A 1,153,433-nucleotide genomic window follows, 5' to 3' on the forward strand; every position below is an offset into this window, starting at 1 on the left:
AAGTAGATTACCAGTGCTCAGAAGATTAAAAAATGTTCTAAAAGCTTAGACAGCAATCTATTTGTAGACTTTAATAACCAAGGTTCAATATGATGTGGCACAAGGAAAGTATAAAAGAAGAAAAAGAAACCTGGTTGATAAAACAGTTTTTTTGAAGTACCGCAATCAGAATTATTGTCTATATTATTTATTTAGCAGAATGTAATAGAATGTCAAAACAACATCCATTGTTAATTAAGTTTCCCATAGTGTCTGACCTGACCCATAGACAACCAACAATACAAATTAACTTCAAATTTTACATCAAATGAAACATAGAGGAACTTTTTTTGACTATAAATTTTGATCAAAATGATACTTTATTCAACAAGCAATGGTTATGCCAGCATTGAGAATCCTTTCAAAACTCTGTGTTTACAGGATCAAACACACTGATGTGACTATTCACAGCTGCATTTAATTAATGAAAATTTAACATGTTGTGTTGATTTTGGGCTCCTGTGACTATTGATGGTGTTTCTCTGTAGAGCAAGAAAATTATGTGTTCTTGGTTTCCAGGAAGACTCAGTTCTGGCTATAGTTCCAGTTTCCATGTAAAAGTGTTCTATTATTCAGGGCTGTTAAAACTGGACATGTTTGGCTGAGGTTGTAAGAAATGAGACCTTGGATTGCAGCATTGTAATATAGAGGCAGGCACTGCTCTTGCAGCAAGGAATTGAGCATGAAGATAGGATGGTTTTAGTTAAACTTAGGGCAGCTGTGAAGACTTTGGGCAGACAGTCAATGGATATTATTCATCAGGAAGTGGTTTGGCAAGGATTTTGGAATTATAGTGCTGAATGTCAAATCCGGTACTGCAGGATCAGTTTTTCAGGGAATGTAGCTTCAAGGGGAGCTTGAGAAGCATTAGAGTGAGCTTCTGAAAAGCAGATGACATGACAGTAAAATTATTAAACTACTGATCCAGGGAAGAATCTGTACTAAATTGGGAGCTCAATAGACTTTGATCACATCAGCTACAGATGAGAAATGCATGGAAGGTTTTTTAACCAGGGGGTTACAGCTAGGTGCTCTGAGTGCAGGAAGTGGTTGAGTGAACAAGAGATTGGTTCACTTTTGGGTATACACAAGATGCCAGTTTAGGTCAGTCCCTATTGGCAGCAACACTTTTTGTATTCACATGCAGTCCTGCTCTAATTTTGTCCCTTCCCCGTAAATTATTCAGTCTTTCTCATTTGTAAAAAAACAGGCATGCTCTTTCAAAGAATGGATGAACAAACTGGTATCATTCTATCCCTCTGCATCCATAGCTGGAACATTAGTTCAAATTTGACATTTTTGCAATAATCTACATATAATTCTAGTAATACTAAATCCAGAAATACTTTTTTTTTTCCCCCTCACAGTTGGTTTTGGAGTTTTGTTTTGGGTTTTTTTTTTTTTTTTTTTTTTTTTTGGGGGGAGTTTTTGTTTGTTTTTATTTTTAATGGTTATGATGTAAGCAGCAGTAAGAAGATTTTAATCTGTCATTTTGATGAGCTAAATGGCAGCATTATCAAATTTGAAAGGTGATTAAATTTTAAAATCTCTTTTAGAAGTATTTACCAGGTTGTTATGGATGTTTGCTGACTTACAAATAAATAGCACATAAATCTACTCTGAGCTGATTAATATTGTTTTCTATAATACAGCTATTATAGAACTCTGCTAAGATTTAAAATCTGTAGCTTTTCATTAACTATTTTTCAGAAGCTTCTTTTTTTTCCCATTGGCATAATTCATTAAGATAATCTAAAGAAAACATACATATAAGCTTTGTTTGCCAAGATGAATGTGACTTGAAATCTGCTTTATCTAAAATATTTGTTAGTGCAAATCAAACAAATCTATTTAAAGTTTTCAAATAACTTATGTTTAAGAATTACCGATGAATTTTACCACTGAAGAGCTCCAAAATTAACTAATTTTAAAAACAAATGAAATAAAATTTGTTTATTTGCAAAACCCAAAACTACAAAGCCTTTTATTTCCTACCTTCTTTGTCATTTGCAATAGTTTCAAACCTTCCTTGAAATAGATGAGCAGAACTTTAGAAATACAGCTTTTAACATTTTAATAGATTTAGTCCCTTATAACCATTACATAATTTAGGTATCCACCCAGATTTGATCTGGAGCTAACCTTGTGATATTCTCTTATTTTCTACATTATTGATTGTGATAGTGCAGTCATCAGCATGATCTTTCAGAATTGATTTACTAGACTGGAATGACTTAAAGATATTATGTTAGCTTTTCCTGATAAATAAGTTCCTGATAACTGAGTATTTTGTGTATATCTTAAGTCTGCCCTCACTGATGGCAGTAATGCAAGTTACTGTGGTGGACATGGGTATTTACCAAGAGTACGACATCACAGCTAACATCCACACTTTTGTGAATCCCCTTTGACTGAGATATGCCTAAGTCAATAGCTGAAATTTATGACTGCTCAAAAAAATACCTTATTAGCTTGGATATTGAAGTGCAATGCAGAAGTGTAATGCAAATTATTTCCCAATTTAGGCCAATTTCAAAATATACTTACTTTGGTTAGAAATGAGAATTATTTAAAAAATGAATGTAATTTTTAAACATTATTAAATTAGGCATTTGCAAGGGTTTATTTTAAAAATGGTTAGAATATTATGGATCTGAGAATAATAAGAACAAGAGAACAGATTAAAACTGAAAGCTAGGATTTCAAAAGGGTAAGGTTAGGAATATAGGGGATTTTTAAGTAACATTTTTTCATCCATATAAGTTTTTTTTTGATTTTTAAAATTTTATATTTGCTATTTCTTATACTTTGTTTTACTATCTTTTATAACATTGAGGCCTTTGTTTTTCACTCTGTTCCTCCAGATAAATAGGCTGGGGCTTAGCAAGTGGAGGCATGAAAGGAGGCACAGCCAGGACAGCTGATCACAACTGAGCAAAGGAATATCCTATACAGCTGAGCATGTGACATCATGCTCAGCGACAGAAGTTTGGAAAAGAAAAATAAAGCAGAAGGACAACTGCTGGTGTTTGTCTTCTGGTGTTTTTATTCCATCACCATTACAAATGATGGGGAACTGTTTTCCTGGGGGTGGCTGGACTTTGCCTGCCCATGAAAAGTGGGTAATGAATTCCTTGTTCTTCTTTGATTGCATGTGCAGATTTAACTTCACCTACTAAACTTTCTTTATTGCAACCCATGATTTTTCTCACTCTGTCTTCCAATGAGCAAGTGGCTGCATGGGGTATGTTGGCTGCTAGAGCTAAACCACAACCATGGTCCAATTCAACTTTAGAGAAAAAAAAAAAAAAAAAGAAATATTTCAGGTTTTTACAAATGTGATTGGCAAAGTTATTTACATGACAGTTTTAGCTATTCTTGATTCCTGTATAGCTGGCTATTTCTCACTAGTTATCAGATAACCTTTTTTTTTTTTTTTTTAATGCTCTAATATTTAGGTGGTATTTAATGTAGTTTAATATTTATGAGTGATTATTAGTAAATATAAAATTAACAGGATCAAAAATAATATTTAAAGACATTTTAGAGAAATGTGAATTGTAAGACTAAAATACTGCTGTAAACATCTACAAATTTGTGTGTGTCTGCAGCTGTGGGCACAAACCTCAGTAGCTTGGGATGTGGTTAAAAATTACTTGTTCTATTTACCCACTATTTAAATCTTTCAGAAGAAAATCTGAACAGCTTTATGGAAATTCTTTAATTCTTCCTGTATCAGCTATTTAAAAGGAAAAAAGCAATAATAGTGTCTCAAAGCATTTGAAAAACTGCTACAGATTTGGATATTTCAAACAAAAATTAAAAAGATAAGGTATAGCATGACCCCATTAACTATACCATGGCCATCTACAAATCTAGAAACTGGGGGAAAAAGTGAAGTAATTGCAAATGTGTATATGATTGTTCTACCAACTCAACCTCAAACCAACTTCCATATTCTCATGAGTTGGTCTTCTTTGGGATTTATTCTAATTGCTTTTTATCAATACGTTTTTCTTTCATTTCATTATTCCTTTTATAATTCACAAAGGATATCCTGCTCATTAATGAGAACTAGTAAGTCATTATTAAGATCAAATGCCCTTTTTTCTTTTTTGCCCTTTTGCTCAAGGGCAACTACTACAGATCATTCTGATAGCCTGGATAGGAGTGAAAGTAATTTAGTTCACACCAAGTTATTCCTCAGTGCCAGAATTCCAGTGTCATATGGAGCACTCAGTAACAATCCTGTTCAGAATATTACCGGAAGCATTTAACAGCACTCTTTTACTGAAGGATTTCTCTCCTGAAGCTTGAAATGTTTCATTACTGGAAGCAGAACTACAGCTGGTCTATGAGATGAGATAGATAACCCTGCTCTCTGTCCTAAGGTTAATTAAATACAGCCCCAAAGGGCAGAGCTAACTGAAAGTGGGTTTTTATTTTGTATATACAATTTCTGTCAAAACCAACAGGTGGTAATTCTATATTACCAAGGGTAGTACTTGGAATATAGCTTATGTGTTAAATCTACTACTGCTTTCAAGGAACAATGAAGATTTCACAGGTTTATTTATGACCCTAGCTAGACTCTACTCTTATTTGCTCACACTACAAAAAAAGTATTCAGGACTAAAAATAGAAAGAGTTGTTGCTTTAGACATGAATTAAAATTGAAAGAAATTACTTGGATTCACAAATCCAGTCATTGTTTCTAGATGTTGATTTGGTTGATACTAAAAACTGATAAGATACTGCTCAATCAATCAGTTTTGTATTAACAGCTTCCCAATAAATTTAACCATGGAGCTTCCCTGTTTTGGGGTTTGTTTGTTGGGGAGTTTATGCTTTTAGTCCATCTAGTCATTTTCCCAACAGTTGTCTGGTGCCAGCTCACAGTACCCTTCTAAGGGGCTCAACTCATCTGGCTTTCTGCTACAAAACATGAACATCTGCAATCTGCATCCAAATCCTGTAGGTTTGTTCCAGTGCAACTTAAATGCCAGTCCTCCATGCAGGCTGGGATACTCACTTTTTCTGCACATGGACCATCTCAACAACACATTAATTAAGAGCACAACATATTGTGAAGATGTCTTTTATGTGCTTTAATTTTCGTCTAATCAAATGTAAGGAAAGCATCTCACATTTATTTTTCCGTCTGACAGCACCTCGCTCAGAGTCAGTTATTTTTGAATTTTTCTTTTCTGTGGTTCATTGAATTCCATCTGCCATTAAGTTGTCATCACCTCACATATTGGTATTTCAATTAAAAAGGACTTGCTAATATGACTTAATTTTTAATATGCACAGTGAATTTTCATTAATTAGACTGGCCTTACTGGTGAGGATCTAGGTATGCAGAACTAAAGTGGTCAAATGAATCAGAAAAAAACTAGAACATGGAAATTTGTATTCAGACTTTTTACATGCCCATACAACTGGATTCTTAAAAAGACCTTATCTCAAAGCTGGAAATATTTTGAAAGAGTGAAATTGTGAGTTTCATGCAAATGGCAGAGGAGTCAAAGGAAGTAATATAGATAAATCATCTGTAGGCTGTAAAAGAATTTGTTGGTTTCTCTAATTACATCTCCCGCTGCATCACACTTAGTTAAAACAGTAAAAAAGATACCAGGGAGGTAATACAGATGAGATACTGCTCCCTCACAGGTTCAGAATTTTTTCTGTCTAGGAGATCTAAAAAATTGCAAAGAGGAACAGTAAACAGTACTGTCACAAGAAAAGAAAATTTTGCTTGTTAGTAATATAATATTTTGGATTATGCTGAAAGATACAAAAAGAAAGCAGTATCTCAAACATGAGGATATTAGCTTTTTAAACAATACAGTTGTTCTGTCTTCTGTCTTGTTTCCAAGGGGAATCAAAATATGACTAGGAGCCAAAAACTGAATTTTATTAGATGTTTGTTGTCCTTTTGTATCACTAATTCCCAAGAGGTTTTGTTGTTTTATTTAGAAACCTTCAGTTAATTAAATACACTTCTAGAACACTGCTTTCCAACAGATGACTGAAAAGTCTGGGCAATCCTATTTAATTCCTGCTGCTCTTCTGCAAACTCTTATCTAATGTCATCAGATATGCTCCCTTTTTCAGCAAATGCAGTATCGCCCGAGGCTGTCCATTTTCTCCGTTGCTAAAAATACTTCCCTCTGTCTCAAAATGAGTATCTTATTGGACAGGACAGAGGGTCCTTGTCTCCCACAACTGACTTTTGGTATTCATATATCATGATATGCAAACTGTTATTTTAGGACATGATGTTTTCAAGGAAACTCAAATTATGAAAATGCTCCAATCAGGTAAAGCAGAAATGCAAGCTTACAGTATCCAAAAGTTCTTCTGGACATATTTTAGTGTAATAGGCAATAACAATCAGTAAATCACACAGTGAAGATCCCACTTTTTTCCCACTGTTGAATTAGGTTTCCACTTGCATCCTTTTTCACCTCAAAGTGCTGAGCTGTCTAATAGATAAGACATTGTCCTACCCATACCTTGGAATCAATGTCTTGCCCTTAGACTTGCAGTTGCTCTTTAATGTTTATATCAAATTATTTGAGCTAAGGTTTGGTTTAGTTTCAAAAGGAAGGAAAAATTGGTACTTAATTGAAACTTTTGTCAATGTAACTAAATTTTACTTGCTGTTAAAGCCCGTCTGCTAGAAATGACCACCATTTCACATTTAAAGAAAAACTATTTCTTATAAATGAGGTGTGTGTTATTTCTTGTTTAAAAATAAACAATATTGAATTCCCTGTCTGTAAATTATAAGAGCAAATGAAGGTATTTCTATCATGAGAGATTATAACAAGTATTGTATTATGTGGTGCAATGTCCAGTGTAAAAGTCAATTTTGAAATTTTGAAACTGAATGTTTCTTTGACCTATCTAACTATATCTTTTGATGAAAAAAAAAAAGAGGAGAAAAAAATTCTTCCTTATCATTAAGACAAAGTATTCCACTGTACACAGAACTTTAGAAATCATACTTCTAATGATACAGGAATTTTAAAAGATCTACAAAAAGTAAGGCAATTGCTTAGTAAGATTATCCAGTATATCTTGTGATCCAATAAATAGAGGGTGCCAAATTAGAATAGCAGACAAGAGGTTAGAAACAAGCTAGAGGGTGCTTTTCCTAAAATGGGACATTAAACAGCAGAATTGTGTCAGCTGGATATTTGAGATACTAAAATCAGCTGGACAGATTCAAGGAAGAGGAATATATCAAGCACTAATTATAAAAACATCAGCCTTGACTGATCTGTCATTCCTGTTCTTAAATTCTTATTCCCCTTTCAAATAATTACCTCCATTAATATATATTTATGGTTTGGAGACTGCTGTTTCTGTCTTGGATGTTTAATTGTCAGAAGGGATGATTTCAAATACATGCCTTCCTGATATCAGAAAACTTTATATTATTTTCCATTACCCACTCAGTGTGCCTGTCAACAATAAAAAAACATGCACTAGCAGGAACTTTGGAATTGTACTAAAGTCATTTAAGATATTCCTGACCTGATTAAAAATTACTCTGCAGTAGTCTAGTTTAACATAAACTGATGTTACTTCAATCACATATCAGGCTCATCATCCTTACAATATGCCTGGATTATTAAGTTCCTCTATTAAAGCAAATTCAGGCTTCCATTAGTAGAACCTTTACTAGACAGAAAGGTCTTTTGACTTTGTCAGCAGGGAAGGAATGAGAAATCTGAATAATTTTCACTTTTTCCAATAAGAAAATGTAATTTCAGTTCTCAAGTTATGTTAGTGAGCATCTGTCAGGGTTTGAGAATACCAGTTGTCACTGAGCAATGAGTCATATGGTTCATAAGACAGTGTGTTGACGTGCTGTGAAGAGCATCCTCTTGGGCACAGGAATTAATGTGTCCCATCCTCACTTAGTGCTGATGTTAATTGCAGTCATGGATGGGAAGCAAGGGCACTGGCAGACAGCTCTGTTTAGATGTTTGCGTGACTCTCACCGTGGTTCCTTGGGACAATACAGAAATTGCCAAAACCAGAATAGTCTTATAATAAAATCATTCATAGTACATTGGGATCATATAGATGTTAAAATTATAGAAATTTCATTTGATAAACATTTCCTGATAATGTGAAACAAGTTAATGACCTTCAGGTATCAGTATGAAAGGCATGACAAAACAGACTGTGAAAGAAGACACAAACAAAAATAATTTATAAATTGCAGAAACAATCAAACTCTGGGTGGTGCAGTTGCTTGGTTTCTGTATCAAAGGTTCACTGGTAATATGGAGGTTTGACATCCTTCTGAACGTATAGGAAGTTTACATATGCTAAATCTCTGACCAAGCATATAATTTTTTATAGCTATAGACATTCTTTACTCTGGGTGTTAAACTTTGTGTATCAGTACTTTTTGCTGTACTGACATTGAAGCATAAGGTTAATTGCAACAGAACCCCACTGTCAGGCCCACACAACCTGGCATCTTTCCAGCCCAGTCACCAAAGCTATCAAATGAGATAAGGCTCTCAACAGAAAAGTTTTGGTTTTACACCATAACATGTGTCTAGGTGTGTCACACATGTTTATTTATAAAATACACAAAAGTAAATGAATATAGAAAATGGCAACTATTTTTTGCTTATCTAGTCTGTAGCAATTCTTCCACATAAAATGTTCAACTGCCTATTTGCATTTGTGCTGCTCTGATCTCCGCATAACACTTTAGCATAGCTGGATTCGAAATATCCAACTAAATTGTATTGGTAGAGGAAGGATTTAGCTAACTGTGGATATTCCTTTTCTGATGAAGTTCTGCATGGTATTTGCAGGAAAAGAAGAGAATGCCTACCAGAGGTCTCTCAAACTCCTTTGTCAGATGCTTGCTCTAGGGAGTCAATTCCTCATTCTTCCACTTGTGTTATTAACTTCCAATTTCCTGATGGTCTGTCTCCAAAGCATAGCTACAAATTGCCTGCTTTCTAGACATGGATGAATTTATTTTTTTTCTTTTCCAGCTTGACAGAAATGCATAGGTTTTCCTTACTTTATCTGGCACTGAAATCTCTTCTGTGGTTCTGGTCACTGTCTAATATCTTATAATGGATTCTGTCAAAGTTCTCTAGCTGTCTGAGTCGTTAACTTAATATAAGTAAGAAATTATTCTTCTTGCATATGTAGACTCTACTAACTTGTGCTTTATAATAGTGTTATATTTCTGTTGAGGTGTTATAATCTTAAATCTTACTAGACACTATTTCATCATTCTTTCATCTTAAAAAATGTATTAGCATTTTTAGTTTCACATAACTTTCTGAATATTATTATATATTGAAATCATCTTTCTCAAAGAGTGTTTTTGCTTCTATATAGGTGTCAGAAACTTGCTTGAACAATCTCAAGACACTGCAACTAGGTCTGTTGTTCCAGCTACTTGGGAAATGCGTTTTCTCCCCCTGCCCCTCTGGGGCAGTAAGATAAAAATATTTGCCTTTCCATAATCGTGTTTTCTTGTAATATTAGTGAGTTTTATTGAGTTATTGGAGAAAAAACTCAACTAAATGCAAATGTGGAATTTCCTGCAAAAGCTAAAATTTAATTGCAGACAGGCTTGTAGGTGGTCAATGGATTCGTCTTCACAATTTTATGTGCAGTGTAAGGGAATATATGTAATCTCTCCATTATTTTACTGTTATGCAATTTGTGGCCAGCAGCATATTTTTTAGTCTTGACCTCCACAGTCAGTGGGAAATTGGCTGGAAAGGAGTTATCCAGTTGCTGGACTCATAAACACCAAAGTGAAAAGTGATGTTTGCTGCACTGAGGGAAGGCTTTTATTTCTTATAGGTAAATAAGATTCTACAGCACACCAAAGTCTTTCAGTATACTGAATACTGCTGGACTTTTGTAGTTGTACTGACTGACTGTGACAGCACATAGTCTACCTAGTGCAAAGTTAAGGTTAAGACCATATTGATTTTTCCCATGGTACAGAGATTAACACAAAACAGTGCATAAACATGGCACTGAAAAAGATATTAATAATCTAATTATTACAAGTCATAGAAAACAATGCCATTTGCATTTTGTATATTTATTTAGTGGCAGCATCATTAAATAGATACATTAAATACTTCTCACAGAGAAGTTTGAAGGTTAGCAGTCTTTGGAAACAAGTATGAACCCTTTCAGTATATTATCTGTATGTCTATATCCATAATTTTTGTCTCAAGTGACTATAGACTGCCTTCACACAGAGTCTTAAAGCTCCTGGACAAAATGGATTTACTTTATGAGCATCATTAAAAATATTTAGCTGCCCTTTTTCACTGTTTGGATGTTTTCCAGAGCTACTTATACAGAGTTGCTGTTTCTGTCAGATGAAATATTCAGACATGTTACCTTGTCTGACAGAAACAGTAAGCATCATGATTTAGGAAGAAACATCAATATGCAGCATGTTAAGTTTAATATTTCATAACACTACTAATTACATTATCACCTCAACATCAGCTTCTAATAATAGCTATAACTGAAATATGTACAGCTGTTTATCTTCTTTAAAGATAATCCATCTGGTAAACTGCACAGCTCTTTTATCTCCCCCATTGCCTTAAAGTGACTCAGTACCTATTCCAGATGAATCAATGGCAATAATCCAGCTTAATTCAATAGTGGGAGGCTAGAACCACAGTGACAGGAAAAATGTATATAGCATGATGTGAGGAGATATTTGTATTTTTAAGCTGTGCTCTTGGTTTGATGGGCTTTTGGCTTTTTGGGTTTTTTGGGTTTTTTGGGTTTTTTGTTTCCTTTTGTTTGTTTGTTTTTTTTTTCTTTTTCTCTTTTTTCTTTTTTTCTTTTCTTTTCAGTTTTAAATTAGATATAACATGCAACCTGCCTATAAAGATAAGTAGGGCAGCTGACAGGAAAAGTGAAATTTATTGCACTGAAAAGATTTAATGTTAAACATAACCTTACATATCTATTCAGGTAATTTTTTTTTTTTTTAATTGCAACTGATATATATCTTTTTTGTTTCTTAGAAGGGAAAGTAGTACCCAATCAGAGGTCAGAAATATATGCTAAACAAAAAAGAGAAACCATTTTGGAAATGAATATGAAAGAAAGAAAACCTGTCATGCTTACAAAGGTATGATGTATATATGTGACTGTTATATGCATGTATGCTCTTCAAAATATATAATTAATTCAGGAAATCATTAAAGGAACAAATGCAACCATGTGAAGCACAGGTTTTTTAGGATACTTGGAAGATTACCAAACATTTATGAAGTAGATATACACAGTGGTTCATAACAAGTGGCACGAGCGTTCAACAAGCAACCTGAATGAAGTAATCAGTGCTGAAAAGTCTACATAAAATAAAAAAAAAATATTTCCAGTGGAAATAAATACAAAATTATGGATGCTGAGCACATTGAGGAAAAACAGCAACTAATACTAACTTGCCTATAATTTGAAAAATTCCTTTTCACAATCGGAAAAGCAGACAGCTAAATATATAGCAAATACAAAGACTTTTCATTAAAATCTATATTTAAAATATCTAAGAGAAGCCAGAATCCAACTGAAAATTTAGTAGAGAAAAAGCTGGATATATTAAGGTTGAGGGTTACACTAGAAACTGACCTTAGTCATTGAAGAACAGGCAGTACAGAAGCCTCTGCACAAGTGGGACAGAGAGAAGTAAACATAAATAAAATTTTGGGGTATTGCTGGAAGGATATGACAAGAGCTACTGAATTAAGGCTGAGGTAACAGGAAAACCACTGGCACACAAAACCCTGAAAGCCCAAGGAAGTAATAGATAAGCCATAAATAATTTACAGTGTCTGGAAACACTTCAGTGATCAAAGGGGGAGGAGAGCAGAGAGAATATCTTTGAGTATAGCCAGCTGCAGTTTATTAGCAAACTTTTAAAAAAGTAGTTCAGAAAAATTTGAGAGGGTGAAAACAACAGACTGCTTATTTTTTCTGCCATTATTGAGAATTAAAATGAAGAACATGAATTTAGAGCTTGGATGACAACTGTCAAGTACATACAAACCAGAATTGTAATAAAGCTTCTGAATTCAGTTAGCAGTCAATCATGTTTGGAAAGCTCTTAAACCTTGAAATTCTGCACCTGATGCAGAATAAAATAAAGCAATTTCTCATGCAATTGTTCACCTTTGACTTTTTTTCTTAGTACCAACAGAATTGATACCAAACTCTCAATGCCTCTCAATGATCACTTCATATCACAGCTCTTCCTACTTTACCTATAGAAATCTTGTTAAATAACTAGTTGTGACCCAGTAAGTTCTTTGTGTTAAGCAATCATTATTTATTATGTTCTAATGCTTCACAGTGTGTTGTTTGCAAATTCCATAAGACTGTCAACACAAGTTCAAAAAAGGCAAAGGTATGCAGCAAAAGGTATGTTTTCCACCTCTTCCTGAATGAGTATTTACCATGTTGAACGGGTGGGTCAATGCCTATCAGCATAACAATCATTTTAAATCTCCGCTGACCCCGGTTTCTTCCATATTTGCTGTAATTGCCTAACAATAGGGATTACACATTCCGTAATACATAATATGTATTTTCTTAACAAAATTCTTATAGAATGTATTTTAATAGGCATGCCAGCTATCAGTGTAACACAAAACCAAAGATTAGAAATGTAGCAAAATTTCAGGGATTCTCTTGAGAAGGAGAGAAGCTGAAATTACCATACTGTGATGCAGAAGTCTACTATTATAGTGTTTTTTGTAGTTTCCTCATAAAAAGGGCAGAGTTGGAGTTTATCAAATATGACATAGACTTAAAAGCATTTCGAGCTTGTCCACACTTGTAATACTGCCCTTCATAACAATTATATAGTAAATACTACAATGCTTAAGCTGCACGAGGATTTCAGAGAGGTTATTAAGATACATTACTACTGTCAGAATATAAACAAACTGAAAAAGTATCTTGAAATTGCTGTGGTTAACTACCCTTTCATAATAATTAAGGGTAGCATAAATATACTAATAGACTATACATACACACACACACACACACAGAGATATATATATATATATATATATGTATATGTTATGTATACACACACACTGTTTCTTGCCTATTGTTTAACAAATTAACTAACTAAATGTAGGTGGAAGGATTGACACTAATTCAGTTTCTCAAAACAGTCAAACCCCCCCATGATATTTAAGGTTATCGATACATTTGGAAAATAAGCAGGAACTTCTTTAGTGACAGGGTTTTTTTTGTTTTGGGGTATGTTCTCTTTTTTGTGTGTGCTTTTTTAGATTCTGTTGCCTTTTTTTTTTCTCCCCTGAAAAAAAAAAGTATGTTTCTGATCTAGAAAGAAATAAAAGAGGTTTGACTGATCAGAAGTCCTAACAGTAATTGCATAGAATTACTATTTTAGATACATAAGCAGAACAATGAAGGTAAGCTTCTTGAAATATTCTATAAGAAAAAAATGGAAAAAATAATCTTGGACCCATTACAATAAAAAATTTCATTGAGGAGAATTGACTTTAGATGACTTGCATTTTCAGGGGAATGCAAAACAGGATTTATATCTTTTGGTTTGGTGGAACACCAAGCTGCTTAAAGTATCAAAGGAAATTAATGGAGTATATGATTTTTTTTATATTACCCTTAAGACTTATTTCTATATTGTCTGTTATATTCCAACAATTTTAATGAAGACTAAGTTAAGGCTCTCAGTTTTGGTCACTAAAAATTTGCTGTTGTGCCAGGTAGTATAATGGAGGGTAAAAATAAATTCTGGAGATTATATCTTTGGTTTTATGCTCTATTACCAGCTAACACTTTTTTTTTTTTTTCTTTTTTTTTTCCCACATATCATAGACCAGGGCTGTCTGTTCTAAGGAGAGAGGAAGTGGGAAAGATCAAACTGGGAGGACCACACAAGGACTCCTGTTTTAGGAAAGCCAAGATCTCTTTGATGAAGATTTACTTAAATGCAGACTCACAGACTAACCTTCTTCCTTTTCCTTACTTGGCTATTAGAAGGTTTGAGACGTGAAAAGAAGCAGTCTCCTACAGGATAAATCAGGGATATGTCTAAAAGCCTTTAATTGCTATAGATTAGTGGAATTTGGATGAGATTGCGTTCAAAGGTCTGGTCAGCTTCAGCCTTTGTTCTGTCTCAATCTTAAATGCTTGAAGTAGCCCTTAGGTTTCCAAAGCCAAATCTACTGAGCCGAATCAACATGGTTGAATGGCATATATTTATAGCCTGTGGCTGAATGATAGCAAAATTCTTGTCTAGCTGTGGTTAGTAATAAAATGCATAATGTTAGTTGCAATCACTGGGTAGAATATATTCTGCTCACAGGTTATACAACGACATTGCAGCCAGCTTCAGTTGGTTAATGGGTCACCTAAATTAAATGACAGGGAAGATTACAGCTGAACTCCCATTTGACAAATGTCTTAATCATAAAACGTAATAAACATTGTCACTTCCTCCTGTGCCGCCATTACTTGGAGAATTCTGGCCTTGTCACATCAAGGTTAAATTAGGTAGGTAAGCAGAAAAGAAATTAGTGGTGACTTACAGACACCCACCATAATTATCATTGCCACTTGTGGTCTCACAGTTTTTGATTATAGCACTGCAGTATATTTTCATAGCATTAAAATTCAGTCTACACTGTACTGTAAATAAACTTATGTCAAATGCATCAGTAGTGTCTGATACACAGGGATATTTTTTAAGGTATTCCTATAGACTTAGTGGAAATAATGTTGCATTTCTTAAGTTGGTGTGGAGAAGTTAAAAGTTGAAATGCAAAACAAAAAGGGGAAAGAAGAAACTAAAATATTCAGCATAAAATCCAATAAAAGACAGCTTTTTGCAAACTATCTTAAAATTATGGTAAAATTTAACACTTTTAAGGAATCTGGATTTTCAGTTATATAACTTAATGGGATTTGAATTTTCCTTGTTGATAAAACTAAATTGCTGGAATTTGCATATATATTTATTTAAATATACTGAAAACCACTGAAGTCCTGTCAGTTTCTAAAACAATACAGAAAGTAAAAAGTCTTGATGTGAAAATTTTCTAATGTCACTCTTTTCATTTTTCACATATAGCCATCAAGGTTTGCTTATGACAGACCTTGCTGAAGGTAACTTCCTACCCCATGGCATGATACAAACTGGGAAAATGGCATGTGAAGCTAATTTTTCTCTAGTGGTCATATATTACAGCTATTTTCTATAGATGCAACACCTCTGGAGATTGGCAGCTTCACCTATTGCCTAACACTGTTGTAGTGTCATGACAGAAACAAATACATATTTAACACTTTGAATGTATGATATCAGTGCAACTTTTTGGTTACAGAGATAATAAAAATTGTAACATCTTTAAGAATTAAAAGAAATGTACTTTTCAATAGCTGACTATCATGCACTTTGTCTTGTCAAGAATATAATTAAGATGAAAGACTGTTATTCCGTTTCTGATAAAAGCATTAAATAATCCCCAGCAAAACCCAAGAGCCTACACAGTTCCATCTAGCATAAAATATATAGTCAAGGTGCATTGCATTCTGAGGAGTAGTCAGAGATGTTGTTTACCCCTTCAACAGATAACTACCAGATAACTTCTCATCATTTAGTCTTTTGTAAATAGGCTCACAGTTTGAAAATCAATGAGTTTTTAAGTGTGCAAATACTCCTGCAACCGGCTTTCATTTGGAAAAACAAGGCTTTATTTATAGATGGTCTTGAAAAAAAAACAAGTTTTCATGTTAAAGAAGATGAAGATATTATTTTTTTTCCTCTCTCACATCATTCCTACAGACTATGTGTTCTCCATGTTACTTAAGAAGGCCTTCCTATTTTTTTACGATGTTTTTTGAGTAAAAAGATAATTGCATCACCTCACAATTCCAGTAGATTTTCAGTCACTTTTCAGAAATCTGAAGATCAACTGGGGCAAACCAGAAGAAATGAGAAGGAAATAAACTCAATTATATGGGATCTAAGCCTTCACAAAAAGAAGGAAATTGCAGAATACTAGTAGTGACAATAAAAATACTTTTATTTTTATATAAAAAATGAACAGAAATTATTTTGACATTATGATGGGCACACCAGGTGCAACTGTTGCCTTTTTCTTTCCTTCTAATTATTGCTGTTCCAGTCACAAAAAAATGTTAAAGAGGAGATTGATGATGAGAGTAGGAAAGCGCTGCTAAAACTTCAGATTTAATAGAACTGATATACTCTTTGTGTTGGATTTTTTGTGAGTTTTTCTTGTTGTTTTTATTGTTTGTTTGTTTTGTTTTGCCTGTATTTTGATTGGGATTTTTTTTGTAACATGGTTTGTATTTGCACCATTTGCATTTTCAAACATAATAAAGTTCTGGGTCTTAACAAGACAATTTTCTCATAAGGAAAATTGCTTATATAAGGTGCCAAAATATTTTTATTTTATATGCAACAATTTTGAGAGTGATGATCAATCAAATAATAACTAATTGCCTCTTCCGTTTTGTTCCTCATTTAAATGTCAATGCAGATGTCCTGTGTGAAGAAGCAAAAGTTATCTCAGCAAAGAAAGGAAAAAATTTCTGAAAATATTTCTTTTACTTCTTTGAAGTTTTATTTATCTGTAGGGGCTTCTTAGTCATTCTGCATGGAAGTTATGTATTTCCTAGTTGCATAAGCCTCCATGAAAAAAAGAAGTTAGCCAAACAAAGATGGAGAACTACATGGCTTTGGGCACTATGTAGAGTAATGAAGGCTTTATAAAAATATTTAAGAGTTTCAAACAATGCAGTTCAGAAGCTAGAGAGTTGTCCTAATTTTTGTGGGGAGAGGGAAGTTGTTAGTAAGTCTATTCCTGACATTTACTACTGCAAGTTTATTCATCCTGTACGATTCAAAGTGGCTCTTACAAACAACTCCACTACGCAGCTGAATGCTGCATTATAGAGCAACAGGGGAATATGCAAGCCTGATTTTTTTTTTTTTTTTTTTTTTATTTCTAAGTAATTAAAAAAACTACTGCAACAAAAATATTCCATACAGTTTTCATAATTCTATGAAAACTGTGATTATGTGATTATCCTTCTTGCATGGTCTCAGAAACTTCAAAGCACCAGAAAAAATATATTTTCTTGATGTCATTTTGTAAGTTTAACTTATGTAGATTCAAGAAACACATAAAATTATTCTTGGGGGCTAATCCTGATTTCAAGTATTGATTTTCTTACCCTTGAACACTGCTTGACTTTGCTGGGTATTTAAGTAAACATTGCCCTGAAAAGTCTCTTAAACTGATTTTTTTTTTCCTACTTGAAGTCAGAGATGTTTTTAGTTTCTTTTTTGCTTGAATTATCTCTCAATTTTTAATACTAAGTATAATACGATAAGAAAGGACAGAGTTTACTAAATCAAAGATATTATACCCTTCAATCTTGCAATGCCAACAAAAAAACCCCAACAAGCACCTTATGAAATTCCATCCAAAAACTTAATGCAAGAATAATTAGAAGTTATTTGGTTATCTCTTGTTGTCACAGACTTTTAAAAATTATATAGCAAAGTCTTCTTTTGCATACATAGAATTTGTACTCTGGAAGGACAAGTTAAGGAACCTGACCAACCTTGGCATTTTTTGATCTTCCAGAATGATAGGCTAAGAATCCTCCTGTGGTCCATGAAAGATCACAGTAAATCCCTGGAAAGCAAGGCAAAGCCCAAGGATATTTTTGTCTAAAGACTGAACAGTAAATAGAGGGATAAAGGAGGAAATGTTGTAGCCTTCTGTTTTGCAGCCCTGAAGACACTTTCATCATGAATCTCCAGCCATGCGATTCTGTTCCTACCAACTGTCAGCCTGACCTTTGGTTTCACAAAGGCTGCCTTTATGATGGCACCATTGGGAATGTACTGCTTTAACTATCAAAAAATCTGAGTTGATTTATTTCTTTCTCATACTTCGTTCTCACAAAATACAGGGTACAGATTAGGACAAAGCTCAATAAACTTGAAGAAAGATTAGAGATTATTACAGTAGGTCCTGACTGAAATACTTCTGATTTTTTTAACTTTTACTGCAAAGTTATTGCTTCCAGGACTTGTGCTTATGTTGAATTTGTGACTCTATTTGTCAAAAAGACTAGATTAGGTTTTCCCTGTGTGTTTGATGTCATAGATGAACCATGTATGTGCTGCTGGTTTATCATGGTGATTCTGTTACAGATCTGATATGAGGTCCACATATTGTAATATTCAACATATCCATAGTTTTTTGCCCCAGACTTTTAATACGATCCTCTAGCAGAAGTGTTTTGGTTTTTTTTATGCATTCTTCCTTCACTGCATTGGTGAGAGATATCAGAGGGAACTGAAATGAAAATGTTGAGAAAGAGATTAAAAACACACAGTTGTTATTGCAAATTTTTTCCTAAGGTAATTTAAACTTTTTTGTAGATTTGACTTAAAGATACAAATAGTGCTGTAATTAAATTGAAATTTTAATAAGGTAGGTTTATTTTGCCTCATAATAAGGAAGGCAGAATGACTATTGCAGAAGTCCTATTAATACCTAATAAGACATTATGTTGGTTTATAGTTTGTGACCATACTTAACTAAAGCAAGACTTGGTCTACTTGTACATATTATTAAAATCCCAAATTAATATAGAAGTTTAATAACTATTTATTCATGAAGCTTGTGCCTGTTAAAAATTGTTATATGCCTCACTAAAAGATTGGTATCACATGAGGACACAAGGAAGCATTGACTTTTGCTTTATATATATATATATATTTTTTTTTTTTTCCTTGTTAGACTTTAGAGTTTTAGTGGAATTTAGTGCTCTAAAAGACTTTTGCACTTTTTGGTGATTATGTTTGACTTTCTTGCCACTGGAATTTTTCAAACTAAAATGAATACATTTCTATTTGTGGCTATTTCAAGTGATTACTCTGTAAACAAATATTTATCTTAGTTCCTTGAATTTGCTTTGAAGACTCCTATGCCCTCTTTCATACACCAACATAACATTAGCACATGTATGTTTCTCATATAACTGTCTATAATAATATAACATTTCACGTTTGTGACATTTCTAATTTATTTTAATTTATTCTATATTTTGTTACATACTTCCAAGAGACAAAATGCTGGTACATAGTAATTTTATTCTGCTTATAGAATCAGAGAAGAGTCCATCTTGAAAGAGCTTTAAAGATCATCTGGGACAGTAAGGAATTAATTTCTTTTTTTAATTGTGCTTTTCTCTAAAGCAGTTCCAGTGCTAGTGTTTGTCTAAAAACAGGATCCTCAAACCTCTTCATTTCTTCAGAGGTTCTGTTATGCTTTTTCAATTACACAATAATGCAGTAGTGAGGAAAGTCATCCTTGTAAGGTCTTGATTTGCTTTACAATACATCTTAACAGGAGTCAATCCAGTATAATGCCAAAATATTTGAAGTTAATTTTTTGTAGTCAACAGGTGTTCTTGTTTTGCAAAGGGTGTGATTCGTTCCAACAGATGGACCTTTATACTAGCTTACACTCTTCAGGCTCCTGATTTATCAGGGTAGCTCAATGAAACTACTGAAGTTAAATAGGCATAACTTTGTAGTGACACAGTGATTATTTAGGTTTTCACTATAGTTGTGCAGAGCAGTCCAGAAAACTTCAGAAATAGTAAACTATCTTGTTCCCAGAATTTAGGAATCATTCTAAAGTCTTGTTCTGCAAGCTACAACATTATTAGTTGGGCAGTTATACTGACGGTTTTTTGATGTCACAAAATAATTCATTCTCAACAGTTTAAACAAAACCTTTCTACCTTTCCCCCTCTCTTTTGGTTGCTTTTAGTTATTAAGTATAGGTTTCTATAGGACCCTACATAAATTACTCAATTGCATTCAAGCCAGAACATCTGGGCATCTGGGGAGCTCACCCAGAAAAAAAGAGGCTGGAGAGAGAGAAAGTGGTCAGTTTCTAACTCTACCAAAAATGAAAGATTACAAACTTCCTAAGAACACTGAGGGGCAGAGTTGACAATCTTACATAAAATATTTAACATTAGGTTGAATCTAACACGTCTGTCATTTTTGGCAAAGGACAAACAGCACAAATTGCTTTAGTATCCCAGACAGCATGACATGTCATCTGATAAATCTATATAGATTACAGCAGTGATAAGTTGATATACTTGTCATTAATACTAAGAATAGCAAAAGTTAAAATATTTTTGATGGACCTATGATAGATTTATAAATATGTGCCTCAGTTTGCGAAAAGTAAGTGGATATGGAAACTTACCTTATACATTTACAGAGATGAAATGAAAGTTTTTGTAACACCAGTTTAAGAATAAGGTAAATATAAATTTACTGTATACTTATGGGAAATACAAATGCAAAGAAAATAATGGTGTTATGGTAGAATTTAGCATGCCTTTTCTGGTGTAATCAAGTTAGCACAGATAAAGCAGGAATGTTGTTTTTCTAAGACTCAGACAGCTGTTATTATATACAACAATCTAGGCCTCCTACTTTGCTCCATCATGGGATCTTGATGCCACAGCAGAATTTAAGCCATATGCTGACATTCCCATCAGAACTGCGCTCGTCTTTGAATTATAAGATTACTTTTTTTAAGACATTATATTGATGCCAAGATGATTTTTTGCCTTTTCTTTTATATACCTTTTATGTCTCCTCAGTACTCCTAACATGCACACTTGTAATTCCTGAAGTCTAGCATAGTCCTAGAATTCTGTTAAGTCAAGAGGCCAAACATCCTGGGGACCTCACAGTTGGAGGCTGAAAAGCCCTATGCTATCTTGAGAAACCTCTCTAGAATATATCCTCTAAACTAAGGTTCAGCCCATCCAGGGGGGAATTCCTCGGGATGGGAGGATCTCAACGCTATTCATTCAAGCCTCTCATTGGGGCATCTTTGTTAGATATGCTGATTTATAGGGTCTATAAAATTGTATACATGATCTATCTTGTATGTGCATATCAGCACATTCCACCTTGGCGAAATGGTGCACCATAAGGATCCTGATTAAATACCAAGGTAAAAACCCTTTATCCCTTAATCATGTCTGGCTCTTAATTTTTAGGACCAGGGAAAAGGTGTCAGTTTAAGCTAATTGTCTTGATGCAGGAAAATATCTCGCTGAAACTCCTGGACTAAGATGGAGGGAAGAGGGAAGAGTGGTTGTAGTCAATACCCAGTTCTCAGTTTGCATAAAATAGGGTATAACACTTTGCTATGTGTCTTAGAGCATCCAAAGATGTTCTATATTCACAGATGTGAAAAAAGCTTCATTTTTAAGGCTCATTGCAGCGCAAATGGAGAAAAAACAAGACACCAGCATTAACATGCCAGAAAACTGAAGGCATAAAATTTGTCCTCTCAAAGGGATAGTTTAAAATTTTTTAAAAATGAGAGATTTTGGTTGGATGCTAGGAAGAAATTATTTACTCACTAGGTAGTGAGGCAGTAGGACAGGTTGCCCAGAGAAGCTGTGAATGGCCCATCCCTGGAAGTGTTTGAGGCCAGGTTGGATGAGGCCTCGGGCAATCTGATCTAGTGGGTGGCATCCCTAACCATGGCATGGGGGTTGAAACTATATGATATTTAAGGTCCTTTCCAACCCAAGCTTTTATATTTTATATGATTCTATGATAATTCTCATCATACTGCTAACCACAGCATGAAATATATTCTATCATCATTTTACTTCTTTGCATCAAAGCATTTTGTTCAATTGGAGAAGGAAACTGGAAATATAGGTCTGTGGTTCTGCTGCATCTGTCAGCTTAGATTGCCCTTAAAGTACTCAATGATATACATAAAAAGCACAAGCTATCCTGTGTGTTTTTTGATAAAATATAAAATTTGCAAAGAGGTACACATGCAGGTGATTTTTCTACATCTGAAGCAACTATATTTTATGTGAAAAAGATGAAAAATGAGCAAGCTGCTATACATGACTCACCAACAGAACCAAAAACAAACTAATAAAATAAACCCCCATACCAGTAGGTTAGTTAGCTATGCATTGTCCATCTGGTTTAAGCTACTCCGAATTATCAGTCATGAAGGGAAAGACTTCCACTTCCTTAGGATACCTGAGCTTCAAGTGATTATTTTTAAGGTTGTGAGGATTCAACACTCAAGAAAATTAGTTAATTGTCCTTCTCAAAAAGACATTTGCAGTGAATGGAGGAGATTTGAAAGATATTATGTGAATTCTCTTGGGTTCCAGTTTCTCACCTAAAATAAATTTACGAAAAGCAACTCAATATGTGAGACCCCCTCCTTAAGCGTTCATTGAAATGCAGGACTAAGGAGGATGTGTCTAGCAGTCCAAAGCTGGAATAAAAGGTTGTTCTGAGCCCTCAACTACTACAATCATCTTTCTACTTCTTTTATGCACCAGGTTAGTGGCTATTTTTGGACACCTAGTGTCTGCATGAGCCTCTCTCCTACTGCTTCTTTATTCCCTAAATTTCAGGGGACTTATATCCACCAGGATATGGATGGAATAAGAGAGATTTTTTTCAGAATTTCTTACATGATTCTCTTTAAAACAAAAACCTTATAAAAATGCTATTCTAGAGCTCTGTTTCCATTTCTGTTATTTTTTGAAGCCTTATCCTCTTACCTGTTTTCTTGTCATTCCTGGTTTCATTTTGAATTTTGCAGTTTTGTTTAAAGCAAAGGCTTATGCAACAGTATGGTGGCTGTCTGTCTGCATGTGCTATAATAAAGGACTGATGAGTCATATCTAGAGATTTTCTCCTTTTAGAGCATAAATAATTAGCCTATAAACCTCCAGATCTGTGTATGCATTTTCCATGACACTGCTAGTATAAAGTAAAATTGCACTCTCCTATAAAGTAAAAAGTTTTTTTCAGGAAAATGCAACAATTGGTGCATATGCTGTCCCACAGTTGCTAATGTAAATAGGAGTGATTAATATTCTTAAAACCTAAAACAGCAAAGGAAAAACATTTATTTTCTCCACCAGAGAAACACTGTTACTGTACCATTCTTTTAACTGTGCTGTTAACAGCAAGAATTACAGGTCCCATTGCTGCGTAGGGGTGCAACGTAACAAGGGGGAAAAGTTGAGCTCAGACTATAACAGCTTTCATGCTCTTTGCAGGATGCTAGAGACATTTTTCTTCCTTTATTTAAATAAAGAATTTTGCAAATAAAAATTTGTACTTTGAGTCTGAGTGATTTTCAATTCTAGCTGCTCCCCACTATCTGCTACCAGCTATATCCCAAAAGAGAACTCTATTCTCCCTGTTATGTCATCAATTTTTCTAACATTTACCGACCCTGTGAATTTATTTATATTGAAATACTGTATCCCTGAGCAGGAAAGATGACATTTTTGTGAAGCATCAATGTAACCTTATTGTTGCTCCAAAATCTCTTTTTGGTTACCCTGCGAATTATATGGTGTTAGCTTTCTGTGGAGCATTTCATTTCGATTAAACTTGCAGAAAGAACTGCTCATACAGAGCATTAAATTAAAAAATTCTATTTTTTCTAGTAATTTTTTGTGTTATAATTTTCATGGATTGCAGCTTTGAATTGTGTAACGTGACACTTTTTTCCTAATTTTTGTTTTTTTTCATTAGCAGTTGAGGCTAAAAAAAAGAAAAAGAAAATGATTAGTTGAAAAATAATGGTTAGAAAGAACAATCGAAGTCATGAATGTGGAAATACACAAGCAAAAGTTTTTTGGTTTTTTTTTTCCCAGCAAGGTGGTATTGCAAAACTGACTTTGTTTTTTATTTTCCCAAGGCAAGAATCAGATGTATGAGAAGAACAGCAATAGCCTTAGCAAAATATTTACTTTATTGACCAAAAATTACTGTAAATTGTGTTTTGCAGTAACTATGCTGCAAAATCACAGAAAGTAGGTTAAATATCAAGACAAAGCAAAAATGAATACAATATATTCATAAATAGTTCAGTGAAATATAAAAATGTCAATATGTTTTACTAATAACTATTAGGTTTTTAGTATCTCAGATTATAAATGCTTGGTTAAGTCACATTGTATTTTCAAGAGAATTAGTGGGGAAAAATGAAATTAGTATTTGCAAATGCATTACATTTTTGCTGGTTTTAGGCATATTTTTAGGAAGTCTTATTATCTACACAATATATTAAAATTATGAGTATGAAAATTCTTTTAAAGAACAAATTTTTATTAAATTAATGGAATCAATGAAATAGCACATCATTAATAGCAATTTAAAGTAGAAAATGTTAGTGATCTCTGTATATTTGAATAGTTATGCTCATGTATGGTTTATGAATACCTCTACTCTGTAAGAATTCCAAATCTACCATGATAGTGCAAATGACTCATTGAAACTTCCACTGAAACCAACTAGCATCCCCTGGGATAAGCTCTACTTAGTAATTTGTTTCCTTTAAGTTCAATGAAATGCATTTTTCTGTCTATGAGTAATAAAGTAGGTGAGGGATTTAAAGAGCAAGTCCTGTGAGAAGCAGCTGAGGGAGCTGGGATTCTTTAGTCTCAGGAAAAGGAGGCTCAGGTGTGTCCCTATTTCTTTTCACATCTACCTGACAGGAGGCTGTGTCCTGGTGGGGATTGGTGTCTTCTCCTGGGTAACAAGAGCTAGGACAAGATGAAATAGCCTCAAGTTTTGCCAGGGGAGTTTTAGATTGGCTATTGGAAAAACAGTTTTCATCCGAAGGGTCATTAAGCCCTGGAACAGGCTACTCAGGGAAGTGGTGGAGTCACCATCCCTGGAGCTATTTAAAGGGCTTGTAGGTGTGTGCTTAGGGATGTGGTTTATTGGTGCATATGGCCATGCTGAGATAATGGTTGGACTTGATCTTTAAGGTCTTTTCCAACCTAAAATGAGTCTCTCTTTTCCAACCTTAATGATTTGTTGATTTTATGATAATCTTAATGATCTTTTCCAACATAAACAATTCTATAATTTTTTGTATAATGCCAAAAATGAACCTGAGATTTTTAAGAATGATGGTATAACACATGCCAGTGATGTCCCTGTTTTCTTTTGAAGTTGATATAAAACTTAATTATCTAGGAATTCGTGAAGGTAAAATAGCCTTCAGATGTTTTGTTTAATGTTTTAAAGCAATATATTGCAAGAATATGTAAATATGAAATATTAATTTTTATGGATTTTTATGCAAAAGATGTTTCTTTTTCTGTAAGAAACAGTCTTACAAAATGGACCTCTAAATCCTGATGTGCAGTATCTATATCTACATATAAAGTGAAAATGCCATAAACACACTGAAGGCACAAGATAAAAGCTGAAACTTTCAGAAGAAATGATAATTACACACACTATTGAGCACAGTAAATCAACAGTATGAAAATTGTCCAGTATAAAAATACTCTTTCCCAAAAGCTCTTAATGCAAGAAAGGGCTTCTCACTCTATAACAGTGAGATAATTGGATTTCACTACAATTTTTAAAAAATCTTTTTAATTCTTAAGAGAGATGTTATCCATTCACCATAAGTCTTGGAAATGAGGACACACCTGGATTTCCAAATATCAGCTGAAAAGAAAGAATAGCAATATGAAAAACATAGTGTAAAAGAAAGCTACCTTCTATTTTCTTTTTTAACTATTCTTTTTCTTAAAGGTGGTCAGGAGACTGTCATAGCTAGTAGAGAAGGGAGGAAATAAGGGTACAAGGGCACACATACTACATGAAAGCAAGAAGTTTGCCTAGCCCACTATTTTGTGGACACATATAGAAGCATGAAGATGACAAAAGAGTGTACACAGAAAGTAATGCATCTTCAGGATTTACCAAGCTGAAAAGAGAAAATATTTGAAGATTCCATGCGTAAGAAATTACATCTTTGGTGTTATTTGTATAAAATTATTGGGTTGTACAGTGCACTCTCGTTTCATCAATTTATCTAATTGACTGGTAAAATCATAGCATCCTGCAGAAAAGAATTCCTCAGCTTAATTACAATGTGCCAGAGGAAGTTCCTCCATCTGACTGCTTTGAACTCCTCACTTCCTAGCGTTAACTGATGTTATCATTACCTGTAGTGGAGGATAGCAAAACATATTTCCAAATTGTTTTTGCTACGCTGCTCACAATTTTGCAAGTTTCCATACCCTTCCTCTTTCTATTCTTATTTTGGTCTCCTTTAAGATTTAGAAGCAAACAAGCAAATGAACACACAACATTTATATAGAGAAGTCGTGTTGATATGGAACACATTCTAGACCTTTGATCATCCTTGGCATTCTTCTCTGAACCATTTCCAGTATTATCTGTGTCCTGACAAGAAAAGACAAGAATGATCTTCAAGACAGAGAAAGACATGGGTATGCAAAATGGCAAAGTAATGAAATTTTCTCTCCTAATAAAGTTCTTGACTCTGTATAACAACAAGGAATCACCATAAACTATTCTGCAACTCATTATGTCTTCCAAGGAATTTCCTGTGTCTGGTTTTAAATAAGCTTATCACATTGAGGTGCTAATTATAAATTTTTGATAGAAGTAGAAACTTGTTCAATTTGTCTCTCTATAAACTGACATAACATGTTTCTCTGATTGAAAACTTGAGTCATATTCACTTCAAGTGTAAAATGTAAATTTGACTAAATTGTAGCTCTGCAAGCTTCCCAGTGTAGCAGTTTATTCTCAGACCAATTTGTAGTCATAATTTCAGGTGATGATGATATTTCATACTCTCAAAGAATAGCTGGTGACATCAGGTCCTGTTGCACTTGGAATTAGCCAGTACAAAATGGTTTCAAAAGAGACATGCTGTACACCGAGTGAATCTTCATGATTTCAGAAATAGCTGAATAAACTAACGTGATTTCTTTGGTAATTACCCATGACTCCTCATGAAAATGTCAGTGCCTTTCCTACAGGTATTTTCTACATAAATAAGGTTAGTGTTAACGTCTATACTTTGTCAAAACCAGCAAGTTTGGGAACTTTGAAACTGGTCTATTTTTGGCACAGTTGCACTAGACCAACAGTATGTCGCCTTACTCCAAGGGATGGTGCACAGCTATTTCCCAGTTGACCAGCAGTAGAATATGAGCAAAATACTATCTGTGACTGCAGACATATTTCATAAGAGTTAGCTCTGTTTGAATGACACAATATACTGTATGAGACAAAAATGAATAGGGCATCTCTCATCTAAGTATGTAAAACAGGCACAAGGACCAGAGAATTTAAGGCAAACTTCTCTGCCTGAGGACCTAAATGCTTGAGCTGTGCCAGGTTTGATGTGGCTTAAAATAACTCAGTAATGAGCTTTCTTATGCGCACATTTACACACAAATAAACCAGTACTGATATTTTCAGTTACTAGACACATTCAGGCTCAGAATCATAGAATCCTAGAATCATCAAGGTTGAAAGAGACCTTCAAGATCCTTTAGTCCAACCATTCACCCAGCACTACCGCTACAACCCCTAAGCTACCAAACCACACCACTCAGTGCCAGATCCAGAAACCTCTTGAACATCTCCAAGGATGGTGACTCCACCACCTCTCTGACAGGGAATGGGAAACCTATTCTAGTGCCTGATCACCTTAAGAGTAAAAAAAAAAAAAAAAAAAAAAAAAAAAAAAAAAAAAAATTAGTATCTAATCTTTTCCTCTGGTCCTCTCTCTGCAGGCACAGAAGAAGAGGTTGGCCCCCATCTCACTATCTCACTATAACATTCCTTCAGTTGCACAGAGCAATGACGTATCCACTGAAATACCCTCCTCTTCTCAAGACCAAACAAACCCAGCTCCCTCAGCCATTCCCATAAGACATGTTTTCTAAACTGGTCATAAACCTTGTTGCCCCTGTCTGGACATGCACCAGCACCACGATGTCCTTTTAGAAGCAAAGGGTGCAAAACTGAATGCAGTACTCCAGGTGTGGCCCCATCAGCACTGAGTACAGGACTGGAGAAAATCATTACCCTGGTCCTGCTGGCCACACTATTCCTGATAGACACCAGGATGTCATTGGCCTTCTTGGCCACCTGGGCATACGCTGGCTCATGTTCAGCCCACTGCCAGCCAGCACCCCCAGGCTCCTTTTTGCTGAGCAGTTTTCTAGCCACTACTCTCCAAGCCTGACTACACTGGACTGCTGCAACCCACCTGGATATGTTCCTGTGTCACCTGCTCTAGGTGACCCTGCCTTGGCAGGGTGCTTGGACTAAAGGATATCCAGAGGTCATTTCAAGTAAGAATTCTGCGACCCAAGCACAGGGGCCTTGTCTTATTGAACTTCATGCTGTTGTCCTTACTCCATTAGTCAAGTCTGTCCAGGTCTCTCTGGAGACCCTTTCTACCTTTGAGCAGATCAACCCTCCCACCCAACTTGATATCATCTGCACATTCACTGAGGGTGCACTCGATCACCACATCCAGATCATCAATAAAGATAGTAAACAGGACCAGCCCCAAAACTGAGCCCTGGGGACCCACAGCATACCACTGGTGACTGGCTGCCAAGAGGATTTAACTCCTTTCACCACAACTCCCTGGGGCTGCCCATCCAGCCAGTTTTCTACCCACCACAGTCACCCATCCAAGCTGCAAGCTGCCATTTTTTCTAGGAGCATGCTGTGGGTGATGGCATCAAATGCTTTACTGAAGTAGACAACATCCACATCTTTTCCCTCATCTACTGAGCAGGTCATCTCAATCTTGAAGAAGATCAGGTTGGTTAAGAAGGACTTTCCTTTCATAAATCCATAGGGCAGGGCCTCATGTCTTGCATGTGCCGTGTAATGTCACTCAGGTTGATCTCTTCCATAACCTTGCCCTGAACTGAGGTAAGCCTTTTTTTTTTTTTTCCTAGAAAGACTGCATTGTTACTCCTATGCTATATTTTTAAATGTTTGTGGTGGTTGTTTTTCCTAGAGACAGAAAATAAACTGACTTTTCACTTCTTAGCACTTATCAAATTATATATTCTTTTATTTTGTATTATATTTTTTCTCATTTTTAGATTACCAGGTTTATTTGTATTTAATCAATTTGTATTTAAATCCTTTAAGCCTGCTGCATCAATTAGGATTAATCTTCTTGCTCTGTCTCATAAAACCACATCTAAAGACAAACAGGGGAACTGTTCTTAGGAGAATGTGATGGAGTGGTTCCATGGACAATTATTTACTACATCCATCATTTATATCTGAGTCATTTTAGGTCTCTCAAGATGCCCTGACTGATGCACTGAGGCCTAAGTCACCAGCTGCACAGTTTTGCAGCCTGTGCATATTGTCCTTAAATCATAACAGTATTTCAATCCCTTGCTGTTCATGACATTCTATGGTACAGACTAGTCTTGTTTTCATTCACATCTCAATAGGCTTAGTTTCTGATTGTACTTTAAGTTGTAAAAAGTGATTACTTTTTTCCTACACAGAGAGTCTTTCTGTAGGTCTCTTAAACTGCCATGAAGGCAGCTGTATCTTCTGTACAGAATCACAGAATCACAGAATAATGAGGTTGGAAGAGACCTCTAAGATCATCAAGTCCAACCTATGCCTTAACACCTCAAATAGGCTATAGCACCAAGTGCCATGTCCAGTTTTTTTTTCAAACACATCCAGGGATGGTGGTTCTACCACCTCCCTGGGAAGACTATTCCAGTACTTTATTATTCTTTCAGTGAAAAATTTCTTCCTGATATCCAGCCTGTACTTCCCTGACATACCTTGAGACTGTGTCCTCTTGTTCTGTCAGTTGCTGCCCGGTGGCAGAGACTGACCCCCACCTGTCTACAGCCTCCCTTCAGGAAGTTGTAGAGAGCAATAAGGTCACCTCTAAGCCTCCTCTTCTTCAGGCTAAACAACCCCAGCTCCTTCAAATGTTCCTCATGAAACACTTTTTTAGCATCAGCCATCATGCCTCCTCCAGTTCCCCTATGTCCTTCCTTTTCTGCCCTTCAGTGCCACAGAAAAGGCACCCTTTCCCAAAGTTCAGTTTCACAGTCCCAGACATGTCCCATTCCATTCACAAGATCAGGTGTTTCAGAAGAAGGCAGAAAATCCCAAATCTTTGCTAGTGTAGCTGGTGTTGATTCCCCAACACTAAACCAAATTTAAGGAAATCCACATATCAGATAGGTTTTTCATTTTGAAGCCACACCTAACGTAATTAATACAAGCCATCAAATGAGCCACCTTGCAAGAGACTCACCTCCTTGAGCAGAAGGAGGGATCACTGCCTAAAGAAAAAGTTCTGGAGTAGTGTGACTGTTTTGATTGTTAAGTGACACTAAATGTAAAAATTCAACACTAATAGAAAATATTGACTTAAGAAAAAAATTGAAAAATTTAGCAATGCTTCATGGGCAAATTAGAAATTGGTTTTGTTGCTGATGCTTTTTTTTAATGACCTAGAAAGCAATTGATTTTCCTTCTTTTTTATTTTTAAATCATGATCCTTTTATTGACTACTACTTCGGGTCATAATAAATCAACATGTTCCATCAGACAGAGATTAAGAGAATGTTTTAAAGAATAATAATGACACGGTTAAGAACAAAATCTTAATTGAAACAGCCAATGACAGCTCAAAGTGAAACTAGAAAAATATATAAGTTGAATTGATATTTGATATATTAATATATCATATTTGATATATTAATTTGAAAAATTGCTTCACAAAGGAATAGTATTAACATTTGGAAACTCATTCTTTTTGGAGTTTTCTGTCAGTCAGAGCTGGTTCTACTTCCAATCTTAACAAGTAACATATGTCAAAAATTTTTACCACCATGAGTTTCCAACTTTTAGCAGCTTTGCACTTTGCTTAAAATCAGCTGTGGTGCAAAGAGGAGGCACAAGACAAGATGCATGAAAATATTGTAATTTCCTTCATCTCACAGTTTAGTTCTTTGCCCTGTGAGCTCTTTGCACTTCATGCAGTCCAGACGGCATATGAGTGATATTAGTCTTTCTGAAGAGAGTCTTGTTTGCAGTTATTTGTCCTCTGCTTTCTTTTTCCATCTGCTTAAGTGTGAAGGCATCAATCTACAAGACTACAAATAATATTTTGGTATTTGAATGCAAGTTTAAGTGTATCAGTTTAAATTGAAAGTGCATGTAGAACTCAATTTATTATCACAAAAGAGTTGCTGATAGCAAGTTGTACCCAAAAGCAGATGACAATAATAACCAAATGCTCTCCCTCCTAACTTGTTATTCCTGTTTTTCATTTAAGTCTTTGATTATCAGTGTGCTTCTCCTAAACATGAGTTTTACTCACAAAGAAACCAGGGTTCACAAAAGTAATAAAGTGAAGTGTCCTTCTTGGTATTATTGACACTAAGGTTTAACCTTCTTAAATTTTGAAAGGGAGTCAGATTGAAACTTTAAGGATGCCAAACAATATTTCTCTTTTTCTTCTCCTTCAGCCTTACAATGTATAATTTACCCACCATGCAAGTTGGATAAGGTTAAAAAAAAAAAATTAAGTCTTTCATTTCTGTAAGTTTTATGCACCAGAAAATATTGTTTTTATAACGTCATTTTTATACTGCAATGGTTACATTGTGCATTGACTTTTCTTGCAAATTCAGTGTTTAGATTTCAGTGTTTTCAATGTTCTCCTGTCTCAGTGTTTTCCTATTTCAGTGTTTATATTGCACTGAAGATTTAAAAAATCCATAAGTATTGTGATGTCTACAAAATTGTAACAAATTCACTAAGCCTTTGATAGCATCTACCTTTTGAAAGTCAATCCATTTTTGCATCTTTTCCTCTTAAAAATATATTTTAACTGCTACTTCTATATTTATCCTGTCCTTCAAATTAATATCTTTTTATCTAGTAAATTAAAGGTGACACAGAATTTATAGTGAATTAGGTGAAAAAAAATATTAACAGTGCTTTTTCTAGAACAATAGTAGCCTAAAATAGCAATTAGTATTCAAAATAAAGCCAGTCAAATAATCCTGGTATATAAACTATCAATGGAAATGATTTAACTAAATATTTGCAAAGAAGTCATAACAGATTGACTTGAAAACTCTCAAATGGAAGGTTTAGAGCTATAAATATTTTCATGTAGAATCTGTCATTCCTGACTTCCTAATATGTTATCCTTTTTGCATAATTTATTTTATTTATAGATAATAAATATTTATTTATTTTATTTGTAAATATATATATTTATTTTATATAATTATCTATTGCATTCATTACATCATTGTTAAAATTGACTTAATATTTCTGTTTCTTTCTCTTCAATGTTAAAAAGATGATTCAGGAATATGTTTGTACAGATAATGAATGACAAACAGTCTTGAATTTCTCTCTGTTGTCACAGGTGAGCAGATCTCCACTCTTAAATGAAAAGAAATATAGTAACTAAGATATAGAAGGTAGAAATTGGTATTGGCAATCAGCTTTAATTTTCAGCACATTCCTGCTGCTATCTGGACAATGAATGCCTCAATAAAGCTGACATATTTGCTGAGCACATCAGTAAAAATGAAAATAAACTGCAGAGCTAGTGGATAGATACAGCACACCAGACAAGTTAAAAGACAGGGAACTAGCTGATAATAAATAGTTCAACTTCATGTAGAAACTAGTCACAGTGAAGTCATGCTGGAGGATTGATGCAGATATCCCTAAGATTATGACAGGCTGTGGAATATGAATACAGAAAAACTGCTTACTTTCTGTTCCAAGAAAAGAAATTGATTTTACTAACACAAAGTTAAACTGTAGAACACTTTGCCATAGCTCAGTAGGGTTACCAGAAGTGCACATGGCAGATAGAAGGCCAGTATGGGTGTCTGTTTGTGTAGAACTAATTTAATGAAAAGGAGTCAAGAGAGAGAAAGAATGTTCCAAGGGTTACAGGATAATACACTTTACAGTCTTTCTTGTACCTCCACAAAGTCTTTTGGGCTAGTAACAAGAGAAGCAAAAATCTTTTAATTATTTCATTATTGATAGTTTTGCCACTGTTTATACTGCTCATGATCAAATTAATGCAATTTGGGTAAACCAATATGGTTGTATAGTGTTAGTACCTAAATGACTCCCAGTACATACTTTTTCAATTTCTCTAAATTTTAAGAGTTGCATTTATACATTTCTAAGTCTGTAATCTCTTGTGGCATTGCACCTTTGGTGTCTTATTGACTGTTACTAATGGAAAATGATCTGCTACAGATATGCTGGAGGATGTTTCATCTCTGCTACACTGCAATACCTTCAATTTCTACAGTGTGTTAGTACTTGATGCTTACCATAATAAATTATCTTTAGACTCTTGGGGTAACCTAAGCATTTTCTCTGTTTTCCTCTTTCATGTAGAAATAACACTTAAGAATTGCTTATTTAAGAACTTGAAATAATTTATTTTTAATTGTTATTCTTCTACAGTGTATCAGATCAAATAACTGTATCAGACAAGTCACTGATACAGCTGCTGAGTAATTTCTCTGCTCCAAATGCAAATCTATGGAAAGCTATTTATATGTATAATGATTGATCATTGTATAAAAGTACTTAATTTAGGTTATGCTTTTAAATTTATAACATCCACAACACAAATTCCTGCAGTTGTAGGATATTAATGATTCAGAAGATAAAGCTTTGGAAAACAGCTGTATCATTATTGACTTTGATGTGAACAGTCATTATGTAAATTGTTTCCCTTAGCAAATAAAAGTTTAGGAAATGACATAATTGTGATATATCTGCAGTTATGGGTCAGTAACTGTACATCGCCTTGTCAGTGTGATGGGATGAATCCAACGCGCTTAAGTATAACCTGGAACAAATTTGTTTCTATTCAACTCGTCATTGTCCTTTTCAATATTCTACTCAAAACTACTGATAAAAATTTTTGAGGATGAGAAGAAGGAATAAATAGACAAGTATTTCCGCTGTTGATCCAGGACATATCTTGGCTGCACTGTTTGATGTAACTAACCTTTTTGATAGGCTTTGGACAGTCAGTTGACCTTTTTCTCCTAATACCTCCCAGCATTCATGTACTTCAGAAATAATGGCTTTTTGCTTGCTTTAGTTATACTTTGTCTTATGAACACAGTGTTCATTATCCTTCTCACTATAATGTCAGATTGAAAGGCAAACATTTGCTGTGCTATTGCCTTCTTCTTTCAATATATCAATGGCTTAAGCTATGAACCCTGTATATACTTAATGTTCCTAAGCGCATCAAGGGAAACTGGATATCGCTGTCCTTTGTCAAGCTAATACCAGCCAGAAAGTGGTCAACAAGTTACTTCAGGTAAGATCAGTATCAATTGCTCTCTCTTTATTGCTTTGGGGTTACTCAATGAGGCCACTAAGGGAAAGAAATTGAGCTGACCAGCGCTGTTATAACTTGTGAAACATGAAGTGTTGTGGATCATGAGTAAAGCAATAACAGTTCTGCCTAGAAATGGAAATTTGATTCTCGACTTAGAGTTAATGAGACCATTACCATGTTCTTCATAGTTCTAAACACTTAGAGGCTGTTGTTATGAAATCTAACAGATTTGTATCATTATGTTCTGTAAATGATGGAAATTAGCATAAATCGCCTGAAATGTGCCATTTGAAATGCAGTGCAGAGTGATGCTGAGGATATTGTCTTTCCACTTTGTAAAGCATTAGTTTATAATGACTTTGTATCCCTTGTGCTAATATTCCATGTATGTAAATGTTAAATGCTGCCAACAACAATTATAAAGTAGAAAGTTTGTTTGCTTTATTCCATATTCATCCTGATAATGAGAGATGAATTGTGCTGGGCAGCCAGAAACACTGCTGGTGAAACAGGCAAAAACTTAATGAATACAAAGTATAATTCATATAGTTCCATATCCCTCTGTGTAGGGAATTTAATGGTAATATATTTTCCTAAGAAGTGATGCTTGTGATGATGAGGAATTTATTGTCAACATCTTCCTCTCAGATTTTCAGATTAAGACAAGGAACCATAAGTTTACACACTGTTCTTTATGGCTAACTGCTTGTTGCAAAATTTTTCATTGGGAATAGCTTGAAAAACACCTGCAGAAAAAAAAAAAAAAAAAGACATCGCATTTGCTACATGTTCAGCTGTGTTTTGTCCTTTCAATGGAATTGGGGAAGTATTTTGAATATCAAGTATAGGCTTAAACAATTTCCCTCAAATATTTTTATCTTTTGTTAGGCTTAGGTTGTTATGTGTCAGTATTGCTATTACTTTTAAGGTCTTGTCCAGTTGAAGTGGAAGGGACCTTCAAAAGGGACAAAACTATGTACTACTTCTCAGCCTAGGTAGTGGATAACACTGCTCAAGAATGACTGAGAATTTACACAGGGTGGGGGAAGTGTTCTGGCAGTCGTGGTTTTTAACAAGGTGAAGGAGGAGACAGATTTTCTTCTTAGTTATGTAACAAAAAATCCACACAGAAAGCAAGCAAAAAGTCAAGAATGCAATTGTAAGAGCAGGGAAATTAGCTAATAGTACCTGTGGCTCCATACTAACTGGAAAAATGTTGCTAATTGTGAGCAAACATGGTGTCCTTGCTGACAGCATCATATTGTGTTCATAGAAATAGAACTTGTTACATCCTTAATCCATAAACAGGATTGCCTTGAACCCACTTCCCATTTATTGTTTCCTAATGCTTGGCTGCCTCCAAATTTGTAATTGACTCATAGGTTAATAACTTAACTTGTTGATTAATAACCCGATAAAAGTGTTCTGTGAAATAAACTTCATAGCTTTATCACACTCTTCTTTTTGATTCTCTTCTTTTTAGCATTCAGGTGGAGGGTTTTTTGGTTCTATTTTTAGCAGTGATTTTGAATATCATTACTAAAATAAGGAACTTATTTTCCTGGCGGTGTTTATTAAGCCATTCCTTTAAACCTTTAGGAATGGTGCTGAATGGCAGTGGCAGCTGTAAGAAGACAGGTCTACAGTTTCTTCTGGTATTTTATAGGATCACATTGCATTTGTGGTTATCAAAATGTGTGTTTATATTGAGAGTTCAACATTCTATGAGACAAGGATACATATCACACACAACAAAATTAAGGATGTGTTTTTGCAAGTTCTTATCATGTTATCCACTAACATTCATTAAAGAACAGGACAGTCTTGTTGTCTCTAAAGGTGCTCAGCTTTTTGCAGATCATTACTGTATTTTAGTACCAGAGTTTTAAAGTTGGTGCATGTTTGGATGCATTGCACACCTTCCCAGAGGACATTAATCTAAAATTATTCCTTTGTCCTCTGTATTTTCCAAACCATTGACAATTTCCCTATTTTTCAAAGAAAGACTAAAAAACTAAAGACTAAGTACATTTTCCTATTTTAATGGAAATATTTTTACATTGATTTGTTTTTATTTAGTTTGAATTTTCTTCTCATAGTCACTGAATATCTTAAGAAATATCTGCTCGGCTGGTTGAGCCTTGGTCCCAGTATGCAGCTAAGATATCAGAATGAACTATTTATTCCAGTGGCCAAAGAGTGACTGAGCCAAGTAAGCCCTATTTGCTTTAAAAAATATTCAGAGAGAAATCCTTATTGAAAAGTAAAACACTAAAGACAGATTTTTTTTCTTGTTATCTTAGAAGAATAAGAGTAAGCTTAAAAAATATCTCATTAATACATCCAAAATGATGCATTTGAAAGTTCAGTTGCCACATTAAGCACTTGGCTTTATTCATTTTGCTGACATACAACCACTCTGCCCCACAAAAAACCCAATACCAAAACCAAACAAAACAACAAAACAACAGCACCAACAACAAACCTTAAATCCAATAGTTATGGATACTTACAGAGAATTGAATGTGAGCCTTAATTGTTCTTTGAATTTCTCTTTTCTTTAAAAAAAATATATAGGGCATTATAAAATACATAGAAAAAAAATGGGCTGGTTTCCTTGCTGGTTTGGTTTTGTGTTTATTTAAGGGAAAAAAGTCTCATCATAACATTTTCTGTTTTTTAAGACATATATATCCCAAAAGCATGAATGATTTCAGATGTTCATCTTGAAGGACTACTCCAGGTCATCTGGGATAAAAGTGTTTGAGGATCATGAGATAAAATACCAGCATTTCCACTGCCCTAGTACATGTCCATGTTTATTTACATATGGTAACATTTATTTACATATGGTAACTGAGGTAAAAGTCAAGTGTACTCAAAAAGGGAGGATAGATCAAAGAAATGTCTTCTCAAAGATCTGAAAGTACTGACAGAAGACCAAGAATTTTTCCACACAGTCAGGAAACTACCCTGAAAACCTGACATGCACTGTTAACAATGAAAGGTGAAACACTGACACTTTGGGAACTACAATATAAAAAAAGATACTAAGCTATAAGACAGCATCAAAAAGAGGGCCAAGAGGATGGTAAACAGTTTGAAGGGAAACCTTATGAAGACTGGCTGAGGGCACTGGGCCTGTTCAGCCGGGAGGAGACTGAGAGGAGACCTCATAGTCCTCTTCAACAACCTTACGAGGGGAAGACAAGGGGCAGGCATTGATCACTTTACTTTCATGACCAGTGACAGGACTCAAGGAAACAATGTGAAGCAGAATCAGGGGAAATTTAGGCTGGATATCAGGAAGAGGTTCTTCCCCTACAGTGTGGTTGGGCACTGGAACAGGCTCCCCAGGGAAGTGGTCACAACACCAAGTCTGACAGAGCTCAAGGAGTGTTCGGACAACACTTCATGGTTCATGGTGTGACTCTTGGAGTGTCCTACACAAGTTCAGGCATGGAGCTCAATGATCCTTGTGGATCCTTCCAACTCAGTATATTTTACAATTCTATTATATATTGGGTCTGAAGTTCGCTTCATGGGGTGAGCGAGGCCTCATTCACTTCAGCAGTATATCCAGGTAATGAAAGGTACAAAATCGCAGCTCCAATGACTGCAGTTAGGTACATTACAAGATGGCCAATGTCACCTTTCCTACCTGGTCATCTGTCCCATTTACAGAAAGTCTTGACCTCATTTACTTAAACTAATGAAAAAATTGAAAGCTGTGAAAGAGAACTACATGTCTTTTTAAGAACTGAAATGATGACACAAACAGAGAAAATGCAGGTAGTTGTAGGGCAGACATATTAGGCAGTTCAATGTCAGATTTCAAACACTGAGTCAGACTGGGTCTAGTGGCATTTCTCCAGCTGAGAATCATTATGAGGATAGGACACTCCTTTTCACAGAGTGACTCCACTTCCCTTCTCTCCACTCACTGGAAGGGATTTGTCACAAGAAGAAAGTATTTCAGAGGGAGAATGGTTAACTTTCAGCAATTGCATCAACATATTTGGGAAGCAGATATTCCTTCAATGTGTCTACACTGCTCCACAACTGGACAGCCCTACACAGTCCCCTGATACACAGTTGCAAACATGGCATTTTGTAACCTGATTGATTCAGAAACAAGAAGAATAAATCCCTCTTTTGTTTTGTAGATTCATTAAATAATTTGGATGACAAGGGACCTTAAAGTTCATCTAGTTCCAACACTCCTGCTATGGACAGAGATACCATCTTCTAGACTAGATTGCTCAAAGCCCCATCCAACCTGGCTTTGATCAGCTATTTTATAAGAAGAAATGTTCATAAAAAATGTTATTTTATAAGAAATAAACATATATTTTAAAATGAGATTAAATAAATACATTTGGACAATCAAGTCTATATGCTTAGATATTTTTATTATAAATTTATATTTCTTGCTTCTATCAGTCTGTGTCCACCCTCAGATATAGACTGAATTTTGTTTGAGCATATCCCAGAAATTGTGTTCAATAAGACAATTTTTCTGTACCTTTTTACTTCTTAGTTATGTCTTTTTTACTAATGTTTTGAAAATGAAGTCCAAATAACAGTAACAATGCATAGAGGAAAATTTCATTGAACCATAGATCAAGTTGTTGCCAAGAATATTTATTAATTTATATTGTGTAAACAAAAGAGGTTTTTTATGTTGAGTATGAAATAGATTATATTATTGTACATTTGTTTTCTTTGTTTTATCCTTCTATTGCTTTCATTTCAGAACCAATATAATAAACAGACTGTTGCTTAGCAACTTCAAATATTTACTTTTTAAATTCAATGCTCGCATTTTGCATTGTAACGTAAGTTCAGTTTATACTGTGTGATGAGCCATTGGAAAATAATTGAGTTCTTCTTTCTTGGACTAATTTCTCAAAAAATTACTTTATCTATTATTTGTCTAGGAAGAAGGAATTTTTCTAAATCATATTCATCTGTAGAGATTTTGTTAAAAAGGCAATTTATTATCCTACATACTGAAGAATTAATTTTTCAGTAATTACCATTTAAGTAGAATTTATTTTCTTTGGTGTATATAGAACAAACTGAAATCAGTAGACTTCTAGAATTTAAATGTACCCCATGTAGAGGGACTCTAGTTTTTATCTCTCTAATGAGTACCCAGTGATGAACCTCTTCATGCTGTATAGTTACACTTTGAAATTTTTGCTTTTTGTGTGAAACAACAGGCTAGACTTTTATCTATTTATCAGTTCAGTGATATAGAAGTAAGAAGCCATTCATTTTCTCCTAGTACAAGGTGTCCCAACAGTGTCTTCTAATAAGATCAGCCTGTTATTAGTGACTAGTTGGATTATGTGGTCATTAATACAAGAAGGGTTATATGTTTATTATTTTGACTATCTATTTATCTGAAAGTTTCTATTTTCCTCTTCAATATATTGTGAAATCGTTTATTGTAAAAGACTATATGTATATTTTTTTTCCCCAGGAATTAGAAGCCATGGATTCATTTAATTTATATTTTTCATGTTGATTAAAACTTAAAATTGACTGTGCCTATTATACATTTTCTAATTGCTCCTGGTAACAGATTTAGATAGTAAGATTCTAAAATAAAAAACAGCAGATACAAAATTTCCCTCCTTACTAGTGAGCCACATTTACAGTTTAGGGATTTTTTGGGTTTTGTTGTTTTAGGGTTTTTAAAATGTTTTTCATTCCATGTTTAGGGACAACGAGGTTTCTGCATTTTGGTGGATTAGTTATTGTGGATAGAACTGAGACTTTGATCATAAGAAGAAATTTATGGAGGATTATTGCATTGTGACAAAAAGGGTTTTCAATATAACAAAGTGAGAATGGATGAAAGAAACATGGAAATGTTTATTTAGTTAGGGCTCATGTTAAATTTGGGTGCTGTCTTAACACAGTATTTATACTGAAGAAAGGGAAAGGACAGTAGTTCCTTATTATATAATAGTATGCATCTGCTGTTTAAATGCTATTTACCCCATTTGGGGCATTTAAAACAAATACATTATTTTCTAATAGCAAGAAGTTGGCAGAAATTTAATAGGCAAAGATTAACATATTTTCTTACAATTTATTAAGCAACTTAGGTAGTTTAGGTAGACTGAGTTGCTGGTTTGTTTTTTTCCCTGAACTTTTCTTTGAAGAAAAGAAGATCTTGAATTAACTCTCTGATAGAAGGGCAGCATTTGTTAGATTATACTTGCTCAACACCAGCACTTTAATCCGTGTATCATGGCATGGATCAGTCTGGAATTTCATATTCACAGTGCGAGAATCAGTGAATATGTTTTCCTAAATAGCTTTTTTTTTTCTTTTTTTTTAGTGAAGAAAGAGATAACTGTTAATTTTTGGATAAGAATTGGTGATATGTTGTTTCTTTAATTACCTTCTGACTTCAAGGGGTAGACAAATTTCTAAATAAATTAAGATATAAGAAAAATGCTCTTAGTACTTTCTTTAATCAGAAATTGCAGCCATCAATTACTTTCTCTTTTAGTAATGTCTGCCACTTGAAACTTGGTGACAAATACTGCTTGTTTTACAAATTTGTGTAGTCATCCACTTCTTACTGAATGTAGAATCTGTTAAGGGAAACAAGCTCATGGAAGCTGGCATTCTTGATTTACAAAATAGGCTATCAAATTGCAGAAAGATGAGTTGCAATATTCTCCATGCCATGTTAAGTTGTCAAACATAAAAACTGTGAAACATAAGTCCATTCCTGTGGTTCTGCTTCCCACTTTTCATGAGTTTGAACTGGTTGCTGATTGCACACCTGCTTGCACCTTTCTCCACCTAGATGTATTTTGTTCATGTCAGGTGTTCTCCATAGAGAGCTCTTACAGCACTCCTAGAGCACATGCATTCTTATTCTTTGGCTTAGCTGCATCAATTTTTTTTTGCCTTCTACTTGAAAGAAAAAAAAAACCAAACCAGAGAATGCTAAAATATTTTTCTGTGTAGGTTATTATTCTCACAATGAGAGAACGTAAAATATTATATTAATGTTGTTTCTTGAGAAGTGCAGAATGGGATATAAATTTGGTATTACTAATATATGTGGAAAAGAAAGGATAGCTTGTACAGCTTTTGCTGAGGGAGAAGACATGAAAGATGGCTATATATTCATACCAACACTTACTAATTTAGGGACTAGGAGTGAACAGTTTTTAAAACTTAAGTTTGTAATATGATTATTTGAAATGTGGTAATCTTATTAGTGTGTTTAATGTTGTAGAGAAGGTGAATTCTGCTTTTAGAGCTTCTCAGTCTATGTCTACCTACAGTATCTTTATTTTTTTTCCTGCAAGAATCTACTTGCATCTATCTAGTAGAGTCCACGTTTTTGATATTTTTTTTTCTCTCCCCTCTCTTACTCCCTTCATAATGTTGTTAATATTTCTCCTATGGAGCACTTTACATTCGTTTGAATTATGAAAAGATAAACATGTAACAATTCTGCTTCCATTTTAGATTTGATTTTTTTCAGTTAGCACTCTAATCTGTGGAATGCTATGTGTCAAAATAGATAAGCTGGGTTGAAAATTGAATTTTTTCTTATCCATATATGTATCTTTTAATATTTCCTATTTTCATTGGACCTGCAGAAACATACATTTAATTCTTCTCTTTCATTCATCAGTATTAGTTCATCATTCAGATGAATCAGAAGACTGTTTCTAGAAAGAAAATGTTCATGTCCTATATGCTTTTTATAGCAATTGAAGAGAAAGATGTTTGTTCTGAGTAAAAAGGAAAAATAATGACTAAGTCTTTAAGAGAAAATGAAACACCTACTGGGAATTAAATTTAAGTCAGTCAAAAGTCTTGTTCTGTGAAGCTGTTGTATCACCTCCCAAGAGACTGAAATCATCTTATTTGGCTTCCAGGAAGCACCACACAGAATTATTTCTGCCCTAAGAGAAAAATTCCCATTAATTCAAAATGATTTAATGTTGAATTTTTCATACCCTCAATGATAAAAGCTATAACGATTTTCCCTGCAGGCTAGAAAAATATGCAAGTATCATTTCTACATGGTTTCAAAATGTATGCCTGTGTGTGTGTTTCTGTGTCTGTGTTTTTCTGTGTGTGCTTGTATGGTATACACACAGAAAAAAAAAAAGCTACAGTAATCTGGAGATTTAGATTTTTAAATGTTGTTGTCTGTCATCATCTATAGGTTTTAATTATTGGAAAACCTGAACTGGTATTTTAAGATTATATCACCCACACTAACTAGAAAAATCAGGAAAATTTCTGCTTAAGATAATTATAAAAAGTAGTTGCTGAATGGCATTTTAAGGCAATACAGTGAAAAACAACTGTGAGCCCTGGATGTTCTGCTCATATGCCATCTAGCAATTACATGGCTTTCACCTTCTCTAAGATATGAAAAGGCACTTTGATTTCAAACAGAAAGCCATACACAGGCATTTTATATTCTACAGATCTTGCTCTGAATGTCTTTTTGATAATACTCTGAACAGTATGGATTATGAATCTAGACATCTGATCCTACATGTCCTTCTGTACCAGCATTCCAGTTTGGACAGATAATGGCTGAGTAATATTTATGAGTTAAGAACAAAAAAAAAAAACCAAAAAAACAAAACAGCAAATATGCGTTGTAGGTAATCCATATGCATCACAGTAACAGGACAGAATTGAATTTCTCAGATTCAATTACTCACTATTAGTAGATCTACTACAAGAAATGGTGTGATTTGTGCATCTGATTTTGCAAGTTTACAAGCTGTTTGGCTAGTTTGGTCTTTACCTTCAGTTTGTCACCAGTGATGCTTGTACTCTTCAACATCAGTGAAACTTGTTGCAATTCTCATTTTTCAGCAGTTGTCAGTTTGGTTTCATTAAACCGGCAACTGTACACAATTTCTAATAATTAAATAACAAGTTAATGGTGTTTGCTACAGACTGCAGCTTGTCCCATCTATGGTTAAAAATCTAAAAAATCAAGATGCACTCCTTTTTTTCTTATCACATGAAGAGGGGAGATTTCCTTGACTCTTGGTTTGTCTGTCAGCGTCTTAGGAAAGCCAACACCCTTGTGCTCAACCAGTCTGTCAGCATCCTATTAAGGGGACTCTTCACTGAGCAGCTCACTGGAATGGAGAGTCATTTGGCTGACTTGTTCAGGGACACACACCAACAGCATAAAGGAGACCCCTCAGTAGGTCTTCCTACTTTGTGACTCCTAAGTGGGTCTTCCCTTTTAATTGAGTATGTTCCCTAATATTTCCACATCCCCTCTCAGATTTAGTTACTACCTCAGATAATTTCAATAATACTCTGTATTGTGACTTGCAGGTCTAAGCAACATTCCAAAGTAATTAACTGGATTTGCGTGCAGAATTATTTGATTCTTACTTTTGTTGCCTTTTTCCCAACCTGGAAATGAAATTCAAGATAATTTTAGTAAGGAGGTATATAAAAGGGGATTGTTATTTGAATGCCTTCAGAGACAGTTACAGAAAGATGTCCACAAAAAAACACCCCTACAGGGATGAGTATACATTTATAAATTTCAGAAAATTAGCATAATTGGCAAAGAGCACCAATTAGGAGGACAAGTGATGATGCAATTCTCCCCCAGGTTAAGCCCCTTCTCTGGAGCCCCCCCTCAGCACAAGCTGTACTTTGTCCATGAAATGTATCCTGAAGAGTTATTCTTGGCCTTCGTTCCCAGGAAGAACCAAGATAGCACTGGGACCTTGTACCCCTGGGGCTTGGAGTTCAGGCGTTTGTTTTGTCTTTCTGCCTAGGGAAAGGCAATGGAAAAGTACTGGGAAAACTAGACACTAATACAAGAGGCTACAGAGCTGCAAATATATGTGTGAAGAATATAGAGAACATAGAAAAAAAGGCAAAACCTAAACAACATCACTGTGGCAACATAAACCATAAGGATTTTTTCCTGCTTACTTGATTGGGTGAAGGCAACTTAGAGTCTAACTGTGAAAATGTTGTATTTACATGCAGAATTACTTTTTCTTCCTTCTTTTTAAAGTTTGCAATTTAGGAACATTTTTCTTACTAAGCTCATTTGCAAGGACAATTCCAGAAAATAAAATAAAAAAAAAAATAGTGGAAACAACAAAACTATTAAAAATTTATCTTTGAAATAACATGAAAGAAAGAGATTTTAGATAAAATTTCCCAAGAGTAAAATGTACACTGTGTATCAAAGATTAAGGAAATTATGAAATCAATTTATTCTCCAAAAATCTGCATGTGTATATATGTGCAATTTTGTGTGTTTTTGCATGCATATATTTACAAAATGGTTGAAAATATCTGAAGGATAGATAGGGAATGCATAGTAATTTTTCTTTGTATATCACTGTAGACCTGTGTGTGATTAATTAATGTGGTTTTGCTGTTTTTCTTGGAGAAGAGCCAATCTGTCCTTAACATGAGATTTAGGAATGATTTCTTACATGTGAATGCTTAACTACTAGGTATTTTATTTGGAATCACAGTCAGATTTCTGATCTAATCTACAAAGTCTTTACTTTTTTAACCACTTTGCTTATCACAGTGAAAATTCCCTGTCAATAAGGATTTGAGAGATTTTTACTTCTGAGAAGCACACAATAATTTTTTGTTTCCAGTGTGGTCCACAAGTAATTTCCATGATGCCTGAGAAGACTTTCACCTCCTATCTTTTTCTTCTACCTTTTTTTCAAGAAATTTGTTCATTTCTATGTTGCTCACCTTTTTAAATTGACTGCAGCTCTAGTGAATGTCTGCTTTTGTTACTACAGAAAAGGGCTACAGAAATGCTGAAGGTCCTAAAGGAAGCCATTTGAAGCTAAGGTCTCTTGGCTTGTCCAGCCAGGAGAAGAGGACACTAAGATCTCATGGTGGCCCACAACTTATTCACATGGGAAAGTGGAAGGGCAGGCAGTGATCCCTTCTCACTGGTGATCAGTGGCAGGACTGAGGGAATGGCCTGAGTCTGTTTCAGGAGAGACTAAGTTTAGATATCATGAAAACCTTCTTCACCCAAATAGTGGTTGGGCACAAGAAAAAGCTCCCCAGGGAAGTGGTCATGACACAAAACTGCCGGAGTTCAAGAAGCACTTGGACAATGCTCTCAGGCACACAGTGTGACTCTTGGGGATGCCCTGTGCAGGGTGATTTTTGTCACCTAGATGATTGTTGTCTCTTCCAAATAAGGACACTCGGTAATTCTATAAATACTGAATTACAAAAATCAGTCATTGTAATTGAATTGGCCTCAAGCATCAGCTTTTAGAATCACATTCCTGTGCTGATGAGGACCAAATAAAAAACTACCCTACCTCTTATGAGAACTTCTGTGGTCTTTCCCTGGTTTAAATAAAGTAAGTCAAGTCTGCCATTTCTCTTGGATGCCCTAATCTCAAAGAATCCCTGACCTCTTGTGCATATTGTTGTCATTGTCCCCTATGTGGTCAAGGAGACAGTAATATCCCAAAATTGCTTTTTTTCTCATCTAGGCCTGGATTTTCCCTTGAGGAAGATAACATTTTTAAGATTAAAGAGGAATCTTAAAGGGATGTTTGTATGGTGATCTCTGCAGTCTTTTGAGTCATGAAAATTTTAATTTCACCAAGCTCCTTCAAGTAGTAACCTTGGTCTTAAGGGATATTTAGATAGTTACCTCAAAGGAGCATAATCAGACTACATAATTTACAAGTCTGTAGCATTTGTCTTACCCCACCAATACTACATCTGTTACTTAATTCAGTTAAGATGGAAATCCATCCTCCGGAAAAAATTCTAAGTGCTCATTTTACCTATTTCAAATGAAGAGTTATTACTGTAGGTAGCTGTGGCATTTGCTTTCGTTCTCCGGATGCAACAGGTAGCCTAAGGTATCCAGGTATGGCTGACATATCCTGATATGGCTGACTTTCCTTTCTAAATTTCTGTCCCAAGTTACAAAAGGTCTTTTAGATTTCATTCTCCTGTTGTTGCTTCATGTACTCCATGTTAAAAATCCCTTTGCAGTTTATTTAGTTGCAGATTTTGTTTATTGTTGATCTTCACGTGACAAAGATGGTTTTGGTGTGCCTCAAAGGTATCCATATATATATATCATAAATATTTATGACAACAAATGTGGCTAATGTGTGGTTGAGTCTACACATCAGCCAGATTCTTTCTTGACTGCTTTGCCCACCTCTACAACATTGTGGATTTGTAAGATCTTAGAAATTCTTCAGTGTTCCTTAGCAACAAGGTCAAGTCCTCAGGTACAGTGATGATTATAATTCTCAAGGTTTGCAACTTGCTTCTTCATCTGCTCTGTACAAGGTAGGGACATTCTTTGTGCAAACTCTCCTTGGCTAAGTTTATATTAAAATTTTTGGTAGCGTTTTAGTCTAATATCTTCTATCTTTATAGAGTAGTTTTTCTTGAATGTCAGAGAATTTCATTTGCTAGCTCAACACTTTTCAGATTAGATTAGATTCTTTTTTGATAAAGGAAGCTTTAAAGATATTAATGAGAATGTGAATTACCTTTTTGTTCCTACCTTCACTTTGCAAGGAAACACACTTTCTAAAGTGAACCAAAAAGTATCCTAAGAAAATAATGGGACATCTCTTTGGGCAGAAAGCTCAATATTCCCACAGTTGCAGTTAGATAATAGCATAAGATGAACTATATTTGTTTAGAACAACCATGGACTATGAACAATAAAGCAGAATCACTTGTCTGATCTCTGTCTTCTCTCATCTGCCTCAGAAACTACGATTTCTGTCCTGCTGTCATCCCAAAGGTACTTAACTGAAGCACTTTCACAAGGATTCTGTCAAGGCAGTCTAGCCAGCTAGATGAGCTGAGTCATTTGTTTTGGGGATTCTTCTGCTTTGACATAAGGTGAAAACTAGCATTCTCATTGGATGAAGTGATGCCAGGAGAATTCCTAATTTTTAATATTCTAGATGCCTAATATGTGCCATAGGTCTGTGTTCTGCCCAGTCAGCCACAAGCAAAGACCAATTCATTTGAATATTTAAATATACAAGAAAAAGTTATTAAAGCCTCTAACCAAAGCAAATCTACAACACCCACTAAATCCTTCTAACTGCACAAACTTGACATACACAGATATTTAATTTAAAGCACACATTATCCCTGCCTCATGAAAGCAAGGTCACATGGTTGTACTGCTGAGAATGTATTTTCTTTTTCCTTACCTGTGATTTTCTGTGCTACTTTCTTCCTTACAGTTTTAATAATTTTATTTTTAATACTGTAATAAATCTTTTGGATAACATGGTATTGAAGTATTTTACAACTTTTTATTCAAAGAGAAAAGCATGCATATTCAGTATTCTCAAGACCCACAAAAAAGGACAGAACCAATATTTTTTGTGGCACTTGGTGGACAATAGAAAATTACTAGGACTTTTAATTCCCTCAAAATCTCATAGAATCATAGAAACATAGAATCATTGAATAGTTTGGGTTGGAAGGTAGCTTTAACATCATCTAGTTCCAACCACCACTTTTGTTGGCAGGGACATTTTCCTCTAGACTAGGTTGCTTAAAGCCCCATCCATCCTGGTCTTGAAGCCTTCCAGGAATGAGATATCCATAGCTTCTCACAGCAGCCTGAGTTTACTTGAATTTACAGAATCAGGACTGGTGAATTTGGAATGGACCAATAAGCTTGTCAAATCTTCACATTTCAACTACTAAACACTAAGAGTCTGAAAAAACCTTATCCAGCTTATCCATTATATGCTTCTAGAAACTTTGTGTCAAGTTTACTTTTATTGCACAAATTAAGTGCAATGTTGATGATGACATAAAAATCTTTTATTCCTTTGGGCCCTACTGCTTTCATGGTTTTTTACTTTTATTAAAAAAAAAAATCTTTTGCAAAATAAACCACATTTATTGTTGCAAGTGAGAATTCAGATTGATTCTAGAAAAACTGCTACAAACCCAATTTATTTTTATATTTTCATTGGCAGCAATTTCTTGTCAACCAAAAATTTTAACCTTTTTATGTTAATATTAAAAAATACATATTTTTAGTAATTTAATACTTGAAAGAATTTCAGCTTTCAGTATAACTGCTAAAAGAAGAGAACGCTAAAATCTTCAGTGATAGAGGCAGTCACCAAATAAAGGAAAAGAGTCGGTTTATTAATCAAGTACTGTTTCAGATTATTCAGAGTGTGCAGATTAAACCAATAATCAAATTAAGGGAACATATTTTGCTTACTTACATGAGAAAATTTCCAGAGAACTTAAAAAACCCTAATGAACTGTAGAAGTGTATGACCCCAAATATTTTTTAGATTCTGTCTCTTAATCTTCTCTATCTCTATGAATTGTTTATATTTATTCTGTGAACACATTACGCTTGGAAGAGTATTGACCCCACATTTGTCTCAGTTCACATTCCAGATTCAGATATTATGGTGATGCTTAATATGTACATTTTATGAGTACAAATGTTTTTAAATAAAGTCCCCTCATACTTTCATTTCAGCAGTTTTATGGTTAGAGTTTTATTCATCAAGTTCAACCACATTATATTTTCATATAGCAGTGTTTGCACAGTTGAGCTTTATTTTAAAGTGTGAATTTATTATAAGTTACATGGTCACATATAACTTGCTTTATAGGTTTAGTGTTAGTTACAAGGTACCAAGTCTAATGTCAAATACCACTCCCTCACCACAATCATAGAATAGATTGGGTTGGAAGGAACCTTTAAAGATCATATAGTTCCAAACACCTTCCTTGGGCAGGAACACCTTTCACTAGACCTGTTTGCTTAGAGTTTCATCCAACCTGGCCTTGAATACTTCCAGGAATGGGGCAGCCTCATCACCCTCTCAGTAAAAAAAACGTAAAGAAATTAGGTTTAGATTAGATATTAGGAAGAAAATCTTTACACGTTTCCTCCTTGTCCTGTCACTACTTGCTCTTTCAAAAAGTCCTCCATATTTCCCTTCAGATACTGGAAGGCCACAGTTACATCACCCCCAAAGGTCACAGCCTTTTCTTTTCCAGACTCAACAATGACAGTTCTCTGATTTTTCTCATAGGAGTGGTGCTTCATCTCTCTGATCAACTTGTTGGCTCTCTCTGGACTTGTTCCAGTAGGTCATGTCCTTCCTGTGCTGAGACCCCAGATCTGGATGCAGCACTGCAGGTTGGGTGTCACCAGAGCAGAGCAGAGCAGAGCAGAGCAGAGCAGAGCAGAGGGGCAGAATCCTCTCCCTTCCTCACACTGCTGCCATGCTGCTTTGGATGCAGCCCAGGACACATTTGGCTTTCTGGGCTGTGAGTGCCCATGGCTGGGTCATGTCCAACCTCTCCAGCACCCCCAAGTCCTTCTCAGCAGGGCTGCTCTTAATCTGTTCATCCCCCAGCCTGTGTTGATACCAGGGGTTACCCCAACCCAGGTGCAGCTTTGTGAGATCTCCATGGGCCACTTCTAGAGCTTGTCCAGCTCCCTCTGAGCTGAGTGTCATCCGATCCTTCAGATAGATCAACCACACCACTCAGCTTAGTGTCACCTCCAAATTTGCTGAGGGTACAGCCACCAGTGACTTACCCACCTTCTAGATATCACTAACTCAGGCTTTTTTTTTTGCTTTTTTTTTCTTTTTTTTTTAATTGCAGATTATTTCTTAACAGTGTTTCTCTTATGTTGTGGCTAAGGTTCCCATGTGGACAACTGATATGTGCACTATCAGGTATGTGGACTACCAGGTATGGTTTTTTTTATGAATCAGGAAATTTTGCAATGAGAGGAAGGGAACAGAGAAGCCAGGGAATGGAAATAGCTGTCCTTCTGAATTTAATGCAGGAATATCTTCATTTTAAAAAGTACCATCAACACTAGAGCTAAACCTCCTCAATAATCAAAGGTTCAAATGTGATTCTCTTTGTAGCAAAAACTATGAAAAGAGGAACAACAGTTCTGAGCTAAAAAAAATCTGTTCATTTGAGTAGTGAAATGACAGTTTTAATGTGGAGATCAATCCCTGATAATGTAATATAAAATGAATCCTAAAACTATTAGTACAAGACAGCAGGACCAAGAAATTTTGGGAGAAGATGTAATAGATAACATTCCTGAGTCATGAAACATGAAATCTAGCACCACCGAAACCTTTCTTGGTCTCTGCTAGAAATAATGCAGTAAGGTCTCTTGACATTTAAAGCATTTATTCATAAACATCTAATCTGGAAAAAAACACTTGGAGAAATATACCTTGTACTTGTAGGTATGGAGAATTGGCATTTAGAAGGTCACAAATTCTTGTGAAATATTCATGCCTTGTGTCTTTGACAGTAATAGACTATGGTTATACAGATTTCTAGAACAGTGCAAGTCTCTTAACTGTTAAACAAGCATTTTCTTTGGGTATGTTTAGAGAAGTCCTCATAGAGCAGCATTGCTGAAGCTTCATAGAACTTGCTTTTATCTTCAGAATTAGGAAAGAAATTTGTGTTTCTGTCTTTTGGGACAGATCATTAAAGAATCACTGAAATATGCCAGAAAAGGAATGGGAAAACTTTTGCATCCACAGCCATAAATGAAAACGCTGAGGCACAACAAAGACAGCTCAGATGGGAAGATGATCTTGTTAAAATTGAAAGAAATTAAAGTCTAAGGAGGAAGTACCAGCAAAAGAAAATACTGAGGAATAATGAAAGTTTAAAGTGAGGAATAATGAAAGTTTAAAGAGCTCTTCAGTTTAGCCAGCAGGAAATCTCTTTTCACCAAAAACAGTAATTCAATACCAAGAGAGGCTGCAGATTCTCTGTCCAGGGTGATTTTAAGACTCAGTTAAATAAAGCCATGTCTTACTTGATGCAGTGTTGATGTAGTCCTTGTTTAAGTTGGAGAATGGGCTTCGTGAACTCCAAAATTTGCTTTAAGTTAATACTTCTGTAATTTTAGGGAAAAAAAAGTAGGTGGATTACTTGAAAAGAGAGCAGGTATTAGAAGCTAGTAGATTGTGAATGATAAAATATTATGTTGGGGGTGATGTGTGGAGCTGCAAGGTTAATAGGGTACACCAGAGATTTAATATTTGCCTTCTCATTTCTTAAGTGTTCACCTGATGCCATGTATGGCTAAAATCCTTTCATTCTTTTTGAAAGTAGATGAAAGAAGCTTGTAAAATCAATTTAACAAATGGACAAAGAACAATAAAAATGTTCATGGAAAAAATTCTAAAGACCATAAAAAAGATAAGAATAGAAAATGGCAGTAGTAAGCTCCAATTTCTGCATATTCCTGTGTACGTACACACACTAAGGCACTACAGAAAGCTTGGGGAAAGGGAAATATCACAATGAGATGTCTCTGGAGGATTTTTCAGAACAAGTCAGGTGAATATCTGTTAAGTGCATCCCAGCTCATCTTATAATTTTGTTTTGGTACCCTTTAAGATTAAAAAAAGTGAATTTTTTTTTATGAATGAAACATGAATTATTTCTAAGCATTATCACTACTATTCAGATATTTAGATTTATAGTAGTTTTTGTTTTGTTTTTAAATACAGTTGCTCTGTCTGTGTCTTCAGTATTCTGAAGCCTCAAAGGCTACTAGTTTAAAGAAATTTGCATCTAGGCTTTAAAAAAAAAACTTCATAAAACAACAATTAAAAATATAATGATGAAAAATAACTGACGTCGTTAGTTGCTCAACACTCTCTTGAAAGCTGAAAAGAGGAGGGTGCACATGTAAGTGTGTGTGTGACTGAGATTTCATCACTGTGTGCTTGTACTTTCTGACTCAGAAAATTGCAACTAAAACAATCGACAAACTTCATCCTTAGCCTTTTTTGTGCTACAGCCTTTTTCTTAAATGCTCTGAAAATGGCACTTGCCAGTGTGATTTTTCACATTTTTGTTCTCATTTATGCATCTAAGTAATGGTAGTCATTAAGCTCAGTTCTCGAGTGGCATACTTGAAATTGTGACTTCCACAAATTAATGGGGATATCGGATGTGAAATGGAGTGAAAGTGTGAGACCTATTCATTTTTATGAAGAATTTTTAAAGTCCCATGGATGACTTGCCTTATTAACATCCTATCCAGACTTAAACTTTTACTAAAATATGTTTTTTATATTGACACTAGCAGTAGACAGCATTAAAATGAATAGAAAACACTTTCTCCTTACCATACATTTTACTGTACCATACATTTTACAAGTACAATTTATGCTCTGCTAATCACTTCTCCACTTGTTAAATGGCACTGTGACTTCAAATTACAAACCAATGTAAAACAATACTATTCACACTCTGGTATTTGGCTCATCTGTCATTGAATCCCCATGGGAGAATTATGTTTCTGTATACATATGATGAATTATACTATTATAGAGAATTAAGACTAAGAGCTGAACATAAAAACATTCAATCATGAATGAAGTGTGCACAAACACACTTTAAAAATATATATATATTTAGCCTAGTTATGGTAAAACTGGAAATTCCCTTTCGTTAATAGCAGAATTCAGTTTGAGACTATTGTTAAGTGGCATTGGAATCTGACAAAAAGAATTCAAATTTTCAAATACTCATAAACTATAAAACATGTATACATCACACTGACTACTAGCATTTTCATTTTTATTAGATGTATGGAACCTCATTTAGGAAATGAAGAGTAGATTTTCCAGGTGAGACATCAGTTTTGATCAAGAATAGGGGTGCTTCAAAATACTTACAGTAGAAAGCAAAGAAAAAAAATTAATCTTTTTACATCTTTGTGGAGTGATGTTTGAAATTCAAATTAAAAGGATGCATCAGGTTTAATAGCCATGACAGTAATACCTGGCTTAAACAAAACAAAACAAAACAAAACAAAACAAAACAAAACAAACCCAAAAATAACAACAACAAAAAAAGCAGTGCAGAGTTTGCTCTAGTTTATTTGTAGCACATAAAACAGAAGTATCTGTCTTTTACACAAAAACTTTCTCAGGATAGACTCCAACATGTACTGACTTTGGTGTTAAGTCTAGAAAACAAAATCTTGCAACTTTTTTGATATTAAGCCATCAACTAATTAAAGTGATTTATAATTTTTAATACCATGTATTTAGTTCAAATTGAATCATACTCATATGAGAATATTTACTTCAAAGTGAATTATATTCTAAATTAAATGTATAGGTCTGTAGAATCTGTCTTCCTCTTTAACAAGGACTAGATACCTAGGTAAATGCTACGTAACCCTGAGTAGAAATGAAAAAATTTTAACCTAAATGAGATACTTGGTCTTCTGAAGAATTTTTTTCTCTTAATATATTGTTAATTTAGAAACAACTTATTCATCCCATTTTGGGAAAAATATTTTTATTAGCAGAGTGCAAACCTTTCTCAAACCTTATGAAGTTCAGCATTGTGTCAGGTTAGTGCAACTTTGCAATAAAATTCAGTAGTTTTCAACGATGCTTTTCTTCAGCTGTAGAAACAGGGCAAGATACAAAGTGGTCTTGACAAGAAAATGGTCTAAGCCATGTTGTTCACATAAAATCATAACACAAATAATCAAAACGTATTTTTCACAACCTTCAAAATTGTAGAGTGTAGAAATAGAAACTACTTCTTGTAGCAGACACATACAAACTTCCTGTAAAAAAAAAAAAAAGAAAGGAGTCAAAATGCATCTTATGAAAGCATATTTTAAAGAGATTTCTGTAAACTTCAGGTACTAGACTATCATAATCTTAACAGGGCATGGTTTGCTCATTTTCTGAAACAAAGGAAAAATGCTTAGATATTTTGTGATATGTATTGTGGGATGTGAAATGGAGTAAATATAGTGTTAAAAAGAAATGGTAAAAATTTTACAGGAGATTATGATTACTCTTTCAAGTAATTATATCTACACTAAGCATATAATCATGGTTAATCATTGCACTCCAGTATGCCAATACATCTGTAATTTTTCAGTTCATTTCTTTCTGTTGCTGATGTACATAGATTTTATATGGAATCAAGGGACAATCCAAAATTTGTGGAACAGAATTTTAAATTCTTATAAAGTTAGTGGCACTTTTCAAAAATATTTGAATTAATTTTCTTACTCAGTGGAGAATTTTAAATTATTGAAGATATATTTGTCTCTACGTAGCTTAGGCCTCCATTCTGATACACTGTGTGAAGTAGTACTTGGTGACTCTACAGCTAATTAAACTAAGGCGGAAGTTACGTTCCTGATTTTGAACTAATATCCAATAGTTATAAAAATATTTGCTAGTATGGATGGATTCCTGTGATCAGAGAGGTTCCCATTATTCTAAACTACAATTTTATTTCCATAAATGTGAGTTTCCAAAAGCAGATTCAGTTACCTAAACAAACAAAGTGTACAAGATATACTACTATAAAATATGCTCACAATCTGACAAGAGAAATACCTTGACTAGTTGACAAATGCTGTCTGTAAATAGAGGAAGACAATAGCAATATACTAAGAAACACAACAACTGGTTAGGGGTGTATGCAGCCCAGTAGGTTTGAGAGAAACCTTGTAGTTATGCTACATGATCAGCAGCAGAACTGCACTTGTCCAAGGATGATGGGGTGAACTGCTATTAGTGGGTCAACCCAGAATCCAGTTGCACCCCTGGAGTAGCATGCTTTTATCTTCAGTTTCCTTGTGAAGCTTCCATCCAGTTGCTCATCATTGACAGTGTATAAAACATTGTTGTCTCTGCAATAGAGCCTTATATGACATTTTTCTAGTTTAAATGGAGTCAAGATTAGCATGCTTGCTGTATTTCCTGCCTCTAATCTCTATAAGCAGATTGCAGCCAGTGTAACCATCAAATGGTATCAGAAAAATACATCAAAAATTATACTCTTCCTATCTGAGACTGGAAATTTCAATCTATTTGGACTCTGTTAACTTCTGAGGCAAGCAATGTTTCATATATATTTCAGCATTAGTCCTGTACATTGTGTAACCCAGTTACAGTCTCCCACTGATTAGATAAATATTCAGCATTCTATTATATGTCTTCATTTAGTGCTAGACTAGGAGCATCCACACAATTTCTTAAGCTTCCAACTTTGATGCAGAAGCATAAATACTGCTGCTTTTGTTCTTGTCTTTGCATCTGCCCTTGTTCTGGCCAGGACATGGTTAATATTTACATTAACTAGGAGAGGTATGGACCCTGAGGACCCTGAAGTTATTCTATACTGCATCCCATCATGTGCAGGGGTTGGGGGAAAAGGGTCCCTGTGGTTGGGTAGCGTGGTGGAGGAGTCATTCATCATTTTCATGTGGTGGGCGCTCGCATGTGAATCATTCACCTCTTGTACACACTGTTGTTAACACTGTAGCTGTTAATGTTCATTTCTAATTTCATTCTTGTTTCTAGTAAATTGTTCTTATCTCAACTCATGATCTTTATCTTTTGTTCCTCCAATTCTCCTCTCCAGACTGCTGCAAGAAGGGGTCAGGGGAAGTGATTCAGTGGCAAGAGTTTTGGAGGGTTTCACTTAATTGTGGACTACCATTCCTAAACTATGAGAGCATCCTGTATGAAGAGCACCCAACCATGCCTAATTCCCCTGCTTGACTGTGCATGTCTTCTTCCATAACTTAACTATTGCTTTTATTTCAAGCATGAGAAACCTAGTTCTATCACTGAGTTAAAATCCCTTCCTTCCTAATAGATGCTCTTTACTCCACTGTGGCTGGATGAATACAACGTGGTTTCTGATGAATCCAAGTTCTTACTCCTTGCACTTCCTGAGCCTGACACTAAGATTCTTGAACTTCTTAGGATCTTTTCACTGACATAGCTGTACTTACTATCATCTTTCTTCTGAATTATCTGAATTTGCTTTCAGATTCTTTCTCTTGCTCTTCTCTGTCAACGGTATCCATGCAAAATGGGATTGTTGTTTTTTCTCCAGATCTTTCTAGAATGGATCCAGACTCCCTAGGAGATCAGGCTCTTCTATAATCAACAGACAAATCCCTACACAGTATTCTCTGGGAGAAGGAGAAGAGGTTGTGGATTGGATTGAAATAGCATATTCTGCCACTGAAGTACTGCTTTAGAGCTTGGGTTTCTGATTCCAAAGAGATTTGCAAGAGTTAAATGGCCATCTTTTTTTTTTTTTTTTTTTTAATCACATTGATATCTCCCCTTTCTTTCAGTTTGGTGTCCTCCCAGAAAACAAGACTGCTGTTTAGACTTTCATTCTGCTGTGTGATATTCTTAAAGATCTCTACGAAGCTCTGCTGCCTTTCTCAGCACAGAGGACTGTTTGCTTTTTAAGAATAATCTGCTCAAGGGTGTTCTTAAATTTAGTGAGTGAACGTCTTCAGTACAGCTACTCTGTTCTCAGGAGATAAAATGTTCTGTAATGCTGTAAGTGGTCCGTATTATGCGTAGATGTATACTATCTTTTCAGAAAGGTGCTAGCTACAAAATTCATCATCATTTTATTTTGCTGGAGTTCTTTCTCCATTTCTTCTTCCAGAGTAGAGAAAACAGAGGGGGTTATAAGCTGATTTTGTGTCTAGATGAGTTTGCGTACTGCTGTACACTGAATCAAGATCCACAAGCTAGATATCATTTAGGTGTAGCACCAAATGTACAATGATGTACTATATTATATATACACATTGATTATTTTCTAATTAAAATTAGAAATTTAATTACACAGATGTAATTAAATTGTGCACTTTCATTTGTAGAACATTCATTTGTACTGATTTATATATATATATATATAGGATGCATTGGTCAAATGATCTATTATTTGTGTACACCATATATGACTCGTAAATAATAGTTAAAATTAAAGTGGGTTTTTTTTACTCTCCAAAAGTCCAGTTAGTTTTGTTTGAATTACAAATATGGCTTTGCAATTTTTCATAATTGACACATCTATTAACTTTTTTCAGCTTTAATTTGCTTTTACACCAATAAGTTAGAACTATGGATTGAAAAAATGCATCTCTTCATTTTTAACTATGATATCTGTTATTATTTTACATACTTTGGTAAATCTGTATGCATGTATTGCTATAAAGGAATTCTTAGGTTTTCTCATTAGCCAAATTAAGTCCCCAGAAAGGAAAGAGATTTTTTCCCTTTCTATCTCATCTCTCCATGCTTTGTTTTTCATTTGTTGAAGGTCCTAAATGTTATCTATCATTATCCAATGGATATATTTAGTTCTAGCTTGTTCACAGCAGTCAGTAGAGCACTCATAATATTGTAGCATCTCACTCACCCTGGGGAGGAATGATGGGTTGCCTGGCAGCAATATCATTCAAGATGATATCAGGCCCATCCAAGCCTCCTTGTCAAGGTCAGTTGTCAATAAATAACAAAGGGTAGAATCAGTCTGCAGATAAGTATTTTCCTGCACAGGATGCAAATCAAAGCTAAAGTAGTTTTGTGTTAAATCATATAAATGTTAACATAAATATGTAATTAAAATGTATTGAGGAGAATTTGCAGAAGGCAAACAACTGAAAAACAATACCTATTACGATGAGTTCACTTCTTAACATGATTTATTAGCTGTGAAGGAAGACTGTCTTGCAACTAGAGAAAACAATTTCTGTCTACAGTAGAAAGCCTCCAATAAATGAACACATTAAAACACCAATCTAGCTATTGCTTCCCAACAAAATTAATTTGGAGTAAAATAAATGTATCTGTAGATTCTAGACTCTCTTAGAATGACTTAATGAAACCTTATGGTGTGAAGTAACAAAAAGACAGAAAAAATCTGGTATCCTGCTCTACTGTGAAGTTTCTGATGAAGGAAGAAATAAAAGAAACTTAGAAAAAGAGTCTTTTCACATGAAAAGACTCTTAGGAAATAACCACTGAATATTTCTTTTTACTAGCAAAGTAGTCTCCATTAAAATTTGACAGGATATATAAATGCAGCCATATGCTTGGCTAAGGCTTTATACTCCAGCTTTGGAAATAACTTCACTAGATGTTGCTGTTCTTCCTAAATTTCCATCACTGTGTTCACAGAGCTGATTCATCTTGCCATCATAGAACCCCAATTTAAGAGTCAACCAAACTGATGTTTTTCCTCCTGGTATCTCTACTACATATTCTAATTAAATCTGGAATGTTCCCCAGAAGTCAAACTGAAACCTTTTTCCTAAATGCCATATAGATTTCTGCATTATAACACTCATGAATCAAAACAAAATATCAGCTATCAATCTCAATTTACTGGCTGAGAGGTGATGAGGAACAAATAAAATTCCTCTTGACTGTAAGTGATCCTACCAGGCTACCTCTTCCCTTCCAGTACAAAATCAAACAGAATATTGACAAAACACAGTATAGGTGAACTCATTGGAGTTTGTGATGAAAAGAGTAGGAGTACACACACCGCTAGTTAGAGATGACAGAGACTGATGTGAAGTGTAACCACTCCATTTCAATGCAAAGTCCAATAGGCAGTCATTTTTCTTTCATTGGTCCTATTAATAGAAAAAGCTCTGCTTTCCTGCAGGACATGAATATTTTAGCTGCATAAGAAATTTTTTTTCATTTTGAGCTGCACCTGAACTTGAACAGGATTAACCCAGGAAGGCACAACTAGTTACCCAAAAATAAATACAGATTTAGAGGGGTTTTGGGCCCTAGGTTTATTTAATACTCAAAGATATTCCCCACAGGGATAAAGCAATTGGATAAACACCAGCCCAAGAGAAATGAAAGGATAACTTCCAAAAAATGATTTTCATTAGATTACATTTCTTTTTGTGCAATTTCAGCTTCACAGGTGTGAATACATGGCTGACTTGTAGATAATATACAAGCTCACTTCTAAATAAAGATGAAACTCATTGATTATTTAATTTTTTTTGCCCTTTCAGAAGGAGAAAGACAGCTTGTCATGAAAAATAAAAAGAGATGCCATTCTTCCTTTGACAGTGGAGAAAAGCATACAATCTTTATTTTATTATAATTTTAATCAACCTAGCAGCTGCTCACTGTTGCAGTGAAATGAAAGGAAACTTACATAAAAAAATAAACCATTGGTCAAGCCTGGTAGCATAAGTTCTTAGCTTTTTTACTTTTTGTAGCATAGCTGTGATTGTGTAATTTTTTAATTCCTTGGCATTTTAGCCATTAAAGCTCAACTGAGTGCATCTGGAGGTGGTTTTTGTTCTGGGTTTTTTGTTGTTTTGTTTGTTTGGAGTGTTTCTGAGCTTATTTTGTTTGTTAGTTTTGTATTTTTATCAATACCTATTACTCAGAGCTATTCAGACCTTGTTTCTGATAGAAGTAAGCAGTGCACAACCACAAAGCAGTCAGAACACTGTTTTTACTAATATCTAAGATATTAGCATATCTGAGATATCACAAGAAATTTCCAGGTTTATTTTAATTAAAACCACATTTTCTTGTGAAGAAAAATTCAAGACTCATTCTAGATAGGTTTTTTTTTTTTAAATGGTAGGAGACAGCAGCTGGTTGTTCACCTGATAGTACCACACATTTCTGGTACATGGTCCTATCTATTGCTAGTTTTTAAAATTTTTCTAAAGAAAAACAACTGTCTTGACTTTGCCTGAATATTGCATGTTTATGTAAGCACCTGAAAAGAAATGTGAATTTCTTTATGGTCTTTGAAACATAAGAATCTCTTGGCTTGATTCATATCTCAGGGGCTCAGGTTTGGCCATTTAGCCTGAGGGAGTATATCAGACAGATGATTCCATAGCTAATGATTATATCCTATGATCTGTCATCTTAGGCTACTTTCTGTTCTTTGACATTGATGGTATCTGGTTATTACTAGATACTTTTGTATTGATATACAAAAATTATACATCAGTATTCACCTTCTATCAGTAACTTGTCTGCAGCTGACAGATTAAAGTAAGCTATTAATTTGATACTATTCAGGAAAGGAATCTAGAATGCCTTGACTGAACATTTTTTAACAGAATATGTGTTTAGAGACATAACCCTGCAGGTTAGAAAACACTTTCTAGAACTAGTAAGGCTTCTAGGTTCTAAGAACTCCAATACCACATGTAAGATTTCACCTAGTTGCATATATAAACAACAGAGGTTTCATGATCTCTTATGGGAGCAAATAGAATGCAGCACAATAAAAATAGTGAAATTTAAGTTCTCTGAATTTGTAATTACGAGAACACAGAATTTAATGTCATACATTATGAAATGCAAATAAAGATATTTCCTTGGTTTATGGAAAACAACCAAGTTCCATTAATTTGAATTAGAATGCCAGATTAGCCAGAAGACAGCTAACTAGAAAGGAGGGATTTCTGTCCTCTCTCTCAGAGGAGGCTGGATTTTTTTATGCCTTATTTAAACAAAAGTGAAAGAAGGCTGGAAGGTTACCTTTATCTTTAGCAGCAGCAGGAGGTTTTGGAATAAGGACAAAAATGTTGGGAATTATGAAAATGATAATAACATACATATACTTCTAAAGAAAAATAGTTTCTCATCCTCTTAACAAAGCCAGAAGTATCTGTTCACAATACACTCACAGTGTATTGTGACATACCCTTTCTTTTTATACCTTGACTCAATCTTTCAGGTAATTGTTCATAAATATGCAATGACTACAGCCTATGTTCAAACATATACTATATTTCAAAAACTGAAGATTTAGTGCTTTTGTTCTAAATGCTTTGCAGTTCTTGAACCATTTGGTGCGGGAAATGCAGTGGCGATTTCCTGTCTGAGTTTCCTGCTGTTGTAGCTCAATTGCTTTTTGAAAATTCGTTTTGCTATCCTATATAACAAAAAACTTTTTTTTTTCCCTGGAAATACTTTTTCTTAAAGATAAACAGGAACTATTCCTCTGTTGAGGAAGAGATCTTAAGGTTATCAAGAGGCTATTAATTACTGTTTCTTTTCCAGTTTAATCTTCTCTGAAAGTTTTTTGAAGAGATAGCTCTCATTTACAGACATTAATTTTACATAAAATATGTCGTAATTTTTTTCTTTCGAGATGATACTTATTCGGAGAAGGGTATTTTTCCTGGATAATGTTTCAACAAAAGCCGAAATGCTGTGACTATATTATGCATAATGACTTAGATAATATGAGTTTACTATCAACCCTTCCTTCTAATACTGTGCTAATATCATAGGAATTTTTTTTTTTTTTTTTTTTTTTTTCCTGAAACTTCTGGTGGATGTAGAGAAAACAGTTTTTGTTTAATTATTTTTGAGTTGAATCCTTCTATCTTTTATATATTTATATCGATATATGTATATATGCCTATTTATTTATTTATTTGTATTTACATATTTACATAGGAACATATATTTAGTATCTGAAAATATCCATGCCTCTGTTTCTTCTCAATTTTCTCATTGTGATAGCTGAATTTATATAGCTGTAGGTCAAAACTTTAAAGTATAATACTTTATATAATATATATATATAATTATATTTAATGTTATACTTTAAATATATACTTTATATATTATACTTGATAATAACATGATGACCACCTAAAACTCTTATCCATGTTGTGGCCTAATCCTGTAGGCAGTTAAGCCTCACACAGCTGCTCAAAATCCAAAACACAGCATCATACAAGGTACTATAAGGAAAATTAACAGCATCACATTCAGACATAGTAAAAGCTGGTTTTGGAGTTCTTAAAACATAGGAGCAAAGCTGTCAGAGAAGTTAGCTAGAGCACCTGTTCCAAAAGTACACAGTGTTGTGAAAAGGATGTTGGGACAGGTTCAAATGCACAAAAATTTAATACAGCAGTCTGCAGCTGATGGCAAACAGCCATTCCATCAGTGACAGATGCTGCTTTGAGGCATAAAGAAAAAATATGAAAGAAAAGTGAAAGAGGAGGGAGAGAGAGAGGAAAGGGAAAACTCTTCATAGTGGACAGCTCTTAAAGAAAGAAGGAATTCCTAGACAAACATCCTCCCTTTATGTTTTCTCTGATGCAGCTGGATGTTTTTCCCTGTAATACTTTAGCATCTACACAGTTTCCAACAGGAATTGCTCAGCCTCCCAGCTGGTTGTTCCTGCTGGTGATGCCTCAGTTGCTGAAGATATCAGGGCAGGTACTGCACACTGCCTGGCTGCTGACCTTTCTGGATGCATATTATTGCCCCCACTAGCACACAACCAGAACTTTTCTTGGGCAGCAGGTAGAACAATGGTAAAGAAGGGTCTTTCTTACACTAATGACAACGGTTTCCCAAAGGTAATTAAAGCAGCAACACCACTGAGCCTGTGGGAGCCAGGCCCTGAGAATAATTTCAGCAAAACAACAGCATGAGAAAAATTTTGGGAAAACACTCTCATAGTAGATTGCGTGAAAAGGTACAGAGCTTGCAGGCTGTAGAGTGGGAAAACTGAAGGTCCTTAGCAATATAAAAAGGTTAAGACACCTAAGGAATGGTGAAAAAATCAGGCTGGTATCACCTGAAGAATGAAACCTTCTTTCTTAGGTGGAAGGTTGGGTGAGAAAGAAATGAGAGGTGAGATCTCATGCTGAACTACAGTATAAATGATGGACCTTTGCTTTGAGATTCTTTACCTTGTAGAAAAATTTGGGATTGTTTAGAAGCACTGTATATTTTAAACACAAAATAATAGAATTATAAATGCCTACCTAGTTTGTACAAAAGCTGAGGATCATTTTTTTGGAACAAAATATGAAATACTTTTTATACATAAAAAAATATTTTTGTACAATAAACATTGTATTTTTGATACATTATAAATAATTTTTTCTGATTGTTACACAAGTAATACATTTTCTCTTGTAAAATTGTAGCAGAAATTTTTTTCTGTCCCATTTATGAATAAGATTCATCTTATAAAATATTATGAATCAAACATTTTTGCTTAGAAAACATATTCTAGGCTTTACAGAGAGTGTTACTCAGACATCAAGAGATTTTCTGGAATGAAGAATTCTTAGTTCATTTTGGTTTCTTGATTAATTGAAATATTACCTTCTCTAGTTGGTACCAATGAGCTGTATTTACTGAGAAGTCATGTTATTTGCTTATACTTAGATTGTCAGACTGCAAAATCTTCAACCTGATTGGCAGCTCTTCTGAAGATATGTGCATGACATCCTGAGGTCACTTCCTCGGTCATCAAAAATGTAAATTTTATGACTAAGTAAATGAAGATGCTTACCTCACAAAACTGTTGCTCTTTGAAGTACATTGTCTGTATACATGACATAGGGGAATCTTTGATTTTACACTGTAAGCCAAAAACAACACCCAGAAACAATCCTGTGGTTTTATGAGTGGCAGCTGGGAGAGCACTCAGAAGGTTGTCACAATATGAGTTGGAGCAAATATATAAGCAAAGCTCCTTTAAAGTATGAGGAGTCAAAGTTCCAATAAAAGGTTACACTGAGTATGGGTTTTTGAGGCATGTACCTTCATATGGAAAGAGGAAGAAGAGTAGGACTCTAGTGACTTTCAGTGGTCACTGCCTGAGGACACTCTTGCTATAGTCTTACTGGTTTAACTGGGATTTAACTCCTAATTCTAGCAGGTGATGCTCTCTTTCACATCCTTGATAATGATGAAAAGAGGTTCTTGCTACCTTGTCTTTTGTGATCCCATATGAAGAAGAAGCAGCCTGGATATGAGAAGGACAGTGACATTCCTTTTACAACTCCTTTAGGCAGTAAATAACACAATTGTCAGCTGCCACAGATAGCAAAGCACGTCATGGTATAGATTGCAGACACATTCCAAGACTTATGCAATCACAGAGCAGCTCAAGCTTGGAAGGGATCTCAGGAGGTCATCCTGTCTTAGCTCTTACTCAAAACAGGGTAAGTTATGAGGTCAGGCCTGGTTGCTAGGAGATTTATCCAGTCATGTCTTTAAACCTCCTGGAGACTGCACCACTACTCTGTGCATCCGAGTTTGAGTGTTTACCTGTCATCACGGCAATGACAAACAAGTCTCTCACCATTTCAGATATAAAAATAAATTGAAAGCACTGCCATGAGTTTATGCCAAAAAACTCTAACTAACATGGTCTACATTTTCTTCTGAGCCATAACAAAATACACTGCTTTTTGCTAGACTACTTGTAAGAAGTTCTTGCTTTCTTAGTGAAAAAAGAAAATAAAACACCCTCAAGACCCCATAGAAGCAAACAAAATTCCTGTATAAATTAATTCACCATATTTACTGAAGGATACATTCACTCTTCTTATTTTTCAGTTTGAAAAGTTAAAAGTTTTTTCTTGCTTTCTAATTTTTCTGGAAATAGACAATAACAGAGAACTACAACCACTCCATTTGCATTTCGTGTCATGTGTTATGCCTTTCAAGCTATATTCTTAGCAGCACTCACAAATACTCAACTGATAATCATTTTTGGCTACTAGAATAATGCAGCTAGGAAAAAAAAATCACTACTCTCTTTTAAGGATGTGTATTCTAATCATCATTTGCAACAGGTTATAGGTAATACTGGCTTGTAGCTCTGTCTTGTAGGTATCATAAACTTCTCATGGCTAAACCACAAGAAATAGTTCTTTTGACTTCTGTAACTTAAGGAAACCACAAAAGTGAATTTTTAATCTAAAAATTTTTATCTGTCTCTACTTCCTTTTTCCCAAGGAACCCTCCAACATTTGTTACCTCAGGTGATGTATTTAATACCTAATTCACATTAATAAATTTGCACTGCAGATTTAGAAAGGTTGTGTAGGCCAAGCTACACAATATGACTGGTTATCACCTTTAGATGGATACAAGGAATCAGTGATACAGCATAGATTTAATATCCTATTACTATTCATTAGGTTTGCTTCACTAGCTTCATTCTCTTTTGAATCTTTGTCCTATAACTTGTCTTGTCCTTGATAGATTTAGGTGTCTAAAGACAAAATATGGTCATTGCCAGATATACTCCCGCTTTCATCAAGTGAAAGTTATTTAAATGTTTTACAGCTCATTCTTCCCCTCCTCTGCTGTACTACAGGCTGCCATATTTAATGATAAACAGCAATATCTGTTTAGGTATAACGTGTCATACATCAGCTTAGTAACTCCTTTGCCAACAAACAGTGCTTATCTAGGACCATAGAAATAGACATTTTATTTTCATCTGCAAGTCTATGACCTCTCCAGCAATTATCCCAGGCTCAAGATCAGCCAGGCAGGAAGAGGAACAGCATGAGACAATGGCTTAGTGCTAAAGAGAAGCCTAAACATTTCCCAAAAAACAACAAGATTTATCTTTACCAGGCAGGGGGTCAATATCATCAGCAAAGGATAAATGGTTGCTTACTGCAGGATAACCAGGGTTTCAGAAGCATCTAAAGCTTTTCTGTTGCTCCAAAATCTTACCACTGTTTAACAGCTGTCACAAGAAGGCTAATGACCACAGGGAATGTGTCACAGATCCCATCTCTGAGACAGTAATGTATCGCATCTCACATTCTATATATAGATTGAAAGAGATGCAAATTCACTTGTGGATTTTTGCACTGCTATTATTCACTGATGTCAGTATTAAAAATAGGAAAAAAGGAGACACAGTTTCAATCAGTGTGATTTGAGAGACAAGATGCACAAGGTTACAGAGATTCAAAACTGAAATAAAACTTTATATGTAAATTAGATAGATTGAATGTTCCATGAAGAAGACAAAATACAAATAATAGGGTTCACTTAAGTCACTGAAAATCACAGTATAAATACAATTATATTGTATTAGTGTAAATTATAAAACAAATTTGTGTTATAATTTTTGATACTGATGCCCATAAATCTTGTGCAGGTCTAGTCATGGCAAACACAAATGGTAAATCAAATGACAATGGGGTTCAAACTGAAAATATTTCAGATCAACTTTCTTACACTTCTACTACATAGATATAGAAACCAGGAAAATTCACTCTTATGAAATTTATTTTTCAGTCTGCTCTTTTAGCATGTAAATGAGGTTGTAGATGGTACCATTTATAAGAATAACTTAGAAAAAGCTAGGAGCTTACTGGTGAACAGGAACCTTTTTTTCTGAGATTGGGTAGGGGTTATTTCAGAGTGTTTCTTAGTATTGCTCTTGGGTTTATAAAGTGTGTTTGGAACATGGGACGCTTCAGCAACATGGTCTATATTTATATAAATGAAGCTGTACTTTCTGGGTTGTCTGAAGTTGTTCATACCTTACTGTTGTGGTTTTGGCTCCAGCTAAGTTATTTTTTTTCATAGAATCATAGAATGGCTTTGGTTGAAAGGGACCTTAAAGATCACCTAGTTTCAATCCCTTTGCCATGGACAGGAACACCTTTCGCTAGAATAGATTGCTCAAAGCCTCAACCAACTTTCCTCAAACATTGCTAGGGATGGGACATCCGCAGCTTCTTTGGGAAACCTGACAGTACCTCACGTTCTTCAAAAATATCTTAATAATGTTTGTCATTAAATTCTTCCCCTGTTTTATGCAAAGTTTCAAAATACTTCAAAATTTTCACATTATGGACTCTTGTATGTCTATTAATTGTTTTAGTGGTTTGACTTTCCCTTTGAATCTATTATTATGTGTAGCTGTTTTCCTGAATTCAAAGTATTTTAAAGCTTCCCACATTCTATTGTCTTTCCATGATAAAATGAGTAGTCAGCATATGATAGATGTGGAAAAGAAAGGCAAAGGTGAATAACTTCTAGCTTCTTTAGCATATTATTTTCTTTAGGAAAATGTCTTGCTATTGTTATGATTAAATGAGGGCATATTTGAGCAAAGAAAGGGTATTTTGCTTGCGGTCTGAGGGCATAAGAAAGACATTGCATCTTTAAGCAGGGCTCAGCAAAATCTGACCCTAAGTTATTATTTTTCACTGATTTGGCTGTTTCCTGACCACCATGGAGCAGGCAGTGGCCATTGCAGGAAGTGATGAGATTTAAAGTAGCTCCTTGCCTTCTGATGGTGAAAATGAAGTTATCTGTGTACTTTAAGGACTCTGATGATCTGTTCCCTTTAGCAGAGCAGAGTACTCACTGGTTGAAGTTTAAAGTTGGGGAATAGTCATAACTGATTTTGTTACTGAGAAAAGGAAAAGACATAACAAGGACTTGATCCAAGGTCTTGATGTACATTTGATATCTTCCAATTTCCTCAAATAAGCTTTTGATTGCACTCAAAGTGCTCTGGTTGGAATTTTCAAGCCAGTTAAAATAAAATAATAGGTAATCCAGTTAATTCTGTGTTTGTAAGGAGATGGGAGAAGAATTTAGTTAGCTTCCCTTCCCACTTTGTGCATAGACTAAATATTGGAATATTGGAATTTTCAAATACTTGGTCAATAAACGGAGTACATGGTGGAATTGAGAATGAAAGGTGGAAGTAAATGGAGGAAAGGGAGGAGGAATCCTGCATGCCAATAGTCATGCTTGTATGATGAACGATGATTCACATGAAGAAGAGTTAATAGAACTACTCCTAAATCATCAATAGTCATATAAATCTCCCTTTAGGGTAAAGGAGGTGCTGAAATTTAGATAAAAATTTAACTACAGCTTCATTATTTAAAAAAAAAAAAGGCAAAAAGCTCATTTTGCTGCATGACTGGAGCTACTAAACTACTGTAGATGAGACTATGTGTATCAACTAATATAAAATAAACTATGCCCTATAAAAATCAGAAAGGTCTGATCCGTGGGTGTAGGTCATGCAGATTTGATATGTTAAAGATGTTTAATCTGGTAGTTTTGAGTTTGAACAGAATTTTATTATTTTTTTAAATTCACCTTCATGTTTAGAGTAAAAACAACTGCAAGGAATGAAATATTGCTTAAAATATTCAGGGCAGCAACATATGCCTCAAGAGATAAAGAGTTTCACTGTTAGTTTAATTAAGAGAAAAAGAAGCGCAAGCTTCAAGTGTTATTTACAGGTTCTTGACATATTCACTAATGAATCATAGAATGCTCTAAAGGTTATTCTGCCTATTACAAAAGAAGAACACAATAATTGTTTCTTAACCAACTTATTTTCTTTGCACTTTTAGTCTGTTCATAGTAGATCAATGTGCTTGAAATTGGAAAAAAAGATTCTTGTTTTCACTATGTCAGCAAGCTGGCAAGATACCTTCATATGTGAGATAGAGTACAGTGGGACATTTTTATGTACATTGTTGTACATTAAGGGATTGAGCATACTACCAGCAGACTTTTCACCACTCTGTATTTTCCAGGACACTTAATTTGATTTTAGGAATAGCAGAAATGTTTGGCGACATTATCAGTATACCAAACAACAATGGATTTTCAAAATACAATGCATTCTTTTCTTTAGTACAATCAATCTTGATTCTTTCTGCATGCATACTTATCAACTGGATTGGTAATTTTTGTTTCTATTTCTTTTTTAATTCTTTCTAATGCAGACACAGACACTATTTCTTGAGAAATTACCTGTTACATTAGACAATCTCTCAGCTAAAACAAATCAAGAAACAACTCTTTTTTTCCAAATGAGTGACTTTATGGTTGATGGAGATGATAGTGTGTCCTACCTCAGATATAAGAAGTGCTAGACAATGTGTAGCAGCATTCATATTATCATTATGCCAGATTTTTAACAGCTCTAAGTACAGCATGTCTTACATACTAATATGTTGCTTATCTTCTTCTGTCTTCTAAAGAATAGGCATCAGCTTACTTCAGCTGTGGCTAACTGCAGAAAGACAGATTATGAAATACACTATTTATAGTTCTTGGGTTTGAGTGCTATCTAGATTAGAGAGCCAATATTGGAGAGTTACTGATTTGTGCCTGTGAGAAAAGAACCTATGTGCACCAGAAGACCAAAGAAAGCATATTTTTATTGTTTGAAACATCTATGTTATTTTTTCCTTATAAAATGGAAGAGCTAATTTTATAATAAAACATTGCTGAAATAATTTTCATTATTCATATAAAATTTTTTAAAAGTGAAATCTTGCCTCTCTTCACATCATCAGAATTTGAAGATTTACATTTTGTCTGAAAAAAACCCTGATTTCCTGTACTTGGCATTGAAGGAAGAAATATCACTTGATTATAGCTATAATAGCTAGTCTGAACTATACACACTCAGAGGAAAGGAAGAAAACCTAACATCCCAAACCTTCCTCAAGGGTGACAGTGAGCAGCAAATTAGATACAGCTAGTGGTAAAGCATGGCTGCAAGAAGGTCATAACTTGCCCTGCTGAAGAGCTAGATACATTTCCCTGTCTGCTTTAGTTTCCCTGCATTTTGTGCACAGATGCAGATTTATCAGTCTCCAGCAGTCAGCAAGCGTATAGACAAAAAACCTGGAGGAAATTACATTTCCACCAAGAGCAGGTGGTTTCCCTCTAATGAGATTTTCTGAGGACCTTAAATGGGCCCATTTAATTTCTGGTTATGTTCTAAGAGCTGTTTTGGAGGCGACTGTCTTTAACTCAGACACTGATACCGATGCATTTGTGTCAGGTTATGCCCTGAAAGATTCAATTAAATTATGGGTGAGTTTTGTCCTCTCTACCTGTCACACAACCTCTTCCACCAGCTGTAAACTTGTCCACGCTAGGAACTTTACTACATCTACAAGTCCCTTTCTTCCTTTCAGTGGAGACAGGGCAGTGAAGAATTACTACAAACCAGAAAAAGAAACAAAAGGAGAAAAAAAAACCCAAACCAAACAAAAAAAACCCCACTCATTTGATTTCTCTGTTATTCAGATCCCACTCTCAGTTGTTTATAAATAATTGTGATCACATCTGAGATACTTGACTTCATCACTAAATTTTGCTTCTAACTGAAATACAAAACTCAAAGTTTTTAAGATTTAAAAGCAAAACCTATGACTATCTAAATTGAAAATGGGGGTGGGGGTGGGTTAGATGTTTGAAACGAACAAACAAACCCAAGATTTTTCTCATACATCCTACTCTTTCACACAGACATATTTTTTGACATCTTTGCATAGTCCTGTTGATGGCTTTCACATCTTTCTCTCCTTTTGACAAAGAATTAGAAGCAAATGCACTCTTGAATTCCACAGTAAACAGATAAAAAAGCAAAATAAGCCAAATGGAGGACTTATACCTCCTTTCCCATACAACATATTTTAATACCTACTTATCGGTTTTCTTGACCATGGAAAAAGTAGATGTGAAACAGCAGTTTGAATACTGCATAGGACTTCCTAAATAGAAAGCTTTCTGAATAGAAAACTGTAACTCCTATTGTAGATTTGGAGGTTTCTCTATCCATTTGCATTAAAGAAACAATCCTCCACCAGGATTTAAAATGAAAACTGAAGTGATTATTGTCTTCTGAGCCCCAAAAGAGCAAATAAGCTTACTTTGTGAACTGATATACAGTCTGAAATTTATATACCTTGTCAGATGGGTGAAATATGCTTTGAATTGTTCCAAAGTGTTCTCATTACATGTATTTAAATTGAAGTCTAGGGAAAAAAAAATCTAAATGCCAATAGCAGGGTTCTCAGAATGGTAAGGGAGATGAAGTATACTAAAAGTTTTCTTATTATGTTGGCAATTAAAACAGGCCTTGGTGATGTAGATCTAATCAAGAGAATCTATTTGAAGCAAAGATAATCTTTATTTATCTGCTCTTTTGTGCTTCTAATATTAGCAGATATTTCTCATAATTGAAAATGAAGAAAGAATTCCTCTATCAAGAGACAACAATAGAAAAAATTGAAGAATTTGGACAGTATTATCATAGAAATTGACCAGGAAAACTTTGCTTTTTAAATCAATTTTTCAGCAACTAATTTTAAAAAGAGACATTGCCGTTTCTTCTGGAAGAAGTCTTCTCCATATTTCAGAGTCCAAATAGAGACAGAGAAACAATATAGAGAAAAAGCACTAAAGAAGATAGCTGAAGCAATGTGATTATTCAGTATTGTTATAGAGGTTCACATATAAATGAGCATTCTATTTTTACTCCAAATGCCAAAAATTCTTTAGCACAGTACTACTTAACAATGTACTGTACAAAACCCAGGAAAATATAACAGCATCTAGCTGTGAAATTTTTTTATTGAACAGTGAAATCTACATATCTCACCTGCATGGAAGGGATATCAAATGACCTAGGAGAAAGAGAAATGGAAGTTCAAAGTCTCATGATTTCCTGTCAAATGACACGTGCTATTTTCTGTTGTAGCAGGTAACAGTTTCTCTCTGCCTCATGTTAATATAACTTGTTATTTTATAAAAGGTGATTTTATTTTGTGAAAGTAGTATGTGGAGGGACCTTACATGAAGACAATAGGCCCATGTTGCCAAAGGCTGACAGATCTTTTTTTTTTTTTTTTTTTTTAATCTTAAAGTGTAAACAGACCCAGATATCCAGTAGGATGAGAGCTATGGAGTTCATAAAATTATTTTTTTCAATTTTTTGTGGCATGGATACTTTTTTCACAGCAACTGTTTACTGCAACATGGACCATCAAGATATTATCCTTTAAAAAGAAATTATGCAGCAATATGAGGTACAGCCTTAGACAGTTGGTACTGGATAATTTCAACAGTTTTAGAGAAACAGAGGGAAATGCTTTCAAACTGAAATGCTGCTGCAGAGAAAACTGTTGTTTCCAGAAAACTTTTATAATTTATTGGAATTTCCTTCAGTGACAACCACACTGCCATGCCCTCATAAGATTCAACTGTATTTGAATTTGGTGAAAGCATACAATCTTGCTTTTCTTCTGGAGGCTTCAAAATTGTGGGCAAGAAATTAGAAGGGAATGTAGACAGGACATTTGATCCAAATTTACCAAAGGGTTAGTCCATACCTTATGAGATCATGTTTGGCAATAAAAGCTAAGGGAAGGGAGGAAGAGGTGGGGAATTCCTTATTAAAGTGTTTGTCTTCCAAAACAAATACCAGTCATAGTAATGCTCTACTTTCTAGAAAGTGGCTGGGCATCATGTGCTGGTGGGAAGGAGAGAATTAATCATATCTCCTGATCTGTTGTAGGAGGTGGAAAAGGATAACTACATAGCTAAGTTGCGAATGCAGTTTACAGCAGAAGGGCCTTGCACTCTGAAGACTTCCAAGATTGCTTTGGAAAACATTCAGCATGTCATGAGGCAAAGGTATCTGCCAGCTCCATCAATAGAAACCATTCAGACATACCAGTGTGAGATATCACACAGGCCATCTAGGTTCTCTGAATTCTGAAGACAGTATAGAACATTAAAAAGCATGGCGGCATTTTTTCTGGACTCCCACTAAGCCATTAAGAAAAAAAGAATAAATCTATTAGTTTGTGACTTTAATTTGTCCAAGTGCATGGAGAATTTGTAGATGCCATACCTAATGATCCATCTTGGATTGCAGTTTTGCAAAGAACTGAAGTCTGAGAGTGCATTTTACAAAAGCATGTGATACATCCCTTTTCTGTTTCAAATACTGTCATTTGTCTTCAAGACACAAGAGAGATCCATCACGTTGACTTAGAAAATGGAACTTACATTTAGAACTAATATTCCTATTACACTTGACTGAAGTTCTGCCACTCAGCGGCATGGGAATAGAACTAGTATTTGTAGTTTGTATGTTTGCCTAACTTCATTCAGAGGCATGATTCAGTTTCCCTCAAACTGGAAATAAGAATAAATTAAACAAAATTACATACATTCTGATCCTAAATTACTGCTTCTATTTAAGAGTTTGTCATTGTTTAAGTCATCTAGAAGATAAACCAGGTAATTTTTTTTCAGTGTCTTTACCTAGGTAAGGCTTAAATAGTTGTTTTTGGCAAGCATGTCATCACAGGATAAAACTCATGCTGTTTTCAGGGTAGATTTAAGCATTTATCTTCTGCGGACAGCTTCAGACAAAAGGAAGTTAAGTGACGCCATTGTAACTGTAAAGTGACCTTTCTGCTATAAGCATATTGACAGCCATCGTCTCACTTCTGTACAGTATGTTTTCCATCATGAAAACTAGGTTTTTGCTAGTCTTTTGTTGGCTTTTATACTTACAGTGCTCTCTCTCAAAATGTTTGTAGATTTTTTCTGTTTTCCTCAAGATAACATTTACTATGTACCTGACAAAATGTCAGCAAATAGTAGTGCATGTTTTCTTAAAAGGACCCTTGCTTTTTTCATGTTGATATCAAACCATAATTTTGCTGAACAGAAAAATAAAAAGCTCTTTCTTTTTCTGTTTTAAGAATAATTTTTTTCATGTATATCCCTTTGGGGTCGCCCTGGTTAGAATGCAGAAGAGTAGGCCAACTGCAAAGATTTGTGTGTCAAATAAGAAGGCATAAAATTAACTATTGCATACAAGAAAATGAAGCTGGATTTGCAACTCAGTTTTCATAAAATGCTTAAAAATTTAGGCAGCTATATGGTGGAAATATTTATTTAGAGATTTTTGAAATGAAGCTAATGTTAGTGCAAATAATATAATAGGGTACTGTTGTTCATTTTGACAGAGACAAAGCGACCAAAAGGGCTAGAGAGAAAGGAGTAGACTTGAATTTGATTTGGCAATCAGTCAGGTAACTACAAAAGCCCTATTACATTTTAATTGTTCAAATACACATGAATAAATTTGGATTTCTGCCTGCTACTCACGCTTAAGATTGGATCTCTGGCAAGGCACTGGCACTGGGCATAGTTATGGCTTAACTTTCCACCTTCTTGGTCAATTCCACTGATTAGGTGCAAGGATTATCCTGATTTATAGAAGCTGTACACTATCTGAAATTTACCGTCCTTCCTCTCTCAGGGAAAGGAAGAATTTTGACTTAACAGTTTGACTTAAGCATAAACTAGATGTTAAGGAACTCCTCTTTGACTATGCCACCCTGTGGTAGTCGAGTGCATTCACTGCTCCCCAGAAATATGGCTCAAAAAATGATTCATAGGCCTTTTCCCTCAGCATTCACAATAAATGTGACTAGTCTGCTGTTTCCCAGCATTAGTACATTATTTGTGTGTTTGAAAACTATCTTATAAGTCACTGTTATTTGGACTGTTCATGTAGATTTTTTTGTGATCATGACTTGTGAATAGATATTCAATGCATGAGAAGAAATGCTATAATCAATGGGGTGATGATTTGCCCATAAATTTTGCCTTAGTTGTATTATTAGAACACCACAACTTGAATGTTATCATTCTAATTTAATAATGTATATTTATCATTTCACATTAGGCCACTGCAATTCTTTATATTTCTTCCTATTCTCTTGTGAGTAAAGTTAATATAACAGCAAAGGTTATCAAAAGCACAGGTACCTCACTCAAAATCCATTGAACTTCAGAGAAGGAACTTAGAGTCAAGGCAAGCTCTTCTACATTTGCACTTTGACTTTTATCTTTAGATGCTGTCCATTTGATAGGATTCATGTTAGAATCTAATTTTTAAAAATACTTTTAAGGAAGCACTTGAAAATGCATCTTCAGAAAAATATTCCTGAAATTACTCCAACAGTTTCTGGCCTTCCAAGTCAGCTACAGATGTGGAAAAATATTTGACTCTTAAGAACAATATATCATATAAAATGGCTTACATTCTGCAGTTTATGATGAAGAAAACGACCTATGTGCAAAAATGGCACTGACAGTAAAATTCTATGAAAAACACTTTTTCCTTATTTCTTCATAAAATATCCTTATTTAGGTCTGATATGCCCTAAAACCACTATTGTTTACAACAATCTCCCTTTTATAAATTCCAGTAATGTGACATTTGCCATCTTAATAATCAGTAATAATTAATCAATCCTTTGCATCAAATGCATAGTCATTATTTTTGTACACATAGACTTCAAAATTTTTTATTTCCTCAATAATTTTATTTCTCTTTATATACTTTCAGTATTTTTGATGTGTTCTGTTCTTAAAAGACCATCAGTAATATTTGACAGTAGGCTATTGAAGAGATAAAGAGGGGATGTTTCTGTTTTTATTAATACGATAATATTGTGTGCCAGCAATGATGGGCTTAAGGCTCGAAAAGGATCCTGTGTCAATACACCCTCTACCCAAAATCATCATTCTATTCCATTAGAAGAACCTCTCAGAACTACTGCAAGGCCCCAGATTGTCTGAATCATACATTGCCAGCTGCTGTTACTTAATTTGCCTTAAGAAGGAGCTGTCTTCTGTCAATGAGAGTGCTTGCCAAGGAAAGAAAGGAGCAGATATATAGAAAAATTAATTCCTTTACTTTCAGATCCCTAAAGGGATCTCTGAAATTGGAATTCTGACTGAAAGCCTCTACCTGTAGAGAGTCACTTAGGTGCTTACAGACCATTTTTATGGTGATGTTCAGGTTTTGATCTGTTACTCATTTTTTATTATTTGATTCATTGACACTGACTGTGCTGTTATTGGAGGCAGGCAGACAAAAACCATAGCTAGATATAAAATCTTTATGGACAGTACAGATCATATAGAGAAAACTTTATTAAATAATATATTCCTTAGCTGGAAATATTGATGATCAGTCCAATTTTTTTCTATGAAATATAAGAAAGGAAAATAAAATTTATTAATTTGACCTTGCACTGTCAATATGCACCTCTAAGTATTGCCTGTAGTTAAAAGTGAAGCAGTTTATGTATAATATTATAAAAGATTATGGCACATGTTTTGATGTTTACATTTGTTACATGCATTTGTTCTAAGAGCTTGCCATTACTTAGGGTAATTTCTCTATTCTTATGGTCATAAAAAGTGAGAGAAGAATGAAAAGTATATAAGCTGCATTAAAGTCTTACCCAACTTATTTTTTTTGATCTATATTTTTCAGCTGTCAGTGCCAAAAGCTATGATATAATGTATAACGGGAATGCTAAATTAGTCATGCAGAAAACATTAAAAAAATTGAGTCTAAAGGTGAACTTCAGAGTAGTTACTTATTCTAGAGAGCAGTCACTATAAAATGCTTTTTTCCCCTGATGCCAGTAGTTTTAACAATAAAAATGAAAGGATAACAAACTTGTCTTTAAAAGTGACAATGCAGTGATTGAAATGAGTGATGTTCCTACACATATAAAGCAGCTAGAGCCTTTCCTCCGTTTTTAGTGGTACATAAATCAGTCTTGTAGAGCCACATACAGAATTCTTTTTTCATTATTGCTTGTTTTATACATAAACAGAATCCTGTAAAAATAAAAGACTTTTGACTGACTAATGTTTTAGCACAACCACCACTGCTCTGTTCTATTTAGATGATCATTCCTTGTTATTAAAAAATACTCCTTCAAGAATGCAAAAATGAAAACAATACACTAACTTTTAAATTACTCTCTGGAGACTCCACTTCACAATTCTGGGAGGAGTTCAACAAAACACTTCTAAAGATTTTTTTTTTCTTGTAGAGCAATCAGATTTGATAATATCCATACATTCTACAAGATCTCTATGGATTTTTCTAATGCAGTGAAATAGCTGCTAATAACATTCTACATTAATAAATTGAATCTATAAGGAAATAGTCTGGATTTTTCCCTCTCAGCAGTCATCTTTACAAAATGATATTGTTAAAATGGAAAGTGTGCCTTATTGATGAAATTTCCTCTGATGCATTAAAAAAAAAAATTACATTAAAAGAAAAATTCAGATATTTTTTAGTCCCAGAGAAGAATTAGATTTTTATGGTCCATTCACCACCAGAACTGTTTCCCTGAAGGTTTTAATTCCAGGAACATTTATTCAGTTTTGATGGGCAAGTTGATAAGAAAAAGAGGGAAAGAATTTCACTGATATATCAGTATAGGTAGGCGACCTGTCATTTAAAAAATAAATTTTAGAAATATAACCAGATAACTATGTCCCACCAAGGGCACATAAGCCATACCCACTGAAGCTTATTAGAGAAATATCTGATGGAACTAAAAGCATCTATGTTCAGAATGATAAAGACATTTCAGAAGAAAAAGAAGGAAATTTCAGGGATGGAATCTGAAAAGCAAACCCTTTTGAGACAGGAAAAATAAAAGTTAGCTCAAACCAATTTTCAGTAGCAAGCAGTTCTTGAATTTTTCACATATCTTGTTTTGGAGTTTCATTCTCTTTTTCAGATGCAAATGACAAGGTAACCACCATTTTGACTTTTATACTTGTGACCTATGATACAGAAAGACATTCTTCTGCTTATCTTGCACGACCTTTATTACATTCTGATTGCACTGATATTGCAAAGCATTGTTGAGAATCCTGAAGCAAGTATTAAACCATTGCCTAGTGTTTTCTCCTTAAATTCTACTTTATTTTGGCTTATCAATTCATCTCATGCTCTTTACTTTCCAGTGATACTGTCCAGAGGCTTTTAGAAGTCTCAGTGGCTGAAAGATGTGGGAGTTAATGCTGTACAGACCCATAGTTTAGCTCTCCATATTTACTATATATTCCCACAGTCCCTGGTGCAAGACTGATTTTTTTTTCTTCTAATGCATACAATTTCTTAACTACTAGATCTAGTCAGATTATCTCCTTTACTGTTGTTCTAGCTGATAAAATGTAACAGTGATACTAAAATAGTCATGTTTCTGCTTCAGCCAATCTTCCCTTTTTCAATTACTTTTTCCACTTAGATACTTTACATCTTTTCAATGGGGGTTAGATGTAACTGTGAGAATTTACTTATATGATGCTATAAGACAACAAAAGATCAAAGACAAGAAAGAGAAAAAAATCACAAGAAGAAAAGGTGGAAAAACTAGCTATAAGGGCTTGTGGCCTGTCTGTGTAAATATGTGTTCCCCTTATACTGAACATGGCAATTTCTTTCCCTAAATGCTTGTTTCATTTTACTTTTGTGTCTTTATCCTGACCCAAACTTTCTTCTCTATTTTCCAAAAAGTCCGTTACTTAATCTTCTCATTTCTCCATGACTCTTTTGGCTCCTGCAACATCCAGTACTGCCAGGAATTTAAACCCTTTCTTATGTTGGCTATGATTCTTAGCTCTGTTGACAAGTCTAAAATATAGCCTCCTGCAGCCTATATAAAGATGTGAAGTGTAATGATGTTTGAAAAGCAATGTGATCTGGAGATTGAGCTTGTTGACTTCAGATTTTAGCACAACACTTCTCTTTTTCCCAAGTAAAGACAAATAAGCAGAGCAGTGTTTATGCAAGACTGAGCATCTTCAGCTCAAGAATATACCTGATGTATCTGCTCTTACAACCAGAAGACATACATCTGCTCATGAGGGGGTGAGAGAATAATCTCAATTTGACTTTATACTAAAGCTGGATTGTGTCTTAAAAACATGAAGGGGAAACACAGTAGCTTGGCTACTTAAGGAATAATGGTAGGCTTGTTTATAAGAATTTTTAAGAAAGGGCCAAGTCCTGTGGGGCTGCAATTCTGCCTTTGTTTCCTTTCACCTGTCCAGTTATACCAAAACAGATAAAAGATTATACAATCTAAGCACTGTCTAGGAAAAATGGGTTAAATACCCAGGAAGATTTAAGAGATCAGATTGTTCCCCGTATTTGACACTTGCAGTTGATTTGTGCTCACTAAAAAAAAAAAAAAAAAAAAAAAAAAAAAAAAAAAAAAAAAAAAAAAAAAACAAAAAAAACAAAAACAAACAAACAAAAAAAAAACAAACAAAAAAACCAACAAACAAAAATAACCCAAACAAACAATCCTATTAAAAAAAATTGAAAAAAAACAACCAAACCCAAACTCACCACTGAGTACTGTGTTCTTAAGTGTATACAGAATCTAGGTCCAGAAAATCTGCTACCTTTGAAATGTGGATGCTAGTACTAGGGCATAATGCCTGGTGCATGCAGCAAGTAACTACCTAGTTCTGTACTGGTGAATTCAAGGACCCACACAAAAGTTTTTGGAAATGAATTTGACCTGTGATAACTAATGCCTTACCAAAGAAATCCCAAGCATATTTTGACATGAAAATGTTATCACAGAATAAAATCAGAGAATCGTTCATGTTGGAAGGTCTCACAAAGACTGGCTATTTATTTTGCACAGTTTAAACCAATGGTTTATAAGTTCACTAACAACATGTAGTTAACCAGCAATCAATGATCTATACATGCAGGTTGAATATTGCTAATACTGCAGTTAAAACTGAAAATGTTAATAAAACCATACACAATTCTAAATATAACTCTATAACAAATCCCAAGTAGTTCTAATCAAACATACACAGTGGTACAAACACAGCCTGCCCTCTAACAGCACTTGTTTATTACAAATACCCCCTGCCCTGTCTGGGGCTACAGGCTCCCCTGCTTGTACCCTCATCCTTCAAGAGCTGTGGCTGCTCTCACCTTGTGGGACCCCTCGATGCTACCTGCATCTCTTGAGGTGATGCTCATGATCTCACATGCATCCTGCAAGGTGCAGGGGTCTCTTTGCAGTAATCTGTGCTAATACCCCTGATCAGAGAGAACCAGCTTATGGTATCTGACCAGGCTGCTTTGTCTGGCCACAGAACAACTGTGGTGCCAGTGCAATAGCTTTTAGCAGTGTCAAAACAGGTTTTTACTACTGCTGTGTCTACTCCAATGTCTCTACTCACATCTTACAACGTGTCATGCTCCTTTCATACTTTTTCTTATGCTGACTCCTATTTCATTTCAAAAAGTCCTTGTGTAATTCCTTGGTTATTCATTTCCAGATGATTTATGTATTTCCCTTTTACATTTGGGAACTCATAGCTGACTTTCAATTTAGTACAATGTTTTGTGGGCAAATTTTTTCCAGTTTGGCATACTCAGCCCATCACAGGCATTAAATAGTTTCATGTTCTTACCCATAGCAGATGCTGTTATCCAGGCCATTTGCCAAGGGCAGACTGTGAAAATACCCCACAAAAGAGATCTTGTGAAGTCATTTAGTCCAAACTCCTGCTCAAAACCGATTCAACATACAACTCTGCTTAGGTTTTTTGTCCAGTTGGGTTTTGGAAGCCTCCAGAACTGGAGACTGTACAGTCTCTTGGGGCAACTGACTCCAATTCTTAATTATACTGAACATACTTTTTTCCTATATCTGATTGGAAGAGGAAGGGTGGGGGCAGGATGTTTCTTAAAAAAGAAGAATGTGTAATAACAGCAGATAATGGCAGAACATGGCAGACATGTTGTACTAGATGATCGTAGTTCCAAACATTTTCTAAAGCCTGTGGAATATGTTCTGTGTCAGGATCTGTGTCAGCTAGTTTTCAATCTGATCAAGTCTGATTTGTTTTATGATACAAGAAGTTATAATCTCATAGAAAAGACTGTTCCATGCTGGTGGCATCAGTGACTGATCAGAGGCTGTTCCTGAATAGCTTAATTTACTATTGCAAATATAATCCACATGCCTTCTCTTCCCTACTTCTACTTGCTTGCAACCACATTGTGTTGTAGCTCAAGACATTTCCTCAAACATTCTCCTAAATTGTTTGTCAGAGGAGACAGACTAAATTCTGACCTTCATGTATAGCAAACTTTTGGGATTCAGTGGAAAATTAAATGGAAATATAAAATTATAAACTTTTTTTGAAATAATTACAATATATGCCAACCATATCTGGGATGCATCACAAGAAGTGTGGCCAGCAGGCTGAGAGATGTAGTTCTCCACTTTTACTACACTTTCATGAGACCCCACATGGAGTGCTGCATCCATCTTTGGACCACTTAATATAAGATAGAAGTGGACCTGCTGGAGAAAGTCTAGAGCAGAGCCACCAAGATGATCAGAGTCCTGAAGCACCTCTCTTGTGAAGACGGGCTAGAGAATTGGTATTGTTTAGCCTGAAGAAGAGAAAACTCCAGGGAAGCCAACAAGAGAGCTTGAGAAGGACTTTTTAGAAGGGTACGTAGTGACAGGACAAGGAGGAAAAGTTTCAAACTGAAAGAGAGTCAGCTGCAACTAGGTATTAGGAAGAAATTCTTTACTGTGCAAGTGTTGAGGCACTGTAAATGCCTCATCCCTGGAAGTGTTCAAGGCCAGGTTGGATGGGGCTTTAAACAGCCTGGTCTAGTGGAAGGTCTCCCTGCTCACGGCAGGGGACTGGAAGTAGATGATCTTTAAGATCCTTTCCAGCCCAAATCACTCTATAATTCTGTAATTATAGAAAATAATTCCTTCTACAGTATAGATATTATAGCAGTGAGATTGCTTATTTCCTAAAAATACTTTGTTTATGCATTATTAGTAACTGAGTTCAACAAAAAGAAAATACAGCTTTCTTTCAAAGAATGACAGTTCTATAAAGTCTGGTGATCAAACATTCCTGAGGGGAGAGAGTTTTTATTCCCTTTGTGTGGAAAAATGAGAAAAAGCGTAAGACATACATCACCCACTCACACCTCCTCCAGGGATATTTGGAGAGGCATTCTAGCAATCAGAGCTGACGAGCAGTAGATTTTTCACTTCACAGAAGCAGCCAAAGTTTTATATTTATTATGTTTTGATAAGAAAACTAGAAGTACAGCCATATTTTCCATTTGAAAATTTCCAGGCAACTCTAATATCTGCATATGAACTTAGACACCAGCATGGTAATGGATGCCCAGAAAGGCTCAGTGAAGGAAACATCTCTTAGTCAAGAGCTCATGTTTGGCAGCCAGGCTTCTATTTAAAACAACTAGATGCTTGTTACTGCTCTCCCATAAGGCATGTGTTGTGACACATTGCACGTATGATAGTAAACAGTGCTGACTGAGACCACTTGTCTAGGAGACATGACAAAGAGAACACAACATAAGATTATGAAAGAAAAAAGAAAAAAGAAAACAACAAAGAACTACATAACTAATCATTTTACTGTGAATTTAACAGACCTGGCCTTACAGCAAAAATGAGGAACTTCAATACAGGGCCAGAACCAGAGATAAGTAATCTCTGCTTAATCTTTCTATGTCCCTCTAGTGCATCTTCAAAATGTATTTTATGGTCATTCCTTGTGGCAGAACCAGAGAATCTGGAAGGCTGCAGTCTGGTTCAAGCTGCATCTAACTACGTGCCTGTAAGACTCTTAATCAACACAGGAGTCTTGCTTGCTCAATTGTCCTTATTTTGTACAGTATCTCCTCCGTTAATTGGAATGACTGATATTGCAAAGAGCTGGGTAAAAGAAGAAATGGTGATTTCTAGCAACCGTGCCTACTGCTCAGAAAAGATTTTGCTGCTGTTCAGAAGGCTTGACTATATGAAACATATAAGATGAAACATGCTTGTACATGTGCCTTTGTGTAGAGGGAATAGTATGTAATGAATGCATGTAATGTCTTGTTATTTTATGTTAGTGGAAACTTAATAAGAATGGGACATTAATAAGGCACAGACACATCTGACACATTATAAGATAGCACCAAGAAATTTTAGTTATTGTAGTCATTTCCAGAGAAGACCTGCTCATGCCTGCAGTCTTCTCTCCAGAGCTTTCTGCCATGTGTTAAAATTCCTTACCTACTTCAGCCAGAGCCTCTGACCTTTTCTGTCAAGGTCTTCATTATACAAGATGTAAGGCCACCCTTTTGCAGACAGTTTGGTAAATTAGACAATGCAATGTGTGGACTATTTCGGGGAAATAAATGTACTTTCCTTCCTTTGAAGTCTGATAGAAGGAACTAGTGCCTGAAACAGGAAAAAAAAAGAGGTTGATGAAAAAAGCAATGAATTTTATGCCTTCCTCCATCTTATGTTTATGAGTGTCATTGTGCACATGTTAATCCAGAGAAGGTGATGCCTCTCTCAAACCAGTGAGCCTCGTCATCAAAGGTCAAACAGAAACTTGAAGCTGGAAAGGGTCAAGCTAGTGAATGAGAAGGAAAAGCTTGCTGAGACCATAATCCCTTCAATCATGTCAAAACAGATTTGAGCTATTGTTCAGCCTGTGGAACCTCTATTACCTTTAGAAGTCATTCTCTTTGAAAGCATTCAGGAGGCTGTGGATAGGAAACTTGAAATGAGCACAGTTTAAAAGAATTCACCTTTGTCACTTCAAGGAGAGAACAGTCTGTGCCCTACAGATATGAACATAAAATACAGGCACAGTGAAAGTCCACTGGTTTAAGAGTTTTAGTGTTAGAATTATAACAATCATTTGGTTTTGAATAATATTTATAATTTAAGATATAAACAAAGGTAATTATATTAATCTTGGTCTGAAGGATAAAGTTCCTTTAGATATTGATGAAGCAGTGCTTGTAAAAGATATAAGCTATCAAGCATAGCTATAATGCACAGCTGAAAAGTTCTGCTAAGACAAGAAACTCAGAAGAAAATCTGAATCCTTTGCAGAGTGAGTAAAGACTATATAATGTATTTTTTAAAAGACAAAAGGTTTTAAAGCATCATTATAGTCTGAATAGAGCTCAACATTTATGTGGAAATAAGAAGGTATGGAACTGGGGAAATAGATACTAAGGCAGATCATGCATGAGCTCATGACTTCTGGGAAGCTAAATACTAACTTTGTAAATAGAGATAGAGAAGATGAGTATTGGACATGGGAGTTTGGAGATGAATCCATCTTCTTTAAACTGAAGGCCATTAAGACCTAGGTGGGCTTTCCATATTCTTTGAGATCTTTTGATAAAATTATCAGTACACAGTCAATATAAATTACTAGCAAAAGCATTAAAATTGAGCAACATATTGAAAGCAAAATTGTTGATGTGATTTGATAAAAATCACTGAACAGCTAAGTGTATTGGTGATACAATAAAGACATATATGCAGTCTTTCAAGGAATGCAAAGTAATGGTTTGAGTTTGCAAGAAAATTAGGCACATGCACTGGGTCTCAGAACAGAGCCATAATTCTCAGCTGCCTGATTTAAACAAACTTCTCTGCAGAAGAAGAGTGCATAAGTGGTTTTATTCTTTGGTGAGAAGGATCCTAGGAGATTTGATCTGATAGAAGTTGATAGAGAAACAGAAAAGAACAGGACAGATTATTGCTTTTGTTCTTAAGTGTGATGAATTGCCACTATTTTCAGCTTGTTAGTTGAAGAAACAAAAAAGGAGGAAAAAAAGAGAATTTATCAAGAGATTTTGACTGTAACACTGACTGTTTGGCTAGAAATTCTTTTATACACTCTCTCTTTATCTTCCCCTTCCCAAGAGACTCTATAACATCTTACAGAAAGAACAAAGCTAAAACCTAATTCCAATGCCAAAATGATCTTAAAAAGAAATTTATTAAATCTGGACAACCACAGAAATTCTTAAACTCTGTAAGAGCTTCAAGTTGGATTATCAGTTTTCAAAGAAAAGATTGTAGAAAATAGTACAAAAACAACCAGAAAAACCAAAAAATAGAAGAAGGATCCACTAGAAAAAAAAAGCAAATTTTACCTTTTCAGTATACCAGCAGTAAACCAAGGTTCATCTTCCTCATCATTTCATTGCCATTACTACATTATTTCATGCATGCATTACCATTATTTTGATATATTTTAACAGACTAAAAATAAATATCAATATATATTTTTTTCAGGGCACCTGCCAACATGTACAGATCAATTTTGATAGATTTTGACTTAATTGTAGAAGTCTCTTAGAAGCCATTGAAGTCTGCAGAGGGTATTGTTCAACATAGGAACTACTTATGTGTTAGCTTTTACAAGAGATACTTAAAAACTACTATTGTCAGAATAATCTTCAGTGTAGGGAAAATTGACATTGACCTCAACACAAATGCCTGCATTCATTCTTCTACCATTATCCTGCAAGGCTGATGTTGGGGTTGTATTGTCTAAGTCAACACACTATCACTCGTGTTTCCCACAATGCTATCTTCTGAATCTAATATTGAAAAAAAAAAAAGTCTTCCTTTGTGTAGGAATCATTTCTTATGAAAAAAAAAAAAAATATTTGACCTTCCTTGAATCAGCACAGATGTAATAAGGGGGCTAATAGGATTGAATACACATGGCATAAACCCACTTGTTAATAACATATTCCTGGTGCTGAGTTACATTTTGATAGCTGGTCTAACTTACAGAATTAAAGGATGAAGATGAATTAGAGAAAAACCCCAAATGCTGCATGGGAGAAATAAATAAAATGGCTTAGTTTTTATCATGGAAACTTCCACAGACTACATTGATTACAGAAGTTGTGAAGGAGAGAGGCAGAAGAAGAGAGAAATTGCAACCAGAAATAAAACCATTCTATTGTTCCACTTGGTGTGGACATACTGCCAATATCTTTCAGTGTGCTGCAAAATCTAAAGACAAGAAGGATCAAAGCTACCTTTTGAAACTTCAAATTTGAAAGGACACCTTAGCCTTATGACTTCAGATTAAACTAGATAGCTGCTTACAGATCCAAAAGAAGTTAACTTCTACTAGTAGTAGTCACAAGTTTAATGAAATGATTTGAGACTTATCTTGAGAAAACTGACAGTCTTAAATCCTGCTACATAAATGCCCACAGTATACCGATAAAAACACTTGATACTTGCTCACACGTATATATTCCAAGAATCAGATAAAGGATTCATTTTCAAATTAGATGAATGCAACTGAGCTGTACCTTGTATGGGATGAAATAATAATTCTGAATATTTAACCAGTCTATCACTTTTAGGGAGATGTAAGTTCAGGCACATATAAAAAATTTAATGCTTATTATGACATGGATTGAGAACTACCAGGAATTTTAATAGCTGCCAAAGAAGCTGTAATGGATCAATGGAAGACATTTTTTATTCTAATGGAAAAAGTGAAAATGCTGTAATCAGATACCTTAGTGTGGTGAAGAAAGGCAACCAGCAATATCAGCTACCTGATTTTTTCAAAGAATCAGCTTTTTAAAGTAAGCAAAGGGGCAACTCAGTGTTTGGTTATGAAAACAGGTATTATTAAAGAAACAAAACCATAGTAAGGGACTAAATTTGGAGAGAGAACCCAAGTAATGGTAAAAATATTAAGGAAAAAAAGATCATGCCCTCTTCCATCATACAGAAAGACCCTATGTTAAAACAGACATTTGGCGCTCCTCTAAATGGTGCATATGTTCACTTGAGAAATACAATGCAGTTGGAGAAGTAGACCCCTTAGTGTCAAAAAGTCTTCTTTAGAACCACATGAAAATGTGGGTTTTCTACTATTTTTGTCTGTTTTTTGTTACAGAAACCTTCCTTTCCATCCTGTGTTTCAAGACATAGAATTTGATATGATTTCCTATCCATAATGATGTTGGGGGGGGAGATGACATTTATTTATTTAAAGCCTTACAAGTTCACAAAATTGAATTAATAAGCTAAAATTAATTTTTCTATTTATTGGTCAAGCTTTCTTGGAAAAATAAATCCTACTCAACTAAAGAATTTTTCATTTTAAAGTAGTGATTTGTCTTAAGGAAAGACAAAATATTCTCTAGAATACACAAAGGTTTGATTTTCTTGCTGAAACAATTTCAGTCCCGCAATAGGTCATAAAACCTTTATGGGCTTGTTCTGGAAACCGGTTGCAGCATAATCTATAGTAAAATGGTGCCATTACTGGTTCGTATTTAGAACTCATCAAAACTATTTTTCCCTTGAAATGGTAAAGAATTACATAATGGAGTAGTGATGTTTTGCACCAGACGCAACTAAAGTAGAACATTTTTCTTGTGACAACAAGAGAAGGTTCTGATCTTGCATGTGAGATTATTTCTTTCAGTATATGTAATAACTTTAGATATATGCTTGGAACTGTTAAAGATACAAGCACTCTGTTAACATCATAAATAATCATATTACAGACTTTAGTGGCTACGCTTCTCTGGATGCTGAGCTGAAAAACAGTCCTGGATTCCCTTGGTTTTACCCATTAAAAGCTTTGTTTCTGTCTCCCAGTGTTCATTTAGTGCAAAATAGGAGCTAAAGCCGCAATAGAATCAAATTTCATTCATCTTGAAAAAGAAGAGTGTGTGGTACTTTTATACTACATAATGCAATGTATAGTGAGCCACAAATTCATAAATATCTACAGAGTGGTTCTGTTTATGATAGAATAAATCTATAATCCAGTTTTCTTACTCCTTGGTCAAAGACATTTACTTTGAATGTGTGTTATTAGTATTTTCATTAAGGGCACTGAGTTAACACATGGTTATATCACCCTAAGACAGCATTTATTGCCATTTTATCTTATTCTCTAATGTCCATTTGCTTTGATAAGAAAGATCATAAACAAATATTTGACAAATCAACACTGTCCAGACACCAGCTATTTTACTACACATATTTTCCTCTGTACCTCATGATAATAGACTGTCATCCATTAGATTAAGTTTAGAGAACAATGAGAGAGTTATTTTTTATTTATCTGATAAAGATACATTGCTCTGATAGCATCACTTTTATCCTAGAAGGATATTATCTCAGGCTGCAAGACTGACAGCATGCTTCTAGTTTCATTCATGAGGCCAAAGATTTTTCATGACCTTGGCCTCTGTCTTCTTGTGAAAGACAACTGTATATCTAATAGGAAAACAGAAGTGCAACTTAATTGTTTCAATAAACTACCTCACAAGAGTAAGAAAGACTTAACAGTGTTTTAAGCACATTCATTTTTAGAGTGGAGGGATGGAGAGGAAGTCTCTGAAGCTTGATTGTAATAAGTGTACATCTCTTATTAACTGATAGCAACAAAAAATCACATGAGCTAGAGGGGCCTTGAGTATGTGCTACCCTGAGTTCTGTTACAAGAGTGGAGACCAGAAAAATCTGTTATAAAAAAGTAAAAAGATCTACAGAGAGAGAAGACTCACATTACCTTCTGTGATGGCTAAGATTAGCTGATGGTTGCAATTTTTTTTTTTTTCATCAAGCATATGTGGTTAGGAAAGCAAAGAAAAATGCCTGAAATTCACATTTGCACATATTTACCCATCTGCCATGTTGGTAGCCATGTTTTTAACCTGTGCGATAGAAAGATATTGACATCAGCATGTAGCTTCAGTGAGAAAAACTGTTTGAAAACACTGAACTACAACTTGCAGGCTCTTTCAGAAATTAAAGCAAGCTTTGTCCACTGGAAGTTCACACTGGCTGGCTACAACAGCACCACAATATTACAAAAGGAAATAAACAAAAGCAAGAATCCAAAAGCATTTCTGCACCTATTTCTTTACAAAAACTGAAAAATATCATTGTGCTTTCAAAGCCTAGAGCCAATCTTATAAAAATTCAAGTGATGTGTGTTGGAGATTCATTACTGCTACCATTCAGGGACATTTTTAACTTTTTGTTGAAGCTGAAAAATTAGCTTTTCAAGCATACTGAAGTCACAGAGGCATGCAAGCTGTTACATACAAGCATAAGTCTCTTTTCAATTTTCAGTGGCTTCTTCATCATTAAAAAAAAAAAAAAAGAGGAAATCAAAGTGCCTCTTATGCTGTTTGCACAATATCTGTGACATCCTACTGGATGCTGTTTGGAAATAAGCCTACAAAAGTCTTAATTTTTATCCAGAGTTCATTTTTGCAGTCAAGTTTGTATTCTTAGCTTAATTTTTACAATTCACAAACCACCTAAATCACAAAACAGTGGGCAAATATTTAACCTTAAGGTTATGCCAAGATTATGTGTAAGGCAGGAAGAACTATTTTTTCCCTTTATGGTAAAGGCTGGAAGCAAGTATAGAGATACTCTATTCTATATTGCTCCAGTTGTGTTATATCAGATGATAAGGAGACAGCTTGATAATAAGAAGATCGTTGGTTTCCACCTGTCCATTCACTTCCACCTCTCTGAAACCTCATGTAATATCAGAAATGTTAGAAATGGCTGCAATAGATGCAACACAAAGTGCTTTACTGAGCTACTAGAAGTGTGTGGACTCCCAACTGCACTTGCAGGAGATTTTTAATTGTTTCAACAGCATTCTACTTTTTCTGTCTGATTCAGTGACAAGCCAGTGGCCATATATTTTGTTCTGTGCTAGAGCTACAGCTGAAATATGTTCACTTATTTCAAACAAGATTCATGATCTTGCAAGATTACCTGATCTGGAAGTCAGGAAAATGAACCAAGAGGAGGCAGGGAAAAGAAACAAGGTAGGAAAGAAAGCATAGTTAATCTGAAAACTTTTAAAGTATCTCAAAGTGAAGACAGAGGAAATTTGTGATGTTTCTGAGAGAAGATAACAGCCAATTACCAATTTCAACATGACTGAAATTGTTTGGACAAGGAACACTGTGAGTCAGTCACTGCCTGGTCTGCTATGCCCAGCTGGTCACTTAGGTAAGCTAAAACAAATTTCAGATAGAATTCAGTTCTTGACTTCTTTTATGTAACTTTTCACTCAATTCTGCCCACACAGTGTGCTATTTAAACAGCTGCATGATCCATATACAGACTATTCCCAAGTATCAAGGAAATGTGAGGGTCCCTGTAACAGTTCTTAGCAACACTAAGTATTAGCATAAAGTAAAGGCTTAAAATTGGATTCTGCTTAACTACCATACAAATTTTCCTATGGAGACAGTAGAGAAGACATACATAGGACATATACACTCCAAAAAAAAAAAAAAAAAAAAAAAAAACCACCAAACCTGAGAGAACCTAGCTTTGTTCCAAGCCTGTCTTCACTTAAAGATCTTCCTGTTAGACTGGCAGTGGCATGAATGACATAATACTGCTGTGTTAGCACAAGCATTCAGAAATCATTCTGGTTGCCCCACACATCAAGCCATAGCATCAGCTAAAATACGTAAAAAAATATTTGATGTAATAATGTTGGATTCAAAATCTTTTTTCATTTTGAACCTTTAGAATTAATACACTTTCATAACTCTTTTGTGACTCTGAAACTTGCCTGGCTTTTAGTTTAGAACTACTCATCATTAAAAAGTAAAATCATGTCATTGGTAGTAATGTGTAAGTTCACAATGTAAATGTTGTTTTACAGATCACAGGAGAATTTGAGGTTGGTGACCCAAAGAGTGAATATAATGTCAGTTTGTTCTCAATCTCCTTTGTGAATAGTTGTCATTCAGTATTACTCATTTATGCTTTTCAAAGTTTGTTCAGGTTAAAGACCAAAACCAGTATAAAAGGATTCATCCTATACTTGAATCCAGATTGTGATAAAATGTTCCAAATGTTGACTGCCACACAAAATACATCTTCTTTTGTCAGATTTTCTTTGAGGCATTGAGGAGAAACAGCTACTGTTCTGCTTTTTGCTCTGATGCCTTCACAGGGCCTAGGGTGACGATTATAATAATAGGGTAAGAGCAAGGTAGAGAGAAACAAACTCCTTCCTGTATATGCATACAGAAAATCCCTGAGGATTTTCCACTGTTGCTATGTCAAGTGTGAACTACACAACATACTCCTTTCCTTGACCACTTGACAACATAGTTCTTTTATTCACAGTGTGCCTCCAAAATTCAGTGAAGAATGTCTTGCTCCCCCAGAGACAATATGAGAGCAGGAGGAATAGTACACAAAGTCAGTTGTTATCATGATAATCTGAAACTTCTTTATGTGTAAAAGTTAGTAAGCAAAGGAGATCCTAGTGATTATTTTTTATTCAGCCACTGAGGTGTAAATCCATCAAATTTCACTGAACTATATAGCATCTCTCTAAATTGAGACTAAGTATTACCAAAAAGTATACAGATTACAACCTATCTTCAAAAGAAAATTCATATGGCTGCTTCTGTCAGGACTTTATACCTGGCTATAAGAACTGTGAGACTCATGTCATAAATCAATGTTCCTGAGTATAATACCTTTCTCATAGTAAATATACAATCCAAAGAGTACTTTCATGAGCTTTGTGAGAAAACTTGTTCATATTCTTAACAACAGTGAACACCATGGATATGGTTCAAATCCTGTTATGGGGAGATATTTTTCATTTTAGTGATATTGTATATGCCAAATATAAAGAAAAGCTCTACAGCTCTGAACCAGGTGGTTTTGGTTTTGGTGGTTTGTTAGTCTTTGTTGTTGTTGTTGTTGTTGTTGTTGTTGTTGTTGTTGTCCCTGCATCTCTGTGCTTTCCCATGTTTCAAAACTCCAGGCCTGGTCTTATTCTTCTACAGAACTTGTTCCCATTTCTTTAGTCTTGGGAAATTATTTTTTCCCTTTCAATTCTTAAGTAATTTTGCTGCCTTTTTGTTTACCCCTGCCTCATCCTTCTTAGTCTTCTGTTCTTGATTTCTTTTTCTTCAGTGTCTCTTGTATAAAAATGTATAATTAATTTTATTTATAATTATTTTATTGACATCTATAATCAATTATTTATGTTACTCTAGGTTTCATTTTTATTTTTAATAATTATTTTATTGTGGGATAATTTTTCTTGTCTCGGATGATCTCTGCCTTGAACAATGATAATTTAAACTCCTTCGAAAACTTTCTATTTGTATCCAGAGGTTAGAGAACCAGTTGAAAATTTTCTTAGAAAAATTACTTTTTAAATTAATCTTTCTTTTTTAAACTTTCATTGTTATGTGGCAAAATACGACTTTCCTGGTTTTCTTTTTCTTAAAAACGTACCTTCACATTTTAGAACTAGCAAGGGCAAGTAAGAAGCCAGGGAAGAAAGGTCTTAATAGAAATGTTATACAGAAGCAAAGATTGAGGTAAGAATTTTATATTTATTGTGAGAAAAAAAAATAATTTTTAAAACCAAATAATGCTCCTGTGATCCTCTATCATTGCCATAGACAAAACATTTTTTTAATTGTTTCAGAATAATTTGCTGATGTGGAATTTTGGAGAAAATAATCAGCAGTTCAGGTAAGTCACAGTTCAGTGATTAAGGTTGCCTCCTCTTGCCCTTTCTGTTTGCTTTTGGATTTGTTGTTTCTATGTGATGAGGACAAATGAAGAGCTCTTTCTCAGTTTTGAGTTTTCCCTTGTCTTCTACATTCAGACTTCTTTCTTCCAAATGGGAGTTAGAAAGAAAAATAATTTTAAAAGTAAAAGAGGGAAGGAAAAGCACTAACAACAAAACATTTTTTTCAGCTTTTTCATCTGAACTAATATAAATTCGGCATGTTCAAATATGGAACAAATCTTTGAACATATTGAACAATGACTTTTTGAACCAAGAAGGACATTGTCATAAATAATTGGCTTCCTCATTGAGATACAGAATTGACCTTTATCATGGAAATTTTCTGGATTAAAATAACTGGAATTTTTAAACTGCTCATTTAAAGTTTTATTTATAACAAAAGTCAGTATAAGAAAATAAGGTTGTAAGTGGCATTATTTTCTATATTAGTTCAGCTATTTCACAGGCCCAGGAAACAAAGAAAGATATTTTCATGGAAACATAAAGTTTTGGCTGTTTATTGTCACTCCTGATATTGCACACTACTTTTGATGGAAATTTATAGTATCTGATCTGCGAAGAGTTAAATATACATTGACTGTTTTCTGACTTTTTCTGTCCTATTTCACATGCTGAATTACATAATCTAAATATATTAAAATGGTTTCTTAAAGGAATAATAGATTTCAAGCACCTTAGAAATATTTTTATTTTAAAGGTAGTAAAGTAGTTATGTAAGTTTTAAAGCATTAGGGTTTTTTTTTTTTATTTCAGCTCTGTTTGGTTGAGATACTTGGCACTTTACACTGCAAATAGTTACTAGCACCACAAAGATACAACCAGGATGTAAGGCATTTGATGATTGCACTTAACATTGATCGACCAAAAATATATTAAGGTTCATCTTAAGCAAGCTATTTGGAAGTAATGGGCCAAATAGTACATTGTTGCTCTGGATAAGACTATGGCATGATGTGAAAAATTAAATTTTTTTTAAGCCCTTAATAAATCAGTGGAAGATTAGACTACAACCCACCATTTCCTGGTAGTTTATCCCACACCTATCCCATTAACCTGACTGCATTTATACAGGGAATACTTTTTTTCTAAGGATGTTAACAAAGCTCTGAACATGTAAAAACTTACACTGCCATCTTATAAAATTGTTTAATTGTACTACCTTTTATGATTCTATTAACTCTTGAATGATGCTACTGAATAATTTTTCCAGCATTTCTATTGGAGCATCATACTGATGACTACTAAGATAACCTCCCAAGTTTAAAAAACCAAAGTACAAATGTTCAAGAGTCAACAGACAAGATACACATTTTTTGCAGTGATCCAAGTAATCTTATAGTGACTACATAAAGAAAAACAAGTGTCTATTAATAAAATTAATATTAATTAATGTTTTCAAGAGGTAATAATGTCATCAGCCGTGTGCCATTTTGAGTTTGCATTGCAGTTTCAAGAGTACCTTTGGATAACAATCTGATGTTAAAATAAATGACAGGCTTTATGGAGAGAAAAGTTTTAAAGGACTTTTCAACATCTCTGCATCTGACCTATACTTACCCTCTTTTCCACCTCTCCCCTATTGCTTTCACTTTTAACTTTTTAGTCTCAACTAAGAAAGTGAATTATATGCTCAGTTGGCTCAAATCACTATAGTCATTACAGAAACATTCAACACCAGGGAACAAATAGTATTTCATTACAATTAGGATTTGTCAATACTGCAAACATGAACTGTATAGAATTTGATTAAAGTGCTGCTGTGTCCTGACCTGGTTGTGAAATGATTCTAATTTGCAGTGTAGACAGTTGGCCACCTTTTATCATTTTCCCTTTATAACCTTTTCCACTCCCTTAATGATAATAGGATCTGATTCTTTCCATTTTATTTGGTTGAGAAGATTGCAGGTGAGCACCATGGAGAGCTGCTGAATTTCTGTCACATGACCAAAAAGGTCAGCAAGAACATAGTACAGCAAAATTAATTTTCAACATTCAACTTTGATCCACAATGTAACACTATATGGCCAGATAAATAGCTTGTTTGATATTAGTTTTATTCTTTTCTTGTAAAGGTTTCTTACCCTGTTTGATCTCTGTACTAGGAAATTCAGTTTCTTCAGTTGTTTCTTAGTGATTTCTGTGAGGTCCTTTACAGATTTGCTTATCTCTATTCTTCCATTTTCATCATCTTACAGTACTTCATTTCTAAATAACATTTTGCCTTATTTATTATAGAAAAAAAAAAACCAGAAAAACAGAGCTGAAGAAAACATGGAAGTGTTTTGTGTCCCAGAACACACAAAAAAATATGCCATCTATAAATTAAAAGTAAACAAGCAAACAAACTACCAAAAAAAAAAACAAAACAAAAACCCAACCAACCAACCATAAAGCAAGAACCCTTAAAAGCAGGGTCAGTTCCTGGCCTGATGGGATTACGGGTAATCATAAAGGTAGGGAGTAGTTAAAGTAAATCACTCTCTCTGGTTATCTCAGTAATTATGGGTACTCAGTTCACAAATCTTGAGCACACCTGCTGTTGCAGCAGTTTATATAACAGCATGTGACGTCAAGACCACCTAGAAAATGTGAGAATCATATGGAACATCTTTGTAACACTTTATTTTGAGCTTTCACCATTCAGAATGAAAGTCCCTTCTGAGTGGAGTCCCTCAAGGTTGGGTAGAGGGACCAGTCATCTGTTACGCAGACTGCAGGATTGAGTACAACCCCAGCAACTTTGGATGCCACGCCAGGCTGAGTGCTGAACCTGATATGCATGAAGGAACGATCCGTGAAAACTTCATGAAATTCAACAAATGCAAGGCCCTGAACCTGGGACAGAATAATCCCCAGCTTTGATACAGTCTGAGGGATGAAGGGATTCTGAGCAGCCCTTTGGAAAACAGCTTGAGGGTGCTGGTGGATGAAAAACTGGACATGAGCCAAGAATGCTCACAGCCCATATAGCCAACTGTATCCTTTGCTACATAAACATGTCCTGCAGGTCAAGGGAGTTGGTTCTGTGCCTCAACTTCACTGTTCTGAGACCCCACGTGGAGTGGTACATCCATCTCTGAAGTCCCTGGATCAAGAAGGACATAGACCTCTTGGAACAGATCCAGAGGAGGGCTGCAAAAATGATCAGAAGGCTGGAATATTTTGACTGCTTGGGAAGACTGAGAGAGTTGGGATTCTTTGACCTGGAATAAAGAAGGCTTTGGGGAGAGGTTATAGCACCTGTCTATATCTAAAAGAAACTTAAAAGAAAGTTGGAGAAACACTTTTGGCCTGATAGGACTTTAGGCTGATAGTTCAATGGTTTCAAACAAACAGGAAGAAGGCAGATTTACATCAGATTTTAATCTGAAAAAGATTACTTTTATATAAGAGAGAAGGAAGAAAGGTGAGGATGGTGAGTCACTGGAAGAGGTTGCCCAGAGAAGTTGTGGACACTGAAAATATTCAAAGTAAGGTTGGTGGAGCTTTAAGCAACCTGGTCTAGTGGAAGCTGTCTCTGCCAATACAAAACATTCTACTATTCTATGAAAGAACTGAAAATGCACAAGAAGGAAAATTCTAGAGTAATTCTGGGAATAAATGACTAAACACTAAATAAAAACCAAGAGTAAAGCTGTTGAAAATAAAGATAAAAAAACATTGTCAAAAACTCTTAAGCTTTTCGAAAAAAATGTACTGGGTCTTACCTGAAATAAAACTAGAGACACAGTGTGAGTCAGCTTAAGCAGAAGTTCATTTAGATGTAGTCCCATGAAATAGTTTAATCCAGACCACAGAAATCATGAAATCTTTGGGTTTATGCTGTTATGTCTTAACCTCAGCCTGTGACAAAGCCCTGTAGAGCTGTTTGCTCACTGTCCCCTTGTGGGATGGGAGAGAGAATCAGAAAAGTAAAAACAAACTCATGGACTGAGATAAAGACACTTAAATAGGGAAAGTAAAAGTTTTGCACACAAAAAATCAGAACAAGGAATTCATTCATTCATTCATTCATTCATTCATTCATTCATTCATTCATTCATTCATGTGCAGGCCATCCCCAGGAAAGCAGGGCTCCATCACTTGTAGAAGTGACTTGATAACACATGCCATCACCATGAATGCCATGCTCCCCTTCATTCTTCTCTGCCCAGCTTTATTTACTGAGCATAACACGACATGGAATTTCCCTTTGGTCAGATGAGGTCAGCTGTCCCAGCTTTGCCCCTTCCAAGTATTTCTGCACCCTCAGTACCATTGCTGGTGTGGTGGGGTAAGGAGCAGAAAAAGGCCTTGTCTCTATGTAAGTGCCACTCAGCAGTAACAAATAAATCTCTGAGTTATCAGTGCTGTTTTCAGCAAAAATACAGAGCATGGCCCATACCAGCTATTGTGAAGAAATTTAACTCTACCCCAGCCAAAACCATATGATAAGAATGTACATGCTATATTCTTTGTCCCATCAAGTTCAAGAAGGTAAAAAATATATTGTATTAGAAAGGATGTACTTTAAAAGCAAGTATAGTTTTCAAATCAAATTGGAAGCCTCAGGTAAATAGATTGTCATTCCTATCCTTGTTTTTGCTGCATGTGTAGACTGAATTCATAACACAAGCAAAAAATAAAGGCAATGCAAGCCTATTAACTGGCATGAGAACTTCTTCAATAACATATGAGAGAGACTTTAGGACCCATTTGTGATCTTTGGAAACTCATTTGAATTCTGTGGATGAAATCCTGGCCTCATTCATTGAGGTCAAATTACTGTTGAGTTTAGGATTTCTTTTTCAGAGACCAACTTCATCTGCATGCTGGAGATAAAACTAATTCTGCATTATTAATTTATTCAATTTATGACAGACAGCTGGTAGTAACTGTTCACACCAGGTATAGCATGCAGTTGCAAAAATTAACATTTCTAATTATGTGTCAGAGTCCTGAGTTTTCTCCTGCTTCCCCTCTGGGGTTTGACTGTGCTCAAGGCCAGCTCTGATTCGGTGCAGCTGTGGAAATGAGAGTTGGAGTGCTCGGAAAACAGCTTGGATGGAAAAGGCTGTGAGAAGCCTTTTTAGCATCCCGTTCCTCTTTGTACAAGAAATGTTTTTAACCCAAGATGCTTAGACTTGTCTTTGCCAGAGCTATATTACAGCTTTGCCTGTGCTTGTGGTCACCTGTGTATCTCGCTGTTCCTGATGTGTGGATTTGACTTCTGTGACTTTCCAGCTTGGTCTTGGAGCTGCCTTCTGGCTATAAGTTGGCCTGGTGATCTGAACAGTCCACTGAACCAAATGACTGGAGCTGCTCTTCTCCCTTGTGTACCATGGGACTATGTCCTTTATCTTTGGGGGTGCTGCCCCTCCTGCTCTGCTGTCTCTCAACAATTAGCTTTCCCTCTCCCCTGGACTATAGTCCCTCCTGAACTATAGTTCCTCCTGCCCTCCAACTCTGCGTGCAAAAAAGTCACAGCACATGCCATGGACTGCTCATCCTCGCCTCTGAAAAAAAAGCACATATTCATACCGCTTGGTCATAAATGAAGAAAGGAGGAAACAACTTACTTAATAAATGATGAATCCCTAGGTAGTTGGTTTGGTGCTTAATGTCTAAACCTTAGCTAAAACCCAAGCTGTGTCAAACTATGGCACCCTAACACTGATATCTTTGTTTTGCTTTGAATGCTCTGAAGGATAAAGCTTAAACCAACCCTTAAATGCAGGGAGACGTGAACTTAATGAACACTTGTCACTGAACCTTGCTTGTTTTTAGAAAGTGTTATTAGTTTCATAGCTACAGTGTGCAAATGGTACATCCACCTAACTTCAATAAACTGTTGTTTTTTTAAAGATACTTTGCTTACCTACAATGCACCAAATAATTTTGTGATTGTAAGAAATCCTTATTTTGTGTAATTTGTTTAGTCCATACAATGAAGAGAAAGATTACAAGAGCTAAAGAGAATTTAACACTTTGAAATATATGCCAAATTATCTATCAAGGTGTTTTCTATACATGGAGATGGAAAAATAAGGAATTGTCCAGATGGATCAGAACAGAAAGGAAAAGAGAAACAACTTTGCTAGTACTCTCTATGAATTTTCAGAAACTTCTTCATTTGGAATTCATTTACATGGAATTCTACAACTTTGTGATTCAAACAAGAGTTGCAATGTCAGTGTAATATAAGATATATCCATTATATTAATAGGACAAGATCTTGTAATATCCATCCAAGGTTTTCTGCTATATTGTTCTCTTTGAGGACTGAACAGCTGGAAGCCTATTTTCTAGAAACATCCAATAGAGATACAATTCTTCAGAGACTGATCTGGGGATAGATGGCCTTTATGAAGTAATGAAATTCAGGAGTAATATAGCATAAAGGTGGAACCCAAACTATTACCAGAAGAGAGTAAGGTAGTTAAAAATAAATTTACCCATTCATCATGTAGTCCACATGAACAGATGATACTTTTCTTCCTCATAATAACAAAGTCCTTTGTGTATGAACTGGAACTCAGACATCTTCCTGTTAAATTCACCAGGACAAAAGAAAACTAAGACATCAAAATTTTTCATTACAGATTGATCACCAATTTATATTTCTGCTTTGTTTCAGGTGTCCAAGTGCACCGCAGGCCAAACAAAGAATGTTTTGAAGATCATTCTATTATCAATACCATCAAGTAAGTTTTAAAGTGTATTAAGTAACTCATTCCTTTCTCCAGTGATAGGAATCTTACCAGATCAAACCAGATTATTAAAATTCTGCAAATCACTTGAATTAGTGACTACAACAAGAAATACGGCTTCATGCTTGCTAGCTCTTATGTGAACATGCTAGTTGTGGCATAACTTGATCTCAACTACAATCCATTATTTGTGTTTCATATTTCCTAGAAAGTTTACAACAGAGTGGAGTTCAACCACTAAAACATTACAGATATTAAGATTTTTTTTATTTCAATAATTACCAGTTAAACTGCATGAAGGATAATATGCATCTCTTAAGGTAGAGTATTTGTATTGTCCTTTGCTCCATCACTGCCCTGAAGATGCAGCTGCAGCTGCCAACCACAAGCTTCCTGCAGAATATGTCAAAGAATCTATTTAATAAATCCATTATCTCACTGCAAAGGCACAAGATTTTAATGGCATAATTAAAGGGTTCCATGTGTATTCAAAGTAGCTTGAATTTGTATCTCACTTAATAAATGGTCAAAGCACAAGAAACTAAAGATGCTTTTATTCAACAGAAAAAAAAAGAAATAGCGTAGTGATAATTTAAACAGAAAGCCCGAGTGAAATTCCTTTTTTTTGTTTGTTTGGTTTTGATTACCAAATTACTTTGCAGGTTTTGAAAGGAATCATTGCAGGTGAAAATTGCCAGAATGTTAACATATACTAGATTTCAGCTGTGTTATTCATGCTCTAATGTCACACATACAACTGATTTAAGGTATTTTGCATTTAGCTACCATGACTTTTTCTTCTAACCCCACCAACCGTAATCATTCTAGATACTGAGCCCCTTCTGAAGATCTAGGACTTCGTTGGTCATTTTGGCTTTAGATCTCAGATTTTCTGGGAGAACGTGACATTTTACAAGTATCAGTTCTGTGTGAATTTTTTATAGTTCATGCACTAACCAGTCCTCTTTCTTACCTGAAATAAAGAAGCATGGAACATTCTTGCTTTGCAGCCAAATCTCTCAATTCTTAGTTAGGTTTTTACTTCGTAACCTGGAAATTATTTTTGTCTCTGTATATCTTAGGTGAATCACTTTCCCAAGTATTACAGCAAATCATTTAAAGTGGAAGTGTTTATGGAGAGAAACACATTAGCAGCCAGAGGAACTGCAATGACTGAGCTTACGGGAAGCAAGTTTTCAGTTTTGGTTTTGTGCTATTTGCAGCAGGTTGGACTGGAAATGATGAGCTGATGAACAAAGTGACTTTTTTTGTTATCTTTTGTTCTTCAGTTCCGTTTATTCAAGTCATGTTACAATATCAATCCTACAATAACTAGCTGTGCCACCTTCAAAGCTTTCTCTCTGCTGAACTGTCAGTCAAACTTATAAACCTTTTTCACTGAAACTGTCATCTCATGGCTTAGACACAAGAGATGTCTAATTTCAGTGAAAAGAGCAGGACTTTTTAAAATCTTTGTGTTTCTACACTTTACAGAACTCTAACTTCCATGCCTCATATTCACCTTAGCTGATGATTTCTTTATTGATAATTCATACAGACTTGCTGGGTGGATAATGACGGATTTTTCTGAGCTGAACTAGTAATTAGGAAATATTCTGGCAAAAAGTCAAGTGCTTCATAATCCATTAGAGAAGATAGAAAAATGTTTCTGTCAGTTTCACATGCTGTGCAATACATATCATGCAGGTTTCAAGATTATTATTTCTCATTCAGAAATTTGAAAATCGAGGTACAGAGCACACCCTCCCCATTCCCCAGTTATGCAAAATTTAGTTCTGTAAAATTATTTAAATGGTACATCATGTTGTGGAGAAAAAATTGTTCCAATTAAGTAATTTTCAGAGTGTCATGAAGTTATATCTACAGACATTGTTTTTATTAAATGAATTTCCAGAATACACAATACTGTATCATCCACATTATTTGAATGTTAAAAGAATGTTCTTATTTGAAACTGACTATATGAAAGCCTTAATATAAATAAGCAAATTGTAAGCCATGCAGAGGAATGTATGTACCATGAGAAAAGATAAATTCTTGTTGTTATGTTTACCATCCATGTAAATATCAGGTCAAATTTTGTCATTCACCTCACTCCATATGTATAGTTTCATTCTCATAGGTAATACATAAAGGCTTATCAAACTAGATGTGCCATACTAATAAAAAGGACCAATACTTTTATAAAAGAACTATGTTGTTATTCATATCAGGTTAAATCAGTGACCCTCTATAAGCAAAACATCCATACCACAAATAGTGTCACAGGAGGTAGTTGTAACATTCACATTCTCTGGACAGAGACATAATTCTGTCTCTCAAAATTTCTTAGAGAAACACAGAGAGAAGAAGAGAAAACAATCTTTATCTCTACTCCTTTGTTTTCCCCATGTGGAGTGTGGTATGGAGATTGTTTACCTGAAGTGATTGCTTGATTCGATTCTGGTGAAAGTTGTTTGGGTTCAGTACTGGCGAATCAGATCCAGCTGTGTCTTGGACTCTAAGCAGAGAGTCACAAGTTTGTTAGTTAGGTAAGTAAGAAGTAAGTATGTAGAATAGTATAGTATGTCTTTATATGGTATATTAATGTAATATACTATAGTTTTAATAAGGCTATCCTTCAGCCTTCTGATCTAGAACCAGACATCATAATTTCTTCCCTGAGTTGGGGTTCACCACATTTTTACTATAGGGAGTAACTTCTCAAACCACAAACATTACCAGTGCTGAAGTCAAAGCTGACTCCTGTTGCAGCAATTAAATCTTAGCAAGCAGATGGGGGTTTTGTGCAGTAGTGGATAGATCTTCGCCCCCTCTGTCAGGTTTTGAGGTTTCTAACCTGAAGACATGAAGTAGATTTCGACCAGGGATCACAACTAAATATACTTGTAAAAGACAAGCTTGCATAATAAATTTAATATAAAACACATGGAAACATTAATCACTGAACCAAAATTATTTTTCTTGGAAAGTATAACCACTAAAAGCTACCAATAAAGATTAAACCCTATTATGAATCCCATACATGTATGTATAAAATTGGTAACCAAGCATAAAAAGAGCCATCTGGCCCTTGTCATTTTTCACTTTAAATTTATGACACAACCTTGTGTCATACATGCCATGCCATTTTAAAATATGTCCTTTTTACAAGAGTGTATAGTCTGTTGTTTCCTCAAAAACTTTTGTTAACATACCCTGTACATTATTGAAGGGATGTATAGAACACTCTTTGTACTTCAGAAAGAAGTTGTTTTGCTGGAAACAAAATACATTACTTTAAGAGTTCTACAAATACTGTAAAATTTCATACAGCTTAAAACTGTCACAACAAATTTCTATAAAAGGTTGGATTTTTTGATATGCACTGAAATTTTTATTATAAATTGAGTCATGGGTACATGAAAAGGAATATAACACTCTACAGTACTTTCCAATGACTAACAAAAAATTAAAGTAAAATGAAATGAACAGATAGTATACATGTTTAATGGAGAAAATAAATCTATGAAGATCTGCAGTCCTCTAGTTGTATTTTTAATTGTGCTGGGTTTTGTTTGTTTTTTTTTTTTTTTTAACTAACATTTGTGCTATGAAGAGATGGTCCATGGAGAATAAGAATACTCTTATTCAAGGTCTCAAAACAATAGTCCAGAAATAGTATTTCACAAATGGGTTTTCCATTAACCTTTGCAAAACACATGTACCATGACTTTTAAGATCTGGGACTTCATGCAAACTGACTTCATGTTGCCCATGAACACATGGTTCAGTGGAGATGCATTTCATCTGCGGCTATTATTTTCTGCCTTGGTAGAAGTTTGAAATTAGAATATTTCTCAACAAGAGCAAGTAATTCTCCATTCTGTCAGGAATCTTCTCTAAACAGTTTATGAACAAAGGTGATATTATTGCTTCTCCTCCTGCCTTCTTCACTACAAGGAAAGTAGAGGTGTTACATCTCTCTTATTTCCCAAAATACCAGTATTTACTAACAGGTGAATACTTTGCTAGCATGGAAAATAGTACTAGCTGACTCTGAAGGTGGTATATATATTTTTTTTCCTGTGGATTTCTTTGTTTATATCTTTTTTCTAAGACACCTTGTTAACTTCCAGTCAAGGCATTTGTCAGCTAAAGGAACAACAAGAAGATTGTGTGTGATTTTCTTGGTTTAGATACAGAGAAAAGCCTGGATTTAATTAGTTTGGTGTGGGAAAGAGAAAAGGAGGTGTTACTCAGCTATGAGCACAAGCCCCATGTCAAACTAGTACTTAACCTCTGCTGCTAGTCAGATAAGGTGAAGTATCCAGGCAGGTGAGTTCATGTGGCCTGCACACCTGCTACAGGGAGAGAATATTATATATATTAGAATGTATATTCTCTCTCTACAGAGAGAATAATATCTTAGGGCAAACAACAGCTGGAAAAAGAAATAGAATGCATGGTGGGAGTGCTAAGGCTAGACTACATCCAGACTGCCCAATCACAGATCTCTTAGCACATAATATGGACCTCCTTTATGGTCACTTACTGCTTCTTACCAATAAAACAAATGGTGGTAGCAAGTATGTGGCTAGAACCAGCCACAGATGTACTGGAACTAAACAAGCAAAATATATCACAGGGGACAAGGAAAGAAGAGAAGTCAATGTCCAAATAACAGAAAGCACAGCACCTCAGCTACAGTTTGTAAAGCAGAATTTTGAAGTAACCAATTCTCTGGAAAGTGAAAATCTGGAGGGCTTTAAAATACATGGTTGTAAATGTTTCTTCAGGAAGAATTTAATGGAATAGCAAGGCTACTGGAGCTGTCCACAGAATCTTGCTAACTGAATTTATCAAATTTAGATAAAATGTTTTTGTTTTGGTGTTTAGGATTGATTTCCTTGGTGGAACTTCCAATGGTGTTGGCCTCTTTGCCTGAGATTTTTTCAAGCTGTAGTTATTTCATTTGAAAACAAAGTCCCATTCTCATGTCACTTGTAAAATTATCAAGAATTGAGTCATACATTTTCGCCTGTACTTGGCACTGGTGAGGCTGCGCCTTGAGTGCTGTGTCCAGTTCTAGGCCCCTCAGTTTAGGAAGGACATGTCCAGAGGAGGGCAACAAGGCTGATGAAGGACTTGGAACACAAGCCATAAGCAGAATGGCTGAGGGATCTGGGGCTGTTTAGCCTGGACAAAAAGGAGGCTCAGGGGAGGGAGACCTTGTCAATCTCCACAACTTCCTGAAAGGTGGTTGCAGCCAGGTAGAGGTTGGTCTCTTCTCCCAGGCAAACACTGACAGAGAGGACACAGTCTTAAGCTGCACCAGGGAGAGTTTAGGCTGGAAATTACAAAAAAAAACTTCACTGAAAGAGTGATTGGGCACTAGAACAGACCATTGAGGTGGTGGAGTCACCATTCCTGGAGGTATTTAAAAATAAACCTGAATGTAGCACTCAGTGCCACGGTTTATTTGGTAAGGTGGTATTAAGTCATAGATTGACTTGATGATCTCAAAGGTATTTTCCAACCTAGTTAATTCTGTGATCCTGATATTATAATTTTATTGTTACAATGTTCCATCATTTTGAAGATCAGTGGAAGAGTCTGAAAAGAAAGAAGACTGTTGATGTGGGAAGATGAATGGAAGGACATTAAGGGATCAGAAGAAACTATTTGAGGTAGAGGAACAGCTCTTCAGTCTTGAAGACTAGGGAAGGGGAAAGATGAGCTGTTAGAATCATTGTTAGAGAAGAGGAGGAATGAAACTGCATGCAAGGACTCAAAGTTAAGAAATACATTTGTGGGAAAGGAAGACATAGAAATGGTTCTAAGCCAGGTTGAAGAAGGCTATAGAAGATGAAAAATACAATAAATATTGCCAGAAAAAGAAACATGTCCTAGAAGAAGAAGAAGCAAAGAAACATGGCTAGCATCACTCATGTGGTGTTTTCTGCTGTTTTTTTCTCAGCTGGGAGTTTCTGTAATATTGGCTCAGACAGGTACAGAGACACTGCTTGAAACTGAGTTTGTTCATTTTCAGTTTATAAAATGTTTAGGGCCTTCAGCAGGGAAAGAAGAGGAGATCTTCCTCAGAGGAACATCAAGTACCTTCAGAGATGACTGAAGGGCCAATCTGAAACATGCTGAGTTTGTTACAGTTTGGAAAGTTGCCTAAACCACACCTGGAAGCAAAGGCATGAAGGTCAGGATTAGCTGCAAGCTCTTAATTATTTCTGTTCAATCTGAACTAATTTGAACTTTTCCTAGTAAAAAAGTTAATTACTTTTCTATAATAAAAGCTGATTTTTCTGAGTTTAACCTTTCTAGTCTTCATTGGGAGCTCACTACAGGGTATCTATATTAAAGTTTTGGTGACTCAGGTTACACTGTCTTTTTAAAAGACACTGCATTTACAGGAATAGAAGACAAATGTCTGTGGAAAGAGAGGGGATATGTAGGAATAGAAAAGAAAAAATAGATAATATTTTTTTTGCTGAGGTATGATCTCACCTGGATACTCTGCTTTAGATTGTACAGAGAATTTAAATAGCATGGATCCTTATGCACAATGACTTTGATTAAAACCTCAGTTGGATTATTCTGGATTTGAAATATTTTAACTTGTTCTCACCTGTTACTATGCTGAATTGATGGGAACACACTTTTCTTTTAGTGGGATCTATAAAATCTCTTTGTTTAAGAGAAAGCTGTTCACTGTACATTAGGGCTTGATCCCCTGGGCCATCAGTCAGCAATGTGCATTACTGACACAGCAGTAGATAGTTATATATCACAGTGCCATCTCAGCTTTTTACCTCTCCTTATTCTTGGGGTTATTGTTGTAACACTTCAGATAATTCTTTATGGTGGTTTGCTTTTAAAAAATGATGGCTATTAGAACAGAGAAACATTTATCCTAACATGTTTCCTCTGCTCACACATTTTTTCTATCCAATGTAGCACAGAGTAAAATAATGTTTTTCTAACTATAGATTTATGAGCAAAATCTTTACAATATTTATTGAAAGCATGAGCATAAATTTCTTTGTGAACTAATGGCATTATATTTCCCGGAATGTATGTGCACTGCACATCTTTGATGCTTGACTTTACTAGAATCCTCCCAGCCATTTCTTCAAACCTCTTAAATGCAAGCCATTAAGGTACCTTCACATGCACAGACATTTTTGAAAAACTTTCACATAGTTACTGTTGCTAGGTAAATCACTCCCTTGACATCCATGTATTTAGATATGTTTCTTACTTTCTTTGTCTTAGATCTGACACAGTGACATGAATTTGGGCGTGAGGGTAAGGAGAGATGTATGCAGCCAAAGCGACTGCTGAACTATGGGAATAAAAGAAATTAAGTTTATATCTTTTAGATATTTAAAATGTGTTTTAATTATATCTGGATGGAACTCATATATTGGATGGATATTTATCAAGCTGAAGGTAAAGAATAGCAGAAAGATATTCAAGCATAGATCAGCTTTGACAGCACACAACTGTTGGTAAAATAAACTCCCCAGACTGAACCTGTCTTTAGGATTTTCACTGCTATTGTATTTCTATCTGTACTTCCATGTGTTTTATGCATCTGTGTTCCTGCACATCTGTATTTAGATCAGTTTTGGATGATGTAAACAATTCACAAATTACTTGTCCATGTCCCGAACAGGAAAGCTTCAGCTTCAAAACTGAGACATGACCATTGATTGCTGACTTTTAGGATTTGTCAGATGAATTCATAAGCCAGGCTAAAGAACAAAAAAACCCAAAGTTTTTTTAAGAAAATCTGTGGATAGTGAACAAGAGAAAGGAAAACTCTTCTTCATAAAAGGAATACTAGACTGAGTTGAGCTTTAATATTCTGCAACAGTGTTCTAGACATTATCCTCAGAGTTGGAATTGAATAGGCTTGCAGCAGCACAGCACTTCTAATACTTCTAATACTTCTAATACTTCTAATACTTCTAATATCCTTCTGCAAAAGGGCAAAATCTACCAGTTGCAAATGTTCAATAGACTGTCAGTGGTACTGATGATGTTTCTAATGGATGTTACCATTCACTGCATGCAAGATGTGTCTCACAGCTTTTATAGAAATTTCTTAACCAACTCTTTTCAAAAAGTACATGGCAATTTTAGCATTTGGCTCTTAGTAACACAATTGTTATGTAAACAGTAGTGGAAAAATTATTTTCTGGAACTAACTGATAAAATAAAGGTAAAGTTCTAGACCAGCTTGTCATTTAAATATAATTTCATGAATGCATAAAAAGGCAGTTCATGTGATGTAGATCTTCTTTCGTCAAAGCCTTTCTAGTTTTTTACCTTTAATAATTTGATTAACTTCTTTGTATTGTGTAAGCCAAAAATATTTAATTTAGGAGCCAGAATATGTTTTGAGATACTTCGGATGTTTAATTTGCAGAGTTGTAAGTGTTACTAGTAAATAATATCTTTTATATCACTGTGTCACTAACCAATAACACCCTACAATGGAAGAAGGCTCAGAGGAGATTGGTAAGAAGGCCCAGGAAGCTCAGGGAGTACTGCAGGGTGTGACTGATGACAGCTATTGTACAGAAGCTGTCTGTATCTTGACACAGTGGGGACCAGTGGAAGTTTTAGATAAACTGTTAACAGCTCAGTGCATCAACCTGCAGTATAAATGTTTCTCCCCCAGGTTCCTTAAATGACCCTGAATATCTTCTTGTGTTAGCCAGTCCAGGGTGAGGAAAGTGAATATGTGGCCCAGCCCAACTCAGAGGTGAAAGCTAAACAATTAACAAAGATATTTCAAAGACAGAAATGACCATGACCTGTTTTTTAACCCATGTTCTCCTTTCCAGCAAGTGGCAACACCCAGAATCATGATGGTGAGTGTGTTGCAGGACCTGATAACTGGGACTCATTGGTGTTGTGATTAAACCCTGTACTGCAATTGGTTTTTTGGTTTTTTTTTTTTTTTTTTTTTGTAAATGTAGCTTTTATTTGTGTTATTTTTTCCAGTATATTTTGTATGACTCTGCTAAATGAGAAATTCCATTTGACATCAAATATCTCATGCAAGTAAATGTGATGCTAAACTTTGCATCTTCCACTCAGAGAATGTCCAAAAGAACATGGCCAGAAAGGATGAGACTCTGGCACGCTGATTTCTTTATAAAGCATTTGATTTCTCTCTGTTAATGTTCCAATTGCAAAAATTTGAATGAATTATATTAGTAAATCATAATTAGTAATGTCATAACTATTTTTATGCACATACACATATATGTGCTAAATAGCTAAAAATGTGAATTAAAAATGTTAATTTAAAAAGTCCTATATCTTAGAATTTTTCTTCATGATTTCTCAAGATTACTTTCCTAGGGAATGAGAGCACTACTGCCAGAATTAATTTTTTCTGCTTTCTCAATGTCTAAACTTGTCATTTGCAACAAAAAAAATTAAGTAAGTTTTCAATATTCAATGTCACCCAAATAATTATTTTTCCTTATTTGTTGTATTGTGTTTTTATATTTCTGTAACAGTTCTGTAATGGTTTGCCCCTTCACCCCCCATTTTCTCCCGGTGGTTCCACCCAGAGCTTCCCCACCTTCCCCTCAATGCCAATCTCCCTGAAAATGCTCAGTCATTTCCCTGTCCCCTCCCTGGTACCCTGTCCATCACTCGGCTCCCCATCTCGCTCTCCCAGAATCTTCCACCTTGGGCGTCGAATGAGTGGATGAGGGCCAGGGGTCCCTCCCTTGAACTTTCCCCATTGGTTTGTGTGTCTGTCTGTCCCTCCACCTTCCACTCCCCCGAATCCCCCCACTGGGTGGTGGGCGTCCCTTCCTCCTTGTCACTGCCCTGGTACTTAAGACAATTGCGAGAGCCACGAGGGCACTTTCAGCTGCCAGGACAATGGCATCCAGAGCTCCCCGGAGCTTGCATTAAACCTGAAACTTTTTCCCTGGCCTTGAGTCGACTCCCTTGTTACCTCCTCGGTTGCCACCTCTCCTCCTAACAAGGCAAACAGCGAAGCGCTCTGTCTTAGCTGCTCCCTGAATCTCTTCAAGAAACAGCGGAGTGTCCCCCGCTACTGACTGTGCCTCGGCCGGGCAGGCAAAGCCAGGGAGCTTCAGGCAGGCACGGTGGCACTCATTCAGGTTTAATTTCTCTGATATAGCAATATCTCACTTTGGGGGATACCAATTTTTCTTCAAGCCTTACTGATTAAAGACATTATACCCTGTCCAATCTGAATCTTTTAAGTCAGAAGATTTATTCCTTGCCAAAAAAAAAAAAGTCAAATTAAACTCAAGTTAAGAAAAAGCAACTGAGTAACTTAAATGCCCATTAATTTAAAAGTGGTTTGAAAAGTGTTACTGACTAAATTACATGGGACATAAAGTATTTATTGATATTTAAAAGTAACTAGAAGGGAAGAAGATTATTTACATCAACCCTTCAGCATTTTCTGAAACATAGACTTTATTACAAATAAGAAAATATTCTTCTGGATAAAAATATTCTTCTGGGTAAAAATAGAAAAGCAGAAAAATAAATTTGTTCTTATGGTACCATCTAAGGCTTGTACTCAGTCTCTATTAAGTTGTTATAAATTGATTCTAACCCAATTTTCTTATGTATGTTTCATCTATGTAATAGGTGATAGAGTGAACATTGGCATCAAACTCTGTTAAGGTCTCACAGTTCTTGATAAAACCTGCTTTTGCCAATACATTTGAAGGTGTTTCTTTAAAGTGGACCAAACCACCTCTTCATAATAGTGATTTAAGGCAATTTGAGAGCAACATGATATTTCTCTTGAGTGTGGCAACTCTGTAAACCAATGAATGTTACAACTTATTCCAATGAGGAATAAGAAGTTAGTCTTCACCCTAGGCAAAGAAGGATCTTCAAGAGAGTTCTCCAGTGTTTAAAAATCCTGTATTATTATTTATACAAGGGTGTTTACAACAGAACTTAGTTTAGAAGACAGGACCCTAGAGTATTTAATACCTTTGTTGAATACTTTCAGGTACACTTAATGTACAGGCTAGATAAAGAAATATAGTGGTATTATACAAATTATCCACTTACTATTTGTGACTACTTAACTGACTTCATAAGGAACACAAAGAATTTCTTCATATTGTAGCAAGCACAGTTCAGTTTGCACAACAGGAATTCGAGAAGGAAATTGAATGGAATAGAAAATAAAATCATGTTTGCAGAGAGGGAGAATTCTCCATCATTCAAGATCTTTAAGATGAGGTTTTATAGTGGTATGTGTAGGTACAGCTGACCCTGCTTTAGAGTAAGGAATTGAAATACAAGACCTCATTTACACATTTAGACTTACACAACAAACAACTCTCACGACCTGTAATACAGATTTTCCAACAGAACAGAAGCAAAATGAAAACCTAAAAGCTGGGTTAATTTAAATGATATATGATAAGTGACAAGCAGTAAGAGCATTTGGCTTTTAAAAAGCAGTGCAGTATTAGCCACAACACTTCATAACGCTTTTTAATTTATGTAGCACCTTTCATCTCAGAAATTTTTTCACATTATTCAATTCAGAAAAAATGAGTTTCTTCTGAATTGGCCTGTAGCAAGGATAGCAAAATAAAGTATATTCAAGTGAAACCCTAAACATTTTTTAAATTATTATTGTTTTAGGACCTTCCAACATGGGCTGTCCTTGGAAACAATATCTGCCTTACAAACATGAAATCAACCAACTCTGCTTGCATATTGATATGTGGATTCAAGAATCATATTTAATTTTTTTTCTGCTCTAGAAGTCCTCATCGTAAGTTGTTTGCAGCAATGCTAGACATTAAAAAATATGTTTTTTCCTTTACTTTAAACAGTGTTATAAACAATATGTTATAAAATCAGAAAACATAAAGAAATAAAGACATTCATAAGTGCTCCAAGAATGAGCAATCATGAGACACCAACTGTGTACCTCTGTGGAGAATTTCTACAGCAATACTGAGTTTTCAGAAGGGTTTTCACTGTGGTTTCCAAATTGGTTGCCCATTTATTTATGATTTTAGAAAGAGCTTGCCACAAACCCAGGAAGAGAATATCAGCAAAAGCAAGGTTACTTCTTAGAAAGAAAATTGTTAAATTGGCAGTAAAGTTTCTGCAGTGCTGAAGTGGAAGGAAAAATCAACATCCCAGTAGCGTGCAAGAAATACTGGGTAGATTATGCTGTGAGAAGAAAAGCTATTAACTTTGACACATTTGACAATACTAGTCCTTATGATTTCCATTTGAACAGGATAATTTTTATTGCAGGTAAAAGGGAATTTCTTGAGAATTGAAAAAGAAGATGGCAGCACATAAACCATGAAAATGTCCTCCACAAAATCATTTTGAGAATAAAGAATCAAGTTTGAATTTTAAATTCATTTTAATGGAAGAAACATACTCCGTCAGAAGTCTCATTCTTAGGGTGCACATTTTCATTTTATCATTGCCACTTGGCAATGAAAATCCATTTCAGAAAAGTTTATTTTGGAATGTTGGTTTCTTTCCTGTGAGATATTATGCACATGATTATTTTTTGTAGTCTGCTCTTGTGAAGGATCTATCTTGCATATTTTTTTCTTCTTCTTTCACTTTATATCTCCCAGAAAATTTCTTTTTTTTCAGCCAGTAGGATCTCAGTCTTGATTGTGTTCTGAGCAATGTGAAATTTGACTACAGAAAGGAATAACAATTCTTTCCCTGTAAAACAGTTCTGTCATTAACCATGGAGAAAAATAAAAGGATAGTGTTTGTGGAATGTTTTATTTTCTTAACATCCCCAAATTCCTCAAACTCTTCCTTTCCTTTTCAGCTCCACATTTTCTTAGAAGATGCCAAATGTGTATTTGACTGCCTAGTGAAAAGGCTCTATGCTTTTTTGTGGGTTTTGAGTTTTTCAGGGGAGAGGTGTAATTCCATGGGCAATGAACTAAAATCACCTGTTTCTTTCACTGTTTACTTGCCTTTTTTATATTTTCAAAGAACTGTAGAGCTCAATTGACAGGTATCTTCACTTTTGATGGAAAAGCAATTATCTGTTATTCCAGCATTACAGGATCAAAAAGAAATGGTGACTAATCAGTTAGATTTACTCTACTGAAGGTTTATATGTCTTTCCGTGCCTAATTACAGGAATTGTGAGTTTGATTCTCTTCTAGAGACCCATTTTAGTTAAAATAAAGCTAATCTAACTCTTGTTTACCTCAGTTGATTTTGTCATCTGACTGAGATAATTAAATAAAATCTAGCATATTTCCATATTGGTGCCCTTAACCCTCTGACTAAAATGGCAACACAAGTAGCAGGTAATTTACGTGTATCTGGAAATAGACCATAGTCATTTACACTATCTGGGAAAGTTTGATTTTGAATTAGCAATATGGTTTTATAATCCTGCTTCATTAAAAGGAATGAAAATAACTTTTTTTTTTTCAGCAGCAGCAGCAGTTTCTGAGGATATTTCCTCAGTTTTCTCCAGCCTTGTATTTGACATGTTTGGGATGATGTTTCAGGCTAATTTGTTTTTCTTAGATGTCTCAGGTTGTGGGTTTGTTTGGGTTTTTTGTTTTTTTTAAATTTTTCCCACCAAGATTACATCCATCCCTTAGTCTGCACTTATCTTTTAATAAGTCCTCTTTAAAGAATGTTATAATAAGTAAAAAATCGCCCCATTTGTGCCACAGCTAAATTTTCACAGAATATGTACAACTTTCTTATAAAGTCAGCTAAGTTCCTTGGAAGATTTTTTTTGTGCTCTTTTCATTACTCAACAGGGTCTTTTTTTTACTATTCTTTTGTGGTGTTCTCCTGATTAAAACAATTTCAAGATCACTTGAAAGCACTTTGAAACCTTGGTGAACTTATCCTCAGTGTCTGTGATGCTCTGTGTTAAAAATTATCAATAAGCAATCATCCTTTGAGTATTTAGTGACAGTAATCATGAGAAATATTACCTTTCCACTAACTGTTTGGATTTGTATCTGGTTGCCTTGCAATATATAAAATGCATATTCCACATGCCTCTTGGGAAAGTTGAGGCATTCCTAAGACAGACTATTAAAATAGTATTGGACATATCACATGACCTTTCCTACCCTGAGAAATAAAAAATAGACCATAGTGAAGCCCTTAAAATTTATCAGATATTGCTTTTTCCCATGCCAAGTTCAAGTGGGCTAGATATTCTTCAAGGATCTTTGAAAATTGAAGAACCCTGAACAGATTTCACTACTGTACCACCCCATATTCTAGTCACTACTTTGATTAAAGTTTTGAGTGAACAAGGGTTGTAGGGTCAAGCCTGCTGTACTAATAAAACATTGAAAAGAGAAGAATGAAAGTACTTAATGGCACAAACACTTCTTGAAGCTCTGTCATCATTGGGCTCTTGAGCGAAAAATATTCTCAACAAGCTCTTGGGCTTTTTGTAAGTGTCCATGAACTGGGAAAGGCAAAAGGCTACCCTTGATTTGTGTACTTCTAGGTGGAGTCTGGCCAAAGTCAGGCTAGAGTCTCTCCTTTAGCAATGTGCTAGACTTGGAACAATTTAGATTGGGAAATAGCTTTAAGATCATCAACTCCAACCATTATCTCAGCACTGCCAAATCTGCCACTAAACTGTGTCCCCAGGTGTCACATCTACACTTCTTTTAAATATCTTCAGGGACAGTGACTTCACCAGTTCCTTGGGTGGTTTATTCCAATGCTTGATGGCCTTTAAGTCAAGAATTTTTTCCTGATATCTAAGCTAAACCTTCCCTGGCACAACTAGAAGTCTTTTCCTCTTGTTTTGTCACTTGTTACCTAGGAGAATAGGCTGACCGCCACCTGGCTCTAGCCTCCTTTCAAGTATTTGTAGAGTGATAAGATCCCTCTTCAGCCTCCTTTTCTCCAGGTTAAACACCCCCAGTTCCCTCAGCTGCTCCTCATCAGACTTGTGCTTCAGATCCTTTTCCAGTTTCATTGCTCTTCACTTCAGCATCTCATTGTTCTTGTAATGAGGGGCCCAAAACTGTACACAGGATTCCAGGTGTGGCCTCACTACTGCCGAGTACAGAGAGACAATCACTGCCCTGCTTCTGCTGGACAAACTCTTGCTGATGGAAGCCAGAATGCTGCTGGCCTTTTTGGATGCCTGGGCACGCTGCTGATTAATCAGCTGTCTGTCTAACCTGGGGACAGAGAAGCTGAACCATTAACAACTGATCTTTAAATAATCAGTTAACCAAAGAGGAAAGCCTATGTATGTTTTCTGAAGTCTAAAATTTAAGTCAAATCTGTCTAATGATTAATTAATTCCAGGCAAAATTCCTAAAATTATTTTGCCTTCCTGACTACTGGTAACTAATTTGAGTATGAAGATTGCAGTCCTAACCTGGAGAAGCATAGATGAGCTACTGTATTGTACTTGTTCAAAGACCAGAGAAATTCACAGACACAAGTCTTGTTTTGAGAAGAAAAAAAAAATAGTCTGAAGGCTGGGATAAAATAGGTGCTGCTACTGTATACATCCTTGTCATAGCTGGGGAAACTCAGCTTCCAGAAAACAGATAGTTTTGTCAGTTTTAATAATGTTCATGCTATTGAAGCGATGCCCTCTGAAATGTTTTACTGTGCTGTGGATCAGTTGTATTGAACACAGTAGTTTCTGTCTACCTAAATTAATCCACCTGCCTTAGCATTTAAAGCAAAATAGTTTAAGCATGCTCATAAAAGTACAGGTTTGCTATTGAGGCAGTTATTGCTGTCTCATAAATTTTCTCTTAACTGGCTATACTTTCTGAAATGTATTCTCTGCAATGATCTTGTTACTTCTAAAATATAATTTTGGTTTTAAGTTGATGCGTATTTTAAAAATGGCACTGTTATGTCTCATGATATTGACAAAACTTCTTATTCCCCTGCATTCTGCCATGCCTGCCATGGAAAGCCAGGAGTGGGCATAGATCACTCTGTTCAGTTTTGTTCATTCAATGAAAGATCATTAAATAGGTTCTCTGGGAAGAGCAGGTTCCCCACATCATGCATAAAGACTGAATTTTTTATCAGAATTTCTAGGGATTCTGAATATCTTTCCTGGCTATATCCTGATCTACATATCCAAAGCAGTTATGTGAGCTATTTGTAGGGTAGACAGTTTTTCTAATTATATATTTCATTTGATTGAAGGCAAAGTCTCAGTGGTTTGGGTTTTTTAATGAAACTTTGTGCTTCAAGAGCTTCATAGCATATCCCATTAAATTGTTAAGTTGTTTTGATTACTATGTTTCTGTGATTTTCAAGATCTGCTTATTTAATATTTTAGCAATGGGGAAGAAAAACATTAAAGCCAAACTTTTAAATGTAAATAAACCTAAAAACCCAAAACAGAAACAAAATCGCTGAACTTCTTGTATTGGAAGAAATTCTATTTAAAATTTTAAGATTTCATAAGGATGAAGTAGTCTTCCTAACACTGAAAAAAAATATAAAGTCCTAAATTTAGTATTTCAGGACTTTCTGTTCTCTCATCTTCTTGTGATACTAGAAAACTTAAAAAATTAGTGACACTTTTTCAAATATTCATAGGGTAAAATGTTTTGCAGTTGATTTATTATGTAAGATTTCAAGTTACATCAGAGGAACTTGTACTGATGTTTTTAATATTAGGATTGAATTGCTGCCTGTTGAGAAACCCGTCCTTTAATGGAAACATCAATTGAGCTTCAATGGACAGCTTTTCTTTATTTCATGTGGAACTAGCTGTGACAAAGATCTTTCCATAAAGGGTGATGCAATCTGACCGCAGTACTTTTTCCTTCAATCATAATCCTTTGATAATTATTTGTATCTTTCCACAATTTTCTTGCAGAGCCATATTCCATTAAAAATAAGACATTTGGTGCTATAAATTTTAGAAACATTTTCCTACTCTCTCCTCGAAATTTTAATAGTTTGGTAAGCATGGCTTTAACAGTTGTGACAGTTTTGAGAATGGCATCTGTTGAAGAGGTGTACTACTGATTACAAAACAATTACTCCAATAGCACCAACAATGCGTAAAATCCATAGATTTAAGTAGATAACTGTTTATATTGACTTCTTTTGGCCTAATCAGTGCATGTGTTTGGAATATTTGATAGTCTGTCACTCAAACAAATTGTTGAAGACTGTGAGAATCTCTTAGTACATAAAAAGGTCTATATTGAAGTTAGAAATTGCTAATATGTTTCTTGTTATTTTCTCTCATTGTACAGATAGAGATTTCTTGGTTTCCATACTGTTAGAAGTGCTAAATGTCTTTTAACCTTTCTGTCACAAAGACTACTGCAGCCTAACTGACCCAGCCATATTCCCCAACTACTAGTTACAAAAAAAAAAAAAAAAAAGACAAATGTCAGAGAATTTAAAATTGAAAAAAAAAAAAAATCACAAAAACACAACATCAAACTGAAACCAAAACCAACAACCATAAAACCCCAAACTCATTATTTGAAAGGGATTTTTCACTGTCGGGTTCTTTTGATCAGCAAAATATCTGAAGCATTATGAGAGGCCTGGAAGATTTTTGTTTTACAAATATCCTCATCTTTTTTAAAAGTTGAACAATAAAACTTTGCTATGCATAGTAATAAATGAAAACTATACAAAATAAAAATACTCTTATAGATTTTAGAAAGCAAACAGATCCTGAGCTGTAATATTATATCTGTTGGTAGGTTAGTTCTATGTGTTTTAAATTATTTAGAAATGCTGGGCCTTTGCACAGCAAGCTGGCATTGAAAATTATTCTTGCTATACTTGTTGCTAAGTGTAATAAACCTTCTCTGGATAAGTCTGGTGGGCTAATTAATGAAACAGCTTTTGATTCATTTAATATATACTTTAAAAATTATCGGTATTATGTTACATAACCTATGAACCATTCTCTACTTAATCCTAATCTTTTTACATTTTATATATTTAAGGAAATATGAAGGCATTAAATCAATATGGATTTATTTTCAGCTTATTAAGTGTCCCTATTTTAGACAATAGAGGTAAAATACTTCTTTCTTTCAGGAATTCATTATTTTTCACCAATATCCTATAAAAATATGAGTGTATCTTTACCTTGAAAAAAATACTTTTATAGAAAGAGCTTTGAAATAATCCCATTGAGATCAGGAATGCTAGGGAGTCTAAAATGTAAAGAACTACTCAGATATACATGCTTTTGGTTTACACTTAAAACCTATCATATTAGTTAACTGTGTGTTTGCCCTTTCTTACTGTTCTTGAACATATAAGCATATTGTTTTAGCTCAGTACCCCTTGTGAATCAAAATGTAAATTCATGCATAGTAATTTCTTATCACATACCCTGGACATGAACTTCGGAGTTATGTGCAGTGTTTTGTTCAGATATTTTAAGCATATTTATTTCTATGTATTTATCATATACTGTTCATCTCACAACTGTGAACTCTTATGACATCAAACTAGCCCCTTACTTCTTGTAAAGAATGAAATTGACTTTCTGGGAAAGATACTATCGCCCTAATTTTGTCACAATCCCATAAATAGGGATTCACACAAAGGCATCATTCCAAAATTCATCAGGCAGTCATTCAGGTTTGTGCAATAATGACTGTTTGAACTTGCCTTATCCTGTAATAGTTGACAAAAGTGGAAAATGATCCAGATAGGTGGAGATGAGAAAGGCAGTCTGAGGAGGAATAGTATTCCTGGACCTTATTGTGTTTGTTGCTGGCTGCTAAAAGAACGTGTTGCAGTGAGAAATCATATTTATTTTTTAATGATAGTGAAAGTACAGCCAAAACAAACATAGCAATCAGCATTTACATTTTCTATCAATGAAAAAAATGGAAGAAATGTAAAGAGTACACAAAATCTTGATTGATTTTAAAATTTGTGAACATTTTGGGACAAAATATTTTGTGTCAGGCAAAAATCTGTTCATTAGACTAGGTCCAAAAATTGAGATGAGCAGCAAGTTGAAAAGATAATTACTCAAGCCATCTTCTTCCCTACCTCTAAATTCACTAGAAAATCAGGAGCATGCTTGTATTGTACAGCATGATCTAGATCAATGATCCTAAGGCAAACATCAAAAGGTTATCTCTGAGGTTGCAAGCAGTACCGAACTGATTTAGCTGTTTTCCTTATGGACCTGAACTCCTTTCTCTATGCAAGCCTGCACTGTGTAAGTAAATAGGGATCTATTTTATGACACTGGACTGCACTGCAGAAACATGTAGCATCATTAGAAAAGCTCCTTTAGAGGTGCTATGCATTTGTTTGACTCAACACATTCATAACCTGCCTTGATAACACCAAGAAGCTGTCACTTCACCTCTGCCAGGTACTTCACCTGCTGAGCCATGCTGCCTCTTATATCCAGCCCCATGGCATTTTACTTAAGCACTTCCTGTGAAGTTATGTAACAGTAATAAAGACATCACTTCTGGTCTAAGCAGCTTAAGCAACTCTGAAGTCTGTCTTAAGAAACATACAGTGTTTTGTTCACTAGAAAGAATTATAGAATATCTGTCCAATTTTCTGTTCATCCACCTAAGTCTGAATGTGTTCAGCTTCAACATGGGTAGACACCAAGGCAGTTTTGTTTATATTTCTATTTCTCTATAACCAACTGTTACACTGAAATCTTCATTGCAACTCAACTCAGACTTTCACATTGGTGTCATGTAATTTCACATGATTTTCTTGACAGCCTAAGTGAAATTTCCTTTTAGTAAGTCTACAACTTTGTGTTGTTTGACCTAATTGAGACACAGAAGTACATGAAGTTGTTTTTATTTGAATTGTCTCCCTTTTTTGAATTATCTCCAATTATCTGTTTGGACCAGTCCCAGTTATCTCAATTTACCACTTCAGCCTGTATCTTCTCCATCCTTCTCTCGCTGCAGGCTTGGAAATGCAGCCCATCTGTTATTTGCTATTATAGCACTGCAATTTGCAATTGTACCTAAACCTGGCTGATTTGTTGTTTGGTTTGTTTCTTGCTGATGCCAGCATTTAACATTTAACACCTGGGGCCATGAAAGAGGTGGAATTCAATCATTGCTACTTGCAGTGTTTAATGTTTGAATATTTCAACTAATCTAACAGGGAAAGTACCCACTCTAATTTGTGTGCTTAATTACAGTATAAATAGATTTTTTATTGCCATAATCAGAGACATCATTCTTATTTAAAGATCATGAGGTAAAATCAACTAAAATCCCATGTAATGCATGGGACATATTGCCCCACCACAGTCTTATAAAGCAGCCCTAGCGGCATTAACTATTGGGCATTTTTCAGACTAGAAATATAATGAATTCCCTAGGCATCAGTTAACAGTTAAGGGATGCATCATTTCCCTGTGTATCTTAATCACTGCATACACACATCATCTCCCTTGATTTCCAGAGTTTTGACTCTATCCAATTCAATTTTATGTTCTCTGGTAAATTTAGGGGAGGTTAGTCATCACCTCTAACCCCAACCTAAATAAGATCTCAGTCAGTTCAATCATCAGGCAAAGATAATAAGACAATTTACGTTAAATCAGGTTTTATTACTTCTAGTCTTCTATTCGGAAATTCTAAATTATTATGGCAGGGAACTAACTTAAATAATAGTATAAAAACTATTTATTGAATCAGAAAAGAAAGTTGATCATGAAAGCAGGCAGCTAGAGTTCAGCCTGAGATGTCCCCTGCTACCACATATATTTTCTTGTTTGAAGGACAAATCATGTTCTTTTATTGTGTCTATTAGACAAGTTGCAAATCTCTTGGTACAGTATTTCAAGATTTATTTTGTTGTAAATAACTGATAACATGACTTAACAGAGGAGTAAGAAGTTAAATTATTTTCTCACATCCTAAATAATATTACATTTGCCCCAAACAAAAACATTTAGTAAAATTTATTCTTTCCCATATTCATCATGAATTACTATTTTTTTATTGTGATAAAAATCAGTGCAGTAATTTCATTGATAAGAGGGTATACAATGCAACAGTCAATCATTTATTACTGCTTGAGATAAAAATACATGTTTTCTGTTTCAATCATATAATTATCTTACATATTCCAAGGTTAACCACATTAAATATGTTGCTTTGAGTTTCAGCTTTAGTAATCTTTTTATTGACAGCTGTAATAAAAAGTTACTAAGGTAAAAGAAACATACAGAGTAATATTTTTCTATTTTTTTTCTAATATTATGATAAAACAAAAACTTATTTTTTAACTGAATGAGGTGCTTGAAGTCTAGATGCCTTGTTCTTCAGTTTGCTACCCACCTGTTCTTTGTCAATGTATAAGCTTTATATGGGACATATTTATGTAATCTGGATTGGATTGTGCTGGAAAATTTTATTCATATCCATAAATATGCAAGTATCTTTATGTTTTGTCTTGTCATTATTTGTTTACTTCAGGGTCTGACTTCAGGTCATTTTTCTCAAGCTTTTCAACCAGGGATGTTTAAGGGTAGTTAGGTTCTTAATTTCTAGGGAAGATCTGTTAAATACTCATGTAAGATATATTAAATACAGTCTTTCTGAATCTGGGATTTTTCAGTGTTCATTTCTTCTGCAGAGAAAGGTCAGCAGTCTGGGTCAGATTACTAGATACATTTAAACACAAGACTTAAAGGAACGATGCTGTGTCACCTAAAGACACAGAAATTCTGTATCCCTCTCTTCTATCATGCTCAGGATCACAGGGAAACTTACAAGATTTTCTTTTCTTCCTTTTTAGAAAAGCAGCTGTAAAAGTTTGATTTTCTTTTGCTATTTAATGGCTATGCAAGACTTGTGATCATACAAGCACTGTACATTTTCAGGAAAGAAAAGAACATTTTGGGTTTATAGTCTGTCTTTTACGCTTGGAAATGGTGAGTTGTCCCTTACTGACATCTGCCTTTGATTATCACTCATCCCAATGCACAGACAACCTGTTGGAATTGTGCATTAATAATACAGCATGTAAAAAGAGATGTCTCCAGGGTTTTCACAGATACTAAGCTTTTTAAAAATATGCCTGATTTCTAATATAAAACTGAAAATATATTAATGACCTTGCTCCTAACCTAGAATAAAGTGAAACATTCATTTGCTGCAAATTGGTATATCTTCTTTGACTGTTTGGCACCAACCTGATTTACACATAAAAAGAGTCTAGACCAGTGATGGTAAATGTATTTCCTGCACCTTTTTAGCTGTTTGTTCTTGTTTCATCCCTAATCCTGTGTTTGGATGGCATGAATAAGAAATTCAGAAATATGCGCACACATGACTTGAAGAAGATTTGTTTACCTCGGCTTGCAGATTCCATCCTCTCCCATGGGGGAATTATAGCTCCCACTGAATTTTAACTCCCACTAAATTCTTTGAAAATAAGGGCAGGATATCTTTAAGAATTTAGCTTGCAAGTTAATGGCAGGTTTGGTTGCTGGCAAAGGAATAATAACATAACTAATTCTCAAGACATACATTCTGTATTAGTTCAAATACTGCTGTCTACCCACATAGCAAGAAATTTTCAATAGCTTCTTGCTCACCATATATGCAGGCAGAAGTTTGAAGCTTGTGTATTTTTTGTAATGGGCAAATACCAAGTATCTTGCTCCATGCAGGGAGGATCTGTGTGCCTGCACTATAAAGGAAGTTTAATTTATTATGGTAACAATGGTACTCTTCATTTGTTACCACAAAAAGAGCTGATTCATATTTCTTTAAACATTTCCCTATTTGCAAGGCTTTCTACAATGCAGCTGACTAACACCAGTGAGCACTTACTAGTAAGGGCGGTGGCCTGGCCAGCAATTGGTGTTGCTGTGAGAATGGCCCATAGTCTCATATCAATTGAGAAAATTATTTTGAGAGGTATTGAAAATTACCTGAAAGGCAATGCAGTTGTTGGTCACAGCCAGCACAGCTGCATCAGAGGAAAGTCCTGCTTATCAAACCTGATTTCCTTTTACAACACAGTAACTCACCTAGTTGATCAAGGAAAGCCAGTTGATGTAACCTCTTGGGATTTCAGTAAAGCTTCCAATACTGTCTCACAACAGATCCTTCTGGACAAAATGCCCAGCATTCAGTTTGATAGGCACATCATGTGATGAATGAGCAACTGGCTCATGGGTCGGGCACAAAGGGTTACAGTGAATGGGGTGAGTGACATCAGACTGGGAAACCTGTCACAAGTGGGATTCCTCAGGGCCCCATCCTCGGCCCTGTGCTCTTCAGCATCTTCATAAATTACTTGGATGCAGGACTGGGAGGGATATTAAGCGAGTTGGCAGATGATACAAAACTGGGAGGAGCTATTGACTCCCTCGCGGGCAGAGAGGCCCTGCTGAGAGACCTAGACAAATTAAAGGGCTGAGCAGCCACATGAAGCTCATCAACAGAAGGTGTCAGATCCTGCACCTGGGATGGGGTGCCCCTGGATGTATAGACAGACTGGGGAATGAGAAGGTGGAAAGCAGTGCCACAGAAAGGGACCTGGCAGTACTTGTCAACAGAAAGTTGAACATGAGTCAGCAGTGCCCTGGCAGCCAGGGGGCAGACCCTGTCCTGGGGGGCATCAGACACAGCAGCACCAGCTGGACAAGGGAGGGGATTGTCCTGCTCTGCTCTGCTCTGCTCTGCTCTGCTCTGCTCTGCTCTGCACTGGGGCGGCCTCACCTCGAATGCTGGAGGCAATTTTGGGTTCCACTGATGCCTTGGACTGGGTACCTAGAACAGAGGCTAGACACAGTTAAAGTGGGTATTTATTAAATGCTTTCAATAGATACATCTTGGGCAGTGCAAAAGCCTCACAAAGGCTACAACCAACATGGACGATGGTCACGAGTTTTTCAGACATATGTAAGTTTGGTCTATTTGCATATCAGAGGTTAATTTTCATAATACAGCTTCAGGTAATGAAGTCATATACCCCCTGTTTGCTTCCTCTCCCTGATTCACTTTTGTTTATACTTTCTGGGGCCTGAAGCCAAGGATATCCTTGGATCTCGGGCTTAGAAGGATTATTTTGTCTGACCAAAATGTGAAGAGAATTTACTAACACTCTATATGGAGATCAGAGTTATGCACTAATGCAGTACAGGATCTGAAAAATATAAAAGCTAAAACCCAAGGTATCACCACATTATAAAAAAGATATTAAGTTACTAGAGAGCATCCAAAGTATGGCAGCAAAGATGGTGAAGGGCCTTGAGGGGAAGCCGTATGAGGAACAGCTGAGGTCACTTGGTCTGTTCAGTCTGGAGAAGGAGAGACTGAGGGGAAACTTCATTGCAGTTACAGCTTCCTCCTGAGGGGAAGAGAAGGAACAATACTAATCTCTTCTCTGTGGTTACCAGTGACAGGATCTAAGGGAAGAAGGTTTAGGTTGGATATTAGAAAAAGCTTCTTCACCCAGAAACCTTTGGACAATATTCTTGGGCACATGGTGTGATTCTTGGAGTGTTCTGTGCAGGCCCAGGACTTGGACTTCATGATCGTTGTAGGTCCTTTCCAACGCAGCATGTTCTGTAATTCTGTGATGACCTAGAACCTCCATGATGATTGTGGTCTCCAGATTGAAGACTTCTCTGCTTGGTGAAATTCACTTAATTCTAAATTGCAAAGTATAAGTGTGAAAGGGATGAAATATGGGTTAACCGGTGCAGCAATGTAGTAGCTGTTTCACTGCTTTCAGTCAAAGTATTTACTAAAATATTTGTTGGAACTAAATTAGGGTGCAGGAGGAGATTAAATTAATTTGGATCATTTTGAGTGTTAAAGGTTGTCAATGAAATTGAAATTAATAGTACATATTGTCATGCTAGCAATTAGAAAGATTAGAAAGTTTTGTTACATCTCTAGAGTGTCTGGCAAATTGCATTTATAGGTCATAGGATATCATTTGTCATGCTTACTGGATGCCAAAAAGGATTTCAGCAGGAATACTGATTTTGTGTTTTGACATTTGTTTTGGAAGAGGGAAAGGGAAGAGGTCTCTTGTTTGATGTTATTTATTTGCAGCCACCCAAACAGACTGATCAAACTTGTCTCTTTTGCAGAGTAACTTTCCCTGCTGTCTATGTGTGACAAGACCCAGAGCTGACCTGAGTTTCAGATGGGTATGAGTAGACTTTTATATTTAGATCAAAACCTGTAAAATCAATTTGTATTTCAACATGAGGTAAACCTCCTGAAGTTTTGCAAATAGACTAAACAGAATTAAATGGAACATGAGTAAGGCCAGTTCTTTTCTTTCAAGTTTGCTCTTAGTCAAGAACATCTACATTTTTTTTTTTAGTTTTGGGTTGAAGCAAACTTTTTAAAGCCTTCTTTAAGTGTCCAGATAAAGCTGTGGTTTTTTTTTTTTTCATCACCTCTATAATTTGGATTTGTTTCTGCTGTCTACTTCAGCCAGCCCTATTGCCCTCCAGATGCAGTGCTTGGTGAACACTCAATCCTGGGCTCCCCTACCCCACACCTACAGAAGTATATGTTAACTTTTGTGTGAACATGCTCATTTGCAGTAATAGGTACAGTCTCCCAGGATGATCTGCACACTTCCCACACCTTTAGCTACCACTTTGTTCCTGCCTCTGGTTAAATACCCCTTGACTTTTACTGTAATTTAGGAACCTATAATAATTATTTTTGTAGATAACAGATCTCACTGACCAAAAATTAGGTTCCTCCAAAAAACCTTTGGCTTTCAAAATAAGACATAGCATTGTTTAAGGATAATTTTCTTGTAAATGTCAGTAAATATTAGTAATAATTTATAGTTTCCTGTGTAAATTGCATGTCCTGATATTAGTTTTCATATAATTATTAGATAAAAATTTCAATTTCAATAAGATAAAAAATAAGAACCGCTTCCTCCGTATGCACAAAATGAGGCGAGGTGGTAGGAAATAACCTCTGGGTCCTGGCCATGCCCCTTCAGGCCACTGCAAAAATTAACCCTGTCCTGGCTGGAACCAGGACATACATCAGGATAATGTAGCCCATAGTGGTATGTTATCAGGAAAGCCTAAACACTGACCTCTTGAAGGATTTGCCTGTCATTTTGCCTCTGGCCAAATCGACATGATAGATGAGTGGGAATTATAAGGTCTAGTCCAAGACCCATATTTCCTGTGTTCCTTAACTTCACTTCCCTGATATAGTATTCTGTGGTTTCCAGACAGAAATAGAGGCAACAAAAAGCTTATAATTTCATAAAATAACATGTAAAACAGTTCTGTCTTGTTGGATGATCTTTTTACATTTAAATAGCTAATCTGTGTTTGTATGTACTAACTATAACTTTTTGAAGCATGCTGCTATCTTTGCCTACTTGTGCTTAATTAGCACTTCCAAACACTCCTTCAGAAGTAGGTTATTGTCACCAAACAAAAAACAATTCACACTATTGGAGGCAGGAAGGTATTTTTATGATTTTTATGACTGCTTTGTATTGGAATTCTATGGAACACATGGCTCTTAAGGCAAGAAAAGTCACAGAAGGTGGATTAACATCTACTTGTTTTTACAAAGAAATCAATGTGCATTTGAATTAATTGATGTTTAGGTGGGTAGATGAGGAAATATTAAGGTAAAAATCAGTAGGAAGCCATTAATACACAATGGTAAAAAATTATTCCGTTTTATCTGTAATAACTCATCAAACAAGATTTTGAAGCTAACAGCTGAACAGTTGGTACTTGATCAGGCAAGTTTGAGAACAGTTATTCCTTTCTTAATCTAAATCAGTTTTTGAAAGATTTCATAGCCTGAAAAGCCATTCTTTGTCTACTGAAACACATCAATCTTCTACATACTGTTAAGTTTTCTTATAGTCTTACCCTGCAACAAAAATGAAGGCAGCTTGCACCTGAAGATGCAAATGTGGACACTCCATTAGATAAACTAATGGTCCCATTTACTAAGCACATTTCATTACAATAAAAATTCACTTCCAACAGACTGAGGGTTAAATTAGTCATGAGCTGGTATGAGACACAGGGTAGGTTAAAACACAATACATTTTATATAGGAAGCTAATTTCTAGCTCTCAGGTTTTTTTGTCCCTTTTTAAAGTGCAAACCTTCAGCCATAATGACACATTTCCTAGCTGTTTGCTGTAACACAGAAACTCAGCTCTTTCAGTTTCCTAGATGCACCTAATTCTGTAGAAAAGGCTTAACCTTGACCTGTGAGTGAACATCCAGTGGGTGTCAGTGTCATGGTGATTCACCCAGGCAAGAAACATTCTTGCTGATACTGTAGTCATCCTGCTTCCCCCATTTCCTTCTGTGGAAAGGGAGGAAGGAAAAGAGTCTCACCATCATATGGTGCTACCCAAAAATCCAAGCCCTCTAGAGTACTTAAAAACAGTGGTACCCTCTCTGAAGCTGGGTAATGGAACTGAAAGCATCCCTCAGAGTGTCCTCTGCAGCTGTGTCCTCACAAGAATATCTCTTTCTGTAGCATATTATATGTACAGAAACTGAAAAACTTTGTTATGCCATGCCAAAAGCTTTGATGTGGCTATTATACATCTCTTACCTGACACTTCCAATAAGGAAATTAGCATTTAGGACTGTTTTTAGTATGTCAATCAAATAAACCTGTGCTTTCAGATTACTGGCCATTGTTATTTATAACTTGCACAGGGATTGTATCCACAGGTACCTGTCAGAATCTCATTTTCTTGGCCATTGTACAGACCTACCATAGGAGAAAACCCCTCCTAGAATGAGTGAGTACAAAATGTGAAAACACAGCATGGGTTGGCAAGAATGAGGCAGCAGCAAAAGGAAGCAAATTGCTGGGCCATTACTGAAGGCTCCACTTACTCTGCTTAGATGTTGTCAGTCTGCAGCACACTGTGTCCTTGCTGTGTGCTACCACTCAGAGAAATTTGTAAGTACAAATATCACTCCTGTTCTTAATGGACACAAGATTTTGAAACCCTTTTGAAGAGGATTAAACCTTTAGTTTTAGCATAAACATAACAGGAAAATAAGTTCACGTCTGTAGGGCAGGGAGAGTATTTTTGTTTGCTTCTATTTGGAGTTTTTAATTATTTGAAATATTAAGAATTCTACATTAGATGCAGATATGGTTCTTTAAAATCTTTAAAGAGGTCTAAATTTATCTAAGAAATAACTGCATCCACACCACTAAGGAAACTCTGTCAGAGACACCAGAGGCACTACACCTATACATATTCTTCAAAAGCAATCAGCCCCCTTCTAAAAACCACTTCTAAGATCTCCCTATGACCAAAATACTGTTGTTTTTTCCCCCCTGGGAGGCCCTTATGGGAAGCTTTTCTTCTTTCAAGTACAGCTTCAACTTTATAGATATTAAATTTTCACTGTATTGATAACAAGCAGAGCTGTTTTGACCAAGAGTTGCTTGACCAAGGTCAGACCTGATCACTTCTTGCGGTCAGTCTTTTGTGTGGGTACTGACCATGACCGAATAAGTCATCTCAGCCCAGTTACCAGTGAAATATATCCTTTTCACATGAAGAAAACCAAACAATAGTATAATCATCTCTCCAAGTAACTGCCTTACAGAAGTAAAGTTCTGAATGAAGTTGTCAGGTGGAACTTTGTCCTTCTGAGTGTTTTGATACCTTAGATCTGTCTTGTATCCCACAAATAATTTTTTACACACAGCTTTATTAAAGCATTTCAGTTGAAAGCATAATTAAGTGCCAGCTCCCAATATTTTCTGTCTATTAAAATGCTTCTTACATAAGGATTTTATTACTACTGATTTAAACAGACTAAATATTTTCTTCTCTATGCAGACTAAATATTTTCTTCTCTTGTAATATGGAAAAAACATTAACATATATGCTTGAGCCCTGGCAAAAACTTCAACACAAGAAGATTTACAATGTCATCCCACAAACATCTGACTGATGTCAAATGGTTGCAGATATTAGTCTTAAATCATTAAAAAGGCACAGTTTTAATGCAATTAGTACATCATCTTATCTTTGTAAGTAAAATAACTTGTAGTTTACTGGGTAATCTCTGTTCTTTAGGATAATTCACCTTGTTCCTAAAACTAGCTGTGCCAGATTAATGATCAAACTATGCTTTCCGTTCTGAGAAGCCAGAAAATAGATATTTTCTGCTTCTTTTATGTTCATGATGGATTTATTTCTATAAATAAAATAGCGATTAAATCCCTGTCTCTTTCAAAATCTTTTTATAAAACTTTAAGAGCACATTTGAAGATAAGTCTTCTAGGAGCCTCCTCTAGTTACTTACCAGTCTAATCTTATGATTAAAGATCTGTTTTCAAAATCCTTCTAGGATTTGGTACACCATGGATTTAATTGCAGTGGTTACCTGCTACAACCTCAAGCATTCGAGAAGCGCCGGCTAGCGCTGCTTTTGTGAGGCCGGGTCCGCCACGTGTGTGTGGGCACTCCAGGGTTATGGCATCTGCCTCCCAGATAGTGCTGAGCGCTCTGGTGTGGGTAACGCAGCTTTGGTAGCTTCACACTGAGAGGAAGCGAAGGGACAATAGAAGGACACGGCTTGCGAGCCTAAGAGCTTTTATTCCCCCAAGCTAATAGCTCTCAGTGCAATGCAAAGTAAATGCCGGAGAATAAAGAACTTGCAACAGATTAAGTAGGGGGTGGGCGGACAGGGGTGGAAACCTGTCTTGCCCTATGGGGACAAGTGACAGGGGAGTGACATGGGTTATAACAACCAATGGGAACATAACAGAGGTGGGTACAGCATTCTGGGACAAATAGAAGTGCTAAGGTGGGGTGATGCAGAACTTCCATGAAGAAGCTGGGAGTGGTTACAAGATTGACACTCATCAGGGAATGAGCAAACCTTGACTGACAGAACCATGTAAGGAGAAAACTGGGAGAGGTGAGAAGATTGACAGGTCTGAGTGCCAGGAACTCTTCTGGTAAACAACTTGCAGCAAACCACTGTGTGGGAAAATAGGGGAGTACAAGGAACAAACCTAACTAACATTAATAAAATCCCTAAATAAATCAACCCAACCTACAACATTTAATGATGTTTAAATTTGTTTCTGTTCTTCTGAATTACGAGAACGACTGTTTTGACTTAAAATTCGGCTGAAATATGATTAGTATAATTAATATGAAATAAACTAAAGAACATAAACAAATTAATAGGTCTTTTTTTTCTAGATAAGCACTCCCAAAAATTTTAGGAGCTTTCTCATTGCTTGTTTGACCCAAATAGCCTAACTCTCACATATTTCATATTAAAAAATGCACATTGGATTGGCTGATTTATCTCAGCAATCTCAGTTGTCTTTTGGACCACAAAAGACAATTTTATAAACTTTCAGGACATACAGAACACTTGAAAAACAATTTTAAAAGCTGGACAACAGGGAACCAATACTGGGATCAAGACATTTTGCAACAGAGTTATCTAGTTGCTTTTTGCATTCTAATTGATAAATATCTCAGGTGAAGGAATGAAACCAGTCAGCTTAAGAGTGGTTGGAATCTTGTCATGTACTTGGGATTTTAGTTAAAAATATTTTCATGATAGCCAAATAGAATCAACTGACTTTATGGAGACTATTGTTCTTCCTGAAACACTGTTGTGTGAGAAATCTCAAAGAAAAAAATATGGCATTCAAGTTACATTAGTTAAAATATAGTACTTTTCTATTTTACAGTTTTATAAAAAGGACACAATGTTTAAGGGCTCCAATCAGTAAATCAGGACATTTTAAAAATCAATTGATTAAAAAAAAAGATTTAAAAATATAGGACTGACAAGTAGGCCCCACAGAGCTGCTTGGTCACTCCCCCACCAACATGTCGGGAGAGAGAATTGGATGAGTAAAAGTAGAAAACTTGTGGGATGAGATAAAGACATTTCAATATGGAAAGCAAAAGTCATGCACACAAGCGAAGCAAAACAAGGATTTCATTCACCACTCCCCATGGGCAGGCAGTTGCTCAGGATTGATCCTCCTTACAGGTAATTTCCTGGTAGGGTTCTTTTAAAAGACAAGCTGCTTACTTTAATAATTGCAGCTTTGTTCTTTATGGAAACATAACATTTTGTAAAAGCAAAGCAAATAAAATTAAATTTCTTTATACTTGGATGTGTTTATCTCAATTTATTTTTCTTTTCCTTTAGAAACCAGAGCACATAAATGATAGTGAACTTCTGCAACCTGATTAGCAACTTTGTTTATATGCATTTCAGTGAAGTTCAGCCCTGTGCAGGCATCGTTGCGAGCACTGTGGAGGTATGGACTGAATGTTCAGGAGTTGCCCTTTTGAAGTTTTCCTAGAGCTGGGATGCACTCCTTCTGACTAAGCGCTAACCATGTGAGCTGTGACATTATTCAGTAGGGCTATTTGTGGCAAGATTAGTATGAGCACAGCACTTTGAGAGAGCTTCTGTGAAATTCTAGGGTCTTCCAGTACAGCAGTAAAAGAGTAACCTCCCCTCTCCTGTAGTATTAATAATTTCTTCTCGATAAGAAACTTGCTACTGCTGACACACTAATTAAAGTCCATTGTTATGGGTTTTTGCTAATGTCTACTTGGTACTTATGTATTTGTACGTACCTAATCATTTGAGGTTTCCTTTTTAAGGTTTCTTAGAAATTTTGCCTATAGCTAACTAACACATGCATAGAGACAGAAACTGCTCTCAAGTAGCAACAAAATCCTTCCTGCTGGCATACTGTAATGGAATAATCAGAACAAAAAACAAGGAAATAAATTATTTTGCTCTGGATCAAACTTGACATTGTTTTATTTCTCCCTTAAAATAAAGAAAATAGGGCTTCATGAGCATCTGTTGTGATGATGGTATTTGAGATGGTTTTGGAATATAATTTGTAACATATTTTTGTACTTTCATCTTTATTGTTTCTTCAGTCTGTAAAGAACTTATCTCTGAAATTAAAGAGGGGACACATGGAGAAGAGTTTGCACATGCCAGTTGAATTTAAAAGGCTTTGTCCATAAAAAATGTCTGACACATTAACTAAACTGTATTTAATTCATTCATTTTGAGAGTGCCCTGAAGTGGAAGCACAATATCAGTCTTAAATTAAAGTACTATTAAAAGATATGAAATCTCTATTATATGACTTGTGACTATTTATAATACATAAATATTTTCAAGCTTGATTCATAGTCAAAAGAAAATTTATATCCTAATTATTTTAAGCATAACTGGAATTTCTGTTTTATTTTGTAAGAAGAGACCAAGTTACTCCATCTCTAATTCCACAGTTTAATTTCTTCTAAAATAATGAAACTTCAGTTTTCTATGTGAAGAAGAATGTCATGGTGTTAGTATACCATTACATTCCTATATTGTCAGCCTGATACAAATCCTTTCCCTCGGTAATGCTAATCCTGCTTCCCTATAGAAGCCAAATTTATAAGGTAGACTATTAGTTCTGCATTTTTACACCTTGGAAATAATATATTCTCTGATTTTTCATCATGATTAATAGTCTTTTTATACCAGTGATTAAAAAAAAAAGTAAACTTAGATCATATATATCTAGGTAGGTGTTAAAAAAAAAGCTTATGAACTTCAGTAACTGCTGAAAAACTTTCTTCACTAAGAAATATGTTTCTTCTGCCACAACTGACATATTTTGAAATTTTTGTATATCCACAACTAATGAATAAATTTTGTTATTCATATAAGTATCCAAGCACTTTTTTTTAACTTCTTATTCACCTGTTTTCTTTTATATTTCTTTTTCTTTGATTAATTCTGCCTTGGCTGAATTGCACTCCTATATTTTGTGTTATACATTATGGAAGATGTAGAAGCAATCACTGCCTTGAAAATAATAAATGGCCAAATTCAAGTAAATTTCTATGAGACAGTATTCACCTTTATGAACTAATACTACTTCATTCTCCACAGAATTCTTGCCACTGAAGGTAATTTTTTCTTATTCATCATCCTTTTTTGTTTCATGGACTTATTCTTTTCCTTTCAACTCTTTTTTTTTTATTGATAATTAGTCAGTTATTTTATTCAATTTATGTGAGACCATGCAAAACTATAACATCAAACAGCAATGTAAAATTCTATCATTAAGTGAAAAAAAGCTATCAAGAAGTAAACTGCAACAAAATATCTTGTTTGGGAAACAAATCTGACAATAAGAATCTACTTAAATTATTATATAGGCTTACTCACATAATTTCGCCCTACTGAACAGCAGAAAAATATCAGTAACCTGGGAAATCTGAGATTGGATCATAAGTTGGGTTTTTTTGAATATCTTGAAGGTCAAAGTACTAATTTTTTTTATTAGAAAAAATTAGAAATCCATGAAAATACTTAGACATCAATGATGCTAAATTCAGTAAGAACATCGTTCTTTGGATTGCAGCAAGCTGTCATGCCAGCTGACTCTCACAGTCTCATTAGCAGTGTTTTGGTTCCAAATCCCCACAACATTTATTTACTTGTTCTTTATTCACTGAAGATATTACTCCCCCTGTAAGAGTGTTACTCATACCTCTTTTTTTTCTCATCCTTAATGTAAAACAAATATAAAGGGTTTGCTCTTTTCTTAACTTCCTTGAAGAGCTTGTTTTACAGATTGGCCCATATCACATTACTGAAAAATATCAGGGAAGACTAAAGATGCTCAACACAAATGCAATTTCCATGGTAAAATTGTAAGGTTACAATGAAGTCTGTTTGATTGTACACTGGAAATTTCTGTGTGTGCATCTTGCGCTCTATTTTCCTGCTTCCTTTACCCTTTGGTTTGTGTCACATTGTAGGTAGCTCAATGCATATGCTCAATTTTTTTCCTTCCACAAATTGTTTAGTATCTGTCTGCCCTTGTTGCTTATCCCCCCTTGATTTTGGTGACGTCATGAAACACCATCTGTTGCCATGGCAACGATCAGCAGTGTGTGGCGTGATCTCCGATGATTACAGGTCTGCACTGCTCCACTGTTTGTTCCAGTCAGTTCACAGAGACAGCTTTTGTTTTGCAGTATATTTCAAGTTGTGTTATTAACATGCTTAACCAATTTTGTGCTCATATAAGCGCCTATCACTGTAGAAAATGCATTTCCTGAAGGCCTTTCCATGGACTCTCTTTTTTATTTCATTTCTTTTTAAGAACAAAAATTGAGGTGTGATTTACGACCCAGATCCATGTTCTGAAAAGGGAGTATTTCCTGATGACGTATCTGCCTATGGAAGAACTTGGATTTGCATGTTAGAGATAGCCACAGCTCAGCCATTCTCATATGGCATACAGCAAACATTTCTTTTTATTTAGTTAGACTTTGCAACTGGAGGAAAGGTGGGCAGAAAATCTCATTCTGCCAAATTTTGGGGCTGTCTCATACTAGGAATGTCCTGGGGTGACTTTATGATGTTTGTATCCCCATTCGTCTGTTCTGTTTATGTGGGATATTAAATTCTGCACCTTTAAGACTGGTTCCAAGAGCGAAGGGGGAGAGAAGAAATGTGGAGTTTGTTATCAGTGACTGCACTTGCTAGCCTGCATCCTTCTCCTGGACTGTGTTGTCTGTGGAATGGAGAGCAAGAGAGAGCTCTCCTTTGCTTTTAGTTAGTTTTTTGCTAGCTGAGGCAGTGAAGTTTTCTAGACTGTGGTTTTTCTTCTTGGAAATGTTTGAAGCTGCTCCGGACTGAAAACCCAGAAGAGCACCAGGAGCTCACACCTGTGGCCCACTGGGGCCTGGGACACTGCATTCCAGCATGTAGCTGTGAGTTTCTCAGGCACAATTTATTAACATGAATAAGCTCAGCTAGCATATTGCTGCACTCTTGCATTGGGCTATAAAATTCTTATGTCAAATTATTCCCAAATGCTTTCCAAGCACATTAAAAAATGCAAACATGTTCTGCTTGAGAAGTATTTACCTAAATCTCCCTCTTCAAACTCTATGATGATTTTACTGTATGTAATATCTTTAGGGAATTTAGGGGGAAAAATATTATAGATATTCTATCCATTCCTTATCATCCATTAAGTCCATAATTGAATCTTCCTTTCCATTCTCAAACCAGAAAAAATCTTCATGAAAACTGTTGGACAAAACCTGAAGTGGTGAGAAACAAGACAAGTGAGAAGAAGAGGTCTGCTACATGGTGCATATGAGCCACAGTCCTGTGACTGGGAAACTGTCATGGTAAGGACTGTTCATGCTTTTTTGACTTTCAGAATCATGGGACTCTCAAATTATGTTTAGTTTAACAAATCATGTGGCGCCAAAGAACAGGTGCTTACAGCAAAAGAGTTGGTGTGCTCCTGGAGCATGATCCTATTTTTGTTGCGAGACAAATATTGCAAAAAAGTGAGTTTGCTGACTTGAAACCGAAGTAAACAGGGACAACATGATTTACTTCAGAAATGCTTTTCACATCCGAATTGGAGCTTGACTCTGAATTGAAAGCTGCCCAGGGATGTTCCAGCACTTGTTGCAGGTACCCTTCTTTAAAAAAAGCCAGTTTGTTTGTTGTTCTTAAAAAAAAAAAAAAAGTGCTATGTGCTCATATTCTTTGGATAACACTTGAACAGCCCTGAACTGTGCTCCAACATATGTTTTTCTTCCATATTTAGATTACGGGCTACCTAGGAAACTAAGAATATTTCAGGCATTTTCTTTGTTTCCAAAAATAAAGTTTAATTATATTTGAAAAAATGTATTTAAATAATATATTTAATGCTATATAAACATTTTTAGCATAGTATCTTGAAATACTAACAAAAGAAAATGCTTTTCATTTTTTTTCTTTGCTCTCAAAATGAAAGCCTTAGGGAAAGAAACCTTCCTTTTTTAAAAAGCAACTCAGCTAAACAATTCCTCTATATGTTTTTTCCCCTTCAAAGAAACAAAAGAAGAGGACATAAATATGTAATGAAATCTGTAAATTAATTTGGACAAGTCTGTATTCCTGTTTTAAAAATCAGTGGCAGAAGGAAGGAATTTTTCTCTCCTTTGCTGGAATCAAAAATACCCTTTGGTAAGCAGGAACATTTTTTTATACCTTTATATTTTTGAGAAAACACTTTGAGATCACTGTACATTTTAGGTTCTCTAATGGAGGGGCATTATATACATATCTAGCTAGCTAGCTAGCTATATCTATATATAAATGTAATTCCTAAATTAACCACTGGCTCTCATTTTCTTCTCCATTCTTTTGCTCCTTGACTGTAAAGAGACGAAGTACTACAAATATTAGAAATTTGCAGAAAATTTTGTAATATAGAAAGTTCATTAATTTTTCAAGCACAGGTTGTATTCTTCTTTGATAGGGAAGGTGGACTGGCTTGCTAATTCTCACTAATTCTTTATACTTCAGGGCATGGACAAATGTTATTTGCTCCTCGACTGCAGGCAAAGACTTTGAGTCATTCACTTCCATCTTCTCTGTCTGTTGCTTTTCTAAGGCTAGAAATTAGGAAGGAAGACTGAAGAATATCCTTACATATTCTATGGCAAACTGTCCTCTTCTAAATTTCTATTTCTCCTGAGTCTTGACAGCATATCAATGTGAATCATGTGCTTGCATATAGAAAGAACAACAACTTTTGTCGATGAGTGCTAACCATGAATTCATTTGGGATTTTGACATAAAATTGTAACTAGTCATGTATCTAAGAATGTTGATGCCCTAATATGACAATTAATTATACAATAGAATGAAATCATAGAACCATCACTGATTATTTTCCTGTCTAGCATTTAATCAAAGAAATGAGACTATACCAAAATCCAGATATGGATGTTAATTGGCCTGGTTCCTTTCACTGAAGACACATTTTTGGGTTGTTCTTGTAATTTGCAGCACATGTTCTGTGGATGCATTTAGTGTTAATCGGTTATCAGTTAGCTAGCTTTGTTAGTTAGACCTTTGTTAGTTAGACCTTTTGCAGGCCTCACTAGCCAAAAAACATTTGCAGCCAACGGTCTGCACAGTCTATCAAAGGAGTGAATTATTTGTAAAAGAATGCCTTGTATAGACCCTCAATATCTGAAAGACTTAGATATCTGTTGTTATTTACCATACCTATGTATCTGACCCAGTTTTGAAGAAGAATGTGTTGTGTAACCTAAAGGTATGCAAGTTCTGTCACTGCTGCATGCAGGCAGAGCTGATCCTAGCGGAGCCTGGATCTGCTGTCCCATGCTCTCTCCCTCAGCTGCATGAATAAAATGCTTTTTTGATCTGACTGCATGTCAAATTCTGGTTATTTCTGCAACAGACCCTTACACTTAGGAAGCAAGAGTATCTGTTCAAAATACTAATTGTCTGAGCATAGGCTGATATTAAATCAAGTGTAGCTTCCAAGGACAAGGTAACATCTCTTTACCCAGGCCACTGATGTGAGGAGGGGGTAATAGTGCACAAAGGGTACAGACATTTGGAAAATAAACCCCCTTGCTTTCCAGATTCAGGGATTAAAGGGGCTGGGTGTGTCTGGATTAATTTCTGATTATAACCAATTCAACACTGTAAGTCTGGTCACCCATGTTCAACAATAGTTTTCATGAGTGCAGATTCACAAATAGCACAGTTTACCAATGCAATACCATAAGCCTGTCTGAGTTCTGTAAGAACTTTCACAATCCAAATTCACTAAAAATACACTTTATTGAAACAACAGGGCAACAGGTTCAGAATTGCCAGTGATAAATTCATTAATTAGTGACTGTTAATATGTACCACTATAGAAGGTACAGTCACAGAGATGTATTAGTACTATATACATGTATATACACAGTCTGTCTACTGATCTCAAGCAAACAGAAGTGCTTCCCCTTTTGCTCTTCTTTTTTTTCTGGAACTCACTTTCTTTTAATACTATAATTTTTGACCCTTCCCAAAGGAGTGGAACAATTGTGTCTCTTATAGGTGAGGCTTTGGAAACTGTGGTCATACATGTAAGGCATATTCTCTTTCTCTTCATTTCCATTATTATGGGTAAGAAAGTTAATAAAGAAATGGGCATCATGAGGGTCTTGGTTACTTTCAGTTAGACTTTACAGTTGATTCAAAAGATAAAATAAAGGTTTAGTTCTGCCTCCACCTTTTTTGCTGGCACTAAAGACTGTCTGACCCCAGAGGGTCTTTGAGCTTATCTTTATCTCCTTAATGGACCAGATTTACAGCAAGGCTTGGTATGCACAGTAAAGGGAGACTGAGACTAATGGCCTTTGTCTCTTGCTGAAACAACATCAGGCCATGAGTCCTCTGTTTCATTGCAAACATTTTTCAGTCATTAGGTCTTGAGGCAGATGCAGGATGAGGGACCCAGTTCATATTTTTCTCAAACAGCCTCATCAATTCTTTTCTGAGTTAAGCCTCAAATTTGAGGCTCTGACTGTAGCAAGTCTGACCATTTGCCACAGATAAACACCTGATGATGGTCATGAACCTGTACTGGTACAAGTGTGCACAAAAGAGCAGAGAAGGCATTAAGCATGTGCTCTTTTTCTTCATTCTGTTTAATATCCTTTCAAGAAATTGATCCTGCACTGGGAAAGGACCATCTAGGAAATTTTCTGTGTGTAATGTGGTGATGTTTAGTTGGAGTTCTTAGAGAGGATCAAATTTCTGTACCCTATTATCATAATTAATAAGCAAACAATAATAAATATTTTACAGTTTAACAGAAATCTTCTCTAATAGGATAAACAAACCAATACATAGCTATTGTTAAAATTGAGGCTGTCTCAGTAACAGCTGTGACAAGACAGTTTTGCTCTTTGTACTCTACTTAAGGGAGAGTACTGCTCTCTCTTGGCGTGGAGCATTTTATTAGGTAAACATTGCAGTGCTCCTAGTCTCTATTAAATTTTATTATAGACTTGCTGATGGTCTGCTGGCCTATATTATAGCATCATTAAAGCCTCTAAACATTATTAACATACCAGCTACTTGCTTTTGGGAGGGGAAGATATTATGCTGAAAACTTAAAAGTTTTTTCTTTCCATGTCAGAACTAGCTGAATCCACAGGAGAGAAACATTTGAAATGTATCATCTGTTCCTCTTATAATGGTGCTTTATCTCTTTCAAATGAGGAAAATGTTTAATGCAAATGGGTCTCTTCATGGAACATACTATTATAAGGCACACTTGGGATTTCCTCAGACACTCGTATACTATAACTAGGTGCCTCAAGTGATATTAACTTTTTGACGAAAGCATTACAATTTTCTCCTGAAGAACAAGGAGTACTGTTTCAGCATATTTTTATATTTTACTGGGGGGGGGAGGGGTTGCTATTTAATTTGTCAAGTTTATTCTTGTATCTAAAACTTTTTGCATTGATTTTTTTGTTTATACTTTGTATTTTCTTCATTCTAGTTTTCTTGTTCTGTCTAAAACACATGTCTGTCTTTCCTATAACTCAAATAAATGGCTGTGAATAAACATTCCCCTTACAAAGAAGTAATGAAATAACCTCTAATCCTGGCTAAATTGACAGAAGTAAAATAAATAAAAATATTATTTATTTCTACTTTCAGATATTTTACCATTTTTTCCCTAGGACTTCTTTAACGTACTCCAGAGTTGTAGACATAGTATAACCTGAAGACACACACCAAATATATCTCATGCAAAATAGCAATTATGATGCATCATAAATAAATTTGATTACAATAGCAGGATCTTCTATCTGTACTTGGACTTCAGGACCCCTTTCAACTTTCTGTTTCTCATGTTTCTCAAAGTAATTCCAGTGACTCTATGAAAAAAATAGACCTATACTGCAAGTTACACTGATATCCAGACAGCAAACAGTTCTAGCTCTCTCTTCTTGTTTTTAAATCTGTTCAGTAGTTTCCTCTCTCTATAAAAGTGTCAAGAAAAAGAAGAGGTTTTTCTCTTAATTATTATGTCATTCAAGAAGGAATGGTATGGGTTTTATCAGTAGAATGCATATGCTTGTTTAATACTTTATGTGGTTACTCCAACATCAGGTATTAAGCAGCTTTAGATCCTAATGTAAACCTACATTTCAGATGCATGTTAGAAAATAGACTCTTTTCCTGTAGCTAAAAAAAGACTCAGCCAGCTTTATGAGGGTAAGGCAGAAATGTGAAGCTAATTAATTGTCCTAATGTGACTAGGATATTTTCATTTAAAAAAATCAAAAAGTTATCAACTAAAATTCATATTGACTGAAAATTTTGTTCTGGAATGATTTTACATTCATAATTGAAATTTGGTAATATAAAGCCTTTATTTAAGGAAAATACTTTTTTAAAGTTGAAATAACTATTTAAATAGTATGTTTTAAGTAAAAAATGCATGAAATAAAATATTTCATTGAGTGATCAAGTTAATTCATGAAAGCTATGAGCAGTCAGATGACATCTATGCTTGGGTCTTCATGCCTTGCTAAGAATATATGATTTAGGTATGAGGGGCAGTTAGGAACACTGGGTTCTTGAAATCCATACCATGACTGAAAAATGAACTTAAAAGAAGAGAGTTGAATTTCTCTCTTATCTCTTTCAGGTCCACACTCCTGTTACAATACTAAAATTTCTCTTTAGTGAGTATCACTTTGAAACAAAAAGCAAAGCAAAGCAAAATTGCTCCAGCCTCTGTATTTGGTTAAGCTCTCCCACTTAGAATAGGAAAAAAAGCAGTCTAAGAGATAAAGCAAATATAATCAAGAAACAGTCCAATGGAAGAGCTCCCTGCTTTTGATATGTGACAATTTTCACTGGCTTCTTTTTCAGATGGACTATAAAATTAAAAATACTTCTAAATAAATTAAAGAGTGAGTTTCGAAGCCTAGCTACAATAATGTAGGATAGCGAGACAAGTAATAGATAATTCCACAATTAATCAAAAGTTAACAGATAAAAATCTGGGCTGTAAAGATGTCCAGGTACTTATATTCTAACATTCTGTAAACTTGGAATCATAAAATTACATTAGTTGTTTTTAAAGTCTTTTAGAAAGAAATTTTAAAATTTAAGGGGCAGGGGAAATCAATCCAATAAAACAATATACCCACATGCAAAATGAACCCTCAAAACCTCCTAAACACAATCTAAACTTTTAATGTGTTTAAGATTTACTATTATTATCTTTTTTAATCTACGAGCAAAGCATACTTTGCTGTGTTTGTTTTCCTCATTATGGCCACAAAAATGATCAAGAGTGCTGGAGAAACTCTCCTTTGAAGACAGGCTGAGAGAGTTCCCAATTCTTCAATCTGGAGAAGAGAAGGCTACCATGAGACCAAATCGTGGCCTTTCAATATATTTTCAAAAAGAAGGTCTATAAGAAAGGTGTAGAGAGACTTAACCACAGCAGGTAGTGACAGGATGAAGGCAGTGGTTTTAAACTGAAAGAGGGTGGATTTAGATTAGACTTCTGAAAGAATTTTTTTTTTTCCAATGAGAGTGATGAAACAGTGGAACAAGTTGTAGGCATCACCTCTGGGAATGTACAATGTCAGATTGGACAGGGCTTTGAGCAACCTGATCTTAGAGAAGATGACCCTAACCATGACAGGGAAGTGGTACTAGATGATCTTTAAAGATCCTTTCTAATTCAAACCATTCTATGATTCTATGATTTTGTGACATTAATTTTTTTCCAGTGAAGCTTCAATACAAGAGACAGAGAAATTCCAATAAATGCAAACTTTCTTACCTTCCTTGTAAACATTCCGGCTGTTATAGTTAAAAAATGTATTCCCTAAAATGCACAATGAATGATTACTGGAAGACACAGGATTTATTGTTTTCAAGTTTTTGTTTTCTTGGTTGAGATTTTCTAAAGGAACCTCCATTTAGCCTCCTGTACCTTCCATTTTTGCATGCACAGGCTTCTATAGAATTGTATTATTGTAAAGTCTAAGTAAATACAAGTTTTCTGGGTTTCTGAGAGAGAAAAGCAAATTAAGAGTGAGTGTCTGGTGTCTGAATTAGCTGCATGTCACTCAGACTAAAATAAACTAGAACTAGATTTTGTATTTGGTTTATATTGAAAGGCTTCAGTGTGGCATAGGGATGTGTAGGTTTTTATCAGAAGAGACTGGGAGCTGACTCCTTGTCAGAAACAGCCAATTCCAGCTGGTTCCAAACCAGACCCGCCACTGGCCAAAATCTGAGCTCACCAGCAGCTCCAGTGTAGCCTCTGTGATAATGTATTTAGGAAAGGGTAAAAAATGCTACAAAGCTGCTGTGACAGAGATAGGAATAAGGAAAATAAAGCAGCCCTGCAGACATCAAGGTGATAGAAGGAAGAGAGAGAGGAAGTGCTTCAGGCACCTGAGCAGAGATTTCCTGACAACTCAGGAAATCAGTTGTTTCCCAGAAGTTCACAGAAAGACCATACTGAAGAAAATACCACACTGCATCCATTGGAGAGACCATACTGGAGGAGGTAGATATGTCCTGAAGGAAGCTGCAGGCCATGGAGATCCCATGCAGGAGCAAACTTCTGGCAGGAACTGCAGTCAATGGAGCAGAGCCCACACACAGCTTTTCTGGCACAACATGCAGCCTGTGGGGGACCAATGCTGCAGCCATTCTTGGAGGACTGTACCACATGGAAAGGATTCAATTTTAAATTAGAAATAAATTAATCTTCCCCAAATCCAACCAATATGTTTTGCCTGTGAGAGTAATTATTGAACAATTTCTCTGTCCTTATCTTAAAATATGATCTTCATTTATTTTCTTTCAGTATTCTGCTGAGGAAGGAGGTGAGCCAACAGCTTGGTGAGCATCTGGTAGACAGCCAAGGTTAACTCATCAAAGGTTTATATGGGAGAAGAAAAGGGAACAATTATTTCCTACCTAAAATGTATGTTAGATTTGTATTTTGCATTTGCTCTGTTCATGTTAGCACTTCTTTCTGAAGACCTAGTTGTGCTGTAAATGGATAATATTGCATCTTTACAGTCTTTTACATTACTCTTTTCATATTTATTTTAGTATTGGTTTGTTTCATTCACAAATCCTTACTCTTTCCATTCGAACTTCATAAATTATTTTCATTAATCACACATTTGTAAACTTCAATAATGCAGTATGTATGACAGAAGAAGTCCCTTCTTAATAGATGAAAAATTAATCTCTTGATCACTAGATTGGAATACTGCACATTCTTTGGCAGATTACGTTCTTGGTTTCAGTCTTCCTCGTTTTTCTTTCAGTACTCTCCATTCTCACACAGATATAATGTGTTTCAAAATATTATTATTTCCATCTTGCCTAAGGAGTTGAAACATCAGTTCTACAACAGCTCACTCCCTCAACAATCTATTCTCTGATGAAGAATTGCTCCTATTTTCTCATACCCACCTCCTGGGTTTCATTCCACACCTGCTCCACAATCCTGGCTTGATAACGTTCTGCCTCTCCTGACATTTTTTCCTCTTATAATATTCTCCACACACTTTTGGAGGGACCAGAAGGACTCCCCTTCCCACAAGACTGTGCGCTGCATGGAGAGCAGGGTAAGCATCTCCTCAGAGTGGAAACGAATTGATAGGAGAGCTGCTGGACTCAGCACAGTCCCCTTTCTTCAGTTTATAAGAGCTGTCCTAGGCTACTAACCTGAAGTTTATTCTGCTTGCCAAAAAGCCTAATCAGATACCCACACCTCAAGAGGCAGTAAATTGGGACAGAAATGTAACCTAAGAAGTAGCCTTTCTCCTTCCCAGCAGCTATTAAAGATTTATTCAAAGTTTCTGCAGAAATTCAGATCTTCTTTTCAAAATTTGTTTGCAATAACAGAAGGTAAATTAGACATAAGGGAAAACTGCACTATTTTTCTAGGTGATAAATCCTTTTGAGGAATGTTTTATCCTAAGAGAGTGGTGTTTAAAGTAAATACCAGTTGCCTATTAAGATACAAAATCACAGCAAGTAAATACAACTGTGGCTTTAATATTTGGCGCTGGCTGCACCACTCTTATAAATCTGTTTAAATATTCAGTCACATTACATGAGAAGTGATCTCTAAGGCAGACAAGGAAATGTTGTCTGTTAAACTACTGGACTGTCAGCTGTTTTTCTCAATGTTTTTCTCTCTTGACTAGTGCCCACCACAATTGAAAAGATTGTAGAAGAGTAGAGGTATAGGCCAGTACTGCTACAGCCATTTCTAATCCTGCTTACCTCCTGCCTTTTGCTATCAAAAGCTAGACATTGTAAATACATTATCTTAAGGTCAGATCTTGGAGAAATGTATTTGAAATTTAATAGCAGTCATGAGGTTGATATACTGAAAAGGAACTTTGGGATGCTTGGAAGCAATAATAAAGGCCAAGTAAATTCTGAAAGCTAACCATTAAAATGTGTTCATGAGGAAAAGCAATTTAGTTGGTGGAACCATTTTTAATAAAAATATTGCTTGCAGGAAAGAGAAATGTATGAACTAATGGAAGCTCAGTATGAACTTAACCCTTAAACTGAAAGGATGAAAAATATAAGAACAGGTAGTTTGTCATATTAGAAGAGACAGTTAATGTGGTCATTGTGGAACCATATCCACATCATGCTGATCATTGGCTGTTTGTCAGAAGAGAGACTTACTCTTGATTCTTATAAACAGGTGTTATTCCAGCTCTAAGGATTTCAAAGTTATTGTGAGAAAACCCAAACTCCCAGGACTTAAAGTATTAAAACTAGCAAAGTGGATTGAGGATTCATGGAAAAAAGCACATAAGTCATAAAAATAATTTTAAAATTAATAAATATTCCAACCACAGGCATTGACTTGTCTTTTGAGATTAGATATGAGTTATTTCTCTCTCTTGATGACTTTCTTGATTTTGCATTTCTATCTCATGATTTGAAGTGCTAGAAATGTGATATAAATTGGACAGCTGGATGATGGCCTAGGACCTTAGATGAATGTCTCTCAAGTATTTTTTAATGTGTCTTGTTAAAACTGTCAAGGTCTCGTCAACTCTGCATGTTACCTTCCTACATGGGAGGTTGATGATCACCAGAAGATACATCTGATTTCTACAATATCAAATCATCCTAGACCATAGTTTTTCTTCATGTTCATGGAAATTCATGCTGGGATTAGAGCATTTCTATAGCTGTTCAAATACCCCATGTTTACTTAACATATCCATTTGAAACAAATGTCTGCATATTAACCAGAAAATCATCTTTAAGTCAAATGAAATAAGGTAAAATATAAGTGTAGGTATTAATCTAAAACCTCCACAATAATAATCAAATTTAGAAATCTACATTAAGAAAAAAAATAAGATAATTAAAAAAAAACACCTTGCTATTCACTTTAAGACAAAATTATGCTTAGGATGTCTGGTTTTTGATTCACAAAGGTTTTCACAAATGCCTGGCACTGCAGGCTGTGCACCTCAGATAATAGCATTCACTGCTGAAGCATGCTGATTTTACAAACTGTTTGGTTTCTTTACAAGGTCATCCAGAGGGTGTACTCAAATTTTGTGTTTCACCATCAAAACATATTCCAACCACCAGCAAAACCCTTCATTGGCTTCTTCTGTTGACAGAGCCTAGAGTTTCATATAATCTTTCAGCAGCACATTGTCCAATTCCTGTAATCCAGCTGCTTGTGGTAATATCTCTGATTTTTCCTTCATCTTGGCGGTTGATGCTTTAAGTGAACTAAACTTCTACACCATTGTTTCGAGCAAAAATTGAGAGTGGATTAATCCAGGAGTTTCACTCCATTCCTAAAATTAAATGACTGTAGCTGAGGTTTTTAAGTGATAGTCTTCCTCGGACAGATGGACAGCAGCTGTCATTCATGCTAGGAGTTTGTTTACATCTGGAGCATAAGGTATCATTCTTGTTGATGGGTAATATTTACCTGGACATTATAGACTGAAGGTATATTTTGTGTTCAATACTAACTTGAAAGGACACATTTAGAAACAGTGTTTAGAAGTCTGATGAGTATGAAGCTAATATAAATAAAAGAGGAGAGGAAAACATTCAGATTGCTTTATTTTGTACCTTGTATTTGGTTTGGAAAAATGGGAAGGGGATGTGCAAAAAAATGTTTTATCTTGCATATCACATCTTGCAGTTATTGAGGGTCATATTCATTAATTCAAAGAGATTATATGAAAGTCTCTGAAGAAGAGCATTAAAAATGGAAGAAAACTGCAGTATGACCTATCATTACAATATTGCAATATAATATTGCAGTGATAAATATCAACCCATTGACACAGAATTATGAAGTGTTCTGATTTATTTCAGCTCAAAGGGTTTGCAAATATTTAAACATTTACATCCACACACATTGGTTTGAACAACAAATTACAACTATGGCATCTGAGTACTTCTGTATGTTGAATTTATAGTTTCACAACATCTGCAATAAAGCTGGGAAGAAAATGAGACTGAGAAAGAGGAACCATATGTGGGGAAGGGTGTGGTAGAGGAAAAGGGGTGGGTGCTGATGTGGGGGATAAGGCTGGATAAGGAGTCAGGAAAGGAAAGCTTAGATTTGCTGTATAGGGAGAGATTCTACGAGATTCTGAACTAGGTTTTGTTTAGTAATGAGTCCACATGTGAAAATGTAAGTGTATTTAAGAAACAACATGAAGTATATGCAAAAAGTTGCAGCTGAGTTGAACAGACTATTATGTTTCTTGATTTTTCAGTTCTACCCTTTGCTACCTCAGACACACCCAAAAATCTGAGAAAAGGAATGTGAGGCATTTCTTTCTAGCCTGGTGGCAGTGCCAATAACATGCTGAAAAAGTCAAAGAGGCAAAAGAAAACAGGAAGCACAGTATCATTTGAGGAGTTACCTTGCTACAAATTGAAGGAGTGTGAGGCTGAAGCATGATGATAAGGCTGAAGTTGTAGATGCACATCACGACTTCTTCATTAAGTTAACAAAAAGAGAAATACAGCAGAGCTGTACACAGTTTTTCAAAGAGGATCTACAAGAAAAACAGAAAGCTAGGAGGAGCAGACAAAAAACAATATTCAGAGGCAGCATAGGAATCATATTGGAGCCACAGAGCAAAAGCATGACACATACCAGTAAAGACTTAAGAAGCGATAAAGAGAAATAGGTAAACAGCAATGTAGAGGAAGCTAAGAAATTAAAAAGGCATTTAAAAAGACTATATTTTTTTTTTGTACACTACAGAAAGCGGAAGCTTTCCAGAGAGTCTTAAGAGGTAATAGAATAGCTAAAATATAGAAAGAATACCCTAAGTTAACAATGGTTATAACATTGATTTTTTTTTCCCCATCTGTGTTAACTATGGAGGAGTTTAAAGTGTAGAAACAGGGACCCTTCTTTACAGAGTGTCAGAGGTTTTGTTTAAAATTGAAGTACTGGCAGAAAAGGTGAATGGATCAAGGAGATGATACGAGCAGTAAGAAATCACCAGAAGCAAGTGGCTTCTGCCCCAGAGCTGTAAAGGAATTCGAGTGTGAAATAGCCAAACTACAAAACGTGGCGTGTAAAAAACTGAGTCCTTGTTAAAGGATAGGAAAGTGATTCAAATAATGCCAGTTTTTGAAAAAGGACTCCAGTGGAACCACAGATGGACAAAAACTGGAATTAAGGAACATATGGATGCATATGAGAAGTCACAAAACTACAAGGGTTCTTTACAATATTAACAGGCATTCAGATAAAGGAGGTCTGAATACCATTCCTATGAATTTGCAGGGTGCTTTCATTTATGTACATCACCAAACGTTTTCCAGAAAACTAAACAGAAGTACTTTTAAGGGTAAAGGCTAATAAAAACTTAGGAAACATAGGACAGGAATAAATTAATAACCACACTTGCAGTGAAAGACAATTCAGTGCAGAAAGTCCATACGTATCTATGCTGTGCTCCTTGGAGCTCATCATACTCACATGGATTCTGGAAAAGGGAAATTATAAAGTTGCTGATTCTGTTAAGCTATTCAGCATTGTAAAGACAGTTCCCAGTTGTAAAAAACTGGAAAAAGAAATTACTGGTGTTGTAGATGTCGGCGAACCCAATGGGAAGAATGATGATGTCTAACTCCAGTTCAGAAGGCTGAATGATTTCTTTATTATAATTATGCTATAATACATTAACATACTATATAAAGGAGGATACTAAAAACTACATGCTACTGTGGGAGGGGTTCCTGCTTTCCCTTGGGAGGCAGCAACAGTTTAGAAAAAGGTTGCCAATCACCTGCTGCTCTCCACCCCAGAAGAGCTGTTCGTCAATGTTTAGCATACTCCCCAGTTCCAGAAAGTTCAGTTATTCTGTTACCCCTATTGGCTCCTGTTAGAATACCACTCCTCCTCTGTACCCCGATTAGTTCTCTGTATGTCACCCCACTCTGTCTCCCCCTTTTACCCGTTGCCGTTGGCTGTTCTGTACCCTAACCACTCCTACTCCTTTGCCCTTAATACCCAGCCCCGCCTTCTGTCGGGGTTCCCGGAGTTCGCTCCCTTCTGGAGAGTTCGTGTCCCTCGTTTCACCCTCCTGTTCCTGCGACACTCCTGAAATAAAGCCTCTAGGAATAAAGCCACTTCGGAGCCCTCTCATCCTTACGGTGGAGCTATCCAGGTCCCGCCACCTCCTCCCTGCGGACCGGCCGCCCAAGGGTTTTCCCCCGGACTGGCTGGACACCCGGGTGAAGCCCGGAGGACTTGTATTTTAATACAAGTGGCGCACGAACGCGGCGACCACTGCCCTGGTCACCGAGGAGCGTCTCCCGTGAGCGTCCGGATCCGCAACCCCGCGCTCCGGGATTTCAAGCGCCGTTCGCCGCCGCTTCCAGGGGCAGCTGTACTTCTATTGTTTGAAGGCTTTTGCCTCCTGGCGCTGCTGACAACTCGTGGATATCCGACCCTGCAGCTTCGGGGGAAGCGCCGGATTTCACGAGATCGGCAGCCCTCCACCGCCCCACCACAGCTTTCTTAATTTTGCCGCGTCCCGGTGTTGGTGAGTTTCGCTGCTCGACGTGAGCAGTCGACGCAGGCTCTTTTTTTTTCTTTTCTTTCGTTTGCTTTGGCCGGGGATCTCTCTTGCAGCGGGAAAAATGGGCAACCGCCTTTCCCCTGCACGACGGGAGTTTTATATCCAAGTTAAGTCCACCCTTGTGTTGGGGAATGTTTCCTTTAAAAAAGGGGTTTTAAAATCATTTGTTAAGTTTATTTTTGACCATTTTCCTGACATCTCCATGGACGATGTCTTTTCTGTTTCGTTTTGGGGGAAAGTTGGACGTTACATTTATGATGTTCAGGTTACGGGGAATTTTAAAGTGGGGAGATTTTTTCCAATTTATGATTCCATTTTTACTTTAGTTAAATCGAAAGGGGAAAGTTTGGGTCCCAGTTCTCCTACCCCTCATTCCGCCCCCGCCACTCCTAACCCCACTTCCCCTAAGGGTGGATCGGGAGACAGATCCTGCCAGAATGAGGCACAGGGTTGCTGCCGTCTCCCTGCTGCCTCCCGTGCCACCCTGTCCTCTCCTTGTGTTGGGACTGGCCACCCCAGTGCGAGCCCTACCCGATCCCTTGTTTCGTGAGTCCCTGACCCCAGTTCTATCCCCAGTTGTCATGGTTGTTCCAGTGCTGTTTTAATACCTCAAAATGGCGATGGCCTCGTGGCCGATCGTCACATTTTACAAAATGGCGCCTCCTCCTCCTCTTCACCCCCTTGGGTTCCCACCATTTTAACAGCTCCACCCCCTCCGTCGGTTGCCGCCCCCGCGTTGGGTCCCGCCCCCCATCACGCGTCGATTTCGGTGACGTCGGGACCCTCCCATCCTGCCTCATTGACCACGCCCCTGGGTGGGCCCCTGGTGGGTGGGACAGACCTGCCAGAAGGCCACGCCCCGGTGGGTGGGTCAGGCCACGCCCCCTCTCCTGCCACTCCGGGTTCCCACGCTACCAGAACCGGAAGTAGGCCCAGCCGGAAGCAGGCCATCTTGGCCTGCAGGGTCTCCCGGCACCGGGACCCACCAGCAAGCGAGAGAGAAAGCTCTTTAGAGACCCTAATAAGACCTTTCAATACCTAAAGGGGACCTAAAGAAAGAACTGTTTACAAGGTCAAGTAGTGATGGGACAAGTGGGAATAGCTTTAAACTGAAAGATAGTAGGTTTGGATTAAATATTAGGAAGAAATTCTTTACTGTGAGCTTGGAGAGGCACTGGAACAGATTTCCCAGAGAAACTTTGGATGCTCTATTCATAGAAGCATTCAAGGACAGTCTCAATGTGGCTTTTGATGTGTCCCTGTTCATGGCACTGGGAATGAAATGAGGTGATCTTTAAGGTGCCTTCAAGCCCAAACTATTCTATAAATCTATGATTCTCTGACCTGGTCCCTATTTATGTGGTAGAAAATGCATAAACCTTAAAGGAGTAACAAATACTTAAACCAAAGCTTGCCTATGAAAGCATGAGGATGATTTGATCTTTTCCTCCCATCCTTCACTCATATCTGTTGCAAATGTGACTCACTTAATTGTGACTGTGCTAGTATCTAACCATTATCAGAATAATTTTATGATGGCAAAAATGCAAATCTCTGACATATATTTTTTTAATTTTTTTTTCGTTCTTTGAAGTAGAGCAAATGCACTGGCAAATTACTTCAGTTTATTGATCAGAACCCAAACTCTGAAAAGATGGCAGAATCAAAATGCCATGGGACAGACAGATACAGGAGTGCCCATCACATATAATATTACAGTGGAAAAGTTATACATTGACCACACTGTTTTTGAGATAAATTGCTTTCTGAATAATTTTCTATACCTATTTTTAAAGCAACATGGAAACTGATGTTGTAAGATATTGATTCCAAATGGACTGCTCAGGTGGAAAAAAACCAGCCTGAGAATTCCGTTGTAGCTGCCATTCATTTATTAAAAAACATTAGAGTGTGAAATATTCACTTGTGTTCTGACATGATCTTTTGCCTGATTAAGTTTAAAATGAGAGAGAGTCCCTTAGATACAAGTATATAGGTAGAGGGAGTTAAAAATTAAGTCCTTGCTCTGAAACTCTTTCATCTATGTTTTCATTCTGTGCTATTCTTAAGTTCCATGAGCTCCACATTTAAGTGTCTGTTCTAAAATTGGAAGAGTTTTTGTTGGCTGTTGGCAGAAGACAACGTGAATAAGAATATCAGTCAAAGCAGACTATAATGTGTGCGTGCATGAAGATATGTAGGTGTGACTAAAGAAAGTATTTCATACATGCCAAGCACATCTTAATTTCCACTTCTGACTGCATTTTATGTGAATTAATAGATTGTGGATATTCTCAGCTCAGTCAGAGAGAAAAAGAAAGGTTTTATAACCAGGTAAGAGCCTGGGAAACAGTTGGGAAAGAATGTAAATAATTCTCTAATCTATCTTGTTATTCACATTGTTTATAGATATGTTCTGCTACTGTGCAGCATTCACTGCACACCAATGGTGACACATGTTTTTACTCTAAGACCAATGAAATTAGTCTTCTCGATGTTCTCTATATATAGAGCGATGCATTTGAAATAAAGGAGAGAGTTCATTTTCTTAGCCTTCTGATCTGGAGTTCTTTGTTCCCATCCTGCTCAACAGCGTCAATAGATCATTTGGTTTAGGAAAGTTCAGTGGCTGATATAAAACTGTTTTCAAGAGAGTGGACAAAGTATGCATAAACCTTATTTCTTAAACACTAATTTTAGCCAAGTTTTCTGATGGACTACTTGGTTCAATATGCAGTTAAAGACCTTTCCTGGGCTATGGAGAGGGTGGTGAATCTGCCAGTCATGCTAAGTTGCCCAATTTTCATTACTCATTAGAAGCAGTTTGATGGAAACTAAAGGTACAAACAAATCTCCTAGCGCTCTTGCTTCCTATGGTATTAGAGTAAGGATAAACTCAGTTGGATTATGAGGATATATTTATTGTGGAGAAAATATTCTGAATATTCTGATCTTTTCTATTTCTCCAACTTCTTATTTTTACTCATTATAGCTCATTAGTTGTAGGACTCAAAAGACCTGCTACTTCAACAGGTACATCTGCATTGCTGCAGTGAGTGAAGGTTCATAATGGTCTATGCAAATTATGACTGCAAATCAAGCCAGGAGATCAAGTGCCATATGCAGTAAGCACACATGCACAGAGTGATTCAGTCATACATTGTGGTTTAGTCCTGTGCAACAGGAACTTAAGTTGGAAATTAGTTTTAACGGTGAAATTAAAATTTGTCCTTGTGGTCTAACTATGGCATAGCTGTGTCACTGTTGCGCTTATCTTCACCTATAGTGCACTAAAGCCATTAAGTCCTCAAGTTAGTAACTTCCCAGTTATTCATATGCATAAATGAGGCAATGGAGTAATTTGCACAGTGGACTAAAATCAGACCAAGTAACTGAACCCCTAGCCACCTCCATAATTATGTACTTGAGCAGTTGCTACCATCTCTCTGACTGCTCTAGAGATCCATCTCATGCAGCTCCTGCTGTACCTAAACCAATGGGTACATTTCAGCGTATAAATTGACATCCTAGGTAGAGAATCTGGCTATCCCAGAGACACACATCCCACCCAGAGTCACAGTTTCTCATGTGGCTATTGGCACTATATATAGGTCAGAGACTTGTAAAGAGTCAGAAAAAATTGCTCTACAAATGCAAATAAATGGTCTCTGTGCAGCTAAGTAGTTAGGAGATGTTTTGTACATTGTTTAAGTAAACTATTAGCAATAAATAATGCATGTTAAGAAGTCTCACAGAATTGTGGGCCAGAGAGGATAGGAGTTAAGCAGTTCAAGGAATCTTACTGATCCAGCTAAAGCACCATGAATTTTCTCACACTGTTGTTCCCGTAATATGTTCATTATCTGATTTTTTTCTAGACAGAAAACAATTGCAATAAAACAATGTCATTTGTGGTTCTTTTCTTAATCAAGAAAAAGTTTTTATTTCTTTAATGGTAATTACTTACATTCTGTATTATGAAGTACATTTTAAACACTAGTACCACAGCTTCCACAATAACCAAATCTAGGTACCACAAATTTAAAAAGGAAAATTAGTAATAAATTTAAATAAAAATATAATTATTATTATACTTTAAGAGTTTCCACATTTTAAAGTACTAGTAACACATTTCAATAGAGAAGTAACACCTGCTTTCTTTTGCAGTTCAAGATAACAAAACCTCTTTCAAAGACATTAACCTGAAAGTGAATAATAGATGAACATTGTACAAGTAAATGTGCAAGACAAAAAAAGCAGTGCACCAACCCATATCACTCCTACTGATAATTGGTCTAGAAATAATCCTGAACAGAACAAATACAGCTTTTCCTTTATTGATTTTTGGTATTTCTGATTAACTCTAAATTGGCTTTTCTTTTATGCCAGTCTAGCACTATGAAACAGATGTGTAACCAGGCAATGTGACATATTGCTCAGAATTGAAATGCTCTTCATTGAAAAGGAAGAGTCAAGTTCAGGAGATAAGGCAAGACGTCGTTATGACTATTAAACTAGTGCAAACTAAAATTTATCTTGCTGGGAAAGAAGCCTGTGATAAACATTTCACTTTTAAAGAAGAGCTGAAAGTAATAGCATAAGGATGCTTCCTGCTGTTACTCATCCTTTCAAATCCAATTAATAAAGCCATTAGGAGTCAAGTCAAAACAAGCAAGGAGGTGAGTCTTCATGCAACATTTAGCAACCTTTCCAAAGGTTGTTGTGAAAATAAGAAGATTACATTAGTTCTAAAGAGTCATTCACAGGAAGAAAAATCCTATCAGGGCACTGAGTTCATGACACTTGAAAGGCTGGAAGGTATTAAAAGGAAACATCTTGTGCTCTTTCCCAGTTTTTATTTTTTCTGAATCATTAGTACATACCTATTCTGCTTATTAGTTTTCTTTTGCACGCTGAAAGAACCTAAATCTCTAATATGTATTTAAAGCCCTTCCTGAGAATGAGTTTAGTAAAAGATATTGGAAGGGTGGGTGGAGGAAGGGTTCAAGACCACAAATTTGGTGGGAGTAGACAACAAGAATGAACTGAAAGTCAAAGGCTCAGAAGTGGGAAATGAGGAACCCAGAAGATAACCTGAAAAATAGGGACACCCACAGCAGCACGTCTCCTCCCTGGAAACAGTCTGAAGAGCTTGCTGATGGACATGGCTGGAAGGAAGATTCTGAGGTGGAGCAATCCTTGATCTGACTCATCCCTGTGTAACTTGCTGAAGTGTCTTATGAGTTTATATTGTTGAGCACTGTCTGTTTTCTGTGTACAACTCAGAACAGCTCCCAGTGGGAGAGCACTTACATTGACAAAAGTGTGTGTGCTGACACATTCGACAGTGGGCCTGCAGGCTGAATGGGCTGTGATGAGAAAGGTGATTTTAGTTTTCTGCACCAAAACAGGATCTTCTGTCTTAGAAAAGAGAATAAGGAGCAGAACTCTAAGAAGCTAAGTAAGGCAGATGTGTAAATATTTTCCCTGGTTATGCAGGTACCTGTTACAAGTGGTTGATATGCCTAGCCACATATCTTCAGGCCTTTTTTGATTGATTGGGTTTTTTACGGACCAGTAAGTAAAAGTTGTTCAGTGACTCAGAGAGGTCAGTTCATTTTAATGTACTTCTATGGAAAATGTGTGAAATAGCCAAGATAATAAAAAATATGTACCTGGGTATTCCACTGGTGTTAATAAACCTCACTTTAATTCACAAAATTGATATTCTTGATCCTAGAATATCATTAGGTCACGACAAACTGCCCTTTTTTAAGATGACACTTTTTTAATATTATAACACTCTGACAGTAAAAATACTCTTATGGATTTTCTTACTTGCTGAACAGGCATGCAATAATGAAGTTTGTCATGAATGAAATGTATTCTATTTAACATTACTTTTCTTGTAATGTAACAGGACCTGGTGGAGTTCCAGTGCAAGGTAGTAAACATGCACCAAACTGCAAACCTATGAAATATTATCCACATTATAGAAGTCCTCCACACACCTGCCAAGGAAATAGAACCCAAACCAACAACCATCAAGCCCCAGCCACAGCCTAAAAGCAAGAGCACAGAACACCAATGAGCTGTCCTGCATCCAAAACTCCGCCTCCATAATGAAAGAACCTTCCAGTCCGATAAGTCCTACTTCTTCTAATACCCTTCACCAATTCCTGTGCCCCCCCTGCCCCCCTCCCACTTTCCCCTTTTCCTTTCCATTGTCCTTTTACCCCCTTTTTATGTTCCCACAAATTACTACCACCTTTTCCCCCTTTCCATGGCCTCCCTCCACTAATCCCTTTCCCCAGAGCTCCTTTGTAATTCCAGAGGGAGGGTGATTGGGAGGGAAAGAAAGTTTCCCTACAGTAACTATCTTTTTCTTAAAAGTTAATGATTTCTCTTTAAAGTTTCCAGCAGGCACACCACCACCTACACTACCTCCTACAGAGCTAATCACAGCCAACAGCACTGCCACAGGCAGCAGAGAACCAGTCCCTGCTGAAGGAACCCTCTCCTGACTTGGTTTCCTGATAAACCATACTAAGAAAGCCCCACATCCCTTCTGTCAGCTCTAAGAAAATCTGTTTGGACATTGGAGACTCAGAATTGTTAGCATTTTGAAAACTGTCTTACAAGTGCTTTAAATTGTTTTTGTCATTTTATGTTGATTCAATTGATCCTTCAGAGAAGCTTTCTTAATAATATTGAAAGGGGGAGTTGTGGAGACCCTGGGGGGCATTCCCTGGTTTAGGGAGACACAAGAAGCTTCACTCAAAAAGCTGTTAAGACCCCATTGGCGCCTTCCCTTGTTCCTATGTGCCTGAGCCACTCCCTCCCTATTCTTTGATTGGCCTTTATCTTTGTACTGCCCCGAGATCAGGGTCAGCCCTGGCCCCTCGGGAGGGAAAAAAACCATGTGTGTATGCCTGGGACTCTGAACATCTCACCATGCCTCTGAATTAAACATTCATGGATAACATGCAAAGGCCTTTCTGCTTCCTTACCTTGGACTTTACTAGCAGCAATTCAGGCTGCAACACACCCTGACCAACAGGATGTCAGGTTGTATTCTAATTCTGTCAGTGTTGTTTTGTATTATTGCATTGGGTTTTTTTTTGTTTTATTTTTATTTTCTTCCCTATTAAAGACCTGTTATTCCTGCTCCCATATCTTTGCCTGAGAGTGCCCTTAATTTCAAAATCATAAACAATTTGGAGGGAGGGTTTTACATTTTCCATTTCAGGGGAGTCTTCAGCCTTCTTTGGCAGACACCTGTCTTTTCAAACCAAGACAGTCACTGTGCATTTAATTGTTCCAAAATAAACATACATAAACACAAATTTAGCTATTTGTTGATTTCCATTTTCTCTTTTTTTCCATTTTCTGCATCCCTCCTATTATTCTCAGTAAATTGCTGACATATTTCAGTTTAAACATACATTGTACTACACTCCCTGTTTTTTTTTTCCAGTTACTGTGTCCCATAAAAAGTATGCTTCCTTTTCTTTCTACTTGTGAGTAGTTCTCTTGGTTTATTAATTTTAATCATAATGCAAACCTTTCTGGATCTTATTTTATTTATTGTATAAATCAAGAACAAAAAGTTAAGCTGTTCAGGCTCTGTTAGAAGTTCTTGCATTTCTGTCCACTGTTTTATATCATTACATTTCATATTGAACTGACAACAAGACTTCTGTTTTTTCATAATGCAAAGATACCTTGATGCAATGACACAAATGACAGTCAAAACAGTGAGGTGATATTCCCTAATATTTTAATAAAATTTGAGTCATCTGATGCATTTCCTTCATTCAGTACTTGTTGCATCCTGGGGTTCGGGTTTAGATTAGGGGTTTTTAATTTATGTTAGATAGCCAAATTCTGTAATCCCACGCACCCCCCGTGTTTTCCCCTCCCCATGGTGGTTCGCTCCTCGCTGTGTGCTATTGGAGCTTACCCCAGTCACTCCTGCAGACACTTCCTGTCCTGTCCAGAGAGTTCCCCGCCAGTCACCCTGATGCCGCATCCCCACTAGCCCAGGGACCTGGGAACAGCCTCAGCCCCGTCTTGGTTGGTCGCTGTGGTCGGCGTCACCGCCATGGCAGCCACCTCTGTTGGATGGGAGGCTGTGGGTCCTCTCGTCCCACCCCCCATAAAATCCTACACCACCAGAACCCCAGGGCCATTTTCTACCATGCGAGTACCGGGAGCGGTCACGTCTTTCCACCAAACCGCACCACGTGACCAATAAACTGTTCCTGCCAATCACAGAGTAAATGGACAAATTCCTTACTTCTTTGCCGGATCCCTAGCGCACGGTTACAGTGGTTGGCCAGCCCACACACCCGGGACATGGAGCCGTGTCCGGGAATCCGCAGCAGAAACCTTGGCAGCACCTGGAAGCCACATCACAGCCGGGCTTCCAAGAGCTGCGTGCAGCCGGGGAAAACAAAGCAACGCCGCAAGTACTGTTTTCTGTAGCGTGTTGAAGGAGAAATTATTTGCCCACTGTCTGAGATCAAGAAGTAGGATGTTTTCTATTGCCATCTGTACAGCAGTTGTCTTCTGGGCAGTTTTCCTTATCTCCTGTTAATGGGCCCATCAATGTCTTGCCACATGACTCAGATTTAACACTCTCCAGGAGTCCTTTCTGTTTAACAGGTGTGCAAGGACTCACCGCATGACTCAGAATGACATCAGCCCATTGTGGGATGCTCCGCCCAGGGGGGAGCAGCTAAGCATCCCCACCTAGATATATTCTGGGATTTTAGACAGAGCAGGCAGCCTTTCCGCAGGTTCCCAAGAGGACACAGCTGGGATTTCCCACTGGACCAACTACACCTTTTCTACAGGACCACTGCTCCAACAGAAACTGCATCTGCCACTCCAGGAAAACTGCAGCCACTCCAATTTGGACTGCTACCAACACGCTGGCCAAAGGGGTGTCAGGTTGTATTCTGACTTTGTCAGCAGTTTTTCTTTTGTATTATTGCATGGTTTTGTTTCTTTTCCCTTTTCCCAATAAATTGTATTTCTGACTTGGAGTCTCTTCACTGGTTTTGCTTTCAAACCAGAACACCCACAAATGAATGTATCAATCTGTACATTTACCTACTTTGAGTTGAATTTCTTCACTCTGTCCTGATTCTTTCAAATTAACTATACCTAAATTTATTATGATGATCATTTTCATAAGAAGTTTTTTAATCACAATATCATAATAAAATTATCAGAAATCTGAATATTTCAGGAGGAAACATTCACCACTAAAAGTAGTCTTTCTTTTGTTAAAGACTGATGTGGCAGTTGCTTTCCTCTCTCAATATGTCTCCAGTCTAAGTATTCTTTGTTTTCTCTGTCACCAGTATTGTTATATAGCCCAACATACTTAGTATTTCAGTACAACCATAATCCTTGCCCTATTTTAATAGTAAGATAAGTAATTTCAGTACTGTTTCTCTTCCACATTAGTGAAATTTTGCTGGATTTTAATGGATATGTATGCACTTTAAAATGTTAATATAGTTCAATAAGTATTTTAATACTTTTAACAGATTTCAAGAAACTATATAGGGTATTTATTTATGTACTTTCAAAGGAGATATCTTCTCTTGTTATGTATTTTTATAATAAAATTGATCAACAGAAACCTCTTTTGGTTTTTCAATATATTCTTATCAGCCTAAAGTATTTTGCAGTATATTTCTGAAAACTGTACTTTCCACAGAGGCGACGCATCCAACATAATGTTTTGGAACAGACAGAATTGGCTCCATAAAAATGCATTCTATGCATTCTAAACGTTTTTGTTTAAACCACATTTGAATTTCACATATGGAGGATCATCGTGTTAGATCTATTGGGGAAAATAAAACTGTTAAACTGGAAAGTCTGCTTTTATGATGAAAAGATGGAATCTGATATATAATGAGGGAAAGATGTCTGCAAAAAATGTACTTTGTTTACTGAGTCAATATAGCAACAGGGTGAGAATGAGCTTATTTCAATGTCATTTTAATTTAATTGTTCCTTTCAGTGGAATCAAATTCCTGAAATAATGTGATGCATCTGTGAAGAAGGCAAATCCAATTCTAAGATGCTCCAGGGCTAACATTTCCAAGAGAAGTAAGGAAGTTTTTGTGCCATTGTTCAAGGTCCCACACCAAACTCATCTGGAAAACTGTTCTAGGCAGCCATATTCAAGAAAAGAAATTGAAATGAGAAGAGCTACATATAAAAGCACAAGGAGCATCAGGAGAATGGGGAGTTCATACTTGGAGAGGATTTGGTAGAACAGCACAGCTTGTTTGTATGAGCAAAACGAAGATTGAAAAGGGGTATGAGCTTGGAATACATTGTAAGGCAAGCTCTTAGGAAAGAAGCTGTTGAAGCTAAATATCAATACTGGCAAAAATACACATGGGAATGAACTGACTATAATCAAACTGAGCACAGATATTGCAAAATGCCTGACTATTAAAATAACAAAGTTCTGAAAAAACTCTCAGATCAGAAATCTTGGTCAAAATTTTTGCCAAATACGCTTCCAGATTCACCCAACTATCACAGAAAAAAATTAAATTGTCAGAATAATGCTCAGTTTCATTGTTATGTTTTGAGTGTTTCTTTTTGAGCTGCTCTGATTTGTAATGGTTCTTTATTTACAACTCATTTATTTTGTGCTGCTTTGATTCTGAAAAAATTTAAGAATATTTTTAACTTGCTTTCAACGGTCAACAGTTTTTTAACTCTCATTCCACTCATACTTTATAATATATGCTAGTTTGCCACCACTTTTTCCTGAAGGTTTTTGTTCCCTTCTGCCCACATGCTGATCTAAGGGAAAGTACATAAAATTTCAGAAAAGGTGTGGAACTTTCTCAAGTGGACACACTATTTTTGAAAAACAATGCTATGATCGATTTTAATCTCAAATCCATTACATAGGGAAATCCAGAAGATGTATAACCAAATAGCAACCAACCAAAGGGCAGGATTATGAAAACTTAATACATTTCTGATAGTGACAAGTAAACATTATTTTACACTGAAATCATTATGTTTTGTAGTGAGTGGCTGATGGTTTAATTCTACATGCTAAAGGACAAACCACATGCAGCTTAGTATGTACTTGCACAATTTTGTTGACTGCCAATAATTTTCAATTGCATAATCAAATTGTCAGCAAAATGACATGTAAATGACCAGGAAGGATCCACATGTTTAGCAAATAACATTAAGATTTTTGGTTTTATTAATTACCGGTGCTCTTTGTTTATCAACTAATTAAAACCACTTTTGGAAAAGAAACACAGGTAAATTCACTCAGGTTTGAAGTGAATATAATAATCCACACTGTGATTATCTTCCAATTTGTTTAGAAACTTGGATTAACAAATACACTGAATGTATGTTGTTTAAATTGAGTATGCTAGATCTTTCACATACAGGGCACCAGAACAGGAGGTCAGCCTCCAGGTGTGTCTTTCTTGCTGTTCTGTATGGTGAAAAATACCAAGGAAACAGAGATTCCAGACAGCAAACATCCTGTTGATGTACATATCAGATATGAGGATGAAATTTTTCAGCTCTTCCACAGAGCTCACTGCCTGAACTCAGTTAAATGTCATAGGAACGTTTCATCTCAAGATCTTGCTTCTGTAAAATAGCTGAGGCAAGTTCTGAAACTTCAACAGAGGGAATACAGGAAACTGGCTGAAATACAACACCGTAAACATCTTCTGAGAAGTGCAAAGGCACAGGATAGGTAAGACCCCTTTGAAAGCTCCCCAAACAAAAGGATGCAATATAAATACTTCCAAGAAATTGACTTTTTATGGTACCATTTCTGAGTGGACAGAAGACACGGTGAACATATGCCACACTACAGGAATCTGCTGCTCTGATCTACTCTAGCTGCCATTAGATCTTCCAGCACTGCTTAATTTCTTTAAATTTTATTTTAATTAAAAATAATATCTCTAATGCATTGCTTCCTCTGAGATACTCTGAATTTCTGAACCACCAGTAGTGCTGTGGCAAGTGTCATTTGACACTTGCAGCCTAGACCCTTAGGCTTCTGTCAGGTAGTTTATTTCTCACAATAGAATGTTTTCTGCCTGTCCTATTTAAATGCTTCCAATTTATGTCTATAAAGCCTTGAAACTAGTTCATTAACTTTATGTGCAGCAGTCACACAGATGTGATAGCAGCACTTGTGATGAATGCCCTAAACATGGCTGAAAAAATTATATTCCTATTATCAAGACAAATAAGATCATCAAATAGTTAGTGCCTGTCTCTCATATATCACAGTTGAGATTTAAGTTTGCAGTCAAATCTTACACCTTTGTAACAATTGTCAAGTGCACTAACTGAAAACACAACATGCAAACGTATATATGTGTATCTATATATAAGCATATAAAATGTTAGTTTCAAACAGGAGTTCTACAAATGGTATCATTTAAGTTCCTTAGGAGCAGTGCCACGGTCCTTCTGATTCTTTATTTTTGACCTTTTTTTTTGCTTTTTTTTATTCTTTTTGGCTTTGCAGGGAGCTACTTCTTGAAAGCAACTGCAAAGCATTCAGTATTTTCTTGAAAACTTTCAGGATAAATATTAGCTCAGAATATTCTCTGGAGATACTAATTTCTGAAAATACTGACATGGCTGATAAAGCAGAGTAGTGCTCAAAACAGTAATACATTCTAGCATAGTGTAGCCTGTCATAAAACTGTGGGTGGAGATTCAAGAACTATTTGAGAAGAAAACAAAAAATGTTTAACAGTTAAATAAAATTTTTTCTTTGTCAGCTATTGATAAACAGACATGTTTGGAATATTTTGTCAAATGTGTTTGAATGTTTGTTGACAAAAATATGAGAATGAAATCAGTTTTCCATGGGAAGAGTAGAGTTTTAGATTTCAGGAATAAATTACAACATGCCATAATCACTTGTTTCTTATCCTTCTCTGTTTCAGGTGAAAGTTCTTACAGGTTCTTTTTCCTACCTTATTTTTAACTTGATATTTCTACTATCCATATCTTGCCATTCAGTGCTGATACTTTTGCTTCTTTCACCCATATCACCCTACCTCAGATCACACTTCTATCTGTGACACTTCATTTCTCTTTACAGATTCCCATTATATCCTGCTAATAACCTTTCTTTTCCTCTCAAAGATATTATCTTTTTAATTCTTCTCTCTAGAATTCCTTCCTGTGTCTCCTAAATTTATGCTTCTGGACAAAAAATTAATTGATTAGTTAAGGTCAAAGTTTTTTAAACCAAAAAACATTATTGTATATCTAAATGCAAATTTTAAAAACTATACTTGTACACTAGACAGATTTAAGAGAGCTATAAATCTGTATGTGTTCCTGTGAAATCACTCTATTTTTTCAGTTAATTTCTCTTCAATATTCTCAGAAGCAGTAATGCTTCAAAATAAAACTTCACATATATATCATAGCTTTATGGAGGCAGGAGGGGGGAATTTTACCTATTAAGCGGGGTGTAATTTTTAGATGAATTAAAATGATGCATCAGAACAGAAAAGAGAGCACAATTACAGATATGATGTAAAGCCACATCTAAAAAGACCATATAAGATCAGATTTCAGGATATTTCACAATTTGAGCATAGTCTGAAGACAGTTGAAATTAATTTTAAGATTATATTGCAGTTAAATCACTCAAATTTTAACTTTTTCAAAATGTTCCTTGCATCACCTCCACTCAAAAGATGTTTGCCACAGATCTCAGTGACAACTCACTTCTTTATATAACATGAAAAATGAATGGGGGGATGGTGTAATTTTGTGTGTTTGAGCCTGATCTTTTCCCAAGAAAGTTGGCTGTTCTCTTACAGATGTATAGGGTGAGTCTAAATGTTACCAGGCAGCTGTCCAGTCCAGCACCTTGTCTACATCACTGCTTCAGAGGAACACCTAGAAACTTCACTGACAATTATTACACAGTAAACTTTCATAGGAAAGAAAATTATTAGTGGTCTACTGCTTTTTAATTCTGTTAAAGACATAAGGAAAATAATGCTAGAAAATTTTGTGTTGCTTCTTGCAGTGCGTTGTATCACACAGATTATTTCTCTACAAAATAGCTGTTCAGCAATGCCAACTGATGTTAAACACCTTTTTTTTAAATATCATCCTTTATCTCAGATGACAAATTATTCTTAATGAGTGAACTTTTAGAAAGCTGGACTTGTTGAAATAAGAATATTTTTCCTTTAAGCTACATGAAAATGTCACTTCCCTCCTCTCAGCATGCTGGACACCTGCAATGTAAGGTGGAAATTAGATCTAGGCCTTAAAAACAATTCTGTATGTACAAGATTCTCAAAAACTGAAATACCTGGCAAGCACCTTGATGGCAGGTAGCATGAAAGAGGGGAGGTCTTTGAAAGAAAATATTACCTGAAAAAAGTAAAACTTTAAAAAAGGCAGCCTAAATTTGAAATGCAGGTGAGATGCAATAGGTTGTTTTCCAAATAAATAAGAGCGGTCTTTTTTAAACAGTCTACTAGAAAATTATAAACTTTTATCTCAATAGTTTTTTAAATGAGATTCCTAAACAGTCTTTGTGACTCACTCTTTGGGAAAAAAATAACACATACAAGGGTCAATGGCACAGTTCAACTCACTTTAATAGCTTAAGAATTAAGTTCATTCAGAACTGACATTTCTCTGACAGTATACTCTGTCTTGAAATATTTCTATGAAGTAAGGCTAAGGTATAATTACCAATTTTTAGTATATGAAAAAGCACAAATCTTAATACACCTTCAAAATCATAAATATCCTTCAATAGTCATTCAGTAATAGAATTTTTTTTTCTAACACAATTTCATTACAGTTGTTAAACCTTAAAATTATCTCCATTGCCTTTTAGCACCTTAAGAAAGGCATCTCTTTCTACCTAACTTTCCAGCTCTTCAATCTATCTCCAAGAAATTGCATTGTACTAAGAATGAGATTCATCATAATCAATTAAAAGTAAGCCCCTGCTGCAATGCTACACCAAAACTTTATGTGTGGTTTTATTACAATTAAAAAAAAGTTCTGGTTTAGCTGTTACTGAATTCAAATCGTTTTTACAACTTTCCAGTGCTCACTTCATAGTAATTGTGCTATGTAAGAATAGCAGTACATCATGCTATTTACTGAAAGCTTTTGGAAGCCCCAACTGGTCAATCAGAGAAAAATGCTATCAATCTTTCAGCATTTTTTTTTTTAATTAAAGCCAGAATCTCTAACTTAGAACATGCTAAGAAGCCATCCAGAATGTACAGGAAAATAAAAACATTATTATTTTTTTAATTCTATTTTCCTTATGATTTTTTTTTCCTAAGCATGTTTTCAGAGATTTTTTTCCTCTGGATATTCCCAAAAGAAGCAAACCCCTTCCTATATGAAACTGATTCAACATAAATTCAGCTGAGTCAGTCCAACCAGAAACTGACTCCTTTGATATTTTACCTTTTTTTTTTCCTTAACCTTGTAGAAAATGGAAATCTGCTACCCCATTTGGTACCTGGATATTCTTTTCTACGTTGTAATGGTCCATACTTAAAAAATCACAACTGACCTCTCAGCCACACTATCAAAGACCATGCAAAAATGAAATTTCAATTACATTCTTCTGCTTTGTATTTGCACTCCAGCTGATAAAGGTATCATGACAGATGCATTTTTTCAGCTCAGACTTACATTTCAGTTCAGCTCTGAAGTACACAACTGCCCTAATTTAAAAGCATATATATATTTTTCCTTATAAGCTGAAAAATGTGGAAGGGTGGATAAGAGTATCAGACTGACATCTGTTTATACTGAAATTAAAGTATTGAAGTTCACTACTCTTGAAGTGAAACATTAATCCATTAGTTTCCTGAGCCTACATTTTTTTTAACCTATATAAGAAGAATTTAAAGAGTGAGCTGTTACTAAGATCATGAAATATGTTACCATGATCAAATAGAATAAGAAAATACTCTTTGTCATGTCATTTTCTGACTGCAATCTCTGTTTAGCTCTTGTTGGGATGACAAGGTGCTGCTGCTTTTGTTGGTTCTGCAATTGAGAATTGCTATTACCATCTGAGTTGTGTTTCCCGGAACTATATTTAATTCAAGTCAATTTTCCACTGGTTGGAAAACTTTTAGTCCACAGAGAGTATCCATCCCTTGGAACAGGCTGCCTAGGGAAATGGTTGAGTCATCATCCCTGGAGTTATTTAAAAGACATGCAGATGTGGTACTTGGGGACATGGTGTTGTGGGCTTGGAAGTGCTGTGTTAATGGTTGGACTCAGTGAACTTGGAGGCCATTTTCAACCCAGATGATTCTATGATTCTCTGATTCTGTAAGGATGACTAAGCAGAAGAAATAAATATATGCTTCACTTTCTGTAACTGGGGTTTGGTGGCACCCTTTTCCCACTCACTTAAAGGATGGGGTCAGCTGTAATTCAGTGCTGCTGGAGACAACACACTGGTTGTTGGCATGTCACCTGTCTTGAGCCCTAACATCTCGCAGTGTCATGACTGCACTAAGCCAGATGGCTATGAGATGGAGAATCCTGCAGGACTTGCCCCGTGCCAGTATACTTAAAAAGGATTGCATCCTTTAAGAACTTGTGCAAGGTGCTGCTTCAGTTTTCCCTGCAGGAATTAGCTCCCTGGCAGTGCTGGGGCCAGCCAGGCTCCACTCTCAGATCCACCCACAGCTCACAGCATGCACCCACCATGCCCAGCTCAGCACAGACACCTCAATCAGTGTAATAGCTGAGCTATCTGGTAAAAAAACCCCAAACCAATAAACAAGAAACAAACCCCAAACAACAACAAAAAATCCAATCAACAAATAAATCTGCTTTACTTCCAACTTTTCTCTCCTTGCTTGGAAAGCATATTACCCTACTATGTCTCTTCCCTCCAGGCTTCTGACAGACCACATGCCTTTGTTTTCACACCTACTGTCTACCTTTTAAAAGTAGTTCTCTCAGTGTCATGCTGTTTTCTGAATTTTGTCCTTTATCTCAGTTTATGTACTCTGCAGAGGCCAGGAGCTTGGAAAAAGCCATGAATTCTTTTCCTAACTAGAAGTGTCAAAGCTGCTGCACATACATCTTTTCACATATAATTTTGTAGTTGGGATTCAGCCCTGACTGCTGTCTCAACTCAAAATATTAGCACTGGGACTGATAAACTGCACAAACATATGCTGAGTTTGATGGGAGATTCACATATTTTAGATTCTACTTGCTAAAATAAAAGGGGACAAGACAACAGCTTTTTCTTATAAAATTATTTAAATAATCAAAAAAAGCATTTATCAACAACAAAGGTACCACCACCAATTTTCCAGACCCTGGCCACATTTCTGATCTTGGTCAAAGTGACTGGTAGCACTGTAGAACTGAGGTAAGATCCAGTACAGCCTTGCCAGAACTCCAGAATAGTGGCCTTTATCACTAGTCATGCATGGGGAGGTTTTTGATGATTGTGGGCATATTACCACCACAAGTGTGGCAAATGTAGAAGGTTCTGCAAAAGGATCATGGGATAAACACCTTCCACAGAAGATGTCAGTCCCAAATTCCTTCTTGTTTCAAGAACAGTTACACTAGAAAAATCCTACAAGTGTAGGATTCTACTCAGTTCCTGCATAGGCTCTGCGCAATGGACTTTGTCCCAGTAGATGAACTCCACTCTCCTGTAAAAGTTTCTCCTCCTTCTCCTTTCCAGCCCACAGAATATTACACAAGTTCAGATTTTTTTAGTCTGAAAGGGAATGACACTGCTGCCTTTTCTTGGAGTATATTCGGGGTGAGACATAAAAGGGGTTTGTTCTTCCTGAACAATAGCTGGAAGCAGAAGAGTGCATATAGAGTGCAGACATGTACTCCCTTATCTGCCTTTACCTCAGTTCCTTGCATTGCAAAGCCAAACATTCTTAAACAGTCTGTGTATGAAGAGGTTTGGATTGCACTCTTTATCTTGCATTTTTGTGTCCCATGAATCCTAAAATTGTTTAGACTGGAAAAAAATCCAGATCATTAAGTTCAACCGTTAACCCAGCAATTCCTAGTCCACCACTAAACAATTGCTTTTAGTATATATATAATGTGTGTGATGGCTTCCTGTTCAGAAAAAAATCATTGTGTGATAGTCTGGTGCTATGTCAAATACAAAAGGCAAAAGAATGACAGCAGAGTCATTTATTACACCAATTTGCTGATGAGCAGCTGCTTGCGTTTTGCCAGTGCAGCACTGACAAAGTTGTTTTCTTTCTGAAGACTTGTCTCTCACCATTCTTAGTTTATACTAGTAATTGTGAAGATTTTCTGTATTTGTTGGGCTTTTCCCAGTCTCCAGCTCAACAGCTAATTCTGGGGCCTCTCCAGAGAGACACAGAATAGAGTCCTGGGTGAGCTTGGGTTGCTTGGGACATCTGGACATCATCTGGTCCCTCTCATCACTCAGAGGACAGCTTAGATCCAGTGCCCAAAGGCATTGGAGGGCTCCGACCTGCCTGATTTGGCATTCTCCTGAAAAAAAACTCCTGAAAGACTCCAGTATTCAGACTCATTGATGGGGGACAGTCTCATCAAAAATAGTAGGTCAGAACTTTTCTGTAATATTTTTTTCAAACTTTTTGCTGAAATGTTCTGTGCAGGAAGTCTGAATAATTAGTGGGGTTGCATCCCTTTAGACAGCTACTGACTTATTCCACACATGAGGAGAAGAAATAATTCAAAATATTTATATACACATATCAGATATTTTACTTTATATATATATATATATATATATATATATATATATATATATATATATACATAATATTTATTTATATTTATATTAAAAAATAAAAATAAAATATTTATTGGTATGAAAAATTGGTTAGAATTGCCCTTTGATTTACATTTTTTTAAACTGCAATTCTTTTAAAGTAGATATCAGAAATGGTCAGTTATAATAAATAACAAGGAAACAAGCTACCAGAGAGCACAGCAATGAGAACATAAATTGTAATATTAGCTTTCAATTAATGTTTAAATTTGTTATAATAGCTATTTTTCTGATTACCAAAATAAGTGCCGGTTAAAAGCTCAAGTTCTAGTCATGAATAAGTGCATGAACCAATATATATGTCCTTCAGGAGAATAAAAAATCAAGCATGCAATTGTATGAGTAACTAGGGGAAGGAAACAAGATTGGAAACCATGTAAAACATATACATGTTGTTAAATGTGTGTATTTTTTATTGTATAAAAAACTTGAAATTCTGATTTTTAAATGGATAACAAAAACATTTTTACAAATAGTACTTACTTTATGTATACTGCATGTATTATGTGTAATATATGTTCAAAATGATCTGTGCATGTGATATTTATGTGCAAAGGAACCGTATATATCTCATTTATATCCTATGGATATGATATAACGCATCTGTTTATACAAACACAATATTTTCTGTGCTTTTGTTTAAATATGAGAGTCTTGTAAAGTACAAATTTTTACTTTTAAAATTTTAAAAATAGTCATATGATTAGCAAAATTCAAGAAATTATCATGCTTTTTTTTTTTTTTTTTTTGATAAACCCTTGAGAGAAATTTATTTCTGGCAAATTGGTGTTACCAGTAAAATTGAAATGAAAGCGTCTTCCCAGTCTATCAGATAATCATTATTACAGCAATTTATAAAGTAATCTCATATCCATATAGGACTGGAGACATAGATAATGTCTTGAATATCAAATACATTTATATTTTAAAATAATCATCTAGGTTATTATGCAATATGTTCTTATAATAGCCTCTGTGCCTCAAACTATTTAGGGCATGTAGTTGAATCCATTAAATTCTCAGTTCACATTAGTCAGTTAAAGAAATTATTAATAAAGGAAATCTGAGGAGATTTTCTCTTTTTTTTCCTAGAATATAGCCATTAAGAATGTGGCAGCAAAAACAGTCAACAACACAATTTTGAGATCAGGACACCTGCAATAAAAAAAAAAAAAAAAAAAAAAAAAAATTAGTTAAAGTTCACAGTGTCATTTTCTTTGTCTTTGTTTCTTACTTGGATTCTGCAATTCAGAAAAAAAAAAAAACCAAAACAGAACCAATAAATATTTAAATTCCAGTAGCTAAAACTCTTACCTTGATAAGAAGATCATGGAAAAGATACAAGGTTTTCAAGAAATGGAGGCAAAGAATTGTTGAACAGGAGGTACATATAGTCATAAAACATTTAACCAAGTCAGGATTGCAAGACAATGGCCAGGGAAAGAGAACATGAGCTACACAGCAGTTTCACAATATGTGCAATTTTACTGAGCCATTAATAATATTTACCTCCTATAGTTTTTACTCTTCAGCCACATTTTTCATCATTACCATCACTTCTTCACTTTATAGAGACAATATGGATGCAACAGGTGAGAACCAGAACAAAAAGGGTCATAATGCTAATTGGTCAAAAATTAAATATGTAAATCACCATGACTTATGTTCTTTCAAGGTAAAGCAGAACATAAGTTACCTGCTTTCCAATTTTGTATGCCATAAGCTACTATTTTGCTTCAGTTAATTTATGATTTGTTCCTTGATTATGAACGTTTGAGAAAGGCTATGAATTGGTGTGCAACAAATGGATTAGCCTGGAAAGAAAGATGCATTCTGCTTTGAAGAAGAAAAATCCATAAAGTTAAAAACAAAAAAGCTGTGCTGAGCAAGCTCTACAATAATTTGACATTTCAGGATAGGCATCTGGGTACCATGTGTAGAATAAACCCACTGCTCAAATATATCCTGCCCAACACTTCCCACTCTCCCTTGCCTGCTGTTTAGTTTTGACACAGCTGATAAAACCTACTGCACTCGTGACTGTGCCACTGCTGGAGACTTAGTTGTGGGATTTCCCCTCAGCCCCTTGTTTGTCACCATTTTCCACATTGCATTCTCAGACTTATCCGTAAGCTGGGAGTTAGGAAGCTAATTTGTAAGGTTTATTAGACAGCTTTCTCCCTTCCTTCTCTCCTCTCTATCTCACCACCCTCTTCCCCATACCCACTCCCCCATCTGAGTAAGAATGATCCCTTTATAATGAGATGAACTTCCAGCTCCCATGTGTAAAATCGGTGGCTTGGTATTTCCTTTGCTAAATGGTCGTAGATGTGCAACTCTCTTCCATTTTCTTCAGTGTCTTCACCCCTTTACTACCTTTGAGCTGAGGCTTCTGAGCATCCTGTGGTATCCTTCTCCAGACATTTCTGTTGTTGAGAGCAGGACTGGTTCTCTGCTAACAAGCCAGTGCTTCTCAATGAGCCTGCAAGTGGCTAATGCCCATTGCAGTGTTGTTACCAGTGCATTGTGTAAGTGCCATTCAGCTCTGACCTTTCTGGTCACCTTAAACTGGGAACTGCAAAGGTAGTTCTGCTAGGAAACTCTTAAATCCCTGCAAAACTTTCAAGCTTTTAGTGGAAATGTTCCATTTCTTGAGCCTGCCCACACAGCAACAGTGTGTTCAAAATAAAGCCATTAACAGAACTGCAAACAATTTAAAAGTCAAAGTTACATTGAATAAGACTCACTCTTATTTTGTGGTACTTCAGGATTTAATCAACAGTATTTTCTGACTAAGTAAAATCAGCAGAAAATAAGACCATCAGGATTAGATGCTGTGGAAAAAACTATTAACCTATGTTTAAATGCATGCTGATTTAGGCCTCAAAATGGTACACAGGAGTTACAAGTGATTGCTATGGGTAATAAAGAGTGGAAGTTTAGCAGTCATTCTCTATATTTAGAACAAATGTTTTCTGTTTTAAGTTAATTCAGCAGTTGTGGAAGCAGATACTGAGGCTTTAGTGGCATTGAAATCATTGAAACTATGAAATCTACATTTCTTTTATTTTGGAGCCAGAAAGAAAATGTTAAGGAACTGAATTATTAAATTTCAAAAATTATTTTATTTGCTTTTGGGAAGTCAGTTGAGGGTGCTGTAATTTTTTGCCAGTATTTGTGATTAAATTATTCCAAATCTTAGACATTAACAGCTGAAATATATTTCTCTGAACGTTACATGTGAGCCATCGATGCAAACATTGGTGCCGTAAACCAACATGATTAGCATTTATCTTTTACTTTCTACTTGGGATTTTTTTTGTTTTGTTTATTTGTTTATTTGTTTATTTTGTTTTGTTTTTTGTTTTGTAGGCGTTTGGGGTTTTTTTGTTTGTTTTGTTTTGTTTTATTTTTTGTTTCGTTTTGGGTTTTTAGGGTTTTTTTATGAATCTGTGTGAACAGTTCTGGTCTATTAAGTCCTATCATTGCTACTTTCATTTTGTGCTTTCATAAGTACTAAGAAAGAGAGAATGTCAAGACACTCCTTATTTGTAGGCTTTTACTACGCCAAATATTTTAGTTGCTAAATTAAGTATGAAATAAACTTATATCATTAATTCTTGGAATAAGCAAAGTTGTTAGATGATATTGGTTGTGTTTGGATGTCTCCTCTGGAAGGACATAGAATATCTTGGAAAAAGCATGCCTGTTGTCATTCCAGTGGAAAAAATGCTAATAGGAAATAGTTAACCTGTATGGACAAAGAGACCTGATGAGATTTTAGAAAAGTATTGCTTTACTCACCAGTACAAACAGGAGAGCATTTTGTTGACAAAGATAATCCTGGAGTGTCTAAACCAGAGCTATGCATTGCTTCACTGGAAATCATAGACACTGAGGAATCCTTACACACTCTGTGTAGTAATTTATTTAGCATTTACTAATGACCTTGGCTTAAGCAATGTAGACTTTGGATGAAAGTTTAAATTTACTGAAAGCAGATCATCAAAATTAGAGTGATTATCCCAATTGAATGCTGTCATAGATGTAATTTCCCAAATTTACTGTTTATGAGAGTGCCTAATGATGCAGGTTATATTTTATCACCAGCAGTTTTCAATTATTACCTTCAGAACCCCATTTACAGATATCATATAATATCTTTGTTAATTTTTTTTCTATTGAAATAGCATTGTTCTTTCTTCCAGGCAGACTTTGATGAATTGTGAAGAACTTTTATCCAAAAGAGATTAAATTAAAGGTACTTGTATTTCTGAGGTGATTGTGATACATCCAGGACTCAGAATCCTGTTTAGAGGAGGGGAGAAAGAATTTCATCCTGGAGAAGAGAAGGTTTAAGGAACAAGGAAATTGTGTGTCACCAGACATTATTGCATTGAGGAGAAAATCAGAAAACACTCAAATTTCTTCTGAAGCAATTAGCTTATCAAATGATCAAACTTTTCTAAGAAAATTCCAAAGTCTTCTAAGTCTAGGGGAGATAGAAATAACCGATCTTCACACAATGTTTTCAGTTTATGTTTAAAAAATTGCTCACTTTTCATGATTTCAAAAAAAAAATTCCACTCCAGTTTAAGAGTCTGAACTTTTCCCCCTCATTCTCTTAGTATACAGATGAATATATCTGTAAATCTTTTCTCACTAGTGACAATTAGAACTGAGAGTCACTTGGATGATGGGCATATTTTCTTGTGGGCAGATTGATTAATTTCATCATCATGTCATATGACAGTGCTACAGTACCTGAGATCATATGACTTACTGTCTGTCCAGAATGCAGACAACCAAAATCCCTACTGAATTTTAGGGGGTGATTAGCTCAGGTGATTTACAAGTGGAACGGAATTGCACCATTCCTAGAGATTTCAAAGAGAATATGTATTTCATTATGTGTTGTTTTGTTTTGTTTTGTTTTTTAATTTCTACATCAGTATTTTAAAATGGATGCATTTAGATGAGCAATTCAGAAAATGTTAGTATTCTGCCCCAAGGGTAGGATATATACTGCATTTTTTCTAACATGATAATAATATGAGGGGGTAATTCAACAGTTTGGACTTCGGACTGTGATTCAATAAAGCTCTAAAAATACCCCTGAATATATTTCACTAAATCATATACATATTCAGTTATGCCTGTTAGTCCCAGTCCTCTGTTAGATGTGAATGGATATCTTTAGATGGGGAAAAAATATATTTAAAGCTAAAAATATATATAGGATTTCTTTTGGAAAATAAAATTTAGTCCGATAGCTAGGTCCTAAATCAGGAATGATAAAAAATAATTTAGATTTAGACCAGTAGGCTCTTACAGTTGATGTTTTTTCTCTGACACACAGAAAGGCCCTTGAGAAGAATGATCTACTCTAAAATATCAAAGTGGATTTTTTGTTTCATTTGATCCTTAAATTAGTGGGTTTAAAGACATTGTAACTGACTAGGTGTGTTTTTTTATTTACCTAGATAGCTCCATATAGTATTCTTCTGTTATTTTTTGTATATTATAATATACAATATTTCTTCTGTTATTTTTCTCTTAATTTCTTATTTTGTTATTTATTAAAATTCTAAAGCTTGTCTTTATAAATTCTCTTTTAAATACTTGCTCTTTAAAATATCTGAAATCTCCTTGTTTTGACTAACAGCTCAAATCCATGGATTCTCACCAGGAACCAAATTTTCAGAACTGCATTATCCCCTTGTAGCATGAGTCACCAATGCATGTGCCATTCATGTGGAGTCCAAATTATTCTGTCAAGCATTTAGATTTGAAATAATTCAAAATCTTCCTTGGTGTTCCCTCAGTCTTTCTAATTGTTTTAGTTATAGAGTAATACTACATAGATTATTAATACAGTAATTTTTCTACAGAAATTCAGGAAAAGGCATACCAGGGAAGATATAAAGAGAATCTAGGTTTAGGACTGGCAATGACACTGGAAATCTTCTCCTTGTGTAAAACACTGAATGAAATTATGTGCAATATAGTCAGGTAAATGTCATGATCCAGAATCACCCTGCATGTGAAAGATTCCTTAATCTTTGGAGAACCTCATTTTCTTCAAAATAATTCTGCCTTACTATCGGACAAACATTTCATTTTCTGGTCAAATTTATCTCTGGGATGAAGGAGAGTAGGGAAAGAAAGAGTGAAATATTTTTTGTGTCCTTCACTGAATGCTACTCCATTGAATCTAGAGATAGAGCACAACATTATTTGGAATGGCATAATATATTAATAAGCTTATTAAGTAGCTCAGATTATGACATTATTAATATTTAGTTTTTTAAATTAATGTGGAGCTTTTCTGCTGTATAAAGAGATTCTGCAGTATAAACAGATTCTTCTTGCAACTCTTTGGTTCTACCTGGAAAAGAAATATAGCAATCTCCTGGGGTTTTCTTTGGATAAAGAAAGCCCTAAGGTTTCCTTTGAAGGGGGATTCCTGGAGACTGGCTGGTATTTAGTGAATTTCAGAGTGCAGGGTTTAAACTGACAGAGGCAATCTTGTAAGAAGGGGAGCTGTTAAGTCTCATCCTTTCCCTGCATAGATCATAGTCCAATAGAAGAGTAATTGAATGTTTTTACTTTAGATATTTCATATATTGCAACTGTATTTAGTCTGGTAGGTTTTGTTTTCCAGTTTTCCAATACTCTAAAGTATTTCCTTCATTACCACATGTGTTTAAGTTCTGTATTTTAATTCTATTAGCCTTCATTCTAGTGGTACTTGACTTAAGGATCCCTCTAAGATATGAGTAAAAAATGCTGTTGTATTTCTCTTGATGGTTATCTGTATCACCACTGTATCCAAACAGTGAAATATTATCTATACTCTTCTGAGTGTGAATAAAGAAGAGATTTTGACAATGTTTAATTGTTTCATAAAAATGTTATACCTTGCATACTTGGAATACGGATGTGTGCAGAACTTCTTACAGTCTTAAAGAAGTCCAGGACAACATCCATAGTCTTTTCACTGTCTGTGAAATACCTGTAGATATTTCACTGTCTTATCAGAGTGCATCAGAGCAACTAATTCACACTTTTCCAGAAATAATCCAATGTGCCTTCCATAGAGCAGTAAATATTTACTCTTGTCTTTAGGCCCTATTTTGCACTGGTTAAGCTGGAAAGGTTGACTCGTGGAGGAGCAAGGATAGTGAGGGAAAAGAATAAAATTGTGCAGTCAATATACCCACAAGTGCTTGAAAAAGAGGGTAGGTAACAAAGATATGAAGTTTGAAGTGAAAAAAAATCAACCTTGTGTCAGTCCAAACTAAAACTCTCTGGAGAACTGCATCAGGATCTTATAATGCAGAATAAAAATTTCAAATAGAATTTCATATGAGAAAAATAAAACATGGGAACATAGACAACATCATACACAGGTTATTATGGTTCAGAAGTAGCTGCCACTGCTTAAGAAGGAGATTCTAATCATTGTAGTTATCATTTCACTCTTCACAGAATGCTCAAATAATTGCAGAGAAAATAACAGAAAGAATGGTATCCCACTAAGTAAATTCATTGCTGCTACAACTTTTGTACTGCTTGCTCTTCTTGATTACCTATTTTCCCCTTTGACCAGGGCTACAGAGAAGAAAACGGGGGTCAGAAGTGCTTTCTTCAGAAGACGAGAAACCAACTGCAGTACTTCTCTTTAAAAAGCTGAAAACAGATGGCTGTAATGAAATCATGAATATAGAGAAAGTGTGTAAGGAATGACTTTTCATTTTCTGCTTAAAGCTACTGCAGTCATACCAAAAGGATGACTGAATTATATGCTTCCTTTCTTAAACACTGGTAACTCCACGATGTGCTATTTAGACCTTTGATGTGAGAATCAAGATACTTTTCATCGGCTGCAATCTTTAAGGATAAACCTCAAAGTTTAGTAAGTCCTCTAGTAAGACCCATGGAAGGTTTATAAGTCTTCCAGCATGGACTTCATGACTCATGTTCTTTCAGGGAATATCCACCCAAACATTGGGATTCTCCAGGCACTGCAGTGTGGATACCCTGTCCATCATGGGGCCGCTCCAGGAGCTGCAAGACACCATCTCCTCCACCAGAGACTCTGCAGGGACCACAGGGACAGCTCTGCTGAGGCACCCAGAGCACCTCCTCTGCTCCTATTGCTTTCCGCTCATGTCTCAAAGGGCCATTTATCACACTTTTTCTCTCACCCCTCACTGTCCCCCACCACTGATACTACCCTAGCAGCCACTCTCTGCTGTTGTAGCACGTTTAGGGGGACCCTCCAGGGTGTCCCCAGGGAGCCCCCTAAGCTGTGAGTTCGCTGGTAGCAGCAGGCAGACAAGGAGACTCCACACGGCTTCTGAGGGTGCTCATTAGATGAGAGTTTATTGGGGGTCCTACCCCCGGGAAGCAGAATGGTTTCTGAGGGAGAGGGGGGGAAAGGAGAGGGAAAGGGGAGGGGGAGAGAGGGGCTGAAAGAGCACTGGCCAGGGGAGCTGGCTGAGAGAGCGAGACCCATCTCCCTGGCACACATAACAGGGAGATTCAAAGTGGGTGCGAATAAGATTTGGGCCAATGGGATACAGACACATGATACTTCAGGGGAGGATCACAGGCTTGGAATAAACCGTACATTTTCGAGGGGTGGGACAGAGCATACCATTTAACTAAAATATAACATCACACTCTGCTGCCAAAACCTTGACACCTGCACTCAAATAAAATTATTTGCTTTCCAAGTACCTGAGGTCAAAACTGCTTAAAAACATACTTTACATCCTTTGCATTGGATTATGTGACTGGAAAATTCATATCTCACAAGTTTCAAATAATGTAAGTCAATATAGAAATCTCCTAGCTTGGTTTTTGCAAGCCATAAGTAATTCATGCCTCCTTAAAAATGCTACATAACATTGTCTCCTTGCCTTGGCTGTACCCACCTTCTTTAACTGTGTTTTTTGTTTCATTTCTTTGTAATTGTGTTAGCACAAAACTTTCAGCTTTTTGGCAACATGGAACATTCTTTTCAAATATTCCCTCCCATCAGTATGCTGAAGTAAAACCTCATGTTTTATTGAGCAATTATGTCATGGAATAATAATGGCACCAAATTAAGTAGCAAAAAGATATTCAGATATCATTTTTCAACCTTTTTCCTCAGTATTGATGACATTATATTCTTTACCTGACACTGTAAAATGCATTAAGTCTTTACAATATTTGTCAATTTTAAAAATGCCAGAGTGCTGGCTTATGCTGAATTCATGATTCTTTTTCTACAGTCTTCTCTTAAGCCACAATTTTTATCTATGAAAATGGCACTCAATTCTTTCTGAACTTAAAAAAAAATATTGACACAGAAGACTTCATTGACCTGTCTTCTCTTCAATGTTTCCTTCATTTTTTCAGAGCAGATATGTCTGACAACTGACTAAATACTCAAGGACTAGTCACAAGTCAGAAGAAAATCTAAGCTCTTTCACTAATTATAAATGTCAGTGATATGAAGATCACAGCGGCCTATAATTCAAATAAAGTCTCTGGTTATTTCAAAGTTATAAGCCAATTAATACACTCAGATTATTAATGAATAATGTATTAGGGAGAAAGAGAAAACATTTCTGCCTTTGAAGAGCTTGCTTGCTGCAGTCAGAGATATTTTTTAAAGATCACTCATTGTACATCAATAATCTTTTAGTTCAAATACCACCATCAGTTACATGAAGCTCTCCAGTAACAACCATAGCTAGTAAATTACAACAGTGAACAGCCTGATCAAGATCTGTTTGATAAAAAGTCAATGTCTTCTTGATGTTGTGCAACACTGAATTAAAGAAGAACCCTTGCTGAAAATATAAATTTAAACTCCAATACTGATGTAAATCAGAGGGGGTTTTTAGCAATGCACTTTGTGTTTTCCTTCTCAGAGTCTTAAGTGGCTATTGGATGATCAGGAACAGCCCAGTGTGAGCTTTTCTTGCATCTTGCCAGTAGTAAGTGAGCCTTTAATTTACCCTATCCCAAGAAATAGCAACATGAAACATGCTCAGAAGCTATCTAATAAAGACACAGATTTTATATCTGAAAAGAGCATATCATAAGATAACAGCTTTTATCCATCTCACAGGTGCCAATATTTGTTACATAGGAAGGACTGACTTTTTTCTATGCTATCAGGCTTGATTTCTCCAACTTTTCCTCGGAGAGATAACAGTTGTCTCTTTTTCACTGCTCTAACTTTTGTGTCTCTTCAAAAATTTCGAGAAGAAAAAGTTTTGAGACTCCTATACCTGCTTGATCCTTAAGTTCTCTGAAAGTCCTACTATTTTCTGTTACTTTTACAAAAGTTTAACAAAGATGCAGCTATAAGCTGTGTAACTTGCAGCACCAATCCTCTCTAACTTTTATTTTAACTTGGATGAAATTTCTGTATTAGAAAAATCCCCAATGCTTGAGTTTTTTCTAAGATTTTTTGTTGATTCAGTTAAGTCATAGTTATGTGTTAATTCTTTTAGCTTATGGGGTCTCCAGCTGGAGCTGGAACATCCAAACTTTTCTGAATTGGCATCTTCTTCTCAAAGGGGAAGATTGACAACACAGAATAATGCAATCTGGAAGGGACTTCAGGTCATATATGCTTCAACCCGCTGCTCACTAAATCATAGAGTAAACTGAAAACTAAATATTTGTGGGGAAGCCATTCAAAGAATGGCTGAGGTGACCTGACTTATCCAGCCTGGAGAAGAGGAGACTGAGTGAAGATGCCATAGCAGTCTACAGGTTCCTCACAAGGGAAAGTGAAGGGGCAAGTACTTATCCTTTGTTTCTAGTGGCCAGTGACAAAATGAGAGCCAGGGGAGGATTAGGTCAGAAATTAGACGTTGTTTGGGCACTGGAACAGGTTCCCCAGGGAAGTAGTCACAGCACAAAGACTGACAGTGTTCTAGAAGCATTTGGACAATGCTCTCAGGCACATGGTGTGACTCTTGGGCATAGGGCATAGGACTTGCATAGGGCAAGGACTTGGAGACTCAATGATCCCTGGGGGTCCCTTCCTCAGAGTATTCTATGATTCTTTAGTTAAACTTCCTGTATTTTGAGGACTGTTTGAGCTAAAACCTGTGGTTTTGTTTTTAGTGTCACTCTTCAAATTTTGCGAGTTCTATACCCATTCCAGGAGAATTCAGAAGTTGAAGTTCTTTAATATTTTTTCTTCAATATCATCTAAACTGTTAACATGTTTAGTGGCAATCTTTTTAAATGTCAAATTGGCTGTTTATTTCTTGTTATAGAAAACCAAAGGATGTTCAAAAATTGCTGTCTTTTGGGAAGTATCTCAGGTACCTAGCTTTTTGTTTGATGAAACCTGATACTTATGTTACTATACACCTCTATATGTCCAGTGTTCTCCAATAACATTTCTGTTCTGCAATGAAAATTCTTCTAGCTGGTAAATTTTAAAGTTCCTTTGGCTAAAGGAAGAACTTGGTTTGAAATACAAAATTCTTTTTAATTCCTTCAAATAGTATGAACAATGCACTTAGCAAAAAAGATCCTGAAATTGAATACACTAAAAATAAATTAGATTAGAGTAACACAGAAAATAATTTCTAACTCCACTGAGCACATATCCACACAAATACTTTCCTAAAGGAAAGTCAAACATTTCAGAGCTTAATGAAAATCAAAATTAATTTTGATTTATATAAAATGTTGTTGAAGTTAAATAATTATTTTTTAAAATATTAATTTCATAATCTATCATATAAACAGGTTATCATTTACTAATATATTGTATAGTCTTCAAATGTGTGATGGAGAGCGGCTGAGTAATTTCCAGAGCTTCTATGACTTTCACAGGCTTGGTCCTTTCAGATAGACTATAAAATAAACCTGGCCCTATTTTGAACTTTTTTCTTTCCCTTCCCTCTTCATCCATCCTAAAGTCCAGCAGGATCACTAGGAGCTTCAGGGGAAAAAAAAAAGAAAAGCTAAAAAGCTAAATTTCATCATAGTGCCTAGACTACAAAAGTGAAAAGACCTCCTCAAACTCTCCAGAGGAAAGATACATTGTCAAGTTAAATACTGGAAAGCTTCCAGAGGGAGATAGTGGGAACAGTGCAAGAATTTACTTAAAGCAGGGATTGAAAGCATAGAAGATTGAAAGCATAGAAGAGAAGATAATTAAAAATCTCAGATCTAACCTATTTCGATAACTCTTCTATTATGTTCTCTGTGGAGCATGTCTGTAAAGGCTGAGATAAGTACTTGATGGATCTGTGGGTTTGACAGCAGAATGACAGCAAGAAAAAAAAGGACTGATGAACTATGGGACATTTTTTTTTTTTTGTATTAAATTACAGGATGGGTAAAGAGGGATTGTGGAAATGGAGCCTTGAGCTATGAGAATATTAGCGACCAAACAGTGGACTTGCACACCCTTAAGCTCCCTGCAAAGCACATTGTTTTGCAGCAAGGATTTCTGGCAGCAGATCACTTCTCAGAGCTCAGTGATGCACTGACATAGAGTAATGTTGCAAACCAGTAAAACTTTGCACTGCTGCTCTTCTTTTGGGAAGACAAAAGAATTTCCACTTCTAATTCAGTAGAGAGTTTCTCTATTCTAATTCAGTAGAGGTTTCTCTATTCCACTAAACTTTAACATTTCTAGGTGCGTTATAGAGAAGCAGTGATTTACCATGATGGTTGTTTTTTACTCCGCCACGTAAGTTATAGTGTCATAAAATAAAGGTTAAATTCTCCTATTAATTATTGTCCAGCAAAATCTAGTAGTGCTCTGGTGGATGGCAGAGTCTAAGCTTTTTAAAGGTGTTTTGCTTTCTCAAGGATTTTCAGTGAACCACAGGGAACAGCTGTGTGTCTCTAACCCCACTCCAGATCTGTAATGTTCTCACTCCCCAAGGACTCTTTGCTTCTGGTCCAGTGATATATCTATGGATAGACCCATGGAAAGTCAGAGATGGAGAAAGGTTGACACAAGGACAGCAGGTTCTGGGCAAGGCAAGGCCCAGACAGATTAAGCATGTGGTGTAGTGGTGATTAGCAGAAAAATATTACTTTCACAATGCAATAAAATAATTACTAAGAAATATTTTGGCTTGAAGTATTTCTCCCCACTCCACCCTGAGCTAAAATGAAGTACCTGCTAGGTCTCCAATGGTAAATATAACAGGAGTATGCTCTTATAGAACCAAGAGAAAATCCCTTTTTGGAATTACAGTTGGGAAGATATTTGAGAGATTAAGTGTATCCTGTGTGATTTCGCTATTTATTCATTTATTATTTGAAAAATTGTGAAAGAGGAATATATAGTGTGAATTGTGTGAAATGCGTTCTTATAGGGAGTATTTCAATAAATGCACAAAACTGAAGAAATTAACAATTGAAATTCTAAACAATTTTTTCCTGACCTTTGTCTTGGAGACAAAGTTGCTTATAAGACCTTTCAAAGTTGTTGAGTGTTGCTGGAAATTAGGATGAGAAATAGATTATGCTCTTTATACTTCATTTTTTTTCCTTCATGTTTAAAAGCAACACAGTGGACTGAATTGGTGGATTGGGTGTGTGGCCATGCTTTAATAGCAGAGGGGCTACCCAGGTGGCTTATATGAGAAGCTGCCAGATGCTTTCCCCATGCTTGGAAGAGCCATTGCCAACTGTTTCTGGGATGGACCCACCGCTGGCCAAGGCTGAGTCAATCAGGAATAATATTGCTTTTGTGATAAAATATTCAAAAAGGAAAACAGAAAATATTGTGCAAAGCTAATTTCAGCCAGAGAACAGTGGAGTGACAATGTGTCAGAAAAACCACTCTGCAGACACCAAGGTCAGTGCAGAAGGAGGAGGAGGAGGTGCTCCACATGCTGGAGCCAAGATTTCCCTGCAGACACTGGTGCAGACTATAGTGAAGAAACTGTGTCTCTGCAGCCCATGGAAGCCCATAGGAATGCAGAGATCCACCTGCAGCCCATGAAGGACCCCTAGCCACAGCAGGTGGATGCCTAAGTGAAGGCTGTGACCCCATGGGAGGCCTGTGCTGGAACAGAGTCCTGGCAGAGACCTGCAAACCCACAGAGAGAGGAGTCCAAACCGGAGCAGATTTCCTGGTAGGACTTGTGGGGCCATGTGGCATCCACTCTTAAGCAAATTGTTCTTGAAGTACTGACCCCATGGAAGAGGGATCAACGTTACATGGAGAGCTGTTGCCCTTGGGATGGACTCACACTGGAGAAGTTCATCCCAAGGGCTGTATCTCATGGCGGGGACCCCACATTGAAGCAGGGAAAGGGCTTCTCTCCCTGAGAAGTGTCAGGAAAAACATTTCATGAACTGACCATAACCCCCATTCCCCATCTCCTGGTGCCACTGCAGCAGAGGAGATAGAGCTCAGGAAGAGGGAGAGATGGGGGAAAGGTGTTTTTAAGATTTATTTTACTTCTCATTATCCTGCTCTGATCTTGTTAGGATTAAATTCAGTTAATATCCTCAGGCTGAGTCTGTTATGCCCATGATCGTATATGGTGAGTGATCTCTCCCAGTCCTTATCTCAACCCATGAATCTTTTGCTATTTTTTCTCTTTGTTGCCTGGCTGAGAAGTGGAGTGATAGAGGAGTTCTGGTGAGTGCCTGGCATCTAGCCAGGGTCAACCCCCTACAACTGATCATTGCTAAATTGCATACATTTCAAAACATGTAAATTAGATTGGCCCTTGCAATCACATAATGAAAGTCTCTTTACCCTGTTCTACAATTGCCAGCTTACATACCTTGTTATGTCATTACAGAATTATATATAAATAAAATTGGTACTTTGGAAACTGAATCTTAGTCCTGCTGCCATATCTTCTGAGATAATTTACTCTATTGCATCTTACGTCATTACCTTTGTTCTTGCTGTGTAAACTGTAAGGTCTCCTCTGAGAGAGCACCAGACAAGCCTGGGAATGAACATCCCACTGCTATCATGGCTGTTAGTCAGATGTTTCCTGGCCGATAGGATGTTATCCAGGTGGGCAGCTGGTATGCCCTACACAGTTTTAGATCCATGGTTTGAATTGTGGCTGAGACATATCACTGCATGTTGAAATGGAATTTCTACACTTGAGAGATTAGTTTTGACAATATCATTGCTCTCTGTAATTTGTGAGAGATGTAGGACCTGTCAGTTTGTCTTGTCACTTCCTCACTCTCTGTGGAAGCACCTTGCACTTTGCATGGCTTTTTTTGGTTGTAGTACCATAAGGTCTGTAAGGTATTGGCAAGGGTAAGAGTGCTGTATGTGTGCTTCCACATACAGACTGAGTACATGTTTATTTTAAGGGCCACTTATTATTCATTTTTTCCAGAAGCAGTCATAGACTATTTTTGCCAGGTTTCCTCTGATCTGCTAAGGACAAGTTGCGATAAGTCCCTTTGAAAAACACTGTCAAGAAGCCAGAGAAGGGAGAAGCAAAACATTAAAGCACTGTCACTGGAATGGCATTCCCTGTCCACTTCATTGTGTTCAGATCCAGATTTCGATGTTGACTCAGAGTGCAGACTGTCTTCATTTGCCTCACAACACCCAGTGCATCTGTGAACATTGCTGTACATTTATGTCTTTTCAGATAAGTTTTGGGCAACACTACAATATGAGTACGGAGTATATTAGACAAATATTTCCTGGCTAGTGGTTTTTGTCCTTGACCTTCATTTCACCAACTTTCCTTTCCCTGAAACAGCACTAATCTATGTTTCTGTCAAAAGTTATTCAACCATGTTTCTCCAGGTGTTCCTACTGGGAAATTCACTGGGCAGCAACTCTTCTTCCACCATAATCAGACCAAAAATTCAATTTGTTCCAGTCTCCAGGTTATCCTTCTGTGGTTTTAGGATTGGGGTTATAACATCTTCTTTCTCTTCCATAGCAGGTGTAAGAAGTAACAAAGTGTTCTGCAGGAGACTATTGTTTTCCAGCATGAGAGACACGTGTTTTTACAGCTTTTTTGAAGTTGTGGGATCACTAGGTTATAGGGAGTTTTGAAAGAAAATGTTGTAGGGCTCAGGCAGGAAAGGAAGACTGAAGTTTGCAGGTTGTTGGTCCATTATGCTGTGAATAAACCAGCTTTTCCTCTCCTACATGATTTTAAGGGTTGTAATTAGAAATGTGGCTAGAAACTTTCTTCCCTAACATGTGACTGATACAATACAGATAACAGGTAATAAGATACTCTAAGTAGCCCAAGTACATTTGTTCAGTTGTTGTGGTTTGAAAGCAAAACCAGTGAGAGACTCCAAGTCAGAAATACAATTTACTAGAAAAAGGGAAAAAGAAAACAAAATACATTCAATAATATAAAAGAAAAACCACTGACAGAGTCAGAATACAACCTGATACCCTTTTGGTCAGGGGCTTGGTAGTAGTCCAAATTGGAGTGGCTGCAGTCCTCCTGGAGTGGCAGATGTGATTCTGTCAAAACAGTGATCCTGTAGAAGGGTGTAGTCTTCCTTTGAAGATCCAGTGAAAAAACCCAGCTGTTCCTCTTGGAAAAGGCTGAGTCCGGTGTCCCAAAAACTCAGATTATATCCAGCTAGGAATGATTGGCTCTTCTCTCTGGGCAGAGCATCTCACAATGGGATGCTGTAACTTTTATCAGTCATGCAGTGACATTCAATAGGCCATTAACAGCAGCTATCTCCCCGGGTGGAGGATTGGTTTATGGAAGAGATAAAGAAAACTTCCAATTAACAGAAGATAACTGCTACACCTCCAACAGATGGCAAATAGAATACATTTTACCTTGCAATCTAGGACATCAGTATACTTCCTGATGTTCCAGCTGAAGTTGCAAAATGTTAATCCATATAAGTGAGATTGTAAAATCACACAAAGGATACAGAGAAATCAAATATATGAAATAAATATATAAAAATGAAACAAACTCTGAAGCAGATAATTTTAATAAATGAAGATACATTCCTTGGATATGAAGAGATTTCAAATTAGGAACCATTAGGATTTCTCAAAAATTTTAAAGAATTATTTCAATAAAACTTGAAGCTTCACTGGTGAAGAATGAGCTGTTTGGTCCTGCAATTTATGGTGAATCAAAGTTTTCTTGTACCATGACATACAGAAATAACATTGGGAGATTTATAAAAGAGTAAAATGAGGAAGCACAATTGGCTAAAAGGATCGTCTAGACAAAACTGCATATAGAGAAGGAAAGCATTCACTGAGATGACCACTTAAAAGATTTAGGCACAATCACTGATATTAAATGTCTGTTTCAAAGAATGACTCATGCAGTAGTCTGTGCAGATAGTATGGTGAGGTGTAGCTTTTCTGCAGCTTTTCAATGACACAGGTAAGTGGACAACAGTGGAGACACTGATGTGTGGCTGACAGTGAGTTTAAGTTTGACTAGGTATGATGTATGATATCTCCTTGAAATCAAACTCTCAGTAAGTGTCTAATGGTATCACACAAAATTATGACCCCCAAAAGAATTACAAGCTGGGCATGTTCTTGGGGTTTATACAATGTACAGGAGTGATGAGCTGAAATGGCTTAAAAATAAAAAATAAAATTTAAAAAAATTGTCTCAGTGGTGTTCATTGTACTGTTTTTATTTAGCTGAACAGAGCCCATGGTATCCACAGTTGTTACAAGGGGCCAGCTAGTATATAAAATTCAAGAAGCTGTTTGAAGCTATCACACCCTCTAAGCTGTGGTATTTCAAAACTGTTCAGAAAAAGGAAATATTATAGCTGTTTTCAAACCTTGTTCTAAACAGGTCAGAGCAGAGAGATGTACTGCAAATGCTAGTGCTGGCAGGAGGCTCTGGCAGCATCATCAAGAAGATTTGGCACTACCTGTTTTGATGATATTCAGCCTTCTGCAGGCTTTCTGTCCATATCAATGTGTGAAGAAGTGCCTCTTCAAGGAGTCACGACTCCCCTGAGTCTCCCACATTCCCTGAGTGCTCCCATCTGAACCACTTCATATACATAAGGCAAAGAAGCAGCTTTCTTTCAGATAAGAGAGCAAATGTGTTTGAAATCCTGGAAAGGGGGCTGTATCAACCTGGTTCAGACGCTATCCCAGCTGTCAAGCCAAAAACAATGACAAAACAATGCAGAATTTGAGAGTTTTGATACTCATCCAGAAACCGTGGCAGCTGGGTTATCAGTAAAACACAGCGGCAGAATTACCTATTATGATACTCAACTGTACTTGATGTAAGGCCCTGAATATTTGTTATGAGACAAACCCAGGACGTTGCCAGTAGCAAATATCTGCTTTGAAGTTTCTGGAAAAACAGAGACTTAGGCTGACAATGGTTGGCAAGTGGCTGTCTTATCTCACAATACCTGCAGTTAAAGCTAAGAGGATTGTAGTTTTGGTGGCATTGTAGAAGTTTTTGTATCAGAAGGATGACAGTAGACTTCAGAAAACTCTTCTAACATGAATAACAGTGGAAATGCTGTAAAACCAAGAATACCTTAACACTTAAGTGGAAATATTTTGGGTGAATTCATGTAAAATATGTTTCCTTCATATCACAAAGTAGACGTGTGTAGGACAAAAGTGCAAAGATTTAGTACATAAACCAATGAAAAAGAAAAATGAAATGTCATCTGTTTAATGTTTGGGTTTTTTTTAACTCTGAAGTAAGAAAGCTCCATTAAGTGCCAGAAATTCTGAATTTTTCACAGACCTTATTTGCTTTTACCCAAACTTACTACTTCTGAACTAATGAGTCTTTGTCAGAAGAAGAGGCATAAGATCTTCTAATGAATGAAGACATTTTCCTAGTAAGTTTTATAGTTCTGAAACCCAATAAAGACACCCATGACACTACAGGCCATTGTCTGAGCACCTCTCAGGTTTCTCCCTACAGCTATTTGCGGCTCTCCATTGTTTATCCCGGTTCCGGGTAGCGCCGGCACCTGGAGCGGCACTGCCTCCCTCTGGAGACCAGGTTCGCCACTTGCCCCTGGGCTCCACTTCCGCGGCGCGCCAGTCAGGGCTTGCTGGGTTCTGTCGCCCACACGAGGGTACGAGGCAAAGAGGTAAGGAATTGTCCAAATCACTCACGAGGGAAGCTGAAAGGTTTTAATGGCCGCGGAGACCTGCAGCGGAGAAGCCATGACCTGCGCTTCCAGCGCCTGCATGGAGGAAATGGCGGCGGGACCTGGGAGGTGCGGGGTTTAATCAGGGGCAGGGCAAGGGGAGCAGGAGCCCCCCCCTGCTCAATGGGGACAAGCGCCGTGGCAATGACGTGGACCATGGTGCCCAATGGGGACGTGACAGGGGCGGACCCCAGGCTCCAGGGCGAACGGGGTCGTGGGATCGGGATGACACACACAGAATTTTCGGGACGGGACAGGGAGTGGTTACAGGAGTGGGGGGGGGAAGCTCCAATAGCAGGCAGCCTGGAGCGAACCACCACGGGGAGGGGGAAACACGGGGGGTGCACAGGAGTACACAGAACTCAGCTAGCTAACATAGATCAGAACCCCTAATCTAAACCCAAACCTGGAATGCAACAGCTATTAATGTTGCAGTAGATGGCTTTGTGTATTTCCATCATGGACACATTTTATCAATGTGGTTTGTTGCAAGATGTAGGAGTCATTATAAGTGAATAATCAGTTATGCAAGGAAAAACATAACAAAATATAGAAACTCCAATATTCAAAATACATTCTTTGAGTATTTACCATTTTGGTGAAATTCTTCATCCTGTCTTCTTGTATAACTTAATCTTTGCATTTCAAATTTGTTTCATTGAATGGCTATAAGAAGTTTTTCTAGTGGGCAGAAATATTAATCACACTTGCAAAACATGAAAGGCAGTTGGAATGAAACTGTGCCATTAATGAAGGTGATTTTAAAGTCAGTGCACCTTTAAAAACATTAGTTGCATGGCTTTCCATAATATTAGAGACCTCAGATTGTGGTTGTTTAGGAGCCTGATCTTTTGGATTATGCAAGTGTTGTTGCATATTTCATTTTAAGTACAATAATCAGAAAAGTGTAATAAATACATAAACATAAGTTTTAAAATAATTAAATGTGTTTCTTCTTCTGCAGCGATGTGTTTTCCTCAGTATAGTTAAGCACCATAAAATTTGTGGAGAAAAGTTATACATTTCATTAGCTTAGCTGATGTTACTGGGAAAGACAGACATCTTATTCTGTTATTAGACATGCCAGTCTGAGACACCAGACATGCCACTAGTTTTTAGAGGGGGGAGAAAGACATTAGGCAAATGACAGTAACAAAAAAAAATATAAAGACTGGTTTCCTGAAGGCACTTTCTTTATCAGAGCCTCTATTTAATTAATTTCACTCTCTGAATGTGAAATTAATAAATGAACTATGGAGTAAAGATGCATACCATCTTGTCTCATGGCTGTGCACAATCCTGTTTATTCTGATGCAAAAGGACTGGAAAAAGGCAGTAAAGTCAAAAGCATGGAAAACATTCTAAACTTGTCAAGCAGGAAGGAATTGACTTATTATTTACATGGGAAATTCAGAAGGAGGTGAGTAATCCAACTGAACTGTGACAAATTAAGTCCAAAAGATAGGTGAAGATTATAAAGGCTTGGCAGATACTGCTCAATCTATCCTACATCTTCCCTTCAGATGAAATTTATTGTAATTGAATTTCAAAAGAAAAATTAGGAACAATTTCCAACAGTGATGAAGTATAATTTAATATTATTTTTATTCAGGTTTTTAACTTTTTTGTACTTCTTAATGACATATATAATAAAATAATTTGTTTGGTTTTCTAATTGTTTTATTTTTTCATGAAAAAATTTGAGTGCAAAATCCAGCAACAAAATAAGAGAACACTGTCCCTATGTTTATTTTCACTAGATTATAAGGAAGATATTTTCAGATTCTCATAACATGGGATTTTTTTATTGGTGAGTGGATACTTTACAAGTATTTTTTGGGTATTCCTAAGAAATTATAAAAGCAAAACACAATAAGGAATAGCTAAGAAAAATATTTCTGTGTTTTGCTGTGTAAAGTATTTCATAAGACTGAGGTTTGTAATTACTTCTGACCTTTCAGGTTTTAAAAGCAAAAATTCATTTGCCCTACTCCTTTCATAAAAAAGAAAAAGAAAAAAACACACAAAAAACAAGATGTCATTTGTAGCTAGCACGTAAGAAGTTAAATAAAATTTTGCAGACAGGAGAGAAAAATTTTGTTTTAGTTAAAAACCTCTCACTGAAAAATAAAATTAAAGTCAGCCAAACTTGACACATGTTCTTTTTGAATGAATTTGGCAGGAAAGTCAATTTAAAAAAATAAAAGCCTGTTTAGAAATTATTCAAAATTTTAAAATTTCATCCTGAACTGCTTATTATGCCATCCTAATTAGCTAAGGTGTTTAGAACAGTTACTATCCTTTCACTGCATTTTAGCATATGATTTTGTATTAATTTATGTCTATATTCAAAGTTATCATAGCTATTCAGAAGAATTTAACAAAAAATTGTGGAAAACCTCTAATCATTTTCAGAATACTTTCTTAGCAGAAAAATATTTTTCAGTAAATTAGTTTACCCCAATAAAATATTTGTTCTACTCCTTATTTCCTTGATTTTTTTTTAAATTTACTTAATTTCACTGTGATCTGTATCAAGTTTACATGTCTCTGGCAGTCGATTATTATCATTCACAAAAAAGCATTCCAACAACAGGCTCAATTTCTTTATTTTAAAATACTTTGATAGTCACTCAGAAATTAGAATTAATGTCAATACAGTAAATGTTTTATATATAGACAGTGATAAATTTAATTTTAGAGAAAATATTCTGCAATGGAATTCCAAGATGAAATGCAAACTTCGGTTTTGATGACAGAACCAGCAACAATATCTTTTTAGGACATATTGGTCATATGTGGCCCTTTGTAACACCTATTAGAAAAATTGAATATTCTTAAATCTGCTTTTTACCTTTAATTGTGTTTTAAGTCACAGCCAGTTGTATTAAACTCCTCTGAATTGTATATTTTAGGCATGCTTTTCAACCAAAGGACTTCTTTTAAGCTTACTGCAATAGCTTTCCTGAAAGCTTCGCTTCGAACACTTACAACAGAGAATTGGAAAGGCCTCTCTGTCAGGCTTTAGCTCAGGAGATTGTGCATACATTTCACATTATTTTGCAGTCTCATAGAGCATGCTGTAGCAGCCCCTGGTCATATGAAATGCTTTTCTAGTTGTTTAGAAGTACAAGTAGCTGCCCTGCCTGCCATCATTACTCCCTTCCCAAGGCTCCTGCATAAATCCTTAAACAATAAATGGACAATTAAAAAAACACAAAAAAAAACCCTCCCAAACAAAAACAACCCCCCCAAAAACCCAAAAAACAACCAACCAAACAAAAAAAAACCCACCAGAAAAGTAAACTAAGAAAAGCAATTTCTTAGTCTCAGATATATTAGTTCTTAAAAAGACACAAGGCGTCATCAGACTGCTTCTGTAAGAAGAGGCCCAGTTGCTGCATCTCTATAGAGAAAATAACTTCACAGACTTAGCTTAAAAGCAATATTTTGATTCGAGACATCTCATTCTTCTTTGATCCCTGATACACCCGTTTCAAAAAACAAAGTAATGTCCTTATTTTAAACTACGGATCATGTCAATCTAAAGGTGCTATGCAAATTAGAGCTGTGAGTGAAATATATCACTCTGACTATCCAGTACATCTTGTTTCACTATTCTGTGCAGCACAGTCTTCAGCCTTCTCTTTTCTTGCACAGCTTTAGAGTTTGCAGATTTGCACCACATTTTCCATGTGATTAAAAAATATTGTGGCATATGCAGAGATTGTAAAACATTATATAATCGTAAGCATTTTCCAGATGAAAAATGCAGGCTCTAGGTAACTAAGAATGAGAAATCTGTTCAAAGAAATTGTTCCCTCATCATATAACCTATATTCTACAAGTTGTAATATGCATGTAAGCTGTAGGCCTGTAAAGACATTTTAATATTTTTGCTGATGAAAATGCTGTCTTTGAAAGTTATAGATATTAGATTTTAGCATCAGTAAGAGTGTTTATTCAAATATGACAAAATCAGTTACTGAAAAGTACATTACAATGCTTGTATCACAGTGTTCTTTAAAAAATCTAATATTAAAATGCTAAAATTGAGATTATCACAAGATTTTTTTTTCTTTTGCGTTACTGATATATTTCTGTTAATGTTATTTGTCATGTATGGAATTTTTTGTGCAAGACTGCAGGTGATAGAGAAACACTTAATAGAAAGATTAGAGATTTTTCTGTCTTCATTAACAATGAGTTGTGCTTTACCTTTGGTGGATCATAAATACCTTTATTTTCCTTACGGTCTGTAAGATTATTATATGTGTGCAATTCAATTTGTTAATTTCAAATATTTTTACAAAGTCCACAATCAAAAACTCCAGGATCAGAGTCCAGAACTAAAAAGTATTTTGTTTTGATCATGAATGAAAGCTTAAAATATTTCACTGAGAGAAAACTTGTTCATCTGGATGTCAGTGGGCATTATGCTTTAAAAAGATCTAATCTGTAAGAAGGGGAAATACTAGATTTCTGTGTGTCAGAATTGATCTTTTCTTTCATTTGGAGAAATTCTGGGTAGCTGAAACTGTAATTTTTTTATACTTGATGCCAGTCCATATTCCAGCTTGAAACATGACCTGAATGCAAATTCAACATATACCACGTGGACATTATGATACAGAGAGACAATGACAGAATTGAAGACACTTGCTAGTAGGAAAAGAATAAAATTTGGAGAAGCTGTCTTGCTTGAGGATACTCTGTTAGTCTCAAATACATTATGCCAGATGATAAACTAATTGATTTCTAGGGGATTAAAGCTACCCTCATTGTTCATCCTTGAATTTGAAAGACACAGCAGTGGGTTAAGGGAGATACATTGACAACTGGATCAAATTTGTTATGTATATTGTGTTTTATATGAAATAAGAAATAATTTACTAGTGATTTGGAAGTTAAAAAGAAACATTAAAAATATATGAAAACTGAAGAGCAAGCAAACAAAACCACTTCACTTGGGAAAAAAAAAAAAAAGAAAAAACAACAAGGAATATGTGTTACTTGGAAAACTGTATTTTGACTAGGGTAGGAATGTGAAAACCTTAGCTGACCTGATGACAAGGACTCAAACCTTTAAATCCATGTTGACATACTGCACAACAGTTGTGTGCACTTGAAGTCAGCATATGTCAGTGCTGAGCTAACAGAAGTGAGTTCACTGCCATCCCTCCTCACTTCCCTTTCATTTCATTTCAATAGCATGCCTTGCCCCCCTCTTTTGCTGGTGGAGGGAGTGTCTGAGGTGCAACATGTGTCAGGGAATCCCTCTGCTCCTGCTAAAGCTCGGCTCTTCCACAGCAAAGAATCTCACTCAGCAGCTCAGTCAGGGACACAAAGTTCATGCTCATGAAATCTAAAACCCTACATTTCCATATTTACTTATTAAACTCCTCACTTGGAGAGAAAGCCTAGCCTTGCTCCCTAGTCCCAAGCACATTTGGTAATTGATCCAGTGAGTAATTTAAATTAGTGCTTGCCATGGGTCTTCCTGTGATATTACTTGGGCCTAAGTGATTCCTTTTCATAAACTGATTTGCTATAGAAGAAGAATAATAGTGGTCACTTGGTTTTATCATCACCTGAGACATTGGAATTTTGTTTCCAATATCAATCTAAACTGTGAGGTCTGGGACTTTTACTATGCAGTGAGCTAGAACAAGAACAATGTGAACTGTGCAGGGCTTGGACTTTGATATGCAACACAATATTTCTAGGAAAAAAACACAAACTACATTTTCTTCTGTTATTTCATTGATGCTTTAGCCCAAATATATTATTTTTTATTTTAAAATTAATTTTCCTTTTATGTTAAACAAATTTTGTTTGTCTCTGTGTGTTTGAGATCCATGTATTTATTTACGCTTTGTTATTGATTGCAGAAATAGAAAATAAATGTAATTTTAAAATATGCAAGAAGTACAATTTCCCAATTTAGCTGTAGCAGAACCTGAGATAAATACATCTGTGTATTTGTAACTCAAAATCTTTTTTTGGTAAACAGAATGAATGTTTCTGAGCTGTCCATCTGCTTCAAGTAAGATTATTTGCATTGCATATGCTTAAATTAACCACAGAAGAAGGTTAATTCTGGTAGTATCCCTGAGTGATGACTTCCTTTTTTTAATTTCAATTAGAGAATGAGGTATTCAATTCAGTAATTTATTCATTAGTAGAGTATAATAGATAAATGAAAGACACAAATTAATGTCTTCAGTGTTATGTAAATAATGAAAAGTCCCTTTCCCTGCTGTAGCTATACTTTTGATGAGTAGACTAAGATAGTTTTCATCATATGAATATTACATTGTGCTGCTTGACGGAAAGAATTAATCACATTTTTGTGGAAGAAAGCATTATGTTTATTTCAATGAGACTGCAAAAGGTGATATGAAGATCTAGTTTTGTTTTACATCAGTAGTGCCTTTGCAGTGACAAATGTAGTGCAAAAAGCAAAGCTGGGTATTATGCCAGATTTGCAAGCACTGCACAAAAAATTTGTTGCGCTGTTCCATCAGTTTTCACTCTGGGCAAAATTATTCTTGCCAAACATTATATGTTATAGTTGAGTAGGAAAAAAGAGGACGTTAAAGAGGAAAGTTTAAAGTGATTTGTTGGCTTTGTTGTAGAACTGCAGCAAGCCTGTGCTGAGACACAGCAGTCTCACTGAAATGCATGAGTACGCAATTAAGCAGATTAGCCGAGAAAGTGTACTGGGTCTGTATCATCATTTCCCTTTGGGTTTTCTGAAAGGGGATCACAACATGAGGAAAGGCTAAGGCACTTTCTTTACAGAAAGTTCTTCTCACATCTCAATCTTTTATTTTACCTATTACAGTAGGATATGGCACAGCCCATCTAAAAAGAAATTCGAATCTTTTGCTAAGTCTCACAGTCTTATTTCTGTTTTTTATCCCTGATAAAACAGGGATAGGTCCCCTGAGCACTGTAGAAGGAAGTCTCCACAGTTCACATGACTGCAGAGGTGAACCTGGGTTTCTTTCCATTCTTGGTATATTCCAAACAGGTATGAATACCATTTCTGGGCCCTGATATATTACAACCATCCTTTCATTCTACCTGCTCCATGACTGCCTTCACACTTGAGCTCTATGATGTGTAACTATGGAGCATCTGGTTACTGAGAATTTTATTGATGTTTCTCCTTGTTCACTCTCTTTTCCCCTGAAATAACTGGGGAATGTTCTGTTTTTTGGAAAAAAAGTCAGTGTGTTTTGTTCTTGTCCCATCTTTTCTTGCCAACCCAGCATGAGATATGACATTTGTAATGCAAAAAGGTACCTGTTGATTTCAACCTGACCTCATTTATATGAAGCTTATTTATCTGAAATACTCATTTCAAAAAACTTTTTGCTGGAAATTAATAGAAATTATATTGTCCAAATCTTGTTTTACAGATGAATGCTAAGGATATTTTTGATCCAAATTTTCATTTTTAAAACATTATCCTACTAATTGCTCTGATTTTTCAGTACTTTGGTGTTACCCTTTGCAAGTTGCTGACCCCTGCTAAATGATATATGTTCTACACATTTAAAATTACTAATGTATCTTTTCCATGCCTTTTCCATAATTTTTCTGGTACAGAGAGAGCTAAAAGCAGAAAAAGAACCCTGAGGTAACTCTAATGCCTAAGACCCAGATTTCAAATTATCAATTTGTATTATTTTCTTACAGTATGGTGAAATCAGGAATAGCATTTATTTCATTCAGATTAATGCTAATTTAGATTGGATTTGCTATTAATTTCTTCTGGCTCTCCTTGCATAGAGACAGACAAAACGGGAAAAAAGCAATACCAAAACGAAGACTGAGCTGCTCGTAGCAAGGCACCTGGAAGGTTTTGTAGGCAGCAGGTTCCCTATTTTAGTCTAAATACTGAAAGTGATGAGGACCAGAGGGAGATGATAGGAGAGGATGAGTGAATAGTCACCTGCAGTCTCACTCTGCAGGCAACAATGGGCAGATTTCCAAGCCAGTTTTTAACTATTTATAATTTTAAATGGTGTCTACAACAACCTCAGGTTGTTAGGTTGAAGGTTAATTCTTCTTTCTGAGGCAGACACATTCACTTTCCCACCTTGACACAGAAGGTGAGTCAGGGCTGGTGGGTTGATCCTAGACTGACTGTTGACATTCCCTCAGTTTGCTTTTTAAAAAATGTTACTTAGGACTGGTTTTAAAAAGAGCCTCCTCAGAGACATTAATTTTCTCCCAATGTAAAATTTCTGTTGAGTTGAACTGGGTAAAGTCCAAATAAATGCTTTTGGGTTATCACAAAATACACGCATGTGATCAATGGCTCCATAGTAGCTTGTTCTTTGAGGAGTCTGTGTGTCAGGATCAAGGGGTGGGGGGGGTGCAGTGAGAAAGCTGCGCTTGAACAAATGAGTAGTATTTACAGAAGGGACTTGTCTCCTTGTTATTGATGAGTAACCATTTATTAAACAGAACCAAACTTTCATTTACTTTGCAGTTTTTACTGAGTCCTTGCTTAGGATAGCCTTCATTATTCACTTCAATTTAACAACTCAGAACAGGTCAGAAGAAAATACATCTAGACTGAGAAATTACTAACTGCATTTCTTCTCCTCTGGTAGTAAAACATGTACTTTGAGAACTAGCAAAGCACTGTTACTCTGGATTGACAGTTAAGAAAACATATCTGAAGTAGATCCAGAGGACATTTGCCAAAAAAAATTCACATCCTTCCTGGTTTGTAAATTTTTGAGCACCTTAAGTATTTGGCAAAAGGTTTTTAAGCTACAGCAGGCAAAATTACAGCTGCAAAATCAGAACTTTAAAGAGGTTTGATTAATTTGCCATTCACACTTGTACTATTATAATTATGTTTTCTCTTGGCTGTTTGATTAAAGAAATAAGTAAACTACTTCAGCATTAGAGGCATTAATATCAAATGTGCTGATCCTGGTGGGAACTTAGTACTTCCTTCTATTCAGACAATGATACAATTACTTAGTAGATGGGAAATGGCATCTTTGTCTTCAGGTGTCACAGTGTAAGTAACAACAAGAGAAGCAAAGCTGTTCTGCCATGGCAAGCTCACTGTAAAAGAGGTTGAGTCATCTCTGCAGACAGTCAGCTCTTTTTTCCATAAGAGCTGCCTTGGTCCAAAAGGTTTGTGCCACATACTTTATACAGTAGAATGGGAAAAAAACAAAAAAAAAAAAAAAAAAAAAACAAAAAAAAAAAAAAAAAAAAAAAAAAAAAAAAAAAACAACAGCTGACAATAAATAAGTCAAGACAAATAAGATTTTAGCCAATGCAGAGACCTGTGACACCAATAAACTATAAATGGACTAAAGAAGATATAATCAACATTAACTACACTATAAAATATGAAACTATTAAATGCTATAATTAACAGTAGTATGTAATTATAATACTGTGATAGCATAGCCAGACAGAACTTTGCTTAAATATTTGAGTAATGCATTCACCAAACAGTCAAAAAAGCTAGGTCTGGTTGCATGTAAAAAGCATCTTGACAACTCAAGCTGCTAGAGCGAGAACAAGATAAGCATAAGGGACATACTTCCAAATACTCACAGATGACTGTCAAGATAAAAGTTGTGGGATAAAACTGCCTTTCCTCTTGTGATAGGACAGCACTAGCACAAGCCCATGGAACACAAGTGAGTAGAACTGGAGAATGGGAGGAGGTGAAGGAAGATAAGCTCATTTCATTTCTGACTTCTCTTGTTAATTAATTTCCAAGCCTGATCAGTGGGATCTCTGCAATTAAAATCCACCAAGGGCTCCACCCAGTGATAGTAACTATATGGCATGTGCTCCATGGTATTATATACTGACAGCTAATTTAGAGTGGGACTCGCAAAAGACAAAGAGGTTTGTGCACATATTGTTGATGATGAGTACTAAAATCTGACCATTAACAAATCTGCTACTAATGAACAAACTCTAAAGCTGGCTTGATTTTCCACTCTTCTAAACAGTTACATCATGATGGTTCTCTAGCTGATATATATATATAAAACTAATACTCACATACACATGTGTTCAGTAGGAATAAGGATGAGGTATTGCATAATTTTTCCATGATAAGTTAATTTACACATAATATACAGAACTATGTGGTAGCATTTGGTATAACCATAGCATCACTGACAGAGAAGGACTTCCACATCCTTGCAAGTTAGGAGTCACAATACCTTATTCTCAAATTCTAAGGAAGAATTTAAACTACAATCATGTTCAACTTCTAACCTGGAAAACATATCTGAATGGTATTAACATTTTTCTTCTTGAAGAGCATCAAAAAGACCTAATTACCTCTGCCTATCCTTTGTACCATGTTGGAAACAACCTCTCTTCTCACTAAGAATTTGAAGCAGATGTAACTTAGGAGCATTCTCTATTTTAATTTCATTTTTATTCAGTAACTACTTAATGCAAATTGCAATAGCAAGTTGCTTCATTATTAGATTAGAGATGCAGGCTCTTATGGCCATTATTCTATCTGATGCCATGAATCTTGAAAACTCCCTGTTCCCAGTAGTAGCACAGCTGCTGCTCTGAAGCAGCCTGAACATTCTGAGCTTTCCAGAAACAGTGGAATTTGTCTTTAGAAGTGTGAGCTCAAACTTGTTCCAACTCAGGTGAGCATAAGCCCTTGGGAAAATGCTAAAGTCACAATGTTTGGTTTGCTGTGGTTTTTTCCCAGCAATTTAAAGAGTTGTTATATTGACACTTAGCGGGAAATCTGCTTGTGGGCTGGCAAAATCTACTTTGGCTCTACTAGTGGTCCAAGGCTTTGGTGGATGTCTATCTGCTTTCCTGTGTGACTGAGAAAAGAAGAGGATGTGACAAACAATTTTAAGTAGGTAGCTTGTAGAATGAAACACACCAATAGAGCAAAATGTCAATGCAAGAAGAGGCACACCTGTGTGTTGTAGGTTGGGTTGATTTAGTCGGGAGTTTTATTAATGTTAGTTAGGTTTGTTCCTTGTACTTCCCTATTTTTCCCCTCACAGTGGTTTGCTCCAAGTTGTCTATCCCGAAAGTTCCTGCCACTCAGATCCTGTCAATGTTCTCACCTCTCCCTGTTTTCTCCTTATTTAGTTCTGTCAGTCAAGGTTTGATCACCCCCTGATGGGTGTCAATCTTGTAACCACCCCCAGCTTCTTCATGAAAATTCTGTATCAATCACCCCACCTTAGCCCTTCTATTCGTCCCAGGACTCTGAACCCACCTCTGTTATGTTACCATTGGTTGTTATAATCCATGTCACTCCTCTATTGTTTGTCCCCATAGGGCAAGACAGTTTTCCACCCCTGTCGGCCCACCCCCTACTTAACCTGCTGCAATCCTTTGTTCTCCGGCATTTTGCATTGCATTGCTCTGAGAGCATTTTGTTCCGACCATGCATGGGGGAATAAAAGTTTTTAGGGCTTGCAAACAAAGTGTCCTTCTCTCATCCCTTCGCCTCCTCTCAGCATGTAAAGCCACCAAAGCTGCATTATCCACACCGCAGCACTCAGCACTACCAGGCTGGCAGACCCAATACCCCTGGAGTGCCCGCACACACGTGGCGGCCACCCAGCCTTATACAGACAGTGCTAGCCAGTGCTTCTCGACTGCTTGAGGTCGTGGTAGGTAGCTGCCACACCTGTAAAGTGGTGGTATTGGATATAATATCCAAACTATGGATTACACCTGGATTTCTTAGCTCAATTTAAGATCTTTTTTTTTAATGCTCATGTTGTAGACAAAAAGAAATGCGTGTCTGTGCCACAGGGTAGACTAGGATTTACATATAATTTTATCAGTTCTTGACCTTGCAAACAGTTACACAAAATCTTAACTGCTATTTACACTGAAAGTGTCACCTGAAAAGAATCAGCTTGAAGTTAATGAGATAATTTATAGAGATAGATTCATCTTATAAGGTCTTTTTTTCTTAAGTATATAAGCTAGAAAAGCAGAATGATATGAAAACAACTCATTAGTCAGAGAGCTATCAAACTGAACCTCTGCCTTACACAGCGCTTAAATGAAACTGCATTCCCTAACTACTGTTTTCTAACATACACATAGATTTTATATGTATTTTAGTATAAATATTTAAACAACTTGATGGATATCTCCATCTGTTTGAGGCATGCTAGGTTTTCTGTTTCTATTCTGGCACCAAAGATTGCCACTGAAATGTTTTAAGTTGCATTGCATTTAGGTCTAAAATTTATATCACTTCATTTAGATTTAGGGTGTGAAATATGTTACAAAACTTTCAGAGGTCAAGATAGATCTTAAAATTGCTGTGTACAGTACAGAGAATTCCAAATTAGGGTCCAAGTTTACACAATGATGGCACAACTCCCTGATCTATAATAAACTTGAAACAAGTGTAACACTAGCACCACAGTTGCAGGTTTAGACACTTAAAACCAAAGCTTCACCTGTGCTAGTTGAAATTCTGGTGCCAAATATTCAGAAGTCAGGGAGTTGTAAATCATATTTTGAGTTTCCATGGAGTTGTGACTACAGACATGTATCTCAAGTCTTCACTTCCAATTCTACATCAAAGTCACAGAATGGTTTGGGTTGGAAGGCATCTTAAAAAGCATCTAGTTCTAAACCCCTGCCATGGGCAGGGATACCTTTCACTGGACCAGGTTGCTCAGGGACACATCCAACCTGGCCTTGATCACTTCAAAGTATGGGGCAACCACAGCTTCTCTGGGGAGCTGTTCCCATGCCTCACCACCCTCAGAGTAAAGCATTTTTTTTCCTAATATCTAACCTAAACCTGTTTTCTTTGTGTTTGAATACATTCCCAAGTCCCATTACTACATGCTTTTGGAAAAAGTCCCTCTCAATTTTTCTTGTAGGTTCCCTTCAGCTACTGGAAGGCCACAATTAGGTCACCCAAAGCCTTCTCTTTTCCACCTGGGACCAATCCCAGTTGTCTCAGCCTTTCCTCACAGGAGAGGTGCTCCATCCTTCTAATCACCCTGGTGCCTCCTCTGGACTCACTCCAACAGCTCTCTCTGTGCTGGGCACCCCAGAGCTGGATGCATCATTGCAGGTGGGGTCTCACCAGAGAAGAGCAGAGGGGCAGAATCCCCTCCCTTGTCCTGCTGCCCACTCTGCTTTGGATGCAGCCAGGACACGTTTGGCTTTGTGGGCTGTGAGTGCCCATGGCTGGGTCATGTCCAGCCTCTCCAGCACCCCCAAGTCCTTCTTGGCAGGGCTGCTCCCTATAATTTCATCTCCCAGCCTGTGTTGATACTCATCAACAGCACCTTTCACTTGTTCTTGTTACACCTCATGAGATTCCCATGGGCCACTTCTAGACTTTGTCCAGGTCCCTCTGGATGTCATCCTTTCTTCAGGTGTGTCAATTGAATTTGGTGTCATCTGCAAATATGCTGGGAGTGCACTTGATCCCTCTATGCCATTAATGAATATATTAAATATCACAGGTCTCAGTATGGACTCCTGAGGGACACCACTTTATTGTGATATCTATCAGGACTCTTATCCATTGATCACTATCCTACTAAATAAAACTTTCAAACTCACATTTTATAAAAGCTAGAAGATGTAGTAAAACCTCTCACAGAAACCATTGCCTCTGAAATAAACAAAACAAAGGATTAAATATCTGATATTAAAAAATGTTTGAGATCCTTAGCCCTTGTCATTTTAGTAAGAGACTTAAGGACACTCACTACTTCATGATGTTTCCAGAGACTTGCCATAGATGTGGATTTCATTTGTATCTTTAAGGTGTGGCTTTTGCATACAGGTACAGACAACAGACTGGGATCCACGATTATAAACAGCTACAGTCAATGCAAGCATCAAAACTACTTTCACTATAAAACATTTCACATGCTGCATTTATTTTGAAGCACACTCCTCCCTGATGTGCTGACCTAGGAATTGTCTGTGTAACTATCAGCATAAACTCAAAACAGCAGAGCAACTGTAGGGAAAAGATCTGAAATATTGCTTTATAACCAAAAAAAACTTGGTTAATCAACATCACAGAAAGCTGGTAAAACAAATTAGTAGAATTGGAAGTCTAGTAAAACAGAAACAGTTTATTCAGGAAGCATGAACAGGAGAAAAGGAGACCAATATTATACTGTAGATCAAGAATGCTTTGAAGTCACTCTCTGAAGCTGAGAATAAGGTGAGAGGCAAATTTGTTGCATTTCTCTAGGTGAAGATAAAAGGAAAAAGAGCAAAACAAAAGCTCCTATCAAAAAGAAGCCACAGATGAATTTTTTGATCAGGCAACAACAGCAACCAAAGGAAGAAAGCAATGTGGGATTAAGTACTTAATTATTTAATGGAAAAGAGTATGTAGGGCACAGTCCAACAAAATGTGTGGAAGGGAACTTTGCATAGGTTATGTTAGAGAGGTTCAAATGTTCAGAGAATGATAAAATTCTTCCTGGAGTACCTCAAAAGTAATAGAGACCATATCACAGTTATTCTTGAAGACATAGGGTGTCTACATCAGGAAATTTACCCTCCAAAGGAAACTGTATCAATAAAAAAAGGTATAATTGATAAATTATAGATTTAGTGCTTCAACTTGCCTTCTGAATTCATTGAGTTATCGATTTGTAAGCAACTGAATGAAAACAGCATAAAACATGTACTGTTCCTGATCATTGCTATTACTTTTTGGCAATATAAGTGGCCTAGAAGATAAGGATATGTAATACTTGAGATATATTATTACCTCAGTAATCTTTCTAGCACTATCACATGGCATTTTGAAAATAATTAAGGCCAGGTTAGATACTGTGGGCATAAGCCAAATTCCCAAGCTAGTGTGTGCTCTTAAGAGTGAATAGTGATGGTTCACTAATGAGCTGAGGAGATATTCCAGATGGATAACTGTAGGGTTCTGGCTTCAGCCAAGTTCTAAATGATATTTTCATTAATGGCTTTAAAGAAAAAAATAACCAAGGTTATGTTTGTAAGATTTGCACAAAGTGCCAGTCTAAGAGGAATTTCTAGTTCAAAGAACAAAATTATTCAAAATTCATCTGATATTCACAAGATCAAAATAAATTAAAAGCAACCAATACTTTGCTAAAAAGGAGACATCAGACAGTCTATCTGAGACAAGAGTCTGATCTCCAGCAGGCACTGAGCTCTGTGGATTTCTGCTGATGGAGACCCCTATGAATGCAAAAGCAGGAGCAATTTCCTGTCAAAGAGGGGGACAACCCTTCAATGACCCTGGTCCCAACCCCAAGCGCAGTGAGGGTGACTTGCTTAGAAAAGTCAAAGAGAGGAAGTCTAAGTGAAAATCTTCTCTGATTCTTGTTAATAAGGTATCAGAGGCTCCCATCTCCACTACCTGACACTAAGTACATTGTTTCCTACTATGTCTTTCTGAGTTGCAAAAGCTCACTGTCCTTTTCTGGGGCTGAATCTAGCAAGAAATCTGTCTCCTATTAGAGTTTCTCCTTCTCTGCAAAGGCAAGGTTTATTTGTTCTTATTGTTTGAAACTTTGAAGAAGGCATATTTCAAGGTAAGATGCTGTTCAGCTGAGATGTCAAAAAATAATCTTACGCTGTCTCAACAGAAGCTTGTTGGGCATCTAAGTCCAACTGCTGAACGGAAACTAGAAACACATGGACATTATTTGTTAGTTTTTATAAGTTTTTATATATTTTCCCTAGAAAGGAACTGTTTGTTTTCTTTATACCATGCAGGTTGCTCAGGGTTGCAAATTCAGTGCTTCTTGTCTGGAAAAAAAATCCTCCCAAGTTTTGCAAAATTACTTGAAGACAGCTCCAACCTTAGAATAGAGAGTAAGTTACAAAGCCAACCAATTCACATGGCTATCCTTCAGTTTTTTACTGGAGATAAAAAAACTTCTTACTTAAAAAAGAGGTTAAGAATCTAGCACATCCAAACCCCTGGAACAGCAGGAAGAACAATAAGAAGGTTTTACTCCTTTTACAGGCACAATCTATGTTTCTTTTTATGCCTGACCTTTACCACTTTCTTAATGGCATGGGTGAATGAAATATCCACAGGGCAGTAAGAGGTTGGAAAAAGGCCCCAGAAGGCAAAGTTTTCTGAGTATGCAACCAATTTTTTTTTAACCACTGCAAAGTTAGGTCCAGATTAGTGGTTTTATATATTGTAATGAGATAATTATATGCATGCTCCTATTTGATTTTAATATCTGCACTCACTGAAGAAAACACTGTAAGGTAACTGTGAGTTGTCTGTGTCTCTCTGAAAAGACGTCAGGGATTTTTTCATTGTGAAGATCTTGGTTGCTAGAGAAAAGGGTCAATTTGGCTCAGGAGTAGAGTGGTGTAATTGCAGCTTTGATTCAGTTCCTCCCTTTGTTATTGATAACACACTACCACCATTTCCAGAGGTTCTGCCTGTGGTACCATAAAAGAGGCCACAATACCAATTCAGATGTTCTAAATCCCAAGCAAAATAACTATCCCCTGGACCAGCTAGGGGGAAGATCAGCACCACTGATTTTATTAATACCTGGTAGCTGGTATAGCCTTCTAATTGACACAGACATCTGCTTTCAAATGCTAAAATTGAGTTCAGGGTAGAAGTTCTGTGTCACCATTTCCATTTCCTTTCTTGCCTCATTTCATTCTAATATTATTCTCACTGTATTTTTAGAGATTTGTGAATCTAATTCTACTAACCAGAAATCTTATTTCTGCACAGAATTAAACTCGATAGTTTATACAGTTGCAAATTTCTCTTTACTCTTTCCATCTGTAAGGACAGTTTTTCTTAAGGATATTTCTTCTGCTCATTAGTAGGAGATCCACTAATCCCTCTTACATCATTTTTTTGATGAATGAGACCTCTGTCACAGCTTAGCTAAGGTTCTACCTAAGATGAAAAAGTGTCTTGGTACTAACATGATTGAAAACAGGGGTTTTTTTCCTAGTTTTATATTTATGAGCTTAAGGGTTGGTTTTTCCTGCATAGACTCAGTCTTCTGTGTCAATACAACAAATTTCTACACTTTTTCTTGACCAGCTGATAGTGAAAAAGGTTGTACCAAAATTGTACTTGTGAGAAGTAGAAATCAACAAGAGACATTTTTTTTTCCAAAACTGAAATAAGACACTGAGATTTTTCTCATGCTGTTTGGACTGAGTGAATGGAGTACACCCAGTGTCCAATAGTATATTTCATTAATTTAGCACTAAAGGTCAATAGGGCAGACCATATCTTGCTAAGGAGGATTAATGTAAATGTATTTACCTGCCAGGTAAAAAATTTTCTTATTAAGAAGCATGACAAAAAGATTTGCCTGAAAAGCAGCAAGAAGAGGCTGTAAGAAAAGAGTCCCATAAAGCCCAACCATCCAAAGATGGGTTAGCTGTCTGATGTAAGCATCAATGATTGATGAGCTACAGCCTGTTGACTGCACAGAGTTCCTGTATTATTTTTTAAATAAAACCTTTGCAAGTCTGTCGTATACTCTTCCATTGCGAACAAAGAAATACCTGCCTGATTACAGGTATTAAAGGCAGGAATTATCTCCTATTGCAAAGGTGTTGACTGTTCTGAAAAACCTCAATGGCCATTTGGATCAATAGTTAGAGATCTGTGCACAAAGAGAATCTGGATCAGAGACTTTGTTAAAATATCTAAGACCCAAGTGGATCTGCCTTCATTGATCAAAGTATATTCTGACAAAGGCAATATTATTGCAGGTGCCTTGATGAGTGATATCTCTATTAGCATATTTTCCATAGAAAATAAAATGAAAATGAAAATGAAAATGAAAATGAAAATGAAAATGGAAAAAAATGAAAAAGGAAAAAGGAAAAAAAAAAGAAAAAAGAAAAAGGAAAAAAGAAACAGAAATAGAAAAGAAAAAGAAACAGAAATAGAAAAGAAAAAGAAAAAGAAAAAGAAAAAGAAAAAGAAAAAGAAAAAGAAAAAGAAAAAGAAAAAGAAAAAGAAAAAGAAAAAGAAAAAAAAGAACCACTACAGTGTGAATCCATACACAGACAAGCATCCAAAGTAGAAAAGTAACTGGGAATTTTAAACATATTTTATCCACACACTTATTGTTTATTCTTGTCCACATCTTCTTCAGGTTCTTAGGCACTTGGGACTCTGCAAGTTGAAACTGGGGAATGTTCATACTGCACTGCCCCATATACTCAAGTGTTAGATTAATGAGAAGATGGGGAAAAATACACCTGGACTTTCAAAAAGTATTAACAGAATAATTGTTACAGCATGGAATAATTTGTTTCCTCTACTTTTCAATGCTGACACCTAGCCAAAATACCATGTCTAGGTTGGTAAGAATATAGAGACTGACAGCAAAGAGAATAAAAAAGATCATAAGCAGCAATGTAAAATATTTGCTACACTTTACAAGACTGAGTCAAAAGATCAAGTTTTATACATAAAAAGAAAAAAAAAAAAAAAAGAAGAAGATGTTCCTGAAAGTGATCAGTCGGTTTTTCTCTGTTGTTGGTTGTTTTCTTTAAAGAGAAGGCTGGTAATAGATATTTATCAAAGGTGATTGGTTATTAAGAGAAGTTTTCACAGAATCTTACAATGTTAAGGGCTGGAAGGGACTTTTAGGACCCTCTAGTTCCAACCCCGCTGCCGTGGGCAGGGACATCTCCCCCTAGACCAGCTTGCTCAAGGCCTTATCCCACAGGTCTTTGAACACTTCCAGGGATGGGGCATCCACAAGATCCCTGGGCAACCTGCATATAACCTGCAAGGCTAATTATAAATAGGAAAAAGGGTTTTCTTGGTGAGTTTATAAAATCCTTTCCACTGCAGATTTTTGGGAGAGGGAAGTAGCCAAATACCTTTCAAGACAGGGTTTCAAGTATTATTTGCCTTCATATAGGACAGACTGAGTGGACCTTCTAAAGGTCCCTTTGAGGAAAATGTATTTGAAATTCCTCTAGATTTTTTTCTTTTTTCCTCAGCCTGTGTGAAAATTCCATGTTGTGCTACACCCAGATCATCATTAAATAACTTGTTTTAAAGTCAAATCTTAGGACTCCCTTGTACTGCAGGAGCATTTAGCTTACATTCATAATCCAGATTCAGAGATATTTTAAGATTGTTTTCAAGGCCAAAAAAATATCCTCAAACAAAACAGTTCTTAATAGTTTTTCAGAGTTGTTTCTGATTTTATTAGACCCAAATCAACAGTAATATAGATTCTGTCTTAATATGAAGAAACTGGAATCTTTTCATTTCCCTTTATTTATGATTGATTTTCTTCATTTCAAAGATACTCAGCATGTTATGTCCTTTGAATAGATCACAGTGTATCAGGCATCAATTTCAAACAAGTAACCCTTGAGGTCAATTTTTGTTTCTGCAGTATCTTTCCGATCTTTCTATTTAAGTAGAGAGTCAATAGCAAAGACAATAATTTCTTTCCTTTTCATTATTCTAGGAATCTCCTAAAACATCATATTTATCTAAACAATTCTGTTTCTGAGATTAAAATATTTCTCTATACAGGATCAGAACTGGTGATAATTTCTAGCACCCAGAAGCCATGTTTAAACCTCAAAAATAGTAAATAATTCAAACCATTAATACATAGGCCATTCCTTGTCATTTTCTGGTGATTTAAACCATTAAGTTTATATTTTCTGCACATAGATAATTTTTGTACACTTTTGTTGCTGTTGCTTAAGTGAAAACTTTAAACTAGATTTGTGTTTTCCTGAAAGGTTAGCACCTTCACCTAGAGGAAGTGAATGAACTGAGCTAAAGGCAGGTGAAGGCAGGATCTCCAGAATTTTTGAAAATACATTTAGAATTTGATGGAAGAAAATAAATAACAGCAAACCCCTCAACTTCCAATTTTTCTAGTAATCATTGCACAAATCTCTGAATGTTAACTTGTCTGGAGTTTATTTACCTATTTTTCACCTAAAAAGAGATAGTTGGAAATAAATGGTTAATTTCCTTTTTCAGGTATTCATTACAGACCCCTCTGAAAGGTTCTAACTTCAGTTTATTATCAGATAAAGACAGAGTGTCAAGCTTCAAATAACTTGAATCTGGCATTTATTTTTATTGTTGTTGTTAAAAATTCTCAATGGAATTTAACTTCTGTCCATAAAACAATCAAATGGGAAAGAATTAATTCCTTTTTCCAGAAGTTCAGCAGTATGCAAACATCAGAAATGCAACAATATTTCGGTGGATTGTGGCAACAGTTGCCATGTAGAAAAATGCACCATTTTCATTTAAACCTCTGTTCTTCTCAAATGAAATGTCAGTTAGCATATTGTACTACCAAGATGTTGTAGTTTAGCTTTAGGTAAATCTCCAATTATACTTTAATTCATTCTTTTATTATCACATTTTGATTGGCTTGATCAACATTTATTGCTTCTCTGACTCAGTTCTAACTTGTACAAGTGGGGAAACAATTGGGGGAGTACATTAATTGGGGAAAACAAAAGCCTCAGAGTCGTCAAAAGCTGTTCTGCAGTTGACTTTATGATATATTTTGCTGGCATTTTGACAACCATAAGCAATGGAGAAACCTCCCCTGTCTAAATGACAAACTTTCTGTAACCATTACCTCTAAAACATCATGAAAACATCTCAGTACACTCTTACATGACCAATTATTCTCTCTGCTCACCATCACTTGTGATTTGGGATATGGCACACTGCAAAAGCCATATTTACCCCACCATGGAGTACACCAATATCTATTCCACCCAACAGGAAGTTAAGAATATCTAAATAAAAACACCATTGAATAGATACAATCATAATTTTGAAGAACAGACCTAGTCTGGAAATAAATTTTCATTTCAGTGGTGATAGTACTTCTTGCTGAGTTGTACAGAGCATGAAGTGTCCAGTCATGTCTTTTGAGTTACAATCAGGTATCTTTCTTCAGGGTGCTTATAGCCACTTCCAGATACTTAAGAAAATGAGTATTTTTTCAATAATACACAGAGGAGTGTTGGTTTTGTTGGTTTGTTTTTTTTTTTTTTTTGTTCCATTCAAAGAACTCTTGGGTTTATTAATTGTTGGGTTTCACTATACATTAAATGAAAGACAAGAAGAAGGCTTAACTTTTAGCCAACAATTCCTAAATGTTGAAGTCAGGCTGCAGTTAGAGGTCGAATCATAATAATTATGGAGTGGCATCGCTTTGGACTTCTCAAGATTTACTGTGACAGGTACAGTTTAATTTGGTAATGAACTTCTACCAAAATGAACTTGATGAAAATGAGAGATGGTGCTTGGCAGCGTAAAGTGTTCTTTGGTCTTTTAAATATAATTACATTTTTTAAAACCTGAATATTTTATATAGATGCATGTGAAGACAATATCAGATTTTTTGAGTAGACTTAAAATGAGTTTTTAATTGGATACTTGTTCTGTTGGCCTAAGACAAAAGCTGAAGCCTAAACTTCCTTCTGAGCATGCACCTTAATGATCTGGAAATCAAAGATGCTGAAAACATATTTATTTCAGTGTTGCTTAACTACTACATGTTTTACATAATATGTGCAAGTTAGACCCTATTTACAATTTACGCCTCTCTGAATTCATTATTTTTCTGCAAATCTATTTGATTTCATAGTAAAGAACAGTTTTCTCACTACTGAAGATGCAATACATCAAGGTAATGACAGGTACAAGCTGCAGTCATCACATTCTCTCAGCACATAATACATCCATCAGAATGTCATTTTTATCATGTGATTTTACAGTTCTTAATTTCTTCTCTAGAAGATACAAGACATAAACTACCTTCAGCAAGTGCTAATGAAGAAGTCAAGATGTGGGAGAAGCAAGTTCTAATATGCAATAGTCTTGCTGTTTTATTTTTGCATTTAAATAATTAAATCTGATTTAAACCTTTTTGTTTTGTTTTTTTTTCTTCAAATTCACTACAGCTTAACTGTAAGGATATTTAGTGATTTTCTGTCTGATTTTATTTACTCAATGGGTTGATTGCTTCTCAATTTCTTGTAAAATTTTCCCTTTCTTCCTTGCTTTGTTTTCCATCTCTCTAAAGAATACATTTCATAATCTCTTATTACTTTTTATTTGCCAGAAAATTTAAAAATATGAGGCTGCAGATAAAAATACTTCTACAAGCAGTCAACCTAACGTTGTAATGAAATAGAGCAACTTCAACTGATTTAATTTGGAGTGAATTTAATCATTCTGATTCCTTGAAAATCCTCAGTGTCTCACTTTTTTTCTTTCTTAAAGTAAGGAGGACATTCTTCAGTTTTCCCAGCTGTTGTAAATGCATTATTGCTTTCCAACAAATTTCATTTTTACAAGAGTGCACATTTACATTTTGCTTGTATTCATACATTAGATTTTTATTGCCCCATATTAAAATTTACTGCCCATAGAATTGGTATTCGTCTCTGCATTATCCTCTTTCAATTAATAGGTGATTATCCTGACTTCCTTCACTGTCTGTGGTCAAAAAGAAACAAAAAAATTGTGCATTTGTTATGTTAGTGTATATGATGAATTTTTAAGGATCAAAATTGATATTTGCTTATGCCATATTCATCTATTTCATTAGGATTCTGTACATTCATGTGTGCCAGAATCCCCTGTGCTTCGATATTTTACATATATTTTTTCACAGCATAAAGCCATTTGACAATTTTATTTGTCTTTGGGACAAAATTTCAAAGGAAGAATGTCCTATGCCTTATAGACATTTGGATGCTTCAAGTCAGCCTTTAATTATATTTTATGAGGAAAATGGGCTTCAAATCCACATTTGAGAAAAAAAGGGACAAAATAACACCTCCTCTCAGATGTGAAATGCATTTTATACATAAAAATACACTATAAGCACAGAATTTAAATTCAATAAGGCCTGTTTGGTCTGCCAACAGTTAAAACTCCTCAGATAACAGAGCTTCCTTGGCTGCTTAACCTGTACAGCCAGTAGCTCAAAACTTACACAGTTAGAACTGCAGGAACCAGGAAACAGTCCTGAAGTGTGAACTGTCTCCCTTGATCTTCCAGCACATTCATTTCATAAAGCATCAGCCATAGGAAAGTTGCCACAGAGCAGTGTATTGCTGTTTGAAACGAGGATGTGGCACATTTGGAGAGAAGAATCATTCTGAATGACATTAGCACTGGTCTGTAATTCTGTGTGAGCCTTTGAAAACAGAAAGCACTGACAAACTAGTAAGGCAAACTTTGCACTTACATTTCCATGACTCAGGTTGTTGTGCAGCGTTGAGGTAAATGTTTGTCCCAGAAAAGGCAAAGTAGGTATATCAGAATTAATTTTTTTTTTTTACATTTGAAATTTATTGCATAGAGGCAGAAAAGATATAACACATTATAGAATAATGGCCAGTGTACAAGCTGTATCTCCCCGTTATTGCAATGACTGACATTTTCTACACCAATTAAGTGTTTTGCAAAGCAAAGTGAAAAGAAAATCAAGTGTGGAGTATATTTTTCCTTATTTTCCTGCTTGAAAAACCATGAATTCTTTATAACTGAGAGCTACCAAGGGTTCTTAATAGCTGAATGCCACTGCTTACTAAAGCAAACCTGTAAGAATATTGAAACAGAAAATATTTTTCAGCTGTGCTATCTGAACTCTTTTATACCATGCAGTAAAACATAAGCATTAACCCTTCCAGTAATAAAGCAAGGAGAATGCTAAGATTATTGCAGACATAAGCTTTTTGTTACGGTAGGAGTGGAGAGCTAATGAGCTAAAATGGCTGTGAGTACCTCTGACCTCCTGCCCTGCAAGGTCTTACCTGTGCTCACCACCAAGGGAAGCAGGGCCAGGTCCTACACATGTGGACCAGTCATCTCTGGCTTGTTGTAGACGGGCTTCAGAGCCAGTTGTTCATTGCACCACAGCAGCATCCTGTGTGTTCTGCCTCTTCTTTGCCTCCCAACATCCTCCATAGCCCAATAGCACTGAGAATCTCAGGGGATCCAATGAAATGGGTCCCAATGGGTTGGGAAATAGGGCCAGCAGCCATCCACAGGGCTGGCATTCTGTTATTTAGGCAGGGACCAGGGTAAGGTTCTACAGCAGGTTCTGCCTAGTGCCTTCAATTTTAATTCAGAAAAATCACCAGCACAGGTGTACTTGTCAAAGCACTGTCCTTCATGGTGTCCCTTAAAAGAAGATAGATTAGTCTAGATGCAAGAAATAAAACACTTCATCATAATAAGTGTCCCATAATTCAGTGACTGGGATGAGAAAGAGCATATTGTTAAACATTTAAAAATACCAGATGGGAAGTTTAACTTACTCATTCCTGTCTCAGAGTCTACCTAACACTCTCACTCTTTTGCCAAATACACATATTAATATTTCTCCTTAAACCATCTGACACTGAGAATATGTTACATTAAAAAATTAACAGAATTAAGTAGAATCATTTTGATAGATGATTTGTGTGAAAGCTGGGTGCCATGAAAACTTCTGGGAGTTTCAGTACTTACTCTACAAGTATAAAAGCTGTCCTTTCTGAATGTGGTTGATTTAACCTAGCTAACAAACACCCACCCACCAAGTTGCTTGTTCACCTGCAGGGGGAAAAAGAAAGAAAACAGAAAGAACAGGCTGAGAAAGATCACAGGTCAAGTTTAAGACTGTAAAATTGCTTACGAAATGTCAATGTAGGAAAAACACTCTCAACACAGGGAAAAATAATATAACTTGTTGCTAACTAACTAAATATTATTAATGTGACAGTGAGAAACAAAAAGACAAACAAACACCTTTCCTGCCCCATTTCCAAGTCTCAACTGCACTTCTTCATCCTCAATTCCTCTACTTCCACCCTTGTTAGTGCCACACTTTCAGCCCCTTTGGCAAGGATATGGGCAGAGTAAACACAAGGACAGGGAGTTAGGGTCAGCACATGGTGGTTTTTCTCCTTAAAGTGCTCAGCTATGACAGTTTCTGAGTCTTTAAGCAATGGTCTTTGTAAATCAGTCTGTGTGAGATTTGTCTGTTCATATATACATGTAGTTTTGCTCTTACAAATGTTTGATAAGTTGTCACTATTAAATGACAACTACTTATTTTGTTTTCCAGAAGCTTAATTCTTCACATCCAAAATCAAAATGGTCAGTCCTCATGGCTGGTCTTACTAAGCCTGTAGTGGTGTGTTAGCTCTGCACAGATATGGGTTGTAGGCCAGTGTGAACTGAACATTCATACTATAGTAAAAAACGCAGCAGACCCTGACTCAGGGAAGAAATGATGATGTCTGGCTCCAGATCAGAAGGCTGAAGGATCTGCTTTATTAAAACTGTACTATATTACATTAATATACTATTTGAAGAGATACTATACTATTCTACATACTTACTTCTTACTTACCTAACTAAAAAACAAACTCATGACTCTCTGCTGAGAGTCCAAGACACCTGGATCTGATTGGCCAATATTGAACCCAAACAACCTTCGCCAGAATCCAACCAAGCAATCACTTCAGGTAAACAATCTCCATACCAAATTCCACATGGAGAAAACAAAGGAGCACAGATAATGATTGTTTTCTTCTCTCTGTGCTTCTCCTGAGAGACAGAATTATGTCTCTCTGTCCAGAGAATGTGAATGTCACATCATACTACTTGTAAGGTTGAAGTTTTGAGTTCAGACCACTTGTCAGCCTGCCAGATTTTTCTGGCTTGAAGACTGAGATTTCTCAATCCTTAAAGGAAAATAATTACTTCTGTGCTTTGTTCATAAAAATCAAGGTATTTTATGAAACACATACATTTCCTACCTACACAGGATCTGCTCAAAACGCTTATTTCAGAAGTTTATTAGTGAAATAGTGAAACAAATACTTAAGCAAATTTATATATCCACTATACACATTGGCTCTTGAATTAAGGATCTGCTATCCCTTTAGACAAGTTAGATGCAGTTAATTTATCTTTCTCTCATCTACCATGTTTAGATTCTCTAAAAACTAAACTCAACAATGAAGTAAGAGGTGCACTTAATTGGCACAAAAAGAGCTTAGGGTAAACTGACACAAATTCTGTGCTTATGCCAAAGAAAAGGATACTCGAGTTATGTGCAAATCCTGTTCTGCATCTTGCAAATGAAATTCAAACTTTTTCTCGGTCTTAATTTTTATCTAGATGAGTGCTCTATATACTAGGAGTTATCAAAATCCATGGAAATTAAACCTCTTGCACCTCAAAAATTCAAATGTTTTAAAAGAGGTTTAACTGTTCCCAGCAATCAGCATCTCTTGCTGACTTCCTGAAAGTTGGTTACAGGAGTATTTATAGTATTTTGTATCTTTGTCTTAATATATTTACTTGCCAGTCTTTTTCTTTTTAGCAATCTCTTTTTTGATCCTCTTTTTATTTTCCTGCATCATTGACCTTTTCTTATCTGGTGCTTTCTCTTCATGGCCTGGCATGCAGATCTCTTCACAACATCTGTATTTTTTTCCTCAAACCCTTACCACCATCAAATTTCTAATTTCCTCTAAATGTTAAAATCAGTTGCTAAACAGCATGTAGGAATCACTTCTGAATGTGTGTGTGTGGCATTTTAGGAGGCCCTTTAGGAAGCAAAATGTCACCAACACAGCCATTTGGTTAAAATGAGGAAAATAGTAATAAATAATTTATGCCTGGTATTTTGTAAGAACAGCTTCATTGGATAGTAGTGTATTTCATTTGGACCAAACCTAGATAAACTTACTTGTAGGATCAGTTAGTATGACAAAAATTAATATAGCATATTTTTATAGCAGGAGAGACAATTTTTTAAAAAAATATATATATACTACAAATCCCCAGTGCCCACAAGGTCTGCACACTTGAAATATAAGCACATTGAAAAAGAATCTGAAAACTGAAAGACTAAAAAGCATGGTCATTGCAATACTGCAAAGCATTGCTATGACTAAACCACAAGTAATGCAAGGAAAATTTTGCATGTTCTGGACAATTGGTTGGGGAAAAGTAAAAGGATTTGTTCAGTGAAAGCAATTCATTGATGTTTGGATGAAAAACTAGAATGTGGATTTAGGACATATTAGATGTTAATGCTCCATTATTGAACCTGTAGATAGGTAGTGCTGAGATCTGACTTGCATCCCATCAAGCCTCAGGACCAAGGACAGGCATCATTATCAATACTATAATATAGTCTATATTACAGCACAAACAATAGCAATACCAAAACATACAGCATGACATAGTGATTAATGTTTCTTGGATGAGGTCTCTCTTAAGTTTAGACTCTCTGTGACTGCCTAGGTTGGGCCTGCTTGGACATAGAGACCTTACCCAGCTACAGGATCTTTGTCATGCCAGGAATATCTGATTGCTTTTGTAATCAGATAAATGCTCTCTTAAGTTTTAAGAAAAAGCCAAAGTGCATAAATCCAAAGCCCTCAGAAAAAAAGATCAAACAAACAAACAAACACACTTGTTTAATTTCTTCAGACCAAGCTCCACATATTAAAACACTGGCTTTGGGGTGCAGATGAAAAGCAGGGATGCCCTGCATGATTCTATGGAGTCTGATAGCCAGAAAGGCTGAGGTCTGCACATGGTACCCTCATCAAAGAGCAGAAAGGCCCAGAGCATTTCAATGCAATATCATAGATATAGGAAAAAATAAATTTTTAATAAGCTTCATGATTCTGAGATAGAGTTGTATTTTGCGGTATAGCTGGGGTCAGCCTTCAGCAGAGAAAAAGGGGAATTGCATGATTTAATTTTCTCTTGCAATATGCTGTAATCATCTCAACAAATCTAAATTCAGATTGGTACTTGCACTTTTCCTTTGTGAGAACACTGATAAGTTCTGTTAATGATCAGCGAGTTCTCCCCAGGAAAAGCACTGTTTACTCAGGACAGCAGCATTATAATAAAAATGAAAATGAGATGTAAGTGCCTGTCTTGCTTAGGAGTAGTCTATTAATATCCCTAAAGAAATATAAATCTAAATCTCTTCCCTCTGACTGTTCAGTCAGCTCCTGCCTGGGTTTTGGCCTAGTACACAGCTCACACTAAGACCTGATGTGTGCTGGGAGCAGCACCATTAGGTCAGCAAGAGAGCCACATGTAAGCAGGACAGGATAGATAGGACAGCACAAAGGTCATCATGCAGCTGTTATCACCTGCTGCTTGCTGCCTCCTCCAGCCATTGTATCTTCCATCCTTGCATATTAATTGTCTGAAGTTTCTTCTGTGTCCATTAATTTATGGAAATGACATAGGCCAAATTTCCAAGCCTGAGGTTATAAATACATCATCTTACCTAAGGGGATTTTGAAGCAGATCCCATAGCAACCAGACTGCTGAGGCTTTCATTCTTTCCTGTGTGACACAGGGGACACCTGTGCTGTTAGGGAGGAGGAAGAATGAGCAATCCCATCCTTTGCAAGGTAAGGGGTTTTGTCATTGGCATGTGAGTTAAAAGCTAAAGAACTTGTGAGTCGTGAACTACTGAAGTGAATTAATGTTAGGCTAGCCTGTACGAGTAAGGTTGAGTGTTTTCCTATTCTCAAAATGTAGAGTTTAAATTACAGAGTATATTGTCCTTTAAATTTAAGAGGTTCAAAAAGACCATGACACCACTCCTAGTGCTTGTTATACCTGCTACAGTCCCAAGTCATTAATTTGCAAACAGATTTGAAAAAATCTATTTTTTCATCCGAGACTGCCAGTTTTCTAATTTTAAAGTCTGATTTCCATCTCTGCCTCTCTGATTAGGCCAATTATATCAAGTATTGCTTAGTGGGGGAAGAAAATTTGGCCAGTGACATCTTAAAAGGTTTTTCACTTGCATGGTTTCACCATAACAATTTGGTCTTTTAGGCTCTTAACATTTTGTAGACTCTTAGGACTCTCCTTTAGCTCACCACCTTCTTTTTGGTCTTACCATTGACTGATTTCCTGACTTCTTGTATATCATTTATAGTCCTAACACGGTAGCCTTCTGCTGTTCTGTGGCTTACAGGATTTTTCACATGGGATATTGACCACTCAGAACTAGGAATATTGAAAAACAGTAATTTACTGCCTTCTGTAAGCTGTAACTGTTCGATAATGCTGCATTTAAATAATTCATGAGTAAATAGGGCTTCTGTATTACAGAATGCCATCCACACCATCTTAAAATTTCATTTTGATAGCTTTTTCCTAATGTCAACTTTCTAAATTCCTCTATTTATAACTGACATCATCCCTTGAAATTCAACAGAAAAATCCAGCACTTCTTGTAATACTAATTTCTGAACAAGCATTTCCTTTCTGTTCTGTCTGTGGAGATTGGAGTTTTATTTAGGCAATGAGTGTAAATCTCAGCTAAAACTAAAAAATGTTGTTGTCAAATGCTTATTCAATGTTATTTCAGTACTAGGATAACAAATTAAAAATTATAATATCACATATTGCATCTTACTGAGGTTGCCTAAGAGATCTAAAAATTGCTATGGATTCAGCTGCAAGAATCCCCTAGGTATTGCACACTTTAATGGGACAGAAATCCACATTGCCATGTGGCAAACCGAAATCAGATCCAAATAGAATAATTGTTTTGTGGCTAAGGAATAAGTTTTCTTTCATTGTATAAAGTAGATTTTCACCTAATTTTCACCCGATTGTGCTTTCATAATTTAAGATAAGATGAATTTTTTTTTTTTTCTGGTATTACTGCTGTGAATTATGTTAAGACAAACAGGATCACATACTTATTTGGACCTGAACAGATGATCAGTCTATTAATTTCTTCTTTCAAACCACACAACTGTATAATTTCATTTCCATTTAACTCGGTAATATCCCGTTGGTTTTTTTCAGGCTACTACCTTTAGAGGAATAATGGTCTTTGTAAATCAGTCTGTGTGAGATTTGTCTGTGTGAGGGTTTTCAGATAGTGAGGTAGCAAAATCTTGTCAAACTCCCAGATTTTATTAGTTCAATTTACAGGAGCATTACATGTTGTGGAACCTGAAGGAAGTGTACTAGAAAGGTGTCTCAAAATATTCCTTTGTTTCTGTCCAGGAAATACTAGATACAATTTAATTGTGGGCATTTTTTCTTAACAGAAAATTGTCCCAAATTTACATTTTGAAATTATGAATAAATTTGTTTTGTTTTGTGAGTTTAGTTTTATCTGGGTTAAGGAAGAAAATATCACAGTGTAATGAAGTTTTGACTAGGCCATATGAGGCATGAAAACCAGAAGTAGTAGTTGGCATGGTAAAGAATTTTCCTTTTGAGTTTATTACAAAAACATGCCTACTTCTTATCTTTAAGCAGTATTTTATTATAATCATAGAGCATCTTAAATTTTACTTCAAGACTACCTTTTAGCAGAGTTTCTGTCCACTCATCTCTCCTATACCTTAGGTGAATGTTATCTTTCTTTTCAAATGAGGTAGGAGTTCCAATGTTCTTTATCAAGAATGTCAATTTTTCTCCTTTGAGAAATAGCATAAATGAATTTAAAGAATATTTACTTTGTCTGAGATAAATAATCAGCTGATAGAAGTTTGTGACTGTGCTATAGTTCTGCAAAATGTGGTAAACGTAGTGAATCATCTCATTCAGAAAGAATAGCTACAGCTACTAAGCAAACAACCATGGAAAAACTTACGTCTTGGTAGACCTTGTGGGAAATATCCTTTATTTTTTTTTTTTTTTAACAAAAAGAAAAGTTTATCCTGTGTTTACAGACTCAAAACAGATCAAAACACTGAATCACTTATTCAGCCCCTGCTTCCTAAGAAGTGTCTTTTTTAAGAAATATTAACTTTCTTCAGTGAGGGCCAGGAAGTTTAAATAACCCTTGTTATCGATATTAGGTAGAAAGGCATAGAGCACCTTCCCACTGAAGATGGGTTGCAGAAAAATCTAACTGCTGACACTTAAATTCATTTAAGTCTGAGGAAACTTAGTCTTGTAAGAGTCCTACAACTTGACAGGGAGGTCCTAACATTACAGGGAGGACCATAGGACCTAAGACCAACATTTAGTGTGGTAACAGAAAAGCTGAGGATAAGATACTTTTCCTCTCAGGAATGACAGCTGTAGAATGGTATATGCTCCTGCTTTCCTTAACTGCAGAAATCTCATCAATTAAATTAAAGGAAATACATGGAAATAAAAGGCAGATGGAAACACAGGAAATAAAACATTAACTCCAAAACTGTGAATTCAATCAAGTTGTAGCCTACTGCAAATGGTTACTTATCAGGAAAACACCTAGGTGGAGTTATCACCTACACTTACAATAGTATTCTCTGATATCAGACATTTATTGAACTCTAGCTGAAAAAAAGTCTAGCAGATAACCCTTGTGAGTATATATTTCTTAGCAAACTAAATAATTCTTATTTAATTTGCACCTGTTGCTCATCTTTTTTTTTTTTACTTTTTTTTTTTTTTTTTTTTTACTTTTTTTTTTAAACAATGTAGTGGGAATTATATTTTGTACTTTTTTTTTTCCTCTTCACACCTGGAATCTCAGACATGTGAGACAGAATGGACAGTCCTCATAGCTGGTGTTACCAAGCCTGCAGTGATTTTTTAGCTCTGCACAGCTATGGTTGTAGGCCGGACAGTGTGAGCTGAACATTTTTACTGCTCCTAAGGTTCAAATTTTGAGTTCAGACCAGTTGTCAGCCTGCTAATTTTTAACTTGATTGGAGACTGATATCTCTCAAGTTGCTGAAAAACTGCCAAAGAAAGCACTGATATAATTTATCCAAACTAAATTCAATAGATGTAAGCCAACACAGTCGAAAGACTGAGCTAAATAAAGTATTTAATAAAAGTCAAACGAAGTATTATTGAAATTGTTACATCATATAGACATAAAGAAATTGAGGAAATTTTGTTTATTTAATAGGGATGAGAAAAGATGGGGAGATGTAATTGAACTGTCCATTGCATTGAGGTTGGGTTATGCAAAAGAGGGACACAAAAAGATCTCTGAGCTGCACAATGAAAAGACGAACCCTATTCATAGGCTGCAGCAAAGAAATTCTAGATAAGGAGAAAGCATCTTAATGAACAAATGCAATGGTCAAGGACTCGGACAGGTGGACTGTGGAAGTTGTGAAATCCTTATCCTCAGATGTTTTTAAAATTAGGTTGTCCCAAGCAAATTAATCTGTCTTTGAATCTAGTCCTGCATTACAAGCTTGAATTATCCTTTCCAAATTAATTTTTCTTATGATTTCTATGAAGTATACTTGAACAACAATATGGCCAGTTCTGGGTTCCCCAGTACAAAAGAGATAAGGAGTCACTGAGGAGAGATCAGTGAATGGCCACAATTCTTTCTAGTGGTATCCAATGAGAGGACCAGAGGTAATGGACACAAACTGGAACACGAGGGGTTCTCTCAAAACTTCAGGACACACTTTTTCACCAGTTCATTTTGACCAGAGAGACTGTGACATTATTATCCGTGGAAACACTAAAAAGATGTCATAGTGCTGGGCAGTGAGGTCTTGGTGGCCCTCTTTGAGCAAGGGAATTGGACCATGTAACCCCCAGAGGTCACTTCCAACCTCAACCCTTCCACGATTCTGCAATACATGTTATGTTAAAAAATAATTATGGGGTTATGTTGACAGTACAGATCAGTCCTGTGAGTTTCTCTTTTTTTTCCCATGGTTACAGCTCTAAATGGCCTAAATGTCAGTGGTATCCAATATTCAGTGATAGGTTTTGTCCAATTATTAAAACATGGAAGTTTATTATATAGATTTTGCTAATTACTGAAAACTAATTGTCTAAATGCCAGTGAAAATGGGATTTACAAGTATTCATAGCCTTCATAGTCTTTAATAGGATTAATTCTAAAAATGTCATTTGTTTTAGCCATAATAAGGCATTATCCAAGATTATTGTTGAAATGTCTTTCCAGGTCCCTGAAAATATTATATAGCCAAACTCCCAAAGTAAATTGAAAAGCCGCTCCTTCCCTCTCTTCATCACAGCTAACTTTTCACCTGTACTCACAGAAAGTCCAAGAAAAAAAAATATCTGAGCTTCAAACTGAGATTCAAATTGAATATACTTAGCAACCAAAATTTATTCCCAGTTGGGATTCTAAAACACGGAGTTCTTTCAAGGTTAGGCAATAACTTTATGAAATAAAAAATTGTGGTATCTACTGGTGCCTGCACCTGTATCATCAATTCAATTACATAATTGAACTGTTCTACCTTATTCTGGAAGCAGCATTTTCCCTGGAGTAATTAATGTTCAAATGGAAGCAAAACCCAATGCAAACCAAGGAAATCTATGTGACATTATTAAGACAGTCTTAGACTGATTTCTCTAACAGTGTTGGCTGTATAAAGCAAAAGCTTAGATGAACATCTAGGTCTGTTATCTGGTGAGATTCTAAACTGCAGTAGCTGTCTGGCATCTCTGCTGTCTGAAAAAAATGAAACTTTCTATAAGTTGTCTGTTTGTTTCCTGGGTGTTTGTTTTCCTTCTTGTAAGCATTCTAGCGAGGTAAACCAGAAAAATAAACAGAACTTTTCTGAGGAATCCATAGGTACCAAGGTACACAATCTAACAAATGAATTAAGCAAACGGGTTGGCTGATAAGGATTGTTTTAAGCTCATTAGAAAATTTTTAATAGGCTTACTTTAGAATTTTAGAATCATGTTCACTTATCTCTAAATTATTTCTTAGAAGTGTTTTGCTACAAATGGAATTGAAGGATAAAGTACTTTTCCATGTACCATATTTGTTACTATAGTGGCCTGCCACGGCCCAGACCAGTGCACAAATTTCTGTTTTGTCCACATTCCTGCCAGAAGAAGGAGGAATAGGAATGAACCTTTTTTTGGGGGGGGTTGTTTTGGTTGGGGTTTTCTTGTGACAAATCAAAAAATTCTCTGCTTTATTTATGAAATAGAAGGAATTAGAGAATGGCAGTTCAACAAGGGCTTGGGTAAGTACACAAGGAGCATCGAGCATCACCAGCTGAAAACATTAGCACAGAGTAAAACTCTCTATGGTTATTGGAATCAAAAAACAATTTAGATATTCAAATTGTTAAAATGTAAGTCCAAAGTCTGGAGTTTTGAAAGCCCCTCTTGAATTGTTGCAAACACAGGAATAGGAAATTCCTTCATGGATGTCCACCTGAATTCACAACTACCAGGTTTGTTTTGAAGTTCTGAAGCCTCTTCTCAGTGTTAGGTGTCATATTCTATAAACTTTACTTCATGTGCATTGAAACATCCCAGGAGGACATGGCTGGAAAATTTAGCATTCATTCATTTAAGTATGAATGCTTAATGAAGTGTAAAAGGGAAGATGAAATTCATCAGGAAGATGAACTTCCTGAATCAGAAAACAGTACTAATAGTTCTCTTTTCTAAAACATTTGGTCTAACTTGCCATTTGTGATTGGTCTCTGGCCAAATAGACTTTGGATTATCTACACAAATGTCAAATCACCCATAAGGTTGCTGGAAAATATCTCCAGAACCCAACAACCAGAATATTATTTACTTAGAGCATTCTTATAGAAAATTTGATGTGTAGACTTGTATTCTTTTACTTAAGGAAAAGAACCAACTAATTTATCTGCAGTTGCATGAGTGGCATCAGGAAAACCAGAGGGCATTAATAACCAGTAGTGCAACACAGACCTGCTTTGCTCTTTGAAATATTGGACATGTTGTGAGTCTACTCTGATAAGAAGTCCTTGTTCCTGTTCTTCTAAGATGGGACAACTCTAGATCTTTCAAAATCCCACTCCTACTCCTCCATCTATATTTACACCAGAAATTTCCAGGGGAAAAGTGAAAGAATGGCATGAAATAACCTTCATAGTGTAATTTCTAGCACGTTCCTTGAGACAGTTTTGGCCTGTGTCAGCTAGCATTGTCTATGTCAATGCCCAGTTAATGGCATGGTATGAACCAAAAACTCTTTCCAGTTCACATTTTGTGTAATGCTTCCCAGGAAGTGCACGAGTGTGGACTTCCCTATTGACTCCAGAGCCCAAGAACTGTCCCTGGCCTATTTAAAAGCCTTTGTCTGGGTTTCAGACCTCAAAGTTTGTAACTAACTGTGTTTCTTCCACTCATGAATTCCGTATCTCAATTCTTGGTGCTGGATATGCCTAGAGTTACCATCTACTGACAGAAGTGAGAGGAAAGGTTCCAGCTGTGTTATTCCCATGTGGTACAAGGCATAATACCAGCCCATCAGAATATACTTTCTATTTTAGAATAAGCAGCAGTTTTGACACCCACTACTGCAGTTTCAGCCATGACTCAAATTAAACCTCGCTCTCAGTAAATTTGAACACTGAATTGCTTCAGGCAGGTAAAGTAAAAGTTGAGTTTTCAGGTTTCAAAAATTTGAAATACTTTCTATGACAGTCATAGGAAAGGACCATCTCTGCATATGTACATGAAGATAATCAGGACATGACCCAAGAACATTTCTATTTACAAGAAAAACTTATGCTTAGGGAGTCAGGATGCTTCATATCTTGCTGCCAGCTCAGCAGGAAGAATGGAAGCAGATGTAGTCTTTTGTTGCATCCCAGGTTTGGGTTCAGATTAGGAGTTCTTATTTATGTTAGTTAGCTGAGTCCTGTGTACCCCTGTGCACCCCCCGTGTCTCCCCCCCCCGCTGGCTCGCTCCAGACTGCCTGCCATTGGAGCATCCCTGCCGCCACTCCTGTAACCACTCCCCTGTCCCATCCCGGGAGTTTGGTGTCAGTCACCCCGATCCCACAGTCTCATTCACCCCGGGGCTCCATGTCCGCCCCTGCCGTGCCCTCGTTGGTCACTGTACAGCACGTGTCCCATTGGCCGGGGGGCGTTCCTGCTCCCCTTGCCCTGCCCCTGATAAAACCCCGCGTCTCCCCAGCCCCGGTGCCATTTCCCCACGTGGGCGTGGGAAGTGTGGGTGGCAACTCCCCACCTCAGCTCTCCGCGACAATAAAGCCTTCCCACTTTCCTTCGTGGGTGATCTGGACAATTCCTTCCCTCTTTGCCTCGGACCCTCACACGGGCGACAGAACCTGACAAGCTCTGTCAGCTGATGTGCCAGCTGCAGTGGTATGTGGGAGAGAGGCGACGAACCTGAGTTCCGGAGGGAGGCGGCGTCGAAAGGCGCCGGAGCTGCCCGGAGCCGGGAGAAACAGCGTGACGCCACTGTCTTCTCTAATTTTTTGTTGTTTTAAACTTCTCAAGCAATTCCAACCCCAATTTCTTGGCTAGAGCTAGGAATTTTAAACTACCTAGATAGGAAGACAGGTACATGTTGTCCAGGATAACTGTGGCTGTTAGAGGGATAATTCTTGTTTATCTATACATTTGCATTGTTTAGGAAACTATTTGCCTTCCTGAGAAAAAGAGCTGAATTTACTGTTCATTCGCTAGTTACTTCTATTTCTCTTTTATTCATTTGTGACTGGGGCATAAAAGCACTGAATGGATTCTTCATTTTATTTTTATATGAGAACATAAATACACACTACAATTGTGTCCCATGGATTCACAGTTACTGAAACACTAAAGTGCTGTCTTTTTTATGTGACACTCAATTTTGAAAGCTAAGCAGCAGTGTAAAGTAGTCTGAAGATCCGCTTGACTTGAAAGATAATTGCAAATACTTATGAGACTCTTAACAATTATGATTTATTACCAAGTAGTTTATATTCAAAAGCATTAATAATATTCTGAAGTAATGCAAACTCTTGACTGTGACAAAAGGATTCATAAAGACAGTTAGTGTTTCATGACATGATGCAATGACAGCTTTCACTCCAGTGTATATAAATTGCTAAAAATGTGGTGTGACACCTTTGCTTTGCTGTCAAAGGTTTTCCATCTGAATATACGCCTGGTATTCCCTGCTGCTCGATAAAGAAGTAGAATTTTTGGTTTCTGAGGAAAGTAATAAGGACCTACCATCTCCGTTTGCCACTTTAAACACCTTTCTTTTGCTCCACTGACATCAGTACATATAGAAAACAAGCCAGCAGTCAAGGTGGAGAATACAGAATGCCAAAGGGTTTGCAGAGGGTATCCAGAGTAGGAAACATAATGGTGGTTAGACTGCTCTAGAAGTGAGCAGGGTAGAATGTAATTTAGGAATGGCTTGAGATTAATTAGATACAAAATGACTAAGCAGATAAAGGGACTAATTGAGCTGAAAATGGCTGGGGAAATGTGGAGTCCATATGGTTCGCATGCACCTCCCTTTCTTTGTACAAGCATTTAGAAAGAGACGGTTAAAAAGAGTGTGGGAGAAGCCAAATGTCTTGGGAACACCACAGCCTCATTCCAAGTTTCAGGGAAGACTTCAGTGCTTTGTCTCTGGTTGTGTTAAGCCTCTCTCCAGGTGCATGGATCTCAATCTAGTTTCCTCCACATTTCTGATCAATCATCCCAGGAAAGTAGAATAGCATCTGCAAGTGAATATTTTATACAAAGATCTGGGTTTTTTTCCTGCATATGGATGCTAAGCAGCTTATTAATTACAAAGAAGATAATGTCTGACCCTCTTATGAATGTATACGTTTAATTGAGGGAAGCACATTTCATGTGATGGGTATAAAAGTGGGAAATTCCTTCACACACACCAGTCATTGGTATTAAGACATAACCTTTGTTTACTTTTAGCTTTAACCTCTCTCCCTTTCAAGTCGTGCAATATTTTTCTCCAAGCATAGGTCATGAAATGGTTCTACACCAAAACAGGAGCATGTCGGGAGAGTTTCATGGGCATGGTGAGGGAAGGGTGGAGGGCACCACAGGCAGCTCTAGTTCTACGTACTGGGTTCCTCTCTGGGGACAAGTTGGAAGCATGTAGGAAGTTAAATGGGCTTGGAAATGGTCTCCCCTTGAGCTGATCAGGAAGGGGGCAAGCCTCAGCTGCATTACCTCTGAGCTGGCCCTGAGCTCCAGCAGCCAAGGCTGCAGGAGGGACAATGAATCCAGGGCTCTTACTTTTACTTAATATTTTCTCTTTGTTTGCTGGTCTTTACAACGAATTTTTGACCTTCTGTCTAGAAATGTATATGCTAATGAATGTCTTTCATTTCCTTGGAATGTTTTGAAATTTTTTTTTTTTTTATAATCCTTAACGGTGAGCTTGCTTCTGTTACACTACTAAATCAGAAAGAAAAGAATGTCTGGGATGGTTGATATATTTTTACAGTCCCTAGAATATTTAAATCATGAGTTTGTATAAAATAATGATATTGACAGGCAGAACATGGAGAAAGATAGCTAGAATTCCAATTGTATTGTAAAAATCCTCTTTTATCTTTCAAAGGTATTTTTTCCTCTAACAGATTGGTGTTTTTTACATAATATATTTTTTCTTAGTGAGGTGTATTTCTGTCCTTTGTCAAATCAGCTACAAAATCATTAGAATATGAGGAATTAGGTTCTCCTGCCTCACAATTAGTATTACTGACTGAGTTGAAAGAATTTTAACAATTATGAAGGTCAGTAACAAGGACAGGGATGCAATAAACTATATTTTGTGGTTATAGTAACAGCAATTTCATTATAAAACTGAGCTGGACTAATTACTGTGACTTTGGTGGTTCTGGTGGGCAGAGGTGTTTTCTTCTTTAGGTTGGGATGATTTTGGCATAGGCCAGTGCAGTATTATAAATTGGATAATTCACTAGATTCAAATGAATTTTGCTTTTCATCATTCAATTAGGTTTTCACTTTTAAGTGTAATGCCACTCAAAAGATCTGGTAAACAACAGACACAAAATTTCAAATACAATGATGAAGGTATCTTTTTTCAGGCCAGAATTTGGTTTTAACGTTTTCTACTTGGAAATCTGTTAAACAAAACTATGGAAAACTATAGAAGAAAAAAGATGGGAGATTCTTGCAGTTATTTGGGAACTATAATGATACTGTAATACTAATATTCTTTCTTATTTATGACCAAGATGTTGAGGCAGCCATCAATGTAAAATACTCTGTTTCATATAAGTAATTATCTATTGAATACTTAAGTATTTGTACATTATGCTTCTATCTAAACATTCTCTTAAATTGTTCTTTGGCTTTGTCAGGAAAATTGAGCTATAAAATTATTTCCTCTCCGTTTTATGTAAAAAGACAAAAAGTTGCTTTTTCTTTGAATCTATTACCCTCCTATTGGCCTGAGAAACTTTCTTTATGGCAAATACAGTCTTCTTTCCTGAAATTCCAGGCAAGATTTTAAACTTAGTTCATGGCTTCTATTTTAGCTGCTTCTTCTATTGTTAAAAAACATTTGAATGGATTTAATCTTAGGTTTGTAGCACTGATTTATTTTCTTTTTCACTATTTTGGACATGGTGTTGCCCTTTGCAGAGAAGCTGGCTATCTGCTAAAACTTGTCTCCATCCCTACGTATATGTTGCAAAGAGACTGATTACTTACAAAGAAAGCCCCTGTCACAAGTGTTCTTGAGGACAGCTCAGCAAGAGGAGGATTAGGAGGTGTAAAAGGGGATACAAATGTGTAGCTGTATAATTAAGAAGTCATATAGGAGATTAGAAACTGATTGGAAAAGGCAAGGGATAACACAGAGAAGTACAGTTTGGGTAAAACATATTGTCCAGCTATTCCTCTCCTTATATGCATCCAAGAAACAAAGACCCATACTATGTCCCCCATGAGCTGTTAACACTAGCCTGTATTACCAATGAAGACGTAATAACTTTCCTCTAACACCTGGGGAGAATTAAGCTTCAGTGTGCAATAGCATGTATTTGTATGCATGAGTATAGATGTACTCCCATAGATTCATATATTAGGGTATGTGTTAGTAAAGCATAACGTAGGCTATACTACTAGCATAGTATTTCTGTATTATTTTGTAAATATACACACATACAGGCACACATGCAAAATATATATACTAACATAAATATAAAAGATTACATGTGACATGTCTTTACATATATGTAAAGAAATAAGCACATGTTGCCTTTGAAAGTATAGTTAGCAACAGTTAGTTTGAACTTCCAGGTATCAGAATGGCTAAGAATATCTCCTGTCCAAAAATCTAATCTAACTAAAATTTTGTGCATGATCTACACCAGCAGCTTGTTGCTGAAACAGAAGTGACTAAACCTTAATGTAGAAGGGGAAGAGAGAAAAGAACATCCTTCAACAATTCCTTTTCCTCAAGTGCTAAACAGTCCTTGCAGTACCAATTTAGAGATTTCCATTTGCTTTAACTGATTTCTCAGTCTGAAGATTAAAATTTCTACTGCTCGTTATTTGAAATTTAGGAATTATAGACCTATCCAGGAGACTATATAAACAAGATACCTGCTATTTAAAGTAGAAGTGAAATAATTATTTCATATAATAAATTTTCAAGATTAGTCTTTAGACCTACTCATCCTTCTGTAGCCAGCTAAATTTTCTAGAACATTTTTTAGTCAAATGATTCCTAACAGACGTTTAAAAATTTATTTGTCCTGAATTAGCAATGGACTTTGGATAAAGGAGGTTCTTAAGGGAAAGTATTCTACAAGGTTCCCTGCCACACCTTGTACATATGAATGCACATGGAAGTGTAAATATAGACATTTCTGAATTGAAAATTACCCATGTCTCAAAAAAAAGCTGAAAAGAAGAGCTTTCATATTTGTCAAAGTCTCTCATTTCTGCTAGGAAAGTCCTTAGCTTACTAAAAACTTTTTTCTCCAGCCTGTTAGCAACTATTCTGTCTCCTTGAGCTCCTTGAATTGCTTCTCGGAAATCAGGAATAAAGGCAAGAAAACCCTGCAGAGGAATACAAAGGGATCTGTGCAGGACAGGCTATAGGACTTGAAAAAAAAGTGGAATTTCTTGCTGCTGCCTACAGTCAGGCAGTGACACACCATGGAGCTGGACACAAAAAATGAACGTGATATTTGGGCATGGAATGGGAAGGGTGTTGGTTGCAACAGTTGAATTTTGAGAGGAATAAGGGCTGAGTGAAATTCAAAGTGTTTAATAACTTTGCACTTGTAGAGAAAGGGGTAATGGAAAACCCTTCTGGGGCGAAATTTTTTAGCAAACTATGGTGGTTATATTGGCTGGAGGGAGGACTTGAGAGAACCAATGAATTGTTAAATGTTCCCCACTCCCTGCATAACAAGCTGAAAGACTCAAACACAACCTTGACTGCAAAAATGCTGACAAAATAACAAAGGAGTCTTTGCCACTTAATATATATAGGTAAACAAACCTGATTTTCACATAAAGTTGTTCCTTTCATTCAGTTTGAAGCTGTCCAGGTCTTTAGTTGGTTACTGGGGGATTGTATAAGTGTGTGGGCAATATTATACATGTATGTGGACCTGAAGGATACAGGAAAGTAATTTGGATAATACATTTGAGGCTTTCAGAGACATGAACATCTTCCCTGTTTCTCAGCTACTGTGTAATGTATGGCAGAAGTTGGACGCTCTTCCTTTTGCGTTTATAAATTATGTGAGTTTCAACTGTCTGTAAAACCAGAATTTCTGGTACAGAAACTGTTAAATTTTGTAGGAATAACAATCTTGGGAGCCATTAGAAAGAAATCTGGAATGTCATAGAATAACCAAACATCATGATGGAGCATGATGCAGGTGCTCCTTTTCAGAAGAAAATGCTTTCAACTGAATTCCCATCACCACTTCCTTACGCATCCTGTATGCTCTCTTTGGTCTCTGGTTCAATCCACATTCTCCAGTACAGCTCAGGTTGGGAGGGCTTGAAGCTGGTGTGATTACAGCAAGGTCATTAAGCCAATTGAAGCAAATGAAGATTTCCACAATTTGTCTTGTTTAAATAAAACTTAATTTCATGAAAGAAGCAGATGACCAGGATATACAGGGAAAGTTGGGATGGTAGAGAAAGAAGATAAATAAGAATAGGTTTAGTTGTAACTGTCAAGCTTTGAGGACCTCATTTGCAAGTCAGCTGCTGGTTCTGTACTTCAAATGCAAAGAAAGGATTTACAAATCTACTCATTTTAATTTAGGGCTTATTGGGATGATTTGTAAATTTATCATAGGAATTACATATAGCAAGTAGGATTTATAAGCCTAGGGGAGGATTACAAAGTGTGATGTAGGATTAGTAAATCTATTGTATGTATATAAATAGATTTCCAGATATCTAAAGCTATTACATAAAATAGTTACATCATATTTTTAAATTAATCATGTGTAAATCAAAACTGAGTAAAATACCATTTTTTAACCTAGTGGCAACATAAGACAAGTTGGTACAAAATCTAATAAAGGCTCTTAAACATACAATTTGTAGAACAAAGTCAGTACAGAGTACACATTACCAATGTAAATGTATGTTAAGAAGAAGAAGAGGGGGATATACTGAAATAGTGACTTTTGCTAACTAGATTTAATTTGTAGAAACCTGTCCAGTTGGAGCAACGTAGCAGTCTAAAACAATCCTTTCAGTGATCATATATATGATGGTGAGGGGAAGTCAAGAGACTGGAACTGAATAGAACCAGGGAAGAGTGCTTGCATCATGTTGATTAAGTCGATTAGAACAGACAAATCCAGTGACAGTGCAGTGATTAGAAACGACAGGGAAGTTACACTACAAGTCTGAAAAAAAATCAACTTGCCCTCCACAATAACTCTGTAATCTCTTCCCTTTTTATTCCTGCTCCTTAAGTCCTAGGTCAAGGGAAGACTGGCTTGGTGAGCCACTGGCAGAGGTCATTTAAGTCTAACAGACTGATTCCATCTTTCAGATGGGCAAAATAACCTGTAATGATAGCATGAGTAATTTTAGATTTTTAGTAATACAGCTTTCCAAAACAAAAACTTTACATAAAAACAAAAAATTAAAGCCTTCTGGTAACCTGTAATCATTCCGTAGAAGGCACCACAAAGTAGCAGACCTAAAATGCAAGAGCAAAACAACTGGCAGTGTTATCAGAACAATCTGAGGAATTTGACTCACACTGTGAGCATGTTTGAAATTTTTCTTGGCTGGCGCTCAGATTACATTTGCCAGCTTGTAGCAAGTTGATCAGATTTGCTCTGTGTTTGTAAACACCCTGCAGAATTCATTTTTATTCCATCAAAAAATCTATTTTTATTCTGTTTCTAGAAAACCACAGTATATGAAAAGAGAATAAAAGTCAAAGCAAAACTAAGACAAAGATATTCAAAGGAAGAAGGCAGATGAGAAAGAGATCTTCATTATGTAGAAAGCTTATTGGTAGAAAAGTTATAGTTCTCTATTACTAAAGGACAGAGATTATCTGCTTGGCTCCTACACGCAAGTAAGTTTCATCTAATTTTTAGCACTAAAATTTCTAGTCAGGTGTTCAGCTTCATTTTCCATATTCATATTCCATTAATAATTGATAATAATTAATAATTTCCATTCATATTCCAATAATAATTCAACAAAAAACATCTCAGGAATAAGGAATATGTTTCCTTTTTGTTAATAATGACTTTTACACAAGTTCTAATTTTTCATAATTGCTTAATCACTTCTTCTGCAAATGCATTCAATGGTCACAGAGTAAACAGAACAAGAGCTTCTCCTTTAAATCACTGACAAAGTTTAATATTAAAGGAAAGTTAGGGCTTGATTTTGAGGTTCCAAAATGAACTTTCAGAGTAGAAGTTAAGGAAAAGATGCTATTCCTTACTAAGGAAAAAAGTTCTGACTCCAGATAATTGAAATGGAAGATTGACAATGCCACTTTATTCTTTCTTTAAAATACAAATGCATGAGAAAAGATGTAAGTGAAGCAAAAAGAATGAAGCAGCAAAAATTGCTTGAAGCTGAAAGCCAAGTCAGGATAGCATTTAAGCATAAACACAGATGAAAATTTAGAGTTGTGATAACTGACAGGTATTTACCTTCCCTCATTTTACCTCAAAGCTCTTTCTGCATTGAAGTTGTATTTAAGAAACACCATGTTATCACCTCCGAGTCATTTGCAATGTTAGATCCTGCTTCATACTGCCTTTTGGAAAAAAAACAGCCTGTGGCCTAAACATTTTCTTGTAGCACCAAGTACCTCAAATTGTTTCCATCATGTGCATAAGTAGGAACTGTAAAGTACAGAAGGACCATTAGTTAACAACTCACCACTGGTACCAAGGTAGCCACCACTGGTACCCTATTTCTCCTAAGTTGTCCCGTTCTCATCTTTTTGTGCTTGCTACTTATCCACTACAAAAGTCAACTGGAGAGTGTTTCTTGGTTGCGTCTACTTTTAACAGGAATATAGAATTGTAGAATCATGCAATTATCTAGATTGGAAGGGAGCCCCAGAGGGCATCTCATTCAACTCACTGCTCAAAGTAAGTCTCATTAGATCATATTGCTCAGGGCTGTGTCTAGTCAAGTCTTGAACAATTCCAGGGACAGTTTGTGGATGACCTGTTCTTTCATTTTACCTCACCTTGTGGAAAGCAAAAAATAATCCTTTTATCTAATCAGAATTTTCCATGCTCCAACTTGTTCCTCATTCATCCTGACTTGTCCCTCTTTAAGAAAAGTCAGGCTTAGTTTCTCTGTATCCTCACAAGTAACTTTGGACAGCAAGGCTAAGGTCTCCCCTTAGCCTTCTCTTCTCCAGGCTGAACTAACAATATTGTCTCAGTCTGTCCTAGTGCATCATGTGCCCCAAGACCCTAACAATCTTGGAGGGCCCCACTGGATTCACTTTACGATGCCAGTATCTTCCTTGCATTGGTGAGGCCAAAACTGGACACAAAACTCAAATATAATTCAATAAGTACTGAATATGTTGGAAGGATCACTTCCTTGAAACTTCTGGCTACACTCTTACTAATAGAGTCCGGCATGCAGCAGGTCTTTTTGCTGCAAGGGTTCACTGCTGACTCATGCTCAACTTGTTACCCAACACGGGTCCTTTTCTTCAGAGCTCCTTGCTAGTCAGTTCCCACCTTGTACTGTTGTATAGGATGCACTCTAGACATAAGACTGCATTTTCTTTCACTGAACTTAATGACATTTCTGTCAGACCATTCCTCCAGTCTGCCCAGGGGCCCATGTCCTCTAACATACTGATCACTTCCCACATTTGGCATCATTCACAAATTCACTGAGTGCACTCTGTCCCATCCTTCAGGATTTAACAGAGACATTAAACAATGCTGGTTCCTGTATTGATCCCTGATGGCCACTAGCTACTGACCTTCAAATGGACTAGGCAATGATCACAACTCTTTGAGACTTGCAGTCCAGCTGATTTTCCACCCACCTTAAGAGCCAGTCCGTGTTTTACCGATGTGGTGACAAACGATGGGAGACGGTGTCAGAAGCTTTGTTAAATAAAGTCAAAGTATAAAACATACATTACCATCCTTTTGGGAGTCGCACTAGGCATCTTATCATAAAAAAACCATGAGATTGTTCAAGCATGGCTTGCCCTTTGCAAATCTCAGCTTGCTGTTGCTAGTCACTCTCTTGTCCTTCACATATTTGGGAGTGGCTTCTAAGAGGACTTGCTCCAAAATCTTTCACGAGACTGATGTGAGGCTGATCAGCTCGCTAACTGAATCTCCCTTCTGGCCCATCTTTAAGATGACTGTGACACTTGCCTTTTTCCCAGCTGTCATGACCATTAGGAAATGACAGAGAGCACCCCTAAAGTGCCATCAGCTGTCTCCATCAGCACTGGAGGAGGCATTCCGTCTGGTTCCAAGGCTGTTGAATTTCTAACTGGCTTAAACGATTCCAGACTCTCCCTCTACTTTGAGTAGAGCTTCACTTTTATAGGCTCTGCTAGGAGACTCAGGGACCTGGGATACCTGAGTAAACGTGATAAATATTTCACTAGTAAATATTACCAGTGAAAGCTGAGGCAAACAAAATGTATTCCACATCCCTAGTCATTAAGTCCCCTGCTCCACTGAACAGCAGACCCATTTCCTAGCCTTTCTTTAAGCTGTCAATATATTTACAAAATCTTTTCTTGTTTTCTATTACCTCCATCACTGTATTCAACTCCAGCTGACCTTTGGCTTTCTTAGCTAAATTACTACACACAGAGGCAATACCTTTTTATTCCTTTTGAGCAGACTGTTTCCACCTTCTGTGTATTTCTTTTTTTCTCCGACAGAATTTTCATGTTCATCCACACTGCCCTTCTGCTGTGATTGCTCCAATTTCTGTGTGTTGGAACAGATCATTCTTTCCCTTTAAGTAAGCTGTCACTGAAGCCTCCCTAGAGAAGTCTGTTGCAGTTTCCTTGGGCTCTTTGAACTCCAGGCAAGATTCCTGGGGAATCTTGCCAAACAGGTCCACAAAGAACTGAACATCTGCTCTTTCGAGTCCAAGGCTGAAATTCAGATACATGTGTTGCTTACTTCTCTCAGGATTTTAATCTTTATAGTCTCACAGTCACTGCAGCCAAGGTTGTCCTTAACCTTAATATCATTAACCATTTTTTACTTCCTTGGGAATAAAAAACTGGTCCAAGAAAGCATTTGAATTGGTTCACTGATCACTTAAATTCAAAAAGTCTTCTATACATTTTAGAAATCTCCTAGCTCTCTTGTACCTCACTTTATTGCTCATCCAGAAAATATATTAGCAGTTTAAGTAACACATGAGCATTGTGACCCATGATTCTGAGGCTTTCTACACCGACTTCAAAAGTCTTCTGAAGTTGCAGATCTTCAAGTGAAGAAGGAACCAGAACTCATAAACTTCCAGCTTTCTCCATCTTGAGAGTGAAACTCCACTGCTTGTTTGATCATGGCCTCAGACTGTTTCTTCTTTGCTGCTTTTTATGGCTCATGCTGTTGTCTCTGCCATTTTTCAGTGAAGACTCACTCAACCTCATTTTATTTTCCCTGTACACAACCTGTACATTTCTTCCTTCAGCTCCTCTACTGAGTGACTCAGTGCCTTAAGCTAAGCACATCTCACACTTGAGAGGTCTCTGGGACCAGGTATTCCCCAGAACTCTGCAGCTGAACATGGATATAACTCTCATGGAGCTCTGTCAAGGAAAAAGTCTCCAAAGCATCAATGGCAATTGTATCAGTTGATACCAAAGAATGTACCCTCAGCATGCTGAAACCATTTTTGGATAGTTTCCAAGCAGCCTCACAGAGCCTGGAGTGTTTTTTCTGTGTCCTTCTGTGCCTCTGCTGTGCCATGATATCTGCTATGCCTCTGCTGTGCTCAAAAATCTGGAAGAATAGCAATTGTTTCCTCCTTTCTGCTGCTCAGAAGGACACACTGCATTTCTGTTTTGCCTTTGCTTCTCAGATAGCTGAACCTGGCAGCAAAAAGAAAACATATGCCAAGAGCATGTGTTAGAAGAGGATTTTAACACAGAAGAGAAATTAGAAAGGTGATAAGTAATAATCCATTACTACTACTCAGTAATTCAAGCTAAGAATTTTAACCTTGTACCTAAAAAATATACCATGTATACTGAACTAGGCATTACAGATCATGTCACTATTTTAGCAGTTTCTATTTTGATGTAAAATTGCTTATGAACTTTCATAGAACTGACCAATTGACCTAGCCATGTCATTGTTATGCTCAACTTTACATCTGTCAGCCCAGGACTAGAAAACAGATTAAGGAAACGAGGTTTCAGACCTTAATTACTCACAATTGTATTTGTATTGATTTATTGAACACCTTGTTCATGAGCTCTCATTGCAAGGATTACATTGTTTGTGATCTTTTTACCTTTTCCTGCCATTTGTAAATCAAACATGCATTTGAAAGTCAAGAAAGCATGTTTACATTACTGCTGTAATTGACAAAGCACACCTGTTATCCTCTCAATAGATAAATTAAATCTATGATAGACCTTGGAAACAAAGCATGAAAGGGAAATGACAGTTATTTGAAGTAACATAGAACATGAAATGTAGGAATGAAAGCCTGAAAGCAAATGGCATGAAACACAGCGTATGAACATGTGTCAAACTTATGCAGCTTTGTGCTTGCATAAGTTATTTTACTTTTTAAGTAGGTACTTCAAAGGTAGTGGAAAGCTTTTTGTGCATGTACATCTTGGTTTTTACCTCCTGACAATGACAGTTCTTTTATCTGAACTGTAGGAAAAAACAGTCCTATAGGGCATCAGTAGTAAAATCATGAACTATAACAAAAGAAGTGAAATTAAGAGGGTAGAGGAAAGAGTAAATGACTAGGATGAATACAAGCATATCCATCTCTTCTTAACATATGCTTATCAAGGTTTCTTAAAAATTCCCAGTAATAGTCAATCCACCATTCCTCATGTCTAGAGAAATCCCATTTTATCTTGCAATTAAATGTCCATACTATTTTCTATATTTTCTTTATGGTGAGACTGGGGAATAGATTTTTTTTTTTAATTTAAACTGGGAGGAGACATGGCTGGGACAGCTGACCCAAACTTACCAGAGGGATACTCCATATCACATGATATCATGACCAGCCATAACATCTGGGAGAAAGAGACTTCCAATGGGAAGTAATGAAAAAGTTCCTCATTTTGCTTTACTTCCATGTGAGCTTTGTTTTACCTATTAAAATCTTTTTTATCTTGATCCTCATATTTTCTTGGTTTTACTCTTCTGATTCTCTTTCCCATCCCACTGGGTAGGAAATAAGCCAACAACTGACTTGCTCAGCTTCTAGCCAGGGTCAACCCAATACACTGGCTGTAAATATGAGAAGAGATGCTGCCCATCTCAAGAATTTCTGCCTATGTTTTTATCCCATAGGAACTTTAGATCCTTCATAACTTTCAGTGGCATTTTCTTATTTTCTTTTGTTCTTTATTCTTTTCTCTCTACTTCAAGTGATAATATTTGGCATTTCAGGAGCAAAATAAGTTATCTAATCTACTTCATCTGAATGGGTTGAGTACTTTCATAGTACCTTGAAAAATTGGGCAAATCATATGCACCTGACTGAAGCCATATAATTACTCATAAAGATATGCATTGTGGAGACACTTCCCCCAAAGCAATCACCCCACTGACTCCTCAGCATGGTCATTCTGGCAGAGTCTAAGAGTCCATCTCCTTGGAGGCAGACTCTTCAAGGTCATTCACCAGGGCTCTCAATGCTAAAACTTCCCTGTGGATACGCCTCTGCCTTGAGAGGGAAGCATATGGCCATTCAGTGAACCATCCCAGCATTTCACTTTCCCAGTTACACTTTCATACCACCTTCCTCACGTGCCTTCCTTTATATTCATTCACACTGAGATTCAACTGACATTCAACTGCCTCTCAATTTACCTCCTGCAATTTTACTTTTTATGTTCTGAGTAACCTGGTATATTAGGAGATTTTTATCTTTCACTGCTTAATCTCTTCATGGGCATCTGAGATTAAACTAACTAGCACAGTTCCCTGCAGAACCTACCTGCTGGCCAGCCTCCATTTCGAGGGCTGAATACTTTATCTCATTTTCTGGGGTTTACTCTACAAATAATTTTTGGACATGTTAGTACATTTGCTAGTACTGCTTCTCCTATTTGTTGGGTTTTCTTTTAGGTTTATGAAAAATGTTGTCAATGCCTTTTTTTGAAAGTCCTTTGAATTTACACTCAAGAACTATCTGAATTATAAGCACCTAACATGGAATGTCCTACAGTTAGTATTTACACTGCAGAAAGGGAAAGTAGTCCAGGGTTTAAGAGTAGCACCAATAAGCATATCGATAATTAAGAGCATGTATTTGGTAGCCTCCTGCTGTATGAACTTTTTCCTTAAGTACTAAGATTCACAGTCTAAAACTAGAGATCACAAAGAGTATAAACTACTTGTCTCTATCCTTGCTTTAGGAGATTGGTACTTTCTCAGCTCTCAGAAACTGATCTTTTTGAGAATTAGAAGTCATTGCCCCCATGCCAAATATTTTTGTATTTCTTCGGTAGAAGCTGCACTATATTTCTGAAACAGTATAACTGATATGTATCTAATTAAATTCCCATTGCTTCTTCCTACTTGTTTTCAGATTTTTTCCCTCTGTTCATTGATCTGAAGGATTTGTTTCCTTGAAACCTTTTCTATCTTTTTCTATCTATGGCAGTGGATGTAACAAAAGTGTTAATGCCACTTGTAAACTTTGTATTGCCTGTATCCCTAAACTGTCATTGCAGCAGCAATACTACCTTTAAAAAGAGGTTATTGGTGTAAATTTGCTCAGTCAGAAGAAAATAGAGCCACCTTGTTTCTCCTTCTTTAACTCAGAGATTACACAAAGGATTATGCATCACGAAATTTTCTTCTTAACCTCATTAATTCTGGAGAACACTTTGTGAAGAAATTTACTGTTTTATCTTTAATTTCCTTTTTTTCTAGACAGATTTTTAGTCACGCAGTTAGGCTTATGCTGCTGTTTTGCATAATAAAAGAATAATGAGTTAATAAATATTTTAAAAGTCATGGCTTGTATGCACCTCTAATTAAAAACTTATTTTCTAACATATTTTAACAGTAAATATCAATATTTTACCATATATTGCCTTTGATATATCAGCAGAATAAAAATATAATAAGATTAAAATTTGGGTAAAGACTGATTCGTTTTGCAAACCTAAAATTCTCTGTGAAACCAGGATGACGTTTGGATAGCTGGGAACTATAGCAATGATCAGAATTCAGTGCTACCACAGTGTCTAGGTTCTCTTAGTGTTTGGTGATACTAATAAGACAGTCACTGTTTTGCCTTGAGTTATTACCATTATTTTCAATATCCTAAGTTTTCACTTCATTTAAGGAAAAACGCAATGTCACTCTAGCCATACCTTACGCTGTATTTCTCACATCTTCCACATATTTAAAAATTAATAGAATTCTCTTTTACTCCTGTACATAACACTAAGGTATGAGGTGGACTCTGAATTAAGCATAAGTTCTTGTGAGATTTTAAAATGTTTGATTTTCACGTTTATTTTGCATTTATTTGAATTTCACTTTTATTGTTCAGTAACATATTTTATTTAGAAATTTTTATTTCCTCTATGGAAGTTACTAAACAGAGTTGGATTCTCATTTGTGTTTTAAAACATTCTTTAAAGAGGTGTAAATAATTTATTTTTTGCCAGAAAAAATTTACCAGCTACATACAATCCAATACTTTATCTAGTTTCCCATTAACATGGTGTTCATCAGTAATCAGCAGGAGAAATCCATCTCCAGAAGCTGCAGCAGAAGTATTGAATCTAATTACTACATGTAGCACACTGCATGTCAGCTTCTAGACAGCACACTCAGCCAACTCTCGGAGTAAAAGAGGCATGGCAAAAAAAAGGGATAGCTCATATCTTTGGTGTTTAACTCTTTATGTAGGCAAGTGTTTTTTCATAGGAAGAAGTAGGTGTGAACAGCATATGCTTTTAAACACACATTTGTTTTATTATTAATTCTATGATGAAGTGCAGTGTGACTCAAGCAGTACTTTGTTTCTAGAGTGCTGAAGACAGAGATTAAGCAGATTTTCAAAAAGCTCAGCAAAGCTTTGAGACAATTAAATACCATCATTTTTTCCTCATACTTGGTATGAGGAAAACCACTTAGACCATAATGGCAGATTTCTTTTAAATAACCTAGCACATGATGCACTAGTCTATTCTGAAATATAACCATTTGTTTGGATATGTAAATAAGACCATAACCATCAAAAAACTCTGCCTCTTCACATATGCAAGTTCTTTCTCTTTGGGTTCAGAACTAACCTAGCCCTGACTTTGAACTTTAGTGAAACAGAATCTAAGTTTATCCTGAATTAAGGGAATTCAGTTCCAGCACTTGAGAGTTAACGTCAGATTTTCCTTCTATTCACAGAGACAGGACTAATCTTTTCCAGTTTCTCTGTCCTCTGAGCTATCAAGAGACACTAATTTTAGCTGACATTGGATTCTTATTCATTTCTCTCATTCTAGGAGAGTGTTAAGACATTAGTGACAATGAAGAATTACTCGTCTGCATAGCATGTTGTGTATTGCAGCAATCACTACATGCAGAAAACTTTGAGGAATGACAATGATGGCTTGATGTGCACAAGACTTCAAAACTATTGATGTCACATGAAAAATATCAGGTTTTATATCAAGTTTTAATTGTCATTCATCTTATTACCAAATTTTTCATGTTCATGAACAGAATTAAAAACACTGTATTTGTCATATTAATCCATACTTCTATTGATACTTCCAAAATTATTTCACAAACATAAAACCATTCAAGCAAGGCTGATAATTTTTAAATGTCACCTATTCATTGCTCATGCCTGCACTGAGTCTGCAGTAACATATTTTACATTTTGTATTCCATACTTGTACGCTGCACGTAAAACCATAAAATCATAACTACGCCTCCATTTAAAATAGGATACAAAAAAGGTATGATCAGAAAGCCATAAATGGAATTTAATCTTTTCAATATTCTTTATGATTACCATGTGTTTTTCTTACGTTTTTACTTGTTTGAAGATCTTGTGAGGTAAGAAGCCTTGAAATATTAATATAGTTATAATTACAAACTTCTAATAATCTAACAGGATGTAAGATAAAAGCCACTTAAAGAGACTATAAAGTCCCTTTATAGCCTGAGGGACTATGTTGGCTCCTTTCTGCACTCATTTCTTAAAGTATTAAAAATGCATTATTGGAAGTGCTCTGATAACTGCTAAAATGTCTATTTATTCAACTCTGCAATTGTTTATGTTAGAATTATGGGCTTGGTTTTCTATTCAGACAGTTATTTAGTTTGCTTGCTTGCTGAGTCTTGAATTGGTGCTCTAATATTTTAGTTCAAATTATATTAGAGCATCACATACAAAAGAATTCTTTGTTCACCGCCTATCCAACAAAATAGAGAAGGCTTCAGAGGCATCTATAGCTCCAGGGCCCAGTAAATTAGGTCTTGACTAGAAAAATAAAAGGAATAAAAATTGCCATATATAAGAGGGTGGATTGGATGTGCTGTCTTCCATTAAGAAAAAGGAAACTACATTCTCTTATAAATTGAAAGTGTGTTTATTTTACAAACTTTTTCAAAAAATCACATATTCTGAGATAACAGGATCTACTCTAAGATAAAGAAACACTGTGTTTTATATTCTTTCTGTGGCCCAGATGACATTTCTTTATGATGAAAAAGAGAAGGAAGTCAGATAAGAAATCTCTATGGAATTTACATTGCCTTGGCAACTACCCATTTTACACCTGCCAGGAAAGCTGTGTAAGTACATGACTCCAGAGAACCTAATTTTTGCCACACCCTTATTGTTGTACAACATCACAGTCTGAAACTGGGAAGTATTTGTAGAAGCTGTTTCAAAATAGAATGTTTTTCTTTTCTTTCTCTGCTACTGCCCTTTTTCAAAAGGTTGACAATCAATTTACAATGCATTCTTCTACTGAAGTAGCCACTGAAAGATATCTTTGGAAGGCTAAAACATGAAAACTCTGGTATCATCAAAACATTGGGTTTTTCCCTTATTCTTTTAGTGATCATATTTTGAAGCAGATATACTTTTAAATACCATTCACAGAGAAGAACTCATTTGCTTTATTTCCTGTAGATGTCTTATTAACTATGTCATTTTCCTTCACATTTTTATTTACATAGCTTAAGCATACAATTAGGTGGAAAGTGATAAAATTAGCTTTATGTACAATTTTGATAGTTATTTTTGCATTGAACATTATTCTCCTGTATTAATACAAGCTGCAGAAGGAGAATTATTGTTAATCAGATTGATTAATCCTTAATATAGTAGTGAGAAAGAATGTGGTTTTAGTCATGTCTAGGTAAGGCCATTTGCAAAGTCTTCTACATTGTTTCAGAAAAATCTTATTCTGTATTGCATTTTGCATTTCTTCAGTATTAACTCACATGAAGATTGTATATATGCTATCCTGTAGTCCTAGTTAATAATATTCCAATTTCTACTTTCTTCCTTCAAACTTCACAGGGATGAGGGTCCAATTTTAGTTTTACTTCAGAGCTCATTAAAAGGACATTTTATTTTGATCTTTTTGAATTTCTTTAAAAGATAAGGTCCCAGCATACCACTTCTATATTTTGGGAAAAAAAATAGCAAAACAGAACAAAACAACAACAACAAAAAAAAAAAAAGAGCGGGAAGAATTATGTCTTACTGGAAACACTGAAAAATTAAAAATGGATTTTAAATATGCCAGGTACTATTTTTAATTAATCTGTATTATAACCGTGCAACTTTAAACCAGTATATGTTGCTTAGTTAAAATTTGATGTACCTCTTGAATTCATTAATGTAGTAAGCTAAAAGCTCATTCTTTAGTGCTCCATGTGGTGCTACTTCAGACCAGGATTCTAATTTAAGAACCTTTTTCAGTAGCTATCAATCAGAATTATAGATAGGTTTTCATTATAGCAATGAGATACTGATTTTTTTCCTGTAATGACATGGACTAATGCCTTTTTTCTTAAGAATTGTAATGTCTTTTTTTTTTTTTTTTTTTTTTTTGTTTCAATGTTCAGCTAAAGAAGGATATTCACAACCCAACCTTTTAACCTATCAGTAGTGACAATGATATGACACAGTGACAAAATAGGGAAAGAATAGATTGATAAGGTGATAGATAAAACACATTCATAGATAGATAAGAAAGATAGATATGGATAGATAGTCACATTTCAGGGTTTACGATAAGGTGTTTAAGAGTCAACCAAGGAAATGTTCATGCTGTTTAATTTTGGGAGTTACAGGATGATGGCCCCTGATGACCCTTGGAGGTGCGGGGGCTGTAGCACAACACCTATATTTCAAGCAGGGAAAATAAAAATGAAAATATGAGGCTATTTAGCCTTGAAAGATTTTAGCACTATTTAAGTAATTGGGGTGCGCATACATGAATTCAAGAGTGTAACAAATGTCAGGTATGAATTTATTGAGGCTCAAAGTCCTTCATCACCAGAACAGAGGCTTACTGAATGAAAGATATGGCAAATATGATACAACTTCATTCCAGCAATATTTTGATTGCACCATATGGCTTGAAGTTCATACAACTAGAAAAATACATTTTAAAACACATTTATGAACTATTAGCAACAAAAATTGCAAATTAATTATCAAATTTTCATAGCAGCACTGAAAACATGCCAAAGCTAAATGCAGTAGGAGCTCTGAATACTCAGAAGATCCAAATTAGATAGGAGAGTGAAATCCAGAAATAATAATTAGGTGAGGGTCTGATCTACTGGATAGGATCAAGAAAAGCGATTTCTTCATTGGATCCAATGAACAGTGTCAATCTCCTTCCAAATGAAAGAATTAACTTAATCTCTGCCACTTTTGGTTTGGCCCAATATTTCTTGCAAACTTCTAAACCTCAGCAGAAAAAAAAAGAAAAAATTGAAGTAATTGCAGATCAACAACTTGAACAGCTTTAGAACATTATCTGTGCCTTTTAATCAAATCTTTTACAAATGAAAAATTGAAATGAATACAGATTAAAGATAATGCTTACTAAGGTTAGTGAATTTTAGGAAGTAAAATAACTTAGCTTTTTACTTTTCTAGCCATGGGCAACCTGCAAACCCTCTTCTGAGATGAGCATAAAAATATATAAAGACCTCTTAAAAGAACTGCTTTTGTGCAGAAGTTTTGTTTGTACGTGTGAATAATGGCTTCTCAGGACTGAGAAGGCGATTTCAAAGTGTAGACTACAAGGAAACAGAAAATGTCTTTCAGACTTTTAGCCAACATACAGCACGAAAGCATCACAGATCTTTTTCTGGCAATGTAACATTTTCTGCTTCTGAGAGTCAGGCACTTTACAGTGGTGTATGATAGGAGAACACAAGACCACAGACAAAGCCAGGAACTAGAGAGGATCCAGCCTGATAAATGAAAAAAAATTTGAGGACAGGAACAGGTTGCCCAGAGATTCTATGCAACCTCTGCTGCTGAATACCTTCAAAAGCATAGAAAAAGTGGTGAGTATTCTAGTCTGATATCACAGCCAACCCTGCTTTAGCAGGGATCTGGACCAGAAACTTTCTGAGATTCTTTCCAACCTGAGTTATCCTATAAGCATATAACCAGCAGCTTTTCATATCATTAGCTATCAGGCTTTTCCTCATACCTCCCTCTGGTCTGTTTTTCAGTGTATTTGTAATAACCAGGTGTGGATTACAGCCTTACAGTTGTAGTGAACTTCAAGTTTCCAACTTTTTACATATTGTGAGGAGGAAATTCTAAGCCTATTTTGGACTTAAACCAGACTCACTAAGTAAAACACCACTCATCTCACATTGTATTCTAAATGGCACCTTTTTGTGTCAAATTTAGTGCCTGTTGATCCCTGAATTGTATGTGTTGGTCTGCTTCTTTCTAGCTCTCAAGGCACTGTACCTGCATTACAGTCCCCCACAAAGAGAATAGCTTTTATTAAAAAAAACAGGGAAGCAAATATTTTCTTTTGTTTGGCCTTTCCCATTCCTAGCTATGTTTACTACCCTCTCATTCTTTCCTTTTACTCACTGCTGCTAAGAAACAACTTTCTACACCATCAGGGAAAATAGATAATCTTTTTATGTCTTCTTACTTTCCCAAAGCTTCTCTTGATCTCAAAGGAAATTTTCTGTGGGGGATGTGGAAATGTGTATATATATATGACATGTTTCCTTTCTAGGCAGAGGGAGAAATAGGTTTGATGGGAGATCAAAACAATTTTCTTTGTTTGCAGTAAGACAGATCTTGCTAATATGATGTCATAGACTATTATCAGGGTTAAATTAAATAATATCAAACTTAATTGACTTTAAAGATTAGGAGATGCTCTGTAGATTGTTATGAATGGAGTTCCATAGTTTCAGAGGTCTGTAGAGTCATCCTGAAAGCATCAAGAACAGAGAGCATACAATAATATGGACTATTTGCAGTGACTTTAATGAGCTAATTTCTTTTTTTTTTTTTTTTCAAAAGGACAGTTCCAAGGTATTTGAGATCTCTTGCTTCTCCAGGTCTGCTTCTTTAAAATGTCAGTGATTTGAATGAATAGGATCTAGAAAGAACAAGCTGCACTATTTTCACATTCTTTCTATTTGTGTGGAAAGTTTGATCAAACCTGCCAAAAAAATTAATCTTGTCATGGAGATGTCTGGGTTGTTTATGTCCTAAACAAAACCATTCAGAGCTGGCCAATTCTATTACTGAAATGAAACTGCCTCATCTGAACAAAGAGAACAGATGCTTTAGCAAGGTATAATTGCCCAGTTTTTCTTTTTACTGTGATATCTTATGCTTAAATTTTGTTAGCAAACCATTAAATAAAAGTAAATATTGGTAGCAAAAAAAAAAAAAGTTCAATGAAATTTCAAATTCATCCCTGCTTAGTCTTCATAATTCACAAAGACTAAGCCTCCTTTTTAGAAAAATACAAATATTCAGTGACCGAATCTTTTCTTGAATCTTTTGAGATTTTTGGACTTTTTAGTTTTCTTTTTTTCCTGCATAAACCACATTTCTCAAAAGAAATAAGTAATGTCTCATGATCTATATTAACTACACTTACAAAAGCATTCCTTGCATATAGCTGTAGGTATATGTAGGTTCCTAAAACATAAAAGATATAATGCTTTTGAAAAGCATATCTCAAAAGACGGACAAAGCTAAATAGACCTCTGGAATCTAAATGTTTGTACTGCATGTGCTGGGAGTCACAAGCTGACCTTTGATACAGTCATAATGTGCAGGAAACCTTCATTATCCAATTTCTGGCCCTTGTGAACATTTGTCACTGCTTTCTACATTTGCCAGTCAGCACTACTAATTTCCAGTATGATTATGAATAAACAACCTCTAATCTGAATTCTGGTGTCAGTGTTCTCAGAGCATCATGCTTAAAGTATGACTCTTCTTCCACAAGAAACTTTGTCATGGCTGCAAGATAAGTATTATGATACAGAGAGCACAGACATTTCTGAATGTAAGGTTTGATGATTTTTCCATGCTTTCCTTATTAAATATTTGGAAGAAATTGATTGTACAAGATGGATTGCTTTGGCATGTTGCTAAAGCTACAGAAACAATGTGTGTGACTTTCAGATTCATAACTAAGACTTCTTTAGTATATTCTTCAGGTTTTTTCTTTGGAAATTTAACCATTGGGACTGCAGTTATTTCAACCCACATTTTGGGCAGAGAGGAAACCTGTACAATAGAATTCTCCTTATTTCACTTCTGAAGATATTTTGGATAAAAGCCTTGTGATTGGAGAACTGGATATATTTTAGGAACTCACAGAATCCAGGCATCTAATTTTTCCCTTCCTAAAGTTAACTGATACATCTGCATTTCAAGTTAAAGTGATGACAATTAAGTAACCCTACAAGTAATTATGCAAAATATCATCATATTTTTCATTATCGATTCTGTCATTCTTAAATTAGTTATTTAAAACTTTTCAACTGAAATAGCAAATTAAGCATTGGAAGCTTATTATGAAACACAAAAAACTGCAGTACAAGCTCAAATAACAGATACTCCTCAGCTGGTCCCATGTCTAAGTAAATATTTGTAAAATAAGCATAAACAATGGTGACAGCAATTGCAGATTATTTATATTAAAAAACTGGGAGCTGAATGATTTTCCATGCAAAGTATATTTAACTGAAAACTCTTCAGAAAATTGAAATGTACAATTAAAGTGAGATATGGCAAGATAGTATTTGAAATGCCCAGACAAAAATCCACTTGAACAAACCTTAAACAATACACAGCAGAGATTACCATTATATATTAATATACCATGATCCTGTTCCTTATGGTTAAGATTCTTCACCAATGTAATGCAAAAAGATTAAGAAATTGCATTGCTTTAAAGTATTGAAAATTTCCTGATCTTTACAATCCCCTTGATAAGAGAAATATCTGCTATATATAAATATTGATAAAGATTTTTCACTATTTCAAAAAACACTATGGAAACCAACAAGTTATATTTAATTACTTATAGCAATTTATTTATTAACAATTAATTGAGAAGATTTGCATTTAAATTATACAACCTACAGCAAAGCAACTGCTTTATAAACCTGAATTGACATGTGCATGAAAGCATCATTGAAATCAAATTCAAACAGAAAATGTTGCTTAGAAAGTTACATCCTTCTCTTGTTCTTCATATGATCTTCATATGATGCTCATCTGCTGTTCTCCCCTACATGCTTGACATACTGAAACAAATATAACTGTAAGCAAAATTACAATATAATTGTTACTTACAGTAAAAATTTTCATCAAGAAGAGGTCAGAAAAATTTAGGAAAAATTAATATATATTATTTTTATAATTTTGCTAGTGTCTATATTGTATAGCAGATGTGAAAGCAGTACAAATAACAAAGTGATGAATTTCTTTTGAAAATACAAATACATTGTCAAAAAATGCTGGCAATATTTAAAACTTCCCTACAAAAAAAGTGAATTTCTAAAATAATGTCTACCTTTATAAATATACCCTTACAGAGGCTTTACCATTCTAATATCTTTCAACACATCGAATTTTATAAGTTTTAAGAAAAACAAAAATCTAAAAGAAACAGTAAAATGATCATGCAGTAAATTTAAAAGGAAAGAAATTGCAAGTTAAAAATCCTTATAGCATTTTATTTCTGCTCTTTCAGGTACATACTATAGTTTTCCATGGTATTATTGAACCACCTCTATGTACTCAACTACACGGATACAAAATTGATAGAAAAACTCATCATTCTGATGAGGTGGTATTTTTTGCTGCTGTGTTGCCTAAGTTATTTTTACCTTCCTCTGTATCACCATGTGTCTTTGGTTTCGCAGTCTCATCAGAGCACATTCACCTAAAAAAAAGTTATCTGCCATTCTATCGACATGGGGATTGCTGATACACTTGATTGTTCCTGCCCTCCTTCTATTTTTGTGAACTTTTACACTAAAGATCTTAATTTCTAAGGCACTGAAGTGCTTTGCGATTCAGGGTGTGTCAGTATGGTCCCTTCTAGATTAGATATTTATTAAATGGATGGCTGTAATTCATAGCTGGGTATATTTGATGGGTCAGAAGGTCTTCTCAAGCACTATAGTACTAAAACTAAATGTGATTACATAAGGTGGGAAGTAGGAGAGATATTTAATTACTAAATCACATAGGCTATTATTTGTGAAGGCAGTGATGCATCATGAATAAGGCAAATGGAGCACATTGCTTTTATCCTCTCCTTTCAGTGAGCAAGGACACCTGCATCATTCCTCCTTCCGCTGTTTATTCTGTCAGTGGGGATTGTTCTCATGAGCATAGTACAAATTAGATTCTTCCTTCTAAACAAGACAGGGGTCTAAAACACATTGCCATGCTTGATAAAACAGATATTAGCATCCTTAAGCAATTTTTCTGAAACTCATTTTGCTATTCTGTGTGTGTTTATTGAAGAGATATCCTCTCCTGCTGATTTTTTTTTTTTTTTTTTTTTTTTTTTTTTTTTCATTCAAGCTATCCCCACTTTCCTGGGACTGCAAGGTGATGGTTGACTGAGTCTTGACCTACCTACTTGAATAGGCATGGTAAGCTACTGGACAAGAGAAGCTCCTGGACATGACGAGATGGATTTATGGGAATCTAACAACAGTAACAGAAGTGCCACGAGGGGATGGTTGGATTTCACTGATGTCTCAGGAGCAGGTACGCAAGAAACAGGCAAACTTGACAGGAGGTGAAAAGGACCTTTGGGAAAGGGAATCTTGCAAGGCCCAAGATTCTGAGAAAATCATATCAACAGTAGCACATGGCAGAGAACACCTCCATAACAGTAGCAGAAATACCAGATTAGATTACAGATAGATGTACCAGAATATGATACGAAAAGTAATTAGGGACATATTGTTTATTTTGTAGGAAACAGTAGTAAAAAGGGAAAAACCTGTGAGAGAAAAAAGGGAAAAGAAAGCAGCAGCCAAGGATGAGTTGGAGCTATATAGGAGGAGCAGCTAGTGGTCTTGGTGCTTGATTACTACCCCTGGGCAGCACAGCGAAACAGAACTGTTATTCTGCCCATAAATAATGTGGTGAATGTGCTTCTACTCTTAGGTGGACCAAGGGCATCCAGATGCCTTCGTATGCTTAGTGGAGAATGTCCACACAGTCCTGCTACTGTCACCTTTTCAGTACCCCTTCTGGGTCTCATGACACCACAACCTTCCACACAGCTTCCCAGAGCACTTCTAGTCTGACTATAGGAAACATGTGATTAAAAACCCGGGATAGATATGGAGTTGAGGCTGTTTCAGATGAATGCACCATTGTCTGTAAAAATTGGATTAACACTACATCAAGCCCCTAGAAATCTGAGAACAGGTGAACAGGAAAATTACATAAAATTATACATAAAAAACATTCTAATTCTGTTCTGGTACTTTGCAGTTTGAGAGCAATGAACAATGAAAACTTTTCAGACTTCACAGAGTAACTTTGAAAACCTTCATCTGCTTCACTGAGTTTCAGACTGTTTGGTTTACAATGATACACTGAAGAGTCAGAGAGTCATAGAATAAACTGTTGGAAGGCACACATAAGGACCATTGTGTCCAACTCCTGGCCCTGCGCAGGACCCTCCCCAAGAGACTCGCCATGTGCCCAACTGTACCGTCCAAACTCTTGTCAAATTCTGTCAGGATTTGTGTTTTGACTACTTCTCTGGGAACACTGTTCCAGTGCCCAGCCACCCTCTGGATGAAGATCTTTTCCTAATATCCAACCTAAACTTCCCCTGACACAACTTCAGGCCATTCCCTTGGATCCTGTCACTGGTCACCACAGAGAAGAGATCAGTGCCTGTGCCTCCACTTCCCCTCATGCGGAAGTTGTAGCTGTAATGAGATCTGTCCTCAGTCTTTTCCAGACTGAACAGACCAAGTGATCTCAGCTGCTCCTCATACAGCTTCCCCTCCAGACCCTTCATCATCATTGTTGCCCTCCTCCAGATGCTCTCTAACAGCTTTATACCCTTCTTATATTGTGGCACCCAAAACTTCCCCCAGCACTCGAGGTGAGGCCACTCCAGTGCAGAACAGAGTGGGACAATCCCCTCCCCTGCCTGGCTGTTGATGTTGTGCCTGATGTCCTCAGGACATGCTTGGCTCTGCCAGGGCACTGCTGATTCATGTTCAACTTGCCACCAACCAGGACCCTCAGTCAGTCTGTTCATATATCCAGTGTTGCCCTGTCATAGGTGTAGAATCCAACTTTCCCTTAGTGAACTTCATCTGGTTGGTGATTGCTCAGCCCTCTCATTTGTTGAGGTCTCTCTGCAGGGCCTCCCTTCCTTGGAGGGAGTCAACAGCTCATCCCAGATTTATATCATCTGCCAACTTATTTAGTATCCCTTCCAAGTCCTGCATCCAAGGTTTTATGAAGATATTGAAGAGTGCAGGGCTGAGGATGGGGCCCTGCAGAACCCCACTAGTGACAGATTGCCAATCTGATGCTTTGTGCCGAACTGTGAGCCAGTTGGTCACCCATCACATGATGTGTTTATCCAGTTGTATGCTGGACATTTTGTTCAGCGTCACTTTAAAATTGCTCTTATATTGGTTTTATATTCTTTACCAGGCACCCTCTACCAAACTCTGTCAAAAAAAATGTCAGGTTTCCTTTTGGTCTGGTCTGAACAGCTAGTAGTAGGTGCAAGGGAAGCTCTCTCAGGACATTTGCATTGATGCCTGACTTTCAGGAAGGCTCCTTGGAAGTACTGGTCAATATTACAGTCATCTACACATATTCATGGATTTGAAGATGAACTCAAATATTTCATATTCCATGCAGTCTCCTCCTCTTCTACTTAAAGGAAGAATTAAGAAGAAATATTTTGAAGCATTTCTCCCTTGATAGTCTGCTAAATGTTCTCCCAAAGGTCCCAAAGGTCTGTGTGACTAGAGAAGACATAATAGAACCAAAAAAGGCATTTCAGACAGGAAAAAGACATTAAAATAGCTTAACTATAAATCTGAAGATGAAGTTAAACAAGAACTAATCTTTTGGAAGGTTGTTGAAAATAAAAGCTTACAAATTCTAAAATGTGTAAAAGTTTCGGTCCTCAAAAGTACAATCTAGGCAAACACTTGTAAAAAAACATCACCTTACTTGCCCATTAATGAAAGAAAATATCAAGGTAAATTAGATTTTTGTGTGTGCTTTTCCAGCATAATGGCCAAATGCAACTTGGCTTATTTTAACCTGACTACTTTGAAACCACTGTAAATAGCGCATTTAGACATAAGCAGAACTAAGGTAACCGATGTCTAGCCTGAGGTCAGTGGAGCATGGTTGTCCTTCTCCAGGGCCAGATGCCAAAACAACAAAACATTTTGTGAACAGGTGAAGGTAAAATCCGATAATCTGTTCTCAGGGTTGAAACATCAGGGGCAGGGACATGCCATGATTTTTGAAATGAGAAATATTTTTACTTAAAAATAATACCATAGCTTTCAGTGCTGACACTAAGTACCTTTTTTCACAGAGTCGTTTATGATTGCCTGCATAGGAAATGAATATATTCAATTTTCAACAACATCATTCAGTCTCATGGTGATCTGGATACCACACTACCAATTAATTAAGTTCAGAAATAAGGTGTAATTAATTCTCTGAGCAGTTATTTAATTTCTGTCCAAGCAAACTAATTCTACCTAAAAATGTGCATGTTTTTTCTATGGTTAGCTGTGCTTCAAAGAAAGACTATTCAAATATAACCTGCATGTTTTTTTTCTTCTCCCATCCCCCATGTACTAAGAGTTTAAATATAATTGGATTTATCATCACAGAACACATCCAGTAGAATGTGCATGAATAGACAATATAAACAATGCACATAATATACAGACAATTCTGTCAATTATTGGTTGATGCCTTTGCTGCATATGCTGGAGAAGGCTATTATAAAGATTCAGCTAATATGTGAAAACATTTATTTGCACCTATACTTTTACATTTACTTTTTCACCCCTGTGCATTTACTTAAGATTTATCATGAGAAGCTTAGAAAATAGTTGATGTTCCTGTGCCTCTGGTATATTTTAACAAAGTTTCACTGGAACTGCATCAAATAAAAAAGCAAAACTTACTGATGCCAATTGTGCTACTCCCACCATATGCAAAAGCTAAAATATTTACATATGCTTTCCTAACTCTATGACCAAGGGACATGCATATATTTTCAGTGTTGTTGCCTGAACAAGAATGCAATCATTCATAGTAGCGATCAATCTGCTTCAACACTCCCTCATGGTTCTAGGCTTTTGTCACAAAAACTCTTTTCATAATGAAACAAAATGTAAATCATATAGGAAAGTAAAATGTGAATTCTGTATCTTTCCTTTTTAAATACTTCATTTGCTTGGAATACAGTTGCAAAATGCCCACATAACAGTCCTTAGAGCTAGATAAAATCTTCATCTGTGCTTATCATGTTTTGGTTGGTTTCATTTGACGATTACTGGAAGAGGAATGGATTGCCTTTTTAATTTTTTTGCCTAACTTTTTTTGTTTTAGCAACATATTTATGTCATCTTTTCAAAGGAAGAAATTATGTCAGACATTCTTCCAGGACTGATGTGCCAATTCTTCTTCTGCTGCTGGAACACTAAATATATGTGTGTAAATCTGTTTTTTCAAATGTTCCCTGGCTGTCTCAAAGAACAAACTGTAAAATACAGTTTTATCTTCTTCCTCCACATCCATTCCTAAATGTTATCTCATTTACCAGTCTTAAAATAATACAGGGAAAAGACATTCTATCAGCAGAATTAACAAGGACTATAACAAAAACATTCTTCTGCATGGAAGTCTATAAGGTAAACTGGCACGGTGTAAGTTTAGGGAGTGTGTTAGTTTCTTTTCACTAAAGTGAACATAAGACAGCATTCAACTGGCATAATTTTCACTGGGAGTTACTTGCAAGAGAGGTAGAATTTCAAGATATTTCATTTTATTGCTGATTTTTTTCATGTTTGGTACTCTCCTACAAGTAAATAGTGTCCAGATGTTAATATTTCTTAATCAGGATGTTTTAGAATTGTCTAAATCAACTATGTGCCTTATTGGAGTCAAGCCTTGTTGCTGCTGCCAATTAACATTTCCATCCTTTTCCACTATTGTCAATAAGTTTTTCAAACCTATTGTCATTAAGATTTCAAAAGTATTAGACAACTAGAATAGAAATTTCTCCAAAATGTTCATAATTCATCTGTTCTAATCTCTTTAATTATTGTTTCATGTCTTTTCAATTCTCCATTTATTGCTATTCAATTTTCTGATGAACTATGTCAATCTTTTAGTTTCCACATTTTACTTTCTTCTCTGATAAATCATGTAAGTTCTGAGCATATATGTCTGTGAAGCATAATGTCCAAACTGGTGACACTAGCTAACATCTCAAAACTCCCAGGTTCTGTCCTAAGAATCCTGAAACATTCTTAGTTTGGACATCAGAAATAATGCTCATATAAAGCAATTCTAGGAAAAAAAAGAAAAAAAAAAAAACTAAGAAAGGAAAGGACAGCCAAGGAAAACAATATTTTCTTTTAGAAATTAAGTGCTAAACACTTTTAGCAAAGCCTTTATATTTTTTCATATTTAAGAAAATTCAGACTGACTTTTTACTGGTTATATGTATAACTAAAGTAGAAAATACAGAGAAAGGTGTAAGTTTGTCATTAGTTGCATCTTTTTTTCACAAGTTTTCAACTTGAACATCCACAGGCATTTTGAAGAAAGTCCTAGGTGCTCTTTAAAGATGTGTTTGTTTAAAGGAAATCAAAGATTCTAAAAAGTACAGTACAAGATTGAGAATAGAAAATCTATGAGTAAACATAGAATTTGTTGTTGATAAATGGTCATAAATTCACAAATATGTATAAAGAGTGCATGAAGAGAGAAGAGCAACATGAGAGGAATCTCAATTGACACAAAAAGATGAGCAATTGTACATAAAATTATGAATGTAATTTCTTTGTCTGTATTTATGCTAAAATAAACTATAAATGTAGCTTTGTTTTAACTGAATTGAAAAGGGCAACTAAGAAAAAGGCTTGCATCCTAATATTAAGTAAAGACACTGTGGCTTTGACAGCTTCCTCCAATATAAGCCATTAACATGGAAAACTGAGATGGCAAGAGCTAATGAAATCTAATGTAAATTTTAATATTTATATAAGCTATGTTAATATAATCACTTAACATTTGGGGTGATTATTCTCATATAGGATCCTACTGGGATCCTGTGTTCCTCTGCCCCCAAATATAGCAATTACCCTCCTTTTTCCTTTGTAATAATTTAACAGATGGGAAAACTGAATATTTGTTTGCATGTCATTAGCTGTTATGATCATAGAACAGAAGTCCAATTTCAAGGAGGTAGATGTCTGGTAACCTTATCATTTAGAATTCAAAGGATGCAGCAGTGTGAAAAATGAGGATATTTATCAATGAGATGAAAAATTTTTGAGGCTGGATGTTGCTTAACTTCATATATCAGATCTAAGCTACTTTAGAGAGAAATGAATCATTCTTTGAAAGGTCCTGTCTCTTCCCATGAGATGTATAGGTAGTCTAAAGATCCACGAATACTTGGTACTGAAGTAAAGGTCAGCAAAATTTATCCAATTCTATATTAGTGAATGTAAGCCACTGATTCTATGTTCTGTACTTAGTTTCATCTCATTTTAAGTTTCCAAAACGAACAGTGTTTGTATACCACATTACAATGTTCTGATCATTATGGTTGCTATGGAAACTTAGCTCAAGTTTTATCAATATAAACTCAAATAATTGAGTTGTGATTAAGCACAGTAGGAGAAAGAAGAGCTCACACCACATCCTTGTATTTCAAAGCAAATTACAAGGTCATGAGTCCAGGCATGCAGGAACAGGATCTCCAGCGTAATTCCATTGCTCCCATCAAGGTGCATCTGAACAGGAGTAAAGGCTACAAAGACAAGATCTATGACTCTCTGTTGGTACATGCCATGAGTAAAGTTCTGGGGTAACTTATTCTGCCTGCCATGCCTCTTTGCAGGATAGAAATGAAACTTCTGGAGCCTTGCAATGGCAGCGAAAGCAAAAAAGAAAGCCAAGTGCAAGGTCCTACACCTGGCTCATGGCAATCCCAGGAATACCTGCAGGCTAGAAGGAGAAATGATTGAGAGCAGCCCTGTGGAGAAGGCCTTAGGGAGGACAGTTGATGAAAAACTCAACCTGAGCCAGCAGTGTGCGCTCACAGCCCAAAAAGCCAGTGGAATCCTGGGCTGCATCCAAAGGGGCTTGGCCTGCAGGTCAAGGGAGGTGATTCTGCCCCTCTGCTTCACTCTGTGAGAATCCACCTGTAGTACTGCTTCCAGTTCTGGTGTCTTAAACATAAGAAGGACATGGAACTGCTGGAGCAAGTCCAGAGGAGGGTCATGAAGTCAATAAGTGGAATAGAGCATCTCCCCTAGGTTGAGAAAGTTGTGGCTGCTCATCCTGGAGGAGATTGTATGGAAATCTCATAGCAAACTTCCAATACCAGAAGGGAGCCTCCAGGGAAGCTGAACAGGGACTCTTCTTCAGGAACTTTAGGGATAGGACAAGGGAGAATGGGTACAAACTGAAAGGGGAAATTTGGGTTAAATATTAGGAAGAAATTCTTTACTGTGAGTGGTGAGACATTGGAAGATGTTGCCAAGGAAGGCTGTGGATGCACCAGCCCTGGTGGTGCTCAAAGCCAGGCTGGATAAGGCCTCAAACCACCTGGTCTACTGGGAGGTGTCCCTTCTCATGTCAAGGGGCTGGAACTTGGTGATCTTTAAGGTCTGTTCCAATACCTTAACTTTCTCTTTTTCTGTGAAGGCCTTGATAGAGCTGCAGAGTAATCCAGTTTCACCTCACACCTATCAGCTTTGCCATTAAATGTAAAGTTGGTTTAATGTCATTTTCTGATAACTAATTTACATAATTAGCACTAATTATCAAATAACTATGCACACAAATTCCAGTCTGGGGAAAAAAAAAAAAAAAAAAGATAATATTTGTAGTATCCTCTGTCTGTGGAAAGGCACAAATTTTCAAACCAGTTCTAGAAGAACTCAGTGCAGTAGTTAATGATGTAGAAATGAGTATAATCAGGAAAAAAAGTAAGTTCTCACATGATTAAAAAGGGTTTGGGCCTGCAGCAGCAGAATACATTCTAAAGGTTTTTAGGGCAGCTATGTAAACACAATATATTTTGCAGTATTGATCATGCAAAAATAGAGTAAGCGAGCACAAAGCAATGCAAGGGTTAAGATGAACTGCCGAACTGCTTGTGAACACTGTGGGGTAGATACTCAGGCACAGCTATGTAGGGAAAGGAGCTGGCTACCAGTTTCACAGCTCAACTGCAGTACAGTGTTCAGTTCTGGTCATCTTAATTACAAAGGGAAACAGCACATAAGGATCAGGCTTAGTAAGAGTGAATGTGAATAAGCAGAAGCAGTGAAAAAGCCAAAAATAAGTTTTTCTGAAACATCTAAATTTATCTTAGAGAAGAATAAAAATGCCTTTTGGTATAAAAAAACCCAATTAATTCCAGAGAGAAAAAATGGCAGAAAACAGTAAAATCTCTTTGCCATTTCTTTTAGGAGACAAAAAAGGGTAGCTAATCTGGTACTACTGTGTATCATTCACTGAAAGAATTCATTGCCACCAAATAGCACCAGGAGAAAGTTTTAAGCTGAAAGGAGAAGGGAGTTTGATGCTGACAGAGTTGGTGATTACTTCTGTAGTTAAATCCTAGAGAGAATTTTAGAGCAGCAAGGTTTGTAAACTGACACTTCAGAACAAAATGTCAAAGGGGCTTGTATCGTGCCAGTTTTTCTAGATTCGGCTTTCTGGATTATTTCACATTGTCAAATATCAAACACAGAATTATCAGACTATTGTTAGCATTAGACTTCATTAATAATTGTCTCCCAATCATTTTTCAAATTTCTGAACTCCTCTATTTCTATGATGATCTCAGATCACAACAGCTCCTCTTTTACCATAATTACATTGGAATTAATCTGCAGCCAATGAAAAGACAATTCCATGAGTTATAGCTGTAGATCAGGTTTCAACATGAGAAAAAAAAAGCTAATTTATTTCAAGATAGGGAATATACTGATATAAGTGACATGCTAGAACTATTGACTGACAGAAATTCTTAATTCTTTGTTAGAATCAAGAAGGACAAAAGCAGGGAAGCAGGTTATTTCCTTTTTTTTTTTTTTTTAAGAAATGGTGAGTTTTTGTGGCTTGATATGGCTCTATAGTCTCTTTTCCTCACTGAAATAACTTGATGTGACTAGCAAGTGCAGTAACAGTCATTACAGAGGATTTGAATGAAGATGCTAATGGGCCAGTTGTCAGTCAGACTTCTTGTACTGAGACTGTGATCTTTCACTCAAGGGACCACGAATATGAACCTTCCAGTTCTATGCAATAGTTTACTTTTATGAAGCTCATTGTAACTTAAAAGCTTTGATTTCTCAGCTGTGCCTTCAAATTTGGTTGAAATTGGATACCTTCTTTGAAAGCTGTTGGGTAGACGGACAGACTGACAGACAGATAAATGGACATGGACAACATGATTGCATAAAACTTTTCTTTTTATGAAACCAGGATAAAAATAAACTCCGTTTATTATAACACTCAGTAGACTTCTGGAATCACTAAGAAAGCTTCCATAATTACAGTACTATACTTCTAAGGCTGTTTGAAGGTATATAATGGTTATAACTGTGATTCTTGTCTGACTACCTGTAAAATTGCTTCATGCTTCATTCCTAATGGCTGTTTAATAATTTTAATTGTTGAATATGTGCTGCCAACTGACTGTAGCTGGAAGAAACAAATAACACGACAAAACAAAAATCTCAATATTCATTTAGAGTTGTCTCCACCAAGGTCCGTAAACAAAAGCTATTAATTCAGCTGGAAGCATGATGAGTGGTGCTGGGTAGTTCAATTCAAGAGAACTGAACTATTGAGAATGGTTTAGGTTGGAAAAGACCTTTAAGGTTATTGAATACAACTGTTAATCCAGCACTGCCATAGCCATGACCAAACCGTTTCCCCAAGCACAACATCAACATAGATTTTAAATACTTCCAGGGATAGTGACTCCACCACTTCTATGGGCAACCTGTTCAAATGCTTGACAGCTCTTTTGGTGGAGAATATTTTCCCTAATATCCAGATTAAACCTTCTCTGGCACAACCTAAGGCTGCTTTCTTTTGTATTGTCACTTGTTTATTGGGAAAGAAGACTGACACCTACCTTTCAAGTAGCTGTAGAGAGCAGAGAGGTCCCCTCTGAGCCTTCTTTTCTCTAGGCTAAACAGCCCCAGTTCCTGCTGTCACTCTCATAGGACTTGTTCTTTAGACACTTCACCAGCCTTGTTGCTCTTCACTTACAAGTCGCTTGCAAATATTCTATGACGCCACTTTTTGAGAATCAAGTGAATACTTGATTCTGAAGTACATCAGAAAAAGCTTGAGGTCCTTCTGGTCATTTAATGGAACACAAAAAGCCATTAAAGTAAACTGTGCTCCTCAAATGAATATTTATTCAGATCATGAAGTGGTTTACTTCAACCACTTCAATTTTTAAAATCCATCTTTGCTGCATCCCAATTGTTATTTTCAGTAAACAGGCATTTATCTAGAGGCAGAAGAATATTTGTCTGTAAAAATAACCCATTCTGATGAAATTATGAAGATTATGATGTATGTAGCATTCAACAAAAGCAAGTTACCTTTCTAGAAACTTACAGATACTTGATCTGATTAGATTATTTACTGTTTTAAAAGAAAGGCCTGTGAAAACATACCCAAATATGGATTTGCTTAGTGTTTGGTTTATTCAGGGAGATGAAGACCCTGCTGGAGGTTTGAAGTAAAGCTAAGGTGATGCAGAGACCATTGCTGGCATTGAAATTACAATCTGGGTACAATTTGGGCCAACATCACCACACTTTAACATTAAATTAATGTTTTCAATTAAATACTAAGTAATGATTTTGAGTTCTGTATCTCATGTTTTTCAGTAATAATGCCATAAGCTAGAAAAGGGGTCCAATCTTGTTCTTCTTTATTCTTATGATAAGATATCTATTCTCATCAATAGAAGCCATACATGCTTGAGGTTTTTGATCTGTTTTCTCTTCTCTTGTAATTGTCAAGCACAGAACTGCTGACTTGGGAGGAGAGTAGTGGTGAAAAAAAGGAAATAGATTTGTTAATCATGCTCTTCATTTAGTTAAAATGGCATTGGCCATTCTTACTTATTATCACTTATTATTCTCACTTTTTTGTGATTAATTTTTCATCTCTTTATTACTGATGCATGTCCATTAGCTCAAAAGATTTTTTTTTTAAATTTGCTGATGAATAGCCCCATATAATGGCTTGGCAACCATTGCCTAGAATAATGTGGGATTCAAATGTTCTGCCCTTGTCACCTTGAGGTGGTCTAGTCTCTCTCATAACAAACAGAAAGTTGGAATACTGAACAAAGAAGTTTTTAAATCATTGGACCATAATGATCCTTTCTGAGCAAAATCTAAAAATAATGCTCTGCCAGTGAGCTGACCTTATGTCTAAAGCCAACCCTTAGTATTTGTCATCACATTGCCTTTCTGGATTACAGAGTTATGATATGAAGTCCTGTATCTAACACTGTTCATCTAAAGTTTTGGAATGATTTTGCTACTAAGTACAAATAAGAAGCAAGATGCTAAACTTGAGGTAGAGACAGTTTTCATTACTGGACTGAGTAGAAGAGTTATGTGTCTTTTTTAAAATATCTATTTCATCTCTTACTTGAATGCATCCATTTGCTCCAATGGCACCTCAGTGTTTTGCTTCCCTTAAAAGACCTTGGATGTGAGATTTTCTTTTTGATGAAGGGCTATTCAGGGCTCAGTGTTTTCATATCTTAAACCTTTCCATGCTGAAAATATATACCCTTTCCATCACATACCAGAAAGAAGACAATAAAACTGCCATATCAGAATAGACTGCAAGGTAAGTAACTGTTTTCTAGTTCTTAAAGACAACATGTAAAAAGAAAATGGGCAGTTTTTTACAAGCATATTTGAAAGAATTGATGTATTTATCTTGAAACTTGGAAGAATTTTTATATCATCAGTAAGTTCTGACCTATTGATCTGCCTTCCATCTGGTGACACCATTTATACTCATGCAGAGCACAATCAATAGTATAGAAAAACCATATTTCTCCTGTATTACAGTGATATTTTAAATGACAGTGTGGTCAAGGGAGAAGGCTTCAATAATAATAAAAAATATATTAAAATAAGAAATATAGTTTGGGGTTTAATAGCTTGCCCATATTGATTTTTTACCAGGGTTATTTGCCATATTTTACCATCAGGAGGAGCTGTCATCTTTGCAAAAGACATTTATTTTCCAATTAATTATTTCAGCTTGGGAAAGCAAATAATAGGGATTATTATGTTTCCCCAAAAAATAATCCAAACTTTCCTGCCCCAGGGTTCTAGCCACTTTCTGCACCATTTCCACTGGCTCTTTGGCATCCATTAAGCTTAATATTTTTCAAAAATGTGAAAGGATCCCAGTTCTTCCTCTAGTCTCAGCAGTGCAGACTATCATGCCACAAACAAGAGAGGTTTTCAGAGGCCCTGTTAGAAGGAGGGAAAGCAAGAGCACACCCTTGGCTTATGCTCCAGCAGAAATCATTTAGAGAAACACAGGCTTTCATTGACAGGCTTAAGCAACAGCCACTGCTCAATACCACAGAGGAATATAAACAAAAACCCAAAGTCTCAGTCAGTATGATTGGGAAGAAAAGTTCTTCCTTGCTTCAAAGCCAGCAAGTATTGTTTCACAGAGTCTGTCTTATGGGATGAAGCTTACCTGAAAGCATTGCTCACGTAAACAAGATCCTGTTTATATCTTTACAGCCCTGACTGACTGTATCAATCCACTATAGACACTAGAAAACAAAAAAGGCCAGATAAACTTTAAATTGCTGCTGCCAAATTCACAACCTTTTAACATTTTGGGGGGCAAGAGACCTGAGTGTCATAGAAATCAAGACAAAAAACGTTAAAAGGCCTTCAATATAAGGAAACTCAAGGGAATTGGTTTGGACTACATGATTAGCAGCTTATTAAATCTATTTTAGAAAACACTAAACGGTGAAGACCATTCTGGGGAGACAAGGGGAACTCAAACACAGACACTGTGAAGACTAAGTCCAAGGCGAAACCACTATGTTAGGGGTCAGGCCACCTGCCATATGTTGAGAAATTAGACCAGTGTCATGCTGCCCCAGATCTGTGGTGCTTGTCAGACCTGCACTGCAGGGCCTCAATTATGTGAGAATTACTTGAGTGCTGTGGAACAGAAATCTTAGAATAGAACTTATTGCTCACCTTTTTTACCTTATTACATAAATTTAACTGTGTGTCACTGAGTAGTGTGGTTTTGTTCTCATATCCATTTGATTCAGATTCCCTCCAGGACAGCATAAGAACAAGAATAGCACAGCTGACATTTTGGGTCACTGGTTTTACTGATGCCATCTGAACACTGATGCTGTCTTCTCTGGGGTTTCCTGCATTCACAGGTGGCCAGTATCAATGTTTCAAAAGAAAAGGGAAGGAAAAATTAAATACAATGAAAGGAAAAAAAAAATCTTTCTTTCCTCTTCAGTGAATTTATATTTTTAAAGTCCCTCCCATCAAAATCTTTGGTGTTGCACCTCTACAAACATAACTGGCCTTGTGAACAAATATCAAGAAATAATGGTAAGCATTGTCTGCCTGAAATGTCTATGGAGAGGATATGAATTTATCATTCTTCCAATCATAACACAGAGTATACATATGTGGTTTTAACCATTTGTTAAAAGAGTTTGCATCTCTCTGGTGGGGCTTTGTGGCATCGTGCAACTCCAGAAAGGCTGTGCCTGTTAAGGCAGCACCCTGTCTTAGTCATAATTCTCTTTAAGATAAAAGAAACTGCCAAGGAGTTCATCTATCACAAAGTAGCTTAGCCCTCTCTGGGCCCTGAAGCAATCAGCAACAAGTAATGAAATCCACATACACCAAAAAAACCCAAAACCAAACAAAGAAAAAAAAATCCCTTACCTTTAAAGTTAGTGAGAAAATAATTGTAATAGTATAGCTGATATTGTTCTTACAGCCATCCTTTGGGAATTGTAAACTCCCTGGAAATTTCACAGAAACTTCAGCTGAAAGTTGTTCATCTGAAACCAGTGAATGAAGAAAGACACAGCTGGAAGGGTAAAAAAGAGAAGTGTTTGCTCTGCAACATCAATTAATTTATCAACTCTTCAAGGGAAAGAGATGCTATGAATTATATCTCTGTACTTGTGCACTGTATAGCAAAGGTAAAGGAAGTGTGGCAGCTGCAAGTTTTGCAGGGACTAAATTAGTAAGCACAAATAGTTTTAATATAATGGAAACATAAGGTTTAAGACATTGGGAACATTTCCTGTAAAACTCCCCCTTGATTCCAAGATTACTTGTTTCTGTTTTATTCTACTAGGCTTTTGTAGACTTCTTGTTATTAAAGGGGAGATGAATCAATATCGGTAACTGAAAAAACAAACAAGCAAAACACCCCCAAACCAACAACAACCATAGCCTCCCCAACCACCCCCCCAAAAAAAAAAAGCCAGAGCAGTTTTGTCTCAACAAAAGGAAATCTCAGGTTTAAGGGTAATTTTATGTGAAAGATGGATGAAGGAGAAGCTTTCTAGGGAATCTGTAGCACACAGAAACGAATCAAAGCATGAAAAGAGCATGCAGAGGAAAGGAGGCCACAACAGAGAAGAAAAATTACTTGTTTATATCCCAGCTTAACTTGGGTAAGTTCAGGGAGATTTCTGAGCTGAAGCATGTTTTTTAGCTATAGACTCATTAAAGGATACTCTCAACTGTCAGCAGAAGTTATTGAAGCAATAGAATTAAGAATACAAAATTTGCAAGTCTGATTAATATTTCTCTTTAGGCTCAAGGGAGACTTAAAGATGAAACACAAAAATCTCAAACCTCTGTCTTGAATACAGTGTGGAAGCAGAGGACTGACATATATGACATCAATTATTTCAGAAAGCTGCAGGGGAACCCAAGGACTGACCAGCAGCTCAATGCATCCACCATGTTAATTAGTTGAAACTGCCTGAAAAATGAAATTAATGTGCATCTGAATAAATATGAACAATTATGGTTCATAAATATGAATAATTAGGGAAGAGAAATATGGCTTTTGCACATGAATAATGGTTTTTACAAATGTACAGTTCTCTAAAGTAATCAGCACTCTTCCAGAATGGTGCAAGAAGGCTGATAAAGTGCACCTTGACCTTGAAAAGGTATTGAACAAGATCTTCTAAAAAAGACTAAAACAGATGAAGATGACTGTGGAGAAGTGACTAAAATGAATAAATAAATTCCTTATTAAGAGGTAGAAAACAAGTGGCAAAAATAGTTAGATTTCACAGGGGAGGAAGATTATCAGAAGTATTCCTTAGTGATTTGCACTTGACTCCATAATTCTTAATTTAGTCTTTAATGATCTTGAAAAGATGCTGAGCAGTGAGGTGGAAAAGTCTGTCAAAGCTAATAAGTTATTTGGTACAATATATATGACCGGTGGCTATGAAAAACACAAGAGCACTTCCTAGTAGTGACTGACTGGGTGACAGAATGGTGGATGAATGTAAAGGAGAAAGCAGAAGTCCACTTTATTACCTTTAGTGTGCTTTAATTAATCTTTTGATAAATGAAATTTACAGAAGGTAAATATAAAATTAAAGTCATCAACCCATTTCAGAAAGAATATAGTAGCCTTAGAGAACTCCCTAAAATACTGTTTCAGTTCAAAATCAGTATTTATAAATTACAATTTTGAGTCTGTGGATATTGTTCCCTTGATTTGCAGGTTTCAGACTGAATGGAAGAGAATGAAACATCTGATTTATGTTCAGTTAAATAAAATCTATTTATGAAAACTTCTGATGTAATATTATGATTTTATTTTATTTTACAAGCAAATAAACCATTCATATCTGTTTCCAATGTAAAGATCCAGAAATAATGTGTCAATTACTATTAAGCTACTGCAACTTTTAATGATATTTTAAAATAAATATATTACAACTGCTTTATAAAGCCAGGCCAAGAATTAGAGAACCTAATACATATCATAAAGTAATGAACAAAACCTAAAGTAAAAGTCTCCCAAAGATAAACCTGAGAAACTTTTCTACATATTCTTCCCCAGGGCACTTTGGTCCTGACATCATATGACATCATAGAAACTGTTGTTCATGCATATTTTTCTGTCTATTGTTTTATATTCCTGGGACTGATAGAAGAAGTGGATTCTCTTCTTATACTGAGAAATTTTGCATTTTCTATTTTTTCTAGCCTTTCAATTTTGTCTGCATTATGCATGTGATTGGTTGCAGGTGTTTTTTCTGTTTCAAGCAGCAAAGTAGCTGTAGTATAATGATTTTTGGTGCTCTCTAGTTTCTTCTCTAAACTTACCTCTCTCTCTTCAGAGATGTAGATAAAATTCAGGCAATTCTTAATTAACTCCTCTTTCATATTTTTAGGTGTAAGAATACACTGGTTCCCCATCTGTAGCAAAGAGACACAGTACTTTCTCTTATTTCAAAATGATAAACACTAAAATCAGCAAGATTTGTAGAATCATAGAATCACTTAAGTTGGAAAGACCTTTAGGGTCATTGAGTCTAAACATATGTGATAGAATAATTTCTGTAGCTGTTGAGGAAAAAAAAGTAAACAGATCCAAAAACTGAATAATCCATTAAAATAAATAAGTAATTTTAGGAAAAGTTAGCAGGGCCACTGAATTCAGTCTTGAGGTTTTGACAACCTCACTATAATTGATTATGCAATTAATTGCATCTCTTGAAGGTTTTTGCAACCTTAAGAGTGTTTGATCATCATGTCAATACTCTAGGTACCTTTTCAAGCTTCTATCACAGAGTTTTAAGGTATTGCAACCTTAAAAAATGGCTGGTTGTCTTGCATTTAATATGATAAAAATGTTACTACTTCAACTTTTCATTGGTCTTATCAATTTGTATAATTTGATTTGCAGCCTTTATAAATTTTATAATTATTAAAAGGGGACACATGAGAAGTTGATTTAAGATAAATAAAATGAAAATAATAGTTTTATCAGTTATCTCTTCATCTCTCTGCCTCTTCATCTCTCTTTTTCTTCACTGAAAAATACATCAGTTATAGTTTTGCAAAACTTGAGCTAAACTATCAGTATCTAATTTAGAGAAATTTCCTGAAACATAATGCAAAAATAGTAAAGGCCATCATCCCAAAATAATCAGCTTACTTTTAAAATATCTTTCAGTTTTATGAGTTTGTCAATGTCATGAATGATAGTTCTTCAACTCAGACTGTCTGTCAAATCCAGTAGATACCACAAAAAAAAATCACCTGATCTAGGGAAAATACTGGAAATTTTAAAAGAGGAGTTTAAACTGTAGAACTGCAATATTGTTCCTTTTTTGTCATCTAACTTCATTTTCTCCAAATAAATTAGTAAATATTGGACAACATTTCGATGGGTCTCAGGTATTAAAGAAAATATTAAGCTGCTCAATAATTTTAAAAATAAAGGTTGCACTATTACTTTTGCTAATTTTGAATTGGAATGTCAAATATTAATTCTTCTAATGTGTATACTGTTGGTTTAGTTGACTACTGTTATTGGCATAAGCTTCTGAGTGTATGCTATTATTTAAGATGTTCAGAGCTTCTAGAAGCATATTTTCATGATTGTTTTAGGTATTGTGAGTAACAAATATATCTGAATATAGCTGAAGTAATTAGAGAGGTCAAGAGTGGTGTCAGCAAACTTTCAGCTGATTAAGGAGTTAGTGGATGTTGCCACCTGGAAATTACCCTCAGGAATAAAGGATTGAACAGAGCTTAAAGAATATTTTTCTCACAGCACAAGAACTTTCAATTTCCCTTTTTAAGAAATCAGGCACAGAAGGCAAGGAGATAAGTGTACCTGAGCAAGGACCTCCTGGTCAAATTAAGTATAAGAAATGCACAAGCAATGGAACCAAGGACAGGTTTCCTGATTATAATATAGCAAGTTGCCTAGATATGTAGGGTTGGGATCAAGAAAGATATGGTTCAGTTAGAGCTTAATTAAGCGAGGAATGCAAAGAATAATAAGGTTATCTATATGTATGTTGATATGAAAAGGAAGATAAAAAGAAAAGTAATTGTCCTGATATATAAGACAGGGGAACTGATGGCAACAAGCATGAAGAAGACTTGAGGTACTTTAAATCTTTTTCTCCTTCAATTTTCAGTTTTAATCTCTCTTCCCACAAATCTTCTTCTCTCAAATCCCTAAACCTCAAGACAGGGGATAAGGGAGCAATCTTTCTGGTTCTAGAAGATCAGTTTCAAGACCACCTGAGAAACTTGAATGTACATAATTCCATGTGACCCGAGGAGATGTATCTCAGGGTCTTGAGGCAATTAGCTGACTAAGATAGTGGCCTCTTTTGATGGAGTGATTGCATCAGTGGACAAGGGAAGAAGTATGGGTGTCATCAATCTGGACTTCTGTAAGGCCTTTGACATGCCCCCCCTACCCAGTATTCTTCTTGATAAATTGGAGAGATATGGGTGTGATGAATGCACTTTTAGATGGATAAGGACTTAGCTGGATGACTACGTCTGAAGTTCAGTCACAGTTATCAGCTCAATAGACAAGTGAAAACTAGTAATGAGTGGTGACCTTCAAGGGTCCATACCGGAATCAATACTGGAATCAATTTAATATCTTCACCAGTTACATAGACAGTGGGTTTGAGTTCACTCTCACCAAGTTTGCAGATAACACCGAGCTCAGTGCTGAGGAGCTCAGTGTTATCTGCTGATGTGCTTTAGGGGAAGCGATGCCAACCAGAGGGACTTTGACAGGCTTGCGAAATGAGCGTACGTGAACCTTGTGAAGTCCTACAAGCCCAAGTGCAAGATGCTGCACCTGTGCCAGGGCAATCCTAAGCACAAATACAGGCTGAGGGGAGAATGGATAGAGAGCAGCCCTGCAGTGAAAGACTTCAGAATACTGATTGCATATGGGCCAGCAATGTGCACTTGCAGCTCAGAAAGCCAGCTGTGACCAGGGCTGCATCCAAAGCAGCCAGGGCAGCAGGGTGAGAAACAGGATTCTGCTCCTCTGCTCTTGTGAGACCCCACTTGGAGTGCTGAGTCCAGGTCTGGGGTTCAACAAAGACATGGACATGTTAGAGTTGATCCAGAGGAGGGCCATACCAATGACCAGAGGGCTGGAGCACCTCTCTAATAAAGAAAGGCTGAGAGAGTTGTTGAAGCTGGAGTTGTTCAGCCTGAAGAAGGGAAGACTCATGGAAGATCTTATTGCAGCCTTTCAGTATGTAAAACGGGGCTTACAAGAAAGATGGAGGGACACTTTTTACGAAGATCTGTACTAATTGGACAGGGACAATAGTTTTAAGTTGAAAGAGGATATAAGCAAGACATTCTTTACAATGTGAACAAAGACTGGAAGAGTTGTGTATGTTCCATTTCTGGAAGTGTTCAAGGTCAAGTTGCATGGAGCTTTGAGTAATCTCATCTGACAGAAATTGTCCTGGCCCATGGCAGGGTGTCTGGACTAGATGATCCATAGAGATCCTTTCCATAAACATTCCATGGTTCTATTATTTCATGATCCATTAAGTGACAATTACAGCAAAACAAGACCTCTTTGGTTCTTTGGGATGAAACACTCAGTAACTTTGTAAATGAGATTCCCAAGATGCTCACATTTGTACAACCTCTTTCAGATTTACCAATTACTAACCTAGATTGAGCATTTTTAGAAATCTGTTTGTCATATTTTGTCGCAGCTAAAAATGAAGAAAAATAAGATAGTTAAACACAAAGTAAACAAGAAGAGGACAACTGGATTAAGTGAAAAAAAAGCACTAGCTATAAAATTATGCTTTGAAATATAAGACTGCTAAAAATACTTTTAAATAGCAAAGATGAATAACAGTATCTAACAAATGTAAATAGTATTGGCACATTCTAATCTTGAGTCTGTGTATTCTACTATGTAAATAATATACATGTTTCTTCTTCCCTAGGTTGATGTTCTCTCAGCAAAAATAATTTTGCTTATAAGTGCTTGAAAAGTAAACCAATTTACAGAAATCTGCTGCAGAATGTAATTGCTATCTAGTACTCCAGGCAGCTTTGCCCATAAATGGATCAGAAAGTAATAGATAAGGGGGAAATATAAAAGACAAACAATGAGAAAGAAGTGGAATTTTAGACTATTGCTAGAAGAGGAACTATTGCTATCAGTCCTGCCAGTTCATGAGAAACTGATCTGCAATTCATGAATGTGACAAAAAACCTTTTCCTTACAAAACAAAAAGAAGGGAGGTAAACAGAGCAAAAGGTGCCCTACCCCACTGCAGAATGGTGAATGGTATTTCCACTTAAGTAGATCCTTTGTGTATTTAAAAAACAAGAGCCTGAAGAATGCAAAAATTAGAAAACAAAAACCATGTTTTTTACAGTTGAAAAAATTAGGTCCACAAAAATGAAGAGGTCAATGAAAAACTTTTAACATGTATATAATCTTCTGGTAACTCAGTAATCCTCAAAGCCTTGCATTTGAGAATCTATTAGGAAAACCTGCTAACTTTTTTCTTCTAATTTAGGATTCTTTCTAGCTCATAAAAGCTGAGCTCATTTTATGTGTTTTTAACTGTTGTTTTGCTTTTTTTTTCATAAGAGTAGAGCTCCTACGATCTGTGTAGGAGCTATGACTTTGTCTATGACTTTTTGGTCTGTTTACTCCAAAGTAACCACATGCCTTCTTTTTCTTTCCTGTATTCCCATGTCTTTAAAGTCACTGTATGGGAAATTGCTTTTTCTTTTCTCTGTTGGAAAAGTGGGACTGTTGCTTTGCTTCTGGAAGAAAAGAAAGGAGACTTTATGCATTAGACCCAGTAGATTTTTTTTTTAAATCAAATAGTACATGCTATTGATTACTCATTCAAAGGCAAATATAGTACTCTTAAATACTAGTTCTAACATTATCAGTTTTGGTCTTTAAGCCTTTTTTTTTTTTTTACGTTCCTTTTCTTCCATGAGATTCTTAATTCACTTGTAGGATTTCTAACCCTAGAAACATTGTGGACTTTCAGATTGACATAAGGAAGTAGGAGAATCTCTGATGGAAAAGGTCTTAAATCAGATGGCCACTCCATGAGACATTGTAGAAAATCTTACTGTAACATATGTATCTATGCAATAAAATTTTTGTCGAGCATGACAGCACCACTGTTCCAGAGCAAAGTGTCTGTGTGTTCTTGGGCATTAACACTTCCATCTCAAGTCCTTTTCATCTTCATTTTTTCTCAACTAACAAATTCCTTCTCCTTCTGATATCTGTATGCAGAACAAATAAGGGTGATATCTCTAAAGGATTACAGTAACAGATTAAAAGTAATGTGCATGATCACAATTATGTTGTACATGTCCAAAACGAATAAAATAGAATTAATTTCAGATTTATAATCACAAGAAATGAGGTTAATGAACAGCACTAATTACATCCCTGTAATATGATAAGCATAAAATAATTAAGTATGGATAATGTATTGTATGATTTCAACAGAGATCAGGAGCATAGGTTTTCAGGAAAAGTTCTAGGCAATGGAAAAGATTCTAAACCTTTAAAATTAGCAAAGATCTCTGGATATTTAAGGCTAGGAAGACATATCTGCCTAATTCCCATTTTGACTGTTCTTTAGAGCATCTTTATTGTGATGACTTTGATGCCTTTTATATCTGACTATGTTAATTCTTTATAAGTATTTATATAATTGTTTTCTTAGGAATACCTCCAAGTACTGATTTTATTTGTGTATCTTAACTTTCTCTGGAAAAGTAGATTTTCATTTATACAAGTAACATTACAAAATTAATAATAATAATAATAATAATAATAATAATAATAATAATAATAATAATAGGTGTCCGCATTGGAAATAGAAACACAAAATTAGACAAAGGTATGGAAAACTAGTCCACTTTAAAATGATAATATTTAGTGTTTAAATAGCAAACAAAAGCATTTAAAGAAATATTGGGAAAATTATGCAGATCATAATCTAAATGATTAGCAAATGGAAGAGGAAAATTGGTTTGTTCTCTAACCATTATTTCTGAAATGGGATTTCTGAATGGTACCATGTTAAGGAGTCTTTTTCAATGTTTGATTCATATGTTAATACTTCTGGGGTTTCTTACAAAAATATTTCTGAAATCAAACATTTTCTTTATCAGCCCTTCAGGTTTGAATTAAACCTTCCAATGCTTGCTATCCTTTTATGTGCAGTATTCATACCAGGAGATGCAAAGATGAGGTGGAGGGTTTTCACATGCTGTGGACTGCTTGTCTTTAAAAATGCTTCATGAAAAGCATATTCTAAATGGCAGGCATGTCACCTAATGGAAGGAAAAGCCTTTTAAAAGCTACATATTTTCAAGCTGTTTTGCCAATGCTTTATTAGCTTTATTTTACAATCAGAGGATGAAGTTCTTCCTCTTTTTTTTTTTCTTTTTTTTTTTTTTCTTTTTTTTTTTTTTTGGCAAAGTAAAACTAGAGGTGGTAGGACTTTGTCACCAGAGGACACAAGGAAAAACAACACACCGCAGCTATGGTCACGATGAAGAGACGAATTTATTTTTCTCTGACTCCAACATTTAAAATTTTCAAAAGGTGCCCGTGGATTGGAGGGTGAAAGTGCCACCTCTCCAATGACACTGGACAAACTACCAGTCCATCAAATGTCTCCTCCTGTCTGAAGGAATGCAAAACAATAGGTTATTTACAGAAAGTTGTGTGAGAAAGTTTTCTACAAGAATGTAAACCAGAAGGTTTTAGAAAATCTTAAAAATATCAGGGCAACAGGACGTGGAGGAGGGAGGTGTAAGTGGAAGGGAAGCAACAGCACTTCTGTTTATGTTTCATTGTTTGTAAAGCCACAGAGTCACACAACCAACTTGCAGCTGTGTCAGGCTTCAGCCAGTCTGCAGAATTACAATGGGGTAGGAAAGGGCTGAAGCTGAAGGACGAGCTGCTGTATAGTACATCTCAGGTTAAAACTTCCCAGGGCCTAAATAACATCTCAGAGCAGGATTAACATTTTTAAAACTTCTGTCAAGCACTGAGCAGAAACCATGTTTGTGTAGCTCCCAAAGGGAAAACAGCTTTGCTGGGTGACCAGAAATGGAGACCAGCTAAATGTATTTGGACTCTCATACAGCAAAGCATAGAAGCATGGCCTTATTCCCCACATACCCAACCACATGGGCAAAAATCCATGTTCCTTGGGCCTGATCAGAATGAAGCTTGTACTGGAGTGATTTGTTGAACTGATGCTTCTGGGTTCATTGAAAGCTCACTAAGGAAATGAAAAATGTTGCATTAGCATTAATAAGCCTCAGAAACTAAAATCCTATGATCTGCAGAGCATGAGGCTGATTTCACAGTAAATCGCCTCATTGCAGTTTTTGAACTGAATAAATGTAATGAGATTAGAAGGACCTTCTCATGGATATTTTTCATTTCACAGTATAAATAAGTATGTATTGCCTATAGATATGTTTTTGTCTGTTACTTATCACCAACTAGTAATTCCAAGAAATTTTTCTTCTCTGATAATGTCTTGAAACTTGTTGGGCTCAACTAAGCATTATGACCTGGAACAGATGACAACTTTGAGTCAGAATTTACAAGAATAAAGCTAAAAGATGAACATTTTTATCACTTCTGCACAGCAAACACCCAGATTAGAATGTGACTTTCTGAATGAAGAAATTATGAAATCTTTGTAAGGAAGTGTTGGCATGACTAAGTTCTGTTGAATTATTTGATCAATGTCTTGAAAGACAAATTTAGGGGCATTTTTTGACTAAAGAAGCACAGAGATTCAGAAAATACAACACTAGAAGGGGAAAGCTTCCATTTGTGACCAGGAAAATATATTAATGAGAAAGTAAATCACACTCTTCATCAAATAAAAACCTTGTTAAGAACTGAAAACTGTCAACAAAAGAAAATCACAAGCCAGATTGCTCATCTTATCCATGTTGTGTCTTTAGCTGGAGCACAGCATGCCCTAATCAGTCAAAAAATGTGTGGATACATGCTCTGTATCACTGTGGACTCACCCAGCAGAGGAAGGAAGCCAAGGTTGAACAGATGTCCACTTCCAGCTTCATACTGTACCATATGGCAGAGACATACAGAAGTGCCCAGAGGAGACAGACAAAAGGTTTGTTTAATTCCAAAAACCCTAAAGTGTTATGGATGGGTGTTATAACAAAAAAGTGGGAAAAGCAGCCTGCAGCTCCTGGTACTGGGCAAGCTGTGTATCTCCCATTCCATCTTATCTGCTGATAAACCAGTGGCAGTAAATTATTTTGCACCAGCAGAGCATGCAGAGGTCTCCCACTGGAGCAGTAAATCTAACCCAGCCTACTTCATAATGGAGGGAACTGCTGAGCCTGATATTTACATGACCTGTAAATGATATTGGATTTATTTCACAGTAGACTAACCATGCTGGATGTCACTTCAGGGTGAAATGGGCGTGCCTGTGTATACTTATGTATACAGGTTTGGGAAGGAACTGCAGTACCACATGTTTTGTTTTTTTCATAGTTACTCTGATTCTTGAAAAAAGCAAAATTAGCATTTAATAAATCCACAATTTGCTTGATAAGGGACTTGATAAATGATCTTGGCCTATCCTGGAGACAGGTAATGAGGAGCTATTTTTGTACTGAAGATCTAGCCCCTTTAATATGACCTGGCGTATCTGAGAATATAGATGAGACAGACAGAGGTAAGCACAGGGCTTTTTTTCTTCTGGAGTGGCAGCTGGAAGCTAAACAGCATACCCTGTACTAAAATAGCACAGGAACCCACCTTCAGCTACCTGAATAACCAACTCTCTAATTTTTTTTGTGAGAAAACAAGAACAAAAAAAATCAGTTCAGCAAATCCAAATACATAAACTACCAGTTATGAAATTTTTGGCTGTGAGCACTTGCACTGATCACATGTGAAAGTATTATTCTGAACCTTTAAAAATAAAGTCACTTAAGATTTAAGTGTCACCAGTGCTGACATTATAAAACATATGTAGCCCTCCTTGCTTCACAGCAAAGCCACCAGTGTGGGCCCTGAAATGCACATGTGCCTTCCTTTGGCCAGGGGTGTCTGGGTGTGAGGGACTGGGGAGGGAGTGTGTGTTGCCCAATTGCCCCCCAGAGAAGTGGCCTGCCAGCAATTTTCCTTCCATCATACCCACATCTCTCTAGCCTGTTCATCTGGTTGTCAGCCTTGGCTCCTTCCTGCCCCATTCCCTTCCATCCTCCTCACTGTGGAGATATAACATAGCAAGGATTCTGCTCTCAAAGTCCAAAAAATATCTTTTATGGAACGGAAAGAGACTAGTTTGTCATTTGCAATTTTGTCTGAAAGAATGTTCCATATTTCAACAGGTTAGCCTCTCCTGTCATATGAGATGGTTGGACATCACCTGCATAAGAAACAGATTCTTTCTAAACTGCTCATGGGTTATTTACAACCAGTGGTGCACAACGATTAACCACACTTTTTCCCACTTTTCATCACCCAGACTGTTTTAACTTAATTTTTCACCTATATTTATCTGGCCTCCTCATTCTTCCTTCTGCCTTTATCCTACTTCAGGCTCCCTTTTCTCCCTCTTTGGAAAAAAGAGTACAAAAGAACAAAATGTTGTTTCATTCTTTAAATGGGCTCTATTCCCCAGTGTTCTAAGGAAGAGTATTGAGAAAAAAGCTAGAGGTTGCAGACACAGGAGGCAGGCAGGAACCACAAGTTTCAGTACAGAGCAGCTTTTTTTTTTTTTTTTTTTTTTTTTTGTTTGTTTAAATGTATTTGACAAGGACTAGGCAAATATATAGTGAATTAAAGGCTTCTGATTGCTAGGTTCAATGGCAAGGTTGGTATCCTCATTTATAAAGCTGACTTATGCAAGCTGGTAATTGAGCATCCATGGTAATGTATATGTGATTTATGGTAATCCCAGATGAATGGTGGTGGAATCCATGACAAAAATTATTTTTAAAAAAGAAAAGGAAAAGTGAACTTACTCCCTTCCCAAATGCAAATAAAGAATACTTTTAATTCATTCTACTATTTTTAATAGTATAATTAAAAATTCATACTTCTATGTTTAATTCATACTACTTTTCAAATACTGGAGCTATCCAGGAATAACTATGGAGTTATTAGCAAATTACTTCAAAAATATGTATATATGATAGTCTGTAGCCATACATACATAGAATAAAACATTTGAAGGAGATAAATATGGTTTATCATGTTAGCTCCATTAAGCTTAAGTATATGAAAATATCTTTGACAAACTCAACTGATTTGAGCACTGTGTTTTGAAAGTTGAAAAGCAACTGAAAACTTGAAAAGCTGAAAAACAAAAGATACAATTCGTCTGCCTCTGGTTCATACACCAAGCAGGTAAAAAAAAATATTTCCCACCTCATCTCTTCTTTTAACCATATGATCAGTTTCAGTCCCTGTTTCATGTTAGCATTATGTAAAATTATTCTGTTAGGTCCTTGTTTTCATTCTATGCATTATATGTGCTTTGGGTTTCATGTACATTTTACTTAGAATATTAGAATACACAGTGGATTATAATCTTCTTTATTCTACTGTAGATTTACTTAGTCATGCACATATTTAATACTTATAAATTACCATGTGGTGGTAGACTTTTGTCAGTTGAACTTTCACTGACTGTCCATTAGAGGCAAGAACTTGCTTGTTAAAAAAAAAAAAAGCTGTAATGAATTATATAAAATTTCCTTTTATATTCTTCATTTCTGCTAAGAATATTGTTTAGGTTGCTGGACAATTAGCTTTTACCCCTCCTTAGGTACAGGCCTGAGTTCTCAAAGTCCCACAAGATAAATGTATCATAGAACGTTAATCCTAAAGGAAAATTATATCAGTGCTCAGCCCCTCCTACTTCAGACAAGCCAATTATAAAATTTCAGTGACAGCAACAGTGACAGGATTTTTCACTTTAAGAGGGGCAAAATAGTGAAATCTTCCTTCCTTCTTAATGCTTTCAGATAGGGAAACTTAAAGAACAAAGCTCTAGCAAAGGAAATTAAAATTAAAGGGAGAAAGAGACCTGAGTACAGCATCAGGTTTGACTGACTGGGTAGATTAATGAGATCATATTGAGTTTAACTAATGTTATTTTCAGTAGCTAAAATCAGGGATCTCTGACCATTGCGAAACCAGGATTTTCTGAGTATTTGACACCAAGTTTTAACAGATGTAGAAGTAACAGCCTCAAATAAATTAAAAAAAATAAAATAGGGAAAGAAAAAATTAATTTGTAATATTTTGTTTAAACCTTTTTAGCCCAAGCTCTCAATATATGCCAGGCAGTCTATTTCATGCTCTTGTACATCACAGTACAATGCAAGTCAATGTCCTAAATGCATGCAAAATGTCCTAAATAAATAAAGCTGGCATATAAAAATAGTTCTTTGCCAGCCAAGACAGAAAGCAGGTCTTTGGTTTGTATAACACAAACTTATGTCTGTGCCATCTTTATGAAAAGACATAGGTTTAAATGAAAATAGAGTCAAAGGGATATTTTGTGTAAATGATTGATTACTTCGAATTTAAGGCTTGTACAAAATTAGTATTTTTTGTTGAGAAATGGTACAAATCTCCAAAAAGTTAGTGCTTGCTGTAGAGAACTGAGTCTTGGGTTAGAAGTGTTTATAAAATTAGAAGACAAACAGTAAAATGGTAGGCTATTAAGTAATTTTAATTTTCTAAACCTACTTCTAGAAAATTCATGCAAGGGTATTACTAGATATCACATTCCTTGGTATGATAAAAAACCACCAAAACATATTTCTTTGTTAAATATTGAAGACATAGCAACAAAATATGTTTTATTTTTAGTGAGATAAATCTTACCAAACTAATAGGAAACTTTAGTTTATAATTTGAGTCAGTAAATTCAGTTAAAATTTCAGAAGAACAAACTTTGAGAAATACTGGAAATTTTCTATCAAATTTGCCTAGAATGATGAGTTCAAGAACCTGAAACTGAAGAGGATGCAGAAACCTGTTGCATCCAATATATTAGCTTGGTGTGTGAAGTTCAGGGGGAAAATCCATTACAAACCCAAATCTTGAGAGCGTTAGACGTCCTGGGGTGACTAAGCAGTTCCTACAGAGATGAGGAGTAAAAATAGAGCATGCAAATATAGAAATTGTAATGTAGCACTTTTCTACATCTTGGGAATTTAGAGATTTAGAAAAGACCAACAGCCTACTGTGGACATATATCTTGCAAAGAAAATGAAAATATGACACTAATGTTCTCCTTAGCCAAAAAGCAAGAAGTAAACAGAAACTGTAAAACCAGTGTACTGCAGACTAAAAACACAAGAATAAAGCCAAAAGTAATGGAACACACCCAAATATTAAAACATGATACTAGAGTAAAGGAAGAAAAGAGAGGGTAGAATAATAGAAAAACAATACGTATCATGGAAAAAATATCCAGATTGCTCAAGATAACAAAAAGAAGGGCTGAAAGATCAACATGCTACAAATACCCAAATACTACAGAATAAGGGAAAGAATTTAAAATGCCACAACCATGTTTTTGTGAAAGTATGAGTTTATTGTAGATATTGTTGCTCCCATTTTTCTTTTTTTTGACTTGTTTATTTTTTTCTATTGGTGTACTTTGCACTAGAGAAATTTTTACACATTTTACAATAAAGGCAGGTCATATTCCTATGATGTTATAAAATTTTAATACTGGAAACCTGGAGCCTAACTTTTCTTACAAGATATTGAGAATCCAATTTAAAGAAATATCTCTATGTTTTCTGATTATTCTCCACTGCTGGCAATGAAATATTTATAAGAGCCTCAGTTCTTTTGCTATTATAAAATAATGCTGTGCTATTTTACGAGTGTGACTCATGAAGTACAGCAAATTTGTGACATGTCTAAAACTTTGGGGCCTACCTAGACCCTGCATGAGATTTCAAGCAGAATTGGAGAAAATCACCTCTGTAGTCAGTTCCACTCTAGTACCATAGAAACTGAGCAATGAAATAATTAATTTCAGAAAGTTTCACGGAAAACAGTAATCAACAGAAACCTATGAAGAATCGAATAATCTCAATCTCAATAATAATACCCATAACTATAATGACTACTACAGGAAAAAGAAAAAAGAAAGTATTTCAAACAAAACAAAAAAAAAGGAAAACACAGCATTGTACAAAAGAAGGGGGAAAAAGGAAAAAAAGAAAAAGCTCTCTGTGATTTGATCTGCAAGAAGACAGTCTTCTTGATTTCCAGTATGGTCTCCAATCCAACCCTAAGCAAGTGAGCAGGTTCAAAAATACAGTACCTGATAAACTGATGCTCCTGAGAGTACTAATGAACACTAATTTCCAGTCTGCCACTGTGATCAATTAAGAAAATACTTTAGGGAGAAAAAAAAAAACCCAAGAAGCAACAAAACACAAACACAAAAGCACCCCACATTATTCATGGAATAAAAAACTAAGCTGGTTTTATCTGGCAACAGACAAAAATTCTGAAGCATATTAATATAACTATCCATTTTTAGCATATAAAAAGAACAATCCTTTCCTAAAATATCGATACATCAGACAGGCAGAGATTCTGCTTCACTTTTCAAATGTTCTGTCATCTTTTCCATGAACTTGACATGTTCTGATGATTCTTCATTGTTACGCTGTTTTGGAAGATTTTTTTGAGCATAAACCTATAAAGAAGAAGAAAGAAGAAGAAAGGAGAAGAAAAGAGAAAGAAGAAGAAAGAAAGAAGAAAGAAGAAGAAAGAAAGAAGAAAGAAAGAAAGAAGAAAGAAGAAAGAAGAAAGAAGAAAGAAGAAAGAAGAAAGAAGAAAGAAGAAAGAAGAAAGAAGAAAGAAGAAAGAAGACAGTGACAATGATGATGACAACAATGATGCTGACAATGGAGTTTATTTTTGTATTTCTATGGCTATTTTTCTCTCCTGAAATTTACTTGTTTATTTTAATAAGTGATCAACAACCCCCTCAGACTCTGTTCCACTAATCAAAACAAGTCAACTACTTTTAATTCCACTTCCTTAGGATAGTCTTCTCCTTTGATTAATCTAGTAAGCCACAGGCTGCTTTCAGATAAGAATTTTGTTACATGAAAAAGGCTAATCTAAGCATTATGTGTTATTTCAGAGGAAGTCCTGACATTGTCTCAAATAAGAATTCTGATAATTCTATATCCCCATCAGATGACACTTTTCTCTCCCAATTCACTGCTGCCCTGTTTTGCCAAACTTATCTTAAAACAGCAGCACTTCTCACACACAACTCGTGGGGACAGCTCAGATGCTTCCTCCAGATGACTGTGCACAGAGATTCCCCTTGTCATCTGTTGACTCCTTTTGGACAAGTGATCAAACTACAGCAGATGTTTGTGGCTCCCTCTGTGCCTGAGTTTTCATTGTTTGATAGCATTCTATTCCTATGTCTCCACAATAGTGACAATCCTCTCCAGCTTTCTTGTTTCCCTGATGAAATGAACACATACCAGCCCTTACTTGGTGGCCACTACTGTATCTATTCAACAGGATCCCATTCCCAAGTGTCACCAAAAAACGATCCCTCTCCTTTCTGACAACTGTTAAACTGTCCCTTTTCCTCCAGCTTTTCTTATCTACCTCACAATTCACTAGCAATCTCTGTCATCCATACCTCCCTTTTTTAATGTACAGAAGTCACATATAGATGCTAAACCTAGACATTCTCTGGATTAGATCCTTTCTCTGAGAAACTGGAAATATTAAAAAAAACCTCACAAAGTAGAATTGCATTTTTCTCTTGTCCCTTTTCACACTTTCATCCAAGATCTTTTTTAAGACAATGTCCAGTATTTAGGTCTACTATCAAGAAGTTTGTTGGTGGGTAATTTTCCAAATTTTCTGGAATATATGTTGATAAACTTCAACAAGTTCTGAAATAGATTTTCCTCCATGAGGAAAAAACAAAAGCCACACCAACTAACCAACCAAGACTGGTTTTGTTATTCTTTAAACAACTTGATAAAAAGAGCTCAAGAAAACATGGTCATATACTGAACTTACAGAAACGGTATTTGTTACAGAACAGCATATATGTGTTACAGAACAGTGATATAATCTGTTCAAGGATTAAAGGTTTTATTACCTCTTGGTTCCTGCATATTTTTTGAATATCCAATTTTAAGACTAATGTTCATACAAATATTTTTGGGAAATGCATGAGGATTCATCTAACATTGTTTTTGACTATATGGACTACAATTACATAAAAAGAGTACACCTGAATAGAAAATAAAGTTGTGCTTCTCAAAAGATCTTTTCTTAAAAAGAAACAAAAGTTTGGTAAAAGAGCTGCTGCATTGTCAGGGATATTCAGGGATGTGTAAGGAAGAGGAACAAAGAGCAACTAAAGAGCAACTAAAAAACTCAGAGAAAAATGCCTTACTTTTTCAGGAAAATTCACATTCAAAAAAAAAGATATAGTGAAAATAAAAGTTCATTACTCTTTTCACAAGCCATCATTAGTTGGCTGCAGGTACTTTTATCTGCTAAAAGTAGTGGCTAAATGCATGTTTATTTTAACAGAAACAGAATTTCAAAGACCTTTTGAAAAAAATCTTGATGGATAGTTAAGGCAATTGCATCAATTGGACAGCCTGGACAGAAGAAAAAAAAATATATATACATACATACATATATATATATATATATATATATATATATATATATATATATATATATACCAGAGATTTGATTTGGTTGCACCTATCAAATGTCACATTCTAAGATATCATGAAATAAAGATACAGATACCAAAATTACTGGAGTTAACTGGAATCAACACAGGAAAATCAGAGCAGGCCTTTCCCTCTGTTAATTTGCTCTGCATTGTCCAGTACTGACACTCAGTACCTGAGAGATTTAGATGCCACCACTCTGTTGAAGTGTGCTTTTCCTTTTCTTTCTGAAGTTCTCTACACCATCCTCACGAAACTACATATTATATCTTAGTCATTACAGGGAATCTTGATTCTCAGCTGCTGTTTGCCTTGGAAGATCTCCCTTTATGAATCATCTGCTAAAACAGATGTCTTCCAGCTTCGACTGAGAGAGAAGAAATGAAGTAATAGCTTGAAAATCACAGTATCCTCATGAAACCTGGCAATGCAGACAGCAACAGGAGACTGCAAACAGAGTGAGAACTCAGCTAACCATCTGATTTCCAAGCAGATAGTCTGTTATATGCTGCATACAGCAGGTACAAGGCTGAAAATACATTCATATTAGCAGAAAGCATATAGTAGATGCTGCTGAAAGGAACCCAAAGTTTTCTAATCATTACAAGTATCCATGCCATGTGATATCAAGGATCAGCTGCAGATAAACTAGAGTACATTTTTGTAGATATCAGTGTTTTCCTTCTTTTTTTTAGCAATGCACATTGCTATCCAACGAAAAATCAAAACGTTCCAAAAAGATCAAAAAGACTAAGACTGATTCAACAATACAAAAGCTCAGCTTTTAAAGAGACTTTTTTTTTCAAAGTAGTACACTTTTCTAGACTGCATTGTATGAAGATGCTTGGATGTTGAATGCGTCTAATATGTATCACACATGCAACAGAAACAAAAAAGATTGCCCCAGACTGCCTGAAACTTAAGACAGAGTCTTTAGTATTTAAGCACATAGCAAGTCTACGCTGATTCCATGAATCACCAAACACTTTGCTAGCTCTGAAAGATTCATGTAGATCTGGCATGAACTAGATTCTCCTCCTGCAACAAACTTAGACAAGCAGACTGCAAATATTAAATTACTGTGATGCAACCTTATGCACAAGCATTTAACTCAGTGATTACACATACACTGAAAATAGAGCCCGTGATCTCTAAATTCAGGCTCAGACACTTTGAGAGCTAGAAGTGGATCTGTTTGTGTATGACAGCTTTGTCATGTACCTTAATTACTGCATTGCAGAACATAGGTATAATAACCATCATATTCTTAGAAAGAAATTTCTTGAACATCCCTATTTTATATAGTAGGGTTAATGACAGAATTAATGAATAATCTATCACGTGATTGTCTAAAATAAAAGATAAAGTCTCATAAACAGAATACTATTGAGAATCACTTTCTTTAGTTTACTTAGTAATACAATGACTTATAAAACATGGAATGGTCTGTAAAGGTAACAGTAAATCAAAAGTGTAATGTTACAAGTTTGGCTTATTTTTTCTTCAGTTTACATTAATCCTACTCTTTTCAATTCTAAAATATAAGCCAGTTTCAACCAAAATCTCTCTGAAGGACTGCAAAAATATTGTATGCTTCATCATTCTGTGCCTATGAATGATTGTCTACACCTGAAATCCCAAAATTCTTGGAAGCAAGATCAGTTAAAAGCTCCATCTGAATGCACACATCTTCTTGACTATGTAACCTTGAAATTTATGGAACCAAGGGAGTGTACTAACTTCTCAATGTAAGTGTGATGAACAATATGAGCTCCTGTCCTGAATTACAAGAATTTTATTTTGGACAAGGTTCATTTAAACTATTTTTTCCTCATGAGTGACCTGTCAGTATAAAACAATTGTTACATACATAATTTTACTGCAGTTGGCATTTTCAAATGCTCCTGAGTTTGTAACATCAAAGTTGGAACACTTTCCAGAGTATCATCATTCAGAATGTCATGTTGTCTGCTCTCAATTTACATCAAAACTGAAATTCCATTTATCCTTACCTTTGATTTCTAGTTCAAATTCTGGTTTCTACTTTGCTATTTGTTATTTCCCACTGCATGCTGTACTTAATGAATATAAATGGTGAGTTTTGAATTGGACAATCTTTTAGTTCTTAACATCATGCTGTTTTCAGATAATAGGCACTCTGTAACTGAACAAAGTAGGGAGGGTTCATAATCTGTATGAGTCTGGACCAGATACAATGTGATTGTCCAGGGAAAAAAAGGGGGCATTAAAGGTTGTATATGGACAGTTGATCGTGACCAGATGGAATATTTAGCTGTGCTTAGCAGCAGGCAAAAATACTTTGGAGGACCCATAAAAATCCCAGCAAAACGGTAAAATTTCAGATTAAATATATATATGTGAACCTTTTTTAATTCTTTTTTTTTTCAGTAGATAGTCATTTAAAGTTGCTAACAAAAGAAAAAAAGCTGAATTCCTAAGTAGATTCCCTAAAAGTAAGTTCCATATGAAGTAAAATACATATTACAGTATGAATATTTTAAGGACTATAGAAATTCAGAGTACCACTTGAGGGTGAGAAATAGACAAAACATAATTTCCTTCTGAACAGAAGATGCCTTGCTTTGGTGAAGAGCTGGAATCAGTCATGGTTCTTGACAATATGCCAGACTACAAAATGTGAAGCAGAATTAAAGAAAACCTAGTTATTTATGATTTGATTATTTCAGGTTGATAAAATGTAGTGCTGATTTAGCAAACCACATTTGAAGTGCTTTGCAAACATTATCTAATTTGTTTAAAAATATGTCTCTCTGTTTTGCATTTTTATTTATGTCACTCTTTCTTTTGGATAAATGTGTTAAATTAAAATTAGCCACTCCAATAAGAGATACTGTAGAAAAAGACACAGTAAAATGTAAGAGGATTCAATATAGCACAGAGCAGATTCTAATATTAACAACTATTATGTCAAAATTCAGGTTTTGAAGGCTGCAGCACTGCAGGGCAGACTATATCGTGAAGGCACATCTGTGGAGGTGGCAGAGAGAGACTACTGAAAGCACTGAAAAATAGCTTTTACCCAAAAAGAGGTGTAACACACATATCTTAGCCAGCCACTGAAGTCAGGTAGGGATATAGTCCCAAAAAACACACATGTACAAAAAAAAACAAAAAAACCTAGGGCCTGAGCAATGCAAAAGCTGCTCTACTTTATAGTTGCTACAAATGCTTCTGCCTAAATAGAGCAGAGCATTTTTTGCCTACATTTCTACACTGAATACCATGAGGTTTCTAATCTGTCATCTTGAAAGACTTGAAAGTTCTCATGAAGTTGGTCTTTACATTAATTCATATGTCAGAACAACTACAGATAGGAGAGTCAGCATATCCCATGTTAAAAACACAGTGTAAGTCTCAGCTGACAAATTCTTTCAGATCTAAAGTTGTATCTACCCCTGAGACTGGTTTTGTTTCAATAAACAGTTGTGATATTTCTTACTAAGTAGATTAAATTAATAATATTCAATGAGACAAAATTATATAAAAATTATTGAAAGAACAGTACATTTATTTTTCAGAAGTTTACTTTTAATTTCTACTAATTTTCAATTATTTTTGCCTTATTTTTCATTAGAGTTTATTTCACTAACCAGGAAGAGAAATAAAATGCAAGATTTCAGTAGTAAATTCCTTGTGATGGATGTAAATTTACTACAAGTTAAAAGGGGGGAAAAGGTATATATTTTCACTCATTTTTAAGCAGTATTCTTTTTCATAATGCAGTTCAGATTTTAATTTACCCTTGAACATGTCTGCCACAAGGGTAGGCAGATTTTGACACCTATGTGACCAGAGATCTTTTGGGGCAAGCAAAGCTTGCTGGAGGTCTTTCTGCTTGTTTTTAACTTGAAAGTTCTCAGAAAACATATATATACCTAATCCTGTGTGGATAAACATTTGAGTTATGACTCAGGTCTTGATCTGAGCAAACAAGAACTCAGAAAGGAAGAAATGGCTTATAAGGCGTTTGCAGGTGTGCTTAAAAAACAGCCAGTGCTTCCCAGTGTGTTTAGATGCCTAGGATACTGCTGCAAGTGAAGAGTTGGCTGCTTCAGACCCTGGGTAACATCAATACTGTCTGAAAGTACTTTTTCAGTGAGTATTTTGGGGTTTTGGAGCACATTCACACAATTCTCCACCTCTGGCTGAATGACATGTGGTGTCTATATCCACAGGTGCGCTGTCCGTATATATGTGGACATATATAAATACTGTGTGTGCATATATCTGCTCCCCACTGAGCCAGGGGTACTGCTCCAGGAGCCTATTTGCTGAGCATACAACCACTGACCTGTTAGTGTTGGACTCTTTACAGACCTGGCCACCTCCTTCTAATGAGCTGCAAGGGCCAAGGCAGAAGTCCAGCCATCAGATGCAGAGGCCCAAGTGCTTGGTTGTCAAAAGAAAAAATGAAAGACACACTGCATCTAAAATGCTTCTCTCCACCATGTATACAGGCTACAATAAGAAGTGCATTATGTCAAACTTGGCTTCTGAACTTATTTTCACTATTTGATAGCAAGCAATATCACCGGGATTTGTTGGAACGACTGAAAGTGCCTTCTGGGGAATGGAAGATGTTAAGCACAGCTATAGCATACTTCATTTCATTTTTCTGGGCAAGGAATGCATCTTTCTTATGCTCACCATTGACACAACAGTCAGTCTTTATTGCTGCTTAGGAAAAAGGCTTAGTAAGAATCTCGTTGCCACCTGGACACTTCTTTCTATGACTGCCAGAATGTTCCTGATAAATGTGTGACTCCTGATAGCAAGGTACAGCAAAAGAATTTTCCTAGATGCATATATTAATCAGTATACCTCTATCTATGTATACAGTAGACAGTTTAATAAACATATATTCCTGGATATGTTTTTCTATTTATTTCTTTTCATTAATTGATGACCTATGAGAATTCAATTTTTTCTATACTTTCTCAATTAATTAATAAATATAGTACACCAATTACTTCTTTGTACAATAAAAAGCAGATCATTAAAACATCACAAGGATAATATAATGAATCTTCAACTATGCCAAGCAGCTTAGGTTTAATTGTATCATAAAACAACCAATTCTATCTTACAACTGTTTCGTCACCCCACTTCTTTCTGGAAAGATAGTTCAAAGTCTCATTTTGTTAAAGAACATATTGTTAATTCTAATCTAAACTTATTTGTGCACAGCATAGAGCTTTTTTCTTTTTCCTGTATGAATATTTTCTTCTGGCTTAACAAACTCCTCCACAGTTTTTGGTCTAGAAAGTAGAGAGGGAAGTGAAGGTCTCTCACAGAGGGATCAAGTGTGTGTCATTCAGTCTTTGTTTAGTGAGATTATTAAACCAAATTCTGTTAGTCACTGTTTGCAGGAAGTTTTGCCCTTTCTCTGAGCAGTCTCTGTACTCATTTAATGCAAATTTCTTTTTCCTGAATGTGGATGATCACAATGTATGTAGGACTCCTCATGATAATTTTCTTCTAGGACTTTATTAATATTTCTTAGTCTCCTGCCAATTCTTCTGATATGTTTAATTATATTTCCATTCTCTGGACCACATCACACTGATAACTTATGACTCATCTTGATGAACTCAAACTTTTCTTTTCCATTGTCATTTCCTTTTCATGAACCTTCCATTTATAGAAGAAAATTATTTTATCAGTCCATAGTAGCAAGACCTTCTTGTTCTTGCATTTTATACCAATTCCTATTTGCCTTTCTAGTTTTAATTGCTTTTTATTTAACAATATATTCCAAGTCTTACAGACTGTAGAGGTCAAAGTCATCTATTTGCAGCTGCCTAGATAACTTATTCCTTTTGAAAAGTTACTGCTTCAAGAACTATTTTTGATACCTTAAAAATTGAGGTTTCAGTAAAAATCATTGCTAGTAGACTCTCTTGCACACTTTACTGTGTTTCTGTACTCAGAAATCTAAAAATTAGAGGCAAACCATCCTACCAGGTAGGCCACTCCTCTTCCTCCACTGAGGAGGTACCCATGAGGAGGATCTGACCTCCTTAATTTCTCCTGGCATTTCCTATTGTAAAATGCAGGAGAACCCAATGGGAAGAAATGATGCTGTCTAACTCCAGTTCAGAAAGCTGAATGATTTCTTTATTATGACTATGCTATGATACATTAATATACTATATAAAGGAAGATACTAAAATACATACCTACTTTTCTAACTACCATATCTAACTAAGTAACAACTTGTGACCTTCTCTTGAGAGTCCAGACACAGGTGGATCTGATTGGCCATCAGGTGCAAACAATTCTCACCAGAATCCAATCAAGCAATCACCCCAGGTAAACAATTCTCCAAACACATTCCACATGGGAAAAACAAGGAGCAGAAATAGAAATTGTTTTCTCTTTCTTTCTGTGCACCTCTATGAAAAATCCTGAGAGAGAGAGAAATGTGCTTGCCACAATTTCTTATGTCTCAGTTTCCATTTCTATACCATCCTTCTCATAGCCATCTTACTCCTGCTATCTATTCAACAATGATGTCCCATCTTCTGCAAAGAGAAGCAGAATGCTGCTTTAACTTAGCCACCCCTGTAGTTATTTTGACCCTTCATCACTGATCAGGATGAGCTCGACTTTGTTTAATCATTTTCTTTCTTAACTTTCTGATCTTCCTGATAAGATTCTTTGATTATAAATATTTTCTCAGGATTTTTTTCATCTAAGTTTCCAGTTTTTTATTACCATCCTGTTTCAGCTGCCTAGGTATTCAACTAAATCTAGAGCCCTACAGAATTTCCTTTGTGTTTGGCAACAAACTCCAAGTACTGTAAATGTTGCCCTCACATCCTTCCAGAGCCTTGGACATATTAATCCTCTCAGTTTGACCTCTGAATTCCTTTGTAAAAATCAAATCTTTGATTTTGAGCTAGAAAGAATTATGTAGTAGCCTAGATTTGTAAACTTCTTTTTGATTTAAGCCGAACAACTCCAAGATACTGGTTTGTGTACTTAGCACTTATGAGCCCTTCAGAATAACTTTATTTCTTGACATTGTATCACTCTTGGATGACAAAATCATTTAGATTTTGCAAACAGAAATGACATTGTTATTCTTTGTAATAATTTTTTGTGTTATCCATATCTAGGAAATTTAAAGTCTGGTAAGCACAGAAATATAAATACTTGTAGTATTTACAAGATAAAGAACCACAGATTAAAGTTCTTTGAATCTTTAGAATATTTTTATGTTGTTGCAGTGGTACTAATTTGTTGTAATCCTTTCCTGAAATTGACTAATATATTATTTCAGTGCCTCTGCTCTTCTCCTCCTCCACATGTAGCTCAGTTATTGTTGAGCCATTTCAGTGGGATTATTTTACCTCAAGAGTAGCTACTTGTTAATTTTTCTTTGTTTCTATCAGAATCTCTTTTTTTTACTTTGCATCCGCCTTTCTCATTCCGTATGACAAGAAATTCATTTTTCCATTCTCTGGTTCTTCATTGGATTTAAGACTGGAAGTTCTTGAACAGCAGTCCCCACTAGAAAAATTCAAACAGACTTGTGATATTTGTAGCAGGCACTTGTATTTCCCAAGTATTTCAGTTTCAGTTTTCTCACAGTTTCTTTGGCATCATTCACCTTTTGGGGGCATTACTGCCCCCATCCACTCTCATTTTCTTCTTTGTCTGCTCTGATGGAAAGAATCTTCTTTCTCTTTGTCCTTGTCACCCTGTCTCTTACCTGATTCCCCAGCACAGTTAAACTTGTTCCTCAGGGAATAAAAATACTTGTTTATCTTGGGAATTAGCCACGCCAGACAGGATATTGGTTTGAGCCTGCATTCAGTAGAGAAGAGAGGGAAATATGGGGAATTGTTGCTGGAGTGGGATGAAGACTACATGTGGCAGAATCCCAAAAAGCAGCTGCTCTTTACTTCTGCTTAGCTCCTGTCAGTCAGTTCTCATTAGTTGTCTAATTTAATTAACATTTATGCAATTACAGGCCTAAGAGTGCAGGCTTTAGTCAGGCAAGCCTCCTGCTGAGTTTTCAAAGTCACTTTTCTACAAGTTTTTCCTTTCTAGAGTTCAAGATCAAGTACAAGAGAAGTGATAGCTGAGTTTCATCTCTTTTGTATCTGGACTGATTCCCACACCATCTGCAATAAGCATTCTTAAACAAGTTGTTAATTCTCTAGGGTTCCTTACAGAAGCAACATGATGACTGTGTTACTGGATCAGTTCTGTTTCAAAAAGAGATGAGGGCATTACCTTGCTAAAACTCAGCAAAATTCCAGTGTCAGGCACTACTCCAGTGTTTCACCAAAAGTCTTATTCCTAACTCAAGAGTTTAGTCATCAGCAAACACAACTTGCATTCATGAGATATAATATTGAGTTTTATATTTATGCAATACCACAGAGATAACCATCAATATTTACTTTATATTAGAAGCTTCTTTTGGTCCAGGTTTGACCCTTATTCACGCTATGTAGTCTCCTGCAAAATGGTGCAATTTCATGAAAAACTTCCCAGAGCCTGGATCTTTGAGCGAGGGTGGAAATGACAAGGGAAGCACTAAGATTATTTAGAAATGTCAAGGCCAGTGATGCAGCAGTGAGTACTTTCATTTTTTTCAATTTTGTTAACTGTAGTTTGAATCAGCTTTACACTGAGAAAATAATGGATCTCTTTCTGCTGACTGTAATAACTATGGTTCATGAGGTCTGTTCTGCTGTGAGCAGAAGGGTTGCAAAGTCAATGAAAGTTTATAAAATGTTTTGATAGCTGTTAATAACACAAACTGAGGGGTAAAAGTTTCAAAGAGAGAGAAAGGGGAGAAAAAAATTATAAAAAATATTACAAATTATATCTGTCTGTGGATATGATAAAAGGACTTCACTGAAACCATCTTTAGCTAGAAAAAAAAAGCAGCAAAGACATGAATGAACCCAAACTGGTGTGTTGGAAACACAGTCTGTTCAACATCTGCCCTTAATCACTGCCTTTTTAATGGTCTTTAAAGAGGCACTTTGAAAGCAACAGGTGGACACAAAACCCAATCATCAAGAAGGCAAATAACTGGTTTTTTCACTCCAGAGACTTCAGCCTTTGATTTTGATCCCTGAACTCATCTCCCTAAGGATGTTTCCAGATTAGCTCATTATAAAGTTAACAAAATCCCCTTCCTGATTAATATGAAGCCTTCCTTCTCTGTTTTCTGCCTAGGACTCAGGGGAATGAATTTGGTGATAGAACTTACAGTGATTGAGCTGCAGCTTCGGACACCAAAAAGCACTAAAAAAAAATAGGGATAAAAAAGAATATAGGATCAGAGCTCTCCTCTGTTACCAGATATCATTTTCCTTATTTGTGCTTTTTTCCTTTAAAAAACAATAAGAAAACTACCATCTTTCAAAGAACGGAAAGACAGAAATAGCCTTGCTTTCCCTATGAAATATGTCCCAACAGCAACATTTTACTAATATTTTTACTGCTAGATCCTGACACTTAAAAAAGGCTCTTTGGGGATCTTTGACCATAGTTTTCAGTTTTGTAATCAGGTGTGATATTTTTTCTTTTTTTTTTTCTTGTAAATAATTATTTCTTATTTTAACATGTATTTTCTAGATTCTTTGAAACAGTAAATAAATTCAAGTACTTAAAACCTGTTTACTGTTTGACACACTGTTACAACAGAGTTGTCATATGAATATTGATAATTCACTATGCTTATTTATCCTTTTTGAATAAAGGCAGTTGTGCTGAAGCTCGAGTATAACTGAGCAATCCCTAGTCACCCAGGTCTGCTCAATCATACCATCAAACAAACTCCCTTTCCTGGGCTGTGGCAGAAGGGCTGAAGAGCTGAGACTGGCCTGAGAAATAAGAGGACCTTGGACCACAGAAACAAAGAGCACTCTTCACACTGCGGCTGCTGTTGTCCAATCCACATTCATCCATTCCTGCAAAAGGTTTTGTCCTTGCTTTCCTTGCCAGAATACAGCTGCTGCTGACTAATGAATGCTGCTCAGAATAACCACATTTTGCTGTAAGTGAACCACGGACACTATGCTCCCCCCATGACTACTGATGGAGAATGCATTTGAAATACAAGCTCTCTTTAAACAGCTCTATGATAGCTTAAAATGTAGTTTAATTTGATAAACAGGTGGGGAGGCTTATGGACAACTATGTTTTATATCTGCTATTGTATGAATAGTGCAAAACACCAAGGGTCTTCCTGATCATGTCTGAACAGTAATTTCTATGTGTAAAGGAGATGTCCAATTTTGCAGTTGGAAATGTTATCACAGAATATGAAAAATTCCTCTTTTTTGCATATGTAGTGGGACTGCATTACCAGCACAACCCAAAATGAAATTATTCTGAAATCATATGATCTTGTTAACACTTAGGAAATTTCTCCATGAATTATTTACAACTTGCTGTTACTTAGACATGTTCTCTACTGCCTACATGATTCAGGTTATTTCACCTTCCTTTTGCACTATCATGCACTTCCCACAGTCTTGCCACAGTCTTAATTCTTACCTCATTCAAACATTTATTATGTTTCATTTTAGACAGAATTCATTCAATGGCATATGACTCAACTCAATTGACTGTAATTATATTTCAGCAGGTAAAGTTTGAGAGTTTTGAGTCAGATACATCACTTGGTAATTTATATATCACCCAGTATAATATCACATACTGGTTTATATTAATACAGGTTTCTCTTTATTATAGGAATATATGGTTTGTCTCCTCCTTACATGACACAACTATTTAAATCCTGAGTTAACAAGTATTTAAATAAAGGTATCTGCTTTGTGATGGTGTGCTATATGGTTGAAGGGAGTTCCATTGGCTGGTTGTTCATCACAGTGAAATAGCACAGATATGTATTGATTATTAATCTTCCCTAAGCTGGATATAAATTATTTTCTTGCCAACTGGACCTATAATATATTTAGTTACTAGTATATTTGTATGCTGAAACTAAGGTGATTTGGTTTGAAGGTTTGTAGTACTGTAAAATGCAAGTACTAGCCATCTGTGAATTGTTTATTTTTTAATGTTTTTAAATCACTGTGAAAGTTTTTGCACTGAAATTATTCCATATTCCTGTATTATATTCTTTAAAGAACTAAACTCCTTATTAAATGCTTTATATTGGTTCTGAGTTTTTATTTTAAACCTGTTTTTCTTCAATACACTACACTTGCAAGATATGGTGGAGTCAAATGAATTAAATAGAGTGAAAATAAGGAAAAAATCATTCTTTGCAGAATGACCAGCCACTCTCATACCTGGAGTTTATTTACAATATTTTCTTCTATACATAAAATTCTGCAGATTTTTGTTCCCAACAGTGCTTGCCAATTTAAATTAATTTTTCATTATACTCTGAAAAAATAGTTGTGCAAAGTAATCTCCAGAGACCTTTGGGGTTTACATAAATGGACGCTAAGGTGGTATCTGAGATCAAATGAACAACATATTGATTCTCCTTAAGAATTCTGATCATTGATTCAGCAGTGCACTCAAATGATGGTGCTGTAGGCAAACATTCATGGATAGGGATCCTCAGACTTACATCCACCTGGCCAAAATGGATAGTATAATGGGCAAAGCATAATGTGTAAGAAAAAAGGTGAAGCAGCAACCAGCTGCTTAAACACAGAGGGGATTTACGCAGTTTTTTGTAACACAATTCAGACTGTGCTACAAGCTGTCTGAATCTGAAAAAAGTACAGAGGGAGCAGAAAGAAACCGTTCACATAGAAAAACTCTTCTGCGATAGTTACTTGTTTTATTCTGAGTCTTCTTTTGGTTTTAAAAACGAGAAAGAGATTAGCAGTTAGCAGGAGATTATTATCTTTTTGCAGATAGGGATTCTACACAAAAAGCAGCAAGCATTGTACATCAAGGTCCACTTGTGAGGCCTGTATCAAAGCATGATGGTAAAAGTGCCAAGGATGATAGATGTAGGGACCCTTTGGTGTGTTGTCACATGCATTTACTCTCACTAAGAGCCTATCCAGACAATGCACGAAGGTCCTTCTCTACATTTATTATTATTATTATTATTATTATTATTATTATTATTAGGAGGAGGAGGAGGACTATTCAGGAAGACAATGGACAAAGTGCATATGAAGTTTCATTGTCTTGTGGAGAAATGATCTTTTTACCATGAGAATACCTTGTGGGTTTATAGAAGTGCTAGCACACATCAGTTACTCCACAAGAAAAATACAGTTTGATCAATGCCATTCTATGCATGGAAAAAGGATGGGAGCTTCAACATCAGAATAGTATCTGAGGCTTTAGCACATTACCTCATTAAATACCCCTGAATTTTAAGTTCCCCCTGTCTCAATCCTGCTCCCCAGAGCCTACATTTTTTTACATTACAATCAAAATTGTGCATGAAAAGAAGAAAAATCTGAATTTGAACAATATTTTTGTCTGTATTATAGTAACACATGGTTCCGCATTTTTTTCAACCATCATTTTACTGTAAAATTTTTGTTCTAGCAGATATAGAAGATATGCAGATCTAGAATTTAAAGGAAATGTAATGTAATAGAGTTTCTAAGATAGAATGACAATATTCCAATTTCTTTACAGTCATTAAAAAATGAAAGATTTTCAAGGATCATAATATAGTAGAACAAGAAAATGAAATTTGACCTAGCAGAATATATGGAAACATCACTTCAGAACAAAAGACCTTAGAGTATATCATATTTTAAAAAAAGGAGAGACAGAAGAGACAGTCTGCTATACAGAGGAAAGATAGATCAAATACATATGGAGGTATTTGGATGTTTTAGTGGCACTGATGTCTTTGAACAATTGTTACTCACTCTTCTGTAGGTGTCCAGCAATCAGTCACAACATCACATCTGGTCCAGAAGTCACGTTTTAAACTATGCTGATAAAAGTGAATAATGCTGCTAAAACTAATTTTACTTCATAACTAATGGAATATTTGTCACACATTACCTTAGTTTGTCATAAATAGACATTTCAAAAATCACACTGAGATCACTGATAAGTTTATGCATTTAGGAAAGGACCTTAGGAGACCACTTATTCCCAACTCCCTTATTAAAGCACAGTCAGTGTTCAACACAGACCAGGTTGCTTTGTCCAACCAGCTGTTGAAAATGTCCTTAAACTATTTGAGACATCTGTGATATAATAAAAGTCCTGTGAAAACTCCCTGGCCATTTTCTTCTGCATTGATTCAGGAAAAGACTACCTCAGAGATACTTCACCAAGCAAGTTCCTCAGGAATTTTCCAAAGGATATAATTGTAGCAGAACTGCAATGATATTGTTCCAGTCTAGGAAATGAGAATAGGTTAACTGGTTCTTTTGACTGTATTTGGTTTTGCATCTGTGTTAAACAACTGGTGTGGTGGGAGAAACATTCTGTTGTTTTGGTTTTTTTTAACCTACAGAGTCTTTAGTGGGGGTCCTTTTGAAATTACAGAAATACCCACAGCTTCTAGTTTAGCAAAATGTGATTCCTGCACTGACATCAACTCAAAAGTCCAGTGGTATTTTCTTACATTGTTAATTGGTACAGTCATGGGCTAAAATTTTAGTGAAGCAGTTCTTCCTTGAGGAAATGAACAAATACAAGATTGCTTGATTTTTATTCATCAGTAGCAGGCAGAGGTTTGTTTTGATCCTACTTTTTTTTGATGCTCTTAAGAAGTGCTGTGCTATATTGTGAAAACATAGGAAATAATTTGATTATATGAAAAGGAATACATAATACATTTATTCTACAGATAGGTTTAGCTTCTTATGTTATCTTCTATTATTTCTTCTTAAAACATATTTCCTCTTGCTTGCATATGTTAGAATTAAGATCTACAAAATATTAAAATTGGTACAAATATTTTCTTTACAACATATCACCTATGAAAGCATAGCAAAGAACAATCATTTAAGTGTTTTTTCATCTCTCTGGTAGTTGAGAATACATCTTCATGAAGAAGAAATTTTGAATTAGGCTAAGGCCATTATAATATCACTAAATGGTTTCTCATAGCATGATATGTACAAGTTTTGATTATAATTTTTTTCATTTTATATCATCTTTCAAAATAGAATGATATCACTTTTAGCAAATGAAAGAAAATAATTACTTGTATTAAACAAAACATTCAAGGAAAGGGTTAAAATTTTTCAAGGACTGCAATGGTTTATATGAAAACTTTTGAGATGCATTTAATTGTCAGACTATTTCCTCACATATCAAAATATATAGTTTTAATTTTTTTCTTATGTATGAATCTTAAATCTATTTCACCTACATTACACTCACTGAGAGCATGAAACTGCAACCTAATGTTTGTGGTTACAGGAAAGCAGCAAGTCATATGTGGAAGACATGCAAGACCCTGCTCATTTTCAGCCTATGGATTCATACTTCCTGATTTTGGGGGGATGTTTGTGTTTGGTTTTTTATTGTTGGTGGTGGGACTTTTTTAAGCCTGGGAAATTTTGATTTTAGCTTGAACTCCAGGACAGGATTATAAAACTTAGTTACAGTGTCAGAGGGTCTAAGATAGAGACAGAACTACCAATTTAGGTACTTTTAATTTTCTGGATCTAATTTGAGAAAAGAAAGTTGAACTGCTGATAAGAAAATTCTTGTGATCAAGATCTGCACTTCCCATGGATTAGTTACTGACATGGACATTCAATAAACTGCATCAAGAAAACCAATCCTGATAGTTTATGCTTGAAACAAGGAAATGGTGATTCTTTTTTCAGCTCAAGTGTAGCTTTATAACTGGATAAAACTCTGTTCAAGAATTTCTCAATCTTTTTTACTCATACATCTCGGTACATGTAGTCACACTTTCCATGACCCCACAGTCAATGCTTTGCAGCAGCTCATCCTTAGATTCAGAAGTTCTCCAAGATATTTTCTGTGTGTTTTCCAGAGACACAAAACTAACACCTATGACCCCAACAAAAACAGTGTTCTCTGATTTGGTCATAGGACTAAGCAACTGAGAAGTTGCTGCAAAAAATTGGCAGACTAGATGAGTTAAAGGAAATGCTGAAATACTTCAAGACTTTATCTCTTAAAAAAGCAGAGGGAGAAGTGTGAAGATCAAACAGATGGAGGTTGTCAAAAGCCTTTATTAATGTTTGATTTTATGTATCACACTATATGAGACACTTATACACTCAATCTTTTTACTGCTCCAGATATACATTAGATAGGATCTGTGTTGTCTGGAATGGCTGATAAAAATAAAACACCTTTTGTAATTGCAAGAAAAGAAGTAGTAAGAGTTATTACACAGGAAGAAGATTTATAATGCTGCCACAGGGCACACTACAAACAACCAGAAAACAAATGAACATTAAAGGCCAGAGGATGATGACTTTATTGTTCTTCTAGATCTGCCCTCACCATATGGTCTACAACCTCTGATTGTTTTTACCTTTCCCAATATTTTATTGTCCCTTCGTGTTACACACATAAAATGTTAGGAAAATTAACACTGGCACATTCTGATAAGATGGTTTTCAAACATAAAATGAAAAATCTTTCAGCATTTTTTGGCTTTGAAAATAATGCTAGCTTCATTTTTGTGTCTAGGTTGAAAATCCTTATTTGTTTTCTAGGAGCTGCCAAATGGTGTCCAAAATGATACCTGAGTGTATCCTGCAACATAAAAATGTCTGTTCTAATGCAATCAGAGCCAAGTCTTGCCACTACATCAAAAATTAGGCAGACAAGAGGGGGAAAGGCTTTACAACAGGGGTGAGAGCAGCTCTTGTGCATGCTGCATACTCCTCACCATCCGAATATGTCCAAAGCATGTGCTGCCAATTTTTCCATCCCAGCCCTTCTGGTGCCCAGTCAAGCTCATTTATCTTCTTGCAGTTACAGCCAGAGTGCCCATATGACATATGAGGTCCAGTCTCCCAGAGATGGGGGCTTTTTGAAGTGCTGGGCATTCCCCAGCTTTCCTGGACAAATGTATTGCCTTTTTGAACACTTCTTTTGAGCACTTTTCAAGTGTTGCCTTTTTGGGCCCTTCTTATGACTTCCTTCATCACCAGTAGGACAGAAGAAGTCAACTGATGGACATTTCCAGCCTTCTTTGGCTCACCCTTTTCCTCTGCCCTGTGATAGCAATAGCTTCTGACAGTAACAGGCAGTGTAGGTGCTACAGGCAGCATCCTGGAGCACCACCTCTGCTCTGACTCCCAAAAACAAAGCAGGGACTAGCTAGTGACTAGCTTCCCCTGCATATTCTTTGGGTGTGTAAGTAAGAAAAACTAGAAGTTAAACCTGGCTCATTTTTCCTCTCAGTCAATGCCTGTGGGAGTATTACACTCTATAAAGCTAAGCTCTGTGAATTTGAAACACATATTCGACCTTCAGTATTATAACGGTTCTTTATGTTCTTCTCAGCATGGGAAAAGCTTCATGAAGTAGGAGCTGGAGTGTGGTAGAGAGCTGTTTTGTGCAATGGCATGTTGTGCTGAAATGGTAAAGAATTTCTCTGCACAAGAGCAACTGCACCTCTTGAATCAAGCACATCAGAGGTGAATCCAATAGAAAAAAAAAAGGTATAAAAGGTCTTGAGTCTAAAGATAGAGTAAAAGAAATTATTGGCTACAAGCAGGTGCTATAGGAGTTTCACTGTGGATCTCAGGACATAGAGGTTTGATGAGTTCTCTCTTCTGATAATATCACAAAAGAAGAATGGGAGGTCAAAAGGACCCTAAAAGCCCTTCTTCTCAAAAAAAAAAAAAAAAAAAAAAAAAAAGAAAAAAAGTGGCACTATTTCACAGCCTGAGGTGTGTAATGCAGACATTCCTTTGTTCGTCACTAATTGCATGAATGACAGCATAAATATGAGATCTTTTATTTCTTTTCATATTATTTGTTAGACCATTTCTTTTCGTAGATGAGAGGTCATATTTTCTCCAGATTTAATTGAAAATATTATTAATATTACATAATAAACTATGTATTATATATGTAATTAGTATTTTTAATTACAAAGGACTAAGATACTGTGCCTTGTCAGATGTAATTTATTATGTAAACAGTGACACTATTTGATGCTTTCAGTATAAGGGGATCCACCCTTGTCCAGAGATACTGAATTCTGCAATGTGAATTATAATAATTCTTACAGGCTTTAGTGACAGCTTTTAACAAAGGAACAGCTGATCTGCTGTAGATGGATCAGCTGCCAGACTGAGTCAACTGTGAGGCCCCAATGAGCTGATGAGCCCCGCTTATGTGCATGTGTGTGTAAGTAATCAAAACAAAATCAGTCAGAAACACCTATAAATAGAAATAGTAGCATTGTTCAAAGCCGTAAATTCCTGCTCGTGTAGTGACTCAGTTGGTAATTTGTTAGGTGTTTGTAGGTCTTGTCAAATGCCAGCTAGAATAATTGACTGGTATTAGCATTGTTTGCAAAACAGACTTGTAGGATTATAAAACAGGCTTTATAAAAACAGGTGAAAACCGAAAAAGGCATTAATGATCTCCTAGACAATATGTCTATAATAATCTTAAAATACATAACTACAACTACAACAATTAATATAAACTACAACAATTCCAGTGTCTCTGCGTGCTATGTAAATTAAATGTACGTCTGATTTAGAAAAAGCTAATTCGCGCTTTATTAGCTGTATATCTCCCTCTGATAATTTTTTATCCGTCACATTCACTTCTGAATAGGCATCACCTCTTCTGAAGAATGTCATGTCACACATGACTTTTAAGCCGTAGTCATATTTTCACACAATTTTGTAGTGCAGTGAAGGGGAAGGATAAGAAGCGATCGATGTAACTAATGACTTCTTCACTTACCTCAAGCAGATGAATCCAGGAAGTGAAGACAAAATCAGGTTGCTAAAGATTAATGCAAAACAACATAGATGAGCATATGGAAACAAAAGACCAAAGTATAAACCCCATGAAACTGACAAGACATATCCCCATAACATATGCACAGCTTGCTAGCAGAAGAGTAGCAAAAAAATCCCTGCTCGTTACCCAACAGTGAAGAAAACCCATTAATTTCGTGCCCTTTTTGAAACTTGCCTTTCCAGAATTCCCCATCAATTATCACTGGCTTTCACGATTGATTACACCAGTGGGATAAGATCTTAGCCTAGAACAAGGGGAAAAGAGGTGTGAATAGGCAAGATAACTGTTTGGAAGTCAGCTGGGCCTGATAAATTTAATTCTAAAATATTTATATAAAATGGCTGAAATAAACACATTTTTTAGCAGTTATTTTTGAAAATGTATAGGGAAAAAAGGTGGCCCCCATGCAGATTAACCCTAAGAACAGTAGAAAGAAATGAGCAGGACAATTTCATGGGGACTTTGCAGATTTTTCAGCTTCATCATGGACCCTGAGTAACCTTGATACAAGCAACTAAACCATTTCCAAGCAGACAAGAGACTGAAAGATTACAGGATTAACAGCAGCTAATGTAGATTTGCAAAAAAAAAAAAAAAAAAAAAAAAAAAAAGTCAAATCAATATAATTTTATCCTACAGTGGGGTGATGAAACTTGTGGATAGAATGGAAACCCAGGACCATAGATATATGTTTCATATCACAAGAATAATGAAAACTTTTAATGGTGCCCTATGTGATACTCTATAAGCAGGTTAGGGAGACGTGATGTAGACAAAATGTATTACAGGACAATCTGGATAAATCTGCTACAGTGTGGGTGTAAATGTTTTTGGAAACCTGAAATCAGAAAGGTATCCATCAATGAATTACCGCCCACAGTAGAAGAGGTCTGCTCAGAATCTGGTTTTACTTCAATCTTGTCATGGATGAATTTGATATTAAAGTAAAAACAAGCTTATTAAATTCAGAGATGATGGAAAATCAAGTGAGACTGCAAAAATGTTGAAACAGGAACTTAGAATTCAAAATTATTTTGATAAATTGCAGATGATCCCACAATTAAAAAAAAAATTAATGGTTAGAAATGCAGTGTGCAGTTGTGCAAGTAAAAGGCGAAAAACAACCTGTTAGAAGTCAGTCCTATGGGAAGAAATAAACTATGTAAGCATGAAAAGGTTACTCTCAGAGGATCATTTTTGAAAGACAGCACAGTTGTAAGCCATCCATGTGTTCACACTGTACCTGTTACATAGTCCTGTTGTCCATATACCAAGAATAAAGGAGAAAAATTAATATCATCTATGTATACTGAATATTTTAGGTGAGGTAAGATATAATTTGGGGAATTTTCTGGTTTTAAATACACTTCAAAAAAGAATGATATCCACTCTATAGGTAAACCATGCCAGAAAACTATAGTTATCTAGAAAATAATTCTTTACTATTGCCTCCAGAAGCAACCATTCCTTCCCCAAGTTTTTAAAATGTATCTGCAGTAGACCTAGTGGATATTTGACCTCTAGATTAGCTGGTTGGCTCAGCATGTGAGGATCAAATTTAGAGGGAAATTACCTCAGTCTGTGAATTCTTAGGAATCTGCAATAAATAAAATAATCACCAGTTTCTAGGAAGATATTACTTTTGTATTATACTATGCAATATGCAATATCAATTCTTTTCACGGTAATTTTAAAGGTTTGTAGGCTGTAAAAGCCTATGCCATGTCATTCAAAAACTATTTTTATTCATCCATGTATTTTCCTATATCTAGGATGTAGGATGCTTTCCTGATGTAATTCTTGGAAAGGCCAAAATGGCTTTAACTCCCACCTCCCCACTCTTTTACTATCCAGAGCTCTAGATCAAAGAAGTCTATCAAATTTGTGTCTCATTCAAAAGTCTGAACACCTTAAGGTGAGTACAGCTCTGGTTTGTGTCACTTGGAGACACAACAAGAAAGGGTAAACTGCCTCTGGGAAGGGGTTGAGGTACATGGAATATCTTGACAAGTTGTCTACAATAAGTCAAAATTTTTCGATCAATCAAAGTTTAGATGAATTTGTCCAGTTCCTTTGTTTTTTTTCTTTTCCCTTCACATAATGGTTTATGTTCTTCAAGTATTCTCTTTCAGTAGGGAAATATAATTGTGGTGTCACGCTCTTTCTCCCAGGTCCGGAGAAGCTCCAGCGCCCTTTGGCGCCGCCTCCCCCCGCACGCCCGGGTCCGCCACTTCTCTCCCGCATGCCGCTGCTGCTGGCACGCCGTTCGGGGTCTGCCGGGTTCTGTCGCCAGCGTGAGGGTCCGAGGTAAAGAGGGAAGGAATGTCCAGATCACCCACAAGGAAGGCAGGAAGGCTTTACTGTCGCTGAGAGCTGCAGTGGGGGGTAGTGACTCGCGCTTCCCACGTCACGTGGCACTGGGATCCAGGAAGGAGCGGGATGATATAGGGGATGTGATAGGGAGGGCAGATGCCCCCCCACCCAATCGGTGCAGGTGCTGCGGTGATGACGTAAGACAGAGACCAACCAGGACACCGCATGGGCGGACACCGAGCCTCGGGCTGAGTGGGATTGTGGGGATGGGGCAGCGGACACGGGGTTCCCGGAGCCAGACAGGTCACAGGAGCGGCAGAGGGGAAAGCCCAATGGCAGGCACTTCATAGCTGTGAAGCAGATTGCCTTACACTTTGACCTGATAATTCTCTCTGTCAGGCCTCAGTTCACCTCAAAAAAGGTTGGACTGTGTCAGATCTTTTGATTCATGCCTGCTACGCAGTTTTACCACTTTTTGCTACAGGCTATCTTGCATAATTGCCTATTTCTAGTCCTATACATGGTTTGTAAGGAGGTGTGTTTATCATCATCCCATAGAGCTTTCAGTAGCAAGCTTACCTCTACAAACTAAGTTGTTTAGAAAGAATAAATTTCAGCAACCAGTTGCTGCCGTTTAAATGCAGTTTAAATTCACATAGGAGTTGAAAGGCTGACTGTGCAACGGATGAGTACAATACTGAGTTTTTCCTATGAAAGTTTTCAACATCATTGTTTTCTATCTGGGAAATTAGATTTTCACAATGTTGTTTTAAAATGGAAATAGTGAAAAAATCTGTGACACAGCATTTAAACAATTATAAATTGTTCAGCTTGGTACCATTCTTAAAGTCTGTTTCTGCCTCTTGCTGTTCTTTGTGATAGTTCTCAGCACATCTTTTAAGTGCATCAAGAAAATATGTGGTGCACAAGGGGCAGGATTTTTTTTCCTCATTTCCCGTTCTACTCCAGCTCTTTCAATTTCAGGGTAACAGATTTTGAAGGAAAACTTGAGTTTCTTACCCTATGCTTTTTCAGCAGAAAAGCGAACTGCTTATTTTCATGTAATCCTGTTATGTAAATCTCTGTGTTACAGCACACCTGACCTCCCTTGTGGTATTTTTAACTTAGTGGAAAACAGAAAGATATGTTTTATCAGCACCACCTGCTAAAATTACAAAGGAAAAGATAACTGTGTTTAGTATTTTCTTACCTTTTATTAAAAAATAAATAAATGAAAGTAATAATCTGTAAAGTAGTATCAAATTCTAAGAGAGAAATAAGATGTTTTATAATCCTAATGTAAAAAAAATCATTATCACTATTATTATTTACCAAGTACTTATTAAAATGCATTTATATAAATTTATGTAGTCAGTCATTTTTGCTAAATTTTGACATTTCCACAACTTCTACTGTCTCTATACATTATGAAAACAACCGTAGCTGTTCAAAGGTAACATAGTCAGTCCCAGCATCAGTCCTTTTGGAGAGACACTGAAAGTATGCTGTGACAGCTCTAATGAGCTCAACAGCAAGAACCCATTTAAAGGGGTAAAGCCTTTTAACTGAGTTACAGAAGATCTTTGACATTTCCCATGCCAACTCTGTTCCTAAAGTATGTTACTTTTGTCACATACAGAGTTCAGATAGTAAATCTTCTCCTTTTTTACTCTAGGATATCAATTGAGAAATTTGTATTAGATTAGTGGCCTTTAGTTATATTTAAGTTATTTGTGATACCTGTGAGATTTTTTCAGCTGTTATAAAGCAGCTGAGAATGGTACTGTGGTTTTGGAAGTTTGAACATATTCTGTAGAAAAATATAAGTGAGCAATTATCCATCTTTGGATTGTTCTTTCCTGTTGTTTATTCTAATGAGTTATTGGCAATGTAGTTGCCTATTTAACCTAATACTGCATCAAGCAATTGTGTGACACACTGTAGGCTTTGATCTTCATGCACTTAGCATGAATTTTATGGCTAAACTGTACTTGCATTCTGTCAAAGTAGCTGTTTCTTGTAAAAAAATTATTAAACCTCAAAACAACATGTAAGAGATGTCAATATGCTGTTATTTCAGCAATAGTGGCTAACTTTTCAAAAGCTACAGTTTTTGTTTTCATACACAGAGCTCAAAAAAAAGAAGAGTCATAGAATTACAGAATGTTAAGAAGTGGAAGATACCTTAAAGATCATCTAGTCCCAGCCCCTCTGCCATTCACCTCCCAATGAGAGACCAGGTTGCTCAAGGCCTTATCCAGCCTGGCCTTGAACACTTCCAAGGATGATGCACCCACAGTTTCTCTGGGCAACCTGTTCTGGTATCTCACCATCCTCACAGTAAAGAATTTCTTCCTAATATCTAGTCTAAATTTCCCCTTTTGTTTTGTACTCATTACTCCTTGCTTCTTTATAGAATGTATAGTGGGCTTATAATGGCAAGCATTAATTTCAACAATTTGTAAATTTTATTTTTCACTTAGGTTTTATGTGTAGAAGTCAGTGTATTACAGTGAAGAAAAATACTTTTATCTAAAACATATTTCATCAGTGGTTGTTTAGCAACTTGCTCTTCAGATATAACCTTAGTCTATTATAAAAAATATGATCTGGAATTTTTACAGATAACAATCTCAAGATCGCCACAGTCATAAGTATAGCAGACAATTTGTGCATTTAATTTATATATATATATATATATATATTTATATATATATATATATATATATATATATATATATATGTATGTATGTATGATGTGATCATTAAAACAGAGGGCTGAGCATCAGGATAGTCTGTTACAGATCCTCACTGAGGCAGGATGTGTCTGTAGCTTCCACACAGTGGGTTTCTACTGTTTCACTCATTGGGGGTATCAAACTTGTTAGACTAGACTGAGGTTTTTGGATGAGGAACAACATATAAATAGGATAGAAAAACTCCCCCAGTATAGACAGTGTACTCCAGAATGGGCAAGTACAAAGAGCCACCACAGCATGAATGTCTGTGAAAGGCAGACTGCCCTGACTGTGACTGTTTCACAGGCTTTGCCTCTCCCACTGGTTTGTTAGGGGGGCTCAGTTTTCCCCCTTATGAGTAACTGGTAAATAAATATTATGTTACTGGAAGAGGGGAAGTTGCCCACCAGGTGCTGCAGATCAATATATTTTTTTATGAAGAATGACACAAACTAGGTATTCCTGACCATTTTAGTAAAAGTCCTGACTGCTCTTTCAGCTCAGACAGGCAATGGGTGTTCATTGTCCTTCCAGAGCAAGGGGAAAGGCTATTCCACTTATATATCAAAGGTGCCTCCTTTGCCCTTAATTTCTTGTCTCTATAGATCTATGATCACCTGATTTCACATCAATGTTATTGTCTACATCAGCCAACTCTGTCAACCTTTGTTTTGAATCCCCTAGCATTCTATAGTCAGTTTCATCCATTGCCTTAACGCCCCTTAAAGATTCTGAAAATGTTTATTCTTTTCTGAGAGACCTGCGAGACTCTTTCTCCCTCTCCACACCCCTTCTTATAATTTAGAAAAAGCTGATGGAACCTCTCCAAGGCCTTGAGTGATTTGTTCAGTTGTGTTCCCTCAATCTGTGAGCTGGGAGATCTGGTCATAGATATTGTCTCTGTTATCTCCTTTTCTGGAGGGTCTGTGTATTGAGGTCGGGTTTATTTTTTTTGGTCTTCTCTTTGGTTTTTTTCAATAATAGTCTCAAAAAATGTCCTTACATTACAAATGTCACATATCCATTATACTTCACACAGCTTTTACTTTCCACCTATCCTTACAGAACTTATCAATATTAACACAATGTTTGAGCAACTGGAGCCCATTTTCTTAGGAGAACTGATCTAGATGAAAAAAAAAAAACGAAGCCGTTCTTTTTGTTCGAGTCATTTGTTAAGGGGATTCTGAAGGTAACATCACCTGGTACTCTTTCAAGCAATACAATGCACTTTTTGCAGACTCTGAAGAGAGCAACAGCTACATAAAATTACTTTGATTTTTACAAAGTATTCTACTGGTAGAAGAAGTGCACTGATATTAAAAGAAAAACACCCCTGGTAATAACAAGTAACTAGCCACTTGGATTATATAATAACTTAACGTGAAGACTCAAAAACAACTCCAGTACTGTGAGCTTTTAAAATACCCAATAATCTTCAGATCTTTTAGTGCTGCTTTGACAGCTTTTTTACAACAGCAGCAGAGACAGTCTGCATATTCTGCACAGAACTCCCAGTATTCAGCAAAAGCTGATAAGCCAAAATATTTTAGCTGCAACTCTCTACTTTTCCCAGGGTATCTTCCTGAGCTCTTTCTAGGTAATTTCCCTGCTCTGGTTTGTTATGTGAGAACTTGCTCATGTGACTTCATTTCACTTAATGTTTTTTAGCTATGAAGCAGAAATTATTGAAAAAGCTCAATTTTGCAATAATTATCTGTTGCATCCTGGGATTGGGTTTTAGGGGTTCTTATTTGTGTTAGCTAGCTGAGTCTTGTGTACCCCCGTGCTTCCCCCGTGTTGTTCCCCCCACCCCGCGGTGTCTAGCCCCAGAACAGCTCAGCTGAGAAACAAAAGGAAATTAAGTATTTTGGGCCTCACAATGTGCAGGATATGCTGGAGGGCCTTGTGTCCACACTGCCATCAGTGCTCTCCAGACAGCCCCTGCTGTGACTTCAGCCGTGGAACAAACAGGTGGGACAAACATTTTGAATGCAACCAGTGGCATACCCAAGAAACTTCAGGTATGGGGAATATTACCAGGTGTCTTCCTGTACACTGAAATACTCATGTGCATGCCTCATAAGAAGACAATTCTTGTAAGTTGTCCTTGCTAACAGTTGTATACCCATGGAACTTCAGAGGTGTGGGTTTTCATAAGAGGTCTTAGTGAAACTGTCAAATTAAATTTAGAGTAAGGTTCTGAAAATATGTCAGACAAGAAGCTCTCCTGAGCGCTGAAAGAAACACACCAAGACTCTCCACAATTAAAATCACACTGGTTGGAAAAGGTAAATGTGTGTCATTTTGGAGCATGGCATTCATGGAGTATAACAGTGAACTAAAACTAGCTTCATCTTTCTTGATACTTACTAAATATAATGGAACACAGATTACAAAATGACCTAGCATTCCATAATTTCATAATGCCAAGTCATTAATTGTGACTTCAGGGTAGGCAATATCTCAGCCTTATGCAATATGAGGTCTAACTAGATAATCAATCTCTTTACTGGTTCCTTGCACTTCGACAGTCTTTGACACTGTGGAAAGATACAAAGTAAAACCCTGACATAAATGGATTAAATAATAGGATAGTCATTGTAACAAGATTTCACTAACTTTTATTCAAACAGCATCATTTTCTGAATCTGTGTCAAAATTTCTGCTTGACTTTTTGCAGGATGGTCTTTTTTGTTGAGATGGACTTATTCAATATACAAATACAGAAAAGAGAAAAAAGAATCCAAAAGTACAGTATAGTTTTGTAAGTGTTATACATTAATCCTAAATGCTTTTATAGCTGTAAATGTATTAAAGGATGCATCCTGAGAAAGGCTTGTCATTTCAGTTGACAATAATAAACATGTTTTGAACATTCATAGATATCCTACCCATAGATTACAATTTGCAGCCAAGTTGACATTGTACTGCTAGTAATACTGGATGACGTGAAGACAGAATGAAATTACTTTCTTTCATGGGGTTAATGTTTACAAATTTTTTCAGAACAATCAGCTCTTTATATAACCTATTTATGTACACGGTATATGAATTTGTAACAGTAAACTTAGTTTTACTGGATGCTGAAAAGAACAATTTTTACACTACATTAATTTTAATTTCAACTTCTGGCCTTCCATCTTCCAAATAACAATATACAAAAAACAATAAAAACCCCACAAACTAAAAACCCAAAGTCCTCTTTGAATCAGATCTCTTTAATTGATAGGAAAAAGAACTTACACCCCCTTAATATTTTCACTATGTTTTTCTGTGAAGTAAAACTCCAACTAGCTCCTTAATCAGGAACACTTAAATGAAGTTTTATTATTAAAAAATTTAGTTCCCTCACTATACCTTGAATAGGAGTTCTGATTGATCATGACAGACACACACCATTGAATTAAATTGAAATTTTAACCTTTTGTATAACTTCATGTGAAAATCTGACATGCTCAAAATGCTAAATTGTTTAGGAAACCAGTGGCAGCTATTCACTAAACAATAATTTTTACAATGATTTTTTTTTAAGTAAGGTAGGTCCAAAAATATTTTAATACAGCTGTTTCAGAGAGATTTTTTTCATTACTGCCTAGTTGGTCATCAGTGGATGAAGCTGGGAATAAGAAAATCTCAGTCAGATCCTAGGGATGTGAGTTGTCTTCAGTACATAAAAATCAACTCTCCAATGCAAATACAGATTCATTTACAAAATCTGCAGGTACTACAACTTCAATTGTATCTTCCTATTGCCAGTCAAGCTTAGCACTTCAATAATAATTTACTCATAATCAGACTGAGTCAAAGCCAGCTGTGCCTCAGAATTGAAAATACCTTATATTTCTTTAGGAGACTTCTTTTTAAAAAATATTTTCATGAGATCAGAATGCAAGCTTTTGCAAATACAATCATGCAAACCTTCTCTTGTCATGTCATCATTGTGGCACAGAAAATCATCCTCATCCTAGATTTACAGGTATTTTGTTGTTATACAATATTTTGCAACAAGTTAGGAGAAATGGAAAATACATATAGTATTACTATAATTCAAGGATGACTTGACTTTTTAAAGATAACATCAAAGTCAAAAGAGAAGAAATTTGGACCAATTATTTTAATTCATTATCAGCTTAATTTCATTAAGATACCATACTGTGTGACTCAAGAAACATGTTCTTTCCTATCTGAAATGTATTTCAGTGGATGTTGTCAATGTTTTTTTAATAATTTCACCTTGAAATAATTCTTAGAAAGGGATAAGACAGTAATTGCAAGAATGTCTTTGAAATATAGCTCTAAACTAAAAAACTATTTATACTTGACTGATTTTTCGGTTTATTAAAAAGAGCAAAAACAGGTTTTCCCAATTTTATTCTAGATTTGCTAAGGATTGTCTGAAACATGCAACTATTATATACACTTAGTTTCACTTCAGTTACATTTTTAGTAAGGAAAGTTCCCATCAACTTCAGCATGAAAAAAGAAGTTGTTGGACCTTGTCCATGACAGAGGATCTCAACAATCTTCATATGAAGTATACATTTAAATTTAAACATAATCTTTAAAAAAGTCAAAACAGCAAAGAAATGTTTTCCTTTCTGTCCAAAAATTCAAGCTTCCAAACTCCATTCCAAGCAGGATCAAACAAAAATATGACTTGAGACAGAACATGCAGACACAACTAGTGTCTAGGTATTCCATATTTTAGATGATTCATCCAACTGTTGACTAATGGACTTTTCCTTGGGTTCCTCCACTGCTACCTTCATCCTTTACTTCATGATGAAATTTTTCACAAAGAAAAAAATATATTTTTAGTTAGCAGGATGGGAAAATTATCACTGGTAGTCAGCTATTCCAAGATGGAACCCTTGAGCCTAAACTTGAAAACTTTGTTACTGCTATTGTTTTCCATATTACAGTCATTTGGAGGACTAATTATCTGAAAATTCTATTACTGCTTTTAATTCTATTCATGTTACTACTTCTTCTTTTCTGTTTTCTAAAATTTTTACTTGCCATTACTTTGACCAGATGGAAATTGGAGGCTCAAGAACCCTTGGAAATCTAACAGGTAAATATAAATGGCAAAGATGCTTTTACAGCTCCCATGCTAGAAAATATCTGCCTTGATATGATAATTTCCTTTTCTTTTTCAATCTTTTTTAAGGAACAAAATAAAAAACTCCAACATGAACAAACACTCAGGGAAGTTAACCAAAGATAAGGATAGATACACCACTTCTAGGTACAGACCTGAGAAGCCTGAGAAAACAGATTGTCTATATCCAAGAAGTCTGGGACTGACCAAAAAAGTGAACAGCTTCCACCTACGTATGCTTTTGGCTTGTCAGAAGAAGAGGTTTAGTCACTGAGAATAAAGTTGGCAGACCTCTTCCAGAAGTTGTGTGGCATGCAACCTCTTCCAGAAGTTGATCTCACTGCTTTCCACATTCTTAACCCTCACTGATCTGCCTTACTCTTCCTCTGTGACAGCAGCAACAGCAGTAAAAAGTCATATTGAACTCTGATTTAATTCCCTTGTTATGTTTCTCCATATCCATAAGCAGGGCTTGGTCCTGGCCCCTTCTCTGACCTCACCTGGTATTAGGGAACATTGAAAATGTGATGCAGCAGGGAGAATCAGGGAGGAAAGTGACAAGAAAAGGAGAAGCTTTTTGAATCTTGCAGCATCTTGAGATGAAATCCCTCTCATGCAAAACTGTGATATGAAAGGAGGAAACTTTGTGAGAGAAAAACAGATTTCAAACATCTCCCAGATTCTTTCAAAACCCTTCTGTCTCCAGGCCTCATTTTCCCTACGGAGAGTCTACATTATTATATATCTTTATTGTTACTATATTTAACTTCCAGGCTAACAGCTTCCATACTAACTACTCAGATCAGTATAGCCAGCTGGGTAACCTTTGCAGCATGGGGAGAATCAGATGTCTTAGGGTCATTCTTCACTAGCTCACACTGCTTATCCTACAATTAGGTCAGATGTCTACAGTCCCCAGGGCCATGAAATGTCCCTATTACATGGGAATAGGGAATATTTGAAGGGGAATGGAAGGAGGACACAGCTTATTTCTAGTCTTTCAATCTCCTTTACCTTTATTGACAGAAAGACCTTTCAGCTTTGAAAAAGAGGCTGGGCTGCAGAAGGTGGATCACATGATGCTATGGCATATCTACAATACTGTAGCACCCAGTAATTTTATTATCAAGTACATCTTGAAGTTTAACTGTAAGACAGTGACTCCAGGTCAGTGAGTGATCCACTACTTTCAGTTCAGAGTTACATGTCTGTCTCAGGCTGGGAATCACAAACCCAGGGTCTTGCACTTAACAGAAAAAATGAACTTTTGGTCCAACCAAAAGTTCGGACAATGGGCTAATTGGTCACTTCTCTACTCAAGACTGGATTGGCCACTGTGTTCTGCCACCAGCAAGTTCCCCTCTATAGTTGCAACTCAGTAGGCATCAAGACATGCCAGACGGGAACCTGACAATGAGGTTTTGGGCTTACTCTAGACTTGAGCCCAGAGGTGCTCTTCTTACAAGTCCGAGTAGTTGGGCAAAATCTAGATTGTCATTGAGGGGTGCTGCCAGGCTGAATCACCCCCAGCTATAACTTACCGATTTTGTCACAGGTGGATGGGCCACCTTCACCTAACCCAGTGAAAGGACACATACTAGTCATCTATATGGTACAATAAACATGACAATAAGCCCCCCTTGTCCCTCCAAAAGGCGACCTCAGGCCTAAAACAAGGCATTCTGGCACTGAGAAGACGTAGCCTCCGGCCTTCCCGTGGCATTAAGGGAGGGATAGCCACCGCAACCATCCGACGGTGAGAAGTGGGATCTTCAGCCAGGAGTTTGGGGAAGCTGCGAGAACGCCAAGCGAGAGGTGGCAGCAGCGAGTCGCCGTGCAGCCCGGTGGCGGCGGTCGGCCCGTACCGCTGCCGCCTCTGCTCAGCCCGGCCGCAGGTACCGCTGCCGAGCCCGCCGCGGTGCCCGGCATGACTTTATCCGGCGCGGCGGTGCGGGGCTGGAGGGGCGCGGGGAGGATGGATGGGAACGCCGTGTCCCGCGGGAGCGGCCCGCCTGGCCGGCCCTGGCCATGGCCCGGGGACACGCGGGTCTCTCCCTGCGGGGCAGGTGCTGGGACCGCGATTTCGGGCAATAAATGACCGGCTGTAGGCGCTGGTCGGGCTCCTCGGCCGCGGCTGTCCCCAGTGCCGCGGTGATGCTCAGCCCGCTGCGAGCGTGAATTAGCAGAGAAACAACCCCAAAAAATTGGGTGGTTTTGTTTAGGTACCAAAACTCCGAGCGGCGAGTTGAAAGGAGCTATGGAGTGGCAACTTTCAGGTGAGTGCTGCAATTGCATTCCACCCAAGTTTCTCAACGAAGGGTTAAGCGTGAGCAGGAGTAAAACATGACTTCCATATTCCTTACCCTATTTGCTCGCAAGAAGACTTCTGAAAACACGATAGGATTTCCACCTAGGTTTCCCAAGCATGGGAAGAGAGACCCGAGGTAGACTCGAGCCGGAGAACGAGCTCTGGCATCCCTGTTGCTGTCGCCGTTTTGGCTGGCCGACCTCAAGTTCCCAACCCATGACAGCAGGAGCCGCGCTGCCAAGGGGCTGCTCCCCACCGACGACCCCCGCCCCAGGGTGCGCTCCCTCACCTGCGCCCTCCGCCCTGCCTCCCCTTCCCCAGTAAATCAGAGCCGCCTCGGCCGCGGGGGTCTGAGGGAACACGGGGACGCGCCCCTCTGCAGCAAGGCTGGGGGACCCTGCCCGGCCCTACCTCAGCCCCGCCCGGCACAGGCGGCAGCGCCTCATCGGTAGCGGGGCCGCCCGCCCCCCTCTGTCCCCCGCCCAGCGCCGGCTGCTCGGCCGCGGCGGGCGCGCTCCTGCTGGGGAGGGGACGGGCCGGGAGGGGCGGAGGCAGGCGGGAGGGAGGGAGGCAGGGCGGGCGGGAGCGCGGCGGCGGCAGATGCTGCGGCGGCGGCTGTGTCTCCTTCGGCCACATCCCGCGGCCGGTGCGCCCGCTCGGCGCGCTGCGCTACGGCGCCGCTGCGCAGCCTGCCCCAGCCGCCGCCGCCGCCGCAGCGGCCCCGCGCCTCGCCCCAGCGGCGGGGCGGTGGATGCCGAGCCCTCCTCGCCCCGGCAGCCAGCGGGCAGCTGTCCTGCGGCCGAGCCCCTCGGAGCCGGATCGGCGCGCTCGCACGGACACGGGGACACACGGGCGCACATGCACGCCCTGGGGGGGGGCAAGCCGAAGATGCTGCAGCTGGGCAAGGTCAGGACCTTGCGGTGAAGCCCGGAGCCGTCGCTCGCCCCCCCCCGCCCCCGCTACCCCGCTTCATTCTCGCTTGGCGGACTGAGGATTTGCTGTTGGGTTTTGGTATATGTTTGGGAGCAAGCAGGCTGAATCGGCGCCGATCGGTGAGTACGACAGGCACCGTAATGGTGCCAGGTCCGTCCCCCTCCCCCCCCCACACCCTTCCCGCCTGCGTGATATTTCTTCTTGGTGCGGGGTCCTGCGCTGCTCCCCTCGGCGAGGCAGCCGGGCTGGGTTGGGCTGCACGGAGCAGTGTTTATGCCCTCAGCCAAAAGGTAACAAAGTGTGTTATTTCCTCATGGCTCTTTCTCCCGGGCCTCCCCCCTCCATCGCTTTCCTCCCTTTCTTGCTACGTTAGTCGTTGCTTATGTAGGGCATCCGCGGTACAGTGTCTCCCGACGCCCTGCACTAATGTGCTCGTTACGGCGGTGAAGTCATGGGCCAGGGAGAAGGAGGAGGAAAAAGAGGAGAAGGAAGATGAAGGGGCTCGGGGACCCGCGGGCGGGGGCAGCGCCCGGCCCTGCGCGGAGCCCGCGCCCTGGGGCGGCTCCGAACGACGGCTGCTGCGTGTTTCTGTGTATCTGTGTGTGTGTCTGTGTGCGGAGGGGAGTGTGGGGTGTGTGCTCTTCTTTTGAAGCCACCGTCTGCGAAATCCTGCGCTCGAGGAGCGGGCGGAGGGGGTGGGGAGGGGAGCCGCGATGTGCGCTGTGATGTTTCGTTGATCTATATTTAATGGCTGAAAGGAGAGATGCTTTTCTTTCCTTTACCCTTACCTTACTCTTATTCTGGTGTGTAATGTGCTTGCATCGATCGGTCAAATCGTAGCTTCAGCTGAATCAAGTCACCACAGAGGAAGGAGGTGCAGCGGCACAGGCAGTACATGTAATACACAAATTCATCTGGCCAGGGATCTTGGAGAAAAATGAAAAAACCCGTTAGAGGGATAATTTTAGAAACCATGTTAAATTTCCCCTGGAGGGACTGGAAAGACGAATACACAGAAGGGTGTAATACAGTATCTTGTGCTGTTACATTTTCTTATACTTTGTTAGGGTGTGCTTTGTTTGGATTCAGGGTGTCACGGTTAACCCTATGCTTTACAGAAAAGAAAAATCCAAAACTTGGAAGAAATATTTAGCAATGAAGAGGCTCCTTTATTGAACACCCAGCTCTTAACTTTAGTGACTGTAGTAATTGATATCTGCGTCCCTTAAAACATGTATGCCTTTTTATAGTCAATAACAAGGTAAAGTAAAAACTTCACATGGTGGGTTTATTTTCAAAGTCTTTATAGGTAGACTATATGTAAAGTGAAAACAGTGAGTCAGCCTGAGCTTTGCTTTATAGCAAACCTTTCCATAGGGTACGTCAAGACTTACGTACCTCAAGACAGAGGGAGGACAACCCAGAATTATATGGAGTTTATGTAAGTCTGTTGTGTCTTTTGCAAAATCAAGATAGGGAAAAAAAATCTTTAGTCATTCTGTACTTCAGGATATATTCATCCTGTCTTAAAAAATAAATTGATTATATAACTCATGTAGGCTGGTTCCGACAGCCTAGTTAGTTGGCAGTGTAAAAATGACATGGCACGAAGGGGTTAAGGGCAGGTCTCCAAAGAAAGCTTCTGTATATCCTACTTGTGGGCCTCTGAGACTCGAGTGGCTTTAGGGCTTTTGTTGCCTTTACACAGGTTATCTGGGGAGGAGCCCCAACACTAAACCCAAACCACCTAGAATGACTGTGATATTTAAGCAAAACATTATACGATGATCAAATACCCTTGTAAGACTAATTTCTGAGCCGAGTTGGTGAAGCTTGGTCTGTGAATGACATGATCCTTTGGGAGCCTTGACTGACTATCAGCTGCAAAACTGCAGAAAACTTACGATCGATCATCGTCATTAGTAAGAAGTTGATTAATAGCTCGGGACTGGGTTGAATGTGATTATGTTGAATGTTGTAGTTCCAAAAGAGGAAATCACATCTTGATCACGTTGTTCAGAGATGGTTTTTGCAGTCTGTTATATAAGAGAGGCTTGGAAAAAAAAAAGGAGTAGAGGGCTGTGCTATGTATACCTACTGAGGGAAATACACCCCAAAGCTGCTAGTAGGAAGCTAAGTATTTATTTCCAAATGCCAGTTGCATGACTTTTTGTGGATTGTAAGAAAAATGCTTTTGGGAGAGGATTCCAGCTACAATTCTCAAGTTCTGTTTGTCAGGTGCCTTAATAAATGTTAAAAGCAATAAATAGCTCATCAGTGACACAAGCCTCTGACCTTTGCTGTGGGGTTTTTTTTGATAACAATATCAAGATAATTTTATCCTCACATAAGGAAATCTAATAGACAGTTGCACAAAATAGAAATGGTAGCAACTAGAAAAATATTTTTGCATAATTCTGATTTGTATAATTTACCTTTGCTGATGGATGGTAGCAATTTAATGGCTATGGTTTGGTGTTGAGTATTTGTTGCTCAAGACACGTGTAAAATCAACTTATGCTACAAAAGAAGTGCTGGAGTAGTTTATTTTTAAGGGTTTTAAGAGAAGCCTTTTTAGGTAGGGGTGTAGATTGGCATGTAAATGGAGCAGATAACAGAATCAGCGGAACTCATAAGTGTTAAATTTTGCACTAAATTTCAGGTACATTTTCTATTTCATGGTTCAGTGTGATATGATTTTTAGAGCCAATCACTTGTGGAAATTCCAGCATATTTTTGTTAGGATTTCAAGCATATGTTTCTATCCTAAAAGCAGCTGTTTTCAGGACTATCAGCAAGATAAGGAAATTGCATTATTACAGTACTCTTCACTTAAATAAGGACCTGTAGTTTTGATGCTCATTGATTGTGCTTGTAAGTCATGAAGAGTTTGATATTTGAAGTTACAGCTGAGATTTGACAAAAATGAAAGTGATTGTTTTTTCTCTTGGAAGTTCTCACTAAAATCCTATTAGAGGATGAATTTTGGATGCTTATTTGCCTACACAATATTAAGTTTAGTAGTAGAATTATTAATAACATAAAAGTAAACAACATACCTTAATAGAGGCAGCAGTTTTAAATTAGAACATTTATTTTTTAAGTGACAGAATGACTCTCAAATAGGACTAAACCACATTTGCTCTTAAAGAAGAGATGGCTTTTGTCATGACAGAAGATATTATACCTTGAAAAACATTGTATTTTTGGCCTTTTTTAATGGGGATATGTCAGGAAAAATATTTTCTCTTATATGAATAGGAAGTCTCCATGCAAGACAGGTAAGTAGTCCTCTGCTCACGCACTGCAGAACCACATGACCCTTTGGCTAAATGGCTCCTTGGTAGTTAGGCTCACCTGGAAAGAAATCTGAATGCACCATGACACACTGAAACAATTTCTTCTATCCCCTTGGGATGTGTTAACTTTGTGTAGTGAATGGGTAAAAGCAGATTGCCTGACCAGATTGTCTGGCATTATGCTGGACAAAATTTAAATTCAATAGTATTTAAAAAGGAAATATGCTATTTGTTTCTATGTAAACCAGTTGCCATGTTAATTTGTTTTTTCTTATATAAACTGTCAGTTTAGTCTAGAACTAAGAAAGAGAGAAACATTTCATTATCTATCAGAGCAAGCATTTAATATTTATTTAAATTGCTCTTGGCGTGGTCACTTCTAGTGCATCCTACTATCTGGGGGATAGTAGTCTAATCTCGTAATCTGCCTATTCTACTTTAAAAAATTCTATTATAGTAATAAGCAATAACTTCAAGACACATAAAGCATAGAACAGAATATATTGTCTTGTCCTTTTGGTTGCAGCCTATTTTATTGAAGCTTCGGAAAAAAAAAAAAAAACCAAAAAAAACCACTCAACCTAAACTCCCCCAACACACCCCCCAGGTTTCTAATGAAGCTTTTAAACTTTGTACTTCTCAGAGCTGCCAAAATGGTGTTATCTTTCTCCAATTAATATATAAAATAACCCTGTTTGATGTTGCATTTTGTTTTGGTTTATTGTGTTAATTGTAATAATTCTACTATATAATGAACTTTTATTTTCCACTTGTTTTAATTCATTTTAAGGAGCCACAAATATGTAGAGCTTGACTTGTAGCATCCAAAATCAAGAACATCTGAGACCCAAAGGGGCTTTACATAAAACATTCTGTAGGAGAGGATTTTGCATTTTCCCCTCCTATGTTTTCAATGTTTTTGTCTTCCACTCTTTTTTCCTTGCCAAATTTACAATTAATTTCATCATCTCCCAAAAATCTTCACAGTAGAGCATCTTGCTTTTGGTCAAGATAATTACTTTTACTGACAGTGTAACTTAAATTTCCCTGCTTAATGTAACATAAGCATCTTTTTCAGCCATGGGTACATTCTCCCATTCAAATACTGTCAGTTGTTATTCAATTAAGTAGCTAAGATATCCCTTTAAGGCTGAGTTTTTGAAGGGAGCCAAAGGAAATAAACAGGTAATGTAAATATATATTCTGATGGGAATCTTGATTGCTTTAAACCCACTGAATAAGACTTAACCCTTATACATTCATTTATATCAGATTTCTATTAGATAGTTTCATTCAAATTACTAAGATGCTTGGGAAAATAATTAGGACTAAGTTTCAGTCTGATGGTAGAAAATTGCTGTACCTTTTAGCTCCACTAGGATGACTATAGGTTGTAATCTTCACCCTGTAAAAGTATGTGCTTTCCATCAGAACCAGTAAGCAGTTTGGAAGGTGACTGGCAAGGTTGGTCTGAGAGGTAACTCAAGGCTCCAGACAATGAGTTTCAAGGTATTTTAGTTCCTGCTTCCCAAGAGACTTCTACAATTTTTGAAGCTGGGTGTCTGAAAGGCAAGAAAACATGCAGTGGATGTTATAAACAGAACACGTGAACTTTTTAGTTCTTCTTAACAGTTTTTCACCTAAATGCTGGAATCCATGAATTTGTGTGTTTCTGATATGGTAGCTGATTTATAAGCAGCTTTGTTTTTTTGTTTGTTTGTTTGGGGTGTTTTTTTGGGGGGGGGGTTGTTTGGGTTTTTGTTTGTTTTGTTTTGGGTTTTTTGTTGTTGTTTCTTTAATGTATACATTATTTTAGATTTATGTGAGCAAAGAGTGTAACTTTTCTGAAGATGGCATAAATGAATCAAATCTTGGCATGTTGGCTGGGTAGTAATCAGGTTTCTTCGAAAGCAGGTTGTTGTTGTCCCAGTCAAATTTGCTTGTTCAAAAAAAATTGTTCTTGACAAGAGGTTGACTGTTGCTTTACCTGTTTGGCATATGGGAAAGCAAAAGCTCTTTTTTGTGTGAAAAATGTCATTACATTAGATATGGATGTTCATATTCAGTGAAAAGCAGAGTGAGAAGGCAGAAGGCTAGGTCAGAGAATGATTATCTAAGGAAAACAGCAAGTTAAAGGTTTTCAGCAGTGGAAATGCCTCAGGATTAAACATGTAAATCTTGCATGTACAAATCTTGTTGTTGTCTTGTATGCCAGAATTTGTAGAGTCATTTCTTTAAATAAGCAGGTTCTTGGAAACATTCATTACATCATCACTTTCTCGCATTTCATATGCCAACCAAGCTTCAGGACAACTTTTGAACATGCCTAATGGCGTCATCTAATTTGTGCATGGCGTGATACCGTAGTAGGTGAGATTCTGTGTGATCGAGAAATTGAAGTCTCATGGGAAGTTGGAGCTGGGGCTGCTAAAAAGTGTAGTTACTAAATACAGAGTGGTACATCTAGTGAATTCTTACAAATCAAAATCTAGGTTAGTCTGTGAGCATTTTGAAAAAAATTAACAAAATGATTAGTCATGTTTGATACTTTCTGAGTACTTCTGATAAAACACCTGTATCCTTGATCACCACATGATGGTAACCTGGACCTTCAGTTCAGTGCCTAACCTTGTCTGACCTAGTGTGCTTAAAATGCAGTGACTAGAACAAAAGAGTTCTGGGAATTTTAAAAAGTTTGTGTTTTAATGAAGGAGGTTGACAGTAATTGATAAGTCATAGAATTCTTGCTGCAAATGGTTTTGAAGCCTGATTACAAGAAGAATGTGATTTTATATGTGGACTTCCACTGCAGTGCTGATGTATGTCATCTGCTGGTACAAAGGGCAAAACTTGGAAGTGTGATAGTGCATCTCTATTGCTGCAGGGGGCCCCCAGCTGGGTAGTAGCTTACATAGACTCCATGTATTACAGAAAGCTGATTAATCTTATTAAGAAACCCATTGCTCTTTTATATCTTAGTTTGCTACAGGTGTACTTGATTGGTCCTTTAATTAAAACACCATCACCATTGGCTAATTAAGAAACCACCCTTTGGTAAACAAATCTCCATAACACATTCCGCATGTTCACAATACCAGGTGCAGCAAGTTAAGATAAGAATTGTTTCTCTTTCTTTTCTCTGATCTCTCACAGCCTTTTCCCAGAACGATGCCTGGGAAAGTTGTGTTTCTCTCCGTGGTCAGAGAGCTGCTGCCACGCATCTTTATAAGTGTCAAAAATATAGAATGCATTCTCAAAATTTTCATTACAATTAAAGCAACAGAAGACTGTTGGCTTCTGTTTTCTTTACTTCTGACATTTAACTGTGTTAACCTTCCCAGTTGAAGGATTTTGAGTAAAAGGTTTGGAAGTTCTGTCTGGCTTAGGCCTCACCAGGTTAGTCACCAGTTAGATCCTTCTCAGCTATGCCCATGTGATTTTCAGATAATAAAATTTGGCCCATTCTGGGGAAAAAAAAAGGGGTTGTAATCTGCCACAGACCTTGAGGATTAGCTACTACACATACATTTGTTTTACTGATGACTTACAGCATCCTACAGTTGAATGCATAGGAGATAGGCAACACCAATTCCTCTTTTAAAGCCATAATAAACATGATAGTCCCTTACAGGTTCAGTAGTGTGTATTTTTGGTTGAAAGTGTTTCTGACAAGCTTGGCAGCTTATTGCACTTATTTTTCACTTCTGACTTCTATTGCCTTTACCAAGAACAAGTAAATTATTGCACAGAGCCTCAGGAGTCTTAGGGGACTCTGGCTTTAATCTCTTCAAAGAAGAATGGACAGGTTGAGCTTAATTAGAAACATTCATGTCTAATCAAAGGGTAAATTTAGAATCACAAGTTTTAAGAACTGGCATTAAAAGCAGACTCATGATACCAAAAAATCTTTGGTATCATGAAGCCACGGTATATTTGTGAAGCATAATGCACTATTCTAATAAGCAATTGTTTAATACTCTCAGATACATAGGCCTTCCTAATATGTGTCATTATATAGTTTTTTCAATTAAAAAATTCCAAAGCATGCAATTCTGGTCAAACTATGGAAGTTTGTTAGCCCCTGAGTGTTTCCACTGGGATCCTTTGCACTTAATTCTCAATGCAGACTCTCATAATGAGCACCCAAAGGATGGCTAATCCTCCTCATTTCAACAAGGAACAAATATTTCCTTATATTCTATGTATCTGATGTAGCATAGATCTGTTCAGCAAGTGCTGTATGTGGAGGAAGTGGAAAACTGTGTTATAAAATGTAACTTTCACATTTCTTCTTTGTTTTTCTTGAGGTTGAGTTCTGATTAGTGGACTTACATGTTTCCTCTCTATAAATACCTTATAAGTAAAAGTAGCCAAGAGTAATCTACTTATTAATTCTTACTTTTCTATCACTAAGTCTTGGAGATAGCATGTATAGATCTTGCTGTTTTGTTTTGTTTTGTGGGTGTTTTTCCAGTCAGTAAGAGATGTGCATTTTTTGTTGTGAGTAATAAATATTTCTTCTATTTCATGTCTATTAGAAAAGCAGTATTTGAACTCAGCAGAGGAGACATCTGTTTTTGTATGGTAAAAACAAAATTCCAGGTTTTGATCATGTTTAATGCCTTCAATTTAGCTTAGAGTGGATAAAATTTTACACAGAATAAAATTTATATACTTAATTTTTTTTTTTTTTTTTTTTGTGAGCAAGTGCAACACTGGTATTTGAGGAATGCGCTATACCTGACAGTGGCAGTTAAGTGCAACATAAACTTGACTACTCTTAGGATTTTGGGACATCTTGGATTTTTGAGACCTGGCATCTCTGACTCCTGAACATGCTGGATGACATTTCATTGGAAAGCTGGCTGAACAAAGCCATTTCAAAGAACCTGATTTTCCTGTTTGTGTGTGGAGTCCCTATATCTACTTAGTCATAGGAGAGCTGGCCAATGAGGGGGAGCAGGTTTTCCTTCACAGCTGTGTTCTGCCCACCGGAGTCCTCAGGCTGACATTGCTGATGGATTGCTCTGCCTGAGACCTTCTTCCCTCTAAAAATATCCAGGGAGGAACTACTTGGCTTTTGATCAGTGGTGATGTAAATATTTCAGGTCCCCAAATGACAGATTGTTGGTGATCTATTGACAGAACAGACTTGGAGCAATGATGTTTGTCAAGGAGCCAAAGAGTCTGCAATATAAATTGCTTTTACATTTTGGAGTTTGTTTTGTTTAGTTTTCATTTGGGGTTTTTTGGTTTGTTTTTACTGTACATAGTGTCCAAAGCAAAGAAGGAGATCTGAGATACTGATTATAGCAGGCCAAATATCACGTAACACAGATAGTTGATCCATTCTTGTGATTTCTAGCAAATACTTTAGAAATACATTTTTGGGAGTGTTTTATTTACTAAAGTGCATCAGTTCTAACAGAACACCTTGCACAGATAAGCAAAATAGAGTTTGAACATGTTTAAGAAATGCATGCATATATTCTGTTTTTGTGCATTAAACATATGGAATTAGTTGCACCTCTGTCAAATGTAGAAATTCCTCTCTTGCTTGCATGTTACATAACTTGCATATTAATCTCAAAAGCAATGTAATGTTGTCATCTCCCCCAGGCAAAACCCAGCTGTACTCTTGCTGAATTTGGTAACAGAAATCCAATTCCATGGGACCCCTGTGTTTCACTAGATGTCCCTTAGTAAAAATATTATTTTCTATTTATCCCGCCTTCTTTCATTTGACTGTTTAGTAATTCCACAAGATAATGTTTGTCATGAAACAGTTGGGATGAGCTTTTTCAGTGGCTTTTGTTCTGTGGTTTTTGGTTTGGTTTTTTGGTTGGTTAGTTTGTTGGTTGTTTTTAGTTTTTTTTAAGAGAAAATTACACTTATTACACTGTTATCATAAAACAGGCATGACAAACTCAGTAGCAGTTAATAGTTTTTATACTATTTGGTCAATATATGAGTTACAGGTGGGGGCAAAAATGGTGGAGAAGTGTGAAAGAGAAGGGAAAGATCAGAATATAAATTGGTTTAGCTAACTTATCTTACTGAAAGATTATTCCTGACCTGTAAAACAGTATAGTTCTGGAAATATAAGGTTTGTTTACCTGATAGTGTAGTATGCTAGTCATCAAATGGAATTGCTCTCTAGGAAGTTGTACAGATCTCCTAAAACAAGTGACCGAGTTTATGGAAATACACATTCTTGGGAATAAAGCAATTTATTCTTCCCCTTCTGCAGTTTTTAAATTCACTTTTTCATAAGGTATTTAGCATGCCTCCAGTAAAATACTGTAATAAAGAAGCAAGGACTCCTGATTTTTGAAGGGCTTAATATCCTCATCATAACATTCAAGTATCCATGTTTTTCAAATACTTGTCTAATAAATCTTTACTTAAATATGGTCTTTTGGTTCCACTTTGGATTTAATAAGTAAATCGTATTGGCAAATGGCCAAATACAAGGGTTTTTTTTGGTCATGTAGTTTTGTTTGGGAGTGTCTAATTTGTATATACTATGCAATGTATTCTTGTTTTTGATAAACAAAAGAGAATGAGTGGTGGGTATCAAAAAGATGAGTTGACCAGGAGGAATGGGATAAATGGAAAAGTGACACGGTCTTGAAATGCAGATGTATAGCTGCGCTTCAGAAATAAATGTTGTATCTAAAACCTAGTATTGTGAATTACATTATGGGTCTCTAACTCACGTCAACTAAAGTAAGTTGCACATTTAAGGGAATAAGGTGCAGAAATGAAATTATTTTATCCATCCTCAAACTCCATGGAAATAGTAGAAGATTTATTGCAGTGATATTGCTTCCATTAAGCTGACCCAAAACATGTCTCAAGTCATATCATTCCAACATAGAAGGTTCTCGATGAATTTTACAGGTGAGCTGAGCTGCTGTCACTACTACTTGCTGCTGAGGCTGATTTTTTTCTCTGAATGGGAGCAGCCACTGAAAACTTGTACCACTTCTATGTAGACTTTTCTACCTTTAAGTATGTTCCTGCACCTTGATACAGACCCTGATGGATGTCTGTCTCTCTTTTACCATCTACTTAAGTTGGTTGTACAGTAGTTGTAGTCTTGTTGTTTCACTGTAAGAAAACAAACATTTTTTGCTTAAAAATCAGTAAAGAACTTCCTTTTATCTGGGTTTCATGTTGCTACCACACTTCTAACAACATGACGGGTAATTTATGGAGTCCAAATTCTCTCTCATTTTTATTTTAAAACTTTTATTTGAATAAATCCCACAAATAAATATATGTACATTCAAGAAGCATGGAGAAGAATAGTTATTTCTGATTGTGTTACCAGTATCCAAAGCTTGTGCTTCTGTCCATAGTCTGTGAAAGGAAAGGGTTAGAGACTTGTGATTGATTTCACAATGCCAGGTTTTAGATACAAAGTGTATTTCAGAGGCACAGCTATACATCTGCATTTCACAGGAACAGTTTAAGAAAGAAAGGCCAGCACAAAGCTTTTTATTTTTTGCAGATGAATCCTTCTGAAGCTCCTTCAAAAAGGTGACTTACCTTGCTGAATGAATTTATAGAACATTGTTCAATATTTCTGATGTTTTAATCTTCACATTTTTCATACATGTGTAGAAGCAAAGAATAAAAGAGACTTGCAATTTAAAGTCTGAGCATTTATACATCCAAAACTTCTGAAGTTTGAAGATGTATGCAGAGCTTTTAGTAGTACCAAAATATGACATTCAAATATTACCCAAAATGTAACAGGCGTATAAAACAATACTTTCTATCTCTTTATTATTTATTTCTGCCAGGCAGGCTTCCTTCTTTTGAATAGACTTTATTTGGTTATCTTGAAACAGTCACTAATGGGTTAAATAGAATATAATGGAAATTGCTGCAGCCTTGTGAATTCTGTTCTTGCCTTTTAAATTTTTTTTTTTACTATTTTAATAAGCTCTACAGCTTATGATACTACTTTACCCCTGAAATAATTTTATGGTGCAAAAAATATTGTGAAGAGCCTGAATGCAGGCTAGCTTACAGTGAAAGCCTCAGGAGACTCTTTCAATATTCCTGTTTGCAGCTGTTGTTTCAAACTTTCTTACCATTCTGCCTACAGGAAACCAAACTTCTCAGTGTTTGAGTGGAAGAGTATTTGCTTCTTATTGATACTGAATTTCAGTAGGCTAATTTTGTTATGGAACTGGACCTTAGCCCTAAATTATAACAGGACCTTGAAGCTAGCTGCAAATATCCCAGGTTTCCCACAATGAAATACCGTGAGCTCAACACTCCTGAGTCTATCTGTGACTCTTTACAATAACAAACAGAACCACAGGCTGGACTGTGCTCCAGCACTCTCTGCCTCTGCAGAGTGGTGTGTAACCAATTCCCTCCCGGGGCGCATTTAGAAAATTGCGTGCTGCAGCTTCATTAACTGCACCATGTATGAGAGACCATATGAAAGAATGCAGATGGAGGAACAGACTGGACTCATCTAAGCAATCAGACATAGTGGTGGCTCTTTATTTTGTATTGCATCAGTGTTTTGACAACCATGCTTAGATCACAGCCCTGTTGAACCTGTGCTGTCCAAAACATACTCACAGATGGTCCTTGTGTTGAAAAGTTAAAAAATCTATCTAACGAGACTGCTGAAGGGAAAACAAGTCAAGAGAGGCTGATAATAGGTCAGGAGCAAACATTAAAATAGGATACTGGTTGCTTATGTACTCTGTCCCCTAGAGCATGTAGGCCTTTCCATGTTGCTTAAGCAAAAAGCTCTTGCTACACTGCTCTCCATGCATGGGTGGCATAAAAGTTAACTTTTGTTTGACTTCAGCTGGTTTTTTCCTGAACAAATAACAACATATTTTATGTGATGTAAGAGGCTTTTTTTCCAAAACAGAAAATGTCATTACTGAGGGTGCGGGGAGAAGTAAACTGTACTAGATCCCTTCTCTGTGAGAATTTTAAAGAACAAAACCAGAACTTGCTTTGGCAAGAATAATGAAGCTCTAGAAAGCATCAGCAAATACCCTGCTGCTGGTCCCTTACTACACTGTTACTTCTATTGTATTAGCAGAGTGTGTAAGGAATGGCATTATACTCATTTATAGGCAAAGGCTGCTATTATTTCATTATGTACTAGGAGAGAAGTGGACAGACAACTTCTGCTCAAGCCTTGCTGTGGTACCAATAGTAGTCTTTTCAGTCCTTCGTTGTTTCAAACAAAAAGGAGCCATTTCAGAGCTGGAAGATGGGGAGCAAATGCTTGAATTCCCTGCATCTGTAGGTTTTCTTCTTTTAATAAGGGTCAAGTTGATGTTGGATTAATTAGAAATTGTTTCAGCAAAATAACTAGCACAGGTAAGAGAATCACACTAGAATATTTGAACAATCTTTCATAATTTTTTTTCACTTTTACAAAACATTAATACTATTCTAATATTTGTCTGAAAATATCGCAGTGCTTTTAAGATGGTTTCTCACAAGTGGTCTTTTCTGATATAGTATTTCTTGGTGTTCATTTTGTAAGGAGAAATAAACAAAACACAAAAGAAACAAAAAGGAAAGAGAAGGGGAAGGGGCCAAGGTGGCTGAGGACCCTAGGCTTTGGCTCAGTGGATCAGAAGGTAACCACAGATTTTTCTTTGTAGTTGGTTTATTAGGTAAAAGTTGCCTTTATCACTTCATGAGTTTTAAATAAAGTAAAATATCTCAATAAATATAGGTAATGACTTTGATGGTAAGAATATATAATATTTTTGAACATACTATAGATTGTGTTTATTTTTCTGGAATAATTTACAGGTAGCAATATAATACATTCTCAAAACCATAATTAATGCAGTATTAATTTGAAAAAAAAAGTGTTAAATCTAACAAATTCCATGAAACTTTAGTTGTAGCTTTTGTAGCTGCTGCTCTTTCAGTCAAAGTAATAATTAAAATAGGTTTGCTGAGCAAAATTAATTTAATTTACTGGAGAAATCTAATTTACTCAACTCTGATCCATTTATATACTTGTAGTCAGCCTTGATAGCATGGTCTATTGAAATTCACAGTGAATTTTAGAACATCTGCCTTCTAATTATTCTAAATATCACTATCCTAAAAGCATATACATAACGCAATTACTCCTTATGGTTTTATACATTTCTGTTCTAGGAGCTGCTCAAAGCATGTCTTTGCTTTTCTTATCCATTGTTCTTCTAGGTTGTCAGATTACAATCAGCAAGGCTTGTGGAGTTAACAAACCACTTACACTTCAAAAGGGTAACTACAGCACGAATGACAACAGTGTTTCCTACTGATATAATCTGAAGAGAAAATTCAGTGTAAAACCCATAGTTTCTAGGACATAAGTTTGTTTACCCATGTTTGTGAATATAGTAGAGTACATTACTTCCTTTATCCATGGTATAGGTATTTTTTATGTACTCAGGGAATGGTCAGACCACAAATATTTTTTTTTTTTTCTACTTCCAATAGACTGTTACACTGTTCAGCACCTTTCCCTGACATCACTTAGTTTCCTCTGATAAGCTTTTTTCTAGGCTTTATTTCCTGTGTTTTCAGCTACTAGCTAGCTTGTTTTGGATTCTGCTTTTCCTGACTTAGGGCACAGACTGCTGTTAGTGACAGAAAACATGGGTTCACTCATCATGACCATGGTAACATGAAATTCTTTGGCATCTCATTATTGATCTGTGACTATCAAGCTGTCTCAGGATGTTTCAAGTAGGGCCTTTCCTTTTATTCTGGAGTAGACTGTTACAGATGCAAGAACATATCTGATCAAATGCTAATAAATGGCTGATTTGGGTTTCAGAATTATCTTCTGAATGTAGTTTCTTCCAGCAACAGAAAGTGATATCTCTCTCTCTCTCTCTCATGCAATTCTGCCATATTTGCTCACTGAAGAGTGGAGGAGTTTATACCGATCCTCTTTATCGTGGCATCTGCCCATCATCTACTTTAAAAATTCTACTTATCTACTAATTATATAAGATTTAAAATCTCTAATAATTATCTTTGAAAGGTCATGGCTATCATGGGAGTTTCCTGAGGACTGGAGGAAAGCAGACATCATCCCTGCTGTCGAGAAGGATGATCTGGAGAACTACAGGCAAGTCAGCCCCACCTTTGTCCATGGGAAAGTGATGGAGAAAATCCTCCTGGAAACAATTTCCAAACATATGAAGGACAAGAAGGTGATTGGGAGTAGTCATAATTGATTTATGAAGGAGAAGACAAAGTTTGCCAGCCTGATGGTCTTCTATGGTGAGATCTGATGACCTTGGGGAATGAAGGACGAGCAAGAAGTATAATTTATTTTGACTTTATGGGAGACTTTTGATAGTACTCCATAATCTATTCATACTCGATCTTTAAAAGTATGGAAGAAATAAATGAACAGTGACATGGGCTGAAAACTGTCAGATCTGCTGGGCCCAAGGATTGCTGTCAGCAACATGACATCCAGCTGGAGGCTAGGCACTAACAGTATACACCAAGGATTTCTGTTGTGTCCTGTACTGTTGAACATCTTTGTTCCTGATCTCAATGATGGGACACTGAGCTGCACTCAGCAAGTTTGCAGCTGATAGAAAACTCAGAGGATACATCAGATTGATAAGATGATGTATCTGGCTGATACACCAGAGGATTGTGCTGCTGTTCACAAACATGTTACCAGGTTGGAGAAAAGAGAAGAAGGAAATCTTTTGAAGTTCAATGAAGCCAAAATGCCAAATTTTGCACCTGGGTTGGAATAACCTCTTGTGCCAGTTATATGCTGGGGCCCGCTGGCTGGAAAGCAGCTTTGCAGAGAAGGATCTGAAAGTTCCTGGTGGATGGCAGCAATGTGCTCTCATGGCAGTAAAGATCCAACAGGTTCCTGGGCTTCAGAGGGAAGTGACTTTTTCATTCTATGCATTACTGATGAAGCCACGTCTGGACAACTGTGCACAGTTCTGCCGTATTTCATAATTCACATTCTTTGACTTAAGCATTGACATCTCTATTGTCTCAAAGACATTCAGATATTAATGGACTGTCAGTTATCACTGACAGTTATCAGCTATCAGTTTAACTGTTACTTAATATTGAACAAAGAACAAGGCTTTAAACCAGGAATGGAAGATGTTTAGGACCATAGAAGAATTTGGGGTATAGGCCTGATGTATTTCCATTGATGCTTGCTTTTAACACAGTACACAATTCGTTTCTCTGCATGTGGAAATCTGTGCGGTCTTCAGATTGTTCAATGAATGTGGTGGTCATCCCAAGGATGTCACTTGCATTACCATGGCTTGTTTCTTGAGAGGCAGATGGAAAGGAAATACTCTAATGCTGCCTGAAGACTTAGACATTTCAGGATGTAAAGGAGGTTTGCATGATTTCCAGCAGAGCCAAAAGACTGCAGTAAGTGTGCCTGTGCAGAACGATTCAGCCTTGTCTGAGACTGCCTTTTCTGCATTCAAGAGCCAGTCTCCTGAAATTCAGAATTCACAGTAGCTAGACCTGCGTCCCTTAGGAGCCATCATCAGGATGTTTCAAGAGTCTCATTACAGTTTTCTCTGAAGCAGATGCTGTATGATTTTTGTTAACAATTGGTCTTCATTTCATTTCACCAGTCACTGATACAGCAGTCTAATTTGAATAAAGTGATGAGTATGTCTCAAATAAGTCTGATACTGGAACTGGAGAAGTATATGTATAGAATCATAGAAAATGCATATGCTACATTGGAAGGAACCTGTCCGGATCATTGAGTTCAACTGCTGGCCCTGTGCAGGGGGCACCGCAAGGATTGCACCGTGTTCCTGAGAGCATTTCCTTTATGCTTCTTGAACTCAGACTGTCTTTGTGCTGTGATCACTTCCCTGGGGGGCCTTTTCTAGTGCCCAACCAACATCTGGGTAAAAACCTTTCTCCTGATATCTGAGCTAAATCTTCCCTGACTCAGTTTCATGCTGTTTCCTTGAGTCATATCACTGGTCAAGAGAGTGAAGAGGTTGGTACCTGCTCCTCTTCTTCCATTCATGAGGAAGTTGTGACTGCAATGAGGTCTCCCCTCAAGTGTCCTCTTCTCCAGGCTGAACAGACCAAGTGACTTCAGCTGCTCCTCCTATGGCTTCCCCTCCAAACCTTTCACCATCCTTGTGGCTGTCTTTTGGATACTCTGTAACAGCTTAATGCCTTTCTTATATTGTGGTACCCAAAACTGCCCCCAGCACTCAAGGTGAGGCTGCCCCAGTGCAGAGCAGAGTGGGACAATCCCCTCCCTTGCCTGGCTGGCAGTGCTGTCCCTGATGGACTCCAGGATAGAGTTTGCCCTCCTGGCTGTCAGGGCACTGCTGACTCATGTTAAACTTGGCACTGACCAGGAGCCCCAGGTCTCTTTCCATAGCACTGCTTTCCAGTATCTCATTTCCAGTCAGTCTGTCCATACATCCATGGTTGTCACATCCCAGGTGCAGAACCCAGCACGTTACCTTGTTGAACTTTATACAGTTGGTGATTGTTGAGGTCTCTCTGCAGGGCTTCTCTGCCATCTCTCAACAAGGGAGTCGAGAGCTCCTCACCATTTAGTGTCATCAGCAAGCTTATTTAGTATTTCTTTGGGTCCTGCATCCAGATGCTTAATGAACATGTTGAAAAGAACTGGGCCAAGGATACAGCATTCTGTTTTTCTTTTACTCCTGGGATACCCTGGATACCCTAATCTGTGTGTTCTGGGATTTTTAAAATTTGCTTTCTTAAGAAAATCAAGGCGAGACATTTGCAGTGAAAGACCAGTGGTTGGAAAGCTCTGGATTAATGGCTTGCAATTTCAAACAATTCTAAAAATAAACACTTCACAGTCAGAATTTCTGTGGTATAATTGATGATGAGAAATGCTTCTTCAGTATTCAGATTACAGAATGTTTTTTTGGGATTTTTTTTCTTTCATAATGAAGCATCTGAAATGAGCTAATGCTTTCTGCTTTGTTTTAGGAAGTTGTGTAAATCTGCTTGAAATACTCTTTATTTTTAGATATAAAGCGATGATAGCAGAAAATTAATGCTTCATTCCTGATTACATTTATGTTGGATCTGAAGAGCATGATCTACTGAGATCTGAACAGTTGTTATATAGTATAGAACTAGTTATAGTAGTTATATAGTATAGGAAATGGCATCCTAACACTAACTTGGTCAAGAAATCAGAAGACAGTTTTGCAATAGAAACCTCTTTTCCCTTCATATTTTGTATGGATAGGATTTTGTTGGAAGATGTCTGGAAAAATTATGGCAAAATGGACTATTAATTCTGCTTTTATTCAGAGAACATGAACAAAATTTAACTTCCACTTTATAAAAATATATCCATGTGACATTAGAGGTTTGGAATATTATTTTACGGTGTTGCATAGACAGGTGATCTATTATTTTGCTAGCTGTCTTCCAGGTTGGTTAATTTTCTCATAAACTAAGTGAAACATTATTTTTTTATAAAGACACAGTTATGTGGTGATTCCTTATGTTTTAACAGGGGAGAATTAATTGTCATCGTTTTTGTAGTTGCTCTTACAAATCCTAAAGCCCTGAGCTGATGGACTGAGATGAGCAATCTGATCACAAAGAATGAAACTAGAATTGATTTTATGATGAATTAGCTTTGCATTCTTGCATAAACCTTTTCGTAAAAAGCTTCACTGGTTCAAGGCTTAAGTTCTGGGTTGTAAGCTCTTCTAAATTTTATTATAAGTATCTATCTTCTGAATTGTTTCTTTGTGGGAGCAAAACCTCTAGAGGGTGCCGAAAACTGGTTTTGGTTAAAGAAGCTGTTGGGTCCTGCACTACTAACGTCAGAAGTGGAGAAGTGCAGGTCACAGATCAGGCCCTGAAAGCTCTTCCTGCTTCCAGTAATTCAGGCACCTTTAAAATCTCTGCTCCTTTAAATTTGATTCTGAAGTCTTTCTACTCTGTGGTAGTAATCTTTTTTGTAGGCTTTTTTTTTACTAGGCACTAACTGTATGATTGACAGGATTGGCATTGGAATTATTTTTTAGAAAAGCTTGGTTAATCTTTGTTTATAATTTCTCAAAATGGGAATAATACATCATGTTTCTAATGTCACACAGAGCATACACTAAGATAAGTAGTGTTTATTTGACCAAAGCTTCTTGTACCTGCGGGCTCCATATGTCTACAAATTGTAGATTTTCCCATTCCTTTGTGACTCTTAATTTTGCCCTTCCCCATTGCCAGGTTTTAAAAAGGTCCAGCTAGCATTAAGAACACACTGCGTTTTAAAGGGAAGCAAAACAAAACAAAACCAACCTAACCTCCCCCTTGCCCCAAAACAGAACAGGGAGGAAGGGGAGGAGTTCAGTAGTGGAGACTGGTGCAGGGTAGAAGCTCCAGGAACAGATTCTCTTAGTAGTCACTTCTAATTGACTTCTTGTCATGTAGCTACAATTTAAGAATAACTAGATCAGTTTTGTTTTTTTTTTTTCCTAAGAAACACTGTTTTCTAGCAGTTAAATGTGTACATGACAAAGTATTGCCAACTGAACAATGTATCAAGCTGCATCAATGCCAATCATCTGCAGCTACGGGCGATGAGGACACTATCAGAAGCAATTGGCTCGTAATTTCTCCTGCTGCACCTTGTAAGAGACATGATGTATGCTTTGATACTTGTCTCTCTCTGTGTAGGTGTACCAAAAATACCTGGGTGTGCTCACGTATTTTAGGTTGAAATATTGCTAGGAATTCTTCTCGATGGCAGCCTTGTACACAACCTCAACAGTTGTAGAAGTCATAGACAGTAATGATGTGCCTTTAAACATAAAGTACTATATCAAAGTTTCAACCATCAGCACAAATTAAAATTTGGGGAGGAATGTTCTCAAGAGTCTTGTAGGAATTTGGAAGCTTCTGCTGTAAGATATGATTGTTTAGGAGATTTGTATATGACCTAGGACCATTGCCCCCACCTTTCAAGGTACAGAAGATCTTTGTTTTGGTCAACACAATCAAGACTTGTACATAATTGCTTTCAAAATTCTATTGACATCAGTGGAACTCTTTAGATGAGTAAAACCAGTGGGATTTGCCCCAAATTATATAATCTCCAAAGAAATTTAATAATATGCATGCATTAACAACATTTACAGTTCTTGATCAAGATCAATATTTAGTCTACAGAAATTGTGCTGCATGTAAATCAATTACATGACCTGCCTAAAGAGGACTTAAGAACATTGCAAACTTAGGAGCCTTAAAAAATGGTAGCATATATTCTTAACTGGACATGCTCATTTTGAATAGGGTGCTGAGAAGATATGATGAAAAGACTAGCTAAAGATAAAGATTGTCCCAGTAAAATATTGGCTTGTTAGAATAGCAAGGCTAATGGGCACAATTGACAAAATAAATGGGTTTTACCAAAAATGTTTTTTTATGAAGCTAATCATGCAAGTGCAGAGAAAATCTGATGTCATTTCTAGGGAAGAGCAAAACTTGGGGGTTAAGAAAAAAGGAGCAGTGATGAGTCTGTCCCAGGCAAAATCACATGCTGATATTGGATTAAAAATTAATTGAACAATCTCAAAAAAAAAAAAAAAAACAAAAAAAACAAAACCAAAAAACAACAGCAAATGTTTAAGGATTCTCACCCTTCAGTGCAGTCAGCTGAGACACTGCAGGTGTATTGACAGGATCTTTCTGGAGTGTATCATGATCTAGAAAGCACACCCGCAGAAGATGATAAAGAAGCTCAAGCTGTTTTCCTTTGCCAGATGAATCAAATGATTGCAGACTGTTAGTACCTCCCAGGAAAGTGGTTTCTGTTAGATGGCTTTTTGATTTCATAGCAAATAAAACAATGAGATTTGGAGTTGGTGGCTAATATGAACAAATTGATTTTAGAAATTAATTTAGACTTTTAATACTTGTAGTTCATCATGGAAATAAAACCATCAAATCGCAGTTGTCTGGATATATTTCTTGAATGCTCTATATATATATTTAAAATACATGAATAGTCTGATTGGTAAACTGTTGTGGATATCAAATGATAGTATATTCTGGCCTTACTACTGAATTCATTAATGAGCTAATGCACTTCAGAAGTTATTATTAAAATTGTTCTCAGTTATTCACTAGTTCAGTGTGCTGGTTGCATGTGCCATCCTTCCTTTTGAAAGAACACTTGAGGCTCATTTATTTCTACTTAAATCACCAAAGGTAGTACTACTGGTTAAAATTTTGATATTATTGCTTCTATTACCATTGGTTCTGGGATGATTCCAAGAGAACCATATATTTATGGGTAGAGTACATCCTGGTTTAATTTGTTTTCATTTCATGATGGTGGAGTGTAAGAGCCTTATTAATTTTAAAATCATGAACAAAATCTCATGTGTCGTTCTAAGGACCTGCTTCCTTCACCATCTGAAATTCATGAACTATCGGGTTTCCATCTTACTGTTGAAATAGTTCACAAAACTAGCACCAGAAGGCAAATCATAGTGTTTGATTACCTTTTCTCAGTGGTTTTAGGTTTTTACTTCTATCTACTTCTCAAAAGCACAAGGGAGATTTTGGCTTCATTAGGATCCTTGTTAATATACAGTAAAAGATACTGGATGTAGGCTATTGATGATTCTCTTTGTTGGTCTTTAGTTTGCCTGTCTGTTTGGTTTGAACTTTGTCTTAGAATAATAAGGGTCATAAATGTCTGTTCCAAATCTTGGCTAATTGACTTTCTGCATAATGAATGTGGGTTTTTTAGAAAACAAACTAAAAAAGTGTTAACTGGTAACAGAATTTGCAGAAGATGGAGTTGTTTTTTTCTCTGCTACAGTTGTTTGCTAAGCTACACAAGTGAAGTTTTTCCAAATATGACTGAGGAACACAGGAAGACAGAGTCAAATTCTGCAGGGTTAGTTTTGTAATAAATGTTTATGATAATTTTCTAAAACAAACTGCTTTGGTGAGATAGCTTTAAAATGATGACATTCTGTTCAGACGGAAATGCAAGTACCTCTGCATTTTGCATAAGGATTGCTCTGTATAGTGCATTTCTGTTACAGAATCATAGACTCATTCAGGTTAGAAAAGACCTTTAAGATCATTGAGTCCAACCATCAGCCCTGCACTGTCAAGCCCACCACTAACCCATGTCCCCATTGGACAGCAGCATATCTAGACATCTTCTAAATACCTCCAGGGATGGTGACTCCACTACTTCCCTGTGCAGCTTGTTCTGATGCTTGACAAGTCTTTCTGTGAAGACTTTTTTCCTAATATCCAGTCTAAACATCCCCTGGTGCAACTTGAGGCCATTTGCTGTTGTTCTGTTGTTTGTTACTTGGGACAAGAGGCCGACCTCCACCTGGCTACAGACTTCTTTCAGGTGGCTGTAGAGAGTGGTAAGGTCTCCCTTGAGTCTCCTTTCCTCTAGGCTAAACAACCTCAGTTTTCTCAGCTGCTCCTCATCAGACTTGTGCCCCAGACCCTTCACCAGCCTGGTTGGCCTTCTCTAGATACGCTCCAGCATCTCAATGTCTTTCTTGCAGAGAGGGACCCAAAACTGAACACAAGATTTGAGGTGTGCCCTCACAAGGGCCGAGTACAGAGGGTCAGTTACTGCCCTGGTCCTCCTGGCCTTTTGGGAACCTTCTTTATCATAACTCCAGATCTTTTTCCTAAACCTGACTCTACAATCAAGACAGGCTTACTGAGTATTTTGGTACTTGACAATATCTGAATATTCAAATACTTAAAAAGGTACGTGCCACTTAGTTTCTTAATAATATTTTAAGGAACTAGAGTTATGAGGCTTACACTCTTCCATGTGTGTAGAACACAAGTTACCAGTGCCTTTGAAGTGTGATGGTGCTTGGGTTTGCAATTTGAGAGTAAGCATGCTTCTCCTGCAACTGATATCTTACCTGACTGGCACTTCTGAAATTTAATTTAGGCTTCACAGGTGTGCTAATTGAACTTTATTAATTTTAAATGCCTTGACTGTGTTATGAAGAGCAAGAGAGCATTTGTTTATGTTTTAAAGAAAGAGGAAAAAAAGGGATTGATATTTCTAGCTTGTTCTTCTCCAAATTTCTTGTGTAAGTAATAAAGGTCTCTTCCTAAGATTGCAGTAAAAACTACAGATAACCTTTATAAAATCCAGCTAACTACTGAGTAGCTTTTTGTTTTAACGATGTAGACACCTACAAGTTCAGTTTTCAATCCCGAGTTTTAAGGTTCCACTGTTCCGAACCTTCATGTATTATGTAGTATACTGGTTTTTTGTTCTTAATGATAGATAATTAGGGGTAATTTGTATCAATTTTTACTCACAGAGCTAGATGTATTAGCAACAGAAACTGATGCTCTTTCTCATGCATTTCTGTCATATCAGTCTACTGTTAAAGCCATATATCCTGGCATGAATCCCAGTGTATATTCCAGCCTTCTCCATTGGTAGTGCTGATTAATATGTAATGTTTTGTATCTACCTTCTTGTCCATTTCCCAGGATTTATATCCAGCACAGGTTATTTTGTTACCTGCTAAGTGTGAGAGTTGTTAATTTTCTGGGCATTTAGTAAAATTGTGTTAGGAATGTTTATTGGCAAATTATAGTAGCCATTATGAAAAATGGGGAGTTTGCCAAACAACTGATTTTTTGTAATATGTTGCATTTTACTGCTTCCTAAATGAAGGAAATACATGGACTCCATGAGTGCCTGTGTCCAGCTCATTCCAAGACAACATGCATAAGTCTTTTAAATCCTAGTTTCTCTCAAAATATAATGGCAATTTGTGATGATGTTTTCTCTGAAGAGTGATGACCAGTGTAACCTAGGCATCTTCAAATGGTTTAGAAATTGTTATATGATGATACATAGTTCAGAACAAGGTAATTCTTGTAAGAGTTTAATAATGAGAACTGTCACTTAAAAAAAAATAATTTCCACTTATAAATTGAAATGGATCAGATTATAATGAGAATTCTTTCTGTTTTCCCTCAATCATAGTAGTAACAGATCTTTAGTGAACTTAGGCATTCAGAAATAGAGCATCTCATAACTAATTGACAGAGAAATGCACGTGCAAGTAGAAAAATTATTCTTGTGCTTATTTTTATCCTCAGAGTTTTAACAGCTGCATATTTCAATTATGTGTGGCTAATTAGAAGCCTGGCTTAAAGGCACTACTGCTCTTGGGGTTTTAAAAAATACATTGGGCTATTTATCACAAGAATGAAATTCTGAGTCTGTTTTCACTTTGGACTACTTCTTCCCTGTTTCAGTGCATGACTGCTTCTTTTTTGCCTGGAGAGATGAGGCATTGCCTTCAGTTGTATTAGGTTACTCAAGCGGTCTTTGTTCATAGGATCCTTTTTTCAGGGGATGTTAACATTTCCTTGTAATCACTTTATTTGGATTGTCAGACTGTTTACCTCTTAAAATCCAGAGATAATAGATTTTTTTTTCCTAGTATTAGTATTTGTTTCAGAGAGTTTGGATGAAATTATGATAATGATCTCCTAGTGCCTTGAGGCAGAGGTAAAGTTTCAATATCTTACATAAATACCACTGTTTACTGGTGGACCTTGAGCAGCCACGTGCTTGTCCAAAAGTCAAGCTTTTGTTCTCTCTGTTGCCTCTTACAGTGTTCTCTGAGGGCTTTGGCTAAAGCATCAAAGGTTCTCTCCTAAGCAGTGGCTAAATTGTGAACTTACTCAAATGGTGTGTGAGCCTTTCCTTGAGCCTTTCCTTTGGGCTTTGTCAAGAGAGGCATGGGTTTTATGCTGCTGTTGGGCTGTGTGTTCTGAATGAATTGAGTCTTTGGACAGCTTCAGGGACCAGCTTTGCACCATGATCTGGGCCTAGAACTGTCACTCTGAAGCAGGGGGTGGAACTGCTGTGTTGAAGATAAGGCTTTCAGAAAGGAGAACTCAAGATGCTTTCTCAATTTATATAAATCATGCTTGAAAGAGCAATTGCGATGTCAGGTGAAATAAAAGAGCATTATGTAATGGGTCTTGAAACATCTCCAAGCTGAAGTAATCAGGACAAGATTCAGTCCAGTTTGCTGACAGTTTGCTTTCTAAACCCTCCCTTATGGTCAATCAATTAAATTTCGTTCCGTTTTTAACGAAGAGGGAGTGGACTTAGTGATTAGCAGCTAATGTGATAATACCAACTTTACTTCAGAGTGAAACAACGTGTTTCAATGTGAGAGTATGTAAAACAATGTGAAAGTATGACTTTTTTTTTTGTTCCTGAAACTGGTGAAATATATTGACTTAGAGAACACATTAAGCAGGATTTTGTCAGCATTTGGAGATACAGTAGAAAATTCAGCAAGGAGAGCATGATATACTATAAAAAGAATTTGAATTCTTTTCAAAGCTGTTTAAGGAATCCAATTGCTAGTTCTAAATAAACACCCATAAGTGTAATATATTTAGCTATTAGTGGAGTTCACACTAGTTCAGAAAGGCATTTTAACTTGACTAGGATGGGAGTGTTGGGGTGGTTTTTGTGTGGGCTTCTTTGGTTTGGTCTTGGTGGTGTTGATATTTTTTTTTTTTTTAGCTTACTTTAAGAAAAACTGCTTCTGTCCTCAGAACAGTTAATATATATGTTCTTGGTGACCAAGCATGCACTGGCATGCATTGGCACTTGCTCTGTGCAGTTGGAAGGTATCATTGAATCTTGTGATTTTTTTATTTTTTAAGACATTTTAAGACCGTTTCTTTTTTGAATGGACTAAAACCAGGCAACTCACAAAAAGGGTACAGAAATACTCAAGTGAAGAACAAAAGAACAAAGCCAGATTCAAACATGATTTGAAATGACATTGGTAGAACTTTATTTTCACTTTGAGAATCCTGCTTTAAAAATGTGCTCTCTCTTGTGCACAGATCACCATTGACTTCAAGAGGGAAACTTGATAAATGTGGACAGAATCAGGTCCACAAATATTAACACCCTTTTTTACTAAGTATAAAATACATGTGTAAGCATTTTCCAGATGTTTCAAATGTTTTCATTGCCATCTTCTGAACCTGGATTTGATGTGGATAATTAAAAGAGTCATTGCTTACATAGCAAATAGGGAGGAATAAATGTTTTACAGTGTGTTTATTGTGCATGACCAGATGTCATGTTATCACGCTGCATTATTTTTCTTTGAGATTAATAGTGCTTTGTCTGTCTCCCAGATGTATGCGACACCTGCTAGTTTAATATCTGTCTAGGTCATTGTTACAGAAAGTCTCTCCACTCTATCCCTGCTGTAAGGATATATCCTGTATAATGACTTTGCTCCAGTTTATGCTGCTTGTTTTTCATCATTTAGAGGACACATGCATTGATCTGTGGAGCTGTAGGAAAAGTCCTCAGCTTCCTTCTTTCTCTTCTGGCACCGGGAGTGTTTTCAAGCCCAGTTTTAAAGTGGATGTGAGAGCTGAAGCTGTTTCCTGGTTTGGCCAAAACCTCTGTGCCAATGCAGACATCAAGACAGAGAGAAACAGATCTGTCTCTTCCACCTACTGGTTCTGCCAGACGAAAAGAGAGGTGCAAATTTCTTTCGCTATCCCTTTATCCTCTTTGTGGTGTTTCTGGCATCCATTTAGCTCATGAATAACTGCACCACTTGTTTCAGATGCTCTTCACAGGGTCTTGCCAACAGCAGCGCTGTGAAATAAGCGTGGTTCATGTGAGGTGTCGTGGTTCCCCACTGGGCTCTCAGTGGCAGCGCTGAGCGATAATAACATGGTCTTTTTGTTTTCACTCTGCTGCAGTTTAACAAGCCCATGTGTAACAGCGGAGATTAATTCAGCCTTCCGTCTGCTGGCTTGGGACAGCATTACAGCACTTTGCATTATGAAGTTTAGGTTTACTATTATATTCATTATATATATAGTAGGACTTTTTATTCTTACTATTATTATTATTATTGAATAATTTGAAAGAGGAAAGCTTCTAGCCTGCTTTGCTTGCTTTGTGAGGCTTTACCTCTTGATAATTAACAAAGTAACATATAAATTTAAGAACCTTTTTGTGCTGTGCAGTCTGATCTGTGTGTTTTGTCTGATTCCCACCAGGATAACAGGGTTTAGGGTGGTGGTGCTAGTGGTAATCCCAGATAGAGTAGGGCTTGAATCAAGAAAAAGCTCCTCTTGCATCTGAGCCACATTAGTTTAATTTAAACATTCCAAAGGATGTTTCTTTTTTTAAGCAGTGAGGGTATACATGCTGTTGCTGATCCATGGTAAAGGAAAACTTGTTGTGGTCCTTCTCAAGTCCACTCCTGAGAATGGGGGTTGCCTTTGCTGTCTCCTTGTAGCAGCACTGGCTTCTCTGCTGTTCTCTGTATGGGATCCTCAGAACTGCTGCTGATGGTTTAGCAAAGGTCTTCCTTTTCCAGATTATCGCACTCTCAGGTTTTGGGACTTGTTGCATTCATGTCCTGACCTCTTGGCTTTTTCTTGCACCATATTTCCCTTCTCAGTGGGAGAAAGGATACAAAAGAAAAAGTCTGAGCAGGATTTTCAAGGATGTCTCACTGTACAGTGGTTGCCTCATTTTTAACATGCTTTTGGAGCATTCTGTGCTGACTGACCAAAATTCATTGATTTTGGGTATATCAATTGTAATGAGTTTCAGATCCACTAGACAAGATTTTAATTTTTTATTTCTCATGAACCAGGATTTGTTCAACCCTGTTCTCAAGTCCCTCCACTACTGAAGCAATAAAGTCACATGCAAAGGATTTGTTTTGCACCGTGGCTTGCTTTGTACTGCTAATGCTGCTGTTACAGCACTTCACTCTTCTGCTCCTATTGTGGGGTCTCAATCACAGTGTGCTCTCTTGTAATGAACTCAGAAAATTCTCCTGCCTAGCATGAAGTTTGGAAGAAAATGCATAAATCTCCCTTCTGCAGCACTGCACAGATATGTAATCTTATTTTCAGTATTGTGGCATCTGCTGAATTGTAATGCTCCTCCTGCAATAATTAATTCTGTTTTACTTTAATACCATAGTCTAATGCACACAGTCCAGATTACCTGCCTTTGCAATGAATTGAAAAATATGGGGTGAGAGATCCATGTGAAGAGCTGAGATGGACAGGCCTACTAACCTCTGCCATAAAATTCCTTCAAAATTGTTGTGGAAATGCAGTGTAAGAGTTAGATATTTGCTCTTGCTGATGAAGCTGGCATCTGTATTTGCTATGGTGTAGTTTAGTGGGTTTGTTAATTAGTTTTAATATGTGGTTGAGGCTGCTTCTGCTATCTACAAGTAGATAGGGACTAAAGTTGCCAAAAATGAGTTGTCATTGCAGCTGCTTCCACTCTGTGAAGAGATGGAGTGTATTTTTTCAGGCTCAGATGAGTATATCCATGATGCAGGAACAACACTTGCAGATAAATGCCAGCTATTTGTCATTTGCATCCAGTTCAGACACTGTTCAGAAGTCAGTTAAAATGAGTCAAAATTTGTTCCTAAATGTTATATTAAAATGTGTCCTTTCATTTAATGTCATATTTATCTTGAAGTTTGAGGAAGAACATGAAGTTGCACATTTACTACAGGGCTTTAATAAGCTTCTGCAGCTAATTTTGGGAAATTAGAAATTACTCCATCTGCTTGCTGTTATTTAGAAGTGTGTGATTTCTCAGGTGTCTAGGTAAAACAGCCAAGCTATTTTGGTGTGCACAGAAAAAACTCACGTTCAAATGTCAATGTGAATTTTCAAGTATATCTTTAAATAAATTTACTCATTCTCAACCTTCAACCTTTTGTAAATTGAAATGATCTTTACCAGATATTAACTTGTTATATTTTAGTAAGCTTAAGTATCACAAATGCTGAAAAGGAATAACATTTATATTAGGGGCAAACTTTTGAGATGTGGAGTTGCTTAAATTTTAAAATAGAAAATTTAAGTTAAATGAAACATTTTGTTTCCGTTGCAGAGGCATTGCATTTTATATATTGGATGAATTTTAATGTGGTGAAAAAATCCTATTGAAACATTGTTCTATTCTGCACTTCTCTCTTCAATGTGATATTTCACCATTGTCTAGATTTTCCCCCACTCAAAATAATATATTTGGCTTCAGTGTTTTAGAAAACTTTGGCCAAGGAGAGGCACTGTGCTGCAAACAACTTCCTGCGGTATTTTTGGAAACTGTCTGAGAAGGTGAAGAAAAGGTCTGTAAGGGTGAATATTCATCAAAGCCTCAAGCCTATTATATGATCCATTCTATGCCACCCAGGCATCTTTGCTTGCTGACTCCAGCTAAGGCCAGCTCTGTGCTTCTGTGTTTTGCTGGGTTTTTTTGCTGATGTGAGGAGCTTGGGTTTCTGCTGTAGCTGTGAAATATGTCCTTTTCATATGTTCAGCAGAAAGTGCATGGATCATATGGATCCTAACTTTCTAATATTTTTAAGGCTTTACAAGGGCTGATGTGAAGTACCAGCTCTCTGCTGAGCCTGTTGGCTGAGGTGTATTTCACTTTGAGTGTGAAAGGTGTCTTCATATTAGTAATATGGTTTTTCAGGTTGTGTTGGAGGATGTATATAGTTGGTGTAAACAAGAGTCTTTGTATTTTTAAGTATTGCAAGCAAAATTCACCTGTGTCAGGGCAATCCCAAGCACAAATATGGGCTGGGTGGAGAATGGTTTGAGAAAAGCCCTGTGGAGAAAGACTTGGGGATGACAAGAGCCAGCAATGACATGAGTCATTATCTGACATGAGACAGCAATGTGCAGTCACAGCCCAGAAGGCCGAACGTGTCCTGGGCTGCATCCAAAGCAGCGTGGCCAGTAGAGTAGGGGAGGGGATTCTGCTCCTCTGCTTTGCTCTGCTGAGACCCCACCTGCAGTGCTGCATCCAGCTCTGGGGTTCCCAACATAAGAAGGACACTGACCCATTGGAACAAGTCCAGAGAAGGACCACAAAGGTGACCAGAGGGATGGAGTACCTCTCCTATGAAGACAGGCTGAGAGAATTGGGATTGTTCTGCCTGGGGAAGAGAAGGCTCTAGACAGATTCTATCACAGCATTCCACAGTAATGAAGACCTACAAGAAAGCTGAAGGGGGACTTTTTCTAAGGTCCTGTAGTGACAGGACAAGGGATTATGTCTTTAAATTGAAAGAATGTAGGAAGAAATCCTTTACAATGAGGGTGGTGAAGCACTGGAACAGATTGCTGAAAGAAACTGTGGATGTTCCATCCCTGGAAGCCTTCAAGGCCAGGTTAGATGGAGCTCTGAGCAGCCTAGTCTATTGGAAGGTATCTCTGCCCATGGCGGGGAGGCTGGAACTAGATAGTCTTTAACATTCCTTCCAACCTAAACCATTCTTTGGAAATAATACTGTGCTGTAGCTGAAAAGAATGTGCCGGTTGTCATCCTCTTGCATTAGGTTCCAGTGGTATGGGCTCTCTTCAGGACTTGATGAAATGAGTTTTTCTCTGAGCTGGTGGTCTTATCTATACATCACCCATCTGTTGTACTAGATTACTGCCAGGTTTTGGACATTCTCTGGCTTCTGTCTCCAGCTTCCTAGTTCTATGTCCTGTTCCACTGCAGGCAGTGGAAGGTATGAGATGGAAACATTTTGCTTGCTGGGGGATCCCAGGTTGTTGGTGATGGTGGAAGTGGTTTCTGTATGTATCGTTGCAATTCTGGCACCTCCTCACATAATCTGCTGTGAGCATGCTTCTACCTACAGTGAATCCAGGAGCATTTGCCTAGCTGTTTGTGTGTGGGGGATGAAAGCAGTGAGGAAAACACGTGGAGTTGAATGAAAGTGCCTGCTCTGACTATGTAGCTCTGAGTGACATACAGAGGTTTTGACATACAGCTCCCTGAACTTTTCCCCTCTCAGGAGGTCCCCAGAAAAACCTGAATGATTTTTACATTAAGAAAGCATCAGGTTTTACTAGGGGGAAGATACTTCCTTGGTTAAAAAAAGCTAAGTGATGGGTGGGAGACAGGAATATAAGAGGAGGACTGTGAGTAACTTTTGTTCAAGTGTGCCCTGGCAGGGAGAGCCCTTGTGGCTGGGCATAGCTGTCATGGCAGCAAACTGCATAGACCCATTTGATTCGAGGATTTTTCCATTCTACAATCCTGGAAGAAATACGGATCATAAGGATCTTCAGGATAGGATAGTAATGCCTGATAGGTCATTACTAAATGTCTGAGCACTGGATTAGCTCAGACAAGATGTTATAAGACTAAGTAAGGAACCAGCTTTTTGATCTATGGTAAAATTACATATTTAATTTTGTTCCTACTGGATGTTTTAGTAGCTTGGTGTGGGGTTTTGTTGTTGTGTTGGGGTCTTTTTATTTTTTTCTTTACTGCATTCTTTCCGGTTTTTTTTAATGTTTTGTCTTTCCTTCTTTCTTCTGTTTGCAATTGTACAGTTATTTTTATGGTGCCACTTTTTAGTAAGTAAAGTGTGTCTGCTGCTGATATTTAGCATCTGTAAATAGCTTCCATTGTTATTTACTCAAAGAGAGAGCTAATGAAGGAGTGACTGTGTATATCCTGCCTAATGATCTCAGGCAATTCAGTTTAATCATGGGTGTTGCTATTTGCTCTGCATATGTTTTTTAAAAATAAAAAAAAAAAAACCCTGCATAATACATTATGGAGGAAAAAACTGCATATTGAAATGACTATACAATGCTCAGATATATAAAAACTAGCATAAAAATACTAAAATATTACTTGAAATAGCTTGTTCAATAACCAGCTTCATCACTTATTATATGCATTGATTTTATTCTATTCCCATTGTGAACTTCAGAAAAATATAATGCTTATTTGTCAGTGATTTCGGTGTCCAGTGGGAACCTGTGAAACACTGTGGTATGGAGGTCATCAAGATTCTTAATTCTCTTGCTAAGTACTTAACCCTTCTGTGCAATTCTTAAATTGAATTTTACACAGTGCTGACTAAAGGAACACCACAATATAAATAGCAAAAATGATGGTGTAATATTTATTTAAGAGTAATTTTACAATGAATCTAAGTCTTAAGGCAAGTAGGAAGTTCTGTGAATTATTTGGTATATTACATGATCTGTGTAAAAATGTTTTCTTTCTCTTTACTAATTAAAAAAAAAAGGAAAGAACGCTCTGTGTTTCTTTATAGCTTTACAGAACCTTTTATATATGGTTTTAGCTTTCAGTAAAGGATTGTGCCTATTTTAATTTTATTAAGACATTAGTCTTTATATTAAATATATCTTTAATTTTATTGAGGCATTAGTGAGAAGATGAAACAGCCTGGCAACCTTTTTCCTCTCCCTTAAATGAAAGTTAAATCTTAGCACACTAGAAAGCTCTCTTTCTACCCCAAAGCCCCTGCTACCTCTAAACTTATTTAGTGTAGAGGACAAGCCCCACTATGCATGAAAGATATTTGGATGAAAGTTTTAGAGGTGTTTCAGCTTGATAAGAATACGTACATTCTTATCTTGTATTGGAGTCTTGTGTTGTATTGGAGGATTAAATTAAAATTTTATAGGACTAATTAATTCAGACTGTTGCTTCCAATTATATTTTGACAAGGTTTGTGTGACCTCCTTTCCTCTGTATGAGTTATGAGCAAAATTATTTGAGATCACAGAGAATGAATAAACTTTAGAACTAAAATGCAAGTAGTTTATTTCTCTAAATTTAAGTTAATAGAAGTCTATGCAGTTTTATGGGAGTGTTTAAATAGAACATGCCATATGTATTTCAGCTCATTCATGTTCCAATATACACACATCTAGGGAAAAGTAAGGAACTTGCTTATCCTGCCTATCGAGATTGTAGATTGTACATATTTATTAAAAAGAGAAAGGGGGAAGACACCCAACTTCCTCATCCCCATTTTATTTGCTTTCTGTAATAAACTATGGTGTTTCTAGAGCATGTTGGGCTTTACTTTGTATATTATTCATGCTGTCACTGTGCCTAGGGCTTTACCAAAGCTAATGAATAAATGCATCAGTTATAGCTGCACAAGAAACCAGTTCAGCTGGAAGGCTGATTCTGAATTATATCAAGGAATGCTTGGAAAAGAATCAAGTAAGCCAAAATACATACATAGCTAAATTTGCAGATGGTGATAAAATTTTCAATATAAAGCTGCTGCGTCTTCCAGTGTAATGCACTGTCCTGCATTTGGGCCTCTACTCCCTAATGTGCAGTAAGTAGGCTGCAAGCAGTGAATACAGTGGGAGTCAGATTTGTGTGCATGGGACTGGAGAAGTCTCTCTGCTCTTATGCCTGGCTGATATCTTTCTGGAAAAAAATAATGGACCTTACAACGTTAAATCCCATCTCATATAAGAAAAGGCTGATTAACTTATTTATATGAGGATTAAGTAACTGGCTATAAACTTCTGTGAAAAAAAAAAAAAAATTAGATTTGGAGAGTAAAAAGATTACCAGGCCTTAAACAACTGTAAGTACAAAAAAATTGTTTCCTTATATGGGATTGGGATTAAGACAGAAAATATGACCTTATACTTTAGGGTGTCTGTGAAGTACAAAGGGACTAGGAAGAAAATTCTGTGATCGGCTCTTTTTTGCATGCTCACTCAGAATGGATTTTGTTTTCCTGAAAATATCTTCCTGTAGTCTCCTGTACTAGCGATGGTCTGAGATGTAGCTGGAAAAATCAGTGGGGTTTGATCCCTCCTATTGCATATGCAGAGGATTCCAGCAGCCTTATTAAAGATTATCTGGTTAGGAATGTATGGGTATGAAAGCACCAGGAGGAATAAATTGCAGGAAAGGGGCTATAGGAAGAGATAAGTCTAAATGCAGCTTTTCCTGAGCCCTGGGTTAAGGGGCAATGTTTAGGCCCTGGTGGCTCTCAGGATGGAAAGTCTGATCACTGGCAGCTCCTGAAGGCTGGAAGAAGCCACACATAGCTGCCTAGGCTGTCATCCCAACAGGGAGAGGACTCATCCTGCAAGCACCTTGGCTCCCAGATCATCCTGGGAGGCCATGGATGGATGCCAGTGGCACTCTGACCCTGCAGCCTCACCACTGGGCAGGCTGTTCAGACCAGTGAGTTTTGGTGCTGGTAAATATTTGGGTATGAAAGCAAGAGCGTGAGGGAGTGAAGGCAGCTAAAAGCAAACCCACCTTATTCGCCAGTTTTGCTGCAGGAACACCGCGATAATGGAGCAACGTTCCCTACATAGCAACTGGCATCTGCTCACCAGTGAACCATTGCATGCATTTCTCCTGACGTAACTAAAGATTATGGCAGTCTTATGGGGTCTCAGTGGGGTGTTGCATATGTTTTCTGCAAATATCCCATCTGTGAGCAGTTAAGTACTGGAAAAACACTTAGAAACCCAAATGAAAGCAGAAAAACACACACAGAGAAACTCAATCACCAAGATGTTGTTATGCTTCTTCAGTGCATTGGTCCTGGAGCGCTGCTTGTGTCAGTGGTGCTGCCTGGTGGGTGTGAGTGGGGTGTGAGGAGGGAGGGGGCTTTATTGGTTTGTGTCTTCCTGCAGGAGACCCTTTTGCCATAGGTATCAGGTCAAAGCAGTAACAAAAGTTGCTCTTGGTTTTGTTTTAAATGAAAAGAAAGGCAGAACTTTTGCTTCATCTTCCTCAACTGTTTGGGAAGAAAAAGCTGTGGATTGCTTGTGGGGTTTTCAGGACTCCATTCTTTTTGTTTGAATAGTACTTGAAAAGTTAAGTCTGGAAAGAAATTATAAACACTCATGTATTTCACAACCATCACTGGTCTAATCATTGTGTAACTGTTAATTTCTTGCTTTGATTTTTCTACTCCTTGCCATGAGTCTGGTGAATTAATAGGAAAAAGAAATCAGTGATTTGACTTGTTCCTCCTTTCAATAACATCTCTGTAAAACAACCTACTCTTCATGCATGAAGAATCCTTTTCTGTCATTTGTCTTAGGCTCTGGGAAGTATTTCTAAATTTGGGGATTTCTCAGTTATTCTTTAACTTGGGCTCTCACAAGGTTCTCTCATTGGTGTGAAGATGCTTTGTTCTGCCAACACAAGACGTAGTTTGTTGTTTATAGTATTGGATGCATGGTAGCAGAAGTTCCCTAGGTCTGTACAGGGGTCACAACAAGGCCATGGTTCTATCTGAGCCAGCATGCTGATTATTCATTTACCTTGTAATCTTTACATCTTCCTAATAAATGCAGTTGTGAGGTAAAAGGTGTGGTGTGCACACTGTTCCCCCAAAGCTGCTGTGGATCTGCTTGCTGGTATAGGGAAGAAGTCTGAGAGACTGGAGACTGTAACACAGCAATAGTGTTAGAAAAGTTCATTCAGTGGGATGCCTGTGTAAGCCATACTGTACCTAGGCTGAAAAATGTTTGGCATCATACATCAGTCTGGAGGAGTAGACTTTACTGAAGCACATAGACAGTGGAAAAAAATGTGTGTTGTTTACATGAATTGATTTTGATTTGCTGTAATGAAATTAACTTGAAATTCAATTCCTAAAAGTGTTAAATGTATTTTCACCAGCAGTAAACTGATAATTTATTAGTCTGCGTCTAGTCATCTGTTCTTTTAGCTGCAGGGATGTGGGCTGAAAATATTCTCAAGTAGGAGAGAGATCTTTTTAACTCATTCTATTGGAAGTACATCCTGCTCATGGTGAACAAATTCAGTTGTCTGAAAGATGCTATGGATAATCCATCCAATTCTGCATTTATTATGAAGACATAAAGATTATAACATAAATGAATAATTAGCATGCTGACAACCTTATGAAGTCTCAGGCTCACTGGCTTTCATAATTTTTTGAGGTATTTCTAATTGTTTTGCCACAAATTAACATATTTTATTTAAATTCCATTAAAACATGATTTCCTACAACACCAAAGAAATTTTCTCTATCAGGATTACTATTTATTATTCACTAGGATTCTGAAAGAAGCATTGTATTATTTAATTTAGATCCTAGAGGAGGGTGAGGAGAGACAAAGAAGAACCATTGTTAAGTTAATGTATCATTTTTTTATTTGAATAGAGAAGTTTACTGTTAAGCTGGCTTCCTGCCAGATGTTCTTATGCTGAGAGGACTCTTACCACAGCGTTAAGATAACTTGAATTTCATAATGAAGATCCAAACCAGTGACTAGGATACTAGTAAAAGAATAAGGTAGTCCTGTGTTGCTTTGTGAGCACAATTTTTCTCCTGAAATGCTTACATAGCGATGTAAGATGTAAAATGCGTACACGTTCTGCAGGGTAGTCTTGCAATAAGTAGAAAAATAACTATAAAACATGACCATCAAATAATTATAAAATATGGCTGTCAATAGAAAAAAACATTTAACATGCATATGGCATTGAAACAATATTGACTTATGCTTTATAACCCACAGTTACTGATATAGCATTATATTTCCTACACATTTTAACAGTGACAAAGGCTTGCTTTCTCACAGGGTTAGAAAACAAGTCAAATTTTTACTCAGAAAGTAAAATTAAATGCTTTTTAATTTCCAGTAGTTGAGAAACTTTATAGTTTAGGTTAAAACAAATCATTACCCAATTAAGTGCTTAAACAAGTGCTTTATTTCTTTTTTTCCTTTCAGAAAATTGTGAGTTACAGAACTTAGTTTAGAAAGTTACTGACTCCAGGCTTTGACAATTGTGCTTGCTCCCACTGATAGAGAAGAGTGTAAGCCTCTAGACTGTTGTTCATTTATTGCAACTAAACTTGACTAACTTCAGGGTCCCAGTCTGTATAGATGGTATAGCATTATTTTACCTGAGGGAGAGGAGGTGTGGTGGACACCAATGTCCTTGGACAGGAAAATATGGAGCTGTGTTTAATACAGAATGAAGAAACTTCTCCGTAATTAAATGTCTGACTCTCTGCACTGAGTGATACTGAGCAAAAGCTGAAGATGAGAAAAATGTCTTACTCTGTGTTGATGCTTATCATTTGATGTGCAAAATGAGTTCCAAATATGGTGGAAAACATTCTGTGCAGCCAGACTTTTGATATGCTTGACTCCATTCACTTTTGAATTTAATTAATCTAGTTTAATTTAGTTAAACTGATTTTTAAAATTTGTTTACTTTTGCTAAAGGTGTAAGATGTAAACCTAGATACATCACAGTGGGGAGAAAAATAAAATAATTTTGGATTTTAGAGATGCCACAAATGTAATTCTTAGCCTTGCTTTGTGCAGAAAATAACATCTTTGGCCTTATTAATTGGGAAAGACTTTTATGTGAAATACTACTTAAAATCAATCCTATCTCTCTATGACAATTACATGTTTGTGACAGAAGTATTAACATCCTTAATTCTTGCTCTTGCTTGTGATTCTTCCATGCTTTATATTCTTTACTTTTCATGGTCTGGGGGACTGAACAGTGACTGTATATTGCACAGATACTGCCTTGCTATTGCAGTTTTCTGGATCTGAAGATTTTATTAATGTGCTGGACTCTTGGCTGCTGAGCTTGGAGGTACCAGGTGGCTGTGGGAGTTGAGCTGTTCTCACAGTTTATGTATACTCATCAGTATTTCTTTGTTTAGTGTTAGTGTTTTACCTCTCTTATGGAATACCTGTTTTGCTAAGTAGTGTTATGAAGCTCTGAGTAGATGATGTGTTTTCAGAATCAGAAAGCTGTAATAGTGTCTTTGTTACTGTGTAGTATTATTTTTTTTCCATTTGTTCTTTAATGCTGAGTTGCAAAACATTGAGCTGTGTTTGGACTCTTTTAATGCGGTGACTGTTACAGGCCTTAATAATAATCTCTCAAACCTTTTTTGCACATAATTGTTTTTTCTGGCAGTGGAAATCTGGCAAATGTTAGGTCATTTCATTTTAAAACAATCCTAATGTTTGTAAATTGCCTGAAACACAGTTGGTATTCAAGAAAAAAAAGAACCACAAGCAATTATCTTTGCCTTTTGCTATCCAAAATAAACAACAAATGCTAAGAATCCTTTTATTCTAATTCCTCCATTTGGCTGTTTTGAAATAATTGATGAAATATAATTTATACCTCTACAAAATCCTTAAATTAAAAAATGATGTGATACCTTTGAATGGAAAGGCATGGCAGTTTCTATGAATGATGTATGTTACCTAAAGCAGTGTAGCTTTCATGCTATTCAGCACTGCTGACTTATTTCACACAGACTAATTAGAGCCATTGAGCCTGGCTTCAATGGGGCTTTGAACTTTGGTTCTTACCTGGGTAGAGTATCTCAGTTACAGAAATGCTGAACATGTGATGTATCAGCGTGGTTTATTAAATAATGTACTTGCCTCATGTTGAATAAACTTTAGAGCCCAGTCAAGAATATATCCTATACAATAGTCCCATTACAGTAATATTTCTTGTGAGGTAGTTGTTTGAAACTTATCTTGCTCTTGAATTCCCCTCTGATCAATTATGGAGCCTATATGCAAGACAGAAAATCTGGGAGAAGGCACAAGAGATTTATGCAGACATGGCCATATGCTAAATAACAGAATCTAAATCCATGGACCAGTCAGCCCTATTGAAGTGAAGTAGTTACAACAGTTCTGTTAGGTCCCTACTTGAACAACTTAGAAGTTCAAAACCAAAATAAAACAACTCAACCACTGTCCTCCCCAAAAAAACACCCAAAACTATAAAACTAAAAAAAAAAAAAAAAACCAACACCCCAAAACAACAATGAAAAAACTACAATCAAAACCAATTCTAGGCAAAGCATCTATTTGCCCTACACAAGGGACATGCTAGGAGCTGTTCTGCCTCAGACATCAAATATCTCCTTGAGCTTCATGGATGCTAACTGGGAGAGAGTCTGCTGTTACCATACCCAGGCTGCTAAAAAATTCTTACTTCTTTTTGGGATGGAGCGTGCATGGTAACAATTTCTGACAACATTTTACTGGTGTTCTGTTGCTTCAAGTACCGACTTTTTAGAAGGGTGGATACACCACTGACATGTAAAGCATGCCTGTCCCCCTGTGGCAGTCAACCCTAATTGTGGAGAACAGCACTGACTAACGGCACGTGCAATAAACACTTTCCTTAGTGAAAACCAAGGCTGACAGAAATTGCTTAGCCTTGGCAGACTAGACTAGCTGGCTGAGAAAAAGCATATCTGGACTGAATCTTGGATAGAAGCATTGATTTCATATTTCTACTGTGGAAGCCTATAAATACTAAGAGGATTCTTGTGCTGGGGGCAGGAGAAGGTCACAAAATTTAAGTATGATATTTCTACTTTGAAAATAAGTGACCACAAAAAAATGACATTAAAAAAAAAAAAGAGAAAAAAGAAAAAACCTACATTGAATTGAGAGTGTAAAATCTTTGGTTTGTAAAATTGTGTTTGTCAGTGGTATGAATTATTTGGTTTGTATTTCTCCTAATTTAGGGGATTTCAGGGAATTTTAGTATCATAATCAGATTTCGCTTGCTGAAAAATTTGGTTTTACAATATGTTCAATGAATATTTCTTTAAAATGGACATAGCTTTTGTCTCTAGGCTGCTGGTTGTATTAATCATTGTTTTATCAGGTTTCTTATAGCAGCCTCAAATATGGTGCTGTATTTCTTACAATGGCTTCTTAAAAAGCCCTGAAAGGTATTAGATCACTTTGCTGAAGGTGTGTGGGGGGTTATTTTCTCTTGGTTTGCAGGCTCAGTGTATAGGAAATGAAACAATTGCTGCCCACCTGCCCTTCAGAGACAGACTAGTTTCTTTCAGGCTTGTGCCTCTCTAGTTCAGAGGTTTTCTCATGCAGGTGAAAGAACAACTGGATTTTCATAATTTGCATGTAAACCAGAGCATTAAGAATGTCATGGGTAATAGACTGAATTCCCAACCTGATCAGAGAGACCTGTCTGAAGCAGCTGTCTCCACATAACTCTAGAAATGCTGCTCTCTGGTTTTGTAGCATGGTTTTGTGAAACATTTGCAAGATGGCAACACATGGGCCAGCTCAGTTGTTCAACCTCACGTGTCAGGGCACAGAGTTAAATCCTGTCACAATATAATATGTGTATATGTCTTCAAGTATATGAGACTTGCTAATTCTTTTACAAGCTTCTGTAGCAGCTGTGTAGCAACTGCATCCAGAAAAGGGAAAATAATGAAACAGATCTCTGTGTGTTCTAGTCTCTCTTCTGAAAAATGAAGAACAGAATAGATCCTGTTTACATCTCCACTAGAAGACATAATTTGTTGGGCTTGATACTGTTACCTGGAAATATTCTTCTAAAGAAAATGTAGCACTAAATAACCATTATATTTAATAATTGTATCTCACAGGTAAGCTTGCTCACCATTTCAGACCAATTCCTGCAGACAAGCCTGAAATGGGTAATTGTGGAGATTTTTTTATGGAAGAGCACGTTGAGCAAGCTGGTATTTTCTTGATTTGGCCTCAGGCATTAAGTTCCCTGTTAAATGGAAGATGGCTTTTCTGAGGACATGGTCCTGGAAGGAAAGGTCAGGTGTATCTCTGCTGCAGTGTTGAGGGGCAGGGGGAATTAATAGCATTAATGAATTTGCAGTAGTTCATAATAGCTCATTAGTAGCAGTCTCATGAAGTAAGCGGTATGTAAAACTTTTTTTCTGTGATAAAGATGATCCTCTTACAATGCTTAGATACAATTTCATTATAATGACAAGTAGTAATGCTTAATTGGTACTATATAAAGAATAAATTACAGAAGTATGACCTGTACCAGGTTTTAGAAAGCCATCACTACAGTTTCATAAATAAACTTTTTTTTAAATACAGGTGGCATGATGTCAGTGGTTCTGTGCAAAACTCTCCACCTGCAATTTTTTTAAATTAAGTTTTAATTTAATGGTTTAAAAATTACACTGATTTAAAAGATGGAAATAACTTCAAAGGATAAAAAATTAGAAAATTTTTAATGATAAATTTTAGCTTTTAGAGAAATGTAGGAATTATATGCACAGATAATTAATTCAGCAAATGTTTACTATAAACTACTTTTACTGGAAGATCTATTAATTAAAAAAATAGATATATGGAAGAATTTCATTGGGTTTTTTCATTGGATCCTCAATTGTTCTTAAGAGAAATAAAGCCTTTCACTTTTCTTTGCATTCTCTGCTGTTACAAAATTCTTGTTCCTTTTCTGTTATCTCTGTTTCCTTTATCTGCTAAACATTGGGTTGCCTTTGAGCCTTTGTGTTTGGATAAATAGCTGGGGTTTCTTTGTAAATGGTAGAGAGACTGATAGTTGGTGTAGCCTATTTGTTCTTCTGAAAGAGAAGGATGGTATTTTGCAGTTGGTTATGTCTGTGTTTCACTGCTCCTGCACTCAGCACAAAGGAGATTTCTTTCTCTTTTTGTCCCGAGCTCTCTTTATGTTGATTTATTGATTACTCATTGGAGAAATAGAGTTAGTTTAGCTGTTACTCAAAAGTACTACATGAAGACTCTCATTCTCCTCCACTCCTTCCCCTTTTTTGGTACTTTGGTGAAATACTGAAGTATTTTACCCATTCATTTTGAAGGAAAAGTGCAGTCTTGCTGGCTTTTAGAAGCAGACAGAAGAGCAAGTGGAGACTATGCAGAACTAAAATTCTGTTACACAAAGAATAGGCAGCAGACTGCATGTGCTCATGTTTCCTTAATGGATCTGGGAAGATGGTCTGCATCCAGATGGACAAATCTGCTTGGCTAACCTCCATGTCTCTGCAGCTTTACCCAAAGATGTTTTTTCAACTTTTCATCAGTTTGAGAGACTATTAAGTAGACAAATGCACACTCTGTTAATGAAAATGAACCAGAACTGGGCATCCAGACTACTCTGTGATTCAAAGATCCCCCCACTCCAATTCACGTTGTGATGTGAAGTCCTTTGAAGTGTAAGACATGGTTGTCTTGTTTGAGAAGGGGTTCTCCTGTAATTGCAGATCTGTTGGTTGAATATGCCCTGAGAAATCCACTTGCTTCACAACCAATAAAAGAAGTGTTGCATGCCAATGCAGTTCAAAGGTCCCTTCCTATCTTGGAAGGGACCTTCCTTTGGAAATAGTGGCCCTGTTGGTCTGTTAATTGTACTGAGGTACAATAACATTGCTAGATCCCAAAATAAAAGCGGGTGGTCTGTAGTTCAGTTGTTCTAGCTTAGCATTTGCAGCTGTGGCATGAGGAATGAGCAGGTGGGATGAGTGCTTTGAGTTAGGATGTGGCATGAGACAACCTTTGTTGCAGTCTCTTTGAGGGACTTCTTTACAATACAGTTTCCATTACTTTTACCTTCCTGAGTATTTTCTTTTTGCTAGCCAAAAAAAGTGTACAGAAAAGATCCTGCTGACTACAACTGCTTTGTACTTTTGCTGAGACCTTGCTGGAGTTTATAGTCAGCATTTTTACTATAGTGAAATTAATGTTTTATTGCTGCTTAATGTACAGCATGTAAATCTTGTGGCACAGTTGCTTGTTACTTGCCACTTCTTAAAATTAATTTTTTCTTTGTCTCGCTCCATCATTCTCTGTAGAGAATGGTGCTTGTTGTCTGCAGTTGTGAGTTGTGAGACTCTGCACCCTGAGCCATATTTCCTTCACATTTGTTTTCCAGCAAATGTCTTAGATTGCCTGGCATCTTCCCCAAACCAATTAACACTAAAATCTGTCAAGAACAGTTCAAGCAAAAGAACTTAGCCTTTAACGTGTCAGACTACAGTGAGCAATTGCATTTTTGACAAAAAATTTCAGACAAGCATCTCTGCTATTTAAATTATTATTTTATTTAGCTATGATTTTCTTCTTCTGCAATATTTACTGTCTGGCAAACATATTCCCTAAACATAGGCAATGCTGAAGTACAATCTCTATTCCAAACATTTTAGAGCCTATAATCTCCCCAGTCAAATACCTGTCAGAGCCAGAATCAAATTTCTACAATCTCATTTTTCTCAGTCTCGTGAACAGTACAATTACTTCCCCATCACTGCAGGGAAAACAAGTAGGATTGCTCTTGTGGTGAGGGAGGGAGTTTTTTAATGCCTGCAAGTTCTCCCTCTCTTCTTAAGGCTCAAGTTGAGCCATTCTCCAGTACTTCAGATGTGGTTGTGGAAGTTGAACTGAGATAGTGTCTTATATGTTTACATGCTGTATTTAAAAGTTGTTAAGCTGTAAAGTAAGGAAAAATTTTAATTCATTTTTTTGCAGTAGCAATTGATTTTGTGGTGGCACCTAGGAAGTCAAGTTCAGGATAGTGTTACAAACACATAAGAAAGAGAGAAGCTTCTCGTGGAACTGCGCCACACGTGTCATCAGAGGTGGACCAGGGATGAACTTTGTTTAAAGTTCAGTAGACAAATGTAGTGTCTTGCAGTGTCCCCTGGCAGCAGTGAAAGCTGATAGCGTCCTGGACTGTGTTAGACAGTACACTGATGGAAGTGTTCCATTCCCCTTTTTGTCAGCACTTGTCAGAACCCACCTGGAATACTGTGTTGAGATTGCAACATCACCTCCCCTCTTTCTGCCAGCCCAGTTCAAGACAGACATGGAATGACTGGAATATATTCAATGGAGGGTGACCAAAACAGTTGGAAACTGAAGCGTACATCCTTTGCGAAGCTGAGGGAATGGAGCTTGTTCAGCCTGGAGGAGATGTTTCAAGGGGAGGATAACCTAATGGCAGCCTTCCATGACAGATAAGGAGGCAGTCAAGTGAGTAGAGCTGGGCTCTTCACTGAGGTGCTTGGCCAGAAGATGAGACACTGTGTACATAAATCAAGACATGAGAGGTTCAGTCTTAAGGAGAAATATCCATTCACTGTGAGGATAATTAAGCACTGAGAGAGGCTGCCTAGCAAGGCTGTGGAATCTCTGTCCTTGAGATTTTTCAAGTCCTGCCTGACAAAGCCCTGAGCAACCTGATCTGAATTCAGAGTTGACTCTGCTTTCTGTGGATTGGAGTAGATGACCACCTAATTCCTTTCCAACATGACTTATAATTTGATTCTATAAACCAAGGAAGATCACCAAGGAAGATCCTGGGAAGAAGAATATTTGCTGTCAAAGATAATGGTTTATAGAAGATAGGCCTACTTCCTTGTAGCTGATCAAGAAAAAGATGTCAAATATTTTTGAAGAGGCCACATTTCAGGTTTTTGAGAGACTCATCCCTCTGACCCCAGAATTATGCAGTGTTCCAAAAGTATAGCAGTGATCAAGAAAGTACAGAAGGCTGAAATAATTATCAGGGTAGGGCACAACTTCCCTGAGAGGAGTGGTGTATGTTTGGGATCTACAGGCTAGAGAATGGATAACTGAACAAGTGTGAGGATATGCAGGATATGAACTTGGCACTCTTGTCTCTCTTCCACTAGCAGGCAAACGTGGTCATCAAATGCAGCAAACAAGAAACAGGTTGAAAATACAAGCCAGTGGTTTGCCCCTAATACAGGCAATTGGGTGGGACTGCTTGCTGCAGCCATTAATTTAAAAATAAGTCAGTAAATAAATAACCTTCAATATGTTTAAAAAATGGGAAAAATAATGGAAGGTAAAAAAATCAGTTACAGGTAGTCTTACCATAGACTTAACAAGAGTATGTGGGAGAAAAAAACTAGTTTTGATGAACACTGGAGACAGGAGAGGACTCTGTACCTGACTATTAGTACTGCTGTGCTCTAATCAGAGGACATTGTCTAAGGAATTGTCTATTACCTAAGTGTGAATTGTATCAGCTCAGAATTTCCTATATTTGCAAACTTTAAAATTACGTCATGTCACAGTCTGACAACTGATCAATAATTGATTGATTAATACCGATGATCTGAGAACCTGGAATAGTCATAAAGGCATGAAATTAAAAGAATGTTTTTTACTGGAAGAGAACACAGAGTTTCCTCCTTGCTGCGGGTTTTGTTGACATTCAGGAACCTTTCATCATTCAGTCTGGGAAAAAGTGTTTTATCACTGGATCTTTTCTACAGAGTCTTCATCCTCTTGTAAGCTGATTTTCCTCTGGTTAAGAAAAAAAACTGTCCTTTGAAGATGTCAATAGGCATATCATATATGTAGAGGTATTTAGAGCAGTAACTTTATGATACTTTGATGTAATAAGGTGAGAAGGAAACTATTTCAGACAGCAAAAAAATTATACTTGGACTACTTTTTCCTTTGGGCAACACATCAAGCAGGAGTGGAATGTGTGCATACACATACAAAGTATCCAATGTTTAATAATATTCAATAATACTCAAAATCCAGACTTCACTGGACAATCTGTGTAGGCAACTGAAGTCCAAATGCCATGAAAGTGAGCTTTTTAAGTTAGCGAACTTCTGACCACTGTAGTTTGTGGCAGGATGCAATAGTCCATAGAAAATACCCAGTACAGAGTCAAGAGTGTGTAATTTAACATAGTGTGCTTTGGGCACTTCAAATGAGCATAGGGTATGAGGGTATTGCAACAAATTTATGCACTACAAATTTTTCTCAATGCGTGTGGGATTTTTAATCATCACAACATGTTTCAAGAACTACAGATAGAGAATTGCTGTAACAGCTTCCTCATATTTGAATAAATTTATGTTAATAGCAAATATGTGATGACTGCTTCAGATGTAGGAACAGAACTCCAGAAATACTAATGAACTTCCAGAGCTTTACACACTCTTTTTCACGTCAGATTTGATGTACATTGACTCTGTTTTGTGGGTACAGCATCCAGCCTTGGAGAAGCGTGTGGGTGGGATGCAGAGGACAGTGAAAGGGAAGTATGCCCCTGACTACCTCTGCCAGGAACATGTTTTATAAAACAAAAACTTTAAACAGGGATTATATTCCATATGAACTTTTCCAGGTGAGGATAGGCTATGTCTTGGCATGCTCTTTGTTGGTGTTTGACACACAGTTCTCATCTTCCCTTCAGTGCAGAAACAAATGTTAGTAGTCACCACAGTGTGCCTGTACTTGGAAGACAGTGGTTTCCACGTGCTGCATTCTTTGCACTGAGCTACATCTGGAGAAGCCAGAAAGCATATCTGTATCTGCAAGTTTTAAACTATCCTCAAAGCTACTGTTAGTACAGTCTTTACTTGGCATGGCAAAAAGCAATGATATATTGTATTTTAAGCAGAAGAAACAACACTTGGAAGAAACAAGCACCTATGTGCTTGTATACTATAAAAGCAAAAATGTGATCCTATTAAGCAAATACACTCTTTTGTTCAGCTTGTTTTGGTCTTACATACTTAATCATCCATTTAAAAACCCAGAGACCTAGTCAGCAACAATGGATTATGTCTATTACTTCATCACAGAAGTTCATAACTAAAAAAGTTTTATTTTAATATACAATTAAGAGCACCTAAATATAGTTATTCCATTTTGTTTATTTTATGCTAGTTGAAAACACTTGCAGTGAAACAAAATATTCAATGTGCATCATATCATCTTTTACTTAAAACAATAAAAAAAAAATTGTATAAAAAGCTTATTTCCTAAATCTGTAAGCTCAGATGCTTGTGTTCAGCTATGAATAATCAACTGGCAAACACTCTACTCACTTCTAATTTTGGCATCCTTTATGCAGCTGCGTGATAAAAGAATGTGTTAAAGATTTTGGATTACTTTTTTGTGTCTCTATATTGGTGGTCCCTAACTTCCACATGTAATGATAAGTGTTTCAACTCAGATGGTCCTGTTTTATTTGTTTGCATCAATTAGAATTGCTTTTATTAAAAACACCAAACAGAAACCCCCCAGCAAACACAAAACATACACACACACAAGTAGCAAAAATAAGAATTTAATAAGTAGCCTGAATGATGTAATGGGAATTTGTGGGAATACTCTGAAACCATTTAGAGAAAGAAGATTAAGTATTCTGAACAATGTCATGTTTCACATATGCAGTCTGTTAATGTTGAAATGCTTGTTTTGAAACATTTCTGGGAATAATGAAATAGTATCAGAATGGAGTTGATTAGATGTTTGTGACAGACAGGTAATGTCAGATGTGCTTAGTGACTATTTCTTCTGAACCAGCTCATATTTTGTACATGTGCTAAAGGGCAAAATAGCTACCAAACTCCTGAGTGTTGCTGGTACATTAACAGGTGACAAAAATATCTTTATTATAATTTATTAGCATGGATCAAAAATTACATCACTGTGTGCAGGAAGATGACTTCTAACTCAGGCAAATGTAGTTTGTTTTCAGGGCCTATTTATTTATGTTAAAGTAGTCCCAAATAACGCAAGTGCTGCTCTAGAATGTAGGGGAAGGCATGGTGAAGCAATTGCTTAACAATGATGGTAATGAGTCAGTGCAATGATTCTGTATTTACTGGTTGTCAGAAACATGACCAGTTTCAATAACGTAGCCAAAGTCATTGTTACACTGGAAGAAAACTGTCATTCTGGATGCTCATGGCAGTTGTTTGGAGTTTTTTTAACACCCATTTCTGGAAAAGGGTCAATGAGACAAGATAAATAGTAGGTACTGGGGCACGCATTAAATATGTTTTGGTTTGAATTTAGAAATTAGTTGCTAGAGGACTCCGAGAAATTCTATTTGTGTTCCAAGCTTCTTTCCTAAATTGCAAAATTATCATGGTACTTGCAGCTGACTGGCCATGTCCATTTTACAGGCATCTATGATTATAATTGTGGGAACTGAGAACTGGCTCTCTGAGACCACTCAGGCCAAAGCAAAGCAGACATGGTTTGAAGTCCTTTGGTGGTATGGGTTGAATTTTTGTGTTACAGTGAATATGTCAGTCACAAGAAGAAGAGGACTGTGTGTGGTACTCATATGCTTCCATCAGAACTTCTGTCAGCTGCTGGGTTTGTTTAGAGGTGTTTTAGAATAGGAGCTCTAAAAGGTTTGCAATTGAAGATGGTGGAGGTAGAACGTCCTTCCTAGATGAGAATATTCCACTTTTTTTGTCATTTCAAAAGCTGTTTAGGATATGTACAATCATCAGCTGAACAAAATTATTAAAAATACATTCACTGTTAAACATGATATCTTATTTCATAATTTTATGAAACTTCAAAGCCATGCACATGAGTATATTCATAGTTGACCTCATACAGAAGCTGCTGTTGTATCACGGTTTCAGCTTCTTTTTTAGCTCCCTCCTTGATGTCAGAAATGACTGTGAGAACAGTGACTTATTGCAGAAATATGGTTAAAGGAATACTTCAAGATTTCAGTGCAAGATCTTCAAGATGTAACAGGAGAACTGGAAATTATTCTCTTTTACTGTAACTCCTTCAATCTTGACAGCAACTTTTTTGTTTTAGTGGTAAGATATGTTCTGATGGCATAAACATAGTACTTTAGCTATACCACACAAGAATCTTTTGTTTCTCATATCAAGGAATAATATATATGGTTAAATTTCTTAGTTCCATTCACTTACATGTAGTTTGCAGTCTTTGTTTCTCTTTGTGGTTTTTTTTTCTGATCTTTCTTTGCTTCCTACTTTGTTAAACCAAGTTTGGGGAATTGTTTTCATTAACTGAGGCATTAAAAAGAAACTCTGGGATTGCTGACATGAGAACGACCAGCAGGAACAGACCTTCAAATAATACAATAGAGAAAAATCTTGGAAATTTATATTCAGAAACTAATTCACTTTGCTCTTTTGCCTGCATTCCCTCACTAAAGATGTGACAAAATTCTTGTTATTTTGTCAACAAACACATCTTTAAGTGTTTTTCATTCCTCTTCATTAGATAATCTTGCCTTGCATTTGTATATATGTAGCACAGAAATGTCTTGATTTAAGTTGCCAGTTACTGCACAGGTATGACAAAAATCATCTTGTTGTTTAGTGGAATTTTTTACTCTGTTTGACAGATGGCATAGTGAGACAAAGAGCAGGTGAAGAGATTGTATAGTTAGCTGGAAAGCTACACCTTTCTGAGCAAACACCTAGTTTCAGGATTGCTTCAGTAAATTGGTGTTTTGTTCTGTCCTCTTTATCTGACTCATACTTCCTGGTGCCCAAGGAAAGATGCACAATGGCTGTGAAACTTGCTTTTCTTTTATAAAAACCATTACAGAGGCATTTATTCTAGTACTAACAGTTTGTAAAATACTTTAAAAATGTTTTATCCACCTGGAAAAGGGAGCATTTGTCTGTGAAAGAATGGAAGAGCTTAAATTTCATAGTTGCAATGAGAATATGTAATTAATATTTCCTCGTTGCTACTATAATAGAAATTAAATGGTAAAACAAAGCATTTTCTCTGTGAAATGTAATTGTAGAGAAAAATCAGTGCTGCACAATTGGCAGGTTGAGCATCTATGAGAAATTTCCATTTAATTTAGTAACCTATTTGATGAACAAGGAGATACTGCAAATAAGGACACAGATGAGAAAAAAAATCCCAAAGTATTAATTAACAAATATTTTAGTCAAATAAAATTGAGTTTCTTGAATGTTTTGCTTTTTCGTCAACCTAAAGTAAATCACATATTAGAAAATGCAAATATGCACAACTTCTTTGTCTAAGTGGTGGAGAAATTCACTAGGAACATCCTGTTCTTCTGTGTTGCTTACTTCTGGAAAATATTCCTCTTCAGAAGAGACTGCTTGTGGTTTTTAATGAGATGGACAATTGGAGTGGTGCTTGGGGGTGTTTCTTCTGACTGGCAATATGTGCTGAAGGTGGGGGTAGAAGTTGCCACGAGCCATTGGACAGAAGTGGAAAGCTGAAAGAGTAACCATTTGGCTTGAGAATAAGTTTGGTAGTTAGTTTTATGCAGGGGGGCATAGCAAAGCTAAGAAACACTAGGCTGATCTGACATGAAGAGTAAACAGATTGTACTTCTCTAGTTACATCTATTCTGAAAACAGATACACAGTGCTGAAATTGCTCAGCTTCGTGTGAAGACTGTGGAATCTGAATGTGAACTCCAGAGTTTTAGATAAATGTATTTACTCTCTCTGTAGGAAAATTGAAGGGTTGTCTTCTATTTGAACACAAAAAATAGCATGCCATACCATAGAATTGTTCCAGATGCCAGGGACTTGTAATGATCATCTGGTCCAACTATCTTATCACTCTATAGCTGACCAAAATTCAGTGACTGGACACTGGAACAGGTTTCCTAGAGAGGTGATGGATGCCCCATGTCTGTCAGTGCCTAAAAAAAGGAAACATCTGGCATTTGGTTATGCCCTTGATAATGGAATTCACTTCTTGGTCAGCCCTGACGTGATCAGGCAGTTGGACTAGATGATCACTGTAGGTCCCTCTGAAATGAACTATATCCTCCCCTCCCTTCTTCTCCCCTTACCTGTCCTCTCCTTTCCTCTCTTTTTTGTGGAGAAGGTGATGAGGTCTTTACTCAACATACTTTGTTCTACAGCTCTTTCTCCTGCCTCTTTCTGTTCTGGGAATTGTCTTGATTTTTTGGACTCTGTGTAAGGGTGTTTGTGGTCTTTATTTTCTAAAGCATTTTCTATATGCTTCAGGATTTTATTTGTTACCCTTTCATAAGCTTGTACTTAAAATATTTTGTAGATATACAAATTATTATCTTGGGAAGGTGAAATTTCATGTAGTGTACTTTCAGACATTGACATGTGTGTGCGTGAACAGGTTTAGTAAGCAGAAGGAAATGTAACTTAATTCAGTGGTATTGGATATATAATTAATTCAGTTTGGTAGTGGATACATACACTGTTATACATTAAGTAGTCAAAAAGAAAAGGAAATTATTAAATTATACAGAGAAGAGTCCCTTTGAATTCATACGAATTCAATCTGTGATATAAAGCTCAAAAATGTTAATTACTTCTGCAGGTGAGCGATTTGGTAGAGATTAAAAACTGCTTCTATCTCAGGCTGATAGACTAATGTTACTGATCTCCTATGATACATGAAGAATGGTGTTCCTATGCTAACACATTTTATTTGATCTCTCAGATTTGTAATTCTGAAAAGGAAGCTCTAAAGAATGCAGCATTCTGCACAAAGTTCCCAGTATTGAAGGTGATTCCCAATATTGAAGGTGATTCCTGAAAGTTAATTTTCTGTGCACTGTTAGTATTCTGTCTTCATTTCGGCATTCATTCATTCACTTATTCCTTCATTCATTCAGAATGATGAGAACTCATGATATGGTGTAAACATGTTTATCCAGAGCAGGCAAACACATGTTTTCCATGCAGTGAAGCATCAATAAAGCATCTCTACTGTTAAAACACACTGCACCCCTGTGTAGCATTTGACTGCATCAATGCAATGTGCACCCATCCCTTCTTCTCCTGGTAAGGTTTTGTTGGACAGCACCTTGGGATCAGTGCTTGTGCTAGCTGTGGATGGAAAAATGCATGGTGGTGGAGGAGGTGTGAGTTTTTTGTTTTAGGTGGTTGTTTTTTCTGGTCAACAGATAGAGGGGAGGCACAGGGAAGACACTATAGCTAGTTATTCTGATGCCTTGGACTGGCTACTTAAAGCAGAGGCTAGACAGGGTTAAGAGAGTAATGTGGGTATTTATTAAAAGCCTTCATAGATACACCTAGGGCAGTCAAAAGCCTCGCAGAGGCTACACCCAAGATGGACAAAGGTCATGAGTTTTTCAGACATAAGTCAGGTTTTCAGATATAAGACTGGTCTATTTGCATATCAGGTGTTAATTCTCCAATTACAGCTTCAGGTAATGAAGTCATATACCCCCAGGTTGCTTCCTTCCCTCCCAATTCACTTTTGTTTCTATTTTTTGGGGTCTGATGCTGTGGTGTGTCCTTGGATCACAGGCCTAGAGGGATTGTTTGGTCTAACCAAAAGGTGAAGACAGTTAACTACACATTATATGAAGTTTAGAGCTATGCACTAATGCAGTACAGGATTTGAAATGTATAAAATCTAGAATCTTAAGCCATCCATTCTACCACTATGAAGGGAGAGCAAGGAAGAGGAGCACTCCTGGGAGAGAACAGGGCTTTGTGCTCTTCATGAACACAGAAAGCAGAAGTTAAACAATCTGCTTAGAAGTGTACAGTGTCGCACTACACCTGATATATTTTTGTAGGTCAAAGAAGCACACCTTATACACAAAGACAAGAATTTATTGTTAGTCTAATTGAAATTGTAGCCGTCTAATCAAGAAGTTTCATTCTAGTTGGACTAATAATACCAGGTTATCTTGGACTCAAAAGAAACTCATTAACATTATGTTTAAAGTTGTTCATAAATGTCCTTGAATCAACTCCTTTTGTGTCATGCTCATGTAACATCGCCTGGGTCCTGAGGTCAGTGGCATTGAGGATGGGGGGCAGGGCAACACTGATGTCCTTGACCCTTCTCTGGGAGTGGTGAGATACTGTCTGCATGAGGGGCAAGCTTCCCCCTTAGTCTCAGTTCTGTTTAGGTCTGGCTTTACATATTTGCAGTCTGTTCAGCCACTCTTTCTTTTCTAAATGACTCAAAGGGTGGTTGCACAAGGATTCACTCAGACCATTATCACAACACAAGGTTAAAGCACATCATAGCAGTTGACACAAAGCAGTAGCAAAGGAATCTCCTGTCTCCTAGAAAATAGGTCTTTGTAGAGTCACAGTATCATGGAATGGTTTGGGTTGGAAGATACCTTAAAAATAAGATAGTTCCAACCTCCCTGATGTGGGCAGGGACACCTTCCAATAGACCAGGTTGCTCAGAGCCCCATCCAACCTGATCTTGAATACTGCCAGGGATGGGGCATCCACAGCTTTCTCTGGGAAACCAGATCCAGTGTCTCACCAACCTCATTATAAAAGATTTCTTCCTACTGTCTAATTTAAACTTACCCTCCTTTGGCTTAGGGCCATTACCCCATGTCCTATCCCTACATCCCCTTGTGTAAAATGTTCCTGTCCAGATTTCTCCATTAGGTACTGGAATGCTGCTACACATTTGCCCTGGAACTTTTTGTCTCCAGGCTGAAGAACCCCAAAACCCTTCAGCCTGCCTTCATACGAGAAGTTCTCCATCCCTCTGATCATCTTTGTGGTCCTCCTCTGGTCTTGCTTCAGCAATTCCACATCCTTCTTAAGCTGGGGACCCCAGAGCTGGATGCAGCACTACAGGTGGGGTCTCACCAGAGCAGAGCAGAGGGGCAGAATCCCCTCCCTGGCTCTGCTGGCCACACTGCTTTGGATAGAGCCTAGGATACTATTGGCCTTCTGGCTTTCAAGTACACAAGATTCTTGTCCACCAAGACCTCCAAGACTTTCTCCTCGGGACTGCTCTTAATATCCAGAGTCACTGTCCATTTCTAGGAAATAATACTCCCATCCTTTCCTGACCCTTATCAATATTTGCAGTTACAGCTAAAGCAGACCCATAACCATTTAAAGCATTCTCTGGTCAAGCCCCAGGGCCAGCAGTGTGAAGTTGCTGATGGGCTCTGATGTCTACTGCTGGTGCTGCAGGTGCAGGAGAGAAGAGCACTGTGGGGTGGGGCATGAATGCCACGTGAGCCAAGGAGAGAAGGTGCCCAGGAAGAGGATTTCGAGGGTACAAACAAAGTACAGCTTCACATCAGCCATGGACTGTCCATCAGAAGATGCAACACATCACTCCACACATGGGTGTATGGAGACCTTTCTTTATCCTATGTTGGATAGTGGCAGTTAAAAAAATCTCTATTTTGCTTTAAGCTTATGAACTGACAAAGCCAATTTGAGCACACAAGAAAAAATCAGAGTTTAAGCACATGTTTCCATTTTTGGCATTTTAAATCTTTGATTGCTCTTTAAAATGTCATTGATTTTCATTAGAAGGCTTTGTAATCTATTTCAAAACTGCTCTTAAAAAAAAAAATCTATGTTGTTAGGGAGTTACACCGATTTTCTGTGTTGGCCTCCTTCCACTTTTATAAATTGAGACTTAATCAGGGCTACTGAACTGAAATTGATTTTATAGAAAGTAACAACCCATTAATAAGATCTTTTGCTTTAAATAAGTCTTTAATTGGAGCTCTGTACAAATGTGATAGAGGAAAAATATTTGTTAGTGCCATGACTTAATATTGACTAATATTTGTTCTCTGAGAAATATATTCTTCCTTCTCTATTTTGTAGAGAGTACAACCAAATCTGGATCTAAGCTTTATTTCCCTAACCAAATGCATTTGAGGCATTAACGGGTTTTTTTTTTCAATTGTCTGTCAACTTAATCTTGTGTAGCAATCTTGATTCAGCAGTTTAGAGCTCTAAATTGTTACAATAGTCTACTTTAATGAATTTCCAAACCTTGGAAAACCCTGTTAAATCTTTTTGTCCCCTCCCCCTCTTATCCACGACTGAGGGAAAAAAATCTATGGAGCTGAAATATGAAAATGAGACAGTATCCCTAATTAAATGTGTATTAAATAAAGGTTAATGTGAGTAGACTGTATTGATCACCCCCTCCCTGGTCTTCTTTCTTTCAGCCTCCATATCTCATTGAATTATCTGATACCATTTCTTGCCTGTTAATTTTTAAATAAGCTGTCTTTAAAAAGCCTGTATAACTCTCTGTATCAGCTGTATTCTGTTAATTGTAAGATTTTATTTTAAAAGGGCCCAGTTGAAAACATTTGCCCTCTCCCGTTTAAGAGACCGATGAAAATGAGAGGTTGAGAGGTGTCAGGACATTGCTGCAGAGCAGTGCAATATAGTGGTGTATCTTTGCCTGATTAATATAAGCACTACTCAATGATGTATAATCTCTAATCCTTGTATAATGAGCTGCTTGGATTGCTATTGCTCTTATTCTCTGTCTTCCCTGCAAAATTATCCTGTTTCTTAATTTTAGGGTTTTCAAGGAAATCACCTTATTATCTCATTGGGACAGGAGTTATCTCGCTCAGGTATAGACCCAGGGCCCTTTCTGGGGGGGTTCTCACAAGTAGTTATCAGGCTGTACTGCTGGTTGCAGGTGTGAGACATATAGAGTGGTGTGCCATTTTTAACCCATTTCAGCTGCCTTTACAAATGCTTTTGAAAGATAAGCTCAGTTCTGTCGTGGGCATACAGTTGATGGGATGTTTCTCAGGGAAATGCATCATTTTATTGATAACAAGCTGTTTTTTCTATTGATGTGTCACTTGGTCAGCACTGCAGTGACAGGGCATTCAGTGGTAGTTTTTTGTCTGTGAGGTCAGATACATCTCAGGACATCTCAGCCAATGTGTGTTGACACTTACAGGGAGAAATTAGAGAAAAAGATCACTTAAGCCTCTGTCAATAATACCTAGACTTCCAGCCAACAGCTGGGTCTCCCAAGGCTTATGGATCTGACCGAGTGTTGCTTCAGGCACGTATTGCAGCAGTTATGGAGTTGTTAGTCATGAGGGATGAGTGCAAACTCTTCTACATCTTGGAAAGCTTTAAATGTTGTTGAAGGTTAAATACAGAAATCCCTGCAGGTAGTTTGTGCTGTTTCAGCTGTCCATTCCGACTAGGCAGTACGTTTCTGGGTATCTTTCCCTATGCAACTGTACAATAATTAAAGTGTAAAAAGCTCAAAGATGTTACTGCAGACATTTAATACATATGGCCTATAGGTATCTGACCAGGAAAACAGCTGTACTTTTTCCTTCAGAAGTCACTTAAGCATTATTGAGATGCTGAACCTCATTAGTTCCCATCCCAGGTTGCTTTAACATTCTGACTTGGAAGTACTGCTCTTTGAAAAGATAGTCTAGGATCTTTGTTTAATTGGCTCATCATTTAACCACAAATTAGCCAGTAAATTTGTAAATTAGTAACTTTCAAGTTTATGCTCCAAATTAGACTTATCTAAGGAGTATTTGCATTACTTTATGCACGTGGAATAATTACCTTAGCTTACTAGTACTCAACAGATTTTCAGCTTAGACTCAGTTTAGATTCTATTTGTTTAAACAAGCATAATAACAACAAACAGATATTCTTTATATATCAAAATATCAAGGTCTTAATTGAAGTCCCCAAAATTCTTTATATCTACTCCCCACCCCCAAGTTATGCAAAAATGTCCTTCTGTAACATGCAGATAGAATCAAGTCCATTTCCCTCTTCTTTGTCAAGAACCTTGGAAAACTGACATTATCCTAACTCTTCCAAGGGAATCTGTATCCTCCCAATCAGTTTGCTCTAATACCATACCTTTGCAAAGCTTTTAAATATATATATATATATATATTAAAAAGTTATTTTGCTATGTCTTTAGGATTCTATGGTGATGCATATGAGTGTAGGTGTGGAATGTATATTTGTAACCAGTCAGTCAAAGGAAAGAAAAGTTAAGGAACACTAATAGAAGGCTCAAAATGATAAGTATTTTTCAGAGGTTGAAACCCAGAACTGATTAAGATAATGAAAAATATTGGGAGTGGGCAGAGTCACTGAGGCTTAAATGCTTCAATTAAAAGACAAAAAAACCAAACCCAACTTCAGAATGAAGTGTTAATTGTGATGGTTAATGAACATCTCTAAATAAGTTGGAAAATAATTTCCCACCCAGAATCTCTCACGTGTTACCAGAATGATTCTTTTAAATGCCTTTGAAGTATGGTATTAAGAAATTCTGAGACTTTGCCTATTTTGCACATGCTTTTATTATGCATAAGCCTTATTCTTGACAGGTGAATCTAAATGTGAATAATTTTTTTTAGTTTGTTTCAGTATAGTATCACACTTCCCAGAATTCCCAAATCAGCACTGAATATAAGCACAATCATGTTTTGATAAAAAAAAGTTTATTCCTAAATTATTGGTGCTACATGTTCAGTCTGCTTTTCAGTGTACTTCCTTTCCTTCCTCCTCTGAACTTCCCCATCACATTGTGAGCAAGAGGCTGGAACATGTTAGCACCATCAAGCGACACATTTCTGCTAAATTGTTTTTGTTGTTTCCAAAATTAATTTAAATGAGACACAAGTAACATAAAAAAAAAAAAAAACCCAAGCAGCCACTCCCCAAAAACCCCACCTGCAAAATAAAGCCTTCCCAAAACAACTGAGTTTCAAAAGTCAGTCCCCTTATCTTGGGATGAGGAAAAGTGAAAATTTCTAAGGGGCTTGGCTATGACTACCACCTATATTATGATTTTTGAGCTAAAAAGTCTCCTAAGGATATGTCTAAGCTGAGGAAGCTTTGTGATGTGACTCTAGCAGTGGAACATAGCTGGCAAGTCTACTGTAGGCTGAAGTTTTATTTCATATTCCTTTGTGGAATAAGTAACACTGTCAAACCCACAACTCTGCCTGTGTAACTCCTGCTACAGTGGCAGCAGTTTGTTGTTTCAGTTCTGTCAGATAGTGGAAGTAACCTGTGGTGGTAAAAGATGTTAGTGTGAACATGGCTCTGATTCAGTTTAGGAACTGTCCACATATGTCATGGCAGTGAAAAAGGAATTCATTTGGGGTAAAGGACTTACTGAATATGGTCTGCTACAATGACATGTATCTGTCAGCTGAGGTTAGTGTGGTAGCTGGTGGCAGAACATTGACCTATTCATGCATACCTTCATGGAGACTTGGGCTATTTGAGTTTTATTTACCCAAAAAAGAATAAATGAAAAAATATTTACCCCAAAATAGTTACATTTTTCCCTGTTACAGTTTGGCTACTGGGCTCTGTTCCATGGATAACAGCATTGATGTCAACTTTCACATTTTGGTGCCATCAGTACCAACACAGGGACCACCTCTAAAAAATTATGTAAGACAGTGCATATAAAACGAGGAAAAAGGATTCTTTTCTGCTACCACCCAGAGGAGAACTCCAGGTTATCTGTAGCAAGTTTATCAAAGAGATCAAGAAAGCTTATAAGCTTGGAATTTAATGGTGGCATTTTTTTTAAGTGTTGGTAATCTGAATTCATAAATTATTTGGTACAGATACTGCCTTTAAATAGGAAATGTTATGTAACACTTGTCAGAAGAGGTATTTAATCCTAAATTAGCTTTTTAAGGAGCTGTTGAATTGCTGAATAACCATGATATGGAAAACTACAAATCCTTCTATAAGAGGAACAGATACAAGAGGAATAAAACAGGGTGGCAACTTGAAAGTGAAAGGTGAAGGTCAAGTCTGACAGTTTGAACTATGTGTAGCAGAATTAAGAATCTGTTGTCTGAGAAGCTGCCTGTGCATAGTGTGAAATCCTGATCACTCAAAACGTATCCCATAATTACTTTCTCAGCCCAATGGGAGGAGAGGAAGCCTGGGTCTCACTTATCCTGAACGAGTGCCTCCAAGGCTGAGAACTCCAGAATGATGATGAAGAACAATAGGGAAAGTACTGCGTGGTTTTGTTACTCATCTGTATCACAGACCTCTTCAGTCCTTGGCTCAAATTAGAGTGGCCTTGCAGCTCCTGCTGCTTGTGTCATGGTGATAGTTCCTTGATAGCTGTGCAATTGCAGAGGTGCTCGAGTATGGCATGTTCATCTCTTCTGTTGGCAGAAGCACTTAGGATGGATACCATTTTAGGGTGTTTTTTTGATCCCTGTCAGTATACTTTGTCCTTATATATGAATTAATGAATATGACAAGATACATAACTAGAAAGCAAAAAACTTCCTGAATGCTGTGTAGCAGTCTGTACAATTTTAGTTATGTAGCAGAGTAGATGGGAGAAAACACTAGATACATTAAAAGGGTTTATCTTGTCATCATCTTTTGTATAACCATGATCAGATTTTTCTTTGCCCTTTGCTTGTCTCCAGGTTAAGAAATGCAATGGGGATTTTTCACTGGATTTCGTGTTTCTAAATTTTTCTTGTAATATGTCATGATGAATTACACTTTGCTGCAAAATGTGGTGTTGCAATTTTGTACAAGAGCCTTAACATAAATAGCATAGTCCCACTGGAACTAGTTCAGGTTTGTTGTGTAAAAGAGTGGTCAGTCTTGGACCAGTCACCTGGCTGCTGGAATCAAGCCTGTAAACAACACTGCTGACAGTGTTTGATGTTCTCCATCCCCTGCCCCTCTAAAATGTTAATTAGCCTCAGGCTTTAAGTAACTCTTTAATCTGAAAAGTGAACATCTTTTCAAAAGTACTGTACCTCGGTAACTTTCCACTGCAGAGGCATGATAGATGTGGCTTCCCATCTGGTTAGCAGTGCTGATCCTACTTGAGATCAAGTTGTGCCACCAAATTCTGATCTCCTCACACTTCTAAACAAGTATTACTTGAAGTCTGACACACTATAGCTTCAGAGGCAAATTTTGAATGTTTACCTTCAGGATTCTGTTTCCTAGAATGTAAGTGTAGTGCAGTCCTTTTCTTGCAGTATCCCATCCTGTAACACTGTATTTTTTGCCATTCTTGAATGCACCCATTTCTAAGATATCTGACATGATCACTGCTGACAGACAAACTGACAACATTAGTTTAAGGAGATGTGTATGGCCATAAAGGAAAAGCATAGCATGGCCATAAAGGAAAAGCCATAGCAGACCAATGATGGTGGGGAATGGAGTTTGCTGGAAATGTTGAAACGTGGTGGTCTTTCTTTCTGCAGGTCAGAAGGAATGTAGGAGAAGGGGAAATTCAGCAGTGTAAAGCTGTAATTTGCCTGATCCTGTTGAAGACAGACTGAGCCATGTTGAGCTCTGCATTGAAACACCACTGTTTTGGAACGTTTGTCAGTATAACTACTGTGGTGTGTTATAGACTCCTGGCAGATAAAGTCTATACATTTCTACCCGATGACACAAGATCATGCCAAAAACCACATGACATGCGGGTGTTAGACAGGTGTAAGAATTTGTCTACTTGCATCACATTATAGTATCAGAGCTCTCTCAGGGGAGGTTCAGATCGGACGTTAGGAAAAGGCTCTTCACTGAGAGGGTGGTCAGCCCCTGGAGCAGGCTTCCCAGGGAAGAAGTTAGATCACCAAGCCTGACAGAGTTCAATGAGATTCTCGATTCCAGGATCCTTATGGATTCCTTCCAACTTGAGATACCATATGATTCTATGATTTTTGTCAGCCAAAAAAAATGTATTTCCAACCCAAATAGACATTTAGACATTAGACTATACTACTATGTTTCTATTCTTGTACATTTAAACATGTTCAAGTTATGTTGGATGGACATCATCTTAGAAAGGCTAGTTAGTTGTCTTGACTTGTATAGCATTGCTACTCACCAATTTATTAAGGTGAAGAGCACAGACTGTATGATTTCTGCAAACAATCTTGACATATGTGAAGATGTGAGGATTAATGTTTAGCAATTTCATTGTGACTTCTCCTTAGTTTGGTTTGATTTTTATGTGTAACTCTTATTTCACTAAATGTAATGAATATGAAACTTTTTAAATTCTTCACTTTAAAGTTAAAAAAACCCAGAGCCAAAGGTGTTTCAGGCTATTCAAAATGTTCTGATTTGTCTAAATACCATATCTTCCTTTCAAGTTCCCTGTATTGGAGGGGATGAGTGAGAGGTTCCTGGAAATTTCTTAAGTTTTCCTCTGTGTATTCAAGTATCTTGTTGTCTCTTAGAGCAACATTTAGTAGATAAAAGCATTTACAAATGAGAGCTTTTGTATATAGAATAGGTAGCTCTTGTTTCTGTAATGGGCTGAATATAAAATCCTCTGTTGATTGCAAACATCTGAAAGAGTTGGACAATATGTGATTGCTACGTAACTAATACAATAAAAAAATAAATGGCTTTTTCAGAGACATGATGGAAAAAAATAAGCAAGTAGTTTGACAACTAAGACAACGTTACCAGCGAGGAGAATAAATGCACCAATGCTAAATAGTAATCCCTTTTTATCTGGACACTTACTATCTGCCACTTCCTTGCTGGGGAAGATCATAGCATGATAACTTTGCCCTAAGCTAGTAGGCATTCTCAGTCTTTTCCATGCCAGTAGCCTGTTCTGATGCCAATATCAGAAAACTAAAGACAGTCCACAGAATTTTAAATACTTTGAATTTTGCTTTCCTGAGTCTAAGGATATCTGTTGAAGTGGTCCACCTGAAGCAGATTTTTTTATAGTAAGGGGCTAATTTTAAGAGGAAGCATGTAGTGGGATTGACCTGAAAAAATACATTAAATTTTATTTGCTTTCCTTTGGCTTCAAATTTATTTACTGTCCATTTAAAACTTACCAAAGCTAGTCCTATAAAAAGAAACAAAATCAAGCAGCCTTCCAAGACCAATATCATATCTGTACAAAAGTATTTGAAAGACTTGAGAAAAGAAGGCTAAAGTCCATCTTGTTTATCTCAAATGGTGAGAAGACCAATTGCACTGTACCCTACTCTGCCAACAGAAGTAGTTTGACTAAATTGAAAAGGGTCATAAAATGTGAGGAATGTGTCAGATTGATGAGTAGGTTGAAAATGTTTATCCTGTAGAATATGGAGGCTTAGGGATGAAGACCATCATCAATCTGTAAAGCAAATGAGATAACTTGAGAAAAATGTGAGTTGAATGTGGCATAATTTAGTCATAAGAAGTAATTTATGAAGGGTTCTCATTTTTTTTCCATGAAACCATTATGTTGGTGTTGGGTTGAATAAATGACTTTCATATCGTGTTGTCAAAGATAGTTGTTGTAACCATTCACTACAAAAATGTGGCTCCTCTGTCCTCATTGTTTCTTATCACTGCCTGAGTATTATTTCAGGATACACTGAGTGATATTTTCTGTGGGAATTTATCTGTTCAGAATTTTCTCTGGTAAAGCCAGAAATAGAAGATAAGAAGGACTGGGGGCAAGGTGGGGATGGAGGGGGAAGGAAGGGCAACAGTAAACACGTGAGATAAATTTTGCACCACCAGATATGATAACCCTTAATGATTTTATGTTATGGTTGTTATTTTCTGCAGTATTATTCATGGAAATATTTTTTGAGTTTTGGAATTAGTCTAACCTCCTTAGTGTTAAGGTCAGTAATTTTATACTAGCCCAGATCACAATTTTAGCAGTCCTGAGTGCCTGTGGAATGCACCCTTCCTTTTGTTTGTGGGGAGAATAAATATGAAACAAATTCCTGAGCATTACCTGTTCATGTAGTGACTAAGAATGTCACATTAGTAAGTTAGTTTTTATGGGAGACAGAGCTATATTATTTGTAGCTACTTGAACATTTATCTAAATTGGCTCTATCAAATAAATGCAAGAAGCTAATTCTAATTGACTGCATTTAATGCAGTGTCACCTGAAAGTGTCTATACTGCTAAATTTAAACATGAGCAGAATGACTTACATAGCCCAAGAGGAAGTTCAGGGCATCTTTTTTTTTCTGCTCCGCTTAGCAATTAAAGAGCAAATCTCTCAAGATTAGCCAGGTGCAATATGCTACTACTCATTTTTCTGTGTAGCATCAGGTATTGGCCAGTGCTGGAGGCAGCACGCTGGATTTTACAGAGCAGCAATGTGATCTGCTATGACAAATCCTGTGAGTTCTTTTGGGGAAGTGGAAAGCTGCTCTGCTTTGAACACTGATGCATCCTCCACAGATTGTGTTTGTGGGTTTAGTGGCATGTCTATTTTTCTACTTCCTGCTTCATAGTAGTAACATTTCCCTCTCCAACTGAAAAATTATTCTAGGGGAGGACAAGATGCTTATATTACCTTACGTGCCAGCATGAATGCAGTAGAAGGGTGGAAGTATTAAGAAGGAAAGCATCAAGGACAAGTAGAAAGAGAGATACAAACCATTGAGGAATGCATAGCTAGGGCTACCTGTTGCATGACTGTAGGAACCCTATTTATTAGATGAAAATTAAGTAGGACTTGCTAAACTATAACAGAAGCTGAGATGTTAAGCAAGAACAATGCAGTTAATCTCTGGTTCATCACTCCACAGTTACTGCCTGAAGACCATTCCAGTTAGCTTGAGTCATGTTTTGAGCAGGCTGTTGTGTGACTTCACAAATGTCTCCTGGCTAAGTAATTCACAGGAAAGGCAGTCATAAGCACCAGTACATGCCGGGAGACACCCAGCTCAAAAACAGCTTTTCTGGAAAGGACATGGGGTTCTAGTGGACACTATGTTGACCACAAGCAAATAAATCAAGAACAAAGGGGACAAGATGTAGGAGTATCAGTCAAAGCGATAATGAATAACAAAAGGGGGAAGAAGAGGATGCCAGACAATGCAGTATTGAAGGCTTTCTAGCTCTAAAAAAAGAAGTAATAGGGATTCCATTTTTAAAAGGATGACTTTGCAAATCTTTCCCTATGACAGTTTTCAGGACAATGCTTCAATGTTTTCAGAACTGTTATTGGAGGAGGGAGCAAAGGACGTCAAAAGAATTGGGCATAGGGGGGATGGAGATAATTTCATTCTTTATTTCTATCTAATGTCAGTTCAAGGAACTTGGATGCATAAAAGCAGCTCGAAGGCTAATTACAAGATGACAGGAATGACTCTGTATTAAAGATAAAACTTTCCAGACTTTGCTTTTATGTGAGGAAGATTCAAATTCAAAGTGAAGGTTGCTGATATAGTGAACATCATCTTGTCCAATTTTCTTCTCATTTCTTCTCCTGTTGCAGCATGGACTTAATTTCAAAACTTTACTCTCCTTTCCTATTCTGACAAGTTTCAGAAAAATAAGTACCAAATACAGATACCTTTTTATGAGGAAACAGCACTCATATTGAATCAGTGCTTTCATCAATTTTGTGTGATAGTGGGCTGAATAGTATTTGTGCTCAGTTTAATTTAAATTTCAGGATAATATTCTCAAACATTAGTATGGAAATAGGCTTTTTTCCCTCTTCCCCTGAATTCACCCTCAAATGAAAACAATTGTGTTTTCTACTCTAAAAACACAGAAGAATTTTAAGTTAGAAAAATTATTCATTTTTGTTATGAGTATGTACACAAAAATGTCAGAATGTATTTTAGGGAGTATCTGTGTTTTCACTGTTTCAGCAGCCTTATGGTCTATAAAAATCATAGCTGTTATTCCAAATTTCCAAACTGTGGTTGTGTGGGTTTTTTGTTTTTCTTTTCAAGACTGGATGCACTGAATGTGAAAAATCAAAGATAGCAGTGAGAGGATGATACAGAATGCATTAAGCATCAGAACAAAGCATCTGGAATTATTCTTACCTGAGACTGAACACAATATGAAAAGATCACAATTGTATTAGCTGGTGTTTACAGGGAAAGAATAAAACAAAACAGTACGAAGAGACCCTTGGAAAATGGAATGATGGGGATTCTGGTTTGTCTTTTTGCATGCTAAGCAGTTTATGTAAGATCTCAGTTGTCTTATATGATGACTTCAGGCATATACCCTTGCTCTGAGAGAAACATGAAGTTAAATGTTCTTGACTGTGACTTAGGATTTTTGTAATTATTGGTTAAATGAAGGAACAGACTAGATCAGAAACATAGATAACTTGACCAGGATGTGATCTGTTCTAAATGTTCAGAATGGCCTGTGACTTAACAGCTACAAGAAAGATACAATGATTTGTACTTCAGAGGATTTCTTGGAATGTTGCCTGGCATCTTGCAAATTATTTATCTTAGAACTTATGGTTGAAAGAAACAAAAGTGTTGCTAGGTATCCCTTTTTTTTCTTAAACCAACCAACCAACAACCAGTTTTTTCTCTAGTGTCTCTAAGATAAACATGTCTTGTTTGTTGTTGCACTAGGTGAACTTGAATCCAGCTAAATAGAGTAAATCACTGTAATTTCTCAGAAAAAAATTTAAAATGTAAACTATATTATTCAAAGAGTGAATTCAAATGGATAAATATGTGAAACACCTGCACTGAGTCAGTGGCCTCTGAGTAATAAAGACCCAATAGAATTTGCACAAATTTATTTCTGTTCAAAGGGAGAACATAACGGTTTTCCATAATCTGCTTTCGGTGGTGCAAAAATTATTTTAATGTATGTTTGGATTGGTAATAATCCTAAAATACTTGTTCTGTTCATTCAGGTGGTAGGTATAGATGAAACAAGTGCTTGTATAGCTATATGATGCATGCTTGCTTTAAAAACCAAACAAATAAGCTCAATAGTGGGAATGAAAAAACCCTGGAACCACACCTCAAAAGAGCCTACATTTTATCCTTCTTTTTTTCCTTGGTCTCATTTAATCAGTGGCTCAGATCTCTTCCAAGAATATGCCTTCATGGGATTGCACACCACATCAGAAATGCAGAGAGAGAATGAATAGACTTAAATTTGATCATTTCACTTTCTTGGCTCTTGCTGATTTTTTTAAGGCTGTGTGAATGATATTTTAACTTTTATTGATAAGCCCTACCTAAGATCAGCTGAAATATTATAATTACAAAAGAGGGAACTTCTGCTTTTTATTAAAGCAAAGACTATTTTATGTATTTTGAGGGGGAAATATTTTGAGCTTGAGTAATAGCGTAATCCTTCATTAAAATGCATTTATTTTGCCCAGGAGTTGAGTGTCCTGCTCACAAAGATTTTGATACTTACATTCTAATTCCTCCAAGGGCACTGCACACACCCAAATTTTTGTAGCTTTGAGCATAGTCTCACTTCTCAATTTTGTTTGTTTGGGGTTTTTTTGTTGTTTTTGTTTGTTTTGTGATTTTTGGTGGTTTTTTTGTTTGTTTTTTTTTTTTTTTTTTTTTATTTCTTGACAGAATGTAAATTTTTCTTAAATTCTTTAAATAAAGCAAAGATCTGGGACATTTGGTAGTCTAGATTTTTTTTCCTTAATTTTTTCTTATTTATTAATTTAAACTCCCCTTCTTATTTTGAAATGCAGCAGTAGAGTAAAAAAACTGGAAAAATCTTTTGCAGGAAATAGTTTCAGGAAATGAATTCAATCCAGGGAAGGAAAACTAAGTTCACCTGTCTTTCACTAAAACTGTCCTTTTCCCTGAAAAAAAAAATTCTGAAAACTTTCATTTTCAGAAAACTTATTTAGACAGTATTTTGCCTGTAAAGCAAGATGTCCACTGTGGATAAACATCCTTGCTAAACTGCTGCTGTGGATGATTAGCTTTTTCATTCAAGACTTGAAATGCATTCAGAATATCAATCTAGCAGTCCTTGAGATCCACCTCTTGGTCTAGCACATAAAGGTAATATTTCTGTCTAGTTTATATATTCCCATATATTTACAGAAATCAATTTTTTCTGTAACCTACCAGGTTGTTGATAATTGATTTTAAACATAAGGGTTTTTTTCCAGTATGGAAGTGTTGTCTTGGTTCTCTTTCAGTGCACCTTCTTTGTACTATGGATATCAGAACTTAACACACTTATCATGTGTTTGTTTTTGGATTTATTAACTGTCTTTCCACTGTCATTTCAGTTCATGGGTGTCATCTGTGTTCTTTCCCACTGAACAGAAAAATTCACATCTGTACATACATATATCAATTCAATGTGTACCATGGGGATCCATTTTTGGAATATTAAATGTACATAAAGACGTGCCCTAAGAGAAGAATGCCAACATTACTACTGCTTTCAGCAGAGGAAAATTGTCCTTCCTTATTCTGTTCCTTATTTAATATAAAGTGTTATCTTGATAGGCACATAATTGCTTTAATTATTTTATCAATGGAGCATTTACAGGGGGTATTCTTTTTATTCAGCCTACTTAATATTTTAAGAACAGTTCTTGGTAATTTCACTTGCAAAGTAAAATGTAATCTGCTATCAGGGAAGAATTCTAAGTGGCATTTTAACTTGTGCATATCAACTTACCCAGCTATTCTTGGGTTTTTATTGATTGATCTATTATATGGAACAGGTATGCTGCACTGAGATTGCTCTGCATTGCAATTGCAGGTAGGGATTTGGATCTGTATTCAGGGTTACCTCAGGGTATAAAGGCAGGCAGCCTTCACTATGAGAATATGTGAGGTGATCTGTCCTGGCTTGGGAGGGGTTAAAATGGTACATAATTCTTCCTATGCTAGTGATTAAGGTATGTAAGTGCTTCTGTAAATCTGGCATGCTCCCCCTTGCCTGTAATGTACCTCAGTCCTGTACATATTTGACTGCTTACATCTGTAAGGTTTAAATCAATACGGTTTGTAGTAAAAGTAATAACATGCAAGTTTTGTACAGTGTTTCATTTGTAAACTGAGACTGCTAATTATGGTTATTACTACTCACATTGCTAGTCCCATTTTATAAGTATGAAAAGTAATCCCCTCTTTAGGGGTTTAGGTCGAAGTATAATTAAATTGTTTTTAAATGTCCATATCAGTATTCTGGAGGACATTCAAATGAAGACATTGAAATCACTGAAATCAAATTGTGGGTGTCAACCTTATTCCAGTAAATTAAACTGAGAGAGTTCCAAATCCATATCCTAAATGGGACCCTGACTGTGTGCCAATCTATATTCTGAATGGCTATGGGTGGAAAAAAAAAGCAAAAAATGTGCCAGTTAAGGCTATATATCTCTTTTTTTTTTTGGTTATAAATAAGACAAACAATAGTCATTATATAATTCTGAAGAAAAATCTGTTTCCATAGATGAGGACATATACCTGTTCATAACTGTATGCATAATGAGATTTATATTTTTTTTTTCTTCAGAACATTTGTAGATTCTTAGATGTGTATGTTCTCATTCCAGGTTATGAATTTTGAATAATTTTTCTGGATGTATCTTAGCTTTCCTGAACTACCTTTTAAAATCGAAAAAATCCTCATTTTGACAAATATTCATAGCACAAAGAGATGGTCTTAAGGTCTCTGAGAATTTTACTGCATATTCTGTTTAAATGGCTAGCCAAAGCTACAGCTGAAGCATTTATTTTGAGCATATATTTTTCTACCCACTTTATGGGAGGGGGGGAAATGGGGACACTATTCATTCTTCTAACCTTAGTCCCTTAAATTTTTTTATTGAAATGAGACATGATTTTAATAATTCTGTGGCTGATTTGTAGTCTACAGTGAAATCTCTGAATCTTCCAAACAACATGGAAGTGCCCTTTTTCATTCACTTGTTTCTTCCTAATGAATGAGTGATTTTTTTTTTTTTTTTTTTTTTTCAGATTTTGGTCATTCACTGACCTTTTTTTGTTATGACAGTAATTCTTCTCAGCAATTAGTTAGTGTGAAGAGATCACTACCACGGCGATAAAGTGACATTTGACCTTGCCACAAATAAATGATGGTAGAGAGTAATAAATTCAGCAGCAAACATTTTCACAGTGATGGGATTTAAATTTTTTTTATTCTAGTATTTTTTGCAGACAGGTGCTTTGTCTGTCCTTGTGAATAAATTACTCAGAATAAATGACCTAATATTTTCTGATTTTTATTTTTTACTAGTTACAATAGATAACCTAATGAAAACATTTTAATAAATAGGATTTGCTCTTCAGGTGTCTTTTTATATTTTGTTTGCTGCATTTTTTATTCAGGTGCAGTTTAGTGGTTAGCACTGAAGTGATGTGTTGTTAACAAGGTAGATGAGATATCGTAGTTTGGATTATCCCGATTCTGTTTGATTTTGGTTTTGCATTTGGCTGGCAGCAATGAAGAATTCAGATAAACTTGTGGAATGACAAACCTGTGTTTATAAAGGGCTGTCCTGTTCCCGAGCTGCATACATAATTTTTTCAGTATTTCCTTCCTCTTGTGAGAGATTTCTGTTATTGGATGTTATCAGTCCAGATGGTTACAAGCATGAGACACAACCTTTAAAACTGATGTTTTCCAAGTGTTTCCCCTGCCTCCACAGCTGTAGAAATTTCATTTTTTACTGATTCCTTTCCAGCCTTTGGTTGGTTTAGGCTGCTCTTGGAGATCCTTCCTGCACTGTACATTAAACACTGTTTCCAAGCTCATTTGTATGGTGGTACCTTGCACAGAGGAATGCATGTGCTAAAGCATTACTAAGATATCTCTCTGTCTTCCAACTTATCTTACATTTGGCATTTTTAGAACTTTTCATAAAATCATCCCATGATAGTGACAGATTCGTTTTCTCAACAAGAGCTTCTAAACAAGGTATAATTTTTGGTCACCTAAAGATGAGTAGCTTAAATAACAAAGTTTAAAACTAATATTCTTTGAAATCAGATAAAAGAAAATTATTTAAATTAACTCTTATGTAAAAACCTTACTAATTTCACACAGAAAAATAATTATCATTATACACTGTGACCACAAATATTAAATCCAGCATTATTACAGAATTTAGGAAAATTTTGTTTTTGGTGAAAAAGAAATTGACCATGAGAACAGTCAGGAGGTGAATCAGGTTGCCCAGAGAGATTAGGCAGCCTCCTAACCCTGGGAGTATTCCAGACCCACATGGAGGAAGCCATGAGCAACTTGGTCACATTTTATGGCTGATGCTGTTTGAGGAGGTTTGCTTGGGTGATTTTCTGAGACACTCTCCAACCTCATTTAGCCTTTGATTCTATGAAAAACAGTTGAAGTCACCTGCTGCTACTGAAAGTGAAGTAGTTGTGTTGTAGCACTTACAGGTCTCTTTTAACCAGTCATACTTTGTGTAAAGATAATGAAAGAAACAAGATTTAACGCTTAGTGCAGGAAAACATTAATCCCTGAATGTTTAGATTTTTCTCATTGCCTTTTGATATCAAGAAAGTTTGATAGCCCCAAAATGTTGAAGTATATCAGGCAAAAACATGGAGTTTATTGATTCCCACTTTCTGAAAGGATAGCTGGTCACAGGTGGTCATGGTTTGTCTTTGCAGATCTCTGGTGAAAAAATGTGTTCTGTATTTGAAACAAATAGGAATTGAGATATAGGTGGAGGAAGGTGATGGATTTCTATATATTAAGAAGAGATATACTGAACTCAAAGAGCTTACTGCAGAATGATGTCCAGAAAAGGCCTGGAAGATCACTTGACTATTTGGTATGAATGGAGTTACATTCTGAGATCTTTAAATACTGTTTTTAGCAATTCTTGTTTAGTTTTCCTTATGTGCAATGCTTACAGGTTACTTTTACTGGCCCTGCAGTCTTGCACCAAGCCTTTCTCTTATAAACAGGAGAGCAGTTGGATCTTGGGCTATAGAATATTTAGAATAGTGTAAAACTTTACTTAATTTTCCTTGGCAAGAATAGCTATATGCATAATAGGTATTTAAAACAAATGACTACACATTCTTTTATTTAAACGTTTAAGGCCATCTGCAGAGGCAATGACGAGTTTCCAGGGGTTTGATTGTGTGTTTTTACTTTTTGTTCTTGTTGATCATGATTGCCTTTGTTTTTAGTACAATCATTATTGCTCTTAGTATAGTGTTTGTGGTAGCCTTGGTCTGGTAGGGTATAGAGTGACAGGAGAAAAACAATACATACTGGGTTTTTTTTATTTCTCCACACTCTTCCTTTCACCCTGCCCCCCAACAGCTATTGGGACACTGGAAGAATTTTGTGAGCAGGAAGGGTGATAAGAAATCTCCATAACCCAAAAGCTGTCCTGTTTTCTTTTCCCCCGACAGTCTGGGAGATGCCAGTTGCTGTTGCGCACAAAGTGCTACATAGCCCCTTGTCTTGCTCCATCCCATAACTCTGGTGCTTGTGTGCTTTGGGAATGTGAAGGTACTTTTGTGTTTACTAGCAGACTACTGTGTATTTCTGAGCAAATTACTGTAGAACTTCTAAGTTCTCAGAGGATAAATCTTGATATCTAGTCTCAGTCTTAGCTCAGGCTTGACTTTTGACAGTTCCTATCAGTCTGTGTGTGCACTTCTTAAGACCCTTTATATTTATTGCACAATATAGAACTGCCAGAGGATTTTCAGAATGTTTTGCTATCTGAAGCAATGAGATCAATCAAGTAGGGAAAGGTAATCTAGCAACTGTGTACTTCATTTAGCTTCTCAAGGTAATGAGCTGTCTAGCCTATTTGCTAGAAATGCCTGGTGTGGTTCCTAATATGCTGTCCTTTATCAGAGAAGAGAAAATAGTGTCTTCATATTTACAATTTAGATAAAGTTTTTTCATTGCTCAGGTGAGAAAATATTTGATAGTTTTTTGTTGCATATTAAAAAGAGTAAGATGCCACTGGTTAGGAAAAAAAAATGGTACCTTTGTTCTAAAACCTTATTATTTCTATATAGTGCTATGACTCTCAGAAGCCCTAGTTGGATTTCCCTAGCAGTTGTGCGAAAGGACTTTCAAGCTTCTTGTAAAACAACACAATGATTTTTAAATTTTTGTTTTGAGTTTGGAGCACGTTAATGAGAGACATTGATGTCTTTCAGTTGGTGGAATTCCATGTCAAGTAATAAGAGTTATCTTTGGTGGCTTGAGAAGAATTTTAACTTTTTAAACACTTAGGTGTCTAAAACTGAATGGCCAGAATACTTGACTCTAAGTACTAGAGGAGAGGAAGTCTGTGTGTGGAAATTAATTATTTGTTTCTGTGGCTAAGTCTTGGATAGTGACATAAAAATTCTTGGACTATTCTTCATTCCATTACAATTCCTTGTGGGAAGTGAATTCAGCCCTGACATGAAAATGTGGGAGGCTACAACTTAGCAGGCATCTTACATTTCTTATTTCCATTCCCATTTGTCACTGAAAATATTACAGGCCTACGCTTTAGAGCCCCAGAAAAACTGAGCAAATAAAAGTTCTGCTGGAGTAATAGATGTCTCTGGGCATTGATCTTTCCTTCCCTTACCTAAACAAAATAAAACAAACAAATCAAACAAAACCTATAGATAAAAACCAAGAACATGAGAGTAGCTAATACCTTAGTCTGGAATGTGGTGGGCTGAGAACTGATGAAGAGGGAGAAGAAATACCTTTGGCTCCTAACAAATCTGAACTTGAAAACCATGAAAACTGCATTTTCTTCAGTAGAGTGACTTGCTAGGATAAACAATGGATTAGGTATTTATAAACATTTAAATACAGTATAAAGTGCAACTGTGTTTTTTACCTCATACTTGGTTCTAGACATTTAATACTTCACACAAGTAAAGACACAAAAGACATTCCATGCTTCACTTTTTCATACACTTCCTTACAGTTCTTTATCTGATTACTCTCTTTCAAAATAGGAAGTTATATAAGAAAATAGACATCTTCACATTTGTGAAGGAAGAGAGACGTGATGGCAGGTGGGAAACCCTATTATTTCAGCTTAATGGCTTAGGGTTGACACACATTTCTGTGAGCATCCATTGCAGTGTCTGTGTGCACTCACTGCCCAAGGGCATGGGGCAAATCATGGAAGGTCATTTCAAGATTACTTCAGCTGGTGAGGAGGTTGAGGGCTTTGGGAAGCAGGTGTGCTGAGTATCAGGAGTTGGCTGCTGGATTGACCAGAGGGTTCCAGGAGAACTTCCAGAGAGACGGGGGGGTGGCAGTGTCTGTGCATGAGGCCACTGGAGACGCGAGGATTCAGACATGAGATACAGGGCAGACTGAGAATGTCAGGTCAATTACTGGAGAGTTGCACAGCATGGTTTTCCCACTAGCGTACCTTCATCCTGGTCTTCTACTGGTGAACAGGTGAAGCTGCTGGCAATGTTTATGTTTCCAGCTGACGATTTACTGCTCTGAGAAGCAAGTGAGGTAGCTGTGCTGCTGCCTGTACACGTCAGCATGATGTTTTCATAACCACAGGAATGAATTTCATGGAATCATTTAGGTTAGAAAAGACCTCTAAGATCACCAAGTCCAACACTTAACCCAGCACTGCCAAGTTCACCACTAAACTGTGTCTCTCAGTGCCACATTGACACATCTGCTAAATACCTCCAAGGATGGTGACTCCACCACTTCACTGAGTAGCCTGTTCCAATTCTTGACAACCCTTTCGGTGAAGAAATTTTTCCAAATATCCAAACTAAACTTCCCCTGGTGCAACTTAAGGCCATTTCCTCTTGCTCTATTCCTTGTGACGTGGGAGAAGAGGCTGACACTTGAACCAAGCACAGATTCTCCTGGTAGCTACTTACCTTTCTTTGCAGGGCTGATTTCTCTTCTGCTGTTTCTTTCTCATTTTTGTGTAATTAGTTTTATAGCTGGAATCCGACAGCTGTCTGCAGGGATCTGGTCACATCCCGTTTTTTTCCCCCTATTCCACACTTCATGCTAACTCCATTTTTGTTGTGAGGGGAGAGTAAAATGCCTGTTTGGATTGCCCTGTCTTCTCTGATGTACAATATTGCCACTTGAGGTCTCCAGCTCATCGAGCATGCTCAAAATACATGGCTTTGTCTCTGGTCCTGTCCTTTGGAAGTGCTGAGCAGAATTTACAGCAAAGCTACCAATTCATATGAAAATGAGTTCATCCAAACTGTCTATCAAGTAAAAGACTTTTTTTTTCTTAAATGCAACCGTATCACAAATACGTTTGTTGCTCGCCTGTTACTTGGAACATTAGAATCAAAGTTTCTGGTTATCACATTGCATATCCAAGACAGTAAAGCTGATTGTAATTGAAAGCATATTTATATTAAGCAGCAAATATGCTCATTTTTAATATAAAGAAAAGCGTTCATTAGAAAAAAGGAGTTCATTTCTTTTGAACAGAATGAAATGTAAGTTTAATTTTCAGAACATTGCCTGGGGCAATGGTTTGACATTTTCTTGAAGCCAATCTGATTAATTCTCAGAATTATGCTGAGAAATGTCACTTACTGTAGAAAATACCTTTCTAAGAAGTGAACCTCAGAAAAGAAAAGAAAAAAATATTTTTTCTTTTTCTTTACAAATTACTGTGTGCATTTTAGTTGCAAGGGCAACAGCTCTACTTGTGTATTGAACTTGGTTTTATATGATTATGGAATCAATTCAGAATCTTAATGGGAAAATGATATAGATTGAACCAAGCCCATTGTGCTATTTTTGTGAAGGTGCCCTTATAGAGAAGGTGTAAAGGTTTTCCAGTTTGAAATTTCAATACTCTTCTGCTGTAATTTTTATAACATGAAGTCAAGAGTTGCTTGTGCAAAATCTCTCTTAAATGAAACAGACTTTTTCATCTGAATTAATGGCAAAGATACATTGCATTGCTCAGACATGGCTTTTGAACGAATGAAAAAATGTAAGATTGCACACTATACAGGACAGGCTAATAGGAGTATTTAGCTTATATAGTCATCCAGGATTTTGAAGATTTCAGTAGACTTACCAGATCCTACTGGACAGTGAAATGGTATTTTAAATTGGATATTGAAACTAGTGTGGTTAAACAGCTGATAAGATTTCCAGGGCCAAAAGGCAGACTTTGATGATCAGATTTCATCTCTTGCAAAGTTCAAGGTTTCCACCAAGGGTACCATCTTCACATCTGAATCACGATTTGTGGTTGTTGTATAGATCAAGGCCAGCAGAATGCACTGTCTGGGGGAAAGATCTTTTTCAGCACTGTAGAAGGTTTTAATAACTAGGTTTCTTCATTAAGAATATATATATATATATAAAATAAAGACTGTAAATATTTTAAAAACTTGGTAGTGTTTTTGATGCTTATTATTTAAATTCCACCCGATTTGGTGGAAAAAAAAATCCAACGATTTTTCTTTTTAATTAAAAAACCAGTGGGGATTTGGACCTCCTCACTAGTTGACTCAGTACTGTATTTTACTGTCTATTTCAATACAACTTCCTTTCTAATTATTGAACTTTTTACAATGACAATGAAGTTGATCTATCTGTCTTTTTGTGCAGTGTTTAATGTCATTGTAAAAAAAAAAGATGTTTTCAGGGCACTACATTCTATCTATTAAGAAGAGAGTACAAAGCCAGTTGTTTTATTCCTAGTTCTGGAAAAATGTAAATTTTACCTTCAATTAAAGAAAAAATAAATTAGTATCAAAGACAGAGAAAAGAAGATGGATTTGTGTGGTATGCAACATGCATTTTACAGCACAGAACAGGAAAATAAAGGGAGCACCTCCAAAATTGTTTGAACGGCTTTGAGCTTACATTAAAGGGAGCTCAACCTTGCTCTATGCTTGTTGATAACATTGATTTAAATGTTCATATGTTAATGCATATGTTAGTAGTTGGATATATAAGTTGATGTAGGTAAAATTCATTCTGACCCCTGTTATCTGAAATGTCCATGTCTTTACCATTTAAAAGAAAAAAAAAATATTTTTGTTGTTCACTTTGTAACAGTGGCCAGTATATTTTTTTTCTTCCTTTTCTTTAATTCCCAGGTTTACAGACAGGGAAATGGATAAGAGAAAAGAAAATGTTTTTCACTCAAGGTGAATTAAGGTGGTTACTGAAAGGACCCAAGTGTCTGTAGTCCCAGCCATATGACCTTCCTTATTCTTAATCAAATTCTCTTTCAAGCAATGTTAGTTTTAATTAAATAGAACTAGTCCTATCTCAAAGCTTCATTAAGGTATCTTTAAGAAACTAGGGAGATGAGAAAAGGATGCCAGAGTTCCTTCAGCAGGACCTTAAATTCTGTTTCTAAACCATAATGCAATTTCATATTCCAGTTTATTTCATCAATAAGGACACTGGTTTCTTTTGAACCCTTCTGAAATACAAAAATGCTGGTTGTATTCTAAAGGAGCCTTCCAAATTATAAAAAAAATTGTCCATACATCTCACCTTAAACATTTTTGGGGGTCTGGAGATAACAAAACAGCCTTAATTGTGGGGGAAAATTTACTTAATTTAATACTCGATACCTGGGAAAAACCACACAAGTTGTGACTGAAGTGTCTCTAGTTGGAAGTTGGCATCATGGGAATCTCATGAGGTCCAACAAGACCAAGTGCAAGGCGCTGCTCCTGGATCCGAGCAACCCCTGGTGCCAACCCAGGCTGGAGGATGAACAGATCAGGGCAGCCCTGCCCAGAAGGACTGGGGGGTGCTGGTGGGTGAGAGGCTGGACATGACCCAGCCATGTGCACTCGCAGCCCAGAGAGCCAAACGTGTCTTGGGCTGCATCTAGAGCAGCGTGGCCAGCAGGGGAGGGGATTCTGCCCCTCTGCTCTGCTCTGGTGAGACCCCACCTGCAGTGATGCATCCAGCTCTGGGGGTCCCAGCACAGGAAGGACGGGGAACTGTTGAAGCAAGTCCAGAGGAGGCTACAGAGAGATGGAACACCTCTCCTGTGAGGAAAGGCTGAGAATTAGGGTTGTTTGTTCTGGAGGAAAAGGCTCTGGGAAAACCTTATAGAAGACTTCCAGAATCTAAAGGAGGGTTACAAGAAAGCCAAAGAAGGACTTTTTACAAGGACATGTAGTGATGGGACAAGGGGGAATGGCATCAAGCTGGAGGAGGGTAGATTTAGATTAGATACTAGGAAGAAATTCTTTGTAAGAAGGGTGGTGAAACACTGGAATGTGATGTTAAGAGAAGCTTTGAATTTCCCATCCCTCACAGTATTCAAGACCAAGTTAGATGGGACTTTGAGCAAATTAGTCTAACAGCAGAAGGGCTGGAATTAAATGACTTTTAATGCCCCTTCCAACTGAAACCATTCTATGATTCAATAATTTGGGACAACTAGAAAATAGTAATTTTTCAGATGCTCTCTTTTGATACTAAAATATTGTTACTGTCATCCTGAAATCAGGTTTGTCTTTATGTGATATTCTATTGTGCATGGGGCTTTTTTGTTTAAGCATAATAAAGTTCAGAGTTTTAGGTTTTCATCCTGTATTAGGGATTTGTAGACAGGTCAGAGAATTACATGACTGTGGAAACACGTCTCTTCAAGGAGGAAGAGGAGAAAACATAATGTTGTAATAATGTTTAAAACCAAGAGGCTGAAAACTGTTGACTTTTCCTTAGAGGTGAACTGCAGCACCATATGTGAGCAATTTAAAGCAGTCTCTTTAATTACACAGTGTTTTGAAATTTGCAGCATATGCTTGCGTGTTGGGATGACTAATTGATGTCCACTCCATTTTCACAACACCCTCACGAGCAGAAACTGCATTCCAACATGGTAACTTCTTTTTTTTAAAGTAATGGTAACAATTACTGAGTAGCACCACCTGTTATGGTACAGGTGCTAAAAGGAAACGGCAAGGTGGGCATTGAGCAGGCATTTTGCCCTGAATTAATATATTTAAAATTGTTTGCTGTCCCTGTGAAATTTATAAAGTTAAAGCTGTCTCCCTAATTTATTTTCAATTTGTTTTTCCAGCTGACTTTAATCATCTGAGAGGTAGAGGACAGAGGATGTGTCTTGAAAGAACATTGGTTTGTTTATTTGGTTTGTATTGTTTTTCTCTGGAGACAGAGAACAGCCAGTGTTATCTTCGTTCAGCAGTCTCACCAATATGCCTTATTCCTGGCCAGTTCCTTCCCTCTTCCTAGAGGGGATCAAACAGCTTTCATCCTCTTCAGCTCACTGCTTGCACTATCTGCAGAGCTCTTGTTTTGAGGCATTTCTTTTATGTCCTTGGTAATCTGGGGCCTAAGGAATTGGCCTTGTTGCTTTCCAGCACCAATGAATTGAGCCAGGGACTAAATAAGGACTTGCAGTTCAAATCCAAGAGTGGTTGTGGTAAACTGTACATTGATTAAAAAAAAAAAAAAAACACTTTTTTTTTTTTAGCATTTCTTCTCAGTGCTATACTTTATGAAGAAATTACTCAATTAACTGTATCTTCTTTTCTTCCCCTTTGCTCTTCTTTGTTGACCTTCCATTTTTCCCTTTCTTATTTCTGAATCTGCAAGTTGGCTGCATTTACCCCTCTTTATTTTGTTACTCACTCTAAAGATAGGATATACATTTGTTACATGTACAAGAAAAACCTCCTGAAGTGACATGGAATGATTTAACTCTCCCCAAGAATGACACTTGCACAAAACATGTGCTCTATTTGCCTTGCAAGCACGAGCTGTGTTCTGAGCAGCCTTCAGCTGTGTTTAAAGTACACACTGCACTGTGATTTCTGGATGCAGCCACATGCTCTCTTTTTCTAGTCAGGAAATGTGCAAAAATTAGAAATCTGTGTACTTCAAAAAGTGCAAAAATTATTCTGGACTCTCTCCATATGTTTTAGAATTTAGGCTCGTTTGGACTCAACATTCAAAATGAATCAGATTCACATCAACAGATTCCCTATAGCCTGACTATGGGGAGCTACTAATGCAGGCAAAGAGTGAGCTCTTACTTAGGCTTCCATTTAGTTTCACTTGATCTGATCCCTTCAGGAAGAGATTTCATCAGCTTCATTGCTCTCTAGGTAGAAACATGAAGTCCTTAGTGGTAAGCTGAAAACTGGGCTACAGTATGATTAGAAAATGAAGTGGAAACTTACAGCGACCCAGTCTACCATAGGATATTCATAATATGAAAGCCCAGGATGTCAGCTCTTTTATGACTGGAAAGTTTTTTTTCCAAAGAACATGTAGTTCATTCATCCAAGTGAGTTTAGCACCTGGCATGACACAGGAGAAAACCTTAACAGGCATGGGTCTTACCTCTTAAATTCACTGGTATTTTGCTACTGAAAGTAATTTGCTTTACATTGTTGTACTGAGAAAAACTTGCAGTGTTCCCCCCATCTTTCTGGTTCTAGTAGAGAACATATGCCCTAATGCCTTTTGAAAACTTGCACAGCTATTATTTTAAGACCAGTATCCCTATGGTTTTCATAGTATTTTTTTCCTGAAAGTAGATATAGGAGGAAAGTAAATCTGCCAGCATGTTGATTAAAGGAGCAATGTAGCCTCTGATAACCATTCCCTCACAGTTATTTTCCCAGTGACCTGCTTTTCTTACTGAGGAATTCAAGTGTGGTCCTACAGCTTCTGAAGAGCAAAGTGCTGCCTGTCAACATGTCTGTGGGATTTGGGACACCAATACTGCAGTTTTTCAAACCACTATTTTCTTAACCCATAGTTGCCCAGATGAGATGTCCCACTCATTTGTAAGTGAGGGACACTCCTTTCTCACAGTAGTCCTTTCTCATAGTGTCCTTCTTTCTGTGGAACAGTGAAATTCAAAGATCTTTGTACTAATTAATATGTACCTATTTGAATTTATCCACTGCACAGAAAGAAGCAGCCTTCAAGGAAGGGCTCCCATGAATCTGTGTCACATAAGGGTCACAGGATGTGGATTACTACATAATGAGTTCTTTAAAGTAAATATGCAGGCATGTATGCATATGTATGCATAAATAAACATGGCTATAATATGTAGGGTGTATTTGCAGATATGTATTTTCAGGCTTTTTAAACTGAAAACCCTCTGAAAACACAGTCTCACCCTTCCTTAGACATCTTTTTTGTCTCTTAGTTATTGTATTTTTACACCTGATAGTATTTGTCTCTTAGTTACTGTATTTTTATGCTTGCTATTATTTCCAGAAACAAGCTATATATCTGCTCAGCAGCCACACCTGTGTACTGTATTCAGTTTTGATTTCTGCTATACAAAAAAATTGTGCACAGGCTGGAGAGGATCCACAGAAGGGCCACAAATATGATCAAAGGACTGGGAAGTGTGCCATGTGATGAAAGGCCGAGAGAACTGGGTTTGTTTAGCCCAGAGAAAAGAAGGCTTATCACTGTGTTCCACTATTTAAAGGCTGGCTACAAAGAATATGGAGACTCCATTTTTACCAGGAATCACATGGAAAAGATGAGGGATGCATCCAAGTTTCTCCATGGAGATTCTGGTTGAACATAAGAGGAAACTTTTTCACAATGAAAACAATTACCCATTGGAATAATCTCCCTAGGGAAGTGGTGGATTCCCCAATGTGAAACACTTAGAAGAGCCAGCTGGACAGGGTGCTGGGCCGTCTTGACTAGACTGTGCTTTTGCCAGGAAAGGTTGGGCCAGATTATCCTTGAGGTCTCTTCCAACCTGGTATTTTAATATTCTAAGTACAAAGCTGAAGCGAAGAAAAAAGAAGGAATATTTCTCATTATGTTGTTCCACCTTTTAACAGATAAAGGGATGCTTTCATAGTTTCCTTCTAAAGCATTAGCTGTACAATTCCCTTAGGATTTTCTACCGTCAGAAATTCAAAGGTAACACTGACAGCTGTGACAGCAAGACTGAGGTGTTGATCTGCAGATGTATGGTATCTTAGTTACTTTCAGTCTAACTCTTAAAAAAAGTTAGACAAAATAGTATTGGACATATACATTTGAATAATAGTTATGAAGAATTATTCTTCATCTCCAGTTAAGGCTTTGCTTAAGGTTTTAAAGTATTTCCATTTCTGATGGGAAACTTTGTAAAAGATAAGGAACGTAGGGGAAGTTTTAAGATTTCTTAATGCTTCAGCAGTGAACAAAGACTTGTTATCAAATGTCTTCCACTGCTGCAATAGCTTTGAAAAAAAATTTTGTATTTAATGTAGTTTTTAAAATATTAAATAGTCAGTGTTTGACCTTATGCAAAAGTATAAAAAATTATAATAAAGGATCTACTTTAGCTGATTATGCTGCTCTCATTCATGCATGGAGTTTAATTGACTTCACCAGTGCTTCTCTTCAACTTCAGCTGAGCAGTACCAAACAGATGGTATTACTCATTTTAAATAATTTCCCTACGTGTGTTACTTAAAAAAAGAAAAAATGGACAACCAAACAACCCAAATTTAACTTATTTTTCCTTTACCTTAATTTAAGCTTCCGTATTTTCACTGAAGTAATCATAGTTCCTGAAAAGCATAAACAGAAAAAGAAAGTAATATAGAAGCATTTCATCAATGTGGTGTTAGCTGTTCAAGATGGATTTTAAAGCTTCATTCTTGGGATCTATGCAAGAAACCACTGCTATGTTATGTATACCATATTTTATTGTGTATTTCTATATAATTAAATTTTAAAAAGGGAAGCTAATTTTTCAGATCTAATTTTACATAATAAATTGATCAAACTACTTGGCTAGTGAATAGAAGTATCTCATTTAATCATCTAAATGTGTGTATTTGTTGTAGATGAAGCACAGTTACTGTAATTCTTTAATTTACATGTACTTAAATTAAAAAGCCATGTGTTACAATTTGCTGGTGCTATAAACTGGAAAAAAAGGAGATGTCCTTAGGTTTCCAAAACCTGACTTATGAGTGTAGTGATCATCTCAAGGAGTTCTATATAAAATTGCTTGGTTTTTTTGTCACGCATTTTCCGTTCAAGTCAGGGGAAGTTGTATAGCTAAAATCACACTGAATTCATTGTAAATCTAGGGCATGCTTAAAGGGCATTTCATCTGAGCAAAGAAATCATTGCTTTGACTGTGCTATGTTAAGTGAGAGATGGAAGTGAATAGCTTTTAGTTTATTGCTCATTTGAAAGCTAGAGGGAAAAATGGCCTTTGTCTACCTGCCAAGCTCTTCCCCTCCCCTGCCCAGACTTCCTAAAAATGCTTATTTGAAAGCTGGCAGCAGTTACCCTTCCTTTCTTTCAGGAGCTTTTTCTACTTTTTTTACAGCATTTTTGTTTCTTCCTTTTCTGTAATAAATTTTATGTATTTTTAAAATGTAATAAGTAAAAAGCTAATGTGGCTTGAAAACAAGCCCCAAAGAAAGAGTCACTTACTGATAATTTGATACTTACTTCAAAGTCTAATCACTAATGTACTCTTCACTTGCTCAGTTTTCCTCTGTACAATGATAAATGAACCTGTTATGTTTCTTTAGGAAAATTTTAAAAGTCCTACCTCTATGTATATACTATAATGACATCTTATTGCAGATGAAATAAAATTGTCATAATGTTGAAATCCAGTAATTGCAGCTTGTAGCAAATTTGTCATCTGCATATATGTTGGTATGACACCTTATTGTTATGTAATTTAAAAAGGAAAATGAAATTATGAAGTCTTTTTTTTACCTTAAACAATAGTGCTTTTAATGCATTAATAAGGCTATGTTTGCTCTGAGACCAGCAAAATAACAGAAAATATCTGTTGTTTTCATGGTAGATTATAAATAAAACAAGCTTTTTTAATATAAGTGATAATGAACTTATTGTGATTTTGCATTTATTCTACTTTTTATCTTCTCATTTATTTGGGAATTTTTCAGTTCCTGGCAACACCATGAATATCAAGGAGGCAGTTCTTGGAAATTTTCTTGAGAGATTTGTTTTTATAGAAGAGAAAAAAAAAAAAGATTTTTTCCTTCAGAGCTGTGCTATGATAAAGCACTTTCCATACTCAGGGGTTCCACTTAAGGGTATAGCTAAATAAACCTGAAATCTTGCCAAGTCCTGCAACTCATTTCAAGAACAAATGAAAACAGTTCCTGAACAGTGTGTCTTTCTAGGTGATGTTGTGAACATGTCCATTTATATTTTGCCCTTGTAAGACAGTGTTACTTCCTTAGAGTTTTAAATAGCTTTTATGTTTGCTCTTGAGTGACTGCTGATGCCAGAAACAAAGTTAAGAAACAGTTTCCCAAGAAGAGAAAAAGAAATCAGTTTAGAAAAATTCAGTCTCTGTTTGAACTGGATTCAGATTTCATTAGTGGGTGTGAAACTGAAAAGGAAGTACTCATGATGATACTAAAGCACGAGCTGAAGGGAACAAACTCTGCAGAAGTTAAACTTTGGGGTGGGTTTAGTAATTTGTTCCCAAGCTATGCTTCTTCTTTGCTGCCCTGTGTTTGCTGGAATTTGAGAAAATCAAGTAATTAAGTATTCCCACTATTTGAAACCCTTTCCTAAGTTAAATGTGTCCTTATTACTGAAGTGGTATAAAAAGAGTCTGGGTTTGGCTAATATAGCACCTCTTCTCTCAATATTTTTACTTTGAGGGTTCTCTCACCTAAGCTCTGATGTCATTTTAGCTATTGTGGTCTTTTATTCTTCTCCAACTAAATTAAAATAATCCTTTAATAAACATTCAAATTCCAAGGATATAAAATTAGCAGGCGGTACTGTTTGTGATGGCTATCACAAAAAATGCTGACCTGCAAAAAAGAATGTTGTAGCAACATAATGATTCCTGCTTGATAAAGATGCTACTATAGATAATGATGCTCCCAGATAAATGTCATTAGAATATGAAACATTTATCAAAAACAAATATCAGACCTCAGCTGATGTGCATATTGATCCAAAAAATTATTTCATCAGGAGCATGGAAGGTGCTTATTTTTGCTTTGAGGTAAAGCACGTTAGGATGATGATTCCTTAAGCACCTTAGGAGGATATATAGGAGAGATGCTTTCTCTTTTTGCCTTCATGATTAAAGAAGCTGAAATTCTTTTCTAAAGCTTTGTGGTTGCCAGACCCGGGAGAGACCATTGGTTTCTCTGGGCAGTGCAGCCTGGTGTTGCCAGTACAAACGTGATGGGAGAATTTTGATACTTGTGTAGACTCTGAATCATGCTTAAAGTGCATTGTGTGTATGGCAAAAGACTTACCAGGAATAATCCAATAATTTATTTTCAACCAAGAATATCACTATTACTTCAAACTGTACTTTGTAATGCCTATTAATGATGAAATATTATCACAGTGGTTTATAAGCCACAAGCTTCCAGCTTTTAATCAGACCTTTGACTTTGATGAAAACTGCCAATCCTGCACTACCACCTCATTTTCCTTTCAGTTTGGCTGCCAGCAGAGGATGAACATTTTTATGGAAGACCTATACTTTTATGATAGGTAATTTCATAATCTGATCAATTGGATTTAAGGGGAAAAGAGCTTTCATCATAATGTGACTTAAATATCTTTAACACCATGTCTATGTTATAGAAAAGTCATTTTTAGGGAAGGATTGTCTTAGCAAAACAGCTCTGTTTCCTATTAGTTTACTTAAGTGTTTTCAGAGATATCTTTCCTGCAGTTCAAAATAAACTTAAAAAAATAGAATGTTGAGAGTTTTACAGGCCATTATGTCAGAATACTGTCTGTACAAATCACTTCACATGATCCAGTTTGCAGCAACATTTCTCTCTGTTTCAAAAGAATTATAATTGACAATTACAGTATATGTTTGATTTCCATGAGATTTTGTTGGACAATATTGCCATATAAAATTAAGTTTTGAAGTTCATTTTTTGAATCTTTTTACCTCTTTTTAAACAGAAATCAGAAATAACTACCTTAATTTTCTTGGCTTATACAAAACAGGTTAGCATGCAGTTTAGCTATTTTAATCTTTAGTGTGGTTTATGGAGGATGGAGGTGTTTGGTTTTGATTTTTTTGTTTGTGTTTGGTTCAGGATGTTTTTAGTGTGTTTTCTTTTTGGTGTTTGGTTTTTGTGCTAGTTTTGTTTATGGTTTGTTTTTATTTTCTGAACAGTGGAATTGTTTTGCAAAGCATTTATGTTTTTCCTTGGAGGCAGTGTTTCATTTAGATGAAGTACTTTTCTGGAAGTAACCACGCTTCTCTCCTGCTTCAATCAGTGATATAAAATGTAAGTAGATAACTGGATCTTTGGGAGACATTTCATAAGAGTTAATATCTCATAAGGTGATGTGTGGTGGATATGTTTAGAAAATTACAGACACCACACTATTAGTGTAAACCTCTGAGTGTTACACATTTGAGGTGTTAATATTTCCTGTAAAAAGAGAAAAATTAAGATACTGCCCACATTACCTACAGCTTGAAGTATGGGGACGTGAATAGCATCTGTTCAGTGAATGTAGCTTCAGGATGCCTCTAGTCAGAAGGAAACCCAGGGAAGAGAAGTCTTGTGATTCATTCCGATTATAGCCAAGTTTGCTCTTAATTTAATTTCTGCCAGTAGCAAACCCCAGAGATAGGTAGCATCTGCCAAGAATTCCCTCCTTCTGGGTGTATAAAACAAGAATGCTTGGAACCCATCAAACTTTGTGTGGTTGGGTTAGAGAAAGGTAGACAGCAAGTCTTCAAAAAGGCATTGCATCCAGGGAATTGCCAGTTAGACTGACTGCCCAGCATGGGCATTTCACACAGAATATTGCCAGCTGCCACAGAGCAGCAGCACAGCCTAAAACATGTATTGTGCTTTCACCTCCCACCCAATACCATATTATGGAATGCATGATGCAGGTTTTTACACACTGGAACATTTCATTGACTTCTGTGTGTACCAAAAATACAAACAAACACAAAAGTCACCCACAACTTACTGATATTATGCAGTTTTTTATATTTTGCTAGTAAAAAAAAAAAATAGATCTAGGTGGGACAGATTCAGTTTCCTGTCAGTGTTTTCACACTCCAAACGACAAATCTCTGTCAGACCCTCTTCTCAAATGTATGAGAAATTTTTGAAATTCCAGGCCCTTGAAGAATAATCGCCAAGGATGGAGTGATGCTTGATTTTTCATCCACTGCCTTCCTTCTCAAGGTAGAGGAGACAGATTTGGCTTTAGCAAGCAGAGGAAATATCAGTTACAAAAGCAGTATGTGGAAGCTTTCAAAAGCAGTGAATCAATATCCTGATATTTCCTAAGTTTTTCTTATGTTTGGTCAATGATTTTTGTTGTAAATTTGGCTGTATTCTATCAGTATTCAAAGTGCCTTATAAAACACTTCTAAATTTAAAACTTTTGTCCTTAATGTTATATGTGGATATGAGTTTGGACTACTTGTTCTTTCCTCTGTAGTAACAAAACTGGTAGTCTAATAGGCAGTGATAATTGCTTTACTAAGTTGACTTTAAATAGTGTTGCTATTTCTTCATTTGCCATAGAAATGTTATCTTCCCAAATAGCACCTGAAATATTTCTAAAATGGCAGATACAATTTAGTTTAAAAGCCACAGTATTTGATGCTTCTGTAGTTAAGGAGGCTGTGAGTAGTGCATGATAAGCAGAACTTAAATTCTTTGACATTTAAGATTAAAAAAATGGAAATAACATGATCAGTGTTGTGCTCTTTCAGTAAATAGAACACACTGGAATTTGGTATCTAAACTTTATCCTATGATCAGCTTAGACAGGCTTGTAAATTTTTTTTTGGTTGTTGTTACACTGTGTCCTACCCTTCTTTTGGGAAAACTTTTAAACTTCTCCCTCTGTTGATGATTAGTGCTTTCCGTGAGAAGCTGGGTAAGTCCTCAGCAGTTAGTGGAGTTAGAAGAGGAAAAGCTTTTCCTTCTGCAGAGCCTAGGAGATTTGGTTCCACAGAATACAGGAAGCTGCCTTGCAGCAAGTTGGTGAGCTCATAAGAAGAAAAGAGCCCTCCCTAGGCCTCATAAGAAAAAACAGGTACAATGTGAATTTTCTTGCTTTGAGATTTGGCTCAGACAAGTGACACTAAGTTGTTTTCTTTTGTCTTGTCTGCTTGCTTTCTTTGCTCCTCAAGATTGCCTGTCAGAATATCCCACACCAAGGGACTCCTGGCAACTCCTGCCCACTTTGCAAAACTCCATGCCTTGCTTTTACTTCTCTTTCTTGTGCCTTCAAAATCTTCATTCATTGTGTTCCCATTCCTCTAAGTCACGGTCTAGTGCATAATTTCAGTGTGTACTCTGGCAGGGCTGCTGTGATATCAACTGCTGTTCTCCTGTAGAGGAAGATACCAAAAATGTAAATTCATTAAGTTAAGCAAGCAAGCAAGATTTTGAATAAATGAATGTATGCAAAGTGGGTTGAATGACTGTTGATATAGTGTTACGATGTGGATTTTTTGTGGTCTTGACTTTCTTTTATTGATCATTCACTTTTGGGACAAGGGTAGTCACCGAAAAAAGACTATATTTGAACAACCTTTGCATGTGATTAATGTGTGCTTGGAATAATTTGAAATTATGTGCTTCAATATCTACCCATACCAAGTATTATTTTTAGAGCCTGTGTTAAAATGGTCTTAAGCTTGCTGATATATAAATTCTAAGGAAATAGTGAAAAAGAAGACAAAACAATGAAAATTAGCTGATCTTGAGTAAGTACTATGTAATATGCAGTTCACTTGTGCTGAATATTGTTTTCAGAATCATCATGGAAGTCTGAATGATACAGATGTTACAATTACAATGTCTGTAACATCATGATCAGCCCAGCTTCCTTCCATACTCTTACCTATTGAAAGAATTAGTGTGATATAAATCAACGATCAGGATGGCTTGTGGGAGCTGGACTTGATGATTCCTGTGGGTCCCTTCCAACTCAGCTCATTCTGTGATTCTGCAATTCTGCGAAAAGTAGAGAACTTCTGGGGATAGGAGTGGCAAGAGTAGAAAGGCATCCGGAATAGCGAGTATTTGCAGTATGCCTCAAACCTAGGGAAAAGCTTTCCTTAAACAGGGGAAAGCTTTGGTGGAGCCAAAGCATCTGTCTAAAGCTTTGACAGAAACAGAATTCTATTCTATTCATTCTATTTTTTGGAGTTAGGTTCAAATTTCTGTAATTCTTGTATTACAAAAATGTCTGTTTACACATTTTTCGTCAGAAACATGTGCTTTTAGAGGGACTCCCATCTGCTGTAAGACTTTTTTACAATGGTTATCTTGCCATGGAAGTGATCAATAACTTTATTACTGAGTTTACTTGTAAGAGCACCACCGATAAAACTACTTGTAACAACTCTCTTCTTGTAAGATATTAAAATATTATTGAGCATGATCAACTGGCATCTATATTTTATCAGTTCATTTAATGTTTATGTGCAAGAATATATATAATGTGCATATAAAGCACTCGGCAGTCTCATTTATTGAGAGCATTTGTTTCCAGACAGAAAAAATAATTATGCTTTTCCTAATAGGGAAAAATCCTTCTCTCTTAACTCATTGTCTTGAAAAGGTCTGGCAAAATTTTGTGTTCTTCTGCATGTATTTCAGCCCTGAATGTCTTCCCTTTCCTCCCATATAAGCTGAACAGACATACTACAGTGCATTTTAAAGCATAATTCTGTTGTGATTTACTAGCTGGTGAACTACTTCTAACACTCCTTCCTGGTTCTCTTCTGTGTCTGCATTTTATTCACCCTCATATAGAGTAACTCAGAAGGAAAACTATTTTTGCTGCCAGATACTTCTTGTGGGTGATACTGCGTACTCCTCTTTGTGCTCTTATTCTCTGTGTTTTTTCTGACTGTCCAGAGAGTTCTTTGAAGTAACTTACTTAACGTACATATTGCTTACTTAACATACATTTTATGGATTGATTACTTTTTTTTAAATTTTTGTTTGCTTATCTTTTTCATCAGCAGTGTCTCCAAAAGTTCTCATGCTAAAACTGGTAGAGTTCTATTTGTGGTGGAATGTGAAGTGTTGTGCTGGGCTGGTGAAGAGTATTTCTTCAGTTCTTTGTCAATGTTTTTTGTCTCCCACCCTTTAGTAGTTGTCTCATACTTGAAAGTTACTTCAGCATTCCACTGCATTCCCTGTCATGCAGGGAGAATGAGGTTTGAAGTGCTACTGTTGTCATCATCCATATGTATTTCACAGGGTGTGGCAAGGTGGGCTGTCCTGGAGGATCCCATGTCAGTAGGTTGACTGTGTTTCAGACTATCCAGGGGAGAAACACTAGACCGTGTGGGGAATTTGCTTCTTGAAAAACACGTAAACAAAACTCATAAATCCACAATCTGAAATACTTGAAGCAGGCTTCCCGCATATGCTCCCAGGCTTAAGAAAAAGAGCATTATAAGAAATCCTCAGAGCCTAAGCAGTCCCTATAGATATACCGCCTCCTTTTGTCTCCTTTGTCTTTTGGAAAACAATATGTTTTCACCTTCTGTTTCCTTTTCTTTTTGTTCCTTTGTCTTTTGGAAAACAATACATTTTCACCTTCTGTTTCTTTTGTTACCTAGTTTTTTTCCTTTTCCTTGGTAATTCAAGAGCTTGGATATGCATCAAATTAGAAAATGCTGGTTTTCTCTTGTGGCTTTCTTAGTGCTGCTCTGTGACCATGAGGCTTGGTATGACATTCATTTGGTATTTGGTTTTAAGATGTAGCTAGTCCTAAAAGAGTGCATTCTAGATTAAGCTTATTCAGCATATAAAGTACTTCCATTGGAGTATTGCAATGACCAGATAATCGAAGGTGGCAGAGAGCCATCAGTAGCAAGGATTAGCTTGGATCGGTGATGAAATTCTTCTACGCCAAGAGGAGTGGAAACAGCCGCCTTCTTTCCATACCTTGTCTCAACTAAAACACAGGAGCTGGAATGACAGAGCTAGCTCCTGAAACTAAAGCATAGGCTGTTGAATTTTCAATTTTAAGAAAAAAATTACTAGAGAGGGCAAAGGTTGGAGTGCTTGTCTGGTACCTGGAGGTATGAGTATAATTCAAAAATTGTTGTGCGCTGAGAGGTAGATGTTCAGGATAAATGCTAGGAAAAATACTTGCCCTTGTGGAAAGCTGTAAGTCCATAATTTGGGGTTTTTTTTTGTACAATAGCTCAAAGAAGGAACAGGGTCACGTTGTCATAAAATCATAGGATGGTTTGGGTTGAAACGAACCTTAAAGATCATCCAGTTCCAATCCCCTGCCAGGGGCAGGGACACCTTGCTCAGAGCTTCATCCAGCTTGGCCTTGAACACCTAGAGGGAAGGGGCATCCACAGCTTCTCTGGACAACCTGTTCCAGTGCCTCACCACCTGCAAAGTAAAGAATTTCTTCCTAATACCTAATATAAATATGCCCTCTTTCCTTTTAAAACTGTTGCCTTTTTTCAATCCCTACAGAAATTGCTGTAAGGCCTACCTCCCTCTTTATTAAAAGCCTTTCAATAATGGATGCAGCAATGTTTTCCTTGAACCTTCTCCTCTCTGGGCTGAACCACACCGATTCTCTCAGCACTTCTTCATAGGAAAGTTGTTCATTATCACAATATTTGACAAATTTTGGATGCTAATGATCTTGGAAAATGCTTTTTTTTCCTCAAATAGTGAATGAAATAGGCTGATCATCTATACTAAGTTTAATTTTCTTTTTATAATTATTATAGCAACAAAATCTATAATCACACACAATTTAAATATACATTTATTTAAATTAAAGCATTTTGGATATATTTTAAAAATAAATATACACTTGCCAAGCAATAAATTCATGTAATATCAATAGGAGATCTTATTTTAGAAAACTAATTATCTAGAGTACATATTTGTAAAGAACTGCAATGCTAATTTTACTTTTTAATTTATATTGTTAAAAGAAAAAACTGGAAGGAGAAAGCAAAGGCTTAATAGTATACTGTAAATGCATATTTTTTTTAAGGTATAGAAGCCTGTGACTTTTAATTTATTAATGATATTAAGCATAGCAGCTACGGACATGATCAGAAGGAAATCTGATTATGTGAAAACATGGTCTAAACATTCTGCTTTAAGTCATTCTAAAATCTCTTCCACTTAGCAAGCCATCCTTGTGCTATTGCTGAATGTTGCCATGGAGTTTGGTAGTTGAAGAAGCAGACAAAGCAATGTAAGAAAAGAACAGACAGCCAAATGAAGCCTGAACATTAAGTGAAACCTGTTGCACACTGTGGATGGTGGCCATGCTGGGCTTCCCAATAGAGTCCTGCTGTACCAGCATTTATATGGCAGAGAAATTCTCCCTCCGGTCAGAACAGGAGAAAAAAGGAGTGTTTGGGTTTTTCTCCCCCAGCAGTCTTTTACTGTAAGTACCCTGACTTTCAAAATATTTTTTTCTCAAAGTTATTCAAACTCTGTGGAAGTAATTGAAAAGAGGGGCATCTGTTTCTTGACAGACTGACATGGTTGGTTGAAATACTGCAAATTTACTGCATAACTGAAGCAGAACAGGGGAGGGAATCCCTGCCAAATTTTAATCAGGCTGGGACTATCAACTGCTTCGAAACAATTTCCCTCCTTTTCCACTTTTTTTTTTAAGTGATGCCTTTATGAATTAATGGTGCATGTGTGATGCTTTTATCCTATTAGTACTGCATATGCATACTGCGAATGTCAGCTTAGGTGGCAAGACCAGAGGAACAGTATATTTCAGTTCACTGCTTTTTGCCACAATATCCTGTCTGAAGGAGGCAAAAGAATCTGCTGTTTCTGTTTTTATAGTCTGTAAATATATGCCAGATGAAAAGTTGAAATTGTGGTTCTCATTCAAAATAATTGCCTTGCAGAGGCAGTTTTATTTTGTGCTAAAATGTGCATCCTACAGCAGGTATTCTTTTTGTGGAAGCTTCAAAATAACATGATGACATTTAAACCAATAGAATATATGAAATTGAAAGAATGTTACTCTTAATATTCCTTTTTTTTCTTCCCCTTTTCCCCCTTTGAAATGAATGAGTGTGACTGTCCCCTTCTGTACACACATCTAGTTCAGAATTGAGCTTGTCAGTTCAAAATTGGAATTTTAAACACTATTCTTCTGCCTTCAGAAGTGCTGCTGTAAACCTGCAGCTTCTTCATTAGGATTGGCTCTGACATCTGTCAGAGTACTGCTTTTTTTTTTTTATTATTAGTCAGAAATTGATGCAAATTAACCATATCAGTTAGGGTCCTTACTAAGTCACCTACACAGAGTTTAAAAAATACTGCTAGCAAAATCTTCCATTTATCACTTTTATTTAAGTAATAGTTGTGTTTTCCCTTCTCCATCCTCCTAGAACATCCGCTTTCTTCTTTATGTGATCATAGATATTAGTTTCTTCATCTATTTTGAGCCTCTCAACTGGAAGAAAATTCAAAATTCATTCAAAATTAATTTAAAAATTAATTGGAGGTGAACTTCCAATATATCCACTGGAATTTTAATGTTATGGAAATGAGATGCCTTTGTAACACAGTCCATCTAGTCCAGTTACCATCTGGTACAGTGATGCCGAACATAAAAATTGCTTTTGTAAGAAAGGAAACCTGATTGCTGGGGAAATTTTCAGTTTGCTTTTGAAATTTCCTTTGATACTAGTTTCTATTCTTGCTAAATTTCCTGAGAGAGAATTTGACTGTGTCTTGCATGTTTGTGCAGTATCCAAGTGAGAGGCAGTTTAAAGATCCCAGTTTGGCTACTTTTGTGATAGAAATGATTTTGTCCAGCATTTGTAGCTACATCTCTCCTCACACTGGTGCAGAAATATACACAAAGCAAATTATTCTTAAGATATGCTAAAAATCTGATGATACTTGCTTTTTGTTTGTTAGAATTCTGTGCCAGACTTTCAGGTGTATTTTTGATTTGCAGAAAAGAGACTTGTGCTAATTTATGAATAATTGTGGGTTCATAATTTACCTCAGTGGATGCAATACATATGACCAATCTTTTGAAGTTCTAGTATTTTTTTTGCTTTGTTTGTGGCCTGTCCCTGTGTGTCCATGTGTCATGCCAGTCCCCTACCAATTTTCACTTGAGATGTACTCTTTTTGGGCACTGGCTTTTCAGTGCCTTGCTTTGAACTTAGGGCAGGAGTATTCAAGGATATTTTTCATCACTTGCGTCTCAAAGTGTAGATTTAGGCATTCTTTTTACATTATTTTTACATCTACCTGGAGCTATTGCCAAAAAGCCATGGTAAAGTTTATTCTGCATGTGAACAGTAAAAATCAGTGCCTAGTGTAAGTGCTGTTTTCACTGCAGCTAAAGAAAATTATTACTTTATCTGCCTGAAGTGTCATAACCTCCCATTGTTTAGAGGTGATTCTCACCATGGCCTTGTAGACGTAAAAGCTTAACCAGTGCTCAAGTAATTCTCTCGATGTCAACATACTTCAGCTTGTCAGCTGCCTGCCTCACTGTGCTTTGAGTTACAGCATTGTAATCATTACTGCATTAAATCAAAGCTCTGAGCCACCCTTGCAAATGGAGCTTGATAGGTACCTTCTCTGTTGTGAGTGAGAATGTGTGCCTTCAGCATCAGGCAGCAAGAGAGAAGGGAAATTAAAACTGGGAGAAGGAAAGATGAAGGAAGTGGAAATGCAAAAGGAAAACAGTTTGTTTAGCCTTCAGCAGTAATTAATGAGTTATTTTTTTAATTTGTAAAAAAATTAAATCGCTTGGGTATGTGCACTGTGGACCTGCAGTTCAAAATGCTTTGTCAGAGTCTTAAATTCAGTTTTATTAAGAAAGCAACTTTGTGTGTAGCATTATCATGTGTCACATTTTTATTTTTACCTGTAATTTCATAGGATTTTTACTCCCTAGCAGAACCAGTGTAGGATGTTATTCACTGAGCAAAGTATTGCTAATCTCATGGAATAAATTCATAGATGGTTTTGGAGAAGGCTGAAATACAAATTTATTCAAATTAGCTTAGTGAAGCAAATTTTAGGGGGTTGCTGGAAAGAGAACATCATGTACATCAGAGAAGCAAATTATGTATCTGATTATTTGAGAATTTGCATAGAAATAGGAAATTATGCAGAAATCAAAACTTAATGTTCATTGGAGTTTGGACAAGGGCAGTAAAGAGACTTGGAGTTACACAAAGTAGAAAATGAAGGCAAAATCTCTGACATTCTGTACTTCAATTGAGATTATGTCCAAAGAAAGATTTTTTTTTACTTTTTCCTTTTCTTTCCCTCTCCCCTTTTGCATATGCCTCTGGAAGGGACCATTGCTATCCACTGTATGTGAGACACTGCCCTTTAAATATGTTTGATAGTACTGGGTATATTAAGATCCATAACACTGATTGATTTTGAAATTAGTTTTTTTAATGCAATGCCTTCCTGAAATATTTGTCTGTGCTTGCACCAATAAGCAATGCTCAAGTAGATTTTAACATAAGTAGGACATCATGTCTGTTTTTCTTGAACCACAGCTCATGGATAAAATTTATGCTAAGGGTAATAAAGTTGCTAGCCTATAAAAAGTATCTATAGTTATATAAGACACGGATATCATGTATTCTCTTACCCACTTGTAGTCAGAAAATATGAGAGTAGTGCCAAAGTAATTTTAAAGCCACCCACCAGCAAAGACCCATCATACTGCTGCATATAATACCAGTGAAATGTTTTCGAAAAAGAATACCGAAGTCAAACCAGAAATTATTTCGTACCTTGCTTCTGCCATTCCAAATGAAATGAACGGCATGGTTCTTGCTTTTGAGTTTCAGAAGAGAAAAATTAAGCAGGCTCTGAATAAATTTTAATCAGGCTGAAATTTATTTCTTGGGATAAGTACAAATTGTGTTAATACTTCTCTTTTTTTAGAAACCACTTCGTGTCTTGTCACTGGATGTGCCTTTACTTAAAGATGTAAGGTGATATTACAGATGTTAGATAAGCTTATGCATAAAGAGAACCAATGTAGAAGAAGGTGCAGAAGTGGAGGGAGAGGCGTTAATTGCTAAAATGTTGATAAGAATTCTGTGGAAAGGTTTATAAGAAAGGCAAATGTACTTGGGCCTTTGAATAAGGTAAACAAAATCTTTGAATTAGAGAAAGGCATAATGAAGTAACGAAGCATTTAGAAAAGCAATGCATGCTCTCAATACTTCAGAACTATTCTGAAATAAACATAGGATTACAAAGGTAAACATCACATCTGGAAAAAAAAAAAAAAAAAGAAGATATGATAGGCAGGTCTATGTTTAAGCAATCTTGTTGAAATGAAAAGCAAATGACATTGTGGTGATGCTGTGAAGCAGATCTAAAAGGCAGCCCCGAATCTCCACACTGCAGGGACTTGGTACATTGTAGATCAGCTTGTTGTGGTGAAGATATAAATAGGCTTGGTCATCCCCACTGGTGAAAACCCTACAAGGAAATTTTATCTGAAAGCCTTTGAGGATCTTTCTTGTCTCTGTGAAGCATCTGACAAATGACTCATTAAAACAAATCAAATTGACCCTTTGTGTTAAGGATAAATTTAAAATGTTTTTGTCATCTTTGGAGAGAAGGAAAATTTATCAGATTTGAGGATGAGGCACAATTCACAAACTGAGAACCAGGGCAAGAGAGATAGTAAAAGGGCATTGTGCAACTGATTAGGGACTATTAGCTTACAACATGGTAATGGACTTCTTCATGAAGCAAATTGTTGACATTGATGCAGCTAAATCGTGAAAAAGTAAAAATACACCTGCAGTTCGCAAATTTAGGTTTGTAGTAGACAGAACATGGGATAGCCATGGAATAAGGAATAGTCAATTAAGGATGAAAAGCAGAAAGGATTGCATTTTTGCCCAGACAAGGAGGAAGGGGAAATGAAACAAAGAAGCTAACAAACCCAAACAAGCTCTATAAATACAATGAAGTAATAATAGGGAAATCTTTCTAAAAGGAGGAAATTTTTTCTTGTGAAGAGTAGAATAAATAATTAGTGAATTTCATTTCATTCCATCTACAGGACAGAAGTATAATTTTGTGGTAATTTAAATGCCCAAAAGCAGAAAATATTTCTTTCCCAGACAAGCTTCTTTCCTTGTAAGGTATGTACTAGGTGCCTTGGAAAATGGATTTTTGTGCAAATGACATGACTCATCTATATCCCCAGGGAATGAAAGAAGGTGGAGAGAGAAAATTATTTCTTTTTATCAGTCTTAGTGATAGAGGGAAGGGAAATACTAGCATTGCACTAAGCAAGCTAGAAAAGTGATTCCTTGTAGCCAGCTGAAATAGCATTACTGTACACTGCATTTCACCAGATCTGCCTTGCAACTGTGTGTAAGTGCTAAATGTTTCAAAAAGGTTAAATCAAAGCACTAGACTTTGCAGTTGTTAATTATTTCCATTGAGAAGATACTTAGAGATTAAATATTCCTTGAAGATGAATACATGAAAACTAGCATGCTTTTAGTAAATGTAAATGGTGTTCTCACTGCAGAGTGAATGGAAATGGGGCCTGTCTACCCAACGTAACAGAGCTCATCATTTCCTTGAGAAAATATGTAGCATATTGAACATTTTGGAATTGAAATAGGTCTAAAAGCTTTTGTGAAAGTATATCTTATTCACTGTTGGAGGTACAGAGACAAATCCCCATTCTTCTGTGATTTTTTCCAATTTCAGTGTCTGTGGATCCTTTGCAGTGAAAGGACATGAGTCAGTGTGACAAGGTCATCCTCTATGGCTTCTATTCCTTCTCTGATTTGTCTTTCAATCTCTGGCTAACAGTCTATGAATTGATTTCAGGTGCTGGATTTCTCAACAGCATCCTGCTTCAGCTCTGTCCTCAGTAGGGAGGCACTTTTCTGTATCTCTGTGTGTCAGCTCTGGTGGAAATCTTGCCTTGTTTATTGACTTAATCAGTCCTGCTCTCTGTCTGGTCTTGTTAGCATTGTTCAAAAAGACTGGCTGCTGTCACTAGTAATTTCATTACTTCTCTGTGTCTTGTGACAATCTCTTGACCACACTAAGCACAAGTCACCTCACAGCAGTAATAAGTGCTGCATTACTCCAGTAAATGGTTTATTTGGCATATGGTTTCCAGCTGGACATGACAAACTGCACAAGTGGATTCCTTTACAGTTCTGCAATCTCTGGACTGCTAGATTTTCACCCAAAATTTACTTAGTAAGCACCTCCTTTAAATTATTAAAGTACAATTTCAGATACAGAAGGATATGGATTTCTAGCCAGTAATGTTTTTATCTTCATTTTATCTTTTGAAGAAATTAAGATATATGTTGAAATCCTAGACTTCATTAATATTCTCCTGATCTTTGCCAATACATATTAGTTAGTTGTTTTCAAGTGAACTATGTATTGTTTTTCTTGAGGTCTAATAACACTGATTTCCATGAAATCCAGTTGCTGTTACTCATGTTGGACATAAGCTTTACTCTTACAGCCATGTACAACAATGTGTTTGTGATCTTTATGTGCTATAAATATAATGCACAGTTTAGAATTAAAGCAGAAATATGTGGATGAAGTTCAGATAATATTTGTAGGAATTTTAACTCTGCACATAACAATACCTGTTGCTATTGGAGAAAAACTGGAAATGGTCTGGAAAAACTGCTCCCGACAGGTGCAAATTTTCAGACAAAGGGCATTTAAAGAAATATACATTATATTATATGAAGAGTTTATAAACTTGTGTGATACTTTGTCAGTTCACAGAATCACAGAATTCCGCATTTAAAATTAAATATATAGTAAATTTTACAGTAAAATCTGATATCTGAGGAAGAATTTCTTCAGAAGGCTTTTTCACAATTTGCAGTACATTGTGGTATTTATGTTTTTCTAAAATAGCTGCTTTGTGTTGCTTTTGAAGGTCAGTGTTAAAGAAGATATTTAAAAATCACTTCTCCTTTTTCCAGTATAGCAATTTTTGTATGGACTTTGCTGAAATTCTCTTTTCTATTCAAGGTAGTCTTCCTATCCAGCTGATCTCAAGGCTTGTGGTTGTAAAGTATTAAGGAAGCACTGTTAATGCCAATAAGCAAACAATAAGCATGGTAAAATACCTGTGTTTTATCTTTTTCTTAACCAAGTCACAATAAAAAAAGGAAAGTGTTTTGAAGCAGAACACTATGGTGTTGCACTGCAAATTGTGTTTGTTTAAGAAAAATAATACTGCAAATGTATAAATGCTTTGCAAAACACGTACAGGAATTTGTAAAGCCTAGATTTATGATAAAACTTCATTGCATCTACTCATCTTTGTTGTGCATCATCTTGGGTATGTGTCTTTCGATGTGCCTGATTTCATACTTTAAACTGTAAAAGGGAAAATTTTAGTTCCATAAGAGATAATTTGTTCAGTACAAATCCCATAGCTGTGAAAATCATTGTAGTATCACTTCAATAAATGGTTTATTTTTATACTGAGATATCTGCTGTGGGCAAGAGGAGAGTTCCATTGTAAACAGAATAATTCAAAGTGCTGATAATGGTGCTGAAATGGTGTTTTATCTTCAGTCCAGCAGTTTAGATCCAGCTGACCATCGTTTATCAGCTGGCAGATGTTGATGAATGCTTAAGAATGACAGTACAGAGCAGGAAGCAGACTGTGTACTGCTGTTGATCCTGATGCACCTCTCTTACAATCTTGTTCAAGAGGCCACAGGTTCACTGACAGTAGACAGCACAGTTTTCACACCCCGTGAATACTGTGACTTCCTTTGTACTGGATGTGGGCTATCTCAGATAGCCAGAAGCTTGGTAATACAGCTGGGGTTTTAAAGTGAAACAAAGAAGAGTCTGTTTTTCTACAATCTGCCACATAATTTATGTGGGCCCATTGCATTCCTGCTCAGATAATTATTATTTTTAATAAAAAAATTCTTCATGCAAATAGTCAAGCAAAACCTCACTTCCGAGGAAAGCTTTGGTATTACAACTACCAGTTTAAATCTGTATTCTCAATAACATGGTGTAATAAGTTTGTTATTTGCACTCTCTGTACATATAACTTATTCTAAAAGTTCAATATAAAAGCAGAATTTTAAGTATTATGAGTATTAATTACATTTGTTTTCCTGCAGATTTCTTGGTTTGGACCTTAGTCTCTAGGTGTCCACTCCTAATTTTAAATGTTATCCTAATTTTGATTTTTTTAAAAATTATATACATTATCCTGCAATATGTGACTCAAAAGCAGTTATACCTGAACACAAAAATAAAACATGGAACGCAAAATTGTGTCAAGGATTTTTTGTACAGAAAGAGTTCGGTTCACATCCACCAGCTCAAATAGAGCTTAATATTGTGTGATTGTTGCAGTCAGAGAGCTTGTCTAATGTGACAGACTGATGGCACTTTGCCTTGTCACTCCTGAACACCAGCCCATCTGAAGGAAGCAACTTTGGTTCACTCAGTGAGTGCTCTGGCCACATTCCACTGCTACCTGCCAGTAATTCTGAGTAATTTGCTGGCCACTTCTTATATTTTTGGGTCATGGAGTATTTGGGAATAGTTTTTGCTTCCTTTCCTATTTTACCATATCCATATTGCTCAATTTGACTTCTGTTTCAGGAGCTCATGTGGCTTTTTTATCACATTTGGTTAATAAGGTTTTATTTTGAGCCTTTGCAGCTTTTGATAATTCAATGCTTAAATTTCTGTAACTTCCAACTGCTGAGAGGTTGCAGTGCTGCTTTGGTTATGCATTAAACCTGTTCCATAGCTCCACAGCATGAAGTAAAAACAAATGTCTTGTTTCTGTAGCGAGCTCTGGTTTCTCTGAATCATGTGTGCCCTGCAAAAACAATGGCTTTCCATGAAAAATACATACATTTTCCTTGCATTAAGCTCTTTATGTAGCATTTTTCTCTTGTTTCACTGTGGTTTCGGAATGAAGGGCTCAGTTCAGTTACCTCAACATAGATGGTTAATGCCATTTGAGACAGCCCAAGTTTTTGCAGTTCCAGTATAGCAGATACAATACAGGACCTACAAGAGACTCCTCCTGAGTGTGACCTGGACTCCAGGCAGGATTACCCAAAGACCTCTCAAACAGCAGTAGACACCTGTTGTTGGGTACCTTTAATTGAGTTATTTTTTAATTGAGTTTTGTGATGAGAACAGCTCTATGGCATCTGACTGTCCTGCTCCAAAAATTGCCAAATATAAATGATCAGGAAAAAAAAAAAAGGTCTGAACACAGCAAGTGTGCATTTCCTACCTTTTTAGCACAGTGCCAGGCTCAGGCACTTTCCAGCAAAAGTGTGGTTTGGTGTGTTTATTTAGTAATCTTGGTGCATTTTTCTCACCTGAAGCTATGTATGTGTTTAGCAACTGCAGGAGCATTTCACAAGAACTTCTACAGCTCAGCAATGTACAAAAAGCCTTTCTTTTGTCTGTGTGGAACTTACCACTCCCTCATGTCATCTGCTCTCCCTGTTTGTTCCTAATCCACCCTTCCTTCAGGCTTTCAGAGTTTTCTTATTCATCTTCCCAACTCTGTCTTCTCTGAACCAAAGAGTTCTGACATGCATCCTTATTCTTGATGTGGGAGGCCATTGCTTGTCTCTGATTGTCTCTGTCACCCTTCTCTGGCTTTCCAGTTCTGCTATATCCTTTTAACAAAGGGGAGCCAGACCTGCTCACACTATTCAAGATGCAAGTTGCTGTTTATTGACTAGTCATTCAGTCTTGCAAGGGTCTTTGCTGTTCTCCCTAATTCTCCCATTTTCTGTAATATTTCAATTTCATATCATTAGCAACTTTCATTACCACCTGTAATCCAAAAAAAAAGGAATGAGCAGTATGAACATGTATAAAAACCTAGCTTGCAACCCAGCTATTTCCTGGAATTTGTCTGTGGTGTCTGCTGAAAGAGCTTGCTCTCTCTGCTTTTGTTTGTCCTCAGGAAATTAGTCACTCGTGAAGGAACTTTCTATCCTGTGTAATATCTCTACAGTTTGCCCAAAATTTTCAGTGAAGGACTTAAGAAAGGCTTTGGCACAGGTTGACACAGCATCGTTTTATCCGGCTTGGGACATTGCATCCCACATGAGTGGTCTTACTAGATGGATGAAAAACTGTGTGGAACATCAGACCAGAGGTGAATCTTGACTTTTTTAGTTCTTCATCAGTGACATAAATGCAGAGATGCAGGGCATTGTTGACAAGTTTGTGGATCACAACAAATGGTGAGGTGCACTCAAAGCACTCGCAGACCTGGCTGCCATTCAGAGGAGCCTGCACAGGCTCGATGAGAGAGCTGGCAGAGACCTTGAAATGAGGCAGATAACTTAGTCTTGAGCCTCGGATGGACAAACTCTGGCCATTGGTACATCCTGGGCAGTCACTGGCAAGCAGCTCTGCTGGAACAGACCTGTAGGCCATTGTAGCATGCCTGAGCATGAAGCATCAGCAGCCTGAGCTTGAGCTGGCAGGATGCCTTGGCAGCCAACTGTGTCCTGGGCTTCGCTAATAGCAGCGCAGCCAGAGGGTGAGGGAGACGTTTGTTTGCTTTTACTCAGAACTCATTAGACTGTGCCTAGACTGCCGTGCTTAGGTGTGGGGGACAGCCCAGCACAGGGAAGACATTGATACATTGGGGCGAGCTCAGCAGAGGCCTCCACAATGACCAGTGGCAGGAGTACTTGCTCTGTGTGAAGAGGCTCAGAAATGGGACTTGTTAAGCCTGGGAAAGAGATGGCTTAGGGGGAACGTAGCAGCCACTTCTTGTATCTGTGAGGAAGTTATGGAGAAGACTGAGGCAGGCTCTTCTGCTGAGATGTATGGCTGGAGGTTGACTCATTAACTGAGAGGAGATATTTTGGCTTGACTTACAGGAAAGAAAAGTTTACCCTAAGTGTAATTAAGCAGTTGAAGAGATTTCCTGGAGAAGCTATAAAATCTTCATTCCTGGATGTTTCAAGAGCCAACTGAACAAAGCCTAAGCAACCTGGTCTTGAATGTTGATCCCCTGGCTTAAGCAGATTTTCCTGATCTGCTTGAATTGGGATGTTGGATCAGAAAGCCTGCTGAGGTCCCTTCTAACATGAATAATTAATTTTGTATGATCATTGCTCATTTTATACTTGCTTCTTTCTTAATATTCACCTTTTTACATGCATGCTTATTAAAATCCAGCTTCTTAGCTTAAAGCAAAGTAATGTTTTTAAAAAATAGTTATACTATGGAAAATAGATTTGTTCATATTGTCATTCAGCACTCACATGATTGAGTTATTACATTTCAATATACAGACATAACTTAAAAAGGGGCAAAAATAATATCATTTTTATAAGGGATTTTAGTTTGAAATAAAATTTCCTCCTCTGCACTGGAGGAGTATTATCTCATTTTCCAAAGGAAAAAAAACCCCAACAATTAACTCTATCATAAATGCTGCATACTTAGCATAATTATTTTTGTACTGAATCTGCATGTGCATGTATTTCTGCTGAAAATATTGTACTAAAAATCTCAGATGATGCATAATTCTGTGTGTGAGGAAAAAAAAAATAAAAAAGATACAGAGAAGTTTGGGCTTGGATGTTTTTATGTCAGGGACAATTTCTAAGTCCTGGCTAATTATACTCATCTTTCCAGAAGAAGTTTTGAATAACCTTTTGATTATATAGCGTTTCCCTGATGAGCTTGTTTGTTGGTCTATTTATTATGCATCTCAGATGCAATTCATCTACCTAATTTTAGCTACCTGAAAAGGTAGTCACTGAGTTTAAAATAGTTGCCTAGGCACTCGCTACAGGTAATAGAGATGATTCTTCCTATCCCCAAACATGAGTCATGCTGTCTGCCTCAGAGGCTTGACTTGTGATAAAATTAATCACTCTGCAAAGCACCTGTTTTACCCTATTAACTAGGATGGGACTTAAGGCATCTAGCTCTTCCAGGAGAACTATTTTAATATGCTTATGTTTTAAATCTCTACATTCAGACTCATCCTGTGTCACTTTTTGTTTCTCAAATATCATAGAAATACCGGGGAGAAACAGAAGTGAGCCCAACTAAAAAAAAAAAATTGCTTTAAGCTATCCTTAGATATGGTAGCTGATCAAATGTCTATTTTGGTGTAGAATTTTGTAATATAATTCAGCTGGAGCCCATATCTGGAGCAGATACATACCTGGTGTGATGACTCGTTGGAAACATGAAGTCAGCACCATCTGTATCACAGAGTGGGTTGATTGCAGGACATGATGGAGTGGTGATGCTTGGTTTGGGGCTTATTTGTTTGGGGTTTTTGGATTTGGTTTAGGTTGTAGGTTTTTTTGTTGTGGGTTTTTTTGTTTGGTTTTTTTTGTGTGTGTGTGTGTGTAGGTGCATTTTTTTCATTTTCCCCATCTCTGGATATCTCACAGGAGACATTGGTGGCTGGAAAGGTGTTGATAACACACCAGTGTTTCAGGTACTGCTGAGCAGCAGTGGCACAGCATCAGCTCTGTCTCTCAATATTCCCCACATCAAGGGGTTGAGGGTGGTGAGCAAGGTCCTGGGAGGGGATGACACCAGGTCAGTTGACCCAAAATATCCAAAGGGATATTCCACACCATGCAACATCTGCTCAGATATAAAAGCTAAGGAAAGGAGGACGAAGGTGTGGTATTTATTATTTGTGATGTTTGTCTTTTGGAGCAACTACTATGTGTGCTGAAGCCCTGCTTCCTGGGAAGTGGCTGAACATTACTTGCTAAAGGGAAGTAGAGAATATTTTTTTTTTTGGTCTTATCTCGTGCTTATGAAAACTTTTGCCTTATCTAAATCTATGAGTTGTTTTCCATCTTATTTTTTCTCCCCTGTCCATCTGGGAAAGGGAATGGTAGAGCAGCTTGGTGGTCACCTGGCATCCAGCCAAGGTCAACCCACCACAGTAGCATTGAGAGACTGTGGAAACTCTAGAAGTGATGTCAGTGAAATAAGACGCCAAACGTATACTGGAATTTCCTAATCTTTTGCTTCCTTTTCTTGATTGCTAGCTAGACTTAAAGGCAGATTGATGTTGGATACATACCTCTTTTCTTCTCCCTTAGCAATACATGAATCCTCTTCAGGACAAGTCAGACATGAGTTTGTATCTACTTCAGATAAAACCAGATGAAATCTGAAGTATTACTTCTTTCTTTTCTTTTGGAAAGTAATTGAAAGCAAGTTCATTCTTCTAGCAGCAGAATTGTGTGTACATCATAGAAAACTCATGTAATTGATAAGCACCTCTAAAAGCCCAACTTGAACTCCTGGGCTAAAGGTGATAGCAATAATGCTTAGCATTCAAAGACTGCCTGCAGCTGAACAATGAAAGCAATGCCAAATCAGCTCAAAATATAGAATTTATCTGAGGGTTTAAGGTGCAGGACAGGAAACAGCTGTCTGTGTTGTTAAGATTTCTCCTTTGTGGACAACACTGTAATAAGTGGAAAGTCTAGTGGATTAATTAGAATGACTGTTCTTTTGGGGTTGTACATTCAAACATCTCGGGTAAATTCTCACACCCCTATTAAAAGAAATGAGTAATCATGAATACAGCCAGTGAAGTGCTATTTCTAACCTTGTACTGTCACTACGTTTAGTATTTTCATTCAGTAAATCTTGCATATATTTGCTGGTCATAAATTAATTATTTTCTACTTACTTAAAATGTTTTAGAATGCTTCTTTAATTATTTTAGAGAGATCATGAAGTTCTAATTACCTCAGCTTTGAGTCACTTTTAATCTCTCAGTTTCTCATAGCTGGCTTTACTGCAGACAGGTAAATTTCCAGTGGATTTTTTTTTTCCTGTGCATGTCTGGACTAACAAGCCCCAAGTATCTTATCAAATAACAGTATCAAATAACTTATGAATAATCCTTGTGAATAATTTATTTTTTAGTCAGAAAATACCTGCATATGTTAAATTCTGTGCTTGATTGACAATCTTGAATTTAGTAGAGATCTGCATATTATGCTTTTATGATATTTTTTCTAGTCTTTTTGTAATTTGTACAAATTCCTTAGGCCAATGGATCTTCATTTGCAGTTGAAGGCTCTAGATATTCCTATAGTACAAATTATTATTTTACTGCTGTGCCCTGTAGAACAGAAATACTTCCAGAGATTCCACTTTCTTGAGAGATTTTTTTATAATGCAAACAGCAAAAGATACTCTCCAGAAACACAAGTCTTGGAAAGGCCTGAACAGTTAAAGACGGGGGGAGTGTGTGTGATCTTAATTACGAGACAGCTGCTTGGATAGAGTATTTCAGCCCAAACAGTGAGCTTGTGAAAAGTGTAAGTGGCTTAAAATAGGATCTTAAAATGAGAAGTGCTAAACACTGCTAACTTTGTAACCAGAAAGAAAATTGTGAAACTTCCTCACCAGCTTTACATCATGGAATTCCACCAGAACTGCTTTTAAAAATTGCTCCCAGCAAATTTGACTTCCTGCTGTTGCTGACTGCTTTCCTAGAAGCTGTGATGTCTCTGTGAGGTCTGCATTGCTCACCTTCCCCCTCTTCACCAGCTTTATTTCAGGAAGCCGCTCTTCTTCCAGTCAAGGGAGGGGAAAGGAAGAAGAGGCACAGGGAGGAGTGGCACCTTCTTTCTTGGCTTCCTGCCCACATCCTTGGCCTCCTCCCCAGTATCATGGGATATATCTCTGGCAGTATATTCCTGAATATAACGTTTGTTTAACTTGTACAAACGTTTTTTTATGGTGAAGAAATTTAATTTTCTGTTATGATGTGTAATTTGACAGGATGAACATGTAATTAGAATCACAAAAACAACTGAGATTCTGTGGATATAAGTAGATTGCTGTATATACATTCAAAATATGTATGTAGGAAGTTAAAAATAGGTAAACAGCCAAAATCAGCACTGGAAAATGTGTACAACTTAAAACAATTTTGTCTATGTCTTTCCTTGTGCACTCAAATGTATCTGCTTTGAGTGGATGTTGCTGCCATTCCAGCCAGTGCAAAGGAATTCAGTGCTATCTTAAATCAACCTCACAATGAATATGGGAGACAACAATTATTACACAGCTCCAGTTTAACCCAGCAAGGCAATTTTAAGGACTTGCATATTGCAGTAATTTAGCTTTAATTCTGTTGAAGACCTGGACAAGAGTGTGGGTTTGAAAATAGTATTCTTGAAAGAAAGAATGATTAAAAGAAGTAGATCTGCATGAAGACTGGGATACATTCTCAATTCATGAGAGTGTTTAAGGAAAAAAAAGGAGCAGTGTATCTTTGTAGGGCTACATAAATGGAAGAAGTAGATGCTGGAGGATGTGTACTGAATTGAATATATTGATTTCTTTTCTGTTACCACTAATAACTTTGATTTAGAAAAACAGATTTACACAGTATATAATAAAATTCAGGTACACATAAGTCACAGGCGATTTTCAGTTCTGTGCTGCTAGCTGGTTTTAAACCCAAGTTGTTGAGGTGAGAGCTGACTTTCTTCCTATGCTTAAGTGCCACTGCAACTTAATTATTGTTTCTGATATTTTAGCAAAGCCTTTAATAATGGGCCCATTATTTAGTAACCAAATTTTGTACTGTTACATGTTCTTGACAAGTCCTGTGAAAGCAAACAGGCCCCTAATAAAAGACAGTGATAGGATAACGTTGTAAAAGAAGGCCCTAGCTTTAGGCTTGCAAAGAAAATTATTGCATGTTCTCTTGCCCAGAATACTTGTAGGTGCAATAAAAATGTAATCATAATTAAAGGTCAATTTATATTGCTATGTTAGTTTAGCTACTTATCCTCACTGAAAAATGGTCCAGTATCTCTGTTCTAGGAGAGTTTGCGGTTCTTCAAGCAACACATCCCTTGCACTGAAATAGGGAATTTGATTAAGATTCTGACGTAGGACCATTCCTTTGGGCGAGTTATGGTGACACTTTACTGTTTTATGAATGATTAGCCAATTGATGCCATGTGAGGTTGCTTTTTCCTTGTGGCCTTGGAGGCAAAATGGCCATGGATAAGCAAGACATGACATACATTCTTCACAAATACAGTTCAAACCACCAGTCTGAGCCTCCTTCCTGCTTAAGTTTAGTCAGCCTGTGTTTGGGGAGAATTTCTTTTTAAGCAACAGCAGAGTCCTTTATCTACTTCCCATCTTTTATTGCTTAGCAACAAATATTTGAATGAACTAGTTCTGCACTTAGAATCATAGAATGTTAAGGGTTGGAAAAGACCTTAAAGATGATCTATTCCCAATGCCCCTGCCATGGGCAGGGTCACCTCCCACTGGACCAAGATGCTGGACCAACCTGGCTTTGAACACTGCCAGGGTTCAGGTATCCACAATCTTCTTAGGCAACCTATTCCAGTAAAGGAACCCTCACAGTTAAGAATTTCTTCCTAATGTCTAACCTGAATTTCCCCTCTTTCAGGGGAAATCACCCCTTGTCCTACTACAGGCGGGTCTCACAGCAGCAGAGTAGACGGGAAGATTCGCCTCCCTTGACCTGCTGGCCAAGTTCTTTTTGATGCAACCCTGGATTCCACTGGCTTTCTGGGCTGTGTGTGCACACTACTGGATCATGTTGAGTTTTTCTTCACCCATCACCCCTTACTCCTTCTCCACAGGGCTGCGCTCAACCACTTCTCTACCCAGCCTGTTGGTGTGCCTGGGATTGCCATGACCTTGCACTTGGCTTTTTGATCCTTATGAGGTTAGCATTGGCCCATCTTCCTGGCCTGTCAAGGTTCCTCTGGATGGCATCCTTTCCTTCCCTGGGTCTAACACACTACCCAGCCTGGTGTTGTACTTGCTGAGGGTACACTCGATCCTACTGTCCATGCCACCAACAAAGGCGCTGAACATATCAGCCCCAGTACCAACCCCTGAGGGACACCATTGGTCACTGGTCTGCATTTGTTCAAGGAGACAGACCACAACCCTTTGCCATCCAGACAGTTCATTGTCCACTGAGTGGTTCATCCATCAAATCCATGTCTCTCCTATTTTGGCATATGAATGTCATGCAGGGCAGCGTCAAGAACTTGGAATAAGTCCAATATGTTGGTTGCTCTGCCCCATAAAACAACTGTAAAACAATTGGCTCTGAGAGAGTCTTACAAAGGTTTAGGTTTCTTCATACTTCTTCCCCAGCAATTTTTACTAGTTTTTAACAGATTAGCTGACTTGATGTATAGAAAACAGGAAGAAGACAGACTTAACATAGCCAGTCTATTATAAGCCTTGCAAATGATGTATCTTTGACTGATATATTTTAAGAATGCTCTCAACATATGTGTATGATGATAACACTGTAAATTGATACCCCTCCAGTGAGACAGAGTGAAGGCTGAAACGGTTCGATTAATTACAGTCTTACACAACTTCAATATATATATTTTTATTCTTTTCTGTCAATAAGCTATCTCCTGGATAGTATAATTTTTGGCTAGAAAGAAAGTCAAACAGAAGTTATATACTGTGAAGGGACACTGGGTTCAGTTTAACTGTGAGGAGGTTAGTAATTTCCAAACTTTCAGACAAACTGTGAAGAAAGTGCAGTCGTCATCACATTCTTATAAAGATTGTCATTGTTGATTTAAGTATATTTCAGTTAAATCCAAACTTTCAAGCTTGGTTTGGGTGTGTAAAGTATACTTAGCAGAAAATGATGCATTAATGCAAGGACTTCTGCCTCTGCTTTCTGGCAGGCAGAGTTCCAGAAACGGTTTTCTACTCTATTGATTTTTTTTTTATGACTATGTTTCTAATGGACTTTATTCATTGATGTTTCAGCAGAAATTTCTGTCAGTATTTATTTCTATGAAAATCCAGATTTCATGCTTGGGAGCACATTAAATATTCCTCTGTACAGAGTTTAGAAAAATGGCTAGCACTGTACTGATAGAATTTCTGGTTTGTTTTCTCCACTAAATTGTACATACTGTCATATAGATCAAAGATCAAGAGCTGAATTCAACTCTGATGTCCTTTAGATTTCTGCTGTATCTTAGGTGAGATACCTTGCCTCTTTGTGACTCTATAGTCTCTTATGCAGTTATAAGTGTCACATGATTTTGATATCCCATCTGAGAGATTATTTGGTCCAGGAGAAAATCTGGGCAGGTTAGTGCAATGGTGGCTTCATACATCTTCTCTTTTCTGCAGGGGTGACAGTGAAGTCAAGGAAAGAATGCAGGTGGGTCAGCACAGTGTTCAAGCTGGATTGTGTGCAGACTTGGTGTAGAGTCATGGGGTCCCCCAGACACTCTCTGGTGCTTAGGTCTTCTGCATGTTGGTGAGGTGGTCCCTAATCTTGCTGCAGAGTCATAAGGTTCTCACCTCTCACTTCTGTACTCTGGTTTCTTGCAATATTAAATATCCTTAGTTATAGGACTAGGCAGGGAATATAACGATGATAATGAGTTCTTTAAAATCTTGATTTTCCTGATTTGCATTTGCTGCTCTTGCTGCTCACAGTCTGTTCCTGATACTGAGTCTTTGCACTTTTTGATGATCATCAGGCAGTTTGCATAGCTTGGCTACCTGTTTCCTTCAGCGCACAAAACCAATTCTCTTTTTCAGGACAGGCGGCTGACTATATTTCATCTGCTTTTGCCACAGTACAGAGCTGTTTACCATTTACTGGCTTATGTTAACAGCTATCCTGTCTGGACATAAATCATGCTAATTGCTACAGAGAGTGAAGGAAAAAAACCTAAGTTCTGTATTTTTAGGTTTTTTTTGTCCCAACTTTCTTGGTCATAAAGTCTGTTTAGGGTGCTTCCCATTCTGCAGTGTTATTTGTGGAGATACTCCAGACTCTCAAAATATCGTAAAGAGTTTATGAAGCCAAAAAATCAAAATAAAGGATGACAAAAAATATGTGGATAAACTTGAAATGATGCATATATGGAGAACAAGAGTAATACGACATCGCTGCTTCACACAGGAATCTGATTTGGGATTTGCTACTTTTTGTGGGACTTGGGTTGAGTGCATAAGCCCATATCAAAAGCAGTGAGGAGACAAGGACCTACAGTTCCCATTAGGAGTACAGCACTCTTCAGGAAAACACTCAGGAAATGTTTGATTGTCATGCCCATCTTTGCCTAGGGGAGGTGCATCCAGAGGTTTAAAAAAACAGATATCCGTACCTCAGCAGATCCCTACTTCAGCATGCTGTGTAGCAAGTGAGGAGATGCTGTGCTCATCTGCCAACCCCTTATTTAGGGGTACAGCCATGGAAAGAACCACCCAGTTATTGCTGTCTTGGTTCCCTAGTGTGGCCCTACCTGCCAGACATTGTGTCTCTGAAGGTCAGTCTGGAGGTAGGTTGCAGAGTGTTGTATGGGGCTTGAAAATATGCATTCTGCTGTCTGGCTCTAATAAGAGGGAGATGTGAGGCAAAGAGGATTGTGCAATTCAGTATGATATATATAAGTAAGCTCCTTAACTGCAGGAATTAGTGAGGAAGTAGATTAGTCCTGAGATTACACCAATACCAGAACTGTCTATCCTCCTTCAGGTTCAGAGCCATGGGAGACATGAAGAGTAGTCAGCATGAATCAGCCTGCAATTAAATTTAAAGTAGTAGTAATAAAGAGTCTAATTTGGCAAGAACCTTAGTGGATTATTTGCCTCAGACTCATAGGGCTGTGCTTTTGGCTTGCTGTTTGTTGTAATGAACATGTGTTCTCAGGTATTTCTGCCATTGACCCTATCCTTTTCATTACAAACTTCTTTTTCCTCTGATGGTGGTGTTTGGAGGAATTAGTCGTGATGTGGTTGGGGTTTGACTCTGGCCAGCAGCTAAGCCTTCACCCAATTGTTTGGTGACCCACTACAGCAGGATGGGGGAGAGAACTGGACAGGCACAAGTGAGGAAAAAACCTCTAGTAAGTCAATATAAAGACAATAAGTAAAAGGGGGGAAAAAGAAAGTAACAATGAAAAACTCACCACCATCACACTGATGCCCAGCCAGCCCCCAAGAAAAAGCTACTTTGGAGAAACTGCCCCCAGCTTATATGCTAAGCATGACATTATATAGTATGGAGTATGCCTTTGATCCCTTGGGGTCAGCTGTCCTGGCTGTGTCACCTCCCTACTCTGCTGAGGGGCAGAGTGAGAAATAGACAAGGCTCAATTCTGTGCAAGCACCACTCAGCAGTAGCTGAAACACTGTTTTTTAATCACAGCGTTAGCACATGAGCTTCTATAAGGAAAACTAGCTCCATTCCACCACAAACAAAATGTAATGCCACTTTTTTTTTCAATTCACTCCAAGGCAATAAATGCCCAACTGATGAAAAAAAAAAAAAAAACAACAAAATATTAATATCACCTACTTGTACGGTATCTGAGTAATACAAGACATTAGGAATTCATTGTAAGGACTGTTTCTGGCTTTTGTTTGTAGATGTGCATTTTGCTCTCTATGCTTGAGGATATTGGCATTGTCCCTGAAGTAAGAACTCCTGTTTCCTTGGTAAGAGCAGCAAACAATATTCTCTCATTGGATTCCATGAATGAAACAAATTTGCTTGACTTGTGAATAGATTTTTCAGCAAAACTGAAATCAATTTTTGTAAATCCTCATGCTGAGGTCTCTAAAATAGTGAGACAAGGATGAATTTTTATGCTGGTTTCTCTATATGATTGCATTACTAACTCCAAATGAAATATTCTCCTAAGAATTTGAGGAGGTTGCTCAGTTCTCAGATGGTCATGCTAGCTGGTTAGGGTAAATCCTCACAGATTAGGGTGGTGGTTTCAGGACCAATGAAGCAGGAAGAAGCAGCATGTGGTTTATCTGTTCTGATTAATCACTTATTCAGTTGCTACAATAAATTGACATGGAAGGGGGCTGGGGGTAGTGAACTGACACAGCTCTGGCTTTGTGATTTGAGTCTGATCTTTAAATCCTCATGTACTGGTCAGTAGCGGTTCAGGCTCTGGTTTGAAAGAAAAAAATAACAAAGAATGTGCAATTAGACTGTGTTTGCCTTTTTTTTCAAGGTCCTTTGGGCCAATTGCTGTACCTTTTTTCTCATAAGTACTTCTGAGTTATCCTGCTAAAATAATTTGGAATGGTTTAGAATTTTTGTTTAATTTTAAGGAGGCTGACTGTATAAGTAACTCAAAGTATTTGAAATTGTAAACATTATAGCAAAAAGCAAAACTGCCATGCTTTATGACATATTACTTGAGCAAAAAAAAAAAAATAGCAGGATTATATTGAACTAAAAAGTTTAGAATCATTGCAGATAGCTTAAGCACTAATCAAGACGTCAGGTTTTATATAGCTTCCAGTGTTCTTACACTGGTTAACACAGACAGTGGCAGGAAAATATTTGATACAGCCTGTGGAGGCCTCAGGCTGTTGTGTACATAAGACCCTTCATTTTGCTTCTTCTATGCAGAGCAAGAAAATAGAGGTATTTTAATCAAGACTCAGAGCAGAAGTAGAGCGTTCCTGGGGAAGAAACTTTTTTGTTTTGAGCTATAGTCTTTGGAATGTTTCAGGAAATGCCTTTTTGAGTCAGTCATCTGTGGAAGAGAAGGAAATTTTAGGTATTTCATACTTATGTATCAGACTTCAGAACAGGTTAAGTCAAAGAAAATATTGGAGGAAGTTTTCCAGTATAGCTTCTCTTCTGTCAGGTGTTAGAATATAGTTGTCTTTATCCTTAACTTTAGTGGGAATCTTTTATGTCTTCTACCACACTTCTGCAAAGAGCAGGAGGGTAGAAAAAGAAATTTTATGATTTAATGAACCTGAACCTCAACTTTGCCTAAATTTTAAACCAGAGAATTCTTTTTCACACCCTTAGAGGACCTAAATACTTATACAGTATGGCTGAAATAACTGAGCGCAACAAGCTGAAGACGCAAAAGAAGACAAAAGCCAAGCTCATCTGCCTTAGTGAGCAGGGAGATGGATGAGTCTGTGAACAAAGAACAATCCCAGAAAGAAAACAGAGCCCTTGCTCTTTGGAAAGCCCTCGTGATGGGTTAGCTAGAATAAGAGGAGTGCTGACTGATCCCACATATCCCTGATCTTTAATTGAGCCTAAGCCTTTCCAAAGGTCTTTAAGATACCGTGTCTCCTTTAATTAATCTGTTTTCCTGCCTTAGTAATTTCAACATAGGAGATACATGCTTTAGGATGTTGTGATAACTACTTAGGCAATCAGAAGACATTTTTGCCTTCAAGGTATTTGGCAGGTTCTGGCAGTTTTTCTTATCTTACTGTTGACTCAAGAGATTATCAACCTATTTTTAAGAACACTTACCCAGACGCAAATTGAACCAGGCTTGTCAGCTAAGATAGGACAGTAAAAGAATCTGCAATTTCAAAGGGTTTTTGTGCAGGAGGAGGGAGGGCCCATGTTTACAGACTCTCTGCCCTGTTTCACTGTCACACAGCTGCTGATCACACAATGATTTAGTTTCCTTGTAGAAGAACTTAATGCAGCATTAGTAGGTATGCGTCCCGCTGTCTAGAGCCAATGCTATCTCAGCCTTCAGTCACCTCCGTAGTTTGAGATTACTGGAGGAATAATGGGTCATCTTTCTACCGGAAGCGATAATTTGCATATCTAAATTCTCAAGCAGCACCAATTTCTACTTCTTCCAGTTGGAATCCTATTTCAAAAGTCTAATGTAAACATATTTGTTAGTCTACCAGTCATATGTGATAATATTTGAATTGACTTTATGTAATAGTGAGAATTGCTATTTTGTGTATTTTTCCCCATCCATATCTGTACCTAATATGACTTGTGATATATATAATAATTTGCAAGAATGACCAGGCCTATTTAATTCTGTGCGGTTCATTTATACGCACTGAATTCTTAGCTTATCAGAATGACTCAGTGAACAGGTAGAAACAAGATTAACATTAGCCCTTCTGACATCGTGATATAGTTTAGATATCATAAACAGTAAATTTAAGTGTAGGAATAGTTTTAGGTTAAAAAAAAAGAAAAATTATTTTCTTTTTACAGTCAGTCCTCATATATTTAAAACAATAGTAAAAAGATAAGAGCAATTCTAATAGGAACACTAGAAATGCCTATTATTAAATTCTAGTCATACAGTAATCTCTACAGTATGTGTAAGGTAGAGGAAAGGAAGAAAAAAGTTTTCTTAATGTGTGATTGCATATTGGATTATTTTAAGTGACTGATTCTTATCCAAGGCTACTTCAGTATCATTTGTGGCTTTCCAGATGAGCTCAGTAACATGCCAGATTTGATTACTGTGCAGTAAGACAGCATGACTTACACTTTTATAATGAATACACTCACTGATTAATGGTTCATTGTACAGGAAGAACTCACTGCCGTGTACATGCTTCTTACTGCAATGTCATTTTATTAAAGAAAGATATTTGGATTTTCTGATTTCCATTATTTGATGCAGTTGCTAGTGTAGTGGCTGACTTGGCTTTTGCAATGGATTCTCAGACATTGTGGAGCTGGTTGGTTTGAGTTTTTTTAACCTATATGTACTTTCTACCCATGAAAGAGTGATAGAACTTTAGACTACATAAACATCATTAACAAAGTTACTTTTAGAAGAACTTCAATCTGATATTTAAATCTGAAAGTCTGCCTCTTTAAGCAACATTCCCTCCTTCTTTAAGCATTGGTGCTGTGGCTTCTTCAGTTCTAGTGAGTTTCTAGTGAAGTGAACTAGTTCTAGTGAAGTGAACTTCAGTTCTAGTGAATTTCTAGTGAAGTTCTCATTCTAGTGATTTTTCTGTGAATGAAGCTTGTTTTTTTCTGATGTGGAGGAGGAGAATAAGATCAGTGAAAGGCAGACGGAACTACCCCATCTGAGAAAGAGCAGAAAGACTGGCAATGTGTAATTAGAGAACTGTGCTACCAAACTGCTTTCACCAATGACATCTTCATGGCTATACTTCTTTAGTTCCCTGTGTAGTAAATCTCTGCCCATAACCTACGCAAAGTGTGTGTGCAAAATTAAACTTTTAAGTGAAATCTCAACATCTGACACTGCCATTTTCATATGCATTTTTAAATCCTATAAATATTTTGTTTTATTTAAGGATTTATTTATGGTGTAGAATGGACCTGTGTGCCTGAGTTCAGCCTGAACAGACTTTTGCAATTTGACCTTGGAACTAGCTACATTGGATGTGTTACCTCAGAGGAGGCATGAAATCCTCCTACAAGGAAGGATGTCTGCCATCCACTGCCATCCCAAGGGTCACAGAAGGAACGTGGTCTTGCAATCTTTTATTTTCCGGTTCTGAATGTCATGCTATTACTGTTGCCAGATATTTGTGTGATCTAGTCATAAAGATTTGGATCACAGAGATACAAACTGATGGTCCTCTGAGATCATTGAGTCCAGCCATTAACCTAGCACTGTGAGTCCACCACAAAACCATGTCCTTAAGCATCACATCTGCATGTGTTTTAAACACTTCCAAGGATGATGATTACATCAGTTCCCTGGGCAGCCTGTTTTAATGACTGACAACCCTTCTGGTGGAATTTTTTTTTCTAATATCCAGTCTAAACCTCTCCTGACAGAACCTGGGGCTGTTTCCTCTTGTTGTATCATATGGTGCTTGGAAGAAGAGACCAAACCTAACCTCCTTTCACGTGGTTGTAGAGAATGATGAGGTCTCACCTGAGCCTCCTTTTCTCCAGGCTAAACAACCCCAGCTCCCTCAGCTGCTCTGGACTCACTCCAGCACCTCAATGTCCTTCTTGCTGTGAGGGGCCCAGACCTGGACACAGGATCCGTGGTGCCCTCACTGGTGCCAAGCACAGCGTGGCAATCACTTCCCGGGTCCTGCTGGCCACACTATTGCTGATACAGGCCAGGATGCCATTTCTGCCAGGCAGCTTTCTACCGGGCTTCCTCATCACATTATCCCTGTTCCAATGTGGGGCCGCAGGGAAAGCCCTGTCCCGCCGGGCTCTCTCCCAGGCCGCAGGGCCATCCCTGCCGGCTCTCGTCCCTGCTCCCGCTGTCCCCTCGGGGCTCGCAGGGCTGTTTCTCGCTGGCTTCCCCTCGCTCAGCCCTGGCTGCCGGGCAGGTTTTTGCCCTCCCTTGCCCAGGCTTTCCCCGGGGCTCTCGCCCGCCCGCCCGTGGCTGAGGGGCTCAGCCGTGCCCTGCGCTGGGGCCGCTGCAGCCGCTGGCGCCGCCTGGGGCCGGCCCGGCAGCCCCGGCCGCTCGCAGAGCCAACACCAGGACACCTGCACCCAGCTGTGGAGAGGATGGTCTCGTCTGGATTTACAGGGTTGTTGGTTTTTTTTCGTTAAATTGAGATAAAGTTATTAGATGCTCTTAGAAGGACAGGAAAAAAAAATTAAAGGGTCAAAGTCTAGGCTGAATTTTGCCAGCACTTTGGAATACGGGAAGCCATGAATTATTTATGTCTGACTTCCCAGTATGTTCCCAAAAGGCTGGTAGTATTTTCCTTGTTCATCTGTCTATGATCGCCTAAGATTTTAATTCAGTTCTCTCAGGAGTGTGTTTATGCTCTGACTTACAGAATTTCATCTGTGTTTTTGTGGCATAGATAGAAAATAGTGTTGCTGTTGTGGAAATTAAATGTAGCCCAGTTAGTCCTAGTAGTTTCTCAGCTATGGTGTACTCTCTTAAGCTGCTCAGCTTTTATTTTTCCTCTTGTAGTCCCTCTAACTTTCCCTTTGTTTTTGGTGCTAAGTTCCCAGGAGTGTGGGTTAAAAGGCAGCTTACTTTATGATGAAAAATAAAAAGAATTGGGATGGCTTTTTTAGAGAAGGGAAGCCAGAGGGGAAGGAAAGGTACCATGGTCATTATCATTATGTGGGAAAATGCTTTTTTGAAGACAACTGATGGAGCTATTAGGCTTTTTGTGCCCATGCTGAACAATGGGGGAAATGGAGATTAAATGTATTATTTTAAACAGCAAAGCAAGTTTTCTACTGATAAGGCCAATGGAGCCTGGAGCAGAGGGAGGTGGCTAAGAGAGGCTGCAGTGAGAGAGGCTGTGCAGGACCGGTTCTGTGTGTTAAACATGTGAAATGACAGGAAAAAAAATCTGCCTTGTCTAGAGATTTGGTAGTGGGTTAGGGGTGCAGAAGCTCGTTTCAACCATATTTTTTGTAATTCTACAGTACTAGCAGTTTTAGGTCCCACTGAAACATGAGAATGTAAATTCTTATGCTGAAGACTGAGATAAATTAAAAGTTCAATTCTGAACAGATGTGCAAACGTGAGTGCTTGCTATGTTGATGATTGCTGTTGAAACACTTTCATGTTGCTGAGTCATGCTTTTCTTTAAATCTACTGTACCTTCAGCACAGTAGTGTCTCTGTTGCTTGTGAAAATTCATTCTGTGTTTCCTTTCTGTATGGTATTTCTTATACAAATTTATGTAATGAAAAAATAACTTTTAGAGTCTATAATGTTAACAGTTCAGCTGGATATCACAGAGCTGTAGATCCAGGGACACTGGCCTACTAAGTGCTGTTGGCTGCAATCTTCCCCCTTGAAGAACTGTAGTAATAAATGAACTCATGTGATAGATGTTTGAAATTACATTCTCTGCCCAGAAGAAATATTTTAATAGGGGCACAAAATATTTATTTTAATGTCAGAGACATTTATTTTGATTTCTCTGTTTCTAAATGAAGAGGACATGTGCAGCACGCCTTTTTTCTCTTTTTCTTCCCTCTTTTAATATCTATATTAAAAAAAAAAAAACCAAACACAAAAATTATGGAAACATGCAGTGATTGCAGAATGTTAACTACTGTCCAGATATTGAGCCTATTTGAAGCAAGTACACTTTAGGACAGTAGTTGATTGTGTAATCAGATTTTTTCCATTTAAACTGATGTTTGTAAAATTAGATTACTAAAGCAGTTATTGAAGCATTTTTTGGTGAACAAACTGTTTAAAAAAAATCTATGGCCTAAAAATTAAAATTTACTGAAATTGAATATAGCCCTAAAAGAAGTTAACAATAGCAGCAGGCAGCTGCTCTCCGTGTCTCATGGATGTAATTGTTTTGAACTCACATAAACTGTTGTTATTGTACCAGTAGCATCTTTTTGGTCACAGAGCGGCTTCCCTGTTGGCCATGCAGCCCTGCAGTCCCTCTCAAATACACTTTAAATATTCTAGAGCGTTTGTGCTAGGGCAAACATTTTGTGAACTTCTGGACTTCCAGTCTCGTTTACTTCGCTGGGTTTTACCTCCTCGGGCGAGTGTTTGTGAAACAGCCGAGCCTCCCCGCCGGGGGTGGGGGGGTTCAGGCAGCCCTGGGGGAGCTGATGAGCTGAGCAGGCACAGGGGCTTTTCCCGGAGAGCTTCCTCAGCACTGCACGGAAAGCGGGCTGCAGCAGCGGGCTGCTCCCAGCCAGGGCGCCTGAGAACATTTCACCAAGCGCCTCATTCACAGCTCTGGTGTTCCTTCCCAGCCCAGCGCAGTGTCGGGATGCAGTTCTTTGAGTGTCACGCTGTTGCAGTTCCACGTGTCGCCTCGGTGAGCTGCCCCGAGCATGAAGCACGGCTTCCCTGCACCCGGAGCGAGTGTATGCAAGGGAGGTGGGACTGCTGCTCTTGTCCTTGCTCATGTGCTTAGAGCCCGTGGGCTCCTTCAGACTTCACAGGCTACGGAGTCGATAGCAAGGAGTGTTGCATTACAGTGATTTCTGCAAATATCACTCTACAAAATTAACTCTCAGGCAACAAAATCAATTATTAGGCCATTTGTTGTTTTGTTTTGTTTTTTTTTTTTTGTATGTAAATAGCCACACCAAAAAGAAAAATACTTTTGTTTCTACTACAGTAATGTAATTATTAATTTACTAAGAAAATAAAATAACTAGTTTGTTTGAAAGCAAGATAACAGAATAAAGATTTATATGTGTGTGCCTACATGTCTCTTCTGTGGTACTTTACAAGACAGCAGTAAGTTTAATTGTATGTCACAAATTAATTAAATTCCTATAACAGAAGCCGGTACTTTTGTTAAAAGAAACCAAGAAAATATAATTCAAGAAGTCCTTTTAGATTGAGGTATTGGAATTGTTAAGAAGTCTTGTTTGGTCTGCTTGTACTTGTGATAGAAGAAGGCAGGTATGTCCCCCAAGGTTTTCTGGTTTAACTTCAAATAATGTTTGTGTCTGGAGCAAGGGCATTACCAGAGCCAAAGATTTGGTATTTACTACTGTCAGCAAGACTTGCTTACAAAAAGTAAGCTGTATGAAAATATGTAGCTTCTTTAATTAAAATTATATATAATCACATTCTTCAATATATAAACTAGCCTAGCCTGAGATTTAGGGAGACTTTCTTCTAACAAATAACTGGCTCTTTTATGAATAATCTGTGTTCATTTTTTGTCTTGCATATGTATGCCAGTGTCTTGAGCTTCAGGAAGCTGTGGAAAAATGCTACCCAGCTGGGCTAGCTGTGTCTTCTTGGGCAGCACTCTGGCTTCAGAGACAGAGCTTTATAGAATGTCATTTTCCCTTCTTTTAGAGCTCTGATTTCCATGGCAGACTGATGCAGGGATGCCTAGGCTGGGAATTGAATTTTATATTTGTTTTTACCGACTACCCTTTCCTGCTGTTTTCAGTCTTCTCACTTCTTCCAGAAAAAGCTCTATTATTATATATTTTAGCAGAATAGAGCCAAGGCAGGACTTTTGCTTCTTATGCAAGTGATGACTGCTCTGAATATCCCCACTGCTCTTTATGAGGCCCATCCAGCTGGCAGCTTGTGGGCCACTTCTCGTGTACAGAATGATTCTGGCCAGCTCCCACATGAACATGATTTTATCCTATCGTGCCTGTGCATAACCATGCAAGCTGCCTCTCTGCTCCTTTACTTCTGGAATGTGGCACAACGTGTCTGCCTCTGGAGATGTGCCTATAGTGACATTTAAACAGAGATACTGCAGTATAGCTTAGCCTTCAGAAAGATAAATCATTCCACAGTCACACTACTGTTTTGCTCTCTGAAAAGAAATGCTAGAAATGCCTTCAAATGCTAAGACTCTTTTTTTTTTCTTTTTTTTTTTTATTGGTAAGAGATCTTAAAAATGGCTTAACAACTAGTGTGCTGTTTTACATAAAAATACTCAGATAAAATGTTGGCAAAATCACCTCCTAGACTAGAAGAAAGTGTAGGAAAGTTACCTAGGCTTAAAATATAATACATATTAAATAAAATTGTGTGCTAGCAAGTAAACACTAGATAGTTTATATTTCTCTCATATATGATTTTTGGGTTTTCGCTTTTCAAAGAGGTTCATGATTCATTGCTTTCATGATACTGTAATGCTGTCCTGTAAGCTGCCACTGGAATACTGTACAAAAATCACAGCTATAAATTTTTTGAATCCTCCCAAATGTACTGATGGTAACTATTTCAGAGTAAGACTGAGAGATAAATTAATATTTTTTTTTAAAATTCAGAAACTGTTTATGTTTTAAATGAGTGATACATTCTACAGTACAGAACAGAAGCATATTCTATAATTTTTACCTTAAATGAGTGTTATTATTCTTGTATTTATATGAGTCTGATATTTATCAGGTTTATGATAACAAATCCATTGTTTTATTTTTCCACGAACTGCAGAAACTATGCCTGTTCCAGACCAGCCCTCGTCTTCTGACAAGACAAGTTCCCTTAGTCCTGTGTTGAACACATCCAATGGCGATGGCTCTGAAACTGAGACAACCTCTGCCATTCTAGCTTCAGTCAAAGAACAGGTAGGCAAGTGATGCACCTGTAGGCTGGAAAACAATAGTATGATTTACTGGGGTTTGTTTTTACAAATTTTTCATAGCTGGTATCTGAATAATTTAGTTCACAAATGCTTATCGCAAAGAACATTAACAGTTTCTTCATGTCTTAGTATACTTCTGTAAGCTTTCCTACAGTAAATTTAATCTAATTTCATTGAATTGCCCATTTTATTCTCCACTTTCACACTTAACTGTGGATGGTGGTTTTCTGATGTCTCTCCTTTTATTATTGGCAGTCTGCATGTGGAGTTACAGTATACGGGCATGTAAGAGGTATAGACAAATGAATTGTGGAGAAGATGTGTTATTGTAGAATTTTTAAAGGAGTAGTAAGAGCCCTAGGATTTTAAAATTTTTATACATGTTTTTGGGGGTTTTGTGTAAAACCTTTTGTGAGATTATTTCAGGGCAAAACTGGATATAGATAGAGGCACTCAGTTTTGGATGATTAAAACAAAAATATTAGAAATTTTCAAGGAAGAGGTCTTCAGTGTGATGGTCTGCTTGATGCTAATAAGACAGGTTTGGACATTTTAATGTAAATTTTTGTGGGCTGATGTCAGAGATTTTGCTTTTAATGCCTTTTTGTACTTTAGGAGATGGTTAATATTTCAGTTAATGCAAATAACTAGTTTTTGTCGCTACCTCCTTTGGTTCGACAGCATCAACAGGAATTCCAACGAGAGACATTAAAATCAGCTGCTTTTAGGCTGCTTTATCCTTGTTGAAGGTGTTTAAATTGGTTCTTCCTTTATCAAGTACTGATCTTTCCCTGCCAAAGACATTTACTGGTTCTTGATTTAAATTAATGCATGAATTCAGCTTATGATATCTCTCAGCACTGGAGTAATAGCTCTTGAGTCTTAAGAGGTTTTATAAAAATTATAACATTGCTCTTCCTTGGTTTGTTATATGCCAGTTCTCTCTTTTGGGTAGTAGAGGTTAGTCATATTTTCTGTTCTGAAGAAAGGAATGCAAAAATGAAATGTTGTAATGTGGAGTTTTGTCTAGAGATTTATGGCACATCTTTGGAATTGAAAATTGCCCATGGTTTAGATGTTTGTTCTCCCTTCCATGTCAATGATATTTCTTGGGCGTGTACCAGTGTTTCAGCCTGTGCCACTGCATTATTTTGTAGAAAAATACCTGCCTTACTTTTTGACTCTTTGATCATGAAAAAGTGTACAGGGAGGTTACATAGATAGAAGATATATCTGCGTGTTGGAATGTGAATCACTGTATGGAATAGTGACAAGAACTTCTCTGTTGTTTGGTGTTGTGATTTTCACTAGTTTATACCTGGCTGTGTGTTTTACAAATGAACCTCCAACCCCTATAAATCAATAGAGTACCAGAGGAAATTGCTAGATGAAAAGGATTTTCAAGTGGTAATACATTAGCAAAGTTATTTCTGATTCCTGTGAACCACAGCAGAAAGGAGACTGTAATAAAGTAGTTCTGCATTCACTTATCACCAAGAAGAGCCTAGCCAGCTAACCTGAGGTACTGCTGACTAAAAAGATAATGTCTTGAGCTGTTGTTATACAAGGTACCAAAATTTAACAGGTGTTCTCTTAAGGAAATTTGCTTCTTGGCAGGTATCTCTAGTCAGACCTATCTTGAAGCTGGAAGACTGTACTAAGCTTAAAACCAAGCCATAATATTAGTAATAATATTAGTAGTAATAATAATAATAATAATAATAACCCCAAACACCACCCCCCCCCAGCCAAACCTGCTTTCTGGCTATTTCTTTTTTCCCATAAGATTGTGTATTTTGACACACTTCCATTATTTAATGTTCTGTTGGAAAAATTCTAGGTAATGCCACAATCCTGCTCTTCAGACAGATGAAATACATTGCACTGAATCTCCATTATTGGAGTAAATGAAGTTAAGTTTCTAACTGACTGTTCAAATGGGTAGCCACCTGCTTTTTAGAAGAAGGAAAGAGTTACTTTACAGTTACTTTACAGTCTGGTATGTGATTTTGCTCTACATGCTCTTTGACTGTAGCCAAAAATATAACTAGAGTTACACAGATACAATTATTCAAAAGTACTGTCAATATTGAGAAATCAAGGTGTTTTTCAACCTATCAGTCATAATTAGGATGGTTTTCAACTAATCAAGTATATTAGATTTTCTTTTTCTGTGCTGATGCTTAGCTTTAAAAGGTTTACTTGCATTTTCCCTTGGAACACTTGGGGTAACTTCATGTGTTACTTCTCATAAAAGAAATAGAACATTGGCACTAAATGATGGCAATAGAGTAAACTGTGGTATCTATGATACTGAAAAAAAGTAAAAGTCACTTGCAGTCTTTGAAGAGGGCAGGATATGTGAAAGGCACAGAGAAGTGGTAATAAATGTATTTATTTGCTTTACTTGAATCTCCTATGTGAAACTTAAATGATATATCAGAAAATTTTAAGTTTTGCTTGCTTAGTTTGAAAAACGCATATCCCTGTGCTGTCACATTTTGAGGAACTGATTTATTTGGTCTAAAAATTTTATTGGGGCAAAAAATTGTGCCTGCTATGTCAGATGTAAAGTGACACACACGATTGTCATGACTTGATAAGAAGATTTAGCCACATGCTTTTCAAGCTGAGGGTATCTGTCAAAAGAGAAATAGAAACCTGTATTTTGCTGTTGAGGAGTTAGGTTGATTTTGGGAAATGTAGATGCAGAACTCCTTGCTTTAAAATATGGACCATTTCATTTGTGCTTTACCTCTGGACAAGCGTGCTGATTCATGTTGGGGTTTCAGACTTCAGAGATGCTACTCAGAACTGATAGATATGGAACTTGAATCCATTCTTCATCCCTTGCTGTGAACTTTCTTAAGGTTAGACAGCACTGCTGGAGGCAAGGTCAGAATCATTCACCATGTGTCTAAGAAAATATGAGATGCCAGGCAGTGGGTGACCTTTGGCTCAGCTGTTTTTGAGCAGTCCTTATGAAGAGAAATAGTTAATAACTCTGTGAAAATGAAAGCTGTTGTTTTGGGATTTTTTGGTCTGGTTTTGTTTGAGGTTTTTTAGACAGTATCAAGCTCTTTAAAGAAAAATCAACCAATAAAGACATAATTTCAGTTTTCCATGAAATGTATGAAGAAGAAGTTTTTTTCTTTCTTATGATATACTGGCAAACTCCTTTGGCCCAATGCTTCACAGGTTTTATAGAACATAAGGCCATTTCTCTTTGCATTTTGTCATCTGGTTTGGTATCTGTAAGTATGGGAAAACTTCTTCAACAAAAAAGTGAGATATTAGGACTTCTAATTTATGTGATAGATGCAACTATTTCTGCAAAAATATGATGTGCTTCTGATTGGGAATTTCCACCTGCAAAAGAGACTTCTGAGCCCACCTGTTAAAAAATATCCTGGGAAGAGAGCTGTTGTTGATGCTCTTTGGAAGGTGGAAATAGCTGCTGGGGAACCTTTTGAGTAAATATGTAATGAAGCTGATGCTTTTCCTGGAAGTCTCCAGGCATATGTGGTTCACAGTACTTGGTTCTTGGCATACAGAAAACTGCTCCCTTGGAAGTTGAGGGGAATTGTAGTGACCTAGCAGAGGCTTGTTTTGGCAGATTTTATTTTTATAGGAACACTTGGAAAAGATGAGATAAATTAATTTCCTAGGAGTAAGATCCATCTTGAAGTATGGACTGCTATTTTCAACTCAGAAATATCATCATACATCTCTTTTATTTTCTTTGTGGCTCTAGAATCCTTTGGCATCTTAGTATTAAGCTGTTTCAGAGAACAGCTTTCAATTTCAGAAAACTTATGCAAAGAACAAGTTGTGCCAATGTTTAATATTTCTTTTGAATCTTTTTTATACGTACCTTTTTCAAATAAAGATACTTGTTTACAGTTGACTTTCTTAATTTCACCCTTTCAAGAAAAATGTTTAGACTAATCCTTCTGAAATATTTCTCATACTGTTCAAATAAGTATTGATTGATATGTTCTTTAAATCATATTGCTGATTCCAGAGAATAGAGAGGTCTAGCTTTTATGGTTGGCTTTTGGTTTTGGTTTTTTGGGTTGGGTTGTTTGGGGGTTTTTTGTCTTTGTAAGATGTGGGTTTTTTTTCTAAAATGGCTTATGTTGCTTTTAATTATTTACTGTGTTTTTCCACTAGAAAGCTACTTATTTGTCGATAAATTATTATTTGAAACTATATTAAAAATCACATATAGGGCAATAATTACTAAGTGTTATTATTACCATCAGTATTAAATAAGTGCAATATATCTGGCTTAAGTAAACTTTTACATTAGGTGTTAGTACGCTTTGGAAACAGGGTTATGTATGCCGTGCACATCTTTTATATAGGTATGTGTAAATAAAACTGTAGATAGAAAAGGCTGTAGGAGTTCAAAGATTTTTTTCTTTGCTCTGCTGGGTTGTGTTTCTCATGTCTTTATATGATGATTGAAGTTTTAGAAAAAAACCCACATATCTAGATGAATGTTTCAATTCAGACTATTTTTTTAAGGCCTTAAGGCCAGAAGAGATATTAAATCTGACCAGCAGGTCATGATATTTCATAGAGTCATCCAAGTTTTTGGTCCCCAATCTGATTACAGAATTACTGTTTTCCCTAATATAATGCATGCCATATTGTAATGTGTAATATTCACCTAAATAAAACCCCATTCTTTCCTTTTGGGTACCAGTAATTACTCTAGTAGTATCAAGTGTTCAGCAGGTTTTCTTAGTAGGTTCAGTTATGATATATTCAGGTTTTGCTTGCCCTCAAACAGCGGGCTCTGTTTCTGCCTTTAAAAGTTCTAGCAACTCTTATTTCAAGCCAATGCTAATTATATTCAATCAATAGATACTTCTTTCATAGTTTCTCTTAAGTAGCATGTCAATATATTCACTTCCTTAGTTATAGAAGTCCCTTGTTTCCAGTTGGGTTTTAAAATATTCAAGAGAGATACAGTGGATCCCATGCTTCTAAGTTGCTGAATGGACCAACACATTATTGAAATATGAAGCTTTGGAGTACAGCTGGTGCTTCCCAGACACATCTTCAGGTTGATGGGAATTACTTTTGAGATGTACAACTCTGCTACTGGAAATGGCAAGGTGGGTGGAGAAGTTTTGAAGAACACTATCACATTGTCTGTTGAAGAAGGAAATTGTGGAGGGGGCTCACAGCTGGTCTGTGAGTCAGAGTTAGTTGAAGGAGAGAAGCTGATAAGAGTCGCCTTTTCCCCTGAAAGGAGTTCTATCAAGGCCATTGGCATGGAAGCAGAGGAGAAGAAGAGATAAATGAGGGGCCTGCAGTTAGATATTGGTGGAAAACAGTGGCGGAGACCGCCTCACACCACAGAACATTATGTTGATTTATTGTGGCCAATGAATAGGCATAAACTGTGAGAAGACATAAAAAGACAGATGCTGCAAAAATAAGAGAAGCCTTCTCAAATACATGGTGTTGTTCTGTTTGTTATGACTGTCTCAAAATGACAGGAAATCATGTATTATAGCCTGCTCCACAAGATTCTCAGGCTCTTAATTTAGTCTGGGACCTCTTTCATACAGCTCTTTGGAGAAACCGTGAGTGTATTTGTGTTGTGCTTCTCAAGAAACAGAAGTTAACAAGACTGGAGAACTCAACAAGCAAGAGTTATTTGTGTTCAGAACCCTGTCACTCTTATGTTGTGCCAAAGGCCCTGTAGCCATAGGAGATGCTGTATGAAGAAACTAAAAATTGCTTCACTGATAAAAGGCTGCAATGATAATCCAAAACATTTTTGGGATAGTTTTAAATGAGCTGAAAGTAGAAAGGTTTCTGCAGAGATCTAGTGTGATCGAAGAGTATTGAGGCAATATATCCTCCCAGCAAAACCGTCTTTGAAGAGAGGGAAGAAAATGCTAATTATCAGAATAAAATTAGGGTTAAATATGACACTATTTTGACTTCAACTAATGTTGAAAAATTAATATTTCAAAGCCATGAATTTCAGAGAAGCTGGATAGAAAGCCACTTAGCCACAGCTCAGTTTAATGCTAATTTAAAGCATTAATAAAGGCCATCACAAAGAAAGGCAAAGTATCCTTTCTTATCAGACAGCCTGTATATGAGCATGCTTTTGGTAATCCAAAAGCACTTCTGCCTTAGCTTCATTTTTTTTGCCAGTAGTGGAACAATTTCAAACTTGGAATAAAGATACCCGAAGAAAGTAATAATATTGATCTCAATGCCAACATAATTTAAATTTTAGTATATTACATTTTTAGCATTTTAGTATATTGCATTTATAACTTTTAAGATAACTGATTACTTTCTCTCTGGTGTCATTCATTAGGGCTTCTTTAAACATAAAATATTTTTACTCCTAAACCTGACTTTTTTAACCAGTGTAGTGGAAGAGAGTCTTTATTTCACCTCAAAGTCACTTTAGAGGGAGATCTGAGCTTAAAATACTTACAAGAAGCAAGTCGTGTCTTTTCCTGTCCTGACGCATCTCCCTCTGTTGTACTGGCAAACATGTAATTCTGCAGCCATGTGGGGAATGCTGCTGGGGAGCTGAGTGGGTCAGAAATATGAAAAAAGATGTCAGCTTTGGGTTATTGGAGGTTGAGTGTGTTGCTTTCCCTTTTGGTAAAGGGCAGTTGGGTCAATGTGTCAACTTGTTTGCTTTTTTGTGGGCTTTTTTAGCATGGCTGTTGTAAACATATACTTCAGGCCATGACTTTAATCAACTTTGCTGTAATATTTGGAATTATTCAGAATGCCCAACATAATAGGCCTATATAGTTGTTCAGGGGGGCAGAAGTTTTGGGTGTGTCTCCCACAACTCTGTAAAAGCAACTTGCAGTCTTTATAAGGCTTAGCTATCTAACCTGTTTTCAGCATTGTTCTCTTTCTACACTTGAATTAGGCAATATCCATCAACAGTAATTTTCATTTGCATAGAGAATATTTGAGGCTTGAGTTCCATGGCTTTCAAAACCATCACACCTCTTCTACTGAGAAAATTAGGTGCTTTTAAAAGGCAAAACTCTGAAGGCTTCAGTTAGTGATTGCTTTTATTTCTTCTGTCTTCTTGGGAAATGAAAAAAACTATTAAAGAGCACTTTCCAGATTCCACAGTGACCCCGTTTCCTTTGTCTTGCCAGTGTTTCTCATGCAGCTTGCTCTTAAAACTTAAATTTTAAATGGGATTTTTGAAGGAGATTTGATTTTTGTAATTATTTTAACAATTTTTGTTCCTCTTATGTAATTTTAAAAACTTTACTACTTCTATTGTGCTTCCCCATCTGTTTCTATGTGTTTTCTCACATGTTATTATTTTGTACTCCAGATGCATTTACTGCTAAATGAAACTATATCTTCATGTGGGTAGTTTAAATCTTTTGTATTTCTAGGTAAAACTGCTTAGGGGTAGGCTGAATTCTATTCATGTTATGTTTTGATAAAATAAGCTACAATTTAGTTTATCCCCATACATGAAAACTAGAACCCAGGAAATGCTAAACTAAGTTTAAACTTAAGTCTTACCCAGAGTTAAGGTACTTTGCTACCAAAATAACCTTAACCTAGGCTGTGAGTTACAGAGTTATTATAAGAATAAACCAGTTTAGAATAACATAATAAATCAATTTCAACGTGTGGAACATGTACGTCTCTTTTTCCTCCTCTGAGGTGAAAATGTGTTTATCTCTGAAATTTCTGGTGAATTCTAGTTGCTTCTGATGAGGATCTTTCCAGTGTAAAAGGGTAAAAGGGCAGCAAAGGACATTATTACTTAAAAAAAAAAATACTTTGAAGATTCATAGTAAAGTTCTAGACAAATTAATTGCTTAATCCATAATTCTTTTCCTCAGCATTAACATTCTAGGTAAAACTTCACTCACTTTGTTTTGGAGGAAGGCTTTAGATGTATAACCTATAACGTGCCTAATAGTGGAGCCAGACTTGTTGTGGGGATTTGTTGCTACTTTTCATGAACGAGTTTTCATTTTCTATGCAAAGAGCAAATCCAAGTCCTGAGGCCCAAAGATGCTTTTGTCCTTTTTATTTTCTAAGAGTTTTCATTGTATTTTTTAAGGGGTAGATATGAGATGATAGCAGCTTAAACTTTTTTTCGTGTTGAGACCTTGTCATAGTACAATACTTTTTGACCATGTTCTTTTAGAAGACTAGAGGACTCTTTAATATATAGTAAAAAGTTTAATTCATTTCACATTACTTGCAGTTACAGGGGATTTTGACTTGAAAGTGATACAACAATTCACTCAAATCACAATTGAGTTACTGAAGTGAAGCAATTGCACCATACAATTGATATGGTATAAATGGAATTTAATTATTTAGAACAAGCTTATCATCATGGTGCTGAGCATCTCCCGGTCCCCAGAAAGGAATGTGTTTGTTGAAGTCCGCTGAAGGCCTCAACTCTGTTCAGAAAGGAGTTACTTGGTTCATTAAGGGTTCCATATAATTCACATAAAGCTATCCAGCAAGCTCCCTAGTGGGGACCATATTCCTTCCTCCATCATCCTCTTGAGTCCAATAGCTGTCCTGCATGCCTGGAGCTCAAGGTTTGCAGCCACAGGGGAGTGAGCCAGGTCTCCCAGGAGGTGTGTCCCAGCTCAGCCCACTTGCCTGAAGTCTGCTGTTGCACTGGGACTTCATCAGTCACTCACTGTAGGTGGAATCACAGCAGACAAGACGTAAGGGCATGACTGGGCTCTGTAGAAAAGCATAAAACAATAATCTAAACATCTATTATAGGTTTATGACTGAAAGATATCCTTGATTAGAATTATAGGATGATAATTTATAAGCAGATCCAGTATATACAGAAGTTACATTATTTCAACTAGAAGCTAAAACTAGCTAAAACTAACTTAACCCGTGAAATTAGTTTTGTTTTGCTCTGGGTCTACATTCCTTTCATTCAGGGACAGGCACTTAGGCAAACAGTCGAAATTCTTTGCTGATACAGTCAGTTTGTCTAAAACAAAGGCACCCTTGGGTTTCCCTTGGCAGGGAGATGAGTCTGGCTTCCTTTTCAAGGTTTGTGATCAATCATGCCATTATTCTTTCCTGAGCCTTCAGGTCATGTAGCCTCTATTTATCTCTTCAGAGCATTCGTTCATTGTGGGTGTCTAAGCTGTGAGTGTGTAGGGGGCTGTGTGGGGAGGGAGTGTCTTTGATCTGTTAAAGCTCTTTGGCCCCTTATTTTACAATACATGATTGGAAAATCTTGTTTTCTCCTGTGCAGAAATTTACCTTTTTGGATAATTATCACTTGTGACACCAACTTTTGTAAGCAAAAACCTGCCACTGGTTATCTCTTGACAGCATACAGAGTAAAACTTCTGCTTCTATTAGTATTCCTTCAGTTTCTTCAGTCTGGATTGTAACACAGCAGATAGCTGCTTGTAGTCTATTTCCTTAGTTGCTTCAAAATGTGAGCTGTTCTTCTCAAATTTCATCTCTGTTCCTTTAGTTGCCACATTTGTTTTTCCTGGATTTCTCAAAAGGCATTATTCTTTTCATTTTTCCGACAGTCCCATGTCTTATGCATTACTAGCTCCTGTCTGTGTTGATCTTTCCTTACTTGGATTTCTAGTGCCCTTCAACATAATGATCTGAGTAATCTGGAATGACATTTTGCTGCTTAGTGTGGTATTCCATCACTCTAACCTGCAATTCATGTTGCACTGTTATCCCATGGTCATGATTATCCATCTACCCCAACAGTAACACAGTGCAGTTATGTGCCTGACTGTAAATAAATTTAAATTGAGCCATTTGTATACCATTACCAGCCCCTTTATCCAGGAAAAATTGTAGTTCATGTTCACACAACTAGGCAATTTTCAACACATTTTTTTCAGTGAAAAGTGAAATTACAAAAATAATGCACAGAATAGGAAAATTTCTCAACTTTATCGGTTCACTTCTATGTATTTCATAATCTTCAGAGTCTTGATGTAAATAAGTAGGTTTAAGAATTGTATTGTATATTGCCTTGAAAGTGGTAAATATTTTGTTCACTCCTTGTCTGATTAACACAGAGTAACACATCTTTGTAAAATCCTGTTTGTATTTTTAGTGTATTGTTATTTTCTGAAGTAGCTCAGTGCTTTAGGTTTTATAGCTGGCACCCCTGGAAAATATTGTTTTCATGTTTCAAAGTAGTTGCAGATTTTTTTCCTCCTTTTTTATTTTTCCTGTACGTAGTTAGATCTGTCTTTGTTCAGCTCATTGTCAATCTAGGTCATTATTTGAAGCTTTTGTTGGCAGTCCTCTTGAGGGTAAGTACATCTGATGCTATAAATAAGACTGATTCTTCATAATAAGTCAGCAGATTCACTTGGAAATTCTTGGCTTTGTAGTAGGTTTGATGAAATGGAAGATCTACTGCATTCTTCTGTTATCCAGAATTTAATTAATATCTTCAAAACTGTGACATTCCAGAATTTAGTAATTTTGAATTAATATAAGATTACTAATTTTGTTTAGAAAGGTGAAATGGACTCCTTAAATGATCTCTTTTTTAATTCTGTTTTTTAAAACTTCTATTTTTTATTTCACAAAGCAGTGTTTGCACAAGAAAGCTTGTTCCAACACATTTTATGCTGTTCTGTTTGTTCCAGACCTGAGAAAATGGAGGATACTATTTCTCTTACTGTATCTTTCAGTGGCCTGTACTGTGAAAATAGATGATTCTTTGGATTAGTTTTTTGTTTGTTATTTTAGCACAAATTGTGTCAGGGACCAACCAAACCGTACTCATTCTTGCCATAAAGTAAGGTAGCTGCATGGTACAGCTCCCAGATGCTGTTCTACTGGCTAAAAATTTTCAGGCATGGAAAAACCTGGGATAGATTGTGTTTTCTGTATGGCTGCAGCCACAGGCATGGAGTCTGGAGCAGCTCTGTCTGCAACATGTGCATGGGCACCATTCTGAAACCTTTGACCACTGTATGTGGTGCTGGAGCTTTGAAAATCCAAAAATTACATAGTTTTCACATTCTGTATTAGTTCTTAAAGGCTTATATAAACAGTGAATAAATTCTTGAGATTAAATTAGCAATGTATTTTCATCCTATGTGCACAACAAATGTATTATGGAACCAGGTACAACACTAGGTAACACCTCTGTCTCTGAAAGTGGGACAGGGTGTCTCACTGTAGTGCACATTGGGTTGAGAAGCGGTGTAGGTAGGAGTGCAGACCACAGGCTGTAGAGATTTGCCAAAATGCCCCCCCCACCCACTGAAAGGCAGCACCAGCATCACCCTGGAGGTTTGTCACGCTGAGGCTGCATGAGGGACTGAACAGTTGGAACCTGAACAGTTGTCCATGGTAAATCTGATAGCCACTAAAACTGAGGTTTGAACCAGTGCCTGTTGGCTGATTGTGAATTCGCATTGCTGCCGGTGCCGTGCTTTACCTGCCAGATTCACTGTCAGACACTGAAATATAAACTAATGGATAGCATATGCCACAGTGATGCCTATCTAAATGCAGAAGAGCTAAGTTAATAACTTAAATAAATTACTTATTTAGGAATACATCAATATTTAAAGGCTGATGAGAACTCCACTAAGTGCTTTCCATTTAATTTTAGAAAGTGAACTACAGCTTATTCCACAATTTTTTAAAAACAAAAACAAGTATAAAAGTACTTTCTGCACCAGTGGTGTGTGAGTGATACGCAGCTGTATTTCCATATTTAGCATGAGAAATCGTCTAATACTTAGAGTCTTTGCTAGGTTGTTTTTGTGTGAGAGAGAGAATCTTTCACTGTCAGTAGTTTTAGTGCACTTTGGTTTGCAAAGGCCATACTTAATTGTGTTTCCTTTATGCATTGGGAACGAAAGGATTTAAAGAAATCAGTTTTGTTGTTATCAGTTTAGTCAGAACAGAAACAAGTGCATTCCCTCCTCCCTCCTCTTTTCATCTTGTCTACGGTGAGATTCCTGTGAAGCTTATTCTTCTCAGTTTGACCCACCACATAAAGTTTTGCTTCTGATTTTCTTGTGTTGACAACTTTGTCTACTCCCTCTCAATTAAGAGCTACCTTATGGCTTCTTACACTAAATTTGAATGGTACATAGAGTCCCTTGATATTTTTGTTGTTGTTGTTGCCTTTTATTTAATAAGGTAGACTGTGAATCTGTAGCCATAATGCAAGATTTATAGGTATAATTAACAACTTTTATGAGGCCAACTGCACCCTTTACTGTGGTCTAATTTATGCACCTCAATGTTTACCTTTTTTTTTTTAAATAAAATCCATGGTTCCTTTTAGTGTAGCAGTGCACAGGTATGCATACAGAGAAGTAAAGTCTTTAAAAAAAAGAATATTACTGTGTATCTGTTCTATTCAGTATTTTAGATATTCTTGAAGATTTCCATGTTGTGAAATTTGTTTGATTTTTTTTTAATTGACTTCTTTGATCCATAATCTGCATTAATAATCTTCTGTACTTGAAAATGGAGAAATAGACAGAGAGATTGTTTAAATTCTCATCAGTGACTGTGGTGAGGCATGAATGGGCAGACTAAAGAAAACTGAAAATCTTCAGGTCAACATTAAGAAAGATTGTATTAATATTGACAAAGATGCACAAGCGACTCAAAATAATTCTGACTTTAATTTGAATATTCTTGACATAGACCTTCATAGATGGGTGTGTTTATTTTTAAGATTTGTTTTCTACATATGTACTTGAAAGAGTCATCAAATGGTGGCATCAGGGTGTCCTTGCAATTGCGGTTTAATATTGCCTTTTTTCCCTGGAGTTCAAGATTAAGTGGTTTAGATAAAAAATTGCCATGCAAATTTTAAAATGTTTCTATTCATTACTAAAATGTATAATATGGGAAAGATTACTTCAATTCAATTCACTTTAATAGGTAAATTAAAAAGGTTATCACCAGCTGTATGTTCCCCCCCCCCCCCCCAATATCAGACTAGTTGATTTATAAAAGGAAAAGTTCATCTGGTTTCATTTCTTTTTCTGCAATGTTCCCTGAGACTTATAAGAAATTTTTCACCTGCATTACCTACTGGATAAAAGTTTCTATATGTGATGCCTTATGTCACTGAAGAAAAAGCCTACACCATTCCTTCAAAGAGCACAGAATTTGTTCCTAAATTTATTATGATCTTGAAGTTGAATTCAAGTTTGATGTAGTGCTTCATACAGTGCCTTTAATTTCTCCTTCAGTATTTCTGAAGGAAGGAAATTGAAATCAGGGAGGCTAAAGCCTACTTGGAGCTGCATGTGAATGCATAAAATAATGCGAAAGGATTCATCAAGTATTTTTCGGAGGGAAAATTTGCAGGTCCATGGTTGAATGTTGGAGGCACTCTAATGCTGGACATAGAAACATAGAAAAAGCAGAAACTTCCTTTGTTTTTTCAGTGGTTCCCAGACAAGGGACTACCATGGCAGAGACACAAGTTCAGGACTGTTTAGTAGAAAATGGAGGTATTCAGCTTCTTCAGGTCTATGCCAAGACTGACAAGAGCTCATATATAATAATACTGCAAGGCAGGTGTCATCCAAGATGACCATCCAACATGGTCAGTGAGGAAAGTCCTGAGAATTAGGGGACTAATCTTATAGCAGTCTTTACAAAAGTAAGGAGAATGGTACAGGGATACACAGGCAGTGTCAGGTCGGTATCAGTCTCCAGGAGGATCATGGAGATCATCATCCTCTTGTTTCTAGACATGAGAAGGGCAAGTGTGCCTAGAAAGAGTCAGAATAGATTTCTGCAGTGCAGTCAGTGTTTTATTTGACTGTGAATGAGGAGAGCACATGTGGTGTGGTGTAAACTGTAACTTTATTAAGGCTTCTGGTTCCTTCTCCCACACTGTTGTCAGTAGTAAGCTGAGGAAGCATGGGCTGGGTGTTGAGTGGGCTGAAAATTGTCAGGACTACTGTACTGAAAGAGTAGTAATCAATATTACCAACTAACTGATTGACCAGCTATCAGACAGTAAGAAGTGAAAATACCTCAAGGGTTGATTCTGGCACTCCTGCTACTCAATTCTGCAGTGACTTGGATGACAGAATTGAACAGAATGCACCCTCAGCAAATTTATGAATGATACTAAATTAGGGTGATGCTAGGAAAGCCAGATTGAGCTTCAGTCTTAAATCATTCTGAGACCTTGAATGAACTGAGAACTTAGCCAATAGGAAACCCTTGTATTTAAAAAAGAACAGATTGTAATTCTGCATCTGAGGTAGAACAACACCATGGCTGGGAAGCACCTGTCTGAGTCACAGCCCTACTGAAAAGGACCTGTGATCATTAAGAATGTCAAGCTGAATAGGAGCCAGCACTGCAGACAAAACTCGCTGCATTAGAAGGAAGGAGGAACATGACTGGCAGACTGAAGGAAATTGTTGCCATCCCTACTTGGAGCTGCTTCTTGCACAACAGTATCTTGTTTTGGTAACCCCCAATACAGAAAGGATGTTGCAAAATCTTGAGTCCAAGATACTAAACTGGTTGAAGGCATAGACAACATGATGTAATGGCAGCTGTTAAGGAGCTGTAATTTTCAGGGAGCTGGGCCAGGTGAAGCAGAGGCTAAGGGTGTGAGTTTAGGTTAGTTCACAATATCATCAAAAGGAGGGACAAAGATGATGGCACGAAACTTTTCTCAGTAGTGGTGTGCAGTTTAGCAGAGGGCAATACCATAAATTACAGCTTGGGGAGTTCAGACTGGACGCAGGAAAATTTTCTTCATGAAGAGGTTACTGCAGTAATGGAAGAGGTGACTAGAAAGGCTGTGAGTTTGATCTTTTCCAGTCAACTACATAAATCCTGATCTGGTGTTGGAAATGATCATATTTTTAGTGGGAGGTGAGACTAAGTGACTTACAGCCAAAATTTCTGTGATTCTATATTGATTCTTTGATAATGTACAATTTTACTGAAAATATGATTTAAATATTTTTTATGTAGACCATGAAAAATAAAATGTGAGGGAGGGCAGTGTAGCTTAACATTTCTCCCATTATGATTACTTAGCTTTTAATGCTTTAAAAATAGGATAGAAACTGAGGATAGCTGATTATTGCAGTATAATCTCAATACTTTTCACTGTTTATATTAAGTGGCAAGCAATGAAATAGATCAACCAACAGAACTGGTGGATAAAGGAGAACATTAGCTAACATAGAGTGTAATACTGGAAGATTTTGATAAGATTTAGGTTTTTTTCAACCCTGGAGATGTCATCTATCTTTTTAAAAAGGTTTGAGACCCCAAGTTATTAGCTTTTTTTTTTTTTTTTTTTTTTTTTTGGAAAGGTAGCATTTACCTTTTTTTCAGACAGCTTGCGTGTATGTGTACTAGAAGAAAGACAGCATAGGTCCCTTAAGGGAGATAGGGCACTTTTCTCTCAGTTGCTTATGTCAGGTTGAATATCTGGAGAAGAGCAAATCAGGTATGAAAACGATGTTACACACTTTAATATGGCAAAGATTCCTATCTCATGATGGCTGAACTTTCCCTTTGGAGAATTCAGAGCTAATTCATAGAGACTTTGGATCTCCGATGCCACTTGGACTTTAGGTCACAGAAAATAAGGCCAGGCAAGTCAGCTAGGCCTTAAGCAGGAAAATTAATCACCTCATAGACTGTGTGTAGCATATAAATAATTAGGCTGGAAACCAGAGCAAGATATTGCTAATAAAGGAAATGGAATGATTTCATGTTGTTGCAATAAACTGGCTGTCTGTGACTGCTTGGTCTCAGTGGCACAGAGCACAGTCAACACTTTTTGAATGCATGATCAGTTCTGCAGGAGACTATTCTTTGTGTTAATCCTCAGATTCAGCAAGATATTTCCTGCTGTTTGTTCAGCTCTCCCTGGAGCTGAGGGAGAAATACAATGTAATTGTTGTAATGATGGATTTTAGGATATAGTATGTTGATTGTTATGTTTCTGATACTGAACTGGTTGGCATGAAAATACATTCTTGTTTCAAGTCAGACACAGTTCTTGTTCTTTTAGGGGTTGTTTAGAAGAAGTTCCAGTGTCAGTATGTCAGATGAGGATTTCAGGCAACAGAAGTGTGATTGTGGCCTATTTCTGCCTAATTTATCAGAATATTTATACAATAGACATATATCAATACCTATTCCTGCCCTCCTTCCTTAAATCATAAGAAATGCTTGGTGCTTTAAAGAAAATCTGTACTTTAAAGGCTTTTATGAGCATCTTGTAGTTTACTGAGATGCTATTCAATAGTGCTGTTTTACCTTTTGTGCTACTCTTAATGAGTACTGTTGTTCAATTCTGGGCCATACCCTATAATCCAATGTATTTGAGCAGTGCCCAGAAGGGGGATGTAATAATAATAAAATTTTCTGCAGAATCTGCTGCAGCTAATGTACATTGTCTAATGTGCAAGCATTTTCTATAGCAGTCTGTTCACAGTTAAAGTTTACTTTCTCCAGTTGCTTCTGTTGCATCACTATCAGTAAAACTGATGTTCTGCATTTTCATGAACTTGTAAAGCATTATTGTCTACAGCAAGTTTCTATGATTTTGGCCGTTTAAAGTAATTTTGCTATAGTGTTCTTGGTTATTACATGAATGAAGATGCTTTCTGACTAAGACACTGCCTAGCTTTGGATTACAGATATCATCTGGGGTTGCGTTATTTTTTCAGTAGGTTTTGCATTTCTGCTGGTTAATTTTATCCCAAATGAAGTTGTTCTGCAGCACAAGAATTCCTATGCAGTTATCATGTTCGTATCTCAATTTTCTTTTCTTTTGTGTGATGTATTTTATTGAAAGAGGGACGTGCATAGTGCATAAAAAGCTTACTTTTTCCATTAGCATTTTATTCCCAAGACAGTAAAATTATTTCCTATTGCTAGGACCTATGGATGCTGGCATGCAATTTTTGAATTAGAATATCTTAATCTTCAGTATCTTTGACACTTTCATAGTAAGTTAGCACAATCTCCAGGAGCACGATTTTTTAAACAAGACTTTTTTATCTGCACACTTGTGTAATGGAGCAACATAAATAATACAGGTGTGTGTCTCTCTCTCTGTGCCTTGACAGACCATCAGTATCTGGGAGGGCTGGTACTGTGTTTGTTAATATGCTGAGGAAGACCTGAAGTGGTTTCATGTGATCAGAATTCCTCATGATTTTGAGCACTTGTAGTCTCAAAATGAAATAAATGAATTGCTTCTAGATCCCAGCGTGTGCTGAATGGCTTATAGAGGATTGGTGCTCTACTTGTCTCTTCTTGACCTCTCATCTCGCCACAATTCCCTAGGTGCAAGACTTTGTCTTGTTATGATGCTGTCTTCTGGGATTCAATTCCCTGAACTTCACTTTCTCCGTGCTCCAAAGTTGCCTTTGTTAGGCCAAGCTGTGTTCAGTCTTCTGAGCTATGAGAGGTACTAAAAGTATCCACCTACAGGGGTACTAGAAAATGAAATGGTACAAAAAAAATTATACAAAAGGAGATCATAAAGCACATCTATTTGTCTGGATATGGTAAATATGAAATGATCTTACTTCTTGGGCAGGAAAGAGTTACTCAGTTCTTCATATGACGTCCCTGTCATACTCTTGCTGTACTTGGGCATCTGGGAAGTCCTTTCTCGTGTGCTGATGTAGCTGTATTCATATGAATTGCTAGAAGTTAATTTTCCAAGCAATTTCTTTATAAATATTATAATGAAAGGGGAATAATCCTGCAGATCCTTGAGCATAACTGTACTCACCTGAACATCATAATAGAGCTGGTGAAGTTACTTGTATGAATTGGTTGCCAGTCACAGGGCTTAGAGATTTGAGTAGAATCCTGATTTTAATTTTGAAGAGATGGCTTTGAACACTGGGATTCAAATGATATTTAAGTTAATTCTTGAAAATAAATACTTACATGGAAATACAAAAGCAATTCTAGCATATAAATTTCCAAATGTAAGTGATATAATATCCAAATCCTATGACTTTTTACAGCAGATTTCTTTTTTTTTTTTTTTTTACTGTTTCAACTTACTTTCCTGTTTTAAAAGGAAACAGGATATATTTGCATAATATTACACAAATTTTAAATATAGCAAATAACCATATGTGAATATTTTATACTAACAACTTAAAGTATGTAACGAGTTATTTGGCTTGTTGAAGGGTTTTGTCTAGATTTTTATAAATTTCAAACTTGAGATGAGTTTCAAATTTAAGGCATCTGTATCTGAGCTATGTATTTGTACAGGAATTTGGAAATTTTCTTTATATTTTAAAATACGAAAAAGTCAATAGAATGTTAAAGGTCTAGTCTGGTGTTGAAAAAGTCTAAATTGAGAAATTCAGTTAATGCCTCATTAGAGTTTTTGTTATTTCTCTCTTGGTAAAAAGTATACTGCTTTTATGTCTTTCAAAGTATTCTTGTTGGTTCATTGGTTGGTGGTGGTGGTGATGGTGGTGGTTTTTTTTAATTGGGGTTTTTTTCAATGACCAGAAAGAAGTATCTTCAACTGGAGAGAAATATTTGAAAGCAAATGATTAGTTAATATAAGCCTAATATAACCTCAATAATAACCTTTAGGAGATTATTAATAAAAATAACTATATCAGTAGAAAGTTAGATAATGTGCAATTGAGGACTTGGAGACTGTGGTGTGACGTGTAGGTGTAGCTAACGTTTTGAGGATTATTTAACTGAATTAGCAAGGTTAGTTTTCCTGTCTTACTGTATAGTAATACAGAACTACTCTGCACATTTGTGTTCTCTCTATTTCAAGGTCCCAAAAAAGAATTGTCCAAAATCATATTTGGTTGTTTGTTTTTTTCTGAAAAAAAAGTACTGTTATTTTCCAAACATGCTCAGGATGAAACTTTTCACAATTGTTGAAATATTCTACCTTTTTTTCCTTTCTTCCTGCTTCCTGTCTCTCAGCTTCCAAGGTAACACCTTGTTCCTGACTAATAAACATTTTACAACAAGGAAATATTTCAGCTGAATGTTTTAAAGGGAATCTAATGGAAAATACAGCTAAAACTTTAATATTACCTAATCAGTGTGCAAAGCAATTCTGGACCGCTTGCACAACCCATTTCCAGTGTGACAAGCAGTGAAGATTATAAATATTACCAACCTACTGATACAAATTAATTTACATTTGTTTATTTAACATGAAGAGGAAACTATTTTTAAAGATCTTACTAATTAAATGCACAAAATCTGATGCATTTAGTGAAAACTGCAAGGTATAGTAGAGTTGTGAGAGTGAACCATTTTGTTCTCATGCATCTACTGTCTTTTTTTCTCTGAGCTCTGAATGTTTGCATTCTGTCTTCATTTAGTCCTTTGCAAGCTCATTGAATTTTATTAGTTATCACTGCAAGCTAAATGAAATACAAAGTAGTTGCACAGCTGCAGTGATATGAGTCTGAACTGCCTCATCATCCTTACTTGCAGATATGAAAACAGAACAAAATGAGCTTGATTATAGATCTGAGGAACTTTGCCAGAACCAATATACAAGTGGTTCTCTCAAAATGGAATAATTTTGCACTGGGAATCTTGGGGAAAAAAAATGAACAGAACCTGGAGAGAAAAAAGAAAAAGAGGAAAAAAAAACCCAATAACAAACAAAAAAAGCCAAACAAACAAAAAAAAAAACCCACCCAAAAAAACAAAGAAAGAAATATAATCTCTTTAATTCTCAGATGCTTAGCATTCTTTGTCTTTTCAAGTCAGGGAGAAGTGTGGGCTCCCACTGTCTTCTAAAAGTTGGACCAATTTGGAAAAAGTTTTGCTCATATTTAAGTTAGCTTACTGTAACAGAAGTGTATCCTAATGCACTCAGTTGAGTGTGTGTAATTGTGGCAGAAACAGCTGTGCCTGAATATTGATCTTGGCTATCCAAGTAAAACCATTTATTTAGTGTACATAGAAGTATGCATTTTAAGCTTCCAGAATGAGCACTTTTGTACTCTGCAGTTAGGTAATTTCACAGTATTACAGCAGGCATAAAGACTGGAGTGAGGGAACATCTCTCTAGTGGGGTTGTACCTGTTGAACTGCTGCTTGTAATTCATATTTAGTGCAGTGTGTGTTTGTTTTGTAAATATTGTTTTCTGCTGTTCCTACTCTGTAGGTTCACAAAAACTATGCCTTGAAGATTTCCAGCTGATTTACCCTGAGATTTCTCCCAGTGGTGCAGGTTGGCCTAAGAAGCTCAGATCAAGGCAGTGTTGTAAACAGGGAGCAGCAATCTGTCTCCTGAGTTGAGCTCTTGTGCCTCACTCCAGAGGCAGCGTGTGCTTTCACATGGGCCATGTGTCTGTCCCAGCCTTGTTATTCCAAGAGTCACAAAGGTGCAGGGCAGGCTAGGCTTTGCAAGGAGCTGATAGAAATATGAAATGGCAAGTGTACAAAGGGAAGTCGTGAGACTGGCTGTGTGTCATGAGCACAGTGACTTTCAGCTGATATAGGCAGGAAGGACTACATGATCTGTACAGGCACAAAAGGATATAAGATGCTTTTAGTGTAAAGCCAGTCTCACTTGAACGTAATGAAAAGCTGCTGAAGGGCTGTGCTGTTCAGAACTGTAATACCATGTCTCCATTCCAAAATAGTTTTAATGTTTTATAATCAGCTTTTATCAGTCAGAAAGCCAGTGTGGAGTCTTTAAAAGATAGCTTTAAAAGTAGTTTTTTAACATATATTTTGGATTTCTGCATTAGACTCCCCAGAATGCTATTAAAGATCAAATCTGACAGATCATTCATAAATCTTGTAAAGAAAGAATCTATTACATTTTCTTACTTGCTTTTTGGTTTTAATTTCCAAGGTAAATAAATTACTAATAAATGAATATTTCTTTAGTACTTTAAGAAACAAACAACCAGTTGAGCAGCTGTTTATTCTTTCCTCCTTGCACTTTCAGGTTTTGAAACTGAAAAGGAAGATTGAAGGAACAAATCTGCCATCCAAATATTTTCAATATTTTTAATGGGTTTTTTGGTTTTGTATGTATTTATACTTCCTCTGCTTAGTGTCAGTTTCAATGAAACAAATAAATATAATAATAATGATGATGATAATATTAATAATAATTAAAAAAAGAGTAATTTTGTAATAACATCTAAATATTTTATCTTTGCTTTTAGTAAAACAGGAAAGTTCAAATTATATTTTCTGATCTGATTGCAGTTTCTTATGTTCTTGCCTGAGGTGCCTGTGTTCCCTCCACTTAATCTAGCAACAGTTTTTAAAAATTCTTTTCTTTTACCTGTAGATTTTAAAAAGGTAAAAGCTCTCAGGCTTCATTTATTACCTACCTTTTGTAGTAGGTAGGGACAAAGTATGAGAAAAATTTGCTGCATCCCTTCAGGAACAGTAGTAGTAGGATTTCTTATTATTCTTGAAAGTTTTTCAGAGAGAATTCTGAATTTCAGGGGAAATATCTCTTCCTCATAGGATCATAAGCTAAGAAATAGCCTGTAAAGTTGTCTGAACTTAGCTACTGTTTCTCAAGTACTGGAATTGCTAGAATAACTGTCTCCATTTATGATTATTGATGTACCAAATAAGCAGGTACTATGCAGTCAATCCGCTAATGTGTGTGTTTATTAAAATGATTTCTTTGAAGTAGAGGTTGGGCATTGTTGAGCTATAAGTAAACCACTCTCGGGTTCATTTGAGAGTCACAATACTAATAGATTGAACAAATGTAAACACAGAGAATCTCTACATTAAACTCAAAGGATAAAATGAACATTTACTTCAGTTTGAAGTATGAGAAGTAAATGACAATGCATTTCTAAATCTTTGTCAGAAGTAATACTTGTTTTTTCATAATTTTACAATAAAATAATTAAGAGCCTAATAAGAAGTAATTCCTAGTTTGGTTTCTAACAAGTCTACCCAAACCCTTAGCTCAGTTAAAGTATTTTTATGGATACTACATATTATTTGAAATACAATCATTTCAATGGAAAAATAATGTAAGGCAAAATTACTGTGATTACTTGTTGAAGTTTCTCAGAATGTTGAGGGCAAAAAAGGTAAAACAGCCACTGAAGCCACTGTTTTTTAACCTATTTTCAAGTCTCTCCATTACTTTTTGGTGCTTTTTATAAACATGGCCTTCAGTATAGTAGGTAAAAGAATACTCTTCCCAGCCCCTCTTCACATATTTTTATCACTGATCTAAATATTTGTATCAGCAGAACACTGGCAATTTCACCATTGCTTTAAAAGCACAGTAGATAACTCTTCGGATGCCAGGTGGTCAGAGTGATATCACATTCTTGTAAATCCTTGAAGTGCAGAATCTGTGGCGCAGAAACTTAGAACTAGAAGCAGTGAGCAATTATTTGTACTTGAAATATGGTTTTGGCTTCTAGGAAGGAAAAGAATGAGGCCTTATTGCTTCCATTCCTTTATTATAGAGTCTTTTGGGAGTGTCGTGGTTTGACATGGAAGTGAATTTTTTTTTTTTCAGGAAAAAAAATAAGTTGTATATCTGTGTGTTGTTGTTTTGATTTTGGCTTTGATTTTCATTTTAATCTTGATATTGGCCTACCAAATTTATGTTTGTGTGGGTAAATAAATGACCTAATATCCAGTGGTGGGACATGTTGAAACCAGCTGTTTTGAGCATTGATCAGTCAGCAGAAGTCAATAATTCATGTGTGAATATATTCGTGACTCCAGTCCTTTTTAATATCTGTAGTAACAGTATGTAGCAACAGGGATTGAAACTGTTGAGGAATTTTTTTTTTTTTTTTTTTTTTTTTTACAATTTCCAGGGAACCATGTAAAATAAAACATAAAGGCAATCCCCAAAATGTTTCTGATCAATCCCTTCCTCTTCCCTAATGGTTTAAATAATTCAAAAGATAATTCTGGTCTTCAAATTCATGGCCTATGAGTCTCTAAAAGATTTTAACTTGCCATTTTTATAATGCCCAAAATTCCTATATCTATAAAGGACCTTTGGTTTTCATTCACTCTGTTCCACTTTTTTTTTTCAGTTACAATTACGAGAGAAATCTTTTAAGCCTCTGTTAGAAATAAATTAAACCATCACTCAGTAGCAAACATTCACTGCTCCTACCAGAAAATTTGATTTAGAGCGTAATTTCAAATTAAACTAATATTTAATTTGCTGTCAAAGTTGCATTTAAGTAACAGCCTTCTTAGAATTGCTGACAGGCCAGCAGAGGTACAGGTTTTAAACTACTTTTCTGGCTACCATTGTACTTGTGCAGAAATCTCAAAACGTGAATAAAATGGCAGAATTTTACATGGGCAGAAAATCAAAATACCTGACACATGTTCAGCATAGACTAGAAAATAATTAAACAAGCTGAAAATGGGTACAGGTAGTTTTGGCCAATTATACTTTTCTAATGGTTTATGGGGAATGATAGACCTCAGCCTGTCCAACTTTCAGAATCACAGTCAGGAGCGGGGCACTTTTTAAGTGTCACCAAAATGAGAGTATTTAAATTCTTGTTAAAGCCAAAGTCAGTTTGACTCATCTTAAATTGCTTAAAAGCAATTTGTGTTGCATTGGGTGTTGTTTTACCCCAGTGACCCAGCACATGGTGCTTGGTAGGAGTAGCAGGAAGTTGTAAGATTCTCACTGACTCAGGGGAGTGTTCAAGTGGTATGGGATACTCCAGCTGTTTTTGGAGTTATCCCAGCTCTAGACCCTAGTTCTGCACTAAGTTACATTGAAAGCTGAGTAGATACCTAGTTTCATCTGAACTTAGACATATGAAAATGTATGTAAACATCAAGGAGCTGTGATGATGGACTTGATTTGTCATGTCATCACAGTCATTAGGACTTACACTGAGGTATAAAGACTTTTGTTGTTTAAAGAAATGATTACAAAAATAACAGACTGCAAAATTTCTGTGTGAGAAAGAAACAAATCAGTGAAAATGGGGGTGCAAAATGTAGTGTTTCTAATTGTAAAAAATGTCATAGTAAATTATTTTGGTGTGAGGTAAATGCACCAATATGCATAGGAGTGTCTCAAATTCCTTTCAGCAAGAGAATAAACAGTGTAATACTATGGTTTTGCCACATAGTATTTCTGATGACAGGATAAGGAGTAAAGTGAAAACTACTTCCAGCTGAAGTCTGTGGTCATGTCATAGTTAGAAGTGATTATTAAAGTGTAATTTTCTTGAAATACAATGCAAATTATACAAGCAAGCTGATATTTTATTTTGACGAATGAGTCAGTTTGCAATTTTTGTTTACCCAGTCACAGCCAGTTCTGCAGGTAGCTGAGACTAAGAGAATGTGAAATTCTCACTGTCACCTCATTCTTAATTAGACATATATTTAAACCTAGGTACATTCTCTACTTTTTCTAGTTTATAGCCTTCTTCAGTAAACATTTTGGAGCATGCAGTTTTCTGTAGTACAGTCAGCATGCTGTTACAATGTGATGCAATGGGAATACCGTGTGTCACAGTACCCTCGGAAAGGCAGCTGTCCTCTGGAACACTTGTAGAAATAGATACAAGGAAATCTTAAGCACACACTCGTCCTGGTGGCTGCCCAGGAATAGGGTCACCCATATGCAAAATGGTGTGTGTTAAACAAGGCACAAAAATGGGTTGACTAATTCTGAGGTAACTCCTACATTTGTGTGTAAAGCTCTACACACAAGTGGCCTGTGAACCAGGAAAGTCGATATCCTCACATATGGCTTTTCAACTTAAATGGCTCCCTGTACATGCAACAAGACTATTCTGGTAAATCTCCATGGATGTGAGCTTTGGGTTCATCATTTAAGTACCTATCTTGTTAATTAAGACTCAGCTTGGGTATAAGTCACTTTGTTGGCTCTGTTTCAATGTTGGCCTCACTGAAGCAGGGCTAACCTTGGTAGAGGGCCCTAAATAAAGTCAACACCTTGTTCTTGGTTCTCATGGATCTCTACTAAGAGCTGCTTATCTTAGTGCTGTGTGCCAATGGACACAGCTAAACCTGCCATGGAAACCTGGGATTACTCAGTAAGGTGCTTCCTATCTTTATAGTTTAAAAAATCTAAACCTGTCCATATCTCTATAAAAAATACAGCTAGAAATCTCACCTGCATGTGTAGTTGTTCATGATGGATTGCTGGGAATCAGGAGAAGATTTGCATTTCTGTAACTTACAGCTACAGACCTCAGACACTGCTTAAACAGTTTTTGAAAGTCTGGAAGACAGTGCTAATAAGAAAATGTCATGTTGAAATGCAGTTTTCATTACTTAACCCATAGATTTTTAAATGCTTGTAACTTCAGTGTGTTTCAGGGGCTGATATTATTCTAGGCTCTATTTCAACTTGAGATCATTAAGTTTTAATTAAAAAAAATTATTTTTGAAAAGAAAAAAAAAAGGAACACCAAACTTCTTTATTTTGAATTAAGAAGATTTTTTTCAACTACAGTACTGAAAAGATAAAACTTTTGTTTCAACCTTCTGTGCTTCATAGACTTTGTAAACCTTTAAACACTAATCCTCTCATAAAGAAAATAGGTGCAATAACTCTGAGCCTGTAAAACACTGTACTTTATGAGATATTAACTCCATACCTATTACATTGATTTGTAAGTAAAGGGAACATTGCTGAAATATTTTTTGTGGAAAGGAGTTGAACCTAAAATACTAGTGCAAAATTGAATTGTGAGTGGTAGCTCCATAAAATTTGAACTGTTTCATTAAGAAGTAATTTTTTGTAAAAGAAGTTAGACTCAAATAGTTAGACTTGTAATGGATACAAGTTTAATTTTCTCATTGAGACTCAGTTTTCTAGGAAGGAGTGGTAGAAAGGCAAAAGCTATGATTATTAGTAAAATTGCATTCATTGAATATTTACAAAGTTGTTCCTTCTAGCCTGTTGACAGTTTGCTATGTAAAATTGTCACATCATAATTATATAGCATCCTACATATCAGGTCTTCTGAATGAAATAAAGTCATCTCAGCATTTATCTCTTTCAAGGATTTAAAACACAACCCATAGACTCTCACATTTTGACTTAAATCTAGAAGAGTTGGGCTCTGTTGCTTACTGAGGTTTACTTCACTTAAACAATATTTTAATACTTTTTAGCTTTGTTTTGTTTGGTAGGAGAATGCCATATGGATATACCTCTATTTGTGCTGGTCAGAATAAAGTAGAAACAAAATAAGCAAATGTACATGGAAGTTTTCTCTCAAATTATTGTTTTACAATTCAGATATAGGTGTCCTTTTCCTTATAGATCCTTAGCAGTGAAGTGAAAGTTAAATGAGATTTTTAAGTGAAATACTAGCCAAGTACAAATAGTGTGGTGGTGGATGGCATCATGTGTATGATGGGAGGGATTGTGTAGGCTGGAAACAGTGTAAACATAAGCAGATTATTTTCTTTATATAGAGTAAGCTGGGCATTTCAGTCATTATTTCAGTGTAGTTTTCTAGTAAAACTGTGTAAGTTTGGAAGCAGTCTCTGGAGGAGGGGAACAGTGCTGGCTATCAGACGTGCATTGCAAATGCTAGATTTCTGAGTATTCAAGTAATTGAATTTGGTTTGCAAAGACAATAGATAGCACTGACAAATTCAAGTATGCTTGAATTTAACCATGTATCTTGTAATTAATCAAAGTGTAGTGCAAGTATTTTTTTTTTCAGGAGGCCATGAGCACACAGGGCAGATGTGAGGATTGCAGCCAGTGGTTGTGGCACTGCTCTCACCATGACTTAAAAGGATAATACACAATTGCAAAGGGCTTCTCCCCACTTTTCTGCACTGCTGTGGGAGTGGCTGAAGCTGGATTTTTTCAGCTTAACTGCTTAATGAGACTGGTGAATGAAATCACAGTTTTCATTTCAGCCTTTACAGCTTAAGGCATCTGTGGGGAAAAGTAATTTTAAGCATCTAACTCTTAAGTTTAAGCTGATTAACTATGCTGCTCCACTCCCTAATTGCTCATCCCTTTCAACATATAGGCCATCACTTTTACCTTCTCTCTTACCCACAACGTTTTAAAGTCATTTTAGAAGCTGATACTGCTCAAACATTGCCATTTTTCTGTTTTGTGCTTCTTTAGTCCTCTGTGTGTATCTTAAACAGTGTATCAGTGGACAACAAAAAGTAGTTTGTCACTTAGCTCAGCCTATATATTAAATTGTTCTCTCCTATTTAACCTGTCTTCAGCTGTTCATTCACAACCAAAATTTAGAATTTGTTCCTCTCTCTCACCATTTCCTTCAATTCAGTAAATCTGCAAAGGATTGTGATTGTCATATGGCGACAGAGTTAAGAAAGGCAGCAGGAGAGACTAAAGTCTTAGAGAGAAAAACAGGGTGTAGAGCTTAAATACAAATCTGCATGTAGCTACATCCCAGTGGTTTGTAGGCCATATTTCTTTGTTGAATGCTCATTCCTTATAGTACCTGTATCATATTAGTGTATGTATTTGGTAATTAGAACATGGTGAGAGCCTTTGATAAGCCTTCAAGTAAAATAAAACAATACAGACCTCCAAATTCAATAAAAAAGTAAAAAAAAATACAAACCCAAAGAAAAACGTTTTTTAAAAAGTCTCTTTCCCCTCTTGCCTCCCTCCTTCCCTTCCTTCACCATCCCCCTCCCAAATTTGGATCACTGGCACAAGCCTTTTGAATTTTAGTAAGCATGCAATTTTTAGAAGATTTATAAACCCTCCTTAAATATAATCTTGATTCTACTGAAGGCAGATGCACTAAAGGTTCTCAGATGGATGAGAATGTGTTATCAGATATCTAGAAAATAAGAAGGCTTGTTTAGCTCTGTGGTTGTACATCACCTGTCCCAGTGGTGGGGACACTGTCTCAGGCGCCAGCCATGTCCGTTTTCCATGTTTCATCCCAGTTGCTGATCAGAGTCCCCCTCCATAGGCATCTCATGCTCTGCTCAGAGGAGCAGGGTTGGATCTCAGAAATGATCACATCCACAGTGCAACAGGGCTGTGTTGCATCAAATCTGGAAGGGCAAGGCAAGGAGCTCGCCTTTTGCAGTACACTAACAAGGAACCTATGGCTGTGGAAGGTGGGGGTGTCAGATCAGAGTCCCCTGAGGCAGAAATGAAAAGGCTTCAAACACAGATAGGTCTGAGACACTCCTTTCCCCCACCCTCTGATGAACACAAAGACAAGAATTGTATCCACCCTGTATCCTTCCCAATACTTTACGGTCCACTGTCCATCTGTCCTTCGGGATCTGAATATCAGACAGCTCTCAGCATGCTTGGCTGAAGCCAATCATCTTCAACCTGTGGGTCAAGATCTCTCAGGTAATCATTGACTGGATCCTCCTTCATGCCTAGTAATTCTTCTCCTTTCCTATCTTTTCCTATGGAAATAGAGAACTGGGAGACCTTGTTGTTTCACCTTCAGAAGGAGGCAGAGGAGGTATCAGTTATCTCAATGTGTATCTATGTCTGCTGTCATTAAATCATCCACCCTATTCAACCATAGTCCCACGTTTTCCTTGTTTCACTTTTACCAGTAATTTAATGATCTCTTTGTTGTATTCCATTTCTTTTGCAAGTCTTACTATAGTCCAGCTTTGGCCTTTCCTAATACCAACCTCTGCATGCCTAGGCAGTGTTTTCAAACTCCTTCTTTATAGCTTGTCTCTGCTTCCATCTCCTGACGGAGGAAGAGTTTTATTCCATATATATTTAGTTCATGTGAATGCTCACTGCATGTGTGAGAAAACTGGGAAATTGCATATAAATAGAAGCAGTTGAAGCTTGCACTTTAAGAGGTACACAGGAGACTTCTACGTGGGCTTTCTCTCATCAGTTTGTACATAACAGTCACTTGGTGGAAAAACATTATTATATGCCTCTGTAGGAATGATGGGATATACACAATGTGAAATCTTTGCTTTCTGTTATCATTTATCCTCAGCACCACTGGAGTGACTGCAATTTGGCCCAGTTTATTTATAGATGCAGTACAAAAAAGTTGCATTTGACTAGTGCTTTTAGCAGTTATAAAAACATGCAGAATCATAGTTATATTCTTTTTCGAACTCTCTACTGATAACTATCTTGGAGAAAAAGATGTCTTTCTCTGGATTCTGTTTACATAACTTCTATATGTGTGTTTTGTATTAATGGGCAGGGAAGTTGAGGACTTGAGGTCAAATGAATTTTTTAATATGATTTCTCCAGTTAATGCTTTAGGTATTGATCTTTATTTGGAAATTTTCCATAAAATAAAGAGATTTTAGAAGGAGAGATAAATTAGAAAACCTGTATGGAAAATATGATTTTTAAACAATTTTTAACTAAGCCTCAAGTTATTTATATATTGTATGATTACTGAATCTTAAATATAGACTCTATTAAAAAGGAAAAAGAACCACTGAAAACTATCAGTTCTGTGCATGTGTAGTTTTTTTTGCATAGTTACTTATCTAGTGTGTCTCTGCCTACCACTGTAGTAACACATTTATCTGAAAGAATCACCAGTTACTCTGTTCCAAATGATTATTATAATAATCTAAGCAATGTTCAATTACTATCTTGTGATATTCAATATGATTACAGTTATAATCCACGTGATGATCAAATGTTTTCTTTTGACAGTGTATTGTTACTACCCACTCACAACAGAGACAGTATGTTGTTTATCTGTTATGAAATAGAGAGGACAATAAGCATTACTGAATATTCCAAAATTCATAGTTTAAGGGGAGTTATGAAGTAATGTAGCAATTTAGAAGAGTTATTCAGTGAATCAGATCAAGCCCCTTACATATGGCAAGGTACAAACCTTATTTAGATACATGAAGTTTCAGCTATTTATGTTTTTTTCTAAAATTAGGTGAGCCATATTGTGATATGGAAATGTACACTTAGGGCACTCATGTAACTCTAACAGCCCTATCACCAATGCCCACACAACCTTAAGTGCTTTATCACAGCTGCTTTCCAAAGGCACACTTCAATTTCACTGAAATCTTCAGGGCAGAATATATTTGAACACAGAAATAATTCTATTTTTGCACAGCAAAGCTTATGTCAGACTTAGAAGTTGCTTGTTACATAACTGCAAACATTTTGGTAAGTCATCGACATCCATACTACTTAAAAGGTATCCTGCTTTTGTGCTTTTAAATACAGGTTTGGAAGCTTGATTGCAGTTTCAATCTGCAGTTATCACAGCTAGGTGTTGCACGGTTTGGGATACGTGACCAGAGTACTGCAGGAATGGAACAGACATTGTAAAAGAAAGGGCAAAAAGAGCTTGTTGGGGTGTGCCTCTCAAATGTCACACAGGTGTTAATTTGAGGAAAAGGATGACTTGAAGAGTGGCAGCATGGCACCAAATGGTTCCAGAATCCTGAGTGTCCCTGCTGATAGCCTTGAGCAGCTACACTGCTGAGCAGACAAGTGGATGTCACAGCCTATTTTTACAAATATTAATTGCAGGAGTGGGCATGAAAGCAAGGAAGTGTGTAGGTAGATCCTTGCTATTCCCTTTGGATTTACTTGCAGTAATTTTAGAGCTGCAGTGCATATGCCAATATTCTTGAAGTGTGAGTATCTGTACATGTCAGCTGTAGAATACCTTGAATCCACTTGATAATTGATTCATCTGAACTCTGTCATATTGTGGAGAAGTAAGACCACTTCATTTCTGTGCTGTCAAGTTCTGTACCATTAAAAAGCCTGAGGAAATAATTCTTATTTTTGAAATATAAAAGAAGCCAGATTTATTGTCCTGATATTTTTAAAGTTTATTAATGACTTTTTATAATTGTAATGTTGTGAGAATGTAGAGCACAGGTCTAGCCTCACAAATTCCCTTTTAAATTCCCAATACATGAAGTATAATGTTGGCTTGTAAATTGGTGATTTCTCTCTTAGTACACCCAAATTCATATTTTATATATATATTTACATATTTCTGCTAAAACTTGCTGTCTAGTCTACACACAGGTGAAGCTTGCATGTGGGGTGAGAAAACACAACTGTTTTCCATAATAGTCAGAAATAGCCTGGATATTCAAAGTAATATAATTACATGAATAAAAGCAAAATGAAATCTTCATGTAACTGAGAACATACAGTTTTGCAAAAACTGAAGGAAAACAGGGAATTTCAAAACTTGGTTTCTAAAGCCCTAAGCCTCTGTGTAGACATTTAATATTTGCATCAAGAAAGGGGTATATTGTTTTTAGTAAGTGAACACTCAAAAGTTATTGATGTTAGTGGATACAGCAAGTGTTCCACATTATAAAAGCAACTATGTACTTGGTGAATGAAAAAAGATCTACAAGCCTAAATTCAGACATCAAGCTCTGAAAATTCTGGATGAAGATAATATTGATTCTTTTCATATCTTGTGGTCTTTGTGTACCTACAGGCATGTTCTGATAAAACGTACTCTTCAAATCCCACACTGATCCCTGCTCCTTTCAGATTCACCAGACAAACAAATACCTCTTGTAGGGGTTTTCCTGGCTTTTCTTCCAGTTTCTGAATACCTTCCCTGTCACTGAGTCTTCTGATAGGGCAAATCAGCAGAAAAAGGCTACATTTGTGCTTTATATATTGATTTTGTAGTTAACTTACTAAAGGATAGTAAAAACCAAAGAAAAACATTTGTTTTTTTAAAAAAGGCATAGCCATGCAATTTGTTATTTTGACAGTAATTACATACAGATTCCTGTTTCCAACAGACATTTTTGAAAATATTCACAGAGCTATTAGGTTTGTTATTAAGAAGATGTAACATAAAATTTTGTATGGAAGGTTTTCATTTCATGTCTTGATCCATGTCATTTAAATCTGGCAAAGAACACTCTCTTTACCCATCTGTGAAAGATGGAGTACAGTCATTCTGGAGGATGCTGAGTAAATGCTTCTGCAGCCTTATTGTGGATAGCATCTTGGGCTTGGATCTCAGCAAGTGCGTTTCAACCCTCTGTGAGAGAAAGGAGGATATGAAATATGTGCCCCAGAGTGGCATTGAGTAATTGTTTGGAGTAAAATGGGATTAAGGAGTAAATCCTACCTCTATAGCACTGACTGACAGATTTCATAGTGTGAGGAAACAAGATAAGCAGTAATGAAGAAGAAGTGTTAATCTGGTGTATTGTGTTTTTCCTCAGTGCTCATGATTTTTGATTGTATATTTTAATACGGTTTAATTTACCTCATCACTTAACTCCTTCTACTAAGGAATATTTTGTTTTGTGGCCAAAAAGGGAGACCAGTGTTCTCAGATGTAAAGTTTAAGTGGCCTTTGCTTCTGTGTTGCACCTAAGACATATTATGTTTAAAGGCTGGGGCATTAGTTCCTGATGATGCTGAGAGGCAGAATGCTTATTCTGTTCCTTTGTTTGAATGTGATAAATTTCCTTCATATATAAAGTTTCAAACTGAGGTTATTTGAGGTAAACAGTGGATATAATATATGTGCAGCTATAATAGTATGTCTAGTGATGATGATACTGGATGTTTATGTAGGGGTTGATTTTAAGGGAATTATCTTACCTATTTTTGTGTTAAAGATTAGAAATAGTTTCATATTATCTGGTTTCTGGTAGTTTTTGTATTAATCTTGGCAATAATGAAAACATGAGGGTTATTTAGGATTTTTTGTTTATGAAAAACCTGTATTTATCTGAACCAGGAAATGAAATCATATACATATATTGTCTTCTTTGTATTTCAGTTAGGCATGTAATCTTCTTTCTTTGTTAATGAATTTGTTTAGACACCTCACTGAATACCCACTCAATTTTATTTAGATTTCATGTTATGAACTAACAGCAGTAATACTGTACTTAAGAACACGTTGTGGTTTATATTACATCAAGCTTTGCCATCACAGTATCTAGCTATATAAAGTTTATTGTAGCTGAACTGTGATTTGTTTTGCTACCTAAGAATGATTTTTAAACTAGTTGTACATCTTAGATAAATCAGAAATTGTTTTGGTCTATTCTCCCTAGATAAATTAATAGCCTTAGTATTTTTCTAAAGATTCAGAATTTCTGCCAGTAGGCTGTAATGCAGTTAGTATTGAAAAAGTAATTTCCATTGCTTTTTTCACTTATCTTAGAAATGGTTTCTCAGTGTCCTAGATTTGAAAAAATGCAATTCTTTCAACTTTGAAAATTTGCATAGGAGTGTCTTAATCTTTCTGGTTTTACCTGTTGTGGGTTTTAGTTGCCGACACTGTTTGCCTGTAATGATGTAATCATGGTGAATACTATTTTCCTGAGAGGCTTTCTAATTTAAGCAAGAATGCCAGACACTTCAACTTTTTGGCTACTTAAGCTGATTCAGAAAACACCTCAATCATTTCAGAAAATTCTTGCCTCTTTATTTTGCTAGCTTTTGATTAATAAGATTATGACATATTTATACTTAAGTATAAGATTACATAATTTTCTAAATAATGACTGAGGGTTTGAGGTCTCCAAGAGCATGGCACAACAAGTGGGAGACTGACACAAATTTACCACATGGGCTACAGTGACTTTGCCTTACAGTGCCTTTGCCTTTTGTTGGCACTGTTTGGTATGGCAGATGCTCTTGCATCATCTGGTAGAGTCCCGTCTCTGTGCAACTATGCCATCCTATAAACAGAGGCTGCATCTTTCCTTCTGAGATGCTCATTGGGAATGAAGATAGGTTTTTCAGTTCCTTTAATATATCAGTTTGAATCCCATGCAATAGAGTTTATTAGCTGTCAGTGGCTTATTTTTCATCTCCTTCTACTCAGGATTGTTACAAAGTACAACTCCACATTGGAGCAGCAAGAGGCCAATCTTTACCGTGTCAACGATGCACAAAATATTTCAATAATCTGGTAAAGTTTTTCTTTCTGCTTTTGGGAATCCTAAGAGTTTGTGCATGGTCTGAATCTTCTCTTAAATAAAAAGCAGTAAAAGGCAGTGGAAAGAAAGAATGGTTTTGTCCCAAAAGCTTTTTGTATGTTCTTTGTTACAGGTCCCCTTTCTTGTGTACCTGCAAGAGGTGTGCACACTAGAAGCAAATGTTTCAGCATATGTAATAGAGTGACTGAATTGTAACACTAATTTACACTCTGGAATATGAGTCATGTTTATGCAATTCAAATACGTGTCCAGAGTAGTTAATCATAAAAGAGCTCAAAGTTAGGGGAGAATGTAACAAGATTAGGTTGGTTACTTACCAGCCAAAAAAATCAATAAAAGAGAATCTAATTATCACTTGAACTCTGTCCTTGTCAAATAGCTGTGAATTAAAAGGGCCGGTGTCCTAAGGCACAGCATAATAAATAAAATAAACTTTGAAACTTGTTTTAGGAAGGAAATATGATTTTTTTTCTACTTGAATAACTAAAAAGACATGGTGTACATCCCTATATTTTGTGTGTCTTCTCCACTAATGAACCAATGTGGGCTGAGTGTTAATTCTCATTGAAAAAGTTTATGCCTAATATAAGAACTGGTTTTATTCTCACCTGATGATATTAAGATAATGAAGAAAAATGGATTGGGAAAAAACAAACAATAGGCACAACCTGTAAGACCCGTCAGGTTTTGATTCACTTTAGGGGATTCCTTATGTGTGGTACATACATCTGGATAGTCTAAAGTACTGTCTTTATTTACACGATTGTACAGAAAAGTGTGCATGTCTAAAAAATAAATCCCTCCCTCCCCTAACCCCTTTTCAGTTACACTGTTTAAACTTGTCACAGCAAGAAAAGGTCAAAGTCATTGGAGTAGACAATTTTTTCAAGTTACAAGTGCTGTGCATAAGCATCTTGCTCATGACTGATTTCAATGAGATGTCTTCATGATCATGTTTGTTGTCACTTCTATAGTAGTACTCCAAATAGCTTAGATTTTTTACTGGTGCTATTTTTGGTTCCAGAACTAGTTGAAAAGGAAAATCCCATTTTCACTGCATAGTTGCTTCCCACAGAAAACCTTCCCTTTCATCTGACCATGCTGTAAGGCAGCTGTCAAGCTTCAAACAGAAGTTCAGAGGGAGCTTCTCAAGATGGGGACACTTTGTTGGGATGCCATGTTCAGTGCAGCCACGTCATATCCCTCCACCCTACAAGAAGAGATTGCTCTTGGCCGTTCTGTGTCATAAAAAAGGCTACCCAGTGAACAAACAAACAAAAATTGCTCTAACAACCTATGGAGAGAACTCTTGATTGTGTAGGGCTCTGTATTTTGTCAGTATTTTGCCCAGTAGCAGTCCAGTGAAACACCTTGGGAAAGTATGAGATAAGTTTAACCCCTGTAACAAAATAAAAGGTCTGTTGAACATACCTGAAGTCTTCCAACAGAAATAGATTGCTGCAGTCCAATTTTGTAGCCCACATAGTACTGGGGAATTATGGAACATAGATTGATTTTTGTTTGTAATGGAAGGTAAAGGAGAATAGAAACCTGAGTGCCAGCAATTATCCTTAGAATTTGGAGTTAACAAAATAGCAAATGAGAAAGAAAAATACAAAATCTGTATCTGCATTAAGCTTATTTTGTAATAGGTACAGAATTTACATAACTGTAGTGCTGGTACCTGGAAAAGTATGGAAAAAACCAGCTTTGGAAAGTCTACTTCACTTGTTCCATTTAAATTAAAATACTTAGTGTGAAGAACAGTGAGGGAGGTTTCTAGGGACGATTGGTTTTTTTGCCTCTTCTTTTGAACTATGTGCTTTAATTTTAACACTCCAATGATTTGGTACACATCAACATTTTTTTTTCTCAGAGAGATCATAGCATTCTCTTCTCAGAAATCGAGGCACTATGTTTTTAGGTTTGTGATTTATCTTTTCTCCCCCAATCCTCATGTAGTTAGAATTTGCTGATACTTGTTTTAAAAAAAAGGAAAAAAATCTTTTATTTTGCCAAAGGTTTTCCTTATTTTGCATCTTCATTAGGCAGCTTTCTGTTGCATTCTTGTTTTTTTGTTCTGCTTTTCACAACATTTGGTTCTCTTTTGGTCTTTTTATAAGCATCAACCAGATTTTGTCTTGAGATGTTTGATCGACTATATTATCCAACCTAGGTTTGCTGATCATAATTTTCTTCCACTTTTCAACTTCTGATCAGGTGACTTAAGACTCTTTGACCTTGGCTTAGATACCTCATATTGTATATTTTCCTTGCACATTTTGCATAGCTCAACTTCAACATATCTTCCAAAATCTCACTCCATCAAACTTCCTTGTTAAATATTATCCTCAAATTTTCTGAGCATCCGTTGACAGAGATGTTCAAGGCATTGGGATGCCCGTTCTTGGGTTAGGTTTACATAATTTGCCAGAAGCAATTGTGCTAGGTACTAATTATATTCCTAAACACTTTGAGGTTATTTAATATATAGCTTCCCCTTGCAAGTATAAGTGCTTCAGATGAAATACAGATTATAAACACTGAAGTCAACCTTTGGCGTATGAACAACAATGGGAATCATAAATAGGGACATTGTGAGAAGTTACCAAAGCCTTTTATGCATGAAAATTATTGGAAAAACCTGACATAGTAGTAAGGTGAGAAATAGGGTGTGTTGATTTTAATAAAGATACAAGGAACATGTGTCATCAAAGAATGTTAACACATTCAGGAGAGAGCTGAATACAATTGCAAAAGATAAAGTAGACTGATAGAACAAGGTAATAAAAAGGCTTCACAATAGAGAAAATCATACCTTTTCAGATCATATCTAAGAAAATGTCAAATCAAAGTGGGAGGCAAAATATCTCAGAACCCCAGATTTATTAAAATCTACTTCTATTATGCAATCTTGAAAATCTTAATTCTCTAAATATGCAAATAAAAAGATTTGGTGGGTGACTTCATAGGTGGCTTAAATTTCAGCTTTTGAAGAGAAGAGTTTGATAAAATGACTTAAAAAAAACCAGAAAACCTGGGTTTAAGCCTCATATGTGTTTAAGCCTCATAAAGTAGGTTAGATGTGGTAAAATTTATTAAACCTTTCAGAAATTCTGCATTAAATTAACTGTAATTCTTTGGTGTCATCTTAGCAGGGCTTTGAGAAGCTGCTGCTATTTGAGACCCATAGTTAAGAAAACAGCATAAGCCAGGAGTATCTGGTTTGTACATTGACTCTGCCAGATTAAAACCAAAATATGTCAGTTTGCACCCTGCACATTGTTGAGTGGTAAATCCTGCTGGGGGGTCTTTTTGTTTAAAAAAAACCCAACTTTTTAAAACATTGCAAAATTTATGGGAAGCCACTTTTCCTTTCATAGCTCAATCCAATAATAAGTCAGTAGTGATAAGAATGATATTTTAATTCCTCGTTTCATAATGAGAATAAGCAGTAAAGTCAAGAGTCTGTATCTTAATTCTGTGGCCAAATTGCAGAAGAAAACTGCTTTATTTCTATATTGATGGAAAGTTCTTTTAATCTGCTGGGAAAAAAACCTTTGATTTTTAAGTCTCAAGTAATGTGGCTCAATACTGCATTACTTTAAAAAGTGCCATTTAAAAAGTATGAAGATTAGAAGTGATGGGTTAGCTAACTCAAGAATGCCTACATCTGCTCTTGCTGCCCAGTTTGCTGTTCTGTTCCTTCAAGTGCCTGATCTGCCTAAGTATGACTCCAGGGAAAGTATGTGCTGCAGAAGCTTGAGACAGAGAAGGTACTACTTTGTCATGTAATTCTGCAGCAGTTTCTAACAGAGGCAGGGAGGTTCAGTCCTGGTACTGAGATTGACACTGAGCTGCATCACACAAGAGGGAAATCTGGCCTCGGTGGAATACCAGATGACGACTACTTCAGGGAGATTCACTTTTTCCACTTCTTGATGTGCCTGAGCCCTGTCTCTGCTGCTGACCTCCTCTGCAGAAGGATATAGCATGCAGTGCCTGAGTGGGAAAGCTGCTGGAGCTGAAGGTGAATCTGAAGAGCTTTTGTCTTCATTGACTTCCACCAGCTGAAGACTGTTTTGAATTTGGGCAGCTGCTGAAGACACTTTTTACTAATGGAAGCTTCAGTGTCTCAGTAAGTGGTCAGTACAGCCTCCACAAGAAGGCTTGAAGCCACGTTATTTCCTGGTATCGCATGGACTTCTCCAGAGCTTGGTGTCGTTTTGGTTACTGCTTCTGTTTCAGGAGTTTCTCTGCAGTGTTATTACCCCTATACAGCCTTCCTTTCCCCTTTGGTCATTTGCTGTTACCTGTTAGCACCTCTAAAAATTACAAAAAAGCTGGTATTTACTAGAGGAGAGGGCACTAACTCTCTGTTGCCTTCTCCACTTGTGTTCCCTGGGGTTTTACACTCACATGTGTTCCCTAGGCAGTGAATCCTGGAAAATTTTAGGTTACTTTTTCGAGGTTTCCAATGAATGTCAGGAGGCTTTTTGTTCTTGGAATTGAAGAAAAACAGCTGAGGCAGACAAAAGTGCTTGCTCCTGCTGATCCCTACAGCATAGGAAAGAGAATAGGAAGCACAAGAGATACATGGAATACAAGTCTGAGTTTTCAGGGTAATTCACAGCATCCAGACTTTTTTAGATTTCCTAAATCACACGGGACTTGTGACCCTGGGAAGGGCCAGAATGATATAACAAAAGTTAAGGAAAGAGGACGTATGTACCCTAGTTGCTCCCTGAGTTCAGCAAGGTAGAGTAGGGTACAAATTGAATATTTTCAGCCTCTAGCAAAATAGTCCTTTCTCTTACTCTCTTCCAAGGTTATATTCCAGAGATGTTGCTTCTCCAAAGTATTGTGGGTCCATTGGACTTTGGTGTTTCCTTAGTATAAAAATATGTGTTATCATTAGGGATAAAGGATTTATGCTCTTAGTATTCTGCAGATTTTAATGTATTTAAGAGAACTGCTGAAAAAGAACAACCAACCTCTCCAAATAACCGGAAGAGAAAAAAGGAAAAAAAAAAAATCTCAAAACATTTTTAAGATATGCATATGCCTGAAAGCTTATCTTCATACATTAAAAACAGGGAGGAAATGAAATACTCCAGCCACCTTGGTCTTATTAATCTCTTTTTGATGGACATTTCTGAGGTTAAAGTTTGGGGTTTTTTTCTCAGCATTTGCTGAGGAATGTATGTATATATGTGTGTGTGTGTGTCTATGTATGTATTTCAACTATTGGCTGTTCCATCAACTTAAAAAATCCTCTGAAGGAAAGAAATGCCTAAAAGGAAGGAACAGAGGACAAGATTACTATGTTACACAAATGTACACTGTGGCAGGGAAGGTAACTGTGTTGAGCGGAAAATAGGACTATAAAACTTGGATGAAATAAGAATAGAGATCAAAATCCCAAGCAGAATTTGAAAACAAGATGTTGGCCTGAAAAAAAAAAATCAGTTTTTTTGTAGTACGTTTACATTTTCTTAAGGATGTTACCAAGTTTTGGAAAAAGACTGTTAAAAGTCTTTTTTTTTAATGGCCTAAGTTTGTGAAAGGAACTTCTATATTCTCTATTTTATTTTTTGTTGTAGGGCTTTTTTTCCTCTGTTTTCCTTTCTGCTTTTGTCCCAGCGATGATATCCAGAGAAAAAATACACTGTTCTGGTGCTTTTGACTGCATGGTTTAAGACTGGTGTCTGATATAGATACCAGGACAAGGGCTGCTGTGAGAACTTAACCGGCTGTCTGCTTGCTGTTGTATATTTCCCTTGCAAGGACCTCTCTGAAGTTCCTGGTAATGTAGGGGAAGTGCAATATCATCTCATTGCCATCAGTTTTATTAATAGCAGGTAGTGCATATGGCTATGTAGAAGCATTCTCTCTTGAACTGTACTTCTACTAAATGGATTGGCTTTGACTATTTTATAAATCCTCCTTTAGGAGCATAAAGAGCAGCTACTCAGATACCCAGCCAGCTTTCTTAAATATTTTGCTTATAATGCTTACATCACAGGTACTAAGTAGTATGAAGATAATTCAAAAAATGTATTAAGATGCAAGATGATTCACTAGCAGTGAGCTACAGATGGTCTGTTACTGAATTACTAAGTAACAGTGGGAAGGCAAGGACAATAATTATGGCATTTACCTGCACAGGGGCCAACAAGCTGTTCAGACCTAGCTGTCTGAGAGCCAGCCTTGCTGTTTTGCACACTAAACATATTTTTTTGTTCACTTACTCATTATCAGAAGGCAACTGAGAAAAAGAAACCCTTTACACACTGGGTTAGAATAGAATAAGAGTCTGTTAAGGTCATTCTCCAAATTTCTACTTTAATACCAAAGATTCCAGACAGTATGTAAATAGTTACAGTCAAAATTAACATTATACATGGGAGATCACAGCCATGTATGTAGCATCTCACCGCAAGGATGTGAGTAGCTTCTTGCTGGAAAAAAAAATTTTGAAGAAAATGCTTTGCTCGAATTTAGCTCAAGTGTCTAACAGACTAAAGAAATTTTTGTCCTTTTTATCATCTTTATTGCATACTCATGTAGTGTGCTTTTCTGTTTATAATCTAACTGCCATATAGATAAGCACTTCACATATAAATTCATCAGAAGAAGGATCAAACGAGTATGAAGCAATCTGCAGTTACTATAGTAGAGACTTTAATTATCCATACCCAATTTATAATTGTGTAAGAAAGCCATGAATTTTTTTAATAAAAAATAACACCTAGGCAACTATCTGGGAAGATTACATAATTTAAAATGTATTTTGATGACTGTGTCTTATAATTTTAATCCATTTTATCTCAACATTTAGGTAGAAATGAACTACACAAACTAATTTTCTTTTTAACAGTTCAACTACCTGCTTGTAAACTGTCTATGAGAGAAAAAACTCCCAAAGGTGCATTTCAGGACATTTTCCATGCTAGAAAACAGCAGAAAGCCTGATCGCTCAGTAGTTTTTATTGACTTTCTGTGCAGTTCTGTCTCTCCTGGTGAATGTCTTTTGTCTCACATTCCCTCAAGTTTATTCAAGTAGCAGAATTAAACAGTCTTGTTCAATGTCAACAGGTGCACCCAAATTTTATCTCTTTAAATAATTCATTGTTGCTTCAAACTTTTTTTGTAAACAACATCTGACAGTAGAAGACTGCTCATATTCTTCTTATTCTTTACTCAGAAATGTCACTCACACATTTGATTACATAGTTTAAGTATGAATTTATTATTAAGCACATGTCCCAAATTCCTCATTCTGCATAATACATTGAGCCAAACAGATGCATATAGTAATTGTTCATGCATTTTCTTTTACTGGAGTAAAAGTAACTAATGTTTTACTGTAGATAAAAGCCTTTTCTTTTACTTTATTGTCTTGAAAATCACAATTTAAGGCATAAAGACTGAGAGAGGATGATCAGTTGGATGCCTTGTTAGCTGTGGCTAATGACATTAAATGGAAGAAGTTTTTTCAAATGGTGGAAAATGATTGATTTAAAACAAAGCTAATTCTTCTCACTTTTTTCCCCCATAGTCAAAATGCTTCCTCCAAGCTGCTGCAGATGGTCACAGTCTTTTTCCCAACTTTTCTTGTCTTGCATTTCCACAGCATTAGGCTTGATTATTTCTGTTGGATTGCTTTAGGGAACTCAACATCAACACTCATTTGCAATATCCAAGTAAGATGATGCAGTATGATAGCTTGTTCTCAAAAGAAGGTAATTATTTTTCCTTTAACCCATCCTACAGATATGCTATAGCCAGACATATTATAAGAAATCCCTATAGCTCCTTTTAGTAAGGGAGGCTGCTGTTGGCAAAGTTTTAATATTGTAAGCTTTCACAGTGTATTTAGTTTGTATGTCTTTTTCTGCATTAACATAATTCCATACAGTATTGGATAGAATTTATATTTTTCATTGAAAGATTAGTATAATCTGTCATTTCACATTGTTTCATTTGGTTTGTTTCATGGAATCATTAAAAAATTAAGCTAGAGGAGACCTATGAGGTCATCTGATTCATCCCTAGAGTCCAAAGGTGGAAGTAACTCTACCACTAAGTTATTATTGCCATTAAGTAAAACATCATTTTTCAGTTCAAACTTTCCCTGCTTTAAATGTTTGATTAACTTAATCATAAGCAGTTTGCATGTTCTTTCTCACGTGTAAAAGTGATGGCAGTACTGCAGTTTTAGATTATTCTGCCTCAACTGTGTTTTCATCTAGCACACTGAATGATATAATCTCACTTTCTATCTTCCCATAAATTATTAGGGGAACACAGAATTCATCTGAGCATTCATATTTTTGGCCAAACCTAAGCTCTTCTGTTCTGCTCTTTTAATATAATAATACTAATGTTAATGCTAATACTAATGCTGCTAACAACATAATAATTAAGTAGTCAGGGCTTCTTATAATAACCATTGTTTCAGTGGCACTCGGTTTCCAACCCTTCATAAAATACCCCAAGAAAACCCCATACCTTAATGTCTCCCCAAATGTTGTAAATTTACTCAAGGCAAACATAAAATTCTGAATTTAGCAAATGATGAAAGGGAAAAAAGGAAGGTGCTGGCGCCAAGGAGAAAAAGATAGTATTTTTAACATAAAGTATTTTTAAAAACTCCAATAACAGTGGTTGCAGAAAGATAGATTGAGAGGCATAATAACATATATAAGAAAAACCCAAAACAAAATAGAAAAACTCAAACCTCCCAAAACCCAGTGAAAGCCCCCAAAAACTCAAGAGGGGAAATATGTTAGTTATAAATGGAAAAAATATATGATATGAGAGACTGTCAAATGACAAATGAAGAAGCAAGCTATTTTGGCATATTGAAGTTTTTATATTTTCAAAAAAGTTGTTAGTATAAGAAGCTCTTGAGTGGGGCTGCTAAATGAAGCATACATGCTTCTGAAGCGGGGAGCTTTATGTGTTGATTCAAGGAGGAATTTCCCTGAAAAGTAGAACAGTTTTTGTCTTGTTCTAGGTCATGGTATCACAGGGAACCTAAAAAATGAAGCAGCACTGTTGGAGAAAGGACAAGGAAGAAGCTGAAAAATTCTTTTTCAGTTTTATCTTCATGTAATTCCACTTCAAGTGTTGTGTGGAAGTGATAATGAGAAGCCTACTAATATGCAGGATATTATTGTTTTGGATATCATAAAAAGAGGTTTGAGATTTGCTGGATTTGTCCCCCCTGCCTATTTCTCCTTCCTTCATTATTTTTGTTCCACATTCTGTTTCAGGCATCCAGAGTCAGTGGTGCAAATTGTGGTTCTAGAGACTGTTGTCACTGTACTCCAGCTGCCTGTACACACATTAGGAGTGGCATTCTGTCATATCACAGTCTCCAGGAGCCTTAAAGAATCTTGATACTAGCTTTATACAAGTGCTCAGTGTTCCTTTGCTACTATCATCTGGTCTCACCTATGCAGAATTTCAGTGCTTATCATTTCTATTAATGAAAATTTCAACTCAAAAAGTTTTATTTATGTTTATGAGGAACAATACCTGATACTTGTAAGATAAGAATAAAAAGCTGTAACTCTTGGGGGGTCTTTTTAAATTTTAAGCTTTTACATTACTTGGCAGTACATACATATTACCTGCCAACATTATACATGCAGATGTGCTCTTTCTAGTTGTGATTTGGTTTATGCACATTGCTAATAAGATTGCAGAAATGAGCTTATACTTGGAATATTTTATATCAGTTATAGTAATTGGTGCACTCCATATATCTTGTGTATTTAAATCTTTTCTATAATGTTAGGTCATGCTTCCATTCTCTGGACACTTGCTCCAGTGCCTTTTTATTTTCCTATATAGGAAACACTGTCAGTGGCATAAATCTCTGTAAATTTTCCAGATGATATTCAGGCTGAAAGGACTGAATTTACGCCAGCCTCCTACTGAAATAGATCTTTGTCCTTCACGTCCCAGAAACTTGCTACAAGAGAACTTGCTCCATGATTTTCCCTTGGTTTGAAGTGGAGCTGACTGGCCTTCTTATGTTTTCAGTCAGCTCTGCAGCAGCCTTGGATGATGCAGTGCAGCAGGTTCTACAGACTTGATGAGCTCTCACAAGTAATCCCTTACCTGATGGCAATTCCTTCCCTCCTTGCACCCTACGTCTTAGTGCAGAGGTCCTGAAGCCTTAGCAGTATCCACGGGCACAGTCCCACAGTTTCTGTGTTTATACGTTCTGTGTATTAGTAGAGGATCTAGGTAGCTGGTTGCTAGCTCAGAGCTCTGCAAGTCACTGCCCAAGGGAAGGAGATGGGAGTGCAAAGTGAACTAAGGAACTGTGGGAGCAGCATTCCCTGTTTAGGAGCAAGGGGGAGAGGCCTGACTTGTCAGCAGAGGTGCTGCATGTAGGTGCTGCAAGACAGAAGGGAAGGGGGACTTGAAAAAGGTGTGAATGTGGTGTCCATGGCTTGGGAGAGATGGCTTGGTGAGAGTTAAACCAAGGGCAGAACTAGTTAATTGTGCCGGTGGAAAAGAACTCTCTCAATAAGGAAAACTTTTTGTCTCTCTTTGCCCAGAGAGAGAAGAGCTTCCATCTTTCCACACTATATTCAACCCTCAGCAGATGTCACCTCTCTCTGCTATGAGTGGATATGGGTCTTCTACCTTTGGATGGATAATCACCATGCAAAAGGTCATGCTTCTGGTCTGAGGAACCTCAGACCCCACACAGAAACTTTTTCTATTCTTCAAAGTCTGTTCTGCATAAGGAGCAGTTACTGACCAAGTGCCCTGGTGTACCTACCACTAGGTTAAAAGGAGCAATTCATTGAGTGTCCATGTACTTCCCAGCTCATGACGATCCATTGGCACATCTGGTTCTGTGCTTCCTGTGTCACCCACATTGTCCCCATAACCCCAAGGATAAACATGTAAGGAATAATACTTCAGTGATGGATGGTGTGGTCTTTTCAGGTTCTCCCTCGTGGAAAGCCTGGAAGTTCGGGTTCAAACAACCTGCAGAGCTCAGCTCATCTCTTATAAGCTGGAGGGTTCAGTGATGTAATCCTGTCTAACCCTCTTTTTAGTAGATTAATGTCTTACTTAAAGTTGTTTTGCTTGTATTATGATTGTTATTCCTTATTTTCAAGAAATAAACCTTTTTTGGTTTAATGGAATATTCCTCTCACACTGGACTGCAGCCATAAGTTACAAACCCGCTGATGCTGACATCCAGATGAACCACTGCCCAAGACACTTGTAGTCCTCTTTAGAGGTTAAGATACATAAGGTAATATCATATTCATGAAGCCATTTCTCTTTTTCCAAGAGTGGTAAGAAGTGGCCATTGATTTATAAGACAGAAGGTAGTTAGATGTAGAAAACAATAATAGGTAATAGTAGCAAAAATTAGTTTAACCAGACATGATTGCAGTAGAAGAAAGTGCAGGTAAAGAAAATAAATGTTTCAGAGCAGAAAATGTGTGTGACTGAAGAAGGAACAGCAGAATTGAAGAACAGTTCGAGAACTTTCAATCACTTGGTATAGTGGAAGAGCCTCCTCATGTTTGCTGGGCTTTACAAACTTTTAGTGGTGCTGAAAGTTGCATGTGGCAGTATCAGCTCTGTAGGAGTTTGGACCTAACTATCCCCATCAGAGTTGTAGAGTAGTTTGGTGCAGTGCTTCTAGTTGATTTTTCTGAAATCTAATTTGTTCTCAAAACTGCTCTGAGAACTGAGCAAGCACACAGGAAACGCAGTGAAGCGAACTAGAGAATTTGGTTTGAGAGTGCACTGTTTATCTAAATGGGATTGCTAATGTACTCACAGCCTCCCTGAAAAAAGGGGAAAAATAGCAAAAAAAGCATATTCTGCTTGTATGCTTGTATTCTACCAAAAGAATGGAGAGATTACCATTGCCTGTAAAAAAATGAAAAAATCCAAACATCCAACAAGCACAAAATATCTCTGTTTAATTAAGTTTTCCAGATATCATTTTTTCTGAAATACTTGTTCAAGCATTGGGCTTCCAACTTTCTTTTACTTTCTTTACACTTGCATTCAGTGTATTGTTTCCAGCAATCTAAGCTGTTTAATGGATGTACACAGCTTCCAATTGAATCACAGGCTGAGATCATAATATGCTTGACTAAAAACCTACATTTACATAAATTTTTTGTCTTTTTTTTCTTAACAGTTTACGGTACAAACATGAAGTATTTCTTTCCAAGCTTAAAAGGTTACTTCATTTATATGTGACATCTTTGTTCTGACACTTGAATTTCTAAATTTTTTTTAATAAAACAGTGTCAGCTGTGTGTAAACTAGTAATCAAGAGACAAAAAGTGTTTTAAAATGAGATAGCAGTTCAAACCTGTTGAGGCATAGTCAATTCTCCTTGTCTTCTTAACTCCCTATTCTAAGGTAACTTGTTTTGTAATACAACGGAATGAATTCTACTCAAAACAAAGAAAAAAAAGATGGAATTAAATCAACTTTCTGGCCTTCTTAACCTTGCTCTCCCCCACTCAATGTAATTTGTTCTTTGTATAGACTTATTGTTTGCAAATCACTTCTCTGATAAGTGTTAAATAAATGCTTAATATTAATATTACAAGTATATTTCTTTGCAACTCATTCATGTAATTGACCTCTATTTTACTACAGCTTATAATGATAATCAATTAAATCCTTTTTCAGCCTTCATTGATATTCTTTTATCCCACATTGTGTTTTCTAACGTTTTTCATCTCAAATCCCTTTAGAAGATAGGAATAAACGTAAAATTGCTTAAACTTACTTTAGCTTCCCCCTCCTCTTCTCGAGCTACCCACAGATTTGGAAGATTTTTACAGTACTTCAGCTATAGAAAATCAAAATAAGCATACTTATTAAGGTATATGGATTAAATAACGATGATCAACTGAAGTGAAATGCAACAATGGCAATAGTTTATCAGTATATTTGAGAGGAGTGCAAAAACCACCTCAGGTGTTTTGTTCTTTTCAGTGGTAAAAGGGAAGTGAAACAGTCCTAATCCTTTTTATTTGTCATATGGAGAATAACTGGTCAGTTCTATATTTTGAATGCAACACTGTACAGCAAAAATAAATTTCTAAGAAATATTTCCATCTCTTTTCTTACAGTTTATTTTTTGTTTTTCTTGTTGCAGTAGTCCTTAAATTGTTGACTTAATAATATCCATCATGGTGTCCTTAGCAAGACTCTTTGCTTGTTTATTACTACTTTTTTTTAAATAAAAATTTTAACTCAGTTTCATGAGGTTCTTTTTCACAGTTATAGAGGTGATTTGCTATTGACTGTGACTCGTATTAAAATCTCTTCTCTGTGATACATCTTCCCTATTTATGCTTTAGACAAACCTGTTTCCAAGATGTGTTCTACATTTGGTGTTTCTAACTTGGCATATTCCTTGTCAAGGTAATTCACTAGGAGCTGGGTTTGTTTTAATGGTAGATTCCCCAGAATGGGGAAGCATTCTGTGTGTACTAGAATGGAAATTCCCAATTCTGCCATTCTGATTCTTATTCTTGTGAATAATTTGTAACCTGCTTACATGAAAACCTGCTGGTCAATGGGGTGGGATACATCAGAATTTTTCAGTTGTGATTTTCTGAAAAAACCCATCCTGCCGCTGCAAATTGTGACTGGCAAAGGGAAGAGAGACTATTCTTTGAGTTCTTAGATCATAAGTGTGGAGAGGTTACTTTTTAAGCTTAAGTTAATAATTGAAAGATATTTTTTGCATCTGACCTGTTAAATAAAGGTTAATGAAATGACCTGTATAAAATATCAGATTATTATTTATTGCTTTGAAATAGATTAAAATCTAAATTAATTGGATTTATAGGTGCTGTTTCTAAATAGCTGATTTTATAATGGTTTTCACCATTATAAGGCATATTACTAGAAGGAAATATTTAAGAAAGAAGAAGACATAATAATTGGAAAGCAATTAATTTTCAAGATAGCCAGAACATAATGCCAGTTAGAAATAAACTGGGATAGAAAAGAGCAGCATGAAGAAAAATGCAATCTAAGTCAGCTTAAAAATATGTGTATATTCGTATGTGCATACACACAAATAGATTAAAAGTTCAAGCCATTGGATGTAAACACAATCTAATGGTATCTGTAACATTTATAAAATAGCTGATGAGAACTATAAAAAGAAGTGTAATAAGGAAAGTTGAGGCAACAAAAGAGTGGTTTTTGAAGTATACTGCACAGCATACTAACAGTCAAAAAGTTACTTTAATTAATGAAGGGTTTATTGTTGTTATTAGTATTATTACTACAGTGTTCAAAGAGGAAACAGAATCATTGCTGTTTAATTAAGAACTGAAGAAACAAGGTGATTATACTTTTTGTTAATTAAATTCAAATTGCATTAATAAACATGACAGAAATAGTAGAATAGACTTTCCTAATACACTTGATTTAATATTACCTCTGTCCTAAGAAATTAAAATAGCATGCATTAAATAATTATAAAACCCAGGGTTTTGATGAATTTCAGATATATCAGGAAAAAGCCTTCAAATGCAGATATGTGTAGTCAACAGCAAAAAACTTTCTCTTTTTATTGTTAGTCTTTTTTTGTACTGTCCCAGATGACAAAATAAGATTGTTGCTTACCTGCTAGATATTGCATGAATATCTAGCAGGATGAATGCTACGATTAGAAAAGGCTTATTGTCGGTAAAAGAGGAAGTCATGGCTAGCAAATTTACAGACAGATTAATCAGTATTATCTCAGAAGGGTCAAAGATGTCATGCAAGATAGATAGATAGATGGATATCATTATGGAGATATGTCTTTGTATCTTCTATGCACAAAGATTTCAGACCATACTTAAAGTAGTCAGCTTTGTTGGACAAATGACTGGAAGCCAGGATGGGACAGTTCCAAGTGTGACTTTAAAGCCAAGCGTATTATTTATTTGGAGCGGAGTGATTATTTTAAGAGTGTCTTTGTTTTTAATTGAAGTCCTACAGGAGTTTACTAACTAGTTCTTATTTGTCAATAGTTCAAGAAAGATGCTGATAAACTTAAGAGTATTTACAGAATGAGAATGATCAAATATGAAGAAAACTTCCTCTTTCTTTTGTGGAAGATTCACAGAACTTGATCTGATTCGTTTATCAAGGGGATGATAAAAGGTACCTGCCTAGAAGAAAAGATATCTGATAACAGGGTTAATCTGTAGTCCACCAGAAGTAAATCATCCAAACTTTGGAAATTGAAGCCATGAAAATTCAGGCTCAGCTAATAAATTGTTAATAATAAAATTAAATAAGATTTGATAAACTGTTATAAGAATGATCACATATATGCCATCAAGATTATTCTATTGTGTGTGAATGCTTAATTCAGAGAAACCTTATGAATGCTTAGTTCAGAAAAACCTTCTAAGTTCTTTTTGTCTTGAAAGCCAAAGGGGATATAGTTACTTAATACAAAATATTTTCACCAGCCCTTGGGAAGTAATATATTAATGACTCAAATTTCACTGTTGAAAACAATTTTTATTACTCAGTAATCCTTCATAATACAAAAGGATTAGGTTCACTGATTTATAGCAGTTCAATTTGTACTTGATATAATCAGTGTTACACCAAGCCAGTGCAAAGATCCACCCACCAGAGTGTCCTGTCTTGAGTCATAAGAATGTGTGTAGAAAAAAGAATACAAGAGAGTTCATATATACTGATGCAGAGATCTGTGGCTAATGAGCCACATATTGACTCTAACAGTGTCAATAGTGTCAGTAGTGTCAATTTGGGGGAAATGGGAAAAGAAGAGGAGAGGAATGAGAAAGGATAAACTCCCCCAGTAGGCAGGAGGAGAAGTGCTGGGGGGACCCCACGCTGTTAAGCTCTCTGCATGCATATATTGATTGCCCAAATGTAAACCAAGAGCCACAATGAAAAGAGGGGAGGGAAGGAGTGAGCAGTGATAGTTCCTTCCCTTGACAACCACCACAAGAACATGTTGGGGTCTGCACAGGTAAAAGGCCTTAGGAATAACACCACAAGGGCGACTGCATAAGAATAGTGGAGAAAATGGTGCCGCTGAGGCTCTGGAAAGCACTCCCCTCACAGCTTGAGCAAGGGGATCAAGACACACAGTTGAAGGGCTCTTTAGGCCATTCAAAAAGCAAGACAACAAAAGCACAAGATACATCTTGATCTGTGTCATGAACACAAGTGTTTTATGTGTCTCTAGTCGTATATAAGATGTTTTTCCCTTTCTGAAACTCAATTATGACGTTTTATGGTCACTTGATGCACTGGCTGCTATTCATCATTGAGTAATATTACATTAGCTGCATTAGAATTCAGTCATTAAATTTTACACTGTCTTGGTTTGAACATGATAAGCTCCATGATTTTTTCTTCAATACTTTTTTCCAATTTGGATATTGCTATTTGTTTCCATTCCACTTGTCATTCTCCTTTACTCCTTCTTAAACAGTTTTCCTTAAAAATGGAGTGAATAGTTCATTTACTTCTTGAGTCATATATTGACAGCCTTTAATTTTGTTCCCCAACTTCACTAAGACCTTCCTTGTTCATTTCTGTAGTTAGCAGAAATGTAGTTAGCAGTAGTATCCATATTCAGCCATTTAAAAGTGACATATATCTTAGTGATTACTGACTGAAGGAAGTAAATTTTTTTGAAGGATAGGAAAAAAATAGAAAAAGACTTTTAAAACTTAGTGACTTAATTTCATTTTGATTTGAATCAAAGAACCATGAACAAGAACAAAAAGCATCTTTATATACTACAATCAATATTTATGCAAGAAGGTGTTTGAAAGATGTGGAATGCCTAAGAGGGAACATTAAAGGGGCAGTTTAAATAATTCTTTAGAACTTCAAATAAACATGAGTTTGTTTTTAGATTTTATAAGCTGAATTGTTAATCTTGGCTGAGATAGAAGTGAACATTTTATCTTTTTATTCCACAGCAAATGGTAGACAAGTGATAAGCCTGGTGTGTAGGGTTTTTTAATTTGTTGCAGGGTGTTTTTTGTGTGTGTGGATGTGTGGATGCTCACTGAGTATAGGGATTTTTTTGCTTTTTACATGCATGATTCAGAAACTGCTGCAGGTATTCACAGAAATCCAAACAAGCCCGTACAAGAAAAATAAAAGAATAACCACTGTTGGGTTTTGAGCCAGCGAGTACATTAGGAATTTTACATTTGAATAAGATAAATTATGAGAGAAACAATAAATCTTATTAAAAATGACATTTCAACTCTTATTTTTACACAGAATGATCTGATTGCCAGAGTGTTTCTCTCCATACAAAAAGATTGTAAATCTTCAGAAAGGTGGAAAATCCTGTTTAAAAATATTTGCTATCTTTTGCAATCTTACTTCTCATATGATTACCAAACAATAAATTTTAATAAACTCTGCACAATATGTTTTTTTCAGGGTTAGGGGATTTTTGGTTGTATTTTTTGTGGGTTTTTTTTTGTTTTGGCTTTTGTTTTCTGTTTAGTGGTTTGTTGGTTTTTTTCTAATTTGGGAGTTTAGATATCTCAAATTCCTCAATAAAAGGACAGGAAAGGACAAGGAAAGGAATTTAATCTACATTTATAGTAGGGAGCTTGCTTTTTAACACTTTTGACTTCTGTGGAACTGAGGACTGATGCTTGCCATTGAAATCAGAGTATGATTGTTCCTTTAATCAGGCTGACCACAGTGGAGGTCCAATTTCGGATTTTGCCATAGAACATAAATTCAGTTAGTTCAGCTGTTTATTTGCAGCGTACCAACCCAGAAATACAAAGAAAAAAGACGTGATTGAAGAAAACACTATGCTGGTGGTACAAACTTGTGTCATCATATTAAATAGGTAAAGAAGGTGTAGGAGGCTGGGAAGTGTGGGGGAGTAGGACGGTGTCACCAGTTATAAATGTATGAGCTTGTGCTTGACAAAGGCAAGAAATGAAGGAATGAATTACTTTTATAGTTTTTTTGCCAAACGGAGGGGTAGAGAATAATACCAAAAGGTGTGTTTTACCTGCAGGTAAAACACTTCATTATATTCAGGTTAGTTACCCAGACTTATTTGTTTTAGGTAAAGTTGATTGGAAAATAGTATAATACTTCCATTCTTCAGTATTAGATACTATTATGAGGTTCTTATAGTTCTTTTTTTTTTTTTTTTCATGTTACGAAACATAAGTATAATCATCAACAAATGTAACTACTGGTATTGTAAAATCTAGCTTTAATCCATATCTTTGGACTGTGTAATGACTTACTTATTTAAACCATTTTACAACCAGTCCATTTTACATTGGTAGTAAAAAAATTCATTCAAGTAGGTAATTATAAGGGTAATAGAAAAATCTGGCAGGAAGCAAAAGCAGAAAAAAGAACAATGGTTTCAAACACTGAACAGTTGGCACAAAAAAGGGTTATTGGTGACAGCTAAATGCAGAATAGGGACAAAGACAAGCAACTCTTGTTCACTGTGTTCCCACAAATGATCTCACAAGCACAACAGCTTAGCAGGAGCTTCTCAGTACACACAGCAGGGTCTAGCTGGTACCAAGAATATGCTGCCCAAGGGTTGTGTGAGGGCATTGTCAGCCTCCTCCACTTCCCTGAGAGATGTCCTGAGTGAACCCCAAGGTGGGACACTGAGTTAAAGCTTAGGCAGTGTTGGATCCTGGATAGCATCCTCTTCCAACAGAATGAAAGAGCTGGAAAGAGTGTTTCCTTGGTTTTAAATACATAAAAAGGAAGTAGGAAGTTAAGAGACAAGAGCGTGCAAAAGGAACAGTGCAATGAAAAGAAAGTGAGAGGATTGAGAGAGAGAGAGATGGGAGAGAATAACATGAGGGGCGAATAAACAAGCTTTGCCATTTGGTCTGGAACTCAACTCTAGTTATGCCAATGAATGTCCTTTCCTGACTCTGTGCTAATCAAAGCTGGCAGAATTCTCTGGCAGTCAGATCTTGGGGAGCACAAAAGGCCAGAAGCACTTCCTCATATGTAGGGAAATCCCTCTCAGAAAATGGGCACCAGACATCTTGACAGTGTAACCTAAGCTGCAAATGCAATTTCAGTCAAATGCAGAAAGCTGAACAATCAATACAGTCAAAAGCTACACTGGACATGGAAAATTACTGGCTAAGAGTCAAGTATAATAAATGCATTCATCTGGGAGAGCACCTAGAATTTACTATGCCAAAAATGGGTTCTGCAAGCAGTAGTAGGAAAATACTTGACTTCTGTAAAATGGACTCTGAGGGAAAGGGGAAAATAGAATGATTTGAGGAAAACTCCATAACATTTGAAAGGTCTGTACTGGAAAGCAAAGAGATATGTAAGTAAGGAGTAACCTATACCCAAAAGTCATACTGAAAACCTAAAATATGTGAGAAAGGAACATAAGCAATTGTTGCTTATTATAATTAAGACCACACTGAGAATATTAAAATGCAAAGTAAAGAAAGTGACTGAACACTATTATTTAGTAGTAATATTGTAGAATTAGCACAAAGAATGAAATAGAGAGAACCAGTAAACTGGTGACAGCAACCAGGAAAAGAAGAATTTCTAATTGGAAGAAGCAAAGAAAAACAGAATCACCACAGAATCAGGCCTAATCATCTAATCACCACAGAAAAAAGGCCTAAATGTATGGTATTATGGCTGAAAATATGATGTGAGATGCTTTGTTCCTTATAGAAGATAAATATGGATGTATTGCAAGTGAGAAGGGTTTTGAGAGGCAAGAAGCTAAAATTATGTAAGAAAAAGTCACACAATGAAAGCGAAAACTAGAACTATAGGTGTTTATAATAGCAACCACATCTGCTGCTGTGGTTTGGCTTTCCACAGGAACACGCTCTCTTCTCTGTAAGATTAGAGGTCTTGCTTCTGTTCAATGCTTATCCTGCTTATCCTACTTTCTCTGCTTGTCTGCAGTTTCGTGCTAATGTACTTCTCTATCAGGTGGGAGGTATATCAAGGAAGTTTTCTGCCCTGAAATTATTGCTAGAAATAGCTAAAAATAGTCATCAGTCCAATATAATTGTAGTGAAATGCAGCTCAGGAGAAGAGTTTCAAAAATCTCGGGTACTTTAAGATGGTCTGAGTGTAGATCTTTTCCATTTTAACACTAACTCAAATAGCCTTGGCTGCTTAAAAAGTGCATGTAGAGAAATTCTGTCTCAGAGGGCTTGGATATTTATAAAAAACATAGGCTACCTTCCTTACTACCTGAAACTAGATGGTGCTGGCAAAACAGGCAAGAAACAGGTAGAGAAAGTCTGTGCACAGACCTGAGATGCAGTACAGTGAGGATACAGCCTTTATTAAATATATGCATTATCTGCAAAGTACCTAACGTTTAAAAAAAAACTGAGCTCAACTCTCACTTGCTGGTATGAAGATTCATTAAATATTCGATACAATGCTTGAGATTTCTTAGATGACACAATAGTTGTCTGAAGGGAGAGTAAAATGAAAAAACAATATCCCAAAGCCCCTATTTTGAGAAAGATGTGGCACACCTAGTAAACAGTTTGATAAAGGATATCCAGCATGAATTCAGGCAGAAGAGGTCATGCTGAGCTAATCTGTTTGAGTTCTTTGAAGATACTAGTGGTAAGAAAGATAAGGAAAATTTAGAGGATCCTTACATTTCAAAAAGAATTTGACAGGCTTTCACATCAGAGATAAATGCCTATGGAAAAAAAAAAAAAACTCTGGAGGAGGAAATAAATGCAGTTGCTGGTAAAAAATTATTTGAAAGTCAGGAAATGCTTTGTGAATTTCAGAGAAATTGAATGACATTCTCCTGGTCATTCTATTTTATGAAACTTAGACAATAGGACCAAATATGATATTGTTAATTTTTAAAATGGTTGCAGAAAGAGAGCAGAAATGACTTAGGATTATTAAATCAGTTGCTCAAAACTAGAGTCATTGGGATTAAGAATTGTCAGAAAACTATTTATGGTCACACACAAAATCTCCTATTACATGATGACAACACAATTGTCCACAGCATTTGCCTTCTTTACTGTATAAAGGGTTTAGTATTCACTTGGCTATTTAGTGATTCGTTTTACCTTCTTTCAGCCTCAGGTCCTATTAATTATTACCACTTGCCTTGTGATTTATGATAGATTTTTTTAATTCCTCATTGGCTTTTCCTTGACAGTTTCTAGTAGCACAGACCTTACTACAGTGGAAGAATATAGATTCAGTGATGGGGAAATGAGGCACTGAGCAATTACAGACAAAGGTGTCTCCTTATTTTGCATTGTCATTCTGAGGTTCCTGCAACATGACCTTATATTGTACTTAATTTATACAGCATTCTATTTCTAAGGATAATGTGATACAGTTTTTGAAGTGCATAATATTAAAATTCTAAAGTTAGAGCCATAAAATCACTGCTGATAGCAAGCTTTTTTGCATGTTGAGGAGAGAGGAAATGGTAACGTTGGGTTTTATAAAGTCAATGACACATTTTCTGATTACTGTTTCTCCTGTTATTCCTGCACATTTTGCATAAGTGGTCCCATGGTAATGTGATGTAATCACTTTCAGTTTCTATAATAAGGGTGTGCTACTGTTTCTTATTTCCAAAGAAAAACTTAATGGAAATGACACCATAATCTTCCTCTCTGAAGTTTAGGCCTGTCAGGAAGAGCACAGTATTTTTTAGTATTATTATGTTGGTTAAAATCTTTCTGCTTAACTTGATTGAAATCTTGTATCTTTCTTGTGATTGTCCCTTCCAATAAGTCTGTAGATTTTGTCTGATAGGAGTGCAACATCTGGAAGAAAAAGAATCTCATGTCTTTAAAGGGAATCTGGTAAACCTAAACTGTGATTTTAATTGAAGCCCCTTGGAACTTGTAGAATAAAAGTGTTGTATCACACTGCTGTTGTTATGTCAGCACAGGATGAGCAGGAAATACAAACATGTAAACTAAAGTGGGGTTTTTAGTTCTTTAGAAGCTTCATTTCATGTGATTGTAGCTTGTGGTTAACATTGGATTTGGCAATATAAATAAAAAGATGACTTCTCCTTCAAGCTTCAGAGATTAAGTCATGAATACTTATTCCTTGTCTGTCACTTAATTTATGTATTTTGTTGTAAAAACTTTATTTGTCCAATTTAAATTGTGCTTTGTCTCTGTATTGAGTGAGTTCTGTCACGAGAGAGATTGTTTCCTGCCAAATAACATTTTACTGCAATATATAACAGGCTAAACAAGGCATGACTTTTTTTCATTTATGTGTCATATATATCACCTGACTTACTTAATGCAGGAACTGAATTAATAAATAAACAAAGGAATCAAAAGCCATAAAGCATTATTTTCTGGAAAAAAAATCTGTAGGAAACATACAACTAATCAGATATATGTTGGAATTATGACTGCTTATATTTACTGTATTCCCTTGCTTTGAGGCACATTTGCTATGGATTTTTCCCTGGGGCAACCAAACAGTCCTAAAATTACAAATTGGCAACAGTGAACAGACAGAAAAGGATGTGTATTTCTGAAATAGACACAAATCAGAGGTGTCAATTGTAGGTATTTGAAAAAAAGAAAAACAGATGTAGGGCCATACTGTGAGGAAGCAATAGCAACTTGAAAGCTTGGGATATGCTGTAGTTACTGAATCTACAAAATGCATTGTTTTTACTTTTTTATATGAATCTCAAAACCTTAAGGTGACAGTCATGCTTGGGTTCTTGAACCTGAATCATCAAGAGATCATCTTGGGGGCTTGGACAGTTTGACTGTTTATGTTTCTTTAATGTTGAGTTCTGTGCTATCACGTAAGTAATGCTAGTATTTTGGAATGATAAAACTCCATGAATGAAAATTGTCAGTCAGATCATAATTTTGATGATCAGGCTTGACTGAAGCTTTTTTCAATCAAAAGATGGTGCTGTTAAATAAGCATTTGTATTGCAATGATCCAGCTTGAGTCATCACAAGTCTATTTCAGGAATTAGCTGAGTAACAAGTTTTAGGTATGAATTTTGGGATTTGGTTTGGCTTTGTTGGTTTTGTTTATCACAAAATGGACAAGGAAGTAAAAGGGAGTGAAGGGTGCAGGGAGGAAAGAAGGAAAAGAGGGAAGGAGGGAATGGAACAAAGAAAAAGAAAGAGAAAAGAAGTGGGGGTAGAGACAGAGAGAAAGGAATTGGAATAATCAGAAGCCTCAGGTCAGTCACTGGTCTTCAGTTTCAATTTTGGAGTGCTTTCATTCAGATGTATTTCATTTACTCTTTTGCACTTTTTTCACACCTTTAAAAATTATTTTGCCTTACTGAAAAAGATATATATATATAAAACCAATAATTTCCTTTCATTGTCATTTTTCCTCTGTAAAAACAAGAGGATATTTTTGCAGATTTCAGACTGCACCTCTGTGCACTGACTCATGTGAAATGACTGTTATATCCTCTATTCATTCTGGTTTGTACTTCACAATTTATTCAGGTTGTTAAAGTTCTGGAATTCATTGCTAGGCTTCTGGGTCTTCATATTATCACAGGACAAAAGGAATGACCTCTATGGGTGAATTCATTTTATTGTTGTTTTCTACAAGGGTTGATGATGGCAGCCGATGGGGATGAGACATTAAAGCTTAAACAGTAAAGTTCTCTTCAAGGATGAAGCAGTAAAAAGTGAGGGTATTTTTCCTTTCTTTATAAATAAGAAAAATGGTTATACCTGATGAGTTTTAGCAATGAAATTAGTGAGCTGGAAAACCTCAGTCAGGTGAGAGGGCCTTTTCTCCAGTCAGTTTTTGGAGACGGCTTGATGGAATATGTCTATTTGAATAGAAACTCAGTGTAGAAGGAAGATTTTATTGAGTATGTAATCTTTGCGTTATAAAAGAAACTCTTGAAATTTAGAAGACCATTTGCCTTTAGGGAGTCTTTGGAAAATAAAAGGATTTTTATTTTTTAATAAAGTCTTTAGGAATATTAGAAAGGAAGATGACTTTTTCCATCAGTACCAATTGTGATTGTAGAAAATTATTAGCTCTTGCCTGAGGCAAGAAACCAAATTATTTTGCTGTATTTCAGAAATCGTAATTACAGTATTTATTTCCAAATATGTTTTTTAGGAAAGAGTTTGATTGAACTTTATTACTATCAATGACAAGGGAGAACCAAAACTAAGATTGGTATGAATAGGTGTAGCTGATACTGACCCCTTGCTTAAAAAGCCTGAAGAAATAAAAAGGCTGGATGAGTAGACAACACAGCTGGCTTCAGCATCATTCCAGAGTACACACAGGAATGGGACAGACCAGGTCTAAAAGACAGTTAAAACCTACCACAACAGTAATTAATTGGACAAATGTGCTTTTTTTTTTTTCATTAATTGCACATAAAACATTTTGAGGCCAAAATTTCTATCCTTCTTTAGCTAATAAATGTGTTGTCAAAAACCTTAATCTGTGAAGGACCTACAGTCATATATAGCTTGGAGACAGAAATGAAATTTTAGAATCATAATTTAATTTCAGTTGGAAGAGACCTCTAAAGATCATACAGTCCAACCCCCTTGCCATGGATAGGGACATGTTTCAATGAACCAGGTCGCTCAAAGCACCATCCAGCCTGGCCTTGAATTTCCAGGGACAGGATATCTGCAGCCACTCTGGACAACCTGTTCCACATAACATATTTTATGTTCTCATCATTTAAAAAAAAAAAAAAAAAAAAAAAAAAAAAAAAAAAAAAAAGTTTCTTTTATCTGATCTAAATTTGCCGTCTTTCAATTTAAAACTTGTGCACCTTATCCTGTCACTACAGGCCTAGGTAAAAAGATTCTATCTTGCTTATAAGCCTCTTGTATATAGTGAAGGGAAGTGGATCTCTGGACCACTTCCAGTGGGAGGCAGTAGGATGACAATGGCTCAGAAAAATGGAGCCGTCTTGGATATGAGTAGTTGCTAAAGTTAGCAGACATTGATGCACAACTCAAATGTGCAAGAGGTCATTCAGAAGTAACAAGCAGAACCAGTGTGACAAGCTTGCAAGTCCTTGGTGGTCAACTGAATAGAAGTTGCAAATGTGTATTGCTTGAGCTGAGCTAAAGACTCTGGCTTGTAATCACGCACCAGTGCTCTAGCAGAGGCTCCAGCAGAAGCCCTGGTCAGCCCTATTTAGTTCTATGTCATTGCAACCCATTATTATCTGAGCATTGAGGATGTTCAATAAAATTATATCCATGCAACCTTCTTTTCAAGACTTCTTCTCTTTGTTGCAAATGTGTTGTGCAAGAACATTGCCAGTATTTAAATAAGGAAAGTTTTCTGTTTAGTTCAGCCGTATTGTAGATACTTAAATAACTGATTACTTTTTACAAGGAAAAGCTTTGGCAGCTGCTGAATATCAAGATGGCTGAAACCAGTGATCCAGTGATTTTTTTTTTCAGTAGTCAGGAGGAAATAGGTTGTTGCAGTAATTTTCCGTGCACAGACTGGTTCTTGCAACCAAGGCCAGTATTTCAAAAATTTGTCCAAATTTGCCTAACTGCTTGCCTTGTCATAGGGCTTGTGTGATGGGAATCAGTTTAGTCTGTTTTATTTTAGAAATGTTGATCTATTTTTATCTGGTTTTTCAAATGGGAGTTTATTGGCAAAAAGTGAGAAATGTACCAGCAATCCAGGGAACTTGAGAGTTTTCCTGCTGAGCTTAATATAAGAGCAGTTCTCACTCCACAGGGGAACTCTATTTTCTGCTAGCTAATGTCCACATGGTGGGGTTTTTTTAATTTAGTAAAGAAGATGGTTTTGAAATCGGCTCCAGAGCCCATTAAGAATTGCAGGAAAGCTCGAACCAGATGTAAAACATTTACTGAAGTACTTTCTTGAATCTGAGCCTTACATGCTATCCCTGAAAATCTGGATTCTATGTTTACAGCTGCAGGTGTTACAAGTGGAGGTTTCAAGAATATCTAAAAATAAGTTAGCGTTATTATAAACAAGTCACACCTGTAACAGGAGCAAGGAGCAAAGACAGGGCTGCTTTGGACCATTCACTGCAATGCTGGGTAATCTTACATGAGGAGTCACAGCAAGGGTCTTAAAATTTAGCAGACTCAGACTGCAATGTAGCATTCCTGTGACAGGTCTCAGGTTAAAGAACAGCTTGACTACTTCAGTAAGATATCGGTTACATGTCAGTCACAAAGACATTTTTTTTCCTGGGCAGTAAGAAATAATTTCAAATATTATGTAACAGTTTTTTTTATTCCTGGGGAATTTGTTTAATTGGAGTATCTTGTGAAAATGAAACAGGAAATTTCCTCCTTAAATGCCTTTCTTGAACACCTTTACTGTTATATAATAGTGATTTTAAGTTTCGTACTGTTAGTTGGCCTTGAGCCATAGATTTCACTAGTCCTTACCTGAAACAGTATTCCCTCATGGTTATATTTTAATTTCTTTAAATTAAAAAAGGAAAAAAAAATAATTTCTATTTTTCATTTTCTGCTGCCATAAAAAGGTTTCAGCATAGGTTGTGAGGGCTCACCTACCTGGTAGGAAAAAGCTGTAAGATGTAAAGTCACTACATATCTTTCTGTAAATAGTCTTTCCCAAATCCCTTTCAGTTGGAATTATCTCAGCTGTTGCTTGTAATTATAAAATACATATTTTTCAAATACAAATCTAGTGATTTCTCCCTTACACAAGATCACATAAATTGCAGGAGCATGGCAGTAATTAACTTGGAGGGGGATAAAATTAGTGAATAGTGTTTTCAACAACATAATTTCTATTTGTTTTAAGAAGTAATTGTATCATAAAAGGTATTTCAAAAGCCTGTGGAACTAGTGCCATGTTTGTTGCTTTCTTGGTACATATGATGGACTTCTAAAGTGATGGAATTAAAAATGTCATGCTTGAAATGTCTTCCAGTGTGTTAAGAAGCAGTTTCTCACCTCGTGACAGGCCACTTTATCATCTAAAACTCATTTGGCTTCCCAGTAATGGCAACAGACAATATTCTTGGTGTGTTAATCACTGAGATGCCAAGTTCAGCTTTGAGGCTCAGCAATACAAACCAAAATCCAAAAATAACCAGCATTTATTTACCTTTATTTCCCTAGGAGTGGAGGCTCATGGAGAGTGGTTTCCTGTCTAGCAACTTGTTTTTACTCTAGTAATTATATACTGTACCTCTTGCCTTTTAATAGCAAGGATAACTGATAACTTTACTTGTGTAAGAAGTTGTCAAAGTGTTGCTGGTCTGAGAAAGTAATTTCGAGAGAATGCATCTGTATAGTCTGTTGTCTTTCTCAGTTTTTGTGAGGCTGTTCAAATGCACTTGCTAAGTAAACTGAGGGGGAATAAATCTATAGGGATGAAAATAAATCTATAGGGATGTATAGGGATTCTTATTCCAGATTTTCATAAATTGCAGTACTTCAGCTGTGACAGCTGACATGTTGAACTCAGTTTTGTACACGTGTAACATACATGTACATGTGTGAAATAACACACAAGCGAGTATGTAATCTGGAAAGCTCATACACCAGGCTAGGATTAGGCATTTCCTGAGTTATTTAGGGCTTATTTTGTTACCTAGCAAGAGAATGGCAAAAATAATACTCTCTCATTTAATATTTGGTAAAATGACTTAAGAGTTTCAATATCCCAAGGTGCAGCCTATCAGTGAATGCCTTTTAAAGAGAACTTCTTATATATTGATTGTACATTAGAAGTAGTGAATACCAACCATCTTTTCTAGAGGAGAATGAAGTAGATACTCGAGTGAAAAATACTTGGCAAGTGTTGAAACAGAAATAAGATTCCTACTTTTCCCTCTCAGCTTTGAAGATAATGCTCAAAGAACAGTAATTATTTGTGATTATGCCTTTTTGGTTGCCCCCTAAGTTGCAGTCTGTATCTTGGCCTCCCGTTGGAAGTCACCACTCCAGCAGCCTCCCACATCTATCAGCCTAGGGATGCCAGTTCCTGAGTGGCTGATAGGGGTTAATTTGAGCTAATGTATTTTATGCATTTTAAGAATATCTGGTCTGTTTGAAATGTGGCACAAATGAAACTTCTTTGCTTTCTGATCACTTGCTAATTGAGTGTCCTTGCAGTTCTCTACCTGACTGCTTCAAATGTAATGAATGAATATTAATGAAAACCTCTAATGAATTTAGATTATAGAATGTGTTTGATCATTAGATTATATTTTTGAAAAACTTCAGTTAGAAGAATGAGAAATAATTCTGTGCCGAAACTTGATTCCAAATTTATGCATATTAAGTTTGCTTCTTATTATGCTAGAAGGTCATTAGGTTTCACAGAACATGTATTTTGCAGTAAAACTGTGTTTTTGTGAAGATTTTACTCAAAAGTGTCAATGAAGTTCTTTTCCACTTAAAATTAGTTTTATTGCAGTAGTTACTGTTCAGCTGCAATTGATTTTTAAAGAAAAAAATAACTGATTAATTTCTAAGCAAATTAAAAAAGTGGTTGATAATTTATATGGTAAACGAACTGGCTCCTCACAAAAGGAAATGAAAATGCTGACTTTGTGCCAATTCCTACCATCTTTATTCACAGTGTCTTATACTTTATTCCACATGAAAGCCCTAGCTGAGAGAGTTGGACTACTTGCCTAGAAAAGCAATTACCTTGATAAGTGAAGATGACAGAGTCTTTTCTTAAATAAACATGAATAATCCTTCCACCCATTCAGAAAGCTGAACATACAGGTGCCATCTTATCCTGCCATAACAGTGCATTAAAAAACCCCAACCTTTTCATTCACCATTTCAAAGAGATGGATTAAGCTACAGTTATTTCCATATTTCTTGCTCTTTATTCCTGGTTTTGATTCAGAGGTAAGTAATAGCTATTACAACAATTCAGGATGAACTTTCTAATTTCTGCATAAATGGATCAGTAAAATAGTCTTTTCAAATATGATAAGCCTTTGCAAATACTGTTCCAATTAAAGTTTCATGAAATCAGCAGGACATTTTTTGGATAATCTCGCTGCAGACATTTTGTTCCAAAAAAATAATACTCATATTTGATACAGGGAAAGAAACTAAGTAAAACCAAAATAGGTTACATTCTAGGTGAAGTGGTACTTTATGTGTGTCCTGTTTCTGGTTTTTCAAAATCTGTCAAACTTCCACATTCTATTAATCAGGTTATTCCTACTGTCTTTCATTGATTCATCTCTTGATTAAATTATTAATGAAGGTTTTCCTATTACAGAGAAGAGTATCCAAAGCACTTACTCTTCCAACTCTATGGCATTTTTTACTTTTGGTTTTCTCCTAGAGGAAAGAGAAACATTAAATGGCAAGATTTAACCCCTCATATGTTTGTATATAACGAAAGAAAGGAGACAAATTTTCCAGAATTTCCAAATTCTTTTTTTTTCTCCGTATTTTAATATACTGTGTTTGGATAACAGGAATGCCTTGCCAGAATTTGCTTGGCGAAATCATACTGGAGTAATTGAGTTAAAAAAAAAAAAAAAAAAACCAAAAAAAAAAAAAAAAACCCACAAAAAAAACCCCACAAAAACCAAAACAAAAAAAAAAACCCACAAAAAAACCCCCTTAACTTCTTAACTAAAACTGACTGACCCATACAGATCCCAAAAATGCAGAATGGGTGTCCAGTTTGTGCCACTGTAGCCTTTGTGCAGTCTGGCCTTATAGAGTATGCATGCTGAAGCCTCCCCTGTAGCAGCTACAATCTATGCATGTGTTGCTCACTCCAGTGAGAAGGAATATTGACAGAGATGCCACTGAAGAGCTGCCCATGCAGAAATGAGCCTTGTAGTCTTATGCCTCAGGCCAGGAAAAACCCCAACCCAGTGCCTACCCTGTTATTTGCACTCAGTTCTGGATTGCTCCAAGTCCCATTAGGCAGTCTTCCTAGGAAGTCCTTCAAGTGTCTCCTCCAGAAAAATATTCCCCTTCAGAAGTTGTAGTCAGCTGTTGTAGTCCTTGCCCCTACTAAGAACTTGGCTCAAGAGCCAAGGTGCTGTGGGAGCAGACTTTCTGCCAGGCATTCTCTTCAAATTAAAACCACTAATCAGACTAATGTTTTTTCTGTTTTGGACAAGATTTCAAGTCTTGTTTTGGCTAAATAGACCAAAAGCAGATGTTACAGGAGCTGGTGCTGAATTCTCCACCATCCCTTCCACTCTGAAATCCAGCAAATACAAATTTGGCTTTGACAATAGGAGGTCATAGGCTTGGTGCAGACCTGACAGTGTCTCAGAACATGTCTGGCCTTGCCTTAGGGAGAGCTGGGTTTAGCAGGGGCAGCAGCTGTCTGGTGGCCACATGCCTGTGACTCTCCTGCCTTGGCCTCTTTAGACTTTTAAACCACTAAATAGACTTACAACATTTTGAGTGTAACTCCTGTGCTGTAGCATGACCAGCTACAGCAGCTAGGGACATGGATGGTAGCATCCAGCTGAGATCAAGAACAGTTGACACTAGAGCAGATTCCTAGTGCAACCTGGGTTTTCCTGTCAGAACCCCTCACAACTGGAAAGTGATAAACTTGCAGCCTGTTCAACATCCCCTAGTACTCCCTGTTGTATTGAATCAAATACTGCAACATGCCTTTCAGGTGTGGCATTTTTGCCTTGGCACTTTGGGCTGCCCTTTTTTGGATACATTAAGAGATTCAAAATTCTCTGCACTATTCTGAAAGGCAGCATCCAAGCTGTATTTAGATGGTAACAAAAAATGCCACTACAGATTTTAATCAATATGGCAATCTGTGATCTATAACAAAATAGATTTTAAATGTAACACAAAATGGATCCAAAAATTCTAGTTTTTCTCAGAGAGCTAATGTGGTCTGCCATGTTTCTCTTCTCCTAGCTTTAGCCTACAAAATAACCCCAAATTCTTGCTGTTTAAAGTTTGTCTGAGCGTTTACTTAGATGAGCATTTGGAACTAGTTAGTGAAGTAGTTTCCTCATAACTATTATGATACTACCATGACTAAAACATTGTGTCCTCTTCCTTCCTATTACTTTTATGTCCTTTATTGTCTTGATTGGCTACATTTCAGTGATGAGTAGCTACAATTTTTCTAAATTAAAGCAGTTCCAGCAGAAATGTGATGTGTGTACCAGCATTCTTGTAGTAGTTTGTTTACTTACCTCAAAATACAATTTCAAGTGACCTGCACATAGGTTGGTTAGGCTGATCTTGTGTTTGACACTGGCCAAATGCCAGGCACCCAGCAAAGTTGCTCACTCACCCTCCCCTGCCACAGCTGGGCAGTGGAGAGAAAAAATTATTAAAAAAGGGTTCATGAGTTGAGATAAAGATTTGGAGAAAACATTTCAAGGCCAACTTAAAGGTGCAAAGTGAATTTATTACTAACAGAATCAAAGGAGGATAATGAGAAATAAAACAAGTCTTTAAAATATCTTTTTTCCCCCAACCCCTCCCTTCTTTCCCACTGACAGTGCAGGGAGACAGGACATGGGGGTTTTGGTCAGTTCATCACCCGAGGCTTTCTTTCACTGCCCAGGGAGAGGAGTCCTTCCCCTGTGAGACTGTGGGGCCCCTCCCACGGGACACAGTTCTCTGTGAACTTTCCCAGTGTGATTCCCATCTCATGACAGCAGTCCTCCCAAAACTGCTGCAATGTGAGTCCTTCCTAGGGCACACAGTCCTCCCAAAACTGCTGTGACATGTCTCTCTTTCCAGGGGGTGCAGTCCTCCCATGAGAGGCTGCTCCAGCCTGTAAGCAGGGCTCCCTCTCTCCACTGGGTCTCCCACTGGATCACAGCATCCACAGCCCCAGCATGGGCATCTCCCCCACAGGCTGCGGGTGGAACACTGCATCCCCCATGGATCCCCATGGACTGCAGAGCACAGCTACTTCACCATGATCTCACCACAGCCTGCAGGGGAATCTTGGCTCTGGTGCCTGGAGCACCTCCTCCCCATCCTTCTCCACTGACTTTGGTGTCTCTGTGTGGTTTCCCTCATGTGTTCTCACCTCTTCCTCTTCTCTGGCTAGGAAAAAGCTGTGTGTGCTTTTGTTTTTATTTTCTTCCTAAATATGTTATCACAGAGGCATTACCATCATCTCTAATTGTCCCAGCTTTGGCCAGCAGCATGTCCATCTTCAGAGCCATCAGGGATTGGCTCTGCTGGACATAGTGGAAGCTTCCAGCAGCTTCTCACTGAAGCCACCTCTGTGGCCCCCTGCTACCAAAAGCCAGGCCGAGCAAAGCCAAATAAACCAAAACAGGTGACATGATGTGCCATCTATGCAGGAGGAAACTGTGCTTCATTTTAAGTTTTCATCTTTGTTGATTATTCCATTTACTGTATTAGTAATTATTTTCCAAGAGCTACTTTACTGTTGCTTGGAATTTTTCCTGAATTAATCTGCTGAAAAAAAGTTGTTCTAATTGCTTTAACATTTCAGTGATCTATGCAATAAATCCACTTTAGCAATTCATTCAAATTTATAATTGCTACAACTTCAACCAATATTATCTATTTTGTGCATTTACAATGAAGAAATGCCATAGGTACTGCTAATAGTGTTAACCCTTACAGCATATTTGACCTATAATCAACTATAGATGAAAAGTTATTTGTTAGAATATTTTAACTAGGGTCTTCTACTGGGATGTAACATTTTTCCTTGGTACATGTTAAATACGACAAAAATAATCCATTATACTTCCAAAGCTAATTTTCTTGTCAAAAATTTAATTGACTTCAATGGATTTCATTCCTTTCTGAAGTATGATGAGAACTTGGATAAGAGCAGTCTTTACTACTTGTTGCTGATACATTTGTCCAAGTCCCATATAATCTGGTGTGGTTTCCACTTTAGCAAAATAGATGAGAGAACAGTGAGTTTCAGGATTTAGGGTTTTTTGTGTTTGTTTGCTTGTTTGTTGTTATGTTGGTCTTCTCTCTACACTCATGCAAGACTTCTGTCTAAAAATCAGTCTTGAATTTAGCTTTATAACCAGATATTATTTATCCTGCAATATCCCACTGTTGGGAAGTAAGATGCACATTATCTTTTATAGTGATGTAAAAAGGGAGTTTCTTGTATGTAACACTCTCAAAAACAAAAATAGGTTAGTGTATGCTTCAATAGCAAGTATTTCAGCTGAGGAATTAAAAATAATAATAAAAATGTAAACCTTAATGTTGGTAGCATGACCACATAATACAGGGATATGATAATCAGCAGAGGTTTCAAACATAATGTTTTCTGTAAAGTTAGATGATTTATTTCAGTATGAAATAGATTGTTCTGTTAATAATTATAAACAACTTTACTCTCAGCTTCTGTCCACATAGCACTGAATGTCTGAAATTCTGCCTGTCTTCAAGAATTGGTTCTTACCAGGAGAAAAATTAGAGAAAGTGCATTATCCTTCCATCCTTCCACTTCCTAGCAACCATGTCTTCAAGCTGTATTTTGTCCTTAAAAAATCAAGTAAACTAAGCTTCACTCTTGTCCTAGCCTAATTCAGTTTCTTCCTTCCTTCCTTCCTTCCTTCCTTCCTTCCTTCCTTCCTTCCTTCCTTCCTTCCTTCCTTCCTTCCTTCCTTCCTTCCTTCCTTCCTTCCTTCCTTCCTTCCTTCCTTCCTGCCTTCCTGCCTTCCTGCCTTCCTGCCTTCCTGCCTTCCTGCCTTCCTGCCTTCCTTCCTGCCTTCCTTCCTGCCTTCCTTCCTGCCTTCCTTCCTGCCTTCCTTCCTGCCTTCCTGCCTTCCTTCCTGCCTTCCTTCCTGCCTTCCTGCCTTCCTGCCTGCCTTCCTGCCTTCCTGCCTTCCTGCCTGCCTTCCTGCCTTCCTTCCTTCCTTCCTGCCTGCCTTCCTGCCTTCCTTCCTTCCTGCCTTCCTTCCTGCCTGCCTTCCTTCCTGCCTTCCTGCCTTCCTTCCTGCCTTCCTGCCTTCCTTCCTTCCTTCCTTCCTGCCTTCCTTCCTGCCTTCCTTCCTGCCTTCCTGCCTTCCTTCCTGCCTTCCTGCCTTCCTTCCTGCCTGCCTTCCTTCCTGCCTGCCTTCCTGCCTGCCTGCCTTCCTGCCTGCCTGCCTTCCTGCCTGCCTTCCTTCCTGCCTTCCTGCCTGCCTGCCTTCCTGCCTTCCTGCCTTCCTGCCTTCCTGCCTTCCTGCCTGCCTTCCTGCCTGCCTTCCTGCCTGCCTTCCTGCCTTCCTGCCTTCCTGCCTTCCTGCCTTCCTGCCTTTCAACAAGCTCAGCAGATACCATTATGGAACTCTGTCCTGATGAGTTTAACTTAGGCAAAAGATTTGGAGCAAATTTTATGATAGAGAAAAATAATCATGCTATTTTAAATATGCTGGATCATATATTTTGCCCTAACTTTTACTTTAACAGTGAAATGCTAGGAGTTTTCAACAGGATCTTCAACCCTATCTTCACTGTAAAAGGCAGCTTAGCTTTTGTTTCCCGCGAATTTTTTTTTATATGTACAGTGGATCATTACTGCAAACACTTCACAGATCAAAACTTCGATCATCTCAAACACTTTGTAATGTGCTGAATTCCTATAAGGATAAAGGTCTATTCACTTAAGATAATTTAGTTTGAGAAAAAAAAAATACTATTTTTTACTGTTTTGCTATAAAGAGGTGGAAGTAAACTAAATAGTTGTAAGTTTGTAGGGAATCTTTGTAGAAAGAGAGTAAGGTATAAAAGTGAGATGCAGAGCAAGATCTAAGAAGTCTAAAAGGCAAGCTGGCTTGCCGTACACCATTTTTTTAAAGAGATCTTGGTTGCAAAAGGGAGCAGCTATACTTAGAAGCATTTCATCTTGTGCATAATCGGTGGGTAGGCAGGTGTGCTTTATAAGGAGAATGCCTATAAGAGAACGTGTTGAGCTGTACGTGCTGATAGAGTGAGGAAAGAGACCCTGAAAATACAAAGCACTTTGGTCTAAAAGGTGTTTTAAGTTTTTGGTTTGAATTATTTTAAACACTGGCTTTCACATCCTTTCAGTGTTGTAAGGACAAAATACTTCATTTGTAGGATCTGAGACAAAATTTGTCTAAATATTTTAGAAAGGTTTTATTAACAGATAGCATAAAAATTTTGGTGCAATTGGATCATCAAAATGGTGCCTCATGGGCATGACTGCTGGATGTATTGCTTAACACAGGAAGGGCTTAGCTTTGTATTCTTGTTTTAAAATTCAAAATGAAACTAGTGAATTAGATAGTGAATTATTGCTTAACAGTCATAAATATAAGGGAAGAAACCAATTTTTTTTAAAGTCAAAATCTCCTATGGGCGAGGTTTCCTAAGCATCAAGAAAAAATGTTACTGCTTGACATACATGCATGCATCAACCTCTGTTCATGCTGCATTCACTCTGAATGTATGTACTTGAAACCTCTACTTTTGTTTACTGCTGCTTGCTGAAGTATTACATGACGAAGGACGGAGCTCAGAGGGAATCTCATCCATGTACATAAATACCTAAAGGGAGGATGCAACAAGGAGGAAACCAGGCTCTTTTCATTGATGGCCAGTGACAGGATCAGAGACCATGGGCACAAACTGAAACACTGAAGGTTCCCTGTTAACATCAGGAAACACTTTTTCACTATGAGGGTGGCTAAGCCTCCCTCAGGGCACAGAGTGCCCAGGGAGGCTGTGGTGTCTCCCTCTTTGGCGGTATTCAAAAGCTGCCTGGACACAATCCTGAACAACCCGATTTATTTGTGTGTCCCAGCTTGAGCAGGCAAATTAGAGCAGATGAGCTCCATAGGCCCCTGCCAATCTCAAGCATTCTGCCATCCAGCGGAGATCCTGCCGTACATGGTTAGAGCCACAGTTTCCGGGCAGCTTAACTTCTTGCGCTGGAATAATATTTACTCCTTTTTTTAAATCAGCACAATTCAGGCAGCTGGCATTGTAGGCACATGAGCAAAAGCCTAAAGCATACTTTGAACTAACAGATAGTCATGATCTGTCATGAAATCCCAGCAGGAGAAAAGGGCTGACTGATGAAATTATTTGAAGCCAGCCCTTTCATTGGCCCACCTGTTCTGGTAGTATCCCATCACTGGAGGGAGAGAGTAATTTTCTTGTTACAAAGGGAATTACTACAAGACCTCAAAAGGTGTGCTGCAAGATAGCATGCTGTCTCAAGACAGCTATTTTAGTCACTTGACAGAGTGGTGTAATCAAAAGATTATGCAGTAACAGCAAGACTGTTGATGCATGTGCATTGCCACCACTTACTTTGTGCTCTTGATAAATGATTGAGCCAGACAGCCTATGGGGCCAGTGTGCACAGTACAGCAGGATGCCCGGATCTAGTAAGGGGGATTGAGGACAGAACTTTGAGCTTTCCTACCTATTGTTGCACACTTCTTTTGGAGGTGTGATTCGTGCTTCTCTTCTCCCAGTTGTAAAATGCGGCATTTTCTTTCCACTGTGTTGCAAGGATTAATTAGTTGGCATTTAGAGAGAGTTTCAAAGAGGAGTTAATGGGACAATGTTAAATCTGTGACACAAGAGAGTACAGTCTATTTGGTTTTTATCTGAGCAATCTCATTTATGTCAGAGAGCCAAGTTCCTTTTCTAATCTAGGAAGAAAAATCCTGGGAGGTAAAAAACCTCTGCAGCTTGCATTTGAAAATTTGATGTAAAATCTTTCTGACCATATTTTCTGAACTGTGCCATGATGAATTAAATCAAAGTAAAGAAGCTGAAAATGTAACTTTATTTTCAGTTCTGAGCACTTGGCATCTCTCCGTAAAGTTAAGAGGAAACGTGCAAAGTTTTTGGTTTTTTTATCTTTATTTTAATGAGGTCACTTAAACAACTGCTTCAAATATGGAATTAAGAAGCTAACTTTGGTTATCTTGTCTTCTCAGAATACTAAAAAATTTAGGAAGGGCTTTCATTATATAGGGAAATCATAATGTGCCTTCTCTGAAGACTTCATCCATAAATAAATTCTTGTAAGCAGGGCTTAATATCAAATGAATAAAGTCTGCAGCTACAGCAGGTGTTTGAAAGTCAAAGAGTGGCACTAATAGGCATAATTTAAAGTTCATTAGCATCAGTAGTAGAAAAAAAATATATTTTTTGTAATGTATTTTAGCTAGAGCTTTACAAGGGCATATATGCATTGGTAATTTTAAAATTATATCTTTAACAGCAGTGTTAAAATGCTTTTTAGTAATTACAATATTGTTTTGAAAATTCAGGTTTAAAAATAAAGTATAAATGAAAAGAGGACTTCATTAAAACAATTAAATAGCCCTTACAGCAGGGCTTGGCTATGGTATTTCTGAAGGGCTTCTGCAAATAACAAGAATCCCAGAGGTGGACTCTTAACACCACAAGAGACATTTTGTTTTCAAAGCCCATCAGCAGAAACCCTTGGATGCAGAAGCTGCCTGTTCAGTGCCCAGGTCTCCTGTGACTATGGAAGTAACACATGCTGGGGGTGTGTATCCTGTTGGGATTGCACAGAAAGTGCAGCCTTATGTGCCACTCTCCCAGCCCTTTGGGAGGAAGTGGGGAGATGAGAAGCCTGTCCTTCTGACTGCCAGTCCCCCCCCCCCCGATTAATCTCCAGACTGTTTTGTTGCAGCTGTGCTGAAATGTATTCCATACACCAGCTGTCAGCCTAATGTGACTTGAAATGGGCTGCTGTAATAAACCATTATCAGAGCACTTGAGGAGAATGTGAGCCTTGACCTTATCTGGATAATTATCTAATAGAGTGCACAGAGTGATCCCTTTAATTGCTGTTGTCATCCTTTGCAGCCATGGCAGAGTGTGCTGGCTTGGACAGTTACTGATTCCTAGGGTGTCTTTACACTTTTTATATCAACATCCCCCTTGCAGTTCTGTAGACTTTGCTATGGATAAGAATCGCACTGAACTTATAAATGAATTTTATTGGGATAATTTTAAAAATACTGTTATTTAAATTGCTTGCTAAATTGACTCCAGCTAGTTCTTGACAATTACTAATGTTTTAGACTGTGTTATGTAAGAAATCCCTGAACAATATAACAAGCTTAGCTTATGGTCAGAAGACTGTCAAAATGCAGGTCTGCTTGCTCAAGACAAGTTTTTCACCCCTTCTTGATCCATTGTCAAGCAGGCAAGATGCTCAGCTCTTCTAGAATGCAAATTTACACATTTTGCTTACTACACAAAAACAATTCATTTTGGCAAAGGATGGTTGAGTAGGATTCAGCAGTGCATCCTTAACAGTTTGTTTCCTCTGGTGGTGAATGGGGGCAAAGCAGAGGACTCAAACAAGTTCTATTTGTGTTACTTTATTTAGGAGCTTTCAAAAATTTTGTTTTTTGATGTGCAAAGAAGGCATTTTGTGAAAATCTAAATGTGTAGGTGGGAGGGTAGTTTTTAAGTCATTCTTGTCTTCTGTCTCTCATCTGCTTTCTGCTGCAAGTTCATCATAGTGGTAAAAATTATGTCATTCCTTTTTAAATATCAAAATACACTACCAGTTCCCATTACAGGTCCATTTTTTGGACACTGAAAAAATTCAGCCAGTGTACATGTGTTAGTCATATAAATACACTTAATTGTGACTTGGGTATGATGTAACTGACATTTAATCCCAAATCCAGTTTATCATCTTTGAAAGTCTCTCATAATCTGTATTGCTGTCATGTTCCTAGTCCATATTGTATCCTGAAAGGTCAGATTCTGGAAAGCAAGATGCCTTACTTTTAAAAAAAACATTGGACAATTTTTTACTGAATAGTTATGGTATTGGAATACTATTTCATTTTTTACCTTACCAAGAAGTTCTGCTCTAGTCTATACTCTTGGACTTTTGGCCTTGTATCTCTCTCAGAATCAGATGGCCAGAAGAAAACAAATAGGTGTTCTCATTAAAGGTGTTTATGCTTTATTTTTTCATGCTTTAGGTATTTTTCCTTTATGTTATGAAAAAACTCTGATCATCCCCTTTATGTTGGCAAGTTTATGTCATTACTTTTGCTTGATTTCTGTTTTCCTAATGAATACTATATTAATACACTATAATATCATTGATTTTTCACTTACAACCAACGAGAGATTTCAGATGTGAATAGCAACTCATATTTCAGACTCTGAGAAGACCGGAAACTGAATGAACTGAATTTTTTTTTAAATGTCTGTAGATAACAAAGGCCTTTTACTTTTTTTTTTTTTGCATGCATATGTAAATGAAAATACAATGCTTAGATTGTTGTTATTTAAAAAACCAAAGATTTAAAATACAGCAAACAAACCCTTTGTTCCAATGCTGTGAAAATAAAATAACTGTGTGAGTGAGTAGTGATGTAGGTCAATTCAACTGCTCCTCATATTCGTTGTGACACTTATTGGAATAGCTGGAGGCGGAGTGGTTACTGATATACTATCCTGTATTTAGAGTTTTAGATGTTAGGGCATCAACAGCAAGACCAATGGGAGCACTTAAAAGGATATTGGTGATACAGAGGTTGAATTTCATCCTGAGAGGAGGTAACGATTCTCATGGATTTTGATGGTGAGACACAATTGACAAGGCAATAGGTACCAGATGCTTAAATTTTTTTTCCTCGTTACTGCTTTTATGACACTGAATTTCTTTTTTCCCCAGTTCTCCACATTTTCCTGCTAAATGATGTACATAAGGAGAAAAAGATTGAAAAGTGTTAGACATCAGATATTACTGTAACAGAAATCATTTAACTTCACATAAATCATAATCCCTGACTTCCTAGTTACACTGACTAAGCAAAGCTGAATATAGTCATTCTAGGTACTGGGTAAACAGAAAATTGTAGAATTTCAGTCTTATCCTGAACAGTTTAGTGGACACACACTGCGTATGTAGCATGAGCACCAAACAAGAATAATAGAAGAAATATTGTGTAAATTCTGTGATGATGTTTTATTTGAGTGGAAAAGGCCATGGAATGGAGGCAAACACTGAGAGGGAGAGAGATAATGGTAGACAGGAAAAAATATAGGGTGATAAAAGTATGGGGTACAGTTAAGGAACAGGGGTTCTGGGAAGGTTTGATTTTGCTTGTACTGTGTGTACCGTTTTTTAATACAGCACTAACACAAGAGCAAATTCATTTGAGAAGTGGACTGTTTTTTTTAGCACAGGCCACAGTTTCAGGAGTATTAAGTAATACATGCCATTACTAGCAGAATTGGCATATTCTGAGAACTACTTCTTATGTGGAAATAAATACTGTAACTTAGAAACATATATTATATATACTCCTAAAATGAGTGCAGATCTTTTCACTTCACATTGACTCTGATGCCTAGGCAGACAAATGTATCTATATCTCCTTGATAAGTAGTCCACTAGGATTGGAAGGTTGCTTTGGAATATTGTAAATAAAGGGCACATAGCAAGACCTTTCAGCTGATGTTCGCAGCTAAAGGTGAGAAAAGGGTAGATTTCATGATGACTGATGAAGTTCAGAGCTGCACTATGCCTGCCACTTAATAGCAGTTATCAGTAGTCAAGAGACATTGTGAATAGTCTGTTCTATTAATATTACTTTGTGATGGTGTGTTCTTGACTGCAACCCTTTCTTTACAACTGTTTGTCTGAGATTTGCCTTCATTTTTACGCAAGTGAGTAAAACCATTTCATGTGTACTGTCATGTTACAAATATGAGTTACCACTTAACTGAGAACTGTACTTCATGGTCATGGCTCTCACCCCAGCGCAGGCAGCCATGCTGATAAGAATTCGAAATTTTAGGATAAGGTGTGAGGCCAATTCAATGCTGCACACAGAGCGCTGTACTCCAAAAGTAAAACCAAGTGAGTTATCTTAGCTTTCAGTTATTAGTTATTCTGCCTTAATCTTGCAGCTCTTTGGATCTTCATGAGCCTTCTTTTACAGGATAAAAGCAAGATTTAATTTGACATTGACTTGACTTTCAGATAATTCAGTTTTTAGCAGCAAGTAGGTAAGATTTTTAAATGCACTTGAATAAAATTGGTACTATGTGCTGATTCTCATTATAGGATTAAACTATAAGCATTTTATTAAGTTATTCTTTATAAAGCTATTTTTATCAAGTTATTTTTAATTGACAGAAGAAAAAAAAATTAGAGGAACTCAAAATAGAGGGAAGTGCCATTATTCAGAAGCTTCCAACCAGGAAATTATTTGTCTACTTTGAATATAAAAAAAACCCTCAAGTACTTTATATTACACAGAGATCATGCTGGGCAAACTTTATTCAATTTCTTTTTTATTCCTGGGCCCTCTAATAAAAAATTCACATAGAACATACTTCAATTTCTTGGGTCATTATTCCCTATATGAGGACTTGGAGTGTGAAGAATGAAGGACTTATACTTTCTTCCTCCTCTTTTTCTTTACCACTTCATCTGTGAAAACTGACGGAATTCACAGTGTTGATTTGGGTTTATTCCATAAGCGGATGAAAATCTACCTATGTGCAGCAGGGCAGTGAAGGAGCTGTTGAAGAACAAGCCAGCAAAAGCCTTGTGATTTGAAGATACCTTTTCCCCTGAAAAAGGCCATGGTTTTTCATACATATCCTTGGCAAAGCTAACCAGTTATTTCATAGTGGTTTTCTCTCTGTTGTATGGAGTTGCATAAGCTGCTTTTATCTTACCTTTTGCCCTGCTGTGATAAAAATCACCTCCCTTCCAGCTCTCATTTAGTCTAGTCCAAGTGGTCCTTGTACTGTCTGGGGAGGATGAAAAACAACTTCTTCTCTAAAAGAGCAGGATGACCTGACTAGCTTCAGATGGCTAAGGATAAGGGAAAGGAATGGTTCAGGAAGAGAATTGCAGGGACAAGGCTGAAGTTAGAAAGCTCTCTGAGTCTTGTCAGGAGGTGAAAGGAAGAGGTGCTAGAACTCAAAAAACAAATGGTGATATTGGGAAAAGCCTCGGAAAGAAACTGGTTTACCAGGTCAGAGAAACATCTTCAAATCCTTAAATGTTGAATTTGAATTATTTTGTGCTTATTTATATTCTGCTAAAGAGAACCTGAATTGTTATATTCTAATAATAGTAGATGGCAGTGCCAGTCAAATGTTCTATTTAGAGAGCAGCAATCACCTCATGGAAAATGCATAGTATACGTACAGGTACTAAAAAGTGGCCCCAGTGAGTGAGATAATTGTGAGCTAGTTTAAATGAGATACAAAATAATAGAAGCTATAATAAATAATAGCTGTTTCTTGCTATATAGTTATTTCCCATTTGAAGTATATGGTATATGCCTTTTTTCACTTCAGTCACAGGGCTTCTTTTGTATTCAAGCTTCATATGCTGTTAACAGGTCATAAATCCATTGAATTAAAAGATATTGTGTACAACAATTTGTTTTAATTACACAGTATCATGTGTTCTGTTTAACTGTGAGTTTAATGAATGGCTATTTAATTAAGGGTTTTAACTCAGGTAATCAGTTTGCATCACTGGGCAACAAATAATCAGTTTATAACATGCAGTTGAACAGTCAAAAAAAGCATCAGGCAAACCTTTTCCTGATAGCATTTATTGGCTAATTAAATGATCTGGACTCCAGGGTAAGTATAAAACGGGAAATAGATGGTAGGTGGAAAGGTTGTCAGAGGAGGGTACTTGACAGAGCTCGTTGAAGCCATGTAAATGTTGATAGGGGCTTGTCATTCACTGTGTAAATATAACAATCCACTGCCGACACTGTCCCATGTAGAAAAAGAATGTTTTATACTTTTGCCTATCTTTTGCAAATACATTACAACTCTAATAATGAAATACTGAAGTTATTTATTGTTGGTTATGATATAAAAGGACACATCAGTTCAGATTTTTTTGGGTGGTAATATTAAAATCCTTTCTTTTCCTGTTTTTTTTCTTGTTAGGTTTGTTTTCTTTTTCCACTTCTATCACATCTTGAATTATTTCTATTTGAATGAAATTGATTATACATTTACATGAAAAAACTACTGTTTACATCAATACCTTTCAGACCACATGCAATAATTGACTGTATTCATATTCTAAGGCTGATATACCCCTTCTAAAGGTGTAACATGAAGTTAAAAAGACTTATGATTATAAGCAGTGTTTTTGTTTTCATTTGATATCTCTGCTGTCATCCATTCAGATTTTTATTTCATACATTTTAAGGATAAAGGGGGACATCCTGATAGTCCATGATATATTTTGTGGGCCATAAGATTTCAGCCAGCAATCCTGGTATTTGTTTCAAAAGCCATGGCTGATCTATTGAATTGTTTTAGAAAGACAGAGTCTAAAAAGAGGAAGTGATGCATAATCCAGTACAATGCTGGAAAGTTACTCCAAAGTTTTATTTCCTTTATTGTTTAAGCTTTCCAACTTATTTCTCAATTTCTTTTACTTTTCTTCATCTAACCCTACTTAAACTGTCAACTAAAGAGGTTTTCTTTCTCATGTAGACTCTTTTTATATACCATAGCTAAAGCTTTTCAGATTATTTCTTCCTGGTAATAATTTAAATTAGGTAATTCCTAAGGGTTACAATTAAAAAAAATTGTTTGGGTGATGTTCATGGTTTGTATAAATTATTCTAGTTCAACTGAGAGACCAAAACCAAGCATGATCCTGAACTGAAAAATGCAGAAGTACCATGGATTTAATTATTAGTTTTACCTTTAAGTGTTTTAGATTGGATAGAACAAATTGAAATCTGCTACATACCACATGCATATGAACCATTATTTTTTTTGTATTAGGTTATGGCAAATATAGGTTTTGGATTTAGACTACAAGAATAGATTTCTTCTCTCCTGCATCATAAAAGAGCTAAATCATCATGATAGGACATGTGTGCAAGACAAGAAAAAGATGCTACATCTTAAATTAGTGCATTAAAGTTCTTTAGTGTATTAAAGTTATTTTCCTAGGTTCCTTTCTTCATGGTCTATTAATAAAGCATTTTTTCCCCTTTTCATTTTGCTGGGTCAGAGGAGGATGATGTTTTTATCTGTGTAAGAGTTTTGTAAGAGTCTTTTCCTGTTCTAGGTATAACTCCAAAATAGTTATGTGTTCATATCAGCCTAATACTGCTTGCACAAAATACTACATCTGTATGGTATGCTGACGGAAGAAATTGTTTTTCAACTTTTATAGCTATTTTGGACTGAGATTTCTGTCTTGACCTTCTGCTCATATCACATGAAAACTTCAATTTTCAGACATTCAGTGACTATTTGAGTGAATTCTAAAAATGAAAAGAAATGAAGATGAGTTGGAGTCTTGAGTTTAGATTAATCATGCTTAGATGTAATTTAAAAACAAGTAAAATTTTAATTGTTCTTACTAAGAGCCTAACAGCTTCTGCAGTAGAAAAAAATATATCAAAGATCATTACACATTTCACTGCCTTAGTGGACTAATGTTTTTCAGTGAGGGCTACCTATAGATGGCACCAAGAATAAATACTAGAGGGGCTTCTGAAGAAGCAGTACTCAATGACTTTCTGATTATTTTCACAGTGTTACAGTAGTTTTATTAATTCTTATGGAAAATAATTTAAATCCTCCTTCTGACCTAAATATAGAATACGAGGGCTGGATTCAGGAGATATTAGCTTAAATGGGCTTTGCCTTAAATTCTGTCTGTCTAGCCTGTTCTAGGTCTTGTGACAGTTCTGAAGATTGTAACATCTCGCAGCACTGAGCAGCAGCATCACAACGCTCTCTACTCCTGTGTACACTGCTGAGGAAGATGGAGGGCTGTCTCAGATGGTTTTTCTTTCCCCCAGCTGCATTCTGCTTCTCTTAAAACACAAAAACCTTTCTGGGGGAAAACAAAGGGGTGCTGAATTACATCAGGAATTGTCCCAGTGCTGTACTATTTCTTTATGTGACCCTGTGCAGTGAAATGTTCTGAGACATGCTGGGAAGCAAAATTAGCCTTTAAGGCAGTGTGGCCCTTGGTTTCTGTGATTAGTACATGCATCACTGCCTTTCTGCTGTCAATCTCTTTGTCCAGATTGGCTCAGCATCCCCACTCATAAAGCTTGCAATGCCAATTGGAAGCATCATCAACATTAATAATGTGTTACTCTCCATCTTCAACTGCAAATATAATAACCAAGCAAAAATGTTAGCAGAAGCTGCACAAAGAGTCTGTCCCAGTGTTATTCACCTTTGTAAGTCAAAGCACCAATACATTAAAATACAGAGAAGTCAGGCTGACACTAGAGCAAGACTCTGGAGATTAGTAGAGATGAAAAATCCATATTACATGTTTTCCCATTCTGTCTTAGGTAGGGAAAAAACAACACTATTAAGGCAAAAAGATGTATGAGATACAAAGAAATAAAATGTTACAATGTAACTAGTAACTATTTTAATTGCTAAATTTATCTGTAAACCTGAAATTAGATTGTTAATAATGGCTTTCTTGTTATGTGAGTTCATAAAGGCCAGAGGCCCTTATTCAGCATAGGACTTATCATTCTTATGAAAAAGCTTTTTATTTATGACATTCATGTAACTTAGATTTATCCAGTTTCCTTAGTCTTTGCTACAATCTCAGTCTTTAATTCATAAGTTGAACAGTTATCATCTTGAGTGCCATCACATGGCACCTACAGGGTGGTTGCTGGGGTCACACCCAGCCAGCATGGATTTAGGAAAGGCAGGTCCTGCCTGACCAACCTGATCTCCCTTTATGACCAGGTGAGATGACTGGTGGGGGAGGGAGAGGCTTTGAATGTTGTATACCTGGACGTTAGCAAAGCCTTTGACACTGTCTCCCACAGCATACTCCTGGAAAAGCTGGCAGCCTGCAGCTTGGACAGGAGCACTCCTGGCTGGATGGCCAGACCCAGAGAGCTGTGGTGAATGGTGCCGCATCCAGCTGGTGTCCAGTCACTAGCGGTGTCCCCCAGAGATCTGGGTTGGGCCCAGTCCTGTTTAATACTTTTATTGATGATCTGGATAAGGGGTTGAGTCTACCATTAGCAAATTTGCAGATGACACCAAGTAGGGGGAATGTCTATCTGCTGGAGGGTACGAGGGCTCTACCGAGGGAACCAGACAGGCTGGATCGATGGGCCAAATCCAACAATATGAGGGTCAACAAGACCAAATGCCAGGTCCAGCACCTTGGCCACAACAACCCCCTGCAGCGCTACAGGCTGTATGGAGACTGGCTGGAAAACTGCCCAATTAAAAAGGACCTAGGGCTGCTGGTTGAGACAGCTGAACATGAGCCAACGTGTGCCCATGTGGCCAAGAAGGCCAATGGCATCCTGGCCTGTATCAGCAATAGCGTGTCCAGCAGGACCAGAGCAGTGATTGCCACCCTGTACTCGGCACCGGTGAGGCCACACCTTGAGTGCTATGTCCAGTTCTGGGCCCCCCAGCTTAGGAAGGATGTCGAGATGCTTGAACATGTGCACAGAAGGACAACAAGGCTGGTGAAGGGTCTGGAACACAAACCCTGTAGGGAGTGGCTGAGGGAGCGGGGGCTGTTTAACCTGGGGAAAAGGAGGCTCAGGGGAGACCTTACCACTCTCTACAACTCTCTGAAATTAGGATGTAGCCAGGTGAAGGACAGTTTCTTCTCCCAGGCAATTAGCAGTAGGATAAGAGGACAGTGTCTTGAGCTGTGCCAGGGGAGATTAGGTAGGGAGAAGTTATTCACAGAAAGGGTGTTTTGATATTGGAATGGGCTGCCCAGAGAAGTGGTGGAGTCACTGTCCCTGGAGGTGTTTAAGGAAAGACTGGATGTGGCATTCTGTAACATGGTCTAGTTGACACAGTGGTGCTAGGTCCATAGGTTGGACTTGATGATCTCAAAGATCTTTTCCAACATAGTTGATTCTGTGAGTCTGTGATTCTGTAAAACATTGTGCAAATCAGGTGAATGGCCATGTGCTATCACCCTTATGGAGTTCACCTCTTCAGACACATTTGTGTGCATTTGAACAGCATGGGTTCAAAGACCCTCAAAAAAAAAAAAAAAGAGAGAGAGAGATTGGGTACAAATATTTAAATGTATCTTGTGCAGAACAAATTTTTGACATTGCTCATAACTGTAGTTTTTCCAAGCACTTCATCTCTTATAGCAGCACTGATACTGTAAATATGAAGAAACAGTGTTGTAGTGTTTGTTTTTGAGAGAGTGAGAGAGTTCAAGGCTGTTGAAGTGAGTTTGTGAGAGGAAAAGAAGGGAAAAAAGGAAAGATTCAATTTTTAGGAAATTATTGCCTCAGAGTACAGTTTTCTTTTGATGTTGGCTTGAGTACTGTTTCCATCATACAAATAAATTTTCCTTTTTTTCTATTTATTTCATATCATTGGACTTCAGGGAACAAATTTTCTATGGAAGAGATACATACACAGGGGGGGTTTAATTATTTGCTCTCCTTCTTTCCAAGAGTAAGTCTTGAATACCTACCGTTTGGGGGGGGTTTAATACTCTAGTAAAGCTTTATTCCTTTATCAAACAACAGATTTTCTGGTTTGTTGATTTTAAAAACCTTCCACAAAATAAGTTTCAAATACAGTGCGTGGCAGTACCATTTTGCTTGAGTGCTGATGCAAAAGGTACAATCTATAAGGCTATTACACTGCTAAAGCTACATAACCTTCTTTTAAAAATTAAACATTTTGTTTCCTAACAGACAAAACTGGACATGGTATGTGTTATATTCTCACAGTACTATGGTGCTATATCTCAGCCATTTTTAAAATAATACATATCCTGTGCTGTAATTATTTTGAAAGTGTTTAAAAAATTGAAAACATTGTGTGCTATTTAAGGGAATTATTGCCTTTATTCTTCTTAACTGGCATTTTGTAATTTCATTCCAAATTCCTTCTCACTGAAATAATTAAAGTTTTAATTGCTTTAATGTAACAACAAGGAGCTGTGTAACTCTTCCTAGTGATGATATCTAACTTTTGAACTGTACAAATACATGTAAGTAGCACTAGTGATATCAACTGAAACCATGAAATTATGTTAGTACCTCCTACTGCCTATAGTGACACCAAGCCACCATGGGCATTTTGTGTTTGGGGAGTAAATTACTTTGGATAACAGAACAAAAAGTGAATACTCCTTATCTTCTACACAGCTATTTAGTCCTAACTCCTCTCTCACTGATGCAGTTTTACATAAAGTATTACATACTGTGTGTCTGTTTTTCAAACATTTGGTTACAAATATATAAAATCATGGTGGAATGGAAAGGAAGTGCTATTCTTTGTACTTCAAAATTTCTTATGTAAATTCCATGTATTCCTTTATTATAATGCTCGAAGCGGATATGCAGTTCTTGTTATTGTTGCCTTTATCTTTATATAATTTTATATTTTTATATTCCAATATTCTCTTTAGCCCATAAGGATAACTCTGACTTGTTTCAGTCTTCAATAACAAAGTATTAATTTTTACTGTATAGGCACGTTCTGGACTTATGAAGTTATTCCCATTTCTAAAATGTGTTTTTCCAGAAAAGAGTCAGTGTATTTTGATCTGATAAATAATACTCATACATTTTCTCTAAGTCTACAAGTCATGCATATTATAAGGACATGTAATAATGTCAACATTTAAACAATTCCTTAGTGACCTTTAATTGCTTGATATAGACAGCATCCATTTTATGAGATTGGTCATAGTAAGTTTATCAAATTAAAAATATCTTCACATTGAGAAAGATATGACATATTTGGCACATGATACTTTCTATGATTTTTTTTTTGTCTTGGATATTTCACTTAGCTAGATCAAAACATCTTTGTTATAGGAGAAAGGTACTCGATGCTTATATCTCCAGTGATAGAGCAGCAGATGACAAAATGTCTGGGCCACAGAGAATTTTTCATGTCTTCTAGGCCATATCAATCTTTCCTTAATTAAACACTCAGTAGGAGGTTTGCAGTTTCTCTGTTTTATGCAAATCCTGAATTAAAAAATTACCTGCTATTTTTAGGTGAAATAGAATTTAGTAGGTTTGTGAAGTAGTTATCTTAATTAAAAGGAAAAATACTGCGTGGTAATTCAGATATTTTCCATGTGAACTTCATACAATTTTAAATTTAAGGAAAGGAAAAGTATAGTTGCCCTTACTTTAGCATGGAGGAAAATAATTAGAGAGACACTCCAATAAAAACAGCAAATCTGTGAGAAATGGAGAAAAGAAACTGGAAAAGGCAGAATAAGAAAAATAGCTTCAAAATGTTAGGTTGCAGAGTCAAGAAAAACCAAGCAAGCAGACACTTTCTGCAAGAAGCCTTGTGTTCAGTGCTAAACACTCCCTACCTCTTCACCGCCTCCTGGCTTCATTAACAGTACCAGCTGTCAAGGAGAGACAAACACCCCAGAAAAGGCCTTGCCCTTCTGAATACCTAAGATTTACACGCTCATGCTTTTTCCCAGGATGATCCACAGTCTTTCTTGTCAAGGTCCCAGAATGTTTCAAAGCCCATGATGTACCTCAAAAAATAGAATGTTTTGTGTGAATTGGTGGATGGTATAAGGAATACAGCTGATTTCTAACATGGTGTTTCCAAGCCATTGTCCTGTTCAGTGGAAGACTACCCATGAGCACACCGCCACAGGCTCTTGTTCGCGATTTCCTGCTGTAATGCTAAAAGTGAATATCGCCCCAGGCTGTGAGAGTAGGGGAAATCACCTCACTGGGCTCTATGCTCTCCTTACTTGCTGCCTTCCCACAGTCTAAATAATTTGGTTTAAGCTTATGAAGTACTGTGAATTAATCTCCAGACTGACTTAGTGCTCAATACTTAGTGCTAAACAGCTGGCAAAAGAATTGTTTTTTTACTGAAGCATTCCTCATTTTTTCATTGTCTTCAGTAAAAGGAAAGAGCAGAAAGGTGGACATGATTATCAATTATGATTATCACTTATTTACATCTACTTGAAATACTAGATGCTTGATAAATCTACTTGTTTTATTGAATATGAGAAAAACCTTTTCATTAAAAACCACAAGTTTTTGATTATTATTTTCTTGCTGTATTAATGCAGTCTCTAAGAACATAGTGGTTGCCACATATTACCTGCTAGAAGGCTGTACTGCCTACACCTATAAGTAATATAATATTCAGTAAGTTCTAAGCAGATTAATCTCTAGGTATCCCTTGCATAAAGATTTCAAGTATGGAAAAGCTTATTTAAATGGGTGCAACACTTTCTGCTCACAGATTTACTCCTGAGATGCATATGGCAGCTATGTTGCAGTTATATGCAACAAATTCCACCGTTGCATAAACATTTACCTGTTTCAGACCTTTCAACATGAGCAAGTGTAACTTCCTTCCATGATTCTGCATTTATTTGCAATTATTTTTATTGTTAGAATAAGTAAAGGCCAAATTGGATGCTGTCTAAGCCATGCAGGTCTATTAGAATCAATTCTTTTGTTCTCCAAAACAGCTCCAGCTGACATGTAGGGGGATGTCTGTGTGTGAGTGAGCAGAACTGCTCTCCCTAGGTCACAGGGAGCACAACCCAGTCTGTAAGTGGGAGAAACCCAGCATGTGCCTGTGCAGTTAGGTGTTTTTAGTTTAGAAATGTGCAGTAGGCATCAACTTCCTCATCATGAAGGAAATTTCAATTGTAATTTACACAAACACCTGCAGAATAGGTCTCAAGATTCTTTTAGGCAGATACAATTGCTTGTATTCATGCAGAAAGTCCCTGTTCTCTGTCATGCCCTTGCTTTTAATCTCTGTAACATCCTAGCTGGGGGAAATTCCGTAACTAGCAAAGCAAAAAAGACATATAAAGACAACTTCATTTACAGTAACTAGGCCCTATCCACCAGTTTTTGAACAAACCCAAAAGACAACTCTTTTACTCTGGAGGCCAAGGGAAGGAAACAGTCTTCCCTGAGACACGGTGATGTCAGCTATTTCTAAGTTGTTTCAGGAGGCATGAGTTAGGGAAGACTTTAGCCATTCTTCTTGTAAATATAGACAGCGTGAAAAAGGTTCTCATTAGGAGGGTTAAATTCCTTACTCAACTAAGACATCCTGGGAAATGTATTGCTACCTTTCTGTGCCCACTCCTAGCAAATATTTTAAATGTAGGAGGTTTGAGCTCTTATGTGGGTCAACACAATGTAACTTTTTGCTTTCCAGTTTATAGAGAAAATGTCATCTCATAAATTTAAGTTCTTAGACCAAACATTCACTCGGTAGTTTCCATTAATGTTTTCCACCCAGTGTATCAGCTTGGTTTACTGATAGATTTTATATCACATGAGGGCAGCTACTCAAAAAGCTTAGAAACAAATTTTGAATTTAACACTCGTGGGCAAGGTGTAAAGGCTGACAGACAGCTCAGCATGGGCCAAGACACAAGCAGAAATTCTTGCACAATGTGTTGCCATGAAAAGAAAGGAGACAATAAATTTGCATCACAGCATGGGGAGAGGCAATGACCAAAATCTCTTGGCATCTGTGACGAGGGAAAAGAAAATATTGTGGTGGAGCACCCTTTGCACAGAAAAATGGTGATCCACTAGGTCAAAGTTACTTGTGGTTTACTGGACACATAAAGGTGGGGTGAAGGATATTGTAGGTAGTTATGTGGACTGTCACACTTAAAGAATAAAAGAGGTGCTGTAGGACAGCACCCTGCTTGGGGAGGACACTGCCCTGTCCATGGTGGAGGCATGCCTCTCCCTTTTCCAGTGCAGCTCAGCCCTGCTGCTCCCTTATGGTCATTGGAGCCAGCACCTGGTGCTCAAAGCAGAGCTGGAATTCAACCCCTTCACCCATGGGCAGGGGTGTGTGCCCTTGGTGGGCAGTGAAGGTCTGGCACTGCAGCCTGTTGGTGTAGCACAGGAAACGGTGGGTCTGGCTTCCAGGTGGAATTGAAATAGTTGTGTGTTTTTGGGGCACTGGGGTTTTTGGAGTGCTAATAACCTCCTGCCATATTTTGAATTGGAAAGAGGCAATTAGAAGGCAAGTTTGATTAAAAAAATTATAAAACTGCGGCTCATGCTTACTGCACTATAAGTAACTAGCAACATAGTCTCCAACAGTGTGTGCAGAAAGGGCAGTAGGTGTTACTTCTTCACAAAATATTGTTCCATTTGTTTGAGGACATAGGCAGAGAGATAACATGCCAACAGAGGGAAGGAATTGTGTGCTTGAGTGTTGCTGGGATTTTTTTGCTTTTGTTTAAGGGAATTAGATTTACTGTAAGGAGAGCAAAGTGGCAGGAAAGAATAAGGGAGTGACTGAGAAGAGAAGAAAGATACGGAGCTGCAGAGTGAAGACAAAGTGAGAAAAGGATGTTATTTAAATGTAGCATTGTTAAGTTATTAGAGTGAATGCCTTATTGACTGGAGAATGTTAGCAGAAGTTTAAGTAACTTAATTGGTCTGTTAATCATTGTCCAAGTTGCTTTCTCTTGGGTGTACATAACATTGTTTCTTGGTTTTTGCTGCAAATACTCAACAGGTAGAATATGAGGCCTTTAGTACTTGCTGTGGTAATATATGACTATACTTCATAATTTCCTGTTCTACAAAATCACTGAATCTGTAATAAAACTTATGGAACAGATGCACTGTGTGCTTTTAGGAGGAAAAAACCCAAACACCAAAACCACACCAAACCAAAACCAAAACTACACCTCTATCCTTATCTGATTAAAAACCTAAACTGAAACTCCAGTAGCCAAGCAGTCATGATTGTCCAAAATAATTCCTTGAAATAGATTTAATTTTTACCTGATATGACTGCTGTAGCAAGGAAAGGTTAGTATGGCTGTCACCTCGAAAGGAATGGTGGGTGCAGTCATTAACAGGTGTCTCTCTCTTTTCTGGTAGTATCAGTGTCTCATACGCCTTTCTGAACATCAGATTCATCCCCAGCTTTTTATCCATTCTCTTTTTATCCCTCAGCCTCCACAACTCCCTTCTGATCAGGTTAACTTGTTTTCATTTGTGGCAATCATTCATCAGTTTATTCTGAGTACTTCTACAGCCAAAACAGAAATCCATTAAATCTCTATTGCAGTTTAATCTCAACCAATAATTGCTCATTAATCTTGCTGGAAATACACATTTTCTTCAGCCCATTGCCAAGGCACAAGCTTGAGGAAAAAAAGCAAAGTATTTAATCAGTTTTTAAAAGTTTGTTAATGACAAATTCTGGCTGACAGATTAAAAAATTAGGTCTGCTGCATTGGGGTGCATTCAGTTTTTAAAAAGTGATTAACTATATGCCAAGCTGTCAAAGAAATTTTGCATGAAAAAAGAAGAGTTGTTAACATTATTATGTCTCTGCCCAATGATTTTACAATGTCCATTTTAAATATACGTGAAAAAAAAAAAGTCAGCACCATGCAGTAATTATGAAAAAGTGGAGTTGTGTAAGTATGAAAAGAGAAGCCTGAAACACCTTTTATGCTCATTTATACTCTCCCCCAATTTTTTTTTCCCATAGGTTTGACTTTAAAAACACTTCTGTCTTTCCATCTAAAATTTTAGTTACATCTGCTAGCTAATTGAATTGAACACAGATTTTGGCTTTTCTGTCCTGAAGAACTTCTCCTTATTCTTGCTCTCCCATCAAACAATGGCTGCATCCTGGGAGATTCAGTTTTCCAGAGCAGTTGGATTTGCTAACACAGGTAGATCATGGCCTGAGTTGATTTAAAAGTCCCACACTTGCTAAATAATTCAACCTATTTTATGGGTACTTGCTTAATACCCAGTTTCTGTGGAGTTGGTAAAGTGTCTGACAAAAGGTCAAATTGATTGCACTACTTCTCTCTGTTGAACTTTTGCTGCTTCCTCATGCTGCTGTCAGTATATCTTCACTTCTGATTGATTTTCTTAATTCAAAAATTGATGCAAAAAAGTCTTTTCTAATGAAAAGCATGTTTGTCAATATTCTCCATTCCCTTTATGGATTTCTGTTGCGTTGTTACTTTGATTACCAGCTCCTAACCTCTTTATATTCTGGTTTGCTTGAAAACCCAAATTTTCATTCTTCAAATGTGTAGTTTCATTTTAAAGATGTTTTTGAGAGCAGAAAGCAGCCTCATGCTACCTGACCCATACTGTATTTTTATATTCAGAAAGAGAAGAAAACAACCTGTTGTCAGCAGCAAGTCTTTATTTCTGGTCAGAGATGAATTCCCAGATAAAAGGATATATTTCTTCTTTGCCTTGTGACACAAAGTCAGATTTCAAAAGCCTTCTACTTGTTCAAAGTGACTTGGAGGCTGAAGAAGTGACACTGTGTAAGACTCTATATGACACTTGCTGCTGCTGTGCACTTGTTCTGTGCAAAGTATTGAGTCCTGAACTCTTTTTAGTTTGATAGAAAACCCATCATAATGTTTGACTGTTACAAAGCTTCAGCATCACAGATGTTAAACTTCTCTTGATGCTTGTATACATCATACAAGACAAAACAACTGAAGCTGCATTACAGACATTGCTTTGTGTTGTGATGATGAATTGTTTCTGCCACTGATCACCACGCCAGCAATGGAGTACATGGCTGTAATAACACATTTTCACATTCCATTTATTAGTACCAATACTGATTAATCTTTTTCCAGTGAAGCCTTAGACTTTCTTTGTGGTTAAATACAGCAACTTTTGAGGATTTCTTTATTCAAATAGTAAATACTAACTAAAAAAGATCCTATCATTCAAGTGAAAGTAGTCCACATAAGCCAGTCCTCCAACATTTTATACAGTTGAGCACATCCTCTCATTAATTTGGTTTTCCAGGATTCTGTATTGTTGAAGTGAAGTTTAATAAGAATGCACATGTAACAGGAGCACATTCCCTCTCTACATTTGTTAAAGTTGTCCTAGACGGATGTGAACACGAACTCTGAACTGGCATCAAATTTGAAAAATCAATTTTGATCAGGAAATCTTCACTAACAATTTGATGTGAGGGAAGTGAATTGGTAGTCCAAGTGGAGACTGGTGACAAGTGGTGTTCCTTGGTGATTGGTATTGGGATTGGTGATGTTCAGCATCTTTGTTGGCAACATGGATGCTGGGACAGAGTTCACTCTTAGCAGCTTTGCTGATGACACCAAGCTGAGTGATGTTATCAACACGACAGAAGGAGGGGATGCCATCCAGCAGGACCTGGACAACTTGAGAGGTGGACCTTTGCAAACCTCATGAAGTTCAGCAAGGCCAAGCGCAAGGTGCTGCATCTGGGTCAGGGCAATCCCAAGCACAAATATAGGCTGTGTGGAGAATTGATTGAGACTAGACCTGTGGAGAAGGACTTGGGGGCATTGCTGGACAAGAAGCTTGGTGAGTTGACAATATGCACTTGTAGCCCAGAAGGCCAACTGTATCCTGAGATGCATCAAAGGAAGCAGGTCCAGCAGATGAATGGAGGTGATTCTGCCTGTCTGTTCTGCTCTTGTGAGACCCCACCTGCATTGCTGCATCCAGCTGTGGAGTCCCAAACAAAAGAAAGACAAGGACATGTTGGACTGAGCCAAGAGGAAGTCCCCAAAGATGCTCAGAGGCCTGGAGCACCTCTCCTATGAAGACAGACTGAGAGATTGGGGCTATTCAGCCTGCAGAAGAGAAGGCTTCAGGGAGACCTTATAGCACCTTCTAGTGCCTAAAGTGGGCCTACAGGAAAGCAAGAGAGAGATTTGTTACAAGGGCATGTAGTGACAGGACAAGGGGGAATGGCCCTAAGCTGACTAACTAAACTAAGGTTTAGTTTAGATACTAGTTTACAATGTGGGTGGTGAAGCACTGGAACAGGTTGCCCAGAGACATTGTGGATGATGCCGCATCTCTGAAACTGTTCCAAGTCCAACATGGATGGCACACTGAGCAACCTGGTCTAGTGGAAGGTGTTCCTGCCCATGGAGGGGAGGGTTGAAACTACATGATCTTTAAAATCCTTTCCAACCAAAACTATTCTACAAATCTGTGATTCTTTCTTCTTATCCTAATGCATTGTATTCTGCATTACTGGGCATCTAGTAATTTTTTCTCATGTTGTGAACAGGCAATGAAACTATTCTCGATGACTTACCTAGCAGTAATGCCTACCAGTGTACTAATTTTCTTCTGTTTTAACTATAGATGTTCAAGATGAAATATTATAAACAAATTGCAGGCTACAAACCAGTCTCATTTTTTGCTTATTGCAATATAGCCATAAATGCACATAGATGGTAGAAACAGAATATTATTTTGAGGGAGAATTTCTTCAATTTCTCCTATATTCTCTGCATAAGTCAACAACCAAGAATTGAAAATAAGGGAGAAAAAATCCCCAACGTCATGGCTTCTGTGTCCCCTTTTTATGCTTGCATTTCATCTTTATGATAGCGAGGAGTAAAGATTAGTAAGTAGCACAGAATAGAACTGACCATTGAGCACCACCTATGAGTGGTGGGTGGTGTGGGTTTCTTGAGAATATGTTATCTATCAGATCCCATGGTTTGGATGGTGATGAAATCATCAACAGAAAAAAACATGCAGATTACACTGTGGAATAACCTACTTCTTTTTTGCCCTTTTTTGTCCCATCCCACTTCTCTAATACAGGGCTCAGAGCAGCTTTCTGTGACAAGGCTCTGCATAGCCCAGGTAATTCATTCATGTTCTCTCCAAAAAACTGGGATTATTTCCAGCATGCCTTCTGAAATTGTTTTGCTTTCTACTCTATGACTTAAAAGTGGCTCACATTCTGCGAAGTTCTTGCTGAGTGTTAAAAACATATAGCAATAATGTTTTCCTCAAAGCTGCTACAAAGCAGTAGGAAATGTTTTAGTAGTTCTTTTAACAAAACTAGTTAGCAAATAGGCATGTTCTCTTCTTGATTTTTGTTAATGAACTGGTTATTCCCCCAAACAGGGAAACAGAGTAAGTCTTAAAGATTCTGTGGCCTGTAATATTATTTTAAAATAATTTTGTTATTCATTGGTGGTACAGAACATAAAGAGCAAAAGTTGGTGGAAATAAGTGCTATCTACTACTGTCTATTCAGACTCTGAAAAAGGTTTTCTTCATTATTATGCAAGAACAAAATTCCCTGTTTATTCAATTTGCCTGAGCTTAGTATGTCATGGAAGAAAAACTGTAGGGATCTGCAGGGCCACCATGCCCAGTATCACACAAACCCCTTGCTTATTCTTAGAGTGGTTATCTCCATCAGTTATTAAATCAAGAGAGAAACATGAGTGAAATATAGTAAGATATTCTGACAGAGGCCTGAGCTTCTGAAAAACATCTGAAGTTTTGCCGTATTTGCAGGACTATTTCACGGTAACTTAGTGTCCCAGACCAAAAAATGTTAGTAGAGAAAAAGGAGAGATTCTGGAGTAATCTCTGTCTGCATATGCATAGATTGTCTAGCAGAAGAAAGGCAAAGAGACCCCTAGAAAGGTTTTAGGAGGGAAAAAAAACCTACCACAACTCAGTACAGAAACTACCTCAGTAAATATCATTATTTACTTTATTTCATTTCAATGAAATAGTCTTATTTCTAGCAGGTACAGCAGTTTATCCTGTGCATGAGTGTTGGCTCACTACACACATTAAGGATAGCACAAGCTAACCCTTAACACTGGCCTTAGTACAATTGCATTGAAATGTTTACAGATGTATCTTTTCTGAAAACACAGATTTCGGTATTGATGTTTTCAGTCAAATTACAATGAATCCACCTAGGTCAAATTACCACCCTAGTCAAATTACAATGAATCCACACTCTTGATGTTTGGAGATGTTTCAAATGATTCTTGATGAGCCAACATGAAAAAAAAGGAGAATGGGCACTTGCGTAGATTAAAGTAAGGTGTGGATGTTAGCATAAAAACACTGAATTGATTGAACTGAACAGAGATAACTGTTCTTGTGTTGCATCAATGAAAGAAAAATCAGACACCTGATCTCCTTTCTCAGCATTCCAGCTAAAATGCAGTTTTCCTTTTATTCCAGTAGTTCAGGAATAAATTATAGGGTTTCTCTCTGTTCAAACTCTCAAAGTTTACACAACTTCAGCATACAATGAGTCAAATATCAACAGAGCACTTAAGGAGTTGATCAATTTTAAGTGTGTAGGAGTTCCTGTGATTCAGAAAAAGTAGGTATTCCACCCCTATACAGTAACAGTATTATATGGGTTTGAAATGGGAATAGTTTTCCTCCACTTTTATAAATCAGTTTTATGGGACAGAATCACTTTATATAAAGATAGCAATCTGCACAAATGTCAAATGATTGAACAACTTGTTCATGAATATGTGGCAATCCATTTTAATACCAATCATTGATTTTGGCAATGAGAGTGAAATCCCTTTGAATTGTATTGATTGGTTAAATTTCTCTATTAAATGTACTGCAAAATGGCCTGAGTGTTGTGCAGTGCTGCAATAGATGCAGTAACTTTATAGTACCTGTTTTCTTTTTTTTTTTTTTTTAACAGAGTTTTCTGAGGTGGTGATGCATATTAGCTCATTGAAATGAAAGAGGATGGCCGTTCACAATATTTTAATAAAAGAGAACATGCTCAGGCTGCTATGTAATTAACTATGCCTTTGAGATATTCTTGCATGTAGAGTAGATCTTTTTCCTATTAAATTGCTATTTATTTGTGACCTTTAATGTATCAAAAACAGTCTTCTTTCTACATCCTAAGCAGTGCTGGAGAACAACAATAAGCTGTTGTATTGCTCTCCTTAAATGACACTTACAGCTTGGCAGAGTTACAAGGGAGCTGGTAGGTTTGCCATTCAGGAGCTAAAATAAAGGACTTATCCGTTGCTCCCAGCAACATTTTACTTCCTTGAAATTTTAGAAATACAATTAACTGTTGAATTTTCACTTTCCAAAAGTTTCTGGGATAAGTAGCTGATTGTGCCCTTTAATATTATTATTATTATTACTATTATTATTACTATAGTTGTTACTACTATTATTATTTCTTGGGCCTCAGCAGGTGTTTAAAATAAGTTTCTAATGCTAAACCTCTGAACCTGCTTTGGTGCTGTTTCTTCCCTCCCTTCTGGGTGGAAGCTGAGGGGCAACCCTTGCACCTGTGTGTTCCCCGGGCAGCACACACAAACCCAAGCCAAGTCAGCTATTTTTTTGTCCCTTCCGGCCCTGAAATGCTGCTTTTCCTTTCTCAACATGTATGCTGTGTCCTGTCCAATCAAAAAAAAAAAAGTGATCTCAGCTTCATTGTGACATTTTGAGAGAAAACTACTGAACTGTGCAGTGAAATTTTATGATTCCCAATCAAAAGTGGTAAATATTAATGACAGGGGATGTTAAGAACATGGTCATTGGGGTTCAGAGAAAGAGGTGGCTCTATGTAAGTAGAGAGGAGCTGGTTTTTTGAGATCTGTATTGAATATGGAATTTTAAGGAAAGGCTAAAATGCAAGCCTCTAGTCCAGTCCTGCAGCCTTTTACCTAATCATTGGCAGCAAATAACAAAGGCTGTGTGCACGGAATTATTTTTAAATTAAAACAGGGATAAAAATTACATTGAAAACCTTGGGAAGGGCTCACTTTGGAGTCTAAGCTGACATTTTATTCGCATGAACTATTTGAGTAATAATATTTATGTGAAAGGGAAGGCTATTTTACCTGACAGGATCTTTATATACAAAATAATAGAACACTTGTTTTCTACCAGCATTCAGATCACAGAGGTGTTGACCAATGGAAATGTGTGTACTGAATAAGGCAGTTTAGCAAGAAATTTTTAGGAGCAAGTTAAATCTTTTTGACTTCAGCAGAATAATTGAACCACTTTAACATTTGCACCATACCGACAAAAACACCAATCTTTTATGGGCATAATTACACCTATGGGGGTCTTGCCTGGGGTTGTAGAAATTTGTCATGATTATTGATTGAGTTTCATTTCCACCTTTGGCATCTTGATCCTTGACCCAAGAGCTCTCAGACTTGAGGGTGCACACGAAGTCTTGCTGCATTCAGTGGCAAGTAATGTTGTACATGGATTTGTTCCTAGCAATGTGCTTTGGAGCCTCAGAGTTGTCCCCATTGGAGGCTGGGCCAGGCACTTAACCCTTAGCTTGTGACCTTGTCACCCATTGCTGTGTACACATCTAAAAATTGTGTGCTGTGCGCATGTCTAAAAGTAAGTTTTATTTTCTAGATGACTCTATTTTAAAAATGACTGTGTATTTTAAAATTTGACAACTTCAGGTCATACAGTCTGCAAAGCAGAAGTTTAAAAGAAAAGTTAAAAAAAGAATATGTGCCCCCAAATGTAATGTTTTGTATTTAAGAGACTGATAAGACCTGTAAAACTTGATGTGGAGTTAAATCCATTCAGTGTGAAGTTATACTATGCGGAGAATCACAGAATATCTGAGTTGGATTGGACCTACAAGGAACATCAACCCCTGGCCCTGCACAGGACAGCCCCAAGACATCACACACCATGTGATGAGAGCATTGTCTGAACACTTCTTGAACTCTGTCAAGCTTGCTGCTGTGAACACTTCCCTGAGGAGCCTTCCAGTGCCCAAGAATCCTCTGGGTGAAAAACCTTATTCTAATATCCAATCTAAACCTCTAACACAGCTTCAAGTCATTCCTTTGGTTCCTGCCACTGGTCACCACAGAGAAGAGATCAGAGATCGCCGTCTGCCTCTCTGCTTCCCCTCACAAGGAAATTGTGACTGCAGTGAGGTCTCCCCTCAGTCTCCTCCATGCTGAACAGACCAAGTGACCTCATACAGTCCTCAATGCAGGTTCCCCTCAAGGCCTTTCACCATCCCCGTGGCTCTCCTTTGAATGGTCTCTAAAAGCTTAAAGTCTTTTTTATATTGTGGTGCCCAAAACTGCCCCCAGCACTCGAGGTGAGGCTGCCCCAGTGCAGAGCAGAGCGGGACAATCCCGTCCCTTGCCCGGCTGGTGCTGCTGTGCCTGATGCCCCCCAGGACAGGGTTGGCGCTCCGGGCTGCCAGGGCACCGCTGACTCAGATGCAAGTTGCCATCGACCAGGATCCCCAGGGTCCCTTTCCCTGGCACTGATTTCCAGTCTCTAGTTCCCCAGTCCGCCCATAGACCCAGGATTGCCCCGACCCAGCTGCAAAATCCAGCACTTTCCCTTGTTAAACTTCGCAGTTTAACACTAGTTTGTTCACTAGTAGCTTATCGACTTTCCTCAATTAGAAAACCTAAATGACTATACCTCTGTGTGAAGATTGATCTGCACTCTGGTGGAAGATAAACAATTGCTGAAGACGTGTGTCTGGGCCAGTGGCAGGGCCAGGGGCTGCAGCCTCCGCCCGACTCCCCGGCCGGTGTCGCCGAGGGCTGCTTCCCCGAGCCGCCGTCGCGATCGCTGCGGCAGGGGGGGCGGCGTGGGCGGGTCCGGCGGTGACGGGGGCGCGGGGGGCTCGTCCCGCCGTTGCCATGGAGCCCTTTGTGCCCGCGGAGCGCCTCCCCCGGCCCGCCCGCGCTGCCCCCGGGCCCGGCAGCTGCCGCCGCTGCCCGCGGCCCGGCCGCGCCCCCGGCCCCCGCCCGCCTCAGCGCACGGCAGCGCGGGCTGCCTGTTGTTGTCGGCCCCACGCTCTGCCCGCCGCTGGGAACCGCCGGCCGCTGCTGTCCCCAAGTTTCTTTTTGTAAGTGTTAAAAGGAGAGGAGGGGCATTAAAAAGGAAGAGTAAAGGTGCTTGAGCCGCCGCTCCAGAAAGGAGGGAAAGTCGGCTCGGCGGCGAGGAGGCTTCCCAGGGCGCAGCGAACTGATTCAGGAGATTAATTTACAAGTGGGCGACAAAAGGTAAAGCCTGAAAGATGGATCGCCTGCGTGAGATGGAATGGGAGCTTTCGTGGAAAGGTTTATGACTTGTCTTAAAACGGCACTTTTGAATGTCTTTCCGATCGTTTTCGACTGCAAAATGCTGTAAGTCTCTTACCCAAAAGTAAATAGGTAGCAAAATTGGCCACATTTTAGAGTTCACAGGAAAGGCAAGAAAGTAAATGTTAGTCTTCAGTATCTTATTTTCCCCAAATGCCTCGTGCTCTTATTCAGCAACACCTGATTTGACCGCGGTTATTTCTTGGTGCGACCCGTCTAAAGGAAAGCTGTAAGTAATTCCACTGAGTTATAATAATTCAACCAGCCGATCTTCATTGTGCGAAGATATATTTCTGTAGATGCATGCTTTTGAGTTTGCAGACCTGTTGCTTTGTACTTTCAGCTTAGAAAATATTCTCAGTAAAATACCATATATTCAACTGTAGTGTTATCTCTCTTTTCAAATTATAGTCTTATGTAGGTGAGAACGGGATTTGCATCTTTTAGAATTATATTTAGCCTTTCAGACTTTGCTGGGCTTTTCCGATAGATTTTTTATGTTTTATTTTTATTTTTTTTATGCATCAGCTAATTTGAAATTCATTACACATAGTAAAAATAATGCATGGTTATGACTTGCTAGTTTCATCTGGTGCTGCCCATGTCCCAGGGAAATGTGACTGACTGTTTAAGGGATTAAATAAATGAATTTCATGTGGAAGTCAGTTGTGTGGAAAAAGTCCCGACAGCCTTCTTTGACACAGATCTGTATGCTTGTTAAGGTAACAGTTCAATAGTTTGATCTTTTGGCTGAATAAAAGAAATACATAAAATGTAAAAACAAACCACCCTTCCTTATGTCTAGTACTCTCTACTAACAATAAAAAAGAGAGTTTTTAGAGCATGTTGTTTTTATGTATTTTTCCTGAATCAATACACTGCAGGAGTGTCTTGATGTGTAGTAATACTGTTTACTAGGTGACTGCATTTGTGCAATTAAAGGAGTAAACATGTATCCTCCCAAAGTCCATAAGGACTGAAATACATTACTTTGGGGGAATTTTTTTCTGATATAGTTAGTTTTTATCAGTTAAAGTAGGAAACAAAAGGTTTTCTAGATCAAAATGGTATAGCTACTCAATGTTAAGCTCAGTGCTGGGATGTTTTGTGGTGTGGGTTTGGCTTGTTTGTTTTTCCTTTTTTTTTCTTCTCGTAATGTAGAGTATTAATCTTTCTTCAGATGTCCCCATCTTTATTAGACCAGTAGAACTTCTGTAATTACTTCAAGACCAAATTTTGTTTCAAAAAAGAATATTGTATAACAAATTTAACATTTGACTAGTGCTCAGTAGTTTAAGTGCTGTGTGCAATTGATCCAAGCTTTTTCCCACTTGATCCAACTAGTCATTTTAACTAGTTTGTACCAGTAGACTGATTTTAGTAAGACAATTTAACTTGCTCTGTGGTCTTTTTCAGTTGATTGTGGTGTCTTAAAGCATGCTCATTTACTGTGGATTCTTTCAGTAGCTTTCTAATTGCAGACAGTTTAATTTTAGTTGCTTCTGAAGTCGTGTGAAGAAACTGGGTACCTTCTTCCTCTCCCTCCTAAGATGTGCTGCATAAAGGCCCCAGTTGGTCTCAACGCTGGGAAGAACATTAAAGTGACTTAGAAACACTCATGAAGTGCTCGTGAAGCCTGTGGTGTCAGAGCAGTACCTGAAGTTGTTACAGCAGTTAATTCCAGTCTCCTTTTCTAAAGTCCTCTGAGTCAGGTGTAGAAATAAAAATTCAGTGAAGTTCCTAATACAGTGTGCTCTCTGTGGAACCTCCTGGGGTTGATAAATATTTCAAGAAGCTGAAAGTTAGTGATACATTTTAAATGCACTGCTAAGCTGAGATAGTTCATGGTCCTTTGCATACACATTTGCATTATTCATTTGTGCTGTATAGGTAGATAATGGGCCAGATCTATCTTTGGTATTACTCCACTGATTTCTGAGTAACTGAGCTAATTCAACCATGTGTGTACTTCTTGCTTTTTGGAAGTCCAAGGCAAAGTCGGAATTACTTTGGTGATTTTATTATACAGGTAAGAGTTGTTTGTACACTAACTATTAATGTTTGGTAGCTTAAGCATTTCTTCATTAAGATAATTGTAAGCAGAAGGTATAATTTAATTTTTCTTCTTTTTCTGAAAAAACCCCACAGTTAGTGTTTTAGTTGCTGAAGTGACTGAGAAGTGTGATAAACCAGCTTTCTGTCATTGGTAAAAGTTCATCCTAATAACCTACTAACTTAGAAGTTCTTGACACACTTCTTTGTTCCATGATAAACTCTCCTTGCATGTTTAAGCAGCCTTCCATGCCTGGGTCCATGATACTGATGTGCTGCATTTGTGTGTATGCATGTATACAAGCTGTACATATATCTCTATTTTAAATAACTAGGTGCTTGCTTTGACTTACAATGAGAGGCAGAGGTAACAGAAAATGGAAAGCCTTGATCTATCAGCATGGATTAGATTTAAAATGCTGACTCTGAGCACGTCATTCATATGGCAGAGTATATAATGCATTTGATGGAAGCTACTATCCCTACATTTAAAACTGTGTGAAAGAGGTCATTGTTTGTGGGGGAGCTTTCTTTATTTCTTTCTTTTAGTAGATAATGATGTTGTAGAAATTTTAATATCAAATTAACTATTTAATTTTAAGATTCAAAGAGATCCTATCAGAAGACCCTTAGCATGGGGTTCATGCTATTATGAATAATTTCTGCCAGAGATCAAGGCCTTTGTATGGCATCTTCAGAATGCTTATTCCAGTAATTGGCTTTTGAAAAAGCTAACCTGAAAATTAAAGTAGAAACTTTGTCCTCCCACCTGTGAACACATGAAAAATGTCTCTGTCAGTGTTGAGTGTTATAAAAATGTGCAGTTTTAGGTATCTGGAAGAAAAATTAGGTGGAAACACAACTCTCCGTCAGTTGAAGTAAGGCTCTACTTATTACACCCTGTGTCTAACATTTTCTAATGACAGTGTGCACAACCATCTTATTCAGTAAAAGTCCTTCCTTTTATCACAGCACAGTGGAGCAAATCAGAACTTGGGAGTCAATAAGAAAAGGATGTTGCCAAGGAACTATCACCATTGTATGTAATTCCTGTTAAGAATACATATAAACCTGAAAAAATTTATTCTCAGTGGAATTAAACATGTTGAAGCCTAATAACTTTGGCAGCTTTGGCAGTTGTCAGAGAAGCTAAGACTTGGGGCACGTCTCTCTTCTGTGCCAAGGAATTCTGTAAAAATCTATTGAGACTGCAATAAGCATTGATTGACAATTTCTTCTAAAACTATAGGCAGAGAAATATTATATTTTTGAACTGTTGAGCTATTACATTAAATTGTTTGGTGATCAGCAAGCACTCAGATGTCATCACATTTTTGGGGTTTTTTCCTGGTTCTGGCATCAGTTTTCCTGGTAGTGATGAATACTGATTTTTTTTTTTTTTTTTTTTAAGACAACTTGACTTATTTTAAATAACATTACCACTGAGCAGGTGTACACTGTGTGTTTAAGATATTTTGATTGCATAATAAATTAATTAATACTGATTATTGTCATTCTCTTAGCTTTGTACAAGTGTTGCATAAGGATATCTACATGTGGAGTGGTACCAAGCAGTCAATTTGGAAACTGAGGGCGGAAGATGCCTTTGCTTTCTAGTATATATAGGCTCTTGTTCTGGCATATGCTCAGGGCTATTTCACCTGGCACAAGTACCCATTCCTTGTGATGTTTGCATGCACGGTGGCTTGAAGATGATGTTGGTTGCCGTGGTGGGAGAAGGGCAGACTGCTTGTCCAGCTTACTGGATGGCCCAGCCATAAATAAATATAAATAATATATAAATAATATAAATAATAAATAAATAACAGCATTTCTTCTACAGGTTGTGCAGTTGCTCATTTCTATTTGGTGAACCCACTGCACAGTTGGAATTTGTAGTGAATCTGATGTCTAATAAGTTTGCTTTTCTGTGTTTCCAACTCTCTCAAGTTTTCTTAACTGACAGAGTTCATGAATGTGCAAAAGGGACATACCTGATACAAATCTCTTGCACAGAGGATTAAAATGACTGCATCATCAATAATGTCAGAGGGGTGTTGTTGACTAAAATGTAGAAAACAATATAAATGTGAACAGGAAATATTACACAGTTTTTTTGCGGTTAATGGCCATGGTCAGAAGGATCAGTATTTTATTGCTGAGCCCAGTCTAGCTTGAACCTTCTAATAATGCTTTTATCTTCTAAAGTCTTGAAACCCTTAGTTGTCACAAGATGCCCTTTAAGCAATAGAGAAAGTCAGGCTGTTGCTGGAAACTAAGTTAGAAATCCTAAAACATTCTTCTAATGCAAGAGATGGTTAATTGACAATAGATAAAGACAAAGAATTAAAATAGAAGGACAGCAGAGATTTTAAGCAAACAAACAAAACCCTTCAAATCCCAATAAACAGTTCTGCATTTTTTTTAAAGGTTACAGTGCTACCTGTCTGCCCTGCTCTGATTTCAGGTTGGATTTCTTTTGGCTCCCCAGTTGACCCTCTCAGTTGGCTTCTGATGTGATAAAAATTGAATAGTCAAATTTCAAATTGAGAGTCAAGCTTGCAAATGGCTCCATGACAGCTTTCTTCTAGGAGCAGGTTCTCATCTTTGTCCTTGGTCTCTGCTCCTTTTCTCCACCTCAGTCTGCACAGTGGCTCTGTTGTTTTTTCATTGTCTTTCTGTGGCATTCAAAGCCATTATGTATTCACAGCTCTATACTGCTGAGCTATGACTCTTTTTAAATAATTCCCACCTAATTGATACTCAGTCACATGGGTAAAGTCCTTCAAAAAAGCTCCTTTCAGCCCAGTTCCTGCCATTAGCTGAGGAGAGAGATGTTCCTCAGTTCTCATGTGAAATTCGGAGCCATTAGGGAGGGAAGTTCGTGGCTGCTGAATCAGAGAAAATATTTTTAGTGATCTGTCTCTAGTACTTTCTTTTTTTTTTTTTTTTTTCTAATGAGCTTGATGATATTCAGTCAAAGCCAGATGTTTTCAGATGGTTTAAAATGAGGTATCAAGATCCACTGAAATTAGTGAAAATTGGCTTACTTATCAGGAGGTGGATCTGTGTTGCCTTGCCTTATGTTGCCCTTGTAGTTATGGAAGACTTGCCTGAGCTGATAGAATCCATATGTTCTATTGTACTTTTGCTGCAACTGCTACACAACTGCTTTAAGTAACTTCAGCCATAGCAAACTACAGCACATCTTGGCATATCCTGTGGAGGAGGTGAAATGTCACCAGCTTTATCTGCTTAAACTGTATTTGGAATCATGCACTCATAAGGATGTAATTAAAAGAGGAAAGAAAATAATATATAAACTGCAAGAGCCCTTGGGCTTTCCTAAATAATTTTACGGCATCCTCACCATATTTGTTCCCCTCTAAACAGTCATAAGGGTAGACATTGCACAAGAAGGGTGTGTGCTTGACATTAATAAAGTTTCAAACACTGATGTATTTTGGGTTTAATTTTAACCAAGCACAGATGCCTAAAAAGTCGTTTCCAGTAAATGATTTGCTCGTGCTAGGATCTGATTTGTATTCCCTAATCTATTAATTGAACAAACATATAGAAAGTAATTTAGAGCAATTTTATTTAAATGTAATTGTTTCTGTATGAGATTAATACTATATATGAGTATTGAGTAACCCCAGCATTAATCATATTTCCTTCTTCATAATTATTTTTATGCCTCAGTTCACTGTAAGGCTATATATGCTCTGGTCCAGCAATAATTTGTGATTTTCATCACAAGTAACAGAGACTGTGTATTCAGTACCAAAATATTAAAAGTATTGAAACTGTAGTTTCAGAGATGGAGAATTTTCCTTCAGTGGTAGCATAACGGAGTGTATAGATTTCTCAGTCATTTTTGTCTTATGAGTTACTTGCATCTACTTTTGAGAAGGTCATGTGTTATACCTCCATTCTCCCATTACTGCTCTTGTAATGTGCTGGCAATCCATGGTTTTAGTTTGATTTTGGTTTTGTTTATTTGTTTGTTTGTTGATGGTCTTTGGGTTTGTTTTGTTTGTTGTTGTTTTATTGGGTGTTTTTTGTTTGTTTTTTTGTCTGTGTTTTTACAACTATTGCTTAAATTTTGTTTCATAGATGACCTGTTCACCTTTCAACTGTAAAGTAGTTATTGCTCTGGGTACCCTATGTACTTTTTTCCAATATGTATTTGCAACAAAAAAAGTTATTTATTTTTTTAGTATACTTATAAGTGGGGTTTTTCAAGTGCCATTACCCCTCTTAAATAAGCATCTGTAGTTGTTTTAAAGCCCATGTACATACACATACAGTGCTGAATTATATGAAGAATGATATCAAAATTAGCCATGTCGAAATTAGCTCTGTATTTAAACAGGAACTTTACCTGGAATGTGCATCTATATACTCCCTCAGTGCTCTTTGCACAAGTTGTCTGTCTCTGAAGAGTGGCCTTTCACACAACATTAGTCCTAAGAAATTGTTATTTTCGCAGTATCTTTTAGTTCGACGATCTTTTATTTTCACTGTGTTTAATGGTAGTTTAAAGTATATTTTAAAATTTGTGTTAAATTGTCATAATGAACCTGTGGAGCACATCATAAATAAGCTATTTCTAATATTGTATGAGCTGTTTGGCCTGTACTGTAAATTGTGTACAATGAGAACTTGCTGTAAATCAGTCACATGCCCCTTGATTCAGTTGATGGAGTGGGCCAGAACTTCATTTGCTTGGTAGCTGTAGTTCTGTGCTGAAGAGCTAACACTAGGTCACAGCTTCAAGGGAGGCAGGTAAGGGGAAGGGGGAAACAAAAAGTCTTAAAAGGTGGTGATATTTTTCATTTAGACATCTAGCTGACATATTGGTCCTTCCAACTAAAGAAAAAAGGCTGCCATTTTAACAGTGTAGTAAAAATGTGTAGACATTTTCAAGGAAAGATTAAAGCAGAAGGGTTGATAGATCCATCACCCAAAGCACCTTTGCAATGTCCCTGTTGGCATCTCAGGACTGGGTTACACTCGAATGGGTAAAATTAATCTTTTTCCTGTGGATTATGGCAATACACTATGTGCTGGATTATGTGAAGACATTCCTTAAAAGTTACAGGATTTCTTTTAATGGATAAACTCTTGTGATAACAGCTTCTTGACACTTGTATCTTTAGGCTCTCTTCTTTAGCCTATCATGACAGATTTTTTTTTTTTAAATGCCAGTTTGTTCATGTGTTGGTGATGACTTGCACACAGACACAATGGCATTGCTTCAGAGCATGTGCTCTGAATTCACATTACACATGTGAATTTATCTCTTCACAGAAAATGTTACCTGAACTAATATTCTGGAAATACCAGGAGTTTATTTCAAGTATATGAAATTATATTTATAGCCTTGCCATCTGGAAAGATACAAGGCATCTCAGCCTTGTGAACATGCTTGGTGATGTTTGAGGAAAAATAGAGGGAATAAATTTGGCTGTGACTCCTTTGCTATCCATGTTCCTGCACTGGTAACAGTAAGACAGAAGTGGAGGTGTTTTATAGGATAAGATGCTTACTGTTTTAAATAATAGCAAAATTCTATATACTTGGGAGTGTAAGTCTTTGCTATGATGTGTAGACAAGTAAGTTACAAAGCAGCCACCCATCATTTTTCAAGTGCTCACAAGTGGAGGATAGTCCCTTATATTGCAACTTGAGGCCATTTCTGTTACTACCTGGATGGTCAGGTTCCAGGCTAGTAAGCTGGCAGCATCTGAGCTGAAAAATATTGACATCCCTGACTTGAATTTGCACTTCTGTGCTTTTTTAGAGAGTAAAATCCAGAAGCAACTTGACAAGTTTGGATAGTGTGCTAAGCAGCCAGTGTTTCTGGGAGCCAGGTGATGTTAAATCAGATTGGGGTTAAGTGTTTATGTGCTTTAAAGTGTTTCCCTGGTTGATCTTAGACTGTTGAGGAAGTCTCGAGCAACTGGGAGGGTGTCTGTTCTGGCAGGCTCCAGGATGGCCTTACTTCCATTGGGTCTCCTGGCTCTGAGAGTTGTCTCCTGTCGCTTATGCAACAGAACGTTTTCTTTGTCATTATTTTCTCTTAGCTTTTTTCCCCAGGAATAATTGGTGCATTGGGAGTAAACAAGTACAGCAGTGATTCTAGCAGTGCTGCACCACTTTCTTTCTTCTCCCAAACTTTTGTTCTGTGTTCACTCCTGCCATTCTGTACTGATGTGTTATGAATGGGTCTTGCTAGGTTCTTGAAGAGTTCTCTGAGTTAGGGGTGTAATTTTCTTGTCTGATATTATATATTGAACTGTTTGTTGTTTTTCATTAGGAATTCTGTGTCTGAAATTATTTTATAATGACATTCTGAGTTCTTTTTGAGTTATTGAAATGGTTAGAAATTGCATATATGGCTGTGATAAAGGCAGCATTTAATATAAGTGGACTCATTTACTCCTAAACAGGAATGCATGTACAAATAGCATTTGCATGCATCTGAATAAGACTTTATTTTGTCTATATATGCATGAAGATTAAAGTGGGTTTTGCATATTTCTGATTTTCTTTTTCCAGACAAAATGTGATTTACTTGCTATTTTGTTTATTTTAAGATTTTGGGTATTATTGAATCCTGCTGTTAGTTTGTGCCCTGCTATCGGTTTTGAATACTTAAAATCTATGATATTATTTCACTATTAGTATCTCATTACACTGCTTCCTTCTGTACTGTGTTCAGGGGCTTCAACTCAGAAAGTCTGGCAACAATAATCTCAACTGTTTTCCTATTCTTATTTTTAGTTCTTTGGAATCTGTGTTATAATGCCTTAAAATGAAAATAAGCTTAGATAAATGTAAAGGTAGTGTCCAGACACTTGTTTCTGGAAATAACTGCCTTGGGTTAGGAAGTCATACAAATAGGGGTGGCTGTGGCATAGCTGCAGGATAGAGCAGATAAAGAAACTGCTTGGCTGGCTGTGACCTTCAAATAGACTCTGGATACCTGTTTAGACAAACCCTAAAATGCCTTGTGATTAGGCTTTTATTGCACATGGGGCTCCTAATGTAATCTTTTAACATTTTTAAGACAGGAAAGAGACAGAACCTAAGTTTTAATTAGTACTGGCTCTTGTAAAACAGCTGTCCATAAAGTCAGTGAAATTCCTATTTGGACATAGGTGCATTTTCCAAGCTCTTACACAACCTCCTTGTGTGGGTTGCTGCCTTTCCTTCCTTTAAACTTTTATTGTTAATATTCATGGAATGCTTTTTAAGAATAATTAGCCATTTTGTTATTTGGAGGGAGAAGTCAGATGCAGATTTGAGACAGTCAGCATTGGGACTTGGCATTTATGATTGATTTTTCTGAATGGCAGAGTAGGTTTATTAAAAAATCTCAAAACACTCTTCCATCTAAAAATCAGTATATTTGAAAGGGAATTTGGAAAAAAAAAAAAAAAAAAACAAGCATTGTGAACAGATTGAAAGTTTTTCTGGGAATGGGAGGCCCAGTCATTACTGTTTGGCAGCACTGTCCTTATTGTTTCAGAATATCTTTGTGCATGACATAGTTTTTTTTTATATATAAAGGAATTAATTTTCATTATGATTTTTGTCATTCACTTCATACTGATTTTAGTTGAAGCTTTGAAGCATGCACCAGTAAGGCACAATATAACTTTGAAAAACAGTATTTAAAAAAATAATTTGAAAACTAATTTAAAAAATCAGTTTACAAACAAAATCAATTTGGCTCAGTTTACTGAAACATGAGCAGGATTCAGAAACAGCTTGTTGGCTGAGCTCAACAGCAGGAGAAGCTGTAGTCGATCAGTTCTGCCCTCTTCAGCAGGTGTAATACCATTTGATGGAAATTGGCAATACATGGTTTCAGGGGACATGTGGATAATGTGTCCAGATGATAGCAACATCAACAAAGTATAGTAAAAAACATGGGCAGATGTTTGGCTTATTCTTTCTACATGGTTACATGTACTTAAATTCACTGCAATGGAGTTTATCTACTGTCGTGTTGTGGTTTGCTCTCTTACAAAGAAGGATTTTATGGCAGGCTGCTAATCTTGCAAAACAGTTCGCCTGGTGCAGCAGCCATATTTTGCAGCCTTAGCTGCAGGAGTTTTTGCCTTTTTTAACCTTTTTTTTTCCCCCCTACTCTTTCTTTCCAAATATATTGAAGTGCTAGGTTTGACTACAGTGGGATGAATTGCTTTATGGTTTTGACATACAACAGGGTATTCTTGCAGTGTGACTGGACACTTCAGACCTTCACAGACAGAAGAAGATAAATTGCACGCTTTTCAAATGTCACCCTTAGAAAAAAAAAAGCCTCTAGGTTTATCTAACTGAATAACTTTTACTTTTGATTTTTATATTCTGTACTGTCTACGCCAGAAGTATGGCTACTCCTGAAATTACTGAAATAGAATGTTGACTCAACTTGTTCTATGGAATATAAAATGCATCAATAATTACTGAAAATATTTAGGCAGATGTTTAACTTATGAGTAATTGTTCTTCAGATCCATTTATGTATAATTAAAAGTGGTGGTGTATCCAGCTGTTCTGTCATCAGGAGGTCCTGTTGGCATGGGTAGGGCATCCTGTCTCTATTATCTGCTCCTGTCTCTTTTCATTCCCACTACTAGAACTCCTTAAAATTCTAGATCAACACAGCTTGCAAATTTAAATTTAGTGCTTTGTAAGATTAATTCAAAAAATGTATTAAACTATAATTTTGAAGCTGATGTGAACATTTAAAGGAAAGGGGGTTTATCTGCTATTCATTTAATGCAGCACGAAATTAACATCTGAATCAAACAGCAAAATTTTAGTAAATAAGATGCAGCATTTATTATGAGGCCTCATTATTCCATATGCATAGTAATATTTTCAAAGTGTAATTTTTTTCTTCTTCCTAAGCTGCTCAAAATGTTTCTCCCTGTTTTTCAACAAGGCATTGTGTGTTGATGTTTGTAATTAGATCATTTGCATACAGTCATTGTCATTAGAAAGTTAGCATTTTCAGTGGTTGCAGTTGTCTGAGTTATCCAAAGCTTTCTCATTTAGAAATATTTGAAATTATAATTTAGGTCACATAGTTTTTATGCTAACCATTATTTGGAGTGTTATTTCTCACATGACTGCTTCTCAAGCTTAAGCTTGTTTCACTGTAAATAATTTTGTAGTTTCCATTTTAGTAGAATTCTAACTGTAGAGTATTTTCTTTTAGGGAACCCATAGTTGCAAGTTATTTATGTGAGGTACTGTATCCAGAGCCATGTGTACTCAGTTGCTATGGAGACACCTGTCATCCTGTCTTCCTGGGAAAGTGATTGTCCAGCGTGGCACCAAACATGCCCAAAGCAGTGGTGTGCAGAAAATTCGCTAGCAGGTACAAAACCTGTGTCACTGGCTTGAGAGATGTGTTCTGTAAATTCAGGAAAAGAAGGTAAAATCCTAAAAAACCCAAAGCCTATGCACTTTGGCTTACCTCCAGGAGGTTATGTCCCCCTCTGTCCAGTCCTGACAGTAATCCAGTTGCCAAACTTCAAATAGGATTGTCTGTAGAGACTGTACCCTATGCAAGTACTGGATCCAAAAGGGCTCCTGTATCAAACATGAGCTGGAGGAACAAAAGGTAGAAACTGTCTGCAGTGTTTGTGAAGCTTCTTAAAGGGAAGGAAACCGATTTATAAGGCTTTAATTTTCAAAGTCCTCCTCTTTAAGTGGTATTACACTGTTGGAGGACTTTGCTCTTCCAAAAAAAGATATGAAAAGTGGTTAGAGGCGCTTTATATTCCAATGATGCTGTCAAAGACATCTCAAACATTGTTGCAAGGTCTCTGCCCACTTTTCATGAATGTATTCAAGGGAGGGTATGCTGTATTTCTCTCTCTCTGTCTCGCTCTTTCTGGCTTTTCTTTGCAATGGACATGAGCCAGAGAAATGTCTTTCCTGGTCAATGCAGTCTCTTGTTTGAGCAAATGAAGTAGAGTGCATCCCATTAAATTATTTCTTTCATTCTAATTTCAGTGACTTTGCTTCTGGAAAGGATATACACTTTGCCAGCCATGTAATAAGATAAAACAGTCTTTACTAAATAGGAATCAAGCTTTAGGGATGGGAAAGTAACCCAATATTAAAGAAGCTTCAATAGAGGTGAGATTTGGTTCAAAATCCTGATTTTGGTACTCTATATATGTACTTTCCCTTTTTAAGCCAAACAAAAAATTTGTGCTACATAAATTTTTAGCACTTGTTAAATCAGTCTGATGTCAAATTTTGCTTGTCACATGATTGGATAATGTAAAATACACAAGGAACAGACAACAGAACAGGTCCAGAAAATTAAGTAGCTTTTCTTGTATTCTTACAGTTTAGCATTGCAAATGTTTCTGGTACTTGTGTATTCCAGTGTGGTGATACTCTCCTCGAAAGGGTCTGAATCCAAGGAGCCAGACTTACTGAGCAAAGAGGCTTCTCAGGACTGTATCCAGTGCAGCTCTCAGACTAGAGAAAGTTAGTGTTTTGCATGGCACAGGCTATGGTTTAAATTAGAGTGTCTGTGAGATGAGAAGAATAAACTTTGTAAGGTAAGACAAGTTGGACCATCTATGATCATTTCAGAAAATAAAACAATATTCTCACATATTGATATAATTGGATAGCCTACCCATTGCTAGCACACTAGGAAGAAGCTACACGTCTCACTCTGATTAGATAGAGAAAAATTCTAGAAAAGCTCTCTTTTACTACAGCAGTATTCTGAGAGCGAGAGTAATTTTGATGGCACAAACAAAGTTACCTAGTACACTGTGCCTGAAAACTGTCTGGTCAACTTTTGCTGCTTCTGGAATGATTTGTTTGCCTCAGTAACCTTGGTAAGGTTAGTTTCAGACAAGGCTATGCCCAGTAACTCCGTGCACCAGTACGTGCTGGGAGCTACCTGGCTGACAAATAGCTTTGCCAAAAAAGGCCGTGAGGAGTCCTAGTGGACACCAAGTTGAGCATGAGACAGAAATGTGCCTTGTGGCACAGAAAGTAACTAGTGTCCTTGGCTGGAGGATGAGTGTTGCCAAGAGGTCAAGGTAGGTGATCTTTCTCCTCTTCTCAGTGGTAAGGCCACACCTCAAGCACTGGGTCCAGTTCTGGGCTTCTTAGTTCAAGACAGACACAGACATATTGGAGGGTGTCCAGCAAAGAGCCACTAAGATGATGAAGGGACTGAAACATCTCTCCTTTGAGAAAAGGCTGAGAGCTGAGACTGTTCAGCCTGGGGTAAAGAAGGCTTGAGGAAGGAAGTCATCAATATGTACAAACACCAGAACAGAGGGTGCAAAGAAGAGGGAGTCAGTGGTGCCCAGGGACAGGACCAGAGCCAGTGGACGCAAACTGAAACATGGAAGGTGCTGTATGAACACCAGGAGACACACCGTTACTGGGAGACTGAACACTAGAACAGGTTGCCCAGAGAGATTGTAGGCTCTTCTTCCTTAGAGATATTCAAAAGCTACCTGGGCCTGGATATCTGCTTAGGATGGCCTTCTGTGAATTGGACAAGGTGGCCTCCAGAGGCCCCTGCCTACCTCCACACTCCTGTGATCCTTTAAAGGTGCCTGCCATGCATGATTAGGGCGTATGTCTAGTGCTGATGCATTACATCCTGGTTTGTGAGCAGGTTGGGGATTGGAAACAGACAGAGTAATCTTGCATCTTAGTTACGTTGTGTAAGCAGAGATTGCAATTCCAGATTCTCATTATTTCAGGCTAGTGAAGATCATTCAGAAGTGTCACATCACATCTCATTTCTGTCTTTGAGATGTTTGACTGTGCAAAGCATATGGCTTTGACAAGTAATCCCAACACATCCACAGTTCTCAGATGCTGAAAAATCCAGCTAAAACTTTGGTACCATGGGTTTGGTTTTTCTGATTTGTGAAGTAAAAACAAGGTTCCCTTTGTGCTGCTTCAGTTCATGGCAAGTACATATCTCTACTTCCCCTCAGCCATGGAATGGCCAGAAATCCATCTGCTCTACAGTCAATGTGCTCCTGGAGGGTGGGAGAGCCAAATGCTTTCGGGCCATACCAGATCTGCTCCCGCATACCAGCAAAACTGGACGCTCCATCCACCACATCACATGGGCTTGAACCTCAGCAACTCTCACCAGGCATGAAGTGAGATTTTCAGGCTGCAGGGTGCTGCTGGGCCCTCGGTCTCTCCCAGGCTATGCAATCAGCTTCACTCTTGTCCCTGGTTTCTCAGAATGCCTTGTCCAGGGAGGTGAAAGGGAGCTTTGCTGGAGGGGTGATTCTCATTCCCTTCCTCCCAGACCAGTTTGGAATGGCTTTCCTGTTGCTGTCAGGGAAACAGTGCCCGGAGTCATAGAAGAGGGAATGTGTGGCATTCAGCTGCTGCCAGGTGTGGGGAGGAAAGCAGCCTCATTTTACCCAGTCCAAATTCCCAATGGGGGAAGAGATGTCAGATTTAAGATGGGGAGGCAGGGTAAAGAACAGTATGGCTCTAAACCACTGCCTAGAAACCATGTCTGGAAATTAATTTGAATTCCCTCTCTGCCATTAAATTCACTTAAAACACTGAGTTTAAAATTCTGCATGCATGGCTTGTTTCCATTTACTTTGCCTTTCCTTTTCAATACTGTGACATCATGAACCTTTTATTTTCCTGAAAGAAAGAGAGAGCTGCAACTCCTCCTTGCTTGTTCTGCATTTGGAATCAGGGGCTTTAGTAATATGCATTGTTTGAGACAGGTCTTGGACCTGTTATCAATGCTGCTAGAAGGTTCCTAGCAGGAACCCAGTTCCACAGGGATAGATGCAGTTTTGATGACTGTGTTTTGCTGTAATAAAGACTTGAATTTAAGGTGACTTTCACAATTCTGTCAATGAAATATTCTGATTGAAGTCATACAACAAATTTATTCATTTATTATTTCTACTCACTCTCTCTTCCCTCTTTTTTCTTTCCCCTGAATCAATGAAAGTAACAATGATTCCTGTGTCTCTCTTATTTTGTAATTGTATCATAGCAGTAATTTTGATATTCCCTCTGTAAGGAGCATCCCTGTAGAGATGCCTCTCTCCGTTTTCATCTACTGACAGTTTCCTCGACATCATTTTGGTGGCAACTGAGTAGTCTTTGAATTGAAATCTGTGCTGTAATTGTGGAAGCAGCACAATTGTCTTGGTAAGGCATGATAATTCTGGAGTGCAGCAAGTGTTGCTTCTGTGTTTGATCTCCCAGAGGCATAACTGCAAATCCAGTCCAGTATATTTAACTATTCTATTCATTGCTTTATTTACAATGAATAATACAAATCTGGAATCTTTCTGATTGATTGTTTGAGAACTCGGTAGCAAAATCTATTTAGTGTTTTATTGAAAGAATAGCCTGGATTCCCAATCTTGATGTTTTAAGGATTAAAATCTATTTTTCTGTAGAAAAACCCGATGCATTATGTTTTCTGTATCTGTTTGATGGCAATAAATGTATGTTTCACTAGTAAGAACAGCCATTGTTGGTCAGATGAACTGTCTTCACTGATGACCTCAAGTATATGCTGACTAAAGAGTAACAAACAGGGCCATAATGTGTGATACTGTCTTCTAATACTCAAAAACCACCTGTTTTCAGGTTTCCATGACCCAGTGAAGTTATGATGTACTTAGTAACCATCAAAAGCATGCCTGTTACATAAAGAGTCATCATCTTTCATCTGTTTTTAAGTCAGTAGAGTGTTTCTGAGTAAAAATCAGAGCTATTGAGAGAAATCTCGTGGTGTCTGCTATGGACCTAGGTGAGGAAGAAGAGGTGGATCAAACCTTCGCTTCCAAGAGGCCTCAGGCTCTGGTTCTCAAGAGGGAATTCAATCATTCTGGGAAAACAGCATAGTGGGTGCATAACAATCTGGGACATTTCCAGGATGCGTTGGCAACAGATTCTTCATGTGGTTGTGGATGGACCAACTAGGAACAGTGCTCTTCTGAACTGAATGTTTACCAATAAAGACCTGTTGGAAGATAAAAATGTCAACAGCAGCTGCAGAGACTTTAAGATCATAGGGGTCAAAGACTTGAGGGAGGACAAGTGATCAAATAAAGACCTGAACTTCAGAAAAGCATATTTCAACTCAGTCAGGGAACTTCTAGGAAGGATCCAATGGGAACCTGTCTTGGACAGCAAAGAAGCTCAGGAATGTTGGGAGATTTCCCAGTGCAGCTGCTTCTTGAAGTACAAAAGAGCAGTCTATCCCCCTAAGCAGGAAAAGGAGCAGACATAAAAAGAAATCAGTTGGAAAGGCACCAAGCTACCAAAAGAGCTCAAACGAGCAAAGGAGCACTGGAGCAGTGCAAAAGCGGACAAGCTTCCGAAGATGAATATAGAGGTAGTGCTTCAGTGTACGGAGATGGAATTAGGGAGGCAATAGCTCAGCTGGAACTCAAAATAGCAAGGGATAATAAGAGTAACGTAAGAGTTTCTGCAAGTATGTTAGCAAGTAGAAGTACAAGAAGGATATAGCTCTGCTGCTGATAAGGGCCAGCGAGTTCATCAAAAATGGCACAGAAAAGGCTGAGGCACTTGGCCTCTCTTCTTGGGTAATGTCAGGCCCCAAAGCTCTGTGTCAAGAAGAAACAACAAAGCAAATGGCAAACCACTGATAATACAGAAGGGTCAAGTGTTGTTGCCCTTCAGCCCTACTGTCCTCCCAAACTTTTTATGGTTGCCTAACTTTGTTGACCTGTTGCTCATTTCTTGTTTCAAGTCATTCTATATGTATTAAGCAGTGTGGAACATGGCACCAGAACTTCACTGGTGGACACCTTCAGCTAGGAGAATTTACCATTTATTTCCTGATTTGACTTCCTAATTAAGAAAATACTTATCCATGCAAAAACCTTCTAAATAACTTGTTAATGTTTATGTTAGAGGCCACAAATTCTGTTCAGTGTTACAGACTCTGATTATTTGCCCAGTAAGACTATCTGGCTTGCTGGTCTAGTCTTCTAGATCCCCCTGAAACTGGCATTGCATTCAATATCTTATATTTTTAAGCTGTGTATTTCTTAGTTTCTTAGAACTATTGAGCAAATACCATCTGGTCTTCAATTTGCTACAGGTTGTTTTGTCAGTTTGTTTCATGACCTGTTCACTTCAATTTCAGGCAGATCCTCTGATAATATTCCCTCAGTGATTTCTTAGCACGAGAATTTCCCATAAAATAGTAAAAATTTCCATGAGGGATTAATTTGGTTTCTCTTCAGTGAACCCTTTTATATCCTCACCAGTGGTTTTACAGACTCTCCAGGCAGATTCTTGCTCCTGATGCATTTGGAGAAACATTTGTTGGTTGCTTTGATGCTTTTGACTATTTGTCCTTTAAAATCATATTGTGTTGTCTTGTCTTCTTATGTTTAACCTGTCAACATTTATGCTATTATATTTTCTTCACTTGAAGATGATTTCAACTTTCAGAAATAGAAAGAGAGGGGTTTTTTTGGTAACATCTTCCTTTGCCCTCACTAACTTTCTGTGTTTTGACCTTTTCTTGATGCACTGCCTTGATTCTGTATATTCATCGTGCACTTCCAATAATTAGTTTCCCTAGTGTCTTTAAATACTTTACTTTTAGCTTTAAGCAAATTTTTTTACATTTTTTCTTACAATTTTCTCTTTTTATGTGGCTCCTAACTGGCAGATGCCCTGCTTTCTGTGGGGATGTTGGATTTAAGGACAGAATGATCAATAAGGGTGGTTTCTCAACTGCAAGTTGTGAAACTACCTTGCTTGACCAAGTCAAGAATTTAATTTTTTCCTGTGGACATCCCAAGCATCTGTGTATGATATTATCCAAAATTCAGCTTATGTGCCACATCATATTACTTTATTGCTTTTTTTTGTACCAAGTGTTGGGGTAATTGAAGACTCCCAGAACTATTGCATTTTGTACCCATCTTTCAAACTACATCTCTGCCAACTCAATACTGCATCAACCCATATGTCGACCCATAAAAGGATTTTTTTATTCAGTGAGATTGTTTGTTTTACTGATTCTAAGCTCTTTCCCTACCTCTCCTTGTCCATACTACAAGTGTTACCCTGAAGTATGCATGTTCCTTACCTATTTGTTTTCAAACAGGTGATTTTTAGACTATAATTTCATTATAAGAACCTTTTTACTTTGTTCAAAAGATGAGCTATTCATACCAGAAATTAGGAGAATAAGATCATAATGATACTTCTTAAAACTAACATTTTCATTACTAAATGCTTTTTTCTTTCATAAGGAACAATATGAATCTGTTGGGAATTTCCTGAAACTGGTATTTCTGTAGGGTAGCCAGAAAAGGATTGAATTGCCTAATTATTTTACTAGTTCTCTTCTTTGTAATAAAAGATATAATAAAAGACGAAATATTCAAAAACTATTAAAGTTAACTGCGACTGCCATAGAATCATCTGTGAGAGAATCTCAAGGGTTTGCAGTCCTTGAGTTCAAATTTTTTTTAGCCCATGCTGTGAATTTTTTTCTTTAGCACTTAATAGTACTCAGTAGCAGAAATAAATTAATTATTTGACTAATCAGTGTACTGTCAGCTAGAATACTAGAATTCTTGTTTATTAACATTTCTGTATTTGAGCTGAATTTACAATTTTGATGTAATCCTATATTTATTTGAAAGTCCATCCACATTCAATTAGTGTTGCAAACTGCATGTCTCAAGTGTGCAGAAAATCAAGTTTCTAAGTTGTTAGTCTCAAGACAAGAAAAAATAATCCTATAGGTATTCATTTGCATGTGCTAGGTTGTCTTAAAAAAAAGGGCCCATTTTGCTTTGTTATATAACTTTTGAATCTCTTAGTAACTTGCTAATGACCAGCTTTTTAATAGCTACTCATGGCAATATTCAGATTTAGTATCGTAATTAATTCAGAAATTCACGGATTATTGCAAAATATGGAGTGTGTTCTTGGATATGCTGTACTTACAGTCTATGTCTGTGTTGAGAAATAAGTCTTTCTCATAAAATGAGGAAAATAAAAAGAAAAAATTATTCATCAAAATAATTTCCTTAATTCAAGTAGAAGAATAGAAAGGGAAAAGTTGGCTGCTCATTTAGACCATCTTGGACAAGTGTAAAGCTAATGATTTATCATGCTGGCTCTCCATCTGTTCCCAGTACCTAGGATGATGTGTATTCTCAAAACTCTGTGAGGGAAAACTAGTTCAGAGGCATATAGATAGGGAACTGGAGAACTCCATGAATAAAATGCTGGAGAAGACTTCAGATCCCTAAGCATGTAGACAGATTGGTCAAGAAGTTGTGTGTCACTGGCGTGCACATATGTTGGTGTGTGCTCTGGCAGCTCTGCAGCTAATGCTGGCATCTTGGCACATTGCCCAAAAGAGCATCAATCTCATCAGACAAGAAAGGGAAACTAGAACCTGTGGATGTTGTCAGAACCAAAAAAGGCTTTCTTAGGTCTTCAGTGACTGGGACATTTTTAGAAGTTTCTCATTTTGTGACCGTGTTGTTCAACTTCCTTTGCTTTTCACATGTCTTTAAACTATACAAATATATGTATAATTAAGCATCTTCCATCTTCAATAAAATTATTCTGCAGATATGTACTGGAAAATCAAGGTAAAAAACAATCAGTCCACAGTTTTGTCTGGCATATTAAATTTGCTGGGAATGTAAAGACAGGCTTCAAGAGCTGCTACTGTAAATGGAATTACCCTTTTCCACTTAGATATATGCTTGGACAGCTGAGAAGTAAAGGAGAATAATAAGCTCAGGCCAATGTAAGACTGAAGAGTCTGGGTCTGTTAACTAAACTCCAGCTCTACTTCTTTTGCTCTCCTTGGAGAAAGCCTACCACTTGGACGATTTGTTTTGCTCTCACATTGAGCTTTGCAAATAATAACAGTAAGCCTTAAAAAAAGCAGGTCAAAGTTAGTAAGGTAGAAAGTCAATTTAATCTTACATCCTCCTTAAATTGCTACTGCAGAGGGTGGAGAAGCACAGCACTTATTTTAGAAAGCTCATAGTAGTCCTAATCCTGTCCTAACACTCTTAAAGTTTTTACTTACAGTTTATTGCTTTATGGAGAGAAGTAGTTTGCATGAGAAGAAGTGGACTAGCACAGGAATCATGGTGAGTGATGAGCCATTGGGAGTGTTGGCAAGGGATGTAAAAACTAATGAGAAGAAAAGACCTTAAAGACTGAAGCTGAACATAAAACAGATAAGAAAAAATGGCATTAAAAAGGACCATTTGGAATTTTAAAAACTTTGGTGATTATGTTGGGAAAGTAATAATGCAATTTCCCTAGGAACAGAAGTCCAAGCAGTTGGGCAGTGTGCCTTCAGAGAGCAAGGCCTGCCTGCAATTCACAGAGGAACAGGGCAGTATGCCTAGAGAGCTAAAACAATGCCGTGGAATGCAATTGTCACCATTTGTATCAGGATCCTAAACATAGAAAATAAAATAGGGCCTTATTTCTATAAAAGTTGTTAAAGGCATAAAAAGGACTTCTTTGAAGTAATCTTGCATGAAAATGAAGGAATAGTTTATTTTTAAACACTGTAATCAGCAAAACTAGTTCTTTATCCTATAAATAATCCATATGCATAATAGCCTAGATGCCATGCTAATCTCTTGTGAAGAAGCATGGGAGTGCTAAAACAGTCAAATCAGGTGAAGGAATAAGCTAGAGAAATTCAGGCTGATAAAATACAAGCATTTACATCAAGTGAAATATGTCTTTATGTAATCATCATGAACAGAGAATTTGGTAGCCTCTGATCTAATCAATAACCTTAGCATAAAGCCTTGAAAAAATATTCAGAGCTCATCAGTTCCAGGATCATGGAGAAAATAGGTTAAAAGAGACTGGAGGTCTTCTCCAATCAAGTCTAGCTTCAGTGTCAGATCAGATGTGAAGATGACTTTTGAAATCTCCAATAATGGAGATTCTATGCGTACAACCTGTTCCATTGTTTCGCTACCCTTGATGCATTGTTTGGTTTTGGATTCTTTTTTAAATTATTGTTTTTGTTTGTGTTTATTCTTTCACCTTTTGTTCAGTTAGAATTTACTTCATTGCAGATTGTTACTGTTGCCTGTGTCTGCTTGCTGCATATGCCTGGCAAGGGCCTGGTGATGTGTTCACTATAATCGCCTTAAAGAAGTGAAAGTATGCAACAACCAAGCTATAAGTTGGGGGCAGAGTGTCTGGAAAGCTGCCCAGCAGAAAAGGACCAGGGGGTATTGATTGACAGCAGCTGAACATGAGCCAGCTTGTGCCCAGGTGGCCAAGAAGGCCAATAGCATCCTGGCCTGTATCAGCAACACTGTGGCCAGCAGGACCAGGGCAGTGATTGTTCCCCTGTACTCACCGCTGGTAAGGGGACACTTCAAATCCTGTGTTCAGTTCTGGGCCACTCCCTGCAAGAATGACATTGAGGGGCTGTAGCATGTCCAGAGGAGGGCAGCAGAACTGGTGGAGGGTCTGGAGGGTCAGTTATATGAGGAGTGGCTGAGGGATCTGGGGTTGTTTAGCCTGGAGAAAAGGAGACTCAGAGATCACCTTGTTGCTCTCTACTATTGCCTGACAGTAGGCTATTGCAAGGTGAGGACCAGTCTCTTCTTCCAGACAGCCAGTGAGAGGACAAGTGCACAGCAGTCTCAAACTGTGCCAGGGCAGGCTTAGGTTGGGCATCAGAAAGAATTTTTCCACTGGCAGGATTGTTAAGCATTGGAACAGTCATCCCTGGAAGTGTTCAACAAACGACTGGATGCGTCACTTAGTTCTGTGGTCTAGTTGACATGGCAGTATTTGGTCAAAGGTTGGACTTTTAATCTTGGAGATCTTTTCCAGTCTTAGAGATTCTGTAAAATACATCCTCCTTAGATGGTCTCTTCTCCATGCTAAACAAACCAAATTCCTCTACCTTCTGCTTGTATAATGTGTGCTTTCATCTTCTGACCAGTTTTGTGGCCCTCTGGTGATCTTGCTTCAAAATCCCATCATGTCTTGTCCTGGTGGCCCAAAGCCAACCACTGTACTCGAGATGCAGCTTAAGGAGTCACAAATAAAAGGGAATAGTTAGTTCAATTGTTTCCTTGTTCTGCTAGTGGCTCTCTTGTTAGTGCAGTGAAATGAGTGGTTGGCCATTGTCACCACAGGAATGTGCTGCTAAATCACAACTTTCTGTCCGCTACACCTCCAGGTCCTTCCTGGAGAGATGCTGTACTGCTACATGGCATTCCATCCTCTGTGCAGGACTGTTTGTTTTTCTTTTATGAGCTTCATGACACCCTTGCTGGCCTATTCTTCCAGCTTGTCAAAGTTCCTCTGAATGGTAGTCCTGCCCTCCAGTGTACGAATTGGTTTCTTCAGGTTGGTTACCTGGAAACTTGGACTTGCTTATAGGTGCAGTCATCTCTCCATTGAGATTCTGCAAGAACATCCATACCCACCACTGAATTTCTGAATCTGCCACCTCTCTGCTTATCTAATTACCGTTCTGTGAGCTTTTTCCCTCACCCCTCATCCCTCATGTTATTCAGTATAATAGAAGCATGAAACAATTCAGTGAAAAAGGATAAGAACAGAACAAATGAAAATGCAGTCCAACAATGGAGAGTGTAGAGAATGTGAAAGTTGAGTGGTACATTCTAAAGCCCAGTTTTGAAGCTTTTGAACAACATTTAGTGTCAGATGCTAGGGGTGTTTTTTTCCTGTTTTGAAGACACTCTGTTTTCCTTCTATTTACAGGATGGGTTGTCAGGTCTGGTTTATGTCTGATGATATCTGTCCCTATATTTCTGCCAAGTTAGGCTTTCTTAGGTTTTTCTGTTTTCCTTAGGAAGTACATGCTCCAGTTTTTGCTACTCATGTGTGTTTGGTACAGTAGGTTAAAAATAGTTTGTTGCCAACATCTGAGTAGTGGCCTTCAGTGGAGTGTACAGATGTAGAGTACATGGAATTGTGCATGATGCTATATATATATATATCTATACACATATTTGGGATGTTAATTGAGGTTTTTTTTTTTTCTTGTTTAATAGGTTACAAAAAGGCAGAGCCAATGCTGTACACTTCTACAGCCTGTGTACTTCTTGAAGTTCTGTGGTTTCTAACATATTCCTCTGAAAGACTTCAATCCCAGAGACAATTTATTTATGTAGCTGGAGTCAGGTTTCCTGTATTCATCTCACCAGGGATTCCCAACCTGGATTATCAGTGCTGTTATTTGTTTGTATTTGAAGATTCAAATGATCACCAGTGCCCCAATTAGGTTTTGTATAGCGTATTTGCAATCAAAAGCTAGACACTTCTCCTTTTTAATGTCATGACCTAAAGATTCTTAGGAACCCAATGATTTTGCGAGCCTCTTGTGCCTAAATTCAGATTTTTTTTTTTAGGTTTTTTTTAGCTGTTTTTTACTGTCATTACTGATTTTGCTATGTCTTTTGCTTAGCATTTTTACACATCTCTTTGAGAAAGGATTGAAGGATTACTTTAAGATGGTAAAGGATGAAGTAAAATGAGATCAACTCCAAATACCAGCCAAATTTATTTGCCCTATTTTACCCTTCCCAACATTCAAATGGGTCACTACAGTAGATGGCCCATCAGATGTAAAGCATAAAAAATAACAAAATGCCCTCTGGTTTGGTGTGCCCTGAGCTCAGGAGTTCCTAACTCGTTCAAAGGCTGTGAAGATTTCCATCTTGCTTGTTCAGTGTCTGGCCCACTGTGAAATGTTATGACCTGACTCAAGTTATATATTGTACTTGAAGCTTTCGTGGCTGCAGAGAATAAAATACAAAACTCATGCTGATAATGAAAGTACATTGAATTGCCATCTACGGAATAATGAATTATTTTTACAAAATAAACCCCACCATGGTTGTGAACAAATACAATTTTTTTAAACATAAATTATTTCAGGCCCTAGCAGATACTTTGTATCACTTCAAAACAATTTGATAAGGTTATCATGAAATTCTTCCCTTTCCAAGTTGCTCTCTTGAGTTATTTCTCTGGATTATTCACATCATTATCTCTGATCTCTGGTGGCTTCCCACTCCCACATCCCCTCTTGGTGCCAAGTGCTAAGGACTCCCATGCTGGTCACTGCACTTTGTAGTGCCTTTGCGTGGGCACTTGCTTTGGCATTATTGCCCTTTGCAGCACAGTCCTTGAGGCTGCTCTTGACATGTTATTATGTAAATTAATTTTGATGTTGCATTGTAGTTTCTGCTATTCTTCATTCTACAATTGTCTTGACAACAGATTTGCATAATCAGTGAGTAGTAATTTTTTTTTAATTTTGATGTTCTGATTAGCATGATTCAGATAAATAATAGAAAGTTGTGAAGATAATGCAACGTGGCATGAACTGGTGAGAATGATGGTAAACACAACAAATAATACAAATGATGGAGTCAGGTTCATTGATTATTTTTATAAAATGTAAGCAAATGCTATTTCTGGTTTCAGTCTTCTTGCACTATGACAGCTGCTTGAAATCTAAACATATGGATTTATTCAAATATTAGTCACTCTCACTGCTTCCCAAACAAAGAGAAGGAAGCTTATTAATTTGTTTTCTGCCAGGATTTCTTGGTATGAAGGGAAAACAGATTCACAAATCTTACTTGAATTCTTCTTTCCTTTTTTCAGTCCAAAGGCAACCCTGTGGACCTGCACCTTTTTCATGGGCATGAGGGAATACCAAAGAAAACTGCTTATTAAATTCAATGTAGAGGACAATTCTTGAAGTTATAATTGTTTGGCTCTGTACATATTCCACCTCCCCACCTTTTATTTCCTTTCTTTCATTTCTAACTTCTGGTGGCATCTGACAGAAGATAATTAAGTAAGAAATAGTAGCAATTAAAAAGCCAGTAGTGAAGTTCCTGTTCATGTTTTCTAGCCATTTTCTAGGTGTATTAGAAACCCAAGGTTATTTCTTTCTTAAGTGATCAAGTACATCTCTGCTTTCTGCTTGAGGATTAATGTAGATACAACTGCCCTTTTCTAATCATCTCTGCAGGGCAGGACTTAAATTATGTGGGCAGTGAAGCCAGAAGACATCAATTTGTACATCTTAAGAACAGAAGAGTTTCCTCAATAAGGAACCAGGGAGAGAGAGAATGAGAGAAACTCCTTAAACCAATCAGTTTTGGGCATTTGCTGGAGTAGCACTTTGTGTAATAGGACTGAAAGAGATTTAGTGGAGGATGAGTCATGAAATGTGCTAGGAAAGGAAAGAAAGATGGAAGGCAGAAGAAAACAGAAAGCAGTAAGTAGGAAAGAAAAATAAATGGTAGAGTGAAGAGTAGAAAAGTATATTTTGGAGACTAGAATAATAAGCAAAAAAACATTCCGTGGACAAAGTAATCAAAAGGTTTCTGGAAAAGTTGTCAACCAGAGTGATTAACCAAAGGAATGCAAAGCATAGAAAAGATATGAGAAGATATACAATCCAGACAGATGAAGAAAAAAAAAAAGTCAAAATAATATTTACTTTTGAAATATTTCATAAAATAGGTTTGGGGCATTTCTGTATTTAGCTGGCTTGGTATAGCATGGACAAAAGGGAGAAACTAGAGAACTCCTACTAGACTTGAAGAACAAAAGGAGCTGCACTTTTTTGTCTCAGAAAAGGCAAGTAGGCAACATAGAGAGTGAGGAGCATTTGTTTCTGAGTTCTTGGTGCTTAACATTCTCTTAGCAGCGTTGTGGGGACAGCTGCACCTGCTCACTAGGCAGGTAAGACAAGTGCCCATGCTGAGCCACAGCAAAGAGCACTTCTGACCTGCCTCATTTGGGATAGTGAGAGCTGAACTGACTGGGTGAAAATCTGTGCTAAGCACCTAAATTTGCATAGTTGCGCTAGAATCCATTGGCTTAAAGATGAAGTGGGACAGAATAGCTGTTAAAGTTCTGCTTGTATTTTGAAAGTAAACATAATGCTCAGTTAGATTTTCTTGGGTATTTTATACTATCAAAATTTCTCCAGGCTTACACTCTTTGATTTAAGCATGCTGGCATGGCAAATACTATACCACTTTGATTTTTAATTCTTCAACAGTTTAGTAATATTTCTATTACAATCCTTTCTGCATTAAGGATGCAAACAAGACTTGGATTTGAATTATAACTCTTTGAAAGCCGATAAACTGTCTCTTCAGCTTTTCAGGCAATTGATTCTTCTAGGTGAGAGAAATGCTCTCTGTGGAGGAGGCGTATATGAAATAGATGATTATTGTCAGGTGATTTTTGTTAATCGTACCTTCAGACAACAGTGAAAAAGATGTTTCTGCATACTACAAAAATGTGCAGAGAATATTATTAACTATTGATTACTACAGTAGTGTTGATATTTAATGAGCAGTGATGTTTTGGTCTTTACACCAATCTGACTTTCAGTGGTATTCTTCTACTCTGTATAGCTTTGTTTGGAATAATAAATTCACAGTTAAGCAGGCTTTGTCACATAGTCAGTGGCCATTTAAGTATTCACTGACTATTTCATGCTGAATATAACCTATGTAGATGTCTCCCTTTACTCGTAGTGCATGGAAGTTATTCCATGACAACAGCAAGAGAAACAAAGAGGAGTGATCCAGCTGGATTAATCAAAATGATGACCAGCCAGTTCCTTCTTACATTTCAGTTATAATTTGCCTAATTTCAGAAATTTGAACAAAGTAATGCCTTTATTTACCCTTGATTACTTGGTCAGAGGTTTTAGGTGGGACTTAGAATGAATACTTATAAATCCTACTCTACTTCCACCATTTCTTCCTTTCTCTCAAATACTAAGTTCTTCAAAGTCACTTGGTGGGCATAAGTCATGACTCCAGTAATTTCCAGTGCTGTTCTGCCCAGCACCTTGCTAGGGACTCCCTCCCATACCTCTGCATTATAGGGAGATAGTTTTGGGAAAAAAAAAAAAAAGGGAGCAAGAGATAATGGGTTCATTTGTGTGGATAATGGAATTATTTGAGAAATGGATTCTCAAGATATTTCTCCTTAAGCCTTCAACAAACCTAAATAAAAGGGGCAGGACAGATGTTTTTGTTTACTTGTGAAAATAATGCAATGTAACTGATCAAAATGAAAGGGCAGCAACATTCAACAAATTTACAATAACCATAACTCCCTAAAGGTATTTAATTTTTTTATTTGATAAAACTAGTGCTACAATATGTGAGGAAAGTAGCCTTTTGAGAAATGGTGGAGATTTTAATTATATTTGTTTTCCTTTTTTTTTTTTAATACAAAAAGAATCTTTTGTGTATAAAAACACCACTTTATAAGTACCTTTATAAGCTCTGTGGATAAATCTTATCTGGTAGGACTGGTTTGGTTTCCTTGATAGAAAAAAAGAAAATAAATTAAATTAGTGGTAGGAATTTAAGCACAGCTTTTGTCCAAAGCTACTTGAATTTCCCTTCTGCACATCATTAACTGCCGAAAATAGGCTGTGCTCAGGCCATATCAACACACCTTCCATTTAGTTTCTTTCACTGGTGTATACAGTGATGGTTATCTTTTTAAGTGCAGAAACTTAAATTAGATTATCCACAGAACTTAGCATTTTTTTTTTTCAGTAACACAAATTGTACTTATTCGTGATCACATTTAGGTCAATTTGCTAAGCTCTCTATGTTACTGAGAGATCTGCATGAACTCTGTAGGCTAAATTATTTAATATATTTAGAATTTCCTTTCCTGATAAACAGTTTTATTCTATGACATACATCGTTAGAATAAATGAAGGAACCAGTAGGTGTCACCACAAAAATGTGAACTCTGAATGTGTTAAAAAAGGAAAAAAAGAAAACTTTGTTATAAGATATTAAGCTAATAATTCTTGCACAAATTTCATTTTCATGTGCTGAAATTCCTTTCTTATCTCAAGAGAAGTCAAAGCAAATGGTTTAACTTACTTTTTTCAGGAACTGCAGTTTGAGAGACTGACTCGAGAACTTGAGGCTGAACGTCAGATTGTGGCGAGCCAGCTGGAGAGATGTAAGCTTGGATCAGAAACTGGAAGCATGAGCAGCATTAGGTAATGTACAATTTGTTGATATCTTTATAATTAGTAAATTTTGTTGCTGTTATGAATTATCACCAAGAACAATTTTGATTTTTTTTTTTGTAAAAATAATACACACTAGGAAGCATGAGATTTTAGTAGAGTTTGAAAATTTGCATTATGACCTGCTTTTTAAAAAGAAAATTTCTTGCAATTTTGTATCTTCTTTGTTCAGTAACAAAATAGTAGTCACATTTGGAATTCATTGATTTGCTGGAGTCTGAATGGATTTTCAGCAACTTGTTTCCACTACCAATACAGCTATAATTTTCAGCTGAATATTTTTAGCTTCCTAATTGCAGAGATGTGTTGATAAGTTTTGTGAACCTGTTTAACCATAATTTTATCATAATTCAAGGTATTAAAAGGTTTAGAATGAATTATGTGAAGCTGCTGACCTGTCTTCAAAATGTCAGGTATATCTTCATCTTCATGAGGAGATATAGTCCCTCTCTTTGTGTAAACATTGGTTTACTCTAAGAAATTGTTCTGGTACGTTGTTTGGAGGATGATGAGTTTATTTAAGAAATTGTAACAAAAGGAAACTGATCTCTTGATGAATTTAGTGGAAGGGAAGACTTTGCATTTTTTAGCTTCTTGAGAAGTGTGTTTCTTTATTTTCTCAGTGAACCTAATAAATGGAAGATGATGGTACTTGAGTTTCAAGAATTGAGGAAAAAATAAGTTGTATAGGCATGTGTTCTTTTTTTATCAGTGGAAATATGGATAGATAATATTAAGTATAACATGCCAAACTTAGTGCAAAGTTTTATGTGATAATAGTAGCAAAACTACAAAAAGCATTGATCACTTCCTCTGTTTAAGCAATTCAAACTACCCTTCAATCAAATGAATGATTTTTCCATAAGTACGAAATAATTATTCAGTAGAATACCAAAGATGTAACAAAAATATGGAATGCAAGTTCAATTAAAATGGCAGAAGTCAGAAAAATCTTTCACTAATTCAGCATAAGCTGTACATGAAGTTGACTTAAATGTAAGCATTCTTAATAAATCAGGTGAGAATTAACTCCTTAAGAATGACTCTTATTTTATATAATGTTTGTCACCATCTTGACTTGTTAACGTTAGAGAAAGTATGTTACTTAAAATTATTTAAGCACAGCCTATATTGGCATGTCAAGTGTGCTTCTCTAGCACTTTAAATTTTACATATGTTATGACTGCATTTTGAGAAAGTTATCTGAAATACATTTGAGTAATAATGAGGTATGTTTAAATAATGTTATTTTAGGATTATTCCAGTCAGTGGTATGAAGGTTGGGAAATTTCTTGTTGTGCAGGAGATGTTTCCTTGGTGAACTTTTTTCTTATTGATAAATTTATACTTTTGAGTTATCAGTGATACCAAGGTCAGATGACTCAGAATGAGTTCTGAGACTCCAGTTATTCAAGAAGTTTAATAATTGGACTGTTAATCTGTCAGTGAATAACAGAAGAATAATGGAATAGAATAACAGAAGAGATGTTATGCAAATTTTTGTCTTCTGTAATTTGCACTTGAAATGTTTTACATATGCGGTTTCTAGCATTTCAACTAAAAACATTCTAAGAAATACCTGAAATATTGTTTTGCAGAAGATAACATCAAAAGCTTACAGATGGATAACTGTCCTTAGACTTGGCAAGTGATATAAAGGGGAAATAAATAATAATCTAATATTGTTGGGTTGTTGTTTATCCTATATGTATTAATTGAGTAATCTTCTGTCCAAAAATTTTTAAATCCTCATTAGAGGGGCTTAGAACTAACACAAATACAAAATGAAGTCAAGTATCCTTCTGACTGCTGTGCTGACAGTGGTCATCCAGATTTGAGAAAGTTTCTTTAGCATTGTATTCTTTGACATATACTTAATCTGTAGTCATTTTTTTAGGGGATTGGGGACTGTATTCAAATAGGAATTTTGCTAAAAAGGACTTGAGCACATTCTTTTCAGGAACAAGTACTTGGCTGTGAACCAAAGGCAGAATCAGTCACTTCTGCTAAAACTGAATAAAATGCTTAGGCCAAAACTTGTGAACTCTTCCCTTCCCCAGTTTCCCTGTTGGCAGACTCTGAACAGTTCATTACTCAGCCTGCTGAGTATTAAAATTTCATGATACATTCCATAAGGAGACAAGTCATGTTTTATGCTGCTCCATTTCTCTGGCTAAAGTGCTTATTCCTTCTGGGTCAGACCTATCAGTCTGTCACTCCCTTTGGTTTGGGGGGCAATTAGATACAAGCATATCTTTAGAGTTCTTCAGTCTCTGATAGTTTTAAGTACATACTAAAGAAATGTACTGTTAGCAAATCCTTAAGTTTCCTTTTCATAGTCTTTATCACTGTTTTGAGCAGTTTCTTTGGTTTTTTTTTTTTTTTTTTTTTGTTTTTTTTTTTTTTTTTTTTTTTTTTGTTGTTGTTGTTGTTTTGGGTAGTTTTTTTGAAAAAGCCTTAGTGTTCAAACTGAGGAGCATAGCTCAAGCCGAGCCTACTTTTCCTCTTTGAGCACAGCATTTGCAAATTGGTCAGGCAATAAACTTTTTCTCAACTGCATTACTACTTGCTACTGAAATTGGTAGAACTGATGTGCCATTTGTTACTGAAAGTCTCTTGAGACTGTCATTCATGCCTGAGTGACTGAAGCAATATGCTGATGTTTCTGTATCTTACAAGTAGCAAAAATACAGTGTAATAAACTGAATAATGTGGAAAACATACCTGCTTTGTATATGCTTTTTTCCAGTAAAGTTGTCACCCTTAGAAATGCCTATGTTATTCACACTTTATTACCAGGAAATGTATGTTTTCCTTAGGTAGATGCAATTTTTGCAAATTCACTGAAAATAAAAGTACAGGAAGTCTAATTGATAAACCTATAAAATCCTTCATTTCAAGAAAATTGAAGAAATAGCTGGGATGCATTGTGACATAGGTAGACAGCTGCTGCTCTGTTGGTCAAGTAAAAAAAAACTTGCAATTACAGTTTTCCTGTACAGCTATCGGTGTTAGATCTAATTTAGGTGACTTATTGTGAAAGGATATATAGTAGTTTTTGTAGATATTTAATTTTAAAGATTGAGAAATCCAGTAGTCTCATAAGAGGTGAGGCTACTGGAACCTAGACCTGCACAGACTGGGGAAATGGGCTGAATGGAACCTTATGAAGTCAAATTCATAAATGATTTGCAAATGCATCTGGGATGGAGTATCCCCTTCTTACAACACAGGCAGGGATAGAAAACAGCTTTGCAGAAAAAGATCTGCAAAGCTCTCTATCTGCAAAGCTTGGAGGTCTTTTCCATCCTAAGTGATTCTCTGAATTACTGTGATACTCAGTGATTCTCTGAGTCAGCAGTGTGTCCTTGCAGCAAAGGCCAGCTGCACCTTGGGCTGCAGCAGCAAAGGTGTAGCCAACAAATCAGGGCAAGTGATTCATCCCTTCTGTTTGAAACTCTTGGGCATACACCTTGAGTGCCATGTCCAGTTTTGGGCATCCCACTACAAGGAAGACATCAGCATGTTGGAGCAGGTTCTCTGCAGGGCTGCCAGGAAGACTAGAGAGCACCTGGGGTGTGAAAAGAGGCTGAGAAAGCAAGGGGTTTTAACTGCAACAAGAGAAAGGGTCAGGAGGGGCCAGCTTCTGATTGCATCCAGGTAAAGGAAGGATGTACAGAAGACAGGGCAAGAGTGTTCTCAGAGGTGCACTGGGGTAGAATGATAGGTGGTGGATGGAAGCTGGAACACAGAACATATTAATTAGGTGTAAGGTGTTTTTCAGAATAAATTTGGTTAAACATTGTCACAGGTTGCACTGATAGATTCTGGAGTTCCCATCTGTAGAAATTATAAGGACTTTTCTGTTCCGACCTAAATTTTCCTGTGTTTTTTTATTAGTATTTCTTCATAAATCCTGGGAATAGAGTTTTATTAGTATTCTAGTATTCTTTTTTCCCCCATCAAATTACAGGCTCCCCATAGTGGTCATAGCATCAAGGCTGCCAGAATGCAAGAAGCATTTAGATAAGTCAGGCACATAGTTGGATTCTTGGGGCTGTCCTGTGCAGGGCCAGGAGTTGAAGATCCTTGTGTGTATCTTTGACTCAGGATATTCTATGATTCTATTCAAGTATTTCAGAAAAAAAACCCTCTCTTATCTGAACTGGTGAATGTGTTTGCTTTTGCCTGTGAATATGGGTATTAAAATAGAATATAGATATTAAAACAAAGTTGAAAAATACATGGTTAGTATGGATTCTGGAGCAAAATATGAGCCAAAAGGCAAAGATATGTTTGTCATATTGTGAGGACAGGACAGAGTTTTTTTTAATGCAAAGAGTTTGATCAACAGTCCTGTATAAAAAACACTGCAACTTTCAAGTAAAATTTATACACCATCATAAATATAGAACATACATTTCAATACGTATTAGAAAATAGTTTAGCCTGCATTGTGGTTCTTTGTCAACTCAAGATTTATCAGTTAAATATGTTAAATTTTTTCACATTGGTTTGCTTATGGTAATATCTCCAAATGCTACTGGGAAGCTTTTAACTTGAAAACAAAGATTAAAAAAATCCTTTTAATTAAATGTAAATTAGAAAGCTAACTTTTAAAAAGAAAGAAAAAGTCAACAGTTATTGCAGAGCAGAATTAAAAAGGATCAGTGTTTTATCATTACCTATGAAAATGCCAATTATAATGTTTGTACTTATTTTTTAAAAACAAGCCAATAGTATGGCTATTTTTAACAGGATTTTAAAAAGTGATGTTCTTTAAAGAGACGGGCATTTCACCAGTGGGAAGAGAAGATTTTACTAAACTTTTGTCAGCAAATGTTGTAGCTCAAATTTAATCTCATTCTGCAATGTGGTTTGCTTAGTAATTCAGAAGCTGAATAAGCTTTGTTTTTTCACACACTGTTGTTCATCATTGTGGATTGTGTAAAGCTTAGCAATTCATACTTGGATGAACTTTTGTCAACTCAATTAATAAAAAAGTTTATCTGAAATAAAATTAAAAATGGCAATAAAAGCATGCAGGTTTTTGAACATGTAAGATTCTGAAAATATTCGTCACAAATTCTACAAGTCAGAATTAATTTGCTGTGATAACATTTTGTAGGCATTTTTTTGTTGTGTCTTCCCCCCTGCCACCTTTGTATCACAATGATTTTATATTGCTATAAGTGATCAGGTCAGGTAGAACCTTTCAAAAATATGCAGATTGCTCTACTCCTGAAGAGAGTTTTGTCAATGTTAAGCATGGTACTATCAGATATATTTCTAGATCTTGTGCAAAGCTTATCATGTGTGGGCTTGTGATAAAGCAAAACATCCCAGTAAAAATATGTTGTGGGTTTCAAGGTGAAGAGATTAAAAACATCCTACCATTCTTTGCTAGGAAACCTAGTTTTGGTTATAATGCTGTTAAGCCAGAATGAAAATGAAATTAGCTGGAAGGAAGCATTCAATTAGAACAAAACAATGGGAAAATGTGCAAGAGTTTGTTGTACCAGAAGGTTTTCATTGAAGTGTTTGCATTATTTGAGTTCTTTGCTATCTCTGGAAGGCATGAATCCAAAAAAAATACCTTTAAAAAGCATCACCACTGCCAAAAAACCAAACCAAAACAGCAAAACACAGATATTTTCTTTAAAAAAGTTGAAAAGATGGTATTTTTCTTACATTCAGAATCCTTAAGGAGTTCCTTTGCATTATCTCAGAAGAAAAGAAACTGAAGCAGCCTTTGTCAGACCATAATTAAGAATGAACAATGTGGGTTTAATGCTTACCACTTTTTAAAAGGTTGATTTGATTTGGTTTGTTGTTTTGATGTTTGTTTGGGTTGTATTTCCTATGTCGGTTTTCAGCCTATAGCTTAACTGGGTCATTGAGGGATTCTTCCCTACACCATTCATCTTTTCCAATAATTGACTGAGCTACCACAAAAAATGTTTGTGACTTTGTTGGGTTGCTAGGATTGCTAGCTGATGGTGCTAGCTCACTGTGCTAATGTGTGCCCAGCTAGGTAATAGCTGGAATCCTTCTGAAAATAGCTGGAAGTACTTCTGAAAATTGGGCTACTGATTTCCATTCCCAGTCACAGCATTTAGGCACTTCTCATGATGGGAAGATGGAAGGGTGGGTGCTGATCTCTTCTCTGTTGTGAGCAGTGATAGGGCTTGAAACAACATGAAGCTGAGCCAGGGGAGGTTTCAGTTGGATATCAGGAAAAGGTTTTTCACACGGTGTGTAGTTGGGTGCTAGAACAGGCTCCCCAGGGAAGTAGTCACAGCACCCAGCCTGAGAGTTCAAAAAGTGCTCTCAGGCACATAGTTTGACTGTTGAGGTGTCCTGCTCTGGGACAGGAACTGGGAGACTTGATGATCTTCATGGGTCACTTCCAACTCAGCATATTCTATGTTTCTCTTATTCTGAAATCTTGGAAATCAGAATTTTGTGGAATATAGTAAGTTGTCCAGAAGTAGAATGGGTAGATTTTGCTTATTGTCACAACTGTTACAGTGTACCAGGCCTAATTTCCTACACAGTTTGACATCAATAGTTGATGTTCCTGGTGTTTTGCGTACCACCACATGTAAGAGTGTTTGAGTCAGAAGAAAGGTTTTAGAACCTAGGGAAATACTGAGGATAATATTTTCAATACTTCAGTATCACCTTGTACTTGGTATCTTTTGATTGTGAAACTTAGAGACCTGAAATGTGATGAACTCTGTATACTATTAGACTTGGTCAATAAATTAGTTTGAATCCACCAACAGAAGAAGATTTCAAAAAAATGTCACTCTAGGAAATAAATTATGGCTGGAACAGTTGTCACAATTAATATTAGTAATGTGCCTAGTCAATTACGTTCTGAAGAATGACATTTTACTGGATTAAAGTATCAGACTTGTGATCTGGTCATTCCAAACAATCTGATCTCAGATTAAATTTGAGCTTGTTTGTACTCAGTTTATTGTATGTCCAGCATTGAAGGAAATGGTTTAAAAAATACTGAGATAAGAAAATGGTACAAGAGCAAAAAAATGAGATGAAGTCAAAGGTTGTACAACTTTTTTTGTATTTCCATTACTAGAATATTTGTAGCTTCTTTGTGCTGGTTCTCCACAATGAGACATGTCAAGAAAACATTTATTAGATTAGTCCTGTTATCCTCTGCCAAAAACTAACTGCTTTCATAGTTTTGGAGCAGATAAGCTTCTGTTGCTGTAAGGCAAGTTTCCAGCATATGTCCAAACAATCAGGTTTGGTGTAATTTTGTTTTTTATGGTACATCCATATCTTTTATAGCAGTAGTATGGATCACATGATTCCCAGATAGATATGTCTCTGAAGGCTCAAACTCCAACAGGACTTTTAAAACACCCCTTCTACAAGATTCTCTCTTTTTCTGCTTGCTGAATACCCTCCAGAGATACCATCTCTATGAGAGGAGTAACACAGTAATATTCAGCATTGCCAAACTCATTACACTGGCATGTTAATGAAATCAAGTATCAGATTTTTGTTTAATCTCAATAAAGAGAAGCTATGTGAGTAAGGATATGGATGTTTTTCTGCCCTAAGAAAGGGTCTTAAAGTCTGAAAGCCTTATATGGGGCTGCCAATTGTCACTTAAATTCTCTCTCAAGTTTTTCATTATGTCTTATGTTTTATTAATACAGAACATATAGGAATAACACAAGAAAAAGAACATAAGCAAAACCACAAAAAAAGCAGAATGACAACAGAAAAAGCCGATACTTTACATATCAACTTTTACTGATATGTGAGCCAATGAAGACTGTACTTAGTAGTAAATTCTCTACCTTAGTGCACTTTTGGCGTACTACTAAGTTATTTGAAAACTGTTTACAAATTTTGCATTCACAATTTAAATGTGTTTTTGAAAGCCTGACACTTGGTTATGGCTAATTTGAAATATGCATGGAATTGCTGATCTTAGGAAATATATTGTTAATGTAAAATTTGGTTATGTCTTACAAAATGAGGTTCTGTGTTCAGCTTATTGTTCACAAGCTGTTTGTTGAAAAGTCAGGACAATTCAGTTTATCATAAAGGGTTGATAAGCACTGTAGTAGTTTGCCCAAGGACACAATAATAAGAACTATCATTTGAAACCTAAGGATATATAGAATATCTAACAAGAATGGGGCATGAGTGACAAGACTATTTCTCTACAGCCCTTCTAGCTCTCCTTGCTGGGCACTGCTTTAATAATTTGATAGCATTATTTTTGTCTCCATCCTTCCTTATTGTATGTCAAAATGTTTTTGGATAGGTTAGGAGGAAGACAAAATTGAGGCTATACTGAGAGCAAAGGCCTTATTATTAAAAGTTCATGAATATAGAGTGTTTGCAGGCAAGTTTGATAAAACTTCCCCAGGAAAGTACATTTTTAGTGTTTACTGCTTATGAGTCAAAGGTACTAGATAGTGATTTTGTGATATCTTAGATGTAGAATACAGCTGAGAACAAATCCTGTAACACAGTGCCAGTAAAAAATGGCCATGGGCAATCGACATCAAACATTGAAACAGAAGGATCCAAGGTGCTTCAAGGAGTCAGTTCTGATAAACTGTGGACAGAGACCAGAGTGCTAGCTGTCATTACAGTTGCCTGCTGCTTTGTATAAAACCAGGATTTCAGTTGTTCCTTATTTTGATAAGCTGCACCTTCCAGGTTGAGTATTTCCTTTTCAAAATGCACATACTGAGGTTTTGAAGGGAATTTCAGCTAAGCAGCTTTCTTACTGTTTTTATAAATCTGCACCAAAAGACATTGCTGTTATCAGAGGAATTAAACATACCTTTGCACGGAGTTATGTAGCTAATTCCCTATTTTCCTACAGTGCTTTTTGCCTTCTACCTAATGTGGTGTATAATGGGGCAGAATACTGGAGCTTGGAGGGAAGTCTCTTCAGTGTTATTCCATCCTTCCTTCCACGTTGTCAGGGTAAGGAGGTGTCCTTTGAGTCCAGTGGCAAGAGATTAAGAAGCAGATTTCCAGCTGCATTTAACATCCCAGTTAATGCATGTATGGGGGAAAGTTAGAGGGGAGGAACCTTTGTTCAAAATGTGGATGAGGCATCTGGTAGAATGCAGGTTCAGTCTATAAAGTGTAGATTGGTCAAAATTGGAGACTTGAGAAGTGAAGAGTGGGTTGAAGAAGGATGAGGAAAAAACGGGGCCAAAGTCTAGAGAAGAGCAGAAGAGGTGGATAGGGCAGAGGAGTCAGCGAGCTATGTTCTTTCCTTACAGCTGGAGGATCAAAGACTAAAGTTGCAAATACCCATTTATCCTGGCTACTCAATCTGAGAAATCTCCGAGTAATTACTGAACAGATCTCACTGGCTTCGTTTGCTGCTATAAGCAGTCATCACATCAATGTATCAGTTCCTGATCTGGTTGTTAGGATCCCTGCATATCTGGAAGCCTGTACAAAGAAATAAGAAGCAAAGAATACCTGACAGGGATACAAATTAATCTTTACACTAGCAACATTAGGCAGCAGAACAATTCAACAAGTACCATTCCACTGGATTGTCTTCAGCTATTACAAGCAGATAGTTCTTTACCTAATGCACATTTTGGAAGTTAGGAAATCTATTGGTCCTGTAAGCAACAGTGTCCCTCCACACAAGCATTACTTATCCCTTGAGCAGTTTAGAAATGAAGTGATCATGAAACAGAAGTTGTGTAACAATGCATTTGTACAAGGACTAAGTCAAAATGCAGCCAGCTGAAGGCGTCCCATAATTCCAGATATACTTTTTTTCATGTGTGTGTTTCACCAGTGAAAACAACACCAATCTTATTGCTTTCTAGGGGAAAAGAAAAAAAAGTCTGATGTTGAGTTTCAAAGAAATATTTCAAATAACTTTTGCAGTCAGGCATGGTAATTTCTCTCCCTTTACCACCCCTACCTTCTGCTTTTCACCATTTGACCTTGTGTGCACAACCTTGAACTATGTATTGAGCATCCACTCTTCTGATATCTTTTAGTCTTCTCTACTGACTAAATTTAAGTTCCACCTAAATCACTAGACACTGTAATTTGACAAAATGAAGCTCTTACCTCATGCTCTCAATACTTCCTTGCTTTGGCAAGTCCTGCTCACCTTTCAGTGCAGATATGGGAACAGTTACTTAAGCTTCCAGCCAAACCCTCATCCTGGCTACTTTATCTATCCCTAGCAAATGATGAAGTTATTTTTCTGTTAATGTGGCTTTGTTTGGGTTCTTTATTTTAATAAAAGCATAGTTTTTTTCCAATGCAATCTTAAGAAATTGATTTTCAATAGAAATCTATTGGTGGAAGTTACAGACTTCCCAGTAGTCATGGCTATCAAAGATACACTCCTCTTGACAGTACTAATTTCTGCAGTCAGAGCAAAAGTGGATCTTCTATCTTGCCATGATTTGTCTTGATAAGAAAAGATGAATTTTATTCTATTTAGCTGTAGTGTTTGATACAGCAAATTTAAAACTTATCAATTCACTTAGAAAACAATTTGGGGGTATTTTTTTATTTTCTGTCCTTTTATCCTAAATTTAGAAAATGACTGTTCTATTGCTCTTAATTATTAGGTATTCTCTCCTTGCTCATATGTGATAATTGATCCCGATTATCCTTTGTGTTGTCCGTATACTTTTCTGTTGGATTGACATGAACTTCTTAATGGTGCTGCTGCAGCTGTGATTGTTCTGTGGTGGAAACTGAGCTATGCATTCTTTGATACTCAAGTATTTCAACTACCAGAAGTGCTCAGGAAGTATTACTAGTATATTTAGTTGAATTCCATGAAAGGCATGAATGGGCACAGTTCTATTCCACTGATATCTCAGAACTGGATAGCAGCGTACTTTGAATGGCTAATTTTAGATGCTTTCTAGGCATGTTGCCACTTCAGCAGTTAAGGAATACTTCATATTTCAATATGTTAAACTTAGAGGGGCTTTTAAATCCCTCATGCTTTCAACTCATAGATGTACTCTCAGCTATTGCTAATTGTGAATAAATACTGTGCCTCCTGCTGGCTTTCCTTTATCCTTTCTATTTTTACATTGTTCTCTACCCTGCTTGTTTATACAAACAAATGATGAAAAAACCCAAAGACCAAAACCAACCAACCAAAAAAACCAAAACCAAACAAAACCCAAAAACCTTTGCACACATCAAGTCACTGCTTCTTCACTCCCTATAGAGCAATATACCCCAACTCTCCAGGCATAGAGAAGGAAAATTTAGTATAAATGTTGCATTTATGCCTGTTCTGTTATCCCAACTAGATCAAGATTATGTAGTTGCATTTTCTTTTTATTTTAATCTACTTTCTGAATTTTTTCTTGAAAGTCTTCAATATACATATTATCACAAAGATGGCTGTGAGTGCAGCTGCAATAGAATTCATATCAAACTGAGTACAGTATGAAGTTTGCCTAATTTTAAATATCCTATGAAAGTTACCTTAAATGTTCCCAATGGAGCTACTGACTTTTTTGACTGTATTCATGAATGGCTAGCAGGAGATATTGACTAACCTGAAAGGAATGTCTTTAGCTTAGATAAGAATGCTTTCTTCAAAGCTTATCAGAAAAAGCATTAAAAAAAATTACAGGACACCAGTAGCTGGTAGAAAAGTTTTAGTTTCAGGAGGACTTCAACAACCTTGACAGCAATGGCATTTCTCTCCCCACCAGTGAATCCACAGTTTCAAGATTAACTTGGTAGTAGGTTCTATGGATTCTGGCCAGTATTTCCAGGCTCCCTTCTGGGTTTGAGCAATGCTCTCCAAACCTTTTTGTTCATAAGCCCCTATCAGTACAAACATTTTTGAGCATGCACCCACAATATATGGTTATTTATTTATCAATTACATTTGTGTACTACTGTATTAATATATTATGAACCATAAAACCCCCAGAAATTAAAAAAGTATGAGATAAAAATGAAGTAAACACAATTAAAAAAAAAAAAAAAGTTTCTTTTATATATTAATGGTACAAGAAGATTTTTTTCCTGCACTCCAGCGACTTGTCTTATGACATGCCTGGAGTATCTGTACCCCACTTTGGAGAGTGCTGGGATGGAGGACTAATCTCAAAGTGGTAATAACTTTTCTGTTGAGGAGTCTGATTGAAGCCTTTTAGAAGTAGTCCTGCTTTAGGTCAGCCTCTGCAAGAAAGGAGTCCAAGACAGTAGCGTTGGCAAGATAAGCAAGGGAGCTGTAGATGGGCAGATGGGAGTTTCCCCCTCACCTAAACCATCTGAGAGCTGCAGTCCTTCTTTCACAGTATCAGGCACCCTGTAGGGAATAATGCAGCAGCAGCCACATCAAAGTTGTAGTTTTCTTCTTCTCCCCCTTCTTTCTCTGCCTTTTTCCCCATTCTCACAGTGTGAAAGAGAGACATCATTAATATTTCAATTTTTGGCCTAGGTTTATGGGTATACTGAATAATATGTGGACAGCTGTCTTTACAGTAGGTTCATGCCACACTTTACATGTAGGTATCAGTACTTAAGGCATCTTGTCCTTAAAGGCATGTGTTGCCTGTATTGTGATTAGTTCCCTTCTGTAAACTGAGGCACGTATAGTTGGGGTGCTATTATGCCATTCTTTTTCACTTTTATATCACTCATGAAGAAATTTGTTTATTCTAAATACCAGCTGTAAGTAGTATTTAAATCCATTTCAACCACTTCAAGCTAACACAGTAACAGCATTTCAGCAGCATCGATCTGGCAGTGTTAATCTATATGGAGCCACTTTTAGTCAGAACACCAGACTAGTAGAGAACATTACAAGAATTTTCTTTATTACACTCATAGGACCCATTCAGTTATAATCAGTGCTTTGTAGTTCAGCTATCAAATTTTCCCCTTCTTGTTGATTCACTGAAAGCTCTGGCACATCTTTGGAAGCTCATGGCCAGATAATTTGTCAATGAAATGTATTATATGTAAATGGATAAATGCAGCTGTTAGGATGAAATAATAATTGAAAATTCCTGATGAGAAGACCCTATTAATAATTTGAAGTAATCATCATCTCCACTTTCTTTCTTAGTCTGCTAAATATATTGCATCACAATATATTACATGTTGCTTCCTAGGGATATGTAAACATAAGGGCATAAGGAACTCTGTATACTTATGAAAGGCTTTTGCAAAAAGCTTTCTGATTTCCTCCATCCAGTCCGTTTAATTGTGTTAAAGAAATGAGCCAGAGATGTAGCTTATCCATGCATAATGGTGTTTATAAATCTGCTCTTGAAAAAGGAAGTGTACCTCATGCAGTAGATTCCAGAAGTCAATCTGAAACATCTTCTATAGCAGCATCTATGTTTCCCGGCTTTTGTTTACAATTTAAAAAAATACCTCAATTTAGATGTCGGAAGACTAGTACTTTTATTATTGGGTATTTTCTCATCCACCTCTTCTCCATTCCTTTCCTCTCAATTTACATCCTCATAATGTTATCAATTAGTGCCATAATTAAGAAGGCACTGTATTTATACTTGAAGAGAAAGACTTTACTTTCACCTTCCTTGAATCTTTATTTTTGGCATTAATCTGAAGAGGACATTGTGCATTACCCTCCTTACCACTATAAGAATCTAATTGTCCTACAAGTCATTTTTGTTCTGATTTTGAACTGTTTTTAAAATCCATGTAAATCTTGTTATAGCCAACTCTACTAATAAAACCTAAAAATGGATTTATTTTAGTGGCTTTGGAATAAACAACTGTTTCAATATTAATCTCTGTTTCTGCTGTGAGACACTGGTACTATGTTGCTTTACTCCTTTGCAGTGAATTTAGATGACAGTTTATATTCAGCTTAGAAAAAAGACCCCAAAAACTAAAAAAGGATATTGATATAATAACAGTAAATGCCCTTTTTCATGCTATTAAAATAATCTGTGACAGGAACTGCCTAACATTAAGGATATTTCAATAAGCATGATTTTTATCCCTTGATGAATAATAGTTAAAGAAGGCCCTGTTACCATGCATAATATAACCCTTGTCAGGGTTTGATTATTTAAAGCATTTTTGATTATTTAAAGCATTTACTGAAGATGTAGGTTATGAATTACTTTTATTTTGTTCAAAGTAATGCAGGATACACATGGTGAAGAGATACAATTGTGGCTAGTCAATTAGAAAGATATGGTTAATGTACAGCTTTGTGCATTAATGTTGACTTTAGTGAAAAACAGTACTACATTTACTGAATGTTTTGATAGAAGCACATCCCTATTTAAGAGTGCAGCCAGCCTGAGGTACAATTTTTTGAATCTTAATTTTTTTTTTACTCTATCCTGTTATGATTTAAAGCTATATTAAGTGATGCTAAGCAGTAATAATGCTAAATATTCTTAATCTAATCCAATTATTAAGATAGGATTTTAAAGGTTCATTTTGCTTTTTTTGTTCAAATTATACACAGGAATAAGTTATTTTGATGCTACTATTGCTGTTCAGAGTTCAAATGGTTTGAATTATCTTGTGACATACAGCAGATTTCATTAAAGAAACTACAACAATATTCTTAATGCCATTTTTGTACTTTTTGAAATGTCATATTTTCAGTTCCTTCTGTATTTTTCTTTACATTTCAGTTCTGGTTTAACTTTTTTTGTCATATTTATAGCAGTTTCTTCTCTCTCTCCTTTTCTCTTTTATTGATCTTATAAAGATGTAGGTCTTTTGATGAGCAATGATCTGTTCTGTATGATTAAATGGTTTTGTCTCCCTGGAATGTCTGATGAGGTAAACAATTTATTTTACTGGAGTGATGTCATATTCATGAGTTTCAAGACCCAAGGGCCCTGAAGTCTTAATGCCCTCAAATCCTTACCAATTAACCCACTCTGAAAAACAAGGTGTGTCAAAAAGGACAGAAATTATTTTTCTCTGTTGATCATCTCTGGTTCTCAACTAATCTAGGAGATAGATTTTCCAATCTATCTCCTTTAGAATCTCCATACCACTTTCTCTTTTGGCTTCAGAAGTATCTTGTCATTTGCTTCTGCAAGAACAATCAATTGCTTTGTCCCCTTAAGTTTTTCCATCACTCCATGACAATGATAGGCCCCTCTATGTTCTACTAATGTATTCAATTCAATAATGGTTCCTGGGTCAGAATCGGGGGACACAAGAGAATAGGTAGTGTAGTTTGGAAAAAATAGTAATGCTTTCATTGATACTTGCAGTCTGACTGAAAAAAGTACTTTCATAAAGGTCTGTCAGAAATACTACATGCTACCTTTCTTGATAGTCACTATAAATAGAATATATGCAAACACATGCACTTATTGCAGCTAAAATTTTATTACTTTTGATAAAATGTGCTTGCCTTCCTGCCTTGGGTTCCTTTGAACTGCTCAGTTTGAAAGTTTTCCACTAATGTTGCTGAAGTTTGCAAGTAATCTATTAAAAAATTAATCCATTAAATCCATTTTGACTGATGTTTAATTTTATTGTAGGCAAACCTCAAAGAGGGATACCATGCAATGTGACTTGTAAGCAGGTAGCAAGCCTTTTAGTGGAAGATACAAATCTTGCAGCCAGTCTTCAATTCACTAACCTCTCATTAGTTTCAATGGTATTGCTTAAGTAAAGAAGATAGAAAATGACCTTTGATTTTGCCTGTTTAAATGTTCCATCATTCTTATGAAAAGGAACTGTGGAAGCAGAACAAAAAGTAGTAAATCCATAATTGAAAGTACATTCTGTAGATTTGCTTCTGTATTTACTTTAACTTACTGTGTCATGGTTAGGGGTTAATCTCAAAGAAAAACAAAACAGAAAAAACAAACGCCCCACCTTACAGCATTGTGATGACATTCGTTCTTCTCACAAGATGGAGATGCAAGAGAAAGCAAAGGCTTCAAAACAACCTATACAGTCACAGTTAAATTTAAACAATATGTATTAAATTACAAGTTCTCTTTTGTGGAACTTGAGACCCCTGAATATCTGTAGGAATAGGATTATAAAGATTATAAAGAGCATCAGGGCAGAAATTCAAGGTTATTTTCTAATGGGCCATTTTTATGGTCCAAGGTGAAATCTTAATTGCTTTTTATAACACAGTTTGAACAGATATAAATATTGAAGTTTTACTTCTCTGCTTAATTGTCATGCTTCTTTTTAAAAGGAAGGAACCTAGGTGCTGTACCCTGTGGAGACAAGTTGATTTCCTTCTTTTAGTTCTTTTGTTCCCATGTGCAGGGGAATGGGAAAAAAGAAAAAGGAAAAGAAGAAGAAAATTAAAAAAAGGAAAAAAGAGCTTTATTTGCATGGAGGAAGGGCAGGGATTGAATGAAGCTTTCAGTTCTGCCAAGGCAGTCATTCTCTTCTCTGGCGTCAGTACTCTGCCAAGATTGTCACACTGTGATACCTCCTTTATTTTGAAGTTGGAGACTTTCTAAAACTAGAATCTTTCAGGTCTATGATTTTGCAGTGTGATAGCATGAAGCCTGATGGGAAGGATTCACCATGAACTACTGCCTGGAAAGGCTTGGCCAGTTCTCTTTGAGCAGAAAGCTTGCAGTGAAAGAAATAGCAACAGAGGGGAGAAGCAATGAATGTGACATAAAGTTACTTTACTTTTTTGATGGGACAATAAGCACAGTTAGTGTGACTTATCTTTTCCACTGTCATCTTGATGGCCTTTAGGTAGCCTCAGGGTGCAAAGCTATTAATGTTAAGAAAAAAAGATTCAAATACATGAGGACATCCAGCCTCTTATGGGAAATATAGCATCTAAAATGGCATTGCTTACTTTCTGAATGCAATTCAAAATGCCTTCAAATGCAATTTTGACTGCATTGGGTATTCCAAATAGTGTGATAATTTTCCCAAAATATCTTTTTTAAAGTATGTTTAAACAAGCTTATTACATTATTAGAAGTTACGGCAACCATAGGGATTTCTGACTATTAACATAGAAAAAAAAAAGCCTTACTGCTCGGATTAATTTTTTTTCAATGTTGCAGCATATGATTATTTTCATATTTCATCTGAATTCATGAGCTGTATAATATTTACTACAGGAAATATATTTTATGTAAATAGCTGTGTTTTTTTCTCAGAATCAAAATTATGTTTTCAATTAATGAAAATAATATCAGGCAGTTCTTTTAAAAGTTTACTGTGAGCCCTTCACTGCTTTCCAGATTTTCTCTGAAATTTTAACCATGTTGTAAGTAAAAAACCTAAAAGCTCAAGTGTTCCAAATAGTTTATAACTATTAAAGATAGAACTCAAATACATTCAAAATTGTGATATTTTGGATACTATGAGTTGTTCTACTGGTACTTGGGGAATAAAGGCAACTTGAAGGTTTCTGTGGTGACGGGCTCTATGTGCCTTACAATCTCATTGCACTTGGCCACCACTTATCCAGTCATGGAGTTCTGGGTGTCTGGTTCTAGCTCCATCACTGTCTGTTTAGCCAAGTTCTTTTCAACTGGAAGTCAACTGTGGTTGGCTTCCAGTTGAAAAAATATGAACTTTTGGTTCATACTTCACTTATGAATTTTTCATTGTTTTAATCCATTTTGCACTTGAAACTTTAAATTTATGCTTGCTGTTGTGTCATGGTAATGACATACCAGGCACAGTTGATGTACTGTATCAAGGCACCTGTCATTGCTCCCTTGTACACAGGATAACTGTGTAATAAAATGTAAGTGGTGTTAAGGAACAATCCCATTTCAGTGAAAGCTATAAAATAAATATATACATAGGGCTTTTACAGACATTTTTACAGAGTATCTGTAAAGGAAAAGAGCTGTATCAAATGAAAAGGCCAGGAATTACTTAATGGGAACTATTTATGCATTCTCTGAAATAATTATACCTGAAAATCCTTTCTGAATGTATTCCAGTGCTTCACCTGCAGAAAATGTGTACTGCTGCTCTGATAGATAGTGTTGTCAGTTTTACCAAGTGTTGCAGCAAAGTAGCAATATATTTGTTCTCTCTGAGATATGTACAAGATGACTGCACTTGCAGACTGGCTGTGAGAGTGAGAGTGACAATGACACAGAACTTGCTTTTCAGTTTGCTTATGTTACTCCATAAACGTATAGGCAGGTCATGCTTGAAGTGAATGTGTCACCATTACTTTGCTATACACTGGTATCTTTAATGTCATTTCCATTTCATTACCCTCCCCAGAGCAGTTTAAGTTATCTGTGATAGTATTCTTTGTCTGCTGTCAACATAGTATTGGTAAGGCATTCAGGGGCCAATGGAAAAGAAATGAAGAGTGTGAGTAGCCCCCGTAGCAAGATGAATTTACAGAATGCTGCACTAATAATGCTCAAGTTTCTAGAAAACTTTCCATGTCTGTCCTGTGGACTAGCTTTCAGCCAGAAAATGTATGACACTGAGACCAAATGTCACTGTCCTAAGGGCACAGAGCCAGTTAGTAGGTGTGCCTTTTCCAGTCCCATTTCCTTGATGAGCACTGAATGTCCATTGTAGGTAGCTGTGTCTTCAGCCTTGTGCATTGCTGTGTCACCTGGGTGGACCGTGAATATATGTTATGGGTAACTTCTCTCCTGGATGGACCTCCTGGACGTGCACTACACCTTGTATTCAGGTCTGTTCCCAGCCCTGTCTCTGGATGCTTGTGACTCAAGGCCCTGGATGGATTCTAGACCTGATCAGTTGCTTCACTGTTTCGGGAGCTGTATGTAGACTGATACCACTACCCTGTGTGCTCAATTCCTTGGCAGGAATGAGGAGCTTATCCATACAGCACAGTGTGGGGCACTGAGCAGACCAATGATGTGTCCCTGCATGTTTATTCACAAGGGTCTCCTGCACTTGAGGGCTTGAAGACTTCTATCCTGAAGGATTCTCCCATGTGATGGTCCTGGTTCTGTGGGTGGGGGTATCCAAATGAGTGCAAAGCTCAAGTGCTGTGTTTCCATGTGAAAATGAGCTCAGGATTTCTGTAATAGAGACATGTCTGTTTTGGTACCCTCAAAGTCTGGTTGTGGTTTAGGGTCTTCCAAGACTCAGGTTTTCATCATCATCAAGACAGTGCAGCACCTGGTCAGCTTGCACATTGTGGTGTAGTATAAGAAGCACTAGAGAGTAGCTCTGAGCCCCTAAGCCTTTCAAGAGCCTTTTGGATGGCATATGAATCTTTAATGAGTATTTGGTGTACCTCTGGAATAATGTTTTCAGCTAAGTTTCCTCCTAAAAAGATCTAGTTACCAATTCTGCAGACTGAACTGGCATTCCAAAAGGGTCTTTACTTCATGAATTTGCTTCAAAATGATACTACTGCTTAAGACTGAAAAGAATACCATAGATGCAGCCTTAGGACGTGGGTTCATCTTATGATGACTGACTGCCACTAAAAGGAGCAATAGTTGTCTCGTGCTCGCATCACTTTTTGTGTGCTCCTTCTGCTTCCTGAGTTCTACTTGTCACACTAAACGTTCCCTGCTTGGAGGGAAAGCTAACTCATGAAAACCTCTGAGTTTTCCCTCAGATCAGCAAGCTGAGGAGGGCCACTAGAGAGTTGCACAATTACTAAATTTAACTCAAGGGAAAAGTCAGAAAAGCAGGGAGAAAGCGGGTCTACCCCCTCTGGCCTCCGTCTGCTGTTAGATTGAATTAAGTCTAATATGAAAATACACCCTGAAGGAGAAGCATATGAGTTTGATGCTGCTGGTTGAGAATTCATACAGCTGAAGATTCACTGTTTAAAAAATGTGGAGGAATTCCCCAAATCCCTGAGATTTTTTTCAGCAGATAATAAACATCATCAGATATCTTGTGGAGGTCTTGACGAATGAAAAAGCAGTGGCTATGTGTTTGGTTTTCTTCTTTTATTCTGACCCTCTCAGAAGAATGAAAAAATTTCAGAAAGTAATAGCAAAATGTTATATAATCAGTATGATATTCATAGGCAGATACAGTAGCTAATGCACCACTAATATCATGCTTCTTTTATTCATCTTTCCAAAATCTGTTTACATATGGTGTCAGTATTTTTCCAAATTTTAATATGGTTTTGTGTATCTGTACTTGGATGATGATAAAGATAAAAAAAATTATGTTGTCTTTTTCTACCTATAATTTACAAAACTCACATCTGCTTTCTTTCCAATCTATTTATATTTTTCTAAGAAAATAAAACACCACCAACCATCCTCCTTAAAATGCCATATTAACACACCACTCAGTCTAGGATTTAACTTTGAGCCTCCTGCTGGAACTACTCTCAGCTCACTTTGAACTAAACTGAATGGAAACAGTGGGAGAGTATTCTAATCCCTAAATATACATTTTGTTAGAAATAAGGTTATCTAATTAGAGCATGTTAGTTGTGGAAATTGGGAAGTCTCAGTGCTGATGTATAGGCAGATTAAGGTGGAATTTCTAAAATGACTTGTATTCTTGTACTGTAAGTACTCTTGTACTAAAATAACTTTGTATTCTTGTACTGTAAGTTGTTTCTTTCTACTTTTGTACACTAGCAGCTTTCAGAGATTTTTCCAGATTCAGTAGGTACCACACATTTCCTCCTAGGCTCTTAAGGGTCTGGGCTTTTTTTTCCCCAGAGATCGCTCTGCAGTATGGCTGAGGTCTGCTTTCTGCTCTCAGCAGAGCCTCACCCTTCTGGGCATTTCTGCTTTTCAGCCTCATCCTGGAAGCCCTTCCTCTTCCCTCTGGATAATTGTTCTGAGTGCAGCAGCCAGGAAAGATAGCTGACCACACACACTTTTAGCAATAATAGCAGATAACGTTTGTGCAGCACATTCAACAGCACAATTTGCCCAACGCACTGTTAAATTATGAAGACAGATTCAGATACCAAGGAAGATCCTTTGGCCTTAGTTAAATCCTACAGTTGTTGTGAGCCTGTAGCTAGGACAGTCCAGATTTAGCACTAGGTGTATGTCAAATGACTACAACTGAATGGTTGAACAATTTAAGGCATCTGAATATTATTATATCCATTACATTAAGTATGCTTTGGGAAAGTGAAGTGTGATAAACAAATCTAGCTTGGGAGAACTTGGCTGAACTGACAATTCCATGGTTACTATTCATGAAAACAAAGTTATTTTTCTGATGGGAAAAATACACATGTGAGTATGTCCAGCAAGGTTGCAACAGGATATATTGAAGTATGTTGGAGATTTAGACAGAAATTACCAAGGCATTGCTTCTGGAGAGTGCTTAAGGATTGTGCTAGAACAAGCTTTAGAGTCATCATTTACAGAAAATTTGCATACATGACATTTTATCACAAATTTTGCTGACCTCAAGGGGGATTCACATCTATTATTTACAGGTACTCCCTGCTCCTGACCCCTGGTACCTTCATCATTCTGCCTAGGATCCCCAAGGAACCTATTTGTCCCCATAATGTTGGGTGAAACTATTGTGTCTCTTCTGGTTGCACTTCTGAGTTTCATTCAACTGAAAAAGCAACATAAGGAAGTCAAGAATAGTTCAAGACAAAAACTAATCCAAGGCACAGCCATATGAAGTTTAATAAGGGCAAGTGCTGGATTCTGCACCTGGGATGGACAACCCTGCATGTTCAGACAGATTGGGGAATGAGAAGCTGGAAAGCAGTGCTATGGAAAGAGGCTTGGGGGTTCTGCTTGATGGCAAGTTAACTCTGCCCTGGCAGCCAGCAGGGCCAACCTTGTCCTGGGGGCATCAGGCACAGCATCACCAGCCGGGCAAGGGAGGGGATTGTCCTGCTCTGCTCTGAGCTGGGGTAGCCTCACCTCGAGTGCTGGGGGCAGGTTTGGGTGACACAATATAAACAGACATTGAGCTCTTAGCATCCAAAGGAGAGCCACAGGGATGGTGAAAGGCCTTGAGGGGAAGCTGCATGAGGAGTGTATGAGGTCACTTGGTCTGTTCAGCCTGGAAGAGACTGAGGGGAGACCCCACTGCAGTTACAACCTCCTCATGAGATGAAGAGGAAGAACAAACACTGATCCCTTCTCTGTGGTGACTAGTGACAGGACCTGAGGGAATGGCCTGAGGTTGTGTCATGGGAAGTTTAGATTGGATATTAGAATAAGATTCTTCACCCAGAGGGTGGCTGGACACTGGAACAGGCTCCCCAGGGAAGTGGTAATGGCACCAAAACCACAAGAGGTCAAGAGGCATTTTGGATAATGCTCTCAGGCACATAGTGTGATTCTGGGGAGTTATTGTGCAGGGCTAAGAATTGGACTCAGTGATCCTTGTGAGTCCCTTCCAACTCAGAATATTCCATGATTCTTTAAATTTCATCTTTTAAAAACTTATGAGACAGAATTGGTGAATTCCTTGGTCCTAAGTCGTTTGTACATCTCACCTAAGCAAACAAGTCAGTCTCTCTTTTCCCTCAGCTCTTCAACCTCCACATAAATAGCTATCTTGAAAGAAGCTGGAAGCATGCCTCCTCTCTGCATGTCCTTGATAAATGTGAGGAGGGTGGATACAGCCCCTAACTCTCTGACCTTCAGAAGGGTCCACTCTGTGCAGAGAGTATAAACCTACAGATGTCTTCCTTTTGTATTCATAAGGTTCTCCTTGTGTTTTGCTACTATTTTATGAGAAAAGGGAAAGGTAGGAACAGAACAGAGTAAAACCTCTAAAAAATGAGGAGGTGGCAGAGAAATTTAAATGGATGTTTAATGGTGAGAGGCTTAGGAATTTAGTAGCAAGGTAAGGAGAGTAACTTAAGAGCAGGAGAGGGTGAGTGGTAAGCTGGGACTGGATGAGCAAACACAGGAAGGCAGTGGTGTACCATAACTGGAGAAAAGAGTAACATGAGATTATAAAAGGAACTAGGCTAGGTTGATGGGAGCCAAAGGAAGTGGGTAGACAGTTTAAAGATAAGGAAAACCTGTTTCAGCACAAAATGATGATTGTTAGCCTCAAAATCTTATTATCAACAAAAGGGTACCCACCATATAGATATGTAAAGAGGAACTCTCCAATGCAAATAAATACTTAAATTGTCTAAAAGTTTAAATAATTTTAAAGAAAGGAAAACCTCATTGGAAATAGCTTTTACATTTTAAATACAAGAGACACTTTCAAGTAGCTGCCCCTTCACCCTGCTGCTGTGTGTATTCTTTCAGTGTTCCTCTGAGTTCTGGAGCTGAAAGTTTCAGTGTTTCTGAAGAGGAAAGGGGGCAATTAGAACAAGTTTTCAGCAGTGTGAAGGCTTTGCTGAGCAAGGTTCATGGTGGCAGCCCCTTTCTCCTCAGTCTTGGCTCTCTTTTGGGGATATTTTTATGTAAAATCTTACCACAGCCTGTCTTCCCCCTGCTTTCCAAGTTGGGGAGCTGCACACTGCCTCCCCAAGTCCCATTATGCTGGAGGGGCTGTTTGTTACACAGTGATTATGTAGGAGTGCCACCCCTGTGCTCTGGGTGCCCCCAAACCGAAGTCATTGTTAGGGAAGCACAGACATGTGGCCATCAGACAACAGCTGCCACAGCTAAAAGCAGCTTCCACCGAGGCAGAGCCAGACACATCCGAAGATCCTGTGCTGCTGACTGAACAACAAGCCTCTGACCTTGTGCTAGTGATAGCCAAAACTGTATTTACATCGCTAAGGGAGAAAGGCTGATGGAAAAGACTAAGATGCTGGACTTACAATCAAACTGGAAAAAGTGAACCTACATGTTGCTGTATAAGGAGATGGAGTCTGACTCCCTCCAACCCAAGAAAGGGATGTCAGAGTTATGTTTATGGAGTACTTGTGGATACAGGACTCAGCAAAAAAGCTTGGCACTATAAAGCAGAGGAGATCAAGCTTAGAGAAGAGGTGGGTAGCCTTATGGAGTAGGAACTAATGTCCTCCAGAAAAGTAGGTTTGAGTTCAGAATTGATCCTCCATGTTTGCATTCTTTGCTGTCAGCAAGTGTCTATTGGGAAGTATGTCCAGTCTTGTTACAGGCAAAGTGTACCAGCCTTCAAATCTGCCAACTACTCTTTTAATACAGAATGCAAAACCAATTCAGAAAGTCTCATCAAACTATTGATCTGCATGGATCTCAGCATGATGCCATATTTATAGAAAAAACTGTGCAATAGGTTGTATCTATGTTGAATATCTTCAAGGTTAATAGTATTTTATACATTTTAAGTTACAATGCTTAAGAGGGTGATCAGGGCTATTTTTCTACAAACATTTGTGTCATTCTGCAAACAGGATGGATTAGCTCTCAAAATGGTTCATCATTATTATGCAGTTTGAGGTATTAAAAATTAAAGATAAATATATTTAAATGGGTTGCATTATGATCAATAGTCTCAAAAATAAGTTCCTAATAATCTTTATATATATATATATATATATATATATATATTTACACACACACACACTATATATCTCTGAAAGCATGCAGACTTTTCCACTCCTGTTTACTTGCAGTAATCATTTTATTGTATCTTGTCAAGGTGCCAGTTACAGTCTAATGGAAAAACATATTTAATCTCTGCTTTTATTATATTTTGGATACACTTAAGAGAACACAGTTGAATTGGATATTCAGTCTTTGACAACAGCCTGCTTTTTTCCTTTCTAGGAACAGAAGAATTTATCAACAAAATTGGTAGATGAGGATGAAGCCAAAACATATATTTATAATGAGACAATCAAGTTGTATGTTGAGGCTATAGTGCAGGGATTTTTGTTCCACTGTATTAAATAGCAAGCAAAAGCAATAACAATTTTGTTTGATATTGGTACAGTAAAGCAAGTGCTCAGCTTAGATGTATTTTGATTATCTTTGAGAAAAGATTCATTTTTCAACCCAGTCATCAATCTAATATATTGGTAAATTGAGCTCAAAAGGTACGACTCAGTACCCACATATATTTTAGGTTCTCTTGAACATACCAAGAAATGTAGGTGTCACTGATGGGGAGGTTTTGTTAATTTTTGATTTTTTTTTTTTTGGAAAAAGGGCATGGCTGTGCCTTTTGGGAAGAAAGCCAGGTGCATACACAGCTTTTTTTCAATGGTTTGATTAATCTCAAGAATTCTTATTGTGGCAGAGTAAGTGATTCAGGGATCACTGCTCAAACTCAATACTTAATTCCAAAGAGGGCATGTACATTGCAAATACTGGCTCATCCTCTGTCTAGGTCTTTTTGCTCTGGGCATGGAAAGTACAGACAGACTAATTCAGATCTGGAATTGCAGAAAAAAAAAATGTTCCTATTGAGTAGCAATTGAAATGCCAAGACTTGGAGGAAGGAGAGAGTTTAAATGATAACTCAAAATGTATTGTGGCAGTGTTTGCAGACACTCCTTTTTGCTGACCTGTTGCCCAAGAACTTGAACTGCTTATGTTTTGGGGGCCAAGGGACCACCTTACCCAGGGGACTACTGTTATTTTTGTGTGAGCTAGCTGGGCTTTCTCATCTCTTTCCTAACTATAGAGACAGGGAGGTCGGATTTCTCTGTGCTGTGTTTTGCTGTACTTGCAGTTGTGTGCAGTGCTAGAGGAGAAAACACAGACTGTTCTGGGAGGGCATTGCTAGAAGCAGGTTACAAAATCAGTTCAGCAACAACTGTCTGCAGGGCTATGCACCTGTGGCTCTGACTCATTTCATGTAGCTGGAGTGGTTTAAGCAATATATTTAATGAGCTTAAATGTGTTGCAGTGGAAAAGTATGAAGGACAATTAGTTGGCCTCTATTTTCCTCAATTTTACCCTTCTTTTGTCAGGCCATGGTTCTTAGAATTTGGTGCATCACTTGTGGGAAATGCAAGTTTTGATGGCTGGGTCAAGTATCAAGATTTGATAGATGATAGTTGTGAACTAACAGAAGGAAGAAAAGAATATATTCTATTATCTTGTATGGGACAACTTTAAAATTGGCAACTCAGGACCAGACAATGCAGATTTATAAAGTTGCTCACTTGTCAAATATCAGTGTCAAGATACAGGTTATAATCTACAATAACTGTTAGATACAGCACAACACTGAGTGTTCTCAGTTGATGCTCAGGATCATGCTGCCTCTAGATGACTCTATCTGAAAAAGCTGTCAAGAACTTACAGTGCTCTGAATATGTTGAATGGAACATTTGAGTATTTTGGAAATTGTCTTCATCTCTGTATATGTATTACAGCGTACCACTTGTTTCCTTGTCAAAATTAGTGTATTTTCTCATTAATGTTAAACTTCAGTTACGGTGCCAGAAATCTTGTACAGTTTTCTTGTGTATGTGACTTTGCTTTTAATATCACTAGAGGGTGATACTGTAATTTACTGGTTATGTTCAACTGCTGTTTAACTGGCCCAGCACTAAAATTTCATGGCCAGAAGACTTCCTTTGTGATCAGACTAGTCAGCACATTGGCAGTCTCATCCTGTCGTGTGGGATCATCCCACACCACAAACTGTTGCGGGGAGCTGAGGTTCTCTTTTGCCCAATGTCAGGCTGAAGGAGTATAAATTCTGCTTTTGAAATGACTGTTCAAGAGGTTTTACTTTGCTTCTGTGCCAGCATCCCTCACAAAGGCTACAGTGTTCAAGTACAAAATAGTATTTCTTGCTACTTAACAGGATGCTCTTGGATTCTTTTTCCAGCTCAGCAGGGCTCTAACACGGTGCCAGACCTTTATTTTGTGGGCATCCGGTCTGTACTCCCAGTTCCAGCGTGACCGTCAGCCCCAGCAAGGGATGGCTGGCCATCAGCACCAGGGAGTCAGGGCAGAGCGTGCTAACAAACCTGGCAGCATGGGGGGCTCACCAGCCACTGCCCCGTCCCTCAGGATCCAAGCAGGGTGGGTCTGGAGACAGGAATAAGGTTCAGAGAAGAAACTAGTTCACTCCAGGTTCAGTGAAGAGGTCAGACAAATTCCTGGTGATGAGATAGGGCTGAGGTGAAGCCCGGTGCACCAGTCAGTGACTCCTGCTCAAGGCAGGCCCAGAGGCAGTAGCTGGGTCAGCCACAGTGCAGAGGTCACCAGGTGGGATCCCAGGGACAAGGCAATTCCTGTGTCAGACTGGGAAGTCAGTCTGGGTCTGGGTCAGTGGGGTTGGTGGCCAGGCACAGGCACCTGCAGTGTGGCGGCAGCATAGCTCACGTGGTCTGTGGTCAAGTGTGGCAGCCTCAGCTCTGCAGCCATTCCTGCATAAAGGGTAGGGCAGCCACCAAACCTTCTTCCAGCTTCCTCCTGAAAAGCTCTTTGAGGCTTGCCAGGATGTCTCAGCACTGGCCTTTGCCACACAGAGCTGGGCTGGAGTGTGTTGCAGTCTAGACAATCACTGGGAAATCTCACCTCTGTCTCCTGTATAGCAGTGATATGAAAAAACTCTTTTGATCAATGTTTAACAAAGTAAGAAAGTAACAAAGTAAGAACATTTCTGATACACATCCAAGGACAACCTACTGGGATATCTTCCATAGGACATGGAATGGTCAAGAATTATCAAAAAAACTTAAAAAACAATATAGGACTGCTTGTTTGTACTGTTTATCAACAGATCTATGACATTTAATCTCTGCTCTGTATGATGTTGGAGGCAGACCGTACATGTCAGCTAGTGACGAGGCAGACATGAAAGTCTGCTTTCAGAGACTGACACTTTCTTTCAAGTGCCTGTAGGCAGAGTAGCTTACCCCTGCCACAGAGCAAATCTAAGGGAAATAATTTTAAGATCTTCAGCCCCCTGGATGTGCTTTTATCAGCAAAAGAGTATCTAATTTTCTTACAGAAAATCACATCTATAGACTATTCCTTCCTCTTCTGCCATGGGGAAGGTAGTGGGCGGGGAATGACAGGAGGCAAGCTAGGTGGTCTCTGTGAGGGTCTCTGTTCATCACTTTCCTGACTCATGGAGGTCATGTTAACCCAAGAAAGCTCAGCTTAGGGAGGGACTCCTCTCCTTATTTGCATTCCACATACTTCCAACAAAAAAGTTTCTGTAAATCATTAACAGGAGCTCAAATACTGAATTTACTTTACCTGGCACAGATGCTAACCTTATGGTCAGCATAAGTGACAGCATTATTCACATGGTCTTAAACAATAAAATTATAAATGAACGCTCCCTCCATTTTCTTTCTTTTAGGATTAGCTTCTCACATCCAACATTGTAATATCAAATTTTGTGAAGCAGCAAAAGCTGCAGGAAGTATTTTTTAGCAAGTGTCTCCTGCTATTTAGAGCAAGGCAAGGTAGCTGTGTTGCCTTGCTGTTTTGTGAGCAAGCTGTGCCGTCTGTGCAATTTCTTCTGCTCACTACCATGGGGAAGCACTTTCCCTTTTCCATAACTGTGAAGCATGGGGTACTTTTTCCCTGCTGGAGTGGGCTCACCTGTCCCTATGAACTTAGGCTCTTAGCTCTCCTGGCTGAAGCTTTATGGGATCCTGGACACAATTTAATGGGCAGACTTTAGGAAGTGTAAAGCTGTCTCTTCTGGCACTTGCTGACAACTCTGACCTGCCTGCAGAATATATGAGAATAGATATTTAGTGGTTTTTTTTTTTTGTGGACCTCATTACTTGAATCAAGGCAGTGTTTCATGTAAAGCCTATGCAAAGCTTTCTGTGCATAATGGGGACATTCGGCAGGGAGTCTGTGGGGAACTGCTGAGGGTTTTTTGTGCTTCAAAGTTTCTCTGGCATTCACCCCAGCTAAAGGCACCAGCTGCTATTAAGGCTTGTTTTTTTTTTACCTTCTCTGCTTTTGTTTCTCTGCAATTAAATAATTAACTTAATGAGAGATTTCTGGTTATTCTGGTAATGTATTGGGACATTATTGAACTTCTGTGATCAACGGGAACTCTGACAGGTGTCAGGATCTATTTTCTGTCATGTAGAAAGGTAGAAAAGCAGCACAGAGCAATGACACAGCTCAAAGTGATTCAGGAAAAACACAAAGTCCTTTAAATCAAAACTATCTGTGTGCTTAGGGAAGACTGCATTTGGTGGCTCAGTAATTTTTGTTTACTCATTTTTATTTGTTTATTTTTCTGACTAGATTAATGATGCACTGGAAATGAGTAGGAAAGCTGGAGGTTTTGTAGTAAAGAAAATAGTTTCATGATATTTATAAAGTAACATTTACTTTGGTACTTAAGTTAATGCATACTTGTCAGGAATAAAATTTGGAAAACCCTTTTTTCCCCAGAGACAAAGAAAAGCATGAGGAAAATTTACTTGTGGCTGTAAAATTATTTTGTAGGTTCTTGTTCTGAATGGTATATGGTTTGTATGCAAAATTAAAATACTTTTGCTATGTATGGTTTTTTAAACTATTCAACTTAAGTACACTTGGAAAGTTTTATTTTGAAATGGTGAGTGCAATCAAGCAGTGCTGCCAAATTCCTGGATTAGTACAATTAATAAAGAACAGTGTCTTGAATTTAATTTGTGAAAAGGGATATGAAGCCTCAATTATCTTTGGAAAAAATGCTGCAAAATCTGAAAGTCTTACACTACCCAAATGATTTATGGACATAGTAGTTTATTGTCAAGGATAATTGATCTGAAATACATATACAGAATAAAGTCTTTAAGTCTTTCTGACAATGAGATGATACCACTCCAGTACTCCAACTTCTGTTTCAGAAAAATCCATCATCATATCTTTGTATATATAGTTTCTTAGGAAAACTTAGGAAAAGGCACTAAGGCAGAAACTATGTGGTAGCTGGTTTGAAAACCATTCTTCAGACCAGAACCTTACTGAAGTTACCTTGCTGCTAGATGTCAGAGGTTATGACAAGATCTCAAGTGAGATGAGCAAGCCTGGTCTTCCTCCTAAAAATAAGCTCCCCAAAGAAGATGAAAAGGGTTCTTAAGTGCAGAAGGGGCAGAGGGGAAAAAAAAAAAAAAGAAGGTAGAAAACATCTTTTAAATACAGAAAAATTCCAAATTACTAAGAAAACAGCACAGAGATGAAAGTGGTTCCTACTGTGTCATGCTACAGTGATTTAGTCCTTCTGGGCTTGTTTTATGCCAGCTAGTGACCTTGAATTGTAAACTGTGAACATTTTCTCCCACTCCTCCTTCCCCTGGCTTGGCTTGCTGCATTTCTGCTCTGCTTACCCCTGATGTCCAGCTGCTCCAGGGTTCCTCTGGCTTCTCTTTTTCCCCCCACACCTCACATCCTACAGTGGCCACCTGCCCCACCAGGCAATCTGCTTTTTAGTGGCATCCCTGTTCAACCCAGCAGGGAAGCACAACCTCCAGCCTGGTCCCTTCAGGGAGCGGAGGGTACCTCTGAGAGCCCAGGCCTCAACGAGGTGGATGATGAGAGCTTTCCCCAGCAAACACTGAATTACTCAGCGTGCAGCTGCTTGTTGCTTTCCAGCAATTGCTAAATCACAGTTCGGGCAGAGGCAAAACAAAGCTGCCCTTGACTTAAGGAATAATAGGCTGCAGCCTTAATTACTCTGGAATTTAAAGGCTTACTGTTAGCACTAGACAATCAAAGGGAAGAGTGTTTTAATACTGCTAGAGATATGGGTTTGCTGGTAACCCAGCAAACTTAATAAAGCTGATATTTCTTCATTTGAGCAACCTTCCTTAGTTTCTGTGTAATTTCCCACTGCTTCTCTGGAGACAATATACGAGTGAGGACAATTCTTGATTCCAAGCACAGGATTAGAGGAAATTTTCCTCAGCATCTCAAAGTAATTCTGGCATCTTTTCTCAGTGGTAGTCCTCTTTGTGATGTTACATCACACCTGCTAATAAGGGTCTGTGTGATACAAAAATGGGCCAAGTGCAGGGAAACAAGAAAAGGTGCCCTTTACTAAATGGTTGCTCAAGTGGCTTTTCCAAGTGTCACACCAGAGCAGGCAGAAGCATTGAATGGCTGTGGGGACTGCAGCTTGATGGGTTTTTCACTAAAAAGCTGACACTGACATTATGTTTTGAATCTTTTGTACTTCTTCACAAGCTGAGTAAGATGAATTTGTCAAATATCTATCTAGTAAATAATGTATAGAAATCCTCCAAGTGACATGTCTTTTTAGCTTGTCTGTTCTTTTATCCTTCTATTGGTTTACAGTTGCCTGTGAACAGACTGTTACTACCCCTATTTTGTCTGCACATGTTCCAATTGTTAGTTTGACAATGTTCTTTTAACTTTAGAAATCTTATTACCTGTTGGTAGAAACTTTCATATTTGAATATGCTTTTAAAAAATAAAATAGAAACCTAACTTTTTAGCACTATTCTATTCTTTGCCTATGCCCTCCATCCCCAAAATGTATGGAAAACAGAACATTAAAACAAGTGCTGAAAAGATCCTTTTAAATTCTGACACATGACACTGTTAAATGATATTGTATATCCAAAGAATTTAGCCTTAGTAAACTGTTGAAGTAAAAATTTAGTTATTTACCACAGTATAATTTTAGGTTTCTGTTTCTAAAGCTGCAGTGTACACCTGAGCTCCCCATGTTTCCATCATTCTGTTCTGACTTAAGAGACTGTGTGTGCAATACTGATGGAAACTGAGCCATATGATTGGTTTAGTATATATTCTGAACAAGGAATTAGTTATGCAAACTCGTATGTGATTCTGTGTCCTATTTTAGATTGACTTTTTGTTACTCTTGGCAAAATGTTTTGGGATTCCCATCACCAAGGTTTAGAGTATAAAATTATAAAAAGAAGCTTCAGCTGAACTCTATAAGTACAGAAGAATGAGCAAAGAAAGGAGAACAAAGCTAAGTAGAAAGCTATAAGAAAAATATGCCAAGTTTTTTTTTGTTTAAATTTCTGTAACTTTTTTTCTTTCCTCTGCTAAAATATAATTTTTACATGCATAAAATCTTGAGCAAAATAGAAGACTACAAAAGCAGATTAAAACCAATGTCCTCTTTTTACATTTAGTTTACAATGCCTTGCTGAAGATAAGGTAATTCCAGCTTATTTAAAAACAAGGTACAAGAAAAGGGGTTTCTTGAGTCCAAGAGAAATTATATATAGCTTCATAATTGGAACAAGTGAGAGATTGAAAGGTTTTTCTGTTGTTTGGGTTTTTTAAGCAGCTCTTTAATATTGTTTTTAACTAGAAATTTAAAGAAGTATCCAGGTATTTGTAAGTGGCCAAATGGAAACTAAGACACCTACTCTTTGAAGGTAGCAATTGTACTTTAAAAAATTAGAGCTCAGATTCTGAGGTGATTTCTGACCAGGAAAAAATGAAATACAAAATATACAGAAGAAATTAACCTTTCCCCACTGTACAGATTGGCTTTGAGCCCTTGGGCTTTGTACTTAATAGCATGGGTTACTAGGCCACTTCTACCCAGTTTTTTTTCACTTGTCCTGCTTTATTACCAAAGCAGTCTTTGCTTTTTCAAAATCTTTGTCTTCTGAGGTGACAGTATTCTCTGGAAGAGATTAAATCCATTGGCAAATAATTGTCGACTGGAGTGTCTGCACTTTAGTCACCAATTTGGAAAGGTGCAACAAGCTTATTTGGTGCCACTTTTATTTGAACAAATGGTTATCCATGGTATAATAACATTTAAATAATTAATAACTAAATATTCACTGTAACCCTGTAGTAGGTTCAGGACTCGCTTAAGATTCAAAGATGTTCAAATCCAATATGTAAATTAAAGCAAAGATTAAGGCATACTGCAGTTCAAAGGGCAGAAGTTTTACCAAGCATTTCAGTGATAGGTTTGAAGCGTTTAAATTTGCTAGTTTTTGCATCTTTTTAATCGTCATTATTTTTGCATACTCTCTTTAACTTCACAAATAAAAAGAGTTCTGCATTAATTTGGAAAAGATAATGCTGTTTCTTACAGAATGCACAGTTCATGGTTTTTTGTGCTTCAGTGACTGAGCCTATGTTTAGTTAACATTATTGTCTTTTCATCGAGAGGAGGTCAGACACGGTATTTATCCCCAATACATGAAGTCTAGTCTGCACTCTACGCTAGTGTAGTGGGGCCCATTTTTTCAAAAGAACCCTGAACAGGTTAAGCTCTATGGATTTTTAAGCAAACAGCTACTGTAAACATCCAGGAAATCAGATTCATCATCTTAAACTGGGATTCTGAACGTTTTTTCAAAGAAAAACATCAGTGCTTACAGACATGTAGAAAAAAAAAGAATCCTGTTAGAAGTAACTAATGTGTGTCACCCCATGACAGTAGTTCAGAAGGTTTAACTTGCCATTTTAATTCCAGTGCTGATGTTTTCTTCTATGCCTGTGGAGGTTCAGGGAGGCTCTCATGCATATAAGCTGCAGCATTTCACCTTTATGAAGAGTGGTGATTTTTTTTTTTTTAAACAGGTTGGCTTCTGTTTGACAATACCTGCCAAGATGACCACTTCATCTGGTCATGTATGTCAATAAACCTCGTTATTTAACAGGATCAGAACTTACATATGCAGGGAAAAAAACCAATCAAGACCAAAACTGAAGCAGAGAAGGAAAAATATGTAACTAGAGAGGTACACAAGCAAAATTGAAAGGAAAATTTGACGAAAGATAGCTAGTTTTTAAATAATTCTTATTTTGGAAATATTACTAATTTTGATTTTTTTTTTCTTTCAAATATCTGCAAATATCCAGGTATGTAATTTTGACAGTAGTAGTTGTCATCAGTTTGGACATCTAGTCCATCTCACTGTCATATAATTGAAACTAGAAGATTTTTAAAGGTGCCTTCCATCCCAAACAATTCTCTGACATGAAGAAGACATCTTTGACTGAAAACCATCTTGACAAGTGGCAAGGGTTGCAATTACCTACTTTGTAGATTACGTTTGTTCTTTTTAGTATTACTTCTGACTTGAGAGAAAAAAAAACATTCATTAAAAATGTCTAGTTCAAAAGAACAAATATTGGGATAGTAGTGCATGTCTGTATTTCATGTTCAAACAAATAGCTCTAGTATTTATAGATGACTACTCCAATTATATGTTAGGAGGAGAAAAAAACTGAAAATGGCTACAGTATAACATCAGATAAAACCCCAAAGTTATGCTTCCTCTATCTGTATGTTTTTTCAATGTGTGACATTGATACTATAAAATAGCTTGAATAGCTTTGTAAGTCACACAACTTGAGGTGCTTCCACAAAGAAGGAAGAGAAGGAGAAATGAGTATTTATGGAGAATGCCTTTAGATTTTGACAAACTTTGCTTTCTTTAAAGATGAACTGCTGCTTGTTTTTCTTCTGTAACTAGTAACTGACAAGAAACATTTCAGGACTGTAGTTGCAGCAAAAGGACTTGAATTTAATCCTTTCTGTAATTGAGGAGTAGAACAGTAAGGCCTTGATTCAAGATAAGAGCTAATAACATTTGTTTCAAGTTAAGCATATTTTTCACTGCTGTTTCTTCACTGGAGCTTAAATTGCTGGTTTAACCCTGCAATTACAATCAAACAGAACTTGGAACTCTTTCAATAACAACTTCAGAGGCTACAGATGACAAGTCAAAGTCGTGGTCTTCAGGTCATGTGCCTTGAGTGGAATGGACAATTTATTTGAAAGCAGTGACTTCCAGAACTGCCAAACATTTAAGAATAAGGATTTTTAGATCTCCTGTTTTTTTTCACTTTTTTTTTTTTTTTAATCCATAAACTAATTAAAGACATTTTCTGACTGGCTTCTCAGAGAGGGCAAGTATAAGGTGTGAGCATGGACTGTAATGGAAGCAATGTGTTTGTGCTGAGAAGAAATGGGAAAACCTTCCATTTCTGAGAAATCAGCTATAGTAAAATTTCATACATGACTGTTTGACTTCAATTTGTCACTGTTCTCTGTACACAGAGGTTCCACCACCATGAGCAATATTTAGTTTTTGTGATGTGATTTACTGTGTAATCCCACTTTGTGGTTTTGCTGGCACATAAATGTCATAAATGGTGGACATTGCAAAACTCAGTCATGTTTCAAGAGTCATTTGCTCTTTTTAGGTAACAAATTAACCACTGAAAACTGAATGGAAATCTGAGGATTTCATTTGACAACAGTGAATTTGGGAGTCTGTTCCAAAACACTGAAATAGTGATATTAAATGTGTTGATGGTCATTGAGTCTATAGCCTTCAAGTAAATTCATCAGACAGGGAGAGTTATTTTGACCTGCTTAGGAGCCCTTTTCTGGATCAGTTAATCAAAACTTCAGCTCTGATGTGTATGTGCACAGCATGAATTTCCAGGCTGCCAGGATTTTTATTTGAAAAATCATAGCTTTGCAGGTAACAAACATATTCCTTTTGAGAATCTGAAGGATTGACATAGAAAACTGGTAATCCACTGTGGACTCCTAAGCTATCTCAAATTTCTAAAGGCTGTAAAGAGCATGGAGAAAGTGAGACTGTTTATTATTCTGTTACTTCATTATCTTCTCCTTTCCATTGCTTTGTCATATCTGTATCTCTTTTAAAATTTTACTCTTCTTCTAGAGGATGCGCATGAGTAAAACAGAAGTTAACTCTACATATCTATTTTACATCTCAGTTTAAATTCTGAAATACTATATCAGGGCGTATGGGAAGACGTGAAAAGAAAAATGATGAAATTTTTTTCGAGGACTTTTAAATTCTTGGAAAATTAAGCTGATATTCATGATTCCTGTTTATCTGAGAGAATGTTGTCTTCCATACATCTGCTATTGAGTGTGCCACATTGAAACTATGATCAGATTACTGCTAAGAACTATGAGGGATACTTCATTTCTACCACGTTTTTAATGGCTTGAGTATGTGTATAGTCCCTTTTTCCGTAAGCAATTTTTATATTCCTAACTCTTTGTGTTTACTGAAAATTGCTCCTTGTTTCCCAGTAAAACTGTAGTTTGTGCACAGATGCTGTGCTGCAGGGCACGCAAAGATCAGAATATGCACTGGTTGATTGATTCCTTCTAATAAAATGAGAATTTTATACCACTGTAAAAATTTGATTTAGTAGCATTTCCTCCATTCCAAAATGTCAAATTTTATCCCATCCCATCAATGTATTTAGTTAGTGCTTGTGTACAGTACTTGTATTTGGATGCAAAAAGATGAGCTACTGCAGTATTAAAGTTGCCTATCTAAAATTACTTAAAAAATAAAAAAAGTCAATGAGCAATACTAATGTGTTGTCTTACCACCTGCAGACTTACTAATGCTCCATCATAGAGGTCAAAGGGAGGAAACTGAATTAATTCAAAGAGCTCCTGGAGTGTAGGAGCTAATCCTATTTAAACCTATGAGTTAATGAAATGGCAGGTGTGGAGTCTACAGCAGAAGAAGGCAACCTTTTTGTCATAAAGCAGTGCTGGAACACCAGAGCTATGTGGAATTTTGTTGCCTGTCAGGTCAGATAAACAGCAATGGATGACTACATCTGTATTTTGCTAAAAGCCTGGGGTTTTGAAAGCATACATGGAGACTTCTTTGAATTTTTGAAATAGTTCAAATGTTGCATGGAAATATTTTCACCAAAATAAGGAGCTATTATTGCTATATTGCATTGATTCAGATTTATTTTACATAGTCTGTAGTGTATTGTGAATAATTTACCTTACAGATAAAATTTTCTGATGCGTACAGTTACATGTACTATACAGTGGATATTGCCTGTCATCTTTGTTTAACATCGGGCTAAAGGGATGCAAAAATTACCAATAGAAAAAATCTCAGACTTCACTCAATTAGTAAAATTAAATGCATTGGTGATAAAAAGCAACCAAGAATATATGAACTAGCAGGATAGATGTCTAAAGGGTGAGTAGACTGAGTGTGAGACTGAAGAAAATGCCTGAGATTGCTTCACTGGTTTCACAAGATTTAACTTGTGAAATTAACTTGGAATTTACTTTAACTTTTGAATTTTAACTTTGAAATTAACTTGGAATTTACTTTGCAGTTTGACCTCAGTTTTGCAATGCCAAGTGTGTAACTCACTGTGGGCCTGGGTTAGTACTTCCCTTTTTTTTGTTCTTTCTAGGGTAGAGACTTAGAAGAGTAGAGACTTAGATTGTGATTTCATTTTGTGTGGAGCTGAGAGCACTGAGCCAAAGAATGCTTCTCTCAGTTACCCTAAAAGGCATGAGCATATTCTGTGCCTTGCACAGGCACACACATGTGCTGCATACACAGGTGGTAGCTACACTTACCCTTATGTCTTGGGCCTAAGTGAAATATGAACATAGCAAATATATGAAAGCACAAAGAGAAAATTATGTAAAATAGAAACAAAGAGTTGTAAAAATATGGGGGAAAAAGATTGTGGCTAATGTGAATGAGAATTGTATCTACAAGGTACATTAGGTAAATGAAGAAAAAAATAAAAATTAGTAAGTTGATCTTCTGATTAAGATTTTCAAAGAAGTCTTGATAAAGTTATCAATTCCTGTTGGTTTTAAGGAAGAGTTGCAGGCTTAATTACTTTTAATCTCTTTCAAAGCAGAAGAATTTGATTTATCAAATGCAAATTATTAGTTCATATGAAAAAAACAAAAATATGTGTACAAATATTAAGTTCTTAATGTAAAATATTAATGTCTAAGAGTGCAAATAAAATCACAAATGAAATTACATTGTAGGATGAAAGGATATAAAATACAAGTAATATATTTCACTTCTGAGGAAAAATCTAGTAATTAAGAGATAAAAGTCTGAGAAAACAAGTATGTTGTTTGCTAACAAAGTTGCTAAATATACAGTCCAACAAATACATACTTGTTTTTATCCTCTCTTGATGGACTCACATTAATTAGCCTAACTGTGTTGCCAAGTTTTAGATTTGGCTATGTGTTTTGAAATAGCACTGTTGCTGCTTAAAGTATTGTGTTTAGTAACAGAGTAGGTAATACTGAGAAAAAGTTTCATACTGTAATAAAATTGTGATGTGTGCCTGTATTTTCAGACACATCTTGAGAAATTTTCTTAAATTTCATGAGTCACATCCAGCTGTTAGTTTTGTTATGGAATTATAGAATGGTTTCTGTTGGAAGGGACCTTTAAAGATCATCTAGTCCAAACCCCAAGCAAAGAGCAGGGACATCTTCATCTAGATCAGGTTGCTCAGAGGCCCACCTAACCTGACCATGAATATTTCCAAGGATGGGGCATCTACCAGCTGTCTGTGCAAATCGCTTTAATGTTTCACCAGCCTCATAATTAAAAATGTCATCCTTACATCTAATCTAAATCTACTCTCTTTAACTTTGAAACCTTTACCCCCTGTCCTATCACAACAGGCTCTACTAAAAAGCCTGTCTTCATCTTTCTTAGAAGCACCCTGTAAGTACTGAAAGGACACATTGAGGTCTCCTTGGACCCTTTCCTCTCCAATCTGGACAAACCCAACTCTCTCAACCTGTCCTGTAATCATCTTTGTGACTGTCTTGTGAACCCATTTCATTTCTTTCCTGTGCTGGAGATCCCAGAGCTGGATGAGAGTTCTCCAAGCAGGGTCTCACCAGCACAGACCAGAGGGGCAGAACCTGCTGCCCATATTTCTTTGGATACAGCCCAGGATACAGTTGGCTTTCTGGGCTGCAAGTACGCACTGTTGGCTCATGTCCAGCTTTTCATTCACCAGCAGCCCCAAATCCTTCTTGGCAGGGCTGCTCTCAAGTCCCTTCATCTCCCAGCCTCTCTTGATACCAGGGGTTAGCCTGACTCAGGCACACAACCTTGTACTTGGCATTGTTGAACCTCATGAGACTCCCATGCACCCACTTCTCAGGTTTGTGCAGGTCCCTCTGGATGGCATCCCATTCCTCAGGCATGTCAACTGCACCATGCAACTTGGTGTCACCTGCAGGCTTGCTGGGCGTGCTCTCAATTCCTCTCTGTCGTTGATGTAGACGTTAAGCACTTCTGGTCCCAGTACAAACCCCTGAGGGATGGACACCACTCATCACTGATCTTTGTTCAGCTATTGAGCCATTGACCATTACTCTCAGGATATGGCCATCTGAGCAATTCCTTATCCACTGAACAGTCCATCCATCACTGTTACGGTAAAACATATTTGAGTCTCCTACAGTGTATTCACTGTCAACAGTGATTTACTTCCACTTTTTCTATCTTTTGTATATAACCAAAGCATTAGTGCGAGAGAAAATTGCATATAACTGTCACTACAGTGGAACATGCTATATGATGTTCCAGTGTATGATGGAATTGTAAGTAAGTGAACCCTGTGGAAGAAGCACTCTGCAACCTCCCTCTTGTGTTGCTGATTCCCGTGGAAGCTCCTCCAGGAAGTTGCTATTGCATTTTTAAATAGCTGCTCTAAAACACATTTGATGATGATACAAGGTGCTTCAGCTGATTTAAGTACAAATCCTTCAGTGAAGTTCCACATCATGTGTGTCAGCATGGAATTTATCTAAATGTTTTTATCTACCATGCCTAGCAAATCCCTCAGAAGATAAGCTGCCGTCTTGTTAATCAATTGAGATTTGAGCAGGGATGGTTAACGTTCCATAGTCACACAGTATAAGGAGTTAACATTGTGAAAGTGAATGATTAGTGATTGATTCAGAGTATACAGAATTATGGATACAGACTTAAGAAATCATATAAACTCAGTATACATTCCTAGAAATGTATCAGAACTAAACAATTAAATGACTTGCAACGTGGTTTATGTTATGTTTGCTAATTCTTCATGTCAGATTATCTTCTCAGGAGATTTACACCACTTTTTTAAAACCTTTGTAGTAAGAAGGTCATATCCTGATCCTAAAGTCAAATAGATGGTGCATAGCTCATTAACAGTATCTTAGATTGTCTTTTTGTGAATGTTTTTACTATTAGGATATCATACATTCATTTATTATACTTTTTTGAGGAGGGAAATTGGTGAAACAAAGGATATTTGTTAAAACTAAGCAAAGGAGAAACTCTATCAAAATCCGCCCAATAGCTATCATTAATAACTAGGTAATTTAATAAATGAATGTGACTGACTGATTTATTTCAATCTTCCATGCATATTCTCCTGATGAGGGCAGAACAGGGATGGAAATAAGGGATGGAAAAAAATTCTGTGTTGTGTATATCAATTGGCAACCCTTTTTAGTGATTTCCCTTACTGAAAGGGTGGACTTGGAATGCAAATAAGGTTTGCAGTCCTCTTATCCAGGAGGTTGTAGGTTATATTAAAATACTCCATCAAAGAATTAATATAGCTTTAAATACTGCATAATTACTCACCTGTGTCAGTTGGTGCCATACAAGTACTTGATCTTTATTGAAGAAATACATCCCCAAAACATATGTAGTAAGCCTAGAGGAAGTGAATTTTTGCAGTTATAATTTATATTTGTCAGTGTAGCATCTGCAAAGAAGTCAAGACATTGAACCATCATTAAAAATGCAAATGAATTCTTATCTTTTCCAAGCACTTGATAGTGGATGAGCTGTGATAAGGCTGGGTCTTTGCTACACACTGCATAAATCTGCAAGCTGTGTCAATGTGAGATGGTTGTTATAGGATCATTTAGGCTGATGCAAGTGGTAATGCAATTCCCAAAGCCTGGACCTCTATTAAACTGTATACTCTCTCATCAGAACTGTCTATGTTTTTCACATATAGCTAAACATAATTTCATTCACTGAATTTTTTTTCTGAGGTGGATGTTATGCCAAGGTCAATTGATGTCTAATAAACCGTAGAATCATCTCACATGATCCAGGATGATGGGTAAGTAGTAAAGTGTGAAAGAAAAATGGTTTATTAGAAATTGAAATGGAAGTGTTTTTTAAAGAAAGTTGTTTCATTATAGGTTCACTATAGATAATTATAAACACGCCCTTTAAAATTTTAGAAATAAAATGAAGACTTTTATGATTACAATACCTATTAAAGACATGCAAGATATAATAGCTTCTGGCACAGTGGAGGATGACACAAATGAGGATCTCTTAGGCACTAACCTACACAAAGGTATAGGTTAGTGCCTAATAATGCTACAAGCACAACTTAATGTAGGAAAGTGTACCAGTCCAGATGTTCTTTTAACCTCTTCTCGTTAATGGCTATGACATGATTTTATTTCTCCACTGATTATGTGGCCATTTTGGTGGCAGATATGACTTGTCAAACAGCCTTAGTTCAAGTCCTTCCAGACAAAATGTGTAAACATAATATTTGCTTTTGGGTATGTCTTGGGTAACATATTGGTTTAGGTTCCGTTTTTCACCTAGTGTTGCTTTGACTGAACAATCTTTTTTAAGGAAATTATAGGCTAAGACTCCTCAAGTAGCTCTTTAGCTTCTGCGTGGACAGCTGTTTGCTATGGGTTTCTTGTATCTCAAGTGTACTTGAATTGACCAGCTCATATTCCAGTTCCTCAGTGAAGAACAACTGTTCCTGGTTCTACCTTAACTCCCAATTTACATTTAAGGATGTGAATCTGCATTGGACTTGGGGAGACTTGAAGTCTTAGATAAACACATGTTTTAAGCAGTACTGTGATATTCTCAAAATCAAACTTAATGTGATTGTGCTGTGTTCTTTTATTGACCGATTTCCTTTTGATTAATGAAAGAGTCTCCACCATGTGATGCTTTGAAGTTCTCCCTGGATAGTCAGAGAGCTCTTTCAGCAATACCCTGTGCAGTCTTTTCATCTGAGAAATGTTTTGGTTTTTTTTCTGTACAGGGTGTAAGCAGTAAAGGACAAACCATTGGCTGAACATGGTAATATATCTCTGTTAATTAATCTTAATCACATTCTGCTCTTCAGGAAAGGTGGGGTAGGGGCAGGGAAAATAGTCTCTATCAATTTTCACCCTAACTGAGAAACATTTCTCCTTGATTCCAGAGAGTCTGATCAGCTGGATACATTTGTTGCACAGAGTGTGTGCTCATTGATAGGCTGTTTGTTGAAAAACAGCCAGCATGGAGATCACTTAGACCAGTGGCTCAGATCAGTCCAGGGTGTCACTTGTGTTCACCCAAGCATGGCAAGTCTTGGTCCACCCAGGAAACTGATGGCTGACATCCTGGATGTGCACACAGATAAATCCCTGATACCCAGCCATGACTGATTTATAATTTCATCTTTGATTCACAGTTACAATTTAAGCTTCACAGATCTGGACACATATACCTTCCTGAAAATGCACATTCTACATTAGGATTGTAGGGAAGTAGGATAGGACAGATGTAGAAGAAAAACATTGAAAATGCATTTATATGTTGAAATCACTGCCACATCCATGGCAAACACTTGTCTCTGTCCTGGAGGATGAAGGAGGCACATGTTGCCGTAAAATGGGCCTCATTCACCCTCCTGAAAATGTTTTCAGTTCCCTCCTTGTAGGTTTTCTTCTTTGGCTTCCAGGTAACAACCTTGTCTGAGACAGGCTCAGATCTTTTTTCAAATGAGGCCCTAGGAGAAAATCTGCCATTGGGCCACTATCAGAGAATGGTACCTGGCTGTTAGAAAGTTTGCTTTTATCCTTATCACAGCTGTGGATAACATGAACCCTTAAGCTTATGGCTCATCCTTAAGGGTAGTGAGCCTGTGGAAACTTGTCTGTAAAAGGTTTCTAACTGTGGAATGTGCTTCACAGATATTTTAGGAAAGTGAATTGACCTCACATAGTACATTTCAATGGGTTAACATTGGAAACTGAAGGAAATTTCATAACAAACTCCTTGATCTTGGAATTTCTAGGAGCACATCTTTTATTTTTTTCTTCGTTATAGCTAGGGAGCTCTCTTGTGAGAAGTTCATAGAAGGGGATAAATAGTGCAGGACATACCGCTGTCTATTATCTTTATACTGGCAATATGAAAGAAGGAGACAAATTTGAGATAGATTTTTCCTTTCTATAGCTCTTTCCACACCAACTGATTTCTTTTTCAGGCAAGTGTTATGGTTAACAGTTAGGAGGAACTGATAGTACCTGGATTCCTATGGGACATGACACTGGAGGATGCAGAGGTTTCAGAGGTTGCATGTGGATAGCTAAGAGCTGTGTTGAATGCTGGAAGTCATGCTAGTTTTCTGAAATAAGACATTTTGTGAATTTAAGGTGAGAAATGGGCTGCACTAAGGAATTTTTTCATGAAGATAACATTCTGTCTCTTCTCTCATATGTGTTAATAACTTCAATAACTAGCCCACTATTACTGGCCACTTGGTGAATGATTAAAGTGCTTCTGTCTTTAAGCCTTTAAACTCACTGCTATTGACATATTTATTTAGGAAGAGCAGTATTCTCTCTGAGCTTTTATGAGACAAAACCATCATTAATTAAACTTTATATGTTGTGCAAGGCAGTTTGAGTTCAAGTAGATAAGAAAACCATGCATGTATATTAGCAAAGAGCACTGAGGTAATACCTGTTGTGAAAAAAAGAGCAGTAAACGAGTTTAATTTCATTCTCAACAGTTCTGCTCCCAGCCTGTATTATTATTTGTCTTACATAAATAAATCTGCTTATTTAGTTTCTGAAAATATCCCTTGAGTTAGGGTCTGTCCTAATTTTTCTTATTTTTCTAATTTAATTAGGAAATAGTAAGATTCCTAAGAAAATGCCTAACAAGAAACAAGATTCAGTGAAAATAGTAATTAATACTAACTAACAAGCATTCTTATATTGCAGCCTGGAAAATCCATAGGAATGGTACTGAAAAAAAGTTACAGGTTATTATGGCATTAGCCTCTGTTCCACTGTCCCACCCATAAAATTCCATGTGATGTCCATCAGTCACAATAGCAACTGTACATTGCTACACTGATGAGAGTAAAGGTGTCTTGTGAAAAAGTAGATAACTTGGTTCCAGATTATTGTTGGATCCATCAGATAAACTAGCAGAGTTAGATACTGTAACTAAAAAACTGGCAAAAGTCTTGTCAGAGACTGATGCTGTTATAAAAATTCATAGTTATGTAGATTATATACTTGTAGAAGGTCAATAGTACATGAAACACTATAGTAATTACCATTCTTGTTAATACATTGTCTGCAGAAAAGTGGTTAATTTATGACCTAAATGCTCTTGAAAGTAATAAACATAATGCCCTGGAAAACTACATGAGCAACTGTCATACAGAAATTATGCTTTAGGCCTTGGAGAATGTCTTCAAATATTTTGATAGCTATATATGATCGTTAGCTCCTACAGTTGGTACAGGAGAATTGCTTTTGGTACTGTGACAGCAGTGCCGTATTATGTGACAGTTATTCTCATGCCTACTTGGTCTCATGGAAGAGCTGGTGTTGGAAGGGACCTCTCAAGCAGAACGACCTAGATCTACTTGTCCATAACTATGTCCAGGCAGCTCTTGAATGTCTTCAGGGATGGAGATGCTGCAAACTCCATGGGCAAGCTGTGTCATTACTTGACCAGTACAAAAGTGTCTCCTGATGTTCATGCAGTACTTTGTGTGTTTCACCTTGTGACCATTGGCTCTTGTTCTGTCCCTGGTCACCACTTGCAAATAGTCTGGCTCCATCTTCTTTGCACCTCCCTTCAGGTATTTATAGCCATTAATAAGATCCCCCCTGAGTGTTCTCTTCCCGAGGCTGATCAGTCCCAGCTCTTACATCTGATGACTTCCATACTGCAAGGTGCACTTTGGATGCCCCATGTCAATTGGAAACACTGTTTTAAAGGCAAATGATGCTTGAATTATATGGTAAAATACTGCAACAGGTATATAAAGCATTATTTCTAGTTTCTTTGGAAATTATTTTAAACAATTCCAACCAGCATTATTTAAGTACAAAAGGTGATTCTGTATTCTTCTTGATATCACTGAGAGGTAAAATTTGTTTGTAGCATAACATAATATTACATCTCCCACAGCTTGTCTGTTTCTCATCATGTTTGTGACTAGTCAATATAATCTGATTAAAGACCATTTATCATTTTTATTGTTGAAAATTTGGTTCAGTAATATAAGGAAAGAAGGAACAGAATGGTATATCCTAGTGGTTCTTGATTTTTATTGCAACTTCTCCAATTTTAAATAATTAAGCACACTTTGGACTTAAGGATTCTTTTTTGTCTTGGACACATCAGGTCAAAACTGCAGCTAAATAGATGGGGATATCCATTCAGCCTTAAGTATAAGTTTCTTCATGTAAAAGTTATTTTTTCTTATATTCCCTTAGACAAAAACACTGGGATATTGAAAGAAAAAATATAAATGTCTGAGTGCACCATTTGAATTGCTTGACTGTATCAATATTGATATATAATACAGGATTTCCTGATACTGAGATAATTTTAATCAGTTAAGTTTGTACAGTGTACTGAAGGTTTTGGTTTTGTTTCCATGCAGCTTAGTACCAGAGCATTTCTCTTCTTCTCTTGTGTTACCTGACATATTAATTACTAGCATACTTTTGCAGCTCTAGGCAGAATGTCTTAGTTTGATCTATGGCAGATTTTAAATTCTATTTATCATGGTTAGGTTTTTTTCATTTCTGTGTTTTGGCTTCTCATTTTTCTTCCCATACTACTTACAGAGGGGCCCCAATACCACAGGGTGCTTACCTGCATCCAAATCTAAAAGCAGCTGAATCGTCATGTGTTATCTATGCAGGAGCAAAGCAGCAGGAAGCTGTGTGTGACAGAGTTATATTATAAATTGCAATTCCCTACTTGGCTGTCCTGCTACATCAGATAATTGATAATCTGATGCCTTTCCCATCCTGCACCTGTACCCTGGTGACAAAGAAATTAGCTGCCAAATAGCTGCTGTAAAACAAAACAAAACAAAACCAAAACAAACACAAAGCAAGCAAAAAATCCCAAAACAAAACTAACCCCGGAGGTGGGTACTCACTGAAAAGAATATTTTTCAGTATTATCTTTCAACCCTCTACTTAATTTAATCACTCATGACAATTGTCTCATGTCCTCCAGTTCTCTCCATTTTATACACAATTTAAGCTGTGCATCTGAAATGGAATAACCCCATCCAAAAGCAGGGCTGGGGCTGTCTGGGTGAAAAGCAGCTCAGGGGCCCTGGTGTACAGTAGACATGAACCAGCATTGACAGAATGAAAGACAACAGTCACAAACTGCAGCACAGCCAATTCTGATTAAATATTGTGGATTTTTTTATGTTCACCACAAGAGCAGTCAGGTTTGGGAGCAGGTGCACACTTTGGTTGTGGAATTTCATTGTTGTCTAAATTGAATCCTCACACAAATACAACCTTGAGAACCTGATCTACTTGGAACTGCTCTGGACAGAGCTGGGCTAAATGGTCTTCAGAGGTCTTTTGTAACCTTAATTTTTCTATAGTTCCATGAGAAACCAGGGTGAGCCCTGTAAGGGTAACAGAAAGTACCTAATGAAGCAACTTAATTGTTGAATTTGGAATAACAAATGATGTTGGTTCTTTGTTTTTTTTTTTCTTTCCTGGATATAATTTTCAATCTAAATGAAGAAATCAAACTTAAATGAGATACATTTTTCAGGAAGTGCTTTTGAATTTTGTGACTCTCACTGTGTCTAATGAATTTACTCTGGACAACATTTTATCCTGGTTTTTAGGATAGCTAATGACTGACTCAAGTTTTAGAATTTCAGCTGAGGACTTATGAAAGGCTGGAGTTGTAGGGAGGAAATATTCCACACCAGTATTATATAGACAGGAGTTCTGTTTCAGTGGAATGTCTTAAAAAGTAGGTTAGACAGGGCTATTTTCAGGGTCTCAAAAATAGATATCCAAACAAAACTTAGGTGACTAGGGCCATGGCAATAAGCATCTATTAAGATGCTTATATTTAAGAATATTAGGAGTGTTATCTCATAAGAGAGACAGGATTTCTCATGTGCTGTGATTTATTGTATATTTCCTTATGGAAGGAAATACAAAACAATCCTTGTTTACAAATCAAGGGAGTTGAAATGTAGAAAGAAAGGGAAGACAGGGCTATGACTCTGATGTTTCATTGGGAATTTTTGCCTTTTGGGTTCTGCCAGAAGGGCAAGACCAAACATCTGTGCAGTATTGATAAATGGATTTTAATTCCTCCAAGGTAACAGGTAACACTGTATTGCTTATACATTCTTGTATATATGCAAAAACTTACGTGCACACATATAAAAAATAGAAATGTAGAACACGTATTCTCTTGTCTAAAAAATGAAACCCAGCAGAAATCTTCCCTGCAGGATTTGTACACTTATAGGCTTATGATTTAACAGGTAATGTCCTAAATATTCCCTGAGATATTTTGTTTCTGTCTAACCCAAATATGATCTTTTCTCAGGAACTCAAATTACCCCAAAGGCAAAAAGAGAAAGAGGAATAACATCCACCACTGTATATATGTCTCCTGTGAGGCAAATATGGAGGCACAAACTTAATCTGTAGGGATAGCCCTATTTACTGAAATATTTGAATGTCACTCTTTCATGTCCTGTCATTTGAACATTGCTTAACAGTATTGACTTGTGGCATTCATTTCTGCAGTTTCACTGTTTGTTTTGTTCATATGTGGCCAATACAGTATTTACTACAGCCAAAAGCAGCCAAGAGATGGCAGCACTGCTTTTAATATTCTGTGTGCGCCATCTGCACTAAGTGGTACATCTGTCAGTAATACTTTTGAACTTTCCCTTTGTACCTGGCACATGCTTTCACCACTTAGTGAGTAGTTCTTTCTTTACAGAAGACCTGTGAAAATTAGCAGCCTTAGTGCTAATGGAAATTGTCTTTTCCCACTGCAAATTTGCATAATGCTGTCTCATCTCTTCGGCAGGAAAAGCCTAACAGACACAGGAACTCCAGGGAATATTTAAGGGCTTTGGTCAGTGTGACTGAGCAATCTTGCTTTGTCATTTTCTTTTTTTGCCTTGCAATGATTTCTGTTTCATTTTTTATTCCAGAAAAAAATTGTTTTCATGAGACAAGGTGTTTTGAAATATGGGAAACTGAACTAACTGCCCATGTTTAGTGGTTTCTTCTTGCCAGTGTGCTTAAATACCTTCTACCCTTCTGAAGTGAACATCAATCACTTCAGTTTATTGCAAAGAAAGCCTCAAGGGGACATAGCCATCAAAGAATTATTAACATTGTCAGGAGATTATTAGCATTTCAGTAATTGTTCATAGGCTATATAGAGTCACTTTGTTTCTTGCACTGTGATGGTCATGTTATGTCACTATGTATATACAAAGACTCAAAAAATTTTAATGAAATAATTTTCTTTTCATACTGTATTTTAAAAGATTTTTTTGAGCAACTAGACTTCTGCAAAAGATGACAGAGTATAAATGTGGTGATTGAAACTACAAATTAAGTATTTGACTATTAAGTGAAATAGGTTGTGATACAGAGTGAGGTTTGATACACTGCATATAAATGTGAGCATTTTTCATTTTGTATTTAAAGAAGTCAGTAACATGTATATGGCTGCAGTGTCAAAATGATTTGGTCGTGTTGAAAAGGAAGAAAATTTAGCTTCACCCTCCTAGAATCAACATCTGTTTCTAGCAAACTGACTTTCAGATCACCTCTTACTGTGAGTTGGTAATGTGCTGCTTGATTTTTGAGTTTTGTGGGTTGTGATTAGCATTTTAAAACCTTCGGTCTTGCCAAGAACAACTCCATGACATGTAGACGACATACATCTTCCAGCCCAAAACCATTAGATCATTAGATGATTCAGAGTGATCTAGAATTGCTTATGCACGTGTGCCTAAACATTCAGAAAAAAGGCCAAAGCTGATGGGCCTGAACTTCGTGGTTTTTTTGCAATATTTGACAAAATAGCTTGCCATGTTTCTTCTAAGAAATCAGTGTTGTCATGAGAAAATTAGACTATTTCCTGCATTGCTAATCTTCCAGTACTCACCTGGCTTGATCTTACAGCCGTGCTGCTGAATGGAATAGACCATCATTATTTTAAAATAAGCACTTCGGTTTTTTCTTATACGAAAAGTATATAACCCAAAATGATTATCCATATTCAGAATTAGAGTTGTGTATTTCAGCATTCTTCTTTGCAGCTGCTCTGGAAGTGGCCATCACCAGGAGCCTTCAACCAGCAAATTTTCCAAACTGTATGTGGGTAATTTTAAATGATCCATTGTAAGCCATTTCTTTGGATTCAGAAATGGTGATGCCAGGAGGTAAGACAGTTAGGAGACATGGTGCAGGAACAGACAGGTGGTGGGAATCCAGCAAAAGGATCTGGAGATCTCATCCAAGTTGCATGGCTACTGCTGCAGGGGTGCATGCAGAGGCTGCTGCTGCCACTCAGACAGCAACTGGCCATGCTCTGTGTGAAATCTGTGTATGTCTGGGAGTGTTACACAAGGCAAAGCATCTAAATTAGCAAGTTTTGGGTTGTTTTTTTGAATAACTGTTTGCTGGTGTCTGTGCCTTGCTGCATTGTGGGTATTTCCATTGACACAAACTGTAAGGAGGGGCACAGTGCCCATGAGCTGCTTGTGGCAGGTTTGGAATTGTGCTGGCAGCAAAAAGGCAATGGTTTGCAGTTGGTGTTGAACTTAGAAGTTGTCTGATCAAGCAGGGCAGCTGAGGGGGGCACAGGAGAAGCTCCAGCCCTGGCACTGGGCACCTCCCTTGGGATGGGATAAGGACTTGGGCCCATGCCCATACCCTTGGGATGGGGTAAGGACTTGGGCCCATGCCTGGGCTGTGCAGGGCTGGGGAAGCTGGAGACCGGCCCTGATGCAGCATCACCGGGGTAGAGGCTGACAGCCCTGGAGGACTGACATGGAGTCCTGGGCTGTGGCTAGGTTTAGGGAGCACCAAGAAAAACTGGGCAGGGACTGCAAGACCTGATGGGTTCCTGACATGTCTGGGCAGCTCATGAATTGACCACTCATGATAACAGGAGTTTTTATTGGCAGCATCTTGTAGAGGCGGGAAAAAAAATGGACACCTCAAACAGCTGCAAGTAGATATTACAGGCATTACAATAAAATGTTTGTACACTTTTGACATACCTTCAAAAGCTATAGGAGAAAATGAAGCAAAAAGCTTTGTTATGCAATCAGTATTGGTAAGTGGCAACACTAAAGAAAGGTCTCTGTGGCTTAGCATTTCTATGGATTTGTGTTGAGTCCAGTGGAGTAAAACACAGGGATGGCATTAGGGCAGCCAGCTGAAGAGAGCAGCTCTGGTTTCCTTATTGACCTGTATTTTCTTTTTTCAAAATGGATGTAATTTTCAAAAAAGAATTGTTTGCAGTTGGGCTGAAGGGATGCTGTCTTTTCCATCACTTTGTTCTTGAAGTCTCCCTTTCCTCTTCTGTGACTGGGAGGGTGCTGTCATTAATGAAGTAGAAGCCCTGGCAGAATTCAAACCTTTTGAAGGACTTCACAGTCCAGTAGACTTTGACAAATGAAGACAATTGGGAGCACACTGGAAGGTGTTTATCTGAATGATGGTGAACAGATCTGTCTATAGGGTGGGCCAGGAACAGAGATGTGTTCTGTCAGTGGCTCTGTTTGAAATGTACCCAAACCATACAGTAAAAGAGCTTTGTAATAGTAATACTGGATTTTAAATTCCTCATGAAGCCTAAAAGTTTTCAGAACTTCACTACCTTGAAAGTGGCATCTCAGTTTCTTCATGGCCTTCAGAGTTCAAAGGATACCACTATGAATAATACGAATGTTGATATAATCCCAATCAGAGAAAATGATAATAATAGTTAAAACCTCAGTCATTGTTTTAATTCATTCAGTATTTGTAATAGGTTCATCCACCATTGCTAACTAAGCAGAAGATGCAGCCACTTTTAATAAATAATTTGAGCAACTTTATTGGCAAGTGACTTGAAAAAAACCTAGAAAGCATAAAAGTGATCAGATCAAGATTGGTGAAAAGTGCAACAAAATAGTTTGTGTTCGCTGGTGGGAAAATAACTAGTGAAACAAAATCCTGAGTACTCTTTAATAGGACTTGAAGTATGTCCAGCAAACCAGTAAAGTTCTTTATAACAGAGATATGCAGTCATGCAGTAAAAGAATTTAAATAGCATTGCAAAAAGTATTCCAAGTGTAATAGTAAAAGTTAACTCAAGAATGTAACTCAGATTTGGATTAACAAGAAAGCTTTCTTTTAACAGAAAATCTCAAAACTTAGTTGAAGATGAAGAAAAAGAAATTCTAATAATGAAAATCACATTGTGTATTGTACTGTGTAAAGTTTTTAGTCTTTTGGCTTTATAGCTACTAAGATTAAGCTCTAATATTTATACTTCCTCCCTCCAGAAAATTATAAACCCCTACAAAATTATATTTGAGCAAAATATCTGCCTTTTTATTTCCCTCTGTCTGATCCAAAGTGATGAAGGAATGTCAAATACAGTATATGAAAGCAGTTACTCAGAGAAATTTAAAGTGAAAACACTCCAGCCATGAAAACCAAGTGTTTTGTTTTTCCTAAGTATTCAGAGAATTAGTTTGCAAATAAATTACAAAATATTAGTACAATTGTGAAAAAAGCTCATTACCTTTCCACGTGTAAACAACAAGCTGAGCATAGAAGAAAATACTGGATATAGTGGCAGTCTTAGAGTCTTGAACACACACTTGGAAACACACACTGTAGAGAACTATGGAGAATGTTTTCAGGATTCAATAGGTTTTGCCTAAAGAAGTGTTTGAGACAGCAAAATCTTTCATGAGCATGCTTAAAGAAATGTCATGTAAGAGAGAATGGGTCTTTAGTTGCAGAATTACAGCAGGCTGGGTCACCAGCAATTGCTGCAACGTTGATTGAAAAAGCCCTGTCTCTGTAATGCTATTAGTGCCTGAAGGTGTTTTATCTGACACCAGATAATTTCTAGCTAAAGACACCTATGCAAGGGAGACAGAATGAGGGAGGGTTGAGAAACCTCATCAAAGTCCCACTGTGTGACCTTCCCAAACAGGATAAAATTGAATTTTGGATGCCAGCTGCTCACAGTTCACTGGCAGGCTTCACAGTTACATTGAGCAGTTGACTGTAGGCCAGGTTAAATAACTTAAAGGATTAAGCATTGGCTGCTGTGTGTTTGATATGTATTTACTGATCTATATTTGAATTTGATTTTTTAATATAGGTGGGAATATTGTAGGGTAGGAGTTGAGAAAGGACTCTTAGAAGGGACTAAGAGCAACTAACACAGAAGTAGAGCTAAACAGTGCAACTGTTTAGTTGCCTTGCATTAAGAGAAAAGTCCGTGTCTTTGACTTGCAGCTATCCCTTCAATATTTGTCCTGTTTTGGTGACATAGAAATTAAGTTAAGGCACATTTCACAATCAAATGTAAGACCCAAGTGTAGACTTCAACAAGGTCTGCTTTTTTAAGTGGAAATGAAACCCTTTCTAAGAAGTATGCCTTCATCTGAGCAAGCATAATAAAACTTCAGTAAAATTGGTAAGGCAAACCTTTCATGTGCAAGTAAAATAAATTGAATTCTAAATTAATGACTCTTTCTCAGTGGTTTGAAGCATAGCATGATGTTAATGCACAAGGAAAGCTGCTATATACAAATACTAGACCACACAACAAATCCATGTTGTTTGGTTTCCATCGTAGAAAGCGTATTTACCCAGATTATGTGGGCTGCATGCAAAAAGTAATTTTGCTTTGGGTAACAAAGATCTTCCTTCAGGCTTTTGTATGTTAGTAACTATAACCTCAGGGTTGTAGTTGTCTAAGTGGCTACGTTAGTAATTTTTTATTTAGATTCTCTGGTTTTCTGTAGCTGGCTTAGCAGATGACCTCAGATTTAAATTCCCTGGAGCAGGGACCATACATTTATATGGGCATGAACAGTGAGGGTTTGATCTTGGCTGGAGCTGCAGGCTGTGACTGTGATGTAAATGTCAAGTCATAATAGAGTAAGCTCAGGCAATTTCTCTTAGAAATAAAACTTGCTGCTTTCAAATGTCACTAGGCTAAAGAAATTTCAGCATAAACTGATGCTGAAGTCAGTAGGAAATATATTTATCCACAATGTAGCTTCAATATAAGTTATTTAATTGTAAGATATATTAAATTTTTATTAATCCAGTTATGCTGTATTGTTCACTCTAGCAGAACTATGCTGTTTGAGAGGAAAAAGCTTATTGGATGCCTTTGGAATTACCACACTTCCTTTTGTCTCCCAGGCACTCCTTGCAATTTTTGGCCAGACAATCTAAAAATAAATAATTATAATTAAAACAAAAATATAGTAATATCTCTAAACAAAATCTTATGTGTTAAATCAGCCATAATGCAAATGCTTCTTAGGGAAGTCAAGTTCTCAAGTGTCTCTTTACCAACTGTGTGATTTCCAATTCATGTTTTTTCACTGCAAGTCCTGAAAATTGTATGTCACCTTTATGAGGAATGGTGATAAGTTGGAATGATTTCTTCCTTTTTTTTTTTTTTTTTTTGTTGTTGTTGTTTTTGTTGTTTTTTGTTTTGTTTTTGTTTTTATGGCTACTTACCCAGAATCTCTAATAGGATTTATTTGCAAAGCATAAATCTTAGTAGTGCAGTTTCAGTGAATGGAAAGAAGTCTGTATGTATGTATGTATGTATGTATGTATGATCTTGGACTTCTCTTACATGCAGCCTTTTATTCCTGGTGTATACCTTTTCTTTTCAGGCACTTAATTTGTTGTATTTGGAAGAATTCACCATCCTCTCTCTTGCAGCTCTAGGGCTTCTTTGCAGAATTTAGTTAAGAATTCAAATATGGATTGTACCTGAACTGTGAAGAGAAAAATTTCTGTGATGCGAGATACAGAAGTAAATATTTGAATTGATACATGTGAATGTCTTTTATTTTTGAAATACATATACAGTCACTCTCCTCAGTGATGTCACAAATATGTTTGAATTTCATGGCAGATAAGCTTCTTGAAAATTAGATACTGCTGATTTGGAATCACAAAATCCATTTATCTTAAGTTAAATAGTTGCCATGATTGAAGGGAAATAATTGTGAGAAAAATATGGTAAGTTGCAAAATCTTACAGAATACAAAGATGTGCTGTGATTTCCTTATCTTTAGGCAGACTTGCACATTTTGTAAAGCCTTGTTATTGACTCCAGTAAAAAAACAATTGAGGCATCTTGTTTTGAGCTTCTGCATGTCCAATTCTGGGAATGATGTCTGTCATCATGAAAGATGTCTTTAGGATCCTGGTCTTACACCTATTTTTGTCATGATCATAAAGTAGGTAAAGTTGGTGGGGTGCACACTATTTTGGATTGCCTAGTAGCAATCCTTCAGTAGGCACTGCTGTTGTTCACTACAGCTGTAAGCTCTGACCTTTGCAGGGACAAGTTGGATGCTAAGGCAGGACTCAGTGGGTGTGTCTACACCTTGGTTTGTTTCCTACACCTTTGAGAGGAATGGAAAAAGCTAACACCAGGAAGCATGTCTCCACCAAATTAAGGCTTTTATGTAGCTTTGTCTACTCCTTCCTGGCTTATAAAAGTCTTTGTTTAAGTAGCTTTGAATTAGATCTGCGTGATGTCTTATATCTACTGTAACTCAGCTGTGAAGCCTTAGCAAAGAGTGAAATTAATTGAATGTAGGTTCTTGGTGTTTCATGGAGCAGTGTTTGCTTGGCATATTTTTCACTGTAGAATTAGGACAGGCCTTGAAAACACGCAGTTACGCACTCACATGCACATGTATTGCTAAGATGGAGCAGTCAGCATAAAGCTATGCAGATACCAGTTGTATAACATGAAAGAGATGCTTATATATATATATAAAATTCATCTCCTTATTGCAAAAAATATATATATAGACAACAGTAAGAAATTCATCCATAATAAATTCTAAAAAAAATTACTGCATTACTTTTTAACCCGAAATTCCCAAGCTATTTTTTCTCCTCACTTGGCTTTCAAGTTGACATAGCAACTGCCATGGGTTATCCTGCATTGCATTCAGTGAGGGATGCAGGAAATGGTGTCCTGCATAAAGTTGTGTTGATACAATAAGTTATCCTTGTGTTTTGGTGTAACAGGAAGGTTCTGAGGGGAGAGCCTGGAATGGGGGTGCAAGCCAAGGTAGAAATTAAGATTCTTACAGGAGAAAGTGATAAGCTGCAGATTTATTTGTAACATGGTATGTCCACAAAGAGATGTAAGGCATCTCTTAGGGCAGACAGAAGATGAATACTGAAATGCTACCATCCATCCATGGAAAGAGCTGGTCAAAGATTTGAGGCCTTAGTTTAATGTGAAGGCCTCCGCACATTTCCCTAAAGCATTGAAGGTGGCAGCCTGTAATGCTTTCCTCAGAGAACTTCCTGGAAACCTCTGACCAAAGGAAATGTCTTTCTGGTGCAGGTAGGAGCTTGTCTTGCTACACCGTTTCCATTCAGTTGCTGCTCTGAAAAAAGGTTAGAAAGCAGAAAAACAAAGAGCCAACTAAACCTCACACAGCTTTAGTCTCTCAAAAGGAAATCTCTTGAATCCTGTATTGCTCTAGGTGACAAATTGTCTGATGGTGTAATTTCCACTTTTAATTTGGCCTAATTGAACTGGAGGAGGGGGGCTCAGGGAAGCATTGCTGATCTGTTCACTATGGAAATAAAATGGGCTAGTCCTGAAGGAGATGAGATAATCCATAATCCAATTTACCTTTCCTAATGAAAGTTCATCATTGACTGTCTAAAGGATAGTGTCCTTAACTAAGGACACTGGCTTTAAATCCTGTATCTGGCCACAGGTGTGGATGCTACCTGAAGGACTAATCATTCCAAGGGCTATTAAGTTGTTAAAATAATGAAAATAAAAATCATTTGCGAAGAAGGAATTTATGAAAAATTATGCTAGAGGAAACATTAAGTTTGCATAGAAATGCTTTAAAATCAGTGAAAAAACTGTCAGAAGCAAGTAATTAAGTAGACTTCACAAAATCAGTAACATTGTATCTGCAATAAAACTATCAAGATATTCTACAAGTTTTAATATCCAGAAATTGTTACAGAGTGAAAACATCTGTTCTCTTTCCTGTACTTTTTATGCAAACACTGAAAGAAACATCTAAAAGTAATTATTTTAATGGGCTGGGAGATCCTACTGACTGTAATAGTTGCTCGTACAACTAATACAACAGGTCAATGTGAGTGAAGTATTATTAAATATTAAGTATTATTAGCCTTAATCAATTTAGTAGTAGTAAAGTTGCTTACTACATGATCTGATACTGTTATGACTTCTCATCTTCAGAGTATTGCATTCCAATGTCTCAGATTAATTAGTAAATTGAGCAACAAATCCTCCTTCTCTTTTTATTCAGCCATAGATGAAAACATCGTACATGGACTTTCTATTCGAATATTTTTTTGTCTTTTAGCAAATATATCACCATTTATGATAATTGCAGTCATGCTCAATCACAGATGATCAGTGGTTGTAATCATGGTTAGTGATGTACTCAGTTCCCAAACTGAAGTGTACAGTGTTAAAAATTAGAGAACTATATTCTTGTTTCAATAAACAAGAGTGCATTTCAAATTTCAATGGAGTGCATTTACCCCTCACCAGCTTCCCTCAAGATAACTGCATTTCATCCTTACACTATGGAAAAATTGTTCTGAGATTTGAACATTGATTAGCAGTAAACAAGTTATTGGGTTTTTCATTGGTTTTTATATATCAAAGTGTGATTTAGTCTTAAGTTTTGATTTGCTGATTGACATTAGTACGTCTTCAAAGTCAATTGGCATGGAAATTCAAGCATTCCTAATCTTTATTTACTGAAAAACAATTTTCTATCCAGTCTAAAAAAGCTGATGGAAGACTTGGGGCTTTTTTCAAAAATTATTTTCCATAGAATTTTACTGTTTAAATCCAATTCTAAGGGCTGAAATGTCAAATAATGTGAAGACCATTTAAGATCTCTTGTATATTTCTGCTCTGATCTGAAAGTTCTGTCAGTGAAATCATTCAGTCCACAACTGAAGTTCTGTTGGCAATTTTAAAACTTATTAACTAGTAATATTAGTTAACTAGTTAGGAACATGAAAGGTTCTTTGAAGAAAAAGAAATAGTTGTGGTAGTGTAGGATTTGAAGAAGGGGCTTGTGTGCTATCTGCAATGGCTGTCCTGATAAATTGCCTCTCCTCTCAAAGCATGCCTTGCTGCATTGCAGAAAACCAGGCATTGTAGGATCTGAATGGTTTAGAGGATGAAATTTAGGTCAAAAATTGACACAAAAGCTGATGTTCTTATGTCTTCCATGGGAGTCTTCTCATCTCTTACCCTAAAAGATGATTGCATAGTCGCTCACTTTGGATATGATTGCTGAAGCTTCCTGAACTACTACTGCTTTCCATTCATACTCAGTAGATTTTACGTAGGCAGGTACATCACTTGGTACATAACATTGAGATATCCCATGAATCATTTCTTTCTTCAAGCTTAGCCATACAGTTAGCAGGGCTGTTAAGTCACAGAATACTGTATTTGTCAGAGTAATGACTTCAAAAAGCTGTAGAAGCTCAATACTGTGTTTGCTCTCCCTCTGCAATTATGAACAAGCATTTCAAATTGATGCCACCTTGTTTGGTACTTAAACATGATCTGAATTTCACTAATTGTCTGACCCTTGTGACCTCATATTTCATACATGTACTTGCAACAGTTATTCTTCAGGCCACACTTCTTGTGGCTTTTTTGCATTGTCAGCTTCTATTCTTCTTGTTACTTCTTTTCCCTGGGTTGCGGCTTATGTTAATACTGTGATGGCAGTGTCAGGCTGATTACGTGTGACACCAAGAAGCATTTTTCAAAGGGGAGGGGAAAACAGTTGCACCACAACAAAAAAGCTTATTGCTGTAAGGTTTGCCAGCTCTACTTTGCTGCAGTGTATGTCACTTCTTCACTTTCTGAGGCAAGAACAGATGTGTTTTAGGAAAATGCATAAAGGAAAGAAGTTATGGTTTCTAGTTTTCCCTTCCACAGACAGTAGTTTGTTTACAACAGGGATAGGAATCTCCATTTCTCAAAGTATAAAAATGGTTGAGATTGAACACTGCATATTCATGGCCATGCCTGTAGATGTCCCTTGCTTTAATAGAAGAGACCACAGCATAGCAAGCAGTACAAAATCTGTTCTGCCAAATGCTTTTTGCTTGGAAATGACTTTGCTTCTCTAATGAAAAATGTTGCACTGGGTTTAAGGTACAGTTATCACCTATTTTTAGTCTTTGAATAAGCCAAGAAATGAGAAACTGTGTTGTGCTGTGTCTGAATGCTGTCCCTTTAAAGCCAAAGGAGATGTGCTCTCAGATGTGATTTTCTATTTCTTAAGTCCAAGGAACAGCAGTTGATGAGTGAGTAAATGCTTAAAGTATTTTGGGAAGAATAGTGACTTTCCAGGAGAAGATATAAGAACGCTAGGCCACTGTGCTATTAGAAGGGACAGAAACAAAAACCTTGCTCGCACATACCAATCAAGCTTTCTATTTGTGGTCTTATTTTTCTGTGAGAAATATTAGCTATAAACACTTTTTTAAACCTTTCTCTTTTGTAGTGAGGCAAGATGGTAACTAATTTAGGGAGGTGGATCGAGTTGGCATTATTTGACTGTTACTGCAAGCCAATTTCAACAATCCTACTCTAGGTCCTATAAATACAGCTATCTAGGACACAAAAACTACTGCATAAAAAAAAGCTTAATTCTCTATTCAGTATAGTAGCTTTTAAAATTTTTAAATACTTTCTTATTAATTTATTAGAAGAAAGGTGCATTTTTCAAATGTTGAAAATTATGGAAGCCCTATCTTTGATATACTTTACCATAGTGAATGATTTTCTTACATTACTCTGTATTGTAAATTGGTGAGAAGCAGGAAGGTGCAATTATATTCTATTACAACTGAAAGCTTCACATATAAAGAAAACTAGTAAAATTGCTATATTGATGTATTTTGTCTTAATCCTAAAAATATTTTGTACAACAGTTCTAAATTAATTATAAATGTAGGGATAAGATGGGGTGTGAAACATGCAAGATGGGGAAGGATGTAAGAAAGTTTGTTGGAAATGAACTTTCAAGTTCAGCTGAAGTATAGAGGGCAATATGCTTATGGGTATTTTTTGCTCTTTATATCAAAGGTCCAGTCCAGTGTTTTTCCTCTAGAACTTACATGCAAAGAGACAAAAAATGGATTCTTTGAGGTGAGGTTGTTGTTGTTTGCATATAGCTAAAGTACATGTGAGTAACTTTTCTCATGACCAAAACAAACAAACAAACCAAACAAAAAAAAAACCAAAAAAAAACCAAAAAAAAAACAAAAAAAAAAACCAAAAAAAAACCAACCAACCAAACAAACAAACAAAAAAATCTTCTGCCAAATCCCTTGGAAGTTATAATTTCAAATCCATTTTTTTTCTTTCTCTCTTTGAAAAAAAATCATCTTTAACCAGAGCAAAGTCTTGGTTATAGTTAATTTTAATATTTAGGTAACCACTAGTTCCTGGTATTAACTTTCCTACATGTTTACTTAAGAGAACAGCTATATAACAACTTTTAATTTTTGTAGCAAACACAGAAGTGATAGCAGCATTAGTAATTGCTTTAAGGTTTCTATTACTTCAGTTTGGGGGTAATATTATGAAGCACAATTTTGGCAGAAATAAAATAACTGAGCATCAGGTGAATGCCGAGTATAAAGCATTAAGTAGGAATCAAATATTCATTATCTACATTCAACCATCTGTAATCAACAGGAGATTTGAAATTCAGAGCACTTTTAGACACCATTTCAAGTGCAGGACCTTTGGATATTTGTGTGGTGAAGACTAAAATCACAGTGTGTCATATTCATGCATTTATGTTTCAAAAAGAAAAAAAAGTTCTTTAGTCCAGACTGTCAAAGCTGCTACAGATTTAAATCTAAATAACATTGCTACCACACTAGAAAATCATGTGAAAGTGGTAGAGGGATTCCTGTGAAGGAATTTTAGATAGAAAAGGAATGTGTTACCCAAAATATATATAATAATACCAAAATACTGGTTTGGAGTAATGAAATCAAATGCAGTGACTCTCCCCAGCATTTCCATTAACATTAATTGAATGACCAATCTTCTGGAATCTAAATACTGCTTGACACAGAAAGTTAAAAACAGTAAGCAGCAGATGTAAGAACTGTCACACCGATAGAGCACACAAGTTTGAGACAAAATGTATGGTTCCTGATTATATAGTGCTCATAAAGTTAAGTGTAATGTTTAATAACTTGTAGGATAAAGCAAAATAAAAGTTTTTTCTCCTTTCTTTTTCCATTGTGATTCTTGAAATACTTTTGTGGGACAATCTGCTTATTTGGTCCTGCCTAGCCAACATGCACATACCTGTCTTATTTTCCTGTGTTGAAAATCTGTGCACATATCTCTTCTGACATCTGTTATCTCACAGTCAAATCCTACAGCTTTGATGAAATCTTTGGGGATGGCTGGAATTTTAGCTTTGTAGAAATGGAGTTTTGGCTTTGAGATTTATCATTAAATGTTTGAAGGATATTAAAATACATTCCTTGTGGATCTCAGTGTCCAGAAAAATAGTGTAATTCAAAATAAGGATGAGTTGTTATCATGAGGCCTGTAGCCAAATATTTTTAAGGTCAATATAGTAATATTCATAACCTATCTTTTGCATAATCCTGGAAAGATACATGGCTTTTAGTGTGGTTACATTTGATTGTAGCTCATGTTTATGTTGTTACCTTCAATTTCACTTGTGTAAGGCTCTGTGAGCTCATCTCTGGCTTTTGTAGCTTAGACAGGTAGATGCTTAGAGCAGTGAAGTTACTGCTCTCCCAGACATTTGCTGAGTGTCCTTTGGTATGCCTAGAGTTTTTCTCAAGTGCACTGTGCACCAAAGAGTTTAAATACTGGCTACAGTAGACATAACTTGTCTTTAATTTACTGTTACTGTGAGCTAAACCACATGAGGTTAAGAGCTTGTCAGTGTGATGTGGAACAGCCAGCGTACTGCATGTGGCACCACCTGAATCAACAGCATAGTAGAACACAGCTTTACACATCTAGTCACATTCTCAGTCCATCACTGCAAGCTTCAGGAGGTCAGCTCTGTCCAGCTATGGCATGCTGGCCTAAATATTTTCTGGTATATAAAAAAATGTACCAAGTATCTTCCAGTCATGTCCAAAAGGCCCCCAGAAAAGTTATTCAATGCTCTAGGTAGAAAATGTATGAAAACTAAGTTCAATTCATTTCCCCAACCAAAAGGGAGAATTTTCTAATGACAAGAAATATAAATTATTTTAGCTGAGATTTATTTTTATACTTCCTATGATGGCTGTTCTACTATGCACAGAACTGAAGATTCATTAGAGTGGAAAGAGGTCAAGGAACATTATTCTGACAGCTGGGGAGGTACCTGCATTTCCATCTGTGCTTCCAGGACTGTTTCTGTACTGTGGTTTCATGGACTGAAATATCAGCCTTTAAAACATAAAGCTTTTATTTTTATTTTTTCTTTTTATCACCACCACATGCCACATTTGCTAAAAGTGATTTTTTTTTTTTGAGGTAAACAAATGCAATAGCATAAATGGAAAGATGTCTTGTCATTGCTCTGCTTGTTGGTGTTAAAAAAAGCAGTGGGTCTTTTGTTATGAGAAGGTGAGAAAACAGTTTGTGTAACTGAAATTGTTGAAGGTTGTTCAATAAGAATGTCACAGGGAGGTGAAAGTATCTATCAAATTTGGTTGGCTTTTTATAAAGTTACAGGCCTTCTGTTCAGGAGGTTTGTGTTTGTTTTTTTTTTTTTTAATCAGCACTCATGGAGCTGTGGATATGGTCTTTCTTACACATCACTGCTACTGTGCTGTTGGCAACACACACAAATGTCATACTTGAGTACTTCTCTTTTGAGAATATCCCAGTGGTATTGTGAACCTTAGGGAGGAAAAAAAAAAAAAAAAAAGAGAACTGTAACTTAGACAGTCACATCTTCTATTGAAATGCAGGACAAGAGCTGTTCCCATTACCTGCAAATATACCTAGCTCTCTGATAGCTGTAAATATAAATTAACTAAGAAATTATTTTAATTGTTTAAGAGGGCAGAAGGCTGATAAGTAGGAATGTTAATTTCCTTCTCTCACCAGCTTTTTCTACATTGAGAAGAGGTGTAACCACAAAGTTAGTAGTGGCTCTCACAGAAAGAACATCAAAGTTCAATTCATTGCTCATGTGACAGCACACAAATCTCTAGCATGAACAGAGAGAAACAAAGCTTGTAAAATATTAAGCCTTAGCATTTGAGCCAGATGTCATAAGATTAATTATCCTTATGAATCCTGTTTGTAAGGTTTTACAAGCTAAGTATACACTTTCTTGTACAGTTAACAGTTCTAGTTCAGTGCATACAGTCCAGTGGTTACATAGGGTTAGCCTGATCCTGCTGAAGACAATCACACATTCCAAATAAAAGATCAAATAACTTGAAGTAGATCACTTGGAGATAAACAGCATTAAAATGGAAGCACATCTGCCAAGTATCAGCTGTCAAAGCCCTGCAGCTATCTGAAACCAATCAAGTGTTAGAATAATCTGTTGTAGTGCACTTCATCTTTATGTCTTTGTAATCATCCTGGCAATTTCATGAGCAACAGAGAAAAGCATACGTGTGTGTTTGTGATTATAATAATGCTTCAGGTGAAATCAGAAATAAAGAATAAACACTTAATCTGCAGCTATGAATTTCAGCACCTCATTTGTTCATTATTTCCTGATTCCCATCAATTCATGATTGCCTATGGCAGTTGAAAACATTTTTTCATTCTATATCTGGCTGAGAATTAAGAAAACTTGATGTAAATAGTTTGAACCTCTTAAGAAAGTGCATACAAGACCTAAATGATTCCAACACATGCATTGTTGCACTTTCATCCTTTAAAAATGTTTGTGTGAGACTCTTACAGAGGAATAGGACAAGCTGATTGCTAAGGTCCAAAGTCAATTTTCAGCTCACCTAGTTGTCGGATCAGATACCTTCTGTGTTTGTGAGGGGGCCTGCAAAAGTTAGGTATACACTCTGTCACGGTCACTGAATAAAACTGAAAGCATTCTCTCATGGTTACAGAGCAGGTTTATATTGAGAACTGGAAGGCTGTCAGAACTGGAAGACAGTCCATGTGACATAAGAAAGGCCACTTCAGGGCACCCATTTTTCTTCTACCTCTTCACCCATCATCGTATTATATGGATACTTCATAGAGCAGAAACTGGCTTTTCATAAAAACTAAGTCTAGCTTGTTTGGGCATTTGTAGAGCACTTGGGTACTATGCTGTACGCACTAATTGCCTTTCTTATGCAATTGGTTCTAAAGACAGAGTTTCACGCTCTTGGTTTTTCAAGTGGAGCAGAGTTCTGAGAGGGTAGAGGAGCAGCTGGAGAAAAGTTGAATGTGAAGTCTAGGCCATGGCCATCAGGACATTTTATAGATGCCACTGGAGTTCAAGAATCTACTTACTAAGTATCACTAGTTGAAACTATGTCTGACTTTTGCTATTTTCTGGTTTTCAACATAATCACTAACTTCTGTGTATGGATGTGACTAGTTTTCCTGTTATGGAGATAAAAATTGGGTGCAGTCTTTAAAAGTATCATGGATAGAAATGACCCTGTGAGTGTTCAGATCTGACCTCTCATTTACGTTAAGCTATTTTATTTCAGCCAGCTTATATGTACTTGAATAACATGTGTTTACCTCACATAATTTTCAGATAAATGTAAACTCTTGGTTTATAGGCATTAAGGATTGGAGAGTCTTTAAGTGCCATTGGTAGTTTGCGGCTCTAGTGGTTACATACCTTCATGAATATTTATATCAGATTATTCAAAGGAGGAGTTTGCTATTGTAATGTTCTGTTCTGCTTTCTGTACCAGGAGAAAACTCTAATGCTTTGACTGGGAGAAAATTTCATATATTATAATCAGAAACCCTCTCAATCTTCTTGATTAACTGATCAAAAGAAGCCTTTTGATCACATAGGTCATACAGAAGCATTTTCATCTGTTTAATTTGTATTATTCTTCACTTTTTTTCTCCAGTTCTTTCAATGACCCCTTTTGAATTTGATCTCTCTAAGAAATATTTGAATATCAAGAATATTTCTTGATAGAACCAAAATAGAATTTTCTATTTTTATGCTCTTTGTACATCCAAGGTTTTTAAATTTGCTGTTCCTGCCACAGCATATTGCTTAACTAGATAGATATTTAACCATGACACCAGAAATCATCGTTAACTGTTTTTATAAGATACATTTTCCATTTTTCAGGAAAAGACAGAATTCCTTATTGTTTAATGAATTACTCTTCTTTTGACTGTAATAAAACACATTTATGCCTAAGAAAGCAATCACAATTTTCACATCTAATAATTTTGCCAATTCCAGTCATCAGCAAGCTTTATAAAGTCATTGTAATACTTTCTTTCTGCTCATCAGGGAAAATAGTGTTGGCTATCCTACATACTGTCCCCATTTGCTACAGAAGATGTCAGCCATTTCTCTACATGTGCTTTGATTCTGCCCAATCCTATTTTCTATCTGAAAATATTATGTAGAATGGCATTGTGTAAACCGTATCTAGCCTTACTTTATAAATGTGAAACTTTAGATCTAGGAAGGCAATCAAATTGGTTTGATAATAACTATTCTTGGTAAACTGTTATAGACTGGCATTTGGGTCCAGCTCTTGGTCACTGCAAAGAGAAAATTGGTGGGACTTAATAGTCCCACCAATTGATTCAACAAGTGGAATAATAAGGTAGACTAAAGCAAAAATTGTAAAAAGACTTCCATAAAGTTGTTTCTCCTCACTCTTGGTGTAGAACCCCTCAAAAGAATTTCAGCTTCTGTAGTTGTTACTCAGGCATGATTTATTTACAAATTTATGCTTAGAATAATATACTTTTTTTTTGGACCAGAGTTCTCTAAAGCAATTCTCAGTTTGAACCAACGTATAGTTTGATAACTTGGCTACAACTGATGTGAACAAAGTAGCTACATAATCTAGTAATCAGTGTAATCTTGAAAATAAGCAAGACTACCTAATAGTACCTGAATGTTCATGCATAGTCCAGCCAGTCAGTATGTTTATAATTAAATGTCTTACCAGAATACAGGCTTAAATAAATATAAGTTGGTAACTAGAATGTGTGACTTAAATTTCATTGTGAATCTTACCATTTTCTAAGTGTAAATTGTGCAAAAGATTAACTTTGACCTTTTTTAAATTCATTGAGACAGAAGGGTTTTGGAATCAGCATGTGAGATCATGGGCAAATGAACTGGTATTGGAATTGTTGTAACTGCCCTTCATGTACTTTGTAAGGTGTTGCATTTGTTATCTGTTGTAAATAATTCACCATTCTTTTTATAGGATCCAGGAATAAATTAACCTATTAACTGAATGTAGGGTTTTCCGTATTAAATTTTTGTTCCCATTAACAACCCACAATTTCTTTTTTCCATTATTCAAATTGTTAAGCAGTTTGGACTATATAATATATTAGATTCTCACATTTGAATCACAGCAGTGTCAAGTTTACTTTTCAGTTGAGACAAATCTGTTTCTGTAGCTTTTAATATGCCTGCAGGTGTGCAGGGTGTTCACGTTCTCAATGTTTGTGACAGTACCCAGTTCTGAGGGGAAAGGGGGGCAGCTTGCCTTTTGCCATTTTTTCTTCTTTTTTTTTTTTTTTTTTTTTTTTTTTTCTTTGACCATCAGACATAGTATCAGACTTTACTTTCTACACCAGCCTTGACAGAGGCACAGCAGTGAGTTCAGCAGCTCCTACCACCTATAGTAGTGTTCACTGGTGGCTGAGTTACACTTGAGAATCAGTTGTGAAGGGCTCACAGACCTAAGCAGCCTCTCCTTACTTGACTGTCCTGTTCAGGGGTTCAGCTGAGGAGATGTAGGCAGGAGCCATATGGCTTGGATTACTACACAGTGTAAGATCTAGAGATGAAAGGGTACAGGGACTGCTCTGGGAGCCTGCTAGTAGGGTGGATGATCCCCTCAAACAGGAAATACAAAGATTTACATGTCTTTGCCACTTCTGGTGAGTGATGCTGTATTTGACATTAATAGTTGTTACAGTCATTTGTAATAAAGCTAAGACCTTTTTGTTCTCCTTTCTCAATCAAATTCTTTTGTCCAGCATCAAAAAAAATAGCATCATAATTTTGTCAATTTTACAGGATGAGGTGGCATTCTTATTTTTTATGTGAAATTGTCCAAAACACTTAAGGAACCAGGAACATGTAGATAATGCATGTGTCAATGTTATAGTCCTAGCAAAAATACAATATGAAAATTAAAGTATTTATGCTTGCATATAGTTCACTGCTGGGAGCTCTACATGCAATCACTTTCATTTTTCCTGGCAAATGTGCTCATGAGGAAGAACAATAGAGCATCACAGAACTTTGCAACACTCGTTGGTGATCAGCCTGATTAAGTTATATGGTACTCACAATGAGTAATTCAAAAGTATGTAATATTCAGAGATAGAAGCAGGAGAAAACAGCTCCCTTCCTTTGGTGTGTGCTTACTTTTAACTGTCCAGTGAAGGCCTTTTGCCTTTGTCAGACATGGAGTTTCTTTTGCATGCTAATTTTGTGACTTTTGTGAATGTACCATACAGTGGGAATATATCTCACTGTTCTGTAGTTTTAAGGAAACACTTCTGAACACTGGCAGAGTTTGGCTCCTTCCCTTCAAAATTTTGATCTACTTCAGGCATCTTCTAGGAGTTTGTTCTCTCTAGCTGATAGGGAAGTACAAGATTCATACTCTGTTCACAGTTGCACGTTGAAACATTTATTTCCAATACAATTTTTTTAGCTTAATCTTTTACTCCAGGAAATGACAACCAAGGAGAGACATGAATTCTGTAGAGCAAATAAAATGCAATAGCTTCAGCTATTAAAAATGTTACAGATTTTTGCAGCTGGAGCTTAAGAAATATTGGGTAGTGAGTAATGTTATTCAAAATATATTCCCATGATGTTTCCATTTAGAAACATTCCTTCAATCTATGTATATTATTCTCCACTTGATTATGCAGTTTGAATTTTTTTAGCCAGAATTCTCTTTGGCCTTTTCATAATGATTACACTATAAAATGTCTTCAAACATTTTAAAAATAAAATAGCTTTCAGTAACCAGTTATATTACTTACTATCTATAGATCTCTGCAGAAGAAGCTTTTTTTTTTTTTTCTGTCAAGTTGACTCTGGAGCCTCTTATTCTATCCATATTCTTTCATTTCTTGCACGGATACCATCATCATTACTAAACATTTATGTACAGCTGTGCATGCACTGTCATAATGATTTGACAATATTTTGCAAGTGAGAGAAAGTCAGTATTTGCATCTTCAGTAGCTTTATCCAGACTTCTTAGAGATGCCTTTCTAGCAGCAATGCTCACTGTGTACTGCTCAGATTTTGTCCTTTGTTATTTGATACAGCTACAACCTCAGAATTTTGCATAGATGGTACTTGCTATAAGGGGCCTCTGATTTCTCTTAATGCATTACAAATACCCAGAAACAAGTGAAATACATTGACTTCATAAAGAGGATATTAAGTACAGGAAAGACTAAAATGCTCTGTATATTCAGGTACTAAATTTTAGGCCTAATTTCAAGAATACATGTTAGGCTATCACATTATAGAGATAGTGATCATCTCCAGGCCTTCCTTGTACTGCATTAAGACTGATAACCAAGCTGTATTTCTTTAGTTATTATTGGTTTGTCTGTGGAAAAAATGAACTGAAACTACCCACTCAATTTTAATCCACAGACCACCAGCTAGCTGGGGACATAGTCTTTCCAACTGGGATTCCAATTTAGACAATAAAAAAAGAGATCTTTATCCTATCATCTGCCTGTGCTCTGCTGAGTGCAGTAGAAGAACATATCTATAAAAAATCCGTTTTAGAGGTGTAGTCATGGTAGATATTTATTCAGTCCTGAGATTTAGAACCCAATAATGGAATATTTTGATTCTTTTGAATGATAAACTAGTTTGTCTCAGAGTTGTAATTTCTTTTTTCTATACTGATATAACTCATATATAAAAGATGCTATTTAGTAGCAATCCCTGTTCTAATTAGAAGGCGTACTAGTGTCACATTTTTCATGAAAAAAAGATTTCTAATAGTTCAAGTATCAGGTAATGATAATTTTAACTGAAATCAACATTGGCAGAAAATTTGAACAAGGCTTTCATTTTCCATGTCTATCTGATTTGAACAGATTATTTTTTATTACATCACAAAAATCTGGAATTTAAAAATAGTTTGCTGTGCAGGGATTAGAATGATCATAATTTTTTTTAACTTTTCAGAGTAAGTAGAGACCATCTGTCTATTAATTTTTTCCCCCAAGTTCTAACTGTAATTATTTTGTAGTATCACATATCTTCATATTTAATCATTCCACTTGTATGAAAAGTTATATTTTTAATTAATCTTAAGGGTATACAAAAACATGGCTTAAATGTTTTTCTTGTTTGGTTAAGGTGCATCCTCAGTTCTAAAAACCATATCTGTTTTTTTGTACACATCTCAATTTAAATATTTGCAGAATGCAGTTAGCACAAAATTGACATTTATCATGAGACTGTTCTTGAAATATAAGATTTACTGAGCAATTTAGTTGTGGGAGGAACCCAGCTTTCATCCTGGATGCATGATGTTCTGAAAATAGAAGTGGTATTTCCGATGCTTGCCTGTGATCCAGCTAAGTTGATATGTGCTGGCAAGGGGTTTTGGGAGCTGCAAACCTTTCTTATTTTCAGGATGTCTTTTCAGTTTTAAATCAAAACTCAGTTTCTTCCAGCTGACCATAAGATGATGGGACAATAATCCATTTGAGTTCTGAAACTTAAAAGAACCTGAGTTCCAGGACAGTAGGGTTCTGCTAAGATTCTCTTAAAAATTTTGTTTATGGTTGTACTTTCTTTTGCAAATATGAACATCACTTTCTGTCTTCTGAAAAATGTGTCTATGTTGTCTTCAAAATACTTTTAATTTGAAAAATAATGGTACAGAGACTCCTTAATTAGGTCTCTGATTGTGATAGCAAGCAGCAGGGGAGGAGGCATGCAAGGATAATTTACATGACATTTCTTCCCATGTATGCATCCACAAGTCTAGATCGAAATGAAAGCCATATGTTGTTAAGCAGTCAGAGAGTGCTGTACCTGCTGGTATCATCCTTCTATTCCAAAAGCAGGTGCATTTTATTTTCATTAACTCCTTCTGATGTACAGCCGGGTACGTGTTGGGTGGAACAGACAGCACTTCAGCCAGGGGAACCACTGTGGTTAAGGGCTGAGAGCTGCACTTCACACTTTACTTTCTCAACAGAGAAAGTTCATGCTTTCTCTGTGGCCACAATGTTGCATGTAAAGGTTGAAGACAATAATCTTTCAGCATTTTTGTTATTTTATTTATTTTGCAGTTTTCAGCATGCCTGGGTTTAAATTCTGGTTTATAATTTATCTGATCTTGGTTACATTGTCTTAGGGTAATCTAGAAATTGGTTTCGTTTTCTCCCTGTTCCTTTACAAAGCATGAGTATTTTTTAAATCACATTGAGATCCCAATGTGCTCCATCTTTTTGACATTCTGATGTAAAACCAGTGAACAGTCAAGATTGCAGGGCACCTGTGGAAGTGTCTGGTGCCTGTAGGGTCAACTAGAGAAGGTTTCTCAAGATTGCATCCAGTGGGGTTGGCTCCACAACCCCTCTGACCAACCTGTTCTAGTTACTCAGTGTAAAACAATTTTCGTCATGTTTAAGTGGATTTTCTTCAGTCTTAATTTAAGCTCATTGCCACTTGTCCTCTCACTCAGTACCACTGAGAGGCCTGGCTCTTCTTTGCTCCCTTCCATCAGTTTCTTACACAAATCAGTAAGATCCCTCAAGCCTTTCCTTCTTGAAGCCTTCTCAGCTCTCTCAGCCTTTCCTTGCATGGCAGAAACTCAAGTGCACTTGTCATCATTGTGGCCTCTCACTGGACTTACTCCATGTTTCTGTACTTATGTCCTGGGGAGCCCAGAAGTGCCCAATGTGCACAATGTGTGGCCTCACCCGTGCTGAGCAGAGGGGAAGGATCACCTCCTTTAGCTCACTGGCAATGACTTTCTTAACAGAGTTCTGGGTCCTGTTGGCCACCTTTTACTGCAAGGTCACGTTGTTGGTTTGTGTGCTACTTATTACCCAGAAGGACTTCTCTGCAAAGATTTTTTCTAGCTGGTTAGACCCCAGCCTGCACTTAACCCCTTTTTGAATTTTGTGAGGTTTCTGTCAGCCCGTTTCTTCAGTCTGTTGAGATCTCTCTGAATGGCAACACAATCCCCTGGTCTCTCAAACACTTCTCACAACTTTGCATCATCTCTAAATTTGCTGAGGCTGCATTCTGTCCTGTTATCTACACAGTTAAATTATGATGCTCAAAATGCTCATCTCCACACTGATATAATTCATGTGGTATTTTCACCCAGCTGCCTTCCCCTTGAATTGTTGAAGAGGCAATATATGTGCTGTATACAAACAACAAAAGACCACTTCTTAATTTCCTGTAGTCTCACAAGGGGTAAAAAACAACCATTCAGATATAAAGGATATTGGACTTGGAAACTAAGGTGAGTCTAGTTATGAATACTATAGAAATGCAGGATTTTCAGACACAAGGCCTCATTTTGACTTCATTTTGAGTTCCAAATGTATTAATTTTGGGTCTGGCTGACTGAAAGGGAAATAACCTCTAGCACATGTTTCTGATTTTCACTATATTCCTCTTCTACCTTACACATGTAGCATCTCCTAAATTTACTGTTATCGGTATTCAGTCCTTAAGTACATATCTCATTCTGTTTAAATGTCTCTTTACATATTGCTTTATCAAAATTTTAGGACATAATAATATAAAATTACTGCTGCGGTACCTAATCTGTATTCTACATATGTCTATACATAGTAGTTCACAATTTCAAAGTTCATACTTGATGGACAATAAAAACATATTTAATAACTGTCTCCCTGGAAATATGTTATTTTTCCCAGGAATATTGGTTTTTCCTTTAAGTAGGTTATATTTAAATGTTTCTGTAGTTTTGTTTAGGCTACAAAGTTCTTGGCCATAATTGTACTGACAGCTGTAGATCCAGTAATCCATTTGTATAAAAATCAAAGTATTACTCACAACCTTAAAGCTGAAAATTGATAAAATGGTGGAATAGAATTTGAACGTGGAAGTCAGAGAAGGATAGAAAAAACCAGTTTATGACTGGAATATTGATAAGTTTAAATTAATTTTCAATGTGATTCACACTGTGATGTGAGGAGTGAGCATAGCTTCATTAATTAAATAAATAAATAAAACAAAAATAAACCTCTTAGCTACTAGTTGGGCCATATTCTAGTCTTATAGAATTAATCAAATATTTTTGCTGCTGAAAGTATGTCTAGAACTTGCTACATAGACGTGGCCAATTTGTAGGGGGAGTAGTTGTCTGACAGGCCTAGTACACTGTGACTTCCATAGCCAAAGAGTGTGGCTATTAAGTGGATCACCTGCTGGTACACGAGTGGGACCAACAAAGTGTGCTGACCCTGGCTAATCTGCTTCCCTGAGAAGTTGAGAGGAGTTTGTACTCCTAAGGAAGGTAGTATTATTTGGCTACTACAATGCAGAGCATTTTAACCACGTTTAGTTTGTCACTAAGCAGGAAGGAAATGGAAATGGACTTGAAGTCAGTGTGATAGGCTCAGAAAAGTATAGTGGCAATAGTGGAGTGTCTGAGCTGTGGTCACCCCTGGCTGATGGCTCTGATACAGTAAGTTAGCCACAGGTGACATACACTGCAGTGGAGCAATATGGAATCTGACAGATGGGGATTCCTACTGAGGCATTTAAGATACAAAATAGGACTGGGGCATTGGGGGATATCGAGAAAGATGGCTGAATTCAGGGTAGGTGTAATTCACATCATCGTAGGGCCTGGCTTTTTAAGGACTCATTCAGGTGGTCAAAGCTTTTATAAAATAATGGGGCTGATGTTACAAATTTATTTGGATTAACAGAAAAGCTTGAGCCTCGTGAAAGAAAGTGAAAACTACAGAATAACTGTGCAGTCAGCTGCTCCCAATAAAGCTGAATTTGCCACACATAGTAATTATGTCAAGTGTCCTGAGCTAGTTATGCACTGACAAGGAATTAATTTTTAATTTTTTTTTTCCAGAAGTAAGAGTTTGTTCTTTGCTCAAATGCACACTTACAATGGGCTTGAAGGAGAAAGGGGAAGGTGCCCATCTTATGTCAGTAGCCCTTCACTTAGTTGATGCCACGCTTTTGCTTAGCAGGTTTTTCTGCAGCTGTGAGAAAGGCGGCTGTCCAAGACTGAGCACCAAGATGTTTCCTATTACCATCCGAGTAGCAGTTGCATCTGGACAGTTTTCTTTATCTCCTGTTAATAGGCCCATCAATGTCTTGCCTCATGACTCAGAGATAACACTCTCCAGGAGCCAGTTCTGTTTAACAGGTGATTAAGAGCACACCTTGTGACTCAAAATAACATCAGCCCATTGTGAGATGCTCCACCCAGGGAGAGAAGCTAGGCATTCCCACCTGGATAAATCCAGGCATTTCTAGACAGAGAGGCAGCCTTTCCACAGGTCTCCGAGAAGACACAGCAGCCACATCTGCCACTCCAATTTGGACTGCTACCAGCACGCTGGCCAAAGGGGTGTCAGGTTGTATTCTGACTTTGTCAGTGGTCTTCCTTTTGTATCATTGCATGTATTTTTGTCTTTTTTTTTTCTTTTCCTAATAAATTGTATTTCTGACCTGGAGTCTCTCGCTGGTTTTGCTTTCAAACCAGAACAGTGGCCCTATCTGTCACATGCATATCTTGTGTCAGCGCTCTAAAGAGTGAATTTCCATGAAGGCAGGCTTCTGGTCACAAGTTTCGGCTGCTTTTCAGGTGATGCCACATATGTCTCATTGGCCTCAGCTGAAGAAGTTGTTGAAAGAATCCTTTCCTTGCAAATATGTTTCTGAAAATGTAGCTCAGCCCTGAGAAGATGGTACCATGGCCTGCTGTTTCTGCTGTCCCAGTGACTCCAGGTTATACTTTCACAGTTTCAAAGCAAACATGGGGATTGCATTCACCTTCTCTTTTCCCTGTCTGCAATGCAACTTGAGACTGGATTTTAAATGCAGCCAGACCTTCTTACATATGATGTCCTGGTTAGGAGGGCACTGACAGTAATGCCAAACACACTGTACAAGCCAGAAAAAACTACCTGCTTTTTCTAAGCAGCATTGGCTCTGGGTTTACAGGAGTTAAATCTATGTGTCGAATCTAAGTACTGACATGTGCAAATATACCTGCTTCATATACTTGGAATCAAGTTGCTTAATATACCAACATTTTTAATCTCATGTTTTATGGACAACCTTGCTTGGATAGTAATCTACCTTCTTCAACTCCTACTAATCTGAGTAAAATCTGAATCTGAAATCTGCTTAGGAAGAAATAAAAGGATTCATTAATTGTTTGCAATAAATGTATTTATTCACTGGATAAATAGTATTTGAGATTTCAGTGTGCTTAGTCTTGTCACAGGTTCCATTAATGCTATTGTAATAGGCAGGAGATGGGAGGAGGAGATTAATAATTCTGAAAAAAAGGAAACAGAGCAAAATCTAAAAAAAACCCAAGTAACTCACGTTAAAGGTTTTCAGAAATACAGCTCTTTGAGTACAGGTGCTGGGTAGCAGCAATATTGAAGTTTTGTGTTGGAGTGGAAAGGAATTAACTAGGCAGTCAGGCCACCCACCATGTGTACAAACACCATGTGCCATAGTAGAATGTTTCCTCACTTAGATATACCAGGGAATCCTTGATCCTTTTCTCCTACTACTGGTGATGTGCTCACTCATGCGCTTCACTATTTCTGGATTCTGCCCAGCACCAGGTTAGCTCACACTGTGAAAAGGCAGGTGAGGGTGCTGGCTGTCACACCAAGGTCACTTCTTGTCAGTGTCCCCAGCTCTGTGCTCTGCAGCTGCTTGGAACTGACCTGGCACACAGGAGTCACTCAGTGATGGAGTGCAACCTGGATTCTTGTGCAGGTTATTTTAATTGTGTATTACTTCTCGAAAGCTCTTCTGCTCTTGTAAAGAGGACTTCATAGAACATGTCAGTCTTGAGAAGGCAGTCTTTATGTGTAATACGGAAATTTTAAAGGTGTTATGGGCTCACAGTGCTGTAGAAGAATGTGTTTTCAAATTTTTCTTTTCTTCAGTGGTGAAAACAATGACTAGAAAAATAGGACAGAAAACTTTTGGCCACTGTTAGTGTGTATCACCGACATTTCACATGCAATTTTTAGTAGTATTTACTTTTAGACAGAGGTCAAGAAGTCCAGTCTTATCTAATACAAAAGGACTGCTTTAATACATTTCAGGTACTGATCTTGCCTCATTTTCAAACTGCCTGAATTTGTATTGCATACTTCTGTGGAAAACTGTATTGGGGGAATGCTGGGTTGTGTTTCTCTTGCTCAGCTTCAGTTTAACACTGCCAATTGTCTCCTCTCTGGCTCTTTTTATGTGCAATATTTGAATCTTGTACTGTTTCCCACTTTCTTTTTGAAGCTATTACCTTGGCAATGTCATCTGATAATGGGTTAAATGCCCAGTGGAATTCCAGATGTATTAGAGCTACTTTGCCTTTTTTTTTACTCCGTGAAAGAAATTGTGCTCTGTGAAACCTTAGTAAAATCAAGTGCATTTACTTCTTTTCCTTTTGACTTATTACCAATTTTTTAACTTTGGAAGCCAGCCTAGGCTTGACTTGTTAGTTTTGATTTTTTCCCTCCTTTCTTAAAGAGATATGATACTTTGTTATGTCTCTTTAGGAATTGCCACCCCTAGCTTGATGGAGTAACAAAATGTGTGATTACATCTGCTTATTTCACTTATGGACTGGACACAATATAGTTCATCATGGGACATAGAGTATACCATATTATTCAAATTCTCCTTACCATTATCCTTGAGTAGAACACCATTCTTGTTGAAAACAGGCCAGATATAATGTTTTTCTCTGTACAGGTCACTTCTATTCCAGTCCATCCTAACAGCAAAAAAACAGTGTATTGAAGTCAAAACTATCCAATTGTTGTCCACAGGGTTGTATTGAACAATATTTCTCAACACAAGAGATTGTTGAAATTGAGATTCTTAGAATTTTATTTATCACTGGGTCTTCTCGTGTTTTCTTTATAAACTTTTTGCTTACTATTTTTTTTAAACAAACAAAAAAAAGCATTAGGATCTGGATACAATGTTTAACAATTGAAGGCTAGGAATACCTCCCAGACAGCACTCATTGATCCGGTTTTGAGCAGAGGTTTTGTTACAAGATGGGCTGTAAAAATTTGTCTCTGCTCTTGACACCGACAGCCCTGAAGCTAACTTGCAAATACTGTTCTTTCTCAAAATGGCCACAAAACTCATTGCATTCTTAAGCAAAATTATTGTTTTCAACTCTTACCTTTAGCATTCCTCTACTGTGAAAAATTGATTTTGTGAAGTCTAGAACAGATTTTATGTGATTCATATTCAGAGAGGAAAAAAAAATATCGGTTTCCTTGCTTTTCATATTAGCTCTGTTTTGCAGTGAGAACAGATTTAGCTTTTTGATTGGACTATTTCCAAGATGCACTGAATAAGTAATATAAAATCTCAATTTTACAATCAGCTTTTAAGCCTAGATTAAGATATTCAAAGAGAAAGAAGCTAAGAGAGTTAGCGAATGATGACATAACTCAGTTGAAAACCCCTTGAAATTTCATTTAGTGTAATTAGAGAAAAGAAAGCTAAAATAAATGCAAAGCTGGTAACTTCTATGTATATGTAGTATTTCTGAACATGGAACATGGTGATTTAGGTGGGCATCTATTACTTAGATGCAGGAGCTTTACTGAAAACTAACTGGATTCTGGATTACCAGGCATGGGAAAGAAAGAATTGTAATTGATTGTTTTGAACAAGTGATGTTGAGGCATCCTAGAGAGGGATTTGCATTTGTAGCCAAGAATTCAATTTTCGTATGGTTCAGTAACCTTTTCACCAAAACAAAGGACTTTCAAAGAATCGTATCTGCCAATGTAAAGCTCAGCTAGTTACTTGAGGTCTGGGTTTCATTTCCCTTGTCTGCTGTTTCAGCAGAGTCAGCAGAAAAAATAGTGCTTTTATTTAACCAAATACAGTTTAACATTTTTCTGCGTAATTGTGCAGACTTTACAAAAAGTAAAGTACTGTGCACAGGATGAGAATCACTACCCTGTCTTAATACTTTAAAGTTTTACAACTTTCAAATTTGAAGTGCTTTGAGGACTGCAGTGGGTAGAATTTTGTTTTATCAAACAAACCATCTCAGCAGTTGAATTCTTTTATTAAAAGGTTCTTAGATATGAACTCAGTGCTACCATAAGCATCAGACTAATTGGTCTCTTAAATATTTACAAGTGATAAAAGCATATAGATAAGCCTCCTGCATTTTTTTTTTCAATGCAACATGAGAATCTGTAATATTTGGGAATATAGTCACTTCTTTAGTATTTGCCACATTTGTGTTGGAAAAATTTGCAATAAACAAGTAACAGGTGGCTTTCACTACTTGTCCAATTTACACTCTGCTTTGGTCTCCCCATTTTGTGGAGAGCATGATTGTCTTTTTTTGCAGCTTAACAGAACAATAATATGGAATTTAAGGGCATGCTTTTGTTTTCATCAGTATTGGTAAGATTGTCCAAAACAGGCCACAAGTGTTAGGAAAAAAATTTGTAATTCATCTGTAGCAATATCAGCTGCATGGTTCAATATGCAGACAGTGAGCAATAGTGGGGTTATAGAAAAGCAAAAAAGAACAAAGAAGTTGTGTGTAGAATTTCCAAAGTTGACTGAGCACTTGTTTTTGGATCTGGTCAGAGTTTTAGTCTAACTCTGGCTACTAGAGTGCATCCCTTCATGGTTCACCTGGTTGGCAGACCTTCGGGACTGGATCAGGACATAAGAGTTCTGTTGCAAAATAATTGCAACAGAAGTAATTCAATATTGAAATGTGTAGATTATGTATGAAATTGAAAGATTCAATATTTAACTATCTTGTGAGGCTTCATGTTCTGGATGTAAAGAATACGTAAGTAGAAAGGTGATTTCATCCTTTTGTTAACAAAACAAAATTTCAAAGGATTGGTTTAGTTGTCTAGTAACTTTCACAACATTTTATATTGTAATATTCTTCTAAGAATAAAGATGATTGAAAATAATATTTGTTTCAGCATCACTAGTATGATATCTGTAAGATATTTTCTTAATTCTAAAAAAAAATCCCTTTACTCTTTAGGAATATTCTTTTTAATACCTGCATATAATTTTTTAAAGTACAGCATATTTCTTACATCTGTCTTTGGTAAATGTCTGACCTATGAACCTGGTTTTATTTGTATTGTGTCTCCTGTGTTGTATTTCTTCTGGTAGGCAATGAATAATGGAAGAAATATTATTTTCATAGGGAACTGATTCTTGTTTTCCCCTCTGCACCTTAGTGGAGGGAAAAGCCAGAGTAAAAAGACTCTGTGCTTACAGCAATGCTCTCAATATGTCTAAAGGTTACATTTACTTTTTGTCAGCTTGCATTAATATAATTTTAGTCATTTTCAGTAATAAATGTGTGATTAAAGGTTATCCATATAGCTAAATAGCTGTTATTACCATGTGCCATTTTAGTTACTTGGTTAATTTGTCAACTCTGTATACAAAGAGACAGTTTACAAATAAGAACTTTCACTCCTGTTGTTAAAATTATAAACCAATAGCAATTTTTCATGGGTTGATCCAGCTCCTTATCACCCGCCTAACAGACCCAATTACCTTTACATTCATCTAACATTTTAGGTTAGAAAGTATTTTTCTGTTGCCTTTATGTTCATCCACTGAAATGTAAATGTACCACTCATCAGTTCTTATGTACATTATTTTTGGTACTGGCTGCTTCTAGAAAACTCTATTGCCTGGTGGTTTCAGTGGTATCAGTGATGTGTGGATACTGCTCTGTAACAATCATCAATTTGCCAGCATCACAGATTAAGGTTATTTCAAATAAAGAACTGGAGGCCCCATCCTGGGCTGTCCTTCAGTTCCTTGAAGCTGGAACGAATATCAGCTCTTTCTAATAAACTTACCCACCCACCTTCTAAGAGCAGAGTGAGCGTAGTTTTGACACCTCAACTCAGATTGCATGGGATCGGCTGCTTCCGTGATGTTTTAATACCTTTTTTTAAGTTCCATCAAAAATTTGAGTGACCAGCTTCAACTTGTTTGCCCTTGTCCCACATGTGCTTCCTATGACTATTTCTTTTGCTCCTGTTCCTCAGCCTTGCTAAATTATAAAAGCCAGGTGTGCTCCCTTCATCTAAATTCACCAAACTCTTCTAATTTCACCTTTTATCAGCCTTTATTTTCTCTATTAAAAAAAGATAATAAACTGAACAAATGCTGAACATCATAATACTGATGGGGTCTCCCATGTGCCTTGTTACATTATATCCAGGACAGTACTTCGAAAGTAGCCCAGCTTTAAGTGGGGACTGCACCATACATTGCCAAAGTCTCCCATAAAAAAGATCAACAAAATCTTTCCCGCTTCCTGCAGAATCTGCTTCTGTTTCATGGGAGTGTTTCATGTTCACACATCTGGTGGAGAATATGGAAACAAAAGACAACCTATAAGGTATAGGTGACTACCATGCAGTCTCTTCAGTGCCAAATTCAGACAATATATTGACATTGAGACTATTCTTTGTTAGTTACAGGGGCCTTCCGACCACTGTGGAGGCACAGTAGGAGTTTGTTTCTTGGCTCCAACAGGCATAAGCTGCAGGGAAGGAAGTAGCTAAATAAAAAGAAGAAGAAGAAACATCCTGGTTCTGTATTTTCTTTTGTAGAGGAGAAAAGGTATGCACAGAAAAGGAAAGAATTGTTTACAACGAAAGAGGCGAAGGTGAGGAGCCCTGTGAAAGGGGGTTTCTTGGAAGCAGCTGAGTGAAACTAATGTGAAGAGGCTGTAAGGGAGAAGAACTGGGAAGGGCTGTGATGTGCGATTTCACACAGTGACAAGCTTTGTGTGTGTGTGTGTATTGGGAATTTCCTGCATGGAATACACTTTCTTCAAGGTAGAGGCTGTCTGGCTTCTGTCTGCTTTATTTCCCTAAGGAAGTGCTGAATTTAAAATGAGTCATCCCCTCAAAACATTGAGAAAATCCCTTTCTATTATTTACCAAGGACAACACAGAACAAATATTGTAGCTGAAATAGTCATATAAAGTGTGATCATACTTTACATGATTTACCTAAAACAATGGTCAGCATGAGGCTCTCGGCTTGATCTTCATGTTAAGGATTAGCTCTTCTGCAGAAGAGATATCCTTGTCCAATTTGTTGGTATTGAGAAGATCAGGAGCTTTATGTTACTAGTGCTGTGTCTTTTTTACCTGTTCTAGCAGTTAGCTGTCCCTAGGGGAAAAAAATTGCAATATCTTCATTTACAAAGTAGGTTTCCTTAAAGGAATTTAATTTACATTACATTATATTTATTTGGAAATGAATGTTATGGTACCAAGGACCAGAACCAAAAATACACTGAAAAAATGTGTTGTATTTCTTATTTTTAGGCGATTTTCTCCACGCATCCATGGTTTGAGTTAACACTCATAATGCTTATACAATGAGTAGGGAACTATGTGCCTCAGAAAAGAATCGATCTCGTATTCACTGAATGTTTCTTACCCAGCATCAAAACACAGGTTGTTTCAGGCACCTTACAAGAAATTCACTCTCACTCCTTGGTCTTCAGTAACTTTTTCTGCTCCACTGGGAGAATACCTTTCCTCAGTGCTACTGTCTGCACATTTTCCCTGAAGGCATCTTTCAAAACTCGGTGTGAAGGAAATATAACTGTGGTGGTGTCTTTTATAATGGAGTTTCTTAACCAAAATAATGTATTGTTTCCTATAGAGAACAGAGGTTTCAATAGGAAAGACAGGGAATAGTCCGATAGTTACATTGAACTTAGGCACTGCTTTGATTTCTCACAAAATATTATAACTGGTTCCATCACATTGTGCATGAGTGCTTTAATAGCTAAACTTTTGGATTAAGAGGGAGGAGGGAATGAAGAAACTTGACCTCACTTTATCTTTTAGGGCATGGTACTGTTTTCTTTAAAGCATGGCAACCACTGTCCTTCTTTTTGTGCAATGTTGTCAATAAGGCATGCTTGAAGAACAGAGTTTTATGGGTACTGATAGGCTGTGGTATGATTTAGGCACTAGACTGATCTGTTGCCTTACGGCAGAGATGATTCTATCTCTCCACTATTGTTTTCTCTAATTTGCCATTTCTAATTCTATTTTAGATGCTTGTTGGGTTTGGATCAGATCCAAATACCACCACTGCGACTGAAGGAATATCACAGGACACTGCTATCTAAACTGTTCTGATGTGTAGAAGTGGCAAAAATTAAAATTTAAGATGGCTGACCAGTGAGCTCATTGCTCACTGAGGAGGTGAAGGAGGGAGGGAAGAGCTGAGCTCTTCACCCTGGGATCCAGAGACAGAGCACAACCAGGAACAGTTCAAAGCTGTGTCGAGGGACATTCAGACTGGGCATGAAGAAGCATTTCTTTAAAAGAGGGTGGTCAAATACTGGAGCAGGCTCCTAGAGAGGTGGTTGAGGCCCCAAATCTGTCAGTGTTTAGGAAGCTTTTGGACAATGACCTTAATAACCTGCTGTATAACCTTCAGTCTCCCCTGATGTGGTCATGTATTTGGACTCAGTGGTCATTGTAAGTCCGTTGCAATTGAAATATTCTAATTCTATTCTCTTCTAAATGTGTTCCTGTGTAGCTATGTTCAGTTTGGGAAATGAGCTCTTTTCTCAAATAAAAATAGGTTTGAAGCAAACCAGAAGAGCTAACAGTATTAGCAGAAATCCAGCCTTGAGCTAATTCCTTCTTTTTGTGAACCATCATCCTTTTTCTTAATTAATAATGGGAAATTACAAAATTAAGTAATTTGGTTTGATTTTGCCTTCTCTAAATAAGAACAGAAGAGTGGTTGTATTGATTCGAACTGGGGTCTATCTAGCCCAATATCCTGTCTGGAATGTGGAAGGGCATGAAAGGGCTATCAGGGGAAGAGTGAGAACAGGGCAATCACATGGTACTTGTTTCCCTAATGTTGCTATTGTGTCCAAGTTTAAAGTTAAATAAATACACAAAGTACCTATTGCCTTCTAAATTCTTTTCCTTTGAACAGCAGAGCTTTGAAGGCTTCCACTCTGAAGGCATTCTCTGTGTTCACTGTCATGCCAGGTCTGTCTGCAGAACTGAAGCTAAAGGAAACTGGCTGTTTGCAAGTGTAGAACCAAGTGTTCTCTCCCTAGGTGACCAAGTTCATTCAAAACTGAAGTAAATGGCTTTTGGGGGTTTGGTCTGTGTGAAATTAATTCAGTAACAAAATAAAATTTACCATAATTGATGCTCTTGTAGACCATTTCAGGAGTGATGGTCAAAAGGTACAGGAAAACAGGTTGTGTTATGCTTTGTCCATTAAATAACAGCCTCTGGCACCTGCTTTGCAAGCCCTTAAGCAGTGCATTGTGTGGAATGCAAGGCTGCTGGTGCCTTTCCCTGCATGCTGTGTACTTGAACAGTGTTCTTAGTGCTGTAGCGCCTGAACTTTAAATCACATTTAAATAAGAAGAAACAGAACAGTTTTATAAAACACAATCAGCATAGGGAAATTGAATATAAATAGGACTGGAGCAGATTAAAACTTGTTTTTAAAGGAAAATCATGTCTGCAAATTTCTGCAAGTACTAAATGTAGAGGAAAGCATTGATTTTTGAGACCTGTTTGGAAATTTGGCTGCAAATATTTCCCTGGATCATTGGAAAGAAGTACAAAACTTTCACAGCACAGCCACAAAGTTCTGCTATTGATTTCATAAAACCTAGGGAATAACAATAATTTTTCTATGAAAAAAATTAGACTGTTTTCTTTCCCTGCAGGAACTTGAAGCAAGGCTGTGCTAATAAAGGTGGGAATTAACCACCTGAATGGTTTCCTGGCATCTACAGCTAAGAACTTTGTCATCATTTTAGAAGTCAGTTTGAAATTTCCAAGGTACAAGAGAGCAGCCATCAGTAAAATATGTGTGGATTTGTGGGGGTATTGTTTATTTATTTTGGTTTGTTAGATTTTTTTTTTACATTTTCGAGGATTATTGTAGGGAATTGGATGAGGTTTGTTAGAACATCAAAAAAAGGACTTCTTGATAGGGTAGCCAAGTTGATACCACAGCTGACTAATAGAGTGCTGCTATTCAATATTTGAGAGAGCCTACAGTGTCACATTTATAGAGGTGAAGGGAGTGACTACCAATGTCATAGATTTTGATGATATTTTAAATCTGCCTCAAAACCCAAAAGTTGCTCTTGAGGATTGTTTTTTACTCTGGCAATTTATTGAAGGGTTGGTACTTTTTTGCATGATTATTTAATGTAAAATTTATTCTTACGTTGTTTGGTTTTTTCCCCACCAGACAATCAATACTAAAAGTTGTTTACTATTTTGCAGACAACATGAAATGTACTGCTGATTTAAAATCTGCTTCTCCTTTGCTTTAGATGGAATATTAGTTTTTCAGCCTCTTTGCTTTTTGTGAAATGCTTCTGGATCTTTTTTATTCCACCTTCCACAAAAAAAAAAAAAAAAAAAAAAAAAAAAAAAAAAAAAAAATTAAAAAATCAGTGAGATAGTATCTGCCTGTAATTATATACAGCAATGTTTTTGTAGCTCCATTGTAGAAATAATTTAAAAGATCATGTGCTGGTACAGCTCCTTGTAAAATCCTTTCATAGCTTTTCTACAGTAGTGTTATATATAATTTCAATAATTTCATGAATTGTTTTAGAAGATAAGAAAAATATTTTGGTGTAGCAGAGAGCTATAGCAATTTTTTCAAAAAATGAGTGACAACTGTAACTGAATGACTTCACACAAAAAGGAGAGGCACACAAACATTTCTTGGATAATTAGAGGAATACAAAAGTGTGAATTTGCCCTGGCAGCCTGTATGCAGGCTCAGTGATAAAGCAAGGAGTTTGCCAGAAACAGTGAATGAAAGAAAACCTACCTCCCTTCCCAACAAGAAGTGAGTTTCTCTGCTGTGTTGTTCTTCTGGGGAGCAGCAAGGCAATGAATGCTTTGGCCTGCTGTGCATGTGCACTCATGTATTTTGGTGCATGTGATAAGAACAATGAATTTCTGCAGGCTGCATAGTAAATACTATTGCTGGAGAAGTGTGTACAGGGCAGTGGAGCTCCTTCTTGCATGGAATGGTTCTGAACCTATCAAGGCGTTCCTCTGAAGTGGGCCTGGTCTCACATTAGGCCATGTAATGTCTAAAACTAAACCCAAGTGATGCTGCAAGTACTGCTGTGGCCAGGTAGTGTGCAAAATGTGCCTTGGGCTGTGGTTTGGTGTAACTTACCTTTGCCTACCACTGTTCCTGCTGCCAGTGCCACAGGCACACATCCACCTTCTAGGAGTTCAGCTGAGTCCAAGGTGGCCTTGCTGCTTCCCAGCACCTGCTTTGGAAGTGGATCTTTGGGTGTTTGTACAGGCCTAATAGCAACACAGTCTGAGGATGTCTCAGGCAGCTTTTCTTCTGCCACAGTATTCAGTGGCATTCCCCACTTCTGGTTTACCTCCCTTGAGGACCTTGGTTGCTTTTACAGAAATATGGCTGGTGAATATTGTCCAGGTGTCATATGGAGCATTCACTGCTACACCACCAAAACTGCTTTTGACTCCTGTAAATTGCTGGGAGGGGTGTTTGATAGTCTTCTGTAACTCACCTTGCTGTGCAAGTGCTGGCTGATCTTATCATGGTGAGTTCCTATCAAGTCCATCATGAAGGGGCACCCACTTCTTGTTGAACTTGACTTGAAGCACAGGAAAAAATGAAGGCTCCCGAAGGCCTGGTTTGTTGCGTGTTTATGGACAAACTGTAGGTCAGTCTGGGATTTTTCTTTTTCTGCCTGAAAAGGGATAAACTTGATGTATAGAGCTGCTGGTAATAGTCAGACATCCTCAGCTGGCTGCAGAAAATTGCATTTTTGCAATGCTCTGTGCTGCTGCTGTTCCCTTGCTGTGCAGGGGCAGGTAGAGCTCCCCAGGTGATGTTCCCCAAAATGAGCTCCCTGCAGCGTGCTGTGCTCATTTGCCTTTCACCCTCCCCCCTATGCAAGATCACACACAGAGGGTTCTCACTGCTTTGGTGCTTTTATGATATGCGTGCAGAAATGGGAATGTGTGAGTTCAGCTGGAATCAAGATGACTGTTCTGTGGATATTTACTTTGTTCATTCTTGCCTAGGGAGGTAAAACAATTTTTACTGGAATATCTCCTTTCCTAGGTAGTTATTAAAGGTAAAACATCCATTAAAGGTAGCGCATCCTTACAGAAGATAGGTTCATTAGCTTAAACATTAACATCAAGAACTAAACATATAACAATATTCTTCATTTGTTTAGTCAAGTGTTTTGTTCATTTGTTTGGGTTTTAGCATTATCTTCTCATCCTTAAGTTACTCAACTTCCTTGTGATTTTCCTTCAATACATTGAATTTTCCAAAGACAATATAAGCATAGAAGAATCAAGTTTTGCATAGTTGAATAGTGATGGAGGATTCTTTCTGTAAGTCAGGTAGAATTAAATAGAACAGTGGTCTTATTTGTACCTAGAACATTTGAAGTATATACAGGATGCAATGACTACCAAAAATAAAAGAAGAAATAAATCACAATTATTCTTCTGTGTTTGGGTGAAGGGGCATAGTAATTCTATCTGTTTGAGTTCTCAGGTCAGTCAATTTTTATGCTAGGATTTTCAAATGCTATACTAATGTAGTTCTGGTTAAAATCCCTTCCTCAAACTCTTAAGGTGGGCTCAGGTTACCATAGCTCAGAACAGCTTGATAAAGGATTTTATTGCTCATCTTCCTCAGTCAAAGATACTAACATTTTCAAACTTACGTAATGAGGCATAGGAATATTCAGAAAAGTGGTTTGCTAATGCATTTTTTCTTTAGAGAAAAAAATATGAAGCAAAAATACATTTTGCTGAACATGCTGAAAAACTTACTAAGACAATACTTCTGTTAATTATTGTTTTTTTGTCTTTTCATGTATTTGATGTAACTATAAAGTCAATTGTACTGATCTCTTGCAGCTGGGAAGCACCTGAAAGAAAAGGACAGAAAAGTGTGCCCTTTTATTCACTCAAGCAGATTTGGCACAGTCATGTGACAGCCTAAAGGTTTCCTGCACAAACAAGTCAGGTTGCTTCAGTGAGGAATCTTTTTCAGACCAAAAGCAGGGGAAGCTCAGTTAAAAAAAGGGAAAAAGGAAAAATAAAGAATATTTAGATTAAAACTATGGCAAATTCTAATAAAGTTTTCTAATGAAACCCTTTAAATGTTTGTTTGCAAGGCTCTGGCATTGGATTGCACCCAAGAAATAGCCACTTCAATATCCAACTATACTGGATTGTTAAAAAGCTAAAGAACATGAATTTAACTAAAGAAAACAGCAGTCTTTCTATACCAGAATATACTGATATCTTTGTAGGAGCAAATACAACTTTAATAGAGAATCATATCTTTTATGTCAGAAAAGACCTTTGTGACCACTGAGTCCAAGCATTAACCCAGCACTGCCAAGTCCACCACTAAACCATGCCCCCATGTGTCACACCTACACATGTTTTAAAATACCTCCAGGGATGGGGACTCACCACTGCCCTGCTCAGCCTGGTTCATGTTCCACATGTTGAATAAGAAGGTAGCATTAGGATAAAAATTCTGATGGTGGATGTGCCATCATGACTCTAAAAGCTACATTATTTATTGAAAGACTATTACAGTACAGGTGAGGAGAAGCATGACTAAAATTGGAAAAGTCAAAATGTAGTGAAAATTCATTGTGATCCTGAGATTTATATGGATACTGTACAGTGTTTCTGTGGCAGTCAGATAAGTGATATTGGGGATTACTACGAATCAGCCACAAGTGATTCATTGAACATAATGACCTTTGTTACATTTTGTACAAGTTTGCTACTTAAAAAGGGCTAAGCTTGAATTCCTGGAAGTGGTACTTGACTCTTTATGCATGACTTGATTTTTTTTTTCTAACTTACTTGGATGAAGTGGCATAGAATTTTACATCATCGTGTTCTTGCCAGCAATGTCTAGTAATTCATTCTGCCAGCAAGAATGCCACCTGAGGTACTACATTTTTTTCTGGCTGGTGATCTGATATCTATCACAAAGAAATCTGCATACTGGAAGAAGGACTCTAGAGTGGAAAGTAGTACATTACTTATTATGGATTGTGCTAATTACAGAAAGGAAGATTGCTCTCAAGTCCCAGTGTGTCAGATGAAGCAGATGAAGCAGTTATTTAGTAAATCTGAAAAACAGACAAAAGGAATGTAAAATTGGAAAAAGTGTTATTTCAAAAAGAGTCACTGTCCCTAGTCACCAGTAGGACTTCATTTCAAAAGGTAATTTAAATTAATTTCATCCAGTTCAGCACTTCGCAGTTATTACTGTTTGTCTGAGGACTCTGGCAACGCTTATCTTCAATATTGTTAATTTCAGTGGACTTGAATGCAAGAGTTTTAGTTCACTGTCTCATCAAAGGACTGGCTTCTTAATCTATAGCATCTCACTACAGTGAGTCAATATAAACCATAGACTGTGGATATTAGGAAATTTATGATGATGTATAGATTTGAACTTGCCAGGTTAACATTTATGATGCCAGGTAAAATTAAAAGTCCTTTTAGAACTATTTTTATGTAAATTAGGCAATAATTATTTTTTAAAACACTATCAAATCTGGTAAATAATTCACACAAGTTCTTTACTGTAAAAATAAACCTCCACAAGGAAGTATTTAATTTCATTTACATTACTATTGTTCAGAACATAGATAGTAGGAGGTATACTGACATATTCATAAGTGATCCAGCATCTGTTGGGAAAAGGGAAAACAATTAGAGATTTAAATCCTTTTACTCATCCAAAAGAGCAGTTAGTCTCAACATCAGAAAATAAATGAAAAAATAAATATAATTGTTGGAAAAGTTAAAATCATTTCAGTCTTTGTTGTTTGTTGTTTTTTGTTTGTTTTTTTTTTACTTATGGATGCAACAGATAATGTTGTTCTCCCCTGTAGGTATTTTATAAAAATGTACAGAAAAATCTTTCAGTCATGGGTGTCATAATCAGCTCACTGTTATCAAAAGAATGGGTAGAACTGAGTAACTTCAATCCTTTTTGTATTCTTGTCATGTGAGAAAGACCTATATTGAAGCATAAACAGAACATGCCTTGGAGGAAAGTGTAGTCATTGCCTAATTGAATATACAATTTATTTTATAATTCATTTGAACGTATCTTTCATTTCATTGGAAAAAAACCCAAACCCTACCTAACCCATCCTCTAGTGTGCATGCTCATTATTTTAAAATTAAGACCTTCTGTTGCTTGAGTGCTTGTACATGGAAACACAAACACATCTAAATTTTCCCTCCTGTGTAGGTCAATTGAATTAACTTAGCTGCACATTTGAATAATATAAAAATGCACATAATGATCAGTAGACCCAGGACTCATGCTCGTAATTTCTTTCAGAAATCACATGTAACTATTCACTTGAGAAAACAATTTATAATTTTCTTGATAAACATGGAGAGTCAGACAAATTGAAGGATCCAAAAAGCTGAAGAATGCTAATGTTTTTGCTTGGAAATAGGGTAGTTTGTATATCAAGACCAAGAGGCCAGTTTCTATATGTATGATTCAAATTACCTGATAAAGAAATAAAGATACTTCCCTCCAGCTGAATGAATGCTGTACAAGTAATTAATTTAAAATATATATAAAATTATGTATTCTAAATAAGTTGTTATTCTTAAGTGTGTTCTTCTCTTAAATCGGTTCCTTCAGAATAGATTTATATCTGAATATTCATGGCACAGTAAAAAACAATTAGATTAAAAATGATCACTTTTTTCTTTCTCTTTTCAGTTCAACAGAAGAGCAGTTTCACTGGCAAACACAAGGTAATGTACCTATCTACATATATGTATTACTTACATTCTCTCCCAGAAAGATCATTTTTACCTAAAGAAGATGGAGGGGACAAGCACATTGATGTATGTGGAGGTTTTTGTTGGGGGTTTTGTGTGGTTTTTCTCATTGCTAGTGTGTGAAAACTGTACTTAAAAAGTGACAAGATTTGGCAAAAGTTGTTAGTATTGACAAAAGTATTGACTGAAACTAATGTAGAGTCTTGAGAAGGGGCATTGCTAAATGTGTCCCTGGATTTTTTTACTACTAGACCTAAATATTCTTATTTTGCTTTTATTAATCCAAGGCCACACTTTCAAAGGATGGCACAATTTTCAGTATGGCCATGTCCTGGGAATGTTTGGCCTCCATTCCTTCATTAGCTGTGAATGCTTAGTCACATACACTGGTTTTAGCTTTTGTCTTGTAAATGGCTTTACCTTTTTGCCCTTCTTTTATGTTTTTATGTTGTTAATGTCATTACAGATGGTCAGAAGGATATAGAAGATGAACTCACCACTGGTCTGGAGCTGGTGGACTCGTGTATTAGATCGCTGCAGGAATCAGGGATACTCGATCCACAGGACTATTCAGCCAGTGAAAGTAAGTTGCTAGAAATATGTTTTCTAGAATCCAAAAATTTTGTGCTTTTAAACTGAATGCATGTCTTTGAGTGCTGCTAGTTTTTTGGGGGAAAAACAAGCACACAGAATATATTTTAAAGGAAAATATTTTCTAATTGCAGTGTTGCTGTACTATACTATAAGGTCATGTTACAAAACTTCAGCATCACCACCATAAAAACAACATTCAAACAGCAATTTTTCACTATCCAAAGGTAATAAAATGAAACATACTGGGTGGCTGTGGGGAAGTCTGATGTCTGAATGTAACCACTTCGCCAGGTAGCTGGTAACTCCTTATAACTAAAATTTTCTTGTGGATACAGAGACAGAAATAAGTGAACTTAAAGATGATGCTCAGAACAGCAGCTGTAGCAAGAAACGTGAAGTCTTTTCTCCAAGGCTGGCTCACGGGTCACTTACCAGCCATTCTGTTTGCAGAGCTGTGCAGTGAGTGGATGGATTGTTGACTAGAACCAGCCACTGAGGAAGTGAATCAAGGCTACACAACAGCAAAAGTGAACAAGGGACATGCCCCTCAATGTGTTTGTAGAGCAGATGCCTACCAACAGTTGTGCTCATGAGTCATACCGAGACTGTTTTCCAGCATGTTAACTGGTCTGTTATCAGATGTAGCACTAGATGATGAAAAGGCAGGTTAATTCCCTAGATTCATTCTTTTTTCTCAGGCTCCTATCTCATATTCAGTCCCCATCTGCTACAATATAAACCCACATTCACTTCTCTGCCTCTGAAGCTCCTGGCTTTGCTTTTTTTTAGTATTCCTCTACATCTCCTCCCCTCTTGCTCAGTTGATCCCTGCTACCCATTATCTTCTGACTGAGTCACATCTTTGGAGGTGGCTGCCCAAATTCAGCTTTCTTGAGATCAAGAGGGAAAATCTCCCCTTTGTCTGAAAAGGCTGATGAACTGTGATAGCCACCTTCTGCAAAGCATGTCTAGCAATGAAAAGTCATCACCTGTAATATGGTCATCAGCGGACAAAAGGAAGACATTGCACATTGGATGCAGAATTTTAATTTGTCAAAACATTTTTCATTATTTTAGAACAAGGTTTGCTGTCAAATTCAAGCTGGCAGTCCTGGGACGATAGAAAATTTTTCATTTTTCATGTGCACAAGATTTCTGGACCAATAGTGTCACTAACACTTTTGTTATGGTTTTGCTTAATCTGGACACAGTCTGTATGATTGACATCTGTTAAAATGTTGCTTGATCTCAACAAAATGGGGAAAATGATGAAACAATGTAAGCCCTTGTTTTTTTCTTCATTTGGGGGTGAGGAGAAACAAAACAGACTAGCATGATAAGGAAAATAAAATGCCTTCAAAATATGATTCTATGATAGAAAAATGCAACTATAGATGGCAATAGAGGAGATTGAGAGCAGAGTGGGGCCAACTTGTATGGAGAACTGCCAGAAACTGGCTTAAGAGATGGAAACTAAGAAAAAAATCATAGAGAAAGATGAAGATAGTACATGGAGTGAAGTCTGTGTATATGAAGAAAACTAATACTGAAGATATTTCTGGGGAGCATCACATTAAGCTAAAACATAAATAGGAATGCAGGTAGAAGGAAGAATATCAAAGTAGATAGAAAGAAGACTAAAGAACATGGGCAAATGGAAAACAGTGATGGAGAAGAGGAGCAATAGACATGGATTTGTAGGGGATCATCAGGAGATGAACCGAGGTTCGTTGAAGCAGGAGGTCCATACACAATGTCGAAAGCTGAGTTTTCTTGGCTGGATGATCTCTTTGTGGGAGCAAGAGTTAGGTGCAAAGACAGGGAACAAAAGGGTGATGAGAATGACAGCCAAGAAAAGGAAAAGTGGTATCATTATGGACAGTACAGAAACTGTCCCTAAGAAACATAGGTTTGGAGAGAACAGGCAGGTGCATGTGCTCACAAGGAAGCAGGCTTCACCACAGAGCTTCAAGCTTGATCTTCTGCATTGTCAGGAAATATTTATAAAACCTTTTGTCACAGTGCCCTTATTCATCTGCTCTGGGCTCAGCTTGTAATAAAACTAGATTGCTATTTGCCATTTATGGATTTAATTAAGAATCAGATCTATATACCAAAGCTAACAGTTGCAGCTGTGCTAATCACTCATAAATACAATTAAGATGTCATATACTGTTGTTTTTTTGTTTTTTTTTTCTGGTTTGGGGATCTTTTTTGAATTTCAAGTAAAATGTTACAAACACATCAAGCAGGTAAAATGTTAATGTGTTTTAAACATCAGAAGTACAAAAGTCAAGATTGTCTGTACAGCATAATTTGAATTTCTTATGAATGCATTAGAAAACAGTTATTATCATGCCCTACTTTGTACATTTTCTGTCCATGCCTCATTTACCCCAAACTGAGGCTCAAATTGCAACAGCACACTAGAGGGGAGAATGCTTCTGACGTCTGTAAGCAACGAGTAGAACACACATACACAATGAAAACATAAGTCTCATATTTACTTAAAATTTTAGTCTGTCCCTCCTTTGTGTCCTAAAGCTTTCCTGTTAGAGTTGTGAAATAATTTAAAGTATTTTCTGCTGATACATGGTTTTAAGTGTTCCTAGTTAGGTGTGCTGAGAACTAACCATTGTAACAGAACACTGTGAGAGCACAGTCTCAAATATTTGAAGCATGATACAAAAAGGAAGTTTAAAGTCCACTCTGTAATGTCTCAACCATAGTATTTGCATTTCCTAGACACTTCAGTTCTTAATCCTTTCAATTTAGAAATAGGAAATGAGTTGTATATAAATGTCTCACTTTAGAGGTATTCCAAAAATCACCATTTGTGATGTATCTGAAGTAAACATTCAGTGCTGTAGAATTATCCACCAGGCTGCTATTTTTTTTATTCTTCAATGGAGACCTGATGTGATGCAGTAAAAAACATTGAACCATTTTGCATTTGTGTGCACTGGCCATAAGGCAAGGAAGGAGGGGAAGAGGGATGACTCAGAAAAGGAACCTTGGTCTGGCATTTTCTAAGTTTTGAGCTCCCAATTTGACAACTTTACTTACGTTCACTTCTCTGCAGTTTGACTGCAAAACTGTATTTTAAGTAACAAGACTGACTCTGAGGAAAGCATTTCCTGCCTGCCATGCATTTGAAGCAGATTTTTTTAAATCATCATATGAAAGCCTGCCCAGTGATGTGACCACAGCTTCCTTTTCTGGATTGTGTGCATCTAGTCTAATGACTTCATCTATCAGTAGCCCTGCCTTTGTAGAGGATTAATGTGTCACTACTCAGAATCTTTGCAGTTTGGTTTCACGCACTCTGATTTTCTCAGACTTAGTTTTAAAAAGTCGTTACATAGCAGTGAGCTGTTACAATACTCTAAATCCCAAACATCACTTCACATGTGCTAGGCCTTTAGTAGCAAATAAAAGCCAGGAAAAAAAGGCTAATGGGACAAGTCACATGAAAGGGGCTTACACAGGAGGGGCTCTGTATTGTTAATAGAGATGCTCACTAATTATCTTCACTGAGTGTGAATCAGTAAATGTAAAAAACCTTAAGTATATAAAACTTCTTTCTTTGGTGAAATGAAAGCAAAGTGATCACTAGTTTTAAAGTAATTATTATCAGACAAGCAGATTCATAACTGCTGCAAGCTCTCATACAAGCTTCCTGTGGTGGAGCTGACCCTGGGACAAGGTTATATGCAGCCAAGGGGAGCTCCTGCACTGTCACCCACCTCTTTCTTCTGTCCCAACTCAGTTTTAGTTATCTTCCTCAAACCATGTGCTTCCAGCTACAACTGACAGACAAAAAGTCAGGAAACTTCCAGAATTATGCAAGAAACTGCATCTGACTGGAGCCCTGAGCCTGCATCTCCATGGTCCAGTTTCCCATACTGCAGTGATTTCTCATTATCTCTATGTAGCTCTAGATCTGTCAAGACTATGTCGTTCCAGTTTACATCAAACATGTCATAGTTTTGTGGCCTCAGATGGGCGTTCAGCCTGTCCTGAGTGTTCCTGGGGATCATCAGCAGAACAACAGTGGTCCTCCACACATCCCCTCTGTCCCCGAGGGAGGGCACATACAGGCTCCTGCTAGTGTCAGTAGACATCAGCTACAGAGGGTCCAGGGGTCATCCTGAGGGCACTCAATCATCCTCCTTCCTGCTCTATGTTGCTGTAACACCCAGCCTGCCTGGCTGCTCCTCTCTGAAAACATTTCTTCCTTCTGCCATTACCTTTTTCTGACGGGAACTCAAAAGTACTGCTTTTGCATAAATGAAGATAAGTAACTGTCACCTTAAATAGGGTCAGGGGAAAGACCAGATGTGTGAAAGCCAATGTAATCACATATAAGATGCTAGAAACGAGTCATGGAAGAGGGATGGGAATGCACAGTAAGTGCAGGACCTGAAATCACTGGGTGAGGAAATATGCAGAGGAGCGAAATTTAGTTCAGGACGGAGTTATCTCATTAGGGATGTTTCAGGAGACACAGCAGTACTGAACAGTGAATGTGAACGTAGCTCAGGAAAGGTATTTTCATGGCAGAATGGTTTAATCTAGTGAGGTGAAAATAAATTTTGTGAGGGCTGAGTATGCACTGTGGAGACGAAAAATTAATATTTGTGACTAGAAATCTTGGAAAAATGCGGAATAAAAGAAGCAAGACATTATTTCCTCTCCTTCCCATCACTGCATCACTGTATCAAAATCATACAACTACTTCAGATCCATTCCTTTTACTGCCTCGTCAATGCACCTCCTTTTTTTTTGTTTTGTTTATTTTCCTTTTTTTCCACTCACATTATATGTAAGAACTATTGAAAAGGTGGAAAGCTGCATGGAAGGAAGGAGAGTAAACACAGATATACAGCTGTCTGAGTTAAGAAGATTGATTGCTAAGGACATTTGTCATTAAGGTTTAATAAGGTTGCAGTCTGGCCTGCAGATGAGTGGAAAAGGTCCTGATGAACTGCCTAAGGCCCCTAGATGTCCATCCTCTGTGACAGAGAAACTGGAGTTCTCTAAGCAGTTGTAAAGACCAACTACCTTTTCCTGATGATGTTTGTAAATTTCTAGTTTACAGATGGGTAGTGTAAGGTAAAAGTGGAACAAGAGGAAAAGTTGGTTCTATATTTCTTTCCCTTCTATTAGTTTCTCTGTCCCTCTATTCCTGTGGGTCATTAGCATGCCACATTAGGGGATTGACATGATACTGTCATCAAAACAATTTCTGAGATAATTAGCTGAAGCTCACTGAGACTTTACAGAATACACTGCATCCTTGCAGTCGACAGCGGTGGAGACAGGCCGTGGTTTTTCCTTCTGTCATGGCATTAGCAAAAGGAGGGTTAGAAGACTTCTAAGATTACTGAGCAAATCCATTGGCACTTTCTTCCTAACTTAAACCACAGGCTCAAATGTCTGCTAATACAGAAGTCTCTAATTTTAAGTTACCTATTCTTAAATATTCCACGCTTTTTCCTTTGTTTCAGCCTCTACAAAATGACCATAGGACTGGTCTTCAAAGGATTTAAGACAGGGCAGATTTATGAAACTTTCAGTGTTTATGTTTCTAACTGAAACAGAATAATTTCATTATTTTTCACTTGCTTCATCACTTCATTTGGCAACCTTCCTTGTTTGCTCTCTAAATCAACAGCACAGACTGTAGGAACAGAGCTCTCGTTGACATGGATCAGAAAACTTTCTGGATAGTTCTCCCAATTGTCTTGATAATTTTTAAATGCTCATTTTTAATTTCAGTTTTTAATTTTTTAGAAGAAGTTTCTATTAGGATTGCAGTTTTTCCCACACAACACTGCCAGTACTCCAGATTAATTTTTTTCCCACATTTTCTGGATACATATTTTTATTTATGTCTGTGACCCTGTTGTCCTGGTGCTCAGGATTAATTGCAGAATTCAGAGCACTGATAAGGGAATAAATACAATGCAGATTTAATAATATCATCTTCTTGGCTAAGGTCATTTCATAATGCACTTCACAGATGCTACATATTGACAGAAATGTAGGCAGTTAAGAGTGTTCAAGTTCTTCTGGGGAAGAAAAATAATGGTTTACCACTCTGCTCTCAACCCAGAATATATCAACTCTTTTAGTAATTCAAAACTATTTGCCCCAAATATACCACAAATAGGTAGCAGTAGCATTTAGATGCTGGGTTTTTTTCCCTCTGAAGAAAGAATTATGTTACAAGAATATTTTACCACATGAAATTATATACAGATGTTGCATTAGACAGATGTGGATTTCACTTAAAACCCTAGTCTAATTATGAGGCTAGAAAGGTAGGCTAAACTCTTACTTTATTTTCTTAATTCACTTTTGTTTCAGCAATTTTTTGTGATGAGAGAGATCTTCCTTACTCAGTGGGAAAGCAGATGTCTCAGATTGAAAAAAGGACTCTTTGTTCAACCTGTATGATTTTCAACTTTTATCAGCTAACTTTATCATAGATACTGAAAATGCATTGAAACAAATAGGCACTATTTACACCATGAATGTGTAAAAGGATGTCTGTTTATGTGTTTTCCATCCCATAGTTCTTGCTTTGTGAAATTGCCACCTGTCAGATGGCTGGACATGCTCAATGAGATGAAATTTAGCAACAGTGGACATCACAGTTTTTTGACAGATGAAGTTATTTCCATTTCATTATCTGCTCTGAGAGCCAGGGCTATCCAGCTTAGTCATTCTTCATGCACACAAAGGAGGTGTTCTTTTGGGATCTCCTGGTAAACACATACACTAATAAAATCATGTGCTCTTTGAGTATGTTTCCAAACTGGAAAACCCCTAGGAAGTGTGCATACCCCTCCTCCATTTCAGGATCAGAGTCTTTAGAGTAGAAGTGGCATAAGTGCCTAACACAGGGTATCTTTCTGTCTGCTACATTAATGCAAACCGAGCAGTATCTGACTCAACAGTTCATAGCTCCAGATAAATCTCTCAGATTATGAAGTCTGTGGAAATTTTGATTTATTGTGGAATCTTTTGTCAGTATCATAATAAATTTAGGGTAAATATTTACGGTTTGACATTTTGGGTGCCTCTCTTTACTCCATTAATCTTTTCTAAAACAGGCTTTTGGCCAATCTTCGTTTCAAAACTTTGGGATTTTAAAGTCATCTTTGCCCAGTTTGTAATGGAGTAAATCTTTGAAAAGGGGACACCATTTTTCAAAGGGTGATTTCACAGTTGTTCATTGTATGTTCTCACCAAGAAAGTTGGAAAGGAATTGTCTCAACTGCGAGTCAAATTCAGCCTTTTGAAGTAGTTGTTAAATATGTAGATTTCTTAGAAATGGGGATAGGATGTTTCCTTTACCCATCTCCCCTTTCTGGCCCTAGTCACCCTAAGTGTAAGCATGAAATAACTAAGGCATTAAACATTGTAATAGCCACTGGCTGATAACAGAGACCTGCTTTCCAGGGGCAATCCTCAGCAGGAGATGAATGTCTTTACAAAATAGCTGACCATGAAATGCTTCTGTAGATTCATTGCTACACCCCACTAAGACATTAGAATTTGATGAAATGAAGCTGGCTCTAGTGCTGCTGAGAGCCAGCTCTTACATCTCAGCTTCAGTGTTTACAGTCAGTGCTGCCTCAGGAAATGCTCCATCAGCACTAAGCACCTTAAGCTTGGACTCTATTGTTTTCATTCTCTGTCACAGGCAGAGCTCAAAGGCATTGAGAATAGCACCAGAAGAAGAGATAAAGCTCAAACACTGTCATGCAGTACTCCATCACCTCTGCCCTTCTGGGTATCAGGATGGTATAACAGGCACATCTTTGTTGCTGACATATCACATCCTGGTAAATTCATGTCAGTGTTCTTACTTTGAGAGCATGAGTGAAGTTTTTCTTTTTGGCTCCTTCCCTTATGCAGGCAGGAGGAGACCAAACTTAGGAGCAGAGTGACAGTATGGGCTTTCACCACCAGGATTCCTGACAGACTTTGGTATCTACTTCAGGATGGACTCAGGTCCAGCTGATCTTGTTACTCCTTGGTTTGCTGCCTGTCTTCAAGTTCATGTGTGGTTGTTGCAAGCAGGAAACCTGGTGAAGGCTGAATGAACCATCAGTGTTCAGGGAAGCAGTTTATGCTTTCCCTGGTTTCCTCAGAGGTGGCACAGAAGTTGCTCTGGGCACCCTCCTGTGCAGGGCTTCAATCATCTCAATTCTTCTGCAGCCCTTCTGTAAATTGGTAGATGCCTGGATGAGTTTATAGGCTTCTAGGGGGAAAGCACTAGAAGCCACTGACAAAAGTGCTGTTCAAAACTGATCGCCCAGTACATGCCCTTATTGTTGAACTTAAACTTCTGTAGGCTGCCTCTTGCAATTTCTTCTCCTCAGGAAGTTCTCCAGCTCGAGACACTCACACCATCTTAACATCCAGCCTTCTCCCTTCCTATGCTCTCTTGCCTTTTCTTAGTGCACCATCTTTCCCTAAACCACCCATTTCTGTCTTACCACATCCTTGTCTTTTTTCTCCTTTCTTGTTTCAATTCCCATCTTTTATTTTATCTTCTTCCTTTATCTTTTATTTTTTCACATGGCATGCAATAAAGCCTCAGTGCTTGTCCCCAAAACAGATGATCATTCATCCTCAAAGACAAAAAAAAAGAAAAAAAAAAATCCATCAAAACCTCCCAAAACCCACACATATTTTCTGCATATAAGTGACCTCGCTATCCTGACTTTTGACATGTTTTGCCATTAATTAGAAGCAAATCCAGAATGTGCATTGTTGTGTCATGTTGGTAGTCCAGAGGTAACACCATGAGAACATTGCAACTAATGAATTTCTAATTTCCCTCAATTTCTGCACAGCAGCCTACAGGCTGAATTTTTGTTTCAATGTGCTGACCTGTAACATGGATTTTCATGGAGTTTACTTATATCTGCAAGATGAAACGTGTTTATATATAAATCCATACAAATATTACTTAATATCTCTGAACTTGTCCTATGATGAATCTGATTTTGGTATCTAGTGTCATTTAATGCTGTGCAACTGACTCAAAATCCATGCCTAAGGAAAACAACCCCTCACAATCTAGCTTTAGTACTGTAGGACAAAATAGTGGGGAAAAAAAAAAAAAAAAAGAGCAGTAACATCAGGTAAAACATACGTGGAGGGGGGAAATGGAAAGATGAGAGTCAAGACCAGGACAGCAGGAACAATTAGTAGCAACATCAAAGATGGATAGGAGGTAATGATCAGTTTGTAATGCTTAGTCTGTGTCAAACACAAATCCTCTAGAAGCAGCCAGGTGTTTCTTCATCCACTGCAGGAAACTACTGAAACTCGTTAGGAAATGACAGTGACTTATAGTAGCATCTGTAGGAGCAGAACAAAGAAAGGCTTTTGGCATCTGAACCTACAGCGCAAAAGAACATCAGTAAATATTGTGCCTGTAGTACAGGCCAGGAAACAAATGCACCCACATCCCCACAACACACTGATAAACCACTCACCCTGCTCCTGCCTCAGTGGCAATGCCAGTGCCTGCACACTCGGCACAATCACCAGTGCCAAGAGCCACATAATTCTGGGTTCTGCTGATGCCAGCTTGTGAGCATAAGCATTGTGGAGATGCAGCCCTGGAAAAAGAGGTAGTTGGCTTGTTACTCTATATAAAATGATGTATGTGGAAGATAAAATTTTGGCAGGTATGGATTTGGGTTTGATTTCTGTTGTGCTACATACAGTTTACACAGCTCTCAACCAAGTAGGATTTTTGTGACATCTGTGGTAATGTAGATTAGAGAGCTGCTTCCATTTTTTCCATTCTGGCCTTATAGATGGAGAAATGCATTTTCTCAGGACAGTGTGAGAGCAGAGTGGTGCACATTTGTGTGGACAAGAGAAAGAAAGCAGAAGGGTATACTTTCTGGTTTATGGCAGAGGAGGTTTTGGCAGATGTAAAAGATTGTAATAAAATTTTGACCTTTTTGACTTACTTTTTAATTGACTTTTGAGGCAGAGCTAAACACATTCTGAACTGCCTCACCTCAGAGACCAAATAGTCATTTTCTTTTGTGGACAGAAAAGAGTCAGGATTTAAGCCTGTCAAAAGTCTGGAAAAAAAATGGAGTTCTGCTTTGCACAACAAGAGGAAACCTGTTTTGTGCTAGTAGTTAAGTTCATAGAACAACATAATAGTGTAATAGATCTGCTGATATCTTTTGTATTAGATCCATATATCTGTGAAGGGTTTTATAGGCTTTTATAATCAAAAGCTGTTGGGCACTTTTTTTTTCAGCAGTCTAATTTAGGTCTATCAGAGGAGATTTCTCTGTTCATTTTGTTTTCAGATAATGCATTCAGCTTCCATGTGCATCATGTTTGTGTGATGTCTATAAACATCTCATTTTATTTCCAAGTAATAAAAAGGGAACACATTAGTTTAGTACTATTGATAGCAATTTTAGGCTGCGCTAGGCACAGAGGGTGACTAGAAACACTTGATGATCGCAGCTAGTTTTCACAGGTAGAAAATACTTCAAAAAATTAGGATTTAGTAATGCAAAATATGGTTGGCTCTTATTTTCCTGTAAACAAAGCCTACACACAATTTTAAATGTAGTTATTCCTTTAAAAATGGGAGACTGATAATGAAAACACAAATTTAAAAATTACACTTTTTAATACCAAAACCCAGTGTTTCTCAAATGGAAACATGGCAGTTCCTTCTGAGTTAGGGTTTCCTGTCTGTGTTGCAGCGTGCAGTGCCTCCTCCTGTACATGAATTTCTCCTTCTGGTCACATTCACAAATGTATCTAATCCCATTAAGGAGCCCCACTCAGGTACTGTTCTCCTGTGGTTCCACAGTGATATTTTAATAGAGAGCAAGCTTCTGTTACAGTGAAGTGTTCTGCCACTCCTAGTGTTGCAAAGTTTCACAGAAGCAGGATGAGAAAGGCTTGAGGATATTATTTTGCCTCTTTAGGTCTTCTTTAATGCAGAAATGTAATTTAGTTATCATCCTTGCTGCCCATCTTGTTCTTGTATTGTTTATATGTTGCTCCAATAAAGCTCATTGTCCTAATGGCCAATGATAAATTATCTTGTTCAGAGACTATGTGATTTCGATATCTGCAGGGATTAGCAAATAATTTCATAAAATATGATTAATCTTCTACCAAAAAAAAATTTGTTTAATCTTAGAGTCAATTAAAAACTCGCATAAGTAGGGTTATCCTTGGTTTTAAACTCAGCTGAGGATAGATTTTTTGTTAAAAAACCAAAACAAACAAACAGAAGAAAAACAAAGACAAGGCCAGTTTCTGTATTCTGAGCTTAAATATGTATAGACCTATTCTTGCTCAGTGCATGTATTTCAGTCCTGGTCTGCAGCATCTTCAAGAATTTCTCTCATTAGTAATGGAACTCCAGATTTTTCCTGCTGTCAAACATTACCCAGTATTGCTTATGAAAGAAGATCTGGCTGGTTTTACATTTCATAAAAACATCTGGAGTAATGCTATGCATGATATGGTATAAAAAGCAAAATACACACTATCTGAAGTTACCCTATCATGTCAGGATTACTTAAGCTTTGCTATGTTATTCCATGAGGTTTTAAAAAAAAAAAATCTTCCAGGAATCACAAAAGAAATATTTACTCTTATGATGGAATGCAAACTTTTTTTTTCTATGCCCTTCAAGTCTTATACTTTTCTGCTACTTCTTGTGGACATTTATGGTGCTTTGCTATCCCTTGGAGTAGAGATTTACTATTTCAAATCCTAGAAGATGCCTCTGTTTTCTTCTTACAGTATTGGCAGAAGTGTTACCTTGTGTATAAAGCAAAAGATAATCAGCATCTAATGAAACTAGCTTCTATTTCCAGTTCACTTACTGTTGAAATAAAATGTTTTTCATCTTTCTTTCCAATAGTAATTAGGTCAGGAGGAGAGTTATAAGGGATAACATTTTGTTGTTCACTTATATAATGGTATCAGCTAGTTCTTGGCATCATTTCTCCATATATATATAATTTATAGAATTCTTTGATGAAAATGAACTTATTCCACACTTGTGAACTCATTCCACAAAATCCTATTTTCCAGTACCTAAGAATATGTTCTATAGCAGTACTAAAGACCTTTTCTGTATTTGTAGGTAGAACATAGCCCTCTTAATGCCAGTAGAGCATGGCATTGCATATAAATTACTTTCCTTTTTGTAAAACAAGTTTGTTTTCAGTGTACCCATTTAAGATTTGTTGTCTCTCATCTAAAGAGATGTGTTTGGTTCATAACAAGGGAGCTGCTTGTGATTAAGCATTTAAAGTATTACCATTTATTTCTTCATTTTAAGTATGCAGATGGTGTCCCTGCTCTTGCCCTCCCCCTGCCTTTTTTTGCCCTTCAACTTTCTTAATTTTTAGGGTATTTAATTTCTTTGCTATATTGCAGCCTTGGCTTTTTTTCTTGTAATATAAAGCTACTGATATATTTAATATTTAATATCTCCTAGAAGGTAGATGTTGAAATATTTTCCTAGACCTATTCTAGTTCTAGTCTAAGATTTGGAGGGAGAATGGGTGTCATGCTTATTACTGTTGTTATAGGAGAGCTGCTTGTTATCTTCTATTTGAGGTCAGACTAGCAGGTGCCTTGAAAACCCTTCTTTTCCTAAAGAATATGTTTGACAAGTTGCAGCTGACAAGTTGTGTTTTCAACTACTGATCTTAAGTTTTGCCTTGGTTTAATCTCTCCCTTTTCTAATTGAGAAAATGTCTTCTTTTTATGATTGCCACAAAGTTCTGTCATCTAGTTCCCAAGAACTTTCCTTATTGCCCCGTGCCTCTGCATTTCTCACAACTCTCCTTGACTAGAAAATGGAGAAGGTCTGTACCTATGTGGCATTGTCGCTGCTTTTTGCCACCCTCTGTGGTACTTGCAGGGCCTCCCTTCTGCTCACTCAATTCCTCCGCTTTCCAAAACCATCCTAAATCATCTTGGCAAGAGAGAGTTTCTTCAAAGAATGTATCTTCAAAGATGACCTCAAAAATAGCACATAGTGCAATGTGGCGGGGGGGGGGGGGTGGTTAAAACAGACAAATAAGTGTTCCTTACCCTTCTGATTTGGAAGGAAAGTTTACTCCCCATTCCAGACGGAGCAGTTTAATTCTAGGAGCAGGACTTAGAAAACAGGATGTATGTGTGAGATGCCAAAGGATTTAGTATCACCAGCAATAGGTCTGTCCACTTTGTCATCAGCTATCATCACTTCTTCTCTAATGTCAAATACTGTGGAAGGACACCAGCAGGTTACCATCAGAAGCTCTCTCTTGTTATGCTGTTCTTTTTAAATTATCCATTCCTTTGCAAAACTGGGCAACAAATAGAACTCAGGTTTAGGAGGGGTTGGCAACTGCTTACTCGGAGTATAGACACTTTAATGAACTAACAAAAAAGTAGGTTGTAGGGTAGGAATCGATATTTTACACTCAAACTAAATGACCTGGGAGGCAGAAGAAACAAGTAAGTGATGACTTTTTGGTATTTGAGATCCTTAATTAGGCATATACTAACAGTTAGGAGGTGGCTCCTCTTGATGGGATGTGAGGCACCTCAACCTATTAACTCTGTAAATGAATGTTTAAAGGACATTAAAGGAGTTTTGCCAGTGTTTTTCTTTCAAACTGTTATCCAAATGAACAAAGCAGGTTGAAGAATGTGTGAAGTGATTAATTACACTAATTAAAAACGCTTTATTTACACTTACTCTATAATTTATCATTACTACTTTTGTCAGTTGATCGAAGGTGAGTGAAGTGTTGTTTATAATTGGTATGGGAGCTAATTAAATGGTCATTCGAGCACGTTTTGGTCTATTTCCTTTGTCAATTAGAACTGGCATCGTAATAGATGACTGACCAAATGGAGATGTATAGCACAATAGTAGTGCTACACTTTACTACTTACTTGGAGAAGCAAATGGGAAGGCAACTGACTTTAAATCTCAAGAAGAAAAAACCCTTCTCCTTTCATTTGCCTACTATTTTTGTTTGTAACTTCATACGAAAAACTCAGGTAACAAACATGCAATTACCTCATGGAGGGTGACTATGTAGATGTTTCTGTTGTTTGTACTGTAATTATTTTAGCCAATTCAGAGGAAATTATTGCATAGATTTAGAATACTGAATTAATCACACCATTATTTTGCAATAATATAGCGCTGTATGTAACTTGTCATTATCTGATATTTATTTTATAATGGAACAACTACCGGATAATGTATAATTGAATATTTGTTCCACATTAAATTCTGCTCTGTAGTGTAATACATGAATGTTGTTTCATAAATCAGCCTTTTTATTTGTTTTGTTTGTTTGTTTTGGAGATTGACCATACTACTGCTATACTATTATCTTGAACTGTTAGATACTGTGGAGCTAAAATTTTTGAAGTATTCCCTAAGATACTGTGGTCTAAGGATTAGGAAACGGGAGCAACTTTTCAGATGTTGGACAGGCAGACACTAGGGATAGATTGTCAGTGATATCCCCAAGAGAGCTATTTCTGTTGTTTCTTTTTGGGAGTTCCTCCTTTACAAGAAACCCTCATTCATCTGACCTATATAGCTTTGTGACACAGGAATGGTGCTAAAATGTGAGGCAGAAAAACTATAAAGATCTCTGAGTATGTAATAGAGTTAATCCACACTCCTGCAACCTTAACTTACTCTCCTGGAGTTTAAATATGTATCACAAATACTGATTGCACTTCAGTCTTATCAGACTTTCCCTTGGGAAACTGTCTTTAAGAAAAAAAGGGGTCCTGCAAGGCTGGACACTCTTTAAGAAGGAAGTCTTAATGGTGCAGGAGTAAGACATCCCTATATGCCAAAAGATGAGCTAATGAGGAAGAAGACCAGTCTGGCTGAAGAGGGAGCTTTTGTTGTAACTTGGGGGGAAAAGGAGAGTTTATGACCTTTGGAAGAAGGGGTAGGCAACTCAGGAAAACTACAAAGATGTCATTTGGTCATGCAGAGAGAAAATGAGAAAGGCAAAAACTCAGCTGGAACTCAATCTGTTAACTGCTGTGAAAGATAATAAAATGTGTTTTTATAAATACATTAACAAAAAAAAGGAGGGCCAAGGAAAATCTCCATCAATTATTGGATTTGGGCAGGAGGGGGAACATTGCCATCAAGAATGAGGAAAAGGCTGAGGTATTTAATGTCTTCTTTGCCTGAGTCTTTATCAGAAAGACCAGTTATCCTCAGGACAACCAGACCCCTGAGCTTGTAGAAAGGCATGGGGAGCAGAATAGACCTCCTGCAATGCAGGAGGAAGTTTTGAGTGACCTATTGTGCCACTTAGGCACTCACAAGTCTATATGGGGCAGGATGGGATTCACCAGAGGGTGCTGAGGGAGCTGGCAGAAGAGCTCACCAAGTCACTCTCCATCATTTATCATCAGTTATCATGATGGTTGACCAGGGAGGTCCCAAACAGGAGGTTGGCAGATGTGATGCCTGTCTACAAGAAGTGTTGGAAGGAGGAACTACAGGACTATCAGCCCAACCTTGGTGCTGGGGAAGATGATGGAATAGATTATCCTGAGTGTGATTACATGGCACACACTGGACAATCGGGGGATCAAGCGCAGCTGCCACAGGTTTAGGAAAGGCAAGTCCTGTTCATCACCCTGATCTCCTTCTATGACCAGGTGACCGACCTTGATGATGAGGGAAAGACTGAGGATTTAATCTACCTGGACTTCAGTAAAACTTTTGATACTGTCTCCCGCAGCATTCTCCTGGAAAAACTGGCAGCCTATGGCTTGGACAGGTGCACTCTTCCCTGGGTTAAAAACTGGAACGATGGCCAGACCCAAAGAGGGGTAGTGAATGTTGCTGCATCCAGTTGGTGGCCAGTCAGTTGTGGCCAGGATTGGAGCCAGTCCTAATTTATATTTTTATCAACAATCTGGACAAGGGGATGGAGTGCAACCTCAGCAAATTCATGGTTGACAACAAGTTGGGTAGGAGTGTTAATTTGCTAGAGGGTAGGAAGGCTCTACAGAGGGATCTGGCCAGGCAGGATCAATGGGCCAAGGCCAGCTGCATGAGGTTCACCAAGGTGAAGTGCCGGGTCCTGCACTTTGGCCACAACAGCCTCATGCAGCTCTGCAGGCTGGGGGAAGAGTGGCTGGAAAATTGCCAGTGGAAAAGGACACAGAGGGCCTGGTTGACAGCTGGCTGAACATGATCTAGGAGTGTGTCCAGGTGTCCAATGGCAACCTGGCCTGGACCAGCAATAGTGTGGCCATCAGGACCTGGGCAGTGATCATCATCCTGTACTCAGCACTGGTGAGGCCACACCTCTAACCATGTGTGCAGTTTTGGATCTCTCAATGCAAGAAAGACATTGAGGTGCAGGAGCATGTCCAGAGAAGGGCAGCAGAGCTGGTAAGGAGTCTGGAGCACATGTCTTTTGAGGAGCAGCAGAGGGAGCTGGGGTTGTTCAGCCTGGAGAAAGAGAGGCTCAGGGGAGACCTCGTTGCTCTCTACAAATGCCAGAAAGGAGACTGCAGCTGGGCAGAGGTTGGCCTCTTCTCCCAGGCAACCACCAATAGGACAAGAGGAAATGGCCTCAAGCTGCACCACGTGAGGTTCAGGTTGGACATTGGAAAAATTTTTTTTCACTGAAGGGGTGATTCAGCATTGGAAGGAGCTTCCCAGGGAGGTGGTGGAGTCATAATCCCTGGAAGTGTTCAAGAAATGTCTAGAAATGGCACTTAGTGCTGTGGTTTAATTGACAAAGTGGTGTTCAGTCAAAGGTTGGACTCGATCCTGGAGGTCTTTTTCAACCTTAACAATTCTATGATTCTATCATGTGTTTGTTTTTAAAACTTCACTCGTGATCTGGTAGTATTACAAATATTACAAATTTAATAGGATGAGCTTCATTGCCCCCCATCTCTAATCAGTGTCAGTGTACTGAAGCAGTCTCTCAGCACTTAGAAAATCGCTTATTTTCTGACATTGGTAAGCTCCTTGGAGCCCAAGTTCCTACTGGCTTTCTGCTTATAACCACCATGGGCTATGATTCAGGTGAGCTCTGCTACTTGTGTGGTCACTAGACAAGCTCTTACCCTCAGGTGGAAGGGAAGAAAACATTTGATGACTCCCAACTCTGACTCCCAAACAAGATTCCTGTCTTTTCAGCTACTGATGGTGCTGATGCCTATTTTTTGTAATCTCTCAATGAAGCCTCAGTCAGCATTAATGATTTTTCATTGAATCAAAATTCAGTGTGTTATGCACTTTTGTCTTTGTTGGTTTTGGTTTGATTTGTTTTTTTTAGCTAGAACAGTATAAGCAGGTACTGGGAAGTATCTTAGTATTTTGCTGTTCTGCCATTTAAAGTACTTTTGCTTGTAAACACTTGCCATTCAAGAATAATTTACTAAAAATATAAATTAAAAATTAAATTTTTAGTTTGTGATGTTGTTTCCTTGGTTTGATTTTTGGTTTTTTTTTTTACCCTGAATGACGTAAGAAGGAAGAGGACATGGTCTGAAGAGAGCAGAAATGACAGGCAAAATATTTTATTTTTAAAGAAAATATTGCTCTTGAAGATCAAAAAGACAAATGTTTTCATAATTTCATTTTTTTCCTCACTTTTGACCCAGTAATGAATTATAATAGTAGCCTGGATTCTTTGCATCACTTTGCTTCCCGTAATAAACTCTTACTGTGAGGTCCTTGATTTAATAATAGTCTCATCATTTAAGACCACTCACTTCCTTAGTTTGGTTTTAAAGAGCTACACCGCACCTTTTTGCAGCATTGTGCATTGCATTTTCAGAAGGAGAAGCAGTGGCCCCTGAAGGAAACCTGCCAGTGCAGATCTCTGTCCCTCCCAGGCCAGGGGGCACAGCACAGCCCCAGTTGTGCCATGGGGCTCACCCTGCAACCCTGGCCTCCTGCTTCCCCCAGTTCCCTCTTGGCAGAAGCAGGCAGATGCTGAGGAAGCTCTCCTCTGCTGTGGTTTGTCTGGAGCCTGGAGCTCACCAGGTTACACTGATGGCCACATGCAGTGTTCTCAATGCCAAGAACCAGGCTAGTCAGTGCAATGTCAGACTGTTTTGTCAAATGCTGTGTGGCAAGAAGATGGCAAGTGTGGGCTTCAGTGCTGCTCTCTTTAGTAAAAGAGCACTGCTTCTGCTCCTCTTCCCCATTTGGCTTGAAGTCTGCAAGGTACCCTCAGGTACCATATCTCTTAAACTAGTAAGTCTTGAAATACAAAAAATAATAGCCATATATAATAACCAGCATAACTGGCAGTAAGAGGGGTGGGTAATATAAACTAAGGAAAAGGGCTAGTAAGTCTTAAACTAATAAGTCTTGAAATACAAAAAATAATAGCCATATAATAACCAGCATAACTAGCAGTAAGAGGGGTGGGTAATATAAACTAAGGAAAAGGGCTTCACAGAAAGCCCCCTCTCGTCACTGCCTGAATGGAAGAGTCATTTTCCTCTAACCCTGTCAATGCCAGCCAGCACCTGGGCCTCCAAACCACAGAAGAAATTCCTGTTTCCTTTCCCTGATTCCTGGAAAAGTCCTCTGCTTTCAGTCACCTCTGAAGTTTCTTTGTGGGTTGGCTCCCTGATTTAAGCATATCCTCCATCTACATCTGTTCTCTTCTTGCCTGGTATTCTCTGTGCTCCAGCAGCTTTCCCCCATTTAAGTGTACTTTGTGTCCCAAGCAAGACACCACCCTCTCCCTCTCCTTCCAGCTCCTGTCTGAGCTGGGTTACAGAAGCCAAGGTGAGCAACATAGGGAGGCTTGCTCACTGCTCTGCTCAAGGTTAAGAGGAAGAGGAAGGTATTGTCTGCAGTATCTGTCCTCCAAACTGGAGACAAGTTAGAGAGTTGATTGCTCTACCCTGCTCCATCATTTGAAGTCAGTCCACAGAAGTGTCTCTTGCAGTATGATGGCTCTGACTTAAGTTTCCTGAATTTTCACTCTTACCTCTACTATTTTAATAAAGGAGGAGAGTGGCACAAATTGAATCAGTGAAAAATTGGTACTATCAACCCTGAATAATCCAACATCAATATTCTTTCACAAGGAATTTTTTTTTAATGTGGTGGTGAAAGCGTAAGGGAGAACAGGTATATATCTTCCCCATACACTCAAACAGAAACCAAACAATATAAAATTTTAAAGCGATACTACAGATCATCAATATCTGCTACGCTAAATCTTATGAAGCCTGAAGTGTTTGTTTTAAATGGAACAATTGCAGTAATTATGTCTCATTAAGGGAACCGCTAAGACTGAATTGTGCTAGCAGTTAAATAGTGATTCCCAGTGCATAGCTGAAAATAGAAAATTTCCAGCTACCTTAACTCTTCTGAAAGCAAATGAAAAACAGTTGGATGAACAGTTTAAATTCTAGCCTGGAAGAAATGATAGATTATTGTCAAGAGCCATCAGTGAACAGGACACAAACTTCTCTTCTGAGTGAACTGCAGGCTCTTTAGAAGGTTTGGTTTTACCTTCAGATTGAAATCTCAATGTTAATGAGAAAATCAATCCATCTTTTCCCTATCAGACAAGGCGGGACTGCTAGTAGTCCCTGAAAAACGAACTCATGTTTCTTCATGGTCACTTTGATTGATCTCAAATGTATCTTCTAGTTTGGATGCTTGATTTAGGGCTTTGCTGTTTATTCTACACTTGCTTGGGCTTATTTAAAATTTTAGGCTTATGTAAAATATCTGTCTCTCTGAAATTACTTTGTAATTATTAAAATATATGTATGTTTTAATGTTCATGTATGTATGTTCATTACTGCTTGTTAAGGTAAAAAATAAAACTGCTAAATAAAACCAATATTTTAGTGAACTTCAAACTATGTGTGCCAAACTTTTTACTTTTTTTTTTCCAAGGGGTTGGATAAGTTTCTTTAAGTGCATGGAAGTGTTTAAACTAAATGGTGCAGGGAACCCATGTATCTGTTTCTAGCTGGCAATGTAAATCCCCTAGTGAGCCACAGTAATACGAAAGTAGCACTTGAAAGCCAGATGCAATGAAAATTTAAACATATTACATTCATAGCATGTGATAGTTTAATAATTATTTAAGCTTTAGAAATGTCACAGCATAATTACTTTCAGAATGAGTACAAACACTTCCATGCACAAAAATTGCTTTCTTCTTGCAACTTTTTCTTCTCATCGGAAAGTTATGCCTTTGTGAAATTTCTGAACTTGATCTAGTTCATCACTTGATCATAGAAAAATTCTCAGTGAAAATTCAAATTCCACAAGATTGAAATAAAACCTACAGATCTTTTTAGAACTAAGCATGTATTTTCTTTATGCTCTTAAAATAAATAAAAAAAAAACCTGTGAAAGTATTTCTTTCATTAAAGAAGAAATTTTGCAACAAAACCAGTTAAATGGAAAATGCTAAATAAACCTTATTTGCAGAGCCAGGGAATGGAAAGTACCAAAGGCTGGATTTATAAGCACCCATAGAGGATTAAATTCAGCTCTCCTATGGATGTGATACATTTTAACTGGCCTCACAGCATACATAGAGCTCTACCTCCTTCTGTACTTGTTAGGAAAATACAGGGACCAGAACTTACATTCTAAATTTGTCCTATGTCATAATGTTCTGATGAATGCAGTTGATTTTGCAGTATAAATTGTGTTGATATGTAAAATAGTGTCAAAATCCCAGTCTACATTTAGATGCAAACACTTCCTCTTCACATAGGCTACTACGATTTGTTTATAACATGAGCAGTTCAGGTTGGATTTGGAAAATAGCAGTTATAATGGTTCTGCCATTTCTGAGAAATAGGCTAGAGGAAAAAATACTCTCTGTGTAATTTGGAGGTGGGGTTGTTTGCACGTTTTCTAAGTGGAAATCTTTTGGGAACAGCTTTACATCCTCATAGCAAAGATTTAAAGGTCATAAAAAAACTGCCTTTGTATCAGGAATGTACTGGAAGTTATTTCTGGTAAATTCATTGGAACTTTTCCATTGTGAGTCTGTTTAAAACTGAACTTGCCACATGTTCTGTAGGAGCAAAATCACTGTAATCATTTCACATCTCTTAAGGCTTGTGTCACCTTCTGTGCTCTCGTGAGCTTGTTAGTGCTAACCAGAAGATGAACCTGTCATCCCTGTGGACCCACTGAGTATGCTACAGATGACAGCTGTTGGCTTGAAGGTAACCTATGCAATGGCCAAAGTATAACCCTTTTTCCTCCTCTTGTATTTCACTTCCTGGGCCCAGACACTGAAAGAGACTAACATCAGTGAAGACAGAGAGAGGATTAAGTGTGTATTCTTTAATGTAGCTCTCTATGTATCATAGAATCATAGAATGACAGAATGGCTTGGGTCAGAAACAATCTTTAGGATCATCTAAAGATCATTCTAACACCCCAGCTGTGGATTGGGACATCTTCATCTAGACGGGGTTGCTCAGGGCTCCATCCCACCTGGCCTTGAACACTTACAGAGATGGGTTATCCATGTCTTCTTTGGACAACTTGTGCCATTGCCTCACCACCACAGGGAAGAATTTCTTCCTAACAGCTGCCACTACATGCCCTTATAAAAAGTTTTTCTCCATCTTTTTTGTAGGTTCCCTTCTGGTGGTGGAAAGCCACTGTTAGGTCACCCTAAAACCTTTACTTTTCCAGACTGAACAATCCCAATTCTCTTAGCCTTTCATCATAGGAGAAGTGTTCCATCTAACTTAGTGGCCCTCCTCTGGACTTGCTCCAACAGATGTTCTTCTTGTGCTGGGACCCCAGAGCTTGATGCAACACTGCAGGTGGGGTCTCAGAAGAGCAGAGCAGGGGGGCAGAATCCCCTCCCTTGTCCTGCTGCCCACGCTGCTTTGGATGCAGCCCAGGACATGTTTGGCTCTCTGTTCTGTGAGTGCACATGGCTGGGTCATGTCCAGCCATTCCAGCACCCAGAATTCCTTCTGGGCACAGCTGCTCTGATCTATTCATCCCCCAGCCTGGGTTGATACCACAGTTTACCCTGACCCAGGAGTAGCATCTTGCATTTGGTCTTGTTAAACCTCATGAGATTCCCATGCTTGAGTGGGACTGGACTCCATAGACTCCCTGGACTTCTCATGCTTGTCCAGGTCCCTCTGGATGCCATCCCATCCTTCAGGTGTGGCAACTGCACCACTCAGCTTGGTGTCATCTGCAAATTTGCTGCAGGTGCACTTGATTCCTGTGTGGAAAAACTGTGAAATTTGCTATGCGCATGCGGTAAGCTAAATCACTCATACGCGAACCTAATGAAGATTACACCATGTTTCAGTTTCACAGAACTACTAAATAACTGTGGAAAGTGTTCATGGTCCTGACATGCCCTTCAGTCTGGCAGCCCCAGTTTAGGCTCGCTGTCTGTACTTGGCTCTCCTGCTGTGCAGTGCTGTGGTAGGGAAGATAAGATAGCTGAAAAAATAGTCGTCAAAGATTCACTGAGATCAGGGTGTGTCCTGCATGATGAGAAGAGCAATTAATATTTTAAAGGCTGCCATCCATCCCTACAGGCACCAAAGTATTACATCACTCTGTGTACAAGACAGTGGCAGTAATCAATAGATCTAATGTGCTGGGGGCTTAGGGAGGGACAAGTTAGCATTTCCCTGGCAGAACAACTGGATATAATTAAGAGAAATAAACAAGGCTTATCCTTAGGGGGAAAAAGCCCTCATCAACTATTCTGAGTTGAAAAGCAGGACTTCTCTACCAAATAGTATGGTTGGATTTGTTCAGGCATAGAATTTCTTCACCAGTGAAAACCATACACTGCTTGCAAAGAAAGCAATGTGGTCTGTTGCTTGAACATGATGACTGAGTGGTAAGGAAACAAAGTAATGCATGTATTTTTATTAATAAAAGGTCAAAATCTGAAAATCAGAAGCCACATACATCTGATAATTTCAAGACTCACTTGACAGATAATACAGGTACGCTCTTTCACTGAGGCTTTCTGACTGCTCTCAAATCCTGTCCCCACAGGGCCCAGCCTCCTCTCCCAGAGTGCACTCCAGCTCAATTCCAAACCTGAAGGATCCTTCCAGTACTCAGCCAGCTACCACAGCAACCAGACCCTTGCCCTGGGTGAAACAGCATCCGCCCAGCTCCCGTCTCGCAGCAGTCAGGCCAGAGGTGCCATCCAGAGCTACAGCCAGGTATGTGTCCTAAGCAATCATGGTCTCTCACACCTGAAATTGTGTGGAGTAGCTCCCAGGAAAGAGATGTTCGGTGCTTCCCACACCTGAATTTCTCCCTTTACTTTGTGTCTTGTTCAACACACCTGCAGCAGGGTGGAGTTAACATCTTGATTTTTGTAAATCTCCAATGGGTTGACTGGCATAGTAATAAAGTAATCCTGATTAACAAGGAGATCTACATGCCAGATCAACTTACTTGCTTGCATATATATTTTGGTAATAGCATGTTCAAACATTTAATTTTCAAAGCAAATTTCTGTGCCTGTGCTGATTAGGAGTCCATCCTAAAGTCTAGGACCTGCCAGCATTGCCACATTACTGAAAGCAGTAAGTGCCAGGAAAAAGAAACAAATCCAGGCTGACACCAGATGTGAAACCTGCCTGGGATACCATGCATCACATGGTGCTAAGGCCTCATCTCAAGTGTAGGAAATACTTTTTTCACCACATATTGTAGGACAGTCGCCTGTACATTTAAAGCATTTTGAAACATTGTCTCAGATATTCATGAAAACTTTGTAAAGCCCTCTACCTGGCTAAAGCATCTCTCCTAGCTCTGAAATGTAACCCTCTCACCTTCTGCGCTTTTCACTGTGACGTCAAAGCCTCTCAGTAGAAAGTTAAGCTTCAGTAGCTAAACAAAGTCTAACTGGGTTGTATCGGTCAGCACAGGTTATTTTCTCTGTTTAGATGCTAAACATCCTAGCAAAGCAGATCATCTCAGTGTGATACCAGGACATTTTGCAGTTCGGGATTCTGTAGAAGAGAGTAGTTATTTGAATTTCAAAGCCTTAAATTGCTAAGAGATTTCAAGTATTAGAGTCGTTGCACAGTTTGTGAGATACTGAGAGACACACAATACTCTATTCTCTCAATTTTCTCAGCAAAGCTCCCTATTCTCTAAGACTGAAAAATGAAATAAAGCACAGTTAAATTAATTTTCAAATTTAGTAGGTACTTTTTTTTGGTTTTAATAGACTCTTTTACACTGAAAAAGACCTCTAAGAACAGAGTCCAAACATTGACCCTGCACTGGCCATCAGTGAATCATGTCCCCAACTGAGACATCTGCACGTCTTCTAAATACCCTCAGGCCTGGTGACTTGACAACCCTTTCAATGAAAAAATTCTTCCTGATGTCCAACCTGAACCTCACGTGGTGCAGCTTGAGGCCACTTCCTATTGGTGGTTGCCTGGGAGAAGAGGCCAACCTCTGCCCAGCTGCAGTCTCCTTTCTGGCAGTTGTAGAGAGCAACGAGGTCTCCCCTGAGCCTCTCTTTCTCCAGGCTGAACAACCCCAGCTCCCTCTGCTGCTCCTCAAAAGACATGTGCTCCAGACTCCTTACCAGCTCTGCTGCCCTTCTCTGGACATGCTCCTGCACCTCAATGTCTTTCTTGCATTGAGAGATCCAAAACTGCACACATGGTTAGAGGTGTGGCCTCACCAGTGCTGAGTACAGGATGATGATCACTGCCCAGGTCCTGATGGCCACACTATTGCTGGTCCAGGCCAGGATGCCATTGGTCTTCTTGGCCACCTGGGCACATGCTGGCTCATGTTCAGTTACCTGTATCAGCACCCCCACGTCCTTTTCCACTGGCAACTTTCCAGCCACTCTTCCCCCAGCCTGCAGAGCTGCATGAAGCTGTTGTTTCCAAAGTGCAGGACCCGGCACTTCACCTTGGTGAACCTCATGCAGCTGGCCTTGGCCCATTGATCCTGCCTGGCCAGATCCCTCTGCAGAACCTGCCTAACCTCAAGCAGATTAACACTCCCAGCCAGCTTGGTTTTTTTCTGGAAACTCATTGAGTGTGCACTCTATCCCCCCAGGTCATTGATAAAGATATTAAACAACACAGATCCCTGGGAAATTCCACTTGTGGCAGGCCACCCACTTGATGCAACCTTTCACCACCATTCCCTAGGCCTGGTCACCCATCCAGTTTTTTACCTAGTGAAGAGTGCACCCAGCCATGCCATGGGCTGCCAGTTTCTCCAAGTGAATCTTGTGGAAAATAGCATCATCTGTAGTTGTGCTTTTTGAAAAGCATCATACCCTGGGGGTTAGCCTGAAAGACTGTGATGCAGTCTTTAAGGAGGCTGGAAAAATAAAATGATAGAAAATGGAGCAGGTCATGAAAGCAACAGAAACAAAAACAAGGTAGAAGTGAGAGGGGAAGGAGAAAGAATTTTTTTTTTTTAAGGGGAGGAAGGAAAATCATGCAGATTTGTAAGATTAGAAATATATATATTCTTAATATAAATTCTATTATACTCATTGATAGAAAAAGATGAATATATGGAGGGGGAAAATTAATGATCTAGATTCTTTTTTCATTGAAATTACACTGATCAGACATTGCTTAGATCTGAGAACCTGTCATGAACCATCAACTTCAGAGAGAACTGGTTTCCTTCAGAAAGGTAATTAGTAAGTTAGAAAGGCAACATTTCCTATCCTTTGTTTTTCTTGGTATGAGAGGACAGAAAATAGATTTTCTTTTTACTTTACTCTACATTGTAGGATAGATATTCCCGCAGGAAAATAATTCAGAGAACTTAATAATTTTTCACACCATGATGCTGCAAAGGATGCCTGACAACTTCAGATGAATTAAAATATATTTTGAAAATACTAACAAACTGCCATATAAACTATTAATTAATACCATTAGAAGTATATAAAAGGGGTTTTAAAAGAGGTAGACAGGAAGAGGAAGATTCAAAAGTCAAAATTAAAAAATTCTGAATATGACCATCGCTGATCCCACAATTACAAAGAAAAAAAGAAGTCAATCCTAAGAATTGTTTTGCTATACCTATTATAATTAAAATAAGCCTCAGGAGCTGAAGCTTCTCAGATTGTGATAATTTCCTTTGGTATTTGTGTGCAAGGAATATAGCTATCTCTCAACATGAATGATAGTCCAAATGCTTGCAAAAAAATGTAAATAGTCCCAAGGCCAGCTGTGACAGCAAAAACAATTTGTGAAAATGCAATTGTATAAAAAAGAGAAACTAATTAGTCTTGGGACTTCCTGTATAGTGTTGCAAAGTGCAATCTAACATTTTTGTCAATTTGCTGGAGTTCATTATAGATCATAGAGTTTTTCCAGTGCTTTGCCTACTTTGAAACACAAAACTTTTATCTTCTAAATACCACTGGGATAGGATTTCTTAGCAAAAGCTGCTACTCTGGCAGGGAATTACTCTGCTCTCCCACTGAAAACTGCTTTTCAAATTCATTGTCCAACTTAGTGCAACCTTGAGAATGATCATCTTGTGATGATATCAAAGGAGTATAAAGCATAGCATGTACTAAAAAGAGTGGTTTTCTGCATGCTCTACCATGTGTTTGCAAGGGGACAGGAAAGGAAGTTTACATTCTGGGTGAGGACGTGTTTAGCTGTTGGTAATGTTGCAGTCTTTTCAGAGACTGTGGCAGCAACACAGGTAAATCCCTACTGTGTATTATCCTGTGCACCTGATGCTTTTGGACTGAATAAGCTGGCACAGAATTGGAAAACCTTAAAAACAAAAAAAAAGTAAATGGAAATTAAAGGTGATTAAAAAGTCTTGAAAACCCATTTTACAGTTAGTGTTCCAACTTGTCTCCTTTTTCCTATGAACAAGTCATAAGTTTGTCATTCATCAGACCACCACTCCTCAGTAGCAATTAGTGCTAGAATGTGTTAAGTTTTTAAGCAGAAACTGTATATTGGCCACAAGGTAACAGGCTGCTTGATAACCTATCCAGACAAAAGTCAAAATAAAGATTTCCTTTCTGGTAGTATGGCCGATGACAATGGCCAGATTCCAAATATAAACATAAGAAATTTTTTGTCATAAAGGAAACAAGATGAAATCTTGAGATAAATTACTCTTCCTATGGCACTCAGAGAACAATTCACCAGTAGAGATTATGGCAGTGGAAATCTGTGATCCTGCTTTGATTCTACCATAGGTAATGACTGTAGCATTCACTGCTGCTTTAAAACCAGAGATGGACCATCTCTGGACATTCTGAAAAGATCTCACAAAATTCTGTTTGTGGATGTAGAAGACTACAATTACCTACCTTCATCTATATGTATGACCTTTGAGAGCAGGATCAGGTAGGCTGACAAATTTTACTACTAGTATTGGAATTTTGAACAAAATCAGGAGAAAGAGATGGAATAGGCCATATTTGAGGGATCCAGAGGTATAGTCAGGCATCTGTTACTGTATTAGAGCATTTGAACATTTTCCTAGACAGGTCAGGAACTTACAAATTACATTAAAGCAGTCCTGCAGAAGAAAGGCCCTTCTATAGGTCCTGGCCAAAGACTGAAGGGTGCATTCCAAGACTGGAGAATGTTATGCAATTTCCATGCCTTCTTCTACCCTTTGTAAGAGTGTTGATTGAGGTGTTAGACCACAGCAGAGTGATGCCTTGAGTGAAGCCTTATAGAAGGTTCTTTGGGCTTACAGGAAAAAAAGTAGCCCTCAACAGACTGGCAAGTCTAGCAGTCTCTGAAAAAGCTCAGAACATCACTGAGACTGTGAAATGGAGCTGCACCCATGGAATGTCACTAGAAAACCCTAGTCAGGATGAACGAGTTTTCTGCCTAAAGCTACCAACCCACACCAATATTTAAAAGCCAAAGGGTCCTGGAGGGAGGTTTTCTACACAACTTGGAAAATCCTCCCTAAAATCAAGAGAAAGGGTCTCCTCATGGACCACAGTGTACTGGATATGACTATGTTAGTATTCATCCAATGTGACTTGTTTGAGATTCTAAAGGCAAAGAGATCCAGAGAACAAAATGAACTGAAAACTGGCACTGGCATTTACTGCTAAACTAAAGTTCATCCAGACCTAAGTTGAGCATGTAGACTTACTCAAACCTCTGGGAGCAATCTCCAAGAATCAATATACTTATTGATAATTAGTAGCAGACCCCAAAGTTTCACTTAAAGTTGTCTAGCCATTTTGTAATTTCTTATCCATGAAAAATTTTCTGCAGAATAAATAAGTCAACACAGTTATTTGCCCCTCTCAATTCTACTCTATGGAACAGAAATCTTATATTGCAGTCTTTTATTTACTCTTTCTTGGTTAAAGTTCCATTTTGAACTATCAGTTGGATTGTAAACAAACAACCAAACAACCAAAAAACCCCAAAAAACCCAACCCCCAAAAAACTAATTTCCTGGAATTCAGGGCATTAAATGCTTGAATGAACAGGCAAAAAACAGTTAGACTGTTCTCTGGTCTCCTATAACCTAACTGGATACTCCCAATAATTTTCTGTATGAAGAGCTAAGGATACTGTTTTGAATCAGTAGAAAACGATCTTCTTAGTAACATTAAATGGGAAAGAAAATATTTTTATAGCTGTGTTAATGTTCTCATGTTTTTTTCACACATTCCTGTTTCTAAAAAGGATATGCCAGAATCCATATATTGAATCCAAATAAGCAAGGCTATTTTTCATTGGGATGCCAGGGAAATTAAATCCCTGTTTCTTGGAATAGATATTCATCAGGCTGTAGTAAGAAAGTCCTTGATTTTTATTCACATCTATGAAATAGGATTATGATAGAAAATATAATTATTGAGAAGCAAATTTGCTCTTAGTTTATTAGTTTAAACACAGTTTTGTTATCAGGTTGACAAAAATAATGGATAAATGGAAAAAATAAGGGAAAAATACCATTGTATTTTATTCTTCCGTATGAAGTATGTCACATTGCAAGGTGAACAATGACATGTCTTTATGTCTGTCTTAAGCCACAGACAGGGAGAAACACAATGAAAAACTAAACCACATTTTGTTTCTGAAAAGGCATGTGGAGAATGTTACTGCACACTTGGCCCTTCGAAAAAAACCTAAGAACCTCACAGTACATTTAAGACAGGTCTGAGATTAGTCACATCCTAGAAAATACTGCATGCTAGTGTTGTCATTGCAATCTGTTCATCCATAAGTTCTCTCCTTCACACAGAGCAAATGCTTAGCTTTTTAGGAAGTACTATATACTGCATTTTTAATTAAGCATTTAATTATTGTGTCCCATCACTACACCTTGTTCCCTATAACAAATCATCATGAAATGGGATTTTTGCGTTTTTTTTTGAATTAGTGCTTGCAGAATGCCTCCAGCTTTATAGAGATTTCTTAGGAATATGGGATAATACTGGTTTACTTTAAATTAATTACTCTAAATCCTTGACACATTAAGCAGTGTAGAAGTAGATTAGAAAAAGAAATTTTGTATACATGATGACAGTGCTTCCCTAAAACCCTTAGGATCAGCAGCAATATATTAAAGTTACCAGTGCATTATCAGTGCACTAAAGAAGCAACTGGTGCACTGGTCACATTGCAGAAGACTGTATTTTGGAACACTGCTTATTACAAAATTATTATTATTGTTGTTATTATTATCATCATTATCATTATCATTATTATTATGCTGCTTAACAGTCCAAAAAGTAAAATTTATTAACAAATATCAATTGATAATGTAGCTAGTTTGAATGACATTTTGTTAAGTACAAAATTTGCTCTGCCCATGTTGTCTTAAATCATGCCAACCTGTTTGTGTTTAATGAAAGTTGTTACCATATAGTCTAAACCTGGAAAATGAAAACTGTACTCCTGTCAAATACATTATTGGACAGTCAGCTGAAGATTAGTCCTTCTTTCCAGTTTAAAGCATATATGGTAAGTAGCTCAGCATGAAAGTAGCTTTTAAAAGTGCACTGATGTTCCCACAGTTTTCCTTCCTGGTTTTTCTTAGGAGCCTTTCAAATGAGCAACTTGAGCTTGTTGACCATTTTTGAGACTATCAATGCTTGTACTTGAAGCTGTGGTGTTTGTTACTTGCTGCTGCAATCCAAACAGTCCAGCTCAAAAGAGATCAGCTACTTCCATCTGTGAGCTCACCTGGCAGTCACCATACAGAGCACCTGGAGTGGAACAGTTTACATTTCATTTATGTGTAAAGCCATTGCTCTGTGAGGTGCAAAACCTCAAAGCCAGGGAGGTTTGGGTCTGGCAGTGCTATCTTAAGAAGCCTGAACAATGTCAGTGCTGGTAGCTTCTTCCATGCTACTAACAACTGGGAGCAAAGCTCCAGGAGGAGCTTCTCCAAAGCCTTGTTTTTGTCTCTGTCTAGGAAAATACATATTCTTCCTCCAGACACAAAGCATTTAAGATGAGGGGCAGGCTCCAAAAGTAAAAAAAAAAAAAAAAAAAGACAGAAACATTTCCAGTGGGCGTACATAGGAATAAGTACAGATTTCTGGCATTTTGTATCTTATTTTCTGCTCCGATTAATTACGTTGCCCTCAGCTCCTGACCAAATCCTTTATTGAATATCCTGGTGCAAATAAATCAAATTTCATACCAGGAACACGGTGCTTTTGCCCACTTGTTTTTTTGTAGGATGCTACTGGAAAACCACATTGCTATTCAATGTGTAACAATGCTACTGTTGGCATTCACAACACCTCTTTGAATTGAGTCACAAAATTCGTTATTCACATTTTAAAGCTTCTTCTGGCTAAGGAAATCAGTAGCTGAGAGGCGTATGCATGTGTTTGGGCAAAGCACCGGTCAGACCGATTCAAACTATGCTGTCAACTCCGAGGATCCAGAGTACTTTCTGAGGTTTCAAGTAAATCCCCTGCCTAACCAGAAAGAAAATAGTATCTGAATCCAACAGTGCATCTTCCAACAGAGCGCTGAGCGATCGCTCACTGCGGGGTGCAGTTATGAGAGGATTTTAACGTTACCAGACTCACAGATGATCTCTTGAGCCTAAGATCCGCGATAAAAAAAAAAGGGGGAGCCGCCTGTGTGTGAGGGCGAGCTCCATCCTCTGCGGCTTCAGAAGCGGCTCAGGCACAGAACCGAAATATCTCATAGGCAGCATCTCCCGAGGATTTTCTCTCGCTCCCTCTTCTCAGCCCCCCTCAATTACTGGTCTTAGAGGGAACTCAGCGCTGCCTCGCTCGCGGCCAGCGGTCGGTACAGGGAGCTCTCTCCCTCCTCCTCTATGCAGATTCCCCGCTGGATGTGGCCCAGGGAAGCGCCCGGCCCAGGCAGCTCCTCCCGTACCCCCCGCCCCTTCGTGCCGCGTAACTAAGTACGAGGCGGCCGCTTGCCGTGCTGCCAGGGGGGCTTGGCGTTCAGCGGCCCGGGCTTCCCTTCCCTCCGCCCTTTCACCCAGGTCGGGGCCGCAGGGGGCAGCGAGCTCCTAGTGCGGTGCCTCTCCTCGTAGGGACACAGATTGCTGGAAACAGAGGAAAGTTACTCGATTAAAGGCTTTTCCGAGGCTTCGGCCGCTCTTCACCTAATGTATGCAGAATAAAGGGGCGCGGGTGTATTTATGTGTGTATATGTATGTACGTAAGTATTTGAGCCGGGGCTAAACCCTGCCTGATTTAGGGGTTGGCAGGAGAGCGCGTTTCGGAAACCGGCACCCCGGAGCGCTGTGCCCCACGGCCGGGTGCCGGCTTCAGCCGTCGGGAGGAGTTTCGACGCCTCTCGGCCCGAACCGGCGGTTGTTTTTTTCCCTGAAAGGCCGGGAATGCTTTAGCAGATTACCAACTCCCGTAATCCCGCGGGCGCCGGGTGCCTGGTTCGAGGTCAGCGAGGGGGCTGCGTGCGGCCGGAGGGGCCGCACCGCCCCGCGCAGGGCCGGGGGAGCTGGGCGCCCGCCGCCGCTGACGCCTCTGCCTTTCCTTCCCGCAGCAGGGCCCGGGGGGCCGCGGCGCCCACCCGGGCGGCCCGGAGCCGCCGCCGCCGCCCGCCGCCCCGCAGCCGCGGGAGCCCTTCGCGCCCAGCCACGGCAGCGCCTTCCACCTGCCCGAGCCCCAGCACGCCGCCGCGCTCTACTACGCCAGCTCCACGCTGCCGGCGCAGCGGGTGAGCTCCCCGCTGCCCGCCCAGCCCGGCGGCTCCCCCACCAAGCTGCCGCGGGCCGGCTCCGCCGCCGAGGGCGCCGCCTACGCCACCGCGCAGCGCCTCTCCTCCCCGAAGCAGTCCCCCAGCCGCCTGGCCAAGTCCTACAGCACCAGCTCGCCCATCAACATCGTCGTCTCCTCGGCGGGACTGTCGCCGTCCCCCATCCGAGTGACCTCCCCGCCCACCGTCCAGTCTAACATTTCCTCCTCTCCTATCCACCAGTTAAGCTCCACCATCGGCACTTACGCCACCCTGTCGCCTACCAAGCGGCTTGTTCACGCTGCCGATCAGTACAGCAAGCACTCCCAGGAGCTGTACGCCACCGCCACCCTGCAGAGACCCGGCTCCCTCGCAGGTAAAAACCGCGGCCGGCAGCGCCTCGGGTCCGCGGCTGCGGCGGGGGACGGGGCTGCGCGGTGCCGCCGCGCCCGCGGAGGGAGGCGGCGAAGGGCGAGGGACGGCGAGAGGCGGGGGGACAGGGCCGCCGGTCGAGGGAGGGAGGGAAGGAGTGGGGGGCGTTTGACAGAAGAACGGCACTTGGGAGAATTGCGGGTGGGTTTCATCCCGAGTCGTGCCCGGAGAGGCTGCCTGCCACTGCTTGAGCAAAGTACCTGAGTTCTCCCGGCTCGTCCCGCCTTCCCGGCGCCGGGCAGGTGTGCGTGCTGCCGGGGGGTGCGGGGCTCGCCGCGCTCCCCGCTGTGACCCGCGGTGCGGGTGGGGGTTTGTTACTATGGCGAATCTCTTCTCTGCCGCCATCAGAACCTCTGAGCCTTTTGCAGGGAATCGCTCTTCCCCGGATTTACAGGCGGCTCAGGCGTACTTGACAAGTTTGGGGTTACTTAGCAGGAACTCCCGGTGTACCGAGTCGTGCCGAGTAAGAGGTAGCGGTGATTTGGCTCCGAGTGCTCTTTGGGGAACAGGCTGTTACAGCTGATTTGATGTCTCTGTAAACGCAGACTTTGAGCAGATCCAAGAAGTGAGATACTGGTGCGCTGTTCTCTAAACCATCTCTTTGCTAAACTGAGCATCCTTCAGGGGTGGGTTTTTTGTGTTCTCAAAAATTTCAGTTTCATTGCTATAGTAACAGCTGCTATGCTCATATGTTCTCTTGTGTGACATAAATAGATTTGAAGATAAATATGATACATAAAGAAGTTAGGCTGAGTTTATCAGTGAGGTACACAAGTCTCTTACTGGAGTGAAGACCTCACCCCCCTTTCTCCTCTCACCCACCTCCCCTCCCCCAGTCCAGCTGTTGTCAGCATCCTATATAATTCCTGTGTGTCTAAACACACAGATGGAATTAACTAATAATAAAATACGGTTTTTGATCTATCTGCTTGTAAGAAGTATTTGCTGGATTATTTTCCTGTTTAAAGGGCAGGGATTTTAAAACTATATATCTTTATATATATATATATATATATATATATAACACACCACATTTTTATTTCCAAATGAGTAAAGTGACAGCATCATTAAATTAAGGTGAAATTCAAGATCTCGGGATGCTTATATCAAACCTGTTGTCAAATACTGAGTCTCAGAATGCTAAGCAGTTTATTTAACATTTATATTAATACAACTTCTTCCCGCTGTAGTCCAACATACTGTTGGCCACAGGTATTAAATACTACCTTTGTACAGTGGAAATTTAGAATTGCCACAGGCTTTGTATTTTAGGAGTTTTCTAACTTCATCATATAGCAAGAGTTTGAGTCTAAAAAGACATGGGTGGAACTGTCAGCGTCAAGGGAACAGAGAAAAAAATAGATTTTAAACTTATATACCTGTGGCTGTGAGCTATTCGTATTTGCCTGATTTTTCTTACTTTTATTCTAGGATAGAAGTCTTTGCTTTGGGAAGTTTCTAACAGGCACAGTACTTTTTCCTGTTTATGGACTGTTAGCATTGACATTTGTGTTGTGTTAGGGGTTTGATTTTTTTTTTAAGAAGGCATCTTTATAGCATTGCAGCATCAAATCTGTGATGATAGGTTAGTCCAAAACTTTTTTATTTAGGGATTAAGGTCTGGCATAATGATTCTGAAGTGCTACAGAAGCTGTTTGTCCTAAGCTAGATCCAAGTTGAAACGTGGATTTTTAGGCTCTTTTGGCCTTCTTGGCCAATAATGCTTCTGTAGATATTTCTAACAGAATTTTCTACTTTCTTGTGAATAAAAGCTAAGGAACTGACGTTCATTTTCTTGGATTGCTTTTAAATAAAATCTTTTGATAAGACTTCTGCATCTTGCATAACCTGCATCTTTTTAAAGCCTGCTGCAGGGCGTTGCTTGATTTACTGATTTATGACTTTGGTGAAAGAAAAAGCCTCTAGATGATACATGCATTTAGGAAGTGGCTGGTGTATTTTTGTTTGGATTTTCCTATGGGACTGAAGTAGTGATTGACCATTTGAGTTTGGTGTTGAGTTTGTAAAAATTGATAAAGCAACGCTAACTTTGCCGAGTGCTGGGCTGATCAGAACAAACGTAACAATCTACCAGGTCATTCATCCCTTAGGGATTTGATTTTAAAAACCCTTTTTATGTAAAAACCCTCGTTGTTTTATTTTACAACAAATGGAAAATCGTGTAACTTGAATAAGTATTAGGTGGCAGACCTGGAGAGAGAAAGTATTGCTACTTCAAAGACTCAGTGTAAGCAACAGTATGTTAGTAAATAGCTTTTCTTTTTTTTTTTTTTTTCCCAGAGTGGTGACATGCCTTTCAAGTGGTCCTTGAAAGGAGCTCTATCACATGATCCATTCTTTTGCAAAGGTTTCCTATTGTGTGCTCCTACCCCTTATTTTCCACTGCCATTCTTATGTGTGTTCCACGTGGCCTCACTGCCATCCCAGAGTTACACATTTGCTAGCAGTGTTAAGTGCCTGACTAATCTTCTAGACTTTCACTAGATTCACTGAAGCCAATGGACTACTCAGAAGCTTAAAATTAGCATATGCTTTAGAGTTAGCCAGGATCAGATATTACAGATACTACTAAGGCAATCTTAATTTCTTCCTTTTTTCTGTGTTTTTGCTCAGAATAGGTTTGGAATTTCAGCTCTAAGTATATTGTATTTTTGCAGGAGTTTTTTAGTCATTGTGTTAGAAATCAAACCCACTGAGAAAGAGAGCAAGCAATTGTATTTTGAAAAGCTAATGTTTAATAAATAGTGGTTTTGCTTCTTGTTCAAAATATCCAAAGATGCTTTGAAGTTTTTTGGGGTTTTTGAGAGAGAGAGAGGAGGAGGAAGAATGGAGAACAGTTGTCACATTGCACTGATTGATGGCTTGCCTGCTGTGATTAATGTGAAGTTGCATTGGTATGTATGTGTCATCACAGGGATGATGTTATACTAAGTAATCTTTTTATATCTGGCAATAAAAAAAATAGTATTTGTAGTAATTACTAGAAACCCAAATAATGCCTTTGTTTTAATTATTTTTGCATTATACTAGAAATTTGTCCTGGAGCTATCGAGTTCATGAATACTACTGGGTTTCAGTGTGCTAAACAAGCCAAACTGTATCAGTGCCAGACTTAGATATTTAAAAGAGAAGACATTCAGATAAGATCCATTAAAAAAAAAAATTCAAGTAAAGAGTTACATAGATGACCCAAAACATAATCTATGTGAGACTTAACTGAGGATATGGCATAATTTATATCAATTTCCTACAAATTTGATTATGAAACAACTTGAAATTTTAAAAATGGCAATTCTTAGACTCCATCCTGAATTTCAAATGAGATATGCAACAGTGCAATGACTCAGTTTTAACCGAGTAACCTTAGAAACGTCTTCAGAAATGGCTTTTAGTCTAGTTATATTTGAGCTGCTGCCACTGCCAAGTGTGTGTGTGTATGGGTGTGTGTGTACATGTGTATATAGTGGCTCTGGTGAGTGTACATTTGCTATGTTTATTCTTAGTCTAGCTGCTTCATTGCTATGATCTGCAATTACAGTTTTAGAAGTAGTTTTCTGCTCTGCAGTGCTCCAAAGAATATTTGACTGCCTGTTCAAGCAGCAATCCAAATCCAGAAGGCACAATTTGTAAATACCTTCTTGCAGCTTCCACACCTGGATTGAGTTTTGGAGTGCTGCTGGGAGCCAAACTCACCAAAGCAGCCCATTTTGCCTGGAAGGAGGAGTGTATAGGACAGCAAGCAGCAGAAACATGGGAATACTCTTTCAGGAGGCAGGTCATGGCATAGGTGCCCACTCTTCATGCTCTTCTGAAGCATCTTCTGGTGGGCAGAATCAGATAGACAGTACTAGAGGAGTACTGAGGAGCAAAGGGAAAGGAGGGAAAGGGAAAGGAGGCAGTCAGAGTGTGTTGTTCAGGTGGTTTGTGCCTGATGTTATGTGGCTGGGAGCAGCCTCAATGTTACAAAGCCACTCCTGCCTCTTCATCCAGGTTTAGGGAAGACTAGGGACATGTAAAGCAATGGAAAGTAGTTTTATGCATTACCTTATTACAAAAAACTCAAAGGAAAATAATCCTGCTTGAAGACTGCACCATGTTTCATAAGCTGTACTAAAAGCTTAAGTTTAAGAAATTAATGTTGGTGTGAATCACTTGATGTAATGTTAGATGGAAAGAATATTACACAGCTATCTTTCATGTAGTGGTGACACATTCCACTGAAACAAGAGCTGCAGCATCCCTCTAGACAGCCCTGCTGCTACCAGTGTTGAAAATTTCAGTGCTCAGCCTGGTGTTTACAATCTACTTTCAAGTAAAATCAAAATGGAAAAGAATTTTTCCTTTCTGAATGGGACTGTTTGTATGCAAGTATAGTACTAACATTAAAATAACACAAGTTTATAAAAATGTGGCATGGGTTAATACATAAAATATGCTTTCCACTGCTTATTGAGCAAAGAGTTCTAAATTTATCAGAGTCTTAATTGGTTCCTTCTGCTCCTTCATATGTTTTGCCTCACTCATCTCTCTCTTTGCTGAGGACCTTCCTTTACCCTTTCTCCTTCTGTAAGCTTTTCACTGCATGTGATGTGTTGAACCCTGGTTTCTTGTTGGGGCTTATGGCAGGACTTCTATTTGATAGTGAGTGTTGACATGTTAAAGCATGTCCGTGTGCACTCACAGGGGCACAGAACAGCTTAAGCAACTTTGTATGGGATAACTGATGTACATTACTACTAGCATGGATTGATGTTTCCTTTCGATTGCGTGAAGATACTGGATCATCTATATATCACTAGTTCATTGCCATCTTTAAAAAGATTATCTTGTTAAGTGTTAGAGGTCTCCAGTAAATCACACTCTATTTGTTTTTGTGCTAGAAGAGCTGCATTGCTGTTAACTTACAGCCAAAGTGAATCTAAATCACCCCAGAATTAAAAGTTCCCTGTGCATTTAAATCCCCACCCGAGACACAGGGCTGAGCTAATAAAATAGTCTAGGTGTGATATGCCATTGTACTTTTTTGGACAGGCAAGGAAGAAAAATACTTCGATTTTTTTTGTTGCTTTAAGATAAGCTCTTGGACCATCTATATGATTGATCATAACAGAAAGGACACTCAGTTGTTTCCCATAATTATTCTGTATTTTTACAGAATCCCGTGAGTATCTCTTTTATAGGGAGAACCAAATTGCTTCATTAATTTTAACCAAAGTAGTTTTCCATAGATTTTTTTAAAGTTTTTTTTTTCTTTGTTATTATTAGCTGGAAAATTCCTTTATCTGCTGCCAGAGCCTTTACACATGAGAACACTGTTAATGCTCTTTTGTTCTGGGACAGGCACTGCAGTCTTGGGGATTTTTCGTCTCCTTTTACTCTTGTTTGTTTTGAGACTCTTTCTCTCAGATAAGAAAATGAAGTGGAAGATTTTGAGTAATATCCAGCAATATTTCAGATATTAATCAGTACATGGAATTTGGTGTCTTTCTGATACAAAATTACTTGTTTCCACATTGCAGCTTGGAGGTTAGATATGCTGGTGTTGCTTGGAGTTGATACAAATATACAATTCAATGTTCACTTTGCTTTTCTTTGTCATTTATTCTACCAATTTCTTTAGCAACAGTTATGTTTCTAATTGTTACAACTGAAACCTTTACAATAGTGCTCAATTCCAGTTTGGAAAAGGTATATCCACAATGGACAGTATACAGCAAGAAAACAGAAGGAATAAGGTGGATGACTTTGAAATATGTTATTATTGCCATGATTTTTGCTCCTGTATCTTTCAGATTTAGATCACATGAAATTAATTTGCTCGTAGGAGAGGAATAATTGACAAGAGCCAAATACAGAAGCCCCATATGCATCTTTGAGCTAATGAACTTGATGTTGGCTCCCAGTGTGAGCAAACACAAGAAATACATCTAAACTTGGGTCCTGTTCTTTTCACTGATCACCACCTTTCCCTTTGCTTCCCATTCTTCATAAGGGACATTGTTTGGCTGATCCTCCTAATGATCTTTCAGAGGGATGTTAAATCAAATAATATTGCAGACTAACAAGCTTTTTGGGCAAAGAGTACCAGTGTGCAGTACTGGTGAAAATGGGTTCAACTTGTATAAAGCTGCAAGTATTTTAACCAAATGACTGCGAAACTGTATGGCAGTGGCTGTTTCTGGGATTTTTGGTGAATGTAACATCAGACATGCTTCTAGGGACTACTGAGGCCTGTGCTGTTGCTTGGTTACCACAAATGTGGTTTCTGGCCTCTGGTCCTGAACTTTAGCAGTGTACCTAAGAAGACCAGGATTCAAATTTAAGCATGCAAGTCACTAGAAGAAATATCTTAAGCATCAGAGCAGAATTTGAAATGTCATTGCTTATATACCTGCTGAGGAGGAGGACAAGAAGGAGGTGAAGTTGACAAAAAGCTAACAGAGAAGAGTCTCTGTCCCTAGCAGAAGGATGGTTAAACGAAGGAGCTGGAATTTGCCAATTTTTCATGGTTACTGAAATCCAATTGAATGTATGAAGTCAAAGAGCAGTGTTTTGGGAACCTGATTTTATGGAACTTAGGTTAAAGCAATGGAAATTAACCAGTGTTGGCACTACAGTTCCTATGCTTGTTTTGCTTATATTGATCTGTGTTCTGTCTAGTATGAGATTGCAGGAAGATAATAGGGCCTCATAAACGATTCTACATCCAAACTTTGGGTCTTAAGGGTGTGCTAATGAGGCTAAGTCTCATCCTTGCCTTTTATAACCCATTTTTGCCTTCAGGTCTCAGTGATAATCTCTTGTCCTCTTCAGTTGCCAGGAGCATGATTCTGTGCTGTAGGTCTTTGGCCTCAAACTCACTCCTTAAGAGCAGAGGAGAGTGCTGTTGTATGCGATAAGGAGTATAAACAAAGACAAGGTTCCCTTCTGTCAAATTTCTGATACTCAGTCTTATGTGGCATCAGTGAGAAGATTTATTTCTGCTGTATAGTCTTAAATGGGATGACTGTGTTTGTCTTGCTTGTGCACTGGGCAAAGAAGGCACATGTGAAACCTGCAGCTTCCTCAGTCTCAAACCCTGTTGCAAGGCATTATCCAGTAGCCTGGAATTGTTTGTTGCAAAAGTATTGATTAAAAATGACAGAAATCTTATCTTCATCGTGTTTTTTGGGTATTTAAGGGATGTGAGAACAAGCCCTTCATTTTTACTGTGGTGGAAAACATAATCCTTTCCAGTTGCTGTGGCACAGAAACTGTTAGGAGTAGATGGAGTAGCTGAGATTTAGAAAGTCAGTATGCAGCTCATCAGTAACATAAGCATTCATTTGTTGGCATATCTAATGGCTTTGTGGTTGTTGTGTGCACACACTCTCTTTAAAGCAGTGAAGGTGCCTCTGATCAAGAGTAATTAATGATGGCAGAAAGAAGGTGGCAAAATGGGCAGTTGTGGAAGGCCCCTTTATTTAAGGCCAAAGCTTGGCTGGAGGGGTTGCCTATGTCTGCCTGTGCCATATGCAGAATGCTTATGGGTGAAACATGTTACTTGTCAGAGGTAACAGCTGCCAGAAGCTACACTGGGCCAAATTTGCTCTATGAGCAGTCATGGGAGATAAATTAGGTAATTTTTCAGTACTCATAGGGTCAAATTTGAAGATCACATAGATGTGGACCCAGAACAGAATACCTGTTGGTTTTATAAAAGTGGTATTGGAGAGGACAGAGAGATATTGTCTAATGATAATGAATTCATGGAACTGTACATTATCATAAGTGGTTAGAAGCAAAAGTCACAATTTAATATGCTGAAATGAGAAGGACCAAGTGATGACTAGTCTTAAAATTATAAGTCATGGCATATGAAACTGCCAGTTGGATCACATAGATTTTTAATAAGTACATCAAGTTGCAACTTATAGTGTGTTCATGAAGAAGTGTCCCTGCCCATGACAGGGGGTTGAAACTAATCTTTAAGGTCCCTTCCAACCCAAACAATTCTTCAATGCTCTAATATAAAAGTGCTATATTAGTTTGAATAGAAGTGGATTGAAATCTCATGCAATCCTCCCTTTTCTGAGGAAATTTTTGCATATGCTTTTCTGTATTTACTTCCTCCACAGCGTATGTCTATGGCCTTGTCTTGCCTTATGGCCCCTTAACCTCTCAATCCAATCCAGGTACAAAGCATCCCTTTTATCAGCTAGCCAGCTGTGCTGCTCTCAGGCAGTAAAAGCTTTTGATCATCCAGCTAAAGCTGTCCCTGGGTTTGAAGAGTGTTGCCTGGGAGGAAAGTAAAGGTGGAGAAGGAGCTGTGACCCTCTAATACTAGGGTAGATTTCCTGTCACTGCAGAGAAAAATGACACCTCTCCATGGGGTCTTTCCCCACCCCACTACTTTCCTGAGCATCCTGGTTCAGTGGGAATGCAGTCATGTTTACATTTGATCACCAAAAAGTGTCATGAGCTCTTCAAAGTCCCAGGAGCATGGTCTGTAAAGGAGGGTGAGATGGACTCTTGCAGATAGTTGTGCAGGAAAAGATGGTGGAGGGGGACAAGATGACAGCCCTCTGTGCATTTGGGGCTAATATACTGTGGAGAAAAGGAGGACTGAGTGAAAGAAAAATTGCAGACCTGCTAATCACAGTGCTCTTTGGACATTACAACATAAACTGATAGAAAGGAAAATAGAAGACATGAAGATTGTAAATGGTTAATGGGATAATTTGCAACAGGAGTTCTCCAAAAACAGATTGTGCTGGAATGACCTGCTTACTGACCTTTTCTTAGATGATATTTGATGTCTTTCTATTTCCTGTCAGGGCTCTGAGCATGGATTTTCTGTAGTGCCACTTAGGAAATGTTTAGTTAAGCTAGAGAAGATGGATATTCTTCCAAGAGTGTAGTTGGGCAGGGACCTGGGTAAAGGAACATTTTCAGTGTGTTATTTTGAAGATTGAAGGAATGGAAAGGAAGGGTACTCCTAATAAAGTTCCACAGGGAGAACTCTTGTCTACTTGAAAAATACTTTTTCATTTTATTATCTTGGCACAAAACCATGAAATAAGCCAAGGAAACTTCTTGGTAGTGGAATATTAGGAGGTATTTTCTGAAGAGAGGAAAATAAATCCTGTGTAGAAAGATGGAAGATGGAAATATGGAAGGGAAAGAACAGAATTGGAGCTGAGGTAATAATAATACACTTAATAGCTAGTTACATGTTCGGCATCTCTTGCTGAAAAGAAGAGTAGGAAAATACCTATGTGACCTGGTTGAGTACAGCATATCTCAGCCACCTGTATTAGGAACATAATAGAATATTTCATGGCCTCACATAACAAGCAAAACTGGGAGTGTTACACAGGGTTAGGACTTCAGCTAGGGAACTGTACACAGCTGTGACCCTCTGTAGGCAAGAGACACTTTCTAGCCTTCATTTCTTCTGAACTGTCCTGCATGGATTATCAAGAAATAAAGATGGTTGCTGTACGCAGACCTGACTTAGTGTGTTTCCTCCATTTCTTAATAGAGAAGAGGCTGCTAGATTACATAGCTTCTCACAGTAAACATAGATTATTTGTTAAGAGTGCTGAATCCTGGTAAGAATAATTAATTTGATGAAGGATTTACTTTCTTTGGTAGAAGACAGGATTAGTTGAGTCCCTGGCATAGTTCATCTCTGCCAATGGTGAGGGGTGTTTGAAACTAGATGATTTGAAACTAGTTTGAAACTAGGTTCCTTCCAACCCAGGTCTTTCTGTATTTCTGTAATTCATCTGACCAAGGAGGGAGTGAGAGCTAAAGGTATCTTCTGAGTGGCTTTTTACCATCAGCCTTTGATTTTAGGGCTTTATCTAACCAGCCATGATGTGTTTGACTGGAGCATCTTTGTCAGCTAGTGCTTCTCCATTTTCCCTCAAAATATTTGAACCCAATAGTCCTAGTGAATACAGTGACCCCCCCCGAGCCATGATTGCACTTTGTCTGGTCTCTGACCAAACTTCAAAGCTTTCAAGGTTTATTCATTGAAATTTTGTGTTTCTTTCTGCCTGAAGTTGTAGTTCCTGTGTTGCTCATGTCATCCTTTTCTGTGTTGCATCTTGAGATGCCTTTGGCAAGAACCAGCTAATGCTGAACTTAACTGAGCATCTCCTCCAGCGTGATCTAGTTTGTGTTCTACCATACTTAAGATCCTATCTTGTGAATCCAGAATTAAATGTCTTAGCTGAAAAACTCTTTTTATCTGAAGTTTATCGAGGTTGTGATTGTATGTCACTGCTTTTTTTCAGTCAGCAGTAGATTTTGGACCACTTCTGTAAAATCAGGCAAAACTTGATGCACATGTCTTCAGCCAGCCATATGGCCATGGAAGTGTTGGCTTCACAGGCCGGGCAGCCATTTGACATGCAAATAGTGTCAATTTGCATTTATGAATAACCAGTAACTAATGCTGTGACACTTCAGAATGCCTCAAGTACTTGTCAACTTTGGACTACATGAATCGCATTCTTCTAATTGAAATTACTGTTAAAGCCATTCTTGAAGCTGAACACTTCCAGTAGTTTATTGTAAACTGCTGAGAACACATTTCTTATGTTCCTTATCTTGGATCTGCTTTCCTTTTGCCAGTGACCTTCTTTCACCATTTGTCACCTGCAGCATTTGTCATGGCCATTTCATTTTAGCATGGACTCTCTGCTGGAGTGACAGCGCTCTTTCAGCCTAAGGTCCTTTTCTGGCCATGCTTTTCAGCAGTAATCTGAGTTTGTGAGGTTAATTGCAAAGTCTGTTTTGCTGTGTTTTTTTCCTTTCTTCTCTGCTCTCTTTTTTTTTTCTTTTTTTTTTCCTTACAATATGTTCCTGCTAAAAAGAATCTGTAGCCATCCATTTCCTCCTTTGCTTGTTGCTTATTGTGGAAGGTTTTACTTAAGGTATATTTCTGAGTCTTTGGAAGTTGGATACTAAATGCATGCTATTGAGTGATTGCTATATTAGTAAGAATAATGAAATAAAAGAGAACTTTATTTTATGGGATGCAATGATTATTTCAGCATAAATTTTAAGTCCTTGAGCTACTCGTGTCTTGGTGTTAACAGTATTCCTTTTCTTTGTCTCTACATTCAGTATTTCTTTTATTTAGAGCATCCCTGTTAGAATTGCTTCAGATTATAATGTCTTCAGTAATAGATTTCTAGCAGAGGTCTCAATAGGTACATAACGGAAACAACCTAAAACCAGCTTAAATAATGGTGCAATAATCTTGTGAGCATAATTCTAAAAGTGGGTAATTGTATAAACTTCTTCACAAGCATAACTAAATTCTTTAGTTAGATTGTATTCAAATTGATTATGTAAACATTTAATAAAACGTCCGTGTTTTAACTCCATATTTTAAATGCAACAAGTCTCAAATGGACAGTGAAAACGTGATGAGTAATAGAGTATCACGGAATATCCAGAGATACCTTCCATTTCTTGAATTTGGCATTGAGAAAAACACAAAGATAATGAACTCCATTTTTTCCTCCTGAATGTCACATACTTATACCTCATGTCTTGGTGAAGTCCAGAAACCAAGGACTTCAAGTAAGTATTCACTGAGGAGAAAGCCTCTGGGAGGAGAAAGTGTTTAACATTCTATCAAAGATGACCTTACATGAAAGAACAAATACTACCAATGCTTTTCTCTATTCTCCTAATAAAAGGCAAGTTTGAATACAAAGAGTTACAGATAAAATTTCCAAAATTTACTATTGTTCAGACCTCTAATAACGTGCAATCTAAAAGGAATTACAAAAGATAAGTTGCCAACACTTTTCTGTGAGCAAACTCCAGATGCAGTGTCTGAAATTTCAGCTGTGTCTGTCAGAAACTGGAACACAGGTTTTCAAAACAAGAATATTCATAATAAGTTAACTTTAACTTTTTAAAAGGTGCATGTGTGATCAAGATTTGTTAGAACTATGTTTGCGTTCTCCCTGTTAGCAGGAAAACCACCTCTTGGAACAGTGAGCTTCTCGGAAGGACATTACAATTAGATAAAGAATTCAGGTTGCCCAGCAAAAGCCAGTTGAGGAATACTGTAGTTGGGCAGACTTGAATTACCCAATTGCCACAGCCCCTGCATCAGCCTAGAGCCCACGGTGCAACACAAACTATTAGCATTCAGAATTTCAAATAATAAATTTTTATCTTTTCTAAGATCAAGATAAGCAAAACTTCAAAGATCTCTGCTGCTACAAAGGCCTAATATTGTTTTCAGTTGTCATGTAGCTGTGGTGAACTATCCAAACAGCTTCTGCAGAGCTGCTTGGCCGTGTTGCTTAGTAACATCATCCTGTTGCTGAGGCACTCAGCCCTCACTCAAAGTGGGTAGCAAGCAGGAAAGTTAGGAACAGTGATTTGTATAACCAGATAGCAGCATCTGTTCCCATTTGTGCATGGGACTTCTTTTCCTTTTTCTTGTAAAATTGGGAGGGTTGAGGGGCATGGAAGAGGCAGAGCTTAAGAGAGGGGGGTGAAAAAACACCAAACAAACACAAAGTAACACCCAGTATGATAATTTGCTGAATGGTTTAAAAAAAAAAAATTATCTTTTACTTTTTTCCCAGCTGAAGGCAAATTGTTGATGTATAGTGGTGGTTGCTTTGGGGCAGTTTCTGTTTTTAGTTTTTTCTTCATCGACAGTACCCTAGATGAGAAATGAAATAGGAATTATCTCCCTGAACTTGTCTGTCACATTTAATCTGCTATTTCTTCCTGGCTATATTTGCCTCTTACATCTTTTCTCCCAGTCAAACTTTTCTTTTCCACTAGCAATTTATTTTTGATAAAATGTTGTAAGCAGGTGAGTGCTTTTCAACAGAACAAGGGCAGTAGCAGAAAGAAGAAAATGCTCAGGATGAGGTACAAATTTATAGTTTGTCCTTCTGTTTTCCCTAGATCCTTAGATTTATAATAACTGATACAATACTTTGCAGTGAAATTAGTTTGCATGGCTAAAATCACGGACTATTTAAAAATATTTCTACCTTTATTTTTTCTTTTAAACATGCTGAGAAATGTAATGGATGCCAATCCATTTCTTTAAAACCTTATTAACTTAATATTTGGTTAGTTTAAATGGGATAAAAATTATGTGGGTACTTCTTATGAGATACAATAAACCTTATTGAATGATTTTTAAAGTTTATTTGGGGCCTGTTTATTACACTTATAAAAGTGTAATCCCTTTTTTTCCTCCTTCCCTTCTCTATTTTTAGCACTAATGTGAAAACTGCTGGCCTTAGTTCAGATGTTGGTTTTGCGGTGTCCCTTAAGCAGCCAAAGCCAATCTGTTTTGAGGAGACTTTTCTAAGATACTTAATCTGGTTAATGGACAAATTATGTCTGGGAAATTCCACAGTGTGAGCTGAACGTGACAGTATCCTGACGGTGACACCGCTAATAGGTTTGACAGTGCAGTGAGAGTTTGAAAGGAACACTCCAGACCATGCATCGTATTGCACTTCAATCTTTTAAGGAGAAAACCTGAGGAAAAGCAATCTAAGATACTGACAGGTGAGGCAAGGCTGTTCTTTTAGTTCTGAACTTGAATATTGGGGCAGACTTTTTGTTTGGTGGTGAGCTTCTGTAGTGTGGGCTGAGGATGCCAGAGTAGTATATCCATGGGGTTTTTTTCAGGCATCCAGAGTTTGATATCAGTTGAAAGATGTCATGTGTAATTAGTCAAATTACTGAAGGCATTATTTCTTTCTGTATCTTTGCAAATAGTCCTGAGTCAGAGAGAGAATGATGCAGTGAGAATGGAAAAAGTGTAAAAACAGAAATGAGTTTTAATTCTGAGCTTTCATTAGTTAATCTTCCATTCTAGTATTTCAGGAATGAAAAAATTGATACATTTGTGTGTGTAGTAAAATCTAAACAGGTGAGAATCCTGTGTTTAAAAACCCCCTAAAATCAGTTAAAAAGAATTCACTGGAGACTGTGTCCTGGTTCTAGTGACTGCAGATCTTTGGTGTGCTAGGGGCCCAAGCTGATGTACAAAGGTGTGCATTAGCTGGAACTGCCATATGGCCTGTCATGTCTTACTGGTTAATTTAACCATCTGTCATGTCTTAACAATTTGTATTCACTTTCTGTAGTCGGGTTAGAAGGGTTTTCTTCTCTTTGGTACAGTAATTTTCATCACAGATTGCTCTTATATTTCCCTTATCTGAGTTCTATTAGTTTTATTTATAGTCATATTACTTGTAGATCATCCTTTCCTTTTCCAATGTTATTATAAGAAGATGCATACATTCAGGCAGGCATTTTGGAGATGTTTCTGCTTAAATTTCTGGCACAAAACAAAGTCAGTATCAAAACTTGAGCTGTGAATGTTTGACTCCACTTCTCCTCCTGTTCACTTCTAATTCTGCACTTATGTTCACATCAATTTCTTTACTATGTAAATTAAAATAGGTTAGTGTCTGTAAAACAGGTTTCATAACATATGAGTTCAGAGTGAAAATCCCACTGTTCATATGCTCTTTCTCACATGTTGCATTTTCAGAATTGCAGTGAAGCTGTGACCTGATCTACTGTATATATATATATTTATTTAATAAATAGCATTATTATTATGCTATTGTTTATTTCATAGTAGCATTTTAGGACAAGCATCTAAGAGAAGCTTACGTCAAAAAGCATTTTCAGCCATGATGTGCTGTTTAAATCAAAAAGTTCTTTCAGTCCTCTGAAAAGCATGCAACATATCAAAGCCACAAAATTCCTGTGATTCTCTTTCAGATTCTGTGCCTGCACGCTCTTATTTCAATGATGGGCTTATTGCAATTTTACCATAGTCTAGGGTTGGTGGTTGTTCGATGTTTTCTTTTTTTAAACTTGTAGTGTAAACAATGTTGTCATTATATTTAAAATTAAGAATTGATGCAGGCAGCTGTGGATTTTTAATCTTCCTTGTCAGAAAGATGCATCTTCTAAGTGCAAAGTGTTATAGTTTGTTCAGTTTGATTTTGGTACTTACAACCTCAAGTAGCTAGAGGCCTGCTGTGTATTGAAAGGTGTGGGGTTGCAACAAAGTTTAATTAATTAAATTAAGTTGTTAACATGTACCTGATAAGGGGTAATACAATGGTTGCTGATCTTCAGCTCGTGTGTCACTAATGATGTTCCTCCATCATATACATAAGGCAATTGTTTAACAGGAGTCTTGATCAATGTATTTAATGATCAAGAATTTCTCAATGAGGGCTGAATGGTATATCTGGTCAAATCTTAATGGTTTTTTTTAACATTGAGATTATCACTTGCATATTTTGTGTTTCCAAGGAGCTCTTAAATCCTGGACAGTAGGGCAGTACCGTATGCTCTTCCTATTAGAGATGTTTAGAGAGTATCATGACATTGTAGGGCTTCTTCTTAGCAAGGCAGGATGACAAGTTATAAAGCCTTTCAAAAGAGGCACAAATAAAAACTGCCCAAGATTTATTAGAGCATAGCAATGCCTGTGATCCATTAATTTCAGTAATTTTAATGCCTTTAGTTTCTTACAATGACAAATGCCAATATATTGGTTTCCTTTATTGACCTAAACTGTCAGATAAACAGTATCACTCAAACATGTCTGTTGTATTTATTTTCTTGACAGCCTGCACCAGTTCTGAAGAGCAATTAGGGATTATATTTCTCTCATGTTACACTTGTCTGATTGCAGTATTTATCTTCCTGTGGGAAGTGAGACTTTGTCAGAAAAGAGTATTTTCTTAGGAAACAACTATTTCCCTATACTGCTGAGGAATGTATCTAACTAATACGGAAAAAATTAGCTATTAGGGTGGACATTTTTCAAGTGTAAAGAGTGGGGATTGACTTTCTGATCCAGTTTGGTAGGACTGCACTTTTCATGTCTTCTTTCTATTGCCCCTCTTGAATGTGGGAAGTGATGAAATACCACATGTAGGAATGTGTATTTTCATCTGGACAGTTCTAGGTTATCCTTGTTGCCCTAATCCAGTTCACCTGGCTGGGTGCTCATGTAATACTCCAGTGGAACCTGGCCACAGATGACTTCTAAAAGCTCCACAGTGATGCAGAAGATAGGACGTTCCACTTGCTTTCAGGTTTCAGTCTTGGAGGCTTCAGAAGACAGAGAAGACTCTCCTTACTATATGCTATTGTTCATATAGTTAATCAGTTTCTGTTCTAAAAAAATATATTTAACTTTTTTTTTTTCTTAATTTGGTGATTTGGTGCCTCTCACAGTTATTTTAGAGCTGTATAGTCTATATACCTTCTGCTGTGATGCATCTCTGGCATTGCAATCAAATAATTTCTCAGTCTTTTGTCAAACAAGATTGGACTATTGGAATAATTGATTAATAGATGGTTTCTTGAACCCCTAAGTAATGGTTTAGTTCTTCTTGGATTGGTTTGGTTTGTTTGGGCTTTTTAAATTAATCTACTACCCCACTTTTTGACCACCATGATCATGAGAGTTCTGGCTATGCTCTGGTGCTGAATACATCATCTGTAAATAATGACTAGCAGGACTGAAAGTTTAATAATAACTTTTCTTTGAACTTGAGCATAGACGTGTCTGTGAATGGGCTTGATGCCCGATTACGTCTCTGAAAGAAAAACAGTATTGCTGTCAGGGTGGGCTGGTCAGGGAGTAGGGCTGAGTCCATTTCCGAATATGTAGGAGAAAGGTGTGTGGCTTTGATGCACATCACTGGTTTGATTTCAGGCAACCCAGAGAGGTGCAGTGCTATTAGTGGAGTGAAGGGCTGGCAGCTGGATAAGAACTGGTCTTGGCGAGTGCAGTTTGGAGGGAGCCATGCATTCATGTTGCCTCTAGGTTTGGGGAAGCCACTTCTGAGGGCGGTGAGCTTCCTTAATGCCAGACTGCTCATGGGCCTTGCTGATCTTATCTTTTATTGCTTCCTAGTAGCATATTGGTTACTGGTTTTCCATTCTGACCTGGTTGGTTTTCTGGCCTCTATGAGCTTCAAACTGCTTTAATGCAACAATTTTTGGAGGCAGTGATACAGATCAGCTTGTGGCTTTGAATAAGAAAGGATGTAGCTGTTGGCTGCTAACCCGGGATACAGGCAGGAGACCTGTTAGACCTCTCCTTCTCAGTAACATCAGTTCTTTGAGTTCATGGTCTTTGTTTTGATCAGTTATCTCAACTGTCTCTCCTGTGCCTTCCAAAGCAGCAGAATATGGTGGAGGGTTGAGTGTGTAAATGAAGTGGGATTCAGTTGTCTGAAATCCCAAGTTACCTGTGTGACCTTTCCTGGATAAAACTCTTGGTATAACAGGTACTAGTTAGTTGATTTTAATATTTAAATAAAATATGCAATAAAAACCTGTTGCTCCTCAGTTGAGACTTGAATAAATTAATACGTAGAAAAACGTCTAGGAGCAATTGAAAAGAAATTTTAACTTAAATCAACTTGCTGTTCTAGTTTTATAAATACCAACTTAATAGAAACATTAAAAAGTATGATGGTGTTACATCTTTTTATAAATGTTCTGATTTATTGTCTTTTTAACTAGATTTAGGAACCTTAAAGGGTGGTAGTGTTTTGTGTTTAAATAGTGATATCTGATAATTTGAAAATAGTGTGGTAAAAATGCATATAGAAAAGTATAATTTTTGCTTAAAACTTAAGGTGTTTAAGAGGCATGATTTTAAAGTGGCCTTAATTTCTGAGATTTGAGAGTGCTTTAGTTTCTAAAATGAAACTATTTTAGTTACCTTTAGAAATCTTTGTTTTCTTGAAGTGTTAGAGGGATAGTGGCAGTTACTCCCTGATAGGGTTTTAACTCTTGAACTTCCGGGGGGGGATGTTGAGTCATAATGTTGTTACTCAGATGCATTGTAGTTGTTTTTAGATTGCCACTTAATCGTTTTCAGTCAAGTCAGATTGGTTAAATGTTTTGGTCAAGAAGTTTCTCTGGTTATACATGTGCTTACTGTTTAGTACAGTAGTGTTAAAGTCTTAATTACATATATAATTTGCAAATATTTTATTTGCATATATATATTTGCAAATCTCTGTTCAATATTGGCATAATAAATTAATATTAAGCTTCTATTTAGACTAGTATCAGCACTTGCAAGTACTGAACTATTGGCAGAGTATGAATTATAGTTTGGAAACATGCTGATATCTGGGTTATACTGCTACTGAGTTCAATGGGAAAAATCTTTTGGCTTACAGGAAGCTGAGTTAGAAAATATTGTTCAAAAACCATCGTTAACTTGTATGTGGGCAAAAGAACTGTAGTGCTTCCAGAATAAGTTGTAGTTCTTTATTCTGTAGCAAGTCTGATTTGTTGGTACACTGTTAACTATCTGAAATACTCTCCTCAATTTTTCTGTATCTTTTCCTCTGATACAAATTGAGCCAAATATGCATTGAAATTTGGACATAATCACAACAGGCTGTTTTTCAGGCCACTCTGGAGGATACAAGACCTTGGTGGGAGCAGTTCAGTTGTTCTGAAAATCAGTCTTAAGGGTGCAGGGCTAAAGAGCACTTTGAAAATGTAGACCATGAAGAATTTAATTTTGTAATAGTAATATCAACTTTCTGGATAATTGCTGTCATTAGAGATAAAATATTTGGGATTCTTGGCAGACTTTATAGTAAGGGGAGCAACAGAATTACTTTCAGCAATGTGCTAATGGCAAGCCAGACTGGAAAATGTTAGAAGGGAAAAATATGCAAATAGGGCATTCCACTAAAAACATGCACGGAAGTTGAAAAACTCAGAAGAAAGCACGTATATGGCACAAGCTGATTAGAAGAAGGAAAGGGGATAGATTATTCTTTTCTCCTGACAATTTGTATTAAAATTTAAGTAATGTTGTGTCAGTGTATATTCCTCATTTCCATCCTATGTTGCTATCTCACCTTACTTTATATCTGTGCTTTGCATTTTAAAAGTATTTAGTGTCTGTTTATGCAACAAAACCACTGCAAACACAATGATTGTGGCAGAGGCTTTCAGCAGGAATGGCTACACCCATGGTCTGAGCAGTACAAGGTCAGCCAGTGGAGCATCACCTGCATCCAGGATTTCAACCTCACAGAACTAGCAGCAAGGGCCAGAAGACTTGTATCTTTGATTGCTTTTCTAAACAACTTAAATAGCATGTTACCACTTTGTGGTGTAGATCTGACATTTGCAAAGTGTCACTTGCATACTTATTGCCTACTTTACTTTATTCTTACCTTCAAAATCTGTAATGTTTGTACAGCATCCCCATGACTCTTCTTGCCAATCTTAATAACAGACCACAGAGATGAAGTACCTGAGTGGCAAAAGAATTGAAATGACAACTTCAATCACATCTGGAAATATACAAGTCTCTTTTTTTAAATGTTCTAATATAATCTGGTTTTAATAGTAAAATAAGAAGATGTTTTAATAAAATCGTGTGTGATCTTGTTATTTACCAAAAAAAAAAGGAAATAAGCTATATCCTTAAAATGTTTTTTTTTAAGGAGGTGTGTTTAATTTATTCATTCTCAGAGGATATTTAAGTTGTAGAAAGTCTTAGCAACTTGATTTTTTTTCAAAGTGTAGAAGACAAAATGTTGATAAGGCACAACACAAAATGTTGATTGCACCATTCTATTGCAATTTTGAGAAGCATTCGAATGATCAGCCTTCATGTAAAACTACATCCATTCATCAGCTCCAGCTTATTTCATTTGTAGGTCTTCAGCTATGGGCATAACATGTGAAGCTCATTCTGACTGCTGCTGCTTTTTTCTCCCCAACCCTCCTGCCTCCCCAAATCCTGGACCCGTTTAGTTCAAGATATTCCTGGGTTGTAGAACTTTTGCCTTTTCTTGTTTGTTTTCGTTTGTTTGGAGTTTTTTATTGGGGGGGGGGGGGGAGGAAGTTGGTTTGGGTTTAGTTTGATTTTGGGATTTTTTTTGGTTTTTGAGGGGGGAAGAGTTGGGGTTTTTTTTATTATTTTTGAGAGGAGGTGGTGGGTTCTTTGGTCTCTGTTTAAGAAGAGGTGATAATCATGATATCTATCTCACCAAAATATGTAGTTTCCTTAGAAGAAATGGGATTTTTGTGTAGATGCAGGCAGCTGAATGATGCAGCTAAAAGGGATTAAGTGGAGCTGTAGCTGCCCTTGATTGCTATTTCTATTTGCGTGTTGAAAACACTTACTACTTAACATTGTTTGAGATTTTTTTTTGTGTTTAAATGCTACTTTCAAGTAAAATTTTAGTAGTCAGATCCTGTATTTGTCTCTCGTTTTCTCCCTCTTAAACGTCTCTTATAAATCTGTTTGCAGCTGGGTCTCGGGCATCTTACAGCAGCCAGCACAGCCACCTTGGCTCCGAGTTAAGGGCACTGCAGTCTCCAGAACACCATATAGATCCTATTTACGAAGACAGAGTTTATCAGAAGCCCCCTATGAGGAGTCTCAGCCAGAGTCAGGGGGACCCTCTGCAACCAGCACACACAGGCACATATCGCACTAGTACAGGTAGGTGGATGTAACCTGCATGATTGTCTTTCTATGAGATTGTCTTTCTATGAGATTGTCTTTCTATGAGATATGTAACTTACTCTCTGCTACTAACTCTTCTTCTCTTCCTTATGTGCTTAACCAAATGTATTCTGTGCATGCCAGTCAAATAAAATACCTTTTGCAGATGGCAGCTATCAATAGAACCCCAGATACGTGCATACAAGGGAGAAATACTTAATGTTGTGCTACAAGTACAGTAGGTTAAGCTAAGTTGCGGAGGGAGCTTACTCATAAAGAGAGAGAAAATACTTCTATTAATCAAGTGTATTGTCTTAGAGAAAGATCTGTTGTCTCTGAAGAAATTGCTAGGATTTGTTTTGCTTACAAAGGTATTTTTTGTGTTGCAAATGGACTGCAAATTTCCTGCCACATAAAGCTAAGTGATTGTTCACTTGCTTTCAAAGTAAATCATAAGTAAATTTTCTTCCTCTGTCCCACAGAGGTAGGCTTTGGTGTAGGTACACAGACATAAAATTGAACGGTAACATAGGGAAAAGCTGTTAGCAACACTGGTTTACCCATAAATAATAATGATTGTCCCTGAAATGCATTGGTGTAACAGTCCTACTTGCAGAATGAAGAGTCCCTCTTGAAGAAATGAAATACAGCTGTATGTTGGAACCCACAAATAGATCAAAAATCAACAGGGATATTTATGGTATTTAATGCACAAAATAATTAGAGTATATAAATGCTACAGCCAAAATAGCCTAAAGCAGATGTAGATGTACTTGCCTTAGGAATTGTAAGTATTTCTGGTGTTTCATTTTTGCTGTGTTGATCAAAGAGGAAAGATTATGTCCATTTTCAGATCACTCCTATTTTCATCAAGGAAAAGTTAAGTGCACTTTCCAGAGCAAGATACTTGGCTTTCTTTTAAAACAATTTTTTTTAACTTCTTTAAAAAACCCATTTCTCCAAGGGAAAATCTGGTGGGTTTTTTGTGTGTCCTACCACCTTATGCAAGTTTGGGTGTTCAGAGTGCAAGAGGAAGTCTTAAAAAGGAAATTTAGCCAGAGAATTATCTAGCAAAATACCTGTAACAGCTTTATGCTTTTTTGAAGAGCACCATTGCACCATTTCCCTCCTGTTGAAGAAACTATCACAGTTTCATGTTATGTATAGAGTCACACATGGATATGAGGAAAAAATACTGTTCTTTGCATGAAAGGGAGAAAAACCTCTGCTTACATCAGTGAGCTGTGGAGGCAGTGGTAGTGAGTGAAACTACTGTTTCTATTGAACTTTAAGTCTTCTGTTCCACCTGTGGCTGCCTCATACTGCCTATATAATGCTCTCTTTCCCAGACATGCCCTGAAGAGGGTTTCTTATTTTGCTTGCAAAATATCCCTTTGGTTGTCTGTGCTGAAGTAGCAGGCTATCTTGTGACTGTACTGTTCAAAGCACCTCGGTAAGGAAGGAAACCTAGTCAACACAGATAACAATTAGCGTGAATTAAACTGGGACACGGGATGTTGGTTGGTTACACATAGAGATGGGTTTTCAAAAGGAAAGAGAAAAAAAAAAACCCACAGTCGTATGGGTAGCAGACACATGCCCTGTGAAGGTGAGTTTTGTTTTGCCACTTGGGATGTGGATTTGAAAGTTGGTGCAGGCTCACTCTGAAGAAAGACCCTGTCAGTCCAGCTTTGTGTTGGGTTGATCCTCCCATGCTTTCCACCCTGCACCCCTATCATCAGGCTCAGGGGAAGTGAAAGCAGATGGATGTGTGCCAGTCCAATCACTCTGTTGCTCTGTTGGTAGCTGTCAGCTGCAGATGCTGTCAGCCTTTCACACAGCCAGGCTGAAGAGCTGTCAGTGCTCAGAGGGAATTTTGAGCTGGATTGGATCAGCTCTTGGACTCTTGCCTCTCAATAGGAACATATCATTTCTGATGGAGACCATACAATCTTTTTCAAATTAACAGGAGGGAAAGGAGTTCAAGTTTGCACATAATTATTTTTTTCTTTATTGGGTTTTCGTAAGTGTTGATTGGTTGTGGTTTTTTTTTTTTTTATTTTAGGATTAGATTTCTATTTGGTGTAAGATATGAGGGATGTAGATTACTGTGTACTCCATGAAGATACGTGCCAAGGATTCATGGCCTGTATATTCTGTGTGCATGAGTCATGGCAGAGTGGGGAGCTTTAAGACTTCAGTGCACTCCTTTGTACACCATAGTTCACACCCTTTGTGTACGACAAAAATAGCTTTAATCATGAAGATGATGCATGCTTTTCCACATCTGACAAAAAGAAAAGGGAATGCAAACTTAAAGATGTTGTCCAAAGCCTGGATTTTTTTGTCTGCAGCTAAGACTGCCCATTGGAAATAAAACTTAAGTTAGTTCTACTTGCAAACCATTTAATTTTTTTTAGTGGGTTGTTTGTTTTTTGTTTTGATGGGTTTTTTTGTTTGGTTGGTTGTTTTTTTTTTTAGTTTTGTTGTACTTTGTGGGATTTGAGGGGATTTTTATGGGGTTTTTGTTTGGTTTTAAAGAACATTATTCCTGAATTTGAAAATTTCACTTACTTTGGAAAAGTAACCAAAATGGTTACTTACTATAGGCATCACCTCTTTCCCTTTTATGAGCCCTTAAATACATATTACATTCAAGATTGTTTACACAACTGAGGATAAAGCCCTCTCAAGAGTTTTTAGTCTTCTAGGTAAATGAACCTTCAGTAAGCAAAATTCAATAAGCTAACATTTCTCTATGGGGTGAACTAAATTAAGTTTGCTCTATATACTCTCTGGGTTTTGGGTGATGTTTTTGTTCTTAACTTTACTATTTTCCTTGTATTTCACTTGAGAATGAAATGCATGGTGATAGTTCTGCACTACATACTGCTGAAGGTACAAAACGTGTCTGAACATTTCCCCTGGTAGCTTTAGATAGGATGAATTCTTCATAGAATCTCAGAATGGTTTGTGTAGGAAGGGACCTTAAAGATCATCACATTCCATCTTCCCTGTCACTGACAGCAAACCTTTCACTAGACCAAGTTGTTCACAGCCCCATCCAACCTGGTCTTGAGCATTTCCAGGGATGGGGAGTCCACAGATTCTCTGGGCAACTTTTCTTCTGCCTCACCACCTTCATAGTAAAGAATTTCTTCCTGATGTCTTATCTAAACCTGTCCTTCTTTAGTTTAAGTCTATTCCCCCTTGTCCTATCACTTAGTGTTCTTGTGAAAAGTCACTTTCCAGCTCTTGTAGGCCCTCTTCAGGTACTGTAGGCTGCTTTAAGGTCTCCCTGGAGCCTTCTCTTCTCCAGGCTGAACAGCCACAACTCTCTCAGCCTGGCCTCACAGGAGAGGTGATCCAGCCCTCTGATCATCTTGGTAGCCTCCTCTGGACTTCTCCAACAGTTCCTTGTCCTTCCTGTGCAGAGGACCCCAGAGCTGGATGCACTGCAGGTCGGGTCTCACCAGAGCAGAGGGACAGAATCCCCTCCCTGGCCCTCTTGGACAAGCTGCTTTGGATGCAGCCCAGGACATGGTTTGATTTCTGGACTGCACAAATTGCCAGGTCATGTTAAGCTTTTCAACCACAAACACTCCCAAGTCTGTCTCCCCAGGTCTAGTCTTGTTCCATTCTCCAGCCAGCCTGTACCTGTGGTGCTAGTTATAACTGAGTGTGTTACTGTCATGCTGTCTAAGCTAAAAATAATGTTTCAAATTTGAAAGCAGTAGCTGTAAAAGCTCTTTTGATTGTTAAGCTTTAACTTAACAATCCCTTTTGCTCTTCAAAGGGTAATGCCTTCTCTCATATAAAAAGTACCAGCCCAAACTTTTGCACTAAAAGCAGTAAGTGTGAAATTTTCCTTTTGAAATGTGAAGCCTCAAAGGATGTGCTTGGAGGGAGTACTCAGACACAATACAAAAAGCAAATTAATTTATTTACTGAATAGCAACTTAAAGCTTGTATTTGTAACCCAACTAAATAACACTAATAATTTTTGTTCAGGCAGGTTTGTTACTGATTTTCCTCATAAACCTAAAGGTTTTGAATTATTCATATAGTAGAGATAAGCTTATTTGATGGGATGTTTACATGAACACTGATGGAATTTGAAGAGGGCTGTTAATTAAGAGGGAGGAGGGGTTGCCTTTCAGCCAGAGTGGCATATGGAATCAATGATTGTTTGCTTATTTACAGAATTAGAATTTTGAACTAGAGATTTAGTGTATAGTTATTGACATTTAATCCACGTCAAACATGAAACCAGGCAAAACAGGCAAAATCACACTATTTTTCAAGTCTCGGATTTCTGTAGCTGCCTTGAGGACAAAGCATCCTCACTGTTCTGGTTGTGGGCTGTCAGTGCTGAGCTGCAGCTCAGGAGCACAATTTTGGCAGCTGTGGGGGCTGTGTGAACTGTTGTTGTCACCCTCCAGAGGCTGGCATCACTGTCTGGAAGCTCATGCTTCTACTGTGGTCCCTCAGAGAAACAGATGAGCCCTCTTCTGTAAAAAGGATGTAATTTCCAGGTAAAGTTTGTAAAAGCCTTGAAAGAGTACTATCCCCAGTGGTCTGGGCAGGAGGGATGAGAAATGGGAGAGCTGTGCTTTTTCTGAACTCTCTACAAAGAGCGACTTTATCAGATGAAGTAAGTGTTGCTGTGTAAGAGCACTAGTGCTGCTGGTGAACTGTGAGCATATAGATCTTAAAACCTGCAGAGTACTTATGCTTTAAGAGTGCTCACTGGTTTCAGGGGCTGCAAGCAAATACTTTTGATCCCAAGCTTACAGAAGTGACAAGGATGCACTGGAGGAGTGAACCTGTCCTCCTCAGCTCTGTGAAGGCTACGTGCATCTCACTGGCACCAGGGGAACCCTGGCAGCCTGGATGAAAGCTTAGGAATGGTCTCGGGATGCATAGCCTGAGAATGATCTCTGTCTTAGTCACCCGAAGGTCACCATGGGGAAGATGTTGTGATGCAGTTCAGTCACAGTTGAATGGACTTCAAAGTCCAGCACCTTTGTGTGGTTACACAACCACTTGGTGCTCATTGGAGTGCTGGGTGCACAGAGCTGAGCTGCCTCCTTGCTGAAGACTGGTCGTGCAAGGTACTGCAAAGACGATTCTGAGAGCATTAGGAGAATGAGGAGTCTGTGATTGATCTGCTGAAATTAAAGAGAACCCTGAAAGGAAGGATTTATTGAAAGGAGGTTGGATAGTAGAAGGCTAATCAGTAAAAGTTTGTATTGTCTCCGAAGAGTCGCTTAGGGTGGGATAGGCAGGGCTTATCAGGCGTGATCTTGTAATGGGTTACCTATCAGGGAACGTCTTTGTGGCAGGTGCACTCCTGCAGCACTTGCTGTGCTACCCTCAGAGCTGCCCAATGCCCCTGTGTGTGCAGGCAGTTGCCAGGCTGCCCTCTCGCTTCTCTTATGGCCTCCATTCCTTCAGGCCAGGTCCATCTCCCTGAGATTCCTTCCACTGATGCTTGAGTGCTTCCACCAGTACACCAGCACCTCTGAAGATGTCTGTTCCCAAAAGCTGTGCTGCCATAAGGTGCACCACTTCCTGGGCACCATGGCACAGAGTACCAATCCAAGAGAAGAGGCCTGTGGAATTTGTGATGGCAGATGCAAAGCAGAAATATGTGTGTTTCCAAGCTGGGTTTCTGTGTGGAGGAAGAATGCTGGCTGGAGAGCAGTTAACAGCCAAGGCAGCTGCTTTTCAAAGGAAAGAGTTATCTGTTGCTCCTGGCCATTTGCCAGTGGCAGGGAAAAGCACAATATTTCATTGTCCTGTGATGTAGCTCAGGAAAAACTGCCAAAGGTGAGAATCATCATTGTGTATCTGGACAGATGCTCTTGTCCTCTTCTCTGCCTTCCATCCCACTCCTGCCTTGTACTTCATTTGCTGAAGGAAGTGTCTGCACCAAGGGATGCTTTATCTTAAGTGCTGCTTGTAGTAATGATGCATTTCTCCTGTATAGTGTGTTTTGCTTTTTAGTAGGGTAGAAGCAGTGTTTGTTTCTGGAGTGCAGTCTTTGTTCATGGACTAGATACTGCTGGAGGGATGGGAAGAGGAGCCAGGTGGCAGTGGCAGCATTTGCTGCTTCATGCCTGCTGCACTTGGCCTGGGCTTTTGCTGTCCTGGAGTTTAAACAGTGTCCAAGGAGAAGGTGTACAAGAAAACCTAGTCCTTCTTTTGTCACTGGGCTGATGGCTTTCTCACAGTGTGACTGAGCTGTCTTCTTGTTCTGTCTGATGAGGTGTCTGTGGTGAGGATCATATCTCTATTCATGACCTAAAGGAGAAGTAGGAGGGAGAAGCCAAATGCCCATTTTTCTTCTGCCCCAGGCAGGAACAGCCCATACAAAATGAATTGTATTCTTCGTTTGGGTTTGGTTTTTTTTTTTGCAGGGAGGGGACATTGATAGTTTTGGTTCTTGGGGGTGTTCAAATGGCTCTGACCTCCTCCTCTTCTCATTTGCTTTGCACAAGTGAAACGGGGCAGTCCAGGCTCTCAGAGCCAGATTCATATGTCATTTTCCCCTGCTCCCTGGGGGCTCTCTCCCTGTGTGAAAGGCCTTACCTCTTCAAACTTCTATCTCACTGACCTGGTAGGCAGAAGTGGAATGGCATTGTGGAATGGCTTCTGGAAAGCTGCACTGGCCACCATCTTCTTACCTCTGTCCTGCCCTCCCTTTGCAGCTGGCACAGTGGAGCAGAGATCTTGCCTTGTCCTGGGAGGGAGTGCTGCTCTGCTGCCAGATGGCCCTGCCTTGCCAGCAAGGGAGCCAGAGGTCTGTGGGAACAGTAATTGCTGAGTAGGTCTAAGGAATTTTTTTAAGAGATTTTTACGGCAAGGATGGAGGAGGGTGTTGCCTGGGCTTCTTAATGCTGCTTTGGAATACCCAAGGGCTTGATTTGCTGCATGTTTTTTATGCTGGTCCAGCTTAGCCTTTCTTTGTTTCTCAACATTTTGTCATATCTCTTACCTCCTTTGTTGTCCCATACAAAAGGAGAATGAGGCTACAAAGGATGCATGAAATGAGCCAAAGTACATAATCTTCACAAAACTGTAAATATTTGTCTTGAAAATATTTATCTTTGAAATTTTTAGAAGTCATTATTTCAATGTGTATTTTTTACATATTGTGAAGCAATTCTCCAATACTCAAAAATTTGACATATGAAAAATTTAGACATCTGAATCCTTTAGAGTGATTTACTCTTCTTTCAAGAACAATTAAGCTACTTTATTGTAGTTGTGTTTTATCACAAACAGATTGTGTTTTTCTGTATGCTTTTACAGATAAACTGTTCTTGAATAATTTTTAAGGTTTTAAACCTTAATCTTTTGACCTTTGAAATTTGTTGGGATTTTTTAATGGTTATGAAATAGTTTAAAAAAGAATGATAGTCATAGAATAGATTGAGTTGCAAGGGGCCTGCAAAGATCCTGTAGTCCAAACCTTCTGCAGTAGGCAGGGACATCTTTGACCAGACCAGGTTTCTCAGAGCCCTGTCCAACCCAACCTTGAATGCCTCCAGGGATGGGGCATCTACCACCTCTCTGGGCAGCCTGGGCATCTACCACCTCTCTGGGCAGCCTGTTCCAGTTGCTCCTTACCACCTTCATTGTAAAAAAAAAACCTTCCTTCTTTCTATCCTCTCTGTTTAACACCATTGCCTCTTGTCCTATTGCAACAACCCTGCTAAAAGGTTCCTCTCCAGCTTTATTTCAGGTCCCCTTCAGGTACCCTTTCAAGTCTCCTCGAAGCTTTCTCTTTTCCAGGCTGAAGAACCCCAACTCTCTCACCCTTCCATCATAGGAGAGCTGTTCCAGCCCTCTGACCATCTCTCCTTTGGACCAGCTCTAACATGTCTATGTCCTTCTTGTGCTGAGCTGGCTGCAGCACTCCAGGTGGGGTCTCACCAGAGCAGTGTAGATGGGGAGAATCCCCTCCCTCACCCTGCTGGCCACGCTGCTTTGAATGCAGCCCAGGATACGTTTGGTTTCTGGGCTGTGAGTGCCCATGGCTGGGTCATGTCCAGCCTCTTACCCCCCCCCAAGTCCTTCTTGTCAGGGCTGCTCTTAATCCCTTTATCCCCCAACCTGTATTGACACCACAGGTTTTCTGTGCCTTGCATTTGATACTCAACATTCAGATGATATCTGAAACAAATACAAGTGGGGTTTTTTTGAACTTTACTTGGAGATATATCTTTTTGATGGTCCCTTAGTAACTTGTTTGTTATTAGCTGTTTCAAATCACTGAAGCAGTCTTATGATTTAAACGTGCTGAAGAAAATTTAGAAAATTAACACAGCATGAAATAAAATGAAACTATGTAAAATGACATTGAGGGACTGCAATTTTAATGCCATGATGAATCACATACAGAGGGCTTAGTTCACAGTTTTCTGCACCTGTAAGGTGTGCAAACATAACTTCAGCTTTGGGAATCAGAAGTTTGATCCTTGCATATCACCAGCGGCAGTTTCCAAAGGGCACTTTATATCCCAGTTAATGGACAGTTATCCTTTCTCAGGTTAAGTATTGCTTTTCAGCAGGGAACTGGAATTTAGTTAACCAAGTGTATCACTTCTAATTCCATAGACTTTGGATTAATGAGTAAAAGGAATCTAAAGGGGCTTAGAGGAGAAAAAAAGTCTTGTATACATGGAGTTAGATATTGTCAGGTTCTTAACAGGGAGCACCAATGAATACATTGGTATAGTAATTAATTTCAGAATGTCATCTAGCTGTTAATGAAAAGTTACCTGTTACATTCTCTTTCCTGTATTACAAATATTTGATTTAAAATAAAAAGGGAACTTTGGTTTCAAATATATATTTTTCTTTATTTGTCTCTGAAATTATCAATTCAGGGGAAAAGGAGGAGCAACAGAAATATCAGCTTTCACTTGCCCCATTTAGATTAAACCCTTTGTCCTTTATGCTGCATCTCAAATCTCTATTTATTTTTTCATTCTTCCTGATCTAAAAGAGTTAGATTATAAATACCAAATACTGCTTCTTTCTGGTTAGGTGGTAACTTTTTTTTCTGGCTGGGGGACAGGTTGTTTTGTTGTGTCACAAGCTGCTGTATGTGGATGTGCTGTGATGGCACAGCTGCAGATTAATTGAGGATCATGCTGATAAATCACACAGCATGGAGTTCTGGCTATAGGACATAATGTTTTCAGAGAAATTAAAAAGAAAAATTATTCTTGCAACTGCATCTCTTTCAGTTTGGTAATGTTGTGATAATAGACCTGTACTCCTAACTGACATCCACTCGATAACATTGTTTTGGGAGAGAGAATTATAGGAAGCAAGCAGGGAACAAATCTTCAGTACAAAGTAAATTGAGCAGAAAATACGTTAGTAATCTGCATAAAGAATAACAAATCACCTCAAAGCAATACAAAGTCATAATCCCATTTCATTTGTCTGATCCAGGTTCACTCATATAGTCTTACTTGTGTTATAGTCTTGCATATATGTTTTTAGGTGATTTTTTTTTCTTCTGTGAGAAAAAAAAAATCTATTTTATTTCCTTCCTATTGAAAATTTGGCAGAGGAATAACAAAATGTACTGTTTTCAACTTGAGCAGTATCCTGTGGACAGGAATGGAGAGGGAGGTGTCTGGAGGTTTAAAATCCTTCAGAATGCCATTTGTAATCTGAAAGCAATATCCCCCCTTATAGTGCAGAAGCATTTCTTGAAATAAAATAGTTGTAGTTTCAAAGTACTGAGCCCATGATTGGGTTCCATTGAGGAACTGCACCCATATGAATACAGTCCAGATTTTACCACTCAGAATAGAAACCTTTTAGAATGGTTAGTATCCATCACCTCTTTCCTGTGTCCTATGAGCAGGATACCTCCAGAGGCTTGTACTTTGTTCCATATATTTTCTAATTCTTCTATCCTCCTTTTTTAATAGAAGAATGACTTGTAACATGTCTGAGCATTTCTCAGGTGCCCCTTGACTTTTGCCACCTGTTGAGGGAGAGCTGTGATTATAAAATTTTGCTCAGGGGAGTACATACTCTGTAAATCTCATCCACTCTGCCACTACTTAGAAAATACAGCGTTTGTGCCAGAAACTGTAGGTGTATTTGTCACCTGTTTACTGTATAGGTGTAGTTTCTGTTTAAAGATTCATCACATTAGATTTTAGTGATGCAGGACATCCATTTTCATTGATATACTTCAGTGTTGCATAGAAATGCAAGGTTGTCATTCATGAAATAAAAATTCAATTCAAACACCTTTTATAAATCTCATTCTTGTAAATCTTTGCTGAACAAAAACACTGCTGTGCCTCAAGTAACTACCCAGTCATGTCTTTAAGATGACTAAACCTTTTGTTAGAAGATCATTCCTTCTGCAGTATTACATTTAAAGGCACTCTTAAAAATCACCAGCCCATTATTTTTTTTACTCAAGCTGTACTCTTTCTCTTTTTTCTTAATATATGACTGGCTACTTTTAGAACCATCCCTTTGTCATAATTTCATCAGTTCACATGTAGTTTTTATGAGTACAAGTATACAAATAGAGTAGTTTTTACTTAAATGTGTTCAACAACTTTTAAACTATCATTTGCAGAAGTTAGGTTAATGTTTAAGGTGAACATACCATGTGGTCTGGCACTGGAGCACCAATGTGACTACCTTAATAACAAAACAACTGCCTATTCCAGAATGGAAACTACTAATTAAAATAGCTGAAGTTTATTAGGGTGTTCTAAGAAATACCATTTAGTGGCCACTTTACTACTTAGGATTATAGTGCCCTTTATAAGGAAAAGTCAAAAGCTGAAGGAGATGTCCATGTGCTTGATGGCTGTAGCATGATGCAGTGCAGTCTGTTAATCTGTTATTGTCTCATACTATTTATATATAATTTTATATATTAACTGTGACTTTTGTCCATGTGTTCAGCTTTATGCTGGCCAGATGGACAGGAAACTTCAGAAATTTCAAGAGAAGGTTGATTTAGGAGTGAAAGCAGAGATTTAGTTGCAGTAGGCTCATTTATGTGCAGCAGTGTGGTCTGTGTGGATTTGCTGTGATTGGGTCATTTTGTCCCACGCATGGAATGTGAAATCATGTATTACTGCAAAGAGGAGGAAAGTGATATATATGTCTCCTATATTGTGTCATTGCTCAGGGTTGAATTTTATCTCTAGTGAGGAAATTCCCATGATGAATTTTAGTATGTCAAATTCTGGAAGGGCAGTTGCTGATTTCGCTGTTCAAATGCTCATGTAACAAATGAATTAAACTGCATGTTCTTCCTAAACTGAGGGATGCAGCTCAGAGAGAGAGAAGACACAATCTGAGAAAAGATTTTGGCAATAACGTCTTCAGCAGCCAAAGTTGGCATCTGATTATCACATTGTGTGTACGCACCATTTTTTACTTGCAGAGCAGCATCACTAAAACATGGTAGAAGCTGAGCCTCAGAATGAAAGTTGCATATATTAGTGAGATTAAAATCTGGCAGATTTAAAATGCAGTCAGTTCCTGGAGGTAGAAAGGAGTGTTATATTTCTTAATATTGACAACTTGAAAAATGAGGCTTCTCCTCTGTTTGGCTGTAAACAAGGAAGAAAGTCATTCCAGTCTTGAGTTGGAAATCTGAAATAATTGAAAATATATAGTTGAAATTCTAATATCTGCATAAAACCCTGGTGTCCACTTGGACTAGGTGGATTTTAAAATTATGCTTTAACTGAATGTGCTTTTGTGATACAGCCTTTAAGATGCAGGCTGTGTTGCTGTGTTGGACACTAGCTCTGGAACCTCATGGTGGTAAATGACTGGAGGGAAGGATATAGAATTGAAGAAGGTTATGGGTGTGGGGATGTGAGATGAGGCATAGCAGCGAAGCCTTTGACAAACCTGGCTGTGGAAGAGCCTGCATTCAGGTTTGGACTTCAGGCTTCACTGAAGACTCATTAAGCACTGTTACAAAATTAGCTTGGGCAGGAACTCACTTATCTCAGCCACTATATCTGTTGAACTGAAATACAATTTTCTAAAATACAAATTCTATCACCATTGCTGCTCACCGAATTACTTCATCTACCTGTTTCTGCATTAACATTTACTTTGAAATACAAAAATCTTTATAGATTACTTCATTCATAAAGTAATTTGCTTCTATTGCCAACCCTGGTGGCACCAGGTGATTTCAAATTGACACAAGCTAATCGCCTAATGAACCCATAAGTAAAAGAATTAGTAGTAAAGAAATGCCGAGTCTAAATTGGTGATGAAGAAAATCATTCCATGATTTTCCATGCTGTGGCATGTGGGTTAGGCAGTGGCAGTTACACAACTTCCCCTGATAGGAAAAAAAATGGAGCTAAGACACAATGTCAGAGTGGGCAAACTGAAGTGGAACAAGATAGACAAAAACCTTCAATTTGACCAGGTAACAGCTGTAATGTAAATAGAGGAATAGCTCAGAAACCAAGGAAGCAGTATTTTCCTTTGCATTATAGAAAAAATATTGGTTTCAAAGCAAAGGAATGTTCAGCCTTACTGTTACAAATAATGTTAGATCTAAAGAGCACTCTTAGAAAATGGAACTGAAAGGACACCTTAGTGCAGTAACAAGTTCAGTTCTTAAGTCTTCAAAGATTGTCAGTTTTTGTATTGAAAGATTCATTGAGCACAATATACAGAGCACAAGTGATGTTTCCTTGGTTTCTCTGAAACAAGGAATTATTCTGCAAAAGAAGATCATGTGTAGATATTGCAGTGGTAAGGAGATGATTGGGTGGAGTGTATACTGACTTTAAATGTGTTTGTGACCTTCATTAGGATTAGTACTTTAGAGCTACCAGCAATGGCAATGAACCTTTTAAATAATTCTGAGAGGCCCTGAGTATTTCCCATAGCAGTAGGAGCATAGCTAAACAGCCACCTGTGGTTTTGAAGATGGGATGGAAAAGTGAGAAAAATATAAATCTCCTGTGATGGTATCTGGTAGACAGGGATGTTGCCTTGATATAAAGGCTTCCTCCTCACCATGTCATGAAAACATCATGATTAAAATATTACTGAATACCCACTTGCAGCAGCTTGTAGACATACTAATTATAAGTAGGTGTGATAGCTAGGTGTAACCAGTACTTGAGGAAATTATGACTAAGATGTTTGTGGGTGGAAAAGAGGCCTTTTTTGCTATGCACCATCCTGTTCTATATCAATTTCTTTAGTTTGCTTGCATTTCCCCTGTACATTGTGCTATGTTCCCTTAAAAGATATACCTTGTGCAGCAGGGAGACTCATTTGCCATGACCAGCTGCTTAAAGAACGGAGGCGAGCATGGGGAAACTGATGGGAGGGAAGGAGGTTGTATTTCCCCTGATTTACACAAAATAGGAGCATCTGGAGAAAGCTGGAGCCCACAGAAAGAATTAGGCAGAACAATCCTGGAAGCCCTGAAGGGCTGATGTGTTTGAAATCAAAGGCTCGCTGGCTGGCTGGTGAAGAGCCCATCTCATGAGATGCAAAGTAAGATTTGCTGAAAAGTCCTTTTCATTTGTCTCTGGCTGAGAATTGAGAGACTGGAATTTTGATTGCAAGAAAAACTAGATAGGACAAAATAAAGAGTGCAGAAAAGTGAGGGAGGAGCAAATGGAAAACAAGGGAAACAGAAAACTGTAGTAGTTTTCACAGTGTTTTTTCTAGTTTGAGTATGAGAAGTCACATAGCAAAGATGTCAACCTCCACAGAACTCCTGTGGTATTGGTATTTGCAGAAGGTCCTAAATATTTTAAATCTAAACTGAAGCCTTGTATCTTGAAATCCTGTAGTGTTTCCCTTTTTTTTTTCCTTGTGTTTTGTTCTCACTTTGCATGTCTGAAGTACAAAATTCCTTGTGTATGTGTGTTTTGAGCAGAGTATATGATAATGCCTTTATCAAATCTTGACAGCATTAGAGGTAGTTGCTAATACCAATTATGGGGAGGGATTTTTCTCCTCTTTCAGTAAATATTTTCAGTTTTCCTCAACCATGTATTTCTCTAAAATTTTATACTTCCCATGTGGAAAAATGTTTCTAAAAATAATATCAAAGCAAATTATTATTAGTCGTATTTATTATTTTTACATGTAATATTATGCATCTTGAACAGTATCAAAATTGACTGTTTGTGCTTGTTCCTTTGGATTGCCAGTTCACTACTAGCTTGATTAAAATCTTATTTTCTTAAACTTCTATGGCAGAAAGGCTGGTACATGCCTTAAAACACTCACTTCAGCATTTTGAGTTTGTATGTCCCAAGACTGATGAGTTTTTTTCATAATTGACAGAGAATGCACTGTGTTATTTTTATAGTATATTAGATGGGGAAAGGATCTGCTTTATAAATCTTCCTATAAATTTGGTACCAACAGAATGCACTGTATTTATATGGTTTATGAACTCATGAAGGGATGGTGGACATACTTTGCACTGAAAAGATATCTCACTGGGATCCAATTTTCAGCTTTCAAGAGAGGGCATAAATCAACTGCAAGTGCAAATCAGTGAAGAAAACAAATAAAGGGAGAAAACAAAGAAAATAATTTTGAAATCTCCATGAAAGAAACTAGGAGGAGGTTAGCACAGGAACTGAATGTCTAATATCAAATAATAAGAGGAAAATTTTACAAGGTAATACCTGCAAATCAAACAGCAGCATCAGTGAGGTAATTTTCAGCAAGCAGGTGTAGCAAGATAATTCTCATTAATGAGTTTATAACTTCTGAAGGTCTGGTCTTTCTTATGTTAACTTGGCAAAATGTCCTCTGGCTTCTAGAAAGTCTGAACTTTTTGGCAGTTCATATATGAACTTGATCTCCCTAAGATACTCGGGTATGGTGCAGTAGTATCCCTGCCTAGAACAAGGCATTCTTGCTTTTTACATTAATGATTTCGAACATCTGCCACAGATGTGAGAAGAACATTCAAATGCTGAAATTCAGCTTCTGAATATCACATTATGAACATATTTAGTGATACACCTAAATTATCAGCATTAATAATAAAAGTTGTGATATCTTTGATAATAATATGTAAAAGCCAAAGAAAATTAGAAAGACTGGCTTTTCTATATGCTGTTTCTGCAATCAAGAGGACTATAATCAGGGCATATATCAGGTTTTCAGAGGGTTTTCATTATATTTAACAGGGGCTTTTCTTTCTCTTGGACAAACATTTGTAAGAACATACTAAATGTCTGTGTGGTACCCCAGATACTCTCTTTGATGGGAATGTGATTTTGGTTGGAGTAGTGAGGGGCTGAGATGATACAGTATCTTTTAGGTATTAATGACATGACAAATTCAAGCAAGATCTTAAATGTTAAGGGAACAAACTGAGATCACTGAGACTGTAGTGCTTGATTTGCACAATGTGAAATGGTCACTTGGCAAATTCTCATTTCAGAAATTCTCAGTTAAACCCTTCTCTCAACCCAAAATTAAAATTCTCCTTTTCAAGGACAGTTCTTACACTGAGGTTTAAAATATTGATAATATATAGAGATTTATTGGCCTACAACTGAGCATGTCATTTTTTGTACTGGGTCTTTGCTGTCTGCAGCACAGAGTGTGTGCTATGGCTCTCCCTCCAGCATGAACCAGCCTCAGCTGGAGGTCATGGACCATGCAAGCCCCTCCTGCATGTCTGGAGTGGGACACTTGGGAGGGGAGATTGGGTGCCAGTCACCCTCTCCTTGTGTCTCTGCAAGGCTACTGTGCTGAGAAGGAACCGTTAGGAGGCCAACCAGTGCAAAAGGAGCAAGCAGAGCTTCAGAAACTTACCTGACATTCAGAATCTACTGAATATCCAGGTAAATTCCTATAAAGTGAGGGGAGCAGTCACTATTGAAAGCAGTGTTTTCATGAATGGTCACTTATGTAAGACACAATACAGCATAAATAAGGTTTTTAGTCCTTCTGCTTATTTGATTTTAATCTTGATCTCCTTGTGAGTTTTGGGACTTTGAAGACCAGAGGAAGGTCTGGTTTTTTGGACACCTTTACCTTCAAGCTTCACAAAACGAGACCTGTTCTTGACAGTGTGATTATGAGTTTTGGTTTTACCTTTATGTAGAGGCAGAATAGGGTCAGCGGTAGACTCAGGGAAACAACATCACTTGACTGTGATTCTGCTTCAACCAGGCCAGGTCTCAGGCTGGTGGGAGAGGGAAAAACAGCTAATTTCTCCAGAAATAGCTGTGTTACAATTACTTTTTGTTCTTCTCTTCCCTTGCTGGGACAAACACCCTATCCTTGTAATCTCACCTAAACTGATTTGGTTCTGGTCAAAGTGTAGCTGGCTTGGATTTGAGAGGACAGTCAAATGCAAAAAAGTTAGAGAAAGGGCTAAGTATCTTCAATTGAAAAACAGGTTAAAAGGTTGCATGACCATCTGCAAATGTACCTGGTATGTGAATGCTTTCTGGTTCAATGCAGGTATGTGTCTGCTGGATGCGCTGTGCTCAGAGATTTACTATGCTGGGTGAGGAAATCGACTTTTAAATCTGTTTCATTAGACATAATCACTCTGTCTTTGCTATTTGAATAGCTAAATAGAGGGGAGATCTCAATAGTTTGCCATAGCCTAAAAGAGCCACAGTTCACTCAGTAGGTTTAACTGCCAAAGGAATTTGTTTAAGCAAGGGAAGTGTATTGGTAGAAGATGACTTTGCTTCAGTTTTACAGATACTTGTTTTGGTAAAAATGTCTGCTAAGGCATAACCCTTTTACAGTCAATGACAGTGGATATAGTCAAATTAGAAGTTTTTCTAATGTGTAGTTGTTTGGGTTTTTTGTTTCTCTTTAATTGATCTGGGTAACACTGTCCAAATAAACACAATTGTGAATACTTAAGTCGTAGATTTGTCTCATTGTCATATTCTGAATATGACATTTCTGTGTTCATTGTGATAAAATTCAAAAGGAAGTGACAGTCTGCTAGGAAGGTAATTTGAGAAATGAATCAGAGTGACTTGATAAGCTTGTAGGTGTTAGGATGACAGCCAGTTTCAGTTTATATAAATACCTATTTTGATAACAAGACAAAGGAGAAAATACAAAGAAAACTTTTCAGATAATTTAAAAACAAACACAATTTTCATTTAACTGTCTTGCAAAGAAGATGAAGGAAATACAGTGGAATATTTTGCAAAGCAATAAACATTACGATGAAGTTCTTGTTTTCAGCAGTATTGGTCTTGTAGAGTTCTTTGCAATTCCCCATACAATTTGTCAAAAGGTAGTAGCATATTCTATGGAATGACAGTGCTTAAGAGTATGCTATCTCATTATACAATTACATCTTCTGTTTTTCACTTGAAAATATTTCTAGTATTTTCTCTAACTTGTTTTATTACTCTTTTTCTCACAAGGTACCTGTTTTTTGTTTTGAACTCTGTATTTTCTGTTAAAATGTGATGTTTGTCTTTCTTTCTAACACTGAATTTAGCATGATTTGTGCATGGGATGTATAAATATTCTGATACTGTTAATGTATTTGAACTGATGCAGCTTTATGAAAAGGTTTGTGAGTCTTAATTACTTATTTCTTAAGAAGGTATATATATATATTTATATATATACACACACACGTAATTAAAACAAAATAATACATATAAAACGTTACTATATATGTGAGTAAATGTGATTGTAGAATCATAGAGTGGTTTGGGTTGGAAGGGACTTTTAGGGTCATCTAGTTTCAGCCTCCTGCAGTGAGCAGGGAACCTTTCAACTAGATCAGGTTGCTCAAACTCCATCCAACCTGACCTTGACCACTTCCAGGGATGGGGTAATAGATAAGTGGGTGATCCCACTTTCTTATGTTTGGAAAGAAGTTATGATATTTGCTATTGTAAAATTAAATACTTTAGAACCATAAGAAAAAAAATTAAAATAAGTAAAAAAAAATTCAATATAAATTCTAAATTTTCAGGTGTTGTAATTTTGACAAGTACAAGGTCATACAAAACCATAGTAATTGTATTTAAAGCTCATTGTATTTCATTTGCTGACACTTTGATATAAAATGCTTAAAATCCCTTTCATGGACCTATAATGCATTAAATATTTACTTTTAAATGTGCATGCCAATGAAAAATGATTGAGAAATCTGTTATAAAAACCTATCTCTTCAGAATGTGGTTTTGTCTGCAGTTTAGCATATGAATTTGACCAGCTAAGAATAGCCCTGGACTTGGGCCACTCCTTTTGGCAAAAGTATTCTTGTTGTCTTGGGACAGGAGGAAATGGCAACCACCATGAGTTCACGTGCCACTTCAAACAGTCCAAATTTTCTTCTGAGTAGAGCCAGCATTTAATTTGTATCTGTCTCCAGGCCAAAGATTGTGTGGGTATTGGTCCTCTTGTCCTTACAGTGATAATCCATTTGCCATTAACTGGACTTTGGTTCAAAAATACTGCATGTTTAATCCAGTGGACTGGATCTCCACTACCAAGTGCTGTAACAGAAAGATAATGGGCTACAAGAGAGATTAATAAGATTTTTGAGTCGCAAAAGCATTAAGCCAGTTTAAAGCTATTGGTTAAGCTGCTCAGAACTGGTAATGCATTAATCATGAGCTGTGGTATATGAGCGCAGCCACTGCTGGCGTGCATAAAGACATCTACATGGTCACCTTGTGCTTAGCTCTTTTTCAGACCGAGTTAGCAATAACACTCTCCTAAGTCTTAAGGTGAATTTCCAGGAGATGGGTTAACAAAGCATATGCAGTGATTCTCAGTAGCAGGTGTCTGGTTTTACCTGTTTTATGGATACCAGGGCTACAAATCTGGGATGGCTGGGTATTTCTTCTGCTGGAGACCCATCTGTCTCAGTTTGGACTCTTGAGCCTGCTTTGATCCTCCTCCTGTTGGTGGATCTGACTGACTTCCACCCCTGTAAGAACTGCAAAAGCCTCACTTAGTGGTGGTTGTGAACCTTAGCTTGAATATTCCCATGCTGCTTCTGCACTTCATTTTGTGTGTTAGTGCAGTTAGAACCCCAGGTGAAAATACCTTTCCAATCTGTTTAATTGGAATTAAGATCTTCTAGTCCGGAACTGGCATGTCATTTAGAAATTTGTTTGATGGTTATTTCCTTCTAAGGTTTGGAAAATGACAATGTTGCTTGTTTCTTTTTGTTTGTTTTTTTTCTCATTCTTTTTGAACCCTCGTTTTATATGTGTGTGTTTTTTTTTTTCCTCTGCCTAGACCTGGTTAACCATTTCTGTGAACAGGTCCTCAATTTTTTACTTTGTCCCTACTTTCCTGTCGTAGCCCCATCTTCCCCTGGTGTCGACTCCGTACCCTTACAGCGCACAGGCAGTCAACACGGCACACAGAACGCAACCGCGACCTTCCAGAGGGCCAGCTATGCGGCCGGCCCAGCCTCCAATTACGCAGACCCCTACCGACAGCTGCAGTATTGTCCTTCTGTTGAATCACCATACAGCAAATCTGGGCCAGCCATCCCACCCGAAGGGACCTTGGCTAGGTCACCTTCCATTGATAGCATTCAGAAAGACCCCAGGTGGGTGAAACCTTCTTCATTGTCTTTTATTTCCTGCTCGCGCTGAGGTTTGTAATTGCAGTTTGCTTTGCGTGTTTCTGCTGTTGGATATAAAAAAAACCACCTGTGGTGGTACATGAAAGACTTTGTTTGCATGACAGCATTGTCCTAATGCATCACCTTGGAAAGCTCTCATGAGCTGTTCTGTGCAATGAAATGATAGGTGTGGTCTTAAATGTGTGTGTGTTTAGCCTGCTTTCAGTAATGCCATTCCTCAAAAGCTTAAGAATAGTAATTTTCTCTGGAAATGGGAAAAGTGGAGTGACTGTTGACTCTGTAGCCATTGTGGATTGAATTTTCAAATTGCTTTTTGAGCAGAAGTTGTTGCAATTCTTGGTTTTGTCTACATGCAATGTTTATAAATGCTGCAGAAAAGGATGTTTCAGTGATGTGCAGTGAGACTGAACAAGGTGAAAGCAACATGTAACCAGGGTTATGTTTCATCCCATGTGTTGTACAGGCTTGCAGTGCCAGTATGTGGTAACAGAATGTATGATTACAGCTTTGTAGAAATGGTTATTGCTGTGCATGCTTTTCAGACATGTAGCACATTTTTTAAGGTTGCTAGTGATCATCCTAGTCTACTTAGGGAAGGTGCAAGGAGGAAACTTTACAACCCAAGCAGGCACAAAGCTTAGAAGAGAGAATTTTGTGGGAAATTATTTTACTTCCATGATAACAGCAACAGAAATGCTAGCTGGAATCCTCAACACATTTTGTGATCCTGTTCAGCTTTGTGAGGGAAAAGGAAGCAATTCTCTTTGGCAACTTGAGTTTAAAGTTGTTGAAAGTGTTAGTTTATATCAACGTTTTTCTTTGGCGTCATGGTGTGATTTATTTATTTGTTTGTTTCTTGTAATGTGTAATTTAATGATAGGAGAGTCCAAAAATTTGCCTGCAACAAAAATGCTGGAGATTTTTAAGTAACAATTTGAAGAAACTTCTTTCCCAAAATTAAAGAAAAATTAATTCATAAAGTGACTCTTTACTTGTTTAGCATTATAGCAGTTCTTCTCTCTCTCCACCCAGTAACAGAACAACAGATAACATTTTACAGCACAGCAGAAACATCACTGCTTTCAGGGTTTCACTTGTTGAAAACACTTCTGTCTTCAACCTTATTTTTTCCCCTCAGCTTTAACTGCAGAAATTTGAAAAAAACTTTGTATTTAATTGGTTCCCTTCTTCCCCCTGTGCCAAACCAAACATTAGTAACAAGAGGGGAAAAGTATTTTTCTGAAGCGGTGGTATTACATTTCTATTCCAGAATATAAGAGGCCATGTAGAAAACAGATCTTTGCTTTGTGTTAAATTGAAAGTTAAAGAACGTTACATTAGGCGTTCACTAGATCAGATGAGAAGTGACTGTAATCTATATGAAATGTTCATAGAATTGTGATGGTATTGAAAATGCTATTCCCTATAAATAGGAAAGACATATTTACAATATCTCTACAGGCCGTAGGCATAATATCTTTTTAAGAAAATGTTATTCCTGTTCAATTCCTTTGCTGTCACTTTGCTACTGTTAATGTATAGGATATATGTTAGTATTTTTCATTTGCTTCTTTTTTGGTTGTTTCTTTGTAGTGCCATTTGTACATTCATGAGTATTGATTTCTGTAGGTAAAACAGGAGTGAGGAGGCATCTATATATAAAATGAACTTTGTAAACCCTTTAGAAGGGATCATTAAATATTATTACTGATCAATGTTCGATGGATTGGAAATATGTACAAAACTTTTGTAAATAGATTTGCATTACTCTTGATTTAATTTATTTGATCTGTGGGCTTTGTGTGGTATATATTAGTATTTCTGCCCTTGCATGTTGGTTTGAATAATTCTGATAAATAAATGTCAGAAACACACTAGATTATGTTAGGCCTTAATCCCCAGAAACCATACCTCACCAAGGCAGACTGACTTGTAAAACTGTCTTTGGCATACAGCAGTTGCTGATCATTCAGCTATTGGAAAGACATTGAACATTTGAAAGGAGTTTGGAGAAAAGTAACAAAAGCAATCAGAATGCTTTTAACATGTTGATTTATATGAATAGATTACAAAAATGCCAATATATTACAAGCGTGGAAGTGATAAAATGAAAGCCTTTCCAGATACTTCAAATATAATATGGAAAGATAGAAATTACTTTGGATAGAATGTGGGAGATACAACCAGGAAAAGGAAAACAACCCAAATGCAATATAGGCTTTCAGTGGCTGTGTTGAGTTGTGCTGTATGCCCCAGAGGGTTACAGTTATATTTTACACAGCAAGAAAAAAGTACACAGGTTCGTCAGCAGCTGCACTTTGTCAACTGAGAAGTCACAAGTGTCCTTACAGAAATATTGCTGCTTTTGTTGGCTGATTGGTTGGAGTGTTTTATGACTGTCACAAATTGTAGAGGGCAATAGTAGGCATCATTTTCAGACACCAAACCTACCTGCCCAGCCGGAAGTAAAAAAAAAATACTCAGTGGTAGAGGAAAATCTGTAAGACAAAAGCACACTATTTGCAGGCTTTTGATTAGTATTTCCTATGTGTCGTTCAGCTCAAGATGAAAAAGTAGCTATCCAGAAGAGATTGCACTCACCCTAATAAGCAATTAGCATTCCTAAAATTGAACATAATATTCTGGAATCTTCAATTCAGACAATTTCTGTCTGGAGGCCCAGAAAAATGGTTGGCAGGCACTGATGTAATTGACTTTTTTTCCCCATTGTTTTCACCATGTAGTTTGTCTTACTGATACTCCTGATTTTAAATACGTGTTCTGAGCTGACATTTGGCAAATGAAATTTTAGCTCAGCCTCTGTTCTGCATCATCCAGCTGTCATAAAATGCAGTTCAGTGTTCATTAACTTAAAGTTTAGGACAAAAACTTTAAAAAATGGGGATTAAGATGTTTACAATCAAGTCTGTGGCAGGGGATAATTTTTAATTTATGCAGGTAGACTGTTAGTTCATAGGAGCTTATAGGCAGGTAGTAAAAACTTTACACATCTATATTGTTGGAGAGTGAGGCTTTGTTGTTTAAAAAGGAAATAAGTCCCACATTACTGTCAGAAATAATACTGAAGTTCTGCATATGAGAAATAGAAAAGTTCATATCATTACAGACTGATTTTTCAGAGCATTCTTTTATGTTTACTCCATTAAAAAAAAGGAAAAGAAATATGCACTAGGGCTGTGATATCAACTGTTTCATACCATAATCTCTTATATGAAGGTGTGGTATAAGGAGGGAAAGAACATAATATTTATTTTATAATTCTTTGGTTTCTTCTGAACTGTGAATGGGAGAAATCTTGAGTATTTTAAAGCGTCAGAAATACATGTTAATGTGATATTTTCCAGCCTGCTTTCATGAAGGAAGATTAATCTGCCTGTTGGCACCAGCAAATTATCTGTGGCTTGTGTATACTTATTATTATTGTTACTATTTTGTTATTATTTTTTTCTTCAGTTTTATTTTGTCTGTTTCTAAATTTTAGGAGAACTGGGGAATCCTAGAAATAGAAATGTTGGGATCCAGTTGTCAGTATGTGTGCCTTCCAGATTTTGTTCCAAATTCTGAATTTGCCAAATGTGTATAAGTTACTTAATTTTTGAAGTTTTAACCTAGTAAGAAACTCTGTACTTGTACCGCTGCAGCTAAGTTACACTTGCTACACAACAGATGCAAAATAGAACATTTTCATATCCTCCATTTAAATACATACCAATAAGGTTTTGTGGTTGCAAAAACCAGTGTTTTTGCTGGTTTATGAACTCAAACTGTGTGGTTTGATATATCCAGTCACTAGGTGTTCTTCATTGTTGTGTGACTTCCCACCTGTTTTTATTTACACAAATACACACAGGTCATCTCCTGCAAAGAAGTTGTGGAATTATGTGGAATACACTCCACCGTGGCTGCCAAAGTGATTTTCAGAGCTCACTGTCCATTTTCATATTGCCTTGAATTATATTGATCTGCACTTAAAACTTCCTGTTATGGCTTTACTTTCCATGTGTTTCAGAACCTTTAGAACTATTTATTCAGAAAAAGTGGCATAATTTGGTGAATGGTAAAAGGTCCATTATTCATTATAGAACAGACTGCAATAATGATTGGGCTCTTGTTTAAAAAGAAAAAAACATTATCATTAGAGAATGATGTTGCAACTTCACAAGGAAAAAAGAAATAAAACCCAGTTATTTTGTAGCAGTTCTCACCTTTAAAACTGTCTGGTTGTAAGTCAGCACAGAGACAAAAGTTTTCCAGGAAATTCATGATTTAACTGTAATACCCTGAAACGTTTCTGGTCAGTTTTGCATTTTCAGAATCAAGTTCTCATTTCATTACCTCTGCTGACCTTAATTTCCTCCTAAGCAGAAAACAGTAGTGCTGTCTATCTTCTAAACTTTTAAATTGGCTTTCTTATCACTTATGAAAGGATATAAATTAGATCAGAACATTTTGTGTGAACTCTTAAGTTTCAAAACTCATCTTTTTTCTCTTTTTTTTTTTTCCCAGAAATATATTTCATTTGCAAAATACAAGGTAGAAACATTCTTTTTCTGTAGGAAAAATGATAGATGTGAAATAAACTCTAGTTTAATTTCTGTGCTCTTGTAAAACTGCTTATGAGATTAGCACACAGAGTTTGGAGCATGGCCTGTTAAATGTTTCTGCAGGAGTCTTCTCCAAATACTTAATCTCACTTCGTTACAAGGATTGTCTTGGTATTAACAGTGTTAGTTTGCTGTAAGTCTGAATAGCAGCCAGGCACTCTGAGGGTCTAAAGAATTAAGAACCTAACAGTATCATCCTGCATGGGTGGGACGTTGCTGGGAACATTTCTAGTAGGTTCTTTGGGAAAGGTTGTCACATTCAGAAAGAAACTTCTGGTGAGATGGAAGGCATTGCTGTGACCGTGGTGAGGCTGGTGACAGCACTGTGCAATACTGCTGTTTTCAAGCCTGAGACATGGCCTGGGATTTTCAGAATCCCAAGGGACTGATGGTGGCATCAGTGGGTTTCTGGCCTAACTCTCTAATGTAAGGTGTAGAAGATTGAAGTTCACATTCCCAGTCTGGATGAAACAGAACAGAGCTTACAGATACTCTTCCTGCTTTTATGTGACACAAGGCATGACAGGCAGCTCTCCTTTCTCTTTAATTGGTCCTTCTTACCCTTACCTGAAATTAAGGGTAAAGGGGAAGGTTTCTCCAGAGGTGGTGGTAGTAGGGTAGCCATGGGAAACACACTTTTAGTGAATTAGAGAATGCTAATTTTGGCAGTGTAGGCTTATCTCCAGAGTAAATGGTTCAACTTTCTAGGTCCTGTGAACACCCTAAGTTTTTGGTTTTTTTTTCTTTTGCATGAGATTTACTCAAGCCGGACCCCTTGTATTGGTAAAACCAGTGGTCTGTGTTTAAGTATTTCTTTCATAGAAAAAGGAAATACCAGGTTTACTTTCCCTACGCAGAAATCTTACAATCTCTCAGGATTTAATCTATACTCCTCCTCAGTGTGAAAAACTGACCCCAGAAGAATAAATTTGAAGAGTCTAAACAGCACAAAAATACACCCAATTCAAGAATAGCAAGTCTGAAGCACATTGCAATTCTTCATACAGATCTCTTCTACATGGAAGGTGGAAATTTTTACTTAGTGCACAAGTTAGTTTTTAAAAAGCATAGCAGCTATGATAAAATAAACAGCAGTCTCTTTTCCTTTCCTGATGAAGATAACTAAGGATCTAGCTTCCTTAAAATAGGTGAGGATGGAATCCATAGACTATCCTACAGTCTGTTAATTTGAGATTTCGAGACCTAGCTGGAAACCTTGTCTGGAAAAGATTTTCCCAGCAAGTATTAAGTTCCAGCTTGAGCTTGGCAAAATAAACAAGCATCTAACTGGCCCTTGCAGGTGTCAGCTTATGGTGAGGTAAAGAATTGATACCCAGAACTTGTAAAACTTACTTTTGTGTGTATTTGAGCACATTGCAGTATGTGCCAACAGTTCCTGTCTTCCCACTGTTTACATTGAGGTGGTTTATATAAATGGCTGGGGAGGTGTTGGGCACAGGTGGAGCCATCTCACAGCACAGCAAATGCAATTCTGTATGTACAGAATTATCCACCTGTATTTGCTATTTTTTCTCACTGGAATTTGCTCTATATTGTTTAGCAACTTTCTTTCTCTAGGATAAATGCTTGGTAGTAAAAAAAAACTCCAACCAAACTGAACCAAAGAAACAGAAAATTAAAAAAAAAATCTATTTAGAACTGTAGTCTACAGAAATGAAATGACTCTGCTTTTAGCTCATGAAGTCCTTACTACCCTCTTTCTCTCCTTTTTGACTGGTACCATTTTAGTGACAGTGCAGAAGGCCACTCAGTAATGTTGCCATCCTGTCTTTCAAGAAATCCAATCCTATCATTAGCAAATCTGCTGTGTTGTGCTCATGGAACATCACACTTTCAGGATATTACAGTAACATGGGCAGTGCTGGTCCATGTAGTTTGATTGATGAGTATGTCCAGGAGAGCTTACAGTTCCTAACCTATGAGCAGAGTAGAAGAGATTATACGTAGTCATTTTATTTGTCAGGTTATTTAGCAGTATGCAGGGTATAATTTTGAGAGAGATTCTACCTTGTCTGTTGTTTTGATCTGCAAGTTTAGCTCTTCCAATCCTCTCCCTCTACCAGAAAGTAATTCCTTTCCATTATGCTGAAGGGAGAGAAGTGGAAGGCTCCTTAGGTACTTGTGACTGAGGCAGGGTGTTCAGGAGGATGCTGGCAGGAGAGCCACATAGTGTGGTAAATGCACTGCTAGTAGCTCAAGGGAGATGAGACTGATGTTTCCTTTTTGAAGTTTTGTTATTTCTAACCTCCCTTCCTCCCCGGTGCTGGTTAGCCACTCGAAGAACAGCAACAAAGCACTTCCCTCTCTTTCTCTCTTCATCTCTTGTATATTTTAATGGCCTCATTCATCCAAGAAGAAACAAGTGGACAGTGTACTTCATACTGTTTATAGCTCATTTCTGGTTTTTGCATGGTACAACTGAGCTTCTAATGGCAAATATACGTTTCAGTGCAGTTTTTGCCTTTGTTTGCCACACGTTTTGCTCAGCATCCTGTGGCTCATTTGCAAACTTTGACAGATGCAAAATCTGTGTGGTTCCTTTCTGTGATGACAGACTCTAAGAGCTAGGAAATGTTGTAAGTGTGTTTTCCAACCAGACATTAAAAACAAGGAGAAGAATCATACTTTCAGGCTTTACTGGGCTCATGTAAGCTGTTATGATTTTCTGGCAAGATAAACCACATAAGAAGCTTCTCAGTAGTAGCTCTTGGACATCTCATCAGCCAAATGGATAATAATGATCTTACTTTTCCAGGGACATTGCGAATAAGTTAAATTTTTAAGGTGCATTATAGTTCAAAGGATAAACTTGCTTTTACTTTCATGGGAAATACAATGGGAGCGAGAAGAGGGAAATAGATGGAGAAGATGAATGGGGGAAAGTTTAAAGAAGTGATATAAGATCAGGATGCATAGTCACGTTTTTTTTTCATGAAAAGAAGAAACTGAAAGTCATCCTCAATTGTGAGATAAATTGCCATGCAGTTATTGTTAATTTCAGAAGCTGGACCTCAGTGTCATATACCATAGATATTTTATAAGCAGGAAACAAGAGCTAACACTGAGAGTGCAGAACGTTCTGCAAGATAGTAACATCAAACATTTGCTAAAAAAATATATCTAGTGTAGAGCAGAGCTAAAATGTTTGAAAGGAAAGAATGGTCAACAACTTTTATTAGTTTCTAGCAGAACTTTTTAGCTTTTATAAATTAAATACTTGACTTTAAGAACTTCAGCTCTGTGTAGATTTAAAATGTTAGACCTATCTCTGCCAGCTAACTCAAGATCACAAAAACTCAGTATATTCTGAGTCAGAAGGGGCCCATAAGGATCATCGAAGTAAAATGGTCCCTGCACAAGACACACCAGAAATCACACTCTGTGCCTGTGAGCATTGTCCAAATGCTTCTTGAACTCTCTTAAGGCTTGGTGCTGTGTCCTGTGGAGGTCCCTGTGGAGCCTGTTCCAGTGCCCAACCCCTGGGTGAGGAACCTTTTCCTGATATCTAAACAAAACCTTCTCTGACACAACTCAGGCCATTCCCTCAGGTCCTGTCCCTGGTCACCACAGAGCAGAGATCAGTGTCTGCCCCTCTTCTTCCTGTCATGAAGAAGTTGAATCTGCAGTGAGGTCTCAGCTCAGCCTCTTCTTCTCCAGGCTGAACAGACCAAGTGACCTCAGCCACTCCTCATATGGCTTCCCCTCAAGGCCCTTCACCATTTTCATAGCCCTCTTTCGGGATCAGAGCCTGATGTGAAGTCCAGACTCCAGCTTTTATTTTTTCTGGTCTCTGGCAGTCTCCACCACCTTCGCTTAGACTGTTCTTTCTCAGCCTACTCCACTGCCCCACTCCAGGAGCTCAATGAACAAGTGAGGTTCACAGATTCACCTCAGTTCTTAGCATTAAGTAAGCAGTTTCCTAGGAAGCAAAAGATACCACTGATCCCATAGAAAACTGCAGCCATTGTTGCCAGGGAAACTCATAGACTCTAAACTTACTGTGAAATATTTGGGTTTTCACTTGTTTGGTTTTGGTTGGTTAGTTTCTTTAAGACACTGCAGCATCAGTGGGACCACTTGCTGCTTAGCTTGCCATTTACCATTAATAATTTGGGGATCATGTTTGTCTTCACTGTTTATGAAGTGGAAGGATCTGGATAGCTGAAGACCTGGAATGAAATGGACAGGTTTTCTTAGCCCAAAGGAGGGCTAAGAGTGACATATCTAGGTTTCCTGAACATGCCAGAGGTGAAAATGTGGAGAAGGAAGGCACATGTGGAGAAAGGAAGAGCTATGTAAAACTCTGTCCCAAGATAAAACAAATAATTTATGTCAGGAAATTACCAAAAGCTACACAGGTTTAAAGAAAGTATTTTAATATAGTTTTTTACTCTTTAGAAATAGTTTGAAGTTAGCTTGATGATCTTTTCATCATGTGAGGACATGATGTATTTATTTCATAGATTTCTTTCTGAAGAGGAGGTTGATTTTTTATTTTATTTTGTTTGATGCTGCATTTTTCTTCCTACCTACCTGAATTTGAGCATCTTGATTGTAAAAACCTGGTTTGAAAGTTTAGGCCTAATAGCTGCAGCTTAAGAGTGGTCACATGTGTGTGTATGTGTGTGTTGGTGAGAGGAATGAGTACGGACAGCACAGGTGTAACAGGTTTCTTAGTAAAAGCAACTCCTGTTAGCCAGGGCTGCATAACATTTCATTGTGACTCTCTCTCGGAATCTATGCTGATCCATCAGCCTCACTTACTCCAGTTGTTGTTGTTAGTGTGAAAAGTGGTCCCTTTTCTTGACCAGGAGATGGCTGCTAGGAGTCTAGGCAAAGGGTGAGCCTGGAGCAACCTAGAGGTGTTTGTTTTTCAGAGGTGTTGGTACTTTCCTGTTAGCTGTGTGATATTGCTGCTGTGCCAGTTCTGGTTCAGAACTTGGAGCTGCGGATCTGAAGCAGGAGTTCCCTGCTTGCAGAGAGCCAGGATATCCAGGCCTGCTCACAACAGGAGATGCTGCCAGTGAAGTTTACTGCAGCTAAAGACACAAAATATTTCAACTGTTTTACTCAGTTGTAATTCATGTCCAACAGTTCACAGAGAAGCAGCCTCTCTTTTTTGGTGAAATGATCTGGTGATTACATACATAGTATGTATTACATTACACCACAGCTAGATTTATGGCCTTAAAATAAAAAGAATTTGTTTTCATCCTGCAAGAAATTGGCCTTTAAGGGCTTACCCTTTTTATGGCTTTTTAGGTTCCTGTATAGTTCTGATTCCATCCAATACCTTTTTATAGAGAAAGCTTGACATTTTTCTGCATGGGAATAGCTGTCAAATGTCTTGGAAAGCTCTGGCTGTACACAAATGGGCACATAGGGGGATCTTTTAGATGTTTTGCTATTAGCTTTTTCAGGAAAAATTGGGAGAAAGGCATTTGATTTCTCCTGTGCCTTTACCTGAGTTTGCCATGGTCGGCATTGCAGAACCTCTGTTTCAGGAAGGTATTTCCTCTCTCATGTATTTAGAAATTCTTTTAAATGCATGAAAACATCTCTGCAAGATGAAATCTTCTTTGTATAGTCTTCTCCGGTGGATGTTTTTTCATTTGTCAGCAGCTACATTTTTTTAAATGAAATTTTATCCTAAACTGTCAAGGTTTTATCTGCAGCTGTGAAGGGATAACAGATCCTGTCAGCCTCTGCTTTTCTGTGGCAGGGCTCCAGCAACCATCTGTTACCTTTCTGCTTCTGCATGATTTACACACCAGAAGCTCCCCTCCTAAATAAGAAACCAAAACAAAATCACAAAAACAAAACCATAGAGAAGTGTTGCACAAAAGCTTTGTTTGAAGTATATAATATTCTATAAATTATTTCAGTAAATGTGGGCGACCAGTTCTTGGGTCTGATAAGAGAGGTTTTAGAACAATTTGGTTATGCTTCACAGGAGGAAGGGGCTGCTTTTTTCACAGGGGGAAATGGCCTGCATGAAATTTTCTCATTCAAAAGTGTGTGTGCATGACTTCCACAAAGAAATTCAGGAGAAATGCACACTGAACACCTCTCCACCTTTTCCTTGCCAGTTATGAGTTTGAACTGATCAGTTTTCAAGTCAGCTAAGTGGAAATACTTTCATTGAGAAGCCTGTTTATCACCTCCTATATGCCTGTAATCATTTCAGTTGTACACATGGGTGCAGTGGAACTGAGCCTAATAGTTCCTAATCCACAGTAGGTTTATTACTAAGCCAGATTTGCCTCATAATAATAATGCAGACAGCTTCTCAGAATAACTTAATAACTGCAGTGTGAATGCAGAAGCCTTATTCCTGTTTCATTTCATACTCATCAACATAAAGCTGTCTGATACTGAGCTTACATCTTCTTTGCTTTTGTTGTTCTAAAATAAAATCAGATTTTGCTTTAGATTTTATTATTTATTAATATTAAACATAACTAAGTTTCATTCTGTTTCAGTGTTCATATTGTGGACTCTTTTTGTTGGTTTTTTTTGGTTTTTTTTTGTTTTTTTTTTTTTTTTTTTGTAGTTAGCACTAAGAATGGGGTAGGAGTCATTAGCTTCTCAACTGTTTTCCAAGAACATGTGATGAGAAACAGTGTACACTTCATTGCTAAAAGGAAAAAAAAAGTGTTTTGGAAGGGTGAAGGGAAGAACTGATGGAGCTGTTTTCCTTCAAAAGAGAGTTTGTTGGGAAAAAATGTATCTCACTAAAATTTATTTCAGAGCAGTCTTTATTTTGCCTCTCTACAATTAAGAATAGAGTGAATGGCAGAGAAATGATAGAGCTGGTAGGTGACAGCTGAGATATGCCAAATAGTGAAGGTAGCCTGTTACACTTGTATTGAGAACTTTGGCATAGCCTGAAGGATAATTAAATGCACAAAGTAGTTTTCATTTTTAAAACATTTTTTAAATGTTTTCAGAAACTTTTTTAAGAAAAGCTATTTATGAGCTCATGTCTCTAACATTTTAAACTTCTTTGGAAAATGCAGTTCTCTGCATGTGGTGTTGATTTAGTTCTTTTCTGTTGCAGGCTTCTTGGGAAGGCTAAACTTACAGTGCTCCCAGTTGTGCTGAATATAAGCAATATAAGCTAAATCCTGCAGTCTTTTCAAAGAGAAAATTTCATTTACTTTGTAACATGACTTTGAATGGAGTAAGTGCAACAGTTCAAAGAAACTTCTATTCTACTTGAATATTGACCATGAGTTTTGATCATCAGTGGTTAAGAGGCAATTTTTTAGTTTCAGATAAAAAAAATAAGAGGATAATAGGATAAAACTATCATGTGACATTTTGTTAGATTACAGTGTAAACTAGTGAGGTTCAGGAATTTGGTGATGATAGTTTGAAGTTCAGTATTTGTTCACAGTACAAGCAGAGTCTGGAATTTTATCAGTATAGTTTTCTCCACTTCATGAATGTTGTATGTGGGGGAGAAGATGTTTAAAAGGCACTATTGTCAAGTTCACTAAATACATGCAATGAGAAATATGTGGAGTAAACATTTTCATCCCATTTCCTTTAAATTGGTCTTGTAGTTTCCCTGTACCTCTCTTATATAAGTAGTTACTACATACTCTTATATGTAGTTTCCCTGTAGCTGTCTTAAAACAGCTGAGTCTCTCAGCAAGTTCACAACAGCTAGAAGCAGTTCAGGGATGGGTTTTTTTTCATACTTTCAGACTAATAAAGCTGCTTGATTTAAACAAGAAAAATAACATTTCTTGGATAATAACTGTCTAATAACTTATCACTCAAATGGCAAGATGTCAGTGTAACGAGAAGTATTTTTTACTCTCAGCATCTCTCTAGAGTAAGAATTTTGTTTCAGTTGGGATGTCATGCATCCTGCTTAAAAAATTTTAAACTTCTGGAGAGAAGTATTTTAGATATTCTTGTAAGACTTAAAGATTGAACTCTCAGTGGTAAAAAAGTAAAGCAAATAAAGTTTTAATAGAGCAAGTAAGAGTTTCATATGCTGGTGTTTGGTTTAATTTAGAAAATTCAGAAAAAAATAATGCTCTTTTGAAATAAAAACCAGGAAAAAAAGAATAAAAGCTAAAAATAAAAGCCAAAATTAATAAATGTATTAATTAATGTATTTTATGTTTTCTGGGAATTTAAAGACTGTTTAGAACGTTCAGAGGGAAGAGAGATGGCTGCTTTTACATGAGTGTTGTAATATTGTAAAAAATATTATTTCTGTCTTTGTTTCTTTTACCTTAGGGAAAGAACATTTGGGCAAAGAACATTTTCTTCTTCATTCTCCCCACACCCATGTAAAATTTAGGCTTTGTAATACTGAATTCTCTTAGGATCCCATTGAAAAGGAGGCTGGTGTGAAGATTTATGTATCTATTTCAATATGTGCCTGTGATAGTGATAGTGATTCAACTCTCTTGAGAAGATGCAAGTTGGAATGGAGACTGTGAAAACTGCCTGGAGAATTACTGGCCAGTATCCCCTTTTAATATACAAACCAAAAGTAAAAATGTGGATTGATGCCATTGTTTCTGCACATCTTGCTAGCATTTAAATAGTCCAGTGGTTTCATTTTGCTGTACATGTTCAGTTCCAAAAAGCTCATGTTCAATTTGAAATGAGATGTGAAATCTGGACTGATGAAGAACAAGAGAAAGAAAGGCAGAATTAAAAACAAGAGCAGTTAAATTGTTTAGTTATGCCAAGGATTAAGAATCGGTAGATTCTTTCTGGACAGGTTTGCTGTGAAAGCAGATAGGAAGGATATCATGTGAAAATTGCAAAAATATTTTTGGAAAATGTGGGCAAATACATGCTCAAGGTTGTTGTTAAAGGAGCTTTTCAAAGACTGCAGCAAAGGGCAGAACTCTGAAGGACCTTGAACATCTATGAAAACGATGTGGAAAATGTACATACAACAGTCATGATACCATTGTAAAAATAAAAATTGCTTTGAAAGCTTGATTACTGGAATGAAAAACCCACATCTTTGAAATAGAATAGCAATTTAACTGCATAGCTATTAAGTCTAGTTAACTAACTTGGGAAAAAAAAAATCTGTTTTCTTTACTGCTCCACATTGGTATTTTCTGATCTTAGATTATTATATATATACATATATTTTTGCGTATATATCTAGTATGTAGTATTAAGTAGGGCTTTTAGCTTGAGCACATGCTGGCCATGGAATGTCTTGAAAAGAGAAAGTGCAGAGTACAGGATTTTTAGCAACAACAGGACAGTGGAAGACCTGTGGAAACTTCAGTCTTTCTGTATATAGAATAAATACAATTTATATATGTAGCATGTATGCATGTGTAGAAACCATAATCCATGTTTGTCTGGCTTGAATCTGTCTGCTGACAGCATGTGTGTGTAGGTGGGGAGATGGAGCACAGGAGCAGGGTGTGATTTTTATTCAAAGACATGTTAGGTTACTTTGGTTTATAAGAAACAGTAGGATCAGAACAGCATGAGTAGAATCTCCTTGGCTGCTGCTGAAATTCCTTGTGTAAATCAAACTGAAAGAGTGTACGTTTAGCTTAGATATTAGGAAGAAATTATTCATTGTGAGGATGGTGAGGTGCTGGAACAGGTTGCCAGGAGAAGCTGGGGATGCCCCATCCCTGAAACTGTTCAAGGCTTGATGGGATGGGGCTTTGAGCAACATGGTCTAGTGAAAGGTCACAGCCCAGCCCGTGGTCATGGGGGAGTGGAACTGAAAGATCTGTTCCAACCCAAACCAATCAGTGATGCTATGATTTTGTGAAATGCTGATAAGCACTTGGCCTGATGTAGACCCCAGCCTCTCCAGCATTCTTCACATAGGTCCCTCATGTTCAAAGGATATGGTATGTCCTGTATCACCTTCAGAAAAGATACATGTTCATTGTGTCCTCTACTTAAGGTAGAGTCAAAGCCCATATCCTTTATGGTCTCCATGCTGGTCTGTCCAAAGTATCTTCTCTGTTGTCTGAAATTACAAGCTCAGGAAGTGCAAATTTTACATATGCAAATTCAATTGCAGCAGCTAGTTTTATTTATTCCCTTGGGATATCCTTGATTATATAGTGGAAACTGCAGTATCATTTTATTTCAGATATTTGTGGTGGTTTTCACTGACAGCTCAAGGAACAGTCACAGTCATTTTCAGTGTTTAAGTTACAGGCAAGTTACAGAGAATCTCTTTTATATCCATGGTTTCTAATACAGAGTTAACATGGATGCTTTGTCAAAAAGAAATGAAAATAATCTGAGTAGTCATAAAAGAGCAATATATTGCCTGGGTTTCATATTGAGTTGCTGTAGCTTAAAACTTTACCTGGGATAGTAACACAAATCCAGTTCAGTGGTTAACCAGACTGACACATGCTGCACCAAATTGCATCCACAGGCATATTATATGAAGAACTAAAATAAGTGACAAGGTAGTGTAATCCTGAAGTGACAAGAATTCTGACTTGGTTTGCATCAGCTGGTATGTCTAGGAAAGGCTGGTGGCTTACTAGGGGTGTGGTATTTGGAAGCTCTCCCCCAGCAGAGCCGATCTGTGAGACTGAAGTTCTCTATCTTTGTTTCATAGCTAAGTTTGTGATGGAAAGAAGCTTTCCAGTTCAAAAGAGGTAAAGGAATAAGTAGGATTTGTTCAAGTCCTAGCTAATTTGTTTGCTAGGAGATGATGTTGCTCTTCCTGGAAGGTGTATGACTGAAACCTGGATTTGCCTAAACTTTAGAGAGTACTAGTACTATTTAAGGATATTAGTTTTTATAGAGTAATAATAATAATATGCATATTAAATAAGTATATGTATTTATTGCATATTTCACATATATGTGGCCAAATTCTTTGTTGTAAAAAGACAAGTTTGTCATTTAAGACAACGAAGTTGTTTGTTTTCAAATGAGATTTAATTATTGGCTGATGTGGTACTGTTTATTTGTTTGTTTGCTCGCTTTTTATTAAAAATTTTATAAGAACCTTTATCCCTGAATAGTGTTTTAATTTTTAGACTCAAAATAGCATTTCCTGAGGACCTGTAAAATAATTTAAAAGGATTGTATGTTACATTAAATAAGATGATGCTTCCTTCTTTTGAGTAGGAAGCAGATTCTCTATTTGCTTAATAGAGATTTATATTTTATAGGTTATTACATAAGACTTGTCTCCATGGAACCTCAAGAAATTAGGGAAAGTAATAAATTGCGTGGGTTTTTTGGGGTTTTTTGTTCAGTTATTGTTGTATCGCTGGGGAATCTCAGAAACATTGCAAGAATACAAATCTAGTAAGAGTCAAGTGAAGAATCCCCCTCATGTGTTACCTCACTTTCAAGCCAAACACTTGAGTCTCTGAAGTCCTTAGAATAGGTACTTTCTTCCTTTCCTGTTCTGTTTGACACTTGAACTAGATAGAGCTGAGTGATTTTTCAACAAGTAGCTAAAAATATGTAGGAGAGTGGCAGATATAAAACTAGTATGAATTAAAATGGTCAGAAGATTGACATGGATGTGTTTCTTCTAAATTTGTCAAAGGGTGAAGCAGAAAAACTTTTTAAGACCTGCAGTAAAGTAGACTTGCTTGTGAACTGCAAGACCGATATCCTAGTTGCGAATTTGTTTCCTACTTACTTTCATCCTAGGAGGCATTTCTGGCTCCTGGGCTTCTGAACCTTCAAATTTGAAGTATGATGTGAAAGACATCATTCAGGATTTCCTCTCTTAATGTTTTTTGGATATGTAGCATGCATGTGTCCTGTCAAATAACACTCCCTTGGAATGGCAATTGGTCTCTTCCTTTATTTCTCCTTTTTTTTAAAACAATTTTTAGAGCCTCTAGTGATGTGCTGTGTGCCAGGGTGTGCAGAAATCTCATCTCATGTGAGTTTAGACTCTAAAGTGGTCCCTGATGCAAGTGGAAATTCCATTTCATGCACACACCTTTTTTTTTCTCCTCAAAGAGCAGGATGCTAGCCAATTTTTTATTGGGATAACTACTAACTTCTCTGCTGAAAGAGGAAGAATTCGGAGCAGAATTTTATTATGCTTACAGAAAGTGTTGCAAGTAGCTGAGAGAGTGAAGCTGAGCTCTTATTTGTTTACATGCTAGGAAGGGTAGAAGAGACAGTGTGGTGATGCGTCAGATGTGAAATGTAAGGCTTTAATGCCTCATCATTCAGAATAGCTTATAGGTCAATTTATAACTTAAATCTGGCGGTAGAAGAGACACATACTCACTGAGGGGTTTATTCCTTGCTGTACTGTACACAGTATGCCTAGGCTATATCAATTTGACTTATTGTCTAGTCAAATAATAAGTTTGTATTTGGATTGTCATTGGCAGTTCTATAGCTGGCAGTGTGTGATAAAGATAAGATGTCTGATAAGAACAGGTCTAATAAGCACAACCATGTTGGTTGGAGTTGGTAGAAGAAGCTCTGAGGGTTGGTAGAAAGCTGCTGCTGAGAAATTATATATTAATTAGTTAATGGTAGGAGCCTTTTGTGTATATCAGACTTCCAGAAACAACACTGGAAAGCAGGTCTGGAATTCATTTTTCAAAGTTACTGGGTATGTATTGTATAATTGAAAAACTTACCCTCTTGGTTTTCAAGCTAGTTGGAGGCACATAGAGGAGGGTGCCTTTTTTGCCTTCCTCCATGCCCCATCTCCTCCACAAGCTGTAGTTAGACTGCAGCGGTGCAATTTATGGTGTACCATATGGAATGCCGTATGAGGGGGGAAGCAAGGATCAAGAATTTTCTTTCATGGCTAGCTAATGAATATTTTCAGAATTAAGGCTGACCTGAAAGCTGTGACTTGCAGTTGCTTGCAGGTTATATCAATGGCCTCAGTAACTGCAGCAAGAAAACAAGAGCAAGGGATGAAGTCTGCCTTTCCCCACAGAAAAGGCTGAGGGGTCTGAGGGTTCTCGTTCCAACAGATGACTGAAGTTGAAGATGATATGAACCTGTGAAGTACTAAAATACAGCATTACTAAATGTTTGCTGGTTTAAAGTTATTTTAATGTGCTTTTATGTGAATTGTCTTTGTGCCTTCATTCTGAATTTACACAACAGTTTAAATATTCTAAATTATTTCAGACAAATTTCAATTTTTTTCTGTATTTTTCCTTTTTATTTTTATGTGGTTGATGAAGCATATAGATGCCTTGAGAAAGGAAAGTGCCTTTCTTGAGCTTTTTATCAATAAAGGAGGCATAAAATTACATTTCAGTCTTTGCATTCTAAGATACAAAGTTATGCTTTCAAATACATGAAGTAAGTTTTTGTTTAATAGAATTTGAGTGTAGGGAGTATCAGAGGAGTATCTGGAGTATAAAATACTGAGAGGGGGAAATTTTTCAATGCACTCACATGAAATGGCTTTCTTAATTTTAATCACAAAATTTACCTTTTTTGTTTGGACACTTGGTCTTAACTAATCTCTAAGAGAAGGTATAGTGTCTGATTCACAATAAATTTCTAGAATATACTGTTTGCAACCCCTCTTTAAGTTCTTAGTGTTGAAGGTGATGCCTTGTCTTTAAAGATAGATGTACAGTACTGTTAGTTTTACACAGGCAGCATAAATAATATATTGCAAATCTGAGCCAGGCAGCCTGGGTATTGATAACAATATGCAGAACCAAGACTGTTCTGCGAAGCAGTCCAAGAAATGAGGCTATCAGCTGCTATCTCAGTGGGTTAGTGAGGCAGCCATAACTGAAAGCTAGTTTAAATTGTCAGCCTAAACTCTGCCTAGCTTGTACATACACTGATATTACTGAATTCTCCAACAAAAATTGTCACAGGTTGTCAAGAAAATCTGTTTGTTGATGTGAACTAAAAATACCCATCTCTGGGACTTCCAGAGTATTTGAATGCATGACAGTGTTTACAGAGTACATTATTTCTAGCTTGGGTTGGTTCTGATTCTGCAAATTTTACCCACCTTACTGTCCACTGTGATCTTCAGCAGAAGGCGGATTGTCCTAAAGGAGGTGATACATGTGTAGCTGCTTGTTTATCACAGAAACAGGCTTAGTCTTTTAAAGTCCAATAAAAGGTGTGATGGATAGTAGTTATAGAGAAGAAAAAGTGGGAATAAAAAAAGTATGTGACATCCCTTATATTTACACGGTCTAGTACAGAACACAGCCTGTGTCATGTCACAGGATGGCTGTCACAGTGGCTATGCAGCTCCAGCATATATTGGTCCAGTTTGGCTTGTGGAAGAGTCATAATTTAGTATGTAATAGCTTTTGTTCAGATATTTTCCTGTTTCAGCCTTACCCATGAAGCAAAATGTTGCTTTTCTCAGTTATAAACACTAATTTTGGACACAGATTGTAGTTCTGTTTTCCACTATGTTGAGAGATGTTGGGTTTTTACGTGATCCCTTTCATGTGTTCTTGGTATTTGTTCTACAGTCATGCATGCAAAGCTGTGATCCACATTTATTGTATTGCCACCAGTTGCTTCAGAGCAAGAGGTATTTACTTACTCTCCTTAATCCCCTTATCTGCTAATTGAAATAATCCTTGGAAATTTCTTGAGGTGCTGTTATCCTAATTCATTCTTACAGGTAGTAATATTATCTCATATTTCTGGTTCATGTACAGAACTTTTAACTGGAGAATCAAGGGTGAACTCATCCTGTAGTTGTGTAGATAGTGTTTAGAGCAGTAGGATAAGGGGGTTGACCTGGAGTATTTTGTTCAGGGTTTATTTTCAATGGTGAACATGACTTCTTAAAGGTTTTTTCTTAGAGGATTTTTGTGTTTGTTTGGGTTTTTGGAGTTTTCTAAATTACTTGAGAGAGTTTGATTATCAGCTGTGTCTGCTTTGCTTTATGGTGACTGCATACCTGCTTTATGTCTCCATAAAGGTTTGGGAGTAAGAATACCACCTTTTTTACAAATGAGTTGTGAGTAGCCTTCCAAATTGTAGTTTCATTGTTCAGCCATGTGTGATTATAGGATCATCTGGTGAAAAAGCAATTGCAATGCATATGAAATCTTGTTGCCCAGCTTCCACAAAAACGCTCTTGGGTTCATTATATACCTCTTGTTTTGGCCAGAGGTTAAATGTAGACATGCAGATGCTGTATTACTATTAGAAGAAAATTCTAAACATAAGAAGGCTGAACACTGTGATTTAAATTTAAAAAGAAATAAAAACAAACCACAACCTAAACTAGCAGTTTTCGTTGTTTTCCTGTTACATGCTTGAGAACATTTTCTGTACAGCAGGGGAATATCATCTCATTTGTAAAGGAGACATCACGACACTTACAGATTTGTCATATAGCACATTGGAAATTATCCATGAGAGCTGTACTGTGCTAATTTTTACTGCTGCCCATATCACTCCATACATTAAAAAAGATGAACTAGACTTGAGACGAAAAAAAGAGTTGCCAAACTTTTTCAGATGCATAATTGACTTTATATTATTAAACTGGAAATCCTCTGGGATGCTACAGCTTATCTTGAATAACAGCTCCTTGGTGGCCATCTGGGCTTTTAGATGATAAAACAATGTACTCATTTTTCTTAACACTGTGATATTCTAGAGTACAGTGCAAGATCTGTATTAAAATCAACTTCCCTAGGGGGGGCTTCCCCATCATGTTTTTTTACACCCTCCTACTACAATATTTTTTTGTGCTCTGCTTACAGACTTCACTTACATAAAATCCAAAAGGGAGACAGCTTGTGTCGATTCTGAGCACCTTATATAGGTTAAAGTAGTTTATAAACTTCAAAAACATCAGTTATTTTTATCACACTGTACAACTTGGAAAGTGGTTTTTAGATTGATGCATCTTATTAAGCTTGTTAGCTATGTGGCCTCCTCTCTTTTTATTACAAGATGTTGCTAGAAAATACTTTTTAAAGTTACTTCAGTTTTTCTAATATGTCATTTATTTCTAGACTGCCTATCTTGATTTCATCATTCAATAGCAATGAAACCCATACTCTTTAGGCAAAATGTTCTTGAGGGTGTTTTTATCTCTAAAATTGTAACTATCCTTTAGTTAGATTTAGCCAGGTAAAATATAAGAGTAGAATAATGGCATAACATACTTTGTTTGAAGTCCAAAACACTCCTCCTCCTAGGGAGTTCAGCTGCAGCCAGAAATGCCACTGCCACTAAAGTAAAAACTCTGGTCAGGAAATTCTGGATGGTGCAACTTGTTGAAGCCTAGGTTTGTTAAATGCTATTAAAAATGAAGAAAAATGAAAGAAATTACTGCTTCAAAGCATTTGCTTTGTGTCTGTTGTTTCTTTCAGTTCAGGGAAACAGAGATAGTTGAACTAGATATGCAGTTTTTATACAAAGGTAAATGCTTCTGTACTTCTGTAGCTGAGTGAAGGAAGGATATTACTGATTAAAAAGAATATTATGTAGCAATACAGGAGATGAGTCTGTCCTTGCAGGCTGATAGTCTGTCTGAAACAAGGTCGCATCATTAGCTACCTTAAGGTGGCTAAATGCCCCCCTTAACTTAAGAGGTAACTGTTCTTCAAAGGAGCATCCTCAATGGAGGAAGTCACTTCTTCAGAGCAGTTTCTGCTCTGAAGTCACCATGCTTTTTTATTTATTAATACCAGTATTAAACATGCAAGGGACATATAAATATATATTTCCCTTCCTCTCAAATTCCTGTTTACTTCGATCTGAGATTTTAAATGAGGTCTTTACACTCGTAGCATTCTGGAAGAGCAAGCAATGAAACTTCAGAATTGTGATTCTAAGTTAGCTCAAAGGGCTTTTGAGTTCTGTTTCCCCTCTGACAGAGGCCAGCACCCAGGGAAGACAACAGAACAAGCCTGCTGTTACTATGCGAAATGTTTTTGCGTCCATATTGTGTTCAAGGAGTTTTTCAATTTCTATGCACCTTCTTTGAAAATCGCTTGGGAAACTTGTGCTTGATATTTTAATTATATGTCTATCAGTTCTTGTACTTTACACAGCTTTAAAAAAGAGATCCATATTCCTCTTCTCCATGGCAGTCATAATTGTGTAAATCTCTACCACATGTCCTGTAACTCATTTCTTTTATAGGTTGAAGCATTCTCTGTATATTTAGAAGTATATAGTATGGAAGCTGCTCATTAATTATTAGTGTTGCCTTACAGTCTTCTCTATTTTCCTTAAGGTTTACTTAATTATTTTTGCAAGAGGGAGGTTAGAACCAGGCATTCAAGGTGTGTACCACAGATATGCAAGTAAAGATAAGGACAATGGCGCCTTTGTCTTACATTGTTTTCATAATCACATATTGATTTCACAGATGTTTCACAGTATGAAGCTGATACTTTCCTAGAACTTTTATAGTCCAAGTTTTTTTTTTGTTTTTTTGAAAAACAATGCACTCCTTGGCTTCTCCACAAGCTTCCAGTGGCTCATGTGGTTGCATGTGCTCATTAATTCAGTTTTTAAAAATAGTTTCTAAAAATTTGGCCAGGTTTTTACCTCTGGTTCCTCAAATATTTCCTTGAACTTTCTTCTTTTTTAATTAGCATTCCTCTATCTGCGCCCCCCCCCCCCATTACTTAATGCACATAAAACTTTAAGCAGAAGGTTGCACAGTTTAACTCAAGGTTCTCTTATTTCATTCTTGCATTTCTTTCATTGTGTATGCCATCATAGAATAGTTTGAGTTGGAAGGGACCTTTAAATGCCATCTACCTCCCCTGCAATGGGCAGGGATCTTCAAATAGACCAGGTTGCTCAGAGTCCCATCCAGCCTGAACTTGCATGTTTCCAGGGATGGGGAATCTATCTGAGCAGCCAGTTCCAGTGTTTCACCATCCTCATCTGGAAGACATCTAAAAAATGTCTTCCTTTGATCTTGTCTCAGACTACCCTCCTTCAGTTTAAAACAATTCTCCTTGTTCTGTTGCCACAGATGCTGCTAAAAACTTTGTCCCCAGCTTTCTGAGACACTCCCTTTAAGTACTGAAAGATCACAATAAGAGGTCCTCAGCTGCAGCTCTCTCAGAATTTCCACATAGAAGTGATCTAGAACTCTTAATAATTTCTGTGCCCCTTGTCTGGACTCATTCCAACAGTTCCACGTCCTTTCTGTCCTCTGGGCCCCCAGAGCTGGATGCAGCACTGCAGGTGGGAGTCTCATCAGAGCAGAGCAGAGGAGCAGAATCCCCTCCCTCACCCTGCTGGCCACTCTGCTTTGGATGGAGCCCAGGATACACTTAGCTTTCTGGGCTGGGAGTGCACATTGCTGACTCATGTGTAGCCTTTTATCCAGCAGGATTCCCAAGTCCAGCTTGGCTGGGCTGCTCTCAATCCGTTCATCCTATAGTCTGTATAAATACTGAGGGTTGTCCCAACTCAGGGTCAGCACCTCTTGCACTTGGCATTGTTAAACCTCATGAGGTTCCCATGGGAACACTATTCAAGGGTATCTAGGTTCCTCTGGATGGCATTCTATCCTTCAGGAGTGCCAGCTGTACCACTGTGCTTGGTGTCATCTGCAAACTTGCTGAAGGTGCAGTTGATTCCACTGTCGGTGTCATTCATGAAGATATTCATCGGGACTGGTCTCAAGATGGACCCCTGAAGGACACCACTCATCATCAATCTCCATTTGGACAGCCGGTTCTTGACTGCTACCATACAGAGGCAACCATCCAATTGGCAACCAGCCAATTCTTCATCCACTAAACAGTCCATTGATCAAATCCATATCTCACTAACTTAGAGAAAAGGATGTTGTGGTGGACCATGTCAAAGGCCTTAAAGCAGTCCAGATAAATGACATCTGGAACCCTTCCCTTGTCTATTGATGTAGTCACTCCATCATAAAAGGCCATTAGATTGGTCAGGTAGGTCTTGCCTTTGGCGAAGCCATGGTGACTTTATCAAATCACCTCTCTGTCTTCAATTTGTGTTAGCATAGCTTCTAGGAGGTTCTGTTCCATGATTTTTCCAGACATAGAAGTGTGACTGACAGTTCAGTAGTTCCCAAGGGCCTCCTTTCTACCCTTTTTTTTCTTTTTTTTTTTGAATGGGTGTCATGTTTCCTTTTTTCCAGTCAGCTAGGACTTCATCTGACTGCTATGACTCTTCAAACATCACGGAGACTGGCTGGGCAACATCAGCCAATTCCTTCACATACTTCTCAGTGGTGTTTTCAAATCTTGATATGTGCTTCTAAAAACATTTAGCATTGACTTTTATATGTGTGAAGGTACTTCTTCACCTACTGATTTGGCCATTCCTTTGACCTACCTAATTTTCAGTATTTCACCCGTTACTTTATGTGTCATGTGCAAAGGGGAGATCTTCTCAAGCCCTTTGTGTTCATCAGTGTGTCAGCGCCCCAGGAAAGCCAAGACCTTTGTTCCTGACCAGTGTGGTGTTACAGGGACCCTTCACTGAACAGTTCCACTGGGTCGGAGGGTGGGTCAAATGTCTTGTTCAGGGACACACACATCAACAGCATAAAAGAAACCCTCTCCCAGGTGTCCACAGTTCAGTATCTTATCTGGTACTGGCCACTGCTGGCACCCTTGAAGGACTCACACCAACAGTTTACAGAATACCACTCTATATAATAGAAAATTGTGGCAGCTTAAGGTTTGAAGATTGACAGTGATAATACCTGGCTGCAAAACTTACACAAAACAATATACAGATCAGCTCTACTTCTTAACAAAAACTATCTCAAGATAATCAATCACTGCACATAAATTACTGGCTCTTATCCAGTAGATGTTCCTATGGAAGAGAGGACAGGTTCAGCCCAGAAGTTAGGATGGAGTCTTTCCTAACTTCTCCCCACTCTCAAATTACTTTTCTACTATTACTTTGTGTTTTAGGTGGAGCTTGAGTGACTCTAGTCATACGTAATTTTGTCACTGATTGGTGTAAATTCTAAGGCATAGTCAATGAAATATAGAACACATGCTCTGTGAGGGGTGGTGGTACTTTGGAGGTGGATAGCTTGGGGTGGCTTATTACATTTGGGATCAGGCCATGGTTGCTGTTTCAATGGCAATACATCTTTTTGCTCCCATGCTTGACAGCTGCTATGTAAATTATCAGCCACAAGGTACCACCAAGTTCCCTCCACTGCAAGGATTTCCACAGAGCCTGGCCAGAGTGTCTCTGCTCCACTCCACCCTTCATTTTGTTCCCTGTGGCATGTACTGTGTGCAGGAAGTCAGGCATGCTGACTGCATCCCATCCAGGGAGTAGAAACTTCATTTCACCCTATAATGTCTGTATTGTTATAACCTCTGTTAGAATGTGAATATAACTTCCCATTTTTTTTCTAATTTATCCTGAGTCATTTTCCCATATCATGATACTTCTGTTTCTTCATTTAAGCACAATCCCAAGTTTTCTGGAAACTTTTCTCTTAATCTCGAATTCTGCCCTTTTTGCTGCTCTTTAGCCATGGTAACTTCTTTCTAGGGTTTATTAATTTTTCTCAGATTATAGCATAGTGTATTAAATATTGCTAAATTTTGACCAATGGTAGAGAGACCATTTAGCTGTTCTTCCTAACTTCCTTTTAGTAAGCTGCTTTATTCTAATGTGATTTCTCTCCTTGAAATCAAAGACAATGTAGGGCTTTCTTTGGGGTTTTGCTCCAACAAAGATGTTTTATCTGTGTATTCTTTATGACTTCTTGGGCTGGTTTATTTACAGCAATGTTGGGAGCTAGACCTTTGCAGAAGTGAGGACCAACACAGGCATTACATTCCTTGCAGAGATTAGCAAAGATTAGAGCCCTTCATGCGATAACTGTACCAATGTCTAAAAACGAATTAGTAACAGTATATTTATTTGGGGTGAGTGTTCACCACATAGAATATCCAATGACAGCAGAAATATTAATTTATTTTTATTTTTAAGATTAGACATTTTTAAAATTATTGTGCCCATGAAGTTAATTAAATGGAACTATAAAGTGAATGTCTGGTGTAGTGAGTTTTTCTGGTATAAGTTAATGGGCATATGAAAGAAAAGATGATTGGAAACAGTCACTGTAGATTTACTTAGGGTGAATTATGCCTGACCAGGCTGGTTGGCTTCTTTGATAAACTGACTAGATTTCAGAATGGAAGAATAGCAGCTCATGCAATTGACTTTAGCAAGGCTTTACTCCCACAGTATTCTTTTGTCCACATTAGAATATTATGGTGTTGATGGGACAAAAGCTCAGTGTGTGGAAAGGTGGGTTTATGATCACACTCTGAGGCTGATTGAAGGACATCCTCTACCTGAAGGCCAGTAGCAGGTGAAGTATCCTGGGACCTGTCCTGCTTAATTTCTTTATCAATAACCTGCTAGAAATAATAGAAAAAAACTGTATTCAAATTTGTATATAACACCAGATTAGGGTCACCAGTTGATACCCTTGAGGGCAAGGCCACCATCCAGAGAAACTTAGAGAGGCTGTGGAAATGGGTTAGCAGAGGAACCTTAGGAAATTTCAGGTGGACAGATGCCATATCCTGCATCTGACAAGGAATAAGGCCATTCAATGACTCTTCCTGGTGCCTGACTTGTTGGGAGCAGCTCTGCAGCAAGGGACATGCAACCTTGGTAGGCACAAGCTGGGCAGGAGCCAGCAATGTGTCCTGACTTCAGGGACAGCCAGCTGCACCCTGGGCTGTGTCAACAGGGGCACAGCCAGGACAGCAGGGGAAGTAATGATCTGTCTCTGGCCAGTCCTTGTTAAGTCACATGTAAGTTACTGTATAAATCCCCCCACCTGATACAGGAGAGACATCAACTAAACAAAGTGACTTCACTGAAGGGGACCTCGAAGATGAGCAGGGAGCTAAATGTAAGTCCCATGAGGAGAGCCTGAGAGAATGGAGCTCATGGAGAAGGCTTTGGTGATGTCTTTTGTGGTGCCTAGGATGATGTTATTGAGAAGCGTTTTCACAGTGTTGTGTGGTAGAAGGACAGGAGGAAGACAAAGCCTGAAACAGGAGAGGTGTAGACCTTATATAGAAATCCTTTATTACCACATGGAGGCTCAAGCTGGGAAGAGGTTGCTCTCAGAGGTGCTGAGGTTTTTATCCTTAAGGTTTTAAAGACATGAAACCTGACAAGTTTAAACCCTGAAGTCTGAAGCTTACCCTGCTCTGAACAGGAGGTGAGAGGAGGTGATCTTCGATTGTCACTTCCAACCTAAATTTTCTGAGTTTGTTTATGAACTCATCCAAGGATGACCATTCATTCATTGCCAGCTGTTTGACTGGACTTTCAGAAAAAAATTACCAGTTTGTGTGTGTGTGTATGTGTGTGTGTGTGCATTCACATACATGAAGAATTTGAGATGAGTTAATGTTTTTTTAGAGTTTAAGAGTGAAAGTAGTGTGGATGATATGAAATAGACCAGGTTGTTCTGGGTATTGCAATCTGTTGCTAAAGAATGTTTATTTACTGTTCCATGACCAAAGGTGTCTTTGCTGTATTCTGTATTGTTACATGGAGTACTCAAAGGCAGGGTAGATTTTCTTAAAAAGAAGAACAAGATGGAAAGCTTGGGAGTAACAAGCAGTGGGCAAATGTACCAAGAGCTCACTTTGAACATCAGTAGCTGTTATTTGGTCCCTACACAGTTCCTGGTTCTGTCATTAATCTTTGTTAAAGCACTCTATTCCCCACTGGATCATTATTTTTCGACACTTTTAAAATACCATCTGAATTCCCTATTTATATCCATTGTTTTTTTTTTTTCTAATTAGCTGGAGGTTAAAGCAGTTTAAATTTCAGGTGACTTTGAATGCACTTTGCTGCAATCTGAACACAACTCGTTGTTAGGAAGGCTGGCACAGGAAGACAAATAGTCCCTGAGGCAGAGTCAGATCTGATACTTTACAATGCTTCCCCTGGAAGAAAATGTTGCCCAAAGCTACTGAGTTTTTGATGGAATTTGTTATGATTTACTAGGTTTAAAACTCAGTTCAGGTATATAGAATTCCAAATACGCCTGCTAAGAAATCAAGTAAACCTAACACAAGTACTGGTGTATATGAATGGCACTTTTTTTGTTCTGCTTGCCTTAAGGTTGTTGAGCACTTTTCCCCTAAAGTATCTGTTTCATTTAGGCTGGGCTGCTTGTGTTTCTCCCAAGGAATCAGTTTTGAATATGTCCATCAGTGTAACATCTCAGTTTAAAAATATTGCTAGAACACAGCACTGAAAATTAAATTACAGATATTACACCTATAACTTGGACTTAAAGGAAACAAACTCTTACTTCATGAAACATTTCAGAATTAAAAGTATGATTTAAATTGTGTACACTTTCACAATGACAGATAAAATAAAACCTTCCATTGTTAAACTAGACAGAAGATTATTAACCAAACTAAGCTGCAGTCCTCTTATAGGTATGATAGTGAATGAGCTCTGCATAATCTTGTTTCAGGACACCATTTGGACCTAGGGTGTATGTGCTGTTTCTCTTTTTTACATGTAACTAGTGCTCTGCGTCCATGCTGCAAGGAAGAGGTGTAGGTAGTAGCTGACTTTGAGGACAGAAGGGAGCCTTCATCCACATGTGTGTGTTCCTGTTAACATGCACATTCATTTTTTCTTGGGGAAAAGAGCATGAATCCTGGGATTACAACCACAGTATATGAGGCAGTTGCTAGACATTCAGTTTTCTAAAAGCTAAGAACAGACTCAGGCTCTCAAAATAGAATGGTGCTTTTCTGTACTTTTCTCATGGTGACCACCTAGAAATACTCTTTGTAGGTAACAAAAGATCATTTTTTTTCCTCTACAAGATAGTAATTAGCTTTAGATATTCTTTTGTAAAGAGAAGCAGTGAAAATAATGAGAGCTTAAATAGTTTATCATAACTAACCAGAAACTGTCCACTAAAATGGGGCATCAGGAGCAGTGATATCCAAATGAGGAGACAGGGAGACCAGTCCCCTTCTGCCACTCTTATCCATGGCAACAGACTTGTCTCAGTGACCTGAGGCTCCAGTTCCTTGGCCCTTTGAGAGGCTGGTCAAGACCCTACCAGATACTATTGCACAAGGAGGCAATATTAAGGCAAGACCACATAGAAACATTGCCTTACCCCTAGTGTGAATTTCGCTTCAGCTGCTATTTTGTCCAGTCTTTTCCTAGTTCAGGCAGTAGCTAAGGGAAACCCTTTTCCATATCTTTCCTTAACTTCCATACCTTTTCCATTCCTTCTGCAGGAATAATACAGGGAGCAAGGATAAACTCCAGTTGACAGAGAAAGTGTTGAACTAGAAGCAGAGAGTCTGTAGTTACTTTTATAGAGAGTTTAAGGGGGATACACACTATGAATTGTGAAGGTGCGACCGGAGATCTCAAAACTGATATATTTAGGAGTTTAGTTGTCTGTAAAATTTGTTTACAGTTGCCATCTGAACCATCTGTTGCCTCTCCTTGCGTTGTAGTCAGTTGGGGTAGATGATACTCTGTAATAGATGAAAGGTTTTTTAAAAGTATGGTTTATGTCTCTACATATACATTTATAGAGTACATCTTCTAACGAGGCCTAGATCCCATCGGTGCTATTTGGGGATGCCACTGTAGTAACAATGATAGAGTACACGCTGTTAATGCTGTGTTTGCAAAGCATTTCCAATTAAAGTCGTTATGCAAATGAAAGTTGCCTCCTTTCTCCATCTGGTTGTTTGCATACAGGCTATGGCATGCTTTTCAGTGAAATAGTTTTTGGTGTTATATTTCTTAAAGTTTATCTTTGATGTTGGCAGGGGTAGGGGAGGTCTTCCCTCATACAGAGTCAATGTCCCATGACAGGAATTGCCACCAGTGCTTGGACTTGTTGGATGTACAGCTCCATGCTCAAGAATTTGAGCTGATGGGAATTGGCCACAGCACTGTTATGTTCTACCCTGTCTTGCTGGTGAGGGCATGGAGGCCACAGCACAATGTCAGGAATCACAGCTGCTTTACAAAGGGTTGAGCAGTATTAGGAGCCTAGAATAGGTGATCAGTTCCAGACACAATGTTCCAGTGTTCTCCAGGGTAGTGGACAGGAAAACATACAAGAGGTGACTGGATCTGGTTTCTGAACTGCCCACTGGTTCCTCCAGGTCAAGTTTGGAAGACCAGAGACAGCTTTTTCCCCTGAATCTTAGTGAGAATGCCGCCATTCAGGCTTGCCACTCAGATATTTGTCACAGGGACTACAGGATGACCAAAAGAGGTGGGAATCAGCTGTAATTTTTGAGAATGAAAGGTAAATTCCACTCTGTGCTGACATTAACATCAGTTGAAAAAGCCAAAGTCCTCCATTAGGACTCCACAGAATTAAGATTAACTGACACTTAATGCACCATTTACAGATGTCTTTATTCCACTGCAGTTTTTGTCAGGATTTGTCGGTCTCATATGTAGTCATGACCAATCTATTTTGAGAGCACATCCCAAGTATATATCTAAGAGTTTGTATGGTAGTTATTTCACAACATAGTATTCACTTCAGAGAAATTGCACCTTCTAGTTGAACTTTAACAAAGTATTAGTAGTTTAACATCTGTGAAGGAATGTGTGGATATATGGATCAATATGTGGATCACAGTTTTCCTTTAATAGAAAGAACATGACTATGAATCAAATAATGCTGAATCAGAGGTTAGGTGGACCCCTCTGAAAAAAAATAGCAAACAAAACATTTCTGCCAGCATTAATAACTATTTGCTGTAGCATGTAGTCTTGTAGAAGATAACCCAATTTTTGTTGTCCAACCTAAATGACTCTTGTGTGTTCAATGCAAGACAAGTCTCAGCGGCTGTGATCAGCACTTTAAAGAAAGATACAATAAACCTTTCTGCTGTTTCAGGCAGAGGTGTATTACCTTTTTCTAGGATCACAACATATGGCTTTCCTTAGAAATGGGGCTTTTAATTCAATGCAGGCTTAATCTGATTGTGGGGCAAATTCACAGCAATTTTCCAAATCTGTATGCTTTGGACTCAGTATCAAAACGCATTTCTTTCCTTACAGAGGGCTTGGATTTTTTCCCCCTCTACTTGTGGACTGTGGCAGATAATTATCACCTGTTAAAAATCTTGTATTTATAAAAACTACACAAAATTTATTTAGTGCATGAATCCTAATGGCATGTGAAAGGAAACGGATCAAGTCGAGCAATCCAGTTTTTGCATATTAAAAGAGTAAACAGATGCATAAATACCACAGGGTGTGATGACTCTGCTCCTCTTAAAACAAAGTACTGCAAGAAGTTGTGTATATTTATGTATGTGCATACATATATGCATATATTAGCATATAGTTGAATACATATATTTTAATATACATACAATTATGCATTTATATACACATACATAATTATATGTAGGATATATGTTTTTCCTAGAGAAACATGCTGTGAAGTTAGTATTCACATTTGGCAAAGAACTGCAGTCCTTTCATTCATGTTTGCTTTACCATTTCTAGTTGTTTATTCTGAAATACTAACTGTTTTTAGGGATAAAAGGAATGAAGAGAGGCAAGTTTGTTTAAAGTAAACCTTTAGCAACTAAATGAAGTGCTGCTGAAAGGGCCCTGGGGGTCCAGGTCTGTGGCAAGTTGACCATGAGTCAGCAGTGCCCTGGCAGCCTGGAGGGCAAACCCTGTCCTGGGGGGCATCAGGCACAGCATCACCAGCCAGGCAAGGGAGGGGATTGTCCCGCTCTGTTCTGCACTGGGGCAGCCTCATCTCAAGTCCTGTGTGCAGGTTAGGGTCCCACAGTCTAAAAATGACATTAAACTACCAGACAGTGTCCAGAGGAGGGTCACAACGATGAGGAGGGGCCTTGAGGGGAAGCCATATGAGGAGCAGCTGAGGTCACTTGGTCTGTTCAGCCTGGAGGAGACTGAAGGGAGACCTCATTGCAGTGTGGAACTTCCTCATGATGAGAAGTGGAAGGGCAGACACTGATCTTTTCACTCTCATGACCAGTGATAGGACTTGAAGAAATTGCAAGAAGCTGAGTCAGGGCAGGTTTAGGATGGATATCAGGAGAAAGTTCTTCACTCACAGGGTCCTTGTGCATTGGAACAGGCTCCCCAGGGAAGTGGTCACAGCACCAAGCCTGACAGAGTTCAAAAGACATTTGGACAATGCTCTCAGGCACATTGTGTGACTCTTGGGATGTCCTGAATAGCGCCAGGAGTTGGCCTCAGTAATTCTTGAAGGTCTTTTCCAACTTAGCATATTCTGTGATTCTGTAAATCTACAGAGCTGCAAATCTTTGATAATCTTTTTGTCTCTAGGGAGCAAACTAAGGAAAACATGTAAGGCACATAGGAAAAAGTAGTTGTTTCTGTAGCTAGCTGACAGTCCCAGACTTTTCATAATTCACATCCTATTCCTTCATCATCCATAAATGATGAAATTGATCACAGAGATTTGACATAAAAATTTGTACACTGTTTAGAAGACTATATTGGGTTCTTTCATATTGCAGCACTGTGGGACAGATACTAGAGAGAAGTCAAAATTAAGTTGAAGAATACTATTGTAATATTTAATCATAGTTTACATGTTCAAAGCACTTGGGTAGCTTTAGTATTATATAAATGTCTAAGATAAAGCTGCTTACTTAATACTAAATAAAGTATTTAGTAGTTAAATGGTAAATATCATAAAAAGAATTAATGGTTTGTCATTTAAAAAGTAATTTTAAGGATGAACATTACTAAATACAAATTTTAAATTGGAGTATTGTGTATATCTCTATCTCTACAACGCATGTTTTAGCTTCAGGAGCTAAAAATCTGTAGCTATATTGTGTGAAACCTCTAAGTAACCTTCTGGTTGCATAAAAAAAAGATAAATAATAATCAGTTTGCATTGTTTATTTGAGTTAATATTTAATGTGCATTATGAGTTTCTAAAATAAACTGCTTACAATAATTCATTATGGAAAGGTAATTGGTTTATAATTTCATTGTGTCCTGTATGTCCATGCTGGCACTAATCAAAGAAAATTCATAATAGGAATTTTGCCCAATTCGAAACAAAATTTACATGTTGGTATTTTTTTTCCCTCAAACATCATAAAGTCAGGTTGTTTTATTAACACTTCAGAAATTAAATATTCCTAATGAAAGACTTAATCATCTTATATATCTTGTTTTCTTTCCTATTTATATGAAAATAGGCAAGCATTAATCACTGCTGAAATTTTTTTTAGGAGGTCAGAGAATCATTAAGAAAGGAGTACTTGTTACAGCAGAAACATTTTTAAACTACTTTATGTTTTCATCTGCCCGTCTAATCCCTTTGAACAGGTCACTTAAGAGTTATGAGGACTTGTAATTACAGTTTCTCAGTAGCTTTATGGTTGAAGTTGGTTAGATTGTTAAAATAATTTTTAGTGTGAAAAAGCAGTTTGTGTTGCTTAGCCTGTAGCTTAACTATAAAAGAGAAATTCAAATTAAGTCTTTTCCTGTTCAGTCATCATGTAAAAACACAATAAACATACTTATTAAGGTATAATATTTGACATGGGAAGTATTTGGTGTTCCTTTCTGATGTGAATAGTCCTTTCTTGCACAACTAGTCATTATCAGTTCAAGAGATTTGCTTCTGCTAAGGCTCATTAATAATGATTTTGGAACTGGTACACATACTTCTATAAAATTAAGGGTAAACAAAACACATTTAATGAGTTTTATTTCTGTACCAGTGCTGGCCAAGAAACTAGAAGCATACATGTGGTTACATTGTGACATGGTTGCACAGACCATCTACAGTAAGAAAATCTTACGTTATCTCGCACAAAAAAACCCAAAACATTATTTTGTATCTGTCTTATTGAGCAGAAAAAATGGCATTATTGCCACTGTGTTTACATCTAAAAAGGTGAAGAGCTGAATTTGCTACTTATGAAGTAAACATTATCTCTATGAAGCAAACTATCTCATGAAGTAAACATTATTAAATCTTTGAATCATTAAAGTGGAAACAACTTAGTACTGTTTTGAAAAATCTGTAGTGTATGAACACTAAGACTGTTTGTAAATCCACTGTTAATTCTGACTAGCTAGGAGAACATTATATAAGCCAAATAGAAGGTGGCTGTGCTACTGGTGGTGATTTTTTTATTGATTTGGTTTGCTTTGGTTTGGTTTGGATTGGATTGGATTGGATTGGATTGGATTGGATTGGATTGGATTGGATTGGATTGGATTGGATTGGTTTGATTTGAATTGGTTTGGTTTGCTTTGGTTTAGTTTGGTTTATGGGGTGTGGTGTGTTTTTTCTTTGTTTTTCATTACCAGGTTAGTGCTTTCCTGAAAACAGTTAGTTAGATTGTAGAAACTCTCACCCTGTAACCTCTTGGGAAGTTATGATCCAGTGGTCTTCTCAGTGCAAAGTCAACACCAAATTTAGACCAGATGACTGAAGGCTTTGTCTAGGTGTGCCTTGAGAATCTCCAAGAACAGAGATTATGCTGCCTCCCTAGGCAATGTTTTATAGTGCTTAATTCTCCTGATTTTGAACATTCCTTTCTTTATGCTAAGTCAGAGCTCCCCTCATTTTAATTTTTGACCATGGTCTTTTATGCTTCAGCCATGGATCTCAGTAAAGAGCTTAGGTCAACCTTCGGTGTAACCTCCTCTTACATAAAGGAAGGTTGCTGTTAGGTCCTGCTCCCAAGGCAGTTATTTTCCACCCTGTACCATTGCAGGTGTTTATTCCTAGAAGCAGAACTTTGCATTTGTCCAATTTGTATGTCATGAGGTTCCTGCTGGACTGTTCCTCCAGTCCGACATCAAGTTTGTTCGCACAGCTCTCAAAGTTGTCCCCAGATAGGATAAGAGGCAGCAGACACAAGTTGGGACAGAGGAATTTTGGATTAAGTGCAAAGATTTATGTTTCTGATCCATGTGCCTAGAAGTGGCTTTCAAGACAACTTTCTCCATGATTTTTCCAGGTGCCAGAGAAAGACTTGCTATCCTATCAACTTGCCATTTTTTAAATACCAGTGTAGTTGGGTTTTTCTTCTGTTATTGAGGACCTTAGCCAATCTCCATTCCATGCCAAGTGGCAGACTGTCAGGGTCACCAGCAGGCTCCCAGCACTATCACATGCATCAGATTTGTCACGTCTTTCTCTATTTGCAAAGTATTCTCTGTCGGTATCTCTTCTCTTTGAACTCTTCAGACATAAAACCCTGGGAGACTTTGTTGGGGAAGACTAACACAGAAGGTATCAAGTACCTTGATCTTGTCCATGCCTGTGATTACTGGTTTAGCAACGAATTTGTGGTTCCATTGTTCATCTTCTGGTGTTAATGTTGCAATAAGAGCTGCTTTCATTGCCTTTGACATGCTTGCACATCTCAATTCAAGCTAATTTTTAGCTTTCTTAACAGCACCCATGTATATTCCGGCAGTATTTCTGCTTTCCTCCTTCCACATCCTATCCTCACTTGCATCCCTTGTACCCATCCTTGCTACACTGGAGCTGAATGGTGAGTTCCTCAAACCTTTTACTTGGTACACTAACATAAATAATCTTGGCTTGTGGTCTGTTCCGTATTAAAACTTGAGGTTTTTTCTGATTGATGCAACCTTGGTCCTGTGACAAAAGCTGAGGATAAAATGCTAAAAATGAATCAGTTAATTAGCCTTAATTTTCTTCATTTGAATTAATTTTACAAATAAATCAGTATTTAGAACACAGGTCTGGAATTTTCTGAGAAGCTTCAGCTAGGTTTCCAGTGAAACTGAAACTCATTCATGCTTTGTGTAAAGATCATGCAAGTAACATTATTTTACTGTAAAATTGAAGACTATCAATGCAGTCTTTAATCCTGAGAAAAATTAGAAAAATACGTCCTATCTGGAAGAAATTGGAGAGAGGAGATGTAGCCTTTGTGTGTCTGTGTAACAGTTGATACTCCCCGTCACAAATTCAAAGCAGCTAAAGTAAAAGCTGGATCTCATAAGGAAAAATAAGCTAAACACTGCTTATAAGGTAAGACAGCAATGTATGAATAGACAGCAAAGCATATGGTGCCAGGAGCTTGATGCTGAGAACAGTCCCACTCTCTATCTTCATTATTAATTTGGAAAGAATGCAAACATATGTTAAGTTTTATTTTATATTTTTCTTTGCATAAATGGAACCTAATGAGTTGAAGAATCTTGTACTTTACCAGTCAGGACAGAGCACAATGTGATTTGGCATGATGATTTTTATTGGGAAAAAAAAAGCAGAATAGTATTTGACTTGGAAATTACAAACTAATGTAACTAAGGGGAAATGAGGTCAATTTATTTATTTAAAGATGGAGACACTCATGTAGGAAATAATGGCACTACAAGAGGCCCTTGGCATTCCTTCTCCTAGCAGCAGGATGGGAGTGCAGAGAGCTGTATTTCAAAGGCTCCCACTAATGGATGAGGGGAGAAGGAGCTGCCCTTTCCTGCAAAGATGTGTTGCTGTTTGGCAGAGAGGGGAAAAACAGGTTAAATTGGAATTTAAGGAAAACTACTAGAATCTGTGACAGCGTTGAGCAAGTGTGGACCTTTTGCTTTTAGTCATTTATAATCAGTAAATTGAGTAGTCAGTTCTGCACTTAAATCACAGGTTGAGGGCTGAGTTAAAACTTCACAGGGAAAAAAAGAAAACTGGCATATGGCTTTATCTGTCACTAGGATGTTCTGGAAAGCTTGGGAGCATGGTTAAAGTATTATGGATTCGTAAGCAGAACAGAGGCTACAGGCAGCCATTGAATTTGGCCATTTTGCAGTGTGAAAATGCCATCTGAATACATTCAAAAACATAAACAGTTATCAGGAAAACAGAAAAATCTGTCATGCAGAAGTTCATCAGCACAAGCACAGGCAGCAAAACTGGAGTTGTTTTACAGCAGCTTAGAATGCCAAGTGTGTTTCTTGCTCTGATACTCCTCCAGGCAGCAAGTACTTGCCTGCCAACACTGTGGTGAATGAATCTGGGAGATAGAAAAGAAACCAGCATTTCTCTAACATCTGCTGTTTGGGAAGGGAAATTTATTTCAGCAACAGGTATCTTCATGCCTGACTTTTTTCCTTATTGCTTTCATTCTGTGTGGAACAGTGGTTTGGGGTTTATGCTTTAATAACAATTTAAAAAATAGTAGAATAATTTCAGAGCTGAAACACTGAGATTTACTTTCTTCACCTGTGTTTTCATGTATTTCTTTTAGAATTTCTGTTCAACCAGTCTCAAAAAAATAGAGAATATTTAAGTAATGTCCTCTGCTGCATATCGGATTATGCTTGACATTTGCTTGATATTTGCTAGTGTATCTTGCTGGTTTTAGTCTCTACAGTATCTTAAAACTTTGCTTCTATAATGCATATTGAAAAAGTACTTCTAGCATTTAGCAAGTAATGCTAGCTTCATATTTTATAAATATAAATTTACTAAATGTTAAATTAATGGTAATAAATAGAAAATTCAGAAAATGAAGATATAGTGCCATTTTTTATACCAAATTGTTTCATTATTTCTAGTGAATCTTGCAGGAAAATTCCAGTCATTACAATGTTCCTGTTAAAGTTTCTTCTGAAGATTTTTTTTCAAGAAACAGTGACTGCATAGTAAGCTGGACAGCTGTTTACATGGTATATGTAACATAGCATTTATGTGAGTCACTTCATAGAGGGACTGCTCTGGAATAATAACCATTCACTTAAAAAATTAATTCACAATACATGCAGTTACATGTTCAGGAGTGTATATCTAGGAAAACACATTTAAATTACAGATTTAATAATAAATTTCTGATGTGATTTCATTTTCACTACATACAATCCTGCATTGCTTGAAATAATGAAGCTGCTCTTTGGGGATCTGTTGCTTGGCATGTTAAAACATCTTGTTGTGTTTGTATCTAAATGGGGATAGTACATGAGCAAGTTGGAAAATGTACCTAAAAAAACTAGCACTATAGTAAATAAGTGAAAGAAATTGATCAGCTGCAATAACAATAGACAAATAATTATTGGAAAGACAAGTTTCATATGCATTGATTAATGTAGATAATCATATTTATTTTAAAACATTATCCAGATAATCTTGAGATTTCTCTTTGTTAGTTTTACAGTTTTTAAGGTCAGCTTTAAAAAATTCTTTTTCTCCAGTCAGATTAAGAGACTTGCTTGATAAAATGCTTGTTTTCACTATCTTAGTTTGACTTTTTCTATAATCTCTTTAGTTATCTCTCAAAATGCCTCAAGCCAGTACTGCTCAGTCACTATGAAAATGTTAAAGTATCAGTAAGATTTTTACCCTTCAGGATGAGATTATCCAGACAGTTCAAATAATAGCAGGGACCTAGTGTTCTCTCTAGTATTGTTATGGGTGAATTTTTGTATCACAATATTTTCTCTGGAGTCATCAAGAGTCTTCTCTCCACATTTTCTATGGCTGGACATCAGATCACACCATCTTGATTCAACAGGAAAACAATAATAACAGTCCAAGCAATGACCCAGGTTAGAGTTACTTCTCTGGTTTCTATGTGTTGTGATTTAGTTCGGGTCAAAATAAAAATGTACTAAGCTGTGGTTTCACCCAGGCTGACAACCAAGCATCACGCAGCCGTGGTGCTTCTGTGTAATAGAAGGTCTTGAAAATTTAGCTTGGATTTACTTGCTTACGTATGTGCAGTTAATTCCCACAAACTTCACTAAAGTAGACTAAAATACAGAAGATCAAGTGCTGTATCAAAAAGGTCCAAGTCTTTTGAATCAATAAGGCTCATCTACTCCAGAAATGTGTGCCAGCTCTGTACTGAGGGTCCCAGGTATTGCCTGAGTTAACTCAGCTGCAGTACAAGAGGTAGCACTCATGTTTCGAGATCACACATAATGATCTTGATGTCTTTTGTCTCTCTTTGAACTGATACTGGTGAACATCATCAACTTGATAGACGTGTCATCAGTGTTAGAAATCCACAAAAATGGCACAGTAATTTGCCTGGAAGCATATGTTTGAGTTTCACAAAGTATATGGGCATGATTTCAATAAAAATTAGTTACTAGAGGGTTGAAAAAATAGCTAAAATGCTATTGTTACTAGTCATTGGTGATGGTCAGTAGACATTTGTTTCAGCCTTTTTCTAAGTTATGTTCACTAAATTACATATGGCCCTGATCTCATTTTACTAAACACAGTCTCTAGTTATAATAAACTCAATTAAAGTTTTTAAGTGTTTCAAGCTATTTTTTTAACAGATTTGGGTGAAATTAGGTACTGCTTCCTGGCCATGAGACTCTTGGGGAACAAGAGACATTTTGACTAATGAACTGTCTAGTTCAGTAGTCTAATGATCATAAAAGTCATACAAAATCTCTAAAGGAAAAGTATACAGAGACTAAATTCCCTAAATTACTTACTACTTTAGAGTTTCTTGTTATTCTTTTAACTTCCCATATTTGTCCCTTTCCCCTTGTTTTTGTTTTTTTTTTTTCACAGCAGTGAAAAGATTTTTCAAGTTTCATAATCTTCAGCTTTTGTAAATAATTTGTTTGTGAAGATTTGACAATTGCTGCTTTGGTAGCAAATAGCAAGTATTCATTAATCACTGTCCAGAGAGTTGTTCTTTATATATCCTTTTGCAACAAAAATCAAAAGGTAATGATTAGTTCAGCAAAGAGTTCTAAATGTGTCTCTCATCTTAACTTGTAGTATTGCTTCCTCCTCCTCCCAGCTTGTGCTTCCATCTCTTCAGATTTTATCACTTTTGGAGGTGTGTGCCAGAAGCACATTCAATTACAACCTTCAAATGATGCTGGGAAGGCAGCAGGTCATTTTGGGTCAGCTTCGGAGCCCAGAGTGATTGTAGGAGAGTGCCAGCAAAGAGAGAATATCCAAAGGCCTTTCCTCATTGGCAGAGTCTTGTTTTATTTACTCCTTCAGTGATATAATTACCTAGCTCCTGTTCTAGCCTTACACTGAAATAATGATATGCTCTTTCTGAGCATTTGGAAACTGTGTTAGGTACCTGTTAAGTGTCAGTTCAGATGTGACTTCATTCTTAAACCAGACATTTTATCCATTTCAGTAAATTGATTTTTATTTTCAGCTCTTGGGATGAAATGAGAACAGCACAAATATTGTTCAGGCTCTCCATTCATAGGTTCTTTTTAACTTTGCACATTGTAAAACAGTTTAAATACTACATTGCTGTTATCCTTGACCTCTATGCAAATGCCTCTTCCATTACTGACACATCTTGTGGGTGTGATGCAGTGTAGATAGAGCAACATCGTTTCACAATGCCTGTAGTGAGCTGAAGAGCTAAGCCTGCTCTTGATTCATCCTCATTCTTCAACTTCACTGTCTTGTGTTTTCAAAGATCTCAGAAGCACATCTTATAAATGAACGTTCCTCATATTTTTTGCTCATTTTCCCCCTATTGTCAGGCTCCTTTTAATAGGTGAGTCATGCTACTATTGTCTTTTCCTTAGGGTATTCTAAGGGAGCATTAATACTGAATTAAGTATCTTCACTACCCCTTTTATGAAGACAATCTTTTCTTTCTTCTGTAGCTCCCTCCTCTGAAGTTCAGTGAGACTGGAGGATATTTTGGCCTTCATGTTTCATTGGGATTATGAACCAATTGTAGTCACTTGTGGAATGTGTCTTCAGTTGCAAGAGCTCAAACAAGAGCTTACACATCATCAGAGGAAAGAATTGCACTTTCTGTTATGGACTCCTTAAGCAGGAGCTTTACTGTTTGTCTTCATCAGTAGAAGACGCACCCTAGACCATGTGCTATTCCATACCCTCCATCTTTTACCCCTCCTTCCACCAACCCCTACTAGTCAGTAAGAAGCACATTCATGACCTTCTGGATTTGAAATGCTAACAGGTTGATTCCCTTAAGATTCAAATGAGCTTCTTGTGTCTAGCTTCAAATGTCTCATACAAAGGAGAATTAATTCCATAATGCATAGGAAACCCTACTTTTTAGCCAAGCATCCTTGCACATTCATCCATTTGCAGTCCTGTATGGTATACAAGTACATAATTACATGGAAGACCTTGATTTCCAGCTTCCCTTGTAGGGGCCTAGATTTTCTCTCTAAAATCTTTCTCTTGCCTTTTCCCTCTGCTACTGGCGGCCATGGAAAGAGACATGCAGGCTTCTCAGACCCAGTGCTTCTTCTTCCCTGGTGATCCACAACTTTTGTGCCCCTCATATGACCTTTGCTTCCAGCAAGTAAGTGACTGTGTGGTGCTGTCTGGTCTTGAAAACCCCTAGTTCCTCAGTGCCAATCCCACTTTTCCCTTCATCATAGGTCCCTGGTTGCAGGACAGAAGGATACTTGGTGTTTGGATAGAAAGGCCTCAGCACAGCCATCAGTGGTCTATTGCCATGTCCTGCCATGTGATGGCATGGGCTTTAGCCTGCAATTGGGTCTTGTTTCCTGAACTTCCTGAAAATCTTCTGACCAGGCTGATCATCCTCTTTCTCAGAGGACTTGGTTTCTGTGTTTGGGGAGCAGAGTGCTCATCAGTGTCTCTGTAAATACTGCCTCTAACACATGGATTGTGTTTCTCTTGAGTTCCTTTGGTCCAGCCCCCTCAGAAAAGGTCCCAGAGATACTGTCTTCATCATGGTGCATCAAGACTGCCTTCCTGCAGTTCAGGTGTTTGTACATGAGATGTTCAACAGGTATCTACTTGCTGGAGCCCTATCTTTATTTTTCTTTCTGGATGGGTAACAGCGGTTCTTTAAGATGGTTTCTGTATCACACTGATTCACTTGACTGGCAGATTTCCAGAGATGCTGAATTGCCCCTGGATCCAAACATCCTTTTATCTTCTCAGCTCACCTCCTCTGTTGTTTCCAGGAGCTCTGCTCACTCCATACTAAGACTCATGTTGCCTTCAGTAAGGGCACCATTTCTAATTTCAGATTTTTGGCTGCATCTTCCTTTTCTTCCGTCTTCCTGCCACACGCAGTGCATTACTGCGTAAAAATCTCTTCTTAATCTTACTCACTAAAATTTGACTGATTTCTTATTAATGCAAGAGGGACAAAGTTAAAGTTTGTAACTTTAAGTTATTTACGAATAGACCATGACTTTCCTAGTTTAGGGAAATTAGATCAAAACTAGCTGCATCTTCTGATTAAGAATCAATCACACTCAAGGGAGAGTCAGGTCACAGCTTGAGGTTATCTTGCCACCCTTATCCATAACGTGCGTATTGCTACATGGTCACCTCATTTTCTGAGGTCTTTCTAGGAGTTGGCAAGGCTTGTGTGTGTTCACCTTCTTTGGGGTATCTCCAGATTTGGTTCCTAGCCATTTCCCATTATTTTATCTGAACTGACACCAGGATTCTTAAATAAGTTGTTAGCAAGAGCATCATGTTGTTGACTGGACCAATGCCAACAAAAATCCAAACAGAATGTCCCTATATTAGCTCTGTGTGTGGACAGTGAATTGATTCCATAAATGGTGAGCTGAGTCTCACTGGGCTGAATAGCTTTAACCACTTAGGACCACTGGAGTTCATCATCCTCAACAAAAATAAGCAAAGTGAATGCACGCTCCGTTATTCCAAGAAATTCCCGGTTTAACTAAGGGCAGTTCTGTGAGTTCATTCTGCAATTTACTTGAAGCATCCTAATCTGTGAGTAGCTATTGTGGTCTCCTTCAGATATTTCACAGAAACTGTTACTGATCTTACATTGTCATACTTTGTTTCTCATTACTGTGGTTGCATATCTGTGTTTGGTTGCAATATAAAAATACATTATTCTGTTTCCGTTTGTGCAGGATAGATGACTTGTGTTTTCAGAGACACTTTGTGTCAGAATGAGTTTTGTGTAAGTTATGTAGCTGCTGAATACTGAATGAATCAGCAATGTTCCAAGGGAACAGACTTTGACATATAGATGTGTAAATGACATGAGCTTTTCCAGTACACAAGACTTACAGCATTGATTCATTTACTTATTCCTATTTTCTCTTGCTGTATTTATTCTTTTGTAGCCTGGATGTTTTCCTAACGAACTGTTTCAGACTTCAATTATAAATTTTTAACAGTCATAAATCTTCTATGACCATTGTTTCATTATGATTGTCCTGTTGTGGGTTTTTTTTGTACTACAGAAAACTGAAGAGGCATCTGTAATTTTGGTGTTTCATATTGCAATTTTAATTAGTATTTTGGGGAGTTTATATGAAATCTGTTAGGATTTAGGTTTGCATTTTATACTGTGTCACATGAAGTATGTCTGAAATTAATTCACATATTTTCAGTTTGAATGTTGTCATCTATTCCAAGAGCTTGTTAAAGGCTTTAGATTAGTCATGATTATTAAATCTTTTGGCTTAGATTGTGGAAAAATGTATATTTTTTGAAATAGTATCTGTGCCTGATCATTCTAAATGAGATGTCTATATTAAAAAAGCCAAAGAGCAAGTGAGGAAGCATAACAATAAAAGCCATAAGCAGTTCTTCTTTAGAAGTCTGCCTTACAGTACCTCAGAAAAACAGGGAAACGTGAAAGACCTAGAAAGTCAGTAAACAAAATCCTTGTAGTTACATTCGAACTGATAATGTGTTTGAAAAAGATTATGAAGAAAAAATTATGAGGAATGAGAGTGGATGGCAAATCAGATATTTTAGAGGTATGATGTTTGAGATACAGTAGTTCACAAGACTCTTCTATGGTTAACTGCAAAGAATTTTATGACTTGAAAGCTAACCAGGATAATATGCAGGAAGGTTTTCTTCAGAATTAGTCAGAAGATGGACAGGCACCTGTGTTAAATTTAACACAGGAAAGAAAAAGCTAATTAAAATTTTCTGTACGGGTTGCCGTTTGCAAGAATTTTGCTATTCCTTTGGGTATGAAGAGTGTAATTATTTTCTAGCTCATCTGAGAAGCATTTGCTGAAAAAATGTACATAATTGTGTTTATCTAAATCAAATTTTGCTCTTCATTGGAGAAGCAAATTGCAAAATCTGAAAATAACGAAAAAGCAGATCACATAACTTATTGCTGTGAAAAAGAAATTTATGAAGTTTCTCATTAACGTAAAATTAAAATATGTAATTGGAATTACTTTTGTAATTTACCTTGTCACAATCCAGTTTATGACATCTTTTCAATGAAACAACAAAAGCAGGAAAAACAAAGCCATAGTTTAATGTATTAAAGTCAACTACTACAGAATAGAGATGATCAATACATTTAAAGGTAATCGCATTCCAGAAGTGCCACATGCTTGCACAGCTCAATACTGGAACTGTAGCTCCTCTGAAAATCAATTTTTTTTTTTTTTTAATATGTTGTTCCAGGAACTACCGAAATGTTTAGTCTTGTATGTGTGTTCTCCTAGCTAGTTTGTTTTGGTTTTTTTTCAATCTTGTGGTTAATTCAAATTATACCTGCTATCAGGAAAGAATCTGCTTCTTATTAATACAACAAAGTTTGCCAAGAATTACATGCTGTATTTGATCTGTGTCTACATAATTCCTTGAGGAGACAGAAGGACATGGAAATCTGAGAGTGCCTCAACCCAACTTGCATGTTTTTTCCTCCTCCCTGTAACTATTACAAATTTTATATGAAGAAGCACAAGAAGTAAGAAGGTTCTGACTTAGTAAGAAGTTCCGATTCATAGCATTTAGAATTCAAAGTTTTACTATCTAACAATTAGCCTTAAATTTTGTTCTAAATTTTTCATTTAAAATGTTGATAAATTTAATTTTTGAGACACTGCATTAAATTTGATCTTTTTTTTCTCTGATATACACTGTGCTATGAATGAAAATGCTGTTCTTAAATCAGGGATTGTCCAAAACATAACGTGCTAAACCTGCTAGATTCAGTGAGTCTGGTGTGGGGTTTTACATCTTACCATCCCTAATGCAGTATAGAAGTTTCCAAGCCTACTCACAGCATCTGCCAATCTTGTTTTACTCCTTTTCTCATGATGAAGACTGACAGGGTAATCTTGGTCTGTATGACTTCCAGGTTTCCCCTTCTCTCATACACTGTGGTTTGCCAAGAAAATTTCTGGATTTCCTCTACTGCATAAGAGATGATGAGACATTTGGTCATGTAGCTTTGAGACACATCTTTATGTGCCACCTGTTGACCTGCTTGTCCCCTTAGCCTGCACTGCCTGGGATTTGATTCTTGCAGTTCTTAAGGATGTAGATATATATGCCCATTCCAAATTTATGGCCAGCTTTTAACCTGGAAATCTACCCCTTGTCATCATGTAAAATGATGTTCTTTTCTGGAGTCAGACGTTCTGAAGTCAAGGTAGGCAAAGCATAGAAATGACAAGAGCTTGCATGGGAGCAAGAAGAAACAGTTCAGTGAAAATGCCCTCAGTGTCAGATTGCTTGTGCAGACTTTGCCAATAGATAGTTCAGCCTGTGAATCACAGTGTTTGTTACACTAGAGGAACATTTATTTCTTCCTGAATTTCCCTGCCAGCATTTGCTCACTGAAGAGCAAGTGAAAAGCTTTGGCTTTCTCTCCTTCTGAGAAGCATTTCTGAGAGAAGAGAAAAAGAACTTAGCATAGGAAGCATCTCAAAATGTATCAGTGGCAAAATTGGAGAACAAACACTAAATTAAGAATAACAGATTGCCAGGACTAGATAATGTTCATCCAAGAGTAGCAAGAACACTCAGAAACAAAAGAGCTAAACTGAAGGCTATAGTGTTTCTCTTTTAGCCCCCACAAAATGGCTCATAGGATGCCTGTGTTGCAGATGGGCTTCCAAGTAGGTCTAGGCAGCTCAGATCTGTATCACATTTGCATCAGACTAATAGAAAAGGCAATCAAGAGCAGAACTGATTAGCTCACATACTAATACTATGTGGTGTGAGATAAAAAACATGGAGTTTTTAAGAAAGAAATTGTGATACCACACTGAAATCAGTTAAAATTGATTTTGGGTGAGTATGAAGTGATGTATATGGAAACGTCATGACTTCATATAGACATATGATGCGTTGCAAGCCAATATGAGGCATGAAGAGGATCTTGTGGTGATAACAGGATCGCTCCATTCAAATTGGGAAGGACGTTGACATGCTTGAACGTGTCCAGAGGAGGGCAATGAGGCTGGTGAGGGGCTTAGAACACAAGCCCTGTGAGGAATGGCTGAGGGAACTGAGGTTGTTTAGCCTGGAGAAAAGGAGACTCAGAGTTGACCTTATCGCTCTCTACAACTCCCTGAAAGGTGGTTGTAGTGAGGTGGGGAGTGGTCTCTTTCTCCAGGCAGCAACTGACAGAACCAGAAGACACTGTCTCAAGCTGCATTGAGGGAAATACAGGTTCGATATTATGAAAAAGTTTTTTACAGAAAGGGTGGAAAAGTTCTGGAATGGTCTGCCTGGGGAGGTGGTGGAGTCACTATCCCTGGATATGTTTAAGAAAAGACACTCAGTGCCATGGTTTAGTTGAGGTGTTTAGGGCATGGGTTGGACTTGATGATCTTTAAGGTCTCTTCCAGCCTAGTCATTCTGTGATTCTGTGAAATGGTTGTTTAGTGGTCAGTAACAAGATGCTGAGAAGTGCCTGAGATGACCTGGTAGTTCAACCTAGAACTGGTTTTCCTACTTTGTAGCCTGTAACTCGGAGTGGCATTTTTGACAACTTTGGTTTAGGTTTGCAAGTTCATTGCCATTTGAGATAGTCAGTCCTGAATTGCTTCCCAAATTTTCCAGTAGCATCTGCCTGTTTCAGATCCGTTTATCTTAATCAGAACTTCCTGCTGAAAACTTTCAAAGAATAAGCAGTCAGAGATCCTGGTTTTGATGAACTAACAAAGTTCTGCAAGCCAAAAACCCTGATGACAACTATTGAACCATTCAAAGCATAATGTGGGTTAATATTGCCATTTTCAAGTAGCAGAAGCAGAGAATTAATTTATACATTCTGTACTATTTTTTAGATACAAATGAAAAATTATGGTTTCACATCATGCATCAAGAATCAGAGAGGACTCATTCTTCTGCTATAGTTATTGTCAGAGCTACTACAAACCTTAATTACTGGTAGAGTAAAAGGTTTTGGTCCACATGCAATTCTTCACAGTCTTCTTAAAATCTACCCCACCAGTGAAATACTTTTTTTTTTACTAAAGAATCTTTCCTCCAACTCATAAAATTAGACCTTTTTTATTAAATGTAATTATTCAGATTTACCACATGCTGTCCTTTCTTCTAAGGAAGTGCTAGCCCTACATCAGTCATCTTTTGCTTTGTGAGTCATAAATGATTTTGAGAAGTGTGTCCCAAACAGACTTTTAAATCACGTCTTTGGGTCTCCATGACCAACTGCCATTTTCTGTTCCGTCCCAACAGTGCCAGTCTAATTTAAAACATCCCATTTATTAACAAATACAGTGACTCAGCTACATGATCCAAAGCACTGTTCAAAAATTAAACCTGTGGAGAAAACTGAAGATTTTGGAAAAACATAATTTCTTAGAAAAAAATGTATGTTTGTACACTACTCCATGCCCCCCCAAACAGCAAAACAAAACAAAACAAACAAAAAAAAACCCCACACAAACAAAAAACCAACAAACCTACTAGAAAATCTAAATACTCATTCATGCTGTTTGTGGTAGAGATATATTTTAATGTCTTCACACTCCAGAGCAGCAAAAAAATCCATTAGCACACAGATTCTTACAGTCATTGACTGTGTGGGAAGATACAGATGGTTTTTTTTTCTTCATTGCAACAATATCACTAACAGCAGGAGCTGAAACATACTATGTCATGTCAACCTGAAACAAATTAGGATTTAAGAATCTAATAACGTTGGGATTGCTCAGTGGTGCAGTTTGCTGACAGAATGTCATTGTGCACGAATGGCATGTGCTCAGAGTTGAGTCGCTCTGGCAGTTAAAATACCCATGTTTCCCTATTAAGCCAGAATGCCAGCAGCTACCCCACTGGGGGCTTCAGTGTAATATAATGCACTCATCCCAAATTTTCTGTGGCACTGGGTGGTCAGAGAGCTGTATGGCCAAACAACTGAACTGAAGAAAATGAAGAAAAATACCTGGTAACCTGTCAGAAGCTTAAAATCTGCCAAGTTCAGTGGCTGCCTCACTGTGGCTAATTGATGTTATCTCACAGATTCAAATAAATACATGTTGATATATTCTGCACTATGCTTAATGATAATGTTTTTAAAAACCTTAAAAGTTTTTTTTTTTTCTTTGCTAAAGAACTAATGTATTAATTGTATCAGTTTTCTATATTCTTTCTGTTGCAGTAAGAAGGAAGGCAAAAATTTCATAGGCAGACTTTTCATTTTATTGTGAAGAACTGCAAGTGTTTGCAGGTTTCTGCTTCATATATAGCCAGGGCTAAGAAACATTTTAGAGCAAAATAGCTCCTTGTGCGAGTTTCTTAAACCTGATTCGAATTAATGGTCACAGGAATGTATGTGGATCTAAATATAAAACAAAAGTTTACATATAGAGATGTTAATTGTATACACTGTCCATCTTGTTTTACCCATGATAAAACTCACATAAGCACATGTTTTATCAACAACAGGCAGTTGATATATTGCAAATTCAGAATACTCTTTAATACATAGTGCAAATACAAGGCTGTGTTATCCTTTTAAAAATTGGCTCTTCTTAGCTCACTTGCTTTGTGAAGCAGGACACAGCTCACTTGTTCCCAAATGTCAACAGCCTATGTTAGAAGGCTTTGTATGGACACAGCTCTTCAGTGCAGTGGCAATGTCAGCTTGACCTCCTTCCTGTTGCAAAGATATTTTTTAAATGGCCGTGTTTGAAAATGTAAAGACTGTTGTATGTATTAGCTACCAGTTTTTCAACCACTTCAGAGAATTCTGTTCTTCGGTTAGCTTAAAAATATGCAAAGTATTTGAGCATTAGTATCATTTATAAACTAAATGAAATGTTTTATTTTTTTTTCCTCTAAAATAGAAAAGGCATGTTAAATATATGTTAGAAAAACTTACGATTTACAGGGTCCAGTCGAATGGTGCAGAAGACATCTTCTGGTTTTGTACTTCTTTTGCTTAACCTCTAGTGTACATATTTATGCTTTTTTGAAGTTAATGGATGCTAAAAATCAAGAGTAAGTCTGACTTGCTAAACAGTCATGAAACCACCCAGTTTCAATTGTTCAGCTGTGAGAGTCATTCATGTATTTTGTCAACAATGTGGTCACAGATCAGGTAAAATGCTGACCTAAGGTGTCATTTTATTAAGGGCTGTCCTCAGTGAGTATTTGTAATTTACCATTTTGCAGCTGCATACACTGGGACTATTTTTAATACGGTGAGGAATTTTTTCTTAAGCCTCTCTTTAGATACATGTTATGCCTGTATTCTCCATTCAGCATCAGTTCTCAGAACTAGGATATGAGAATTCTGTTCCAAGGAAATTTGAGTTTTGGGGCAGAACACCTGACAATGTAAATGAGAAACAGAACTTCTTTAGGCATGTGAAACAAATTGCATTTTACTAAGCTTCTCTCATTTTCTTTTTGCACAGTGCTTCCTTAACTAATGGTAGTCAATAATCTGCCTCCTGATGGATTTTTTTGTCTTAGATCTTCACCCTCTTTAAAACCATTTTGGTCTGGTGACTATTCTGCACTTCTGTGGCAGCATTGATAATAAGATTTTGCCCTGGAGTCAGTGATTTTTATGGCAAGGTCTCAAAAATCTTTCAGAAGGGCTATTTTTAATAGGTAGCAAACCAGATGTATAAAGATATGAAATGACATGGAAAAAATAACAATATATTTATGCCTCACATTTCCTTGTCTCTTGCTGTGCTTACTCTGCATGATCTCTGCCTGACCTACAGGGTTTTTTTTTCTTAGTTTAATTCATGGGGTTTGTGGCTGTGAGTATATTGCTTTGCTTTTATCTCCTGTCTTCAAGCCATAACTCTTTATCTCCTAACTCAAAGCTGCGGGACTGAAGGCAAAGCTGATTTGCTTTCTTCTTTTCTTAGTGCTCTGATGTTCTGCAAGGAAGATTTGGCAGAGGTAAATAACTGTCAAAGAGAAAGAACAAGACAAACCCAGCAGATCAAGGTTTTCAAAATTGGCTAGTAATTTTAGGTGCATTCATTTTGGATGTGCAGTTGACAAACAAAGACTCACAGCCAGGCCCTTGTAGTTTGGCAGCCAAAACCGTTAGCATCTTTTAATAAACTTGGCCACCATGCTATCTTTATAGATAACCTGATTTTAAACAGCTGGCTAAAGTAAAATTTTATTACATAAGGTAATTCAGTCTGTTAAAAAATATGACTATTTTTATTGTTCATGTGTTCTAATCCTAATGATAATAAGCAAAGTTTACCTTCAAAAAAAGGGTAATACTTGTCTTCTGACAAGCCAGCTTTTAATTTCTGCTGTGTGGAACTCCAGTTCAAAGGGAACAGAACAGAAGGCTCAGCTGTTGTTGGCTTTGCAATGCAGACTGATGGGAGCTGCACAGCTGCAGCTGTAAGCAAACCTGGCTGGTGCTGGGTTAGACCCAAGGTGCCTGTCCCAGGAGCATCCTCCTAAGCAGCTCTGGGCCTGAAGGTCAAGCAGATTTTGGAGGTGCAGAACTAGTTAGCCATGGTCACACTCCCTCTCGCCCTGCTTCTGCCAAAGCAAGGGCTCCCTCAATATTGGATTGCATCACTTCTGAGATGGGGCAGCTTCTCAGGGCATCTTCGGTTTTCCTTGCGCTTTTGAAACCTGTTGAACGGGCTGTGTTAATATAGTGTCGAGACAGTAGTTGATGCATCATTTATATGCCTGAATAAAAATTCTTTTAGGACCTAATTTAGAATGTATTTCCTTATCTTAAATTCTAATCAGGCAGAACTTGCCTAGTTGTACATATTCTGAAGAAAGTAGTTAGTTGAAATAGGTATTGCTGATTTGTTTTTCTCCAAGACCTGTTTTGTCAGTTGCTCTGAATTTTTGTTTTATTTCTAGGACATCTCCTATGTTATGTTGCAGCAGTAGCAGTCCATGACTGATTAGTATGCAGAGATCATTTTGGTCCCGGTCTTGCCTAATAGTACTAACCTCAAAATAAAAAGTTAATTAGAGCACATGAAGTTATTAAAAATGCCTGTGTGATTTAAAAGCTGAAGTCTACATTTTTTCAAGAGAGTCTTAGGCATTTTGGAATCCTGATTAAATTAAAATCCTTTATGAAGTTGCATGAACATAGAACTTCGGTTTTAAATCAACTCGCTGATTTTGATAATCTTAGAGTCTTTCATCACCTCGCACAATAAATGGCAATCCTTCACAGGTGAAATTCACCATTCGTAGCTATGGAGGAGTACAGGGACATCCTCACCAACAGCATATATTTAGTCAAAATTTTTCACAGAACCCAAGAGCACTTCTGATAACAATTCATTTTAAATGAGCATTATTTAGAAACAGGTGAAGACACAAGAAAGTTTCTTTGGTTTTTTTTTTTTTAAATTTTAGTTCTTTACTGTCAGGAGAGACTTCGTGACTGTTTGTGTTATGGTTGAGATTACACTTTGTAGGCCAGATATATAACTCTGACACCCAGCACATCGTGGCTTTGGCAGAAGAACAAGTTGTATCAGAGGGTTGCTGAAGGAGGCAGAGCTTCTCCTCCAAACTCAGTGTTAATATCAAGCACAGCAGTACTCAGGTGCCATTGTCCACATATGCATTGTCTGCATTTGCCATAGAAAACTAGTTTGGTGTGGTAGTACCAGGGAAATACGTGTCCATAAGAGTCCCAGTTGCTAAATCGTCACTAGGAAACCAGAGACTAAATGAGCCCGGAGACTGATTTGTGTTTTCACCTACAGTGACTCTCGTCAGTGGAAATTGACTGCCTGTGCTTAAGTTAGTGTAAGAAATGCCAGACAGTATGCATTTTCTTTCTGAAGGAAACTAATACACGGAGTGGGAGAATGAATAATCTGCAGGCTGCCCTTGGTGAGGGGAATGAGATGCAGTGATGGGGGAGAAAGGAGCTGTGAAGGATGTGGAACCACTTCTAGTGATGTGGACAAGAGGCATCTCAAATCCTTCAAGTATTTTGCTTATCTTTAGCGAAAGCATCTTGAGATGCTTGTGATGTTACAGATACTATTGAATTCACACTCTTGTTTTATATGTGCTATCTTGGTAACATAATAGGTGTTTAATGCAGCTCTGCCTGTCTCCCTTTTTCTACTTGTCTAGAATATCCTTGGTGTTTAAGAACAACCCTTATGTCAGCTTCTTCATTAAAGAATGTGCTGCGGAAATTATGCTAATTAAGCTGGAGTGTAATTATTGGCTAGGAAGATTATTTCACAGTCAGAATCGAATTGTTGTAGATAAATGTGCATTAACTTAATAGTGTGCAGCTAATTAGTTTTGCTATTTACTTGTAAAAATTAAAAAAAAAAGAGATATAATCAGTTATACAAAAGCTTGAGAAATGAATATATTGCAAAGCCAATGGGGAGCATACTCCAAATCTCTCTTTAATTATTGTTTTGCTGGAATTTTTTCTTAGTTTTCCTATTCTGAACTTGCAATGGACACAGGTAGCTAATTAACAAAATTTATTTGTACTTAAAATATATATTAAGCAACCAAAACAACTGTTTGCCAGTTTTACAGTTATATATCTGTAATTCATACTAAAGCAGTTACAGCATCAGTGTCGTGTACTCTCCACAAAAGTTAAGTTGTTTTGGATCTCTTAATTTGTGTAGCAAGTCTTAATTTATGTAGCAAATTAAGATAGAGACTTTATTTTCTGTGTATATCTAGCTTTAATTTTTGTATTTTTCAGCCAGCTGACATTAGTCTTTAGCATAGCTTTAGGAAGGAAAGAATAAAGTACTTTCATGCTCAGATACATCCACTAAATACCTCATAGAGTACTGCAGTGTGTAGTCATGGTACAGTCCTGAAAACCAAAGAAAGCAGAATTACTTGACCCCCATCTAAAAGACTGAAAGCCTTGAGGCGTTTGCAAACAAACATGCAATTTTATATGTTCAAAAAATACCCTTTATAGCTGGATGTCTCAGGTGTTCACAAGTGTGAAATGAAGGCTGCAGAACAGTCTCCTTAATGTATATTAGTATCAGCTTCTGGGAAAATCTAATACAGTAATTTCATTTGTGCATATAAATTCATATATAGAAATTTTTCTAAGCCACCACTGAGCATAATATGCCTTCCATTGACTTCAGAGTGAAAGAGACTCCAGTATAAATTAAAGTAGTGATTAAAAAATGCAATCTCAAACTGAAGTCCGGTGTGCTCTGAACTTCATGTGCTGTGTTGCCTACAGGGCTTTTATGTGTGATCATCTTTCTTTATGCTGAAATGAAAAAACATAGAAGAGGGACATATTTTTATGAAACAGAGAAAAATAATTTCAATAGCCTATATAGTGATTTCTCCCCTAATAAATAAATAATACCAGATATATGTCTGTTGCAGAACAGTTCCATGGCTTTTCCACAGTGAGTTTTAATGAAATTGGATATCAGTTTCATTTTTATCAAGTTATATCAAGAACACTAGCTCCTATGTGAATTTGTATTTGCCATTAGAACAAAACTTATGAACAGCAAGTATTGACACAAACCTAAATAATCTCAGACTTTTCCCAATTCCAGCCTCCCTCGTGCAAACAACACAGCTGAAAATCTGTGAACTTCTTCATGTTTGAAATTGGCTTTGGAATTTGCAACAAGAATTTGCAATATGAATTTCGAAATCATACATATTTTTCCTAATATGACCAAAAATGTAAAATGAAGGATAAAATACGTGTAAAAAAAGTATTTTTTTCTGCTTTGAAGGATTTTATAGTTACAGTTGATGCTATCAGTTGAGCAGAGAGAGAAGAGTTTCAAAGTTTGAAGGAGTGGCGTTGTCCTTTCAGTTCCAATAAGGAAATATGGAGGCAAAGATTAGCAAAGTCTGAAAGAAATCAGCTCTGAGGTGAAAAGGGAAAGGTACAATTCACAGTCTGTACTTCTTGCTGCTGGCAAAATATATTGCAAGGTGTCACTCAATTGCAACTAAATTGTTGCATCAGTGAAAGTAATGGGCACTGGAATTTAGTATATCAGATGAAAAATCAACCCAGAACATGTTGCATGGAACTAAGCACTATACAAGTAGCAACTGAGTAAAATATTAGTAACTCATTCTTTTTCTGTCAATAGCTGTACTTCCACTGGCTGAGGAAAGATTTTTGATAGATTGAGGCACATATTTTCCTTTAATATATTCAAGTTTCAAAGGCCTCTTTAAGATATTGATTCTGATTTTCAAGTGACAGATCCTTGGCAGTATATCTGTCATTCATTAATAGGGGCAATTGCCTTGAGTCAATACCATGATTATTGTCTCCAGTGGGTTTATTAGATACATGCAGTGTTTCACCAGATGAGCTGGAAGTGTTTCTGTAGAAATGCTGTACAGCAAAAGCTGCAGCCTCATTCTTTTACTCAAGAATAGAAGACATACATCCCCATTGCATCCTGACAGGATGGCAATTAAGGGAGGAGCTAGTTTTCCTCATTCAAAGGGTGTTTTTCTGTGAGCTGGATTTTACTCAGGTAAAACTATCAAATATACATGTGAGATGTTTATTTTAGGTTCTTTTAAAAGATACAGCATACTTGTGCACTAAACTCTGAATATGGTCCATGTAATTTTTTTTTCTGATTCAGCTTTTGCATTAATTTCAGTAAGATGCTTCCTGGTTTCAACTGGGATTCATTGTTCTTAGTCTGCTTTTGTTGCTGATACATCAGTTCAGGGTTGTGGATTTCTCTGGTGTTGGCGAGCACTTGATAGTACTTTAGCCACTGACAAACTCATCATTCTTCTGCTGGCTTTTGAGTCACTGTGAAGACTCTCTGGGTTATACTGTAGCCCAACCAGAGACACTACCACACTAGATAGCTAGCTAGAAAGCATCCTTTCTCCATTTACTTCCCCCTTTAAGTGCTGAAGTACAGCCTTGTTTTCTCAGTATTCAGAAAAGTGGGACATGTATTGTGTATGTTGTTGCTTTGTACATTAGGACAAAATTTGAAATACCCAGTTAGCAACAGCAATACCAATAACAAAAAAGTACTTTATCTGAAAGAATATGTGACAGATCTCCTTTCATTGTTGCTATTATTTTTAAACTGAAACTGTTGTTAGTTTATATCAACAGAATCTGAGATTGATTTAAATTCAAGTCAGTTGATGGCTACAAGAAGCCATCTTTAGCTTAAGCGATGGATGTGGCAGCATCCATGCCAAAGAGCAGGAGGGTCACAGTCAGAGGTTGGCTTTGGTAGCCCAGAAGGTCTCTTCTTGTCCTGCCCTCTCCTGAAGTGCTGTCCAGATTCTCTGCATTTTTTATATACTTGGAAATCTTTTGCCGTTAGCTAACGGTGTATCAGTCTCTCTGGGTTCCAGGAGTTAAAAACCAGGACTGAGGATTTAATAGCAGCCCTTCTAGCTTTTGCCTTTTTTTTTTTTTCCCCTCTGTCAGAGAGTCATGTAATCACTGTCTCTCCTTACCTATGCTTGGCATGAAGATGATGATACTTATACAGTGCATTAGAAGAGTTCCCTAGAATTTCTACAAAGCTTTGAAGAAGATGAAAAGCATGTGATGGGAAGTAGGAATAGTATTTGAATATCACTATTCATTGCTGTTGGATATTTTTTTTTCAATCCAACAGCTTTTATTTGAGCAATTTTTTAACAATTTAACTCCTCTGTTACTGATTCCGTGAACTTCCTGTCTTGTGAGTGTAAAGTATGTCTTGCATTATTTTGGTGGTTGTACATTAAGGTACATCAAGCTAGCATGCAGAAGATCAGTTTTTCCATGCTTAATGAAAACTGAAATAAAGGCAGCTCAGGAAAACCATTAGTCTGTATTTCTCTTTGACAAGAAAAACAATTTCAAGTGCATTTATAGTATTGTACAGCTTGCAACTTTAGTGAACAGAATTAATTCCTCAGTTTTTCCAAAAGACTGAATAGGAGTCTAGTTGTAAGAAAAGAAAATGAATACTGTTTGTTGCTTCTCTTTTTAAAACTTCAGTATTAGAAATGTATGTAAGGTTTTTTTCTTGGCTTTCCAGAGTTGGTGTTTCAGGACAAATTCTGGCCTTACCAGTTCATCGTGTTTTTATCAATATCTTGAGTCTCTGATAAGTTTTACTGTTTAATATTCATTATTAAATATCAAATGAATGCCTATTACAAAGAGTTTGCTGTGCTTAGGAAAACAGGGAGTACTGGAAAATATTGCATAGATAAGAATGATGCCTGGTGTGTGTGGGAATGAGAATGGTTTGGATTTCTGCTGTGCAACAAGAAAACAAGGCAATAGTGCACTCAGTGGAGTAATCATTTAAGGACTGAGATAACATGATATTTAGGATTAAGACTTTCTGTTAGTTTAGATTAGCACCTTTTCCTGGTGCCCCACCCCAACTGTAAAAAGTATTTCTGCAGCTTGTGCTAAGCTGTATGCTCTGTTAGAATTTCCTATTTTCTGCTGTTTGCACGCACAGAAAACGCTCAGTTTCTAGTATTGGTGGTCACTGCTTTCCTGTGGCAGTCTCCAGGTTACCCAGGCAGTGGTAGGTCCAAGCTTTACATTTGAGAACATGAGAGAAACATCCAGTTTCATTTTTTCTTGATTTGCCTAAACCTTAAAAAGCTTGACTTTGTCATCCCTGCTAGAAAAGGGTAGAAGCAGTTTTCCTGTCACTGCCATCGAACTTGAGATCTGGAGCCAGAAGCTTGATCAGGCAAAGAGAGCAGCAGGGAGAGACAAACCATGTGTTGTCACGTCTCTTATTGTGAAACTCATTCTGCTTGATAGCACAACATTGAAAATCTTTGACTGGAGAGAGGTGGAATGCCTCAAAACCTATTGGGAACTTTTCGTGGTTCTGGTTATTTCAGAAAACAATGTGGATGCCTTGAGCCTGTCAGGAAATACTGTGTGTGCCAGCTTCCCCTCCCACAGATGAGTGTGGTTTAAATCATTAACATTGGTGCTGTTAGGCTAATATTTAAATGCTCCTGTTGGTTTTTGTCACTTTCCCTTTTTGTAGCTGCAATGTTTAGGTGTTATCATACATGTAGGGAAATAAAATAAATACCTTCCTCTCTAAAATGCTTCTGCCATTTTCCTAGGGAAATCAGGGGTTTGCAGAGTAACATTTGTTCTTTAGAAAGGATACATTTCCTTATGGCCATCTCTCTGTATGAGACTGTATAGGAGCAGAGTCTTAAAAGCCTTTTTTTCTCCTGTTGTTGAAATACAGAACAGTTTAGGAGCCTCTGAGTGGGAACAGTAGTTCTAGAAAAGGAGACAGCTTTGATTTATGGGTCTGTGGAGGTAGAAAACCTCTCATACCTCAGAGAAAGGCATTAAAGTAAATAATTCTGTCTGACAGTGTAAGTCAATGACAGAGTCAAGGCTGGAATCCCCTAGGTCTGTGTACTGTTCTAATCTCCTGCCTACATTTCCACCTTTGTGATCTATGAGGAAAGCCTATCTGCATCTGTAACAGCAGTGCTGCCAGTGAATAACATTTCACAATCTCCTGGAATCTGCCCTGTGATGTGTGAACTCGTGTAGATGGAGGGAGGCCAAGTGTAAGCTGGTCTCCCAGGGAAGGGTTAACTTGGCATATTTTCACAGCTGCAATGTATTAAGCTACTGTAAGGCCCTTTGGTAGTTGGAGGTCAGAAAAATGTTATTCATCATGGGGAAAAAGAAGATAAATTAGGCAGCTTAAAGACATCTTGATAGCTTAGCTAATTTGCTTCTTACTTGCTTTTGCAGAGGCAGTCCCTGTGTATGCAAATACCTGCAGAGGAACAGATAAAACAAGTTTTTCAAGACTTTCAGCTCCACAGCCCCAAAAGACAAATACCACTTTCTAACTAAAACAAACACACTAAACAAACCAAGTAATACAAATGGGAAAGTAAGAGATAGTCTAAAGCATTGAAGTCCCTGCTCCAAACACAGTCTAGAGGAGAGATAACATTGCACCAGGTACTGAGGGTATGGTTACCTCACAGTACAGGCAACTTTTTTCATAAGAATAAGAAATGCAAGCTCCCTCACAAGTGTGAGAGAATTAATATATAGATCAATACCAATATCGAGTGAAAAAATATTTCATAAATTTCCATAAAACATTTTCATTAAAAAGACATTTATAAGTGAAATGAGTGTAACCTTGAGTACATAATACTTATTCCTCTGTATATAATCATGTTGTATTGAAGGCAGTAACCTGGAGTTGTAAATAGTAACGCATGGTCCAGTGTCATTAGATAATCTTTACGCAACTGAATCATATTTAAAATCTTTTCCTCTTAAATGAAATGCTCACAAAATCTAAAGACAGTTCAGCTCCAGGCCATTTTTGTTACATTGCAGTAGTTCTCATCTTGCCTCTTCACATGTTCACCTCTTAGGGTTTTTTTAATTCTAAAATCCAAATAGCAGAAGACTGATGCCTTATCAGAGGAAATGTAAAGGATACAAAGGCAGAACTGCAGGAGGGTGTATTTGTCATTGTACCAGTCAGTTTTAGCTCTTTGCTGTACTCAAGATGTAATTTTTTGAAGTACTGGATTAACCCTGAGACCCCAGGTTTATGGTTGTGTAAAGGACCTGGGACATGCTGAGCATCTCCATTGCTGCTTGGCAGAGCTGGACAAGAATCCTGTGCATCTGGTACATCACATCCTTCTCTGCACCTCATTAGCAGACAGAAATAGATTGTAAAAACCACATTGTGCTGAATCTGTGTAAGCACTACTGCATGGCAGTTTTAGTTTAGGCCACATGAAAGCATAAATCAAGGAAAATGTCATAACCCAAGAACAACATCCAAGTTTTTGGCAGGAGTGCCAGATACTTTTACGGCTGTTTTACAAACAGTCGTGTTAAATTTGAAAAGCTCTAACAAGAGCAGCTTTTCAGAAAATGTAAAGAGTTCTTTTAGAGGAAGAAAAGAATGATAAAGATTTGCATGATTTCAGAATCACATGTTTGGTGAGATATTCACATTCATTCTGTATGATGGTGGATTACCTGTGATCAGCCTTAGGGAACACACCGCACAGGCTACAGTTTTCAGGTTGGAATAAACAATAACATATTTCTTTGTTTCATAAGAACTTAACATTTTTATTCATAGAAGATACATCTTCAGTGCCTTTTCTCTGTCGTCCTTCTGGTGCTTCCAAATTTAGACTAAACTATGTCAGATTATTTTGTTCCTTTTCAGTAAGGTTTGGTTTATCTAATTTGAAAGGACAAAAAGAGAAGCATAGGGAGCTGTCTGCTGATAAGGGTTCATTTCTGTCCTAAGGGGTTTGCATTAGGCCCAAACAGGCTATTACTACATCTTGTGGTTGGTTATGTGTTGTTTGTGTCACCATGGGTCTGAGGATGATGATCAATTGCTTGTTACAGTACACTCCTTTGATCAAGTTTGACTAGGGAAGTGAATATGCTAAAGGGTTTGAGGGTTTTCCAAGGTGAGAGGAAGACAGATTGACGTATCTATTTTGTTTTCTAAAACTGAGTGCTGAAGCTACCCAGTATTCATATGTTCCATTTTCAAAGCAAGTGTAGTGGTTCTGCCTCATCTTAAACTGCAGGAGATCATTCAGAGCGGGCTGGCAATCTCTGGCTATGTGTGTGCATATATATGGAGAAGTGTTTGAAAAAGAGTAAGTACTTCAAGGAAGCTCTTCAAATTTAACTCACAATAAATTAAGTGTAATAAGTCTGCGTTCTCTTGTGTTTGACCAACTGTCAGAGCACCACAGAAAGAAAATAAGGAAATGTAAAGAGCTGTTAGATGGCTCCTTCCTCTTTATATCACATTCATTTTCTGTGGATTATGTTTAAGTATTCTTGATTTCTTTTGCTAGTTGGGTTTAACATCTTATCTTTGTTTTTTTAAAATGTACCAAGTCCTTAGACAGAGATTCTTGTAGTATTGGTATATTGCCTTCTAAATATTTTAATAGAAGTTAATTTCTCCCTTTAAACACAGAAGCTAGTTCTTTGATCTTCTCTTGGGCATTTGATTAGTTCTTCTTGAGTTTGATCCTGAACTACATGTAGTTTGTTTTCTTTTAGTACTACTAGGAAACCATTTTCACAGCTCTCCTTTCTGAAATGAGGGAAAAGAGATTTTCAGACTTTATTTATTGAACTGAGAGAGGAAGCAAACAGAAGGGTCTATGTCTGTAGGCATAAATTCAACAGAAAGTCTTTTAGATTGGCATTAGCAATGCACAATGTATATGAGATAAAAATTGAGGAAATACTCTTAACTCGGATTGAATTGCCTTTGCCTTTGAGCACCACTTCATATGTGAAAAAACCTTTCCTTAAGACTGTTTCACAAGCATATTAAGACAGCCAGGAATACACAGATGAGTTTGATTTAAACAGTCTTGTAATAAAAAATTGTGCATTGTCTTTCTTTGATAAATGCTTGGTGGTAGTTCGGTCTTTGTCAAGCATATGGTTCTTTATAGCGGGCGTCTTTACAGCACTGCCTTTGGGGACTGTTGCTGAGACAGGAATAGCTCTGGGTGTTAGTGCTTGCCTGTGCCAACTGGCTGATCAGATGTGAATGTTCTGCTCTAATAATGTAAATCAGAACTAAGAACCCAAGCTCTCGTGAGATTCACTGTGACCGATGGCTGGAGAGTAGACAGAGCCATCACACCTGTTCTTCCAATGCCTTGTAGAAGCAATCAGCATCCTTAGTTACCTAAGCTGGAGACCTGTGTTTTAAAAACTAATTTAGTAGCCTTTTTAAAACCAGTGCAGATATATATGTAACAGGATTTTCAGTTTTGCTTTTCTGTGTACCATCAGCATTTTCAGTAGCTGAAGAAAATTCTGGCATAATTAAAGCAAATATTCAGATGCAGTACATCCTCTGTGTTCAGCAGCACCTCTAAGTGAACCCACAGAGCCAATGCACCCAGCTGTATTACAAACAATCGCTTTAAGTTTGCATCCCTTTTACTTCCTGGCACATGTATGTGATACAATGGCAGGAGCAGGACCTGTTGTCAGTGCATTACTTGCACTACCCAAGTCAGCCTGGATTTCTAGGTGCTACTGCTTCTGTGTCAGCGTTGTTTTGTCTTGCGTAGAGCACCTTGTTGATTCCCTTCAGTTGTTCATAATACAATGTAGCCTTTTGTGATAATTCTAGCATATATATTGCCAGTTTACATAGAGCTTTGAGTTCCCCTTTTGGTCCTCTTCCACTGCAGGAGCAGTAGTCTGGTGTAATCTGTGGAACATCTGTTTTAGTCACCACTTCAAGTTAAACCTTCTGCAGGATTCAAAATTACATCAATCTTACAATCCTAGAGCGCAGTTTCCATCAAAGAAAGAAGGTTAGAACACCTTGGTGTGTTACAGTCAGTCTCCACAGATGAGGATGCTTCCTAGAAAAATGCACTTCCGCAACCTGCCAAAATATTTTGAGTCCATGGCAAATGCTGCTTTCCCGACAAATTGAAGTTCTTGCACAGCTGGGATTCTCTTGTGGACAAGCACACACTGCCACCAGAAACCTTTGGCTGACCTAAGTGGATTAGTGTTCTTATTCCAAGGAAATCGTAGACGAGTGGCAGATTAGCAAAAGATCTTGCATGTATATCTACTACATTACTCTTCATTTTTGGATCAACCACACAGATACTTTATTAACATTCTCAAAATGCCATGCACCTCCTCAGGTTTACTCTAGCCTTCCAGCTTGTTTCACCATCTGTGTGGATTGCCTCACTCAGATTTTGCAAGCATGGTGATGTTTTAATACAGGACACAGGCTTAGATAGTGTTTGTTTAGGATGTTCACTGTGATTTCAAATTCTGCTTAATTCCACTTTATAATTTTACTGAATGTGAGTTTTGTCAATTTGCATGTGGCACAGTATCAGATGTTTCACAGAAATCAAGGTAGATTGGATATTCATTTACCTTCTACTTTCTTTTAATCTTATCTCTGTCAAAAACTGCTTTTCATTGGTAGGGAGTAAAAGATCACTTAATTCTAGCCCTTTCCTACTAGTTGTTACTTTTTGTTTGGCTCTGTATTTTAATACATATTTTTTGTCATTTAGGTATGTATGCTTGGAGGAATGGCCTGGATGTTCCCCCACATCTATGCAAATTGTTCCACATACATTTTGTGCCTTTGTCTTTAAGGAATACCAGTCCTCCTTCCTTCTCCAGACTTCTGCCAGATGACTTCATTAAGTAGCCTTTCTAACTTCTCATAATAAGGCTAAATTAAAAAAAAAAAAAATTTAAATTTTTAAAATAAATGTTAATAGAACTGCAAACTTGCTGTTCTTAAAAGAAAAATCCTCTTTCTCATTCTCACTTTTTTTTCCACCTGTAAAACACTTATATAAGTCAAGTGAAAAATTTAGACTCCTAGAAACTACTCTTTCTTGCCCTGAAGGCAGCTAAAATTATCACAATTATCCAGGCAGCCCTAAATGTTGACAGAAGTTTTTGTTTGTTTTATGTAGCTACTGTATTTCATTTAGAAACTACTAAAAATACAATCATCTTAGAGACCATCTGCTTAAAATGACAGTGCATACTAGGGCTAAATTTTTAAACTTCTTTTCCTGCTTTGTTCATTATCTCTCCAAAAACTGGTTACTTAACAAACTCAGTATTCAGTGCTGAGGGCTTCTATTCTGAATTGATTTTCTACTTACATCCAGTGTGCACACATCTATTTGCAAAAAGTATTCATACCTCACTGATATGCTGACTGCTTTGGGAGATAAGAGGGTAAAAGTAGGGAAAGCCTTGTTTTCATACTTAAGTATACCATATAGAGACTTCAGGTTCCTCAGAACTATTAACTGTTCCTTTGGTGAAGGGACCTTTTTCCTTTTGCTCCTTCATTGACTGTTCTCTTCTGGATTCCAGAACATGAGGAAGAAAAACCTGAGCAGATGGTTAGAGCCCAGTAGTAATGTACTACTGCACATAATGGGCCTTTAGTTTGGTTTTGGATGGATTAAGTAGTACACATGTTGAGAAGGAGGAAATTTCCTTTTCGAGAGAATTTGTCGGTAGAAGTTCCCACACTTCAACATGTAGCGTAATCTTGTCATTCAAGCTGTTTTCTACTGATATTTTGTGTGATCTCCAAAATGCTCACACCTGCATTTGGCATCTAGAATTGAAAATGAGGATAAATTAGAAATGGCGGTAGGATAATTAATTTGTCGTCAGTTAGGTTATTATATTTTGATTTCATTTCTTATTTTTGTTTAAACAAAAAATTTGGAAGATGTCTTTGGTTTGTTTAGACCTGTTTCTATGCAGGTCTAATAGGTTTGAAGAACCTGTTGGGAAGTGTTAATATTGTTAATTGAAAGAAAGCAAATGTAAGAGGAAGCTACCCTGTCAGATAACATTGTTTCTATGATCTCTAGCAATTCAAACATAAAAAAAGTGCACCCAGTGAATCCCTTCCTTTTCACCTGTTGACAGAGTCATGGTAAGCTGGAAACATAATATTCACAATCTTCGGCTATTGAAGTTTGTAACCTTTCCTGATACCTTTTACAATGTTCTCTGACTTCTCAGAATATCAATTAACTGTTAAAATCTTTTTGAACCTATGCAGATGTCTCTTGCAGAGATTTCCAACAGTCTATATTATCTAAAAATTCATTCAAATAGTCCATATGTGATTTATTACTACATCTTTATGGTTTCTTTGTATTAAATGTTTAATGTGAATTCTAATATTCACAAGTTAACCTATATTTTGTCAGAGAAGAAATAAAAAATGAAATTCTGAGTGTCTTTTTTACATCTCATATTCATATTCTGAATCTCCATAAAGATACAACTGTAGTGACAACTCTCAATCTGACAAAACATCACATGTGAAAGAGAACAGACAAACCCTCTGTTCTGTAGCAATTCATTATTATTGTAAAATAAGTCTTACTTCCCTGAAATGTCATAACTTTAAATTGTTATATTTAAATTGTGCTTGGGTCAGATTGGAGAGATGCTGTGAATTCCTCTTGTGATGTATACTTGGCCTCAGTGCAGAAAAGTCCTTGTAATTTAGGAAGGAGACTGGTGATCAGGATTATTTTGTCCAAATATTATAGCTGGAGTGTGCAACAGGTCTACCAGGGTTGTTTTTTGGGTTTTTTTTTTGGGTAATGATCATGGTAACGGCAACAGAGAACTCTTTTGTAAGTTACCTCTTTTTCCTAATTTTCCTAATTTCCCTCTTTTAGCTGAAAAATGTACCACTACGTAGAAGATAGTCAAAACATTTATATGGCACGAAAAATAAGCTCTTGGGGAAAAGGCATATGATAACTAAGTATATCATGAAGAGAGGCTGTGTGTATCTCTGGTTTTAGGGACACAAAGTCCAAAGCCATTTCCATGAATGATTTTATGTGTAAACCCAGAGGGGAAAAATTCACCTGAAGTGACAGATTAATTTTAAGTTCAGGTCTGGAAGCTGCATAATACATACCAGGACTTGTTCAGCATACTTGAATTCAGTTCTTTTATGTGATGCTAATGGCGTTTCATATTTTGTAGGATTAAAGTGAAGTGCTAAGACTTGAGTGCTCAAGTAGGGCCAGAAATGTGTAAGAGTTTTACGTTGACTTTATCTGAAAAAAAAACCCCAAACAAAACACAAAATTGGTCATTGCTTTCTATATAAGATAGCAATTGCTATTGCATAGAGATAGCAATAAGTAAAAACTACTTTTTTACAAATTAGCTTTGCATAGGAAAGCATTTGTGGTGATATGAGCATGTGTTTTCTTTCTTTTCTTATATTAGGATTTCATTTGGCCTTTTTATTTAGAAAACTTAATCAGTTAGAGAACTAATTCCACAGAGTTACTTCTTCTAGTTACACTTTGTATAATTCATGTTCCAGAGGAGTACAGTTTAAAATGACAAATAGCTTCATATTTGATTTTAATGTTCGCTTTGATAATAATGGGGGCAAAAAAGATTTTATTTAGACTTTTTTGTCTTCTTTGTTGACCTAAGTGTTGGCACATTTATCCACGAATAGGAGATTTTTTTGATGAATCTTCTATATTTGCTTTCGCACAGAGAGTTTGGATGGCGGGATCCAGAGCTTCCAGAAGTTATACAGATGTTACAGCATCAATTTCCCTCAGTACAGTCGAATGCTGCAGCCTACTTACAACACCTCTGTTTCGGAGACAATAAAATAAAAGCAGAGGTAAGATTTATAAACTCTCTTTCTAGCAGTGTTGCTGTCTGCTATTTATCATCAACAGTTATTTATGTGTGCTTTAAAAAACTTAAAAGAGACATCATGGATGTATGCCTGGACCCATTTTACTAAAGCTTTCATTTAAGTAATTTGTTACTGTTACAAAATGAAAAAAATGCATAAAATACTGTTGTAACTCATTGTTTATTTTCTTTGGAATAGTTTGATTGATTGCATACCATTTAAACACTGTATCATAGTTGTTCAGTAATCAGCTACTGGTGTAGCCTTGATCTCTCTGAAACACATGGGCATTTCCTTAGGGTTCTCTGAGAGGCATCTAGACACTAAATACAAACACAGAATATGAAAATCAAGAAATTTCTAAATCAAAGCATCCTTTAATGCATAATTGTATGAATAGGTTTAATTTGGCTGTGTTTGCAGCTTGAATGGTGCTCATTTGTCTATGGTCTTGGAATCCAGTGTAGATTGTATCTAAAATGTAATTCAGACTTCAGTATAGAGCTTGTTCTGTACCTGCAGCTGACAGGTACTTCTTTCTTGTTTGTTCCCTGTGGTTAATGGGACCAGTACAGCTTTTGGCACAAGTTAAACAGAAGGAAGGCAGCTCTGAGGGATCTGACAAACACACAGCAGTCAATTAAAATTGAATGAGTGAAGCCGTTAGGAGCCCCAGCTGCTTCCCCTGGCCCTCTCAGAGACACTGCTAATCAGGGACATGTGGTGTGCACATAAATCTGTGTCTGTACTGGCCCCTTTTAACCTGGCATGTAAAGGTAAACTGAGATCAAGTTCTGCTACTGCTTATTTGTCAGAGCTGTGCAGTGATGCTGACTTGCCAGTACTTAATCTTCCTCACCCTCAGCACAACCCACTCTGTGGATCTATCCCACTATAGAACCTTCTCTTGCAGCTTTTTCATGCTCAGGAAATTCCTTAGTGAGTAAGCATGTAGTCTGCTGGCAGAACTGCAAACAAACAAAGGTTACAAACATCACTTCAAACATCTTAGATATAGTTAAAAAAAAAAAAAATTGCATGAATGTAAAGTGAGGAATGTTTGTGCACTGGAGAAGAGAACTCTGGTGCAGGTATCACTAAAAATTTTAACTGCGTGCTCTCTCTGTACTTGAGAGAAAAAAGTTCAGAAATAAGTTTTTCAGTAAAAGAACTGATAAATCTCTGAGATAGAGAGTTAAATTATTAGATCAATTTACTCATTGCACAATCTCTGCTGTCTCCTGTTAGCCATAGATTGAGACCCCTCAAGTAGCTGTCCCATTTAAGGGAGGCAGGTGGTTTCATTTCTGTTGCTAACCATATAGGAAAAAATGTGTCTGATCATTGCTGATCTCACCCATCCCAGCAGCCTTTTGACATCAGCCTTTGTAAGCTTCAGGCTCATGAGCTGGAAGGGTGAAGGTAGGTAAATACAACAGTAGAGCACTAGGCAGCATAATGAGCTTCTTCTGTGAGAAAGGATAGCAGATAAAACAAGGATTCCCCCATTTCATTTGTTATTATTCAGGACTTTTATATACTCGTCACTATGTAATAACATAAAATGCTATGGAAGCAAACCAAAGTATCTTTCTTAAAACAGTTCATCTAAGAACTGGTACTTTGGATTTTTGTGAGACAACAAAATAATGGGATGTATTGTATACTTTCCTAATGCTTTGTGGAGCTTTTCAGCCTAAAGCACCCAACATTATCAAACGATTTTGTCTCTGTCTGTACCTATCTATGTACCAACCTCTGTTGTAAGCACTTGAAACATTTTCTGTGCTTGCTTTTTTGGATCAGGGTGTACCCAAATGGCTCAGTAGTGTGCCTAGGGCCTGCTCGACCTTCCACTGAATCAGTTTCTCAAGGAGCCTTTTTTGTGAGAGTTCAAAATCCTGTTGATAAGGAGATATCACAACAGGTATCTCAGATTCTTCATAGGTATATATCTAGCCAGAGGAACTTGAGCAGTCCTGTTAAACCTGCCCAGGACAACTCCTGTGATAACTGTTAAGGATGTGTCTGGATTATGAGTTGAACTAACACCTAAATATTAGAAACTGATACCAAAATTTTCTTTTCTGCAAAGTATTTCTGTTGTAGTTGTGTGTTGTGGCCAGTTCTCCTCTGTCTGAGAATGACCACATTTAATACTGAATTCCTTCTTCATGATAGTAGCATTCCAGTCCTGCTGCACATGATTGCAGGGAATCTTGCCAGCTCTGACACAAAGAAAAAAGCACCAGGATACAGCATATTTTCCTTACAATCTCTTATTGAGATTATAGAGCAAAAAAATTCCAAAAAATTCTTTTGAAGCAGAGAAAGCTCTTTGACGAAATACCTAGCTTTAATATAGCAAAGGACTTGGGCTAAAGATAAGAAACTGTCTTGGTGGTCTTTCAAATCCTAGAGAAAGGACAAACATAAATATATGTAAATAAAGAATAGCTGCTGCTATTTTGTGTGCCTGACAGGCACTGAGGAAAAGGCAAATGGAATTCACTAGATATTTTTTTAAGTGTTAGTCTTTAATGTACACTTGATCATGCATACACAGAAAGAATAATACTATACAACAATTTAGTTTGTTTATCTGGTTGTATTGAATTTGAAATGTAATGCAGTTGTTAAAATTTTAACTCTGGAGTTACCTGACAGGGAAAAAAAGTTCTCTTACCTTTGTCAGTATTGAGCATTGAATTCTCACACTGTAATTAATGGCTATTTCATCCTGGAAATTTTTCTGGAAATAGTTTCTGGAAATAAGTATTCTGAAATACTTATTTTTTTATTATTCTTTTAAACATGATTTATACTGTATCACCTGCCCCAAAAGATGATTAATGATCTGTCCTCTGAACCTGACCATTCTTTCAGTCTTCCAGTTTTGTTTTAGTATAGTGGCAGACTTGTCCTACTCTCATAAATTAGTGGGCTATGTATAAAATTTCTCCTCATGTAGGACAAAAGCGTACCTTATATTCCTTTTGTGGAAGAGTGTCACCTAAAATGTAGACACAAATAGAAAATAGCAGCTGTGACTGTATGCATTTCTGAGCTTCCTAGTATCTTCTATGGTTTTTACCATTTTGTTTTTATCTTCTAAAATATTTCAATTTCTGTGGCTGAAGTGTGAAACACTACCCCTTGCTTCTTCTGAACCCTCCCCTCAAGAAAAGGAAGTGGAAATGCTCTCCAGAAAACATCAGAGAAAAAGATGCTTGGTCAAAAATGTTGGATGCATGGCTAGGGAAACTAGAGCTATTTTTCCCTTCCCGACCATGTTCTTTATGGTAGGTGTTATTTCTAGAGCACATTGATCATAGGTGTGCTTATGAATTTGGTGATGTTACTGGAAATGTGCTTTTATTGCTGCATCAGTGTAAATGTCCCGCTCAGTCTTACATAGCAATGAGGTCTGCAAATCCCCTTCTCTATTTTAAAGTACTTCAGACAAAGTTGGTAACTGTTTATGTGAAGATGTCCCAGGCTGGATGCTAAGGTTATCAGAAGTAATTTTCTTTCTCACAGAATAAACCCAGCTTCTGGAGTGAATTAGGTTTTATATTTCTGGAAGAATTTTTATTTTTCACTTGTCAGCCCTAATCACAGCAGAACAGGAATAGGTAAAAGCAATAAACACTGGCCATTGATAAAGACGGTGGTGTTACTTCTCGCAGGTGCTAAAGAAGTACCTTCATAGGTACTTCTATGCTTCTCAGAACCATTCAGTGCAAGTCTTTATTTCAAAGTACAGTTGTAACTGCTGCTCTAATCTGAAAGTTTTTCACAAATGCTACTCCTGAGTCTCTTTGAGTCTTGCTGACTGCAAGGCAGGTGCTATACATGTTCTCAGTAGTGCTTCTCATTCTCTGCCTTTATTTTATTCCCTATCCTGGGTGCTTATGTGGTGCAGCAGACATTAGAATGCAGTTGAAGAAATTGGATTATTTTTTGCTATTGTTTGATAGTTATATTTTTCATCTCCTTTTGAATAGTGACCAATAACCACTGAAGGTGACACATATGTAGAAGGGAACATCGGGGGGCAAAAGTCTAAAGATTGTAAAAATTGCCAGGCAGCCCATTACAGTTAGGCATAGTAATTCCAAAATTGAGAATCTCAGAATACTCAATAAATTCTTATATAAATTATTCTTTCACTGGTTACAGTGAAGAATGTAACTAAAAGGGAAAAGGGAAGGAGGGAAGAAGTTTTGATCAGATATTTTGAAAGCAAATGCAAAGCTTATCAGACAGAAGAGCACAAGAAGACCCTTTCAGATGGCATTTTTCTCCTCAGGAGAGGCTCTTACACCCACAATGGTGAGATTGTGAGCAGAGCCAGAGTAGCTGCTCCTGGATGCCAAGAAGGAACAGACAGAGGATATAGGAAAGGAGAAGCATTTTAAAATACTCTGCAGAGAACATTTCTTTAAAAGAGCACATTCTATTAAACACAGGATTCATTCTTCCACAGCATTTTCTTCTTCCTATAATGACATTTTCCTCCTTTGTATGAGGTCACCATATAAAAGGATTGAATTGTGCAGTTTCACACGCCAACACCATTTTGCTCTCATGGAAAATGGCAGCCTGCCATCAGCTACAGAGGTGTAACAGGTCACTCAGGGGTTTTGGCACCAATGATTCCCTTCCTCAAGCTAGGAAATTAATTTTTGCCAGCAAAGTCACAACACTTGAGATTCTCGTCTCAAGAAAATAATTCAAAGATGCCAAATAAAAGAACTGCAACTGCTGCACTGTCCTGCCTGAAGCCTTCCCTTGCATCCTTAATAAATACTGCTGAATTGGACAGTGTCCTCTTTATTTTGGAGATCATTTCTATAAACTCCCTTCAGAAGAAAAGGATCAGTCCAGACACTATCACATGGAGTTGTAAAAACTGAATGACTGCACGCTGAAAGCATCTATTTTCCCATCTTGCTGAAGCCCATCATTCACATTCGTTTTGTCATTAAACTAAAGGTGTTGCTACATCTTCTTCTGTGAGTTCTTCAGACTGTGCCCAGCACCCTTTCAGCACAGTACCTTACTTGTTCACATATCAGGCACTGGACTTAAACTCCATTAGTCTCTTGTTTATCTTCTTTATGATACACATAGTTGCATTGTTGTAGTAACTTTGATGTCATCCATTGCACTGCTAGATTCTTGATGATCAAGGATACGTACATGCCTGTTTCTAGCATGGTTTTCTCCCAGGGAATACTTGCACTTAGTATGGGGTGATGGAGAAACAGTCCCTAATGTTGCTTTTAGATATGCTGACTGACAGAAATCTTCATAGTATTTGAAGGATCCAGAAGGGTGATTGGAAGTGCTCACGTCATCCTCAGAGGGTACCTTGATTTGAATTCTACAGTGTTCCGTGAGATTCTTCTCTGTTTCCATAAGGATAGTCAAAGAAAACTGATTACCTGACCATGCTGAAGGCTTGGGGAAGAGAGTTACTGGAAAAGCTAGAATGCTGCCCAGCAGGAAAGGACCCATACATGTGGTGCCAGTCAACAGCAGCTGAACATGAGCCAGCAGTGTGCCCAGCTGGTCAGGAAGGCCAATGGCATCTTGGCTTGTACCAGCAATAGTGTAGCCAGCAGGATGGGGGCAGTGACCGTCCCCCTGCACTCAGCACTGGTGAGGCTGCACCTTGAGTGCTGAGTCCACGTCTGGGCCCCTGAATACAAGGACATCAAACTGCTGGAACGTGTCTAGAGAAGGTCAGCAGAGCTGGTAAAAGGGATGGTCATGTAGATGTGGCACTTAGGGGACATAGTTTGGTGGTGGTCTTGGCAATGCTGCTGGGTTAATGGCTGGACTTGATCTTAAAGGACTTTTCTAACACAATAACTTTATGTTCCTTTTTTTTTCTGTATGTGTTTGAATAAGAATTATAGTTCTAAATTCACTTTCCCATATATAGCCTTGCTCTTCTCCTTTTACTTCTAAAATTTCTTCAGTTAAAGGCTGGAATGTGGCTTGTACACCGGTGATACTGTCAGTTTTCCATTAAACACATTATGAGAACTCCTTTAATCTCTGCATACAAGAAGATATAGACATAGTATTTCATTTAAATGAAAGAAGTATCACACAGGTAATACTGAAACGTAATGCAGTAAAAAAAAAGTAATTGCAGAGAGACTTTACAGCATTTGTTGAGTGCATTTTAATGCAGACAACACCTGTATACCTTTGGAGAAATTTTACTTCCCTGTTTGGTGATAAACATTTTGTTAGTACTTCGATAACCATAATTTTCATATGTTAAAATAACTCTATGGGTAAAATCTCACAGTTTGAGAAATTACTTCCCTCAGTGGCTTCACAAGGAATTTCCTATTGTAGTGATGATTTTTTATATTAAAAGGTGCTTGCCTGTACCTGATTACTAAAATGAACACTAAGATGTTCATACTTTTACTTACCTGTGTTTGGATTACTGCAGTAGAGTTTGGGTCTGTGCCTCCATCCCCCTGGGCAGCTGTATTCATCTCCGCAGGCAGACGTCAAGCAATCCATTTTCAATACACTTTCTGTGTAGTTTTTACTGGTAGGAATTAAATGAAGTAAAGTAGCAACCAGTGGCATACCCAGAAACAGTCTTTGAATTTTTTTTTTTTTTTTAATTTATTTATTTATTTTCTAAACCCTCATTGATGATTTTACAAGACTTACCTTTCAGGTTCTTACTGATCTCTGGTTTTCTAAGAAGTCAATTAACAGATGGTATATAGTTTTGCAGTAAAGGTTGGTAGATTTATTGATGGGTTATTTACTGTCAAATATTCAAAGACAAAATACTGCTTGTTTTGGGTTTTTTATACTTCGATCTCTCTCTCAAAGCATTTTTGGAAATGATCCTTTGATTTATCTTTTGTAAATTGTCTTAGTTTGCATTGTTGAAATAGTTTCTGCAACAAGGCTTTCCATTCTTGGCATCTTGTTACCAAGGATATGATTTTACATAGAGAAAGTTAGGTGTAACTTCCACTCAGAACCATCAGCAACACCAGGGAGTCTCGCTCTTCACAGTAAGACAAGGAAGACAAGGCATACAAATAGATACATGATTACTCCTTGTCCCGCTATGATCAAGGGTTTTGTTCTTTAGCATGAGGAATGCCATTTTTCATTCTACCTCAGAATTTATTTATAGTTTAATGTTAGTTTTCCAAAGAGCGTTTGAACTACTTAAAGAATGTATTTCAACCAAGAGAGGCAGCACTGTTACGGTATTTCTGGTGTACTGTATGTACCTTACATGAGAAGTAACTTCAAGTGTAAAAAAACTGACCTGTAATTACTAAATGACATTTGGTCAACTGGGCAGTTGATAATTACAAAACCCAAACTGTGACAGGAACAATTAATTTGAGTATCCATTGTTGTAACTTTCTCTAGCATACCTATGGCTCAAATACACTCATATTGTGCTGTGACATGGAAAAAAAAAACCCTCATATTTATGTTTCATTATCATCAGACAGAGAAGATAAAGGGTTAAATATGTGAGTGTCACAAATAATGAATATGTTAAGTAAAAGCTGTACACATAAATGTGCTTGAAATAAAAAAAATTTATAGTGAAAGAATTTTACTAAGTTTCAAACCCGTGGCCCATTTTTAGCCCTGCATGATGATGGGCACTCTTGTAAATGGGGATGGGTTTTTTTTTATTTATTATTATTATTATTATTTCCTTTTATTCTTCCTAAGAGTTGTAAGTTGGCAACAGTCTGTCAATATCAACTCCTACATGGCTTCAGGGTGAAAACATTTGTGAGGGCTGTTCCTCTGTCATGGTTTGACCCCAACCAGCAGCTAAACCCCACGCAGCCACTCGCTCAGTTCCCCACAGTGAGATGGAGGAGTGAAAAAAGGGAAAAAACTCAAGAGATGTGATAAAGGCAGTTTAAAAAGGAGAGTAAAAGCTACACACACTAGGAAAGCAAACCAAGGAATTCATTTGTTACAGCAAAACAAGGAATTTCCTATTCCATCACTTTGTATGGGCAGGCAGTTTGCCTGGCATCGTGCATCTTGTGGTATTCTTGCAGTCTCACTAATTTGAAGTGGGATATAGGGGCTGAAGATATCTTTTCCCATGTTCTATTGGAAGATCTCTAAAATACCTGTGACAGCTGAAAAATGAGTCCGCTTTTTGTTTGAAATAGAAATTATGTCCTTTTATTCTCACATGATCAAAATCCCATCATTTGGATGCACTAACTATGGCTTGTCCCACTTCCTTTTCACAGAATTTTTTTAGAAAATTTAGTAGTAGACTAGCCCTTGTTTTGTGCTACTGCTACTTGGTTTTGATTTTCTTCTTCTTCTTTTTTTTTTTTGATCCCATCTTCTGCACTGTGTAATCACTCGTGATCACTCTACTCCCTTCCATTTTATTCATTCCAGCAGTCAGTAGCTTGAATTCTCTTTCTCTGTTAAGACAGGCGGATATAAATGATCTGTTTCTCCTGAGCAGAGCAGTGATATCTGCGCTTCAAGCTCTTCTCTATTGACAGGTGTACAAGACAGTTTATATGACAGCATTTCAGTAACTACAGTGCCAGTTTGAAGTGTTTCATATCTCTGCTCTGGATGTCCCTTTATGCCATCTCCATGATACCCTCTCTCCTCTTTCAGTTTTGCATATAGTACAAGCCTGTGGCTGAAAATTTTTCCTCTTTACTATTAACTAGAACAGGTGAGGCAGAAATGGCTACATTGGTCTTGACACAATAGTCTATGTTAACTCTGTTAAGACCATCTAAATATGAGTGGTCTTAATTACAGTGCTAATAAAAACCCAATTTCACTCACTTCACATAAAGTATTGTAATTATGTTTCTTGGTCTAGAGACCAACACTGAGTTACTAAATAATATTTATGAAAGTATATCACTCTTATTTTTTCTTCCTAATATATTGTCTTTATTTTGGTAGTAACTTCCAGGAAAAATTATTTCACTTTTTCACAGGAAAAAAGCATAAAAATGTACCTTCTATCTGGTATTTAAATGACAGTCATGCTTTCAGAAGCAATTCTGAATGCATTTCTGTATTTAGTTTTGCCACCTTTCTTGTACAATACCATTTAATTATATTTCTCTTTTCTGATGAGAGAGTGCATCTCTGTTTTGTGCACAGTCTTTACTCTGATTAAGATTGAGTATTAATGATTGTCACTGAGTGCTATGCTGTGTCCCCATAATATCTGCTTTCTGTAGCACTAAAGTGTCATTTTATACTCTGATTATTCTTGATTTCATCATCAAGATACTGTGCCTGAATTATAATAATGATTTATTGTGTACCTGGCATATATTTCACTTCATTTAAGATTAGGAAAATGTTCCATTTGTTCAATAAATGAATTAATTACAAGCCCCGCAGGAGTAACATTTGCTTATAAGGGGTAATGGCAGATTTAGGATATTAAGTTCTGAAGTTAACTGAAGATTGCACAACAAAGTAGTGGTAGATTTCTGGGACCAGTTCTTGTTTTCTAGTCCTCTGCTCTTCTGAGGATCTTGATGAATACTTTGTGTTTATGGCATTCATTTCAAAATTATTTCTGTTGGAAAAAAACTTTAGTCATGTAAAGTGGCATGATTTTAAAAAGAAGTAACTAAGAGTGTATTATTTCATAAATGTGATGGGACATCTAGCTGTGGTTGGGTTTTTTTTAGTTAATGCTGGATAAGCACAAATTAGACATTTTTCTTGCCTTCCTGTTTTCAGTAGTTTTGTAACATATTATTCTTTCTCATCTTGAAGAGAGACTGAATCAAACAAATTTACAAGGTGACTTAAAATATTATTTTACAAAATAATGGGCTTAATATTGAGAATGTATGTTGGTGTTTTCATCTCAATACTGCTTTATACTGCTTTTGTGTTTCTCCCCTCCCACTTCCCAGTTGTTCCTCCTCCAGGGAATAACCAGAAGGACAGTATTTTTCCCATTCTTCCAAGAAGTTTCTGTCTAAGGTTTTTCTATGATAGTAATAGTCAGCAACAATTATTTAGAGTGAAAGAGAGCCAAAATTTTATATATATTTAAGTAGTAGTAGTAGTTAACAAATGTCCATGTTTTATTTGAATATTGTAACTTTGCTCTTTGGACTCCGCTGTTTATTTACTACAGTGGAAACTGGTAGCAGCTGTTCACAAACATCTTTGGGATGCAGCTTTTGACCTCTGTTCTGCTGCTGTTTAGGGGCCTGGTTCTGGTCTTCTTGCAGGCTGAAGGGAGTGTGTCTAGACAAGAACCAAGACTCCCTGTTTATCTGGGTTTAACATTCACTTCTACAATGTCTGCCTCACTGGAGATGGGAAACTGGCTAAAGATTTCTATCTTTTTCATCTCTGGGCAGCCAGAATAAGCACCTAGAAGAGAATTTCAGGCAATGAATTTGATAAGCAAAAAAAATCAGACGTGAATATCTGGTGAAAATTATTTTCATGCAGTTAGAAGAGGAAAAAAAAAAAGCAGTATTATGTGTGCAAGATGAATGCCTCTGTGCTACTTTCTGTGGTGTGCAGCAGACACAGAAAGAGCATTTCACTGTACTGTTCCTCTCTCGACTGGTCTGAGGAAAGCATGTTGTATCAAAACATTTCCAAAAGCTTCATCTTTTGTATTTGAAAATATTCAGTGGTAGGGAAAGAAGAGTAATTCACTGAAAAACAATGCCATTTGACATAGGCAGTATGACATTTTGAATGGATAATAAATACATTTGCAGCTTTTTCAAGCAGTATGGTGCTCTACTGTGTATGCCATGGATTTCTTTCTATTCATAACTCTCCTGCCAATTACTTCTCTGATTTATTGGGCTGATGTGTGAATGCAGAGGATCACTTTCCTATTGTAGAGCATATTTTTTATTACTGTTCTCATCATCCAGCAAGCCATAGTAAGACTTTGGACACTATATATAGAAATAAAATAACCTAGATTGATGTCAATATCTGTAATTTGGTGCTTTCTCAACATACTTCTACTAAAAAGGTTGGCAGCAAAATGATTTCAATAAGGAAAATCGTAGCCCTGCCAAAAGGACCTGCCAAACTTTTAAGGTAAAGACCGGCAGTTGATCTTCAAAATGTGTTTAAAAATACAAAGAGATGGCTGTTACTAAGCTACTGAGAATGGTGGCAGCAGAAGGCACAGGTTTGTAGAGTCATAAGAAGACCTAAGGCTCTAAAACAGAAATGCCCACCTTGAAACCAGTGCATATATATATTTATGTATGTATTTATATGCACATACGCACACACTCATGTATTATGTAATACATACTTTTATATATATATATATATATATATATAATTTTGCATATAGATCTGTGGGTAATACAAAGTGTGTTAGCTATGAGGCAGGTGTTCACTTGTGCTGACTTTTACTTAATTTATAAAACTCATGTAAATGTGGAGATTGGGGAAAGATTCTGCAGTGCAGCTTTCTGCTTCACTGAAACTCTTAAACTGCAGGTCATAGCCTGCCTTTCTGAACTTAGACAAGGATTTAAATTTTATGTGCCTGGGGTTCTATTCTATTAGCAGAACTTCCTACCAAGGAGGGATGTTGTTAGAATGCGTTCATTAGCTCTTGAGGGAGTAGCTTGCTCCCAGAATACTTCAGGACAGAAGTGTGAAACAGACATATGAGTCTCATGTGACTGAGAGATTCTTTGAAGGATAATACATAATTTCTAAGAAGAGAACACCTCACATTGAAATCAGTACAGAATATCCTGTGAACAGAGATCATCAGGTATGATGCTCAACGTAAGAAACTGTAAATGTAGTTTTAATCTGAGAAGAGGCCTTTTGTTTATTCTGTGAGGCAAACTGAGATAACTACAGCAAGTATCAAAAAAGGAACTTTTCGAATTTCCAATTAGAGCTGAAATGTCAGAGGTGTTTCATTTTTTGGGCTTAAATGACTGAAAAAAAAAATCATTTTCTTTGGTCTTACTGGTGACCATCTTGTTCCAAGATAATATTTGTGTTCACATTGACTAAATCCCATTTATGATATCCTTAACTGAATAGAGTGAACTACAGCTTCAGAAATTTTCGTACATCGCTGAGGTAATGTCCCCTATTGCTGTTAAAATCTTTGAAGAAGTGACATACTGCTATCTCTAAAAACTTGCTTTTGCTTTACATTTAAAAAAATTGAATTTTCTTTATCTTCTTAAACTTCACTAGGTATCTGGTTATAGGAATACTGGCATGTTTTTAGTTGAAGTATATATGTCAGTTTTTTCATCAATAATAAATGTAAACCTTCATTCCCAAATAGGTTCTTAATCATTTTTAAATACCGGAAAGTAAATGATCCAAACCGTTGGTGTTAATCATAATTTTTCATTTCATGTCAGACAGTATTAAATCAGTTGATTGGTTGAGTAATGCCAATGTCTTTGCATCCTAAATTAATATTGCTGTTGCACTGTCTATGAAGTGCATACTGCTGAACCTGCTTTAGCATTGTGCATTTTTTGAAAAACAAAGACCCTGAATCAGTACCAAGTAGTTACAATACCTATTGAGGGCTTTGGCATGTGTGTATTTTATCATATTTATGTGTGTTCCTCAGTATATAATTATAGGTCAGTGCCAATCTGTTAATTTTAGGAGATATTGCCTTCAACAGTGGGATTGAAAATTGCTTTTCTGATGCTTTCTCAGACAAGCACTAAAGGTCAGCTCTGTGCTTGCAGTTAGAAGCGTTATTTGGAAGATCCCACTAGCCCTTCATGATTAGAGTATGATACTTTTGTTGTCCTTCAAATGTAATGGTTTTTGAAAGTATTAAAGTGCTTTACAATTACAGGTAACTCATGCCTACCCAGAGATTTTTTTTTTTTGTAAAATCACATGAAAACTTTGATTTATAATAGGTATAGCCTTCCTACCAAGCATGAAAAACAAGATGTGTCACAGAGCAGAATACATTAAGGCTTACTGACTGAGAAAGCAACACATTTATTCATACCTTCTCAGGACAATTTTAGAACATGATTTTGAGTCTCCTCTTGTTCAGAAAATGGTTTTGACCCTTTGTCAACCCCAGACATAGATCCCAAGATCTAAAGAAGTCACTTAAGAGACACAGGGAAAAAAATCTGTACTCAGTAACAGAAATAAGATACCCACTCCTGAAAAAAAAGCTCCTGCATATTGATCCCATGCTTTTCATCCTCACGTCACACAACCTTTCCACCAAACACCCACCTGGTTTCTATAGACACAGAAAAAAAGATCCCCATCCTTCTCCACGCAGTGCAGTTTAACACAGAGGGAGCAATTCTTATTTAATTTTAAGCATAACATTGTATATATACGGGTAGTTGAATTTATTCACATTATGCCTGTTCACAGCTTTATGTTACCTTTGTATCTGATCTAAAAATTCCTAATGAGAAAGCTATTCTTAAATGGGACCTACATCCACACCCTGATTTAGATACCTTAAACAAATTAAACTTTGCAGTTAATGCAGTAATTTGCATAACATTCTGCTCTATTTTCAGCTGAAATTGCTCAGCACTTTTTTAAACCTGTAGCAAATTACTTCACTAATGAGGCTAAATTACCTTGTGATGTTACAGGTAAATTTGTCTGTAATAAATCTCAGGTGCATCTGCAATGTACAGATTTTGCATTGTCTACCTGCTGTTCCTTAGGCACATCAGAAGCAATAATGGAGAGGACTTAAAGTTTGAACCAGTATATTTGTCTTAAGAGATGTGCTGCACTAAATATTATTCCCTTATTCGGTTCTGATGAGTTTTTTTCTCTCCTTCACATCCATTTCAAGTTCTAGGAGTCAGCCCTCTGAAACTAGCTAGCAGTGGGGCTGCTTGTCTTCCAAACTCTTCTCCAAAAAAATAGTGTGGTTCTTTCCCTGTTAGATGGAAGTCATTTTAGTAATGGAAACAAGGCAAAGATAAATAACTGAGAGAATTTGTAACTGCAGTAAAAACATGAAGAAATACAATAACTCCATGGATACTGTGGATAAACAGTCAGTGCAGTCAAGTTGCTGTGCAGCTGTCTTGGCCTTTGCTGCAGTGCCCTGGTCCGTGTGGGCAAACCAGTCAGCACACACAGTGAGCCTGAGAAGAGCAGAGTGGCTGTAGTCAGAGTGTCTCACTACACAGGCTGCTACCATTTAAAAATACTTGGGAATTTGGTTTGGCTCTTGCAGCTTCTCCTTCCAACACTGGTGGAGTTGCTCAAAATCCATTGACATGTGAAGTAGTTAGCGCTTGCCCTGCTGGTTGGAAAAAAAAAAGTACCTAACAACATTAAAACCAATTCTTACTAATTACTTCCAGGAGCAGACTTAATCTGAATTGTCCTTTTAAATTGGCAATTATTGGATACATAGTATCACCTGTGCTCGCAGCCAGTTATTTTTTAGTTCTGTTCTATATGTGGCATTACAAATAATTCTGTGTGTTTAAATATTTGTATTTTGATATATTAAAACATGCTTTCTTAATAGCAGAAATGTCACAGAATAAGTGGCAGATGATGCAGTGTTCTATGTCAATTAAACTGGCAGTTAATATCTATGATGTGTAGAAAAAATTGATTGTTGTTAGATTTCCTTTGCCTCCTTTGGATGAAGAGTTACTCAATAGTGATTATTAAGAAAAATGTGGAAAGTAAGCATCTAACCATGAATTAATCTTTTAATTAGGAATGTGGAGCTGTTAATAGTGGAACACTTAATGTCTTACTGGGAAGAGGAGATTGTGTTATTTTAACAACACACTTTATCACCTTGTCAGTCTAACAGGTTTTTTTTACCTATTCCTACTTTTCTTTTGTTTTCATTATATTTTACTTTGTAAGGCAGCGTATTCAGAATTAAATGCAGAAAAGGATGTTTCAGTTATACCTACTGGCAAAATTTGAACAATGTCTCAGATACCCACTTGCTTAGTATAAATAGAAGAGGAAGGGTGTTTTGGTTTCTGTCACAGAAGTATTTTTAGGCTGTTTTGGAATACTTCATTATCTAACAGTCTTTGGCTAAACTGTTTAAAACTTGAAGCTTCACTTTTCTTTCTTTTTGTATCTCTGGCTCTACTTTCTCTAGCCTTCCAAGGGATGCAAGAGGCAATTTCCATTATGTAGTGATTGAAAGAAAGGGTTTTGCTTCTTTTCTTTGCTGCTGGGAGAAATAGAATAATTTTCACTCCACAGATTTCAAAGAATATATTTCAAAATAGAGTTCAAAACCTTAGTGAGAGTCAAACCAGATAATATCTATTTGCTTTAGCTTTGCTTCTGCTGTTGCAAAACCATAAGCAATAGCCAGGTTCCAGGGCCAGATTTCTCATAGCTTGGTATGAAGAGAGGTCGCTCACCTACATTTTGTTCACTCTGGTCTCACCGGTATCTATCCTTGATACCACAGTGTCTCTGATAGCTCTTTCCCACATCTCCTGTTCTTCTCACTATTCCAGCTAAATGTTCACTAGTGTTATGCCATTGTTAGCAATTAGGATTAATAAGAAGATGAAACAGGAAGCAGTGATCAAATGAGGGGTGTTGCCAGACAAGCATGCTGAAGCACAATTTATTTACAGATGATCAATCCCTTTCATCATGCCCTTTTCTATTTTCTCATGTTGTTCCTCCTCCATGCATTTGGAACATCCCCCTTTTCCTATATTTGCCCTTCTGCTAAACATCCTGTGAGTCTGGCACACTGCCACAATTCCATCAGCATGCTCTTTACCATAGTACCTTTCCATTCATTCCTCCCTGTGTGCCCACTTTACCAGTTAATGAAGCTCAGGCTGAACCTCTGCAAGCCTTGGAGTGGTTCCTTCAGCAGCCCATTGAGCAGTGACCTCCCAGACCTGGTCTTTGGTGTTGTCTCTTGCTCTGCAGTGTTTGTGTATGTCAGTGTGGTTTATTACTTTTCCTGTCTCATCTCTGTTTATATGCTGGACAGCCATTGAGCAGATGTCTTCACAAAACAGGTGCCTGTACATTCCAAGTATCTACATACCCTTCACATCCTACATTTCATTTTCTTCCACACATCCAGACAATCTGTTTTATTGAATTGAGAAAGCAAGCTATCAAGAATTCATATGCTAAAATCTTACCGTAATCAAGATATATAGATATATATAGATAATCTATATATAGATATATAAATATAGTTTCAGACATATTATCAATGTCTTACTGACTTGTTTTTACCACTACATATGCTTCAGGCTGGTCATATGTAACTCCTGGCAGATTAAGTGTCCTTACTAGGAACATAATTGACATCTTCATTGCCTCCAGGAGCAGCCTGAAACCCTTCTTGAATCTAAATTTTATTTTCATAGTGTGGATACAAATGCCTATTCTCAGATGTAATGCAAAAAAACTTCATACTATGCCAGAGGAGAAGACTCTGTCATCAAGCTGACATGAGTGCACTTTTATCAATCTGTGTACTAGAGAGTCTGGCACCTATTCCTGCCCTGTCTGCCTGTGTTGTGACATCAATGGGGCTGGTCAAGTGCTTGTGGCCAGCAAGTAGACAGGGACATTAATGGCAGAGAACCAACTTTAGCAGGAAAATATCCTGCTAAAAAAACCCCACGTGATTCCTCAGATGAAAGAAGCTCTGTGCATTCTTCCATAGAAATAATTTTTTTTTCCAAAATTTATGTAATCTCTGTTCTTTCAGTTTTCACATTGATTGGCATAGATTTCTAATTGCAGCCCTGTATTTAACAGCTCTCTAACAATGTCTTCCAAAGACATGCACAAAATATTTGCAGTGAGCAAAAAGAAGGAAAATAACTTACAGAAATTACCGGTATCCATGGATTAAGAGAGTCATGAGAAAAAACGCAGCATGGATTCACCCAGCCTTGTTAATATTGTTAATCCTTCTCCTCTGATCCTCTTCTTTTATTTTTGAGAAAAGATGGTGTAAAAAGGAGACAATGCATTCAAGACATGGGTATTTGCAACTGGGCATACTCAGTTGTGCTGGAGAGTTGAAACTCATTATTTTGAGTTCAGAAGTGGCTACTTTGGGGCTGGTCTGTGTGAGAAGAGAGTTGGTCCTCTGTATTTCCTGGCAAGTTTTCCACTGTTTGTTTTTACTAGGCGAACAGACTCTGGCATATTCTTTTCCTCTTAGATGTAACAAAGCAGTGGCCACTGATATGTCAGTAAATATTATATTAAGAAATGTTTTCTTCATTTTAAGTTAGGAAAGAGACAGAAGTTTCAAATTGGGATTTGGGATTTGATGCCCCATTGGTGGAAATTGCTGCTTACCCATCCATCCATCCCAGAATTCTTGGCAAAGACATTTGGCAGTAGCAGTACTGAATTCACTGGAGCTGTGACTAACTCAGCTGAGATCTGCCCCAGGAGTCTAGGTCAGAATTGTCCTCCAGGCTGTGGCTTTTAGCTCCCTAAATGACTTTAACAAATAATTTCATTTCCTTTGCCTCTATTTCCATACATTTAAATAGAACCTGATAACATCCATCTCAGTCTCAAAATTTGTCAGGCATACTTAAACCTGCTGGAGAGTATAGTTTTAAACATCTATATAGATGGGGTGAAACTTGTGGTGAATAAAGGTTTGTTGTAAAAAAAAAAAAAAAAACAAACCACCAACAAAGCAAGAGGGTAGTCCAGATAAAAAACAGCATAAGAAACTGGGCTCCTAGTTGGGAACAATCAGCTCCATCTCTCCCAGCATGACACAGTTACTCTGCCAAATATCTGAGCTTGGAAATACAAAGAAAGTTTGTAAAATAAATCTTGTATTTCCCAGGTAAGAGTAAGTTCTTCCTGCAGTAAAACTTAAGAAATTTTGTCAAGTTATGTAAAGTGTTATGTAACAATCGTTTCATTTCTGTTGTATTACCCTTTTTTCTGACAGAAATGCATTTTAGATTAATATTTAATGGCTTTGCTTTTAAGAAGCTATCTTTGAATCACTTGAGTCTGCTGCTGGCTTCAGGTTCCTGGGAGAGGAGGAGCTGCATGAGCTGAACACTAGTGTGCTGTCAGCTACTGTGACTGGAAAGGGAAGGTGCAGCTCAAGAATACTGTCTCATTGTAGCAGAGCCACACATTTCCCTTTAGAAATGAGCAAAAGATAGCAAAACCTGAGAGCATCCCCAGAATAAACTGCTGAGGAGCATGATATGCCACTTGGTTGTGTACAAGGGAAAGGGTGGGAAAAACAGCATAGGCACAGAGTCCCTCTGAATGGAGACAGAGCCCTCTGAGTCTTTAGCTGAATTGTAGCACACAGAATGATTTTTTATACAAAGTAATACTTTTTCTCATTCTTACTCTTTTTTTTTTTTTAGCAGCAAAGCAATTAAAATATTCATTCAACATATTGTGGTTTAAAAATATAATTCACAAAGATCAGCAGGCATGTTTTCATTCTGTCGTTCCTGATATTACTCATCACACCAGGCAAATCATGTATTTTTTAACTGTATTCTTTCTTCTATCAGATCTTGTTTCTTTTCCGAGGTTGAAGTGTGAAGCTCTGTGGTTGATTCACCTTTTGTAGAACTGATGCATAAATTTTTGTTCCTAGTCTCTTTAGTTAATGTCATCTGTTCTGTCATGTAGGTGGCTCTTCATGTAGCATGCTTGGTTTTTAAAATCTGGTTAGTAGGGGAAGCAAATGTATTTTTATATGAAAGTCAAATGGTAATGGATTGTAAACCCAAGCAAACAAAACAAGCAAGCTTCAACCCCCAGATTAACTTGGTAAAAATTTTTCTGGCTCAGAAATGAGCTAATTACTCAATTGCAAGTCATCCTGTTCACATGGAAAATACTGACTACTATTATATTGCAGCACCTTTTCTCTTTGACCTGCTTTTCTCATTTCTAAACTGAAAGATGTCATGGTTTCTCTGAGCAGCAGAAGCATAAACTCTCAAAAACATAGTGAACTTTTCTGCCTGAAATTGATATATTTTACCAATGTCCATTCATATCTCTTCATGCATCATGTAGTGCCAGTTGCTGTAGTCTTTGAGGTGACCTGCATATTGCTCAGAAAGTTGCATATGAGTACTGATATAATGCCTATTTAAAGAAAAATACCCTAGTTTATCTTTAAACACTATCACTTTGGCATTTAGACCAAAGCTGTGTGGTAACTGTATAGATATTAAAACATCTTAATTCAACACTGTAACATCATGGTGTATATGCTTTTTGATAACACAGCTGTTCTATTTTTTTATTTTGCTGTTATTAAAACAATAAGACTATGCCAGATAAACTTGAAGAAGAAAGTGGGAACTTCTGGTTTAGCAGCAAGTAATTTCCTATAGCTCAATTTTGGAACCCTAAGGCCTGAATCACTTTTTAGTCTTTATTTGAAGTGAATCATGGATTCAGGTGATCATTTAGGTTGGAAGCAATCAAGATCATCTAGTCCAACCATTAACTCAGCACTGCAAATTCCACCAGTAAGTGCCAAAACTGCACACCTTTTAAATATCTTCAGGGATGGTGACTCCAACAATTCCCTGGGGAACCCATTCCAGTGCTTGATAACCTTTTTGGTGAACATTTTTTTTCATAATATCTAACCTAAACCTCCCCTGACATAACATGAGGCCATTTTGTCTTGTCCTACCACTTGTTACTTGGGAGAAGAGAACAACTCCCACCTGGCTACAGACTCATTTCCAGCAGCTGTAGAGGGTGATAAGGTCACCCCTGGGCCTTCTTTCTTCCAGGGTAAACCCCAGCTCCTTCAGCTGCTCCTCTCAGGACTTGTGCTCGAGACCCTTCCCTAGTCCATTGCCCTTCTCTGAACTTGCTCCAGCACCTCGATGTTCCTTTTGTAGTGAGGGGCCCAGAACTGAGCACAGGGTTTGAGTACTCAACAGTGCCAAGCAGAGGGGGAGGATCACTGCCCTATTGCTGCTGGCCACACTATTGCTGATACAGGCCAGGATGCCATTGGCCTTCTTGGCCACCTGGGCACACTCTGGCTCATGTTCAGCTTGCTGCAGACAGTTCTTTTTCCAATAGCCAGCTTTCCAGCCACTCTTCTGAAAGCCTATAGCATTGCATGGGCTTGTTGTGACAGTAACACAAGACCCAGCACTTCTCCTTGTTTAAGCTTGTGTTACATCCATGAAATGCCATAAATTGGTTCTACATAAAGATTTGAAGTTAGTAAATGAAGCTTGAATTCCTAATAGATTTTATTGGACTTCAACTGGTTTGTTCTTCTAAGTCCTCCCCCTGCAGAGCCCCAAGAACACATGGCCATGCAAAAACTGCTTCACACATATTTCAAATTTTTTGTTGTCCTGAATGTGAAATGGCCAGCTGAAGTGCCTGGCTTGTTTTGGGCCTTAGCCAACTAACTACACATAAGGGGAAACTTCTTGACTTTTTCAGAGTTGTCTGTGTAATTTGAAGCTAAAGCATTGTACTCTTCAGATGTTAGTTATGAACCTGTGTGGTTTCTTAAAATTAGATCCAGGACTGATTACTCTGTGAGGAACAAATAGTGCCACAGAACAATAAAGAAGTGTTTGTTTGAAATGGCTTCATATTAAATTGTACTTGGTATTCCTGACCTTCTTGATCATTTGTCTCAAATATTTTTGTGCTTTTTTTAGAATGATTTTTACATGAGATACCACATTAGAAACTTATTTTTAGGCTACCTTGGGTATGCATAAAACTTCTATTCCTCATCACTTAAGGGTCTCCCTCAATATTGTTAGAACAAGCTTACCACGATTTATTTCTCATCCTTATCTTTATGTTCCTGGTGATTCCTCCTTTTCCTTTCATCATTGCTCATCCCAATTTAGTTGATATAATATTCTTATTGAGATTACCATAGTTGTTCCCATTCCCAGTAATTAAATGTAAAGGCAGGACTCCTAAAAACTTGATGATGTGAAGTGCTTTTTTTTTTGTTTGCTGTAGCCTTGTGGTTTTTTCTCCAGCTTGTGATGTGTTACAGTCTGAAGGAGACTACGTTTCTCAGTACAGAAGAAACTCTTGCCAAGGCAAACCTTGCTGAATCACGAGAAACCTTGATGAGGCAACAGTCTTGACTAATTTTGGCTGCTTCTACAGAAGTTCTGGTTTGTCAGTGTACAGTTATGTTCCCACTGAAATAATACTAGGAATCAAAGCAGCTCTGTGGTATTACCAGCACACCTTTGCTGGCCTGCAGCTTTGCATAAAACACAGCTTAATTACATTGGACAGCATTTATTCGTACTAGTGTTCATTGCCTAACTGTATGATTATCACTTTGGCCTGTTTCAGATAAGAAGACAAGGCGGAATACAGTTACTGGTGGACCTATTGGACCATCGGATGACAGAAGTCCACCGTAGTGCCTGTGGAGCTTTGAGAAACTTGGTATATGGGAAGGCAAATGATGACAACAAAATAGCTCTGAAAAACTGTGGTGGTATCCCAGCATTAGTACGGTTACTCCGCAAGACTACAGATTTGGAAATCAGAGAACTGGTCACAGGTTTGAATTTTTCAATATTTTTTGTTCGAACTCTCTGTCAGTCTTGCAAGCACAGTTCTGTGCCGCATGCCACGTGCTCCAATCAGTAACTATTTCATTACCATCTTATTTGCCATAACAAAAAGCTTTCAAGCCCTTTGGATTTATGTAATGTATGAATGGCTTTCAATATCATGCAGTTTACAGATGTAGGTATGGTTTATGCCTGTCGTTGCTGGTTCCCTTTGTTCTTGGTTAGCCGTGAGTGCTCTTGTGGGAGGTGTGTTCCACACATGGATATGTTGTGGTGGGAATCCTCTGCTTTCCCTCCTGTGTGGTGTAGGGCTGGCCAGGCAGAAGCTCTATTTCACTGAATTTACTTAAAAACTGTTACTCATTGCTTTTATATCCCGTGTAGTGATGTTGTGTGAGGGAGGATTTGTTCAGGGGTTTTCTGCCTTTCTCAGGGTTCTGATAGGAAAGTGGAAAACTGTGTTGGAGAGGTGGATGTTATCTTCTGAACCCCTTTGTATGAAATTTGATAGCATGCTATGTGGTGTGTTTTACACAGAGCATGCAGGTAGTGGTAGTTTATTTCTTTTCTTGATGGAGGAGGATCTGGTCTTCTCAAGATTGTGTGGATTTTTTCCTTTCTGAAATTCAAGAGAGAGGGGAGGGGTGGTGGTGTTCAGGAATACAGGAATGCTGTCAAACAGGACTGATATTAAATATTTGGAGTTTTTTTTTTCACCTTGCCCTTAAGCTAGCATATTTAATATGTAAAACAGAAGCGAGGTAGATTTTTTTTATTTTTCACTTTGTGATGTCATTCTATTTGGTGATTATTTAACACTATAAACCAAAAATATTTTTATTATCCTCTTTCCAGTTTTCAGTTGTATTTTCATTATGACTTTCCTACTAAAATATATAAGAAGATTTGTAATTTCTGTCATGAATCGTCAGAGTACATGTTATCATCTATGTTTGTGCAGAAATTACTTACCCTTATACATCAGGCCTCATTTAGGATAGAGTTGATAAGATTATCATCCTTTTGTTTGGTCCAGGTTCCTTCCTTGAGGGTGTTTGACTCAATTGCATGGTGTTTATTAAATGTAGATTTTTTATATTTAATTTTGTTTCTTAGTTACAACAGTTGTCACCTCCTTGTCACCTCCTACTTGTTAGTCAGGATTAATGGGGCAGAGATACAGGTTACATGAGCTCGGATCATGCCTCCTGTGGAGTGACAGAATTACTGACAGATCTAATAAAGTGTAACCGCTGTTTCATATTCAGCATACTTGTTTGTCTCTTGGTTATGTTGTCAGTATCCTGGCTCCAGGGAACATTCTGCCTATTTATTCTGAGTAGTAAGTGGCAAACTGCTAATACACCTCAGCAGTCACCGTGGCACTTCCCATGCCATCTGTAGATGGAACACACAATGTCATTAGGCCATTTAAAAATATATACTGGTTCCACTGCACAGTATGCTGTTAAATATTCCCAAATTCCCACAGAAAGAAAGGATGTTTTCTTTTCTAATATGCGCTCAAAGTGTTATTACCAAGAGGAGTAGATACTGGCTACCAGTGGTGGGCAGTAACCTACCTTTGTACAGGTAGATGCAGGTCCCAGGGATGGTAACCATCAGGAGTACTGGACGTGTATGAAAGGGGAGAAGACCAAGATGGTGACCCTGAGGAATGGAATCAAAGTCAGTGATATTTCAAGATTTTTTTCCTGAACCTGTTTTTGTATTGGAGTTTTTTGTTTGTTTTTAATAGCCAGTACATCCCAGAAGGCCACTGCTTGCCCTGGCACACAGTGCCATGTTTCCTGAAAGGCAGATGTTTTGTCCCTTTCAGAATGCTGATCACTGGTCCTCGCTTTCAAAATGCAGATGTGTTTGTGGTAGTGTTCCTTCTAAAGCAAGGCTTCCTTCTAAAGCAAGGCTCATAGCTGCAGCTCTCATCTTGCGTCTCTTAGGAAACAGGCTAAAGTCGTGCATCTGAATCACTTCTCCTTTCCTTTTTATTTTGGTAAAGTTTTGTAGTGTGACAGCTGAATTCCTTCTTTCTGTTCTTTCTGGGGAATGAAAGGTAGCTCCTGCAGCAGCTCCCTTGGTAATGAGAAGATTTGACTTGGTGGCAGGCATAAGGAAAAATAAGAAGTTCCTCATGCTTTCCATCAGCCTTCCTGAGCTGAGGTGGCAGGAAGGTAATTATTTCAGTAGGGGCTCCACAGCCTGGAGGAGATGCAGAGAAAATAATAACAAATGTCTGTTTTGAGAGTAAACATAATACCTTGAACCTTTCCATCTCATGTTCATTGTGCATCCTGTCTATATAAAAGCTGCTCTTGTTTGTTACTTTTAGAGAGGACACAAAGGTCATGCCTTAGGAATCTATACAGGCTCTGACATTGCTGCCCCTGAATAGTCCCACATTTGTCTGCAGAGCACTTCTCTTAGGTGGGGAAGTATCATTATCTCTGTCCTGCAGGTGGGGAAGTATCATTATCTCTGTCCTGCAGATGGGGAACTGAGCCTATCAAGTGTAAATGACCTGTCCAGAAATGTGGCAAGATGAAGGTGTGAATCACTCTGAGTAGGCACCCAGCTGCAAGAGAAGAAATATGGCCTGGAGAGGTTTTTTAGCAGCTCGATTTGTCTGGCAGTAGTGAAGCATTCATTGCCAGCCCCTAGTACCGTGAAGCACTTGCCCAGCAGAGTGAAAGTTCTGATATTAGTTTCTTCCTCAAACATGCACATTCTCTTCCTTCTTGTTGCTCTTTTCTAAGTAGATTATAACTTCAATTTCTGGCAATCTCAAGACTGGTTTTTGAAGGGTATTTAAACCTGCAGACCAGCTTTCTAGCCCAGTAGCTCCTTGATTGTCAGTATTGCCTTTGGCACCATTTGTGGCTTGTGCTCTTTTCCAGAGATTTCTTTCTGCCATAATCTCTCCAAAACAGATTTTTTTCACTTTTTCCCTTATCTCGTCTTTCTCCTCCTCAGCAGCAGAAGTCTTGGGCTAATACTGGAAAACCTTACCATGCTCAAATTTTTGGATTGCACAAACATAACCTCATGGCAAAGTGTTAGAGCTTCTAGGCTGTCTTATGTCAAGGAAATGATTTGTTTCAGTGCAGGCTCCCATGAAGAAGCTCTGAGGGAAGTGTGCTGCCTGGCTGTTACAAAATTAAATGCCCAGGAAATATTTCCTAAGATATAGAAAGATTATTCATACAGAAACACTTCCACAGTTACAGGTTTTTACTAGAAGAACATGGATAAAATTAGGTATAGCCATGAATATATACATTTGTGCCAAAGTGAAATACTCTGATAGAAACAGAGATGTTGGCATGGCCTACAGCCTCTGGTAATTTCCAGAGACTCAAGGAGAACCTGAATCACAATGTAAGTCTGTAAATGAAAAGAAATAGGTGTAAGCTGAATGTACCACACTTACCTTAGCCATCTTTTACCCCAGCACTGTGCTGCCAGTTTCCACAGTAGCACCTGTTAATGGGAAAAAAATAAAAGCCTTCTATTTTAAAATAATTAAACATTAACACTTTTCTAATAAATATAAATAGAGAGGAACACAGTACAAAATTAGCACAGATCCTGCAGATGGTAGAAAGAAATGTTTTCACTTGGTAATAATGACAATGAGTAACTGATTTCTGATTTTCTTGCCTTTAACAAGTTAATTATAAACCTTCCACAAAATTCTATGTTTAATTTTTTCTATTTGTTTTACTGTCAGGGAAAAAAAATACATGGAAAAATCTGACATTTTAGCAAGGATAACAGAGGAATCCCATGGATGCCTTGTGCAAAAGGTGAGGTCAAGCAGCTGTTGCTAGATCCTTTCCAACTCAGGCCATTCTATGATTCTGTGATTCAACTTATGCTTGCTCCTTCTTCCATCAGCTTGGTTGGTTACCTGGGTACCTGTCTCAGATGAAATGATTTAAACTGCTATTCTTCTCAGTTTCGACAAACAAGATCCTTCACAGCTAGAAAGACTTTTCTGCCTATGAACAATGAGATAGCTGGATTTAAAAAACCCCTTTTAAAACAGGCTCTTGTATGACTGTATCACCTGTTTAAAATCTGTAAATACCATTTCTGATTGAAAGGTAAAAGTGGATAATCCACTTTTAGAAAGTACATGATGATAAGGAGCTGCAGCTATAAATAAAGTCAGGAGAAATTGTTTTTTCCTGTGCTAGCAGCCAGTCTCCTGCTTATTTTGGTTGACGGTAAAGTGTCAGAGATTTAACTATTGTCTACTGAAAATATATAAATTCTAAAAATTATCACATAAAAAAAGTGTAAAGCAGAAGCTATCTAACACTCTACATATATACTAAATATAGATAGGTAGATACTGGCTCTGTGTATTTTATTCACATTTTATTCACTGAATCAAATGGCATATATTCCATTCCTACAAAACATTACAAGATGCTGTGTGCAACATGTTTCTTTCAAAGAAGCACTAGGTCTCCCAGTGTCCTTAGCCCACAGTCAGGCTGGACAGAGAGAAATTTCATTTACTTCCCAGACTTTGGATTCCAGTATTCATTAGTGTTGTCTTTAATTTCAGCTGTGGCCAGTTTGTGTTTTGGCCTAGTTGATTCCCTGTTTTCATCCCATGTTATGCAATATTATTACATAGTCCTGTTTCAGTTTTAGTAGCTGCCATATGTTTATAAGGAGGAGTTTATAACCTTATGGATAATCTCTCAGTGTCACTGAAAGCAATTACATGCTGTGCACCTTAGATCTATCTGGTCTGATTTAAGTACTGCAAGTGAAACCTCCTCTTGATTGCATGCTGATTCTTAGCATGTGCATAAATTATTGGCAGATTGGTCAAGTCGCTCCAGAAGGCCCCTTTGAGCCCTGTATCTGCCTTTGCTAATCTGTGGAGTTGTCAGTTAGTGAGCCTGCAGTGATATGTCAATCATGGTTAAGGGAGTATTCTATTTAAATGGATTTTTTAGCTCACTTCAGTGGAAGATTTAATTGGATTTCATGTGTTAAAGTAATTCTGGCCAATTATTTAGAATTTTTAACTTCCTAATACAATGGCAGTTCTTCTCTTGGGGGTTCCCAAAGTCAAAATCACATGCCTACAATTGTTTCCTATTTGTAATGTTATTTTCTTATTGGACTTCGTAAGGTATTACACTTGTGATTATTTTTGTATACTAAATCTTATTTAATGATATTATGGCAAAGGTTTGACTGTTTAGTACTGAGGATCTTGAAGCAGTTTAATTTAATAATTTAATAGTTTTCTGCAAAAGTGCCCTTGACATTACCTTAGTTACTGGAGTGTGTAAACACAGATGTGAAATTTTACTGTGATACAAACATTCATTTGGAGGTGGCACCTATTTGTAACCTTATTGCTCTCCGGAAATTTGACTTGGAAATTAATAAAGGCTCTTTTATCCCATTCTGAGATGACTTTCCCGCAGCCTTAAGAAGACCCAAACTCTTCTATGAGTTCTGTATTCTTACAGTATTTCTCTTTAATGTAGTTCCTTAGATCTCTATTATATCCCTTTTCCTTTGCTGGTTTATATTAGGTGTTGCTCTGGTATTGCTCATATTAAGTATGCCATTTCTTAATTGTATTCAAATTTTGTAATGGAGCAATGCAAGTGTAAGGAAGTCTGACCAGAGAAAAGCCTAATTAATTAGCAGTTTTTGATATGTAATGTAAAAAAATAGGTAGTAAGAGAAATGTACAAAGTGGCTTGCTCTTGGAACAAAGAGATAATTTCAGCATTGCACAAACTGAAAATCAGATTATAAAAATACATGTTTAGGTTCAGGTACATATCCTGCCTATCACTAGCTTTTCAAACAGACAACATGAAAAGCCAGATATGTGTGTTTAAATTGTCATGATGGCATAATCATGCTCTAAGACTGCTGCTACAAGGTTGACATAGCCATGGTTCAATATATGCTTAGCTAAGAGAACAAGACTGACAAATATGCTTTGAGGCCCATAACTCTATGCAGAAAAACAAAATGGAGATGGGGGCTAAATGCAGAAAGTACACAAGTGCCTCTTATGATGCAGCTCCTCTGCCTCCATTATCTGTGTCCTGTCAAGTCAAGGAAATTAGAGAGGTTAAGCATGGAGTTAGATAACTGCTAGCACAGAACACTGCTTTCAGAAGTGATGATTTTGATTTTGGCAGGAAAATATGTTCATTCATTTCTTGCTTAGTGTCTGGTCTGCACATAAGCAAATTCTCTTTAGTAACTTCAAGCAAGTGTTTTGAGGAACTCTGCCAAGCACAAAGGCAGGTGCCTTACAGACTTGAATTATTTTTCTGACAACAGATTTAGGATAGGATTAACAAATTTCAAATCTACTCACCTGGGCACTAAAGTTTGCATGTATTTTTTAAATTATTTTTATTCAAAATGGAGATTTAAAGGGTATTAGCTCTAACAGACCTTTCCTACTCCTTCGTTAAATGGATGTAATTGCAAGTACAATATCCTACCACAATCAATTTTAAAAGTTGATTAAAGCTTATGAAGTAATTTACTTCTAATTAGGTGTTTTAAATAAAAGTTGTTTTCGACATAAAGAAGATTATTTGTGTAATGAAAATTCCTGTCTGTTTACTCTGGATCCAAGCCAGTGGCTGAATAAGGAATTACATATTGTGGTTTCTTCAGTATTTCTTTATTCAAGAGCCTTTTAAGTTCCCAGAGGTTACATAGTAATTTGACTCCCTCCTTTTGCTTGAGATACTTTTAGGCAAACCTCCTCACTTCAACCTCCACCCTGAGTTCTGTGAACCACTGAGAATTTAAAAAAAAATGCCAAACTCAGTCAAATCCCCTGGAAGTCTCAGCTTGTTTTTGAAACACTTTTTTTCATCTCACAGCCAAAACTTTGCACAGGCTAGTTTATCATTTTATACTGTCACATCTAAATCTTGTGGGGGGACAAAAGAAAACCAAGGGTTTGTTAAACTCAGAAATACTACTTGTTACTGCTACCTTGATAAAATTTGGCTAAATACAGTCCATTATCAAAGCTAAGCAAAAGCAAAATAAATGAAGGCATGTGGTCTGCAGAAGCAGCTGCTCAAGTTAATCTCACTGAAGGTCCAAGTGCCCCAACACAACTTCAAACAACTCCACCAAGGTAGTACAAACCCTGTGGCAGGGTTAGTGGACTGCATGGCAACTCTGTTTTTCCACCCCAGTCATCAGTTACTTTAAGGTTTTACAGATAGTCTCCAAAAATCACTATTGCATCATCATAATTGTCATAAAATTATTTCTTAAAACTTGTATTTTGTACTATTTGTACTTCTCCAGACTAATATGCTGACATTTCATAGTCAGTGGATGTGCTACGGCCAGGCACAGCTGTGTGTTGTACTTTACAGTATGATTCTATAGTGTGGCAGAGTTTAAATTTTAAATTTTAGCATCACTTACAGAAAATACTGCCATCATTTCCAGAAATGTGGAAGAGATTTTCAAACAAATTCAGAGCAGGAATTAATTGGCATTTTATGAAGTTTTCTTATGAACCCAGTGTGGAGCAACTCACCAAAATACCAAATCTTTGTAGTCATTTTCCTTGTAAAACAGGAAGGTAAAAGGTTTTACAGTTTACGCTCATATGATGTTGGGAAACTGATTTCCAACCTATAGACTGTGACATCTTCAAGAAATTCCAGAGTCATTCAAAACACATCCTATTTATAGTTCATATGTACCAACAAATCTAAAAGTAATTTAATAAACTGTGTAATTTTTCTTCAGAAATTATGCTGTCTTATCAAATAACACTTAGGCAAACAATGTTGACAGTTCAACTGGATCATTTTATACCGTATCTATTACAACTTCACTGTCTAATTATAAAACAATCTTTGCCCCCTTTCTCAATATCCTGTCACTATTTTGGCTCTGAAAATGGGAAAACCCACTGATAGAATCTGTTGTCTTCATGAAGAGTTATTCTCAACTTTTTCTGAATCATCAGATTAACTTCTTCACCCCCTGCTGCTCCCAGTTAAATAAGGAGATGTGTTAAAATAGATACTTTCTCAAATCTTATGCCCTGCTTTCTTAGCAACAGGCTGGGGCACTGATTTATCGTGTAAGGTGTTAAATCCAAAGGATTTTTATAGGTAGAAGGGAATGTACTGTTACATAGCAATACAAAACCTTCCCTCAGGCTTGCAGTGCCTGTTTCCCTGGAGGTGAATGTGGCAGAGGAGAACAAGTCACTGGGTGCTGAGGTTTCTGCTGGGAACAGTGCAAGGCTCCTGGTAGGGGAGTCCCTCTCCTCTCTCTTATGGGTCTGCTTGGGGGTGGTTTCATCCATTTTCCCATCAGAGCCTGCTTCCTTCTCCCTATTTCCCAGGCAAATTCACACTCAGTTGTCCTGCATTTACCACCCTCAGTACCAACACAAAACCCAAGGTCCCAAGGAGGTCCCTTATTGCTCTCCTTTTCTCTCTAAGTGGGAGGTAGTGGTTTTTCTCTTGTACAGAGAGATGCATCTTCTATGGAAAATACATTCAAGTTTTGCCCAGGTTTCAATTCATGGACCAGTGAAACTGATTTCATAATTTGCTTGTTAATATACTACATAAATATTTTTTTTCTTTTTTTTACTTCAGTCAAATTTTAAATTTAAGAGAAAATATCAAACAAGGTAATCTTGTGTGATAAATAGAGGACATCTGTTGAAGCATATGGCTTGACATAAGAGCTGCATTGAACTTTTTCAGCAAGTAGTAATTCTTTGGAAAAAGTCAGCTGGACATATAATTTTGATGGGCCTGCCTGAATGATGGAGTATTAAAATGCTTGCAGTTTAAAACTACTTTGTAGTTTGAAATGTTTGAGATTTGCCACACCAAGTATTTAAATTTTATTTTGAAAATAGTTTCTTGTTTAGAAAAAGATCAGAATATTTCACTTTTCATTTACAAAATGGAAGTTTGACGTTATGGTGAAATATGTTCATTCTGTGGTCAAATTACTGTTTTCACTATGTCCAGTAATTGTGGTTTTTTTTTTTTTTTTTTATTTGTTGTTTTTAAGTTCAAAAGCCAACTTCCCTTCTTCCCTCCCAAATGTTATTTACATTTAATGTTACTTAAAGTGTTCTCTTGTTCTTAGGCAACAATTTGGTTAGTAAGTGTTTCCTTCTTTTTTCTTGTTTAGCAACTATACACTGAGCTTTTCATTTTGGACATAGATGCAATTTTATAGATAGGACTAACTTTCTAACTGGTTCTTTTTAGAAAGGAGTTTGGTATTTAGAGCTGTAACTTAATGTTCAGCTTTAGTTACAACATTTTTATTCTCTGTATTAGGGTCTGTTATCAAACATATGTTTTGATTTTGGGTGCTAATACAGGTGTAAGCACTGAAAAACATGTTGCCATTCATATATATCGATCCTTGTTAGATTCCCATGTTTTCTAATAAAGTACTTAATTTGAAATTACATTGCCATTAGTCATGTGTTAGGATAAAACTTTTTTAAAAGGAGTTGATATATTTTTCTGTGTTTCTGTCACTTACAATGAATTGGTTTTGGTTTGCCTTCAGTGTTTAACAGGAGTCATTGAATTTCCTCAGCCGTGAAGGGAAGTTAAGCAGAAACCACTGATCTTTCCGCAGTAATCTCGGTCAACTCTTCTAGTATTTCCTCTACTGTTTAACATGAAGGCTAATAACTCTCTAACATTCTTGGCTGACACTTCTTCCCTTCCACAGTTATGTGTTAATTTGCAGTGTACAGCAGAAAAAGAGGAGCAACCTTAGGTCAAAATTCAGTCCCATGAGAGAAATACAGACCCTTTTGTTAATGCAATCACATTTGGGTGGAACTTGGTCTTAATCAATACTAAAATTGGCCCCTCCTTTTTGTTTTAATAAAATCCAGTATGTAATTTTGGAATGGAAAGAGCAGCAATTGAGAAAGAAAGGAGTAGTTTTTCAAAGGAAACATTTATACTTTTTAAACTCTATGTAATCTTGTACATTTATGTAGTGAAGATCAGCTGTATTTTTTATGATAAAACAAAAGAAAACACACCATAATAGTCCTTCTCCTCTGATGAAGCTTCTCCCTTGTAAGGCTATGAGTGGATGCAAAGGCAAAAAAATTATTGCTGCAACTTTGCTTAGCATTCCATAAGCTCCTGCCTGCTCATGGCTTTTACTGAAACTCAGTATTTTTCAGTGCAGACTTCTCCTACATCAGCTTATACACAGATAGCAAACCACCTCTGTGCATGTCAACCAGTGAATTACAGCAAGGTATGCATAGGCACTCATTCACAAACCAGATAAATATTTCAAGAAAATTGGTGAAAGTTCCTCGTCTCTTATGCCAATTTTAAACTGACTTTCACAGTGTGCTCTTAAAGGAGATTCCTTCTAAGCTGTGCGTTGTTCAAGTGCCAGAGCTTTTCAAATCAGCCACTTTTTCTTTCCTACAGAAAGTCTGTTACCGAGCCAGTTTCTCACCTTGATGGTTGAGCTGGTTGTGAAGTCTTACTGCACTTTGTAGTAAGAAATGTTGTGGCTGATATTCAACATCTCTGCAGCAGAACTGCTGTAATCTATCAGGAGCTCACATCTGCTGCCAGGGAGCAGATCCAGCTCTGCAGAGCAGCCTTGCAATTAGAGCGGGGGCTCCAAGCGGCAGCCAGCAAATGACTTTTCTAGCACTTGGGAGCTTGGGGTAGAAGTTGCTTTTCCTAAGGATTCCAGCAAAAGATCCCTTGTGCTTGGCTTCTGTGCAGGGTATTTAGCATTCAGATTTCAATCTTAATTGTCATGTTCATGAGGGAAACTGCCAGTAGTATTTTTGTGCCTTCAGCATATAAACAAAAATGCTTGCCAATGCTTTGGTCTCTATTTGTGGGATGCAGACTCTCAGCACTATCAAATGGTTTTCTGCATCACTCCATGACCAAACTATTAAATTATCATGGAAGAGGAGAACCTGGATATATTAGAATACTTGTAGATTTTTATTTTTACAGAGAATATGAAATAAGCAAAATCTTAATATAATTGAAAGTTGACTTAAACATCCCATATTGAGAAGAACCAAAGTCTCATTTCTCCAAACAGTATTTGTTTACTTACAATCTTTTTACCATATGATTTACTTTTAAAAACATAGTGGCAGGGGCAATGCTTTTTGGCAAAGATGACTCTTCCAGTTTCTTGGTTTCCATTTGTGTTTGTAGTCTAAGTTGTTCTGAGAGGTTTGTTTTTTATATATGTCATAATTTGAGGTCACATTGAATCATGAGCTAAATAGTTGTTTAGACTTGCCTGGTTTTGCATATGTTCTCTTGCTATGATGGTATTTTTTGCATAGATGTATGTGATGTCTATTTTCTTAACTTTGAATAGAATAAGGATAGCATGTAGCTTATCAGGTCTTGAATTACATCTGACTATAGATATACATATACCAGTTCTAACTAAAACACCAGCACAAAAATATACTGAAGTGTTTAATCAGCACGAGTTTGAGCTCCAGTCTGATTAGGAGATTATGGGGTTCTCATTCTGACTGCTCCAATAAATTGAGCAACCCATTGACTATAGCAGTTGCATGGCCTCTGATAAACTGATCCAGAAGCTGCAATTTGATGCAGTAAGCTCTCCAGAATAAGCATTCCTGTAGTCTTCTCTGAGAATCCTTCATCTGATGTCTGCTAGACTAATACTCAGACCCAAAATTCATCATCTAACTGAATCAACTGAATATTTTCAATACCAGTTTCTCCTCAGTTTTAAACTTAAAATGTGATTGCAAGGTACTTTTTCACTGTATTTCCATTTTTTAATGGAAAACCTGCAAAAAGACTTGTTCAGTCTGGTATAACTGTTTTTGTCTTTCCAGAAATGTTCCAATATAACCAAAAAGTGATCTGAAAATAGGGACACAAAACGATTTATCTGAATGCCTCCAAGCTTTAAAAGCAAGAAGGAGATAAAATATGAATGAAAGTGATTAAGAGATGTTCAGCACTGATTAGTTCTTTATTTCATACCTCTCACAAGAATCAGTCTATGGATGGTAAACAGTTGAGTTGGACTGTTATGTTGTTGGGTGGATCCCATCTTTTGGCATTGGCCACTGGTGAGTCCAGTCCCTTACCTTCCTGTGGGCAGCTGATGACAATGCAGATTCTCCAGGGGTCAGTCAAGGCACCCCTGAGGCTATTGCAGGGTGCTCAGAAACCCAGTTGAAGAGGGCTTTCAGAGTATTCTGAAAACTTCTTACAGTAACCCTAAAGGGCATGTCATGAATACACATTTGGAAAATGTATTTGGAATCATGCAGTGAAAAGGTGGCTCTGTAATGGAAGGTGTATCAGGTAAAGGATTTATTTTATTGTCATTCTCCCTTGTAAAGTCCAGGCAATGGATCTTCTTCTCAAACCCCACATAAATCTAGCTCCAAGTTATCCTCAGCAAAACCAGTGAGAAGTGAATTGCCAGTGCCCTTTCATAATTGCAAATTCTTAATTAAGAATGTTACAAGGAGGTGTGTAGAATGCCAGCCTCAGCATGTAGCAGACTGCACTGCTTATAAGAATAAATTTTAACATGTCAGTAGAAAATTTTTGGTTCATGTGGTTGGTAGTATTCAGTCTCAAAATTAGATAAAACACATTGTTCTGGGGTGGAAGAGGATTATCTCACTCTTTAAAACTGTGAGGAGTAAAAACTTGGAAAAAGGCATCAGGCTTACTGGGCAATGCTTCTGCCTTGACTTAAATTTTGCTTGCTTCTGCCTTGATTTAAAATCATTTTAGGAGAAGGTGTAAAAGCCATTTTAGCCTGGTGATCCCATCATCGTCTTGCTCTGAAGGTTTAATTTTCCAGTTAGAGAAATCAGAGAGAAAGAGGATTTAAAGAATATTTCTAGGCTCAACAATTGCTGACTACCATGATGTTTATATGAGTTTACTTTAAATTAGCAAGAACCTGAAGTGAATAGAAAATAGTTTTGACATATATGTTTTTAAGCATTTTGCTAGATGGGGCTCTTATGTTTGCTTGTTTTGTATTCTTTTCTGCTTTTCCAGTTCATGACTAGTTCTTGAAACCCTAAGTATTGTTTTGTTGCCATCAAAACACTCTCTTCTGCTTCACTTTTAAAATAGGACTTCTTCACAAAGTTACAGAGCATTGTCTTGCATGAGAACTAAATTGAACTTTAAAGGGGGAAGGATTTGCATTCTGATTCTCTGCTTTTATACCATGCACATCATTTACACCTGTCTAGATAAATGTAAAACAGAAAAAGGCAACCGTATTGTTGTTTTTACTGACAAAACCCAGCAAAATGCTAGGTATCTCAAGAATAGTAGATGTGCCATTAAAGCTTGCCAAGAGCAAGAACACATAGAAAAGCAAGTATAAATATCCTTATGAAAGTCTTTATTCCTTTAAATATGGAATTCCTTTTCATAAAGACACTCAGAACAGAATTCAAACAAAGACTCTTCTCCCTTTAAAGTAGCAGTTCTTAATGAAAAGATGAACATTATTAAAATGCACATTATTCTTATTTCTCGGGTTTTTTTTGTCTGTAGCTAAAGTTGGTCTGCCTCATGCAGATCATGTTAATGGGGTTTCTTTACTAGCATACTGATCAAAATTTTATATTAAACTATGTGACTACCTTTGCAGACAGTTACATATAAAATAATTTAAACATGAAATGGTATAACAGAAACAGTCTCCCATAGAGGTAATTAATTTTAAAGGGAAATCCAAAAATGTAAGTTGATTCCTGTTAATTGCACTGCTCTGTCAAAGCAGAGAATGCTAAGGAAAATCTTGAGCAAGTAGTGTTCTTGCTGCTTGTAATTATAAATCTCTGAGTCTGTGTTCCTAAGGCCTTCCTTCAGCATTTTCCTCCCACAACACTCCCTTGGATTTTTTGTAGTGTTTGTATTTGTAACCTATATACAATGATGATGATGGTAGTAATTCTCTTTTGGTTGAAAACTTTGGTAGATGTAAAACCAAAACTCAATTTTGCCACTCAAGGTCAGATGTGAGGCCAGGCTACTGTCCTTTGGGAAGGAGAGTAGGGAGGAGTAGGATTGGATTCTAGAGAAGAGGATGCATGTTGGCAAGGGAAGGGGCGTGATGAGGCAAGCTTCCTCTTCCAGCTACTCCTGGAAGGGTGCTGAGCTAAAATAAAGACCACTGGTTCTTCGGAACAGCAAGTTGTCCTCCAGCTTCCCCCAGCAATAAGAGCTGCCCGGCAGCAGCGGGCGCTTGGCACAGCACAAAAGTCTCATGTGCTTTTCCTGCAAAACCACAAATATGTAAATATGGGAATGGAAGGCAGCGTGTCTTTTGCTCCTAACAATTTCTTGCTTGCTTTGTATGTGGCACAATTGCAGTGACCTTGATCTTTGCAGATGTTCTTAGAAAACTTCGGCTCTTGATTTCTCTTCTTTTTCTTTGTCACATTACAATTTGAAACAGAAGAGATTTTGGTTTTTTTAAACTCTGGTAAATCTTCTTGTTAGTTGCACCATTAAGCTTGCTGTTTCCATGTAAAATTACAGTATTCTCTAACTTTGTGTAGCTAAATATTTACAAAATATAATATTATTTGCTGAAAGTACTACTGTATCAGATTGTGGAGGAAGTATTTTTGCTTGTAGTACCAACAGGCCTAGACAGTTACTTCCATTACAGTGAAGATCACAAGGCTGAGGTTTTGTTCTCTCAATGTGTATCTATCAACAGTGAAAATTTTAGTGTAAATCAGATCCTGTTTTCTGCTACTGGTTTTTATTAATTTTACTTAGAAGGAAGATATCTGAAGACCAAGGCCTAAAATATTCCTTGTAATACCCCTTCATTCCATGTGTGCTTCACAGCCTGCATAGGCCTCTATCATAACCAGCTGCTCGGTTTTTAAGCAGAGCTCTGAGAAATTTCCAGTGCTGCTGTGACTTCATGTTTCCTATTTAAAGCTGTATTCCCACTGCAAAAGTTTGCAGGTGTCATTCAGCCCCATCTACAATGTAGTCTGTTTTATTTTTGACAGAAACAGCTAAATTAAACACATCAGTGCTGTGAAATAAATTGGTTTGGATTGGGGTTTTTTTTAACAAAAAACCATTCAATCTTCTTTTGGAGAAGTGTTAATTATTAGTCATTTTACTTTTTGTAGGAGTTCTCTGGAATCTATCCTCCTGTGATGCACTGAAAATGCCAATCATCCAGGATGCCCTTGCAGTGTTGACCAACGCAGTGATCATCCCTCACTCTGGATGGGAAAACTCTCCACTCCAGGATGATCATAAAATACAGCTCCATTCATCACAGGTGCTGCGCAATGCCACTGGGTGCCTAAGGTGAGTACTTCAAAACCTTTGCTTTACCTTAATCATCTTGCTTTTGTTTGAATTGGTATTCCTCATTCTTAGTCATCTATACACTAAATAATCGGTTTGTCTGTCAGCAAAGATGACTTTCAGTGATGTAAACCTAAAGCTGGAAATTAATTAGAATACAAGCTTCAGATCATTAAAAAACAATCTTTAGAAGGGCTCTTGGGGTTTTTCTGTTTTTCTTGTCTTAGCTGTTTTCATCCAAGCTTGTATATTATAAATATTTTCTCCCTTGTAGATTTGTCCTGTTTCCTCAACTGCTTAAATAAAGTCAATATGTTCTCACTATTACATCCAATTTAATCAGTACAAAAAATAATGATGCTCGCAAGAAGTAACATCTCTTAAAGTTCCAGATGCCATTGCTGGAGTTGTGATAAATATATAAAGTAGATTTTTTTTTTATGTTCTGGGAAGATGAGAATTTCAATAAGAAAGCACACAATTTAACATTTTTCAACCAAAAGACTTAAATAGATCCTTAGCAAATATGATAACTATTTATGTTCGTGTTTCTATGCCACACTTGTATATGCAATGCAAAGATGCATTTATATGAATATGTGCAATTTGATCTGTCCATTCGTAAAAGTTACTGTAGATGTGAGAATGAAAGTAGAATGTGTAAGCAGAGTTTCAGTCCTGATAAGATCTTACTAGAGGATGGAGTCATAGCAATTTCTGAATTCCAATGCATATCATTTTCATGAAATGTTTTGAGATAATAGGCAGGTTGTTTTAAGTCTAGGTTTTTTTTTCTCCAGCTATATTGGAGCATATAATCTGTAATCTATCCCAGAGACATGAAAATAGATAAGTTAATATTTTTACATACATTACAGAAAATAATATAGTGCATAGTATGTGTCAGTAAGGCAGTCTATGTTGTATGCTGCATCCAAAGCAGATATACATTAAAGAGCTAAACAAAAAAGAAAGTGATAGGAGGCAAAGTAAAATAGCAATATTTTTTATGTACCAAGCACCTTTTTGTCTTTGTGCTCTTTCATCAAATGAAATGTCTCCTTTTCCAACGTTATATTTGAAAAGTTTAAGGGAAAAAGCAATAGATATTATTATTGACAGTTTATATGCAATCAGAAGAGAATTAAAGATAGGAGATAATAACTTCCATATTGCAAATATGGAGCTAAATGTAGTATTGGAGTATTGGACTTCAACTCAGGTGTGATTTTGTGAATACCAGCTATCTTTGGGTATGTGACTGAAGCCAGGTGTTTGTACCTGAGTTGTTTTGACTTTTTTTGAAAAGAGTTTATGATATAATTGTGTTGCATTGCATTCAAATCACTACCAACAAAAAATTTTCATAATCACTAGGAGGTGACAGAAGGTGTTACATGAAGACCTTTACTACATTAAAAGTCTCACATTTCCAGTATTTAATATGTCTCAGTTAAAGAGCTGCCTCTGAAAGAAACTTCTGTTAAAAATTTGGGGCTTCACAATGTCCCCTCTCTGAGTGAGCATGTCGGGTGTTGATCTCCCCTCACCATAAGCTCCATCTTCCTGTTAATTTTTCTCAACTGCTTCTCAGGGACCAGTGCTCATCCCTGAATCTGCAAACTTCAGTTTTTCCTACCTCTTAGTTGATGGATTCATTGCACACTGGTCTTGAAATCTTTCTTCTTTCTTTTTTTTTTTTTTCTTGTGAGTGTGTGTGCACGCCCATTTGCAAACTGATGTGAGCTTACTGTAGCCTGCACTCTGGGTCAGCCTGAGGACTGGGGCCACGTGAGAAGGGTACGTTGCCTGATGGAATACACACTGCTTTGCAGCAAGGCTTACTACCAAGCGCTTGATGGGATGCTGTCATAGCAGAATGGCTTCTGGTCAGCTCGTGCAAAATAAGCTCATATCTGCCTGCAAAAGACTGTGCATATTATAACTCCAGAATCCTTGCCAGGTAGCTGTAGCAGCAGCTCAAACTGCTGTCCTGGGCAGCTTGGTCCTCCTTCTAAGCCCTTCAATCATAGTACAGATTTTTAATATCTTTCTGATATCAAACCCTCACTATTTCCCAAATGCATCTTTCTATCCTCTCTAATGGCTTCAGATATTGTTTTGGCCTCCATCCATCTTCTTTAGATAGTTCCATCCCACTGAGTCTGCGTGGATGCCCTTTGGCAGAGCAAGAACATTTGGAGAGGGTTGAGACTTACTTCTATGTCACACCAGTGGTAACTTTTCTTGCTTACTTTTCCCCACTTTTGAAAATATCTCTCTCTATGCAAAATGTCAAATCTGAGATTGTGCAAGAGAGAAAAGTGCAAGCTCACCCCTGAGAAGGTAACTGGTTTCTTCTGTTGAATTCATGTAATATACTGGGACTGTAGGCTGGAGGAAACAGCAAGTGTCAGAACGAAAAGATGAGAAAATTCTGTGATAATGGTTGGAGTCTTGCTCTGTTCAGGTGAAATACCCACCACCCTCAATAAACTGAACAGCTTCCACACTATCCACACTTTCCACTTGAGTCCAGTTACAAGGCCTGTATTTCCATTTCAAGATCTCAGTGAACAAGGGAGGTAAATCAAGAAGATGTAATGTGGTTGCTGGCTGAGGTTGTGCTGTGCTTATCTGCTAAATGGAAAGTCCATTGTCATCTTCCATGGGAGAATTTCTTCTAAGACTTTGGTTTGGTTATCCTCTGCTCTTTTCTTTTTCTTTTTGGCTTGAGCTTATTTTAAGGGGACACAGTTAAAATGCATTTGCATTGGGAAGTGAAGTCACTTGTATTTCAGTGACAGTGCTCAGTATCAGAGGAAGAGTAGTGGTGTTCAGGATGCTTGAGAAATCCTGAATATCTAATGTTGCCAGATTTTAGAGACTTCAGGTTGTATTATATAATTTAATGCTAACAAATATGCCAGAAGGATTTGGGTTCAAGGGATTTTTCAGTCTTCTGTGACTTTGGTTGTCTGGTGTATTCACTGCTGAAAACATTAAATATCTGAGAGGTGATGTAATGTAATCCATCCTATATACAATGCTAATAAGTAGCTTGCAATGGCCATTATACAGGAATAGTCAGATCTTTGTTTTGTGTTTTTATCACAGCAGTATATGAATTATTATTTTTTCTGCTTATCTTTGCTTTTCTCAGTTTTTTGGTGATAATTTCTTACGATTTTTCAATTAAAAAGTTCTTTATTACCTACAGTTTTTAGTACTCATGCTTACTCATTATCTTTCTTAACCACATTCTTATGCCTATAACGCCAGTCACCCAGTAATGCAGCTGAAATCACATAAAAAGCAGCAGCAATATCAGGCCGCCTTCTCCTATTTTCTCTTTTCCTTAAAGATGTTATTTACAAAGTGCACTTTGCATACTTTTCTGATTTGAAAAAAGAAAGTAGTTTTAATACAATATTATACAAATTAATGTTGGAACAAATTAATAACTGGAACACTGTGAAATTGTTTAGATAATTCAAAGATCTAAATACAGCATTATGACTATCACTTACAAATTTAATCTAAATATTCAACTTCCATAAATTGCCAGACCTCAGTGTGACATGTTGGAGTAATCACCCAATTTAGTTGCCTCCCCACTGAGATACTAGTACCTTATCTCATTAAGCTCTGGTAAAGTTAGACTTATTTTTTTCCTTTTATATTTTAGCTGTGACTCTTTACTTGTTTTAGGGAAATATGTATCTTTGATTTATAGTTTCTGATTCACTTAAACTTATTAGGGATAGTCAGGTGAAAACTGAATTTGTAATCCCAGTTGTTAATGTTAATGGGAGGGGGTTTGCAATCCTCAATCTGAAATTTAAAAATCAACAAGAGGGACACTGGATAATGTTGTCTTAACCTGGAACATCAAGGTTACTTATTACAAAACTATAAATCCCTGTCCAGAGATTTATTTGAAAAAAAAAATGTCAGAGAAAAAAAAAAATCAAGAATTTTTGCCTCATGTACAATCTGGAACCCTGTTCTTCTATTAATTTAAAATGAGTTTAAGTGAAATAAATATTATCTGAGGACTTTAAAGAATTTTAAGACTTCATTATAGTTTTAAAATTCTAATGTGGGTTTTGACACAAAATTATAAAATTATTTTTCTTTCTTACATGTTGTATTTAATTTTTAATCATACACTGAAAGTACAGAGGCAATTGTGAAAATCAAAGTCCTGTTAAAATATTTATCTTCACCCCATTAGTCCATTAGAAATTGTATGGGAGTATCATTCAAGAAGTTATTTATTTAGAAAGCTTCATATCTTTCCAAGTTTCTTACTTCATATTTTCTTACTCGTAAAACCTTTAACAAAATGCCTTTAATTCTTTTTCAACTGAATAAACATGTAACAAGCTCTCAAAGTAGAGGAGCAAAGGGGAAAAGTGCTTTTAAAACATGACTTAAATGAACTGACCCAGTAGAATTTTCTGGATAGATCAACTTCTGGAAGGAACAAGTTGCCCTGCTAAAACAATTTTTGTTAGCTGTGAAACTTGAATATCAAATATTTTCAACTGGTTTGCGGGTGAGTGATGTATCTCACTGAGATTTACATCCAATGCATTTGTCTCACTGTGTTATTTCTTCTCCAGTTCTCTTCTAAACATCCAAAGTCTATTGACTCCTGTCCTTAGGAACTTCTGTACTCTGTTTTCAATAGAACAATCTGCTGCATACTGACCAAATAAGACATGGAAACAGCATCAAATAAATGACACAGACCGTATTATTTGTCATCTGTTCAGTTTCTAGAGAAATATGTATGTAGACACATGTATGTGAAACATGTTTGAAACTAAACTGATAGATGTATGTATGTGCATAGGTGTAGGTGTGTTTGTGTTGTATACGTTCAGATATAGAAAGGATGATTATGGAAGCCGTAATACCTTTCTGTCTTTACTGACTGCTGCAAGCTCTGAATATCTGCTGTTGAGTATAAATGCAGCTGGCTTCTTACAGTACTGGACTGTTGTTGCTGATTTTGTGATTCTCCTCCTGTTAACAGAGCAGTCATGTTTTGTCCATCTCTGTTGATAATGTGGTGGATATAGAGATTTTGGACTCACCAACCCACCTCAGTACTTTCCATGCTTTTCTAGAACCCAGGAGCTCTTCTCAGTCTCTGACCATGCAATTTTGTCCATCAGAAAGCCCACGTTTTCTGTCAGAAAGAAGCCTGTCAGAATGGAAAGTTAGGACAAAACTCAAGTGAATTGTGTGTTTCCACAGACAACCTATTCAAGGGAGAGACTGTTACTACAAGCAGTTCCCACAAGCCAAAATGGGAAAAAGCACAGGAAATTTAAAAAGTCAGTCTGCAGGAAAATGTGCATTTCACCTTTTCAAGAATCTAGGTTCCAGCCTAGAAAAGAGTCACAAACCAATTGAGAGGCCACAACAATTGCATCCCAGTTAAGCCTAAAGTTTTGAAGGTGAATTTCTGCAAGGTATTAAAGAGATTGTTTCTTCCTGAATGCTGCAATTGTTCAGAAATGTTGCTGAAATAAAAGTCTAATGTTAAGACTCAGGGAGAGAGAGAGATTTTAGTAGGAATAGATCAGTATCCTCTGATTACTACTGTAATATTTTTATTCAGAAGATACTCAAGGGAAAAGTACCTACAGAATTAAATGTGTAGTTTTGTCAGATATTTAAGGACCCCACTTTTTCTTCACAGTGCAGTTATTCCTAATTTGCATATTCATGAACTTATTTATAAGGTTTATACAGGGTCGTACTGTATTAATTATAGCAAAGGCATTCAAATAGCACTCTCAAGCATAGTGCTTTTAATGCTTCTTCGGCATTCCTGGTAAAAGCATTATTTCAACATATCAAATTGATGCTTCAAATTCTTTGTAGCTCTGGAAGTCTATTCTGGACTCAAGCTAATGAAAATCTTAAGCAGAAATTTTGATTTGTTTAAACTGGTATTATGGAATGCCCTTTGTATTTTTTCTTGGTCTGAAAAATAATACAATGTAATTCCAGCCACTTTTTACTTTTCTGTACTTAAAAACGTAGAAGCTTTGGTGGCATATCTCCTTCGTGCATCATTTTATCTGACAAAAGAAATGCTGGGCTGCTCTGCAAATGAGGGCTGTTCTGCCTTCAAACACAGAACAAACTACCAATGTACTGATTTTGCAGTTAGCCAAAACATGATCTGTCAACACACATCTTCAAAATACTATATAAGTGGTTCCTGTGCAAACAAGGAAACTCACTCATGGGTCAGTGGGGCTTCATGTTTGGATACCAAATAGAAATACTGGACCTGTATGTTGAGAGTTGAGGACCTAGCTGAAATTTAGTTCTTATTCTTCAACTGACATATTTTATTCTCTTTAATATGAATGTATGTGGATTATTTCAGGGAAAAAAGTCCACAGCTTAACTGGGTGTCATACAATTAGATGTATTTACTTATTGCTATGGCAGGAATGTGTTCTTCCTGTATTTAAGTAATTTACTGTTTCTGGGAATTATAGACCTACATGTGAAAAGAATGAATATGCCTTTTGCATCTTACAGCATTCTTAGGCTCAGCAGCAATGACAAAATTATAAAGTGTTGCTTCTAAGGCTGAATGGCTTATGATGTACCCTAGCCTTAAATGTGGGGGCTGTTGAATATCTGAAGTATATTTTGAAGGACTGACTGTTTTTCCAGCTTTTGATGATTTTAATTCCTTTCCTTTAGTGCCTGCTGTTAACTAGTGCCTAATGTGAAAATTAAATGTCCACTCTTACTTGCATAGTTAGGTAGTGCTAATTTACATTTCCTTCTGCCAAAGGTTTAAGCCTTGTGGATGTGAATGCTTTGAAGAAAGTAACTAGTTTCTTTTGTGAAATGGCTTCAGCTTTGTTGCTTGGGTTTTTTGGCACTTCAAAACAGTTTTTATTTATGCAGTAACAAGTGTTAGCTTGGCAGACACTGTAATAAAGTATGATTTGAGTCTTAGTGTCCTGTTGACTTGATTTTACCTGACTCTGGCCAGCTGCAGAGCTGAGTATCACAGTGCCACAGATGTTTTCTTTTTGGGAAGATCCCCCTAAGCCTGTGTGGTACCACATGTATTTTAGAGCTTATCCATGCCATCACTGTTTGGGAGGATAAAGAGATGGAGCCAATTTTTTCTTGGCTGTCTGGTCCCATTGAGAAGAATACCACAAGTGTCACTGGGAATCAAGATGTACCTCTGTTGTGGCTTTGCTGACCATCAAAAAATCCTAAGTAGTTCTTTTTGAATGGGTACTTTGAAAAACTCATCTAGTCTGCCTCCACAGAAAATATTATTTGTCTCAGCATGAGTGAAAAGCTGATTGAGACAATTCTGTGGCACCACTCACGGTCACAGTGATTGATGATAGAGGATGATGTTTTATTTACCCAAGAAAGATGAGAAACACAGTCATTCAGAGTTTGTATGCCCACTCAGTTTCACCAAAGATAATAAAATAGCACTCAATAAGTTTGGGTTCTTTGGTGCTCATCGCGTGATTTCTATATTGACTAGATTTTCTCCTCCTAAAACTATTTTCTTTACTAGGCAGTGTGAAAAAGGAACATGTGAAAACACATGGCTCTGAATAGTGAAGGAAAGGCAGAGTGTACTTTCCCTTTTTGTCTCCTGATAAATGGCTTCAAATCTGAAGAAACTTTGCCTAGGAATGGGGGATCATTTGGTCTCTGCTCAGTCTGAGGATTTGCAGTAGAGAGATGTATTTGAAGTATGCTGAGCTTGCTTCAGCCTTCTGGATAAGCCAGCCAACATCACAGAGTAAATGTTTTATCACGTCCTTTCAGAATGTTGTGGGCATGTGAGCTGGTGGACTTCAGGCACAGGAGTAATTAATGCCAGCAACCCAAGTTGAAGCAGTGCTCAAATCTTTTTCTCAGAGAAGGCTTTGATGGCATTCCCCATGTCTGCAAGTTGGTGAGCTACTGAGAGTTGGTGAGAAATGCTCTCCAGCATTAAGTGTAGCATTGAAGCCCCAAGAGCTGCAGTCCCTACTAATCACATTCACAAACTTTGCAACTTTTATCTCTTTGGGAAATATTTTCCCAAGAACTCTCCTGATGAAGTAAGTAAATAAATAAAAATACAGCTCCTGAAGGGTGTGATGAAACAGGCTGCAGACTGCCAGGCCTGCTTAGTTTGCAGTCCACTCAGAATGTCTGAGCTGAACCCAGAAAAGCAGAAGATCATTTCAGAATATCATATTTTGTGAAACATTGCCTAGTGAGTGTGTTGAGAAAGTATTCTTGTTATCATCACTGCAAATCTCCATAGAGGAGTTTTAACACTTTGGAAGATTTTTCGTTGATCTCTTTTGATGAAGAGAGGGCAGTCTAGTAAAAGCACATTGAGAAATGAAGACCACTGCTTGCAATAAAATGGATTCCCCCCTTTCTGAGAGGATTAGTAAAGTGGACAGTTAATTTGAGGGTAAATTGATGCTTCTATAAAAATGGAAGTAAAAAGCAAGTGATGCTTTTCACTAATTCAATTTAATTCCATCGATTTTATCCAAATTGAATATTTCTGTGGTTTCTGTCTAATACAGAAAAATAAGGTGGCACAGTGCCCTCTTCAAAAATCATTTAAAGATACTGGGTATTTCAGGTGTTTTAGTTCCTACTATCTTCCCTAAATTAGCTTCACATACAGTATTTTCAACATCTTTATTACTGGTGGGAAAATTTTCTTGGGAAAGAACATACATTGAGTAAAAAAAATTAAGAATCCATTATTTTAAATGCATAAGTGTGTGCTGTGAAAACATTTAACATCTGCCTGATAGATGTCCTTTTAGAAGAACATATAGTGAGAAGGAGGAATGGTTTCAAAGTGAAAGAGAGTAGGTTTAGATTAGATGTTAGAAGGAAATTCTTTACTGTGAGGGTGATAAGGCATTGGAACTGGTTGTCCAGAGAAGTTGTGTATACCCCATCCCTGGAAGTGTTCAAGGCCAGGCTGGATGGGACTTTGAGCAAGCTGGGATAGTGGAAAGCCTCCCTGCCATGGGCAGCCAGATGATCCATAAGGCCCCGTCCAACCCCCAGACCATTTTATGATTCTACAATAGTATTTTTAGCTAGGATTGCCCACTCCATGCAGACAATTCCTGTGACAAAGTACTTTTGAAGTATTTGTCCTAGTGTAGCTTTTTTACATTCACAGCTCATTTCTTTTTGTCAGGTAGTCATTTATTACAGTTAGTTGGTTCCAGCTTCAGTGTTTCCTCTTGAAGGACAGTAATATTGTGAAACCCCTCCTCTTCTCCCCCTGCTGTCATTCATCCATCTTTGTATTGGATTTACTGTGTACAAAAGAACAATATTTGGAAAGTGTTTCAAAAAAGAAACGAGGTCACAAGAGGGCACAATATACGTATTGTGCCCACACAAATTTGAGTTTAAGGGTTTTTTTAAACCCCTAATGAAGTAAAAATACCCACTAGAATGGATAATAAAAATAGTTACTTACAAAATACTTACTTAATTCCCTGTATTTGCTTTATACAATTGATTTGTGCTGGGGAAGTTTTTTAGTCGACTAGTTAAATTGATGGACTTCAGTTGATTTTGATGCCTGCTGTGTTTGGTTGCCAGACTTCATGTTAAGAAGGAATGTCTTCTAATCAATGCAAATACGAGAAAATGCACAATGTTGTTTGCACTCATGGTAGTTACTTAGGCGTTAGAGTCAGCTGCCTGTGCTCGCGGTCTGATTGCACAGGTGGGCCCTTGCAGTCAGTGAGGAGAGAGATCTGCAGCTGCCTGGCCTTGGGCACAGCTTATGACCTCAGAAGTATTTAAGTTTCATAAACCCACAGAAATAAGGACAATCTTATTTTTAGTTAACAAACACAACTGGGAGGTCATCCTTTTTATAGCCCATGTGATAAAGGAAGCAGAGCAGAGAGTAGTGTTTCTGTTTGCATTCACCAAGAGCATGACCAAAGCCAAAGATTTTTGAGTTAGTATGAATATTTGCCGTGCACAACAGAAGGATCAACTGGGACACATTTAAGAGAAGTACCAACCGAGACAAGTTCAAGAAGGAGGGTGCAGCTTCATTAATTTAACATCAAGGATGGTGATGTAACTAGGGTGGTATCTTCTGTGCTGGATACCAATCTGATTTGGGAACAGTGTAGTCCTCCTTAGCCCACTCTTAGATGGAACCATGTCACCCTTCCCTGTCACTAGGTTGCAGAAGTTACTGAGGACACCTGGTCCAGACACAAGGCATAGGATCCACCTGCAAAATCAGCAGGAATGTGGCTGCCACTGGAATCACCAGCACTGAAACAGGGAAGAGGGAAATTCACATGAATGATACCATTTTTGGAACTGAAATTTTATACAGAAATGACATGGGAGTTTTTAATTGTTTTTACAAGAACAATGTGTTTGCTATTTTTGTATCCATTGTCTTTTAGAGAATTGGTAGTTTTGTTTTTGCCTTCACCTAGGTTATAGAAGAGTCAGCTAGAAGAGTCCTTGGGCACTGAATTACTCAAAGATTTCCAAGATTTTTTTTATTATTATTATTCTATTTGGGCTTTAATAAAAAAAAACTGGTGGACATAAATAGGCAGTTTTTCCACCTTGAAAGATTTCAGGAAAACAAATTGTCTTCCTTTGATTATAAAAGCAATTTATGACTTGTTTTAGGTGTCTTATTTAACTAGACACCTAAATGAGTTACTGGTTGTTTAGAGGCATACTAGTGCTATATGTATGTCACATTTGTGTATACAATGATCTGTAAATAATCAGTTTGTTTTACAGTTTTTCCCCTGAATATATAAGTACTTTAAGCACTTTGCCAATATTATTATCTGTAATGAAAACGCATAATTACTTGCTAATAAAACAGGAAGATGTGCATCTCTAGAAGGGATTGTATGTATTTATATATTTTTCTTTTTTTTTTTTTTTACTCTTTGGTCTGAATAATGAGGTTGGTAGAATTTGTTTTAAAGCAGTGGGAAGTGATTGCATTAGCACAAATATTTTATTCAAGAATCATGGCTCCACATATCATGAAACACCACGGAAAGCATTAACTGATTAATTATCCCCCATAATTCTCCAACATATCTCTGTCTAGATTATAATGCTTACAGTGTCGCTTCTGCCAGGGTTACATTTTGTCTGACCTTATGGCAGACATGCAGTGTAATTACTAAATAGGGGCTAATTTATGTAAACAAATGTTAGTCTTTCATAGCATGAGCCCTGTCATTATGTTTTATTGCTAGTGGATGTGCTATGTAGTCAGCCATTCTTCAACGTTTCGGGTAGACCATTATAGTAAATTATCTTTATATTACAAACAAAAAAGATTAGGGTTTACAAAGTGAAAGTAGCATAATCCTTAGATACTATTTATATTTCCTCCCCTACAAATATGTGAGAGCTTCAACTGATCATACTTTAGCAAAGTAAATATATTTTACTTTCTATGAGGGCACTTCAGGTATTTTCCATTTAGTGCAATTTGGGGGATTCCAATGCAAACCACAGCTTGTTATCAGATGTAATAGATTTTAAAAAGTATGCAGGAACTGGAGTCTATTTAATACTGTGGTAACTGTCATGTATTGACCTTCATCTATCAAAAACAGGTAGCTGCCATACAGTAAAAGTAATTGATTTCCATTGTTCCTGATAATCTAAATTAATCTGATAGCCCCCATTCTTAAATCAAATGCAGGAATGTGTTATGAAGATAACAATGAAACTACCCACCCATTTTTTTCTTGGTTTCAAATAGTACTAATAATACCATTTCATTCTTTCTTTCCTTACTTCTTATTCTTAGATAAGGAAAGAAAGAAGATTGATTATGTTTATAGTGACATCTGAATACCTGGAGTTTTCACTGCTGCAGACATGCAGCAGTATTGGGAATGGGTCTCTTGGCAGGTGTCTAAGCTTATTCGTGCCTTTCCTGTTTAATCATTTCACATTTACTCCTCTCTGCTGGAGGTCTGTCCTTGTGCTGTTCATTCTTTCAAGTTCATGTATTCAGTAAGAAACAAATTATTAATCTGTTTCATCAATAATAAATATTTGTTCATGTTTAAAATCTTCAATGAGAAATAGAATGGTTTGCAGCAGATGCCATTTGGGAGTTTGCACTGCTTTTTTTCATAGTTAGTGTGAAACGAAGTTAGGGGCCTCAGCACAGTTCCTGCTACTGTCTCACCTGAAGCAGTACTGCTGTTGCAGTCCTTGATACCCAGGCAGGAAATAAGAATGATGTTGGCAGTGCAAGTGGAAGGTAACTTGCAGCACTGGGTATGTGTGCCCTGCAGCAGGTTCACGTCAGCATGTTCAGCCAGCAGTACAGACTATTTCATTTGATATCAACCTCCTGTGGACCTGTACTATACATTTAGGTTGTTATTTTCAACTCTCGTGGCATACTTCCGAGTTGAAGTTTGGTTGTTAAATGTACCTGCCTAGGTATTTGATCGTTCCTCCTGACCGCAGCATCAAGGCATCCATGGCAGTCACAAACTCAGTGGATTTTGAATCCTTTGTGAATCCATTTCAGAGGAGAAAGTTGTGTGTGAATTTAATAAATAAATAAATAAATAAATAAATAATTTTAAAAATCCCCAAAACTAACCAAACCACCAAACAAAAAGCAATCAGCTTGCTGGGAACTTAGGAGCAAATAATGCTGCTATACAGGAAGACCGGAAATCATGGCAGAACCACTCACTTGGTGGTAAACAGCAAGTCTCCTGAAGCACAAGAGGAAGCCAGAACAACAAAGGAATATGAAAAGCTGTATTTGGAGATAAAATGAGGAAGATCAAAGACCAGCGGGAGATAACTTGGGATATAAAGGGTCACATCAGGGGATTTTACAGGCATATGTATCCTAAAAGGAGAAAGAAGTTGAGAAAACAGAAGTCCATTAATGCATGGGGAAGACAAATTAGTGATGGATGAAAGGGAAAAGACTGAAGAACTCAACACCTGTTGTGCCACAGTTTTATCAGGCAAATCCTGCTCCTGTACTCCTGTACGTTACAGTGTGTTTTAAGAAGAGCAAGAAGAAGCAGGCATGGGCATCAACAGGATAAGGGCTATTTGGAGAATATATATATGTGTGTGTGTGTGTGTGTGTGTGTGTGTATGTTTGTATGTATTTGGATCCATGACACTGGATGGAATTTACCCAAGGGTATTGCAAAAAAAGCTTATTGGTGTGGTTGTGAGGCATCTATCACATGGTGTTTCGGGGAGGTGACTGAGAACTAGAGAAAGGCTAAAAATTTGGCTTTGAGGAGAACAGAAATAGTCTGAGGATCACCTTTATCTCAGAAACCTCAGAAAAAAAAAACGAACTATGACTTTTTATTAATCCATTTCAAAGCATATGATGGAGAAACAGTCAGCCTGGATTTACCACTGGCAAATCATGCTTAGTGAGCATGATTGCCTTCTGTGATAAAGCGTTTGTCCATGTGGATGAAAGGAGAGTGCTGATGAAATATACTACTCCTATTGTTTTATTAGCACAGGCTGTAAATCCTGACTAAAGCAGCACAGTTCAGATTGGATGTTGCACTTTACCAGGTAGGCAGTGCAAAACTGGAGCAGAGAGGTGGTGGAATGTCGTCCATCCTTTGATCACTTCAAGGCTCTCCAGCAAAACCGTTGACCTTATCTGGTCTTGATAATCCTTCCATAGGCAGCAGGCTGGACTCTGATGACTTCCCAGTGGTTCTTCCAACCAGCAATTCTAAGATTATGTGAGTGACTCCAGAGTCTCAAGTCAAGCCCCTGGAAAACTGGGAATACAGGAAGTATAAGCTCTGAAACAAAATCTGGAAAAGAACAAAATTCCCTTACCTCCTTTCTCATGTCAGAGCATTTGTCTTCCCTTGCATTGGTCATGGAGCACTTGCTGATAGAGATGAGCAGGCTAATGGAAAACAATCCCAGCAAACCCTCCTAAGTGAAACTGTCATTCACGTCAAATAAATCCATTGTGTGTGGTGGATTCCTACACACAGTGAGTCCTACAGGGGTGAAAAGTGACTGTGTAAACAACATATCACAACCATTCTGTTACAGGGGGTTGAATGAAGGATGCAGAGGCAAACTTAATTTGGGTATTATGTGAGTTTTCAGTCCTTGACTTTCTAACTGTACTGTTCTGTAAAGCATGTTACAACGATTAGCAATTGCAAGATTACTTTCAAATGTCAGCCAAACAGCTTGAGAAATATTTGTATTTGAAAATCTTTTTTAAATTATAGTCACATAGGCTAGTAAGTGTTAATTTGCATTCTCTTAAGAAATAAGCAAATAAGTGGTATTTTGATGGTACTTTAAACTGATATGTGCAGTTACAATATTGGACATTTTTAATTAATGTTAATTTAAATAGACACTTTCAGAATTGCAATTGCAAGCTGCTTTTTGTATTCTTTACATCAAGATGAAATTGCAGAGAAAAAGTATTGACCATTACATTCACAGTGTCTTGCCATTTGTAAGTCTCTAAATTCAGTTAAATCCCCTTGAAATTGCAACCAAACTTTAAAATTCTATGCAAAATATTAATACTACAATTTTTGAAGAACTGGACATAGAAGAAATACAGTAGATTTTTTTTTTCTGTTAATCACTTTACCTAACTAATGCAACTTTGGGACATTTAGGTCTTATTTTTCAATCTCACTGATACTTCCATATTTTTCTGGAGTTCTCTGAACTTGTATACTGAAGTACTTCCAGAACTCTCTGCTCTTTGCTCAGAGTGACTTCACCATTGGTCTAAATAAATAAAGATGGTTGCACTTAATCTTTAAGGTAAACTTCGAGAGTTTATGTTTGTTACTGCTGTTCTTTCTGGTGTTATAGTAGTGATCAACTTCTCTGGCATTGCTTTTTTTTTTTTTTTTTTGGCTGTCATGTTTTGTTTAGTTAACGGGGCAGATTCGTAAATCAAGTTTACAGCCTAGCAGACTGCCTGAATCTTCTGAGGCAGGTTATAGTGCGAGTTTTCAAGTGGACTTTGGGTTATAAATGTGTAAATTGAAGACCTAAGTGGTATAACTTTTATCTGGGGAAAGAGGGCAGGAGGCATATTGATAGTCATGATGTTATTCCTGTAAGAGGCTATAACAGATAGCAAAGACAGATGTGTGAGGTTTTGCTGCCTGAATTAGGAATGTTTAACAGCTCAGTTTAATTAGGCATGTTTTGAGAAAATATTTCGTGGTGTGGATTGAATTTCAGGCATTCACCTACATGCATGTGGGTGGCTTTGGCTGCAGCCATCACAGCAGTACCACTGCCTGGCCCATGAAGGATTTGCAGAAGCCCAGCACATACCCAGAAGTGTGGGAAAACACTGAAGTTTGTGTTTTCCATCTGCCAGGGTGCTGCTTTCCATGGAGATTCTCAAGGGAACAGATGACATGGAGGACAGTGGTGTTGTGTGCCTTAATACCATGATGCTGAAAGCAACATTTTAGGTAAAATGGTGAGGGAAGAGTGAAGATATGTTTGGTGAGAAGCAGGCAGATTAAGCAGATTAAATTGAAGCCAGGTATGGATTACTACCAAGAGTTTTGTCTTAGGGATTTGACTACACTGTGGAATAGCAGAAAGCAAAGAACTACAGAATCATTGTTCCTCAGTAATTCTCCCAGTGAATACTCTCAGGATAGATACTGTGTCTCCAGAGGATGTTAGTGCAGGATAAATATTGCATATGAAATGCAGATAACTTTTCCAAAGCCTCCTCCGGTAGAAGAGTCCATATGAATGTTCCTGAAGTGTTCTGTGGCACCCATTGGTGCCAGGGGGTGTTTCTGGAGTGCAGGTGTGCAGTTCTCTCCTTCCTCTAAACCCTGGTGGTTTTATACAGCTAAGTTGCCAGAGCTGTGATCAGAGACACCTGCTGCCAGAGCCCAAGGATACAGGGAGTGGCGCTCGTGCCCAGCGAAGCACAATCACTGTCTGATTGTGATTGCAGTAGGGAAGAGAGGGTGAGCCCCAGCTGAGGCCCCTCCAATACCTCTGCCTCACATGGTGGATAAGTAATGGGCTGGATGGACGCAGACAGAGAGTTGTGGTCAGTGGCTCTATCTTTAGGGGGAGACTGGTGATGAGTGGTGCCACTCATCAAGGCTCTGTCTTGAGGCTGATGCCCTTCAATATCAGTGATCAAGTGCACCCTCAGTGAGTTTGCAGATGACATGAAGCTGAGCAGTGCAGTTGACACAAGAGAAGGAAGGGGTCTCATTCAGGGGGGACCCGGACAAGCTTGAGAAGTGGGCCCTCATGGAGTTCAACAAGTCAAACTGCAAGGTGCCACACCTGGGTCAGGGCAATCACAGAGGTGAGTGCAGACTGGGAGAAGCCACTGAAAACAGCCCTGCCAAGAAATACTTGGGAGCTCTGGTGGATGAAAAGCTGGAAATGAGCCAAGAGTGTGTGCTTACACCCCAGTGGTATCCTGGGCTACATCAAAAGCAGCGTAGCCAGGAGGTCGAGGGAGGTGGCTCTCCTGCACTACTCTCCTGAGAGAGCAGCTGGAGTGCTGCATCCAGCTCTGGGGCCCCCAAAATCAGAAGGTCATGGACCTGTTGGAGTAAGTCCAGAGGAGGGACATGGAGATAATAATCTGCTCTGGGCAGAAAGGTAACTCAAAAACAAGGAACTGGACTATTGCAATACTCATGATTCATGCACTTACTATCTTGATGGAGTGTCATTTTACCAGAGCCACCTGCTAAGAAAGGAAGAGAAAATGCTCTCGTATTTGGTACTAACATATTTATTTCAGCAAGGTTTTGGCAATGGAAGTCTTCTCTGAGCTGGGAAATAAGGACTAAGCTTCCTAAAGTTCTATGAAACAATTTGCAATCTTTATACCTAATACAGGAAATTTCACTGTAATTCAGGGAATTGTGTTTGCACTGTTTCAGAGGAAGGTATGTTTTCAAGTAACTGACAATTAACTGAGAATGGTAAAATAATAATTACAAAATTAGAATGAGTGTTTATTCATAAAAGAACAGGCACCTTTATAAGCTGTAATTATCTTTCTGCTAATTTGGTCTGACTGGCAAATGAAGCATACAGAAGATGATTCTTTTCCCATGCATAGCACCACTGCAGTCAGAACACTGTTAGAGGTGAGGTTTGTTGTAAAAGCAGGTCACATGGCAGCAAGTACTGATGGTGCTGAGTATCTCTTGCTCAGGGAATTCTTATTGTCAACTGAAAAGTAAAAACAACTGCAGAAATTCCTCAGTGTAGGAATAATTAACTAGAGACTGAGGCTGAAGTTTGTCACAGCACCAGTGACTTTGTACTTGAAACCAGCTCTCAACTTTTTCTGGTTATTCAGTTTGCATAATTTTTCCCCCACTCTTTTTTTTTTTATTGTTGGTGAATTGTGGGTTTCTATCTCTTGGCCCAAGAAACATGTATCTATGTACATGTCCTCTTATGTAAGGTGAAACTTGATGGAAATAATATGGACAAAGGTTCATCATGAGAGAAAGGAGACAATGATTCTGCAGAAAACTTTACTCAATCAGATACACACAGCTCCTGCAAACTGTATTTTTGGGGCAGAGGAAGGGTTGAGGGTGACGTGTCTTCTTTCACAGCATACGAGTGTTTTGGTGCAATTTATAGGAAGAATTAAGATGAGACAAATACAGTAATGTGTTAAATGCATGTCTTTGCAGATGGGAGGGGGAAATATCTGAACCATGATAGTATAATTCATGGCCAAGCAAATAACAAAGTAGAAAGTCTGCTACACATGCAAGAGTTTCACAAGCATCTTAAGGCACCAATGCAAAGTTTAAATTTGGCATTTAGTTTAACAGGAATGAGCAAATTGATTCAAAGGGTATGTGTTAAAATGAAAAGGGAAAAATTAAATCTCTGACAATAAATAGTATTTGCCTCCTGAGCAGTTCCTGTGGCATACAATAGAGTCAGGCATCAAAACAGGGCAGAGTAGGGTCTGTAAGAAGTTTGTTGTGGCAGAAGATCCAGGTTGTCAGATGCCATCCCTGGGGTATCAGCCAATGGGGTGCAGAGCATGGACAGTAACCCTCATAGCAGAGTTTGTTCATTGTTCTGTATGGCATGGACTAGGTGGGGGTAAGTAGGGCTCTGGTAGAATGATCCCCTTCTTTTTTTATAGGTTGGCCCTGAGATTAACTCAGTTGGTTAGACCATGGTGCTAAGCAGCAGTGATGCACAGTGACTCATTAGGCTGAAGAGCACTCTAGAGGGTCAGTTCTTTCACCATCCCTCAGTGTGCACATAAAGCCATTTCGAGATGGGATGATGTGACATAATTTGAGGTAGGATGCTCACTGGCATTTCAGGTTAACTGTCATGAAAATAGAACATGAACATACATACTTATTTCTTATGCTGAGGGCACATTTGGACAAAGCATAAGAATTGTAATTTATTATTCATCACATTATATTTTTTTTTACAATTAGGCAATTTATGATAATGAGATTTTTTACAGGTATTTAGCTCAAAAATTCATAACACCCTGAGATGCTATTACTGGGAAGCAGCATAGATACCTTGATGTCTTTAATGAAGTTAAAGCATAAAGAAAACAAAATTGAGGGTAGAGATTGTTCTAGAAATAAGAAAATGCAATTTCACAGGAACTAGAAAGTGTGACTAGAAAGAAATAATATGAGAAAATAATAAATTAATTTTGAGATGCGTAACTGAAAATTTGGAAGGAAGAGCTGGTAACAGCATTTATGACAGATTATGACAGTAAAAGAACTTACATACTGCAAACTAGTTTAGACAAAGAATAGGGAGAAATGGCAAATCAGCAGCATTTCTAAAGATTTTTAGTTTGGTAGGGGAGAAAGGCACTTCTCAGATTTGGAGAGAGACTCCAGCCAGAGAAATGTCCGTAGCAGTCAATTCACTGAGAACATGGGCAATCACACAGATGAAAAGCATGTCTTCTACTTTGCTGTGCTGTGCTCTAACTTAATTTGTTTCAGAGCAGCATTTCATACTTCTGATACTCTAATAAGTGTTCTGCTTTGTGACTTCTTATCCTCTGTATTAAAATTTCTAAGTAGCTGATCAAAAAGAGATGAAGCTAATAATCTAATGAACTGATTGGTGTTGTAATAATTGTGCTCATCTGATTAGTCAACAACCAAAGCTGATTTACCCTCCTTTCTTCTCAAGGCACTGCACTGATAATGGCTTTTCAAGACTGCAAAATAGATGCAGGAAGGCACTTGAAACTCAGATGTGACAGGGAGATTGCTTTGTAGGTTAAGGGAATCATCTTACTTGAGTAATCATGATCCTATTTGTTTGTTCCTCCAGGTTGATAGGATTGCATATTGCTTGTGTTTTTTCTGGAACCTAATCTTTATTCATAGGATTTTTAGAGCGGTAACTCTGTTAAATATACCTATTTACATTGTTTCTGGTCTTATTTTTGCAATTATCTTTTTCACTGAGTTCTAAAACCAAAGCAAGAGAGCAGTATAACTTTCTAATACTTTGAATTGTAAGACCCAAGAAGAACTGCATTCCTGATAATGCTTTTAAATGTTTCAAACTTAAGGGCAGAGGCAAACAGACTTACTGAGCTTAAGTGTCTACTAAAGTATATAAAAAGAATGTGCATTACGTTGTAATACCTCATCCAGAACTTTCAGGTTTGGTTTAGTAAAAACAGTGTCAACTTAAAAATCAGCATACCCAATGGAAAAGTGAAAATCAGAGCATAGAAAGTAGAATCTTATGTCAAAATGGAATCCAAAATTAATCTCTAATACCATTATTTATTCTCATATTTATACAACTAGAAAGTCACATCTAAACTGTCATCTAGCCCAAGTAGAATACTTGTTTGAGTGAGAAACCAAAATGACAGTGTCATCCCATCCCAGGGTTTAAAGTAGTTTTTCCTCATAGAGATGCTTTCCTGAGTTGCTATGTCTGAAATAAGCTCTTTTTATTTTTTTTTTTTCCAAGATGTAACTTTCATGTTTGCCTACAAACACGTTCACATCCCTTTATCATCAAACTAGGAGAACTCATTTCAGCTTCCCATCCTTTCAAAGTGTTTGTTTATTTGGAAATGTAAAATTACTGGGTTTATACTTGAATCACAGATTTCTCTTCTTGCATCATGTAATAGAAGGAGTTTGACAGTTGTGGCACTTAGCTTTTTACTACATGTGTTTGGTTGCTCTTAAACTGAATTTGTATGGCCAGTGGGTCTATGTGGCATATGGACTGTTTTCCATGTAACAGACATTCACGAGATATTTAAATGGGCTGGTTTTTCTGGCAAACTGACTTCTTACTGTTCATTTGTTTGCATGAGCCACAAAGGAGACCAAGACAGGGACCTTTAATTTATGCATTAAAGCTCTTTTTTCTTTTATAGTTGTCAGTTAAGAGAGTTTAGGGACAGGACTCACCACAATGCAAGACACTCAAATGACTGAGAAAGTTTTAATGCAGAGATATTTGGCTTCAAATCACTTCCTTTTTTGCTTCTAAGAGGTAGTGCAATGACATTCTTTACACACAGACTTCTGAGTGTGCTGGAGACCCAGTTCTAAGTGCCTTATTAGAATGGAGTAGAGGATGGCTCCAGAGGGTACAAAATCTCTAGTACTGAGTTCATCATTACTTAAGAGAGGGGAGAAAGGATGCACAAATTAGTCCTTTAAAACCGAAAGATATTTAACTTTAAATAAACTTAAATAAACTTCAAGAAAGTATAACCCAAAGTCTGTTTTTAATAGGTTTTGCTCTTAGATTTGGCAGGGTTTTTCTGATTACAGAAATTATACTTGTGAAACTTTTTTATAGATTTTGTTGTTGTTGTTAAGGAGTTTCATTAAATAAGCAAACTGGTCTGTTAGAAAAAGCATCATGCTTATATTTTTAATTAACTGTTAATTTTATGTGATGGTCTGTTCCTTTTCTATTACTATAGTCAAATATGGTAGAACATGCCAACTAGTACTAACCAATTTCAGGTAAAACCTGGCAGCAGGTCAGGAATGTATTTTGGCCCCATGCTGGATTCTGAAGTTGCCCTTTTATCATGACCAACTCAGGTGTTGAAATATTTTTGAGTGCATGGAAAAGAGGCTTGCATATATTCCTGAAAAGCACTAGAGATACACTGGGATTAAGTCAAGGGGAAAGAGCTGTCAAAACTAAGACTTTTTTTTTTTTTTTCATTTGTTAGTACTAGTTGTTCTTAAGATAAAAAAAAAAAAAAGGTCAAATACACCAAAGGATGGCAAGAAACTTCACACACTCTGAGAAGTTGGCTAAATTCCTTTTCCAAGTTTCAGGTACAAATGAAAATCCTTTCCCCAGCTGTTGTGTATGTTATAATTTTGACTGAAAGAGACTGATTTTTCTTTACAGCTAAAATTATATTAGAGAAATAACATTCAAGCAATTTTATAAAGAGATCTCAGCAGAGTAAGGCATGCTGGTACACTCAGAATAATATTATAGACACAGTAAATTACTACCTTTTACAGATAGTATATTTCTTTGATGCTTACTCCAAACTCTAAAGCATTTTGTCTCCTTCTTTTCAATTGTTCTTAAGAATGCAGTCATAATACCAAGTTTTTCCTGAGACTATAGCCTACAAAAAGTAAAAATAGGGGAGATTTTTATTCTTGTGGAGTTATTTTTGCTAGGGCAGCTCATGCAAGTCAAAGACTTCCCCACAGTCCTAAACAGGACAAATAGCAGCTTCATCTTTTAGTGGAAAAGAAAAGTAGATATAGAAATGATGTACAAATAATCTGAATTATAATACTTTAGAGATTGCTTGAATGGTTAATGCAGAGAAAGGCAATTAAGAACATCAAAACAGACCAATATATAAGCATATGAAGAAAATAACCTGAAACACAATAGGTAGAATGAGGTTAATTGAAAACCATTTATGTCTGATCAGTTTTGTTCTGAATAAGATAACAAGCTGAACAGAAAAATGAAAATGGACTACTTTCCAATGTTGAAGCATCTTACACAGTAATTTGGAGTTTTCACAGTGCCCAGAGTAGGTAGCCAGGAAAGAAATATGGAATGAGAGCAGTAATACTTCCTCAGGGCATGCTCCCACTGGCCTCATAAGTGTTTCACCGAGTGCTGGTGGCGGAGAGTGATACCTGAATTTGGCAGCCTCAGGGCCATCCTTCTCCTCAAATTTGTCCTGTTGCTCTTCAGTCCATGCCAGGAGTAAGAGCTGCAGAGTCCTCTGTAGGACAGAGGTGCCTGAGCTAATGCTGGTATTTAATGCTGGATCATCAAAAGCTGATGCTGTTATATTTACATTCTTGCAGTCTTCAACACATCTAGAGCTCCATTTAGCAACATGACAATTGTAAATGGAGAAAAGTGTCTTGATGCTGACATATTTAAACTATTCCCATTATGACCTTCAGAGTCTGTACCACAGCAGGTCTGTCCAAGGGCAGTGACACAATATTTCAGCTTTTACTGAATGAATGGATGGTGTATTAAAATCTGTATAAACAGATGAGCATTAATGAGTGCAGTAATTTTTATGAAGCCAAATATTACATGTCAGAGAAATTAAATGTCAAAACAGAAATTTGATGCAGGTAGGATTTTTTATACCATAATTTAAAAGATTCCCTCAATACACCATGTGTAATTCTGTGTATTGTAGTTAAACAGAATTGCACATCAAATGAAAACACAGCAAAAGAGAAGAGTAGTTAGAATTTTTTTTTCTTTCAGAGGAAGCTATGGTTGATATACCATGACATCTTATCAAAATTGTTCATGCCAGAAAAATCGAGGTGGTTTTGGGTTTGTTTTACAGAGACAGTTTCTTTTAAGATGTTTATTGCAGTTCATGTGCTTTCCTATTCTGTATCTTTCAAAACTAGCAAAATAGCAAAAAATGATGTTAGGACTCAACTGCTTCACAAATCATACAGAGCAGTCATTAAAAACAATGCATTTAGCCTTAGGATTGGACATTCAGAAGCACAGCTGTAAACAGCAGCACTGCTGAGTGCTTGACTTGGTAGGCTAATTGCTCTGATGCTTTGAAAACAACAGGTACAACTGAATAACCAAAGCTAAATAACATTGTCATAGCATTTGATAGAAAGGTTAATAACCAAGACTGTATCCACATTAGACTGTCAGATGTTTGTCTAATTGCAAAGTATTGTTTTAAAGTGAAAGTGATACCTAAGAGAGAAAGATCTCACGTAGGCAAATTCCTCGCTGATATAGACTGGTTTTCTTTAACTACAGTTAAGCCATTCTAATTAATACAGGACAGTTTTCTCCAAAACTTATGTTATACTTAACACACATGCAGGATTGCTAAATTCTGACAGCCAGTGTATAGATAAAAAAAGCTATAAGTGGTGCTAAGAATACTTAGCAAGAAGAAATCTTTCTGATTTTGGTGATACTGCACTGAACTGTCATTCAAATCACGAAAAGGTAAAGGGATATCTGTGGCAGTGACTGAAAAATCTATTTTAATTTATTTTTACTTCCAAACTATAAGCTGATTTTATAATCACTGAAAACCTAACACTTAAAAACTCTTAAGAATGAAGAATGAACCATCTTGTGTTTTCTTAGGTTTTGTCTCACTGCCTTGTTTAAATTTCTATTTTGTCTGAGAAACAGCTAGTCTTATCAGCTAGTTTAGTTTTCAGCAATAAGAGATGATTTTTAAAAGTCTTACTGTACAAATGATAAATAATCAGAATTTGTGTAAAAGTTACATTAGTAACCAGAACTACTACGGCTAACCTATTTATTCCATGTCCAAAGGCTGCACTGAGTACTTACAGATAAACCTTTGTGACTTGAGGTCTACTCCACTATAAAAAGCCCCTCAAATTGTACTGACAACACTGGGCACACTTGATGGATACATGCATGGTGTTAATTGCTTCATTTTGCTGTCTGTGTCATTGTAATAGACCCTTGCAGCAAAGAGCCTGAATGCTGACAGAAACAGCTGGGAGTGCACAGGAAAAGCAATAGCTCTTAGGGGATCATGTGTTACATGGCAGACCAGCTCAGAGAATCATCACCAGGGCATCTCCTGATGGGACTGGGGATGCCAGGTTGCCCCCGAGACAAGGCTTGGTCCCTGAAGGAGAAATGCTCAGTCAATCAGATAGAAATAGAAACAAGCAGCATATAAAAGAGCACATCTAGAGGAGGTCAGTTTCAGGGTGGGGTTTTGTTGGTTTGGGTTTTTAATTTAAAGAAAATTATTTAGTGTGCCAGTTGTAACTCAGTATCATGAGGGCTTTTTCCTTGCTAGTTGTCCTCAGGCAAACATAATCACAGTTGCTATAATATTAATGGGTTGGTGTAGTTCTTGATTAATGTAAACCTTTCCCCCTTGCTGTGAAAAATCTTTTTATGGTGGCTATTGTAACATGTAGAAAGATGAAAAGGACTGAGGCTTTTATGATTAGTCCCTCTTACATAAAACTTCTTGGAATAATTATATACTTGGAAAGCCCCTGAAGTTTCATGCCGAAGATAACTTGTGCTTTCCAGCTAATTTAGGATATTATCCTTCCTGTGTCTGTCCTCTCTTATATCAGTCCATGGCAAAAATATTACATATACCAGATATTAAACATGCTTTCTCTTTTTATCACGGGGCTCTGAGGAATACCTGTCTCAATTTCACCTTTGCTAATTGCAGTCTGCGATCTGCAGACTGGTAGCTGCTACAGGGAAGGTCCTACTACTTGGCATGATCTGAGCATGCTTAGGGAAGGCAGGTGCAGATGCTTTAATTCTTTCTTTGAGATGGGTAAAACTGCCACTGGGAGTAGTGTCAACAGCTTGCTAACTATTCCCATATCCAGAGGTGGCTTGCCTTCTGGATGATCTTTCCATAGAAATCCATGTCCCTCCCCTGTAGAAGGCAGATGATTTTAGTTATCCTAGAATCATAAGAACCTCCCACAGTTTGTATGAGTGTATGGAAAATTACCCTAAAGCAGAAAGAAATTGTTTGGCACCACCCATCTTCCCCTACCTCAAAGCCTGACAATTATATTGAATAACTAATGCAAGTGCCAGGATTGACAGGAGTCGGGTGTGTTCTGCACAGTGCACTCCTTTATACCACACCCTTCATATCCCTAGAGTCTTGGATTGACATGCCCTAAGTATGGAGGATCATGCCTGATAATAGTTTTCAGGTGATGATATGATAGTTGGCACATTTTCCCATGAAACTGAAGCTGGATTATTTTAGTTCAATTCCTAGGTAATTAGCAAAGTCAATCTGCCATTTGCTCAGAAAAGCAGTTTGATGAGCCATGGGTCTGAGCTCTTGCTCTGACTACCCATTCCTAGTGTTCCTCTCATGAGAAGATGTCTACATTAACTGGGTTTTAGAGGTCTAACCAGGACCTTCTAACTAAACTGAGAGTTATTCTTTAGCCCTCTGTATTCTTAGTATTTCTGCATGACTGGATTCTATTTGAAATTCATTTTATGGGTTTATGGCAGGCTGAAGGACTCCTTGCCTGTTAGATTCAAAATGACAGCCTATGGCTCACATACACGATGAGTAGAGTTGACACAAAGAATTAAAGTATACAGGGTGATCAAGCTGGGCTGCATTTAGAATGGAGAAGTATTTTTTCCCTGAAAACTTGTGCATCATATCTCCCCATCCTGTAAAACATCCAGAAAACATGGTTTCACCTGTTTGAAAAACGACAGTGGAAAAATATACACTGACTTAGTGGGACATCTTACTATCCGTAGATACTACTAATGTTCCAATTTAACATCTGCCCAGTGACCTATAAATTCAGAAATGACAAATCATGTGTTATTTCCTGTCACACTGACAGCTACAGCATGTCCAAGTTAACAATGAGAAATAAAATTAAGACGACAGAGTGTTTTCTTTGACCGCTTATTTAATCTGGAACTTGTTTCTCTTTTGCAGAACTACATAGCCACAGAGACCCTCTGTGAATGATTAACAGTGATTACTTCAGTAGAGGTGACATGAGGCTAGCTAGATATTGGGATGTATTTATTTTGAAATAATCAATTGATTATTTCTGCCAAAATGCTGATGCAAGGTTTGGATTTGTCTTGTTTTTTAGTTATTTCCTGTGTGAATAAATGCACCATATCTTGGTGAGGGCTGTAGTAGCTACAAGTCAGTGCAGAAAATAAACAGTGGCTTTTGTAAGAAAAGGAAAGGCAGACATGGGAATTCAGAATATCCATCTCTTGATTACAGGAGCAACTGGAGCATAATGAGAAAAGATGATAAACAGAAGAACCCAGCTCGACAGCTCCTCCATACAGAGCCAGGAAATGCATTCTCTGTGCAAGCTGTGCCCCTGGTGTGTCTGTATTGCTTTGTGCAAAGGCCTCATATTCTTTGTTTGCTGTAAATGAATGAGGCAGATAGTTCACAGCTCAGGGACTATAAGGTTGTCTACATTGCTGTCTTGGTGAGGAGGAGTTTCTGGTGAACTTGGAGAGGAGCTGAGAGGCTGACAGTCTATGCAGGCTCTGGACAGTCAAGGTGATGTGCAGTTGGCTTTGATAGAGAGAAGGAAAAATCACTTCAGTGAGAAGATCAGGGAGACGATATCTCTCTCTTTCTCCTGGGTGTCTAAATCTCAGTCTATTTTGAAAGCTTGCACTCAGTATATAAAGAAGCCTGGACACATTATTCTAGTACAGACTTGAAGATCTGTCTCTGTTTAAAAGGATTCAGGAATATTTCAGGTTTTTTTTTTTTTCATAGTGGTGCAAAGCTGTGCTGAGAACTCTTCCTCAGCATCCTTCCATTATAATTTGTGCAGTTGCTCTTGTAGGGCTGGATACAACTTTCTTTCTTCATCACAGAGTCATAGGATCATAAAATGGTTTGGATTGGAAAGTGTCTTGAAGACTATTGAGTTTCAACACCTTATTATGGACAGCAACACCTTCCACTAGACCAGATTGCTCAGAGCCCCCATCCAACCTGGCCTTGAACACTAGCCAGGAATGGGACATCCACAACTTCTTTGGGTAACCTGCACCAGTGCCTCAATGCCCTCTCTCCATCTATATTTATCTACCTACTGCTGACTTTATCTGCCTAGAGGGTAAGAGAATGAAATTTCAGAAAGAAGTCAAATAATCTTCTTGTCCTCACTATATACCCCACAATGAGCTTGTCCATGAGTCCACTACTCTGGTTTTCCTACATGTGCTTCCCTTTTGGAATATTGGTGGAGCTCTTGCCTTTAAAGGGGGGTGGGCTACTCTACTTTAGGTGGAGTCCCCAGCCCTGCAAATACAGGGCACAGGCACTGTTTGGGGAAAACCATGCTCTATATTTTTACCTTCTTATTTCTGCCACACAAAGGTAAGTCAGAAATTTCCATCACTTCAGAGGGAGAGAGTTTTTCCAATTGATGTTGTCCAGACCCTACTTCCTGATTACAGAAGAAAGTTTCTCCATGAACTGGAGGAAAACCCCTCACCTGCTGATCTTATAGAAGCAGAGAGAATAGAGGAAGAGGCATTGGATTTCAGGGACCATAGGAACCAGACAATACAAAACTTGCAAGCTGTTATGAAGGGCAGGCTTCTGATGTGTAATGTGGCAAAAAATGAGGGTTTTTAAGGAGAGTGAATTTGTTTGCTAGAGAGATACAAGAATTCATTCTAGTGGTCCAGGGCTGTATCTTTTCTGTCAAGCTGTCTGCTGGGGTGAAGGGAATAGTATTGAATTAATTGGGCCAGTTTGTGTGTGGGAGAACTGCACTAATTAGGACTGTGTGGGGATGCAAGTCTAGATGGTAAATCATATATGTTTAGGGGGCAGAGTCAATTAGGAACCTGCATTGGAAGAATTGGGGGATTGTCCAGTTATAAGACTGCTGCTTTGAGGGAATGAAAATGGTGGGGTTTTTTAGATACTAAGGAGGCAGAACAGGATGAAGTAGATAGAGCAGAAAAAGAATGGAAAGGAAACGTAGCCCTAAGTCCTCTCATCTTCCTCCATCTGAAATTCTTTCCCCCTTCCCAAGATTCCTGTGATTTTTCCACTTTTAATGCAAAGGTCATTGAAAATGCCATAAAAGATACAAAGTGCCTTGCCTTCTTCCCAAATTCAAGGGCCAATGTCCTCCCTTCCATTTCCACACATTAGCATTGAATGCATAGGTCTCGTGTGTGTGCTTGTTATGTTCTTTCTTTTTATAAACTTCAGTAGTGGGGAAAGAAGAACTACAGACAAGCCACATCAGCAAAGGCTTAGCTTCCCCTACTGAAAGAGACTCTGAAACGTTTTATCCCCTTCTTGAGGTTGCTAGTTCACCCATTTCCAAATCAAACCTGCTATGCAAATTTTCATGCAGTTTTTCTCTGGGAGACTTGATATTAGCAAATATAGATTCTGTTTGTAAATGCTCATTCATGCTTATTTGTTTCTTTGTGTATCAGTACTTTGAACTTTATGACACAATATGTTATGCAGTGAATTTTGTTTTAATTGGATTTGTATAAATGTGTTCAGAAGGCCATGTGGCCCCATCTAAGGAACACAAGAATTACAATATTATTATAATAGTCTGAGGCCTTAAGTTTTGCAATGTAAAATAAACTACGTAAAGAGAAGTTGGGGAGGCATTAATGTTCTCTCAAAATGAAAGAGGAAAGGAAACACTCATGTAAAATGAGAAGCAAGCAACAGCAGGTGTTTTATATTAGGCTCTGATAATATTTTTCTCTCAAGTTAAGAACCCTAACTACTGGATCTTCAATTCCTAGGAGATGTATTTGGCAAAACCTCTAGACTTTTTAAATGCATATTTTAAAAAGTAGGGAAGGAGGGGACGGAGGAAGGCAGGGAGGAAGGAAGGAAGGCAATTATCAGCCCTTCTCCAAATTTTAGTGGGCCATGAGTCTCCCCATGCAGGTGGGCGCATGCTGCTTGGCCACTCAGCCCCATCCTGTGGAGGACCTGATGTCTTCCATTTGTTCCCCTCTGCGTTACATTTCCTGAGCTCATCCACAGCTGTCTCCATTATTCACAGCTCTGAAGTGATGAGAGGAAGAAAGAAAACATGTGTTTTATCTGTATGTGAACTGTGAGAAGGTTTCATGCGGGCAGTGGGCAGGGAGCCGTGGAGATAGTGACCCTTGCTGTTGCCTTGCAGGAATGTCAGCTCTGCTGGAGAGGAGGCTCGCAGAAGAATGAGGGAGTGTGATGGCCTGACAGATGCATTGCTGTACGTGATCCAGTCTGCTCTGGGGAGCAGTGAAATTGATAGTAAGGTTTGTCATCTTTGTCTTTTCAGCAGCAAATACAGGTATTCAGGGTACATGGGGACTATAAATAGGCAATCTTTTTCATTATATTATTTTTTTAATGCATTGTGAGGAATGTCTTAGCAAAGCATAATTCAGCCCATCTTTTCCTTTTTTTTTTCTGCTGAGCTTTGCAGAAATGCTCAGCAGAAAAAAAAATTATTTTAGTGTGCTAAGCATTGTATTTATACCTGTGTAGTGTGCACAGGTAGGCATGTCATCCTCTCTATTGAATTATTGAAGTAGAAAATACGATACTGGTTTAAGAAGAGCAAATATATTCCATGTAAAGTTCCTTACATTGCTTTGCCAGTTTTACCTTAAAATTGATTTTTAGTATCCAGTATGAGAACTAATGAGAGTGAGGTAGGCTTAGAAGGCAAACAAGCAAAAAAAAATTGGGCAATTAATAGGCAGTTTTGCAGTAAAACCAACATTATTTCTTCTTTGAAGAGGATCAATGAATGCTTTCAATAACAACTGTGTTAAGATGCCTCATTATGTCAACTTTGCTTCTCTTAAAATGCTAGGATATGAACAAGCTTCTCCAGAGGTGAAAGGCGCTCCCTAATTAAAAAGACTCCAAGCATTTACAAATTGAAGATTTTTAATGCATTAAAGTATTCCAGAGAAGAAGAAAAGGGCCAGTTTCTTTTGCTTGCAGTATACAGTGCTAAATTAATTACAGTTGCTGCTCTAGGGCAACCTTGGTCCATTTGCAAACCCCTAGGAATTGCAGGAGAGCAGCCTTTTAGGCAGCAAGGTTTCAAAGCTCACTGGGCTTGTATTTCCAAATAATACTTCACAGAGTTGTCTGTGTACCCCCATGGGTTTATAGATTTGAGAGGAATAATCTCCAGCAGTCTCTGGTTACCATCTGAATCAAATAGGAGAAATTTGCACGTGAATTCAGGGGACAGAGAGAGGAATTAAAGAGAGCTTCATAGCATGAGGTGCTGGGCTAAGAGCATGGCTTTGTTTTTTTTAAGAAAAGAAAAAACCCTCAAAACACCCAAAAAATCTCACAACCCATTACCCTGTAATCAAATTTCCATTAATAGAAGTTTAGTAGAGGGATGCTCGAAGGACACCAACCCACAAGGCAGGCACAATACCTGGCAGCAGGGTTTTGGACAAACTTGGCTGTCGCCAGCCCCCACTACCCCACTTCCTTCAGAGCAGCCCCCAAACACAGGGGTGTTTTTAACTTCATTAGCTTCAGAGTAGCTTAAAAGTAGCTAGAGTAGAAAAACTAGTGATCTTGTACTTAGCTCCCTTATGATGAAACTGAGAACAAAATAAGGAATTAAAGGATCCTTGAAAGTGAAGTCTGTCCAGCTGTGTGGTTAGAACCAGCTTTCTTGGCTTGTAGGAGTTCACCTTAATAGAGAAGGTGTTGATTGAATTTGAGCCTTGGAAGTTTGCTTATCAGTTTTTAGTTTAAGGTAACATTGTCCTCATGGTGGCTCAGCTTATGTTTTCCACAAAATGAGAATTTTAAATGCAAAAACTATGACTTATTAAAAGGAAAATGAGAGTTTAGTATTCTAATCAACAAATGCAAAGCTTCAACTTCAGCATACTATACCAAAAGTGAAAAAAATTCATGTTAAAAAAAAAAAACAAAGAGGCAGCAAAGTTTGAAAAATAATTATGGTCACTGTGATGTTTGCAAAGCTTTCAGCTATGAAAAGGTGCACTAAGAACACTTTCTAGACATAGACACATGCACGCATACATATTTCTACATGTGTTTATATATTTGGCAGAAATTTCAAATTAGTACAAGTGTATTGCAAAATTGAGACATTTCATCTATGTTAAAAAACAGATATATAAATACTCCTGTATAGATGAATCTGAATTCAATGTCACCTCTGGAGCTTCGTGTCATCACAAAAAACATGTGCTGAGTGCATACCTAGCAGAAGCTCATGCCATATGTGAAAGTAAACCAAGCCCCATCTGTTTGCCTCACTGGTGAATATGGCAGAATATGGTAGAGCTGAAAGTCTCACAGTCATTCCATTCTGGGTTAATGGAGCAAAAGAGCTGAGATGTAGTGGCTATTGCTTTTTATCTCCATAGAGCACTAGGAACAGTGGAAATAAATAAAAATAGATAGAGAATGACTTTTTTAACCATGCTTTACTTGTGTGCAGAAAATTAAGCTCATATCCTTCTTATTAGGGATAATCAAACCAAATTGAACCAACTAAATGAGTAGGTTTCACGTCTAAACTGAACTTCTTTTAGACTTGGAGAAATTAGGTTGAATTACAAGTGAATTTTCCTCCACTGGGTCTCATCCATTTATGGATTCCTGCTTGCATCTTCTACAGAAGGCTCAACCTATTAGGAAGATAAATGGATGAAAGGGAAAGGCTGCACACAAGGTATCTGTTTGCAGCCTGGCTAGAAGCAGTAAAAGCAGCAAGACAGATTTCTAGTTCTACTTCTGGGACTGGAGAAACATCATCTGTTCATGCTACAAGTACTTGTGAAATGGAACTCAGATCCCAATTTTATGGCAATTTACATAGAATTTTTGCCAGAAAAAAAGGTTATTTCTGGTTTTAAAAGGACAAAACCCAGGATCTATTGCCATTTTCTGTTTGTAGCATTTTCTGTTCACTGAGGTGGGAGTTTCCTGACATTTGGAGTGTTCAGGTTCTCTTGATCACTTTTTACCTTGACATCTGTTTCACATGGGGCTCCAGTGTGAAATTCAGAACAACAAAAAAACTCACAGAAAAGTATTGTCAAGATGACTGATTTGTTACCATAAAAATTTCTGAATCTCTTAACCTATGATTAACTGGGGAGCACTCAGAAATGTGCACATAAGAATTGTGCTGAGAAAATGCACATGCAAAGATAGATGAAATTCCTTCTGCTTCGTATTCAGAGTGAGCAAGGGGAGGATTTTAATATTTTTCTGGTTTTGTTTTCTGTATTTTTCTTTTTGTCTTACTTTTCAGACCGTTGAAAACTGTGTGTGCATTTTGAGGAACCTCTCATACAGGCTAGCTGCAGAAACATCTCAGGGACAGCAGATGGGAACAGATGAACTTGATGGATTACTCTGTGGTGATGCCAATGGAAAAGATGCAGAGAGTTCAGGGTGCTGGGGGAAGAAGAAGAAGAAAAAGAAATCACAAGATCAGGTAATGAAAGTTATTTGCAGCTGTGTTGTGAGTAGTTGAAGTGCCCATAATTTAAAATATAAATAATTAATGCACTCTATTAGAAATTAAATGCATGATGCATAATATACAAAACTGTTGTCCTTGTTAATTAGCTGAGAGCTTAAAGTAGAATATGACTCTGGAGTAATAAAATGTGTTTGCTTGAGAAATTGTACATTATGTGGTGCACCTGGAAACTGTAGTCATGGGTACACTGTGAATGCCATAAATACTGTAAAATGCTCTTTGAAAGAAGGCCATTTCTAATGAAAAGTGTAATCTGCATATACTTTACACTGTACTTCCACAGAGCCACGTGTGTGTAGAAAGGCTTTAATGCAAACAAACATCAGGCTTGTATATATACAGTCGCTTCAAAGTTAGTCTTGTACCATATCTCTACACACTGAGAGAAAACTGTATAGGACTGAATCAAGTCATACGAGTGAATGTTAAAAAAGCATTCATATTTTGATATATTTAATGTTGTTGCCAAAGAAAAATTGAAAAGCAAAGTCTTGATTGCTTCCTCAAGTTATTTGACAGGTTATAATTTTGGGTCGGTTGATTTTTAAAGTGTATTTTTCTCCTTTTTTAGCCCCTTAAGAACTTATAATTTGGAGAATACTGACAGTTATATTACAGAGAAAGACACTTGTATCTGTACACACAGCAAATAGCAATAAGAATGGCTTCTGATTTATGGGCTTTTTCAGACAGCCTGTGCTATCAGCAGTAGTTTTCCACCTCTTCCTACACTTAGTCACTTTTTTTGCATTGTAGTTTATTTCTGTTTCAGGAATATTTTCAAAGAAAATATTTGAGTAAGCAGTTCAGTGCACAGGGTAATAAATGATGTCAACCAGTACTGAAAATATTCCTGAGTCCCTAAAGCCAAATTGTGTTAATATGGAAATGTTATAGCAACATTACTAAGCTAAAACTTAGATATTGAAAAAATGCAACATTCATTACTAGTAAGACTTTTATTTCACTTACTCTTGTGGTTAAACATCCCATCATCAGATAACTTGAATTTATTACAGCCCTTTGTTGGGATTCCCGTGTTAGGCTACAGTGAGATTAGAAGTGTTGAAGCAAACTAATTTTACCCCGTGAAGAAGCCATCATCCCTGTTACTGAATTAACAGTTCTCACACACTGTGCTTGCAGTTATTCAAAGGACAGGAGCAAAAAATAGCATGTCTGGGTATGAATGCGTCACACTGCAACTTGGCTTGCTCTTTGATGCTCTGTTTACTAACACATGCACACACACTCACTATCTAAAGGCTTTTTTAAGTCTTCCTCTTCTATTTCTTCTGTGACTTTTGGATCTGAGAGTCATACTTTTAACTCTGAACTGTTGACTCCTTCAGTATTCCCATAGGGCCTCTCTGTACTGCAAAGGTTCCCTTAAAAACATTTTTTTGCTCCTCCAGACCAAAGAGCTGAGCTCTTTTGGCCGATTACCTTTACAATGTGCACGCTTTTGCCTGCTCTTAGATATTTTTTGTCTGTTTCTATGAGTGCTCATTATCGGCATGTTGCATGGTAAAAGTCTCCTCAGAGCTGTTAGTGTTGGCCTCATGGTAGACTTTTATATAATTTTTTTAATCCAAAGAATAATAAAACTACATACAAATTTTCAGGTTTATGATCACGAGGCTTTTCTGTGGCAAGGACATAAATTTACTCTTTCCAGAACTGATTCTGTTGTACACAGGACTGCTTTGTATTACAACTATTAGAAACATTTTTCTAATGGTGTTTTCTTCGTTCATCTAATTTCCTTTAAATCCAGACATCCTATTTTATCTTGACATATTCAAGGTCTCACATGTGGATATTATTCAGTTCAAGAATTTTTAAGGGGCCTTGTGAGCATTCTGCAGGTTCTTTTCATCCCATAATCCTCAACTGTTGTTGAACATTCCAAATGATTTGAAGTATATTATCAGGTTAATGTATTATCAAATTAACTAGGGTGCCACTATAAGCAATAGCAGCAAGATCAGTTTGCCAGGAACAGCTCTCCCAACTTACCCTCAGAAATGGAAAAGAAAAGCAATATTTTTCATGTAACCACATTTAGATTAATAGCATAAAATAACTCAAAGTGTAATAAGGATAAATGTAACTTTTTTGTCCATTTATTTTGCAAAAATAAGTACAGAAGTATGTTCAGAGGTGCTTGTCCAGTGTGGACACAATTGTCCAATTGTGTAAAAAGACCTGTTATTTCTGCTTCTTTGTCTTTGTGGTTCCTTTAATACTTGAGAGTTTTGTCTTTTCAGACAAAGCCCAGGGCACAGGCACATCTCTGTCAGTTGTAACACCTCAGTACAGGGGAGTCATATCCAGTCTATGGTTGCTACATTTTACGTCCCCAGAAGATACCTGTTCAGGTTTTTTTCCCTTTTTTAGCAGCCCATGGGATTTTTGGATAAACAAAATTGCTGTTTCAGTCCTTCTCAGAATATAAGATGTACAAAACGGTATGGAGGAAAATTGTTCAGATTTTAGTGAATGCAGTTTTAAATTTTCCTATAACACTATTGCTGTAACTTAGTTTCTTCATTATTATATATATTTTCTTGAACTCCATTTGTGCATTTATGAGGGAATCTTTAATTTTTGGATAAAAGTGTTAGTAAAAAAAAAATAGTAGCAAAACTATTGTAGTTGCAAAAGAAAAACAGATGTATAATTTTAAATAAAGAATGGATGAAGATGCAGTTTTCTGTACTTAAAAAAACCCCTCACAGAGCAGGGGAATTTGTTTCTTAAGCCATAAAACAGGAGAAGCTTGATATTAAAGTTACTTTCTCATGGGTTTTCCCTACAATGAAAATACAAGTTAATTTCTTTGTTTTATGATTTAGGGAACAAGTATCCCAATTTTTCTAAGTAATGTTTCAGGTGTAGTCACATGTAAATTACTTGAAGGAAAGAACAGAATTGAGTGATAGTGTAAAATGTGTCTTCTTTCAAAGGCCTTTCAAGAACAAACTGGAATTTATTTTATATTAATGACATCAGTTGTCTATCAGTTGTCTATAATGGTAACTTCTGTATATCTTGGAATCAAGTAAGAGATGTGTCTTTGTTCAGATCATAGGTCTAATGACACCTTTCCAATTACTTTACTTAAGGAGTTCCCTTAGGATCACAGGAAACAAGTGTTCTTCACATTTCAGAATAAAGGTGGGTGGTGTTAAAAGAGCCCACAATCATTCTACCAGAGCTGAGAGAGGTTCTTGAGGCATCTGCTTTGTCGCACAAATTAAATGTTAGAAGAGACCCAAACCTTCTGTAGGTTTGTGGTAAAATATAGGTATAGCACTGGTTGGAAACACAGAAAGCAAAACTTCTGTTAAGGCCTCAGAAAAAATAAGTGAAACTCACTTGGCTTCTGTCTCAAACCTCTAGGACTGTAATTCTTTGCTGTTCTCTTAGTTTTTCTCTGCTGCTTACCTGTGATCAGCTGGTACTGAACTCTCACCCCAATAAGCTCTCCAGCCTTCATCTCTGACTAGGACCTTGTAGACGTCAAACTCTCTGCCTTGTATTGTGTCACTCTTCAAATGGAAACTGATTCTTCCACTGCTGAAAATGTTGTTCATGCAGCTGGCATGCTCACTGCTCACAGGTTTATTCTTTGACTTGTATGAAAAATTAGGATTATGACAAAAAGTAGTTAGGGCAAATCAGGTGTATGGTACAATTCCAGTAAAAAAAAAAAAAAAAACAAACCTCCAGGGAGTTGTCATTAATCCTTACTTTATTTCTTGTTACACAGCCCATTATGTATAAATGTGGCGCAATTTCATTTCTTTTCCTTTCTTCTCTAAGAGAAACAGGTTGACTTCTTGGCTTCATGCTTATCTCAAGTTCCCCATCTGTGATCATTCTTGTCAAACCAGAATCTAGCACAAAGTCTGTTTTTTGATTGGAAGTGACACTTCTGAAATGAGCCTGACCTTCTTTTTCACCTTCTGTCAGGAGCCTTAACGTATAAGAGCAACATTTCAAGTTATATATCATTAAGAATTGACTGTCACACCTCTTTAGCATGCTTGCTAAATGGCCTATAAATTCTTCTATGTATGTGAAATAGAAGGTTTAAGGCAATAATATTTCAAAAAGCATAAAAAATAAACCCGCCAGATATGTCTTTTCATGTGGTGAGACCACTGTTTTACCAAGTATGCTTCATCCTCTACCAAGCCATACCAAGCTAATAAGCACAGAAACAGAGAATTGGTGGCAGGTCCTGGGTTTAACCAATAATGTGAACTGTGATTAGGGATGAAAGGCTGTGTTGCCAATACATTCTTGCTCAGAAAGAATATTATTTCCACTTGTTGCTTCCTTGTCTTGCACAAAGTGATTATGTCAAATACTGGGGAGCAAGAATCAACTGTCTTGAGCGATTCCTTACAGAGCATTTGGAAAACCATTTCTGCTTGCTTTCTTGCCAACACAGCATCTTCCCAGATACTCTGTGAGCCTCTCAGTGTCATGTATAGCCAATTTGTTTTCAAAGTCAAAACTGCAGGGTTATTAAATATAATTTGTATTTGTCAGTTTGTGGAACATACTGCAAAGCCAATTAGCTTCAGATTTCTGTGGAGAGGAGAAGGACATGCAGCTTTAACTCCATCACCCTTCATTTGGGAAGGGTCTGTTTTTAAGCAAAGAGAAAATGTACAAACTGAATTAATATTTTTTCTTAGCTAATATTAAGCATAATATTAAAAGTGAAATAAAAGCATTGACAACAAAAGTTCAGTGAAGGCATTATTTTAAGAGTGTAATGTACAATGTAAAGTACAATTTAGATTTATTAATATCTGAGATTAACTATAATGATTCGATACATTTAAATATTTTGAAAGCATTTCAAATACCTTTCCTGTAATTGTAAATGTTGTTGCATCAAACTGGGAGGGATACCATTATTTATGCAATGAGGTCTGCTCTCTCCCACCATGCTCCTGTAGTCTCTGTGTCAGTTAACACCTGCATTTATATTCACCACCTTTATTTAGGTCTGAATATCTAAACTGAAGTTTGACTTGATGTAAACAGTGGTATTCTCGCCTGCTTAGTGTCAGCTGCATGGATTCTGAAATTAAGTGTATTTTTGTTGCTGAATTTCTGATTTCTACTCTTGACAGCATTGGCCAATTCACCTCTTGGACAAAGGTGTCCAAAAGAGGTTATTGGAGTGACATGTCTAGGGAGAGCTGGCAGAGATTGCCACAGCTACTGAGACATGCAGGATGAGATATCAGTGTCTTCGTAGGGGACATGTTAGTTTAAAAGTCTTTGGCATTTCAGAAATGGTTTTAGTAAGCACTGTGTAATTATTCATATGAATTTTGTCACTGCTGCTTCAAGGAGTATAGCTACAGTGTTATCAGACTATCCCAAATGTCTAGGATCATTGGAGAGAGGTCTAGATGGTTTTAGACATTGCTGGGGTTTGTTTTAATTTTTTCCTAGATATTTTAGTAGTGGTATTTCATACAGACTGGGGTAAAGAAAGTTTTCACATGTAAAAGATTAAAATAAAATGCTGGTTTTTTGTTATCACAGGAAAACCTGTTGTCATGTGATACCCATTTAAAAGCAAACCCCACCAATTTGAGGTTGTTAGTACAAATCCCAAAATCTGCAGAGTATACGTCTCTGAGTTGAAGCCTTCTCAGGTATTTAGTAGAATTGCACTATAAATATGGATTTACTTTCATTAATATGAGAAAGGTTGTTGTAGATAATCTATTGTGCGGCGCAGGAAAGCGTCTCGATGAGTGATTTTTTTCTCCTCTCAAAGTTCCTTACAATTATGAAAATTTGGACATTTTATTAGCGTACTCTTACTATCACAAGTCTGTTGTTCTTAAAAGATCTTGGTATTTGGCTTTTTATTTTTCTTGACTTTCATCTTTTTTTTGCACCAGTCTGGGGAAATGAGAGATTTGTATCTCACCCACGTAACAAGCGGTTTGTCAGCTTCAACCACAATATATGTGGGTAATTTCAGCTGAAGGAGGGAAGCCTGGAAGGAATATTTGTTTATGACTTTTTTTTTTTTTTTTTCTCCTTAGTATAAGCTAGGAAGAGTTGTCCTCTTTTTCAGAGGCTCCTACTGCAGCCTCAGTCTATTTCAAATAGACCTTCCTGATCATTCCTGATGGGCTGCAACAGTACAGTAACTCTTCCAGTAATTTACTGGGTGGAGGTGTTTACTGGGTGAGGATGCTGCCTCAGTTCATTAATATTTAGCAATGCAAACTGCAAAGCAACTTCTGCCATACTTAAACCACTGTTTTAGATATTGACTCTAATACCACTTGGGGAAATTTGTTTGTTTGTTTGTTTGTTCAGGTGATTGATGTTTATGAAATACGAAATAAATGAGTGAAGGTCAGGCAAATCTCCTTTGCAATAGCTTCTTTGCTTACCCATGTCAGTTCTGCATGCCCTGCAGCAGTTGGGCTCTACAGCTTCAGGCGCTGGTCTCAGCTACACAAAAGACACCAGAAGCCATTAAGCCCTACAGTGAAGAGGCTGCCACAGACTCAGCAGGTGTCATGGTTTAACCCCAGTCAGCAACCAAACCCACACAGCCCTCACTCATTGGGGTGGGGGCGAAGAAGAGTGAAAGTGAGAAGATATGTAGGTTGAGGTAAAAGCAATTTAATGAGGAAAGCAAAAGCCCCACATGCAAGCAAAGCAAAGGAAGGAATTCATTCACTGCTTCCCATTGGGCAGGCAAGAACGCTTCCCATCTTCAGCCATCCCCCGGAAAGCAGAGCTCCATGATGCATAACAATGATTTGGGTAAACAAGCCCCATCCCTCCAAATGTCCTCCCTTCCTTCCTCTTCCCCATAGCTTTATATTCTGAGTCTGACACCATGTGGTATGGAATGTCCCCTTGTTCAGCTGGAGTCAGCTGTCCTGACTGTATTGCCTCCCCTGTGCATCCCCATTCTCCTCGTTCGTGAGGTGGGATAGGTGCAGAAAAGGCTGTGTCAGTGTTACTCAGCTGTGAATAAAACATCCCTGGGTTCTCAGCACTGTTTCCAGCACCAATTCAAAACGTGGCCCCATACCAACTACTTTGAAGGTAATTACCCCAGCCAAATCCAGCACCATATGGTGAACAGTGACACCCTCCCTTTGCAGCCACTCAGCTGCTCTGGGCGCACACATCGCATGTGACGAGCACTGCAGGACGTTTTCCAGGGTCACTGAATTTCCTGTGCTTTCACATGCATGTGTGGTACCAAAGATTTTCATCATTATTACGTGGACTCTGAGGCAGCACAGCATCTTGGGAAAAAGGTCTTCCCTCACAGTTGATGATAAATTAATGCAATCATGCTGAAAGTGACTTGCAAGAAGGGCAGGGAAATGCAGTAATTTGTCTCTTTTTTTTAAATATTTTCTTATTACTGGGCAGAATGGCAAAACAACATTAAATATTAATTTATCTGCTAGATAATTTCTAGTGCTTTTTATGTACCAGCACAGCATGAACATTTATATAGAGCTCTACTTATATCTACTTAGTTGATTTTCAGTACTTCTTGGGATCATACGAGGGTAAATAGCTGAGCATAAAAAAAATCATACCCCCACAAAGGGATATACCCCCTCATATGTGTAGATCTGATATATTTGATGCATTTCATGTGCTTTGTCTTTGAAATAATACACCCTGTGCAAACACTCTTTAGTTGCATAATGCATAATTGGTGCAAGTTGGAATGAGACTAGTGAAGACTTGAACTGGTGCCCTTGGACATCACAAGTCATTCATTAGTGGACGTACTAAGGTGCAAAACCTAAACCTGGTGTGAAGTCAGATTTGACCTGTAAGATATGTCTCTCATTAGTTTTCAAAAAAAGTCTGACAGTGTGAATGATTGAATTCTGAGAGTTAAAATAAGAAGCAGACTTTAATGTAATTTTTATGAGCTGGAAAGAGCTCATTTCTAGCAAGGCTGGTGATTTATAAGGAGGAAAAAGAAGAACTGAGTCACATGCACTGAAAACAATCTATTGGTTTAAAGGCAGAAATGCATTAAAAATTTCAAAGACACAGCCCCATAATAGTGTCATTTGAAGGCATTGTTTCTCCAGAAGGCATTTGTCCTCTACTTTCTCAACCATCACTGGGCATTGCCATGCCAGTTCTTTTAAACGATGATAACATTTGTCCAGTGTAGTGAGTTTCACATCTGAGCTGCTTTTTAATAACTGCTTATGTGTATGAAATGGCTCCTCTAGCTTTCCGCTTTGGTGTTTGTTCTGATTTAATTTAGAAAAGAATAGTGGATTTCACTCCTAAATGTGTCAGTCACACAAAACCTTGTTGAAATTGGGTTAGTTGTTATTAGGGAAGACTTGATGGATTGTCCCTTAAAATATATGTATTTTATTTTTAAAGTTCATGGAAGTAAAATTATGGTGGATACTTTCTGAAAACAAGAGGTTCTAGGTCTTTCCCAGTGCAAGTATTATTGTACACTCATAACTAGTTAAATTAACTGTTGCAGATTTAAACCAAGAGTTATTTTGACTTATGCTATCAGTTTAGTAGCCATTTAATGTTATGGTACAGATTTTTTGCTTATATAGACAAAGTAACCTCTCATCCAAGGTACTGAAAGGTTTACCTTTTATTGTGTTACACAATATGGACATGTCAGAAGTGTTAGAAAAGGTATTTTAATAAAAAGTTAAGGCTTTTTCCTAACAGCTGCATTAGTGCCATGAATTATTAAAATCTCTTTATCTGTACAAAACAAAACAAAATATACAATATATATATGTAAGTAGATTTCCATTTAAAATTTCATTAAAAGTGCAGTCCACATCTTACTTTTGTTTAAAAGTCAAAAAGAAAGTCTGTGTCTTTTCCTTTGAGATGTTTCGTACATAGGTGCAAGTGTTGTGTGCTCCACTGGAGAAGAGAATCCCTATCCTCCTGGAATAAAGTATTTCCTTCTGGTAAGAGTGGGATTTGTGCAATAACCTACCAGTTGTTCAGGTTTAAATATTGCACATCTTGGATATCAGACTTGGATTGTTTTTCATGGCAAAACTCAGTATGTGATGAGAGGAACAGTGTGTTTTGTGAGGGCTGGTTCTATCAGTTGCACTGGAGTCTCAGACCACACAGCTTGCTGGCTGAATACCTCCTTCACTCTCATTGTGAGAAGCCAGAAGTTGTGCCATTGAGGAAGACTTGTCACACTTGTGCCTTTCATGGGATGGAGGGCTTACAGCCTTGAATGATTTCATTTTCCATAGTGGCATTCTGTATTGTTTTTCTTCTCATGGGAAGAGAAAGAATGTGGAGAACTGAGAAGGATGTGAAAAGAAAATCTCTTCTCCCCATGCAAGTTCTAGATTTGCCCCTTAAGATAACGTTCATTGGGCTTTTGTTCCCACACACAAAAAAATAAAGCATACAGTGAGAAGTGGTTTTGTTATGTCACCTAGCTAAAACATTGGGATTTCTGCCAATCTTACAGCTCGTCTGTATGGAATGCTGAGTAGGAAATTTGGTTCCTCCATGAAGAATCACATGATGTGCAAAAATTGAGAACATCTGTTTATGGGCAGATGCCTTCACAGATGTTATCGTTTCAACTGAGGCAATTCTCAAATGTATTTCACTGTTCCTTGCTGACAATCTGATTTGTGCTTTCCAACAGTGGGATGGCGTAGGACCTCTCCCAGACTGTGCAGAACCACCCAAAGGAATCCAGATGCTGTGGCACCCTTCAATAGTCAAACCCTACCTCACACTTCTTTCTGAGTGCTCTAATCCAGACACGCTGGAGGGGGCAGCGGGGGCACTGCAGAACTTGGCTGCTGGGAGTTGGAAGGTAGGAATATTAACCCAATACGTATTTCCTCTTCAATTTTGAAACCACCCTACAGCTGACAGCAGGTTGGTGATATAAATGTATCTAATTGCTTCTGGTAGTGGAATAATCTTCTGTTCTCATAGAACTATCTGAAGTCAAGTCTGAGGTAGTATTTCAATTCCTAAGTAGTCATATCATAGCAAATGTCAGCATACAGCAATGAAGATCACATCGGTCAAGTCAAGTATGAAAAATTGCCACTGAAAACCAATATCCAAATATGGAGAATGAGGAGAAGCAGTTCTTTATGAACCTGGGTGACAGAGCCGTGAAAAATGAGCCAAAAATGCCATATTGCAAATGTGGCAATCAAATGAAACCATATTGTTTTGTCACTGCAGAAGCTGATTGACATTCTGTCCCTTAGAAGGCAGGGCATGGCAGAGCAAGACATAAATGATGTGACACCAATACAAGTAATCTTAGCATCTACTTTTTTTAAAAATTAAGCATTATTAAAATACATTCATAATATGACTAATTATATACAATGAGTAAGGAAACATCCAATCAAGGCACTCTACTCCAGCTAATCCAATTTTTCAATTATATTCGAAAGCACTGTTTTTCTTTTATGTATTACTTGCAGTATGTCAAGTAAAAAAATTAAGAAAATACTTGCAGATTTAGAACAGATCAGTAAAATTCATTAAAAAACATTGAACTTTGTTTACTTTTTAGGGCAACTTTCCTGATGGTAAACTGGTTTAATTGGGTGAAAGTACTAACTGTGTAATGCTATGGTGTAACTATAATGCATTGATTTTAAATTAACTCTCAGCAGGAATTTTTCTCATTTACAGTGAAAACAGTCATGTACAGGGAAATGCACTGATCAAAGTTATGTCTCAGAAGGTATCCTGTTGGGTTTTAAGCAGTTGGGCATTCATATGTGATATGTAAATACCAATTTAATTAGGCATTCATTTTGAAATATTAGCACTGACACTAAGAAATTGCTTTCTTTTTCACAGAAAGTTTTATTGGAAGTTGGGTTGGCACACTCGCTGGCTGTTCCAAGGCATGTTTTTGGGGCTTTTTTAATAATGGTTTTCCACCAGACTTATAATATGTTATTGACTGTTGCATTCAGTGGCATGTAAAATGATTTAACAAAGTATCTGTTCATGATTTTTGTCCTATGTAAGCACTGTGCCTGAAAATCATTATGGTTTTATTATTCCCATGTTCTAGACTGCTTCAGATGGTGTAATCCTGGCAGCAGAATGCAATAAATGTGGTCTATCCATCTGGGAATGGGTGTAGCCCTGGTCCAAATGAGAAAACAATGCATGCACATTTGCCAGCACTAATAGAAGTGCTAAAATCCAAGTGGTGTCCCCTCTCCCATTTCTAATAAATCTGTATAGCTGTCATCCTTTAGTTGGCAGAAGTGTACAGTGAAAGGAAGGGAGGCTCTGCAGAGCTCTTTGGTGAGTGCTGGCTTAGAAAAACCGGTTTTGGACTTTAATACTATCTGTGCTGATACCATGGGAAAAGCTGAGTTGTTCTCATATTGCTTTATTTTTCTAAAGATTCACCAATTCTATTACAAGGGATGTGCAGACACAGAATGAATATCCTTAATTTCACATGTCATACTAGCCATTTTTGTGAGGGGAGTAATCCTCTTTGGGGATTACATAAGCATTGATGTTTCCACCTTTTGACCTCTCCTTTCCGCTGCTGCAGTCCAAATATAAAATGACTGAAATAAAAGATAGAAAACTCTTAAAAGAAGAAGTTATTCCTAAGGGAGATTTAAATTTTTTTAGTTCCTCCAACAAATGGTAATTGTATAAAGAATGGAATTTTTTTTTTTTTACTTGAATTCTTTCAAGAAGAACTTTATGATGTACTGAGAGACAGAAGAGCAAACTGTATGAAGATAAACAATGTTGCTATTAATAGCAATAGCAATTGTGGGCTTTTCCCAATTAGCATTATTTTAATGCCAGAAGAATCACAGACTGTATGAAGCACCCAGCCTACCAGGTGTGCTCACACACTACTGAAGATACAGTCTCTTCTGGAAAAAAAATACAATGCAACTGATACACTTGCACAATTCTTTCCTATCTGTTTCACCCTTTTGGTTCCTCTGGTACAAAGCTGTCTAATCCTCTTGGGTGGCCAAGAGGGAATATTTTTAACACAGGCAGTGCTTAGCCAGTGCTATTACGGAGAGAAAGTGAGCAGATAAAAGGAAGCCTGAGTAATTTTTAAAAAATAAAAAGTTATGTAGGGGATTTAGATAAATGTCTACCACTAGAATTAACAAACAATATGTGTCTAAATCCCCTAGACTGCTTTGGAGAATTTCAGACACAAAAAGAAAGCAGGTGTATGTAGCTTTAAGGATTACTAGCTCAGAAAGGCTGAAAGTTTTCATTATTTCAAGGAGTATAGTTTCTCAGGGATACATACACATAAAATCAACACATGCACATGGTGAAACATAATCTGTAGGACAATTTTAGCACTGCTTCAGTTGCAGGAATTCCTTCTAAAGCCTAATAAATACTAACATAAAAGAAAAAAGTGGGACATACTTATATTTACAGACAATTTTTCTATGTCAAAATGAAACGCTTGGGACTAAAGTCTTAACATATATTACCCATCTGCCAAGTAAAACTTGGGAGTTTTTTATAATGACTAATGAAATATTTGGTCAGTGCAATTATTATTACACCAAGCACAATCTGTAAAAAAAACCAGAAAAGGAGCATCTTGGTGGCAAATACATTAAGAGATCCAAATGAAGGTTTATCAATAAAACAGGATACTGATTTTGAGGTAGGAGGAAGAATATTTTCAATGTGAAAATTTAACACAAATCTATAATAATCTATGACTGTGTATCTTGACTTTGGTGCATATTCTGGTTTTGAAAAAGATTGACAGCTTATATACAAAGCAGAACTCATTTTGGAAGAGACTGTTTCAGATAAACATGGACATTTGTTCATCTCACTGTTCTGCATCAGGATGTCATCACTTAAGGAGGATACTGGTATTGGAATATGAAGGAGAAGAACCATCTCTGTCATGGAATATTATCAGCACAGAGATACCTTTTTTGTTCTTGTGCTTACTTGATGCATCTATGAAAAATAGGATTGGCCCTTCTGGAATAGTATCTATGGAGACAGCCAATATGTAAGTCTTTTGGAAAGACTAGACAAATTAACATTTTCCACATCACTGCCAGGGTATCACATTGCCTAAGGTCCAACTGCTGCCCTGTACAGTGACCTGTGATGCCTCCTGACAGGTCTGGTGTCTGCCAGTAATGCAAACTCCAAGCACAGTGCTGCTACCTGACAGCAGTGGGACAGTTTGTCAGCCCTGGATCTGCACCCATCTACCACCTTCTGCTGAGTTCAGCTGCTACTTGGGACTGGAAGAGTTGCTGTTTTAGAGATGTCATTGCTTCCCAAAACATTTTATCCCATCAGTTCATAACCATGGTAGTCTCATGATATCCTGAACATCCTGCAGGCAGAAGGAGCAACACATGAAAAGCGTGGCCCTTGGGTTAGGCTTTGCTTCCTCTCATTGCCACTCTATGATTTTTTTTTTTTTTTTTGCCAAAGGATAGGCTTTTTTTAATTCTACTTGATGCAAACTTGAATATTAAAGCTGCTTAGAAATATGAAATAATAAAACTAGTGAAACATTTTCCTCATCAATCTTAGCTGGAGTTTTCCCTGAACAAATAAAGTTTGAGACATGTCTTTGGAAGCAGTGCAAACTCTTTATTTCCCATTAGGTATTAACTTTCACTGGGAGCTCTGTTATTTTTCTTTGCCACTTAATTTGTGTTTAACCAAATTTGTGCAAAAATGTAGAATAAGAAAAAAGGAGACTTTCTGATTCTCTCAGCTCTATTCTGAAGACACTTGACTGCTTATTAAAAAAAATTCTCCCATTATAACTCTTCAAACTAGAAGTTCTTTCTGCAATCTCATATATTTTTTTTTATTTTAATACCTTGGATTGAAAAAATTACATGGTTTAAAATTGCAAGAGTGATCCTGTAAAAGATGATCTTTTTATATGTAGTCTGGCATTAGTACTTCTCCTTAGATGGTGAAAATAAAAGTGGCAAGTTCTTTTTAGTTTTCACCTTGATCAATTGGCTATTAACACATTAAATCTGAGCCTGTAAAAAGTTATATGCAAAATGTCCTCAAGTTAACAATGTCAAGCATCCAAGGTTATGTCCCTTCTGAATAAAATTACCCTCTCAGGAAGAAAGGAAATATTAGGATATCTGCTTATTACTGTGTCTGTATGTATGTATCTGACAGTTGAATTTAGGCTGATGTCAGTTTATCTGCCAGACATTACTGCAATATTGCAAGACCTGTTGCTCTGAACTCATAGAATCACAAAAGAGCTCAGGTTGGCAGGGACCTCTCGAGGTCGTCTGGTCCAACCCCCTGCTTAAGCAAGGCCACCTAAAAGCAGTTGTCTGGGACCATGTCCAGGTGGTCTTCTGAATGTCTCTAAGACTGGAGACTCTACAACCTCTCTGGGCAACCTGTGCCAGTGCTCAGTCCCCTTCACAAGTAAAAAAGCAATTCCTGTTGTTCTGCAAAAGTCCTGTGTTTCAGTTATTGCCTGTTACCTCTGGTCCTACATCACCTTTGCTATTACATGCAGCTGGTAATGCAGTGTTGTCATCACAAGTGGCATTTCCTTAGTTTTGTCAAACCCTTAAAAATAATTTCTTCATTCATAAGATCCTTTTAAAAAAATACTAGCATTACTTACATAGGCAATACCTATCTTTTAAAACCAGGAAACAACACAATGGCTTACATCGGAACAGATAGCACACCTTCTCTGGGCCTTGCTTAGTCCCTTCTGTGCACTCAGTCTTCTGTCTCAGTTACTTTACAGGCTGTTATGAACTCCCTCATCTGCTTTAATGACAGGATGGCCAACTTCCTTTTCCTCACTATTGCTGATACAGGCCAGGATGCCCTTGGCCTTCTTGGCCACCTGGACACATGCTGGATCATGTTCAGCCACTGTCAAGAAGCACCCCCAGGTCCTTTTTCACTGGGCCACTTTCCAGCCACTCTGCCTCAGCTTGCAGCGCTGCCTGAGGTTGTTGTGATCCAAGGGCAAGAAGCATTAGATACCTCAGCCTTTTCCTCATCCCCTGTCACTGTGTTTCCCCCTGCATCCAATAAAGGATTGAGATTCTCCTTAGCCTTCTTTTTGTTGGTGTGTATTTATAAAACATTTTTGTTGTCTTTTACAGTAGTAGCCAGATTAAGTTCTAGGTGGACTTTGGCCCTTCTGATTTTCTCCCTGAAACCTCAGAACATCCATGTAATCATCCTGAGCTCCATACTTCTGAAGGGGGTGGAAAAACTCAGTTCATTTTTTCCTGAGCTCCAGCTTTGTTCAGCCCGGCTGCTGCTTTTCCCCATCAGCTTATCTTCTAACATACAGGGATGACTTGTTCCTCTCAACAACTGGAACAAGCTTTTAAGATTTCCTACTTGAACAATGTCTATCCTTCTTGGACTTCTTTGCCCTTCAGTACTGTCTCCCAAGGTACTCTGTGAACCAGTCTCCTACACAGCCCAAAGCTTGTCCTCTGCAAGCCCAAGGTCACAGTTCTGCTGACCCTCCTCCTTTCTTGTCCTTTGACTGTAACGTGAGGAGCAAGTGCTGCTCTGTTGAGGTCAGTACCAGTCTGATGAAACTATAGCATTCCTTGGTTGGTTCTTTCTAGCACCTCTCCTTTCTGTTCCATGTTTGATCATACTCATAGAATCAGCAGGGAATGACGAGGCTCTTTGGTTAGACTGCTGAATGTCCCTGCCTTTGATCCCTAATATATAGGTACAATACCCGTGTGAATGGTGTTTATGGGTCATTGGCATGATCTCTTGAGATAGGATAGATGCTATCTCACTCTTTGTTCCTCAGACAAGCCACCACATTTATTTTGTTAATTCCATGCAAGGGAAATCTGAATCTCACAGGAGCAAGAGCTCCATTAAGTAAATTATTAGATAAGGAAACTGAAAACATAAAAGGGACCATTTTAGACACAAGGTCAGTGCAGCTGCTTCAAAGAGTAGTGTGAGAAAGTTTCAAGCTCCTTACCAGCCAGACACTTGAAGATAATGAGTAATTATTTTCTAAGGCAGCAGACATCTAGGTTATCAATCTTCTCTTATCAGGCAAGGACATATTGTGGGTTCCTTGCCAGACTTTTTTGATGACTCTAGTTATTTATGTATTAACCCTTTGAAATTTCATCAGGTTGTTCCAGGAGAAAGTTTTCTTGGATTACAGTGAAGAGGCTTGCTTTCATTTTCTCCAAAATAGTAGTATTATGAATCTTTATGTGATGGAATGCAGAAGACCACTTATAACATACTATGTAATCAGCAAAGTCAATTTTTAAAATAACTAGTGCTTTATTCTGTCAGGAATTCCAATGCTTTGTTCTGTCAGGAATTCTTACCTGGGTAGAAGCACCTCATAAATGAGGCAGCATCAATTGTTAAAGGTAGATCTAGAGGACAGAAGACAAAATTGAAGGGACAGGACAATATTTAAAAATCAAGAGCTGCTGCTGCAAACACTTGTATCATAGACATCATGAGGAAATAAGCGTTGCCATCTGTGTGTGGAATGGGAGCACAGTAGTTCGTAGTGGCTTCATGTTCAAGGTAATCCCTTACTATAAGCAGTTGTCTTCCCGTGAGATGTGTCACTTTTGTCCCAAATCTTTTCTTTTTAAATTATGTTAGTTACAATGTTTGGGAAACTAATCGTAAAAGTTCTCAGATCATTTTGGAAACACAATACCTACTTGTACTGCAGAACCAAGAATGATGAGGTGCAAGGACAGTTCCTTACCAGTTTTGCCTTCCTGTTTGAGATAACTTCTGTTAACACAGTTTTATTTGATCTAGTTAATTCATTTAACTTTGTAACTTTACCCACTGTTTTTTTTTTTTCCTTTCTCTTTAAGCTTGACTACGGTTGTGGAGCAAGAGAAGAGTAACCAGTTAATACTTTTCTCTTGTCCCAACCCAAAGATATAGAGAACTTGCTGGTGGTATACCAGATAGGATCATTTCTGAGACCAGAACACTGCAATCAGGGGGCAGAAAATCCATGGGATGTCTCTTTCTGCTCTCTTCAGAAACTGCAGAAAGTTAACCAAGATTTCAGAGCTTTGCTCTCTGTCAGGTCATGTGACTTCTTAGGGATCCCAATAGAGTTATTTGAGTAAAGTAGATCTTCAAAGTAGAAGATCTTCGAGTAGATCTTAGTAATTTTCAAATATAGAAATATTTTCTTGTTTTCCTGATAGGTATATTACATTGAGTCTGATCAGACAGAGAGGAACATTAATTACTCATTGATCTTTAATTATTGAACATGCAGTTCTCTTTCATGGTCTGCTATTTTACTACTGTTAGCATGGACTCTTTCTAAGCCTTTCCTAGCAGACCTCAAGTCTCTCTAATCTTCCTGGTACTCTAGTTTGCTGAATGATTTAGTTTGCTTTGTTATGCCTGCTCCCCTGATTTAGCTTTCATGTTGTAGTTTATGTGTCAGTATTTCCCTTTAGTATTCAGTAACTCAATAGTCTTTTGGGTCACAGTGTTGAACTGTACCAGTACAAATCCAAATTCTAGTCAAAGCTGAAGTATGGAACAAAACAGTCTTCAGATACTTTGGGAACACTGATGTCAATGGCAGGAAAGTGAACCCATTCAAAATGCCAAGTGTATACAGTTGTTGGTATTTCTTGCATTTTACGTGGGGAATTGATTTTGGTAGGTGGTTTTTTTTTTTTTCTTTCTCATTTTATGATGGGAATTTCTTCATTGTTCAGTTTGGTCTCCCATGTTGCTGCTTCATAGGGAAATAAAGAAAACCATATGAAACACCAACAGGAGTTAAGTGAATAAGTGCTTTTCAATTTTTCTGAAAAATATAAATGAGTTTTATTTAAAGTAATTACTCTTTTCTTGAATTTCAGCCTAATATAATCTTAAATCCCTAGAGGCATTCACTTGTGCAGACGGTATCTGACAAACAAAAAAATAATTTGCAGGTTTACTCTATTTTTCTACCTAATTACTGTGATGAAAATAAAAAGGGAGCTACTAATGAAAGTGGACATAGAGCTCTACTGTGTACCTTCAAAGTGATGTGTAGTAGTTACGGCCCCCAAATTCCATTATTGGTAAAGTGTATTTATTCATGCACAGACTTTGGCTCCTGTGCTTGTCTCTGATAATTTAGCCTCAACCTGATGCAACAACAGTGATTTTATTTTATTTTCTAGCTGCTTGTTCCCGCTAAAGTGTTTGCTGTTCCCACAGGAATGCTTTTGCTTTACAAACTGAACAGCTATTTGATCGTTGACACCGCCACTGATTTGTGCAGTAACAGGATGATTAAGCGTATTAGCAGAGTGCCTCATTTGCTTACTGATAGGCCACAAACCCTTTGTCTCTTTTCTTTTTTATGATTTTTCATCTCTTTGCTTTATACTTCACTGAGCTCATATTAGCAATTGACCCACAATGTGAAAATGCAGGCACTGCACGATGGCTTGAGGCAAACGCAAGGATCATCAGCATACACAAGGCTGAATCAATTTCTCCATTCTCTGCAAGAAAGAAATAGCCTTTTGAGGCACCTCAATTGGAGCTTTCCTGAAATCCACACAGCACAGCGTAATTGCTTGCAGAGACTTACCCTAATTGGCAGCTTAAGGAAAGAGAACCAGACAGTTCATACCACTTTCCACATGGAATGTTCTCCAGAGACCCTTGAAACAATTAAAAGCATTTCTCTCTTTTTGCCTAAGGTTCATGACTTGAAACAGCAGATGAAATGATAGCAAATCACACATTGAGGAGTTTGTGAACTTTTCCCAAAGTGGATGACATCCTCTGGAAAAAGACAAGCTTGGGAAGGAGAGGAGTACACAGGGGAGAGGAGAGGTTTCCTACATAACTTTTCTGTAGTCCTCCTCCCATTGTTTTATATGTATGTATGTGTACATATGTGCATCTGTAAAACATTATATCTGGATCTGTCCCCTGTGAAAGCTTTGGAGCTCTATTTTTTACTGTTGTAATCAAATTAATTGGTTCATTAGAGATCCTGAAGGCTTGCATGTCGTATATTTAGTAAGGAGGTTTATATTTTCTGGTTTTTTTTCATACTGAGTTATTTCAGTGTTTCTCCTACAATGTCTCCTGCTCTCCCTAGGCTTAAAAGCAAAACATTCCCTAATGTGTTCCTCTTAAATTTTGGGTTGGAATAGATGATGAAAATACTGCATCCCAAGAAGTCTGTTGTAAACCTGGCTTTATGAAACAAGTGCTTATGTTTTCTCTTGGTAGGTGACTAAAAAAAAAGTCAAAGGAAAACTGTTTACTGAGGTTTTAGTATGGAGGTTTTTAAAATATAGTGAATAATCTAAAGGATTATTTTTTGTTTTCCTTGGTATGGAATAGACATAGATAAGTTTTTTTTTTCTCTCAAACCAAACACCCCCACTGGTTCCCCATGTATCCCATTCTGGAGATGCTACATCTGTGATGTATTTCTGCAATGAACAACAGCATATTTCAGAATACTCTCAGCTAGCCTGAACTCTCACCTCAACCACACAGGCTCACTTCTTTCTCAAAATATTCTCACTGCTATCTTGAACTCTCACGCTGGCAGTCACCTTGTAATCACAGCAGACACAACAGATGCTTCCCCTGGGAGAGATGTACAAAATACAGCATTTTTAAGTGCAAGCAGGTATTGTTCATTTCCCAGCTGCAGGTGGGAATGCATCTAACTGGCAGGTAAATACATAGTTATTAAGCCAGGAAGGTTAGAAATAGCCATTTGTTGTTTCCATAGCAACCTTTATATTTAATATCCCATTAAAATTAATGTATAGGAAAGAAACTTTTTCACAAAATACTTCCTGTTAAACTCATTGATCCTTAAGATCTGTTTTAGTTCTTTATCTGATTATCATCCTATACACTGATTCTAAAGAAGACACTGGAGGAGAGAGCATAGTGTAAGATCAATGAAGAGTCCTGCTTATCTCCCCTAAGCTGTTTGCTTTGCAGCACAAAATGTCAGCACATTTATGTTTTAGCACATTATTATGCTCAGGGATGCTGAGAACCCCTGGTCCAACTTAACTGACTAGAAAGTTTATCATAACTGTTATCACTTTCATCTTCAGCAAAGTCCAGCCAACTGGCTTTTGTTATGCATAGCTACTACAGAGGAAGATTAATTAAAAAACACTCTTTAAATTCTGGTTTGTTTTCCTTTTTCCCAATTTCCTCTGAATCCTATCACCTGGAATGAATTTGCACTACAGACATTGCAGCATTGTAGTTCTTGTATATCTCCACATCTACTGTTTTTATCATAAATATATATTCTGGTTTTTGCTATTCAGGGCATGTATCTTACATAAACATATAAAGGGCATGTATCTTATAGAAAGATGCTTTTAAAGTGAGCTCTTCAGCTGTGGTAAGTAGAGGCCATATGCAGGGGTTAAACATGGTCTGCTGACAGTGAATATGCTGACCCTTTTTTTTTTTTTACTCTGCATGGCTATGGAGTAATGCTATTGCAATGTAATTATTCTTTACAGTGGGATGTCTTTGTCAAAAGAGAAGAGCCATCTAGATCAGAAAATCCTAAGACTTACCATCCTAGTTTCTGAAATATTTGAAATATTTCAAAAGCAAAGGCCTTCCAGAACTTGTCTTTACCTTCCAGGTACAATGGCAAGATAAGCATCCATGCCACGGCACTGCTGAAAGGGAGGAGACATTCTGCTTCAATAATTTCCTTTCAACTGTCATTACAAGAAGCATGAATGTGAACTTTATGAAAATTGCAGAGAAGAAATCATGAAGTGAAAGGAATGTGTGCCTGTGGATGGCTTGTTTTGAAGTGGGCTGTGCTGAGGAGACTTGTACATCCACAGGTGTACAATGACTTTGGCAGTACCCATATACTTTAAACCCACAAGGTCACAGCTGCTGTCCTGTTTACATGTTTTGCAGCTGCTGGACATAGCAGCAGAGTGGAAAACAGGGTAGTGTAGCTGATCTTTCACCCATTTATGTGCTGGGAACTCCAAGTTGTGTAGCTCTGGATGGATCTCCTACTCAAAGCACACTGCACAGATCCCTTGTTCACTGGCATGATAATCTTTAGAGCTCCTAAAGGGTTTTTTATAAGTAAACAATTCCATTCATCATTTCTGCTGTCAAATAAAAAGGATGTTTACATGAGAACATACTGCTCACTTTGATACAAAGACAAGGCCGTGCCAGTGGTGTCATGACCAGCTGTCAAGTGGGAGATATCTACAGGCTTCTCTGCTAGAATCAGCCACTGGGTTTATCCTGCAGCCACGTGATACCTGCAGCCAGGCACAGCACAGGCACACACTGCCCTCAGGCCAGCTCTTGAGGGAATGGCTAACACTTCAGTATTCAATAGTATTCCAGTTAGGATCACTACAGCTGCCAAAACCAGGCATGTAGTTATCCTCAGTTTTCCTTCTGAACGAGTTAACAATGACAAGAGAAATTATAATAGTGTTTTCATGTTTGTAGACTGAATAATTCTTATGGCAACAATAAAGAATACTCAGACCTCTTAAACTTGCATTGTGGTACATATTTTGTAAAACAAATATTGCTAGTTTAGCAGCAAACAAACATCATTAGATGTTGCATACAAAACGCTGGTGAAAAGTAAGTTGTCTGCAGACTTGGGCCCTGAAAATGTAACCAGGTGTGCTGGGAGAGAAGTCAATTCATCATTTAATTTCTCTGTCGCCGTAAAAAAACTGAGTGCTGATTGCCAAATCAAGTGGTTGCCTAGCATCATCAATGCAATTATTTTCACTCCTTTGAGTTTTCCATCCAGATGCTTCTGTTAGCCCTTACTCTGTTGTGAGCTCAGGTGCCTCACTGCCTGTGGTGGATTCCTCACTTTGTTCCCACTCTCTCTCCCCTGTGTCTTCGCAGTGGTCAGTGTACATCCGTGCTGCCGTCCGCAAAGAGAAAGGATTGCCCATACTGGTGGAGCTGCTCCGGATAGACAATGACCGGGTGGTATGTGCAGTTGCTACAGCTTTACGAAACATGGCCTTAGATGTCAGAAATAAAGAGTTAATAGGTATGTTCTTTCCAAACAATCTGTATATACTGTGCATTTGGGGATTTTTTTTTTTCCAGTTCGCAGCAGAATGTGCACAATGAAAATTATTCTCACGTTTCTAGAACAATTTCTTTAATTCTTTCTCTAGTGTGTCATATTCAGATTTTATGTGACAGCTTGCTAATATATATCAAGGAATTGTTAAATTAATTAAACATCATGCAATGTTTCTTGATCTCTCAGGCTGTAATCTCTGTAAGAAAAGCAATGGCTTTGTTCTTCTTTAGCATTTCATTCTTAGGCTGGCAGTAACACTTGCATCTTCCAGATCAAGGATCTAAGCAGAGCACCCCCTCCTGATCCTCAGATTACCTATTCCAAGTAACTTTGGAGTCATGAAGTAACAAGTCATAAAAATTTTAAGAAGGCTACAGGAATTTAGTGGGCACATTAATATCTCCAGCAAGAGAACTGGGAGATTTTTGCTTCTCAAACAAATATGCTGATAAGGAAAAGGACAATAATTTATGTAAATCATTATTGCCCCTGAATTCTGATCGTACAGTAAGCACACATATGGGGGTTTTATTTTGTTCAGGTGTTTGGTGGGTCTTCTTAGCTGAAATTCATCCAAACACTGTGGGTCATTGAGCTTTTATTTTCATGTTCTGTCTTTGAAAAATAATCACTTTCAACAATCATAACCAAATTATTTTTACTTCTGTACATTAAGAGCATATTTTCTGTTAATTTTTCCTAACTTGTTAATTTGTTATCATTACAGCATATTTCTTCCCTGCTTTTAATTACAGAATTCTATAAATAGATACTACAATCATAATGTTTATTATTTGCATCCAGTGCTATCTTAGGGTTAATGCTTCTTTACAGCAGTGCTCTGCAAGTTGTTAAAACAAGGCAATAAGTCCTCTCATACTGGGAGGAGTCTCTCATTGTACGAATGTTCCCAGATCTGCAAATTTCATTTAGGAATGTAACACTGTACATTTAAATTGAGCTTATTCTGATGTGCCATTCAAAATACTGGTAAAATTATGCATAGTAAATTTGCACAACCTCAACCTTTTAATATTCTTTAAAATTCTTAAATAACACATCATAAAAGCAAAGATAAATTAAACAATTGGGAGAACAGTCTGTTGAATATAATAACCTAATGTATTTATTTACGTAATCAGCTAATAATAGCTGTAGAGTGCTGCTCTGCTTTATGTTATTTGTAGGGTTATTCTGAGAAATTGTACTTCGAAATTGCAATAGTGATTTGCTGCATCTTTAAAACAGTCCAAACATGCCAATATGACAGGGGAGTTATGATTATAATTCTTGAACCATTGCAGCTGTGATCTTTGTATGTTCATTTCTTTGGCTTTCATCATTGAACTTCAAAGAAACAGTAATAGCAGTCATTACTGCTCTTGTTCTCTAGTATTTTTTAGCAAGTAGAGCCTATCATAGAGCTGAGTTTTAGAAATGCTAAATATCAGCAGTGGTCAAGGATTTCAACTCATGTTGTAGTCCATCCATTTTTGTGATACTGCACTTCCGTGTATTGTATATGTATTGCAGGATGCCTTAGCTGTTGTTATGTAAAGGAAGCCTCAAAAGGAGCTTGTGTAGTTTCTCAAACATCCTTCTGCCTAGGCAAAATCAACATGTTATTTATCTTTTCTCTTTCTCATTTTTTTTTAGTGCATCAGGTTCTTGTGGTGACACACTCTGCCTCACAAGCTGGAATTTTCCCCATAAAATAACCCTTTTTAAAGGAGAATTTTCCAACTGTATATAAAGTAAAGTTACACAGCTAGAATTGAGTTGGTTGGGGGGGTTTTAATGCCTTTATAAAGCTTTCTTTGCAGTGGTGCAGTCATTCCATTCCCGGCTGACATTTTTTTACAGAAATGTGCCAGAGAATGATATATTTAATTCTGCTGCTGCCAAGCAGCCCATAAATCAGTATTGAGGCACCTGGAAAATATATTAGAAAGCTTGCTAAAATCCAGACTCACCTGTTCTCTGCTACAAAACAAACAGAAAGACCCTTTTCTCAATGGCCAGAAGTTTCATACTAGACTTCATTGAATTGACCAATCTGTTTTGTTTTTCACAGAGATCCATCAACTATGATGTTATATTGCTAAAGGTTGGTGTGAGGCTTCTCTTATAATTTATATGAGCCATCCCCATAGCAATATTTTCTTTATTTATAGCGAGGTCTTCTTCCTGTGTTTCATTTCAGGCATGCTCCATGTTTAAAAGGACCTTCTTTTTTCTCCTTTTTCGTTGCTTTTGCAATGTGCCGTGTGTCCCTTGGCCAAGACAGCAGACATATTCATCCTTCTCCTTCTGCACTCAAAATTAAAACTGCACTCAAAATTAAACTGCACTCAAAAACATGGTAAATCTGGCCTACTTAGTACTGGAATATATAATGCAATACCCAGTTTTCTCTCCTTGAACACACTGCTCAGGTGCATTCCTGGTCACAGGTTAGACCACATTCATTTCCACTTGATTTCCAGGACCCTTGTTTGCATAAAATAGTACACAGTCTTTGTTGCTTCCCAAGAGAGCACCCAAGGGAAAGGTTTCTCTGCCTTTTCTCTCTCCCAGCTGAGAGAAAGATCCACTACTGATATTGCCTGTTTTGTTCTTCCTTGGTTTCGGTGGTCTAGGCTGCAGAACACCCCTCTGTCCGTCTGATACCACATTTTTCCTCTTCTGTTCATGTGCTCAGCATTTTGGAAGGCTTCTTTTCCTTCCTTGAAGCAGGTTCTGTCTCTGCTAAACTTCTCCATGGGTCCATTAGCTTCTCCCCCCAGCCGCAGTAGATGTCACTGAGTTGACAAAAATTACTTTTATTTGCTTTTGACTTTCACTTAGGCAAAAGAAAATCACTTTTATCCCACAGGTCCCCTGAAAGCTGTGTTGATGACCTCTGTGCAGTTATGTCATCCTCATGTTCTTTCCCTCTTCTTCATCTGCCCCTTTCTCTCAAAAAAAAGATGAGTAAGGGAAAGTAGAATAACAAACCCACCGTTCTGTGTTCCTCAGGGCTATACTGGTGCCTTAGTTTGAGGATATGACATTCTTTTTATGCTGGGAATGCAGTTTTTAACTTGAGGATTACCTGCAGACCTCTTGCTTCTGGCAGTGCCAGTCAGGCCAGCTCCTCACGCCAAAGCTGTCCCATTGTCTTCCCTACCGCGAGTGCACCTATGAACTTCCATTCTCTAAAGCCACGTTTTGTTCAGAAATTGCTAGCTCAATGCAGTTTCTTTTCTTTAATTAGAAGAAACTTGGATCAGCTGGATGGGGCAGAAAAGCTTGAAAGTAAACCCACATCCTGTAAACAGAATCTTCGCAGGATGAATTATTTCCTTGCAGTCTGCCCCATTGCAACCTGCAATGGCTTTCTGGTTCAAACACCTTCCACACAGTCCTCTGGACTTTAGGGAACTTTCTGTGGGCTACCTGAGCCTGCACTGTACACTTGTGTCCTTAGGAGTCTCCCAGCCAGCACTGCAGCAGCCTCCCTTCTTGCAGTTCCCTCTACCCACTCTGCATGTGAGAAGGTTTCCAAATCAGGATTCCCCATTCAGTCCTGGGAAACAAGCCAACTTCATCTTTCTTTTATCTGAAAGACAGACAGCATTTTCCTCTCTGCTGCTATCCACGACCTCTTTAACAAAAGAGATTATGCATTGTACAGTTAATTGAAAATGATGTGACTTGTTATTCTAAACAAGCAGGTACAGACTATCCCTGTCTGAAATTTTTGAAGGATGACTATCCACAAAATCTCCATTTTCCTTGTTCTTGTGTGTGCACAGCATTTACCTTTCATTTTAAAAGGCAATTACTGTGATATTTTAAAGTGCAATAGGTGGTCTTTCAAACAAGTTAAGCTGATTTTCCTAGCTGCCCCAGATGAGAAATTTGTCACTATTCATTTACTGCAAAATATGTATAATATAGGATTTTTCCTCTTGAAGGAAAATTTGGAATTTGTATTAGTACTGTTCAGTGGTAAGCCCACAGAGTATGAGCTTTGGAGAGAAAGCAGAGCTGGAGGTAAAATGTATAAAACTTCAATGCACAGTTTTGTGCTTTAAGTCTTTCTGTCACTTTCATTTTATCCTGACAGTGGTTTCTAATGCCATTCTGGGTCAGTGTTGATTAAGAGGAATATTGTACTAGTGATTGAAAAGCACTATTCTTTCTCTTAGCCTCTTGGTCTTCACTTTTGGAGTTAAATAAAATATTTTTTCCCCTTTTTTAGAGACTGGTAGTATTTTAATCACTCACCCTTGGAAAAAAGGAGGACAGTTCCACTTAAAGGCTTTTGTTGATTTCTTGTACTGTGTAGAAAACAAGTCCTTGCATATCTATGCCCTTAAAATGTTTAGAGAATCCAGGTGTCTGTTCAGATCTCTAGATTCTATGGAGTTTGATGGGATAAGTTGAAGTGTTGTAATAATTAAAACATTCTTCTTGTGGCTATCATTGTAAAAGCTTGATTCAGATTAGTAACGTTAGTGGTATGATTTCTTCTGCCTTCACAAGGTTTTGAATCAGGTCTTGAAACAGGGCCTGTAGTGGGGCTCATTTTTAAATAATCGTTCCTGAACTGGGGACTATGTGTCAGTACTGAATTATCCTCTTTTCACTGTTTGTCTGTCAGTAATGCAGTTATACATGCAAAATTCAACAGTGGTGCATCAATTAAATTATTACCTAATAGGTGCTGGGAACTGCTTACTTTTGCTAGATGTCTAGAAGTTCATTGTCAGATAAGATAAGATAATATAAGATAAGATACCTGTATTGGTGACTGAGAGACTCACAGAAAGTGACTTATTTTGTCTAAAATGTGATAAGATGGAAGTTACCTTGTATTACCGTATCACTGTTGTTTAGTGATGAAAACCATCTAAGTGTGTAACTTGTCAGTGTATGTCTTGTGATCTCATAGCAATGTGAGTCTGTTTGGGTGCCTGGTGTTTGTTTCAAAGTTTTACTGCTTAACTTGAGAAAGTTTGACTGAATGATGTATCAGGAGTTTGCAGCTCTAATGAATTGTTAGATTTGCAGAATAATTCATGTGGGAAGGAACATCACAAGGTCACCTTGCCCAGCTTTGCACTCAAAGAAAGGTCAGGTATGTTATTTCAAAGTGTGATATCAACATTTGGAAAGATTGCTTTTCAGCTGTGAGACTGAAAATGTATCAGAATCAAGTATTTGCGTTCTCAGAGCAGAACATGGCTCTTCTGGTGTATTAACAGCTACATGGGGTCCTCCTGTCTTACAGCATGGTTGCATTTTGTTTCAGAATTAGTAATAAATCCAAGTGAAAAGAGTTTCCAATTTCATAGTTACAAGAACAACAGCTAAGTCCTAGTAATGTACATTGATAGGGAATGTGGCCATGTGTTAGGAGATGATTAAATCAAACATGCAACTTTCATCCCCCTTAAGAGTGCCTACATGCAGCTTTCTCTTATTTTTAGATGTGAGCATTTTTGAATTTCTCACACATGCATCTGCTGACAGTGAGAGAAACTGAATTTTTTAATTGAATTTTTCATTGACGTATAAAGTATCTTCACTGGAATGTTAAATTGACATCAATTCGCAATGGAGAAGATTCCAGAAAGCACTAATCAGGCATGCATTCAGAGGAAGGTGAAGACATAATATATCCTGCAGTTTTTTAATTTGTGTCAGTTTTTATTGCACTTCATTTTTTGTGTTTGATAATTGAGCTGTGCAAAACAATAAACAGATACCTGAATGAGAACAGGCTGTCATCAAGAAGTTGAGGAAGTTGATTTACAAAATTAAATGTATTGTCATACATTAATAACTGGTGCTCCTTACTCTGCATCAATGAAGAGAAAGGTGCTAGTTAACTTAGTAAAGGAGCAATTAAACTATTAATAATATTATTAACAAAACATATTATGTTTTATAGCACCTGTATAGCAACATCTGGACTCACTGGTTTCTAGTGTTGTATAAATAAGCTAGCTGAGAATTTAACCTGATAAATATTTAAATGTTAAGTAGCATTTCCATTGCAGTGTAAAGGCCTTGTGTCAAGGAGATGTTGACTTTTCATGTGCCTTAGCCACTTGCATGTTGCTTTTTGTTCTATGTTTCCTCAAATATATTTCTGACAAGCAGACCTGGTAGTTACAGAGATTAGAAAAGGTTTTCAGAAAAGGTTTTCAACCTCAGTCATTTCTTATTAAATAACACTCTCACATGAAGAGATTTAGGAGGAAAACTAGCATTGGTAAAACTGAATTCTTTTTTTTTTTAGTATCAAATTCAAGATCAAGTACTTTCCGAATTAGATCAACTCTTCTGCATCTGAACTTTCCTATTGCCTAAGTACAGCTGTCTGGATTTGGAATGATTTTTCTCTTCTGTGAAATATCTGAAATAAATGGTATTTCAAGTAGTCAGCTGGGCTTCTGAACAGTAGAAAGAAAATGGCACCTCTAGGTGTTCATCCCATTTATCTCTATCACATGAAATGTTTGATCTTACAGTCTAATGTGTCATGTCTGAGAACCTAGAGAAGTGGCCAGAGACTCAGTGGCCAACTTTAGTGTAACTGAAGATAGGGAAGTAGTATCCCATCAGAAGTTGTTCTGGTAATACAGACTAAACACTGTCCTGCTCCCCTTTAATTAGGTCATTAGGCTTGGCAAGGGCAATTAGTGAAAAAGCTGTACAATTTTTCATTGTCACCCAAACCAGCAGAAATAACTGCATGCATGTTCAAATCTAGAAAAATGGGGGATACTACTCCCACAGATATGTTTTTCCTTATGATGCGAAGTCAAAGAATCATTTTATGTCTGTCATAGTAAGGTCAAGATGCTTCACAAATTGTGACCACAACCCAGCCATAGGTCAGCTATTCTTTCTAGTATAATAAAGTGTGGAGAAATGCCTGTAAAATGCCTGTATTTCTATATTTTAAGTGCTGTAATCAAGAGAATCATCTTCAGTATTGCACCATGACAGCTTCTCTAGATGGTTATGTTAAATGATGCCATATAGTGCTTTAAGGTTTATAAACCTTGAAGTCTTTATTATAGGTTTTTTCATTTTGTATCCACATTCAGTATTACTCTAAGATTGAATTCTGAGTGCAAGTCATAAAAGTTGCAAAATCTGGTAGAGGTGGCCCAAGAAAGCCTAGATTAATTGTGACTGCCAAAAACTACAACCACCTCCAAAAATAGCCAAGGGAGGTGCCTTTTCACTTCTCTGATGTGCTTTTCACACATAAGAAAGTGCCCTGACCTGCACCTTATATTTTGTTTGCGATAAACAATTTCTGTTAGTTTCTGTTCTCCTGCACAAGGTAGCAAGCAATTAAACTTTATCTCCTTTTCTCACTCAGAAGATTGACATTTCAAACAGTTTAATATTAATTTTCGTCTCTATTTTTCAGTATGTTCATGCTGAGAAGTGCCACTTACCTTTTGAAAATTTGGAGTTCTGATCTAAAAAGTGCGTATAATTTAGTCACATGAAATATACAAAGGTAGAAATGCAAATTTCAAAAACTGCCAAAGTAATTTTAAAAGCACTTTTAAATCAATTAGAATGGAAAAGCAGTTTTGAAAATCCAGGTTTTGTGACAGCCTTGCAGTAATAGATGTGTATCAAAACATGTTTCCAGCCTATTCTGTATCAGCTTCAATTGCTGAAACAGCAAACTAGTTTTATTCTCTGTAAGATTCAAAATAATGTTTTCCCCTGAAATACATACCACCTTAAGTGATTTTTAAATGATAGAAGTGACATATATGGCATTTTTTACTAAAAGTGCTTTTCTTTGAAGAAATTCAAATTCCCATTCATGACACATGTCAGTGCAAGAGAGCAGAACATGGCAGAAATTAGCATTTGATAAAGGAGTATCGTTTTCTTCTCATGTGTGAAGATCCTGAGAATGAGTCAGGGGCACTGTAGTTTCAAAAGATGTTGAAGGTGGATCTGAGAAATGGAAAAAATTTAAACCAGTAAGAGAAGAAAGGATGAATGTGTGTTGATTAAACTACCTATGGATGGCTTTCAATCATATTAACAGTAATTTTCAATGTGCATCTACATCCTTGCACTCACTAAATTAGTGCAGTTGTTCCTGCAAAATCTCATTCAATCCTAGTTCCCAAGTTATATGTTGACAGGTAAAGTGGACAGTACACAATGTTCCTCTCACTTTGTGTGGCTTTTGAGAGATACTTCCACTTCTATTTTAGTGTCCCCAGAGTTGTTTTCTTCATGTTCTAGAATGCTTGAAAAGGAAAAATATTAAGGACAAAACCCGAACGCCATTCACAAAGGTGACACCGGTAGAAAATTCTGATTGCAGGGACCTAAGCTATGTCCTTGCACAGGAGGACTAATTGTAGGCTAACACAGAAATAAAATACCTGCAAATGTGCAACCCGTATGTTTGTCATCATCTATTAGATTAAAAAATGCACCATAGAAAGTCTCATTTTCACTCGATAAAAATGTGACTGTTGGGCTTTAGAAATGGTATTCCTTAATTTAGTGTTCCCACTAAAGTGAAAAACCACAAGCTGCTTCCCTGTCCCCATCCCCTCCAGTGAGAGACAAATGGCAGACATACCAAGCTGAGATAAGAGCAATTTACTGGAAACCACAATGAGATAAGAAGACGGACAGTAACAGGAACAGCAACAAAGTTGATAACAAAAAGATACAGAATTGATACAAAAAGAGGATGTCTTACAGGCAAAAATTGCTCTCCAGCCAGGACAGTGAACAAAACAGTGGACAGACTGTCCATGTCCATGCTTTCTTTTTCCCTCAAGACAGCCCAAGACAGTGATTGTACCTAATAGCACCATATCTTGGCCACACCCACACAGCTCCAGGCTCTGCCCCATTGCAGCTACTACAAAAAATTAACTCTGTCCTTGATTGAAACTGGGACAGCAAAAGTAGAAGATAGCAGAGAGTTAGAGTTAGAATGCAGAATTAGGAAAGATTGTGAATGTCTGAGTTCTTACAACTGACATTTTAACTAAACCTCAGTGCAGTTAATTTGAATTTGGTTAGTCTTTGTATTCCTGACCATTAGGTGCTTACACAATATTCCTGGTTCCTAGCACTTGCCCAGTAGGGGCAGACGGTGATGGTAGTTCTTTGTTGGCTTATATGCACTCTGTGCCAAAATGTGTACATGTGTTGGTTTAGTCTTTGACAGATATAAAAAAGGCAGTCAGTCACAATACTTGCTGGTTTCTGCCTGCCATCTTCAGAGGCTTCTGTTTTCTGACAGTTTAATTGGCCTTCATTAGGTACTTCGATATAGGATTTTTTCACTTGTAAGAACCAAGTCATACCCTGGTTGTTTCCATAATTTATTATGGGTTTTGGTGTTAAAGGCCATTGTTTCAGATAACACTAGTAAAACTTCAAATATCTTCTTAATTACAGAAAGTAGAATAATGGTCTTTTGCTGCAACCTTTGCAAATGAATGCTTGTGTTTCTTATGAATATTGCACCTTTATGCACATGTAGTACCTCTCAAAAGACACTGTCTGGGACTGGCTGGAAGTACTGTCACTATGTCTTATGTTTCTGGTCACTTATGGGCTCTTGTTTTTTTAGTTGGTTAAATAAGTTTCAGAAAAAATCCACTTCCACCCCTACATAACAAGCAGTATTTCAAAAAATCAAAATCTGCTGTTTCATGCTTGTAAATAATGGCATTGAACCGCAGCAGTTTTGTAATACACAGTTACAAAATATTAAAAGGGTAACAAATTCTCATCATCTGAGATAAGTGAGGGAATAATCAATTTGCTGAGGGGTCTTATTATCATAATTCCATAAGGTAAGACTGTGATACTGCTACTTAATATCTCGATGGGCTCAATTAAACAAAAGTAAAGAAATGTAGTTTTCCTCCCAAGAAAAGCCTAGAGAACCTTCAGAATCAGCTTCAAAGCCCCATTGATCTCTCCATGGCATCTCTATAAAATTACTTGAAATCTGGTATTACTGATACAATCTTCAGTGTTACTGTTTTCCATTTTCCTTTTGCTTCCTCTTGTGGCTGTGTTATGCAAGAGGTTGTGTGAACATGAAAAAGATTCAATTACTACCCCCTAGAGTTAGTAATTTTATATATGTAGAATGTATGATATTTTATAATGATGGATTGGACTTCAGGAATTTACCTAAGAAAGCATTAAGATGCATTAATGCTTAAATCCATGGGTTTTGTATAGATATGTAATACGAGTAGTGCAGTTTGAAAGACCAGGTTAAGACAAAAGGAAACAGCATGTTGTTAGCACTTAAAATTGAAGGCCTTTATTTTTTTATAGAAGGAACTAGATAATTGATACAATCACTCCAATATTCCAGAATGAAGATTTTAAGCAAACATAATCAGAGCAACACCTTTAAAGAGATCGTTTTGAGAATTGTCAGTAAATTGACGAGCCCTACCTTACAAAAAGAAATGGAAAAAAAACCTACCTTGTTGCTGATGGTTTATAAACCTTGATCAGTGTGCAGGGAAGGAAACAAAAATGAATTTCAAAATTGCTTGTCTTTGCGGTTTCAGCTGTTAAGTAATTGCCAATTAGTCTGGGATACGTATACTATGAAATTCCTTTGGTCACTAGATGATATTGTGCTTCCTTTAGTTTACTTCCTTTAGTCCATATAAGCCTAGAAAATTAAGTTAACTGGGTAATTTTGGAAAACACACTTAAAAATAAAGTAACTCTTTCAGGTTGTAGGGAAGGCTTCAGTCTACAGGTGCAATAAAGACAAAATTTGGTATTACTGGATCTGTTTGGCTTGGAAGGGGCCTCCGAAGGTCAAGCTGGTCCAGTAATAGAAGGTTGCTTAGGACTTTATCTAGCTGATGGTTTGACCACCACCATAGCAAAATTAATCTTCTTTTTATCAGTTGGAATTTACCATGTTCCAGCATGTCTTTTGCTTCTTTTTCTTAGACTGTGGAGCTCTTTAAGACAATCTTGACCCCGTCTTCTCCGCATCATTCCATTAAGTAGAAGAAAACAATAGCAAGATCTCTCCATAACCTTCCTTTAAGGCCCAGATGATGCAGTTCTTGTCTGCCATGTGTTCTAGTCCCCCAGCTGTCTTTGTAGAGCTCCACTGAACTTGTTCCAGTATTTTGCAATGCCTTTTTGTACTGGGCAGAAAAAAAAAAAAAAAAACTGCATGTGACACTCTACATGTAGTGTAGATGCAGAATTGTTTGAGTGAGAGGAAGAAACATATTTTTGTTGGTTGGCTAGACTCCATGTAATAAAACCCAGGATGACATTGGCCTTCTGTGCTGCAAGGGCACATTCTGGACTCATGCTCAACTTGTCTACCAGCACTTCTAGGTTTCAGAGTTTTTTAAAAAAACTTGCTTTCTAACCAGTTGACACCCATTTGTGTGTTGGTACAGGGGCTTACTTAATCTTGAGTGCATTTGCCTTTGTTGAACTTTGAGTTTGCTGCTCAGGTGTCCATCTGAATAGCAGTCCTGCCCTCCAGTGTATTGACTACTCCTCTCAACATCACATTGTCTACAGTCTTTCTTTCTGTCCTGTCCAGGCTGTTAATGAAGATGTAAAACAGTCTTGCCCCCAGTGCCACCACCTGTGGGGCATCTCTCAGTAACCATCTGCCAGTTGGATTTCATACTGGCAATGAAGCCCTTTTGTCTGGCCAGTTTTCTGCCCACCATATCATCTACTTATCTGGTCAAAATCTCAGTAAGGACACTATATGGAGTAAGGGTAAACTGGCACTTTTGTTATTTGAAGCGTAGAGTAAAATCTGTAATTCCTAAATTGGAAGTGGATAAATGCAATTTGAATGTCTTTAACCTCAGTGACATCATTGCAGATACTTAAGTTACTTCAGGACAAGGTTCACCAAATTTTAAACCACAGTTTTAGTATGACAGTGTATAAGCTTCAGGGAATAACCATCTTATTGTGGAATCAGGGTCATAATAGGATAATTGTAACTAAATTCACTTAAACACGGAAGTTTGCTTTATTTACTAGAGGGAATTGTAATAGTAGCTCCATTTGTTGCATTTTTAGTAAGGCACTGTACTTGCAGATTTTTAAAAGGAAATACTGTGGAATGTCATAGAATATCCTGAGTTAGAAGAGACCTGCAAGGATCCTCGAGTCCAGCTCCTGGTCCTGAACAGAATGATCCCCATGAGACATCATGTGCCTGAGGGCATTGTCCAAACACTTCCTGAACTCTGTCAAGCTTGATGCTGTGACCACTTCCCTGAGGAATCTGTTCCAGTGCCCAACCACCCTCCGGGTGAAAAATCTTTTCCTAACATTTAACTTTGTCTTTGGAATTGATTACTTTCAGATCAGTGGAAATAAGGGTAATTTCTGTACTGTTCAACAGTGATGCCTATTATTAAACTAACAACATATAGACTAATAGATTCTGATCTGATACATAATTCAGTTGTGTAGCAATAACATGAATTTTAAATTATTTCAGAGTCATGGAAAAAATGGTAAGAATTTTAAGAAACATAATCAGAACACTTAAATGTACAAAGGCATTTTTATTCTGTCCTTTATAATAACTTAATTCAAATTCACCTCTGAATATCATCTGCAAAAGTATCCGCATATTAAATTGATGTAGAGTGCCTTTAACATAATTTTTATTTATATTAATATATACACACTACAACACTATATATGTGTGTGATAGTGTGTTTTCATATGTATTTGGGTAGGTTTTATTCCAGCCTTTAACCTGCACCAAAGAAGAGAGGCTGTTATAAGGAGTACATGTGCATATAAAAATTACTCCCTTCATGTAAAACACACATTGTATTATGACATACAATTACAACAACTAGAAAAAATCTTGTTGCTGTCAGCTTAATCATCTCATGGGAGCTAGAAGGAATTTTTCCATCAAGTTCCTGAGAAGTAGGATTCAACTTAGTAACAAAGCAGCATTGTTAAGGTAGAGTGAGTAGGCTGCATAGGTACTAATCACCATACAATGCCAAACAATGGTAAAGTCTACTTTAAATCAATTAATTAAATAGGAGAGTAAAGTGAAAGTAGAAGTGGTTCTTACCATGTCAATAACATCTGGGTAAAATTCTTTGGTGCCTGATGGTAAATTAAGAACTGAATTTCTGTTTTCAGTCATGACACAGGCATTAAATCGGCTGTTTTAAAGGACTAATACTTTATTATGAAAAACGGAGTTGGATGCCAATTAATTCACTTCGATGCTTTGAAAATGTTGTACTTACCCCATTAAGTATATTTAATAGAAATAAATTAATGTTAAATATATAATACAGTTCATTTTTTAATAGTGGAATTTCTTTTCACTCTGAAAATTATAGGTTCTCAGCCGATTGACTTAGCATATTTAAGAAACTACAGTTCCCTAACACAACACGTGGTAATTCACCGTGACGCAGTCAGTGACACAATATCCTCCTGCTTCTAGGCTCTATTCAGCCCCTCATTAACACATCACATCTACATTGAATCAGCACTGCCTGACTTATCTGTCAAAATGAAGTGGGGGAGCAAAAAGATTACTGTTTCCTTTGACAGACAAATTTAATTAAACACAACAATCTCCAATGAGTCAGGTGAGCAGCTGACCTGAGATGTGAAAAACTCTTACTTGCCCCAGTAGTACTTATGTAGCTCAAAATGATAAATTTTCACACTTGCATACTGGAGGTCTGCCCACAGCCTGAAAGTTCTTTTATTTCGTTAGAATCCAGCTACTACAGAAGCCTATCTTAGTATTATTGCAGCAGTAAACAGTTGCTTTATTAAAAACCCGTCCTCCCCCTCCTTCCTTGCCTCCCTCCCAAAACAAAATGAAACAGAACAAAACAACCAGTTTTGGGAATTCCTTCATGTCTTACTGGAAAATTAGAATAGCAAAACAGATAAGCTGTGTTCCTTGGACAGAAAAAAGCAGGGTCCTTTGGAATATAATGGTATCAGATAGGCTGGCAAACTGGCATGTATAATTTCTCTACATTGGTATTAAATCTTCAGCAGCTAAAGGTGTTATCCTCTGCTGTACAATTCTGTACCACAATGTCTAAATCAAGCTCCAAAGAAAAGGCCATGTCTCCTTCTCTCTTGTGAGCCACTAACAATCTGAAATACCAAGTAAATCACAAGCAAAGCCTTTGAGACAGGGGTTCTGAGGATGGATTTCTGTGCATTATCAACTGTAGTTAAATCCATTCTTCTGCCTTGGGATTGAATATGTATATGCCTTATACTGAAAGGCTCAGCTTCTTCCTAGGGAGACTGAAATTCATCTCGTTCAGTTGTGGCCCTGTTCAAGCATCTTTCATTCACTAGGACTTTTCTGATAAGCTGTGCTCAGCTTACAGGAACTTCAAAGCTGAGGCAAAGTTATTAAAAGAGAGAGAAAATAACTGCACCTCTAGTTCAATCTTCAAACAATACGAAAATCGATTAAGAGTCAGAGATGAGCTTCACTGTAACCCTTCCCACATTCTCATGAAAATTAAATGTTGTCTCTTTCCTTCCCCATTTTACTCTAAATTCTACTTAAAACTTAAAAGATAAGTAGCAATTAGTCTGGCAATATTATTAACAAGCTGCACTTTGAAGCCCTGTGGCTAGAGATTAGTTGTAGAGTTGCCACCAAAGTAAACAAAGTAAGAGAATGAAATTATTTACAAAGCAAATACTAAAAAACCTCATCTTGAAGCTGGAAGAGTTCATTTGCTTCAGTCATTCCTGAGGAGAAAAACACTAAGTCTTAAGTGGCTTCTTGAGTTAGACATTGACCTATCTTGCCTTGGTTTCTGTAACTGTGAGTGAATAATCATGTGTGGCTTTGTCATTGTGAGAGATAATTAGTGTGCAGAAAATGTCTAGACATGACCCACTAAAAGGAATTCTAAAAAGCACATCATTATTACAAAACTGATGGAAGTACTTTCAGAAGCAGTGGTACTAATTTGAAAGTTAGGATGGGCATGGGCTTTGTAACCAGTCCTGGGGCACAGCCTAGATTAAGTTGCAGTGGGAACCCAGGAGAAAGCATCCAAGGTGAGCTGTTCACACAGGAATATTCCTAGAAAGAGCAGTGCTTTTGATTATTGGCCCATTAGTGTGTGCATAACTCTTGCAGGATGGGTGAGTCAGAGTAGGCACTTGGCCATCTGGCCATGGCAGCAGCTGACCCAGGAGCCAAGTCACCCGAAGGCTGTGAACAAAGAGAAAGAATATTCCCTGGATTATGAAGAGGAGTCGAGGAAGATAAGATGTCTCAGCTTAGCTTTCTGCTTTCCCTGATTCTGAAGGAAAGGGAGCAGACAACAACAAGCAAGAAAAGAAGGATGGTGGTCAAATATACTCAAGGAATTGTGCAATTAAAAAATGTAAGGAAAATATTCAGAGACCTGGATCTGGGGACTCATATTGTGAATCTGCCATTTTTCATCTAGATTTTTGTCTTGGATCTCTTTCTTTCCCTTTTTTCCAAATATGGGGAAGTTAAGCAGTTCATTCCTTTTGCAAGATAATATTATCATCCAACAAGTATTGCATTCATTCACAAGCTAAAAGGGTACTTCATCTAAGGAGTATATTTACAGGGCCCTGAATCACAGAGACTTCAAGCAAAGGTCTCAAGTCATTATGTTCCTGAAGAAGATGCAGAGTATTATCAGAAGCAGATATCATATTTTGACTGCAGGAGTTTTGAAAACAAGCTCTATGTGCATGTTCCTGCCAGCCATCATTCTGAGCCCACTAAACCAATTCATTTGCAGAATCACTTGAGATTCGCCAGTTATTCTATAGGGAAACCAACTGATGCTGTATCAACTGACAGACCTGTCGGTAAAAAGCACAATGAGCCAATCCATCAAGCTAAAGCTCCACCTCCTACTCCTTCAAAATACAACATACACAACCTCAGTCAATTGATAGTCCTGTCCTGTCTTTCCCAGCACATTACAAGATTACACTTTCTAAAGTTAACTCTGTGCTTGATCCTCCTCCACCTCAGAATAAGCCAGCAGTTTTCAGATCCTGTAGAGAGGACATTGTGTGGTTCACTTTTTATCCTCAGAAAAGCTTCCATGACAAAGGCCCTGTTAAAGGAGCTAACAGATTCAGAAAACGCTCGCTCCTTCTTAAAACTACTTTACAATAAAACCTTACCTAGTGCTGCAAGGCCCTGTGAGCACAAGTTTGGAAGTCCTAAACCCAAACATGATCTCTTGATAAATGAAGTTCAACATAAATCACAGTCACCATCAAAATCTCCCAATCCTCAACAACCAGTTTCAAAAGCACACAGCTTCCCAAGTTTGACAGTGGAAAGGATACAATATCTTCAGTGAACAGGTTCAACAATCCTCAGTATCAACCCAATAATGTTAATGATGTTTGTAAAGCCATTCCTATAAGCCCTTCTGCACTCAAGGATGAGAAGGAAGACCACAGACACACTGTTGAAGCCACAGCAAGAGGTGTATTTAACTGCTATGGTGGCATGTTGAGCTCCATAGGGGCTAGAGTTAGTATTTTTGTACCAGAGGGTATATTCCAGATGGACTAGAGCAAGAAATCTGTTTCAAAGTCTGCAGAAAACAACCCTTCCACTCTTGGTCAAAGAGAAAAGTAAAATGCTTCTTAGCCTCTCAGTAATGTCAGGGCCTCATGGATTAACATTCCTGAAATCAGTGGAGCTGTACTTTATGTACTGTGACCCCAAAACCTGTCAGAACAAGTCCCTTCCTGGGAATCCAGACTATCTCATTGAAGGAAGCTGTTTCTCAGTCCTAATTGACCCTTTATAAATATGAAGTTAGCTCACTGAATAAAAAATGGGAAACGGAGATCAACCTCACATATAAGGTGAGCCACTCTATTTCATGACCAGTGAGAGCAGCTTGCAAGCATAAATTCAGTAACAATAACATTTACCATATGAACCTGTTCTTTCCTCCCATTTTGGACACTTGACTTGCAATTTTCTTTGTTCCAGTTCTTTAAGTAGATCATATGAAGACTTCATTTTAAACATGCAGTGGGACCATATGTCCACAGAGTCTGCTTTTTCTGCCATCTCTTGGTGACCTGCAGTCTCCAGTAGCAGCCTCCTCTGCCATGTATGTTCTGTATGAAGACACTGAGTAAGAATGGTGCCACTGCAGTACATTACCATAAAGAATACAGAATTGTTCCTTGTTTGCAGGGTGAAGGGGTAGAGTAGCTGAATACATAGTTAAAGCTGAGAGTCAGTTCAGTCTGTCTTCTTAGCTACTCTCGTTGCTTTCATTTGGAGTCATTCTGGTTGTACCTGTCTTACCTGAAGTCTGCCATTCAGATTAGTTGTGGTATTTCTCCATAAGCTCTGCACAGAGGAACATACCATCTGTATGCTCTGCTAGGAATAGTTGTTAATATACTCCTGAATAGCTGTCTTTGTCACAGAAACCTATCTTGTAACACCTGTCTTATGATGTAATGCCTGTCTTATGATCTTCTCTGGCTTCCTGATCCTTTCTTCCAGAATTGCTACTCAGTAAATTGTTCTTCATTCTGTATTTCTGCAGATAATAATCCCCTGCTTCTGTGTAATAATATTATCCATTTGACTTTAATGAATTCCATCCTCCAAAATCAAGGTAACTGAAATCTAAACCAGTCCTCAAACATTTTTCACCCTCTGTCCTCGTCTCTATCCATATAACTGACTGTGAAAAAGTATAGATATAGACCCAGGATAGAAGATTCTCTACAGAAATTAACTAATACATTTTCTATGGAATTCTTTTGATAAATGTTTATATTTCAATGATGAATCATTAGTACCTGTTCTGAGTAGCAACATCCAAACATTTTTTCATCCTATTTGCACCAGTTCCATCTTAGTTTCCATCCCAGTTCTGTCAATAAATACATATTTTCACCTTTGTATTAGTTAATCTTTCTTCTTGCATACTCTTGCTGCCTTCGTATCCCAGAATATATTCACATCAAAAAGAATGCAGCCCATTGTCGTCTTTATGTAGTTAAAATTGTGGTTAAAATTTGTACTGGGAGAAGAGACTAAATCATGTGCACACATGAAGACACACATTCATCATATTTAAATGTTTCTTCCGTTATGAATAATAAGCTTTTTGACAGGAGAGCAGTAGAGGGGCTATATGTGTCATCTAGTGAATTATGTCAAACATATGAGATAATACATGTATTTTTTAACAGTTTTCTATTGATCTGCAGTAGTCTCATGATGGTTTTGCATTGCATTGGTTTTGCATTTGTTTTGGGCATGCAGGTTAGGTTAGACAAATTCCCAAAGTCCTTTCCAACCTCAGTTATTCTGGTTTTACATATAATCTTTAAATTTACTTGATGTTAATAAAAGTATTTTTTCATGTGTATCTACATAAAGTAAAATACTTCTATAAATTATAAGGACAGCATTATCAGACTCAGTTGCTGAAAGGAGAAATAATTCCAGGATAAAGAGAACTTGAACATAAATGACAGATCTACTTTAATTTGCTTTCAGAAGAGGATTTTGTAAAGTGGGCCAGGTTCCAAGATATTCTTCAGTATATTTACTTTTAATGTTTGAAATAATATGTACTAAGGATATATTTCAGTCACTTTCAAAGATAAGAAGCTACCCAGTAGAATATCTCATAATTGGTAAGAGAGTGCTTTATATTAATGATCTTTAAAGAATCTTTTCAGTATGCTTTGTCTGTTATAAATTTGATACAAATGTATCAAAAATGTGACTGCAAATGTGCTTTGTATTGCTGTTTATATTAGTCTGTATTAGATAAGGTGCTCATGTTTAAATGAATGCATGGCTGTACAATATTGCTGTTAACTGTGTCTCACTCAAAAGCTGATATGCCAATACTAATACTCTCCTTCTCTTGTGTTTTTTCACAAAATTTTATTTAACTGAGTGGATTTTTTGGGAGTAGCACTATGATATTTAAGATCCATTTAGTTTAATGGTGCCATTTAAATGGAGTATTTAACATAATTGTTAAAGGGAAGACCATTGTCACTTGCTAGTGCATTGCATCATATTGGATTCATAGGCAGGAGTTTTAATTGGGTGTTTCTGCTGAATCAAGCTGGGAACTAGCTTGAGCTGCAGGCAAAGCAGGGCTAACAGGAGTAAAATCTTTAATTTTCTCACATAGTGAAGTCTAATGTTTGCTTGAGACAGTGATAAATGAAGCCTTACCTCACTGCTCCTGCTTAACTTTATGAGAACAAAATCATGCTTTAAAAACTGGTGTTTTTTTTGTTTTTTTTTTGACAATTATAAGCATTTGTGTCAGTTTATTTTCTACTTTTTCTACTTTTACCGGCTTACCTGGTTTTGGGTTTTGTTATAAATCCAGAAGTCATTTGTGCTGTTGGGGCCAAGGATTAGAATTTGGTATTGGGGTAGGAGGTGAGGGAGAGGTAGGAGCTAGGGGTCAGGCTTTTGGGGTTAATGTTTTGGGGTTAATGTAAAGTTAGTGTAAAGGCTTAACAAGCATGGTCTAACACCCAAAACCTGCTTACAGCAACAAAATCAACCCTTCCTTGCTGGCCCAGCTCTCTCACACCCTTTGTGTGAGCTTCACATGCCAGCCTTCAGGTCCTGCCTATTGAAGTGCTGAGGCTGAGGACCCCCAGGGGTCCAGCTGAAGCATTCTGTCCTCCTTGACCGCTGCCCATCTCCCACCTCCTGGGCACAGGCACCTGAGAGCTGGGCTCAGAAGAGGGGCCGAAGGTGCAGGGTCAAGAAGGAGGGCTTAGGCTTTGGGAATCTGCATGGGTCTAGGGCTGGAGGTTGAGCCTGCCTTTTGGGGAGAGGGATTAGCCTAACAGTTACTAAAGGGCTTTGGGTCAGGGTTTGGAATTCCGTGAAGACTTTTTGATAAGCAGTTGGGGTGTAGGTTGGAGGTGGGAGTCACAGTGAGAGCTAGGATTAGGGTTAGGAACAGCAGGGCTGCCATCAGAACAAGAATGTGGGGTAGGGATAAGATAAAGGGCTTCGCGTTTGGTTTTTGGCCTTTGCAATAGAGCTTGGGGTTAGCCTTTAGTGAAGGGTGCTGGGGTAAGGTTTAGGGGTCAGGTTACATGGGTTTTGTGTTAGAGTTGGGTAAGGGCTTAAACAGTGTGCTCTTGCATTTGCTGTACCCACTACATTGCCATCACTTTCATTGTCAAGACAAATCTAAAAAAGTCCTGGAGTCAGTAGCATGCCCCAGCATGTGGGCCAGCAGCCTCCTGGGCTGTCAGGAGTATTAGCAGCAGGTCAGTGAAGGAGATCATGCCCTTCAACTCAGCACTGGTGAGGCCACACATGGAGCACCAGGTCCAGTTCTGGGGCTCACCTGTGCAGGAGGGACACAGACATACTGGAGAAAGTGCAGTAAAGGGCCCTAAGAATAATTATGGGCCTGGAGCATCTCTTCTGAGATGCCTCAGGGGGCAGGGACTGTTTAGCCCAGACAGTAGGAGGCTCAATGAGATCTTATACATTGTTTAAATGCCTGATGGGCAGGTGTAAAGAGGACAGAGCCAGACTCTTTTTGCTGATGTCCAGTGTCAGGACAAGAGTTCATCAGCACAAACTGAAATTCAGGAAATTCCAGCTGAGTATAAGAGAACACTGAGCTGAACCTACATTGAGCAGAGGGGTTAAACTAGGTTATCTTTAGAGAGTCCTGGCAACCTTGACTGTTCATAAGGACTCATAAGGAAATTATTCATAATTCCAAAAACATTCATAAGGAAATTATTTGCATAAATTTTTATTTAATTTTTACTAGAAGTATCAAGGTCCACAATCAAGCATGACTATGCTAGGGGCCTCATTCGTGGTTGCATTTCAGTTTTATACACTTAGTTCTTTGGGGAATACAAACAGAGATGGGCTAATCTTTCTAACATAGGGAGATCAGTGAGTGACCTTGCTGTTTTATGGCTGTTCTTGTATTTTATTCAAGGTTCAGGCTGTAACCTTTTCTTCTGAGAAGTTCTTTGCAACCTTAAGAAAGATAAAAATGCTCCTAGTCCAGATTTACAGATTTTGCAGCATAAGCTCTGTGTACCAAAAGAATGTGCCATGGTGGTGTTCTGAGTTCACCTGCTCTTTGGTGGATCTAATGTGCAATATGAGAAAAATAAATTGTCTCATTACTTACTCCTCTCAGGAGAAAAGTTACAGGATCTCTTAGATTGTGTGCTACTCAGGGTGCTCTTAAAGTGATATGTTTTATACATTAGTTGGATTTCATAACTCAGGATTATTTTAGCAAATCATCAGTGCTAATTTTAATTAGAGGAAAATGCTTCTATTAGGGTGAGAATATGCAAAGTCATATATTTGTGTATAAAGTTTTTCAAGGTGACACTGACAACAAAGGTTGCTCTCACAAAGGGAACATGACATTCTGCAGATTTAGTTTTCAGAGGAGCAGTCTATCAAGAAATATTTTACCTTTGGTAATATTGTCCTCTGAATCTCCTGTGATTAGGAGGTCAGCATTGTATCTGACCTGTTACCTGTTTGGTTTAGCTGAGAGCATTTATTTTTCAGCCTTGTTTTTCTGTTGTTGTTATGTCAAATCTTTTCCAGCCCTCCAAGCCTGATCTCCCATCCCTCCCCTGCAATGCAGAGTGTAGTTTATATTCTGCCACATCTCAGGGAAGTAGCAAGGCTGCTGAGTACATGTAAAATTTTCACTCTGACTCCTCCCTCAGTCTTTCAGAGCACTCTGATCATTTAAAATAAGGCACTGGAGCCTGGGAGTCAGCTGCTCTCTGCCAGATTTGTCTTTTCCATAAATCTGGAGGGAGAAGACTTTTGCAATATTTGCCCAATTCTCCCCCTCTCTTTGGAAGTAAGTGAGGTCAGCCAATGTTGCAGAAGTCAGTGAACGTGAAGGATCTAAGAGATTATGGTCTTTGCCTTAAGCTAGTCTCCTCTGTCCAGCCTATCTCTAAGAAGGAGATGAAGCCCAGCATAACAAGTTTAACATGTGGACTCTCTGACTCTTGCCATGTGGCCAACTGCATCTCCATGGAGGTAAGAAAAGGAAACTGAGTAGGTACACAGTCCTTAGAATCATTCTGCCGTGTGTTACTGAGTTACAGGTGAGCAGCTGTGACTTGGGTTAAAAAAGCAACAATTTAATGACACTGAGCAGCCTCGAATGACTGTCTGGAGGCAGTTTCTTTGAGGGCCACTAGAGAGAAGACTTGATCAGCTACTAGCCTGAAGGTGACACCTGGAGCTGCTACTTTGAAAGGATCAGCAGTAGCACAGCCCAAAACAAAGTCACATTATGAACTGTTTGACTCTCACCTCCTGAGGAAGCACAAACAGAACTGTGCTCCAGTAGATCTGTACTCTGATGGATCAGCTGGGACTAGGATTCATTTGACATAGTTTCTTTAAAGACAACTAATAATGAGCTGTATGCCTTAGAACAGCTGAGAAACTTTTTAATGAGAAATTTAAGAACTGGTAGTGTTGTAGTTAAAACAATAATATATTACTCATTTGTTAAAGAAGGTTATTGGATGCATTTTTGTCCTTCCTATGAGAAAACAGAACCTACTTTGACTCTGCATCATACATATTCTTTCTCACATACTTACTGTATTCAGGTCTTATATTGTAGTAGCTTTAGGTGATTTAAAATATAGAACTACAATATAGTTTGCTCTTTTCCAGTGGCTGTGTTGCTAAGAAGACAAAATACTGTAGGGAACAGGAATTTAAGTGAGTCAGACCATTAGTAATATTTGCAAAATTAATTGACTTCTAAAAAATACCTGTAGAACCAACTACATGTCCACTTTCTGCATGACTAATGTGAGAGGCTCTGTTTCTAATAAATGTACTTACAGCTTCATTGCTGCAGCAGACCAGGATGGTCTGGTTTAGTTATAGTGATACATTAGTAGTTCAACAGATGAACACTGTTTCCATGAGATACTTGCTAACAATTGCAAATTGCAGAGAAAGAAATCAAATACTGTATTATATTCTTACCCATTCGTGGATTAACGGTCTTTAAAGTTTTAAAAAACATTTTTTAACACCCATCACTTTTTCTGACACTGTTCTTTTACTTATTCTTTTTCCTTATGTCCTTCTCCCAACCACTTAAATCTGTAAAGTTAGTGTATTATTTCAGAGAGCCTTAGAAACTAACCAGTGTTTGGTAACTGAAATATAAATTATTTTATTTTATGTATCACAATAAAGCAATGTGAAATGCTGATACATATCCTCAGTATTGTAATGCTGTAATGCACAGATTAATTATCCTAACTATTCCATGTAGCTTTTTCATGGTAATGATTTAAGAAATATTTGAACACTGAAGTAATTACAGAATAGATGAACATTTCAGTATGACTTGAAGTGGTTTTGATGTCTGTTGGAAGAGTTGTTTTCAAAAGACACTACCACATTACCAAGATTTTTATTTATTCAGCTAATACATTTACATCTATGCTTTTTATTTAACTTTTGATAACAGAGTAGACCATGAGGATCTGTTTTATTTCTCTTAATATGAAGTAAAAGAATCATGTTTTCACCATGGAGTTGTATATAAAAGCGTGCAAAAACAATCAGTCTTTCAGACCATACCATGGGGACAAGTTTCTTCTTGAGTTTCAGGCAATATTCTAGCACAAGTAAAGAAGCAGAAAAGAGTAGCAAATAAATTGCAATTCCTTCATGGACACTTAAAACAGGATAATGTCTAGTTGCAATTTCCTCTGACTACCCCTGTCAGAATCTTACTCTGTTTTGGATACAAAATAAAAACCAAAGTGGAAAAGAAAAGCTACTTTTTTCTGCATCCGATTTCATACCTTTTAATGCTGGTAGACAGGCTCATTAATTTCAATGGGTGTTGGATCAGGCTACAGATCTGGAATCCTAAACTTACTTTTCCAAAAATAGATTACATTTTTATTTCTTCATTATGCCCTAATTTGAAGTCCCTTGAATCAAAATATTATACTATCTCACAAAATAATGCAGATAAAACTAAAATTCCACTCAACACTCACATAGCACTTTTCCTCTTCAAAGCATTTTAGCATCACTGATTAATCATAGCATTAATTAAATGACTATATTTTTTTTAAAAATTCAGCCTTCCAAAAGCTCTGTTCTCTGCAGGGAGCAGGGAAGAGCATAGCGAGGGACTAAAACCAGCTCCAGTAATCAGGAAACTTGGCCTGCAGCAATTAAACTGAGGAATCACTTCCCTTTCAGAATCTTTTTTACCTTGGGCTAGTGGAAAGATGAAAGGAAAGATGACAGTGCAGTCTAAACAAGAAACAAATCTCTTGGCTTGTAAAGGAGCTGGTTAATTGGATATATTTGCACTACCTGAATCAATAGGTAGGCTCACAAGTCCTTTCCACATCTTTTCTAGTTTGTATACCTGGCAGGAAATGCAATCAAAATTAATTAGAAAGGAAATTATTTGAGTTATTGCACACATGGACTCCATCCATTCTGGATATAAAACCCAGACATGCAAGAATAAATTCCTTGGATCCAGCAACAATTAAGCCTTAGGCTGTCAATTTTGTTCTCAGACAACCCTCCAGAGCTAAGTCTGCAAGGGAGACAGCCAAAGCCACCACTCAAATCCTTTTTTCTGGCCAAGAGAGCAGAAGCAGCAGAAGAGTAGCAATACCTCTGACTGTTTGCCTTTAAAAATGCTGATTTCTTCACTGCTGAGGGTGACAAATAGAATCTTATTAGTGGATATTTTTCTCCTTCTGTGGACCCAGCAGTTATTTGGCATACCAGGTCAGCAGATAATTAGGCAGGTCAAGCTGAACTTGAACTGACTCATTTTTATGGTCCCAGCATGGGTGGAACAGTCAACAAATTAATGCTTGCACCTCTTCCCAAATTCATCTTCATAAACCAGATTGCAAGTCAGAGAGCACACCCTTGAGTTGGGTTGTGTTTGATGGTTGCTTCGTTTCTCCAGCATGAGAGAGGAAGGATTGCTGACACATGGATGAACATTCAAAGCAGAAGCCATCCACTGTGCTGGGTGAGAGGTGTTGTTATGAAACAGAAAATCCATTTGGCCGTGGTACACATAAATCCATTTCAGTATTAGTCTTCTGACTGTTTCACTGCAAACATATATGCCCCTGAATGGCATCTGGTTTCTCCAGAAATCCACATGGCAGGCAGCATGCATCCCATGAAAATTGCCAAAAGGACAGCAGCAAAGATGGAAGAGGCAGAGATGCTCAACAGGGTCTCAATGCAGTGCTTCTACCCTTGGCATTACCTCCGACAGAGCAGCTGAAGTGCTTCTGTGTGCAAAGTGCAGACATGCATCTAGCCTTTAAAGCACATGTTAGAACATGAATTAGCAGGTTATAGTCAGCCAAAGAACCCTGGAAGTTCTTCATCTGTAGATTTTACAATAACTGCTGGTATAAAGTCTGAATATCTGTTGTCTCACTGTGTGAGAGACAACCAGTATATGAAGGAGTTCCATTGAGACAGGAGTAAAATCAGTATTAGAAATAACAGCAGATTAAATAGCTGCATGTGGAATTGAGATATACAGGAGAGACAACAAGAGTAGTACAAGAGCAATAGCATCCGGTGCTTTTGACTCTAAAATCTGTGCTTGCAAACTAGCTAAAATGTCCTTTAGTTGAGAACATTAAAAAGCGTGAGTCTGTGGTGGTTAGGGGTGGGACTGGGAACACAGCAGTGTGACAAAAGCAGGATCTAGCTGACCATCAAAGTGTAGATATTTAAACCAAAGTGATGAGAGATTGGAAAAGCTTGACAAACAAGGCAGATGCAGAAATTTACAAGATGTGGCAAAGGACAATGAAAACTTCACAGTTAATACCCAAAGGTTCGAGGGGATGCAGCTCAAGGAAGAAAAATTATTAGTCATGTAGTAGAGGGGAGAGAGGGTAGCCCTGAGAAGATGAGTTGAACACACGGAAAGTAATCAGCCAGAGGAAGGCAGGAAACATATGAAATGGAAAAGTTATGTTTCTGGAAGCAGAAAGAGAAGCTTCAGATAGGCTGAAGGAGGAGGGTAACTGGGTTAAAATGCTGTTACAGGAAAGAAAATCTGTGAAGGGTCTGAGAAAGCATGTTGCTGAAAAGCGGTGATTACACTGCACCCAGCTGTGATTTCCCATGGCATGTTCAGGTTCAAAATACCAGAATGCTTCTCTTTTGTCTTTGTGTAATGCTGATGGTTTCTATACATGCTGCTCTTTCATCCTTGTTATAGATGTGCCCTTTGTCATTCCTTGTTCTCCTCATACCTTTTGCAAAATATAGGACTAACATCTTTAATCTTTTTCAAAAGATAAAAGCTTCTATATTGGTTACCCTTTTAGATATTTGATTCTTTCACAAGCAAATCTCAACTGACATTGCCACACAGTTATTGGTGTTCTACATGCTTTTATCACCTAGTTTGAGGGTTTCTTCCCTAAAACTGTAAAAGATTACTATTCCTGTTCCCTGTAGGGCTTTATATGCTGCACTGCTGATGGCTGAATTTATTCTTGATAAAAAAAAGATTTTTAAAAAAGAAAATCAATGACTGACATATCACATATAATGCATCAGGGAAGACACTGTTCCTCTTTGTTGTGTTCCATACCAAATACCAATCTTATGTCTGGAAATTTTGCTGCCTGTCATCAGAGATGGTGAAAAACTGAAAGTGTGTATCATTTATCTGAAGTGAAGAGGGAATCTGAGACCTCCACCTGATTCTTTGTTCAGTCTCAGCAGCCATGAGCAAAGTGCACCTGGATCCTTGGGGGCACAGGAGGTCACGTGTGTGTAATGGTTTTTATTCTTTCTTTAGTCTCAAAAAATAATTTATCTCTACGGACTCTTAAAATTTAAATTTTAAAAAAACTGCAAGGAAATTATATCTGGTATTGTTCTCTTGCTCAAAGTACTCATTATCCCAACTTAATTGGCAAGTTATGCTTAATGTGAAGTAGCTAAAACAGTGGCTTCCAGCCCATGAGGCTTGAGCTGCTTACTAAAACCAGTTTAAGTTAACTCATCACTCTTTCCTGTATAAATTATTGACCTGAGGTGATAGGTTTTTTTGATAGGGATAATTGCAGTTCTATAGTTAATTCCCATTATGTAGTGTAGTACATATTTATTTTGAAGTGCCAGAGGTTACAAATGTTTGTGCATGTCACTAACATAAGAAGTAAAAGGACCTGAGTACCTAATCAACGTTTTTGGCCAAACATTGAGAATGATATCTAGGTGCCTAGAGATAAGCATTAAACTTTGAGGACCAAAGGGTATCCAATTTTGTTTATATCTGCTTTTCCAGAAGCCTGTGCATCTTCCATAGATCTACTAACTGTGCAGGTATCCAAGTATCCAAGGAAATTTGAAACCATGTTGCCCCCATCTGTTTGGACACATAAATTTCCCCCTATTTACCTGAAAATGGTTTGATTTTTTTTTTCTTTTTTTTTAACACTTCCATCCCAAAGCGATCCAGAATTGTCCATTCTCTGACTCTTGCTAGAAGTGGTGGGGCTCATGCTATTTGGGGCATGCTCTTCAGTCCTACTGCACCAGGGTTTTTCCACTTTCTTATTCCAGTAACAATTCTTGCACAGTGGTCTTAGGAATAAGAAACAGATGTGTTGTGATGAGCAGCATCAAAGACCATGAGCCAGCACAGGCCAGGCCATGGGGTTTGACAGCAGACACTACCTTGAAGTATGATAAACCTGCTCTGTCCACAGCTGAAGTCATGTCAAATGAGGGGCCCCAGAAGGAGGGAAGAGAGCATTGCTGTATGCAAGCTGTGGGACTTGCAGTCCCTCTCATGCAAGGTACCCTGCAGTAGGCACTGCTACAGACTGTATCTTTCAGAGTCAGGTGGAGAGCAAAGTCACTGGCTGGGTGGTTGCAGTGGAAAGCCTGTCTGGAGGCAGTCATGTCATTTAGTGGGGAGCAAGAGGGCATTAAACTCTGTGCTGGCTGATGACGCTTATTTCAGGTTGTGCTGCTCTGTCTTCTTTTATAAACCTTCTTTCAAAAGGTTACAAATCTTTGTAAACCAACATCGCCTCATAAGGTGGATTTTTTTCTTACTCTTCACTCACCTTTCCTGCTGCTCCCCAAAGTCTGAGGATTAATCATTTACTCAGTGGGTCAAGTGTCTCTCAGCCTCAGTACTGCAGTCTTTTTTGCTTTCAAATATATAGGTTTGTGTCTCCTTCCATCTGCTGCCTTCACTCGTGGTTCAGCAACTCTAGCATTACCCTGCTTCATCTTCTTGGGCTTGCTTCCTACTCTGCCTCACAAATAAAAACACGTGTTTGGGTCAAAGAACCAGTATGACAGCATTTCTTACCTCTTAGCCTATTTTGCCTTTAAAATTCAGAGCAGTTTTCCCTCTTGAGTCTTTCACTGGTGAAAGAAAATCTCCTTATGCAAACTAACACACCTTTACCCTCTGAAATGACATGAAGTTGACTGCTGCTCTGATGCCTACACTATAACTTGTATTGTCCAAGTCCAGAGTCTGCTACATATTACAATAAGCATAATCATTCTTTTTTTATGGGCTCTTACACCCCCTCTTGCATCTCAGTACACACTAGAAAATTTCCAGTGTTCAAAGTACACAGAGGGCTCCTCTGGTACACCAACATGTGAACCCTGAGGGTAGTTCCAGGTGCTACACAGGTGCCAGTAGTGGTAATACATTACAGCTTAGAACAGTGGTATCTGACAGGGAAAACATGATGCAGGAATGAACCATCAAATATAGCCGTGTTTCTGCCACTGCTGTCATGTGATGAATACTCTCTAATTTATTAGATTACCAGTTGAATAATACACTGACTTAAGACCAAAATCTCTTCCATACAAATTAAGTAGACAGTTTTGGCTCATTTATTAAGTAATGATTGAAAGTAATAATAAAAGCTCTCCCAGTCCTATTCTTTTCATAACTGTGTGAAACACTGATGTTGAATAATACTAAAAACACTGGGGTGGTGAAATTGCCCAAAACCACATATGTCTAAGTGGAGTGCACATGTTAGAATGAAGAGAAGAAAATTCACACATATTCTGACATACAGGCACCATTAGTTCTGAAATAGGATATCTGTACCTTTACAACAAAGTATGATGGCATTTTGCCATTTTTATATTAGCTAGCTACATGATATGAATTAATGGATATCTTTGGGGAGGGGGGGAATAGTGAACAATTACTTTTATAGGAAAAGATCTATCACTAGGACAGGGGTCTTTGTTGGAATTAATATCTGTTTGGGGTTTCTTGTTTCTTTAATAGGTCAATTTTCCTAATCTTGTACTCTCAAACTAGGAACCATGTCACAACTATTTAATAAATTTGCCACTGTGTCAAAGGCATTACTCAGAGATGAGTGAAAATGGAAGTGGTTTCAACAAAGTTACAACAGCAGCGAATTTGTCTCAAGGCAATAGTAGGGAAGAATTTCCAGAAGTAGAACCTTATCTGTGATGATTTTGCTCTGGTTTAATCTACCAGAAGAACAGTTTGCTCTACTGCTTGGCTTTGAAGGCAGAATCTCTGTTAGGACAGTTATTTGATCCTCTGATGTGAAAAGTTTCCTGAATTAAGTAATGAAGGCAGGTATTAAGGTGCTGAGACTTTTATCATGCAAAGAAAAAGACATTAAATCTTCACTGTTGAAATAATAAGCAGATGCTATCATCTTACAGTCAAAGACTTAGTGCATGGTGTTAAATGAATCATCTTAATATGAAAATGATGGATGTCTTATCTTAGAAAAATAACTTTTAAATGTATAGTATCAGAAAAATGCTCTTCCAAGCACCCACAAGATAACCCTTTTCCTGTTATATCTATTTTATGTTTTTCTTCATTCCTTTAAGAGTAAAATTGGACAAATAAATACGTTTTCTTTTTTCCTTGTTGAGCTGTTGGCTATATTTAATCATATTATGTAAATCCTCTTTAAAAGTTTCAAATCAGTTTTGGGTCTTACAATGTGTAAAGTTGTTCAAATACAAAAATAAATTCTAAAAATCAATTTGTTTATAGATAAAAGTAGTTCTTCATGGACCCTAATGAAAATTAACAAAGCTATTTATTTTTAATATAATCCTTATACACATCTGCCTCTCTTCTCAGCATCCTCTTCAGTTCTCACTTCTTCCATTCAGGGAGGCTTCTTGTATTGCAAGCTGAATTGCCCAGCTCTCCTATTAGTGGTGCTAGATAATAGCAGTCCTAGATAACATTTTGCTGACATTCCTGTTGGGGCGCATTTGGGGGGACCCTCCAGGGTGTCCCCAGGGAGCCCCCTAAGCTGTGAGTTGGCTGGTAGCAGCAGGCAGACAAGGAGACTCCACACGGCTTCTGAGGGTGCTCATTAGATGAGAGTTTATTGGGGGTCCTACCCCCGGGAAGCAGAATGGTTTCTGAGGGAGAGGGGGGGAAAGGAGAGGGAAAGGGGAGGGGGAGAGAGGGGCTGAAAGAGCACCGGCCAGGGGAGCTGGCTGAGAGAGAGAGACCCATCCCCCTGACACACATAACAGGGAGATTCAAAGTGGGTGCGAATAAGATTTGGGCCAATGGGATACAGACACATGATACTTCAGGGGAGGATCACAGGCTTGGAATAAACCGTACATTTTCGAGAGTTGAGACAGAACACCACACATTCCAACACTGGTTTCCATTACACATTTCAGTCTGCTTTCAGAAGAGGCTCTTCACATGGAGAAACATAATTCTAAGTGCAAATGCTCTGTAGAATGTAACACACGCCAGTGCAGAAGTCAAGGATCACAGTTGTGTTGGACTGGTGCAACAGTACCTGTGGGAGGACTTCACATTCACACCACTGTATAGCAAAGTTTTTCTATAGCTCATGCTAGAAAACATGACTCTTCTTCATGTCTGTAGTAAAGAAGTAGGAGCATAACTGAGATAAGAAAAGTTAACCAATAACTGATGGAGTTTTTTTCTGTGAATGTCCTACAGTGATTTATTAACTAACTATATGTATAGTTCTAGAAAAACATCTTGCAGTATAAAGAATAGCCTTTGACTTTCAATTTCCATGTCTTAATTCTATATTAAAGCAAATTCTCTGCTTTTTCAATATAGTTTCACATAGCTAACACAGTGTTCGAAGTACTTAAACCACAGAAAATGTGCTAACAGTTACACTTGTTAATCAGTTTTAAGACCCACCTAAGCAGTGACTTGGATCAACTCTGTAGCTCAGCCGTTTCCTTCTTCTTCCAGCTGGTGCACCACCTGTGTTTGAAACTCTGGAAGGACATTTTGATGTCCTTGACCATTATGCCTGTCAGACTGTGGTCAGTTGCTTTATCCACATGGGTGAGCAGCTTTGTTGGAAGCAGCAGTTCTGTCTTTCACTGCCTCCTGGGGACAGGGCAGGGAGAGGGAGGCCTGTATCCCCAACAGGCAGCTCCTGGCAGGGGGACCTGGTATTGACATTACAGGTTCTGGTAGGGGGGGTCTCCAAACTGGACCAGCTTGCACAGCTGCCACAGATGAAATGCAGTGACTAGATTTTAGATCTACAAAATGTGAGTCTTCTGGTACTTGCTATCCAAAGGCTAAATTTGAAGCAATTCTTGGGGGAGAAAGAAGGGGAAGACAATTAAAAACCCCTACCAAACCCACTCAGAATGCATTTTACTTTAAATATGCTTCTCATTAAGAATTGATTGGTAATATTGTGCTGGGATTACTACAACTGGTCAGAGTAGGGAATGCTGTACTATCCTACTGTTACACATTATGTATAAAAAGCCTCTTTTATTGCTTTGAAGTATTTAATATTGACTTGATTTTCTCATGCCTAACTGAAGGGTGTGCACAGCAGAAATGTTAAACTGCTGAGCATTGGCATGTCCAGAATGCTTATGACCTACTTGACTGTGTCTGTTTTAGTTTTCCAACTGAGCTTTCCCTGATAGCTCCAAAGCCTTTATTTATTGCAAGAACCATCTTGTCTAGGCATGTGTACTGGTGTGAATACTACTGCCTGGAATACTAGACCAGTTCCAGGAAAGAAATCTGTTTGGGACAGCCATCCAGATTTCCTTACACCCAGTGTTCTGGGATGTAATCTTTAGCTGCTAATGAAATAATCATCATGAACTGATTCCACCAGAGGACTGAGGTGCTGAGATGCTCTGTTGCAATTTAAGTGAGGTCCAAAAAGAAAAAGGAATATTGGTCTGTTCTGGATGTGTGCACAGAGTAAAGCAGAAAGTCTCACTAATCTGATTTATCTACTTACACTTACTCCCGGCCAGTGGCAGACACTGCACTAGAGGAGTAAAAGCTACATCAAATCATAGTTTATTTTTTGAAACACCAGCTTAATTTGATATGTTGCAAACTGAAGTACTCAATGTAAGTGATACACAGCTGTTAATGTGTTCATGTTGCACAGAGCAGACAGATGCAGGTGAAAATAGCAATTCAGACTTTTCTGCAACAGTGTTTCTTATATGTGTAGGGAAAAAGAAGATTTTCAGTTTGCTCAAACAAATAATTTCTGAAAAAGAAAGAGGTGCTAACAACTGTGTTACATCTGATAGTAATAATATTGCTTAAAATTGTAACAGTGCAAGTAAATTAAATATTAAGTTCAAAGAAGTAAAAATGTTTGAGGACAGGATTTGTATTTGTATTGCAGCACACTGGAAAGATTCAAATCCTACTGTACACATTTTGTAAGCAGTCTGATGCTTTTTATAATCAGGAATGCTTTTACATAATATAGAGTTAGTATTTTCTAACACTTCACATTACCATAAAATCTATTTGATAATCTTTAACAGTTCAGTACAGAGATTTAAGTTTTTATCTGTATTATGAATATTCTGTTCAAATGACTGACTGTAGTTCCACTACATCAGGCAAAATTATGAGAAATAAAAATTGTTCAATGTCTGATAGTTAAAAAATGTGATTTTCCTCTTGCCTCTGCTTTCAAATATGGATACAAACAACTGAATTTATGAATTCAGAAATAAGATTTTAATAAGTATGCATAAACACTATGTGTAAACATTTTTAAGTTATCAAAAAAATCTGATTAAATTACCATATTATAGACAATAATCATACCTGATCATTCACAAAATGTAATGTAGATTAGATTACTAATTATGTTTATATTTCCCAATTTTCCTGTCCTTTTCATCCTGCATGATACACTCATGGTGATTGCTGTATGCAAGTTCCTAGCACATCTGCACTGAAGGTGATTCAAAGTTGTTTCACTGACCTCAGTAATAACTTCATCAGGCCTTCACCTTCTCTGATCTTCTCTTTATCACACTGAAGGATTGAGCAGCCATTTGCCATAATAGAAATCCTCTAGAACTTATGTGAGGCTTCTTGTGCATCTGTGCTGGTGCTAAACCTGCCATATATACATATATATATACATATACATATACATACATATATATATATATATATATATATATATATATTCTCAGAAGCTGCTTTTTTATAATTTTCACAAGCACTGCATGACTTTTAGGTGCAATTTTGAAAAAGAAATCTGTTTATTTAAGCATGAAAAATTATAATAATCTTAGAATCACTTAGGTTGAAAAATATCATCAAGCCCAGACATAATGTACAGAATTTGTTTTTATTTAAATGTTTGATATGACCATTTAAAAAATTCTTTTCATTTTGGGAGATTTTAAGTTCTGGAGGTTAGCATTTTTTTCAGTAAATCCTTACAAAATGGCAGATTGGAATAGATGCCAGAAAGGCTCCTTTTCTAGTCAGAACTGTGCATACAACTAAGGTTGTGTGAAAAAGATGGTATCCTCTTGAGCAATACAGGCTAATACTACTAAACACAGTTAAATTGCTGCATGTAGAATAGAATTAACCTTGTACAGGGAAGAAGTCTTCAGAGAAGACCTTTTGACAAGTAACAGCATCATTGGGTTTGTGTTCACTGTTGTGGTTTTAACAATTGATGCACATTCAATTTATGGTAACAAGCTGTGAGTGAGTTGTTTGGTGGGAGATGAGGATTTACCAAGTTCTGTGAATTGTGGTATTCAGGTTATCTTTGTGCATATGGCCTTCACCATCACAGTTCCATTCTCTTACGGATGTGATGTGGCCGTTTTGGAAGTCTCTGACTGATGCAGTACGGAAGTATTAACAGGGTCCATAATGTGTGAAATGCTTGAACATGCAATCATGTAAATACGGCTTGCTCCAAATTAATACCAGTATCTAATTAGATGACGTGCAATGATGCAAATGGTGCTATTAATCTTGCGTGTTTCCCCTGTACTTCTCCGTCACCCTTTATTGCCGTATCTTCTGAATTCTCCCTTTGTTTTCTTTCAACAAAGGCAAGTATGCCATGAGGGATCTGGTCCACCGGCTGCCAGGCGCTAACAACAGCAACAGCTCAGCAAGCAAGGCCATGTCTGATGACACCGTTACTGCCATTTGCTGCACTCTGCATGAAGTCATCACTAAAAACATGGAGAATGCCAAGGCCTTACGAGATGCTGGCGGCATTGAGAAACTGGTTGGCATATCTAAGAGTAAAGGAGACAAGTATGTTTTGCAAATCACCTTGCACCTTTTTAACCTGTCCAGTAGTTGTTACTAGTCCTGAATGTGTTTATCTTCTCTCTGCAATCGTGAGTTGAATCCTTTCGTTTCAACAGAAATCACATGCCCGGTGTGAAGGGTGACAAGAAACAGACAATGCCAATACCAAAAGTCTGCTTTGGTTTGTTTTTGACATGCCATCCACAGTGAAGGGACACTCCATGTGCATTTTAAGGAAGAGTAATTATCTACAGTAACCCCTACCTCTAAGCAATTGCAGAAGATCCTGATAAACATTAGGGATCGGAGTGGTTGGTTTGCACCCTGCACAAGGTGTGACATGCAGGTGGAGGGGTCCTTTGGAAAAAGGACCTCACCCCAATTCTGGTACAGCTTCTCTTGATCTAGGAGTGAAGAATGTAAAGTCAATGTCCCTCTTCACAGCACCCTTTTCCCTGCCACCAGCTTAGTAGTAGATCCATGGATTTTTTTGACTGGTTGCTCTGAGAGAGCCTTTAGGCTGCTTTGTGATGCAAAAAATGTCTTGCACACAACTGTGACATTTTCAGAACAGCTATGGTTTCATCTTGTCTGTTTGGCTGTGTACACACTCTTCATGAAGAGTTCACTCTTTATCCTTCTTTTGCCTAAAACAGATAGCCTGGTTCTCATATTTGTCAACCTGATGAAGTATAGTGCAATGGGACTATGGCAGTTTGAAAACAAAAAGCCTTCACTGTAGTGTACAAAACCCATCAGTCCACCTACTCGGAGCTGTCATCACACAGCCTACTGCAGCATCAGAGCTCTTAAAGAGCCCCACAAAGCCAGGCCACAACCTGAAGGAAAGATTTATGCACCCTACATTTGGTATGAGAACTTATGCTCACCTATGTGATTGGAGCATTGCCAGTATAATTTAATCACATTTCTTTTCCTCTATTGTCACCCTTTTCCTTTCATACCAAATTCATTATTGAAACATTCTTGCATTCAAATTGTAAGGGGTAAAAAGTAGTGTGACCAAGTATGTGATTCCAGCTGTGGGAGCTCCCCATGCTCTGCCAATTTATTTATATTTGTATTTTCTTATTATTGAATCTACCTAATTTTTTTATTTATATTTTCTAGATCAAATGTACTGACATTGCAAGCAGGTTCATATCCATTTCTCTTAAACTGAACGTGTATTTCCTCAGAGTAATGCACTTGTCTACCTGTTCATTATCTGGTAAAGAATACTAATACCTGTTGAGTCTGGAAATTTTGAAGTATCATGGGCAGTTTTAGGAGGATCCAAGGGCATAATTCCCTGTCTGAATAAACCTCATAACTGTGAAATACATCTATTTCTAATTAAACTAGAGCAGAGTAATTACAAAATACCCTTCCAAGTCATGATATGCATCCCTCCTCTCAAGTACTTTGACCTGCAGTCCTATATTATTATTTTTACAGGTTACACAGTTCTAGAACAAGAAAACCTGTCAACACACAGTGCTGCAAATGCCCATCTTAAGTAAAAGTTCCATTTTTCAGCTTTCAGAAATGTCAGTACTGTGTGTTATTGGTTTGGTTTGGTTTCTTAAAGGTAATTCATTGTTTGAAAACCGAAATTGCTGGTTGTTGGACTGATAGAAAATTCTGACATGCTTACTTTAGTACAGTAAATCACTTCTGTATGAAATCATTTTGTCCAGTATGAAGCAACTGCTTCTGAATGTGCAGGATACTGAGCTGGCCGTGCATCCTGATATGTGTCAGTGCCAGTAGTTTGGGGCTGGCCCTGATAGCCTTTGGAATATGCCCAGGGCTTGAATAGTCTCCTTGTATGACTGCATGAGAGAACTGGTGTTCATAAGGTTATTTATACTGGCCAAGCCCCTATCAGCTTCACATAGCTCCTGCCTCTCCTCAGTACTTACAGAGTGGTTGGCAAAGTTATTTTCCTGGTTACTCCATGCTTACCAGCACCCCACTAGCCAGTACAGCTGTAAGTATAATAAAAATAATTAAGCTTGAAAGGGCTTATCAAAACCCTGTTTACCCACCTACTGCTCTACTCCGGGTGAGAAATGAAATAGAAGTGGAAAAAAAGCACCAAATAAATTACTAGGGAAATGTTGTATTAATGAATCAGTTGTGTCATAACAGTGTTTTACCAGCTTGCATATCAGCCTACCAGTGTTTCTTCTCAGAAGTCACAGAATGAACCAAAGCCTGGCCCCTGCCCAAAGCAGCAACTTGTGATTGCTGCTGGTTTTCTGGTTTCTCTTTGATGTTTCAAACCATATGCCTCTTCTGAGTAAAACATAAATCACCTCAATGACTGCCCCAAACTCCATCAATCCTCACTCTGGACTTTGGCCTTTGCAAGGTTTTTTAGTGTTCTACTGCTTTTTTTTTTTTTGTATTTTTGATCCTGCACAGTGTATGCTTCCTTAATGGGCTGGGTTATTTTCCTGGTCCTTTTCTATTTGACCCTTCCTCACTGTGATGAATACTCTGGATTTTTTTTTTAATTACCTATTCCAGCAGGAATATATGACACCAGCTGATTGTAACAATAGTTTAGACCTTCTTTCAAAACTTGTGTGAAGAGAAATACCATGTGAAGCTACATGGTTTTCAACATGACTTTGCATTCCTGTCATTAAAGGATAATGGTGTGAGCAAAATCCTAGTCCACATTTGGATTCCTAATGAAATTTATCATAACTTTTTATAATCAGTTATATTTCTGCATCTTGGCTCTGCATTTCAAAACCAGTGCTCATTACCCATCTAGAGTTTCTTTTGGCCACTGCTGAGAGGAGCTAAATGAGTTGAGTGCATTGTACTGAGCTAGAGTTCAGCAGCTTGCAAAAAAAGAAATTCTGCTCTGTCTCCTTGTCCTTTATGCCAAAGTTGTAGCATATCTTAGATATACATAATGTCAGTTGGGTCCTCAGCAATTTTGCCAATTACTACCTCCTAATCCTCTTACTATTATTTATTTCTGCTTTCAGCAGAAATCCCTGTGTATACTGAGATGCACAAGTTTTTTACCCTCACTGATTAATTAGTACTATAGAAATAGGATATATTGCCCTTGCTTAAAAACACATTGGTCTCCAAGATGATCTTATGGTATACTTGAAACACACTTCATTTGTGGGTTTAAATCCGTAGCAATGCATTTGAAAATTGGACTGAATGGTGTCCTTTATTTAACAGTCTCTTTCTCACTCTTTTTCTCTCTCTTTCTCCATTTTTAATGTATGTATGTAACAGGCATTCGCCTAAAGTGGTGAAAGCAGCATCTCAGGTCCTCAATAGTATGTGGCAGTACAGAGACCTGAGAAGTCTCTACAAGAAGGTAAGGCTTGGGTTTTTTCTAGATTTATCATCTTTCATACTGTTATCCAAATTTGGGGGCTGAGAGACTTTAGACCAAAACATTTGTTTATGTAACCGGAAATTCACTTGGAGTTGAAAGTTTCAGATACTTGGAGTTCTTATTTTTTCCTTAATTTCTACTTTTAACATAAAAATGCCCTTTGAAAATATGTGTGATGGTGAAAATGGGATGTGAATTTGATTTTGAAATAAATTCATACAAAAGGTGCTGGATCTGACAGCCCTGGAGAGTGAAATCCTCTGTACATTGTATGTAAGCTCTCCTACTGGAACAGTCCTTCTTACATCTCCTCAGCTTTTCCAGAGGAGATTACCAGATTTCCAGCCCTTCAGCTCCCAAATTTCCTCATGAGATTGTAAACAAGAGTATCTGAAGGAGTGGTGCTTAGGGACCAGCTACATATGGAGCTGGGCAGAAACCTGTAGCTTTGTTTCTAATCAGCCAGCACACAGTGGCATCATATACCTGGTTTTCACTCTGTTGAGTCCATAGTACCATGCCATTCCCACAGGCCTGCTAACCTCTTGAAAATGAATTGCAATAAAGTAATATAATACTGTGAAACAACATTCTATACAGCTTTTTTAACTTAAAAGTTACTTAGTAAATGAAAACATTTACAGTAATTCTTGCTCAATATTTCCAAAATTAATTACATTCCATGTGAGTATGAGCCTGCAGATTTAGTTCTTCAATGTCTTCTTGCTTGGAATGTCACATCTAATGTAAGTGATATTTGTATTTGGAATCTCATCAGAGAGAGCTAAAACTTCATGTGGCATCTTCAGTTCAGGCCCTAGTTAAGGCTGAGGCATAAGGATTGTGAAGTAGGGAAGGTTCACAGTGGTGTGGTCTGTGTTGTATTCTGCACAAGAAAATAGCTTAGTTACTTGAAATGTATGCACCAAATCTCAAGCTGGCAGAAGCTGACCTTCTGTGTGAAATGCTGTTCTTTTGCATGCCTCATCCCTGCTTGTGTCAAGTCTGAGGAGTGAGGAAGATGATTATTGAGTCTCTCCCATTGTTCACTTCCAGTATTTTCAGTCACCCTTGGCAGCCCTAGGGATGCCATATGTGAACATGCTCCAAGTAACAAGCTGGTCCTCAACTGTCCCATTAAGAGGTGGGAACAAACACGAGTAGGCTTTTCTTGATCCAAGGCAGTAACACACTGGAAGTGTGCGTAGCCTGACTTCTGTGCATGTGGGTGGCTGCACTGTAGAGGCTGAGCTGTTCTGCACCGTAATCTCTTCGAGGTTCTTACAATATGTGGCTCGTGTCCAACCTTCTGTCTGCATATATGTGTCGTGATGGAAAAGCAGTTTCTGGGATTGCTCCGTGCAGGAGGTAATAATGTTTGTGCTGTGTGGCTGCTGAGTTTACTGCTACCTAAGGGACACTGTTGACTGCTGGTGTGACTGCTGGTGATGGACTTACATACTAAGCATGTTCAGGTACTAAGTACCTTGCATGCATACAAGAGCATTTTCCATGGCCACAAATACATACTTGTGATATGGAAAATAGGACAGGCTAGCTTTAGAGGTAGCTTCCAGGACACTCATAGCAGACAGATTATGTATATTATCAGGAAGAGAATTGTATTAATGTCTATATTACTTAATTCCTACACAAAATCTTAAAATGAAGATCAGTCTCTACTACATATTTGTATACTAATTACATGCCATTAGATGTGCAGTTAAGCCTTGTGTAAGTATGGTTTCTTTCAATCAAAATGTTCAGATAGTTAATTTTAAATACTCCTTTTTATTGATATACATACAATTATCTTTATAAAATTACAATATTTATTAAACTTGCCTGTAACAGGCTGACTCTTACACTGGCTGTCTGAGTTTAACCACTGTTTGGAAGGCAATGGTTTTATGATAGGAAAATTAGAGAAGTTTGCATTATACTAATAGTCAGCTACTTATGTAATATAAAGATACTGGATCAATGCAATCTTTGTTTTGTCCCATTAAAATATATATGTACCAGTAAAAATGAGTGAACGTAGAGTGTAATATGATTAGCACTTTGCAGTATCTTGCACTTGCACAGCCTTTTTTTGAAGTGCAGGTAAATCCCATTGCATAACCATCAGCAATTTGCTCCCATATACCAAAGTATCTATACAATTGCTTTCAAAGAATTGGCCAACAGAGACACAATTTTGTATTGTAATACAAGGAAATTTCGAGCATACCATTATAGTTAAGTGAAAGCAGCAGCACTTATCTTCTGTTTGAGAAACAATGTAACCAAATAGTTTGAATTGTGACATATTTTAGAGCTACACGTTCACAATAAAGTAAGAAGTTGTAAAAAGAATAGAAGTATTATTCTTTGTATTAATGGGCAAAGAAGGCAATACATGTTTACTGCTGATACAGTAGCAGTCAATATATTTAGTCCAAGTATGACTGGATCAGCAAAAACACTAAAACCTCTTTCATTTTTCTAATTTTGCTCAACATTGCAAGGAACATCCTACAGCCAGCAGGAAATAAACTGCACTGACAGAAATCCAGAGTTGAGGATTGGTGTGAATGTTTTTTAAGTCCATAATATCTTATGCACTGTGTTTGCAGAGCCGTGCCACAACCTCTAGCCTTCCCTGGCAGGTTCTATCCAGTGTCTGGGGATTTCCAGGTCATAGCTGTGTTGTGGCTTTAGTGGGACACACAGACTCTTTAGGTTGGCTGATGTGGAAAAGACATAGAAAGTAAACAGCATTCAGATCTGTGAGTGAGGCAATAGTGTTAGATAGTTCTCTGTAGGCTTGTGCTTTGAAGGAAAAAAATCAATTTTGCTCCCTGGAGTGGTTAAGTTGGCACTGTCCTAACACAGTCCAACAAGGAAAAGTTATAAAATGTATAAATATTTCTGGTCCTAAAACTGTAGGGGAAAAAAAAAAAAAAAAAAGAAGACTTGAAAGACAAAGAGGAAGCAATTAATTTAGTCTTGAAATGAAGGAGTTGCCAGCCACCCCAAAAGTTGCAGGTCCTTCATCATGCAAGAGCTCATGGGAAATACTGTTTAATTTACAAGCAATAGCTGGTACAGAAATCCAGTCTCAAAAAGTCCACCAGGAGGAAAACAATGTTCAGGTTAAGTCACATATAAACAGTGATTAGATTATTTAGTGTGATTAATTTCTAGAAAGGAGGTTATCACATTTTTTATCAGTGGAGGAAATATGGTCTCCCAAAGACAATATCATCATTTTCAAACTTCTTTGTTTTCTACAAGCAAGACATATAATCATAAATGATCATTTATCTGTCTCCGTTTTCATGAGTCTGTTCCAAATTACTTAAAGTCTGATTTTCAAACATCCTTAATGGTCCCATGGCCCAAGGCCCCATGGGTGGGTCAGTGGCTCAACATGTCAGAAAAACAAGGTACAGGAGCTATCCCACGCCTTGTTCTTATGCTTCAAACTCCTGATGCATCCCTCCTCTTCAAGTGTCTTGGCAACCTGTGTTATAGAGTTAGCAGGGGAAATGAGAGCTGCTTACAGCATCCAGAAAGAGAGATCTTGCCCAATTTATGTTTAGCTTCTTAACCGAGGTGCCAGGAGTTACTTTGCGGCTTCTTTAAAGGCACCTATTTTTGACTCAGTATCATTGTCCCCTGCTCCAGTCTCTAGGATATTCACTGGTTGAATGTTTGGGGACACCTGAGAAAATACAGGTGTGACTATAAGAGAGCAGATTTCCATTAGCTGGCAAACTCTATGTCAATATTCAAGAAAACAGCCAACTAGTCTTAAATACAGATAGCTTGTTAAATTACATGAGGAAATTTGAGCAAAAGGGTTGTGCTAAATGAGCTTAACATGAAAGAAAATTTATTAGCTAAAAACAAGCTTCAATTAGCATTAAATGTGTGTAGCATTGAAGAGCTGGAGGAACTGTCAGGAAGAGTATGTTTTCTGTTAATTGGTTTGCTTTGCCTAACCACTTAGGCTCCAACAAAATATGTTTACATTCTATCATTATGTTTACACTTACTTTGTCTTCCAGTGTGTAAGCAGAGGTCATAATGAATTTGTAGAAAATATTTTTCTTTCCCATTTATTGTGGTAGGTTTCTGTTCTGCACGGAATAAAAATACCACCCAATGTTGGAAACCAGGGAGGCTGTTGAGGGCAGTTGTCCTTCAGCTTGTATTGTGCCATTTACAGCAGGGACACTTTTGTGATAGGCATTTAATGGAGTCACTCTGAAGATGGCCTTGTCTGTCATTGGTTAGGAAAAAATACATAGAATTGCCTGAAGTCTTCTTAGCAGTTAAGGCCATGTGGATATAGAAAAAGACTTGCTTTTCATGTGACTTTAAGAATAATAAGAAGATGGCTTTATGAGAAGTTCTTTATGACTAAATGCTCCATGAAAATTGACAGCATTAAAATTCAAAACCTTAGTCTCAAGGACTTTGAGAATCTAAAGTCTTTTCTTAAATAAAATATACCTACTCACCTTTTAAAAATGTTAATTACAATGTCCGATCATGTAAACTTGGGACACATAATTTGGATTTTCTTCTGGTAAGGTTATTATTATCAGTCAGACATCCCCCAAAAGGAAGCTGGTTTAGCTTAAATTTATCTAGTGAAAAGGTCTGTGCAGAACTTAAACCCTACATTAAAGATATAAATTCTAAATCCAGAGCATAATAATTCCTCAAAAATAGTGGCTTGACTTGAAGGAACTATTCATGTGTTCATATTATTCATGAGCATATGTACTTTGCAGTGCTGATCTTTCAGCGGGGCTTAATTTATTTTTGTACAATTGGCAAAAGCTTTTTCAGATTAATATGTCACCCTCTTAGAAAAAGGATTAATTAATTTAAGATAAACCCCCTTCTGTAATATGAAGCTAAAGTATCACTATAGAGAAGGCATTGTCTAGAGCCCATTTTTATATTAACTATGAAAATGCAAGTACCTGATTAATGATTGATTGATTGATTGATTGATTGATTTATGGCAGTGGGCGTCCCCAAGCTTCAGTGTGACTGATGACAGAGGATTTTCACCAACCCACGATTCTGGGTCATGGCACGCTCAGCATACTCTCTCCCAGAGCCAAGAAAACAGAATCTATTCCCCAACCCAGGTATTCTGGCTGTCAGCTGACTAGTCTTGCATTGTTCTGTTTCATGCATACTGAGATTTGTACCCAAAGCAGTTCTTCAGGAGACCTTTGAATCAAAAGTAACAAAGTCTAACTGGAGAATATGTTCTTAATTTGCACAGTTTAATTCACTGAACCCTGTAGGTTCTAGATGGAAAGTGCCTCACTTCACTTAGAGCAGAACTCTGCACACCTTCCTTGCACATACTCTACTGAGGACAGCACGTAGCAGTGAGAGGGACAAGTGCATTACATCCAGTTCCCTGACAATCCTTCTAGCATTTCTCTGATCTCTGTCCTGATTGCCTCAGCCTTTCAAAGGGAAAGGAGGCTGCTGATAAGTGCTATGTTGCAACAGCATTTTGAATTTACCAAGCACGTTGCTTTGTTTTATGGCACAACAGCATCTCTTAAGTAAAAAAGCAATGGCTGGACATTTCAATAAGGGGACCCCAGGTAAACTAGTAAACTGGCACATCTATAGAAAAATCAGTATGTCCAAGAGTCAATTAAATTCTTAAAATGTTAATTTTCCAAATCTCTATTAAGATCGATAGTGTACATTTATTAAGAGTGATAATGTACATTTCCTTCAGACAAGAATTGTAGGTGATGAGAATTAGCAGGACTGCCTCTTTTTTCTTTTTTTTTATTAGAGGCAGTCTTTATTTTGAGGTACTAAAATTCCATTTACTTAACCAAGTGTATTCTTTTTTTTCCTTTTAATATTTTTTCCATAATAAAATACTATTTTGTGGCATTATGACAAAACCGAAATACCTTCTACATACACACAACATCCTAGTAAGTCCATGGAGTGACTGTGTTTATGTCTGTGCATTATGCATGTATGTATATATATGTGTGTGTGTATATATATATATATATATATATATATATATATATATATTCATACATACAGGTTTGTATATTATCTCTGATAAAATATTAAGAGGAAATTGGAATTTACATGTTTTTCCTGGCCCCATAGAACATAGTAGCTATGCTATTACTTTCATCTTTTTGGTTTTTTGCACTACCTTTGCCTGGAAAAGAGAAGACATCAGAGAAGACCTCATTTAAATACTCCAGACATAAATATCTTTCAAGGTTAGGGTAAATCCTTTTCATCTTTAGCTAACAGGAATATAGTTAAAACACCCAGTATTTCATCTTCTGATATATTACATTACTTTCTTTTGTTAATTAGGAACTAGGCAAAGTCCTAATTTGACTTTAAATAAAGGAAATGTGGAATTTTTTTGCCAAAGTAAAATACTCTCCAGCCTTTTTAAAGCATAATCTGCTTAATTTTAGTAGAAAGAGATTCTATAACCAATATAGCAAAATAGTTATAGTCTACAAATGTATACTTTCATTTTTTCTTTCTCAAGGAACACGTGATTTGCCTTTAGTTGAGCATTTTAAATGTGGCTTTTTATCAATTGGCAATCTTGCGAAATACTGAATCCTCCAATTGTCATTGGATTCATTACTTGAGAAGAAGTTGGCATTACTGATTTGTGTGTGTGTGCATTCTTAATTCTGCATTTTATGCTGAATATTACTTTCCAGTGTTTATGTCAGATAGGTGTGCCTATCCCAATACACACAAAAGTACAAATAATTTCCTCATTAAAGCAAAGGCATCTTTTGGATTCTGCAGCAAATAACAGGTAGTTGCTGCAGAGCAAAGAACAATATGATCATCTTTTCACATTATTTCTTAGAGACACGAGAACCTCTTCAGTGAGCAATGATATGAGAGTCTGGAACTTCGTTTTTACCTTGATGTTAGTTTTTCAGCATAATTTTCCTTAGGTAGCATCACCATATAAACTCACCATTTAAATTACTTCCTCTTTTGATTGCATAAACCTTCCCAGGTATTGTTTTTTTAAGAATATTCAAACCTTTGACAAGAAAATTTTAACATTTCTGGCTTTTTGATTGCCAATTGCCTGCTTGAATAGCACCCTATTTGTTTATACAATAGGAATTTACATATCATGAGAAAAATCATGAATCCTAAAGGGGAAATTGTGCAAATAAATTGAACTGGCATATAGAAGCAAACTCTTTGGCTTATGCAGAAGTAGTCAGGAGTATTCACACAGGAGAAAAGTGATGTAAAAACCAATCCTGAATTTTTAAAAATAGAGAGAGATAAATCTCATAATTTGTCAAAACACATATTGTTTTCACCTAGCTGCGCTACCATTCAAAATCTTTTGGCTGCTTTTTTAAGAAGAACAATTTTTAAAAAGACCAAAATATTACAGAATGCTAAGTGAAACTGATGTTGTTTTGATTTCCTTTTAATGCCCATAATTATCATTTCACTTGTGTCATCAAGTGAATATGTTCTGATTTCCTTGGCTTTTTCATCATCTCAAGTAATTTTTTTTTGTAGTCCTTCTAATTTTCAGTTTATTAACAATCTCAAACAGTACTAGAAAGATAGCAAGTGATTACTATTATAAAACTATACTTTGCATGGCCTAAAGAGGGTAGAAAGCATTTTACAATGCAAAATAATCATGTTCTTACCTATATCACAATGGCAACACATGGAGGGGTATCAAATCATGTGTTTCAACATCAGTTGTTGGAAGAAGATGTTCTTAAATGTTTTATCCTTATGGATTCCAAAATTTACTATATATTAAGAAGCATCATTTATTTTAATAATTTTGCATTTTACATAGTCAAAATCTCTGTGATGCCCTCAACAAAGACTTTTTTTACTATGCAATATCACCTACCATTCCTTTAGCTATGTTTCAGTATTTACATGTTTCTCTCTAAAACATTTTCCATGTCTATGATGATATTGAAAATATTAATAGCAATCTAAGATAGTCTGGGCTGAACTGAAAATTCAATACCAATGATCATCTTTCATGAAGACTGACCTGCTCGTAATTGTACTATTTCAATAATGAATGACATCTTTAAAAAAATCAGGTATGATAACTGAGCAGAATTAGAGAAAAACTAAAGGTGTTTTTTTTAGTTTTTTTTTTTTTTAGTGTTTTTTTTTTGTTTTTTTTTTTTAGTTTTTTTTTTTTTTGCAAATACTTGTGTGTCTGTTGGACACTGTATCTGTGTGTTTGGTGCTAAATACCTCTATGTACGTGTACACACAAACAGGCTGTGTTGATGTAAAACTTGAACACAACCACAGAGTAGATTTAGAGGACACTGCCTTTAAGTATGATGCCCACAATACCCGTAGGTTGGATATTGTGTAAAGGTTTTTCACCCAGAGGGTGGTTGGGCACTGGAACAGGCTCCCCAGGGAAGTGGTCACAGCACCAGCCTGACAGAGCTCAAGAAGGGTTTGGACAATGCTCTCAGGCACATGGCGTGACTTTTGGGGTAGTCCTGTGCAGGAGCAAGAGTTGGACTTGATGATTCTGATGGGTCCCTTCTAAATCAAGAGATTCTGTGATTCTATGTCCAAACAAAGACACCTTGGGAATGTGTAAAGAAATAAACCTTATTGGTTTTAGTTGTGCGCTTAGAAAGTATCTACAGCTATGGTTGACTGTTGCTTTTCCCCTGAGGGCGCTAAGGGCACGATAGTACTTCCCTCTAGCATTGAGCATTGTAGCAAGCAATAATTCAACAACCAAATTTAGCAATAATTCAACAACCAAACATAATCACTAAGGGGTGCACTGAAGCTGGCACCATTCCCATCCAAAATCTACTAGATTCAAGAGGTGCTAAACAAATGAGAAAAGAATAATAGTTTATCCAAACAATTCTCCAGGATGCAGCATATATATGTGACACTAGAGCATCCTCAGCATTGATACTGGGTTTCATGGTAAGCTTTAGCTGATTCATAAGGGAATGATGAGGTATTGTTCACTTAAAAACTCAAGTCCACTCTAAGGTTGCTATGTCCAGATTTAGAAAAGAGAAATTTAATCTCATACTGTGTAAAGTCTGTCCCCAAAGTACTCCTCCCTTTGAACTTCTCTGAAGAAAAGAAAATCTTAAATGCAGCCCAGGAGTCAGTATCTTTAACTCAAAGCCTTCTTTCTGAAGGGAATTGTATAACTGAAGTTTCTGAAATATCCTTAGGGTAGAGCTATGAGGAGGCATCCAGAATCCAGAAGGTTATGCATAGGTCACATATACAGATGTTTTTTCAAAAGTATGGTACCTCAGAATAAAATTGGATTTTAATATTTGAATAGAATATAGAGACCTAAGAAAATTAACTACATATATTTTAGTACTGGGAACATTTTTAGTCCTTTTAAATAATGTATTAAATATTTTTAAACTAATATAAGCATTAATTAATGGCAAACAATATTTACCTGGATTCATATGTACAATACTGAAAAAAATCCAGACGTCTTTCTAAAGACTTTCAAAGGTATTTTAAAGATACATGCAAAGAGAAACTATTTTTAATTGATGTCAATATTTTTCTCCAAAATTCATTTAAGGAATATGATTTCTACCATTCTGAACAAAATGTCATATTTAATTAACTTGTATGCTTAATATTTGCATATCAGGCATAGATCAAAGTAGATGTGCAGTTAAGAGTATGGGTGAGAAATTCAGTTCGTCTCAGCAGACTTGAACAGGATTGTTGGATTGTGTTGGATGGCTGCTTACAGTTTTGCAAATGAGTCAGATCAGTAGAAGTCTTACTTGCAGTAATAGCACACTCATGGAGCACAGAGGGGAGGGAAGTCAATTAATTCCTGTGTCAGTCACAGCATATTTCTGTCTCAGAGGTAAATAGTTGAGCTGGGATAGTCAATGCATAGCAGTGGGTGTCTTTGCTGATGCTGGCTGTGTTGCCATACTTGCACTATCACCATCCTCGTTCTTCTGGGTTCTACAAGGAGGTCAAAAGTGTGCGTTCAGTATGGCCAGTGCATGTTAATTCAATCAAAGGTCAATGAAATATTAAGCTGCTGCATCAGTATCCTACTTCCAGGTCTTTGATGTTCCACATGATCTAATAATGTGTGGGGGAAAAAATACCAGGAAGTCCTTCTCATTTCTTCCTTATTCTCTTCCTAAAAATGCTAACAGAATTCAAGAATGTCCTAAATATGTCTGCAATTTCAGACTTTAAAAAAGAAAGAAACCTTATATTTTGAAAGGAGTCTCTTTTGTAGTATGTGTGCTTTGTTCTGAGTGTTTTACTTCCTTACTTGCTGATACAGTTTGTCTTGATGAAAGAGCTGTAGCTACTTCTTCCTGCAAAAAGTAGAAATGAGAAGTTTCACTGGAAGTTTCTGAATTGGTTTATTACTTTTAATTGAACAGAGTACTTTCAGAGAAACTTGAGGATACTCTAAATTGAGAGTTGTAATCTTTGGTCCAATAGCATGTTTCTCTTTGAGTTAACAATACTTACTTAGAGAATCAGAAACTGTTAAAAAGGTGTATCACTAAAAAACAATGGGCATTTCTTATTATTAATGTCCATGTGTGCTGGTGAGCTACGTGTTCAAAGCAGGATATCCTTAAACTCACACAGGTTAGCAGTAATCACTCAGATCTCTAACTCTCTGATTCACGTGTATTATGCACAAACTTTTGACCTAAAACCAAGGACAGCATGAGTTCCTCCTGTGAGTTTTCTGAAGGGACACTGGTTTCTATTATGTCAGAAAGCTCCACATTTGAACAAAATGATCATCTGTTTTCAGCTGCACTGCTGCTCTTTGGGAAGCACAAACTTCTAATGGCTCTTGGTCACAGTCAGTATCATCAGTATACCATGTTCTTTACCATAAGGGAGGATGGTGCAAATTTCACTCTGATAATGATTTTTTTCATGTTTTAACTCACAGGTATAATAGAAGAGGTGTATCTGGTTGATTTTATGGTTTAATGCATGAAAAGTAAGAGTAAGAGGTGTTGATTGGTTTCTAGACTTTGGAAGGACAGCAGATTTAAGAAACTGACCCTGAACATAAAGTAGTACTTGTCTCTCTCCTGAATTTTGTGGCCAAGAGCCAGAGTTCGCATTTCTAGATCATACACATCTTAAGATAGGTGGAATTGCATTACTGGAATGAAAATTACAATACAAATCAAAAATCATTGTACACATTTTTTGTACATACAAGATACAATCAGGAATTGTTCTTTTGTTATTATAACAGTTAAATTTTAGCTTATATACATTATGCAGGAGAAAATAGAACAACAGAAATTCTAGCTGAAGGGCCAAGTACTGCCTTCATTTCCTCTAAAGTATATTAAAACAATTTTTTTTCTGTATAAGAGGAAAAATGATGCTTTGAGAAATGAATGTATTTCATTTTATTGCAATGTTTTGAAAGTTTTCTTCTTTGGCTTCATATAACCTTAGCAAAATGAATAATGAACTCTGCCATATCTGAAGTCTTGTCCTTCATGCTTTGCCTCACATACAATTCTCTTTTCTTGCAGGTATTTTATTCATCAGATTAGGTCTTGTCATCTTTGCAATTCACACAACAGGAAATCAATAATTAATTATGGATAGGTAAAGCAATGCCTCACTGATTGCCTAAAACATCCAAGACTTGCACTTTATCAAACCACCGGGGATAGTTTCCTTGCTGTTTCTCACTTGAATAGATTTGGCAAGTAATTAGCACTTATCTCTCCCTCATCGTGTGTCTCTTCATAGCTAAAATCAAGGGTTGAGGTGTAAAATTAAGGTACAAGATCTGTGATTAGAAGATGATAACAATGCCCATCAAAAAGTGCATTTGAAAAAAGAGAAAAGTCACCAAGGCCATCTGTGTTATTTTGAAAGAAAAAAAAATGGATGATACTCTCAGAAGAATATAGTATCCCTTGCACTGCAATGGAAGAGCAAAACAGGGAGAGAAAATATTGTAGATTGTTTTGAGGTGGAATGTTGACAGTGGGAGAATAATAGCGTTGCTTTCAGAGAAGCCGAGATGGAGGCTAGGAGGTATGTATCTCATTTTGAAAAAAAAATGAGTTTAACCACTGATTCTGAAAATATCACTTCAAAGAGCCCACAGAAAACTTAATAATCCTCAGCCAGTGCCAGACAGTTTTGCTGCAGTTAATGACTGTCTGACTAGGAGCCCTTCTTTAAGCCTCATGCTGCCCTAAATACGTATTTCAATATCTATTTGTCTTTTGGCTTCTTAAGCAATTGAACTTCTGCTGTGTCTGGGATGCAGAGACGGTCACTTATAAGTAAAAGCCATTTGTACACTGAAATGCAGAGGAAGAAGATGAGAAGCGCTGAGGTCGAGCCCGCTGCAACATATAGGAGACGGAAGCACTGCGTGTGTCACACAGCTGCACCAGCTGTGGAGCAACATGGCAGCCCCAGCATCTGGCACTGGGACAGGGGACTGAGGGTCCCTGGGAGAGCTGGCTGCTCCAGTGCAGCTCTGCCACCTGCCCAGCCTGGTCCTTTCCTGCCTGGCCCTGCTGCAGCTGCGCTTTGCCTTGGCTCAAGTGATGGCTCTGCTTCCATGGGGCTCTCAGCAGAGGCTCACACAGGGGTGGTACTCTCAGCATGACCTTTAACCAGCAAACAACTGGCTTCGTCATCATCATGAAAAGGCATGGGAAGCAAGCTGTGCTTTCATTTAACCACTTTGTCTAACTTCTCATCCTGTCACCAACTCCTGCTCTTTTATCCAAATTAATGTAATATTTTTAAAGCCCCAAAACTTGATGAATTTCTCTTCTAAAAATAATCTTCTGGCTTCTGTAAATTGTGGAAGTGAGACTATAAGCACAAATACTAAAATCCTCAAATTAAGATGAGCTTCAGTGATACATGTCTTCACTTTGAGTCTGTTGACTTTGGGCACTTGGCTCATAACTCTTTGAGAAAGGAGGGGAAACACAACACTTGGAGTCAGTAGCCCTTCTGAAGCCATTGAAATTACTCCAGAATTACGGATTTAAACCAAACAGACGTGTAAGCTGGAAGAACACCAGGATCTTCCAAGATCAGTCTGTTCTCTTGAACAATATATCTTGATTCACCTCTCTGGAAGCAAAAGATAAAATCCTAGGAATAAAAATACTCATTAGAATTGTTGAGTAACTGATGGCAGTAAAATAATGTTTATAATTAATATATTGTAAAGCAGATCAAGGCCCAGGAATTCTTTTCTCGTTTTGAGTTTTTCTGGAAACAACACAAGCAAATCCAGAAAGAACAATACTTTAAGGAGTTGTTTACTATGAATAGGATTTGACAGAGTAAATTCAATTTGAATTTGTAAATTCAAAGAAAAATTAAAAAACATCTTTGGGTTTAAATTAGTTAGTCAATCTAAAACTAGTTGGTTTGTTTTTCAGGAGTGTTTCTAGAGTTTCTGAAGCTGTAAGAATTTAGTTGAAATCTCTCGTCCAAAGTAAATACTCTTCAAGTACCGAGGCAGGGGCTTTTTTAGAGAACAGTTGTCTCGCCATCTCTTCCTCAGCAGCTCACATTTCCTTGTCACCCCCTCCAGTGGTGCACAGGTCCTGTTGGTGGGGACTAGTTAGCTTCCTCCCTTACTGCCATGGGGCTGGCTTTGTATCTTTTTTGAGAAACACTGGGAAATGTATTTATAATGTATTTATAAAACAAAACAATACGATCCCAAATCGTAAACCGTAATAATAGGTAAGGGTGGTTGTTGGTGATCGTAAAAAAATGCATTATTTTGGAAATCCTATGTGAGAAGACTGTGAGATATTTACATGGATCACCCCAGCCTTGTGACCATTTCAGATTTCTCACCACAGTCCAGTCACACACATTATTTTCATATGGCAATGTATGTAGATTATTTGATCCAATTGTAATTTCTGCTTTGTCCTATAAGAGTTGTGACAGCAAATTCCCACTGAAGAATTGCCCAGACCTATGTAAGTCTGATGAGTCTTGACTTAATTCACATCAGATTTACCTTTTGCTGTAGACGGCGTCACATTGGTGCACACCAGTCGGGATGTTTCATTTAACCTGACAGTGGTGCTTTGGCTTGTGAAGGAATCAACGCCAGCAGCTCAGAGCAGTGTCTGGCTGAATTTCAAAGCGAGTAGATCCTATGTTACATACTTACAAGCACTTTGCCTTGTTGCTGTGTCACCTACTTCTAACACCACAGTGGGTCTAGTTACTGATCCCTGCAAGAGGTTGTCTATCAAAACTTCACATTCCTACAGCTTATAACCACTACAAGAACAGTTATTACTTTAATTGATATCCTGGAACCAGTAAAAAGTGGCTTATGGATAAGGAAGTAGAATGACGAAGCAAGTCTGGTCCTGTGTGCTTTGAGTTGTCTGTAAAATGTCCAGTAAATTAGGTTACAAGAGGATCAGACCTGAAGGAAGAAGTAGCATGCTGGCAAGGTTGTGAATTTCAGGAAAGCAGGACACACATCATCTATAGTTTTTCAGGCTTTAGCTGTTTTTTTACTGGATTTTTTGCATCATTTTAATTTTTTCTCTCTAGTAGGAGTTTTCCATTTACAGGAAGTTGCTCTTCTCCGTTCCTGGCAATGTTCAAAGACCTGTGGCCAGGAGTCAGAGCAGACTGTGCTCTTCAACATTGAAAGATACTGAGCCATCACACAGCCATCATACATAGTACAGTTTGTCTAGAGCACTCAGTGCTTTTCAAGTCAGTGTCTTATAGAAGCTGATCAGCATAATCAGTCAGAGGATAGGGCTTGTTTTTTCTTTTGCTGCATAGCTATTAGCACATGGACTGTTGTGGGATTTCTTTCTGAGTGGATGCTATGAGGTATCCAGGTTAGGCACCATACCCTTCCTGACTCCTGGACATTCCTTGGCCACCTCACTCCTCTATTGTCAGTGAATTCTTCAGGCAGGAGCTCTGGTTCCCTGTTGGGTCAACATGTTGTCAGTTCCCACCAGGACTTAATTTAATTCAGTCTTCACAATGTTACTGTACTACAAGAGAGAAAATGGTGTGTCTGATATCATCCACCTCCACAAAACTTCTCCTCAAATCAAAGACTCCACCACCAATGACTTCTGAAAATTTGAAATTCTTGCAAATGCAATAGAAATCTGATTCCCATTTCACCCTTACGTTTTAAACTCAAAGGGAATATCAAGGAAAGAAAGAAAAAACAAATTATATTTTCATGAGACACATGCAATAGGTGTTTGGCGCAATAAGATTAGTCACCCTGACAAAATAATTATTTTCACATGGGCCTGATGAAAATTATTTATTTTCAAAATGACTGAGAGTTGAGCAGGAAGATAATGAGCCTGTTCACCCCTTAAGCCCAGTAAAAGGTGTTCAGAGAGACTACAATATCACTTTCATTTTCTATAGCAATTATCCAACTCCCATCCCAGTTTTAATCCTGCAGCTTGTCCAAGAGGATGATGTCATTTCTGCATGTCACTTAAATCAAACTTTAACATTTGGAATTTATGAAATAAAATTGATCTAATAGTATAATGGATATATTCAGTATAGTCAAAATATAGACAAATACCCAGTAGAAAATGTGTTGGAAGGATGTATAATGGTATTTCTGTACTCTAGTTGTTCTCTGTCCTCCTGTAGCGTGCAGATGCCACCTATTAAATAATTTAACAAAATACATTTAACATTACTTTTAACAAATACATCCATTCTGTAACAGAATTGCATTGAATTGCTTTCCAATTTGTCAAATCCTTTTGTCTTACTCTTCCTCTCCTAGATCACATTTGTGGCTAGTAAATGGTTTTCTTAAATTCAGCCTCACATACTTTGGTCTTGAGTTAGCTTTCTTCTCTGCAGGACACTGCTGTATACTGTACCTTTAAGTACCTAAGTCAATTTAATTAAATTTCATTACAGGCAGTAGACCTGAAACAAACTAATGAAAGCAGCCATCATGTCAGGTGGTATTTATCTAGCCATTAAATTGAAAATACCCCCTTTAGGCTCTTAAAAATTAGTTTCAATATTTAATACTAATAGCTTTTAGAATTGTTAATGGGTATAATTTTAATAAATTTGTTACAAACTGTTTACCTTTACAAGGAAAGAAGTTTGTTCCTTGCAGCAGAAGGGAGCTAAAGATAAGTAACTTGAAACTATTAGGGTTTTGAAATACTGTGAGGTCTGGGACCTGCCCACAGTCTGTTGAAGAACACTGTGAAAGTTGTCATACAGTGATAGGAGTATGCCTTGTTTAATCAGAAGCAATACCAAGTCAGTACTAAACTTAGAGTTTGTTGTTTGCCTCACTTGTCTTATTGAACTGTTTTGGCTTGCCAGCTTAAGAGTTTGTAGCAGAATTTATTTAAAGACCTCATTATAAGTGCTATTGTCACCAGAGAGAAAAATGAAAATTTCCAGGGAAGAGAAGAAGAGAAAACCTCCACTGCAGAAAAGAGTGCTAGTGCCCCAAAGCAGCTCTGCTTGCTGCTCAGGCACCTCGCAGTGCTGTGTCTGAGGAAGCAACATTGACAAAGTACCTGTTGTCCTGCACAGCCAAACTGGTGCCATGTGCCATTCCTGCACAGTCCGTGGGATGGTGCAAGTATCAAGGATTATTTTCATCTACTTCCTGTCAGATCCAGGCTGCAGGTATTAATGTATACCATACCCATGATTCCATGGCAACAGGAAGAAAGGGGAAGACTCTTGCCACTTTTTTCTGAACAATATGCCAGCATTTTACTTGAGGGAAACAAGAATGCAAAAGAAGAGTATACTTGGCCATGCATGCATCCAGATCCACAGAACTGGAAATATTTCTACCCTGCTCTATGTAAGCATGGTTGAAGTCTTCTTTTGCAGACAGAGAGTAATGAGTAGTGCATGCCTTTTCTCTTTGTCAGATCTAAACTCTGTCCTCTTCATAGCTTCCCCTTCTTCCATCTGTTTAAAAGAAAATTTATTTTTAACAGAAATAAATTCTATTGTAGAAAACTACATCAGCAGGAGACATAGTCACCTTTCTTGTAAGAGATTTTTAACCCCAGAGAAGGAGAAAGAAGAACCATTTTTCTTCATCAGAATAAAGCATGGGCTTCTTACATGTTTGCTCCTTCAGTTTCATAATAGAGAAAAGAATGCACAAGTTATTGTCAACCAGAGACAAAAAATTAAGCCTATATGTGTTACTTGTAGTCTTGGATAAGATTATTGGACTTAAGCTATTCATTATAGCTCTAACTATAAACTATTATGTCTTCTTTAAAATACGTGTATTTTATATATATGTACATATAATGTATAGTAATTTTCAATTTGATTTAAGAAGTAAGGGCTTCACAGATTTTTTTCTTCCATTATCATGAACCCTCCCTCTAGCTTGGAGGATGTGGTTTGTGTAGAAACTTCTTTTTGGAAGTGTTGTATCTAGAAAATTTTGGTTTAAGGAAGTGGCATTAAAGATCAAGTATTTATTTTTTCAAGTTACTCTTACTATATTTTATTAATTAATAAGATTTCTCACTTATATTTTCTTATATGACTGTGATTAAATATGAGGTGCAGTTCAGTGAAGTGTCCTAAGCATGAGTGATAGAGGACAATCAGTCACTGCTGACTCCAGGGAAATCCTGACTGTACAGTAAAAGCCATAGCCCAGATTTCATTCTTCCTCATTTTTGTCTTTGAAATTGCAGCTGAGATACACCCCTGTTTGTAAAAATGCATTACATGAGGAGTACAGTCATTCAGCACGCATAGTTAAGTGTCGGTGTCCTAATTTGTTTATAAAATTTCCCTCTACAAGAAGTGTATCTTTTGTCCTCCTGCTGTGTCACAGTCTTGCTGAGTTCTCTTTTCTAAGAGTCTCGTGGAAAGGGGATTTTCAACTCATCTTCTCTTCAGAGAGCCAGGTGCCCATGGTTTCTGTGGATGGAATTAAGTCAGATAGATACCTGGAGCAAAGGCATTTTGCTGGATGTGTGGGATTCATTGCTGGATGTGTGGAATAGCTGAGTTAGGGGGTGAGAATAGTCTTTACTACCCCAACCATGCATTATTCTTCTGTGAGCAAGAGGAAAATGCCAACTGGTTTTTGGTAATGTTTTATTGTGTTTATTTTTTCCAGCATTTTGTTGCAAAACTTCTCTTTAGCACCATGCCTGGTGCTTGACTCAGTTTCCACTGAGCCCAACAGAAACTGGGAAATCTCAATGTTACTGATTTACATTTAACATTAAACACCAATAAAGATAGTTGCAATCTATCAATACTGAAGGCATTTGAAATACTGTCATTTAATAAGAACACTGTCAGAAGTCAGTTTATGCTCTCCTGATAGTTTCAGATTATATGTAATACATTTTTAAAATGTGAAGTACATTATTTTGGATTATTGCATTGCATTATGGTGCAGAAATTATTATTTAAGCTTTCCTTTTTTATTTTTGAACTAGCTGTTTCTAGTATTTGTATTGCTTTCTTGCATTTTTTAATACATCACCATGAACATAGTTTTAAATAGAAGCAATAGAATTTCATTCTATATGCCTTGAAGAAAACTGGAACAAGGAAAATGCATTGATTCTTTTTCTCTCGTGTGTGAGCAAAAGGGCAGTTAGTATAACTAAGCTGAATAGATGTGCAGTCTGATAATCCTGGAACTTCCCAATCTACTTATTCCAAAACCTCCCCATAAAATGGAAAATATTTCAAGCCAGAATGCTGTTTGCAATGTGAAAATAGAGGTGTGGGGGAAAAGGCAGAGCTATTAAACAAATAGCCTAAAAGAAGGGTTAGTAATTTGAGTCTTTCTGAGATGTGTTATTTTATAGAACTTTCTACATTTATTTTTAATCTTGCTGTGTCAGTACAGTCAGCACATCCTATCCTGTACCACTAACTATATTTACCATCCAGTGGCAGGAGGAAGACAGCAGCCTGCTGGTGTATCCGCAGTGAAAGCACCAGAGAAAAATACCCTGTTTAAAGCAGGGAACCATGTGGCATTTTCACTGACCCTTGTCTCGATTCTTGGTGTTACAGGATGGATGGTCACAGTATCACTTTGTAGCCTCATCTTCAACAATAGAAAGGGATCGGCAAAGACCGTACTCTTCATCCCGCACGCCCTCCATCTCTCCAGTGCGCATGTCCCCGAACAACCGCTCAGGTAAGGCCAGGCCGAAGAAAAGCCAGAGGTAAAAATCCCATCACCGCCATTTGCCCTGACATCTGGATTTGTTGTTCACTCTGGTGGAAGGGCACAAAGTGCATTCTTTACTGTCACCAAATTACCTGTTCAAAATAAGTTTTTAATTTTTTTTCATTAGCACCTGGTAAAGTTTTACAGCAGAAAGGTTATTCCGCAATGTTTTGTCATAAATACTCCCAAAATGCTTCCTTGATGGGGATTACCTGGGCAATGGCAGGGCAATGGCACCCATTGGTAGCACCAGGAAATTCTGTTGCTCACTTCACTAGTCATGAAAGCCACTATGTGGTTTATGACCATTTTGCACAGTTAGCAGAAGTTTAAAAAAACCCACATTACATTTTTTGTCAGCTTTTATTCTGGGTATGTATGGTGTATAACATACATATGCATATGTAAGTTTCACAGATTTGTCTGCACATCTTTCTAACACTGATAGCATATTTACACCAGCTACTATCAATTCTATATGATCTGCACAATGAACTAATGTAAGTATCTCAACTAATGCCATAGTGCAAGTTAGTTTTTCTATCTAGAAATAGGGTAATCTTTCCCTCACTTTACTCAAAGGTAAAACATACCTTCATTAGATAAAGCCATTCCCAGTGAAAAATTTTCAAGATAAACAGAGTCCACTGTCAGTCTTTCAGTGGCCTTTCTGCTGCTTGTTCAATCAAATGCTGTCATTCCATAGGTACACCAAGAGTTTAGGATTAAAATTGCCAAACTTATTATTACCATTATGCCATTGTTTTTTTAAGAAAATTAATTTGTTAATTATCTAGAAGCTGCATCTTAGTCCTGCAGAACAACAATTGAGGAGATGTGAAAATGTAGCCACAAATACAGTGAGAGCTGCTATTCTGTTTTTAAAATCTGCCATTACACAAGTCCATAAAGGGCTCTTGTTCCTTTTTTTCTTCTCTAAAATCTCATCTTGACTGTAAGTGCAAGGTACTTGAAATGTCTGGCCCTGAGATCTTAGTTCTGTCTCTTGCCAGAGCCATCTTCTCACTTCTGTTACTCTAAATTTCGGATGAAATTTTACTGCCATCCGCAGTTATCATAAGACTGGAAAAGCACAAATAATAGTGTCTGTTTCTGAAGGAAGAAGGGCTCATGTCATTACATATCAGTCAGCTCAATGTCAGTCTAGAAAATTGCTGGAACAAATAATCAGAACCTGAACAGCTCAAAGGTAGTAGGACCATAAGATATTACTTAACTCTAGGAGTATCTATTTCTACATAATAATGTAAGTTGCTGTATGTCTGGTAGTATCCACATCAAATGCAAGCATTGATTCAATACCTATTGCTCTTATTAAATCCATCTGAATTCCTGCTACAAGAATTTGCAGAAAGAGAAGTCAGTAAGTACAATTTCCTATGATCAGTAACACTCTTTCACACATCATTTTTATGGAAAAGCCTAAGGCAAGCTAGCCAACAGTTCAGAAAACATCCTGTGTGGTAAATAAAAAACTTACTGAAAACCATTCACAAGGAAATTTATTGCCAAAATGGCAGAATGCTGTGCTTAGAGCCTAGGTTGGGTCCAGTACTCTTCAGTAGTTTTAGTAATGACCCAAATAATACGCAAAAGTTATCTATTACCTTTGTGGGCGACATAAATCTGGAAGAAACTCATGTTCTTTGATGGCATTATTGAAATTCAAAGTGATCCTGAGAAATTGAAGGTAATGTTCAAAGGGAAAAAAAATAACCAATCCTTTAAAAATAAGTTATAAGGAGAATGTCTGACTAGGTGATATTTCCTAATTTCTAAAGTCCTTTAGATATTATCTGGGGATTTTTGTCAGTTGCATACGTGAATTGGAAGGTGGAAAAAATTAGGATATTAAAATTAGGATACTGAATGAACTGTTATTGTTTAACTCAAGTAAAAGAGACAGGAGATGGAAACAGTGGGAAGAGGTACACACCAAGTCTTCAAGCATGTAACAGCCAGCTGTGAAGAGGAATGGTGTGAACTTTTTCTGCTTTCATAGCAGACAAATGAAAATAATGAGCAGCAAGGAGTCAGACATTTCCTAGCAGTGAGGAAAGAAATCACTGGAACAGACTGCTCGGAGCAGTTATGTGAGCTCTGTCATTAGAGATCTTAAGTTCCAGATTAAAATCTGTCAAGAATTATGTTAGAATACTGGATCCTACCTTGGGGTAAAGAGTTAAAATAAATGAACTCACACCATCCCATCCATCCCTAGGACTGGGTGATAACAGGCTTTTCTGTGTCCTTTAAGAATTAGAGCAGAAAAACATTATATCAATTTTCAGTCTAACATCAACCAAAGTCTTTAGCTTTGCTTCCAGTAAAATCTCTGAAAGAGGGTGCTTCTGCATTTTAATGCTTCCCAGAAAGTAGTTTTCCTCTCATGGAAAGAGCGAGGGAATTCCCACAGGGAACATAGAGAGAGGATTTTATCTGTATCAGTCATTTTTTTTCAAAACACCTGAGTGTTTATAACCATTACCAGTGTATGTGAAACAGAATGTGCCTCTCTGCTAGCAGCTTTTTCAAGGTTTGCATTCTGGCCTGCTCCCCATTAGATTCAAGCTGCCATTAGCTGATTTGGTAGTTTAACGTCATGTCTCTATATCTGCCAGATTATCAGCTTTAGATTTACATCACTATTGGCAAACAGTTTAAAAGCAATCTCCAATTCTAATGGCTTCATAAGAAAGAACATCTGTCCTGCATTTGCTCTGTAAATTCAGAGGCCAGGGCCAGAAAAACCAATTGAAGCAGAATTCAACATCACTTGTGCTTCCCTACTCCATAGTTGAGTGCTAGTACTTCACTGTTGCTCAACTAAAAAATGTAACGTAATTTAGAGATGATGGAAGGTATGCCTCAAGGTTAAGCTTCACAAAGAGTTTGTATTACATTTTTAATTTTTTTTCTTTTCCTTATTCTTGAACAAAGGCATTGTTACTGGTTTTGAGCTTCTTTTTACATATCAGATATGTGGTTGGAGGCAGGGAAGTGTGTGCGGGCGAGCACCAGCACTTCAGTAATGTTTGTACCACTGTGCCCTTACAAGGCTCTGGGGAGCTCTGCCACTCACCCTGTGCTCCTTCTCCTGCCCTCCACAACAGGGAAAGTGCACTTTATTTACCAACACCTAAATATATTGTAGTTAGTTTACTTGAAAGCCATTATTTTTTTTCCTTTGCTTTTCTCCTTTTCCTAAGCATTGCAAGCTCTAAGGCTTCATGATCAGTGCCAGTGATCACCTCCACATTCTCCAGTGTGTGAGACTCGAGTATAAAACCCAGTTCTCTTTTTTGTTACCTGTCCTTTCTTGCTTTTAGCTGTACCATGAGTATAGTAATGAAGGATTTTGTTTTAATAAAAATAGCCTAAAGTAGCAGTTGTTGCTTTAATGGCAGTTACTCACACATATAGATATTTAAAGACAGAGAAATTATTTGAGTTACCTTTAATTGTTAGGCATTCTTTGATATATGTTTCCTAGGGGAAAAAAGGCTTTCTTTTCTTCCCTTTTCCATTCAAATAATTTAATTTGTTTGTTTATTTTCAAGAGAAAAGGGAAGAAAACAGTTTTATAAGGGTTTTTCCCATACAGTTGAAAGTTAACAGTCTTTTCAATGGAAATAAAGTAACTATTTTGAGGAAAAAATGGAAGTGCCCATACCAGAAAGTTTTGACAAAAAAAGTTTTGAGAAAAAAAAATACTGTTGTACGTTTTTTTTCTTAATAGCAATCATCTTAGATGTTGGATATAAGTAAAAAGAAATTTAACGTTCAGAAGTAAAATTATGTTTGCAGTTGATTGTCCAATGAATACATTTGCCTTGCCTTTGAAATAAGAGCATCTCTTCTTTTCCCCCATAATATGCTAGTGTTTCTTCAATCAACTTCATGTTAGAAAACCAACAGATACAAACTTTACTGAAATGCATACTCAAGAGTTAAACCCTACATTCAGTCATATACATTTAAAAAAAGAAAAAATCCATTTTTGTTATCTAGCAAGTGCCCCAGCCTCACCTCGGGAAATGATCAGCCTAAAAGAAAGAAAAACAGACTATGAATCAACTGGAACTAACGCCACTTACCACGGAAGTAAGGGAGAACACACTTCTAGGAAAGACACCATGACAGGTGAGATTTTGCTTGCATAGCAATATAAAAATCAGCTGTGATAGAACACTGATTTTATAGGATTGCCTGGGCTTGCTGCTCTGTGGAGAAGAGTCAACTTGCTTTGGTTAATTCCCAAGTTTTAGCCACCTTGAGAAATACAATTGAAGATACATTTAAATGAATACAAGAGTATATGAAAATGATTTGTGAACAGCATGGTTCTTCACAGAACAAAGGCTCTAAATCCAATTTTGTATGTCTTTTTCAATTTTACATTTATTTTCAGTTCAGAAGGAAGTTGGTTGATCACTTTGAATTAACTGGTATATTTGAGCATGTGCAATGATCCCTAACATCTGTCTTTTGCAGGGAATGCTCTCCAGGATGAGTTGCCTTATTTTGTATGTCAGTATTCATAGGAAATTTGTGGCTCTTTGTAAAGTTTTATCTATGTTACTTCCTTAGCAGGGCTGATTTAAATGCAGTAATTTTCTGTGTATATTGTAGCATCTGTTGCAGGTTTCTCTGAAGGCCTCTCTTCCCCAGTGAGCTCATTATTCTCATAGCATTTCAGTAATTAAGAAATTTTGAGTGCTTTTCCCAGTGCTGTACCGCTTCCTGAATTCTCTTGCAAAATACATGTTGGTCTCCATCACCATTGTACAGGCCGATATAACCATTATTGAACTTTTTGTCAATTTTGTACAGTACCAAGCATCACAGTCTCCTCTTCTCCAAATGCTGCCTTGGAGTAGGCAAAAATTCACAGTGAGAAGTCTGAATGCCTATTACCTTCTCCCATGCCCTCTGTAGAGGTCTTGCTCAGAGACAGAATGGGTTGCTCACCAGGAACATGGTGACTCAGCATCAATCCATCCATAAGATCCATCTTTCAAGGCTGTATTCAGCATATGAAGATACTCACACTGTATCTACTGTGTTATATGTGATTATGTAATCAAAACCTAAAGTGCAGCCTTGGAACTTGTGTGAAAATGCAACATGGAATGTTAATTCGCCTGAAGGTGAAAATCTGAAGAAAAGAATGACAGTCAAGAGCATTTGGAAACCACAGAAATTAGGAGTGTCCTGAATGACTTCTGTGGGGTACTATGGGAAAGTGCAGAAGATTCAGTCAAGGTACTGCATTTTATGTGTCTGTAATGTTTTGAGTGTTTCATAGTCACTGCACAAGGAAGTTTTCTATAACAGTTCAGTGGCCTTTACTTGGCTGATTGTGAAGGACAGCACTGAAGTTTTTTCAGCCATTTGTCAAGGATCCATAAAGGGTGAATCTCAGGAATAAGAGCATCAGGCTGAAAAGGAAAAGGCAGTATTTTGTTCTAGTTGTATCTGTAAATTCTAGCTGTATCTGTAAATTCAGATTAGCAAATTATATCATAAAGTTCACCAAAATACAATGTCTCCATGCTGAAAATTTGGGTTTCCTTGCATATAGTCTTGTTTCTCTCCGTACATTAAAAAGATGGGCTTTTCTTTTTCCACACCCCTTTTCATTTTCTTTTTTTACTGTGGTGTTTTTCTTCTCCAGTTCCTACTTCCCTTATTTTCTTTCTCTCACATTATAATTTTCAGATTGTGAGGTTTGTACTGCCTCAGCAACCTTTACTCTACTTTGATTTTTCCATTGTGTTTTCCTCTAATATTGTCTTGTATTTTGGCTATTTCTGTCAATTATTTGGGTGGGCTTTTAGTAAGGAAACTTGAAACTCTTAGCATCATGCTCAGCTGTCAACTGTCTGTCAAGCTCCTGTGCTCAGTGAGGGGGGGAAAAAATCAAACAAATTCAAATAAAAAATTGTAATATTTCACAATATTACATGACCAATGTACAAATAAATATGGAATTAACAGGTAACTTTCTCTCTTTCAGATCACCATATCTCTGCACGTTTGGTCTAAGCTCAAATTAAGCACCATTATAAGAACAAAAGAAAATGACAGAAGGAGTCTTGCTCATCAACATTCAGTATGGAATTTGTGTAACATAATTGTAGCTTATTAAATAATAAATATTTGATTTTAAAAAACATATAAAGTCAGTATTTGTGATTTTGTGAGCCATTTTGACTTTGCTTGAGTGACCTAATACAAGTTCATGTAGCAAGTTTCATGCAATGACTGCGTTTCATTTTGTCCATCAGACAGTGCACTGTAGCCGATACATCCACAGGGATGGGACTTAAGATGAAGGTTTTCTCAGGTTCCACCTGGCACACACATATTTTGATCTGCTCTTCTACTTTTGTGCCAAGCTGATGTATTACACAAAGCTTTCTTTGACTTACAGATTTTACACAGAGTGTAGAGCCTCAGCTGTAGTCCCAATTTATCCATGACTGCTCTTCTCCAAAGCTCTTCTCAGTTTGTAGTTGAAAAATTTTATGACCTTTGGGCTGGGACTGAAATGAAGGTTTTTTGATAGATTTTCGATGTAGGAATGTTGGCTTCCTGCCAACCTGAGGATTTGTCAGGAAACCTCTGGGGAAAATGGAGAATCTATGAAGTAAACAGTTTGGCTGAAGATGATAACTTACATTGATTTCACAAGGATAGATAAAAAAAAGAGGCACAGTATCAAAGTTTTCATTGCCCTCTTCACAGGTTTATGATGCCTTTTATATGTACTGTCCATTTTCTCCTCTCTGTAGAAAATAATAACCAATTATAAAATTTTGTCACCTAAAGTATATTTTTAAGACAAAAACTATTATATTCCATTTAGGAAAACAGGAACTGTAAGTGCACGTGATAATGTTATTTATGGCATGGTGTTTTCCTTCAGAACAGGGAAGATAAGGTTCCTGTGTACCATCATGGGACTCTTTCCTTTATTTCTCTTTCTTTTACTTTTTTAGTTCCCTCACTGAGCTAATATGTACATCATAGTCAACATGCTGTGACTTCTCTTCCAACAGCAGAAAAAAACTTCTGATTAATTTACTTTTCCTTTGGTTGTGGAGAATTAATCAAGAATACTTTTGTTATTTAAACTTACTGGCAAGTCCATGCATATTTGGAACACAAATAAAAACACCATCAGGTGTTACAGGTGGTCAGGATTATTATTATTATTATTACTTTCAGAAACAATAATGCACTGTAATCTTTTCTCATGCCCTTAACCTCATTTTCCACTGTGCAGGAAGGTGGCAGTTGTAGTGACAGGTAATGATCTCTGTTACCTAAGATTTGTGAGGTACAAAAACATTTTCCTTTACTGTGTTGAACTAAATTATTTTAAATGGAGAATTGCTGCAGAAAAAGCAGGTTGTGTGATACCAGATGAGGATGACTACCTGTCCAGCTGAGCTGTCCTTTCTTATTATCAGTTTGTGTTCCTGAGGGCAAAAGGATAGCATCTTGTTATTCCAAAGTGTCTGTAAATGTGTTCAGAATAAGCACTTCCAAAATCTGAAAGCTGAATGCTAAACCATTAATCAAGTGACTGGGATATATGGGGATGAATTTGGTCAATGACATCTTTGTGACATAAACCACTGAGTAACATAATTTTCAATTTTTGTCATCTTTAAAGAAAACTGCTATAGGGAGCTATGTGACTTTTTTTTAACCAGTATCACCTAGAAGACTGAAGAGAAGGGAGAAAGAAAACTGTTTTTCTATAATGTCCTGTATGCAATTGAACCACAAAGTACTGCAGGTTGATCATAGTATTCATTTTAGAATGCTCACTATTTTGCCTACCAGAAAGTGCCTCTTCAGTATTATCATGTACTGATGTTTAGAGACTGCATAAAATAGGCACATAAACACACACGCTGATCGCTCCTCTATTAATTTAATTTTCAGCTAGTTCACACATCTGTGAAGAAATGGGGCTGCAGAAGTATCTCTGTTTCTTACTCCTTTCGCTCCTTTCCCTTCTCTTGCTATTTTTATTTTAAAAAATATTTCATTGACTTATCTTTTTATTTGTTTTACAATTTTATTATTATCGTAAATATACAATATTATCAGGAACAATCGGATATTAACTACACAATATCTGTCCATTCATTTAGCTCATTTTCTCCTTTCTTGTCCTCTACTTTTGGACAGCAAGAGTCAACTGCTCACTGAAACATGGCAGAGTGGGAATGGAGTTCCCACGGATTCCACCTGCATGTTCAGAAGCAGGTACTGGAGCAGGGCTGCATTCACTGCTAGCTACATTGCTTGACTTACATTTCCTCCAGAATCAGAATTACCTCAACATCCAAGCTAGCCTAAGCCAAGATTTTTTATTCTTGAACTCCTGGCATTTATTTTCAAGCATTTTATGTCTCATTGTTTTTATTGCTTTAAGAAAAGATTACTAAGGGTTTGAGGGTTTCTTTTTCATTTTAAACTTTTGAATTTGTATCCCCATCACTGCAGTGAAATCAGCAACACAGGACTTGCAACTATTTTCATAAGCTGAAACTACACATTTTCCATCGCGGAATGCGTGATGCAAGAGACTGTAAAATTTCAATCTGGATTGTGACATTTGTGAGCACATCAGTGCAAATGTCACAGTAGTGCACTGGACAGCTACACACCAACCCTGAACTATTTCTAGGTTTATAATAGTCATGGCTAATAGCAGCACATATGTACCACATCTTTTTATATATCAATATGGAAAGGTCATGACCTCCCTCCTAATGTCTAATTGCCTGAAGGAACAACATACAAATTAGCATGTGTCTAGTTTGTTATTTTTCATCAGATTCTTTATAATACCTTCATATTACAGTTGCACCTTGTACCAGTCTTTTTGCTCTTGACATCGAACAACCACAAACAGCATTGACCTATCTGAACTCAGTATGTTCAGTCATGTCTGACTAGAAACTTGTATGCATGAAACTTCAAACCCACTCTATCTTGGCACATATATTCATAAAAGCAAAATGGTTACAAGAAGTATATATAACTTGTTAGTCACTTATATTTAATCACTTCATGCTTGAATAATTTCATGAGAAAGTAAAATGACTGTAGGATTAATAATCCACATTGTCCAACTGAAGTGAAAGAACTGAAATGTTTCTTAATCTCAATATTTACAGCTGCTGTTTGTTGCACATGTTACATAAGCCCATCTATAACCTGAAATATATTATTGAATGCTAGCTTTGTATGAAATTATTTTGTTGATGCATATAAGAAGTGCACAAGATTGTTATGAACATGACATGGAGCATGTTACCATTAATAAATAAATGAATACCAAAGAGATGTATTTACACCAAAGCAAAGATGATGACGGTGCAGTGGAAGGAAAAGTCTGCAGGTGTTTTTAAAGACTTTGGTGTCTGGGAAACAGGGTTTGTATTATGTATAGAATGATGTATTTAATACTTTGTGGCCAAAGAGGTATGTTTGGTGAATCTGCTTTTTCTCTCTCTGCAGCTCAAAACACTGGAATCTCAACTTTGTACAGGAATTCATATGGTGCGCCTGCTGAAGATATCAAACATAATCAGGTAAGTACAGAGACTAAAATGTTACTGTTCCAGATAGCCAAAGACTGGTGCAACATTGTATATGGAAATGGAAAAAAATTACCAGAAATTTAAAAACATCACAAATAAACTGATTACTTCATGTAGAATTTTACTCCTGTGTCCAAATCAAACACCTGTGTTTGAATACAGGAAATGAAGTGAGGTCCTGAAGGTCAGTTACTCCTTGATAGCAGTTCTAGAAATAGAAACTAGAAACTAGAGTAGTTACACTCCTTTGTGCAGTTGTTATATCGGGCCAAAACTTGTAATATCACTTATGGGACTACTAAAAGTAGTGAACTTAGGCAGCCTTTTTCAATCCCTGCATAGAGTGCAATACAGATATTTGTTCTGAACAAATATCATGGAATTCGGGTCATAGCAGTGTGACTGTTCCTGCCATCTTGAGGGAGCATTACTAACATGTACAGAGCAGCAGGATCCACAAAGTGTTCTCACATAGGTGTCTGAGCATTGGTATTCCCAGTGATAACCATCTGAGGAATGACAGGCTACATCATTTTGCAGGCACAAAGTCTGCCCAAACGTACAGAGGTGGCCTGAAGCAGAAGATAGTCTTCTAGGATAGTCAGCATGTGTTTATCAGATTTCAATAAAGTCCCAACTATAAAATCAGAGATTCACTAGGGATGTCTGGAAAAAAAAGTATGGCAACCTTAGGTTAGAGGACTATCTGAGATTTATTTTTCTGCTTATCATAAACATTCCAGCTTCCAGGTGACTAGCTGGAATGTACCAACAACACAACATTGTCAATATGAATTATTGAGGAGGTGTTAAGATGATGCTTCTGCTTAACAGTGGCAGAAGAACCCATTTCAGGGCACTTTCCTCATGTCAGTGCCCTGAAGACTGTTTTTAAGGATATGGTGTCACCTCTTCCCCTAAATTTCACTTCAGTCAAAGGCAGCTTCAAAATGTTTAGCATCTTCGGAGTGTAAATTGATTACATTGTAATTCTTCAAGGATGAGTTTTGGTCACCAATATTTGCATTATACAGCTGCAAGTTACACACAGATTGTAGTTACAAAAGTGAAGTATAAGCTATGCTGGATGAACTACTTCACAAAAGTGAAGTATAAGCTATGCTCGATGAACTATTTAATGCTATTAAATAAATTTCAAGAAATAAAATTACAAGACAGAGCTGTGGAATTAATTCACTATTAAAGCAGTGCTTTGAGCAGAAGTTAAGATAATGCACAATTTTGTATTTTTAGCATAAGAAATGTGAGATTTACTCCTTCCATCCTGTTGCCTACAATCAGTTGTATCTAACAAGCTGTGGGTATTACTGTCTTTCAGGTTTCAACACAGCCAGTTCCACAGGAGCCCAGCAGAAAAGATTATGAACCATATCAGTCATTTCAGAATTCAACAAGAAACTATGACGAGTCCTTCTTTGAGGACCAAGTGCATCATCGTCCACCTGCAAGTGAATACAACATGCACCTGGGACTAAAGTCAACTGGCAACTACGTCGACTTCTACTCAGCTGCTCGTCCTTATAGTGAACTTAACTATGAAACAAGCCACTATCCAGCCTCTCCCGACTCCTGGGTTTGAGACTTGGGCAGATACAAAAGCTCCAGGAACTGTGCATGTGCATGCATACCACGAGACATTTTTTTTCCTGCAAATTTAGTTTGTTAAAGCCTGTTCCATAGGAAGGCACAGATAACCAGTATGGGAAAAATTAAGAGATTTTTTTAGAAGGCTAAAAGATACGAAAGCTAAACCTGGGAGTAATTAGAAAGAAATATATATATACTTATATATATTTTACAGTGTGGGGCAACTTTACTGTTGGCCTGTAGAGTCTAAAGTTCAGTGCTGTATATTGAACGTGGCTGAAGGAAGGAGGAAGAACATGACAGTGGATCTGGGTCAAGAGTTAAGCACAAGTTATTGAGCAGAGTACATACTTTATGGGGAACAGCTTCTCACACCTTGTTTAATATCCTCATTCATTGTGAATCTAGGCTTCAAGTTGCATTTGGGGTTTCCTCTGTACAGCAGGATGTTTCTTGCCTTTTGTTAATGCATTGTTGTAAAGTATTTGATGTACATTACAGATAAAAAAAAAAGGTGCATTGTGTATATTACACCAATGCCACAGTGTTTCTTCATCTATGGTTCTAAATATTGCTTCAATTTCAAATTTTGAAAGATGTATGAATTTCCAGTTTTTTGTTTTCTTTTCCCCGGTGCGTTTTAAAAAAAAAAAAAATCCAAAAAAAATATCAAAAAAAACAAAAAGGAATATTTAGCAGTATTGTTTGTTCTGATATGTGACTTTGTTTGTGGCAACTCAAAAAAAAGGCATTCAGCAGTTTCTGACAATTAACATTCATCATTCCACACTCCTTGTCAACAAAGTGCTTTTTCACTGCCTAAAATTTTAGATGTAGATATTTGAAATAGATTTTTTTCATTTATACCAGTTTTCTTTATGATGATACAGTGTTAAAAGAAAATAAATTACAATTGATCTGTCATCCATATTTGCTAAGAATGTCTATTTCCAAGAACCTACCATAAAAATACACATTCTTACTCGTGTGTGTCCACGTATGCATAGTATTCTGTGTGCATGTGTTTGAGTGTGTGTGTTTGTGTGGTGTAAGACTTCTTTTCATCCAATGTTCTCCTTGTTAAGCTTCAATTTTTGTTTGATTTTCAGTTCTTTCAAACAGTGGAAACTCCAGTATGTGCTTTCTCTTACTCACTTCCGTAACCATCAACAGCAATTCAACATTGCTAGGCCACATGCTCACAAAGGGAGGGGTAGCTGATTTTTTATCACCAACTCCATCACCCTTAGGTGCCATTTCCTTTAAAATAAGATCGTTTGATCTCCTCTTGAAGAAATTTCATTACTCTCCAGCCACCAACCAGTAAGTGCTCAAGGAAGGCAGGGTTTGATCTTGCCATCTCCCTGAGGGAATGAGAAACTAAGACCCATCAGACTATAATCTGGACTCTCCAAACTCTTTAGACTACAGAAGGGTCCAATTCTTGAACCATTAGGACAATCATTTATTTTAACCCATACCAAAAATAAAACCCAATACCCAGAACACATTCCTCAAATATGATAATAAAGACCATTTCTTTGCATTTAAAGTGAAATTCTAAAAAGTGTAAGGCACAGAGATTTTTTTTTATTATTATTTTAAAAGTAAAGAACAGCTACATAGGCTAGGAGGCCAGAAGAGCTGGTATATTCATCTTAGCTCATGTAATGCTGGAAGGAAAAAAAGAAGCATTTCTTCATTTCTGTGATTCAGGCAACAAACAGTTCAGCATACAGTTTTCAGAGCATAAGACCCACCACTAATGGAGTAGTTGTAAATTGCTTAAATTGCCAATAAGGAATTTGTTTTAGGTTGCAGACATTTCTGTGGTTAGTCACTGTAATAGTTTTAACATCACCTGGCACACTTCTGGCTGTGCCCAGGGGGAGAAGTCTCTCACAAGTCATCACCTGCTCTATAGGACGCAGCCCAAGTAGTTCATGCAGGCGGGTATTGTGATGTAGAATCGGTTTATTGGTAATCTAGGACTATAGTTTAACCTTTTGGGCAGCTTTTCCCAGTGTACGATATGTAACCTTTGCTCTTTGTAGTAAACAAGGGGAAAAAATAGCATGCAAAAAAATTTTTAAAACATTTCAGAAAGGGTGGGTGGGAGGGGCACAGTGGGCCAGATGTATAGTGAGGTAGATAAAAATACTATTCATAGTTTTGGACACAGGTTGTTTATATTTTATTTATTACATTGATTTTAATAAGTGACATTTGCAGTGCTCTTTTGAACAAAGCACATTTTCAGTATAAAAACATTTTTTTTAATAAAGAATGTCACTCGCAACTGGAAGTTCTTCTTGACTGCCTGACAAACAGCAGGCTGGTGCAGTTCTCCAGGCAAAGGTTTGCCAACAGGTCGAGGGGATGCATCGTTCTGTTCAAAGTCCTTAGGACAGGAGATTATTGTAAGTTAGATAGATTTCCATTCTTCAAAGTACTGAAATGCCCACATTGCCCTCTTTCAGCTCCTCTTAGGAATTATTTGGAGTCAAATGTTGACCATTGCTCAAGTGAGAGATTCTGGATTGATGATGTGGCATAAAATACCTTTTGTCTATACTTTGTGTTGATTTGTTTCCATTTTTCTGTAGTGGCAAGTGCTCCGACTGGTAATGTTCACTCTTGCTGTACTGGGTTTTGAGAAGGTGTTGAATTACCTGGCTTCTTTTCCAGGTTTGGAAATACAACACTGCCGCCATACTGAGCAAGATATATATGATGCATTCTTTTTAATACTGAGGAAAGTATCATTACCTATTGCTGTTCCCTTCATTCTTGTATTAGATCACACACAGAAATAGAGAAGAAACAAAACTGTTTAAAAAAAATGTATAAAATGCAATTGATGTACTGTAAAATGTCAGATTTTTTTTTTAACAAGCTTCGTATTAGAATCTTGTTCAGCTGTGTAGAGCTATATAAATCTCACTGTTTTATTAAATGCTGTTTATGGTCTGGAAGGAATGGTTAACCTATCTCAAGATTTAACAAATTTGCACTAACATGAGCAATATTGATTTGAAAAAAAAATGAATTCAATATTTGAAAGATAAACTATGATTTTAAAGGTATATTAACACTGAAAGTACATTTTGACAAATAACATATTTAAGCCCAAAATATAAATGGTTATGTCAGATAACACAAAAGAACTATAACAATATAGATTGAGAAAAAAAAAATGTTTCACTGTACATGTTGCTAACATGTACAAAGACAAACTCATATTGACGTATTTTCTATTAATAAATCCTACTGTATTGTGGAGAATTGCTGGTCATAGTGCAGTATGTTTAAACTCAAAAGTTGACTCATAGAAGCTACCCAGCTTCACACAGCAAAGAGATCCTTGTGATTTGGGTATTTTAAATATTCATTACATACCTAACTTTCAGCTCTGAAGTCAGTCACTGTCCCCTCCCTCTCCACAAGGTTGATGAGCGCAAACCGCTCTACATCAACCAGCCAAGGGGAAAGATATTTTTGAGAGCACCCAGTTCACCCCTAATTATGTCTGCAAGGGCTCAGCTGCCACCACTAGTAGAGAGAGTTTATCTACATCCCTAGAAAAAACCTGAAAACCTCAAGGCTGGTGCCACTGGATAGGAACATGCTGTAAAATATGTGATCTTGGCCATAGGTTACATTGACCATAGCCAAGAAACAAAGAGCAAAACATTAATTTACTTGTGCATTACATTGATTTCCTGGGTTCCATGAGCTTGCAGAAGCATCTCGCCAGGAGACTTGCAACTCAAATCAGAAATGCTGACTTTTTTTTATATGTTGGCACAGCACAGGCTGTGCACACCAGTGCGTGGCACGGGAGGCTTTCTCATCTCCTCTGTCACTGTTACTCATCGTCTCCTGCCAGCAGACAGAAAGATCCCTGAGTTTAGAGTTACTGCTTGTATCATGAGTGGGAGAGATGGAGATGGCAATCTGAACCAGGGGGAGGAAACAGAAAGGCCTAAAAATACAGCCAGAGTGAGTGCATGAAGACAGATCTGCACCCATAATTACTAACAGTAGAATTGACTCAACAAGAGATTTTATGCAGCAAGATCTTCAAATATTACTATCAAGTTAATGTAATGAACATTTAACAGTAGCAGTGTGATGCAAAGCTTTATGCTAGAAAAGTGGGAGGGAGCAACAGAGAGAAGTCACAGGCCACCACTGGGCACTTCCAGCTTCAGCCAACAGATGTTGGGCATGTGGGAAGAGACTGCTTACTGCTGTGAAGGAGACAGGAGAGGGATGACTCTTGAGGAAGAACTTTAATTCCAAGCCTTTCAGACTCGGTCAAAACATCAGCTAAAATAGAGGCCACCTTTTGCAAACCTGCCCCTTGCCCCACCGTCCTCAATGGCAGAGTGCGGTTCCCCCTGGCAGACCCATGGTGCACATGGGGGGCAATCCTACCAAGGGCCCAGCTTACAAAGGCTCTTTCCTCTCAGCTGGAAAATACCTGGTGCAGGTGTGCGTCTGACAGCTGCCAGAGCCAGGGCTGAGCTTGTCAAGCAGCTGCAGCCACTTTCAATTTGAAGTCCAGCATTTTCCCTGGAGGACAGATGGGCACCAACATCTGCCAAAGAGCTGTGCAGTCCTGGCTCTTTCCCAGGGAATAGACAGTTTCTAAATAGTGGCCTAAAGCCAGTTTCAGACATTTAGGCTGGAAAGGAGAGATTTGAGTTACATCCATAGGCAAGAGGGCTGAAGCCTGTGGTTGATACCTGTAAGGAGAAGGGCATCCCCATCTTCCAGGCTGTTCTGAAACGCAAGAGAAGACCAGAGCTCTCCTGGCTATCGCACACCTTCTGACAACCTGTGTTAGGAGCACTTGCTTCCAACTCATGCTCTGCTCTTCTGAGGGCTAAACCAAACAGCTCCACATAACATAAACATTTCTACTTCTTTTTTCCAAGTGCTCCCCCTGGGTTTTGCACCATCTCAACTGGGACACATCAGTCAGAAGAGCAGCACACTTCAGCCCTCTACAAGTCCAGCAAGGCACGTGCATGGGTACTGGTGCTAGTCAGGTGCACTGCTCTAGCAGGACACCATGCCAATTCAATTCAATTCTTCTTAAACCTAATTCTCAATCAAACTTGCTTTAGTATCTTTAATGCAATTTTAAAAGCAGTTTCCTTCCTCTGTGAGCATTGGTATTGCTTTGCCAGAAGAAAGCACATGCTAACCTCTTGCAACCTGCAAATGTTTAGCTTATTTCCAATTTCAAAGCCCTTGGAAGTCCCTGGAAAGACCTCCATCCGCTTCACCAGGCCCAAGTGACAACAGGTGAAGAATTGGTACAACCTTCTCAAAGGATGTGCACATCAAGGTCACTCTTGCCAGCATATCAAAGGCTGCAACCTTCTAATAGCTAACAGGAGGAAAAAGTTATTTGCTAGTACCTGTCTGTCAAAATTTACTCTAGAGCCTTTGCCTTTCTACACTTTTACTTTCACTGCTTTCAGAGAGTGACAGAGATAAAAAGTTTTCACAGTGACTGATAGTTGCAGTTAATTTCAGTATTTGGATGAGTGGTTTCAAATGCTGAAATGCCTTTCTTTTCCAAGCAGGTAAAATCTGAAACTTGCCACTAAACCTAGGAAAGCAAAATGGCAGTGATTTGCTGATTCATTATTTCTCACAAATCCAATTAAAATCGTAACTCTGGCTATGAGGGCTGATTTTTACATAATTTATTTATTCTACATAAATATTACACAGGCAGAAAATGTTGATAACTAAACATCAAGACAGTAACTTGTTTAATAACATCAAGTCTGAAGAGAAAATTTGTGGAATTCAGGCTATTGTGTGCAGACACTATCAATTATTACCTCTGTCATCAAGGGAGAGAGAAAGGAAAAAAAAAAAGCCTCTACCACCATTTGAAGCTTAACATCTTCTTTAGCAAATATAAGTCCATTTTGAAAAAGACTTCTAATCTTTCCCTCAGAAAAACAGCACCAAAAACAAACAAAAAGACACCACCCCAAAACCTCTTAACCTTCTCCTTAAGCTACCCTATGTTTGAGTTTTTTATTGGGGTGACAGGAAGGGAGGAGAATTTGCACTATATGCAATATTTGAACAAGGTCTGTGGATGTGGGCAAGAGCACCACCCACTGTAGTGCTGTAGCAGCATTAAGCAAATCAAAATATGCCAAATAGCAGCTGCATTGCCAAATGTGACAGCCACCACTTCCAATACCCTGGCTACCACTGCAGGCTTGTCATCATGGGAAAGAAAAAAGAGTGTCAGCCTCCTGTTACACAGACGCACCAGCACGCAGCCAAGAGTGAAAGGAGTGAGCTGTGCGAAAGCTGCTCGGAACAGACAGGCTGCCTGAGCACTGTCCCCCACCACAGGGCTGAGTGGGACAAGCTGTGCCAGCGTCTGGGGCAGCCCACAGCCTGTGGGAGCACCACAGGCAGGAGGATGTGGGGCTCAAGGACGGGCACAGTGGGTAAAATTGGGCAGAAGCATCTTAGACCTTGGCAGGGCACATGTGCTGGGACCAAGGAGCTGCTGCTGGCCAGAGAGTGCTGAGGGTGCTGCAGCTTCAAGAGACTCAGCTGACCAGGCACTGCTCCTGCAGCTCAACCAGGGACCTTCCTGTCCAGATTTTTGCTTTATTTTCAGTTAGAATGGTTTAAGAGGTGATCTGTTTGTTGTTTTTTTTTTTTCTTCTGGTCCTTTTTGTAACAATGCAACACTTCATAAAATCATGAAATGGTTGAAGGGACCTTAAAGATCATTTAAGTCCAAATTCCCTCTTGTGGGCAGGGATGCCTTCCACTAGGCCAGTTTTCTCAGAGCACCATTCAGCCTGGCCTTAAACACTTCCAGGGATGGGACATCCACAACTTCTCTGGGCAACCTGTACCAGTGTCTCACCACCCTCACAGTAAAGAATTTCTTCCTAACATCTAATCTAAATCTCCTGTCTTTTAGTTTAATACCACTCCACTCCCATCACTATCTGCCTTTAGTTAGAATAGTTTAAGAGCTTACCTTTTGGGTTTGTTTTGTTCTCTTTAGTTTCTCTGTAATAATGCAGCAGTTGCTACGGTCTGCTCCGATTACCAAAACCCGGGTGCAGAGCCAAAGCTTGCATGTCAGCAGCTCAGTCTGCTCTTGCACTCACAGTTTATCTGTAACGTAGTGAAAAAAAAAAAAAACAATCTCAGTTCCTAGATTATATGTTCTGAACAAAATAAAGGGGTGTTTAAAGTATGCATGGCTTGCTGGTGCATTAAAGCCTGGGCACAGCTCCCAGCCCTGAGCGCGGCACTGGCTGGGCACACAGCAGGAGGATGTTTGGGCAGGCGGCTGCAGACTGCCTGAGCAGGGACACCCTCACCACGGGTTACTCCACAGTCCCCACCGAGGAGAAAAGCATATGGACATCTGTAGTGGCTTTTTGGTTACCAAGAGGGGAATGTAAAGTTGGGAACCAGAGACCAGGAGATTGAACTCTACAGTTGTTTACATAGTAAAGTGTAAGCTATCCTTCCCATTGCTAAGCTCTGTAGTTTGGAGGTCTTGCACCTTTTTTGGTTTGTGGTTTTTTTTTTTTTTTTTTTTTTTTTTTGTGTTTTTTTTGTTTTGTTTTGTTTTGGTTTTTTTTTGTTTTATTAATATGGTTTATAACATTTTTGCTGCAGCCATCTCTGGAATATGTTTTGAGTAAGCAAAAAGAAAAGTGACACTAAAAAAGATAATGGAAAAATATACAGCTGGAGACAAGTTGGTTTGATTTCCTAACATTTTATGTGTATGTGTAGTTTAAGATAATGATCTGGTTCAACAACACTGTGATGTAAATGTGAATTATGTACTCTAATAGACTGTGAAATTCCAGGTCTATCAGCAGTGTATACTATACATAGTTAATTAATGACTGCTCAAATCAGCAAAATTAAGGTTAAAGAGGTTTTAAAAGACAGGAAGATTGTGTAGCTGCTGCATAAAGTGACAAATGATGGCTGTCACTCATCTTGTCTCTGACATGCCACAGTTTAAGTATGATGTTTGTCTGCTGTATTAACTTTGATTTTAAATATAAAACTAGTTTTGTAAACCAGAACAACTTCAGTCACAACTAAGCCTGACCTGCTGGACTGAGGAATGTAAAAAGTGGGAAATGAACTATGTAGTCTTTTATTGTGTTTCCAATACCATGTCCAGAGATCATGAATTATCCTAGAAAAACTGTGACTCTTTTACTTTTGGGGATTTACTCTGTTCCTTGTACTTACTGCCTCTCACAAGACTATCTGTCAAGGCACTGTTGGAACCCAACTGAAAGGCCAACAATATTTTCCTGAAATCTCAGCAGAGCAGTAGGTGCTTGGGGAGCAAATCAGCAGCTTTGCGTCTTGTCACAACTGAACTCCTGATCCTTGCTCCAAGACCTTTGTCCACCCCACCCAGGGCTAGAAGAGCAGAAAGGAGATGTGACTGCCCCAGCCTATTTGAAATAAATCGCTGCATGGGACTAGGAGCATCTAAAACTGTATAATGGCCCCATAGCTCTTTTTCTTTTTTTTTTTTTTTTTTTTTTTTTTTTTTTTTTTTTTTTTTTTTTTTTTTGGAGGTGCTGCAAATGGCAAAGGATGCACCATGGCAAAGGGAGAAATTCAGCTTATCATATGCAGAAAAGCTTTCAGCCTAATTTTCTTCTCCTCAGCACCTCTAAAGGTGCTGAAGCCAGTGTTTTATTAGCAGCCTCCTTAAATGTACCCACTGCTCCCCTTACTGCCACCCACATCCTTGCAGACTTGCCTAGTTCCTGTTCCTGGTTCAATAAGCAAGGTATTAAATAGTGCCACTGAGAAGTGAAGTGAACTGAGCCTCAACAAAGTCAAAGCAGTTTGATGTAATGGAGGAGACTTGCAAGGCAAAGACCCTGAGATGGTTTAAAATGCCCCCTGAAAAAAGAGGTCCCTTTGTCACAGAAAAGGATGAAAGGCAACGTGCCTGCAGAAGAGGCAGAGGTGCACTGAGTCTGCCAGGTCCTTGCACAGCTGCCTGCTAAGCTGGACATGCAGTTTGCTGGACATGAATTTCAGTGCCTTTGCTCAGGACAGGAGGCACCAGCCACTCTTCCCCAGAGGAGATGGGACTGCCAAGGGTTTTGCAGCAGCTTGTCCTCTGGCACAGTTTGAGTGGCCACAGCAGGACAGCAGCAGAGCTTGTCCCATGCATGGGTAGCACTGGCAGAGGTACAAGAGCTAAGGAGAGCCACGGTGAACCAAGGTTTCACTGAACTCAGACAATGGGACAGAGACACTCCAAGGTCTGCAAGGCTGTCAAACAAAAATTATATTAATGGCAATCATGCATTTGTACAGTTACAGTAAATTCTGATCATTATAACAAAACCAGAATTGTTTAAGCCCCAGACCTTGTCTGGATTTGTCTGAGGTTTAACCCATTTTAGCAGTATATGGAAAAATTATCCTAGAAACTTTTGTAGCAGCAGCTCTGCTATCCATCTTTCTTTGGCCGTCTCAGTATTTGTGTGTCTTAGCTGAGGTTTTGCTTAGCCTTGCACAATTGTGTGGTGTCAGCAGTCAGCATGAGCAAAAATACTCATCCAAATACTGGAGGGATAAAGTACAATTAAACAGTTGCAGATTTAGGGCATGAACAGCATGTGATGAGTGAGGAAAGGAGGACATGAGCTGAGTCCAAGGCCAAGCTAATACCACTTAAAGAGCATGGGTGTGCCCACAAGCCAAGCAACCTGTAAAAGGAACTGGATGTTAACTGTTTAGCATCAGATATGTAAAGGAGATACTGCATTTTCCCCTCAGTGCAGAGGTACCAGAAGAGAATGCTCTGGGCAGAAGGAGCTCTAGTCTGACATTTCTCAAGCCTGGAAAGCTTAGGCAAGGAAAATGAGCTTAGGTCTGAATGTGTGTCTGTTCTTCACATGTGTGAGATCATGCTAAACCTACATCAAAATTCAGGAAGTGTTGTCAAGTTGTTGGTGTGCAGCATGAAGTATCCAAGACCTGTAAATCAGTGTAGCATCCATGTCTGTCCCAGCATGAAAACCAGAAGGGGAATTACTTTTTCCTAGCACATTTACAACTGTGAATTTATAGGTTAGGACCTTAAAATCATTCTAATAAGGTACTGCTTCAATCAGTACTCAGCTGTCAAAGTCACAGAACTGCTCAATTCTGGTTTTGTTTCTGCTGGAACAGAAATTCTGCTGGAAAAGAAAAATTCCCTTGGGCAAATCAAAAAATCAAAAACTTTCAGGAGAGGAAAATGCCACATGGCATTCCTTCCTGCTGGAATATGATGGGAAAGGACTCAGTAGTGTGTGGAACAAAAGTCCTGTTGACGTCTGTTGAAGACTAATTATTGCAGAGGGGACCTCCACAACACAATGAAAATGTTGTACTTGATCAGGTGGTGATTTTGCTATATCCAACCTTTCTTCTTGAGCTCAGTTTTCTAAAAGCAGAATGGAATATCCTTTTCCTATGGCCTGATGAAGCTGACTCTGATTAGCACAGATGCTTTAAAATATAGACAGAATTCAGTGTAGATAGAAGAAATCAAATACTGTTGGTCTCATCTATGTTTTTTATGCTGTTATTATTGTCCCCTGAAAGGATGATGAATGTTCTTTTTATGTGCTTTATAATTGATTTGCATTATTATTGAATTTCCTTAATGTTGATAGAGCTAAGTAGAACAATATGGATTATATTGATCTTTCTGGAAACAGACTATTTATCTGCAATTTCTATTAATTCACTGAAGCCTTACAGTGATAATCAAATAATGCATAACTGGCTTTCTATTGCTTTCAGGAGGCATTAAGAATGAAGTGTGAGCAAGTCATAAAGTTCAATAGGCATTGGAGTTTTGTCCTTTATAAAACTGTCTGAAGGTTCTTCATAAAAGCATAAATGAGATCCTAACACTGGATTTACATCAGAGGGCGCCTAGAGCTTTTTGTCCTGGGTCAAGTTTAGTTCCAGGATTCACTTACTAATCCAGTCAAAGTCAATAAACATTTTATGTTGCAGGGAGCATCTCTTGGTTTGGATTTCACAGATGTGCTACAGGCTGGAGAAAAGAGAAGTTCTGAATAAGGACAAACATATATTTTAGCTGAGCTTTTCATCTAGATATGTGCTTTCTGAAAAACACATGCACAGGGACTTCTTGAAGAGGGTTTCATATATTTCAGTAAGTCAATATTACTTTTCAGTCCTGAAGGGAAACTACACTCAGAAAAATCTTCCTTGCTTAGGTTTGCATAGCAACCTATGAAGAATCTCTATGACCATATTATATGACAAACTTCAAATCTTATGGTTCACAATCTTTTTCTAGTGATGTAACCAAAATAAATTGTATTTGCCTAATCTAACACCTGTTAGCATAAGAAGACTTCTTTTGTCAAGGCATTTTCCAGATGGATTCCTGAAGTGTGTGTATGAGGGCAGGTTGTTTTACGATGTTGACTAGAGCTTGAATGTCCAATAAAATAAGAAAGAGAAGCCTCTAGCATTTGTCAAAATGACAGTTCAGTTTCCTTGTATCATCCCTTCCACTAATTAGCTCCCATTTTTTGTTTATATCTTACACAAGAATAATTTCTTTTTCATGAGAAAACAATTTTCTCCTTATCTGTTCTAAGGGGTTAAGTAGCTTTTTCATCACTCTTAGGAACATAACTGCAACCTTGAGTCTTCCATGAAAGCCTTTCTTTCCTTCAAGGGCATGCTGACTACATTCATCTAATTTTGCTTCTCTGATTTGCATATTAAAGAATTGTTTCTTCTTGCAGAAAAACAGTGTGAGCAAAATCCATGGCTTTTGATGACAACTGTAAGCTAGATTAATGTTAGAGAAAATAATTACAGAATCCAAAATAATATATAATATACTAGAGAACTAACAAGGCAGTAGCTAGTCACAGGGTTAACAGCTTGAAGAGAGAGCTCTGCTTCAAAAGGCTTTTATCTGCCAACAGATGTCTGTAAAATAAAATCATCACAAGAATACCATACTGTATCTGTAGAGCAGAGCTGGGGGGGTGTGGATTACCCACACACAAAACCACATCCCAAAACAAATAAGAATCCCAAAGCCAATACTTGGTGGCAGTATGCAGAACAAATAGAGGATTTGCTAAGTGCTGTGGACTCTTCATTTACAAAGTCCAGCTTTTACAACCAGCTTGCAGCCCCTTTTGTCCAGTCATAAAAGTGCTAATGTAGGCAATATGATGTCAGTCTTATGAAGAATTTAACATGCAGCCTGAAGGATGGCCATAATTAGATCGATGTGATCATAAGCTTGGGCACCGAAGGTTTTGGAACAAAGCTTTTTGATGGCTTCCAAAGGCTGGTGGGAGAACCAGACACCAACACCCTACTGTCTGTTGGACATATTCTTCACATATGTGGAGACTGCATTTTTCCTGTGAGAAGAGGAGCATGTCTATAATACAGGCTATTTGCCTGTGTTCGAGATGCCAAATACATTTCCCCTGTGTTTTGTATTCCCAATACAACCTTTTAGGACTATGACAAATTTTTAGAAAAGAGGCAAAAATCCTCACTGTTCTTCTGTTGTACAATTCTCCTTGGTTGAAGTCAGCAACATTTGCATGATTCTTTACCATGCCTGTAACCAACTATCTCTTTAAAAATTTTCTTATTTTTAAATCCTGTCTGAATGTGAAGTCTATGGCCTCTCTCTCAATTGTCTCTTTGTTATTTTAGGACTGTCCTATTAATACAGTCCTGAGGTGCATCTATAAAATTCAGATGAAGTTGTGCCTTTTTTTTTCTTTTAATCCCCCTGCTTGTCTGGAGGTGAACTTAAATATTTTATGTCTTCTTTTTTTTTTTTTTTTTTCCCTTTCACAGAGTAGCCAAGCATTTGATCAACTATATGGCATTATTTCCAGAAATTATAGCACACTGATTTTCTATACAATCTTTAGAGAATAGAGCCAATCTGAGCTGCACTTACACCACAGAGCTAAAGCGCACTGAAAAGGTGATCTGGAAGAGGTATTAGAACTACATCCTCTGAAGTCTTGCCCTTTGCTGTCATTTGTGGAGGATGCTTTTCACTTCCTGCCAAGGCTTCAGTCTTGCCAACAATCACCCTAACTCATGTCTAAGTAAGAAAGTGTTGCCATAGTTAACATTTAGCTGAAATGCCATTGCAAGCTTTTGCATCTCATTACACGATAGCATGTTCTGTGGTGGTCCCCCTCATATTTTGTCTCTTTTGAGCACCTTTTCTCATTGAAGGTGACAGATACAAAGTTCTCCAAACCAGCTTGCTTGTTCTCATTCTCTTACATGTACCTTTTCCATTTCTACAAGAACCATTTCAGTAGCTGTCTTTTTTCTCTGCATTTTCAAGAAAATAAATACAGCAAGTTTTCCACTCTATCCTGTCATGAAATTGTCTAACACATCTAAATTTCAGTCTCTCTACAGATGCTTCCAGTAATCTATGCCAAGGCTTCATATTCTGCAGCACCATTTCACTTGAATAATTTGTGCTGAGCTTAGCACTTTTTCACATTTAAATAGATACTCTGCAAAACTTTTACAGCACTGGTTTAGTACTTTCTTAGATTTAGGAAAACAATCGAACATATCTTCCATAACAAGTCACCTCAGCAAATGTATTGGCACTTCATCAAGAGACTATCCTCACTTTGATATTCCTACCTGTTTTTCTGACTTGTTCCTTCTAAATACAGCCTATCTCACCCCAGTTGGACTTACATGATTTAATTCCTCTCTTGCATTCTCTTCATGTGGTACTCTTACAAAATAATTGCTCCAAGCATTGCTAAGTAACTCAGCATTAATTTCCAATATACCTTATTTACCTCTTACATAAGCAAGTGTGTTTGTATCCTTTATCATTTGTTCTCCTGCCTCAATGAGCTTGCAAAATGTTTTTTTCTGTGTCTTGAGTCTTCCTCCTCCCTGGAGAGCTATTAAATTCACTGATAACTCTACTTTTAGCTGACACTGCTGCTTCAGCTTCCTTTTTTGCTTGTCATATTTTCACTAATGTAAGTGATTGTTCCAATCTTTTCAATTGAACAGTATCTTTTACTTGAGTTTTTCATAAACTATCTACTTTATTATCAAATTCAGTTTTGGTATTCGTACTGGGGTCTTTCTGAAGAAAACCGACCTACAGTTCCAACTTTACACCATTTCTGTTGATTGAATTTAACAGATCACAGATGTCAGAGGTGGAAAATGGGGATTAGGTGTATGCAGTAGGATGCCCTCTTGCCCACACAATGGGTTTGTCTCAGATTTTTCTCAGGTTGCAATGGTGTTCTAGACAGCAATCAATTCCTTTGCCCCAAATGTCTGTAAGAGGCAAAACACAGTTACATGGATGAAGAATCAAGGTAATGCAAATCATACAGATAAAACCTAACAAGCATTAAAAAAATTATAAAATGCTCAGCACTTTAAAGCTTCAGACATAATTTTCATGGACAGATATTTTTTCAGAAGACCTCATTAGCGAACATAGTTTCTTTTGAAAAATTTCTCCCTGACTCTCTTTCATAAAATACATCTTCTACCAAACAGCTGATGGGCAACACAGTATGCTTGTAGTAATGCCAGCAACACATATCCTCACTCTTTATGTTGTGTTTCTACAGACCAAAATCCTTCCACTGTGCAACTCTTGTTTTGTCTAGCTGCTGTGCATAAAATTCAACAAGAAAGCAGAGAGAAAAAAGAAGCTGGCTTTCTGAAGAAGAAAGATTAATCATCTCTGCAATATCTCAGTGGTGCAATGGAAAATAATATCAGTGGGGCAGCAGAAAGCTGTGTGCAATAGCTACTTGCAGTCAAGAAGAGAGAAATCAGATAACCTCTAACCAGAACATCTAAAGCTCTGTCATGTCACTTGAGTGTTAATTTAATTTTTTGACAAGGTTACTTTAATTAGTTGGCAGATGATAGAAAGAAACCTGACAGGTAAGCATAACCTGACAGGACCTGAATCCCTGCTGTCCCTCTGCCTTTTCATTTTGAGTTGAAATTTGGGCTTAAATTTGCATTGCCATGAGGCTAAATGTTGGCATGGAAGTTCCTGCACCAGATGTTTGTTTCACCTCTAGGAGATTTTGGATGTATACTTACAATATTTTAACAACAACAACAATAGAAATGGACAAGAGCTTAAATTTTAAAGAACCCAAGCCAAGACTGACCTTTTCCAGTTTTAGTCAGCAAGAAAAGACTGTCCAGGTCTTCCTAATTTGAAAACACCTATTATTCTCTGAAAGAGAGTGACTGTGATAAAATACAAAAATTAAACATTTTTCAGTAAGGAAAAAAGAAAAAAGATGGATTTCAGAGGCAGGGTGGAAGCTGTATAAATCTGGTTTTATTTTTATTATGATTTAAACAATTTTATGAAATTTAAGATCACAATTCAGTGTACAATTAGGACAGCAGGCCTTCTCATTTTAAGTCTTCTGATGGTTAGAACTGGGCCTGAGAAATGGGAATTACAAGTACCACATCTGGGACTGCCACTTATCATTTGGGCTTGATGCTGCAGATATTGCTGCATGTGAGTATCACTGCCTTCATGAATAGACCCAAGGTTTTACAAGACCATTTGTAGGTGTTACGCTGCACAGGACTGTGCACTATTTTCAGGATCAAAGTCCTTACTTCCCACTTGGTCTTTCAAGTGCAAAATGTGCCTCCATGCCCTGAGGGTGAACAGGGGCCTCAGTTTCCTCTGTCACTTCCAGGTAAATCAGTGGAATTTCTGCTTAAAACAATTTTATTTTCCCTTAAGTTGATCTGATCTTGTACACTCCCTGGAGCCCAAATGCCAGATATTGTATTTAAGACCTGAAAAACTTTTGTATGACAATCCAGTTTTGTAATGTTCTTCTGACTAATAGCAAGCATGAGCATGAGCATGAGCATGAGCATGAGACAACAACAAAAATCCAGCCTGGAATAATTCAGGGCACCACAGCTCAGCTGAGTGCATATGGATGTAGTGGAAGCTTCCTGTGTTCCTTCTATATTACCTTAGTTGTAATATTGGACCTTGTTCCATAAAGCACCTTGTAATTTTTCTGTTGAGACTTTTATAGCTTTCAGGTTCACCAAGCAGGCCCTTCTCTGACATCTGATGTATATTATACTGACAACAGATAACATCCTCTTAGCACAAGTTCTACTTGTCTGCAATTTTTATCTTCTCACATATTTGACCACAGGATGGGATTTCTCTTTATACGGAGTTCAATAAAATATTTTGCTCCAAATTTTTCACAGTTTGTGAGACTCATCTGGTTAGGGTCAGTTGACATTCTTGTTTTCTATGTATTATAGAAATGACTTTGCTCAGCTCTAGGTATGGAGCTGAGCTGTCATTGGAAAAAGCTGTATTTTCCACTAGAAGCTGCTGTCAGCCACCTGAACCAAAGCCATAAGAAACTTGTGGGGAACGAAACTGATTCTGCCCAGTCACCCAAAGATGGTTGTTTCCTGATAAGAACTGGGTAAGTATTGTGTAATTAGCTCCACTCAATAAGTTCCATTAAAGGACCTCTGCCTCAGCAGAGAGGTTGTTGTGGTCTGGTCCCTTGTGCAGCTGGAGGGTTCTTTGCCACCTTCACTCCCGACTGGGCAACAATCATTTCAGAGCTTCTTAAGAAATAATGGTGTTTCAAACCTAATGCTTTTTGGTTATTAAAAAACCCACAAAGATCAGAAATACTGACTTTTCATTATTAGGGGATTACTTAGTCAGGTTCCTCGTAAAGTCAGTCCTAAAATGACTATATAACCAACATACAAAATATAACTTTGTTTACTATTACTCAAAAAAAAAAATTGAAATATTTAAAAGATTTAGTTCTAGTTCTCCAGGAACAGTTTCTGGTCTCTTAAATTTTATTTCCATTTTATATTATCATCTTGATGTCTATTTATAGCACCTGGCTTGGAATCTATAAATAATAAACTCACTTTCAAGGTAAAAGTTCTTTCCTAAAGAAAAAAAAAAAAAAAAAAAAAAAAAAAAGGCAGAAAAAAAATCTAACCCCCAAACCCAGCTCTGTTAATATTACAACAAAGTTGTAGGGCTTTTTTAAAATAAGAAAAGGCAAAACATTGAAATCAAAAGTTCAAGCTGGCATGCAGAGGTAAAGTGAAAATAAAATTAACAGAATGTTGTAAAAGTGCTATTAAACCATTGTGCATTGTCATTCATATATATTATATATATTCGTGGTGTGTGTGTGTGGGTGTGTGTATAGGCATACTTGGTACATGAGTGTTTATTTCAGCATCTGGCTTAGCACAATTCTGATATGAGTAATGAACCAATCCAATTTTATCTTAAAGCATGTTATCTACAGATTCATGATAACATCACAGATTGAAATTTGGACCATAAAGATTTCAAAGATCAATTCTAGAACAAGAAAATAATGGACACAGCACTTAATATTACCTACAAACCCTCTGCTATGCCCCAGTCCTGCTGGCCCAGGTCACATTCCTGTTTCACAGCAGGAGAATGCTTCAACATCCTGATGTCCCTTCCAAACAAGGACCACACAAAGGCAGGGGAAATCCACCATCAGTTTTTGAACAAACTCTGATGGGAGAAATAAGAAGAGGTGGGAAGCAGGCACCAGAAAGGGCCTTTGCTTGACAAAGGATACAGCCTCAGTTTCTCTTGCTTATTTATTCCCCATAACTTAAAATTGCTGCTTATTGCAAGGTATCACATGCAAAACAGGGCAATTATCATCTCTAGTTTCTACCCTACACTCAAAACTGTTGAAACATTTCTTGACGGTAATAAAGTAAATGAAATTCTGGAGGCTCTGATATAATTGTGAAAAGGCAGAGTTCTCAGATTTCTTTTGTAATTAAATATTTTTTCATCACTTTGCAAAAGTCTCATATCATTTGCACTGGAATATATTTTAGTAACGGCTGTGAACACATGCTTTTAAGAATTAAGTACTGTGTAAAAGATAATAATTTTGATTTTCAGAAAAAAAAACCTACATGGTTTTTAACTGAAAGATCCATCTGAGCAGGCTGCCAGTTTGCTGTCTCTTTTGGTACAATCATGTGGGACAACTGGGAGAAGTCACTCACTTCCTACCCTCAGTGAATTGTCTCAGACCACTTCAAATAGATGGGGTTTTTCCTCTTCTTTTTGGGTATTGCTAATTGCTCCATGCACTGCTGACTAAATTAAGTTCAGGAGTGCAGTTATATTTTTCCTTATTAACTTGTACCTGTCATGAAATAAGTGGGAGGCCATTGCTTCAGGCAAGTTTTTCCTCAGATTTTACAATCAATTCCTCCAGGACACATTTCCTACATATACAACAACGCATAAAATATTGCCCAAATGTTCACTGGTTCTGTTAGAAAGCAGATGAAAAACTTCCCTCCAAGACATTTTACTTTATTGGAAGGAGGAGCATCAGTGGGATTTCTAGCAGAGCTAATTATAACTAGATTATCTTGCAAGCACCCTTCCAGTTGCACAGGCCAAAATAATGCTTTTGAGATGCTGTCTCAAGGCCAACTGCCCCAGTGCAAAATATGAAATAGACATGGCTTCACAGGTGGCTTTATAGCAGTGCCATACAGATACAACAGTGATAAACTGATAGTGGAATAACTGAGAAATCCAAGCCATTACAAGCTATTTTTCAAATCTACTACTAGACTGCATGGGAATTGGTGAGTCCAAGTCTGAGGGAGGCATGATTTGAAGTCTGTGTACACATTTTTAAAAGGCAGGTGCAATTGCACCTCTCCATCACTGCTCTTAATAAATACCTAACTTAGTTTTATGAATTGACTCTGTGAGTACATCGTTAACCAGCACAGGGTAAATTCATCATGGTGACCAAGATAAACATAGAGATCCACCATGGGGAAGAGAATGTGACTAATGGGTGTGGAGGGTGGAGAAGAATTTAAAACTACAATGCAGCTACAGTACAGGGTGTTGGGCTGACACGAATGCTGTATTTCAAAGAGAAAAAAAAAATCAGTTAAGAGCAGACAGCTGTCAGAGCCCTGTGATTTTGGAGAAGGAGTCAGAGGTCCTCCTTTGAGAAAGAACATGAAATGGAAAATAAAGAAGAGAAACTGTGTTGTCTGGGAAGATAATGTGAGTGGGGGAGGTACAGACAGGAAAATACTTGTTTATTTTCAAAACAAAAAGTCCCACATGGAAATATTACCAGTGAAATCAGAGAAAACTCTCAAGCAGAATGTGTCAGCTGGTTAATTTGTGGGTTTATTCTGAAAATCTAGAATATGCATGCATACTTGCTTGTGCATGCATGTGTACCCAGATACGTGCATATATGAATGCACATTTTTATACGTATGTGTGTATTTAGGTATTTGTGTATATACAGACACACCCCCCCCCTTCATTTCCTTCATCATCATTCAGCAGACATCTTCATTCAGCAGATGTCTGATTGCCATTTCCAGACCTACTGCATACTTTGAGTACCAGTTGCCACCTGCTTTAAGAATAAAGTGGGATATTGAGCAGGAATTTAAGTAATGTGTTCCTTTAATCCAAGTAAAAGGCAAATCAAGATAAACAATGCCCATTGCCCCTTTTTTATCTTCAGAGCATGGCAATGAACATGGACACAAGGCTTAGTGATTTTTCCTTTTACCAAACAGCCAACAAAGTGGGCAAAAGATAAAAGATAACATAGTAACTGTAATGCAGTTGGTTTGCACCCAAAATGTTCTGTTTTACAAATATCTCATGCAGAGCAATTATGAAAACAGAAACATGCCATTCCAGTTGCATGATAAGTTTCTCAATTTTCCAAACACTAAATATAATCCAAGGTGGAAAAGTTTTACTGTTCCTTTATTTTTATTCTGTTCCCAGGTTTTGTTCTACTCAAACAGTCAGAGAAACTGTATATTGGAAAATAGCTCTGGAATGAATCACTTCAGAGAAGTTCACAATATGCTTCCTGAGAATTTTATCAAAGGAACTTCACTAGCCTTTTAGAGCACCTATGGATTGGTTGTATTATCTTTTTATCAACATGTTTTTCAGACAAAAAATATTTTTTAAAAGATTGCCATGAGACTGAGCCTCTGCATGTCATTATCAATTTATACTCAGAAGAAAAGTGCCACAATTACCTCATGATTTCTTTGTGGGCTTGGGAGACATAAAAAAATGTGATGGCAGCCAAAAAAATATTCCACCCAAATACTCTTTTAGTTTGTTTTTTCTCTTGTTTTAAAATATAAAATGAAATATGGAAGTAAAGAAGGAGATAGAAGTGAATGGAAAACTGAAAAGTTCTTCTTTCCATTAGAAAATCAATTTCTTTTCTGTCAGGAAATTGGATAGTTAAAATAATCAGCATTAAACATAACCAACAAATAATCCTCATTATGCTATATTATCTTGAAATCCCTTTTGGTAACCTCGCCTTTAAGAGCCTTAGATGAAAACTTCTATATTACATAAGCATCACACTTGACACAGCCACGCCTATAGGCACCACAAGATGGTTTACAAAATCTTAAATTATGTATATTGTAGGTTATTCACTCCATGAATAAACTATTAAATCAGTACTTCAAAGTTCAGCAGTTATGCAAATCTGTGACTGCAGTCTGTGCCGTAGCACTGAGGTGGCAAGTTGAGGATGACGGGTTCATGAAGTTTTGTTAAAAGCCAAACATCAAATGCACTAACACAAATACTTTTGAGAGTGTCTGGATGAAAAACTTTCTCAGTGTTGCAATGCTCTTGGTAGACTTCAGACCAAAGATGTATTTAAAAATTACATGTCTTCAATGAATTATTTGCTTATGTGATTGTTGCCAAATCAGTGGAGAGAAACATCATTGCAAACTTGAATGAATATTCATATGGCGCAAATAAACAATGAATACTCATCATGGCAAACTGACAAAAATTATGCTAAAATTATGTTGAAATTGGTTTGGGAACAAATTCAAATTCATAGCCTGTTGGCAAATGTTTAGCTGAAAGAAAAAGAGCTACAATTGTCATAAAACTATTTGCATACTTCAAATGCTGCACTGAGTTATTTTATTTAGCCATAAGGACTCTAAGACTTTCAAGTCTGAAATCAATTCCCGTGGGAAATAAACAGGTTTTAGAAGATGCACTGGTTAATTGCCTTTGGTTCCCAACATTAACCCTCTTAGCAAGACAGATGAACAAGCTGGCTCTACAGATTCTCTTATTTAAACACCATTACATATCCTTGGATAGCATTACTGGGAATTACAAGATATTAATTTTCAAACCCTGATCCAATATGGTGCCTGAGCTGCACTTTCATTTTCTTTCCACATCAGTTGATCATTAAGGTGGAAGTTTAGCAGGCAGCCATCCTTATCCTGGCCTGACTTCTTCATACCTTTCGGTTCAAAAGTCCCTTCTGTCACTGGAGCCCATTAACACCTGCTATGCCTGTGAGCCAGACTCTGACTCACTCAGCACTTGTTTGGCTTTTCCATCAGCCAGTTGTTATTGCAAACGTACCAAATTTTTCTTTGGTTTCATTGTGCCCCTTCCTTTATTATCTGTTCTATCAAACCATTTCACTTTAAACAGTCTTCGAAGACAGCTGCATTGTCAGATTCCCAGTTTGCCTTGGAGTGATTTTTCTTCCCGAGATAGAAATTTTTGTAGGAGGGAGCTGAAGATGTAATTTCTAGAGGCCTGTAAGCTTGTGCTTTTATTAATAACACTGAATTCCTTCCGTTTTCAAATATACCATTTGCCTTACACCACCCGAATCACTACTGAATAAACTAGAGAAGGCAAATAATTTTTTGTTTGTGTATTTTTAGATTAAAGGCAATTTTGAACCCACAAAAAGTGGTACCAAGATGCAACTACATGTGTTTAGCCACTCTTGGGGCCTGCTAACTAAGAGCAGTGTGTGCTTTATTACTTAAGCTGAATGGTACCTACTTGTCACCATATCCCTGGGCATCCCACCCACAACATCACTATGGCCCTTAAATAAGGGATTGTATTCTACACTTAACTAAAAGACCATTTTGGAGAGAAATTTTCAAGTATCCACAGCCATCAATTAGTCAAAATCTGTTTCTTTTATCAAGTCAATAATTCTGTAAATAAAAGCAAGAGGCTGAAACACTGAACTCTATTATAATGACTTTACAAGATTTCCATAAACTCAGCAAAGCTCCAGCTAATTACCACAGTCTTACAATGTGGAGGTGAAGGATGCTTGGAGGAAGAGCTTGTTAGAAAGGCAGTATGGAATGAAGGCAGGAGTTGAAAACCAGTCATGAAGCCAACATTTCAAGACTAATTAAAGCAAGAAAATTTTGTCTATAAAAAATCAACTCCACTACTGATACATTGAGAAGTAGCTGGGGGAATATTCCCAACTCAATTATGACAGTTAAAATCTTATAGGTATTTGAAAAAACAGCACATATTTGATTGAATACTCACTAATCCTGCCAGGACTTTACCCTTCGCTATCTTCTTGGCTCTGCCTTGTCTGGGATTGCAGCTCTATCTGTAGCTTTGTGCTGTCCCCATTCACAAATGTGAGCAGTGGAGTATTGTAACGAACCTGAGCTTTTCTGAGGTTAAAAGCTGCTTAGGGAATTCACTGCAGGAAAAGGTCCAGGCAAATCCTCTTCACATTTGTACACCATCTGGAGACCTGTCATATGCGTTTTTGAGCATAAGGTGGTAAATGCTGAAGGGCCTTTGTCCCATTAGGCTTCAATTTACATGTCCTTGCTCTGTAAGTGTCTCTGGGCAGCATTGCTTCCAAGAATCATATCTGGAGGTCTCCAGCCTTTTTCTCAGGCACATTCATCCCACTGCCTGTCCCCATCTTTAAACTCTCATTGAAGGTTAGTCAAGGAGTGCACTTTCTCTCTTTCACAGCATTGTACCCAGATCATGAGCGGCCCCAAAACTCAGTGACCTATTCCAACTGAGTCATAACAAGGCCTTCTCATTTTTTTTCTGAAACAAATCCAACAGTAGCATTTAAGATTAAAAAAACTGTCATGCTGTAAAATTGACATCCTTACATATTTGCATTACCTAGAGTCTAATGCTAATCTGTGCAGAAGTCTATTGTGAACTTCACGGTCTCTGCTTTGACATCAGTAGGTTCTGGATTTCTAATTTCAAAACAACAGCCTTTGCTAAAATCCCATCAGGCAAAACCAGCCACCTTTACTGCACCCTCTTTCAGGAATTTGGAGGTGACATTGCTTGTGACATTGTGAAATGGCTTTATTTGATGTGATTCTCTCACCTGCATGTGGGCTGAGCTGAACCCTTGCAGTGCTTGTGCTGCTCATATGCTCTGTTACTTTCTTTGGCTGATAACAGTAACTGGGATGCCAAGGTAAACTTTTTTTGCTGTTTGGTATTGTTGCCAACATTGCAGAATATGTCCCTTAGCCTTAAGCCAGTTGCAAATTATTTGTTTTCATCTCCTTTGGTACTCCCTGTAAACACAGACAATACCAGTCCCATGTCAGTAAAACCATCAGAATTAAAAACTGAAGACACCCTCTGTGTCATTCGTGTTGGCAGGTGCTGCTTGCAGACCCTGAGCAAGGGGCTGCATTCAGTCTCCAAGGTGTCCTCCTGGCTTCTGGAGGGAATTCAGTTTTCCTCAGATTTTAAGTGCTTATTCATGCTTTCCAGGTGGGTTTATTTTTTTTTTCTTTTGTGGTGTTGTTTTGGGTTTTTTTCCCCCTAGTTGCACTCTAGGTTCAGTGATCACTGGAGAGATCTGACAGACGTGAGCTGCCTGAAATATTTCAGTTGTACCTGAGCATTACACAGAGGAGCCATCCATCATTACCAGGCCAAGCATGTTTATCACTTGCTCCCCTGCTGATGAGACCACAGTTGTGATGGATACTGTTTTTTTCTGCTGCAAATACACCAAAGGATTTGCAGGAAAGTTTCCTGTCTCCCTTTTTTCCAGCAGGACAAAGTTAACAGTATGACACTGATAAAACCCCATTTATTTCCATTTAAAGAACGAGCTAACACTCTTTTTTCCTCACATTTGCAGCTACAGTCCCCTTTCTTGTCAATGCAGACAGATTCTGTGCACAGGAGCTTGAAGCTGGTGATGTCTTTAAAGGAAGAACAGCCTCTCCTCTTGGCATCTGATGGAAAGAAGAGATTAATAAAAGAGATCCATGGAGCATGCCTTGTATAAGTGTATCTGTGGGGATATTCTTCCTTTATGCTCTGCTCTTTTATAAAGCAAATTCATTTACAAATGAGGAAGATTAGGTCATTGAGGAACTGAAAGTTTAATTTAATTTCCCCCAGTTTCTGGATAGGAATGAAAGCCAGTGTTTTATTAGTAATGCTAAAATTTGGACTTACTGCTCACCCTTACTGCTGTCAGTGAGGTCCTGAGACATGGGTCAAACACAGACACCACAAAACAAGGATGTTATAGATGCAGCTAATCCTGTAATCCAAGGCACCTGCATCTACAAAGGCCTGCAAGGATGTGTGAAGTGTCTCGTTGCATGATTTAGGCGTGACCTGACACAAAGGCATGTCAGATTCCCAAGAATTTTGGATGCTGACTAGGGTAGGAGAGTAGGTTTATAGCACAAAGTTCCATCAAAACATTTCTTATAGTTGTGACTTCATGTGGAAGTAATATGTTATTTTTCAGTCACCCCCTTTTAATGCGGAGTTTCAGCACTAGAAATAGCTATCAGCAGCATTACTGTGCAATAACTTCTAAAGCCCACATCAAAAACCTCTCACAGTACAGCACCCATGTTTAATAGGAGGTACACAGAGAGGAAGAAAAGCAGAACAGTAAAACATGTCTAAATATTCAAGACTTTATTAAATTAGAAATTCAAAGTGAAAAGAAGAAAAGAAAAAAGAAAAGAAAAGAAAAGAAAAGAAAAGAAAAGAAAAGAAAAGAAAAGAAAAGAAAAGAAAAGAAAAGAAAAGAAAAGAAAAGACTAAACAAACAAAAAAACAAACTCACCCCAAATACCTCTCTTTCATGCAGTGGCTAGAAGTGCCATTTATAACTTACCTTACCTTGTTAAATGTGACATCTAGAATCATAAAGAAAATAGCAATAAATCCCTATAACTCCTAACAATTTGGCTGTTGAAAGCCTGGTTTTCTACTAGGGTAAAAAGTTGAAAAATTTAGTGTATTCATACAAAGCCATATACACTGTCACACCCTGGGGTTTCACTCCTGTTTTGTAGTTATAAAATATTTTCCAATCATTGGATTGAAGACTTCACATGTGCTACTGGAGATTTCACTGGTCATGGTTCATTGTCTCTCAGCAGCATGGAGCTCAGCTCTGGGTCCTCAAGCTGGTCTAATATAAAAGCAAAGGAAAAATTACTCCCTACAGTGCCAGGCAATGACAAGAAAGAGCAATAGTTGGCAGATGTGGCCAGTGGAGAGACACACTTAAGAAAACGTTTACATGCAGGAAGTTCATTAATACACCTGATTTCTTTTGTGAGCCAAAATCTGTGTATTGAAGGAGCTGAAGACACCAGCCTTTCCTGAGTTCTTAATTGCCATGGATATGGAAGCAGAAGTAAAAGCATTTATGGAAGTTACCTTCCACTGCACCTCCTTTAAATTCTTTGCCCTTGTAGAAAGTAACAGAAATACACAGTGAATTAATTCCTCTCTCCTACAAGGTCAAGAGAAACATTGCCAGAAAACAAGCAAACCAACCCAAGTCATACTGTGATTAACAAGTTATATACAGAATGAATCTGTTCCTATCTTCAGGGATTAGCTGACAAGTATTCCTCTTGATGTTACCCTAATTGGTGGATAGGCTAATGTCTGAGCTGGATGACCTACTTAACTCTGTGTCACTCACAGTGATTTCCATGAATTCGGAGTATTCAAGACAATTTCTATTTTTTTGTTTACACTTTGTTGAATATGCAATAAATGAAGTGTCTCTTTGCCTACATTCTATTGACTGGTGGTACTGAGATCTTCTAATTACCTTTACTACATTATGTATTAAGAATATATAAAAAGCCCGATGGGTGCAGATTAACAGTCTCACAGAGGTGGGATATGACTGCCACTATCTATCTACAGCCCACCCTCCTCGTGCCCCTCCATCAATGAGAACCACGTGAGAAATTCCAGAGGGTGTGCAGCCCTGCTTGTTCTGTTTGACATGTGTGTGTGGACCTGCAGACCCTGAATTTGACTACTGCCCTTCCCCACTGGACCTGCTGACCGTGTCTGCCTCCACGATATCCCACAGCAAAGAACACCAGGTGCTCAGCACCCACAGCCCAGAGAGGTGCTTTCATTTCTCCATTTTAATTCAGTCTCCTACCAGCGTCCTTCAGCATACCCAGTGCTCCTCTTCCAAGCCGATCAAGACCTCAAGCAGGTCTATCAGGATGAGCTGCACACATGTCCATGTATTTCTACCTTGCTTTTTACCTGTAGAAGTGCTTTTATAGATGGTAGGGCTTCTCAGAAACACTGTACCACTCATCACAGTATGTATCTCTTGAAATAATTATGTGCTAGAACAAGTACATGAAATTTATGAGTAGGTTTCAATAAATATTGCCCCAAAAAGCTCCAGCCTCGCCCACCTACAACATGTATATCAAGACAGAGTAGGAATATGCAAAAGTGATTTTTAAAAAGGAAAGTGTGCCTAGCAGCAAATTTTTATCTAAGAAAGTAAGGAACATTTTTAAGGGCTAGGGACCCATATAGATTTTTGGAAGATGGAATTACAAAACCACACAGAATAAGGTCAGGAGAATGAGAGAGAGGAGAATTTATCTGAGTCTTAGAAATCATGGTCTGTAGTGAACTTTAACTATTGTTTTCCAAGGAAGGGTGAAAGCAATAAAAGCACTGATAAATGCTGACCTGAAAAGCAGAAAAGTATGTCAAAGGTGTTTGGGCTTTTTCTGGAATTTTTTTGGTGGGTTGGTTGGTTGATTGGTTGGCGAGTTTTAGGGTTTTTTTTTTTTTGTTCTTCTGTCAAGCTTTGTAATTTCTTATCACGTATATATGGTATATTACATATTTGTGAACTCTATATTGTTTATTAGCATAAATAAAGCTCAGCATCCATATTTTTGAATTATATATTCAAAATGTAAATTTCATAAAAACTAAAGAATATATGCAAAGTCATTCTTTAGACAGCAGTTTTGCAAGAGGTACTGAGCAAGAGAGATTTTCTATCTGGTTCAGGAGCAAACCAATCACATCGCATCACACTATTTTTCTCCAAACTGACTTCCACTCATCTGCTCTCTTTTGTTTGAAGGAGTCTCTGAGTGGAGGCAATATTGATAGCCTTCTTCTAACTAAACAGCAATGGCCAAAATCAGAAGAACTCTCTAAAAGTAGTTGCCAGTCCAGTTAGTTGGACTTTTTTCTTTTGTTTTGAGACTGCTCTTTGATAAGCAGTTGGCTTTCTTTCCCTAGCTTGCCTGTGGCATTTTTAAACAACTGTTGCATTAAAGAAGTCACATCATGGAGCACACTGGGGATTGGCTTTAAGCCTCACAATCTCTTAAAGAATAGACTGTCCTATTACAGGGACAAAGGTATTTTTATCGGTATTTTAGACTATTTCAGGAAGGGTTGGTGGTTTTTAATCAGTTTTCTGGGGAAGAACAAAAGAATGATATGTATTTCTGCCAAGTATAAGCCTCTTAACCATGGACCAAATAGACACACAAATCAATGCCCTTGGCAGCTCTGTAAATGTTTGGAACCACATCTATCCACTTCCAAGGAAGCTACTTGTCTAAACTTTCATTCAGTGCCTTGAAAAAGCAAGGCAAATGGCACTGCTGCGTCTCAGTGATCTTCTGCTCATTTATCACGTCTTCATTCTTAGACAATAGACCAAGGCATGACATATGATGTTTGTTGAGATTGCAGCAGCTCCAGTACCATTAAATGATTTCTAATAGTGTGTCTAGGGTAGCTCCTGGGCTGTATGCCTTCCATCATCTCTCTGGCAACTGGCTGGCTTTGAAGGAAGGCTTACAAATTTTAAGACCTCTGATTACCACTCCACATTTTCCCTTCAGCTGGAGCAGCAGAACAACTCTGATAGGTAGGCTCATTTGGTTGCCACTGATGAGGAAGGCAGTTGCGGGCACTGGTGCAAATATTTCAGGAGGCAGAGCTCAGACCCAGCTGTGAGGGATGCCTCCAAATTGTACAAATTGTGTTGCTGTCTCCTGAAAACTTCTCTGCTGTAGATTTGGACATATGGAATAACAGACTGGTGGACAGGAAAACTGGTTAGGTCAGTGTGTAAATTTACTCACAATAAGTCAAATCAATCTTCCTGAATAATGATTAACATACTTACAGTTGAAAGGTCTACTTTCAAGTGAAATGTCACTGTTTTGTGGTCTTTGGACAGATTGTTATATGGGAATGTTTTTGCAGGCTGCTAGTAACCTACTGTGATTACTGCTAAGCATTCTGCCTAGGTGATGTGTAGCATATTTTCTCTTTAAAGTGCTCTGTCATTGTAAGCCTACTTGTTAAAAGATGTCAACTTTCTTGAGAAAAACAAATGAACAGAAAGTTTAAAAATGGCTTTCAGCAGTGCAAAAAATATTTAGCTTCATAATGCTATGAAGAAGATCAAAGCCCAGAGCAAGATTTGCTGATGTAGGTTCCAGGACACCAAGATGTGACTAATACATCTCTCAAACATGTCCCCTCTTACCTCTTAAGGTTGGAACTATGCCTACACTGTTCTTCAGAGGAAGTTTTAGGACCATGTATCAAGCAGTAATCATCCAGCTCATAATAGTATCAAACGTACATTTAAAGCAAATGAGTAACATCAAACTCTTTCTAAGTTTAAGAGTTTAAAAAGTCTATTAAGAAAATACCTATCTTTGCCACTAACGCAAAGCCAAAATGAACAGAGCACAGATTTTGATTAATAAATAAATAAGAAATATCTCAGGATTCATTTTAGAAACTCTTTTTTTTTTTTTTTTGCATTTGAGATATTGTCTTCCATATCTACTTGTAGCATTATCACCTTGTTTGGAAATTGAAATTCAAAACAATAAACATGTACCATTCTAGAGCTGCAATGACCAAACAAGTAACCTGGCTAATGAGAAAGGCAAATTAGACATGGTCTAAAAGGTGCTGCAATTAACTGTCTCATGTGCATGTGCATCTGTGCCATGGAGCCATGACAAGTTACGTGCTGCTGTAAATTTAAAGCTCATTTCTCTTATGGTAGCAGTCATGTGCATTTGCAAAAGAGCACCTGTCTCTATCTATGCTATACACTGCTGCTGTAAACTCACTTTCACATGCAGCAGCAGCAGGCACAAAGCCTTATCTATTTAATGTTTTATATATCTTTTATATTTATTTTAATATATTATAATATTTATACATTTATTACTCTTAATATCATGCTGGGTTGGTGCACACCAAACAATGCACGGACCTTTTCTGATTAGAGTGAGTTACTGGGAGCTGGGTAAAAATAGGACATGTAAAGTGTAGGTTAAAAGGAGTGAGGAAAAAAGTGAAGAAATGTTTTTTATGTATTTATGCATTTATGCAATTTGGTGCATGTTTGCTGTCATGTGAGATGGACAAGGATATACTTTTCATATGTACTACAGTAGACAATACAAATGGTCTGCTACATTTATAAATTCACCCTATAATACTGATTTCCTTTCATCTCAAATCACAAATCTTGACTTTTCAAAGATCAAGGATTTGGGCTCTCACTGAAAAATTCAAAGCTGTCATTGAATATGGTACACTGGAAAACAGAGAACCATGTAGGGTCACAGTTCCTTCCCAACATGACTGCATATTTGAAGTTGTTATGAAGCATATTTGCAGATCCAGAGGAGCATAACTGCAGGGTGTTTGAAAATAATAGAAGTCTTCAAAATAATGATCAGAGGAATTAGATATAATTATACCTGAAGAGCATCCAGAGATATGGAAACATTGTTGTCTGTCTAGTTCAACTTATACATATGAAGCAGCCTACCCAGGTCTTGGATGGATCTCCTGAGAGGCAGAAAGCAAGAGGACTGCTGTCAGAACACATAGCAACTACAACCTCTAAAGATTTGGTTCTCTGTATGCAGCCTACAAGCTGCTGACAGACACCTTCTTAAACTACAGAGGAGAGGAAAGAAGTGCCTGGAGTCAGGAATTCTCCACTGATCCACAAAGCAGAGAGAATGTGGATAGCATAATATCCAGCAGCAACTGGAATATCTTTTTTATTAATGATGGAAGCTGCTGTTGGAATAATGTGTTTCAAAACTGAAACTGCCTGATTATATTATGAATAGGCCCCATGCTACCTACCATTTTGTTATCTATACATATGCTTTTTTAAAATGAAATAGTCAGTCTTGGAAAGATTATGCTGCACTTTGAGCAGTTTACCTTTCAGCAGAGATTACAGAAAATAATTTGTGGAGTCCACAGACACTGTGTATTACACAGTGCATAAGACAAAGAAATGGGTACCATTTAAATTAGCAAAGGAAAATGTAGGGAATTGATCTGGAGCTAACAAGAGTTTATTTTCTTTTACACTATCTATTCCAAATTGAAGAAAAGGAAAGAAGCAAAGTGATAATTTTGAGGTATTAAATAACTGAGTGATGTGTGAAATGAAAAAGACTAAAAACCCTTCTAAATCTAAACTTTTAGTATTACTTGTAAGCCTCTAGTAGGCTAACCTGTGTATCTGTGTGAAGAATAGAGAGCAAGTGTAGCTATTAACATCACTTCCTAGGAATGCTAGTGGTGTGGAAGGAAAACAGGAGACACAAGATAATGGAGAGATTCCCCTTCTCTGAGGGGGGACAATGAGGTGCATGATCTGGCTGGAGGGAGCCTGTGCAAGGTTGTCATTTCAGATATCCTGACATCAGAGCTGCAGGACAGAACAATAAGACTGTTCTGGTTTGAAAGCAAAACCAGTGAGAGACTCCAAGTCAGAAATACGATTTATTGGGAAAAGGGAGAAGAAACAAAACCATGCAATAATACAAAAGGAAGACCACTGACAAAGTCAGAACACAACCTGACACCCCTTTGGCCAGCGTGTTGGTAGCAGTCCAAATTGGAGTGGCTGCAGTCCTCCTGGAGTGGCAGATGTGGTTTTTGTTGGAGTGGTCCTGTAGAAAAGGTGTAGTCGGTCCAGTGGGAAACCCCAGTTGTGTCCTCTTGGAAACCTGTGGGAAGGCTGCCTGCCTGTCTGAAAATCTCAGAATATACCTCGGTGGGGATGCTTAGCTCCTCCCCCCTGGGCAGAGCATCTCACAATGGGCCGAGTCATGCCATGGATCCTTGATCACCTGTTAAACAGAAAGGACTTCTGGAGGGAGTTATCTCTGAGTCATGTGGCAAGACATTGATGAGCCCATTAACAGGAGATGAGGAAAACTGCCCAGAAGACAATTGCTACACACATGGCAATAGAAAACATCCTGCTTCTCAGTCTCGGACAAAGACCATAGTGGCCTTTCACAGCAAGCAAGTTTTCAGATAACTTCTCTGGAGTATTTGCAAGGATTCAGGTTCACATACCCAAGAGCCAGCTGGGAAGTATATTGTAAGTTTCTTCCTCTTTTTTTTTTTTTTTTTTTTTTTTGAACATAAGGGTCTTCTGCTGAGCATCCTGGAGAAAGCTTTGTGAAAAACAGCTAGTTACAGCCTAAGGTGGCCCTACAGAAGTTTGTCCTTTGTTCTCAGAAGTGACTGCTCTCCTCAGCAGTGTACAAGCAGGGGACATTTAAATCAGACAGTGGAACTCAGGGAACAAACTACTTTTTGTGCCCTGATCATTTAGCTTGTGAGAATTAGAATAATTTCTGGGAACCAAGGCTTCCTCTTTGTATGTAAAGCCTGGCTTTCAGACCTGGGTTTTAATCATAAGCACTACATAAGCCTGAAAGTAATTAATTGGACATTTTGCAGTTGCATGCTGCAGTTCTGGATAAAAGTGATATATCCCTTGGAGATCAGATATAAATGTGAAATTGGCTTGAATGACTTCATCTTGTGCACTGGTGTCTTAAGACTACAGCCATCAAGGACTACAGAATGCCCAGACATTATAAACTCAATTTAAAAATTTCCTCAAAGTAGAGAAACTTCAGGATAAAATAGGTCTAACCTCGTGATGCTACTGGTGGTTCACTGGCAGGACTATTTATGTTGGTTTTCTTACGTTTACATTGGCATTTTAAGAACTAGAGGCAGTTGTACACAAAATGCCTTCATAAGAAAGGTGTTATTGCAGCTGTGAAGTCATGGCAGTCTAAGCCAACCACAGCCATGCCCTGTTACCTTAGCTTGTACCACTGCTTCAATGTGTTCATCTACATGTGCAACTGCATGGAAACCTGATTTTCCACTAAGTGGGAAATGGCATGATTTTACAGGAAAAAAAAAAGACACCCTTCTGGATAGAAAACAACAACAAAAGTTTATCTCTGTGGAACAGAGGGGGAGGTTATGAGTATTTGATCAAAATAAAGGGAGATCACAGCACTGCCCATAGTTTTATGTTTTCCATGCTTATATCATCATATCCATATTCTGGGTTGCAACATCCTGCCTTGAAAGTTTTGCTCATGGTGCCTGTGATGGAAAGAGACAAGAACTACAAAGAGGTGGGTAAAGGACAGAAGACACCCCAGACAGCAGCACCTGTGCAATTGAAACTCAGTAACTCCTCCCTTATTTACAAAGTGGGACTGTCATAACACTTTGCTGTGGCCACGGGGCAAGGGTAAAAAACCAAACGAAGAGGTCGAGAACTGTAGCTGCCCACATTAACAACCAGAGCATGTAGACGGTCTCCTTCTCTTGTCAGATACCAAGCAATAAATGAAATTCCAAGGGTCTGATGTGCAAAAATTCCAAGGTCACTCAACCCAAGGAGGATAAATTATAATAAGCTTCGCTCTAAATAGCAATCTCAGTGACCTGTTGTTGCAATTCTGGGTGAGTTATCAGTGATGCATTTTCAAGTATTCACCATCAAGAATAATATGCATCATATTGAACTTCAGACTGTAGAGGTTGTAGCTCTTTTCCTTCTATAGACAAAGAGATGAGACACATCCCATCAAGCTGCAGCCATAATGAGGCATCTAGTTAAGGTAGTTATTTAAGTTATTTAGTTATTTAAGTTTCCCATGTAACAAAGAGGGACTCTTCATGGTATCAAATTAATTGACTTCTGGAGATGCCTATTTTCTTTCCAGTTAACTATGAAGGGAGCTTAAACAGCTGTCCTTAAACCAAGGATATGTATTTTATAATGGTAAAGTGCGAATTCCATGATTGTGTTTAGTAACATCCAATGCCAGTGTAGTCACTAGGCATGACCTTACATTTTACCCTACAGGGTTAATAAAATGAAGGGTGATACTTGTCCTAGATAGGGACATCTAAAAAATAAATGTTGCTAAATTCACCTAGAGAGAAAAGGACAAAATTATGGCAAACACCAGGCAAACACAAAGACATTCAAGTGAGCATGGAAAGCACCACTGAATGCATTACACTGTCACAAGTATGGGACCTCTTCTTCTATTGATTACAAATTTTCCATCTCAGCAATAACAATTATTTCAGTGTAAATATTCCTAACTTTTTATGGTACAGGCAACAAGAAGCTAATAAATGTGATTATTAATTACTTGTCAGTCTATTCTTTGTCAGTCTAAATAAGTCTATTTAGTCTATTAGTCTATTTAAGTAAGGCATATTGTCTATTGGGTTTTCAGTGATACTGAAGGAATATGAACCTGCATTGTTTAATATCAATTTACTGCTAAACAAAGCCTCTTCTGATTTCAGTGTGGCTCATGAATAGCAAATTAATCAAATTTGGAACTGTTTGTTTGGTCTTTAAAATGATTTAATCAGACATACTTCATTTAGAAAGTAATTTAATAAGAGAGGTAAAGTAACAGTTAACACTGCTTTCGTGTTGAAGCAGATTGTTTAGATGAACTGGCTTATGAATCCAATATGCAGTATATAAAAATGCAGACCTATCCCCCTGCTCTTTTTGGATCAATAGCCTCAACAAGTTCCTAATAACATGTTTCATATAAAGCATTCAGACAGAAGTTTCTTATCATTCTGTTTTGTGAAAAAAAATGTTTGCATTCAATACACAATTTTAATATACAATGTATCAAAAAGTCAGTATGGGTCAGATTAATAAAAATTCACAAAATCTGAATCATTGATCTCACAGGAGCCACTCCAGCTCATTCTTTTGATGGATGCATCCCCAGACAATGCATTGTAGAAGACGAAAAAATGCAACATGAAAATCATTCTCTGTGGAGAAATTACTAGATTAGCAAAGGAATGAATAATAACTTGTCAGTACTTACTACATAAATAAGTTTACTCTTGTTTATGGAGCAGGACAAAAATGCCTGGCCACTCTGGTAATGTCACAGGAAAAGGAAGGAGAGAGATGCTGAGAAGATTCAGGTTTTGCAACAAGTGTTGTCATCACCTTCTAAAACGTATGCTTTTAAAAGTGCATTACAACTACTACAGCAAAGGTGCAAATAATGAAGAAAAACCATTACCTGTACCATTGAAATTATTCATTGCTCCTAAGCAAAAACCTTCATGTTTCAGCAGGCACCAAGAAAGGACTCAGTTGGGGCACAATGCAGTCTCTTTTTTTCAGTTGATAATTTTATTACATAATTTCCGATTGCATTTATCTATCTTCAGCTGAGAGATGTAAACTCTTGTTGGGTACCCAAATAGGAATTCTATGACGAGTCAATCAGGCATACAATGAAAACTTTACTAAAATGTGTAATGCATCTCTCCTTGATATCAGATGATGTTTGCATGAGGAATCATCACCCTCTCAGCTCTCCCATATTTCCTACCAGCACTCCTATGCTAACCTCACCTTCCCTGGTCTCTCTTCACATGTTCAGCACCATATCATGCTCCTCATATCATACCCTGTCAAAAAATCCCAACAATTCTGCAAACTCTCTCCACATCTCACTGATTCTGCCCATCTTCCTTCAGATCTACCAGTGTCCTGTCTTGTGTCACACTCTCATACTCAGGGAAGCACAAACTGCAATGCATCCCTGCTAAAGATGTGCTTTTTAGGTGGTGATTTTAAAAATCCAGAAGGCTAAGAGACACTGGCATTATGTACAGCTGACAGGATACTGGCTCTTGGCTCCACCTCTGTTTACAGAGACATAAAGAGGGCTGCAGTGGGGCAAACCAAGCATCTATCTACACTGGGGCCCTCAATTCAGCAGCAGACAACAGCAAACATATACAGAAGAGGCTATAAACTAAGATAACATACAACAATGTCAGTATTTTCTTAAAATTTTCTCATAGTTGTGACCCTGTAAATAAGATTTTTGACACTAAGAAGTGTCAAAAAAGAATACATGTTTTAGCTGTGGCATCAAATTGACTGGTGGCCATGCGCCTGTTGCATCCCTGCATTTTCTTTGCTCTGGGTGTGCCCAGGGCAGGATGTAGTCACTGTGGGACAAACAGCTTCTCCAAACTTTGTCTGGGAAACAGGGAGAATGAAGCAGGATGTGATAAAACTTTATATAAAAATATCTCCAAAGAGACCCAAGGCTGAGAAGGAGATCCCTGGTCATCCTTATACTGCTCACAGTAAATACATCAGGTCACTGATTACTTGTTGCAATTCTACTCCATCTTTTATGAGGGAAACTTAGGTCCTTGACCTTAGACCTGAGAGAGCCCTTGGAAGGTTCTACAGAGCATCAAAGAAGGTGATATCAATAAATCTTCTTGTAGACAATTTTAACTGTATTGCTCATGAGGTTTCTCTATATTAAATTCGGACTTAGAGTGCATGGTATTGTAAATGCACTAGCAATTTGGACTGTTAGGCTGTTAAAATATTAGTAGGGCTGATGTTAAACTACTCCTTTATGCCAATAACAAGGCTTGGTGTGTAAATTGATTCTGAGTGCAAGCACATCCAACTGAATTGCTATCCCTCTAGGGACTTCCTAAACCACAACAGGTGTTTCTGGAGTTAGTAGCCATGGATGGCTTGTTCCTACCATGACTTTTTTCCAGTCACTTTTTAGACCAATGCAGATCACTTGTCTTGCAAAGCTGGACATACAGTATATGTTATCTCATGGGAACTGGCAAGCTGAAGAAGGGCTTTGGGGCACATGTATTTTGTAAAAAGTATTTTGCTCTGCTTCATATTATAGACAAGCAGAAATTCCCATATTCTCATTAAGTTTTTTAGAAACTTCTCCATAATTGTGAAGATGTGTGAGAACATCTGACTGTATATGTTATTACAGCATCCATACCATCGTCTTCCTAATGTCCAAAACTCTTTGTGCTGTTCTTCAGCTGTGTGGGATGGTTTTGTAATGCACCTACCACTGGTAGCTGAAAGTGCTCTTACTTCAGTGCCTTGTAGGCAGCACTTTGCCACAACATGTAGAAGTGAAGAGGTCAGCTCTGAACACAATCTGGAATTCCTAAAGGAGGAAACAATATTTGAGATGTCTGGCCTTCATGTTCACCCTTGGCTGACAGGAACTACAGAACAGCACAAAAATAATCTGTTAGATCAGCTAAACCCAAGAAACAAACCAGTTCAGGACTCACTGGGGACTCTTTCTTGTATTTGTACGCTGCAAGAGAGCTTTACATCCACAGGTTTGTTTGTTTGTGATATTATTTCTCCCTCCACTTATAAATGAGTCAGGCATGACTCTGCTGTTAGAAAATCCAAACATGAATTGTGACTTCAGTAATTTGCTACTGAGTTGTGCCTCTGCCCTGAGCAATATGTATATACTCTCAAAGGCAGTGAATGAAATAAAACTGTTGCAAAAACTTGTCTGCAGTTCTTTCTGAAAGAAGAACTGGGAATTTCTTTGCCTGTGCAGCAAACAGCAGGGGCAGAGACCCAGGACACTTCATCAAAAGCATTATGAAAGTGTCTAGTTTCCCTGGGAGGCTGAAGAACATGATTTTCTGAAAATTCCACTCTGTTCATTAGTGGAAAAAACAAAACCAGCTTTAACAATTACTGGAAGATGTTTACATTCTGGTAGTACTGACTTAGACCTCAGAGCAATATCCTCTGCAATGTTTGGTGAATCATGGCTTATGTCCCTTCCTCTGTTTTCCACTATATATACTCCATTTCTTCCATTATTTGCCCTAGGCTGTCCATTTATTATGGAAATGATTCACTCTTACTATGGGTAGCAACAGACACAGTGGTGAAAGATGTTTTGGCACTGCTAGTAGTTTTCATTATGCAAAAAAACAGTGCTTAGTTAATCTTGTTCAATATAACAACAATCAACAGAAGGCCAATATTAACTTTTCTGTTTCGGGAAGGCAGAAATGTTATTATGTATGTCCTTATTTTAGGAAAACACCCTTATTCTGGACATCTTGTGCCTAAAGTGTCTAAGGTGGAAGGTAAAATTGAAAAATGAACTGTGGGAATGTTTCTTGATGATCTTAGAGGTCTCTTCCAACCTCGTTATTCTGTGATTCTGTGATTCTTAACAGGAAAAATATAATATAATTCTTCTGGGAAATTAATATTGTGCTTACACCTCCTGTGGATAGGTGAGCTAGAATGGCTTTACAATTGTTAATAGTACAAAAATTCTCATTTGCACTACAGGTTGGTAAGCAATCAAAGCATCATGGTCATGTTACCAGGAAGGGACCTCTAAATATTATTTAGTCCACTATGTCATTAAAAGCACAAGTATCAGCAACTCATTTTCAGGTCAGCTATGGCTTTGCTAGGCCAGTTCTTGAAAATCTTCAAGGTTTCCCATGCTCCCAGGTAAGCAGTTTTTGTGCTGCACTGATCTCTTTTCCTCAAATTCCATCTGAAGTTACCAAGATACAACTGGTGCCCTTTCTCCCTGCTGTATCATCTGTGACTGCTATGCAGAATTTGTCTCCTCATCTTTGTGACTTTCCCTGAAGTACTGTTGACAGCTATTACATGGCTCCTTATTTTCTTCTCCTGCAGACTACAAAAACTCAATTCCTCTTGACTGCAGACCCCTGTCCAGCCCAGACAGTGAAAGGCTGTCAGCACCATTGCTTTCTTTCGTTCTCCTAAATGAATGAAATTACCTTCTAGTGAAACCTAGGGGAGAAAAACAAAAAAAAAAAAAAAAAAAAAAAAAAAACACCAAAAACAAAACAAAACAAAACAAAAACCCCACAAACAAAAAAAAAAAAACAAAACAAAAACAAAAACAAAAACAACAAAAAAACCACAAAAAAAAACCAAAACAAAAACAAAAACAAACAAACAAAAAAAAACCAAACAGAAATTCCCACCCAACCAGAAAGGAAAACTTTAAAATATTTTTAATCTCTCACACAAAATCAGAGGAATTTCTTGTTTTCACATGAAAGCCATGTTATAGTGAACTTTTAGCCATCTCTGCACAAAAAAGAACCTCCACAGTACTGTCCCCTGTAATAAATGAACCTGCAGTTTGCATTTTAATGGTTTTTAGTAGTATTGAAATAGTGCATCAATTGCTTTTGGCAATATTAAGTGCATCCAGCAAATCTCTGTCCAGCACAGCAGTACAACTATGTAATATATACAGGATTCAGCATCTACACAATACGTAACAAAAGACAATGCAGGCAATCAAACATGTCATATAGGTTAAAAAGTGACAAAATCTAAAAGAACTGTGGGATAACAGATTCAAATATGCACAGAAATGACTCAATTCCAACACTGGCTTAGTGATCTGAAGCCATCCTGATACGCCTTTTTTTTTCTCTAAAGAGAAGCACATAGAGTACAAGCTGGCCTACTGCTCCAAGGCAGTACATCAGCAATCCATACCTCCACACGTCAGAAAGCTCTTTTGCACTAGCTGCAAGTATATCATTCCAAACCCTGATCCAGTCACAGGAACTGCAGGCCCCAGTGTGCACTGCAGGGGTAGTGAAGCCATACTGAGGGCACATCCTTGTCCCCAGCTTTCAGAACACTCAGGAGAAATGGTGGAGCTCTTGGATGCTGTTTACCCAGGGAAAATCTCTGGCAGGACCAAGACAAACAAGAGGGCACAGAACTCGAGGTCACTTCATCCATGCCCTACTTTTCTCTTCCCATTGGCATGTAGAAGCACTGCACTGTCTTGTCCAGTCTTGCAACACTGCTCAGCTTCCCATCCTTTAAGTAGCCAGTTATGCAGGACAGCTCCCCTTAGCCATCCTTCCAAGAATTTTGTTGCTGCCGTACTGTTATTTCACATTTATTTCCTCAAGAACAATCTTCCCTATAAAAATCTGTCTGATTACATGAAAAGCAGTGTGTTGAGGGATTTCAAAATCTTCTCTTTCTACCTATGTGCAATGAGCCTTGAGTAATTTGGTTTTGTTCAATCATGGAACATGGTTCTCTATTGCTGGGAAGGGTAGAAGACATAGCTTGTTTTTTAAGGATTGCTGAATCTGCATAAAGTAAACACAAATCATCATTTTGACATAAGGAAAAGAAGAAAAGTTAGCACTGGATAATGTATCAATTAATGATTCTGTTGAAATCAAGACACAATTTATTCTCACTGCAGACTGCCCACTTTCTGATATGAAGGAAATACTCTGGGACATCCAACAAACGATTTCTAGAACTTCCATCTGTTTTGAAAATTCCTTCTGAAAAAGTGAAGGAGGACTGTGAGTTGAGATTTCAGAATCCCTGTGTCAGGAAACTTATCAAAATAGTGTTTGTTCTTTAGAAGAGAAATGAAAGCAGAGAGAACCTTCTGAATGAAGTGAAAGCAGGAGCATAGATTCATACTGTAAGACATCTGAAATTTGTTTTCAAATTCTGAATTTTGTCTGTTGTTCAAAACAAGAAAATAATTTCCTCTTGTCTCAGTAGAATCCAGAAATAATGGCCACCTGCTGCCTGCTGCTGTTTTACTTCAATGGAACCTTCTAACAGCAGCTTCACTTCAGGAAAACCATCTTTTACGTCTGAGCGAGGGAGAAAATAAGTTCATTAGAACATTTTCTTTGTACCCTAGGGATGCTATTCTGTGTCAGCCCAGGATGTGGTGAGAGGCACAGTTCCTGGGACCTAAGGGTTGGCCAGTTTATGATGTTCCTCATCATCCCTTGTGATGAGGAAATAATTTTAAAAGTGAGGATATAGCAGGCCAAAAAGGGCAGAAATTACAGAAGTGGAGCTTTGTGTTCAGTCTTCGAGAACATTATTGCACACAAGCTTTGGAGACTATTTCTTTGCTATTAGTTTTACCTTTTTACCTTGTTGGTGTTTGTTCATGACTTTCTCTTCAGCTTGACAGATCTTAATGTCATCAGGATTTTTTTCCCTATGAATGTTGCTACCAATCCAAACAACCTACATTAAAAAAGTATACTAATCCTAACCCAGCTAGAAAACATTTCCTAAAGGAACAAAAAAGGCATGATAAAGAAGGCTTGATAAAAACTGGAGCCTTCTGAACTTTTCATGTATAATTTTTTTTCTAAGATGGTGAAAAACACTGGCTTGCAGCAACACTCCCCCACCTCCCAAGAACTGCAGCAGGTCTGTGACTTGTTTAAATTGGTGTCATAGCCATATTACCCCTTTCCTAGGCAATTAAACACCAGAGTGTTCAGTTCCTTTTCTCACAGAAGAATTTGTTGGGGGCTCTTTCTAATTTCATAAAGTTGCACTAGTTTGGCTGTAATTCAATGAATTATTGGCTAGGGGGAAATTATTGAAGCTCATCATGACAACATTTTTCATCAAATTAAGCAGTGTTGCTGAGAGGGGAAAAAGTTGTACTTCCAAGACAATGCACCTGCAGAGAATTAGCTGATAAATGATTTACAGACATGTGGCTGAAAACATTAATGAGGAAACACATTTTTTAAATGAACTTGGGTTTTTTTCCAACTCTAAATGCCTCCTCTGTGTGATCTTAAATATTTGGCTGTTCAAATACGCAACATTACACTTTGTACCATGGGAAGCAAATTGCTCAGACATTTTTCCCTCTTGCATGCTGTTTGATGGTTCTCCTCCCTTTTATTTTGTCACTGACACTAGCATTCACAAATAAATCATTATGGCTAGCGATTCCCTTCCATTGCAACAGAAAAAGTGGTAGCATATAACTACCTGCCCAAAAGGGGCAACCATCTCTGTGCTGTTTATACATCCTTACTTCAAGTAGTGTTAGCTATACTCTGTAGGTTTATGATGATTATTTTATATTTATACTACAGTAACAGTAGAAGATACCAGCATGCTACTGCCAGACCCTCAGAAGTATTATTTGGATGTCTAACTCCTGGGCTTTTGTTGCTGTGCAGTGTCTGAAGGCTGCAGATGGAAGAGGTAGTCAAGCATCAAATTACATTGTTTCCTACAGCTCCCTTGATTCCCATGTTGCAGCCTTTGGGAAGTATGGGGTGAGTAAAGAGGGAGCCTGCAGGAATAAAAAGAAGGTACGAGCCATCAGAATGGTGCCATGGAGAAATGTACTTTATCCCCCAGATTCCTACTGGAGAATACTGCTTCTACATGATGCTCATCACTAAACTTTCCAAAGTAATTAGTTCCTAGTACCCAAAGTCAAGCACAGAAAGGGCTGGGTTTGCCAAAGTGTCAGCCCCTGAGAACACTGACTGAGAAATCTTGGGGCTGTGAATTGCTATGAGAAAAGTAGGAAGAAGGAAGTGACTAAACTGCCAGGTGGTTTTACAGTCATTCCAGAGCACAGAAGAATGCAAACAGAAGGCTTTGTGGAAGTGTTTGGAAAGCACTGCTATCTAGAAGAATCTGGGAGGCAATAAATATTTTGGACCACTTTTCTATGTCTCTACCCCAGACCTCTAAATGGATCCATCTAGGACTAGACCTTCTGTGCAAGATTCTTTCTTTCTCAACCCCATCCTCAACTTTTTATCTTCTGGGTGCATCCTTACTTTCCCCTCACCACCTAATTTATTTCCTTTGCTTCCTTTCACCTACTTTCTCCTAATTCTCCTCTTTAATCTTTCTTCTGCAACGTTATTTACACTGTACTCTTCACCTTTCCTCTCTCCACATCACAGCTTGGAGTAGCATCAAATTCAGTAATCATCGGGAAAGTTTTGATCATTCCCTGAGTCCCTATTATGTGCAGTCACCTTGCTGAGATAAATCAAGCTCCATTTTCTTAAATTTTCTTCTTTCAGTGGGAATGTGTAATATGCCTGATATCCACATGTGGAACCTGAATCTTTCCTCCTGAGTTTAAACTTATTACTTTATCCACCTGCATATTACAGATATAGAGAAGAGCTTATTCACTTGCTTTTAGCAGCAATGTCTTTAAACATCTGAAGACTGTTATTAAGTCTCTCCTTGACATTTTCCTCTCTAGATTAAATAGCCTCAGTTGACTTAACTTTTCCCTGTAGGTGATATTTTATAGTGCTCTCATTGTTCTCTCTGCAATGCTTTTTTGCTCAGCCTTTTTGAAGCATGTCATCAAAAGTGGACATAGATGTCCTGCTGAGACCCTGGCAATGCTGACTGCAGTGGAATTCAGTCTTTTAAGATATAATCCCTTCTTTCTCTACCCATATGTAGAGATATAAAAATATAAATTATCTTTCAGTATGGAGGGTTTAGGACTGGGTTTTTTTTTAGCAATAACATGACATTGCTGACTTATATTCTTCACAATAATTCTTTTCCCCACAGAAGGATTTCTTGCCAATTCTTACTCTTGCTATGTTAACATAAAACACTTTTCCTGACTAAGCTTCTTATTCCTAATGGTAAGCAGCCTTCTTTGAAGAATATTCATCCAATTCAACAAAATTATCCAGGATCCTAAGCTGGCTCTCTAAGGTCCTTCCTAGTCTGACATCATCTGCAGATTCAGTAGTCATACTTTCCCCTCTGTTGCTTCTACTGTCCCACTTTCTGTCCCCAAATTTCCTGACTCAGGTTAATCATGAAAATTTTATGGAACACTGTACACAGATCAACCCTTACTGGAATGCTGCTTTGCATATCTCCCATTCTGACAGCATCTTATTTTCCAGACAGTTTTCCCCCTGCATAAAATTGATTCATATAGTAGTTAATGCTTCTTTATCTTAATTATAGACTAATGGAAGGCAATGCCTATTGAAACACGAGATATATGAACTCTGATGCTTCCTTCATATACACAAGATTTGTAATTCTGGATGGATTAAGAAGTCCATTTTGGATGTGCCACTTCATTATCTTCTAGATGCTTATGTACAGTTTGCTTGAACATTTGCTCCTCTCTTTTTCTGTGAGTGAAGTCTCTGTTGCAGATGTGTTAGCATAGGTGTCCTTTGTTCATAGGATCAGTATTTCTAACAGACACTGTTAGTATTTATTAGTACTGGACCACACTGCAAGGAAGTGGTGGGCACCATCCCTGGAGGCATTTAAAAGATGTTTTGATGTGACATTTTGTGGTCTGGTTTAATGGTGGACTTGGCTGTACGAAAATATTGTTTTGACTTCATAATTTTAGAGGTATTTTCCAACCTAAAAGATTCTATGAATCTATTAATGAATGCAATTTCTTGTGCAAAGACCTACAAAACCAACAGAGTGACAAGTGAAGGAAGTGAGTAGCTTTGGCCGTTGACATCTGCTGTATTTGTGGTTTACTACGTAACATGCATTTTATTACCCCACAGCCTTATCCTGACTGCTGCAGGCTGAGTCAAAAGAAAATTCTGGATGGAGCAAAAGATTGTTCTTTCTCTGGAAGTCACTGAGCCAGGCCAGGGGAAGTGTAATGGGTCAAGATGGGTCCAGCTCAAGAGACGCCAGGAGCAGACAGTCAGGGAGCAAGGAGCCTGAAGCATCTTCATGGCACGTGTCACACCCCAAGGGTATGTTAGGAACATGGGTGATATACACTTACGTATCTTCTGCCCTGTTGAATTTGAAAAGTTGGAAGAAGTGTTAGGAAGACAGTAAGCTCCATGTGCAGAACTCTTCTGTGTTTGACAGCATCCTGGTTCCCACCAGGGCAGGGTTAATTTCTGCAGGCCAGGCCTGGAGGTTATTCTGTACTCCCTCACATCATTGCTGGGGGCAGAGGGAAGGGGTCACTTCCAGTTGAGTAAGGGTGGCAAAGGGAGTGGTTGGGTACCACAGTTTCCAAGCAGCTGTGTGTGAATCATTTTCCTACCTGTACATTTCGTTATTGATGTTGTAACTGATACTGTTTGCTTTCTTATCTCATTGCTGTTGTTTTTGTGCCTCTAATTCTCCTCTCCATCCTGCCTCAGTGGGAAGAAGAATGGGGTGAAGCAAGGGGAAATGAACAAGCAGTGCATGGTTTGGAGTGTTTTGGTGGGAATATTAAATTGGGGAATACCATTCCTAAACTACAAAAGAAAGATTGACACACACGAAAAAAAGAGAAAGGGGAGGGGGAGTTTTCTAGCTAAATGGATAAAAATATTTCCTTTCCTTACAATGGGTTTGTCTGATTTGATATGCACATTGTCTTAGGTTTTTATTTCTCTTTAGGTTTCTCTTAGGTTTACTCTTAAGTTACTTTGAGACCTTCATATATGAATGCCTACTAAATAAAACTGTTGGTACAAGGATATAAATTCACAGTTAGACTGCAACAAGGGTCTGATGGCTTTTTGCTAGGTAGGTCTTTTCTTCAAGAGAATTCCCCAGAGTTTGTGAGCAAAGATTTGTGTAGCAAGATAAAATCCAGGCAAATCAAAGAGTGCTAAAAATGTGGCCTCTAAGCAATGAGCGCAAAAATAAATCCTCAGTATCTTAGCAAAGACCATGAGATAAATGAGATATCATTTGCACTGCTGTTCAAATCTTTCTGATCAGTGACACATCAGGAAAACCTCAATCCTACAAACTGATGTTCTTGAAAGACCCTGTGCCATCGCTGAACTTCCTCAAATACTGTAGCTTCTGGAATCACAAGACAATTCTCAGTTATGATGAGGTAGCATGTACTGTGTAAGAAGGCATTTTTTAACATAATCATAGAATTATTTGGGTTGGAAAAGACCTTAAAATAACATCTAGTTCGAGCTCTACTGCCATGGGCAGGGAATCTACCACTAGACCAGGTTACTCAGAGTCCCAACCAACCTGCCTTTAAATACCTGCAGGGATGGGACATCCACAGCTTCTCTGGCCACTTCTTTCAGTGTCTCCCCTTCCCAATAGCTAATCAAATCTAAACCAACACTTTTTCTGTTTAAAGCCATTGCCACTTGTCCTGTCACTACATGCTGTAAGAGACTTAAGATCACAGTTGCCTTTAAACATTATCAAGGCTGCAGAAGGAATTGGCTATAGGATAAACCACCACAGCAGGAACTTCAGATAGGTAGAGAGGGGAGGATGCGCAACAAGAAGGCAATGATTCCAGGCCTAGCAGAGGTGAGTTTTGCTTATCACCTCCTAGTTAATGCATCCATAATTTGGCATGGTATCTATACCCTGTGGATACTGAACTTGGACTGTATGAAGATGATACCCCAGAAGAATGACCTGGGGATCCCCACCACTGAGAAGGGCAGAAGAAGAAAGACCAACAGGATATCACCTGGATCCATGGGGTGGTGATACCTTTCTGCTTATTCTGTATCTCTGACTCTTTTTCTCTCCCAGCTCCACTTTCCTATATCTTTCTATCTCTCTTCACATTCATTGTTGAATAGAATCCATATTATTGACTTTGATATATTATCTTTGCACTTAAATTGGGCAGAAGCATCTCTTAATAACTGGATCATAAAAATTGCCCTTGTGAAATGTCCCTCTCCAGTTTTTTGTAGGCTCTTTTAGGTACTGGAAGGTGCTCAAAGTTCTCTCTGGAATTTTTCTTCTCCAAGTAGAACAACCCCAACTCTCTCAGCCTGTCTGCATAGGAGAGGTGCTCCAGCCCTCTGATCATCTTTGTGGCCTTCCTTTGGACTTGGTCCAGCAGGTCCATGTCCTTCTTTTGGGCAACCAGGGCTGGATATAGCCCTCCAGGTGGGGTCTCAAAAGAGCAGAGTTGAATTTCTATTTTGAAACCTCTGAAAGCTATAGCAAATAGATCAACTCAATGAGAAGTTTTCAGTTTCCAAGTTTTACATTTAATAAGAGCCACTCATTGATATCCTTGAATATATTACTTACAGGGTCATAGCAGCTGAGACCATCTGTCACTTTGACTTACAGCTCTGATGATTACTTCATTATAGAGGCTGTAGTGTTTCAAAAGGAAGGAATTAATTCTTTCAAGAGAAAATATCCCTCCAAGCAGAAAGTCCAGCAAGTCTCTAAATTCTCATTTCAGGGATTCTCTGCAGAAGAGAATTTTGCACATTGGCCTGAAGCTGCCTCAGCTGTGCATGTCTGGTCCCTAGCACTCTCAATCAGGAACAGGGCATCTGAGAGTGAAAATTATGATCTCATTCTGGTTGCAGATTAGCTTGAAACAAGATTTCACTAAGTCATGAGTGCTAGAGGGTTTCTCTGGGTTATTGCAGTCACGACTTGTGTGTGTACTGCAGGATGTAGATTGTTCTACATAGGCTCTCAGGCATTAGCTAGGCTACAGAAAGTAATCTTTTTGGCAGAAGCAGACTTTGTTGATTGCAAAAAAACTCTAAATGCCAGGGGCTACTCCAGCTAAACAGCATATTTCATCCTTTTGAGTCCTGAGAGTGCAGGCAGTCTTGGTCAGACCTCAGTGACTTATTTCATTTGAAATAAGGAAGCAGTCAGCACAGTGCTGTTGAAGTGGCCAGTATCTCCTATGACAAACTATTCCCTCGAAAGAATTCTTATCAGAAAAGAAGACTTTGTCACTACAGTATAATATTTTTATCTTTCAAGTATTACTTTAGCTATAAAATAAATTATTTTCACTTACAGAATACTTCAACTTTGCCTCTTTATGATTTTGATGCATGGGAGTGATTCTAGAAAATGTAAATATCTGTTTTGTTCTTCTAGCATATATGTGTCTGCCTTCAACCTCATGTATGTACAACATATTAAATGTCCAACTAATGATACATTACAAAATAATTTAATTTCAATATTAATGAATTATAAAATATATACTTGATTTTTCTTAATAACTGATCAAGGCTGAAAACAAAAACCATTTAGATGCTGGAGGTAGAAGAAGTTAGCAATTACTCTGTGTTCTTTCCTTTTCTGATAAGACACTTTTTTTTTTTTTTTTTACACCAATCGTGGATGTTACTAGGATATTATGTATTTAGTGTCAAAACTTGGTTTTACTGTGGGCTTTGCTATTCTGGATGAGCCATATCAATCCGTGCTATTATTTTTGTTTTATATGCCTAGCCCAAAAATATTATGCCAAATAAACAAAGAAGTAATTGAAGCTTCAAAGTCATAGAGTGGCTTAGCCTTGTTTCTTCAACACATCAACACATTGAGGTTTTTCACTACATTCACAAACTGCAATTAATATTAAGATAATAATTACTGATTAGCTAGAAATATGCCATCATATTTACTCTACTAAATGGTTCAGGAACAGACTGGGAAGTCTTTACCCATTATTAAGTCAATGAAGGAAAAGGAGAATTTCACAACTGTTCTGTTCCATCCATTCATCTTTCATCTGTTCTTTCTTAACCTGGGCTAATTCAGAAACCTGATTCATAGATCAGGTTCTCAGCTAAATGAAGCTGTTTGGAAGCTCCTTAAAATCATTCAATCACTCAATCACTCACTCACTCACTCACTCACTCACTCACTCAAACATGAGAAGAACAGGGCAGAAGGTTTTGAATAACTGCAAAACCAGAATAATTATTTCCCAGTCCTTATTAATACAAGTGTCACATCATTCTCATTTTGGCCTTTGCATGTCAGGGGAAATTACATGACACTGAAGTCAGACTTCCATACCAACTTTCCATATACGAAAAACAGATCATGCAGCAATGACTGAGAGTTCAGTACAAACACATGCAGAAGGTGAAGAGGATTCTGAGGGAGCTCTGTCTTCACATGAGAATTGTTCATGTCTCTTGAGCAACTATATAAACCTTCTACTACTAAGACGATCAACAGCTGGGCAGATCCATCGAAAAAATGTCTGGTTACCAGAGAATGTCTGTCTATGTACCCTATTTACCTTAGTGGCAGAAATTGGTACACTTCAAAAGCCTTTACCTGTAGCATAAATAGACTAAAACTTGCTTCTTTTCAGAAGCCTGAATTTGTTGTTACATCCTGACATCAATGAATCTAATAATGGGGTGTGGTAATAATGTAACCTGGAACAGCTCTCAAATTCCGGCTTGACTTGGACAGTAAAAGCAGAACCAATTCTGAAATATACATGTGCAGCTACTGCCTATGTCCTTACAATCCAACATCTAGAAGACTGACTTAACTGTGAGGACACAGTTGCAACATCCGAAGATTTTAAGTACGTGTATAAAAGTGAGAGTCAAACACATGTGAAATATCATATAGTATATGTGTTTAATTTGCAATGTTGTCCTGCACATCTCAGGCATAATGAATCAATTCCTGTTTGTCCTTTTATGAAGCAAGGTCTTTTTTACTGTTGGCAGCCGCCTGGCTATTCACTACATTTTTTTCAGTGAAGTCCTAAAACTGGGGAGAGAAAATAATCTATTAATTAACTGCAGTCGTTGCATTGTAGCGGGAGTCTCTGATCGCAGTCTAGCTGAGCAATAGTAGCTGGAGAGAGGTCACATCAGGTCAGTCATTTGGGCCCTTTGCTCAAAGTGTTGGGCTAAACAGCTGTTCATGGGATTACTCACAAACAAGACTGTAAAAAGAAAACACTTAAAAGGTAATCTGCATTCTATTTTAGAAACAAAACTAAATCCCCCAATTCTGAATAATCTGCACAGCTCGTTATGAAGCCTTTGCTCTGGCAGTAGTCTCAAAGTTAATTACCATTTTTTATTCCTATTTTTCACACATCATTTCAACTATAGTGTTGGTAATTTTATCTTTGATGCTCATTTTAGCTGCTCACCAGTTCCTGCAGCCATCTTCTGGGAATTGTGAGATCTGGCTGGAAATGATAACTTTACAGGCTGACTGCTCAGAAAGAAAGTATGGGCAAAGAATGCAGCATTAGACTGTGTTTTTGGCAGGGATTTTTCAATAGGTTTTGACTCAGGTTGGGCTAAACATTTGATTCCCTTTCTCTGATTGGAGTCAACATTGTAATGATTAGATGCTTTAAGGAACTGTGCTATGCTAAAAAAAAAAAAAAGTGTAGTACTTTGATAAACAGAAAAGAAAAAAAAAACATCATGATGGTTGAGACTCATTAATACTTCTACTTTTCAATTTTTTATAATTTTGTTGTGTGTTTTGGAAAAATGGGACATGGGGGGAAAAAAGCATCAAGGCAAAGTTAGTGTTACTGTATTCAGTGTCTTCTTTTTAGATTAACAAGTTTTTTGTGACAAAACAATGAAAAGTTTATATTGAGATCAGAAAATCTTGGCCTTTAGTCATCTGAACACTGATGCACTAAAAATCATGCACTGAATTTACAAGATATATATGCTAAAAATATAAGATAGATTGCAAAATAGAATAAAGATTTATTCTGCACAATAAACTCAACTGGACTGCAAGATTTCCAGGTAGATTTGTGTAAGCAAGGAAATCCAAAGTCTTATATAGCTCCTACCATTAATATCTAGAAATTTTTTTAACTAGGCTACATTTTTGTCATCGGAGGACCTTCCAGTAGAGCCTGAAGTAATTTCACTAACATCTGCCTGTCAAAATATTTTTTCCTCATACTCTTAAATCTTGCACACTTGTGTCATGAAGCCATCAACGAGGCAGAATACAGAAGTTTTTTCAGGCTTTGTTTCTCTGTATAAACCATGGAGACAGAGAGATACATGCCTAAAGAATCCACACAAGACAGCAGTCTGGCTCTGCCAGGCAGATAGCTTACCTGACCAAAAAAGAAGGGCGGAAAAAAAAAGGGATCTTCCAGTTCAGCTTTCTCTTGATATACCTCTTATGAAGGAAAATGATTCAACCATCTGGCTCCAGAAATCCCAAAAGAAGTAAAAGTCTTATCAAAACAAAGTGTGTTGCACTGGAGATGAGGGCTGTGTAAAAGAATATATTTTGCTGCAGCAATGTTTTTGCACCTTTTTCTTGGGAAGAAAATGGAGCATTCATATTTTTTGGGCATACCACAATTTGAAAGACACCAGGCTGCAGCATTCTGGTTTACAATATTGTGAAGCAGATTCTGTTTCTTCTGTTACAGTAGCTCTACTTCACATGAAACTACTAGAGAGAGAATAAACACGCCTCTAACCTACTGATTTGACTACCTGCTTGGGCAGAAAAACATGCAGGTCACTCTCCAGATTGTGCTGGGATGCAGTTGAGGCTCTCTTTTGAATCTTGGTAAAATGCTCCAGGGAATATCTCTCCTATGTGTCCAATATTTTAAGTAGTTCTTCTTCCCTCCTGATAATGTATGCTGAACTCTGAAGTCTTTAGACAACATTCATACTCCTTTTCCTAAGAAGGGTCTGAATAATCTTCTGTGTGTTAGCCTCTCCTTTTCTCATAATTCTAATAGACATTCTCTCCAGCATCAGTTCCAGACCGAATTTAATTTTCTCTACCACAGGTAGGCAAAAGTGAGACATTATCAGCACAAGTGTTTTCTCCTGTTGTGAATCTATTCTTTAGATGGAGGATCAGCACCTTGTTTATCTCCAGTCAGACTGCCTCAAATATTGGAACGTGCTGCAATAATTGAACTGGCTGCCTTTTAGCTGGGGCATCCTCCAATGTCATCTGTTTTGCAAGAGGTTTCCTGAATGGATAAATTTTCAGTGTGGTTGTGATTTGCTTTTTGTCCCTGCCAGGACTCTGGAAAATAAAAACAAAAATATGAATTATGTTAGAGGAAGGACAGCTATTTGTAAGAACTGTTGATAAAACTCATAGCCTTTCATTAATAATATTTTAGTTCTCCTTGTTGTAGCATTTTCTATAAGTTATATCTGGTATTTTTCAATTAAAATGAAAATAAACCCCAGTAATTTTATTTCTCACAGATGTTTTCTTTTACCACATACTTACAGTTTTGTTCTGCCTTCTTCCCCACCCCTCTGTTGATCATTATGAGTTTTTTTGGCTTTTATCTTAGCTATGTCCAATCCTGCAAGAACTTCTCCATCTGCTTGACATTAAGGCCCTCCTAAAGTGCAAACATAAATCTCAATGTGGCTAAAGCATTAGACTAGAAATATTTTTAGGATATAGGATCTATTTCTGCTTCATAAGCCTTCACTTAAAGTGGAGCTTCACTCTAACTTGAGTGCATGCATGTGATTGAAAAATAAATTGTTTTTAAAATAACCTCAAAAGAAGAAAGAATTCTTGCCTGCTTCCTGATATAGGAACTGCTCTTCTCAGTTACCAAGCAGAATAAAAGTAGCTGGTTCTCACCATGTTGAATGCGAAAAGCATGAAATTTCACAAATTTGACTTGCTCTAAAAAAGGTTTTATGTAGATGCATTGGAAATGAGGAAGAGGTTTTAAACATTAATGTTTATACAAACACCAAATAACTACGGGAAAACTTTTAAATGCTTTAAAAAAAATGCATATTGCTTTTGATGCCTCAGGTTTTAGCTTTTATATTTTTCAGATTCTGTACTGCTTTATTGTGTACTTCTGAGGTTCATATTAGGGGATACTAAGCTCTCTTCACAGTGAAGAGTAGGCAGACAAAACAATTACTTCTCTAGCTGGGGACCAAGGACAACCAATCCAAATCTCAGGCCCAAGAGCATAAACAATGTGGACTGAAGAGAGAAAAACAAGGATGGGACTTCATAACTTAAAGCTATAATTGGACAATTAACTCCAATATGCAAATGCACCAGAACTTATAAAAGTGTGAGACCCCCATAACCGGTCATCCATCTTGTGACCATTTTGGGTTCATTTTGGGTGCAGCCCTGGCTGGGCTCTTGTGCTGCCCAAGGTGTATCCATTGAGGTCTTATAATAAATACCTACTTTATTCTTTCACTCCATCTAGCCTCTGTTCTAGGTCAGCCTTGACAAGGCATCAGTTTCAGTAAACATAAAGATCATTAAAAGAAATGTATCTGTGTTTGCTGTTTCAAAACATTTAGGAAGATGTTGATTTGAGAAATGCATTAACCATCCCTTTAACCTAACCACTACTCTTCATTGCAAAACCATCCCCATAGGGAGTATGGATTACTATTTTCATTTGTCAACTGTTATGCTCCAATAGTTGGAGCATAGCAATTGTAGCATTCCCATGTCTTGTAGTTAGCAAAATGCAGGACTTGTTGGAATATTATTGTGAAAAATTTACATATTAAATGTAAGAAAAAAATCTAAATATCACTGCAAATTCTACTTTAATTTCTCTACACCCCTTGTAGACTGGAAAATTGTCTAGACAGGACAAAAGAGTTTTGCCCTTATGGAATTTCATTGCTGAGCTTTTCTCAGTACTGTTAAATATAGGGTACAATTTTAATCACTAAAGCAAAATTCTGTCCTTTCTGTCAGGTGCACTTGTGCCCCGAGCCTTTCTTCTGCCCACATTGTGTGTTGAAAATGAAATGTATTTGTTGGCTGCTAAAAACAAAACAAAACAAAACAAAAAAAAAAAAAAAAACAAAACAAAAAAAAAACAACAAAAAACCAAACCAAAACAAAAAAAAAAGGATAAAGAGAAATTTTCTGCTGTGAGAAGTCAAGATCAGTTAAATGCATATTAGTGGCTTCTACCTTTAAAATCAGAGTCTGTTTACACTGGGATAAAAAGGGTCCTGCAGTTATGATAGACCTCTGGGAAATATTTCAACTCTCTATAAATAAGCACTTTGTCACTTTGTGGACTTTTTAGTATCTTCAGAGTCTTCTATGCAGTCTATCTCTGTGACACCTCTATATAGGGTAATAGAGAAAAATGGTCATTCTACAAATAAACTTCGTCTACACCAACTTTTATTTTATTTCTCCTTAGTCAAGAATAAACCTTCACTTGAAGTTGTCAGATGTGATTATTGATCTGTGTCTGACAGCATAACTCTAGACAACAGTCCAGGAATAACTAAAAAGTTGAACTATTCTTTTCCCTCGCTTTTAATTTAAATTTGATTTTAAACAAGGATAGTAAAGACTGGAGAAAAATGTAGCAAACGACTGAAGTTAAAGCATAGTATCAAAGCAGCATTATGTTGTTTATGGCTTAGAATCCTGGGAGGCCTGCAGGAACAGTAGTGGACATGTGGCTGTAGATCTCTCTGCACCTAGAGGATTCGACATACTGCACTGTTTGAATAAAAACAAAATGACAAAAGACACTAAAAAGGAGCAAAGTTGCAGCACTGACAATTTTGACTTGTCCTGCACATTGGAGGAGGCAGATGCCCCTTCCCTACCTTCTCTAATTTCTTGCACTAGTAAAATTTTATGTTCTAAAAGTTTTACTCATGAAGTAGGTTGATAGGCTGTAGTTTTGTTTTGACATATGCCCCTCTCTACCATAGAATAGATTTCTGCAAGTTTAGGATAGTGAGGAAAAACACACCCTTTTTGAAAGCACTGTGGATGGCCTGGAAGCTTATTTAGTAACCAAAATTTTTATTGCAACTATTGCAAATTCCAAAGCTTTCAATCCATTGATTTCTGAGGGAATTTCTTGAGTAGAATTTCTTGAGTAGAATAAATGATGACTGTTGACTAAAGATATAATGTGGATCCCACACTTCTAACCTGAGGCAGAGCTGGCTTGAGGCTTTGCAGAAGTAGTCATAAAATCATAGAAGAGTTTAGGTTGGAAAAAGACCTTATAGATCATTGAATCCAATTGTTAATCCAGCACTGCTAAACCTACCACAAAACCATGTCCCTAAAAGCCACATAGACATATATTTTAAATACCTCCAGGAACAGTGACTCCAGCACTTCCCTGGGCAGCCTTTTCCATTACCTGATCATGTTTTCAGTGAATAAATTTTTCCTAACATGCAATCTAAACCTTCCTTGGTGTAACTTGAGGTAGTTTCCTCTCATCCTGTCACTTTTTACTTGTGAGAAGAGGCCAACCCCAACCTTATACACCCTCCTTTCAGGGAGTTGTAAAGAACAACAAGGTCACCCCTGAGCCTCCTTTTCTCCAGGCTAAACAACCCCAGCTCCTTCACCACCCTTCACCAGATTGTGCTCCAGACCCTTCACCAGCCTTGTTGCCCTTCTCTGGACACCCTCCAGCAGATCAGCACTCCAGCCCAGCTTGGTGTCATCTGAGAACTGATGGGTGGTGACTAAATCCCCTCATCCAGATAATTTGTAAAGATATTAAATAGGTCTAGCCCTAACCACAGCCCTGGGGAACACTACTAGTGACTGATGAACAACCTGATTTAACTCCATTCACCACCACTCTCTAGTGGCCATCCAGCCAATTTTTTACACAGCAAAGAGTGCGCATCCAAGCTATGAGCAGCCAGTTGCTCCAGGAAAATGCTGTGGGAAGTGGTGCCAAAGTACCAGGCAGAAAACACCCACAGCTTTTCCCTCATCCATTAAGCAGGCTACTCTGCAATAGAAGGGATCACATTGGTCAAGCAGGACCTGCCTTTCCTAAACCCACGCTGGCTGGGCCTGATCCCCTGGCTGTCCTCTACGTGCCATGTGATGGCACTCAAGATGACCTGCTCCATGACATTTCCCTGCACCAAGGTCAGGATGACAGGCCTGTAGTTCACCAGATCCTCCTTCTGGCACTTCTTTTAGATGGTGCCACATTTTCTAACCTCCAGTCATCTGGGACCTTCCCACTCAGCCAGGACTCCTGGTAAATGATGAAAAGTGTCTTGCTGAGCCCTTCCACCAGCTCCCTCAGTACCCTTAGGAGGATCCCATCTGGCCCTATAGACCTGTGTATTTCCAAGCGGTGCAGCATATCACTGATTATTTCCCCTTGGATTATGGGGCCTTAGACTTATAACTATAGACATACTTGAACTTTTCTGTGCGAAGAGGAAGTGAAAACTTATTTTGCTGTCATTATGAGGAAATATTTTTTTCATAGAAAAATTACCTTTTTTGGGGGAGACTAGCAGAGACTCAAGAGTGACTGGAAATGATTTGTAAAATATCTGTTGACTAGGGATGGAGAAACAAAAGGATCTGGTGTGAATTTTCTGGATCTGATTGCACCTTCTTTACTCCTTCCTTTAGATATTCAGCCCTAAGATGAAGGAGTCTTGCATTGGCAGGTAAAAGCAGCTGTACTAGTTTGACCAAGAAGTCCAACCATCTGTGTCTTATTTGTGATGATGACCAAAACCGGGAAAAACTGATCAAAACAGGATGAGCATATTGCAACTCACTAAATTTTGGGTTTGTCGTCAAACAAATGGCCAGAGGCTTGTGCTTTAGAGCTGGCAGTGCAGGGTCCCAGGATGTCTGTGTCCTGCCTTGGCATGAGCTGTTCTTGGTGGCAGCAATCATTCAATGCCACGTGCCTGTGGCCACCCCTGCTCTGATTCCACTCTGAGAGCACCCGGGACAGGAGGCTGGCACCTCTACCTAGTCACTGTGGGACAAATAGGACTCCTGGGGCAATGGGGAGGGCACATTGTGTGGCTGGGAAGCAGAAAGAAGGAGGCAGGTTGTGATTGTGAGAGGAAAACTCCAGGAGTGAAAGAGGGACACCCCCATTATTGTGCCCAACTGAGAGCTGAGAATGCTGATGATTTGTTCTGACTCACCATTCATTTTGAGGAATACTCGAATCTCAATTTTGACACTTAGAGGGACACCAGAAAGATGAACACAACACCAGAGAAAATGCATAACTATCAATAATTTTCTTGTGTAACAATTTTAATGGCATAATTAATGAGGATAAACTATGTAATTTTTGCAGTAGACTGTTAAAGTAGACTGTTAAAACATTAGCTAGACTAACAATAAATTCTTGATTCTACATAAATGCCTATATCAAGATGCTGATTGCAAAAATATGCTCTGTTTCAGCAAATTCTCTCCCAGTGTTCCAGAGCTTGTGACTCAGTGACTACCTGAGCCAGGTGTGGTGACTTGGTACTTGTTAACTTTGAGATGATTTTCTTCCCTACAGAATTGTCCAGCTGACCCTTAACTCATTGAAATTTCCAGCTTTCATACCATCTAAAGAAAAGGCATTTAGAAGGTGAGCTACAGGATGCATGGAAAGTTGCCTCCATGTGTTTGTATGAACTTACAATCAGCTTATTTTTCTGATGCCTCCTAAGTTGCCAAGCAGCAGCCACTACCCTTCTTTGTTTGCCACCAGCTGACCTTTCCTGTACCTCCAGAGGCTTTTGGTTTGTACCAGAGTTATGCCATATGGACTTCTTTTACGACCTTGCTGCTTTCTCATGTCTAACACAGGCCTCCTGTCTTCCCTTCCCATCCTTCCCTAGAGGATGCAGATGGGTTTCCTCTGCAGATACTTGTGCCTCCTGCAGCCAGTCTATTATTAAGAAGTTGTCCTGCAAAAATGACTGGCACTTCTGGGCTCCCTGTTGCTATTTTTTAGCTGGCAGCTCAAGGCTTGAGGTGTCATGGAAAATGACCTTCCCAAGGAAAACAGCATTTGTAGATTAACATAGCAAAGCAGGAATAATTCCTGCTCTCAGGGAACCTGTTTGGATGAAAGAAACCTTGGGATCTCTGGATATATAAGATACCAAACAGGAAATCATAAAATCTGTTAAAAGTTTCCCATTTCCAAGATTACATGCTTAATTTATTCAATCAATTACAAGGCAGTTTGGAGAAGCTTTAAATACAGAAAAGATGCAAATCATACAATGTATGTCTCGCCAAAGCTGCATTCTTAAAACCAGCATCTGGGAAGTAAAAACAGGGACTTAAATTCAAATTGCTGAGTCAAATGCACTAACCACAGAGCAGAAGAGGAGAAGCGAGTGGCAGTGAAGGAGAATGGCAGCCAGTGCTGACCTCAGAGCATATAATGAGATATTTAAGGCATTTAGGCAGTGCCTCTGGCAAAGTAGGTGGCCAAGTACCTGTCTCGTGGCTGCTACCAGAGACTGTGCATGAGTAGGATTGGAGGGACATGAAATTTGCCCTGAAATTACTTAGACTCTTCTAAGTTTGTTCATAAGCACAAATACACCAGTAATATATTAAAAAAAAAAAAAAAAGTAACTAAGTAACTTTATAATGTTGGTTGCCATGTTGGGCTTAGATATCTAAATCCTTTCCAAACAGTTATATGGCCCTGTATGTAAACATCTTTTTCCAGCTTTCTAGAGGGGTAGAAAAAAGGACAAATCATAACTTGTGCAATAAAGAACACTAACTATATATTTTTTATAGAATTGAAAAAAGAAGACTCACTTTTTAAAGACAAAGATTTCAGGAAAGTCCATTGTGCTTAGTACCATTAGGAAATAAAATTGTGTTATTCAATTATCAGTCACATTTGCAGACATTAGTTCTCCTGGAAACTTGTCAAAACTTTAGAGTACAGCTGTCAAGGCAAAAAACACAGAAAAAATACAAAAAAATTTGCAATTGACCTTTAAATGTTATTTTCATCAATGAAACAAAATATTTGGAAAATTTCTCAGAATAATCTCTTATGCCTGACTAAAATGATATCATATTCTGCTTGTGCATTACTATATATATCTACATATATATACATACACAAATACAAATTTAACAGATATGTGTACCTATGTGCACATGTTATATGTATATACTACATTAGATAATTTTTTTACCTGTAGTAGCTTTCCAAAAATTCCTTTGGGACAAAAATAGGACATAAATGTTAGGAACAGAAGCACTTATGTCACTTGCTTCATGTCTAATAATGATTTTAGCAAGAGTGAAGATGAAATTTCTACACTAGGTGTTTAGTAGTACACAATCAGATTTTGGGTTATTTGTTTGCTTCTCCCATCTGACACACCAAGTTCTGGCCTCTGGCAGAGTTTCCAACTTGAATTGAAATATATTTAATATAAGCTTGCAACTGTATGGTTCCAGTGCAGCAAAAACACAGAGAGACTGAGTAAATAATTTAATCTGAGGCTTACTATGCTCCTAAATGAGAGTTTCATGCATGGAGGAAAGATTTTCTCCCCAGTGTATTACCTAGGATATACACAAGACATGAAAAGCGTGGATATATTTTTATAAAAGAGACATGTAATTTACAACTTTTTTTTCTACTTCAGAAAGCAAAACAAATTGTGCAGGTATTGACTGATAAATAAAACAGTTTTCTACAATATATTAGCGATTAGTATGACATTACAGGAGAAAGCATTCAACAAGAATTGCTATTTTATAATATAAGGAGTTTCAGTATTTTAAAGAAATCTGTTGTGTTCTTAATTCTGTTCTTTTTTCTACTTTTACTCAGAACTTCTCCTTTCCATACCTGTCTTCTTTCTGTTCCTGGGATCAGAAAAAAATTAACATAACTTTTCTAATTATAGCTTTACAGAAACACTAGGAATAAAGGTTTGGTGCTTAGTATCTTAGGGTAATAAAGGTTAGATGCTTACTACTTTAGGGTAATAATCTGAAATACCTGTTAGAGAATTTATTCCTGTTAGGTTTAAAATGCAGCCATGACTTGCTAGTCAAACAAAGAAAAAAATGCTTATAACACTCTCTCAAATACAGAACACTGATTGCATTTTTATAGTATCATCATTTGCTATTGATTATTCCCAAAGAACATCAATCTAATAGACAGAGTAGCAGTGTTCTAACTTCTGTGTGTGTGAGGTTTAGATATGTTTAAAGACATGCTACAAGAGGAACATGCTGTGGGGAACACTGCAATGAACACTGGTTCTTCAACTCCACTGATCAATGTACCAAAAAAATATTTTACAATTTATGTTCCAAAAACATTTAGTAAAATGTAATAAAAGAAAAAAGTAAGGGTGATAAAAGTGTAGGTACATGATGTTACCAGTTCAATTATGTTTCTTCTTTTTATTAGTAGCAATCCCACAGATGCCTGAGAAAGCACATTTGCCTTTGTTAAAACAAATCCATTCTAGAAACTCTTCTGACATCCATCATTAAAGCATTTTATTTGAGTAGTCTTTCTTACTGTATTATTAAACCATTCATTAACATGATAGATAAAAACTCCATTCCACTGAGAATCTGCCTTGGCATTACTAAAATGTTCCAGAATGCTTGGCAACGATTAAATATGCCATGACAGGAAAACAATGGAACAATGTATCTTAACATTAGGCTTTTCCAACTGTGGAATATTTCTATTGTGCTATTTAACATACACACAAAAGTCAATTTCCCCTTACAGTAAATAAATGAATAAATAAATTCCCTTTGTACCAGAATTGAATCTAGGCAGTGCAGCCTGCAATATGGTTGCTAAAACAAGACAAAAACAAAGATGGAAAACCCGTAGTTACTGACTCATTTTAAGTTCTTGATATAGCTCTTAAATGTGCCTGGGCAGCCTGAACTGTATCTCTGTAATTGAGCAAATAGCAAATGACTGTGCTTATGTCAACACCTGAAACTGCACAGGCTTTAAAGAGCAATGTATTGAGGCATGAAGACATCACCAGCCTTTCTTCAGTATTCTCCAGGGAAAACTATATTTTCAAAATATGGTTTTATAGGTAATTTCTTCACACTATTACTGAAGTATTTAAGCACTTCACAGCCTTCATCATCTCTTGTAGTGTCCCTGGTATACCTTGGAAACAGATAAAACAGAATCACAGCATCAGACAATCACTGAAATTGCAAGGACCTCTGAACACTCTCCAGTCCAGACCCTCTGCTCAAAACAAAGTCACCTACAGCAAGTTACTCAGGGTCATGTCCAGATATCTCAGTGGATGGACACTCCACAATCTTTCTGGACTACCCATTCCAGTGCTCCCTCAGCTTCACAGTAAAATAAGTGTTCTTCACAGGCTTAAGTAGAATTTCCTGTGTGTCAGTTTCTGCCCATTGCTTCTTGTCCTGCCCCTGGGCACTACTGAGAAAAATCTGGCTCCATTTAATCTACATCCTCCTTGAGCCTTGCCTTCTTCAGGGTGAACAGTACCAGTTCTCTCACCCTTTCACCACATGACCACACACTCCAGTCCCTTCATCATCTTTGTGGCTCTTCACTCTTGCCCCAGTATGCCAATGTCTCATACTGGGAAAGCCAGCACTCCAGACACAGCCTCACTAGTGCTGAGCAGAAGAAAACCTACTGGCAATGTTCTTCCTAACAGGCCCAGGGTGCTCAGGGAACAGGATACAGTACTCTTACAAATGAAGTAAACTGTACAACACCTTGGAAATGAGCTTGTAGCTCTCAAAACCAGAGTTCCCATTTCCCTGCAATCCAGTCCACTGACTCCAGTTCAAACAAGTTATTAACCCTTAATAATTTGGGTTGGAAGGGACAAGTAAAGGTCAGCTAGTCCAACCCCACTGCAATGGGGATCTACTTCTTTAAGTAGATGAGGTTGCTCAAAGCCATGTCCAACCTGGCCAGGACTATTTCCAAGGATATGGTACCTACTACTTCTCCGGTCAACCTGCTCCACTGTTTTATCACCTTCACTGTAAAAAATGTTTTCCTTATATCTAGTTTAGACCAACCCTCTTTTGGCTCAAAATCATTACCCCTTGTCTAGTCACAACGGGCCTTACTAAAAAGTTTTTTCCCATCTTTCTTACAGGCCCTTTAGGTACTGGAAGGTGCTCTAAGGCCTCCCTGGAGCTTTCTCTTCTCCAGGCTGAGCAGACCCAGATCTCTAGCCTGTCCTCATAGGAAAGATATTTCCATGCTATGTGCTTGGGCAAAAGACCCAGTTCTTTTACTGTGTGTCCTTCACAGGGAATGGCGGTTGGAGCAAGTAACAGATTACACAAACTGCACTAAAGACTGAAGGAGAAGGGGTCCGTAAAACTCAGAAGATTTCAAGGCACTGCAAAAACAACACTAAAGGACATGTAAAATATTTTCTCTGATCTACAGAGGGAAAAACAACTAATTGAGATTTCTAACAGAACTCAAATGCTGGCATCAGAGAGATTGTTATGCAGCATATAATAGCATGAACTAAGCCTAGCCTGGGAAGGACACACTACTTTGCAATGAATCTCCAGTTTCTGGAGAGTGAACAGGATTCTATATCCTAGTGCTGTCATGGTGCTTATAGCATGAAATAGAGACAGCCCAACCCACCTAGGATTTCAGTGCACCTTGGAGCCTGACATGCTGTACTTTGAGGACTTTGGTGAGTGATGTAGGAGATTCACATGAAAAGAGGGAGTGCAAGAATAATTACGTATATCAATTTTTGGTATCCTCATCAGCAGTGTGGATCAGAGGAACCTGGCTAAGGGCTTAAGCACATACTACTGCTTCAGTGGTTATTCAAACGGCTACAGAGGTATCTGGAATCGGAAAATTTCAACACAATACTATGGCCAATTTACAATTGTGCAGTTGACAGAGCTGAGAGAATCTTCAACACTGAAGGATATTACTGCAGTCAAACTGTGTTTCATGGCCAAACTGCTCAAAGTCCTTGTTTGGCCCTCATTTTTCTTTTATTTGAATCCAGTAAAATTGGTATGTTATTCATCCTCACAACACTGAGCAGACGGGCATGTGATTACCCTCACTGCTGATATGCTGAGGTACACAAAGGCCAGAAAACAATTTAAGCGCCTGAGTCTTAAAAGCTCCTTTTTATTCCATTGAGCATTGAGTTTTTCTCTTGTACATGGACTGATCCTTTTTCGACTGTACTTGTGCAGCTTACTAGAACAAGATTTGGAGGCTTGTTCAAGAACAGTCTGTGCCTGCCTGTGCTGTATTGCTTAGCACAGTCCCTAACACAGGTTTGCCCACACCCACCCACAGCCTCTGTGACAGCGGAACCAAAGACCAAGAACACCAGGCAGCATGGACAAGACTGTACCACACCTGTTTGACCTGCACTGTCCCCTTCAGTGCACTTGCAGGGGACTGTGCAATCGAAACCATTTTGATACACAGTCATGCCCCATCATAATGCAAGTAGCATGTGGCTTCTGTTTCAGCAATAACCAATTGCCTTTCAGCCCTCTCCTTGCCTCGGACACTGTGAAATAAAAGGTAGGCAGAAACCTGGTATTTCCATCCTGGAGTCACAGAAACACCCCAGGGAGGAGGCTTAAGACTAGTTGCTATATCATGAATACACACAGGTCAAGCCAGCCATGCCAGATGTACAAAAGTTCATGGCCACAGAAAACTCTTGAGCCCTGTTTAATGCATTGGTAGAGACATAGCTGCAGGTGAACAATTGTGTCTAAATATAACATGGACCCTTAGGTTAAGTGTGCTCCAGCCAGTATAGCCAAGAGGCATGGCCCAGCAGGAGCAGTCTGTGCTACTCCCTTTCACTGGGATATTGATCTGTTCATTATTGAGAATGTTCTCCTAGAAAACCACTGATGTGGATTTGAATCTTCCACTTATTTTTTCAGAGGAAATGGGATCTTTGATTTCTGTTACCAAGCAAAAGATTCCACACATGTAAATATGTCAAAGTGCATAAGTCAAACTTCAGACTCTGACATTAGGCATTATGGCATACATCTGATTCTCTCCAAATTATTATTTTTAAGTGACTTGCTTAGGGCCACCTCTGATATCAAGGTACAGAGAACCAGACTTGTAGGCACATATGCCATCCACACAGCTTCTCTAACCTCTAACCTCCCTAACCTGCTCTACCTCTCCTGCTTCTAACCAGGAAGTGTGGCTCTTGTTTGGCCTGGCTAGCCATGATTCTAGAGTCACTGATAGAAATGTACCTGTTATAGGCATCTCTGCTTAGTCTTTTGTAGGCTCACACAAAGGCCACCAAGGTTGGGAGTCCATAGGACACGCATCAGTGAAGACTAATTAGAGCCTCTCCTTTGCAGCCACAACCCACATATTTGGAAAATGGCTTTGTCATACCAGCTTAAGCACCTGGTTTTCAGACATGACAGGTATTGCATCTCAGGTAATTGCTTTTCAGGTCCTTCCCTTGGAAAGCCTGCTACCAAAACCCACACGCATCTTTGATGCACTTGTGGATTTTCTCTGACTTAGAACAGAACAGTTGCATTTAAATTTATTTAAATATTTAATATCCGTCTTTCTCAGAGTGAATAGCAATGCTCTCTAAACTTTCTCAGTTATATACCCGCAGGAGTGCTTTTTCAGTCTTCCCAGTTGCTGTCAGCTAAATGTGAAAAAAGTGGATTATTGCTAGCAAGTATGTGAGCTCTTCCTTCTGATTTGTGAAGTTCCAGACACAATTCTTTGGTGTATACTGTTCTGTCTGACCTCCTCTTTCTTCTAAAAAACATTGAAACTACCATCACTGGCTCAGTCTCCCTTCCCTATTGTTCCTTTCTTCACAAGCTCTTTTTCCCCCGGCAATTCAGTTTTCTGAGTTTCTGTGGTGCAATTTTAATCTTTTCCATGGTTTTCTAGGATTTTTTTTAAAGGCCATAAGGTCTTCTCTGACAGGTCCTTCCTGCTGCTGTTTCCTGTTCTTCAGGCTTAATGTGGCTTGTGTTAAGTTTGTAGCAATTTAGTCGAAATTAATGAAAATTTTACCAGAAAAAAATTAAATTACCAGAGCTCAAGGGCTTACACTTCCTCTTTATTTGGGTCATTGAGAGAGCCTAAAGAAGTACCATAAATACCTCACAGTTGCTCACCACACAGAAGTATTTTAATCTTCAGACTTAAATCTATTCACAAGATGTCTTTTGCATTTTCTTTCCGCTTTTATCCAGCAGCCTCAAAGCATTTTGCAAAAAAAAATCCCCATGTACTAGTTTTGTGTCATGGTGTTTTAAGAGACAAATAAAGTGAAAAGTGCATGCAGTAAAGCTGATTTACCTGTGAGGAAGAGTGAAGTAGCTCTCCGAGAGACTCATGCTAAATGTCACAGTCACCCTGCTCAGAGAAACACAGTGCTCTGTACCTCTCATGAGAGAAGGGTACCACGTGTCCTTCCTCAGCTGCAAAGAATGATGTGCCAGCCATCTGGCCCAAAGGCTGCCTGGTATCTCAGAGTGGCAAATCTGTCTGAACTGTGGGAAATGATGGACACTAACTGGCAAGGCAGATTTCCTCCCTGGCATACATCAGCCATCTCCTACTACTTTGAGAACTAAGTATGACTCCACTGTGTTGTTTATGCAGCTGGAGACAGAATTTTTTATACTTTATGCTTTCCCTCTGACCAATACAAAATTTGCTGGGACTCAAAATAACTTTCCAGGATTTAATAAAATCAGAGCAGTCAGGAGTAACAGCTGTGAGTTTCAGTTGCCACTATCTGTATTATCAGTATATGAAAATCAGATACAAAATATAGGTCTGAGCTTTTCTTTTTCTCCTTTTTAATCTGGAATGTATTCAGACCTCTGAGGAATTGTTAAGTTTGATATCAGCTGTTTCCCCAGCTGTTTCTACTTAGAAAAAGCTTGTAAAATCTGGACTGCGCCTTCAAAGGCATCCCACTAAGAACTTGCAATACCACAGCAGTGAAGAAAATGCAAAACACTCATTGAGCCGCTGAACTAATTCTAACACTTTAACAAAACTAAGTTCAGTTTCAAGCAAGGAAGCTTTACTCGGTAGCAGACTAAAAAAACCTATCTCACTAGTTAAGACTGGCCTCCTTTTTCTCACCCAATCACCATCCTCCATTTCTTTTTGTTGGGAAAGAAGAACTAGTAAATTTAATTACAAGAGCTGCTAAAGCAGAAAAGAATACTTTAGTCATATGATCTTCTGAGTTCTCTCCAACATCATCTTAGGTAATGGCTTATCACGTAACATGTGCTTTATTTTCTCTTTAGCAGTAAGATATTTCCAAACTTGTGCATCCCATCTGTATCCATTTTCACAATGACTGAACAAATGCAATTAGTCTGCAGTCAGCCATGTAATGGTCTCCTACTACTACCACTAGGTATTTTTAGTTCATGGATTCTCTTATTTCTCAGCTATGCCTTCTTTCTTTCCTTAGCTTACATTTATTATCAGAATTGCTTTTCTCCCTTCACTGCCATTCTGTGTTATTGAAAGAATCTCATATACTTTATCTTTTCATAATTCTCTCATGGTCACCTCATTGCAATGTACAGATGGTTGTAAAAGGAGGAAATTTTTCATTAAAAATATTGCAAAATTTGTCATTTATTTCTTCTCAAATCCTGCACTTTGCTTTATTTCCTAGATCTGAGCAGTGTGTCTTCTAGCCAGACTCCCTTCTACTGCTTACTATGCTTTCACAAAGTTATATGAACAACTGGAGAAGAGAAAATCTCCATATCAACATTTTGAGAAAGGAATTCAGTTTCCTTCTCTCATAACAGATTTCCTATGGTCCACCCACCTCGCAGCAGAATGCAACACTGATCTTTTTTAAGTCCAGATTGCAGTTCTTTTATGTGCTGGACAGAGCAGGGATGAACATGATTTTGCGTGTGCCCTTTGCCTATGGTGTGCAAACACAGCAGCCTTTCTGACTTAGCTTCAACCTGTTAAAAACAAAGATGTGCCACTAACTCTTCTTTCACCTTTCAGAGAGATAAACATGACATGCTTTGATTTCTCTAAATTTGTCAGCTGGTTCCTTCACCAAACTAAATGTGATGCTCCTCTGACTCTATGAATAATCATGCTTTCCTTAAAGGTGTTTGGTGAACAGGCCCTTCTGTCTTTCAGTATATTTAATTTCTGATTTTGTCATCCAGTTTTGTGCTGTATATGGAATTTCCTGTTTGTTTGAGGTGCTGGTATTTGACTTTTTTTTGTTGTCATTTTTTTATGAGCAGACAAATTTTATTATTTCCAGCTTCTTTTTCAAAGTGCTTCTCTGAAAAATGATGAATCCTCAGTTGTCTCTCAACAGCTGTAAAATTCTTGTATCAGGTTGGCCTCTGATTGGGAGAATACACATGCAGGAAGCCTTCCTCACAACAGAAAAATACATTAATTCAATTTAAACCAGGTTTTAAACCAACCTTGTTTAACAAATGTAGGTTCTTGTGTAGACCTTCTTACTCTATATAACTTATGCAAGTTTTCCATTGTCCTGAATTAAAGAGAGAAGAAATCGGTTTCACCTTAATTAGGAATATCTATCTTATTTATTTAAAACTGCACACCTAAACAGACTGGTGCAACTTTCTCATGGAGAAAAGGCTTTAAAATATACACAGTAAGATGAGAAAAAGGTATATACAGTCCTCTAGAGTATTCTTCCCATTATAGTCTGAGTTCCCCATCCTTTCTACACTTCTGATTGGAAGCTCAGTTTTTCAGTTGTTTCATAAAACAGAAACTTGCATAAATTTCACTGCAGCTTCTGGGGACCTCAACGATCTCGAGAAATATTCTTGTGGTTACACTTCCTGTTTAGCAGCTCCTGTTTCCTTTTTTACTCTACTTTTTCCACACTTTCTCTGTGAATTGTACTAGCTCTAAAACAATTTTGAACATTTGGACTACAGCATCGCCTTTCAAAAATTTAACCAAGCTTCTAGGAATACCTTCAGAATATTCTCCCACCATCCCCCCAACACATTCTTACCTTTTAATAGAGAAAGAACCATTAAAAAGAAATATTCTGACAGTGAATAGAAAATGAAATGGATTTATACCTCTAGATTTGGTTAAGTTGCATTCAGAGGCAGAATATACTGAAGAAGTTACAGAAATACAAGCAGGCTGAATCTTTCATTACGTTAGAGAATAGCCAAGCTTAGCAGCAGTGATTTCATCTCTAAGTCCAAAATCTTCAGCTGAAAATACTTTCCTTGCTTTCTTTTGAACAGGCTCAGAAACCTTTTCTTCCTTCATCTCACTTTTTTCCCCAGAAAAAGAAATTATTCTAGTTTTTCAGTCAGCCTATTTTCACTAAGCATTTCAGTTTGCACCCTTAGCTCAGGTTCATGTGTGTGAATCACTTAAGCAGAGCTGATAGAATATTGCTATTTCCTTTTTTCCCCCTTACACATAGGCCTATTTGCTATTACATTTCCTTCCCTTTGATATCAGATTAGTGAGGCTACATTAATTATTCATTTCCCTAGGTGACAAACACTCTGTGTTCAATAGTTGATTGACCTGGTTCTTTAAGCTGAATAGAGATGTTAGTTTTAGCTATACCAGGGAGGACAAAGGAGAAAAGATACCTCAGCAAGAGTTCAAATATTTATATTAGACCATTTTCCTACTGCTTCTCCCAGTGCTTCATGCCTTTCACTTTATGAAACTCAACATTTAAAAAAATATTTTCATTCAGTATTAAGAAATGCTTTGACACTGAAACTGGCAGAATTCTTAGGTTATTCTCCTCCACTATTCTGGTGCTTTCCTGACTAGCTGAAGTCACTAGACAATGTTTCTTCCACTTAAATCCCTGTCTGACAAGCTATAAAATGGAAAAAAAAAAAAAAAAAAAAAAAAGGTACAAAAAGTACAGGCTGCTGGGTATTGCAAGGATATTACACTAAACTGGTTCTAAGGTTAGCTGCACCTATGAGATTAAGTCATTAGCTATTTTACCTTGAAATCACCCGTAATTGAAGCCTAAACTAAAAGGCAAAAAAATATTTGCTTACAGAATTTAAAATAAGTGCTTGCAGAATTTTCTGATATCTGAATGCTAAAAGGAAACAGAAAATGCATGCAGATCTTTAGTCGTTATTTATGTTGGCTCTAAAGTTTCTTCTCACCCATTATGAGGCAGCTGAGACTAGAAATTCACATCCTCTTGACAGAGGATTCAGTCTTGAAAAACCTGAAAACATCCTCAGGCTGAGGTCATGGAAGGGGATCTTGGCTCAGGAAAGAATGTTACCTTTCATAACATGTTGATTTAAACACATTTTAAGGATGAAATTTCTTTTCTACCAGATGAAAAAGGGAGATTTAGCCAAACCTTTGTGTTTGATTAGTCAAGGAAAGCCAAGACCAAGGAATGCTCAGACCCTTGTACCCAACCAGCCTGTCAGCATCCCCGTAGGGGTACCCTTCAGTGATCAGTTCACTAGATCAGAGACTGACTTGTTTAGGGTCACACACCAAACAGAGAAACCCCTCATGGGTCTCCACACCTTTACCCACTGCCAGTGACTGCCAGAACCCTTGAAATACTTATATTAACAGTTTACAGAATAACACTCTTCATAAATGAAATCGTGAGAATTTAAGGTTCTAAAATTGCTGGTGATAATATCTGACTGCAAATATATACTCAAAGCTATATAGTAATTCAAAGCAACATACTAAGAAGTGCTAATCCTCAGTAAAGGCTGGCTTAAGATGATCACAGAATATAGTTCTTTACCAGAAAGGCATCTCTGTGGGGGAGAAGACAGGTTCAGCCCCTCAACTGATCCCAGCTGGAGTCTTCCCCCACTTCCCTCTCTTATCTTTTACACTATTTCTTTCCATTTAGATGAAGCTTGGGTGACTTTAGTCATACATCTTACTGGTGACTGGTGGTCATATCTTGGGGCTGGATATCTCAGGATAGTACCTGAGATAACCTTGGATGGGCGACATGGGTCAGTCCAAATTTTGCCACTGTTGCTGATGCAACAACAGGACATCTTCCTTTATCTCCCTTGGTTTTCAGCTGCTGTGTGGTTTATCAGCTGGAAAGTACTACTGAGTTCTCTCCTTTGCAAGGGTTTTGGCAGAGCCTGCTCATGGTGGCTCCACTCTGCTCCATCATCTCTTTAGTCCCTCTTGGATTGTATTGTGTGTGGGAGGTCGGACATGCTGGCCGCATTCCATATGGGGAGTAGCAATTGCACATTTCCCTAAAATTTCCATGCCATTGTCTTTTTAACCTCAGTTATTTTCTCACATCTTCCCACAAAATTTTTAACTTTCATTTCATAAATGAAAAGTGCTCCTTTACTTTGGACCTTTTTCTTGAGTGTTAATTTCCCATGCCCCTTTGAAAATGCTGCTTTCTTTCTGGCAAACCAGACATAGTTGTCTCATCGGCTTCAGTATTAGCAAACTGTTAATGAGTTTATCACCAGCTGATGCACTTCTCTTCCTACCTGATCAAAACTGAAAATACTTCTGGAAGTCAGTGAATATTAACACTTTAATAAGAAAGTTTCATTCCACCTAAGGCTTCGTTCATGTTTTGTACAAACATAACAATGGACTGTGCCACACCTGTCTGTCAGATATAATCCCTGATGAAACTGAGCTCAGGGAAGTCACAGAAAAAGTCAGGCATGGGATGTCTGAAGAGTTTCCCCAGCTGACACATATTTGTAGCACAGGGTTTGATTCATTTCAGGTCCATGATGCAGCTAATTGTGGTCAGTGCAGCATACAGGCACTTCTGAGACATTGCCACAGCACTCCAAAGCCTCTGCAGGAACAGACAAAGCTTCCCCAGGCATAGATTACCTTTGCTGGATTCTCAGCATTTGCAGAACTGAAGGGACAGCAGAAATGCCCATGTGGGACAAGGAGTATGAGCAACAGGCAATAAAAACCACTCCAAGAGACAGAGTGCAAGCATTTGGGGATTGTGTGAGATTTTTTGTTTGGTATTTTTAACACTGGGTTTTTATTTTTCCTTACAGACTTGGGAGTCATGAGATATGATAAATGCCCATGAGACTAAAAAGCAGCTGTATTGTTATCATATATATTTCATTTGCTGAGGGTGAGTTTGATGCAGCAGAGCTTTATTCCAGGACTGTCTCCAAAATCTAAGGTTATGTGAACAGAAGAAGGAGAAACAACATGCATTTAACTGGCAGATGGGGCTGAGAAGGGCAAAGAAACAGGGCATTTCTTCCTGAACAACCTGTTGGTGAAGGGATTTTCATCAGGTGTTTGGAACTAGTAGCAACATGGAGGACTGGCTAATCTTCTGTAAAGACATTTGAAAGAGGACCACGTGGAGCTATTTTCATTGTTGCACTGGAAACAGATAGCAAGAGAGCACAGAAAGGAGAAGCCAGAGGCAGCAACAAGCATTACCTAAGTGGAGGCACACCTAATAGATGGTTTTGAAAGATGCAATTTTTAACCTGCAATTGAATTGAAACAGGAATTAACTGATGTACAGGGGACGGTAGCATGAACGTGATACATGGCTGCTGCTAATGACAGCAGAAGTGCAGTTCAGTTTCAGTGCAGAGCACTGTCTTTAGGGTTATAAACTCTCAAACTTGTGTTAGACACAGGTTTGGAAACTAAGACACAGGTTTGGAAACTAAGTTTGTGCCATGAAAGAGGGCAAGCAGGATGATAAGGAGTAGATGATAAGGGCAAGGAAGAAGCACTAACCTTTGAACAGAAGGATGAGGTAGTTTGGGGAGGCAGAACTTTCCCAGGTAACCTGTGTAAACTTGAGGCTGTTTCAAGATGACTCCAAGAGACAATATTTCTAGCAGACTTGTCCTTCAGGGGGAACCAGGAATACTGTAACAGCTGAGAATTTAAAATCAGTAGAATTGGAAAGAAATGGCCTATAAATATAATAAATGAGGTCTCTGAAAAGAGGACTATGGGACGCTTTAGTTCTCTAGCACAGATATTGACAAAAGAATGTGATGAATTCAGAATAATCCATTCAGCCCACCTCTTACCCTTGCACAGTGTCCATAAATGATGGTGGTGACCCTCAATGTGCTTGTTGAAACACATTTTCCTTGACCTGGCAGTATCAGACATTTTTCCCCATGGCCTTGTAACATGGCTTGCAAATTGTAACACCAAATTGGTAGTTCAGCTATTACCAGACCAACATCATGATTGCAATTTTGCTGGGATTCAAGACCCAGGAACAGTATTTCTTCAAGAAAGCAATGTCAATGTGTTGCCTGGTAGCTGGTACTGCCTCTGGTAATTCATCACAGTGCAGCACAGGCACTGAAATGGGAAGTGGAAAGCCTTTGGCATCTTATTGTCCTCAGGTTTTAGCTGGAAAGGGACGGAAGAAAGAACAGTACTACACAAAAAATGTGGTGGCAGGCACTGACAAAGGATATAGAGAAGGTGAGGAACTTAAATGCTCTTTTTTCCTTCAGTTTTTACTGACATGTGCTTCTCTCAGGTATGCCAGGAACTTAATAATGGTCAGTACAACTGAAGCATTACTGATGGTAAAGGGGGGTAACTAGCAGAGCTAGGCATCACTTAAGCCAGCATATGAGAATTGATGGGGCGTATTCAATAGTGCTGGGACAGCTGTCTGCTGTCATTGCAAATTCTTTACCACATTTGAAAGGGTGTGGCAATCACAAGTAGGTTTCTGAAGACAGAAGAAAGTAAATTTCACATCCTTCTTCAAGAGGGGCAAGAAGGAAGATCTGTAAGAAAACAGGCCACTCAGCCCCATATGGAGAAGTTGAGGAACAAATTTTCCTGGAAGCCTTTTAGGACTCTAGGGTTGACTGTTACAGGTGCTAAAGAGCTGCCATGAACACAGGCTCATCATAGGCCAGTACCTTTCAGTACCTGACAGGGCGATCATCTTTGGCACAAGCAGCCTCTCCTAAGACATGGTGAAGCTGGCACTCAGCTTCCCACAGTCTGCACTCCGGTGGGATGACCTGGGCCAACAGCCAGGCACCCACACACCCGCTCACTTCCCTTTCTCCCACTTACTGAGGGGCACAGAGGGGGAAATAGAGAAAGCTTGATGCTGGTGCAAGCACTGCTCAGCAACAGCCCAAACACTGTTAACACTGCTTTGCTCACAAATCCAAACACAGGACTGTAAGGGCAGTTATGATAAAAATTACCACCATCCCAGATTGACACAGCACAAGTATGAAAAACATTCTGATGATATTTTGATAAATTCTTAACACAGGTTAATTGGTGAACATAAAACTAGATTTCTGTGGAAAGTATAAAAAACTTGTAATACTAGCAACAAAAAAAGAAAAATAAAGAAGAATTTAAATTATGTAATCTGGACAGCAGGAAAAAAAATGATAAACAAACTGAATCTTTGTGCAAATAGAAAATAAAATATAGATACATACATTAAAAACATCTTATAACCTTTATCTCTCAGCCAGCAAGTACTTTGAAAATATACTCATTAAAACTGACATAATTCTGGGACACAACTGAAAAGCAAAACAGCCCTTCCACCATTGTTCAAATGCTACAGCTTCCTAAGGAGAGGTCATAAAACTTCCCAAGCTTAAAGAATGTTGATACTTTCCATTCTTTTCATGTAAGAAGAAAGAGGACTGGAGAGATAACAGGAAAAAAAATGTGCTAGCCTTATACCCTTGAGCTGTGATGAAATACCAGTCTACTTACATTTAATTATGTTCAGTATATAACAAAGCATTCAGCAGAAAACATCAATAAGAATGTTGACACACTGAGACTCCTTCTAATAACAGTGAAGAATTATAGTTGGAAATCTGGCATCTAGAATTCAACTGAAAAGGGATTTTGCTGTTTAGCAATTAGTTCTCTCTGAAACATAAAGTAGTGTTTCTAAAGGAAAATTATTGGGTAGATTTACAATTGAGGTATGTGTTCAGATCAGTTCAAAGATTAAAAAATGACTACATTACTCTAGACAAAGATACATTTGGACTAAATATACACCACAATATATAATTTCTTGTTGTATATTACTTAACATTCTCTGGAAGGAACATAAATAAATAACGCAGAGTGTAAAGACCAGAACTTTGCAATTTATATGTTTGCTGCAAAGTTAACAGAAATCATAGGTCTGAAACCAAGGCACTAAGGCTCTTTCAGAAGAAAAAGTTTCTTTTGGAATAGGTCTGAATGTATCAGAAGGATAAAGCAGAGCCAGGCAAAGCATGTGTCAGGTATGGGTGCCATGGGAAACTGAGTACCAACTTCACTCCTGCCTTAGGAGTGGCTGTTTGTATCTAAGCTAAAAGACACCACACTGTCAGGTATTGAAAGGTGCTGACCTATGATGAGGCTGTGCTAATGGCAGCTCTTTAGTACCTGCAGCAGTCAAACCTACAATCTTAAGAAGTTATTTCCTAGAAGCTAGCAGCAACTTACTTGTGTACATACAAAACTCCCCCTAAAGCCAGCAAAGTTTTTGTAAAAGATTAGAAAGAACCTGAAGATACTGAAATCAATGAAGTTTGATGTTATTACCATGGTATCCGACTTTAAATATGAAATATGGACAGTAAGCAACCATCAGTTCTGTATTAAGTGCTTACTGCAAGGCTTGCTGTTAGCCAGGTTCTTAGTTTCCATCACGACCACAAAATCCCCACACTCTGATGTTAACTGTTTTCAGAAATAAAATGTAGAAAAACCCCCACCAAATCCAAAGTGTTTGTAAACACTAAGAAGTTAAAACAGCTTGACTTTTTTTTCATTTTCACTTCTGAACCAACATTAATTCTGTCCTTTTTTGAAAAAGCACAGATTGCACAGGTCCAAATCAGTAAGACAGAATGGGATGGGAAAGAAAGGAAGAAAGGAGTGGGTAAGACCCACTTGCCAAGTGCAACATCTAATTCTCTTGAGCCTCATTTGGTATGAACACCAGTAACTCCCAGGAGCAATCACAGCCCCCACTCACACTGATCCTGAGGCTGTGATGAAAGTCCAAAACTGCAAGAGGCTCTGCACATTTATCTCAGGTGGAGGGAAGCCTTGTCATCCGCAGAGCTAGAAGAACAAGATCCTCTCTAAGTGTGCAGCACTCATGTGCCCATTTTCTATCATGATAAAATACATTGTTTCTTTAGTAAGTCCCAAATTAATGAGACAATGGAGAGAGAACTGTGCCCCAAGGGGCACTGGCAGTACCTTCTGTTTTCATCTCTGCCACTAGCTCAGTCTCGGCAACTTAATTTTCTGTTCTTCTGCTTACCCATTCTAAGGCAGTGGTTAAAGAAAATTATGGCCTTTATGCAGAACACTGGTCTTTTTGGATAAAAAAACCTTAAAAGGAGGAAATTTACTTTCTCTGTTGAAGCAGACATATCCCTCCCTACTTTCCTTCTTTTTTTCTCTTCACCTCTCTCTTTCTTCTTTCCTCTGCCTCCTCCACCCTTTCTACCTTTCTTCCATTGAATCTATAAATTGCTTTGGTATTTCCATATCAGAATGTGATAGGATTCTGTGGTAGGATTATCATGAGTAGCGTTTTAAAGCAGAACTGCAGTGCACTGCATTGGAGGAAGAATTAATATTTTGCAAGGCAAAGCCTCTGGAAACTCACACACATTTGTTCTTTTTATTTTCCTTTTAGTATATAGTGGTAAAGCCATTTTTGCATAATTTTATTTTCATTTAATGAAAAGCAATAAATTTTAGCTTAATATGAGGATGTATTGCGATAGCAGTTTCCATTTGGGTTTTTCTTAAAGGCAGAATTCTCATGTGAACTCAATATAAATTTTACTTCAGCCGTATGGAAAACAGCAACCTGTTCTTGAAAGAAAAGAAACCTACAACAAATTATGTCACTCAAGCATGCACCATGTCTAAAATTTAACAGGTAAAATAATATTGTAGAGTGGGGAGGAGCAAATGTAAAAAGTAGTCATAACTAAGATAGATATTAACAGAGAGTAACAGACTGCTTTTGTGAAAAAGGCACACAGAACAATTTCTTAATTTGCTACAAGCCTCCTGAATTTGATTCATATCTCAGTAGTAATCCATCATACTGAGAAATTGCTTTTCGTGCTGATTTAATATTTGATAACAGCTTAGAAGTCTGAACTTCATGACAATATAAGAATGGCAATGTAACATTGCAACATTTCTTTCTGAAAGCATCATCATTCTACCTTTCTCGTGAGAAAGACCTGTAGCATACTTTTTATCAGAAATATGTCCAAGAAAATCTAATAAAACATTAAGAAAAAAGAGCACTTGAGCCTTACAATTACATGTGATTCAATTCAGAAACTTTTAATACTCAACAAATTTATGTTTGACCCAACGGAAACTTATTCTAATTCTAAAGAAAAAAAAATTAATTATATAGGTTTTCCTGGAAAACTGAATTAGTAAATCAAGAAAGCAAATAAATTTGAGTTCCTTGTCAGAATAAGAGTACAATTAGAATAACAACATGGAATTAATCACATCATCAAGATACAGAGAAACCAGCAAACACTGCAACCTAAGTGATTTTAATGAGTCTATGCAATGACAGTTGGTAAGGGAAGGGTAGAAAATCATTACTAAAACAACTTACTCCTTGCACCAAATTTATTTGCTTGTTCTCTTACACAAACTATTTTCCCAAGTTTACACATTAAAATAAGATCACCTTTTTAGGTGGCATCCCACACCATCTCTGAAAATTTCCTAACAAACCACAGTCCTAAACCCATCACCCTTTTCTCAGTCTAGCATAGAAGTGAGACGGAACTAAAATGACATTATTTAACTTTTGCTAAAAGCTTTACATATTTCAACATGAGTAAAAAAGCAAGGAATTTTCCCAACTGCATGAGACTAAGCCCATTCTTTTAAGTAGTGGGTGGCAACATATACAAATAAAGATCTGCAAACTCAAAAAGTCAAAGTGAAGGATCAAATTCCTAAGTAAACCCTTTCGTTTGTTTTATCATTTCTCAGAAATTAAGGCACCCTAAAAATGTCACAAAGGATTAGAACTATGTGGATACCTGATATTTTTATTAACTGGCAGGGTAAAAAAGAAAAATAAGAAAATAAAAAGAGAAAATAATTTCATTTCCCCATGGTTTTTAATGTTTAAAGATAGCAAAGTTTTAAAACATATTGTTGAAATAAAGCAATCAAAATTTCAAAAACAACTGCTTGTTTTCAGGCAAAACTGTCTTGGATGCATTATCAAAATCAGCTGGTAGTTTTCATTGACTTGATGCCTGTCTATAAATTGGTCAAAACCCTATTCACTGAAAGAGTTTTGCCTACCCTGTAGCTAAACAGAGCAGATTATTGTACTTCCCAGGATTTACAGCGTGCATGTGCATATGTGTGCTGGAAATTACAGCAGAAGTTGTGTGGCAAAGCACTTAGCTGTCTTTTAAATGCTGAGTGACCCTAGGTTGCATTATTATAATTTCCTGTTGACTTGAACCCAAAAAATGCTTTTTTATGTGTGCCAGTATTTTCAGAAAGAACACAAAATTTTGCTGCAGGCCCCAAGTGAAAGCACCAAAAACTACAGCCATCTGTTTAGTACTGGTAAGCATTTTTAAAACTGACAAAAATGGTGTCCTAATCATAGTTCAACAGACTGTTTATTTTTAAAAAAGACTTACTTACTGAACATACTTTGGGCTATAAAGGACAAAAAATAAGAACCTGGTATTACTGTCAAAAGTGCTGTGAATGCCCAACTGCCACTGAAAATAGCTGTTATATGCATGCTTTTGCATACTTTCCTAACAATTCTCTTCAGGTTGTTTTTTAACTTAGTCTTTGGGATTTGCACAGTGCTTTTTCCTATTTTTGGCTGGCTTTTTTTTTTTTTTTTTTTTTTTTTTTTTTTTTTTTTTTTTTTTTTTTTTTTTTTTTTTTGCCTGCACCATCACCACAAAAGACATAGCTTCTTTCTGCTTGCTATTTTAGTTAAAATTAGTAGTAGCTGGAGAGTTTCTCTTTCTTGGTTGTGCTGGATAATGTCACAGAGAGTTAAGATGTCTATTACCAGCTCTTACCCATGAAATCTTCAACACATGTTAAAACATGGAATATCCTAAACTATATGTTTTTATTTACTCTTCCCTCAGTGTGCTGCAACATTTCAATGCCCTGTGATGATGTCATTCACTCTTTTTCCAGTAGGGGCTTGCCTTTGCTACAGTCTCTGGGGAAAGTGTGTCAGCACCAGGAGTGGCTGAATTGGCAAAGGAAGTGACTCCACAGCCAACATTTTGTAGAAACTCTGCCTGTTTTCCGATGAAGTTTCCCACTCTTGCTGCCATTTGTGGATGCTGGTACAAACAACCGGCCTGCTGGAAATGACTAAGTGACTGAAAAATCCTGGCATTTTACTGCCAGCCACTAAGAATGCCTCTCTGTTTCTTGTACATTGGCATGATTAAGCAGGACATTGTTTAGCCTGGGGAAAAGGAGGCGGATCTTACTGCTCTCTACAAGTACCTGTGAAAGGAGGCTGTAGCCCGGTGGGTGCCAGTCTCTTCTCCCAGGTAACAAGTAACAGGATGAGAGGAAAAAGGGGGGGGGGGGCGGTACGTTGGATATTAGGAAAAATGTCTTCATGGAAGAGGTTGTAAAGTAAGTATAGGAACAGACTGCCCAGGGCGAACTATTAAACCGTGTCCTCAAGTGCTATATCTACACATATTTGAGCACTTCCATGGGCAGTGCTGAGTTCATGGTTGGACTCGATGATCTTAAGGGTCTTTTCCATCCTTAATGACTCTCTGATGCTGTGATTGTTACGAACATTATGGCCACTAGCTGGAAAAATGCATGTTGCCTTACATTTGCCAAAGAAACCATCACACTGTTTCACAAAACAGAAGTACCACTTACAAACTTTATGGCATCTCCTCATTTAGGTGTTTGATTCTACAAATCTCAATTTATTTACTTATGTATTTATTTTAATTTTGGATTTTTGTCTTCCTTTTGCTTTTCTTGCAACAACTTAAGAACAATATCTGAAAAATAAATTCTATCCTACGGTATCATACTGACACCTCTATAATTCTGCAAGCATAGAAACTCAGCATTGGCACAGGCCTCTGTCTCTTGAGGAAAGCAGTAATTATGTGCACTGACATCTATAGAGAGGTCAGTCTGAGAACCTCCAGACCATGGAAAGCAGCAAAGATCCTCCCTTCTCCCTCCCACAAGCCTGATGCTCTGCATGCTTGCTCCTGCCTGACCTACCTTCAGTCCTCTCTCCCTTCTCCCTGGGGTCCTCATCCTCATCTCACTCAACCAGTTCTGGTTCCTACTTCATTGTTTGAGGGAAAACATTTCTTTCCTTCTGCCATGGTATCTGCCCTGCTTCACAATTCCCATGTTACACCCCCTATTCAACTTTCTGACCTTGTCTTCTGGTCCACTAAGGCCAAGTCCTCCTGTTCCTCATTTTATTCTGTTCCAATGTGTCTCCCCCTATTCCAGTTCTTGCTCCTTCTGCACTAGTATGGTTTGCCTTGAGATCCCAGCTTCCAAACCTTATACACAGCTACACTTTCAGGAAATTTCAGGCCTGTGTCTCTGAGAAATACTCAGGGTGGATGTTGTATTTTAGCTGCGAAGCCACAGCAAGCCTTCAGACAAATACTTGTGTTAATGGTGACGTGAATTCTATTGACATAAGGAAATGTTGCTGGCTGTAGCAAGAACAGCCAAAGCACATCTTTGATGTAATACTTCCTCCCAGTGCACCTTTATGTACTAAAACTTTGTGCTTAAATAGGAAATTATTAAACTGTTTCTTAGAGAAAAATCATTAACTTGCAGGTGTTTTAATGTAATATAGCACATTTTTCTTTCATTTCATTTCTATAACAGCTGTTTTTGATTAAACCTGCAACAGCAAAAATTTCTATCAACTTCAGTAATCAGCACAGGGAAATCCAAACCAAACAAACCTGGGAAAACCAAGAAAAAGTGAAAATTAATTCAAATTCAGAGGAAAGTAGACAAAAAAGCATTAAAATCTCCTAATACTACTCTAGAAAAAAATTATAATCTGGATAGACTTTGACAGAGACTAGAATGGGAACTGGAGTAATTTGTGTTAGGCTACACGGAACATGACAGAGCTGAAAATACAATCTGAGACTTTAATGTGCTGCATGTGTAAGAAATTGAAACAACCCAGCAGTAAAATGTAAGAACTTAGTTACAGTATTTTTACAACATTTGTTCATTCAAGCTATTAAGGATGCCATAACATGAATATATTTTGGACTGTTGCAAAAAAAAACCCAAAATGTGTATTTACACATCCCATATATTTTTGCAATGATAATATAGATGTTACATAGAGTGATAGCAAATAAATAAAGTATTATTACATTAATTTCCCTATAACAAATGTGTGATGAAATATTTCTATACCACTTTGGAGGCAGGGAGGGTCAACTTTCAATCATCATACACTCATCTTTTGGGGTACTTGCTTTCTTATTTCAAACTATAAAAGAAAACCAGAATGGCTGGCATGGTTTATGCCTTGCTGCTAATATAATTAATTCAGATATTATGCTCTGTGCCTTTCCACATGACTTGGAAAAGCTAACTCAAGTGTTTGAAAATTTTCTTAAAACTATGTGAATCAGCTCTGTAATTTCAAACAGCAAGGAAATGAGGTCTGAGGCAAAAGCAAGGTGGGCACTTACTGCCCCCAGTTATCAACAGGGTCTCCAGCACAATTCCAAAACACGGCCCATACCAGCTATTGCGAAGAAAATTAACTCTACCGCAGCCAAAAACTGCACTGCTCTTTATGCAGCTTCACACATACGCGGTTTGGCAGAACACAACAAAGCGCAAGGCGCAGACTGCCAAAATTAGTCACTAATTACAAGTATTATTTGAAGCGCAGACGATTCAAAACCACGTTGTTAAGTGCCCGTGCCGTTTTCCCTCACCAGCAGGGCGGATCAGGCCGCAGCAGCTCCCTACGCCGCCCTCACAGCACGGGAGACGCCGCCTGTTGCGGGCGCCACGTCCCCGCCCGCCCGGCCGGGGCAGGCCCGGCGCGGCACCACCCCCCCGGCGGCCACGTTGACAGGGCGGGCGTGGGCCGTGTTCGCCGGGCCGTGTCGGGCTGCGGGTACCCGGTGCGGGAGCGGGGCCGCTGCCACAGTAAAAATGTCTTCGCCTCCCAAAGAGAAAGCAGAGACGCGGGCCGGACACCCTCCTGCTGGTACGGCTGCCGGTTCCCGTCTCTCCGCTCTTTCTCTTGCCACCCCGGGGGACGGGACGGGACGGGAGGGGCCGGGGCGGCCGCGGTTCCCCGCCAAGTCCCCTCCTGTGTGCGCCGGGGCTGAGGAGGGAGAGGGCGGCCTCGGGCGGGTCCCGCCGCTGCCGGGGATGCGAGCCCGGGGGTGTGAGCCCCGGTGGGTTCGAGCCCCCGCGGATGCGAGCCCCGGTGGGTCTCCTCACTCTTCACTTCTCGGGCACGATGCGGCGCTCTGGCCGCGGGAGGTGCGCTGGGATCCCCGCCCGAACCCTGGGAGCAACTCCCGCGGCGCTCTCTGCCCTCCGGCAGCCTCTCCCGGTGACGGGGCGACGCTCCCTGCCCTGCCTTTCCCCGGGGAGAGCTCTGGTTGTGGCCAAACCCTCATCGGGTGTGTGCGGCTTGGCATCTCCCGGCTCCCACCCGACAGGCAGACAGCGTTGTCTTCTCCGACATCCCGCCCTCGAAAGGCGGCGGAGGCCGCCGGAACCCCGCCTGGGACTGGTGGTGGTGGGAAGGGGAGCGGTCTCGGCCCCACGCAGCTTGCGCGGCTGGTCCAGCAGAGTGTACGCTGAGTGTGAACAGACACTGCAAACCAGGAGTGCTCTGTGCATCCATTTTGCCTGTGGGCATCGCGGTGTGAGTGCCAGAGCATCCTGCGCGCTCCTGGCTGCGGTTCTGCTGCGTGGCAGGGTAGGGAAACGGGTAAAGGTGCTTGAGAAGTGCCCAGCAAAGGAGCTCCATCGCCTTCCGTCCTGCTGCTGTGTGCGAGTGGACGGTCAGGGTGGGAGCTCCAGTGTGTCACCTCCAGTGAGGTGCCATCTGCTCATTGCCAGGCTCCACAGATGGTAGCTCCTCTCTGTACACAACTGGGGTCAGTTCCTCGCAGAATCGAAGCTGTGTTCCTTCACGTACTGTTAGTTTTGTTTTTTACAGTTTTCTTAGAAAGGGGAACTTTGGTCCCTGCATCAGCAGCTTTATATATGTCGTCTAATGTTCCCCTGTGGAGTAGTTGGTGAGCTTTTATAAGTGTTTCAGTAAAAAATCCCAAGATCACTAGTTTATATTCAGAGCAATTGATGAGATTTAAAGCTAAATTTGTAAACAGCTGTTGAACCATAATTGAGTTCTGTGCTCTTTATAATGAGGACCTGAAATTCCTCTAAATAGAAGTGAGAAATAATGGCTTTGCTTTGCATGGCAGATACAGTTCAGCAGTGCAGGTAAGCCAGTCTCTTGGCTGAGCAGTCATTCCAGTCCTGCAGCCTCCCTTGTCATGGCATTAGCTCTTACCTGGCCTCTGGCTGAGCTGCTTCAGGCAACAAACCAAAGCATCATTTTTCAGTGCTGACAGCTTTTGTTGCTCTAGCTCCTCGAGCTGGCTTGTCTTGAGGTACATGTCAGCTTCAGAGTGGAGGGATCTTACACTGGTTTAGCTCTGTCTTCCAGCTACACCATTGATGAAATGAATGTGCTTTGCATCTGTATTTTCTGATGTTGTTCCATGTTTGAGAGTTTTGCTTCAAAACCTGTCTTTTGAAACTGGTAAAAATTTTTGAAAGACCTGAAGGGAGCCTCTCTAGGCCACATGAGAAACTAGCAATGTACAGTGTACAAGCTCAACTGGAGTAGAGTACAGGTTCCTTTTGCTGTCAGAATGTTTCGGTTTGAGTTTTCTTCTTTGTAAAACATGGGCCCACATATGAACTGAAGAACATCTTTAACTATGTGCCGTTTAAGGCGTCCCTGTTTTGTTTTCTTTTTTTCTATTTTTTGTTATCATGCACACAAAATTGTCTTTGGAAGGAGGATGATCACTGAATCTGTTATTGAGGCCAGAAAAAAAAACAATGCTTTACCATATCTTAAAGTTGCTTTAGGAAGAAGATTTTTCTAAACTGTTTGGCACTTTGGTCTTTTAACACCGGGAAAATCCACAAGAAGTGTTATGACTAGCAAGAGTATATATTTACTCTAGTGGCTGAAGATAGGTTTTAATCCTCTATCTCAGGCTTGTGTAGATCCTTGAATATTGGAATAATGCAGCAGATCAGTCTGCAAACAAGTTTTAATAAAATGAAAGTAAGAAATTCTTCAAAAAAATTAATACAGGTGGAATTTTATTCATAAATAACAAGGCAAATTTCTATCAAAGAAAAGGTGTGAATAGGCAATCTCTTGTGATAAATGGCTTAAAAGCCCAGGTTTTGCTGCATACAGTTCTATAAAGAGACCTGTAATTACAGATGTGACTTACCCTACTGAGTATGTTGGACATGTAAGTTTGGAAAGATTTGGGTCATCAAATTAAAAGCAAAATTGACAAATCTGTTGTTTTTCAAGTGCACCGTTGGCCCTTGCTTACTGACAGCACTGCATTCCTCTCTGCATTGATCTTTCACGTAGAGGGAAAAGAAAAGGCACTTGAAAAGACAAAGGGTAATGAAATGGAAAGAAACCTCAAGACCTCAGTGCAGGAAGCGACTTTGACCTCCCCTCTGAAATTTAAGAGGGCCCTAACTTAATCTTTATTAAATATCTGCCTGTCAGTGAGATCAAGTGTGCCCATAATACATTGCTGAGTAGGTTTGTACAGTTCTTCTGAAGAGAGCTGTGTAATTATGCTTTAGCTGTTCATCTAGTACCTATTGTGGAAGGTGTTAATAGTGTATTTATGTTTTATGATAGATTTGTGAAAATAGGTGCTTTTTTGTACATTAAAAAATAGCTCTGAGCTGAGATTTCTGTGAAATAAAGGCATATAATAACTCCTCTTCTTACTTTGTTGAACACTAATGTATGCTCCTTTAATCTTGTACAACGGCATATTTTGTGTTTCCCTTTTCATACATCTAAATTTGTAATGGAATCTGTTATTATACACTGCATAAGAAATAAATTTTTGTTTTAATATTGAATGCATACTCAAGGAAAAGGAAAGCTGCTAAGACTCTTGATTGTACTCTGGATTTGTAAAAGTTCCTGTCCAGTTGTGGTGACCAGCAGGTGATTTGGGCTGAGCTGCAAGGTTTCCCTGGGAAGGACTGCCTCAGGTCTGCATCCTGGGCAAGCTGGGGCCAGGGCATCCCTGACCTGTTGTGCTTCTCTAGGCACTCAGTACTCACTCCAACTCAGTGGGGTTTATTTCAGAATTCAGTCTCAGAAACAGAGAGGAGTCCAGCAGTGGGGGCAGGGAGGAAAAAGTAGAATGCTTCCTGACTCCAGATCAGCTTGAGTGGTAATTGATTAACACAGTTATTTAATATATTTCCAGAAGTAGTAGTCATACCCTTATGAGGAGCACAGGCTGGCAGTCACAGGACTGACAAGGTAGTCCCGTTTGCCTTTTGAGGGGGGAAAACGAGACATATGAGAATTAAAATTCAAAACTTGTATTCAGTAGTGAAGAAGATACTTGTTGGTCTTCTGAGTGTTCTGGCAAATGATCCCTTCTTTATTTCACCCTTTAGTAAAGGCTTAGGGCCACTTGGCTGTCACCACTCCAGGGAGCCATTTCCTATCCTCTCCTGCCTTAGCACCTGAGTTGTACACCTGTTCTTCAGCACAGGAGCTGCCTTCTTCCTAATCCCAACACAGGGTCGTTGACACCATCCAATTCTGGACACTGCTGTCTTGACAGTGTTCTGGAAGGTGGTTTATCAGTTATTTAAATCCTTTATTTACCGGATAAGGAAATCTGAGCTCTTTTAAGGATGATTTTTAAGTGACAGAAGCACCACGGTAAGCATCTGTCGAATTATGTACTAAATGCTGGGCAAGTGGGAAATAGATGATTCCTTGTAACTCCTGAGAAAAATCTCACAAGTGTTAAGTGGGTTTTTCATTAACTTCGTGGATGTAATCAGTTCTTCTCTTGTCACACCCTGAGGTAATGTAGCTTAGCTTTTGCCTTTTGAAAAGGAAGGTGAATAATGCTGCAAGAGTATTTAACATCTTAAGCTAAATCTCCTGACTGGATTGGGTATGAGCATGCTGTGTGATGGGTGGCAGATATGTACAGAAAGCTATCTAATTATTTCATTTCTGGTCTCACAAATACGTATGATTATTGCACCTATTTGCTGGTTCCTTCTGCAGAGTAACCTTGGATTGCTAAATGTAATTCATTTGTGCACCAAAGTACTTTAAGCTGTATATACTATGCCTGATGATATTAGTTCAAAAAATCACATTTAAAATTCTGAGTAGTTGCATTAGTCACTATTATGCCTTTTTAGTTGTCTGGTTATTTGCTTTTTAATCTCTGCTTTTTAATTCTGCATACAGGCAAATCTGAATGTGTTAGCTGTGTATTTTTTCCAGGGACAGATAAAAAGAAAAGGAGTGGCTGATGACCTAATGATAAACAATGTGAGAGGAGAGGCATTTTAGATTTAAATTAGCACTAAATCTTCAGGTGTCATTGTCTCCAGTTTTCTGTTAGATGTTGAAGGACATGGAAGTGTGTGTATTGTTCAGAACTGTTTTTTGTAACCCTGGCAGATGTTGCTGTGGAGACAGCATCTTCCATGAAAAGTAATTTAAAACAAATAAGTAAAAGGTCCTGACTGTGCAATGATGTTAAATTTAGAAATTAATTAAAATAAATTAATTATTTATAAATAATTGTAAGTAAAATATAGCAGTACTTTGATTAACTGAGATGTTAAAAGAAGACTGCATTTGACAAAACTCAGTGTTTGCTTTTGTAAAAAACTTAAATTTCTAAGGAGCTTGAATGAGGAAAAATTAATTGGAATTCTAATTTTTGCTTCACTTCAGGCAACACAGAAATGTAGTTTTCTACAAAGAAATGTAGTCTTTCTTTCCTTGTCCCATGCGAAACATTTTTCACCAATTAAAATTTTACGCTGGAGAGGGAACACAAAATGGTTAGTGATTTGGTTTGGGGGTTTTTTAGTGCATGATAAGAGGACACAGTTTTGATAGGTTTTAAAAGATATTTCTTTGAGTTTGTCTGTTGATTGCCTGTCTTTAGTTAATGACCTTTATTGAATTAGAAGTTTATCATTCAAATATCACTCAGAACTTAAAATCTGTTTTTAAAAGACAGGGCCAAAGAGCTTTCTCCTGGAGCAGGTCACTTTCTCTTTCCTGCTTTCCTTCACCTAGGCTGTAAAATCTATGCACAGCAGTAGCCTTTCCATTGCTGTCCTGGTTAAGAATTGGGAATTAGACCTATGTCTAGGTTTCTGGGATAGCACTGAACAGCTGTGAGGTGCCCTGCTCCCTCTCTGGCGGGACACAAGGGGGCTGTCAGAAGCACAGCCTCCCTGTCCCTGCCAGCTTCAGCTTCTCTGACTGCTGCTCTGGCACCCTGCTTGCTCCAGCTGTGACACATCTGCCAGGGCTCACCGCAGATGCTGTGTCGAGGTACTGTGAAACACAAACCAGCCTGTCTCTAAGTGGTTTTATTGACTTCTGACCACTATAGTGGTTTTTTGATATGGTTGCTGATGGCAGTGTAACCCATCCAATTAAGCTAACGAGATGCGTCATCTTATCCTGTGCTGTCCTATAAGCACGTGTAGCAATTCTTGAAGAAAAAGAAAAGTACACTATTGAACCAGAAAGCAGATCAAGAGCAACCTGTTTGTTGCTCTCCTTAGTAGCTGCAGTGCTAAGCCTGGCTTGGTTCGTGTTTTAGATTGCACTTTGGAGTGGATAAGTCATGCACATAAGTAGATCTGCTTTCACTTCTTGTTTTGTGTTTCAAAGGGCTGCTTTCATGTTTGCATCATTTCTAAAATTTAAATGATGTAAGGATTTAAAATGTTGTAAATGCTCATATGTTTTGCAAACCAAAAAGCTCTGTTCTTAATGCAAGTTAGCAGTTCTCCTAAATTTTGCTTTTTATGACACTGTTCGTGAAGTACTTTTTTGTATAAATACCATTATTATAGATGTCGTTTTTAACATGAAATGACAAGTCAGTTTCTTTGGTTTGTGGCCTTTCGTGTAGTGTTAAGCAAGTCATTGCCTCAGTTTCTTCTGACTGCTGCAAGTTAGTATGGGGTGGAGGGGGAATTAAAACAGAATTTGAGTTTTCTAAAATGTCATTGGAAGCAGGTGGTAAAATGAGCTGCAGCTTCTCAGGATAAGCAAATACAGCATCACGTGAAAGAGAATGGCAGATGTGGTTCTGAAGTAGCTGTTCTTTAGGCTTGCCACTTTCTAACACTTTGTGCCTCTTTTTCAAACTGTGTTTACTATTAAATTACTATGCAAAGTATCAGGAGGGAAGCAGGGTGGGTCATCCTTACATTCTTCACTTAACGCCAATTTGACTGAGGTTTCTTGTTTTCTATTTAATTTTCATTCCAGTGAAAGCTGGTGGGATGCGGATTGTGCAGAAACACCCACACAATTCAGATGCCAAAGAAGAAAAAGATAAGGATGACCAAGACTGGGAAACCAGCAGGTGAGCACTTTGATTTGGTGCATGTGCTACAGTGAATTTCCATGACCTTGGACCTTGTCACCAGTTTGTTTTCTTTGTGACTAGCAGACCAAAGGTGCTGTTGTTTTTGTATCATAAAGCAGTAGTGTCGTGGTTTGACATGGAAGTGAATTTTTTCTAGGAAGTTGGATCAAACCAATCAGTGGTCAGGTTTAGATATTAGCACCTGGAGTGACCACTGAAAGTATAGACACGCCTCTGAGAACACAGGGGGTTAAAAGCAAAAACTCCCAGGAGAAATCTCTCTTTTGGTTCCGGTCGTCAGAGAGTGCAGACTCCCCCCCTGCCCAGCCTTAGGCTGGGTGGGGGAGGGGAAGCCACGCAGCCTTGTCCAGGTAGGCTAAGGGGGCTGAAGGTCTGGAACCGAGCCAGCTCCTGTGGACGGAAGAGTGGAGAGAAGTAGAGATGCCTTTGCCCCCCACCCCCCCCCCCCCCCAAGAAGGAAAGAGACAGAGAGCCTGGCGGCACCTGGAAATCTGCCGGCAGAGGAGAAGGAGAAGGGGGGGGAATGCCCAGCGTGGGAGGCAGAACGCCGGACTGAGATATCGGTCGTTCAGGGAGTCTGAACTTTTAACCCTTTCTAAGAAATGAGGGCTTTTTTTAAAAGTATTACTCCTCTTTGATTTGTAGTGGAAGAGAGATAGTCCGGGACCTGAGATGTTAGAAGAAGAAATATTTAAGTAAGAGGAGATGATGAAGTAGCTTTTAGCTGGACTCTTCTTGTTAGCCATGGACTGAACCAAAATCTCCTGCAATAGAGACTGCATTTTAGGGGGATGCAGTGGTGACCCAGGGAGACCTGTTTCAGCTTCGAACAGCACAAGAATAGCGAGAAACGAAGAGAGCTGAAGAGGGAATGGTGATACCCTCTGTCTTCGGGAAGAAGATGAGTCCTGTTTTTGGACCTCTCGGCCCCAGGGGAAAATGGGGGGGACTGTAGTCCCAAGATGAGAAACTGAACTGTTATATCTTTGGGTCCGTGGCAAAGCATCCTTAAAGGAGCCCTACGAGCAGTCTGTCCATGCACGGTAGTGAGAGCACTGTGACATGGAATGGAGAGTGTCACACTGGCAGATTTTTCTTCCGGGTGGTTGCCATGTGTGACAGGGAAACACAGGGGGGCAGCTGTGTTTCCTGGGGGGCCTGTGGTGCAAGAGAGACTTCTCTCTCCCTTGATAGTTTAAGCATAAATTACCTGAAGGGTAGTAATTTGATCAAGAATCCCGGGTGATGTTTCATGGCTGGGTGTGTTTAGAATTAAGAGGAGGAGGGGTGGTTTTAAAAGGTCTTCATCCTGGATTTAGTTTATGTGTTTTCTGTATTAGTAGTAGTTTAATAAAGTTTTTTTCCTTTGTTATTAAGCTTGGGCCTGCTCTGCTCTGTCCCTGATAACATCTCACAGCATTTATTTAGGGAAGGTGCATTTTCATGGAGGTGCTGGCATTGCGCCAGTGTCAAACCATGACAAGTAGCAAGTTGAATGCTCCTTCAAGAGAATTGGGGAATTTGGGAACTTTCATATTGCTGAGCCTTCTTTAAAGGATCCTGCTGTGTAAGAGAAGGCTGGAGAAAAAAGTACAATAGAGGTAAAACCTCAGCTTTCCTAAAATATTTGAATTCAGACTGTTCAGAAGCATAGAGGCTAGGCATATTTGGACACAGGTATTAAGCAGGCAGTCCATATATGAAGTGGTCTTTCTGTGTGCTGGGTGTTTCCTTTTACCCTTTGGCCCCTAATCCTGTGTCTGTTCGGTATTTGACAATATCGTGCTTTTGAAAAGACAAGTAAAAATATATGGTACTAATATTATCTGCTTATCTTTTTTGATGGGAATCTAGCATTTTCGGTGGTGGAGGATACTAAGACTGCAGTTACTTAGCAGTTTTAACTAGATTTATCAGATTACTGCCATTTAGAAATGAAAGCAGGTTCGATGGACTGTTGCTGTTATTCTGTTCTTACAAAAGCCACCTGGTTTTGTGCTGCTTTCCTCAGCTAGCTGTCTTTTTTCCAGCCAAGACTGTATTTACCTGAAATGTTTATCTACTAACTTAGGGCATGGGTTTGTCCTTGCTATTTGCTCAAGTTAAAAAAACAAACCAGAGAACCATTCCTGGTGTTTTGGTAAGTAGACTGACGTAGATTATATTTCTTTTACACATAAAATAATGGTAATAAATAAGCATTGAGAAAATGTCTAGAAATAAACCCAAATGTCTTTATTTACTTGAATAGGAAACACCTTTCCGAGAAGGGAGAAGTAATTTTAATTAATAAATGCAAATACCACGCAGGAGAATTAAAATTTTCTTCATCAACCAAGTTGATCATCTTGTAATTCTGCACTGTGACACATAAGTTGAAAGAGTCTGTATTGCAGCCAAGTTTTGTCTAAAGTAAGAAATTTTATCTTAGGGTCAATTTAAACTTTGTTTAGGGAAACATCCTTTTATTTGAGGTGTGTTGACCTTGACTGGACAGCCAGTGTCCACCAAGCTGCTCTATGACTCCCCTACTCAGCAGCAGGATGAGGAGGGAGAAAATAAGATGAAAAAAAAAAAATATGTGTCAAGATAAGGACAGTTTAATAAAGCAAAAGCAAATGCCATGCATGGGAGCAAAGGAAAATAAAATATGTATCCACTATGTCCCATCAGCAGATGATGTCCATCACTTCCTGGGAAGCCGGACTTCAGTATGTGTTAGTGATTGCTCTGAAAGACAAACATCATAGTAATGAATTCTCCCTGCCTCCTTCTCCTTTCTCCTAGTTTTTATTGCTAAGCAGATGGTATGGAATATTCCCTTGGTCAGTTGGGGTCAGCTGTGCTGGCTGTGTCCCCACCCAAGATCTTGTCTACTCCCTGCCTGCAGGTGAGAGGATAATGTTGGAGAAGCAGCTAGGTTCTGTTTAAGTGCTGCTCAGCAGTAGCCAAAACTGGTGTGTTTTATGTTACATGGTGTTTCTAGCTGCCAGTGCAAAGCAGAGCACTGTGAGGGCTGCTGTGGGGAGAATTTACCATCTCAGCCAGACCCAGAACAGTGTTGTATACCTGCTTGTCTTTCCCTGGTGCACCAGCCTCATGGCAAGGAGCCTCGTTAGGATCCAAATGACAAGACTTCTTGTGCCTGTTCACACATGTAAGCCTCTCTTACAGCACAGCACCTGCTTTACTCCCTTCTTCAAACAAGATTATGTTTTCCCTGTTTCACTCAAATAGTGCAGGGAAAAGTTAAAATTTAACCTTGATTTTTGTGGCTGTGTGTCTGCTGTAGCAGGTGCTGTGACACAGTAGAAGCACATCTAAGGTAAGCAGTGTGTGCTCAGGACTTCATGTTCACACTGTGTGTGTTTTAGAGATTAATTAGTTTGGTCATCTGGACTGAAAGACCAATCCTAGCTGACATGTGTTGGATGTCTCCTTGAGATGTGTGTGTCAGTTTAGCATCACCTCAGGGATGCCCTGAGACCAATCCCCATTGAGAAACAAAGCCTAGGCAGCTAGGCCGGAATGACTGGGAGAGAGGTGCACTCTTGATCTGTAGATGCTGACAAAAACAAACTGTATTTTAATACTGTGAGCAGAGGTTATGCTTTTAAGACAGAGGAGAAAGTTTAAAGACTTCTAGAGCTATCTTATTAACTAGCTGTGGCACCTCAAAATCCATTTCTTCGTCCACCTGATCTGTTGATTGTCAAAATATGCACTTTGAGTGTGCCCTTTGCTTTAGTTTTCATGTAGAGGGTGCATTATTAGTTTGTATTAGGCACTTGTACATACAGTTATTCTGAGTCTGTTTATCAGACTGAAAGCATTTAGCTAAACTATTTTATTTCTTTGATCGAATCCTCCTGAGAAAGAAAGCAGCAGGAGGACATAAAAGAAGCATAGTTAGGTGGGAATTAATGTGAATTATAATATAAGTTTGTTTGCAAGTCAAGAGAAGTTGTTTTCCTGGTAGAACTGAGAGCCTTTTGTGTATGTAAGAGAAAGGCTTTAATGTGTCTCTTGTAGGCTCCTTTGGGAATACTTGCAGAGCTCTGGTGGCAGTACAAGCTATGTGAGCAAGAAGGAATTTAGCCACAGACAGAATAAGCAAGTCAAAAATTAAATTAGGTTTGCAGTGCATAAGCTGCTTTTGTGCTGGAAGGTGCAGTCCCCCAGAGTTTGTGTCTGCTCATCTGCTCCAGATGATTCATGGTGCTGTTTGAAAACCCTTGGATTGCTGATGTGTGTGAGGGGTGGTTTATCAGGAAATGGATTTGTCAAGAGGGGTGAAGTGAGCATTGCTGCTTTCTCCAGCACCAATATATATGTACTGCTGGGGCTTAGTTAGCTGGTATTTTATATCCCTTTGTTAAGCAGATATGGAAACATCTGTGTTTTTAACTTTGTATTTGTCATTGTTTTAGTCTTTGCCATTGGAAGGTGGTATTGTTGCTATGATGCAATCTCTAGTCCCATTGCATCTGAAGTCAAAAGAAGCAAACAGCCCTTCAGGAAATCTGTCAGCTGATATGGGCAGCTGACAATGGGGTGAGAAAATAAGAAAACAGAGAAGAGTAATTTGTGTGTGAAGAGGGAGGCTAGGATGAGTCATTACTTTAATCTCATTGTAAACTTATTTGAAGACAGATTAGTGGAACTGGCAGTAAATGGAAAAAGAAGAATTCAGTCTTTCCCAGAGTTCTCTGGGAACTCTGAGACCACATGGCCTCCTGGTAATGGCACAGATCTGAGCAGTTCCTGAGCAAGAAAACTTCAGTTCGTAGAACTATTTGTGTCTTTGGAATCAGCTGGTGTTGTTTTTACAGTTTGCAGGAAAAGACTTGGATCAGTGTTTCTAGTCTTAATGTAAACGAAGCTGACATAGGTAAACACCCCTGACATAGCTACCTGTGCCGTGATAAAGGTGACTTTAGCATTCACCAGGTAGGTCTTTGATGTTTCTTTTTCTCAGTTGAGCAACTTGCAGTCCAGTTACTGTAACTTACACTGCAAAGTATTTTACTCAATTCTGTTTCCTAAAATAAAATTATGACAACCTCCCATTTCATGAAATTGTAGGGAGATTTGTCAGGGTGGTGATTTGCGATCCCTTAAAATAATATGTGATAAGACCGTTTGCACAAATTTAAACTTTTCCTGCAGGGCAGGTCTCAGCCTTGAGTTGTAGCAGAAATAATTTTATGTGTCTAGTATAAATATAGTTTTACTTAAAAAAGGAATGTCTGGATATGATTATATGGTGGAGAAGGTTCAATGAAAGAAAGTTGCACAGTTTGGTGTAGGTGAACTTAAGATATGTGTGGCATCCAAAGCCAGTGGCACCCCATGGTCAGGGTGTCAGTGTTAAACTGTACTGTGCAGTAGGATCCTCAGCCCACTTTCTTTACAAGATGAGCGGTTTTGATCAACCTGTTTAGGGCTAGGATTCTGGCTGGGTGAACTTCTGTACTGATGAATTACTGATTTTTCTTAGGGTTTTATAATTTCTTAACACTTGTGTTGGTTTGTTTTTTTGGATACAGTTGCAGTTATTATTGACTGACAGTCATATTGATTGCTGCTGGAAGCTTTTTTTGTGATGCTAGAGGAGAGTGAAACATATAAATAGAAGTATGGTTATGAATCAAAACCATCATTTTTCAGGATTGTATGTTGTCATAGAAATTATTTGGAATAAATAGGCTACTCAAAAGTCCTAGGCTTTATTAAAAGCCCATTAATGCCTGTTTGACTGAGATTTGCAGTGTCATCCGCATTGCTGTGCCAGCAGCTGACTCTAGACATAATAAATACTCCTGAAAGACAGATAATTTGAATTGAGAGCTGCATGTTCACTTTTGCACAAGAGATTCATTAATTGTCACTCTGGGATCTCAAGAAAAAGAAACTATAATTATCTATCAGGATCTAATTTAAAAAAAATATTTAAAGTATCTGGCTTGTTTTTAACAAACAGGGTAAACTGCAATGGCTTTTATGTCTTAAAGACTCTTGCCTTCTCTTGTTATATTTCTGAAACAAAGTGGGTAATTACCCACTGATGATTTAATTACTCAAGATAAACACACTAGTGCAGTTTCTCTATATTTGTGTAAATTGTATATGTTTTGTCTCTTCAGCCTACCTGGAGATTGTGAACCCAACATTATGCCTGACTTTTACAATGTGGATATTTGCTTTTCATCCATCGGGTGAAAGGGAAAAAAACAAGAGAGTAATTTAGAATGTTGACTCAAAAGCAAAATTATGCTAATGAAGCATATGGGTGTTTGTATGTAGAAGAGTACTCTCAAGACTTAGTTACAGGGTGAGAGAGGAGCTGTCAAAGGCCCCTGTTATCCTTCAGTGTTACTTGTTAAGTCTGAATATGCAAGTTGAGCTAAACCTGTTTTTTTCTTTCGGAAGTGCAATGAAAATCTCAAAAACTTGGCTGCGGGTATATACTTCCATTCAAGAGTAAATTTGTTTTTCCTTTCCCTCACTTTGCTCTGCTGCAACTGACAAGAAATAAGTCACAGGCATTATTTCTGGTTTTTTTATTTGCCACTGAAGATTCTCCTGTCATTAAAATAGTCTTTGCCTTGTCATGACCCATGTTGACCAAACTTCTGACAGGATTTAAAAAAAACATAAATTGGTTATATAATTAAGCCATTAGAGAAGGTTTGTATGTCTGTTTACATTCTGAATATGGAAGTGTTTGAAACCATTTCTATTCTTTGTATTTTATTGTTCTGGTTGTTTTAGCTGGGGTAGAAAGTGTAGAGTCAAAGTTCTGACCCTTTAGCTTGGGAATAACTTCTCTTCAGGACAGCTAAGACCTAGGAAATTATGTGTTCAGTTCACTTATATGCACATCCTTTAAGACGTAGTCTCCATTACATATGAAGATGTTCCAGTTCAGGTGGTTCTGATGTAGTTTGTTGTAGAGTTAAAAGGTGTTTGACAGAGGGAAATCTTCAGAGTTCTATATGTAAAAAAAACAAACAAAAAAACCCCCAAAACTTTGCAGCTTGTTAAACATGGAAACCAAACCCATATAAATGTGAATGGGTAGCAATGAACTTCCATAAATACTTGGAGTGAATAACCCATTAGTGTTCCTCCCATGAAATCCACCGACATAAAGCTGAAAAAGACCTCGTTACCTATGTTCATGCATCTGTAAAACCAAAGTACTGGAAATGTAAGTAGGCATTGACTCAGTGTGATGAATATCTAAGGTTAAAAGAAAGAGACAGGTCGGGACAGATAGACTGCTACACCTTCTGCTTAAATTTCTGGAGAGGAAATGTGCAGCTTTGGTGGGTCAAGAACTGACTGAGTCCCCTTTTGCTTCAAAGGTCCCTTGGGCTATTGTGTCAGTGGAGGAAGCCCTGAAGGAATGAACTGGTACTCTGTAAAAGCATCTGTCATCCTCTTCTTGGACAGAATTCATTTTTTTTCCACCATATTTCTATCTCTTTTTTCCCCTCTTTGTGGCCTGATTGTGTTACCTCCATGAGCTGATAAGGTTGCACAAAAGAGGTTTTGTTCATAGATTGTATTGTCATTTTACATTTGACCACATAAAAAATGAAATTTGATTGAATGTATAGATATAATGGATATGACTCAGAGGTTTTTATTCCTGTCTTTGGCCTTTAAACTCCTGTTACTCAGATAGGGAGCTTTGGAGGCAATTGGCCTTAAAAATGAAATGTCTGGTGGAAATGCAATGGAAAAGCAATCTGGCTGTGAATACTGTGGTTGTGGTTTCTGGGAAAGATACAAATTGCAGCAAATGTTGGGTGTTACCCAATGGTCATCATATTAGAGCTTTGTGTGACTAACTTTTTCTTTACTTGGCTAAATATTCCAAAGGTTAGAAGAAGGTTCTGCTGGAAAAAGGCTGTCAAAGAATTGCAACTATAATTTTGTAATATTATTAAGCATAACACTGAACATAGCGCAGTTCGGGAAATAGCTTCTTACCTTCTCCAAAATAGCTTTATTTCCAAAAAAGAGTTCGTGCTTAGTGCTTGGCGTTTCTTTTAATCCCTTCCCCTTCTTATCTTTATTATTTTGGACTTAAATTTACTTCACAGGTAAGGGAATAGCTTCTTAATAGTGCTACACTACTCTCCTTTACATTAGTGGTATTGCCTTCAATGCATTTTTCTACTTTATTATTCATCTTTGTGTCTCAATCTTTTGTCTAGATTTTTTACGATTAGCAAATGCTCAAGTCCGCTGAAGTTTATACATACATACTTTGATTAGTTATAAAACCTGAAAACAGTATTAGCTGTGTTCATGTGATTTTTAAGGACAATACCTTCTGCAGATGACCATTTACTTTGAGAAATAGCAAAGTAATTGCTATGACCTCTGTTGAATGCTATCCAACGCCTATGCAGTAACAGACTTAAATGTCTGTACAGAGAATGGAAAGTGTAATACTGATTTTTAAATGCAGAGCTACTGTAAAGCAAGAAAATAGGCTGTGAATATCTCCATTTAAGAACTGAAAATATCTGTGAATGTAGGGAATGGAGAAAAAGCTAGGCAAGATTATGAATGAAGCATTCTCATACAGGAGGATGAGAGCTTTCTGAAAGACTGTTTTATGCTTCCAGTATTTCTTCATGATTGAAGCAGTAAGTTGATAAATCCATCAGTGTAAGTGCCAGTTATGACATTATATGGATAGTTCTTTTCACATTCCTGAAGTACTGTGTGCATGTGTGAAAGAACTAAAAAAGATCTGATATTTCTCCCCCTCAAAGGAATAGAAGATAACGCCATCCAGCTCAGCAAGAGCCAGGTTCCGTCCTGAAAAAACATATGCTGTCTTATGAAATTAGCTGGAAAGCTAAGTTGAATTGTCAGCCAAGCTGGTGTAAGAAAAAAAAGATTTTAAAAGAATGAAAGTTTAATTTGTATTCTGTGTGATGAGGAAGGTGAGAACAGCTTAGTCATATATGAGAGGAAAATGGATGGGAAGCAGTGTCTGTACTGTGGCACAGCTTAGTTAGCACAGCATTCCATGTCAGTACAGGAAAGTCATTGATCTTGAACTAATAGCTTGTGTGGTATTTTTGCTAGTTCTTTTCTGTCAGTATCTTTCTGAAGTATTACAATGCCTGGGATGAAGATAACTATGGCAGTCTGTAAGCACAGGCATTACAAAGCACAAAAATTTTCAAACCCAGTACAGTCAAATCCATTTCACTGTGCTGAGCCCAAATCTCTATTATTATTAAATGTTAAACAACACTGAGAGTATTTCTAAAGCTAAAGGTATGAATTTCTGCTATAAAAAGCTTGCAGAGGACCAGATGCTACTCATTTATTTAGCATCAAAACCTTATGTTTGAAGTTAATTCACCAAGAGCTGAAAATGAGTTGGAGGTGTGTGCGATTGACACTGTGTGCCAAGGAGGGGGATCTTTTTCCAGTAGCAGCTTTGTCTCCTTTAAGTTTCTTCTGTCTCAGCTGCATCAGACACCAAACTTTGAAGTAGCTTAATATTAAAATAAGCTTTGAATTATCATTTCTTAACTGTCACTGTTCCAAACAGGAGGGAATTTATTTCACTCCCAGCTGCTCCCAGAACGCTGGTACTAAAAGCAAGAGATACATGGGAGATAGATAAGAACAACACTGAAAGCATTTGTTACATTGTCATCATTAGAGCTTTATTTAGTCTGCTGTGGCAGCTCATAGTCCTGTTCACTGCACTACATTGCTTCTTGAGGGAGTGTTCGCTGCAGTCGGCTTGCTGCCTTCTGATATTAGTGTAACATTTTAATGACCACATCTTGGTCACAGACATCATGTTAGATGGCAGTTAATAAAAATACTTTAGCAACATTGACACACATGTCTTAGTTCTGGTGAATTTCAGTTCTCTGAGACTTATTCCTTAGAGTATATGTAGTGCCTGGAGCTGGTACTGTATTCAAAGGGCAGCTGGCTTTGTTCCTGCTGGGTACAACCAAAGTTCTTTTCCCTAATAATCTTGAAATTTGTCTTTTTTCTTCTTCCCGCCCCCCCCCCCCCCCCGAGCTTGTTAGAGCTGTAATTAAGTACTAGGCTAGCTCTCAGTTATGTCCAGCTTCATCTACACTTCACACTGCAGTACTGAATCAAACAGTCCTTGAGATCCAGGTACTTTGAGTGTTGAGGGTTTGCCCATTGCTTTCCAAACCCTATTCTAAAGCCTTCTTTTTTTCTTTTTTTACTTTAAGTAAATAAATCAATGCAAAACTCTGGGTGTTACAGTGGAAGAGCTTGGCTGGATTTTTTTCTAGAACCGTTTAAGTTGAAGTGTCTCTTTTGAGAGTATTTGAAACTACCAAAAATGTGCAAAATAATTCAGTAAACAAAGTCTCATTACTCACTCTGTGCATCCTTGTACACCTTGAATGCTGCTAGTAAGCTTGACTGCATTCCAGTGCTGATGGTCAGTTTCCTGAGGCTGCAACCTCATATGAGTGTTTAGAACATGCACTGGTAAACTGTGTTTACTGTTTAGTGATTGTCAGGATCATCAAGAGTATTTGGCATTATGCTACTAAGAAAGGTGCCATTGCTAGATTTTTATTTTTGTTTAAATCTTTTCTTTTTCCACGCAGCTTATTAACATATGTGCTCATGTGCAACATGTTACTGTTGCTAATAAGCAATTTTTTTGTGAGTGTAATGTATTAATGTTTTGACTTTGTGGAGCACTAAGGAATTAATCAACCAGTTAAGGGACAACCCCATTTGGCTTGTTTGCTAAAATGTTGCTTTTGTATGGGAGGTGATGGAATGAAATTTTAGTAAGCTGAACTGGGTGTTTTTCACTTCTGTGATTCTTCCTTTATTTCTGGTATCATGCTACCCAGTGATTCTAGAGGAATAGTGTATTTAGCCATGTGTATGCTGTTTTATATCAACAGTGACACTAATAGCATTACCACAAATTCTTCCACATAAGGCTATTTAGAAGGCTTTTGACTAAATGAAATTTAACATTGTTATTTTTTGCTTTGAAAACTGCTGTAGAATTAATTTCCTGTTTTCAGAGATTACACAGTTCTGTTTCTGCTGGTGTGTTTTAAAGATTTTATTATTCTTCCAGTTTACAATAGGGGAAAAAAGACCAGAACAGAACAAAGCTTCTGAGGAGTGGAGCTTTTTGTTCTGCTGTTTTCTCCAAGTATAGGCTTTCTGGCTGATAACACTGGTTGGCTTGGTTCCTTCCCTGTATTGGGATGGTTTGGATTACCTCTATATGGCTTTGAAATTTAATATTACATTTTTCCTTCATATCTTATGCACAATCACTATTAGAGAAAATTTGAATTCCTGCTGATAATGTATTATTTATTCCTTCTGCTGTTCTTTGGAAGATCTCTCTTTATGACACCTTGTTTCCTAGTTCAGATTCTTATTTTGTGTTGTGTTCGACCCTTGAAATGATTTCTTTATTAGTTAGTGATAACCAGTTATTCTCATACTGTTGTATTTTCCTAAATCACCTTCTTTTTTTCTCTTTTTTTCTTTTTTTAACTCCTGAGAAGAGTTTTAATGTTGAGACACCTGTATACCTTTCATCCTTCTATGCAGAGCTAACAGATTAGCAGGTCTGATGATCAGGATTTGGCTCTTTTGTAAAAATGTTCTGTGTCAGACTGAGAAATAAATCTGCTATTTAGGAACTGTGTAGTTCTAACAGGAATAGATGGGTTATAGTCATATGTTTTAAAGCCATTTATGTGTCATTTCTGTATTTGACTATTGCCATTTCTCTCTGCTTTATCCCATGCTAACTCAGTTTAATGAGAGATCTTACTGGTATTTTTGGAAATCTCTGCATACCAAGTAGGTTAGAAGATTTTTGGGTGGTTTTGTTTTGTTTGGTGGGGTTTTTTTTTTGTTTGTTTGTTTTGTTTATTTTTTGGGGGGGGGTTGGGGTTTTTTTTTGGGTGTTTTTTTTGTGTTTTTTTTTTGTTTTGTTTTGTTTTGTTTTTCATTTTGTTTTGTTTTCATAATTCCCCTCAGGTTTTAATACCTTTTACTGGGAAGAGAAAATTGCCAAATTAATGCACATTGTTGTCCTCTGCTGTGGGAGGAGAAAAGGGAAGATAACTGCTCACAGTTAATGCACCAGATTTTGTTTTCCTTTCTAGCTTTTTAAAAATTTTTGTAGGTTTATTACATAATGGCTTTTTAAGGCACTGGATGTTTCATACTTCTCCCTGCCTGCTCCCATGTCTTCTAAAACAATAAATAAGTAGCAATACAATGAAGGAAAGAGGGAGCTATAACCTTGTTATAATCTCTATCTTTCCCTCTGTTTTTAAGAGTATGGATATCTCTGCAGGGCCAGCACAAAAATCTGCCTGTGCAGTGCTCTCCAGCAGGTGATCCTTTGGGGCAATGTACAAGAAGAATTTGTGTACAATTAGCCCAATAAACTCCCCCAGCATCTAGCAATCCAGATTACTCCTTAGGAGCTTGCTAATCAAATTACTGCCATTCGACCTAGTTCCTATTTCTCTCTCCCTCTTCCGACCATAAGGACATTTCTCACCTTGATGATCTCCTTCCTGAAAAGGCAGCTTCGCACTCCAAGTAGTGTGTGCTGCAAAAAGTTTTTCTTTTTGCATGCCTGGTAACTTTTTCCTGTGTCCCTCAAGTATTACATACTGAGAAATACTGAAAAAGTGTATTTGTTTTACATTCTCCTCTCTATTGTATATTTTTCTTGAGTTCTCTTTTATCTCTTTGTTTTGTTTTTTTGGAGCCATAACTAGAATTACAGTGTGGAGGGTAAAAGCCTGCTCCAGACGTACGCACTGGCATAGTTCTATTTTTCTGCTTCTTTTCCTTCTCTTAATTGTTCTTGTGTTCCAGTTATCTTTTTAACTGCCTTTTAGGTATTAAGCTGCTGATTTAAAAAATCTTTTCCCAGTGACTCCAACATTTGCTCTTGAGTTTAATGACTGTGGTAGAGGCTATCATCATGTAGGTTCAGTTATGATTGTTTTTCTCAGTGTGTGTTTTCTGCATTTATCATGGTGCCATCTTTCTTCTTTCCCTTTATTGTTCTGTCATTCCTCCGAGATCTCTTGTAACTGTTTACATTCAGGCTTTTTTTGTCTTGAATAATTCACTAACATTAGCATATATTGTCATCTATTTAGACCTGTTTTCAAGTTTCTTGCAGGATCCCACTGTAAACCTCCATCATTATGTTATTTGATTTATTCCTCTGCTCTGTTTTCAGTTTGTGATTCTCGAGAGTGTCTCCTGCCATATCCCATGATAACTCAGTTTATCTACTGAGGAGCCTTGTTTGCATTTTTTGGAATTCTGTGCATACCAAATAGACTGGTTTTTTTGTTTTTTTTTTTTTTTTTCACTTGATCATTGATTCATATTTTAATACCAATCCTATTAAATATTTAGCCAACAAATATAACCTCTATTTCAGGGTATTGTACAGTAACTTTACGTTAAAAAACACTCATTCTCTCACTAGAAAATCCTCAGCTAAGATTTCCTAATACTATTACGCTTGTTAGATAGCATGCAAAAATATGGAAACAAAGCAGTTAAGTAACAGATTCATCTGCTGAATCTAAAATAGTATTCATATTGCTGATAAAAAAATCTTTATTTGCTTGTTTTTAGTATTTCCTTTTCTATGCTATTTTTATGTACATACTTGAGAGAAACCTTGGCAAATAAATAGCTTCTGTGAGATAAATGGCATTTGTTTGTTTTTATTTGAATTTAATTATATTATTACAAAATGTGGTGAAAAATATTATTATCAAATGGGACAAAGTGTCTGTGCAAAGAACCTCCCTGCAAAATTTCCATCAGACATCCCCCTTGTGTTTTCACAACCTCTTTTGTGATGTTTGCTACAGAATCCTCACATTTGATGTTTAGTCTGCCATAATTTCAGTGAGTGTTTACAGCCAGGAGGTTCCATAGTGTGTCACACCTTTCAGTAGAGAAGGCAGCATTGAGCCAAGCTTCTGGGCAAACAGTCATGCATTGGGATTTGAATGAATAAACAAAAGTTGTGTTTATGGGAATGGTGGACATATTACTTGATCTGTGCAACAGTAACAGAGTTGATTGTTGTCAGTGACCTTGGAAATAAACAGTGAAATCTTCAAATGTGCTGATGGGAAATATATGGTTTGCTTAGTCGAATGCCACACCAATGGTGAGGAACTCCAGAAGTGCATCAGTTAAGTCTGCAAAAAGAAGTTTAGGATTACAAAACTCACGGAATGCAGTTGGTGCTTTAAGACAATACAAGGACACAGCCTTTGGCTTGGGAAGTTCCTGAGTTGCAGATTTCTGGAGAGCGCTCTCAGGAGCACACTTCTGCATGTTCCATCTTCATCTCCTGCCCTGACTGTTCACTGCTGCCCCCTGAGAGGCAGCGAGGGGAGTATGTGGTCCCATGCTGTCTAGCTGATTGTAGACTGAGTTAATGTTAAGATCAGCTGCTATTTCAATAGAGAGATGTCTTGGGAAGAAGTGGTGCTCTCATGAAAGTTTTATGTAGTGAAATTGAGTAAGAGAAGTGTTTGGGAATTTCTTCTCAGTAGCTGTGATGGTATTAGTTGGTTACAGAGGTAACCTGGTACTGCTGTATTAGGCTGCAAAACATTTGCAGTGGAATTTTAGGGACTTGAAAAATCAGAAGCACCTTCTAGGAAGGCATTTTAAAACTGATTCTAAGTTATTCTAATAACCTGCTGTTTTTCTTAGACCTGCTGGAAATAGGATAAGTAGGCTAGAGTCTCAAGCGGTGCCAGACCTGCCTCCATAGCCTTACATGAGGATTGGGTCTCTGTATCCTATGCTGTGTGCACTGTCTATAGGCTCTACAGCAAATTCACAGAACGACTCAAAAGCAGTGTTGCTCTCTGGATTCACCACTGCTGCATATGTTATTAATACCTTTAATCTCACAAGATTCCTTAGGCGAAAACGGTTAGAAAAAAATTTAAATCGTAATTGCTCAGACATAACACTGATACTGTTTCCAGTACTTCAGAAAATGTCTCCTGGCTAGACTCTGGGAATTACTTTGGGGGAGGGTGAATTCAAGACATGCATATGTTTGTTTTGGTTTGTTTTTTAAGATTTCATTGCCAACAAGTTCTTCCAGAAGTTCAGTTTTGGCATAACAGTATGAATTAGCACCTTGATTTCCTAGGCTTTCCTTAGATTTGTATCCGTTATCTTTAATATGTGGCATAAATTCAATATGAGTAATTCTTCTCTGGTTTCTTCAGACTATAGTCATAGATGTAAATATGCACTGAGCTGTTCTAACAGATACAAGAGAAGAATGAAAAGCGAAAAGAGGAAAAGAGCCTCAATTTTTCAGTTTGATTTTTTTCTTTCATAAGACAAGGAAGGTAAGAGTTGCAGTGTTAGTTGGTGATTCATGATCTACCAAAATAAGCTTGACTAAAAGAGGAGGGGAAAAAACCCCACCTAATAATCATGTTTTAGCTTTGTAAATATGGAAAAGGAAGGAAATGTAAGCGTTCTCAGAAAAAAGAATTTTCTTGGCAGAGACTTCTGTGGAGAAATGTGTGTGTTTTTCCAGATGAAAATTGAGAAAACAACCTGGTAAATATAGATGAAAAATTTAAGTACCATGGGTTAGTCTAACTAGCACAGTCTCTGCAAATATATTCTACTAAGATTAGTCAGTCCTTGGATGAATATCAAGATATGTATGGTTTTGATGTAAAAGTTTAATTTGATTCTGTGCATACATTTTTTACTTTCACTTCCCTAAAGTAAACCATTGGAAGATACAAAGTATTGCTTTATGGAAAGAAGCCTGGAAAATCTTTATGCAGAGTCAAGTTGTTTTAATTCAGTGTGTAGTATTTGGTGTTCATGACTTTTCATATTCAGTAATAAACTTCCCTTCACCCACCTGCCCCTGCAGCCCTCGTGGTTTTCATTTAGGATGCAAGTCTGTGGTCCATCTGCTGCTAGGCATCTTGAAATATTTCATTTGTAGGAGATGTTCTTTTAGATACAATGTCCTGGAAGAGTTCACATTTGGTGGGAGTGGTATTGGCAGCATAAATATTGACTTCTGTAGTAGCACTCATCAGCTGGTAATTACAAGCAAGCCAGAGATGATCAGAACTGATGTCTGTCACGTGCCCACGCAGTAGCTGGGACCAGGGACACTTCTTAAACAGTGTTCAAAAGTAAATCTCTTAAAACTGGAGCAACAGCAGCATTTTGTGATGCAAGAGGAGTCTTCTGAAAGCATGAAGCCTCTGGTATCCCTGTATATAGCAGCCTTCAACCAACCATTTTCTATTAATTTTTCAGTGGCCTTTTTAATCCAAACTTTTTTGCAGAGTTTGATGCCGTTCTGGAATTCCTCTCCACTGGTAGGGCAATTAACTGAGGGTCTGTCAGCTAGGCTGGTGGGTGGCATTGGTACCTGGGCTGTGGATGGTACTGTGTTTTGGGAACAAGGTCATAAGCACTCGGTGTAAACCCAACTTGAAGCTGGAAGGTCAGTCTGAGCTCAAGAAGGACCTGTCCTTCCTGTTCACTTCCATTCTTGGACTGCCCTGGTTTGCAGCTCTTTCCTGTAAGGGTCATGATAAGCAAGAACCTGCATTACTTTGGTTTTGCTAGTCTCCCTCGGTTTTAATCCACGAATTATGGATAGGGATGTTTTTTTATGATCAAATACCACAACAACATGAGAAACAGAAGATGAAAATCCAGTCAGTTGCACTGTCATCCCTGTTTTGCCTTGCAGATTCAAACACTTTCAGGCTGCTGGCAGTCTTGTTACTGTCTGAAATATTCATGTGGCACCTTTGCATCTTGACTAGATTCCCGTCTCTGGCATTGTGGTAGGGAGAGACAGAAGGGTGGAGGTGGGGACAGCAGGCTGTCAGTGAGGTCAGACAGTAAAACAGTTAAGCATCTCTGTGGTGGGAGCTCTGCTGCTGTTGCAAGCCCTGGCCACGGGCTAACACAGTTTTGTGCTGGTTAACAAATAAAATGACTGAAGTCTAGGCTGCAGCCAGAGTGAGAAATAACCTACTTCCCCTACTTCCACCAGCTAGGAGGAATAATCTCTTGCCTGAGGTTATCTACAGAGCATTGGAGCTCTGTGATTACTTTTCAGCTTAGCCGGGAACAAGCTTGTAGTGGTTTTGAGTTTGCAGACTATACTGCTAACCCTCTAACTCCAATTTGAAATACCTTCTTGAGGAGAAAAGAAATTAGTGAGGTGACAAAGTTGACTACTTCTCTCACGTTTCTGTAGAGGTGAATGATTTGCTTTATATGAACCCAATTGTAAGTTAGAAAGTACAAATTTAATTTATGATCTTGTCATAGTAAAAAAATGAAGCAGCGTAAGTGTTCATTTCTGTAAGCAATCTCTGAGAAAAAAAAATTGGTTGTGGAAACTGTTGGATTGTGTTCCCACTTGTCTGTGATCATCCAAGAGAAATTGCAGGCAATTGGGTATTTGCCCTAGAGGCCACTTGAGCTGTTATCTATGGATATCTGTTTCCTGCTCTGGGTAATATATGGAAAAATTCTTCAGGGCCTAAGGCACATTTTAAAGACTGCAAGCTGGGTTGTACTCAGGCCATTTGAGATGAGACAAGATATTATTGAGGAGCCCTGCAAGGTAGTCAGATTGGTGTTACACTCCTAGGGTAAGCAAAGGTGTGGAGGCACCAGCTTTAAAAACTTTATTATTTTTCTTACCTGTCTTTAAACATAGGATCTTTGACCCCTAGTGCAGGTGGTGCTGTGTGCTCTGTCAGGGCCCACTGAGAAGCAGTATCCAGTGCACACTTCTTTAAAATATTCGTGAAGTAATCTTCTGCATCTGTGCCACTGCTCTATTGAGATCTCTGCTGGTTCTTATTGAAGTTCATTAATCAGTTGTGGAGTTTTGGGTTTTAAATGCAAGTCCTTCATAGTTTTGTTCTTCATTACCTGATATGCAATAAACACAGCTGCTGAACTTGCGTTTCCTCAACAAAACATGCTGCAAGAGTGTTGTGAGGAGGTTATGAAAATCTGACATTCTCCAAGTCTCTTAAAAAAAAAATCAGCTTTGCCAGATGATTTGGCACTTCCTGCCTGAGTGAGCAGGAGGTCTGTGTTGAGATTGATTGGCAGGCTTGACAGGCTGGAGAGGGGAGCCAGTGTGAACATGGTGAAGAGCAGCATGGCCAAGTGCAAAGTCCTGCACCTAGATTGGGACAATTGCCATCACACAGGCTGTGTGATCAATGGATTGAGAGCAGCCCTGCAGAGAGGAACTTGTGCGGGTTTTGGTGGATGAGAGGCTGAACATGTGCACGTGCAGCCCAGAAGGCAAGTTTTACCTAGGTCTGCACCCACCTGGAGTATTGTGTCCAGCTCTTGGGACTCCCAAGATAAAAAGGATGTGGACCGGTTGGAGTTGGTCTAGAGGAAGGCCACAAAAATGGTGAGAGGGTTGGAGCACCTCTCTGGTGAGGAAATGCTGAGAAAGTTGTGGTTATTAAGCCTGGAGAAGAGCAGGTTCCCAGGATACCTCTTTGTGGCTTTTCATCTTCTAAAGGGATCTTACAAGAGAGATTTAATAGGACAAATTACAACAAGGGGCAATGGTTTAAGCTGAAAGAGGGTAGATTTAAATTAGATATTAGGAAGAAATTCTTTACTGTGAGGGTCATGAGGTGCTGGAACAGGTTGCTCAGGGAAGCAGTGGATGCTCCATTGTTGGAAGTACTCAAAATCAGGTTGGATGGGACCTAGAGCAGACTGCTCAAGGCAACCTTAAAGATGTCCCTGCCCATGGCAGAAGTTTGACTAGATCATGTTTGAACAACCCTTACAACCCAAACCATTTGGTGGTTATGTGTCTATAGGTAGTGCCTATGTTGTTTTATGTTTTGAGAGGAGGGAATTTCAGACCATTGACTAGCTTATGACTGTATTTTTAAAAGTCCAAGTGAAAAAAGAATGTTTAACTGAAGCACATTTGATTTAAAGATTTGTTATTGCAAACAAGAGCGAAGATTTGAAAAAAAAAAAAAGAGTAGCAATGTTTATGGTCTCATTTATGTATAAACCATTTTCGTTAAAAATACCAGCCTCCATATGATACAGTAGAAAGAAATTTCCTTATAAGCAGATTCTGGTACAGTTTGCTTGCTTTTGTATGTCTGACACCTCTTCCTAAGGCAAGATGAGGCTGTGATGGAAAGGGAACACTCACTGATACTGAATTAAAAATACCAAGTCTTCAAGGCTGGTTTTCCTGGCATTTCTTTGAGTATTTCTTTTCATTTGATATGGGAAGACAGCTGTCCTTCAGTGTCCTTTGGTTTCTGGTAGCTAAACATCAAGTGTTCCCATTGCGTGACTTTGGCTATTGCTCCTCAGTCCTGAAGGCACTTGTAGACCTCAGCTGCAAAAGGGTAAGGGCATGGATAGATGAAGAATCTGTCTGAGGAAAAGCAATGAAGTGTAGAGGGTATTTTGCTTATTGAATGTCAGTTCCTCAGAGGGGTTGCCATCCTTATTTAACAGGGTAATACAGGAGACCTTGTCTTGTTTCCTGTACATTATTAGCAGGGTCACTAGTGAATGATGGCGACACCTAAGTCTGGATTTCACATCTGCTTCTTTAGGGAGCAGAGAATACCCTTGTTTTGTTTGCCTGAGGGTAACTAAGAGGTTTGCTCTATTTGCTGTAAGAATTTGTGGAATGACAGGAAGAGTATCAAGAAAGCTGTGTGCTTGATGAAAGCAGTATTTTGAAAAAGAAGAGGTATGTGTTTTAGTTGAATTAGTGTGTGTTCTGTCACCAAGGGATTGCTTGTCAGGTTTAATTTGAAATTAAACTAATTGTTAGTCTGACAGCTTGATGTGCTGGGAAACATGATAAATACATTGGTACCAAAAATCGTTTTCAGCTCTATTATCTAACTGTTGTTTGACTTAATGAGAAAGAAAGAGCTGAAACATGCATTTTTTAGGAACAGCTGCCTATAAGTTTTGCTTATGTACAAATAATGCAAGATTTTGTGCTCTTTTCATCAAATGCTTTTAAAAACTGTTGTACTCTTGTTTCATAATCATTACTAATTAACATAGGCATAAAAATATTGCTAGCTCTGGTAATATTAGTATGTTTATCCTGTTTTTCTTCCCTACCCAAGTATATCCGGGATAGAGAGCAATCCGAATTCCCTAAACTACCGAGATGTAGAAGTAAAAAATTAATTTGCATTTTTGGTCATAAGAGATTTCATTAGAATCACTTGAACTTTAAAGAACTAATTGCAAGCTTATTTTATAGCTGATATTAAAAGGACAGCAAGGTCACTTTCTCTGATCAAAGTGAAGACTGAAAATAACTGCCTGGCAAATCACATAGATAAACTTGGAACCAATTGTATGAATCATCAAAGTTTTATTGTTACGGCTTCAGACTGGTGTAATTAGGCATTACCCTCTCTCTCAAAAATTAAAAGCAGCTTGCTGTACACTGCTGTGAGGCTGGCTTTGAAATAGAAAAGGCAGTGGTTTGTCAGGAAGGTAGGACTTCAGGCACAAATCTGGGCTAAGTACTGTCTTAATAGGCAGCTGTCTTTACTGCTGCCACCAGTTTCTTCTCTTTCCTTTGTTCCAGCAGTTGTTTTGATTTTCTGAAGAAGTCACTTAACATTTATTGGCTCTTGCCTTGTGACAGCAGCCAAAACTGCGCAACAGTACCAGAAAGATTTTTAGCAAAGCTTTCAAGTTGAGTTGTGTATGCAAATATGTGTAAGCATTTGTTTCTTTCTTAAGGAATTGGGATTTTTTTCTCTCTTTTTGCAATCTGCTGGCATCTCTGGAGGGGTACTGGTTAGTGGCAGCAGGGAAATGTTCTGTTTTCTAAAGTTCCTTTTTGATCCTGCAACAAGATGTAAATCAGCAGAGGATCCTTGCTGTAGAAATATCCAGGGACTGATGTCTCCAAGCAGTAATTTATCAGAGCTAGATAATAAGGGAAAGGAATTAAAGCTCCTGAGGGGATGAATATCTTTCTAGGACAAAGAAGGGAGGGTCAAGGAATAGGAGACTTTTGGAAGAAAAGATTACTGTTGCCTGAAAAGATAACAGGAAGGTGATTGTCTTGAGTGTGAGAGAGACCCCTGTTCTAGATAGGGCAGAATACTGAGTGATAGGCCTACTGAAATTAATAAAAATCTGGATAAGAAAGAGGGAGAGGAAGGAAGAGATCAAAATCAAGATCTACTGGAATGGCAAAATGGATTAAACTTGAGAAACAGAAGGGAGTGCAGGAAAATGTATTTGCTCTTAATACTTCCGTTCATTCTCCTTTGTGGCCAGGAACTAGACACAAGATGTCAGCAGTGTCCTTACCTCATGCAGTGCTAGCCAGTGCAGAGGGCTCATTACTATTATCACTTACCCTTCTGGCTTAAGTAGCTAACCTTCCTCAGTGTGATGATTAATATGATGAAAGTCTGTTTTCCAACTTCACTTGTTAAAGGCAAACTTGGAGATTAAGTCCCATGCAGGCTTACCATCTAATGAGCTGCGTGCAGCCCTGCACCCCTTGTGAAAGTGATCTTCAGAAGAGAAAAAAAAGCTTTTCCTTACTCTGCTGTGAGAAAGATTTCAACCTAAATAATATTACTAGGGCAAGCTAAGCTAAGCTTAAAAAAATAAATCAACTTAACCTTCACCGACCTTTGTTTTGGTGTTTTCTTTTAAAGGCAGTGGGGGCTGCAGAAAACCAGTCAGTTCTTTCAGACTTGAGAATTCAATAACAACTGTTTCAGATTTAACTTCTGTTATTTATTAGACCATCACACCGAAATGATACCAATCAGAAGCTCCATATGTGCAAAAGTTACCTTAAAATAATATTATGACTTCATACAGTCAAACAAATCCCCTCAAACCTAAGGATTGGGTCAAATCTGTTCCATCTATATATTCACTGACAAACTTTATTTGCATGAACAACTCTCCAGGTTTTCTTCAGAACTTGCTTTATTCCACAGAATTTATGCCATTAAGAAGGTGCTTGCCCAACTTTTTATAATACCCATTGAATTTCCTGTGGCTCTAGTTCCTATTTATTACACTTTAAAAATCTTTTTTCACAGCAGTCTCTGAATAATTTCCTTATGGGCTTTTTGATGGTGCTTGTAAGTGGTGCTTTCAGAATCAGTTTATTTTTAAAATGTTCGTCAAGTATAAAGAAGCCAAGTTTGAAGTTAAAGTGCAGAGAGTATAATTAATGGGCTGGCCAGTTTAACCCTAAGGTGCAGTTAGTTAGTTTGCATGTAGCACTTGGTATTTTCCAGCTATAGCTCCTATTGCCTTTATTTGCATTAGCCTTTCCTTGAATTGAACATCTCAAGTTGGCCATTCATTGAATTGAACATCTCAAGTTGGGCACTATGAAGAAAAAGAAGAAAGTTTAATCTGTGAAAAGTTTGACTATGTGATTTACTGAGTATAGCTTTGAGATATTTTCTGAGAAATTACTAGACTTCTTTAGTTCTAGATGTCTTCTTTCTTGAGCATTCCCTAGCTTTTTTTGCTAAACCCTTTCCAGCTGTTACAGCAAGGGCGCCTCTTGTGTAAACTTCATTGATAACCAGAGTTTTGTTCTGTTTGCTGAAGAAAGACATGGTTTATGTGAGGGTAACATAAGAGAAATGAGTTGAACATTCAGTGCAATTTGTGAGTTCTGTGTATTAGTAGACAAACTGAGTAGAATCATCTAAATTCCAGTATGTAACATCCGGTTCATATACCCCTTCATGCTACTTTTCTTTCAGTTTCTCAGCCTCTTTCATTTTAAACAATTTACATACCATTAGCAGAATTTTGTTTTCTACTGGTTACATGCTAGATGGGAGTGTATGTTAATTGAAGGTGATTTCAGGAGTGTGCTGGCACTAAAAGCCATGGTGAGACTTTTGGTGAGACTCTCCTCCAATTGCTATAATGCATGAGAACAGATTAAGACAAAGAGCTGTTGATGAGATGAATAGCAGTGATCACTTTGAACTTAATTTAGTCATTAGCACTTTTGCTAAACTTTTGCAATTGGTCACTATTAGAAACCAATTGCTAGGTGCAGATTGCCTGTTTTAAAGTTCTAAGTTACTTGCAAACCATAACATCTAAGGACACAGTCCAGGCTCTGGATCATGAGTTAACTCAGGATGGAGATGGCTAGAGAGATCTCTAGTGTAGGCTCAAAGCAGGGATAAGCAGAGCTCAGACCAGAATGAATACTCATGGCTTTATTCAGCCAGGTCTTGTAAATCTCCAGAGATGGAGGCTGTGCAATCCCTACAAGCAATCTGTTCTTCTGCTCCACTGTCCTCATGGCAAGTTTTTCTGCACAGAACCTTCCTTTTTTCAGCTTATCCCTGTTGTCTCATCCTGCAGCCAGACACCACTGTTTAAAGCCTGGCTCTGTCTTCTTGGTAACATCCTTGCAGGCGTAGGCAAGCTGCTGTTATGTTTTCCCAAAGCCTTTGTTCCTGCAGGTTGAACAAACCCAGTTCCCTAAGCCTTTCCTCAGAGGATAAGTGGTCCAACATTGGGAGCACCCTGATGGCCCTCCCTGAGCTCACACTACTTTACTGATGTTTTGGGGGCCCAGAACTGAACACATTATTCCAAATATGGTCTAGTGTCAGCAGAGCAGATTAATCTCCAGCACAGAATAAAGCCAGCTTTATAGGCTACTAGAAAATGCTTCTGGCTCATGTTCAGCTTGCTGTTCACCAGAAATGCTGGAGAGAAATTAGTTATATTAGTTATAAAATTTAGTCTGATCTCTTCATCAGCCTCATCATCTATAGCCTATATTTCATAACTTATCACTCTATGTCAGGTTTCTCTCCCATTTAGCTTTAGGTTTCTTAACCCCTTTTTTCACAAATCCCAGTCTTTTATATTTTTTTGTCTGCATCTGTGCCTGCCTGGTCTGTGAAGCTCATATTCTCTGCCCTTGGATCTCCTGGGATTTTCCTTTGTAACAGTGTATAGTAGGGACAACAAATAGAAGCAGTGGTGATAAAGAATAGCTGGTGTTTTATGTGTTGTTTTTGGGGATATTGCTGTCAGCCAAAATTGCAGGACAGTCTCATTTGACTCATGAAGCTTTGAGAAATCTTGTGTAAGTGAAGCTGTATTTACTTTGCCTTACCCATGCAGAGCAGATACCTGCAAGCAGAAATGCCTTATCTGGAAGCACAGATGGTGTATCTCATTAGACCTCCTCACAGAGCTGAAAATTTATATGACCTCTTGGTCTTGTGAACCTTTATATATTTGAAATACTCAGACTTCTGTTTCATGCCCTAAGATTCCTGCACATCTTGCTTTACTTGTGTTGCATCATTGGTACAGTGTGTTCCCATTATTAGGACTGTTGCCTCAACACCTCATTTTTTTGCCACATGCACAAATGCCACAGAGAATGTTCTTGACAAACAAGTGGCAATTGAGAGTCCCTGATAGGCTGTGGCATTTCCACATCTTATTAAAGTTGCTTTCACTCTGAGTATGGCAGAGTAGCTGATCTTCCCTTGAAGATAGTTATTCAAAGACTTAAGCTACATCCCTGTTTTCCAGAGGATCTGCACTTTATGGAGTAGACACTTCTACCTGCAGAGGGTAGACAGCCTTATTGCTGTGGAGGAAGTCAAGTCCTGGTTGGAACTGTTTCAGTTCAGCTATCAATCACACAGAAATATTACAAGTATCAGGATGAATTTTTAATAAGCTAGGAGGTAATATGTTCTGAATTACATATAGTTGTTAAGTAAGTAATGTCATGTGACTCCCACCTTGTAACTTCTGCTGTGCACCTCTTCAAGATCTTTATTTTCATTTATATTCCCTTAGCTGAATTGCAAGAACCAGTTGATTGCAGAAAACAATCCGTTTGCTGGTCTTAAGGTATCCTGGGAGAAAAGGAGGTAATCTTGCTGGTTTTTTTTTTTAAATACAAAGGATAGTAATATAGAACATGTGAGATTATCATCAGTCTGCTGCAACCAAAAAGCTCAGCATCTTGGAGAGCACTTCTTGCCATGGATAAGGGGTTCATTCTTACTGAGACAGACATCATCTTGGATGAAGCTCTCATAGTTGAAATTGTCTGCAATGAATGAAGTAATGCTGTCAAATTACAGCACAGGAATATACATCTAGATATGCATTGGATTTTTTTTTTTAATTAGATTACTAGACCTGGGTACATAGACAAGTAGAAAGCCTAAGGTCTAGATATCTACATCACTGTAAAAATGGGAAAAAAATGTTTGTTACAAGCTTTGTGTTTTCAATAGGAAAAAGATTGGCCCTGTGTCTTAGAGTAAGATAAACTTGTTACTTGAAGTTTTGATATCAGCCTTATATATGAAATGTGCATTCCTTCCTGGATGTGGAATTCTTATCAGCCAAAGTAAACTGTGATGTAAAGGGTATTAGGTATTCCTTTTAAAGGGAATGTTGCAGGTTCCTCTGTCCAAGGTTGGACAGGATGAAGAATCTCAGGCCCACTAAAATAAAAGGCAGTTCCTAGGATCTAATTTCATTTGTTTGCCTTTGTTTACATATTGCAGTTGCAGAATTATTTTGGGGTGTCACTGGATTTTTAAAGTCATTTTACTTATATTTTACTTTGGTAACTCTGACAGAGACTTTGCTTCCTCTATCATGATTCTAGTCTCCCACAAAAGGGGATTAAACAGCAACCAGCCAACCTTTGGACAGCTTTATTTTAGGTTAAAAAGGCTAATGGGAAAAAAAAAGCAGCAGTTTGCAAGTTTCATGGGATTTGACTAAGTTGCTGCCAAGTCAGAAGTTCACCAGTCTTCTGTTAAGTTTTTAATGTCTCTTAATCCACACATTTTCTGTGAAGATGAAGTGTTGACTGCAGAGGCCCACTGTTTTCTAGTTTGTCTACATTCTAGAAATTTTACATGAATCTTCCGGTTTTAGGAGATCTAGATTTGTCTAGACTTTGTATCAGTGGTACAATATGTTTTTAGTGTTACATGTGCTGCTTAATTCAAATATGTCTCCATATAATAATTCCTGAAGTTTCCATACCCCAGAAGTCTCTCAGCTGTTAGACGATGATATTAGAATAGTTGAATTGTTTTGTACAGAAGTTGACTTCATAAATGCAGGAAAGGAGGAAATCAAATTCTACTGTGCAATAGCACTACGTAAAAACTATTTTGGTAGATAATAACTTTTAAGACTGTATCTATAGCAAAATGTAATACTGCTGAAATTCACTAATCTGCTGTATTTCCTAGAGGAATGTACATGTACATGGTTAATTCTAAACTATAAAATGAAAAAAATGGGTATCTTGATTACTTCAAGAGTTCATAGTTCTGTAATTATCTTTGGTATTTATTTCAGAATAATCACTGCAGAATCTGATGTCTATGTCTCAAAAAGTTTTGAATGCTTTTTATGGAACTATATTTGACAGTTAAAAGATTCAGCTAAATTAAAATCTTTTGAATACTAAAATAGCTTATTCATAATTTTGACTTTTCCCACCCTTACAATAGCTCTTTTGTTTTCTTGAAGCACCTAACAGAAACTCTTGGAATAATAATAAGAAAATTCCCAGTGTTTATAAGCACTTCAGAAAAGGCAGTCAGGAAGAGCCAGCTGGCAGCCTTCCCTTCACTTCACTTCCTGTTAGAGCAGGTAATTCTGGAAACTACTTTCAGGTACTAGAAGGACATGAAAGTGATGGAAAAGTCATCATGGATTCATCAAAGTCATACTTGATAACTTCTGCAATGAAAATACCAGCTTCATAGACAAGGGGAGAGCCTTGGATATTTTCTACCTAGGCTTCAGACAGGCCTTCTTTCAGCTGTCTGCTGAAAGATCTCCATAGAGAGGATCTGATGAAGCGTGGGCTGGATGAGCAGAGTGAGGTCAGTTGAAAACAGCTTGAATAGCCAGGCCCAGAGAAAACTGATCAGTTGAAGGAAGTCTAGTTAGAGACCAGTTATTAGCACTGTACCCCTGGGGTTAGTACTGGATCTAGTCCAATTCTCTTCAATGTCTTCATTAATGATCCAGGTGATGGGGTGGACTGTGCCCACAGCAAGTTTGCATATGACATAAAAATGGAAGGAAGGACTGATATGCCAGAGGATTGTGTCCACTTCTGGGCTCCTTGGTACAAGAGGAAGTTGGAGCCAATGAAGAGTGTCAACTCAGTAAAGGGCCACAAAAATGATGAAGAAATTGGATCACCTTTGCTGTGAAGAAGGGTTGAAAGAGCCAGGGAGAGCTTTTCAATATATATAAATACCTACAAGTAGGGCACAAAGAAGGGAGACAGCATTTTTCAGTGGTGCCTTGTGACAGGACCAGAGACAATGGGCACAAACTGAAATACAGGAGGTTCTCTCTGAACAACAGTCAAAAAAAGAAAAAAAAAAAAAAAAATATGTTTCCTGTGAGAGTGGCTAAGCACTGGCGCAGATTTCTCAAAGAGATTTTTGAGTCTTGGTCCTTGGAGATAATAATAGAAAGCTGCCTGGACATTGTTTGGGGCAGCCTTTGTTCTAGATTGCCCAGCTTGGATCAAATGATCTCCAGAGGTCACTGCCAACTTCAACCTTCTGTGGTTCTGTTGTGGAGTGTTCTGTAATTATAGTTCTGTAATTTGTTTTATTAAGTTTTTCAGTGTTGTTTGTCTTTTAGACTGTCTAGACTCTCTTAGTTCTCAAATCATTGAAGGCAGTTTTGGTTTATGAAGTCTGTAAATAGTATATCCAGAGAATAGGTTAGAAATTAGTGTTTCCATGACTCTCTTAGGTTGAAGAAGTGATACAATCTAAGATTGATTTTCAATTTCTATCTGAAGTGTAGTGGCAGACCTCTACTAAGAGGGATCTTAGAGGAAGCACTTGTCCTTTGTGCTGCTGTCCAGGAGGAGCCACCCAAGCAGCACATACTGGAGACTGGATGATCCAGGAGAGCCATCTAGCCTTTTCAGAGTGTGGCTTGTACAGTCATCCCCACATCTTATAAATGATCTGATGAGACAATGTGGAACCTGCTCTTGGTTGTCTGTACAGCTGTGTTGGTCCAAAGTGACCAGAGTTCTGATTAGTAGGCTGCCAGTGCCATATGAGTGCAAAAAAATTATACATTCACAATGAAATGCTCCATGAAGGAAGAAAAAGCTGGTGATCTTCAGAGCAAAACAGCTGCCATGGGCATTTGAACCTCCAGGGAGACAGCCTGCTCTGAGCACTGACCCAGCACAGGCTGCAGTGATGGGACTGTTATCTGTGGCTTGGCATCTGTTTATGAGCACTGCTAACTGAGCCTGAGCTGCAGCCAGATGAACCACTAGGGAAGACGCTGAAGTGCAGGTCCAGGGACAAGGTCACATTAGCAACAGTGTTGGAGTTGGCCTCTGCTTGCATTGCCTGTTCTGTGCTTAAAAGGATTATGATCTTCTGGGCTGTCAAGTCCACATTTTGCACAATACTATATTTCCTTGTCATTGCAATCAAATTGTTAATAGTAAAAAAGCACATGTGAGAAGGTGAACAACCAGCTTTTTTGCACTATCCTGTTCATGCTCAAAGAATCTGTGCTCAAATTCTTTTCCTATATTCCCTGAGGATTATATCATATAGTTCCCTTCTCTCATGCTTCTGTGATAGTGTTTCTGCAGGCTCAGTCACACATTCTACTGAAAATTCAGAAGTGGTTTTTCAAGTGCAAGTACCATACTTAATAATCTTCACTCAGTTTCCAGAGGTACAGGTGTCCCTGTTTAAATCAGTCACATTTGTGAAGGCCTAAGCCCTTTGAAAAACGCACCAGGTTATATTAATGAGAGTAGCCAGAGTTCAGGTTTACAAACTGCATTTGAAACTGTTGCCATATGTGCACAGTAGTTGAGATGCTGAATAGGTTTCCTTAGATTTTCCAACGACATAAACATCACCAAATTACACCTTCCCATTGCTATGTTAATATTTTGATTTGATCTAAAACCTGACCTACCTGAAATAATTACCAGCCTTCCTGAAGTTCTAAATACACATTTCCATTAAAAAACTGCTACTGAAGTCACACCTGTCAGTCTGGTTTAAGCTTTTAATTAATTTGTTCTTCAAGATTGCCATACCTAAAAGAAATGGTAACAGATGATGAAATTGCTTCATGTGCCAAGAGCGACAGTGAGATAACATTTGGTGAAATAAAAAATGAAATTTTCTGAGCATTTAGTTGTTTATGAGAAAGTTATGAGGGGCTGCTTGCCAGTCAGTGAGACCTAGAGAAAGACAGGAATTACTTCAGGCTGGACTTCGGTAATAGTGAATTGGCTTGCTCATGTTTTCTGGAGTATTTCCATTCAGTGTTAACACCCTACTGTTACTTGAAGCTCTGCAAAGTGAATGCAGGCTAAAATCAGCATGACTTTGCCAGTTCCAAGGGTGATCATAGCTCTCTCTTTGACATAATGCTAGGTAGTTGCTTTCTGTCACACAGTGTGGTCTGTCATGCCAGCACAGGCAGATACAGAGTGGGAAATTCTCCATTCATTTTTCTTCTGTTGTGGAGAGTTGTGGCCTTCCTCTTTCAAATGCTGAAGTAGTAATATTTTGATTCATAAAAGATTGAGGATCTCCAGTTGTCTATATGAAAACAGGGCTTCAGGAAATAGCAGAGGTACCAAAATTAACCCATAAACGCCTGGTAGTTCATTACTGCTGATAGCTTATTGGTGCTTTTCATATGAGTTGCAAATCTGTCTTTTGATGGTCTTTCAGAAAAATTGCAGTGTTCCTCATCTCTGCATTGGCTACAAGACACTTGGATCATTTCTCCATGTCACAACTATAAAACTGGGGTTGGGGGGAAGGCGTTGTGGGGGGGAAGGGGATTGGGGGTGGGAATTGCATACATGTGATTATACTTAGCCCACCCACACAGAAAAGGGGGAGAAAAAAGAATATTTGTGCACCAGTGTTGTGTCCCTTTGTATGCTTAACAAGGTCATGTTGAGCCCTTTGTGTGCATGGCGTGGGAAGTCCATGGCAACATGTCACTGATACCCTGGGGTGCCTACATCAAAGCACTTCATAGGCAGATCAGTGGCATCCTTACATTGTCTTTTCATGGGCTTTCCCTAGCCTTACTATTGTCTACAAATAAGATAGCTTGTGCTTGACATGGAGCATATCCCTGGATATCTCTCCTGCCCTGTTATCTGGGCCCATCATAGGAGCTTTGTTTTTTAGGAAATTTTTTTAGGTGTGTTTTAGGAATTTTTTCCTGATGCATATTTAGCAGTACAGCCAAAGGAGAGGATGTTCTTTTTTCCCTCTTTTTTCCCCTGCCCCTCCTCCTTTCCCTTTCTTTTCCCTCTCCTCGCAGTTTTCTTTCCTACTGTACCTCTGCCCAGTACTGAGTAAACTCCTGAACCTAGGAGGAATGGGCCCTTCTCTTCTTACTTCTGTTCATGGATCAAGTTCCATGATTGCACCGTGTTTTTTCTGAGCTCTGGATTGTGCTACTATCCCCTCTGTGTTGCATCAGGAAGTGTTGCTGTTCTCTGTAGCAGAGCTTCACAACAAAACTTGCTATTTTCCCTTAAAGCTCCTGCACGGTTTACTTTCTACTCCTTTTGATGTGCTACAGTTACGAATGAGGATTGGTGCTGGAATATTCGTGGACGTTTCTTTACAACTGGAAGTAGCTGGAAGAGATCCCTCTGATAGGCAAAAATGAAATTAAACTTCAGTTTGCAGCTGGCCATTATGTAGCAGCAATAGCATTGCTGTCATCTGGGTGCCTAGGGTATGTCTCTGTGGGCTTCTTCTGTATGAAGATTTTAAATAAATATGACAGGAGCCCAATACCCTTCTGTCAATTTTAATGTCATAGCAGCAAGTACTCAGAGCAAGAATACACAAGAGAATCTGTCTCCTCTCTTGACAGTGCAGGTTAATAATAGGAATGCCGTGTTGGTTAATGGAGATTTTTTCCGTAAATATGGAGGATGAAAATTAGAAAATTATTTGTCCTTTTGATAAATTAAGGACACTCACTTTACACCTGCTCTTTTTGCCTTGTTTTTTTTTTTTTTTTTGGTGGTCACAGAATGAATGGGTAGGCATTTGATGTGAAAGAAGTATGCAAACTTGTTTGTTGGTCAAAAATTTACATGTATCAGTTTATAAAATGTGATCTCAGAATATAATGTAAAAGGAGGATTATATGTGAATACAAGCAGAAGCTGTAAGTATCTCAGACATTATTTGGTTTCTTGTGTTCTTATTTTGAGCTTTTTGAGGTCACAGCTATCTGGTCGTTACCAAAAACCTCTAGTAATGCAATTGTTTGAGGTTTTTTCAGCCCCTGTTCAGAGACTAGATTTTCACTGAACCACAGCTTTCTGTGTCTGAGCAGCCTCAAATGAAGTCTGGCCTCATGACTTACTTGCCCCTGCCATGAGTAGGTGCTCTGAGAGTCACTCAGAAACTGAGAAGTGACAACAGATAGACAACCAAAATACATTATTGCTACTTCTAGAGTTGTTGCATTCTGCTGACCTTTGCTATTCTGTGTTTTGCAGCTATCTTCTGAATAAAATATTCAAATAATACCTCTACTTTTCAGTTAAATGAAAACTTGGATTTTTTTGGGGGGGCTCAGTTTTTTAAGATTATCTATATTGTAAGATATCAAACCAGAATATAGAGCCTTAATGGAATCTGAGGCCTTTCTCAGACACATGCATTTCTGTCAATGTGATTTCTACTCTGTCTCTCACTCTTTCATGATATGTTTTTCTGATGAAAGCAAGATAACCATGTGAATCCTTTCCTGTGTCCTTTGACTTAGCAATCCCAGGGCAGTATATTTTCTATCTTCTCCCTGAGTCTTTAATTAAAAAAAAAAAAGGAAGAACTGTAAGAACTAAATTGGTGCTGTTGTTCTTCTAAAGTATTTTTAAGACTTCACATTGCAAAGGTTTTCAGCTGTGTCTAAGATCATGTGAATTCAGAAGAGTTCAGCTGAATCAGGCAGTGCATCATCTTACACTCCAGCCTGCAGCAAAATTTGGTTGCTACAAGTTCCAAGTTCCTGATGTATTTACATGTGAAGTGATTATGCTGCAAGTTACAGAGATGTTTTCTCAGGAAAGCACTGACTTTGGAAATATATTATCCAAAGTCATCACATCATAGAAAATAAAGAATTTGGTGATTAACTTGCCACTGTTGCACAGTTAATGTGTTGCTATTAAAAACAACCACAAAACTACTGGTTTGGGATCAAATCCTTGGGGGCTAAAAGGCTGTTAGAGAAGGACAGGATCATTACCTCCCCTGTACCCTCTGCCAAAAAAGTACCATTGAAAAATTTCCTCTGGTTCTTGCTCCTGCAGATCTTGAGCTCCCTCTAACCACTTGCTTTTGTAATGAAAACTCAACAGGGATGTGTTTTATACTGAACTCTTAAAATAGTCAGCATTCCACACATGTTTAGCTCTATGTCCCAGATGTTGAGGAGTCTTAAAGGTGGGAGGGGAAATAAGGAAATGTAATGGAATCAAGAGAAAAATAATAGAAAATACATTTTTGTAGAAGAAATAGCTCCGATTTACAAAATGTTTCTTCCAAATAGGAAAATTTGAAAAGAATAAGCTCTGAGTCACACCACATTATGAAAAGTTAGGAAAAGTACTGTTTACAAATTGGTTGTGTGTATGATGGATGGTGTAGTTATTGTGACAATTGCTATTTTCACTTTTTAATTGTTTGAAAATCTGATTGTGGTGGTGTATGTTTTCATTAATCGTCACACTGATGTACTGGGACTCCACTGAACTACATAAAAGTAAAAATTACCTGAATCATGAGATCTCTGCATTTGCATGTTAATAGGCTTTTGCAAAGCATGTCCCACTTAATTAGTAAATAAAAAGTCATTAATTAAAATGCTTCTATGTCCAAATGTACACAGGATGACAGAAACGGGTTTTTGAAGCATACAGAGGAATAGTATTGTTACTTTTGCTAATCCAACCAAAGCTGATACTTAGATAGGTACACTTTTCAAAGGTGAGTGGGGTAATGTTTTCTTAAGTCAGTAGTTCCCATTATTATATTGTCACTTGTTACAACATCCAGACAGTGGTCAAAGGTACTGCCACCAGGCAGTTATTTTGGAATAATTGTGTTCATGCTGAGGACACCCTTCAGCTAGAAAGATAGAAACGTAGCTTTAGACAGTACTCTAGCTAGAACTGTCCCACCAGCTGGGGGATAAAGTAAAATGAGTAACTTTTAGTGTATCTTTGTTCTTTTCTGTTGTGCTGTGCACAGAAATGACCATTATAAAATACTAGTACAAACCAGCAGCATAAAGTACCACTAATACTGCTGCTGCTTAATAAATTTAAGCTCAGCTGAGACTGTGCATACATGTTTTCTTTTCATTCCTCAGAGAGGCTGATCTCTTTGTCCTGAAGAAGCAAAGATGTGCATCACAAACAGAAAAAAATGTAGTCTAACCCTGCTCTTTATGGTAGAAGGTAATGCTGCCAGGTAGTCAGCTGCCATCCTGCAGGTGCTATGGTGCTTCTTTAAGGAAATTAACTGCTTTTGCTGTTACTAAAGCCATTCAAACAAATAGAACACCGGGAAGTGGCAGATCTAAGAGACTGAACTAGAAAAGTAGCAGTCATTCTTCTTTGATTAACAGAAAAATCACTAGTGGTATTGACATTCAGGAGTTTGTAGTTGCTTTAAGATTTCTACATCCCATTGAAATGAATGGGTACTACTTTAGTACTATATTCAGATTTAACAACACATTGATCTGTTATCCATTTGAATTGTCATGGCTTCTATTATCATTTTACAAAGCTAGACATGTATTTCACACAGAGTGAAAGCTTAGTGTCTAAGAACTCCTCTTGACATCCTTCAGATTACAATGCTTTGAATCCCATTGTTACTGATTTCCTGAAGGTTATTTTCTGTGTATTTTCATAGCACCAAGTCCCAGTCCCATTGACAGTGGAAGTTTTGCAGATGATTGTAATAATACCTGATATTAACCTTCCAGATTAAACCCATAAGATTAATATGGAAGGAAGAAACAGACTTTTCTGATAATGTGCAGCTGACTGGATGTTTCTAGATGGAAAATGAGGCTGCCTTTCTAACCGCCACCTCTCAGCACAGGCATAGTAATGGTACTAGAGGAATTGGGTGATTGCTTCCTTTCAGGTCAATGGAGGTCAGCTTCTCTGTGGAGAAATTATGCATCAACAAGTTCATTTAAACAAAGATGCACCCATGTCTGAATCCCTTTGAGAGAACTTTGTTCCTTGTCTTGTGTCACAGTGAAAACCTATCTGGGCTAAGCGTATTAGGGACTAGGGGGTTTCTTGCTATTAAAAGTAAGCTGTTAAGTTAAAAACATTTCTTAATTCCATCTTCTGTTGCTCCTATGTGAGCTCTGAATATAAAATTGCATACTTAAAGAACATTTTCTATGTCTGGATGACATGATTTATGGCTTGCCACTGGAGAATAGGGAAAATTGTGTCGATAACTTTGGCAGGGTTTGAACTAAAGCGAGTTTTTGGCCAAGAACAGTCAGCTTACACAATCTTCAGCTGGGATCTGATACTACCAGAGTATCTTCATGACCTTCCAACATCCTTTATCGTGTTCAGAGCTTCCCCAGGAGTGGCCTATAGAAATGGTCAAGAGCTTCCTCATGGTCCCTTGTGCTCTGGGAAGAGACATTTGTTTTGGAGAGCTTCACATAACAGTAAGGTGCAACTGTAGAATGGAAACATTCAGAATGAACAGTGCAAAATTGGGTTGAGAATTGAGAATCCTCTCTACAGTTGCGTGGCTGTGGAAGGTGATGTAATATTTATGCATGTGCAGTCACCTGCATATTTGACTTCATGTCTGCACTGGTTTTGGGGATAATGAGAAATAATACTGCAATTGTTCAAAGCAGTAGGAGAGTGAGAGGTGCACATCTGCTGAGTGATTAATACTGTGGAACATTGGAGAGCAAGATTCAGGTTATGAACTCTTAACAGGAGAGATTGGGAAATTTTGGGCCATTGCTGTGTGGCTCTGAGAGAAACACAGCTTCACCTGGGCAGAGATGATAAGATTTTCACCTTCTCAGCTTCTATCTTCTTGTGTTTTTCTCACTGCATTGACATCCTGTATCCTAGTACAGCATCAAGCTGTTCTCCCAGTTGCACTCCATCTTTCATCTACTGAGAGATGGAGGAGTATAACAGTGCCACAACTGGCTCCTACATCTCTGTAGCCAAGATACTGCAGTGCAGGCCCATGGTCATGATATTCTCAGCATGGAAGTGCATTGCTGTCATGGGAACATGCACGGGGATGCACTTCAGCACCTGACAAACACATGGAAGGTTTGGTCTTCCTTTTGAATCATGGTCTTTGGTAATTTTGCAAATGCTTAAAGTCTACCCTATTTCATTCCTTATTTTAGAGTTTCCTTGGAGTGGTGTCACCATTTAAGCACTACTTACTTTATGTAAGCACTTACTTACTTTATGTCTACTTCAAGAAGAAGAAATACTTCTCTTTTTTCTGCAGTTAAGTAGTTACAGGTTATTAAAAGTGGGCTAATGCTGCAGTAGCTGTATGTGAAAAGTTGGCCATTGGTGTTCACTAAGAGCTAATGGAGATACGGCAATAACAGGATGGAACCTTTATAAATCAACCAGCAGTTGGAGAATTGCAGACTATTTCTAAATCCTCTGAGTCTATGGAAAAGGTGAAATACTTAAATCTTCATTTTGTGATCAGAAGGCAGCATGAAAGAGAAATTTATTCTCTGATAGCAATATCATGTACCACGTGATAGATAGTATAGATAAGAGATGGTGGATCTCTTTCTTAAATAATTTCCTTTTATGGGTTATACATGAACTAAAACAAAAGATGAATGAGGGGCTGGTGAGATTAATCAGGCCATATGCTGCAATGCCTTAATAGTGAATGTAAGAATAATGAATGTCAGTCAGTTGCTATTAAATGTAATGGCCAGTCATTTACCACCTCATTAAAAGATCAGGACACCCGATTTTGAATAGCAAAACAAATAGTAATTAAAATTTTCTGATAGGGCATTGCATTCTCTTGGGGTTCATCAGGGCACAGCCTAAGACACAAGGACAGGAAAGTTGTATCCCAAAGTAGCATCTGTAGGTATGTGTAAGAATTTTGTGTATATTTGTGTATGCAGTGTGTTTTGTCAAGATTTGTCATCAAGGAGAAGTACTGCTTTTTGCTCGTTTTAGTATTTGCTGCAGCACCTGGATGTTTCTGAGGTTGTTCCCAACATCTACAGGAGACTCTGAGGTTCAACAGTGCCATCCTGTGGATGATCTTAAAGATCTGAAAGCTCTGGCAGATAAATGACCTCAACACAATAAATTATCGTAGAATATCAGATACTGTATGTCTCCATGCAATCAGCTAAAACATTTCCCTCTGTTAGTCAGTCAGACTAATTATTACTTTTCTGTCCAGAAAATTAATAACTTAAACGTATTATAACCAATAGGAAATTATTTCAAGCAAGCTGATGAGCAGGGTGCTTGTTAGTTTTATTCTGTTGCTGAGTAGTGTGATTTTAATCATCTCAGTGTGGTTTTAATCATCTTGGAATTTATTTTTGCAGACAATTCCAAAATCAAATGCAACTCTGTAAATTCAAATAAGCACCCCTGTAATGACATATCTGGACATCTTTAGAGAAGCATTAGATGGAAACTAAGACTAGTTAACATTCATGTTTCATAACCAGAAAATACAAATTCCCAAACAACCTTGAATATTAAGGTGAATGATTTGAACAACTGGGCGCAATACTTTCAATTGCAGAAATAGAAGGGCAGGATTAAAGTTTTGTTGACTGAAAAGGAAATTCTGCTCAGAATATTTGGGGAACCTGTTCATGGAATGAATACCATGCCAGTAAAAAGTAAAAACCCACAAAACTTGCTCTCATTAGGGAGCAGTTTGGGGATCAATGAGTAACTGCAGATCATAGTATTTCATACACGGCTTTCATTTTGCTTGCCTAAGTTAATTGTGAGGAAAGTGAATGGTGTTTTTTCGGAAATGAGCAGGGAAGTAAAGGGCAAGCTGTTCAGTGGAAGGTTCTGCTCATTTTTCAAGTCCCTGCTGTTTTGGGATGCTGGAGGGGTAAGGGTATGCTCTCTGTGTGCTGCCTTTGCCTGAAGGGTCGGGGAGCTGGGTGCAGCTCCAGGTTCTGTGTTGTAATCTCTCTGGTTTGCAGGAATTTCTCCTTTGCTTTCTCCATGCCTATCACAGAAATTGCTCCTTTGCTTTCCACAGCTATAGGCCAACTGTGAGTCACAGTACATGCCAGTGGATGATTTGATTAAAACAAGGAAACACCAAGTCACAAACTCCACCATTATTCTTGGATAGTTAAAAAAGATGATGTAATTTGTGGTTCCAAAGTCTTTGAAAAACACGTATTTATAGATTCCATTTATCTGTTTGCCAGGCTTACTCAAAAGAACAGAAAAGTGGTCACCAGTGATAAGACATACCATTAATTCCCATGAATATGAAAAAATAAATATAAATCATTCCCAATCTTTAATCATAAATATGAATCATTCCATCTAGAAGATTCATTTAATGCAGTTTTAATGTTTTAACTTTCGTCTAACATATTTTGACAAAAAAAATCATCCAGTCTAACAAAAGCCTTGCATCTATGTAATTTTGTCCTTTTTAAAGTTGGCTAACCTGTTTGGAATGTTGGCATCATGGAAATTTTGAGATTGATACCATATTTTGAGGAGGTTCTACATTTAATTCTATTTTAAATGTATCTGCTATTAATAATTTTAAATGTAGTCTTCTGCAAGCGTCACTTTCTACTTACACTGTAAAGAAGGTAAATGAGAGCAATATTACCTACTCCTTTGTATACTGTATGCTAAGAGTTCTTAGCTGTCTCCTTATGTGAGTTCTTTGTGCTCTCTCAGCTATTTTTTCCATCTGTTTTTCTGCTCTTGTTCTTCACTTACTGTGTTCCTGGCCTGAATGCCATATTTTAATTGAGGTATACTGTGAGCTACTATTTTAACTATTGCTTTTCTCATTCTTTCTTTGTGTTGGTATGTTATTTTGATTTTTCTGATCACCAGTGTATATGGGCACTCACCTTCTGCACTGTCTGGCTGCAGTGAGACCCACTTCCCATTTTAGGAGCTTTTATGTTTGTGTGGACAGGAACGATGTGTGGAAGTGTTTCCTGGTTTTGTCAACTCTGAATGGAACCCTTTGGTTTGGATTGCACTGTGAGCAGTGCCCACAGTCCTTCCTCCAGATTGGATCTGCTGTTCAAACTGTTGCTGGAAGCCAGCATTAGATCCAATCCATCCCATCAGTTAAGGGATGCAGTAGGCAATTTGGGTGCACCAAACTCCAGAGTGTCTGCAGGTGTTCATCCCCGCCCCCCCCCACACACACAATGTGCTCTGCTTTGTTCTGCATTTGGGACCACTCTGAAACAGCTGTGAATTTGTGTCATCTCTGTGTGCATACATGCACAGCCTCTGCACGTATATGCACACGTTCACTGCATTTATAGATATACAGTTAACTGTAAATTTCCCTTTTGTATTAGAAAACTGATTTAGTCAGATTCTCTGTTTTAATGGAGTTGGATACATACTCATCTGTCCAATGTGTGTTGTGTGGCCCCTAGGAGATTTCACAGTAACTCCTCCTGTGTTGCTGTGTTTGTCTTTATAGTATGTCTGTCATACTTTCGTTCAACCAATCCCTCTAAGGTGAAGGCATAAGATTTTTGTATTATTAATGCTTCGTTTCATCTAGTTAATGATCTTTTCACGTTATTTCATCTTCTTTGTGATTGACCTTCCATGTCAGATAAAGGTCTTATTTAAGATAAGTATTATGGAATAATAGAAATCTATTCTATTTGAACAGTCAGGACAAATGAATCCAGTAGAGAATCTGATGTTAAACAGGTGCAGCACTGCACATGTAAAATCAGGGACTAAGTGTTCAATCTCTGAACACTTTAGTTCTTAACAGATGTGTTCTTTTTCTCCGTATGTTATAACAAAATAAGGATTTGCTCTGAAAGTATTGACACAAACACTAACCAGTCTTGGCAAACACAAAACTGTGTTCCTTACACAGTATCAGCTGTGACTATTCATTAACTTCAAATAAATGTGTGCATTAAATAGCTGTAAAGCACATACATGTATAAACAATCAGGTTTTGTCAGAAAATACTTTTTTTTTTGCTTTCTTGTTTACTGATGCCTAGACAAAGGAATGCTGCAACTTCAAAACAACATCTGTCAAACCAATTTTCATCAGATTAAGTATATCCTCAGAATAACCATCACAGCTTACAAAATACTGGAAACGCAGGTTGTGCTTTGTATAAAAAACCAATAGAATTTAAAGCACTTTAAAGTGTTTTATAAATGTAGCAATGATAGCCTGTGACTGTTCTCCATTTTTGTTACTATTCTCGGGAAGTTCTTGGGAAAGATAATGAGCGATGTTGCAACACTGCAGTCCCAGTAGATGTCTCAGAGTGCAATTACAGAGTTATGGTCCTGGCAGCTAATCTGGGTCCACAAGAGCCCATGGTTTGGGAGTCTGGCAGTAAAGATTGAATTTATTATGACAAAGTTCATCTGTGGAAAGATTTCTCTCATTAGGAATGAAATTAAAGCAGGAATCAGTGACTGATTATCCAGGCCTTTCTCTGATCTGTTGAATTCTTCATTAGTATAGATGTGTGATTATATATGCTGTGGCCTGGTTCTGGTTCTGTAGATCATCAAAGACAATGAATAATACTAATTTTTTAAAATATTTTTTCTGAAACAATGTAACCTGGTAAAAATACAAGGAAAGCCAGTGGCTTGACATAGGACATAAATAGCGACGCACTCAATCATGCTAATTTCTGGCCAGCTTTCGGTCTTTTTCCCTGCTACAGGATAATTAATACATTGAAATGAGCTTCCTATTAAGCTGGTGTGTCTTCTGTAGGAGCAAAGCATTTTTCCTGTGTAATGAGTTAAATAGAGAGGTGAAGCCTCATTACCGTGTGCACATACAGCTGATCATGGAAACTTGGAGCAGCCAGAAACAAATGCCAGGGTTTCTGCAAGATCTTTGTGGATGGAGGGTAGAGGCACTTGAGCTGGAAGCTGGGTCAGCATTCCCATTAGTTCTTCTGTTTAAAAGCTGGAAATCTAGTATGGAGCAGGGAGAGTCCACTCAAAAATCCATGAAGATGACGAACAAGGGGGAAAGTCAAGGAGAAAACTATTCCAGCTGCATCTGGGAGTAGATACCTTTTGCAACTCTGATTTCCTGTCATGTTGTTCTCTGTGTGTCAGCACTATCCTGGAATATCCATGAACTCTAAGTGAGGCATTTTGGTGCTTTACCACACGCCTGTGGGAGAGCCCTAATCAGTGTCCTGTTTCCAAGGCAGTGTAACTAAAGACAGTCACAGAGTCCACTGCATACAAATAAGGCTGAATATGTTATGTCATGATAGTGTTCAAGATAAAGGCTTTGTGTCTGAAAAATATAGTTTTAACTAGGAAAATGGTACTGCTGACTTTTGTCTTCTTATAAAGATGTGCTAGCTGCTTCTGAAGTATTACCTGAAGCATAAACCTCAGACTAGATTTTAGCTTACCTGAAAATGACAATGATCTTTGCAGAATCTTCAGCCTAATTCCTGAGACAAAAGAACATACAATTAAATTAAATAAGTTCAGAAATCTGCCAAATATTCTAACTCTATCCAGCTCTATCATGTACTTGGGAGATTTAACACTTGCAAGTTTGGGTCCTGTGAATATTAATAGCATGATATTTCAACATGAGACCAGGATTTCTAAGCAGATTTTTTCAATTTGCAGTGGTAAAAGATGTGTTCAAAATGACCATTATGCAAGAGATTCCTTATGGTTTTCATTTTTGGCCAAAGCCATGGAGCATTGCACTTGTTTTTAAAGCAAGAATTATGAACCACACAGCAAGTAATACAGTGTGGTAGCTGGTGAACAGCTCATGGCACATTCAGCAAATACAGGCTGTGTTGGGGAAATGTTAATTGGAATTTCTTGCATCATCAAAGCATAATGAACATTGAAAGGTCACGTTAAGAATATTTTTTAAACATCCATCTGATTTGACTTTTTCACTGTCCAGTATTGTTAATAATACAATGTCAAGCAAAAAACAGTTTCTCTTGAGTGTGACTAAAGCCAGATTCCATGTAGAGTTGAAGAATAAATTGCCATACTTTTTTTTGTTTTAATTTACTGTTCATTTCCTTTATAATGTCATGGTATAAGTGTGTGAACTGTACCTTGAGCCACTGCAGTACATCTGTATTTTCTCAGTCAGAGTTATTTCTTTGAGTTTGTTACTCAGCATCCAGTAGGTCTCATGCAGACTGTAACATACTAATTGGCTCAGTATAATTAGAATGAAATGGAAGTGTTTTGCTATTGATCTTTGCTTGTTATTAGTTTGTACTGACAGAAAATTGGATTGAAAAAGTCTAATACAGCTATTAAAATGTTATTTCTCATGGCAGGAAATATCACTGTTATTCTTCCATGGAAGTATTTTAGAGCAGAACTCTCTTCCTTTCTCCTTTTTTTCTTCCTTTCTCGTTTTTTTCTAACCTTGTCTTTCTGGCTTTTTAAAATTTTCTAGGAGGGATGCTGAGCCTTCTTAAATAACCAGGCTGTTCATAGACTGAGTAGCAATGCCATGACTTAAACAGTGCCCAGGCAATATTTATGAGTTCAGTATAACAAGTCTAATATTGTGCTACTTGTTATCTTAACTTCACACATCATGTTAATAAATTTTTACAAGCTGTGTAGTTGTAAAGTGCATCATAGTAATCACTATCATTCCTCTAATAAGTCATTTGACTTGTGTGTGCTTTGTGTTGTTCCAGCCTCGTGAGCTGTAACATCTCAGGATAGAGCCCCTCTTGTGGTCGAGGTTAATGCACCTTCTCTGAGTCCTCAGTTGCAGATGTTCTCAGGGGGAGGGACACCTTCAGCTCCCCACTCTGCTCCCCTCTGTAGTGTCTCAGGTTTTCTTACAGGAGAATTACCCCTATTGTGGAGATTTGCTGGAGCTCCAGGTCCCAACCCTTCTGCAGACTCCATGCAGATGTGTGGTTTCACTTGCCTTGAGGCACTAAGGTTGCTGAGTGTCTGTAATTCAGATGCTGGCAGTGCCAGCAGGGCGAGCAGTTGGACGTGGCTGTGCTGTGGCCTCCAGGTAGAGGTGGTCAGTTCAGGAGATCAGTGAGCCAGGGAAACCAATGGCTCGTGCTGACCAAGCTACAGAGAACTCTGGCTGTGGAGAGTCTATTCCTGTTGGTGTGGATGGAGGGTCTGCATATGAGAAACCAGGAAAGGCTTTGCATTATGTTTTTTAATATTCGTTTGATTACAGACACATTTCTTTTTCTTGTAATAGAGTAGACTACCTGCTTGAAAATCTGTGATTTAAAGTACAGCGTGTTGCTCTTCCTAAGACTCAGAATCCTCATTCATTCGATTGACAGATGTAAACTTGAAATTTATTTTATTCTCTAACAGCAGTGACTTTAGTCCAGCTACAGTTTTCATTGTGGAATACAAATACACTAAGCCTAAAGTACTGCTGGCAGTTTATGTATAAAATTTGAGGATTAAGAAGCCAATGCAAACAAAGACTCAGCTTTAAGAAGCAGTATTGTTGGACTAGTCTCTTACTGTTGTCACAATCAATGTGAAGCAATAGCAGCCAAAACCTAAAGGTCTGGTTTTGGCTGCAGTAAGTACTACTAAGGCAATAGTCATTTGAAGAGGAAATTTGTCTTGTCTATTTGAAACATTAATCAGTTTCCAAAAATGCCACCTTTTTTTTTTTTTTTTTGCATTGTATGTGTGATTTCCTTTTCATTTTTACCTTCTAAATAACTGATACAAATAATCTGTCTTATTTTTTTCAGCCCACCTAAGCCAGCGGTGTTCATCTCCGGTGTCATTGCTAGGGTAAGATTATCAGTAAATTTCTCTCAGTCATAGCGAAATTACTGTAAGCTTTTCAGCATTACCTCCAATCAGAGCAAAATTAATCTTTTTCATACCCCTTCCTCTTTTGTGAGAGGAGGCTTTGTGTTTTCTATATTCGTGTAAGGCCCTTTGAGCATTCTTTCTGGGTTTGTGTGAAATTGAAATTATTCATTGAAATAATTTCCACCGTTTTTCTTTGAATTTTAGCACTTTAAGTTTATTGGATCATCTTTTTATATCTAAGCTAGATATTACTGTATTCATTTCCTTTGGAAGTGGCTGCATATTAAACTGCTGCTGTAGCTTGATCTGTGATGAGGAGCAACCCTGTAAGGTTACATGCTTGAAGATAGTGTGTTTTGGCTGCCGTATGTGCCTTGGGGTACTTGGGATTCAGGGTGTTATTTCCTGGACTTTAAGAGCAGGGAGGACCTGTAAATCCTTAGTATTAACTAGCCATTAATCATGTGATCAGTAATTTGTGCACTGTGGCAGGGTTTTGCCATGGCTTTATGTGGTGGTTACCTTACATCACTGGGGGTTGTAGTGTGGTTTACTGGAAGATGCTGTGCTTGTGTTTGTGCTATGTCTTTCCATAGGTGGAAAGAATGAGCTGATGCCATTTTCCTTAGCCCATAAGGAATGGGCAATTGGCAGCATCAGGGGAGAGAAGGCAGAAAATGTCGAGTGTGAGGAGGACAGATTTTTGAACACTGGAAGCAAGTTGGAGTAGAGAAAATAATATAAAATGTAACAAGTTAACATCCTGATTAAAACAAAACCAAAATGAAACAGTGTAATGTTGTTGCCCTGTGAGCCAGTGGAATGCCCAGAGTTTCTGGCACATGGTATGTTTGTCCCACTTTCTGAAGGGGGAAGTTGTGGTGCTGTTGTCCCTCTGTCACTGAGCACTGATAGCATTTTGTTTTCTGTTACTTTCTGAAAGCCTCATGGGACTGACCTTAGAAATGGCAATGGTAAATAGGTGACATATGGGTTACACCTGGACTGAGACTGCCCAGCAGCAGCACCTGAGAGCTGACACTAGTAGACCTAGTTAAAAGAGCATGTTAAACTTAAAAGCCAGCCATCCCTAAGATTTGAATCATAAGTAGTTTTAGATCCTGCTTTCTTCCTAAAGAACTGGCATTGTTCAGCCTGGAAAAGAGAAGGCTTTGGGGTGACTTAACTGCATCCCTCAGGATGGAGTCCTGAGCAACCTGGTCTAGTGGAGGGTGTCCCTGCCTATGGCATTGATGCTGGAACTGGATGATCTTTAATGTTCCATCCAACCCAGGATATTTTACAATTCTGATTCCTACAGTAGTCTTTTTGTGCAGGTATTTTTCATGCTGCCTTAACTTACTTTTAAAATAGTCTATTCTTTCTAGTGGCTTTTTGGAAACCAAACACATCTGAGGATAGAAATATTTTTATTTTTTTCCCCCTTAGGGTCACATTAAGATACCTTATTACTGGATAGTGTGTGTAACTTGAAGAAGTAAAGCTTGCATAAGAAAAATTTTGAAGTTGGCTAAAAAGAAGAAAAAAATAGAATATGTGCAGGGGGACTCCAAAGTAACATGCAACACTCTTTTCTATCTGAATTTCACATTTTTTAGAATTTACATCAATTTGAACTGGAAAGTACACTTTTAAGATTTCTTTAACTTTTCCTGCTGTGTTCTTCAAACAGGGTGATAAAGACTTCCCTCCAGCTGCAGCTCAGGTGGCTCATCAGAAACCACATCCTTCTGTGGAAAAGCTTCCTCACCCACAGCACGTCAAACAGCACATCCACCAGCCTCGCAAATGAGCTCCCTGTCAGGATCGCTGCCAACCTGCTCTCAGTGAATGTTTTCAAGAGAAGACAAAAACCCTTTAGTATTCACACTGTCAAATCTGTAAAATTGACGTCTAAAATAATACGCTGTTTCTTTTACTTTAATTCTCAAAGGTTAATAAGAATGAAGACATTGTTCAGTTGTTATCCCAGATGGAAAATTTTGTATTGAGTATTTGCTGATCAGGGGTGCTTTTTTATAAGATTTTCTTATTGCCAAGCTAAAAACTTCACTATGAATAATATGATTAATGGGCTTAAAATTTGTACTTTTAGTTGTGGACTTACAATAGCAGATAGTTAATGTAGTTTTTATGCTAAGCCAGAAAGGAAGAACAGCCCTTTTGTACTGGTACCTTTATTGTCTGGAGGGAGTTTGTTGGTTGTGTTGAGACAGAAGTCAGTGGATGCCTTGATTATGTAGAACCCTTGCAGCCTTCAGTATCCTACACTGCTACACCCCAGTGCCCTCTGGGTTCAACCAGGGAGATGATGATAGGGCCACCATACATTCTCAAGTGGGCAGAGATCCAGCTAAATCTTCTTTACACTCCTTTGCACTCGCACAATCTTGCTGAGATTTTTTCCTGTAGTTGTCTATGGGAATGGAGAGGAGAGAGAAATCAGAATTACAAGAATGCTGCTTGTAGACAACTAATTTGTAATCTCATGGGTCTCACTGGGGGCTGTATTTTTGAGGTGATGATTTCACATTCCAATAACAAGCTGAAGGAGTTCATGACCCTCTGTATTGAACTTAAAATAAGTTGATCAAAAATCCTTTTAAATTTAGGATTGAGATCACGTTCTGAAACTAAGAGGTAACATTAGTAAATATGTTTATGATCCAATCTCTTTTGTACATAATTTTTTTTCCTAGACTTCTTATTCTGAAATACAGTAGTGATATGAGGGAGTAAAAAGAAAGTTTTTCCAAATAGAGCAATCATTTTATTTTTACCAGATAATTAAATCATTGGTTTGTCAGTTCAAAATCACTTAGCTCTATCATTTTCCTTCTGAAACTCACCTCTTTAAAAACCAGGAAAAGAAATTTTATACATTCTATCTATTTTAAAGTGTCCTTCTGTTTTTAACTGACTATAAATACAATACAGCCTTTGGTAGCCTCCAGGTTTATAAAGTTTCTAATGAGGTCAGAAAGTGGGAGCTAATGTTGCAGCCATTCACCTGGCAAATCAGTGACATTTTAGGGTCACTTAGGGCTTTACCAGTTCATTTATGGTTTAAAAAAGCAGGAAAGTTTAAAAATTATTATTTTTTAAAGATTCTGTAGATTTAATAATTATTTCCTGAGTAGCTGATTTAAAACAACAGCAACAAAATAATGGGAAATATAGCCCTTTTCACATGTGGAGCAACTCACTTCATGTGGGTGCGAGGCACCTGACATTTCCATCTCTTTGTAGGCTTGAAATGGAAATGATGTTTTACAAATTGTATGCATGGACGTATTTATTCTAAACCCAAGGAAGGATGTACAATTTCCATATGCAGTCCTTATTTTCAATTTGATTACAAACCATACTTGCCTTAAGGAATGAGTGTTGTTTGTAAGAATTATTCTGTATTAGAATAAGCATAACTTTCCAAATCTGCTTTCTGTTTCTGATATTGGTGCAGCAGAGGCCTTGTTTGTAGCTGCTTATGAGCGTACAAGTGATTCACACCCGAGCAACTCATTCATAAGGGTAGCATTGTGAGCCTCTTGGAATCTCTGCAGGAGATGATTTGCTGGCAGGAATGTTTGCAGGCGCGGGACAGGAGGCGGCTGGTGGTGCAGCTGTAGCTGTCCATGTGCTGTGTCAGCAATGGAGCAGATCACCCCAGTCACTTCTGGTACCTGCTGGCCTGAGGGAGAGCTGGGTGGGATTCAGCTCTGCCTCGTGCTGTGCCTGAAGGAGTATCTAGAGCCTGGTGTTGTCAGTGGTGGTGCAGTCAGGAGAGTCAGCAGAACTTAGGTCTGGCATCATTGACCAAAGGGAAAAGTCTTTCAGGATGAGCTGGATCACTCTTGGCTCCACTGGCTGCAGTGGAAAATTAAACCTCAGCATGGAGGCACACGGTGAGATGGGGCTGGGTACCTCTGCTCCATGTCTTGTAATAGGTAGAAACGGTTTTGAAAGCCACACTGCATCTCCATTCTGACAGTAAAAGTTAGGAGCATGGATGCTTTCAAATTACAAACTACTGCTCCTGGTTGTTAATGCAATATATACAGCATATATAGACAATACTTGATTTTTGTCTTTGATTACTTAGATAGATATGTACATTTATACAATGAGATATGGCTCTTAAGATAGCTTTAGTGGCTTTTAGAGGGCAGAAATTCGTATATTATTAGAAAACGTCTCTGTATGAAAGCTATATATTGTTGGGAGGTATCCATGTTTATACATAGATGTCCTTACCCAAAGCATTGCCTTTTCCAAAATAATCATAACTGGTGAACTGGATTTCTTACTGATGGTTATTGATACTTTTAAAATATGATTCAGTAGCATATAAGCATCGGAGATGTTCAGATGTTACCTTGAAATAACTGCAAAAGAAATTTGCTGTAATTGTCAATGTGGCAATAATGCAACAATAAAGCATGAAGTTTATATTGGGCTCTTTTTTCTCTGTAAGTGCAATGTAAATCAGCAGGGTGCAGCTTTGTGGCATTTATGGGATTTTATTACAGATTGCTGCATGACTAATCAACATTTTATAGATAGTGAAATTTATTATGAAGTTTTATGACACAGTGGATGAGCTATTTTGAGTAGTCCAGTCTCATGTAAAATAAAAAGTAGATGCTACCAGCTAGAATGGGAGCTGCTGTTTTCCACTATGAAATTGAAGATGCTCGCTCAGCCCCTGTGAAGCTAGAGAATCTAAGCCTGGTAATAAACCAGGATGGTAAAGAAAACGAAATGTAACATTTTCCATTGCTTCGCAAGTTCTAGTCTTTTAGAAAAAGCAAGTATTGTAATCAGAAGAGGTGGCAAGCTTTTCCTAAAGCTGCAGTTTACACAATGCATGCCTTAACATAAGTAATTTGCTGAAGAATATGGAGAAATTGCCACAGTGTTTCTGGGCCCTTTCTGATATTTTGGGCATCCCGTGTTCAGTGCATGTCTAGTGTGTATATAATGCAGCAAATGTGTGTGGTACAGTGCAGATGTGATAGCTGCTGCCCTGGGACTATTGCAGCGTGATGTCCTTAGACTCCACGCTCACATGACCACAGAATGGTTTAGGTTGGAAAAGACCCTTCAAGTCATTGAGTCCAAGCATTAGCCCAGCACTGCCAAGTCCACCACTAAACCATGTCACCAAGAGCCACATCCGTACATATTTTAAATACCTCCAGATGTGGTGACTTAACCACCTCCCTGGGCAGCCTGTTCTAAAGCTTGACAATCATTTTGGTGAAGTTTGCCTCATACCCAATATAAACCTCCCTTGGTACAACTTGAAGCCATTTTCTCTTACATTATCACTTGTTACCTTGGAGAAGAGACCAACCCCACCTTGCTACAACCTCCTTACAGGCAGTTTTAATGAGCAATAGGGTCTCCTCTCAGCCTCCTTTTCATGCTACGTTATTCAAAAGATATCTTCTTTCATTAAAATTTTGGAAAATACATGTGCATGATGTCAGGCATGCTGTTGATTGCATTGTCCATTGTTACTCCAAATTTCAGGGCCTTGTTATCAGCAGTATTGCAAATGTTATTAGTAATTAGAAATTATTTACTTCTCTATCAACTGTATGATCTAACCTTTTGTCACTGAATGTCTTGAAACAGAAGTCTTGTACTTTTTTCCACAGTACTGTGATCATTGTATGCTCCTGGCTGTTTACTCAAAGCAGTTTTCCATACAAAGGTGAAGGGAATGAACATACTTACATTTTTATCCCTTTGGAATAACTTTATTCTGAATACTCACCATCTTCATGGGGGAGGAAGGTGTGGGCTTTGTAAGGCACTTCATGTGTCCACTTCAGATTTGGGTATATTAAATTTAGAATTATATTTACGTCTAGGCTAATGCCTTAAGATGCTGGATTAATACAAATAATTGCATTTTAGAAAATGTGGGGATATCAGTATAGGTACAATTTCCTTTCCAGCAGGGGGATATGTTGCTGGTCAGAGGCTGCAATGATGTAAAGAATTAAGACAAATCTCTGTTTTAATTTAAATTCTTTGCACACAAACCTCTCACAAGATAAAGACATTTAAATATAGCTGGTTACAGCTAACATTACCTGCTATTTAAGGAGGCAGATTATAGTGACTGGCTGGCTCAAGAAGAAACTGAGTCAAGTCTGCAGCAGTAAATCATGGGATTTCTTCAGCAGATGGGTAAAATGAATCAGCATTGTATCTGTAACCTTTGGTAAGTGCTGTGTATGATTATCTTACATAAAATTAGTAAAGGTAGTTTCTTAAGAAGCTGGAGATTTGTATTTTGCTTGTCCCTGTGTTTTTGGGTCTCCTTCAAGAATGTGCCTTTATTGATTTTCTTCATCCCCCATCAGAGAAAAGACTGCAGCTGGTGTATACTATTTCTTGAATCATAAAATGGAAGCACTAGCATTCAGGTATGAGGCCTGAGAGGAGAGGTGGAGTGTATTGTATTTGACAAAGCACTCTGTGAACAAAGAAGTAATTTCTATTGCAATGACTGTTTTCCTTCCCTTCAGAATGCTCATCAGAGGTGAGAAAAAGAATATGATAGCCCTTTTTGGTAATGTAATTTACTACTATTTGGAGCTCACAGGCATGCATGGTTGCTGATGATGTTTTGCAAAACAGAAAATGCTGTCAATGACAAAACTGAATTTAAGGATACTAAAGCCATGGCAAGCATAGATCTTGCAAGTGACCTTGAAAGAAGCCCTGTAACATAATCTCTGCTGTCCAGCTTACATTGGCGGTATTTGTAGAAAACGTGACTGTCTGGCATTCTATAGGTCACTCAGAGCTTTAGAAAAAGAAAAGGATTAGTAATCCACAGTGATTTTAAGGATTATGAAATTGGTTAGCTGCTGATGACACTGCAGCTCGCATCAGCGTCAGTAAGGTAACATGTCGTGTTACCTTCAGTGTAGTCTCACATTGTCCTGACTAAAGCTGGTTCAGCATAATGGTTTTTATCCTTTCTGGCAGAGAAGCAAGTGGCAGGTTATGAAGGTGTGTACAATGGGTTCTTACGAGCCATGTGTGGTAGCTGCTCAGGTGTCAGTGGGTATCTGATACCATGTTAGATAGTGACATCACTTTGTTACACACAGAGGAGCGAGTGAACTGGAGAGCACAGCAATGAGATCACAGTTTCCAAATCACAGAATACTCTGAGTTGGAAGGGACTCACAAGGACCTAGTGCGTCCAATTCTTAAGTGAATGACCCCTAGGGGGATTTGACCCACAACCCTGGTGTTACTAGCACCATGCTCTAGCCTGCTGAGTTAATCTTAGGGTCACAATGGAACCCACTTGGCTTCTCTCTTAAACCAGAGGTGGCTTTAAAAATATAGAACAGAGGATTTAGTTAAAATGAAAAGCAAGAGTTAGCTACTTATTTCTGTATGCTGGTAGCAGCTGAAATTACAAATGTCTTGTCATATTTCAGATGTGACTGAAACCACATATTCAATGCCTTTCAGAGTAAAATTGCACCAAGTGTGCCAGTGTTTGGGTCTGAAGGAAGAGAGGCATCACCTTTTTCCTTGCTTTATACTTGCTTGTGAACCTAATATATTTAACTGAAAACTTCACTTGGTATAAAAAAAAAAAAAAAGCCTTGTTTCTAAGCTTTATTTCTAATATGAGATGTGCACCTTGTCTTAAGCTATATTTAATTTTTCAAATGTTATCTCTGAGGAAGATAAAGGTAATCTGCCTTTGTCTCTTTAAAACCACCAGACTGGGGCACATGCCAGTGAAATGTTGCACACTTCATTTTACTTTCTGTTGTATTTAAATCAGCAGTGAACAGGAGCTGTGATTAGAGAAGTAAAGCCTTAAATATTAAAAGTAGAACAGTAACTGGATCAGCACAGAAGTGGATTCAGTTGTGCTCTGTAAAGCTGTTGTTAGAGGATGATAAGAGAAAAGAAGCAGAGCTGTCATATTGTTTCAGAACTGTACACTGGCCATTTCTTATGTTGCTCAGTGACCTCAATTTCCATGCCTAATTACATACTGAGAGGACAATTCTTTGATTCATAAATCTGTATGTCCTTGAATCTTTTTGCGTGGAATGGGCCTTTGGATGAGGGAAATCTGCAAATGCAAATACATTATAATAAATTCTGGTTCTTCTAACCTACAAAGGTAAGCATAAAGAAATACATATTATCTCTCTTCACTGCAAAAGCAGCATGTATGTGGATATAGGAGGTAGAACTAAGACATACTCTAGTTGAACTGAGACCTAATTAATATTTATTTGTGTATGTATGTCCCTACAATGAGGGAACAGACAGTTTTAAAAACTAGGATGTAAGATTTCATTCATCCCAGAGGTATTAAGCAATGGGAGATCAGATTCTTTGGAACACACAGTTTGGGTTAACACCTTTAACATCCTTTCTGCAGGTAGCTAGTGTTACATCTGAGTTGCTAATAAAAAAGACCTACATCAGAAGCTAATTCCTTACCTAATTCCTTCCCTCTGGACAAGAGATAATGAATAGCAAATGCAAGAATTCTCCTTTTAGGGCCTGATTTATTACCCAGAACATAATAAACATTAGTCTGCGGCTGATGTGACAGTTGTGACAGCTGGAGGGGTTTGGAATGAAAGGCTGAAGCCTTAAATAAGCCTGTCAACTGAGCTTGTTATGAGGATCTTGGTTAAGATCCTTGGTTAAGACTTTGCTTTTTGTGGCCCCAAAGAGCTCCTACAACATCCACACTGAACACTTCACAGTGTTAGAACTGTGCTTTGCATGCTGATGGCTGGCTCACCACCAGCCAGTAGTGGCTAAGGTAAATACTTAAAGAAAGCACTGAGCTCGATCTGACTATTTATCATGACCCATAATATTCCTCTCCCCTACATGCATATGTTTAGTTTGTTTATGTATCTGGTTTTGTTCCTTCCTGGCTGTCATGGTGTGCCATGTGTGTCACTCTCTGATGGCTGGTCCTTTACAATAGGAATGACTTTGTTGGTGGGTGCAGGATAAAAAAGAATCTTAAAAGGCAGATTCTATACATTAAAAACTGTGGAAAATGTTACCAATGTCATCTAAGCAGATCTCCCCTGGGAGATTTAGGATTCCTACAAGTGTAGGCTCCTTCAAGGCAGGTTATTTTCCCATCCCATGCAGGCCACCAGTCTTCTAGAGGATTTCTGCTTTCTTTATAGTCCTGTTAACTTCAGTGATACTCTCCAAGGAATTAAGGTAAGTTCAGATTTATTTTGCAGGACTGGAGAGTCAAACTAGGTATTTTACATGAGGTAGAGACTGCCAGGCATCCGTCTTTTCAAACACTGTAAGGTCTATCAACCTGAAAAGTGGTGGAGAAGGCTTGTGGGCAGATCCTTTCCTTTATGTGAGTTGTGTTTGTGGAATTCTGCAGAGGAATGCCAGTGTTACAGGGCTGTGTCCTGTCTTCAGTTCTGCAGCTTGGTCACTGCTAAGCCACTTTTTAAACATTGGTTTCTGGGCTTTTTCCTGACTCACAAACATGTTATGAAGTTCTGGCTTCAGGGCATGAAATGAAATTTGTCATGCAAAATATGACCCTATCATTGTGTAGGCCCCCTGATTTCAAAACTAGGGGACTGGAATTCAACAGAGCTCCTTGGAAGAAGGAGCACAGGTCTGTGCACTGCTCCTTGCTGGAACAGCAAGTTTAGAGGAAAAGATTATATGAGTGAAAATATGAGTTCTTTTGAAAACAATTGAACAAAGTGCTTCAGAGTAAATTAGCTCATGAGATAGAAGGGGGGTGAAATCACTGTTTTAACACACAGGTGTACATGTACATCTAAACATATACATGTTGTATAATTCAGTATACCTGATTTTAATAACTAAGGGGAAAGATCCTAATTTTTCATTTACTAGTAAACAAGTGTACAGTCTGTTTCAGCAGAAACAAGCATAAGCCCAACCACAGCCCCTTTTCGAGGAATGATATAAACATTATATATAAATGTATATTTTAAAAATTATATCCTTTGTTTATTTACAAAAGCAGTCCCAGGGTTACTGCTCTGCAGTTTCTCTTTTACTTATCTGTTGCTTTGCCTATAATTAAGCAAGATTGCAAAACAATTGGCAAGATGTCAGCTCAGCTTGCAGGTGCTATTGAAATGCTTTCAATAGTCAGAATCAAAGAGAACTTCACTCTTGATTTACTGTTCTTTATGTTCTGAAAATACAAATATTTCTGTGGCTGAGATTATAGAGAGAAAAGATTAAAGCACAGCACTTGAGGGAAGAAGAGCTGTACCAATTACCCTGAGAAACAATTCTAAATAGCATTAGTGACCCAGTACTAGTATTCTGAAGGATGGCTGAGTAAAGTTGGCACCTTCATATTCATTTTGAGCACTCAATTCTGATAGCTTAGCATTTGTACTCAAGGTAAAATGCTAGGGCCAATGTAAATTGAGAGCATCACTTTGATAGCATTATAGTTCTAACAGGTAATACAAGCTACAAGGAATGAATATGAGCCCTGTATATTTTTTCAGCCATATTTGCTGGCATTAATAACCGTAGAGCTGAAGACTTTTTGCCTTTCATCAGCTGTGCAGCAGAAGCTCTTCAAGTGTAAAAGGAGAGGTGATTTTTTTTTATTCTGCAAACTTAACAGAAACGCTTCTTAAAGCGGAATCTTCAATCCCTGTGTGCCTGGAGTCACTGAGAGGCAGCGGTGTCTCGCAGCCTGTGTCATCTGCTGCCTCTCACTCCCCACTGCTGCCACTCTCAAGGACAAGCTGTCACAACACTTCATGACCTGGCTCCTGCCTGTGCCTTACAAAGCCACAGATTAACTTTAGTGTAGCCACTGGTAATGTTTTGTGGTGTGCTAGACTGCTTAGAGGTGGGAACTTATTCAGGTGTGGGGAGGTGACTAAAAGCAGTGGCTGGGAGAGCATCCAGGGGAGAGAACTCAAGCTGAAGTTGTATCTTCACTCCCTAAAACTGCCAGTGGATGCTGAGCATCAGGTGGGCCTTTTCTGTCCATTTGCTGAGGGATGGTTTAGCTGATGAACAGAATTTGGGGAAGATATTAATGAAAAACAGTGGTGTGAGGCTACAGCAACTGAGTTGTTTTAGCCTTGATGTTTTTGAGAGGAAAATGCTAAAGCCTTTTCAGAAATGCACCTTGGAAATGTTGATGCCATGGAGCATCAACAAGTCCTAAAAGTTGTTACAAAGTATTAGAAAGCATTTTTAATTGTTCTCAAGATCCTTTTTTATTAGAGGTGAGTATGCTGGTGTTGCTGTGTCCCAGCCAGTTCTCTGGATGATGCAGTGGACAGCCTTTGGTCTTAGCCAGAGGCCAGCATGGAAGACCAGAGTGTGGCCTCTGTACCCTTCCTTGGTGAGGATCTTTGAGGTTTATCCCCAAGTGTTATTGACACAGGAGTGTGGAGGGACACTGCCAGGGCCACTTCTCAGCCTTGCACGATCTTTGGGGCCAGGCACCTCAGAGAGTCCCAGCCCATGAGGCATTTCTGGTGACCAGAGGCATCCAGCCACCAGGAGTCTGTGAGAGCTTGTGCTGGTGAGCTGGAAGAGAGGGCAAAAAGAGTGTTTTGTCTGGACCACTGGATATGTTTGGAGTTTGCAGCAGGCATAAAGTGTGTGGGGTTACCCCATCACATGTGACTGCATCTGCTGGTGATACTTAATCTAAGAAAACCACACCCTGAGCACCCAATAAGCAGTGTTTACTGCAGTGCCTACAGCGTGGTGCTTATAATATGGGCTCAGATTTTAAGGGATTTGGATTTCTAGGCCATTTCAGTGAAAGCTTTTGTTATCTTTCATGGAAATTGATTGCTTACCAGTAAAATCCATGTGGTTTATTGTTACAATTTAATAGGGTTTGCCTGTGAAAACAGATGTGGAAAAGGCCTTAAATAGCTACATGCCCTGCCAGCATTCACTGCCTGACTCAGTAGATATTTTCTGAAATGAAAGATGTGGATAAAATTGAAATGAGCAGAAACACTTTGCGAGGAATCCTAGGAAAGGTATGAGTGCTCTCAAAATATTTCACAGGTGTAGACCTTTCTGCAGTGCAGATCTTCCTGCAGAGGTCTGGGTGTAGCATGGTACTCAAGAATTCCCACTTCAACTCCTCCCCACCACTATGGTTTTCTTGACACTATGAAAATGTGAGCAGTGTTGCCTTCTCTGCCTTGAGGGAGAGACCACAAGGACTTCAGGCCACAAGGATTTCTTCACTCTTCCATGGGTCTAGGAGTCCAAAGGCTGTTTTGGGTGAGTAAACCCACAATTCTATAGGAAGATTCATGTCCATACATTAATGTGATTTTTAAATAACTGGATGGGGATGATCACTGTTAAATTAGGTCTTGGCTTTGTTAGACTTACTGCTGCTGCTGCTGCTGGGTTGCTGCTGTCACCTCTCCCTCCCCTTTTTCCCTGTCTTGGGTTCATTTAAATTCCCCCCGTGTCATACTCAGATGTGCCTTCTCAGCTGGCACAAGGCTTTCAGAACCCAGCTAATGGGAAACGGCAACACAGGGATTTTATGGCATTTAAACTGCACAGTCCTGACTTTTGCTTTCATAACTTCATAAATCTCTTAAATAGCCCACTGGAATCTTCAAAAGCTGGAATTCTTCAGCAGAGTAGGGCATGATGGTGGTATATGATGCAAAACTTTCTTAGTCTTGCATTTTAGGCTAAGCTTTCCTATACAGCAAATACTCATTTACCTAAGGAAATCACTTGGTGGGAAAAACAGGCCAAGGGCACTGTAAGCTTCCTGTTACTCAGAGAGAAGTATACTTTTTAAATGTGTTTTGAGGGAGGGCACCTTTAATGTTATATATCTGTTCTGTAGGGAATGCATGAGCACTCTTGCCCTCCTTTGTCTTCAGAAGCTGTGTGGGCTCAGCCACTCTCCAGCCACGAGCAGCAGATGATCTCTGTCCTGCATGTGTCCAGCCTCACCATCACCTGACATCTGAAGACTGGGATTGCCACAGGCTCCACTCTGGCCCCTGCTGTCCTAGCTGCCTCTGCCATCTCTGAAGAATTTTGTGTGGTTTTCCAAAGCCAAGAGATGACACATTCTCTCTTTGCTTGACTGACATCATTTTCGTTATATGGTTTTGTTTCTGTGGATTTTCCCATCCATCCTTTTCCCTCACTACCTGATAACCAAGCGCTGACCTTATGAATTAACTTGGTATTGAGGAAAATATTTCTCTTCAGTTGAGGGGTAGACTGAGGCACACAGGAAATAAGCAAGTCTGACTGGAACAAGCCCTGCACTTGATCCAACACATGCCAGCATAAGAACAGCTGCATGTTTGATGCTTATGGAAATACCAGATGGCGAGCTTGGCTTTAACCTGTTTTCTTCCCTCAGTGTTTTCTTCAGCTATATCCCTTTGTGGTAGTGGATTTCTTTTTCTCATTCAACCTCACATTCTCTTTACTTTGGTCAGGTCTGAGCTGGTGTACAACACTCAGCTCTTCATTATGGCCTCATTTTGTTGCTTTTTCAATTTAACTAATTCTTGCCCCGAGGAAATGCCATTCAACACCCTAAAAGAAGAGTCACCCATATAACATATGTTCTGTGCCCTGGGATGATGGGCTTAGGAGAGAAAGAGCCAGAGTCATAGTCTATCATATTTGTAGAATCTTCCTATCATATTTATAGCTTTTATGCTTTTTTTTTTTTTTTTTGCCATCCTGAAGCTGGGATTTTTTGTAGTGACTAAAAATAGCTACACTTGTGAATATGATCTGCATGTGGCAATTGAAGAGCATACCTGGAGATAAAGAAGGAAGAGAGGTCTCCAGACAAGCCCCAGGTCTGGAGACTGGGAGGTGGGCTGTTTGTCTGCAGTGGTTAAATCCCACAGCTGGCTTCTGTACAAACTGTGTTTTGTAGGAAGCGGCCTTGGGAGACCTGCAGACAGGGAATTACTGTAATCCAGCCTGAATGTCACGAAAGCATGGATTAATATTTCATCTTCTGCCTCTGACTGTTGTCAGGCTCACTTTGTTCCTGAGCAGGGGCTGTGATCCTCAAAAGATAGTGTTGAATTAAAGATTAAGCCAGTGTTTTACTTGATGGAAAGAGAGCAGTTCTCTGTGGAGGATGGTGACAATGCGGCTTTTACCCAGTGCTGCATGTAGGGTTTAGATTTTCCCAAATCCAATGACAGAGCAAAGCTGCAGCATGCTGCTGGGGATGGTGTGAAGGGAAGGATCCCTGGCAGCTGTGAGCCATGTTCATGAAAGTGACACTGGTAATTAGCCAAAGGTGAGCAAGAGGCACTGAGCAGCTCCGGGAGATGCCATTGTCTGCTGTGTGTGAGAGAGCTCATGTACAATGAGTAAAAGGGCAACAAGTACCTGCTTGGAAAAATGGAAGCTGCAAGAAACCAGCTTGGGTCGGCAGAGAGCCCGGGTCAGAGCCTTCCCCCAGCTCAAGGACGTGTCCCTCTTCTCTGGAAACAACACACTTAAGCTGCCACAGCTCTCTGCACGGAAACCAATTTCAAGATGAATGATTTATATCTCTTTAACTACAAACTGCTTCTGATTGGTTAAGTCAAGTGAATATCAGCCTGATTAAAACCAACCCCAGAGAGTTTGTGCACATTAGTTCAGCTCAACTTTTCAGCTAGAATGGCTCAGTTGGGGTTCTTTGTGTTGTTTTTAAATACAGACCAGACCTTGCCGTGGTACCTGGCTATTCCTTCTTTGGACAGCTGACATACAGCACTTTTGCCTTGGCTTTCTCTGAGCACAGTATCCTAGTCAGTCATGCAGATTCTCATGAGGGCTGGAAAACCTTCAGAAGCCTAAAAAGGCTCTTGCAGAAGACCTGGGAAACCACAGGCAAATGCTGCTCATTGTACCAGTGAAAATAAAATAAAAAAAAAGGATAATGCAGTCAGTCATGTGAAGAATAAACCCTACATTTTTCAAAAGCCACAGGTGAGAAACTGATCATGTAAAACACCCACAAAGTATATTTTTATGAACATGTTAGTAGAATTTCTGTTTGCTAAATAAATTTTTGAGACCAAAACAAAGAAAAATTATTTTAATATGGCTGGTCTGATTGGTTCTATTGCTCACTACACAAAAATTTTATTTCACTCATATGAATACACTTCAGGAGGCTGCAACTGCAGCTTTTTGAAAAGGATACCAGGCAGTCAAAGACCACATTTCCCTTGCACAGAAGTTTGGTAAATGCTGCATGACAACTATTCCACTACACTTCCCTGTGAAAGCAGCCAAGCTGATAATAGAGCATGTCTGCTCTCAGTACAACTATGTTTGTATATTCTTTTCAAACACTACTTCACTTTGGTTTGGAACAGAATTTTTAGTGGGGCTATTACTTAAATTCCCCATTGACTTATTGATTTGTGTCCCATTAACACTCTTATACAAAAATTCAAAACACCCCCACACTACCAGCTTCTGCAAAAAGCTGGCTTCAGTATAGTGGCAGCAAACACAAGGAAACCTTAATTCCCTGCTGCTGCATGTGGTGTGAAAGTAAATATTTTATCACCTTTATCAGCAGAAAGCTGTGCACAGAGGCTCAGGAAGCACCTTTGGTGGTTAACACCTCTCTGAGCTGACTTCAGTTACTATGGCACCAAGAGTAAAAATCCCATTGGCACACACATGCAGGTACACACACGGAGCAGAGATGTTCCAGCAGTTCCTGTGCCCCTTTCCTGATCCACATTTACAGGAGCTCACTGCTCCGTCAGTGCCTTGTGAGAGATCACTGAATGCATCCGGGATGGCACCCACAAGCACAGATTTTGCACATCTGCCTCTGGAGGGTTTCTGTTCATTTTCTATCAGTTTGGGAGGAAAGGCTTGGGCAAAGTAGCAAACTCTCATTCGTGTGGGAAGCTGCTACAACAGGAAGGGAAAAATGAACCACCTGAACCCATTTTCCCAACCTCTTCTCTTTCTCTGAGAGACAACTGAAACAGGAGCATTTGGCCCACTAATTATCCATAAACCTGTGTACAGTTTTATAGACATAAAAGCATGCTATAACCATTGTAAATTCAAATGTGCCAAGAGAAGTGGCAAATTTAAACCTGACTAGGCAAAATTAATGTGCATAATAACTTTAATTATCCAATGAAGTACAGTTTTCACATAATCCCCGGCCTCTTCTCATGCAAGTGCTCCATAGTGTTCAGTGAAAAGGCAGCTGGTCTGTTTTTCCTTTGTAACCTCCATAATATACCCTGAATGCTTTGTTCCTCTTATAGAACAATTATTTAATACTGGCTTTTTGCGAGAAGGTCATCATTAACATATATAAATGCTCCACATTATCACTAGGAGGTAAGAGGCTTTTTATATGTATTTGTGCTAATAAATGTTAAAAAAATTTTAGATTACGTATGTATATATATGTTTTATATATGTGTTTCATTATTACTTTATATATGAATGATGTTTATGTGTGCCTGTGTTACCTGTAGGTAGTTTTATAGGTATGGTTAAGTGTAATACCATGTATAATTGAAATAACTTAATGATATAGGTGTTTATATAGGTGAAGAACTGATTTGGAGCATCCAGTTTGCCCAGTCTGGGATATCCTTATTTAGCATTATAAAGCACACCTCAGTCTCTGCATGGATTTGGCTGATATCTTTTATACTTCCCAGTGGTCAGCATCTCCACGGCCAAAGCAAAAAGGGTCCAGAGTTCATGAAGTTTTTCCATAAATGCTGTATTTAGCTGTACATAAATGCTATATTTAGCTGGTGAGGAATTCACCAAGCAAAAGAAAATTCCTGCTCTTCAGAATAAGATGAATTAGTCCTTCTAATTTTCCTGGCATCTTTTCTGATACTATGACAGCCTGTGATACCTTTGCAGGTATCTATGAATACTTTTTGGGTTTTGTCCTTACTTGGATGATGCCCAGCACAGTGGCTGGTATTGGGTGATGGAGAAGATGGTGCCTTCCAGGAGCGAGGCTACTGGGAACCCCCATGCTGAAGCTCTTCCTCACCAGAGATGAGAGCACAATATAATTTTAGAGAATGTTGGGAAGCAGTTGTACTTTCACTTTCCACTGTCACTGTCATTAAATCCTTGCTAGTACAGCTGCTGCAGAACCAAGTCGGCCCATGGGGCTGAGACGGAGTAAAAATGTAACAAAGTAAAAATCCATTTGGATTTAGGTGAAATGTGCCACTTTGAGCTTGCTAACATGCTGTTTAGTCTGGTAACTGCAGCAGTAGCAAAACTGCCCCACCTAAGGAGAAAGAATGCAAATTTCCAAGCTAAAGAGATAAGACTCTTCAGACCTTGAAACAGTGCAGAGTGACCCAGGAGTTTTTTTCTGTACTTTCTGACAAAAAAATGAGTACAAGTGTAACTAGCTGTAAGTGTAACACGAAATCAGAAGAATGAATATGCATGAACCTATTGTGAAATTCTATGAATATGTAAATTAGCTAGAGTAATAAAAAAGGATCAGGAGTTTTCAGGGGCACGCCTGTCCTTTGAAAGGGAAAAAAATCCCTTACATGCGTCCAGCGCTGAAATAAACATAGCATCCCTACAAATCTTTATAAGAATTGTGGGGTCTTGATTTTTCACCACAATTCAGGACTGGAAGCTTCCTGGGAGCACCATGGTGAGATGTTCCCAGGGCACCAAGACAAGGAGTGGCTGTGATGGCAGACACAGCCCCCGCTCCAGTTACAGCAGTCCAGGACATTCTTCAGACTAATGTGCCACACTACCTGGCATTGAAGGCAGGTAGAAAATCTCCCTCTGCCCTAGGAATTAATGTCCCTTTTCTGAGGAGCATCTTTCTGCAGCAGCACCTTTGCCTTCCCTCAGGGGTTCCAGCTGCCAGGAGGTGCTGCTAAGGGTTTGCTTGCTCTTTTTTAGGAGGTAAAAAGTGACCAGGAGCAACCTGAAGTGCAGACATATTGCCTGACATTTCATAGTTATGGATCTCTTGGGGGAAAAAAATCCACAACAAAACACAGATCAAGCCACTCTATTTGTGCTGAAATCCAACAGAACTCAAATCCTCCTCGGCAGCAGCAGCTCAAGGGGACAGATGGCTGAAAGCAAGCCAGGTGTGCCTCCTCCTCCTCCTCCACTGTGGTCTGTTTGCCACAGGTTTCAGGAAGTGTTCTGTGGGAGCTTTGCCCACTGCAACCTTCAGACAGGTAGGATAAACAGCAAGTGAGGGGAACAGTCTTTAGTGTGAGGACAGTGATGAAGAGGGGAAGACAGCTGGAGAGCAGTGAGGCAGCAGGGGAGGAAGGCAGTGAGGACGCAGAAAGCTGTGGCCTGCACAGCCAAAACTGGCAAGTGCAAAGCTTTACACAGATGCCCCAAGTGGAGTCACACTCTCAGCAAGGATACTGGGAGACCACCTGCTTGCCACAGAGCAACATGGACACAGGCCAGCAAAGCAATGACTTCTCTCTCCAGCAAAATGACCAGTGGAAACCTGATAGGAACCAAAAGTAAAAGTTTTCCTTAACTCCTAGGGAAAAATTCACAAGGAGTGGAAGTTAACCCACAATAACTCTTTCCAGGGAAACCAAACTGCTTTCAGGTGATGCTGGTGAGTCCTTTGGTGAAAGTGAATGGGCTTTTAGACCCACTGGAAAGTGAAAGACAGCATCCCCAAACCCCTTTGAAGAATGAAGGTGCCAAATAAGTTTAACATCTTGTGCCTCTTTTAATGGAAGTATCACATTTATGCACATAAACACAGTAAAGTACAAAGGATTAGAAAATAGGCTTGATTTCCAGCCCCTAATTCTAACATACTATACGTTAATCCCTGAGAGCACCTGTCAATTGTCGATCTCTTGCAGGTGGTACTGAAAGTGCAAATTCAAGTGCTCAGCTGTAGCACAGGTTGCTTTTCAGAACCAAATCTGAGTGCTAAATCTTCAAAACCCTGGGTTGGCAGTAAATAAAAATTAACACTTAAACCATCCAATCCAATGTACCAATTTGAAATCTATCCTGATACCTTTGCCACAGCCAGCCAAAAGATTGTCTTCCTGCTTTCCAAAGAAATGAGTTCAGCTTGTATTCTGGTCACCCCAAAGCCATTACAAAATTGGTGCCTATGAATTGCACAGCACTGATGCACTTGCAGATTAAAATGCTATTCATATGGTCAGGACTGGGCAGGTGTATTGGCAGGTGCATATTCCTCCAGCTCTGACCTAGGAGGCTACCTGGCACTGCAGTCTGGCCAGCACAGAAGTACAAAGAACAGGCTGCATGGAAAAATCCTTGTTTCCCACATCTGTCCTAACCTCTGTCAGACCCCACAGACAGGAAATGGCAGTGCTGATATGGGCTCTAGTTTTCAATCAACTGAATTTATTTCTCCCATGGCATGCACAGTTTCATTACAAATTCAGTGAGTCTGGCCAGCCTTTGTGCTGTGGGACTAAAGGATGGAAAAGTTTTCCCTCTCTTTAATTGAGGGGAGAAACTTGTGACAGCAGCAGCAGCTGCTGGGGTCTGCGTGGGCTCCAGTACAGCAACACCTTCAGGAGGACACACTGCAGCACATTTCAGTTCAAATGTGTGCAAAGCCTGAGCAAAACCTGACCCTGAGCATGTGCTCTATGCTGTTTGCATTGGACTTCTATGAGTGTGGTCTTTCTTCAGCAAGCAGCAGGTTTACAGCCCTTCCTTACCAGAATTTGCCAGGGCTTGGCTTGCTGCTCAGGCTGACTGCTGGTACAACCAGAGGAACCCTTAATGTGGAGCACAAAAACCTGCAGCAACCCGTGGGAACTGCCACTTGGAGATGCACTTCCATACTAGGGAAGGTTTTCTCCCGGTGTAGAGACAGGGGGTGAGGTACTGCCCTCTTCGGGCACCCAGAGGTGTGGTACCAAAGCTTACAGTGACATCTGGCCACGTCAGTGGCTGAGCTGCCTGGTTCTACACTTCTGACTGGGTATTCAAAGCCTGTAGCTGCACTTGACACCTGGGAAAGTTGCTTGAACCTCTGAAAGCTGCATAATATTATTATCCTGGCTATATTCTGTAAAGGCTGACAATAAACCTCGTGAGTTTTTTAAAAAGAAACTTAAATATCAACCTAAAAAAATATCCACTGTGCTTCACCATCTCCCTTATTTCACAGTTAAAAGCAATGACAAAATATTCCCTGAGACTAAAAAGGAGACAATAGATAATGGATAAAGGGAAATCTGTTGGGGGAGGCAAATCTTAGGTGATGGTGGCAATCAAAAATTGTCTCGTCTTCTATATTTCTTTAAAGAAATCAGTCCCTGCACCTGATTTATACTTGCAGAAGACATGAATACCTCAACTGCACAGATAAGCCCTTTTTAGGTTCAACAGAGCAAAGAATAGCATTAAGAAATGCATCCATACAGACTGTATAGACCTGTACTTAAGATTTGTTTACTGGAATAGAAATAAAGTGCTTAGTATATCCAAAACAATTGTAGACCTGGATTTTCACTGCCAACCAACACTGTGGTAAATTCTAAACTTTTAATTATTACTATAAACATTTGCAATATGTCTACCTAAGGAAGAAGAGGGAGGAATGTCTAGTGTCAAAAACACAACTCCTTAATTTTGTCCATTACAAAATGAACAAACACAAAATACAATCCTTTCAAACACGTTTTTCAAGCTGTTTCACAGTCATTCACCAGGAGCTGGTAAAACGGGAATCCACAAGAGGACTGCGTCACTTAGAACGTCCTGACCTATTAAGTCTTCCAGCTCAAAATACCTTCCTGCTCCACCATCAGACTTGCTGTGGCATAGCCGTTGCTGTATTTCTGCTCCTGAAGGCCATGACTCAGTATTCCAGCTCCATGAGCAGTGGGCATGCACGAAGGCATTCAGTCTGTTATCTTGCTAGGATAACAAGACTAGTGGCTCAAGAACCTTCTCTGCAACTACCTTCAAATCAGGTCCTGCTCTGGGCAGGAGACACCTGCCTGGGCTTTTGAGCCTCCGCTGCTCTGTTCTTCTCCAGTTCTTCTGCCTTCCTCCGCTCCTCTTTTAGCTCCTTGTATCTCCATTTGGGAATCTGCAGGTAGGGGTCCTCCTTTGCGCTGCTCCTCCTCCTCGCCTTTTCTGGCTGGAAGGTGGGTGGAGGAGCCTTGCTGACACGGACTTTGGGGATGACAAATCCCGGCCGGACACTGCTCCGTCGAAGCAGGTGGAGCGGCAGGAGGCTTGCTTTCCTCGTGGCTACTGTGGTCACCTGGGACATCGCAATGCTGATGGGCTGCAAGCTGGCTCGACGCTCCTTCTTCTTGGGGACCACTGTGACTTTGGAGTTCTGAAAGAGCTTCTCGTAGCTGCTAACATGATCTTTGTCTTGAGATCGGATCTCTTCTGCTCTCTGCTTCCTAAGGATTTCCTGCACTGCCAGTCTGCGTTTCCCCACACAAGGTGGGCTGCCTGGGCACACAGTCCGGCACCCCAGAGCGATGAAGGGACTTCCCAAGCTTGTTGTCACCTTCACCATGTGGTCGAGGACCCCATCCTCTTCTGGGCCATAGAAAGACCGGAACGAGACAGCTGCCCTTACGCACTCAGAAATCTTCTGCAAACAGCTTTTTGGCTCTGCAGCCTTGGCAAGAAGTTCCTTCATTTTTGGCCATTCTGGTTTATATTGATCAGAAAACTGTTCTGGGCATGGCCTGTCCATCAGCTTCTGCATGACGAAGGCAGACTCTGATCTTCCTGTGAAACAAGCCCATTCCCATGAAGTCAATCCACGGCTCGGGTCAGTGGCATGAACATTTGCCCCTCAAAGTAAAAAGAGAAACAATTAATGTTAATTAATTAAAACACCCACATTCCTGTTGTTGTGATCACAGGTGAGTCAGGCAGATCCCTACAAGAAAATATCACATAAAATACACAATAATATTTGTGTCAAATTGAACATGCAATAAGGATATATCTGGTTCCTGACTTTATGAACTCCTTATTTTTTTAAAACAAGGTAAAAGACATTAAGACTGCATATACGAAACTCTCTTAAAATTACAAATAATGAAATAATGAATTTTACCTGCATTTAATCTTGACTGCCATTTTAATATCCATTCACTTGAGCTCACAAGAAAAGAGTTACAGATATGGAAAAAACCAATTCTCTACAAAGAAATCCATCCCCATATAGAATAGTGGACTTTTCATTGGTCACTTCCACTTGGAAGAAAGATCTTAGGCTAATGATCACAAGTTCTGTGAAAATATCCACTCACTGCTCACTAGGGGTAAAAACAGCAAATAAAATATAATTAATTTATTTAAAAGCATTAAAAATGGAAAAAAATTAGAAAGTTTAAAAAGGGGAAATAGAGAAAACAACAAATGTACAATTCATGCTCTCTTATGTCTGAAAGGACCCCGTAGAATTAGGAAATGTTGAGAAGATGGTAAGAAGGGTGATCAAATATAAGGAAAGTTTCCATAAACGTCAAAGAGTGGATAATGGGTGAGATGCACCTTCAGTCTGAACCCAGAACAGCTGTTCTCATCTACCTGAGATTACCAGCCCTAAGGAAATGAAGTAATTGTTAGCCAAAACATTATGATATTGCTAAGTGGACCTGCTAAAAGAGGCAGCTGGGATACAGGCTACACAGCAGAGGCTTAGACATTTGAAGTGTTTTGTCTTGGAAGGAAATAATTTCAAGTGACTTATCCTTCTCCCATTCCCAGTTTATGATCTTTATCTCTCCAATTTTCATGTCTGTTCCTATCACCATTCTTTTTTTATCATGTATTTCTGCATCCTTTTCCATATTTGCATTTCTTTTGATCTCTCCATCTTCCTATAAGACCCCACACATTGGCTCTTGCCCTTGTTCTTAATTCTTTTGTTTTCAAGTGGAGTTACACTCTTCTCCTCCGGGGCACTTGGGTGCTTGAAAAGGGGATACAAGAGTATCACGAGAAGCAGGCATCCTCGTCTGCTCTATGGTATCCTTTACAACTTCTTTAGTACCATACCCACATTCCTTGGCAACCAGATAATTGCAGGGAAGTCCTCCCATGATATTAGGGTGGGGCTGTGGGCATTTGTCAGTGAGGGTGGCATATGCCCAGTCCTGCTCACAGAGAAGAGCTCTGTAAAGGACACAGGAAACTTAATTCAAAGTGCACCTGTGGAAGAATTGCTGCAGAACAATGAGCAGCAGCAAGTGGTTCTGGAAGCTGAAGTTAGCAGGACACTGTTGCAAATAGCCAGCAGATTACAGCTGGTGAATGCTAAAGGATACAAAAGTCCTGTCCAAAAACAGGCTTGATGGCACCAATTAAAAAGAATCTCAGAGACATGTCAAGGACTTGACAATTGGCACCATATCCTGTGCTTCACATCCAAGTGATCCTGGGCACGCCACCTGGGCACACACATCTTGATGCTTTACAGTATATGGGATGAAGGCGAATGAATGAAATCAATGGGAGAATGAGGGAATACTCTCTGGTGTCAGGCAGGTTCTTAAACTGAAAATCCTTTGGTTTATATTCTGCCTTTGAACTTTGACTGATCTCAGAGGGAGCTTTGCACACTCCAGTCTGCAGACTGTTCAGATCTGTTCCCTGGGACAGGCACGGGCACTTTGCCCGGCTGCCTTCAACATACTGAGCTCTGCAACATTTAGTTGTGGTTTACTCATATCTCTGTCCCTGTAGATAGTTTCTGGGTTTCTTGAAAGAGTTTAAAGCTCGGATACAAAGAATATTTGTTTTATTGAAGGACTTCTTTCCCAGATGAAGGACCATTTTCAAACAACCAACACAAAACTGACCTACACAGATCTTGTCACAAAAGTGACAGTCTATCCCATTGCTTTGCAAGAAGGAGATGTTCAGAGATCTGAGGAAAGGACCAGAGAATACTGGTAATGAGACTTATTAGAGAGACTGAGTATAATGATAATTTTTTTTCCAGATGGATTATCTTGGAGACAGCATTTCAAACTGGAATAAGGAGGACTTGATATAAGGAAAAGCAACCACAAACCAAAAGTTTGTGATGGGTTCAGTATAACCTTTCCCACAAAGGATGCTTTGTCATTACAGGAAGATAAAGGCAAAAAGACAGCATGGGAAAAGTGATAAAAACCTCAGCTTTATTAAGTTAGTTCCTAAGACTTTGAGAAAATCCCTAAAGAGAAGATGCTGGAGACATAGATCAAGAATGGATGTAGAAGGAGACACCCTAAGCAAAATTGCTGATAGGAGTTTAAGTGTAATTTAAGTGAAATTTGCAGAAAGGACACTCAGAGAGAGAACACCAGGGCACTGCAGGGAGTCAAGCATGGGACCCGGATTGGGAGGCAGAAAGGAGCCAAAGAGAAGGAAGGAATCAAATCAAAGAATTCACAAGCTGTGGATTTGAAGAAAGGATTGCAAGATCTCAGAGGCAGAATGGTTTGATGAAGTTCATGACTGCAGAAATTACAGATAAATCAGTGAGGGGAGGGAAAAAGACATACCAACACATAGCTCCTGCTTCACTAACCTGTTTTTGAACCTCCCTACCCAAACGTCCTGTCTTTGAATTTCTCTCATCTCAGGCTAGCCTCTTCACCTGGTCCCTTCTTAACACTTGACTGAGCTTGAACTCCTTCCCAAAAGAGCGCACTGTGACTGTGGCAAATTATGTGGAAGTTGTTTTCTTGATGTAAACGTAACAGGCAAGGAATTAATACAGGAAAAAGAGCAACTAAAGGAATTGCCTTCAAATAAAAAATTTAATTCTCAGCTTGTAAACAAGCAAGAGGTATAGACAGCTGCTTACCATTATCTTCATGAAAAAGTCATTCCAGTTCTGATATGGTGCCGCTGTGAGAATTTGGAGCAGAGTAATTCAAAAAGAACAGTGTGAGATAGTGTTCACTGGGGACACCCCACCTTTGCTTGGGGCCTGCGCTCAGCTCTGGTCCTTGGCTGGGCTGTGCCTGTCCCCTGCTGGTCTGGACCCCGACCCACAGACTTAATCTCTTGTTTTACCTCAGACCTACCTTGTCTCTATGAACTTGCCTTTGTCATCTGTCCATCTCTGATGGACTTGCCTGGCAATCACTGCAGCACTGCCTGATCCAGGTTGTTGTCACCAGCCCTGCCACGTTCCTTAAAGGAGCACCTTTGTTGATGAGGCTGGGGCTGAGGCCTCGCTGTCACCGTTGGATCACCTTCCTTTGAGGAGAAGCCCATTCTTTCTAACAGATGGGTCCCCAGGTGTTTTGGAAACTCTAGCTCAGAAAACAATACTAGAGTATTGAAATCCCAACCTACCAACAGAAATCAATGCTGACTTTGTACCTTGTATCACAAAATCTCTTCTAAGGCATAATTTACCATAGTTTTATTGATTTTCCGCACAAATCAGGAGACATTCCTGAACAAACTTGTCATTCAGTAGAATGCCTTATCTGGAATATACATGAGTAGTCATGTCCCTTTGTAAATGTGATAGCAGTATTATTGAACCAATTGTCATTTCAGCGTAACTATAGCCTACAAGTTTTCTTATAGGAATGCTGCACTTGCCACTTGCCTTGCTTTTCCTAGAAGTTTCCCTGAAGATCATTTTCAACACAATTAATTTGAACACACATGCTCCTTTAGGATATAATATCCTATTTTATTAAGACTTCATGTCCTTTTGAGATGCAGAACTGGCATCTTGAGTTTAAAGACAGGGGCTGAAGAGGCTCAGGCGTCTGTTATGAGCTCATGTTTTGGGTAGTGTTTAAAGCCCAGTCTCCAGATCCAGGGCCACTCCAACAGCGTTACTAAAGCAGCACTGAGTTTAGACTGGAGATTACAGCAGGGCTTGACACGTGAATAGCAACCAGCATTTCTGGCTGGCTCTCCTGATGAGCGCTGGCAGCGGCGCGGTGCTGGCAGCGCAGCAGCCTGTGACAAACTGCCGATGGGAGACCGGGGCCCCTTCACCTGCTGTGCGCTCACAAACAGCAAATTCACATGCTCCAAAGACTCCCTCTGAAAGAGCAACATTATGGCCAAGTGTCTCAGAGTGCCTTAATCTTGTAGTGATTGACCTTGGCCCCCCTCCACGAACTCAGATTTCAGAAAGAGCAGTCACTTTGGCAATCCAGCTCCGACCATCTGTCACACATTGCTGTTACCTCTTTCCCCATCTGACTGTGCTGAATCCATGCTAAGGCAGATAGGAAGGTGAGTTATTTTGCTTTGCTGACCTCCTGTGTTGCCATAAGTAGCTGGCCATCAGCAGAGGTCTTACCCAAGCCACTGAATGGATACCAGGTTTAAAAACTTCCTGGCTGTAACTCTTTTCTAAACACACATAACTCCTTTGTAGCTGTGCGAGTAGACCCACAGCTTATTATGGGTGTTTCCCCTCTATGTTGCCATGCATTTTTACATTTTAATATCAAATTTTGCTGTTTTATTTGTGAAATTCATTTTTCACCAAATCTTTTAATAACTTCTTTTACCTTCTTCAGCTCACTAGTACTTAATTGTCAGCACCCACTCAGTGTCTCTTAAATTCCAAACTACTTCTAATCCATTCTGAATGAGATTTTCCCTCCTTCCCTCCCTCCATTTCACCAGACTGTGCAGTGCTAAAAAATACTCAGATATTAAAATGGGTGCAGGCAATTTACTGCACTTCCTTTGTGGCCCCGATTTTGAGCTGAAAATGTGAGGAACTGCAAGTACTCACCGAAACTGCAATTTAGAAAATCAAAAGTATATTAACTCACCAGATCTTTAGTTGGTGGATGATCTTTGATATCCTCACTATCTCTGATGCAAAAATAGGCTGATAAAGCTCTCTGTAGGCAAACTCAAGATGGAGGCTAAAGAAAGCCATTTTCTGGCTGTCTAAAGGTTTGTTCTCCCCAGTAGTCTGTTTTCGTACGAGTCATGGAAACAAGAAATGGCTATTCAGATGCTAGAGGCAGCAACCACAGAAGTGGACTTTGATAGTCATATTTTAGTAAAAGAATCAGAATAACAAGTACTGAGTTATTTACATAGCTGAAAGGTTGTGAAACAGCTTCTAGTGACCCAAAGCTTCCCTCAGATCTCTAGTGATAATAATAGGTCATGACACCATAAGGTAAATTTGACAAGTCAGAAAATCATAGGATTGAAGTTTCATTTTAAATGATGATTTATAACACTCACTGGAAAATTCTGAACTAGCATCTGCATGAAGTATGTGTGAGTCCAGAAAGTGCATCTGTTTCTATTGGTGTTGAAACTCTGACAGTAGTTTCATAATTTTTTGTCATAAAAATTTAAAATTAATTATCAGATTCCTAAGCCTTTGTTCCAGAGTAAGAGGCTACAGAACCTAGCAGAAAATAACACAGCAGTTACCACATCATGTTTTCTGTGTCATATCAATGTCTAAAAACTGAATATTATGAAATGAAGGATAGTAATATCACTATGCTTGATAAAATCATGTGACTTTAACTGAAAAACAAGAATATATACTCATACAAGCTAGTTATTTTATTATTATCTAACCATTTATATACCAATTATCTCATATTAAAAACCCCATAAAATATTGTGGATGAAAGATGCTCTTGTAGAGGCTGCTGCCCCTCAAAGGGCTTTCTGAATCTCCTCTCCAGGACCCCTTCACCTTGCAATGCAACACAGCCGGAAATTCAACAGCAGACAAGAGCCAAGAGCAAGAAACATAATTCCTGTTCTCAGATGTGAAAAGAGGTGGGCAAACAGAGAACTGCTCACTCCCTGTGCCACAGCTCCCTCCTTGCAGCAGACACAGACCTGGTGATGCCCTGTTCTCATAAACCTGGAGACCAAACTCAGAGCTGTAGAGGCATTAACAAAAAAATAAGTCACCAAATTTCCCCACAGTCTTCCCTAGTGGGATGTGGCCTCTACATCCAACACTCCTGACAGGGACTGGAGCACCCAAAGCTTTCCAGTCCCCAGCACAGTTCAAGGCAGAAATGGAGGTCTGGCTGTGGTCCCACCCTTGCGCTGTCTGCCACACACAGAGATGGCAGCAAGCGACTGGCATGTCTTTCCCTCCTGTGTCATGGATTTCATTAACTCCTGTTCTACAAATTTTGATGACCCTGCTCCCCAGACTCTCCTGGCGACAATAAATCTCACCTTCAGAGCTCTAGGAGAACTCCTGGGTGAGGTTGTACAAGCAAACTCCTGCAGCACGTGCCTTTGCTGCCTTGACTATGGCTTATTTAAAAGCTGCACCCATTTCCAGGGAAGGCTGTACCATAGGTCTCAGAGCAAACATCCCAAGAGCCAATTTTATTCTTGGTAGTTGTTAGATGGTGACAAACAAACAGAAAAGCACTTTGCATACCTGCCATCATCAACGCTTTCACACATTCTGTTCGGCCCTGCATTGCAGATTTCATCAGGGCTGTGAATCCAAATGCATTCCTCTTCTCAATATCAAGCCCAGGAAAATAGTTCAACAAATAGTTTGTAATGGTTATGTGCCCTTTAAAGAAACAAAAAAGCAGAGAAAATGTCATACAATGCAGATGCTGTCTCAAGTATAAACCAAAAATTTTCTCCTGCAGGTCTGATAACTGGAAAATGCAGATAATTAATAAGATATCTTTTCTTTGTGTCCTCTTCCACTCAATGCAGTCATCAGCCTTAGGGTTAAGTGGCCCTGACTTTTGACCAGAATATTGGGATAGGAGGTGGAAAATCTGAGTTCCCACCTTTTGTCCTTTCTTGCTCTCCTTTCTGAAAAGTCAGTTTAAGGTAAGGGAATAATTGAAGACCTGAAATGGTCACTCTGAGGTTGCAAGGGGCCCCAGTTTCTTGACCCAGTGAGTAGCACTGCAGAGGGAATCCCTACAGCTTATGGAAGGAAGGCACATCACCAGGGGCAACTGGTTGCAAAGGTTCATCTTTTTCCCTCCACTTGTAAATTTGAGCCTTACAACCATTGTGCTTCATTAAAAAGTAATGACTGTGCATAGTTGTTCCAGCCAATAATGCTTTCAAACCATGCCAGGCCTGATACAAGAGAAAGGAATATTTTGTGTAGGATCCCACATTTTTATTTTTCCATCTGACAGTGTAAAGCTACTTGTCTACTCTCCTTCAGTTGGAAAATGGGATTGATGTTCAGTTTCGGTAGTAAAATAAATTATTTAAGTTCTGTTTCTAAAAGCAACTGTTGTTGCCATTCATGTGCCTTGTATGGCAGGATAACTGGTGTCTACAAGGCTATAGTGAGGAGCTGAACACATCTCTGGCTAAATGGTTGGAAGACCAATTAAGACACCAAATCTTTATAACTGGACTATGAGATGAATAGCTAGGGCCATTATGACTCATTCAAAACAGTTTTCCCTTCACTTGTCAATCATTTTATGATGCTTTGATGCTCTATAAAATAATGCCGTCTGTCAGGCAGCTGCAACAATCACAATTTAATTAGTAAGAGCTGTAAAAATATTCCCTCATTTCGCTCTGCAGACCAGATGACTATGTGATGCATGCCATTCTGTGATGCATGCCATTCAAATTCATCTAGAAATGTTACTGAAGCAGATTATAATTCATACAGGACAATTTTAAAAGTCTGTACCATCACATCTGGTGTAGATTTCATCAGCAGCCACTTCGTACCACCACAGTCCTCCATTCACTTGGAAAAGCAAGTTAATAAAGTCTTTACCAATTAATTTGTGTTGCAGGTGTTACTCTTTCTCTACTGTAATTTTTTTGACTCTGTTACCTTTCTGCATACCTGGAGACTCTCATGAAACCTGAGCAGATGTAGAGATAATGCAGATCAGATGAGCAACTCCAGAGCCAGAGGAAACCAAATAAAAAGCTCCCTGTAGCTTCTGCAGTTTGATGAGAATGAACTATAAAGATTCAGCAAACCACAACAAGCTGAACTAAGCAAAAGTGAACCTGGTTCAGGGCAGGATCAAGTGACCTGGTCCTGCTTATTCAATATAGAGATTTCAGCTTTGCTGATTCTATGGCATAAAGTCAAATCCTATCAAGGAATCAGTTGCTACTGGGAGAATCTGTGTGCCCAAATTGTTTTGCAGAACATGCTCTGATTCAGTGATGTAGAACACGTGTCCTCATGTAGGTTTTGGAACAGTTGAAATCCTGCTTTTTGACCACAGAAACCAGAGACAAGCTGAAACAAGTAGAAATAATAAAGATTTTATAATCTTTAATAAATAAATAAATAATAAGATTTTTCAGCAGTTATTACACCACTAAAGATGTTCTTCCCTTTGCCAAAAGTATAATTACAGTAAGAGATGTTTTGCAAATCTGGGGTGATCCTAAGAATTAATCCTGAAAGACTTTTCTTAATCAAAACTCTCCAGGGGACTACAAATGGCCTCAAAAGTGACAGAAAAAAATACCAGCAGTAAAATACGAAAGAAAATTAAGAAGTTTGTGATTCACAGAAGTTTTGGTCTCAGGGATTCCTGAAAACCAGTTTTGATCTAGAGGATCTTCTGTCCTCTGAGGTTTGCTTCAGATTTCCAGTTCAAACAGATATCAAATTCAAAGCAAAACTCAGAGCTGCCAAGTTTTAGTTCAAACCCTGTCATACGCTTTTGATTTAATGCCATGAAATTTGCTTTGGTTCTCCTGTGTCTGCGTGAACAAGCAGCCTGTACCTAATTTATAAACTGGGTGAGCCTCCTGTGCTATAAAATCTGCTATGAAAGCCCTGTGCAACTCTAAAATAAACAAGCCTGGGCTCAGCCCATTTGGTGATACTGAATTCAAAGCAGGCTCTTGCTGTTTGCAAGCCAGATCTACTTCCTACCAGAACTGGCATGCTAAAGGCTCACTTCTTCTCCCTGCGAGCCATATTTAGAGATCAGCACAGATGTCTGTAATAGCTTAATTCACTTAATTGCTGCCACAAAGGAAAGGCCTACAATGATGACAATATTACCTAATAATCTCTGTAATACAGGCAGAAGGATAAGCTGCATAGTAAGGAAGACCCTTTGTCAAGTAACATCTCACTCCTAAGTTGTACCTGCAAAACGCTCGAGTTTGGCCTGCGGGTAGCGAATGCTTTCTCACAGATGGATGGAACCAAAGACACCCAGAAGGCTTTATCCTCTGGGTGTTTTAGGTGTTTGTGTTCTCATGTCTTAATAAACAGAAACTGGGATAACTTCCAATTTGTGTCAGCAAGGCTCCCCAACTGGTGGCTGTAACATAAAACATCTATACTTTGTAAGCAAATACAACTCCCTCTGAACACCAGTGCATGCCAATTACTATACACTGATGTAGCTATGTCCCCATCAGCAGCAGAACTGAGGGGAAAAAAAGTAATTTTCCTTCTTTTCCTTTTCCATTTGTTATTTCAATCGTATGTTTTTATCAATCTCCTTTTTTTTTTTTCTGCATTGTCCTTGTAATGATATTTAATGATTTTGCTTCTGCTACAATAGCATTGCCGCCCATTTCTGGGCACCACCTGCTGCAGACTTCATGCATTAACAGTTCTGGAAGGCAAACTCTCTTTGAAAAGGGATATAAGAAATAGGAAATATTGAGAAAGCAGGTGAACAGACCAATTTTCAAATGTGACATGTACACACAAAGCAGAGCACTTTGTGGTTATTTTTCTGTACTAATAAGCTTGTTAAGACAGAACTGCTTTTCACTGATCCTTCCAGGCTGTCTTTCTCTGATCAGCCCATGCTGATACTTTTGTAGGAGGATGAGAATCTCAAATTATCAAAAGCAACATGAGGAACTGAATTCACTCATCTTCTGAGACTCTAGTTGCTCTTTAATTTAATCCTATTTATTTCAAGCTGATGCTCATATTTGAGCACCATGTCTGGGCAGTCATGAAATGGCATAGGCAAGTGTGGATTTTAAATTCCTCAGCACAAGCAAAGAGACCTCTCTGTCATCTCTTTTTGTATCTATAACTCATAATGCAGATGCAGACTCTAAAACACAAGAAAAAACTCCACATTTTTCCCATCCAGCTCCTCTTTGGGGTCTGGCCATACATGATGGCCCACCTGGCAATGGATCATAAGAAAAATAGCAGCTCTTTCTGAAACCTTCAAACACCATCTCACAAATACATGAAATAAGGTGCATTTGCTATTAGACTTTCCACAGGAAAAACCATAGTTTTGGTATAAATAACAGTGATCTCAGAATAATTTATCTTGCAAAAATGTGATTACTTTCACAGCCTAAAGTTAATTCCTCCCCCAACAAATAAATTCTCCACTAAAGGCAAGCTTGCATAAGCTTTTCTTTCAGGTCTTTATAATGCACTGCTCAGTGTTACTTCTTCACATCCAGCAATAATTAAACAGCATCTATAGCACTGTAACTCCTCTGGTTGCAATGTTAGCCTCACAGTAATCTCTATTAATGCTACAGCAGTATATTGTGATAATTAATTAAATAACTGGTGTAAACCCTGTAGCTCAGGATTAGCACAGGCAGGGGAAAACATCCAAATTGGTGGGGGTCTGTATAAGTTTCTGTTGACTACAGTAATTTCTAGTTGCTTTTGGGATCAATAGCAAGTACTGGTAGAGAGTGTCAAGCCAATGTCAGGCCTCTGGATTAATTCTGAGCTATTTATCATGAGTTATAAAGGTCAAGAAGGAGGCAGTGTTAAACCTTTTTTAGTTCAAATTTATATTAGGGCAGATAAATAGAAGTAGATTAGTGTTTTGTGGACTTTTCCACCTTCTTTGGAAAGCTACCATACTCATGACTTTGCTATGAATGTGGTCACAGTTCTTTCTTCCAGTATTCAAGAGCCATCCTGCAAGAACTTTCCCAGAGTTCACTTTTGGGTACAACACAAAGCAAGGTTAAGTACTACCTGGAAATGTCCAATGTCACTATTACTAAATTGGCATGGAAACCAAACTGCTCCAATCTTCAGACATGGCTTGTAATGCCCATTGATATTCCCTGATGGAAATTTGTTCCCTTCAGGCAGCCAGTGTCCAGGAGTGAGGACTATGTCCCACGAGCTCCCACAAACATCCCAGACTCTCCACCAGTCAGCAGACATGATAAAGGCCAGCTATGCATTTCCTTGTAAAGTGACTGCCTTTGCAGAGTGCACTTGAAGGATGCAAAGAAACCAGAGATGCAGAGCTAGGCAGCCCCTGGCTTTTAGACTACAAAATGATGGCATCCTTCCTTGGAGAAATTTTTCCTGATTTACATGCTTTAGGACTTTGTTAACACTCATTAAAGGGGACTAAACCTTCTCTTAAAGATTGAAGCATAGCCCTTCATTTTAAACAGAAATAATCAAATGATTGTTTTCTAACTGAACATTGAAAGCAAGGAGCTCTCCCAGGAGCTTCTCTTACATCTAAGTGATCTGTTAAACTTGTTCACTGAATATTACCATGCTGGGTGGGATAAAAAAAAACCTTGTGCTAAACTCCAGCCTGCATCAGGATTAACGTGGTCAATGTTCATATCAGCTGTTACAAAAGGATCATTGGCAAATCCTAAATCCTGCTGAGGTTTTTTGCTTTTCAGCTGTGGAGTGGATGAAGAATGTCTTAGCAGATAAGGTATTTCTTAATGATGATACGTTTTCCTACAGTCATCAATTCCTACAGACCCTCTGATGTAGGTGCAGCAAGCATGGGAGAAAAGCACTAATGCAGCACATTATGTGTCCACAGTGTTCAATTGTTGCTTGCCAGAGCAAACATTGGAAAATCAGCTTAAAGGAACAAAGCACTATAATACTGCACACTTGGGATGAGATTTTCTTTATTTTTAAGTTAAAATAATCAATGGCATCTACTAAAAATATATAGCTTTTACTCCCTTAATCTGCTGGATAAATACTTCTGTAGATTAATTAGTTCAAAGAAAATCACAACAAACCTATTTGGGAGTGGGCCTGGCCAGAATTATTTTACACAGAATAATTTCTTTCAGAGATTTGAAAAAAAAAAAAATCCTACAATAAAGTGGCCTAAACACACACTCCTCCCAAGACCCTGAATGTAAGAGGTGATACAGAGAGCCTTACCTGCCTGTGCAGCTGTAATTAGAGCCGTGTTCCCTTCGTTGTCCTGCCAGTTCACATCAAGGTGAGGGCATTGTGCTAAGGCTATTACAATATCCACATAACCTTGGTAACAGGCAACGATAAGACCATTCTGTAAGTAAAATATAAAGAGACACTTAGGTTTGCCAGACTGAGAAATGTTCACTGAAAAAGCTTACTAGACAGCTGTTTTATTTTATTTTTTTCCAGACTAAAGAACTGAAAAGGTACCAGCACAACTAGTGATCACCTCCAGGCACAGTGTTCAGATCCATACACTTCTTTTTATCTATGCCCTTTGGCAAGTCATGTTTGATACTCCTCATAAATACCTGAGAGAGTAGGTATTACATTATGCTACATGCAAAGTAACTGTTTATAAATGGCTTATGCTTATATGGCTATATAGTCTACACCCAAATGAGAATAAATCTGATTTTATTATATAATAAAATGAACCCAGCAGGTAAGATGAACTGGACCTGCTCTGAATATTAATTCTCTGAAAAAGAGCTATTTGGTCCATGAAGGGAAAGTGGTAGGCAGGAGTTGTGCTCATACTGCCTGTTGCTATCTTTAAATAATTCAAATTTCCCATTAGAACTATGCCTCCTTTTTTTATAATCATAAATAAAATTAAATTGCTTTTAGAGATCCTGTTTAATGTGTTTTATAACAGCTGGAGGCTGTAAAATTTCCAGGAGGAAGCCAAGCCAGGAGGTAAACCTTGTAACTATGCTTGGTAGCCAGATAGTGTTTCACTCCACAGCAGCAAACTGACAGCTTCCCTAAAATACAGCAAAATACACTTGTCATTAATTACATGGAACCACAGTGCTTAATCCTGGCTGCTCTCTTGACCACTAGGATTAAAGCCATTATCTCCAGTCTTTAGGATTGCTTGGGCAGCCCTCGTTCATCTGCCTGGGGCTGATGGGTGTAGGGGAGGGCAGGCACAGATAAATCAGCGTTCCCTGCGCTCCCTCCTTGTTGCCAGCACGTTACTCAGTGAGCCTGAGCTCAGTGTGAGCATCTGACTGCCCAAAAGATGAGGGCAGAGACACAAATCTCAAACCTCCTGGTTACCCTGCCTGCCCGAAATGCACTCACACGAAAGACTTGCAAGGAGAACCGGATTATGGAAACAGAATGGCCCACCCTAACTCCTCCATCATTTCTTTCTTGCCTACACATTCTCTTTATTTCTTTTCCCCATGCACATTACTAAGACAGAGATGTTCACAAAGAACTGTGGCTTCTGATTTATTGTCATCTTAACTAGTTAGTTACTTATTCAGTGTTCTGTTTCACTGTCATTCTGGATAGTTCTCTTGGCTGAGGTGGCAAAGACCTTCACTGAGATACAGGAGTGATATCTACTTTTCAGGCTGTTCACAGGCTATGTAGGTTATTTCTCAATTACATCTCTCAATAAAATAATTACTCTGCTGTCCTTTTTTTCTCAATTCACTCTTGCCCTCAGCATGAAGCAACACCTACCATTGCTTTATAAAGGGCATCTTCATTTCCTTGTAAAGTACCTATAATACTTCAAAGCCTTCTATTGAAATTGTACTGAGGATTCTGCCAAAAGACATTTATTTTCAGCTTTTTTTTTTTTTTTTTTTTTTACTAAATGTATATACTTTCCTGGTGGGATTGTACAGATTAATCCAAGTTTTACTGTAATATAATAGTTTTTAGCTTTTAAGAAAAATGTGTCAATGTCCATTTTGTGAGGGCTTGAGCATTATTTCAATTCCTTAATAATTTATTTTTTCACCCAATGATCAGGATATAGGTCTTTACAACTCCAAAAGCTGTGTAGATTTAAAACACCACACAGTCATTCAGTAAAATGTCCGTTACTTATGAGAGCAGAAAATTAAATTTACAATTGTTTGGAGACCAAAAGCTTTTGACAATAAGAGAGATTCTATTGTTCACTGAAAAGAATGGCATTTTTGAAGATAGTTTCAAAAAGGCTGTAAGAATAACTAGAAGTAGCTATCATCTCTAATGAAAAAAAAAAAAAACCTGCTTCACCCAATATCTGGAGTATATTTTCACAGTATATTTTCACAGAACATTTTTGTGTTCTAAAAATAGTTACCAGATGCTTAAAATGTTTGTGTTTTTGTTCAGTTTGTAAAAGTATAAAGTTAAAATATTGTAAAAATATAGTAAAATACTGTAAAAAAAATTCATAACAAACATTTGTGGGTTTTTTGGTTTTTTGAGGGTGGTTTTTTTTTGCAAGAGGTTTTTTGCATTACAGTATGGAGGGATTTTGTCCTACTTTTAGTGGACAGATAGGAACTAATGCATCTAACAGTGGCATTCTGATTTCAGCAGATACAAGACACAAATTATCTTCAAATCAATCAAACTCACTCACCATTCTGTGTTTAGAAACCAGAAGGATTACTTAGGTGTCAACATTTTCTGAAGTTTATTTTCCAAAGATGTTATCAAAGACTGCTTGCTTAAGGATAAAGAAAGGCAAGAGAGAGCAGGAGCTTTCTGAGGGATTACATGATGCAGTAGCACGGAAAATCATCCTTGAAGAACAGTTTTACAAATCTGAAGTGGGCCAGATAAGAGTGTGAGAACCCAATATTCAGTGGAGCGTACGCCCAGCAGTCCCTGGCTGAGAAGCAAAACAAGCTATGGGATGAGAAAATAAAAACAAGTCCCTTCTATAAAGCTGATGTGGTTTTTTTCACCCTTTTTGCAGTTCTATGGGAGGTGGGTGAGACAGACTGCTTGCTGAGGGACTGCTTTCCTTTTTATAACCCTTCCAAACGTGTCAGATACTGAAATGGGGTGCAGGAGGCTGCAGCTTTATACAATAAACTTCTGGATTTGATGGTTATTTCCCAAATCCTCGTGCAATGATACAATAATAAATTCTGTTATCAGATTGCTTTTTTTTTCTGATTTTTTTCCCCTCTGCATCCATTTCCAACCCTGTCTATATTTTCCTTGCTGGAAGCTAGTACAAACAGATCAGCCAGCATGTGAAATCAGTCACTATCAAAGTGACTTATTAGTCCAGAATCTTTAAATTCATATGCCAATAAATACTTCCATATATTAAAAAGTCCTTCAACAGTCTCAATTAATAAGTGATACAAAATCGCCTCCAGCAAATTGCCTTTTGAAGTGATCAGTAAAGCAGTAGCCTGTATCACAGCAGTGTGCAGGAAAATACAGCTATGCACTTAATGTTTTTTCAAAATCTAAAATAAATGAGTTTTAGTTAGAAAATATTGAACCTGAACAACCTGGTTACCCTGAGAACTGAGATGACATTAATACTCTACCAAAGGCATCCATTATTCTGCTCCTCATATGAAAGGCCACAGTACAATTTTGAAATGGTCAGTGTACATGGAAAAAAAAGTATTTTTTTAAATTGAATCTTAGCATTATTTTTGTCAGTAAGATCAATTCTCAGAAGTACTCACTACTTGTGAAGGCTTTAGGAGAAAGGAAGATTGATAATTCTTCAAAGTATATCCTCTGCCTAAAAGGACTTTTCTCCTTCAACAGCATCCTTTCCCCTCTCTTCCCTTCTGCATGTCCTCAAACACCACTTATTTTAAATAATAATAAAACTCAAACTATTCCCATTAATATAAAGTAACAAACATCAGTTTTTAGTGTAACTGTATATATGTCACAGCGTGCAAGCACAGTATCCCACTTTTCAAGGATACTCTGTTATCTGACTTACTCTCTCCCGATCAGTGGCCAGGGTTGCTGCCCATCATTCTGCCAGACCAATGAAATAGATGCTCTGTGCATAAGAGACTTAAAATATGAAACAAGATTTGCAACTGATCCTATTTCATTTTTCAAATACTGTGCACAGGTTCTGTGTGACAAACAAGAAAGCATGAGGCATCCATCACACCAACTACATTAACATTTACTGTCATTTTTCCACAGAACGGGAGGCTGAAAGTCAACTCAGTAATGGGTTTTTTTTCTCAAGTAGAATCCACAATACTTCCAGGTGTTGGGGGCTCTATCTTTCCTCTGGGGAATATTTGGCATTACACAGAGCTTTCCCATAGTTTTTCTGTAGTATATGATACATCTGATTTTTTGTGTAACCAGCACAGTTTTGAAAGATCCTCCTTTGTTTTGAAATGACAACAAAATTAACAATATTTAGAATATATGACAAAACAGTCTCAGATAAAATACTTGTTTTCCATATATTCTAAATGAAGTATAACTACTTTTCTTATTTTCTTCTCACAGTACACAAATTAACATAACAGGCATGGGACTACCTGAAGTTAATCAGATGTTGCAACACCTTCCTCAAGCAGTGAATCTTCTGATTCTTTTTAAAATGTAATTCGTCATGTGCCTTGATTTCATGCAAGACTGGAATAGTGCTGCCACTATGAAAATAAACTCTGTTTTGCTCAGCTGTGTTGGCTAATGACATAACAACATGTCTGATTAAGTGAGGTTATGGATATCTCAGGAGACGATTTTATAAATCAGATATTATGACAAAATTACTGACGTAAGGCTATTTGTACGCTAGATCATTAGAGATAATAGGGAACACAAGAAATACTCAAGGATCAATATGGGACTCGAGCTGAATAACAAGCAAATCACATACAGCATGCAATTAATTTAGCTTTTTAAAAGTTCTCTTCAGGCAACTTATTTTCCACCAAGATGCTGAGAATGAAAGCAGCTTATTATAGTTTTTTGCCAATTACCCCAGACAAAATGAGTCTGGCAAAAAGCTAAATTGGTATTACCCATTGCTCTCCACAAGCACTGTGATAAAAAACTGTCCAGTTTGCTTTGCATGCATCTGTAAGTACTAATGACAGTTCTGCAAGGCTGGTTTACTAGCACTGATTAAAACCACATGTAATTGAATTAAATGAGATAATGATTCATCGTAATCCATAATCACATGCAAGGACAACAATGAAAATTAACTCTAAGTTAAAAGCATGTTATTAAAAAATATCAAAAGTAGGAGAAATGAAAGAATTTTTTAAAAGTAAAGGAATAAAAAGTTGTGTTGAAGCATTTTCTTGTTGATTCATTAAAATAATAATTCATATGTTTAATATTTTGTCTTATACAAAACTCACACTATAACACCATTATATATATAACCATAATTCCTGTACAGACAAACAAAAAAAATTAAAATCAGATCAAGTATTTCAAAGTAAATCTCCCAAAATCATTTCAGAGTAATTCTGATAATTCTGATCTCCACTAAAAGCTCTGCAACTGTGTGAAACTTCACTCTAACAGAGATTCTAAATTTATGTTGTATTTAAAAAGAGCAAAATGCAGCACTGAGCACCATGATCTGCTATATACTAAAATCTTCCAGTATAAAAATGGCAAGCTCGGAAACTTTCAAAGTGGCTTGGGCTTGTCTTATATTTGGTTTAGGTTGATTATTTCAACAGCGACACAGATGAGGTAATTATTCAGGTCATCGGTCCCGCGAGAAGTGGTGTTTATGTGCTACAGAAATCCATCAAGCACATAAGCCCTAATATTATCTGCAGAAAATAATTTAAGCTGACCTTTTAAAGAAAGGGCTGCAACAGCTTAGTCACATGCACATTTGTATTGGGAAAGTGACAGAAAAAAAAAAAAAACTGGACAATTAAATAAATTTTGCCCAACGGTTGTTTGATCAAAACTCCACATGCCTGGAGGGGGAAAGGGGGGAGAGGCTAATTTTGCCAGGGAAAGTGATTAGAGAAGTACAAAAGGGTATCCAAGCACGGATGGACCATCAGTGTGCAAAACTCTCTGCCTCCTCTGCAGAGGAGCAGAGTAGCCCAAAGCCTAATCCCATATCCAAAATCAAGTTCAAACGGCACTGTCCCTGCCAGTGCCTCAATACTGAAGGCACAAAATTGCCACCGCTGATTTGCAGCATTATGAGCATTTACAGATCCATTTTCCAGTATGGACTGCAGTCCACTACATAAAAACACAGTCCAGTCCATGGACACACTGATGATGACCCATTATTTTTCTGCTCCAATTTTTTGGATGTGTTCAGCTTCACTTATTTCATAAACGCCTCTTCAATCAGTCAGGTCACATGTCTTTAAGGAAAGGTATATGTATCATCTCTGCAGAAATCCTTACTTAATCTATTCTAATCCAAATCCCCATGATCACCTCTAAAAATAGTCCCAGGAAAGTTCATTTTACTACGCCTGCAAAAGCTTGCATTACACAACGAGGAGAACCCATGCCACTTGTGTAATAAAGCAGAAAACAGGAAAAGGTAATAAAAATAGTGTGATTTTCCTTATTTACTGACATGTATGTCGTCTGAATTAGTTTCAGCATCACTGGTGATGCAAGCAGCTGGCAGAAACCTAGGAAGCAATTGCTAAGAGCTATAAGGGACTTACAAGGCAAATAAATACATGCTGAGTAGTCAGAGATATTCCAGTAGGTGGGATATATAAGAAATATGTGACAATTCTGAGAGATGCTTATGAGATATTAACCCTTCTCTATTTTTTTAAATAATACCAAGATACATAATAAAAGCAAGTAATTCAGCAGGAAATCTAAACCCCGTGAGCTGATGGGGACAAAAGGGTTGTGCACTGTTCCACGGGAGGCTGGAACATGTGTCCAGCTCCTGCACTGCCCCACATATCCCAACACCAGCCATCTGGCTGCTTTTTGACACAGCTTTCTTGACAAAGTCTGGTGGAGAGGACAGCTGAAGAGATGATCTTCAGCCCATGGGAAGCCTGATGAGAAGAGAACAGGAGCATTACACAAAAATAGTGATCTTTCTTTTCTCCTTGCTCCTGCAGGGAGTTCTAATCTTCCCATGAGGCAAAGTCCAGGTAAGACAACACTCCCAACTCAGGAGCCCTGCACCTCACCCTGCACCCCAGGGATGCTCCAGGAGCTGTGAAGGGCGACTTCTCTCTCGCACTTCTTTATCTGCTCCATCTGCTGCCACCTCTGGTGGTGGCCAGCACTTCCTCTTCCCTTCACCGGAGAAAAGGGCTGCTTTTTTCCTGGCTGTATCACATCCTCTGGACAATCATTTCCATGGAAGAAGTAGGCCAGAAGCAGAGGACACTCAGGATTACATCTAACAGTGAGAACAACCCTGCAGAAAAAATGTGAGCCAAGGGATGCTGTGCTGATTGAGTGGTAAGAGGCCTGGACTGTGTTGCCAGCTGTTTTCCTCTGACTTATGCTGACACTAGATGACACTTCTTGAAACAGCAACAAAGGGATCTATGTTATCACATGAAAAATCTTTTACTGCTCTTTCCTCTGCACCTCAGCTGGAACTGAACATGTGAACAAGAGCCAGCAGCAGCCACAGCTAGCTTGGGCATATTTTAATGTTGAGATGCTTGAGTTAGGAAATTTAATGTGATTCCATTAACACATATTTTAAAAAAATATAAAAACTGCTCAAGATGTTAGCAGATATACACATTCATGCTCAATATCAATTTTGTTAAAATTCTATATTATTTTTCAGTGACCGCTGGTAAAGGATTAGGAATCTACTCATCAATCTGAAGTTTCAGCAGGAAGAAGTTCCTTTGCTAGTCACAGCCGAATGACATGCAAAAAAGCAATATACAGAACCAAGAAGTTTATATGGAAAGAGAGGAAACTGGGATCATTTTCCCACAGAGTGGTATTTGATGCATGCAATCAAAATAAAGCTTTGCAATGTATGCAAGATCTCTGGTCACAGCAGAACTAAACAAGGCATAATTTTAGAGAAGGACTAAGTAAGGAAACTTTAGGGAAATACTGCTTAATACAAATAACATATCCTTGAACTGACAGGTAATCTAGTGGAGCTTACCATCATTATACATAAGATAAAAGGAAGTTTTATCATGATCCAATAAGATGGCAAAACAGCCCAGAAATCCACTTTTGAGAAAGAGTTCTCTGTTCTGTTTATGAGGTGCCTGGCTGCGAAGAACAGAAAGTAGTGTGGGAAAATGGTAACATTTTATCAGATTAAATTTAATCTTTTAATTTTATTTAGACTGTCATGTCACTAATAAATAGTGATGATCCTTGATTAATAATGCAACCTTCACTACTCCTAGCTTACCTGTTTGTACTGCACGTAGTCACAAGTGCTACAAGTCCAAGTTAGTACTGTCAAATGTTAGTGCTAAGATTTCGTGGTGTTGGTGGTAGTAACGCAAGATCCATAGCAGCCAAATTTATACAGTCCTCTTTGTTATGCCTGTTTTGGCATTAGTGCTAAACACAGGACATTCTGCTTTAAAAAAAGCAAGAGGTCTGGCTTCAGCAAAGAATGTAAATTACGTACTGTGAGGGTGGTGGGACACTGGGACAGGCTGCCCAGAGAAGCTGTGGATGCCCCATCCCTGTCAGTGTTCAAGGCCAGGTTGGATGGGCCCTGAGCAACCTGGTCTAGTGGAAGGTGTCCTGGCCCATCGCAGAGGGGTTGGAACCAAATGATATTTAAGGCCTCTTCGAACCCAAACCAATCTGTGATACTGTGATTTATTTAATGAGGGGATCCTGATATAAAGCCTGAAGGCATTTCTACCACAAATCCCATGTCTTTACTTCAAGGTGCTTTGAACATTAGCAACCCAAAACATTGAGTGCAGAGGGCTGGGGAGGCAATGTGACAGACTCCTGCCAGCATCAGGGTCCTGCTACAGCAAATGGTGAGTGGATTTTAATTTTATTTATTTTTCTTTCACTGGCTTGATATGCAATGTTTGCAAAGGCTTCCGATGGCTGGAAAACCATTCTGTGAACAAGGATAATGTATTGCTGGGTGCTTAAATGAACAGTACCTTATTGTGCTTTTCTTGGAACAGCTGTTTCCAGCTATCAATAAATTCAAAGCAGAAATTCTGCTCCCTCCTGAGGACACCTGCTACTTTGGCTATTTGCTGCACAAAGCTGCAGAGGGTTTGGACATCACTGGAAGAAAGAGTGTTTGTAATAAAGCTCAAACTACACCTTTTGTGAATATAATTTTATGTAAAACATTTTGAGAGTCTCTCAATTGCCAGATTACTTCAAAATCCGATGTCAAAATTGTAGCCTTCCCATGAATTCTATCACTGTAGCACTTTGTTTACTCTATTTTCAGAAAGACAAACCTCCTAAAAGGTAAAAAAATGATAGTCAAAGCTGGATCATCTAACAGCATAACCAAACCTCGTCTGACCTGTATGCAGTGCACTCTCTCAGCACATAAGACCTCTGGGAACATTCAGAAACAAGTTTAGATGTGAACTTCAAGTCCTGTGCCTGACAAACTCTACTGTCAACTTCTCTTCTTGCTTTTAAATATACATGTAACTTCATACACACTTAGGATGAAAAGGAGAGTTTGCATCATTTAAAAAGCATTTTGTAGGGCATTCAGAAGCCATGTGAAATGCATTTTGTGCACTGACATAACTCTGTCAAAAAGAGCTCATTTTGGCTTTAAAGCATATGATTCAACTCCTCTCTGTGTTTAATAGGTGCATTTTCCTTTTTGTTATGTTCTGTCAGATGCAGGCAGGTTGTAGTTGATATCTGCTGCAAGAAGTTTAATAGAGTGTTTGAATGCATAGGTTTTTTTCAGGAGACCTCCCACAGAATCTTCATAAAGATAAATTTCAGTTTGACACTGAGCAAAAGATGAATGTACAACCTTTCACGACATCAGAATCTATCACTGTATCTAATCCGTCTCTTCTGTAAAAAATATTTTAAAGCCTCCAGAACATTTTCACTGTGAAAGTCTCTGAAATGACCAGTGATGAGCTTGCAAGCACCCTCTTGTGGCAGTAAGGTGCTGTAGTTTTGTTTAGGAAAGACCTTCCCAAGAAGTTTCCCAAGTTTTCCTCCAACTTCTGTAAATTCATTTTGCCAATGTTCTTTCAAGCCTTTTGGCTGTTAAATTGCACCAGACCCAAACCTTGTAATGAAAGAGCTCAGGAACAGTTCTGTCCATCAGTGGCTAATCTGCCACTGGGAAAAAAAATAAACCCAGAACCCCAACCAACTAAAAAACCCAAACAAACAAACAAACAAACAAACACCTTAAACCTGAAAGCTCTTTTTTCCTCAGAAGAAAATCAACTTTATGAAGTAAAATACCCATCAGGGTGGAATCTCTTCCTTGCAGAGGCCCTATTCTTGCCAAGAAGAGCAACTGTACACCCTTCTTACGACTCCAAAGAGGGGAACTGAGCGCACACTACACAGAGTGCTGTATAATGAGGTAGAACTAGATGAGCTTTAAACTCCCTTCCAACCCACCCCACTGTATGATTCAGTAATACCACACACAATAGTTCCAGCCTGTTTCCTCACCCTTTGATCTAAAGAAGCTGTAAGAGCACTAGTCTCCATATTAGAGTGCCATTTGACAGTGAGTTTCATAATGGCATCAGTGGAAACGTAGATCCCTCATTGTATCTTCTTCCCAACTAATCCTGTGCTCTGCCTCTTGAACCTCACTGCTTCCTTTTCTCTAGCACTTCTAATAATAACCCTCCCTCTTGATCTTGGATCTTCTAATAATAAGCTTATTGATCCTGAAATTGACCAGGAAAATGTGGTAGACTTTCTTCCCCAGTGAAAAAAAGACAGGGGAAAAGGACCAGCTGCCCTTGCACAGCAGAAGGGCACATGTGTCTCAGATGGGAGTATTAGTATTTCCCCTATAGGATTCACCTTACATCCTTCTGTCTAGATGTGCTATCACATAGCAACAGCCAAAATCCTCTTTTCAAACAAGAGGATAACATGGTAACAACAACCTTTTTGTTCATGGAAATGCAAGGTAAATACTAATGTTCAGAAAGAAAGGCATGTTGAAATATTACTGGTAGGTACGAAAGGGATTCTCCACCTGGACCAGCCATTACTATTTTACTTCTATCCCTCACTGATGGGATCTATCTCATTATCTTGCCTCTTCAGTGTATCATCAACTACTGCAAGTGACAATGGTTCTTTGGATGTCAAAGTGTCCAGGTTCTTGAAAGCCCTTTTCATTATGCTTTCCACAATGAAAAAGCTTCCTTCATCTAGGTTGTGTGATTTTACCTAGACTAGTTCTCCACTCATTTATGCCCCTTCTTGTTCTTTCCCTAGCTCTAACAAAGAAAAGATTTTTTTGCGCATAAATATAAAAAAAAGTCTCCTGCTTTTTATTAGAAAACAAGTGGTTTTGAGCAACAGATGCATCTGTGGTGAATGGATGGGACTGTTTTTCACACAGAGACCTAAAGTAGATTTTTGTATGTGTGGATTAGTGTCATCTCTTGTGATCCTAAAAGGCTGCAATCCTGTAATCCTACAACTCTATGGAATGCAGCTGCTGTGGAATATCACAGATGACCATGCTGGAGGCAAAAACAATGTATTTTTATAGGTATTACTCCTAGTATTCAGGCCTGCGAAACTTGGAGGAAATTACCACAGTTCCTGACTTCACAGGAAGATTTTTGCTCTTTCCCACCTATGCATGGATTATTAGTAGCACTCCACAAATTGCACTGAAAAGTGAGTCTCCATAAAAACAAAAAACAAAAAAAAAAACCAAACAAAAAAAACCACAAACAAACAAAAAAAAACACAAAAAAACCAAACAAACAAACAAAAAGGGGGTAGAGGGATAGAGAGAAAAGAGGCACTGGCGACTATTTTTTTAAACACAATCTTGAAAAATTCAGTTTCTGCATCCTGGAGATTTTCAGTTCTGGGTGAAAGCACTACCTTCAAACAAATTATGCTATTTTTCAGTAATGCACGGTTCACGAGCACTATAAATTTTATTCTCATCGTTTTCAACTTTTATAGCTGTTAGAACCACTGGTGACTGTGATCACATTTTAAATTGCAGCAGAACACATGACCTGTGTTTCAGTAAGACCTCTATTTTTTATGTAAATGTTCTTTGGTCAAGGGCAAACAGGGTTGTGCTCTTGTGACTTACACCTACAACGTAGACTCTGTAATGTTCATGGCTGATTAGAGAACAAGGACTTCTACTATAAAACCCATAAACCTACAATTCTGTCTATTTAAGTAATAAAGTAACTGATAGGCTGCACACAGCCACTGGAGAGGAAATCCAGCATGCCTCAGGCTTTTCATTAAGGAACGGTTCCTTCCTGAAGATTTAGCATCACCCTGTGAAAAATACATCTATTTTAAGGAAAGGCAGAATTACAGTTTTGAAAGATCAGAGACTAGCACTTGGCTAAACCAAGAATGCTGCTGCTTCTGGCTTGCAAGTCCTAGTGAATAGCCTCACATTAATTTATTGCTGTATTTAGGGAATAGGCTCATCCACCTTATTAATCTGAAAGAGGCTCAGCCTGGCGTTTTTTTGTTTGAGAAAGCACACACTGTGACATAGAATCAATCTGTCCAGAGGGACCTTTTTTTCCCTGAAAAATAGTGAACCAGTAGCTCACTGTTTTTTTTATACTCAACTTTTTAAAAATCATGAATAACATGGTTCAAAAGCAGGCTTGGGGTTTGTTGTTTGGTTTCATTTTTTTTTCTTAAGTATGCATTCCAATTTAAATTTCCCTTTTATTATCTCAGTTGGCTAGATAAGGATTCACTGTAACAGGTAGCTGTAACAGGTAACACGTGTCAGGATGTGAATAGACAGTTTGAGAAAGATAAAAGTCATGTCTGAAATACCCAGGTGGGACACAGTAGCATCACCATCTTATCTGTCTCAAGTTAACTACAGTATTACAACTTGAGTTTAATAAGCAAATGCAGCATACACTGCTACTGCATGTCCTTGACTGGTGGCAAGAGCAGAATGAGTCTTTCCTCTTCTGCAGAGACTGTGACCACCCTGTTTATCTCAGCTGAGAGTCCAGTTCCATGCAATGAAAGGCAGGAAAGCATCTTCTGCCTTCGTGCTTGAATCTAAAAACCTAATCTTCTAATGAATACACCCCATTCACCTAAGTAATAAAGAATCATAGGGAGTAATTTAACATTAACATATTATTGAATCTGAAGAAGACAGAATTAAATATCTGGGGGGAAAAAGAGAAACAGTTTCACATTTATATTAAAATAGCTGGAATTTCTAGAGATCACTTGCCTTTGTTAAAACAGCTAAATCAATGCAATGTATATACTTTATAAAACAGTTTCAGTCAAACAATCCAGAAACAGTTCTCCTACTCCATAAAATTGGAGAATATTTAGATAAACTGTAAAACAGATATTATTAAGACAGGAGTCCAGGAATTCATATAAGCCATCTGCTTTTTAATTTATGGACCTACACCTATGAGAGAAATGGTAGACATTTAGAACACAGCTTTCTGAAGAAAATAACAGCTTTTGCTGAAAAGAAGCACTCTACAAAAAACCCAGCATGTATCAAACACATCTGATGGAGGTTTCTCAGACCTGTTTGCAGTGAGTTTGACACATCTCTGTGTGCCACAGCAGTTGAATTACGAGAGTCTTTGGGTATGTCAAGACTTTGCTTGACTGCAGGGTGGCATCTTTTTTTGATAGCAGCTCACTAATGAGAGCAGTATCTGAACACACTATGGGACCTTTGAACAATGCAGCAGGCCCTGGAGCAAAGAAAAGATAGCTGACTTATAGGAAATTTTCAGTGTAGAGGTGGAAACTAAAACTCAGAATCACACAGAACATGCTGGGCTGGAAGGGACACATCAAGATCATTGAGTTCAGCTCCTGGCCCTATAGAGCACCATCCTCAAGAGTCACACCATGTGCCTAAGACAATTGTCCAAATGCTTCTTGAACTCTCTCAGGCTTGGTGCTGTGACCACTGCCCTGGGGAGCCTATTCCACTGCCCAGTCACCCTCTGGGCGAAAAACCTTTTTAATATCCAAGCTAAACCTCCCCTGACTCAGCTTTAGGCCATTCCCATGGGTCCTGTCACTGGTCACCAGAGAGAAGAGATCAGTGTCTGCCCCTCCTCTCGTCCTCATGGGGAAACTGTAACTGAAATGGTTTGTCGACTTGTTCATTGAAATAGTAGAGAGATGACCTGTAAACACAATTTTCTTCATTTTTGTGATGCCCAACTCCAAAGCTATGGTATTTCCTAAGAGATGAGAAGAAGCACACTTGTTTTGAAGAAGTATTGCAAAGATGATTCCATTATTATTTGTGCAATTTTTACATTTCATAATGATGAAGAGCATGATGGAGAAGGAAACTCTTCTACCATTAGATAAGCATGGAGTGGTTGGCAGTAAATAGGAATAATGAGAATAAAAAGCTGGGATGAAGAGGCATTTCTGTATTTAAAAGGAGGCTAGTAAATGATGGTGTAATTAACTATTATAAATTTGGTATTCTCTTACTAGCAATGTATGACAGCATAAATTTTCAGCTATGCAACATAATTGCATACACTACACTGAACAAAACCCACTATGTACCTACTCCATAAAGAATAACAATATTTTTTCTAATGTTAGCTCTTGTCCATTTAGCAGTCACTCACAAGCCATACTCAAGAACAAATCAAGCATTTTTAGAGGAGATGGAGGCAAAACCAGAAGATTGGCTTTTCTAGATTTGACTGATAATTAAAGACATTCAACCACAATTAAGATGCTAAATGGTAAATATTATGCCTAGATTTTTTTTTTTTGGCACTTGTTTCCATTTAATCACAACTGAGTATGTGGAGCACTAGCTGCTCTCCTTCACCAGCAGACCTTTAAGGAGCATCCTTAAATCCGTCTATGCATGGTCTGAGGACAGTAAATCTCAGCAGCATTAAACCTCCCAGCTCCATGCAGAGCTCCCCAGGGAGCCTCAGCTTGCCAGCCTGTTTGCTTAGACAGAGCCCTCTACTAGAGCAGCTCAGCCACAGGAGCTTGTGAGGCAAACCAGCAGCACAGTCAGCTGCCAAATCTTGCTCTTCTCTTGCCCTGGGCATGGACACGGGGCTCGGCAGCAACAAACACTCTCCTTCTGTACCACCAAATCTACAAAGGTGCAGTTCTTCAGCCATAACTTCTAGAAGCAGAGGCATTGAGAGTTACACCTTCTGTTCTTCATTTTTTAAATTCCTCTAATATGCATTTTATCATCCAGTGCTAAATGTCTCATTTCCTAGGTCTGATTCTCACCTCGTTCTTTGGCCAAAGAAATGTACAGATAATACTTTCGGTTCTGAAAAAGTGAGAGATGATATGCTAACTATGTAGACTTCAAAGCCTCTGAGCACTTTATTCCACAGAGAACATTCCACTTGCTACAGAAAGCTACCAGGCTCTGCCCAGCTCTACCAAATGACAGCCAAAAACTCCTTCCATGACTCAGTTAGAAGACAGAGGTTAGATGAGATTGTATCAGCTGCACAAAGGCAATGACTCATACAGCAGTAAACTGAAGGACATAATGACTTACCTTAATGACTTCAAAGACTCTTTTACAGGTTATGAACCTTTCTATTTTTGATCCAGGAGTGTCATGTCTCCCATCCACCCTTATAAAAAGTGTGTCGTAACCTCTCCTACACAGCTGGATATTAGAAAGCACAGGGAGGAAATATCAAGATCTTGCCTCTACTCGAAAACTAACAGCTTATAATTTCCTTCTCCTTTTAAATTCCATGCAAGGAAAACTTGTACCCCCAGATTTGAAAATTGTTGATTTTACAGTATTTTACTTTCTGTATATCTTCATTCATATTACATTTTTATGGCATTAATAACCTCATCAATATGTGCCTTTCTGCATCATAGATCTCTGGCCTAAATATTTGCTTAAGGAGAAATAGCTCATATTAACTTAGACTTCGGATCTTTCAGAGACTATATTATCCTAAGTAATTCCTGGGCATCCCTTTCACTACTTCTAAAATTTTCATCACTCTTTCAAAACACCTTGATCTGGAGGTTGGCTGTGAAGTTGTCAGTTTCCACTGGCTTTTACTTCTAGTTCGATAGGAATTAGAGTCACTTCGGTTTGTGTGGAAAAGCTGCAGTGTAGTAAAAGCAAGAGGAAGGTTTGCTAAGGTCTTCCTTTACTCATACCAATGAGCAAGGCAAAATTTTATGGAAAACAAAATGAAATGGAATCTAAAAAATAAGAATAAATATGGTCTTCTTCCAACTAACAGTTCATCTTTCTCATGATTTCAGAAGATACTGTTTGGGTTTTGTTTTCTTTTCTCTTCTTTGATGAGTGGAAACTGACATGCTTAGAGGGTTTACAATTACTAACCAGATGCTGCAATTTCTCATCCCAGATTTTCTGAGAACTCTATATCTCTATTAGCTAAAGAGACCACAAAGTAGCAGTGGAAGAATGGTAAACTTATGTTTTTCTCCCTCAGTATTCAAGCACCTAGAAGCAGTAGCAGAATATTTTTGAATGTTTTTCTCAATGTTTGGAGTTACTTTTCTATTTTCCTGACACAAAGTGAGAGAATGCTACTTGGTAATATGGAAATCTTTTAAAGACCAGATCTGGTCTTTTCATTTCTACCTGAAAATTATGGGCAGACTGTTTCCTGCTACCTTCAGAGTCTGACTCCTTCAATCTATCTCTGGAAATAAACAAACAGTAGCACATATCCAAAATGAAGGCTAGTTGCAATTATCTGATTCTAACTAACATTTGTATCAAAACCCTATAGCCAAAAATCACCTTCTTACCCTTAACATTTGTAACTCTCACACCAGATTTTTGAATTTACTGTAGAATTTCTGTAAATAACATGGTTATACTAATTGATATTGCTTTGCAGCAATAATCCTGAAAGCTCAGCCAATACAGGTAGACTTCAAAACAATGTATTTTGAAATATTACTGGTTGCAGTACCACCAGTAATGAGGTAGAATCATTCCAGATGCACTCCCTGAGTACCTTAAAATCTGAAAGGAAATAGCAGGATACTGCTCTGGGAAGAGAAGCAAGTTTGTGAAAGCAATGCTGACAATATATGAATATCTTTGTAAGGGTTTACATCACATGAACAATGCTCACTTGCCCTTTCCCCTGTGACTGATAAGCTGCCAAACTGTACAGGCTTTGCTCTAGTTCTTACTTCCTTTATGATGAACACCAAAAATTTAGTAATAAATCACAACTGATGAAGTCACTGTACTAGAAATAGAAATTACATGAGAAATAGGAAAATACAGTATTTTTAGGCAAGTACTCAAAATCTAAACAGGGTAACTAAGCACTATTTTAAAAACCTCTTCCCCAGAGGAATGTGTTTCGTGGATGGCAGGGAGTAAACAGAAAAAAAAGGCCAATACACACATTACACTCACAAGTGCAATTACAGTTACTATTTTACATTACAGAAAAAACAGTTCTGGTTGTTTTTTTTTAATTCTCAAAACAATTTATTTTTATAAATACTCAAAGCACGAATTTGGATATATTTGACATAAATTTTCAGACTGCAGACTGACAGATAAATGACAGCAGGCTCACTCACCAAGGATATTCATTACAAGATTGTGAACTGTGCTCCTCAGCATACCCAGCTTGTGACATGTTCAAACAGAATGTCTGTGTTGCCCTCTAAGCAGTCCAGCCTGATGCCACCAGCCCTCAGCTCACTCTGCTGGGGAGATGTACTTCAGTAACACAGTCACAGCAGGTAAACAAAGCAGGCTTTGCACATAACTAGTTAGTATCTGTGAAGGTGGCCTTGTGAGCAGGTAAGGCAGGGTGTGATCCCCCTGCTCCAGCAGACACAGCAGCTGGGACCTGAGCTGGAAGCCACAGGGTGAGAGTGTCCGTGGGGGTTCAATGACTGTGCCCTGGGCACCCTGTTCCTGCAATGCCATGGCCTGCCCTGGAGTCACTCTTTCTTTCCACTGACACTAAAGGAACCCCTGAAAGTTTTAAACCCTTTCCTCTCTGTGATATCTTCACCCATATCACACATATTTATGACATTTAGTCGGCAGTGTTGATCTATTTCTCCCCATGGTTACTGTTTGTGTACCTACTGCAGGAGGGAGTTCCTACTGATCTAGCATCAGGTACTGAAGCTCCAAAGAGAGATCACAGCAGTTTTTGCTGACACCTGATAGCTGGAGCAGGTTTCATAGTTTTAACAACAGCAGAAAAGAATGTGCTGGACCTGAGATATGAGAAGCACTGGGAAACAGCATTACCTTACTTGAAACCTCCAGGTTAGGCTTTTTTTCCCCCTCATTTGACTTCAGATCCTAAGAGGATCTGCATTTGTGATCTGTGAATGTTGCCATAGATGTATACCTGAATACCTCAGCTCTGCCTGCACCCATCTGAGAATGGAGCCTCTGCTCACAAATCAGCTGTGCTGACTGTAATAAGCATAAACTAGGTCAAGCTAAAAACGCCCACAGAAAGAAAAAAAAAATGCCAAGAGCGAGTAAAAGATATTTCATAATCTCTTTCTTGCCTTAGAAGAAAATAATTTGGGTGATTAATTTTAAGATAAATGTTGACATTTTTCACCATCTCTTTTTTTTTTTTTTTTGGTTCTGGGCTGCTAATACTAGAATCATAGAATAATTAAGGCTGGAAAAGACCTCCAAATCAGATCCAGCCTTCAATGGAATACCACCATGTTCACTAAGCCACACTGTGAAGTGCCACATCTACTCATTATTCAACGTTTCCAGGCATGGTGATTACACTGCTTCCCTGAACAACCTGTTCCAACACTTAATCACAGAATGACACAGAAACACACAGAATAAGCTGAGTTGGAAGGCACCCATCAGGATCATTAAGTCCAACTCCTGGCCCTACACAGGACACCCCAAGAATCACATCTTGTGCCTGAGACAATTGTCCAAATGCTTCTTGAACTCTCTCAGACTGTGGTGGTGTGACTGCTGCCCCGGGGAGCCTGTTCCACTGCCCAGCCACCCTCTGGATGAAAAATCCTTTTCTAATATCCAACCTAAACCTCCCCTGACTCAGCTTCAGGCCATTCTCTGGGTCCTGTCACTGGTCACCACACAGCAGAGAACACTCCCTCTTTCTGCCTCTCCTCTTTCTCTCACAAAGAAGTTGTAACTGGAACGAGGTCTCCCCTCAGTCTCCCCTTCTCCAGGCTGAAAAACCCAAGTGACTTCTGCAGCTCCTCACACAGGTTCCCCTTTCAACCACTGTTTTGGTGAAGAATTTCTTTTTTTTTAATCTGAACTTCCCCTGACACCACCTGAGGCCATTTCCCCTTGTCCTATAACTTGTTATTTGGGAGAAGGAGGACAAAACTTACTGTTTCTAAAATATTTAACATGAGTATTTAATATTTCAATATTTGCTTCATGTATCCACATATATGTAAAGGATCTTACACACTTCATGGGAACTTTTATGAAGATAAGTATTGTAAATGCACTGAGACTTCTGACTTCAATAAACATACTATTTTAATTCAAGTAAGGAACTAAAAAGATTAGCATGTATCAAGTACTCAGTTCCAGTTCCTATTCCACAGGCAGTTCTGCTCATGGGTATCTTCACACTTGGAGCATCCTTGTTGCAGCCTCACAAGAGGAAGAATTTTCTGGACTGTAAAATTCCTGCAGACCATACAGCATCAGCGCAGTAAAACAAAAGAAAGCACAGCCATAAATAGGTGGCAAGGAAGGTTCAGTCCCACTCCATATAAATGACAGCAGGACTCAGCACAGCTTGGCCTCTATCCCATTGACTGGTGATGGCAGGAGGTTAATGGGGGATCCCAGAACCACCTGAGCCCTGTCACACAGCCACTGCTTGCAGGCTGTAGGACAGTTTTGCCTGGGAGATTGCACCTGTCCCTGGGGTACAAGAAAGAGGCTTTCACCCCATTCCCAGAGATCTTGAAATTAAGTGGTTTTCTTCCCTGTCAGCCATGAATGGTTTCACTCCCCTCTCAAACCTCTGGCCAGGCTGTTCCTCCAGGAACCCTGTGTGTTTTATTCCCGGCTGGCAGCTCCGCATGGAGAGCTCTGCTGAAGCAGTGCAGCAGAGCAGTGTCTCTGATACGGTCGTGCTGCCCAGTTTTCCCTGCAGACAGGACTCACCTAACACAGTGGTGAGCCTGCAAAGTGCCTGCAGGACAGCAGGGAAAACAACCTTTTTCTTCCCAGACACAGGTTTCCTCTGGCATTGATTTATGCTTCCAGGCATTTACTTTGTAGTACAGCTCATCTCAGTGTAATCATAAAAGTCCTTTAATATGTTTATATATTTTACTAGCTCAGAAGGGCTCTGTAAGTCTAAACACTTATATTTCATTAGTATTTGTGGTATTTCACTAATACTTGTGGCATTTTATTTTGCAGAACTGGCCAATACATGTTGTCCTACTGCTACTTCATTCTTTTTATAGAAAATCTGTAGAAAACTCTGTAGACAGAAAAGTATTTTAAATTAACTCCTTTGTGGAGCTGAGCTTTGACTCTGCCTTCTCTTGGATCCTTTATCAAACTCATATGATACTTGCAGATACACAGAAGTACCACACCACCTTTCAAAGAAAGTCTTCCTTTTCCTTTCATCCACACTTAAAGACACTTTTATGAATACATGGATACCATTCCTGTGTTTTTCAATCAAATGCTAAACAGTTGTGCTGAGTCTTCTTACTATTAGCTCCAAATAGCAAGATATCTAGGTTTTGCAAAGAAAACAAAGAGGGGAAAAAAAAAGAAGCCAGATACCGCCTGAAAGGCTCCTTTTATGAACAGATTGAATATGTCCCATTATCTGCTGCTTTTGAACTTCAGACAACTAATAACAATGGATTCTGCATAAGCCTCCCCCACTATAGTAACAGAAACAAAACTTCAAAACTTTTCCACGAGCCCAATTCTGAGCTCTGGTGGCTGCTGGCAGCATCTCTTGTTGCCAGCAGTTGGTCTGTCCACACACAGGCTGTCCCAAAGATGAGGCCTCATGTACTGAGAGGCAAAAGACAAAAAAAAAAAAAAAAAATCCCCAACACTCACATGTGAGAGGATATTACAGTATCAGTCGCAGAACGTTATACATCCGAAACGTGTGAACCAACAAAGCCCAGCCGTGAGTCATTCCCATTTTGCATCATCTTGCTTTCAAATTGCTCCCCATGGAATTTAACAGACATGATAGGAAATAATAGAATTGAAAAATGGGAACTATTTCCACATAGTGGGTTTTTCCCACAGTGGATACAATTTGAATTGCTAATTCACTGCCAGATGTGCAACCACAGACTCTGCAACAACAATCCTCTTCCTACAGTACTTGATTATTTCTTATTGTGACTCACTGAGTATGTTACAGGATTATATCTAGCCCAGGTTGGAGGGCTTCCATTTTTGTATTTAATTAAAGAGCAGTCAGAAACAGGTAAATTCAAACCTATGTGGCATAATATTTTAAATTTAGAAGGGTAACCTTCTGAGAGAAACTTTATTCATGAAAACATTAAAGGTGAGCTCCTGTCTCAAATAAGGCCTGTGGGAATTCTTCATTGCTTTCACATTCTCCAGAGATTTTCTCTTCTATTTAAAAATATACTGGCAGTTTTTAGCAACTCTACCATTAGTTTTTAGTGCAATTCTACCTTAGTCCCAAAAGATAAACCTAATTCCACAGTGTAAGGACAGATGATAGAGAAAGAACACAGAGGAAGATTCTTAGCAGGCAATATAGTACTTAAATAATTGCTAACCCCTTGTCCAAAAAAAGTAAAAGCACTGGAAAAGGTACGGAAATTAATGACCAAAATTCCAATTTGGGAAGAACTGCAGCATCTTATGAACTATGTTATTCTACTTGAAAGCTATCTTACCATATCTGAAATAACCATAAAGCATGTGCAAATAGATATTTTACCAATTTTAGTACCAGCAGAGTTAATGATTTCCAAAACCATAACACAACAAATGATGCTAGTTTGAACTCAAAAGCCTTAAAAGCCAATAATGAATGAGGAGAACAGACTGGGATTCAGGGAAAATGCAGGCCAGGCACTGGCTGTGTCCACACCAGAGATGCTAACCCTGCACAGGGTAGATGTGAGCTGGGCTTCACATGTGCTCTCGTGCCAGAGATGGCAACGCACACACACACACCCCATGCTCATCTTGCAGTATTTTCTATAAGTTAAAGGCTGCTTACACCTTTCAAGTCTACCTTATTTCAAAATTTACAGTGAATTTTAGTTGGTGACCATGTATCGCTTCTCTTTAGGGGAAGAAAAATGTGTTTTAATGAAATGTAATTTTACATAAATTTGATGTACATTTGGCTCCTCTGGTGGGAAGCAACCAACACCTGTAAAGTCATACGAGAGTTACTAGTCATTCTCCTCTGTGAAGTTGAAGTACTACCAACATTTAGAAGTATTAGAGTATTACCCGATTTTTGTTGGTCTCTGTCACACAGTGACATTTTCCAAAATGTATAATGGAGCTTTGGGGTTTTTTATCTTTCTGTCTATTTCTTCTTGAGTAGTAGATCCAATTAGATGTTTTGATTGCTTGTACTCCTTGTTCAATTTTTTTTTATTTTCAACCTATTGTCACAGTTTATATTCCCAAGCATGAACACAAGACTGTGTGACTAAAATTAAGATGATGGCAAGATGTTTCTGCGCCACAAACAAAAGCGGACATTAATGCCTCTTTCAAAACCCTTTTTGAAACGTCCCCTGAAACCCAGCAATAAATCAGTATCCCAGATTGCGAGGCAAGATGTATTCCATTTGCCATCTGTATGGAAGTTGTCTTCTGTTAAGTGGGCAGTTTTCCTTATCTCTTCCACAACCAATTCTCCCTCCAGGGAGACATCTGCTGATAATGGGCTATTGAATGTCACTGAGTTACTGATAAGAACTATAACATCCCATTGTGAGATGCTCCGCCCAGAGGGAGGAGCCAAGCGTTCCTAACTGGATATAATCTGGGTGTGGGGGACAGCAGACTCAGGCTTTCCCGCTGGATTTCCAGGAGGACTGTAGCCACTCCAATTTGGACTACGACCAACACCCTGACCAAAAGGGTTCTGACTCTGTCAATGGTTTTTCTTTTGTATTAGTGCATATATTTTGTTTTCTTTTTCCCTTTTCCTAATAAGTTGTGTTTCTGACTTGGAGTCTCTCACTGGTTTTGCTTTCAAACCAGAACAGTCAGACTGAGTGAAAGACGACCAAGTCTCACACTTCTGAAAAGGAAACTGATGAGGGGTTGACATCCCTTTCCCTGCCTTTCCATCTGTCGACACTGACTCGGGAGCCTCCAAGAGCCACAGCCTAGATCACCTCTTCCAGCACCAGCAGGGCCAAAGGACGTGAGATTTAAGCCCTTTATGACACTGAAAGGTGTGGCACTGGAGCCCTGCTGTCCACCACAGCTGGCACCTGAACTCACCGCTCCTGTGGTACTTCTCAGCACACACCTTTGAACCCGCTGCCTGATACAGGAACATTTTTTTCTTCCTCAGTGCCCTTGCCTTGAGACCTAAAGCCTTGATAAAACAAGGTACCACTGTTGCCTTACTGGCACTTAGCTTGGAGCTGAAGTATTGGGAATATTGGGGCTTTTGGACCACTTCCTTTCCCAGCAGACTTGAATTCCAGTACCTCCTATAAGCTATTGAAACTCAACAGGAACCCATTTTTTCAGAGCAAACAGATGTTTTGTAGCAGCACTCTCTGCTTCAACTTCCTATGATTCCTCAAAAAATTTTCCCTGAGGAATCTTTGGAAGCTTTACAAAAGGAAATTAGTGCCAATATTCCTTCTTCAGCAATTCCTCCATGAGAATATAAATATGAATTTCCTAATGGGTTGAAGGCATTAGCAGTGTCACTTTATGCACTGTGAAATAAAGCTCTAGTATTCTCCTAGGAAAGGCAGTAATGCATCCCAAAGTCCCATGTGTTATGGATCTATTATGTTAAAAACATGTTATATGTCTGTCATAATTACTGATGAAAGCTGTCCAGGACAACCAGTCTTGTTAGGCTATCATGTGGTTTTAAATGCAGCTATATTTTGAAATATCTGCAGTCAACTTGTCCTTAGATGGGTAACCAGGATCATCCCTGCATCTCTGAGTAGCCCTGCAAGCCACACACTCGATTTAAGACACTAACGTGAAACATTGCTTAAAGCAGAACAGAAGATTGATGTGACCTTTACTGCTGTACTACTGTCAGACCAAAAACACCCCTCCCGTTCCATACCATTCGCATTAAGCAATTTGTCAAAATTCTTCAAGGAAGCTACTCTTCATCTGGTTTCTCTAGAAGTTGAAACTATCACTTGAAACTAAATTAAACTTGTACAACTTTCCCATCTGGTCTTCAAATCTGTATTTGTCCATTCCAGTTGGACCTACATCTGCTAGCTAATGCTGCTTTTGACACTAAGTACAAATTATGTCATCCTACCTATCAACTCCATGGAGGACACAGTCTGCTCTGGCCATGCATTTCCAGCAGTGTGCTAAAGACCTGCAGTGCCATTCTTTATGACTACACACCCTCATGGTCTTTATTAATAATGCTCTTTAATCTATAGAAATTATGTTCTGTGCACATACTTTTTCTCCAGTAAAGTTATTTTAAAGGATATCTTTTTGTGCCAGGTTTACATAGGCATTAGTCACCTAACACTGCAGATGAATACAGACAAGAGCAGGCAGACAGCTAACCTGCCCACGCTCTTCTGATAATGCCTCTGAGTGCCTACCTGTATTAGTCTGGTTCATGCTCTGGTTAGCTCACCAAATTGCCTCCTCCTCCTAGCCAGCTCACTTCATATTTTCCATGCTTTATCTATTCCTTTCTGATGGCTACCCTTGAGCTGTAATTTCTGTATTTGAAGAATTCCCCCTTTTTTTGACGTCTATAATTCTTTACCTTACTCACTTCCTTTTTAAGCACAAACATGTATTTCCAGGGACATTTTTTACTGCATTTGAGGATTTTTGTTCTTTTTTAAGGATTTAAATTATATTACTTCTGTTGTCTTTTAAAAAGTACTTTCTTCCCAAAAAATTCCCTTTCATGATTTAGTGTCATGATAAGTTTCAATACAATTGTTTCCATGAGAATGCTTTGTATAAGATAATATGAAGGAACTGAAGCTGTCTATGAAAATAATAATGAAAAAATATGAGCACTGTAGCAGATGATATTCTTAAAATCCTTTTCCTGATATGGGTTAACTTAAGCTATGTGCCATGAAAACTTAAAAGCAATATGTGACAGGGAGAACTTCATCACTTACCAGAAAATGGACTCCTGAATTTTTTATTTTTACAAGTTAACATTTTGAAGATTTAAAAAAAAAAAAAAAAAAAAAAAAAAAGATAAAACAAGTTAATGGAGTATTACACAAGCTCTGGCACTTTTTGTGACACATGACTTTTTAGAAAAGCATCATCCAGCACAAAGTTCTCTCACTCAGAAAGTGGGAATTGAACCACTGGCTCCCTGTCCTTCACAACAAATTGCAATTTCAGAAGCCCAGCCCTTTGGCAAAGACAAATTCAGGTGTCAGCTCCATGGAGGATTCACTGTCCATTGCTCTGTGAAAAATTCTGAAGGGTAATGCTCCCTAAATTGGGTGGGTTTCCTGAAGCAGTTTCGCTGTGGCAGTACAGAGCCTGAGGAGCAGCCTGCAGCACCGGGGAAGGAGAACAGCACAACAGGTCCAACGCCTTGGATACTGTCATGGACCCAGTGAGGAAACCAGGTGAGTGATACCATTCCAAAACATCCACTTATGGTGTGCAGCACACAAACAAGCCTAGGCTGCATCCAGAGAAACATTCCCACAGTTATGTCCATAGCTGTCTATGGAACTGGACAAAAGACTCATTGAGCAATGACAAAAATAAAAGAATAACTGAAAAAGACTACAACAGAGTATTCTTGCTAATATGGGCTATACCACATGTATGATCAGCACAAAACCTTTCTGTGGATCAGCTGCAGTGATTATTTTCAGTTTGGCAGAGGAACATTCTTTGCCTTCTTTTCTCTCTCCCCCATCTCTTAATGCTTTCTCTATTGTCATGGCAAATTTCTAAATTTGCTTGCATTCTGCAGTTAGGTAACATCAGATTTTGAAATTCTGTCTTTCTAAGTATATATATATATATATTATCCTGGTCACCGGGTAAAATTGGATATTAAGTGGTGATAAAATGATGAGATAAAAATATCTGAAATTTTAGGAATTTGGCTAGTGAGGAAGGAGAACCAGTCCCCATGCTACAAGGTGAAAAGTAGCACTATTAGCTAGGTGATACTAAGGTCTCAGTCAGGTCAGGAAATTTCACCAGAGCCATGATTCTATTTTCCCTTCTCTATTTTCAAATCCCTCTTTCCTTTTAGGATAAATAAAGAAACACCAAAGAATGAGAGGTCACCCTGTGCGATATACAATTAGTATATTATATGCTGTCATAGTTATTTTCCAAATATTTCAGTGTTAGTTTGGGCAAGGGGAGGAAATGAGCAATACCAATCCAGTCTTTCAGAATTCCATGGACAGACAGCAGTGCAAGAGAAGATGAGGGGATCAGCCATTTGGGGATCCTTTGCAGTCAAGGATATATAAACTGTTGTTGTCTTGACATTAATGAAAACAAGACAGGGAAGGTACAGATCTTCAGGCTACATGTGGTGACTAATAAATCAGATGTTGTGGAGTCTGGTTTACTGCAGGAAGGTGGATTTAATGAAAACTTGTGCCTCGCAGGAGGTTCTGCAGCTCATGAACAGACTATGGGGAAAATACGCTTCTGGAGAAATAACACAAAAAGGCACTATCCAAGCTTGGCAAATTGACTCCAAAGAGACAAGTGATGTATTTTGGCACAAAGAATGGAGGAAAATAAATAAGGGTACCCCTGGATCCTAGCATTTCCCACAGAATTGCTTCTACATCTTAAATTTATATATTTGCACTTTAGGGTCAAGATAAAACTAATTAAAAACAAAGCAGGCTCATTGTGTCCAGTTTAGGGCATTTGGAAGTTTTTTCATGTTACTTTTTGTGAGCTGATTATATTTACTTTCAGAATCAAAATATAGTGTTGTCTTACTACAATATCTTGTTACTTGTTTCGTCTGTTTTGAAGAAAACTTGATTTTGAATTTGTGAAAATGAAATTGTATTGTACCTACATACCAGAGGTTATCAGATCAGGATGGTGCAAGTAGTTAATATCTTCAGATGGACAGCCCTCCCCTTCACCACCCCACTTCTCAAAAAGCAAGTTATTCTTCATTCTCTGCCCTGTCTTATGGAAAGGAAATTAAAACTTCGAAGAAACAAAAGTGTAGTTTATTTGTTCACAGTGTGGGAAAAAAAAAATAGAAAAATATTTTAAAAAGAAAGGTAAAAAAAAATTAAAATAAGAAAAAAATAGGGCTTTCCAACAAATGCATACACGATAACATTGTAGACAAACATTATCCTGTCAAAAGAAGGTGCTGAAAGCCAACAGTAGTTTTAGTTTCAGCAACTAAAAATCTTCAGGAGAGCAAGAGGTATGTGTAACTTGTTCTGTTACTTTGTAGCTTGTTCATGGATAAAGTCCAATGATTTTATAATGAAATTCAACAGCAAAAAAAAAAAAAATCCACAGAAAGGGTAATAAAAGGCCTGAGTGAAACTTCCATTTTATTAGGTAAAGTGCTCTTTAAAAGTTGGCTTTCCATTGCAAAATAATGAGAATTTGCCTGAGCAGGAGTCACACCTGAAGCTTCCACTTCCTAGACAAAAGATTTCACCCATCCCATTCACATCTTTCTGGAAAAGACCAACTGTCCTGCTCTGTAGTGCTGTGACTGGGGCACTTCTGTGAGGAAGGCAGAGAGAAAGTGAACTCATGTCTACCACATCATTCCTGTAGCTTCACAAGTTACTGAATTCCAGAATTTTTTTACTTTGTATTCATAAAAAATGAAGAAAACAGAATTTTATGCCAATTTTTAATTTCAGGTCAAATTGAATATTTGCCTAAGTAGATGTTCTTTTTGTTTTGCTTTGTTGGGTTTTGGGTTTTTACAGTATGAACAAAGAAAATAAACTTTTGGATTCAAACTAAAATTTTCTCTCTTTTCTCTGAAGCTGAAGAGGTAAAGAACAACTTGCTTTTTGGGAAGGAGGATGGTGAAGGGAAGGCTTTCCACGCAGGTGAATTCACTGTTTGCACAACCCTGATCTGATCACCTTTGCCAGAAGAGCAGCTGCAGGATGAGGGCTGATGCTTGCACTGAACTTTGTCATTCCTGTTGACTGAGGTCTGCAGGACCCCAGCCCTGAAAGGAAGGGTTCCTGCAGCTTCTTGCTCTCTGTTGGGCAGGAAGGCCACCTTTTCAGAAGGGACAGCTCTGGGCCACTTGGCCCTTAATGCCACATGTATGGGGGGGTCAAACCTCCCACATCATCACACACTTGAGACACACTGAATCAATGGATTCAGCAGAGGCTGGAGCCCAAACCCCACACAGTGTCAGGGCTGGGGTTGGGCTCTAGCCCAGGCACAGCACTAATATAAGGGATAGGTGAATATCTGCAGGATATTTAAAATGTCCTGTAATTAATAATAATAATAATAATAATAATAATAATAATAATAATAATAATAATAAACCTGTACAACTGGATCTCCCATGTTACCAGAAAGTACAACCACGCCATATCCTGGCCTGGGCAGAAGAGTTGATGTAAATTATTTCTGTCCTGTGTTGCTCATTCCCATCCTCATGCCATAGGTTGCTTCTCCCTCAGATATGTTAATATGAGCTTTTGTCTTTTTAAGAAATTTACAATAAGTCAGATCACTAAAAATCTGTCTTAAAATCAATCTTTGGAGAAGAAGCAAAGATATTTTTAGGAAAAAATCCTAGAAGTACATATATCTAAGCCACAAGAAAAGTCCCTCTCCAGAAAGAACCAAGCACAAATCATGGCATTCTTTTAGATTTAAAGACCACTTATATTGCCAGAATGTGCAAGTTACGTGCCCAGTTAAAATAATACAGGTTTCCTTTGAAAACACTGCTGTCACAGATTAGTCACAGAATTGTTTTTGCAGATTGTTTATGCAAAATAACTTCTTAGGTTTAAAACAAACTGTAGTAATATTGGTAATCTTCAATACTGCTGTTCAAATGTCCCAGCAACTCATTAACCAGAAAATCTTTCCCAAGTTTTCACCTTCTGATTTAGAGAAGTACACTTCTGTTCCTGCAATTAACTGAGTAACAGGAAAAAACAGAACCACAAAACTTGTACTGATACAAACCCCAAAAATAGATTTTCAGCAAAAAAATATATACAAGAACTCTGAAAAATGCTGATTTTAGCAGAGTAATACCCTGAACCCTGCTTGGCAGTCTAGGAACCAGGAACAAGCTTACTTTTTTTGGGGAGCCAAAGGAAAAAGAAAAAATAATTTAAAAAACAAACAAACAAACAAACAAAAAAACCTAACAACCAAAACAACTTTTTCCAGCAGTTCAAAATTTCAAGGTGAATATCATAAAGTGCTGCATGGGATGAACAGCCCAGAACAGAGGAAGGTTTTTTGATGCTGAACACAACCATTAACAGCGTGCCCCTCTCGGTCCCAAATAAACAGAGGGAAAACAAGACCCAATTCAAAACTAATGGCGGGAAAACCGGAATCTCGACCTCTGTCTCATCCCATAAACCGGACCTTCCCTTAGCCAAAGGTGGAAAGTCAGGGCTGGCCAGGAGTTGCGTCACGCCCTTCTCTGCTCCTCACTGCCTGGGGTCCCGTCCCCCGCGGGGCTGCAGAGCAGCATCCCAGGAAACGGGAGGGGTGTCCCTCAGCCCCAGCACGGCTGCTGCCCCCGGCTCCGCTCCGCGCTGGGAGCGGAGGCGGCGGCAGCCGAGCCGCTCTGCCCCGGGCGGGATGCCCGGGCTGCCGGGGCGGCGGGGGCGCGGCGCGGGATGCTCACCCTGCGGTTGCGGTCGGCCTCCCGCACCTCCTCTTCCTGGGGGCCTTGGCGGATGAGCGCCTTCAGCACAATGCTGTTGTTGGTGCAGCAGGCTCGGAAGAGGCTGAGCGCCTCGGGGCTGTCGCGCTCGTTCCCCTCCAGGGACCAGAGGTCCTCGTCGTCGTCGTCCAGCCCCGCGGGAGGGTAGAAGGAGTCGTCTGAGGCGATGCTGCAGGTGTCGGGCAGCTCGGAAAAGTCCTCGTACTCCTCGCAATCCTCCTCCTCCTCCTCCACCTCCTTCTCCTCTTCCTCCTCCTCGTCCGGCTCCTGGGCGGCAGCCTCCGCCGCCCCCTGCTCGGGGCTGCTCTCCGCCTCCTTAGCGGCGGCGGGCGCGGGGCAGACCCGCTCCCCGGCCAGCTGCTCGCCGTGTCCGGACAGCAGCACCATGCCGGCAGCGGTGCCGGGGCGCGGGGGCTGCGCAGGGCTCCGCGGGGCGCTCAGGGCGTCCGACAGCCGCGGCTCTGCCTCGCCGGGCTCGGGTGCCGCTGCCCCCTCACGCAAGTGTCAGCCCCCTCCCGCGGGTCGCCCCGCGGCAGCCCGGCCGCCCCTCGGGCCGGGGCATGCCGCCGCCTGCGGGGGAGGGTCCGCGGGGGCCGGTCACCGCCGCCGGCCCGGCCCGGGGGAGCTGCCGCCGCCGCGGGGAGCGGGGAGAGGCTGCGGGCGGGCAGGGCGGCTCTGGGGAGCGCAGGCAGTTGTCAAACTCCCGGCCTGTAATCCGCTCAGCATCGCTGTGAGGAGATTGGGGCTGGGGTTTAGCGGCGGGGCGCGGTGCCGGGGCGGTGTGCGGGGGGAGCGGGCGGCTGCCGCGGCTGCTCCCTGCGGGCACCGAGCTGCAGGTGCGGGACCGCAGCGCCCTGAGCACCCCCGGGCTCCTCCTCCCCGCTGCTCGGCGCGGGCAGCGCTCCTGGGCTCGGAGGGGCCCGCGGCGAGCCCGCCCGCCGGGGCAGAGGCGGGAGCGGCCCCGGCAGCCACTGGTCCTTCAGCACTAACTGCGTGGTCCCGAGAGCCGCGACTGCAGAGATGTACGCAAAACTTTTCAGGAATACAACCAGCCTGTGCGGAATTCGTCTTTTGAAATAAATACTGAAACCAAGGGGAATGACTGCACAGAATTTCCGTGCTTCGAAACACAGCTTTAAAAGCAAGTAATTCATTAAATCAGCCCTGTCACTTTACCAGATGTCGAGATATCAGGCACGTACTTTTTATGGAAGGCATTTGGAGATTAGATTGAGAGCAATAATGCATGTATAAATTGAGTTCCTCCTTTGTCACAGTTCCTCTAAAATCTCTTTTCCCTTTCAAATGCCACGGATTAGCACTGTTCTCTGGCAAGGAAAGAGTGGGGAGAAGTCCTTTGGCCAACAAAATAGGATATTTGCTTTCTTCAACAGCTTTTTGAAGTGAATCTCGTATATTTGACATCTTTCAGCAAGTGAATGTCCAAGGTCCAAGAATGTCCCTGTTTGTCTGCTGGGAGAGAAAGGAGGTGGTATTTCTGCAGGAGGTGAGGCAGAGTATGAGCCACATTTTTTACACTAAAAGAACATAGGAAGGAAAAGTAAAATGTAACTGTGAGTAAAGGGCCCCAAATAGTAGATGTTTACAGTCTTACAAGAAATCATTGTGTAAACCAGAGATGATGGGTGATACAAAGTCCATCAGCTTCTTGCTGAATCCTAACTGGCAGGGTTATCCTAGTGCCCAGCAGGAGGATATCTGTAAGCAGAATTAGTATTAAATAGTTCCCTGATTGGCTGCTTCTGCAAAGGAGCTAAACCGGGAAAGGAGGAGATTAAACTATCCCCTCACCTCCAGACACCTCTGAGATCATAGCTGGTGTAGATTACCAGCTGTGCTCATGCTGCCTCTCTCCCATTATTTGCTTGGGTAAAGACAGGCCCTTTCTCCACTGCTGCTGGGTGTGTCTGCTCCCAAATCAAACCCTTCTGAGCTGTCTTTAGCTGCAGCGTGACAGTGCTGTAGCATTCACTTTCTACACTTATTGCCTATCCATTTGTTATGTGCATTCACAGAGTTTAAGGGCTCCATTCATTCAACTTCTTGTTTTCTTCTCAGTAAGTGTGGCCAATGTGCTACTTAACAGAATGCTACCTCTTAGAATAGCACTTGTATTTTGAGAAAAAATCATTTTTGCCTGAGATCCTGCAGCTGGTGGGGAGCATCTGAGTTTTCTCAGCCTGAACTCATCAGAAAAGCCCAGAAAGACTCTTGGCTCTAGTAACTTCAAATAGCAGAAAAAAGCCCCAAAATAATTCTAACTACAGGGGAACCAAGGGTTTTTTTTCTGAAGATTCAGCTCATCTGAATCAGATGAATGAAATACATTAATCAAATTACTTACATTAATCAAATATACTTACTTTGTTACTTTCTGATAAAATCAATTCAGAAGAATAAATATTTACCACATTATCAGACTGTTTTTTAAAACGTTATGTGGAATTTGTTAGCAAAGAGGCAGGGACCAGTAACTTTGCATATGAAGAAAAACAAAACCAACAAGAAAAAAAAAAAAAAACCAAAAAAAAAAAAAAAACCCCAAAAAAAAAACCAGCCTTGAAAAACCTTAATGCTAACTAGAGGGAAAACACAGTTATACAGGAAAAAAAGTTTGACTCTGAAAAGTCATCCTTTTTTTCTCTCTGTGCTCAGTTTACTTATTAGCTTATTAATAGAGGAGAAATGAATCACTTTTCTCCCACAGCTGTAGTAGTTCTGCAGGGACCTTGGAGATGAAAACTGTTTTCTCTTACCTCAGCCTGTCACTTTCATCTCTTTTCTCAAAGAACAGTGCTATACTGCTTGAGCTTTCAAAGCAAGGTGTCAGGATGGAACAGGGCAGACATGGTGTTTCCCCTTGAATTTTTCACTTTTACAACTGGTATTGAGGCTGTATTTCAAATTATTTAACCTGCATGCAGCTTGACAAAAAGCTGGTGCAGCTAATTGACTCCTTAAGATGCTGATGCAGCCATTTACCTTGTCACACACAGGTGCCCACCAAGGCTGCTCTGCCTGTGCACAGTCACAGATGTAAAGCAGATGCTGTCTGGTTTCTTGCTTCTTTCAGTGACACAGCTTGTATGTGACAAACAGGGCTTCTTGTCACTTGTGCTTCAGTGTATAAATCAAAATATAAAAATGTGAGGAAAGGCCATAGAGTAAGTCTGCAGATTCTTTAAAATTATCCCCAAAACCCCCCTGTTTTCATGGCATTTGTAAGAGGACAGCCTCAAAGTTTCATCTGGAAAAGAAATCACTTAATAGAATTGAATTTAAATGCTAGTATTTCTAGCATTCAAACTTTGTATCAAAAGCAAAGCAAAGCTAAAATTTGTCTCAAAATCTCAAAGCAAATACCCCAGAATTATGAGTCATTATCATCATCTGTATCTCATCAAAATCTGTTGCTGGGAATCACCAAGGCAGGAAATTAAAATACTCAGAACAGATACCACCTGGCCCTATGCAGACAAAGTTTCCCTTGAAGAAAACAAATTTTTGGAATGACTGTATCATGGGATGCCCCCAGTTTGCCTTGTTAAGGTTTGTAAGCCATTGCATTTATAAAACATTCTGAAATTGAGATTTAATGAGATTTATGTGCAATAATAAAGACAAGAGTAAGATAAATAATAAGACTCAGTGAGTTTATATTTTCTTCTTACATTCAACAATTTAACCTAAGGAAAAAATTCATAACACACCGAAAGCTATTGCCAGTATTCTTAAAAAATGAAATCTAGTAACTTCAAAAGCACTGGAAAATAAAATTAAATTAAATTAAAATATGTTTTGGTTTGGTTGTTTCCATTGCTCAGGTGTCTAAAATTTCTGAATAACAAGAAATCTGGGTGTTTAGGTGTTTTTACCCATCTGACATCTAAGCACTCACTTTTGAAATTCAGGGTGCATTTTTCTCTTCCTTAGTTTATCTGCCTGTAAAAATCTCCTAGATAATCTGAGGCTGAGTGAGCATTTGTTGGTAAGACATTTAGGCTGTTTAGACACCTTGCTAGTGTATTCCCACCAACTGGCAACTTCAGCCACTTCAGCAATCCTAGGGTTTTACAAACTCTTGGTGGCACACCAGGCAGGTTTTTCTGCAGCCATTTGGCTCCTCACCCATTGCTTTGTAGGTTTGTGCTGGGAGCAGGTGAAAGGATGGAGCAGCATCTTGTTACCTTGCAGGGCCTGCAGTAGTATCAATATCACAGTGTTAATCATGAGAGCCAGCTCACTCACCCCCTCTCTCTGTTTAGCAGCTTGCAAAAACTCTGAGATGCACAGAAGGGGTTTCTGTGGACACTGCAGCTCTCTTTCACAGCAATTCCACCAGCACCACTAAAGGAAGCATTGAGAGCACAAGGTAACATTTCTTGAGCCGCCTCCTATCTTCACAGATGGGAGAGGAGCTGAAGCCCCCAAAAGGCCAGTGTGGGGAGTGGGTTTGGTGACATGACCTAAGTCAGCATCATCCCAGTGCTGACCTGGTCCATGCCAAAGGCCACCACAGGTGGTCCATGGAGGAACTGTGGGCACTGAGGGAAACAAGTTGCTGAAAGAGGTAAGATACTGCTTTTTACTGACAGCATCTTTTGGAATTTTGAGGAGAGACTTCCAGAATTACTGCCTACAAGCCTCACATGGGTCCTCAAAACAGAGTGCTTGCATCTTCAAAAACTGTCTGCTTGAAGTTAGTCTCAAGAGACTTTATAGGCATGGATGTAAGCAAACTGGTTTCTGGGGTTGCTGAGTTCTTGGCAGAGCTAGCAGGCCAATAAATCCAGCCTCTTGTTTATCATGCCTAATAATAATGTATTTTTCATTAAGGTGATTTACTAGGGCTGTAGCAGGACTGTAAGCAGGCTAGCTGCTGTGAGGCATCAAAGTGCAATTAACCTAGTCAAAAAATATCAGGTGGTCTACTGTTGGCAAGGTATGTGTGAAGAAGGCATTCAAGATAAAGAATTAAGTTGAAGAAATGATTAAGAAAATGTTCCCTCTCAACTATAAAGGGCCAAAGAGAGACAGAGTTGATTTCATATTTACCTGATTCAGGGTGTTGGAAGAGCATTTATAAACTAACAGATTCAGCAGCACTTGCTAAGACTTCCCTACTTAAAAAGTCCTTTGGAAGGAGAAAGGTTGTAGTCTCAGTTTTCCTAAGCTCTGGCCAAGACTTGATGTGAAATCCTGGTGGATCTGAATAGTAACAGCTGCTAAGGAGCTATGCCTGGAAGTTGCAATATGTTTCCTAGAAACCAAAGGCTCGGGCTGAATGATGAGAGCCGAGCCAGAGAATAAAAAATATTAGCAACAATCTTGTTACATGTTAGTGTTTTTTCAGTTGCTAGTATTTTCCAGCACTTGCTCAGTCAAATTAAATGCTGTTTAAAGCTTCTGTAGTACCAGCTTATTGGTATCTCTGTGCAGTTAATACAATAAAGAGACATAAGGGTATAAATGTAATACTAGTTCATTTAATTTCATTTACTAGCTATGACCAAAAATAATCAATGTTCTGCTTTCAGTATGAACCCGTATTTTGTTTGCACTGAAATCTAAAGCATAGCCCTTTCCAGAAAAGGAATACTTCCTCAAGGCACGGTCTTGGGTCTAGCTAATCTCAACTTAGTTGTAGTCAAAGCTTGCAAGCCCTGTCAGTGCTGAGCTTGCTGAGGACAGCAGTGGCTAGTAGCAGGGAGGTCTCTCAGGGTAAACTGTGCTAGTTCTGGGCAGGTAGGGCAGTTCCCTGATTGCCAGGAGCACCTGGAAGGTGGGCACCTACCACCTAAGTACTGCCTGGTGGGGTTCAGCTTCACTGAAGTATGGAAGCTACTTAAATATTTCTGGATTATCTCATCAAGACTGTAGATAGAGAACAAGCAATGTAGCATTAGTAAGGCACACCAAATATGCTAATGGTCTACTTTTATGTGTTCATATATTTTTGAATGTGGTAGGTAGAAGTGGAGGAGGCTTTGCAAGTGAAGAGGGGAGAGATGGAGAGTGGGTTAGTTCCCACAGAGCTGCTCCTTTCAAATATATGCTGCTGTAGACTGTGATGCTGAAGATCTTTGAGGCTTCTCAAAAATTCTTCAGCATGGAACTTCTGTTTTCATATTCCTCTCAATTTCTGTCTTAGGGAATTTCTTGTGGGAAATCTGTTGAAAATTTGTTGTTGTTCAGATGTTCCTTTATTGATGAAAACCAGAGATTTACATAAAATCTTTGTCTGGGAGTCTTCCATCTCTGAAGAGTAGATTTTAAAAATCACCTCTTCAAAATAATTCTTTTTCCTTTTAACTTTGCATATTATTTCCTAAAATGCCACAAAACCACATAATAATGGGGAAACAGCCATGGCTTGAAATGTCAGTGGATTTCTTTTTCTTGGAGGAAGGCTAACAAAGATTGAGAGAACGAGAGAAAAATGTTTCTCAAACTATAAGTTTAATTTTATTTTTCTGTATTTTTATATCTTTTTTCCAAAATAACACAATACTAGACATTAATACATGTATAAAAATTATTAGGGAAAATAATCCCATATATATTCTATTGCTAGATTATAAAATTATCAGGTCACCGGGGCTGTGGGTGGGGGTTGACTGGATTAGTGTACATGAGAATTTATTTATTCATTTATTTATTTGTGTGTTATCCGTTTTTTGCACTCTACTGGAACAGAAGATTCCCCACATGTATGTGTGAAAATGTGTCCCTTAGTTGGGTATCTAGAATAAATAAATAATGTTTTTTTTATACCAAAATCTTTTGTTCCTCCCTAAAGGAATTCTTTCTACGTGCAGGGGATAAACTTCATATTTTCCTAAAATTATTCCTCTTTCTTTATTGTGAAATGATGCGCCCAAAAATAGGCTGGTTTGGTGCTGGTATGAGTAAGCTTGCTGATGCCATTCCATATGGAGAAAGTGTGTAGCATGTCTACACTTCCACTTCTGAGGAGTTCACTCCTCTTCTACGGATTTCCTGCATGGTAGTGAGAGCTTTAAGCCTCTCCATCTTTGAGGTTTTGTTCTTGAATAACAATAATGGTATTTTTGGGAAGTTTGGGATCTGAGGACATTGCTGCTTGGTAGATTTTCTGATGATGTTTGAATTCAAGTCTTGGAAGTAGCCCAGATCCATGTCCACCTATCCCTACTATTGCCCTGCATCAGGAAACTGTAAGGAAGTCAGTGATAAATTCATCCTAATTTTAATCTTTCTGACAAACCCCAGAGAAAGCCTTAATATGTGACCCAGTTTCTATTTCTGAAATATTATGGGTTTAATCCTCTTTCAGTTTTGTCTAATTCAAACTGGGGATTGGACACTGCTATCTAATGCAGTCCAGTACTGGGAAAACATTGGTATAAAAGAAGAAACAGAAATAGTTTCAAAAAGCAAAGAAATTAAAGGGGAAATCTAGAATTTGCTGCCATAATTTATTAATATATACCATCTTATTTTATTATCCACACTCCTGTGAGAATTTGGAGTGCTTTAGACTTTAGCTTGCATTGAATAACAGGTTTCAGCAAAATATCTCATGCCAAAAAGGTGAATGTCATAGCCATTTTATAGATGCTGAAATTGAATTGCAGACTACTCAAATGCAGCAGAGTAATATAATATTATAATATAATATAATATAATATAATATAATATAATATAATATAATATAATATAATATAATATAATATAATATAATATAATATAATATAATATAATATAATATAATATAATATAATATATACAGATGTATTATTTTGGCATTACTCAAATGCTTTAAATGACTTCAAGTGTCTTATCCATATACCTACATAATTAGGCAAATGGGGTATAGGGTGTGGTTGCCAACTGGGACCATTAGAGAAATCCATCTGAGTCCATGTGGTGTAGCTCCATCAAGGGCTACAAATGGTCATCTTGGAACTATTTCTCTTTTTAGAACATAATGAACACTGGCCAGAAAATTACACGTAGCACTTTAGGACAAAGAGTTATTATAACCAGTGCATTGGATTTTTCTCCACCTATGTCTTCTATAATCTTAAATATAAACCAGGATACTAAGAGGTCTCCAAATAATAGCTCAAAGGTCTCAAAATAATAACACCCTATATTTGGAAATGTATTTGCAATGAGTCATGCTAAAATGATTTCTTATTTTTCCTTTCCCACCTCTTCCTGAGATAATTGGTCTCTCTGGTGTTAACTGGTGTTTTACCAGACTATGCAAACATGTAAATAACCAGAGGCTTTTATTGAAAGACAAATATACTTACATATTTTGGAAAGAGCTTTGTGCATGTATTTAAGTGATTTAAAGAATTAGTATCCTGATAAGATGTGTGTGGTTTGAAAACATTTTAGAAACTCACAGAATAACTGTGGGGCTATTATTGTGTCCCTATTGTGTGCATTATCTATTAGGTTTCCTTGTCTCTAATAGGATCATACTCATTTTCATCTTTCCAGAAATGCAATGTTCTCCAATGAGATTATTTAATATTACCCTGAAATCATTAAAATTGCCATACTGCCAAGTTAAAATAAACAGATGCTTATCTAGCCCAATGGTTCCATTGTTTCTTGGTGTTTTCTTAATGTGATTTTCACAAATCACAAACATCATGGGACTCATCCCAGGAGATGTTCAAGTGAAAGCAGATTATCTGCAAAACATTCCCCTTTAGAAATCATACCTCCCATGTGATAGTCATTTAAGCAATTTTAAATATCCTACTCCCTCTGTTTCATCCCTTTTTATCAGAATTCTTCCTGGATTCTTTCTTTCTTAAGAAAATATATTTCCATTAATTTGCTGGAGAAGGAATTAGTGGGGTAAGTCAGTAGCTAACTCTGACTACATTGTGGTGGTAAATCCTCTACAATTCCATTTCAGTTCTGTTAGTGCCCATACCCCCCTGTGTGCACATAGAATATGGAACTGAAGAGCTGTCCCTGCTCAGAGCATGCTCTGCCATAGAGGGCAGGTATGGAGGGTCCTGCTGACCCCCATTACAGTGCTAGTTAGCAAGTAGTGCCAAATGGAGAGGGCAATATCTCCTTCCTGTGCTGTTCTCATTGCCTGCGTTTTCTTTACAAGTCCATGTAAAGTCTGTTACTGATTCAGTAAAGGACACAGATGTTCCTGTGTGGTTGTATTTTCTTTGGAAACATCCTATGGGTCCAGTGTGATTTCCTTTTGATTGCTTCTTGCATGTCCAGCAACAAGAATGTTTTTAACTTTCCCTGTAAGAAGGATGGCATCAAGGGATGACATTTCCATAGTCAAGCCACTTCAGAAGCAGCAATTAACAATCACAAGACACTGAGATAGGTAAATATTGTTATCTCAGCTTTTCAGCTGGTGAAATTGAAATAAGGAGGTCAAGGTCAACATCTTCCAATTTAAAATTTATGGTTGGACTTCGATGGCTAAATTAATGACATGAATTGGAAACTTTTGAAGCCTACAAAATCAAAAAGACTGCACATTTTCAGGAACCATGGAAATCTGAACCCTTATTTATATGCCATAAGTGTTGTAACCAAGTTAAAAGTTCTTGCTTCAATTATTAGGGCAATGTTAAGTCATTGTCAAAGATATCTTCAATCTTTTTAGGTTTTAGAGTTTTGTCTTATGTACAGCTGTAGATAACTGCATTTGCATTTGCCCCCTCTGTTTATTTGCACTTATGCAGTATCAAAATCTCATAAGGAAATTTTCCTTAAATACTGTGGTTGCTCTTCAAGTTAAGTTGTACTCAGATTTCTCTGGTTTGCTTCACTACAGTCTGTCTCACATTCATGAAGGGACTTGCACACTAAGTGAAGGAAAAATTACCATCTATTCTGTGGGTGGTTGTGGAAAAGATGAAAATAGGCACTTTCCTCATGACAAGAGGAAGGAAAGAAAGAACATCTTGCTTTCCCAGAGGAGAATAGTAGGGAAGGGACAGGGCCAGAGGAGGCAGCTCTCTAGAAGAGGGTTTACACTCGACTCCTCTCCACACCCATACAGTTCTGTTTGAAGGGGACTCCAGGCATGGTGGCAGGTGCTGATGCAGACCACGAGCTGTACAGTGTGCTTTCACCACATACAAGTAATTTGGTAGTGAGGTGCTGACCAGATGGGCCCCCAACTGCATCAATGCATTCATTTTGTACTCATCAATTTGGGCTCTTAAAAGTTGAGGAGGGGGAAGTTAACTGTAAAACTTGAACATTTTGTGGTGATTGGCCCTTTTGGTTCTCTCCCTCACATTAAGGCACATGGCCAAAGCAGAGGTTTTTTCCATTTTCAGCACAGATGGCACACAAAATACAGATATGCTGCCTAACTTGGTAATCAGCAATGGAAGAAGACAGGTGCTTCCTTTACCTTAGCACATGATCTGACTCCCTCTCATGCTGCATATTTCTTCTCCTGGCAGAGGAGTGGAGGAGTCAAGTCAGGTATTCCCTTTCTTATTAGTGCCTGGAGGCAGCATGTCCTACCTGGAGGCACTGATCATCCTGGTCATGTACTGCCCCACATGTGGCCCATCGATGAGGGGAAGCACAAGCTGGGGGCTGCTGCTGAGGCAGATGATAACTCTCACATCAGAAGCCTGGAGTCGGTGTTTTGGCAGCCTGGGAAAGGTACATGCTTTGCCTTAATTATGAACACAGTTAGTTATATTGCTCGTGAAAGTTTCATTACACTAGTTAGCACATTAGCATTACAAGCAACATAATGAAGCATAATTGGTACAAGGGTTCAGTGTGAACTAATTGATCTGGAAAAAATGACACTTCAGAATACAAACAAGAGAAATAAACCTTGATGTTTCCTAGAAATTTCCAGGAGGGATTTTATTTATAAAATATTAAGATAGAATTGAGGACTTACTAGTAAGCTGATTTAATTTTTTTGTTGATTGGTTTATAAAAATGGCATCTTGCTTATCACCCAGCAAGGAGATTTACCTGCAGGGACCTCTATATTGAGCTTTGTTTGATTGGAAACTGCTGAAAATGTTGGTTTGGGAATAAGAGGCTATATCATGTTTATAAAAGATGAATTGCTGCTAGTTTTTGTTGTAAAGGTAAGTACATTCAAGTAAGGTTACTGAGAGAGGGAAAACCATTCTAATTACAAAAAAACTGTCAGCACAGCTATAAAGTCTTGCTGTACCACAAGTCTTGCTAACCACAATAGATAAGTTTTTGCCAATCAAAAATAGTGACACGGCATTCAACTTAAACACCCTTCTGTTGCACCTCATTTGTTCTTAGCTAAATTAAAAATACCTTTTCCAATACTGGGGAAAAAACCCATTGATATGAAACATTTAGTTTTACAAATTATCTTTTTGCTTATCTATGTCAAACCTACCTTTAGAACCTATAAACTTTTCCTTGTGTCAGAGCCAAAATCAGCCCCTGTGTTTCTGTAAAAAAAACAAGGTTTACAATTATAGTAGTGAAAGTTAATGAAATGCCCTTTAAAGAGCTAAGAAATATTGTCATTTAAATGGGCCTTGCTACTAGCAATTTTGGTGAGATTCAATTGGTTTTATGTGCGTAAGCACCAACATTTTTCTGGGGAGAGAACCCTTTGCTGATGCCATGGGGACGACTTCTGTAGCAAGAGGCAAAGGTATAAAATGAGCAAAGTCTTTTTTAATGAGTATAGCTTGGATCAAATGCATGTTTTCAGCAGGTGCCACTGGTTTTATACCACACAAGGTAGTGGTAAATACTTGAATAGCAGGGTCCTGACACTCATAAAGTGAGCAGAGTGAACAAGCTTTCCAAGTGATTTCACAGCTGGGAGGCTGAGGAGTGTGGCCAGCACCATCCCTCTGGGGGTGGGGAGGAAGGCTGGAGGCTGGCCTGGGTGAGGGGCACTAAGAGGAGCAGAGCACGTGCACCAGAGGGGAGAGCCACATTGCCTCGATGGTCTGTGCCTATCCTCCTACTCTCCTGGGGTGACAGCAGCAGGTGTTTCCTGGGATTCAGAGTTCCTTCTAGTGACATCCTGCATGCTCTTCACCCCATTTTATTTACCTCTGCCTAGTAAATCCCTAGTCAGGTAAGACAAATGTATTAATAACACTTTAAACCACTTCATCTCTGCAAGAAACACAGAGCTGAGAGCTGTGACAGCCAAGCTCAACACATAATTTGCCCATTTGAAGGTTTTGCAGTGAGTCATTTTCGGGTGTGTATGCCAAGTGCACCAGCACCAGTGCTGCAAGAGGCAGTGTTTCTTCCTGCGGGCGGTGTCGGCTCAGCACAGATGGTGCAAATTCCCAGCAGTGAATCACCAGGATTCGTGCAACAGGTGGGTTTGCTTCCTTCAGCGATGAAGGAAGAGCAGGAGGGACAGGCTGAGGAAGGAGACCTCCCCTGCCCAGCACTGCAGCTGAAAACACCAGGCAGTGACTCCCAGCAGGGTATGAGAGAAAAGGAATTTGAACTTTTCATTAAGTCAATAGCTACATGCTGTCTAAATTGCATTTAGATATTGCATCAGCATTTGAGCTAATTACAAATGTGGAGCAGGGGCACATTTCTCTGGTGGTGCTCCTCTGGTCTGGCTGGGAAGCAAGGCACGGTGTGAGCAAAGTCCCTCATTCCAGAGGAGGATTGCCTTCTGCACATCAGTGCCAACAATGTGCCCAGGCCAGAGACTATGGAATAGGGATTACCACCCAAGTCCACATATCCAGAGCAGCTGCTGACACAACTGGATGGTAACAGTGGAAGTTTTAGCAAAGGCTGCTGCCGAAAGACACATTAAAGGGCTTGGAAGTGCTTTGAGATCCACTGGGAGTAACTTGGAGAACAAGATATATACTTGTGGGAAAACATGCTATGAATAACAAGAATAGGCCATGATCCTGAGTAACCATCTTGTTTTGCTCATGATATCTGATGATGTCCCCCTTTTTGCTGAAAGTCAGAGCTCCTGAAATCATCTGCTTAGCTCTAAATGTCACTTCTAAACTAGAAAGATGAGTAAAAGTAATGGTGAGTCTGTTACTTTGCATAGCTCATGATTTTGAAGATAATCTAGTGATTTATGTTGCTGAGTACAGGATCTTTGAAAGTTTGAGTGTGGCAGTCCTTGAAATCTGTGAATCCACTGTCATGCATTTTCTACCAAATGCTGCACAAATTGGGAGCAGTCCCCAGGTTCATCCCCTGTCTGAGCTAATTTTTCTTCAATCTGGGATAGAGATCCCACTTTCCCAATGCTTGCTGATGGATGCAGCGCAATAATATCTCAATGACTTCTCAAGCTAGCAAATAATTAGTAAAAACTCTGCCTAATTTGAAATTTTCTAATTTGAGATCAGTGTTTTGGAACCTCCCTGATATGTGAGGAACGTGTGAAGTACACACCTAACATGGGAGGAACATGTTAGTAGTACAAGAGGCACTCACACATTTTATTGCCCTGTTATTCTGATACATAGGTCAAAATAATCTTTCAGAAATAATAGACAATCCAGTCCATAATCCAACAAGTTCTTGGCTACTTTTCTGCACGTGCTTTTAAATTTCGTTCCTGTATTGGAAGCTTTTCATGTGTGACTTAAGGACATAATAAACTGATTTCATATAGGAAGCCTCTCATTAGTGGGGAGCCAGCACCATTAGTGTAGATCTGTGCTGGACTTTAAGGGAGAAGTTTCTGCAGTTTGTGATCAATATCAATCTTTCCATGACAGAGGTTCAGCCACTTGGGGCCAGATGTAATTAAGTCGGCTTAACATTTTCCCATTAAATAAAACCTTGTTCTGTTACTTAAAAGTTCATGACACTTAGGAAAACTTCCTTAGATTTTAGGAATGGTGCTTCTATGACTTTGGTTTTGGTTTCTTAAGCTAATTCATTTTGCTACATTCAAGATGGGAAAAAAACAGAACAATTGTGCTGCTGTGGCATGTTTAAAAAGTGGTGTCATCTCTGAATATGGTTATTCTGTAAATATTATGATGAATTCTTTTTTTCCAGCAATATCATATTTCAGCCCTTTGAACCAAGCTGACTAGTGATCACCAGCTGTGTGTTTCTGTTCTCAGAGAGCCTTGATTTCTTCTTTTCAAAGCCCTTGATCCTTTTTTCAAAAATGCTGATCATTCACTACTGCAGCTGAAATATACCTGTGCTGGACAGAGAGAGCACCTGTGAAATTCTTAAGAGAAAAGTGAAGGTAAATAGGCACATATATTAGGTATCTAAATACATTAAAATTGTTTGCCTGCTGTGAATTGTCACCTCCTGTGATGTGCTCTAAATTAGTAGACACTCACAACTCTGTGCATCTCCTTTGAAAAAGCTTTTTTAGTGTGCAAAAAAAAATATTTCACAGTGTAGCATTCTCTTTAAAAAGTCAGATTTCAGTTGTACTTCTTCTTCTTCTTCTTTTTTTTTTTTTTTTTTTTTTTTTTTTTTTTTTTTTTGCTAGGAAGTATGAAAGTTAAGTAAAGAAGAGTAGTAAAGTAGTTTCTGGACTATCTTTAAAAAATCTGAATTTCTTCCCGACTGCCTTTACTTTTAGCAGACTCCAGTTTTTAACAGCCCCCTCCCCTTCAAAAGTGTTGCTCAAAACATTTTTATAATCATGATTCCTCTTGTGCTTGGCATTCTGCTGCAGTCCCTGATGAGACAGTGGCACGCCATAGCTTTTCCTACCTGTGCCGTGCGCAGCAGAGATGGGGCACCAGGGCTCAGCTGCTGTGGGACAGGCTAAGTAAAGTCTTATCCTCTGTGCAAAGCAGCTTCTTGGGGAGGAGGCAAGCAGGCACCACCCCTCTCACTCCATTAAACAAGAATTTGTGAGACATCTGTAGTTTACATAATGGTACCCAGCAGTCCAGGCAGTATTCCTCATCAGTAGATAATAAAATGCTCTTTGAAAAAAAAAGGTCAGTGTTATCATCCTCGATTTACATATTCTGAGTCTGATTTTGAAGAAAGGGCATTTTTCTCCTGGTCAGAGCAACGGTAAAAGACTAGACAGCTTGTGCAAAGATTTAAAACACTTGAGCAATGTGCCTTAGTGAACAAGGCTTATCTATTTAGTGCTTAAGACCTGTGGCTGAATCCAAAACATACCTAAATTATCCTTGGGTAACTTTGCAGTCATAAAATTAAATACTGCTAATTACCTTCCTGTCGCTGATGTGTTATTTTTTGGGCTACAGAACAAGCAGTCCCTACAGACTGATTTGCTTAACACTTCACACTAAGGCCTTATCTTTAGTTGCATGTAGTCTGTGTGTGTGCACAGCTGTGCAGGTTAGGATTTTTAAAGCTGTCTGAACAGCTTTATCTTTAAAGACAGCTGATCTTGAAAAATCTTTTAAAGAAGTGCTTCTGTAAAAAAAAATTCAGCACAAATTGAAGCTTGGGGAAATATATTTTTAGGCACATCATGGGGGATTTTCAGTCTCACCCTGACACCGGATGCAGGCTTTAAAGTTGCCACTATTATTTCTGTGCCTGCAATCCTTGCATACCCCATTCCCACAAGCCCACTGCTTTGGTTCTGCCCCTGTAAAAGGAAACAACCTTCTTTATGCAGTTCTTCCCGTGTTTTGCCTTTTTGGCCTGCAGACTCTTGAGTCCAGAGTGCCTGTTTTAAATATACTGTCTGGCTTTCCTGGACCCAAATGTTATTCAAGAAACTTACTGTAGCTTCACTGCAAGAAATTTGTACTAATATAATATTATTATAGGCTTTTTGATCAGAATTTCACAACATAATAAAAGAAAAATACATTTAGGAAGAGGAGTGTAGGAATGATCATTTGTTTGACCTTAATCTGTCATTGACAAAGCTTCCAGGCTGCACTGTATTAGCAGATGGATAATGGGCTGCAGCTGAAATTACTTGCACAGTTAAGTACTTTATTTTCTCATTTTCCTACAGTGAGAGTCTCTAAGAACAGGGCTGGCATATAAACACTCCCGTACATTCCTGCATAAACATGTTGGCCTCATTGTTTAGACTGTTCCAGTGAGAAGCTGAGCTGCTGCCATCTCTTCTCCAGTGCTTTGTGTGAGGAACAAAAGCTGGAGCCAGGTAGCCGCTGTTGTTTCCCTTGGGGAGAGTGGGGAGCCTGGCACAAAAGTGCAGCACCTCATTGGGACAGATTCTAAAGGACAGAGGGAGGGAGGTTTTTCACAGACTTCACTGGATTTTGGATCATCTTCAGAGTTTTTATCTTAGAATAGCTTGCAAAGCTTCTCTGTATTGAGCTTTTCAGTGATGTCTTTGTGGTGTGTAGAGAGAAAGTAATTAAAAGAGAAAATTTACCACAGCAGTAAACAAAATTAGAAATCACAAAGTTCAGAGGAAATAGGATTCAGGGGATAAAACCAGAGAAAACAATAGAATGAACACTCATTTTGCATACATACAATCTTACTGCCTATAACTTTTGTTAACAGGTTAAGGAGATATCTTGCAAAGATTTTTATTAAAGTGTAAACAACATGAAGAACAAAAATTATCAATGCTGCTAATTACACATCTTCTGATGACTTTGACATCTCTAGAAAGGAATTCCTCATGCCACAACAAGATAAGATTGCATAGTTTTTGTCAAGATGACTACTCTCCTAAATAATTCAAATATTATTAGAGCAGAATTAAGTGATGCGCAATTTCTGCCTGTGAGCCAAAAATAGTCTCTCATTTGAACACCAAGATGTAGAGGGTTATTGATTATAAATTAAAACATTATAAGCAAATTGTGCACAAAGAAAGGGGTGCATCCAAGGGTTTTGTTCAGGAATAATGCATTTATTTATTCCAGAATGATATAAAGAAATTTGCATCTATAAGAAAATTGCATGAATGGTAATAAAGATGCTTAGTAGTTACAGAAATGTTATTATTTTCATGTGGTAGGAAATTGTCATTTGAAGCTGGCTTCTTTTCTTAGCATATAAACCTGACATAACTGTTCCCAATGACACAGGGTAATTACTTAATTGAAAGAAATTGAAAGGCAGGTTGGATTTGGTACTCCCATCTCAACTATATTAATTCTGCTTATATTAACCAGAGACAAAAGAAATTCATTTAACTATGCTTTATTCCTAACAGAATCATGGGTAAATGACTTTCAAAGAAAATTGAAAAAAGAAGAGCAGATTCCCTGCTTAGACTTGTAGAAGCTGAACAGAAAAGGGATTTTTTTTTTTTTTTAAGGAAAATATGTCGCAACCAGTGAAATAGCCATAAGTTTTGCAGGTCAGATGGGGGTTTAGTGATGTCTAGCAAGTCCCTGGTGTGGTTAACTGTGGGAGCACTATGGCCAGGTATCCAGTGGTCAGACTACAGGCAAGTAAAAAAATCTGGAAAGAACTGAGCCCTGTGGAGGTAGAGCAGAAACAAGTAAGCTATGGCATGAAGTCACAAAGAAATACAATGAATATTGAATAGAACATGTGTTGAATCAGGAGCCACAGGTATTTCAAAAAGAGACACAAAGCTTTGATCAGTTTGATAGCCCTAAAAGACTTCCTCCCCTCAGGTGGCAGAAACTGCAAACATAGAAGCCTGGAGTCTTGCTTGGCCAGTGGTTTGCCCACACCTTTGCCACTCAATTACTCCAGGCTTGAAACAGTGTGGTGCTGTGCATGACCTAGTGGAACCTATTAAACTGGGACTGGGATACAGGGCTAGAGCAGGAATTTAAAGACTTGAAAATTTGCTCTGAGGTTCAGTTTTGTCTGCTTGCAAATATGTATGTTTTAGTGAGGGCAGGGCATGCGCAACATTTCTGCTACTGCCACTCAGTGCACACAAATCAGCTCCAATGACAGGTGTGGCAAATCCTTCTAGATTGCTTGTGCCTACACATAATTGATAATAGAGCAGAGGCAGATGGGATATTTTTTATTTAACTCAGGGAAGCAAACAGCATAGGCTATGTCAGCATTAAAAATTACATACTGTCATAGCAGCAATCCTAAATGCTGATGAGCTCCCTAAATCCATGTTGCATGAATCTTAGGATGACACAAGGCCCACAGTATTCCTGTACCCTTCTGATGCAGGGAGGGAGGTGGGATGCTCTCTGTCCACATCGAAAAACACCAAGGGCATGAGATTCTTACATGTACATCTGAGACAGTTGTGTGGGTTCCAGCTGCAGTCAGTGGAGTCTTAAAAGGGGAGTCAGTGGAGACTGGGTGTGACTGCTGTCCACTGACAGCATTAGATGGATCCTACACCTGGCCCAGATAGAGGTACTGCATTGTGGCCACCAAAATTCAGGAATAAAAGCCCTACCCAGCTTGTCAGCAGTTAGCCTGAACATTAAAGCTCTAGCAAGGCTGCAGAACTCCTTGGCACAAAAGAGGGATAGTTACATATTTCTTGTACAATTGGACACTGTCTTATTTGAACACTACTGTTGGTCTGAGCTGGTCAGAGCTCATTAAAGGGTAGAGAAAAGGTGCTAAAGATTATGCATGTGAGCTGTGAGTGAATAAGAGATGGTGAAACTAGAGATTCCCTGTAGAGGTACATGGAATTTAATTTTCTTTTAAAAGGTAAATTTTTATCTTCCAGCAACCTTGTAGTGTGATGTCTGTTGATCCAGTGTAGATAATTATATTCTGAGTTCAGGCACTGAATCAGGTGTGAAATCATTAAATAATTTTTGTTTGTTTTAAGCTAATGTGTGTGAATGACAAAATTACTTGCAAAAAGTACACAAAACTGCAGTTTTGTTGGATTTAATGTTTACAGAGAACATTTTCTCTAGTTCTGAAGAGTCCCCAGACTTTGTAAATCAGCAAGCACTGGCATTTTCTTTAATGTCACTAATGACATTTTGGCCAAGAGGGTCTCAGCTGACTTTATTTACTACAGAATAACACAAGGCATGTCCTGAGGGGAATTGCTGCATCACTGGGTTTGTTTACATTACTCTTTAAGCTGTCATCCCCAGCAAGTGTAATTAGCTGCCCAGTGAAACAAGATCTTTCATTACCATCTTTCCTAATGCTTAATGTAGGAATAATTCTCTGGGA

The 1,153,433-nt window shown here is 37.7% G+C and overlaps 3 protein-coding genes and 3 long non-coding RNA genes across 17 annotated transcripts; 3 read left to right on the forward strand and 3 right to left on the reverse strand.

The window, feature by feature from the left end:
• The first annotated feature begins 309,485 nt into the window (after positions 1-309,485).
• On the forward strand, positions 309,486-940,954 carry CTNND2 (catenin delta 2). 11 transcript variants are annotated; one of them, XR_008434168.1, is made up of 23 exons: positions 309,486-309,577; positions 428,423-428,556; positions 552,476-552,588; positions 640,866-640,900; positions 641,394-641,510; positions 664,614-664,786; positions 673,577-674,144; positions 694,551-694,745; positions 714,087-714,339; positions 779,276-779,408; positions 800,802-801,015; positions 816,264-816,447; positions 845,766-845,883; positions 848,898-849,083; positions 858,844-859,017; positions 871,137-871,287; positions 905,870-906,080; positions 909,351-909,435; positions 914,484-914,609; positions 928,609-928,735; positions 932,801-932,932; positions 933,623-934,054; positions 934,809-934,914. XR_008434168.1 is itself a non-coding variant. In XM_053959428.1 (23 exons), the coding sequence occupies exons 1-23, from the start codon at positions 309,541-309,543 to the stop codon at positions 940,016-940,018; spliced, it is 3,801 nt and encodes a 1,266-aa protein (XP_053815403.1). In that variant the 5' UTR covers positions 309,486-309,540; the 3' UTR covers positions 940,019-940,954. The 11 variants fall into 11 exon arrangements, 10 of the variants coding, with proteins under 10 accessions (XP_053815403.1, XP_053816148.1, XP_053815631.1 ...); XM_053959428.1 differs by lacking the exons at positions 933,623-934,054; positions 934,809-934,914 and adding exons at positions 938,336-938,409; positions 939,758-940,954; XM_053960173.1 differs by lacking the exons at positions 933,623-934,054; positions 934,809-934,914 and adding exons at positions 938,336-938,409; positions 939,758-940,954 and having other exon boundaries at positions 674,012-674,144.
• Positions 515,653-523,948, reverse strand: LOC128797639 (uncharacterized). Its single transcript, XR_008434203.1, has 2 exons — positions 523,744-523,948; positions 515,653-517,995 (listed from the first exon to the last, which is right to left on the reverse strand). It is a non-coding gene; the product is annotated as an uncharacterized LOC128797639 (long non-coding RNA).
• On the forward strand, positions 525,001-526,155 carry LOC128797682 (uncharacterized). Its single transcript, XR_008434217.1, has 2 exons — positions 525,001-525,133; positions 525,908-526,155. It is a non-coding gene; the product is annotated as an uncharacterized LOC128797682 (long non-coding RNA).
• On the reverse strand, positions 535,320-538,783 carry LOC128797563 (uncharacterized). 2 transcript variants are annotated; one of them, XR_008434190.1, is made up of 3 exons: positions 538,639-538,783; positions 536,937-537,034; positions 535,320-536,094 (listed from the first exon to the last, which is right to left on the reverse strand). It is a non-coding gene; the product is annotated as an uncharacterized LOC128797563 (long non-coding RNA). The 2 variants fall into 2 exon arrangements; XR_008434184.1 differs by having other exon boundaries at positions 538,579-538,783.
• A 79,162-nt stretch (positions 940,955-1,020,116) lies between the features above and the next one.
• Positions 1,020,117-1,074,587, forward strand: DAP (death associated protein). The gene is made up of 4 exons (XM_053956502.1): positions 1,020,117-1,020,301; positions 1,026,680-1,026,776; positions 1,070,051-1,070,093; positions 1,071,811-1,074,587. Exons 1-4 carry the CDS (start codon positions 1,020,247-1,020,249, stop codon positions 1,071,928-1,071,930), a joined length of 315 nt encoding a protein of 104 aa, XP_053812477.1. The 5' UTR covers positions 1,020,117-1,020,246; the 3' UTR covers positions 1,071,931-1,074,587.
• Positions 1,074,588-1,090,820: 16,233 nt separating this feature from the next.
• ANKRD33B (ankyrin repeat domain 33B) lies at positions 1,090,821-1,134,731 on the reverse strand. The gene is made up of 4 exons (XM_053956466.1): positions 1,134,306-1,134,731; positions 1,104,295-1,104,424; positions 1,098,592-1,098,732; positions 1,090,821-1,092,017 (listed from the first exon to the last, which is right to left on the reverse strand). The coding sequence occupies exons 1-4, from the start codon at positions 1,134,729-1,134,731 to the stop codon at positions 1,091,167-1,091,169; spliced, it is 1,548 nt and encodes a 515-aa protein (XP_053812441.1). The 3' UTR covers positions 1,090,821-1,091,166.
• Between the last annotated feature and the right edge of the window lie 18,702 nt (positions 1,134,732-1,153,433).

This window comes from Vidua chalybeata, chromosome 1, assembly GCF_026979565.1.
Source record: "Vidua chalybeata isolate OUT-0048 chromosome 1, bVidCha1 merged haplotype, whole genome shotgun sequence".
NCBI classification, from domain to species: domain Eukaryota; kingdom Metazoa; phylum Chordata; class Aves; order Passeriformes; family Viduidae; genus Vidua; species Vidua chalybeata.

Bases quoted from the DNA above. Each gene is read 5' to 3' on its own strand.
- CTNND2 (XM_053959428.1), top strand. From the start codon at position 309,541: ATGTTTGGGAGCAAGCAGGCTGAATCGGCGCCGATCG. The intron at 845,884-848,897 runs GTTTGTCATCTT...CTTACTTTTCAG, and splicing joins GCAGTGAAATTGATAGTAAG to ACCGTTGAAAACTGTGTGTG. The intron at 932,933-938,335 runs GTGAGATTTTGC...CTCTCTCTGCAG, and splicing joins TAGGAAAGACACCATGACAG to CTCAAAACACTGGAATCTCA.
- DAP (XM_053956502.1), top strand. From the start codon at position 1,020,247: ATGTCTTCGCCTCCCAAAGAGAAAGCAGAGACGCGGGCCGGACACCCT. The intron at 1,020,302-1,026,679 runs GTACGGCTGCCG...TTTTCATTCCAG, and splicing joins GGCCGGACACCCTCCTGCTG to TGAAAGCTGGTGGGATGCGG. The intron at 1,026,777-1,070,050 runs GTGAGCACTTTG...TATTTTTTTCAG, and splicing joins CAAGACTGGGAAACCAGCAG to CCCACCTAAGCCAGCGGTGT.
- ANKRD33B (XM_053956466.1), bottom strand. From the start codon at position 1,134,731: ATGGTGCTGCTGTCCGGACACGGCGAGCAGCTGGCCGGGGAGCGGGTC. The intron at 1,098,733-1,104,294 runs GTAAGGCTCTCT...GTTTCTTTAAAG, and splicing joins AATTACAGCTGCACAGGCAG to GGCACATAACCATTACAAAC. The intron at 1,092,018-1,098,591 runs GTATGCAAAGTG...TTTTACTTTGAG, and splicing joins GAAAGCGTTGATGATGGCAG to GGGCAAATGTTCATGCCACT.